The following is a 1,037,395-nucleotide window of genomic DNA, read 5'->3' on the forward strand; positions in this document are numbered from 1 at the left end:
TAAGGGCTAAAGAGGTGGCAAAGTCCAAGAAAAACTGCCCGACTGTTTACAATTTATCCTGTGCTTACACGGTCTTTTATATCCAAAGAAAATAAGAAAATAGTAGAACTAACTTGATAACCTTGGAGTCCAAGGCAGCCAAGCAGTGTGCCACAATGAATATGGCCAACACCTTCTCCTCCATCCCTTTGGCAGCAGAGCGCAGGCCGCAGTTTGCTTTCATGTGGAGGGCTGTCCAATACACCTGGAATTAACTGGCCCGGGGTGGAAGCACAAAGTTTACCTGCTTTTACCCTTCCTTTCCTCTTCCCCTCTCCCACTGGGCAGGGAGCAAGCAGCTGTGTGGTGCTGAGCTGCCCCCCAGGGTTAACCCCCAACAGGTGTGGGGAACCACTCCTGCAATTTGCTTCCAAAAGCACAGCCTGAGTCCTCTTTCCTGCTGGGCAGATTTGGAGAGCTCAGTGAACACAGATGGGTTTTCACAGGAAAATGTTGTAGTTAAACTTCAGAAGCAAAGTGAAGCTTTGTGTTTGTTTTGAGCAGATGACTCCCTGGCTATTCCTTACCAATATCCTTTACAGTTCCTTAGTTTAAAAAATTGCATGATTGTAATTACCATTTATGTATCATGAAAGAAAAAAAAAAAAAACCCCGAAACATTTTAACTGGTGGAGAAGCAGCAGGATTGTAGACTCCATGTAAAATGCTAAACTTCCTGCAAGTTACTGGAAATAAAGGACTACACAAGTTTGACTTCCAGAACTACCAAACCAGAGTTGCTACCTATCAAAGCAACATAAAAGTTCTGAAGTTACTATTTGCAAGGTTTCAAACTAAGTTCTAACAATGCACAGCTCCCACTAAAGTATCCTGTTAAGATTACATTCAGGACAAATGCATTTTGCAGTTTGATTTATGATCATAATTATTTTCAGTTAGCTAAGAAAAGCTGCATGAAAGGATTCTGCATACAAAGGAATCACAGTCTCCATCCAAATTCTTGTTCTTGTGCAGCTACTGTGAATAAATCAAACTACAGCATGAGCTCAAATAACTTTTAACAGAATTGGGATAAGCACAGTTGTTACGGGAACGTATTTGCTGCTGAATCTGGAGCAAGAAATGTAGTTCTCAGAGTTTTGGGTTTTTGGTTGGTTTTTTTTTGGTTGGCATGAAATATAAGTCAGTAATTTTGCTCCTTATTGGAAGGATGCACTTCCGATGCGGAATATATTACCAGTTCCTATGAACAAAAGTTAATTAAGTTAAATTCATTCCAGTTGGCTTAGCTGAATAAACAACTGTTTTGAAACTTGGATTCATCAGTAGTAAGTCTGTGATGATATAATCCACTTAGCTTTGTAAAGTACAACTGGGTACACTGTAAGATTTTAAAGTTAATAATTTGGGGAAGACTCCATGGTAAATTAATTACAACAGACTCATAAGCAAAGCTGCAAAGTATGTTATTCCTTGAATTGTCTGACTTCTAAACAAAGTTTAACTTTTACATTTCCAGTACTTTACCTAACTGACCTTTAGTATGATTGTTTTCTAATGGAGAACTCATCACAAAACATTAAAATTAAGTCTTGTTCAATGGCAGCTGCAAAAGATGATTTGCCCTTTTGTGAAATTCTGCACAATTTATACACAGCCTCACTGACCTTTTTGTAGCATAACCAATATGTGACTTCTCTGACATTTAAAAATCAAGGTAGCAACAATAACACAGACTGTCTAAACCATACCTCCTCCTGAAAGCTTTATCATGTAAAATGTTAAGCAAAAATTAAGTCAGGAATTACAAATATGTATGAATATTAGAGTAACTCTATTGCAGTGCCCAAGTAAGGAATGTTGCTCCTTGGCATCCACACTTACAAAAGTGTTTTAAATTTGAAAAACAACTATCAGTCCATAAAAGGAATTTTCAAATACACTGGTTCCTCTCCAAATGCAGGGCACATCCTTTCGGTTGGGAGCAGGAGGAAGAGAAGTAGCTTTGTGCATCACTGCAAATTAGGGAGGTTCAAGTGATTCATTTGAGAAAAAGGATGTCTAGAAAGAATTTTAGAAGTACTCTGACTTACAGAAACACCCAATTTCTCTAAATGTACACAGCTGGGCTGTTCACAGCATTTATAAATGAAAAAAAACCTGAAATAGGTTGGCTTACATTATTTGCTTTTCTTTCATTGGCAATAGATACATGAAATCCTTGCTGATTTGTTTTGTTTGTTATCCTAGAGGCTGGGTCAGGCAGGAAAACACATGACCTGCTCTCAAACTCGCTGTCCATTTATTTTCTGAGAATACTATATATCCCTTGTGTATTCCATGAGTGTGTGTAACCTTCTATCCATTCTCAAATAGTAATATAAAATAAAGAACAAGCCTATGGCTTGTATACAAGTTTCAGAAAAAAAAAGGCGGGGGGGAAGAAGATACAAAGGAAATAGATTTAAACTTTAGGCAGTTATTGCATCATTAAAAAAAACCCCAACCCTTACTGGTTCATGATTATCTTGTGAGGATACAAAGCAAAAACCAGAGAGAGAGATATTGTATCTAATTTACTTTGAGAGATTTATTGCAATCTATTTTCACAATTTCATATGAAGCCTTTTTGTTAAGAATACTCTTCTTCTCACCTGCTTCTCTACCTGACACTCATGTAAATTAACATTGGCTGGTTTCCTCCTGATTTTCAAATTGCAAGCATCCAGTTATTTTAGCTTTGAGCCAATTCTGTAATTCAGAATATTCAACCTTGCTGACATAAGTTATAAATGCAGAATTTTTATTGCATAATTTATTAAAAAGTTTAGAAACATGATTCAATTTAATGTGACACTAAGAATACTAACTCAAAGTATCACATTTTCATTAAAAATGTGCAGAGTTGCCAATACAAAGAGTCTTGATCTGTGAAAATATTTTCTTTTAAATAAACAGCTAAGGATAAAAAAAAAATATTGTGGCACTTTAGTAAACGAGATGTTTTTTTTTTTAATTGCATATTATAATGCTCAAATCAATAGAGGTTCATCAGTAGCAGGGGATATGCTTGCAATCATATCATATTTGTAGGGCAAATCATCTCAAACTTTCAAAAGCAGTTCATGTTAGGGTGTCAGTCGTTTGGGATCCCGTGGGAACATGGAGGTCTGACGAACATTATGCAGCCCTAGGTACAGCATGGTTACTCTTTCCAGCCCTACAACAAATGGAAAAAAAACGATCAGTATAGTCAGTCTTTTTTTTGAAACTCTTTGGAAGCTAAAGGTACTCTATACCTACAGCCAGCCTCACATAGTAGTGTGACCAAAGACTGAGATGTATGCATTAGCACGTCCTAGTACAGGAAGGAGCTAGAACCAAAAATTAGGGATTTTACATACAGTGCCTTCTGCCACAATACAGACTTTATTTGGAACATGTATCAATAAGCAATGGTCCTAGAGACTCAACCCTGCTCTGAATCACTTTGGACTTTCAAGAAAGATGGTGCAGAAAATTGAAATGGGAGGTGGGTAATCAGGAGAACTGTATCTTGAATACAGTAACAGAAGTATAGTCCAAACCAGTCTTAACAGATTCGGAGTAAGAGACATTAAGTGCCATAAGCAACTACAGTAAAAACCTACAGTTGAGAAATTTTATCCCAAACCCTCTACAATACAAAAATGTAGATTCAGCAACACATACCCGTGTAACTATCTGCTGGGATCTTTATGATAATAAATATTTCACCGGTCATTGTGTTCTTTCTTTCTGAAATCTCAGAGGTTATGTGTGTACTGTGGAACATGGAAGGACTTTCTAATCCATGGGGCTACATGAGATGAAACCCAGATGCATACTAGTTTTCACATACTGTGCTCCTTTGTTAAGGTTTCCATCTGAAACAGCTAGAAACCAGTGTTAATTCTCACAGCATCTCCTGTTTGGCTGGTACTTGGCCTGACCTCTGGGATGTGCCGTGAAGAGCATTTACTCTGCAGAAGAGATGTAGCTTCAGCTTCCTTGATGTCAGTTCTGACTGGCCTAAATGATTTTGGGTCATCTGCAAATGCTGCATCTCCTCTGCTCACAAGTACTACATCATCATTGATGCTTACATCTTACAGGTGTTTCAAAACAATTGTTTCAACAGCATATTGCAGATCTAATGCATTTACTGAAGGCATACTTAGGAAGTTGTTCTGAGAACATGCTGAAAATGTACTAAATATACTTTACAAAAAGTAACGCAAATGCAGAAAGACTGAATCAAAGAAATTCTGTTTATTGATCAGGACCTACAAAGTGTCCTATTTCCATATGCATGAACAGATTTCATCCTAATGAAAGCAGTGTGCGTAACTGTAAATTGTTAGCACTAAGATGCCTAAACCCTATTTTTTTTTATTTTAATATGTAAAATACTCACACCCAAGACATGAAGCCTCAATACCTTTCCTGAAAAAATTAGCATCAGCCAAACTGATCAGTGACATTCAGTCAAATCACTGAATAAAACAGGAGCAATCACTTATCTCTCCTCACTGCAGAACAGCTTCATCAAATGCACTGAGACCAGTGGCTTCTGTCATTAGTGGGCTATGATAAATCCATACATAATACAGTGTTTTCTTGCTTCCTTAAATCTTCCTCATTGGTCAAATTTGAAGGTGATGTGCCTGGCTAATAAATCGGCATTTTTTCTTGTGATCACCTACTTTTTAAACTTGCCAGACTGTGCCATTAATATTTTGCCTATTTATTTTACAATAATCCTCACATTTTACCTTCTCTTTAAATTCTCCAGGATAAACAGCCCCACACATTTACCTAACAAGGCTGCTTGAATTTTATATTGAACCATGCTTGAGACTGAGCAGTTTAAATTAAGCTCAGGCTAACACAGAAAAAAATAAAATATGGATACTTACCTATTCCACCACCTGCATGTGGAGGTGCACCAAAACGAAAGGAATCGATGTAAGCCTTTATTTTCTCTAAATCTAGAGAGGAAAAAGATATGTTTCTCACCTGCTTAATGAACCCCAAGCCAAACATAAAAGTGACTAGAGGACTGCAAACACAACAAAAAAATTACTAATTTAACTTACAAACTAACAGTGGGGTTTTTACTCATTAAACATATAAATTACCCAGGACTACCTAGAAATTATGACTGTAACAGTTTTGTTTTATAATTTTGTTAATAACTTAATCAGGGAAGAAAGTCTAGACTTGAGTAAGAGCTAGGCCCAATTTTTCATTGTAACTTATGGAAAATGGTGACTTCATGAATAAACTGCAGTGAGAAAGCGAAGCTTTAGCAACTATTCTCCCATCTTGCTACAGTGGGAGCTACTCCTTTTTTGCTACTGTGTACCTACCACTTCACTTTGCCATTCACTGAAAGCATAATTTTAATCTACATTTTACTCTTGTGATCTCCACCTGATTTACTCTTTTACCCTTCTATTACTTGCTGGCCTTGTCCCTGCCGAGTCTTTTTTTTTTTTCTTTTTTTTTTTTTCTTAATTTCACCAACAGACACTTCCTCCTTATTTGCTCTCAGTTGAAGATTTTTAAAAAGGACAGCCAACCAAGACTCTGCTAGAGTACTCTGTAAAAACTTTGTGAGAGTACAGAGAGGCACAACCAAATGAAACTTGTTTGTCTACCCTCATTCTGTTGAAGGTATTTCCTGCATTACATTTTCTCTAAAGTCCTCAGAAACAATTCCTTTTCATGAAGGTGTTGCTGGGAAACTAACTAGTTTCTTAATACCACCACTCTGGATTAAACAGGTTAAACAGAATTAGATGGATTAACATTAAGAATGAAACAGTACTGTGATTTTAGCACTACTGCCATACAACAAATTCTACCCCAAATTCTTCCTCTAAAGGAAACAAATCCAATCATGATTTATATTCTTTTAAATTCAGCTTCATGTTGTTTGACTTGTTACCGATGCCGTGATGCTGGGCTCTTTCTGTCAGCAGCTGAGGATCGTGAATTCTCTGAGCTCCGGACAAGATCTCTTCCCCTCTCATGAACATATCGTAAGAGTTAGAGTTTTTCTGGAAAAACAAAGATGAGTTTATTTAGAGCTGTTCCATCCTTAGGCGGCAAATATGCACCTCTCAAGTTCACTTATGATATACAAAGTCGTGCAGTAAGAGTGCAATATATTTGGAGTCTGCCCGGGAATTACAGCCCCTTCGCTCCTCTCATTACACTGGAGTTGATTTAAAACGCTGAAGCTGATCCACACACCCTTTGAAAAACCATTACACTTGCATGTAGTTATCCCAGCAAAAGATGCTCTAAAGATACTTACCCTGGATTTAGGAATAAACTGAGGAATTTCTAACAATGTAAAAAAGCATCTTTTCTGTTAAAGTGCCTGTTGCCCTAGAAAAATGTTTTTGCCTCTTTTCAGTGATGGCAGCAGTGCTCTGACCATGAAGATCTCTTCACAAAGATCTCCCAGTTTTAGCTAGATTTGTGTCTTTTGGTATGTTTTCACTAGTGAAGAGTAACTGTAAACACTTTACAAGTCATGTAACACTGACCTAATCTTGTTATCAGAATTTTAATTATAACAGCAGATCATATAAATATACTTTATCTATTTTGTCAAGTTATCCCTACAGGGAATAATTTAAACTACAAAAAAAAAAAAAAAAAACAAAACATTGACAACAACAAAGAATTTTACTTACAGGGTTTACTGGGTCTGGCATTGTATAAAAAGGCCTCACAGCAAGAGGATATTTGTCAAGAATATAGAAGTCCGTGTCGTACTGAAAGAAGGTAATTTGAAACAGTTAGTACAAGAGAAAATGATGTAAAGAACAAATTACAAGAAGACGACACAACCAGTGCATCTTTGAAATAAAATCAAGATCTCCCAATAACTTTCCACAAATTTGACAGTATTATCTTAAAAAATAATAGTTATCAATAAAAGTGTTGTATTATTTTTTTCAGTTTTCTAAAACTACTTCTAGTATAAACTTATAAATGTTCAGCAGTAAAATGTCTTGCTGTAGTAACAGGTACTTATTTTTTTCCCAAAGATCTTATGTTCTCCTATAGATTTAGTTAGAATCTGGTTTGGGTTTTTTTTTAATTATTGTAAAAACTGGTTTTGGAACGTTCTATCCTGTTTGGTGTGCTCAGTATAACAGGTAATAGAAATATATATAAAAGATTGAAAATGGTTTGAAACAGCTTATTAATGATAAAGACAAAACTGTCAGTAGACTAAATAAGCAGCAGCAAAATGGGAATGCAGTCAGACAATTAAAAAATGCTTATGCTGACCACAAACTCTTCACAACCTCTGCATGTTCTGAGATACTGTATTCTCAATCAGTGTGTAAAAAGTTGTTTTACATGATGTAGGCATTTATACCAACCCAATGACTCCATGACAACAGGTTTCAGAGTCAATGACAAATTTATTTATTCTAAAATAATTGTTACCTTTTCCTTTACCAGGCGTCCCAGAAGCTTTTCATTAGGTGTGCTGAAAAAGATTATCACCATTAAAATTAAGTGATTTAAACTTGTCCTGATTATATATTTCAGAAAGCTAAAAAAATTTCAAGCTACAGATCTGCTGCATCCTGCCCTTTAGAAAATCTAGTACTTGTTTCTGAATGTTTTGGATTGTGCAGACAGAAATTTCAGAAATAAAGTATATTTATTTTTGTTCCTAAATATTTTGTATTGGTCCTAGAAATCCTTTAAATTAACTGATATCTTAAGATATTCTTGCTCTTAATGTAACTACTTCCTAGTCATCAGATTCTGATTACTGAAGAATTGTGTACTCTATTTCCTATTGGCATATACCTTATGCAGCCGTTTCTTCTTAGGCACAATAAGTGAGAAACACCATAAGCAGTTGCAAAGGAAGTTATTTTGCTCTATCAAACTCTTACGATTGAAACTTCTTTGATGCACAGATCGTTTAACTGTAAAATCACACATTATCCTAATGGATATATTATGGGAAAGGACAGAAATGTTTTAATTTATTAAGTGTCTTTAGAGAAGTTTATATACAGTTAATTAACCCCATCTTTCAGTAAATCAATGGGAATGCAATCATGACTGCTTAATCATTTTGCTGGAAAGAAGAAATAGGAAGGTGTTACTGAAAAGAAAGACCTTAACACTGAAGAATCTTTTTGTTTAATCCTATTCAAAAACATGTGACAATTCACATGAAGGACTGCAATTGTTAGAAAAACAAATGCTTCTTATCCTTAGAAGGTTGAAGTTATTCTCACTTTATGTTGCAAGTTATTTTCTTTTGGATTTCAGACTTTGTACGTATAGTCTATGTTAGAAGAAAGGACTATTTTCATATCCATTTATTTATCAAGAGATCTGGATATGAGTACTGTTTATTCCTCTAAAAGCTTGTGGTTCCTTCTCGAGGGCTGTCAGTTGCACAGTACAAAACTGGCACTTCACTACCACTTTCACAAGGCTCTGACACATTTTTGTACTGCCCAAGTACCTCAGATCTTCTTCATCACCCATTTCAACACCAGCCTCTCTAAGCATGGCCACAGCTTCACGGTATTCCAGCCTCAGAGTTGGCTCCAAAAACTTAAATGGCTCACATGGGAACTGTTTGTTCACTGTCTGAATTTCAGTTTGGAATCTATATAGGAGTAACAAGAACAGAAGCAAAATAAAAAACAATCAAGAAATGTATTCTTCTTGCATCTAATAATGATTTTGCAATGGCAATAAAATTTTGCCACAAGAGGTCCCTCTTGCAACATAAAAAACTTCTATAGCGACTTCTGGACAAATTCTGTACAATCCTAATGAAATGTTTCATGTAAGTTAATGCATCTACTTCAGTGATATACATGTTAATATTTTACTATTACTTCTGTTCTATTCCTTTTGTAAGAAATAATTGCCTAGGTCAAATTTTCACAGTAAAGACATTGAGAAATCATCCCTTTGATTTTTAATATTTACTTGGGTTCTTCTTTGATTTGAGTAATATCCTATTTCAAATACAAAAGAGAAATTTCCTCCTAGCAGATGAAAAGATTTGCATTTCTGCTGGCAAGATTGTCTAATTTGTAAGTAAATGAAAAACACTTCCTAAACTTCTGGCCTGGCTTTTTAATGAGTTAGACTGTGAATAATGGAAAATCATCTTTGCTGCTTTCATAGCAGAGATGCAGGCTGTTACAATAAATTTGATTCAGAAAAACTTTCTTAGATAGTAAATACTAATTTCCAAATAGAACAATCAGTCTACCTATAGTGGCACAAAAAGAAGGATGTTTTAAATTAATGATGGATCATTTCTGTTAGGAAGTCCATTCAACAGTAAACAAGTTTTCTTAGTGCAAGCTAGCATACTCTAGGAGATGCAAGTCAGGCTAAAAATAGTTTACTGGCCTATGGCTTGAATGAACTTTAAGAGTCAGGGACGAAGAAATAGTTAAGAGTGAAGCAAAAATGTTTGAAGTTCTGTTGTAAATCAGATTACTAATGATTATCTGACAAGCTGAGGGTAAAATGCTTACCCATTTCATACCACAGTGCAAGAAATCTCCAACAAACAAAGTTGCTCATGAAATGGAAAATGCTCTCATTACCTTTCCTGAAGTCCCTTGAATATCTGCACCAAGGTATCTGCAATCTCATCTACCACTTCATGATAGTGATAGTTAAAAGCCATTTCAATATCCAGACCAACAAACTCAGTCAGGTGTCTGTGTGTATTGGAGTCCTCAGCTCTAAATACTGTAAAATTAAACAACAGAAATTCTAACTGACCTGAAATTATCATTCCATTTTGAAAAATAACACTGACAATCAATCACATCAGCATTTGGATCAGGCAGACAATGCTGTCTTTAGACATGACAATTCTCACTGAAAAACAAAAAGAAAACTAGCTGCCTCGGAGCATCATTTATAACAACAGTGACAGCATTATTGTAGCTATGGTGCTCAAAGGATACAAGACAGACAAGACTTGTAGAGAGGCAGTATCTCTTGTCAGACCAACAGACAGAAGTGGAAAAAACAGACAAGTTTTCAGGCACATACGAACGTTCGTATTTGAAAACTGCCTTTTTCAGAGGAAATCAACTTGTGCATGTGTGTGTGTTCTGTGGGTTTGGGGTTTTTTCAGATAGATGAGTCTAATATAAACAGATCTTCTTATAAACCATGGCTGATTTGTTAGTAATTAACAAGAAATTTAAGATCTTCTGAATTACTTGCATTTTTATTTTACAAGCTGTTATTGACTTGTTCTCCAGCATTTCCAGCTTACATATCTTTAAACCTGTCTTTGAAGTCTTTCAAAAAGAAAAAAAATGCTGTATTACCACCTAAAGAGGCCGTGTCCTATCAGCTTTTGAGAAAGAGAGCATGAGAATGGAAATTAGTAATTTTTTATTATTTACTGACAGCCCAGTTAAATGTATGCGTTTTCTAAATAAAGTTGTTTGGTACATATACAAAACCAATGAATAAGTATATGTTAATATGCAATCTGAAGCACATAAAACCTAGCTTGCCTGTTTTAACTGCTGACTACTGGGCAACTAAAGGCAACTAGGCAACTACTGGGCATGGTTAATAGGAAACTATGGCTTCAGTAACCAGCGTTGTTCCATGTTTTACTAACTTCATCATATCATCAATTTCCAGTGCAACTCTGTTCCTTCTCACAGAACAGCAGACACTGGAGAAGAGTACTCCATGCTTATTTCAGCATTTTAGTTTTGTTCCAGCAACTTCTCTATCAACTTTACTCTCATTAGTCGCCTCAACTGAAATTTGTGTTTGGTAAGTGAAACTGTATTAAGTGAAACCATTCAAAGCTTTCAGTGTGCGTGTTATCTTATTTGTACCACAGCTGCTAAAAGCCATCACTGCACACTTCACACCGTGGATAAACCAACACTTTTCTTACCTGGGCCAATGCAAAAAACCTTTTCAAAGTCAGCACATATACACATCTGCTTGTACAGCTGTGGGGACTGAGCCAGGTAGGCACTGCTTTTGAAGTATGATACAGTAAACACATTGGCTCCTCCTTCACTGGCAGCTGAAAAGCAAATCCTTGCAGTAATTATTAAAATAAAAATGTAAAAAATAAATCAGAGGTAGAGTTATAGACTATTGGTCTTACATTTACAGATCAGGAGATTTTTTTCTTCAAAGTATATTAGAGGAAAAAGATATAATTTGCATCCATTAATGCTAAGGGAAGTTTTGCAGCTCAGGACTGTCACACATAGTCTTGCAAATCTGCAAATTTAATTGGGGTAGTTTAAAATGTTACTATTCCCACCCATCCGTCATCTTAGAGTGAGAAAGCAGAGAATGCATGCTTATACCACCACATCTACTTGCAGCCCAACACTGCTGTGGAAACCAGTCTTTATCAGTGACGTAGGCTTCCACGGGTTAACTGCAGAGGCCGAGATGAAAGCGCATATCCTGTTTTGCCAGGACCATCCTCTCTAACTGCAGGCATCTCTCTCAGAGCCAAAACTAGATTTACCAGAGGACATCTGCCAAAGGTATAAAGCTTTTTCTCAGTTTGAGGCAGTTTTTGTAGATGGTTACCTTGAGAGAATAGGAACCAAGAACACATGCATTTGAATCCTTTACTGCAAACTGCCTACCAAAACTATCAGCTGAGTCACTTTACCTTTCCATTTCCCAGTGTGTGGTATGAGAGTTATAGCTGCCTAACTTGCTAACAAAAGCATGCCAGAGTGAAAGATTAGTTAATAATCTGTGAAAGTTCTAATGTTTAGATAACTCTAGGTAAAGTACTAATTATTATTGTTACTAACCATTCCACTGAGATTAATGTTTCTTTTCTTTCATTACCACTACTCCCACTGAAATGGTTTCAGTGAGTATTTCTGAATATAGGTAACTTTAAAAATCTCAAATCTTAGACAAGCTATGAGATTTAAATTGACTTAACGTAGTTATTTTTACAAAATATGATCTCATCCAAACAATAGGATGCTTGCTTGCTTGCTTTCAGTGGTACACTGCACAGTAAGAATAGCACACTTCCTCAAAGGTCCTACGTAAATAAACTACTTGGGAGTCTTTAGTAATTCATGCTGTTTCAACTGCCTCTCCAGGAAAAAAGTTACCTCATCTTATAGTTCAGTGATACTTTCCATGTTCAAAGAATAGTTGCTTACATGTATTTTGTTAAAAAGCCCTTTTTTAATCTCAATCAAGAGCTGTCTTCAAAAATATAAAGACAGAAGTATAAAATTCGGTAGGAAAAATGTATGCGTATAATGAATGCACATACAATGAGAATACTAAAAAAATTCTGCCCTACGTTTTCCATGCCCTATGTCTTAGCAACATCCACAAAACCTCAAAGAACACCAATAAGATGGAAGAAAAACATCCACCAGTAAATCAAGTAATTTGACTCTTGAAAACAATACAGCAGGTCAACAACAGAACTAGAAGCAAAATCTACATTTCTAGACTTTTAGTTGGGCTGAAGCTGTTGTGCCACACTTTCAGAAAAATGATCTACCACCTTCTATTCAGCCATATGCTCACTGCTAAAGAAGTGACATCATATTTTATACCACGATATGTTTGTTGTAACTTCTTTATGGTGGAAGTTGCTTTTAATCTAAATTAGTTTTTTTGATACTGGGAATGGAACTGGCAGTGCTCAACATTGAGAACACTGATTTGAAGAACAATGCATATGATCAGACATCTGTATTTAACCAAATTAAAACTTTAAATGCACTGCAGAGTACATAAATCAGGTGTATATGTAATATTTGTCTTGTCATTCTTTTAACATCCAAAGTCAGGAGAAAAGTAAAGAACAACTTTGATACCTGCTAGAAGTTTGCTATGTTGCATCTAAATTAGAAATAGAACTTTATCTTTTTGAAATAAAAACTTACTAAATTTTTGGCAGATAGTACGCTGAGCAGCTGTAAAAGAAGCAGATCTGTAGCTGCTGGATCACACATACAATACCTGAAATGATTTTGGGAGTCTGAATTTCCACAAATCCCTTGTGAATAAGTGTTTCTCGGAAAAGCTGACAAATACCAGACTGAAGGCAGAAGATTGCCTGACTAGTGGAGGTCTATAAGAAGAAGATAAAATAATGAATCCTAAGTTAGTTTTTCCTGACTCTGTTACTTTTTCTGGACGGCTGGAAGGATGAATCTCTTCTCTTAGGAACACTTGATTATTGTATTTGCCTAAACAGAGAAAAGTGCAAATCAGTAATTGTTTATTACGCAAAAAGAAACAGCAAAAGAAACAAGAGAAACTCCTCATTTCAATTTATGGCATATTCAGTTATAAAGGAGGCAACTATGGTCAATTCTACATTTAAAGAATCACTGATTTATGAGATGTGCTTCTGCAAATAAAGGTTTTATAGTAAGAAATTGAATAAAAACACTAAACCTATTAAAAAAAGCTTTCAGCACACTGAACTAGAACAGCTGCAGTAATATACAGTGCATGATAAAAGCAAAGCCCTCAATAACTTAAATAAAGCAGATATGCTTCTGTCTATTAAAGGCTACCAAATACAACATTTTTCATGTAAAAACACAGCCATGTGTTAACCACATACAACACTGCCATAAAAACATCTCCAAACCAAGGGCTAAACTCCCAGCATTTCAAACAGTCCACGTAACACCTGATCATATGAACTGCAGTTCTTCTGTCTTTAAAATTTACTCCAAAAGTACGTTTAGATGAAAACAAAAGTCGATCTGGCTGAATTTATCATCTTCTGTTTGTTTATGTACGTGACATGGTTAAGCTACTTATCTGCTTAGCAAATCCTCCACTAAATGTTCCTGTAACACTCTTGAGCTTTAGCATGAAGCAAAAAAAATAACCCTTAGTGAATGCTGAAAACACTACAGTACGTCGACAGTGAACCCATATCTGATTTTGTGCTTGCAGCGTTTTAAGAGCTGACAGTTAGCAACCTAGAAGCGTCTATAAAAACTAACGAATTCTTGCAAACAACTAAGAGAACAGTTCTTTACGACAATCTGCGTCACAGCACTGTTTACTTCTCCTTTCTGAAAGGTACCCAACTTTTCAGTTAGGGTAAGAGCAGCCTTGTGGGCTTTTTCACATGACTCCTACCAAACCACAAAACAAAAAACCCCCAACCAAAACAAATCATATAAGCACACAAATTTAGACAGTGAGTCAGTAGATACGTTGAAATAAAGCTGCATCCATCATTTCTGCAAGATAAAGATATCACTTCACTGAAAAACCAAAACAGAACTGTAATAATACTGCAGATCTGCAGTAATTTGGAGTTATTTGCAATTTTAGCTGACCAATAAAGTATCTCAGGAGTGTAAGTGGTTAAGACTAGTAAATAATAGCTAGCAGCTCTCACTGTCTGATAGCATTAACCACAGCCGCTACTCCCACTACTTTCAAAATGAAGGAAATGAGGTTTTGAGCAACAGTTACAAAAGTACCCTCAAACTTTTTCACCTTTTTCACATGGTTCTCCCAGAATCAGACATATGCTAAGACTTTGCCTGAGTTCTGGGCACAATTTGACAGCGTTACATCAAAGCACTGGGATGCTTCAAAGGGATTTTTTTTTTTTTTCCTTAACCATCTCATACTTAGAAGGTGAAAAACATTTTCCAAGAGACGACAACTTAAACAGTCACATTTGGCTTTACCAATACAGTTTTTGATAAACTAGACAAATTTCTAAAAATGCTAAGAGACAAAATGTTTAACATTCATTTAAAGCAGGACAGCAACAATGCCTCCTCTACCCTTCTGATGAACCAACACCAGTTTCATGCCACAGCAGGTAAGAATACAGTCCTAAGTCATACAGTCCTAGGAAAAAGAAAAATGGTTGCTAAATCCAATCTGAAAGCAATTACTTGGTCTGACCTAGAAGTGTGCACAGAAACACAGCCAGTCAATAACTAACACAGTTCTCCACTAACAATAGTTCATCAGGTAGTAACTCCTCCTGGCTTTAGTGAGGATGCAGAGCAAAGACCCTGTCTTCCTAATCCCATCTATAATGATAAATCATGGTTAAAAAATAGCATTTTTGAAAGTAGCCAAATACACAGATCTGGACACTGAAGCTTTTATTTAACTATAGACCAAGGAAAGAACAAGCAGCAATTCTCCATACCTGAAATTAGATCTGACAAGACCACTCTTCTTTCTACCAAAGGTAGCTGAGTTTCAGTGCCCATTCATTCAGAGACTGCCAACAGGGATAACTGTTGAGAATTTGTGATACTGCAGTCTCCTTGTAAGAATTAAACAGACCAACAAGACATTTGAGATAAGCTCCTAAAGAACTGCAACTGTCAACGTGCAGTGGAGTCAAACAGATGACCTCAAAAGTTTTATGTGCCACTACAACTTTCCAAAGATTTTAAAGATGATTCTGTATCTACACATGGAGCAAAACTTTTTAGATTTAATTATATCCTTTGCACTGGTATAATGTTTAGGACAAAAAGAGAGTGAATTTATCTGAAGAAAATAATTCAAGCTGTTATCCTGTCTTTAACTGGGATGCTGGTATGTATATTACCATGTTTGGTACAATGGTAGGTAATACAGATACCATTTGAGCTAACACACTTAGGTACAACATGGCAAACTACAGAGACAGCTGTCAAAATTAATTGATTTTTACCTTTGCCTTAAGAAAGATTTTGCCATGGCATTCTTTTCCTGTAATGTTCACTCTAATATGAATTCTTCCACATATATATTGACAAACTATCTTATCTGAGACTATGGCAAGGACAGTAAATATTCCTTCAAGAGATAAGCAGAAACAGAAACAAACTTATGCCACTTAAATGCTGTTGCACTTAACAGTGTTAATGTTTTAACTTGGTCTGCAGAATTGATTTTACGGGAAAACTCATTATTTTTAATAATCACCTTTCTTAAAGACAGCAGAAAAAATGTTTAGCTAACCATACTGAAATATGAGTTTCAGTCATAACCTCACTCTAATTTCACCTGTGTGTTTATTATTTAAATGCTACAAAGGAAAATATTAGTAATACCAGAACAGAACATATTTTAACACTATAAGCAAGATTATAAAAGCAATTATCATGTCTCATTCAACACAAGCTGCAGTGTTAGAATAATAGCCGTGTAAGTTGCCAGAGAACAACAAATGGGTTTCAACAGAATTGAGGGCAGTTAACACTTTACATGATCATATCTCAAAGAGGTGCAACTGAGGCACAGCCGTGCAAAGTTGCGAACTTTTCTTTTTACTCTCACATCAGCTGTAGAATTTGTTCCACTCTCACCTCAGTTTTGCTTTTGTTTGCCTACTGTAACTACCTGTCTTCTACCATGAACAATCACTAAATACATAAAGTACACTAAATAAAAAGGGAAAATAATGTAATCTATATTCTTTTAAGTAATATACATTATTCTAAATAATGTAAATAATTTTGCAATTCCTATACTATATGTATGAGAAATGAAGGTTTTGCTAGGAAATAGGATATATGTTAGATAACAATTTTTTAACCTCAAAGTGATTAAAGTCAATTTTTATTCAAATTTCGGTATTACTTACAGTATAAGAAGAAGACATGAACATGAAGTTTGTTGTCTAAATGACTGCGACTGTGTTATGTCTTCACTATCATATCACTACCCACAACAAAATAGACTACATCTGCTTGTTCATTACAGCTTGAATTCAGTCAAGAAAAACACAGCTTTTGCAATGAGCTAACTGAATTCAACACAATGAAATCAAGCTTGAAGTTATCAAGTATTTTGACAAAAACTGCATTAAGATCGATGTACAGCTGGATTATCATATAACATAGTCTGACATCCATAAACTACTAAAGATACAGTTTAATGTTTATGCTCTACCCTGAGCAGTTTAAACTGGGTAATATTGACCCTAAAAAGACTGTGCTTTGGTCTCAATGAGCTGTGCATTAGCAGACACAATTATAGCATCAGGACTGCAAAATGCGTATAATTTAAGTCAAATTTGGACAGATACTGTTAAGATAAAAACCCTGCTGGACATGAAAAATAAGCCAGAACAAGGATATCAGTCAGGTCCATTGTTAAAACTGGATGAACCTGAATTGATTTTTTCTTCAGAGGAAGACAAACTAAGAAGCAAACCCCAAAAACCAGTGTTTCACTTGTCTTTTCTTCATTCTTTTTCATCTACCACAGATCTTAATGAAATACGGTTTCTGTAGGGGTTTTACAGACATGAAAAGTCTACACATCACTGAATACTTCAGTTAAACTTAAGAACAGCAGAAAAGTAAAGATTTAGAAACACAATCAGTGCTCCAATTTGCCTTTTTTAATTGTTCCAATAAAGGAACAGCAAGTCAAACATCTCTAGAATCAACTGTTTTGACTTTCATTAAGCTATCATGAAAAATAGATAGTTAGGTCAACAGTGGTTTCTTCCTCACAGTCACCTGTGGTTATGTGAAAGAAAATCTGGTCTATACAAGGACTCTTCTTCCTTCCTACCATCTCTCTTGTCTCTACACCCCCAATTTTTCTACTCCACAAGTATGTGATCTGTATGTTATGAGTTAACCCATCAGGAACAGATTCATTCTTCCTCAGTCATCATTTCTTGGAAAGGATTTTTAAAACCCCTCCACCCTAAATAATCACCATTTTCCCTCCATACATCAGAATAACAACTATAGCAATAGCTTGGGATCTCGGCATTTAAGTACTTCACATCCCTAACCTCAAAAAAACCTACCAGACACCTCTGGGAGAATTTTGTCAGCAACCAAACTGCAAGATTCTTAAAAATACATTGCACTACTCAGTCTATTTTCACATGTACACAAGAATGGAAGTATTGCAATCTTTGTAGAATACTTTGCATATTACATCTCCACTAATGTAATTTCTTCTTATTAATTGCACTCCTTCTACTGCATCATAATCAAGCTCTCCTTGGTATACATCACAGCTGGATGGAGTGATGCCATTTTTGGAAATCCAGTCCCTTTCACTCATGCAATAACTGAGTTTCACAGCTCCACTTTATCACGATTTGGCCCTAACCAATGAACTCATTGGTTAATCACAACGTAAAATTAGTTAAACTACTTAACTATGTTAAAGACTGTATTTAAATGGACAAAAATAATTTTAATTCCATACTAAGGACTTTTTTTAGCCTGATCCTGGCCAAGAACTATGCATTTGTTAACTCTTTCTCCAAAAAATAGTATCTCTATTCTTGATGTTCGATGACCTCCTTCTTCCTTAAAAAACTGGGGCACTGAGGAAACCAGAACTAAATGGTACATATATCTGTGGTTGGACTTCCTCCCACACTTGTAGGAACAGATCATCACAGCATCTCTGTTAGAACTGTTCTGTTAACATTTCTTCCCTGCTGCCCATGATTTGGTTCTCCTAGAAGGAAGAGGTATGGGAGAGCAGTGGCTAACAATGGTTTCAGATATCTCTCTGAGCCTTTAGCACATCATGCCTTCTAATCCTCCTTAGAACATGCCTACTTATGCAGCACATTTGAAACACTAGGGGTTCTCTGAAATCCCATTTGTACTACAGCTCCAGTCTATGCAACCACATCACTGAAAATCAGGGACTACAGGGGTGGGGTGGGTGGGGGTGGTTCAGTTATTTTGAAGGACAAACTGCCTTCGTGTCCCTGTCAGTGATTCCACTGCTTACAGTGCTTAGGATGTGCACATATATATAAGCACATGTATTCTCACTGGGACTTCCCCTTTCTCCATTAAATACCTTTTCTGCTTATTCAGCTCTCCATTTAAAAAAACAGGTCAAAGTAACACATAATTATTTAGAATCTTCTTTTGCACAAGCAAAGCTCCGGAGAACAAACAAAGCAAACTTATGAATAGGCATGAGCCTACTTTAGATTAGATATTAGAAAAAATTTCCTTACTGAAAAGGTTGTTAGGTATTGGAACAGGCTGCCCAGGGAAGTGGTGGTGTCACCATCCCTGGAAGTGTTCAAAAAACACGTAGACTTGGCACTTCAGGACATGGTTTAATGGGCATGGTGGCGTTGGGTTGACGGTTGGACTTGATGATCTTAAAGGTCTTTTCCAACCTAAACGATTCTATGGTTCTATACTGTTCCAAAATAATCTGCTTTTGTTCTGAAACAAGTAATGAAATGTGCAACAGAAGACACACAGAGAAATGTGACACAGTCAGAGACAGAAACTTTGCCTGTATGTAGGAGGAAGGCAAGATAGATACCTAAGCCTAATCAAGGGAAAGCTGTGGCCAGATTACATCCAGCCACAGGTGCATCCACAGGACAAGACATCAGGCACTGAAGTACTGAGATTTGACATTTCATCCTTCCATCAATTTCATAAAAAGTTAACCTGAATTCCTGTTCAGCATGAAATAGGTGTTTAGCACCACACTGCAGCAGCTGTTGGAGCTAAGGAGAAAAATAGCTTCTATAGAAGGCAGAGTTAAGGTTCAGACCTCAAAACAAGGCACCAAACATTGCTGAATAAATGGTGTACTGACAATGACTGGGACATCTAAGTTAGAAAAGGTTATAGCAGCATCCACTTAGCTCAGCAGCTGTACCCTCCAGGCAGAATACTGACAACTAATGTTCGACTACTATACTGGCAGAGATATATAAGAAGTATTGGGAGAGTCCTGCTGGACTACTGAATGTGTACAGGGACAGAAGAATTTTAGCCCACCCCTTTTTGTTAAATCTCTTGTGATTATTCTGGCATTACAGTCTTCCTTCTTTTTCCATTACTATACACCTTCTTACGTTTTACTCGGCAGATGCCCTCATCTGAATTACAGCCAAGGATACTTTCATGCCACTATTTTCAGCTAGTATTTTGAACTGTTATTTCCCTTTGTATTGTTTCTCTGTTCTCTTTGGGCTTCATGGCTCTTTCCACTTTATTATGCAGGTATTTGGATTTTCTTAAGTTTCTCTGGAGTGCTGTTGAGTATTTTTCTTTATCACCAGAAGTTCAAGTAAAACTTGCGCTTCGAGCATCCCAGAGTTCTCCCTTCAATCTACTGCACTGCCTTACCACTACCATAAGCCGATGATCCTTTAAATGATTTTCACTTTCAACCATTAGTATAGAATTCTTTTCATCAAAGGCTTAATTTAAGACACAGATGAAGAGACCAACATGATAAAATACTGAGTATCCTGAAAAGTAATCACAAATTGAAGTTGCTCAATATTATACATAAGGTCAAGTGAAAAGCAATTAACTTTGGTCCAAGTAGAACAATTTGTACAAGTAGTTTTAGTTGCTGAAATAAGGAGGTCAGATATTCAAATGCTTTAAGCATCTCACTGCCAGAATTTTTTCCAAATTTTCGAATAAATAACTGACTTTTTTGCTTTATTTCCTAGGTCCATATTTACTGAGGAAACTGCCATTATCAGAACTTTGAAGGCAGTACTAGATACACCATAAAAATGAGCTAAGCACACTCTTCATTCAATAAAAAGTTAATTCAAATTTTATTGTGGCGAGCCGAATAAGGGAAGAGACCAGAAAACCTCATGTCAGTATGAACGGTTAGTTAGTTACATGCTCAGTCTTAGTTGCTGTTTCATTAAAAAAGAAGTCCTGTAAGTGATTTAGTAGATAGTTTTTTGCTGCTGATCAGAAAGAGTACGTATTTGGGAGTTATATGAATTCATAGAGGGCTGTGTCTCTATGACCTGGACGAAGAAAGGTGTTTCAGTAAAAAAAAAAGATATGAACGCTGTGGAGGAAACAAAGAGAATGAGATTGGTATCATGGCCTGGTACAATTTCACTTGCAAGACATGCATTACAGCACCTCAATTACAGGTTAAATTCAGAACTTCCATCTTACACTTCAAAACTGAGCTCTTACTACAGTTTTGGGCTATCAAACACTACATTTGAGAAGAAATGTTGTCTCTAAATTGTCCCTATTCAGTCACCTTTGACTTTTGTAAATAAAAAAGCCCAGATGTACATGGCCACATGCCAAATCCTAAATGTTCACCTTTAAACTACTAATACATGTTCTTTGATTAATGTCAGGGAAGGTGAATATTTAGGATTAAACACCCCTGTGTTTTCACAATGCCACTCACAAATAAAAAAATAGTTGTTTATTTTTCCTCTGGCAAAAAAACCACTTCCATCAAATCCATGACTTCTATTGCTTTGTGGATTAGAAATGTGAAGAATAAACAGTTGCAGGCAAGTATGCAACACAGCATGTTCCTTACCCTCAGATCAATGACTCTGTTGTCCAGTCTTGTATCTTGGTTTACAGTAGCTCTTCCATCCTAAACAGTTGTGCAAAAATACATAATGAATACATGCACCTCAAAAAAACCAAACAAACAAAAAAAAACCCACAAAAAAAAAAACCCAAACCAAAATCAATGGAGAAAAACATCTTTTGGCCAAAAGCCAAAGGCTACTTCTAAGTTCAGTAGAATTTCTAGATCATTCTACAAAGAACATACAGCAAATTAGCAGCATAGCAAAACTTAAGGTGTAACTTCTCCCAGAGGTCACAGGCAGAACACAACTATGAGGATCCAGAAGACACACGAGACTGCAAACCCTCTGGTTTTGACCTTCTACTGCAGTTCAGCAGACATCAAAGCTATAGAGATTTGTAACGCAGTTCTGCATAACAGAAAGGAAGTAAAATGCAAACCTAACAAACCTCCAAAATCACTGCATTAAGGAATTTGCCTGGCTTTCATGCTTTTGTTCAATTACAAAGACAATTAAAAGTATTTGAGGATGCAAAGTTTTCACCTCCTCTCCTTCCACTTCTGGCCGAACAGCATCATCCAGCTGTAAAGGCAGGCGGGGTTCAGCTAAACTAATCACATAGATCTGAAATTGAGACACGAACAGAAATAGCATGAGACTCAGTTCAAAAGGAGGTGTGATTTACAAAAGGGTATTTCTGGCATAGACTTGAAACAGTGTTTGCATAGGCTGTTAGCTATAAGACTGTGATTTTATTCAAATACTTGAGATACATGGGTGCATTCTCATGACAATACTGGAAGTGCTTAGTTCTTATTTTCCTTTTGAAAGATTAAAAATATCTTTTTTTCTTCTGGGAAGCATTGAGTTGAGCAAGTACACACTGCCTAAGGGAAAAGCCTATTGGCATGAATGCCAGGTCTGAAACTACTAGATTTCACAGAATTTTAGGTTCTGATTCCAGTAAAATCATCCTGTTCTTCTCATTGGTAATGTATTATTTTATTTATCATCTGATTATATCTGAAAGAGCCATTTCAGATTGCAAATTTATGAGACACCTAAAATACAATCAGAGAATGAAAAACACCTTGCCTTGCCTTACAGTCTTTGGTACCTTTCAGGATTTGGTATTCTTTCAGAAAAATTAAGCATATGATAATCTGCAGATATATTAAAACATGTTTCTTCAAAATCTGCAGATCTTCCCCAACGCTGTTAGCTAAAATTTACCTTACTGCTATAAATATAATAGCCATTGTACTCTACTCTTGAGGTGACTGTGTTTCAGCTGTATTGCAGGCATACAGTTTGGTTGAAAACCTTTAGAAGGAAAGGATATTACATAAACGTTTAAATACGCTTTCTATTTAAACAAATTATAAAGTTGCACTTCCTCTAGCCCTACAGCACAAGCTACAGGAATTTTAGATTTCAAGGGCTTCTATACTGTTAAGCCAGTGCTTTACTTTTGCTAAGAGTTATGTATTCCATTCCATTGTACTAAGGGGAAGATTGTAACTTTCTGATAAAGAAGAAACTTCTGACTTGCACTTAAAAAGAAGCAGACTTTTTTATTACATTATCTGCTGCAGTTAAGAATCAATAACTAGAATTACAAGCATTCCTAGACAAATTATTCTAGTGAGATACTTCATTTTACTTGGTACTGTAATTCAAATGGCAGATAAAAATAGGAAATTCTAAAAATCACATCTCTTAAAACCAGAAATGTTTTGTGTTTACATATCATACACTGAAATTTGTATTTTAAAGCAGTTTATTTATCTGGTATGGGACTGCTTACTGACAGTTTATGCATGTAGACAGACAGCCTAGACAGATAATCTCTCAAACAATTAACCAGTACTCCATTTGCTCAAAAATTTACCCTTTGAACGTGAAGCTCAACATCTTGCTGAGTACAACCTCCTATTTTCTGATGTGCTTTCCTCACAACGCCTTCTACATCCACAATGCTCTCTTTGTTGATGCTGTCAATAAAGATAGGATAGAAGCCTTACTAAATTTCATTGCACACTACACCAGACTCCCTACTGAGGACTAGAATGTTCATGTACTGTATGGACTGCTGGAACAATAAAAAAGTTAAGGACTTAGGTAGAGCTACTTATTATATATGTAACAACTGAGTAATGAAGGACTTTACTAAAATATTCCCAGACACAATAAATTCAAACTGCGATGCAAGACTTGGGAGGGAAAGAGTTATGATTAATCTTAGTGCTCACTCGTTCTTTGTATGTGTATACATAAACTGACAAATTGCATAGTTCTTTTTCTAGGCCACAAACACTCTTGTACATGTTAGCTGATGCAATTATCTGAAAGATGTGTCTTAACCAGCAGAACAACAAACTGAAAGGAAGTCCCAGATCTGGAGGGGAAAATCAAAACTGATCGAGCTTGTTTAAACTACATGACTTGTTACTGAAAGATGCAACATGCTTGTAAGTCATTTCTCAATGACGGGACATCTGAATTGGTCTCCACTAAGAGTCACTAATAGCACATTAAAACACCATGTAACATCTTGAAAGTCTTCCAAAAATATGATATAAAGTATGTGTGCTATAAGCAAACAATAACAAAAGCCTCAAGAGTCGTAAGTGAGAAAATAATTTGTATGAGCAGTTTTTATTTAGGTATTTAAGGTACCGGACTTTAAACCAGTAATTTTCTACAGATAATCTCACACCCACTGGCAATGTATTTTCACTCTGTCTCTTACAAAAGGCCAAATATCAGAAAGTATTTCTTTCCTTTTTATGAAAAATAACTGTTACAATTAACTTTATCTTTCACTTCTCAGGCCTTCTTGAGAAGACTGGAAAGCACTTTATGTACATCACTTGACCACATAAGCCCTTAGAAAGCAGGAAAGTAGCAGGCCCAAAATTTAACCGCAAATAATAAGAGGTGAGCAAGGATGTCATCGGACAAGCTGGCCACTACTGACCTTGGTAAAGCAAAGAGCAATTAACAAGCTTCAAGTTTACAAGGTTGGCTTTTTTTTTCAGTAAGACCGCTCTCCATGCTCCAAAAAACCCAACTCACAAAACACATAAAACCCACACAACTAACTTGGAGGGTGGTGAGATAAATATTTATATGCACAGGAGGTTTTACTGAAGGGCAGTAACCCCCAGTTAAAGGAGGTAAGGACAGAGTACAAGCAGGTACAAGCTATTGCTGTAACTACAGTCCTAATCACTTGCATCTGCATCAGTTTATCTAGCACTGCCTGGAGTAAGTCAGTCTAAGAGCTGCGAACAAAATCTAGGTATTCTAGCCCTACAGTCTTTTTGTACAGCTACAGTAAAACCACATGAGAAACTTATTAGGATTGAGAAGTTTCTCTTTAGAAATATAAATGTTTGGAATTAGTCATTCTCTCACATTTTTGAAGTAGGATTTACCTGGCTAAACAATTAAGTTTATCTTTTTAGATGATGAGGGAAACTTAGCTTTCTTCTCTGATAAAGCCCGAGTGGTGTGACCCAGAAGCAGCTGAAATACAAATCACCAAGCGTTGCCAACTATGACTGCTTGCTTGCCCTGCTTTCTACTGTTCCTGAAGCAGCCATATCAGCCCTAAGAAAAGGCAAATGGATCTTTGGTCTACCCTGGGACAAACTTTTTAATGTTATAAAGCTGAGTTCAAATTTAAGTTATCCAACAGAATTTTTGAATAAAAATGATCAAAGTTTTGAAAAATCTGATGATATTAAAGAAACAGTGGAAAATTCGAGCATCAAAATTCTCAAATCCTAACAGCATCACTATAAATAAACTACAAGTAACTAAAAAAAAAGCCAAATTTGAGCATTTTAGTCGATTACACTATTTCTTTGATGGTAGTACTTTCAGGTGGTAGAAATCATTGGCAGCTGCTTTAAAAGTTCTACAGACCACAGTGCTTCATATGCTTGACTTGCTTAACCATCAGGTAATTCCACATACTGCATAAAATTTGTGAATAGTATGTTTTTCTGGTACATTTACACTTTAAAAGAGCTACAGTTGCTCAAATCAGTATAATGAACAAATGACTAAATTCGTACAAAGCAGAGGTCGACAGTAGGCTTTAAATCAGAATTCATTTAGTTAAGGGTGAGCCTCCATTCATCTCCATTATTTAAGCAGAGGCAACAAATTCAAGAAAGACAAGGAGAAATGACATTAAGTGCTTAGAAGTACACTCACTTACAAATGATTGTTTAAAACTCCTTAAAAAGACTGAGGCAGCAATACAATGCTTTGGATGCAAGAGAATGTGATTATAAGAAACACACAGAGAATATATCATGTTAAAATAGTATTAGGCGTAACTGTAAATTCCCTTTGCTTTTCAAATAAGTGAATGTTTAGAAGAATAAAGGTTTTACTGTCGTGATAACTTTTTTTCCCTTAACAGTTCTCCTCTATTTTTCCTGCTTCCTTTTTCATGCCAACATTTTGGCAAATGGCCAGAAAACACTACTAATGACACAAATAGCAGCGTCTTCATTGAAAGCAGAAGTTTCTAATCTGCTGAATAAAAGCCCTCTCACTAATAATTGCAGATAAAAATAATGTTTTAAACTTATTGAAGCAAATTATCTGCACTGTGAAAAAGAAAATAGTAGTTAAATGTAAATGTGTTGTATGATGGATTCATAATCAGATTACTGATCCCATGGCTGAGAACTGCTGTCAGTGAAGTCATTACAGAGCTTTGATCAGAACATGCACAGAATTCAAGACATGCAAAATGGTATCAGCATAAAAATACAGGAAGAAACTGACTTTTACATCATTGTAGCTGTAATATTGCTTTGCAAACTTGCATAACAGAACTTTAAAACTTTGCATTTGTGATTAAATGTGCTTTTTCTCTCTCTCTCTAAACTGGAGTTGCAATTAAAACAGTGTATTTCTTGGTCTGGAACACACTTTAAAACTGTAACATCCCTTAGTCATTAAATTTGCCATAATTTTAAGATGTATTTCAACTCAGGTCCTACCTATGTAGGTCCCTATATCCAAATATGCATATAATTGCCTGGGCACACAAAAGCACTATGAAGTTTTCTACTGCATGTGACCATCTTTGTATTTATGAACATTCATGATCTACTCTAAACTTTCATTTGATAATTAGAAAATATGCTTTTGCTCATTTAGACTACATATCTAATCTGGTATGGAAGTAAAAGCTCGTGTTTTGAGTTCTGTCTGAACTGTGCTCAGCAAGATCTAGTGCTGGAAAAATCTTAAGTCCCTAACATAGTGCATCAAATGTAAACTACAGAAACCTAGAAGGTGCTGCTTTGATCCCAACAGGTAATTCCAAGACTGTTACTGAAAGGGTAATTTCAGTTCAAGTTACAACAAGAAACAAGATGCTTTAATTAAAAGCCAGTAACTACAGCAAAGTGTTCTCTGCAGCAGCAGCACTAAGTCATCTAGGTGATTTTTTGATAAAATTCCCCTCAGTAACAAAAAAAAACCCCAAACAAACCAAAAAAAGTGAACAAGTAGCAGAAAAGCATGCCAAAGCTATCACCATTTCTATTAAAGACAACAATATTTCCATCTGTAACTAATATTACAAAGGACTAGAAACTAAATTAGGATGAAGGATGCATTAAGAACAGACAGATGACATCTTGCTATTGTTTAATCCTTAAAGAAGCTATTTCAGTATTCATCAAGTCCAATGCTAAAAAATTTCTCTGTATAGCAAACTGCTTCTTTATATGTAATGTTCCTTCCAAAAAATCAAGACTATAATTACTAAAATGTCCACTAGATGCCTTATGTCTCTCTTAATTATCTGCATGTCTATTAGCCAAGACTTTCTCTTTTAACCACAGGATTGCATTATTGCAGTCTGTATGACAACATCTTTCATCAACAGCTTCATGTTGCAAGCTGAACCCCATGCAGGCCTCCTTAAGTGAATCACAATCTACATTTTCTTGATCAAAAGTCTGAAGAATTGGAGGAAACTTGGTTATTTATAGACTTTAAATAGAAAATGTTTTACTTAATGGAAGCATCTATACTTGTTCGGACATTTTCTTGTTTTGTGTTCAACACTTTTCTGTAAGCAGACTGCACAAATTATTATATTAATAAATTATTAAATCTAAAAAATATTAAATAATTGTCATAAAATGTAATAATCAATGATCATTTATCTGAATGTCAGTGAAAGCTGAAGGCTGAGTTTACTTTGAAAAAATTAGTTCGTTTTGTAAATAGTTGAAAGTACAAACATTTTATACTCAACTCAGTAACAGCAACTGTAATAACATCTGCACAAATACAGTAAGTACCTGTTAAGCCCTCTGAAATGAGAGTTAACTGACATTGTATATATGAAAGCAAGGTAAATACCTATTCTTATTCCTTTTGTTCTAAAAATAAAATAATCTGTTTCCTACACCAACATTCTAACACCTGGATGAACCTGGGTATCTTCCAGGGGAAAAAAAGCCTATCTTCTTTTAAAGATTTTAAGTAACAAAATCCACTACACATTTTTAATCATTTCACTGAAAAAAATTCCACTTTACTTCCCTTCCGAATTTACCCAGCTTCACCATCTGTTCATTGCATCTTGTCATACCTTTGTATCTGCGAAGTAAAGAACCCTCCACTGGCAGAAAATTTTCTTGCATAGTTACCATCAGACTGGAATTTAAATTATTTACTAATTTCTCTTGGATAGAATAGAGTTTTCTTTAGTCTCACAGGAAGGCAGATTTGCCTGACTGCGTATCATTTCATCTTGCAGCTTCACTATCAACCTTTTCCAATTTGACATATATTCAGACACAAAGACAACAAAAGTGGACAAAATATTCCAGAAATGGTCTAATGACAGGCATATATTACATTAATGGCATTTTATTGCTCTTTTTCAAAACTCAAGAGATCTCCTAGCATAGTAGGTATGAGAACTGCATGGACTCCTGTTAAGTCTGTTATCAATCATGATCTTACATTTCTCATCACTTACTTCCCTACATATTAATCCTGAACATACAAAAATCTGAACTAATGATCACAAAGGCACAAATTCACACTGAAGAGCATCAAAGTGATCACTCTAAATGAACCCTGGTTACTATATACTCCTAGCCCCTAGTTTACCATTCCAATTTCTGTGTCACCAGCAAACATTAACAGCTGCAATTTGACACTTTCTTCCAGATCACTGATATAAAAATTAAACAGAAATGGATAAAGAAAGTATTTCTGCAATATCCCATTTATCTAGCTGATGAACTTAGGTATACTTTTCTACATTGTGAAGTATTTCCATATAGGTTTAGCCATCTTCCCCCCCTCCCCGTTTTTAATCTCTTTTCTGGATTTTCATTCTCTGGCCTACTATAAAGAGCCATCAATTTACTTCCTGAGTGAGAGCACATTGTTTGGGCAGCTAAATTAGAATCTGTTAACCACCTCTCCCAACTGCTAGATTGTACCACGTGGCTATGGTAGCAGCAGGGGCAGGCCCAATGCTGATATAAAAAAAAGAGAAAGAAAACCAAAACTGACCACACCCAATACTTTATGGAAAAAAGCAGGTTGATAAATTACTAATTGCACCACTTGGCACCTCTGCTGGCTGAAAGAGATTTATGCTTTCTCTTATACAGCAACACTTGCAGGACTAGGCTGTTGGGGTTTTTTTATGAAAGATATAAGAACTCCACAGCTGCCAGTCCAGTATCTCAACTGGCTCTGTTGTTGGCTATGTATCTTTTGAAAGTTCAACTAGAAACTTTTCACAGTTAAACTTACAGAAATTTCTTTGTAAAACTGAGTTAAACCAGTATTAAGTATTTTTCACCAAAAAGAACTCACATTCTTACAATAATGGAGATAATTAGTAAATGAACGTTGCTAGACCACAGAAGGTTATGAAAGTTCTTGTTTTCCATGTACCAATATCTAAAAGAGGAACTGGTTTGTTTATTATTTATGAAAATTTGTACAAAAAATGCTCATGATTTAATCAGTTCTCATTAAAAATTCAAGATCCAGAATTTCACAAACTATTTTAAAGAAAGCTTTGGACCCAGTATCAAAATATGAGAAAGTAGCACACGAAAAATAAAGTTTATGTACTACAGGTAAAAAAGTTTAGTTTAAATTTAATTGAAATGTAAGGTCTTTAAGTTAAATGTTTTCTTCAATAAATGTGTATTTCCTCATTTAATGTCTAGAAAACAAGAGGAGATGATGAAAAAAGACACTGAGAAAGGCAGAGAAACAGTATAGTTATTTTTAGACATCTAAGACCAGCCTCATCTGCTAGTAAAAATGGCATCATTCCACAGCAGGTGAAAACTAGCAGGAAAGTGACTGAAGACAAGGCACATACTGTCACTGTGCTTCAGGTGTTACTGGCACAGTGACCACAAGTGCACTTAGAAGTCAGGGAACAAGAGGCAGGTGTAATGGCAGTATCAGACAAAACTGTAGAAGAAGATAAAATACTGGAAAAAGTGAGAGCATGGCAGGATATTAATAAAATAGGTTTGTTGGTGGGAAGGAATCATGAGAAGATGATTGCACTAATGGTGTTAAAAATACAAAAGCAAACCCTCAAGGCTGTAGCAGAAAGTTCTATCATTCAAAGAACATGATGATAAGTGTGTAAGCATTTCAGAAGCACAAATGAGTAAAACATGCATGCTATAAATTAAAGAGGCTGAAGTATTAGGATTTAGCTAGCAAATGCTATCACAAAAAGGAGCTGAATGAAAAGTCAAAACACAGCACAAGCATCATGAGTCTGGCTACTCAGAGGAAATCAGGTCTGTCACATCAAGAAAAGTGGGGAGATGACAGGGAGATGGAAAGAACCTAAGGATGAGGCTCCATCTGATTTAACAGCTCACTGCTGCCAGAAGAGAAAGGAGCTTTGCCCTCTACTCTTTCCAGATACCCTTTTCCACCATTTACCACTCCTCGTTAGCTCTGGACCTCCATGACCAAGTTTAAATCACTAACCCGACAGAAAACTAACCAAGTAAAAAAAGATTAGTGAATTATAAAAAAAAGGCATGGAAGGCTTACAAGTGGCAGAGTCAGCACACGGAAGGAAAGAGTAAGGACCAACTTCCTTCTCATGAGCTCCTAACCACTGACCTCTGCCACTCATGAAACATAAGAAATTTGGTTGTGGAGGAAAGAACCACGAAGACAACTGACAAAGAGAGATGTTGGAGAGAACTGGAGGAGAGTGAGCATCACAACTGTAAGAGTCATTTCACCATTCTGTAGCAGAAGTTCATTGAGAGAGCACAAGCAGACTGTTGGTAGGTTAGAGGGAGATGAATCGGGGAACAAGTAGATTATACACTTAATTCTTTCGAAAGATTCTAAGCGCTGGAGAGAACAAACTATCTCATGAAGAAACAGAACACTTCACTTTGGCTCATAAACACCTGTAAACAGCATGCTTCACACTGGCACTGCCAACACTAAGCACCGCCAAACAACAAACACTGCTGGTTCTGTTTTCCCGTTGCCTTGAACCTCATCAGCAGAAGCATTATCCTAACCTTCTTAACTTGGCTTCTGGAAGTCTATACTATAATGAATCCCTCCTCTCCCTGACATATTGAAGGTTGAAGGCTGTAGCACTTTTGCAGCTAATTAGTGGGGGCTCCCTTCCCAAGCATGAGAGTAGTGCCAAGAACTACACAGAAGCAACTCAAGTGCCACATGTTAAACATATTATTGCACCGAATTGATCCTCATTTCTATTTGTGGACAAGCAGATATACATGATTAAAAGCTCTACTATAAAAACACCTTTGTCATGCAAGCATATTTAGTACTGGACAACCCAAAAGCACAATCTTGAGGCAAGTAGCAGGGGAGGGTAATTTTTTATCTTTAAGAACAAAACAAACCAAGTAACTGAATTTAAATTGCTGCAACAAACACTTGTTTCATTTGCAAGTCCAACCATTACCCCCCCCAATATTTAAAAATTAACTTAAATCCCTCATTAAACATTCTAATGCCAAAAATAAGGTATAAACAAGATTAATTCAGTGGACAGAAGCTACTCTTAATTTCTTCAACTCAGTAAGCCACTTGCAATATGGAACTTCTTCACATCAGTTCTAGCTATAAAACGTATTACTACACCGCACATCTTGTAGAAAAAAAACGCGAACATGTGCAGACATACACAAACACCACACACAAAATGAAGTGGCCCACTAAGCTCAGCTTGCCAGACTTTTTGTTAGCCAGCTTGAAAGTAAATGTAGGTTGTCTATGGCGAGAGAATGCTGCTTCAGCAGTTCAGAATGAATTTCAAGCCTGTTCTCTATTTTATCTTTTGTCAGTGTAATGTATTCAACGCAATAGTGAGCTGACAATTTAAATAACTACATTTTAAAACAAACGAAGCATTGATGTTAATGTGTGAAAATGGTCCCAACCCCTGGGAGTCCTGGTTCCCACCATTGTTTACTCTGACAACAGGATATAATTGCTTACTTACTTGGCAGCAAACTTTACCATCTGCTTGCTTGCATGCTGTCCCACAGCCACAAGAGCCTGGATATTAAACTGCTGCTGACGCAGGACTAAGAAACACTGCTTCCCTGAATACAAAGGAAAACAACGCAGGTGTATTAAGGACAAGTTACTCGAGGTCTTTGTCAATGAGAAAAAATGCTTTACTACTTTAATATTAAGCTGAGCTTTTAAGGGTGGGTGTCTGTGTCTCCCTCCCTCTCTGTCCCCCCACGCCCAAATAGCTACATCAAACTAGTCAGCTCTGCATATACACACACACACCCCCCAAACATTGAGATAAATCAAATAATCCTGCCTTACAGCTATGAACATGTGAATGGACATGTTCTAAAAATAACAATAAGTGTTTCAAGATAATATCTAGACAAAACAAAAACTCGAAATCATAACTTTTTAAATATCTATTGTTCTTCAACTGCAACAAGTAAATCGTACTTTTCCTTGTTGCTTTGCTCACAACTACTTCAAGTCTACATTATTTTAAAAGGAGTTTTTTCTCATCTTCTCAAATTAAAGCTGTGGAGTGCACTTTACAAAGCCGCTCTGAGAGAAATAAGCTTGATTTTGCACCACAGGGACTAAACCAACAATGTTCATTCTATAATACACCACACATTCAGAATGAAGGGGAACAAAAGAAGTATTGATTCTGGTGAATGACAAGAACCTAAAAGACCCAAGTAAAAAATTCCTGTAAGAGCAATTTATTCATGAACAGCTTAGGGAAAAAGAAGTTAATAAGAATTAATAATAATTTACAAAGAACATAATGCACTTTGTTGACTTTTAAAATGGGTATTTCCAAGTCAACAAAGCTTGTTCTAATCTGTTAGCTGACAGTTACAATCATTTCATATTTTTCCTCACATCTCTAATAGTCATTTACTCCTTAACTTAGATTTAAGGAAATACAGTGATTTTAACTGCTTCTTCCTCAGAGAGAGAAATTAACAACAAACACTTCATTGCTATACCAGTATCTGATAAAATCCATCAATATCATTTTAATTACAAGTTCTGACTCATAACATTATAACACTTCCATCAAAATGTTGAGAACAGAAGAAGCCACAAGCTTTGTTATAGGTAGCTATTTCCCAGTTATTGCTGACTTAGAGTATAAAACATTAAAATCAACATATATATAACTTGAACACTGACACTAAAAAGCCCACTGCAATTTTCATTTGTAATTATGTAGATTACCATTCCTGACAAATAGCTGCAGATAATTTAAACGGTATCAGAAGATAAATGCAGAACATTTGACACAGAATCTGATGGAAATAAAAGCAAACATATAAAACTAGTAAAAATATTAAAAATTAACATTATAATTATTGGAAATAACTAACCTTGTCCTATGATTGTGACTTCAGAAATGCAACAAAATTAATTCCATATTTTCAGAAAACAGAGTACAACTATTTCTGTATTCCAGAGGCTGCAATACCTAAGTAAAGAAGCTAATATGGTGTGGATGTAAGTATTTCTTGCAGGCAAACATTAAGCCACAGATTTAAATGAGAAAAGTGCAGGCTTCAGAAATTAAACAGAGCCTTCAGTGCTATACATGCCTGTGTTTTAGATCCAACAAGTACAATTTTTCCATAGGACACAATATGCTAAATTTCTTTGGATAAGCTAGGCGTATCTCACATCTTTGACACCTCAATATTTCTTACTTACAATGTGGTTTGATACAGTATTTCCTAGAAAACAGTATTTGCTTCCATGATTTCAGTCACAAATAATTTAGCAAAATATGATAGAAGTTTCAGCAATGATGTATCAGGTGTTCAAACAAAAAATACACAGCTGAAGACAGCTTCAATGTCACTCAACTAGTAAATATTTAAGAAGATAGTGAAATAAATGGAGGGACCTGCTATCATACCAATCAGAAGCAAAAGTTTGGCAGTTGTACTTAATGCCAAACACTAGGAGTCTGATCAATATCTGCATTATAAAAGGACTCAAATCTTTTTTGTCATGAGTAACAGTAGTTGTTTTCATGAGGAAAGAGGACGTTTTGTAGAATATAACATTTCTAATCACACAGAAGATAAGTGATCAAACAAACCTCACTGATAGGAATAGTTAAAATATCACAGTTACAAAGATTGTAGGAAGAAACAGAACTTTTCCCAGAAGAGTTGAAGGCATGCAAAATAAAGTCTCAAAAAGACAAGCCATAATCAAATCTAATTCATGATTAGATGCCTTTCCAGATCAAGAGACAGAAAAAAGGAAGCATCAGAGCGAGAAAAAAATTGGGATTGTGGGATGTTCTCCATGTGTTTCAAAATATTTACATGGTATTTAAGTGAAAAGTATAAGACCAACTTTACTCACATTCAACAGTAAACTACTCTAAGTTTCTATAAAACAAACCAATACTGTGTCCCACAAGAATGCCTAAAAAGATGAAAAGTTTTAGTCACTGAACAAAAAAGAGAAGACACCACACAGAGAATCCCCTCAAAAGTAAGCACATAAACCGAAACAGGAATCCATTTCCTTTCTTGGATGTAAGTACCAAATAACACAAGACCTTATGAGAGAAAACGATATAAGGAAGGAATTTGTATAAAGAGTAAAAAATATTTGGTCATATAAATTAATACATTGCTAGGTACAGACATCTGCCAGCAAAGAGAAAACTTTATGTGGTTTATTATAAAATCTGGTCCAGTATTTAAATTGCTCTTGGTGGTACTCTTGTTTTCAGACATACTATTTTGATGTTTTATAAACCTTTGCATTCATAAAAAGTTCAGGTCTAACATACTGCACAAGTTCCAGCTGCCTGGCAGAACCCAGACTGATTTCCCAACTGCTCTTCAATGATAAACGTGATCAGTAGCTTAGGCTGGCTTTAAAATAAGGCCAGAAATAATATTTATTCAATCTATGATAAAAACCACAGGGCCCCAAGCACTTTAATTTGGTACAACCCACAGAAATTCCCAACACCCCATTCTTTACACATCCTTCAGTTAATTTCCATCAGACTTCATGAGTGGCTTGCTATACAAGACAGCTGGATTCTGCAATTGTTCACATTCTTTTTTTCTCGTTTATTGGTCATAACTAGACAGGGTTAAATAAAGGATATGTTGGTTATTTAGGAGTCAAATTCGAGTTTCTGATAAAAACTAAAGCTACTTTTGTGTTAAGATTTTCCTGTTTCCCGCAAGACTTTCCTTTTCATAATGACAGGAATAGTGCCACGATGTGTGTGGGAAAGGCTAATATTACTTTTTACTCTTAAACATATGCTTTTCTTGTAAGATTCTTTCCCCCAAAGCTTAAGTAAACAAGCATATGACATTCCCTAGCACCATTCCCTGAACGTCAGAATTGTTCTGTGTTGTCAGACCAAGAGGGAACAAGAAGCACAATCAATAAACTGAGGACACTTCATGCCCATAATCAACCCCTTTTGCTTTCATTGTTCAGGTTGTGTTACAGAGCTTTGAAAATAAGCACTGTTATTTCATGAAAAACAATAGTCTTTCCTGAGGTCAAAGGTGAAGGATGACAAACTGCTTCTTGTAAGTTAATATTGCCATGTTACATATGTTACTCTGACTGAAGTAAATGCATACATCATACAAGATATTGTATATAAATGCAATACAGAGACAGTAATAAACCACCATTGAACTTCACATTGTTTTAAAGGTCTGCACAGACACCTGTCTTTAATATACTAAATTCTGTTAATAATCTGAACTCTTCCTACAATTGCAAAAGAAAAAGCCATAAGGATACTCTTATTTCTATACTGATAGTAACATTTAAATTACATAGTGTCTCCTGACTGAACAACTTCAAGTTGTAGTGACCAAGGCTTTCACAGTTTTGGGGGTTGACAATTTCTCTACATAGCAAAGAGAGACTTCCATGTAAGACCACACTACAGAACTACTGCAGAAATCACAAGACTTCCTAAATATAAAGATTCTAATACAAATTAAAATGTGCATTATATGTATATATTTCCACGCAGTACCTTATTTTAACTGACTGCAGTACAGACACTTACTAAGAGGGACATTTCTTAAGAAAATGAAGCCTCGAAAAGAGAGATTAATCTGGTATCTGTGACAATATTCTGTACTGGATTCTTGCCCCTCATTTGCATTATTTCCAATTCTCAGACTACAGTTAATTTTCATTCGTGAAGACAATTTCTTTATGCTTTTTTCTTTCAACTCTTGGAAAGACAAGGTATTTATATCTCACTACAGAGCTGCCAAACATAACTGAAACCAGTACAACAGTTGTCAGCATCTGATGTCAACTGAAAAGGCCAAAGCCTATTTAAGTTTGCATATGGCAAACTGATCTCCGGAGATAACTTCTGATTCCAGGGAAGAAATATGGCTGTCAGACAGCCAAGTATGACAGCCCACACTACTGAGAACCTATAAAAGGATTTTCCCTTTGTCTTGTTAGAGAAAGATGATGTTTCTTATTTTAAGTTCAAATTGATATAGTCAGATACTGGTAACTGAAAGTAAAAATTCTGAAATTTTAACACAGATTTTTGTTTCCTGACGAAGAAAAGGTATAGTGAAAATATTCATACGCAGCAGAATAAATATGGCCTTTCTGACAACTGATACATTTATAATAAAAGTACATTTTACAGTAGAAGCTTGTAACTGTTTTATCTCACAGCTGTTAACACCCAAAGGAGAATGACTATAGTACTTTATAATTCCTATTATTTACAATTGTCCACACATTATTTAGTAATATGATGAAACCAAAATTCACTTTTACTACAATTCAATAGTAATACCCAATTTCCACTCAGCTGAAAACAAGATTTCCTTTTCTCCTCTTGGGAAAAGAGAGGTGGAAAAAATAGAAAATAACCAGTCAAAGTGAACACTGAGTGAACACTGAGTAATCAGGTGGCGAATTTTTCTTGTATGCAAGACATAACTAACAGGTCATGAAGCCAAAATAAACATTCAGGTTAAACTAAAAATGTGAGGAAATAAAAATAAAAAACCTGGAGGCATCTCACCTTTAGCTCTGCTTGTATGAATTCTGCCACGAACCCAAACCACTTCATCAGCCTTCTCCACTGTCAAGTCTTTTATTCGAATCAAAACTCTATCTGAATTACAGAAAAAAACCACATTTTAAAACAGTTTAGGTTTTTCTGAAGCAAAACATTTTTCACTTTAAACTCCAAATACATTTTCCATCATTGCTAAAATTCAAATAAATCCAAAACATTATTTTTTGTATCTACAGCATAATATATATACTGAAAACACACTAGATCCCATTTCCTTTCTCAGTGAATTGTACTTGATCAAGTAGTTTTAAATTGGTTCAAGCTTACTGTCTGACTCATATAGCAGGGTCAAACTGCACTAAAACAAAAGCAAGACTTACTGTAGTTCACGGATGGCAGAACCCAGTATGACTACACTATTTTTGATAGGACTTCATTGTGCTGCACTGTACTACCTGCACTTGTTAGTCTGAATTTCTGCTAGCTAAGGGATGTCTGCCCCGCTCCACTGTGCAACAGGGAAGTTGGCATGTTGAACACAGCAAAACAAAGGCTCAGAGGTGACATGACTATTCTCTGTATCTGCATAAGTAGGGTGAATATTACTGTAAAATAATTATTACTTAAAATAGAGAAAGAAACCAGAAATAAATGTGAATTAGAAATTAAAAGAAGATTTATTTTGATAAAACCAATAGCATTTTGGAGCAACAAGAGTATTACTATGTAAAACAAGTAAAATTTATTTTAAGAGAGAATCTCTTTGACAATCTGATCTAGGACTACTATCATTGTAGGAGCCAGGATTCATCAGAAAGAACCCTTCAAATTCTATGTACCCAAGAAAGCTAAATAACAATAGGAATGCATGGTTTGGAAAGGACAGATTTTGGACAGCAAAGGAAAAAATAAAAAATGTCAAGGAAAATATTTTTAAATAAATCAGGACTTTAAAAATTTTATACAACCATTATGAACTGCCAATATGCTGGCTGCATACCACTATTCCTTGAAATGTACTTGTTTAATTGCATTTTTCTGTAGATTTTTGGCCAAATGTATTTTTGCATGGTCTCAAACACTTATTTCTTGTAGTATCTACAAATCAGTTACGAGGATATACATAGCATTGCACAGAAACTCAACAGTTCTAACAGCTACACTTACTCATTTACAGTTAGTATGTGGTTAAAAACACTGCTTATTAGACAAAAAAATCTTCAAGGGAGATATTCACCCTCATGGGTCTCTTCTAACTCAAGATATTCTATGATTCTATGTTACGTAACACAAGCAAATTCACTCTCTGCCTTTCATCACAGGCTTCTCCCTTGTTTCAAAATAACATTAAATTTACTAAGACACTTCCACTCTAGACTTTTTGCGCCAGAACTTTTCCAAAGTTTGCCTACCCCAGGTTACCATCTGCCGTTCTGGACTCCTTCCGCCTGTCTCTCAATACCAGTCACAGCTTGCCCTGCAAGCCTATTATTCTGCACTGGGAATTTTAGGCGGTTGAAAATGTTTATTAGCTTATTCTCATGGCAACGTAGTTTTTTTCTTCACAGACACACACCAAAAGCAGAACAGAATGAAAGTGCACAGAGAAATGTGATAGGAAATTGACTCAAATATATTAATAATGTATGTGTGTACATGCATGCACTGGGGAAGGGAGAAAGGGGAATAAAGATGTTATCACTTGCCAGCAACTTCTGATGATCAAACTTTATCAGTATAGTACTACAGGAAACATGCAACCAGCACAAGCCATAAGCTTTAGTATTTCTAAGAGTTTGATATTCAGACAGTTAAAATTACCTCAGTCAACTTAAAACTGTATTGTTAGAAACTTAAAACATTTTCCAGGCACAAGCACAAATAGAGAATGAGGTGTTAGCCTTTTTATGGATCCTTAGTGTTTCAGGAACCATCTGCATTAGATAAATATTTTTTAAAGTCTTTTGGATACATAATGGTTCATGTTTCATCAACACTAAACAAGACAACTTTAACACAAAAATTTTTATATGGTATGAATTATTAAAAACTATTTCACCTTTCATAAAAAGGGTAATAAAACAATATCCAAAAAGAGACACCATAAAGTAATTTTTTCCAACAGCAGATCACAGAATCACAGCATGACTGAGGTTGGAATGGACTTCTGGAGGTCATCTGGTCCAACGCCCTGCTGAAGCAGGGCCATCTAGAGCCAGTTGTCCAAGATCGTGTTCTGACAGTTTTTTAGTATCTCCACAGAGGGAGACTCCACAATCTCCCTGGACAACCTGTGCCAGTGCTTTGTCACCCTCACAGTGAAAAAATGTTTCCCCATGTTCAGAGGGAACCTTCTGTGTTTCTGTTTGTGCCCACTGCCTCTGGTCCTGTCAATGTGCTCCCCTGAAAAGAGCTAGATGTAACAACTGTTATGTCACCGTTTCCCTCCTTCCCTCCTTCAACACCTCCCAAATCTAGTCTTGTCCACCTCTCATTTCTAAAATGCCAGTAGTTCATGATAATGTCTGCATTTGTTAGTGTAAGCAATCATTTGCCACTCATTTTCTCTCATCCAACCAACATATTGTAGCTCAAATCTTCCCTTTGTACTCTCACGTATCATTTCACCTGGAATCCCTTTCAGTTCTTTTTTATCTCTTCCGTGATAAAAATCAAGCTTCTTGCTCTCACCTTTAAGGGCCTCCCACCATCCTCTTCAGACTACCACCTACTTGTTCTTTCACAAATGGAAGCTATACTTACATTTTTCTGTCTTCTTGCCACATAAACGCTTACAGACAATTAAATAATGCAAAAATAAAAGGTTTTAAACCGTGCTACAGTTGCAGTGAAGACAAGGGAACAAAGATTTTAAACAAAGTTCAAACAAACACTTCGTATGTCTGAAATTACACTTCCAGCCCCAATTCAATACTGATGCTACCTCACCTTCACTGCCATTTTGAATCACGTTTAAGGGGAAACTGTATTTTTTCATTTCTTTCGTGTATAGCACAATCTCTTCTTTTCAACATACTAAATATCCTTATCTTTCTCTCAGAACTCTAACCTCTTCTAAACATGGGAGGAGATGATAAAAACCCAAAGAGCTGTGTGGGTTATACAAGACCAAATCACTCTTCCACCCCGAGACCCCCATTCCCTGCCTGTCACATCAGCCCGTTTACTTAGTTCATTTATCTTGCATCATGGAGTTTTGAACGGTATGATCAATATTTCTGCTGTCTCTGTGAAGTGCCAGCATCTTTACAATGTTAGATAAATTTGAAAAAGAGAAGTTTAATAAAAAAACCTGAAAGCCAAAAGCAGTATAAGATGAAAGCAGCTTCCAGGGCGGGGAGATGAAAGTAATGGGGCTGAAGGGAGAAAATGGGAAAGGCAAACAAAGTTTTACTAGCAATCGTAGCCTCAAGCGGGCAGGAAGGACTTAAAGACATGATGTAACGGGAAGTGAGAACATCAGATAGCCAGGGCAGCCAACATTAGAAGACTGAAGTGGGCCAAGAATGAAGGCAGAGGTGTGTGTGAGATCAGTAGAGCAAGGTGGAGCATCTATGCAACAACTTTATGAACATGTGAAAAGAGTTTTAATTTGCCTGCAGAGGAACAAGAATCTATGAGTACAGCAAAAGGACAATAAGACTATCCCTTGGAAAGGGAGAATAATTTGCTCTGATCACTCTAAGCTTTTTAACTTCCCACGTCCAGCCAGTGTCCTCAGGACAGTGCAGCTACTACAGCTAGCCTAAAAACAACAATGCTGCAGACATCCAACTGAGCTCCTACCCATGTCTGCGCTGTCTGTATTGTCTGTTGGCTCCAGTTACCAGACGGTATGTGGATCTGCACATTATACCACAATTCGTTATTCTGACTTAGAAATGGCATGTACCCACACAGACTCCAGAAACAAAATTAATACAGTACAGAGAGATGGGAACACTCACATTTCTGCTTCCCCACCACCCCCTGCCCCAAGCAGTAGTTCCTCCAAGACACTCAATGCAAGCAGAATACTTTGGGGAAAAGCATGTATACAGTACTGATGCTGAGTGATGACTTCACTCTCCCGTGAGTCCTTTGATAAGAGCTCTCCCTGGCAGGAACTACTGAATCTTGAAATAGGAGGGAATTAGTCTCAAGGAAGGGACTAGGCTGATCTTGAACTTTTTTATTATAGGCATTTTGGCTTTTATTGTTACCGAATTTTGGTGTCCTAAAAACCTTCTAAAAAACAGACCAGCAGGAGTGTTGTAGGTTGTATTTTAAGCCCAATGGAAAACCTACTCAATCCTGCCCATACACTAGCTGAGACTTTTTTTTTTAAACAAGGATCAAGGGTCAAGGGGACAACAGATCTAAACACAGCACTCAGCCTTGTTCATATAATTTCCTGTAGCTTTTGCCATTTTCCTTCTCAACATTTTTTTTCCCACAGTATTTCTGAGTGTTTCTTTTGAATATGAGACAGTTGGCAGGGTAGACTTTCTCCATGAGAATAGGATTTGATCCACCATCTCAATCTGCCAGCTTGGGTCTCCCACATGGTTGTTTGCTGTGGGGTGTGAAACTGGCAGAGGAAACACAGCTTGCAGAAACTCTTGTGAGCCAAATGCCATCACAGAAGACTGCAGGGAGAGGAGATCCAACAGGGCAATCTTTCAGTCTACAGTCAGCAGTGCAGGTTAACCAGTCAGATGCTAACTTGGAGAAGTTACCTTTTTCTTAATATCATACCTTTTAGGTTGCGACTGCACACCAATTTATGGATTGTTATGTGGTTACACCTAACTACGGATGGCTCTGTTCCTGCCCCTTCCAGCAGTCATCAGACCCCTAGCCAACTTCCTTCACTTTGCTAAGCTGGCTAAACAAGTTGTTAGTACCAGCATATTGAAACGGATCAGTAGAAAACCCGGCATGAGGAAGAGAGAGACCACAGCAGCCAGCAGTTGGGCTGGCTTACAATGTGATTTCAACTTCAGTTCCCTTTCTTTGACAGCTAGTGTGTATTTTATTCAATAATGACTGTTAAAAAAGTCTCTAGAGATTTTCTTGTCCCGTTACATTCTTGACATAATGTTCCCCTTCAGTTGGTTTCAACCTATGATTGCTTTTGTGGCTCCTCCTCTTCCCTACATTCCCCTTCCTAAGGGAGTTCAACCAAAGCAGCCATTCAGAGGAGAAAAAAATCACGTAATCACAGATGATGTTCCTTTTTTACATTTCACTATGAAGAAGTTACAAGAAGCCAGTCTATTACCTTCCCTCGTTCCCGTTTCATGCACTGAATAATATGAAGATTAGTATTTCTTGGGATGTTGGCCTGGGAGATCGTTCTCCAGCTGACAAGTCTTTCTGAATCTCAACTCCCCATCAGTAGAAAATGAGGATTTCCTGAATTCACAGGGGTGTGAATAATGATAAAATCCATATATATTAATATATAATCTTAATGGATTTGGTGCTCACATGCAGGAGTAATGAAGGCTGCATAAGCAGACAGATATCCTACTCAGAGATGAGAGCACTGTTGCAGCAAGCCATAGCAGAACTTACTCCAAACAAAGAAAAAAACTGACATCTTAGGACTCAGTACATTATAAATAAATTAATCCAAAAAAAGTCAAGCCTGGTAATGGACAGAAACAAAAACTGACAAGCTGTGTAGGGCGTGGTCCAGGCAAGGGCAAAGACTGAGATTCCATAACCTCTCTGGACCCAGCTCCAATATCCACACTCATTATTTTTTTTCCTTCTATCTAATCAGAATTTCCTGTGTTGCGACTTGTGCCCATGACCTCCTGTCCAATTACCACACACCTTCAAGAGTCTGGCTTTATCTTCTCTACACCCTCCCATTATGTAGCTTTAAACAGCAATAAGATCACCACCCATCTTCCTCTTCTCCAGGCTGAACAAGCCCAGCTCCCTCAGCCTCTCCTCAGAGATCGTGTGCTCCAGTCCCCTGAGCAATTTGATAGCTCTCCACTGGACTGGCTCCAAAATGTTAATGTCATCCTTGCACCGGAGAGCCCAAAACTGGACACAGCGCTCCAAATGCAGCCTCACAAGTGCCAAATGTATTCAAATAAAGGAAAAGAATGGCAGCAGGATTTGAATGAAAGTTTGGTAAATGATTTCTCAAACAAGTACTGAAGATATCAAGTATATAACTTCTTTTTTCTTTCTTTTTTTTGCCCCCCCCCCCCTTAAAGAACCTTTTTCATTTTTTAACTGACCTGGTTTCTCTTGGGATTGTATCATTGATGACACTCCATATCTTTCCTTAGCATAATCCTAAAATGGAGGTGAGAAACATATATCAAAGCAGCATACACAAAAAAGATGAACAAAACCATTAGAGAGTTACCTGAGTTGATACAAAACAATTAGCTATAAAGTCAAGAAATTGTGTTTTAGATTCTCGAAGATACTCAAGTGAGAGAAGATAATGGTGCCCTATAAGAAAAAAAAATTCCAACAACAGCAAACACACATTAGGATCATTATTTGCTACACAGATGTTAGTGTGAATATCTCTATAAAGAGCCTACTCCTGAAAAAATAATTTGAGTCCTACAGAAGCAGATCCATTGCTAAGTATTTCCTTCCCATATTCAGGCATACTAAGAAATCCAGCAGATCGCATGTCATTATGACAGCCAAAAAGCTTGACTGCTAACAAAATCTGTTAGGTAGGACACAAGGGGATGCGGCCTTTTCATCAAAAAGATCACAGTTCTAGTTTCCCAACTAAGCCCACTCATTCCCAAATAAAAAAAGCCTTGGTTTATTTATTTTATTCTAGTCAATATATGAACCTAAGTTCATTCTAAATGCTTTACTTAGGGGGTCTTTGTTTCTCTGCTTTTGATGCATCGTGGCCCACGCATAATTCTATGGAAGCCACCTGTACTCCGAATTCCTTTCTGCTGATGCATTTTCGGCCTTTCAACAGCAAGCAAAATTGATTTTATAACAAAATGAAGTGATGCTCATTATTAGTACTTTTTTTTTTTTTTTTTTTTTTTTTTCCTTCTTGAAGAAATACTGGCCCACAGATTTTCAGCACCGATCCGTGATCTTCAAGTACCAGACAGAAACACCCGCCAGGCCAGCAGGAGCCACCGGTGCCCCTGCATAAGTGGCCTGCCACGGAGCAGCGGCCCAGATGTTTCTGTAGGGGACTGCAACGGGGAAAGGGCACAGGGACAGGGCAGGGCTGTGCCGTTTCTCACCGCTCAAGCAGGGCCTCCTCCACCCGCACAGGCGGAGATCGGGCACCCAGCGGGGCTCAGGAGACGCTGTCTGACCGGAGAGGGGCACAGCTCTTCAGCTGAATCACGAACCGACCGGGCCCGCCGAAGGGGGAGGCGGACAGGCAGGGCAAAAGCAAAAGGCAGCTCTGCCCTCGGGCCCGGCAAAACCCCCCCCTCTTCCTCTTCCTCCTCCTCGGGCCCGGCCTCCCCACCCCCCGCAGGGGGACGCCGCCGCCGCCTGCCCCCTCAGCGCCGGCCCCTCGGGCGGCTCCAACCCCGCGCTAGGCCGGACCCTGCCCCTTTTTCCTTCCCCTTCCCCCTCTCGAGTCGGGCGGCCTCGACGCCGCGCCCGGCCCCTCCCTGCGGAGACCCACATCGGCCGCCGACGACTCTTCGTTCTCCGGGCGGCGCTCCTGGCCCTGGCCGCGGCCGGCGGCGCTCGGCATCCTGCTGCGGCCGGGGCGGCCCCTCAACACCCGGCTCGGCTCGGCTCGGCTCGGCCCCACGCGCCACGCCGCTTCCGCGCGCCCTCCTCTCGCGAGAGCGCCGCGCGCGCGTCCTCGCGCCGGCCTATCGCGAGAGCTGCGCCGCCAGCTCGGGGGGCTGCGCCGGGCGGCGGGCGGCTCGCGCGCCAGGGGCGGGGCGAGCGCGAGAGCGCGAGCTTCCTTCAGCGCCCGGCTCCCGCCGCAGCCGCCTCAGGGCTGAAGGAGCCGCGGGTTCCCGCCCTGCGGCAGGTGGGGCTGTTGTTTGCCGCCCCTTCCTCTCCTCAGAAGGCGAGCAGCAGCCGAAGCGGTCTTTTTCACGAAAAGTACCGCCGTCCTGGCGAGGGCTCGGCCCCTCCAGCCCTGCTCTGATGCTGAGGCAAAAGCTGCCGTGCCGCAGCGGAGGTGTGCTGGTGTGGGCCGCGGCTCTGAGGCTGGGCAGCGGGCGGGTTTGGGCCTCGCTCGCCCTGCTCTGAAGTCTGGCACGTTACGGCCTGCCTGAGGTAACAGCTAACGTGCTCGGCTCAGCGTGGTAACCGAACCAAAGCGCACTTTTGTTCCGTCTCGCCGGCAGACTTGGCTTGCCCTGGTAGCAGTTTAGTCTCCTGTCCCCCTGCTAATCCCACAGTTTATTATTAGTTAGCTAAAACTCAAAGTTGGTCTGGTAGTTTGGGGAGAATGAACATTAGTGCAAATCCAGGTGTTTCCCTCCAGCTGGGTCCTTAAATCAATGCTACCGCATCAAGGCCGGGGCTTGCTGCAGGTGCCAACTTTCAAATGACAGAAATCAAAATTGTGAGCAGCTGTTGAATCTGATGGCCATAGATTGTTTATTTTGTGCAGGATGAGAAGGAGTTAGCTGTTCTGATTTAAGTTGAAGTTTTGAATTTTCACATTTGACTAACTAATCCCTCTTGCGGTGTCGATTAGAGTTCTTCATTTCCTGTCCTACAGTTGTTTATTTTACAGCACTTTGTACTGCATTGGTTCAGCATCTCTTCTCGTGGGAATCCCCTTGCAAAGTTCCCCTTCTGCCTCTGTTAGAGAATTATGCACTTCACCATAAGACCGCATAGCTTACACAAAATCCTTTCTTCTCATGCAAAACACTGTTGCAAAGAATTAAGATCCAGTAACAGAGAAGGAGAATCACAGTCAGTTTTCATACCTCCTCACCACAAAGAAACAAAGTTCTGATAGTGGGGTTTCGTGTAGTGTACTTAAACGCTAATGTAACAGTAACAAATCACGTGGATTTCTTACAGCGTGTCAGTTGTGTCTTTTCTGTTACCTGTCACTTAGAACACAAGGCTGAGCAGAACCACTGCTGAACCTTAACTAACAGACAGATGCAAATGTTGTGCCTCACCACAGAGTAGACAGTACCATCTGTACGACAGTGCTCTGTAATTCTCGGCATTTCACTGACTTTGCTGCGAAATTCAATCAAAACAAACCAATCCTGTAACCCTTATTTTTATGCTGGGAGCCTTCCAATAGTGAATAGCCTAATGAGTATTATTTCCTCTGGGACACATAACCTGAAGGTGGTTCTGAAGGAAAAACCCTTTTAATATAATGTGGGTGTTAAATGAAAACAAAATATGGCCATTTAAAGGGCACTGTAGCTGATTATTGCATTGCCAAACTTTGAGAAGCAGCATTTTCCAGAGTTCATGCTCTCAGGTCATTTGTGCAGAATCCCTTTGTCTTGCAGTGCAGAAACAGTTTTTTTGAACAAAATCCCGCAATACACTGAAAACAGAAAAATTAATTAATTTTAGGAAGAAATACTGACAAAAATTATTTCATATTTGATTAAGTAAACCCCTCAAAATTCTCCATTTAATTTGGGCCTGCAGCAAAAAATTATTTTTCCATACCCATCTCACTAAATTTGTTACAAATCTTCTGTTAAGAAAACAAAATACTACGTGCAGATGATGTAGCTCATCTGCTGCACCTTCTGTTTCATTGCACTGTTACTGAGAATCATGTAATTGGGGCAGTACCTGCAGTGAACCTTAGAGTGATAAGTAGGAGCAAAGCCGGTGCTGGGCCTGGGTGGGAGGCGGAGGGGCTGGGGGACCTGCCAGGCGGCCAGCACGGTCCCCTGGGCCTTTGCTGAAGATTACCAAATGGAAATGACATCACCCGCAGCCAATCGGGGGGCCCCGGGGGTACAGCTGGATGGAAGCCATATTCCACTTAAGTAACAAGACATGACATACCATGTGCTAATGCTAAATAATTTATCCCTCAGGCATATAGTGAATTGCAAAGCCAAGCTGAGGCCTGGTCAACAGTTTGTAGTTTAAATTAAAACTGGCTTTTCCATCTTAAAGGGAAGGAGGGGGTTGTCAACTGTTGTGATCAAAAGTAGAATGCAGAAATCTGTTTTTTTTCTCTTCTCTTCTCTTCTCTTCTCTTCTCTTCTTTCTCCTGTTACAATTTGATCTAATCAAAAAAACACTTTTTAGTCATTTTGGGGATACATTCCATGTGTCTCTATTAACATGCAGGAAAATCTTCAAGGAAGTTTTAAGTCACTGTGAATAATTATATCCAATATATCCTTGAAACTTAGGCATTAGCACCTGTAATATCCTAAATGGGAGCTATTCCAAAATTTGGTCATATGTGTATTTGTGTTACAAATGTTATATGGGCGTTTCCATAGCAGAGTCATAAATATGTCTCATTAGGAATCCAGAGCCATTTGGTTCTGTGTAGGCTGAAGATCACGCCCAGTCAGCCTCTCTTCTGGATGGTTTGAGCTAGCAGTACACAGGCTGGATATGATGTTATCCACAGCATTTCATTGCCTGCTGTTGGCTACTGGAACTCACAGTGTAGCCTTTCCAACTCAGTGGTCCAGCTAAGCTTGGCCAAACCTTTGACATACTTATGTTAAAATACAGTGCTGATTTTACTTAAGAACTGTGTGCCACAATATGCTAAACAGCACTCCCACTGAAGTTGAAAGTAGTCAGCACCTTCCATAATCTATCCTTATGTAGCACTTTAAAAAATGGTGGGTCAAGTATTCTTTAATCTTCCAGTGTACTATTGATCAAGAAATGAACAGTTAAAATATACACCATGTTGGTGGGAAGGAGATAGCAATTGCCTTTAAGTTATATTAGGATAAGAATTTAAAAGGACCTCTGTCCTATGGATAAGCGAGAATATATTTAACTAGTCTCTGCATGTTTGGCTAGTTAAAACCTGGAGAGCATGAAGTGGTACAGAGTTAAAAGGAGCATGTGGAAAAAAATACAAAACAAATTGGTAGTGTCTCTGAAAGGTCTTCAGGGAATTCAGCTTTATTGCCACAATAGTACACTTTCCAGTGTGCAATTACTTGTCATGGAAAGGGCCTTTGACGATTTCTCTTATTTTGGATGCTGCAAAGCATGCTTAATTTAAGTAAGAGTTTGCATTTGATTTTTCCTTTCAATATTTGTTTACTTATCTAGGTTCTTCTATGATTGTCAGGCCAATATCCAAGTTCCCCTTAGGTAACAAAAAGAGAAAAAAAAAACGCCACTGAAAAAAATGCGGCAGCAGCTAAAAAATGAATATATTATTTATTTTTTAAGTTATGTAAGTTCATAGTGTGCATACTGTGATAGGGAAAGCTCTTCTATTAATAAATTTCAACCTTGGCAAAAATGCATTTTTGTAATTGATCATTCTTTTTTTATTCAAACATTTGTACAATGAGTAACAAAGCCTTTGCATCTAAATCCAAGTAGGAACAGAATTTGGCAAATCTAATTCCTTCCTGGATTTTCGCAGCTCTACTTCCTTTAGGAAGTTTTTAGTCAATGGGAAACAAAGGCTTATTGAAAGGATTAAAGTTACAACTATTCTCTTTGTTTTAGAGCTTCAATCACGGTTTTCCTCTAGTAAACAACATTTGCGATTAATAAAACTTCTAAAAAAACAGGAACTTTGGGGAAGTACGTGCTTATGATAAGCAGCAGGATTTCTTTTAACAGAACTCTATACAAAGGTGTAGTCTTTTTAAGTTAAGACAATGATAACAATTGAGTTTCTCAATGCATTTTAAAAGTGTTCCTTCTGATAAACACAAGACAACAGACTCTACAGTCAGGGATGGGCAATACATTTAAATAGGATATATCTTGTCAACAGTTTATTGTGTCCCAAAATGATTTTAAATAGCTGCAAACAACTCACATTTCATATCATGTATAAACCTAGTAATCGTCTCACACAATGAAATATCTATGCCCATTGGACATACAGTACTGCATATATTTATGAACTATTACCCATAAATTGTTTATTGTTTCCTTTATATGGTGCTTGAAAAAGGCATTTGGATAGCAGTTATCTGGGCACGAATAAGAGCACATGGAATATTTAATCTTTATAATTTATCTTTTACTGTTTTTATGTCATGAAATATTTTATGAATATTTTCATGTTTATGTCAGCTCTATTTTTCTTACTCGCTTTATGTGTTCACTCCCAAGGAATTATCTCCTGTCAGAGGTAAACTGAGGGAAACATCATAACTCTGTTGATGGCCCTCCCTGGAGGGCAGTGTGGAGCTGCGGGGTGATTGGGACTGACTGTTGCAGGAGACATTTAATGAACAGCTCAACTATTGTTCTCACCCAAGTGTCCAGTTCTTTTTCTGGGGTGGCTTATGTCCAAAGGGTGCTGAAAACAGCAATCTGGAGAATAAAGGGACTGCAGTTCTGACTGGCCCCTTAAGCGCGAGTGCATTGTTGTTTCTTACATGCCATTTCTCATTTACAAAAAGCATCTTAAGCCATTGTCCTTCTGATGATAATTTTTATACAGATTTTTTTCTTTCAGATTTTTTTGAGTAAATGTTCCTGTGAACTGAGAGTATCTTTGCTAACCTTTAACCCAGAGTCAACTTCTGGTGAAGTTATAAACCTTTAGAAACAGAAGATTTTAATGGGAATCCTGACTCAGAGTTTATTTCAGTGGCAGGAACAGTGCTCTGTTATCAGTAGATGTGAGTCAGGCACCAACAGTAAATCTGATCTTTGAGATCATCCATTAAGAGTAAATGTTCTTTGTTGCTGTCTGAAACAAGCAAGAAACAGAGACGAGTCATCTAAATGATTAAACATGACACAGAGGATGCTAAATACTATTTTTCAGACATTTTCCTACAGCAGTCATGAGCTATTTTGTAAACAAAGTGTGCTACTGATTCAGGGTGCTACACCAGACGTTCTGCATGTATACATTGAATTAGACTGAAGATAGTCACATAGAAATTTGTAGGTTAGTGTAAATGGACAGACTGATTCCTAGAGGAAATAAGCGTTAGCATGAGAACAACAGCTGAACTAAAATCCCATAAGCCAGGAAAAACAGCTACACAATTACACTAACAGGTGGTTGGTTTCAAAACAAATTTCAAGGTCTGACAGCTCTGTGCACCTGCTTTGGGCTGATTTCTTTTAAGGACTTGGATTTGGCATGAACCATTGATAAAAACCATAATTCTTTGTGTCTGAGAAAAGTCATCATTACCATATAGTGATGATAAACTACTAAAGCTTTCTAAAAGTAGTACTTAGCCAAAAGGTAATATGGGTCATTCTGCACACTCTGTCATTATAGCTCAAGCTTTTTTCTACCGGAGAGCTTCAGGCAAACACCGTTAGGCTCAAACCTCTCCTTCTGTAAACTGAGATAATTCCATCTCACTAGAGTGGTGTGAGTTGAATTAGGTATGACTTTAGCCTTTGCCTTCACCATCATAAGAAAAAACAAATTTTATTTGATAGGGGATTTTGACAAAGATATTCAGCAAATTCTGTTATAAAGGTTGTACTTTTTCTTCTAAATTTCTTTTAATTGTTAACATTTCATTTGGGGAGGTTTTTTCTTGTATTTGTTCCTAGCTTATAGGCATTTTTCCTGAGTTTTGGACATAAGAAAGATGGTCATTTTCATTTTGGGGAAAAAATGAAAGCATGCTTTTATCATTTAAATGTCTGTACTGGTGGTCCTTTATGGATGGCTCCCACATGTCAGTAAGAAATAGTATAAATAATAAATTTGATCAGAACAGATTGATAAATGTAGCATTTGGGGTTGAAGTTACTTAGTTTCTACAGAATTGAAATGACATTTTCAGTACAGTCTAAATACCTAGAAATTCAAGTTCCTCTAATTTTCAGGTAGTGGGATGACATACAGCGCCAAGTTGATCACATCCCTGTAAGATCTGGGCCTTCATTTTGAACACCTCACTTTGCAAACCTAACATGTCATGGTTTTATGTGATGCAATCCTGAGTTCTAGAAATGTGTTTTACTAGTTTCTTTTAGAGGGAGCAGGAAGAATATGATGCCAGTTTTCAACTCTGAGCAACTAGTGTGAATAAATTATATGCATACCTACAGCCTAGTACTGTTCTGGGGACACCAGTATGACCAGCACACTATGCAAACTGCAGCTACTTTTCACTGCTGTACTTCCTCTCTCCTCTTGTCTGTTGAGCAAAACTTGTAGGCATTTATAAACTTTATGGTGTTCAAAATTGTGGGGAGTGCGTACAGAACTGCTAGTTTAGTTTTTTGTTGTACTGTGGGGGTTTCCCCTCTACAGTTTGCTATTTCTTTAAGACATAAAATGATGAGCATATGGTTCACAGCAGGTACCAGAGAAACAGATAAACAGGGTGATTAACCTGGCATAGCCCATCTCCTTTTTACAAATGAAAATGCAAATCTACACGAGAGCAGGTTTTTGTTTTAACTGTCCTTCATTCAGAATGACTAAATACATTACCTGACAGCAGGTTGGGGTTTTTTTTTCTGAAGATTCTGTTTCTCAGACCTTGATAGATTACTCCTTTTTTTTGGATTGTTGAGGACATTCCTGTTAACTTTGCTTGGCTGCTGTATATGATTTAACTATGTGACTGTCAAGCTCTGTCTGTTAGTTTTTCATATTTTTGTAGTTACATTCCAGATTCTATGATCTGTAGACTTGAACTCATCTAACTGGAAAATAAGATATGAAAAGAAAGATACTAAGTTACACCTTGTGAAATATACTTAAAATTTACATCTTTCAATTTGCTGTATCTATTATCTAGGTTTGCAGTGGTTTTGCCTTTGTTGTAGTTATTCAGCTAATAAAGACTGGGGTGCCCTTTTTTTTGGTTGTCAATTTAAGACAGACACTTAGCACAAAGCCAAAACCTCAGCTGCCTTCCTTGAGGAGGAAGAGTTAGCAAAGCTGAGCATTAGATTCAAGAACTGGGTGCAAGGTTTTATCACTTGAAGGATCAAGCTACAGAAAAAAATATTAGAGAAGATCATGTGGATGAAGAATCTGAGGATCTGCAAGTTTTCCCTAATGAATATCTACCAGTAAGCCAGGGACAATAGTCTTTTCTACCAGTGACTTACCAGTGGTAACCTACATTTACACCAAATTAAGTTCAATGTAAAGCCACACCCTCAGACTGAACTACTCCTATAAATGCACCCCTGTCCATTTCAGACAAAGTTATCCAGGTTAGCAAAACTCTGCTGTTTGTTTAATCTAACCTGGCTGACCTTACTTGAAACACAATGGGAAATGCTCTTATGAACAGACAACATAGATAAGGGTTAGCAATTGCCACTGAAGTGTAGCGTGATGAACAATTGAGAAAGAGCCGGTGGGCAGTAGCTTGTATGGTACAGCTGTTTGCAAAGACGTGTCTGTCTGTAGTGTGAATCATTCTGAGAAGATGTGCATCTTGGATTTTCTGCATTTGGAGACTACCACTATGCTTACTGCACTGCTGTGACTAACAGTTTCTTTATCCAGTATGAAGGCTGCTTAGAGTTGTGTTGTATTCTAATATATTGGTAGATTCAAACTGCTATGGAGTGATCCTTTGTCACTTTCTTAGCTTGTGGCTCTAAGCTTTTCAGAAGATCAGGACATCTCAGGATTTAGCTGTGAATGCTTTTCTGAGAGACCTGGCTGTTGAAGAGTGCTCAGATTTTAAATTGAAAGATTTGACCCACTTCGGGGAGGAAGAAGAACAAATAGAACTGGAAGTGGGAAGGTCACCTTTAATAGCACATGAACTACTTCTTAACAAGCTTTACAATTGCTTTGTTTCTTCCTCTCCTAGTGCTGTAAACATGACTAGCCAAAGGAAGACCTTAGAAAACAACTCAAGGAAGCTACGAAGGCTGTTGAGAAAGCAAAGAAGCCAGCTGGACCGGTTAGTGTTAAACACAACATTTTCTAGTAGTTGTAGTGGATTGATTTCTCCATATTTCTCAGTAACTACACATCACATCTTTCAAACTGGTACAGTGAAGCAAGTGAGGGCATTCTCATACAGAAAGCTCACTTTTTAATGCATAATAATAGGCTGGGTTCTGTTTGTAGTCTTCCTAAATCCCTGGTAAATAAACAGCTTCTTAAGCCAAGGTTGAACAGAAGAGGAAGATTTTAATATATCCCTTTTTCTCTTAGAGTTTAACTAGTGGGCTTTCTGCTAAAGGAGATCCTCTCATTTTTCTTGGTTTGGGCACAATTACTAGAGCAAGCACATTTGTCAATGAGTTGAGAAATACATGGGTTTTTTGCATAATGTCAAAATTCTGAACCTCATTCTTGGGAGGCTGCATGGTTTAGAGGGAATGTTGAATTGCTAGTGGTTTGTGATATTTTATATTTGAAGAATCAAGGAGATGGGATAATATTGACAAGTCATAGGTTAAACCTCTTAGTGAGAATAAGTTTGTAGATATCAAATCTAACTCTTCTTAGTTTATGATGTTCAAAAAAGATTTTGGGACTAGGAGGTAAGATTGATGAATGCAGGTGGTATATCTGTGTCTGTAATTTGAAGTAACCATCATGTATTTTCAGAGTACCTATTACCAAGGTCACTGTAAGGTTATGTGGCATCCATGATCCCTGTCCCTCCTTTCCTAATTGTGCATAAGTAGAAGGATGAGTTGCTTAAACAACATACTGTGCCTTTGTTGTCCAGGGTGGTCTGCACAAGCGTTTGCACTATGCGCACTGCATAGTGGGAGGACTTGATATTTCCTGGCTCCCTGATTACTTTCCTTTCCCTTTCGTTCCTCCACTGGGCAGCCTGTGTTGGTCTTCACAGTGTACTAAATCTTGCTTGCAGACAAACATGGTCATTTGGTACCTGTCAAAGAACGGCAGTAGGGGCAGATGTTCCTCTGTCACTGTGTTCTACCTCTTGCCACAGTATTTAATCTCTCTCCCTCAGTACTTCATTGCCTCCCATCTGAAGTCTAAGAGACACCTCTGATGCAAATCAAAGGATGTTTTCTTTTCCTGTTATGTCTTCAAGAGCCCAGTTCTACTTGCATACACTAACTCCCATTTATAGTAACTCTAGCTCCATGGTTGGTTAAGTTATTGAACTACATTTCTTATTCTGTACTTCATTTTTATTTTCAGAAAAGCAACCTATGGCTTTTTACATTAGGAATCAAAGGAATGTTTTGCTGGAATATGTTTTGCAAGTTGAAATGCTTCTGACAGTAAAAACAAAATTCTCATCTTTGTTAACAGCTTGGATACATTTAGAATATAGTTTTATCCAGAATAATTTATCTCAGATTGGAGGGAAATTTGAATTCTGAGGTGACATCACGTGAGGTTTAAGTCATACGAATGCACGGCATGAGCAAAAGGAAATGGTTCTTTATGAGACACAGCAAAACCGAGCAGGTAGGAAGAAGGAGAATGCAGATTTTGCAAAGGGAATACAAAAGAAAAGCCTTTTGTGTAATCAGTGTAGCAAACAAGAATAATAATAACAGAGACATAAATGCAGCAAACAAGAAAGGATTAAAAAAATGTAGTTATACTCACTGAGCTGATTGAGCTAGAATTGCCTTTGTATCATGTGCTGTCTTGTACTTTGAAACTAAAGTACATTAAAAAACAAAAATGAGAAAAATGCCTAATAAACTAATTTTGACTTTGAATGTCTGAGCTGTGAAATGCCTTTGTTTCATGTATTTATTTGTTTGTGATGTTATCTACAAGTAGTGACTGATTTCTTCCTGTACAATATCCATTCACTACAACTAAAGAGGGATAGGACATTCAGCCTTTGTCTTTGAAGTGAGAAAATAAGTTGTGCATGCAAAGAGAACTGATTACCTATGTTATTGCTGTGTCTATCCCAGTGCTTCTGTATGAAGTTCTCAGCCTTTATAAGTTAGAAATGTCATATAACTTTTTCTAGAGTAGGTTGAATAACTTTTTAAATTATGGTCTGCTGATAAAAGTTAAAGCTGTAAACTGAGGTTGATATAGAATAGCAAAGGAAAATAATCTTGGTTTAACTCACTCTGTAGGTGGTACAGTGTTCTACAGAATCACTGAGCCATTACTTGCTCTCCAATTGTTCTTCATTTTCCTGTGCTGAGAAGCTATTAGTGCAGGATATAAATTGCGTCTGTACTATATTTCTGCAGCTAACTGGTAAGGAATCAAACTTTTAAGTTGTCACATAGAGCTCCTCAGACACCTCTACAACTTCAGACAATAAAACTTTCTAAAACTTAGGGGTTTGGAATCATGTAGGTCTTCTCAGATACAATGTTGCTATTTTAAAGGCTTTTTGGTCGATTCCAACTCCAGGACCTGTTTTCTGTGCAATACACTGCTTCAAGCCCATGGATTTGTAATTAGTAGGGAAACCAAATTCACGAGGCTGCTCACCATTTAAAGTATCACAGTTCAAGCTTAAGAGACAGTTCATTGCAGCAATAATACTTCTTTGTCTTCATGACAGTTACAAAAAGTGATTTTTACATGTTGTGCATGTTTGATTCAAGTGAAGCCATGGTCCCATCATGAACCCTGTAGCTTTCTTCTGTTCTGCTTTGTTTGTCACAAGCCACTTTCTGCTTAGGTGGTTAACTGTAGGTTTGCTTTGGAAGAGTGTTGGTTCGGGCTTATTGTCTCAAAAGCAGTGGCCTTAATCTGAACCGGATATAGCCTGGAATAATTTGAAATCCTATTGCTTCCAGTAACCTTGGGAAGGCTCATAAAAATATGACATGAGGTCTGAAGAGAGAAATGGAGAGATCTGATTATGAACAGGAAGAAAAACTTTCTGTTCAGAGCAAGTGATTAAGCTTCATGACTCCGTTTCCAAAACCACCTCCAAAAAAGATCAAAATGGTCCCTAGGATTTGCTTTAGCTATTACAATCAGTGGTTTAGTTTGCTGTAATTTTCCATTAAATAGCAGAAAATATATATGATCTATTTATAAAATTATTATTCTTTTTTTCCCTCACTGTGATCTTTTCCAAGTCTCAGTTGGGTTTTCCCCCCTCTCTTTTCTCCTCTGTCTCTTTCTAGAAGTTCCTCTCATGGTTTTCTGAGTTTGTTTCTCAGGAATGCTCTCAGGCAGAAGTTCTCAGTGGTACGAAGTCAAATAGATTATCTTTTTAAAAAAAATATTATTTAGTATTTCTTCTTCCCTTCATAGTCTTTATATGTTTTAGCCAGCTTGGAGAGGTATTGCATTTAAATATATGCATCATTAGTGAAGATCTGTGTGTGTACAACTGAGAGTAGAATTGGCTTAAAGTCTGCTTCAAAAGGAAATTGAGTAGGATCCTGCAATCCCGACCTGTTTCCCTTTCCAACAGCAATGAGCTGAATCAGAAGGGAACTAATGAATTCTGGTCGATTTCCTTCAGCGCACCAAAGCTCTTTAAACACATACTGAAGAAGGGAAATGAAGTAGGATTAGTCCATTTCCCTTTGAAGCCAGCTGTGTGTTCACAGTGCAAGTACTGGAACATTATTTCACTTGCCACTTTCTGGCTGTGGGCCAAGCTGTAGTATCATCTTGAATTGATGCAAGATCTGAAAATATGTAGAGAAACACATAGACTCCCTCTGGACAGTGTGTAAGAAATTGGTATCCGTATGGCGAATTGGCTTGTGCTGTTATTCTTCAGTTCTTTACCTGTTCGTCAAGGGATCCCCTAATTATTTTTTTTCATTAGCTTTGCTGTGGCCATAAGCAGTTCTGGGGCCTTATTTTCCCTTTTAGATTGACTTCAAATGGGAGTGTGAATTTTTAATGTAATGTTAAGACATTTTGTTGTTTCTTTAGTGCTATTAAGTTGTGGTTTTGAGGGAGAAAAGTCCCACGTTTCATCTTATACAGAGTGTGTTTGGGAAGGAAGGATGTTTGAGGAGTTGTGTAATACTGAAAGCTGTATATGTGTGACTCATGCAAGTGCTAACTATTGTTCTGCCTGTATATAGCACCTTTCTTTCCAGAAGGTGTCAAAACATTTTGTAAATAATGTGGTGATTGCCTAGCCCGTGCAACTCTCAGGGACTGAAATATCCTTTTGCTCCAAAAGGATGAGACTTCACCACTCCATTTGCATTTAGTGTTGCAGAACTATGGCTACCACACAGCCGAACAGTTCTGATCCTTTGTATAGGAGATAAGCAAAAGATAACAAAAAGATAGGCAGAATCTTAACCACAGCACTATACACATAAAGGACAATGGAAGGAAAAGTGGCTGCAATCTCATAAGTAGTGTGCCATAGGGAAGAATTGGAACATTTGGGCTGGGACCTTTCTTCTACAGAGATATTGGATCTCTGTCTCTCACAGAGTCTTTCTTGCAATGGTCCACAGATACTGGCCTGGTCTAATCTGTTACAGGACATCTGCTATTTCCATGTTTTTCCATACCACTGTGGTTTTTGCCTGTTTAATTACAGCACATTTCTGAAGGCACAAACTGAGCTGGCAAATGTGCTGCCCTGATGGCATAAACGAGGCTGAACCAGGCATTTACTGGTGCGGTGGTGTCAGCTGGCGGTTATACATTTTTCACAGTTTGCGTTCACATAGCTATACTGGCTAGAAATTTGTAGTGTAGTCCCGACTCTAGGGATCAGTGGATGAAGATTCCTGGCTGCCCTTAAAGTAGATGCACGCTAACCAAATTAGGGATTTGTAGATTAGGACTGGGACTTCAGACTTGGTCCAGAAGTGAGAGGGGGATTGGAGGAATACCCAAAGCACCAAAGCAATATTAGACTCTGTCAGGCTGAATGCAGTGCAGCTTCTCTCTGAGGTTCATGTTTGCTTGCAGGTTCAGTGAGCTGCTGAGTTGATACCAGAACTGACAAAAGGCAACTAACAAAAGCAATCTTCATATTAAAAACATGCCAACAATAAATTTAGGAAAGCTAGGAATAAATCTAAGGAAACTTGCTTCTTATTCTGACTGCTGTTTTTTACCTAATGATAACACTGTCTGTAATAGACAGTGAAGGATTGTGATTGCAGAGCTGAGTTCAAACCACAAAATCTGAATCTGTATGGGCCTGCCTTTTGAGAAGATTAGGCAGTCCAAAACTAAATCCATGGATAAAGCAGTGATCTTTCTTCAGACTGTGGAAAACCCAAAGGAATTTCTTAGTTTACGGTTCTTTGTTCTCAGGAAAGCACAGTGAAAGGAGGGAAAATAAGAAAGGCTATGCTCACATTCCTAAAGAGGCCTTTTTAAAAAAAAAACACACCCAGGCAATAGAGTCAGGTAGGAAAAGATGAATGGCCTTGAGAATTTACATGCAAAGCTGCCCGTATGGGAGAGCTACAGGAAAGCTTAACAGATCTCCATAAGTACTATTAACTGAGCCAAAAGCTAACAGAAAATTGTCAGTATTCTACAAAGCCCAGCGAACAGTCCCAAACGCATGCATGCAGATTAGACATGCATGACTTCTGGGGGCCCTGAGATGGAAGGGGATGCACCCTATCAGGAGAGCGGGGAAAAAACAAACAAAAAAAAAGTGCAGATAATTCAGTACTCCCAAACCCTCTACTCTGGAGATGTTCCCTTTTGTATCTAACACAAGAGAGGTAGAAATTAGGCCACAGCATCACTGGAGCAGACGGGCAGGCTCTGTCTGTGCAGCGGCAGCATGTGCTTCTTTTCAGGGAGTTGCCTGGCAACGGAATGCTGTCCGCCTGAGTAACTGCAGGAGCCCATTGAAACCCACCGGCGGGCAGAGGGACGGAGAGAAAGGAAGAAAGGAAGGAGGAGGGGGGAGAGTGAGCTCACCAGTTTAGAAATTTCTGGCAGCGAAGCCGGGACACTAAGAATGAAAGAGGGAAAACAAACTAGGAAAGGGGAGAAAAACTCTTGCCGCTCAAGAGCAAATCTTTCCAGAGATGTCTAATTGTATTTCATATGTGTCACAGAGGGATCTAATTTCACTGATTTTACAGAACACGTGAGGATGGTCATGCCCAAAGAATATATTACTTCTAATGTGTAGAATATGCATGCTTCTGAAAAGCAAAAAGTGCTTGTGGGAAGCTGAATGCACATACACAACCTTACTGCAGGTAATGAGAGGCATCCTCCAATGGAACTACTTCCCTCATATCGCACTCCAGGTGACTGGGCTTTCAGGCCAGTAAACTCAGCTGCTATTAGCCCAGCGGGACAGTACATGTGAGCTCCGATAATGACGTCATTAAATGCTGTGCTGGGGACTGAATCTATTGTAGTGACCAACAATTAGATTTCATCGTTGTGCCAAATGACTAATTTCTATTAGTGTGGGAATTAGTTAAATATCACTTCATCTGGGTTTTTGAAGAACCTAAGGGAGTCAAGTGTTTAACTCTCACTGAATTTCAATTGCATGTCTCCCAGGGAAAATTAATGAGCTGAGTCCTAAGAAGCCTTGCTGTTTCCAAAGGAGCTTAAATTTATTGTTTGTTGTCCAAGTCTCTTTCCCCCCTCATTTATAGATATGGAGTATTCATTTTTACAGGCAGAAATATTTATCAGTAATTTCAGTTATTAACAGTTTGGAAATTTGGAGTCCTTGCTCTTATGGAACAAGCTTTCAAATGATTCCAACTAAATTGTATTGTCAGAGTTGCAAAGTAAATAGTTGTGAAGACGGACTTCTTGACCACTTTAAGAGTTAGCAGCTCACTGAACTAAATGGTTAATTCTCTCAGAAGTCAAGATCAGATTCAGGAAATGAGCACTGAAACAGCCTTCACTGGAGGCTATTGCAGTATGCTTTCTTAGTGAAAACTCAAGCCCTGGAGAAAATACTGGAATTAGTTAAATATCCAAACAGGAAATGCTGTATTAAATCAGACCAATGTTCCATCTGATATGAAGCCATTTTTTGACAGTTACCAGAAGCACGGGAAAGTATATTATGAATAATTTTGAAAAGGATTGCCTGTAAAGGGAATCACTTTCAAACTGCAATCTATTGATGGTAGGATTATTTTTTCAAATGTAAAGGTTAAAGAAAATATATGTCAATATGACTGGTCGTTGTAAGAACTCTAGAAGAGCTGTAAGTCCCTACAGACAGATGCATCCATTGTAAAGTTTGAATTATTTTTCTGTGATGAAAAATTTCTATGGTTCATGCTGCCAGGAGCTCTGCTCACACTAAGTTGTTCGATCTTCTTTGGTTTTTCTCTAGCTATGTGTAGAAATCTAGCAAGTAGTATGAATGTGCTTAATATATTAAAATTAATTGGACGGTCATTATTGTACATGAGACTGATGAGATGTTAAGGATTGAATGTACCCTCCAAGAATAGGGATATGCTGTCATACTGTCCTGTTGTGTGAAGGCCACTGTTCTAGAGCAGCCAACCACTTTTGAATTTCAGGAATGATACTAACAGACTCAGGTGGAAGCAGCATGTATCTTTTCTCAATTACATAACTAATTGATGATTTATGGTGAAAGCAGAGATTAGGAAACTCTCTTTGCAAAAAATACCCAAAGAACTGGGAATAATATTTCCACTATATCTGAAACAAATCTCTCCTATGAGGTAACAAACCCAGACAATTATACTTTTTTGCATCATGAGGCATGAAAAGAAGCTATAATAAAATAAAATGTAGATAAAGGAAATAATTTTGTTACCTTTGGAAATGTTTTTTATTGTCTTTTAATAACTGTTGTGATCTTTACAGAAACAAGTCAGAATGTCTGGGGAGAATTAACTATCCAGGTAGGGGGTGGTTGTGACAGTTACAGCTGTAGCTTATAGGGCACTGAAAGAAGCAAATCTTTTGGGATCAAACATCCTATGTGCTGTCCCTATGACATTCATACTTCAATTCAAAAGTGCAGTCTTCTGGGGTATTTTTTAGATTCTATGTTGCTGCTGTCATCAAGCATATCATTCCTATTATTCTCAGTTCACTGGGTTGTGCAAGAAACAGTTTTTCTCCCAAAGCCCAGGAAATGAGCCATGTTGATTGTTCATCAGAGAATACAACTGAAGTTTAGCTTTGTGTTTGACTGCAAGAGAATTTTCTGTAATCAAAAACTGTGTATCCATTCTATGTCTGAAAGTAGGATCAGAAATTCCCAGGTTTTCCAGGATATGTGATTATTTCAGCCATTCTGATACAATAAGACTGGGCTCAGTCTTTGCTTTTCTCTTATCAGATTTGCCATACTCTGCAATACAATAAACGCCCACACAAAAAACAATGTTAAAATAAGGTTAAGGTGAGGACATATACTCACAAAGGAAGGAAGTTCTGAAATACTGTTTTCATTAAAATCTTCACTCAACAAGCAGAATGTTTTCAAAAGATGAAGGGTCTGTGGCTGAGGACTGAAAGTATCCTAAAATTTTTACTGCTGTGGTGTGATCTTCATTGTACAAAATGATTCCTCAGTGACCTGCTCCATCTTGGTAATCCTATGCACTATCAAAATGAATGAAAAGTTATTGCAGTAGATTAGGTGCAATACTTACTGCTCTACATTTTTATGCATCAGTAGTTTTTTTTCTTTGATGTCTAGAGACAACATTCAAAGCTGAGAGCCTATGTTCAATTCTGAATTTCTCCACCTTTTACAAACCTTCTCTGATCATCCTGTTACATATTTTAAGCTCTGAAATGCCAGCTTGAGTACTTGATTTGAAGACTGAGTTGTCAGTTGTTAGTCTAACTTATACAGACCCACATTGAGCTATTTAGTTTTATGCAGACATAGATTTCCAAGCACATTTACTCAATTTCACTCAGACATCACAAAAAATGCCTTTGATACAAATCTCATTCACTTTGATGAGGTTTCCATAGATTCCACAAATATGATTTGACACCTAGATTTTTTTTTCTTTATTGACTCCCTCTTATGCTTGCCTTCATTTTGGCATGGTATCATTCCTACATAGCATTTAAAAATCACCTAGATTAATTTGAAGAATTTTGTGCTGTCTTGTCTGAGATTACTTTACTGAAAAGCCACAGTGTATTTGATCTACCATATTCCAGTGGCAAAATATTATCAGAAATGTAAATCATAATTTTCAATATATTTTTTCTATGTTATTTGCTATCAAGAGACATAATTTTTCAATTAATTTAATATAATTAATTTAATATAATATAATAATAATAATATTGTGATGACAAAATAGAGTCAAGTGATAATAAATATATGACAAGCAAAAGCTACAGTTTGCTAATTCCAATACTGAGGTTGTATGGAAGTACTGAGAGGAAACTATAATGAACATACCAACATCAATAAGTCACACCTTTTGCAAATGTTCTGTGCCTTCAAATGAACAATGAACAAAAATATGTAGTGTTCATTGAGCTATCTGAACAGTGTAGGAGGAGCTGTGATCTTTTTTTCAGAAGGTTCACACATACAGGAAACAAACTGTTAACTCCATTAAAACAATTTCCGAGGATTTTCTTGCTACTGTCACTCTTGGATGGTTTTATTCTGGAATAAGAATGTCCATACATAGAGGGTTTGGATTTTTGGAATTTTTAAAAGTAATTTTTCTACTTTGTACATATATCATATCTTACTTGTATGAGCAAGTTTAGACAAGGCCTTAGCTTTTTTGAAGATGCCATTCCAGTATATCCAGGTTTTTATTGAAAGGTAATTGTGCTATAGGATGCTGTGGTACAAGGTAGAAAATATTCAATTTAAAAATTCTGTAGGAAAGTCTGAGGTTGTATGTATGTTTGTAATCCTGTACTCAAGATACTGCTGCTGTAAGGAGCTCTGTATTTTTTCTCATTTTACTGTTGATCTTTTCTTCTGTTTGTTTCTAGTTCTTTTTCTTTCCCCTTCTATTTTTATTTTTTTATTCCTCATGTTAGACAATAAAATCAGTGAATTAACACGAACCAAACCATATAAGGTAAAAGATGAACAGATTTTCAGTCATAGTGAGCATTTTAGTTACCATGAATTGGGATGTGTTTCTTTAGATGAACATAATTAACTGTCAAAATATGATGGCTATCAGATTAAGAACAAATCTGATTTCATTTATTCTGTATATAGGTACAGATCCTTTGTTGTCTAAGGTGTCATAGCTGATTATATAAGTTGAACTGTGATATATTACTCCAACTGGGGAGTGGCCAGTGTAAGAATATCGATGGATCAATGGTTCAGTTTTTCTTTCATTTTGTAATTTTTTTTCCCATAGATTTTCCTCGATTTTACTCTCCTGTGTTTTCCTCTTTTTTTTTTTTTTTAGCTGCATGGTTGTTTAGAGAACAAACGCAATGTTTATTACAATACATGTTTATTACAATACATGTTTTCACATTTAGTTTGGTATAAAATTTACATATGTTTGGCAGTGCCGTGTCAAATGGGAGTAGAACCTAAGGAGGTGCCCCTTACTTAACCCACTGTCTTGTGTTATCCAAAGAATAACTTCAAAGCTGGTTATTTTACCAAGAGGCACCACACAGGGCAACCCTTTGATTTTCTTTTTTACTGCTCACAAGCTCTGATAAAACAAATTAAAATTTCTCAAAGACTTCTTCTTTATATTTCTAGTTGCCCCAATAAAAGAGATCACCTCCACATTTTTGGGTGTGCTGTAAAGCACTTTTCTGTTGCGCTAGTGTGATTACCATTTGCACATTCCTTAGTTTAAAGGAAAAAAGAAAGCTTTATAACATGGAGCCTGTATTACACAGCCCTGTCATTGTGTTTAACGTGATTCAGTACTGCAGCTGTTTATTCCGTTTTTTCTTTTTTCTGACAACAATTTAAGATGATTTTGCTTAAAGTGAAATCATGTTCCTGTTATTCACCTATGTTAAAAAAATCCTACCATATTTGCAAGTGTCATCAGTTCAGCAAATGTTTGAAATTGTATTGCGAGTTTAATAGATATGAGCAGATGGGTCCCTAGTTTCAATCCTATAGTGAAAGATGTGTACTGCCGAGAACGTGCCTTTAAATAATGACTATACCATATGTTGTTGTAAAGAAACACGTTAAGGTTTGACAAACTGTTTAAAAAAATACTTTGTATCATTCAACCTCTTATTTTAAGATTACCAAAGTTATGTCAAAACATGGAACAAGTGATTTAAATCAAACACTTTAGTAGTGCTGATTAGCATTTAACACTAAACAGCTATGTGGACAATTGAGAAAGACTTAGAAAATTGCTAATGCTATATCAAATTGTATGTTGGCAAATCATTTAATGCGGCTGTCCTGAAGTTTTGTTTGATATGTGAGAACATAGCAATCTCACACTGTTTTTATTATGAATGCAGGAAGTAATGGTTATTAGGGCTTGGGAACCCTGTTAAAACATGTACTTGAATTAACATGTTACTACTGACAGTAGGCTTACTTTGTAGCAAAGGACAGAGCTTGAAGTATTCAAATATTAAAAAACCAAAAGGTACAGTAAAAAATAATGTATTCAAAAGTGAAATAAAAGATGAAGTCAACAACCTATCTTTTAGTGCATTAAAAGTAACCACACACTTAACGTGAACTCTGTTCATTTACAACAGTTGGAAACAGCAAATAAGAGAACATAAAGTAAGTCAAAGCTTGTATGAAGAAGTAATATCTTTTACTAGGCAAATTACTTAAGTGAAATAACAGCTGGACTTTCTGGGGTATAAGCTTTTATTTAGGCCTGAAGTAAAGCCACTACTGAATATATTGTTTTGTCTAGTAAGAATATTAACCATCCCTATACAGCTTAAATCATGTATATACACAGACTATCATAGTTGCAGCACCACTGCTACTAGAAACATAACACATATGTGTAAAGAACTATTTTTTTTTTCCTAGTTGGCCTCCATTCTGCTTCACAAAGTGATTCCTATGCTTTCTGGGAGGGAACTGTGATAAGCAAAGAGTGCAGAGTCAATAGTAGTGCCACATACCATGCAATCCCAGTTAGAAGTGGTATGCTTTGAGATAGACATCCTTAGATGCAGCTTGCATTGAATTACCATCAGATTCCATTAGATATATTCCAAATTTGTGGCCACAGTGTTTGCTAGAGACTGTTCCTGAAGACTCTGCTTCTGTAGTCTACAGCTGAACATTTATCCTCCAAGGCTGAACCCTTGATAACTTGATATAGTTTTAAGTCACAATTTGCAGTCTTCACACAGGGAAAACACCAATTGTAGTTAATATTTGGTATTTTGAACCCTGTTCTGAAGTCCTAGTAAGTTCTTAAATTTTATTTCTGTACATATCTAAGATACGTGGTAAGAATAATGGTGTACCCTGGGAACTTCTTCAGATTAAGAATTGACTCCCTCATTTAGGCTGAATGGGCAGTTGTGTTAAATCATGAAGTCTAGTGGGAACATGCTGTCCGTACAGTTTTTGCATTCTGGCTACCCAGCTAGGGGCACTTTAGATTTTGTCATTGCTTACTGAGATATTTAAAGCAAGGTAACTCTGTAGTATAAATACAGTTATTCTTTTATAATACGTAGTATGTATGACTTGAATTGGAGGTGAAAGTTTTTCTAAGACATGGGTAATAATTAGGTGGTGAAGGAATGCACGTTTAAGGATGTAATAACATGATGCAACATATGGATGGTACAAGCACATCCATAGTTAGCAGTAGTGCTGTAGCTATGGTCATGTGAGAGTATTGAAGTACAAGCAAGGCAAAGCTTGTAGGAAGAGGCAAAATCTTATTATATCAGTTTTCACCTGGAGAAATCGATAAGCTTTTGAGAATGCAAGATAGAGAGAGACATGAAATAGAAGAAGCAAATGTCAAGCTGTATTCCATTTGGGAGTAATTGCTTTGGTAATTTAAATTACTTAATTATGTTAAACAGTTTGAAGGAAAAGAGGCAGCAAGCACTGCTGTGGCACAAGGAGAGATGGAAAAGTCATTAGTCACTAGGAGACTGAAGGGTGATGATGGAAAACTACAATAAAAGGAAAGTTTAGAAGCAACTACTAAAAAGAAAAAAACCTAATCTATTGAGATAGTGAGTTTAGTATAAACAAAACCACAACTACGCTTTTCCAAAGTAATCGTGTGAATTTTAGTAATTCCTTGTGGGTTTGTGTCAGAACAGAATTTCTCCACCAGCATCCTTGCCAGGCTGTGATTTGCTATCTTTAATGCAATTGTCTTCACGTTTGTATTTAAAGTAACTAGGTTCTTTCTTTGTTCTTTCATTTCCTTAAATTGAATGTTTTCTCTCTTTAAGTGTGACGCACTTGTTCTTTTATTTGGTGAGAGAATCAAAGCAACTCAGACAGATTGCATAGCATTGTCTCTAATCAAATGAAAGTAGATAACTCTGTAGTTTGAAAGTGAAACCCAGCAGCAGTTCCAATGAAAACAAATCTCATTAAGTGTAACTATTTTTTCTATTTGTATTGCCTTGTTTTCCATCTCCTTGCAAATTGCTGTTTCTTCCTTCTTCCTTTGTAGTTCTAACAAACCAAAATGAAACTAAACATGCTTTGATTGCATTTACAACATCATCCAAAAAATTCAGTGACTGTCATATCATATGGAAGGTACATGCTCTATTTTTTTAAAGACTCAGTTATGTGAACTTTGTAGAAAGCTTATTGTTTGGTATTATCAATACTTCTTCTTCCATAACAAATTTCTCTGAAATACTTTCAAAGGAAGATATCTTATAAAATTTCAAAAGAAGACATGGTTGGAGTCCTACTGAAGTGTTTCCTGTAACAATATGATTCTCAAACAAGTGTTGATTATTAAATTCCTTTGTTAGTGTATACATTTTATTTTTAGTAATGATGAATGTAGATGCTTACAAAGCTTCTCTTTTTGCCTGTGAAGTGTCCTACCAAAACAGAATACAATTCTGCTGTGAAGCAGAGGACAAGACTTATGATTAGCATTGGTCACTTGTTACTGCAAAAATCCCACTGAAAATCTTTTTCTAAGAAATTAGATCTCACATTACTAATACTATAAATTTTTATTATCAAATCATAGAATGACAAATATTGGTCTGATTTGCCAATATGTATCATAACAAGGAACCAAATACCTAAACTTGTTTTCAAAGTGGCTCTTGTAATCATTTGTGAATGCTAGCATTTGCACACAGAATACTTGCATATGCAAACCCAGAAATTTATATGTTCTAATCACACCTGTACCTGCAAAAAAGGTTTAATATGTAAGCATGCAAGTAGATAATTTGAAAGGACAATTCCTCATGTAGCTCAGTACTTCTAATATCAGCAGGAGGTAAGGACAGTAAGAATTGTGTAGTGTTAATTCATTAAGCATTTCTGTGAAAAGTGTTTCTGTGAAAATAAAAGGGTTGTATATTTAATTGACTCATAACATTGCATATTGAAAGTACTTAGTTTACAATAGACATTCAAGGATGGAAAGCTAAGGTTTTTGTGAGCATGTTTAAAAAATTACTTCTGAACAAACTGGATTCTTCTGGATCAGGTGATGCATGAACTACCGGTTCCTTAACAACAGCAGTTTTATAAAAGGTATAAAATATACTAAAGTAATCATCTGTGATTCTAACCAGTGAAACATACACTTCTGTAAGCAACTGCGTTTTTTAAAGGAGAACATATAGAAGTGCTTGCGATAAAATGTGCAGTAAAGTTTTACAAAAAGATTAGTGAAAAAAAAAGTTGTCTTAGCAATTTGGAAGGAAAGGGATCATTCCAGATTAAAGATATTGTAAATTAGAACACTTCTGTGCTCTGGAAACTTGAGGAGGGAAAGGAAGGAAGAGGGTAGGATTGTGAGAGTATAAGTAAATCAGATTAGAGGATAATAAGATCAAAATAACAGCATGGCTTCATAACTAGTAAACAGAAAACTCTGGAAATCAAAACTACCATAATTTCAAACAAGATATGGAGATGACACTTAGACATTTGGTGCTGTTGAAAAAGAACTGATAATAAATGGAAATTAAAGAGAACTCCTAAACACTGGTATTTTCGACATTCACGGAATCACAGAATGATTGATGCTGGAAGGGACCTCTGCAGATTTTCTAGTCCAAAGTCTCTGCTCAAAACAGGGTCAACTAGAGCAGGTTGCCCAGGGCTGTGCCCAGTTGGGTTTTTAATATCTCCAAGGATGGAGCCTCCACAGCTTCCCTGTGCAGCCTGTTCCATTTTGTTACCGCCTTCACAGTGAAAAATGGTTTTTTCTTATGGTTAAATGGAATTTCCTGTATTTCCATTTGTTCTCATCAAGAAACTAAGCTAAACAATAAACCAATTGACAGTCCTAAACACTGCATTTTCAGTAAGGAAAGATTAATTTCTTTTTTCTACACTGTCTTATGTAATATTGGATTTTGAGCATAAAATTACTTTTTCCTTAAGTAGAAGAGTTTGACCTTTTGAGGAAAAATCTGAAAATTTCTGTGCAGAAATGTTTTCTGGTCAGCTGCCACTGAATAATAGCAACCTTTCGAGTGATTGCTTTAAACTACTTTTTATGAGAGGAAAGCTACTGACCTACATAGTAGATTTTGCTTTTAAAATCCATACCAGTCTCACTTCTGTCAGTATTGCTAGGGTGTAAGTGGCTAAGGGTAACCAGTGCCTTAAGATTTGGATCTCCTATCGATTCAGTTTATTTTGAATAATTGCTTGCTCTGGACATCTGGCATGATTACTTCTATCACATTGCTTTTGTCTCTATTTCCACCAGACATCTGCCCTACAGACGTTTTCATTGCCAAAAAAGTCTAGAAAACCTGACTTAGTCTCAGCTAGAGAGCAGACTATAGACAAAATCTTAGTGAACATAAGTCAGTTTGTGGTTTCCATAATGTTTTTAGCTCATTATATTTGACCCGCTAATTTAGCTAAAACTATAAATTGTGTCATGTTCGCTAAGATTTCTCTCAAGCTGAGAGGCGCTCATTTTTCTTAATTCTCTATGAGTTGTATATTTTGCCAAGTGCAAGTCATCACTAGGTCCTAAAGATACTGTGAAACAATAAGAACTGTTCTCTAACATTGGCAAAAGGCCATTGTCACAAAGATGTTGCAAGAAGACTTCAATTCTGAATACTGATAATAAAAAATATATTCCTTCATTTGCTGGATACTGACCAGCTGATGATTACTTATCTAATAATTTTGTATTTCTATTCTGTAGAATGCTAATATACTGACAAATTTGTAAGCTGTGTATAACAAATTATCAGCTTATTGGTTCTGCTTTTAGCTAAAATTATTCCTTTGACTATCTACTGCAAAAACTCAAATAACATGTGATGAATTATGTGGCATTACAGGTCCAGTTTTGGAGTTAGAGAAATGTAAGTCTCTTCATAGTTCTAAATTAGTGACTGAAATAGACACCCAGACCTGAAATCTGTGCATATTAGCAATATGCAGTATTCCTTCCTCAATGTGGGTATTCAATTGACTGGAAGAAGTTGCTGAAAGAGGAAGAAAATCTCATTGTATTTTCACATATCAAATCTACTTGACTATGTCTAACTATATCGTGCTTGACTGTCAGCGGAAAAAGTGCTTGGGTAATCTTTTCTAAGAGCACAATAAAAAAAGTAAAGAAAAAACCATACTGGGGTTTTTTTTGTCCCTATTCTGTTTGCTGTGATAGTGATGTTTCCCTTTTAGGCACTTCTGGTTGTTTCCATTTTTTTAATTGTAGTTTTGTGCTAAAATACTTAATTTTCTACCTTCTCCATTTTGCTCTACCCACTCAGAGTTTCCCATGCCAAACTGATTTTACTAGGACAATCCCATGACAGTTCAAATTCTAAAAAATACATGTATGGAATTTTGAAAGGATACATTTATAGTCTGATCCTGAAACGTTGTGGCTTCTTCCACTGTCTCATGTAAGGTACTTAAAATATAGCCTGCTTTTCCACTATATTTACTTGAATCTGTATACTTCACAGCTGTTGCCTTCACAGTAGGCCTTCCAAATAAAGTAGCTGCTCATTTAACCTAGGAGCCACAGATTGTCTTCTCTTTTATATCAGATAAAAGGAGTTTTACAGTATTTATTTTCTGGTATCAAAAGAAGAAAAGAGGTTAGGGAGCCATCTCAGACTTTAGTTGAATGCTTTAATTGTCAAATTCAAGCTCAGGATGATTATGATGATGAGCACAACAGCATCCTGGCCTGTATCAGAAATAGTGTGGCCAGCAGGAGCAGGGAAGTGATTGTCCCCCTATAATGAACACTGGTGAGGCCGCACCTCGAGTACTGTGTTCAGTTTTGGGCCCCTCACTACAAGAAAGACATTGAGGTGCTGGAGCGTGTCCAGAGAAGGGCAACAAAGCTGGCGCAGGGCCTGGAGCACAAGTCATGAGGAGCGGCTGAGGGACCTGGGGTTGTTTAGTCTGGAGAAAAGGAGGCTGAGGGGAGACCTTATCACTCTCTACAGCTACCTGAAAGGAGGTTGTAGCGAGGTGGCTGTTGGTCTCTTCTCCCAGGTAGCAAGTGATAAGACAAGAGAAAATGGCCTCAAGTTGCGCCAGGGCAGGTTTAGATTGGATATTAGGAAAAATTTCTTCACCAAAAGGGTTACCAAGAATTGGAACAGGCTGCCCAGGGAAGTGGTTGAGTCACCATCCCTGGAGGTATTCAAAAAGCGCGTAGACAAGGCACTTCAGGACATGGTTTCGTGGGCATGGTTGATGGTTAGACTTGATGATCTTAAAGGTCTTTTCCAACCTAAACAACTCTATGATGGTAATAACAATATTATTTCAAAGGGTTAACTCACTTTTCTCTCTTAATCTTAATTTATTTCCACATTATAATCCATTTCATGGGAAATTTCTTCACTTTGTTGCAGCCCAGTATCACTGTTTGTACAGGACTGTGCAGTTCAATCTAAGTTATTTACTATCTAATACTAAGTTATTTTCTGTCCTTATCTTGGTAGCTGGCAGGTGAAATGTTTTACAAACTCCACAGTCTATTTTGCACTTCTTAACTCATTAAGACTCACAGTCAATACGTAACAGTCTCCTCTGAAGTGCAGACCATGATCTATACATAACAACCCATCTTGATTTTATTTCTACCAGATCTTATGCACCTGGAATCAATTCCAAATGTTAGGATCTATCCTTCAAAAGGTGGAGGCTTGTTCTTTCACGTCACAGAAGACCTAGTTAGCTTTGGGAACCATTCCCTTCCCTTGAAAGTTTTCATTCCAAGCATATAAATATGACTGAACTGTGCACCTCCAGTGGACGTGATGAACACAAAGTCTCTAGGAGTCAAATTTTTCATTAGGTAGTGGAAAAAAGCACACAGTGTTAGCAAGAGAATGTTCTGTTATCTTCGATCACTGTCCAAGTCATCAGTTGTGTACATTTCTCTTGGCTCTGGCATTTAGACAGTTTATGACACAAGGTCTCTCCTGAGGATAGCAGTCTACATACACGTTTCTGAAATTTGTAATACTTTTCTCCTTTTTACCAGGGGTTATAATAGTAACAACAGATACTACCACTGATACATTTTGCATCAACATACAAAAATAGTATGGGATCCCCTCTTCTCTGCCTGTAAATGTTCTGATGTTGAATCTGGCTTGTTCAATATCAGGTTGCCTTGACTACTCTCTACCTCTCAAGAATCCTAGGCACATTACTGTACAACATGTGCTGCTGAAGTCTGATGAATTACAAATGAGAGCTGTGGAGCAGTTCTGAGTCGTCTTCCAGGATTTGTGGGTACCTTGAAAGTGATCTCCTTCCCTTCAGGACCTAAAAGAAAAGCCACTCTTTCTTTGGCAGACTCAGACTGTCTTCTGGTTTCTTGTTATGCATATTCCAGCTGCCGAGGGGGAAAGTTTCTCGTATTTTCAGCTATGCCTGGTGGTTATCTGGAAGATAAAGCACAACACAAACAAGGTAATTACAATAAGCTAGGGTTCGCCAAAGCTGTTCTCTCCCTGGATTTGTTTCAGCTCTTAGCAGAGGCATGTGAAACCTTGTCTTAGTTTCCAGACTTGGTTTCACATCATCTCCACCTGCACCTGAAGGTTGTATGCCAATTGTTCTTAGGTTTAGCGCATGCTGGTTCTTCTCTGGTAGGACCTAGACTCCTTTCAGCTGTTGCGAAGGATATCTGATGGACCTATATATTCCCAGAGGGCTGTGTTCTCACTATGGAGTTTAGTCAGGCCCCAGTCTCAGCCAAGGACTCTGGTCCACATAATTATGGATGATATTCTAAATTTGAAAAATAGGGAGAATCTCCATGAGTGGGTTAGCTAGCCAGCTTTTTCTGCCATGTGTCTTCCTAAAGATGAATAGTCTGTGTTCTGCCTTCCTGTAATCCCTGTAAGTAATCCCTGTAAATTCCTAATATTCTGGTTGTGGATTCCCAATGTGAAAATAAAATGGGTTTACAGCCTTCATTGGGAGAGCTGTTTGAGCTGCAAGCTTGTTGACTTCTTCTTTTTATGAATAATAACATTAATTATACCTTTTACTTCTTCCAGAAATAATGGTAGAAATTTAAGCTATGTTACTTCCTACTCAACCTTTTATCCTAACAAAATCTCTCTAAATTCCTTCTTTGTTCACAGTAAATCATTATTGTCAGTTAAGTCAAAAGATTATTTTGCCTGAGTTTCTTCCAAAAGTATAATCTTGAAAAGCTGAGGGATTGCTTCCTGCTGTAGACTTTGAATGCCACCTTTTTGTTTAAACAGACAAGAAGTTGTCATCTCTTGGAGCTCCTTTAAAATGTTGGAGCTGAAAGCAACTGAAGGATGAAGAGTACAGTTTATGCTTTTGTGCCTGTGTGTGCATAGAAGGCTGTCATTAGGTCAAGCATGTTCTCCTGGTATTATGGAGACAAAAAAGGCCTCCACTGTTTTGAACACTTGGTGTTTACACAAACAGTTTGAAGAAGTAATTGGGCAGTAGATGTAGAAGGAAACAAATTCCACTTACTGGGGGCAGAGGTGCTGGAAGCCAAGTTCAAAGACAAGTTGGCTTGCTTACTTACATATAGGCAAGCTTGTTTTTCTTTTGCTTTCTCCCACTTCTATAAAATCTTGCTGTATTAAAAAATGATAGTAAATGGAAGAATGTGATAATGTCCTTAGCACTTCTAAATGCATTGACTTTGTATGCTATCTCTAATCTTACTTGTGATAAGGTGTCACAGTTTTGACTTTTTGTATGCAAAATAGCTAATTAAAGACAAGCTTTCTTTTTTCCATTTGTATGCTAACATTTTCAGTTTTCACACTTACAAGTGTAACTGATTGTTTCTAACACTTTGATCACAAACTCCAAACAGCACCTAATCTCCATAAGTTTGTTTGTGCGAAGAACTGTAAGAATAATTAGAAATTTTCATGCTGCTGAAGTAAAATATTTTTGAGGTAAGTATAATGTACTTGTCATGACTGAAGTCTGCAGTACATTTTCTCCTGGGGTAAAATGTCTTCTGTCTCTGTATCTCTGGTCTTGCCAGTACTCTTAATGGTCTTTGTTTTCACCTTTACGACTAAAATACTGGAATTTTTCTTCTCACACTGCTCTTTTCCTACTGGGTTCCCCGTCTTGTTGAATAGTCTGCCTGTCATCATCCCTATGCTGTTAGCTACGGACACTGTGTGCTCCCACAGTCTGGAGCTATGTTTTAGTCTCAGCTGTGATAACTATTGTAATTGAGGCTTTTGCATGTTCCTAAATCATTGAGAATACATTTTTAGAAATGGCTGGTGATTAAGGGTGCGTATCTGGACATTTCTTTTAGAGGTGCTGAACTTTTGATGCTGAAAGTGAGACACAGTTGCTGAATCTGGACAGTCCAAATAAAGAAAAAAACCCTGACTCCTATTGTCCAAAGTAGGAGAGCAGCAATCATGCCATGGCCTCACTACAGGAATGCGGTTCTGCCATCAGTCTCAGCTGCATTAGCTTTCCATGTAGTGCCAAATCTGAAGCAGAACTGTCTTCCTGCTTTCTGTGCTTTCTCACGAAGTTGCTTCGTCCTCTCTTACAGAACTCACAAACCCAGTCTCTACGTTGCTAACTTTTTTTTTTGCTCTTTAAAAGAATACTCTGGTTTCATGAAGCTCTCTGTTTCTGGAGTTACAATATTGTACAATACACTTTCCATACCTTTCTGTCTTCTAGTAAGTTACTTTTTCTCTTGATTGTTCCTACAAAATGCTGGGTGTTCAGACCTGTAGTGAAGAGAATGTAGACATCCTGCTGATTTCAGTGGGACTTTTCAAATTCCAAAAACTGAACATAAGAACAACTTCACTGGGTCAGACCAAAGCTTCATCTGAATCAGAGACTCGTCGTCTTGGCAGTGACCAGCATCAGAGTACAGGAAAGAGTATAAGAAGACAGTAAGTATATAGTGATATTTCCCCAAAATGCTCTCCCAGGCTCCAGTGATTTTCAGAGCAGGAACTTCTTAAGCCAGATATAGCCTCTTTGCATTTAATTGTCTATGCTGGATTTTCTTCCATTAATTTTGTGATATCACTTTTTGTATCGCTATAAACTTTTAGGGACAACAACCCTCCTTGTGTTGGTCTTGAACCTGATGCCTCCTAGGTTTTATGTCAGCCTGATTGTACACTCTCTCATCTATTTATCTTCTTCAAACTGCAAAAACTGATTGGTCACTCTGTCTACCTGTCTAGATGCTGTAGACTCCTGTATATTTTTGTTCCTCATATAGACTCCATTCCATACCTGTGATGCATATAAGTGTGATGCATAGGTGATGAATAAGGAATGCATAAGTGATGAATAGGAATCATGATGCTGGTATCTTGCTAGACTGAACAGCAAAATAAATATAATCTATTAAATGGCTGAATCCTGGTAAACATTTTATATTCCTGCATTTCAAGATAATTCTCTCTTTATATTTGAATCTTCAAACTTTTGGTCATAGTTCTTTAATTTGTAAAATGTGAATTACATGCAGTTTATCACTTCAATGTTCAACATCCAACAGATATATTGAAATAGAAATTAGGTGGGCTTTCAAGATAGTACAAATGTTGCTAAGTATTAATATTTTCTTATCTCTGAACTTTCCAGTCTGTCTGTCTACCTGACTGGGTTACGCACCACTTACCACTCCGTTAGCTCATTAATGGATCATAACCCTCCCTTCTCTTAGCCTGCTAATTACCTCTTTTAGCCTAACACTGGTTAGTTTCTTGACTAAGCAGTTTGTTAATATGCCACTCTTTTGTCTTCATAAACTGTTCTTGTGACCATATGCGCATCAGTGTAAAGCAACTGGTAATATTTGTTTGTGTAAGATAGAAGCTGTCTCAAAATTATGTTTATTACACAGGAGAATTAATGCAGGGGGAGAGGAATGCGCTTTCTTTAAAGGATCTGTAGACAGGAAAATTAATTTGTCACACGGACTGCAGCAGAGTAAGCACACAGGTGCTATCCAGTGCTTGTGGGAGGATGCAAGCTGGTTGGCTCATTCAGTACTCCAAACCAGTCAGTGACTGTATGTAAGTAAGCTACAGCAAAGTCCCTCGGAGACAAATCTCTTGTCTATGTGACGGAGAATCAAATACTGCAGCAAAAAGTTCCCAAGAGGAAAACATGAAGCTAGGAGAAAGAAAAAGAGAAAATTACAGGAAGGTATTAATTAGAAAGAAATTTTTCCCTTTGTTCTTTTTTAAAGAACTTCACTTTTTAGAGACATGTGGCAGAATGGTTTTAGACAGTTCTAACACATTTTATTGTCCCCTCATCTCTTTGCTGTTCATTCCTTTTTAATACATTTCTTTTTTCACCGTTTCCTTTCTACCTTACTCTTTACTCTTGTCATTCAGCCTTTGATTGCTTTATATTTACCTTTTCTTCATTTGGATCAGTTCTTAAAAGTAAGCAACTACTTTTGATGTCTCATTAGCACTTTTGGAAGCTTTCTTCTTGCCTCCCAGTTTCTCGTTACAGAAGCATGACAGTTGCCATGAAACCAGTTAGTAAATAATGGAATCTGTATGTTTGTATATTTAATGAATATATAATATGCAGTTCCGATAATTAAGGCAACTGAAAAGGTTTTAGCATATAAATAAAAAACGCTGTCTGCAGTTTAAACTTACGAAGCTGCACACAGGCAGCTTCAGAACAGCCACCAGCAGAGGTGCCAACAACAGAATCAGATATCACTGCTGGGAAAAGATACATTCCTGAGTTTGACATCTGGGTCCTGCAGCTGGAGTGACTAGAAGAAGAAAGGGAAACAGTACAGACTGTCATCAAAAGGAGGTAGTGGTGCCAAGTGAGCATGGAAATTACATACAGATGCTACTTTTTTTAGTTAAGACAAATAGCTCAACTATATAAAAAAACAACAGCAACAACATCCAAAGATGTGCTTAGAAGTGCCTGATGGGTAAATGAGCGTTGCTTTTTGTAAATATAACTGGCTTGTAACTGGAGATGTGAGATTTTGAAGTTGAGTTTATAGTTGCATACATTTTAACATTTGAACAAATACGCTCAAAAGCATTTTTATGTATAAAAAGGCAAAGAACAAACATGGTTTATTCCAACTGTTTTCTGAGTAACTCATTGTTTTAGCTTTCCAGCCTGATACTTCACTTTGCAATATATCACGTTTGCTCAGCACATCAGTTAACCACACAGGGCCCACTGTAGTAACTCTTCTGAAAAGCCCCAACTATCTGATGCAAAAATTAATCAGAATTACTTAGGTAGCTGTGATGTCAGTAGAAAAGAATGGAGAAAGTCAGTGTGCAAAAGACCCTGTGCTAGTGTCCTGATCCAAAGCGTATCTATCCAGTGAGAGTCTCCACTGATTTTAGCAGGTGTTTGAATAAAGTTCTATTCTAATGTTCTTAATTTCTGTTTAAGAGGATAAGTGAGGGTATGGTAACTGGGATGACTGGGTATTATAAGATTTGCTACAGAGAAACATTGTACCTTAGTTCTGCCTTTTCTTTTTTAAGATTGCAGGAAAGTGGTACTATTGGACTGTCTCAAAAGCTTGATTATTAATGATTTTAGTGAAAAAAGTTGTAATAAGATCCATTTTATCCATATAATCTTCACCATACCTTGCTTTTACTTCTAAATGATATATCGTATCTGAATTGATAACAGTATTTACCTGTATATAAAAGCCCTGAAATCAGTTATTGGATGGACTACTATTTTTCATTTCTTTGTGGCTAGAGTTAAAGTCATACATCTTTTTTTTTTTTAATTTAATATATTTTATTTTGCTATGTCTCTTTTGTGTACGTATTAGGCATACTGTGTTTCCTGTCTTTCAGTCAAAATACAACTTTCCTAGAGCCATGTGATTTAAGCATCTGAACAGAGAAAGAATGTGTTTTCACAAATAAAATGGAAAAAGTAATCTAGCTGCTAAGGTGTTTTAGGAGTTGCTTGGCTGATCAATATGATCTTCTGGGGAAGACAGATAATCAGGTATATCCACTAACACATATGTAGTGCTGTGTGATGCATAATACCTGCTGTGAATACAAAAATATTGTGTGCCCTCTTTGTTGAGGAAACTGTGCAGTAAGGGCAATAAGAAAACAAGGAAAGCAATAGCATCAAAACTCATTAGGGATGCTCTGACTACCAAAAGTACTAGCAACAGCTTTAACCAGACTGTGACTGGAGAAGACACTAGATAATGCTATAGAAATAAAGAAGGAGGAGGAAGATTGTTTGGCTCAGAAATTTTGTAATGGGGTAAAGAGCTATTTCTCTTTGAGATCCAAAAGTAATCTGTCTTGGAAATAGTTCAAAGCCATCCGTCAAGTCTGAAATGTCTTGAAATAAATTAATGGTCTTAATCTATTGTACAATTGAAAGATGTCCCTATACTGGAATCATTTATACCCTGTTGATAACCTCAGCAGGAAAGCTGCATAATCTAGGGGTCCTAAGGGGTTTCCCTTGTTTACAGAGGTAGTCCCAGGAAAGTTGTAATGTCCTCAGTAATGCAGTTTTTCTGTAAATGAGTACAGATTGTACAGTCTCCAGGAGCATCAAACCAGGCATCTTCTAGAGCAATAAATCAACCTTAATTAATAAAACTGTGTCAATGCCATAGTATCTGATTTTAGAAATAGAGTATTTAAGACTTCTCTTTCTGTTACCAGACCTTCAGCATCTGCAAGGAGATTCCAGGCTACTTTACTAAGAAGAGTAAATGGGAATGCTTATTTGGGGAGTAAGCAATTGCATAGGTGGTTTTGAAATTCTGTCTACTGAAATACTTGAGAAAAGGTAATGTAGTTTGGCAGCTAAATATCTTCTTCACTGAAGGACACTTTACATAATATACTACAAACTGAAAGGAAAAAAGCTTGAACCCAAATCAATCCTATACAAACAAGACCCTTTCTTGTTTAGCTTGTATTATAACTTGCTGTCTTGGTGCTATCTGAAGCAGCATCAATGGGTCTTGCTACCATTTGGGAAACCTGTGTGTATTTCAGTCACACATTGTTCTTGCAGGATTTCCTTAGGCTAAGCTGCAGAAGTGAAAGAGCTCCATTTAAGAGAGTCTGTGAATAAGTAGGAAATGAGCATCAAACTAGGCATTATCTGAAGATGTTTGTTAACATGCAGGATGTTCCTTAAGGCCTCTATCTTGAATGAGAAGAGTTTTTATTCAGGATTGCTTTTTGAAAAAGCAAGAGTTCTTTTGCATGCATGTCACTATGGGCCCTACTCAGGCAAAGAACACTATTTGATGCTTTTGGCACATGTCTACTTCTCTAGTTTCCTTGGATATACTGCTATACGCAGCCTTATTTGGAAGAAGATTATACCTTTTCAGTAGTGAGAATGGGCACAATTTATGACCTTGCATACTTGCCTATGAACTACTCCTTTTCTATGGCAAAGTTGTAACTTAAATCATAAATCAAAACTGTGGATCTCTACTGAGGGATCTCTAGAGGAAAAAAAATATTGTGGAGAGAAGGCTCTGCATTTTCACTAGAAGATCAACTGTGACCCTTCCCTTATCTTGATAAAAGACTACATTTTGTATCTAGCTGAGAAAAAGAAATATCTTTGTACAGGCAGTAGGCTCCTCTTTCTAGGGAGTGTTAGGCAAAATGATTTTTTGTTATATAGTGGAATGACAAGCAGCTGGAGGAGCAAGTTTTAGAAGGGTTCCAACTCAAAAGTACAGACAAGGAGATAAATAAAATTGAAGTTTTCCTATCAAAATACAAGATTATGACCCAAAGTATAATCAGTTGGATTTGTGTGTATATGTCTGTGTGTTTGCATGTGTGAATGAAGAAGACAAACAATATATCTTTCCAGAAGAATGTTCTTACTTGAGGCCTTGCCTACAAAATTTATACCAATGAAACAAAATCTAGGTAGTCATACTGGTGTAATTTTCTGTAAAACTGTCAGAGTCTCAGAAACAGCTTAGGAGAAGAGAGAAGAATTAATGTTTAGACTGTGAAATCCTTAAACTGTGAAAGCCATCCGCTAAAAAGTTAAGAAGGCATAAAGTGTAACCTTGTTAATTCAAAGACAAAAGTTATCCATTCATACATTCAGTCTTGTCTTCTTTGTGTAAGCATTATCCTCTTCTCTAGGGAAGCAAAGACATAGAAGAATATACATGCTATATTCATGTTTATCTAATTAATTTAGAAAGATTCCTAACTCAGCAGACAGTTTTTTGTATATCAAAGTCAAAGGTCCTAACATATGTCAGCCTTCTTACACAGATGTTATACATTTGATATCTAATAAATAATTAAACTTTGGATTCAGCAAAGCTACACAGAATATAGATATGGCCTATTTAATATTTGGAAAGCTACTTATTTTTGACAAACAAAAATAATTTAGATACAACAATGATTTTAATAAGGCAAGGTGAGTTTGTTGACAAGATTCACTTTGGAGGCTATGTCAATTTCTGTTCATTCAGTGCAAAATCACACTGGGATATTGAATACATTAACCATTTTCCACTTTGTGCCCACTGACTTGTAGTTCTTGAATTATTACCTTTTTACTTCTGATGGTTTTATCAATTGCCTATTTTAGATGGAAGATCTTTAAAAAAGTTAGAATAGCATAAGCAATCCAGTTACGTGTCTTCTCAGCTACTTTACATTAGAAGCGAAGACATCATGTACTGTATATGAAGATACCTGCAGTTCAAAACCAATAGAAGTTTGGCTGAAGTGTGGCTACACCAGCATATGTGAACTAATTCTCATCCTTTCCAAGTCATAAACAATTAACTGTTTCTTTTCCATAAACCCTATCTATTGTAATGCAATGGAACAAATACAAAGCATCTGGAAAGACAAGGATTATAATTAAATTAGTCTTTCCAATTAGAGAAAATGGTGGGCCTTTCCCTCGATTTAGAGTTATAATAATCACTTGTAATCTGATTTAAAAGGGACTTATGGTTGCATTCATAAAACTGGGAGACATTAAGATTGACATGACCTCTTAGGTATCTAAAGAAATTATAGGCCTACAGAGGTAAGATTATATCATTAAGTCCTGAGCTGACATCATTTTTCATTTCTACTGACCTTTGGTTGGATTTAAGTCTAGTCATCAGAAAATAATTCCACTTCAAGCAGCTGAGAGTTATTATCAGGTTTTGCTGATTCAGGATTAAGTGTACCTCAGTCGCTGAAGAGCTCATTAGGATGAGCTGTCCATTCGTTTATGGAGTTTGTGAAAAGAGTAAGGAGGAAAACATGTTGTAGCTGTATTAGGTCTGGTGTAGAGCTTGAATTACTGGTGTATGAATATCATCTACAGCTCTGTTTTGTTAATGTGGGACAGAGTTCTGTAGTGTTCTAGACCCCACTTACTGACAGCTAGATTTACAAGACAAATTTACATTTCTATAAATTATATGGACACTTAAATTTAAACATAAACCTTAAAAAGCTTTTGTCAGTTTCTAGCAGATCTAAGTGTCTAAATATCTGCTGCTGCTAATGTAGAGAACCGTTTCAGACTTGATAGTGTGAAATGACAAAGTACGATCTGCCTAACCCCCAGCAGAAGTCATAAACAAAGCACTTCTCAGCTTTTTTCAAAGGACAGTGCTTACCCCTATAGGTGCTTTTTTAAAATCAATCCTATAAAAAATATTGAAGAGCAGGAGGAGAAGCTCTCTTGCAAAAACGATGTCCCTTTCAAAAGCTCGGGTTTCCTTGTAGTCTAAGAGAGCACACTCTCTCCTGGGAGGGTGTTTAATCGCCATGCTATTTTATTTGGTGAGGTGCTTTTGTCTTGTGAGTCCTTTTGAAAATGTTTAACTTTGCATAAATAAATATTCACTGAGTCAGAGAGAGACTAATTCTATAGCGCAGTTGTCAGGACAGTCAGGATGGATAAAGGGACAGGTAATCACAGCTGCGTCTCTGGCTGCACTGATTTCTGAACTCGATTAATATTACCAAACAGTACCACTGTCAGCTCAGTCAGTGTAACCTCAGCATTTCAATACCATGTTCCAGTTCAGGTAGATGTACCTTCATTTTCCTCGCAGGGCATGGCTTATAGAGGGCATAACGGGCCCCAGTTTGGCCAGCAACTGAAAGAGTGCATGTCGAGTAAGTGTGTAGTACTAAGAACAGAGGATTTTAAAATGGATTACCTTTAGAAACTGAAAGTATTCTAAAGAGATACAAAAATCCTTGTTCTGATTTGTAATTGTTACTGAAACTGGTGAATGAATGAACAGGATCTCTTTCAAACACCTGGGTAGCAGAGTGGTTCTTAAATATCACAAAGGATCTTGTATCCTTCATCTGTCACAGTTTTTATTACAGAGTCTCCCCAAAGTGCTTGATGTGAGGGCAAAGTTTCTCAATACTCCCTCCATATTAGCTTGTAGGAAGAAGCAAGAGTGACTAGGTTCAAGGATTTGTGGCTCTGTTGACTGTTTATTCTCTGGGCTGAAGTATGGTTAGACTGTTGGATTGGTGTACACTGTACTGAATACTCATGCAGCTGCCAGGTTGTCCCTTTCATTGCAGAGTATTAGGAGACCCATATAGCTCCACACATTCCGACTATACAATCTGAGCATATTTAGTTTGGTTTCAGCATAACTGGGCTGACTACATTTCTTCAGTGGAACTAAGTTTGCATTTGAGGCAGGGATCTAATGTTTTTTCCTAAGCAGATTTCATACCAAGAGGCAATTTATTCTTTCCTTCCTTAGTTGATAGTTAATTATAAGGAGAGTCACAGCATAATACTTAAAAGAAATGCTTTGCTTTTTTTTTAGTGATGGTTAAATAGGAGAAAACATGCTCTGTACTTTTCAAGGATTCTGCTTTTAAAAATCATACAAACATCCATCACATTCAACAAGTCTTGTGGACTATATATATGAATGTAGATTTACAGTGTGTCTTAACAAATAGCTACATTAAATCTGATAAGCAATATAGGTTATAATCATGATTAATCAAGAACATGATTAATCACACTATTACAGATCTCTCTAGTTTAAAATACTGCTATTCGAGACCTCTTTCTTGTGCCTTGTTTCAGGAAAAAGTCGTCTGCTGGACCATGGTTGTGTAGTCAACAGGTAATCATATTTTGGTTATGGAGGAAGCAGGGCTCACTTCCCTTAAAGAGGAGCGTCTATTCTCTCCATACTTTTTCAACCTCTTACCCTCTACCTGAGAACTGGTTTATGTTTGTTTAACAGTTTGGCTGTTTACTTAAGGAAGTTTTGACAAGATAGCTAAACTGGTCTAACAACTTGCTGCTCCCAAAAGACAGGGTCCCACTTCTTTGCTCCCCCCACAGCTCCCAGGTGCATGATTCCACCTTCACTCTTGCAATTGCTCCAGTTATTGACTTCTTAGTGAGCCAATTCAGTTCGCCATGCTGGCTGAAATCTTTTCACTTTATTTTGTTGGTTAATTTTCTGTGGCTGGTGGGCTTCACAAATACAGGGAGTCAAATTAAAAGCTCATTACTGCTGAAAGAAAAAGTGCAAAAAGGTCTGTGTTACAACTTTTCTTTCTTTGCTGAGCGATGTGCCTGACTGCTTATTTTTTATCTTGGATGTAGTCAGCCCTCTTTCTGAGCGAACTTCATTAAAATGGTATAAAATAAATAAGAAAAAAAATAGATACTGTCTATCTATTTAGTCAATTAAGTCTGGTCAAAAGAAAGTGTGACTGATTCAATAGATAATGCACAGCAGGAGACAGGTCCACAGGGCTAAGAATTGGAGAGTATTGAAGATATCAAATGAAAGGATTAGAGGAGGAAGGGAGGGAGACCTTCCTAGTAGAGGAAGTTAAATTGCTTCAAAATCCTGTGAAACTCAAATCTTCAAGAGCTGAACTGGCTTGCCAAGGAGTCACATGAGCAGCAGAGATTGAGGGGTATGCATAGTTAAGAGTAAAGGAGAGAAGGAAGGGGACTGTGAGGTGTGAGACTATCCTTTTTGGTCCTGCTGATTAGTAGATCATCTCAGTTGCCTTGTGTCCGTGCATTATTAGTGCCCAGTTCCATGCAGGATAGCACTGTTAAAGAATCGCCACAATGGGGTTGGGGAGAAAGGGGGCAAGAAAAGGGGGGTGGAGAGCATGACCTGAAAGGCCATGGAAAGGAAGGTAGTAAATACTAAGGGGTAGGGGAGGGCAGGAACTCATTAAATCTACTTCGCTGTCAAGTTAAATCTGACATGAAACCATACCCTTGTACAATAATCCCTTCTTCCCTTTTATTCGTGTTAGAGACTCTTGCTTTTCTTACCAATGCATTCCTGTACTAAGTTCCAACAGTGCACTTAACACTTGTATAAGAGATGTAATTCCTCCCCTAAAGAGCAGGCATAATAGATTTCAGGCTTCCAATGAACCTAATATTGACAAGACATGTCTTTTGCTCTCACATTAAAACATGTCTATAAAAACCAAGAATTATTCTCTTACTTTCCATGGATTTTAGAGGAGGGGTTGTTCTATGGAAACTGAGGTCCCAGTTTCATCTTCTACTATCAAGCATACCAACATTTCTCTCTTTGGTGAACTCATGTAGACAGACTTCACAGAATGAGTGTTTTTAAAGATATTTTAAATATTGGACATTTTCCCCAAGGAAAAGAAAGGAAATATTAGCCTAAGAGGGGGCAATATTGAAAAGGATTAACCATAAGAAAGGTGACAAGTGGGATGTCCAATAAAAGGTTTTGAGTAGTTGTGAAAGGAGAGTTAAGGAAAGATGTTCTATTTGAACTTCTCAAGTTTATTTTGTATTATGTCTGTGGAGGAGTGTCACGCTCACCTTTGGCAAGGCGATACATTAGGATTATTACCAGTTATAATTATTGCTGTCCGGTCTTACTGTAGCCTTCCAGAGTGCATCAGTAGTGAAAGCAAATTTTATCGTCAGCCCGTGTTCTCGTAGCTGTGTTGGCATCAGTGATGACACTGACAAGCAGGTAAGGGGCCCCCTCAGCCTTTCTTATCCAGACCTCTCTTTGGGAGATCTGCCTGATTAAGGAGTGCTGAATAGGGAAGAACCAAGAAAGTAAACAAATGTGTGCTGTGATTGCGCTTTAAGAAACTTGAGAATGAAACCAACCTTTGAGTTTAAACGTTTCATACGATATAGAAGTAACTTATCTTTTGACTAAAGAAAAGCAGATGTTGGAAGGGAAATGCATATGAGAAGACATAGAAACTGTTGTGAAGGCTCTATCTTTTATTTGGACAGTCTCTCTTTACATTTTCTTACTTGTCCAGGATATTGGGTGTAGTCTTAACAGAAAAGGGCCATTAAAAATTCTATAAAGGTATATTTTTAAAGGAAAAGTCAAGTAGAATAGAAGCTGTGAAAAGAGGATAGTAGAAACAAAAGGCAGCATCAACAGTGAAAAAATCCAAACCAAAACAGAAGCCAAAGAACTCTTCACAATGTAACCCTTCAAAAAATCCCTCATAATTTCTACTTAGTTTGACATGTTTATGTGGTGAGAATCTGTTCCTGGTGTGAATTCCAAAAGATAAGGATATTTTAAATGTTGACCTATTTCTTTCAAACACTGTGCCACTAAAGACAAATTACTGTCAGACTGTTGATAGCTGGGTATGCGAAGCTTGCATGCCTTCAGTAAGAGAAAACCATTTTGCTGAAAATTTATTTCTGTTACGTTCAGCAGAACAATTCCACCTGCTCCATAATGAAAGACTTAATTTCTTGTAGATCTCTGCAGCTGAAATCAGAGGAATTTGTAATCTTCATTTGTAACTGATTTGGGCTATAAGGTTATATACTTCAGGAAGCACAATTCTTTAGGTACCCTGCTGTCTCTGAATTCAGTGGGAGTTCGTCACTGAAGCTGCCTGTCCATTTAAGAAAGTAGTAATTTTAATCAATACCTGCTACACCTGTAATGAATCCTGATTCCTCTGAAGTCAGTAGTAGCTGTGCTGGAGCCTGGATCACTTGTATCAACAATTGAAAGTGGTGCTTATAATCTACATCATTATATATATGTAGATATGTTTATGTTAAATATATATATATAAACACAAAGTATGATTATAATCCACTGCTACTAAAATATGTTTTCAAAACCAATAAGCATAGCATTGTTTTATTGTATGTCCTGTTTGAACTAGAATGGTGGGAAGATAGTAACAGAGTTGATGTTAAATGATCTTTAGATTTCATCCTGTTAAAGATTAAAGATTTTCAGAGAAAATTAAAAGAGTGACAGCAAATTTGTTGCCTAAAGAGAAAAGATTTTAAGAAATCCATGCCTTTATTATAAGAAATAATCCCAGTGCTCATGTAATTTCAATTGACATGTGATTTATGGCTGTGAAAAAGAGTCTGTATAGCTCTTTCAAAACATAAAGTGAGGGAGTGGCATCCTTTGAGCAAAAACTCTGGTGCCCTATCTGCTTAAGTGTTTCCTAAGTTTCAGCACTATGAGAGTATGAGAATACTCCATTGTTAGGGGATTTTGGAGGCATGCCTGGATCAAGGAAGTACTTCCTCGTCATGCTGTTTCCTTTCCCAAACAATATAAAAAATGGCCTTTTCAACCAAACATCTAGAGGTGGTCACTTTGTACATTGTCCAACTAGAGCTCAACCATCATAAGATAAACCATTCACTTGTATGAATGGCACCATGTTATTACTGCTACTTCCTTTTTATTTTCATGGTGATTTTGTTTTGATTTATGTATATGCATAGAAGTTGAACCCCCTGTGTAATGACTGTGTCATAAGTCTAGCCAAGAAAAACCAAGAAACTCCACCTTACTCACTGCCCTCTATAGCCTGCATACATTAGCTCTGACACCCTCACTACCACCACTCATCTTTTCACATGCTCCTCTAAGGTGGAGTCTGTACAACCTGATTAGACAGAGTAAAAATATACCATACAAATAATGGATTATAGTATAATTTTATCCCACTGCTTTAAGTATTCTAACTTTACTTCCAAAGAGCATTTCAGAGGAAGCAAAAGTAAGTTCATGTACATGTTCTGTCTTGGTTTAGTCTTGCATGATCCAAAGGATTTCTAACTAACCTTAAGCACTCAGAATGTGTGCATTATAGTATTAGGTGAATATCCATGTTTTAGTCCAGCGTTGCTGTTAGCACATTGTAACAACCATGGTAAAATACTTAGTGCCTGAATTCCGGGAGTCTTTGTAAATACATTATAATGTATTTAATGTCTCTGTAAATACATTATAAATCTTTTAAATTACCATGTAACATTTTAAACTGGTTTGTAACCAATACTCACCCATATTCACATTTGTTTTCTGTTCTGTATCTTGAGTTGCATGTTTAAAATTACTTGGGCACAGCTATTATTTTACATCAAAAAAATGCTGAGACTATGCATTGTATATGTATTGAAGAATGTCATTATGATTACTCTGTATACTAGAGAGGAATAATTTGAAAAGACTTGGAAATCTCTTCAAAAACTTTGGAAAGTTCTTGATGTATGTGGACTTCTCCAATGTAGAAATTACAAAATTAGGTTTATTCACTTTTGTCACTGAATTTACACTTTGAGAAATGCATTTACTGGGACTACTTTTGATTCACGAAGACATAAAAAAAGTCACAGCCTCAACAAAAATCAGCTTAAAGGTGATTTTGTTTTAAAACAGAATAAATTCATAATTTTTACCAATATAATATATTTGGAGTAGCTCAGTGGCTTTGAGAGAAATTTGCCTGATTTGCTCTGACTTACTCAGAGGTAAAAGGACAGAACTGGATTCATAATTTCTTACTATGTTTCCTCATGACCATTCAATTTGCAAATATTTGCTCTGTAAACGGAACAAATATATGTTATATTCATATTTATAGATATAGAAAGAAATTTAAAAATAAAGACATGTGGCTTTTGACTAATTATCCTTGCTGGAGCAAAACCCCAATGATCTTGCAACTCCTTTTCAAGACATTCCTTCTGTCCATAGTTTCACTAATTCTACTGAAAACAATGGCAGTTTTATAAAACTAATGTAGGTCTCATCCCTCTGGGGCATGGCTTATGTTTTAATTTTGCTAATTTATTTTCTACACAAATGCTTTCTGTTGTTTGTTTAGTGTCCTTTTAGTGGTCTTTGGCAGTAACATGGACTGCTGAGTTTATTCTGTCTTGCACCCTCTTTCCTGCTGTCTGCTTGAGGTAACAGTTGGCTGACTGAAGTATAATGGGAATAATTTAAGTTAATGCTAGAAGGCTCTAAACACTTCCTCAACAAATAAGCAGCAGTGTGTTGATAGCCAATAAGTATTTTATAAGTGCAATTAAATCACAGTGATTGATTGTGCTGGGGTGAAAATCAGAATCATTTAGAACAACAAATTCTTCACAGGGAAACCCTCACTAAATTAAGAAAACACACAAATGAACAACAAAAATAAACCATTTAAGAAGTTCTGCTCCTATACCATGTTTTCATCATTTCTCAACTCTGTTAACGAGGAACAACTTGGTGAAAGTGAGACTTTTTGTTTCTTGAGAATGCATCTTTTCTGTTGTTAATTTGTTATGTTGAGTGAAGATATACATTAGAGTTAGCTGATCTAGAAGTTCAGTTGCTAAAGGGGCGACCTGCTTCCTCTTCCTTTATCTCAGTTTTTTCTCCCTGTGCCTGGCTCCAGCTGACAGGGTCTTGCACTTTTGTAGTGCTTGTTGGATTCCTCATTGAGCTCATTCAATTCACTAAATTGCTGGAAAATTATTTTTTTTTCTGCCAGGTTAGTTTTGTGCTGGTTCAGCAAACTGAATCAGCTCAACATAGAATCAGATGACTACTACTGTCATTACAAGGGAAAAAGTGTGCAGGATGCAGCCAAGGTTGCAGCCTCCTGACTGGAGAGGAGGGAAGTTGAAAACAGAAAGCTCTTGCATTTATGAAAATATCTAAAATAAAACATGCAATTTAATGTATAGTTTACCATAGTGGTACATGCTTCACAAAATCACTAGGGTGCTGTGCTTGTGAAAACACATTCTTTGTGGGTAATATCATTGCAATATCAAGGTTGCTTATTTCAGTTGTGTGACTAGTAGGTATTGTTTATTTTAGGGGTTTTTTTTTTTACTTCCAAACTCTTAATTATTTATAGAACAGTTGTGTTTGTTTTTTTAATGTAGGAACACACAAATATTCTCAATGGCTCTGTCCTCTTGGGTAGTCATTACTTTTGAATGCACTCTACTAACATGAAGATGTGACTAACTTAGACAAATAGGATTTCAACAAGAATTATTAGAAATTCTATAGTCTGGCTGATTCCTACTAAAAAATATTTTTAAGAACCGGTACACATTCTGGATTTTTAAAAAAAATGTTAAGATTATCTATTCTATTCTGAAAATCTGGATGTTGACAGGATAGGGAAAGCTCCATAGAGAAAAAACACTTACCTTCCACAGAGGAGATATACCAATAAATTTATTTCTAGTCCAAATGCAGTGTCAAATAGCAAAATGGCTTTGATTCAACTACTTTTGATCACTATTAACATGTGAAACTAAATTTAGAAGAACAGCCAAAGGCAGAAGAAATGTAGGACTGACTTTATATGCATGGCATAAAGGTTAGTCACATGCAGTAATCTTAGTTTGACTCCTAAGAGGCTGTAAACTTTAGCAATTGCTTAAGTAGATTGGTTTTCATTTGTAGATATTTTGCCCTCAAAAAGTTCTTTGTTTAAAGTGATAGTTTAAGTATTCTAAAGGTAATGTTAACTGGAGTAAATGTGTTCTGGTGGAAAAAACAAATGACTTGGAACTCACAGGTGTCAACTGAATAATCAATATGTACGGAAACTCATTTTCCTGCTTTTCATAGAAGAACCATGCAATTTTCAAAGAAATTATTGTGCATTGAGAATTGTAAATAAAAGCATTGAGAAAAACATTTAACCAGAAAAAAAAATACCACTCAAAATGACTTTTTGTCATATACTTTTATTTACCTTGAACAGAAAATTTTGCAAACCATCAATTATTGAGAATGGGGAAAAAAACCCTAGCATATAACAGAGGAGGCTTTGGTTGTAAGTGCCATTTCTACAGCAGAGTTAAGCTATTGTAAACCAAACATCTTGTAGTAAGGTAAAGATCTCCAGCCAAATTTTTAAGAATTTAACAGCAACACTGAAAACATTTACATATAAACAACAGAGAAATATTTTCTAAACTTTTAACAGTCACTTTGCTACAATCCAGAAGTGTTTAGTTCACATATCTATACATACAGACAAGCACTAAAACTTTTGTGAACTAACCACTTGTCCACAGGACCTGCCTAGACAGTTTGTCATCAATATGAAAGCTTTTTTATATAAATAAGTCAATTAAACTTCACGGAGACTAAAAGAAACAATATAAAATTCCAACTGTAAATAAATCTGTACATTATGGTCAGTCTTGTTTTTCTGAAATCTTGCGCAACTTTAAAGTGTCTATTTATAAAATGATGGCAAGGAGCAGCGTTAGCTGGAATGGAAACTTGAAGACTCAGACTCTGTAGAAACAGAAGAATGTCCCCCACGTTTGCTTTTTGAAAGAATCTTGAGGCTTGATCCTCTGCTAACTGATGTCAAGGCATTTTGTGCTGATGTTTTGAATTTGGCACCCAGGAAGGCATACAGAATTGGATTCAGGCAACAGTGGAAGAATGCCAGGGCTTCGGTAATGGAGATCCATTTATGCACTATCGTCTCCAAGCTGCAACGATGTCTGATGACTCCTAGCAAGATGAATGTGTCGATGCTGATGCCAATATAATATGGCAGCCAGCAGGCAAAGAAGGCAAGGATGAGGATAACCGTTGTCTTCAAGGCTTTGCGCTTCTGGTGGCCTTTTGAATGTGACAGCTTAGATATTATAATACAGTAGCAAGTCAGGATTATTAGACCAGGCAAGACAAGTCCTACCAAGATATGCTGAAACCTGAAAGAAATCAGCCAGTTTTCATGAGGGTACATGCGATCACATAGATACTTGCCTTCTACTTCACTAGTACTGGCAAAAATTATATCGGGCACCGTCAAAAGCACAGCTGGTAGCCATACGCCTACATACACCACCTTCTCAGCCAACAGCTTTCGTGGTCGCTGGCTGTTGGTAGCATGGACTATTGCCAAGTAACGATCTAAACTTATAAAGGCCAAAATCAAGACACTGCTATAGAGGTTGACTGTGTAAATGACATGAACTGCCTTACACAGAACGTTCCCAAAGTACCAGCTTATGGCCGCATCCACAGACCAGAATGGCAAGGTGATGACAAAAAGGAGATCAGCCACAGAGAGATGCAGCCTGTATTTATCAGTCATGCTTCTTTGTTTCTTCTGGTAGCCCATAACAACAATAACCAATCCATTGCCGATTATTCCTGTTAGGAAGATGATGGAGTAGATTGTTGGCAAGAAGATCCGGTTGAAATCGGCATTCTCATGCTGAAAGCATGGCTCTCTGTAGTCTTCATAGTCACCTGAACCAATCTCATCCGTGCCATTATCAGAAAATTCAATGATTAACCCGGAGGAGAGCTAAAAAAAAAAAAAAAAAGATTAGATGTTAGCTCCTCTGCAAAAGCTTACTCTGTATGACAGTACGTTAAGAGTTGCCTGAACAGTCTCCATCATCATGAATAGGCAAACTTTTTGAAAGCCAGACAGAAAAATACAGTTTTTAAATATATATAAAATGTACAGCAAATAGGAACCAGTTAAAAAACTTCCTTTGTCTTTCTCTAAGGACTAAGATCTTGTAACTAAGGACAGGGGATGAAAGGGAAAAGAAAGGTCATGGCTACTCCCAGAAATATCATTGGTTCTGGACACTTCAGTGCTCTAATCAGATACATACTACAAATGGATGAGTCCAGAAGTGCTGGATGCAAGAGGTTAGTCCGCACAGAATATTACCCATGACATTTAACTCTTACAAGAGAGAGCTATAGAAAAAAATTACTTAAGACAGAAATGCTGCTGCTCAGAAGTCCCTTCTCGTTAAGGGGATGGGGTCAAGGAGAAATGGAGAAGGTACCCTTGGCTGATGTAATAAAGGATAAATAATAGCAAGAATTCCCTGCTGAGAAGCAATTGACAGCTCCACACACAGAGGCAAGAAAAAAAAAAAGTCCCAAAGCCCATAAAGAAAAGAAAGAGAGAGTTGACCTGAAGCAGGGGAACTCAAACCCTATGGAGGGTCATCACGACCAGCCACGTTCCCCTCCCTTTGTTCCCCACCCTTTGCGGTTGCGGGGCAGGGGGTGAAGCTGGCTGGTGCTGGGCTGCAGCCAGACTGCTGAACTAAGCACAGCAGTGGAAAAAGGAAGCGAAATTCTGGTGAGGGCATGAAAGCACATCAGGAAACCACCAACGGTTTTGGCCACCACGCTGAAAAGCGATGCAGGCGGGCGAGTGCCACCTGGCTATGTACAATTCCTCAGGTTTTCAGATTTTGGTTTTCGTGCCCTGTACACACCACGAACCCCCGACCTCCGCGCAGGCTGCGCCCCGAGGGTCCCGCAGCACTTCGCACACGGATGCACCAGCTCCGCGCGGGCATTAACGCCGGATCAAAGTAGGAACTTGCCAGAGATCTCCCTTTTGGTGCCAACCACTCTCAAAACCCCGCGGCGGCAGAAGAGCGGCCCTCCCCAAGACCGGGACGCCGCCGCGTTTCGGCCGGGGGGGGGGGGGGGGGGTCGGCTGGGCGGCGGATCCCGCGCTCCGGCACACCGGCAGCCCGAGGTTAGGGCAGAGGGATGCCATTCCCTGGAGCCAGCTCACTCCAAACTTGTTTCCCCCCCCCCCCCCCCCCCATCGTTGCCGCGGCTCCAACCGCTCTGCCGGCGTTTTTCAGCCCACAAAGGCGCCACATGTCACTTCAGCCGACGGCCGAGCAGCAAAGCCCGAGGAGAGAAGCGGGAGTCCGGCAGCGGCTCGCAGCTGTAGCAAGGTCCGCAGCAGCGGCAAGAGGTCAGGGCCGAGCCCTGCCCGCTGGCGCCCCGCAGACCCTCGCAGTTAGGCGGGCTGCGAAGCAGGAGGCGGCGCGGCGCCCGGCCCCGCGCCCCCCGCCTTGCCCCCGGCCCCGCTCGGCTCGGGGCGATCCCCGCCCGCCGACGCCCCGCGGTCTCCGCCGAGGGCACCTTTTGTTTGCAAACAGCGCGCACATGGGCGAGCGCGGCGGGGAGCGAGGGCTGTCGCCCCGCGGCCGCCGAGCAGCGGCGTCGAGCAGCCGGCGGCGGCGGCGGCGGCCGCCCCGCCGGCCGGCTCAGCTCCCGGCACTTACATCCAGGCTGTCGAGGGTGTTGTCCATGCTCTGAGCCATCTAACGGTTCTGGGCTCTGGAGTTGTGGTGGTGGTGGTGGTGGTGGTTGCCGCCGCCGCGCCTCCCCGAGCGCCGTCACCAGCCGCTGCTCCAAACACACGCCCCGGTTCTTCTGGCGGGACGCGGCTCTTATAAGTTCCCCTGCTGCCCCCCCCCCGCCCCCGGGGGCAGCCCGCGTCTGGCTCCTCCCCGGCGGGTGTCACCGCGGCCCCGGGCTCCGGGCGGGCGCCTCGGGTCGCTCTTTGTCTGCAGCGCCGGGGCATGGGAACTGCACTTGCCCCGAGTGCCCGCGGGGGCGTTGCTCCGCGCAGGGGCTTTTGCCACCCGCTGATCGATGTGTTCGTACAAGCGGGTTTTTGAATTTCCCCTCAGGAAAAGTCTTTGAAGTGTGTTGTCGGGCCCCGCGTTGCCGTGGGTACCCCGGGCGAGCTCCGGGCGAAGTCACGGGTCCAGGAATCGTGATGGAGGGGAAAGAGGCGAGGTCCCGCATAGCCTTCAAAAAACATAGTCAACGCAGTCCTCAGGGCCGTCTCTCGTCCCTGCTGAGGAGGGAGCGTACTGGGAGAGGCACGAAGCACGGGGATGGTCCTTCCTGAGGGATGAGAGGTTCTGCAGGCCTTTCAGGGGCTGCAAGGTGAGCGGGCTGCAGGCTGCCCGCTCAACTCCCCTGGCGTCTGTGGTTTTGGGTGAGAAGTCTGACGAGGAGCTGCAGGTGCTTCATCAGCACGTCTGAGATAGGATGACGGTTCGTTGTGCCAAAAAGTGTTGGAACATTGCGAGAAATGTGTTAAGGAAACAATAGAAATCAGGAAGAAGATAAAACATTGTCAAAACAATGGTGCTGCCAACTTCATTTAAAACTGTGGATTTGCGTGCTCAATGTCTTGTCATCTAAAAATAGCACACAGTGAGCTCTTTATTTGCCTGCTAATATCAGGAACGCTGCTTGTCTTTCTCCTTCTCTCACGGTTGGTAAATTAGTTTTTTAAAAGTGAAGGGTGAGTACATTTAGTAATGATCTGTTTCCAGTCGTGGGATAATCTAAAAACAAACAAACACACAAACAAAAAAAAAGAGAGAGAAAACCCTGAAATTGTAGATGTAGGATAAAAATAGCAATCATAAAATAGGTTTGCAAGGGAAAACCAACCCAAATATAAAGAAAAATAAAACAGAATCATGGATTTCCTTTACAGTTGTCGCTGGGGTCTCAGTACTGTTGATATTCATGCAGGTAAACTAATTTGCAGAAAAGATTTTGATTAGAATAGTATGTCATCATCATCATCATCCCCCCCCCCCCCCCCAGTTTCACAGCTCATACCATAGTGAGTAACTATGTTGGGAATAATTGATTCCGTTATATAGTTTTACTCTTTACAGTTGGAATTTGGAGCGGAAAGAAGAAAAAGGGAGAAGGGCATTCTTTATGTAATAACAATATGCCCAAATTACCCTGGTAGCTTCAAGGGATGAACAAAATTAAAATTTAACAAAAGCTTTATTCTTAAATGTCCCTATTACCAGTTTACATGCACTGAGTTAGCCACCAGTTTTAAATGCAAAGATTATTTCCAGGTATTAGACAAGAGTCACTCTCTTACTCTTCCCCTAAAAGCTCTAGAACTCCTTCTCATATACTACAGTGAGTATGAGTTTGGTTATGATTAATAACACTGATAATCTTTCTTTTTTTGTTAAAATCATGGTATGTAAGGCATGACATATAATGTGATTAGGTACTTTAACTACATTGTAATTTGATAATAATTCATAATTTGTTAGCAGGTCTGGAATATCACATACAAGTTGCATTAAAAGCAAACTTTAATTGATTATAACTCAGGAATTAGCAGTTCCAGAAAACTCAGTATCTACTTTGAGTTTATATCCAGAAAAATTTGAGAGGCACACCATGCTAGAATTCTATAGAAATAAAAAATCTTCTGCGGAGTCCCCATTTTTAGATACTAATCCTAGCCTTATGTTACCATAATTCCACTCTGCTGAACTTCTTTAAAAACAAGTGTGACAAAATTATAGTTATTGCTATTTGTTCCTTATTTTCCATAGAACCTGTGATGTGTTCACTACTTTCTAGACATACAAATAGGAAAATACATGCCACAGGTAATCTGCAGCCCAGCGTTAGATGACCAGGCAGATAAAGGGGCAGATGAGGGATTTTTGTATATGGATGAGTAGGATCACGTCTATATAATTATCTTTCACTTTTTCACTTATGGAGGATGCCCAGCTCATGGCACCAGCAATTGCTGTGCAGTTTTCAGCAAGCGTATGCTGCTTGAAAGGCTCTCCAGCCTACTGAAGTTGCAAACATGTGAACCAGATTTTCAGAAATATGCATGTTGAACAGGTGCTAAAAACCTAATTGGTATACGGAGCTGCATACAGGGGAGATGAACTTTTAGGAAAAGTTGGATCCTACCTTGCCAGAAATTCATATGGGTGACAGATGTATTTTTATGGAGAACATATACTCATCTCAGAGGGGTATAGAAGATTAAACACTGCTCCTTCTCTATGTATGCAGTGCAGAACATTAAAATATGCTTGTAGTGCAGGTGGCTTGTGGCAATGGTTGCAGATGAGCAAGAAAATACGTATATGTACATGAACTCTAGAGTTATTTGACAAGTTTGAGAGTTGGTTGGTTATTTATCGGGGTGGATAGCATGGAGTGCATTGACACGTGGGGTACCCATGCAAAGAACTGCAAGTGTAGTTACAGCCTAAGTAGGCAAGTGCTATCACACCTCCATTTTACTGTGCAGATAGATCCGTAACAGTAAAGCACGTTACGTGACAATTGATTTCATTAATTAATGGGATGTGTTCAGTTATTTGTGTTCATAGATAGCATAAGAAATTCAGAACTGAGGAATGATCTAGTTCCATGGATTAGCCCTGAAGCATGGTAGTGCTGAGCAGTGGGAAATTTGGGGCTTGATACCCTATCTGATGAGATGTCACTGAAACGTGTTTGGATGAAGGTCCTCTAAAACTATCATTCACACTGCTCTTTTGTTATCTATGATCTCTTTTGTTTCTCCTATCAGAAAATCCATGTGAAAACTTCCTTTGCTGCACGGAGGACCATCGAGGGTAAGTTAATAATTTCCAAAGTGATAAAAGAAGGGAGCTGTTTCTGCAGAGCATGTAATTCAGAGTTAGCTACAAATCTTCTTAAGACGGAGCTAGCAAATAGCAATTTCCAAGCTTATGTTTTGCATTACATGTTTTTCTGGTTACAGAATTACTGTGAAAATCAGACCCTTCCTAACCCATGTAATACGTATTTTTGTTACTGAGTACATGCCCTCTGAGATTCAAAATCCTACGCGTTCTTACACTGCTATGCTAACAATACAATTGCTCAGGTTGTGAATCATTAACCTATTTTTTTGTCTTCTAAAAAGAGACATAAGTGCTGGTCATGCAAGAGCAAAATAGTTTCTAATAACCCTTTCTCATGGGAAAAACATCCTTTTGATTCAGTATCCACAGAAGTAGAAAAATAACTTGCATTTTATTTAACTATGTTAAATTACTTGCTTAATCGGAAGGCTTCACAGGTGTCTTTAACAAAGTAAACTTCTAGCTAATAAAAGTTTGATGACACCATTGTGCGCGACACCTAACACAAAGGAAATACGATCCCTGGTTTATGTAACATATGAATACCACCATAGTGTATTAATTACAATGGTGTATTAATAAACTATTCCTTCTTTTTTAGCATTAATGGAGCTATCCTTTCAGGACACATAGATAGATGATTGTGTCTTAAAAATATGTAACAAGCAATATGGCTAAAATTACTGTACTATGTAGTAGGGAGTGAATGATTTTCAAATATTCACTGATTTTCTCTGTACGTGTCAGTTCCTGTATTGGAAGGCTTCTGAAAGTGCGGGGAGTGTCTTCTGAAAAATGTAACAGAAAATGTGCTCAGGATTTGCAAGACATTAGCGTTGAGTAGTGGATTTTTTCTATTCTAAAAAATACTCTAGGGAGCTGATGTTGTGGGCTTGCTTGCCACTAGATGAAAACAGGTTTCCTTATAAAACTCAAATGTTTATTACCATACACTGGATTGACTTCAGGACAAATGGGTCTTCAAGTGGCCTGAAGTTGTATACATAGAGAGGAAAAGGATATACTCTGCTTTTCCATCTGATCTTTCTGTTGAAGTGGGAAAGGTATCAATCTTACGCCTGTTAGAATGGTTACAAGCGGTTTGCTGGAGTTGGGTTTCAGTTAATGGCTTTCTTTGCCCCTGGTTCTCAAAGCTCCTTGTCTCCATTTCTTTCTGCCTGTGCTGCAGTGGAACAAGCCTACCAACTGTTACCCTGATCATGGAAGGAGAATGTCTGCCTACCTTATGGGCAGGGTGCCACCTAAATTTACTGATTTCAAAGCAGAAAGACAAGATAAAATCTGCAAAGGAGCAGGACATATCTTTCAATTGGTAGCATGTTACATTACCACAGGAATAAGTCCCTGTATGAATGGAATGTTACTTGACTATCAGAACAAAATTAAAGGAAAAGCCTTACATCAGTATAAGGCAACAAAAAATGTTATCAGTACTGGCATAAAAGACAGATTTCTTTATGGGTTCTTGCTTTTAACAAGGAGAATTTATTTTGTTTCCTTTAAGTATTGCCACAAGGCCAAGATGTCTAAAGTCAGCACAGAAAAGTCAGCAGGAAAAAAAAGCGCTGTCCTCTAAAAGGAATCATAGTCACTCTTGTGTTTTAATCCCACCTCCATCTGTGGCCTGCAGCAAATCACTTAACCCTTCTGACTGTGTTCACCCAACTGTAAAATGGGGATAACAATACCTACTTACCTACCTCAGAGGAGAGTTGTAGGGATTAATTGGTTGATGTTTGCAAGGCACTTTGAAGACAGAAAGTGCTTATTTTAGAGCCTGTTGAAATTATTGGTGACACTGATCAGCTAAAATTCAAAGGGGACCAAACTCATTAAGGTTCTGATCTTCTTCCTCCATTTGGCTATGTTTATGGGTTAGCAAATCTCACTGCATGCGGATGGTTTATTGTTTGTTTGGAAGCAGAGTAGACTAAAAAGATGCTTTGAACAACTTTGTTAATCCTTTTAACAAACATGTCTTCATTTGCATATCACTGAAGCTGAAGGTTTTATCTTTGATGATTGTACAGCAGAACACTTCTGGAGACATGCTGAAGTGTTTTTTTTCCAGAACTGCTGTCGGGTCAGAATTATGAAAACAAACTAAAACCTACCTAAGTATATCGCAAGTAATTTCTTTACTATAACCAAGCAGGATTTGGGCTTTCATAGCATTCAGATAGATTTCTGTTTAGCTATGAGATGTGTTTCTTATGATGCTCTTTTATGCTGTAAAATTCCATTAGAAACTTGCTCGCAGTTCAGTTTGGATTACTAAGGACAGGATATGCTTCTGTGGACCTGTGCTAAAAGCATGCTATATTCCTGTCTTAAGAGCATATGGATAAAATTAGAAACCCTATTTCAGATATTCACGTATATGTGTATGCAGTTTCACAATTTCATGATTTCGTAGTATATAGCTTTAGAGATACAGTTATATCTAGGACTGTGCATTGCTTCTCCTAACAGTGTAAACACGACATAGCTACTTGGAGACTAATAGACTGAACAGGGCTCTGAGCAACCTGGTCTAGCTTTGAATTCAGAGGTTCCTTCCAACCTGAATCATTCTATGACTCAAAATAGGTCCATCAGACCATGTCCTCATACCTCTGCTACTAGCAGTGCCCAGTTAGCATACATTAAGCCTGTTTGCTCCACACAATGGAAAAGCATTCTGATGTTGTGTTTCCGCCCTGGCAGTTTTTGATCAATCTTTTGTTGAAATTGTGTCTGTGGAACTGTATGCTTGGGATGTAGCAAAGTATGCTAGCATGTGCCATGCTTTCTTTATAATTTTCACACATTTCTTCTAATTCCTTTCTTTGGATGTGGTAGTAGGTATTGATTTTTCACATGTTGTGAGCTTCTGAGCTCGCTGAAATAATTTCTTGAGCTCATTTGCCCACTTGTTTCATGTCTAAAAAGTGGCACTGAAAGCAGAGTAGGAGCCACAACTCTTCCTGTTTAGCTCAGTTTAGCAGTCTGAAGCTCACAAATGTTTTAGTTTTATTGCAACAGCTTTGAAGTAAAGTCTGTGCATCTGGGTGCTGAACCTCAGCTTGGATACTTATTTTTGAATCTGCATGCCAGGGATTGCGCCTGTCTCTGCTTCCTCTCAAAATTAGTGGCTGAATCTGTTCAGCAAGTAGGGAGGTCACCCAAATTCAGTGATGTGCATTCCCATCATATCTTTCTTTCAGATCTCTCCTCCCACTATTTCCCTGAAAATTCACTTTAGACTTCCAAATATTTTTTTGCTGCTGGAAGCCAGGTTTGCCCTACACCATTGAGGTATGGCCTTTTTTCTATCAATCAGGTGCAGGAGTAAGACTGGGTTTACATTTCTGAGTCAGTGCTTCCTACTTAGGTAATTGATAGCATTTACTCAGTAACTGTCCATCAGTTTGATGTCTGTTGAAACATGACCCAGCATTTCTAAACCAGCCAAAAAATCTCCATTAAATCTTGCCAAATTTTCAGTGCTGCAGTCAAGCCCTCTATATACAGTACTTGCTTAAATACCATGAGTAAATACACATATACAGCCTGCTATATCCATTTATTTATAGTCAAATATAAGGATGTAGATAGAGAGCTGTAGGAATATTTATGGCAGGTACGTTCCTTTCTCTGTTCGTTAATTGCCAGTGAAATGAGCGTGATATTACACCCTTATTATTTTGAGCTGATTGGTTATGAATAGTGATCTTTGCTCTTGCTGTTTTGAAAATTTGGTAGGTAGGATTTGGGGCCTAATCTTTGTAAATAATCACTGAGGTCACACAGTATGATTTCTTCTCAGTCATTAGGTGACCAACTTCTGTGAAAGCGGCAGAACTGTTTGAAGAAATGATTGGGATGTTGAACCTCTGTTTCTGATTTATTGGGGAGGTAAATCCAATTTTCAGGGTATCTCACTGCATAAAGAGTGCTCCAGCTACATGATATAAAGAGCTAATCTGTTACAACTGAACTTGCTAAACTTTCATCTTGCTGGTTCAAATTCATTTTTAGAAAGTGGAACAGGCAACTTTGGGCAAACTTTATGCTGAGCCAGGCATCATGCACATCATTTCCATAATGGCTGGAACAAAGACTTTACAAATGTCATGGCATGCACTCTGGCTGATTTGACAGAAATGTGATAGCGTGCTAATGCCTGATCTAGATCAGATCTGTACAGTTGGGTGATTCAGCGACAATCTGTTATGAGGAACTGTGGAGCCCTCACCGTTATAAGAGAAGTAGAGGTAGAATCCTTAAGGAGCATAAAGAATAGAAGATAAGCATCCTACAAAATAAAGGGCATTAAAAATCTCTTCCTGCCTTTTCCTCTTTCACAAGAAGGACAACTGCATTTGGTTTGTACATGGACCTTAATGTGAAATAGGTGTGTTTCTCCCTGCCAGGGAGAGAGGAACTTACCATCCAAACTCAGCTGAGCTCTCTTTTTTCACTGTCTTACCAGATTATCGCACACATAGGAGAAGCACCTAGAAAATAAGTTGTCTTGAGTACTTGTTCATGTGTGCATGTTTATTCGTGCTTCAGTATACCTAGTTATGCATCAGCATACATTTAAAAAAAAATCTTCCCCAAAAATACATATAAACAGAGAACAGGTAAGTAAGCGTCAGTGAAGAAGTAAGAAAAAATGCCATTCAAGCAAACTGTCATCTGTGTTTAGCTATATCATTACCCTCTGAGGTATAGCTGAAGAGAAGTACGGGGAGTGTAGAAGCTTCAATACTCAGCAGCGGTGGTTCTGATTTAGCTTAATTTACACTTCAAACTTTTTCCATTAAAAACTGTAGCCTACAGTCCTGTTCCTTCATTCATGAGTTCAGTGCAACTGAACATGGGAAGAAATACTTTAGTCTTGAAATAGTCACTTTATAAATTAACTTGTTATTCTAGGGATTTGCCATTATTTTAAGTAGATGGTTCTATATTTCTGAGGTTATTTTTCAGTACTGAGTGAATATTGTGAAAAACATACAAGAGAGGAATTCTAAAAATATTTCTAGGTTACAGTCTGTGTTCAGGACAGGCTGTACTAAGTGCTATTTTATCTTTTTTTTTTAACTTATAAAAACAGGAAGAAGCCTTGCTGCTTCTAAGGACCCTGATAAATGTTTCTACCTGTCTTTTTCTAGAAAGATCTCTTCAGGTGCCAAGCAAGGGTCACTGTAACCATGGATACTTATACTCCATTTTCCCCTTGGGTTTCTGTGAAAAACTTGGTATGATGCCCAGTTTAAACCGCATTTTGTGTTAGGTAATCATAGGCTCAGTCTGTTCTTGGGTATTGTGGTTTTAAGTTTTCAACGGTTGTTCTGTGGTTTGAAAGCTGTGTTTTTTATTCCCTCTTCTTTTCTAAGCAAAGAAGATGTTAAAGCAAAGTCTCTTGATAACAGTTATTCCACCAAAATAAAGTCTTTTGGGAAGGATTGATTGTCGTGTGGTTTAAAACTGAAACCAAACTAAGAAACCACTTTACTCTAGCATCATGTTCAATGCAAAATATGAAACATCTTACTGAATTTGGAAAGAGACTATTCAATTCCTGGAACTTGTCAAAATGCACTTAGGAATGAGAAAAGACTTGATCTGTTTTTAACATGTATCTTACAAGTCAGTCTTAGAAAGATTTCTAAATGTATTTTAGTGAAAAGTAGAATACCTATTTTCCATGAAGGAGCTTGTCAATCCTTCTCTGCTGCTTTGATATAGAACTACAAAGGATCTAAGTCTAGTTGAAGGAGCAGTGTAATTCAGCAGAGGGGAGAAACTAATTATAGATTTTTCTCACCTTTCAAAAACACTGGAAGTGTTGAGTAAGTGGACAAGGGCAAAGATACCTAATATGAATGAGCATGAATGAGTATATAGAAATGGAAACTGCCCTACTGGATGTGGAAGCCAAGCTCAAGAAGTGCCATATGATCAGAGCAGAAGAACCATATCAGCTCCATCAAATTCTGAAAGAACTATGTTAAATGAAAAGTCTTGAAACAGTTAGTTTTTAATAAATCTGTCAAAACCAGGACAAAGTCATGTGACTATTGAATGGCAAATACACAACCTATGTTTAAAAAGAATAACATGGGCTACTATAGCTTTAGTTGTCTTATTAGCATGCAAAGCTTTAGAACAACCTCTGGTGGGAAGAATATTTAAAAGTGTGAATGTAAATGGAAAACAGAGCAAAAAAAGGAAGTTGAATTTATAAAGATATATTGTAGTAGGCCTACTTAATAGCTTTCATTGATAATTAATTTTCTAGGCTAAGGAAATAGAGTAGATTCCACTTGTCTGGACTTTAGTAAAGCATTTCATATGATGCTATTTGTGTGTTAATGAGCTTAGTTTGTTAAGATAGACTCTGTGGGAATTAATACAATATATCTAATATGAATGAGGAAGTTTATAAAGGGGAATAACAATGATGACACTGAAAGGGAAATAGTAGGCTGCAGGAAGGCAATCGGTAGAGTTCTTCAAGGTTCATTGTTGGATCCAGTTACACTTACTATTTTGCATTAGCTTTGGGACAAAAAGTAGTAAGCTACTGAAATTCATTACTAGTGGAAAATGAGGTGTCACTGTTGAAACTGGGATATCCTCACACATGACAGAAGGGAGAAAAACATAAATATATTAGCCAGTTGCAGGATGAGTCTGAACTTCTCATGTACAGCTGAGAAAGAGATGTCCTTGCTTATTGAATGTATCAAGTAGGGTATACTGAAGGGAGAAATAAGTACCATTGCTGGCATACAGAGCACTGGAAAGGTGTCTTCTAAAATATTTTTTACAATTCTTAACAAGAAAGATGAATTCAAATGGAATAGGTACAGAGAATTGGGGTGAAGTATGGAATGGAGAGCTGTTCCTGTGAGAGGAGACTGAAGAAGTTCTTTCAAGCTTCTTTTCCTTAGTTCACAAAATGAATGTTGAAATGGACAATGAAGCAGGATAGTAGACATCTGAAAAAGAAAAGAAATATTTGGACCAGTATTAGCACACAAATGACTGGATGTGATATCATGGTGAATACACATTGTAAAAACATGAAAAAGTTTTTAACTGTCAGAGGAACAAGCTTTGGGAACAGTTTCCCAATAAAAGAGAATTTTAAGCAATTGACTGCTTTGACAGATTTATTGGGGCTTGTTCACCCTAGTTCAGTCCCATTATCCTAGGTTCTGATCTGAAATTCTGTTCCTTTGATAGCTGCAATGTCTGTGAAAGTTAAAATATCACATACCTGATGATCACAGAATCTAAGCATTGGTGTAACTTTTTTACTATGCATTTATGTTAAATTCAAAAGAGTTTATGTCCCTTTCTTTTAGGGTAGCAAGATCAATTTTATGTGAGATGGAAATAACTGCTGAGAAAGTACCCTTCTGGTGCCTAAAGACAAAGTAGTATTGAGTAGTTCATAAAATCCTGATTTTGCTCTAAGAGAGAAGAAATTTTCAGCCACAAATGTCAGGTTTTAGTGTCCAAGTTATGAATCTATGCCAGAGCTGTTGAGCAAGTCTCTGTTGACCAATACAGCAGTGGTACTGCTTGTATCAAGTGTAAGTATTTGTACTTATGGATCTTAGAGTAGCATATAAAATCAGTCATGTTCTGTACTGCTGTTTATCACACAATCAAAATCATTAATTCAGTAGTTCCTGACTGACTGTTGTCATGGTTTAACCCCAGCCAGCAACTAAACACCATGCAGCTGCTCTATCACTCCCCCTCCTCAGCTGGACAGGGGAGAGAAAATATAATCAAAAGCTCATGGGTCGAGATAAGGACAGGGAGAGATCACTCAACCAATTACCGTCATGGGCAAAACAGACTTGACTTGGGGAAAATTAACTTGATTTATTGGCAATCAAACCAGAGTAGGGTAACGAGAAATAAAACCAAATGTTAAAACACCTTCCCCCCACGCCTCCCTTCTTCCTGGGCACAGCTTCACTCATGAATTCTCTACCTACCACCCAGTGGCGCAGGGGGACGGGGAATGGGGATTGCGGTCAGTTCATCACACTTTGTCTCTGCCGCTCCTTCCTCCCCAGGGGCAGGACTCCTCACACTCATCCCCTGCTCCAGCGTGGGTCCCTCCCATGGGAGACAGTCCTCCATGAACTTCTCCAACCTCCTTCCCACGCGCTGCAGTTCTTCACGAACTGCTCCAGCGTGGGTCCCTCCCGTGGGCTGCAGTCCTTCAGGCACAGACTGCTCCAGCGTGGGTCTCCCGCGGGGTCACAAGTCCTGCCAGCAAACCTGCTCCAGCCTGGGCTCCTCTCTCCACGGGGCCACAGGTCCTGCCAGGAGCCTGCTCCAGTGCAGGCTTCCCACGGGGTCACAGCCTCCTTCGGGCATCCCCCTGCTCCGGCGTGGGGTCCTCCCCGGGCTGCAGGTGGAGATCTGCTCCACCGTGGACCTCCCTGGGCTGCAGGGGGACAGCCTGCCTCACCGTGGTCTTCCCCACGGGCTGCAGGGGAATTTCTGTTCCGGTGCCTGGAGCATCTCCTGCCCCTCCTTCTGCACTGACCTTGGGGTCTGCAGGGCTGGTTCTCTTACATGTTCTCACTCTTCTCTCCGGCTGCAGTTTCTGTGCCACTGCAACTTTTTTTCCCCTTCTTAAATCTGTTCTCCCAGAGGCACTACCACCGTCACTGATGGACTCGGCCTTGGCCAGTGGCAGGTCCCTCTTGGAGCCGGCTGGCACTGGCTCTGTCAGACATAGGGGAAGCTTCTGGCACCTTCTGACAGGAGCCACCCCTGTAGCCCCCCTGCTACCAAAACCTTGCCATGCAGACCCAATACACTGTGTAAGAACTACTATTGTAGAGAAGATTCAACAACGGCCTGTCATAACCAAAGTGTTAGTCTTTGAAAAATAGTCAAACACAAACAATACAAATCTTACGAACAAAGAGACAGAAGAGCCTTTTCATCATCTGCCTTATTGCCAGTGGAAGGTGGTTTCCTACAAGAAAGGTAGCAATCAAAGGCAAGAAGAGGCAAGTGAAAGCAAAATGTAAACATACAGAGCCAGAATCTAGGGGTTAGGAGGAGGTCAGTTTTTACCTGACATGGTAAAAGCAAAGTTTAACTGTGTTCTTAGACTTCGATTTTTAAATTAGTACCCCACTGAGGGAAAGGCTGCAGTCTAAACAGCAAATACTTTGGGTGCATTATGTTAGATATTTGGGAATACAACCGCAATCACAAACACATTGGAAAGTTGGTTTTGTTAATTATTGGAACGGTAGCTTGGAGACTACCAGAATATGTTTTTTAATATTAAATGCTCTGTAGAATTTGAATGTGCATTTGTGTCTGTTCTTACAAATTGGATATACACAATGAAATAGAAGTAATGTAATAAAGAACAACAGGTTGTCTCTACTTCTAGGTAATGTCTAGTTGATTGTAAAGCAAAAGTTGTGTAACTTCTTACACTCCAGTCAGGGACAGATGGACAAGAAATGGCAGTGAGTGTTTGACTGGCCTCGTGCCCATTCTTTGTTCTAAAGTCCCTGAAAAGACTCTTAGTTCTTGGTAACAAAACACTGGTAAGTCTGCCTGTGATTCTTTGTAATATTCATTACATGGAAACCACTTTCCATACAGGTAAATTCTTTCTCAGAGAGAGAGCTTGTGAGCAGGGCCCACAGAATAAAGCTAAAAAGGCAGTTAACTTAGTGGTAAAGTATAAAAGGGAAACACGTAAAAATGAGACACTATATACAATGCTTGTACATGTAATAATGAAATAAAGTCCTGTGTACAATCATCGCAGAATAGCTTCTCCAACAGATAATATCATACAAGAAATAACAGAAGTATCAATATCAGTTCAATTATTTACTTGCAAGTGCTAGTAACAGAAATGTAATCTCCCTAGGAGCCAGCCTAACTTATGCATCTGGCTTTTCAAAAAAGTAATGATGTGGTGAATTATGAAAGGAGACAATCCAACACCTGGATCCTGGTGGTGTTGTCAAGGTAGAGAAACCACCTTGAAGTTAACAGCTTTTTATTTGTGGAATGAGGGCTGCTTTGGGAAAAGTTAGGTTAAACAGTGAAGAGAGTGAGGAGTGGCAAAGAAGGAAAGATGAACAATAAGTTCAGAAGAAGCAAACAAATAGGAACAGAGACAGTAGGGTCACTGAGGGACAAGAGCATGAAAAGATGGTGACAGATGAAGTTGATTGTCCCTCTTTTTTATTTTCACTTGTCACAAAACCATAGAAAAGCAACCTTATCCTGGTGGATAGGAAGAGGTGAAGCTTTCTCAGTCAAGGAGCAGGCCTGTTTGAATCGCTGCAGGCTGAGCAGAATGACAAATGAAAGTGCAGAGGAAAATGGAGGCCTTAGGGGAAATTTGTCCTAGCTCAGTAAGGACAGGGATAGTACCAGTTTCACAGAGACCTATTTATCATCCAAGGAAAAAAGACAAGAGAAAATAGAGAAAATAATGGACTTAAATTTTATTTCTGTGAGAAATATTTTAAATACAAATAGACAGACACAAAGTTCTTTAATAATACATGCTGGTGCATTTGTACTGGCGTCTACTCTAAAAAGAAAGGAATGCAATGCTTGTGAAAGTGTAAAACTGGAGGCTTTCAAGACAGAAAAACCCGTTTTATTCCTAGTACAAGTAGAGCACAATGAGTAAAAGTCATGGATCACGTTGTAATTTCCATCTCTTGCTGTTAAATAGCATATCTCTTTATCTGTTTGTCCACCGTGTTATTATTAAAACATTTTAAACGTATTTGTATCTCAATCAAAGGGCAATTTTCTTTCTACTATTATTAAACAGGAAAACTTTGTGGATTATTCCTCTGGTTCCTTGCATGCATACACAAGGACACATACACAAATACATACATACACACATTCTCTGCCCTTTGAACTGTGAAATGTGGAGGGCACAACTCTCTTTTTAACTGTAACAGTGGCCAACCTGTAGCATATTCCCCACTGAACCACATGACAAAGATCCTCCGAGGACCAAAATAATCACCACAACACCTCACCAAAATAGCGTTTTATCTGTTCCGATTACAGGAATTCCATAGATGGAGGGCTTTATTTCTTGTGGAGTAGTGCTATAATAGCCCTGAGGGTCCCACCAGTCTCATTCCTAACCATGAGGACCTACCTATGGAATAAAAAGAGTTTATTTAGTTCTTTCCCTGCAGTAGACAACAGGGTGTCATTTAGGTCGAAGTGTAAGATGGGGCCACTTGTCCATTAGGAAGTGGAATGAAACCACTAATTCATTTTATGTAGACTACAAAACAGCTGCCAGACAGTAATAATTTTCAGTCAGTGCTGACCTGGGGTAGATTTAACAAGTGACCTAGAAATGAAAAGCTCGGTAGGCAACTGCAAATCCCCTGAGTTATTTGAAAAGGCATGCTTCTAAAAGATTTAGAAATGTATAATTTAGTAAGGGACAGACAGTATGTTTTAATTAATATGCTTTTATTTTTCTGGGTCGGATTTTCTTTTCCAGGTTACTTGATACTATCATTTATATCAGTAAAGAACAGATGTAAAATACTACTTCGTAAGAATAGTTATGTATTGTATCAACTTTGCATGAAATTAGATTAACTCATGAACAGGAAAGTGATACGGAATCAAACTCTTGGAGTGCATATTTGCATTTATGAAAATGAGTGAAAATGCTAAGAGTAAATGCAGTGCATTTTGAAATCAGCAAAATATTTCTTTGGTTGTCCCTGTCAGGGGAGGTACCCAGGACTGGATAATGAGACTGTTTCAGGACAAGGGCATGGGCAAAAAAGACTGACATTGTTAGGTTTTGAACAAACATGAATAACAGGGGGGTAAATTATAGAATAATGAATGGCCTAGAGAAAACAGAGGAGGAGCTTATTGTCTTCTAATTTTACAAGACTAAAATAAGGGGACAGTCAATGAACTTAAAATAGTGGTGACCTATTGCTCCTTTGGCTGAGGAAGCCACACAGCTGGTGTGCCTGAGTACTAGTAGCAGAGGGAGGTCACTGGCCAGGCGTGTTGTGTATGCTGCTACAATTTTCAGATCACTGAAGCTAAAAATGTACAGGGATTCCAGAAAGAAGATGCTTACGTGAATATTGTATATATCCAGAGCTGTTACAATCAGTAATATGTGCTTCCATAGTAATAAGTCTCAGGCAGAAAAAGGATAGATGGCTTCTCACTTTTTTTTTCTGGTAGGGTTAATTTTCTGATGTTTTAGTTCCCTAAATTGGCTCATTGTGGAATTGGAGCCCATACAAGGGAAGTGGTGGGATTATATTGCTACGCTCAAGACTGACATCAGTGGGACAAGCCATTAGATCTTCTTACCGGTAATGTGAAAATGCATTTTTAGAGATCCATGGAAAATATAATGGCTGGCATGGGGGAAAAAGCAAAACATTTGTCAGCTGGGCTGGCGGGGAGTTGTTTTTTTTTACTGCTGGCCACTGTCAAATGAAGGATACTGCATAATATGTGCTAGGGTCTAATGCATTGTGGAAATTCCCATATTTCTATTGACATAAACCACAACATTTTAATTTATCTAGAGAGGAACTACACTCCAATCCTTGCTACAAAGAACTTGTCAGTTGGGACTCCAGGGTTTTATTAATGGCTCTACCTTTCATACGCTGGATGACTCCAGGCAAGCCATTTAACCACCACTGCATCAGCTTAATGCTTTTTAAAAAGAAGATAACAGTGTGTGTACTTGAATCCAAGAAAACCTGAATATTAGATGATCTCATATCATATGGGTTGGGTTAAGAAATATGCATGGTAAGTTAATGTTTCTTAAGTTAGGTTGTTGGGGTTTTTTTGGAAAAAAAAACCCCAAACAACAAACAAAACCCAAAACACTTTGGTTTCAATCTGTTGATAAAGGTGACCTCAAATTACCTTACATTGACTGTGACAATACTGTGCCTAAGAAGGGAGGAGAAACTAATAGTGTGGCCTGCTTGGCCTTCTGTCACAGATGCAGAGCTGCCTTGTATTACCTCACATTTACTACAGGGCATTAGTCCCCAAAGTCTGACCATGCACACCTTTTACCTCTATTAAATCAAGGTGATCTGTTGTCTTATTCCATGTCTGTCATGGTACTATCTACTCATTTTCTGAAACTACAAGGTGTACAAAAAATTTTTCTTCTACTTCCAGCCAGCAAGAAACTTTTAGCTGTATTACTTTGGGCTGTTTGATGGAAATACTGAGTTTTGCAGTTTTCCTCGTAGATGCTGAGGTGGTTGACCTCTATTGAAAGAGTTTGTGGGATAGCTGCTTGAGCCATTTTTGTCTTCTGCACACCTAAATTTTGCTCTTCACATTGACAGTTTCATAGTTCCGGTAGGATAGAGCTGTCATCAAGGGAAGTTGAGATCACACAGCATGAAATGGTCCCTCATTTAAAAGACACTGAAGGAGAGTTTTGGACATGGAGAACAAATAATTTAACCTAACTGAATGCCCCCGATGAGAGGAGTGAAGAGGACTGAACATGCAGATGATGATGGTCTTCCAGTGGTTTGCACTGGTTTGAAGATTTAGTGAAATATGCTTCTGAACATTGATTACACATGAAGGCACGGAAAATTGGACTCCTCAGATCATTAGTCTAGGAATTTCTGTAGTAAAGTTTTAATGAATTGGTGAAGAACAATTCTTTTACTGACCAAGGTAGAAAAGGTTTTACTAGCCATGAATTCATAGATAGGACATACTACACCTTTTACTTAGGTTTGTATTTTGGTTTTAGTAGAGGATCTCTGCAATCCCAATAGAAATGTCTTTATATAGGGTTAGACAGAATGTTTGCCTGGACTGAATTAACAAGCTAGGGAGGAATAAATTTGTAGCTTAGGCAGAAACTCCCTTTTTTGCAGTATACATCCAAACTGAATGATTTCAGTACTAATAGCAACCATCTACAGTTGTCTGTGAAGGGAGTTACCTGTTAGCTGGTTAGGGAAAAATTCTGAGGCTCCTTGTTAAAAAGAAACATGTGATATTCCCTCAAAAATATAAATGAATTAAAAAATAATGAGGACCAATAAACAGAGCAGGGCTTTGCAGAGTGAGGATTTTCAACTGGCATAAGTTGACACAGAAATTTAGAAATGTATGTCAGTCATCCAGGGTAACTGCTATGTGTAAATTTAACACTTATTTCCCAGAAGCAGTGAGCAATCAGGGAAAGCAGTAAGAAATCTTGACATCTAATTCAGTGACCTGAAAATTGTAACTAGTTCTGATATATTGTGATCAGTTAAATACAGGGTAACAAAATACTTCAAATAAATATTGAGTATCAAATAATATTCAGATCTTTAGGTATTTATGGTGATATTTAGAATGCTTAATGAGTACTAGATGCAGAAGAGATTATATTTAAACAGAGGGTACATGATCTTGGGAAACTTTCAGTGCATGAATTAATATACTCTGTAAAACTCCGTTTTACAGTTTATAGTGAATTGGCTTGACATGAATAGCAGTGAATTCAGAATATAGTTTAAAGAACTGGACCATGGGGTTAGCATCTCTTCTCTTAAACCCTGAAAATTAAGAAACATCAAAACAATGACTGCTGATAATCCCCTCAAATAAGGCTTAAATTCCTGAAGTGATTCCTTTGCTGAAGTAGCTGCTTTGTGTAACAATGAGCCTTATACAAAGGCTCCCTACGGCAGGAAGATAGGCAGGATGCAAGCTTGAAAGTTTGCTGGCCCAGTCAAGATTTTTGATAGCCTTGGGCTACACAGCACCAGTTAATTTGTGAAACTGTTTAACTGACTTTTATTTATACAATGTTCCTCTCTCTGTATTTAACTGAAAGCTCTTGGCTATACCAGTTGGCATCACCTTAGCACTTCTAAAATAACGAGAAAGCTGAAATCAGTGAATCGGTGTTGCAGGTACAAGTGTGGGCAAATAGAATGAAAACAAAGTGAAATCGAGTTTGTGAGTAATTTTCCTTTTCCTCTTGCTATAGCTGGCATGATTTCTCTGCAAAGCGGTATCCACCTACCACTGACTACTCAGCACTGCAGCTCAACAATAAACCCCCCTGTTCCTCCCCTTGTTCCTCCCCCTCAGTCCTCCATCCTGAAAAATCCCCTCCAACTTAACATTTCATTCTGAAAGCAGAAGGAAGTACACATGTTATACCAAAATGTTTTCTAAACATCCAGTAATTAGTAAACACATCCATATTGTTAAATGGATTGTTATATAGAACTGGGACCCACCAAAGTTTTCTTTTGTTTGTGATGTTCCCACCTTTGTATCTCTCAGAGGTCTGTAAGAACACGTTAGAGTGTGACATTTATAAGCATCTTTTGTAATGGAGAGTTACTTTATTTGAAAGCTCACACGACACCATTTTATGAACACTCAGCAACTTGAATACCAGTCAGGAGGGATGGCTCATATCTTAGGTTTCTAGCTTAAGAGATTGTAACTCAAATTGGAAATGAGAGCGCAAAGTTAAAATGGAAAAAAATGAGTAATGTCTTACAAGAACATAGATAATATACTGGATTGCTTGCTAAAAGGAGGTCTGTTGCATTCCTGAGAGCAGAGATTTGAAAGGGAGAGAAAGCTGCAGTGAGCAGGTTCTACTTTCCTACCCTTAACAATTGCAGACCCTCAGGCCTTGCTCATCTCTCAAAATAAAGCCCTAACATGGTAACACAGGAGAGCAGAAAATGGCATCAACCTGCCACAGATAGCACCCCCATTTCTGTGGTTCACGGTGAGTATCTTTTGTTCAGTGACGTAATCAAATGGCAGTTGGTGACATCAGTTGATCCCAAACCTCCTGCACACTGCTCTGGTACTTTTTCTGGTTCTTACCTCAAGGCTTTCCTGTGTTTGGTTTTGACTTTATATGAAAACTGATTTGGACTTACCCCTTGAGCTGAGTATTTCTTGGTGTAATTTATATTAGAAATATTCTTTTTTTTTTCTCTGAACAGTAGTAGAAACAAATTTCATACAATCAATTCTCTGTCAGAGAAATCTTTGTTAAAATTACATTTCCTCTTTCCAAAAAGCTGCTTTTTTTGCCTCTGTTTTTCAGAAGCATATGACACGTTTAGTCAAAACAGATCTGCTTCCTTATGGGAACACATCCAGCTCAGTCTTCTCACTGTAAAATGCCTTCCTGCCACACTCTTACCTAGGAATGCTTTGAAGCACATTACATGTCTGTATGGTCATAGCAGATATTTTAAGCTCTAGCCTCTTCTTTACTTTCATGGAGACTACAGAAGAGGTGAATGGTTTAATTGATCCATTTGCTTGGGTTCATGCAGAATTTCAGTGGTGAGTATATGTTGCAAAGCTAACTAGAGTAATGACTAATGCTTTCATTAACTTTGCTTGCAGCCTAAATGGATTGGTACTTTAGTTAGAGTTCCTTCAGTGTGGTTGTAAGCAGCATACACAATCTCACACAAACCACCTGATTTCATATCTGTGAGATATGTCCCCAGAAATCCTAGCATCATACATAAGTGGAAGCAGCGTGAATAAGAGCACAGCAGTTCAAGTAGTTTTTATGGAGTGGGTGCTCTCCTTTAAGCTACTAGATTGATTAGAAGGAAGTAACTCAAGTTCAAAGTACTTGAATTACATGACAATGCACACTTGAAACCGGATTTGGTGAGAGTACTTGGACAGCAGAGTGTACAACTCATGCAAACTCCACAAGCAAATTTTTCTTTTTTTCTTTCTTATTTAAAAAAGAAGAAATTAAATTCAAGAGGTGACACTGATCCTTACATAACTCAAAACTTTTTCTGAAATTCTGAGTTTTACAAAAACATCTGTATACCTACCAAAGCCTTCTGTTTGCAGCAAATGCTTGGGGGTTTAGGACCAATAGTAAGGTTTTCTATTCTGTTTCTTTTCTTGTGAAGTCGTTACCATACATTTTTTAAATGTTTAAGATAACTCAGCTTGTCTATGTAGTGGATATAGTATAGCTTTTTGAACCATAAGTTTTCCTTTTTCTGACTTGCTAATGTTGACTTTACAACCTTCATTTTTAACCTACACAAGGGTTTTTTAAATTTAACATTACATTTAACATACAGTCTAGGAAGTATGGTCTTCATGTGTACAGTGCTTTAAGCTACTCTTTCTTTTTAAGGCATTAGTTCTATGATCTATAGTATTTATGATTGCATCATTTATTGCATGCTTTATAGCAATCATCGCATTAACAATCAGAATAACTAGTAGCTCCAGTAGGACAACAAGAATAATGATGCATTAATAAAGAACAAAATATATATTTTTTTGTATCAAGAAAATTATAAATAGTTAACTGTATAGCTGTTTCAGCTACAGGCAGCAAATGGGAAGGTGTACAGTAATTATTGAAGCAGGTAAGAGATTTCAGATATTGCAGGCCTAACATGTAAGAACTCTGAATAAGAACCTACATTCCAGCAACATTTCCTATTGCAAGATTTCCAAGATTTTGATGAGAGCTCAGAACAAAAGCTGCTCTGTTCCTCCTGGGGTTTACGTCAACCAGTTGTCTTATTATTCCTGATACTTTGCCAATCATATTGTATGCTTTGAGAATGGGATGAAAAAGCAGCTTTTCTCCTTTAAAGAGATTTAAACTTCAAAATCTTATTACTGTGACTATTAATTGCAGAAGGGACAGGCTGAAATGCCAGCTATAGAGTACAGCAGAGATACCGCTGACAACATTTTCACAAGGTTCCGCATAATGGCATTTCTGTATGATGACCTTGAGGTTATAGATGTTCCCATCAATCTTAGATTTTTTTTTTTTATGGATAGGAGTGCAGTACAATGGATGGGAGGATGGCATTAGAAACAAATCCAGTAAGATGAGCAGTCTTTATTTTCTAGACTTCTTCCATTTTCTGGCATTTTGTAAATTTTGAATGCTTGGATTTACAACCTTAGAATTGTTTTTAACACATTTTTGGTGCAAATATATTTAATTTGGTTGTTTGCAACAGCCTTAAACATTAAAGCAATGCAAAGAAGTACAGTCTTCTATGCATTAGCTGTGCTCAAAGAGAGTATGCCTAGGGGTTGAAGTCCCAGGAACTGCAGCTAGTTTTTTTAGGGGCATGTGATTTTATACTTGTATCTGCGGAATAGCTTTATCTTAATAGAAATGCCTTATTTGTATTTGCATTGTATTGTGCTTATAAATATCCTTTAACACAAGTTTCACAGTGCTACAGAATAATTTAGTTTGAAAATCTGTTTCCAGTTCTTTATCTGCATTTTAAAATTTCATTTCTAAACTAGTCCTGCAGTCTCTTTGCCAGGACATTTCCCCAGAACTTTTCCCAAAGAGCAACTGGGATTGTGTCCACAGATGCACAATTACAAACAGTCCTTAAATTGCTAATGTGTCGAGCCAAATAGGCTACCAAGAAAAGCAGCATGATTCCCTGGTAGCCAAATGGCCTGTACACTGTAAACCGAACACATTTTTTTCTTGTCTTAGAAGTCATGGGTAAAACACACATTTTCAAATGTTTGTCAAAAAAACCCCAATAATCCTCTAGCTTAATGGTAAAGAAGAGGTGCAGGTGCCCTTGAAATGTCTCCTTCACTAGTAGTTTTGCCTCTGTTTTCTGTGCTATTGGAGTGATTGAGAAATCTTGATCTATCCATAGGCTTTTGTTTGAGTTTTCTGCAGGTTAAATTTCTCAGGATCTTGCCAAGTTATTTCATTATGGACTTGGTATTTTCTTGAAAGATATATTTTGCAGTCATTAACTAACTTTCACTTAATCAAGCCTTCTATTTAAAGAGTCTTTTGGGGAATAAAACTCCACTGATTTCTTCCATTTTTAAAATCCTCTTTTTAAGCCACTTTTGATTGATAGCTTTACTAAGGCAAAATTGCCACTGAACATGCTCAACACAAAGTGAGTAATTCTGGTTTCAACTATATTTTCTTAACTAAAGGCTTCAGAATTTATTACTATCATTAATGCTACCAGTCTTGATTGTCCTATAAGGTCACAATTTGTAACAAAAAATGATACTTCAAAAGCTCAGATCCACGCATATCATAGTCTGAACCAGTGCCAATTGAAGTGGAGAAGCTTTCAGTGATTTTGATCTGATGTGAGAAACTTGTTCTCAAATCTTCTGCATATGGGCATTTAGAATTGTTAATATTAGTATTATATTATCTGAGACATGCTTGAATTTTAGCATTTTTCAGTGAGAAAACTGTGAAATACAACAAATGAACTTTCACTCAGTTTATGTCAATTTTTAATTTTTGGTTACCAGTACTGTACAAAGTCAGAAATGAAACTGAAAGCTGGCTTGTGGGAGAAACAGTCATGTGGAGTTAAATCTTTTTCCCAGGACTTAAACCAAAAACACACTTAAGTGCTGAACTATGAGAATAGTTTTCCCCAAGAAAAGTTCTAAGGATAGCAGGAGGTGAGACAGATCCACAGACCACTGACAGAGCTGCAGATACAGCCTTGACCAAAGATACCATTGCATCTACTTGCTGATTTATGACAGTGTTTTCAATAGCAGTTGCTTATTTAACACATATTCTCTCTTTGTGTATATACATACAGTTTCTTTTTTCTGTAGAGATATATGTATAGAATATGCATTTTCTAGGTAACATATAGCAAGATCCCTCTTAATTAAGGAGGAGAGATTCTGGTAACTATACGAAAGATTGTTTTACTATCTGATATACCGAATACCCATAAGGATCAACAAAAATCAAACAAATCTCAGTGGGGTGCCCCACCAGTAGTCACAAGGCTGACATTTTCATAGCTGATGGCAAAATCACATACGTAAGACCATGGAAGTATTAACAGAATTTTAAGGATAACTGGAGTCTTGATAATACGCTTTTAAAATCTTTACACTGTTATATAAAATACTAGAAGCAAGCAAAGAAATTGGTTTATTACTGCAATAAATTAACCTAAAAGAAAGAGTTAGAAGCCATGGGTCTGAATCATAATGTTGGTATTAATGATACAGGAAGGCAGTGTTCCTTGTGTAATACTGCAAGTTTCTAAAATATGAATTGTCATGCTTGCACTATATTTCATAGATGGGCGATAAATGGAACTACATAGCATGAAATATGAGGGACTAACAGAATCTGGTACAAGCACTTTGTAAAATTATAAAGGTTAAAAAATGTTATCACGGTAGAGAAGATTCATCATAATTAAATCTAGGGAAAATGAGGTATTTGCAGAGTTTATTTCATTACATTGCCCTTTTTATTATACATTACTTAAAATGTGTTGTTGAGGACTGGCAGAGGGCATGTTGCAGCAAACAAGATCAAAGGGAATGGTTTTTCTTTGAGACCTTATTCAGTGGAGAAAAACTGTATTAATGGTATTGAACTCTTATGTAGCATTTTATTTGTTTAACAGATTATGAGATGGAGGCACAGAGATTTACCTAACAGTGTCATATTGAAGATTATGAAGTCAGGAGCAGAACTGACAGGAAACTCTATGTCTCTTTAACTCCATCTCAGGACAACATGAAAGGTACGTATTTATATATTTTTAAGTGGCTACGTTAACTATCATATGTGACTCTGTCCAAAAATAAGTTCATTTATCTCTTGATTGCATAGCAATGCATCCTTTCTGTTGTAAATTTTGATAGCATTAATTATATTGGTGCAATTAACTACGGGCAATTTTACTTAAGCAATAAGCCAGGTCACAATTCCATTGAGTTTGATAGGAGTCTTTAGGGGACTGCTGGTATGGGGTCAAGTAAACCTCCTCCTCCTATTTTTGTTATTATTATAGTTACTCTTTGTTTGGGTAGTGTCTGCAATGTTCTGGGCAATTTCCCAACATAAAAGAAGGCAATATTTCCTTCCCTAAGAGGTTACATGATTAAAAAAACAGACAAAAAGATAAAGAGTAGAAAAGGTCAGAATAGAAACCATTAGTGTTTTAGCATCTTGTCACATTTAATGAGTTTACTGAGTCACTGAGTAATCTCCAAGAACACCAGTCTGGCCATAATCAACCTAAAAGGAGGCTCATGTCATTTTTAATAATTTAACCTGTTTGTGTGAAGATGACTGTTGCCCATTCTTAAGAAAGTAATTTTTTTTGCCCCAGCTGTTGATTTGGGAGGGTACCATGCAAAACCTAAAGTTTAAATAGGGTTTAGGCATACAACTCCTACTGATGGTGAACCACTCTTATCTGCTGCTCTCTGCATACAACTATATATAATCTCTACATACTGGCTGATTTTTTTTGATGTGTGAATGGGTGCTAAGGTATTAAAAATACAAATCAGTGCACAGAGGTAAAGCTACACATACACGGAATTGTTAATAATCCAGTTAATAATAACACTACAAAAGAATAACACATTAAGAAGTCACATATTACAGAGATTAGTAATGAGAGAGATTGTCTAAGGCTTTTAAGTCCCAAATTCAAATTGAGTTTAGGTCTGTATGAATCAAATGTTACTGTTTGATTGTTTTTCACAAGTCCTATAATAAAGAAGACATTTACTTGTCTTAATTTGTATGCCTACATCATGAAAATTATGACTGCAATAAAAATCTTGTTTTAGCAGACTTCATAGATGCCCTTAATTTACTGTTGACTGCATGTGGAGACTTGAAAACTCTTAGTAACTCTTTTTGGGGGATTCCACCTGCATATAGACCTCATCAGATGGGTTACCGTCTTTACAAGCACTATATTTAGATTAAAAAAGTGTGTGTTTATAAAATGCAAGCATCAGAAGAGGGCCAAAACCAGTGATTACACTTACGAGCTTGATGTTTTTTGGAAATTCAGAACTCAGCCAAGTATTCTGATATTATTAATTAATATATTTTTATCTAGGATTATATTAGTTATCCATATTACCTGTCTGTTCTCTAATGTAAACATTAAAACTCTTGATAATGGTATAAGTTAATTAGAGCAACCTATTTTTTCCACATTATTCTATTGCTGTATCTTTAGCTGCCATAAAAGGTACACTTTCTTGTGTTACAACACACGTTAGATGATAGATAAAACCAGAAGCAGCAAGAAATAAACATCAGAAAGGAACAGTATGCTTATTATCACAATACCACACAGATAAAATCTAACAAACACGGAAGACTGGAAAAGGGGAAAGAAGTTCTTCCTAATTGCTTTACAAGCACGGTTAGCAAAAAATATCTGATGAAAAAAATTACTAATTAAAAACTCCAATGCCAGGTTAAAAATGCATAAAAATTTAAAACAACCAAGTAAGAAAAATAGTAAAGAGAAACAAAAAGGAAAATTACAACATTTTAATTATGATTTTTTCCTTGGATTATGTTTCTCATGTGAGCTAAGTATTTGTAGATTTGAAATACATTTCTCAAAATGAGTGTTTTACTGTAATTTGTTTCATTTTAACTGTTCACTTCTTGTACGTTAAGATCTGTGTAGACTAGGGGGTTTTCTAAACTGGAGTAAAAATTGTTTCTTTTAAATATTGTAATTGCCTGTAACAGACTGTCAGATTTTTGGTACTATGTCACTTCTTGCTCAGTTATTAATAATTTTTTTTTCAATTCACTTTCGCTCTAATGCTGAGGTTTCACAAACAATTTATGCGAGGGTTAACTGTAGATTGTCACAGAAAGGGGTGTTTTCAACTCTTCAGAAACTGGCTGAAAACTAAGTATTTTCAGTGTTAGTTTTCAGTAGGATCAGTGAGCTGATCTTGTTTATCCTCTGGCTGTATGATCTGTAGAGCCCGCACAAGGGAAGTGGTGGGAACACTCAGCTGGAGATAAAAGGAAGTTGGATTGCCCTGTTCAGGAGCAGTGCAGTCTTAGATCAGCTTAAATTGACTGTGAAATCTCAGTTTTAGTAGAGGGGGAAATTTGCTGATTTACAGAGCAAGAACATTTGCACAGTAACTTTACTGAAGTAAGTAGAGTTAAAATAGTAGGCAAGTGCTAGGAATATTTTTAAAATTGGGAAAACTGTTATACCCATCAAAAGCAGCAAGTTAATTTGTTCAGTGATATATTAAACAGCTGTTTGATTCCTTTCACTTCAGCTTTTAGGGTTCCCATTTATGCCCAGGTTCTGATGGGGCTGTGGGGTCTGCTCAGCTTGACTTCTCCCTTAATCCATTCACTTAAAAAATCAAAAAACAAAGATGGAAATGTGTGTAGCAACTTTCCCAATGCCGGTCTGTAGATCTATCAAAACAGATCTTCTCATAACGGTTATGTCTGTCCTCTGCTGACTCCTCTTCGCCATAGAAATTTGTTGTCGGAAGTGAACATTACCGTGTTTTTTATCTCAGCAGACAGGTATTACTGACTTACTGTCAGGGTACAGGGGGCACTAGCAGCCCTTAATGGCCCTTACCAGCCTCCATGGGACCTCTGCCACCCCACCCATGGCACGGGACCCCATTTCAGCCTGCCCGGGGCCACCAGTTCTTGCACTGGTAATGCTGTAAGGTGCCCGCCTCCAGTCCCACCATGGCCCTGTCCTGCCTGGCCGTGGGCATTGCCGAGCCGGGTCCGCTCGTGGGCTGATGTCCCGGGCTGGCCTCGGCCTTTACCTCCACCGCACACTTGCCTGGTGTTCTGGGGTGTCCCCAGCTGTCCCCCAGCCTGTCCCACTCTCTCATCATGGCGGGGTGAGACAGGCCCTGGCTGGTGCTTTTAAGTAGTTATAAAGCAGGCAGCAGTTTCAGCTATTCAACTGTATTGTAATTCAATATTGATCACAGAAAAAGATGGATATTCTGCCAGTTGTCACTTGTTCTTTAATTTTGCCATCTCACGCTTCTTCTGGGGAGATCTGTTTTCATAGTAATGTTTCATGAAACTAAATGTATATTTATTACATTTATTAAATGTGCCCCGAATTACCATTGGCCAATCAATAACTATCTGATACAACTATTTCTAGCAGAAAAGAAATTAAATTGATAAGTGGGCAATCTCTGTGGTCGGTAAAGTTTAATATTTAATGAAATTATTGAAATATTCTTACTGTGGTATAGGTTTTCTTATTAAAAGTTACCGCTGGAAGCATAATTTATGGTATTTTGATTGGGTTTCTCTTTACACCCAAAATATATTTGTATACTTTACCTTAGAAAAGATTTTGGACAACACTGATATTTCGCATAGTTGTCTAGCTTGAGTAGTCTGAGATTTCTTTTTGTTGTTAAATGGGGGAAAATTCTTTGTCTGTCACTCATCTTCGAAACAGAAGCAACACTTGAGTGAGAGCTTCCCTGTCACCTTCTCGTGTCTCCTTTTGTTTATCTGACACTGTTGTGAGACATTTGGAACCCTCCAGCTCAATATAAAACATTTGCTTGGCAGGTTGGGCCTCCTCTTCCTTTGATGGATAGAGCACATGTGAAGAGGAGTTGTTGGACACATCTGATCTTGTCCTATGTTCCTGGGGAGCTTAGCTCTTCTGATTTAATAACTTATAAAAATTCTTCTCCCTGTCATTGAAAAAGAGCAGCTCCAAACTCTGTCTACTGAAAGCATTTCAGTCTCAAATCAGAGCAAAACAACATACTGCTGCTGTTGTCTAAGCATTGTTGCTAAATACTTAGTACTTCATGTTTCAGCTCATTCTCTCTATTTTCTGAGTGGTTTTGCTGGGATTTGAAGCCAACTGTGAAGTGTGCTTTGTGCTGTACATATGCTCAGGAATAGTCTGTTCCATTTCAGGTAGAACAGCAGAAGCAAGAACTTTGCTGTTTTCTGTAGTTAACAGAGATTAGTTTTTGAATGTTTACACAGTTTCATTATGGGGAAGGATGCAAAGAGAAATAAAATACGGAAGGCTGTCTGAGGTAAAAAACTTCAAAAAATACAGCTGTGCATATATGCACTTGGATGTTTATTCATTTTATGTAAGGAAAATTTGGACAAAGCTGCTCAGTTCATTAAAAATGCCATCAGTTTTTATTTTCATCATGATTTATACAGATGCACACCGAAAACTTGAACTGTTGTTGTTCAGTGCATGGAAAAGTACCTATTCCCATTATTTTGAGTACGCAAATCTATAGCTGGCTTCTTGCAAATCACTTTTTTCTACTATAAAGATTTACATTTTGCCTGAGACTATTCTTCAAGCTACATGTAGCAGAACTGCTGTGATCCTAGTTCGTGGAGAGCAGCATTTTGAGAGACTGAGGAACATACCAGTAAAATGCACTAAGAGCTTGTTTGCACATCTGCTAGTTATTGAGTTGCTCCATTTGGTCAAGTGATGGACAGGCATGTTTTTATTGTTTGAAGATGCTGGGTTCAAATCATGCTGGCTTGTGGAAAAAAACATGTGATTTTCCTTAAGAATCTCAAAAGGGGCTGTCTACCCTGTTAGCACTGTCCTGCATGGGAACTGTGCTGTATCACAGAAGTGCAACTACAACAGGACTGGGGCAAGAGCTTTCTTACATGAGTTTGCAGATACCAGAATGTAGGTGTTGAGGTAGAAAGAATGGGGTAGGAGAAATTTTCTTGCCACCGAGTGGCCCAAGGCCTACAGCGAGAAGTAACTGCAAGTGGCCTGACAGAGTTGTCTGCTGCACACACTGAACTTGCTGTTAAGATGGGATTTGTTTTGATAGTTTGTACATTAGAGATAGCAAAATAATGTTCATTGCTTTTTTGAAATATCACAAAAGCTGACAGCCACCAATGGCCTAAAGTAAATGTATGTAAATACATGTGCATGTATACGGATAAATAACAAACCATACCGTAGGTGCATGCTTGAGGATAGATAATAAATCATACTATATGATGTAACTATCTGTATGTGGTATCTTAGTGTGTATCTGTATTTATAAAAGTCTGCCCTTAACTATATAATAATACTGAATTATCTCTAACCCATCCTGCTAGTGTATGAAAGGAAATAAAATATTTATATTCATATAGAGTACTATACGCAATGACCACAAACCTCTAAGACAACTTTAATAGATCTGGAATCTACTATCTGTGTACCTATCAGTACTGAATGAAGGCTCTTTGCAGTGTAATGTTGATACAATGTTTACCTCCGAGTTACATGTCCTATGCACTTAGCGCATACAGATCTCTAGAATTACAAAATCATGATTAGAAAATGCTGAAAACACTAGACTAGAATTAGAATTCCTAATTTATCTAGCAAAAAGCTTTTTTTCCTGAAGTGATGTTTAGTAACCTATCATCACAATTAAACACAGAGGATAATAATAATCTTCCCTTCCTAAACACTTCTAATCTCTTTATGCAAAATCAGGTAAGGTAGGAACATTCTGTATTAATTCTCACTGATCTAATCTGGGACACAGATAAGGCATATTTGACTGATTCTGTAAACCTTCACTATGAAGAGGAAAGATGAGTCTGAGGCGAAGAATGAGCAAATTGAAATTGCAAATTCAGGAAACAGTATTGCAACTTAAATTACTTGAGTGAGGAAACAAATTGAAGCTGTGTCACAATTTAGGTTGCAAAATGTAAAAACACCAAACTTAAAGTAAAAATAAACCTGTCATTAAATCCATTTATCTGTTTTGACAATTATTTTCATTTTTCCCCCCAAGATTGTAGACTTTTTTACCTTAAGTGGATTGTGTTGAAGAAAGTTTTAAAGCACTGTAAATATATCAGAAAAGTTTTACAGAAACCATGGAAGCTCTACTAATTACATTTTTTGAAGAATACAAAGCTAGCATTTAATTAGGATAAACTAAGTTGCACTGAATAATTTACTGAGATATTTTCCAGCATATTAATTTACAAAGGTAGTGATAACCTGGGAGAACACAATTCTGTCCCTAGATCTTCAGTTTGTTTCACATTTTAAGCTCAGCCTGAGCACTTGGAGCTTTAAAATGATTGCTAGTCTTTGAATATCCAACTTAAGAATACTGTGTTTGGTTTTCAGAGATTTGCACATCTCTATTTTCACTACAGGTCAATGTACATGCAGGTACAAGTTTATCTCACGCTTTAAACTGGCTGTTTCTCTGCCATGCTATTGCATCACAGAACAATGTGGTTCAGTAGTTGTCCTAGCAAAATTAATATTAAATGGTGCCAGTAAAATTGCCTTTGAAGAATAGGTCCATCATTTTAAGATTACAAAGATACAAGATACAAAGTTTCAGAATGCAAAATGCTAGATTATCTTCAAAGTGCAGACCCTATCCTATGGGCCTCTTAATTTTTCATTTACAAAATATTGATGACAAAGGGAACTTCACTCATTATTTTTGTAGTTTTTGCATTTCCTTGAAGTGCTTTGACATCTATTGTGAATACAATTGTTAATAATGATGGTGGCATGTGATAATGGCCTCTGTGTAATCCAGTAACTATTAGCAGAAAGAGACCTTTTGGAAAGCTTCTGGATTCATGTGGTTTGCAGTATTGGTAGCTGTCAGGTGAATTAACAGTTACTTTTCTAACTTTTCCAATGTTAAAATCTTTTTTTTCCTTTTATACAGAAATTGCCAAAACTAAGATGAAACGAGGTATTCAATAGAAAGGAAACTTTTTAAAATTCCTGTATTTTATTTCAGTCTTTGCTGTTTAAGTTTTCCTTTTCTCTTATGTGGCAATTTATCCACATGCTTAAATAAAAATGAATTCAACAAGACATATTGTGTGTGCATGTGCTGAAGCCCCCTTGGCTTCAGTAGGTCATTAGTGCATGTGTAAACTGAGCACTGACTTGGTTCAGAATTTTAGAAAGATTGCCACTCTTTTAACAGGGTATAATATTTTTTGAGATTCATTGCAATAAAGAAGGCAAGGGAATAAACAGGAGAAGTTGGAAAGCAAAAAGGCAAACAAGATGAAAAAGGAACTTCAGAGAAAAAGTCCTCTGAGCAAGATTTGTGGAAAATACCGATGTTGTTTGTGTGGTAAAATAAAGTATTAGATCAGCTGTGATCTATTGCGGATGTGTGACAAAGAAAATCTTTCTCAGAAAATTTTGTCTGCAGACTATGGTGCCTTTAGTTCTGCAGAGAAAGAAGTATTTTATATAGGATATATAGGGTGCAGTTGATATTAACCCTTTTTTCTCTACAGACATAATGGGGATAATAGTTATTCTCGGAGAGGCAGAGGCAGATACTACCTTTCAAGTTTTTGAGTGCAAGGCTATGGGACAGATCATAGCAAATGGAAGTTGATTACAGAACACAAGGATGCAGAGGAGTCATAAAATGAAGCTGGAATACATAGCTGGTAATTAGACAGATTAATTTGTCAGGAGTCTAGGGATGAATTATATTCCCAGAGAAATTAAAGGTACATGAAATTAAATGAAAAACTTCCATTATTTCCTGCAGAGTGGAATTAGGAAAATTTGAATGTAACTGCTGCAGCCCTGGTGCAGAATCAAGCTCCTGCTTTTAGGCATCTGTGTAGATCTAGATCATGGATCTGGCAACCACCAGCTGCTCTCAGGACTCATTTGCTTCAGTGGCGTTATTCCTGATTGCAGAGCTAACACCCATGTTAGGTGTTAGACTTTCTTCTGTACCGGCTTCCTCTGTCCCTAAAAGGAAAACTTCACTCAGCTGTAGGCAAATATACTTGTCTCTATACAGTTTTTGTAGAAATGGGGTCCCCAGAAAATAGCAGCAATAGACCAAGTATAGTTACTGGGGAAATCGTTGGGGAGCTCCGATGCAAACAGGATGTGATGTTTCTGGATGTGGGCTGTAAAGGCTTGCTGTGAGCCCGTGGAAGATTCTAGAGATCAAAAGTGCTGAAAAGCAGGTCCCTAGAGAGGTAAAAAGTGCTTTACAAGAGAGTGTCAGAGGACCAGAAAAAAGTGCCTAACGGAGCAGGGGCTCCAGCGGTAACCAGGAGCTGAGAGGGAACTGAAATCAGAGTTTAGGAAACCAAAGAATAAAGACAATTAAAACCCATGGCTTCTGAATGGACTAGTTAACAGAACCTCGGGGAGTTAGGCATCCTGTTAGAGTTAGTGTTCAGTTTATAGTGTACATATAGTGTTTATGAAAATGTATGCAGATGAGCTAGCTCTTTGGAACATTTGGTTGGAACACTGGTAATTTATCAACAATTCTTTGCTCTGTTTTTCTATAAACATTTATATTATCGGTTCTTTTACATTTTATGCCTCACAATGACATTTGGCTTTGCCAAATGTATCTCAGAGGAACTTTATTATTTTTGTATTGTTTGTGGTATGAGCATGAACTTTGACTTCCTGCCTTCCAATTTAGTTTGGTGTCTAGCTTTTTGCTGTCTGGGTCACTCATGTTACAGCTGGAGCTTCCTGTTTTTAAACCCGTATCAGCCAACCATGTAAACCTGAGGGTCAGCTCGTTCAGAAATGATGCATGATTCCAGTCACTTGTTTGCTGAAATAAATTAGATTTACGTAATGAAAGCTGTCAGGTGCTGTATCAATCTTCTGCACTAGTCAAAGTACTTCCTTATTTACAATTCTTGTTTCGTGATGCACAACTTGGCCACTTAAAAATACTTACGTTATTCCACTTAAAGGACAACTGAAAACTTCTTTCAGACAAAACTCCTATTGAATTTTGTGAGCCTGATACAAAAAGACATTAATAATGAAAGTTTCATTTGGAGGCAAAGGGTACTCTGTGTGTAAAATCTTGGGTGAAATAGTAATCATTTGGGTCTAATTGTGTACTCTGTATCTGTAAGTATGTCTATCTGTGTATATGTATTACCCCTCTATCTGGAAGAGGAAGGGAGAGTGGAGGGACAACCTTGCTTCCACATGATCCTGAAATCTAGGGCTTCCAAGAGAGACTTTATCAGGAAATAAGAAATGGTGTGTCCTGACTCAAAATGAAACTCCACAGTTTCTGTGAGGATGACTCTGTTGGGTCAGTGTGAGCCCCAGATCCACTTCTGCAAGAGTGAAAATGCCAGGTCAGATGGCATTTTACAGAAAGGGTCCCCATAAGGGGTCATCTGGGGATTTGTTCCCTTTGTGCATTCTTGGGGTTCTGGAAGGCAAGGTACTTTGCCTCTCCATTGGCTGTGAGTGCTAGATTTTCTCAAAGTAGCTTTCTGATGCTATTATTTCTATAATAACTGTAGCATTGCCAACCACAAGTGTAAGCTTCTCCTCCCTTGCCCATAAGCCAGCCTTCAAAGCATCATGAGATTTGCTTAAATCATGAGAATTTGAAGCTACCATACTTACGAAGTTCTTTTTCTTTGACTTCTTGTTTTTGCGTCTTCAGGATACACCCAAGTCACACTGGCAAGCTTTCCTCCAGAAAGATCACATGCTGACCCAGAATTACATCAGCTGGGGCCTGAAAGAAAACATGAAGTGGTACATTAGGTGCAATAAAATCCTGAGAGTTAGCAACACTGTAAGCATACAAAGTCCAATCAAAACTGGCTTGCTCTTCCTTTTCTGATTCAGCATGAATTCGGAATAACTTTTGTTAAATCTGAAGAGTGTTTATTCTGCAGCAAAAGAAAGTACATATTCATCTGTTCTGTGTTGCTTGATTAATCAGCTCCTCAGAAGACGTGATTACTAATTGAAAAAGAAAAAGCATTTGGAGCATTTAGGTGTTGCTTTTATTTACAATTAAGGAACCTTTGCAGAGCTCTAACAATGTAAAATGGCCCTTAAGTGCATTGAAATTACATTTAAGCTACAGCAATGTAATAAGAATAATTTCCACTGAATTTTCTGTCCATTTAGGGTTTCTGATCACAGCTAAGGAGCTGTCTGTGTTTGGCAAACAGGACAACTATTTTGCCTGAGCAAAATGTGTATACCTTCTTCATATCTGAGATATTCATTGCCAATACAAAGTATGTCCTAATCGGTGTACTTGTCTCTCATGTGGTTTTTAAAAAATTAATTTATCTGATAGATAATAATATGATGTGAGTTTCAGCTCAGACAAATTCAGTTTGTCAAAGCAAACGTTGCACTGAGAGTGCGAGTAGTACTCATGGAAATAACTGGGTCACAGATGACCATGAGGAGAATCAGAAAATTAACATTTTCTCTTACTTCATATTCATATTATATGATTGAGAGCTTTGTGCATCTTTGAGTTGGCCATTGCCAGCCTCAAATCTGAGTTTTATATTTTTATATTCATAACTTAAACTCCAACAGTTTTTCTATGAGTTCATTTTGTTTGTGTGAACTTATAAGAAATTATAAATTTGAATTTTACCTTCTAACTTTTAAAAGAGAGTGTGTTGGTGGCAGATGTTAGAATTCTCCATGAGTGGAAGTGGTGGTGGTTTGCTCTAGAGAGACTCAGGTATTACGCTCATCCCTGGAGGCCCTTCCCACCATCCATTAAGCCAGGTGCATTGTGTCTGTTATGCAAGGCTCATTTTCTCTCTCAGCGTGTTCCCTGGGAGAAAGTGTGCACACAGTGACTTAATCTGTCAAGCTTTTAATATGCAAACATATATCCATACACACACACACACATACACAAACAGATATGCAGACACACATAGGTATGCACAGTGATCTTTCTTTGTTTTAGAGAAAGTAATGTCAGACAAGTGCAACATAAACATGGAGAAGACAGCACATTTTCCTACTTGAGGGAACTCATTCTGGAAGCCTGTGTCAGCAATTCAGAATATTCTTACTCTGGTATGGATGAGTAAGTGTCGTCATTATGATCAAGTTCTGAAGTTTCTAAGCAATGGTCAACCACAGTCTTTACCCTAAAGGTGTATAAAATAATTTCTACATCTTGCTGCAAACTGTGGAGCACCATATGATTAAAATAAATGATCTTCAACTTTATTCATCATTCTACTGGATGTCAAGGTAGGACATGTTTAATAACATTCATGACAGTCTGTGTTTCAGAGAACATGCATTGCTATATTTTGAATTGTTAGCATTTCCTGAGGGTCAGCACCTTCATACTCAGGGTACTGCATTGTTATAATCTGGTTGGTAGGTGACAAAGAGCAGCCTCTCAAGTCTGATCCTAGAGGAGAATCACACAGGGTGTATCTATGTTTAGTGCACTGGAGGCTTTGTTTTTAGCTGTGGGTTTTCTGTGTCTGTACTTGAGTGGTGCAGTCTAGAGTCCCTGCACTACTGGTGTGCAGGAAGCAGTTTCACAACTGATGGAAACCAAGGTTAAGTTGCACACCAAGCACCACGCAGAGACCAATACATGCAATGTGGATGCAGGGTACCTTCTCAAGAGGAAAGTGCATCTTCTCTGAGTATGGTCCCCCACCAGTTTGCTTTGTGCACATGGGATTTTGTTAGTAAGAGGAACATCACGGTGGTGATAGGGTTGATTAATTCAGGGCTGACTACAGTCCAGCTTGTAGGTAGGTATTGAAGTGTTCTAGGTCTTTGCCTTTGGATGGCTTTTTAAGGAGAATTTACCAAATGCTTACATCTGTCTATTTTTAGTGGATAGGACTTGGTGAGACTTACATTCTGTTATGGGATACATGTAACTACTGTATCTTATAACAGAAATTGTTGTTCTCAGATGGGAAAGTCTGTAACCTCTCCATGATCACCTGGCACTATTGCCATGTAAGACTTTAAATAGTGATAGAGGTGTGACCAGTATAGCATTGAAATGGTTACCTAGGCTGACACCACTGATGAACAAATTAGGAGTCCCTCTTCTGTTCTGTTGTAACATATATATTTTTCCAAAGGTATTCAGCAGCATTCATACTAGGAATAGTGTTTAATAACACTGTAATTGATTAATTACATAAAGTATACCCTAGTTCTCTAGACTGCTGCAGAACTTGCATTGATGGTAAAGTAGCATTGGATTCCCTATCTTCCTTTTATTTTGGTATTATAGTGGTCTCCCATGCAAGATAAGTTTCAGCCCTTACCTAATTAAAGCTCAAATTTATTGACTCAGACAAGATGTTCAAGAAATTGAGACCTTCAAGCTGCAGTGGTATTTCCTAATGCTCCCACCTTACTACAGTAGAAATTATATAGACTCTTAATTTTCCCTTCAGGAATCCTCAGTAATCTGCATGAGCTTTCTAACTCTGCCATGAACTTTCATTTGTATCTGTGGTGATTATTTGAAACACTGAGTCTTGCTTGTAATCTAGAAGCCTAGATTAGGCTTCCCCTATGTCATGATTTTACCTAATAGTGATGCAGCTTCTCCATGTACTGAATGAATAAAAGCATGAGCTCCAGTGGCTGCAGGAAATGTTCTGTGGTTAAATATTTTTTTTTTGTTTGTTTCTGTCTTCAGAGATTACATGTGATAACAAAGATTTTAAAAAACCCTTTCCTTATTTCTTGGATAACCACAAGAAAGAAAAGGGACAGATATTTGAAGGGGATAAGAAATGAAAAGAACAGTACTAGGTAGCACACAGTTCTGGATATTGACTTAACCCCACTTTAAATCCAGCATTTGCCTACAGAAAGCCTGCTGCGGGCTGAATTTCTACTTAAGACAGATTCTCTACAAACTTCCTCATATTCAGTTCATGTGAGGAGGGAAAACAGCTGGAACTTGTGCGGTTTACTGAGTAGACAAGTCCCGTGTGCTGGAGCCAGGGTGTATCCCGGATTTAATCTGGGCTCAAGATTCTGACTCATTATGTGACCCCGAGCAAATCATTTGACCTTCTTGATCTTCTGCCAGCTCAAATGGAAAATTAGGTAAAAAGCAAAGACTGCAGTGGAAATCTGGTTCTGTAACTGAACTGGATAGAAGAAATGAAATGAGTAAACGTACAGGTGTTTCCCTGCACTTACACTATTGATACCAATGGGAGCCATAGCAGGATTTAAACAAAAGACAGAAAATAGCAAATGTTTGCCATTTTTTCTGGCTGAGCATAGTCTTTCATAATAACTGGAAACAACCCGTTACAAATATGTTAAAATAAAGCAGCTCAATGTACTCTGATTACTAAGGTGCCATCCATGAGGAACGTGACTTTGATAGTCAGTCACAATCATTTTCACAATTTATATTTCTCCTTGGTCCTTGGCTTTGGCACAGCATTTGATAGCACTCACTTCCACTTGTCCTGCCTTGAACAGAAGAGCCCTAGAAGTTCATAAACCACTATGGAAGATTCTACACAATGTGTAGAAAGGGTTCTCATTGTCAGAATCGCAGGGTCTTATTCTTACTTCTACCACTATCTCACACTGAGCCTCTGTTTTTATCTTACCTATGTATAAAATGTTTGCACTGAGACATTCTCTAATATATTGAAATTAACAGTACTTGGAAATCCTAAGATCAAATACCCAATTTAAAAAAAAAAAGCTTTTTTTGTTTTGAAAAAAATTTAGTTACTTGTAAAAGAGTGATGAAGGCAATGGCTGTGATACTGTTCAGATTGGGCTTTTAGTACCTTCAAGAAGGAAGATCAGAGAAAGACATGGTACAATTAAAAAGAGAAGGGAATAAAGTATATGGTATAGCCTGAGCAGGAATTGAAAACAGATAAAAAGAAAAGTTTTACGTTATATTCCTTCTCCACCCACATTCCCAAAGCTCCTTTAAAAACTGACATTCTAGAAAAAATTGTTACAGTTCTGGTTACATCACAGGCCTCTTGATCAAGCTTGTTATGATGTCACCACAGCCGCAAAATTATTTCAAGTCATATTACTCACATTGCTTTTATAATTTTTCATTATGTAAAACTGTTACATTAAAAACTGTAAACACCAAATGTAAATTTGTTTGACCTTCCACTAAGAATTCAAGAGTGACTGACTTGGTCCTAGTTGTAGTTTTATTGCGTTGTTTTATTTTTATTACCATGCTATGGAAAACATGTTCATATTACTGAAATCCATCTGAGAGAGATCTTATTACCTGAAAAAATGTTTTTTTGATCTTTATACATCAAAGGTAATCCTTTTCAAGTCTACAATTGGTTTAGGGCCAGCCACGTGAATGGCACTTTTATACTTGTTTTCTAAAGGTGGCTATGTCACAAAACCCCCTCTTCCTCAATGCCCTTTAGTTTACATGATTTTTGTTTTTCTCTTTAAAAATGTATAAGTATGTATTAATTATATTTCTTTTCCACTGGTGCAGAGCAGACTCCAGCCATCAATGCCTTAAAACATTAACTAGGAGTAAGGAAATTTTATTTGCATTGCTATTAAGTCTGGGACATTTTCCCTATTTAGCATTAAAGAATTATTTTCACATGTATTTTTTCCAGTTAGTATGAGCCTGAAATTATTCTGAGGGTTTTGGCTCTGAACATCTATTGTCTCTGGTGGACTTCAGCCTGATGCAAACTACGTACAGTATAGGCAAGATAAAATCTGAACCTTGAACTAAATCCTATCCTACATAAACTCCTGTCTTTGAAATAGAAGTAAAACTTTCATCTGAGCTTCTGAGAGGAGTGTTTGAAAACAGGACTGAGATCTGAATTTCATGGCCTGATCCTGTCTTGCTGATTTGAATTGTCCTATAGTTACATTGAAGTTATTTTGATTAGGGTAGTAAAGGAAACTATTCCTGATTCAGTCTGATTCATCATGCCCAGACTTCTTTCTCATGACTGATTAAACAAAACACCATTTATTGTGTGTGCCGGTTACTATGGTAACCAGAAACACTGAACATCAATGAAACTGATTAGAAATTGTGATTCTTTATATTCAGAAACATATCTTTTGTGTGGAGACTTTCTTATAAGTGTGGATTCATGAGTTAACTTTGGGAAAGAAATCTCTAAATTTGCTCCCATAAATATGTATGGACATAGGTGCACACTACTAACTTGTATGTGCAAATTAGCATTTTCAGGAGAAGCAAACAAAGGCAAATCATTTGTTTAAGATGTGGATCTGGGAAGCCTGAGTTCTTTCCCAGATTCAAACACAAGCATCTTGTTTGGCCTTGGACCTTGTCACATAAAGAATTTTTTTTAAAAGGCCTGTACTTTTGGGCACTTCTGTTTTCAGGCACAATAGGTACCTTAAGCCTGTTTTTTTCCGTTATTCTGTATATCTGTGATTTTAGTTGTCGTCTGTGAGAAACTTTAGTTGTTTCCCACTCTAAAAATCATATGTTAAAGCAAGGCAATATAGCATAAATACTTTGTTTTCATTTAATAACCCACTGTGCGGAACATTTTTTCACTTCCCTTTTCTGGACCATTGATGAGATTTTCTTAAAATAAGGAAGTTGTTGTTTTCTTCTACCAATAGGTTCCAATTGCTAGGTTTGCTTAGTGCTTGCTTTTTCAGACAAGTGACACATGAACTAATCAGACCATTTTCATTTATGAATGAAGATTATACATAATGGATGTTATTTGACACGAAGATTATAGCTGGATGAATCTAACTTCAAAAATGAATCTAGCTTCGCCTGAATCAATTGTGTGGAAGAGAAGCAGCTTTGATCTTGCCTCATGTAACGGTATTCAGTGACTTTTACTATTCCTGTAAGTGCACCTGCTTAGGCCTTGGAAAAGGATGCTAAACCCAAGCAGAAGTTGTCTTTGCACTTACTCTTTTACCTGTGAAAGGATATCTCCCTGTTTGTTATCCATGTCTGGAGTGAGATTCCATTCTTTTTCCCTCTGTTTACATGAATGCTTCAGGGACAGGCATTAGCTCCTAATGTCTTAGCCCTTATAAACTCCTAGTAGAGAAGTTCAGAGATCTTAAATATGAAAGCAGTCTGGCTAGACTGTGATGGAGAGAAGCTTAACATTGCCAAAGCCTGAAACATAAATGTGGTGGGTTCAGTATGAGGTATCTGAGACTTTTTTTTTTTTTTCCCCCACAAGGAGACCTGAAATGAGCTAGCATGAAGAATGAATTTACAAATTCCCTATAGAATATGATTTGTCCTGGCCATGGGAAGGTCACTGGTAGGGCAGTGTAGGTAGGATTAGAGATACAGACTTGGCTTGATGATTTATTTTTAGTTTGAAACTAATATCATTTTTCTGTTATAGTGCTCAGTTGCAGCCCATGACAGATGGGAAGAATCCACAGCCATTTGAACTGCTTATAATATTTCAGCATTTACCATTGAAAGCCTGTAGTTCATTGTGTGTTATTTTAGAGAGAAGTGATTAAAACAAAAAAATAACATAAATCAAAATTTCTTTCTCTCTTTCTTTCTTTCTCTCTCTCTCCCCTTCTTTCCTCCTTTGGAAGGGCTCCAAGAGATACATTAGGAAATCTAATGCCAAATGCCAATAAAGACTGAACTACTATCAGGAAAAGACTTAAATATTTTTTTGTTCGAACATAAAAAGGGCATACAAACTAAAGTCTTTTTTTATTTTACTGGATTACAGATAAAATGCTGAATACCCAGTCATCTCAATCAGACATTAAGCTTTATGAAAGAATTCCACTTGACTTTAATAATTGTGTAACAGCTTTTTATCCAAAGCTTTGTTTAAAGCTTGAGAGTTTGACACCCAGACATGTTTGTTCCAATCAGCCTATAATAGAAGTGTTTAGTACTCCTTAACTGCAGATGCCCATGGACTTTAAAAGGTGCTGAAGGAGTGTTAAACACACTCTGAGACTCAAGAGGGTGATTTATTTTATTTTATTTGAGAAAATTATCCAAAATATGACAGAGGAACTGATAGTAGAATTCAGGCCTCTTGATTCCATTCAGCACCATAACTTTGGAAGACATTGCTTCATTATTCCTGTACTCCATGGGAATATTAACTTCAGCAAAAACTCTTACAAGATTAAACTTGTATTTGCCAAAATTCCTTTGCTATTGATACTTACAAATTAATAAAAGCATTAACAAGTTACAGACTATTCTTTATAATTGTCTCTATGGTTAATCTCTCCCAGAAGATGATGAAAACTGATAGGACTGCCAGATAACAGCCTGGCATTGACTCTCCAGGAAGTAGTATCCTAAATAGGACAAATTCCTATATTCCTCTAATAAACATAAACTACAATGTGATGAATGAGATACTACATGACAGTGCTAAAATTCAGAAAGTGTCCAGGGAGGTGGGTTCAAGACTCAGTCGTGGAATGGGCACTTTTATGGCCTTCTTGGATATGAAGCTACATCATATCCCACACAGTGGAAAGATTAGGTAGGAAAAAGTTATGTGGGAAAATTGCTTAATGATGGTGTACCGCAGCAATAATCGTACAGGAATGAAAGTGGGATGATATCTTCAGGCCCTGCCTAAAGTTGCTGTCTCTTTTGTAAAACTACTTAGCAGACAGGCTAAGATAATAATACTTAATTAGTGTATGGTAGGCATGGATGAAAACCTGAGACATGTACATGATTCTTAGGATCAAGGGATGGGTGAATAGTCAAGTCACAGTGGGAATCCTGAAATCCCCTGAAAACAGAGGGATTTAATGATGCCACTAATGTGTCTAACTTCTGCTAATGCCACTAATAGTTTCTCTGTAGGTCAACTGTGCCTCTCTCTACTATAGTGCACTGACGACTGAGCTTAGGCTACCATATTCATTTGCTGGTGTTGGTGGTAATAGACTCAGCTGACTGCACTGACAGGTATGAGATATTGCTGCCAAAGACAGAGGGGAGAGCTTTATCTTGTAAAACAAATTTTGCCCATTTCATATAAAAAACTTCCTCTGCCAAAGGATTATATAAACTCCAAGGCTAATCAGTACTGCAAAACAAGTGGTTTTTAGTAGACAGCAATTAAGGAATTAGGGGGGTTCTCTTAAAGGGAAAGTCCTTTGCAGTAAAATAGGTGCCATGAAAGTGACAAAGTGATTATGTGGCTTCTTTGGTGTGGAAAGGAAATGCTAGTCAAACTGGCTCCAAGACCCAGCAGGTGGGTTCCCCACCTGAATGGTCCCTGGAACATGTGGCTGCACCTCAGAACAAAAGGAATGTAAACAGTTTTGGACAGGCTCACAGACAGAGTCTGAGCCATGAGATAAAATCTGGAAAGAAAGAGACAAGACTTAAATTCAGTTTTAAGGAGAAAGAGGTTTTGGACTACGATGGAAAAAAAGAAAACTGAAAATTGTCAAAAGGAACTGTAAATAAAAGTAGATTAAGATAATTTACAGAGTAAGTGTCCACTGGCTGGTCGTTTGTCTCTTGAAAGAAACCACTTCTAAAGTTGCTATAGACCAACTGATCCATGCAATGAGAATTCATTAACAGAAACGCAAACCTTTCTTGTTATTAATGCTAACCCATTTTTTCTTAGCCTGTTGTTCCAATGTCCTGTGCTTTGGGGACAGTTACAGGATGTAAGTCCATCAGTGACAGAAGAGAGGGAACTTTATAAGAATGGGAGAGAAAGCAGGTGTGTGATGGACTGTGGAACTATGTCCTTCTTGTTATGAATAATGTCATCTAATTAATTTTGTCCTTTTCTGGTCACTTTAATTCTGTTTACTTTTGTTCATGTTTAGTTTTATTCTTCTTGTTTTCTGTATTCTAACTAAGACAAAGAAAGATATTGGCCTGAATATCTGATCTGCTTGCTGTTGGATGTTGGAATTAGAGATGAACAAGAACCCTACTATGTCATAAACTATAATGAATTATACTGGGTTTTATGCTCTGGTTTTGCCTGCCTCATTTGCTTCCCTATATATCTGCTTCTCTATTTCACACCTCTGCATTATTTTTGAATTAGCTTTTGTTTCTCCCTTTTTGCCAGTCTTGTTATGGTGGTGATTTCTGCACAGTGGACAGCTGTCCACCAGGAACTAGTTTCACCTCCCAATTTACTTCTCAGTTGCCCAGTTGTAGTGACTTTCAATCACTAGTGACCTGGATCCCATTCATACCTTTGACCTAAGCTCAATGCCTTTTTCTGTAATGGGTTCTGATTAGCTGCTGACAGGGACAGGGAGGAGAAACTACAAATCCTTCTATTGTGAAATAGAGTCTGACCTTCCATTCACTGAAGTCAGTGATTCCCAGGGAATCAGGATTGGGTCCAAAGTCTTGAAAGAAGCTAAGCTATTTAAATTTTCGTGTGTAGCAATAGGAATGGCATTCTTGGCTCTCTAAATTACAGCTTTCACAAGGCCAATGCTGCTGTTTATTCTCTCTTGCCATACTATCTTAGTTATGAATTCATCATGTTTGAGACCCTGAAATACAGAGTCAAACAATGCCACTTACAATGATCCAGAGTCCTCATTACCTTCCTTCTTTAGCTAAGGGCAGCTAGTCTTGCATACATCATCTTAACAATATTTACCCAAAGCCATGAAAACTGCTGGAATTGAGCTTTGCCTCTGCTATACTAAGTACACTTTTTAATAGGCGTGGGTCAAAAGCAAATTGACTTTTTAGAGGGAAACAGGCTGCTCCTCAAAAACTATTAGGGATTCTGTCATCTGGAATATCGCTATCCTTTTGACCTTATTTACAGATTTCATGAAAAATACAGCATCATAACATTGATGTATAGACCCTCTAGCATTCAATTTCTTTAAAGGATGCCTCCACATGAAATAAGGATGCTGGTCATGAATCTATGCATGCTGAGGCAATATTAATGAGACTAAGCACTGTAGAATATATTGCACACAAAAGCTTTTTAAAAATGTAGTCATACGCTTTGGAAATAAAGCAATTTGGCACCTTACCGTGGCTATGAATGAGGTAGTGTTATGGGAGGGGGAGCTGGGTGATAAAAGTGACAGTTGTGGAGTGTTATTGACAGCTTTTTTTGTAATTGCAAGCTGGGTCTGCATTTATCCATATTGTCCAAGCTCTGGTCTTCTTTAGGAGTAAAACACAACCATAGGATAGTAACATTTCATTTGGTCTGTTGGAATAATACTTTATCATAAGTAATTAAAACATCTTTTATTATTATTTTTATGCTTTTTATTATGATAATCATGCTCACAACCATAATTCAAATGCTCCAAGGACCATACGAAGCAAGCAGGTAAGATAGACACAAGGCAGGTGTTGTTATACAAGTTGAGGAACAATTTGAGGGCAAGAAAAAATAGCTGGATTTTTTGAGAGGGAAAAAGTAGGTGGGCTCCATTAGAAGCATGAGTCTGCACAGTGGAAAGTAAAGGGAAAGGAACTGTGCAAGGGAGACAAATAAAGGAAGTGTATTTTAACAGCTACGGATGAGGACCAAAGCTGAGGTGTAGAGAAAGTGAAGGAGGCTAGAGAAAATAATTAGCAAGAAAAAAAAAAAGTCAGTAGAAATATAGGAAGTTCTTTCTGGCTACCCAGACATCCCTATTTTGGCTGGTTTGGATCTGATGTTTATCTGGCAGTTCTCTGGACTGTCACATTGTGCACGGTGAAGGGAAGTGCTGCCTGCTCACTGCCCAGCGTAGTTCTGGGCTGGGATTGCTGGCTGAGGGCTGGCACCAGTTTGGCCCAGTCTGCAGTACTGCAGTGTTATGCTGCCTGATGAGAGATTCAGCAATAGCAGCAAGCAGAGCAGTGACCCCTTTCTCCCTGACAATGACTGCCTGCAGCAATCCGAATCATGGGTGAAGATGAGAACATTTCCTAAGCTCAAGCAGTTACAGTGGAATGTTTATACCAAAGCATAAAGAGAGATATCAGAAATGTTCTTCAATTAGTATAAGTACAGAGACTGTACTCTGCATGGATTACTAGATGGGGGGTACAAATCACCTGTTGAGATTCATTAGGGAGTTACTGAGCAAAGGGAAACTCAGAGATATGAAAGACAGGGAAAGGAGGAACACAGACAAATGAAAGGGCATGGCTGAGCATCCAGGGTAGGCATGGGACTGAACCTTCATTGATCACCAGTCAAAATTTAGAGTGAAAAGATCAGGATTCCTTAAAGATTCAGGCTGAACTCTGAGGAAGATTCAAGAGAGGTGAAAACACCGAGCTTAGAAATGCGAGTAATAATGTGTTATTTTGTTTAGAACTGCAAATGGCAATTGGTCTTGGGAACCTGTTTAAGAGAATACTTACCTGAAACAAACAGGCTTGGGATTCCTGGGCCTATTGCTGATAAGGGATGGTAAACTGAGAACCTGTAGTCCAAAAGATCAGCCAAACAACAGGCGTCTACTGATGCTTAGGCAAATTTGAATGGACACTGGGGAAGCCTAGGGAGTGTCCAGTTAAGGGAGTTCTGCCAGGCTTGTGACTTCTCCATTTGTTTTTAGTGTCTCCATCTTTTCCCTTATTTAAACAAACTTAGCAAAACAGCCTGGAAAGGCTGGAAGTGTTTATTCTGCTAATCCTTCTTGTAATTTCAATGAATTCTGTACTTCTCTGGAATGCTCTAATACAGTTTGTGATCTTTGGGTCACAATACAATGGCAATCATTGTAAAATGATAGTGTTTATGAATGTGAATGTATGGTCATCTTTACCATGTATGTATGCCATTAACAAAATGACCGCAAAATACTACGGGAATTATGTAATTATCTTTCAGAATACCTCTATTTTCTCTTTTAAGTTGAAATGTAGGTGCTTTTATACTTAAATTGGTATCAGTCTGTAAAAGCTGTGCTATATCTTGCAAAGAAAACAATTTATCAGGGTGACATAATTCACCATAATTCAGCATTTGGATGTACAAGGGATCACATACACATTCTGAAGTGCTTTCTAATAAAATAAAATAAAATAAAATAAAATAAAATAAAATAAAATGCAACACAACTGTTCTTCTGTGATGCAAAATTGTCTCTTGCCTGTGAGGATAAAGTTATCAGGAATAGAGATCTTTAGACTCAAACAAGTATGTTCATTTAGCTTTCATAACCTTGACCAGGAGTGCATTTTGTGTCTGGTATATAGAAATTTATAGCAAGTGTTGCACACACTTTTAGCCTGCATTTTTTGTATGATCAATAGATCAGAATTGAATGATATTAGTAGCTTAGAGTCAGCAATTCAGTTTAATAGACAACTTATGAAATTATGCACAACCTTATAGGCCTTTAAAACAATATTAAAAATCAATTTAATGTTTGGCAAACAGTCAGTGTAGCTCTGTCAATACGGAGTGACACACTGAGGTCATACAGTAGCAAATTCTGCTCTCAGGTGGCCATGTAATGAAAAAATAACACCATTAAAATCAGTGGGGTGACTAACTTTACAACAGTGCGTAATGGGGCAGGATGTGACTTTTATGGGAAGACTCTCTTCCCATCGGAGCTGAACAGTTAGGTGCCAGATGTAGACTACTGATGCGAATGGAATTTAGATTTTCTCTGATGGGTAGAGGTCTGCCATTTTTGCTCACAAAAATGTTTAACCAGCGTAGCTACATGTCAACACATATACATTGATTATATATACCGATATATTGAGTTAGTTTGTAAGTAATCATTCTTCTAATAAATGATAAAAATTATGTTCTATATGACATTGCTTACTGAGAATTTGACACCTGACTTCCATTTGTCTCCTCCAAATTGTATATGACAATGCAAATCCTCATACATCAGGGTGCTCTGTGCAGCACAAATATGCTGTTTTGAAGAAAACAAACAAATCCTGGGACAAATCTCTGTCTTCTGTAAGTATTGTGCTGACATGTAATGGTTGGCTTATTTTAAGCTGGTAAAATTAGCTCCTTTTCCAGTCATGAAAGTTCGTTTCTGCCCTTAATAACATATGTGCTTTTCTATACATGTCAATAGAGTCAACTCCTATAGGTGTTCATGTGTGCACCTTAGTTATTTTTCTGAGATAAGTAAACTTTGGATATGACTGCCAGCCATTCTCAACTTCTGTGACCAAAGAAGAAAGTGAAGGACGCCACGTAACAGGAGACATACAACATGTTACAGAATTTCATCCTGAATGCCTGATTGTTTTTCATGGTGACTTTTTCAGTGAATGTCTACATTCAATGAAAGTGTTTGGGCTTGAAAATTTCCAGCTCTTTATTTTCATCTGGAGGAGTTTTAACAATTTGTGGATGTAAACTTCAAGGCTGTAACTGACTATTGTCCCTTTTTTTGGGAAGAAATCAGTTAAACTTATGGCTTATGATAATTACAGCACATCATATAAAATGCTATTTATGGGAGCTAATCTGTCTTAATCACTTGTAAGAGAAGGCACTTTGCTGAGAGGATTGAGCAGGACTTCAGAAGGACTGATTTCACCTTCAGCTTTATAAAGGGGAAAACCAAGAAGGTTCCACATGTTTCTGGTTTGGTTTTCTCCAAGACTGAAAACTAAATCATTATTGCTGCTATTAGAGCACATTTATAGATTGTTGGTTTACGTCAGGGAACAGCAAGGGCCTGCTACCACCTCAGGGAAGGTGAGCCTGGTGCCAAGGGTGACCCCGCGGTGGCAGTGCCCTCACTGATCTTGGCACAGTCCTACAGGGTCTGACCACGGTGTTGGAGCCAGGAGCTGGTAACAGTGTCCATCAATAACCCCAGACAAGGCAAGAGATAAACCAGGCCCAGGGTCCATCCAGGGAGCCCAGTCAGCGACGAAAGGAGACAGGGCCAGAGGCAGGGCTGGAGACAAGGCTACAACGGGGGGTCCAAAGTCCAACCAGGGGATGAGGCCAAAGACAGGACTTAGAGACAAGCTGTAACGTACGACTGAAGCACACCAGCAGCCAACAAGCTGCCTGCCATGTAGGTCCAAGGTCCAGCCAGGAGGCAAGCCTGGGGGCAAGCATACTTACAAAGTAGTTCAGGCAAGGACTGAAAGCCTGGACTTAAATGTGCCCAGAGGCAAGGGAGAGGGTCCGGGGTGAGGTGGGTCAGGGCCATTAAGACCTGCTAGTGCCCGCAGGTCCCTGGCATTGTAGAAAAGATAGACCTTTCACTGAAGAGCTTTGTCTACCAGAGAAAAATATGGAGAGTTAAAAAAAAGAAATACTGCACCTCAGTTGTTCAATGCGTCTTAGTAGCGCATGTTATCTCTGTCTTTGCAGAGGCAAAATTAAGTAATCATGTAACTAATTTCATAGAAGGAATCACAATGTAACAGGGGAGTTGAGAGAATAACTGGAAAGCTTATAATGGTGTTTTAAAATTTTGTACCTCTAATATGTGATCACTACCAAACAAAGCTCTGAAAATAGATGACAGAATTTGGAGCTGCTCTGTAGTAATTTTTGAATATTCTATATTAACCTCTCTGTTATTGGGGCATTGAATGCATTAACTCAGTGTGTTTGTCTAAAAGGCAGAAGCATAAAAAAAGAAATTATTGCTGAGAAGTGCCTTATCTTGAGCCCACACTTGCAAGCTATTGAGGGACAATTGTTGAGCCATTGGTTTTGAGAACTTTGTCTTAATCTCCTGCTGAGTTTACAGTACTGGTTTTATCTAGGAAGGGTAAACCCTGAGAATACAGAAGAATAACCCCCTTGTGACTCTGGGTGTTTAAATGGGATTCTTCCTCAAAAGAGAGGTTAGTGTTTTGTTGGGGGAGACAGGCTGACATGTGCAATGTTTGAAAAAGTAAGGCCTGCCCATCCTAATGGGTAATGGAGTGAGCCTTTGGCAACGATAAAACAGAAATGTCTCCAGCTTTTCAGAATCTCATTTTTTTTAATGACTGCTTTGATTCTACAGTTAAATAATGAATGTTTTTACTTTGGGGAGCTGTTTTGTCAATATATGTGCCTGTCAGTATGTCATTGACTCTAAAGTGGGACTAAACAGGCTGTTAACAACTGACCTAATGCATATATGCTGATTCCTGTTAAACTGAATGTATCTAACTGAATAATATGATCGATTCAAAATATCAGTTTTGTATTTATTCTAGTCTAGTGAATCAGGGCTGGGTAAAGACTTGTGTGGCTATGAATGATGAGCTTTAGCACAAATGGGGAGATTACAACTGTTTTGTGCCTCCCGGATCCACTTCCAAGTAAATCCTTCCGAATAAACTTATTTCTGTTCTTGCTTGTTGTACTCCAAATTTAATGGTATAATGCATGCTTCAATATATGCTTTCTGGTTTTTATACTGCAAACATAAGAAGTGAGCAGAAATTCACTGCAGTGTTTTATACTAAACACTTTGTTACCACTCATGGGACCTGTTTAAGCCTAAATTATGAACTATGTGACAAATTTTGTAGAGCTGCAAAATTAAATGAAATAAATGCAACTGTTTACTTGGTAATTATTTACCATATAATTTCCATGCCACTCTATGGTACTACATTGCAACTAAGTGATCAATATTGACTACGAGTGCCAGGAGCATTCACATTATATCTGTGGCCTGCAAATAAGCTGTTATCAAATGAAATGAGCTAAACTGCACAGGAAATACTGAAGGTACCGGTCCACACCACAGTTGGGTAACGCAGTCATCATACAGCCTGGCTACATGCTTATTTCTGTCTATAAATTCAGAAAGATAATGCTACTATTTCATTTATCAGAAGTGCTGTATGGGCCTGTATGCTGAGAAGCTCATATAATATATGGCATAGATAGATAAGTTCAAAAGAGAAACAGATTGTAGCTCTGAATCATGCTGTTTATATTCCCAGAGAATTCAGCTTTGAAACTCATTAGGAAAAGGAGTTCTTGTTTCCAAAGTTATTCACTGAGAAACTAACAGCCAGGAGTTTCTTTGTCACAAAGGAGTGGAGTATAGGAGTTAGGGGCCTCTTGTATAGGCTTCACATGCCTGGTAGAGAATTCTCCTCTGCCTGGCTCTGGTACATGAGAAGCACTGATATTCCTGCTCTCCTATCAAGGAGAGATGGATGAGGGTGGCAGAAGGTATTGCAGCTTTGTGTTTGTGCAGCCATTGCACAGTAGAGGGTAAAAGTGGAATTTCTCATTCAGTGTCCTGCTGGTTGTTGGATTCAGTCTTCACCCATTTATTACCGATGTCAGCAGTTCTTTCTGTGGAAATGTGGCAGGTATGGTGATGAAACCTCTGTGGACTTTGCCCAAGATTTCCCCTGAATTAAAACTCAGGAAAAGATTCATCTGCAAATCCCTAGAAAGAAGGACAAAGATGGTAATGTGCCAGCCCAAGTGAATCGTAGCATGAGAGGTTATACTCGGAGTTTTGCTATTAAACTTTCATTGGAATAGGACCAGGAGCCTTTTTAAGAAGTCTGCCACTTTGTAGCATGGGCAGGCCAATGAAATATTTCTCCTGGCTAAAAACTGACTGAATATTTGGAATAAAGGGAATGGTAGCTTAGAAGGAGAATTTCCATGGTTTTCAAACTATACATCAATGAGTTACTTGCGGTTTCTTCTTGTTGTTTACTTAACTGGTATTTTCAAATGTCTCTCTTTGTCGATTTCTGGCATTGAAATATGAGTAGGGGCATGACAATAGAAAGTGAAAAGGCACATTCCCCAGTTTTTGGGTACATTATTCCATGAATCTCTTTTGTTGTTGCACATGACCAATTGACCTTTGAAACTGTGTCACAAATAACTCCACATCTTGATGGATGACACTGACCTTAATAACAATAACAAAAAGAGAGAAAAAATGCAGTCTCTTTTCTCTGTAATCACCATGGACTGCTGGCTGTCAGGCTCAGACTTTCCTTATTGTTCTTCTCATTTACAAGCCAGACAGGACTACAATGGTTTTTACTTATTGGCTAGTACAAGAGCTAATGTGAGGATGGGTAGTGGGAGTGCAGCAGCCAGAACTTCATGGTGTTAGCAGAGAGGGAAACGAACTTGAGAGCTGACTTGAAATATACGGCAGGGCCTTTGCAGACAGTAGTGTTATAGTCTGTTGTGGTAAACTGAGATTCACTGGTGTTTTTGTAACTTTGTTTCTCCTAAAAAAAAGGGCTTTCAAACACACTGTAGTGATAAACAGCTCGTTCACACCAAGCAGCATTCCCAAAGGAAGATATTTTTGCCTCCTGATAACACACAATATATGCATTATCATTGTGTGGGTATTCCATTAAGAAACTGATCTGGATTAGATTCTTGTGGACAGATTATGGAATGTTTCCTTTGTATTCATGACTGAAATGGAATAATAGGATTTACCTGATTCAGAGATCGGATCAGGCCCTGTTTAAAAGAACAGACAAACCAAGAAAGGGAACAGAAACTTTTTGTATCAATCCAAGTAATTAATAAATAAATAAATAGAAACCCTTCAACTTCTATAATACTTTTGTCCTGATGTGGCATGATACAAACTACTTACTATCATTAAAAAAAAAAAGAAATCTTCTATGCAACCATTCGGTTGAAAATGCTGTCATTTAAAAATGTTGATAAAAAAGAGGTAAGTAATAACACAATGTATGGAGCTAATGAGAGAAGTGCTATATTGATTTGATAGTTCTTTTCTCCCTCTAAGTTTAGGAAACAGAGAATATTCACGATACACACTTTACCAAACTTGTCTAAAGAAGTGAGCCTAATATGGTGAGCCTTTACCCTAGTGCTTTAACAAAGGCCATTGTGAATCTATTCCGATTGGGTACTTTTCCAGATTTCATGCCCATTAAAGCATCAATTACCTCTGACATTTCTATCAGCTGCCTATTAAGTTTGCACTTACTAAATTTCCAGAAATCATGAGCAAACTAATCCAGGCATTAATCAGACTGCAGAGGGAGTAACTTAAAAAAGGAGAAAAAAAAACCCAGTATAATTTATGATAATAGATTTTCAAATAAATTGCTTCCTTTAGTTAATAACTTGTTCTCTTGTGACTACATACTTGATATTACACTGGAAGCTGTTGTTTTTCTGACTAGATCAATTAGTTAATGTTTACACAGCACTTTGAAGATGTAAAGCACTATGTAAATGCAGGCTTGATGTTATTATTGCTAGATCACTCAGTAATCTACCAGGCTCATAGTCCTCTTTTTACAACTGTCCAGTTGCCTTCAGCCATCCTGCAAAAGGGGTTGTTTCTTCTTTCTTTTTCATATTTTTAGAGGACCTTCAGTTGTGTTGGTGGATTTTCAGTTGGACGGCTTCTTTTTTATAATACTGAATAGCCACTTCATTGTACTGAAAAGACCCAGGAGGGAGACACACTAAAGTTATTATTACTTATTATTGCCTCAATTAACGGGTTTAAAAGCCTACTGGACCTGGAATCAATAAGATCAGAAATGGAATAAATTAGTCATATTTACTCTGTTTATTTTCCTCCCCCTATATGACTGAATATCTACCTCTTAACAGGGATAGGGTTACATCTCAGTGAATTTCAAAACTATTTGAGTTTTGAAATGATAAGGATTAACCGAATTGAAATAAACACTGTTTTCAAAGGGGCTTGTTTTGGGGATGCACAGCAGGCGACATTCTGCATTGTATGCTGAAGTCAAGTTAGATATGGAGACACACAATGGGTAAGTAGTTAAGCTTCAGTTGAATTTAGGCGCTTGAAATACTCAAAGGTGGTGGGAGTTCGGCTGTTTGCAAGGAAGCTCTCAGATACTAATCCGGTCGTTCCTAACAAAGAGAGGGAGTCGCTGAAACGCAATGCTTATTTTTCTCTCAGACTTTTTTTATTTAACCTTACAAATATTTCAGCCTATTGCTGAGCTTTTATAGGGCAAAGTACTCTGTATATCACATCCTTATTGTTCTTTCAGAACGAAATGAAAGCTAAGCAAAAAAATGGGAAAGTGAGAATAGGGACATTGCAGACATAGACACCTAAGAAATTGTGATTAATGGCACTCACCAATTTTATAACGCTTTTGTCTAGTGGCACTGGCCTGGAACAAACAATAACAAACCAACCATAATGTAACATCCCCTGAGAGCCATTTGGATCATGCAGGAGCTGGAAAGCCGACAGCCTGAGCTAGTGAAAACTGTTCTAATTACTTGTTAAGATACACTCTAAAATCTGGCCAAGGAATCTGTACCGGTACCACAAATGGTGCAGCAGTGCCACCACCTGAAAGAAAGGGAGACTCTAAGGACGGGGGAGAAAGCAGTGAGGATAATTAAAATAAATTAAATCATAGTAAAGGTCTGATTTTAAAAGCTAACTGAAAACCTACTGCAGCCATTCCTAATGAGGCCAGCCTTTGGCCTTTCTCCCAGAAATCAGTTTGTTTTAATCTCTAGCACTAAATCCAAGATATACTGGGTATGATATGCATATGAAACCTGAGCAGTAGCAAAAGGAAACTGTAACAGGAAAGGGTTCTCTCCTTGCATGTGGAGTAGGAAGATGCAATGTAGGATCACTTTTCCCTGAGCTCCTCCTGGAGACTGATGTTCCTTTTGCACACCTCCCACTTTCCAGTTGATCTTTGCACAGGAGGATTCCAGAGATATTGGAAAATGAAAGGAGAGGTAAGAAAGAACTACAGCTTTTTCACTCTCCATATCTCTACATCTATCTCACGTTTGATGACTGGGTGACAGGACAAGATAGTAAGAAATATGCTCACCAAGGAAATATGTTTGCTAAGGATAGCAACTGAGCAACCTTGCCTTCAATCTCTTATCTGTTAAAAGAGACACTTTTCTGGTGTGAGGTCCCATAGCCTGTGGCATACCTGATAGGTCATCCTCACAGCCTTACATACATCAGGGCCAAATAATTCAAAGAAAAAGAAATGTATTGCTTTCTGCTGGCAATCTCTCTCTCTGCTCTATACCAGGGACTGTTATGACTTCATGTTAAATTAAATGTCCAAAGTTTGAACATTTCTGTAGGAAACCCCAATACTTATTGAGGAATCTCGAGTGCTGTGTTTATGACATAGAGGTGAAAGCTGTCTATATATATTTGTCAATTTAAAGCTTTAAAGGATTTAGGATTGTCATCCTTGGCTGATTTGAAAGGCCCATATATTGTGGCTCCTGAAGACAAAGTAAGACTGAAATGTGCTGTTTAAATACTTTAAATTTTAAACCAGGAGTCACTGTAATTATTTTCTGCATGTGAAATGGTTTTGCATGCAGAATTTCAGGCTCAGTTGCCACTGTTAGTCTTCTGCAACACTGATATATGTGAGTTGGAATCAGGGACTCTTAACAATCAAGGTCCTGTTTTCATTAGGAATGTTATATTCAATTTAAAACCAGTTATGTGGATCCAATTTATTTAATAATGTTTTGTTGGTTATACAGCATTCAGGCAAGCCTACCCAAGCACAACACACTAACATGTTATCAAAAGCAACTTGCTGATGATCAGCCAGTCACAGTCAGTCTTAGTTATGTCAGGCTTCCACTGTCATTTTTAAACACAGTTTTCTAATAAACATTGTTCCTAAAAAGTAAAGAAAAGAAAAAAGTTTCCCAGTTGGGAAATAAGTTGCTGAAGTGTTTATATCCATTTGTTGGCAGCGTGAATGATGAAAAAGCCAAACAGGTGCACAACAGAGAGCTAAAATCTTCTGTGAGCCTGTAAAATCAAACTCACCCGTCCCCCTCCTTCTCCACTGAGGTGAGTCTAAGACGGAGCCTTCCTGTCTGTTTTTTCCCGAACAAGGAGGAAGCACTGAGCTTTATTTTCCTATATCTTGTTTAGCCACCTTGATTAGAGTCTATATTCAGGTTCCTTAATGGACAGCATATTATATAGGTTGTTTGAGGTTAAGTAACAATGGGTAGCATGGCTAGCACAGTTTCCCATGTCTCTAAATATAAACACAATAAGAATCCTGTTAAGACAATGAAGCAAGATAGAAACAGGCTTGCTGCTTGAGCGTGTGGGTTCTTTTTCTTGTTTTCTGGCCATTATGTAAACTGACATTCTGTTTTTCCCATTTGAGAGCAGACCTCTGCCTTATCATCATCACAGCAGATGTGCCCAGAGAATGTTTACCAATAAGGAAAAGAGACATTGCCGTTGTCTGGGTTGTTATTTCCTACAACAAAGAATAGGGGAGTTGGGATGAAGGAGGAAGACGGAAGGCAGCCGGCGTTGAAACGCTGTGGCGACAATGTAAGCAGAGACCCTGATGTGTGGTTAAGAGCAGAGCTGCTGCATAGCTACCAACTTCATTCAGAAGTGTAGGTGTATGGAAGAAGTGTTAACTGCTACCCAAATCTGTACGTATGCATCCATACCCACAAGCAGTATCTTTTGATGAAAACTCTGCAAGCTTTTTTCCCCCCACACAGTGATAGTTACACCAGATCAAACCCTCCCATGCAAATTTGTGACACCTGTGTGAACTGGGTTTCAAACCATGTAAGCCACATCTACGTCAGCTTCATTTTATTCTAGTGCGGGTCATTTACACCAAGATTAGCTTAATTATTAGTAGTGTAACCTTGAGGCAAAAGCTCTTGTGTCAGTAAGGCCGATAAGTATTTTTTACAGATGGAGGAGAGGTTAGTGCCATTAGAAAACTGAATTTCTCTGCAAAAATAGAAAATGCCTGCTTTGGAGCAAAATCAAATTCAAGTATAAACAAAGGCAGAATATAACAACTTCTAGGCAGGAAGAATGTTTGTGCAGTAATAGCAAAATTTTAACTGTTAAACATTTATGAATATATCTGAATTTAGTAAAGACAAGAAAGTTACAAGATTCAGCTCAGCTCTGGATCTGAACTTTTCTCCTTGCTCACATACGAGATCTCCTTCTGCCCAAAGTGGCTGTGACTGCTAAAAAGCAACTTCCAAAGAGTCATGAAGTATTCAGGCTGGGGTTTTTAGGTTGCATCTTTGTCTAAAAAAAAGCAAGCTAAACGTCTTTTGAGAGTGTAATTGAACTCCAGTAGCCACTAAACACTCCTTCTAACCAGACATGACCGTGTAGTTGTCACTGCACTTGTGGCTTTGTAGTTTCTGCAAAATACAAATTATAATTTTCCCTAATTAAGTGTTAGGAGAAGGCGTTAACTGGTACTTGATGAAGATCTTGGAGAATAGACAGTTAAAGAGTGTGAAGAGCTGAGAAGTGGTTTTGCAAGTAGCACAGCCTTCATGCTGTTTGTTTCTCAGTGAATCAAAAGGTTCTTTAAATTTTTGCAGTGGGAATAATAGGCACAGGGTTCAGGTCTCACTATCTGGCTAAGAGAAATATAAACCAGAGGTAAAAAGTGAAATACTGACCCTATTAGCACATAAATGTAGTGTGTCAGGACTTGAAGTCATTCTGATTTCTCCAAGCTATAAATGTTAAAAACCCAGTGGTGTCTACATTGGAGTGAAAATGCATCAAATTCTGTGTTCAGTAAAAACAGCTTCATTCTCTCTGCTGTGGCTGATGAAGACACGCTCAGCTGCAGACCGGTACAGGTATAACCAGAAGCAGAATTTGTGTTCTTTGGGTTGTTTGAAAAGGTTCAGCCTCCAAGACAAAGTGTCACCATCTGTGAGTGAAGGTCTTGGCAGCTGTATTCCAGGTGGTCATTTAACTTGTATTAATATAACTTCACCCTCTGTGTTTATCCCTTTGTGACAGTTTGGAGATGCCATAGATATGGAAAGCAAGGGCACAAGGTTAGTTCTTCTGCACTGGAGTCGACACACATAATATATTTTGACCTCCTGGGATTTGGTGGAGTGGTTCATTAGTGCGGTGGAACTTATTCAAGGCTTTAAGCTTTTTCTTCCAGGTATTTGTCTCTCTAATTATGCTTTTTCAGGTTTTTATCAGAAGTACTTATTTCTAGAAAGCTATAGGGTTAACAAGCCTGGAATTTTTAAAGAAGTCTTTGTGTAATTGTTATGGCACATTTTACATGCACTGCAACATCATACTCCTGTAGAGAAGAAAATCTGTATTTCTCCATCATACTTTAAAGACTAATTCCCTGGAGTAATCTCCATTCTCTACTAGTTTATTCTAAATAAAATTGATTTTTTTCTGGGAGATTAAAACCTGCCTTGAAGATTGTGAATGGTTTTGTTGTGTAGGCCTTTATTAATAGACTCCCTGCAGCTTAATTCTCTTTGTATAAGTTGAAAACAATAAAAAGACTTGACAGTTTTGTCAGTTGTGTTTGCTTAAAAAATTATATAAAAAAAGGAAACACAGACACCTCCTCCCCCTGATGTAGCAAGCGACATTGCTGTAAACAAACTTCAACAAAGTGTTTAGGAAGATCTGACTCATTACTCAGGGTAGAGTCGGCTGTTGGGTTTATCTATGAAATATTAAATCATGCAGAAAGTGAGCCGTAGGACTCGGTGTGTGCTTTGTTAACCAGGAGATGATTGTTTATCATGATCAACAATAACTGACGTATGAGTCTGTTCACAGAGATATATCCTACTGTGCTCTTTTTTTGGTGAAAATAGCAGGTTTCACTGTGGTGTAACAGGCGCAGACATCAGACGAGTGCAAGGATACGCTGTAAGTGGCTTGTGGGCAGTAGCTTCCTGTATAGAGATACTGAAACTGGTGCGTTTAATTTGAAGTGGGGGGAAAAAAAGTGTATACCTCTTTAATAAGTTGCATTTTTCATGGATAGGACGTGCCTTGTGGAGGTGTCTGCCAGCAGGTAGCTCCTGCCTTTGAAAGTTAAGGTAAGCATGGCACTGCCGGTTAACAAATGCAGTATTTAAATGTTAGATAGTAGTGCAAATTTACAATTCCTAGTCAATTGTCTGCGAAGTAAGACAGAGGAGCTGAGATCTAGGTGTTAATGCTGAAACATTTAATTCTAAATGTGGTTATCTTCACGGAACTGAGAGATCACTTTGCAGGTGATCAGAGAAACTCCTCAAGATTGTATTAGTCAGTCGCCTTTTTAATCTGCCTTAGTTTGGGAACTGAATGAACCATGGCTCTTTCCCATGGCATAGCATCATAGGTTTTATTATTATAAAAGCAGGATGAAAGCAAAATTTTTATTCGAGATAATTTGACAAATATGATTTGAGCTTGCCTAAATTTCCTTCAGCTTAGTTTTGATGTGGGGCAGGCTACCACAGCTGAGTTCTGCCCCTGAGTTCTGTCACATAAACCACTGTATCTTAAAATTCCAACGTGACGCTATTTATTGGCTTGCATTCACTTAAGATATCATCCAGTTTTACTCTCTAGACATATTCTATACTTTTGCTTTTTGGTGAATGTGTTCAAAATTTGCAATTTGTACTTAAATCTCTTTCAGCAAACTGTTTACCTAAGCACAGATAAAAATCATGAAAACCTGTTTTTCTACATGACACACAATCAAAACACCTTTCTTATCCATTCACTTAGTTCTTCAGCTGGCAAAAGTCATATGTGTACTCAGCATTAAGCACGTGTGTATTCCTACTGATTTTACATTGGTCTTAAATTTCATCAAATAATGCCCTGAAACTCATGATGGTCTTTAAACTGTTGTAAAGCACAAGTACTTTCAGGCATCAAAGCATGATATACCTTTAGCCCAAACAATGATACCAGCACCTTGTGACATAAGAAGTGACGCGAGCACCTGGGAGGGTTCGACCCAAAATTTAAATCTGAGCTGGTAGTGCTGGAAAGTTTGTATCTAAACTCTGCTGTGGTCCTGCCCTTTGCCCTTAAGCATTTTTTAATTGAGAGATTTTGCTCTTTTGAATACAATTGTATGAATACAACTTGCAAGGTGCCATCAATCTATTTGTAAAAGGGTTGTGTTAAATTTCACTGTGGCATGTTTTTATATATTTTCTTTATAAAAATTCAGGAAAGCAATCCCTAAGTCAGGTAGGCAATATAGCATTTAGAACACATAGAAATCTGTTACAAATGGGTGTATTGGGAGTGGGTAACTTAATTAAGTCTTCATCACAGAAATGAAAAAAATTGAAACCTATTATTGGTTGGCCAGCAGACTAGTGGGGCAACTTGTGGGTGTGAACCAGGTAAAGGAATCCAAAGCAAAGTTACAGGCTGGAAAGTATGAAAGTACAGCAAGAAAATGAGCTAAATAGCAGAGTTTCAGAACTACCCTGAGTTCCCTGTGTTGGGAACAAATGGAAGAAGTGAGCTGTCCTATCTTCCCTAAGTCAGAACTTAAAAAGTTTTGAACTTTAGTTATCTTTTGTGCTTTCAGCTTGATATGGGAATTATCTTCAAAGTAGCTATCTAAAGTTTTCTATCTGGAGAAGAAAAAAAAAAAACTTAAAAGGAATACTAAATACAACTGAAAGCAGTAGAAATCTACTAACTGCTGAGTAAAAAATTGTCCTTTTATCTATAAATAGATTATTGATTCTGATACAACCACATCACAGTGTGGGTGGAAGAGAAGCTCCGGAAGAACTGATCATCTCAGAGAGAAAAAAAAGAAAATTATTTTTACTGCCAGGAATGATATTTAATTTTGTCTGGTCTTTTAAAGCATATTTATATAAGACAGGATTTCCATTGAGTTAATTGTAATTCAAGAAACATGCTGTTATAAATTTTTTGCAATACATGTTCTTGAGATTTCATTTGTCACCCTCTGAAAAATGTATTAAACTAATAATGAATGGGGACTCCAGACCCATAAATAGAAATACTTAGAGTCAGAAAAACTTAGCTTCCAATCTGTATTTGGGAGAACTTGTTCAGTTCCTTGGAGTGTTTTGATCTAGCTAGTATCATGGATATCCTTCCAGTGACACTGGAGCTCATTATAGGCAGCATGATTAATTTGTGTGAGAAAGACGAGAAAGTTCATGCTGTCGCCTTACCCTTTAGGAAAAAACAAAAAGAGAAGATCAGTTAGAGACTTGTTCTCATGATAACTGTAGTCTCATGTAGTCTGATTGTTGTAATTTAAGATGTACATGTTACGTTAGAGTAAAAGAATAAAAGCATACTTGCTATTCCAGTTTCTAGTTACTGCCTACACTTAGTATTTTTTCATGAAAGACTGAATTGTTTTTTGAGTGATACTCCTGCTGCATAGTATTTCTTAAGCTGTTAAACAAAACTGAATCCACCTGCTAGTCTTCTAAGGTAGATCATCTTTTGTATAATTAGAAGTATCAGGAATGAATGCAATAGTGGTGGACATTTTCAGTAGACAGAGATATAATGGAAGAACAAGGTCACATTAAAAACAAACAAACAACCCCCAAACAAAATCCCCCAAAACTTATGTCCAGTATTTTCTATGAAAACAAACTGATTCTCCTTGTGTATTGGATTAAATTAAGTGTAACATCAATGAAGTTAGAGAGAGACTAAAGTAAAATAGGTTGCAATAAGAGAAAATCAATCCAGATATTTTAAAGCAAGAATAATATTTAGATGCAAAAACCAGTAAGATCCTTAGTGATGTGCAACTTATTAGTGATGTGTTTTTCTGAAATATAATAAATGTTGTTTGAACCTGGCATTTTTCTTAGAAAAATGAGTTCCAGCAATAAGGAACAGAGCTGGAAACCAGTGTTAATTTTAGTCAGCTGTGAATGTCCTCATTAATTTAAATAATGCTGTTCTCAAAACTCATCTAACAGCAACATCTCAGTTCAACAATTTCCTTTTCAGTCCAGTTCATTGTCATCTGCCTTTTATCCAGTTTCCTAATCACCTCATAGTGTCCATATAGTTGTGCTACTAATTTCCCATGTAGCACTGTTTGAAGACTGTTGCTGAAGTCCATACACTGTTCATAGAATCTAAAAGTAAATTGGACTGAATGTGGTAAAAGAGGTTAATTATCATTGCTAACAAACCTCTTGTATACATGTGAGCCTGATGATACGGGACACTGAAGGCCTTTGGGAAATGCTAAACTCCTCCAATTTCTGTCAGCATCAGTCTGCAGGAGACAATCAGCAGTATGTATGTAATATAATTAAATTTTTAGAGGTGCCTTGATCCTTAAGATCATTACCAGGGAACTTTCCTAGCTGCTGAGGAAAGGCTGAGAGAGTCCTTTAAATGGAAGTGTATATTTGAGATATATATATATATATATATATATATGCTTCTTAAGTTTTGGTAAAAGGGTGTTAGGTCATTTTGTTATCTTATGAAACATGTTTTGAGAAGATACATCTATGAGACAACCAAATTAAGAAATACTTGCTATGTCCTATTCTTAGTATAAGCTGGGTAAAAAATAATTCAAGTTACTGGTGAATGAATTTCATCTTTACAGACCTTTGTAGAGCAACAGAATAATAATCACTGGTCTCGCTTCATTGTTATTCCATTGTTTTTAGTCTTCTAGTGTTGTTCATACACTGAGGTATCATGCTTACAGAGGCATAATCATTTTCAAATAAATGCTTCAGGCAAATGGTTGATGGAGTGCTGCCATCTCTTGGTTATGCAAATTATATGTTGCAAGGTATCAGGGACTTTTCTTAGATGGAAATGCCCTCCCTAAATAGCTTTACTCTGTTTGTTATGTGAAGGGTGATACTCAGCTCTAATATTCAACATATTTACAGACATTTTCCATTTAATGTGTCCGGCAAGGTTATTAGTGATATTTGAGAGACATTGAGTTTGTCCTTCCTATTAAAGATGGAGAGGTTGGCTGCTCTTGAGAAAGTGGTTTAAAGTGGCCAAAGCTTTAAAATACCGTTCAGACATCTAAGCATGTGGACCCCTGTTCTGCAGCTAGCAGTGTTGAGGAGAGACCGTGCACGTTTAGCCTTGTAGCACACTAAGTACGGTGTTGCCATTGCATGTAGCACGCCACAGGCTTTGTGCTAAGCTAAGGACACCAGCCTCAGGACTTGTCAGGCTGTCCCTGGACTGGAGTTTTGGTTTAGTTCGCTAAGTTGTAATGGCATTATCTGACAAGCAGCCTAGCTTTTGCTTAGCTTTGTACAATTGTGTGCTAATGCTTATTGTTATATGTATTTCTGTAACTAATAGGTAGTAATGACAGGTAGTCCTTAATGTAGAGTGAATTATCTATGACCCTACAATAAAACACAATGTAGAAAAGTACAGGCAGGTGATAGTAGCAGATGCCTTGGAAGTGCAGGCACAGGATGATACCAGAGGCCCCAGGGCTATGGTCAGTGACCGGCCATCAGATGAAAGCAACTTAACACCCACTTGAAATGTTAAAGTACCTTTTCTATAATGCTGAAAATAATGAGGATTTAATCAGAATCTCAGGCACATTTATCCCTGTGGAGCTGCTGGTACTCCAAATACTCGAGACTCAACCCACTCGTGGTATTTCAACATGCAGCTGCTCACCTGCTGGCACCTATTGCATACTCCAAGTCTAAACCTTATAAAGCTGTGACACTCTCCTTCATAGTACATTTGTCATGCAAGTTTCCTTGTGAGAGCAGTATGATAGATAAACATAACACTATGTGCTGATTAAACGATACACACCGAGCTTTAACAGCCCGAATCCAAAGGAGGAAAGCTATGCATCCCCTTTATATGCCAGCTCCTTATACATTGTATTATGAATTCTCCTCCTGGTTATTATCTTCTATAATGCAACTTTAAATTGGTTATTTATCCATGCATAAACATGCAGAAAAATCCACTTATTGGCAGCACTGTTTATTCAGTTTGTGATAGGCAACTTTAAAAACTCTGGTTAGGTATTTCCCAGTCTGTATATCCTCATATCATGCCATAGACATGTTGGGTAGATTTTCATTATTCCTTTGATAGTTTACAGATACTCTGTTTGGTAGTCTATTTTCTGCATGCTTATTGGTCACTCCACTGTTTCAGTTGTATTCAGATACAATAATTAGATCTCATGTCTTTCAGGCCTCCATAAGCTTTCAGTGGTAGCCTAAAAAATGTTCCTGTCTCAGCTCCACCTACTACAACTTTTTTGGTGTCATATCCAAGGCTTTCAGTGTTGATCTCTTTTGGAACAATTCTGGTTTTGAAAAGGCGTGAAATGTCGATTTGATTGAAGTGGCTATGTGCAAATAGGCTGTGCTTACATGAATACTTGTTACTTCTAGGTTATAAATGTGACTGTCATTCTGTTTTAAAAACAAATGGTGGAGAATATACCTCCAACGCTCTATTCAGGGAATATGGTGTCTCTAATTAGCAGAGTAGGGAAATGGCATGTCTGCTGTATCCTAGGGACAAGATACATGCATGGGCCTGAGTAGGAAAGAAAGAAAAATACCTTCTTAATTAAGCTTTAGTTTACTTTTCCTAGTCTATCTTCCTTTACTCAGTTGTTTATAGAAGGTGACAGCAACGGTGGGAGACGAAATAATTAAATGAGATTTTTTTTTTAATCCTTGTGCTCTATCTCAAAAGCTGCTGCAGTCTACAAAACACCCTGATGGTTTGCATACTCTACTGCTCTTTCAATATTCTCAAATCTCCCATGTTACTTCTTCAGTAGAAGCGTGAGATAAGTAGTTTCACTAATTGATTGATTCAGTTTCTGGTAACATCATCCTTACCAAATTCTTTGTTAAGTAGTGAGACAGAATTAGAGACTGCAAAACTCTTCCAATTTTCTTGTTTTGTGTGGCTAAGAATCAAATATTTATGGAGGATATTAAACATTTTCATGAGACTTTAAATTCAAAATGACCAAGTAGTTTTGAGACTACTGCCTAAGGACACATTTTGTAAAACTTGGAAAAAATGGTCTGCCTGTTCTTAACAGCTGTAATCTGTATGTGAGAGGTGTAGTAGTCTACATAGAAAATCCTTTTCCCTCCCTGTCCACTTCAGCAGCAGTGCAGCAGTTTAAAGAACGTGAAGGAGTAGAAGGGCCTTCCAAATTCATACTTGTTGTTAGAAAGGTCAGGATACCATTTCTCCATTGTTGGTCTCTTTATATTTAGATGGCCCGTATGGATACCACATTCCAAACGGTGTTGGTAAACCAAGGTGTTATCTCCATGCCTTACCATGACAGCCAGCCTGAAACTGCTGTTTAACTTTGGAACTCCTACATTCCAGGTTTTCTTCCAAAATGAGAATCTCCTTCTGCATTGCCAGCAGCTATGGACAATGTTACTCTTCACTATATATATCAGAATCTTGGATGTTTCTTTCAGAGCACTGTTGAGGTCAGAGAAGCATTTTGGAGGTAGGATAGCTATGTCTGCATTATGTTAGTATTTTGAGACACCAACTACAACACTAGAACAGAAATGAGATTCCCTTCTGCAAGTAAAAATAGGTAACTTGGTGTGGCTGAACTAGAAAGGTTGCTGGAAATCAGGGAGCAAAATTTTGTTTCATGGCCTTATTTAATATCCATTGAAGTTCATGAGTTGTATGTCAATTTTGATGGATATCTTATAATGCCTGTAGGATAACAATAAAACCACCTGCCATACTGATTACATGACCTCTCAGGGAACTGTTTTTACCCAGTTACACCCTGCCAAATGAGCTGTAGCTTTCATGCCTACTCTACTGTCTGAACTGCAATTAATACATTTGTGAATAACTTAGTTATTTCTTCTCATACTCTCCACCTCCATATGAGGATGGCTCTTTTGCTTCCTTGACCCACATAGGGACACATCTTGCGGTTTGGAAAATGCCTTACTTTAAAAATATATTGACTAGTTTAATCAGGGGTGGTAATAAATTATTCTTGTTTTCACTTCTCCAAAAATAAAACGCTTAGCTTTTGATTCTTCTTTTTGCTGGTCATGAATCGTCTTTGTCAGGCGTTTAGAGAACACCACACGAGTAGTTAACTGCTGTTATGATTAGGAGGGCAAAAATAACTCCTTGGATGTGACAGCAACAATACGCACATTCAGAGCGTTGCTGGTGGCTAAGGTTATGCTTCCTTCTCTAAGACCTGAAGTTTTGGAGGCTTACAATGAGAGAGTGAATGAGCCAACTCACCTTCGAGAAGATAGTCATCAGCTGCAAAGAGTGCAGTTTACTGGGAAATGGCTATTTCATTTTTTGGTTTTGTGCTAGTAATGGACCCTGTCAGTACGCATTCACACACATAACTTTAAGTGCAACTGTCTTTGATCGATTACACTGCAAGGAGGCTGCTTGTAATTCTTTGTTTGTTCCAGTTTATATACTAGATCGTTTGTTGGTCACCTTATTATTCTGATTCTTGGGTGAATATTTAATAGATAATCACATATTTTTAGAAATGATTTTATTTCCAGGCTTTTATGTTAAATCTAATCAATATTTATACTTTATTCAAATAAGGGCTGATAATTTTTCTTCTACATATTTGACCTTGTATAAGATCTCAATCCTTTCCCTGCTATAAAACTGGTATGTTTTCAATCACCTCTTTCTTTACTGATCTAGACACTGGCAGCAAGCTTTACAAGCTTTTGTTTTATTTCCCACTCCTCTTAGATGCTCATACACTAATGTATTTCAAACAATTGGCTATGAACTATCTATATTATTCTGATCCATATGTCAGTGAAATTGTATCAACAATATTTACTGCACTGAAAAGCTTTAACAGCATCCAGCAGAACATCCGCTTGCCTAGTAATAATTCCCAAACAGAAATAGATTACATTTTTCATAGCTTAAGAAAAAAAGGTTAATATTGATTTGAAAAATTCATACACAGCCTTTTTTTATTGAATATGCAAAAAAAAAAAAAAGAAAAGAAGTGTGTGTATGGGTCAGTTTTAAGAAAATGTGTAAATAATATGACTAATACTGGTTAGTAAGATTTTTCTGGCATGTAGAAACATTTAAATCTCAACATCTTTTGGTTACATATTTTTTGCGTTGCAGAGAGACTGTTGTGTTACAAGTTCTAAGTATTTCATGACACAATCAACTTATCAAGCTGTTCTAGAGAAACAAACTCTAGCATAAAATTAAAGTACAGTTACTTTTCTGCCATATGTGTGCAACATTTTCAGATTCAGGAAGTAAACTGGAAGTCACTCTGTTTTTACACTACAGTTAAGAAAAGAATAGTATTATTTGCAAAGTAGTATGCTGTATTTATACTATCACTGTTCTTTTCAAGTTTGTTCTTATGAAACATCAGGAAATTGAGGAGAGAAAGTGCTTCCAATTACAATGTTATTCTGAAATTGGCAGTGAAACTGTTTAAATGGTTCATTTTTTGTATGTAGGTGGGTAAAGATTTCATATTATTACACATCTGTCATCTTGATTCTTTGGTTGTGGGTCACGTAGCCTAAAATATGAGGTGACAGCATGGTTGGTAGGCATTTGGAAAGGAAGGCTGCTGTCTCCTACCCTTTTCAACAAGGGTTGCAGAAAATAAATAACAGTAATCAGGAACAAAATTCTGAAGTCCTCCTTCTAATTTCCCATGGAATAGAAGTACAGTTTGCAAAACTGGACTGACTGGATTTGTGGAATAATCTTTGAATGAAGATTCATTATTCAGAGAAACCTGCCTTGGCATGATACTCTATGGTTTTTTTCTTATGTAACTGACACCATGGGGAGAACAAAATACACACCAAGGAGTTCTACAGTGAGGGCTGTAACACCCTACTTTTTAAAAAAGCTCTTACAACTCTTTGTGCATGAATAACAATTCAGGCAGAATGAGTACACACGTCCTAATGCAACTTAACACCCACTTGAAATGTTAAAGCTCCTTTTCTATGATGCCAAAATTAATGAGAATTTAATCAGAATGTCCTGATAATATGGGGCACAACTGTAAAGCTACAAATGAGAGGTATTCACTAACACATTCTTGAGAAGAAAATCTGCTGGATACTTTGCAGCTATCCATTTTTTATTTTACTTTTGAGAAATTCACCAGGTAAATCTGTGCTCCTGAAGGCAGAAGTGTTTTGAAGAGCAATGAAAATATGTCTTCACAATGAAGTGGCTTGCATGCTCATTTTGAGGAGCTTGCAGAACAGAGTTGCCAAGAAATTATAAGTGTTATACATTTAAGTATAATTTAACTAAAAAACAATTCCCCTTGTGTAGGTCACGCAGGGACAATAGCAGAATGACTAGTAGACCTTTCAAAGGAAGAGGGAATAGCAACCAGGCAGGAGAAATTTCTGTATTTGCAGACACTAGTGATATTCATTTGACTATTTCAAATGATTAGGAAGTTAAATCATGGCTTATTATAAAAACTAAAAAGGTGAAACATTATCAAGAAAAATAATTAATTTGGCTGCAGGTAGTTTGTTGCCTGTGGGTCTTTAAGGGTTTAGATGGAGGACACTGACTCACCAGAGGATGTGTGTTCTCCGTGTGGTAGAATTTTAGGATTTCAATTCAAGCTGCAAAGCTAACAATGCAATTCACCTTTCTTGAGGTGAACAGACTGTACAGGGGTTTTAGACTATGATTACTACACAAAGTAGGAACTTTATATAAAGAAATAACGCCTATTGATAAAGTGATTCATAACACTGTATGCAAGTAGACGGCAAACCTAGTTAGGGCACTTTGTAATGATTTCTTTCTGTATTTGCTATTGCTTTATGGTTCACTATTCTGGAGACAAAAATGGCTGTCACCACGATGTGAGCCAGAACCTCCTAAGCTATGCTCTCCTATGTGACCCATTCCTGGTCCATGAGGCATATCAGTGTCACGCACTGGGAGCATCAAATTAACACTGGACTCTGTTAAAGCTGAATTCCAAAAAAGGTACTACAGAGTCATCCAGCTGATGACAGCTTGCCACAATATCAATCCGTAACTTCCATCTTGGTTCAAGCGTGATAAGGGTGTCTGTCTTAGCTGATCACCTAGAAACACTGCTCGATTTGTACTCCTTGTTCAGGATGTGGGAGCAGAGGCTGACAAAGTTAGTATATACAGTGTAAAAAGGAAAAAATAGGATTGCAGTCTCGGTTTGGAGAGAGTGGGAGGAGAAACTCAGGAAAAATGGTCTTAGGATCCTGACCTGGGAAAACTGAGGTTGTGTCCATGCTCATGACTGTGGTTCCAGGATAGAAATATATGTCTCCATACATGTCACACCGTATACCCCATGCACAATAAGCCTCATGTTTCTCAGAAGTAAAAAATATAATGCAGATGTGGAGTAAATCTGCTGTTTTGTAACTTCTTTATTCTTTAAAAACTTAATTCTTCATAAACTCCATCTATTTTAACTGGAAAGTTAAATGAGGGCAAATTAAAGTAAAAAAAAAAAAAAATCCAAAAAGCCCCCATTCTTAATATGATTTTTTAATGGATTTTTTTTTTTTTACACATTTTTAATCTGCTGTAATATATTATGATGTATTACTCTTCTAATGGATCACTGATGGATAATCTCGTACTACTGCTGATTTACCTCACTGCAAGCCATACCAGTGTTTATATGACAATGTGAGGCAAAAGTCATTCAGATCTTTGTCAGCTGGTGGAATTAAGAAAATTCATGCATGTCCCTACCATTCAGACCTTGAGAACTATTAACTGCCTTAAGTATAAGCTTAGGAACAGAGCAGAACACTTAATCTTCTAACAGGTCTAAACCTTATTTACTATTCAGCTACAAGCTCTTTATTAAAAAAAAATCTCCAACAAGAGAAGGTTTTAATCTTCCAGTTCTAAACCCCTAACTAGATTCCTGGTTAGATTAAATCTGATCTAATAACCTAATTGTTAAACAGCTGATGATTCACGTCAAACTCTTTGTGGTAGTTGCTTATGGTAGTGCTTGTAACATTTGCATCCAGGTTTGTGGTGCTGTGTATGAGTGACCTGTACATGAGTCTCCTCTACGTGATAGCCATATTCTTATTCACATCATTTTTGTGAGATGCTTTTTAACCACAGCAGCACTGTGCAGGGCACACTTTCTCTCCTAGTTTGCATAGACATAGTATAATTGAGTAAAGTGTTTCCTTATACCATTAGTTTCCTTGGCAGACTGACTGATCCTTCCCCCTTTGGATAGCAAGTGTACTTTGCCTTTTCAATACTGGTGTTAGGAAGACCCGGCATGGCATTGGATAGTTTTCTGTAGCAAAATGTGTTATGAGACAGCCAAGGTGGAACTATCAGTGACGTTTTGAGCTCATAGGAGTTGAAACAACCTCCAAATGTATTCTTATGAAACATCTCTGCACCGAGATCTGTAGAGTACATGTGGCATTAGGTCACCTCCTGCAAAACACCAGCCTTTTGCAGAGGTTGCACGATAACCATGTAACACTTTGGAGCTCCTCTAGCCACCGTCCTCTTAAAGATGCTCAGGTGATCCTCCACATAATTGTGTTGGAGGACAACCCTAGAATTCTCGGTCTGAAGGAAAATAAGAGCTTTACCAATCACAGAAAGCAAGATATGTTGGCCTCATGCCTACTCACAGGTTGCTGACTTTCATTGCTGGCTTTGACTACATCTGTACCGTCAGCCGGGGTACTGCCAGCAGCCAGAGCTGTGACCGCGCTGCCTTTCCCGTCACCCCCAGTGTCTGCATGCACGCAGGCACCAGCTCACACAGAAATTCAGATCATTGCTACGAGGGGGCGATCCTCGGCTCCAGATGACTCAGCTCCCGTTCCTGTGATCTCAGTGGGCTTGTGCATGGACGGGGACAAACCTGCTCCATCCCACTGGCTCCAGCCACGGTCCCAGGTGCGGCCTTTCTGCACCGCAACTGGTTTTGCTTGTTGAATAGGCAGTGACAAATTACAAACAGTCCCCTGTGTTTATGAGGGGTGTTTGAAACCGAAGGGGAGCAGGTGAGACCACTCCAGTAACTTCTGATGGTGGCACTTTGATTTCTTCTGTGAACGCTGATAGTTGCAGTTGACTTGAGGCTGACAGGAACCATCTTCTCTGGAAATAAACACGAAGTATCTTCCATTCTGTCTTGCTGTAGTAACTAAAGGAAGCAATTTCTTTCATAGTGTGTAGAAACCAAATGCAACTATTACTTCCTTCCTAATACTGACCAAAACAGCCTACAAACGGTCCCCTGAGAGACCACGCGCCGGTACAAGACTCGCCGGCTGGAAACGCCGTCCCCACAGCCGCGTCCTCGCAGGGACACCGACACGGGCACCTGGGGCAGCGAGCTGCCTCGCCGCCGTCTAGATTGTTATTTCAAAACTGATGGAAACTGATTACACGTAGATGACAAAGAATATATTATCCTTTCCCTGATTTTCTGCCTTCTAGAGCGGGAGACGTGTTTAAAGACCGAGCGAGGGGAGGGAGCTCTGAGACGAGGCTTCGGGAGCCTGCCTCGCTCACAGCCAGTTTTCCTGACCGCTGTCGGGCTCCCTGAGCTGCCTCTGCTCCCGAGCGGCTCTGCAGCCTGTGACGGCGCTTCAGGCAGTTGCAGGAGGGGTTTTGGCTGGCGGAGGGAAGGGGGAGAAGCGAGGGCGGGAAAGGCCTCCCATGGGCGGAGGGACGGCGGAGGGACGGCGGGCGGGCGCGGCGCCCCGGCCGCCGCCAGGGGGCAGCCTGCGCCCCGCACGGAGCCGCGGGTTCGGCTCGGCTCGGCTCGGCTCGGTTCGGTTCGGTTCGGCTCGGCTCGGCTCGGCTCGGCATTTCCCCCGGCGTTGGCCGTTTGCCGAGCGCCCCCTCTGAGGAAGACTTTTCCACAGAGGGAGCGGGCGGCCCCTGCGCTAGCCGCGGCGGGACGGCGAGAGCCCCCGTCCCCCTGTTTTAAAGGAATTGCTGTAATTTCTTACGCCCTCGCAACCTGTACCGGCCCTGCGTTTCCAGGCCGGGCCAGCGCGCCAGCAGAAGGCGTTAGTTTGTACCGCCTGACCTAGTGACTCTGAGGTAGGTAGGAGCAACCTGGGGAGGAAAAACAAGTAACGAGGTGATGCCGATCACAAGATTTGTCCTCATTTGTGCGGTTAACGGGGCCCGGCTCGCTGGGTGGGCTCTGCCCGAGGCCAGCCAGGGTTGGCTGAGGTGGGTCTTCTCTGGCCGGAGAAATCGGTCGCTGTACCCAAACCCCCAAACTCCCCTTTGTTTTGGAAGAGAGGCTGACCTCCAGCCACCCCAGAGACGAAAGGCTCCATGAAAATTGCTTCCATGAAAATACTTGCTTCAAACCTTTAAATCTGCCCATGGTTTCGCAGACAAAACTGCAATCAACGCACTTCATGGCACGGGAACGGGTGTCATTAACTGCCAGCGAGCTGCTCGTGGGTCTCGCTTTAGGAAAAACGCAAATCTTTGACCCTACCGTTTTTCTCAGAACAATAGAGAATTGTGGCAAGGGCTCTGTTATTGTGCTATCTGCAGTAACGGCACCTCTGCGAACAAACAGCTGCGTCCCTCTGGTGCATACAGGTGAAGAGATGAACACTGCCACTCAAAGGCTGTGATAGAAAATTAGGTGTAATGCTAAAGCTGAAAGGAAAAGCGTAGAAGAAAAACTAGCTACTCCCTAGTGTTTGGCATTACACATTTGGCTGTAATGCCAGATGTATTAACCCTAGATTACATAGAAATGTCAAAGCAAAAACACCATGAAAACCTCTAAAAGCACTGATATTTATTTGATGACACTCTTTTGCCTTTGAACTGTTATCCTATGTCTGTGTGACTATAATTTATACATCTATGAGAGAATTTCACTAAATAAGCAGAGGAGGGTAAATAAAATCCTTTCAGATGAGCAAAAATCTGTTCTAAGAAAAAATTACTACCTTGTAGCAGGGAGAGCACTTATTTAGATTCTGGTGTTTGAAGCATTTGTTGCTCTGACCAGCACCAGAGAAAAAAGGCTTGCTCTCTGAACAAGGTTCTCCCACACCCTGGCTTTGCAGCCAGCTAGCGATGCCGCCGACACCTGCGGTTTGCAGGATTCCTCTGGTCTGGAAGATGCTGCTGCAGGTCAGAGATGGCGCGGGTGCCACTTCTACAGCTTGTGCTGTAGCACAGAATGGAGAGAGGAGGTAAATCTTTCTGTATTGCATGAAAACAGCAGCTGATCAAATCATCCACCTCTGAATTGCTTTAGGAGAAAACTAATCATGTGACAAGTTTAGTGAAAACAGCAAAGGGAAGTTGATTTCATTACAATTCAGGAAGGTGTCAAAGGATGACCTTCTATGAAAATGCTTTATGATATCCCTTAGGTGTGTTTTGTCTGATCTTTCCTGTATTGAGTAACACTTTGTAGAGGATACAGCTTTAAAAGTAGCATGGTTTCTGTAATTAGAAGACTAAAATAAAATTCTATGAAGTTTTCAAAGATACAATATTCAACAGGGATAGAGCAGCCTATCCCTTATTATCGTTTGTGAAAATTTAGATCCAGATTAGGGTTAGAAGCAGAGCAGTAAGATTTGAGGTTGAACGTAAAGGCTGTGCCTTAACATAAGTGAAGTGTAATTCTAACGTGGTGTTCTCGCAAGATTTTGGTCCTAAGTGTTCTAAGTCTGGGAGGCTAGGAGGTCCAGGAAAAGGACATACTTCTATTTATACTGGAATATTTCCTATTTGGGATCCAACCTAGAACTTAAGTCCAAGGAATGAATTTGGATGTAAAATCCCTTAACATTTGTTGTTAGGGTTTCCTAAGTGCCTGTATAATTTATTAGTAGCCATTTAGATTATAACACCTCATACATTTTCCATGGTGTCTAAAAAGCTAAATTTCCCAATAGTTTAAACTATTTTCTGCTCCAAGGACAAGTAAAAGAATTTTTTTCCTGTTGCCTGTTGTTAGCTTCTATACATAGCTATGTTAACTAGGAGTATGTAGTTTGCAGTTGGTACTTATGTTGCAAGTTCTTTTGTGACTTGGAAGTGTTTTATGGAGTTTAAATATTAAGACTTAGCCATAAGATGTTCAGTAAACAAGATGAATTAAAAAAATTTCAGTATCAAATTAATTCAGTGTCACCACCAGTACAGGGTGCTGATAAGGTGAACAGCAATTTCCCGTGTTCATGACTACAGGGACTTGGCAAAGAGACTGCAATTCTGATATTCTACAAGCCAACCCAAAAGCCAGATGGAAAGGCAGGGAGGAGGTCTGTAAACTCCTAGATAACAAAGCTGTCTTGTCACAACCATCCTCACAATGTTTTCTAATAATGAAAGACTGGACGTGGCTAAATAGCATCAAAAGGTATACAGTCTTAAGCTGGGATTCTCCTAAGTGCTCACTTGCAGCATTGCAGCCACAGAAGTCAATGCGATGCTTAGAGCTGAACTCATGGAAGGAAGGTCCAGGTAGCATCTGGAAATATTCACTCTAATCATAGAACCTGGGTGTAACACAGAATTGCATGATTAATCTTGGATAAAGGCATAGCTACGTAAATTGCAGCACTAGCAGGTTTTTTAATAACAGAACAAGGAAGAGGTTCCCTCGCGCAAGACTGCAGGGCAAGGATTTCTTCTAGTGATCTGTTCCTCATCTGATGGTGGTTTTGGCTAATTCTGACTGGTTTTGCCTACCCACTTTGAAGATTTTTTTCTAGTTATCACAGGGATTATTCTATTTTCTGTAGAAGGGAACAGAGATTTACCAGATATTTGATTGCTGAGTTTAGATGGAAGATACAGACAGCTATAACTTAGATGGGTGAAGGAGTCTTCCTGAGAAGCCTTTGAAAAGAACATACTCTGGACAGTGAGTTCCTGTGTGTGCAAGATGGGAAAATGGCCTACTTCTCTTAGTACTTCTGGTGAATATCAGTCTTTTTGCATGGGAAAAAAAAATTGTATAGGTTTTGATAAATCTATTTTGTTTTAGAACTTTGCAAGTGGGAGGATTACTCTGAAAAATGAGTTTTATGAGAAGTGAACAAAGCATGCCTTGAGGAACACAGTACCTTGTCCACATGCTTTTGTTGGCATGTGACTGTTGAGTCACAAGGGCCCAGAAAACTGTCTTACCTCCTCAAGAACAGGAAACCTTACCTGTCATTTAGAGAATCTGTAAGTAGGTCACCTACTGTAACTCCGTTAGGCCTACTGTTAGTACTTGGTAATGAGCAGTTACATTTCTGGGACAAGTTCTCAGATGGTGGCAGGTTAGCAATGCCCTTCTCTGTATAGTCACCCTGGCTAACTGGTCCTGCAGAGCTTGTGAGCTAATGGGATGTAGCGCTTGCAGTGCTGCTCCTACACGACACTTTTCCTTCCCGTCTCATATCTCCATTTAGTTACTGTTGGTCTCTCCAGTAGGCCAAGGAAGCAAATACACAGGTACTTCCCATCAGGCTCCCACTTGGTGGGCTGGAGAGAATCGGGTTACGTACGTGTGCTGGGATTTGGGAAGCTGGGAGGTATATGCAGGCTATGTTCCTTCCCAATGTCTTTTGGTGAGTAGCTGGCATACGTCCTGAGGCAAGAGTATTTACATCTGAAAGAATAAATAAAATGTGAAGATCTGCCATATAGTTGGCACTTGTGGGATTCTGTCATCTTAGTGTCTCTCTGATCCTTTGGACCTGAATATTTCCTTTGTAGCCACAAAATAGGCTTGGGCTGGGATGAACAGAGAAATCAAGCAGCCTCTGCTTCTGCTTGCATGTAGTGCTAGGGTTGGCATAATACACTCATTTGCTTAGGAAGAGTCATAGACTTATTGCCAAGTTTAAATTCAGAAAACATACGCACTTGTGAATCTCTTTTCCTCTCAGTGGAACTGAAACAACAGCCAAGGACCAACTGAAGTAAAGTTTAATTTGACAAAAATAGGGAAAATATCTATTATTTTTTCATTAGCTTAAACGGTGAATAACAGCACAGCACTAAAAGTTTGAATGATGGAAATAACCCAGTGATTCCCATTTAGACCCACAAAATCTTGATGTAGGAAGAAAGACTAGTTTGATGTGACACTGATGTAGACAGGTAATTTCAAACAGTTGGTGTGTATTATCTAAAATACCATTAAAGTAATCAGTTTAGAAAGTACTACAGACTTAAATTTTCAAATATCCCTGGATGACTTGAATATAATGCTGTGGATCTGAAGTGAAATCTACCTTTAATGGATTTAAATCCATTGCACAGTATTTGAAGACTTGAAAAAAATAATTTTCAGGATTTTGACAGACATAATATGAGTTCTTTTAGGCTTAGACATAAGTATTAATAATACAGCTGAATGAATGTCTTCCTTTTACTTTTCTGTAATTTATATATACATCACGCAACTAAGCACCACATAGTCACTCACTCACTCCCCCCATGTTGGGATGAGGGAGACAATCAGAAGGGTTACCCTTCTTTTCTCACTTTTAAAGTGAGAAAACTTGTGGGCTGAGATAAAGACAGTTTAATAGGGAAAGCAAAAGCCATGCACGCGAGCAAAGCAAACTGAGGAATTCATTCAGCGCTTCCCATGGGCAGGCAGGTGTTCAGCCATCTCCAGGACAGCAGGGCTCCATCACATGAAATGGTTACTTGGGAAGACAAATGCCATCACTCCAAATGTCCCCCCCTTCCTTCTCCTTCCCCCAGCCTTATATGCTGAGCATGACGTGCTATGGTCTGGGATATCCCTTGGGTCAGTTGGGGTCAGCTGTCCCGGCTGTGTCCCCTCCCAACTCCTTGTGCCCCCCCAGGCTCCTTGCTGGAGGGGTGGGGGGAGAAGCAGAAAAGCCCTTGGCTCTGGGTAAGCACTGCTCAGCAGTAACGAAAACATCCCTCTGTTATCAACACTGTTTCCAGCACAAATCCAAAACATAGCCCCACACTAGCTACTGTGAAGAAAGTAAAAGAGAAATTTTGCAATCATTTTGTGTCTTCAGCCTATATCTTTGATTTACTAAATAAGAAACATAAGCATGATTCCTAAGACCTCTTCTGTTTCTTTTCAGATGTTTTATGTGTAATTAATTGACTGTAAATACGGGATCTTAATGTCTAAAGATAGAGGTTAACTGAAAAAAAAATCCTTTTTAAAAAATGTGAGTTATTTTAGAATGTGAGTTGTTTCAAATGTGAGTATCAGTTGAACTGATTCAATAACGGAGTGATTTTGGATATCTTGGGTTTGCACAGTATTACAACATACATCATTCTCCTCATGCTTTGTTGCAGGCTCAGTGAGGCATATCCTTACTATAAGTTCTCTATATAGATTCATTTTTAGACCTGCATATAAGCTCTTTCATTAAAAATACTCTTTTCAATATTAAAACAATGCTCTTTACTAGATCCTCACAGCCCTAAGCAGACAAGCCTTCATTGACGAGTTTTATTAAATCCAGACTCTTCCTATTTTTTTAGAACTGTACAATTGAAGAGATATGTTCTTCTGTGCATTATTTTGAGATTCACTAATTACTTCAGTAAGTTGGAAAACAAGGTCTGGAAATACTGCTAAAAATATATGGCAAACATACATGTATATTGCACAATGATTTTATAATGGAGGGAGACATACAAATGAAGTAGAAAACAAACACACTAAGAATTACCTCCTGGGATTTCTTGAAAAAAAAAAAAAAAAAGGCAATGATAGCCAACAGAGGGTGTTTCAGCCTGTTAATGAGCAGATGTAGCTGGCATTCTTCCATAACTTGCTCTTAAATTAAATCATTATATAAGTAAAGCTTAATTTCTGATCTGCCTTTGGTGAGTTGGTAGTGAAATATGCACAAAAGAAAGCAGTCCATGCCACACCGTTTATTAAGCTTTAATGGTTATTTATGTGTATGTCAGAAATGCATGGTGCTAGTGAAAAGAGAATACATGAACAGATGTAAAGGCAAAGCAGTATTTTAGAAGTTTTGTTATTCGTTCCTGCTTATTACCTTTAGGCATATATATTGTTTGGATGCCCATTCTTGAGGACTTGATATAAGAAATTGCAAGTGACATTTTTTGGCAGTGCCTTGATATTATTTTCTTCTTATGAATTTAAAAAAGGTTCTTGATTTTGTCACATGTGCTTGCCAGAAGTATCGGTATTTCCTCACGATATAAGTCAAAGATTTGATTTAATTATTTAAGTTCAAATTGTACTGTATTTTGTTCAATTTCTTTTTATATCTGGGGAGCTCAGAAGATCCAGGTATTGTGGAAACATTTGCCTAAGTCGTAATCTTTTTATTTGTTCCAAAATATTTCATATGAAAGGAGCCCAAGGACTTTTGAGAAGAACAAAAAACCACAATGGACCATTTCAACAGTCAAGTTAAAAAAGATCTGATTTTGATGTTGTGATTCTACGCAAATCAAAATACCTATATGTAGGAATTCACTATTTTATATTCCCCTCTAATAGGTCAGCCATATTGATATAATTTTTAAAATATTATATATTTGAGGATTTACTTCCTCTGATTTGGTTTCCTACTTTACTTTTACATTTTACAAGGACTACTGTTTGCTTTCTCAAGCGGAAAAGAGTTTGATAGCACAAGCTGTGTGAGAAGATATTATTTACTCTGGTTAAAATGTATACCTCCTGTATGTAGATTCTCTGAAGTAAGGAAGGTAACGACTTTGCTCAGAGATTACTCCTCAGAACACCTGCAGTAATGTAAGGCAGTCGCAGGAGATGCGGACGATGTCTAAGTGAAACTGTCCTAAGTTTTATCTGCAGCTGGCTCCTGAATAATATTGTTACATTGTTAATGTTTTTTTTTTCCATGTGATTTATTAACTTATCTTTTATTATATAACAGAAGGAATAATTTTCTTGGGGTTGGAATAATATTTTCCCTCTATAGAGAAAGCTCCACCCAAAGATCTTTGTGCTTCACCAACATTAAATACTGTCTCCTCAACTCACCACTTGGAGAAAGATGTAAGGCAGGTGATGCAGAAAGATTTTCAGAGATTTCACTAGCGAAGCAGCTAACTTGAGATGCACTGTAGCAAGCCTGGAGCTCTTATGGGAGCTTAGCAGGAATGCCAGTTCATCAGTAATGTGAAAAACAGATCCACGATGTTTCAAGTTAAGTGTAAAATTAAAGTGAATATTTACTTGATTGGCTGAAAATGTGGTTGTATGTAGATTGCCCAAAGTCACATAAGGAGTCTACTATGCAGCTAGGAACAGAGCCCTGCTTGGCATTTTTTTCAGTCATGAAGCTTACTGACAAAGCCAAGCCCAGCCTTTTAGAATAGGATCTTGATTGGGAGCCACAGTTCTTCAAGCACTTACTCAAGGAATTATGTGCAAAAATATTTTAGTGCCAGCGTGTTTCTCAACCATCCTTGGGTCTGGTGACAGATACATTTAACGAAGTTCTCAGTGACTTTTAATCCATGAAACTGTTGTAGAAGGGTGTAAAGATTTTCCTTTTATGATTTTTTTTTTTCCTGAAGAAAGGCTGTTTGTAAAATTGCATTGCAGAGGGCTATCAGTACCAATTTACAATAGCTTTAATTCATTTGTGACCAAAACAAATTAAAAAATGTAGGATATGTGGATGGTCATTAGAAAAAATACTCTGTGATACCAAAAAGGAAGTAGTGAGATGAATTGCCTAATGCTCATACATGTGCAAGATGGAAGACAGTTTTAGAGAAATTGAGAAGGTCTCAGGAGGTACTAATCAGAAAAATATCAATAATGCTTAACAAACATCAGAAGAAACAGCATGTTCTCAAGAACACGCTGTTTTACACATGCTGGCAATACTTAACTTTTATGATTGCATTCCTAAATTCCAGTCAGGCTGAGCTTCAATTAAACACACTGAAAACAAATACAGCATCTTACTAGTTTGGGCTTCTGATTTCCTGCATGGAAAAAAACCCAGAGATCTGTGGCTTAGAAAAGCTGTTTTCAAAAGCACCTTAAACTTTTAATAGGTAAGAAGAGACAGTCACTCTCACATACTGAGACACCCAAGACTCAGCAGTCAGCAGAGCCCTCATACAAGTCAACACATTAAATGTGCCATGTGCATTAAATGTACTTAGCACCACCAATAAACAATCTTTTGGCTATCTGCACATGGACAGGAGAGAGAAGAAAGACAAAATGGTGAAGCTCGTATTTCGTATCCTCTGTAGGCAACTATGATACATGCATGTTTGTAGTTTCAAGCAAGGGGGACAGGATTTTGATAATTCTGTATCATAGATGATTCAGAGTTTTGGACTTGTGTTTATACATAGTGTTAAGGTCTAAAATTCATGTGTTTTTGTACTGATTGAAGGTGTGTACCACATACATACAAGCACAGAAGCTTATACAGGTAAATTACTGCACTCCACCACTGCAGTTGCAATTACAGGATCTTACACCTACATATTGCTTTCCAGCAGTGAAGAAATGCCCAAATATGAAAAAAACTGCTTCTCTGCAAGGGCATTACTCTCATACTGTGTTCATTTCTAAACTGATATAGATCGGTATATGAAATGCACAGGCATGTTCAGTGATAAGAGAGTAAGAGAAAATTTCCTGATATTTTTGCATCTAAAATGGATGAATTCTCTGTCGCTCTGTTTTTCTCCACAAAATATTCTGACATAAAGGCTAGATGGTTTGTGCATAGCAGCACAAATGCCATTATCATGTTGATTGAGGTAGAGGGCAGAAGTGTTGGTCATAGGGATGCAGAAGAGAAGAAAAATCTCTTACTGCAAAACTAAAGCTTAAATCAATTTAAATGAAAAAACCTTGTACTGTCCAGGGAGGGAGGGAGTCTCACAAAATCTGAGAAGGAACATTGAACTTGATACTAAAGAGCAGCATAGGGGAAAAAACGTGAGGGGAGAGAGAATAAATCAGTGCAAAAGAGAAAACCGCCCTGGAGAAAAACCTAAGTAGAGCAGAAGAGAAACATGAAAAGCGAATTGACTCCTTTGTTTCACACTTAGCAAAGCCTCAGTGTGGATTGCAGCATCAGTGTCAGCTTGAAGTTAAAAAAAACCCACAACCTTGAGTCACACAGGTCAGAAACCACCTGAGCACAACTTCAACCCTTTTTTGCTGACACGTGTCATTGGTTTTATCTGGACTGCTACAACCTCTTCTTTTCTGGCCTTTCAGGACCCTTTGTGGTCCCTACCAAAGAGCTCCTTTTTACATTTTTCTTTTTCACACCCCTCTTGCCACCCCTTTTCACTGCCTCTGATGATTTCTTTTGCATCTACTGATATCTGCTGCACTGCTCCTGGTCTCCCTGTTAAGCTTCTACTTACGTATGATCCTTGTCTCTACATTTACCTTTCTCTTTCCTTTGCTCTTTCAGGGTCTTGTGTTCCTTTAGCACATCTTTTCCACAAACTGCATTTGTAGTGTTCTGTCTTCCTCTTCACACTGTCCGTGTGCCAGACTTAATGCACCTTTCCTTCAGTCCATTGTTTTTTGGGTGACTCTTGACAAAGCACTTTACCTCCTTTTACTTCAAATTTCACAACTGCAAGATGGTGATAATATCGTTGACTTCCTTTGTAAAATGTTCTGAAACCTACTGGTGAAAGCTCTGCATAAAAGGTGAATATTATTGCTATTTAAATCAGTAAGTACTAAGAATGAGGTGAGCTGTGGATATCTTTTTCAGAGCTTTAATGTAAGATCCTGTTTGATCTTCCTCTGTCCAGCTGAGACGAAGTATGTGCATGCTGTGTTATCAAATGCAGACTGCAGCCTAAGCTCTAGCTCAAATTTATTGATAATACACAGTGTGTACATAATTTCAAGGTTATATCACTGGCTTGAAAATCTAGTATCATGTCTTGAGGAGGGATTGTAAACTCCCTTTGTGGCTCCCTTCCTGCCTTGGGCGTAGGTGTAGAGGAGAGAGGAAGGGCTGCTGCATGAACTTCAATCACTGGTCTGATGAATACATAGAAGTACATTGTTAAGTGCCTGATACACTTTCTACACTTGCTAACTAAAACATATTGTCATGACTTTTCTTGAAATTTTCCCTCAAGAATCATTTATGTCTATGTTGAGAATAAGCATGAGCAATTTTCCCCAGAAGGTGAAGTTCAAAGCTGCTATTTCTGAAAACAGAGGCTTAGAAAGAAAATGCCACATCAGTTTTGACTCTGGCATCTCATCAGCATTTCCAGATCTCTCTTAACTTACCCTTTTGTGAAACAAACAATACATGTAAGAACAGAGATGGCATATACTTATCCTTCATTTAAAATGAAGATAGTGTTGAAGTTATTTGAGAGAGCTTTTTGGTTTTACATGAATTATGAGTTGTAAGCTTTACTTAGTGCAGACTTCATAAACGTTTACCTTGTTAAGCTGTTATTGCCAATTTCCCAGTAGTTTTATGTGTAGGAGAATAATATGATGTTTCATCAGATATTGAAGTACAAGATATTCTGAAAAATGTATGAAATACTTCTGTTAAATCCTGTGTTGTCATAAGCAATGACTAAGTTTTTCTGGACCTGTTAATGCTAAGTGTTACACATTGTTATCGTATAGCAATAGGTGTGGCTAGAAAATCTCTCAAGGTAATTTCCAGAACCAGATTCCAATGTTTATGGTATGATCATAAACAATCTGTCAATCAGTTATATGTCAATTGATATAATGATGTATGTTTTTATTCTTGTTTTTTTGCTTGTTTGGCTTAATTTTCTTAGATTCATTTAATACTGACATTCTTACAAGAAACCATTGTGTTCAAAGCTTTTAGGGATCTTTGGTAGAACTGATGACCTATGATCCTGATGTCTCCCTTTATTTGAACCTGCTTATTCCCACATTTTGTAACAAGCCTGTTGGTAAGAGTGGTCTAGAGCTTAAGATTACATTGAATGTTGTACTTACTGGAACCGCTCACTATCTTGAGATGGTCTCATTTCATTAGATGTTATTTCATTTCTTCTTCAGTGCTCTTTTTTTTCTTCCACAATAGCCTGATGTGTAAAACTTAAAAGATCTGCAGACTCTATAAGAGATGAAAAGTAGAGTGATTCATCTTGGCGCTGGTCCTGTCTGTGGACTGAACAATAGATTTTGTAACTGTCACTGCTGCGCGGAGTTCCTTGTCTGCTCCTGACATGATAACAGTCAACTGCGCTACAAGCCTCCAGTCCCCCATGAGGGAAGCTGACTGCTAGTTCTGACTGTGGATGTTTTGTTCATAGCACTACAGAATAGCATCTAAAGCTATGTCTACACTAGGAAGCAAAGAATTTTAAACTATTTGAGTTTTATGACTCATATTTGCTGTTTCTATTTCCAGTGTAGCCTTTATACAGAGGTAAGAATATTTCCAGACATTCTTAATTAATCCAGAGAGTGTTTAAGAAGAGGAAGCTGCTAGCTTGGTTTGCAAAGTGCTTAGCCCTTTCCAGGCCTGATCTGCATGGCTCATGCAAGCATGAACTCAGACCTCTTGTTAAGGCAGAGAGGATGTTTAGGCTGCCTTCTGCTGAAGTATTCCTGAGTTTGACAGTGAAGTAAGCAAAAGGCTATGTCAATGATGGGCAAATGTGATTTGGTGAGGCGGCTCAGATCTGCACTTACACGACAAGGCAGATACTGGCAAAATAACTATGGTTTCTTGTGATAGTTACCAGGTTGTTGAATCCTATCTCTTATCTACCATTCTCTGAGGTAGCCTCTATCTACCATTTCTCTTGAGGAAGAGACATACAGTTTTCACTCTTTCTCTTCTAGAGTGTAGACAGGTAATCTGTCTTAATTTCAGACCTTGCAGTTCTGCTTTCTCTGAGAACAATGACTGTACAGTTTCTTTAAAGTACAGTGTTCACTTAAAAGAAAGCATCTTTACAACAAGTGATGAAATATGTAGCTTGCTTTAGGCTTTTCCTTTAGTGAAACCATTCCTTGAACCTGAGGAAGATATAGCTTCTTTGGAAACTCTCCTGGAACCTCTCCTCTGTCAAGAAGCTGACCTCCATCCTCTCTTCCTATGAGGTGTCCCTCTTAATTTGCTGGTCTTTGACTTCATACACCTGCCTTTGACAAATCAAGTTGTGGAAGTCAAAATGGGATCCTTGATTGTGACTCATTTGCCTGTCATCTTCCAAGTACGCCCCAGACGTCTGCTCTGTTGCATTCTTCTTTACTCTTCCTACTACTACAACATAGTCATAGAGGGGATTGTAATAATCTACCATAGTTGGTTATTTACCACTAAACAGTAATTTTGTGAACTAATTGTCCTAGTTGTTCCTCATGTGCAACAGAGTGGTCTGAGGTAGCTTTGTGGCCAGGTGCAGTCCCTATGAGTGTTTAGTGTCAATAATTGATCAGCTAAGGTTTTTTGCTAATGTGTGTAAATAGCATTTTATTCGGTTAAAATATTTAAAACATCATTTACTTCTGCAAACAAGGAGTTCACTTTATTGACAGTAGAGAAGCATGTACCAAGATGATGGAATTTTCTAACTTTTTATACTGAATTAGTTCTTGGGAAAAGGAGAAAACTTACTCCAAAGTGGAGATAAGAAAAATCATTGTCTGAATTGATACCATCTTAAGTCTAAGGATGGTAACTGCATAGGCAGAGGTCTCCAGATTCATTTCTTGTATATCCAGTGGAGTTAATCTGAGAATAGAATTCTTTTGGATCAGTGCAGTGTTGATGTTAGAAAATCACTGGGAAAGAAAAGAATTATTTTTATTAGTAGCAGGACTGAGCAGAGAAGTACCTAGGCAGAAGAGATAGAAATGTCTGTTTGCACTTGATAAGCAGTAAATCACTTTATTCGAAACATTTTCCATGCAATAAGTCACTATTGTCTTTTTAAGGTACTTCTTATATGTGTGGGCTCCAGTCCTACTGTACTATACACTGTCCAAATATAAAAAAGAGTAAAAGCCATCCTCAAATAGTTGAAAATCTAAGTGAAAGGCAAACATAAAGGTAAAGCAAATAGATAAAGGGAAGAGGGGAAGATGTATGGAGTACAAATGGTTTGAGTGAGTGAATCTCAGCCCTGTGACTAGTACCTTCAAGAAATATAGAGATCATGCTGGTATGGAGTTTTATGAAACATTTCGATAAAACTGTTATCAAGGAATGAATCAAAATAGTTCCCGTTAAGGAAAACATTATCTTCGCAGCCTATTAGAATTCTTTCATTACTTGAAGAGAGGAAATCTTGTAGCTACAATAGTAAATAGAGTTTATGTGGATAAAGCCACTCTAAAAAAAAAATGATCTCAGCATAAGAAGAAAGTTCTCTTGTGGATTAGGGAGCTCTAAAAAGGTAAGAAATAAGGACTTGAGAAAAAGATTAATAGTTGAGTAATGTAAGGACCTATACTGGACCTTGTGAAAATTATCTGGAAAGGGAATAAATGGTACTTCTTTTTTTTTTTTTTGTTTTGGTATTAGCAACATGAAATTACATGGGGCTTGTTAGCTATGAGGAGATACAAAGAATGCAGAAGGATCAAATGGTGGTCGAGCATTCAGTAATAAATGACAGGTGAGCTTCAGGGTAGACAGCTGATGGTAACTGATTCTGAAGGGACAATTGGAACTAATCATACTACCTGATAGATTCTAAATTAGCTGTAACAACTCCAAGGAAAATACTTGGTCTTTGCGGGGAACAGCATAGAGAAGGCTGCAGTTCAGTGCAGTCTAGAAAGAAATTGAGATGTTAGATTGTATTAAGACAAAACGAGTATCATTACAGGAATTTATAGTACACCTTTGCCTGTATTAAAGTGTTCAATCTCAGTCATTCCATCTCAAAAGGCATATGAAATAATGGAAAAGGTCCTAAAGAGAGCAACTAAACTGATGAAGAAATACAAAAACAGTTCCTGGAAAAGTAAACATGAGGATATTTAAGACAGCGCTAGGGGGAAATTAATATGGAACAATGTAATAGATGAATGATAGTGAGGTGAGTCTTCCCATTTTGTCTGCCATGAAATGAAGTGAAAGGGATGCTTCAGTTTACTTAAGTGCAGTTAAAAGGCAGCAGACTCAAAATAATGACTAGAGCAAACTGAACACTGCTGAGCTAACTGAGTGTTTTCGTTCTTAACACTTTGCTGAGAGAAAGATTCTTAGATAAGATTTTCAGAGTTGGCTGCTTCCCAGTGGCTGCTGCTCTTACTGGTGCGTGGCCACTCTGGGTTTTCCAGGGCTGTTGGCAGCCCAAGGTGCAATTGGTCACCAAAGAGCCACTGCTTGCCACTCCAGGGTTGGTTTCTGATCCCGTTTTTCAGGACCAGACTTAAAATTGTACCTTGTCCAGCTGCTGACTGACTGAATAAGCCGTGAGTATTCTTCTGAATGCAAAGCTGTTTGTAGCGGTGACCAAACAGCACGTGATACTGTCCAGCTTTCTGGCATCCTACATCTAAAGAATTCAAACTACTGCTCATTTCTACCTCCAGGTCCTTATATGTTGTGTCACGGACCATGTCCTGAACACTTTAGCAGGTTAATTACCTTTCATTGTGAAAAGCACTCTCGTTATATGGCTTCAGTGCCATCTGTTTGGTTAATACTTTATCTGGACAAGCTCTGATCTAAGTTCCCTCCATAATGTACCTTTGATATTTTGTGTAAATTTCTAAAATGGGCAGATAGATGACAAATGATCAGAATATCTAGAATCTGTCATTCACTCCCTCAAACGTGTCATTGCTTCAATTGCCCAACTGCAGTAATTGCAATAATTTCCCTTTTCAGGTCTGTATACCCTTGTTTAGCCTAAAAAATGACAACTGATTTTAGGTAACTTAAGGGTTACTCGGTGTTTTCTGAAGTTCACCTAAAATAACTCTGGAATTTTTACCCTTTAATGTAAATCTAAAAATAAATAATCATAGTGGTATTTTTGTTATTTTTCTTAGATTTTCATGGGCAGAATGAGCATGCTTTTAATGGAGGTTTAAAAAAATAACATTAAGAAGCCAAGGGCAGCAGATAGGATTGGAAGATACTCTGAGAGGTTCCTCAGTGCCCTCAAGATGGGGTTAATTATGCCAAGTCATTCCTGACTAATGTTTGTCTAATTTGTCCTTAAATACTCCTGTCTGCAATTTAGAGGTATTAGCAGAGTGGGTAGTAAGAGTAACTTCTTGCAAAACTTCTCTGTTATTTGAAGACTGCTGTTATGTCTCCTTGAGTCTTGGCTAAGTTAAACAAACCCAGTTCTCTCAACCTTTCCTCACAGAATGTGTTTTCAAACCTTTGATCATTCTTGCTGCTCTCAGCTGTCCAGCTGACTCATATCTTTCTTGATGTTTGGTGTATTAAACTCAATACAGTGCTCCAGCCTCAGGCTGTAGCCTGCTGAGGGCTACTTCATGTGTCCTATGTGTGACATCTTCATCGCACACCCTAGTAGGTATTTAGAAAAAATACTGACTCGTGTTCTGTTTGTAATCCATTAGCCTCCACATCTTTTTTCTAATTAATTGTTGTGTAATTAGGTGTTCCCCACGTTGTATTTGTGCAGCTGATTTCTACTTAAATAAAGTCTATTGTACTTGTTTTCACTGAATTGTATCTTATTTGTATCTTCAATTTGTTTAGATAAGTTTTGAATTTTAATGCTGTCCTCCACAGTCCTCATGCATCCTTCCAGTTTGATATTATCTACAAATTTAATTACTGTGTCTTTTATTCCATCATTCGAGTCATTCATAAAAATACTGAACAGCACTGAGCTCAGCTTAGGCTCTTGCAGGAGCTTTACTCAATGCATTGTTTCCTTTTGGAAGTAAACCAACAGTTTTGCAGAAATTTTTTTAGTAGTCGTACAATAACTTCATCGAGATTGTACCACCTTAGCTCATTTTTGACAATGTCAGAAGAGATTGGTAAAAAGCTTTTCTGAGGTTAATCTAAAACTAATCCTGAGCTCAGAAGCCTATTAACTTGTCCTAGAAAGAAATCAGGCTTTTAGGAAGCCTGTTGTTTTATAGGTGGTTATTGTTTACAATTGTTTTCATAACTATGGAGGAGTCAGCCCAACTTCAAATAGCCTGGGATTTCCTCATACTGCTCTTTAGAGATTGGCACTATATTTGTCTTTTTCAGTTGTTAGACACTTGCCTGCCACTCTGATTTCAAAGGTAAATCACTAATGGATCTAGTTTTGAACCAAAACAGCACAAAACATTTCTGTTACTTGATTTGTTTCCCTGGACTAACTCTTTCTACTTATTACTAACGTACTTAGCAAGTATTTTCATGCTGCTGTTTCCTTGTGTATTCACAGTTGTACTTTGGCTTTTGTTTTTTGCTTCTATGTTCCTGCAACTGCATCAAGATATTAAGTAGGATGCAACTGGCTTTTATTTCAAAGCCAAGTAATTTTTCATCTTTAATAAGATGACCTAATGGTCCCTGTTAGCCAGTGATTTCTAAGCAGACTGTTCACAGTTTTCTGCATTGTATGCCTCTGTATATTTTCCAGTCTATATACACTGGATACTGACTCCATTAAGAAAAGACAGTATAAGCTCTTCTCCTGTTGTGTCACTCTTACACATTCCTTCCCATTCATGCTCAAAGAAATAAACTCAGCTGTAAGAGAGCTGATTTCTGTTGGTTATAATTTTTTTTTTTCAGATTGCCTATTTCTTTCTCTTTCCGATATGGCAAATAGTTGGAGATAACTAGAAACAAAAGAGCTGTTGTGTATACTCGTTGTAAAATAAAGCGTATTTTGTTGCAACAGTGGTGATTAGACATGAGCTGTCAGCATATTCTGGTGTTCTACAGTTAACTGTGCATTAAAAATATTAATAGGAATAGTAGCTTCTATTATGCAGAATAGAGCTGCTATACAGTCCCTACCTAATGTACTGTGGAAATGTAGCCCCCACCTGGGGAAGGTAACAGTTGAATAGCATAGAGCATATCAGCTAAGTCTAGGAAAATATCTGCAAAAACTCACAGAGAAATTCAAAAGAACCAGCAAATTTTCTTGCAGCCAAAGATACAACAAACATTTCTGTGAATAGACCAGCTGGGGTGGGGGGGGCATTCCTTCTTGCCTGTGGGTTATGTGGGTAAAGGTTCAGTGGCTGCATTCTGGCCCACAAAGGTAATTTCACATATGGCAGTCAACAACAGCCAAAGAAGATATCTACTCTCTGTAATACAAGTGTAAACTTCTTTTAATATTCCTCTCTATTGACATTTAACTGGCCTGTCTGCAGCACAGAAATGGTGTGACTTAAAAATCAGGTCCTAATGAAGTTCCTTCAGTAATGCAGACCCTTTCAAAAGGCCTGATTAAGCCAAATTGTGAATCTGTTTCAGATGAGTCCATTTATTTGTTTGTGTTCACTTTCTGTTGTACTTTGGTGGCAATAATACTCATAAGCAATAATAGTTGATTTTTCTCTATGATCATTTGCATAAGAAGTTAGATGAGAGAAATAGTATTGCCCAGTGATGTGTGCATCATCATCATCTGTGCATCTAATCATCATTAGCCGTGGAGCTTACATTCTGAGTTTTAATACCAAGAAAAGGAATGAGAAAATACAGCTGAGCTGTGATTAGCAGATCTGAAAGATGGGGGTCTGATTGGGAAATTCCTACCCACAAGAATGATTGGACTCATTCTCCTCCAGAGTAGAAGCTGCCTGTGGTAGTGATATGGATGTCTGTGTGCTATAACTTGGACGAAGGCCATCCTTTCTTTTCTGAAAGGTCACCAAAGAGCCATTAAATAGCAGCAACTTTCAGCTTCATGTCAGAAGTAGTCTGCCAGTCACAAGGCAGCACTTCACAAAGTTTTAAATTCATCCTGTTACATCAAGAGCAATGTAATAAGCTCTGGTAGTCACACAGGACACAAACTATCCTCCTGGATAACACTTAATGTATGCTTTGTCATCCTTGAAACTCCACAGTCTTGTATAGTGCTATTACACTTAAGGAAGAATATGTACCTGGTGAATCACTCCTACTAAATCTGATTTACTTGTAGCGAAGCCCAAAACAAACAGCCCAACACATTCACAGTAGTAAGATATACAGCTTCCTTTGCTATTCTACACACAGGATAATGACAATGAAAATAACAGCAAAGGGTACCAAAACACCTTGAGGAAAGTGACTCGTTGTAATAGTGCCTGACCTCTATCTGTTGTCCGTCCTTTAGATGTAGTCTGTACAATAGTGGAACCAATACACATTATTAAAAAACAAAACCAATTCTGTAGCTGCTGAATGATAGACAGGGTATGTATTTTTCAAATCTATTCTCTTGCCTCCTACCACCTTTCTTTTACTACTAAAAAAAGGGCAAAAGGAAACATTTATTTGTTTAAAAATGTGTACCTTGCATTTCTCTTCTGAAAACAAACAAACAAAAAGTGTTCCTATACTATTATTTATTACAGTGCATTGTCTGCTAAGGCTATGTTTTCTATCATGGGATTCAAATTGCTTCTTGTGCCATCAGCATTTTCCTTTTTCACATTTCTTTCAAGGCAAAATAGAAAATGTATTTCTCTGCAGTAGCGACAGTGATCTGGGAAAACTTTATTTAGGGTGAAAGGGAAAATAATGGAGTTGGAACAAGTATCTACACTAAAAATCTATTTAGAACATCGAAAACCAATGTATTCACAAGACACCCTTGTATCTGTTTTAAATTAAGCTCAGGAAGATGTAGAAACATAGTGTGTAATGACCACTAACCTGCCTATTTGCATTGTAGATTAAAAAATCTGAAGATGTAGTAATGAGGAGTTGAAATGAAAGACAGTGTATTTATGGAAGACAGTATATTTATTTTGCAGAAGAGCAGTGTGAAGGCAGTGCCACTCTTGTAACGGTAAAACTTGGAGTGCATTTAAAAATAAACAAATGCATTTCTATTCAAGGTTATTGCACAGGAGACTACATAAATAAAAATCCAAATACTGCTTTCTTAATTCACACATACAGTTACATTTAATGGCAATAGAACTTCCAACATGAGTGAAACCAGCAGGGTCTGGCCCATAAAAATTATTCTTGTTTGCAGTCTGCCTATTTTCTAAAGGTTAGCACTAAGATTTCATTTACTGTCTTCTGTAGCAGCAGCTCTGATTTAAGGAGATGCTGGCTTCTACCCTCCAGCTTCTCATTCCTCTTCCACAGTAGCTCCTCAGCTGTGCCACCACAAGTGTTAGTGGGGCCATTTGGCTAACCACATGTGGAAAAAAAAGTACAGCCAGTACTCTGTGCTTATTCCACAATGACGATGCAGAAGAAGAGAAGTGAAGATCTGGGGGATTTAATGAATGTACCTCATCCAAAGATAAATAAAAGCAGTCATTAGGGAATGACAGATACAGAGCAGGGTCTGGTTTTGAGTGCCAGGCCTCTCCTCTAGTACAGTAAATCTCTTAGTGATACAGTAGTCAAAAAGAAAGGACTATTAAAGCCGATTATCGAGTTTAAAAAGCAATATTAAAATGTACATATTCTAACATCTTCTGAATTTTAGAGTGAGTCTGTTTGCATAACTCTAGCATTTACAAAATTTAGCTGTGACAGGAACTGACAGGTTTATGTCAGACAGTTTAAAGTTTCAAGTTTCCCCCTTTCTCCAGGTAATTAGAAACGATAAGGAATTATGTCAACAATGCAGCAGGGAAGAAGGAACATAAATTGCAGTGCAATTAGCTTCTTTTTCCTTTCTTCTCTGAATACGCATGCTAATGGATACCATTCAAACTGCTTGAGTCACAGACAGCGGTACAAGGCTCTGCTCTGAAATCATTTAACTATGTGCTTAACTTTAAAGATGTGAACACTGTAAAAGCTGCAAATGCTGAGACCACTTACACTTAATCTTTAGGATATGCTTAGTATTTTGCTGGATCAGGGCTAGAGTACTGAACCTTTACAGGAATGAATGCAAGCTGATCTGCTTATGAGAAGGTTTAATAGAAATTTCATTTTTTCTTTCATTTAAAATTCTGTCAACAGTATATCCTTCCTGGCTCCTGCAGGAAGAACTGTATCTAGATAATGTTTCATTGTTACTGCAGCAAATGGACTGTAAAGTGAATGTTCTAATTAGTCTTTGAATCATTAGGTTGGGTGTAGCTAGTCAAACGGAATTGTAAGGTGGTGTGTAGAGATCCTTTTGTTTGATGGGCCACCATGCTGGAAAGAAAAGAGAGCCCTTCTGCACATTTCATAGTTTTTAAGTCTGCTGTGACCAATATTCACTCTTTTGCTGCCTGATATCAAGGGGAGGATCCTTATTTTTTATTTCCATACTTGCCATTTTGACCTGAGAAGACAGGAGAAGGCAGCTGGTATTCCAGAAAGCACATTTAGCTTTAATCTTTGCCTCGAGGATTTCAGGTGCAGTATATGCAGTCTGCTTCAGATGAAAAATGCTATTTTTTGTGCTCTAGTACCATCTTTAAATGTCATACACTTCATGGGCATGTCTTGGTGTCCAGAGAGACTTTTATGTGGGCCTTGAATAAATTAGTGCTGGTACTGACAACCATACACGCATGCTGACATGACTATGTGTTGCCTCTAGAATCTCTACAAGACACACCGCTCTTTCATAGAAGTACTGTCTTGCTTTGAGTACCCCAGAGATCTCTAAGATGGCATTGGAGCGGCCAGTGTTGATTGAGATGGCTTTCAAATAGATAACAAAGAAGCTATGAATATATAAAAAAGTGAACCTCTGTGCAAGAGAGAATTGCAAATGGAGTTTGGATGTCCAAGATCCTCAATGAGTGAAGTATCTGAGGCCATTAGGAAGGCAAATACACTGCAGCAACTCAAGGAAGGAAGAAAATAGGGAAGCTTGAACTGAAATTCTGTAAGTTGGTCATTCCAGGTTGGTTTGGGTGTTTTACAATAATCGCCTTGTGGCATGAAAACACTTTGAGGCTCAAGTGTATTCTAGCAGTTCTTCCAGTTGAAGACCTTATTGAAACCAAAGTGAAAACATAATCTCATCTATTGTATTGGCTCTAGACTTTGTTAATTCTCCCCGGAAAACTTCTACAGGCACATGAAACTTCTTAGGAAACAGCCTAGCAAAGGATCTAGCCTTTACCGGCAGCTGTAAGCATCCTGTGTGCTTGAGGAACTCAGACTCACATCTTGCTGAGAAACTGCCAAGACATTAAATAAACATTCAAGCAAAGCATAACTCCTTTACAGGAGAACTGCCTTTTGGTACAATAACACTGTGGGAATTCCTGTGCTTCCGTTTCACCTTATCTTATCTATTAACATGTTTGCTTGGGTTTTATCTATGCCTTGACAGTTCTCCAGCAAAGCTGTGGGCAACCAGTGATAGTGTAGAGTGACATTAAGAGTGATCTGATCTAATCTGCCTGGGAAACAGTTGGCTCAGATGCAATGCTAATGTAGAACAACATTAAGAGTGATCTGATTTATTGGCACAGACCAAGGTTGGCTTAATGGCAAAAATGGCCCATCTGCAACTAGTACTGCCGAACATGGTGGAGTTGCGCTAAGCCTTAGGAATGGCTGGTGTGCTGCTGCTTTCTCTGTGCACATGATGGGTGTGTGATGAGTCTATTACCATTTATCCTGTAAAGATACATTTAGGGACCTTATAAAGCTGCCTGAATTATTGCATCTGTAGACTAACTGCTCCTTGATAGTGTTGGTGGCTTAGTTAAAAAGACTGTCTAAAATGCATGTCATTAACTTGATGGACTACAATAGCTCCAAAGGTTTATCATACCAGTGCAGGTGTTGCACTTGAGTGTGGGAATAATTCTAGTGGCTAGAGCAGAAGAATAAGAGGTTGGAAATGTCGTGGAGTCTCTCACTGGTGTATTTTGAGTCTCTCTCAACCTCACTTCTCACCCTTCTTACAGAGGTATTTGAGGATAAAAAAAAAGTCAGCAAAGGCTTTTCGAATCTTGGATTTTAGGTGCCTCAGAAAAGTAAAGTATTTTACAAGCTTTCAAGATCAAATGTCTGCATTCAGGAAATAACAGTTATTAATTCGTTCAATCAAACTACTTAAAGCTTTTAGTTCTTGTGTAAACTGGTAGTCTACAGCCTATTTAAGTTAAAAAAAGAAAACAACAAACCAAGTCTTTGAGTTTATTATGGGACCACCAGAAATCTTGCCACCAAAATTGCACTTTTGCAGAAGAAAAATGGCAGCTCAGTTCTCTCATTAAAGAAATACCTGCTACCCTCCATTAAAAAAAAAAAAAAAAAAAAAAAGTGCTTAAGTTTGGAATCAAAGCTTGAAGGTTATGGACTCACAGCATCTTAAAAAACAGTTTGGAAGGGACCTCTGAGGGTCATCTGGTCCAGTCTCCTCCTCCAAGCAGGACTAACATCAGATCAAGGATTGCTCAGGATTTTGTCCTGTCAAGTTCTGAAAATCTTCAAGGACTCAAATCTCTCACTTTTTTTTAAAAAACAAAAGCAAACATATTTTGGAGGGATCTGACTCATGCCTTTTGATGCATATGTTTAAAAGCTAAGGCTTTAGAGATCAGTGCGCAACCGTTGATTGAAGGAAACAAGAAAACAAAAGTGGCTTTTCTTTCCAGGAGGGAGGTGTAAAACTGCCTGTATACATATGTAAATATTTTCTGAATAACTGTCTTTTAGTACCTAAATAGTAAAAAAAGATATTTTTAAGCAACTTTTCCCTTGCTTATGTTTCATTTCCAAGCTAAATTTTAAACCATGGTACATTTTTATGAGTGCTATACATAACATTTTTGAAGTTAGGGTAAAGAATGGAAACACAGACAGAGCTTTTATTATAGTGCTGCTAAGGATGTTGCTGTAGTAAATAAAGTACCCTTAATATTTTAAGAATGGCATCCCTGAAGTATCTTATATGGTATTTCTTCTCAACTGCCTTTCTTTAGCTGGAAAAAGGACAAACAATTCTTCTAAACACATGTGCCTCTACCTCATCAATTATGTATATAATTTTTTTCAGGATATAATTAAATTTATTTATATGTATTTTATATATCTAAATTAAATACTTAATTTTTGTACTAAATATAAAGTAAGAATCTCTGAACTGAGTTCATTTGTATATTTTTGAAATATTTTCTTTTAAGTGGACCTTTACTGCCTCAGAATAATGGCTATAATTATAAAATAAAGCCCCCAAAAGACTGAAATGTGCTTAGAATTGTTTATTCCAAACAGAAAGCTTGTATTTATGAAGCGTGGATTATGCACATGGGTAGATCATGAAATTTTTTATGGAATTATTTCAAACAATTAATGAGACAATTGTAAATTGTTCACAAATAATTTAAACAAAAAGAGATTACGTTAATCAATTAAATAATTTGTTGGGAACTGTTTGTCCGGCACAATTCTAACCGAATTCTTACAATGTCAGGAAAATGAAAGAAAAGGATATTTGTAATAAACACAGATCACCTTCACATTGTTCCAGCATGAACACTCACTCACTGATATGGAGTATTTGCAGGAATTATTCTGTGATTTCCCTAAACTGCTATCTGTGCATATTGCATTAAATGGACTTTAGTCATAGGGAAAGTCATCTCAGAGTGGAAACTGGAGGTCACTTGAAAACTGTAAGACAAAAAGTGCCTTAAAATAATTTAATATAAGAAAGAGTAAATATGTGTAATATGTTATTTTAAAGGGGCTTTGAAGCAGGGAACATTTTAATGAACTATGGAACCAAATAAATGACTTTTTAAGTAGAAGGAGAGGACAGAGATGAATGAGGGTAAAAAAAAAAAATGGAACTGAAGAAACAAAATGGATCAGGTGTGAGTAAAATTATTCTGCCATACTGTGAGAAAGAATAGAGCAAACCTCATGAGTGCCACTTCTTTCAGTGTTTTGAAAAAGGCACTATTTCTTTTCTAGGAAACATAGGCCATTATCAATCACTGATATTTCAAGCATAACGTGGGAAAAAAAAAGTCATAAAGTAAACTCAGGCTCTATTTTCCCTCCCCTCTTCACCTGATAAGTGCAGGGACAAAAACTTCAGACTACTAAAGGAGACATTTATCTATTTACTTATTTACTATGTTAGCTAGCAAAAGTCAATGTACAGTTATATTTGGTAATTTATTTCACCATGAAACATGCAGGGATCTGTTTTCTGCCATGCAGTGTTTAATGTTATATGAATCTCTAATCTACTCATAAAGTAACCAAGAGGGATATTAATTATTTCATATTGACCATGATGTGTATAATTTCAGATAACACAAATGCATAGTTGAAATGCATGTCTCTTCCTACATCCACTCTATCTTTATCTATTCATAGGACATTGATCAAACAATTATGAAAAAACAAGGGACCCAGATGTAAGCAAGTCATCACCAAGTTTACTCCACAGCAAATGATTTTTCATTACAACTACCCACAAAATAGCTTTTTCTTCTATGAAATGTCTGAGTCCAAACCTGAAAAATTTCATCCTGTGCTGTGAATTTTCCTGGAATTTGTACGTTAGCTATTCAGTGCTTCACTTTCCCCATAAACTAGCTGTTTGATTGTTCTGTTGAAATCCCTGGTTTGAGACAGGAGTGATCCAGCTGTTCTGAAATGCTCCTGGGTGGGGCACTCTGATGAAAGGGCACTTTGGACAAAAGTATTTTAGTTTTCAAGACAAAATGTTTCTGTTGTTTATTTATTTTTGTTTTCTTCCAGGAAACAGTGACTTTTCCACAGAAAGAAAAAAAACCACCTGTCATTTTTAAAAAATAGGGTTGTAATTTTTTTTTCACCCTCTTAAATTGGGACTTTGTTTTCACCATCCTCTCCACTGCTTTGGGGCTGCGTTGCTGGGTTATGGCTGAGATGCGCTGTTTTGCAGACCTGCGGTAATCCATTTCTTGACTGGTTGTCGGTGCAGTCTCTGTAGACTTGCACCAGCGTGAAAGAGCAGAACTTGGCTCCTACTGTTGTTTCACATGTTGCAGGCTGCAAACATAGCATTTCAGCCACAACAGTGTAACAAAATGCAAGCAACACATCGTATGCATAAGTGGATTACATATACTTTTAGTTTTTTGAGGATTTTTTTTTTTCAACTTTACTCTTGCTGCAGCATTTTGTTCCCAGATAATTTCTGCTTGCTGTGTTTAAATTAGAGATGGAGAAGGAGACTGAAGTTTTCACTTGCAATTCCATAAATGTTAATTGTGCTGCAGAAATACCAATGGGAGCGGGACTTTGTCTTCCCTTGTGAGACCTGTAAAGTGTACAGGCAAAAAATGATTTCAACAACCAGGTAGTTTAGCAAATCCTTCCTTAAATTTTGCTTTATATAAATAAGCACTAATAAATGTTTTGACTTTAAACACCTTGATTGTTTAGCATGCAGAATTTTAGACATGTCAGCTTTGGTTGTTTGATTTATACCTTTGACCTATCTCTAATTATTTTAACCTTAGAATTTGCATAAATCCAATCTCTGCTGTCAGACTTGGAAGACAACAGAAATCCCCTTATGCATTGTGATTCACTAAAGAAATTAGAGGTGTGATACTGGGTGGGCTTTTTTTCATTTGACCCTTTACAACTTGTAATTTTGAATTACTCCAGTGAATTTTTCTGCTCTTGAAAGTAAAAGATGTAGAGAACAGATTACTGCTGAGTGCCACCTCGTGTTATGGAAACTTTTTTGCCTCCTTCTGACAAAAGGAATCGATGACTGCCTGCAACATCCATGCTGTACCTGAGCTGCCCAGCTCAGTGGGGAGGTTTGGATTGTGGCTCTGATGAAATTCAGGTTGGAGGAACTGGTTTGCTTCATTATATCAACTATCAAACTTGTAAGCTTGGATTTGAATCCTGTTTCAAATTCCAGACACTGACTCATCGGGCCAAAGGGAATTCAGGTTTTTTAGATCTGGAGTTTTGGTTCAAGCCCATTTTGAGCTGTGAGGATGCTGCCAGGCTGCTATTGACACTTAGCGGTGTACGAATTAGAAGATCTCTCTGAGGGGTTAATGGTCCTTTCTGGCTTTTCTCAGCTCCTTGGAGCGAGAGTGAACTTCTTTCCTGCGTAGGTGGTGAAAAGATAGGCAATGTTTTGTGGGAAATGGCAGTTTTAAACTTCCAAAATTTATTTTTGTGGAAGAAAGTTTTGAGAAGGAACAGCACATTTCACTCCCTGTGCAGTGAATGAATGAGCACCTTGGCTGAGCGGAATGAAGCTGTGATGCTGCTTGCAGTGCTGGGAGAAAGGCTGCCTTTCCAAAGATGATGCTGATGCTGGGGGCGCGTGCTGGCATGATACCTAGTATAAACGGTGGGACCTTACCCCTCGGACACATGAAACCATTCTCCAGGGAGAGAAAGGTGTCCACTGGAAATGGTGGCCTTATCAGGCACAGTTTCATACATAAAATTAAAAAGTTTATTTAGTTGGCATTTGCCTGGTGCTTCACCTCTGTGCAAGAGGGTGGTTAGTACTTCCTTACCTCACAAAAAGTGGTGACAGGCCTTCATATGTTAGAAGATGGGGAGCTCTTCTGATGTTGCAATAATGAAGGCCATTACTATCTATTAGCTTAGATGGACTAAAAGGTTAAAACACTTTCTGGTGAAAATTAATTATTCTGAGAATTCAGTTAGAAGTGTTCTTTGATGTCTGGCATTTGCATGCCTGTGATGAGGAATAGGTCACCTGCTATGTGCATAAACTCTCAAGGCTTACAGGAAGAGGGTTAGCAAAGTTCCCTGCTAATCTACTTCTCCTGCTTAAGGATGAGCTGCTTACCAATGTGGAGGAATTCACACCTCACTGATACGATTATCTGCAGGTTGACTAATACTGGGCAGGAATTAGGAGCATCTTTGTTGCTTTGATTAGCAATATTCTCACTATCCTTAGCTGGAACAAAGAAGAACTCTCTGTCCTCTTTCATTCTGCTCTTGTGGTGATGCTGGGGAGAAAACTGATAGTAAAGGGTTGAAATGCAATGTATTTAATAGTAATATGACCAATAAGGCATTCTTCAGTCCGGCCATGGGCTACTTTACTCTTCCACATCTTGAGGTTTGATTACCTATTGACATTGACAGCGCTGCTTGCCAACTGGAGTTCACCTGGACACAAGTACTTTTCTGGGTCAGTGCCACAGAGCTTATTGCTTTGTACACCTAGCACTTTAGCATATTTGTTTTAGTCCTTCCCCTATCTTACTCTGCCTTTATGTCTCTATTTCAAGGGGCAGTGTGACATGCTGTTGGCAGAGTGTCTAGCACAATTTGGGAGTGACCCAAGACCTAGTAGCATCTTTATACACACACATTCCTTTATAGAGAGAAGAAAAGGAACTGGATTATGATGACCTGTAAAACTAAAAGCTTTGAAAATGAGGTCAGTGAAACATGGTTAGGAAATTACTTGCAGTGAAGATTCTTAGCCTTCAAGGTAGTAAATGTTACCAGACTGTAGTTGCTGCCTTCATGATAAAGATGCTGTATGCCCAAGAAGTGGCAAGGCCCTTCTCTTCACAGCTCCTGACAGTCATGCGGCACACTTGTTTGGTTTCAGAGTAACCTCAAAGATGGTAAAAATCTCCAGTGCAAACTTCTACAATCTGCTCACTTTCTCTACAGCCTCTGCTGGCTTCAGCATGAGAGTTAGTCATGGTCACAATTCTCAACCTCTCCACAATATCAAACTATGGTTAGTAGTCTTTTTCTACCTACTTTTTAATTATTCAGGAAAGTCTGAATCTTTAACTTTGTATCTGCTCGATGGTCAGGCCTCATATAGAATATGTTGTCTTGATTTTGCTGGGGAGCAGAATTTGAGAGATCTGTCATATCTTTAAGTATTATGAAAAATCACTTCATATATCAACTCAGCAGCTATCACATTTGGGGCCACTTCATGTCCTTTCAGACCCTATCCAAGATGTCATCAGAGTTCACGTCACTATCCTATGCAGCCCACTATATGTTTTGAATAATGCACTTAAAAGTAAATTGGAAGATTTAAAAATTGTAGAATCATTTAGGTTGGAAAAGATGTTTAAGATCATTGAGTCCAACTGTAGATCATCGAGTCCAACCACAAATGGATAAATTAGTCTTTTCAGTTTTGAGCAGATGGACTCAGCAATGGGACTGTGCATTCTCTTACCAGCTCTAGAAGAGAGGTGTGTGAATTCTTAGCAGTCTTGTAGGCCTGAATTTTTTTTTTTAAATTTTTGCTAATGTCTATGGTAGTAGACATTTTTATAGATTAAAAAAAGCCCCAGATGAGGAGTGAGTTATTGTGTGCTCTTTAGGTTAGACTGCTTTTCAAAGTTTGACTAAGGAGAGTGAGTAATGCATTAATTTTACTCTTACTGGTCTTTTTTCATGCACTTCATGCATGTAAATCTCTCAAAACCCCACAGCTGAAGCTGACTGAGACAAAGTCAAATACAGCTTCATGGCAAAATTTGGCCAAAGGATGTCTTAATGAGTACGTGTAAGTGTTCTCTCTGTTTTCTTTACACTTTGGGGTATTATGTCTTTTATGACCGACTGTTTTACTTCTTGGCCCTCTTACAGACGATCTAAATTGAAACTTTGAACATAGTAAGTGTTTTGTAAACCTGAGCTATCAACTGCTTACTCCAGTTACTTTTTGAACAGAGTCAAAATCAGTGTTGGGGTAATTCTGATGGCAGTAGACTTGCAACTGTGTTTAAACTTAGTCTATTGTTGCTGAAGAAACTGTTGATTCCACATAGGGCAATTAAGTGCTCAACATTGCTTCTGTCTGGAAAGAGCCTTGCCTTTCAAAGAAAATAGAAACAGAGTCCAGTCGGCTCTGTATTTGCAGCAGTTTGCACACCGCTGCTTTTGACTTTTATGTAAATGCAGTAGCCATTCCACATCATAGAAACCATATGTATAGAGCAGTTTAAATCATTGGATACCTCTCAGACCAATGATGCCAGAACAATGTGCAAGCAACAAAGAGGAAGGTCATTATGCAAAGCAAGAGTTACCTTCTCAAATGAACAAGTCACAGACATTTTCCTTTCATGATACTTAGGAGGACTGTCAAGCTTGTGTAAGCAATTTGGATCTGCCAGTGATATGCTTGTAGCAAGTGCTAAATACAAAACTCCTTTCCACCATTGAATACAGTCTCTAATTAACTAATTCTCTCCATTGTCTCCATTGTCTTCCACTATGCAGGAAGTCTGACTGGGAGTGAGGCTTTTATTAGCTGACCCGGTGATCAAGCTTTGAAGATATAACTTTGAAAAACTTACTGAAGTGCACAGTATCAGAATAAAGACTATAATTTGTTACCTGTGACTCATAACTCAGCCCTTACCACTATCTCCCTTTGGTTAAGGGCTTTGGCTTCATGCATCTAACTGTTTCATTTCTAGTTCCACTCTTTATGGATGTAACATAACCATGTACAGTGCTACTGTGATGAGCTGTGGCTTGTAAATTGAGTATCTTTGGACTAGTGTTGCTTAGCATCTCTACTTACTGTACAAGTGATGAAAAGAGTTTATGCCTAAATTCATTCCTAGTGTAATTCCAATAAAGAGAATGGAGCCAGGCATGCATATACTGCTGAGTGTTTTTTTCCTTCTCTCCATTATTCAAGCCTGTGAGGCCACTGCAGAAGAGGGAAATAAAAGAGGCTGAGGAAGAAATAAGAATAAATGGACATCTGGTAACTGTAACTCCACCTGTGCTATGATAGAGCAGTGCAACTGTGCCAAAAAGAAAGCAGTACATCACGAGGATACCAGCTTTTATCTGAAGAATATCTCTTATCCATAAAGATCATGAAGAGCTTTACACTCGTGGAAGTGTGAATAACACTGTTAAGTCCTTTCAGTCAGAGAGGTGAAAAGGCAGTCATTGGACTGGGAAAGGGTAATTGACTGATGGCTTCTGTGACCCTGCTACTCAGAGAGAGAAGGACCTTGTCAGTCAGACAAAAATTACTGCTTAGGAACAAGCACAGAAATTTAGTCATATAGCTCCAATTATTAGTTAGGTCTGTGCATTTTAACCCTTCATGCAATGCTTTAAAAATGCAAGAAGAGACAAAGCTAACAGCAGTTTGAAGGCATTATGCCTTTAATCAGAAGCATCCTAGCTGTTAGTGTCCTTCCTTTAAAAGCACAATTAGAGAGCAGTGGGAGGGAAGGGAAGATGGTGAAACCCGAGGGAGCCCCTGGGAGCTCTGCTTCCAGAGGTGCTAATAGTGCTCCATGGAGGCACCTTCACATAGGGGGTATGTGTGGCTGGAGAAGAAGGCTGAAGGTCACTGCTCCAAATTTTGCTTTTACACTGAAATGTAAAAGGAATTGCTCAAGCCTTACAGTAGCTGAGAGCAGATTTTGGCACTATCTTCCATTTGTGGCCCTCCCTGTCATAAGATTAAAGCTTTGCAGTCCAGCAGAGTTTGAGTCACCTTTACATCTCAAGGTCAGGCAGGTTTTTTTTGTCTGAACTTCTAAGGCTTTCCTTGCTGCTAATCTTATGTGTAGAAGTAGAAATGGTTCCTGACATGTAAATGTACCTGCCCCAAATCAAAGTCTGAATTTGACTTCTGGACAAAGATGACACCAGGAGAGATCTTTTCTGTTCCTGTTCTGTTGCGCAGTAGCTCTGAATACACTGACTTGTGAATTTTGCCCAGGGAAGATCTCAGAAGAATCTCGTGGATGTTTGTTATTGTCAGCAAATGGACTTAAAAGAAAGAAAACAATTTGCTGTGTTTTCAGACAAAACTAACACATTGTGCCTTTGTTCCTTGAAGGTTGTTCAGAAGGGGGCATGTACTGTTTCGACTGACTAGAACTTTCCTGATGTGTTTTATCACTTTCTGATTCAACATTTCAGTCTTTGGAAAAGTTGCTTAAAGCATTGAGGTGCCTCTGTTTTTTTCCCATTTGAAAAGGAATTTCATTTCTTTAAAGTGTCAGCAGGTATTTAGAGTACAGCTTTTCCATAAGGAGAGCCAGCCTTTGTTGGATTTGATTTATCTGTGGGATGTTCCTTCATTTGTCATTGGCGAGGCAAAAAAGCAGGCAATCTAGAGGGAGGCTGTAGTCATCTGAGAAAAGACAAGCTTTCCTGGTAAAAGTCTTGTAGCTGGCCAACCCTGCCTAAGAATGAGCCATGGTGGCTAGAGAAAGGCAGAGCTGGGTTACAATACAGTTGAATCAATTTAGGACAATTTGAATCTGAATTCTTTCTGATTATTCGGCTTCAACTGCTGATGACCGTCAGTGAGCATAATTGTAGAAACATGCCCATCTCTGCCATGGAAATGAGCATTTATTGTGGCATGGATAAGTGTAGAACATTAAACAATGCCTTTTTTCCTTGCTCTAAGACAGATTTTTGTGGTTGTTTCCAGAGATCATACAAAGGCTCTGATCTGTGACTGAGCACATCAAACCAGCTGACTTCTCTTTTGATTGATTTTTCATATTTACAAATGCTGTGATACTGCAGAGGGATGTTATGAACTATAGCCTACGGTTTTGTCTGTCCAAATCTAAATACAAGTACTGTATAATAAGGCAGGCATTGACTTAGATAAACAGATTTATAGTGAAGTAAAAAACCAAATCTTAAGAAGGAGTTAGCATATAACAAAATAGTCTTGCATCGCTTGTCTTAGTCTCATAATTAGCAGCTCATAATTTTTTGACCTTGTATAGAGTTTGTAGGAGACAGTTCCTGTGGTGCAAATAGGTCAAGACTCAGTCTGGCATCATTGTTATTGATTTTTATAGGCCTGAAATCCCAAGGAGCTGATGTGTATAGAGATAATACCTTGTGCTGTTCGGTGTATAAAATATATGTAATTTTTTTTCCTGAAGTGGAGCTGAATAAGGACTGTTTATTTTTCACACTCCTTAAATGAGGAACACAGTGATTGACTGTAGCTATGAGGTGTACACATCCTATTGAAACAAATTATGGGAAAAGAGTTGTATAATTCATTCACTGATGTGAGCTAAGTTCATATAACACTGTCTCAATGACTGACTGATATTGCTGTTTAGTAGATGTGACATTTAAAAGTTTAATCATGATCCTGCAGCATTCACTGGCTCATTCTAAATTGTAGAATAAGAAATGGGGCATTTGGCATGCTTTCAGGCACACTGCTATCTGCTGCAAAGTACTCAGTAATATTTCTAAATGCATGTATCAACCTTTTCATCTATTGATCTCAAAATGTTTTACTGAGTTAAGTAAGAATCATCACCCTTCCTATTAAAAAAAAAAAAAAAGGAAAAGAGAGAGGTAGGAATGAAGAACCGTACCCAAGCCCTTTACAAAATCAGACTATTTCTTCTGATCATACATATAGCAGGAAACCAGTGTCCAGCACTTCTGTGCATTGGGAGAGTCTTTCAGGGTCTGAGCTTTGAGGCTCATGTCTGCTTACAGTGAGACTTTAATCACTTTCAAAATACAAATTCTGTCTTGACAGTGTTGTAGGTGGTTGCACAGATGAAGACATTATGCCAGATGTATCTCTTTCTTCCTGTTTTCAGATTTTTGGGTTTTTTTGGGGGGGAACTTGAGCAGTAAATCACAGGTGAAAAAAGAAAGAAAAAGTAAGTTATATGATGATATTGAATGTGGACTTATTACAGATATCAAACAAAAATACTGAACTGGTGGAGAACAGTTTTAAAATATTGAAATGTCGGTGGTATTATGCACGTGACTTAAATTACTTTTCCTAATGAAGAAGAAACATGGAAATGTGTTCAAATCTTTTCTCTGTCTTCAATGAGCTGACATAAATTTGAATTCAGTTTTAACTTCAGGTTTTTTTCCAATCTATCAATAAAATGCTACTATTGTGGTTAATTAAAAATATACTGACATACTTTTAGCTTAGGTTTACATGAGACATTATAGGGACTATTTTACATGGGCAAAAGCATGTAGCCTATTGAAAGGGATTTCTTTTGCTGAATTATTTGGGGGATTCTGAAAATTTGCTTGTATATGGTTCAGACTCAATTTCATCTTCTTTTAACAATAAAGCAAAAGAAAAAAAAACCACACATACATAGAAGAATAAATACAAATATCTTCAGGACATGGTTTAGTGGGCTTGGTTAATGGTTGGACTCGATGATCTTGAAGGTCTTTTCCAACCTAAATGATTCTATGATTCTATGATTCTATCCTTTGGACCCTTACTTGATGTTCCTCTCGGAAGTGAAATAGGGCTTGCTTTTATATCCCCTTCAAATGTCAGCACTATTTTGGAGAGCTGGGGAGGAAGCACCTTCCTTGCAGTTATGATCTAATCTTTTAGGAAGTTCAGATGCTGGCAGCTGGAGAAGCCTTTGCAGCCAGTACCTTGCACATTTAATGTGGTGGTCGGTGTCAAATCTTTAGCTTTGCCAGAACGAAGCAGCTGTACAGTCTCTGGCCTCCTTTCTTCCCAGTGCCTCTGCCTGATGTTATTAAACTGGTTTAATGGTCTGGTTTTACCTGTGTTTGCGGTGACTGAATTAAGCGCTCAAGCTCTCTGTGCAGGATTCCCTTTATTTCACAAAAGAATCCAACTTATATATGTTTCAACAAAGATCTAGAAAGAACTAACGGCATACAGCCAATACTACTAACACAGGAGCACATATCTGGCTCAGCTGGGATGTTTGCCAGTCCTCAGAACAGTTAAAGATAAAAACTTTCCATACACATACTCATGACTGTCTTCAGCCACATCTTCCCAGGCCTACACAAGGCCATCCTCCAACCTGATCTTGTAAAACTAGTTCTTCAAGGCTTGGCAAACATACAGCACAACAAATTCTAATGGTCACTCTCGAGAACAAATGCCAGGTGTTCCGAGCTGCTCCCACAGTGTTCTCTTAGGAATTATCAGTTGTACCCACCCTTGTTTTGGGGTTGGATACACAATATCAGCATGCATGTTTTCACCCTGTGGCCTTGAGTGTCAGCCTTGGTGCTGTGCCAGGGATCCTACAGCTTTATGAAAAGCATATGAGATATCTGCTGATCAGCAAGTGGTGAACAGCTAATGCATCTGATGAAAAGCATCTTTGGGGGTGGGGATGAAGACTGAGAAAATCAAGGGGTGTCGGTATTAAGCATGATGTTGTATTTCCCTAGTTTGGTCTTGAACTTGACCTGGCCCAAGTAATTATTTACTGGCCTTATACTGTGAGTGCTCTTCCCTTGCTTCAATTCTGCGATGTTCACCTAATAGCATTTCATTGTACAGATTTAGTGGGGGAACAATGGGAAGTGGAAGGACAGTAGACAAAAAAATCATGTTGCTGAGAGGCTCCAAACCTGTTTTTAGCACTTGCTGTTCACAATATGTGCTGGTAGTCATTGCGGGTGATTACCTATCATGGTCACAGTATGTCACACAAAGTAAGGAAATATTTACCATTTTGTACAGGTGAGGAACGGAGAAGAAATTGATGTCAAAGAGAGCCTACAGTTGAACCGGGAGTTCAGCAAGGTTCAGGGAGAAGGAGCCTTTATTCAGTGCTCCCTAAAAAGGCTATCCTCCCTCCTTTTACTTGCGCTTTTAAATTCTTTCTAACTGGGTATTTAACCTGCTTTTCCTTTTCTGTATCATTTGCCCTTCTACTATTTTCCAGAAATCAAAATCTTTGCTAGTAATGGTAGCCCATGAACCCCATCAGAGAGTACCTCTGCAGTGTAGACTGTCAAGTAGCTGACTCACTGGAAGAGTGAAAGGTACCTGCATGAGGTATTAAACCTAGTACTCAAGCAAGAAGAGTGGAAAAAGGTAGATTGCCATTCAGGAGAATTTGTCCGCTGGGTTCTTGTAAATTGGCATGATTAAAGCATTTGTAGGGAATGCTTAATCACATTTATTATACAGAGATTAAAAGTGACTTTAGCTTGCATGTCAGAGAGATGATAGATGAAAACTTCTTATTATGCTTTTGCTCAGTAAACTCTATTAAGATGCAAGTCTAGGTAGAAGTTAGTGTGCTAATTTCAGAATTGAGCAAATCCATTACACAGGTGAATCTAACAAAATAGGTTTCCTTAGCAGAGCCTACAATGTTTCTTAATGAAAACAGTGTTCAATATTTTAAACTACAGTCTGTGCATATGTAGAGAATTGATTATCTAAGAGGGACAAATGTCCACTCATGGCTTCTGGACACTTCTGGACCCAGCAAAATTCCCACTCACCTAGCATTTTATTTCTCTGAGCCCTGTTAACTTGTTGAGCACTCATATTCTAAGGAAAGTTACATTCAGGAAAGTTTTATGTATCCTTTAATACCGAAGTTTCCATCTGCACTTCCTTTCTGCACCCTGTTACCTTCTCTGCTTCTTTCTTGTGTGAAAAGGTGCAATTTCTGGCTACCACTGTGAGCTGTTACTTCTGCTATTGGTATAGAGGAGGTTAAATACCACTGGTGCTCCTCCAGCTAGTCAGATATATGTTATAATCCCAAGTTACACAGTTATAGCTGTTGAGGACCTTTCTCCTGCTTCTCTCTGTAGTCCCTTGAGTAGCATTTTGTGACCCTCAGCACTCAACCCTAGCTATACTTAAATACTCATTGAAATACTGTGAAGAGGGGAAGAGTCAGTACCCTCAAAGCAGAGGTCCATCCAGGCAGATGGCAATCGCCCACGGCTAGCCAGTGGGATGGCTCTGAGAAGCCCTTGTCTTACTTGGTGTGGTAGGAGGTTGTCAGAGCTGTTCAGTGCTAAGGAGAGGAACTTGAAGTCTTTGACACTTTTCCATTTTTTTATTTCATCTTAACCCACCAGTTTGTATCTATTTTAACTTTTCTAGTGATTCAGTGGGTGGCACAGACTTCTGCAAGTAAGGAGGTTTCAGCCAAGGCATACTGGTTAGTTAAGGAACTGGAAAAGCCCACATGACCATATCTCATATTTTATAGTAATGCTCAATACTTTTTTAGATCGGCGAGAATTCTAATAACAGATAAACAGAAGGTAAGTAACCAGACTGTACAGCAAGTCAGGCACAGACTTAAAACCTGAATCTTCATCTCCTTGCTGCTGTGCTGGTCCTGATCCCATTGGAACATGCCGCTTCCTTAGAAAGTGTGTCTTTTATTCCAGAAATAAGTATATGAAAATAAAATAAGAACAATAAAAGAAAAGATTTCCTTAGACATAGAGCATGTGAGTAGATGGAGTGCAGATACAGACAAAGCTAGAGAGTGTTACTATCACCATGAGTGCAGGGATTGCTCTGAAGTGTGCTTGGATGTTAACTTAGGGTTAACACAGTCAGTCTCTCCAGAAAGAATATTTTCAAGAGTAAACATGTTGAGATATTCCTTTACTGTTTCTGTTAGAAATCAGTTTTGATTGGATTTTAGCAAATGGCTTCTTTTTTCAATACTTTTATTTTTTATATCAGACATTGTAGGTTCTGCTATCCTATACATCTTCTAGGTACAGATGGTGCAAACCCCATCAATTTAATATGTTCAGAGAGATAATGTATTAAGGAAACTGTGACATGTATACTAGAAATACTGTATACCTGTAGGAAATACAGCCTTGTATTTCTACATAACCTATTTACATGAAGTTATTGGCACCCAGAATTTCCATACTTCTGTACCTACCCAGCAACCTGCTATAAAGTTTCTGTGGTCAGTCATTCCCTGCTTTGCACCTTATTTATGCATTGCACAGTTGATGTCAAATCAGACCTGGCACTTTGTTTATGCTGCACTTATTTTGCACAGATATGAATGACTGACAGGACTGCAATGCAGAAAGGAATGAGACCCCTATTTCTAGTATGTGTGCGCTCTTTTGGATTTTTTTAAGCAATATAAAAATGCATATTCGAGTCAAAAGGTACAGAAATTACTAGAAAAAAATTGTTTTTTAAAAAAAATTAGTGATGCCACTTGAAGCTGAACATGCACAACCTAGAGAGATTTGCTGATGAGTGTTACCAGGGCAGATGGTTTCTGAATGGAGGGATAATATAAGAGAAATGTGAGACTACTCTGAGCTGGATGTAGGTGAAGTGCTTTCTTTGAAAGTGTGGTGCAAATGTGAACGAAATGGAAAAATGATTCGACTGAAAATATAGCAGCCAAAAAACCCAGGCTGTTTTGTCACTTTACTTCCAAGACTACAGTAGTTCACTCTCTAATGTTTTTTTATCTACATTAGTCTGGATTAATTTGTAAAATAGTTACAGATTAATTTAGTAGAAAGATGTATTTTTTTGTTTTCTAAATCAGAGTATTCTGTCCTGTGATACACTATAGGGCTCATTCATGGAGACCTCATGACATGTATGAATACCCTTTTGTATGAGAACCAAATTTCTTACCAAATTATAATGCTGAAACGTAAAGACTAAATAACATAAGTATTTTCATGATAAATGAAATAAGCTTTTCCCTACCAAACACTTGATACTGGGAAGGTAATGAAAACTGTGCTGCAAGTTAAATTACCTTTCTGGATTCTTCTACCACTAGTGGTCGTTGTAATTTGGATACTGAAAAAAATATGGATGAATTCCTAGTTGTAATAAAAGAAAGTTGTCTTTTTATCAATTCTTTTCTGCTGCCACTGAAAACAGAGAAGAAAGCTGCCTTGGCTTTACCAGGAGACCTTGAGTGAAGCAGGGCCAAGCCAAGACTGAAGAGCTGGAAAGCCCCTCTCTTCTGTCTGGTCATGGTCTGAGGACACCGTAAGTCAAGGGACTGGAGGAAGCAATGAAGTACCAATTCAAAGTGGAGCTCAGTCAGAAATTTCACCAGAGAGTCAGAAACTGAGGGAGCCCATGCAGAGAGATAGGCATCTTGCATAATATATGTTCATATTATATTTTATGGACATGCGGGTCAAAAACCCCAGGATGTAGAACAGACCTTTTCCCAGGTGCTTCTTGAGACAAGTGTCAGCGCAAGCTCTTGGACGCGTAGAAAGATGAATATATGTGCTGCTGAGCTGTGGGTGTGCTGCAGTTTCAAAGTGTCAGACTTGCAGTGCATTTTTAGGATGTTTCTGCACCACTTCATCAACGGGGGTTACTTGGCATAAACAAAACTGCGTGCCTGAAACTGAACTGGATCTCAGCATTTGCAGTCTAGCACCTGATGGATATGACAAAGCAAAGTGTGGGGCTAGGATCAGGATGCGCTACAGCAGGATGCAGGAAAAAGAAGCGAAATGCATGTGCCCTGCCTGTTTTGTAGCGTTGTCGGCACAGAGCTAGATCATTCAGTAGAGATCTCAGCTATGCTACGTGCAAGACTTACAGGTGTTGAAAAAAATTTAAAAAGCAAAATAGTACACAAATGAAGTGTTAAAGAGAGCCAGATCACGGAGCAGTTGGAAGCTATTGGTTAACTATGGGGAACTGGAGCTGTTGACAGCAGTACAGAGAAAATATTTTTTCATTTAACTTTCAACTTTATCAACTGGTTTAGTCAGATGGCTGTTTCAAAACTGATAAACCAACTGGGAGTTGAAAAAGTGGGAAATACTGTGTCCTTCCATTCTAGGGGTAAACACAGGACATCACTGAAATGGGGTCTACTGGTTTTAAAGTCTGAAAGAGAGTGAGCATTTGATTACAGGCTGATTAACTCAGTCAAGTTCAAATATGGAGCCTGGATTGTAAAAATTATGGCAGTCTGTTTTTTCTGTAGTATCATCAGAACTGGTCACTTTTCCTGCATACAGAGTTGATAGACAAGTCCCAGACATCACTGGACATAACCTTATTGATTTTCTTGGTAATCAAAAAAGAAAAAAATCACGGGGGAAAATGAGAGACAAGATGAACTGCAGACCTCTGACTGGCTGATCTCTCAGTTTTACCCATACTTACAACTTGTCTGTACATGAAAAAACTCCATGTATCTGTTCTTGTCCGTCTCCTGTGCTATTACAAATGTTGATTCTCTGAATGTGTCCTCAAGCAAAAAGAGAAGAAATAATAATGGGGGGCAAGAGTTGAAAACCCAAATTTTTGTGAGTCTAGACTTCAGAAATCATTTGGCTTTTGTCAGTAATTTAGGCAGTCAACTTCAGCCTCCCTTACATGAATTGGCATTTTTAGGATAAAACTTCATTGCTCAGAAATTGCTTGGTGTTTTTATCCCAAATTTAGTTTTATTTTTCCAGAAAATATGAAAGGAACATCCAAATGAATTCTTCTGCTTTTACCCATTCTTCTGGGTCAGTATGGTACTGTAATCATGGACAAATGGTGTAATTCTCCTGGGCATCCAGCCCTGCTGTTACACATACAGCTAAGCAAAGGCTTCCAGGTTGAAAAGGCCTTTCTAGTAAGGCAAAAGCCAGCCTGGCATCACAGAGATGTTTATTGTCATTTTCTGTGGATTTTGAATTATGTCAGTCTATTCTCTGTGGTTATCATATCTAATAATGGAAGTAATAAGTCACTGTAAATCACTGTGCATTTCTGGACCATTCCAGGTGAAATAAACATCAGAAAAATATTAAATAATGTTAGCGTTTAAAGTGAGGTTTCCAGCTGCCTCCTCCACCTTGACAATGCTTTTACATGGGAAGCAATAGGACTGGAAACCTATGTGTAATAAGAAAATGTTAAAGGGAGGAGAAGGTGGAGGAAGAAAAACTTCCTTGAGCTGTTGTTTCAGCCTGCGGGTAAGAAGCACTGCATCCACTATCAGCCGCCTACACTGTTATCTTCCCGCAAATGCTGGAAACACATGGACAATTTGATTCTCAGCTATAGGAATTTCAGTCAGATGCAATTCCACTGATTTCTGTGGAAATCTCCGAGTGGTTCAAGATAAAAGGAAATCATAGCAATAATCATTGCAATGAAAGCACTCTCTGAACTGAGGTGTTTTCTGGGACATGTTTCATGTACTGGGATTCCTGGAGGACTGGGACCGTCAGGCTGATGGTTCATGTGCTGTGGAAGGGAGGGCGAGAAGAATGCTAAAGCACAATGGAATATCAGTAAACTGAATGGATGGTACATTCAAGTGGAAAAGGGTGAATGTTGCAGCATGTAGGCAATCCAATTCAAATGGTTGTATAATTGTCAAAAATTGCAAACACAACCTTAGAGTTCTTACGATACTCCAAACTCTGCCAATAAGGTGCAGGTTACTAGAAACTGGGCCCTCTACAGGCTCTTCTGGAGGTGACTGGGGCAGCGGGACAAGAAAGGCAGCGGCTGTTTTCAGTTTTGGAAAGCAGGATTTCTCCAGGGATTGGTTCAAAATCTAGGGAGGACTCAAAGCACATGACAAAGAGCGTCTTACTTTTGCATTGAAGGAACTGGAAGCCTTAAACTTCATGATCAGCAATGGAAATCAGTGCGCTAGCTCCCTCAGAACTACAGGGAAAACATGAACTTTCTGATGTGGTTTATATTGTGGTGCATTTTGAACATTTCCTTAAGAGATATTCTTGCTTCAGCCACAATACGGAGGGCTGTCCTGAGACCATCCTGGAGGTTTCTGTGCAGATGACTTGAGTTTTCATTATTGGTTTAAATAAAATAATATTGAAGGTGATGGAGATCTTTCAGATTAAGTACTCTCTATTGTGTCTTAAGGTAGTCTTTAGCCACTACAGAAAAGACTGATAACTTACAGAATCTCCTCCCGAGAGAGCCAGTTTAGACTGTAAGACATAACTGAAGACTTTTCTGGGAAAACTTGGGAAGAAATACCCCAAAGTGCAATACACTTATCACTATATTTAAATTTTATGTAATTTGGGTTCTTTATGATTATACTTCAGTTATAATATTGCCAGCACAGTTTTGTGCGTTTTGCTCAGTGCTTGCCTATTTGTATGTTCTGTAATTGGAGAGCAAGATAAACGATGGGGAAATAACCATTACATTGGTGCTTTTATTGGCTTTATACTCAATGATAAGTTAGCCGTAAGGGACTCCCCTTCGTCCCTCAAAAAAAAGTCTTCCATAGGGGTTGGTGGAGGAGAGATGCAGACCATCCCTACTTTTCACCTAAATTTTGAAAGCAAAGCTGAAATATTTCTTGCATTGACTGCCGGAGTGATGAAAAGAGAATGAAGACCTGGGAAGTGCTGAGTTTTCTGCATAGATGCTGAGTAATGCTGAGAGAGTGGGACAGTGGCGTGCCGGTTGCTGTCAGGGTGGATGGCACTGGGACACGGCGCGGGTGGGAAAGAAGGGAGAGGCAGACAGTGCAGGGCAGGAGAGGGGCTCTGTCTGCCGTTTATGTCTCACGATGAAAATGCTTACTTTGTTCCTGTTCTACAGTCTGTGTGAAAACAAGTAAACAAATTTAGGAAGGCTTTTTCTCGTACACTTAAAAATATATTTTAAAATCTTTTTATGATCAAAAAGTTTGAGTGAAAAAAACACTGAGAGCTCTGGGTGTGAAGCAGACTAAGGAGGTGGTCAAACTGCAGCTGCACCAGGACGAGGCAGAGGCTGCTGTTGAGAGGAGCACGTGCATTCAGGAGCATGTGTGGGAAATGACAATATAGAAATATAGGAAGGCAGCAGTGAGACATGGTAATACCAGTCCTAAGAGGAACTGATGACTTAAGATGAGCCTGAATAGACACAGATGCCAGGTACTCGGCAGCGACACACAAGGAGAGGCAGATACCTGCAGGTACAGAACCACAGGTTACAGTTCTGGATAAAAGAAAAAGAATGAATAAGTTTAACAGGAAACATAGGAGAAAATGTGAGGAGCCAAGTGTATGTGAGGTGGTGTCGTATACAGGTATGGGGAGGAAAGAGGGCTCTGGGAGAGAACGACTTGGCTGTGGAGCTTCAGCATCAGCTCTGTGGGGCAGAGATTAATGGAGCTGGATGAAAAGGTTGATGGTGGAGAAGGAAGCCAAGGAAGCATTTGTATACCATATATAGTTGTATTCAGAGGTACAGGGGAAAAGAGGTTAGTGTTGGTCTGCAGAGAGATAGATAAAGGACAGCGTAAAGAAGGAGGCCAGTTTAAGTTCATGCAAAGAGACGGAGAGGAGGGAGAAACACAGCTGGAAGGAGTGCTTGGGGAAGAGAGGAAAAGCGGGAAGTGATGTCCCGATGTCCTATATGAGATCCCTCACACTAGTGGAGGGACAAAACCAAACAGCAAAAAGGGACGTTCTGTGGGACTGCCAAAGTTGCCTTGGTGGGAGGTACAGGAAGAGGGAAAGTGCAGTTAAGTTTTTAAGAACATGTACAAGGGAGGAAGGAGGATGAATTCCTATGGGGGCAAGGACAAAAGTGAATAGACAATACGGCTGCACTGAGTAGGTGAAAACTACTCTCAGGATGAAAGTCTGCATCAGTTAACTGTCTGATGGCACATTTTTTGTGGCACTGTAATAAATGCTCTGCTCCCCTGTATTCCTGTGATTTCTGTTGAGGAACCACAATGCACATGAAAGGTCTTTTATAAGTGACCAATTTGAGGACAAATAGAAACTGGTTTCCTAGTAGAAGTGCACTTGAACTGCAAGTTGAACAAAATGCTGTGGAAACTGTAACACGGTCTCTGGAGACAGGGGCAGGCTAACAGAGACGGAGCATTGCTGAGCAGCCTCTGCAGTGTGGGAAAGGGTATGCAGGCATGTGCATGTGGATTTCCCCAAACATCCAGCTTCATTCATGCCTCGCACTTCTTAGTTTCTACAGGCATAATTGTTTTAAAATATATTTTTAAGCTAATGGAAAGGTTTTTAAAAATCTGTTGGGATTTGCAGACTTTAAAGAGAGGTTTCAAAGAAAGTAATTGGCTTTGCCTTCATTCAGACACTGAAGCTCAATTTTCAGTGCAGGAGAGCATTAAAAAAAACAAAGAAAAATGGCCTAAGTGCATATAGTTGTAATACATGCTGCATTTGTAGCATCCCCAACAGGATACAAAAACAATATAGCTCAGGCACTTTGCTAGCATGAAAGAGCATCATTCCTTTGGTATTAGTTTATAGCACATGGAGTCATCTCTCACTTGCAGGAAAAGTCACTGAAATAATTTATGTCACTATTAAACAGCTTCACTGCTGATCCATTGCAGCCTCAGCACATTAACTATATTTACCATCTAAGATACAGAAAGGAATCTGTCCTATCTGACGAGGAAGTAATAAAGTTTTAGTGAAATGGACGTAAATCAAAGTTTAAGTTTGCCTAGTAAAAATACATAAAGCTATGTTTCATATCATGTTTTATGCATAGCAGTATTCTGCATATATGAATAAAACCTGAATTTGTTGATAAATACTATTTCCATATTGTTGATTGTTTTGGTCTGTAAATTAAACACGGGGTACATTCAGTGGCGATCTAAAGAAAAACGCATGTCTCCTTTGCTTTTGCAAAAAGAAGTGCATTGAATGGTAGAAGGGGGAGAGGAAATGGCCTAAAAATGTAAAGCATTTGCTTCCTGGAATCTTCTTGGTTTCAAGTGCACAGTTTGCTGCATATACCTGGATTTCTACTTTTCTTTTTGGAGCTTGTGGTTTTGCATCAAGCCGTCACTTTATTAAAGTCTTGCAGAGTGTCTGTATATGTGACAGACTGGCCACAGGATGGGGTTTATTGCCCTAAGTCCTTTCCTGGAAGATGATTTGGCCACCAAGAATCTTTGTACGTGTAAGGTAATGACACTTTACACGGTAATAGGGAAACATACTCTATGGTTCTTCTGTCCTTCCTTGGTTCTCTTGAGACACTCATTCACCGATTGCCTTTTCTCAGACATTAACTGAAATACTGCCTTAAAAGCTGGTGGATGGTTGTTGCTGTTGCGAGACAGGCCAGATATTTGAATGCGGCTCCTTCCTGTAATGACGAAGACCAGCAGGGTTTTGGAGGAAGCGGGCTTGGTTGTTGGGTGTGCTCCAGTGTGGAGAGACAGTATCTTGAAGATGGATTGCAAAGCTGATGAGAGTGGAGTGCTGAGCGAGTCCACAGAGCTCGAAGGAAGTGCTGTAGGGAAGGCAGCCATAAGAGATGTCTATCTAAGGTCAAGAAAATGCTCTTTTTTCTCTAAGCAATTATTTTGTACTGTATTTGCCAATTTGGACCACACGATCTGATGACTTTTGGCCCCCTCAGGTGTTGGGGGGGGCATTGTCATCACTGTTTTAAATGTTGTGGTGTGCTGAATATTCTTCCTCCCCATAGATAGGGAAGAAAGGGTCAACCAGTTTCTAGTGACTAGAGAGAAGATCCTGTTGCAGTCAAAGGGCTTTTTGTGTTCTGTTGAAGAAGGAAGACATTTTGCTTACGTGCTGGCCCTCACATATCAAGGTTAGAAATTGGGAAGGGCAGGGAGGAATAGGATGTTTAATTTTGAACAGATGTGATATTTTGATATCATCTGACTATGGCTCATCTGTTTCACAACTTGTCTAATTTTTCCAAGACCACTAACTGGTGTAATAAAACCACTTGCAAATCTTGCCTTGCCTTTGAAGTTGTGAAGGTAACTTGCCAAGACTGTTTTTTTTCCAGGAGAATTCAAGTTATATCATTGGCATTTAGGACCTACCAGTCCCTGACTACCTCCTGAGACAACTCCAGGCCTTCATAGGCTCACGCTGTGGCTCTGGACTGTGCACTGTATGGGCTATGATACCAAGAAAGCTGGCCCCATCTGGCAGGCAGAGCATCTCTCTGTGGAATTAATGGTTTTATATGGCTCACAAAATGAGGTCAGATGATAACTTGAGCATGCTGTTACATTTTTCCTTCTCCTTCTTATCATCATTATTATTACCATCATCCTTATTATTAACAGAACCATAGCTTATGCATCAGTCCAGCAGAAATAACCCTCAAGGTCTGTTGTACCTAGGCATGAGTAGATGTTACAAACAAAAAAGCTTGTTTGCTTCTGTTAGTTTAAAACAGACTTTTATGGTTACTTTAATGTATCCTTTTTCTTTATATCTTGAAGGCTTAAAAAATTTCCCTGAGACATATCAGTAAAACGGGAGCTGTGTTGAAGGAGTTGGCTATCAGCTATCGAAGCAAAAGGATGCTTCAGAATACATCAGCTTCTGTAGCATGTTTCATATGGACAAAGTTACCATGCCCGGCAGGCTATCTCAATGTGTCCAATTGCCTATTTTAACAACGCATCTTTAGGCTTCCAGAAGTAAAGTAAGGTCATTGCTTGGATGAGTAATCTGACACTTGGAAAGAGATGCAGTGTGATAGGTCTGCTGCTCTCCAAACAGTGTGCAGAAAAAATAATAGTAAAACTAAAAGATAACATATAAGCAATAAAAATAGCAAGTATCTCTTCCTAGGCGCATCAATCCTGGCATCATCAGCCCAGCCCGAGTTAGATGGTGAGGGGAAAACAGAGACGAAATGTGTCTCATTCTAGCACTGAAGATTACATGCCATCAAAAAGATAAAATTACCTGAGACCCTTCCAGATCACCTAAAAGTTGGGGTTGTGTATACGAAGCACATTGAAAATCTAGCCCAATTTATCATCTTTGCAAGAAAGCAAATACTTGGTAGGTTTTGTATTTTAAACAGCACTCGAGGTGCATGAAAATAAATAAATAAGGTAACCTTAAAGTCTAAGCCCAGGAATGAAAATGTGAGCAGACTTCAGCCTTCATCATCAGCTTAGCTCTCTGGGTGTGACAGGCAATTTTCCTTTTTAATTTTCTCCAGCAGTAAGGAAGTTAATGGTACATCTTAAAAGATATGACCTTATCCTTGTAAGCTACCTGAAGCTTGGCAGAAAATAGGATGGTCTCACTTTCTATGAAAGGCCGTCTTGAAGGGAAAAATTCCCTTCTTTCTTGCATCAATGGACTGAGGAATGGGAGGGAAGATTTGATTCTTGTACACAATTTTTATTCTGCTCCAGATTTGATCCCTGCGATGGTTTTTAGTGATAGCATTTTATACATTTTTAAATTATGGACGCTCCATATAGATAGATATGACTCTATTTGGCCAGAATAAATATGGTGTAGGGCCAAATTTCTCAATAGCATACCTAGGTGCAGGCTTTTTTTCCTCCTCACAGTCCTCTTGAAGTCAACAGAATGGTCTACATTCATAAAGTTATGGATTTGCTGGGCTTTAACATGGCAAGGGTTCTGATGAAATAAAAAGTATAAATTGCAGCCAGAGCTATTTTCAGTGAGTAACCTGACAAAATGTCATTGGTATTGTGAATCTGTCATAACTGTGGCGAGAGAAAACAGTGAGTTCTTCTGTGTTTTTTTCTGTAGGGTTGCTGATCCAAATACATGCGCACTTAATTGGGAAATGATACATACAACTATATTAATTTTATACGCACACATACCCACCCCTCACTATCACGTTGCTGTGTTTTTTAGGAGAGCCAGACCTTTCCCCACTAATCTTTGGTAGTAGTTACTCCATTAACTTAACTGTTTCATCTTCTGTCAGAAAAAGAAATGTTTAAACATCATTAAATTCCTCTTTTAAGATGTCATACAGGAACTCTATCAGAGCCTGTCACAAGGCTGTGATTACAGGATGAGTCTCTTTCCCTTTCACTGTTCAGCTCTGTTGTTGTACTGCTTTTAATTTGTTGTATATTTTCGTTATAAATGCAATGTTGCATCCTCTCATAATTCGTGGAGTTAATGAACTCTGAGACCCTGGTCTGTTCAAAGAGCACAGTCTGGTAATTTGCAAATATTTTTAACTGATTTCCAGTCTCGGGGCCAAATGCTGTGATGCTGTGCAAATCTAACCGTAGATGGCAAGCAGGATAAGGGAGAGCAGGAGGCAGAGCCCTGCCATTCTGGCACGAGCCAGACTCCAGGTCCCCAGTGGGAAGCAAACATGGTTTAAACCTTCTGCCAAATGACTTTTCCAAATTCCCATAACTCTGTGGATCAGCAGAAAGCTAAACCTGAACATCACAAATGCCAAAATAATGATCTAATCACTGGACCATGTGTCCTCTATTTAACTTGGCTTTAGAATTTGCACTCTGTTGATGTCAATAGGAGAGTTCACACATCCAGCTACTGTTATTACAGGTGTCTAAAGACTTGAGCACACATTGCTGCGTCAGTTTAAACTCATTTCACATTTCAAAGGTTCTCTTTGTGATCAAAGGGGCTAGAGACTTCTTTATAAATGAAAGCAGAGATTTTGGGACAAAATATATAGCCACCATAGAAAAGAAAAGGCTAGGAGGGAGGAGGGGGACTGGCAATCAACCCAAAGCAGGCTTTTTTTTCTGGTCTGACTTTGTAAGACTAAGACTTTGTTGGGAAGAGGAATATCTTCTCATTCTCCAGGTATGCTTAATCAGGAAGATTTTGAAATGCAACTGCAGCTGAAATGTGACTGAGAGCACTTCTAATGGCTCTAAAGAACTTTTTTTCAGAAGAGAAGCCTGCTTCAAACAAGCCATATTGTAATTTCCTTGTACTGTTACGCCACCATTACTTGCAGCTACAGAACCAAAGACTAACATTTCACATTCTGGCAAAATGACTATGTGTGTTTACATGAACTAGACCACTTACACACAGCTTAGTCATTGTTAAGTTTGATTATAATAATTCCATCATAACATGATAACCAAATACAGTTTTGGCAGGAACTTAATGGAAATGAAGCTTCACTAAAAAGATGTTCAAACTGAACATAAAGCTGGTGTGAACAATTTGAATTGATGGAACAAATGGTGAGGACATGGACAAAGTCATGTCCTTGCTGTGCTGTGCAGGCTTGGAGTGATCCTTAGTGTTGTTTATGCACTTTATCCAATTATTCTCTACTGCAAAAGGCAGAGTGGATGCAGGAAGCAGGGACCAGACCCCAGGATATTGCTCGCCTGCCTGAATCCTCTCACATTTGGGCTACTGAGCAGGTTCCCTGTCTGGCCCTGATATTCGTGGAACAGTGACTGAATTTCAGGAGCAGGGATGCAGCATGGCCACATCTGGGAGCCGTAGGCCTGCCTGTGCCACAGCAGGGACCATCCCCACTGCTCCTTGGGAGTATCATCCAAACAGGGCAGAAGCTGGCAGCGGCCACCTTCTCCTTCTGTAACCCTGCCTATGAGAAGCTGGCCTTGATGGTTATGATACCGCATATCAGGAGGAACTGGCTTCAGTTTCTCCTAGATAGGATTGGTTTTGAGCAGCAGATGGCTGCCCTCCCTCACACTAGCCTGTGGGTGCCAGCACTTAGGGTGGTTTTGGAACCTCCTCGTCTGTGCTGTCAGGGGAAGAGCTACTAGTTTGTTATCCATTTTCTTGCACACTTGATAGGCTTGAATATTCTGAAATGTGCTGAATTTCCTTCGTCCAAGGGCAAAATCTACCCAGTTTGACCGGACTGGCTTTGTGCGTGTGACTCTCCAGTTTGTATGCTGTTGACTTCCTGGCCAGCTATCGCAGTTGTTCTGGAGCTAAGGTGGTCCCCTGGCAAACTATGGTGCATAGCCTGGTATTTCAAGAGCTCTCACACATCCTGGCAACTGTTTTTCATGACTAGTATCAAGATGATCTGTAAAGATACCAGGCACAGAGAAAGAGAAGATTCAGAAGATGTCAGGGTGTTTGTTTATTTGCTTTAATTGTTGCAGTGGATGTTCTGGGTCATTAGTTGCGATTCACGAAGATTTAAGCTAAGGTCACTTATCCCAGCTGCAGAGAGCAGCTCAAGCTGTTTGCCTCCACATGTGGCTGGTACAGATGCAGATGTTCTTTTGGACGACTTAAACTAATGTTTATTCTGTCTCCTTTGAAGCTTTATAGTTTTAAGTGTCTGAAGTGAGTGAGTGTTCTGGTGCAGATCCTTGAAATTTATGGCATCTGAGGGTCATGGTTTGAAGCATGACTCTATATTAGCTTCAGAAACACAAGTAAGAGATCTTCTGGAGATATTATTTTATCAGGAAAATAATAATTGTCTGGACCTATCAACACCCCTTTGCTCTCTGACTGCTAACTCTATTTACTGATCATATAGCATGTTAAAGCTAATTTCTGACCTGAGTGATATATTGATAGGGGTATCCCAGTGGCTTTGAAGTCTAGAAGAGTGTTGATTTATAGAGGCTGTGCTGTTTACCTTTAGAAAGGGAGGAACTACGTTGCAACAACAGGAGCTCTCAGAAGGCAGGGTCAGTGGTTGCCATTCATTCCCCGGAGTCCCATTATGTGTGTCTTTATCCAACAGTTGAGGCCAAATGTTTTCAGATGTTTTATACCCTGGGAAATTCCTGCTATTTTGGGAACAAAAGCAAGTTCGGATGAGTTTCTGGATTTGTATCTGCAATGGTCCTAGTATGAGAATCCCCCACCCTAGGTTGTCTTGCACAAGTGATTTGTGAAAAATTTGAATATCCAAGTACTATTGTAAAGAGTGCTGTATAATGCTTATGACCTTAATCCTTAGTATAATCCTTAAACTTAGTTTATCCTGGCAAGTTTCCCTGAATAAGTGTACTTTGCAGCTAGATCCAGCAAAAAGAATAAATTCCATGAGTTAAGCAGAATGGCCAATATCCATTTTGAAATTAATTCTTGCCTATGTGACTCTAGGCTTGCATGACTGTGATTGCCTCTACATCTAGTATTAAAAAAATAAACATTTTCTCTTTTAAGTCCCTAAGAATCTCTAATGTCATTTCTGAAAATTCACTGCTTATTTTTTCTGCTTTTCCCTCCATTTTCTGGTGCCTTTTTGCACATCTGTCTTTATGGACTTGTCAGAACTGGTACAAATGGGAAAGCGGGGCATAATATCAAGGAATCTCTTTAGGACTTTGTAGATGATTAGCTAGAATGCTTTACAGGTGATTTTGTGTAAGAGTATGGGTTGGCGCTTGTCATTTGTGATCCATGAACAAGAATACTTGCTATGAATGCTATCAATCAGTTGGAAAAAGAAGTTGCAGTAAGGCTTGATCTTCCTTTGCAGTACTAGTTCAAAGCCTATATCATTCCCCAAAACTGTCCTTAGGATGGAAAAAGCTGGTAAAAGATGCTTTTCCTGTTAGTGATAGCTAAAACTGAAGTATCACTTTCCTTTTCCTACAGCTTTGGGATAGGACTTGCCTGATTTCTTCATATTTTTCTGAATTTCACACAATCCTACATATGGCTCCAGTTTTTAACCATCTTCATTCCACGCTAGCTCCAGATCAATACACCAATTCCACAAGTGTAAAAATTTCCTCCTGAAATATGAAAATCAGAAGAGGGTCCTACAAGGTAGAGGTTACAGACCCTTTTGAAGGGAAAGGGGAAACACACTGTTAGCGTGGGGCAGGGAGACGTGTGCCTTGGCACTGTCAGCACCGGAGCCCTCTGAATATTGCTCTTTGCATGGAAGGTTTAACAAACGCCACAACACGCATCTGACAGGGCATAGCAGCTGAACAAACAGACAAGGGTATAATTTATCCCTTTCCCTGTTTTTCAGTGTCTATTTAATGCATTAGCTAATATGATGCTTACTGTGTGATGTCAGTTATGACAGAAGCTGCTTCATCTGTTGTTTCTAGCGTCGGTTTAATTGAGAACAAAGGAAGAGAGGGCAAGAGGTGGAAGAGTTGGCACAGGAGAGGAAAATGGGAGGGCTGGATGGAGAAGAGAGAAAGGGCACTGTCACTAGTGACTGTGTGACATAGACACACCCCAGACCTCAAGAGCTGTCTTTGATTAGGAACCTAACAAGAAGTCCTTAATCTTGTCTAGACTTTAATTACTTTTGCCTTCGTTACCACAGCATCCTTTTCTCTGACCTTGACAATTGTAGCCATGCCAAATGCTAACTTTTTCCCCATCCCCTGGTCGCAGCCTCTCCCGATGGATCATCTCTCGCCGAGAAGTGACACATCATCCCGCGACACCAGCCTGGCTTTGTTGCTTTTACAAACATAATGTCTTCTCTCAAGCTGCCTTCACAGTCTGAAGACGTCTTGGAAATGTCTTTGTTGCTGTCCCTCACATTGCTCCTTAAGATTCATGCTGGCTACAGATAAACATGTGAGGCTCCTTGTGTGTGGAGACCGTGAACTATCATCCCGATGGAGCCTGTCTCCTTGTATTCCTTTTCTGACTTCCTCCATGTTAGGTCCTCTCTGATTTTGGGGCTGAAGCCGTCTTTTTGCTATTAGTTTATAAAGGGTTTGGCAGAATGTGATTACCTCCCAGGACAAGGGCTTTTACACACCATGCTAATAGGAATGATAAATATATATGAAAAAAAAATAGATTGACCAGCTTTTCCTTGTATTTTAGTCATGTATTTCTTGATACATATGATACCAATAACTCCCGCTTTTCCCTCCCAGTTAGATGATGACCCCCAGGGTCATCAATACTGAATGCTTTTTGGTTTCATTTGGCAGAAGGGGCCCCTGAACCCAGCTATTACCGCCACTATTTCCATGTGAGTGCTTCGTGCAATAACTGTGATTGAGAATCACACAGTAGGACACTGTAGAGAGCTGGAAAACTGCTACCTATGAGGAAAATTAGAACAAGAATTTCCGCCTTAAAATGAATTTATCTTATTCCTGTCTTCCTCAGATATACAGATTGAGGCTTAACTGCATAGAGTAGTTTTTTATTGTTTCTGTCGAGGGGGATGAAGGAAGGATTCTGATTGAATAAATGATGTGTGTGAGACGTGGTTGATGACTAGCAATCATTGATTTGCCCAGCTCTAGTTTTCAAACACTCCAATTGTTTTCCTATTTTGTGGCCACTGTCTCTGAAACTCTATCATGTGTAAGTACTCTGAATATTTTATATTGCTGTGCTTCTTTTTCCCGAGGTTTCTTCCTCCCTTCTTTCCTCAGCATTTTAATGGCCTGGGCTTTGAATTGTTTTATCACTCTAAAAGAGATTGACTGAACAAATAATGTTGCTCTTTTGTTGATTGCCTTGTTGTCACTTAAATACTATTCCAATATAATGGGTAAGTTATTACTTCTAAGATAGATTTGCTGCTAAATTTTTTCTCTGTCTTTGAGAAGAAGGAAGTTATCTCAGGAAAGATTGTATTTCTTAGGAAGGAAGACGGTACTGTGCATTTGAAACCCATGAGAATAGTTGATTTTCAGTTCAGGGTAATACAGCCTTTAATTAATGGAAGAGAAGACTTTCAGAGGTGAAAGTACAAGTTAGGTTCCTGGTATTCCCTGTGGTTTATCTTTTCTTCTCTCAGTTGTATGATTTCACAACTTTTTGACCAGTGATACAATAAATAAATACTCTTAAATCTATATTGCTCTAATTTTCCATAGAAGGAGGATTCCAGAGCATACAAACAGGATGGGAGCAAGCCAGCAATCCTGTTCTCATTAGTGGTGTCTGACCACACACACACACTTTGCCTAAGTATTTGAAAACAGTGTAGTTACTCTGAGTTTACCGTGATGAATTTACCACAGTGAATTGGGACAGAATGTGGGTCTCCATTAGATGTATAAGTAATTGCACATTTGTCACATCTGGAAAGCTGGCTTGATATATGGATAAAGATAACTGTTTCTTAATGAGATTAAGTCCTTGAGTTTTAGTGCTTTAAGAGATTTATGGAGAGTTGCCTGAGACAGCACAAAGTCTATGTTTGGAACAGCGTGTTTTTAGAACCTATGCATGCAGGTAGTAGGCCTGATTTTTATATCTAAGGAATACCCCAAACTAATGTTGTAATCAATAGCAAATGTGAATGGTCAGCATCTCTGAAAGCTAATGCCCAGTAAGAAACAAGTGGGTTTCCTTTTATAAAAAAAGAAATCAAGAAACAGAGATCAAGAAATATAACACAGAAGAAGAAAAAAAAAAAATCCTCAATTCTCCCCTGCTTTTCAGAAAATAAGGCTTGTGCACCTTTTTTACCATTTATAGCTCTTCTAAGTGTGAAGAACCAGCTATGAAGAGGAAAGTTCCCAGTCAAAGGTGTCATATGTAGGAGAAAAGAATCTGCTTGTTTTCAGGCTGAAGAGGTAGAGGTTAAGTGACAGTTTGAAAACAGCTGAAGCTCATTCTAGAAAAATCAGCCTGGTGCACTTATGTATAAAGGAAGGGAGTAACAGCAGAGGTGGTGATGTCTGCTTCTCTTCAAGAAGTGCTGTGAGACAAGCTTTGATGGAGTTTGGCTAGCCTGTTCTCAAAAATAGGTAATAATATGTAGCATTAAATAAAAAAAACCCAACCAACCCCAAAAATGTTCTCTGCTTTGGCGTTGCTTGTATCGCATTGCCCTGCAGCAGAAACAGAGTGAAATCAAAGGTGGCTATAGAGAGGTTTTCACAGGGAGCGAGGCAATGGTAAAAAGGTGCATCAATAGGGAAATACCTCCTGCCTGGGTCAAAACAACCTGGATCAACTGTCGTGTCTCCAAGTTGATATCCAGGATCATAAGGGATATAAATCTTCAAGTGTGTTGGCCTAAGGAAATAGTAGGAGCTATCAGGGTAGATCTGAGAGGCAGGTGACTAAGAACATGAGCTGTAAGCACGGTGCTGTGCTTGTCTGATGAGGAAAGGGTGGTTAGCTGGGACGAGGGCACCTCCCGCAGGCACATGACGAAGGCTTGAGGGGGTGCAAGGACTGGTTCTGTGAGCTCTGCTCCACAGGTTACATCCCTTCAGGTAGCTAATGACGCTTTTAATCCCAGGTAGCTCTCTGAGAAATGCTTGCTGGTCCTAAAGCCCTTTGGCGCTTCCATTAACAGAGCCTAGAGAATCAGCTCAAGAGCGTTGGACGGGACACTCAACAGATGCAGGAGAAAAGGGAGAAGCTTCTTTGCAGTCAGGTTGTAGACCCCATTTTGCTTTTCACTGAGGAAATAGGAGGTCATCTGGAGACAGCCTAGGAATCTTCCTAGCAGTGACTTGCTGCCCTGTTCAGGACCCAGGATGCTAGATAGTTGTTCGAGGTTCCTCATTCTTTCCAAAGCACATTGAGAGTATCCTGTAACACCCTGTTTTATGACTGACTGGAAAACACAATTTAATTTGCCATGTAGAAAGCAGTAGTGTATTATTGGGATAGGGTAACAGACAGATGAAGACCAGTTCTATGGTGCATGAATGCAGAATTATATAAAAATAAGATTAAAAAAAAAGGAAGCAAATGGATATTAATGTATTGCAATATCTTCCTAATATAAAAAATATTGTGTACTGCCTGCTGGGAGGGACTTTATTTAGTCTATCTAAGCCGAAGCTTTGAAAATTTACCATGGAAGCAGCTTCTTTACACGTAGCAGAGAACTGCTGGGTTTTGCATCAGTCTTTCTGTTTCTTGCTTGATTTTGAAAAGCCAGCAAAAAGAAAGCAGTCATTATAATTTACAGGTAACAGTATATAGAAAAGCCCATTTGTTGCTACTCCACAAAGTTAAATGGTAATTGTCAGCCACACTTTTTTCTCGAAAGTATGAACCTGTCTGTCTAACCACAGTGTGGCACTAATGGTATAAATGCAGCAGAACACAGATGGAAATTAAACAGCAGCTGGGTAATCATCTTCATAAATGTAATATTAAAAATATCACAATCCTTTAATTTTTGTTCTGCTTGTATAAGGCAGAGCTGCATAACAAATAACTATCATAACTTTTCTGAGAGAAGTGCAGCTTGTGACCAGTTTAAGTCAAATGACTCTTTCGCCCTCCTGTTCTCACCAGGGCTTTTCTTGTACCAGTATTAACAATCTGTTATACACCAGATTAGGGTCATTAACCACTCATTAGTTCCTGAGAGAGGAAGGCCACCTCTTGTTTGTTGAATATTGATTAGGAGGCAGCAGAGCATACGAGTCTGAAGCCACCACGGAAGATGCTCAACTTCTGAAGCATTACCTCTGTATTTCATCATGCTCTGGATTAGATGTGCTGTGGATACTTTCATTTTCATTTTTACTGGTTGCTTTCTTTGTCCTTCCTCTCTTGTACAGGACCAGGCACCAAAGAGTGCTGACCGAATAATAAACAAAAATAACGCTGTCATCCTCAGCCTCTTGCGGGATGGAGAAGTAGTCTGACAACTTAGCTTGGCTTTGCTATCCCTCATGGGCAAGCCTACTTCCTTTCCTTCCTCTGATGCATTGCGAGTGTAATGTGTCTTGTCCTGCTGCCAATACCACCACAATAGATTACAATGCTTCTCTGAATAGAGATACTGGTGAGTAATTTTCATCGCCACTGAAATTAGTTCATACGTTTTTCCCCAGTTTGCATCAAAATCAAGTAACTTGACTGACTTAAGGTCCAAACTTGCAATTGGTAAATATATAAAACCTTTCTAAAGACAGTTTCTTGAAACTGGTAACATAATTGTAAATACGGTTGAAGATGACCTTGAAGTAATAACTGAAAAAGCTAATAATGGGATTTGTGCTCTGGTAGTAGTAAATGTTTAAAAACTAAACAAGTAAAACATTGTTTCAGTATTAAAAACTGTCATATGTTGTGTTAATATGTGCTATAATCCAAGCCTGACTGTGCATAATAAGCCTGTAATTCCATTGATTCACTGATGGTGAGATAACAAACACCTGTAAATGGCAAATGGATTGTGTGCAAGAAATACAATGTGTGATGGACCTGCTTCAGCATTGTAACTTTTCTATAGTTTCACTATGTCACTGTCCTTCTGCCTGTTCCTAGAGTATTACTTGGAGATTACCTGCCTTGCTCAGTGTCCTCAGCACACTGTAAAGCAAGCCAGTCAGATTTTAGATTCCACTAGTTCAGGCACTACTTTACCTTTACCTTTACTTGTTAGGCCTTTTTAGTCCTATACGTTATGCAATGACACTGATTTGTGAGCATGTACAGCTGGATAAAGTGATCCTTGGACTGATTATCACACAGGAACCACACCAGTTGCTTATGTCACTGGTTTTGTAAGTGTGTTTCTCAGGGTGATTTTCTCTAGTAAATCTTCCTATGTTGACAATAAGAACATACAGGGGTGTGACATTTTATGGTATGGTACATACACATTGTATCATAAGAAAGGCAACCTTTTAATATAAACTTTCACATTCAATAAAAGTGTGATGTAACATATAAGGGGAATGTTACAATTAAAAGAAACGAAAGTGTTTAAGATTGTGAAATTAAAGGCAAAGGGAGGGCAAACTTCTCTTCAACTCATCGCACCCCCCCCAAAACTTGCAGGGCCAAAATATCTCATTTCTTAAGGCACAATCCTCTACTATTGAAGTCAATGACAAAAAAAAATATTCCATACTATTCTGATAAGTGAAGGTTGAAGGCTTTAAAAAGCTGTTAATATCATCTGGTCCATTAGTTGTTTTGGAAAATGAAACAAGCTCCTTTAGACCTCTCTTCCCATCTTTTATGGCTCCAAAATCAGCATAACAGATTATTGGCTAGAGGTACCATCTCACCTCTCCCCTGCTGTCTAGGGAGTCCAGGGTTGTCTTTACCTTTATGAAATGTACCCCTACAGAAAAGAGGAAGATGTATTTAATTTTGTTCTCCATTATGCACTCCAGAAAATGCAACTTTATCTATATACCAGCCTGTGATGAGGCAGAAAGCAGGAGCTGCTCATCTGATAATCTCCTTGTATCCAATTCAAAATCTTGCCATGCTTTCCTGAGGCAACACTGTGATCGTTTCTCCATCCAATCCATGCTAACTGCCTCTCTTAGCTCGATGTAGGCTTCATAAAAAGTAAATATCAGGTTCATGCAAAGTAAGTTTTGCTTTGCTGAGTATTAAAGTCTGCCCTTCTGATGCAGATTCTTATTTTCATTCAGAGAAAGTCTGTTTATGAGGCTCATAACTTTTTGGAAATATCTGTATCATCATATGGGTTATTTTTTTGGAAAAGTAATATGACTGGAGTTAAGGCATTTGCTGTTAAATAAATGTTTCTTGTTTTAATTTCTCATCACTCCCAAAGAGTTTGGATGGAAACATAGCGCTTTAATAGAGAAAGAGCTCTGAAGTAGATTGCTGCAGTGACCAGGAGATGTTACGGACGTCTTAAATGGTGCATGGGTATGTAGGAAAAGTGGAATACAATCTTGTCTTGAAGATCAGTCAAGGTGGTGGTCCTGAGAGCTTTATTTCCAAAGTCAGAGCTAGAAATATCAGTTGCATTCAGCCCAGATGCAGGGGGCTATTCACTCCTGCAGCACTGTTTGGGCCTGTGTGACAGACTAGTCACCTTCTAGCTCAGCTGTGGGGCCAGCTGAGTCCTACATGTGTTTAAGCAGCACCTTCTTGTTAAGTGGGTGCAAGAGCCCTTGTCCTTCTGAACCAAACTCTCTTTCTATGATTTTTAACTCAAATGAGGGCTTTGTTAGCTGGGAAGTGTAATTTGTATATGCATTTGAGTCCCTAAGGAGATGGGGAGGGAAAAAAAAAAAAAAAGTGTCCTGGTGCATATCAAAACAGGCAGGTGCTAAGGATCATCCTGAGGGCATGGTGGGAGTGGGATGAGGCACAGCCAAGAGGCATCCCCAGGTGCGGCAAGAGTGGCTTCAGAGGGGCTGTCTCTCGGAGCTGATTATGGGAGGACTCATCTGGATGCTGGGTGCTCTACACCCAAGCCGAGGGCTGCTACTGCCCAAAGGACAGCAGTTTCTCTTTTTCCTATACTGGGCTGGGTGATGTCTTTCTTTTGGTTTTAGAGAGACCTCTCCTTGGGCTGGCAGACAGTGAGGTTATCCAGAGATCTCACCCGCTACAGCCCCTTGCAGAAACTGCTGTCAATGGGGGCCTGCGGACACAAATACTAACTATAAATACACCTAGGTGCAAAGTTTATCTCTTTAAGTCTGTATACAAGCTGTGCATACCCTGCATATGAAGAAATGAAGTACTGCAGTGTTCAGAGGGGGTTAACATTTCAAATTAAGGCAATGTTGGTGACCTGTAACTCAACACTGCTAGATTGCCTTCAAATTGTAGACCTCAATCTCTTTTCTGTTTGTTTTCAAGATAAAACTGACAGTTTTCAGTCTAAGCTGTTTTTTAATTCCCTAGTCAAAATTGTATACCACTTAAAATAGAGTTTATAATAGAAGTTACAGCTTTTAACTATGAGGCCTTCAGGATGGCTCCATTATATTGCAGTCCTGTTAATTAAAATGACGGGAAAAAAATATAATAGGATTGTGCTAATAAAGCATGAAATGAACAGTCTTACCTTAAGACACTTGTCTATTTGTTTTTCCTTATTGCATGAGCAGTTGTCTTTGTCTTCCTCAAAATACACTGAAATTGAGGGAAGGATTTTTTTTTTTCCTTTTTTTTTTAAAGGAAACTTCTAAGCCTTCCTATTGACTGTCATTTTGGCATCCTCTGATTTGTCATATAATTGTGTTTAGGCATTTTTGGGCAGTGGGTGGGAACACAGTGTAGCCTAGTTGAATAGGTGCTTCGTGTTGAATTCAGATTGCCAAGTGCTACAGACTGAATCACTGGAGCTGCTGGATTAATAGGTTTTTTTTGGTGGTTTTTTTTTTTCCTGTGTGCTTTCAGGAGAACTTGTACTGAAAAATAACTTTCACTTCTCACCTTAAACCTGGAGGGTTTCTCAAATAGTCTGTGATGTTGTAAATCTGCAGTACAATTTGTAGACTCTTAATAGTTATCATAATGCAGAAGCAAAGCTTTTATATCAACATGACTAAACCAGGAAAGAAAATTGAATCTTTCTCCACGTTTTCTGAAATAAAATTTAAAACATGCAACAGCAGAATAGGTCTAGAAGCTGCAGGTAATGTTGAACTCGATTCTTCAAGCATGATATTATGCCCACAGCATTAATTTTTTTTGCATGGTTGTACTACATATGGCTCCATTCTTCATATAAAATCTATGCATATGTATTTTTTACACAGTTCCACCAAACAGAATTGGAGCTCTTATGAAATGGATTGGAATGACCTCAGGTGTTCACAGGGTTGGGGTCTAACAAATGCTGATCTCTGGACAATAATGGCTGCATTAAAAACCATTTAAAACATTAAATTTTGCTAATATTTTAAAGTATTTTGTATTAATGTGCACATTGTTCATAAGAATATTGTTTTTAAAAGAAAAAATAATGCATCTGTCAGGTTTAAATAAAGGGAAAGTTTATGCAGAAGTCAGTTTGTCTATGTACTTTCCAAGAAAGAGAATTCAAAGATGAGAGCAGAGCACCGGGTTCAAATGGGCAGAGTTGCCTGGCACTGAGTCACCCATGGGACATCTGCCACTGACAGTAGCTAGCACAGCTTTTGAATGGGTTATAAAATCTTTGAAATCAAAGCAGAGGCAAGATGTAAATTATGTTAACTTCTGTCACTCGCATGGCTCAGAGACACACCACTGTAGAAATAAAAAGTAATATTCCGAGTAAACCAAAATGACAGAACATGCATTGCAAAGTGGTGCTCAAGCATATAAAGTGCAATCCAGTCACTAACTCAAATGAAATAGTCTAAATGTTATGGGCATCAGCCTTGCACCACGGCAGTGTCTGTGCAGAAGAGCTCTCGGTAAGAACTGGAAAAAGTTCTGATAACTTATCCAAAAAAGTCATTAGAGCTAGTAAGGTGAAATTTTTTGGAGTACAGCTGACCAATCCATCTGAAACTGCTGCTAAAAGGAAACAAAAATACATTTCTTGGTAAGAGTTTCCATAGCTGAAGTGATGTTTTTCCAGAGTTGAAATGCATCAGGTTTTTGATAGCCATTATTAGATGAAATACTGTTGGGAGACTTCAGTTCTGAGCTGATCGTGTCTCATTTTGCTAGAATTAAAGGGTGATTTGTGAGGTTGCTGTGGTGGGAGCAACACTAGTAAGTTTTTGTTGCAGGGCTTAAGATTTTATTGGGTGTTGTGCAAGGGAAAATGAAAAATCTCAATGTACGTTCTCATGTCTATATTTTTAAAATAATTGTAATGATGTACTCAGAGCTTAAACTGGGCACTCCTTTTGGTGTTTAAATAGTAAAGAGAAGCAAGCTTTTTGATCGTGTTCTGATTGTGAAATATTTAAAAACCGTGAAGATAGATTTTACTCTCAAATATTAATGGATGTCTATATATTTGTCTGCTTAAATTGAAATTGGGTATTAATAAAAAAAAAAAAAAAGGAAAGAAAAGAAAACCCAAACTTGTCTGCTCCTTCACTGATGGGAACAAGGATTGTATCACAGTGTGCTGCTCATACTGCAGGCTGGGTGCTGTCTGTTCTGATGGTACCACATATCACATTCCTGCTCTTCAAACTCTTCTTCTTACTGCTTTCAGAAACAATACTGTGCCATGTACCTACAAGTCTACAATCGGCCAAGTCTGAATCTGGGGGTCTTCCTCCCATGTGCAAGTCTAAGACTGGTCCTGGTCTCCCCTTCCATCCCTGGCCCTGCACCTTGCACAGTCTCTGGTGCATGCCAGAGTTTTCCATGGCAAGGGCCAATGTGCTTCAAGAGCAGAGTTTTAAATTAGCTCAGCAAAAGCTCTGCTGAGCACTTGCAGTGGTGTCGCAGCAGGGAGGAAACATGGTACGGGGAAGGAGGAGGGTGGCCAGGGGAAGATATTCCCTTCCTGACACTAGCGATGTGATGCTAGTGAGGTGGGCACAGCTGCGACTGCAGGTTTTGGTCGTGCTTACTTTGGTCATTGCTTCTTCCTGAGCTAAGCCTCCCTTGGAGTTCATGCTCTGTATTAGCAGGGCTGAAGTCACTGTGTGTTTTAGGCTGTCAAGCCCATGGCTCGTGTTGCCCCAAAATCTTGTTTCTTCGAGGATGGGGACTGCAATCCAAGCTTCTTTCTGCAACTGCAAGCAAAGAGGTTCAAGTGGAGTTTGAGTCTCTTGAGAGCATCTGGAGTTTTAAAAGGGGTGTGCCAGATACTGTGATGGGAGGTGGACCCAAAATCTCATGCTGGCTCTTCTGGGGCAAGACCTAAGTCTCTAATCCAGTTACTAGGGACAGACATAATCACACACATGAAACACTTATATTATGCTACAGACTGTATGACTAACTTGGCTTTATATGTCTGATCTAAGTTTTTGTGTTTCGCATAGTATTTTAGCCATGCTGTGAGCTACCTGGGTATTTCCCCTTGTCTCTGCAAGGTGCTGCTGCAGATTTGGTGTCTTGGCAAGTATGCCTGCTCTGGCTGCTATCACACATTTGACTATAGTGCATGTATACCTTAAACCTGTATTTTTTATTTTCATAGAGCATTTCCATTTGGGTTCACATTTAGATTCTTAGCTAGTATATCAGACAGTGCTAACTGAGTGTTTCTACAGTTGTTTTAACAGTGTTTTTCTTTGTGGAGTGAGACTCTCCAAGCACACCTCTGGGATAAAGATAAGATTTGAAATTTGGAGCCGTATCATTTAAGAAAAATTCAAACTCTTCAAAAAGAAATAAACAGCAGGAATGATTTGATTTTCAAATCATGTTAGAGGGAAAAGTTTATACAACAAGAACAGAAACAAATCTGTTTGTATGTTTGTTTGTTTTTTTTTGCCAGGCGTCAGATTCAGGGTATCGAATGGATTATTATTGGTTCTTATCTAAGTTTAGAAAGAGCTGTGGATATATAATGAATACAACAGAGAGATTTCAGTGTTTATTGGTTTACTGGTTTATTGATGCTTCACTTGCCTGTCTTTGCAAGTGGTGCCATTCATGTAGACTTGGCTAATCTCCAAAGACAGTCTAGATTTGTTCCATTTATTGCTCTTCTGAGTTTGCCTTTTGGCAAAAAGTCTCAGATCAGGAGCCGTTTGCATATCAAGGCTCACAGGTCTGCTTTGAAAAGCTGCCAGGTCTTGGAAGTCATGAAGCCTCTCACTATAAATTAAGGGAACAATAATTGAATGTATTAATTCTAATTCTTAAATTTTTTTTTGTAATAGGCATCCTTAATTTTGCCATAACTTCACGTAACTAAATAAAGATTACCAGTGTAATGCATGCAGTGTTCTGGCTTTCACTGAGAAGTACAAGGAAATACTGCAGAAGGGAGGTATTTTGGACATCAAGTTACAACCCAGTTTAGGTTTATTATGCAGATAAGAAAACAGTCAGCGCAACACTGGTCATGCTGCTGCTGATGTCTGTAAGGAAAGGTCAAGCGGAGTTGTTTCATCTCTTCTAGAGGTTTCTGAAGCTGCCACACAAATGATGGTTTATGTTGGTCAGCAGAGCAGAGATTGCTGCACAGACTATTAACTACCAGTGCAGGGAGAAAATATCTTAAACATCTCTGCTTCTTGGGTGAATGCAATCTAGCAGGAGAGAGAACAGCTGAGCAAGGACAGCTTTGGGTTTGATTCATTCAGATGGTGACTGTTGGCTGGATAGGCTTGTGAGCAGGCTGTAAGCAGCCTGGTGGCGGTGGCCTGGGAAGGGTTAGTTAAGGATGGCTTTTACCTTCTATAAGTGGCTAATTAGAAATATCTCTTCTGAAGGAGCTTCAGCCTGCAAAAGGGGAGGGAAAGTGCTCTGGAAGGAATAATGAAGTGGTGCTGATGAGCAGAAAAAGCAAGAACTGGCAAATAGCAGGGGTTAGAAAGGTGCAATCAAATGCTTATAAAAGGCACTCTTGGGCTGGAGAACAGGAGGGGACGGGGTTGCTCTGAGCGGAAGGATGCAGAGGAGTAAGGACCTACTGGTGTGGCTTGGTTGGGAGCACCCAGACTCCTGGGTAGGACCAGGCATGTGCTGCTTGCCTGAGGACAAATGTTATACAGACTGGGAGACAGGAGGATCAACTGATGGCACCGCTGGGGGACCTGATCTGTGGTCATTGATAAGCATCTTTGCTGGCTACATGTTTAAAACAAAATAGTGCTGCCTCTTTCCATTTTAGAAAGGAGCAACTGAATTTCTGGGTGTCCAGCAACTCCTTCTGTGCCCAGATCCTCGTTTGTGTGTCACAGGAGAGCTGGACTTGTGGTTACTGAAAACCGTGGCACTCCTATCTCAAGTCAAGCACCCCAAAATCACTATTCACTCTTCACAACTTATAAATTACCGATGAGTAGAGAACTCACCAGTTCAGAAGAGCAAGGGAAATAAAAGCCTCAGCTGTCTGGACTTATTTAATATTTATCCCACACTCATGCAGTGCTTCACCCTCTGAGCATCAATTCCAGTTTTTTCTCATTTGGTCCATCTTTGAGCCAAATACAGAGGTGTTCTTTTAAGGGAAGAAAGGAAAATGAGTGCCATCAGCATGGAGCCCAACGGCAAGTGTGCATATTAGTGTATGTTCTCTTAACAAACAATCCATAAATGAACTTTTTTCTTTTCACTTTATAGCAGAGTTTAGATTTTATAAGCTGACCAGTTTCCTTCTGTTCCCCAAATCCTCCCACTGTGCTGTAATTTGTAATTGCCTTATTAAAATTTCCATGAACATATATATTTATAAGTTTCTCAGTATGAAGTCCAAATAGTGACTATTCAGTTCTGTAGTCTATAGATCATCTCCCGTATGCCTTTGAATCAGATACTGATGTTGCTCTATATTATAACGCGGTTATAGTTCATTTTCTTAATGTCACATTTTTATTAATTTCTGATATTGTTGCCATACTAAATATCTTATTCATATGTAGGTCTAAGGTATGATTAAATATGCACTCAACAGGTGTGGCTTGCATCCTGATACCTAAAATGACTTATAATGTTTATAACCTCTTGGCTGTTAAATATACTATATTTCATATGCAAGTGTGTCATATTCCACTTTATGCTCTGACAGTGAGGTTCTTTAGTCTTCGTAAGGCATTTAAGTGTATTCTGTATTTTCTATCAGTCTAAGAATTGCTGTTCCTTTCAGTTAACACCTCTCTTTTTTCTTGCCTCAGAATTTTTCCCCAGTCTATGACAATATTGATTGTGCCACACATCCTTTATTACCAAATGATTTTTAGTTGTATTGGTAGGACTTACATGCTGATTGTAGTAGTCTCCTGGATCAGTTTTTCCAATGTGACACTGATACTATGAAGGCAATGCTTAGGAGATGAATTCTAGCAGTGGAAGTTGAATGGACAGACTTGAAAAAGCGAAACTGAAAGTCTCAAAGTTTGGAAGGCAAATAAAAAACCCTGAAATTTCAGTTCTGTGATGGGAAGGACAGCCTGACTTGTGACTTGAGTATGTTGCCTATTGTTATTGCAATAATACTGCGGGAAATAATACTGTGAGTGACTTTCCTCTAGAACTGAAAGCAGGAAAGATGTCCAAGTGCAAATGGATGTGGCTCCTGTTAGTTGCTGGTGTGCACAGAGGTCAAGGGAATTTGCTTTGTACACAGTATGGTTCATGAAGACTTGCTTTGTGTTGTTTGCCTTACTTGGTGTCTTCCTCTAAGATTAAGGGATGGTGCCAAGTAGCTAAAGCCAAAATACCAATTGTGTACTTTGGAAAACTGAAACATTCTGCTGAAAGACTAAAATAATTTTATTTTTAATAGTACCTTTTTTATCAAGGATATAAGAAAACCAAGTCTTGCATAGGGAGGTGGTGTGGAACAGGGTCAACAAGGTATAGAATTGTAAGTCAGCTCAAATATAGAGCTAAATCTTTAGATTTTCTCTCTCTAACCTATTTTAATGGTCTGAGTGCTATGCGCATAAAGTTTGCATTATTTTCCTCAGACCCCAAAGATGGTAAATGTTCTTACAAACCTATTTTTCCAACAAGGGAAAAAGGTAGTGTAGTTTCACTCCACTATCCCTTTAGTGGCAATGATGAATCCTCTGGCACTCTTAACTAAGCGTTTAATGTCAAGTTTACCTTTCACCCTTAACTCATCTAGACATTAACTGATCTATAAAATTCACTTGAGGATTCATTGCCAATTATAAAACTCTTGTTCTGAATTGTGAAATTTTTTATATTAAAACATTTTAATCAGTAAAAGATCTTCACATCAAACAAATGCTAGGTTAATGATTGACTGCCCATTTATCTGGTTCATTCAGTTTTGCATTTTATTACTTTGTGGAGTAGGAAGATAATAGCCAAATTCTTCTGTTGATGACACCAATGAAAACCCTGACTAATTGTTGCAGTGAATGGCACCGATCTGTATTTTCACACATCATTGAACAAAATACAGTCCGGAGTGCAGAGAGAAAGGTAGCATGCAGGGGAAGCGATGAAGGATATGTGTGTCATAAAACTCAGAGCAACTGGGCTTAGTTAAAAAGCCTAGGAGTCTTGCCTTGCTACAAGGAGGACAAAAAAATGATCTCCACTGCAGGGCAACACTGTGCGTCAGGATCCTTTGCTGAATTCTGATGAAAATGTCAGTGGTTTGACTGAGTCTGGCCAAGAGTCCACCTCCCCTGGGAGCAGTAGCCAGCGTGGGGAGGACAGAGGTGGCTCACCTGCCAACCGCTGCCCTCGGTGTGGGACTGTCGGATCCTGCATCCTCCCTGCTACCAGAAGGAGGGAGCCACTGTAGAGGCAATTGCTGCTACCAGTGCTGCTGGCATCTTCGTCGCGCTCGTGGGTACCTGGATGATAAAGCCTTACCTTCATGTGTAGCAGGAGCCAAAAATCGAGGGTCACAGCTTCAGCTGTGGCCCATTCTGTGTAGCTTGGCCTGCTCATCACCCCAAGAGCCAGCATTGCTGTCCATGGACTCTTCACCATACCTCCTGGGAAGAAAGCCTTCAGCCAGGGATGAGTTAGAACAGAATCCCACTTCTTCCCCTTACTGCTGTCCTATTCCTCCACCAATTCACCCTTTTCCCATACTTGTGTGCCATTTTCCCCTTCCCTTCTATACTCATCTGAGCCGTCAAGTCACATTATTTCTCCTCCACTCCTGCCTGCAGCCTGACAACCTGGATCCTGTTCTCACATCCTCTTCAAAATTGACCCTCCCCGCTCCCATCCTTGATTCTCAAAAGTCTTCTCCCTCCCGAAACCATTCCCCAGTGTAATGTTTTGGCAGAAGAGTATCTGAAGATGGAGAGCGGGTTCCCACCATGCCTGTTCTGCCTGTGGGCAGCAGGTGCTGGGGAGAGACTGCAGGAAAGAGGGTTTCTTACCCTGACGCTCATGTCTCTGTCCCTTGAGCATTGCTGCAGTTGCTGCCACCTTTGAGGCAACACGGGAGATGCAAGGATGTTCTGATTGCCACAGGATCCTTATTTCTCCTTTGTGGCTATTTGCCCTCTTCAATCCCTGCTTTTTTCACTTCTGTCATGAATATTTGATTTTTCACCAGGTCTTCACCAAGTCTTTTTCACCAAGTCTAAATACCTTGCTGTCTCTCCCATCCCTTGGTGGGAAACATTTGAGTTTGTTAGGGGCAGGCTAATGCCCAGTGCTTAAGGGGCACTTCAGTAGAAGTGGGCTGGTACTGATGCTCTGGGAGAAAGCAGACTTATGAAGTTATCGTGGAAGAGGAAAAAATCAAATGCCCACCTCCAGCTAGAATGAGAGGAAAATATGGAAGACTTTCACTCTGCTTTTTGGTAAAAGTTTGCTGGCGTGTTTTATGGACTTGGAGGCAGACATCGTGTAAGATTAAAAAGAAAAAAAAAAAAAAAAAGTGAATTGCCCAGATGTCTGGAGTCAGAGAAAAGCTGCTATTTGGGGACCCTTGATAGGACAGGAAGGTTTAATGAACCGCTGCCTGACTGACAGTGAAGTCCCAGTATCTGTTACTGCCCGACCTCCGGCTCAGTCAGGTGTTAGCCCATTACATTAGCTTTCATATGCATAACCATCCCCATCCTTGTAGCTCTAATATTATTTGAAAGGAACTGAAGTGAAAATACTGTCAAGACCCCTCTTTACCTTGAGGAAGGAGTAGGAAGAAATGATGTGAGAAGCTGTATTTGCAATGAATCACTCCCAGGAAATAGCTTATTGCAGAGAGAGATCTATGAAAGAGAACCCACGATGAAGAGCATGTGTATGAGACCACCAAGTCTATTAACTGAGGTTGTCTGAGAACCAAGGTATTGGTAAGAATCAACAAGAATAGAGTTTTGCTCTTATTGCTGGAAAAAATGTCAGTGTCCCCTGGGGAATTCTAACTGCCCTTTGATAATAACTGCTAAACCCCAGTGTTTTCAGGATTTGCAGGTGCTGTGCCAATCTAACTCATGGTTTTTTCTCACCTGTAATGTAGATTTCAGTTTATATTTTTTCTTAAAGTTTCTGTAACAGTGGTGCTGGAAAAAAACACATTTAACCAGCAGACATCAGTTACGTAGTTTTTCAATGTATCATTTATACAGAGTATTAAACATAAAATGGGTTTACTCCTGATCTGAAACATTCTGAATAATACATTTTTAAATGGTTTTGTATCTGCTGGAAAATGAGGCCCCAAGGGTAATTTAGATGTTTCTTTATGATGGTTTATCTCAGTATTTTGAAGAGTATTTTGAAGAGGGGTATCACTCTGTGAAGGCTTAAAAAAAAAGAAGAAAAGAAAAAAAGGAAAGCAAAGCATTGTAACCTCTATTTGTAGTGGTTGATGGCAGTGACTTGGAAATGTTAAACAAGAAAAATAAAAGGGCTGCAGTGTTCTGTGATAGTTCTGTGTATTTTATTGACAAATGCTTTGATGTTGAAAACTCCCATTGTGATATTTTTTCAGAATGGAACACTTTATTTTTTTATTATCCAAACTGCTTTAAAAAGATTTCATTGTTTCCATTTTTACAGTTTATGTAGTATAATAACAGTGTTTAGGAAGAAAAAAAAAAGCCAAACACTTCTTGTAGGGGCCAGAGACTTTTTTGAGAGCGAGTGTTTGCAATATTAACAATGTATTTTTCTTTGAAATGGGGAAAAAGGAACATTTCCTTCTTGGGCTTTACTGTGAAAAGGGCAATTTTGCATTGGGCAACTAAAATACTGGTTGTATACCCATATATCAGTGAAATAGACTCTATAGCTGCTTTTCAGCTGTTGCATACTCAGGCTATGCTAATACCATGAGTTTCTGGAGCTTACCCTGCAATGCTGTAGACTTACCTGAGATACAATTACACTACCTACTTCTTGATATTGCTGGACTTAAGATCACTGTGGGTATGTCCTCTGTGCTAAGTAGTGTCTTAAATACATGTATTTTTTCAGTCTGTATGGAGATTTGTACAGCTTTCTCTCAGACTAGGAGCTTGAAGCTAGCTTGAATATGACTGCTATATGCTGCAGTCTGGTAGTGTCTCTGGAATAACTGCCTGTCATGAAACAAGAGTTGTATTTTCTCACCTTGTTATTTGATGTATGTCAGAGCTGGCAGTTCAGCTGAAAACCTTTTGTGCTGGGAGAAATTGGAGTTGGTTTTGTTGGGTTTTTGGCTCCAGCTGGGAGTGTCTAAATGTTTCTAGAAGGAAATGACAGTTTTGCTAGATGCTCCTCTTACACCTTGGGGCATCTTGGAGTTCCCCAAAGTCAGAAGGGTTGTCCTGGCTTTATACTGGTGTTCTTGTTCTGTTGTAATTGAGCTTGGTGTAGGTTTTGAATCGCTGTAGATATGGGAGATTTTATCCCCCAAGATGTTCTTTTCTTTGTCTGCAGTTTCTCTCTTTCAGAGAAGATGAGTACATTACCCTGCCTAAATAACATGTCTTTGAGATTGACTGTGAGAGTATACTGTGAGGCATGCACTAAAGACACTATAAATAGTGAATCATCTGTCGTAGACAAACCAGCTTCTATAATGGAATCAGTTGGATAGGTGCCATTTATCCTTATCATTTTTCTACTAAGAGTTTTACATTAGGGGAAAAAGACATGGAGAAATGTTTTCTAGCTGCTTGCCCGTCATCCTTGAACCAAGATTTATACAGGAACTGATCTTTGTATCTTTAACATTTATTGGTATTAACAACACAGGAGTGTAACAAATAGCCAGACTCACCATTTTTGCAAGATATCGAAGATGTCAGGAATGATTTTTTTATTCTTTTTTTTCTTTCTTCTTGGAAGTCACAAGGTCATATATGAAATAATATTTGGGAAGAATATCAAGAAAGCTAGAAAAGCTGCTGCCTTTCCTATTGAGCTGTTTAGTGTGCTTTACTAATCAGTTACAGTGAAAGAAGCCAGGCGAATGAGAACACAATTACTTACACTAGATTTGCAGCACTAGATGTGTAACAGCTACACAGCTTAAGAAGCACCCAGCTGCCTCGTCTCGTCTCGGTCGGTGAATTCCCACCTGTGCTGTGGTTGTTCGTGCAATTGTTTGAGGCGGCAGCATAAATTAGAGCAATAAAATGATCTGGGTGAAGCAGGTTTTAGCCTGGATAATTTTATTGATCTGCACTGTGGCACCACAGGGGGGTGGCATCACTGGGAGGTGGCAGATTGAGATAGAAATGGGAATGAACAGTTGAGAGCAGAAGAGTAGAATCTTCTTAGATTAATTTTGGCATAGTCTTGGTATGTCCAGATGTGGCATAAATAATTAGTAGCACATGAACTAACTGTGTAACTTGTCTGTCATTGCCTCAACTGGTTTCCTATTTTATTGGTCCGTGTAGCTCAGAGTGAAAAAAAAATAGCAATTTGTCTCTAAATGGCATAATTGTTCACCATACCATTGCTTATGTATTAGAGTTAGCTTTAACAGCCTGATGGAGGAAGTGGTAGGAAAACCTGGGTGAGAAAGATTCAAAACCAGCGACAGCAACAGGAGGAGAGGAAGTACCTCAGAAAAATAAGGTACTGTAGAAAGCTGAATCTCAAAAGGAGTCGAGACCGATTGTCTGGCAGCAAAAAAGACAAGAAAAAACAAAATGTGAGATGCAATAAAAAACCAATGATGGTAAAAGTAAAACAAAATGGTTTTCTGACTTAAGATCAGTCATTTTATTGATTTTTAAAATAAAAGCTCTATTTTATTATGTGTGCCTGAATATACCAGCCAAAACCTAAAAACACAAATGCTCAAATAGCCTCAGGCAGCCCCCAGCCCCCTGGCCAATAACTCTTGTCTGGCTCATGCTGCAAGTGCAAGAGTGTGTGTACTCTGTTTGCAAGGTCATTTATCAACAAAATCCCAGAGAACTGCATGAAAAGGGTCAAGAATAAGCTCTTTTGGCTCTATACTAGGCAAATCACTGAACTTCTGTTAAAAATCAAAACAATTGCAAAAAATCAGGGAGAAAGTTTAAAAAGAGCCAGTCCAAAGACACACGATTACTACTCTGCATGTCTAGAAGCTGCAGCTTAAATTTTGTTCTGCAGCAGTTAAACACTAAGCTACCTCTGGTGCTCATTTTTATCTGATAGAGGTAATCCAGGGATAAAATCGCTTTTCAAACAAAGCCATGCCAAAGACCATGAAAGAAAAATAAAGACAGATGGCTCTCATTGGGGGTGTCTAGAAAAAAAATGAATCCCTTAATATGGTAATTTCTTTATATCTATGAATTGTATAATTCTATTGCCTTCAGTGCAATTACACCAACTTAGGCCTGTTAAGCATTTTGACCAGTGAGTCCAGCTCTGCACTGAATGAATCTTCCGATAACAAATGTGAGAGCTGTGATTCAATAACTTACGTTCTCTTTGATGCCGAAATGCTCCTAGCACATCTAGAAATGCAGGGTACTTGATCCTGCCAAACAGCACTTGCTTTTGCTGAGGAAGTTGCTGATGTAACTGCAGAAGGTGAGATGGATTAAGTCTGCAACAAGTGATCGCTTCAGCCCTCTGTAGGGAGGTGAGAAAGGCATCTGCAGGCACCGAGTCTCGCAGCACTGCTGAACTGTCTCCAGTCCAGCCCAGAGATGGGATTCACTATCTGCGTGTGGCTGCGGTATCTCTAATCTGATATGAACGTGATCACGATTTCACCTGTAACCAGTTATTGATTGAGAAAGGTGGAGTTATTGGACACCTGTGCTCATTTGGAGCAACTTCTGACCAGTGATGTGGTGGGTTAGGGTTGGAAGAGAATTTGGCCTGTAGTCGTTTGTTGATTGAGAGATGTGGAGTTAATCTCACAAATTGTTCTAGTGCCCTAGGACTGGCTCCTGTTTCCTGGCTGTCATTTTCATAGCAGTAGTCCTCTGTGGGAGTTGCATGAATACCTACAGAATGGTTGGAGACAGAGTGAAACAACCCCCTTTCTGCATTTTGAAGAGAAAGAACATTCAATACAATCCCTCTGAAGTTATTCTGTTGACCACTGGGGCTCTGTAGGTCACAAATTGAAAACTTCTGCATTTGGTCATGCACTGTAGTCTTTTAGTAGTCTTTTCAATTTGTTTTGGGGGTTCATATTCCTTGTGCTTATACATGAGTCTTATGTTGGTGTTGGACCACGTGCGGTATTTGAAGAGAATGGCAGAGAATCCAAATACCTTAATATTTCACTTCAGACTCTAAAATTAGCTTCATACATTTCATAAAAAGACCATTTGAAAGTTAGCCTTATGCTGAATGAAAACTGGATGTATTTTAAGTGAAAAGAATAATCTAATGATTGGGTTTATCAGAAATTCACATATAATTAGTGCAACAGTAGGTATTTATCGGTGTTTTAGCTTATGTAAAAAAAAAAAAGAAAAGAAAATTAAGAGGATTTCCAAAGATTGGAGAATTTTTCTTAATTTTAAGTGGTCCTTGTACTAAGAACTTACTAGAGCAGTCCTCAAATGTATGCAAAAGATCAAAATAAAACTAAAGACTCTTGAGTAGACTTAAGACATGACTCTGGATCACTGAGATTATTACTCGAGACCAGATTTTTTCGCTGTTAAATACTGAGGGCAATGCCCTAGGACCCCAGTGAGAGCTTGCTGTATTCAGTCTTCTTCCTGCTACTAATGGTCTGGGCATTGAGTCACAAAAAGGTACTCTGATATGGTAGTAAGTCATGATAGAAAATCCTACATGAACTTCTTATAAAAACAGAGATTGCATGCTTAAAAACTGAAGGCCTTCCTCAACTCAGATTGAAGCTCTGACTTCAAATGGAAATGGAGTAGAAATCTTTCCATGGGTTTCTGTTAGAACTGACATTTGACCAAAAGGGCTCTGGACGTAGCTAAAAGAAATCAGGCATTGCTTTCTGGCTGGTAGCAGAAAGAAGAAGTAAGTAAAAAAGAGTCATGGATGAAAGGGGAAAAAAGCTTCTTTCCATTTCACAAGATAGTAATATTTGTAGGTGTAACTACAGTATCCTTGAGTAAGAAGAATGGAAATGTTTCCTAGATAGTGCCTTAGACCTAAATTAAACTATGCTTTGCTCAGGGAACAAGTAAACTGAAACACTTTTTTCTTAACCATGGGCCATTTTGCTTGGCAAACTGCCTTGCTTTTCAAACAGTGAAACACTTGATAAAACTATTCTTTAGTCTGGTAGTGCTTCAATAAAATTAACCCATTAGTCAGATCAGACCGGGCTGTCAGTCTCCTGTGCAGTGATGTGACTGGCATTACCAGTTGACTGCCATCAGCCTCATCGCTTCTTCTGCTTCCACTATTCTGTATTACAAGAGAAAGTTAGCAATTGCAGTTATTTTTATGCTAGTGCAAAGGTAATATCTCAAAACGGATGCTTCTCCTGATATTTATTTTGCTTATCTGAAGCAAAATGTCCTACTGCGGAGCAGAGCAACCACTAGCTGTGTTTCTGCAACATGGATGAATGTGTCAGTCAAGATAATGACTATTCCAACACAATCTGCTCTCTTCATCTTGCTGTCCCCTTATTCCTTGACCTGCTATCATACCCACACCTGGAAAATTTAGGTCAGCCAGGCTCCTTTCAGGCAAAACAAACTGAGCAGCATGCTTCAGTAACAACCCCCACGCTAGTAGCAGGGAACGGGGCTCTGTTTCTTGCCGTGTGAGGAAGGTTCTCAAACTTTCCTGCCTCGTGAGTCATCGCGGAGAAGACCGGCATGAAAGGTTGCATGGCTCCCACACCCACACACCTCCAGCCTCTCTGGTACAGACTATCTGTTAATAGAGACACTGCATTAAAAGGACTAAACCTTCCCTCAGAGGATCAATTAGCAAACTTAAAATAGACTAAAGGAAGACAGAAGCCCTTGCAGAGCCCTTCTGCTAGGAAGCTCTCCTTCTGAGAGAAAAATACAGGAGTAAGCAAGTGCCCAACATGATGGAGAGCTTTCTGTCCTCATTCCCCTTTTAACACTTACTTCACTGTAATTACTGGAGTGTTACTGGTCGCAGCAATCCAGTTAGAGCTGCAGCAGTGCTTCTATTAACAATTTCTATTTCCAGGGCTTTTCAACTCAGCTGTAAATACTTGCTAACAGGTGCGGTTTGGCACACAAAGCCTTACTCAAGGCACAAGGTTCAGAATGATTTTTCTATGCAATCGTTCTAAATCTCTATATTTCATGATTACACAACAAAAATACAAGTTTTGCTGATCTAATACAACAGTTTCTATGTCTATGACTTTGAGTGAAGAGTTCAGATATAAAATCTAATCTAACCCTCGGGTCTGCCAGAACTACCTTATTATCCCTACCAATCAATTGGTAGCATCTTGGGAAATGCTAGTGTTTTGATAATTAAAAGTTAACAAGCAGCTGCGAATGAATACCGAAACCTTTTTGGTAAGTATAGCAAAGGCAGAAGGCTTCAAGTACCCCTGAAAATGTCCAACAAAGACTTCCTTATTTAGGAATTGATCTAAATAGCTGAATCTAGGTTGTAATTAGATAGCATTGCCCAATGCGTCTTTAAAATTTCCTGCTACATTATTTTTACTTGCTTACTCACATTATTGTCCTCCTACAATTGCCTTTAAGTGTTAAGTTTCTCAAAAATGTTAAATGTATTTTTCAACACACTTTGCTATCAGTAATTTGACACAAAGGACACAATGCTAAGATTTCATGAAATATCTTTGACTTCATCACATTTCATTATATAACGTTGCATGGAAGAGAAAAATTATAAAAACATCTCAGTCCAAAATATAGTTTGAATAAGTTGCAGATTTGTGTATGTTAAGCTGCCCTTATACAGCTTTGATTTGTGCAACCAGCACTTACTCAGCAGTTCAGTATAACTCTTATTGACCTTGGCAGCTGTCACATCGCTTGCTAGATTTTATGTCGCTGGAGGTGTCAATGTTCAGGGGAAAGATGTGCAGAATATGCGTGGTTTTATTTGCAGGCGGGAATGAGGTAGAACCAAAACTGCATTTCCAACAGCATTATTTCACAGATGACAGTCACAGGAGACCTGTGACCAACTTTAACCTTTTAATAGTATGCATAAATTAAGGCTACGAGAGAATACTGAGCTGCCAATTATAGAAGCTGTAGTTCTAGGGTCTTTGATTAGCATATTCTTCCCTACCTGCCCCATGACAAAAATGAAGACCAAAGGCTTTATGAAACGGAGAGCAGAAACTCATAGAAACTTATCTCCAAATAAATATAATGTGCAAAGTAGATAACTCAAGCTTCCATTAGCTACTAAATACCCAGAGTGAGAAGCTGGAACAGAATGAAGACTAACATTCCAGTTTCCTTTCTTCCCCAAACAAATACCTGATCCCTTTTTTTTTTGGCCTACAACCCCTCGTGCAGAATGCAATGTACTAAGTCTGAGATTGACCTTCCCCAAGGCAGTCAAGTTCATCCTGAATCCTTATCTGCATAATGGTTCTGCAATAAACAGATGTGGCTTAGCAGTATTTGTAATATAAAATATAATGCTTTCCAAATGTCTTGGATGTCCTCTCGAGAACGTCCCAGGGTAAGTTCAAATTTCAAGTTTGAATGCTGTTGTACCTCAAGGCTTTTTTTGGGAACATGCTTCTAGGTGGTATGTAAGATCCTCAGCGTCCACAGCCTGCTGGGAACTTTATGTGTTGAAAAGGTTGTTACTTTCCCAAACCGAGCTTTGCAGGTTGTGTCCCTTTCTGATGCCTGGAGCTGTGCGTGGGGGGTGCGGGGTGACCTGACCTCATGTGTTGACTCTTACCCCAGCCCCGCAAGACTTGCATGAGCAAGATCATTTATGCTTATAACAAGGCTTCATGGAACAAATATAAGAATGATGATCCCCATGGCTTGGGGGGGGGGGGGGGGGGGAATCCGGTGTGGACCATTGTAATCATCTCCATTTTTCTGGCATTTTTATCTGGGAGATGTATCGTATACTTCTTGTCTACTATTAGAGCACTTCATTTGCAGATGAGGCTTTGTGTCAGACTGCCTAGTTTATAAGTGCACGTTAGTACATGAATAAACTGCTTGAGGTGTGAGTGACTATATAGCTGCAACCTCCCGCTTATCCTGACTGTCTCCGGCTGCAGTTATGGTGTTTGGAATGAGGATGAGCTGCTAGAGTAAATGAGCACAGAATACCAGAGGGTTAAACTCCTTCACAAAAGTCTCCAGTAATGCAACCTCTGTTCTTTGCTATGCTGAATTTTTTTCTCTTTTTTTTTGCTGACATATTTTTCATTCTGTTGATCAATCTGACCTGCCAGTTCATGCAACCCACTACTGGGCATGAAATATGCCTGAGAAATGGATTGTGGATGTTGCCTACAGAAGTGGCCCACAGAAACGCCCTCAGCGCTAGCCGCTGGAGCATCGTGCCAGCTCCTCCAGTAACTCTTGGTGACAGATGTCACCTTTTTGGAATGGTCAAAGCCATCTGTGACACTTTTGTTTTGACCTTGTATTGATTAGCCCTTTGTTTTTTTAAGGTTCTAGCAAATAACAATGCTAATCCAGATAAACCAAGTCACAACTGAAGGTCAGCTTTATCTAGATGCCAGCCTCCAGCCACTTCCTGAGGGGAGCTCAAACAGTACCAGAGAGATTGCTTATGATTTTAGCATACTTTTATGAGGGACTTACTTATTAACATCATTCTCTAAATGCTGATTTCGATCACTGCGGTTAGTTGTGCATGATTTCCTGAAAGATGTAAAAACGCAACAATTCATTTAGAGATGGATAAATCAAAAAAGTTAAAAGCTGCAGACTGATTTCAGTCTGTGTTACAGCAGGCCATTTTTCTTGGATCCAGTGTTTAGGTAGTGTTTTTTAAGCAAGTATAGAATAAAAAGCAAAATAGCGTGAAAACACTGAAGTTGACACCATAAGAAGCCATGTATGGGTAGGTGCATGTGGGCCACTGATTTCTACTAGAGAGATAAAACTTAATAGTTCCACCCTGCATTATAGTTTTGTTATTTTTAATGGTGGATATTGACCTAGTTTTAGTGGCTGTGCTGTGAGAAGAAGTATCTAAACCCTGTCCCTGCAACCCCAAACATTTCTGTCTGTCATATCAAGGAGAGGGAACTGCAGACTGATACGGGGGGTTTGCACTATTTCATTGGAACTAAATTTTCATTGACCTTTGGCAGAAAAGTCTATTTAACTACATCGTGGTCTTTTACTTCCTGGAGAGTTGGAAATCATAGTTAGTGAGTGTATATTGAGGTGAGAAACCCTGGTGCCCTTTTCTTGGAAACATGCTACCCTTTCTCCTTAATGTTACAGGGTGGCTATTAGGAGAAGCTCACCAGCACTACAGAAATGAAGAGCAAAGTGGTTGTTCTCTCCCTTGGTCTCTTCTGGGCAAGAAATTTTCAGATTAATCCTAGTTTTAGGATGGGTTTTTTGCCCTTTTTTTTTTTTTTTAAATCACAAAGAAAAGTATTAAATCACATTCCCTAAGACCAAAATATACAAGCTTATAAAAGTTTTAGGATGTAGAGTTGGCTGAACTCACGGACTTCGGTTGCCTAGTGTTAGTTACCATGTTTAAACATTATGGCTTGGGATGCTTTTCTGCCCTTCTACTATATGAATGATGCCACTTCTACCCTCTCTGAACTCCTATATGGATTCCTTGGATATTCAAAGCCATGAAAAACAGAGTGGGAAATACTTTAAACCTTACAAGATTTGCCATGGCTTGTTCTAAGACAAGCACTTTTCCATTCAATATCGTACATTGCTTTATGTTGAAGGTGTACACCAGACACTCAATCAGCAACGTCCACTACAGCTGCTGAGTCAACAAAGTATAGAAGCAGAGGGCGGCTGTGTCATACTAAATAGTTTTCTTTGCAGATCCTTTCCTTCCTGAGTCTCTTTGTACCCCTGATCTTATCGATGTTATTGGCTCTACTAATTTAGCAGTCTTTTGGGCTGATGATCGTAATTATAACACACAGCACAGCTTGAGTAAACAGGTCCATTGTGGACCTCACATTTTTGGCTGTCCAATGGCAAATAAACATACTTTGGGCAAGTAGTGCTTCTTTAATGCCTTTCACTGGTTGCTACAAAACCCTGAAGAGCTATTGCAGTATTATGGAGAAACAGGGAGTTGTTCTATATTAAGTTCAGCTCCATATATTTTTGCATGTAGCTCTAAAATTATTGTAAGACTGAGTTCTTTGGAAGCAGATGGACATTGACAGGATTCACGATAATTTTTATCGTGCCTACCTAACTACAATCTTTTTATTGTTACTAATGAGGTAAATATTTATGCTTGATTTTTCTTTGACAACTATCTCAGAGTAGCTGTGTCATACAGTTGGCAGAGTATATTTTAAATTAAGATGTTTGTTTTAAAGTTCAGTGGTAAAATATAACTGCAGTGCAGAAAGTTGCATATATTATAGACAGTAATTGGAAATAATTATAAAATTCTGTGCTAGAAAATTGTGATGAAAGAACACTTAGATGAATGACAAATGAGCTGTTCAAAGTTCAGGTGATGTCAAAGGTAAGACTGTGTGGGCAAGGTTAATTCTCTTCCTTTGTGCACATGCACTGCAAGTATTAATGATCCCCTCCTTGCACCTTGAAAGTCTTCTGCTGCAATCAGTGGGCAAAGCCCACACTCATTATTTTATGCCTACCCTTGAAGGAATAAAACCCAATACTATTAATTGCACCTGTGTGTTGCAGTGTGCTCTGGTGCAGATTCTGTTCATACCCCAATGTGACAACAGAAGCTGGACAATAACCAAAATCCCTTATTTTTGTCCTTATATATTCCTGTCCCAGTCACTCTTTCCTTAATTTAGCTGGAAGGTAGAATAAGTAATTCTGCTTTGCAAAATAAATGTGACTTCAAAGGGTTTGTGTTTTCCCTTTCTGGCATGACATCGCAGCCCCCTGCCCCGGAGCAGTTTGCTGGCGGTGGCCGAGGCACTCGCCGGGGTGAAGCCCTTGCTCCTGGGCAGCTGATCTGCGACCGCCCAGGCGAGGGGGATGGCCACCAGCTGCTGCCTGCTCTGGCAGGTGGCTAAAGTTTTGATGACAAAACCCACCTCGGGTCCAGGAATTCAAGCTTTTAGCATTCCTGATGAAGCCCACAGGGATTTTACAGAATTAGACAAATTTCTCTCCTAAATTATCCTTTTAATTCATTTAAAAATAACGTGCAGTCGGTTCTGAAGTAGGACAGGTACTTGAAGGTAAGTATTGAAGAGGAATTTAGTGGTCCAATATATGTCTTCAGGATGCAGTGAGGAGGAGTGATCAGTGTTGGGAAACAACTGATGTGATCAGTTTTAGCAGCATATTTTTCTGTCAGTTTTATCCGTGCAGCTCTTTGGATAAAATAGATTTAGTGGGAGTTCTGGGCATACCATGATTCATCTGGCTAGAGCACTTAAACATGTCTCAACAATTTGTTTTTACTCTAAACAGTATTTAAACTCAATCTTTCAAGTAGGTACAGACATTATTTGTATATTATTTAATCCTGTGCAAAAATTTCTTCCAGTTTACTTCTAGCTATGATACCAAAATCAGGCTGCTGCCAGAACGTCAAGTGCTGTTTGATCTACTATGGCTTTATTGGATGAAGATTATACTGTAAGGTAGGTCTACTATGGTGGAAAGCCTTTTTTACCTGTAGACAAATATTTAGTATCTGAACTCACTTGTAAAGCTCACTTTACAAGAGAGATGCTTCAGAGAAAAATGTTATCACCCCTAACGTGACTTTACATGCAAGTAAAGTGCTGAAGTGGAGACTCTCTCTAAGAAAACAAATAGAAATAAATTATCGCTATCTCTAACATTTTCTCTTGGATGTGATCATAAGACAGGCTTCAAGCTGGGAAAGTGCATTTCTAGCCAATCCTGCTCTTGTTTTATTGGGATACAACTGTTGAGTTTTTGCCACTGCCGAAGCCTGCAATTAGGTCAGAGTGATTTTCAGTCTCCTAGGCCTTCACTTGATTTGTGGACTGTCATGGTACAGTCTGAAATGTAACAAACTGATTAACTATAAGGAATTTTGGGGCCACAGTATGCTTTATATTTTCCAGTTAACCTTTTACTAAGTGCGAATCTACTTTTGGGATGATAGACCTTGATTAATTATTAGCTCTTATTGATCACTATAGTTAAAGAAAGTCTGAGGTATAATTCCTTTTTTTTTTTTTTTTGGCCAACTACCCTGTCTTTGTGAGCTAACGTTTTCCAGAAGAAGAATCTGTGCAATCATGACATATATAGGAGCAAAAAGAAGAAGTTTTTAAAGAAAGTCCTGCTGTGGCATTATCTCCTCCTCTCTCTTCCACTGCGGAAGACAGCAGCTGAATTTGCACTCTGTCAGAATGCTGAGAAGTCAGGCTCTTTCGTATGACCCACCACCATTTCCAGAATTGTCTGAAGGGCAGAAGCTGATTTTTTTTTTTCCCCTCCTTTTACCTGGATGACAGGATGCAGACAGCCCAGTACAGATGTAGTTTTTTTGTGGAGAGTTTCCCAGGCAGCAAGGTATGCTGTCTGTTTTTAGCCTTACCTTCTGTTTGCATTCCTCCATGTTTCAAACGAGCAATGCGTGCCGAAGTTAGGAGTGGCAGAGAAGCTACCCGATATAAATGAGGTTTCCTCTCTCCTTTCTTTCCTGCCTGGAAAGATCTAAGTGTGAAGGATCATCTTTGTTTTTATGGGACAAGGTGTGCCTGGTTGTTCTGCAGGATTATTTATGAAGTGAATGCCAACAGGGGAGTTAGCTCTCTGAGGATCAGTGTTCAGGCCTGAGCTACTACCTTCGGCACAGTAATAATATCACTGTCAAAAAGTGGAGTTTTTTTCCGTTCAACCTACAAATTTCTAATAGCATATCTTTTCTATTACTTAAATATTTGTATGCCTATAACTCAGCCAGCGCACTATGCAATCTTCTTCAGCATTAGGTCCTTAAATGCTTGGCAGTTCAACTTTAAGTGCATGCATCGAAACATTTTCATAGAGGGAAGGAAGGCTTCTGAATATTATAGCTGTGTTGAATCTGTAGTAGCCATTACTCATTGCAGGGAAGTCCTCGGATGCTGTTGAATACAGTTCAAGGAAGAGTTCCCAGAATTATTGATATTCAGGCCAATAAATGTCTGGCATTTACCACTTGAGAGGATGGTCACTCTTCACCTTCCAGGTATGTTGCAGCTAAAATCCTTGTGCAACCACTGCTCACAGAGCAGATAATCGAATCACGTTAACGTCAAAGGTATCATTCACATAAGGAAATGGGATTTAGTGCAAGATTTATAAATGTGCTATAATTAGACCATTAATTGTGTCATCTTTTTGGCACAGAAGTTGAAATTGCCTGTTTCTATAAGTATACATTATTTCACAGTTTCATTTTAACAATTGTTTTGCCTCAAACTGAGGTTGTTTGACATATGCAATGCTGGTGATGTAGAAATAAGGCCAATCTAAGAAGACATGGATTGGGCATGTTAGTTAATTGCCAGATGTCTTTTCCTTCCTTATTGCAAAGAAATATTTTTTACAATTATTAAAATTGTGTGTTTCTACTGGCTAACAGATTTACTGGATGCCAAATGGATATTAGATCTATTTCCTATTAAATGAAGAAGAATGAATCTGAGTATACAATGAGACTAGTGAGCAGCAGTGCTTATTTTTAGGTTATACTTTTAAAGCTAAACACTATCTTTAAGTCCAAGAGGAAGGTGCCATTTCTTTCATTACATTTTTACACTTGATTTCTTTTGGCAGGTTAAGACAGCAACTTTACATGAAATGGGTGATTGGTTGGGAGATTGTGAATCCTGGTTTCCAGGTTATTTCATTTCTAATAAATCATCTACAGAAAAAGTGGTCTTCTGAAGTTGTCTCATTAGTCTTCATTTTTTCCATCTTTTCTTGATTTGCTTTTAAAAAGACTCTGCGTTAAATAACCACCATCCTTCTATTCAAATTCATGGGTGCAACTAACCCCTCAAAACGAGCGAATGACCACTCTTAACCACTGCCATGGTTAAGAATTTAGCTTTCACTATGAATGTAACACTGAAATCCTTGTTTCTAAGCCTGGAGATGGGTTCCCTTTCTGGCTCCCTAGGAATCCAGGGAGTTCATCCCTGGGTGTGCAGAGGTCCTAACCTGTGTGCTAGCCGCTGCAGCCAGACCTACAGTGATCCCAGGCTGTGAAATGTTTTCTGGTGCTTGTCAGATCTGGAAATAATTTACTGTGCCGGGGGTCAAAATGCCTTCTCACTGCCACTGTGGTTGTGAGCACAAATGAAACTTTAAAATACCTTGGTTCTGCTTTGCTCAGTAAAGGCAGTGGACTTCCAGCTACTTAGGACCTAACCCAGTGGGCTTGCCATTTATATACCCATGTAGGGTTTTTTTTAATTTTGTTCCTGTTGCTGCTAGGAATCAAATATTTAATCATTTACAAGGATTCTTTTCAGATTTCTTGATGGGTGAGAAGACAACAGTCAAATTATGGGCACTTGCTGGCAATCATATGGACTTGATCTGCCTGCTAAGAGGAGCATGAGTGAATTTAGAGTAACTTTTAACAACACAGGAAAAAAATTCTTTTTTGGTCCTCTACAAATGAAACTCTGCTAGTGTCTGGGGATTAAGTTAAACTGAATAGCTTGTGAGTTCTTCTTCCCATTCCCTTTCTTCTCACCGTGTTTTCTCTTGAGAATGACAGAATGAAAACCGCATGTGAGTCTCAGATTTTCTCTAAAACTTCAATCCATTTAAGCCAGGCTGCCCTTTTTAGGAGTTAGGGAGGCACTGAGTTTCCTCTGATTTATTTTCATTTGGGGTCATGTAATTCTAGATACAAAACTAAAAAGAAAAAAGTTTTGAATTCATTAGACACTCTTGTATTATATTCAGAAATAACATAAAGTGGAAAAGAAGTTGGTGGCTTGTTGTGATTCACCTGTTTCATAGTGCAATAGTGTAGCATCTCATTTGCTATTGCTTTTACTCCCTTGCCATGGTAGAGCAAGTCCAGCAATCCATAGCTGGTTACAGGATGTCAGAGATGACCAACAGAAGACACAGAATGGGGGAGGCTGCTCTAAAACTTGTCTGGCTGTTATTTGGAGTGTTTGAAGGTATAAAAACAAGTTTGGAGCTTTCTGCAATTGCTGGCAACCTGAAGCGTTAGATGGGAAAAGTATTTGTCACGGAACACCTTTTTTTTAACTGAATCAATACCTCAAAACATACAAAATTGGTTTTGAAGGATTTCTGAAGATCAGGCATGTGTCTAGGGGAGTCTCTTCGCTGGGTAAAAAACTGGCTGGATGGACGAGCCCAGAGGGTTGTGGTGAACGGAGTTAAATCCACTTGGCGGCTGGTCACAAGTGGTGTTCCCCAGGGCTCCGTTTTGGGGCCAGTTCTCTTTAATAGCTTTATCAATGATCTGGATGGGGGCATCGAGTGTACCCTCAGTAAGTTCGCAGACAACACCACGTTGTGTGGGAGCGTTGATCTGCTGGAGGGTAGAAGGCTCTACAGAGGGATCTGGACAGGCTGGATCGAGGCCATTTGTATGAGGTTCAACAAGGCTAATTGTTGGGTCCTGCACTTGGGTCACAACAACCCCATGCAGCGCTACAGGCTTGGGGAAGAGTGGCTGGAAAGCTGCCCGGCAGAGAAAGACCTGGGGGTGCTGGTCGGCAGCCGGCTGAATATGAGCCAGCGGTGTGCCCAGGTGGCCAAGAAGGCCAATGGCTTCCTGGCCTGTATCAGAAATAGTGTGGCCAGCAGGACTAGGATAAGTGATCATCCCCCTGTACTCAGCACTGGTGAGGCCGCACCTCGAGTCCTGTGTTCAGTTTTGGGCCCCTCACTACAAGGAAGACACTGAGGTGCTGGAGCGTGTCCAGAGAAGGGCAACCAAGGTGGTGAGGGGCCTGGAGCACAAGTCTGATGAGGAGCGGCTGAGGGACCTGGGGTTGTTTAGCCTGGAGAAAAGGAGGCTGAGGGGAGACCTGATCGCTCTCTACAGCTACCTGAAAGGAGGTTGTAGCGAGGTGGGTGTTGGTCTCTTCTGTCAAGTGACTAGTGATAGGACGAGAGGCAATAGCCTCAAGTTGCGCCAGGGGAGGTTTAGATTGGATATTAGGAAAAATTTCTTCACCAAAAGGGTTATCAAGCACTGGAACAGGCTGCCCAGGGAAGTGGTTGAGTCGCCATCCCTGGAGGTATTCAAAAAGCGCGTAGACAAGGCACTTCAGGACATGGTTTCGTGGGCATGGTTGACGGTTGGACTTGATGATCTTAAAGGTCTTTTCCAACCTAAATGATTCTATGATTCTATGAGTCATGGAGGCATGCAGTCACCTACAGAAAATGTCTGATGGTGAAGAAAGCCATTACTTCTCCACAGCAGCTGGGAACAAGCCACCATGTCAGTTTTCCTTTGGTGACTTTTATGAGCAATTATTCTATTCCAGGTATGAAATTCCTCATCAGTTGCTACTGAGAATTAATTATATAGTAAAGTTTCTCTTGTTCATGTTTGAGTGAATGGTAGTATTGACCCTGTTCTCTATTGATAGATGAAACTTTTTACAGCTTTGGTTTGAGCATAAAAGGCAGGTTCTAGGTGTTCCTCCTCCTTTAAAATGCTGGGATCAGATCCACTGCTGATGATCCACCCAGGCACATGGTATTAGAGTTGTGCTATGCCCTTCCATGTCCTGGAAGTGCATGAGGGTTTAAATGCATTTATCTACCTCATGTAAAGCAGACTGGCACCAGTAGCATTGGTTAACCTCTTCAGCTGCTTTGCCCAATGCACACAGCTGCACTTTGATCTGGCGGGTCTTTGTTCAGAAACTACCTTAGTCTGTGTGTTGCAAATATCATTTAGCTACAGAACAGGGATTACCAATCAGTGAGGTTTATTACCTCACCTACTCAGTAAAGGTAAATGCAGAAGTACAGAAAAAAAGGTGAGGAAATGTATTGTTTCCCCACTTCTTTACACCCAGTTAAAATATTTCTGTATTGAATCTTGTATTAAATGTTGTTTAAATCATCTTTTAGTTGTGTAAATTTTCCTAGTAATGAGTTTTAGAAGGTTGTAGAGAGACTGCAGAAAGCAACTGTTTTGCCCTTCAGACTGTTGAAGAAAGGCTCGTGCTGCATAAATGGGAGGGGGAATTAAGCCATTTCCTGGAGCTGATCACAAAGAAATGAAGTTGCTTGTGTATGATATGGCTTACCTACCTGTTCTGCAAAATGAAACCTTAAGTTCGGAAGAAGCTTCCTCCAAGACAAGCCAGTGAAATCCTTACACCTTACACAGAGTGTTTCAGTTATCAGCTACAGCTAAGAGTTACATGAAACTAGTGTATTAGGTCTTCTTCTGCTACTCCCTCTTACTTGGTCCAGCATTTTTATAAAAAGCAGCAATAGTTGCAACCTTGAGGCATGGTGACCTCCTACAGTGGAGACTCTAGACAGTTCAAGAAAATGGATGACTGAATACAGCACAGTCTTTATTATGAAAGCTTTTTTTTTTTTATTTTAAGGTGGGAGAGTGTGCCAAAGAAGTAGTGGGAGAAAAATCTCCATCAGTTTGGACCTTTGAAAGAAGGATAAATCTTTTTCACTTGGGGTAGTGTCTGCTTGTATTTCCTGGTTCTTAACACACTGTCTTACTGGATCAGACCAGTGGTCTGTCTGGTATCCTGTCTTTGCTGGTGGCAATGGAGATGCTATCCAGGGAGAGCATGAGAGCCCTCCCCTCCTGCATGCCCATTCCTCTCCTAATTCCCCAGAATCATTGAATTAGGAATGTTAGAGCATGATTTTTAACTGAAAGTAGATTATTCTAAAATAAAATATGACTTACTTTAATTAATATTGCATTAATATTTGCAATGCCATCCATTTCCCCCCCAGATTAAATAAAATCTGTTCACATCAGAATTGTAAATATTAAGGTTTTGGGATGACTTATGCAAAAGTGACGACTTTTTGTCTCTTAACATTTACCATTAGTGATCACTCACAGTCACTTGATTTAAGTATATCTTTATATTAACTGTTGTCAACAAGGGCTTTGTATTCTGAAAGCTATCATATTGTAGGTGGTATGTTAGGTGAAAGCTGTCACCTATCATATAGGTGGGAGATATGAGTTCTGTTGACTCTCAGGATCATGCTGCAAAGCTTATAGACCTATCCTAAATCAGGAGAAACCCAAGTTGTAGGTAGTTTTATGTTATTTTTAGTTGGCACAGGTTCAACTAGTGAATTACCATTAGTCGTCATTGGCTCACTGATGAATTCATGTCCTTTTAAATTATTTTTGAATGTGTGCCTACAGGCTCTAACAGGCTCCTTGAAGTAATATAAATGAATAAATCAGCGATAGGTATCCACAAAACTATTACGCCGGGGAGTGTAAATGGTTTAGTAAGGAAGCACTTATTTAATATTAAATATTTGTCTTAAGCTTCTTACACCTTCTGTACAACTAACTCTTTAGCTGCTGTTAAAATGCTTATTTTTATGTGTGGTAGACAAGGCACAAAAAGTATCTGTGTGAAAGCTGAGGGGTTTGTAGAGAAGAACTTGCGAGCTTTGTGAGTTAAAAATGAAATTTGGGGTAGGAAACAAATAGAGACATTTTATTCATGGTTGCTGCTAGGGGTTTTTTGGTGGTTTTTTTGTGTGTTTTTTTTTTTTTTTAATCTGAGTGGTTGGGAGAAAAATGACATGATGACAGTTAATTATAACTAATCCTGCAGCACTTCAACACAGACTAATATAAAGTTCAGAGACTTCCACCAGCAGTTAGTTATGTCGTTAGGAAGCAATGAGACTTGGCCTAAAATAGTTGTATTGTTTCTTGGCATCTGAAAAACCCACCACATTGCTTAGTAAATACATCTGATATGGTGCTGAAAACCAAGGCTATAGCAAAAGAAGGGATATTTCAGCATATGTATGTAGGTCCTAAGACTACAAAGTGTCTTTTAAAAATATTTTTGTTAAAAAAAAACACCACCAGAAATGCCACTCAAAAATAAAACTTAGGTGTTAGTAAGACCATGGTTCAAGTAACCTGTTTCAGCTTCTTTTATGTGTATCCAGGGTGGAAAATAAATCACTACAGAGCAGAGAAAGAGGTAACTAGATGAGGATTTCAGAGGGAGGAAAACATTTTTAAAGTTAGTAACCGTTGCCTTGATCAGTTAGTAATATTAAGGAACGCTACAGCACATGGTCATTGCCTTTAGACAGGTTTGGGTCTGTTACTCCCCATCCTGCTGATGCTCCTGGGTGTGCTGCACAGGATGGCTTTGTGAATTATTAAAGTGGGAAAAAGTGTCAATGACTTGCTTCACAGATTACCTGATTTGTGAAATGACACCGATCTGGAGCCTTAACAGGAGAAATGTGGCAGAGAAGAGAGGAACAGATAGACTGAACAAATTCCTAAGTGTGGTTAGGAGGCTGCAAATACAAGTGCATGGGCTGTAATACATTTCTCTGGCAGGACAGCCTCGGTAGCAAAGTGATGTGCCTAGTAAGCAAGGCTTCAGCAGAAATGAACCTAAGCACCTGGCTTGACTGGAAGTGTCAGACAAATTCACTATCACCCTTAAATACAGAAGAAGAAAAAAGTAGGGGATGATTTTAAAACGTTTAAATCTTCTTTAAAAAAATGCAACAAAAATAGTTTCAAACTTGATTTGTGGCTGTTCTTGAACTTTAGTTTAGCTCTTTTCTACACATATCCCACTTACATAGATGTGAATGATGTTTGAATTGAATCCTTACTATTGGAAACTGGTTAAATTTAGTATGTCATTTTATATTCAAAACCACAAAAAGGTGCAATTTTAGAAAGTTATGAAAAGCTTGATAAGGTGATGGAAAATTGTGTATAATGCATTTATTTTGTCTGTGTGTATAGACAGATAGGACATATAGTCAGGGATTCCTAAATGATTTGCAAAGGTACACAAGGTGCGTACAAATTCTGAAGAGTGCTGTGATGTTTAGGCACTAAACAGGGAGTCCCTGGAAAAGGAGAGAGTCCTGGTATGAAGGCCCTTAGCTGAGTTGAACATCCCTCTCATCTTTGGTTCTTTAGGCAAAAAGTGATGACTGCTTTTTAGTGCAAGAGAGAACAGAGAAATCTTCTGAACAATGTGGATGGATATTAAGCTGTTGACTGAATTTCTGTTCATTCTTTCATCCTCTTTCTGTTCTGGAATTTTAAATTCTTTTTTTTTGGTCTTAAATATTGCAGCCATCTATAGTGTGAACGCTTTCCTATTTCATGTTGACAGGGAATTTAATAACAGTTCATTTAAATAATAAATTGTAGCAAGGTCTTCTGTAGTATTATTAAGGCAGATTTTTTTCTAGTGTTAGGAATACTGATGTGTACTGGCTTTGTAAAATATTCACAAGATAAAGACAGCCAAATCCAGTAAAGTATGGCAGCAAGTGAAAGCTGTTCATCTTGAGTGTGGCTGGGTCAAACCAGATTTCCGCAGACAGCTGTCTACATGCAAAAACTTCTTACCGCCACTGACATCTTTGGAGGCACCCTTAATCTCTTGCATGGATGCTCAGAAGTATGTGACAGGGTTCAACCGCCTTGAGGCAAAGCCCTTCTTGGGAATCTCCTATGATGGTGTGTATCTGCAGAGCCCCAAGGTGTGACTAAGGATGATAGGCAAGAACTAAGCAGCATGTTAAAAATAGCAAGTCAATTTAATGTCAGCATCAGAATGCCATTATTGATTGTGTTGAGCAAATCCCTTACCTTGTATTTAACACTTAATTAAAGCAGTGGAACAGAAGCACTAAAAAAGAGCAAAAAAACCCAAAGCAAAACCAAAATTATAAGAGAGTATCTTGATTTTTAGTTTTCTGTTCCATAGTCATCGATGGATTTCAAATCTAATAATTAGTCACTAGCGTGAGCCTTCTTTATCTCTTATTATCACTTTTGCTACTAAATAAGTAGTGTCTCGGGACACAAAAACCTTAACTCTTGACATATTCCCCATCTGCTAAATTATTGCCAGTTACCATTTGCAGGGAAGCCCTTCTTCGAGTAGATACTTGCTGCTCTTTCTGTAAAGCAAGACTCCAATCAGGAAAGGTTAATAGCCTGTGAAGTGCCTCTGTTGAAGCTTTTCTTGCCCTGCCATGGCTGGTGAATAGGTGGCAGATGCAGTGCTTCATGCTGCACCTTACTCATGTTTTTCTTTTAACCGGCACGCCATGGTACTTAAAAAGGACTTTCCCTTACACACCAATATAACTGTCGTGTTTCCTTGAACGTTAACAAGGGTATCACGTTTTTAAACTCCAGGGGCGCTAGCCAAGAAGATAATTGGTCTTTTGCAGTAGTTCTGGTCTGTGCTGTAATTTGTACTGATTATTTATTTGATAAATATTCCTCCCTCTTCAACCCATCATTGATGTCAAAAGGTCTGATCCTGCATTCTCAAAAAAAAATGCTGAAGATGATCTTGAAATTTGAACGAGACAAATGATTCTGGGGTTGGTGAAAATGAAAAAAGCCCTTGGAAAGATAAAGTCCGTAGGAGGCAGATAGTGTTTTCTGATCTTCATGTACCAGTGCTGATACAGTTGTCTCAGCAGATGTGCAGACAAAGAATATGTCCCAAAAGGATCTAGAGTGCAAATAGTTAATGGTCTCCTTTCGTGGAAGGAATGTAGGTCGTTGGTTCTTAAGTCCAAATGATAATGTATTATAATTATTTTATAACAACCAGTGATTTTCTATGCAAATCCACCCTCCCTGACTGCATATGGAGTGCGAATAATGTAAATGTTCAAATGTTTTTTTCCCTTTGGTAGAAGTTAACTTTCACTTGGAAAGATTTTCAATGTGTAAAACGTTAAGGGACAGCTCTGGCCACACGGCTGTTGTTTGTCACGGTGCTTGCTAGGTACAGAAAGCCTTGGGTCGCTGACATCTCTGCAAAAGAAGCTGGCCAAGGCCAGCCAGCCATGGAGGAAATACTCTACTTTCACTCCCATTATCAGAAGAGCTCTTTGATTGCTCTGTTTTGTTTTGTTTTGTTTTTTTCCCCTGTGTTATATGCAACAGCTATAATCCCCCGTGGTACAGTACACAGTGGGGAGTGGGAACAGGAGGGATGAGCGAAAGCGAGTCTCCACAAGATGGCTAGGGAGGCCCTGGGTGATGCAGTGGGGTTAAATCTCCACTGACATTTAGGTCCGATTTGCAATTTACACCCTCCGCTACCTGTGCCTTGAAATGTGCTGTATCATAAAGTCATGCCGTGTGTCCCTTAGGAAACACTTGCCACCTTTCCTGGGACACAAAGAGCAGAACTTGGGTGGAGAAGAATAGGAAGGGACAGATGGCTTGTGGAGAAGAAGGGGCTGGTGTGCTGATCAACCTCTGCATGTCCAGCGAACTCCATGCCGCAGGGAGGATTGATTTCGGATCCTGGTTCGGCAGTTATTTCAGGTTTGGGCAGGGATGCACGCTCGGATTTGGGGTATTGTACTCACTAGTGGGTGGTGGGTTTGGACCCAACATTAAGACCGGCTGTAACTATTCACAGAGGTGTGCTCTAACTCGAATGTTAGTAGAGATAAATATCCTGCCTGTGCATTTCTTCTGTTACTAAAGAAGTCATCACCTAAGGATATGTTCACAACAGGACTGCCATCAATTATGCTGGTGTCTTGATAACTCCATAATTAAAAATAAATTATGTTTGGTCCTTAATAGGACTAGTATTAAACTGAATGCCTGTTTAATCTCTGTTAAGTCTGCCACAAAGAAATGACACCATGAGAAGTGTGAATGAATGATATCCCTTTTCCCCCCTCCCTGTTTCTAATTACACATGATGGCACTTGCAGTGTCCCTTGTGAATGCACAAAATTGGTGCAGCAGGGGAAATGCAAGCTTCCGTATGCTGCAGTCTGTTCATTAGCATCGATTTCTGAGGCACTGCCCCTAAGGATGAGAGGATAATTCCTTTTTTCAGGTTCTCATGATCCCAGCTTATAATAGACTATTAAAAACAACTTCTAAACCTCCGTGCAAGTTCTGGAACAATGAGAGATTCAGGAAACTCCTCGTAACCCACCTTTCCATGGAGCATTAAAGCCCAACTAACCACACCTACTTTATGCCTGTCCTGTATGTACCACTTATCTAAAGCTGTGCCTTTCGGCTGCAAATCCATTGTGGCAGGCATTCATTATCTGCTTGGCTTTCTGCTGCTTTTCTATGCTGCCATTGACTTCAATATGAAAGCTGGTACTACGACAGTAAAAATGCCATAATTCATATATGGAAAAAGCTGTCATTTGTTTGCAGTTATAATATCCTAGTAAAGATGACATAGTTCATATTTTTCTCCCCCCCCCCCCCCCCCCCCCCCCCCTCTTTTTTTTGTTTCTCCTGAGTTGTAGTAGCTTTTGTGCTATGGTGTAACACCATCACTACCACCATGCTTACAAAGTCTTCACTGTAACAAAAGATAGAAACCAGATCAATTAATTCATCTAAGTGGCTTTGATCTGATTTGTACAGTGCCTTTTCTTAGCTTTAGGCACAGGAATAAATACTGAGTATTAGTGAAAAGTGTTCAGATTTCCTGAAAGTTCCACATTAATTATTACTACAAAAATTGCACCCAAGATACTTTCCTTGATTTGTTTTTTTTGGTATCTTCCTCTTTTTAAAAAATGGCCACCTAAAGAAAGAACAAAATTTAAGCCCAACTGGCTTAAGTAACAAATCATAGTATGTGCATATCAATGGTAAAGAGCGAGAAAACAAATCATAGGTGAGCCCTAATTTCGATAGCTCTTCATCCGCATTACTCTAGTAACTACTAGATAACATAAAAATTGATACAATATTATGGAAGACTTCCTAACAAATGCGGAATATATCGATAGGGACATTTTGTAACACAGTTTGCTCACTTTCCATTAATGCTATAGTGGGAGGCTTGTTATCTCGTACCGTTTTCCTCTGAATTTTTGCTCCCTAAGAAACAGACAATAAACTTGGCGATGCGATTTTATGCAACTTTATGCAACTCTGGTTTTAAGCCTGGAATTCCGTGTTTTGAAACTGTTCTCTGTTCCTGTATAAGCTTTATTCCAGATGCTGCTCAGGCAGGTTGGTTCACATCCCCGAGGTCCCGAGTACAGAAAAAGACGGCTTCTTTGCCCATCTTGCTGAAGATAGACCTGCCTCTAGTCTGTGGCTTTCTGCCCAGCTCTGCTGGAACTGGCTGTTGCATCGCAAGTCTTGCCAAAATTTTGCACAATAACAAGCTCCAATCTACATAACACCTGGCCTGTACAAACCAGGTCATTATGAACTTGATCCAAGCTGTCATTCAAGTGGCTTTGTTATTCCCTTCTTAGGCTGAGCCAGTTATCCATAAGCAAGATCTGGCTTAATGCTTCCAGTACTCACAGGACTTGGGTACCAGTTTTCTTTCTTTGAGCCCCACAAAGCAGGCGAGATCCATGTAACAAGAGGATCACAAATAGAAGAAAAAAGAAGAAACAACAAGTGATCTGGGCTAAAAACCAGCCTAACAGGTTACTCTGAGTTCCAAGCTGCTTCATGCTCTACATTTGTGCTTTTATTTTCTTGTTGCTGCTTCTTGTTCTCTTACTTCAGCTTTTCTACTTAAATTGAGAAAAGCAGGTTTATTTCATTATTTCCTACATATTCACTCCATATTCATTTCCTACACATCTTTTAGGTATGTATAGTCCTCCATAAGGATATTGAGGAAAGCTAGTGTCTCGAGGAAGAGAATTAAAGCCGAAACGTGTGTGATGAAGGGAGCTAGCACTCAGCTGGCTGTAGGACAGCGAGGACTCTTTTTCTCACCCTCTTGTGCTGCCTCTTCTATTAATCAGTGCTACTCTTGGGGCTGCGGGGGGGAGCTCAGGCTCCCATACCCAGATGCTAGATTAGCTGCATTAATGCAAATTCTACATTGGCAAATTAAGCCAAGACTTGCAGCGGTGCAGTTTCCCAGCTGCTTCAACTCCAGATTAACCACGGGGTGCAAAATGCAACTATGCTTGGCAGACAACAACGTGAGGGCTGTAGGAAGGGAAACAAAGTGTAACTGCCTGTAGTCCAGGGCCAGTTGGGAAAAAAGGAAGTGTCATTTGTGAAAAACTCCTGACATTTCAAGAGGTGATTTCCATTCTGTATCAGACAAAAATGAGACCTTTTAAAACTTTTCAATGGAAAAAAGGAGCAGGCAGCAGAAGCTGGGGCTGGTGCAGCCCTGATGGGTGCCCTCTGCCACTCACTGCTGGGCGTTTGGGGTAGGGCTTTCTGACCTGGGAAACATCCAAAAGAAAAACCTTTTTAAAACAAATTGTTGTTGAGGAAGGGTTTCCACTTTGACAAATACAACTTTTCTCACAAAACTTTGTCTGGAACATTCCTGACCGGCTGGAGTGCCATCTCTGGTGGACTTTCCTTCCACGGTGAACTTCCAGGAAGATGCCTAATAATTCATGAGAGCAATGGGCAGGGCTGAACCTGGAGGCAGGAAACTCGTGTTTCAATCCCTGATCCGGATTTCACGCCTTATGGTAAGTATCATCATGTCTCTCTGCCTTCATTTCTGCTCTGCTGCCTCTTGCCTTTGTAAGATAGAAGCTTTCTGAGGCAGGAACACTTGTTTCTTATACAGAACCTAGCACAAGAAAGTTCTGGTTTCATTTAGAGCCTGTAGATGCTGTGAAGAATCCTTGCATTAGGATTTACCAGTATCTAATATTTCTGTAAAGGAAAAATAAAATGAGAAACATGTGTGATACAACTACGTCCATTAAAATATGATATGCATTGTTCTTGTTAAATGGAAAACGTCTGGTGAGCTAATTTTCGGAGCCTGAATAGGTTATTGCCGGGGTACAGTGTTAGTGCAAAGGTCATGTACTGCTCTTGAAGGGCCTGATTGTCATTCGTTTATACCAGTTTCATGTCTGTGGAGTTATTTCTCATTGTCAGTAGTCATAATTAGTTTCACACTCCACACAGTGTGCGAACGAACCTTTTTTAACGGCGCAGAAATAAGAACTGTGTGAAAAGCGGGAATAAATATTGTAGTAATTTCATTGTGCATACAGTCACCTGGTATTTGCTGAGTTGGATATATGCATTAATTTTTCCTGAATAACACCTAAACTTACTGACTGAGTATAAAAAAAAAGCATTGGTTGCGCTGAATAATGCCTATTTGAATTTTTAAACAGTACAGATAAACTAAACTGAGATCATTCACTTCATGTATTTAAAAAGTGATGGATTCAGTATCCACCCTGGCTCCTCTCCCTGCAATCAATAAATATTGCCTCCTTGATAGAGGACTTCAGCCAGTTTGGTGATCTCTTGCACTAATTAAATTCCTGAAGATATGACTTAGATGACTTTGAAAGTCAATGGGACTAACGTTCCTCAGGCGAAGCTTGTAGAGAGCGTTATTAGTGATTACCGGGGGTCGTTACAGAAGTGCTGGAAGCGTCCGCAACACCGCACGGCGAACAGGATTAGCAGACTCGTGAAAAACACAAGAACTGGCGATTTGGTGCGGGCTGAATTCACAGTTGAAACTGAAATTAAAAAAGGATGGGCTCCTTCTGTAGAGCTGCTGCGTAACTAACAAGGCGTGTGGAAAGCTCGGTCTCTCTTTCTCCTAAAAGGCTAAGAAATAGCTTTCCGCGGGTTCTGAACCCTCCACCAGGTCGGCGGCTGCCGGGCCTGGCGAAGCGGCCCAGGTGCTACCGGCGGGAAAGCGGCCGGAGCGACCCTTCCCGGGGCGAGGGCGCAGGCCGAGCCGAGACCCTCGGCCCCGGGGGCGGGCACCCCCCCCCCGCGCCCGGGTCCGACCCAGCCCTCCGACTCCCACCACCGGACCCGCCGAACCGCCGCCCCGTCCCGTCCCGGGCGGCGCCGCCCGCCCCGCAGCCGCCCGGCAGAGGGCGTCAGAGGGCGCCGGTTCCTCCGCCGGAGCGGAGCGGAGACCTGGCGGCGGCGTCGGGATGGGCGGCCGCCGAGCCTCCTCCATCTTCGCTCCGCCCGCGGCAGCGCGCCGCCGCGCCCCTCCGCGCTGCGGGGCCGAGCGGGTGAGTGAGGGGAGGGAAGGAGGGAAGGAGGGAGGGGAATACGCGCTCCTCCCGCGGGAGCGGCCGGCGCCGCCCCGCCGCCCGCCCGGGCTCGCCCGCGGCGCCGGCTCCGCAGAGCTCCCCGCCTCCCGCAGCGGACCGCGCCGGGCTCCATGTGGCGACCCGGGCTGTGAGGAGGTGCGGCCGGCCCGGTGCCGGGGGAGCGGGGGGGTCCGCCCGGGGGCGGTGGGGGGGGTGGTGGTGGGGGTGTTGGGGGGGGGGGGACGGGACGGGACCTGCCGGGTCGCGCCGCGCCGGAGAAGTTGCTGCGGATTTTGGGACGGCTCCGGCTGAAATTCCTGGGCTGGCTCGCTCCCCGGGCTGGGCTCCTCCGAGCCGCCCCGGCTCCTGCCCTGCGGGGCGGGGAGGTGCGGGGGACGGTGTCGGAGCACCGTCGCCTGCGTGACACAGGTGAAGTTTTAACAGGTACCAGGCGCTCAGGGCAGCACGCCGCCGTGTTACCGCCCGCTTGGGCTCGGTGCGGTAACGGCCGCGAAGTGCGGTCCGCTGGGGAGCTCTTGAAAGTAGCCCGGGTTCTGCTGGCGGAGCCGTCTCTTCTGGGGTTTGCGCTTTTTGTCGCGCAGGATGGCTTGATAAAATCATACTTTTTCGCTCACCCGCCCTCCGTCACAGCACCGAAATTGTGTTGGAGTTGTCGCTTTCCCTCCATTCGTTCCTCAGTCGGTGATTTTAAAGAAGGCACGCTAATACGCGGCTTCCTTAACCGTTCCTTACTTCGAACGTTCAGTCTGAATTTGTCACGCATGTCGCTCTGTTTGTTTTGTGAATTGTTATTCATTCAAGGTCAAACCGTAGAGAGTTTGGACTTTATTCGTGTGAAGATATGAATGAGGGCTAGCTGTAGTCGTGTGCCTTCCCTCCTCCTCTCTCCCTCCCTCCCACTCGTGTGTCTGCCTGAGCGTTTCTGGAGAAGGCTTTTAAAAGAATAGATGAGGGTCGTAAAAGTAGTTGCTGACCGCTGCCTCCAGCTCTTTTGCATAATTGAAATATATTGTTTAACTCCTCTAACGAAAACAAAAAATCAGCTTAAAGAATTGATTTCCTGAGAAGGTAATTTTTGACAGAAACCGTGCGGGGGATGTCTTCATTGTGTGCGCGGGTGAGTGGGATAACGTACCTGTTAGAACCAGGTATCACTGAAAGTACGTGAGAGAGGGCATGGTGACTGAGAGAGCTGCTGTTTCTTGTGCCTTGTGTCACGCAGGTGCCTCACGGGGCTGTTCAACTTGCATCGTAAAATCTTCAAACTTTAAGGAAACTGATTAAAAAAAGTGGTGAACTCTTTAGGTTCTGGAAAGATTTCAGTGGAGTTTAAGCGATGTCACGTCAAAGATGAAAGCGATGGTATTAAAGTAACATGCTTGAGTACAGAGATACTTCTCAAAGAAGATGATGACAGGTACGGGTACGTCGGGGCATGTGATGTGTGGGTGACGCTGTGCGTTGGCTTGGCTGGTTTGTGGGGACGTGGTCAGCTCAAAATGCATAACATCACGTCTTTGCGGGAGTAGGCTCTTGGTGTTAAGTGCTAAATTTTCCGAAGGATGGAAGCGGAGAGATACTCTGCCTGCCTGCACCTTACACGTTTGCCGAGTCGGTTTTAGAGCATTGTGGAAGTTACTGCTTTAACTGATGGCAACATCAACAAGAGGAGCACGATCCTGCTGTAAGTCATGAGAGTTTTGCGCCTTTCTTTGGTGGGACTGGATAAAGTTTCATTGTTGATTATTACAAAAAGTATTTAGACGCTGTTCTCAGCACAGCCTTTTCTGCAAAATCAGGGAAGAGCAGGAGGTTGTAGATTCTGCTTTTTTATCTTGGTTCTGTGAGGGAAAGCTGTGTCTGCTCATCTTCATACGTGAAAACAAAATTTTTCAGATTGCAGCATTTAAAAGCATTTTCTGAAGAATCAGAAATAAACACCACTCATTAGTAAGCTTCTCTTCTGCTTTGCCATGATGGTGTTTCAGAGATCCCATTTCACTCTGGTAATGGAAGACCAGAAGAGCTGTTGAGCTCCATCTGTATGCATTAGGGTAGGTGGTTGATTTGTACCCTGGGGCCGGATTATCTGCTATTTCATTACTTCTGGATCAGTAATGACAGTCAGGAAAACTGTATTTGTAGTGACTGCTTTCTAGGGACGTCTCTTCACTAGAAAGCCTTACCGATAAGGATCGACTGACGCGTGTTTGCTGACACGCTGCTCTGGTAGGAGACGCTCATGCTGCTGCTTTTAGCTGCCTTTGATGGCACAAAAGTTCTGGGGTTTGCGAGTAAGAAGTGGGGATTCCCACGGGTCTCCTTGCACTTCAATATAATTTTTTTTTTTTTTCCCTAACCAGTATTCAGTCTCTTAATGTCTTGCTCTCAGACAGGTGAGCAGAGCTCTCGTGCCTGTTTTAGACACTTGCTCCTTCTGTATTCGGGCACAGCAGCAACTATCCCAGCGGCTGGTAATAGAGGAGAGCACGTGAGGAGCCTGAGCTGGAGTGGGTGAAACATGCCAGATGCTGCAGGCACCCTGTGCCAAGCTCGCTGCTGAGTAACAGCGCAAAGGTAGTGATGCGAGAGTGGTTTTGGGGAGTGGAAAAACCAGGTGGTGGTTGCACTTTGGAAGCTTTTGATTCCGTTCCTGTTGGTGGGTGGGTAGAGGGAGTTGTGGTGAAGATGTGCTGTGATGCGAATGGTCCTATCCAGGTGTCCAAGGCAGCTCAGCTCATCTGGCTGCGCAGGCTGTAAGCAAAGAGTGGGCTAAGAAAATACAAAAAATACCCCGAGTTGACAGTGCTGCACCGACAACATGAATACCTGTGTCTGTTCTGCTTCCCTGCCCTGCAATGCTGCTTGCGCCCCCGTACCTTAACTGAAAGGGATTATGAAAGCTGAGCAGCAGGGATGCTTTTGCAGATTAAAGAGGTGATGGAAATGCCTCCAGGCTGTTGTTCAGGGAGGTAAGTTCTCCATTCTCGTTAGAGGTATACGCTGTGCTTTAATGGTGTGTGCTGTGCCGGGGCTCGATGCTATCGATGGGCTGGATGGGGGGAAAGCGGAAACCTGTCTGCTGCAGCCGCCCCATGGAAAGGCGGTTCTGGGAGCTTCTTGGGGCACTTTGTAGGTGAGGGAAATGGTCCTGCTGGACTGCCTTGAAGCATATTCAAAAAGTACGTGTCTGGGTTGTCAATCGTTAGGAACTTCCTTGAATCTCGGGGGTTTATGTTTCAGTATGGTGAGACAAAAGCATTGTTTTCACAAAACATAGCTGCTTTGTTGTTTTGGTAACACAGCAGAAAATGGAAATTTGTCTTGTCTTGGCCACAGTTCACAGGCTCCTGTGTTACCAGTGTGGCTGAGGAAAGGGCGTGCTGCTGGGACTGCCTGGGGGTGAGAGCTCGTGTGGTTTGCCTGTAAATCAGAGAAGTTAAGAAGCTACGGATGGGCTGTCTTGCCTCATTATAATCGAGTTTCATGGTAAGATGGAATCAGACTTCCTGGCCAAAAATCTCTGTGCCGTCGTGGCGTGTTGCTCGGTGTGTTCTGCGTCCTCCTGCGCCGTGAGGTTTTGCCCTCCAGTGTCACTCCAGCTCTTTGCCGGAGCTTTGAAATCTTAATTTATTACTGACATAGCATTCCAGATATTGGTAAAGCTACCTTTTCTGTTGTTTGCCCCAAGATCATGTAAAGTAAATGGTAGGGCGTGCTGTGAAATGCAGGTGTGACTGCCAGGCGAGGCTGGGACGGTGCCGACAGATGCTGAACCCCGCGGTGCTCCTTCTGGAAGCCGTGCATCCCACCACATCCAAAGCTGCTTCCAGGGTGGTGATAAAGTGGTAGGGGATACAGGTGAAGCACCACCGGCAAAAAAAAAAATATTTAAAAAATCCCAGGGATTTGTGCCAGAGGATAAAAGAGTTGTGCGGGTCATTTAAAACCAGAAACTCTGCAAGGCAGGCAGGTTTCTCTGCTCGCTCTGTGCATCTGCAGAGGTCCAGCCTCTGAGTCAGAGACGAACCATCCTGCCTTACTTCTGCATCTAAGCAGAAGTGCTCATTGTCTGCAGTCTTGCTTTGAACACGAGAACCAAAAAATACTGTGCTTTGGACTAGCAAGCTTACCATAAACATGCTGGTAATGCTATTTCTGCTTTGAATACCTCCTTACTGAGTCATCTTTAGGCATTCCGTTGTACTTCTGCTGTATCTAGCTTAAACAATTGAGTATTAAGGACATGCTGCATCATTTTTGTTGGGAATGCTTTTAGTTGCGCTTCCTTTCTATTAGGATTTTTATTTGTTAAGCTTTTATTCTGACTGAAACAAAATCTACTAATTTTTTTGGAGAAGCTTTTTGATTGCTTCTCTCTCTTTTTTGTTGAGTCTCATCTAGCTAATGCTCATATTTTGCGTCTGAAAATAAGCTAGCTACTTTAAAAAGGGGTGGGTTGTTTTTTTTCCCCACCTGCACTCACATAGCAGGCAGCTATTTTGAGAAAGTGTATGAAATGGGTGAGGAAAGAGAGATTCAAGGACCACTGAGAAAGCAAAGAAAAAACTGTATTAGTGATGTAGTAAATCCTACCCACCTAAGCTGTCTTTTTATCTGGTAGGTTGTGCCTGCCTGTTAAAGCACTGTCCCCTTTGCTTGGGGTTAGAAACCGGCCTTCTGTGGGGCTGCTGAGCGGAGCCAGAATGTGTGTGTGTGATGTATGGTATCCACGTGTGCGCTGGGCAGGCGGTAGCGGAGATGGAATAACACGCAAGATAATCTGCTGTCCGATACCCGCAGTAGCTCCCATGTCCCCTGGTGATGCTGACTGCCTGTTGATAAAGGCAGAGTGTGTAAACCGAGTTGCAGTGCAGTAAAGTATGAAAAGTATTTCAGCTGAGGTGATGTGACTTGAATGGGTAGTATGAACGAGGAGGGAGGGAAAAGAAGTGGTTTTATAAGTGAAATGAATGTTTAAAACTACTTAAAAACTATTAGAAAGTGGAGAAATAGTCACCCTCCTGACTCAGTTGCTGAAATAGAAAATGTAAGTGTTTCTGCAGAAGAGGGATATTCTGATAGTGAATAGTGGGTATTTTTGAAAGGTTGGAGATAGTCTAAATTAATGGGGCAAACTTCTGGTCCCAGCCTTGCTCAGAGTGAGGGGGGACTCCTTGTCTGTCTGCAGGTTGCGAAGAACGGACGGAAAGATATTACGTGCCATTTGGCTCTTTCAGACTGGCGTAGCCTTCCAAAAGAAAGATCAGATGAAACGATCTCTTCAGTTGTTAGGTATAATTATGGCCGTTTCTGATCCATCTCCCACAATGGCTTGTAATTCATATTGGCTTTGTTTCAGCACATGGTGAGAGCAGCATGAGTTTCTGTCTGCTGTGTTTTGAACAGGAGATTGTGGAGAGTGTAACTTGCCATAGCAGATTGTGGGATATATAAGTATATATAAATATATACATTAAAAAAATATAATTTTTTTTGTATGTGTATGACAGGACAGTGGTATTCAGTCTTTAGATAGATGTTTTTATCTTTGCTTAGACACCTAATCTCACTGAATTGCTGGGTTTTCATTGCAAAATAGATGTCAGCAGACAGTAGAGAGCAGAGCAGTGAGGCTGAGGGTACTGCAGTATGGGGGTAATGACTCCTGGGCATTAATGTATGCCTTCTGAGATACTTAGAAAACTGTAGGCTGAAAATATTTAAGATTCTGTAATTAATTTCGGATATCTGTAGTAAACACAATATACAGCTTTAGTAAAGGCAAAAGCAGTGGACTCTGTGATTGCAACTATCTCAAGCAATGATGTACAGTTTATGTAGCATCAGGTTTTAGTTGTGCTATTCATTCATGAAAGAAAACTTAGGTGCTGGGAGGCTTGACAGATATGGCAAACTTTATTTTACAAAACCATCCCAACAGAAACACACAGTAGAATTTCTTCTTGTGTTTCTTTTTTTTGTGTGTGTCTTGTTTTGCTATTTAAAAATTCATCTGTGCTCCATCTCGTGAAATGTTTTGAAACAGTCAGGAAAATAACCTGTCCTGTGTAGGAATATGCGTTGAATTAAATTACAGTTAATAAAACAGAGAGTACGCCCACAGCAAAAAATGTGATGGATGGAAGAGCAACCTGAAGATGTAGCACAATAAAGGTGAGTGCAATTCAGCCTTTAATGAATGGGATTAAAACTCGTGTTTATGAGTGAGGGAGGCTTTCCACTGGGACGGAGTCTGTTTTGTGGCTGCCTTTTTGTCTCTAGTGGGTTGAAAGAGAGCTCTCTTCCAGAGCCTTTCTGAAGCTCAGCACGGGTGATTTGTATTCTCCTGGAGAGTAATTTGTCAGGAGATGAACAGCAATATGCTCTGTGTTTGCTGGAATAGCAAAGACAAGTCCAGTTAAAGACTTATTTTTTGGGGTAGAGTAATTTTTAAACTTTCCATCAAAAAAAAGTCATAAATACCTCTGCTTGGCCTAGATTTTTTTCATCTCAAGTACTTCAGCGTCAAGTTCAGGTGCTGCATAAAACTGAGGGGCCCAGAGCTTCTAGTTAGGGAGGACACAATTTGGTCCATGGAGAGCGTATCGCTAGTGCAAGGTCACTGTTTCAGAAGACGTAAAGTGATTTGGGAACTCGCTGAATATGTCTAAACATTGCCGGATTTCATTGTAGTATTTTTAAGTAAAACTTTGATTCAAAATGGAAACTGAGACAAAGTAAGCAAAAGGTTAAGTTTCCCCCAAAGAAAGCGGTCATTTTTCTGGAATAAAACTTGGCTGCCTCTAAATGAAAGCTTTAATGTTGCTTTCTAGCAGAAGCAAAAAGAAAATAAGCATTCAGTTCTAGTTCAGTTGTTTTTTCTTTTGGGAAGGGAGGTGTGGGGGGGTGTGTGTGGGGGTTGTTTTTTTTTTTTTTAATATTTTTTTCCATATAACAGAGAAGCCCATTAATCTCCAGGTCCAGCTCTGAGAGCATTGAGGGTTGCTGTCTTCCTGTTACTTCTGCTTTGGTGTTGAGCTGGGAAGGATTCTCTCTTCTTCTCCTCCGATATCAGGTCTAAATTAGGTATTAAAGACATACATCTGATAGAGTAGCTCTCAAGTTATTTTCTGAGGCTTTTGTTAACCCTTCTCAGTTCTAGATGATGCTCTGGTTCATTTTTTGTGTCTCTGGAGCTTGAGGCTGGAATTTGGTAAGGGAGGATTTCTTCACAGAGGTTGCTGCGGTACCTTATTGTTTTGTCTTGTTTTGCTAAACTCCAGGACACGTGAAATGAGTCCGAGATGTTTGGTCAGTGTACTGAAATGATCAAGATAAACGTGACTGGGACAATGGGTTGCACTGAAGCTAAGCTGGTGGAACACCAAGCAAATATAGAGAAGCTTTACAAGTTGACAGGGAGTGGTGAGGTAAATGTGTGGTTTATAGAAAGGAAAACAGTAGAATGTGTTTAAAATGATAGAAAATTGCTTGTACTAGGAAGTTTGCAAAGACGATGGAAATTTGGTGTTGGGACCAGGGAAAAGGGATGTGCGAGTGACAACCAGGAGATAGTGGCAAGTTGGAACGGGGATGCGATATGATGGGGAGGAGTTTTGGCAAGTGCAAATGAGAAAGAGGAGAGGCAAACAAGCAAGCTGGTGTCAAGAAACGGATTTGGACTGCAAATGTGTTCAGAAAGCAAATGGATTGAAGCCTCTGAATGACAAGGAGGGAAGAAAAGACATGAAAAAGAGACATGATGCAGCTTCGATTTCAGTAAGCTGCAACAAAAAGAGGATGTTTTGTGTCACTCTGACCGTGATGGAAATAGGAACTACAAAGGAGAGGAGAAACTTTAATGAACAAACAAGATGGAGACAGAAATGATGGAGGCATGTCAAGATTTGGTTTTTCTCTTAAAATATAAAAAACCCTACTCCCACCCTTCCAAAAGCCAATTCCCTGCCCCCTGCCCCTCCCCCCCCCATTTAATAGATTTAGGCACATCAATGGTAATATATCATGTCAAATTCATTTGATATATTTGCTTATATCACGTCTAATTTTGGCAGGAAGTATAACACTAATTACATTTACTGTCAAGTTGATTGCCTCTTCCCTGCACAGCGCTAGCTGAGCCTGGCTCACTCTCTGTTTAAATAGGTGTAACTTTTTCCCTGGCTTTTTGGAAGAGTCTTGGCTGTGGAATACCCTTTCTCTCAGTCTGGAGGAATATTAGCTTGTCAGTCTTCTAGATGAGCTGTAATGACTTTCTTATCAGGAAAGGTTTAATGCAGAAAGGTATTGATGGGGTAGAATTACCAGATTTGTTTGGTGGTTTTTTTTTTTGTTTTTTTTTTGAGATATTGGGAGGGGTAGGATATATTTGGAGGATTTTTTTGGGTGTGTGTGTGCAAGGTGTTTGGCACCTTTGTAAAAGACAGCATACATTAATTACACTTTGAAAAGAAAATGCAAGATGCCTTTGTGGGCAGTTCTGAAGATGACATGCTTTCTTGGTTTTCTAGGTATCAGCCTCTGTGTTTGGCAGTTTAAAAATACAAATTAGATGAAGACAACAAATAATAAGTATATTACTTTGATTCTGGGATGCTCCTTACACATATTCCTGAAAGAGGCAACAGGGAAGCTGAGTAAATAATTTTGTGGAGAAGAAAGGGGGTCAGGAAGGCCGAGTGGGGAGTGGTGTTAGCAGGAATAGAGAAAATGGAACTTAGTACTGTGGCATCACTGAAAATACTCATAGCAATAGTCAACCTCCTGCAGAGGATGATGAGGGGGAATGCAGTATGGGATGCAAAACTTTATGCAGCTATGAAAGCGTTTTCAAAGCAATTTGCCAAAATACCTCTGGAAGGCAGAACATCTAAACTGAAGTGATTTGGAAGTGCAGGCAGAATTTGGGAAGCATCTGATCCTGCAGAGGAGCACATTTGGAGGTGAAAACTTTGGGAATTACTTTTCCAAAATTGACTCCAGTTTGAGGTTAGGATTAATGCATGTCTGCCTTCAGGAAGACACAAATAGTTACTATTTTCTGCTAAACTTGAAAAGAAAAGTCTGAATAACACTACTGGGACTGAGAGCTAAAGGTCAGAAACTTTGAATAGCAGCATTAATTGCTCCCTTTAAAGGATATAAAGGATCAGAGTCTTTAAGGGCTTGCCTAAGGATGAGAGCAATATTAATGCCAGGAAGTGATGACACAGCAAGACTCAAAAAGGGGAGAGGCAGGTTTTGTCCTTGTTACTCCAAAGTAAGATCAACATACTAGTATCTTGCGTGTTGACTTAAGTGTCTGAAGTATTGCAGCATTACTTCAGTCGTGTGCTGTGTTTAATACTTTCTATTCCATTGTGTAGGATCAAGCATCAAGAAATAGTAACAGCAGGATTAGAAGTTGCAGTGCACACTGGATGGCCTTGGGCCATCCAGTGTAGAGAACTTTTTAAAAATGTTTGAAACTCTTGTTAAGTCTCTGCTAGATTGTTATCACAGCCTTTCAGTAAATGATGCCACACTTGATTTTCCATCTTTGTCATCTTCAGGTTTGCATCTTTGTGTTTGCAAGTTATGCTCTGTTCTCTTAGGTGATGTTTTAGTGTTACTGACTCTATTAAAAAGATATGGTGGCTTAGAATACGTGAATTATCCTATGCATGCTCCTCCTACATTGCTGAGCTCTTATCGTTAGTTCAGGCTATATTGCAAAATGTAAATATTGAGGGAATCAGTGATATATGATAGAATGTGCCATTGAAATGGATTATGGTTTTTCATCTTGGCAATGAAACTTGGATTTCCACAGCTGCCTATAAGGTTCTGTGTAACAATAATGAAGCTGTTTCTGCTTTCCTTCTCTCACTAGCATATTCAGAAGATTACTTGCGTGCTTATTCATGCAAGCAAGGGTTTTGGAAATCAGAAGTTTCCCAGTGTTGCAGAAACAAATGAAAAGTTTTGTTGTGTCTACAGTTATGTTTGCAAAAGAATCCTCATTGTAAAGGCACTTGATGCTAAAAATTTTTTGGGGATTTCCTCTCTCCTTAGATGCTTTTGCTACTCTTTGCCTCCCTTGCTCTGTCCTTTAGAAAAAAAATCCTCTTACCTCTAGGGAATGAGGAAAGTTGTGGGGGAAGTATCATAATTTGCAAGCAAGAATGTTTTTTAAATATTTAAATTGGTTTAACTTCATAGCGACAGGTGGCAGATTTTTTTCTCCCCTTGATTTCAGATATGCTTGTTGATGATCTGTGGAAAATGACTTAGATTTGGCTTTTTCAGTTAAAAAGAAAAAAAAAGTACTTGCCTGCTGACTGCATTTTAGGCTAAGTTACTAGGAGCTAGCCTTCGCTGGGATAGTTTTTGGAGTTTGTAAGAAAATCCTGTTTGACTATGTAATGATGTGTTTGGATCAAGTTTCCTCCCTATTGCACATTCTACAGGAAAATGTATTTTCTGTTAGTCTGGTAGATAGCTGTACAGGATAGATTTTGTTTGCTTTTGAAACAGCAGAAGTCTCCTAGGCAATTCTATTAAATTCCTATAATTCAAGAGAGGGGAGCGCACCTCCTTTCCCTTCCCTGCCCAACCAGCTCCTCCTCAGGCTGGGCCCAGGTGAAACATATGGGAAGCTGATAGATATAGCTAGGAAACTTTTGATGCTGATAATCTTGGATGGTGTGTGGTAAGTAAAACATGAGGTTGCATGCAAAAGAAGGTTAAAAACTTGTTTCCAAGGAAAAATACTTCAAACTGTAGCAATATACCCTTAGACTATGTAAGTGATCTTGATTTTTGCATTTTTTATCTCTTAGTAGTATGAGTTCTGTAAGGATGGTGTGGGCTTGCTTATTGGATCAAATAAGAATGATGAAGGGAAACACTTAAGGTTGAACTCAACTTTAAATGCTTGAGGTATTTCATTGTAGTAAGCATATTTAAAAAATTTTAGCTGATGTTTGGCTGAGTCAAGACTTATGTGCTCAGGATGGACAGTGAAGATTCCATTAGGCAGGTGTTCAAGATTTGGTGTTCTCACTGTAGATTGAATTTTTGTACTAACAATATCTGCAATTACACATTATAGAAAATATTTGCATTTTCTGTAGATTCAAATCCCCCAAAATAAATAGTTGCAGGTTGAAATACTGGCAGCCTGGCAGTGTATTTAAGCTTGGTCTGTAGATTACTATTACATTTGTTTGCTATCTGGGGATGCTGCTAGCAGAGCTGAAAAAGCGCTGAGCTGATTGTTATCAAGCTTTTAAAAGGAGTAGTAAAGTATCAGTGTCAAATTCTGTCTGAAAACTGAATATCTCTTTTTTTATGTGAACTTACTGAAAACTTTTAAAAATAATACAGTAACCAGTGTCTGACTTTATAATTAAAACTTCACTACTTTTTTAGGTGTTAGTTTTGTCAAGATACTTTTGCAGTGTAATGCTCTTGGTGGCAGAGCTTTTTGTATTCTCCTCGACGGATAAATGATTAATGGTCTCAACACTGCCTTCTGGATCACCTTGTAAGAGGTCTCCTTCATCAATCTGGCAAGGGGATTGTATGGCAGTTTGCACCCTAATTACAGTCCCCAGCTGGGGATGTGCTGCTTAACAGATTACTTGTAGCAGAAGTACAGTCGGCGCAGATATAGATGACCATGGAGTTGTTTGACGCTTGGGTGCAAAAATTAGATTTCCTTTCTAGAAAAAAAATCCACTTCATATAAACAGTGCAACAGATAAAAATGTTTAGCTGGAATTAACTCTGTAACTTAAAGGTTTAATAATAACAGCAGTTCTGTGTTTCCCTGTTTTCATCTTTTCCCTTCCCTTCTCTTGCAGTCTTATAGACGAGGGCAGTATTGCAAGCCAGAAATTTTATTACCAATAGAAACATTAAGGTATTCCACAGGGCAAAACAAAAGTGATTCAAAAGGTGCTTTTACAGATAATAAGTTTTAGCATTGAACAGTTTACCCAGAAGACAACAGATTATTTCTAGTGGTCTATCATTATTGTTGGCCTTTTTTTCTGGCTCATTTGTGGTGTAATGCTGCTACTCAATTAAGATGTATTTCGGTAAAAACTATGAATGACAACTGCCCCACTTCCACCCAGCATATTGCTAAGCATATATGTATGTGCCTATTGCTCAGTCTGACAAATATGAGCATGTTGCTGAGAAACAGCTTATTTAAGGACTAAGGCATGGATGAAAACTTGCACAGCATCCAGTCAAACACAAAAGCAAAGTGCCTGTTTTGGTATTTGACAATGAGAGGATTTTGTGCTTTGGAAGGATGCGATTGCCAAATCGTTTTGTACATACGTATCAGTGTTGTAGTAGTCAATATTGCCAAATCAGATAACATTATGAATATCTTGGCAATCTGGAAAAAAATATGATTTGTTTTTTTAATGATAAGCATTTATTTTCATGACTTAAAAAAAAATTATTAAAAAGTCTGAGGATCGTCTGGGCACTGGTAACTTCCCCCTGGGTCACATGTACTTGAAGAATAAAGGCAGTGAAAAGGGGTACCAAGAGATTGAGGCTGGAGGTAGAAAATTTGCACTATTTGTGCTTATATTCTGAAGAAATAGAATTGAACAATTGTAGAGATAAGTATTTATGTTTAGGACAGTAGAAACCTTCAGTTGTGCAGCGGCTGCTGTGAAGGTGTGGGTGTGTATGTTTGACTTCGTCTAACTTGAAAGAGAAAAAAAATTAAAAAAGTCTTACTCAATGAAAAAGTAGGCAAATATACCTGACCTGTGTTTGAGTGCTATGGAATGACAGCAAATCTTGGGAGTCTTCTCTCTACCTGTGGGCTTAACACTCTTGGAGTATGAACGGGAGCTGATAGGCATGGGTAAAGCAGGAATTTATCACTGGCTTGTCCTAGGTTTGGAAGAAAGTCTCTTCTGAAGTTTTTACTCCTAGAGATGGTCAGATAATGGTTGGTTATGGTGCATTTACTCTTTCTGGGTTTCCTTCCCCATGAGAAATGGAGGAATTGACCCTAGAGTTGCTATATTATCTGGAAATTGCATGTACTGTATGGTGAAACCACTTCTGAGAGATCATTTGAAAGGTTCTGGTTTCTTTGACCCAGGTTTGCGATAAGTTGAAACTTGTGGCTTTCCCGTGTTCCAGTTCCCGTTTGCTCCTTTTGCCCCCATCAGAAGCGAGCAGTCCTTCCGTGCCTCATGCTCTCAGATAAAAACTAAAGGCTGTCTGTTCAACTTCTCTTTATTGTCTTGTTAAAAAGCAGATGCAATGTTTCCTTCATATCAGTCTTTCAGATGGGATAGCAACATGGTTTGGCGTTCTTGCGAGCATTCATCACTCTTCTGTTTGCAGAAGCAATTGGAAGCAAATGACCCAGGTCGTCGTTATTACTCGTATTTTGTGTTTTTTCCAGTTCTGCGGCTTCAGCTCCTTATTTGAGCTGCGTTGACATGTCATGAAACACCACATCTCTGTCTGTAGTCATGCATATTAATTGCCAAGCGATGCACTGCCTCTTGCTGATCTTGATTTTCCTTTGGCGGTTCTCTCAAGTTTTGTTCCAGGACAAATGCATCGTAGGTACTCGAGAGGAAAACATTTTCTCCTAAATTATTTTAGCAAATGGAAACCCTTTTTTTACTCTGGCTGAAGACTTTGTCTTGGCTGCAAGCCTGAGAGATTTAAACATTTGCTGTTCCTTTTATTGTTCAAACCTGTGCAGCATATTTTAAGTGAGCGAGCAGTCTGTCAAGTTATTAGAAATCATTACTTTGCCACAGAGTTATTGAATGGATGTGAAAACAGGTGTTTGTCAGATTTTTACCTTCTGGACTGAATATTTTTGATGTTTGGGAACTTTTATCTGCAGTCAACCATTGTGCTTTGTATAGAAGAAGGCTTGATTCAGATTATCTGAGCAATCAGGGAGCAGAGATGCGGTTCTGTGATTCATAATTGAAATTTAGCCTTTAGATTAACTTCATTAGTATGCTGTTGAACAAGGACAGGGTGTTAATAAATGAAAAAATCCTTCTGGGTTTGAGCACCGAGTGCCACAATAGGTCTTTGCAGTTCATAATGAATTTTTATTTTTGCTGTGACAGCATTATTTTTGATTTGACCATGCTCTTTTTGTCTTTATTCATCAAAATTGTACAAATATTTCTGTACAGAGTGAGAGAAACGTTTTATCTAATGTGTGGTTAAACCCAAAATTCTTCTAGTAAAGCCACGTTTATAAGCCATTCTGAGATCAAGAAAAGGAACTTTAGAAAATAGACTTCAGTTTCCTTTCTAACTGATAATTTATAGTAATGAGTGAAACCTTACTTGTATTCTGAAAATACTTGAAACTTTCTGGGGAAGTAGAAACTGCACAATCTCCAGTCATTAGACAGTAGGCTTGTAAATGTTTATAAAAAATGTACTTGTTTATCCTACTGAGATGAAAAATACTCATTTCTGGCTTCCATATTCTGATTACTTTGTAAATTCTTGATCTTGATTTTTTGGATCTGGATTTGCTTTAGATCATAGCTCAGCAAAGCACTCACTAGCACTAGAGCACATGTTTTGAAGTCATTTGGACTTCAGGTAGCTTATTAAAGCTGGCCTCTGTTCCCAGAGAGATGTGTTACTGTAATGCATTATATCACGTAATGCATTATATCAATGCATTTAGAATATCCATCCTTTATTGGATGCGGGGGGAAACATAGTGACAAAGGATGAGGAAAAGGCTGAGGTACTTAATGCCTTCTTTGCCTCAGTCTTTAATAGTAGTAAGACCAGTTGTTCTCTGACTACCCAGCCCCCTGAGCTGAAAGACGGGGAGCAGAATGAAGCCCCCATAATCCAAGGGGAGATGGTTAGTGACCTGCCACACCACTTAGACACACACGAGTCTATGGGGCTGGATGGGATCCACCCAAGGGTACTGAGGAAGCTGGTGGAAAAGTTCACCAAGCCACTTTCCATCGTCTACCAGCAGTCCTGGCTAACCAGGGAGGTCCCAGTTGACTGAAGTTAGCAAATGTGACGCCCGTCTGCAAGAAGGGCTGGAAGGAGGATCCGGGGAACTACAGGCCTGTCCGTTTGACCTTGGTGCCGGGGAAGGTTATGGAGCAGATCGTCTTGAGTGCCATCACGTGGCATGTAGAGGACAACCAGGTGATCAGGCCTGGTCAGCATGGGTTCATGAAAGGCAGGTCCTGCCTGACCGACCTGATCTCCTTCTATGACAAGGTGACCCGCTTAGTGGATGAGGGAAAGGCTGTGGGTGTTGTCTACCTCGACTTTAGTAAAACCTCTGACACCATTTCCCACAGCTTTCTCCTGGAGAAACTGCCTGCTCGTGGCTTGGATGGGTGTAGTCTTTGCTGGGTAAAAAACTGTCTGGATGGACAAGCCCAGAGGGTTGTGGTGAACAGAGTTAAATCCAGCTGGCGGCCGGTCACAAGTGGTGTTCCCCAGGGCTCAGTTTTGGGGCCAGTTCTCTTTAATATCTTTATCAATGATCTGGACGAGGGGATCGAGTGCACCCTCAGTAAGTTTGTGGATGACACCAAGTTGTGTGGAAGCGTTGATCTGCTCGAGGGTAGGAAGGTTCTACAGAGGGATCTGGACAGGCTGGATCAATGGGCCGAGGCCAGTTGTATGAGGTTCAACATGGCCAAGTGCCGGGTCCTGCACTTGGGTCACAACAACCCCATGCAGCGCTACAGGCTTGGGGAAGAGTGGCTGGAAAGCTGCCCGGCAGAGAAAGACCTGGGGGTGCTGGTTGACAGCCGCCTGAATATCAGCTGGCAGTGTGCCCCGGTGGCCAAGAAGGCCAACGGCATCCTGGCCTGTATCAGAGATAATGTGGCCAGCAGGAGCAGGGAAGTGATTGTTCCCCTGCACTCGGCACTGGTGAGGCCGCACCTCGAGTACTGTGTTCAGTTTTGGGCCCCTCACTACAAGGAAGACACTGAGGTGCTGGAGCGTGTCCAGAGAAGGGCAACCGAGCTGGTGAGGGGCCTGGAGCACAAGTCTGATGAGGAGCGGCTGAGGGACCTGGGGTTGTGTGGCAGTACACTCCCCACCCTCCCCCAGCCAGGAACAGAACTTCTCCAGGCAGGGAGAAGAGGGAAAAAAAAACCCCAACTAAACCCTGGAGGCCGCAGGTTGAAATTTGAACTGGCCAATCGAGACGTGCCAGGTACACTGAGGTGACCTTCTTGGCCAATAGGGATTAAATAGATCACAGATCAGATTCGACAAGGGTATAAATGGGGCCCCACCAGAGGACATTTTGGAATCAGTCCTCCTCGGAGCAGCGGGTCTGCAGTCAGGGACTCCCCCTTGGGTCGGGGCACCGCCCGAGGTAACTCCTCAAGGGAGAGAGCCCTCAGCGTTTAGGTGAGTGATATGCGCATTTTGAGTCATCACTTTTAAATCTCAAGGATTCTTAAGTCGCCTGTGTAGTACTAATTCCCCTTACACCATTGAGCCTGTAGTTCGCTACTGTTACTGGAGTTCTAACTAACTTTTTACTGAAGAATAAATCTGAGCTTTAACACCTGTTGGATTTGAGTGTGCGTGCATCCGTTACAGGTTGTTTAGCCTGGAGAAAAGGAGGCTGAGGGGAGACCTTACCGCTCTCTACAGCTACCTGAAAGGAGGTTGTAGTGAGGTGGGTGCTGGTCTCTTCTCCCAAGTAACAAGCAACAGGACAAGATGAAATGGCCTCAAGTTGCGCCAGGGGTGGTTTAGATTGGATATTAGGAAAAATTTCTTCACTGAAAGGGTTGTCAAGCACTGGAACAGGCTGCCCAGGGAAGTGGTTGAGTCACCATCCCTGGAGGTATTTAAAAGACATGTAGATGTGGCACTTAGGGACATGGTTTGGGGGTGGGCTTGGCAGTGTTAGGCTGACGGTGGGACTCAATGATCTTAAATGTCTTTTCCAACCTACATGATTCTATGATTCAGTGTATATCTCACGGTAGCCCAGGTGCCATCAGCATAGAAGGGAGTATTCAGACTTCTCCAGGTGGAATTTTCTTGCATGAAATAAAGGTTAATGTAGTTGAACTTAGAATGACTATGCTGTAACTGTGAGGAAGTTGTTATTGTTTTTATTTGTTAGGCTGTTTTTGCATTTTTATACAATGTTTTGTATGCTTTGTATGGTTTTATGGAAGATTTTGATAGATTCTCATTTGTTAGTCATAGAGCACTACTAAGAAAGTAAGTTCAAGAAAAAAAATCGTGTTATCAGAATGGAAAAGAAGATATTAGGGATTTCTGGTTCCTTCCCATCCTCACAGTTGCTCTTGATCTCCCTAAAACCTGTATACTTTGAATTGTCTGTACATATGCTCTTCAGTGGAGAGGAGTACACTTGATGTAATCCTCTGTGCTTTGAGGTGGCATGGCATCTGCTTCTGCAAGAAAGGATTACGAATTTAGCTTTTTTTCTACATGCAGCCTTGAGGGAAGCACAGATTGCTGAACAACAGAGCAGATTGGTGTCGAGTGCTTGAAAGGTTGGGAGCTGAGTTTGAACTCCTTACATGGAGTCTGTGCGGGCTTGAAGAAGTTTAGCTCTGGGGAGCTTTGTGGCTCACTGCAACTCAGAGTCTGGGGCAAATGCAGCAGTGACGTTGGAAAGTTTGGAAAAGAAAAATGAAGAGAAAAGCAGAAAGTGTTTGTTATAACATGAGTGTTCTGTTAGAATCCTTGAGTATTTGTGAAGAGTGTAGATTGTGATCTCCTGACATATCTGAATGGGGGTATGTATGTTTGTGTCACACTTTTCCATAGCGTTTGGAGTGGGAGGGGGGACTTAAAATGCTGAAAGTTGTGACTGAGAAAAATTAGCTTGTATGAGGCAGTTTAACATAGGTGGACTTTAATAATTTCCATTGCTTCCTCCTAAGGAAGACCAGTCCTAACCAGCAGAAGTAGTACACATCCCCAAATGTCTTAATTCTTGCAAATAGCTTTTGTTAGGAAACCTTGACTTAAGATAGACTGCTGGACTGCAGGGAGGGGGAGTGGAAAATGTGAAAATTTCGCCATTGCTAGTTTCTAGCTTACTGCAACCACTTTGTGGAAGAAGTGAAATATTTGACCTCTAGAAAGATCCAGGCCCAAAAATATGAATTAAAAATAATTTTTAACTCTTTTTTTTTTTTTTTTTTTTTTTTTCTGGAAGACAAAGTTTTGAATACTTGCTACGCCTTTGAGCAGTACCCACAGTATGAGACACTGCATTCAGTTTTAAATAGGGAAGTCTAATCTGTAAAAGCTTGCATTTTTCTAAGAGAAAACTATACATAGAGAAAGAGAGAGGAAAGGAAGTAAATTAGACAACTATGGAGTTCAGATAACATTTAGCTATAGTCCAATAGTACAAAGTTTGAATGATGAACTACCTACTTGAAGACCAAAAGATAAACTCAGTGTCCCCATAATCATTAACACTATGCTTGACAGATGCTGTGAGAGCAAGCACAGTTTGTGAAGATACTTGAATAAGGGACGATGATGGCTTTGGTTCACTTAATGAAGTGGGGTTTCTGGAAGGAAAATAGTATGAGAGAAGTACAAAAAAAGTCTAAAGAGGTTGGGGGGGGGTCAGGGAAGAATTCATGCTTGCTTTTCAGGAAACCACTGTAATAAATTCCCTGGGGATGGTTAGGAGTCAAATGTGCTCTCCAATGTTTTGTTTTGTATAATAGAGAACCTTCCTGGTTACCAACGTTTTTCTATTCATCCTGATCCTTAGGTTGGGAGCAATTTCCTGACCTTGGCAGCTCCAGCTGGGGAGTATGTTTAGCCTTTGCATGCCCTGGAAAACTTGCGGCTGAGCTAGGGCACATACTGCCAGGTCACGGCTGCTCTCGCTCAATAGATTTGCCACACTGAAAGAGAAATGCTTGTTTCTCTCCAGATAACTCGAGATCATGCTTAATTCAAAACAGTTAAATGACCGTTTGCATTTTGCCTTATCTATAAAATTCAAAATAATAAAATCACAGATGGAAATGAGAGAAAACCTTCACTTACTTGTATGTTTACAAAGGTTAAACTGGAAAGGTTTGTCTGTGTGATGTGCTGGTGCCTTTCTTGACACAGTGGTGGTCAAGTGTTCCCTCTTCTTGTGTTCTTGATGCTTCCCATAGTGCTAACTGGAGAATTTTCACAAATATGCTTGTGTTTATGGCCAATCTTTCTTCTAAAGTCTGACAAAAGATGTGGACAAATTTAACCTTTTAACCATAATCGAGTTTATTTTTCTTATCCGGGGGTTAGTGTGACCAGTCATCTTAATTAAAATAAACAATGCTTTATTTCTTTGGAGATCCAAAGGTATATAATTTCCTATATTTAATTGACTACTTAATTACTCCTTGCCTCAATGAAGGGTAAAACCCTTCTCCTCCATCTCTTTGGTGACTTGTCGAATAACTCTGTATAAGGTGTTTCCTCTGCTGAATCTTGTGTCATGGTGTCTAGTAACTAGAATACTAGATACAAATACTTAAAATATGTGTTGCTCACTACTGGTCCTTGATTGAGACCATGACATAATGACAGTTATCTGACTTGGTGTGACTGACCCTGTCCATATAACCTCTAAGAATATCGTAATACCTAGATATCTTTATTCTAATGAAAAATTATGGTAATAAAGTTTAGTTTTATTTTATTGTAAGACAAATGTGTATGAAATAAAACCACAAGTGAAAACTTTTCACTGAGCTAACAGCTTCTCTGCTACATTCTCAGTCTCTGCGCCCTTTTCCCCCTTGTCGCCTCTTTTCATGAACGCAGCCAAAAGAGGAAATGCAAAATGGGAAAATGTTGAAACCCACCAAAGTAAATGTGAGGTTTCTCGTTGATTTGAATGGGAATACAAAAGCTAGTGGTCTTGCATTTAGCTTAAATAAATTTCCCACTGTATAGAAGCACTATCTGGCAATAAACTATTTCAGATACCTTCCTGTTCTCTAGTAACATAACAATATGAAGTCTGAAAGTCAACATACCTTGAAAGAATTTAAGCAAAGATGAAAAAGCTTGAATAGAGTCTGCTTCCAGCTTTTAATATTGTTATTTTGATAGCCCAGATTTTAATATTGTTTTTTTCTTGAGTAATTCACAGAATCACAGCCTGAGCTTTTAAAATATCTACTTGCTTGAGGAAAGTATCTGATAGGCTGTTTCCATTGAAACAGAGCTTAATCTTTGGCTTCACTGATCCTCTTTTTTAGTCAGAACTGTCACTTACTTCAGGTCAGTTCAGGCACACTATAAATCAGTACCTTCTTACTAGTCAATCAGTGATTGATTCAATTTTGCAGCAGTTGAAGGCAGTCTTTTCTAGTTTAAAACTGAGTTAATGTGGCCTAAAAGGAGTGAGCACGTAGTTGGGAGCTTGTGAGTTCTGGAGCCAAGACTGGTATTACTGGTTTGCAGTGTGGGCTTGCGCAAATAATTTATATTTACAACATAGAAATACTTGTTGTGCTTGAGTCTTTCTCTCCATCTCTTTTTTCCTCTTTTTGTTTTTTTTTTCCTGTGTTAAACTTGAGTTCTTCAAGGACCTGGTATCCGGCACTGTGTTCAGAGTTGTTTAGCTTCCCTGGTATTAGAGATGGAAAATCATACACTCTGTTGTGTGTCTCAGATGGAGATGTACGTGCTAATGGAGGTTTAAAAAAAAATAAAAATGGTATGTTTGCAAAGGCCTTTGACACCTCTGCAGAATAATTGAAAATAAGACCAAATGGACCTTTAAGATGTCTTCAAAAGTTTAATAGAATATTGATTTTCTTTTGAAGGTATGGAAAAGCTTCATCCCATGCCATGTCCTGTCTACACCACAGCCCATAGATTGGAAACACTCAAATCCTTTGCGGTATTGAATAGCGGATAACAAGTGCATCGTGATGGGACTGAACTCTGTATGTTAGTATTAAGTGACTAAGTCCTCGATGTGCAGTTTTGATTTTTGTGCCTCGTACTCTAGAAGAGTTGCTCTCTCACATACTGGTATTCCTGTGAAGAGAAGACCTATGTGTATATATGTGCCTCTCTGGGTTTCAAAGTTAGCTTGTGTATGTTGTGGAACCTTTCAATAATATCAGTGAATGAGAAAGCACTGCTAGTGTGAAGGTGCAAAACATTACAGCTTATTAGTAAAAACAGAAGAACCCTTTCAAAAACATCCACCTTTTAAAATGGAACAAAGTTTAGACTTTTATAATTGTTTCAAAATTAAGTATGCTTTATAGGTAATAAATTAAATCTGTTTTCTTGAGGCAGATGAAACTACAAGGATAGCTGATAGCAAATCAAAGGAAAGTAGGAATGGACTTTTATCCTCTTTTTTCCCTCTTGCTGTCTGTGGGTCTTCAGCTGTGGTATTCTCCTGCTTACTTTGAAATTGCCCCCGTTAGGTTGGTCTGAAGTTATTGTTACTATGAGGGAAATGTTTTTACATTAGAAAGGTGTTTCGTCTGACTAGCCTTGAAAGGTTTTTTTCAGTAGTAGTTCCATTTTCAAAAATACAGCCAACATTATAGTGTGGGCAAGTAAGGAAATAAAAAAAAATACGTCTTCTGACAGTATGCCATATTCTTTTGCTTATCAGAATGACTCTGAAATTCTGTTTTCTTGAAACAACAACAAAGAAATATTTCTGTTTTTCTGATTAGAAAAAAAAGTGGAAATAATCTGTCTGATCTGTGAAATACACTTGGAGTGATTCCAGTGTGGTGAGGGATGCTCTGGGTAGCAAACAGATCAGGATCTTGCAAGGGAGACTGCCCTCTGTGCGTAGTGTTCAATAGAGCGTCTCTAACTTATTTAGCTCTTTTATGTCTCAATATTCTGTATTTGCTGAAAAGTAATTGTTAGTGTTCTGAGTTGGGTTTGCTGCTGGTGTCACCAGCGACTGACTTGATGAATCGGTGCTCCCTGAAGGAGCTTTGCTCTTTGAACTGAACTGACATGGCACATGCAGCTCTCGTAGACTGTTAATCCAAAAAGGTTGTTTCTATGCCTCTTTACCTTCTCTAAATATTTGCTTGTATATATGCCAACATTTCTGAGTAATTATTCCATTAAAACTTGAGTATTTGAAGAAACTAAACCAAATGAGTTGTGATAACATTATATATGACTGAATTTGCATATTCTGTTTAATAGATAAAAATTGTTACTGTATTTAGTTTAATTTGTCATCATTTGCCCTGCTTTACTGTTGTTTTGGATGTAAAAAATTAAGGTCTGATCTTGTAAATTCTTACTCTGTAGAAGAGACTTACTGATATCTGTATAGGAGTTGGTTGACCGACTCAAGCAGGTGTCTACTGACGTTTCCACTCTACCTTCTCCTTTCTGGTTGCTTACTACAATTTAGAGTTTGACCACTGCAATGCTAGAGCGGCAGCAGCTGTAGAGATGAGAATGAACTGAAGCCAGCACTTGTAAAGCAGTGAGTTAATAATATATTTATAAGGATACTATATATAGGTACTTTGATATCAATATATACTATTAAATAATGTATAATGTATTTACAGGAAAGAAATTTCAGCTCTGCAGAAGCAATTGCACATACAATTACTTGGCAACAAGTATCACATGCTATGTTGTAGGTATAGATAATGTTAGCCTGTTTAAAACCAAGTGGAAAATTGCTGTAAATGTCCAGAATAGGCTAAATGCCATCTGGATTCTTAACAGATCTTGAAGCAGGTTATAAAATTGTTTAGAAGAACCTTTTGAGGTAGTAAACAGAATTTAAAAGCCCACGTGACTTTGAACTTGAGAATTGGAGCATCTTCTGCGAGAGATTTGTTGGTGCGGGAGACGAATGTTTTAGTGAGCTGCCCCTAGAATGGGTCCTCTGGGGAGCTGAGGATTATTGGAAACCTCTCCAACAAGTGTTGGGAATATTTGTTTGGCCTTGCCTTCTTTAATAGAAGGAGCAATGGTTGTATGATAGGACTTTGGAGATTAAATAATGTTCTTTGATTATATAGAAGAAAATGAGAGCTACTCAGCAGCGTAGAAGATTGGGCTTCAAATCCAGTAAGGCAGGTGGTCATAGGCAGAAGCCAGAAATCCCTGTGTAAATGTTAACACTTATTAAAATCAATGTTTTTCTTTCTGTAGTCTCAGCATGTTAAGGGGAGAAAGGGGAAGAAAAGGTTAATCAAATACCAGTATAAACAATATGTTGGCTTATAAGGCAATCATTTCTTATTTCTCTTCAAAGCCATTAAACTATAATTATCAGTAAGTTTTCTAGTTCATATGTGTAAACAAAACCAAACGAAACCCAAAAAACCAACCGACCAACCCGCCCCCCCCCAAACTCAAAAAACAACACTCCCATCAAAAAACCGCCAACCAACCTGAAAACAAACCAACCAAACACCGCTTTGTTTCTGAAACAGTAACAGAGGTCAGATGAACCGACTGCTTTGATTCAGGAAGTCCTGTCCCATGTCCCATCACCTCGTGCCCACTGACAGCAATACAGTTGATGCGCTTGCATTTACTCTAGCGTGCATCGTGTCACTTGGTCAGATTTAAGCTGTTTGTTTTTACAGACAATTATTTCAAGATTCTTCTTGTTTGAAATAATGTAGTAAGTAGCAGGAAAAAAAAAGAAAAACACAGCATAGCCAAGAAGAGCAGTTGAGCGTAAAGCAGTTGGCGCTCAATACCGGCGGTGGTGTCTTAGGTGACCACCATGCTGGAGGCAGTGCTGGAGACTGGCAGGAGGTGCATGTGGGGGCACATCCCTCTCCTGGGGCTTTGGAGGGAAGCTGCTACTGGCGTGGTTTCTTCTGGCCACGAGGTGCTGCTGTCATACCTGCTCTTCCTTGGCTCCCCAAGGGTTCCTGCTGAGCAGAAGCAACCACAAGAGCTGCTGGCAAGGACCTAGGGTTACCTTCAAGTGTTTCTTAATCAAATCCCTTATTAGTCTGTCACAGCTCCATCCCAATAACCTCCAACAGGGATCCTTACCTCAAAACAACCTGACATTGAATAAGGATAATACATTGCTCGATGATGATGATGGATTCACTAATGTTGTTTGACATATCTTTCATGTTAAAATTAATGTCTTCTTTGATGTTGTGAAGGTTGAATTCAGAGAAGATAATTGATCCTTGAGCTGAAAAGATGTCTGCAAAGTTCTTGGCAGTTACTGGTAGTTCAGGTTGCAGTTGTGTCCTGGCTGTCATTCTAGTTGCAGACCAGCCTCTCAGCATGGTGGGTAAAGTACCAAAACTGGAAATGTCACATGAACACGTGGAAACAGCAAAACCTGAGTGGTTTGGGAGTTTTTGCCTTTAAACTAAAAGACCCAGGATTTCTTCAAATCGCAAGCGTGTCTGTGTCATCTTTTTTCATTTAGGGCTATGTAAATTATTAAAATATATGTGGGGAAAAAGAGATAACTTATTTGCAGTTAGTACTAGATAATGTTATTAGTGTTTTCCAATGTGTGGCATTATTGTTTTAGAATTAAAAAATGTTGCCTCCAGAAACTTTTTTGAATTTTATTTTATGGAATACAGTGAAGGTTCAGGTACTCATCCTCAGAAATGTGTTTCAGGGTGGTGGAGCAGCCCTGAAATGGCTCCTGCATCCTCTAATTCTGGGTGCAAATATGATGTATTCCTGACTGCTTGTGTTAGTTGCATAATCAAAAGTTTTGGAAGTTGTTTGCTCAATAGCAAAGAATTTTGACACTAACAGCTTCAATCTGTGACGTGAAAGCTTTGTATGGTGGAGACTAGCATCGTTATGGTTGAATTTGTCACCTGTTGTAGTAGTGGGCATGTAGGAATGCAAGTGGAAAGTGACTGATGAAATTCAGTGGTACATTGATTATTACAGCTGATTGCAAATTTAGTAGAAAGGGACTTTTGAAACTATAGCTGAATAACTCTTGACAGTCCAGATGCAATGGAGAACTCTGATCCGAGGTCTCAGGCTCTGGACTGTTGCTTTTATTTTTCTGCATCTGAAAGGAAAGTGGAACTTGATTAGAATTTGCTTGGTCTGTGTAGGCACAGTGACGTATTAGGGGCATGGTGAAAATTTTTTTTTGTTTTAATTTTCTTTGGCGGGGGGATGTCTTTAATCTGCAGATTTGACTATTCTCACCTTATCTTGTTGTTGTGGTTTAACCCCAGCCAGCAACTAAGCACCACGCAGCTTCTCTATCACTCCCTGCCTCAATTAGACAAGGGAGAAAAAATACAGCAAAGGGCTTGTGGGTCGAGATAAGGACAGGGAGAGATCATTCAACCAATTACTGTCACGGGCAAAACAGACTCGACTTGGGGAAAATTAACTTAATTTATTGCCAATCAAACCAGAGTAGGGTAATGAGAAATAAAACCAAACCTTAAAGCACCTTCCCTCCACCCCTCCCTTGTTCCCGGGCACAGCTGCACTCCCGAATTTTCTGCCTACCCCTGCCAGCGGCACAGGGGGACGGGGAATGGGGGTTGGGGTTGGTTTATCACACCTCATCTCTGCTGCTCCTTCCTCCTCAGGGGCAGGACTCCTCACACGCTTCCCCTGCTCCAGCGTGGGGTCCCTCCCACGGGAGACAGTCCTCCACGAACTTCTCCAATGTGAGTCCTTCCCACGCGCTGCAGTTCTTCACGAACTGCTCCAGCGTGGGTCCCTCCCATGGGCTGCAGTCCTTCAGGCACAGACTGCTCCAGCGTGGGTCTCCCGCGGGGTCACAAGTCCTGCCAGCAAACCTGCTCCAGCCTGGGCTCCTCTCTCCACGGGGCCACAGGTCCTGCCAGGAGCCTGCTCCAGCACAGGTTTCCCACGGGGTCACAGCCTCCTTCGGGCATCCCCCTGCTCCGGCGTGGGGTCCTCCCCGGGCTGCAGGTGGAGATCTGCTCCACCGTGGACCTCCCTGGGCTGCAGGGGGACAGCCTGCCTCACCATGGTCTTCCCCACGGGCTGCAGGGGAATCTGTGCTCCGGCGCCTGGAGCACCTCCTCCCCTCCTTCTGCACTGACCTGGGGGTCTGCAGGGTTGTTTCTCTCACATATTCTCACTCCTCTCTCCGGCTGCAGTTTCTGTGCCGCAGCAACTTTTTTCCCTTCTTAAATCTGTTCTCCCAGAGGCGCTACCACCATTGCTGATGGACTCGGCCTTGGCCAGTGGCAGGTCCCTCTTGGAGCCGGCTGGCATTGGCTCTGTCGGACATGGGGGAAGCTTCTGGCACCTTCTGACAGAAGCCACCCCTGTAGCCCCTCCTGCTACCAAAACCTTGCCATGCAGACCCAATATGCTTGTAGAATGGTAGAGTCCTGTTTTCTAGCATACCGTCATTGGTGGACACTGTCATCAAAATCAGGAGGAACCTCAACATAGTTATTACTGGCCACAACATGACCAAGTTTATATGAAGGATCAGTTATTAAATAAGTATTTAAAGTATTTTAAATGATACCTTTCACTATAAATGTGATGTGACAGATGTAACTTCATCTTTAACATTTTGTTTCAAAATTCTTCCATATTTTCCTGAATAGGCAAGTGTATTTTCCTTATTACTTGATTAAGGCCAGCAACATTATTATTTTAATCCATTTCTTGGATATAGTAATAAGACTGTAATGTACAGCAGTCACTGACAAGGCATTAATTCATTGTAATATTGTTATCAACAAGCTTCTGATAACTTTAAATACATCTTTGTCATATTAAATGTTCGTGCATAGGTACAATGGGACAGGTGGTTTTCAAATTCAAGGAAAGTGCCAAAGAATGCTATTTGTCCCTAATTAAATATTGAGGACTTTATTAAATACTTAATTGGCCAGCTGTACTGCAGTTGAGTAGTGGAGAAAAGATAAAATCCTGCATTTGCACTTAAAGACCATTTCTGGGGCAGTTAAGTGACCTGTTGCTAAAAGAATTGGAAGGAAGTGGCTTAAATAAAAAACCTTTGGTGTGTTTCCACCACCGCTGGTCCTGAGTAGTGGCCCTTGTTAACCATGTGGCTACACCAGGGCTCTTCTGGGCCATTTTATATGTAAGTGCATTGAGGACCTACTTCTGACTTTTAGCTTTCTGAAGGAGTAGTCCAGGAAGTTTGGAAAGGCTGTAAGTTACGTGGGGGAAAGCAGGAAACGCTCTTTCTGTTGTGCGAGAAGTCTGTATCAAAATTGGCATTAAAACAATGCAAATTGAAATGGTTCAGGTTGATACAATTTTTGTCAATTTTACAGACTACTTTGAAGCAGATAGTTACTAATAAAGAGCGAAGATGCTGTTTCACAATGCGTGAAATAGTCCTTGTACGTTGAGGAGAAAATGTAACGACAAAAGGGAAGTAGCAGGCGACGCTTACACTCGTGTTCACAGGATGGTTGATTTGGAAAGAGCTTAGATCTGGCCTTTTTAGTTGTCTGTTTTGTACACTCCATATATTTAGTTTAGAAATGGGTAACTGCAGTATAAAGGATGTGAAGGCAGAGCTTTAGACATGGAAGTATTGGAGTACCCTGTGAAATAGTCATGGGTCTGTAAGGCCTCAGAAAAAGAAAAATGTATGTGTGGTATGAGGCAGTATTGCATTATCAGTTGGTCCAACACCCCAGGATTTGAGGTTGTATTCTCAAGCTTAAATTCTGTGTCTCAGTAATGGACACCTGTCCCTAACATGGGGACAAAAATTTTATTACAAGCCTCAGCAGTTGCTTCAAAGATGCTTTGATGAATGTGTGTGTTGGGAACTCCCATGTGCAATGTGTTATTCCGGGCATCATGAGAGGTGACGTGATGGCTCCGCTCCATTCGCTCATCCTCTCTTTTCCATCCTCTCTCTCCTACCCCTCCATAAATAAATGATAAGGAGAAGGGAAGATCAGCCTCAGGTCTCAAGATGAATGATAATTTGGCATCAGATGACCTAGGCACACATTTGTCCAAAATTATTTTAGCCTGAAAATTGAGAGAGGTTTTAAACCGTAAATGAGAGAAGTCCTGGAACAGCATCTCCATCTGAGGGATGATGTATCTGGAGTCTCTGTCACTGCTGTTACATCCAAGAGAGTTTCACTCTCTGGTATATAACTTGAGCCTATGGATTTTTATGGGTTTTTGTTTTGTTGTCAACAGTGTATTAAAGCTAGGTCCCACTAGACATGTGCTGGTGTCCTTGTGCTTGGGTTAATCAGATTATGAGGTTTAAGGAACGGAAAGCATGTTCATCCTGATCAAAGAAAGTTGAGATTTTTGGCTTTTTTCTATAGCACATGGGATCGTGTGTATTCCCGGATCATCTGGGTGTTTGACCTAACAGGTGGTGATGCCCATGATCTGTTCTTCTGTATTTCTCTTCCATACTACAGTCCTGACTACTGTCTTTTACTCTAGACTTGGTTTGTTACTGGATGTTTGAAGTTGATGGTAGTGTATGAGGAGACATGCAGAGTAGATGCCTTGTAGGTTAGACTTGCAGATTAAACTTCTATCACACCTTTCTGTGGCTGTGTGGGGCTGAGCTGAGGGATGCAGGTAGTTCTTCCTTTGTTATGTTCCTTGAATATATTAGCTATGTTTTTTTCCAAGTGGAGCTGTTGTTTATTACTATTGTAATAAATTTTGTGATTGAATTAATGAAATGTAAAAAGAATTCCTGATTTCATTGGGATGTCATAAAGCTGCACCTTTTAATAGGTGTGAATTAGTGTAAAAAGTAGCAAGACTTAATAAAAATGGACATTATGCTGTGCAAATGTGCTAGCACACTATAAATTCAGCCAGTACACCACATCCTGACATTTAATAGTTTTATTATTCTGTTTGTTCGTCATTTCTGAGCAAAGAGTGTCAATGAGAACTACATAAAAAGCTGTTTCTTAAAGACCAGTGAGTTTGAGTGCACTTCACGTACTGGATTTACAGTGTCTTGGTTCTTTTTTTTTTTTTTTTTTTTTTTTTTTTTAACCAGGCATCAGGTATTTCCTTTCTCTGACTATTACCAGTGTGTGTGTATATGTCATAATTGTTTTGATATTTGAAAGTATCTAAGTTACAGCACATATAATGAACAAGGCTGTATGAGGTAGCACAGACCCAAAAGTGGTCAGTGAAGACTGTTGTATGCAGGATAGAAAGGGAGGTGCTTCAGTGAAGACATTGAGTTGAAACTTGTTATGCTCAGCCCTTGTATGGGAAACCGAAGTCCACTAAGTGGGAAAGGTTACCCCAAATTCATATTTATTTTCATTATACTGTGTTGAGGGATCTGTTGCTTTGTGAAGATAATTTGTATTGCAGAGTGAGTTGCAGTTCTTCCTCTGACTTTACAACAGATGGCCCGTGTATCCTTCCCACAGTTTTCTGAATTGCATATGTACATCCATAGGGACAGATTCCATTGTTTGAATGTCTAAAATTTTTTATAATATCCTTATGCAAAATATTTTTTTAATCAGAAAACTCCAGTCGCAACTGAGACGGCTTAATGAAATATTCTAGGCTTGACTGAAGTTCTTCAATAATTTTTTTCATGTTCACAGTGGAATTTCTGGTAATTCACCAGAGTCTGTAGCTGGCAGGATGTGGGTGGAAGTTTACTTAGGATGAGGGCTGCCTGCGTTCAGATCAACTCTTCTTGGCTTCATTCAGATCTGGGCCTTGGATTAATATTCTGGCATTCAGCTGAGTATTTTGAATATGGAGCTGTGGTGAGGTGTATCTCTCATGTTTTTGATGTAAAATATATGTGAGAGAGATAACCTTCATAATCAGGCAGAACATTAAAAAGTTGCAGGATGAAATAAACCACTCCAGTTTTAATGACAGTCACGGATGAACCCTGCAACTCCCAAGTGCATAAGACAAGACTATTCATAACTGGGAAAGCTGCTTTAATTTGGCTTGAAATGTGGTCCGTCAAGAAGCCTTATAAGCAACTTGGACTGTATTATGCAATGGAAGGAGGCTATTACTTATCTAATTGCTCAGATTTTCATTAATAATGCAAAATTCCCTGCTTTTTCATTCCTCCAGGTGATTAACTAAAGATTTTTCTCAGCAATCTTGCCTCTGTTTTGAGAGAGGTGCAATGAAAAGTCCAATAGATCTTTATCTCTCCTTTAAAAAAAAGGAATTGAAGTGATTAACCTTTAACGCAAAGCTACCATGACTGTTAACATCTTATATGGTAGCCGTGCTGAGCGAATGCTGAACTGTTGGGGAGAAGGTTAATGACTGATCCTCAGGAGAGGGCAGAAGTTGATCTCCCATGATTTAAATATAGATCCGAGCGCAAGTCTGAGACTCTTGGAATTTCATTGCTTTTAGCTTTTGGTCTAAAACTACAGCAAAACTTAGGTGACAGAACCTGCACTGAAATTATTAAATTCAGATAAATGGACAGCTCGGAGTTACAGAGGTATAATTTTAGCACGAGACTGGGGTAATACCGTAAATTGTAACAAAGCTTGAATAGTTGAGGTAGTTACCAGAAGCTGGAGATGGTGTGAGATGGTGGAGATGGCCTCATCATTTCAAATATGCTGGCTGATACTCAAATTTTACATAAAAGAGTGTCCCTGGATTGTACACTGTTGTGATAGGTTTTGTAGGAGAGCTGCAGTTTGTTAGCTGGATTGCTAATGGCCATGGTGGGATCTTTCTCTGTGAATTACCTTTCTCTCTCTGGATTAGTGCCATTATCTTAACAAAGCATGAAAACTGCTAATTGCTAAAACTAACAGCTTGCATTTGTGTGTAGCTATCAAAGAAAGGTTGTATATGAACCATGTGTGATATGTTGTGGCTTTAATTGGCTTTTATTGGTTTATCTTAAATGGTGGTCCATGCTTAACATAATCACAGGAATCCTTTTGTCTGAGTAGCCACAAGGCTGGGATCCATGAGCAGAATATCTAGGTAAAGGCACTGACTGTTGCTTCCATTCAAAATGTTGCTGTGCTCCAGCTGTGGCATAAGATCTAAAATTCGCAAATGTAATATTTTTTAGAGTGTATTTTTGTAGAGTTGTTTCTAAGCTAGTTTTTATTTTCTGTACAAATAGCGTGGTAAAAGTCAAATGGGTGAACGTTCCCTTAGGCTGAAGATGCTTAACAGGGCAGTTGTTGCTGACATTAGAGCAAAGCAATCAAAATCTATACCTAATGCTTTAACTTTTTAATGCAATTTTTAATATTTAAATAGGAAAAAATGCTGTGTGATTGTATAATCAATGCAACTGATAGAAAGATTTTAAGAAATAAGATTTTATTGGAAGTACTACTTTTTTCAGGTTTCAATGCATAATCATTCAGTGCATTGTATTTTCCATAACCATGTGTTCATTACTTTGTGCAGCCAGCTAATGCTAAGCTATTGTTATATTTTGCTAAATATAATGTTAAATCCAGGGCTACATTTTAAATACAGAAAGTTGCACTTACCATGGTTGTCAGAATTGAAATAGCGTGTGGGTTCCAAAGTGAGCTTTAAAACAACAGTTGTAACTTCTGTGATTTTGCTGTTCATCTGTAAAAGAGAGGAAAACTTGACAGCAGGTCTGTGGGGAGCAAAAATACCAATTTGGAAGTTAAAAAAAAAAAAAAAAAAAAGCAGCTTATACTTAAGCACTGGCATTCATAAAACAATTTCTCTTAAGTTTGGAGCCAGCCCCTCCTGCAGTAGGATGCCTCACAGGACAGGTTCATGGATTATATCTGGAGAACCTCAGTGCTGTGTACTTTTCTACCCCGGTGCTTTGGCTCAGCGGCGCGTCCTTGTACTCACTGGAGTGTTTTTGTGCCTCCTCCAACTTCTCCTGTGGCAGTCAGTGTTCAGAAGCTGCCCTACAAAAGGGTTGTGCGGGCCATCCTAATGAGGGTTCATTAACTTACTTCCTTGCCCTGCTGTTTTTTCCTGGCGTGGGTGCAAGGGTGATGGTTGGATTGCATGGGAGAAGGTTGTCTGTTGTCTTGCTTCTCTGCTGGAACACCTTCTGCCTAGTTTGCAGCCAAATAACCTTCTTTTCCAAGCAGGGTGACGGCAGCTCCTATCGCTGCTGCTGTCCTGCTGCAGAAACGTAACTGTGTTTTTATAAAACAAAATGAAAGTAAGATGCTGTCTGGATTTCTTTCTCAAATGACTAATACTCTGGGAAGCTCAGTGGAGAATTAGGTGTTTATGCATGGATGAGAAGTTTAATGAAGAGGAAAACTACAGTCTTTACTCATTTTAGCCTTTCTAGTGTTTTTCAAATAAATCCACAGAGAAGTCACAGTATTAACAGCGTGCACTTATTCTTATTGTACCTCTCGGCACTTTAGCATAGAAATTAGAGACAAACCAACCCCCCCAAACCAAACCCAGAGGCAAGCTTTGAAAAATGATAATGGGAAAAAACCTCAGAGAGCTGTGTGTTTCAGGCTTTACAAAGGAAACTTTTTGAAAAATGGGGGACTCCAGGGCTACAGTGCTGTAAAGTGAACCCCTGCTTTAATTTTAACTGGCCAGGTGTTGAGAAATGAGGACAAATTTGACCAGAAAGCAGAGATTTTGCTGCGCACAATCTTAAAATAAATAAATAAAAAATTATATATATGTATGCCAAGCGTTAGTTGCTAGGGGCAAGACTTAAAATGCTGTTCGGCTTTTTCGTGTTTGTCTCCCTGTATGCACGTATTTTGCTTCCCTGACCACATGTGAGAAGGGGCAGTGTGAAGTAACGTATTCTGTAGCATTTATATTCATAATTTATGCCTGCAGTCTTGAAAGAATGTCATTTGTCTTCCACTGTTACTAGAACAAGTTTTGCTAGTGATGAAGAATGCTGGAAGCAATGAGGGATTCTGTTGTTTGAGCTTTTCATTTGTCTTCTGTAAAGAGTGGTTTTGAATAAAAAGATAAATCGGGGAGTGTTGTGTAATGTGATTGCCAGTACATAACCAACCTGATTTTGAGGAGGCTCGCAGGACTCCGTCTTGTCTGTTCGATAGATAACCAGGTTTATTGGGCAGATAATACATTTCTCTCGGGTGCAGGAAGAGAACATGTCAAACACCTTCTCTTGTCTTTCCAGGCGATAGATAGTGTCGCTGGCAGCAGGACCGGAGAAGACCCGTAGCTTTGCTGGCGCGTTACAGGGAAGTGCATCAGGGATGAAGGGAGGTGGTGGATCCCTATGAGTTCCTTGCGGCAGTGTTTATCTGCCCCAAGCAAAATGCAGATAGAGAGAAGCCAGGGCTCTAATCTCTCTCGCAGCTGGGAATCATTCCTAAAGTGAGCTCCGATCAGGCAAGAACTGATTTTTTGAATGAACCCTTACCAGGAGGAGAGGAAGCTCCTGCCCTGCACGCCAGGAGTGGTGGCCGTGTCAGAGGTGCCCTGGGGATGGCGTTGGTTTGCCTGTGCTCAGTCGCAGAAACAACTACACAAACTTTAAACTAAGCCAACTTTAAACCATTAGCAGTCCGGCGGCAGCAGTGTGGCACTCAGCATGGATTAATTTTTCCCTCTTTTCAGTAGTTCTGTGATTGTAGAGCAGCAGTGCCCTGTACCTGCAGTTTTTCTAGGTTAAACCAGCAGGTTATAGACTGCACTGCAAAGCGGTGAATCAAGAGTCTGTAGAGAAAAGGCTATTTAAAACTCTTTTTGAAAGAAATTTGTGGAAGATTTTGGCAACTAGAAACACGGGAAACAAAAATGTTTGTGTTAGGCATTTTGTGCAGCTTCTCACCTTGTTTACACTGGAGTAAATCTGAGCGAGTGCTGGTGATTTAGGATTTATTTGGTGTAAATTAGGTTAAAAGTCACCTGTGGGGCCTAATTAAAACGTGATATAAACCAGGCAGTAAATTAAACACTAGCAGTAGATTTTGCAGATAACGGGTATGAATGGATGCAAGTACGCTTAAATTTTCATTGATGTGGAAAACTTAATTGCACTTGTTGCTTGCTGTCTGGGTGACTGCCTAGAGCCCAGGACCACGAGCCTGCTTGGCGCGCGGCGTCTGTGTTCCCGTCGGCATCACGCAGCGTCTCCTGAAGCCGTGCTGCTGTCCCTGCACGCTCGGTGCCATCCTGCCCTTGCTAGCTGTGTTTTGTGTTTTGCTGGTTGCTTCCACTTACTGCTCTACCTTTGATCCAAAAGTACGTATAAACGCACAGTTTTGGTTACTCTAAGCGGGGGGGGGGGGGGGGGGTAGGATTTAAGGAAACTTTCCTAAAGACTCTTCCTTGTTGTTGACAAAACATTGTACAGACAGGCTTCAGTCTCCCAGTCACACCAAATGCAATCACTTTCTGACTGATTAAATATCTTAGCTCCAGAACAGGTTATTAAATTTGCAGGCTCTGAGGTACTGTCTCCTATCTTGGTCCTGATAGGTAAAGGTGCCTGTGGAATGTTTTAATACATTGTCCCTTCTGTTTTCCTGATAGATGTTTCTGCAAAAATGGATAAGGTGACGAGATCGGCATCAGCCACGTTTCATATGCAGAGGCAGTGCTGCAGATGCAGGCTGAACCCTTGGCAAAGCATCTCATTAACTTGCCACATACTCAGTGGTGGGCATACAGACCTGGCAAATATGTCATTACTGCGCTTAATGAAGGAAACTACCATTTGCTAAAGCACTGGCAAGATGTGCTTGTATCTAGCTTGGCTAGTTTTATATTCTGTTAAATATTAAAGATTGTTTCTTTTAACTAAAGGCTCCATGGAAGTAATGGGGAACTTGCATTTTATTTTCTGTTTGATTGAATCCTGAATTCAGTGCTAAAAGCAAGAGATAAATTCATATTAAAAACTCCAGCTCTTTCCATCAAGGAAATTTGATAACGAAACCCCAAATATTTTCTTCTTGTAATATCTGATTGGCTTTTAATGTTAAAAAAAATTATCAAAGTGTTTTTGAAGACTACTGATGTAAAAAGAAAAAGTTGTGAACTTTTAAAAGTATTTTTATTCACTTTCACAGTTTGATTACTGGAAAATGCTTTGCGCAACCTCAAATAGGAGATGTCACCTTGTGGTTACCAATATACCGGGGAGTTAACACCTGATGGGCTTGATCCTGATACAGCAGTTTTTGTAGTTGCGGCAGGTGACATTTGCTTTGATTGCTGGTTTATTGGGAACTGAGGCATCCCCTCCCAAAAGCAGGGGAGATGACTGTGAGGGGTGGTTGGGTCTATTGAATTTGAGTTTTATTCCCTCTCCCGCACAGTAATGCCCAAAAGTCCATAGCAGCATGTAGCTTCTCTGAATCCTTTTCCCTGAGAGGAGCTCTGTCATTTTTATTACACTTCTGCTCCGGCAAACGTGGCAGAGGTTCGTAGGGCACCAAGCTGCTTTTCGCTTACCATAAAAATAAAAGTGCGCTGGGGGAGTCCCAGAGCAGCAGCTGGTGATGCTGTACCTTCGTCGCCCGGCTCAGCCTGGGGGAGCTGATCGTTCGCCTCTGCTACGAGTCTCGTGGTACGTGCGTAGCACCTCCCACGAGTGCTTTTATTAGTGAGCCGAGCAGAAAGTGAGAGCAGGCATGGCTGGGGAGGTTGGACGACCCGTTCCTCTGGAGGCACGTGCTCCCGTGGTGGGGGAGTCCTGCTCCCGGGCCCGTGATGTCCATCAGCGTGGTGGTCTGGTGAAGCTACAACATCCAGCTCCGGTGCTGGAGACCAGAACTAGAGCAAGCCATGCTTCTGCTTTTTACGTTTCCAGTTAAAATTGAAAATGACAGCAAAACTAACTTCCTCAAATCAGAGCAAAGCCTTGAGTTTAACTTCTCTGGGTCTACTTGATTTTAAGGCACTCGCTCTGGTTACCTGTTTTGGAGGTCTTTATGACCAATCCGTTTTCTTTATTTGGATTAAGACAATAATTGAAGCGAATCCTTGCCATATAAGATATGGAAGTTCAAATGTAGGTCATATTTAAAAGGGTTTATAATGAACTTTGTTAAAAATGTCTTCTGATTTCCTCTGGTGTATTGAAGTGCATATTTTAAAAGCTGCTGATTTAAAGCCCAGCTTATATAAGCTTATATATTGAGAATTTAAAAGATTTTTTTTTTTTCCGGATGAATTTGGGCCAGCTCTAAAAGTGAGATTGTACTGTGGGTCTTCAGGAGGTGGGGATACCAAAAATGTGTCCCTCCATATCCCCTTATTCTTGCAGATGTCTTTGTAGGCCCGAAGTCCTGTCCCTTAAACAACTCCCAAGGAGGATGTTGGTGCAATGTTACTATGTGATATAGACCCTCTCTCCATCCTGAGACATTGAAAGGTTTCACATGAAGTTTCCTAGGCACTCATTATTCAGAAAAACTTGGCACTGTCTCCACTTTGAAATGTTTTTTAAAATGTGGTTTAACCTAAAAGGAATGAGTGAATTCCTATAGCTGGACTCTGTCAGTAATTTTGCATTCCTTGTTCTGCTGCGTATAGGTGTTACAGAACATACATACCTTGTTAACCAGTTGTTAGGCATTTGTCAGGAGTGATGGATCAGAGCATTACCATTGCCTCACCTGATTTCTCACTGTACACTTCCGTGAGGCTGCACCTGCTCTAAAATAGTGATGTCTACACTAAAGAATAAGAAATACTGTGCTGCGCTATGAGAAGCCTGTTGAAATAGAGACCTACAAAACTTGGAAGACTTCATTGTGTAAAAGTGTGCATATGTATATAGATTTTCTCTTCCCTGTCAGGGTTTGTGGGGACTGTTGGTGCCTTAATGTGACGGTGTTTGGAGCTGTAAGCTCAGGTCCGCGTGGGAGGTCAGCTAAATGGCAAGCAATTAATTGTGCTATATTGCACAATATCTTCTGGGAACTTAAATTTGTCAGGTGAAAAGCTTTAAGGCCAATGGCTTTGGAGGATTGCTCTAACTGTACACTTATTTCCTTTTCATCTCAGTGATTTTTTGGTACTCATGATGTCTTACTGAAAAATTGTTCACAATTATTTTATGGGTATCAAACGCTGCAGAAGGAGTATGGTGGTTAGTACTGAAATAGTGAAACAATTGGGTGCCTTGTACCTCGTCTAGAAATAATTGACTCATTAATTTTAACCACATCAACCCCATCACATGAGGGTCAAACATAGTTTAATTCTAATAGGTGGGAATGTGTCGGTTTACACTCCAGTTCTGACAGTTATTCCTCTTCCTGGAAAATTTGCTAATATTTTTACAAAGAAATTAGGAAGAAAGAGAGTAGGAGATAACGAATAAGCTATAACACATATACTGAGACAGAAAAGAAGCTGTGCAGCAGAATTTAAACCTTTACGAATGGGATTTTGAGGAATAGTAAAAGAGAGCCATCAAATGAGAACAAAAAAAGAAAAGGATTTGTGTGGTCTTTTTTTTTTTTTTAAAATATGCTTTTGCCCTGTCCTGGTTGTACACTGGTCAGTTTATTCTCCTGTTGGAAATGATTGTTCATCCGTGTACTTAGAAGTCTCTGCTCCTCGAGTCTGATGCTTAATGCTGTCTTAGTACAAAATAGTTTCTAAGCTTGAATTTGTTTTCATCTACCAAACCCGCATATTACAAAATACCACCTTGTAATGTGGTTGCTACAATGCTGTACTGTAGTTTAAATAGTGTGGCTCCTCTTTTCTAACCATTGGCAAATATTGTTCAGGGTATGGTAAATAATGGACGGAAATAACAATCAAAAGTTGAATGTTAAATAGCCATTGCTAAACAGATGGTCATCAAAAATCATTCAGCTTATCTTTTACAGACAGCACAAACACAGATATCTATGCTTCTGCTTAATCAATTTTTACGTGAGCTCTTTGAAATCGTTGAGCAGTGTCTCAGCACTTGTGGTAAGTATGGGAAGGCCAGACGATGGGTGGATCCGTGTGTTGGCTGCGCGCTGAAACACGTATCTGAGCATGGTGGATTCTGGATTACTTGCCTGCAGGCTGCTGCTGTCAAACCCATGTAAAAAAAATTGACTTTGCTGAAGGGAAAGTTTTGGCCTGCGGGCTGAGTAAGAGGGAAGAAAAGTATGTCTTTCCTCCAGGTCCTCCTCCTCCTCCATCCTGGCGTGGAGATGCTGTGTGTGGTTGGGCTGAGTGACTGGGTGTTACACAGCCACGTAATACCTGGTAAGTCAGAGATGATATACACCTAAAACTGTACCGTGGCCACCGGTGGTGTGTTATGCCCATGTTTTGCAAAAACTGGCAGTAAGCCCGTCAGGCTGAATTTCAGACTGTCTGTTACAAACACTTTGCTGCATTCCTGCAAAAGCAAAGGCTGTTTTAGAGCTCTAGATGAGTTAGGTGCTGCAGATGGAGTCTCCTCGAAAGGTGATTCCCAAGCTCTGGTATGCAAACTGCTGCTGTCCATGACTGTGCAAGCAGCCGGTTCTTGAGTTTGTATTAAATATGGGGTTTTATTTTTTAGTTTAGAAAGTTTGGAGAAAGTACGTATGAGCCATGACAGGGAAAGGAATGGTGACTGGTAGAGCCATAGCTCAGAAAGAGACTCTGCCAAAAATAGGAGAGCATAGAGGTACCAAGTTCTTATTATCAGTATATATATAGTACGTGGCAGGATTGTCACTGAAGGGCCCAGAACGGCAAAAGTAAAAGGCTTAAAGATTTTATACTGCCTCAGATGCTCAGTGACACTGCAGAGGCTGTCAGTGCTTTTAGAGATGTGAGAAATACAGGTCAGGTAATGCCAAGAGCCCTGTTAATGATACTGGAGATATTGGTACTCTTGAGCAAACTAGTCATGAAAAGGCTGGGAAAGCTTTGTACTTGTTTTGTACTATTCCACTCATTTCCCTGAGACAGCTCTGTTTGGTTATACTGTAGCTAAACGGGATTGTCTGGAAAAAAAAAGCATCTGATCTCTGGGTTGTGTAGCCAACATAGTAGCATCTAGCAGTAAGGCCCAGTTTTAGAGATGAGCTTAAGGACTTTGCAGAGAAGTGTAAGTTTGGACATGTCATTGGTAGTCACCATTGTATTTAATCCAATAAACTGAATAAAAAAGTGTCAAAATAAAAAAATGCCAACTGAGAAAGCTTCAGATTCTGTTTAGTAAAGTTACATTGCAGAGTGATGCCAGTGAAGCAGGGGTTGTCAGCTGCTGGTGTTCTGCTCAACAGAAAACTGAAAGACAAATGCTTATGCTCTCTGATACTGATGTTGGAGCCATTGGGGATTACAGATGTATAAAGAGACAGACAGGGCAAAACAATGAGAAAATCAATATGATTTGGGGTTCCAGAAGTTGCTGCCACTTTATGAAAATGATGCTGTATGTCTCTCATGAGAAAGAGGTAACTTCAAGGTCACCGGAGATTGTTGCTCCATGCTGTGGAGTAATAGGTGATAACACATGTGGATTGCAATAGCACAAGTGATGGCTCTTGATGTTTCGTAAGCTCTCCACGACTCTGATAGCTTGAAATGAAAGATGTTAAGGTTTCAGGATGTAGCACAACCTAGACAAATGAATTTGTTTCCCAGCAATGCTGATATTCGGAGCGGACTTGCGTCCATCCCGGGAGCAGCCTGAGTCACCTCAAGGACTAACCGATTATTGTTGGCAAGTTTAGGTCATAGTTTGGCCGTGTCCACTTGGATGGTCTGTATTGTTTAGTCCTTCTACCAAGGAGGACACGGTGTGAGGACTCTTGAGCACGGGTTAAGGACGCTGCCCATCAAGGCTTTCTCAGACAGGGTATCTGAGATATGTCACAGGGATTGGACACGGAATAAATCAGGACTTCCGCAAGAATGCAAAGCAGTGAATAATCACCAAAAGCTTCTGAATCTTGCTACAGATTTGTGTTGTGGTTCCTTGCTCTCAGTGCAGAAAATACATTGCCAGAAACGCTGATACCAAGTGAATCATCTATGTTATATACCAAATAATGTTTTTGAGTAGCTAAAACAAGCTATATGCTGTGAGTCTAGTAAAACATATGTATGTTGAAGATGATACATGATTGCTGCTAAACTTTATAAATCTTTTATAGTGTGGTAAATGGGCTAAAACCAGCTAGGCTGGAAGGAGTATGTAAATTAAAAATAAAATGGAAATTGAGAAGGCTATAAGGGAAAGGAGAGATACCTATATTTGCAAGAGTACATGAGAAGAGGATGTTCCTTGTATTACATTTGCATTCATGTAATCCAGCTCTGAGAACTGGGGAGAGGAGGAATTACTAATCGGTGCGGCTGTCTCGGCAGCAGGCTCAGGTGAGGACTAAGAGAGCCTTTCTTTGAGAGGAGATAAAAGCCAAAACTGTTCTGAGCAGCTCCGTCCCCAGGAAAGAGCGCTAGCTGCCCAGCCCCTGACACTACCCGACGTCCTGGTGTCCAGCTCAGAAGCGGTGCGTGACAAGACGGTGGTGGGAAGGGGTCATTCTGGTAACGTAACACCACAGGGCAGAAGCACTGCTGAATTCATCTTTGCAGCGGGTAGCTTGGAGATGCTCTGAAAGGAATCGGCAGCTAAAGACGGACTAAAATTTCAGGTACGCTTTCATATTTTTCCTTTGTGACGTGTTTCCAATCTGGCCATTAAACACGTAACCTTTGCTAGCGTCAACCTGACACTTCTTTCCCTGCCTGAGGCTGCAGATCGAGTGACGATGGGCTGATCCTGCAGGAAGGGATGTCTTATCGCTCGGGGAGCGGGGGGCTGCTTCTTCACAGAGAATTGTGTCTCACACCATGCTGTGGCCTCTCATGAGATGGAACATCTTTTTCTACCAACTTGGGGGGATGGATGAGACTGAAGGATGCCTCCTCCAGCTGACGTGAGCCAGCACCCTTCCAACAACTGATTGGGGTGGGTGGTGGGAGGGTGGCCAGTGACTTAGCCATCCATGTCAAGAGTAACCACGGAAAGAATTCCTAATTTTTTCTGTGCACGTCACTCACAATCTGAACAAACTGGAGTGCTCATAGGCTTTGAGAGGCGTGGAGATGCCCATCAGCTGCTGGAGGCGCTTGGAAGTTTTAGCATAGTTCTCAGCTGATGCAGTTGAATTGTGAGATTTTGCATCCCCAGAGGAGCATAATCTGCAGTGAGGGAAGGCAGATAAAGTGCAGTGTGCTCTGGCATGTTGCCTGTAAGCATGTGGCTGATAGTAGTTCATAAGATGGGAACTCATCTAGAACTGTCAGTACTGGCATTTAACTGGGCAGGAACCCTAATCCAACATAAATTGTTATGAGGCTTTCAATTCCCACAAATTAAGGCTTCAGCAGTAAGTTTCTTTCAAAAGACAGGAAAATTTCCTAGCACTACGATCTGTGATGTATTATTTGTCTACTCTTATGATTCAATTTTCTGTGTGCTGCTTAACTGCTGTGAGGAGAAAGGAAAAGCGATTTTGCGAGGCTGCTGGGGAGACCTGCTGCAGAGCAGGTCGTACGCACGGGCGCTCCGGGAGTGCCAGTCGGGGCTGGCAGCGAGAAAACCTGGGGATCACTCGGACACGGAGCTCCTGGTCTGGGATGGCAGCAGGATCGGTGCGGTCCCGTTAGCGAGGTGGCTCTCGAGCAGGCAGACGACAGCTCGGGGTGCTCCACCATGCTGGTACGGCAGGCGTCCGAGGAGGGGGTGCTCGCTGCCGCCTCCCTGCAGTACCCCAATTTGTTAGATTTTTTTTTTTCTCTGTTGTACTTCACCTGGACCAACAGATAAAGAAGTGGATGTTACTTCAAACCATCCATGCTCCCGTGGCTCTGTGGGGCTTCAAAGCCTTGGTCCTTGCCAAGGGGCCTTGATGCTCAACGGTTCCCATTGCGATAGTCCTGTGTTTCGATTTGGTACTGGCTATTTTAATGGGAAAACATTGGGCCACCCCCCCATCCCCCCGCCCCGCAGTTGTACTATCTAAAGCAGTAAGATATGTTGAGGTGCTTTTAATTTTCTGTTGGATTTCTGAGCATCCCTTAGGATGCATTCAGGATGACGTTTGCAGTTTTTGTGTTGCAACCGTGAAAGGCAGAAAACTTCCTCTTCCGAGATAAAGGAGATTCTCATATAATAGCATGATGTATAGATCTGGTCCTTAAGGAAAAGAAACAAAGTAGTGGTGGACTGTAAGAGGAATATTTATGGAGGCATTTTTCTTCCCCTGTTATAGCAAGGGTGCTTATTTTTAGTTGGACATCTCGTACCACGCCAGTTGCAGACAATCAATTTTGTATCAAATAATATAGAATGTGTTGTCGAATTATATATGCTATTTGATTATGAGCTTGTGTATAATGTATTATTAAATTTTATTTTTAGCCTGGATTGTGAGTGCCCCTGTTCAGTCTGCCGCACAGTCTAAACCAAATTTCATAGACGGGTGGATGTCTCAAAGGCAATTATATTTCTGTATATGTAATGAAATAATGAGTGCTCCTACGGATGGGAAGGCTGCAGCGTGTGTGGTGAGCATCCCATCTGTTGCTGATACCTGTGTGTACGGTGTGGAGCCAGCTGCAGGAAATGCTGCACCTTGCTCGGCTGGTTGTTGGGGTTGAAGCTGGAGGTGCTGCAGGACCTACGGAAGGACAAGGAGAGTAGGGGGTATGGGAAGGGATTGGAGGCACTGGTGAGATGATGAGGCAGCTGAGATTGTGTCGGAAACTGGAGGGAAGAGGCGTGGCCATCTGGGGAGCATACATACAAATCCAGGTTTCAGTACCTCCATGGGACACCTTCTTAATTAGGTAAAACCATAAATGAAATAAAAATTTGCAGGTTTTTTTCTGATGGGATTTTATTTGAATTAATTGCTTTTAAAATGAGACCATAACTTTTAGCAAGGAGAATCGGTAGCTGCTGTGTAGATTTCATTTTGATAATTTCCATAGTACTGTATTTTACCTTAGAAACCCAACTGCAGAGGTATAAAAGGCCACTTTTCTGTTCAAGACACTGAGACAATGAGGAGTCACGTTAAGCAACCGAGCTGCTTGATTTAAGAAGAGAGCGTATGTGAAGACAAGGTGCTTCATGTGTTGCTATTTTTTTTTTGTAGATGAGGCTGATTCATGTGTGAGCATGGGAACCTGCTGTGATTTGGAGTCTAAAAAAGTAAACACATCTTTATGGTATGGGTTATAGTTCATTTCCTGCAAGGTGACTTCATGCTGTTTTAGGATAGACCCAAATTTATTATCTCTGTTGGTTTGTGTGTGTCTGCTCATTGCTCTTTGCAGCTACGGTTCTTGGAAAAACCTTTAGTTTCCCTGAGATTCTTAAATTCTTTCAGAATCAGAAGAAAATTGCTGTTATAGATTTGGAGGTTTTCTGCTGGATTTTTTTTTTTTTTCTTCTTTGCACTTTGGTTCAAGATATACATGTTTTCTTGCTATGATATTTCTAAGAGGCTGTGGGAGATGGAATGTTATTAATGAACACATTTAATAAGTACATTAATGAGTGTATTTTATGTATAGGTCTGCTCATCTGCATCCATTACATATTCCAGGGCTTTATCCAGAAACGCAGTTTTCTTTCTGGAAATAAAGTAAAAAGAATTTTAACCAAGGAACTTGTTTTTGAAGTGGATTAAAATGCTAACAAATGTCATTTGAGTTCAGTGACGGCAGAATCAGGTCCACTATTGTAATATTTCGTATCAAATGGAGTAAATTCCTTTGATACAGGGTTTATCTAGTGCTCCTTGTAGTCTTTCAAAGAAAGATTTAGGGAGAGCTTTTAATTCATACTGATTTTCTTTTTTGAAAGAAATTGAAGTTTTCATCATGAAAAATTCATATATACTACACTAATTAAGAAGCGCATGCATCAGATTTATCTAGACATAATTTTTTTGTACAGTTTGTCTCCATTAACATGCCCTCTTTTTCCTCTAGTACAGTCTTTTTGAACTGGATCCTTTCAGAATGGAGTCACTTCCTCACAGAAGCTTAGGCCCTTGCACAAGCTCGGGTTTTTTTTAACATTTTTAATCTATCTTAATATTTTTCATATCCTATAGCAATACATAATAGCTTTTATTAAGATACTTACATTGTCTTTTTATATCCCCAAATAACACTTGACATGTCAGGATTATATATAAGCATAACCTTTTTTTTTTTTTTTGAGTGTGTCTGGAAATCACAACGAGCCTGATGGACACTTATTTTTCACAGGCTGCTGTTTTAACCCCCCTAAGGCAATCAGAAGAGAACTTGCAATAGTATATGTAATGTGAATAATTTTGGATACATTTCTTTTTCATTTCTCTGAGATGCCTGTAAAAGAAGCTGGCTTCTGGAGATTCTCATCACCTGCTTTCTGCAATCCCAGCCCATTTACTGTGTCCTGTAAGGGGCATCTGAAATCACGGCTCACATTTGAGAGTATGGCTAAAAAGGTTGCAGTGATTTTTTTTTTTTTTTTTTTTTTTTTACAGTGATTTTGTTCAGCAGTCAGACTTATACTGCTATATTGGAATGGAAAGGTAGCGAAGGGACGGGGTTCACTGCTTGCATATATTTTTGTTTGTTTAGTACTTTAAGATTCAAATTTATAGCTTTAAGTGATGGTTAACTACAAGTGCAACTTATGTAGATAGAAAACTTTTTTTTTTTCCCCAGCTCTTGACACTTTCAAAGCAAGGTCATATCCATATTTAAAGTACGTATCATAGCTTTAGTAGAAGTTACAGCCTGGATGCAGATTATTTTCAGGAGGGTTCTTTGGCCTGTTTAATGCAGGAAATTAGACAGGATGTGCATCGGGACCTACTTAAATGGTGTCAGTATTTATTAGAGAAAACAAAATTTTAAAAGTTTGCAGGAAAACAGGTATCTGTTCATTTGTTCAGAAATTAATAAAACAGTAGTAAACAATTTTTGAAAGGATTTTGAATTTACAGAAACTTTTCTGTGTTGAAATGGAAACATGGTAAGCAGCTTCTGGTGGGTTTGTTTGAAGAGATGTTAAGGTATAGACTTGGGTGAGGGTACACTTAGAAAAGTATAGATGTACAAAAGCAGAAAGAATTATATCGCTGTACTGTAACTTCATTCCTAATGAACCTGTGTTCATAGAATAATATGTTTATTTTTAGCTCTGAGAGCAACTCCTGATTCTTCTCTGGTGAGAAATGGTATGTGAGAGAAAAAAGCTGGCAGCTCATGGGAGGAGAAAAAAGGGAAAGTCAGTATTTTTGACTTATTTCCCTCTACAGGTTGTTTTGCTTTAATAAGCAATGATATTTAATACAACAAATAAGTAAAGTGAGGAAAATGAACAGTGTTCTTCCTGTGTTTCAGTGTCTATATATCATTTTGAGTGCATGAAGCATCCACTGAAATACCACTATAATTGAAGCCTTTGTTCTGTACAAAATCACTGAGAATGTTAAGGTTCACCGTTTTGCAGTGCAGTGTGCATGGTATGTCTAGCATGCGTTAAGGTGCTAAGAAATGAAACATCTACACAGGTAAATGTTGAGTAGATTCACTGGAGCTGGTACGTGGCTATTTACCTGGCACATTCATGCCTGAGAGGCCTTGTGAGGTTTCTTCTCAAGTTCTGCACCTTACACTTGTAGAGGGTCAGAGTCCTGCTGCCTCTAATCTGAAGATCTTCCTTTGCCTGGAGCGCTGTCGCGTTTTGGGGTCTTAGTGGTTCCCTTTCCTGGTGTGCAAGGGTGGGCTCTGCCACTGCACCCACCGAGCATCACCCCTCCAGCAAGGGGCTTGCTTAAGGCACGGAGGCTCTTCTGTTGTCTTACTAAAAAAAAAAAGTTGGTTTTTTTTTTTTTTTTTTTTTTTTTTTTTTTGTCTGTAGCCCGAGGTACTACTTCAACAACTCCTAATTATTCTTTCCCTTCTTATTTAACCAGGTTCTGTTCTGTGCCTCATTGGTTGTGGTCCAATATTACATAGACTCTCCGTGGTGAGCTTCATGGATAGGCACTTTCTTTAAATAATTGTCTGTGTCCTCTTGTTGCAGGTCCCTGCTTATATTTTGTATCATATTCACCTTTGTGGCTGTGCAGTAATTTGGGTCTCGTAGCCTTCCTCAGTGCGCCGGTTTGCAGTGGGAATTGTTTAGACAAGTTGCTGGCTGAATGCAGTGCTGCTTTGATTACCTGGAAGACAAACTGGCATTAGAATAAGACAATTTCGCTCAATCTAGTTCTGATGCCATTACGAGTTTTGTTAGAGATGCAGTCATTTCCCAGGATCATCACTCAAATATCTGACAGTAACTGGCCTAAACCAGAAATAGAGAACTCCTTTTTTTTTAAAAAAAATTTTTTTCTTCTTCTTTTCTTCGTATAAGATAGTAAATCAGTGTCTGCATAACATTCCCTCGTGGTTTAAATGCTTTTTTCCAGTTCATACACCAGGTATCGATTTAGCTAGCAAGCAAGGGAAACACTTCTGAGTTGGCCATCAGTTCCTCCCTTCCCGAGTGTACGCTATCATCTCTTCACTCTTGGGAGATGTGACATCTGTCACTTATTCCCATGGGGTCCAGGGACTATCAAGTGTTGAAAGTGGCAGCCACTTCAGTGAGAACTGACAACATTGATCTGAGTTTGGAGGGTCCTCGTGGCTTTGGTGAGACGACCTTCTCCCAAGGTGGTCTTGGCAAAGGAGTCTCCAGCTTTTCCTGTGTACTCTAGTGTAGCTATGAACCTGCCTTTTTCGCTCGTACTGACAGCTCGTTCATCTGAAAATAGGTTATGCATTGATATTTCGATACTGCTTTTCATCTGCTGAAGGTGTTTGGACGTCACAGTGATCTGCCCAGTAAACGCTCCCTTTTGTGTGATAGGTGCCGTCTGTGCCCACGGGGGCATCGGGACCAGCCAGATCAGTCGTATGTATTCTGGACCCACAGCCTTGGCAATGTCTTACATTGCTAACAAAACTGTTAAAATAAAGCGATATTCTAAAAAGCAGTTTTTTATGTTCTTCCCAAGTAAATTCCATAAGATTAAAAATATATTGCTTATAATAATGTCTCTATATATTTTGTATTAGATGATGCATGGCTGTATCTTCCTGCTAAATGCTGCATATTGTGTAAGTGTGACTTGTACTTTTTCTTATTGATTATTCTAAAATACAAATTTACAATTGATTCTCAAGTCTTGGATGCTGCTGAAAACCTCTGCTAGGAATAGATTTATATAGATGATATTCTTTGCTACTTCCAGCATATGGAAATATACTGAAACACTATTTTTAGATGTTTTATATGGCAGTCAAGCTTTTTGCTCACCCTCTTGCCTGTACTTTTATTTCTTGAAATTTGTAGAGTTTTGGATTAAAATAAAGAGAAAATTAGGAACAACAATCAATTTACCTTAGCTTTCACAGTCCCTTATTACAATTGCTAATTTATCAGTGGGTAGTTTTATCAGTGAGTAGGTGCCTTTCTTTTGTAATGGATATTGAGGATAATTTTAAATGCAACTTTTAAGCTTAGCCAATTTACATAGTACTTTGGGAGATCAGTCGCTCCTGTATAAAGAACTGCGTGCATTTTAGGGGTGTTCCTATAGCCCTCTTGTGTGGTTTTTTGAATGTTTGTCATAATAATCATTGATTTCTTTAGCAAGGTGTTTACCCCTAAGTAAGTATTGCAGTTGGAAGCAGGCAAACTTTTGAAAATGGCTTGAAAGCCTTTGGTTAGAGTGGTCTTTCTCAATTCACAATTCTTATCGTGTTTGTTAGTTTTTCTGGACCCCAATCTATTCTGTTTGGGTTTTATGTTCTACTGTAAGCTGTTTCCATGCTTCTGGGTTTTGGGTTCTTTGGGTTTTTTTGGTGGTTTTCTTTTCTTTCTTTTTTTTTTTTTTTTTCCTCCATCAAATGATCTTCAGTGAAACAGAAGTTGCATTTTCCTGTCTCCTATCCTTCCCTTCCACCTCTGTATTTTTACTTCCTTGTTTTTTTAAGACATTAACATCACTAACATCAGAACAGGAAATGTGAGAGCTACTAAATAGGATTATGTTAAAATGATGATTTAATTGAGCTCTTACACACAATAAGAATATTGTCTTATTTTGCTGAACCGCAGTTTATGGAGGTCCTTGGCAAGAGAATGCCAAGTTGCTTTCAGCATTCATTGACACTGAGTCCAAATCACTGCTAATTTTGTCTAGCAGGAAAAGTAACAAGTAGAGGAAAAGTAGAGCCCGTGATTTTAAGCTTATTTATATTTGCAAATGTGCATTTTCCCGTAAGTCAGGGGAAACTCTTCCCACAAGAGTGGGACAAGAAATTCTGGGTTTTTTTTCCTTTATCTTAGAGATGGAATGATCCTACAAAACAATTGCTGGCATGACAAAATCCCAATCTTGAAAGTAGGACAGGAGACATTTTCCACTTTCTACAGACCAATCTTTTTGTATAACTCAAAGCAATTGCTGTCCTTTAAAAAAAGACTCATGTACTGAAGAAAAATTACATAGTAAATGGAGTTCTAACTCTAGTAGTAACCCCATTTCTTGCTAGTTTTACCACATAAGGAAAAAAAATAATATACGCAAAATTATGACCCAGCTCTTGTGCTGCCTCTGCCAAATATTGCCTGGTAGACCAATTTTTAAAGTAATGCCCAGGGCTTGCAATATGTTTACTTCTGCCATTTAAATTATAATTTTATTTTAGATTTGTTTGTGTAATCAGATATATTGGGTTACTGCTACTATCAAGTCCTGTATTTAGTTCAAATTCCCATCTTTCTGAAGGAAGAAAATGCTACAGTAGGGTAAAATAATTCAGATAATGTGGAATACCAGCCTGGGAATGGATGCAGATGTTAATATTGAAAGTGTTTATAGTAGCAGTCTCAAATACTTTCAGTGAGCAAGAATGTATGAGACTTGGGAAGCTATCAACGGAGATTTTTATTTAGTTTAAAGTACAGCCATTTCGCTGCAGAAGCTGTTAATCTCTGTAAGTGTAAATCTACAAAGAGGACTTCTGCCAGCACTGGTTTGTCCTGAAGGTTGACTCAATTTTTATTTAAATTCTGAAACACACGGAAAATGAAGGCTAAAGTCTGGTAAACATCTATCTGTGTATGCTATTACAAAAGCTTTTATGCATTAGTCGACTTATTAATTCACCTAATTTGGAAAAGTGAAGTAGGTGGAGGGGGAAAAAGTAGGCCGTAAATTATATTAACCTGCAAAAGTCTGATGAGTTTACCTTGATTGGTATGAAAAATGTGTTTTTCTGTGTCTTTTTAAAAAGATGATGTTCTAGCATACTGTAGCCGTCACAAACTCCAGTGGACAAAATGCAAGTCCAGTATGGGCAATTGGAATTGAGAACTTTGGGCAGTCTCCTGTTGACTATTATGTTCTTAAAATACTCCTGTTGGCCCCGTCTTGGGACCGTGCGAGTTGTTCTCGGTCCTTCCCCTGAAAGTTTTTTATATTCCTTGCTTGCAGCTTACAGTTGTGCCCAGTATGACTAAACTATATATGTTTACTTTGCTATTAATAATAAAATAATATTTTTAATCAAATTAAAACATAAGTAGCCAGTGAACATCATTAACTTATTTGGTAGCATTTGTTGTACAGGATCTGTCTATCTTTCTATCTGTCTATCTTCCATCTTTAACCAGATGGAAACTAGTCCATAGTGTGTTTACCAAATTTTAAGTTATTTAACCTCATATAGATAAATACAAATCTGTTTTGTTTTTTTTTTTAATGGTACACATAGCTATTAAGAGTGAAGTAAATAACATTTCCTGTAGTTGCAGTTGTTGGATATTTACAGGTACTTTCTGGTTGTTTCAGAAAGGAGTATGAGTAAGGCTTTAAGAGAGGGTTGAAAGCAAGTGTGATGAATAGATAAAAGCAGTCAAAGATAGATTTAAATTGCTTTTTAATATAGGCTTTAGTAATATGATAAAAATAGATGTAATCATGAAACCTGACTATCTTAATACATTCCTGCAAGGCGACTTTAATTCTAGCATTTCTTAAATGCTTATTATATGCAACTCTAAAATTGTTATAGTGTCCTATTTTGGATATAATGTAGCATGTCTGTAGTGTTTCCTCTCTAAGCTTTTCCAGAGGAAAAAAAAAAACCCAAACCAGAAAACAATAGAGGAGAAAGTGTGGGAGGCATGAAAATGACCCAAGGGAATCAGAAAACAGGAGAGGGGAGATGCAAGTGAACAAAGGGCTATTTAGGAGAAGGAACAAAATATTGTAGGTTGAGAAAAGGGGTAAGAAACCAAGCTGAGAAAAGGTGGTAAATGTAATAAAATTATATCTGTTATCTTTTGGGAGAAATCAGCTAGTTTATTACGGGAAAGAATTAGAGGCAGAGGGTGGAAAGGGTTTGAGGATTAAGGAAAAGGTAGCCAGGAGTAGATGTGCAGCAGGTGATTAAACTGAAGAGCAGAAAGAGATGGCAGAACTGAGTAAAGAGAAGAGAATTATACTAAATGGGGGAAAAGCTGCCTGGTTGTAGGACTTGCAAGAGGTGAACCACAACTTGAGTTCTGATGTCAGTTGGCGTAAGCTTGGTAGACTAAGTTTTCTGGTGGGAAGTAGAAGCAAAATAAAAATGTTGGAGACAATGTAGAATATCTTACATGATTCGTAGCTGTCTGATCCTACTTTGAGCAGAAGGCTGGACTAGAGACCTCCTGAGGTAGGGACCTGCCAGCCTGGATTGGCCTATGAATGAAGAATGAGCAGACCTGTTGACTGTACTCATAGACGAGAGCGGTCAGAGCAGGTGAGCAGTCCTCAGTGCAGTGCAAATAATTGTGTGATGGGAAAGGATGTGTCTCAAATGAAGGTGATCTTGAGAGAAACTAAGCCGTGTATGTGGAGGTGTGGGACTGTGCAGCCATGTAAATTCACTGTGGTTCACTGACCACATTACAGAAGCAGAGCTTGGGGAGGAAATGTATCTTCTTTTTTTTCTCCTCTCTTGCCCATCCTTTTCTTCAGTAAATCTGTACCTTAATGATACTAAGGAGGCATAAAATAGAAAATTGTTTTTGAAATCAACTTGAAAATGCCTGTTTCAGTGAATAAGATTGTTGAAATAAGGCTGCAAAACTGATGAGGACACTACAATCACAAGGCAAAATACGTCCTACCCAGGAAGCTGTGGTCGGTGAGAATAAACGTGGGGTTTAGGAGGAGTAAGCCAAAGGAAACTGGGTGACAGAGGAGCTGTTCAAAGTTTGAACATCAATGGAAGCTGTGTAGAAAGAAGCATGTAGTTGTCCTCAGTACTCAGAAGAGGAGAAATGTGGGAAGTAGTAGAAGAAATTTGAAATCTCAAGAGTGGAGGCAGAGAAGTTCAACATTTCCAGCACTGTTTGATCCATAGCTCTACAGGAGACAATACAGAGCCACGTCCCTCAAATAGTCACTGCGACAAGTCGTGGTGGAGTAGGAGATGAAGGGACTGTAGGTGGCTCTGGGTTTTTAGTGATGGAATAGTTGTTCCTAGAGCAACAGGAGAGTTAGAGAGGGTAGGTGGGAGTTAAGGGAGGGGGGGACTCTGCAGGAAAGGTGCAGAAGGAAATGGAGGAAGCACCGGAATTTGGGTGCCGGTGAGGAGGAGGTGGTCACTTCACTTTACATGGATAATTTTGATAATATTGATAACTGGGTTCTGTGGGGCAGGGAGAGAAAACCCAGGCTGATACTACCTGCAGCGTAACAGAACCTAGGAGATTCTGGTTTTGTGAAAGTGTTTCACCCAGGTTTGATGTGAATTTCATTCTCTCTGAATTACTTTGGTAGTAGTTTTGGCCCATTTTCTATGCTCAGGTGTTTAATTTTTTAATTCAGACCTACCACTGCTGAATGCACGAGTAGAAACTGTTCCTTTGGTAGAACTGGCAAAGAGAAAATGCTTTGAGGAAGATGTATCCTTTCAGTGTGGGAAGGGTTGTTAATCAGGGACCCACCAGAAAAACCGATTCTGGATCCTTGTGGGCTGCACCATCAGAGAAACCAGAGAACACTTGAAGTTACCACTAGTGCGTTGAAGCACTGAAATATGAAATTAACTGATAATTTTCATAGGTCACGCTCTTTCCCATAAACAAAACTCATCTCCTCTCCCGGGGGGAGATAGAACAACTGGGCTGACTTCTCATTATCTCTTCCTATGGCGTATCCTTATTGAATTACTGCCGGGTAGAGGCAGCAGATGCTCATCAAGCCACTGCAGGACTCCTCTGTTAATTGAACTGTAATGGGGATGACAGCAGGGAAGGTCAAGATGATGGGACCAGTGATGTAACGTGAACTCTGGTAAGAACAACCTGCATGGGCAATTGACCTTGCTTAAATAATATTACACTGAGGGCTTTTATCGGTTGATATCATTATGATTATTTTTCCGTATCAATACTGCAATAGTGTCAGGGACCCCTGTGTGAATCGTATCATATTGTGTTCAGGGCAAATGTGTTTTTCACCCTAAAGAGATTAGACTTTCCAATGTGATAAAATACAGTGAGTGACTATAACCAGCTACAGGGGAAAAGAAATGGGAATGAAAAAGGTAACAATGACAAAATTTTTAAATAGATATATAGCTTCACTCAACTGGTTGCTCCAACTGCTTTAAAGGGTAGTATCATTCTTTCTAACTGCCCTTATGGCAATTTGGTGTTTTTGTTCTTGTCGTGCATAGTTAATCTTGGGGTGAAAGCAAGTCCACTTGTAAATAAATGTGCAGATGTTATTAATGGTTTATGCTATGAAAAACATATTCCTACACCTAGTTCTGCAGCTCTTGTAAAGTGCCTGGGAATGCCTGAGTTTCAGGCATGCATCCTACTGCCAGGTTTTGAGCCGGAGCGTGTGCCTGGTGTTTCTTCCACTCCGGGGGAGGCGATGTGATGTGATGATACGAGCTCTTGGCTGCTGCGTGCATCTTCTGCGGAGGCACGTTTTTGCCAGGTGTACTACCGCTGCAGGGGGGGAATGAGGTCTGTGAAGCCTTCCCTGAAGACCCTCGCGTGGTCCTGTGAGGAAGTTTGGTATAAGCAGTAGCTTGTGCATTTCTGAAAATAAATTCCACCTAAAAAACAAATGCTTCTTTTCAGTACAAGCTGTGTATTATTATACTGTGTTACTCTTGGTGTGTTGGAGTAAGTCTGTACGGCAGTTAGCAAAAGCTGGATTCAGAGCGCAGCGTGTGCACGCTGGCATCTGTGCGTTTTCTTTATCTTTATCCCAGTGTCACTCTTTTTTTCCATGTGTGTTCAGCCTTCACTGTGTCTTTTTTGGGGTTTTTTTTTGGTTTTTTTTGTTTTTTTTAAAGCACTATCATTTTTTTCTTAACCCTTTTATTACACTGTCTGCCTGGGCCAGTTGGCACCAATGACTGGGACATCTGTTGCAAAGTGAATGGAAAGAAAATGAATGAATCAATAGTAAGGCATCACAAAATTGATTAATTTATTTTGACAGCTCTAGCTATAATTATTTCAAGAATGTATTCTTTTGTGGGACCTGATTTATGCAGGTTTTTATTCTGTAGAAGTGATGAAGCCTTGGTTGTAGGAGACTTCATCACAAGACTTCACTGGTGATGTTTGATAGAAAATTAAGAACTACAGTGTCGGTGTCTGATTAACTGTGCTCCTCTGTAGAGCCTGCATGTTTCTGGAGTGGTATAGTGTTTGCATTGCATTGTGCTCCATATTTTCTCCTTTCCTATGAGTTTGTACTTTGGTGCACTGAAATAAAGAGCTGATGACAGAGGATGCATTGGAATAAATGTTTATTTCAGCACTTTGGAAATGAGTTTTTTGAAATGGAATTTATCTTGTGGATGTGTGTGTGCCTCTTCATATTAGCTCATTTGGGTATAGGCTAGAGCTAGGTAGTGCAAATGGCAAAGTAGTAATGACTACATACAAATAGAGGTACGAATACTGTGGAAAAGAAATTACTCTTAATGTAAGTGTTACAGCAGAAGAAAAACTTTATACATTGAAGAAGTATTGAAGTTGGCCTCTGCATATTTCTGTGTACAGGAGCAGTGTTATTTTAGCCACAGTCACCAATATTTAGAGGTTCAAAACTGAACCCCACATATTCTCCCTAGAACTGAATAACAAGTTAAAACTGTAACATTTTCCTGCCTATCTGTAGCTAATTTGTTTGGTCAGATGCTTGGGTGTGTGCATGCCCTTCCTTGGTTGCTCTGGTTGTTCCATACAAGGGTAGAATATAACAATTTGAACTGGAGATAAGCTTCAGATATGCCAGTCCTGTGGCACGGAAGCAGATGGTCCTTCCCCTGCTAAGCAGAGCCTAAGTCGTTGTTGAGCTCATATGCTTGGTGGTACTTGATTGTATTATTTTGACCTTGTGTTTAAGATTGATAAACTCTGCGTGGTGGCCATGTTCCAGTGAGGAGAAAAAAAACCCTGACCTACAGCCTGCAATGCTGTATTAATGTCAAATAATATAAAGTAATATCGGAATGCAGAAGAAAATCACTGCAGTAAAGCAATTTAATTTCTGTGAACTGAAAGCACTTTAATGGGAATGCTAGGAAAATCTGCTGTTGTTCCTGCAGCAGAGGTTATGAGGTGTTTTTCTTTTTTTTTTTTCTTTTTTTTTTTTAAACTCTGCTGCCTTGTAATTGGTGACTTTGAAGCTTTCTGTTGTTTTCAGTGTGAATGGTCATGCTGCTACAGTAGGGAGTTTGCTCTCTACTCAGTCTGATTTCCAGGTTTACCTCTTAAAGGAAAATAATGTCAAATACTAGTTTTCAAATGGTATTATACTGCTGAATGTGCGTTATATGCAGTGTTTTGCCAGTGAAGTGAGAGTAATCCTCTTTGAACAACAACTTGCAATAGCATTTACTGAAATGGCATTGGAAGTGGTGCCAGCTCCCTTTCTCTTTGTCTGCTTAATTGCAATTTAACAGTAATCCAGGATCTATGCAACTGTGACAGCAGTTCTTAAATATAGCTGAATTTGAAAGGACCTTTAGTTCTTCCAGTGCCAATGATAAGCTACAGCAGAACAGTATATTGATAATAGACTCAAACTTTTCTCTATCCATTGAGAAATAAACAAAAAGGAACTTTTTTTCCCTCAAAGCTGTAAAGTTTTGTTGTTACAGAAAGGATGTGCTATAGCATGAAGACATCACCGAGCTTATTCTGGGCTGCGTTCTGCTGTGCTGGTTTACAAGCCTGCCATGAGGAGGACTCCAGGTTTAGGCGTATGTAGGCTCTATACATAACCTATATAAAAAACCCAAACCAAACCAAACCAAAACCCAAACTTATATAGGTTCAGGATGTGACACCATAAGTTTATAAGAGGACTGTCAGATACAAAGATCTTCTGACTCGGGAGGCGTGGAAGCCACAATCTGTTGGAGGCTGGGAAGGTATAGGGAGAAGTATTACTTATACATGCTTTGTTCTTATACTGCACTCTGGGCATTTGGCATAGTTCTCCTGTCGGAGGCAGGATCTGGGACTTTGCAGATGTTTGGTTTGAGCTGGTACAACCTTCTTGTATTTAGTTAAATATACGAAAGTGCACAAGCAGTGTGAAAAGGTTACTTAAAAGTTATTGGACACTTTCCATGTTCTGCTGCTCAGAAAAAAATCAATGCCTGAGTTCACAAGAGAAACCTATTGACAGTCTTGAGCATTTTGATCTTAATTGCTCTGTACTTGTTCCTGCTGCGAGGAGTATGATAATAGCTTGAACAACATTTGTGAAGGTAAATTAGCCTACTTTGAGTGATAAGATACAACACCAAAAGCACCAAAAGGTCCATGGCTGTTAAATACCATTGAGAAGTCCAAGGCTTGGATAACACTTGGGCACTTGCATACTGGGTCACACTGAATGATTTTTGTAGAAGGAAATGTCAGAGTGCTGCTTGATTGTGAGCATCGTTCATTCTGCTCTCAATGGGCACAGAGGCTGTAGGTGGCTGTGTGATCGCGCAGCTGAGGAGTATCAGGATGGTGCCGTTCACAAACTCTTGAATCCTTAACTTTGAAATCTTCCAGCTCTGCTGGCAGTGTACGCCATACATGTTTGTGTACAAATGAACCAAGTTTTGCTTCAACTACATTTAACTGATCTTCTGAACTGGGTTCCTCAGAAAAGTCTGAAATCACATATACATTTTATTATTGCAAGTCAAGTGTGTTCCCATAGAGTCCATTGGAAGTACTTAGAGTGAAGGAGATGTAACAGCAGCATCGTTTCACAGAACAGTTCTGCTCTATCACTGTTTTAATTAAAGTCGTTCTACTGATGGAAAGTCTACTCTCTGGTGTTTTCTTTAATGTAGTCATAATGCATCAGTTTGAGCTCCCTTGCTGGAACATCTTTCATTATAATCCACTTAGCTAAGTTTAATTATAAACTTCTAAATTCAAAACTGCTTTTGTTATGTTTTTAAGATGCATGAAAACTGAAGCAGGAAAACTTAGGATTCATGGTTTTTACCCCAAACAAATCGATGTAAGTTAAGAGGCAATTCATTGGCAGTACAATGATTTCACATTCTTGCTTTTAATCACCAGAATCTTCCATAGCTTTGGGATGCAAAGCAGATATGATTGAATAGAAGAAAAAAAGATGAAATAATGAACAGATTCTTATTATTTGACTATAGACATCACCAAAATACCTGAACTTTCAAATATAACTGGTAAAGATGGTGACTAACTACTGAGCTTTGCAGCAACTCAGTGGTGAGGAAGGTTGTTTCAGGTTTGTACATGAAAATAGACCAAGGTGAATTTATGTTCAGCTTTGTTGATCTGGAGGTCATGCAGGCTTACTCCCAGCCCAAAGCAGGCTGGTTTAGACTGTCTGCTGGTTGTTTGGAGTTATCTTCCATATGCAGATGTGTTAACACCAGATGTTCTTTCAGGCATTATTTATCCTTACAGTTATTGTAGCAAATTACCAAAGAATTGTGGAGCTTAATGTTTTGATTCCTGGTGAGTGACCACTTAGGACAAAAACAGTGTCAGGCAATTGTCAACCTGATATATAAATGTAGCTCATTCACGCTGTGTGTTTTTATCCAGGATTTTCTAAAATGCTCCTGGAAAAAGAGTAAATATTCTCAATTAACGTTTGAAGATGAAGAAGTAGAGGTAGAGAAAATCAAGCTACTGTTCTCATATATGCAAAGTCACTCTGCTGAAATCAAGGGGAGTGCTTGCAGAATCAAGTATTAGTATCGGAGCGTGACCTTAAGTGACTTTTTGCACAGGAGGTTTCTGACACAGTTGGAAGTAGAATGAATTTATGGTGCCCCTACTTTAAACAGAAGACTCTTTCTCTCCAAATGTCTAAGTGGAAGAATGTATGGTGTTTGTTTTCCATATGGAAGTAAAGACAATTTAGTGTAACTATGTTCATCATTAAATAAAAAATTGGGCAGTATGCACATAAACCTGTGTCATGGGCACTTATATCTGAAGGTCTGTTCTTAGTTTGATGTATGTGACCGTGCAAACACTTTCATTTTATTAAACTCACTACCTGTAGCACTAGCATTAGTGTTTTTTCTGAAATATCTCCCCCAGGGGTGGTCTGCAGCACATGTCTGTGGTGATCAGCCTTTGCTGTTACAGGCCAGGCACTCTGCTGCTTTAGGACAGAATAGAATTAGGTTTTTCGATAACAGCTTTCTGAGAAGGCAAGGCAGATTTTACTGGTGAGGATAAAGAGTATGCTATAAACATCCAGATTATCTTGGAATATCACAAGCAGTGGGTTTGTGCAGTGTGTAGTAGGCAAACAGTTGCATAATTACTGCTTACGTTTGTGTTAAGAAAATTTATTCACGATTAATGATGCTTATCTTTGTGCTAGACACCTGCCAAACGATTTATGGCCACGCATGTGATCTGCAATTGCTTTTTTTTTGTTGCTATTTAAAGTGTTTGGGATTATTCTAATTGCATCATGCATTTTAAATGGAGGGTGCTACCCAGGTGTCCTTGTCAGCATTCCCTTCTCGCACAAGAAAAGTAGGTCAGATTTACCTGTGACAGGGAAGGTCACAACTCCTGGTGAACTCAGGGGGAATTTAATTGATGTATGACAAGGTTGAAATCATGTCTCAGGTTTAGATCAGTTTAAGTTGATCTTTTTTCTAAGTTCTGTAATAAATACTGTATAATTCCGTGTTGGAGCAGAGCCAGACTGAACTTAAACCTAAACCACAGAAATGGTGCAGAACGACTGAAGAAACCCCTTGTCCCATAGAAACTTGCAGAAAGAGCAACTGGTCCCTTCTCTACCGGTGCAATACGTGTAGAGTAGGGAGTAAAAATTGGACCATCAATCTTTTGTCCTTCAGTGTTGGATGCTTTTGAGGACTCTGATTTGCCTTGGACTAGCACAGTGCCTGTCACTTGGAAACATCTGCCTCGGAGTGCACATCTGTAGCTTGTGGTTATCCGAGCAGTGTCTGGAAAATGGGACAAGTTTCCCAGAGGCTTTTTCCTTTCCCTGGCTAAGCAAAGATTAGACCTGGATTTGGCTGCTGGTTATCTCATTGATGTTGAAAATTAAATTAAATTTTGAACACTTCAGAAATAAGATATTTATTTGTCAGCTGTATGTGTATTTATTTATTTATACCATTTTGACACTATACTTGAATGCCTTGTTTTCAGTAGAAATGTAGGTTTCTAGATGGAAGTCTGTTATTTAAAACTAGTTTTATTCAATCCTGTCATTAAGAGAATTAGCAGTGGATTAGATAATGTAAATGCATTGTTAAGATCATTAGAAAACTTGCAAGTGGCTTTTTCAAGAGTGCCTATGTATTCCCAGCCATTACAGCTAATATATGATATCCTTGTTTTTCTGAACAAGATTCCATACAAACCGAACAAAATTAAAAGGATGCTTGTGACTAATCCTTCAAATATATGAAAACAACACCTCGTTATTTAATTTCATGAGAATCTATTAGTGCAGACTATTCATTGGCTAGGCCTGTATTATAAAGGATATTGAATAAATGCAGATAATCAGTTTTGGAAAAGCAAGACATTTTTCAGAGTAAAACACATATCTTGAACATATTTAAGCAATCGCATGAATTTAATCATGACTCGTCTTGGTGAAGTCAATTTTTAAAATGTAAATTTCATTTTTTTTTTTCCCTCCATTTTTCTCTGTATTTGCCAATTTACAGCTAGCCACACTGACACATTTGGGAGCTGAGATATACTGCAACTAAATTTGATGTGAAGTGTTGGTGGCCTTCATAATGTAATTTATTCATGTTTCTGTAGATAGCATATGTTGCCTGTGCAATAATTTTTTATCATATCAGGACAGAACAGCTAGTGTTCCAAATTGTGTTATACAAACCTAGATATACAGACAAATTTTTATTGTGCTTTGCTGTGGTGTAAATCAGTGGACTCTATTGAGCTCTGCTGGGGTGGGTGAGATTAGAATCAGTCTCATGGTGTCTAATTTATTTCTATTTTTTCTGACTTAATGTAATCTCTGTTCTTGCTCCATGGGGAGCAGCAGCCAGTTATCTTTGTAGTCCTGCCCAAAGAATGAACATATGTGAAACCCCTTGTTTTGGGCAGGAGGCTGCTACTCCCAGGGATTTACTGCTGTTTACTGACCCTTTGAATGCTGAGATGAAGGCAGTGTGTTGAGAAAGCAGCTGATGAGTGCTACTGGTGCTTCATTAAAAAAATCTCGGTGTCTTTATCAGCTGTTATCTGAGGTTTCCTTGGATTTGCCCATTTCATGCCCCCACCTGTTTTAAGTCATGTTGTTTTTATGGCATTCTTCTGGACCTGGAGAGCTGTCCTGCAATTCAGCTCAGCGCTGTCTGTGCAGGGCTGGGCACGCTGGCTTCCCTCCAATACTTAAATCTCAGCATCTGAATAATTTCCTTCCTTGTTTTGCATTTTTGGGTGTGAACAGTGTTGGAGCCAGTGTCGCTAATTCTTTCTCTTTCCCTTGACAGAAAGTCAGTGACTCTGTTTTCTGACCGTCACAGATGGTAACTGCAATGCTGAAGACACTGGGCGAGTCGCTCCTCCTCAGCTCTTCTGTGTGAGGTGAGCAGCCATCCAGATGGGCAAAAAAACCTTCACTGCAGGATGTTTGAGGGCCCTTCTTCCCCCCACCCCGAGGACGTCCCTGCTGCATCGCATTTCTGAAGGATGCTCAAGATTTCTGAGCTTCACTTGTGCTTCCTATGAGGCCACTTGTGGTCTGCGTTACATTGTCGATGTGTTGGGACTCAGCAGGTTGCATTCTGAATTAAATGTGAATTTTGAACTAAATTAACCCAGAAGACCTGAGCAAAGCAATAAATCTGTTCCCTTGCCTGCATTACTGTATTTGGTCAGCTTGATGGTTTTTCAGGTCTTACCTGAAATGCTGTTCATCTGAAACACAAGAATGAACTAAACCAGATAACAGATATAACATTGTATCTTCCACCGTAGTTAGTCAATATCTGATTAAATATAATTGCATGAATTTATCATGATAGAAACTGTTTCAAAGTAATTTAAATACAGCTTGAAATTAAAAGTTTTACTGTATATTCAATATGTACTATTTTCAGGTTTATCTCCAGTTTCTTATCAAGAATGATGCTGTGTATTATGTATTCTGACAATGTTGCTTTTCATAAGGTTAGGAATGTAATGGAATTTTCTGGACTAAACTTCTAATAACTGATAATTTTAATGAAAATCACCAAGATTATGCCAATGAAGACAAATCTGGAAGACAGGTGTTATCGCTGTCCTTACGCTAATACGGATGTGACATTTTTTTACCTATAAAAGTAGGATTAATCACTAATAAGTAGAGCTACGTTGAGAATTTAAACATGGTATAAATACAAAAGTTACTACATAAGAAAAAATTAATATGTAAATTTACATCAGAAACTGTCTCATGGTATGTGCCACATCAAATGAACATTTTTTGAGATTTCAAATCTGTTCCCACTTGAATGTGGATGAATCCAAAATAACTTGAAACTCATGTAAAGTCTGCCTAAGTAAGTGGCTGGTTGGTCATCTTCTGGGATGGGAGAAACAGAGACTTGAATTACTGGGCTGAATCAGAATTTTTAAGATTTTATTATGTTGTATGCCTTTCTTAATCTCTCTTGTTTTGGAAGCTTTTCCATGGTATATAAGCAATGTGGATGTTCGCTGGAGCAGGCATTTAGGAGTTGGGCTCCTGCTTCGTATGGGAGACCCAGAGAGACATTCCTCTTTGCTTCTGGTGCTGCACAGTGATTATTTTAATGAGTTGTATGGTGTAATACTGCTCCAGCAACAGGGCTTGATACATTCCTATCTTGATCACAACGTGGCTCTGGTATTCGTCTGAAGTGTTGGAGAGCTTAATTGAAATATCTTAGTCAGAGAGACCTCTCTGGAGTAACCGGTTGCTGGTTGAGCTCAAAGATCAGGGACTTAAACGCGAATCCCAGATTCCAGAGAAATGCCCGAGTAATGTCTAGTTTGCCCTTTCAGGCTCGTTCATCGTGTACTGATAAGCAACTCCTGCTTCCCTGCTTTTCCTCCGGCATTTCTCATGTTGTTTTTGCATATCCCACGTTCACACATGGTATGGAGCTAAAACAATTCCAGGTTTGGTATTCCAGTTGTCAGGGATCTTAAAATGTTGGACATGGGGTCTGCGTTCAGAGCTGAATTTTGCACCTGGAATCCATTCTCAGCTTTGGTTTAGTCTGCCTGTAGCATGATAATATTCATGCTGAAGAGAAATTAAATAGAAAAAAGAAGGGACACATCACAGACTGTTATCAGATTCCTTGCCATTTATTTGCACTGGTAGATTTCTTCTTAAGAACCTGCTAAAAGCATTTACGATGGCTGGCTTTGTAGGATGGGACTGCAGGTCCTTTGGGAGCTGGCTCTCTCCTCTCTCTCCCCCCTGCCCTTTTCCCCCGTCTCTTTCTCTTCAAGTGAAGCCTCTATAACAGACTTGTCCTCAATGAATCCGGCACACAGGGACTATGAAATGCACAGTGACCGCCAGGTTACCCTTAGGCTGAGCCTGTTGCCTTGGTGTTTCAAGTCTTTTAGCAAGCTTTTTCTTTTTCTTTTAATTCTAGGACCAAAGACGACAAGATACTGAATTATCTGAATTATGCTTCTACAACAGAACTGGGTTTCTCCTTACTGGGCATGGCAGAGCCTGGGGAAGTCCTTCCTTTTGTTTGTTTTCTTAATGTTACAAACAGCTGATCTGGAAGCCAGGAGAGGTCATCAGTTTGTCTGGAAAACAGGTAGGAAAAAGATATGTTGGTTTATCTACTAGATAATCCCTGTATTTGAGGATGGAGTGATTGCCCTTGCTCCATTCTGCTTTAGCTCAATAATAAATTAAAAAAGCCTGATAGTGTCTTCTGTTCTGATTTTTTTTTTTTTTTTTTTGGTAACTGAAGAATAGAGGGGTTTAATCTCTATTTTAAATTAGTAATCTTCATGTCTGTTGCAGTTGTGCACCAGAGTGACTCTAGAGTATAATTCTGGACTCCTTAATGCTTTTAATCCAAGAGTAAAATTTTTACTGCATCCTGATATCATCATCCTAATGTTGCTTCCTTTGAAATATTTAATAATTTTCTTTGCATGTTTGAATGAAAAGGGCACACCAGCATCTTTCTGGATTAACTGAGCCAGAAGTCCATACTCTTGGTTGATCTATTTATAATTTCATTGGTACATTTAGTGAATTATTTCTGTCCGTCAGTCAGATTGGACACATGCAGTGTTTGAATGTTCAAAATCGGGCACGCACAATGTTTGGAAACTTTTATGAAGACACGTTGATAGCACTGTGATTCCTAGTGACAGGGAGGAGGTACATAGGAGATGGCGTGGTACAGATAAAACTAAGCATGACACATTGGATGCTTATTTTGTAGCACAACACAACAACAAAGAATGTTCAATGAAATGGAAATATTGGCAAATTTGGGAAATGTTTACTCAAAGTACTTCATCATAAATATGCAGCTGAACCAGAGGTTTCATTGCCCAGGATCCCTTTGAGGTTTGGCTTTTTACGACTGAGCAACAGGGCGATTAAATTTGATGGAAGAATAATTTCCCTCCTTTTTTTGGAGAGGTTCTTTGCTGTTTTGGTTATTTGTTTTTTAATTGTAGTTCTGTAGAAGGTAAGAGACTGAATTAGCTGAATAATGAAACAATTACTCTGGGAGGTCTCCTGTTGTTGTGGTAGGATCAATGCAAGCTTCTCACCCTGGCCCCTGGGATGGGAGGCTGAGTGCTGGTGAAGTGCTGGTTAAATACAATCTAATACTATATTTCTAAAGAACTTTTTTTTACAATGTCTTGCATGTAAAATGAAGAGGAAATAAACAACAGCATAAACTGTCTTTCTCTAATTCACTGTTATTTATGTGATTTTTGAACAAGCTTTGAAAGGTAGAGTTGTTTTCTTGAGACCCTTCAATGCTGTCTGTCTTCTCTTCAGTTCTGAAGTGTATTCTACCATCGGTCCTTAGAGGTGTGGATTGGAAGTCATAAAATTGTAATTTGACTTGATGATTCCAGCTGACAATAAAGAGAGATTGATGCTTCAAAGGCACCTGAGGCAGATGTATTTAGAACTAAGAAAAGGTGGTGCACAGGTTTGCGTGAATGGGGTTACCATGCTCTGAAAGCCCCGTGATGAGCTCGTTGTAAAGGTCTGTCTTCCAGGTGCAGAAGAAAATTGTTAGTTCTTGTGACTCCCACAGTGAATTAGAACTATCTGAGCTCTCAAGAGTAATTTTAAAAACCTTAAATCCTAACAGTATTTTGATGCACCTTCTCTGCTTATGTAGTGATGAGAGGTAGAAAACAACTTTGAGTGAAATGTTTTCCAAATGAAAATAACTTGTGAGCTTGAGCCAGATTCATTGTCCTGTTTGGCAAAAGGAAAGATTTTTTTTCTCCTCTCCAGTTAAATATTTTTATATTTTTAAAGAAAATTTTCATTTTTCACTGGAGTATTTTCTTGAAAATTAGGTAAAAGTTATATCTAAACCCAAAATGTTTAGTTCTGGGTTGAAATGAATAGTATGTTCACCCAAAACACTTTGTTTTGCTAAGAAACAAAGTATTATTTGTTAAGCCTCTTTCTCTGCAGTAGCAGTGAAGCAGCAGCATTTCTAAGTCCTGAATCTCAGTCTTTTACAATCATCCTAAGAAATAACACAACGGGCTGAAGTTTCTCACAATAGGCTGAATGGATACTTATTTGGGAAAAATCTTGGTTAAAAGGAGCTAGGTATATTTTGCAGTGTCAGGGCATATGTAATAAACTAATGGCTTGCTTTCGGTAGTTCTGCTGCATGTGTTGCAGATTTAATTTCCGAGGCCTTTGGAAGCATGTATATCAAAGTAAAATTGCAGTGACCTTGAAATTAGTTACAAAAGAGTGTAAATGGCAGTCTGCTGTCAGGGTGGCATATGTGGCTTGCTTTTCTATGCATTTTTTTACTTTGCGTGAAATGGTTTTTCAGGTACGGTTAATCACAAAGGTGTATCTTTCTTTCAAAAGATGACAGGGAAATGTTTTGGGAAGAGAGGGTTGGTAACTTGAATGGAGCAGGTGGGTCTGGAGAGGTAGAAGGGTTAACGTAACCTGTTGGGGCAGGATATTAATCATAAGATACCTTTGGGAAGTAGATCATGGAAGTCCTGACCTGATGAGATCTGTCGCTTGTATAATAATAAAAAAACACCTCAAAACCATAGTTTGAGGACTTCTGTGCCCAATACACGAAAATAAAAGTTAAATAAAAGCACAGCACAGTGAACCTTAAAATGAAGTAGCGTTTAATGTCAGAACTGAGCAGATCCATTCTGATAGAAAGAAAACCTGCAGCTGTTGTCATTTTTTTAATGAAACAATCTAATGAGAAATGAGCAATCCCTAATGGGAAAGGAGATGATCTGTTTTGTTTTTAAATCTTCAATTGTCTGTTGCAAGCATGGCAGGTTACTTACCTGCTCTAGAGAAATTCAACTTCTTATTGAAATGTCATGCCTTATAATTAAATAAGATTATGCTACTGAAAGCTCTGACTTTTAAGAGAATGAATTTATGTGTACTAAAGTAAATTCTCCTAGCACATAGAAGTCCAGAGATGCATACTTAATTTGGATGGGGGAACTAAAAAAAAAAAAAAAAAAAAAAAAAGGGCATTATATCAGCACTGAAGATCATAAAGCAGGCTTTTTTTCAGCTGAATCCTTGGCTTTATCTAATGAAGACTCATATATTTTCATGCTGGGCTTGGTGGTCTTGGTCTAGGTGAAAGCAGTTGTATTGAAATCACTGCATCTACAAAAAACCCAGGCGCTATATTTCTAACATGTAAGAACTTGGCAGTGTGAGGTAGATTATACATATTCTTCCTTCAGCTATTCAAAGGGCTATCACGTGCATTTTGCTTATTTGTGGCCTGTCTTAAAACCGTTTATTTTTAGCTTTTGGTTTCTAGAGATGATATATTAATGTCTAAATATCTGTACACTGTATCTTTTGGTTTCAAGACATTTCTTGTCAGATATGTATTTTGTGACCACCAGCCTGAACATGAGAGCAATAATTACATCAATTAAATTACTCAGCAGCCTCAAGTAGCTGAATAATTTTCTGACACTTGCTAACTAACAAAGCAGTTTTAGTGATAAAATCTTGAGAAAACTTAATTGGATCTAAATCCTTGTAAATTAATATTGTTTAATGCAATAGCCAATTAGCAATTTGCATATTTCACCATGTTGACTTTCTTCAGCTCTTGAATGGTCCTAAAAGTGCCTGGAATTTCTGTAATGCCAATATGTCTATGTTTTAGTGATGGCCATTCAAGCTTTTAAAACTGTATATAGAATACTGATACACGCATGAATCCACAGCATGATTCTTGTTGGTTTATGTTTTGGTGAAACTCTAAAATTTCGTTCTAAAGTCTAAATTAAATCTAAAATATGTGCAACACAGGAAATATTCTGGGTGTTTTGCAGGAGGGAGGCTGGTAATTAGGATTAAAAAATGCTGAAGATCAGCCCTTCCCAGAGACACTTGCAGTTGCTGCATGGGCAGGTTGCAGTCTCACCATCACTGCTGGTGTCTTCAGCTCCTCCATGAACTACGCTTCAGTAACCATGCATGTGCTATTTCCCCCAAAATACTAACAGAATGAAAGGGATAAGGGACATACCCCATAAAGGTGGTTCTCAGAGCTGAAACAGTGATGTGGCTTTTTTTTTAAATAAGGGGAATATTGTAAGCATGTTTTTGTAGGATGAAAATGTTCCAATTTTTAGGAAAATAGCTCTCTAATTGTGGAAAATGCTATTTAACATGGAAATAATACCATGTCTACTACGGAAGGGAGAAAGGGGACTATCAGAAACCCATATGTGGTGTCCCAGTGAGTTCTCCATCTGTAATTCTCTCAAACAAATGAATTGGGATGGCGATTTAGCCCAGCAGGGACATGCTCCCTGTTACAAATGGAAGAGCACTGCAAGTGAGATAGCAGACTGGGAAATGGATTTGTAATACAGTTGATCACAGTAGAGAGATTTTTACCTGAGGAAGAAACCATTAATCTTCTGGTGTTTGTCGGCTTTTGGGAGCTAGGTGTGGTGAGCCCTAAGTTCTCTTGCCCCAGGTGAACACAAAAAAACTTTAGTTCAGAGTTATTACCCGTATTTGAAAGTCCTTCTTAAAGTAGGGTTAGCAAGTGGATTTTGATCGTTAGTCTTTCTTCAGAAACAATCCATAAGGGAAAGGGTACGAAATGAACTTTTCAGAGAACAAGTTCTAACGTGGAGGAACCTTTGAACTACTCGTGAATGTGGGTGAGCCAGTTATGGCTAAGATGAAAAAGATCTTTTGTTCTCTGTTCTCAGATAATACTGCCATAAAATGCCCTTTCTCAAGATCGTAATTTCAGGAAGGCCAAGTGCTGGTTTGGAAGTGCCTTTGACCTTACGTCTTAAAAGACAAACTTTTACCTACGTACACCAGATGTTAAAAGGAGTCCAGATCTTCAAAGGACAGTAGAGCTCAAACCTACAGAAAAGAGATTCAGAGATAGCTCTGCAACAAGTGATATTTTTCCAAAAGCCCTACAAGATGAAGAATGATAATCTATACTAGATTAAGTGGTTTTTTTATTTGATAGGACAACAATTCGTGAATGAAGTGCAAATGTCTTTATAGTGATCTTTGTGTGGCATCTGGAAGTTTTCATGATATTTCTGACTGTCTGATGGCTTCCATGCTTCTCATTTTGTGGCAAATGTTCTAACTGTAGGTTATTCTTATGTTGTCCTGGTGGATGGAATTTTAAATATTTAAACTCTAAAGTGGAAATTTAACCTTGATTTAATCAAACTTTGAATGATCCTAAGGTTCTTCACTATACTAAGAGTTTAGGACTGCAGTGATTCTCTTGGGTTATAGATTGCAATCTTGTCATATCGACAGCAGCAACAATTAATAAATAATTTTTAAAAAACCTATTAAGTTCCGTTCTAAAACTAGTCAGATTGTTGCCATAAACTTGATGATTGAAAAGTCGTTCTAAAATGGTAAGCCTTGTTTTTACCTTTAACTTTATTAATGACCAGTTTATGCCTTTGTACTTAAGCCAGTCTATAATTTAAGTAACTCTTTTTTGGTAGTTGCTCCTAATGTATTTGCAAATTAAGGATACCAAGCTATTCTGGACCCCTGTTAGTAAACATATTCTCTTTGACCTGGTTTGTCAAATTAAAACTTTTCTTAGCATTGCTCCTCAGAATTATATCAAATCCCAGATGAGACTCCACCCACTGATATTTTACCATTTTAATTAGAAGTGCCTGGCTTAAAATATCTCAGAATCATATAGGTGGTGCTCTTTTTGAATATTTTGTAGTAAACAGTTTTAATTTGAAGTAGGTTAGTTGTTTTTAATCTGCTGGTATAGTTCCATTAAGTAGCCATTAAAAAAAGTGACTTAAAATATAAAAAATAGTACTTTAGTTCCAAATTTGTCTAAAATAATTCTTTACAAAGAATGTTGTATGGCACAATATCAATTATGCTTTTATTTCTGCGAAACTTTTTAAAAAAACCAATAATACTTGAAGCTTTAAAGAAAGTTGTTTTGCAAAATTTCATTAGCAGCAAAACTTAATGTGCTGCCTGCTATCAGTCACTGATATTTGAGAAGATGTAAGAGTGGCCTCAAAGATAATGTCATATTTCCTTAGACAGGAGCGCAGTTGTCTCAGATTGCTAAATATTTGGTTTTCTCTCCTCATTATTCCTTTGCCTTTCCTATCCACATTTTCACCTTTCTGTTCCACACACCTCTTAATTTTATTACATATGGTTCTGCTACTTCACCTCACCCTTATCATTCCAGTTCTGGTATGGTATCCTCATCTGGTCTTATTTTCTCACCAGCTGAATCCAGCTTGTCTTGGAGTTGTGGAGATGCATCTGTTGCCTTACTTTATAACCCTTTGCAGTGGTTGTGCAAATAATATTTAGGTGGGTGAGACATTTCAAAGGTGGTGGAGACCTTGTGTCCTCAGGCAGTAAATACTGGTGAGTTTGTCAGAGAACTGGGCAAACGTACGTGAGAAGAGCTTCGTCTCTCTCCTGAAGAACCTTTCCTGTGCTGGAAGCTCATCTTCCAGCCTGGTTTTTCCTCCAGGTGCTTGAGGTCTGCTGCTGTGTTGGATAAACGTGCCACAGCAGCCCCTTGCATACCCACCTGGGGCCTGTCCACCGTAGCTTCTGGATTTATCCTTAACCCACAGGGCTAAAAGCTCAGCGTTTGGGACACGGCTGAAGAACCTGCCCTGTCGGCACAGAGCATGCCATCCGGTGTCAGAGACAGCGGAATTGTCCCTCGAGGAGTTTGGGAAGTGTAATCAGAGATGCAGAAATGCTTAAGCTGGTGCCGTTTTTCCTTGTCCGTAAAACTTGGTACGTTCTTATTAGTTCGAGTTTCCTGTAGGGACTCGAAGACACCAGGGAAACGTTCCTGGTGGCACTGCTTGAAGAAAGAATCGCTGGCTTCTGTATTTTTTCCTAAAAAACACACTACAGCAACCAATACGGGGAGCAGAGAGTATCAGTCAAATTAAAAGGCAAGCAAAGGAGGAACTGAAATGACGCTGAAATATATTTTAACATTAACGCTTTATATGGTTGACGATAATAGGCAGTGCACTTGTTCCTCAGCGGAGATGAGTACTGTGCAGCAGCATAGCTGTAGGCTGATGGCAGTGTTTGCTGAGTTCAGATGTAAGCTTTTACAGCATGTGCCTGGTAATTTTGTTATTGTCGGGCTTGCAAAACTATTTCAATAGTTCTTTTACACAAAGACTACGTGCTTTAACAAATATCTTTGTCTAGCCGACATGAAATGTTTGGTAGGTGGTGGTTTAAACTAGATTACACAGGAGATTCACGCTAATCTTTTAATGTCCCTCTTCCCTTCCTGAGAATAGTAGTTTTTGAGAATAAGGTGTTTTTTTTCTGGTTTTTGTTGGTATTGGGAAAAGTGTAAGTTAGGCGTCTTATCCTTTTCTTTCCTCAATTGTTACTATGGGAACAGAGCTGCGGGTCACAGGGGAAAATCTGCAAAAGTGGTTTCTTTTAAATTGTTCATTTAAAAAAAAAAAAAAGATAGCTTATTATTGGAATTGTGGTACTTTTCATTCAACTTTGTTGGATTGTATTGTTGTACATATTTCACTCACAAAAGAAGCACAGTGAGTGGCAAGAAAAACAGATGGGGATGTTTTTGTACTTTTTCCTTGGGGTTAATATTTTTTTAATTGAATGCAGCTGTTGGAAAGATTTCTGTTGTTACGTATAGGCGGAGCATTAAAAATGGATGATCATATTTTCAGCCTGTTTCAGCAGAGTACTAGATTTAATTATTCTGCTGCCCTTGTTCAGAACCCTGCAGGTTGTTTTTTTTTTTTTTTTTTAATAATTATATCTTAAGTTAGTTAGAATAAGAGTTTCACTTTGCCACTTAATTGAACGCACTTTCTCATTCAGTTCTTGTGTAGAGCACAATTATTATGGGTGAAAATACACAAAATTGTATTAGAAATCGCTAAGATGCCTATTGTTGTTCTCAGTATGCAGATAATGCAGCTGATTCTTTCTAGGGACATGAGTTTTGGGTAGTCTGCCCACTGATACCCATATTTCCCTAGTTTTTTTTTTTTTCCTCTGGTATATATGAGAATAGTCCTGTTGTAATCAACTTATTTTTTCTTCTCTTCAAAAAGAAAAAAGAATTTCTTCATCTTCTTTTCAAAAAATGTGAATGGTAAAAGCCAGAAAAATGAAATGAAGACGTTAGAAGGGATAGGGGATATTGCATGGTAATCCAGATTATTGACATAGTGTGCATATGGTTTATTTTAATCACTCTCAGCTAGTGGATAGATATGATGAAATGCCTACTTAATATAGTAGTTTTGAATATGTGAGCTTCAGTTTGCATAGGGAATTCCCGCTGAGATCAGTAGGAGCGCGGTGTGTGAATCCAGAGGCAGTCCTTACTGTTGATTACGCTGCCTGGTGTCTACCACTTTGTAGACTTCTGCAGTTCCTTCTTCCAGAGACCTTTTAAAGTTCATGGTTAAATGTATCTCCGTGTCATACTTGCGTATAACAGTGATTTAGGATTATAGAGCTAAATTTGGAAAAGCACGTTAAAACCTCATTATAGCAGTTCTAAATAATATTGGTTCTATATGCTGAGGGATGAGTTGTGGACAGTTGCTGCAGTACACCCAGCTTTTGTGTGCCATGTCCTGGTAGGCTAGCCATGAAAAATCACTTTTCAAATGAGAACTTAATAAAAACTTTCCTGCTCTGAACGCTAAGCCCTACTCCCCGTGCGATTAGTGGTTTCATTTCTTTCTCAGCAGTTGGGTAATGATTATGGCTCCAGATGCTGCAGGAGTGATAAAGAGAGTGATTAATTTCACTTGAAAGGGCATATGTTCAAAGAGGAGCCAGCCCAACGCCTCGAACGCGCAGCCCACGTCGCTGCCGCGCCGCAGCTTGCACGCCTTGGTACCCAACTGTTCCAGGGGAAAGTACCAGTAAACCTATGTTATTTATCTTAAGCCAATATATTTGCTGCTTGGTTTTGCCCACTCATTGATGTATGTTGTTTGTTCCCCCCCCCCCCCCCCTCACTGTATTTCACAGGATCTGGTTTTAAAAGCTCTTTGTGTCTCTTTATAAAGCAGTGCTGTCAAACTTTCAGCAGAAGACTTTGAGAAGGGGCTGATGCCACCAGTGCAGCCCAAGTAACTGCGAACAAGTTCAGAGTTATGTTTATACCCTGCACAGAATGGACTGGTAATGAAAGGATTTGTATTCCCTGGCGTAGTCAACAGCGACTTTAAAAGTGTTCCTACGCTTTATTTGCAATAATAGTTCACACCATATGACTTGCTGAAAAATCCTGACATTTAAAGTATTACATTTTCAATATACTTAAAAAATTAAATGTGTAAGGTAGGTACTTCAGTAAGTCTTTGTTAGGACTTTATTGACCCATTGAATAGGTCAACAGAAGTATGAAACGTGGCTGGTAGTGCCAGCCACGTGATTAAATACAGGGCGAGGGGATATCTGGTGTTTATTGTGTTACCATCTGAACTTCTTCACTGATTGGTGTCCTCTGGGGTTTATTCTTATCACCCCTGAGATCTCAAGACCTTCAAATATCAATAGTTTAAAATATCCACCTATGTGTGAGGCATGTTTTACTTCTCTACAGTATGACATTTATAACCATAAATTTCACAAGTTTGAAGCTGCTGAAGACAAAAATAAATTCAGCACTTGTGACATCTTTAAGATCTTTTGACCCATTAGTTAAATTGATTTATGTCACCCGGTTGCTTTTAAGCAAAATAAGCACTTTTCTTCTAGCTATTGAAAATTTTCACAGTGGAGACACTGGATATAGAAAAATTATTTCTATATGTTCAATAAATTCTGATGTGTATTAACTGCATAGTTTTGAAACAGCTTGCCTGGATGGAGTACAGAATTGGAGTTTTTACAGACAAGGATGAAAAGGAGGCTGTAATGATAAAACACCAGGAACTTTTTGGAAGTTCTTTTATTAAATGTGGTGCACATAAGGTAGCACTCGTGTAAAGTTTTTATTGTCGTTCCCTTAATATTCTTGCTTGTGTTAATAAAGTGATGCTGTATTCAAGCAGAAGTAAAAATGAGTTTCAATACACTGTTTGCAACTCTGTGTGTTACATGTGTATGCTATATGACTAGAATAAGTAACTTATCTAAGCTTTCAGTATTTTCGGTTAAACTAATTCAGTACATCTATTTTTCATAACCCAAGTATAGTTGTATCTTGATTTAAACCATTGTTACCATGAAAATTTGTGATTCTGCAGATGTGTATTCCCAAATTTAGCTTTATTCACTGTCAGTGGTGAGCTCATAAGGTGTGAAGTTGTATCTGTGCTTAACAGGTAGCTGACATGTATTCGTTTTGAAGTTGTAGAAATCCGATAATGAGGGTTTATCCAAAGTTTAACTATTATTGATCATACTTTTCTCTTAAGGAAATATCAGTCATTTATCTTATCTTCTGCATTCTTCTGCAAAGTGCCAAGAAAACCTTACTTCCAAACATGAAAAAGTGTGCAAAAAACCCCTGAACAACCCAAGTATATCCTTGGGTAGCGTAGCACTGAGATGAAAGTTACGGTGTGTGTCTGAGTGTTAAATACGTCACTTACGTGTTAGTGTCTATGTGTGTGTGTGTGTATGTTTATGCATTATTTTTTGCATGTATTTATAGGTCAACCATGTATAACTGTGTTGCCATCTAGCCAAGGACACTGGTGTAATGGCAGAAATAGAAACATAGCTGCAACATTTTGAAAAGACTGGAGAAGGATCAAATGAGAGACAGGGAATTCAGAGTAAATGATGACAGTAATGTTATTGTGCCCTAAGGGTCTTGCAAAGTACAGTACTTAAAACTGAATTTTTGCTTTGTAGATAAGTGAGCGTGTCTCAGTTAAGTCAATATACGTGTGCAATAGATGATAAAGCTTGGTATTACACACTTTTTTTGATATTTTTCATACTTACTGCTTTGAAGGTAACATTATATTTATGTTTGGTGCACTCTAAAGTACTTCATGCTTTTTGTTACGAGCTTTCAAACATGTTGCTTGGTTTAGTAATGGGAGCTCAGGCAGCCCAAAATTTTCACTCTCATGTTAGGTGTTTATTGATGGCTAATTGACTACTGACCTTTGCTAGGACTGTCTCCAAAAGAGCAAGGAGTGACACCAGGGGATAACAAATCAAATAAATTGAAAAGCAGGGGAGAAAATGTAATTATGTGCAGTTACATTTAAATATCGAAGGCTGCTTTTTTGCATGAAAACAAAGGTGAAAAAAAAAAAAATCCCTGCTTTGCTTAGAGATATTTTAAAATTTTAATGTACTCTGATATAAAGACCAAAAAAGTTTTACTTATTCATCTTCTCCACTGTGATTTACTTGTCCTTGATTGATTTTTTAAAATAGATGAACCAGCTTTCAAAGTCCTCAAAATGATTTAATTATTACAGCGCACAGGGTCCCAAATCACATTTAAGGTATTTTGATACAGTTTATGGAATAAACTGGTGAACAGATGCAGAGGATTGAAAGTTGCTGGTACTCAAATCTACTAGATGATTCTGCAGGCAGAAGATTCCCCATCGACCTTAACTGAAAGGTCAGGAGCTAACCTTAGTAGATGCCATTTAATACAATATGACTGGGATAAATATATTGTAACTATATGTCTGTGTGTCTTAGTGTATCAGGAGGTAAAGAAATGGTAAACTTGCAATGTTCTGAATATATTACCAAATAAAGCTATGCAGCATTCAGTAAAGCAATTACATAAAAAGCATTACAGTCAGCTTCAATTCCAATATTAGCAGTAATAATCAATCATTTTCAATCCAAGGGATGGTCTAATCGCTTTTTGTTGCGGCTTTGAAAGGTTACATTACTCAGTTATCTTGCAACTGAGCAACCTTTTCATGTTTCCTTCATGTAGGATTTTATAAATGTTCTTTCTTTTAATCTCAGTATTTTGGTATTGGCTATTTCTGTGAGAGTTTAAAAATTTCCCTAACCTTTTCTCATCCCAATATCACTTCTTACAGTTCTTAAACATTTTTGGAGTAGAAGACCTAATTGTCACAAGCAACGGATGAATTTTTTTAATCTGTTTATCTCTGGAAAAATCTCCTTTTTGCTCCTTGTGCTGGTGTTGACACTTTTCTTTGTGGTGGAATAAGCATCCTACCTCAGTAATCTCATTCAGCTTCACCCAGCGCTTGTTCCTGTGCAGTTCAAGGACTTTTCTTCCTTTGGCACACTTCAGATTGTGAGTCTGACCTTCTCACAGAGTCTGTTCTTCAGTCTAATCCCCGTGACCAACAGTGGTTTCTCTCCTCTGCTTTGTTCGCAGCTGTGTGGGCAGCGTGCTGCAGGCTCTGTTATAGATCACTGCTGGTGGATATTAATTGGTACTAGCTAGGTAACCCTATTTAATTACTTCCTTCATCAGGTAATTTGGGAAGTGGTTAAGGACAATCGTATTATCACCATTAGGGTAGTACTAGTAAGTTGATACTTTAACGAAAGACAGACACATGAGAAGACGGGAAAAAGATGATTTCCGTCAGGCTTTCTTCCTGCTTCACCTCTCAAGGACAACAGGTATACTGGGTGGTTGACTGATAAAGCGACAGACTCGATTCAACTTTTTTTCTAAAAATACAAGTTTTACAGGACCTGATTTCCAGCCCCTCCCAGAAGCCTAGATACTTTGTGAAAGATCCTTGTTTTCAGGTCTCCTGGAACCAATTCCAGCCAATGCTTTTGTCGTGGTTTAACCCCAGCCGGCAACCAAGCACCACGCGGCTGCTCGCTCATTCGCCTCACAGTGGGATGGGGGAGAGAATTGGAAGATTAAAAGTGAGAAAACTCGTGGGTTGAGATAAAGACAGTTTAATAGGCAAAGCAAAAGCTGCGCACACAAGCAAAGCAAAACCAGGAATTCGTTCAGCACTTCCCATGGGCAGGCAGGTGTTCAGCCATCTCCAGGACGGCAGGGCTCCATCACATGAAACGGTGACTTGGGAAGACAAACGCCATCACTCCGAACGTCCCCCCTTCCTCCTTCTTCCCCCGGCTTTATGTGCTGAGCATGACGTCCTATGGTCTGGGATATCCCTTGGGTCAGTTGGGGTCAGCTGTCCCGGCTGTGTCCCCTCCCAACTCCTTGTGCCCCCCCCGGCTCCTCGCTGGTGGGGTGGGGGGAGAAGCAGAAAAGCCCTTGGCTCTGGGTAAGCACTGCTCAGCAGTAACGAAAACATCCCTGAATTATCAACACTGTTTCCAGCACAAATCCAAACCATAGCCCCATACTAGCTACTATGAAGAAAATTAACTCTACCCCAGCCAAAACCAGCACACCTTTTTACTTGTGGACAGTGTCATTTAGATAATATTCATTACAATGCAAAATACTGATTTTTTTAAAATTTTTTTTTTTTTTTTTAGCAAAAGAATATCCCCTTTTCTTAGATATGAACCTGGCTAACAGTTGAATTACTGTATCATGGATGATGCCCGTTGGCCCATAAATTTACTTCTTCTCTTGACTAGTAAAATGAGCATATTTTGCATGAATGAGAACTAAAAGGTCCATGGCATGTTTTTTTTCCCATGTGAATAGCAATTGAAGCAGCTGGGAAGTTTTAGCTCAAGAATAAATTATCAGAGATTTGTTTCTTTTTCTGTCTTTGATGGTATCGACAAAGCTGTCTGTTAATATACTGCTGATGGATTTTTAATTTTTTTTTAAAATCCTAACCATTTCTTCATGCCTGGCCTGAATATACATTTTAGGGCCTTTAACTGTCCTTGTATCCTATGGACAGATACACGTGTTCTGCTCTGCTTGTCTTCGGGTAGCTATTAACATGTGGAAGATCCATATATCTGAATGAATTTCTGTTGTGGTGTTTTTTTTATTTTTACTCTTTATCAACATAAATCCATTCAGTCTGACTTCTGTTGCCTTTATGCACTGACAGCTGCACGGAGGTGGCATAGGATGGTACATGAAACTGCTGATTGTTAATGTCATGCATTATTCTAGGCTTGCTTTTTTTTTTTTAACTAGGCTGGTAAATGCCATATGTAAAATTTCATAACTTTCTCATAAACCCCTTTTAGTATCTCTCTGGAGACTCTATTGATAAACTTTCCCTTAAGCATACATACAAATTAAATGTGAGAACCTGCGGCCAAAAGAAATTGCTCCAAGGCAGTGATTCACAAGGATGAAAAATCAATAAGAGTTTCATTAAGGAAGAAAAGTTTAGACAGGCTCTTTGCTTTGCTTTCCTTTCCTATGGAAAGTAGAGGGAGAAACCATTTTATTCAGTTTTATTCTTAGAAATAGGAGTCGTAATGTTGATGCGGGTATCTCGAAGCATCAATGTGGCTGGGTGAAAGGGTCTGGTGATCTCTTTGCCTGTATCCCCAATGTATCTTTCCAAATTCTCCTCCTTCAGCTCTTTTCATCTGTATGAGCGGTACCTGCTGTAAGTGGCATCATCCTCCGGAGAAGCTGCCTCGGCTGATAACACAGAACTTGTTTAAGTGGGTGTGTTTATGCAAGAGGTTACAGCGTGGGCTTGCAGAGCTGCTGCCAAAGGGAGCCGTGTCCTCCCCCGCGCAGGGGTTTCCACCCGTGGCCGCGCTCCTCAGCGGGTCAGGTTGGGTGACTGCGCTGGATGGCTTGTTTCAGATAGCTGATGCGATGGAAACCATATATATATATATTTTTCTCTCTCTATTTTTAAGGCTTTTCTGCTGAATCAGCTGTCTGAGAAGTGATCGGCCCTGCGGCAGCTGCGGTGAGGCTGAGCAGCGGGAGGGCAGGAGGACGCCGCGGGGGGGGTAGGGGCAGGGGGACGAGGCCAGCCCACGCGTGGGAGCTGTGTGGGTGAGCGTGCACGCAGACGCTGACACGGGCGCCCGCTCGGTCTGTGCGTAGGAGCTCCTCTCCGGTGGGAGGCTTGTGTTTGTGGAAGCTGGACTTCTATAGCAACAGTATTTCCCTGTCATAACTCTCAATTTTTTTTTTTTTTAGTTTTTCTATTAAAACTTGGTGATGACACATGTTAACAGTCTTACGGTGATATTCGGCAGTTATACATCTGTTTGTTTTCATTAAATAGTGTTTTTTGAAAAGTTTTAGCGGTGATCCGATTAAAACACACTTAGGATGGAAAACCTGGCAGAGGTCCTCTCAGCCAAGAGCAAATTTATTTCTCCAAGCTTGTTGAAAAAACCAGGAATGCTGGCAGGGTTGAATAGTAAATATGAGCTGTACATCTTGTTCAGTGGGCTTTTTCTGGATGCCTTGCATGAACCGAACAAGTGAGTAAGTGAAATGCACGTGACTGAGGGCTCTGACAGAGTTGTGGTGATGGATTAAAATCAGATGAGCGAAGCTGCTGCCACCCCTGACCATCTGCCCTGCTCTTTGTTTGTGCATCCCAGAACGGCAATATTTGGTCTGTTCGTGAATCAGCTTTTATCAAACAGGTTTTAGTCTGGAATATTAAAGTAAGCTGAACTGGGGCTGGTTTACTTTAATAGGCTTCTCCTAAATGGTTTTGGGGGAGCTTTCAGACTGCCCCAGCTGTCTAAAAAAGCATGCTAAAAATGGGATGTTATTTGTATTTCTGAGGCTGACTTAGGTAATGTACTCCTGCTCCTTCCTCGCTTGCATCTTCTTATTCCGCTGCCCTGTGTAAATGCGAACGTGCACCGTTACGTGGTTGCTCTGCTTCAGCGTTGAGGTTAACGGCGTCCACAGCCCTGAGCGTCCCTGTCCCACGCTTCTCTGTGCAGCATCGCCCGTCCTGAGAGTCAGCACAAATGCTGCTCTGAGCCCAAAGTTTCTTCTCAGAGTATTTAAAATTGGGGGCCTTTTTACCACTCCAGTCCTGCAAAAGCGCTGTTGCCCATTTGTAAATAATTTCTCTTAAGAGCAAGCTACTATTTGTTTCTTAGTTATTTGCGTGATAATGTATAAAGAGATTGCCTAACTTATATCTTCATCTGCAGAGCACCCAAACTGTAATTTGGGGAAATCTTTTGCTTGGTTTTAGAGCAAAATTGGGTTAAAGTTGATTAGCTGTGGCAGATGTGGTGCACCACAAACCTACGCTGATTGTGTTAAATGCAATAAGCAGTAATAAAGAAGTGTTTGGGGCTGAAAGTCCCACGCTTCTAAGCACTGTGGGCTGCCGGGTGACCTGTTCACCTTTCCTAGGTTTTGAACAGTGGCAAGTGAACAGATTGGATCAGATCTTGTTTCAGCATCATCTGTTTCCACAGCTGAAGCTCCCATATGATCAGATTGTATAAATTATTTAAGATGCAGAAGCTGTGTAACCGGAGTCTCCAGTAAAGGTTAAGGCTCCATCTGTTCTGTCAACCTCGAGGAATGCGCATTTCATGGCATTGCCTGTGTTGCTGGATGACATCATACGAGTCAGGAACGTTCAAACGTGCCCTGAACCGTTGCTTCGTATTTGCTTCGCAGTAGTGAAGACCTCACCGCATTAGCACCGTATGCCTGAAATGCTCTTGGCCCAACTTCAGTCACTTGGTCCGTGCTGCCAAGTGCACCTTCGGCACCAGAGTTAGCATCTTCTGACAAAAGCTGGGCTGGACTGTGTACAGCACTGAGAAAAGACATACATGATCTGAGAGGTCTTTGTGCAATAGGAGGAAAAGACAAAAAAACTAAATAGGAAAAAAAAGAAATCCAGTCTTTTGGGTTCCTGTTGTACATACTCAGTCTTGTTTAAATCATGTTTTCAATTAGAAGTCTTACTATTAAAAATCAGTATTTTAGTGATTCTATTCAGAAATTAGGGCCACAGCATTTTTTGTAGAACAAAACCAAATGAAATTATTCCATGTGCAGGTGATGAGAATAAGAATGGCGTTTTGGAAGTTGAAACTCTTTTTCCAAGTTTTGATGCCGACAAGCTCCTCCTCTCGAAAAGCAGGAGTTGAGTTTCTAAAAAGCTCTCTGAAAGAGAGTTTTGCTTTGTGACATTAAAATTAAATATTCACACTGTCTTCTGTTTTCCTCTCAAACCCAAGTAAAATATATATTTTCTATGTGCTGTGTTCTACGTATATAGAAGAAAGAGAAATGTGTTTTCCTAAAATTTGCATGGCTTCAGGTTTAAGGAGTTGCTCTGAACATCACAGCTGCTTATAATAATGTTGTGAGAGAAAGGAAGGATGAAGTTCAGTCTCATAGATGAAGATGGCAAACTTCTAAAGCTTAATTTTCAGAGCTTCATTTTCTCCTGTTCAGTTTATTCTAGCTCCCATTTTGGACTCTTTTTCTTAAGGCTGGCTGATTTCCCTCCAGTGAGAAACCAGGCAGGGTGATAGATAAAATATCTACTGTGTAGCTCTTGTATCATTTTTCTAAACCTAATAATTATGTTCTAGCCTTGCATTCTTCTAATACAAAAACCGAGGTACTGTGTGCCTGCTTTTTTCCAAGAACAATATATAAAGCCTGAATAGGTGCGGTGGTGACAGCTGGCTGGTACCGCTGGTGTTACAGGTTGTTAGAGATTGCGTTAATGGGCTCTGTTCTGGAGAGATTTATAGCTCACAGCTTTTGGAGAGAGCAACTGAAGCTAAATAAAGTAGAGGGTGTTGTTTTTTTTTTTTTTTTAATTTCAGAAGATTTTTAGACAGAGATATGGTTTGGCAGACCTGCTTGGCCTCATCAAAAACTTTTTTTTTACATGTGCGTGATAGCTCGAAAGTGGAATAATTTTGACCAGCACACTGTCGTATATTCGGGCTCAGCACTTCGCAACTATTGAAGACGGATCGGGCGGAGCTGATGTGTTTTTGGTACTGAACTCAGGTGGGCATTTATGGACGGCAGCAGCACAGGCAGTGTAGAGGCTCTGGAGAAACCCTTTTCTCTGTTGCCTGCAGAGGCAATGGTGGGTTGGGCAGGGAGAAGACACCATCCCTGTCTCTGAGCCCTGGGCTTGGGATGTGCTTGGTTTGGGCTATGGTGACAGCCCAGGAGCTGTGCAGCAGTTTTAGGAGGTGTGCATTTCCCCTGCCCCTACCAAAGAGTAGCTGAGCCGTTCAGCCTGAATCAAAGATTTATCCCAGAGAGAAGAAAGAAATTAAGAGGAGACAGTTAAATCTCTTTTTATGCTTTTTGACTTTATGGGATTTTTTCGTTCGGTGCCACGACTGTGGTTTTCTGAGCTGAAAGCTGAAAATATAACAGAACATAAAAGCTCATAAATTTAACATAAGGCAGAAAGGCCATAGAATGAATAAATACATTTACCTTCCAGGGAATATCTTTTGCCAGTAGACTTGTCTCCGTTCAGATCAGCCTCCACCGTCTCAAGCATACACACTCCTCTGTAAATCTTGTTTCTGGAAAGAAATTGCTCCCAAATGACTTTAGAGGCTCCTCCTAAGGGTACCGCTAACTAGTGAGGGCAGGTGGCCATCCTAATTTTTCCTAATTTTAATTAAACCACCTAGTTTTTTGGTACTTTTCAAGAAAGTAAAAGAGTGAGGGTTTCTAAGAGCTGTGACCTCTTTTCTGTCTTTTGCCCCTGCACTGCTAACCCAAGCCCCATTTCCTACCTCCTCTTGCCTGGATCCTCCCCCCATCCCTGTGAAGATTTACATCAGTTGGGAAAAGAAGAAAAACTGCAAAGGAAGGTTAGTGGTCATGTAGGACATACTGTGCTGAGGGCTGTGATAGCGTGGGAAGAAGCATGTTTGTCAGCACGTTACCATGCTCAGGGTCATCAATAAAAAGGAATGTAATTGTCACTCTTCTTTTACAATACTTTCTTTAGATTGGGTTTTTTCCCATCTCTCTAAATTCATAGCTTTGGCAACAAATGCTGTTGTGGGGAGCAGTCAGCAGAGAGTTAAACTCTGGTACCTGATATGTAGTTTACCTAAGCTTAGGGTAATTGCAGAAAAACAGAATTTGCAGCAGAAAAATAACAATCAAATCCAATGTGACAAATTGTGAGATGCTAACCACTGCTGTTGTAGCAAGCGTGCTCCTGCTCCGTGGCCTGCCGGTTGTTTTCTGTGCTGTTGTGAGTACCTGTCTACTTTGGGAAAAAATGGTTGAATGAACAGACCAGGACAGTGGAGAATATCTCTGGTTTAATAGTTTTGTCAGGCCTCTGATGTTCATTCTAATATAAGCTTTTTAACTGAAGAAATAATAAACTTTCTATTAAAACTCATTAACTGCCCAAAATCATAGTGGCCTTTTATGCATTTTTAGAGTGGTCAGGCTTGCTTAAAGTCAACATGGCATTATTTTTCTCAAGCAAAGGTGTTTTACTCCCTCTAAAATCATGGGAGATCCTTTTCTCCTGGTCAGTTCTTGAACACCCATCATTAATTTCCTTCAAGTGGCCGAGTTAGTGATAAAATATTTGAGAGGGAAATTTTGTTGACTGTGTTAAGTTTCTCTCTTAATTTTTCAGAAAGATGGGCAGGGAAAGCTGTGATACCTGCTTGCTGCAGGGAGAAGCTGCTCAAATTATCTAATATAAATCAAATCGAGATCGAAGTGCTTCATTGATTTATTAATGGGATGTAATTAACCAGCAATCAGTGAACTATACATTCAAGACCAATATCAGCAGTGCACCAGATGAGCTACGGTACAAGACGCTTAGTATAAATTTATAAACACCTTTCTATAATGACTCAGGAACTTTCTAATCATCCCCTCCACCACAAAAAAGCCCCCCCCTCTGAAGTTGTATCCCCCCATACCCAGTCGTGCAGGTTCCTCCCCCTCCTAGGGGAGACATGGGTGCTATGCCTGTCTGCACCCACCTGCCTTGTGAGATCTGCCTCCCTGGGGGGAGATCCACGCCGCTCCTCTCTTCCCACTGCTTTCTCCCCTCTGCTATAAAAAAAAATAATCTTGCTTTTTATATTTTTCAAGCTGATTTCTTTCTTTGTTTCAAAAGTCTCCGTGTAGTTCCCTGGTCACTATGTAATCTGGCTGATGGCTCGTGGTCATCCTCCTTGGAATGGACTAATTTTGGGCAGGCACCATCTGCGGCAGTTTTGGGTGCCCCCACTACCGTACAAAACTCTGATAAACTACATCTAGGAGTGGTTCTTGGAACTGCTTTTTCTGGAGGTGATATTTAAATCCCAGACATGGGATTACCTTGGGGTAACAGACTTAGTCTTACTCATAGCTTAATGTATCAAGCAGCGTGATACAGCCATGACTGCACATCTCCCCGCTTACCTCCATTCACTTTGCAGCTGCATCCATTTGTCTTATTTGCTAAATGGCCTTCCCATTTGAAAAGGGATAGAGGAATAGATCATAGAATCATAGAATGGTTTGGGTTGGAAGGGACCTTAAAGATCATCTAGTTCCAAGCCCCCTGGCATGGGCAGGGACACCTTCCACTAGTCCGGGTTGCTCAAAGCCCCATCCAACCTGGCCTGGAACACTGCCAGGGATGGGGCATCCACAGCCTCTCTGGGCAACCTGTTCCAGTGCCTCGCCACCTTCACAGTGAAGAACCTCTTCCTTACATCTAACCTAAATCTGCCCTCTTTCAGTTCAAAGCCATTATACCTTGTCCTATCACTACATGCCCTTGTAAAAAGTCCCTCTCCAGTTTTCCTGTAGGCCCCCTTCAGGTGCTGGCAGGCTGCTGTAAGGTCTGCCCAGAGCTTTCTCTTCTCCAGGCTGAACAACCCCAACTGTCTCAGCCTGTCTTCACAGGAGAGGTGCTCCAGCCCTCTGATCATCTCCGTGGTCCTCCTCTGGACTCACTCCAATAGGTCCAGACGAGAAAACACTTGCAGTTTTTGCTTTATTATACCTCACCTTAAGAGGAAATACCCTTTTCGTGTTAACAAAGAAGAAGTATTAATTCATGTCCGTAGCCGGTTTCCTCTGGGTAAATAGTCAGTTTGCCTGCCTGCAGTAATTTCAGGGTGATAGATATGCAGATAAATTTTTGGTGTTTTGTTTGGTTCAATCGGCAGAATCTGACAGGCTGCATCTCCAATCTCTCATTCAGTTTCAAGACAAAATATTATTCTGGATATCAGTTTCTATTTCTAGCATATTAAAGAAACAGATCTTTTCTTCACAGATTATGGATCTGTTGCCAATTCACCATTTTTTTTCCTTTTATCCTCCATTTTCAAGATGCAGCACGTTTCTGTGTTCAGAGTCATTGCTGATGGGAAGGAAGCACAGTACCTAAATTCTCAGAGTATTTTGCCAATGCTGCACATTGTGCATTGACAAGATGTGTGAAACACGACCACATCAGAAATGAGGGTGGAGAAAAACATGCTTTAAAAAAGCATTTGCTGTAGGGCTGTCTGGGGTTTCCCAGCAAGAAACATGTGTGTGTGCCTTCTCTGGAGCATGGGCAGAAAACCAGGTACTTGTGAGATGTACTTTTATTTCTGTGTCTGTGCTGGCTGCACGGGTGTCCTTCAGGTGTGCGGTAAAACTAAAGCATTCAATTCAGGTTAAGGAACGTATCGCTCAATGTCTGAGAGGGATGGGATAAGGTTATCTAATGAAGACTTCAGTAGGACCCATGTGGCAGTCAATCGTATTGTTGGCATGATTCTTTTAGCTCCTACTGTTCTTGAAACTTCATATTATTCTTAGTACTCCTGCTAACCAGCTTTCACATCTTTTTCTTTACATTTTGTAATAAATTCTAGAGGCTAATCTGTATTCATTGTAATTTTTTTTATCATTTTATATTTTGCATTTTTGGATTTCTGTGATTTTTTTTTTTTTTTTAAACAAGCTTCTGCTTCTTTCTAGCTTTTTCCTTAAGTACTTTGCAGCGATCACTTACATCTCTTGTACAAACTTTCTTCTATTTGATTTGGGCTTAAAATTGTCTCAAGAGTATAGGCATCACCCTTTTAAAGAACAGAGGAAATATATGTTGAATTGGTAGGTACTTCAGTCCTTTTAATTTCAATTTTTCAATTAAGTCAGAACTACTTGTAAAACACAGGCTACTACTGTGTTGTAGTTTCCTTTTATTCTTTCTGATGCAAATACCGGTAGCTGATGCTGTCCCAGTAAACGTCCAACCCCCAAATATATGGAAGAGATATCTGAAATATTGACTCCAATTATTGAGTTTTTAAAGAAATATTTTACAGACAATTAACTATGACTACCAGTAATTTTTTGAACTGTTATGTTGTTTTGACTGCATACCTAATGATGCTTTAATAGATGTCAACTCTTAGGAAATATAAGAATTGGAGATGAGGGTGGATTTTTCAACAGCACAGGATAATTGGGTGTCTGACTCATATAAGAAGTTAATGCAAGTTGAGTGCCAAGCCCTTTTCGTGCCTCCAAATATCTCGTTCAGAAAGATAACTAGTTAGTATTCCCACTATAAGACCCCGTAACAGTTATGTGCACATTTAATACTAATTTCTATTTTGGTTTTTTAGTATTTTTTAAAGTTAAATGTATGTGAGTTGGCTGAATTGAGTGCCACTTCTGTGTGTGTGGAGTTAAGATGTGTCTCTCATAGGTGTTGGCTGGGGGTGATGGGTACAATAAATACGGCCTAGGTACTTTTAAAATTGTCATTGTGAATGTCAACTTGAAGAGGTACTTCTGGTAGGCTCCTTTTAGCTAACTACAGTCTTTTCATAGAAGGCTTAACATTTTGATAGCCAGGTGTGTCAAAACTGATCAGCTGCAAAATTAGTATTTGCGCATTTTTTTAAAAAGAGTGCTATCTAAGCTTTTTTTTTTTTTTTTTTTAAATAGTGTTGTTATAATCGTTTAGCCAAAGGAACCCTCTGCTGACAGTAAAAGGAAAAGCCAGACATCCAGCCTTAGGCATAAAGCTATTATAGATGACATTGCTTGTTATGATACAGACTATTTTTTGGACTTCTCTGGATTTTCTTCCTGATGCCTATCAGGGTTTACTGTCTTGTTCTTTGTTCTTCTTCAGTAATCAAGATCAGCACCCAAGCTGCAATCTCATTTGACCAAGCAGTTAAATAATTTTTCCTCTCTTAAGCTGTACAACCACTTCTTTTTGTGGAAACGCTGGCTCTGATCCAACGTTTGAGTCGGCAGGAATTTCCACTGACTTTGTGTGAGGTCTGCTGAAAAAAAACGATGAACACCACAAATCCAGACACAACTTCTAATGAATGATGTCCCGATGGACAGGTTGATTGTTGGAAAACGTTAGTCAGATAAATGCTTCTTAGTAACGTCTTCTTTGGTGTAAAGCCAGAAGATGATGTGTGTGAAAATAAATGTCTCTTTCTTACTGACCTTCTGCAAACCTTGATTTCCCCGTTCTTCAAGTAAGACCAAGAAAGCAGCAACAGTGAGCAACCCCACGGTCCCACCGAGGCTGTCCTCGTCTCCAGCACTGGCCATCCTGGCTGCCTGGGGAAATTGTGTAAGAAAAGGGCAAATACAGAGGCTTTTTTTGCATCTCCTTCCACTTCTGACAGCCTGAAGCTTTAGGAAGCCCTGAGCTGGAGATGGTGCCTACACCTTAGGGATAATAACCTTAACTGCCCTGATGGACTTTTTGCCATGAATCTGTCTAAATTACTTCTTCAAACAATTTGTACTTCTGGCATCCAAACATCCTAGAACAACAAAGTCCAAAATTCTTCATGAACCTGCTATGGTGTGTGCTGAAAGCATGTTTGGTTTTGCTAACTATATCCTTTGGTCTAATAAATCGTATTCCTTTTCCTTGTAGTTTTTGTTTTCTAACTGAATTATGCCTTTTACTTTTGTTAAGTTTTAAGACTGCTGCCTATCAGCCAACAGTATAAGGAGTGGTGAATATTCTTTTCCCTTTTTCCTTTCCTCTTGCTGATTTTCATATTGCATACATTTCACGTATGCACGTTAATCTTTTTTTATTTTTTTCTTTTCAGTTCGATGAGTCTGTCCATGTAATCCCCCTTTTACAAGAAAGCCTTAATAATCCTTGTTACCCTTCTCTGGACTTTCCCTGATTTTACTATCCTTTTCTGAAATGGGGAATAGGACTACATGCAGTCTTCCAAATGGGAGTGTGCTATCCCGTGTACCATACCCTGCCCAGGGATGCTTTGGGCTCCAGTATTTCCTGATGTTCTGGTGTCTCTCTCATCAGAACTGAATGTTCTGTGTTTTTATACTACTCTTCAAATGACTGCAAGATCTCTTTCCGAAATGTTACTAGTTATGGAGCACGTTGCTGGTTGTGTATAGTTAAGGTTGTGTCTTCTCTGGTTAGAGGAATTAGGCTGCTGCTGGGTGCAAACCTGAGCCAGGGAATTTGGTAATGTCCTGCTTCATGTAGTCAAAAGCTACATTTTTATTTATGGGCTTCCTGGTTCCTCCAAAGGCTCTTATTTTTGAACTGTGGCTTTTTTGTATAAAACCTGTGTTGACCCTTCCCCGTTATAGTTATATGTGTCTAGTTATTCCATTGATTTTATAGCTTCTACCAGTTTAAATACTTGATTAAGTTATGGTTCTCCTGCCTTTGCAATGAACCGAAGATGAACGTGGAAGGTTGTACACGTAGCTAATGGATTTCCTCAAGCCTTATTTCCTCAAATCAAGCGACGAGGAGAGAGGAAGAAAAGGGAGAGGAGCAGGTAGGCGAGTGTGTGTCGGCTTTGAGACAGCACAAGCCTGTAACACTCTTTATTCCCATACAGTGCACCCTAACAAACCTTCTACAGGGAGCTGGCATTGCACATCCATTCACTTCTGCTGTGCTCACTGCTATTGAATATCTTTTTTTCTGATTTTGAAAGAGAGTAACATTGTTTGCAAACAGTTCTGCTTACCATTTAATAAAAATTACTAAGGTTTTTCCTGTACTTTTGTTAATGTCTGCTGGAGTTAGCCTTGTTTTGCTATTCCTGTAGCGAGTATTTGAAATGTTTCTTCCTGAAAACCTGAAAACATTCAGTGGTACTGAATGTGTGACCCAGAGCCATTTTTTTCCCCCTTTCGTTTAGCTGAGTTTGCAATCAAAAGCAGCAAAACCAGCTCGCAAACTTGGTTTAACAAGTCTTTAATGGTGTTGCTCCAAACGCTCTGCCGTTTTCAGAGCCAGGCAAGCAGCTCTAGCATGGTAGAAGCTCTGCTGCAAGACTTGGAGCTGGGAAATGAAAAGGGTAATCGTCTCCCCGGGGAAATGGTGAGCGTGCTGGGAATGCTGCCCAAAGCCCAGGGAAAGGTGATGGTAAATAGACTCCTTAATGTCTTGGTCACAGGCCAGGGGCCCTGATGTGTCTCTTTAATTTGTGACATCTACAGGGATGTCTTCTCTTGATTGTAATTAGAATTTTAGGCACTTTACTGCTGTAAAAAGATGAAAGAAGAAACTGCTGGAAAAACAGAAAATACCAGTGTCAAATCGGCTTTTGTGTTTCTTGAAGTGCTGTAAGCCGTGCAAAGCTTTGAAGACCTGGATAGTAGCATACATGGGCAACTGTGTAGTCCAGGTCAATTATACCTGTCTCTGTTTCTGCAGTAGTGATAAGGAGAGTTAAAACAGTAGCTGAGGCTGTTGTTTCCACTTTTCTAGGAAGTTTACTTGAGAGCTATGTGATTTTTTTTTTCCTCTCCTCCTTTTGACCATATAAAACTTGCTCTAATTAACTTTTCAATTGTAAGCAAATTGAGGATGTACTGTTTTTGTTGTTGTGCCACTAAAAAAATAATCTGAAATAATCTCTACTAGTAAAGACCTAAAATGAAATGGTGACCTGAAATTTAAGACTTGTTTGGATACTGCAACCTAAAGCTGGAGTCCTCCAGGGCTGTTTAGGTAGTTTGAAGGCACAGCTATGCTCTTCCTTAATATTAATTGAAACTACTTGTAACTTGCAACATTGCAATTTTCATTTCACCATTCTCTTCTTTGGGGAATCTGTTATTTTCTTCCTACATGTCTCTCTCTGGTTCTGTCTCTTAGATACGTACTTGGCTACTTACTGCCAAATTACACGTTTAAGAGGTGAAAAGAAAACTCTTAACATCAACTCCGTCATAGACCTTTTCCCAACCTTGCTGTGTAATGCCCATCTGTTGACCACACTGATGGAATGAATGATGAGAGATACCCTGTGAGATGTGTAAAGCTATTGAAAAATAATTTTTTCCTGTTTCCCTTTATTGTAATCATAAAAAATAGATCATTAAAACTGTTTTATAAACGTGAATGAGCTAGAAAATATTATGACAACGAAAGTTACTAAAGATACAGAAATGAAATTTTAAGATGAGATTTATCTTCTTACTCTAATTTGTACTCCTGCTGTACTGTAAATGTAATAACCATCAAAATGAAAAATGCAACAGATTGATAATACCATTGAGTTTTAATTAAACCACTGAATTGAAAAGGGCCCAGATGGATAACTGGAAAATGTAGTTATAAGCCTGGTATGAAAAATGCTGGATTGCTAGTGATACGTCTTATAAATAAATGCTATGCCAAAAATAACCTCATTTTTAGAACATCTTCCTAAAATTAATCATTAAAGTTTCTAAAACAGATGGTTTCTAGATTTTATTTAATTTGGCTGCCAAACACTTGCTATCCTAGATCAGGAATTGTGCTTTTAACAAATCCCTGTCCGAGAGTCTTGTCCAGTACTGTGGTGTCCCAGGAAACAGAGACGTAGTGCCAAGGCATGTGAAAGCTCAAATGTGTAAAATCATGGCTCAGCCTATTTAAATGTGGAAATTGCATTAATTTGGCACAAAATGCTTAACATACAAAATGATTCGACGTGAGATAATGTTAAACACTACCAAAGCAGAATTGCATCTTTTACCGTTGAGTTTTTTAAAATCATACTTTAAGTGGAGACTCTTAATTGAAAGGTAGCTACACACTGAGACCTTTCTTGCTTCCTTTCTTGTCAGATTATTCCAGGTAATATTTTGGCACTAGACAAGCTGGTGTGCGTATTCATGCGTAAGTGTGTGTGCACAAGTGAGTACAGAAACCCACAAGTTTTCCCCATTTTATTTTCTGATGAAGTCTTCTGAAGTTACTGTCAAAGGGAATCTTCATCTTCAAGTTATTTTGTAGATATCTAAAAATAAAAAAGCACTAGTCAAATTAAATTAGCTGTGATCAAATCCTAAAATTAGCATAGAAAGTTGCACAAATCAATATCTTGTTACCTTCAAAGCTTGTTATCTGTACCTTCTCATGAATTAATTCTAGAAACTTTATGCTAAATGATGTAAAAATTGATCTAAAGCTTGAAAAAAAAATTGGTGATCAATAATTTTCTTCTAGTTGGAGAGAAATTCATTAAATTCTATAGGTATTACATTGCCAGATATTCTTACTGCGCTCTGTTCTAATCACTACATTATTCTTGACTGAGAACACATTAGCTGTAAAAATTCATGAAATGAGAAACAGAACATTATAAAGACTATCACTGGGTATTGTCAGTAATGAGTTGTGCAGAAAAGTGGAACACACTCTCTGTGCCAGTGAAGATGTGTTTATGTCTGGTATTGTTTTACACTTAAGGACGGATAACTGCTTTTTTTTATCATTATGTAAAGAAATTATTTCCTGATAAATTTGGAGAAACATAATTTTTTTTTTTTTTCTTACCAGAAAGATTTAACTTGACTTTTCTGTGCCCAAATATATTTCTTATAACAAAAATTTGGGGCAGGAATGATGAGGTTCAGCATATCATTCAGAGAAGTGGTTGAAAAAGTAACTTTTACTTCCTCGGCTTTTAATATGGTGGTCACCGGCATTATTTTAGCAGGGTGTTGGTGATGATTGAAGGGACACCTCTTTGGGCGGAGTCATCTGTTTCAGCTATTGCATACCCAATGCTTTGGCAAGCTGGGTTTTAAACTATTTAGTTTTATTTTCTGGCACTGTGGCTGTGGCCGTCTGTTCTTCTTTACAGCTGTTTAGACCTGGGATATGGTTCCTTTGGTGATCACCAGAGCTGTGCTCTGGTCCAAATTAAATTGTCTTTAGGAAACTCTCTGGCTGGATACAGTACCGGTGAGCACGTACCCATGTGTGTGCTCCAAGGAAAATCCCCCCTTGTATTAGTTATTGTTTTCTTGCCCTGTTTTGCTGACTACCCGATGTTTCTGCTATCACACTGTCTGCCCTCTTGCCTTTCTTTGCCTGTCCTTTTTGGTATTATTTTTCAACTCTTTGGGTATACTTTGGCTTCTGTATGGATGTCACCCAAAGTGAAAAATAGGAGTCGTTGATATACATGTAAGTCACTTCCCTACTACTTCAGCTTATTTTGATGATTCAGGAGAGCCTACACGTTATGTAAATTAAATAGCGAATGTGATTTCCTATTGACAAGACAGGAAAAAATACGATCTTAGAAAAAAGTGAAAAGCATCTGTCTTATGCTGAATAATAAATAATTGAAACTGACTAAATTGTCAGAAAATACTAGTTAATAAATTTTGACTGATGTGTAGCACTATTGTAATAAAGAAAATCTCTCTTCTGTGTATCATATATCACAGAATACACACATAAATGTAAAGTTACCATTTAAAGCACATAGATTTAAAAAAACAGTATGATACTATGCTCACACGTGTGTGCTGGTTAACTATACATCTTACACCCTTAGAGCAGTTCATACATTCTTCATGGAGAATAATATACAATGGTGTAATACAAACTTTCTCTTTTCCTGAATCTCTCATGTTTTTATTTAAAGGAGAGTTAGCAATGTGATTTCAAGTATTGCTAAATCTTTGAGCAAATCTGATTGAGGTTAGATGAAGCCCAGATAACACTTGTTCTCTTTCTGTCAAATTTTGAGTGGTCACGCTTAAATTGTTACAAGAAGTGGGCTGCTTCTTTATATCAGAGTTTCTAATGGATTTGCATCAGCAGAAATGAAGAGGCAAAATTTACGTTCTTTATTTCTGAAATCAATCTTACAAAGTAAAACATTGCCATCTGTTAGCAGTTTTGTACTCGAAGCTTCCCTGGTCAGGCAGAGCAAGATGCCCAGTGTGTGCTAAAAATGTTGTCTTGGGGAAGCCTTCACTAGCATTTTCCAAAAGTGCCTTTTATGACCCAAAGCATTTCACTACCTTGGAATTGAAAGCTGTGCGGTTACGTATTTCAAAATATTTGTGCTTCCTTTATTCCGTAAAACAAACATTTATGCTTAACGCGCAGCGACTTTAAGAATATTTTATTAAAATCCTGGTGTTGTGACAGCCCCGTCTCACAAATGAATTTTTAAGAGGCTCACCAGTTGTTTCATGCAGCTATGCGAGTAGAAGGCAGGCTGCAAAATCCAGTCTGTAAGCATTTTACTCCAACAGGTCTCGATAGCCCTATCTGCAAATGAAATGGTTTCTAAGGGTAGATCCAAGGTGCCAGCCATAGTGTGACTCGTATCATTCCTTTCGTAACTTCAAATTAATCGTGTTTTCAGTTTCCCAATGGTAAAAGTGCTAAAATATTGACATTACATATGCAATATACAAAAATTGCAAATCAGTTATTAGGCTGAAACTTTACAGACTCCTCCTCATTCGAAACTGAAGTGTGTGGTGAATGAATTATTTTTACCAAGACCACAGTTATATGTTAACCTGAGCCAAAAGTTTGATAAGATGTATTAAAAAACCCACCCACAATCCTAATTGCACTGTAATTCAAACAGTGTTATGGAAAGTATTTTCAAATTTAGACTCTATTACCATGTTTAGTCATCCCAGTGCAGGTTCACCGATGCATCGTCGTACCCTTGCCCTTGTTAATTTGTGCAAACATGGCTTTGAAGTACGTTTTTAGGGGATGAAGGTTGTTGGAGCTTAGCAATCTAAATAATGTTTACTGATTTACTGCTGTTAGTATTATATATTCATACATTACAGTGAAAAAATAATTTTCTCATGCATATCGCGTGGGCCTTTCTTCTTAGTGTGGGAGCGCATCACCCCTTCTGCCTTGCGGGGGGTGGGTGCCAGGGTATTTTGGGGTCTGCTTGTCCCCGCTGCGGTGCCGCGTGCTTCAGGAGGTTAACGTTATTCCCAGCCTCTGGGAGTTGGTTTTTTTGTTTGTTTGTTTTTTTCAGTTGGGAGGAATGAGGGAGAGAGGACCTCTGTGTATGTACCCACCTCTGGTACCAGCACACCTCCCTGTGCTCTTGGGCTTGTGGTAGGGCGGTTGGGTGGAGATGTCCATCTCTCACGTGCCTTTGGACGTGCTGTAGGAGAGGAGCCTCTGCTCCTGGAGAACTTAATAAAATCACCCTGTCTCACTGTGTTGTCATATCTGCCCCATGAACCAGTCTGTGAAACTTGACTGATACCTCCCAAGTGATACTGATGTGGAAATATTGCTCACTTTTTTCACATCTTTAATACTTCTACTGAATCTCTCAGTAAATCTGAATGTACTCATGCTATACGCTCTTTCAGCTGGCGGAATAATTTGGAGTTAATGGATAGTAAAATTTGGCCTTGAGTTTTTGACTTTCAGGAGAGTAGTGTGTGCTTCTGTGTAGTAGTGAGGTGTTTTAATACAAATATCATTGTGTTACAAACTCTTGTAAAATTGTTTTATCATGAGTGTGAGAAAGCGATGGAAATGGCCACAGCAGGATGCTGCCTGCTGGGGTGCAGTTTGTTTTGATATAACCTGTAGGTCAGTAATTTTGCAGGAATTTTATAATGAAAGCACCTGCCATCATTTCTGTCTCTGTTCCCATGACATTTAAACCCAGGAAATAAAGGCAGGCATTTAGGCCTCCATACTTCAGAGATGTATGAGCAGTCTGTTGAACCACTGCCTGAAGAGTTTGAGTTGCCTTTAGGAGGAGTAAAATAACTGTGGATTTCTGAGTCTCATGTTTTACTGTTTTACCTGTGATCTTCCAAAGCTATTGCTATTTGTTAATTCATTTATAAAGCAGGTGTCCTATCTGAAAATTTCTACCTAGTCAAAGATAAAATCTAATAGAAAATAACTATACAGTGAAGTACAGGAAACTTTTATATCCAGTAAAATTTACTGACAAAAGTGGTGGTAGGCTTAACAAAAAGCACTTGATGAAAAGCAACATGTAGTCTGAGATATATATGAGGGAAAGAGATAAAAAAATAATAGCTTGTAAAATAGTCTAAAGAGGGCTTTTTCTGCATTGTGAGGAACAGCTGGGCTTTGCACGCTTCAGGGCTCCTAATCACCTTACTCTGATCTGTAGATCAAAAGAATGGTTTTTGAGGAGATCCAGCTCCATAATGTAGATATCCTAAGGCCGGTCCCCCATTCTGAGATGCACTTATCCCACAACAAAGACCTTCTTCCAGCCATGGGACTGATGGTGCACCCTTCACAGACATCACCAGGTCTACACGCTGCTGCTGTGGAGTGAGTAGCTGCCCGTGGAGTATGGGTTGTAGGACCAGGGAGGTCCTGCAAGAGCGGGAGACTATTATTATTTGTGCTGTAGCAGCTGGTTTAAGCTACTGCAAACCCTTGCTGTGTGGGAGGGCTTGTGCTCATACAGGTATGGTGGCAGGTATGTCACCTTATATATCTGGACACAGTGGGCAGAGTATGGAAGGTCCTGGAGGTTCTTCCCTTCATGGAAAGGGAAGCTTTGAGGAGAGGTGGGTTTTTTAGTATGTGCAGGGCATTTCTTTAGAGGATTAAAGTTCTCTGCCATTGCAAAATAATTGCAAAAATGTCTTTATTAAGAATGGAGCAATATAGCACGAGAAAATGATTTGTATTTTATGCAAAGTTTTGATCAAAGTGTGATGTGGCAAAGTATTTGTACTAATTTTCCATCTGTAGCAAACTTTTATAAACAGTGACCCATCTGTTTCAAATTGCTGCTTTGCTTGCGCATTTATAAATTCAGTGTTTTGCATAATGCAGTTTGTTAAAGAAATGCACCTGACTGTTTGTTTTTTTTTTTTCCTCTGCACCGAAATGTTTCATGGAGTGTTTTAATAAATGGCGTTTGGTTACTTTTTGCTGAACATTCAGGTTTTGGGAAAGAAGGCAACCATGTCTAATAAAAGAAACTGATTGTGCTTCAGCTTCAAGTCAATGATAGAGTGCCTAAGTGCTTGAAGGGGGAAGCAGTGTTGGCCCATGGTATTAGTTTGAAAAAGCCATAGTTATGTTTGTTGAATTTGAAGTCTGATGTCTTTAACTCAAAATCCAGGTTTTCTCACCTAATTTTCTAAAACAATCTTACTCTTCTGTCCTCCTTCCATCTTCTTTTTGGTTCCCTCCCATCAGCATCATCATAATTTTGCTCTGTTTAGTTCCCAAATTATTCTGGTCTATCTCTCTTCTCCATATCTACAGTTAAAATACCTAAAAGTTCTTTAGCACCGTTTTTATGCGCCCCCCTTTTTGCACTGTAGCAGTTTGGTTTTCAAAATATTCAAGGAGTCATATACACACCAGGTGATCTCTTACTCATTTTCATTTTGCCTTCCAATCACTACAATAATGAGAGCTTTAGAAAATGCCTCACCAGCAAGATAAGCCATCAAGTCCAAAGATGTAAACAGATTACGTTTTTACCCACTGTCAGCTTTGCCCACTCTACCAACGTGCTATTTTACACCCGACTTTGGAAATCATTTAGTTGATTGATATAGCAATGAAAGGACATTTAATAGCAACCAAGATAAAAAGCTTTGGCTAACACTCTTCGTCGTGTAATAATGATCCTCATGACATTCAAGACCTTCTTAAATGATGAAAGTACAATACATAAAAATGCTGTCTGACAAAACTCACCACACTTTGAAAATTGTTTCTAGGATGAGAGGATCAATTAGAAAAAGAAAAGTTCCAGTTTCCTCTTGTGACACCTGTCATTGCAAGAGAATTTGGAATTGAGTGAAATAGGAGGAAAATGAACATAAAAAAGCTTATCAACCCTTTTTGGAGGTGGACTTATTTCCTGCTGTGTGGTGTTAGTTTTATTACTTTTTTTTGGTTAAAAGGGGCTTTGGTCATCCTTTCTTGCATTCAGAAAAGTTTCAACAGCAATCAAAATAAGGTAGTCACTAAATATTTTCTGATCTATTGATTTTATTACAATCATAAATTTAGTTGAAGAACCCAACTATTACTTTGCCATAAAAATTTGCAAGGAATTTCTTTCTCAAGTTAGATGACCGGTGTATGTTGTAAATTCAGTCCGAGTTTATTCTTTTAGGAATTGCATCCCCCATAGCCAAGAGCAAATTTTTTTCCCTTAGGAATTTGTTCCCTTGGTAGGGAAAGGAGAGCCTCTCACGCCTCTGTCCTTCACCTGAGTGGGAGAGGAGAGGACCTTTGCTTATGTTGACTTCCACCAAAGCCAGGGAGAAACTTGAGAGTGTTACTGTGTGTATAGCAGTCACTTACTCAGAGGAAACCAAGAGTATGCACGGTGTTGGTAATGGGAAAGGGGAAATACATTCAAGCTGGAAAGCATGTTACATACTTCTTTTCAGCTAAGGGAAGTGGGCACAGGAAAAGTGAAAGATGTGGATGGCTGATGTTTTTGTTGAGGCAGGCAGGGAGGTCTTCAGTTTCAGGCAGAGCCATGGCCATGCAGGACCCTTTTCCCTCGGTCTTCGGTTAAAATGAGGTATTTTTTACTCTGTACTGAATCGTACTTCATGGCAAAGAGCAGGGAATGAGTTAGGAGTTGCTGTGTTTGTCTTATGAACACATTATAGGGTGTGCAAAAATATTGAATGTAGAGCTTAAGAGATTATGTGTATGAAGGAGAAAAGAATCAATTTAAGCCGGCGAGTCAAGGATTTTGCTATTCTGGTGCACCCAGTTGATTTCTCTTGTTATAATATTTCTTGCAAGATTGGGACAGTAGTATTTAGAAAAACTTGAATTTTAGTGCACTTTTTTTGAGGAGCGAAGAGAGACTGAGAATAGCACTGCCAGGGCAGGACTATGGATGAAATCTGTGCTATTTAATTAGAAGTTTATTATTGGGTGTGGATGGATAGCGGAGAGATTGCAGAGGTGAAAATCTCATTTGAAACCCAGATTCAAGGTGATCTAATAGTTGGGTTTCTGCTGAGAAAGCTATACACGATGGAAGGCATGTGCGTGCTTTTCCTTTTCAACGTGATTTACCATCTTGTACTGAATTAAGTCTTTTCCCGTCTATCCCCATGAACCTTCCCAGTTTTCAGCATTTTGTGGCTCAGTAGACCATTTCAGCATCTACTTCTCAGGGATAGCTAGAGGCTTAAAAACATTTCAGGTAATTAATGGGATATGCCTCCTTAAAAGTAAGGATTTATATGCTTAATGCCTACAAAACAGTTTTTAAAATTCTGCCCTAAATTAGGAGTGACTTAAAGGTACAGATTCCTACGGAAACAGCTGGAAAATTCAGGGGTATATAGAAAGACTAGCTTTAACCTCACCTATGTCCATATTGGTGAAGGGAGCTTCTCTGGGGAGAAGGTCCACATGTAGGCATGACCTGGGTGCTCTCAGTTTGCTGCTGGAGAAACCTATTGCTCTCCATTAATGAGGGAGGGCTCTTCGCTTTAGGGCCTTTCATGACCAGTCAGTGCATGTGAGTACCCTCCCCATCCTCTTAGCAGTAGTGTTTTGCTCTTACAGAAATATCACAAGTATCTGTTATAGGCTTGTCTTTAGGCCCTGACACCTAGCCAATAAAAATTAGTTATGTGCGATTCCTCCTCCATACATCTCTGCTCTCTTATGTGAGCCAGTTCACAGAAAATGTGTAAAATAAGTACTGTGAAATTGCAGGGCAATAGTAGGATGCAAATTCTTGAATATCTATGTGGGACATTTAAACATAATATTTTGCCTTTTGAAAACACTAGTTTATTTTGGTTTCTACACTAGCCACTAATACAAAGTGATCAAGTGATTTCCATTTCATAGGGAACATGTTATATGCCCAAATGTGGGCTTGAAAAAACTCTTCCCTTTGAACTTACATTTATGGAACTGAGTATCAAACCAGAAGGAAAATGCCTGAGGTGTTAATGTTTAATTGGCATTGAGTCATACTGCTGGCATAGAATTTTCTTTTCTTTTTTTTATCCTAAAAATACAGAACAAATATATCTAAGCGTTCCAGTGACTTTCACAGGCATTGACTCAGGCTGTAGAGTATTCCATTTTGGGATGAAATAGTATTCTGGTTTGGAACTGACACTAGTCATTTAAAAAAAAAAGGGGGGGGGGGGGGGGGGGGACACACACGACACATTACCTGCCATTAAAATGTCTGCCATACAAAATTACCTGATGCATGAAGTCTGAAGCGAGTGTATATCATGTTCCTAGATCTCTTCGTATATATATATTCTGCTAATTTATTAGTGCTGAAATATTTAATCATTAAATAGCATTATAATTTGTTGCAGTTCATAATTGGCAAGTGTTGTAATTAACAACACAACAGTGGCTGCTCCAGATGCTGTTGCCAATGCATGGGCTCGTTGGGCTTACTAGCTGTCGTGAATAAATTGACAAACACAGGCAATGCTGATTTATTACTGGAAGTCTTTGCTTAGTGTTTTTTTCTTCCAGACAAGCAGAAGGATTTGAAATTAATAGCTATTCTGTATACTGCAAACTACAGTAAACTGCTGTTCTAAGGTGTAAAACTAAGGTGCCTGGTCTCGGGTGTCCAGCGGGGCTGGAGAGATTAAGTGTCACTGCCTTGAGCTAACATGACTCTAATATTCTTTTCAAAGAAGAGAAATAAAAATCAGCAAACATGTAATTTACAAAGAAGTTGTTCCCCATCCTTCTCTACCCATCCTTGCTACCCCTTGAGGAGCCACCGGGCTGAACAGTTCAAAGTCGTGCTCTGGAAAGATACTGAGCGCTGCTGAACGGGTGGAACAGTGGGGAAAAAAAATCTTGGCAATCTGTGAATTAGCGCTGGAAATGGGAAATTATTGCCATTTCAGTTCTTAAGTTGTCACTGGAAAACAGGATTAGAGGAGGAAGGATTTCTCTAAGCCTCCGGAGAAAAGCTATCGCAGTGGAATATTGACACAAGAAGAAATGCATATATTCTGTGCTATTAAGCATACTTAGGAAAATAGTTCACTGCCAGTCACAGTCTCCTGTTATGCTATTTCTCTTCTGTAATTCATAGGAACAATCAGAGGAAGCCAATTTATATTGAAGTCAACCTTTTTGCTCTCTGCCTGTCCAGTGATTCTCCTCCTTGGTTCCCATTTGACAGCTGACGGCAGCGAGGGTGTCCTGGTTCCGAGCGCCTGCTGCCCGTACCTGCTGTCCTGAACCACTGGTGTAAAGTCTTCCCTGGTGTAAATATCCCAGCAGAAGCATGCTGCTTTCTACGCTCGGTGTAGATGTCTGGAGAAAGAGGCTATTCGCTTCAGATAGTGCTGGCTGGTGTTTTCCTGATCTGCCTTTTCTTCCTCTACAGACAATTTTCTTAGGTCTCTGTTAGTTAAGAAAATGTAAGGTATCTTCTTTAGAACTAGTTTTTTTAAGTTAGTTTCTCTCCAGGTTTTGTCTGGCATATCAGATACTGGGTCTCATTCAATGGAACTACCAAATGCTTAAATAGATGAGAAAATGGTGTAAGGAATAGTGGAACTTTGCCTATATTGTTTGGAAACAGCTGTGTAAGCAGCCATCCAATGTAGATTGACTTGCTAAAGATTTATTTCTGAAAGACCAACATTTTTTAGAACACTGTAATATTATCTTGGTTAAATGCAAGATGTTAAATCAAAAGGCACTCTTAAGGGGGAGCAAATGGGACTAAAACAGTGGCAGTGATGAGATGTTCTCGCAGTGATTACTCGGGTTCTCAGGGGAAACTGTGGGGAAACTGTGAAATGGGAAATAAATCACATTCTGGCACCCATCAGCATGCTATGTATTACTTTTCTTAAGCAGGTCTTGGGGTAAAGAGCATACTAAAACCAGAAAGGCTTTTGTCTGGGCAGAGAAAGAAAAGGAACACCTTTAGGATGACAATAGAGAGAGAATGACAGGATGGGAAAGAGGATAATTTGTTTTACCAGCTCCGAGGTGGAGGTATGCTAAAATTGTATAAAAGAGCAGGATAAGATGTATGTACATAGAATCCACTCATAGAGACTTATTGTTTTTACCCTCCAATCTTTATGTTAATACCTTTGGGTGAAAGAACAAATAATTATTTGTGTTGTGGAGAAATGGTGTTTAGACTCATTTTAATAGGAAGTGTCACAGCATTGTGAAAGAGAAGGAATTAGAGGTGTTGTGTTAACAGGGTTGGGAAACAGAGGCAATAGCCCAGAGAGCTATTTTGAGAGTGGGTGATTTCATCCAGGAGGAGAAAAAGGCTGCATCATCCCTTCCCCAAAGAGGTGAATGCTGGAGGAGTTGGTGAATGCTGCAGGAGGTAGAAGGAGCCTGAAGATCAGCTCATTCTGCAACTTCTAACACCTGCTCATTGTTTTAACTCAGGTATTCACGAAAATCTGTTGAAAAATTCATGCAGTTTGTTTTAATTTTATATTTTAGAATAATTGCATAGACTAGTAGGCTCCCTTTTGGTTATAAGCTCTCATCGTTTTAACCAATAAAAATTACTTCATATTGTTCCCTTGGGATTTTAATTGCATTAAGAAATGATTGGCCCTAATAAACTTCTACAGTCTGTGATAATTATAATCAAATAAGATATCCATATAAAAGCATAAAATTATGCTGAAGCAAATACATTCTTGATCATTAATTAGTGAACTATCAAAGGCATTGCAGATGGTAGTCGTTTTGTGCTTTTTAGAATGAAGCCTGACTGTTGCAGCCTTGACTGTGTAGTAGATTTATTTTTCAGTTACTCTTGCGTCAGGAAATACGTCTGAATGTGCGTTTATGTACATATCCTATCTGCGACGTACATATTCTCAGTTGCTTCTCGTATGTGGAAATATCATCAGTAAAGGTATTTGGTTCTTTTAATAAGACTGTAACACTGTGCAATACTTCACAAAACAGATAAATGGATGTGGCTGTGGTCCTTGAAAGGTAAAATACTGAGCAGCAGTTCACATACAGTTGTGTATAAGGGCAATGGAAGAAGTTTGGCATAAGTAGTGTCTGTAGAAACTGCTGACTTTTTTGAGTTTTATGAAGAGAAGGAGTTGATGTTTGGTGGTGGATTGTGCCATGTTTGAGTGGCAACACAGGGAAATGAATCAATGAGGAGAGAACGAAAAATTAACCCGACTGTATTTGGCAGACAGTAGTGAAATCAAAACGACTCTCTGACTCTGTGTTGGACCACTGTGTTTGATAGCTTGGGTTGCCTCCTCATAGGACAACGTGGAAGAATTGATGCTTTGCAGCTGTGGACACCTTGGTACCAACCTTGGTTTGGTTCTGCCAACCTTGGGTTCTTGCAGTGAAGTGCAAGTTTAAAGGCACAATATGCTTCCTATTTCTGGAGTCCTTGGAGAAATAGTGGACCTAAAAAAGCAAATCCAAAACGTTAACAAGGACAGGTGGGCTCGTCCATCAAAGTCTTGTGAGATGCTGCCATCAAAAGTGTTGCAAGCACAGCTTTATTTACAAAGAATGCCAACCAGAACTAAAGATCGGGAGCATCATTACCAGCAAATTATCTTGATCTAATGATAGATGACTCTCTTGTGTGTGGTATCAAGATAGAATGTGACATTTTTGTCTTATGATAAGTTCCCCTCTAGTTAAACGGGCATCACAGCTGTCTTTGAGTTGCAGGAAGACTTTGATTCCTAAATCCTATAAAGTGGATTTAGGTCCCAGTTTTCCTTTTATTGATTAAAAAGTTAAATTTAATTGCTTACACAGTGTCTCTTTCTATTTTACTCATTTTATCAGTGAAATACAGGCCCACATCTCTGACTTCAAACAGTTACATTTACATAATCAGCACATTTACCATTCTCCCTCACAGTTTACTTATTGGTTGAGCTTGCCTGCCTGCAATGTGATCTGACCACAATGGCTAACCACTCCTTAGTGATAATTTACGTTATTATTGTAATATGGATTAGGCATCAGTTGGAAGCGAGTCCGAGTCAATACTGCCTTCTTTCCTGTGACATCTTAAAAGAAATTGTTTAACAGTCTGATATCCATTTGGAAATTCAAAGACATTGCTTAAAATGTTTCTTGGCAAACTGAGGTTCATCGATGAAACTTAGCAATTGGCTTGACATCCAAAATGTAGGACAGAGACAAATGAGGAACAGAGTAGGAATGTGGACTCAGTCTGCTCATCTTGAATTGGTGCTGGCTTAATGGAGACCAGGATTTGGCCCTCTGTCTTCTCCTTTGGAAGATGATGCCATGGGTACTTCTGCCGAGTGACTGCAGGTCCTGACACTCGTAACCGCCTGAGTGGAGAAGGTGGATGTAGTAGGGGAAGTTATTTGGTCTTCTTGTAAAAACATTTTTCTCCTTGAGCTAGCAAATGCATACATAAAAGTAGACTGGAAGAAATTAATGATTTCTCCTGCCTGCCCAAATGTTTCATATGTCTGGGGCTTGAATTCCCTAAAGGGAGGAAATATGAAGGATTTTACAGGAAGTAGCAGCTGTTCTTCTTCTTCCCTGGGGCAAAGAATGTGCATTGTGATCAGTAAACCCCCTATCTTTTATCAATGTGATTGGCACCCGGTGACTTGTTCTAACGGTCCAGCTGTTGAATGCTGTAATCCTTGTGGGTCAGATGACATATGCTGTTCTTACTGCTGTGTGCTGTTTACGTATATACTTGATGCTGAATTAATATTTTAATGTAGCTTACATAAGCAATTTCATTATAATTGCATGATTTAGGGGTTTAAGGTGGCCATAAAGAGGTATTTCTGAGCCTTGCTGAAGTTTCGATGGGGAAAATCTGTTTGCCCATAAATTATGAATGTAAAAAACCCTACAGACTTGTTGTTATGGATGGGTTTATTCACATGTGAAACTTGAGAAGGGCTTTAGTACAGCCTTCGTAATCTAAGGAAGAGTTTATAAAATGCTCTGATCAGTTGGTATTTAAAAAAAATTAAAGTCAGCTTCTATCATAAGTATCTTTGTCATGCGTAGTGTTCTTCAGTTATTACATATGAAATGAAATTAATTATTTGAAAAGATTAAGGTCTGTTGCAATACCTGAGATTCTGAACTTTGCAGTCAGAGAGCCGTAGTGAATTTGTTTTTCTAAGGCATTGCAGCACCTAATAAATGGGAAGGATCTTTCTAAGAGGGCTGATGCAAAACATCTTTATTTCTACTTACACAAATGTCTGAAGCTGATTTATTCCCGAGACTAAGGTATTTGAATATGTTGCATTACAGCAGGCATTTGTGTTTTTACCAGCGTTCTGGCAGAGTGCTCTGCTCGGTCTGGTTTGGGAGAATGTGATTCTTCGTCTTGTTTATTTGCGGTAGTGCTAGCGCTTGGGACTGCGGTTGCAGGAATGAAAATCCACAGATCTGCATGGGCCGAGAAAGAGAGTCCATCTCATAGAAGTTGAAGTGTGTCTGTTTCAAGGTAAATTTTTCTCACCACACCTTAGCTATAAATATAGCCAATTAAGTATTGTTATTATAGCTGAGATCCTAAGAGTCTAATCATTATTAGTCCAGATCTAATTGTTACAGAAAAAGCAAGAAGAGTAATTCAGTTAAAGTTGTTATACACACATTTCTCAGTTTCTGCACCTTTCCTGGTGTTACTTTTGCCTCGCTGCTGTGCGTCCTAAAGTTCATGGTTTCATCCTGGTGGTGGTGGGTTGTCAGCATCTGGAGTCTTTTCCCAGGAGGAACAAGATGTTCATGTTGATGGTTTCTTCTTCCTCACTGTAGGATCCACAGGGGGTCATATTAATTTCCTTTCTCTGTCTTCACTGGTCCATGTTACCATGTGTGTTTTGTTGTTTTGTTTTTTGTTTTTGTTTTTGTTTTTGTTTTTAATTTTTATTTTTTTTAACTCCCCTAAACAGTTTTGTCGAGCTCCAGGTGTACATTTCTCTAACTGACCACTAGTGAGTTAGCAGTAGTGGTGAGGTCCCCAGTGCCAGCCTGCACCCCATCGTGTATCATTCCCTGCCTCTACTCCTCTACATGACGTCCTTTGTATGCAGGTGCTGGACAAGCCAACTATGGTGATGATCTGCTAGGTGGACTATTTGCAGTTAAAGAGGAACTGTTCAGGAATGTGGTAGTCAATAGCCTTGGCCACAGTAACCATGAGATGGTGGAGTGTAAGATCCTGAGGGGAGTGAGGAAGGAAAGTAGTGGATTAAAGGTCCTTCCTTCATCTTGGAAGCATGGACTTTAACTTGCCCAGGGAGGTAGGATCCTGTGGGAAGTTGTCCTGAACAGCAAAGAAGGTACAGGGAAATGTGATCCAGAAAAAGGTCCTGAAAATGATGCTGTTGGAGAAACTTAGTTTAGGACTACATACACTGTCTTATTCTCTTGCTTTATTGCAGAGTTTGATGCGATGCTGTCTCATGCATAGTGGGAAGCTTCTGCTTTCTTAGTCTGGTGGAAACTGATTGCGTGTGGAAATAAATAAGGCTATCACATGGATATGGTGTGTGATCACACATCTGTCATTATCAAGGGAAAATTCTTTGGGCAGCAACTGTTGTAACCAGACAAACTTAGATGAATGGAAATGTTGCCTGAGTAATCATTAATAATGTTTATTTGCATGTGTAAAAATTAATGTAGGAAAGTACTGAGTTGCTTAGTTTGCCTGTCAAGATTGTTTTATTGGTTTAAGTTAGAATACTTGGGAGAGTAGGAAGATGGTGCAGTGAAATGGTTTGGGAAGAGTGATGGGGCAATAAACCTAACTGGTCTAACTGACGGAGCTGTTTGAGATCTTTAAGTACAAGAATCGATGACAAACCTGCCTACATTACCTTCGTAGTGACTAAGCTCAGAGGTCCAGGAGATATTTGCCTCTCCTTTATTCTTAAGGGACTAAAGTAGAAGCAGTTTAAATTTAGCATACCGGTTTTAGTGTAAGAAAGAATTTTTAAAAAACGCGTCTTGGGAACAGTAAATATTCTTTAAAGAAATCTAAATTTTGTTTGTTTGTTTTAAAAACACCTGAAGATAATGGACATCAGTAGCCATATACCTGTGTTCTGTCTATACTTTTTGGAACCAACTTTCTACATCTGCAGTAATATAGAGATTTGATGTAAACTAAAAATCTTTCTTCATCATCTGAGAAAGAATTTGAGTCATTTAAGGTCAATTTTCAAAGATGAGGAATATCTTGAATTTCTAAACTTCAGATAGGACAGACTGTAAATATTTTTAACATGTAATTAATATGGATTACATTTTCTTAGCTCCCTTTTCTGCATTGATTTCTGCCATTCGACCAGTCATTTCTATTTGTAGGTATAAAATATGTGGCTTACTGTTAAAAGGATCTCAAATCAAATTGGCTTTATTTACTTCGGAATATTCTGAATAATGTTTATTATGGGAATCCTAAGAAGGGAATAGACATTTCTAATAGAAGACTATTTCCAAGTGGCCTGATTGAATTAAAGAATGCCCAGTGCAATTAAAACTCAATTAAGAACAGTTATTTCAGTATCCTTAGTGGAAGAACCGATTTATCTTATTTCACAGAACTACCAGTCTGATTTATCTACAGCTGAGTGTTGTCCATCAGTTGAGGGTGTAGACAGATTTATTAATGCTGTAGTTTGTGGATGGATACGCCAACTTTGCTGTGAACTTTGTAATTCTTTAAACCTGCCTGGGGAGAAGACTGAGAGGTGGATTTTCTTCTGGAAGAGGCCAGGTAGCCCACTCCGTTTCTCAAGAAAGCTCTTTCTGTAACAGTTTGTTGTTTTCTTATGGTGATACTGAATCTCTATGTACTGGTTAATGAACAGCTAGGACATACTAATGAGCTGGTTCATATGGAAACAGCTTACTTGTATAAAAGAGGCAAAACTAAAAGCCTTTTGAAATCTGTGGTTCAGGAGTATTAGCTAAGTGTTTTTATTCCCCTGTCCCCCAAAATCACTCATCGTTCTGCCTGTCCAGATTACTGTCAGGGAGTTTGGAGTAATTGGATGAACAGATTTCAGTGTTTTGTCCAGCGCCTGTCATCATGTCATTTTCAAAAGTATCCACAGCCTCCATTGTGACCTCCAAGACACTGGAAGTGTTTCCTCAGAGAAGGATGAGGATCTGGCTCCAGTATTGCAGAAGCCACGATACGGCAATCATGACATTTTACATACACTTCTCTTGCATTGGGTACAGACTGAGTGCAAAAACACTCATTGAGTCCAAAATATGAGCAAAATGGGATAATTTGAATATAGTATCTCATAGCATGTATGTATGTGTGTATATAGATATATTTGACAGCAAAGTTACACACATTCACACATATATTCTTTTCCTTTTATTAAATAATTTATGATTTTTCTTAATTGGATGTGCCTTAAAATATGAAGCAGAAAGGAGTCCATTGTCCTGGCTTATCTTTTCTCCCATGCAGGCATTCCTGAGCTTGAGCACACAAGTGTTGAAAGGTTACTTTGATAGCATCGCCTTTCAGTAATGCCCCATCAGGACTTGGGGCTCATCTGCTCCTTTGATGAAACACTTAGGGCAGCAGCATCTTCTGTCAATATTTAGTAAGTTGTGGGATTTCAGGTGCTATCATGATGAACCTAAATGTGACCTAAATTGAACTGAAAGCAGCTTGAGGCAGGAATGGCTTTTTATCTTTTTGAATCGTGTTTGAAGTTGTGATCGTTTGTTCTTTGAAGCATATTTAAATTAATAACCACTGCATTTTCTTGACAATACTGGTAGAGATAATGTGGGATTTCCATTATTCTGGCCTGGTTTTTGAGCTTTTCCCAGTTACAGTGAGGATGATGAATGAACATTGCCAAGAAATGGTATTTAAAACATTAGTTTTGCCATGTTGGTGACACAGTGGAACAAAGATGATTACCCGTGCTGTCTAAAAACTGTCTAAAAATTTGTGCTTAACCCCTTTATATCAAGGTGAACTTGAGGCATGCTTAGTTTGTGTAGGTTTCCCAGGCATTCATGACAATAGTGTAAGTGTTAGATTTATTTTGCAAGCTAAATGATAATTTTATATATTCACTCTAACAACTCAGGGCTACAAAAGAGAACTCTTTCCAGTTGAATTTTCATGCAAATATCTTTATTTGTAGTGTAAAACATTAGAACAGCTAGGTACTCTTGTGTAAATTAGTAGCACTGTTTATAAATATCTCTGCAATTGAAAGCAGCAGAAGTACCAGATGTGTAATTACATTAGCACAGATATTCTACAGAAAGCTGCTTCTGTGAAACAGAAACAAGCTTAATGTGAAAATCTTTGCTTTTGAGAGCATGCATGCTATGCACATCATTAACCTGTTAATTAAATCTATTAAGGGCTGCATTTTCTGAGGCCTTGTTAAATGATTACTTATGTATAAGAACGTTTGTTTCTAAAAAACTTCAGTTGCAAAGCGTGGGCTAACATCATAAACGCAGGTGCTTACGTTTGGATGTAAAATACGTGTACAGCATATGTGCATCTGTAACTGATATTTTTCCATGTTACCATTCTTTTACTTCAAAAAATCATAGCGTGATATCTTTTATGGCAACAGTGACCAGATTTCCAAGTTCAGAATTGTTCATGTCTGCTCAGCAAACAGCCCCAGCAGGACCTGAATGCTCCCTGCACCCTGCCACATCTCTTAGTGGTTTTCAAAAGAAATGTGGGTCTATGCTAGCAAACTCATCTTCAGGATATATATTCTCAGCTGTTTAAACATCTCCAAGGACATGGTTTTATCCTTTGTGCTGAAGCTTGTGAAAATGTATGTAAAGGTGCACGCCTGTTAGGATTTCAGTGATAGCTGTAGACTATTCAGAAATATGTAACCACTGTAAATTCAGAATAACGTGAGCAAACCATCTGCCAAAAAGGAAGCGAAGATCTACCAGTATTGTAAGGCTGACCTCTGAATAATTTTAGGACGCGATTTGATGTTCGAACACTTCCATCTTTAAATTATTGGAACTGATGTTCTATTTTCAGTTGTCTTTATTTCAGCAGTGTAGATATTGAAAAGAAAAAAAACCAACGCCAAACTCTGCCCCTTCCCGACGTGCTTGTTCCCACCCAGGGACCGTGGGTTAGGGCTCTGCCCGCTGCAGGACGTGAAACGCTTGGGCTCGTGTTAATGTACTGACACGCATTCATGGGCAAGACTACCTCTCTTCTCTGTTTATCCTTAGAGCGTTACTGGCTTTTGCTCCAAGGAATCTAAGTCAGCTGGAAAAGGAAAAAACTAAATTAAAAAATAAAATAAGTAGAAAATTGCTCTTTAAGTTATGATGCTTTATTGCCCTGGTTCTAGGTTTTGCTGCTTCTCATTTGGGAGGCAGGTTTGCAGAGAAGCACTGCAGCAGAGGGGCTGTTTCTCTGGAGGGGGTGTAGTTGAATGCCATGTTCTGCGCTCCAGCAACTAAATATGTCTAATGTGCTAGTTTAAAAAAAAAAAAAAAAAAGAAAAGTTCAAAAGCATCACAGGATAGTACAACCTGTTCATAAGATTCCTGTATCTCAGCCTGGCCTGATGTACAGATCTTAATCTGACAATATTTTGCTTTCACCCACCTGCATTTGTAGTCATCTGGAACGATGCCTGGCAAAATATGCCTCCAGATGGGATGGAGATTTTTCTTTCTTCACATACCTATCTAGGTATGCTATGCTTACTTATATTTTGTAATTCTCGTCACAAGATTCTCAAGATTTTTCTAATCTTAACACCTGCAAATCTGAACGAGGTAATGTGATCATGTTCTTTGAGTGCAAACTCAAGTATTTTAGTTATTCTGTTCTTGTGGACCTTGCAATCAAGAAGCTGAATTTATGATGTGATGGGAGATTATTTCAATTTGGAAATTAATGTCTTTGTCATTGCCTTCCTTTTACATTTCCTGCCCTCCCCATGAATTTTTGTGAATTGAATTTAGTTATTTAGTTTCTTTGGGGTGGTTTTGGTTTGTTTGTTTGGTTTTTTTCCAGTTGTTTTTGTTTGGTGTGGGGTGGGTTTTTTTAGTATTTGCTGTATGCCTGTCATTCTCCCTGAAGTGAAAACCACTTGCATCTTAAAGTCCTTCATCCTGATTTACACTGTCTGGAAACTTAAACTCTTTGGCCCTCTTAGATTGATTAGACGCTGCTCAACACTCAGCCATTCCTCCTGTCAGCAGCCTGTGCTCACAGCGTCTGCGAGACAAGCAGATTGATGTACTGCTGGAGAACACTTATCATTCCAAACTTTGGCATAGGTGCTCGTATTGTTTATTCCAAGTATTGCAGAGAATTGTACTTTTCCTAAATACTTTGCCTCTAGAATCTGGCGCATTTAAGAAGAGTGCCTAGAGCAAGTGGTAATGTAATTATAAATAATTAGAAGTGGATAATTAAATATGGACTGTAAATAAAAAAAAAAAAAAAAGCCCAGTAAAAGCAGGTTGTATAGTTCTACAATAACCTCTGTCCGGTTTTTATAAAATTGATTGTGCACATATTTAAAAATAGTACTTTTCACATGAATTAATTATGCTATCTGTTGCCAGGGAATTGTTATCATCTGTGTTCTCCATCTATGCAGAAATACTAATTAGCAGCAGTTCGGGCACCATGGGAAATCCTGCCCATTGTATAGCTCTTCTATAATGCTTATTAAGAATAATGACTGTCTGGCCCATACGATTGAGAAGGTATTTCTGTACAAGAACACGGTGTCTATATTTTACCATCTGCCTTTTGTGTTCCAAGAGCTTTGGGCAGCCCCACTTTTGCTCCGGAGCACGGGGAGTACCCATGGGCAGAGGGGCTGCCCCAGCTGAGGCTCATCACAGGTCCCATCTGGAGAATATCCCCCACTAACACATCTGTAACACATCTGTAGGTGTGTACACACCAGCTCTGCAGGAGACGGAGGGAGATTTAATGCAGTTCCACCATTTAACCCCAGCCGGACTTGGTAGCACCTCGGTGTGCTGTTCTGGATTTCGATTCTTTTACCATGGTGTATTGATTGCTGTAGTATCTGAAAAAGTATGCTGGCTTCTGTGCTGTAGTGGGTTATAAAATATGTAAGTTGGGAATAGCATGAAGCTGAGCAGGAAAAATGTAGTTCTCCCTTAAAATGATGTCTGGAGAGGGATGTGCACGTTTCTGTGATTATGTGCCTGTGAAGTAAATTCTGACACTTCAGAAAGGTTTTGCAGGTGTGCCGATTGCAGTATTATTTCACAACTTCTTCTGTGAAACAATTTTTTTTGTGAAAAAAATTATTTAAATTTTTAGTTTTGAAAAACAGAACGTTGCTATTATTTCAATGAACAAATATAATTTAAGCTTCATGAAAGAGTAAGAAAATTAGAAACCGCAGTTGTCACAATTTGGAAGAAGGGATGGCAGTATCTCTGGTGTTCTCCAGGGAACGAATTACTGCAGAGCTAATACGAGAATTCTCTTTGTGTCTCGGAGCTCGAATACCAAGCAGACGTCGAAGCGCTGGCAGTGCTTGGCCCCGAGCTGGCCCACCACCGAGTCCCCATCTCGGAGCAGCGAACCTTTGCCAGCGAGCGTCCTGGTGCGGTTCCTTTAGGGGTCCGTTAGTGCCCATCTTGACGTTGTTTGGTAAGGTTCCTTGCGGAGATGCGGACGAGGCGGTCTCTTCCAAAGCCGAGTGTATCGCCTCTGCAGGGATCCTACCCGTTGCTGGGCTACTAGCAAGAAGGTGGACCTGGAGTGAAACCTGGGCTTTGCACGCTGGAGAAATGACTCGGAGCGACTGCCTGCGTAAAGGGCGGCGAGGGGGAGCCGGCGTACGGCAAAGCAGAAAAAGCCTTGTGCAAAGCTTGCTGGTGTTAAACCGGCAGTGTAAGGACCTGTATAAAACTGGAGTGGGCCTTCTGAATCACCCAGTTCCTACAGGCAAATATGAAATAATCCCAGTCACAAATATATCAAGCTCCCTTCCGCTTCCCTGCAAATATCAGAATGGACCTCCTTGACTTCTTACCTGGTTGTGCTTGAAGGGGTCTGAGCTTTCCTATGGGCTGGGGAGAAGATTTAAACATAACTAGAGAGGAGGCTCGGGATCAGAAGAAGGTATCGTTAAGTTGGGTGTCCAGCAATGCCCACGTATTCTCTCTGGTTCCCCACTGGTAAGCTGGGCGGTTTGTGTTGCAGGAGATGCTGCGTAACTGGTGTTGTATTGATTCTGGATGTTTTTCACAGGGAAATAACAGTTCCCGTTGGGGAATATAAGCCCCAAAGTCAAGGTGGAGTGACCGAAGAAACATTTCTCAGCTGCTTTTTCTATTAAAGTTACATTTACAAACAACTTATAAAGGCTGTTATGTTTTAAAAGGAATTGGTTTTCATAGATGTTTGGAATTTTAAAAAGGTCAGAGTTTGATTATAACTATCTATAATCCAGTACTGAGATGTTTTTAATCTCATATGCAGTAAACTACTCATAGTTGTAATCTACTGATAACATCTATTTATACTTTTTGTTTTTATAGTATACATAAATTTATATCTGTTATGGCCTCATCTCCTAATGTCAGCTGCTATCAAGGCAAGAAATCTGTTCTCACGAACCCTCAAATTGTGTCGGATGAGTATTGCAGAAATGTTTTGGAATATGTGGGTTGGGTTTTTTTATTTTTTTAACTGAGAGTTGAAAAGAATATTTTTCCTTGGGCCATCTCTGGGGTGTGGGCACATGATTGAGTAGCTCAGCTAATGCAGTTTACATCAGTGCTTAATATTGAGAAGTCCTGCCTTCAAATGCCAAGGGGTTAGTAAATCACTGAATTTTCATAAACAGCAGTGTTCATTACATTTTGCTGCAGAATGTCTTTCTTGCTGGAGAGTGTCTTGAGTGTTACTGCATGTGGATAATAAGGGAAAAACCTGAAATGTAAAATTGGAACAAACTGCTGCATGGCTATAAGTCACTAAACTTCACTTTTATTCAGATCTAAAATAAGATGAATAACTAAGTTGCTGAATTACTCATTTGTGTAGGTCATGAAAGTTTAAAAAAGTGCTGCAGGTATTTAAAATTAATCCCAGGAATCAGAGGAATTTTATATGGCCTGCGTGACACATTGCAAATAGTACAATAGTCTTTTATTTTGTATAGCATCTTTCAGACAGATTATAGTAGAAAGTGTTTTACTGAATTGCTGTTAATAATAAATAGCAAAATAATTGAGATAGTTAAGTACAGGCAAGGAAGAAAAGCTGTATTTTGGCTGAGATGTGGCAGTAGGTGCAGGGCAGGCATACAGGAGGGCTCTTCCATAAAGCAGGGGAGCGGGTAGTTACGCGAACAACAGCTATACTAATACTACTTTGTAATATAAAATACCTAAACCTATCAGATCTGGTATCCTAGACTCTCTATGGAGCTGGTCCCAAAGATTTTAGTCTGTTTAGTCTGCAAGAAAAGATGTGACTGGACTGTGTACACTGACATGGAGAGAGCATGATGGGCAAATAGTACGGCTTTCATCAGCATAGTAAGGTCTTTGTCCGAATCATTACAAATATTTTTCTTGGCATAATATGGAATGTCTTTGCATCGTGCCAAAAAAAACCAATAGTGGTAGTTCATACGATCTTTTGACAGTTTGGTTCATAATAAATATATGTCCAAGTCTCATAAAATCACATAAAATTACATAAATCTCATAAAAACTTCTCATAAAATAACCAATTCTGAGGAAACCAATTCAGTGGAACTTACATTTTGCCGCTGTTACTAATAGTTAAGATTAATTGGTTGTAATGTCTGACTCAGTTGTTACCCGTTCTCAGAAATCGCAGAATGACTTGGAACTTTCATTTCATATAAACATGCTCTGGTGGAAGAATGCTAGAATGACATCCAGAGTGGTTATGTGACATTTCAAGCAGAAGCATTCAATTAAAGCGGACACTGCAGTGATCTTCTGGAGTTACAATCACGTCTGGTAGAGTTATTCCTCAGCCAGGAATTAATGAAGTCGTATGTCTCTGTTATGATATTTGGGGATCTTTGTCTAAGAATTAGGAGATTCTGTTTAAAAACAAATTGTTAAGGTCTAGAACAATTGCTCCTAAATTTGATACTTAAACTGAAAGACAAAATAAAAAAGTGTAGAAAATAGGACGACTATTCCAGTGATTGTCCGTTAATTTTTTCAGTGCTCCTTCACTGTTTTATGTATCAGATGTGACTTGGAGCATACCTATTACCTGTTTGAAATAAATTCCTAACACAATACTCTATTTAACTGATTGCTGATCTTGTCCTAAGTTTGCAAATTAGTACATAGCTACAGGCACAGAATAATTGTGGAAGATGCTTATTGTTGAATGAATTCTCAGATGGTGAAATGGTTGCAATTAAGCTAAATGTCACATTAAACAGAGCATAATTATTGTAGCAATCCTTATTAAGCCCTAACATACTTATTAAGCAGCTCTTATTGGGATTCCTATTTCAGGTTTGATGTTTAGTGATGTTTCATTTTGTCTGTAACATGTAATTATTGTCTGAATAGCCTGCTTGCCTTATGCTTGTATGACCTGTGTGTCAAAGAGCAGATGTCACTGTATCCTTTCAGACATAATTATTGCATAGTTGTAGGTAGGTCTTGCAGGCAGGAAGAGCGAATCAGTGCACACTACACCAAGTAAACTACAATTGCTGTGTTACTGCTTGCTTTTAACAGGATTAGAGAAGCTGTATGGGATGATAGTACAGTACTCTTTCTGGCCAATAAAAGATGGCAAACAGAACAATATGTAGTTTTTCTTTATTAGATTGTCTTGATTTATTAATCCCTTCCATGTCATTATTACTTGTAGTGTTATAGATGTCTTGTAAGAGACAGTAGGATGTCTTTGTTTACAGTTTTCCATAAACAAAGACATCTCACTGCCTCTTACAATTTTTGTACAAGTCAAGCAACTTTTGCTTGACTTTTCATTTCTGAAGCTGGGAGCTCCCCTGTTTCATCGTACGTCCACAGTGTCTCCTTCACCACCTGTGTCCTGCTGTTAGGAGATCAAACATCCACCCAGTATCTGATTAGGTTACAATGGTTAGGAGATGGATGAGATCTATCCTTTATCTTTATCTTTTTGTACTTTCTATAGACAGATCACTGTGAAATATATTTCGTTTTGTTTAGTCTTCTGCTTTAATTACCAGTGGCCTCCCATTGTAGATGGGGAGTTATAAAACATCTTTCTGCAGTTTAGGCTTTTGATGCCTAAATTCCAGTGGGTTTTTAATAAAATGGAGTTAAGATTATCATTCACATTGTGCTGAGATGTTTCTTTTAATTGACTCAGATTTATTTCAAGAAAAGTGTAAATTTAACATGACTCTTCTAAAAATAATTAAATTCTAATTACAAAGCAGACTATTGACTAGGAAGTATTTACATCCTTCTCCTCATTTCAGCTACTGAACAGGATATTTAACTAAGCAATGAAACATTGTGGATAAGTTTACTGCCGCGTCCTGAAGAGATCATCAGGAAGTGAAAAAAATCTATAGTAATGGGATTTGCATCTGATTTTTAACCTTGTTTTTCATGCTTCTTTTTTTGGTATGCCGAGAGCAGGCTGCGTTTTTAGCATGTTTGCCAGAGAATAATTGCAAATTGTGATGTGTCTAACATAGTGTAATTACTTATGAGTTCTTGCTTACTTTTTTTTTTTTTGGTAATTTTTCATTCTAAATTCACATCTGACATTAAATAATGGCCACTTCTTGCTTCTGGTTTCTGCTGCATCTCTCTCTATCCTGTTACTGTAAGGATTGGTAAATTTGCAGCTATTACATAGAGTAGTTCATAAACAACACCCAAAAATGTGTAAAAAGTACCAACGAGATGAGTTCTGTGCAGTAGTGAAAGAGTGGTGGTAGGTTTGGTGATTGTAATTTGGCCAGTCTTCTGCTACAACTCCTTTGTATTACTCCATGGGGGGGTTTAGTGCTATTTTTGATGCTATTTGCTATCTTAAGAAATAAGTTGTAAGTCCTTAATTGGTCTAATGTGTTTCAAGGTCCTACTGATGAGTAAAATACTGTTATGCTCAATGCTATAGTGAAACAGTATTACTCTGGAATTTTTGCTTTAATAACAAACTGGTGAAAACCAAACTTCCCCTGTACTGAAACTTCCACACCTCAAAAAATTACACTGCCTTTGCTGAACCGCTTCAGAGGAATAAATGCTGAAAAAAGCTCATAATACAATTACATTGCGATGCTTAGTCTTTGTGGTAATTACTTTGCTCTGTTAATAAAAATCTACCTAGTACTTGAGGTTTGAATTTTGACTACTATTTTTAGTAAGATGACAGTATATACATAATCCGATGTCTGGTTTTGAATCTTGTTGGCATTTGTATAAGAATATTCTTTTAGATCAAGGGTAAAGTATCAAGGATGAACAGTTAAATTGTCAATGGACCTCTTCATGTAACTGAACTTCAAAAGCATGTTTAAAGATTCATATTTTTGAATATTCAGTTTTTAAGCACGTTGGATTCTGTCGAAAGCCTGTCATTAGTGTAGTACAGTTTGTAGAGCACAGTATAGTTTGATGCTGCCTTTTCCCATTGAAGATACGTGTTACAGCTGACTCCTTACCTTGGACTGATATCATTTGGCATGAAACAGAGGCATAAAAGGGACAAAGATTTTTCACATAGCCTGAAGGATTCAACAAAAGCCGGAGCTGTCTAAACCCTGACGACCCTGAAAACCCTTCTTCACCCCTGCCTGTCCGCCACGGGAGAAGGTGCCAGACCGTGGGTAGGGTCTCAGTCCTGGTCTGGAGGATGAGGAGGGAGGAGTGCCCGCAGAAAGGACATGGCAAGAGCGTGGGATGTGTTGGCGGAGAAGCTCGGCTATATCTGATGCCTATTTACTTTTCCCCCTTTATTAACAATGAAAAAAGGACAGGAATTTTTATTTATTTATTTTTGGTTTTTATTACACAATGTGAGGCCCCTGGCTCTGGAGGATTAACTCCTCTATTCATGAAGAAAGAACAATGGGTTTACCAACAAAAACTCCATCAGCTGGATGAAATACCTGGCAATATAATTGCAGCCATTATGGGGCTGTTTTCGGCTTTTATGTGTGTGTTTGGTTTTGCAGTGTAAGCATGTAACTGATTCTGGTAGTTTTAAAATCAATTTTAAAAAACTTGACTGGAGAAGCATTTCTTAATATAAATTAACCTATTGTAAGTTCATTTTCTGCCTTGAAAAAATACAAAGGATAGGGTAGTCGCAGTGTATTTTCAAGCAAGAATTCTAGGTGCAGTGTTCTTACTGAGTGAAATGGCTCTGTTATGAGGTATTGGAAAGTTTTTAAACTTAGAAATGAGATGAGAGGCACTTGAGACACAATCATCAAAATCGCTTTAGTATGTTAAGACTTGGCCCCCGTGCTTTTCTCTACCTTTTCTTTTCTGTTCGTAAGCAATTTTGTACTTTATAGCCCTCAGATTATTTTTTTTGGCTTGGTGTATTTTTCTCGAATAATATTGTCACAGAAGAATCTTTTTATTTAGCCTTGTCTGATTATGTTCACTTGAAAATCCTCAAATAAGATTCACACGATTACATACATATATTCATGTGCTCCAGACCTAAAAATGACATCGCTGGGTTTAATTTTTATTTAATTTCCTTCCTGAATGGCTAGTTTTAGCACCTCGTATAGTGCCACGTGCTGCAAATGGAAACAACTTGCTCGAGGTACATCCCAGGGTAATTCAGAAGTCGATGCACGTGAGATGCCTTCTCTGCTATCGGGGCTCTGCTGTCAGAGCGGCAGCCTGCGGGACCTGTCCTGCAGTACATACGCTATCACATTAAGTCAGTTCCTCCATTTCGAACTCTTGTTAAGAGTATGCTCTTATTTTCATAGTATTTATCCTCACCGTTTTATCACTGCGGATGATGATTCAGCTGCTTCCCAGTGCAGTTTATTCCATTGACTAATTGCTCTATTAAGACTGTTTTCCTCTTATCTAACTTGACTTTCTTTTCCTATTAGATTATTGTTCCTTTATGATCATTTTTATATTCATTTGTACAAGTGAAATTAAATATTCATATTTCCTCAGGCTTTGGGATGCATTTTACTGCTACAGAAATGTGCCTGGCCTGCCTTTAATTTGAAATGTTGCGGGGCATTTTTTTTTTTTCCCCCCACAAGTTTCTCTGAGTGATCTAGTGATGTGAGTACACTGGGAGGAGAAGTGACTTGCAGCCTTTAGGAAGCATTTAACCAATTTTAGGGACTAGCAGGTAGTTTTCTACTTTTCAATACACGGGCAGGGTATGGTTTGGCTGCTACCGGGCATCAGGACAGATCTGTGGCAGGCGTATTGCACGGCATTTCTCAACACCCCCTCTTTTGCAGGTCACTGGGGCCGGTGCGTAGGGGACTGCGGCTTGGGGGGCATTCGGAGTCGGGCCGTCTGGTGCACCCACGCGGAGGGCTGGACAACGTACCACGCGAACTGCAACCAGAAGGACAAGCCCGAAAGCCAGAGGAGGTGCTTTAAAGTCTGCGACTGGCACCTGGAGCTGTTCGAGTGGGAAGTTTCGGGATGGGACAGGTGTGGGCTCGTCCCCTTTGCTGGCGGTGAGGTGAGAGCCGAGGCTTGTGTCACCGCACAACACGGGCTGCAGCACCGGAGCGTCCGCTGCCTCCAGAAGCTGAACAGAACCGTTGTCGCCAACGAAATATGTGAGTATTTCACGCCGCAGCCACCCGCCGAGCAAGCCTGCCTGGTGCCCTGCCCGCGGGACTGCGTCGTGTCCCAGTTCTCCGGCTGGTCCCAGTGCAGCACGGGCTGCGCCAAGAGCTTGCAGCACCGGACGCGGGCGGTCATCGCTCCCCCTCTCTATGGGGGTGCCCCGTGCCCAAATCTGACCGAATCCAGAGCCTGCGGCGCTCCCGTCTGTCCTCTTGGGGAGGAGGAGCACACTTACAGCCTCCGAGTGGGGTCGTGGGGTGAATGCCGGCTGCCCCATCCTAAAGACGGCGACCTGGCAGGGAGGACTATGTCGGATTTGCGTTCGGACTCTGGAGAGCGAAGCACGCCTGGACTTCAAGGCTATAAACCCCACCACCGTCCCCGGGAGGTGGAGATCGGTTACCAAACCAGGCAGGTCAGGTGTGTAAGGAGCGATGGAAAAAACGCAGCGCTGAGGTAAGGGTGCTTCGTCTTTTATTTCATCCCCAGTGGGTTAGTTTGATGGAGCGCTTGCTCTGTGTGGCAGCACCACGGCAAACGTGCTCCCCTTCTTGAGTATTAAATGCAAATTTTTATGTGTTTTCTTTACAGTCTTTTTTTTTTTTTTTTTTTTGATTTAATTCCCTTCTTGTAAAGCTAGCATATGCTGAATATTTTGCATTCTTCTACGATTTGTGACTGTTTAATTCATTTTATGTTTTTAATAATTCTCTTATGGTTTTTTTTTGTTGTTTTGAGGAAACATCGAGGAAATGGAATTATATATCACTTTGTACTGTTGCTGGGCCCTGGCTGTGGGAGAGGGAGTTTTCATTCTCAGTCATGTACTGCATGTATTTGGCAGAAGAGGCTAAAATTGCACCAGCTTAAACTCCTTCATTCTTACAAATCAACACTGGATAAACTAAGTCTGAAAAGTTTGGTCTTGCGAATTTACTAGAAGGTATTTCTTGGAAAGATAGATCAGTGAGCAAACCTGTGATTGTCCTCCTGCTTACTGAGGAGCACTCCCATCTTGGTGTAACTCTAGGATGCTGATACAAGATAGGTGACTTGCACGTCTGTCTTTGGTAGTGGTTGTTGATTTCTGTCCTCATCTGTTAGATAATCTAACAATTTCTCTTAGTCTACGTAGGTTGCTTTGCTGTAATTCAAATGTGAAGGTTACAGTAATGTGCAGCAACTAATGGAAGGATTTATTCTCTCTATTTCTCTCAATTTAAATTTAAGCTATCTAAGCTCAGCCATTTGACTTCAGGTTGGATTTGGGCAGGTGCCAGGAGCTGTAGATGACTGAGAAATTGATTGAGTTCTGACAAAGTCAGGATTTCTGGAGAACTTCTTATGTTCTGTTTTTCAGGGGCATTAAAAGTTCTTGAAAAATCCTGCTTCTGAATTTTGTGGAAATCAATCTGTTTCTAGGAAATCTATAGCTCCTGGCACCTGCGCAAACTCAAATTGCAGAGAGAAGGGGTTATTTTATGTCCAATTCTCTACCTGTGTTAATGTCTGCAGCAGTTTTGCACACATACTGAGGTGAAAATATACATTCTAGCCTTTTTCTTACCCCCTCCTATTACACCTGTAGCAAAGTATGGGTTTTTTTTATTGGTTGGAAAAAAGTCAAGCTTTGTGAACTGTTCCAGCAGTTTCTAACATCTTGACTTTATTACTTGTCTCTAAATATATGCTGATTCTAAATATACAGATTTTATGCTCTTGTAGCTGCTTGAGTTTAATGGAGTCACTTGTGATTTATGCTGCCATGCGACCAGCAGCAGGTTTATGTCTGCTAACACTTGTTAGCTGTTCTTTTGCCTCTTGTATCTCATTCCTTATCAGAGGCGCTGGGAAGGGGATCCTGACTTTGTTAAAATTTCATCCTCACACGCTCACTGCTATATTCGCTGTAAGAAAGGGGAATGGAAGATGCTGTTTCTGTAAATGTTTTCTCTTCGTTGTGCTACTGTGTGAGTTATACACTGGATTTCTGGATGACAGTGCAGAGGGTCCTTGGAGCTTTAGTTTCAGTGACTCTACCCCTTGCTCCTTTCTGGTTTGTTTTTTTGGTGATCTAGCCCCCTTTTTGGGACTGTACAACTCCATTAGCCGCCTCCTGGCAGACTTTTTCTGCTGAGGCTGTGTCTCAGATTTACTGCAGAGAGCTAAGCCTGACCCATCCCTTACTCTTACTCCAAATACAGGAGAAAAGTCCATTTATTGAATAGAGGACAAAAGGTGACGTTGTCTTACAGTGTCCAGATAATCACATACTTTTCCTTTCTCCTTTTGGACCTAAAATCCAGCCTAAAATCCAACCTGTGTTTAATTCCAGGGCTGGAGTGCCACTGATATCAAATAGCCATGACAATGACTCCCTTTAAGCATCCCCTGGTAATGTCCTTCTCATTCAGTTGTGCAGCATATTTGCTGCCATTCTTCTGAAGAATGGACTCGATCTTGCAGATGTAGCTTTACTAGAGCGATGATATTTTGGCTACTGATAAAGAAGAGTAAATGCATTTACATAACCCTGTAGCAGGGTTTGGCAGGCAGCCAAGCATCTGTTGTAAAACTGGAAAGAAGTGCCTTATTTGTGCTTTTTCATTTTCCTGGCCGAGTTTTCCTATTTCGACTAACGCCGTTGAGTAAGTACCAATGAGAGATACAAATTAAATTTCTGGAAAACTGAGGCAAGGAGAGGGATATCCAAAGACATGCTTTAGCAGCAGGCTCTGAGCTGCTGGTCTGCCAGGGCTTTGCCACCACCCTGCCTCCCACCGCTGCCTGATTCTTGCAGGAAGGCGGTGGGTAATAGGAGCGGTCAGCTAACCACCCCTGACTGGTCGAAGGCCACGTGAGGAGAGAAACCGTATGCTCATCTTGCCTCCTAATTTATAATGCAATGGCAAAGATGCCTAATTTATTATCAAGGTTGTTTAATTTACTGGTGTCTAATTTCGGGGCTGTGAAGCAGCCAGTGAGGCTGGCGAGCAGCGGCAGCCTCTGCACTCACCGATGGGAGAGGGTACTGGCTACGCTCCTCAGTGTGAAAGAACAGTCTTTTGCCCAAAATTGGATTTTGGTGGGCTTGGGTGCAAGCTGGTTTTTAAAGACTAAAAGATGGAACTCATTCACTTCTTACAGATGCTGGATTACTGGCAGGACATTAATTTTGGCCTCTTTGCTAACAAGTTTGTGATTGATGGGAATGGCAGATGGGGTGTCATTTCTCTGTGAAATAGGTAGCAGAGGTGGGAAATGTGCCTGATATTTGTTTTCGGTTTTTCACTGATGCTTAATTTATGCTGTTGAACCCTGCAAAAAGGATCCTTTGGCTTTACAGTGAACCCTCAGGTAGGAGCTGAAGAATCCTTTGCATTATAAGGAAATGTTGTGGTTTAAGCCCAGCCGGTAACAGAGCACCATGAAGCCGCTTGCTCACTTCTCTCCCCCGGCCCTGGTGGGATGAGGAAGAGAAAATATAGAGAAAAGCTTGTGGGTCGAGACAAGGACTGGGAGGGATCACTCCCCACTTATGGTCATGGGCAAAAGACAGGCTCAACTTGGGGAAAAAAAACCCCAAATTCGATTTAATTTACTACCAATCAAATCAAAACAAGGATAATGAGAAGTAAAACCAAATCTTAAAACAACTTCCCCTCACCCCTCCCTTCTTTCTGGGCACAGCTTCACTCCCGAATTCTCTCCCTTCTCCCCTCCAGCGGTGCAGGGGGACGGGGAATGGGGGTTGGGGTCAGTTCCTCACACGTTGTCTCTGCCGCTCCTTCCTCCTGGGGGCAGGACTCCTCACTCTTCCCCTGCTCCAGCGTGGGTCCCTCCCACGGGCTGCAGTTCTTCCCAAACTTCCCTGGCGTGGGTCCTTTCTGCGGGCTGCAGTCCTTCAGGCACAGCCTGCTCCAGCGCGGGCTTCCCCCTGGAGTCCTGGCCATCTTGGGGGCATCCATCCCGCTGCTCCGGCGTGGGCTCCTCTCTCCCCGGGCTGCAGACGGGCATCTGCTCCCCCGCTCCCCTCCGTGGGCTGGGGGGGGACAGCCTGCCGCCTCACCGCGGGCTGCGGGGGCAGCCCCTCCTGCCCCGCTCCTCCTCCCCTCCTTCCTCACTGACCTCGGGATCTGCACAGGGGTTCCTCTCACGTCCCGCTCCCCTCTCCGCTGCAGGTTCCCCTCTTAACTCTGTTCTCCCAGAGGCGCTACCGCCATCGCTGACGGGCTCGGCCTGGGCCAGCGGTGGGTCCGACTTGGAGCCGGGGAAGCTTCCAGCAGCTTCTCACAGGAGCCGGCCCTGCAGCCCCTGCCCCGCTACCAAAACCCCACCACACAAACCCAAACGAGGAGATCTGTGTGTCCGTACCAGCCTTAAAGGTGCAAGCCAAAATCCTAGCAATTTTAAAGGTGAAAACTCTAAATGGGAATTACTTGGAGAGGAGCACAAGCATGTGGAAGATTGGACGTGCTGTATCGGGGAAACGGAGCTGGGGTATGTTTTTGGTGAAATATTTTTTCAGTTTGGAGGTTCTACATTTGTTAAAATGGAAGGAAAAGGGAGAAAGAAGGAGGAAAGGGAGGGACAGATCTTTTTGAAAATACTTGAAGACAATTGAGCAGCAGAACATCAATAGACCTTCAGACAGGTTCATATCTGCTCAGAAACAGTTTTGGTGTAGAAACTTTATATTAGTGAAAATAAAAGGAATAACATCAAAATAGAATGATTTTATGGATCTGATTTGAAGCTTTTAAAGAGTCTATTTTAAAAAGCTGAATTTTTTTTTTCATACAGTTTCAGATAGAATTCAGATTTCATTTTATTTCAGAAAAAAGTTTTGGTTTGCATTAAATTTCATATCCAGTAACAAATTCAAACATAAGCATTTCCATGTATTAAAAAAAAAATAAAAAAAAGATATCTCTGAAACAGTTGCAAGAAATGAATGTGCTAGAACTTCTGCTCTTTTTGGGTTTCTGTCTTGTCACAGTTGTAAAAATCTACTGAATAGTGAGACAAAGGCATTTGTGTTTCTTTTTTTCTTAAAAAAAAAAAAAAGTTATTTAGGATAGACACTAAATTATAATTTAGTGAAATGAGCGCCCATAGCTAGACATTGAAATCCTGAATAAATTTAACCTGATTTTCTAACCTGATGTGTGCGCTCACTAAGCATACTGAGAAGTTAAAGTCAGGAGCAAACAGTTTTAGGGTATTTTATTATTATTATTTGGATTAGGAGTCTTTTTAGGTACATATTTCTTAAACTCTTCAGTCTATGTATAAGATGACAACAATGATATAATAGGGTTGGATTTAGGTTTCTGTTTACTTTGCTGTTGTAAGTGAAAATTCAGGTCAAACTCAGTCAAGGGATAACCCATCCGTCAAGGCTGAGGTAGAGCAGCATTCAGCTCTTTTGTTTGCCTCTGTAATTTGAATTTCCATTATCCATTTCCTAGTGGATTGTGCTTAACCACTGTGCTGTTGTACGTTTTTAGGAAAAAATTATTTGCAGTTTCTAGTGTTGACATTCTTCTATTCTCTGGATGAATACAAAATTTCGCAGTCCGGAGGTGGAAACGCTGTGCTATAATATGCTATTTGATAGTTATGATTCTGATCTGGGAGAGGAGATGTGTGTTCACATTCCTCCCAGCAGATGTAGGAATCAAGCCTCAGTGCTCAGGCTTGAAAACAAATCCCTGAGCTATTGGATAAGAAGGAGATTTTACTTTCTAGTGTTCTTTTAAAAAGTTTTGTCTCTCATTTCCTTTGCTTTTATTAAAAGTGCATGAAATAAAGGAACAGTGACTGCTTTTTTAATTTCAATAAGTAACATTTTAGAAATAGGGTCCAATAATAATTGGGCTTTTTTCTTCTGTTTTCAAAGTGTGCTGAAAGCCAGCTGCTTCTGTAGCCCTAAGGTTTCAGTGTCTGCCTAGGTGTAGCGCAAGTGTAAGTCAGCATTTATTTTTAATTGAAGTGGAGGATCTGGTGCATTAAATTTTGGAGACACCAGAACTTAGACATCTTTGACACCAAAGCTCTGTGTTTGTTTGGATTATAGGTCTCCCAGCTCCCTTTCCCTTTGGTCAGCTGTATGGCACGCAAAAGTTCCCTGTCTTCCTTACCACCCTGGTGCAAAAGGGGCTGGTGTTTCTTCTGCCAAAGAAGCCTCCGCTGCACAGATTGAATATATGCTATTGCCAGTATCCAAAATAGCCCTGGCAGCCCTTCAAGACCCTAAAATACATTACGAATTCTTGAAAGTATGCCTGTTAACATTGATTGCCAGTTTCCTAAGGGAGGAAAGTGTTTGCATGCTGTTAGAAACATGGCAAGATTGTGTACATTATTAGACCCTAATATTATTAGCCAAGTGCAAAGAGCAGGTAGTGTTTATTCCAGCAGCCTGTGAGGTTGGGTCATTGGTTACAAAATAGGAGACGATGTTAGAAGAAGGGAAAAAATGAAAATGTGTTATCAGTGCAGCTTAGCTCACTTCAGGATTTTCTTGCTCTGCAGTGCGTGGATTTGAGCATGTGTTCCCTGGTCAGGCTTGACACTTCTTGGGAGCCTTCCTGAGATGCCGGGGAAGATCCTGGCTGCTGAAGCGGTACCCTGTCCTCCTGGTGCTGCCTTCTGTACCAGCAGCATGGGCATGGTGATGGCTTCTTAATGTGTCAGATTATTTTTGACGTGATCCTTTCAGTATAAAACCACCTGTGTCATCCTCTAATGTAAGGAAATACATTCACCCTTCATTCTGAATACATTGATATGGTTGGGAGAGGAAACTAGGCATAATTTGCATGCTGTGCCCAACCTGATTTAATGATGCACTGCTCCTGGACGGTCTCGCTCTTTTCTCCTGCTGATAAACATGTTTCCACTCATTTCCTTGCAGTGGATGTGATGACTGTGTGACTGTAAGGCGTGTAGCACAGATGCACTGAGCTGCTGGAAAATTTGGTGAGTTGCTTTTTGTCCAGAACAGAAAGGTGGTGTGGTTCAGCCTGGGGCTGCACAATTACTGTATCTCGTGGGGCAGATTGTGGCTGGAGATGGAGGAGAAGAGCAGCGCTGCTCTGTTGGCAGCAGCCTGCAGTTACATGGTCACGGCGGACATGGAGCTGCACAGTAGGAGTGTTACGCCGGGCAGCTTTTCCTCCTCCTCTTCTCGCTTTTCTGCTTGTAGCTCCAGGACTATGCGAGTGTGAAAGAGGCATGAGTAGGTCTCCTTTGGTTTAGTGGGTTTTTTTAATATGTGGTTTATTCCCCTTCAGTACACAAGAGAGTAACAGGGCTCTCTGCCACTTGAGCAAGATAGGCTTTGTGCTGCTGCTGTCTGCTAACTAACAGATCCATCTTACACCACAGGCAATGTAACACAGGTTGTGGAACAATTCCTGTAGTTTTACAGTATCAATCCAAGTGTGTAACGTAGAAAAAAGCATCAATCACATAAGTACCCTACTATATTACAATTATTAGATTAAGTCCCAAGAGGAAGATCTAACCTGAAACTTTAATATGTGGAAGTTAGTTTAAAACCAGGGCTTGTGTAGTATCTTGCATCCCCAAGACCTTCTTCCTCTCCCAGCGGGTTCTGATACAACCACAGCAGCGCAAGTACATGTCTGGTTTGCAGCCTCAGGTCGGTGAGTGCCTCTCACGTTTGGGCTTTGTCTGTATTAGATTGTCCTAAATACATCTGTGACATGAAAGACCGTGTCTGAATTTTGTGCAAAAGCATGTTTTTACATTTGTCTTTGTGTTGCTCGGTGTCACAATGAATTTGACTTTGAGGCTCTGAATGAGTAGGTACAAGTTAATTAGATTTGCTTTCTGTTAGGCAGTTGCATGTAATTCTCCTTCAAAAACATGTACTCGAGCAGAAGGATGGAAATTGCCAGCTCCACGTCTTGTTCACCTTAAGGTCAATGAAGTTATCTCTTTAGCCTTTTATAGTAGGAGCGGTGGATGGATTTTCAGGGAAAGAAACAGTATTCAGTCTTTGCATACTTCAAAGGCTTTTGCAAATAGCAAGGATGATTGCTGGGCAGAGATGTCTTTTGCGGTCAGAGTGTCGGCATAGGTTTGAATCCATTAGGCGAGGTATTGTAGGTATTATCTCACTAAGAATTGGGGCTAGCAATATTAATTTTAAAGAAGACCCCAAAGCAGATTTTTAAAGGCTTCGTTTTGTTTGGTATTTCAGTGAAGATCAGGCAAGACTTAAATCTCCTTTGCAGTGGCACAACCCCAAAAATGGATTTGGGTTTTTGTTACTGGTATCTGAATGCAAAGTTTTGATCACTCTTTAAAATGTGAGATCAGTTACCCTCCATGCTGTGTTCTTAGATAAACTCTAGTTTTTTAATACCATCAGTTAGGGCAGTGATTTGTATGTGCTACTATTTTATCAGCTCTAAATCAGGAATTCTTGTTAATGTTGTGGCACGGGTGGCCCGCCTGATAACTGTTGAAAAAGTATTAAAAGGGAAATAAAGTTACCATTCACGTGACTCCACCTAACCTAATGTTCCAAACAAGACTCAAAATCCCTGGGTTAGTAAGTACAGATATAATGATTATTACTTTTCAGTCCTTGCTTCAATTGTATTGATGTTTTGTACGAGAGGCAGTTTTGGAATCAGTTGCGTTTGACATGTAATAGAGGAATAGACATCTTTTTGAGTTGTAAGCAAGAATAATTTTATTTTGAGGGGGTTATATCACAGGCTGTTTCTATTTTATGGAATTGTTAAAATAAACCTCAGTAAATTCATCCTCACAGCACCTGTGAGATTAATGAGTTTTATTCTGGGTGAAGAAACTGAGACAAAAAGTTGTTACACTTTTTTTTTGAAGTAGAAATTTAAGCCACTAAACGCTGTCTTTTGCTAGTAGTTGAGGGTCTAGTCAAACTTGATCAGGTATCAGTGGGAATATTCCTACTGACCTTTGTGAAAATGGGGCCAATTCCTAGACTGGAGGAGAAGCGAGTGAATGTCCTTTATCTTCACTTCTCCCCCTACGAGACTGCCGTGCAATCCTGAAATGATTGCCCCAGTCTATTTTCTGTAGAGAAAGTTAGGTTAGTCAAACTGTGCTATAAAGTAATACCAAGTGATGTAATGGCTGGTTCCCTGGCAGCAGTTCTGGATTTCACACCTTTTAAGTGTACCTCTGTTTGCTCCTTATAGTTGGCAAAAGCCTGACTGTGAGCAACCGGGGGCTGGAGAAGACAAATTTAGAGAGTTCACACTGAGTTCATGTACGGTCTTAATTTCGGAGGCCAGTTTGCATCATTCGTTTAACACTAGGCAGAAGTCAGAAAATCTTGGTTCCTTTTCTCCTGGTGACTCCTTTTTTCTGGGTTTCATCTTTTTTTGCCCCATCTCATCCTTTGTGGTGCTTCAGTGATGTCTCTGCTCATACGTACCTCGGTCCTCTTTCGGTATATCCTTTCCTGCTCTGTTACCTCAGCTGTCTAAGGTTTTTGAGAAACAAGGAAGGTTTTTCTCCCATTTTGGGAGATAAGTGGTAACTCTGGTTGATCTCCGGCTGGGGTGAGGTGGAGCAGCAGCAGCGGTGCTCTGCGGTGTCCCTCCCAGCCTGCTCTGGGCAGGCGAGTCATCAGCTGGCTGAGACAGAAGCGGAGGAGCAGGGAAGGATGGTGGCCTTAGTCTGGAGGTTTGTCTTCTCCCAGAATTATTTGCTACATTTGCCATACTTTTCTATATTGTGAAAAGCTACTGTAACTTTGGAACTCTTAAAAATTTTACTCTGGGACTTTGTATCTTGATACCAAACCTCAACACCTGGCAGCTGTTAGAATTTGGTTTTCCATTGTGTTGGGTCTTGTGTGGTGTCTTGATGTGTTACAGAATGAATGAGGATCATGTCCTAATGTCAGCAGGAGTAATTGAGCCCCAAAATACAGCCAGAGCTCCAGCATTCCTGGGTCTCTGGCAGTTTGTCAGGTTTGGAAACCCTCTGACCTTGTTTGACAGCATTTGTTTGATAACAGCCTCACAGAACCAGCACCTTTCTTATTAGTGTGTGACTAATTATTTTTTAAAAGAGCAGAGTCGTGCAGCAGGACATGCTGACACTTGGATGGATGGATGGATGGATAGTGGACAGCTAGTCCTGTGTGCGGGGTGATGGGAATAGTTACCAGTGGCAGTATTTCTCTTGGGCTTGGCTTTTATTTTCCGTCCTGGATAAACTGTGAAATTCTAACTGCACAGGAGCAAATATAGTGCCTTTCGCATCTGTTTTAACTTTAAATAAATGAGGTATATTATTTGCAAACTACTCGGCATGCAAGATTGCACCCAGAACTCCCTGGAAATGTGTTATGTGCACTGCATTACAGCTCCTCTTACTTTCCTTGTATTGGTGTTGATGCAGGTCTTTTGATTTACCCCAGATGACCATGGATTTCTTCTTCGGCGGTTTGGCTCGGAAAAAAAAAAAAAAAAAAAAAATAAATTTATTAAGCAGCACCTCCTCAGTTGTTTTACTGTGTTCTTATCGCAGCCTCTGTGTGCAAGATCCTGTCCCTTTGACCTTCAAGTCCTGTGTCATCGCTAAAGACTGCGAAACGTCCGAGTGGTCTGCATGGAGTGCCTGCTCACGGACCTGCGGCTGGGGGGATCTTGCCCCGGGCTTTCGGAGCCGGCGTCGCGGTGTGCGGAGCGTGGCGGTGGGCACTGGGAAGCAATGCCCAGAGCTGGAAGAGAGGGAAGCATGCAGCGTGGGAGGGAAAGAGCTGCTGCAGCCTTGCCCCAGGTACAGCAAGTGCTTTTAGCCCAGTTTTTGGAAGTAAATAAGCCAGTGTTTGATGACTGCCTTGTGCAAAGCAAATCTTCCCTGCTCAGTGTTTGTGCGTGGAGAGGGTCACGTGTCATGCTTTCTCTCTGTGTCTAAAAGATCATCAATTTGATCATTGTTAACTATGATTAGCGGTATTATTTATTGTTAGTAATATTCTTGTACTTGTTGCTATTGTCGTTCTTCTATCACAATAATTACACATATACAGAAATACATTTAAATTACACCCACTACAGTTTATATTTTCATATTTTAAAAATTGAGAGCAGATACTCTTGTTCTCTGAAGGGGCTTTCATAGTGATGACTGTTTCGGAGAATTTCCTCAGCTGCACAGAGACTGGGCACATCTCCATGGCTATGTTTTTATTGGCTTTAAAATTGTAATTTTTGGATAAGATTTAATGATTCCCCTTCATCTCCCCATAAAAAGATCCCAGTCCTCCTTGAGGAAAATGGGAACTGATCAGAGGTAATAGCTTGGACTTTACTCAGCTTCTCTCTGGGTACTTCCTGAAATGGGAAACTTTGCAGTCCCTGTGTGCTTGCTTGGTTTATGGCAATCTTTGTTCTGGCACAAGGTGAGGATTTCGCCTGTCTGATCTGCAAGTCCATGGTGTATGCTTGGTCAGGCTAGCATAGGGGGTTGCTAGTTTGCTTTGCAAAGAAAATAAAATATTGCTTAATTTTTCATGTGACATGTTCTGAGATTGAGTGTAAAATGCTTCAAGATTGATAAAATTTTATATCCATGCAGACAAATCTCCCTGTCTGTGAATGAGTGTGTTTAATGTAAGGTCTATTTAGTGCTCAAGTCATGAGTTTCTGGGGCTTTGCCAGATACTGCCAGAACCTTTGATAAAGCCTTTGCAAGATACATTTCTTAGGAAGGCGTAACCTGTAAAAATGTCTCTATATCGTTGGGTTCATTCAAAATCAAATGCTGATCATTTTTATGCACCCTGCTAGCAGAAGAGAGGAAGTATAAAAAAAAAATATTCTATTGCTTGATTACATCCTATGAAAAGGCTCTTACAGAGTGATTTTTGCTCCTGCCCAAACGCACATCAATTTCAAAGACAATAGATTAACACATTGTCTCGATGATTTTGTATAGGAGCGTGGGTGCAGGTGACACCTGATTGGGGTACACTGACTGGTAGTTAATCAGGGAGTGAACAGACATGTGTCTGTCCCTAGTTTCTCACTTCCACTTTTTGACATTGCACTGTATTAAAGTGCAAATGATTTGTAGGGGCTTGGCGTAGAGCCAGGAGAGCCCAAAAGGTGCATAACACTGATAATTTTCTGGAGGTGCCAGTCTTGCTATAGAAGGAAACCTGTTGTTCTTTCAGTATGTCACTGCTATGCCCAGGTTTTCATGAGCCTAGGAACTCTTAAACCTTCCTCATCCTGCCATATCTGCACACCTTTCAGTTCTTCAGGCAACTCCTCCAGTGAAGTATCTGCGTGAGCTAGGATAAACTGCCTAATGAGCTAGCCCAGAAAAATAACATTAGACTTACAGGTTAATAAAGCCACTTAGCTAAAAATATTGGACACCCACCCCCCCCCCCCCCCAAACCCCTGGTATTTAGTTAATCGTTATTTCTAGGATGTAATATCTCAAAATGCAGGTGGTAGGCTCTGACTGTCTCACACTATGCAGTGTTGAGGAGAATTTTACAGGGGCCTGCTTAGCAGACTTTGATTTGGCCATTCAATACTGCAGAAACAAGCAGGAATAAAAAGCTATAATGTTGCAGTGTGTGCTGTGGGTCTACCAGACGTAAGGCTGGGGGGGCAGAATTTTGTATGAACGAACAGAAGTCAAACATTTTTAAGTATGTTATTTAAGTGTCAGCAGCTGGTGAAGGACGTTATCGGTCCATGTTACAGTTTACGGCCTGGTGATTTGGTGTTGGCCTTTGGGAATTGGTGACTGAGATACTGGAAATACTTCAGATTGGAAAGCAGTAGCTTTCAGCCGTAGAGGGATGTAGTATTAAGAAGTCTTTGATGCTCCTATTCTCCTTATTTGAGCATATTCTCTTTGCAGTGTAATACCTAGAAAGATTATGCTTTTTTTCCTCTTAAATATATGCCACCTCATCTGTGGCTTTGCTGAGGCTTACCAAACAGTTATCTTTTCTTTCTTCCCCTTAAAAGAGGATGATGAATTTAAGGAGATTCAGCAGCAGAAAGAAAAGGCGCTCTCCTTCGTCTGGTCTCAACATAAACCGTTCATTCTTTCTTTCTGGCTTGTGTTTGCCTAATCAGATTAGTCTTAAAATCTTTTAAGATGAGAGTCCTATTTACTTTCCCAGTTCCTGGAAATCTGCTCTTTGCTATTTTTTGGTTGAGTTTAAGACAAGTAGCCTTTCCTTTAGCTTTATTCTTTGGCATTCTTTCCAAAGCATGCTCCAGGCACAGCAAAGAAAATGGGTGAGGACATAGACCAGAAAGAGAGCAAGTCTCTGAGCAGAAGCAAGGGGATTCTCTAGAGTCTGTTTTTTAATGCAGGGACAGAGAACACCCCGTGACTGAATGAAGGTACACATTCCGGACTATATCCAGTAACACAGAAAAGCAGCAGCTCAAGAAGTAGCACTTGCAGAGTTGTACTCAGCAGGGGGAGATAGGTGAAGTTATATTCCAGCCTCCTAAAAGGATCCAAAGGGGAAAAAATACCTTCAGTTTCAGAACTGCTCTGTTAACTATTACCTCTATGTCCATGGCAAGGCTACAAGTTAAAGGTCCCATTGCAGGTACATAGCAATTAGTGTAAATTTGCTGTTAAATGGGAAGGACTTTTAATTTTATGGCTGAAGTCTGCAATAACTTCTTTAATCAATAGTTTAAATGCAAGAAAATAAAACACTTTAACTGCATGTAGGACTCCAGAGCTTTGTGCTTTGTTTTACTTTTGGTTGTTTGTTCTGAAGGGATTAGATTAAGTGTTTAAAAAGCTTAAATACATAGGAGGTGATTCTGCTTTCTTTTATTGTGATATAAATTTGGGATAGCTCAATTAAAGTCAATGGTTATATACAGGTATAAAACTTGTGTAAGTACTAAGAGCATAAGTCCTATAGACTAAAGAGACCAAGAGGTTACTATAAATCGGAAAGATACTGAGCACTTGTTTGTTGCATAACTGTCACTGAGTCATCAGTTTTAAAACAATGTATTATATCATTTTTATCCTTGATGTGTAGCTTTCGTGTTCACTGGGAATAGACAGATTTTCCAGAATTATGATTATGTCTTTAAATCTTTCATTTTGGTTGTGGTTGCTATGTTACGAGACAGGGATTTAGAAAAAAACTCTCTTTGCTTTGTTGGAAATTCAAAGCTTTTCAGAAGTTAAATGATGGAAAATGGGGAGGTTTTAAGACCTGATTTTTTCAAAAGGCTTGAGGTTACTGCTGAGATACAGGTGTGATGGTATCACTTTGTAAATGAGGCCCATTATGTACCCCAATTAAAGATAAGGCATTAGTGTGAAGTAGGAGAGGTTTGAAAGGAAAGGCAGTGAACCGTGCTAGTAGGCTGCTGGAGTTACACTTTGGGAGTTGTAGCAACACTACTCTTCAGCCCTTTGACCTTCACTGGTCTTGGGCGCACAGCAATGAGTTCCATTAAGCTGGGCAGCTTTGTTGCCTCCCCTCGGATCAGGAACCATCTGTGGTGAAGCTTTGGTTCTCTAGCTGCATGCTGGACACTTCTGCGGCTGCAGTTGGGTGTCACAGTGCAAGAGCACGCTTTGCCTTGATCATAACAGAAACCTGCCGGACCAGCTCTTCTGCATCCTCAACTGACTGTTTAGCAGGGAAATTCAGAGCACGGCTTGTGATGTGAAAAGCTGTTCAGCTTTATCAGCCAGGTTCCCTCCTACATACCTCAAGAACACACACTATTGTTTCTAAACTAGCAGTCTTTCTTGCCCGTTTCCTTAAGCAGGCTGATATAACTGTGGATTCTGGAGGTCCCCATTTGGGACATTATCTAGCTAGGGTCTGTCAATCTTTGAAGTAGAAGATTGTAACTTCTATAACTCTTCCTGTAACTCAAACAGGATTGTCAAAACTGGAACAAGCCTATTGGGAAGGCAAAGGGAAGGGCTGAGATTTTTTTAGCTATAATAAGAGGTCTGCAGATAAATATGGGTCACAGCTAGGACTGCAACTATACTGAGTTTGCATCAGTCTAACTAGGTATTGGTACGAGTTAAAATGAGATGTTAAATCTACTGATGTTTGAAATTGTCGTCACCGCCGGGTTTTGGCATAAGGATCACAAGAGTACACTAGACCAACTTTGATCCTAATGTATAATGTCCCTTCCACTTCCTGAGTTATCACGCTCTTCACCCTTTGGGGACGGTGAACGGGGTGGCTGGATGGTATTGGCCTCTTAGCTTAACGATGGTACAGCGCGTTTCTGGTACGGTCTCCTCTAACAACAGAATGTCCACAGTGGCATTGGTGGCTTTGGTCATCTTTGTTCAGCTAGAGAAATTAGTCACGTGGTAAAACCACTGTGGATATTGCTAATAATTTGCAAGTACTTGCTTGAGGTTGCCAAAGTTACAAAAACCCCCAAGTATTTGCCAGCCAGTATTCTTGTTTTTTTGCTAATGGCTGTTAACAAGCTTCTGATTAAATATAAATAGAAATTAAGCAGTCACTTTCTCTTCATTAAGTAGTTTTAATTCTCATTGTCTTTAGTGTAGTCCGTAGATGGGCAAACTAATACCAAGTATTGGCCATAATGCTTAAAGCCCTGCAAAGAGTCTGCCACAAAGCTGTCTCAGATCGCTGCGTCTGTCTGGAAAGGTCTTGCATTAGGTTTCCAGCTCAGTGGGATAGCAATCCCTTGGATACGTTTCTGGTGTAGTGGGCTTGTTAATGGCCGTGAAAATGTGTACCTTTTAAACAACTAATGCTTGGGGGTCAGGATTTGTTACCGGAAAGCTCTGGACAGCTGAGGATATGTCCAGCTGGGAAAAAGCAAGATGGGCTGATGGGGCTGAGGCTTTAAGCTGCTCACAGCAGAGCAGGTGCTGGCTGGAGCACCTGATGGCTGTTCATTAAAGACTGCTCTGTGCTGTAGCACAGTATCCAGTTACTCTGTGAAAATATCTAAAGGGATCTTTTTTTTTTTTCAGATTCAGGGGCTGATGAAGTTTAATTATCTCTGAGCTCAGATTTAGTTATTTTGCATAATTTTAATCACTGATGGCCTAATTTTCATAGGTGTTAACTCCCACAGCTCACGCTGAATAGGAGAAGCAGGTGCTCACACCTCTGGAAATGAGTCTTTAGGATCCCGAGTTCACAGCTGACTACCTAAGCCGGATACTGATAATCAGTTTTTCTTTAGTCAATTATTGTTTTAAGTAATACTTCCCTAAAACAACTATTTCCATGGCTGCGGAAAGATGCATGTGTTCTATATTTAAGCTTCTAGTTTTGAAAGTGTAGATCTGAAGAGCACAATGTCCTTAAGTGGTGTGGAGGAGGAATCCTCTTCACCCGGTGTTTGATGAAGAGCACTTTTCATTGCCTTTATGATAAGAGGAAGGTTGCTTTTAACACTGCAGGCCCAAGAAATGTGATTAGGAACTCCCAGAAGGAACTACTAGAAGAAAAAAATTCATGGCTGTGCTTTATATGTTGTGGGACTTCACGTGTTTCATTCTTGTCATGTGAAAAGTGTATTCTTCATTGTTTTCCCTGTTGGTGAGTATATCCAAATTTGCACATGATACTGTATACTATTTAAGAAAGCATGACAGCTCATCTGAAAAGTACCTGTAAATTAAAAGTAATTGGCAATATTCACAAACATCTTCCATGAGTATGTTAAAAAATTCCTAAGTGCATTGTGGCTAGAAATCATTGTTATGCCCATATTTACAACATAAGAAGTTAAGAGAACACTGATGTGTGCTCCGGCAAACTAATGTTTGTATTTTTCGTGTAATTTTGGGATGCATGTTTCCTTGCCATAGCTGTAGTCAGGAACAGATTCTCGCTATGGAGAATACACAGAATTACAACATGGAAGGCTTTTTCTGCAGAGGCACCCCATTGTGCTTGAGCTTATGGTGATCAGTCAGGAGGTTAACAAACATACATAGTTTTAACGACTGTGGATCTGCTGTAAGAGGAGAGAGTGTTTGTCTTGAGAATAAAAGAAGGAAATTATTTTACATAGTCTACATTACACAAGACCCAAAGATTGTATGGAAAAAGTAAACTATGAAATTTAGAGGAGCAAAGGAATAAAGCAGCAGAAGTGTGAACAGATTGGTTATAAAAACAATATTGCCTAAGATTTGTGTTCATGAAGCTAGGAAAGACTTTGGGCTCTTATTTACTCTGCTGATACTGTGGACTGTGAATCAAAATGAATTATGCCTGTGAAAACTGTTGTATTAGAAATATGCTCTACATTTTCAGATATGATGCGGAAATAACTTTTGCTTTCCACTGATTCACAATATTGTTTTCCCTATAGTTTTAAGAAGTTCTTCCTGGCATTTAGGCTGGTACATACCAATGATAATTGTACAGCATTCATGTATCTGTGCCCAAGAACGTTATCCTACCTTGAAAACCATTAATGCTCTTTAGGTGTGAATGGAATATGGAATGAAACTATTTTTATCTAGAGCTTGCTGTGTATCACAACTTCTGGAAACTGAAATGAGAGAACTGAGTTACTTTAGCCAATCCCTTAAAGAAATTGGTAGTACCCTAGGCGTTTATAAAGCTGTCACCTGTAGAAAAGCCGCCCGGTGCTTAGAGCTCCATTGATGTATGTAGGGTTTTAGCTATTAAGTGCATTTCAGAGTGAGGTGTTCAGCTCTTGGCAGGGAGGGGTGGTTTAGTGGTTTGAGCCACATGTTTGAAAACTAGTTTTCGCACTTAATCGAACCTCTTAATCTTCGTTCCTTCTTTGCAGCCTGCTCAAAGGTGTTGTCAGGATGATTTAGTGTTTCAGAATGCTTTGGAGATTAGTCCTATGTGAAAAGTTTTACACAAGTACTCCAGACAAATAGCAAATACTTAACCTTTGTAAATTTAACATTCAAAATGTTTCAAAACGTTCCCTGTTTTGGACAGGGAAGTGCTGCTATAAAGATTAAACCGAGTGTATTTTGCCATCTAATAAAGTACCACTCCCTCACCCATAGCCTTTCAAAACCTGTTGTTTTACTTGCTCTCTTTTATTTCCACAGGTTTGCCTGGAGGACTTCTGAATGGAAAGCTTGCCAAGTGTCTCTCCTTCTTGACCAGGAGGACCCTCGCCAGCACAAGCATGTAGGCCTTTGTGGAGGTGGCATACAAACCCGGGAGGTCTACTGTGTCCAAATCACCGTGGAACTTGGGATGCACCGACTGAAGGAAGGTACGTGTGTAGGGTTGTTGTGAAATGTCTGGCCCAAGTAGATCAGAGTAAGAGAAACAGGGGGAAGAAAAAAGGTAGGTAACGTGCAATCATTAATAGGCTTTGGCTAGCTGATGCCCTCGTATCCATACTTCCATAGGGAGGTGTTACTCAGCACCCGAGGGCGCAGGAGGGCATGGTCCTCAGGGTCCTGAGGAAATGCCAGGAGCCACAGCCTTCTGGGGTGAATTGCTGCCAGTTCTGTAGGTTACTTGTGTGGGAGGGTTTCAAAGAATGAAGGAGCTAAATCTTGCTTGGGGTTGAGTTTTCTTCCTCTCTCGTATATCAGGTGGCCCAGCCCCTTGGTAGCTGAATACATTTATCTGTGGTTTAGAGTATAAAAAAAGATGTCACTCTCCATTGTGGATATGGCTTTAGCCTCTGCTTCAGATTGATGCACAATCTTTCTTGTGATTTGAAGGGGAAAGCAAAAATAATATTGTCACAACTTCTGAGCAGACAGACGGTTTTTGGACTCTGGAAGTGAGTTATATTTCTTTTAGAGGAATAATGAGTATATACAGATGCGTGATGAATAATTCATATTAGGCTGTATTATTTACTCTAGGTAGTGCTCTTGCAGAATATGGTTTTGAGCAGAGATGTAAGATAATAAGAACACAGTACCATATCTTAGATTTATTTACTTACAAAGGCAAAGCAAATGTTTCCTGGATGCCCAGTGTGTCCTAGCATCCCACACAGACTCTGAGATTATAGAAAACCAGACCTGTTTTAATCTCTACTCAGTCCATGCATAGTTGCTGCTTCACCTCTCCCAAACATCTGGCATGACCTTGCTCTCTCAACACAACCCCACCTCTGTTGTTCTGCACAAGTGTGCGATGCACATGACTTTTAAATTAAGAAAAGTGCTGTTGATGAGAGGTGTGTAACATTTCTTGACTGTCTTCATCCTTCTGACCGCTTCTGTGGTCCATGCAGCCACTGTACGGCAAGCTGGTGAGCAGCAACCTTTAACTGACTTCATTCACACTTCCTTATTCTTTTTCAGTGTTGTGAATTACTCAAGAAGATTAGAGGAGTCCATCTGAAACACTTACACCAACATAATTCGTAACAGAATTGGTGCTATATATCCAGTGTGTGATCACCTGCAGTTTTTTCCCTTGTTCAAAGTTCAGTTCAACTTAAAAATTGCAAGGCCTCCCCTCAACAAAAAGGAAACACTCGCATACCTCTTCCTTGTTTTTACAGTTCTAACCCTTTCTTTAAAAAAGAAAAAAAAAATCACATAGGCTACTAAAAAAACCAAATGTGCAGAGCAATTGTACAGGGTATGAATTACTACCTCAGTTTCAAGGCAGTGGTGCAGATTTTCAGTAGTCCTTAGAAAGTGAGAACCCCATCTACTGTCAACATAATCGCATGCAAATAGAAAGAAGGAAAGCCTTCCCTATTATCCCTCCCTATCCAGTAATAGTCAGTGTATCTCATTTACTAGCTGATCAATTTTTGTTCTTTGAATAAATAAGGAATGACATCTTTTCTGGCCTCTTTTCTGGCAATCTGAACTGATAGAATACTTTTATTCATCACTAGGGCATCTCATATTTTATTGTACCATTTTTTCAGTGATGGGGGAGAAGATGAGGAAGTTAATCCTTCTATGTATAAGCAAATACAGATTCTAATTGCTACTATCAGAAGTACAGTAATTTTTCTTTCTTCACCTCTTGAGTGTCCTTAAAGGGATCATTCAGGAATCAAACAAGCGAGTCTAATAGGATATTACCATCCATCACAGTTGTTATTCTTCTGGTTACTTCCAATGAGAATTTGGACCTAGGCCCAATAACATATGTGAAAGAAGATTTTTGTCCTGTGGTCTCTCCAGCAGCATTCTCGGATAAAATATGTTGAATCCTAGTTGGAGACAGGTACCATCTGTGATATATTTATACATATTGCTCAAAGCTCTTTTATCCCCCAAGGATATCTCTCCCATTTTTCATTTGCTTAGTCTTCCCATCTATTTCTTCTTTTATTAAAATGTGTATATTTAGAAAGGGAGTCCCTGTTTTCTTGAGTCCCTACATATCAGTTATTCAGAAGGTTAAGGCTGCTGAAATCTTTCTATATTTTGATTATAAAATTCCAACTTGAACATAGTGGAAATGGAAAACTTTCACTCAGGTATTACTTTCAGAAATGGATTGATAAGATTTCGTATCTTTCTCTGCCAAGAGGTGACCTAACTAAGAAATCCCTATCTTGATCTAAGTGAAGTTATATATTTTTCAGGCCTTAAGGAGGAAGTCCATACTTTTAACATCGGTGATGAGTATTTGGAGGCAGAAGGTCTTCCAATCTTTGAAGTCCTTTGTAATGTTCTTGCATTCTGAGACTCCTATATCTAGACGAAGCTGGCAGGGAACCCTTGGTAAATGTGTAAAGTGTTGTGTCATTCAGATATCTGTATTTGTGTGTATGTAGGTAAGCCAATGTATAGGCACCTGTGTTAAGAGACTGCGCTGTTTTTAACGTTAGCTATTCTCTCTGAGGAATCTACATCTCTACTCAGTTGTGAGACTTTTGTTAATTTACACTGAACTTCAACATAATTAACTTTAAACAGATCCTTGTGTTTTTTCTTTAAGCATCTCATTGAATTTTAACACATTTAAATTTATAATGCTTAATTTTCACAGAGAGGTGGTCATCTAATACTTCAAGTTTATCATTATTGTTTTGATAACCAGAGGTGGAAGCACTAAATCTACGTGTTTGAAATGATGTTGCTTTTAAGGAGGAGACAAATTCTGCACAAAAAGTAGCATAGAATATACAAGTGAGCTACCTATGGTACAGCTCCAATGTGCCCTTTCTGCCCTTCATCTCTGGATACTCCCTGATCCCTGTTCCTGGATGTCCCGTGTCTGGAGCAAACTGTAGAGGTGGTGGTGCTTACCCTTCTTTGTACCTCTTTTTTAATGTATATCTGTTCACTCGTATGGAAGCTCTTTTAAATAAAGCAGAAATGCAGATCCTCAACTTATTTTCACGGTCAGACACTGCAAACGTGGCACACATATATTTTCTTCTCTTTTGTAAGTGGGCTTTTCTGGATTGAGATAAGATTTTTGTGGCTGTTGATTTTATAAAATGTTATCTGAAATGTGTTTTCCAACAATAAAATTTAATTAATCTGGGTGAACATCACTAACTAACAAGCCCCAGTGTACCAAAAAAAAGGCATTTGGTAAAAGTATGGAAGAATATTATGCAATGATCAGTTTATGAAAAGTCTCTCCTTGTTTGCCAATACAGCTCTCCTCTCACTCACAATAAATAAGTCCAATAATATGGGAGTTAAAATTCCTCTTAGAGTCTGGGGATGGTGTCTGTGTTTATGTTCAAACAGTTAATAAACTTATGAGGTGCTTACATTTAATAATCTTCCTCAGGACTTTTTTACCTTCTTTCCTGAAGGCCAGGGTGTATCCTTCTGTTTTCTAATTAAATCTTGCTTTTTGGATTTATCTAGAGACTATAGCTCTTTATCAATAGTCTGGGGATGGCATCCCTTATAAAAGTCTCCGGAAGCATTTCCTCTCTTCTCCGAACTAATTACCTCCTATCCCTAGTGACTGGGATTCCTGTTCTCTCCATATTTTCTGTAACTTTCTAACTAGAGATCTGCCTACCCTGTCATTCTTTCATAAAATTTGAGCCTTACATATCTTGACGTTTTTTCTTTTTTACTTGTTTGAATGGGATCCGATTTACCTCTCACTCTCAGAATTTTCTTATAATGTTTTTTGGAGCCTGTCTGCTTAAGTTTTAATTATAGGACTGAAAAGACCTTTGTGAAATGCTGGTTTTCCTCGAATCTTCTTTATTGTTTACCCAGCATAGTAAACTTGGCTAATAAAATGTATCTCTTATTACCATCTCACCAGCAAATCATTGCAGTTTTGTATCTTCTTAATTTCTGTTATTTTTCCACCTGAAAATCCACATTAAGTTCTCATACCTGTACAAGTTTCTAAGGTTTTGTTTACAATTTTTTTTTGCTTAATGAGTGTCTCTGTCATATTTATCTCCATATATTTATTTTTATTTGATCTTGGATTTCAATAGCAGGTGTGTGAGGTAGTTGTGCCTTCATTACTCTGAGGTATCTTCTAGTGCTACCCTGCAAAACTATTTCTTACAGAAGTCTTTATTACTTTTATACCCCTCTTTCCTTTGAGAGATATTCAACCCTCACCTGTTAGTAAACATGATTTCTTGACTTGATTATTCCACTGTCGTTCACCAGCCTATACCCATTTTTGCTTTATTTTTGGGACGCAGTTCCACCTGGTTCATCTTACATCAGATTTTTTTTATAAACTTGCGAGTCACCAGCTGTAGCAGCAAAACCTCCTTTAGTCTGTTTACAATTCAGGACTTTGTAAATACTCAAGTACTTTTTCAGGTCTAATGGTTACTTTCTGATCCATCCCTATGTGTATTCCCTTATGTATTTTTGTCTTACAAGCCACTTCACTGACAGAATCCCCAAATGGTCTGAAAGTGAAAGTGTTCCCCTGCACTTTCATCTAAGTCCTACTTATACAAGTCTCAAAATGATAATTTTATGGCCTTTAGCCTTTCTTGTTTTCCACAAAATATTGAGCTTTCCCCCTACTTCTGAGAGACAAAAATGTCTAATCCTTTCTTATCTGATGAGTGAACTTTTCAGACTATTCTTATTTCCCATATGGGAGATGTTTTGGCACTGTATTTTATTTTCCAGAAATTAGTGCCTCTTTGGAGTTGCACAGAGATGAATTTGAGGACTCCTTTCATTCTTATCTTCTATTAGTCTATATTTATTCTCATCCCTTTCTTTTTGCCCTTTTGTCTTTTTTAGCTCTAAAATATGTGGGTTTGCTCCCTTTGCTCTGTACGCTCTGTTTCCTAATGAGGGTGCCACATTTTTTTCCCTGCAAGTTCTTTGTTCTGCTCTGAATCATGATCTTCCAGTGCGTGTCTTCTGGGGGATTAGTGTTTCAAATTGGTACGTGGCATCTGTTCAATAAACTATGGAAGTAGTTTCAGGAAAAGAAAAATACCAATGAAGAGTCTTAGTCGACTGTGCCACCATCCCCTTGGGTGCTAGCTGTGTTGTGAGCCACCAGGTCCAACTCTTCAGAAACAGTAAGTTGGTTGTGCAGGTTGTTGTCATTTATGACTGTTACCATCCTGCATATTTATTGGGAAAAGATAGCATTGATGGAGATAAGCTGCCTGCAGGAGTTGGCATGGGATATGCAGTGTTGGAATGAATATGAACCGTGTGGAATATGAGCCCTACATTAAATGCAAGCTGTTTTTTTTTCAAATTTATGCTGGTGAAGCTGCAGGAATGAGAAGATTGATTTACTCTACGGAAATTAGAATTTAGGGACTTCGATGTTTAAATCCTGTTGTCCTTGTCTGGTTTATGAAATTGAAAACGAACAGGTTAGAATGTATTAGTAATGAGAAAACTTGACTAGGACCATAGTGGGGAGAGAACTGATGGTCAGCAGTGGTGTGAAAAAAAAGCTTTGTTCGACTGGCTTGTGGTACAGCAACAGGAGCATCCAGCCTGGGGCTTAGTTGACCTGAATCACAGACACCATGCTCTCAGGTGGAAGAAGCCCCCCCCAAGGATCCCTCTCATCCCACACTGGTTATTTATCATTGGGATGACTGAACTGGCTTGAAAAGATGAGAAATACACCTCTGAAGTGTGAAATATATTCAGGCAAGTCTGCATCAGATTTATATTGCTGGGATGCCGAATTATTGATCTGTAAGCTCACCAAATGCTGAGCAGAATTTATGAGATACAACTCACATAATGGAAAAATAAATATGTAACAGCTGGCTTCTTTGGGGGAAACCCTTTAGAAGCAAGAGAGGAAATGATTTTATTCAGATCGTTGCGGTGCTTGACAGTAGTGTTTAAATGTGTATTTCAAAAATTTTAGTTTGAATCCATTAGGGAGAAAAACATTTTCCCTAATGTCTTTTAGAGGTGTAATATTTTCAGTTCTTTCATGTCTAGAAACTAATTAAAGTAAAATGAAGAGAATAATGTATAAAAAGACTTTGACAGTGGAAGAAGTGCGCCTTCTAAAAGGTGCCTTATAAAGAATATGCCTTTTTTTGTCAACAGGCTATTTGATATGACCATGAAATATTTATCCCTTTACAAATACTTTTATTTCTATAGCTGGCTTTGGTATGCAGCAAATAATATGCTGCCCAGTCAGTTCACATGAGATACTACATTTTAGTTTAGGGTTTTATCTTTGAAAGCTAAGATTTTAATTGCATTTGTGTTTCTGTCATTATTTCCTGCCACTGGAACTGGATTAATTTTATTCAAAACAGCGACGGTTTGTTCTGAGTAATTTTGTCCCGTTGTTGTTACGAGGGCGGGGAGCTGCATTGTGTTCAAACAATAATGTTGAGTCAGATGAAAAAATAAAAGGATTTGTATGTACGAGGCTACACCACAAAGTGGGACACTGGGGAGAGATAACAAAGCCAGTGGTAGCTGGGCTGGTCCTGGAACAGGAGACATTCGAGATAAGTCAAGCTTGTGAACGTGGGCCAGCTCCGCGTGAAGCAGCCCTGCTGCTTTCAGCATCCGAGCCGGCACGGCCGTGCCGTGAGTAGACTAGCTTAGCGTGTCACCAGCTTAGCTTCGGGCTACCTGTACCGTGTCCCAGTATCATAGACACATCCACAGAGGTGCTTTTCTTGTGGTACCAGGACTCCTGCAGGGATGTGGCATTCACGGAACAGATTTCTGCTCCTTGGTGCTCCTACCTGCTCCTACTAAACTTAGCAATGGGCAAAGTTCACACTCTTACGAGGCTTTCGTGAAGTATATCCTCACCTTTGGGCTTTCTTCCCTGTTTTTCTTGTGGCTTCTTTCACCCTCTCTGGTGGTCTGTCCCAGTGATTTCCAGCATCTTGTGGCCTTTTCTGGATAACAGCCAACATGGCTCAAATGTCCTGGAGAATCCCTTTTTCTTTCCCTGTTGCCTCTGCTGTTTTTTCTGGACACTCTTAATGGCTTGTCACCCCTGGTCTGCTCAGTTGTATGACTGTGGGTGGGAAGCCCCATGCTCACTCTGAATTTTTGCCAGTTCTGTCGATAATCTCTACAAATTCTGCTGTAGTAAAACAACACAATATCCCAGTTGGGATCAGGATCGCGTTGTACAGCAGAGAATATGGACACAGGGAAACTTTTATTCCATGCAGTGCTAATAGTGTGTGTCACTTTAATAAAATTGCGAGGATCTTTATTGTTCTGAAATACATTAAACCGTTGTTGCTCTTGGCAATCTGCTATTAACCCTCTTTCATGCTGTGATTAGCCTTCTATTCATACATTGTTTCTTGTCTGTTAAATAGATTTTAATTGAAAATAGGACTTCAACTTGGTGCCTTGTGGCTTCAAAACTAATTGATTCTTCTTAAAAGCATAAAGGAACCCTTTCCATCAGGCATGGGGTGCATTAGGCTTTTTAATGGAAGGATGCACTGGACTAGGGTTGGCGCCGTTTCTAGGCTAGTTAAATTACATTCACTACTTCTCCTTTGTCTAATCTTTTGGTTTTGCTATAAAAGCAAGTCTTTCAGGTTAGAGAAATTACTTACAAATGTTGTGCTGGTTTATCCCTATTATGTTATACACATGTAGGTGTTTTTATAACACAACTTATTCCTTTGTGATTTTCTCAAGTAATTTCCCTTCGTATTGATCCAGGTGTCTTTGGTTTATAAGTCCTGGCAAAGGCAGTAAAGAACTTTCACAAAGATATGCCATCCCTTTCTTGTACCCTGGCAATCATTAATTTGTCTTAGTTTTGCCAAAAGATATGGTAAACATCTGGATTTATTGCCTAGAGAATTGAATATTAGCTAAAATATGGCTGCACCAGTATATGAGACAGTCCTGATATTCTTTGTGTGTATACCAGATATGTTAGTGATATTTAGAAATGTCTCATTTAGGTGTTAATATCAGAAATACTTGTTTTTTTCATTGTAAAAGGGAAATGAAGTTAAGCTCCAGGAAAAAAAGTGTTATTTAACTCCTGAGGAGTTGAAAAACTAAATTTGAAAGGAATCCCTGCAACCAAAATCCCTTCCTATACATTTCTCCCTCTGTCTGGTCATCATTGTTGCTTTTTAACATAGTGTTGGTATGTATGCCTGCAAGTATGTGTCCATATGACTATTATTCACAGATTATTTATTTATTGGCTTAAAATTACATTATGGAAATAATCATATCAGAGCTGATTTCCTCTTCCACTCTTCCTCCAGATCACTACCTCAGTAAAAATATATAGGGAAACAAGATACTTTAGAACCCAATTTATTATCTCCTGCTGGTAGCAATAACCTGAAAATAACAGCAAATAGTAAAATTCAAACTTGAGGCAGACACTGGTGCTGGAAACAGCTGTAGTCACATTTATGAAGGATAGATTCAATATAACAGCTATAGAAATGTGCAATGTTTCAGAGGCTCCCAGATTAGTACTTGATTGCTTTTTCGAGTTTGTTCCATAGATTGGGAAGAACACAGGATTTTAAAAGGTACGAACAAGCGTAATAAATAAGCTGCTACTTGAATCAGAGGTACTGCCTCCCCCCTCACTCTTCTCTTCCCTGGCTTCTGCCTTTCCCCTTCCCCCCGCAAAATGGCTAGTTTTTTTTTCCAAGGAAGATTATTACACAAAATGCACTTTTTCTATATGAAAGTAGGAAAATGCCATTACAGAGCCAATTACTGAGCAAAATCAGAAGGCTGTCCGGTACATAAAGACAGTCCTAGCAGCTGTGTTCATTTATCATAGGCATAATGTGAGTTTTTTTGTCTGAACAGGGCATCCCAGCCAGGCTATCTGTGCCTTTTTGGAGGCTGCAGTGTGTGAGAATTTTGACGTTTAAAAGGTTCACATTAAAAACCCATCTTACAGTTCATTAAAAAAAAAAAAAAAAAAAAAGGTTATTTATTAGGCTATGAAAGAATAGCGGTAGAAAATCACATCAAGCTTTTAAATAAAACTGATGGAAATCAGAGTTGTCAATCAAATGGCTGAAGAAGGGATGAAACTCTTATAGAGACTCTGGCTATCACGATATTGTGGCTCTTTATACCTGCCTGGTTTTGGAAAAGGATGTGTTGTATACGCATTTATTAAGGCAGCTTGTTTCTTTTTGTTCTTGTCTTATTCTTGAAGACTTTCACTGGAGAATTGTAGTCAGTGTAGGGTGAGCATAAACTGGCACAGACCTAGAATATGTTTGGATATTTGATTAGAATAGTCTTTGTATTTTCTGATTTACATTTTACAGAATATATAGAATTACTTAAGGAAGTGAGTAAATAAGCAGTCTTATTCCATGACAAGTAGGATGTTGGTCCTGGGAAAAGAGCTCCCAGTGCTAGAATTAAATAGGGCATCAGCCCGAGGGAGGAAGAGGAGCAGGAAGGTGGTTGACAGGGAGAGGAAGGCAGGGGTTTCCTCCAGAATAGGAAGGAGTCTTACATGTGTCTGGGATGGCTGGTAGGCTCAGCCTACAAACAAAACCCTGCCCCTTTAACTTTTTATAATCATTTTTTCTTGTTTTTCTTTTATCCAAAATCAGTTTAAAATACCCTTGTCACCACTAGTTGTAGCTGGTTAGTTTTCAAGGCAGGAGAACCAACCTGCTTTATCTAGTGGCTCCCACATTTAAATAGTTAAATTGCAATATAGAAACAATCTGAAAATCAGTGAGGAGGGAAGAGCCATTGCTAACAGTGATGCCTTGAGTTAGAGCAGAGTAGGACTGGACTTTATTCCTTGGGTTGACCATCTGCAGTCAATTTTATTTCCTTTCATTTCTTCAAGTGAACTCTCAAAAAATGATACAGTTTTGCAAAGCTTGATGCTGAAAGGCAGGTTAAGCCATGCACGAGACTTCTTGGTAAAATAAATACCCTTATCCTTAAAACTCTAGTATTTACCTCATTCTGTCTGTCACTTCCCTTGCGAGGTCTCTAGAAAAGGTCTGTTTATTTTAGCATTCAGGTGAATTGGATTTATGCCACCTTGTTGTAATCTCTAAATGAACATGTCAAAGGCCTTACAGTGTCTCAGAAACCATTCAGAAAACCGTCTTTTTTACTAACATATCTTTCAGCTTAGAATTAAATCACATCTGTTGTTTAATCCTGGTATTCTGATGAGCTGGAATCATAAGCACTGATATTGGTATGAAGTCTCAGCTTCAGGATGTGCAAATCAGAATTTATTGGGATTCTGAGCACTGAAGTCTTGTGTTTTAATAAAAAAAAAGTTCTGTTTTTCTTCAAATGATTCATTTTAAAGAAAATGGTAAAATAGCAGAAAAAGAAAAGAATATTCTTATATTGGGCACATTTTTATAAAGTTTTTTTAGGTCAATTCCATGCATGGAAGCAAAGAAAAATAGACATTAAAAATAAAAATGAGGATAAAGCAAACTCAGTAGCTATAAAAATTAATGAAGTCTTGGTAATACCATGGCAGAGTAAACTCTAACAAGCCTTTGCCTTTTGAAAGACTGCTTTGATATTGATCTATCTAAAGAGACAGCCAAACTCAGCCCATAATGTAATTAAAATGCAATATCATATAATGACTCAGACGATAGATTTAAGAGTCTTTCCCCTTCTTTTCCTTCCTCCCTTTGCCCCAAATAAAGAGGCGAGAGAAGTTAATTGAAACTAGAAATCTCTTAGGATAAATGAAAATACAAAGGGAATCAGCTTTCCAAATTTATTGTCAGTATCAACAAAACTGGTACTTTGGCAGAGTTTGGGGTTGGCCCATCTCATAGATGAAGAGATTTGGAGATCTGTGCCTGCCTGGGTGCAGGCAATTCGAGTAAACATCTCACCTCCCAGGCAGGAAAGATGCTTTCTACATATGTCTGTGTAGAAGAAACTGAGAGCTCTGCTCAGCTTTATTGAAAGTAGATGAAGAAAATCCAGATGTCTGGATCCTGCATCTGTAATCTAGAGGTGGTGGTGCCCCTGAAGGGGATGGGTATGGGGAGATTCCCCGTGCTCAGGCTTTTGTCACGTGTCTCTGCCTGGCTCCCAGTTGCAGCGTGAGCTTTTGGGATTTCCTTCTTATACGTCTTTCTCTTCAGTACGGTGTGAAGAGGTCTTCTTGGCCAGAAATGTGGGGGATTAGATTCCAGTTTGTTGCTCCAGCGTTGGAGAAGATCAGCACTGAATTTAGTTTTAAAGCACCCATTTACCGTTAAGCATAGTCTTAATTGGCCTGCTGAGTATGGGTGATTTAGATAAAACTTTAAGTGCCTTGCTGAACACAGGATTAACTTTTTGCTCTGGGAGGTTAGACCCTAAAAAAAGCACTGGATTTTGGTGCATTCTGGAAAACTAAGGCCAGCAGTAAACTCCGGACTCTGTGCGTTGGTCAGGGCAAAGTTACAACCCTGCTTTTCTTTTTTCCTTTCTTTTTTTCCCTCTTAGTTACTAGACCAGTTAATGGGAAGCTATGCCTGGGTCCTGCTCCCTCCACCTCCCAGCTGTGTAACCTGCCATGCCCGTCCGAGTGCGTGGTGTCTGCCTGGTCGGTGTGGGGCCCCTGCCTTCACGAGAACTGCCAGGACCGCCGTGGAGGAAGAGGTAATGGGTGCTCTTATATATTGCTTTTGGAGCATTGGGGGATCTAAAGTGGGTAATGGAATATTATGATAAGATTGCAAAAGCAGTGGTGTCAAATTCTACGTTGGGAGCTTAATGTATTTTTTTAAAAATTAATCTAACATAGGATGAAGCACTTAGATGTGCGTACAGGAGTGGAATATGACCTTTAAAAGCTTTTTGCAGTTATTCTTGGGAGAAGAAAAAAAAAAAGATAAGATTTTAGCCTGATTCAGATCCTTTTATCCTGCACTGAAGTTGTAGAAAAGGGGGATTTCTTGGGATAGGAGCTGCAGACCTCGATAGTGGCACGCTGTCCCTCCGTGATCCCCGTCGGAAGTCCTGCTGCGTGCCTGGATTCGAGGGCAATGCTTGGGTGAGGTTAGAAGGCGTCAGGACTGAGGTGTATCCCACAGCCCTTCCGTCTTGGAGTTAGGCTGACCCGAGAGATTGTTCTCACTGTTCTGGGTTTGGTTTAAATTCCTGGAAGCAGAGGATGCAAATATAATTTAACCCCCCTGGATCTTAATTGACTAGCGTACATGTTTGTTGCTGCAACGCTGATATTCATTGCAGAGGCTTTCCTAAGACTCTAAGTTGAAAAGATGACTGTTGGAGTTCATGTCATTTGGAAATTACACTTTTCTGAAGACAGCATAAGTTTTTGAAGTGATTGGAGCTGGTCAGAGTTTTTCAAATTAAAAAAGAAATAATAAAAAATATATGGCTAAATAAAAGATTGGCAAAACCATTTAATTTTTAAATTGTTTTGTATGATTTCTTTTTGCTTATTTGAGAACGGTGGAAGTTTGGTCTGTTATATTCTCTGGAATGTTTAATTTTTCATTTTCTTTTCTGTTTCATGGCCAAGGCATTTCCATGTAGCCTCCACTAATGCTATATATTTGCCCCTTGTCTGAGACTGTTGTGGGAAAGACCACCATGTATTTTTTTCTGCCTTTCTTAGAATTCTGTGTCATTTACATAACAAAACATGCTGAAAGATGCTTGCGTATTAGTTCTGCATTTTATGTAGCAACATGACTTTTGGTTTTATTCAGAAGGAGGTAGATTATGTAATGAATTCTTTCATTATTTCTGTAACCTTTTTCTTCCACTTTACATTTGAATCTTCCAATTTAATAGGATGTCATTTCAAAGAGGTCTGATATGCATTATGTATCAGAAATCCTTACACCTTCATAAAGCAGAATACTAATTTCTTAGTAAACTGCTCTGCTGTATCTCAAAATAAGTCTTTTCATTAGTGGATTCCCAGGCAGAATATAGATGTCCTTTATATCTTCAATTCCTTAACTGTTTCTCTCTTTTTATTTTAATGTTGTTATTATATTAATATATGCATCAGTGGCAAATTCCTATATTTGGACATGTGTATTTCTATCTAATGTTGATGAAAGGGAAAAAGAAATGTGAAAAATGTGGGTTGTTAGAGTTCTTTACACACTATTAGATTTTGCTTGCCCGGACTGTGGGCACATACAGCGGAGTACCGTCTCAGTCAATTCAGTTTGTAAGTGGTGTGCTCGTTTGTCTTTATATCCTCCAATTCCAGATGCCCTATATAGTCCTCTTGCTATTAGATTATTGGTGTAAATATTTTTTGCTGTTGTCCAGTTAATTCAGTTTCTCTTTTTCCAGGCTTTAGAATGAGACAAAGGCAAGTGGTTGTGGATCCGGTAGGCACTCTGGCAGGTTGTCCGCATTTAATTGAATCTATTCCTTGTGAAGACCCGGTGTGTTACGAGTGGGTCATTTCAGAAGGAATATGCATGACCGAACGTGGAAAATGTGGACCTGGAAACCGCATGCTGAAAGCTGTATGCAAGAACAAGAAAGGTGCGTAACGGTATCATCTTAAAAGCCCCATGGTTTTTTGTGCCTCCTTCTAAAATGTCATTCTGCTGTAGAGCAATTGTGATTGTTTACAATAGCTCCTTACTGAATTTTTATGAAGCTTTCAGATTTTTGAGTTGACTCTGATGCTCACGAAAGCCTAGTGCTGATATGATCTGGGATTTTGCTTGGAGCCTTTTACTGTATTTTATCCTAAAGGAGGTGGCTCACCAGTACAGGACGTGTTGTCACTGCTGGCCTTACCATGACAAAAGTGGGATACCAGTGGCCTGGTTCTCCCTAGAATCCTTTTTTTTGCACAACTTGTACTAAAGTAGGACTGTCACTGAGGCCAGCAGCACTATGGGCATTCACAAAATTAATCCAGCTCCTAGCATTTCTTCTATCCTCAGTTTTTAGTGTGCTGTCTGAATGTTTATCTCGTTACAATAACCCTCTTACAATCATGAAAAGGGATGCTCGGTTGTGCTGCCAAAATTAATACAAGAATTAGATGTAAATGAAATGATCGTACTAAGTAATAATTTACTTGGCAGCAGTTTGAGACCTGCGGTGTGTTCAGTTTACAAGTTGTTAATAATGAATAAGTACATTTTTATATGACGTTTACAAACAACCAGCAAGAGCTTATTTCTTGTGCATGGTTTGAACCTCAGCCAAAAGTTTCATTTCTTGATAAGGTCAGTGTTGTCAGATCTTTAGATTCAATTACATGGAGCACGATTTTGCAGTCCTTAGTTGCAGTGAGACTGTGCTATCATCTTAAAAGTGGCAAAATCATGGAACTTTAGAGCCTGATATTGTATCTGAAATGGAGAATTCTTTTACATGGTGCTCAGACCGATCACAGGAAACAATTTCAAGTTGATAACAACAGGGGTTAATTGGCAAGTGGTTAAAAACAGTGTGTCATTTATGAGGCATTAGAATCGGACAGAATGAAACGATGGTTGCTTTGCCTCAAGAGCACAGATCCTCCTGAAATGCATTAAAAAAAATGTGATTTTCTTGTAAGTTTGTGAAAACGGGGCAACAAAATAAATCAAGTGTTATAAAACAACATAGCTAGAATATACTGGAGAGCAGAGAGCTGTCTCTGAATTTGGTCTGAGTGGTCTCTTCCGATGTGTGATCATAACTGTAGGTCTGGTCCTGCAGTGATGTGTGCAGATGGAGTCTTGTATTGCTAAGGAGCACCATGTACTTCGCACTGTTAAAACTGTGCCAACATCCATTTTTATGCTCCAACTTGCAACTCGGAACGAAAGCATAACATGGCAGATGCTCACTGATCTCTGATCAAACTGTTCTCTGTGACTATGATCCTTAAGAAGCCATGCCTTTGAAGTGTCTCTTCTTCACTTAATTGTTCAACAAGATATTGGGAGTCTCTCACTTTTCCACTTCAATTACTCTGTGCATGTTCTTGTTACCAAGAAAAAAAAAGTTGGGACATTCTTCCCACCTCACCACCCCGGGGCAAACATTGTCACTAGCTGTGATCATTGTCCAGTTCTAATTGAGAAGTTTTCACAAGGAAATAGCCAGATCGCTAGGCAGATGAGAAGCACTGGTTAATACTAGTTTTAAACTTTTCTGAATTTTTGTTCCAGTAGGATTGGACTGGTGGAGTCCTTAAAGTCAAATCTGAAAAAAAAAAAGTAAATTTGCTGCTGCTTCTGTGAATCTAGTGATATTAATTGCTTTGTTTATAACCTTTTTTCCTTCTGTAATGTTCTCTTAACTGGATTCCCATTGCAATAAGTGGTGTATTTTCTTGGATAAAAGCTGGAGTAAGCAGCAGAGTTACATAAAGTATTTTGCCTGGAATAGTTGGTCAGTTGGCAGTGGGAAGCCAGTAGGGAGTCATGTGAAACAGTGAGACATATCAGTTACAAGTAAAATAGCATAAGGCCTTGTTTTGGGTTTGTGTTGGGGTTTTTGGTAGTGGGGGAGGGGTGCAGGGGTGGCTCCTGTGAGAAGCTGCTAGAAGCTTCCCTGGCTCCAAGTCGGACCCCACAACAGGCCTGTACTAATGCATAGCATTATGCGGTTCAAAATTCCGTGCAAGTAACTGCTCTGCTGAAAGCATTTGAGGTAGCTGCATTATGTGCTGGTATTTTCATTTGCTTAAGCATGTTTTGTCGGATTCATCCCTGTATCCTAAAATCCAGTCTTTTATCCAGTCATTCTGTCATCTGTGCCTGGCATTGTTGCTCAGTATTCCCACTGAATGCCTAAAGGGATAAAAAAATGCATTTTTTTGGACCCCGTTAAATGACAAAATCCAATGTATCATCATCTTAACAAGAGTTCATTTGGGCCTGGAGTATGTTGATTAGGGTACTTTGGGTCTTCTGTGTATCCCTGTCTGCAAGACATCTTCATTTTCATATAAATGCCAGACTTTTTGGCATGATGCTCTCCTCTTCTTGCTGCAGTGTGTTAGTTCACGTCTCTTTAGAAGTTAGAAGTAGCTGATCTGTCAGTCCTGTTTGTGTAAGCCATACTGCAGAAGAGCTTGGCATCACGGCTTCTTTTCCTTGCCCATCTTCCCCTCTCCCTCCGTCCACAGTGTGGCTGAACCCATGTCCTTCGCTAGCCCATGCTCTGCTGTGTAATGCTGGGCTGTTGCATACTGCTGTCCACACCTCAGAGACCTGAGGCCTTTTTCATGAGGAGACTGGTTTTTCCCTTGCCAAAAATGAGCTTTAATTACATTGACTGCAGCAGAAGGGAACTGACCATGTTTTTCAGTCCTCTCTCCCATGGCAGACGACTTTGCTGCTGCCGGCAGAGCCTGTGCGATGCCGTTGGCCTAAACTTCCCTCCAGCAAGGTGGAGATTGGAGGTGCATCTTTTGTCGCTGATACTTGTTGATAGACAGTGAGTGAAGTTAAGAAGGCATTAGCTCTTTCTGCCCACTTCTGGTCATCCCGATGTCGTTCTCCCATGCCACGTCTCTTGCATGCTCGTGGTGCCAGCCCGTACCTTGAAAGAGGGTTGGGAGGAACCTGTCTGGGAGGTGAGCAGGGAGCAGTGGCTAACTTAGCTCTTTCTCCAACTGAAACCTCGCCTTCAGAGCTCCCTGTAGTGTCCTTTCTTTCCATTTTAAAAAGCCATCATTTCTGGTGAGAAGATTTTGCAGTAATGACCCAGGTAACAAACTGCTGCTGGCCTGACCTGGAGCTGGAACTCGGGAGCAAGTCACACATGGGTCTATCTGGTTTGCAGGGTTTCTCTGAAGACTTCCCTGTCAAAGGAATGTCTCTATGTAAGGGCTTGTATGAATTTCAGTGATGTAGCACTCTTACTTCCTCTCGGTATAGACGTACAGAAATGACTTCTTGTTTCTTAAATAGGTTAATGTAGGGGGTCCATAATGAAGGGGCCTCCACAGGGCACATACTATATACAGCATTTTTTCATGGAGTAGCTGGAGTCTGTAATTTGTGATTTGCAGCAGTTAGCATAGATGAGGAGGAATGAGAAGACCATAATCATCTCATTACTTTGGCATTGTTAGGTGTCTGTCTGCTCCCACCTAGCACTGTCTCTGTGCATAAGTTATTGAACATGCATGTGATGCTTGCGAGAAACTCTTATTGTCTGGTCCATATCCCTCAAGTGCGCCTCTTCTGTAGTGTCAGAAGACAGTAGTGTAGTACATCAAATGAAATTAAATAATGTGTAGAAATGCAATGAAGTAATGCATAGAATGGGGAAAGACCTATATTGGATGCTTCTTCCAAACAAAATTTTTCAGCAAAGTGTTTTTTATTTTGCTAGTGAAGGACAACGGATACTTTTGGGGAAGTCTGTGAAGCCAAAAGAATAGTACAGGAAAATGGATGATGATACTAAAAATTGGATTGTGTAAGTGTATCACTGGGTACCTGGATCTATAATTCAGATCAAAGAATTTATTTGAAAACTTTTTTATGTTCACAGACAGCCCAAAAATTATTTGTGGTTTTTCTCAGAGTTGTTGTTTTAGGTTGTTCAACAACAAATTGAATAATCTCCTGTTTGTAATGTATTCTTGAGCAGATAGTTACAAGTATTTGACGTTTGAATTTGGACAGTCTTGATTAGAACTGACAAACATTACTGTGCATTGACCAGATGAAAATAACTCTCTGAAAACTTTCCAGTTCACCTGCTCTCCTTAAATGTTGCTGCTCAGAAGATACAAAACCATGAACAAGGTCGAAACTTTTTCGTTTTAAAATGCAATTGGACAGTAGCCAAAATGTATTGCATTTCATTTTTTGAAGACAATGACTCAAAGCATCTTTTGTGTGCTCTGCTTCTTAGGTCTTCGTGATAGGTACAAGCACTTTGAGTATGGTGAGACAAAGGGAACTCAATGTTGTAGTGGCGTGCAGAAAACTGCAGATAATATTAGACAGCAGAACTTGGCTCAGGGTCAGCAGGTAAAAATTCAGTCCAAAAAGGAGTTGGTGTGCCTTCATAGGTAGTTTCCCAGTCTTTTGATTTAGATGCTAAGAAATACAACTGGATTTACCCTATAAATGTTGTTGGGTTCATTCTGATGGAGGAATTTGGGAACCTTTTTTATTGTTATTTTCCATACCTATTTTAGGCTGTATTAATAATAGAAAAATAGATCGAAACAAGGCAAATGTTGAACCAAACTGCAGCTTTTAGAAATGCATGTTATAATCATGTAGCTTGTGAACAGAGCAGTTATTATGGTGAGGAGTACAACCTGAGAACATATGTAAAAGGAACTGCAACAATAAATTCATGAAATAACAAGTATGACTCATAAAAGTAACAATTCATTTTTCAAGCATTTTATAAATGTTTCTGACAATGCTGTAAACTAAATCTCACCTATTAGCAATGCTCTTGAATAGATTGTAAAATGTTATTATTCAGAATCATACCCGCAAGTCGGCAATCCGTTTTGTTGTGATTCCCATGCCATCATTTATTAATTTGCTTCTGCTTGTTCTGATTCCTACCAGAAGAACTTTTAGTAACAAAGATGATTTCTCTGTGATAGTGAACAGCATAGTGTCTAAATAATCAAAAATATGAAATAATTTATACCCAAAGGCTTCATTGTTTTAATCAGAAATTATCTGATCAGCGACAACATTTAATGCAAACATCATGTGATTTTGCTGACTTCAGGCTGTTTTACTCCTAGTTAACAAATCTAATCACAATTCAAAAACTGCTGAGTATTTGCCTTTCTATACTGTCATCTTGGGTATCAGGGTTTCTTTGCTTTGTGGGAGTTAAAATTGTGGGGTTGTCTTCCTTTTTGAGGACAGTATTTATAACAGTGCTAAATAATTTATTGGTTCCTTTTTCACGCACAATTCATGCAGTGATAGGGACATGCAGGTGCTGAACCCGGAGGAGCAGAGTCCAGAGGTGCCTAAAAGAACATTGCTGTCTCTCTTTTCCTGTAGCACTGAAATGATTGTTCCTGGGACCTGTCACAAAGCCACCTTCTTCAGCAGCTTCTGCCTCACCTAGGTGCTCCCAGGCAATTTGGAGGTTTCTGTGCACCCTTCCCAGCCATATCTGATAAATGAATTATATCTGGCAGGTCCTGGGACTCCCGGCTGTAAGGGGCGAACCACCCTGTACAGACAATCTGCCAAGAGTAGCTTAGAAAGAAAACATACTGCAGTCCTACTGTCAGCTGCTATGGTGACAAGGTGTTTTCTTTAAGTATTCTCAGTGGAATAAGCTGCTGGCTTCAAGCTGCAAGAGTTATCCGAGCTGGGGGCAGCACCCATTGCCTGAGCCTGGGCTCATTGAGCCTCTGTGCTGCCGGACACGGGGCTGCACGAGTGGCAGCAAAGAGCAGTCGGGAACATAAATCATTGTGGAGTAAAAAATCAATCATCCTCATTTCAGCAGTGTTATGCCAGATGATTAAACGTCTGTTTTTCTTTTTTTCCTTTTTTCCCTGGTACTAAGATTAGCCCCCCCCCGCCAAAACCCTGGACATATTTGCAGGGGGTGGTGAACAGAAGGAACCCCCAAGATAAGGGTGTTCATCAAACTTTCAGGCCTGTTGCTTCTTTTGCTTTCAAGCAGAAAACCTTTATACTACTACTACTACTGCTGGTGTTCTGGGAGTACTGGTAAGAGTCATTTCAGCACAACAGTTCTGTTTTATTTTTCTGTGCGATCTCTTTGGTTCTAGGCAGTTAGTATCTAGAATGTGGCCCTTGCCAAGAAGACAAGAGGGTTTTTGTTTTTAAGTGTTGTTAAGTTCACTGAAAAAGTACATGTTTGGGCTGATATACATCTATTCCCAAACTTCTACTCCATCTGACAGTTTTATATGTAAAACTGGAGAACAATGTTTCAGAGTCAAAATGTTTTCTTTCAGCATTTTTTAGATTAAGTGATTAATGTTTGCTTTTTTTGTAAATGAACTAGACCAAGTCTTAAACAAAATTAAAAAATCAAAATATTTTTAAAAGATGTTTTTAATAGAAAAGCAAAATATTCCTTTTAGATTAAGCAAACATTTTGCCTTATCTTGAAATTACTTTTCTCCTAAATCCTCTCCCAGTCTCTCTTCCGTCTACTTAAAACAGAGTTACAGAGTTCTTTCTTCCTTTTCCTTTTCCTTTTTTTTTTTTTTTTGGTTCAGTGCCCAAACAGAAATCCATTATTCACACGGCTCTATTGACAGAGCAGACACTGAAATCCTGTTGGAATTCAAGCGAAGAGTAAAGGGAAGTAAGGTAATCAAAGCAGTGTTATTTTAAGATCCAATATTATGTTCTGCCAGAGCCTGACAGTGAAGCTCTGCACTTACGGAAGCTGAAGACTCTTTGGGGGTAGAATATTAATAATGGTGCGCTCAGTTACCTGTCTGTACTTCCAGTTCAATCACAGCGTGTCCTGTGGTCCCCGAGAGCGGTTGTCTGCAGAGGCAGCTTGCGATGCGTGCTCCGCTGGGTGCACAGCGTCACGAGAGGCAGGATCATCCCCGACAGCTGGGCTGTCACTCAGAAGGAAGGGGCTTGCAAGTAGGGATGATGTCTGGTTTTATTCCTGGTTGAGGGCACGAAGCTAGCAGCTTTCCGAGAAGTTCTGTTTTAACATACATCTCAGCAAAACCAAGTTCCTACCTGTGGAGAATTCTTGATTTTTTTTTTCCTCTTGTAATGGATTAATGATATAGAATGAATTTGCAGAGTCTGTTTAATTTCTCAGAGAAAAGATTTACTGTGTTCAATTTATTGAAAGTAAGTTTTAAGTAAGTTCTTTCTGACATATCAGAATAAGATCTTAAGTCTCCATTGATGCTTTGTGTCCAGTGACACAACACCATGTGTAATGGTACATCTAGATTTTGTTTCTCCTCTAAGAGTAGGATAAGCTTAGATTGTGATCATTCTTTATTTTAGAAACTGAAACTTTTGGAAACTAAAGGGAGCAGGTTTGTTTGTAAACTTAAAATACTTGTTTTCAGGTTAACGTGGAAACGCACCTGTCTTTAATCTGGCCTTAATACATGGAGTTACGAAAATCATTTTTCTTCAGTGATGCTTTCTCCCAGATCTGCCTGTACACAGAGTGTACCCGTGAGGGCTTTGACTTACTGAGAGGGGCGGGTGGAGAGTACGCTTCTAGTGATACGCAGTGAATGAGAGAATGATGTATAGCTAAAAGTTAAATAGCTCAGTCGATGGATTAGGAACTGTTTTGTCTTGGCTTCTTAAATCATCGAGGTTCAAAAAGACAGACGTATATACTGCTGTGGTCAAATTTTGGTGCTGTCAGCATTAGCAGGACAAAACTTGCAATGGGAGTTTTGCCTGGGGCGGGTGTGATTAATACATATATGTTATGGACTATTCAGGTAAATGCAAACTGGAGGTGAGACAACTTTACAGCTGTAAGATTTGGAATTATTTTGTAGGGAACAGTAAAATTATCCAGTTGCTCGACACACTTGCACATACAATCAATAAAATTAAACAGGTACCAGCTCTTCTAAGCCTGCAGGTTCAATTACTGTCATGGGGGTCAGCCTTCTGCACCACATTGCTCATTCCTGCTCTTAGTTCGTGAGTGTACCCCACCATATCCCATCAGTGGAGCTGTTGATCCCAAACCGGTATGTTTTCGTGACTGTTAGAAACACAAATCCTAAAAGGCAACATGCAGATCCTTCTAGCAATTAAATAGGAACCATACTTCTCATTTTGCAGCTGTGGTGGAAGAAGCATATGTAGTAGCGTAGCAAGGCTGATGAGTATTATGAGTGTTTCAGGAATTCTGAAGAATGGTGTGTGGTTCGTTCAATAGATTTGAGACCCATTTTTTTTGTAGTCGCAACGATTGATGTGCTCTTTGAGCAGGCTGGCTGTTTACTAGCCAGGTGGGGTGGATGTAGTTAGCTCCATCAAGCCTTACCTCACAGTAGCTGGTACCATGCCAAAAATTTGATGTCTCCTACTGGAAACATTTAAAAAGACAAAATGCAGATTATGACTTGCTCTAGGACTGGTGCACTGAGAATTTGAGGACAGACACCATCATGAGTTCAAGTGAATTTACTGTCTTTGCATCTTCTACTGAAATTGATGTCTGCAAAAGAAACAGAAGATCAGCTTTAGGTTAATTTTAGGGTAAGCTGCTGAAAAGTGAGAGCTTTTTTTGCTTAGTCACACTTTAACAGTTTTACTTCATTGAATATCATAGCAAACATATGGCCCACAAGCCAAGGAAGATGGAAACTCAAAAGTCCAAGCAATTCTTGTAGTAGCTACATCAGTGTAAATATCTGTGTCTTAGAGTCAGGCATATTGTGCTAAAATACAGGCTGAAATATGTAATGCTGGAGGGCTGGAAGGTTGTGGATTTGAATCTAGAGGATAAACTCAAACATACTTAGATTAATTTTCTTTATCTTTGAATGCAAAGATGTTGCATGATTTCCAGCTGAACTGTGGCTGTGCTTTTTCAAATGCTGGTGGCGTGATTTGTGTCAGTCGTCCAGAAGGCAGCTATAATCAATATCCAGTGGTGGTGTTAGCTCTGTGTAGTTGGCAGACAGAGATACCAGTGGAATTGATTAGGGATATAGCCAGCTTTCATCCTCCCTATGCTTGTCAATAAAAGGTGTTACAGCTACCTGTGAAAATATTTTTTTTTTTTTTCTGTGCCAGCTGAGCTAAGTGTGAGCTTGTGGTTGGTGCAGAATGCCCTCAAATTAATTTCTATGCAAAACCACAATTCTTTTCAGTATCTAGTGCTCCTTTCTGATACCTAATGTCTCCAAAAGATGTTTTTCAAGACTTCAGAGCAGTGTTAAAATGTGAGGGCAAAGGCCATTTCTTCCCTGTGGCTGTTTCAGCAGAGAGGAGATGGATTTTCACTTGCACTAGTGAGAGGGAGCAGCAGGGGCTGATTTTTTAAAAAAATGAACCTGAGCTTCAAACACCTGTAGATTTGGAATGAAGGTTCAAGGTAGCCCTTTCAGAAATGGGTATTATAACATTAAGAAAAATACGAACATCACTTACTATGGCAAGATGCGTATTGCCCTTTATGTTTTAAATGTTATGGAATAAGTTTGACATAAGTTGATCTGAGTTTGTGATAAAGGTTACCTAAAGAGCATGGCGTGTGTGTGTGACCTGTAGGTCTGTTACATTGGTGGAAGAGGTTTGAAGAAACTGTATAGAAGTATTAATATTTGTATACTAGGCTAGTGCAAATGTATACTTCTAAACTATTTATTTACAAACTGGTTTTTAATGTCTAGGGAATCTTTACTGAGTTTGATGCTTTCTAATCTCTCAATTATGAGACTGAAATAAGGTTCCTGTATTGTATTTTATAACTGCAAAAGTATTTATAGTTAATTCTTTAAGTCTGGAAAAGAAATCTTAAAATAGATTTATTTGGTTTTGCCCCTCACAATGTATTGTAGACAAAGATCCCAGATTGTTTCAGTGAGAAACGAGAAAAATACCTGTAAGTGCCAATAGCAATTCCTGTTTTCTCAGTGAAATGGAACATGCAGCATAAAATACCTGTTTGGCTGTTTTCTTTAAACTAAGCATAACTTCACATGCATGTTGAGTTCATATTCTTTTTGGAGAGTTGTTGTATTTCTTAAGGAACACTGATTCAACAAAGGGGAGATGTGAACAAAATAGGATCCTTTTTGAACTGTATTTGAAAAGTAGGTAGATGACAAGTTTTAAAATTAGCTTATGTGGATAGAAGAGGAAGGAGGCTACAAGGATCGATTTGAAAAGTGTTAAGCACAGGATTCTGGATCTGCGACCCAAAGGTGGCTGAAGTTACCAGGAGGAGCGGATGGAAGATGTGACAGTGAGGGTTAATCTCATCCATAAGGGTTCTGTTTTTTGGGATTAAACGGGTTCCAAAAGTGGCTAAGGATTTCACTGCTTTTCTACTAGTGAAGGAAGTGTTTAACATACCTAGATATTTTCCACACTCCTTGTATGAGATTTGGTAACGTTTGTGTTAAGTCTCTCAAACACACAGCACTAGGCATACAATCTTGAGAAATAAAAGAAGTGGGGATGCTTTACGACATCGTTTTATCATCATTCCAAGCAGAATCTCTAAGGCATTTTATGCTTTAGTCCCACCCTTGTCATTTTTGATACATATAAAGGGGCTCTCTGAAAATAACCAGGGGCTATTCATAGCATTCACAACAGTGGTATTTTCTGCCTGGTTTTGACATGGTACTTTTAGAGCCTCTTTACATAGTTGCAACCTCAAAACTTACTTGGGCTTTAGTTTCCTACCCATGATATCCCCTTGAGATACATGAATTCAAAGCTTTTTGCATTAATACTGTCCTTAAGCTATTTGTCTTTAACCAGGTGTTATAGCATATGTATATGCACCATTCACACAACTTTTCTGAAGGATCCTGTAGCTAAATTTCAAGAGAGCCCAGCACTGGTTGTGCAGGTGTGAGCCTTTCATTTAAGCAGCCCTTCTGAACTTGTCGTATTGAAGAGAGAGCTGATGGTTTGCAGAGATGTTCACAAAATACTTTAAGGAAAAAAAAAAAGAGAATGAATGGGAAAAGTTTCACGTTCTACATACTGGTAGCATTTGTCCTCTTCTGGTGTTTTGACCAGCCTGTGTCCAGCCAGCAAACACGTCAGAGGGGTAACTTTCCCTCAGTGGTGGCAATGGTTTGTGACTTACTCCAACGCTCAGCTGGTATTTCAAGTAGGCATTTGACTCTTTAAGGGACCAACCCCTCTGTCAAATTTCATTTACATTAATAAACGGTTTCAAAATTTTCTGGTGTTCAGCAGATGGATAAGCAGCACAATGGCATAGCCTGATTTCCTTAGGATGCCAGGCAAAAACAAGCCAGAAAACAGTTTTTAATGCATTTGATATTTTTCAAATTCTTAACAGACAGAAAATTGCCCAATTCTCAGTTCAAAATTATTTTAGCCAAGACTTTTTTCCAAGAGAAATAGTCAAAACAGTACAAAGGCTTTAAATTAAACAGAAGATCATTAGGGTAAAGAAACGACTGGCTGTATTTTATTGCATTCTGTATGTGAGGTTTAGTGGGCTGGAATCCAACTCGTACGATATAACTCACAAAAGAAAAAAATGTTTCAAAGTAAGCCAATTAAGTTCTATATGTAGTAGTGTCCAGGAATTAATTTTCATCAGGTAATATTAAAAGAAAGAAACTAAACCTGATTCTGCAGAGAGGAGACTGAGACCTGGTAGTGAATATCTGTAACAACCGGTGGCGTGTGGGGCTAAGGGCTTCCCTCCATCACAGTCTGCAGGAGGATTTGGGGTGTGGGGAGAGGAGAGATGCAGAGAGGTCAGGGTAGAAGAAAAGGCTGGGAGCAGCCTGCAGCCATGAGGTCTTCTGTGCTCGGCGTTCCTCAGAGGAGGTGAAGGAGCTGCACCCAGGGGCTCTGGTTGTCTGCCGTGCTGTGGGGGTCAGCGGTACGTTTCTCCCGAGGTTTATATAAGGGAATAATTCGAGTCTAACTTCAATAGACAGCTTCTCACATTGATCTCTGACCACAGCCCCTTTAGCGGAGGAAAAAAGAAGGGCTTTTTTTGTGTAATTTAATCCTTTTCTGCTGGGTGGCCCTACAGAAGGCTTTTTCTGTAGCTGAAATTCCTTCGGTCCTGCATGTCGCATGCTGGACAGGAATGATTGTGAGAGCCACCTTTATACAGTAGTTCTGAAGGCTGTTGAGTGGAAATTAAAGATAAGTGTTGCGCTTTCTTTGAGTTTCTTTTTATCAAGCTGTCTATGAAGTAAAGCTGATTAAAAACAATTTAGTCACTTGTTTTGAGGTTAATGGATGCTGGAGGGGAAGGCTCCCCCCTTAAAATAAGTTCTGACAAACTTTTAATTAAGAATTCAGGACATGGAAATTTTGGGCTAGTTCTGCACTGCTGAGATTGGCTCTGGGGCATATTGGTCTGTCAGGTTTTTAAAGTAAATCTTCCTCTTAATTCTAATTAAGTATTGTAATGCTAGTACTCTTCATTAGGCAGCAATTTGTGATTAGTCAGGTGGTCGTAATGGAAAGAGAAGAACATGTGATGGAATGGTAGAGAAATTGCAGAGCAGGGAAAATGGCCATGGGATGCAGCTCCTAAATGCTCTTTAACATCCTCCTGTTGGCAGATTTCCCACTGAATTCAGTGCTCTCCGTGGGATGGGATTCGATCCTTACACAGATCCTGCCTTGTGTGGAAACACGAGTTCAGTGGACCTCGATTACAGGACCTGAGCTCTGAAGTTATGTCAAGAAATAATGCTAAGAACAGCCATAAAAAGGGAAAACTCCTAATTCTCCCAAAACTTTGAAGCCAAGCTATTATTTTAAGTGTAGATTACATTATCATATTTGTTTATCTGTGAATTGAATCTCGTATTTAATAAATGGCAGCTTTTGTGAAGCGCTGAAGTGAATGTGAATTAGCGAATCAAGAAAGATTAACTCTTCGAGGAGATTGAAAGCAATTTAAAATTCCATTGTTTGGTGTTTTTCTTTCTGTCTGTATGAAGCATGTCTGTAATTGTCTCAAATTAGGTACTGCCTTTGTTTAGAAGAGTTAAACAAGTAACAGAATAAGATATTTCATAGTTCCTTTATAAATAAACAGCCTGTTCAGTTTTTATCTCTAGGCAGTTTGCAAATGTGAGAGCAAAGTTTTTGAAGAGAACGTATCCCTGAGATGGAGTTTCTTTAGAAACTGAATCATCCTCTATTGTTGGGATGCATTTTCCAATTTTGAAGAGTGGTCTCCCCATACTGTATGATTTTAGTGTATCCTCTTACCATGGTTCTTAAAACAGATGCATTATTTAAAAATTCCCATGGAGATGTGAGAATTTGACTGTAAGCATGGATTTGTTCAGTTCCTTTCCAGCAGCTGTGTTCTATATTTTGCCATCAGTTGCCTGATGGTGTTGCTACCAATGAACCCTCACATTGACCCAGTACTTATCAAGCCCAGAAAGAGAAAAAAGGAAAAGAAAGACAAGTGAGTCAGCACATCCATGTGGACTGGGTCAGCAACTATACAAGAAGACAGTCCTTTTTCCTTTCATACCACTGAGGAGGGAAAAACAATCACACAAAGTTAGTTCCTGGCTTGGTCCTCTGGCTAGTGGTGTCCGGTGGGGATTCAAGGACTACATCCAGTGGGAGATGGATATAGGTTGAAAAGTGACTTTTCTGGAAGAAGTAAGAATATTTATCTGCCCCTAGTAAGTGAGCAGGGAGTTTGCTAGGACTGGATGAACCCAGGGCGCTTTGCTGGAGGGACAAAGTCACTTCCAGGTGGCATGAGCTCCACCTGCACTCCCTTTCCATGTCTCCTGTGGTACTGCACCTCAGTCTGTCCCTGATTTGGGGGTCATTTCCATTTGTTACTGGCAAATGTACATGTGATATAAAATACCAAGTCTTTTTTGTAGTGAAAATGCGATGACCCAGCAGGACTGGTAAGTCCTCACGAACTTATTGGTAGACTGTTGAGCAGTTCTGTACAAATAGCTCCATCCGTGCTTGAAGCAGGGGGGAGAGGGGTCTTGGCTGCCCATAGTACATTGTAGAAACCAAGATGATTCTGTAAGTTCAGATTCCATTTTTTGTTACCAGATGCAAAATTCCCATTAAATTTAACATAGCAAGAATTTTCCCTCCCGGTTTCAGCAGATTTCCCAAGTTTAATACAAAGTCAGCACTGTTTTGTTGTACACTTAGTGCTGTGTCAAAGGAGACTAGAGCCAAGAGGGTGTTTTGTTCTTTTTCATGGTGTTTACAAATAAAGCTGACTGATTTGGTAACTCTCTTGGAAACTCTCTGAGACTGTAAATTTAACAGAGTGCTCCCTTGGCATGCATAGATCTAAAGATAGCAGTTTTTTTGCCTATCAATAAGTATCTTAAGGCCTTTACTTTTAATGCTATATATGACTTAAATCCCAGGAAAATAATTCCACTACTACTGTTCTTTTATATCATAGGAGTCTGTATTAATTCAGACTAGGCTAGGTTTTCTAATACATAAGTTATTTAGGTCTTCAAAATATCTGAGGTACTGCATGTGGTTGACAGAGCATATTCTTGTTTGTTAATATTATATGGCAACCTGTTTTCCCAAGATTCTTAAATAAATGAATGCCTTCAAATAAAGCCAGGATTTTAAAAGCCACTTTTTTTTTCTCTGTTGTAACTATAGCATCGCATAATCTTCGCTCTGATTTCTCTTCTCTGTAACCACCTATTTTAAATAGTTCTGGAAAGATCTTCAGGTTTGGTTTTGGTTTGGTTTGGTTTTTTTAGAAAAACACTTGTTTAGGTCTTGATCCTAAATATCTAGCCCAGCTTCTCCCCCCACCCCCAGGCAATAGAAGCTTAGAAATACCCTCAAGTTCAATTAAAAAATCCCTTACGTGAAGGGTGAAGCACAGAGCTCATCTTTTCTGACAGTCCACAAAGCTTACAAATCAAAAGTGCATGAGAGTGCTGTGTAAGCGAGGGTGAAAGAAATGGTGTACGATACTTGGAAATGAATGAGTCATGTGAATGAACATTGACATGTACATCCCCAGCCCCATATTAAGATTAAAGTGAGTTGTCTGCTCTACAATTGCATAATTGCTTCTGTGACTGATTTGGTGCTGCTCTGTAATAAGTTGTGAATACTGTATGCTGACCTGGTTAATGGGATGTTTACTAAATGAATATATTTGTATAGTTTAATAGGAAGATGTTTGGAAAAATTAGCAGGATGAGAAAGAATAGCGCGCGAGAGTCATTTTTCAGCAAGTGCTGGGGTTGTGAAGAGGAAGGCAGGCTGCCTTGCCGTTGGCATCTGGGGGCTTGGGGGGGTGAGGTTGCATGGGGCTGGGTCCCCTTCCCTCCCCAGCGCAGGGAGGTCTGTGCCCTGGGCACGCGCATCAGCGTGGGGCATCTCCATCCTGACTCCCCGGGCGAGCAGGACACGTGGGCGGCTGCTCCGGGCTTGGGGTACCCGGGCTCTGCACCCCACTGAAGATGCTGCCGGTGCGGGGATGCGTGCCGGGAGGGGGGCAGCCTCCATCCTGCAGGCGTGACAGCTTCATTTTTTAAAATATCTTTCTTGAATTTAGCTATTTTAAGTACTATAGACTAAGATAATTATTTCATGAAGTAATATTATCTGCAAATTAACCCTGGATCTTTGCGTAGGTTCAGAAAGAGAGAGATAAGGAATTTTATCGCAAATTGCAGACTTACTGGGTTTAACGTAAAGGCCGTGGCAAGTAATACATTTAAACTGCATTTAAGTAGTAAAGACCAGAATATCAAAGTCTAAAAGCAATAAAAATTAATTTATTCAGAAAGTTTTTATATTTTCTTTCTAGTTTATATGTTCTTTTCACACACTGTCATTTAATGAGGTTATATTCTGATTAAAGAAGAAAAATAAAAAAGTAAAATGTTTTATTTCAGTAGATAAAAATGTAGCTTTTAAAATATATCGGCTTGCCCTGCGTAGTCTGAGCTAGCTGTACAATTTTCCCTTCATTCAGCATGGCTGCTAGACTAATGGATTTTGGGGGAAAAACTCCCCCTTATATAGAGTTTCAGTTGAAATCCATATTTTCATTTTCAGTGACAACTAATACATTTCCTGTAATCCCTTTCAAATATTCACTGGCAGTATTCCCAGACATATATTTTGAAGGTTAAATGGTTTAGGATTTATGTACTATACTATGTAGGTCGGTCTGAATAAGCTAATAAGTCTGTACGGGCCCTTCCTTGCCAGAGACCAGTTTGTATCTCAGAAACACTATAGCTGCGGTAGCACAAAGTTTTGGCTGGTTAATGAACTGTGGTTCTAATGAGCCCAGGGTGAGGTGCTAGGCTGGAAAACTGCTTTTGCTAGTTGCAGAGCTCACTTGGGTATCGTTACGTAGGGCTGCTTCGTGTACCGTAGATGTACCTTTCTGGCAGCTGAAGGTTTAGGCTCTCTGTCCAGAAACTTCTCTTTTTTTATAGGCTGCAACTGGCATGAGTAAAGAGCAATAATTAAAATAATTTTCCACGAGGTTTGCATTTTAGTACGGCGGTTTGATTAAAATTGGTTCTGCCTTCTCCTCTCCCTTGAGGACCATTGCTCGCTTTGTGGCTAATGAAGTGGAACGAACACTGTGATCAATATTTATGGTGTCACTCTGGGCACCTGCAGTTCTTTCAACCCTTCTTGTACTGTGGCGCTGGAATGGAGGTTTTTAACTCCAAGCTAATTAATGGCTAACTGTGCAACTTGATGCGAACTCTGGAAAGACTGTTCTTAGTACTGTTTCTTATGAGGGTCACATGCGACTTGCACAGATTTGCTAGTTCTCATTGTTGATTGGACAAAAGTAGGAACTTGATTTTCTTCAGTGATGTACTTTTGGGTCCTTCAGTCATCCTTTGGTGTTAATTTGGGCTCTCCATGTGTTAGGAACAATCACCCTTGGGGTACCAGCTCTTGCCACTGAACACGCAAAAAAGAAGACACGTATGGATTCTTTCAGCTGAGTTTATAGACTTCTGCCCTACGGCTTTTCTTCTTTTTATACACCAGTCTCTATTACAAGTTCCAGTAACTGATGGAGATAGTATGTATTTAAATCCAACATGAATGCTGTGGAGTTAGTGCTAGTCTGCATTTTAGCATCTTACCAGTTTGGGGGCTGCTCCCAGCTGTGCCAGAATATTTTTATACAGCTGCTCATAAAGTCCACAGACTATGGCAATATTTTCTGTCCAACTCAGCCCTGCAGTACTTTGTTCCGCAGTTCTCTTGTCTCTTGACTCCTTCAAGGCTTTCCCAAAATAATAATATCATCCTTGGACTCTTGGTGGGTTGGTTCATTGCAAACTTTGCCTGTTCCCTGCTAGTGACAGCGGCTGGAGGCAGTCCAATGTAATTAGTAAGTATTTTGGAGACTCTGCTTTGGCAGCCCTGTTAAATATGTGCAGTGAAAGCAGTATTAGTATGGGGCCTCATCTTTTTTTCTCATTAGGGCATCTCTACAATCTGTAAGCTTATTTAATTGGAACTTAGCCATTCTTATTAACACAGGAGATACCCTTTGGTCCAAATCCTGACATGGGATAAATGTATATAGTTCTCACTAAAGAGAAAGAAAATGCATCCACATACTCCAGGGTGGAAATTTGCCCTTTTGTGTCCATTGCAGTTCTCCTGGAGGAGAATTTCATTTTCTAGTAAAGGCAATAAATTTTCGCTGCTCAGATAAGTGACTACAGAGGTTCATCATCAGGATTTGAAGAAATAAGCCTCCTAAGAAGATGGATGATGACAAGGGGAGTAAGAGTTGTTATCCAATCATTTGTCATGGTCCAGAACATTAAGATATATGGGTAAGACCCCAAAGGTGTGTAGAAGTTCCTTTTTCCAGCAGTCGGTTGGTACATAATAACTTATCCTGTGCAGTCAGCCAGTATTACACGCTCTCTGAAAACTCATTTTGTTTGTATCTCTTTGTATACAAAACACATAAACGGTAACATCTTATATATTGCTGGAAGTATTCTACACATCGTCGAAATGTAGCCCCACGATTACTGAATATAGAGGCAGACTTCCCCGGTGCTCATGTTAACTCCCTTCTCCCCGTCCTCCATCCCACTCCAGATGTTAACATTATCTGTCTTGCCTCTTTTGCTGTGGTAGTGTTCTGCTCCGGGCTTTCTCCAGAGACTTTTCCCTCTGACTGCTTTTCTGTGGTTCCCTGCTTTACAGCGGTTTCCCTCTAGTTCATCCCCTCTCTCAAGGCTTCAAAACCACGTAGCAGTCATGGGGTACAGTGTCAGCTAGTGAAAAACTAGATTAAACATTCATGGTTGTAAGAGTGCTTGTTAGCATAGATGTATTTAATTCAACGCTTCCTGCTGGTTTTCAATATGTTGGGAGGTTATGTTGCCAGTGAGGTGACTTTAAAGTCTGTAGTGGAATACATTTCAACTAACTGCTTGAGAGTAGGTAGGAATCTTGCTCTGCTTACCTAGTTTCAGAGAAAAATCTTCGCCCTTACTTTTTAACAAGTGAGTATTGCTCTCTAAACCAAACATGGTTGAGACCAGGTTTTGGAGGGATTTTGTTAAATTCTGGCTCTGCAGTCGGGATAGCTGATCTTTAAAGTTCAGTTTAATGTAGGAGACAACATCGTATTTTGCTATGTTAAACTGCTCCCTGCTTTGCTGCTTGTTGCTGGGAAGTCATGCAAAGATGAGGTTTACCTTGTCCTGTCTGGGCTTGCCATTGCACAGAATATCTCAGTAGCCTAAATTTGATCAGCTGGAGCCTGTGAGAGCTTGGTATCATGCACTGAGTCCTACTAAACTCTGAGAAATCCTCCACCATGGCAACTTCATTATGTCTGTGTGCTGGAGTTAAAATATGGCCCTCATGCGTTTTCCCCACCTGGTCTGGTATTTCGTGGTCAAAAAGCTTAATTGGCTCAATGTATTTATTCCCTTGCATTTCTGTCTTGCAGCTGGCTCGGGAAGATGTATCTGACAACTGCTGACTTGCAGGCAGAGGATTTTTACTGTATTTCACTTGACAAGGGTTTAGATATGAAAGTCTCAGGCTTAGTCCTCAGCGGTGGCCTGTAAGCCTGTGTAGGATGTGGTGGGAACAGAGTAATGCTCTGGAGAGATCACAGTGTTGGTGCGCCTCAGAGATTTGTGATTAGAGAAGCCCAAGTCAGGGGCTGACAGCGGTCCTGGCTGTTGAGTTTTCAAGACTCCTCTGGTGCCATCATATTGGTGCCTGTGGAAGTCAAGCTGGCATAGTCTGCCTCCAGGAGGATGGGGGTGATGGACCCTATGGGTTTGGGAACCCTGTTTGGATCATTTTTGGCAGCGTGTCTTCAGGTGTTTGGTCCTGCGGGCGTTCTGCAAACTGGCCATGGTGGGGAGATCTGTTCCTACAGGTTTAGGAACCATCAAACATCACGTGGCCATGTTTTCAGGGAAGCAAAATGCAATTCTTCTGAGTCCCAGCCGTGTAATTACAGCAGTAACAATACCTATCATTTTTGATGCCTTCAGTGCCAAATGTAAAGGTGGTTGTTTCTGTTATGTTTTCAGAGTAGTCTGTTCTGTTGCTTTTTCCCTTTTTGTGCCTTATCTACGATTGAACAATTACCAGAAATGTGATGAGGACATCGTATGCAGAAAGTCATCCCCTTGTCTTTTTTCCCAGTGACTCTGAGGTGCGTGCGAGCGGCCGTTATCTCAGCTGCTAATCAGTGAAGCTGGAGCTAATGTGTGAAGTGACCTTTGTGAAGAGAAAAGAGGTTGTGCCAATATTATACTTGCAGTTTGAGTCAACTTTTGCACTTTGTCATGTATTTGATTGCATGAGCTGCTCCCTTACTGACTTGTATTGCGATATCATTTAGTATTATATCAACCAAGTTAAGAGATGCCCAAAATTTGTCTTGTCCGTTAGTTGTGACGTTTTCATTGGCCAGGTATCATTAGTGTTACATGATGACCCTGATCTTCACGGTCTAAATTCCTTCTGTGCTTTCACCTGTTTGTGCTTCATTTAGTTTGAAGCTATCCTGCATAGGAGTACACTTCCCAGTTTGGTGAAGTCAATGGGATTTTTACCGCCGGAATTAGACCCAGTTTACAGCAGCCTGTGGGTAAGCGAAGGTTATTCTCTAGCATTTCCCTTCTCTACAGTTTTATAGTGCTTAGGAGTTTGATGGATGGAGCACTCAATTATTTAGCATCTATCAAGCTTTTGCTTACAACACCTAAACAAACACTAGTATTACCTACTTTTTTCCGAATATATAAAATATAATTCTGCTACATTAATCCGCAAACTTAAAAAAAAAAGCATATGCTGTTGCTTAACCAGCCCTTTTAATGAAATGAGTTTTGAATTGAAATTTTAAGTATGCATGAAGACAGTAAGATACCATTTGCAGTGTTAGGATTTCAATAATGTATGGAATTAGCAGAGCTTTATTATATTTCTGTGCCTGCATGCCCTCCGTAGAGTAAAAGTTGTAATAAATATAAGTTCAAAGGTAAAATTTTATTGCTGCGCATGAGAGGAGAAAAAATAAATTAGAGTAATGTAATCATGCTCATATATGTTATGAATTTTGAACAGTGTCTATTAGAAACTTTGTCAAAATGTGCTTAGCTTTGAAAATACAGATTAACGCTGAAGGTTTTAATATTGTTCTTCCTTATGTGCATATTCCTTGAGAATATAAGTGTAAAATATCTCCTGCCGAAAGCAATTGTCATAAAATGACACTTTCCTATTTTAATAGCTGAATAATCAGAACAGAAATATTTTCTAAGTTGTGGAGAGGTTATTGCTTTTTCCACACCAAGAAATTTAGTGGTAGAAAACCAAATTTTATCCAGATATTCTGCAGTTTTTCTGTTTCAGTTCTTATATTTGAAAAGCATGTCCAAATGCCTCCTGACAGTCTTGACACTTCAGGGTGTTTAAAAAGGGGGTGAGGGGTGTTCATTTGATTTAATTTACTGATTCTGTGTTTTCCTTTAATCTAGTAGCGCAGTTAAAATAGTAGGTCTCCAATAGGAGCTGGAAAACCTGTTAGGGAATGACTGGTTGGTATCTATCCGGGCCCTTTGGGGTTCATATATTTTTTTTTTTTTTTTTTCTACTTTGGAGCAAATAAGGAATAGGTCAGCGTGGGAGGGCAGCTGCTGGCGCGGGTGCCTCTGAACTCGGCAAACGACATTTGTCTGAACTGCCAGCTCAGCACATGGTCCCAGCTTCAGCACCTCTGAGAAAGCCCCAGCTTGATGAAATTTTGACATCAAAGATAATTCCTTCTCCTGTGTTTTCTCCACTTAGTATCCCTTTTCTTTGTCCTCTGTCATCTTCCTCTGTTGTCTTTCTGTGAGCGGAGGGTGTACCCTGAGGACACTACCAAAGCATAGGCAATGGCCTTTCTTAGTCTTTTTAATACAGTCTTCAGGTTTTAGCTTCACCACTCAATTTGGAAAAAATTGGAAGCTGTAGGTGTGTATGCACCTTACTTTGCTTTTAAGCGAGGGGGTCAGAGTCTCGTTTAGTAACAACGGTCCAGCTCAGGTTGCGCCAGAGCGTGAATTCACCTGCCGTGGCCAAACCCATCCATGTGTTCAAACTCTGAAAGGACGCGGCGGTGGAGCGTCGGTGTACCCCACCGAGCAGAGACCTCTTGGGGACGCAGTGTTTGTATTCTGGTGGAGGCTGCTCTGCTGGCAACACCCCATTTCCCAGGTCAGGATGATAACGCCGGCTAACGCTGTGAGCATGCTTCATCTTGCCGTGTAAACATTCAAGCGGCAGTATCCATCTCCATCCGAACCCTAGAGAAAGAGTGAATATTTTCATGGGAAATAGTTTCATCAGCCAAGAAAAAAGGGAAGTGAAGTGTGCTGCCTTATCTGGACCAGTAACATTGAGAGCAAGCTTCAGGCAAAGTTGTGTCTCAAGGCTTCTAAAGAGTAATAAACATAATTTTTTTGATGTGCTAGCAGATCTGTTACTTGTCACCTTTTAATTTCAATACCCAAATATAAGGTTGTGTGCTTCTTCCTGGGAGAAATTTCCTCTTGGAAACCCTCATTGGAAACAATATCTTTTGGTTTTTTCCTCAGCAAAAAGTATAGTCACAGATGCTAGCTTTGAGATTTATTTTTTTTTAAATGTTTTTGAGACAATTTGGACTCTGAATAATAGGGGAAAACAGTGATAGATTTTTTTTTTTCCCCCCCTTCCCCAAAACAATTGTCAACTTTATGTAAACTTTCTGGAGACAGAAAATAACAGGAAACTTTTCTAAATAAACCTTTTTCTAAAGAAACCATTTTAGGTCATCATCAAGTGATCCTTGCCTTTAAATTCTTGTGTTGACACCATTGTAGCTGAGTTGTAAGCAGGACGAGGCTGTTGCTACAATATAATATAATCAGTGAACCAGTTCCAGAGGGTGGAGCAGTTTAGAGACCAAATGCACTTTAAATGGCACTAGAGGAATGATGCACTACCAACTGAAAATGTAGGCATCGTTATTAATGATGTAATTAAAGTTCCACCTCATGGGCAAATTGGAAGCACACAGAAAATATTATTAATATTGTGTTTCCTACATTTGATTTATCCCCATTTTAAGTACTAAATGATCTATGCAAAATACAGTGGAAATTAAACACTTATTCTAAAATTCACAACTTTATTATGTAAAAATGGTTCAAGCATAGGTCAGGGTACATTAGCCAGAAGTAACTTAACCCAGCTGAAAAACGCCTTGTGTAGTTTAGATGCGTAGTTGATACTTGGCAAAACTGGTGTGTATGCTGAGAGGTTTTACTCAATAACCAAAGATAATGGTTTGCGATTTGCATTGCTTTTGTCAAGAACAGATTTCAGTCATTCATTTAGACCCTTGACTGATGATCATCTGTGTTACTGGGTGAATTTTCTTCTTTACTGCAATCTTTTAAAAGCTATTGAATAGGACATCTTAATACCACTCTGTTCTGAGTTTTGTGGATCAATTGGAGAAAAAATTGGAAAAGAAACTACTACTGTTAGTAGTAATAATAAAAATAGCCTAGTATTCGGTCCTGCAAGTTCTGAACATTTCCTGATAGACTGTGAAAGCTCTCAGAGTTGCTTTATGGGATTAGGCCAGACTCTGCATCTGAATTAGAACACATTTTTGTGTTAACTGCTTCTAAATGAGCACTTAGTTTTAAGTAGTTGGCATAAATCTAATTTTAATTTACTGTTTTCATTTTCTTTTGCATTGATCCTCTTTTTGTAGACGTTCAATTGCAGACTTGGAGAAAGATGTTTTTCAAAGAGTCCAGATGGTATTTGCAATTATTTATTATCATTAGCATTCACTGTATCTGAACACAAGACTTTTGCCAAGTTAGATAAACCTCATCTGCTGCACTATTGTTTACAATTTTTCAGTGTCTTATGTTAATACAAACTCACTCTTGGGCAATTTCTGGGGATAGAAGAGAAAAAGAGTCTTATTCCTCAATATATGGCAAGCTGCTAACTTATTTTTGGACTGTCGCTTGGATAACAGTCAGTCATAGCCTTTTGATGGTTATGAGCAAGCCAGCAAAGTACGTCATTCTTAAGAGTAGCATAATCAGAACAAAAATCATAATAATCAAACCAGTAGGTATAAAAGCATTGCACTTTTCCATGTGTGCACACACAACTTTTCTTTTTGGGGTCACTTCCTGAGTGAGAGCACAGTTACTGGAGTTTGTCCTTTCTAGTATGTCCCTTTAATTTTTTTTTGAGTTTTGAGAGTGAAGATGGCACCTTAAGTCTGCAAAAATGGAATGTTTAGAAATTTATGGCTCTAATGCAGTGGGAATAAAATGCCGCCTTCTTTATTCTAAATTAAAATGCCTGAATTCCTCCACTAAAATTGTTCTGCCCCACTGCACAGATATATAAGTTGAAGTGGACTCTATACACTATTGGAATAAACAAGTCTACTCATAATTGGTTTTTTTTCTTAAAGTTCTGGAAAGATATGTATATTTTATAATATTTTAATACATTTGGCTTATTTGTATAATTGGTTTCTATAATATTTTGTGTTGATTAGCATTTGGAACAAAGCAGTACAGAGAAGAAAATAGAGGGACACCTGTTTCAATTATACTACAGCACCAATTTCAACAATAAATCTTAATTGCAATCAGTCTTGATCAACCCACCTGTGTAGATTCCCCTCATTTACAATGAGGAGGGATAATAGAGAAAAAAGAAAAAAGTGTAAAGAGAGAGAGGAAAAAACCCCAGAACACTAATATGGATTATGTTATTTCTTATACTTTATGTTTTCAGATTGCTGCGCTATGTTAATTATTAGGAACATCAGCCTGAATTTCTATGCTCTTTTCTGGGAATACAGTGAACCCATGTTTACTCTCAGCTGCCACATGAGCAATTTCTCTTAATTCAGGAGGGGTTGTGCAAACAGCCGCAAGGTGGAATTAATTCTGCTTTTATGCCCAAGCCCAGCAGGTGAATGTGTAGCAAATTCCTTTAAATGACTACTTGTCTTTCTGTGTGGGATAGGAAATACATCAGAGCCAATCTCTTATGTAGGTAACTCATGCAGCTGTATTATTTTTTTTAACCTTGAGACTGGTAGCTGCTGTATAATACTCCGTAGAAGTATACCAGGATGTTCTCTGCAGGCCTGGCAGCTGCTTGCTGATGTGCTTCCCCCTGTGCTGGCTTTTTTGAAGCTTCCTTAGAGTCACAAGTCAATTTTCTTATGTGAATTTACATAAAGAGGGAAAACGGTTGTGGGTAAACAGTCCAAATTGCAGCAGAGGCTGTATGGGAAGGAAAAACAAATACTCCTTTTTTTTTTTTTTTTTTCCCATACTCTTCATCATCTTTTTCTCATAACCTCTGTAATGATTACTTGGACATGGGTGAGGGACAGGGTCATAGCTAGTGATGCAGGCATTTGGTCAAGACTTCTGATTTTCATGGTGATTTCATAACATATTTCCAGACATACTGTTTCTTTTTCACATTTATTCTCGGTCCCTCTGTCTGTTTTTCATACTTTTTCATCTCACTTTCCTTTTCCTTATTCTCTTGAGTTGTTATTCCCTTTTTCTTCATTGTGCATTATGTGGCTAAAAATGTTTTTTCCTTAATCTAATGCATTGTTTTTCATAGTTGCATTTTAGTTAAGTCTTTTGACTCAAATCCTCAAGGATTGTCTCATTTATTCTTTTTTTTTTTTTTCTCCTGAGAATGATCCTGGTTGTATTTGTGTTTATTTAATCTTTTCCATTGTGAATGGCTTGTTTTTCTTTGCTGCTTCATCTTTTTTTGTTATAGATCTTCATCTCCATTCGTCTTCATTGCTATTGCATTCCTCTTGTCTGCTATAGGGCTCTGATAATAGTGATGGACCACTGCAATTAAATTTATTCCATACGCCACTGCTTTCCCTGACAAACTGACACCACTCTTCTACGATGTTCTTACCTGTTGACTGGAATTACGAAAAGTCAACCAGGAGCCAGGGATTTCAGTGAAGTGTGACATTGGTCTCCCGGTGACGACTGAGCACGGTGAGCCCTGGATGCTTTAAGGTATCACTAAAGCAGGTCGTGCAACATGGAAAAAAAAACCCACGATGTTGCGATGAGATGTACAAATTCAAAATGGTTATAAGAAATTTCTCCTGTTGTTGTAGTTTGATTGTTATTGCTTTTAAATGTAACGTTTTCGTTAGCTGATGAGATGCCTAGGCCAAGATATTGTCAGCAGACAGCTTTCTCTGAATGCAATTGCCGTTAGCAAACTGGCATACAGTCAATAGGAATTCTTCTGAATTTACTACTGTCTGTTGACATCTTATTCTGTTACAGGCAAGTATTTAATCAAAGTTTATTGTCATTCTTTTCTGAGATTTAAGTGGGACATAAAATTTTACGATACGTATAGTATTTTAGATGACAGCTTCATTATTTCCACTGAATAATGTGAAGTGCTACAAGGAGAAATATTGATGTCAAACTGGTAATTGTCATTAAATATGCAGCATTTTTGCAGCAGTCATTTGTGGAAAAAAAAAATAGATTCTGAACTTCTAGGTAACAATGAAGAACAATCTGAAATGCAATTGCTTCGTCTTGAGCTGTTCCCCACGATGGAGGTTGCTCAAGGCTCCACACGTGTGCAAACCTGAAATCTTCAAAGTAATTTTACATATTTTCCTTTTAAAAAATGAGCATGGTATAGTGGTAAATGTCAAAAAGAGGATACCTTGTTATTGAGGTGATCTTTAGATTCCTGGTGCCTGATGGGATTTGTATTTTTGCTGCTTTAGTTGTATCCTGTCCAGTGGACATTCCCTTTTTCCTGAGCCAGGAGGAATGTCTGTGGCAGGAGTAATTAAACTGTGTTATAGGAGATGAGTACACAGGCCACTGGGGAAAAAAGAGACTAATGCACCAGAGCTCCAAGGCATTATGTAAAATAGACAGATGCAGTTTTAATATTGAACTGATTCAAAATGAAATGTTCCTGTTGATTCAGTGCCTCACCGTGGCATGCGTTATTCAGGACTGTGGGAGTGGCTTCTCCTTCTAGAATGGAAAAGAAATAAGAAAGAAATTAAGTTGCTGGAAAAAAACAAGCCCTTTAGTTTGTGGATGGTTTTCTGTCATTCCTTGTTTTGTTTCCCTTGTTGGAAAGAATTTAATTTGCTTTTATGTGAATCAAAATTCCAGTCAGAATTGTACTTCTCCATGTAGCTTCTCTGTTACCTTGTTAAAGAATTCAAATTAGGGACCGGTGCTTTAAGTAATGATAAAATTTATTAGCAAATATATTTAAAAAAATGCCATGCTCATCTTCTCTTTCGTAACCCTTACTTTGGAAGAAAATGAATTAAATCTTTCCTATGTTGAAAATATCTGGTGAATATATCTTGGGTATTTGGCTTTAATCACTGTACTATTCAAGTATGAGGCAATCAGTTTAAAAAATGTCATTAGAGTTGGTCGGGATGCTTGCAATAAAACATTTTGAAGAGAAGACTGTAACATTTTTCTTAACTAAAACTTTTTTTAGGAAAGCATGCATTCAGCAAGGCTGAGAACAAAAACTGTGCTTAAAACATGAAATAAAGCGCATGTGAGGGGGAACACTGTGGCTCCTGGGATGCTGGAGATGGAAGTTCAATTCTTATACCTGATGTAGATCAGAGGTTGGATCTTGTGTGTTGTGCCTCCTGGGTGATGGCACGTAGTTATGCTCTTGCTCTCTTTCCCCACTTCTCTTTTTAAAATATGGTTTTCGAAAGATCTGGATTTTGTCCTATTATGGAGTATAAAAATTTGAAAGCTTTGAAACCTTAAAACATTTCATAATATGGAAAAATAATTTCTTCTTGACTCACAGCTCTGTTATATTTCTTAGTATGGATTAAGTCAAAAAGAGGAATATTTTCAAGGTGCTGTGTCGATCATGACTAGCACAAACCAATTAATAGCTGTAACTCTTTGTAAAATGTAGGTATAAGTTCTGTTTTACAGCTAGTGCTTTCCATGTGCAGTTGTATTAGCAGTAGTTGTTTGTGGTTACCCTAAGGATAGAAAACACTTCCCAAGGTGCGCTCCAATTTGAGCCCCACTTAGTTTTCATCATGTGTCCTCAACATTAGGATGAAACTGTTCAATTGCTCAGTCACCGTCCTAATCAGGTCTCCAGTTGCATCTCAGTAACAGCTGTGGATTTGTACTGTGTAGTATTACAGCAGAAAAAATGGTCTTCAGAGTAAACATAATTCCTTGAGACTAATTCTGGGCACTTGGACAGTGTCAAAGGGGAGAAAAAAGATGAAATGAGCAAGTCGGGCATATCTGAAGAAAGCCAACAAAGGTAGTGGTGGTAATCTCTGGCGTAAGTTGGAGTGGATGTGCTGGATCCAGTCCAAGCTAACTGGAGGACCCCACAAAACCTAGGACTTTAAATTATTTTTTTCTTTTTCCTTCTTTGAAAACACCTTCTGTCCTTTTGCCTTGGATGGCTCAGTTTACTGATGAATGGATGAACAATCCTCTCAGTTTATTCCAACGTCACAGCAAGTTGCAGACAAGAATGAATTTCCCATCAGGAGCTGCTCTGGGCTCTGACCAGGATTGGCCATCTGGGTTTAATTCCTGGTTATCACAAGATGATCTTCAGAGCAGTGTCATGGGTTCTAGTCTAAAAGATTCTAACAGGGACCAAAGTTGTAGCTGTCATGGTTAGTGCTGTCCCTTTCCCTATTTTTCATGAGGAAAGGTGGCTTTCTCCAAGACTGGCACCCTTCCGCTGTGATCCCCCACCCCGCTGCTCTCCAGGGCTGATTTCAGATACTATGCCTTGAGATCTAAACACATACTTGGAGAGGAATTCATATTCCATTCAGATGCATAATTTAGGTGCTTAAAGGCATTAGTTTTATTTAGAGAGGGAGAAAGCCTCCTCTAGAATCGTAGAATCATTTAGGTTGGAAAAGACATTTAAGATCATTGAGTCCAGCTGTCAACCATGCCCACTAAGCCATGCTCTGAAGTGCCTTGTCTATGCGCTTTTTTAATACCTCCAGGGATGGCAACTCAACCACTTCCCTGGGCAGCCTGTTCCAATTCTTGGTAACCCTTTTGGTGAAGAAATTTTTCCTAATATCCAATCTAAACCTCCCCTGGCGCAACTTGAGGCCATTTCCTCTTGTCTTGTTGCTTGTTACTTGGGAGAAGAGACTGACACCCACCTCGCTACAACCTCCTTTCAGGTAGCTGTAGAGAGTGATCAGGTCTCCCCTCAGCCTCCTTTTCTCCAGGCTAAACAACCCCAGGTCCCTCAGCCGCTCCTCATCAGACTTGTGCTCCAGGCCCCTCACCAACTTGGTTGCCCTTCTCTGGACACGCTCCAGCACCTCAGTGTCTTCCTTGTAGTGAGGGGCCCAAAACTGAACACAGTACTCAAAGTGCGGCCTCACCAGTGTCCATTACAGGGAGATGATCACTTATCGTAGTCCTGCTGGCCACACTATTTCTGATACAAGCTAGGATGCTGTTGGCCTTGTTAGCCACCTGGGCACACTGCTGGCCCCTCGGTCCACTTGTCCAGATCATTGATAATTGCTGGCCCCAGTACTGAGCCCTGGGGAACACCACTTGTGACCGGCCGCCAGCTGGATTTAACTCCGTTCACCACAACTCTTTGGGCCCGGCCATCCAGACAGTTTTTTACCCAGCGAAGACTACACCCATCCAAGCCACGAGCAGGCAGTTTCTCCAGGAGAAAGCTGTTGGATATGGTGTCAGAGGTTTTACTAAAGTCGAGGTAGACAACACCCACAGCCTTTCCCTCATCCACTAAGCGGGTCACCTTGTCATAGAAGGAGATCAGGTCGGTCAGGCAGGACCTGCCTTTCATGAACCCATGCTGGCTGGGCCTGATCACCTGGTTGTCCTCTACATGCCACGTGATGGCACTCAAGATGATCTGCTCCATAACCTTCCCCGGCACCAAGGTCAAACGGACAGGCCTGTAGTTCCCCGGATCCTCCTTCCAGCCCTTCTTGCAGACGGGCGTCACATTTGCTAACTTCAGTCAACTGGGACCTCCCTGGTTAGCCAGGACTGCTGGTAGACGATGGAAAGTGGCTTGGTGAACTTTTCCACCAGCTTCCTCAGTACCCTTGGGTGGATCCCATCCAGCCCCATAGACTTGTGTGTGTAAAGATAATAGAAAGATCTGGAAAGATTATTCAGAATATCTGAGATAAGAATTACACCTTCAAGGTACTGGGTAGACAATTTGGAAGCTCTGGAGAATTTAATATTCCCTGTAAATCTGTGACAATGCATAAAGCACACTTCAGATGTATCCTGTAGTAGTATTGTTCATGGAAAATGAAAGATTATTACTTCCCTTTGTAGTATACAGTAGTTTTCTGAGAATTCTCTGCCAGGCGGCTGGTACAGAAGAACATTCCCCTTCTGCAGTAATACAAGCCAGTAATTAAACCTGAACACAGCGAATAGAGCTATAAAGTAAATCAAAGTGAATGTTGAATTGTACCTTCATGCACCGGGTGGTAAACTCTTTATAACAAAACTCAAAGCTTCCTTTCTTTGCTGAGGAACCATGAATTGCAGCCTCTGCAGTGTAACTGTTGCTGTCACCTGCTGTAAATCCAGCGTGAAAAGAAATCATGGAGGGAAGAAGTGGAAAGTGCATTTTGCTCCTTTGCCTCCCTTCCCCACAGGGTGGTTGCTCAAAAAATCTGCAGCACCTGGGCTCATGGGTGGAGGAAGCCACTCCAAAGGAGACCCAAGTGTTTTAAACCATCTTCTGAGTGGAGTGGCTTAGACTTCATAAAGTCAGATAGAATGAGTGGAGAGGCTCTCCTGGCTTTCAACAAACAGGATTTTCTGGGATGCTTTCATCTCTAGCACCATCTGATTGGTGGAAAAATTGGGCTAAATCCAGAATTCTGTGAACTTCATGGCACTCCCTTGCCGTAAAGTATGTATATAATGAAGATAACCTCTTGCATGGCTGGAGGGGCTGGGGGCATACTTGCAGGGCCAGTGTCCCATCTCATCCCTTCTTGTTCAGAAGCCTGTCACTGACTGTTTGTATGCTTCCCGGTAAGTGTCAGTGATGGGAGAGGAGGACAGGTGTTTTGCCCTACTTCACCAAAGCATATAATCTCTTGATGCTACTGTACCATTGACTTCTAAAATCACACCCGCCCAGCATGCCCTCATGATATCTGCCGCCATACAGACAGGCTGTCAAAATATTAGCAGGGATTTTGATGCTAAAATGACTTAGGAAGGCAGTTGGAATAAGGCTATCAGGTTTATTTTGTGGTTTTACATTGTTTTTCTCTAAAGATAGTTCTCAGCATTATGCGAGCATCCAAAGCAGCGGTGGTGATAAGGGGCTAGTTGAAGCGAATGATGGATTAAGCTTGGTTTGCAGGGGTGTGAAACACAGTACCGAAGGATGGGGGCTGTCTGTAGGGAGGGTGTTGGTCTCCATTTTCTTATTGAGTAGCCTTAAAATAATAGTGCAAAGACTGGTCACATAGAGCCTTTCTTGGTGAGCATAGGTATGTGCAAGGGAAAGGGAGTACAAAAATAAACTATTTTTAAACATATCTTGCAGTCTGATTGCCTGCTAGATCCTCCGTTACTTCTCATAATATGCTTGAAAAGTTTTATTTGTGCCTCGAGGGCGATGAGCCTGTCTTCGTTTGGGGATGCAACTGCAGATAATACCACCGTGCTATTGACAGCTTTATGCACTCTCGCTAGCAGCCTGCCTCTCTTATTTACTCACTTGTATATGTGTTGCCTTGCAAAAGCAGTGTAGTTTTCTACTTTCCTAGTTATAATTGCATCCTGGGCTGCCTTGTTACGGAGCCTGTTCCTGTAGTGTGAGGTGAAAGAGCTAGTTGTTGCCATTATAAATTTTAATATTTTTTTTTCCCTACGTATAATTGAGACTGGATAGTTATTATGTTTTTTTCCTAGGTTCATAATTAAAGAAACCTCGAAGGAGAGCTTTGTAACTATTAAAAGGGCAAAAGAGGAGGTAACGTTCAGTGTGAGCTTGTTGTTTATGAACAGGTAGATTTGAGCTTCCAGAAATTTCAGATATCTAGCTGAAAATTCATGAGGGTCCAGAAACACTAAACAATAGAACAGTGTAACAAAGTCAGTCATGTCTGTTCATCACTTACATTATATTTGTAAGACATTAGGTGTAATTCAGTACTAAGAGTTACGTTTTATGAATTTTTATGAATTATGATGTCCTCATAAATTCTATGTAATTGCTAAGCTTATTGGACATTTCCTTTGTTATTTAAAAAATAACATTATATTTTATTTTGCTTTTTAAAAACCATAGTTCTTTGTGTTGGACTCCACATGACATCCCTCGTGTGCTCTGTTTTGCTGCTCATTCTGCCAGTGGTTCTTTTGGTTGGTAGCTTTTTCCCCAATAGTCCCCAATGTACTACCTTCTTGTTGAAAGGGGTTTTGGAAAGATGCTTCTCATGAGGAGGTGTGCTTTGGTCTAGGTCCCTTGGTTCATCTCCAGAAAGTATTTCTCCCTCGGATGGGGATGGTCCAACAGATCCATAGTTTTGGATCTAGTTTTTGGGTGAGAAGCAGAGTCAGAAATAAAAGTGGTTCATTCTGGTGACGTTGCAGGAGAAAGACCAAAGCATCTATTGGACACTTTTCTGGCCTATAGGCCAAAGAAAACTGCCTTCTGTGGGGACCTGCGCAATTTGTATTGTGGAAAATAGGTTCTGTAGGTGGAGATTGCTGGAAAATATAGGGCAGTTATCATCAGTTCTGTTGATAATTGATACTACAGCTTTCTATTGATTGAATTATCTCATTCCTTGTGCTTGCCTGCTTTATAAAGTGGACTGCAGCCAGGATGTCACACTCAAAACTTGAAACACATTTTTTTCTTTTTTGCTTTTCTGAAGAAATACTTAAGTTAGTTGTTCATGTATTACGTTTTCAAGCCTGAAGCCTAACCATGTGCTCTTTGTAGTATGTTCTTCCACGGGCAGGCGGACGTTTGACATAAAGTTAGTCTGTTTGATGCAGACCGTGGATATTGAACCAAGCTGAGCCTTCCTCCATGTCTGTCTTGTTTCGTTTGCTCCAGGTGAAGAAGTACCGCATCACCTCTGCTCAGAACTTCCCCGTCCTGAAGTTGTGGCTTGTGAAATCCCTTGTGCAACAGACTGTGTCATCAGCGAGTGGTCCCTGTGGTCCCCGTGTTCCCACTCATGCTCCAGTAAAAATGCTGAAGGCAGTCAAAGCAGGAGTAGGTTCATCTTGGCCCTTCCAGCTGAGGGTGAGTGGTAAACATTTTTGGATTAATCACTGTTTGTTTGTTTGTTTGTTTGTTTGTTTAATGAGTTGACTTGCATTGCTCAGCCAAACTGTGTTTAGATCAGAGCTAATCCCAATTCTGTAGCAATGAGGAATAATACTTAATACTTCTCTGTGCTTCATGCCTAGTGACTAAAAGATCTTTATGGGCTCGAGTTAATGCATCTGTCAGAGAAATTCTGTCACAGTTCAAAATTATTTATTTCAGCCTATGAATTATTGTCTATTGAAGGCCAGTCTGGGTGTGAATTTACTTCAGGAGAGCTACATCGTATACTAATGAAATTGCTGCATGACACAAACTCATCATGCGAGTGTCTTTATATAGGAACATATTAGTGCCTATTTAGAAAAGAACAGTGAGCTGTGAAAAATGAGGAAATAGAAAAGGTCCTGTTTATTTTATTAATACAGACCTAGAATGTATTGACCTCCTTGTTTTTCTACTCTACTAGGTAAATAACTCTTGATGAATAGATATCATTTCCTCTGGATCTTCATGGACACATCATGTATCTGGATTTTTACATATCAACATCAGTGATGCAATTGTTTACATAAACTATTTGGTATTAGAAGTGTAGTCTTCTAACTACAGTTACACATATGGTAATTCATTTATGTGTTGATTTATCACACAGGATTTGAAAGGTATCACATCAAAATGCATAAAAATTCATAAAATATGAATAGGTCTAAAAGACTAAAGCCTTGTTGACATGACAAAAATACTGTTGTCAGCACTATGTGCAGTAATGCAGCAGCACAACACTTTTAGATGCAAATCTAGTCTAGGACAAGCTCTGTTAAGTGCTATTTTGTAAATTATCATTAAAGCCACCCACTGTTTCTGGGGCAATGTAAGGACTTGATCTTGCAATCCCTTACTCATGTGAATGGTCTGTATTCATGTAAACATCTGTATAAGCACTTGCAAAGAAAATTGGGACCCTTCAGGATGAAAACTGCTATATAATTGTTGATTTAATGAGAATAACTACTACTAAAAAGTCTATGAGCTAGAGAATAATTAAAATGAAAAACAAGGTTTCATATTTTCCATGGAAGTAACGAAATGCAAATAATAGGTAAACATGGATTTATGAAAGTGAAGTGTTGGAGAAGTGAATTCTGGAAGTACATAAGCTCAGTCATCTCAACCTGAAACACACTAAACTAACAATGATGTGCTTTGAATTGAATACTTTAAGTTTCTCTGGAAGGAATAATTAACTATTAAAATCAAACGCCCCAACTTTTTCTGCACATCTTTAGCAATGAGTATAATGGTTTGCTATGCAGAGTCATACATCAGCATACAGATAAATAGCAATTGGTTTGAATTTGTGGAGAGTGGAAGAGGATTTAATACTGTTATCACTGCAATACTAAGGCAATGTTATGTTACCTGCTTTCTCTGACTCTTTCATACCCAGCTCACAGCTGAGCCACCAGCTTCTACAGAGCTCTGGTACCTTTGCAAGTGACATTTCATTTGTCCTCTGTCAACTAAGGCAATGTTAGCAGTGGCTCTGCTGTCTGAGGACTTCTGGATGCCATCTCTCAGGCTGACCAGTTCAAAATGATCCTTGGGTCGTTTTCTCCAAGCTGTTCACCAGATCCCAGAATATGATAACCAGGAGGCTGTTGATGAAACTAGAGGGGCTTGGTTTAAATCAGGTTTTCAAAGATATTTCTTTGCACAGGAAACTTCTGAGACTTGGTACAAGAGGAGATTGCAGAGGCAGGCAGTCTTGGGAGGTTTAAAATGGATTAGAGCAACTAATGAACATCAGGTCCATAAAAAGTCTGTAAATGGCTACTAGAATGGCTAGGAAGTAGCATGCTGTCCTGCTTTCCTTGTACAAAAGCTGTCAATGAACTGCAGAAAGTGGCTAGGCTCTTGTGCTTTTTATAAACAGCATCTCCTGCTTGTGGTTTTGCAGGCAGACTGCTAGGTTGGATGGACCATGTGGTATTTCTTATTATCTTAAGTTAAAACTGCCTCATGATTACTCTCCCTGGTTTAGGAGAGCTTCCTTAGCATAGGTATTCTTGAAAAAAAACACCTTAATTTTTGCTTGGGAAGCTCAAAATTTGAGTTAGATATTTTCTTTTTATTTTTTCCTAATGGACCAGGCATTTTGCCATTTGCTTGCTACGTTGTTTTTTTTTTTTACATGTGCTCAAACACGCAACAGCAATAACTGGTCTGCATTTTTCCTGCCAAGTCAAAATCTTCAGGAAATAAGTTACCTGGGGTATTTTCTACTCCATCATCATACTAAACATTTCTGAGACTGAACACTATGTGGAACAGTCCATTTTCATGAAAAGACAAATGGTAATGTGACATGATTATCCAAATCAGTGTGCTAAGAAATTTCTTTCTCTCTCTCTTTCTGTTCTCAGTGCTATTCATTCTGGCCATTTGGGGTCATACCTTATTTGAGAGGCCTCAGTCCTGCAAGGTGATAAGCATCCCTTCAAGGAGCAATATACCTTCATCTCCTGTTGATTTTAGTAGAGCATAAAGGTGCTCTGAACCTTGTGGTATCTGGCCCCAACAGTTCAGTTCTTTCAGTTCTTTTTCAAAACCTGCAGCACTTTGGCCATGTCACAAGTTGCCAGATTCTCTCTCCTGGAAGAGAATGATTTTGATTTTAGTAATTTTTACTTCTTTCTTCCTAAAATGACAATGCTTACTGTTAAATTTCATTGCATTACTCCTTAGCTTTTGAGCTACGAATGTCTGCTGCTTTTATGGGATAAAGTCAGGCTGCTGGCTAGAGTGTTAAAGCTTCTGCGGAGGCTGTTCAAACTCCTGTACTTTGTGGATTTATTACCGGTTGTTGACAAAGTGCAGTAGCTTAGCAAAATCTTTGGACACCAATTTGAAGAATGCTGCTTCAGAAAAGTAAAGGCTTCATACTCAAAACCTACTTTCAAGTTTTCTCCTCCTTGCTTTGCAGATGTGGGTATCATTTGATACATTCCTCCATCAGTACGGTTCAGCACCCTCTACAGCTCTTTAAGGCAACGCGTGAATAGAGTCCAAATATTAGAAAGAGATGTTCCTCCTTGGGAAATTAGCAAGGAGAATGAACATAAAAATAATGCTTAATTTGTCTTTAAACCTAATTGCATGTTTGCTGAGTGATACTGGCATTTAAATGGAATTAACTTGGCTGTGTGTAGGAGTATCAATAAGGTAACTCAGAAATATACTTTGCCTATTTCTGTTTCCATTATGCGTTGGAATACAATTTTATGCAAGGCTAGTTTAATGGGGAAACAATATTTTAGAAGGTTGTTATTGCAGCCATAAAGGTCAACAGCTTTATTTAAGCTTTATTTATTTATTTTTTTTAATGAGGAAAAAAAGAAGATATTAAGCAAACCTAACATTTTTATTTATTTTTCCATGTTTTCCTTTTGCCAGATGCCGCAAGATAAAGTATGGTGTTCTCTTGACTCTTTTCAGGTGGAAAAGCCTGTCCCCCTGACCGAGCCCTGCAGGAGCACCGTGCCTGTAATGATCACCCGTGCGTGCATTTCTTCTGGGAAACTTCTCCCTGGAGCTCTTGCTCCGAAGACCCTCTGGTAACTGCGCTCAACGCAACCATTAATTGGAGCGGAGAAGCCACTTGTGGGGTGGGCATACAGACAAGGAAGGTCTTCTGCATGAAGAGCAGTTCTGGCCAGGTCACACCTAAAAGGTATTTAAAGAAAGGTTATTAGTGATTATTTGTAGCTACAATACCTGACATATGAAGGTGTTTTCAGCTAGTGTACGGAATCTGGAGTGTTGAAAATAATTTCATTTCAGGAGTAATTCTCCAGCTACTACTCCATCGCTACTGAGAAAGGGATACTAATATGTAACAAAAATAAATAGCTAGCCCAATTTTGATTTTCTGTGTAAATCCAAGCAAAATGCATGTTTTTAGTGGTGTAGACTTTTTGCTGTAGCTCCTCTGTTATTCTAATTTACAGTTTTCTGCAAATATTTTTCCTGAAGGACAGGTGTGAGGAAAATATAAAGTATATCTGAATATAACGTTCATCAATACATTATTAACAATGCTGTAATGGAGTAGAAAAAGTAAATAGAGTTTGCATTATATTTACACCACAATAAGGCAGAACCATGTGTGTGATCTATATTGTTCAGTTGATTTATATAGCTTCTATAATGGTATACCAACATGACAGAATTATGTATTCTGCAGTACGAATATTCTGAATTTTGCTTTGCTTTACTAAATGAAGAAAATAAGTAGCACAGATGTTTTCCCTAATATCAAAAAATCAAGACATTGCTAATTATTTTTTGCACTGTTAATGAGTCTAGAGACTTACAACTGAGTTTCATTTCTTATTGTAGCTCTCAAAACAATCCTGTTCGTATAAGCAGACTGTGTTGATTTCAGCAAAGTTAATTAAAATTCTTGAGGTTAATGAAATTAATTAAATAAAAGGAAAGAAATCTAATATTTATTTTTATCTAGAATCCATTGATATGCTGTAGCTTTACCTAATTAAATATATTGCTTATAGAGCTATATAATGTCTAAAATAGTTGTTTGCCCCCTCCACTTTTGAGATGGTGTAAGGGGAAATGGAACCGAAGGAGGTAAGTAAATACTTAAGTGAAGTACGTGAAGGGAAAACAGAGTTTCAGTGGTGGAAAATCCTGCCAAAAGAAGAGATTTCTGTACTCGGGACTTCAGAAAGGGTCTCTCCTTGGCTTTGGTGTGGTAGCTTCAGTGCCACGGCGTTCGTCGTGTAATAGAAGTGGCTGGATCAAAAAGGACTGCCGAATCCTCAGAAGAGCTGCTTACTGAAATTGTTTCTTTTGCTACTGTGCTGTGTATTGTTCTTACGGTGATAATTGTCTTAAAAATAAAAACCTTAGACCTCTAGAAGTCTTTAGGAAGACGGTTCTAAGTGAAGGAATAAACCCTCCGTGTTTCGGAATTAAATACTACCTCGTTACTGCCCAGGAGGGTCTGGGCCGGTCTGGTGCTGGAGCGGAGGGCAGCCCTCCTGGCTGTGGGCACCAGCTGTGGCTATGTTATATTTTATGTTTGAGTTGATGAAAACCCATGTTGGGTTTAGAACTGCTGTGGTGACAGTCTACCATTAATATGGCTTCAGAAATGGGATATGTTCTGTAAATAAATAATTTCTGTGTGTTGGCATACTGTATTTTTTTGTATTCTGCATTTTTTCCTGATTTTATGAAGAAAAATTACACCATATCCAAAGAAGGTGCAAGGCATGGAAAGCCAAATAAAACTAAAATTTTTGCAGAAAAATATTTCAACATCTTCTGTTAGATAACAGAAATCTGCCCGCTAGGATAATCATGCGTAATGAGAAGACACATCTCTTTGTATTTATTTTCTTTTAAATTATACCTCTAAGTATCTTATTACTTTCTCAGTAACAGTATCATGACTTTAAGGTTTATTTTCTTTCCTAGTAGGGGTTAGTGGCATGTTCCTCTTTCAAATGGGATCATTTTGGCTTGCATGCATTACTAAGTATTTTTGAGTGATCTTTCTACTAGAAATTAAATAAAAATTAAAAAAGAGTAATTCCCTTTCTGTTCCCCCACTTGAAATGCAAGATCTGCCTGATTCCAGAAAATTGTCCCTTTTCCACCCTTCAAGTTTTTATATACTAATTGTGTCTGAAACTTTTATTAGAATATGCATGACATATTTTTCATTTAGGAGTTAAAAATGAATTAAAAAAAATAATCACAGAGCTCTTCTTACTATACTATGTTGTACAACTTTTAAAATAACAATCGAGGCCTCAATCAAAGATCACTTTAAGCTATTTTTGTGTTTCCTAGGGTTTGAAAGTGGAGGAATATCACATTAGTCCTTAAACACAGTTGCAAGTGGTTTGAAGGCTGTTGCATGTTGTGTTAAAACAGGACTACTTTATAAACATAGCTACTCGCCTTCTTCGGTAATAAATATATCTGGTTTGTTTCAGTGAGCTTTGTATTTTAGGCATCATAGGCAGAGTTACATTTAGCCTGTAGTCATCAAGCCAAGCTGCACTTTTTTTTTTGGTTATTATTATTATTTTTTTTAATCTTTGAAGTGTACTAAATTCAGTAGGGTTACATGAGTGCAAAGGAGAAGAAAAACGAGACTTACTGTGAGCAGGAGTGATATCTTTGATACGGCAGTACCCTCACAGCCCTGTGAGAGTCTTAGGAGTAAAACATTTCCCCATAGTTTTAATTTTTTATTATATTTTATCTCTGCGTTTGGATTGATAGATGTCCAGAGTCCATCAGACCTGAGACTGTGCGGCCATGTCTCCTCCTCTGCAAGAAAGACTGCATTGTTACGCCTTTCAGTGAGTGGACTCGCTGCCCAACAGCATGTCAGCCTGGTAAGCCTTTAAGAAGAGGTCAAAATTTGGGGAAAAATTAGAGAATTGGCCTAGAAACATGCGGTAGTTGTAGTTCTTGTCAGTCTAATAATTTTTAGGGCATTCATCTGAATGAGTTCTGGACTTGCAGTGTTGTTGACACTGATATTGTTGAGGGGGTGGGATCCTCTTGAGCAGATTTGGAGGTGTAAGTTCTCTTTACTCGGAATAAATTCCGTCTGGGCTTCTGCCTTCGAAGTCAGAAGTCCAAGGTCCCAATGTTGTATGGCTATACATGGAATTGTTACATTATATGAAATTTATTTCTCTCGACCAGCCTAGATGTATGTACAAGGTTTTGCAAATAACTCCTGCGCTTCGTGGTTTTTCAAGGACCATACATTTCTTTGCTCTAGTTGGTTAGCTTTTGGACACTAAGTGGTTAGCAAAGTTTCTTTATAATGATCTAGTGTTGGTTTTTGTGACAAATTTGTGTGTTTCCTTAATTGTTCAGATGAAAGCTTTCTCAATTATCAGAATATTTCATTATTGTTGGTGGCTTCCTTGCCCTTCAAAGATTCTCAGTGGATGCTCTAGCATAGTCCTTGTTAGATTTTATAGGAAAACGAGTTGCTTTCTAAAACAGTGAATCCTGTTTTAATTAGCAATTTATTTTTAGACTTTAAATGAGCTGCCTATAAATTACCTGGTAAATTACTTTGTTTATTAAATAATAGTCTACAATTAAAATGAGAAGAAATTAATTATTTAACCACCTTGGCAGTGTTATCATTTTAATATAATTCTAAATTAAAACTTCTTAGATGGGGGAGTTTGCTTTTTGCTAAATCTGTTATTGATATGGCTGCATTGCAAGATTTTTTTTTTTTTAATTTGCATTGCACAATTAAAACCTCAGCACGATAATGTAATTTCAAAACCACTATACATATGTGAATTGTTAGGGGTTTTAGTTTTTTTATAGAAAAGTTGTATTTAATGAAAACAATGTACAGATGGTGAATTACTAAGCAGATGAAGCAGGAACAGGTATTGCCTGGCAGATTTAAAATTAAATGTGTACTGGCATAAGATCAGAGCTTAGACAAACATGCAATCACTAAATCAGCTTTACACAGAACTTTACCAGTTAAGCTGTTTGTAGTTTATCTGAGAAAATGCATCCAACTTTACTATCTAACAATAAAAAAGCTGACATTTTCCCTACATTTAAATGTCATCAGACAACCAGCTGTCTTCTGGCGAAGGATTATCTCATACCTCAGAAGTGTAGACAGTGGTGAACTTAGGGCAATAACAGATGGACGGACAACATAATTCACAAAAGAAGTGCAATTGAATCAAAACACCTGTTGGTGAGGCAAGAACAGGGAGGTTGTTGCAAGTTATTGATTCTCTGCCATTTCAGGTACTTAAAGGTGACAACTGTCTACTGCAGTCTTCTATAATATATCTGTTTTAATGAGTCTTTGAGGATGAATCGAAACAAGAATCAAAGAATCAATATGGAGGTTTCAGAATATGAAGTGGTTTGAGTGAGCAGCATGTATATTTTCCTCTGTCACCTCCATAACGGGTGGTGAAGGTGTCCTGGGGAGGTGACTACTTTCAGCATGGGTGATGTGCTCTCTGGTCTGTCAGCATAGATTTAAACCGGGGAGATTAAAAAAAGCAAACACCTGACAATAAATAGTATTTTTCATCTTCCTCCTGAAAATAGATGGTACCTATATGTACCTCTCCTCTTCTGGGCATTGGTTGTCCAGGGGGAAGGTTAGAAATTTCACTTTCTCTAAACAAGCTTACATGAAATGTTAGGTAGTAACTGTCCTGTTTACTTCCCCATGCCTTAAATCAGGTTGGAAACGAGGTGGGGTAAAAGTGGATAAAATGCATGTTGTGCTACAATAAGAAATTCTGATGACTTGTGTCAGCCAGTTTCTGTCAAGGATCTGCCACTTCCAGGTCTTATAGACAAACCAGAGGTGGTCAAAGTTAAAGACTTACCCCTTCAAAAGCTCTTATCTGCACAAAAATACTGGAGACAGCTCTGATTTTGGTGACTGAAATCTTGGAGAATCTGTCCTTATTGTTTGTGTGCTCAGAGTCTTGTGTTGACCAGACTCTGCCTTTCCATCTGGTCAGGAGCAAAGGGTATGAAGCTGAATGTTTCCTGTAGAAGCTGGAGCAGATATTCCACACTTTACGGTAGCGAACAAGGATTTTGTCCCTCGCCTGAGAATGGTGATGCACCTTTCCGAGCCCTGGGCAGGGTACCGGGGAAGCCCTGGGGGTCAAATGCAGAGGCAGGAAAGATGCAAGAGCAAGGGAGGAGTGAGAAGAGTGGATTGACAGAAGGAGTCATATGGCTCTGTGTGTAAGGAGAGGAGACCGGTCGCTGGTGGGACAGCGAGGTGGGAGTGGAAGCAGAGGTAAGGCACCCCCGAAATTCTCAAACAGCATTACCTGAGTTGCAAAGTCAAGGACATAGAAGTTAAGATGGTCTTGAGATCCTGAGGCTTGATTTTTTCAGGAGGGCAAGCAGTCATAGCCATGCTTGAAATCAGCTGAAGTTCGGCTTTAAAAGGACAGTCCTACATAATGCTAATACTCTGGAAAATCAGGCTATAGCAATTTTAAATGAGATATAAAAATTACGTTCATTAACATTTGTAAGGAATGCTGTAGAAAAGCCAATGAGGAAATTCAATTTTGAAAATGGGGTTTGAGTAATGTGCAATAAATGTTGAGGATAATTTAGTTTCTTGAGGTGGAGAAAATTACTGTGGGAAGCTCATTTAGATTTGGTGCTGATTAATAGGAAGGAAATGGCTAAGATTCTAATGGTGGTAGATAATTTGAATGAAAATCATCACAAAGTGATAGAGTTCACGATTCTTAGGAGAAAGGAAGGATGGCAATATCAGCAAGACATTTTAAAAAAAGGCAGACTTCAACAAACTGAGAGAATTGGTAGCTACACCTCTTGGGAATGTGTTCTGTGCAGACAGGAGTGTTAGAAGACCTGGAAGCTACCAAGAAAGACTGTACAAAGGGCTGAAGCCCTACTGGACTCTACTTTCTATCCTGAAATGACTATAATGGCAAGCCCGTAGCACAGGGGAACAAGGCATGTGTGGGTCTGTATATGACCTGCATGTTCATGCTTCAAACCATGAAGAGAAAACATCAAACACAGCTAGAGAAGCCCTTTTTTTAATCTTTTCTCATCATCAGAGTTGTTCAGAATCTTGTTTCCTTTTTGATTCTCAAATTGTTTCACAAAAATTAGGAACAAGAAATCGAGAATGCAAATTAAGCTATAAGAGGATATTAGATAACAAGAATTACATAAATGGATTAAAAGTAAGGGGAAACTGCATGAAATATATGTCCGTTACTTTCTGAGAAACAGGGGAAACACAACACGGGGAATGTGCAATTGCTACCATTGTTTCCTGTCTGCAGCCAGGAGAGGAATGGACTAAAGAATAAGTATTTCCATAAATTAGATGTTCCCATGTCAGTAGGGCTGTGTGAACAGAGAAAGAAGTAATAAAGTAATGCCAGAGCATCTAGTGACAATCTTCTGGGTGAGAAATTGCTACGTCCTAAGGAACTAACTGAAACTTGGTAATACCAAGACAAACCAAACTAACCAATCAACCAACACCACCCCCACCCTGAAAAAAAGAAAGCTCAAGGAAATTCTAGATTACTCACCCTAACTTTGTTATATAGAAAAAACACAAGAACAAGTTATTACTCAAGATATAAACATTTCAAAAATCGGATTCTAATAAACTGGCCAGTATGGATTTATTGAGAGCAAATCATGCCCAATAAATTTAATCTCCTTTTTTTTGACAGCGTAGCTGCTCTAATTAAAGGAAGTGGTAGATTTTTGACACATTAAACTTCTATCAGGAAGCTGAGGAACAGTGACTTGAATTAAATCACCGTTAAATGGGTACTCAGCCGCTTGAAAAATCTCAGTGGATATCACTGTGAAAAGAGTCCGTCTCTGTCTCCTTTGCTGCCTGCCGTCAGGTATTGATACACATTGATAAGATCCTCTCCAGGCTGAAGAGCCCCAGCTTTCCTGATCTCTTCCTGTGTGTCAGATACTTCAGTCCCTAAATAGTCTTTGTGTCCGTTTACTGGACTCACTCCAGTGTGCCCACGTCCTTCTTCTCCTGGGGAGCCTAGAACTGGACACGACACCCAGTTGTCTCACCAGTGCTGAGTAGAGAGGAAAGGGTCATCTCCCTCGACCTGCTGGTGATGCTCTTCCTAATGCAGCCCAGGTTGCTGTGGCCCTTCTTCGCTGCAAGGGCACATTGCTGCCTCATGGTCAATTTGTCCATCAGGAGTCCCATGTCCTTCTCTGCAAAGCTGCTTCCAATCAGTTGGCTGATAGATGTCCACTATTCATGATCGAACTGGAACATGAGCCAAGGGCAGTCCTACAAAAAATTCTTCTTGCCCCAATTCTGTGTGATATTTGTCTGAACAGCTCGTGTGCTTGCATAACATCAGTGGGTGGTGCAGAGCTGAAAGAGGTAGGAAACACCATAGACAATATATTAAATGATATCGAAATAATTGAGAAATTCCTCAAAATGTAACTTGGGAAGGAAAAATGGATTGCACAAAGACAGACTGGGAAGTAGACATCCGTACTGTCTCAGGCACCTCTGGACATACAATGGACTACAAAATGAATGGAAGTCAACAATGTGAAATGCTAAAACTTATATTGGGCTTGTCAAACTCATGGGCGTGTTGTATGTAAAACACCAACGGTGTTACTGTACCGTGCACTGATGAGGCTGCGGGTGGGATTCCTTGGGCGCAGTGCTGTAAGAAAGTGAGCAACGAGAGGTAATTGAATAGGACCCATGAAGAACTGGGTTTGCTTAGTTTAGAGACGGGAAGACTTAGAGTCATTACAAGCCCTTGAAATTTGATAAAGGTTATGCATCAGATGATAGGGGTAAACTCTTTTTACATCTAGTGGACAGAAGATAAAAAAGATTTAGCTTAATTTACAGGAGCGACGACTTGGGCTAGATTTTAAGAAAAGGTTCTCCGTGAGGCTTTACAAGCTCTGAATCAGGCATCTGAAAGGAGACTGTGGGAAGCTGTAGAGCTGCCTCAGGTAGCGGCTGTTAAAGAAGCAGGAGGGGGATCACCCTGGATGCACTTGTCCTGCCTCAGGGTAGCAGCTGGGTTGAGCAACCTCCTGCCAGGTCCAAAGTCCCTTTGTGGTGATCACACAGTGGTAGCATGTGCGCGAGTGAAGGCTTGTATAACTTGATATTTTTAGAGCCAACCATTTTTACTGGATCTGTACTTGAACTTTGTGTTCATGGTGTGAGTTTTCCCAAGTTTTCCTTCTACTCTAATGCACTGTAATCTTGCTACTGCAGCTTCGGCCTTATCTTGAGCTGGAAAAATAATACTCATAAGCAGGCTAATTTACACACCGCTTTCCTCTCTTGGACAAATTTGATAAAGTCCACTACTAAAAGATGTTTGCGTGGTCTGGAATCCTTCACAGAGTTCTGCTGAGATCCCTTTTTAGTTTTCTAGCATCTGTTTTTGAAGCGTGAATACAATACCCAAAGAAGTACTAATGCCATACACAGTGGTTAAACCAGCTCTCAGTTAGTATTTACTGCTTACACAGCCAAGGATTGAGTTTGGTTTAGTTATAGAGATATATAGATAAATCTTATCCTTGTCTCTCATGCTGCATTCTGTACTGTAGATTTTGTGAACTGTGTTTCTAGATGGATTGATCTTGCATCGACTCAGGTTAAGTAGGGAGTTAGCCTCTGTTGGTTGCAATGGTTTTTCTATCGGGAAGTTATCATCTATATTTCTAGACCCATGAAGATGGGCTACTGGTAGCAGTCTGAGACCACCAGAATATGTTTTCAGAAACAAACCCTTCCATTATGACTGTTTGGGTTTTTTGTTTTTATTCTTTTCTCCTGTTCAGGTGCTTAAGTGTTTGCTCATACTTATTTTCTTGTCTGATTTGATGTTCTGTTAAAAAGCCATTTTTTGATGCATCTCTTAGACTGTTGATTTATCAGCCTTCCAGGTGCTGTTCTGCTAAACTATTTGTAATTTTAAAGCGAGTAGTGGTAGCTTTTAATCCAATGTACCATTCTTTCCCTTCTTTGCATAGTGCCAGAGTGCTCATGATTTCAAAATATAAATAAAAGGCAAAGCATGTTTTTAGGCAAGACAGCTAGATAACTAACTTGGGGTGCCAACTGTGTCTAGAAGGCAATTTTTTTGTTGTTTTCCAGGCAATGCCACAGCAGTTAAGCAGTCCCGGTATAGGATTATCGTTCAGGATGCTGCCAATGGGGGACAGGCATGCCCAGACACCTTGTATGAGGAAAGAGAATGTGAAGATATTCCTGTCTGTCCAGTGTACAGGTAAAAAGTGTTAGCTGGGAATCAGCCTTTTGCTAGTGGGTGTCCACTGCTCCAGAAATGACTCTTGTGCAATTGTCCTGCACAATTTCTACCAGAAAATGACATAAAACTGGAAAATGCAGAGTTATAAGCAAATAACAATGTACAAGTAATAAACCTTGCAAACTGTATAGAAGTAGAGTTCAAACTAGAGTTTCAGTAGGTCTGGCATCATCAGAACAAGCACCAATAGACACGGCTCCTAGCAATGGTAACCTCAGGGTTCGATGTGTTTAAGGAAGCTATTACTGGGAACTCCACCCTCAATGTATCTAAAAATCAATGTAAGCTATTTTGGGACCACAGGCACTCAACTGCCTTAATCATAATTGTATACTTATTGCAGAAATTCTTGTCTTTTCCCCTGATGCTCTCACTCCAGTGAATAATATGCACTTAAAAAAATTCTGATTAGACAAATAGTACAATAAGGCAATTACTCACCACTCTTCATTAAAATTCTGTGACCCATCTGTTATACAATATTAGTAAACAGAAAAGCATTGTATCTTTGCATATAAATCTCCAGCCCGCGCATCCTGTAGGACATGGTCTCAGAGCAGAGCAGGGAGATGAAGGTGGTCCCAAAGCAGGAGTCACATTGCTCAGCTCTGCCTGGCTCTGTACCACATAGTGCTATGGAAAGCTGCTTTCTCGTGTTCTTGACTGGCACATATCCTAGCATAGAAAGCAGATTTGGAACAGCATCGGTTGTATGAGAACAGGCTTGCAGGAGAAGAACCTAATTTCAAAGTCCACTGAAGAAGCTTCCTGTGTATTTTATGTAAGTTTGAAACCATGCCTTACAAAAATGAGAAAGGGAAACATTATTGGAGGATGATGTGGCTTTCTAGAAGGTGAACCTTACATCTGAATTTAAGTTCACAGTGCTTATTTCAGGAGTAATTACAGCTTTTTTACTCTATTTTTCCTTAAGTCACCACAGCGTATCATCATTTGTAACTGAAGTTTTTCCCTGGACCTGTTAACTGTTTTCTCGTTTCAACCACTTAATTGTTAAGCTTTTCCTCTTGCAGGTGGAAGACCCACCGCTGGAGTCACTGTGTGCTGGTGCCAGATTCGGTGAGACAAAGTGTGCCGGGACATAATGAGGCGTGTGGACACGGTTTGCAGTCAAGGGGTAAGCTTTCTCCATGCGGCCTCCAAATATTAAAGGTGTTGGAGTGGGGCATTTAAGTAGGGTCTTTACTCTTTTACAGTAGCTACATTGGAAACTAAGTGACTGAAGCACTTAAAATGTTTTGGGAAGTGGACCCATTGTAGTTTTGCTGCTGTGCTGGACGTTAAAGTACCAGTAACATGAGAGTATGCTTGGAGTATAGGAGGGGATTTATGCTTGGTATTCAAGTATCTTTACAGTAACCTGCTCTTCTGCCTAAAGATGAAGTATGTGGACTTTAAACGAACTATCTATCTATAGGCCTCTATGAAGTAATCCATTCTTGGTGCTAAAATTAGAAAGGATAATTTCCTCATGATTTTAAATTTTACTAATAATTTGCCTGAGGCCTGATTTTCATTAAGACTATTGGAGAAGTTCAGTGTGGGTAAAGGCTTTGGGCTCCTGCCCTTGGCATGATTAAGTGCTTGGAAAATACAGTGATTCCATTGTCTGAACAAAAGTGTTGAGAAGAATTTCGCTGTTCAGAGTATGTGATCAGAGTCTGTAGTGGTTCCTGCAGATGGCTGAAGATTGGCTGTTATCAGTCTCCTGGGAAATCTAATGAAACCTTTAACAAAAGGTTATTTTTATTGAAAAAAAATTGCTATACAGGTATGCTAACTGATGAAACTTGACATAATAATTTACTCCTTCACAAGGGTAGAAACTATTCTTTAAAGACGAAGTGAATTTCTTACATAATCTGGAAACAAAGGAAAAGAAAGAAAAGCCCTGACAGTATGTGGGCTGTACCTGAAAGAAGAAATGTGTTTTAAACTAAAGCTCAAAGGAGTAAATATCTTTAACTAGGTTTTGACCACGAGCCTTTCCACAAGGTTTTCAGAGAGAGCTCTGTAAATTGAGACGTCCTAAAATGTATTCCTCAATCTCTGTGTGAAGAGATGGTAATCTTTATGCTACAGTAGGTGCATGAACTTTATATTAATCTTACTCTGACAGAATTTGAGGTATAATAGAAGAGTATCACACTTATTTTTACTCTGTGGAGAGTCCTCCAACAATTACATAGGCTATGTGCTGTTCTGGGGTAATCATGGAAAAGGAGTCTCATAGCGTGGTGGGCTTAAGCAAAATTTGTTTCAGTGCCACGTTCGCTTTTTGTAATTAACTGTGGGTTTTGTAACAGCTTTGGTTTTCATAATTACATGTAGTGATAGAACCAAGCTGCTAGGTATTACTGAGGATGAGTGGGGTTTCAGGAAAATAAGTTCTCAGATGAAACCCATGGAAGAAGATTTTCAAGATATTTCCTACGAACAAAGGGAGGGATCACCATGGAGAAGGCAGCTGAAACAAAGCTGCTAACTCTGACCATATTGCTTCTGGAAAACAAGCTGCTGGATTTTCAGCGATTCTGTATCTTATCTATGGAAGTGTTTAATGAGGGAAACTTTCATAAAGCTGCTGTTAATACCTCACCTTCCTGCTACTTGAACTCTTCAAGAGCGGCTAGCATGTGTGAAGAGGTGCTGTGTCACCATATTGTCAGGGAGTAGCCATTTAGCCAAGGGTGGCATTCGCTTACATGCTTCCCAGGGTCTCTTCAGCTTGTAGACCTCGATACTGGAGGACTTCTGATCCTCTCATTCTTCACCATGAAGGGGGTCTTTGCAGATATTTTTGAAATAATATGTGAGGTGAGGCTGGGGATTTTGGCTTGTTCAGCCTGAAGAAGTGTCTAATGGGAGTGGGGTCCACAGAGAAGATGGAGCCACACTCTTCCCAGAGGTGCACAGTGAAGTAACAGAAGGTAACATAGACTGTAGTGAGGGAAATTCCCAGATTGCCTGGAGAGACTATACATTCCTTGGAGATACTGAAAACTCAACTGAATAAAGTCTTGAGCAGCCTTTTCTAACTTTGAGGTCAGTCCCGCTTAGAGCAGCATTGGACCTTCAGAGGTCCCTTCCGTTCTAAATTATATTGTATGATTCTGTGAGTCTGTGGATCGTTTCAGGGGAATCCATGCCATCAGTGGAAGAACGCCAGGTGTTATAGGTAGGTGCTTTCCTGCAATATTTAGGCATCCTACAAATGAGTTTGCATTCGAGGTATCACCACCACTCCACACAGTAATTGGCTTGCATAATGTGTCAGCGTCTTTAGCCAGTAAGTGCTTATTCTCCAAAGAGTATTTATATGAATTTGCCCAATTTCTTTTTTACCATGTAACAGCAATTACCCTTTTTACACTGAAGATAATCAGTCTTGCTGTTCCTTAGAGCATCCATTTTTAGAATTATTTTTCTTTTGCTGTCCATATCCTGACTGTCATCTAAATTAGAGGATTTCAGTTTTCAGCGACTGTTGTATCTAGCCAATTATATAAGGACATTGAATTCATATAAATTATTCCTAAAGAAAGCAAGCGTATGTTTATGTGTACCTATTTAGAACGATGACTGTGCTGAGGGAAAATTAAGTCTGAAATGACTTTCAAGCTGCATTCTTTCTCTAGGCTAGATTCTGAGATAGATACTTACAGATCTTGTTCCATGAGTGTTTTCACTGAAATTGCACATAAACATACTATGTAACATGCAGAAGATACCAGAAGTTGTCTGTGAATAATAAGCAGAATAGCCAAAGAGATGACAGCTGTCTGAAGCTGCAGTTTTCATGGCTTTATCTTGGAATGATATTACACTAATTACAATAGCCTTTCATTTTGTATATCAGCTTCAGTGGACTAACTTATTCAGAAAACAATCATGCAGGTAAGAGAAAAGTGGCATTTAGAACTGAGAAATACAGTTGTTATTTAAACTTCATTAAGGCATGATTTGCAAAAAGCCCCTGAGACAGGGTACTCGAGAGTAAAACAGGGTGGGGATGTTACTGTTGCTTGACAGTGACACAGACAACATTTCTAACAGTAAATTAAGAGCTTTACAAGCTTTTCTATTGCTATATAGCTGTCATTTTGCTCGACAAGTGACTAATATACTAGAAGGTGTCAAGACAGTGAGAAAAGGTCCTGCACATGGGTCAGGGCAATCCCAAGCAGAAATACAGGCTGGGCGATGAGTGGACTGAGAGCAGCCCTGCAGAGAAGGACTTGGGGTGTTGGTTGACAAGAAGCTCAACATGACCCGGCAATGCACGCTTGCAGCCCAGAAAGCCAACCATATCCTGGGCTGCATCAAAAGCAGCATGACCAGAAGGTTGAGGGAGGTGATTCTCCCCCCTCTACTCCGCTCTTGTGAGACCCCACCTGGAGTACTGCCTTCAGCTCTGGGGCCCCCAGTATAAGAAGGACATGGACCTGTTGGAGTGGGTCCAGAGGAGGCCACAAAGATGATCAGAGGGCTGGAGCACCTCTCCTGTGAAGACAGGCTGAGAGAGTTGGGGTTGTTCAGCCTGGAGAAGAGAAAGCTCTGGGCAGACCTTATAGCAGCCTGCCAGTACCTAAAGGGGGGCTACAGGAAAGCTGGGGAGGGACTTTTTCCAAGGGCATGTAGTGATAGGACAAGGGGTAATGGCTTTGAACGGTGAGAGGGTAGGTTTGGATTAGATGTAAGGAAGTTCTTCACTGTGAGGGTGGTGAGGCACTGCAACAGGTTGTGGCTGCCCCATCCCTGGCAGTGTTCCAGGCCAGGTTGGATGGGGCTTTGAGCAACCCGGACTAGTGGAAGGTGTCCCTGCCCATGGCAGGGGGCTTGGAACTAGATGATCTTTAAGGTCCCTTCCAACCCAAACCATTCTATGATTCTATGAAAATTGCTTCTGCTTTGAATGCCCTTCAGTGACTTTACTGTTCTCTGATGTTTGTGATGGGGGATCCTTCAGAAATGACCTCTCCCTTCAGTGCTGACATGAGCAGCCACCTTAGACACGTACATTTTGGGGGAAAAAATGTGTTGCTCATTACAAGGGATTGTTAAGGTTTAATTAGTGGATGGAAAGCCTGTTTTAAGCAAGTGTCTTTGAAGGCTGCTTCAAAAGCCATTGATAAAAGTAAATAGACACGTATTAAAGACCAGACTGGTGTAATGAGACTCCGCTTTAAAAACTAGTCTTGGAAATACACTGACAACATGGTTGTGAAAAAAGTAGTTACTTTGCAGAAGCAAGGAGAAGCTGCAGCAATGGAACATGTCATGTCTTATTTCTTCTGCTCCTGCCACTTCTTAACTGTGATTCATTTGGGGAATTTGACCATATCTCCCCCCATTAATGAGACAATAAGTCCACCTCGGAGCTGTAGCTCCCCATTGCAAGAATACAGAAATGCTGTGACACAGAGCAGCAAATATTCTTAGAGAATAATTTATTGGTTTATGTACAGGAAAACAACAACATATCCACTAATGCAGTAATGAGAAACTACTCCTCTGCTTTGGAGAAGTGCACTTTCCCTGGCTCACCTGAGGTCATGGGGTGGATCGATACTGGATAGGCCATTGGGCATCTCGGTGGAATATTTCTTTTGGTATGGACTACTATCAGACCACGTATGATGTATTTCTTTCCTTCTTTAACCAGATTGTAAATTCACACCACGTGGACTTTGCTAACATGGTTGGCGTTAAATATAATCCTTTTCATTTGAAAAGTTGATGTATGAATTGACAGTGAAAAAGCAGAATGCAGGCAGCACTGGACTCAAGCAATTTAAGATTCCCGTCTCCTTCATTGCAGGTTTCTGGCTCTTGCTCTGAAGCTTCCTGGTAGCTATAGGGCTATTGCAGACAAGACCGGTTTTAGACTGAGATGCAGATCAAAAACTTGTCATTATGAGAACAAAAATGGTAGCAAGCTGCTAAGTTTTCTGAGTGTGTCTAAATGCAGTGATAGTTCCAGTAAAATCTTATATAAAATATAGGCAGAACTGTGATTACAAACATAATTTTTAATGAATTAGTGACTAAGTTAACGTGTTCCATACTAAAAAAAATGAAAGGATGAATTTTGGTATTGCCTGTTAACATTGCATCTACAAAAATATTTCGAACAGGCATCCTTTAGCTGTATTATCTCGTGTATTATCAATCTGTAACACAGTAATGGCCATATACATTACTGTTTGCTGAAATTATTTTATGGTAACCTATTTATAATGAGACATGCCATCAAAAAAGCATCAGTGTTACAGTTTTTTTTTTGCTCATAAGATAGTCACCCAATGGTTCTTATTCCCTGTTTTGTAGGTAGTTAATATAACTGCCGATTAGCTAAATTAACAGATGCATTCACTGTAATTTGAGTTGCAGAATGCTTTTGCACAGAATTACCAGTTTCAGGAGGTACATATTAGAATCCTGTTATAATTTACAGGCTAGAGGCAATGTGATAACCTGAAGTTTACAATGAATACATTTATGATAGTAAACGTGGCAAAGACATGGACTGCTTCAGTTAGATGGTGATATTTTACGAGCAGTGCTTTGCAGTACAGTCCTGTTTATAAATCTGTCCAGCTGACAGCGGCTTACGTGTCATCAGTAGCTCCCTCCAATATTAACTTTGCCTGGTAGGACAATGGCACCTTGAGCCTTATTCTGAGTGATGCTGGGGATTCATTAGGTTTGTCAGTGTTTCTTCTGATGATACTAGTCTAGGGTAAGGGGTGGTTGCAGGGATGCAGATGGGAGCACGGCAAGCTGAACTTGAGTGGTCCCAGCCAGCGTCACAGTCTGGAAGACACCTGCCTGGCAGCTGGTGGCATTGGTCGCAAATAGTTGAGGGGAAAATAATTACCAGGGTAATGACAGGAGCTGAGTCTTGTTTGTAATATGTTTGAAAGGAAAGTTTGTGAAGCCAAGTCTGTCTGGGATGGGGATTGAGGTTCGAGGGGTTGCCTTGCCAGGAGGGAGAGCCTCAGTCTGTTATTAGCCGTGTCTGCCCAGGGCTTCACCAACACTTTACCTATGTAGCCACTCTACATCATATTGCAAATTCATGAAGGTCGTGTTACCTGTATTGTTATTTTCTTGTCACTGATAATGCAATTTTTAGCTTATAAACACACAGAGAGTAATAAGGTAATAAGAAACAACCAAACCAGAACTGGTTTACTATTATTTGTTCTTGATAATCTGATTTCTTTCCTTGACAAGGCAGTGGGCTGGAGGTTAGGCAATAAGGTAAGTGGAAAGCAGCCCTCTTGACTTTAGGAGGACATTGAGTCCAGTCCCACATGATGGTCTCCCATGTGCAATAAGAAAGTATGACCTAGAGAAATGCAGGGTGAGGTGGTTGTGCAGCTTATTGAAAAACACATTCAAAGGGCTGTTACCAGTTGTTTGCTGTGAACCACAAAGGCCATTTCAGATGGCTTCCCGCAGGGCGCACGTGCTCTTGACTGTCTTCAGTATTTTCACTAACAGTGTGTATAATGAAATAGAAAGTACATCTATAACACACCTGGGTAATTGCAAATTGTGAGTACTTTGAAGGGCAGGCCAAAAATACATGTTGGATAAATTAGAGCATTCTCCGTAATCAGAAAAGTGAAATTTTCGTTAAAGAAAAAAATGCGCAGCACTCGCACTATGTAGAAAGATGGGCAGTGGTACTCTAGAGGTAAGGCTGGAATTAAGAGTTACGTACTATGCATGAGTAGCATTATACTGTTGTAAAAAACTGCCCATCCTAAAATCATGTATTTCTCACATTTTCTTTCTGATCTCCAAGTTCATGAAATTTGTTCTTCTGATTCATAAACCAGAATATTTTTAACAGGTAATACTCCCTTTTATTTTTGTTCTGTAACACTTTCTGCCACTGTAAATAATGACAAACAATTAAGGTCAAATAAAAACATCAAAACTTTCTCTTGAGTAATTCCAATTCCTGGTTTGCAATAGATTCGGAATAGATTAGGAACCTTTTTTCAAAATACCTGAATTTTATTAACAGAAGGAAATTAAGTATTTAGGAGTCTAAGCTCTGGTGAGTGTCAGTGAACAAATTAAAATCTCTTGAACTTAATGAAATTTTACCCTTGATTTTACATTTAAAATTTATCTTCATTCTTGGTGAACTATGTATATCTGCATGCAGGAGTTGGAGAGATTTATCACTGCAGTATGGATGTTTTATTACATAAGTCTGGATTGTTTGTATGTAATTTCTATCATTTTACTGATAGGCTTTGATCTTTAAATTATTTCCCAAAGCCTGGGTTTAATTGTGGATTTGATAGTAGATTAGCTTTATGCAAAAATGTGTGACAGTGTTTCACAAAGGGGAAAACAAGGAAAAATTAAGGAGGAGGAGACAAAAATACAATACTAATGTCATGTATGCATGTATGCATTTTTAGCCTTTCCTGCACCAGTGGAATGAGGAAGATACCATCTCCCAGACAGATTTTCAGTGGGATTTATTTCGGTTTTGGAACATTAGAATTGACCGGGAGCAGGAGGAGAGGGAAAGCGACAGATGAGGCTATATGAGGTGTGATGGATCAATCTCTCTGAGCATTTCATGGCTGCCTTTGAGATTCCTGCAGTTTAATTTATGAGAAATAAAATCACCTGCTTGTATAGAAATCATCCTGGGCCAATTTCTTAAAACCTGGTGGCGTAGCAGAGTTGTCTGTGTAAATATGTGCATAGCTGTACTGGAGTATGCAGCCTGGTACTGGTTTGGGGAATGGAAATTTGTCCTTGTATTGTATTACATCCCACTGATCTCCAGGTAATGTGTTCCTGTAGACCAATTTTTCTTTCCTTGGGTCTTAGTTGGTAGGACAACGGGAAGAAAGATTGATACTGATTTTCCAGTGACAGGTTGTTCACAAAAGAGTGATGGTGGACTACCCTCCTTTTTTCATGGGAGATGTCAGCAGACATCACAAGATGCTTAAAACAGTGCTAATATATTTCAGTCTGGGTCTGGCCCGGCTTCCACCTCAGGTATAGCTGCTGTAAGAGTATTTCATAGGCAGTAGGAGAATTGGCATGACTTTAGTTTATAGACACTAACTAATAGCAAGAGAGACTCCAACTCATTTCTGTCACTGTAGCCTTATGCCAGCAACATAAAAATTGAGGAGACTCCTAGAGAATTTGTCCTGACAGCAATCTACAGTGCAGCATTTTATCCAAAGGCAACTCAGTAATCTGTAGACTTTCTGTAAAATAAAGATGATGAAGACTGCATCAGATAAATTACATATATTTGATTTCCTTCAAAAACAGGACAGTATATGCCACTCTGAGGAAGGAAATAAGCAGGCTTTCTAGCTTAACTACATACTGTTCCTATCTGATAAACAAAACAAATATCAGCATCTTAGTACCACACACAGCATTTGTTTTCTGGGGAAGAAAAAAGTCTTGATCAAGTAGAAAAGTCTTTTGAAGCCAGAAGGCATGAACACTGAAAATGTATACTACAAGCATGTACCAATAGAGGGATTGTTAAAAGATCAAAATAATGAGAAGTAAAGCAGAGGAACATCAAAGCTTTCCAGGCTATGTATTTCTGCCTTGATTAGGAGGAAGGAGGGAAGAAGGGGGGAAAGAAGGTTTTAGATCAATAGGAAATGGCCCGATCACCTCAAAGTCAAAGACGGCACCATCCAAATGTGTACAATTTACAGGAATTGCTAGAGCATCTCAATCATAAAAGTCCCAAATGATCTGACAGTACTCACACCATATTTAACAGGTACAGAGAGAGAGTCGAGATCATCTTATCTGAAGGAAACTCCTTTTTAAATGTAAGGGTAGATAGATTTTCATTTTGTCTTTCATCCCTCTGATTAAGTTCAGCTCTCTTTGGTCCTCCTAAGATTTCTTTCATCTAGTGTGTAGTCTGTATGATCTAAGCAACTATCGTTGGTGAAAGTCATTTTTGGGGTCCTTTTTTAAATGATGGATTGTCATTAAACAGAGTGTAGTAGATGAAAGAGGTCCAAGGAGAACCAAACTGTGCTGAGACTTACTCAGGAGGATGAAAGACATAATGAGAGACATAATGAAGAGCGATCTCTCCCCCAAACTGGAGACAGGCCCTTCCAATTATGTCTTGTTTTTAGCACCAGCTTCCAGTGATTTAAAATCCTAGCTATGAACAGTTGATTCCGACTTTTCGTACGAATTCTGAGAATTTTTTATTACATGAACAGTAGGCCTGGGTGGTTATGCTTCATGGTTTGTGCAGAGGATGTTATAAACTATAACAAAAATCTTTTCTGTGGCCATGGGTGAGTTGTAAGTAGACCTGATCACACAGCCTCGTGTGCTCCTTCTCAGAAATACAGGAGCCATTTCATCCTAAAACTCTGTGTTTCATTGACTTAGAACCTGAAACATGAGGGTTTATAATCCTTAATATTTTATATAAGCTCATGTAACTGTTACTGTAACTAGCTATAAAAATACCTGATTTTTTCATGTTCTTCCTAATCTTTTGGCCTCTGTCTGTGTCTGGCATACCTCAGTTCAATGGGTTGACCCTGCAGTGAGTAAACTATTTTAGTTTCTTGATGATTTCAATTTAATTGAATCATCCTTTGTTCTTGAGGCATTTGGTCCCATTTGGTCTCCTTTTTTGTTTGCTATTTTATATAACACTTTCATGTCCCTCTTGGTCACCTCTCCATGTTGCAAGCAGTCCCATTCAGTACCGATTTAGATCTACTTTTGCTTTTATAAAATTTTAATTTCCTTCTTGTCATGGCTGTGCTGTTTACAAGTCCAAAGATAATTCATGCCAAAGCTGCTGTTGTTCATAGGGAAATTGTTAAAAATTCATCTGAGCTGAGCAGGATACGATCCAGGTTCTCTGGAAAATGGCCTTAAGGAGAAATTTTCTTCAAATAGATGCTTTAAATGGGAAACCTTGAAGCATGACCAAAAATAAGCAGGTTTATTAAAAAGCTTTTATACTATTAGTTGTCAGGAAAATACTAGATGTTATTCTCCCAATCTTTACCAGAATAACCTCTTCCTTGTCCATAATGATCTCAGTCAAGCAGAATACCAAATTGTGAGAAATTCTGCAATCATTAACTGTAAGGATAAAGACTGGTCATTTATTCTTACAGTATAGTAGTACCAAGGGGGCTTAGTTTGATATTTATTTTACCTAGCTGAAGAAATGGATGGTTCTGGGTTGAAATGCTGATCCTGCTTACATCAATGAAATAAGTAAAGGACTCCGTCAGTTGTTTGGACCCGCCCCCCCCCCCCCCCCCCCCAAAAAAAAAAAAAAAACAAAAAAAACAACCCAACAAACCAACCCAACTATTGGTGAAAGGAAAAAGGGAGATGTTGAGAGGAATGCAGAGTTTGATTTGTAGCAGATATTGTTCATTGTCAGACCGCTAAGGTTTGGACTGCTTGGGGAATTTCCTTCAGAGGAGCTTGGCGAAAGTTGCAGTTTGCATTTTCCCTTATTCCGCTTTAGTTGGAAAGCACTTCTTATTGGAAATTATTGAATTAGGTTTCTTTGAAAAATTAAGCATTAATACTCAACATCAATATTAGCATCCTAAATGGCAGAGCTCATCAGTGTGGCTTACTATAAATCTTCAGGCACAAGATTTGTTAAATGTGACATGCCACAAAAGTGCAAAAGGAATCCTGATGTCATGTTCATTGAATCTGAATTTGAGTATTTATGTTGCTCCAGTAGCTTTATGTCTGCAATATAGGTTTTAGACATGAGTTTTCAATTTCAGATTAAATGAATAACCTTGGCTCAAACTATCTTTCAAAATCCCCAGCATCTTTCTTTCAAACGGGTGCACTAAAGTGACAGTAGAGTAACTGGAATTGACGGGGATACTTACGAAGTGCTTGCACTTGCGAGAATACATCAGGTAACTGTGAAATCGTCAATATTACATTTGCTTTACGCATCCAGTGGTGCTCTTTTCTGTTGGCACCATTTCTAAATATGTTCAGAAATATTAAAAATACTGAGCAGTGTGTTTAGCACTTTCTAAATCAGTCTGATGATTGCAGCAGTAATACTTCCAAGCATTTTTCGTCTTGGAAACACCCCGTCTCCCCTTTCATTAACAGTATTGTCATTAATTTGCTTCTCAAAAGACTCAGGAGAAAATTCCATCTTCTTTATATTATAATAAATCAAGAGAAACTTCATCCAAAGAATTGGAATTCCACTGGAATAAAATTACTACACAAGAAAAAGCCATCTCTATACTTCGATGGCAATAGATAGTAATGAAAAAAATGTCACCTTCTAACAAAGATTTTTCTAAAGTCAATTTTTTTTTCCTGGCAGCAGCTGGTTTTGCCTGGTGCGTGCATCATTTATTAAAGGATTGCTGATATTGCCTTTGTGAAATAAGGAAAGTTTGGAATAATATATTCTGATATTAGACAGAGTTTTCCTGAACTAGGGTATTCTGTAATGTCAAATTTGGATCTTGGATGTGAAGCCTTGTAGCAAATGTTACTTTTTACCGCTTTTCTGGTCAGTTCTGGTCAGTAATATTGTTCCTTCTTGACTGTTTACTTGAAGTTTCAGTCCTGCAATCATATATTTGTTTTCTTTGATATGTGCCCCAAGGTGATTGAAATTTCTTCGAGTTATCTCTTTTCTGCTGTCTTTTGGATATTAACTTTCTGTATCTTTGTTTTTATCCTGGTCTTTGTGTAGGCAAAGGAAACACCTGAACTAGAGGTACGCAGTACAAGGGAATCTAACCGACCTATTAAAATGTAATAGGCTTGTCAAAGGCCATCTACTTCAGCATTTGTTTAATTCAGGATGAAGTAGATCAGCATGTCCTCAGGGGATGTGTGACGTGAGAGGGCACCACTCCCAACCACTGCTGTGTGATAGGAATATATGGGCTTCCACAGCCTCTGCCCTTGCTGACCACAAGCCTTCACTGCTGGCTTATTTTATTCCTTATGCTCTGGAAGGGCATCTTAATAATAGGTACTTATTAATGATATTTGAGAAAATCAAGCAGAAATTGGTCTGCAGAACTGAGCAGCTACGTGCAGACACGAACTCTTGAGAAAGTTTGAGGGATTTAGCTCTTCTGTTGCATTTTAACCCCCAGAGCATGTGATGTGGTCATGGCAGACATCGTTTGGGGCACATTGGGGAATTTGTGGGGCAAATCAGATGCACCATGTTTGTGAGAAGTGAGAAGCAGGTGCTTTTTCAGTACTGCTTTGAAATGATTGGTTAGTGGAGCACATAAAAATCATTGCCTGCAAGATGGATGGGTTTTTTTGCAGGCTACGTTGCTGGTGAAGTTGCATGCGAGCAAACCTCCAAACAAACAGGGAATACATTTGTGCTTTAGAATAAGTAGATATCTTCACTGCCTCGTTTCATGGAGTATAAATTTTCATGTAATCTAAGCACATCTGCTCATAATAATTAACTTCTGCGGTGTATGAAAGGAAAAGCTACATCAGCTCTATGGTATGACGAGATGGATTGCTTTCTATCTGTTCATCATAATGATTAATTGTAGCATTTATAGGAAGATGGCTGCTTTTTATTCATTTTTGTCTTTAGATCATGTATCTTGCCTTTTTTTTAAGCTTATTTAAATGTAAATACTCTGCAAATCCAGTATGAAAGCATAAACTTTCCAATTTTAAGTGCTTTGATGAGAAACAGGGCAAAATATGTGTCAGCTTAAATTGTCTTATCTGAAGACTTTGAAAGATGCCTGTCTTTCCTAGTGAGATGAATTTCACAGGTAAATGTAAATATTGAAAGTAACCATGAAAGAAATTTAGAAGGATTATGGAATTTCATTTGACCCTGAGAGCTGGTGTTCCCAAGGGGCAGACTTAATGATAATGAAACATATTAGCAATTTGCAGTTCATCCTGTGGTTTTGCAAGTATTAAATATTGACTATGAGTGAAATAATAATTTGATGTGTTTCCAGAAGTTAAATGCACTTAATTCTTGGGCTTTAGTTCAGTAAAATTTGAGTATGTGCTTTGTGGGATCTAAACTTTCAGGTTTGCAGTAGAAGTGATGGGTGTATGAGTAGAGCTATCAATTAGCGTTAACCTGTCAAGTAGATTGATCAGGGGAGCCCAATGATCCTGTTGTATTTTCTCCCAGTACAGTCATCTTCTTCTTCCATTACTTGAAAACAAGTTAATATGTCTTGTCTAGAAAGAGGTCAGCCACAGGTTTTCACTGGTGTTGAGTTTGCACAGGAAGAATGGTGGAAGCAAAAGAAATGATGTGTGGAGAGCATTTATTGAGCAAAAGTCTGAAAATCGGGTAAGGTTGCAGGAGGTGTGTACAGAATTTAGCCTACTATTTAAAAATCTTTCTGAGTTGCTCAAATCATATTGATTAAATGATAAACAAAGTACTTTCTTGAAATCTCACGGTGACTGGCATAAACTCCCTGATTGAATTATACTGCAAACAGAACACTTTAAGGGAAAATGTCTTTACCAGTTACAGTTATATCTTTTTTTTTAAGGGTTTCTTATTAAAAATTCCATCCCAGGATTTTCTCAGAAGATAAAGTAGACTGAACAAAGAAGTTAATGCAAAAATAAGCTATTGCAATGGCATCAATGAACAGATACAATAAGCAAATAAGCAATTTGCAGATAGAGAGTCAACATTCCATGAAATGTTTATAAAGGTAATATTTAAGATCTCATAAAATCAAATTGTATTCAGATACAATAACAAAAGTCAGTAATAAAACAGTTGTGAATCAGGTCCAGAGATAATCATAAAGCAAAAGGCTCTATTCCGTTTCAGAGGTTTTCTTTAGTGCTAAGCATACTATATGTCTTTATGGCAATTCCAGCCAATCTTTGTTTACCCAGTTACTCATGGTTAGAGCGTGCACATACGAATCAAACTGCTAAAGGCATGTGCTTTTTGATGCAATATAATATAATTATTAAGAAAGTCATTTGGATGTCATTTAGGATTCACAGTGCTGAGCATTTTTAGGATTTTTGTCCTCAAGGAAACAAGCTATTTTAAAATGAGGCTACTGTTCTTCATTTTCTTTCCCAGAGTCCATCAACCTATTACAGAAAGTAAGTTGATGCATTTAACTTTTTTCTTTTTTTTTGTTTTGTTACCTGTGGTAGTTATCATCTGCTGGATAATTATTTATTCCAATATTTTTGTGCAAACCAAAAATAAGCTGAGGGGCCTGTATTTCCATGCCCCTCATCTTAAATAAAAAATAAAAATAAATACAGCGGTTTTAAGGATGGGCAGAGTGTTTACTGATAAGTTGCACTTCACCCATGAGGTCTCAAAGATGCTCATTTCTGACACATCAAGATCGGTTTCTATAAGTTTGCTAGAGCCAGGATTTGTTAGGACAGACAATTTCAAAATAGCCATCAATCCTTGACAGCTCTTTCCCAGAAAGAGGACCGAGAGGCCTGAGATCCTGCCTTCTTTTTAACTGCTAATTGTAACACTCCCGGGATTGCAGCTGATCCACTCAGCGAAGGGTGGTGCAAGCTTGGGCCAGTTTTTGGAGAGGTGGGGTGGGAGAGTGGAGAGTGTCTGTTTTATCCACATTTGCAGAAGGATCCTTTGTTACCTTTAATGCCCGTTGCTAATTCTGATTTTTGCATGGTTGTGCTGCAATCTTCTGCTAATCCTCAGGAACTTGACCTAGTTTCCACCTTTTTTTTGTTTGAGGGCAGTGAATAGCTTTTGAATGAGCTTAGCTGATCTCTCAAACTCTGGCTTATCCCTACCACAGTTGTGCCCGTTCCCTAACAGGAGAGCTTTCACTTTGGCATTGGTCTTTTTTCTGAACTGCACCTTTCTTCAATTTTCTTTTCCCTACCGGCCCAGCCTTCCAGGACACCTTACTTAGCTTTAATGCAAATATATTTATATGAATGTATTAGTCTACCTGCCCACCCCAGCTGTTGTTACCTGTGTAATTTAATGGCCATTCTCTTTCAGCCTGCCCTCCACCCTAATGTTCTCCATTGGTTCCTCCTCACAGCTTATGGTCTAGGTGAGTAGAGTTTACTCTGTCCCCAGCCCACTAGACCAAATTTAACCAAATTCACCAAAACAGTCTATGAATTGGCTATACTTTCTGAGCCGTTCCGCGTTCCTGTGACACCAGATGGAGTGGTGTGGATGATGTCCCCCTACTTGCTCATGACCTCACCTCATTTGAGGTCCTTTTCCCAGCATAGCAGACGTGTTCCTTTCCCTTTTCATCATTAGCCAGGCATTCAGTAGGTCAGTTGTTCTCTACAGACTAGCCCAGAGACTGAAAACGTGTATAGTTTGTACATAAAATAAAACATGTCACCATCATTTGCATGTCCTTCCAGAAGAGCTGTACCCCTTTATGTTACTATTCCAGTCATGTGGATTTACCTGTTAAATATTGGCTACAACAGGGTTTCACTCAAAAATACATGTTAATGTGATAACTGTGTAAACATTTTCAGTCTGTTTTTTAAGGCTTTGTTAGGTAAATATAGCCTTATTGTGAAACCTCAGTTTTCTTAGCTGAAGTATAATGTGAAGATGATGGAGCAGCCGTCATGGCTCGGGAGAGGGATGTGGGTGCATCATTGGGCACCGCCTCTGGCAGTGCTGGGACGAGGTACATTAGGCAGCCTTCTTGTGTGGGAGAAAAATCAGGTCCCATTTCTTTATTTCCGTATGCCAGTTACTCTGAAAAGAACAGTTTAGTATTGGTAGCAGGTGACTGTTGCTTGCTATTTATTCAATGTTTTTGTAGGTGTAGCAGATTTCGTGTTGATAAAGAATAATTTGATTTTGGAAGGTGATTATGTGTAACATGTTTGTTTGGGGTTGTTACTGAGGAGTCCCACCGTAATCGTGATGGAAAGTATATTAAACTTCATTTTAAACATATATGATAGAAAGGTAGATAAGCATTTGAAACATTAGAGTTAAGCATTTCCTCACTTTACAATCTTTGCTCATTCTTTTGCTGGGAGAGGACTGTCAATCTTGTGTCTTTTAATTTAAATGTAACCTGTGTCCCCACCCCCAGTGTACGCTTATTTTTTCTAGAATCATTTTATATAGTGGTATGAAGTGGGCTTCTGTTATATTGGACAATGTAGAATACAAGAATCTGTGCAAAGCATCATACGAATGTTGGCTTTTTTTTGCGTGTTTACTGTACTGGAAAACCTTGTAGTCTCATCAAGACTTCTTATTTATTGATAGCAGACACATCAGTATTGGCAGCTCATCTTTTTTTCTTTTTATTAGAAAAAACTTGCTGCATCTATTAAGTTGAGTAGAGGAAAAAAAAAGATTATTTTCTGTGTTTATATGGGTATACAATTCTCATCGCACCCAGGAGATCATCTTGTGGTTTGGGGTCATTTTTTAAGCTTCACTGTATTTTTACAGTTGTATAAGTACTTAGGACAGTGGATTAATAGTTGCAATAGCCATTTTGTACATTCCTTTATTATTTTCAACAACTAGAGAACAATTTATTTTTTTATCTTGGAGTAATCAGTAACTTTACCAATAGTATTTTTCCATACTTTTTTCTCTACCTTCTGACAAGTTCCAATCTTGTGTACATTGTTAATCATACACCTTCAATATGTGGTATTTAATTTAGTATTATTCTAACTGTTACTTTTGATCCTTACATGGAAGGCTGTGGGGATGTCTGATTCACACACCTAATGCTTTATGAGATAAACAAATAAGTAATTCAAGCTTTGTAGTCGGTGTGCTACATAATGACCTAGTCATAATTTTTGAATCGATTGTCAACACATATTAAATCACAGCATCTATTTGAAACCATAGTATTTCATAAGCTGCATTTGACAGTTCATTATCTTATCTGTGAGAACTCCTTTATTCCTTCATCTTGCCTCAAAAACAATATCCCTGCAATTGAACTTTTGGTAAAAGTCAAGGTCACAGCTTTGGAATAAAGTTATATATGGGAATTGCCTGTCTTCGCTTTGAAAATGTGAGTAAATCAAAAGTACCGATACGGTAATCTAAATCTACAGTATGTTCTCTTGCATTTTATTGAAACTGAAGGATAAGAAGTTTTGTTGACTTTATAAAATTGTTCTTAGTGAAACTTCCTTGAGAAAGTTTCTTAACAAACCTATATAGATTTAACACGGCACTTAAAAAAAAAAAATTAGGAATGGCAGTAAATTATAAAAGATATATATGTATGTAAACCTACAAGGAATGGATTTTGGGTATGTATTAGGTAGAAGTGTGATGTCTACGTAAAATAGCCAAGTAAATTATCTTCAAGTTTGCTGAAAGACAGCATGAGTACCTTGTGTTTTCTGTGGGGTGTGTTCTTTGGAGAGGGCTGGGGAAGGAGGGAGTATTTTAGTCAGAAATCCACCTTTTTTTCCCCCAGATTTATAATTTTCTCATAGAACAAATGTCAGGAAAGGGACTATCTTAATGTGGAAGACTGTTGCCATTTGGTTTCATTTGATTAAAAGGGGCTGGAAAACATCTTTGCTTTTGATTATACAAACTGTAGCTAATGTGTAATGTAATGAGAGAAATTTCCCAGAAATCCATTTCAATTTGTGAACCAATTTTGGTTTGATATTCTTGTACATCATATTACTAATATGTCAAAAAAATCTTTAGGATATATGAGTTTTTAATTGTTTTATTAACTGTTGCCAAAAGTTACGGTCTTTGTAACCTCTTAATATTTCCCATAACTTCAGGTTCTGCTTGTAATTTGACGTTATGCAGTCGAAGAATATAGTTAATTTTTTCATACTTTTGAAGAAAAGTCTTTATTTGACTTTTGACCTGCTGCAAGAAATCATTCAGTGCTTCCTAATGTTGATATTCCAAACTTTGAAATTTATTTCTAACGCAGATTATTAAGCCTTTCTTAGTACTTCTGTGTTGCCAAGGGAATCGCAGACCATTTGCTCCTGGAGGAGATTCAGTTTTAAGAAAATTTGCACACGGATGGTTAAGGGGTTTTTGCGTGTGTGTGTGTGTTTTGTTGTTTATAGAACATCTACGTCTGCAAATGAGCATTGCTTTTTAACACTTTGATGAACAGTTGTGTGACAATGCACAGTGTGGAGAGAATAACTCTGCCGAGGTGATGCACCTGATTGACTCAAACCAATTCAACTTCACCCCTCACTCCCTCTCAAAAAACCCCAAAGCCTAACAAACACACGCTTCTCATGCCTAGTAATGAATAAACATTCTGCCCTGTTCCTCAGTGGGTATAAGAAAGGGTGAGTAGCAGGATTATCATGGTATTTAGACCATCGTTTGAAGAAGAGCCAGCACTGGGGAAGCCCTTTTCCATGAACTGCAGGTGACCCGGCTTCAGTAGAAATGCGTAAGGCTGTGGGCTGTATAGTAGAGCCGGAGGGAAGGTCCCATACAGGGCTGGCATCACCTTCAGGGGAATTTTCTTAAGTTTACATCCTCCTTTACATCCTTTGGCGTTGTGCAGAGATCTTGGGGTGAGAGGGATGGGAGCAGGTTGCTGGCCTGCCGCTGCCAGAGGGACCTCTGGCTGCCTTCATGGGGTTGTGGGAATGGTGAGCTGCTCACAACGCTGTCTGCAGGAACTGTGGTCAGAATCCAAGGTTTCTGCCTTAATTGCTGACATGGCTTAAACCTCTGCTCACTTGTTATCTGATAAAGTTGGTATATTCAGCAACTGAAATCCTTTGTGGAGTATTTCAACTACAGGACACTTCTTTTTATTGAACTCTTGAATAGGGATGACTGGTGTTGCACTTGGCTGCTATGTATAGATTTTTCTCCCTCTATTATTAAAAACCACTGCTATCCTATTTTTCAGAGATAAAATACAAAATAAAATTCATACTTGACCTTCGTCAAGTATACTTGACCTGGGGGAAGAGGCGTGCTCAGAGTTGAGTGAGGGGCTGCTGGGCTCTCCCAGCCCTTGCAGCATCCTCTCAGGCTCTGATTCCCATTCAAATTCTTTATTCTTTTTCTGTGTTTCATCTTTTTCACTGCTGGGTCTTTCATTGGCATTTTGAACTGTGGGCAAAATTATTTTCAAACACTGCCTCTTGTTCAATTCCCTCTTACCTGATTTTTTTTTTTTTTTTTTTTTTTGAGATCTGCTTATGTTGGGTGAAGAGCCAGTAAAATAAAAATGGAAGTTGCCTCCAAGAATTCTCCTCTTCCTTATTTGTTGATTCAAACTTCCCAGCTTAATTGGTTTCTTCTTTATTCCTCGTTGGCAGTGACCTTATAGAGCCTGAGTGAAAGCGATGGTTTTCATTGCTTCTGGTATTTTGTTGGTAAATTGTTCATTAATTTACAGTGAAGGACTGATATATTACACCCTCAACCCCCATGCTTCCCTGTTAGTGTTGCCTTGATCTACTGAAGAGTAGCATTACCCTCAAGTGGGTTTTTTGGGGAAAAAAATAAATTGTGATTTTTTTATTTTTGCTGAAATGAATTTTGTGTTATTCTGAGTAAGTGGAGACCGTGGATGAAATCTTGGTATTTAATAATGTAATGCCAGAACCTCATGGCGTAAAGTTTAGTAGCTAGACCAATATTTAAACTGTTGAGCAACGTTATTGCTCTACTAAACCTCGTCACTTCACACATCTCTCTGCAAGACCTACTTTTGCCTCAGGCTCTAAAGGGAAGATGAGATTTTATTATAAGTCTCCTGGATTAGGTACACAGGAACCACATTGGTTGACGTTGGCTTTGATATATATGAGCAAAAGTTTATATAGTCATTTTTGCTATGTTTCCATTCTAAAAGTTAATTAACTGATAAGATATAACCCTGGAGCTTGGGCCTTCAAATAGGACAAGACAAAGGTTTAAAGAGAAATTGAGACAAAGGTCTGACGCGATGAATGATCTAGAAAAGGCAAAATATCAGTGCAATATTTTAGAGAATCTCTCAGTTCTGCCTAGCCACACAGTGTTAATTTACTTGTCCATGCCATGTCAAACTTGCTCATAGAAACAAATTACTATGAATTCGTGGTGTGCTGTATTTACACTTTCATTATAGCAACAGCAAGAGTTAGTTTCGCAAGTACAGCACATTGGTATGGAAAGTTCCCTTTCCTTTGGGCTTCTGATGAATTAAAAAGCTGCTATTTACTGTTTCTTTGAAATACACACTTAAAATTCCAAATACCAGTTCTCTTTTCTGAAAAGGAAATGTGATGTGAATCTCGATGGATTTTCAAAGTATTGAGTTGGTTTTGCATTTAATTTTACTTCCTAAATAACGTACTCTAAAATAGAAGAAGTAATTACCACTTTGGGAAATTTTGGAAGTCCCTCTGATTATGTTTACTTGGTTTTAAGGGAAATGGTAGTGCTGGGCATAATTGGCCAAAGTCTTTGTTCCCTCTCCAGGGAAGAAAGGGTCAGATGTTCCTCTGGGCTTCGTGTCACTGAGGCAGCCTCAGGTCTGAGTCACTGATGTGCTCCTTAATGATGCCCTCCATGGCTGGCATGGACCTGCCTCTCCAGAGGTGAGCATAGGTCCCGATGCTTTGCGTGGACACTGTGGACTTCTCAGAGCTGTGGAGGATGTTTCTGCTCTTACAGGAGGAGGAAGCTGATGATACGTACTTGTGGCTGAACCACTTTCAAATGAACCAGGAGAGGCATGCTAAGGTGATATAGAAGTAAGTGGTGGGTCCACTGTTGTGGCACTGGCAGAATATGAACAGCCGCTTCACCCAGAAGTGCCATCAGGTCACTGTCTCTTCTCTACGTTTTCATGGGCTCTTGTTTTCCTGATTTATTTTTTTTTTAAAGAATATTTTTAAGAAATCAGAAAAAATAAACATAAACTACTGTAAAATTTTATTCCAAGTTGCTTTCCAAAGATGACCACCTTCTGCTTTAAGTGCTCCTCACTTTAAGCATGATCTTTCCTGATCTTATAATGACAGTTGGCAGAAACCTTCTGCATCAAGAAAGATTCACACTAGAGCAATTTTGTGGGAGAAACTGCTTTGAGCTCCAGTAAAGATGAGCAAAACTTCACAGGTGAAAAGAGGGTATAAGATGAGAATCAAACTGGTGATTTGTTACAGCCAAGATTAAAATGGTTTGTACTGGAAAGACTGTAATATAAGAAAATGTAGCATAGTGTGCCAGTCAGCTCTACCCTGGGGTTAGCTAAAATGAAGCATACGAAGAATAGCTAAAAATACTAATAATCTTCCAGCAGGGTCAAAAGTATTTCAAAGTCTGATGCAATTTACTTTGTCTTGTATTAATTTGTTTTTATTGCATTTGATTGTTTTTTCTGTTAAACAAACCATAAATTATATGATCTGAAGCAATGGTAAAGAAATCACAATGGAGAACTTTTTGTGTCCAAATATTGTATCTGTTATACATGAACGATCCAGTGATCAATCGGTGTTTGGATTGTGTAATTGCTTTAGAAACAAATGCTTGCAAACAAATGCTTCATTCATAGATATTAAAAAGAAAGTGTAATAGGATCTGTTCTTTTCCTATTGAAATAAATGTGCGTTTTCCCATTGTTTCAGCAGGAATACAATCTGCTTTATAATCCCCACTCGATTGTAACAGTTTAGTGCAAATTTAAGGAGAGTAGCAGCAGCTAAATAAGAAATGTTTCTTTTTTTTCTGCCTGTAAGAAAGGAAGAGGAGATCATCGTAAGAAAAATATAACGTACTGTAAGGTATCTCCCTTTGCATCTTCTCTGATCTTCTACCTTGTTTTTAAGAGATTAGAAGGGGAAAGCAAATATTCCCTTTAGATCTGTTAGTTTCAAAAGAAAAGTAAAAAGGAATGTGCTAGCAGTGAGAATAGTCTGAACAACAAACATAAGGAAAAATGAGTGTAATTATTTTTATTATTCTTAAGAGGCAAAGCTATTGGAACTCCTGTGCTCACACAAAAAAGTTCATTTAGCATGACCCAGGGGAAACACCAATTCTTATGGGAATCAAGGTCTTTTATACTCACTATATGGAAATATATCCTTCAGTATCTTGGACTGTTAGTCTCTTCTGGGGAATTTGGGGTTTTTTTTTTGGTTTTGTTTGTCTTTTTTTTTTTTTTTTTCCTGCTAAAGAAAGGATGCCCTGAGGTAGGGTTTCTGTAAAACACTTTTTCCCCTCACACTAGGAATGTTTAGGAAGAAGTATAAAAAGCCTTTCTGTATGTATAATTTATACATTATGTATACATCTATGGAACTCCCACGCATCAGAGTGTGACTTTGCTTTTACTGGGATTCAAATCTGCGTACTTAGGTTTCCCACTGGGCAAATCTCCTGAAAGGCCCCAACCTTTGATTTCTCAAGGTTGTGTGTGGGAAATTTTTCGCAATCTCCTTCTGCCTCTCTAACCTTTAATCTAAGTACAGTGTCTTTACTGTATTTAGGCTTCAGTCTCAAGTACAGTATCTTTACTTTGTCTCACAAGGTAGACAATATTGTACAATGGCTGAAAGATACTTAATTCAGATAACATGAATTATTTGAGTATGCATTTTTATTAGCTTTGGTCAAAGTAGATTTAGTTGTTTTATCAGTTTTAGGCTGGAGATGAGTAGCCAGACTTCAGACCTCAAAGCATTTAGTTTTAACTGTTCTTTACTGTAGAAAAGTGATAGTCGAAGTGGAAAGTTTTACGCAGGACCGTGTTTGCAAAATCCATTGGTACTTTAGAAAAATTTAACAGCAGTATCTATGAGTGGAATATAGAAATTGATCAGGGGGGTTCCAAATTTCCATGTTACTACTTTCTGAATTGTAGTTTTGGATTTTGATAAAGACGACAAGTCTGTATGCTGTAAACTGCCATGGTGGTCTGAATTCTGGAAAAGCATGGTTAATTAAAACCACAAATAAATAGAGGAGACCACATTCTGGTCTTATTTTACACCAGTCCAAATCTGCATGGCTTTACTTAGGTGCAATGGTGTAAACAGCATCATGCGGGCAGTACTGTCGGGGAGGAATTGATAATTTCAGACAAAATTGTTTATTCTCCCTTAAACGTTAGCTGTGTGGCCAGGCAGTGAGCAAATACAGATTTTGAAGAAAATGCGATGGATCCACCCCAACGGACATCAGGCTGCCACAGAACCCCTTGTTGTAATGAGGAGATCTATGCAACAGCAGGTTAATTTGTGCTGTCTTACTTGGGGCTTTGGAGCACGCCTGGTAGGGCAGGGTTTGGGCATTAACAACAGAATTAACTGGGGGAGGAGGAGAACGGGCAGGTGAGAGCAGGAGGCATCAGGATGAGTTGAAAAGTTATTGAAGGGCCCGTATATGTCCACAGTGGCTTAGTTGCTGGTCCGCGACCGGCCAAGAGCAGCGAGGAGTTTTGAATGGCAAAATGAGAAGAGCCAGAGCTGGGGAGTGGGGAGCTGAGGAGGAAGGATAGTTTAAATCTTTAGGTGTTACCTTGGACCATAATGTTTTAAATATAATGGGGTAGTTGTAAATATGTCAGCTTGTTAGTGTTATGTTCTTGATTTAGTATCTGCGCTTCACTGTAAAGGGATAGATGCAGTGAAATGGCAGAGTGCCTGCCTTCCAGAGCAAGATTTTCAAATGTATTTTCCTACAGCAACATAATGCAATGTTTTTGAATGCCCAGTTATCTGAAAGATGATACGAGTGGATAATTTTATCAAACCTAACACCAAAAGAATTCAGACTGAAGTGGACTTTTGGCTGGACAAGTTTACAGGGCTGTCTTCTAAGACCTTCCTAAGGTTGGGTTTGCCATGTAAGTTGGCTGTAGTGTTGAGCTCTCTACTGCTGTCATGATAGATGACTATGGGGTGCTACCAAAACCTGGACCTGGCTGGAATAAAACAGGATGCATGAGATTTTAAATTCATCCAGCTACCACTAAAAACACTGGCCAGTGAATGTATAACTTGAGGCAGAGCTTTCAAAAAAAAGTCAGTGCTTTCTTAATCAGCTAAGTGATTTTCCAACTTGAGTTACTAGAAATACTGTAAAGTTGTGTTTGTTTTCCATTTTCTCTCTCTTGTGTTATTTGGCGTGTTTGATTCTCTTTATTTACTGTGGTCTCAATGTGTGTATATATAACAGGATATCTTAGTTTTATTTTCAAGTTGTGCAATAAATAATTCATCTTAAATATAACTTGATGATAGGTGCTACTGATAAATTGAACTCGAGTAATTTTAGTAATTGTGGGCCACAGAAAGAGGAAAAAAAGGAAGCATATTTTTGTATTTTTTTATGTTCTCTGAAAGGAGCAGAAGCATAATTTCTATCATTAATCATCTAATGCACTTCCATTGATTTTCTTTTTAATAGAAAATGAAAGTAAAAGCAATTCAAAACCTATAATAATGTTAGGAAAAAAAAGGGAAAAATTGAGAAAGATTCCTTAGACTGATTGCATAATGTAGAAGCACTCAGATTGCAGTTATTCTCTGGCTAAAGTAAATTTGAAACATTAAAAAATCATATTATTTTGTCTTTCTAGCCAGGCAGAGTGTGAGCCACTTGCAATAAGAAAACACTTTTATTAAAATGAAAATGGTGCTAGACATTAATGTATCAACCCCGTGTTCTGCATTCAGTGTGTGGGTGGGAGGAGGAATGGGCTTTATAGCAATGTATTTCTCTCCTACTTCTCCTTAAACAGCGGGCAGTCTTGGTTCACAGCTGAGGAAGCATTAAAACATCAAGTCTCACAGCTTGGCAAAATTGACATGTACAGCTCAATTCTTTCAGTGATTTAAATCATATTCCCAACCAAATAATCGATAACCTCATCCATAAGTATCAAAGAACAATTGTACTCTAAGAAGTTATTTTAAATGGAACGGAGGTGAGTCCAGTTTAAGGCATTAAATGACAGAAGTCAGCCTGCACTGATTTTACTGGGTTTAATATGCAGCCCCGGACATATTTAATCCCTTTCAGACAAACTGCTCCGTTCTCATGCTCGTGCTGTGGTGCTGGCTGAGAGGCTCTGAGCCGTGAAGAGTGAACGGTCTGGGAGGGACGTGTGCCTCTGGTATGCAGACCTTGTCTACAGACCTCTTTATCCCCTTCCGTCTGGTGAATGCCGATGACATGTAGCCGCAGGGAAGCTCTACGGTTGGGTCAAACACATGCGCTTGGGGACGGCTGCCCCGGCCGGGGCACGGCTGTGGCTGTGCTGGAGGTGACCTCCCACCAGGCTGAGCCCCAAAAAGCTGCAGCTGGGGCTGTCCTTCTTCTGAGGCTCCTGTACCTAGATGAACCTGTCTTTTTCCCCACGGACAGGTCTTATTGTGGGAAGGCTGCAGAGAGAAACCAACCCAACCTGCAGCTAAAATGTGGACCTTTACGCTGGAGAAGGATCTTTACAGTTTTGCCTGCTTTTTTTTCTTCCCTTCTAATTCTATCCCAGACTTCTCCCCTTTCCCCTGTTGCAGTCTCTTCTCCATGCTAAGGCTCTGTACCCAACTTTTCTACCCAATTCTTCCCTGACCCCTTTTCATGCAAATCATTTCAGTTGCTTTCCTTTATCTTTTCTGTTGATATTTACCATCTTTATTGCTTCCCAACCTCATCTCAGGCTCCTCTTGTTTGTTTACGGTGCATGTTGGTTGGGGTCTCTGTTTATTCAGCACTCGGCTCCACAGCATTTGTTAGCCCTTTAGCACTACTGTCAATATCATTAATAATTGCAAAATGGGAAACTGGTGATCTCAGAGCCAGTTTCCCTGCTGCATAACTAGTTGTTCCAGCTCTTCCTCAGTTATTTTTACTAGATTTGTGTCTGCGATGTCCTTCCTGCATCATTTGTTCTTTTCCTCCGACTTATTTTGAATGGTTATCTTATGGTTTGCTTCTGTAAGTCCAAACTTTGGATGCATTTCACTTCACTGCAGGGAGTGCTGCTGCATCCAAGGAGGGGGTCACAGTGGTGAACTTAAGCGTGTACTTTTGTCCTTACAGAATCAGGGCCTTAGACTTACACCTGAGTCTCAGCAAAGCCTTATCTTATGTCTTCTATTATGTCTGTTTTCGGTCTCCTTCTATAATGAGGGGTTGTGTTAACATACCAAGAATAACATAAATGTTCCACCTGGGGTTTTGGAGAAACTTGTTGTAAGTATGAAGGATCATCAATACAGAAAATAAATGAGGTCATCATGAGTTATGAGACTGTGCTTATAGTCAGCAAGTCTGGATCCTTAAAGTTATTTTCTTCTTTTCTTCTAACGTATTATCCCTGAACTCCTTTTTCACTTATCATTAGTGACACGTGTAAGAAATGGTATGTTATCTTGCTACATTGAAGGGTAATGAGAATAATTATGCAACACAAAATGAGAATATTTCTGAACATTGAGAAGGTAAACAGCTACATTAAAATAATGCCCTTGACTTTACATGCTGGCATTGATTTTTCACACATTCTTAGAATTTGAAGCCAGAGAAGATTATTACATCATCGTGTCTACACATCTTGGATGTTAGACTTCTTGTCTAGCCTCATAGGTCATCCTGTTGTTCCTGTACTAAGTCCAGTCATTTGATTTGCACTACCACATAGCTTTAGTTTTAGTGTTTGGCCTGAGTGTACCTTCCTGGAATTATCAGTCATTGTTTTCAGATGTTCTAATGACATTTAATTCCAGAGTTTTGAAACCACTAATTTAGGTTTCCCAAATTGAAGTGCCATGGTACAATATAATTTTACTGTTGGTAGTTGATATTCTCAGTCTTCAGCTTTTTACCCTTTGGAAACTGTTGAAATGCATTTTTAAAGGAGAATTGATTATAACTTTTGTAAATGAATGTGATTACCAAGACTGTCTGTAATTGGATTTGTACTTAAGAGGAACTATATAGGAACTATATTTATGTTATCTTTCCTTATTGGATGCAATGCTATGCCTATAATATTTCTTTCTCTCCTTTTGTTAGGACTGTCTGTAGTGCTTTTCAAGTCAGGCATGTGCCTACTGAGAGCACTTGAGTTACCCCAGTTTGATGCTGACATGCTGCTTTGGTGGTGATGTAACATCATTTAAGGATGCATTCAGTGCCTCTGCAATTTGACAGCATACAAACATTTGATTTCACCGTGTAAAAGTTTATAGAAGTGTCTGCTATTTACTTTTAATTTAAGATAAATGTAGTTAAAGAATATAGCTTCCATATGCTTCCACGTGCCATATGCTAAGATGATGGCATACAAACATACTCTTGTGGCTCTAAATATAAAACCAGAAGACAGAGACTCGTACTGAACATCCCATTAGCAGTCCTTGTTCAGTATCCTGAGAGGAACCCGCACCAGCAGAAAGGGAAATTTCCTCCCCATGCTGTACATTTAACACTTGACTTATGCCTTGAAGTAAAACGGTTGCATCTGCAGCTATTTTCATTGCTCATTTTAAGCACTAACTTTTGTTGGCACCTTAACAGGTGTATCCACTATCCACTCTGTCTGTTAAACAATTCCAGCCCTGCCATGAAAAAAAGATCTTTTCTTTTAGCATTTTAAACCTGGTTACCTTTCAGTTTAATTCATGATCTTGTTTTTATCGTTATGAGAGAAGGTGTACTTTTTTTTTTTTTTTTTTGAGTCAGCCGTTGTTTTATATCAACAGAACTGTATTAAATTCTTATCCCACAGCTTGGCCCCAAGTGTTTAATTCCAGTTTGGTGGCGTTGACTGGTGGTAATAAGAAAGAATAGCAGGACTTCAAAAGGAAATTCTGCATTTCCCCTCTTTGTGGGAATCAATATTATAATTCGAAACCCTTTATCTGGCAATGTCCTGTTATTAGCTGTTTCTATTCATATGTTTGTGTCCATTTTAAATGCTGCAGAAATGGTAGAAATCACACGTTATGTCTAGGAGGGATTTATCGTTACTATGTGATTTTTTTCCTCAGTGCATAGGGCTGCAAATGGACTGCATTTGCCCTCTGGTGGTATCCCACTTAAAAAAAACCAATGAGATGTTGACATAGCAGAAATGGCTTTGCGGTATGAGTTTATTTAAAACCATTGTGACAGAACTGAGGATTACAGGGAAGTATTTTTTATGCAACATAAACCACACATGAGCCAAACCAATCAGTAGTTTGAAACCACCAAGGATAAATAATTTTACTAACTTTCCTGAAGGTCCACTGAGAATAAATTTGCCTCATTCTGTTTCCAGAAGTGCCTGTATTTGAAAATATTTTCCTCTTAAAAGTTAAAGCTAACTTAACTGGAAAATAAGTTTGCAGCAGGCAGAAATGAGGTGACTAGTTCCTGAACAAACCACTGGAGTGGATCCGTCAGCTCTGCTGCTTCCTGTCTGGCCCTTCTCAATCCATTAAAATGTCCTGATGGGCTTTTGTTTTATTATTAAATTTATTTTAGCAGTTCATGCTGCTCACCTCAAGCATAGTTGTAAGCATGTAGCAGAAATCCTGCCATTTCTTATGACTGACATGCTGTAAAGATCAGGCCCATTAAGCTCAGGCTTTTGGAGATAATTCAGTTCAAACTGAAGAAGTCATGCATTGGCATCATCTTTGAAGATGTGTGCAGACTCTTGAGTGGAAATGAATTGCTTCCTAATATGACTGAAATGCACTGTACTGCTTAGGCCAGTCCGAGGAGGTGGGGGTTTTTGGTGTGTAAGGGTACCAGATGTTCATGGCTGGCATTTTATTTTGTGCGTGTAAAACAAGAAGTGCCTGCTCTCCCAGCAAAATGATGCAGCTACCAATTGGGTCACCAAAGAGGTGCTCATCTGGGCCCACCAGTTTGGTAATAACACCGTTGGCATTGATAAGTGCAAAAGTCCAGGAGAATGGGAAGCAAGCGGGATGTTTGCTCTTTAGGAAGTATTTTAGGCATCATAAAAAGCTTTTCTGATTCCTTGCTCTTTGGCCGCTGCCTTCTCTCCTTGCTGACACTGAGGCTTTGTTGCTCTGTCAGGAATGACCGGATTGAGTTACCAGGATCTGCACTTACAAAAATTCCTGAAGTAGAGAAGAAAAGCAATTCTCTGTTTTCAACCACCTGTCTGTCCCTAATCACCTCACAGGAGATCGTCCTCCTCTCCTCCTTTTAGGTCTTATGTCTCTTACTAGACTATCCATTATATTTTCTTCTTTCCAACTCCTTCCTGTTTCCGTGCGTGTACATGTATAATCCGCTATATTATTTGTTGTTTTAATTTAACTTTCCTCTACCCATGTTTACTATTGCCACTGTTTTCTTTAAGCTCCATGATGTCTGTCAAATATTTGCCCTGATCTCATATGTCCTTATATATCCATCACTTTTAGCATCTAAATAGGCTCAGCGAACAAGTGAATTATTTGTATGTTTAAAATTAAGGACATTTGTGCAGAAGATCGGGCCATTAGGTAATAACTCACTGCAACACGGAGCCTCTGGTTTAACATCGACATTTAGAAGTTCCATCACTTGTGCTGCCATTATTAAATGTCAGGAATGAATTGTGGTCTTCTGTCAGACAGTAGTAAACATTGCAACGTGGTGGCTTATTATGCAATTGCAAATATTGCTTCGTGGGGCCGGCAGCGTAGGATATTGTTCACTTCCCTGCAGATGCTAGCGGTTGTAGCGACGCTGAGAAGATGGTTTGCATACACTTGGCCACACTTCCCGTGGACACATTTGCGTTGCCAAATCTTTGGTGTCCTTGCTAAAGGTAATGAGGCTACACAGACGTTGGGCATCAGAGTCTATTACTTGTTTAACCTTCCTGAAGAGGGCAATTACCCCGCTTTCCCGTACAGAGTGGTGACCTCTGTCCTCGCGCTCTTGTAATTGAGAAGGGGAATGTCTCCGAGTTTCTGACTGCCTGAGTTGAGAGATAGGAAGGGTCACAAGGATTGAAAGTGAAAGGCAAGGATCAGCAATTTAGAGGTAGTTATTAATATGCTGATTTACTGTCACTTGAGTCTAAAGAGACTTTTAACAATTGCTTGCCTTCTGCACGCTCTTCAAAATGCTGATTTTTTCCTTAGAAATCTAATTACATTTTAATAAGATTTTTTTTTTATTTCCAGGTGGTTGCCAACCCATGCCTTGCTCCCATAGAGTACTGTAGTTAAAAACCAAAAATCATGTGTATTCATTGCAAAGTTACACCCCGGTAAATCCTTTAACTGTAAGAAAACAGAGAGTTATTTTTCTGTTTTTCTTCATGCAATCCTAGTTACATTAAGTGCTGGCAACAAGGAAAAATATATGCAGCCTCAAAAACCTGAATTATTTAGGAATCTTCATAAAATAATATCACAGGTTGTTAAAGTTAAATAATAAAATCTGAATTAAATTATTTCATCTTCTGTAGCTTTATGATACAATGTGTGGACTTGCCTGAAATCAGAGCACCTGACATGACTAAACTCTTGGGGCCAAATTCAATTCCTAACTTTGTCCCTGACTTTATTATTTTAATCAAGTCACGACCTATCTTTGCTTTGGTTAACTTACAATGTAGGATATAAAAAGCCTATAATCTTGGAGGTTTTGTAAGAATTAATTATTATTAATGAAATGAAAGACTCCATGATGTGCAGGCTATTTTTATTTATTATAATTACTTATTATTAATTCATTGAAACTTTAGCAAGTTTTATTATAGGCTTCCTGTACTCAGATTTATACAGTAATACTTTTGTCCTCCATCATGGCTATACCGTGCCATTATCCACCCTGAAAAATTAATCATTATAGTCCAAAAAAGGACGAGGGTGTTGAAGGAAAAGGGCATTGACCTGTAATAAAACTGGGGGGAAATCAGTTCATCTAAGTCCTGGGCTGTGCTCTTGCAAACCCCTTTTGACTCTTGCCTGGCCCCAAAGGCATCTAAGTCCAAATTCAGAGACCTCAGCCCCAGCCCGGCCCTGTGCCTGTTGTTTCCTATTGCCATGGCCCAGTGTTAAAGACCTGGTAAAGCTTTGGACAGGGGACCAGAGAAATTAATTGCATTTGAATGTGGGCTGCAGCCTTGATAGTGCTGTGTGTGAAGGTAAAACTCGGTGTGTGCGCAAGTGCTCTGCCTCTGCCCGTGTGCGAAGGCACTTCAGGTCGGATGGAGCTCGGCAGAGTGATGCCGTCCTCAGCTAAGACCTACGGAGCAGTTGGTTTTTGTGTTTTTTCTGTTAATGGATCCATTCAGTAGTGCTCTTATAGCGAGGTATCGTGCAGCATAAAAGCAGGTTATCTAGTAAAGTGCAGTAGCTGCAGCCCCTATCATGGCCACAGGCTGAACTCTCGTGCCCTTCCTCCTAAACATCTCCATTTATGCAAGAGATTCAAAGGTTCAGATGGCCAGAGAGCGGGAGAGCACAAGGGGTAGCACAATATTTAGGGAACTCAGTTTGGAGGGGGCAGACCTGGTGTTTACACCTTGCTGCAAGAAGCATTTAGCTGTAGCATCTGCGGCTCAGACAGAGCAGAGGTCACCATTCTGTATGGGAAAACTGCTCAGACAGTTGTTCCCTTCATCTGAAATACGGAAAAGATGGAAGTTTTGGAGAAGGAAGCTTTTTTTATATATTATTTTTTTCTACTTTGAAGCAGTTTCAATTCCACGTATAGTGTGTGCATCACAGCTTGGGGATCCTGGCCTCGACCAAATATGCTTTATGGCACATAGCCACAGTATTACATCTTTTCTTGTTTGGTCGTGGAATGTATCATTGGTTAAACTGTTGCCCCAACCCTTAAAATGATGGCCTCCTTGAGAATATTGAATTTATATCATCATTTAGATAACAAACTGCTCAAATAAGAATGTGTCTTTATGGTTTTGTGAAGCTTCTAGCACAGCTTTGAGTGACACATGAATAATGACCTAGAAATAAATCAGCTTTATCCTGTTAACCCAGAGAAGTGAATCTTGCATAGAACACAAGTACTGCCTGCATAGAGTATAATACAATATATATAAGACTATAAAGATTTCTGTACCTTTACTTTTCAGCTGTTACGTGCCTGTCAGAGCACGACGACTCCGCCGATGTCAGTGACTGCCTGCGGTGGGCAGGAGCTATGCCATCTCTTGTTCAGGAGTGTCTCGTTCCCTGCAAAGATGACTGCACATTTACCCCCTGGTCTAAATTTACAGCATGCTCGTTTGACTGTGAATCAACTAGAACTAGGAGACGGTCACTCACAGGTATAATCTTTTATAGTATTTATCTGATGGTGATACTCGTGAATAATGTTTCTCAGATGTTGGTAGGCTGGCGTTGGGGTTTTGGGAAAATCCAGACAGAATAGTTATCATCCTTAATTGATTTTTGATCTGAGACTCATCATTGCCTGCTTTACGCACACGCATTTTGGTATGAGAATAGTGCAGAAAAACTCAGTGGGGGAAAGCCATTTTTAGGCAGAAACCAAATAAAACAGTGACTGTGCATTGTGCAAGTTTATCTGACCTATTAATCTGGGAAGCATGCAGCAAATGCGTATACAAGGATAAAAATCACTGTGTTTTTCTGTTTAAGACTGTTGAAATCTGGATGAAGTTTAAAGCTGGGAATTTTGTGCTCAGCAGTATCCAGTAGTTCACCAGGGCAAACTAATATCATGAATAAAGAAAAAACAGTATCGTTAAAACAGTTTTTGTTTGATCTTTTATATGTATTCATTAAACACTCTAGTTCAAACCATTTCACGGAGCAGTCTCCCATACTTGCTGTTGTTTTTTGTTATATTATTTGAATGCTGATCAAACTGAAAAGCTTTAAAACTCTGTAACATTAATAGTTTGGAACCACTTGTTTTGTTAGGAGTTGCATTACTCTCCCCCGCCAGACACATAGCCGAATCAAATAAAAATGAATTCTACTGTTTTCAGAAGGTTTACAAGAAATTTACTGTTATTGTTATCCTGAACATCTTTCAGGATCTTTCCGTATTTCTGTGTTGTGTTTGAGAGCTGTGGTGCAGCTGGCTTGAGTTTGCTCTGTTAATAGAGGTGAAACTTCAAAGACTTCTACTATGGAGTAAAATACTAACATTGCAGTAAAAATATCCACTGTGATAATGCCTGGGAAGTGGATGGCAGCAAAGTATGGTGGCTACCACTGCTCCTTTCTTCTGTATTCACTGGTACCTGGCTGCACGGCTGTCTTGTTATTCAGTTTGTTCCTGTTGGAATGATCCAAGTTTTTAGTAACTAACAATTACAGTATACAGACATAATCGCTTCAAGCTGCCATTCATGAGTATAGCTCATTAAAGGATAAAGATTTCTCCTTTACATAAAAATCATTATTATAAAATACTCTATTGTTTCTGTCAAAGAGCGTAGTCTAAAATGTTCTCTGTATCAATGCCTGTATGTTCATAATAGTAGAAATCCTCTATCCCTATCGGAACAATAGGTGCCTGATCTTATAGAAAATATGATACTGTAAGAAATAAGTGAATACATACTTCCAGGTAGTTTTAAATCTGAATTTTCTTTATGAACACGTGTGCAAGTTACACAACAGTGTGGTCTTACCTATCCCGTTTCTTACTCTGTTCTACATCAGACATAGATCTGTTCAAGTAAGTGGACCAGAAATGGTTTCTGATATTCAGGTTTGGATGGCTTGTCTCCTCACCCGCACTGCATTTGTGACCAAACACCACCAGTCTCTCCCATACAACCTTGCTGGGTTCCCTTCCTCCCGCCGGGAAGGAGCTCGTGATCTGGGCCCACTCCCAGCAAAGGTGTTCTGAAAAGCAAGTGGTGAACATGCAGCGGGTGTCCCAGGTGGTGCTGGGCTGGGGACAGCACACCAGCACAGAGAGCAGCGAGGGAGGACCTAATCAGACATCGGTTTGGGTTTGACCACATTTCAAAAGGGAAAGTCGACGAAATTAGTGCTGACCTGTATTTGCATAAAACTTCATGAAAATTGGAGGTGGCCAAAAGTCTTGAAAAAATCTCATCCGTGTGAACTCAGTCCAAAGATTTAAGGAAAGTGCTCTTTTGGGAAGTACTTTATGATGTTAAAAGAGTCCTTTATCCATTTGTATTTCACCTTTCGGTAAGCGTGCGTGAATTGTACCTCCTTGTTCATCAGTGTGTGTGTCTATGCTCAAGTGAATGCTTCGGCTTCATTATAAGAGATCATTAACAATGTCATTTAGTGGGGATCTGCTAATTGTTTGCTAAGTATTTGCTTGCCTCCCACTCAGTTTTTAATAGTATTATTCATTTTACTTAGTAAGTAATCATAGACTCTACATATAAAATTAGTCATTACTTAGGAAGCAAAAGACTTATTACAGAACATATCAAAATTCAAAGTCATTATAATGAAAACACAGTTTTTAGTAAGTCTTCAGTTAATTAATACAGTCAGTTAATTCACTGTGCTATGGATACAATGCATTTTCTGTAGGAAGGTGTATTTTTAATGTTTCCTATAATTTTTATGTACAGTATGTACTACCTGATAATATTTAATATATATTGTATTTTTTAGTGTTCAGAAATTTAATTTAAAAAAGAAAATGCTATTTAATTGAAGAATTTATGTCCTTGAAAATTATGGAGATGGTATTTTTAACAGTAATTTTTAAAGCAGTCTGTGAAGATCATAGAAATATCACCATCGCTAATTCTAAAACCACTTCTTTGTGAACAGTATGGGATGAATGCCACTTTTGCCCTCAAAATAGGGCTTTCATAGCAACTTCATTAGAGAGAAGATTCCTACAAAACAGATGGCAGGGCAAGTTGGAAAAAAAGTATTGTATAAGTGTGAGATAATGAACATCTTTACCTGTGTCTGATGCACTTCATGTAATAATTGGCAAAACATAGGGAAGTCCCAAATTCCCACGTTTACTAATAACGCAGAACATACAGCTGTACCTATACACTGAGTTTGTGGCTTCTGTCAGCTCGTCAAACATAAAATGCTGGAAATGCCACTAGAGAGCTCCCAATCTATTTAAAGCCTTTTAAAAGACTTTCCTTTAAGTATATGGAGTTGTACCTCTTATACCTTACCTGAATATGCTCATAAATATATATATATAAAAATATAAAGATGTTGGCACTATTTGATTTCTTTGTGTTTATTATCCCTTTGTGCTGGCAAACTTTACGTTCCCCAGAACTCTGGAAATACAGTTTTGAAAGAGCTGGGGCTTGAAGGATAGTGATACTAAGGGTCTGCAATTGGTGCCCTTCTCTTTGGAGGTACATGCGTGTACGCAAACAGGTATTGATGGCAGCCAGCTTGTGCTCCTGGTGACATGTGGTGAAATGACTATTGGTTCCAGACTAGAAAGAGGGTTGTTGGGTTATATAACTTATTTTTTGTTTTTAGTATCTGATTTGTGCGCAATACCAAAGAGAAAACAGTTCTTTTGGGATCAAAGCGTTAAAAACTTCTTGCAGAAGTGTTTTTAGCGCATCCAAGATCCCCAAGGCGCATTTTGAAGATGGGATACAGATGCGGTTTGTTAGTGAAGAGGAATTCTCCTCTTCTGTGCAGACGCCAAATGCAGACGCTCCTGAGCTCAGCCAGCATAAAGATTGCTCCATGTCACGTTGGCTAACCCATGCCAAGAAAAGCATTGATTTTATCTTTAGAGGCTCTGTACAGACCTTTGTCCCCTGGGGCAGCCGTAGGGATGCAGGGAGCATGAATTCTGTTCTTTACATTATCTCTCCTTGTACTGGGGACATCTTCTTATGCCTAGAAGTCCTCCAGGAACAGGGCATGGAGGGTGCAGCTGTAGAGGGCTGTGCCACAGGTTTATTTGAATGTTTCTGCTTTGTGAAACTACTGAAAGGTCTGTAAAGAGCCTTCTTTTAAAACCTGTTGAAAGAAGAGAGCAAAAGAAAACATTAAACCAAATCCAATCATTGAAATGCTTCCCAGCCCTAATAATTTACCGAGGATTATCTTTTCTGTTTTCTTCGAAGTGTGGTTTGTGTGCAGAGTGCATCTTTAACTAATTTGTAAAGTAGCCTCAAAGAAGAAGTTGTGGCTAATGTAGAGTCCTCTGGAAGTTGTCCTAGCAACCATTGATTGTGAGCAAATAGAGACAAAACAATCAATTTATTTTCATCAGATAATTAGAGAAAATTATATTATATAAAATTACAAAGCATTTTCTGGGCAGACCGCTAGTGGAGTAAGACTTTGCATTTTGCTCCTTGCCCTACCCATCAAAACAGTATTTCCAAGTTCTCCGGTTGCCCCTGGAGATAAATACGTTGTCCTTGCACTCCAGAGCACTGGCAGCAGCTAATAGATGCTTCGGAAATGTTTCTGGATATTAACATTCAGATTGTCTAGGTTCTAATGTGTTGAATTCATGCAAGTATAAATAATATGACGTGTTGTTATCAAAAGTAGCAGATGTTAAGCTAACAAACAGATTTCTGTGGTTGGAACAGGGCGAAGCAGAAAGCGAGACAAATGCCAGAATACAGAAGTTTATCCTCAAGTTGAAACAGAGCTGTGCCCCTGCGAGGTGTTTACCTCCCAGCCCCACGGAAACTGGTCTGACTGCATTATCGGAGGAGGTACATCTGAGCTGCATTTGGGAATGAGATCCCACAGAGACACCAAGGAGTGTGGCGAGGGTGTACGACTGCGAGCTATTGCCTGTTACGATAAGACCGGCAGACTCGTGGAACCGTCTCGCTGTAGCAGTTCGGGTAAGATTTAAAAAAAGCGCACAACGCATGTAAATAGCCCTGATGCTGAGCACAGTTATCCACTCAGTGGTTCATTTTGGAGCCTGTCATAGGTGTGTACCTGTGTACTTGCTGGAACAGCTTTCACAAGGTTGCCATGAGTGTTGAACACTGTTCTTCGAATATCTTCTTTTTGCTCTTAATAGTGAGGTTTTCCTCAGTATAAGGGTCTGCTGGCTTTTCTACAATGGAAATGAAGAAGAGGGCTGAAGTTGGCTATGCTGTCAGAATACCAGAGACATTTCTTTCATTTTTCTGAAAATCCCATAGAAGTATAAGCTTAGGAGAAGGCATATTTCAATCAGCATTTTGTTTGAAGGTATATCCTACTTCAGCTTTTACTTGTTTAGAAATTATTATTCCTTTTCACTATATTTGGAGGTTTGTATCGTTGTTTTCAATGAAGGAATCAGGAATTTTCTTGAGATAATCATATTTCATTACAAACACCCTGTGATGTCACCTGCTGTTGCTCATGCCAAGTACACATGACTTCAGCAGCCAGTGGTCTCATCCTTGCAATTTTGTGCCAGTCTCAAGCTCAAATTGATACACATATATTCTTTGCAGTGCCACTGCTTGCTGGGGCTCTGGGCTGTGGTTCTGTCCACTGATATTTCACATATAATCAAGTAGCCTGTATCACACAGAAGTAGGGCAGAATTAGAAGTAGAGCAAGCAGGAAATGTCATTCGATCTGGATATTTTCTCCTAGTTTCCATGATTTGCAGTTCATTGCAATCATTACGCTAAATCAATTTGCGCATAAAAGCCCTTATCTTAGGGGCAAATTCCTTACCCATGCTGCCCCCAAACCACTAATGCTTTCTGACTTACAGTCAAAAAGCTTCGGACACCACACAGCGTGATGTAGCAGGTTGGAAGACTGCTGGTGAGCTATATGATGGGAGAGGGAGAAATGATGTCTCAGGAGGAGATTAAGTAATACAGTGGGAACCATTAGTGTTCCTGAGTATATAAGGGAGAAGAGAAAGAAGTGGGGCTGCTCTATGGAGGGTCTTCAGGATGAGGATCAGCAGCCTGAGCTGCATGTAATAAAAGGAAAAAAACCCCACCCTAATGAAGTGATTCAGTCCTGGAGTGAATTCCTCTCACAGCTGTTGATGGCTGTTCCAGCTGGCTGCACGGATTCATAAAGCAGCTTTCCGTGGTTTGTGTTTCAACAATGTGCTGTTGTACCAATTGATTATGCCTCTGTGGCCCATGAAGGAGGAATGCTATACGTTTCCCCCACAACATTACCTTTTCTTCTGTAAAAAGGGAGCTGTTGGGTTTTGAAAGGTGGGTTTGCCTGTGCCATGACTTGCTCTTTTGAAAAACTCAAGGTTTTTATCACTATTAAAAAGAGGAGGTTGTCTATGCGTGGGGCTTTTCTGAATAACCTTGAAGCCTGTTTTCTGTCAGTGATATTTATGTGGCATTTTTAATGGTCTGGCTTCTCTTAGGGAGGTAGTAGGGAGTGGTAGCTCAAGGGTATTATTGTTACCTTTCTTGTCTTCAGCTTTTTATCTGAGCAGATATGATTGCAACGTGGCCCTGGCACACAACCCGTATCAGAGGCCAGAGGGGTGGTCAGTACTGGTCAGCAGAGCCCTGTCGTATGCCCTTCCTCATGCTCTCTGTTTACAGAGTGCTCTGAAGACCTTTAGGTTTGGAAGCGGGATGTAAAGGAGGGGTGAAACGTTTCCACCTTCTGGATGCCCCATATAAGTTCCCCGAAGGGTGAACTATTAATCTCCAGCCAGACCCCTGTTTAATACCCAGGATGTATAAGCTCCTAATTGCTACCCAGTGTTGAACACCTTCTGTTCCCTGCAAGGTGAGCGGGAAAGTAGCGTTGCCTCGGTCTCCAGCTAAATGGATATTTCGGTGACTTTGGGTGCAGAGTGCCCAAAAGTGGGCAGAAAGCTCCACAGGTTCCACTTACATCACTTGGAACCTGCCTTCCAACCAGAGCATTCAAGTGAAGATAAGTGTATTGGGTTTGCGTGCAAGGTTTGGGGGGGGGGGGGGGGGGGGGGGCTGCAGGGGTGGCTTCTGTGAGAAGTCGCTAGAAGCTTTCCCCACGGCTCAAATAGAGCGAATACTGGCCGGCTCCAAGTCGGTAGCGCCGCTGGCCAAGGCTGAGCCCATCAGCGATGGTGGTAGCACCTCTGGGATGACAGATTTAAGAAGTGGGGAAAAAACCCTGCACAACAGCAGCCAGGAGAGAGGAGTGAGAGAACCAGCCCTCCAGACCCCCAGCCCTCCAGACCCCCAGGTCAGTGAAGAAGGAGGGGAGGAGGTGCTCCAGGCGCCGGAGCACAGATTCCCCTGCAGCCCGTGGGGAAGACCATGGTGAGGCAGGCTGTCCCCCTGCAACGCAGGGAGGTCCACGGTGGAGCAGATCTCCACCTGCAGCCCGGGGAGGACCCCACGCTGGAGCAGGGGGATGCCCGAAGGAGGCTGTGACCGCGTGGGAAGCCTGCGCTGGAGCAGGCTCCTGGCAGGACCTGTGGCCCCGTGGAGAGAGGAGCCCACGCTGGAGCAGGTTTTCTGGCAGGACTTGTGACCCCGCGGAAGACCCACGCTGGAGCGGTCTGTGCATGAAGGACTGCAGCCCGCGGGAAGGACTCACATTGGAGATGTTCGTGGAGGAGTGTCTCCTGTGGGAGGGACCCCACGCTGGAGCAGGGGAAAGAGTGTGAGGAGTCCTGCCCCTGCAGAGGAAGGAGCGGCAGAGACAACGTGTGATGAACTGACTGTAACCCCCATCCCTGTCCCCCTGTGCCACTGGCGGGAAGGAGGTAGAGAAAACTGGGAATGAAGCTGTGCCTGAGGAGAAAGGAGGGGTGGGGGGAAGGTGTTTTAAGATTTGGTTTTATTTCTTATTGTCCTACTCTGATTTGATTGGTAACAAATTAAACTAGTTTCCCCAAGTCAAGTCTGTTTTGCCCATGATGGTAATTGGTGAGTGATCTCTCCCTGTCCTTATCTTGACCCATGAGCCTTTTGTTGTATTTTCTCTCTCCTGTCCAGCTGAGGAGGGGAGTGATAGAGTGACTTTGGTGGGCACCTGGCATCCAGCCAGGGTCAATCCGCCACAATAAGCCTGATATTTATGGTCTCTAGAGCTGGGAGCTTTCAAAATGCACTTCTGAACACATTATTGAATTAGTGAAAGAAACAAATCATTATCCAATTAATAATTAGCAGAATGTTTTTCAACCATAATAGAGAAGAGCAAATTACAGAAGCATGCAGAATTGCTAAGCCCTGAGAAATTATTCATGACAGGTTTTTTTTAAGCAGCTCGGTTTGTCTTGTTCACAATTAGTATCAGGTGACCTTTTAACATTTGCTAGCTGACCATATTTATGGCTAATTAAGCTATTGCCTTATATATTGAATGCCAATCACTGTGATATCTAGGCATTGTTCTTGCTTTATGAGATGTGGGGATAAGTGTGTTCCTCTTTTATTTCTTTCAAGTCTTCTGACTTCTCTCTGTTTCTTGCTCTTTTCCTTTTGCAGGACAGCGCTTTTCCTTCCTTCCTTCCCTTGAACCAGGACAGAAGTGAGAAGTTTTAAGACTTAGACCTCACTTCCTTGCTGGGTCCTTTTGAGGAACTTTTACAAAATGTAGAAAGACAGATGTAAGGATGCAAATTTTGCCTTAGAAGTAGATTTAAGTTTGTCCCAGACTTGATAATGCCAGGAGTGCAAGGTATAGGACAATAAAAATGGTATAGAATAGAATAGGTCAGTTTGTAGCTTTTCTAGAGAGCAAACTGTGGGGTCTTGCCTTGTCACAGCAATGATTTTCACTTTCCCTGACTGAAACCTGGCTGTTGAACTTACCAGTTCAGTAGGGTTTAGTTCACTCGTGTCAATGTGATTTACTATGTGAATGTATCATAGTTATCAAGTGAGTGTTCTGTGAGTTTGAGTCTAACGTAGAAAATAATCTCTGCTCAGAGGGGTTCAGGGTCTGAGGCCCTGATCTTACGCTGAGTTTTGTGAGCAATTCTGCATTTGCAACTTGGGGGGAAAAAACCCAAACCAAAACATCATTAGTCTACTCATCTGTGTTTGTCAGCAGTCAGTCTAGCCTCCAACTCTCCTAAGCCTATTATCTGCAAATATATTAACCCTTTAAGCATACCTTCTCAACAGGAAATGGATTTTCTCCCCAGTGCTGTAGTTACTGCATACAGAGTATCCCCAGGTCCAAAACCAGTGAAGACAAAAGCATTCCAGCTGTGCCTTAATGGAAATGCACTACTTGCCTGGTGTCTGTGGTTCCTTCTGCTGGGACCCAGGAGCTGGGCTGGAGGGACCTCTGCCCTGACCCAGCACAGCTGAGCACAGCTTGTGTGAATACTTTGGGTCAACTGTAGTGGGTACACAGGTCACGCCTTGACTAATTTACCTATCTTCACTGCAATTAAACTTGGGTTAGCTTGCGATCATTGGGTATGACAAGCTTAAAAATACAAACCCCAGACTTTTCTGAATTTTATTCCTTTCCATACCAACCCTTTTCTCTGATGTCCAGAAAAACTGCACTGTAGCTTTTTTTTCATGACTGGCTTTTGTGATTAGTCTACTGCTTTATTTTAGTGGTGTCGTCATTTTCCTTGATCACCCATTCAATAAGCTCAAGAAATGAGTGACCTGCAGTTTCCAAATTGAGCTAATTCTTTTTTCCTGGATTTGGTTCACTCTTCTTTTCCTTCCTTTAATTTGGAAATACACTTATGAAATTATGGCTAGAGGTAACTATCTCTAACTACATTACAAAAATGTAATTGATAATTTGCCTCAATTTGTCTTCCCATCAGAAGAATGGTTTATGTTGTGTTCAACTCACCGCCAGTCCAGAGGGTCTCTGTTCTCTGGCTGGTGTTTGGAGCATCCTCTTTGGACATGAAATTGTCCTCTTAATTGCAGTTCATCCGCTTCTCAATCTGTCATCTGAGTTCCTCGTACTATTTTTGAATTTCCACCTCCTTTGTTTTGAATTATTTCATGTAGTTCCTTTGCCTCTCTTTTTTGTGTGCTGTGCCAACAGGGTTTTTTTTTTAATCTTCGAGGAACATAGGGTGCCTCATCTGTTCCAAATCAAAGGCTCGAGATTTCTGTGCTCCTGCACAGAGGTTCTGCTTTTGATCCGACGGGCAATTTATGGAAAACAGGAATTTATGAAGAGCGCTTATACTATTCAAATTATGCTGTGCTCGCAACAACAGGAACCTGGAAGAAAGACACAACAGACAAATAGATCCTGGCTTTAAATCACAGAGCGGTTAGCTTCAACCTACAGTCACCTTAAAAAGCTTTAATTATCTCTAAATTTATGAAGGGCACAGCAGGGATGCTCATATACCTCCTTATTCTCAACAGTGCAGTGTTTTGTTGTACGTGGTTTAGTTGCGGGTGGACAAATCAAAGAGGACTTGGGTTGCTCAGAGGGTTCCCTGGCACCTGCTGATGCAGGGGTGTCACTCAGCTCTTCCCAGTCGGGTCGATGTAACACTGCTACTGGGAATGCTGCTGGCAAGGTCACTCCTTGAAAATGTCAGCTTTAATCCCAAACGGGTGGGATTAGCAAACAGATGCACCAGGAGGAGTTAAAAATTTTGGTGATGTGAAAACTCACAGATTTTGTGTTTGCTGGAGGGATGTTCCCTGCTCCGAGGCACATCAGGGCAGTGTGTGCCAGCTGCTTCTGTCCTGATCAGCCGTGTCCCCAACCTTGAGAGATTTAGGACAGTATGCAAAGGTCCTGGATCAGGAATTTCAACTCCGACTGCTGAAAACCAGGTAGTAGGAAGTCTCATGAAGTTTGATTTTCTGAAAGGTCAGCCCAGAGTAGTGCTGTATTTCTACCAGGGGCGTTCCTCTGGGGTTTATGCTCCCTTATGTGAAAAATCTGGCCACCAGCTCGGTAGACATTGCATGACCTACATGTGGGTCAACACAAGGACCTGCTCTGAAACCCTGCGGCGTCACTATAGGAGGAAATGAACTATTTTCAGGTAGCTTTTGATCACTAGATTTTAATAATCGTTCTGCGAAATGATATTTGTGTAGCTCAAAAAACTATAAGCAGAGCTTAATAAGTTAAGGAAATGTGAGCGAAGTCTACCCTGGACTTATAGCAAACTTACCTTTCCTACAAGGTAACAATTTTGGAAAAAAAAAGTTGGAAAAGCTACATTGAATAAATGCCTGTTTATTTTTGAAAGTGTATCTATTCTGGCAATTACTGTGGTGTACATTTTTCCATATCTGGTAAATTTTATTTTGAAGAAGGAAATTGGTGCAGAAATCCCTGATTTTGTTTTGAAAATCTTCAGAAATAGAAACTTTTCTGAACAGAAGTTTCACCTGTGTTTTTGAAAATATTCCTAAGTATTTAATTTCAGTCTTAGTCTAAATGAAATTAGCACAAACCATTAATTCCAGAATCCAACTAGTTTTAGTTTTAAGTTGTTTCTGTACTTCCATAAACAGCATCCTACAAACATCTTATGGATGAGGCCTCATTTCTGGAGGCCTCATTCTTGACAGCCTCATTTCTTTTACAAGGAAAACGGGCAACCCTGCCTAGGCTGTCCTCTTCCCAGCTCCAGACCCCACACATGACAGCCTTGGGATGCCTCCACTGTGGGAGTAGTAGGTGGTCTTGACACCGTTGGTTAATGATGACATGTAGACCCAGTGTTCACATTACCCTACCCTTCTTTTGGCATTTGGCTTTCATTAAATATTACAATACTCCCGTTTCTCTCTGTGGTTTCTCCTGTGTGTCTCCACAGTATATCTCTCCGTGGCCTTTTTATTACAGAAAAATGACTGTATTACTTACCAGGACAGAGCTTTTCAAAGACTGCTTGGGGAAGAAGTTTCAGCTAAAATTTCACCTTACTGCCCATCCCATTCCATCCCCCAGCACAGGAATTACATCTGGGTTTGGATCACGGGTGGCCGAAAGGTGTTGCCAGCTGTAGACAGGCCTGTCCTACCTTCGTGTCCCCACTTCAGGACTCTTCAAAGCCACTGTCACCTTTGACTGGTTTTCTGCTGTCTCAAAGCTGAATAGCTTCTAAATTTAGCCCCAAAATCCTGGCTGGGTTCTCCTCTGGACCTCTCTCTGACATTTCTACATATCTCCTTGGGTGTGCAGTGCCACTCTTAATTACAACTGTGGCTGCCAGGGGAGCTGTAAGCACAGAAACAGAGCCCATAAAGGACCTGCCCTCCATTTCTTGTTTGACTACAGGATTTTTACATATTGCTCTCATAACAGTGCTCAAAGAACATTGATTTATTCCCTATCTTTTCCTTTCCCTTTTTTCCAAAATCTATTCGCCATAAGAAAATTTGGCCACAGTTCTTCCTTCCGGATGTTAAAAGACTTATCAAATGAAATTGGATCACAAGACATCTGTTCAGACGTTGCTGTTCTCTTTGTTTTTCTGGCAACAGAATCAAAGGTAAACAGCCATCAAAAAAGTTATTTCTGAATGGGTCAAACTGGCTATCAAAGAAGCTTATTTAAAGCAAGGTAAGACTTCCCCTGAGGCATTAGTCTGTAGAAATGCACATTCTTCTAGATCTTTATCTTCTTACAGAAAGCAAGCATGTATCTTATGAGGAAAAATTTAGCGGATTAGCAATTTGAGCAGCATCCTCTGTAGGTGCTGCATTTAGTCATAGTGATGTCTGTTGTTATGCCTTGGCTCTAAATATAAATCTTTATAGTGTGTCTTTGCCCAAATTTCTTTTATACTTTTTGCTGCATTCCATAAAATGACCCCTTTGAAGAGGCTGCAGTACCAGACTATGTGAAGGAATGATTTTTTACTAACCTCAAACAGTCTGTCTTGTGTTTGACGATCACCATCAGCCTCCACTTGCCGGACCACCTCTGTCCACCCTTGCTCATGTCCGTGCCTTTTGCCTCCCATTATTAGGCTCAGTCAGTTTTTCTCTGTTTTTGACAGGTTGATTAAAGCTCTTCCATGGGAGTTGGGAATGTTTTTAGTGTAGAATAGTAACTCGGTGTAGAAATAGTCTATTGGAGGTTTAGGAGAGCTTTGATAGCAAGTTAATGCACTGGGCGATCTACTGCCCTGATTTCTGCAGTAGGCTACAGAAAGGGTATCTCCTTGAAATGTGGCCCGTCTCTTCGGCCTTAATAACGCATTTGTCACAAATACAGCCTGTTATGAAGCAAGGCTCTAATAAAATGTGATCATACAAAGATAGATTTAGAATTAATATTTTTCTCTCCCTATGTGTCATTCCATTTAATATGTTATATTGGAAGTATGAAGAAATACCATTTTAGCCTAAGACTCTTCATTAATTATGTAGTCTAGTGTTAAGACCTCTACGCTTTTTCTGCTCATGGAGAACTTCATGATCCCTTTGAGACATATGTAGCTGTACTGGGAAGTGACATGTACTGGTGGTAGTTCACAGGATTCCTCCTGTGTCTTGTGTGGGTTTTTTTCAATGGTTTTTTAACCTGATTGCGTTTTATACAGCTCTGATGAGTAGGACTTTCAGGCAAATAAATGGCGGACAAATAATTTTTAAGTGGAAAGTCACAGTTTCGTATCTTTACTGCTGGTGGGGAGCCCTGTGGCAGATGGACATAGTAGGTGTTTAGTGGATTTCAGTGAGAGTTAAAGGGTTTCACATCTGACATATTCTGCAGATCTTCAAAAGCAACATCGTGTGTTTCTGCATGTATGGAACGAGAGTCCTACAAAAAGAAGAATTCCAGTTTTTACACATAGGCCAGTGTCTGAATAAAATGAGCTGACTGCCTGAGCGGCAATGAGTTCGCTGGAGCACTGCATACAGTGATAAAGTTAGCATGACAGGGGGAGATGGGCACGTAGTGGATGTCTTTTAAGGTGCCTGATGTAGTCTGCTTGATCAAAGAGTTTGGGAGACCAACTCAGAAACATAGCAACAGCTGAATTTAGAAGATTTGAGGAAATGAGCCTGAATTAGGAAACGTGGATAAAATTAAAGTTCAGCTCAGTCTGCTCTAAGGATTATAATAATGATATTGATGAGTAACTGAGAATTTATGCTACCTTAGTCTATTTCCTGGGTCTGAGATATACTTTGAAATCTCTCTGTCCTCCAAGGGTTGCAAATGAGGATGGTGTAAATTAAATTGCTGAGAGCCTGGTTTGCAGAACTTCTAATATCCCTCACTACGGACAGAGGTTCTCTCTATGAAATCTTGGATCTCATTTGTACTTGGTAACATGGAGGAGTGACCATTAAAAATCGTATTATTTAACAAGATTGCATCGCTTTCTGCTTCTGTCTGAATTCATTGAAGTCCTCCAGCAGAGGAGATTGAACTACACAACCAGAGTGCTCAAAGTCACGCTGCAAAATTGAAACAAAAGTCTATCAGGAATTCAGTACATCAGTACTCTGTGCTGGGGCCTGCTAACGTCACAAAAATGTCCTATTTCCATCTCAAGGTTTTCCATCATCTAAATGAGTTGTGCTGCTCTCCCTGTGCCTAAGCTGTGGAAAACCAGAACTGTTCCCTTTCTTAAAAACCTGTTTCCATCAGATGTTTTTTATAGTACAGCTTTATTTAAGAAGGTATCCCTGCCTCTGCAGCAAGGTGACCTCTGATAGCAGGAGTGAAGCTCCTTATCCGAGCAGGCTGGACCTCGCGGCAGCTACCTGGCCTTCGGAAAAGCGCTCACAGATCTTCCTAATGCTGATAATGGTTAGTGGCATCTTTAAAACAGCGCCAGTATAATTAAAGTGTGTAGTTAGGTTTCTCATTTAGCGTCGATGAGACGAGAAGGAATTGAGGCAGTGTATTGATTTAAATGTATTGATCTCGGAGGTCACTGTGTCACTCGCCTCCCGTGACAGCGGGGAGGGAGGGCTGCAGAGATTGCTGCGGGCTCCGAAGCTTCTCCCTGCCTTTTCAGTGCCTGTGTGACCTGCTCGCGAACAGAGGCCCTTACACTTGGTAATGCCTCTCGAGTTTGTAAATTAAAGTACTAGGAACGTACATCTCAAAAAAAAAAAAAAAAAAAAAAAAAAGAAAAGTTTTTTTGCATGTTGTTGTGAGCTTTCTTGAGAATATTAATTGCACATGGATCTAATAGCTTAGTGTTCCTTCCTTCTGCAGAGTCATCTGGTGCTTTATTTTGTCTGAAATAAGAGCAGTATTATAACGCACAATACTTGCTAATTATCGGGATACAAGGAAATGCATCAGTGTTTCCCATTCCGTAAAATGGAAACCGTCGTGTTGTTGTCTGAGGGAAGCTGTCTAAATGAGGCTTGTCTGTGTCTTGGGGTCATAGCTTGGCAGCTGAAATGAAGTGGCATATTGTGTTGACAGTGCCTAACGCTGTATCTTTAGAAGCTGGCAGAAAGATGCTCTCCGCGGAGGGCCCCAAACTCTGAAATTGAGTTTCTTAGTGTGCTCCAGCAGAGCCTGAAACCATTGACCTTCAGGCAATATATGATTTACTGATGGGGGCAGATATTTTTGGTGACATTTGGTGGCAGCTTTCTCCCAGTGATGGACTCTTGGCTCTGGAAGATGCTTCCAGCCTGGTCCAAATTGCCCAAGTCTATATTGATCTTCAGAGCACTCTGCAATGTACATCTATTTTCGGAGCTATTGTGCAATTGGGCCTCTGAGAGAAGTCAGATGTAGGAGAAGGAGGGGAATTTGATGATCTATGTACAATTTAATTTTGTCTGTGTGATGTGTTGCGAAAGTGTGTTCAGACTTTAAAAAAAGCCTTATTTTATTATATAAATCTCATAATAATAATAAAAAACAAACACAATCTCAGGTTTGTTTGAAAAGTTTGCTTTTACTACGAATTGAATAGCCTGAAGAACATATATGCTAAACAATTCATAATAAAGTACAGTGGGATGAGTTTCTTTCCTGATACACAGAGGATGAGGACACCGATAAAGAAAAAAACAAGCTACTCGGTTGTGTTTGGACAAAGCAGATGATTTTCCCAGTGGCAGGGTGATGAGCAAAGTATATAGAAAAACACAGCTGAGGTACTACCCTAACTGCTATTGATGCCAGTGGATGATTTTTTTATTTGAGTAAGGACTTCCTTAAGACGTCAGGGCTCCCAAGCAGCCAGCCCAGCCCTTCACTGCAGGGGAGCAGCCCCAGGAGGAGGGGGAATTATTTCCACAGCTGGTTTTGGAGTCCAGACAGATTTGTGCAGTGGATTTCTGCCTGTCTGCATAGAAAGTTCCCTTCGAGATGAATGTACACTGTGAAGTCCTATTTATTTGCACTATTTATTTGCACTCAGAAGGCAGCAGATGAGTCTCTCTTCTCTGGAAGAGTTCTCAGCTTGTTCTGCAATCTGTTACGAGGAGTGTGCTAATTAATGGAGATTTCCTTATTTAGTTAAAAGATTAAATATATCAACTATGATGGTTTGTATGTAACTCAAAGTGTAAGCTTGCAAGTTCTTTAAGGAAGAAAACTGTAATGCAAAATCAAAAGAAATTAGGAATCATAATGCAAAGTCAGCATCAACCCAACTGCCTCGTCAGGATTTATAGAGGCTGTGAAATTGAGCAATAAAACCAACCTTTGGATGAATTTCAATAACAATAATGTTGAGTTAAACTTACCAGCTTTCTTTACAAGTCCTCTCTGGTCTATTTAGAATCTATAATCAGTCTGCCATGAGATAACGAGAGCATGTGCCTCTGTTGAGAAGAGCAAGTGGGAATAAATTAGCTAAGCGTCCAGTATTTGAGCTTTGGAAAATATTTGATGTGAAAGTTATTTTTGCTGGATTTTTTCGTAGTGCATTTGCTGAATGTATTCATTAGATTATCTCTTAAATTTCCCAGCTAGCAAACTAATAATGCATAAAATCTCTCAAATCCTTGTGTATTTAAAAAAAAAAAAAAAAAAAGATTAGACATTTGTTCCATGGCAATATCACGTCCTTTTCAGATGCAGCTGAAGTTGTTAGCAGCTTTAAGACTCCCAGACTTCTTCTGCTTAGTTTCCTTAAGTTAATAATGTTCTCCCCTGAAGCAGGATTTAATGTTTGAACCTGGATTGCTTAGGATGAGGTGCTCCCCTTGTAGCTCACAAGCTTCTGGAGCCTTCGGTCATGCCATGTGGCCCATCGCCACTGTCTGCCTTATCTGCGGCACTTTGGGAAAGCCCCAACCGTGGAGCTATGATCAGCTGGTGGAGTCAGTCTCTTAACTGCAGTCTGTGCTCAATGCTGAGTTTTAACCTGAGTTGAAACATGAGGTTTGCTTTGCAGGAGATCCCAAAGCTTCAGCTGAGCAGAATCTGGCCCACCGAGTGCCATGGTCCACCAGGTCTCCCTTACAAAGTCTTTAGCTATTAGACTTCTAGCACCACATGGATTTACTGGTGTTATTCTACATATTTCACAGTCAGTAACCAAATGAATGTAAATATTAATTGCAAAATGAATCAATTTTTTTTCTCTACCTTTGGTCTGTGTAATTAAAACATTTCTTCTGTGTCACTGTCCACTCTGCTGCTGCCTTGGTTGTTAAAGGGTGATCTCTTTTATCCTGTAGACTCCAAGGGAAATTAGTGGTGTTATTACTAGTGGCAGTTGCAGTGATGCACAGAATTGTCCCTCTCATAGTAATGACCTTGAGTTTTATGAAGCACCTCAAGGTTTACTAACAAGGGTAGAACCACTAGAAGTTGTTAATTGAAATGATGAAAAATGTTAGAGAGGTTACAAATGAGTTTAAAGCCAATTCAATTAGAAGCATCTGTTTCCAAAGCTGCTGGAGAAGTGTTGTTTATTTTCGAATCACTTTTGAGTCAGCCTCTTGGAATCCTGTTGGCACTGTTGTTTAACACTGTGTGCAGACCTTACACCCGCAGCAAATTTATCATTTGGAAGTGCAACAATCAGGTGGATGCCAGTGTCTTATGTTAGCTTGCAAACCTACTAATCGCCTGCTTCTCCCACCATGATCCATTTGTGAATATAGAGGGGGACACAGAAGGACATTGCAGCCCCTCGCTGGCTGTGCCTGGGGTGATACGTACGGCATCTTGTGTAGGTGGAAAAGAAATTGTGCTACTGCAAAACTCCCCCCCAGCACTGCAGTGCAATCCACAGCCTCTTCATGCGTCTGTGCAGCTGACACCCACCAGCCCATCATCTAGCTGCCTCCTATTGCTTTAGCTCTTTTGGGTTCCACAGCAAAAATGAGACAATAACAGTTTTTACACTGCGTATTTGAGCCTTAACCTCTGACACCTACCAGACCATCATCCTCACTTTATTAATCTACCTGCTATTGCTTTGCCTCTTGGGCTGCACAGAAGAAATGAGATGAGTAATGGTTGCTACATCGTGTGTTTGAGCCTTCCCAGTACATCCTGTGTCATCTGTGGGTGCTTTGTTTATTATAGACACTTTAGGGAAGAGACTCCATTTGTGGCTTGTAGAGCAACAAGCACATTGTTCTTAATGAATAAATAATAGTAAAAAGAGCTGTGTAGCCTAGGTAAATGCATTTGTTCATCCCATTATGTTGGCAGCATCTCAGTAGTAAAACAATAGCACTTAAACATAGAAAAGGCTTATTTGATCATCCCGCTCAATTTTTCCTGCCAATTCAGGACTATTCCGAGTCGTATGTTTCAAAGTGCCTACTTAAATATCCCTTGCACTGGTGTTTCTGTCGCTACCTCCTGCGACATCTGTGTGTGCAGTTCCAGCTCTGTGGTGTTCAGGAACCTGCTGTTGGTTCAGATAGGACAGAGGCTCTCATCTGTTGTTTCTAAATTAAATGAGCTTTATTTTAACAGTATTTGAGATTTTGTAGAATTAGAAAAAAAAGGGTTAAAGGAAGCTTCAAGAAATAATATAAGAACACATGAAAAACAGGCTGAGCAGGGCTGGGGAGAGGAGGACATCTTTTTCCATAGAAGGTCTTGGAAACTCAATGAATTTTTGATCCCAGGTTCTGCAGAGGACAGAAGAATGGGGAATGTGATGGATGAGTGAGATGTTTAAGGATGACACTGACAAAACCAGCTGTGTAAACTCAACCTTGAGTTGGTCTCCCCAAGCTGAGAGACAATAACTCAGAAGTGTGTTTATGCTGTTCCCTTTATTCGTATTCTCTTATGGTAAGATGTATTTCTCTGGATAATAGCCTGAATGTAGTATTCTTTATTAATAGGTTGTTTTAATAGCATATCTCCCTTGTTTTGTTTTGGTTTGGTTTTTTTGCTTTGTATGATGCACCATGGCAATGCTACAAGTTTTCTAGGAATGCCAATACTAGGATTATTGTTTGTATCCAACCTGAAGCCTTTTCAGCCCCCTGACAATGGCAAGCCATTGCTTGGCTCCTACAGAGGAAAACAAATATCCCATTCTTACAGGCAATGGATGAGCTGAGTACAACGTTATTTATTAGTTCTCTCATAAAAAGATAGCCATAAAGGCATTCTCTGTCTGAGCGGAAAGGATACATCACATAAAGATTTTTGGGGGAAAATTTTTGTTGAATGAAATCTTTGGTCCATGGGTATCTCATCATAGGATTAACCTCAAGTGATTGATAGAAGAAATAATGGCAGCCTGTGAGAAGAGCTGGAAAGAATGTTTCCGTTTTGATTCTGTAGCATTGTTCAATATGGAGAATTAGCTTCCTCTGGGCAGTATGGTAATTTAATGCTCTATTAGCTGGCCATTATTTGTTTATACTTAATGTAATTTAGAAATATGGGTAAGGAAACTCAAAAAGTAATGAGCTGGCCTCTTAGCAACAGGACATCTTTAGAAATTCTGTGGTTCGCTAAGGGATCCCCACAGCACTTCCCAGCGATGGAATGCAATAAGTTTCTTTAGTTTTGTTTATTGTAACTTTTCTTTCGTCTTCCTTATATTTCTTTTTTTGTCTTATATTTCTTTTTATTATAGAGGTAGGTCTTGAACTGCCAAAAGGCTTAGCCCATTTTGCCTTCACTGATAAGTTGATAACCCCTCTGTCTAATCCTACTTTGAAACAAGGCACTTTCTTTGTTTCTGTTGAGAGTTAATTACCTAGGCTGTCACACAGCCCAAGGAAAAATGATATTTCATATGGTGGTGGAACAGAACTCTTTGGAGAACTGCCTAAGAAATGCTTCTCATAAATCTATCATGAGGAAATTTCTTTTGCTTATCATAATGTATTATGAATTGCTTTGAGTGGCAACCTAAGCAGGTGGAATACAATATTAGTGAGATATTTGGGAGTTTCATTTGGGGGGAAAAAAGCGAGTCTGTTTTGGAAATATTTGTATATGTGTGTGCATGGGTGTAATCTCACCTAGATGAGAATACAAAGCATGCAAAGTTGAAATATTTCAAACGTGAACACCACTGTAATGGATTGGGTCGGAAATAATTAAGAGACCCAATTCCAGTGGCTTTGGAGCTGCAAAAGAAAAGACAATGCAACATACAGAGATAAGAGGTAGCAAAGAAAACCAGAGCACACCGTATGGGGACAGGTCTGCAGCTTTAGGGAAGAGTTACAGCATGAGTTACTGGGGAAATGATTGCAGCTGTCAGGCTACGGGGTGGCCGCTGTAAAGGAAGAGGGAACAGTACCATCACGAAGGAAAAAGAGGGAAGAAATAGAGCATCATTGAACTGAAGGAGGGAGCTACTGTTGTTTCTAGCATTTTTTAAGGCGCTGTTTATAAAAACAACATCAGGGTTTTTTGTACTTCTAGAAGGAGGATATTTTCTGTTGGGGGATACCTAAATAAGTCTGAAACCTTTCTTGATATTGACTTCAGCATGAAGATCAGGAGGGAAGCAGTGTATTGCTGCTGTGGGTTGATGCTCAGGATGTAACGTGGTCCTGGTTTGGGTCAACAGCAGCAAGTTTGGGCATGGCAGAGCCGGTAAATCCAGCTCCGGGCCAGAATAATCTCTGTGCCTCAGCCTCCGTGTTTGCTGGTTGTTTGGGGCTGTTGTCTGGGGGTTTTGGAGGGCAGCTGCTTCTGAGTTGGGTTTTTCTGGGTTTTGTTGTTTGGTTTGGTTTTTTTTTTTTTTTTCCTCCCTGCTGCAGTGACTGTCACCTTGATAGAGTGAGGAAACCCTTCATAAAAGAGTAGTTCAATGAGCTAATTTGGTATTCTGAAGGTAAGGAATATAGAGGAAGTGTTAGTGCAATGAAAACCAAACAGAAAGAAAGGGCAGAAAAATGAGAAACATCAGAAATACGGTAGGGATGAAATTCAGTTATTTCCGTGACCGTCATTGCCAGAGCTGTCAGCGGGTCAAATCTGCCTGTAATAAAGGCTGATCTTAGCAGCCACTGACTTTCATGGTCTAACATGAAATCTCTTTTTTGTTTAAATTAAAATAGTACATACAGACATGACAAGCAGATAATAGAAACTTGAGGAGAACGAATGCAGCATGGTAGGCGGGAAGGTGCAGAAGCTATTCCACACTGCTGACCAGAGACTGGTGCCAGTAATTCCCTGGAGACCCCGAGGGTTCGGCCACCCTCCACTGCCTTTCTGCACACCAGGAGCTCCACAGCCGGTGCTGGGCTCTGCAAAATCTCTCTTCCCATACGCCAGCTGCTAAACCAACTGCTGGCTTGTGCCTGTATGGAAGAACCTTGTTTTTTCCCTGAGAAACCCTGTTGGGTTTTAATTCAGGAAGGTGTTGGTCCTGCAGATGTCTGGTATTCTGATTTTGAGAGGTGATGATCTTGGGAGGACTTTGTCCTGGTTTCAGCTGGGATAGAGTTAATTTTCTTCCTAGTAGCTGGTACAGTGCTATGTTTTTGAGTTTGGTGTGAGAAGAATGTTGATAACACTGATGTTTTCAGTTGTTGCTAAGTAGCGTTTAGTCTAAAGTCAAGGAATTTTCAGCTTCTGATGCCCAGCCAGCGAGAAAGCTGGAGGGGCACAAGAAGTTGGCACGGGGCACAGCCAGGACAGCTGACCCAAACTGGCCAAAGGGGTATTCCAGACCATGGGACGTCACATCTAGTATAGGAACTGGGGGGAGTGGCGGTGGGGGCATCGCCGCTTGGGGACTAGCTGGGCGTCGATCGGCGGGTGGTGAGCAATTGCATTGTGCATCACTTGTATATTCCAATCCTTTTATTATTACTATCGTCATTTTATTAGTGTTACCATTATCAGTATTGGTTTCTTCTTTTCTGTTCTATTAAACTGTTCTTATCTCAACCCATGAGTTTTACTTTTTTTCCCATTCTCTCGCCCATCCTACTGGTTGGGGGGGAAGTGAGTGAGCGGCTGCGTGGTGCTTAGTTGCTGGCTGGGGTTAAACCACAACAGACTTTCATGTCAAGACAGGTTAAGGTAAAAGCAAAGCTTTAAAATGCTGTTTATGAAACGCAGAATAGGCAAAACAGTTGGAAAGATGTACAAAGAGAACTACCAGAAAGAAGTAGGAAGCAGGTTTCATCTGCTTCTCCCAAGAACGAATCCCACGCTGCTCCAGCTGGCTGGCTGCAGACTGGTCCCTCACGCATCTTGTGGGAGCTGCCAAGAACACAGCTCTGGTGCCTCCACTGTCCTCTGGTTCTGTCTGCTGGGAAGAGAGCCTCTGAATCCCTGCCTGTGCCGCTCTGGAGATGGCTAGCATAATACTAAAGGAGTACAAAATTGGGCTGTCTACTTAGTTCTCCAGAATTTGTTATGGCCACAATCTCGTGGGGAAGGTGTTGGTGACCACCAGCTTCACAACAGATACTTTTGCCAGTGTGTCCCCTTTACATGAGTCAGTTTTCTCATGGCCTTCATTGGACTAAACCAAGTAGAAATTAGTTTTAGTCACTGCTGTTCTTTACAAGTAATATCATAATCTTGCGTTGGGAGGGCGTTGTCAGTTTGCCAAATGTCTTCTCTTTAGGAAGCTCTCATTTTGTGTTGATTACTCAGATAGCAGTGAGACATCAGAGGATAGGAGTTCATTAGGTGCAGCGATTAAAACCTTTCTTACATTTTTGCTTTAGGTTACATTGAAGAATCTTGCACGGTCCCTTGCCCGTTTGATTGCAAATTAAGCGATTGGTCCAGTTGGTCTCCTTGCAGCTCTTCTTGTGGACCGGGGGTGAAAGTCCGATCCAAGTGGCTTAAGGAGAAGCCTTACAACGGAGGTCGTCCCTGCCCAAAGCTGGATCTCAAGAACCAGGTGAGCAGCGTTAAATAAACAACAGAAATCTCTCTGTGCTTACTGTATTTTTAATTGTGATCAAAAGGTACTGTGCTGGTGAAGAAATGAAAAATAGGAGTTATCTCTGGGATCAAACCTGGTGTCAGATTTTGTAGGCAATGCTCAGAACTTCTTGAGGATTGAGGGGGAGATGCTCATGTAACAGCAGAATTTGACCTGAAACACCGTACTTCTTATAGGAAGAAATTTTTATCTCCCAGAGCACAGGAAGCCATGGACGAATAATCCCACCTGGACAGTGTGTAGACATCAGAGAGCTCAGACGTCATGGATATTTTTAAACTTCTTAATTCTCTGAGACTATGGTTGCTGCAGAAACATTTGTTAAATATATATTGCTATTTTTAGCAACATTTCCCTTCAACACAACACAAGTTCCCTTGAATATTAATCTCTGTATATTCAATATTGAAGTATCCCATCAGAGGAAAATAATCTTTAAATTGCTACTCTTAAAAAAAGATCAGCATCTATTTAAATGCTACTTAATGCTGTATGCATTTCTGCAAAACTAATAGTGATTTCCTACATTTGCTGATTAATTCTCAACACTAATTAACACTGATGAAGTGCTATTTAATTTTGCCTCTCCTTTATTTCAGATTCAACCATGAAAATTAATTAATAGGACAGAAACAGTCACGCTGAAGGGAATTCATATATATATTATGAATATATATATATATATGTAAAAATATGTTGCGTAGTATGTGTAGTAGTACTTTAATAGTATTCATACAAAGATTTATTTGTGTAGTGGCTTGTAGGTGCTAGAGCTGGTGGATCCAGTTGTTTTTCTGTACTACCGTTGCTGCAGCATTCGTGTCCCGGGATGCAGCACCACTTCTAACACTTGATTCTGAACTTGCCTCATTTTCTTCACAGTTTATTTTTTTTCCGGTGAGAAACTTGGTAAATACCTTTTTTTTTTCCTTTTCTTTTTCCTTATTACTATTTGAAATTCATAGGCAGCAGCCTAACAGAAGCAGCAGGGACTATGAAAATATAAAACTCCAATAAAGTGTATGTTGTCCATACCTCAGTGCTTTTCTTAATAGATCAGACAGATCACCAAAGAGGCAAAATGAAATCCCACAGTAAGTTGTATGGTAACAATAAGCTCCTTTGTAATGAAAAGATACTGGGGTTTGTTACCCATAGACACAGCAGACTACTTCCATTAAAAGTAAACTTATTGCTATAAAGTGTTGCCTATTCCCACACACATTAGATTTGCTAATTTCAAAAACCTTTCAGAAGATATTAAAGGAAGGAAATTGTTTCAACTTGGAAATTATGTCTTTGTACAGTTTATCAGTGCACAGTGCTTGCAAAGTGCCACGGCTGGTATTAATATAAACGTGGTTGGTGCTTTTTGCCTCTTTGCTGGGAACGCACATCTTGATCTAAACCCATTGAATTCATTAGAGGGCTTTCTATTGCGGGCTCTAGTAGTGACACCTTAGAATTGCATTAAGGTCTGGGTTTTTTTAGGTATGGTGGGTTTTCTGTTTGTTTATTTGTTTGGGGTTTTGTTTTGGTTTTGTGTTTGTTTTAGGGTTGGGGTTTTTTTGGATTGAGGCAGAAGCTATTTCTAGCTGTTTTAGCACACCAATGGATTACCTTTTTCCAATTTAGATTTATAGGATTGGATCAGATCCTATATATTTTGGACCTTTTAGGATAAGAAGAAATTGTGCTAATAAGGAAAGTGTGTGTATATATATGTATGTATGTGTACACTCAGATATGCACACATTTACACATATTGTGTGCATGATTCTATTCATTAACTCCTCAAACACTTCTCAGTTCTTTGCGCAGTTTGGAAGGAGTTTTGCTCTGCACCCACTGGACTTTGACTTCCAGCACTGATTTAGAAACATCGAGGTCCTTAGGCACATTGCAGCATGCACAAGTTGCCTACCCAGATGGTAAACTAAATTAGCTGATCGCGCTGCTGTTTAGCTAAGCTGGACACATATCATTAATCCACTGCAAGGCAGATTGTCTTCTGTTTCCTCTGGTCTGGGTGCTGTTTAAATCCTTGAGCAAAGGTCTATAGATTCTTTATATATAAATATGTGCCATCGTAATTATTTTTATATAATTTGGGTTAAATACCTGCAGTAAAATACTTGCTTTTGTTTGATAACAGACATGAGAAAGCTAAATCACCTTGGTGCTGAGATTTGCTCTATGTTTCACTGGCTACTGTGTTATATTATGTTTTATGCAGTTGATAAAGACGTTAGATAACTTAGAACCAAGAATAAACTCTAGCTGCCAGTAGATTTCCCTTATTATTTCCTCTAGTATTTTTTTTTTTTAATTATTGCTTCTGAGCTTGGGTCTTGTTATTGCTTATCACTTTGGAGAATCCTCCGTTTTCCAGTGTCTTATAATTAAAGCCCTCAGTCAGTTTGTGTCTTTTTCTCATTAAGCTAAATAATCTTTTCACCCTCTTCTTGTGAAGGGTGTTTTCTAGGCTTCTTGGCAGACCCCTGTATGTTTTTTTTTTTTTCAATGCCTTTCAGATATTTGACATAAATTTAACTACAGAGAGTGGTACTTGAAACACTATTCCAGCAATTCTCTCTTACCATTTCCCACCATGTCCAGTGTCCTGCCAGTACAAATACTTTAGCAAAGCTTTGGAGAGAGAGGCAATTTGCATGATCAAAACAATTTATGTGATGAATAGAAATAATTATTTGAACCACATAATCTGCTTCATAAAAGACTGTCCTAAGATAAGTTCAGTCAGTGTAGTGCAGGTTGCTTGTGTACTTAGGACAGAAATTTTTAGCAGAGGTTTAATTTTCTTCAGAGATAATGACACATTCTTTTACTGCATGATATTCTGTGGGGTTTATGCTTTTAATTCCACGGAGTTTTTGGCTCTTCTGGAGTATCTCGAAGCCACTCCTTCAGATGTCTTCATCCCCCCCTGCCTGCAGAGCCTCTCAAGCAGTCCACTCCTTTTGCAGTAAATGTGAGAAGTAAACTCAGAGTTAGGAGAATTCATTCCGCTTTTATTACTTCTTCTCGTTATATTCAATGGACTAGGTTCAGCCCTTCCAGATTTTCATTCCAGGTTTTGTTATTTTCCAATAGAAGTGACAGTTTGTGTGGGCTGTGTTCACTTGGTATTCTGATATAATCACTCGATTTGATATAGTCACTTCATCCTTAAACTTCCTCTGTGTTGTTGCCCTGTGAAATTAAAAGATGAATTACAATATTTGGGGGAAGAGATGACAGTATTTTAATGCAGATCCATGTAATATGTTGAATTACTTTCGTCTTGTACCTCTAAGTGTTTGAAAATTGCTGAAGAGCTGGCTAACTACATTTTGCTCCATCTCTTAAAGAAAATGGGCATTGCATGTAGAAGCTGTGCAGCTCTTATCTAAGGATATGATTGCTTCTGAACAGCCGATTGGATTATGGGGTCAGCTGGCAGATGTTCTTGGCTGTGCAGTGCATGCTAAAAGAGGTGTAGCATTTACATTTTTCTATTTCTGCTCTTATTTGAATGCACTTACACAGCATGCAGTTGCTAAGCTATTTAATATGTAGTTCTACATGCTGAAAGGTTAAATATGAGTTATGGGGGGTTTATTGCTTGAATATTCTTTTATAGGTTTTTAGGATTACTACAAGAAAATGCATCTTATTTTAAAGACTCATGAATTCCAAGGATTATCTTTTCATTGATTGCTCTAATATATATTCTTGTCAAGATTTTCCCTCCTTCTCCTTCCTCCCCCTTTCTCTCTTACCCAGTCCTGCTAAGGACAAATATCATAGCAAGTAGTTTATTCCCGTTATATATACAGTGTATATTTAAGCAAACATTTTTAAAGGATTAGGAGCATTTGTAAAGGCAGGCAGAGCAGGAAAAAAAATGTAACGTATTTAAAATTTAAACTTACTGCTTTCTTTAAAATGAGTATTTTTTTCTTAATGACATTTTCTGGTGTTCAGTCTAGAATATGAGAAATACAGACACCTTACACATTACAATTGCAAGTACTGTTCCTGAAATTGCATACAGAAGTTTAACGAAAGGGAAAAGGAGGGCAGTGGTGCATTTACAGATCAGATCTCTCAGAAGCAGGTGTGAAGATGTATGAATTTCTGGTAACCTTTTCATAGAAAATGACTGGTTTAGTCCTACTTGCACTTCAGAGAGAACAAATTTTTTTGATCAGCAAAAAATGTGTCAAATTTCTTTTGAAAAGTGAAAATCTTACAAAATTGTAGGCTTTAAAACCTCACCGTTAGAATGTACAAGATTGGATGGGCTTGGAGACTGCTGTTAACTGTAGAAGTCACTATCTCTTAGGAGGCAAAGCTGGGCTGGGGCTAGAGATGGAGAGGGGGGGTGTGTGTGTGATCTTTCCCCTTTTCTAATCTGTATTGTTAGGAAAGGTCTGTTCAGGAAAGGCCTTTTGTTAAGATGTTTCCAGGGCTTTTCACACTTTAATTCCTCAAAAAAAACCACAAAGAGAACCAACACAGTAGTATGTGGACTAAAATTGGATTCGTTCGCATTCAGTAGCCATTTCTGTAGGCAATTTTTGGCTCACGTTTGGCAAGCTAAGTTTCTGTGATTCAAAAATGCCCTTAGACTGTGTCAGAGGAACTCTGCCTAAGGAAGAGCAATGTAGCGTGGCTTATCACAGGTCACTGTAATGAAACGAGGTCCACTTTTTTTACGCAGGTAACTGTTCTCAGAGCAATAATTTTGTATACAATAAAGTTTCTGAATAAGCAATATGTAATGCTACCATATTTCACCTATTTTCCTTCCTTCAAGTTATGTTCTTGTCCTTAGTGGCTGACACAAAGTATTTGCAACCTCTTTCATCTATCTTTGTCTACCATCTGACTGTGTATTATTAAAATAGTATTTATTCTCTTAATTTTGACTGTGTCTGACTATAAAAGAGTTTATTTTCATGCTTTGTTTGGATGTAGTACTTGGCTGTAGTCTTCCTTTGCATAGATGTATCTTTTATACATACATACGTATGTATATGTGCGTTGTATGAAACGTTTTCAAAACTATTGGGCTCCTGCATTAGAAGTTAAGTTTGAACCCAGCATCTTTCATTGCTACCACTGAATTAACTCACATCCAATCCCTGGACAGCGAGTTGCGTGGATAACCCTTACCTTTCAGTATCAGAGATTGATCTTCAAGAATATCATTGGTAATGTATTAGCTATAAATAGCTCCTGCTTAAATCACTTCTTTTGTAATACAGATTTCTAATTGTCAGAAAAGTCACTGAACTTTTTTAAGGCGCTCATAAAATCTCTTCCTCTCATGGATGTCAGCTGCCAGGATTTTATTTCTGAGCCCAGTCCTGTGATACTGTATCAGTAGCTTTGGCTGTGTAAGACCCCTTTCTGTGGCATGCAAGGACACGGCTGACCTATATTTTCCTCTGGCTCTGTCTATCGACACTCATTTGCTTTGTGTGCAACTTAACTTCTGAAAACAAAAATCCTATCCTTAATCTTGGTTTTACCTTCAGAAGGTCTGATTTTCCTCCCACTCAGTCTTAAAGGAAGGAATTACAGCATGGAAAACATTTGTCCTCTGATTCTAGTGCGGTTTTACAGTATCATAAAAATGACAAGTTTTTTTGCCTGCTACACTAATGTGGGAGAATTTTCAGTGTCAAAAAATAGCGAGAACCTCCTGGTTTCCTTACACTTTTCTTGCTGTGACTGGAAGTTTTGATACTAAACAGTAATTTATTTCCTTAAATGAGCAAAAGTAGCAAGCAGAATCTGTGTAGCCTGAGCACTACCTCATCTTCCCGAAGCGAGTGTCCGGAGGGTCCACCATGTGGGTGGGCTCTGCTTCACTTCCTAAGGAAAATACAGCTATTTCCTCTGTTGTCCTTCAGGACAGTAACCCTGTAGTGTCTACTCTAATTCCCAGCATATATTAATTTTGTATTCAGCTTCAGTAGCTATCCACACTTGATTTTCATTTCTCCTACAGGTTTTTCTGTTGAATAAAGAGTCATATAAACATATTTTCACAATTGCCACTCATGAAAAGGTTTAGCATTGCAAAAATGGGGCAGTTTAACAACTCCCTCAAAAGTATTTTTCACTTGTTTTTTTGTTCTATACAGCTCCTTTAAATTTCTCATTAATAATAATGCATCTTGATATATGGTGTAATGCTATTTTCTCTAATTATGAGAGTGCATTTGCACTTTGTGCAATTAAATATCTTGCAATGCCAGTCTCCTTCCTTGAATTACTCTGAATCCACAAAAATTAGCAGCCTTGTGCTAATTGATTAAACTACATTTTTCTGCCTACTACAGACCCTACCAAGTTCTTAATGAAATATGTATCAAAGCAGGACTTTTTGCTGTAAAAGAAAGTGGTACGTTTGCATCTCTGGAACTGAAAATTTACCCATATTTATTTCTGATTCAAATACAGTTCCTACGTTTGTTGTTGAAAAAAAATTTATTGTTTAATATGATAGCATACTGCAAAATATAGTGAAAGACAGGAGTTACACCAAAAGTGCTTTGTCCTGTTTATTTCTCTGTGAAGGAGATGGAATTAAATGGAAAATCAGCCGAAGAAGGTTGAGTGACCCAGTGGAGAAGGTATTAGCATTTCACCTAAGGAACTGAAGTTAAATTGGTTTGGGCAATATTTTTTAAGGAAAGAAGTTTTGTTTGTGCTGAATCTCTCGTGGACAATATGTCATGTTGGAGGACCAGTGTACGCTGTGTGTCATAAATCAGCGTGACAGCGTCTAACACTGAGACTGAACTTACTCTTGCTTGTCTTTGTCTTAGGAGCAGGAGAACACAAAGGATTGATGCCTTGGTTATTCCTTGGCAGCAGATTTAATCTTGGATTTTTTTTCCCCGCCTTCCTCCTTTTAGAAAGTTTTCTATTTCTTTCCTGCAAAGTTTTGCAGTGTAGTTTGTTCTCTATTTTAGGTTTTAAATCGTTAAGGAAGGGCAAATACTGATTAATAGTTAGAATAAGGATGTAGCTTCTGTTCTAACTGGAACAAACCCAAGAATATTCAGAATAAAAAATGTTGGTATGTCTTCACCTTTTCATATGGTAGAAGATGTGAAAAACAGCTATTTGGCATCATGCGTTTTATCACATGTGACTTCAGAAACAGTGAGTTACACAGAAATATCCCTTTTCTTGCTTTTGGCAAGTTAAATGAAGGTTTTGACGCATTTTCCTTCTCTTTACTGTCTGTTATAATTTCTTTGTGTACAAAATTCATTTCCAAATATTATCTTGCTGATTACAAAACAATGTTTGCTATAACAAAAGACACGAACGTGGAAATTTCTTTTTAAATGGATTCTAAGTCGAGTAATATAACTAATCACAATAATTTATAGTTCTATGGAACCTGCCCCGTGATTTAAAAATTTTTTGAAGTGTGAATGCAACAAGATATTGGCAAGATGTTGAATAGGAGTGCATTAAGCAGAAGGCAGCCCAGCTCTGTCCAGTCTAGGAAGCTTGTGTATGCAATCTCAATCACGGTGCAGAGCATCCAGCCTGAATGAAGGTTGGGGTGGGTTGAATTGGTAAATTAGGTACTGGCACTGGCCTGATTTAGCATCTGCTACCGTCAGAAACCAGTGTGAGGCTATTCTAGGAAGAAGCTTTAAGTAAGGACATCACAGCAGTCTGCCCTCAGCTCTGATGTTGGGAAGACTGCAGTAAAGAAATGAGTTTCCTCTCTGTAGGGCAGAGTATCTCATATACCCTTATATCGAAGGGTATAAGCCAAATATCGAAGTCTGGATATGTCTCATACAGGCCTCTACATGGAGGTCTTCTGCATTTGCTCTGCTAGGTATGCAGCTCTAGCTTGGTTGTTAATTAAGATTTTGGTCACTTTTTTCATTTTTCCAGTGGACAGCAGTGTTTTTTAGAAGGACTGAATTTTCTCATAAATATATAGCAGGTTCTGTGTGTCCTCAGCTTAAAGTTGACAGAATTCAGTTGGTTGGCTTTATTCTTAGGGGAATAGAGTTCGTTAAAGGTGGTCTGACTCACCTGCATGCTGTGAACATATCTTGAGCATTCAGAGCAGAAAATTCCTACTTTCTGACGCTCCTTTATGAATAAGAGAGAATAATTGGAAATGAAGTTGCTGCTCAAACAGGGAGAATAGACATGAAGATGTATGCGATGTGAATTCATCTGTCGGAGCTACTGAGAAGCCCAGGAACGCTCAGGCACCTCTTGCATTATGGTCCTGAAAATAACCCTGGTCTTGCCTTTTTTAAGTATTTAATATTGCTGTGTTGTTCCATCTATGGCAGTTATCATTGATTAATACTTAACAAGTGTTAATATTTTTTCTGGTGCAGACGTTTCTTGTGGCCATTTCCCAGAAATTACACCCATATCATTTGTTCGGTTTGCTTTGTTTTATGCACTGTAGCTGATTGATAGACTCAGGAATGGATTTTATTTTCTTTTTATGTTGTTTAATTGGTTTCCTCTTCCAAGACAGCAGACCTTCTGTATTCCTCTTGATCTCTCCTCACATGACTGGAAGGATTGTGCTGGGCTTGCCATCAGGTAAATGTGTGCGTTTGAACTGCAAGTTGAATACATGAATTTTGCATTTTTTTAGGTGACAGCATCAGGATCGTCAGCATTACCAGATTGGTAGCTGGAATATAAACCACTTTGAGATTTTGGGATTTCAAGGCCCAATTACAGCTTTCTGAGCGGTTGTCAAATACAAACCCTGAGTCAGGGAGGTCTGTTGTTTGCAAGGGCTGTTTTCTAAAAGTTGAAATCAATTCTAGTCACATGCAGGTGGGTTTGGGGAAAGAAAGGAGAAATTAAAGCTGTCTCCACCGTACAGCTGTCTGGGGCTCTCCCTGCCTCCCGAAGTCCCTGTTTTAGCAGGGACACTAAGAAAAGAGTTGCACAAATTCAGCTAATCCTTCCTCATTACCTATAGATCCTGACATGTCTCTGTGTTATAAATAAGGCAGGCTATAACCACCAGTAGAAAAACTAAAGACAAGTGGATTTTTATGTATAAATGAAACACCAAAGGATAGATTCTTCTACTCCAATAAGACATATATTCTGTTCTAATTTTATTTACTGCTTCTCACTTGAGGAGTGCATAAATCAGCAGTCCTGTGTAGTCTGTTGTGATTTATTGCTTAATTAAAAGTTATGAGGGCTTTTAATCTGTCCATAATTTATATTATTTTTGAGTCAGCTGTTTCCCATATTGTAACTTAACCATTCTATGATTCTCTGATAAACTTGCATCATTTTATGAAGGGACCATTTTGTGAGCCCTCGTATTCACTGATAGATGTGGCACACAATGATGTCTCAGATGTTCCAGATCAACTTTGGAGTTAAGAACCAAAGAGAATTAAATATTAGTGCACCTAATAAAGTTTACCCAGCATTGATTATAGTTTGATGACAAATATAGTCTATGTGTTTGTTAGAGTTACAGATTGATTTTAAAAGGGGTGAGACTCATTTGTGGTTTCACAATAAACAGATGTTAGCTACACTTTAATAATTTAAAAAGCAGGCTTAAAATGGTCATTTATGTTTTAATGGAGAATTAATTTGGCTCTAGTATTGAACCACATGCTGTTGTCAAAACAACAGAACAACCAGTTTTAATGTTTTGGTTTAGTTTGGTCATTGGGTGATATTTTTTTTTAGTTGGTAGGTTACTGTTGTGTTTTTTCCTTAATTAAGGTTATAACCAGCATGCATTATACAACCAGATTTTTCTCCATATGAGTTACTATTGAAGAATAAATTTAGTATGCAAACTTCAATTTTTGTAGTGATAGCAGAGATGGCTAGCTTGAGAATTTCTGCAAAATTTGAAACATTTTAACTGAAGAGTTTTGAGTTGCATGTTTCAGAGCACTCATCTGGTTTGAACATCGATAGGTTTATCTCCTTCTTTCCCAAATATTATCTTTATTATTTGAAAGTATGTGCTAGTTCCACTAGCAAAGCTTTGTCCAATCCTGGCATTATAGATTTCACGTAAAAAGATTTTATGTCAGTTTGGATTTTGTTGAAGGCAAGGGGGTTTTGCCATGGATTTTGGCAGGAATAAGGATTTAATATACCTGTGAGTCAGCTGCCCTCTGTTGGTTAGTTCAGCTTTGCTGTGATTTCCTTTGTGTTTCTTGTGACTTCTGGTGGGATGGATGGAAAGAGCCTTGCCTGAGTCCCACCTGCCGGTCATGTGCTTGAAATCAGTGGGGTCCTTCCAGCAATCCACCTCTGCTCCCTGCGAGGTGTAACCACTGTGAAATGCTCAGTTTCTCTTAACCTTACTTTTAAGTTTTGGGTTTCCTAAGTAACTTCCTAAATTATAGTGTTGTCACTGAACAGTCTTAATTGTTTCTGAAACAAAAATTTGTTCTGGACTTTTTTTAAACCCTTTTCTTTAAAATAATATTTTAGAATCGTTAATAAAAATCATGAAATTCATTTTTACTTGATGGAAATGGTTTGCTATATAATCATGTAGAAAATGTCCTATCCCACATCAGATAAAAACTGTAGATGTCTTTTGGGTAGTCAGAAAGATTTTATCCGGACTATTCTGCAGGAGTTTGAGAATTGGACAATTATTGTTAATTAGTATGAACTTTGGCAATTAGAAATGCTGAACCAAATAATATCTGTCAGCTCTGCTGGTCAGTCTACATTCAAAAATTTATTCCAACATCTGTTAAGTTTAGGTGTCGTCTGTGCTCTTACAAGTTAGCTTTAAATGATGACTTTGAGTTTTAAATTATGACTTTACTATATAAAGATGATAGTTTTTCCTTTTTTGAGTGACATTATGAGATTCATGAACTTTCTAATTAGCTACCAGGCATAAAGATATTTTCATTCTTGTTCTGAAGAGTCTGAGTAAAAAGAGTAATGCTGAAAAATAGGTTTAGCAGTCTCTCTAAGCAAAACACTGAAAAGTAATGAAGACCTAGTCATATGCTACTTTTATAATGTCTTATATATGTATTTAACTGGTGAAAACAATTTCTATACATTTGCTTATGCTGTTACACAGTGTTCTGTTGGAAACATGGAGTTTAGGGTTTTCATTCAGTCTTCAGCATATAAGACGACCTGCGCCCCTCGGCCCGTGCTTTGAGGTAATGCAGCTGCAGTGGCCGGACTTTTCTGAGGCACCTCAGTTGGTTTTGGTTTTGGTGGGAATGCTCAGTGGTCGCTAAGTCCAACATATGGCCCTTTACGAGTGTGCAAATTTTCAAAATTTCTTAAAATAAATCCAATCTGGTGCTTTAATTTAAATTCAGTGTACTCTCAAGTGGCCATCTGGAACATATATTTGTATATGTAAATCATTCTTCTGACAGCTAAGTGGTACTATCTTTGCTGTTATTAAGGAATTATTCCTTTGTAACTAGGGATCCGGACCTGAATCAAAAGATGCGTGCCAAATTTTTATCCATCTTTTACATGATGTCCTTTTTGAGAAGTTAAACCCTAGCTTTAAATCAAAATTTTAAATCCAAGTTTTGATGTAAATCTATATCCTATGTCAGGCCCAGGGATATTAATTTTTGTTCACATAATGCATATTTTTGATAAAACTACAGTACACCAAACCAGCGCTTTAAATTCTGTTTTGTTTCAGCGTGTAGTTTAGTTAGAGTCTGATTTACAGAATGTAACTGTGTTGCTTTTTGATAAAGCTCAGATCTTATTAATGCTTGCTACAGGACGGAGGATTTCGCTCCTCTGGCTAGTCACAGAGAAGGGCCGTGAGACGCTGCTCTCACCAGGCTGCCAGTTTGCAGCCTAACATTTCTAAATGCATGGGCATTGATGTTTTTTTTTCATGTTGCTTTTCCCCAGCTAGTAGCTGGCTGTAAGTTTGGATAGTAAATAAACAGGTTTATATTTTTTGGAACACAAACATCAGTCAGTACTTTAGCAACTAGAGTAGCAATGGATATTCATTAGAAAATCCATCGCAGAAATCAATTATACTTTGAGTTTGTCTTGTTGAGAGAATGGAAGTATTCTGTGTAAACCAGATATTACTTGAGTGATCAGCAGGTGGGCAGACAAAATAGGCTTTATGGATAGTCTCACAGGTGAGTAAAATAATAAGAAAAGATTAATTCTCTATTCCGCATGTTCCCAGAGCAACCATTGACAAAACAACTGGTTTTTTTGAGAATGCGATATGGAAGACTGTATCTTACAGTGCACAGTACATACACAACTCATCGGTCCTGAGAAAGAAAAGTGATGATTAAACTCGATCGGATTGAACATTTGCATATAAAAGGGGTTTTTCTTAATATTCATTTCAGGTCAGTCTTTGATAAATGACTTGCAGATTTTCATCAGCATTCTCATGTCTTCATTTTTGCATAATAAGTATCCTCTCAGGAGGTGTATGCAAACAGCATTTTCAGCGTAGTTACTTACCACGTAGGAAGTTCTAAGTACAAGTTGTATTTGGGTCATATCTGCATGCTAACCTCAGAAATTAATCTCAGCTAGAGGAAGAATAAATATTTTTTTTAACTTCATTTTCTTGTTTTCACCCTGTCATAATAACGTGGCACACCACGGTACCTGAGAGCTCGGCAAGGGAAGGCAACACAGATGATTTCTTAAGTCCTTCAGATACCACTAAAACGTTTACTTGTTCTGGAGTAAAATGTTCATTTTATACAGGTTTCTTTTACTCTGTATGCTATAGCTTTTTTTTTAAAAAAAGTATTAATAATCCTTTCTAACAGGTCCCACTGCCTGTTAGACTGTGTAGAGTCTTCGCGACACTGATTCTATACACCTGATTTCTATACACCCGTATGAAAATTCACATGTAATCAAATCAAAAGAACAACTAGTGCCTGACCGGTATTGATTTTTATGATGGGGCTACATTTAAAACCAAGGGTATGACTCTCTTCTTTCCATTCCTAATGATATTAAGGGAGTTACTTCATCTTCATGTCCGGCTGACAGAACAGCATCAGTAATTCTTCTCGCAGCACCCCGTATCAAAAGGCTGCACTTGAAACTCAATTGTGAGAAGTTTGTGTACGGATCCAGGCTCTACATGGCTTATTTCTTCTCTACCCCCTGTAATTCACAGTAAATCGTCTGTGCCTGAACCGGTGATTGGTACTTTGTGAGTGCGAGGACGTGCGCTCCAGCTGCTCTGCGCTGCCTGGCGGCTGCGCTGCCCGGCCGGGTGGAGTTTATGGCAGCTCTTCACTTCTGGAACGTGCCCATAAATCCGTGGCATATTGTGTGATAGCAGATGCAAACACCAGTTTTATGTCCTGTCTTCCAGCTAGTGTTTTTCTAACTGCCGTGTTATTCTAACCAAATGTCTCTGGCCTAACTCTCATCATTTAATTAAATAAAGGCAAATTCCAATTAACTTTTAAGACACCTGCAATTGGCTCTGCTTTTTTAGAAACCAGTATTAATTTACACAATATTTCCCTTTTTTCCGTCTATTCGGTGAAGGTGAGACCTTTGATCTAAATCGTATGTAGAGCCCTACGAAGTGGCCTCCCTATAGAGTAGTCAATCATTTCATATACCAGAAGTTTGCATATTTTTGCTGCATTGTGATCTAATTTGCAGACTGGGTAACAGATGAAGTTTGACTCTAAAAACGGAAAGATAATTTTTTGGCTCGACCTGATGTTTATCAATGGAGTTAATAATGAAAGGAACAATCAGTCTCCACATGCTTCCCTGAAATGTGTCCAATAGCATTTGCAACACTGTTGGAGCATCTTTTAAATGGTGAAATAAGGAACATTTGTTTCTTAATAAAGGGTTTGTGTGTTGGAAATGGGAAAAATACAAAAGTTTGGAACATGTCTCGAAGTCACAAGAATGTAAAATGCTCTCTGGATTGTATTGCAAGCATCTAAGGGAAAGGAGTACACTTCCCAGGAATGAATTACAGCAGAACCAGGTGAGGCCAGAATAACCTGAGATAAAGTAATTCTATTTAAAGTAAAAGTATTGTCAGAGGTCTGTGCTTTACGTTTCCTCAGTTTAAATTGTAGCTTCAATTACAATAGTGTCCCTCCATTAAGTTTTGTGGAAAAAACATTTATTTCTCGTTCATTTTCATGATGTTGTATAACTTGCAGTCTGTAAATAGTTAGACTTTGCTTAGGGAAGACTTCCACGTTCCGGTTTTACCATGTAAAACTGTTGCTGGCTTTTATTGTTAAATTTCGTGTGTATAAGGGTAACTAAATAATGAAAAGTAACCTAACTTTCCTAATTTGGTAGGAGGTAAATTCTTCTGTTAAACAATAGGTTTTTTCCTATTACCATTAAATTCTATTGATTAAAACTCCTAATGGCTTGTATGGAAACCAAAATGGACCACTTCTGTGATGCTTCCACCTGGCTTCCCACACCAGCCTTGGTTGGTTCCTAAACTGAAGCTGTTGGCACTCAGTGGTGCAAACAGCATTGGCTTTAAAAAGAAGCAGCATTTTTCCTCTAGAGGCAGTTACTAAGAACAAGTTTGTTGGTTTGGTTTTTTTTTTTAATTATATTTTTTAGCAAGCTGTAAAAACCAAGAGTTTATCTTAATAGCTTTACATTAGTCATTGCTTAAGTCAATTTATCTTTTCTTTGATATCCCAGCACTACCTAAACCCAGTTAACAACTGCTAAAGACAAAACCCAATTCATTACCCACTTTTTCAGTGGTCTTGAATTTAATTTGCATTTAATTTGCGGTTTCATTAAGATAATTGTCTGTTTGGTTCACTCCTCTAATTGAAGGTTTGCAAGAAAATTAATGTGTGATCACCCGTGGGAGAGGGGAGGTGCAGCAGATATTAGACCACCTTATTCCAGGTTCACACGTGAAATGCTCATGGTATTTTCACAGAACATAGGACTTATTTCTCTGTTACAGTCACAGAAATTGCAGTCAACTGTATTGGCCAGTTGCAAACACTATTAAACTCTGCCTTGGCGTTAGGCAGATGATCTACCTTACTCCGGTGAAAAGGCTGCCCCATCCTCTCCTGTTTGAAAACCTTGTCACTCCCAGGCTGAGTGGATGGGTATTTTTTTCTGTCTCATCTTTGCCGAAGTTTCCATTAGTACTAAAAGCTCTGCACTCTGGTATTTTGTTGCCCTGCAGTCTTTACAGGGAGAAAACATCTCTATTCTCTAATGATAAGAGAGCTGTCCCTCGCAGCTTTCTGTTTCCAGACTTATCAAACCCTTTTAGCCTCTCCTTGCAAGACGGGAGCTTCATTCTTACAATCACCCTGACGTTTCTCTTCTGCATTTGTTTCTGTTTGAATATGGGAAGCTAAGTGTCCGGATTTGTATACACTACACCAGAGAGGGTGTTAGCAGGGCTTTGTAAAATACTGGTAATTGCAACCTATCTTCTAGGGAAATTCTAACACAGTACCTTCCTGGATTGCGTTTTCTTTTGTTTTATTTCGCAGCCTCTGAAACATAGTGTTTCATCTTGTGAGGCCCCCCTGTAGTTTCCCAAGGCTGATTTTTTAAAATTTTTTTTTCAGTCTTCAAATATGTGATCCGCACTCTGCACTACTGAACTGCAACCTCCCTCTGGTAGTCTGGTCCAGGTGCCATGCTGTTCTTGCTCCACACCATCCCACTTCTCTCTGTATAAAGATGTCATTTAGCTTCTTGTTTTCAGTAAAATTTTTAACAGGACCATAGCTATTTGTGTGCCAGTAGAATTGGTGAAATATTAACCAAGACTGGGTCTAAGACCAGTCCCTCAGCAGCGGTGCTAATAACTTCCCTCCAGCCTGACGTTCTCCATTTAATGTTGCTGTTACTGTCCTACGTCTAGCAGTTTCAGGCCAATTTAAAATTTTGGTACTAATCCCCCATCTTCTTCAATTTAACTAATAACTTCCCAGGTGACGCAACGTTAAAGCTTTACCAAAATCAGACAGCTGAGATCGATTTCATTTCCTTTCTCTGGAAAGTGAGTTTTCTTCTCTAAGAAAGATGTCAGTTTAGTGTGCCTCACCTGTATTAAGCCCATGTGGTATTTTCCCCCAAATTCTCTTAGCTTCACTAGCTTTGATTATTCTTTCGTTAAAAATTGTTCTAGAGCTTTGCTGCTGCTGAGCTTAGAAGAAAGGGCTTTTAGTTGCTCTGGTAATTTTTTTTCTCTTTAAATATAGATATGACATTTATTATTTCTGATGGTGTGATATTGTTCACGTCTTGCTGGATTTATTTAAACTTGCTACCCCACGTGAAATTTCATATGCCAGTTCTTTCACTAGTCTGGGTGGAAATTACTTAGTTTCTCATTTTCGGACGTTTTGTTTCTTGAGATATGTGTTCACCTCAACCGTGATAGCTTCTGTGTGGTTATCGTCATTGACTTCAATGAGAATTGAAGCATGTATTCATGTAATTTGGAGTTACCTACTGTCTTTAATCTGTACTCCAGCCTCACTGTGTAGTAGCTCCGCTTCTTTGCAGGTTATCTCTTCCTGTAGCCAACGAATCTTTCATCGCTTGTTTTAATATCTTCCGAAGCAGCGCCCTTGGCTGGGCTCGGGGAGCTGCCCCTTGCTGCCTCCTCCGCTCCGCTCCTCAGCCATTCCCAAGCTGTAAGGTGCTTTCTTCATCTCCACGTGAACTCTGTTATCCCTACAGGGCTCGTTCTGTCTGTTGGTCTCCTTGACAAGTGAGGACCAGGCACGCTGCCTTCAAGTTTTTTCTTCTCACTTGAGATATGGATCGCTGTAAGGATTGGCATCTCTGACTGAAAAACTCCGGTCTCCTTCCCCAGGCAGATCTTTCAACCTTGTGATTAGTGACTTCCCGGCTGGTTCCCTCGCTGTGCAGAACTTGCCCTTTTGAAGCCAAGAGCTGTGACCGAAAATGCCAGCCTGCCTTTTCTAAGGGTTCTGTGAACGTCGGTGAATACTTTAATTTAGAATCAGCATATAATCACGTACTCCAAATTTATTTTTATAACCAGCTCTTTTATTCCTCTTACTTATCAAAAATTAACCTAGAATAACATCAGCTTCTTGTTTCAATGGCTGAATTAACCTGTCAGTGACTGGTTTTGGGAATATCTGGTTCTAATATTATTATTAGCAGCATTTGTTCTCCAATAATTGAGAAGTCTTGTTAAAAAATAGCTCTCTAATAACACTGCTTTTATATTAAAATCCAACTCTGGAGGTCTGCAGCGTGTTGCCCGCCAGCATCGTCACAATGGAACCGTCACATTGTTACTGTCTGGTCCCCAGATAATTTCAGCCTGGTTTTGATAAACTTCTTCAATAATTTAATTCACCGAGTCTCGTTTACCTCTCACTCTGGTGAATCTCCATGACTTGAGGTAAGTCCCCCCTGATTTATTTGTCTGTAAGAAGAAATTTAAGCTAGCTAGGTGTCATCTTTATTTAAAGCCTTACAGAGCTGTGCTGTGCTGCTTTTCGGCAGGTAATGCAAATGTTTGTATTTATTTCCTGATGCATGAACTGTAATTTGCTGGGAAGAGTTTAGGTTTTTCAGTAGAACAACTAAAGAAGTATTTTAATACAAGCTTTGAATTAAGATGTGTGTGTGTATTAGGATGTCCGTGGATATACACAGAAAAGGTATCAGAAGGAAAAAAAAAAAGAAAGGATGAGCTGGGTTGAAAGTACACTGTGTACTTATTTCGATTGTCCTAAATACACTCATTTAAAAATTTCATAAATTCAGTAAGAACTTCCAGTGGTCAGTTGGAAGGAAACACACATATAAGATACTGAGATTACTTAAATCCTGTTGAAATGTGCAGAAACCAATAGAGCAGTTCAGTTTGGTTTCACTGAATGGGCAGCTTTGTAGAAGCTGAAGATGCCTTCCTCCTCTGGCTGTTTGGTATTGCCCTTTGGCCAAGGATTTGGTCATGCATTCACTTATGCTTAGTGTTCAACCTTGCCACTCTTTAGCCTTAAATTAAACATAAGTTTAAGAATTCAACTGTGAGTATCATCATGGGAAATGCAGAGATGTTAGCAATTGGTGTTTAATGAGTGATGTTTTCCACCTTGTAATTAAATAAAATCCATGAATGTTTGCTCACATGAAAAATAAATAAGAATGCACATTGCTGGCCAGGAGGTCACTGAGAAAATTAATTAGGAGAAAAATTTTCTTAGAGGTCCTATGGAAAAATAAACAAGTTAATGGCCTGGATGCTATTACTGAATGCAGTTTATAGCAAGCAAATATAAACATATACAGATTTATAACAGATAGCATAGAAAAGTTTAAGAAGAGCTTTCAGCCATTAGTTTGTCCTTTTTGTTCTCTGAAAATGTTCACCTTTGGGGATGCTAGCTGTGAGTTCAAAGATAATAAAGACAAAGACCCACATAAACAGTTTTCAAAAAGGTCTTCATTTATAAGTAGTGCAAATCTAGGAGAAAACCCATCTTTTTTTCCTGTTGTAAAATACCATTGTCATTTTTTTCCCACTTAGCCCCTAAGCTGCTGAATGTTGAAAGGTCAGACTTGATGGACTCATTTGGGAATATGTGGCTGCAGAGTAGCACAAAATGAACAACGTCAGTGGAAGTGTCTCTGTTCTGTCTCGCCTATCTGTCTGTCTCAAATACACTTAAATGGCAAATTATCTGCAGCTGGAACAGTGGTCCTGTCTGCATATTCATTTCACCTCTGGTCTTCTACCTCAGATTCTCGTCAGACAGCCCAGTCATTTGGTGTGGTAATGGGTTTCAATAAGGACACTCATACACTAAGTTTTAGCTACACCCAGACAGGGCTTCGCTGCTAAATAGCAGTGACATTTCTGAAGTAAGTGTTCCAGATCAGATAACAAGTTTGAAATAGAAGAGACCATGATTATGAAGGCGCTTTCTAAACTATAGATGTGCTACCTAAGAGTTACACTTCTTTTATTCCTCACCATAAAGGTGTTTCACAGGACTTTTTTCTCCTTTGAACAGCAAGTAAAAGCCAATTTCAGAGGAATAAGTGCATCTTTTACAAGAGAGAACCTATATATTGTAATGCTGTTTATACTGAGTATTAGAGAGACATTAAACTATTTTGCAAGGCAAACAGATATACCCTGATAAAATGCATTCGGATCCTTGCCTAAACAACAGATGAGGAAATCTGATCAGATCGGACTAGTTTAGATAAAAAACTAATGAGCGTGAAGACTAAGTAATGACTGCCAGATTGGGTTCATTGTTTGTATGGTGCTTTGGGCTGAAAAGTAGCCGTTTATATGATATGTGACAATGACAGCTTTATTAAAAGAAGCATTGTTTTGGTCCCAGTACAAATACCACAAGTATCCAAATCCCCTGAACAACTGCATTCTCTTTTTAATTTGCAATTCCTTTTATTCTTCATGACTCTTCTAAATTAGTGAAGCATTCTTCTGTTTGTCACATAAAATATACTTTTTTTTCGGTGCATCAACTCTTACCAATAGCCCAGACACTTCAACGTAAGACAGAAGGGGGGATAATAGGCTAAATTATCCTTAAGCAATTGCAGTTGTAACTATTCCATGTCTTATTGTGGTATGTAAATTTGATTCTTTGCTGGGTCCTATGGACATATCTTCATTTTGACTACTGGAAGGCACAGTAGGATAAATGGATTAAAGTAGGAGAACTAGCTCTTAGCGCTCTTTCTTATCAGTTTTATGGTAATGCCTTCACTGATGTAGTTGCTGTATATACACATAAGACAGATTTTTTTTTTTTTTTCCCCAAAAGCGGTTGCCTATCAGTATTGAACCAAATGTTAAAAAAAAATAAAAAATCATAAAACAATGGGAAAGGATCAAAGAGCAATGAAAAGGGTGGTAGTGCTGAGATTGTTTGGTCATGCCTGTTAACGGTAGACATAATGGGATGGTGATGCCATTTTTGCAATGTTATTTTTTGAAAGAACAAGTACAATAAATAGCATCCAGTATTGCCAGGAGTCATGCAACCTAGATGTCATGTCTGGCTGCTTTTAGGAGGGAGAGGTGAGGCTTACAGCAGGCGTGGATCTTGAGAAAGTACTGAAAGCTGTGAAAGGGAATGATATTTCATATTAATTCCAGTTAAGTATTCCAGGGGGGCGGCATAAAGAAAGGTATAACAGAAGTTCAGACATGAGTGCTCCTCGCTGGTGTCATTGACAGAGCAAAGTGGGGACAACTGAAGTGAGAGTGAGATGAGCTAAAATAATGTGGTGGCTGGAGAGGAACACTTCAGATATGACAGTGTAAGTGCTTGTTGAAAATATAAGTTTAAGCCATGGGGGAGATAAAATTAGCTGTGGACAAGAGAGGAAGAAAGAAAAGCAGGCGAGCTGAGGGATAGCTCTCCTGTGCCCCATAAAAAGGAGGATAAGTGGAGGGAGCAAACTTATGAAAGGCATAGCAAAGAGACAGCTAACTCCTGGTCTCTATATAGTTATTCCTCAGTGCAATGTATATATTAAATAGTACGTAACATCTTTGGATTAGAGACCAGCTTTTTTGTTTCTTATTTGAACCTCAGGCTTTTAACACCGTACAAACACAAATCACCAGTGATGTGCTCTGGCAGGAGCACTACGTGTAGATGGTATGGTAAGTAGTACACGTGTACTCTGGTGCAGTGTGCTCTAGCAGGCAGGGACGCATGGCTTCTGCCTTTGCAGATGAAAGTACCTTTTCAGGGAACATTTCCAGCTAGAAGGAGGGAGGGAAGAAGTTCGTCATCACCATCAGGTGGGAAAATTTGCTACTGGCACTTAGCTCATAACTTCAGAAAGTTTGACCCAACCTGGCACAGACCTGTGGCACGACCATATGCTGTCCCTTATAGCGTTGTGCCCTCTAAGTCTTAGTAGAGGTTTTCTTATTAGAATGGTTAGATTACTAATTTTTTATTAAGGGTTTTCTTGCCAGGTTTTTCATCGGTATGGAGCGTGGAGAGAAGTGAAAACATGAGACTGATGGGCAAGCTGCAGACGTAAGCGAGGGGGCCGTTCCCGACGGTGGCAGTTGGCGGGGGCTTTCCCTGTGCCCGAGGGAGTGGGCACCAGCTGCTTGGGCACAGGGGACTGAGATGGTGTTGCATGAGGGTCAGGCAGGAGGGGCTCTGCAAGGAGCCAGAACTGGCATTCCCTGGTGCTTGGAAGCACGGATGCTCCCTTCCTCCAGCTGCCCCAAATCAGTGGCCTCTAAAATACAGTCGTTCCCCTCCTTCCACCCTTGCCTCCCGAAACTGTCGCTGGCTGCTGTCAGTCCTCTCTGCCCTCTCTTGGAGCAAGCTCTGCTGCTGCCACCAAATTCAATTTTGCAGCCTGTAGAGTTAGGGCAAAATAACTCATTCAATTTTGCCTACATTACTGAGCAGCCTTGGGCTGGCTCGGAAGGCAGATGGGTATTTAATTTGACATTTGTGCCTCTGTAAGCTGGAGGAGAGGTTCTACCAGTGTTGCGGGGGCCAGCTAATGCAGGTGAGCAATTGCCAATGGTGGACTAATCTCTGGAAGAACAGTAATATGTCAGCTTATACTCCAGACTTCTCTCTGTGGGATGATACTGCTCAAGGAAATTAAGCCTAAGAGATAATTTGGCAACAGTCTTATTTTAAATACTGATTAATGACTATTGCTTTAGTGCAGCTCCTGCTCTACTCATGTGATGTTTTAATATGGCAAAGGAATTATGATTAGTGCTTTTAGGTTTTTAATGTCCAGATAGTTAAAATGCCCCGTAATAATCGCTCCCTTTAATATTCAGCATAACTATTACAGAGATATAATTGCGCTTTGGTGTTGAAAAGAAGAAACCGGGATCTCAATATGATCGTGAATGCCTTTTTCTGGTAGCTTAAATCAAATCCTTAAATTTCAGAGTCCTTGGCAGCAAGTTTTAAGAACTTTAATTAAAAAAGAAGTCTTCCATAAATAAATCAAATCTGAAAGACTAAAAATTGTTAAAGTAGTTACTGCAATAATTGCAGTAAAAAGTATAGTGGCATATGTACCAGAAAGCACAAGTAAAAGCATCAAAATCAGAAAACAAATTCAGATTCAGGAAGCCTGTAATCCAAGATGTACTTGTGCAGCATGCAAAGTACCTCCAAGATTTGTAATCGTTATTCTCATGACATTAACATATTCTAGATCTAATTCTGCAATATCTCACACTATTGGAAGTCAGGAATGATTTTCTAATAGGATTACAAAAAAACCCCAATGAAAATGAGAGCAGGCTCCAGCTCTGCAGATTTGGCTGATCCTTGGCAGAAGCAAGAAATGTTTGCATATATTTCCCCTCTCCTGCCTCGGAGGTGGTATCTTGCATGCAGTAGTTAGTTTTCATCTCGCCCAGCTTGTAATTCTGTTGCTTCCTGCTCTCTGTATCAGGGAAAAAATATTCCATTGTGGTTTTGTAAACTGAGTTAAGAGTCAAAGGAGTGTGAACTCAAACCTTCCCTTGAAAAGAAGAATCCCCCCAGCGCCCGTGCAGGACCACTGTAAGGCGCAGAAAAGCATCTCTTCGTTTGGAGTCGCAGAACGTGCTGCAAGGGGTTTGGCAATTTGTCTATGAGAACTTTTTATGTACGATTGCCTCTTGCAAGAATTACAGCTCTCCCACTCAGCCCCACAAGCTCTGCCTCTCCTTGGCTACATCAGCCCATTGAACTTGTCCGTGCCTCTACCTCCTTCCAGTGTGAACCCCTGTTGCTGCTCGGGACGCGCTATATGGTTGTGCTACCTCCCACGTCGGCCTCACCTTGCTCCCCTCTTCCCCTTGGGCCATGTCCCACACCGCCTCCATGCATGGACAAAACTTCCCTCTCTAGTTCCTTAAAGCATTACCTTACCTTCTCTCAAATACCATTTTAAGATGATATCCCCGCTGATGTTAGTCTGACAATTCATGAGACTCCTGGTTTTGGTAAGCTCTTTTCATTACATTCTCTTCCATGTGTTCCCTCCTTGCCTCTGCCTGTGTCCTGCTTGGCAAAGGCTGTTGTGATCTCGCCATTCTTCCAGTTCCTCAAAAGTCTTAATGATTATTTATTTCAGTGTCATTTTTACTCATGGTTTAGCTGATCTTGTCCATGATTGATGTAGCACGAGTAATACAGGTCCTTTCCCCCAGTGTATAGGTGGTTCTTCAGCTGTCAGTTCCTCTTTCTGCTCCCCTTCCTCCTTCATTTACCATAAAGCTAAATATGGATGGTTGATGAACCTCATCAGCTTCCTGGCATGGCATTTCTTACATTTTCAGGATGAACCCAGGGATCTCGCATCTGGTTAAACAAGAGTTAAACAAAAACTAAGCACCTAATTTACCACGGGTGTAGGGCTGGCTGCTTATTCCTGTAGGAAGACACCAAGGAGGGGATAGAAAGGGCAGGAAGCGATATTGTTTATATGAGTGGGTAATTACCTGTAGTAAGGCTGTTTAGCAGCTCCTGACTTTCCCTGATGTGTTGCTCAGGTAAGAATGAGATGGAGAAAAAGGAGATAGCTGAGTATTTTTGCTTCCCATGTGATTTTCTATGTGCATCTTCCAGTGTCAATAGAAGAAGTAAGCTCACTGAGCTCATCGTTGACAGCAGTAATGTATAGGACTAGCTAAAGTATGGGACTAGAGTGCTGAGCAGGACAAGGGAAAAAGAAATAGGAATGGCTTAGCTTCTAGGGTAGGGTAAGTTGGAGGTTAAAGGAAAATTGAAAGAAAAAAAAGGAAAAGATACTGTGGATGTATTCTCATTAATCTTTAAAGTTGGGAGGCTGACACGCTTCTATAGCCAATGGAAGGAGGTGAATGCCTATAACATGCCTTAACTAGAAGCCTAAATTAGAGGGTTTTAATACCACCAGTTTTATTGTTATGATCCATGATCTTATTAATGCATTTTTAAAATGAAAGAAAGTGTCAGACATCAAGAAAGATAAAGGGTAGGTGGAGAGCCTGAACATCTGGTAAATATTCTTTTCTCTTCATTTTAATCATAATTTTGGGTGGTTTTCCTCCTCCTGTTTCATTATTTTTAGGTAAATGAGATTGCAGCTTAGCATTAAACTGATTTTGGAAATAAATGTGACTGCATGCTCCTCTTGCAGAGGTGGCTTGATCTCTGTATAATGCAAGAAATTGCATTAATGCATGAACCTTTTTATGTATGTTTATTACTTGTTTGCAATGCAGTGAGCTCTTCTGTAAATATGTGTCCTCAAGTGTGGATTTGGCCATGTTTATGGCCCAAAACATTTTTTTTTGAACCATTTCACTATGGTTTTTTGAACAAGTACAGTGCTGTCTTTACTGGCCAAATGTCTTAACTTCGATAAGAGCAGCTGCATTTTCTTGTATTTTTGTATTACTGAACCTCTTGTATTTTTGACAGGGAGATACGCATGGCAGAAAAATTGGCACACCCAAACACTGCTCTCAGTTATTGGCAACTTACAAGACTCTGCAAATGTAGTGTTTGAATATGTCTGAATTCATTTTTCATAGAAAGTCTGTAGAAAATAGAAAAATCCTCACAGAGGCATCCAAATATTGTTTGACCATTTCCTTCTGTGTTAAAATATGTCAGAGTGATGTCTGGGAAATCACTGCCTTCCATTAGTGCAATGCTAAACCTCAGACAGGTGCCTTGCCAGTGGCTGACCCCAATATAATTGTACTGGATTTGCAGCAATCAGTTGTCCTCTTGCGTGTCTCTCCCAAACCATCATCACTTCCCTTAACTTTTACAGTAAAATCCTGTCAAACTCGTAAATTCCTTTCCCATTTTTTTTATCTCTGAGGGCTAAACTTCTAGCTGACATTCTGATAGATTTTTATAAGAAAATGCCTACTGAGCACATTTTTGACAGCAGTTCTTGTGCTTGACCAATTAGTGGAGCTTACAGTAGGTGTCTCTTGGAGGGCTGCAGAGACAGAAGTCCGCTCAAGATGATAAGTTAGCAGTTACAAAACAAATGATGTCTCACGCAAGTTGGTAATTACTGGCTCCTCCATAACTCCGTGTTCCCACAGTGAAAATCGAAACGAAAGTGCTTTTTAGCCCCCGCACCAGTTTTGGAATCACTCCCTTTTCTTCTGCCTCTGAAATTACAGTACTTGGAGCATATTAATGACATGCTGTACGTGACGATCTAGAGAGGGTTTACGGTCCCACCGTCCTTCAGCAGTTAGCTCTCTTCTCCTGGGGGCTGCGTCGCTGACAGCGTGCACGCTGCTGTTCACAGCCCAGAATAAGAAAAGGGGTTTGTAAACCACCTACAGCACCATGACTGGGAGCAGACTATTGCCGCTGAGACAGCAGCAACCAGTAGCATGGTGACGGTCACTTAAGCTGTTCAAACAGGAGTGCAAGTAATCATGAGTGGTCACCCAAATTCAAAGCTACATTTATTGAAACTTGGGGCTAAAACATTTTGTCCTCAAAGGATATCTTAAAACTCATTATGAATGAACGCTGAGGTGTAAGTTGGAGTGATTCTTTCAACCTCTGTAATTCTTGTACTTTCTGGAAATTGTACTGACACTTAAAACATCAAATTAACCAAGATGTTTTTCAGCTCTGATTTCAGAGGTGGTTTAGGCTGAATATCAAGGAGAAGAGAGCTATGCACAGTGAAATAATATCCCAGGTAACCTGATGAAAACCCTGTAAATAACTGTTTTAAAACAAGACTTTGTCATACTGAAACTAATACTGTATTGAACGAGTTGGAAATTTATATTGACATTATTCAAGAATGTTTTATCTTTAGTATTTGTGATTTTAAGCTGTGCGTTTATTAGATGTTGCTATTGGGAAAGTGGACACCTATTATATATATTCCTCTAAGAAGGGACAGTTATCTGGGATTCAGCATGTGGCTGAACAAAAAAAAGGAAGAGAGAAAATTAAGTTTCACTGGGAAAGTGGGGCAAAAGATGAAACAGGAAAAAAATATATATTATGGAGGTGGCTGAGTGGAATCAGATAATCTAAAGACCAAAGATCACGTGTTGAACCACATAAATAATTCAGGAAGACCCTTGATCCCCAGGGATCCTGGGCTGAACTGGCGACTGAGCTGTCCCAGTCCTTGCCTGCTGGTGTGAATCGATATCTGAGAGCTCCGGTGCCGCTGTGCCGGAGGCTGGGATCTCCCCTGGCTGATCTGGGCAGTCTCCATCATTGGCTTGCATTGTCCTGAGACAGCCATAATTTCCCTGCCTCACGTTACGGTGTCTGCTCTCAGAAGTTACCTCCCGCTGAACTGAAGGCCAACTCATTGACCTACTTCTCCTGCAGGAACTTCTGTGCCCTACATACACAAGGCTGTACATTTTGAATAAAGATTTAACACGAATAAAATACCCGTCAGCCGGCTGACCTTCCTGATGTGGGCAGGAGTGTGGGAGCCCAGGCAGGGTGATGGCGTTTTGGCACAAATGTGTCCCCAGGGTGAAGTCCCATTGACACTTAGATTCCCACTGCTCGATTGCATCTGAAAGTATGATTAAAGTTTCTGAGGTGCCTTGGGGCACTTGCATTTTAGCCTCACATTGTTCTTCCTGTACATATTAAATAATCGTAATTTCTACAGAGAAATATACTGCAGCCTAAGGAGAGCTAGGTTAGGCAGTAGAGGCTAGTCCTTGGATTTCTTCTGACTTCCAGGAAATCTTGCATGTTTCCTTGCCTCCAGGTTTCTGAAATCAAGTGCTATGATGAATCTCGATGCTTGGCGGACCAAGTGATTCTGGAAAACCAGCCCATATATATCAAACAACGATTGCAATAAATGCTTTCACATTATTGTCCCAAATGGTATATTGAAGAAGGAACAGGTGAAGGAAAGAATGAGAAAACGAGTGCATTTTTAGAAAGAGCAAAACACAGAGGGAGACCCTGGCTATTTTTCAGGCTCTATCATATAATCAGAAACATTCAAAACTGGGAAGTGTTGGAGGGAGATAAGGGACGCGTACATGGGGGGCAGTTATGTTGCACGTGATAATCTGCAGGAACCTAAGAGAAGCCGACTAGTCTAATCTTCTTAGGTTTATCTCAGAGAAGAGTAAAAACAGTTATGCAGTATTGAGATACACAATTCCAGTTTGTGGGAGGATGCAGATAAAAGCAACACAGAGCATCCTAGGAGCCAGTGTGGCCCAATTAAGAGAAAATATTGAACTTAATCCCGTAAGACTCAGCTCAATGGTTCTTTGCTAAGGCAGCAGAGTTCCGCGTAAACAAGTTAAATATGCTGATATAAAACTGAATTGTGTAATAAACTTAGATAGAGAGCTTGCCTTCTCCTTTAATCCATGGGAAGAACACAGTAAATGAGCGAAGAAGCCAGGGGAGAGCAAGCAATGTGGTGTTTGAATAGTATGTTCCTGTTTTCCATCAAACTCTGGATAAACCTGTGTGTGCTTACGTTAAAGACTTCAAGGGCTTGTGTGAGGTGGGGCCATGCAGCCCCTCTGTGCTGCCCAGGCTGTTTCCGAGTGGGAGTTTGTGCTGTATTTAACGCCAGCTGTATTATCCAGCTGCTAGGGGAGTGGGAAGAGCCAAATACTGGTGTGAAAAGGCATCTGGGGCTGAGCGGTGTCTGTGGGGGTTCGTAACAGTTCCTGAACGCGTAAAGGGTGTAAATATCAAAGAAAGACAGTGGTTATACAGTATGGGGCCCAGGGGTGTAGCAAGGGTAATGGGGTGGAATTAAAAGAGTGGAGATAGAGGCTGACTATAAGGAAAAATCTTCCTAGCTAATCAACCTATACAACAATGCCCTTTTCAGATGGAAAGAGCTATTGAAACAGGAGCAAACTAATTCTTCCTTCAAGAGTTTCTCAAGTTCGTTAGGTGCTGCCAGAGGCCTGGGTGTGGATTACTGCTGCGTGTCATTCTGCTGATGGAGTGGAGCTATGGAGAAGAAGAATAACTGCGTGCATGCTGTACAGCACGTGTGGGAATGGCCCCGTTATTTCTGCCATGTCGGATGAGTGCTCGCCTCTCTGCTGCCATGCCAGCCCGATGGAGAACACAACCTCACTGGAGACATGCTTACTTCCCCGCTCTGCTATTGCTCTGTCTGTACTTTGCAGCATGGCATCCTGCAGAGATGCCCGCAGACGTTGGCTTGTTTGTGGTGCAATGTGATGTCATCGGTAGAGAGGAAATGGGGTCACGTCAGTGAAGTCCTCTGCTTCTCGGCAGCAGTGGTTAGGTGCCATGCCATGCTGCGTGGGTAAAACTATGTTGTGTTCACTTGCTGAGCTGTGCTGAGTACAGTCTAACTGCCCGTAACTTATCCTGAGGTATGTTTGTTTCTGCTGCACCCAGAGCACATTTAAATGGAATTTCACAAAGAAAACAATCCAACAGAGACAACACAGCAGAGACAAGTCTGAATGCTTAGTATCACATTGCTTTGAGAACACCAAGAAAGATAGACTCCTGTAAGCATTCAGACTGAGGGGGCTAATTCCTAACAAAAGCATGCATTCTTATCATTAGAATTGTTAAAAATGTCATTTGTTATAAGTAGATATGCTATGAAGAAGTCTGACTGCATGTATTACTGCACCCAGCAAAGATAATCTTATCTTATTGTATCCTGGTTTGTTCTCTGTATTTTAAAGCTGCCATTACACATACCTGTGCTGGAGACCACTGGGGTCTTCCTTCAGTACCTAACCTAATTTTCTTTAAGCCTTCCATAATTTTTCCCCAAGGAAAGGGGTATTTTACCCACTGTGGCATCTAGCCTCATCCTCAGGAGGTCTTAAAAGCACAGCCATTAAAATAGTGTCAGTTATTGCCATTTTCTCTGCCCCAGTGTCAGTTATTGGCATTTTCTCTGCCCCAGTCCTCCCCACTGGTGATGTGTCTTGTTGACACCAGGAGTGCAAAAAACTTGAAGACTGTAATTTGTGGAAAGCATCAAAGCATCTTTTCCAGTAGGCAGGTAGGAGAATTGAGGCCCCTTTCTCTCAGGTTGACCATGCGAACGCCGTGGTTCCTCATACTCTTTTGTACGTGCCAACATCTTCAAGTTGCTGCTGCTTTTGCGCCTGATCTGAGGGGCTGCAACGACAGTGCTGGGTGGCTCTGATGGCTTTCCGCACCGGAGAGATGGCATTTCTGAGTACACGTTCCTGGTTTTGGGTGGAAATCTCAAGTGCCAGCAGTGGGGACATCTCTGATGTCTTCTGCAAGTTGTGTAAAACCATGCAGCTCCTGCCCGGTGTGTGATAAGGCTTTTTCCTTAGTTGCGTTGTTTTCACTCTGTGGTGTTCAGGTACAGCCGTAATCATTTTCTCTGGATGAGTGAGGAAGAGAAATCCCCTTTTCTTTTGTGTGGGAAATCTCAACTCGGAGATGTTCATGAAGGGCCGGCCGGCTGGCAGCGCACCGCAGCCGCCCGCTCACATTCCTTGTGTTTAACAGGAGCACGTCCTGGTCCAGAGCCCTCTGTCCAACATGAGGAAGTCAGGCAGGAAAAGAGGGGCATAAATTTCATGGTTCAGGTTGTTTATTTTGAATATCCTGAGTTTTGCTGACCGTCACGGTGATAAACCTCGTTTGGCATCATTGATGTGTCCAGCATTCGCCCGAGTTAGAAGGTCAGTCATTATGCTTGAGAAACATTGTTCATGGCATTTAAGAGGGAAACGTGTTAACTCAGGCTTCTGTTTTCCTCCAAATTGTAATGTCTTTTGGTTTTATTAAGAAAAATATTTTCATGTCTAAATATACACAAGCAGAAATACCAGTGTTACTCAGTTTATTGGGTTTTTTTATCATCTCCATGGTGCACAAGAGGGAATTTGTTTGGCACTTTTCCTCTCTGATAATTTTTGTTGATATAATAGAAGGTAACAGAAGGCAGCTGGATTAGTCCATTATACCATCTGAAAAAAAAAAAGACCCCAAACCAAAACCAACCCAAACTATTACTTATACCAAATGCAGTGGATTTTAGTGATCTCTACCCAGGGTGTATTTCTCTATACCCATCTGAAACAATGATGTGCTGTATGTCGGTCTTTCACAGTCTAGCCCTGTCAACATTTGGCGCTTAAAAATGTTACTTGCAAACTGTCTGATGTCTATATGATAAACACTGAGAGAAATTTAATGCCATGCTTAAGTATTTTTAAAAGCAAGTTTGAGCGAGCAGTTACTTTCCTTGCTGTCTAGTGTTCACCTCTAAGTTATTTATCAGTCTAAATGAAAAGGTAATGTAATGTGGGTTGTTTCCCAGTTCAGCATACATGGGCAAGGAGGATTTGTGTGCATAGTCTGTTGGCTCAGCAGGCCTAAAGCAACCGTAGAAACGTATGTGCCTGGACCCTACACGCTGGTGTGCGGCTACACTGTGGAAGAAGCTTTGATACAAAGCGGACGGAGCTTGACTCTAACGCCTGCATTGCTCGCTGAAAGATTTCCAAAAGCAACTTTGTACAATAAGCTGAAAATAACCATGAGAGCCTTGTCTATTTTTCATATGTAGAGCAAACGATGGCACTAATGTCAATATTAAACTGTCAGTTGATAGGTATAAAAGCATTAGCCTTTTAAACATTGCTTCTTTTCCAAGTATTCTGATCTTTTGCACGTGTCTCACGTAATCAGAAGCTGTTACAGGACTCACCAAACCACAAAGAAACAACTGAAGTAGAGCCCAGCAGGGCTCCATCTATTTCCTATTGCAAACTAACTTCGGCATTGCCTCTCCACGTGCCTCTGTCCTGCCTCAGACGTGTTTTGCTTTGTGTTGTACTTTGTCAAGTGTTTGTAAAACACAGAGAGCCTCTTCCTCTAGTATTTTCCTTTATCTTTTCCTTGCCTTTACCCCTTTTGTGTCACTGCCACTATTCCTTGTTACCACATTTCTCTTCTTTTTCTTCTTTTCACTGAAATGCATTTCTGTACAGTGAATATTTGCCCTTCTTTGCTCACATGCAATTACAGATGTTCTCTGTTTTCTTTCTTTTCACTTTCCTGTCAATCAGCTCATATTTATTCTTAGTGATGTCCATGCATACACTTATCCCTGTGCCAGGTACCACACACTGACCTGTGTCAGGAGGGACACGGATGCATTGCTAAGCAAGGGGTGTTAGTAATAAAAACCAGCAGGAGCCGTTGGCTGAGAAGCAAACCAAAGACCTGGAAACCTCTATCCAGAGGCAGGAGAGTCCAACTTGCATTTCCAAGTATGCCATCTATTTTACCCACAGCAGAGTTACAGTTGAGAAATGGCAGAAGTCAGTGATGAACAGATGTAGCCAAGAGAGTGTTTGCTTTATTTAAATGATTGCTTTTTTTGTTTTCCTCCTCCATCGTGCATGCTACTGGCAACATCATGACCTAGCTAAAAAGTGTTCTCTCTTCTCAATTCCAGCTCCTCTCTTGGTTACGATTTAGTAGCTAGAGCTGATGCAGTAAATAAAATATTGTCATCTTTGTGTGATCAACATTTATCGGATGACACATGGACTGGCTGAACTCCAATACACTTCTGGTCCATAATGTAGAACTATTTTTTTTGACAACCTCTCAAAATGTGTGTAAAATCCACACAGGCATCCCTTCAAATTTAATGTACAATTTATATTTTAAGTATGTAGTATGGGTTAAGAAATGTGGTGCTCACTTAACGATTAATACGTGATTTAGAGGTCTTCTGTGGAGTTCCTCATTCAGAGATCCTAAGACTAGGTGTATACCATGATGATGATGATGGTGGTCTGTTTTGACCTCTTGTATAGCATAAGCTACGTGACTGCAGCCAAATCCCTGCCTACCTGTGGAGTTGGAGCAGGTTTGTAGAAAGGCACCCCACCTTGGCACACACTTCCTCTGAAGGAGGATTTACCCTGGATAAGGTGATCCAGTAATTAATTTCCTTCATGCTTGAAAAGTTCCCTCTTTTTCATAACTTGAATATGAATTTGTCTAACTACAACTCTCAGTCTTGGGAACATATATCTTTAACTGCTAGCTTAAAAAGAGCTCTTCTAAGAGAAATCCTCTCTGTATATTCCCAAAAATGGTCGAGTCTCCTCTTCCCCACCCCGCACCTGAACGAAAGAGGTAGGTTTCTTTATTTTGTTACTTTTAGGCAAGCTTTTCAGACCTTGAATTATTTTTCTGGGTTTCTTTAACCACTGTCATTGTCAATGTTACTTTTACAAGGAGGAGCTAGCACTGTAGACAGTGCGATAACAGTGCTGTTAATATTTAATATAATGGTAATTTCACCGCCCTATTCCAGTATGAGGTATAAGAGAGTCCCTGGTTTCCAAGATACAGTCTGGCAGTCTGTGATTTATTCAAGGCAGCACTGAATTAGCCAGCACAGAGCTCAATGATGCTGCAGATAGATGGTTTCAAGCTGCTGGAATATCTCTTTAAAGCTCTCTCAGGTATCTTTCTGCTACTCTGCATCTGGTATGATACAGAAGAGTTATTTCTTTTTATGACTCAGTATTGCTATTTTATCTGACAATGATACCATGCTTCATTGACAGACCTGCCATGGTATAGATTGTCACTAATTATGCTGATGTTTTAAATGTTTACCTGTAAAGCAACAGTGGAAATGCTACCGCTCACCTTGGCAATTTGATTCTGGTCTTCTTAATCTTACTGTCATCTGTTGGCTCTCAGTTGGTTCAAATCCTTCAAATTCCTCATGAAGTTGGGTGCACGCATCTGGACACGCTTCCCAAGCTAAATCCGTGCCATAGCTGAAATGGTACTTCAGTGTTTTACGAACTCTACATTTGTCTTGTCTTTTTATGTTATTATTGAATCACATTCTCTTTACGGTTCTCTACAACTTCTGGAACCAGGGCAGTGTTACCACTAAGGGGCTGGTTGTCTCTCATCCTGTCGTCGCGCTGTTGACTGGTCGATCTCTTATTGCTGTAGTTCTGTATTTCTCTTTCAACCCATTTTTTCAGTCCATTTCTCCAATTCATAAAGCCCATTTTGAATTCTCTTCCTGTCCTCCTGTTGCCTCACTGTCCCTCTTGCCTTGGAAGCATCTGCAGAGTCGGTAAGAATAATTTTCAATCCATCAGCCCCAAATTAGTGAAAACAAGGAATATGACTGGATACAGAATGTAAAGCTCTGTAGAGCCATGCGTGAGGTTTCTTGCCCATTTTACACTATTAACTATTCAGAGTATGATTTTCCAACGTACTTTGTACTCACCGAGTATTGGATTCACCCAGACCATATTTTCTTAGCCTGAGAGGTAGTGTGAAAGGCTTACTAAAGTCAACATAATACCTGCCATTTCATCCCTATCCACAGCATCTGTTATCCTGTTACCGAAGAACATCAGAATGATTTCACACAGTTTGTTCTTGACAAACCCATGCTGCCTGCTACTCATCTCCTTGTTATTTTCTGCTGCTTATAGATAATATCTGTAGGAAAATATTTTTCCAAGAATAAAAGTTTATCTGACTGCTGTGCAGTTCACTGTTTTTTTTTTTCCTTTTCCTCCTCCAGCTCTCTCGCCTTGCATCTTCTGAAGAATGCTGGGCAATCTTGTCTCCATCATTCCTAAATAACCCCATTGACCCAGAAGTTATTTCAAGTGTCTCTTCAAGTTTGCCCTCCTTGTTGGCCAACCTTTCCGAGCCAGTGCCCATCACAAAAAGTTTGTCTTGCCTTTCTTTCCGTCACCCCATTGGTGATCTTTCATTTCCTACTGTTCCCTCTATTGTAAATTGACTCGTTTTAGTGTTGGGGTTTCTGTGTGTGGTTCCTGTGATGAGTAATGGTGTTTCCCTTTTCTTTGTTTCTTTGACTCTTCAGTTCCTTTCAGATCTGTCACTCAACTTCAGTTTCTTGACTCTGCCTTTTAGTTTTCCTCTCTTTCTCATCTGCTATGGGCTGAGTGAATACTTTCTTTTAGACCCTTTGCATGATCTTTAAATTACTGTGTCCTCTAATTTATACCACATGCTCTTTGCTCTGTTGCATTATTTAATTCTCTGAAAGGTTTCAGGTAGAGCGGTTTGTGTGTACGACACACTGCAAAGCACAGCTGTGTTGCGTAGTCTCCATATGCATTTGCTTTCTACTTTCTCCTTTTACTTACTGTTTTGGGAAACAGCCTTTTTCACTCCATTATTTCCAGAATCATGGATGCGTGAAGGTGGTGCTCCGGGGAATGGCAGAGGTGTGAGAACTGCTGAATCACTCGTGCCCTGACATACCCTTCCTGAATGCTGCAGTGGTACAGAGCAGGACTTGGTGCACTGGTGGTGGTTATTACGGGGTATGTTACCCACTGGTACATGAACAAATAAGGAGTTCTGTTTGCTGGTAGGGTTCCAGTAGTTAGACACTCCTAAACTCCTTAAAAGCAAGGTACAAAGGAAACATAACTATGCGCTAGATGCTGGTGTTTGCGGAGCATGGGCAGGTGCATGTGTAGAGTTATGCAGTCATTCCTGGTCAGATTTATTCCAAAAACGTCTATTTGGTTTTTATATAGCTTCTCATTAACCAGCAATATATGTAGGCACTGTTGATGTACATTTTAAATAAATAGGTACTGCAGCAAAAATTCGCCATGATCAATACTTTATTTTTTTCTAAATTTTAGTGATATGCCTATAAATGTTCAGATGTTTCTTGCCTGCTACAGCATGACCCAAACAGTGGAAGTCAGTAGAAGACTTTCCATTGGTTCATGTAATTTGTACAGGTCCGTGTAAAGCATTTAACCTCAAAGTACGGGCCAATGACCGAAATGTAGGAATCTGAAAATATATGTTCCCTGCTCTGAAAGAAAGGAATGGAAATGCAGAAGAAAGATACCCAGAACTACAGAGACACCAGCTACCCCGCAAGGTAGTGGCTCAGAAGCACTTCCCTCTTATCTTTTGGCTCAGGGGATAGTATACGTGCACTCTGATGTTTGAAGTAGGTTGGGTAGAATTTAACTTTTGGCTCAAGGGAGCCTTTAGTTTATTAAATATGGATGTTCTTGCTGGGGAGCGGTCACAGGTAGAAGCACGGTTTCTCTCTGCAGCACATCACTTTTCTTGAACGTATGCATTTGGGAAAGAAAACTCGGCTCTTCCGTGCCTAAATCTTTTCCATCTGGATCCTCCTATAAGAAATATCAATAAAAACTGTCAGATTGTAACAATTGCAGAATTTCTAAGTGTGCAGTGGTGTGATTGTAGCTGCCTTCAAATCTGTGAATTCAGCTGCCTTGTCATGAGGCTGGCCTCTCAGCAGCACTGCTAGGAGGTCTGCGTTACCTGTAATTATACAGAGAAAATTGCTCAAGTTAATGCCGCATCTAAACACAGTACTAACATCTGCCTGTCTTGGCAGTAAGACAGCTACCACAAATATGCGATGCAACAGGCTGTCAAATATCCTGGCTTCTGCAGTAACTTGCTCTTCTAAGAAAAATTTTCCAGCTCCAGTTACAAATCAGGCTGTGGGTGATCTTTCCGAGCTCTGAAGCTGTGGGATCTATCACTCATCCATCAGCGTCTGTCCTGCTCTCCCTACGAGCATCCGTTTCTGTCCGGATGCTGCTAAGGAGGAATCAGACCTGCTGCTGAGCGGACTCGGGAGAGAGTGACAGTCTCATCCTAATGAAACAATCAGGTTACGAGGTGGTTTGCATTTCTATTCCTGCTTTTGCAGGAATCTCAAACTGGACTGTTTCTTGCTGTGACTGCGGGCAGCCCCAGGAGCAGTTTGTAGTTCTCTCTGCTTCCAGCCTTTGGTGTAGTCTCATGGAAGTGTTTCAGAAAACATAACTTTGAACTGCCTGACACTTCCCTGTCTCTTCTATTTCTTGTCTATAGTGCCATCGATCAAATTGGTCTTGTTGGCTAACCGGTTTTAAATCTCGTGTGGAAAAATTGTCAGTCCAAGATCATACTATGTAAGGACAAACGTGTGACTGCTCTGCCACGCTAATTCATTCTTGCTTAAGACGTGAAAATAAACTGATAGAATATCAATTTGAAGGTTTTAGACCTTGAAATGATTTAAAATCTCTTAAAAGAAAGACTAGGGCTGAAACTTTGTCTCCGAGGCATCATTTTTAACTTAGCAGTAAGCTCTGATGGTCTTTTCTTTAAATTGCCTATTGTACAGATGCCTACAAAGAAAGTGCTTCTTTGGGACTGTTTGTGTTTAGTACCGGCATTTATTTCATTTCATGTGACGGATGACTTGGCTTCTGGATCTAGCAATCACTCGCTCGTGTCGCACCGGGCAGGTTTTTGACCTACGGAAAGGCTGTGATTTGGTTCGGGAGCGCAGGCTGGCTGGGCAGAGGACGGCGGCGGTCGCAGGCTCGCTCAGGAGCCCCGTGTCCCCCAAGCCCGACGGCTCCTGGCGCGCGCCTGGGTGGGCTTCGTTTGGGGTTTCCATCGGATGAGAGGAGCGGGAGCGCCGGGCTGCCCGGGCTCTGTTAGCGAAAGCTGGCGTTTGTGTTGTCCGTGCTGTTTCAGCGCGGCTGCCTGCAGGACGATTCGATACGGACTTAAATAGTGCAGCTCCTGCACTGCCGGTGAACCCCTGGAGATCTCGGTGTCGGCCACCCCCGCACAGCCCTCCTTGTCTGTGGGATGTGCAGGCGCTGTATGCCCACGTTACCGCATTTTTATCATTTAATTGTTTTTTTCCGTAGCGAAATCTACTTGGAGTTATTGATGGTGTTCCTGGAGATGGGGTCCCACCTGATAGAGGCCAGCCGGCCGCGTGCTGCCTGGCACGCCTTCTGCTTGTCGTCTGCAGGCTTCGCTAGAGACAGCGCCACCCAATTAAGATTTAAATGTCTGAAAGCCTTTCGTATCTGATTGATATTGCGTAATTGTGGGGGTTCTTCCCAGATTTCAGGTTAAGCCTCATAGATTTTTTTAAAATTTTTTTATTATCCTAAGGCTTTGATTGTGAGACACACTTACAAAATCCAGCGGATTGCTGGATGAAGCTGAATGAGCTCTGCTTTATTCTTCAGCATAGTCGTGCTTTTCATTCACTCACAAATAAATGCCTGATTTCTGCTTAAGGGATTTTTTTTTTTTTTTTTTTTTTTTTTTGAAAGATGGGGACATTGAAGAATTGAATGCAACCTTACATTGTGGCAATTTTATTTTAAGCAGATTTTCTGCTTTTTTTTTCTTCGCAATATTATCATACAGCAGCTAAACTAATGAATATATAATTTTCTTTCCTTTCTGCTTGTCATGCCCTGCTAACATGGACATCTACAAAGGCTCAGGTTGGTGTTGCAATCTGTCTTCATCTTATCTTATTGTTCTCATTTAGTAAAAAGGGGCTTCGAAGTTGTTCTTCACCGATAGGCTTTTTTTCCCTTCCTTTCCTTAAAACTGGATCCAACTTTATTACCGCATAACAGATTCATCCAGAGAGGTGCCACATTTGTTTGTTACCCCTGAAACTATCCTTCAGCTGCAGCAAAATGTGCTGTTTCAAAAACACGGGACATTGATTTATTTATATCTACTTAAATTTGCTATGCTTGCCTGGTTTTGTGACAAGGAGACAGCAGAAGGTGCAGCACCTAGAGCTTCTGGAATCAGCAAAAATGCACCAAAACTCTCACTAACGAGTTTCTGCCTTGCTTTAGGCCCCCATATTTGATAAAATAGTAAAGTGGCATTTGGTAGTATCTCATCTAGATTCAATATTTTCTTGATAGTGAAGAAACATAATTTGAAAGTAAAATAAAAAGCAGAGCCACAAGAACTGGCCATTTGTGATTGCATTCACATATCTCCCATTCACACTCAAACATCTCCATTTTTTTTTTGTGTAACTCTGAGACTAAATTGTCTTGTCTGAGTATTTCAGGTAGAAATGAATACCCAATATCTGCATGATATCTGCAAGGTTATACTCCATGCTGTGTTCTGCTCCTCAAAGGTTGTAGTGACAGTAAAACCTTGAGTGAAAGCAGGGAGGCAGGTTCAGGGCCGGGAGTTGCGCATTATCCCTTATTTTCTCACGTTGAATGATGCCAACTTCTTATTTTAATCTCCAGGAAGGAGCGCTCGTGCTTTCCTGTATTACAACTTGGTGTTTTTAATGCCTGCACCAGTCTTAACAGAAAATAAAACCACTTACCACTAGTAAATGCGAATTAATAAACCTTGCTGCGTAACACGTTAGTTCTGTAAGCGTGAGCTGTAATGACTGGGGTTCAACAGAGCTCACTTCAATTACCTTTTTAAACAAGGCATTTTCCACTTGTTGCACTTAAGAATTTGAAATACAGCAGTGTCTGTCTTCGCATATTTAATCATCCATTAGAAGAAAATAAGGGATTTACTGGGAACATTTTGTAAAGTCCGGCAAAAGACTGGACACAGTAAAAGCATCAAGAAGCCATGGTGAGGGAAAGTGGAGCATCCAGATGTCTTTATAGCAAGAATACTCTGCTGCTTTCCTAATTTTTCCTCTTTTCCTTTTCCTCATTTTACAGCCAGAATTTTACAGTGCTGCTTTTTTTGACAGCTTCATCCTGAAATGTCTTTATCTGAACTTTTCAGTATCTGATTTTAAGCTGAGATGTCATCCAGTTAGTGCAAGAAATAGGGCATTTCCAGATTCAGTCCCCCACTCCCTGAGGGCTCCCTCACCAGCCTCTAATAAATCACTCAATTCTTCATCCTCCGTTTTCTCCTGTGGAAATTAGGATTAAAGTTGAGCAGTTTTGAGGGTCGGGCTATAAATAGATAATCAAGAGCTGGGGAAACTTCAGAGGATTGATAATTGTTTTTACCCTTCCTACTCCGTGAAAATCATTTTTCGACAGTGTTTTTGAAGGCTGTCACCACAGCTAGTCCCTTAGAGTAATGGTGAAGGGCCTGTTTCTGTAGGGACTTCCATACTGCCTGCAGGGCAGAGACTAGGAATTGATACGTCTTTCTGTCTATGCTATAGTAATTATTGCCCTGACTCTTAATTCATATTTTGTACTTAGAATAAAATTGATCCCATCCTTTTGCCAGCTACAAATTTTTAGGCAGGTCTAGGTTTTCTATAAACTTGGTTCAACACCAGTGAAGGCTTTTCATAACGTTAGCGAAGCTCTAATTAATTTTCTTTTTCCATACCACAAAGGATGTAAAAACCACTAACTCCTTTGATTTGGGTGTAAATGAAAACAAAAAGTGCTGAATTTGCTTCATGAATATTTGTGCAAGTATCTGCTAGAGGCATAAAATTTCAGGAATTCCGATAATTTCAGAAGTCTTACCGCATGCTGATCTGTTCAAACTTTTGTGCTGTAAGTCATTCTTGAGCAATATTTTTTTAATTTTGGTGGCTATTTGCAGCATCCAAATACCTAAAGACAAGTACTCATCAGTGAAACAGCTGCTTTGCAAAATCCAAATTGCTTGAAAATTAATTGTTCAATCAGTTTTAATACTGGTGAGCGGTTAGCATATTTCTGGTGACTGTGATCAATACATAAACTAGCATGAAATAAAATCAATTTTATTTTAAAGAGAACTATTTAATGTTGAAATTTTAATGAGGTCATTTCTGTAATGTAGTGTTTGTTAATGTGCAAGTACTTGTCCTTCAGATACACAGTTAATTCGGTAAGGCTTTTAAATGCGTGCTTAGATCTGCCAAATCAAACAAGCACTTAAGTAATTAACAAAATAAGTGCTCCATTTTGAATTCAGTTTTAAAGAATTAAATAAAAGAAGCTCATTATTAAAAAACATCTGGTTTGGATTAAATGGAATGCAAAGGCAGCATTAGAGCATTATAAAAATTATTCACTTAACGTATGGGCAACTTACAACCAAAAAAGACATTTGGATGAACTAGATGGAGTCAACATAGAAGTTAAATTTGCAGGTAATTGCAATGGATGGACATCTTTGGAGCTGTATTTCCCACCGTGCTGCAGATCCATTCATGTCAAGCTGGTTGCAAGAGAAGTGCTGGCTGTGGTCCAGATTTCATGAAGTGGTGGCCATAAGCTGGAAGAGGAGGAGAGGGCCACTTTTGCACGGCGACATCCCACTGCTGCCTCCTCTTGCAGCCTGGATCTACAGGGAACATAAAAGTGGGTGTGCAAGAAGCATTAAAAGTGAGCAAATTGCTGGCCTGTCTCAGTAGGAGTGGTTTTAATATCTGCCCTTGAATTTCCCTACCAGCAAGTGTCTTTGCAAACCAGAGCAAATCAGCTCTCTTTCCTATATGCGATCTTTTCTAGCTTTAGTGTTATTCATGGTGGTCTCCATAGTTTAAAAGTAGGTTGTTATTTCTTTGGTTCTGGCTGTTTCAATGTATTAGGTCTAATGTAACCTTGGTATAAGGGCAGTGATGTGAAATGAACTTATGTTAGCAAAGAATTTAGCCCATTTTTATTAGAAATGAATAGCACAGAGGTTGTCCTCAGGGTCTCAGGCAACTGCTACAGTGATCAGTTTGGTTGTTCTAATATAATAAGCAGATATTGACTTTAGTTGAGGTGAACACCAAGATTTACTGTCTTGAAAGTTAAAATATCGACTGAGGGAAAACCAGAGTCAATATTTACCTTGAGGGACAATAAATCTTGATGTTCACTGAAATATGAAGTCACTATGATTTTCAGAAGCGTTGAACCTCATTCTAGTTTACTCTGCAGGTGGTCATCAGAAAAGCTACCTGAAGTATAGGTATGAATTTCTTTTAATGAATCACATCAGTTGAGCAAGTGCACTTGTTCCTATACGTCCTTTGCAAGGTCAGTATTATTCCTGACCTACATTTAAATAAGTAAGTTACACAGTATTATAAATCACACCAAAGCTCTCTGGTCATTAGATATTTGGACTTTTCATTAAAATGCAAGTATCAGCTATTAAAAGAGAAAATAGATTAATGTTTGTATATCTTGTTGAAGTAACTGTCAATGTCAAGATACTTTAGCAAGGACTCAGGGTTTGCACTGGAGTGAATAGGAACGGGCTTCTTTTATTAGGGCATGCCTATAGCAGTTTGTCTCTTAAAAAGTAGCTTTTGTCCTTCTTCCCTTTCATTTATTTAGAACTGTGCCCATCAACTTGATTGTAGGATTCAGATTTTAATGCATTCCAGGTTAATTGTGGCTACAAAGAGCGATACAGTGGTCCTATGAAAGTCAGTGGCAAAACTCCCATTGAGTTCAGTCAGGCATCATTTCACCCCGTGGTTCATTGCGCCCAAACCCCAGCAAGTGTATAGGAATAAAAATTGAGGAAAGCAGTTAATTTCCTAAAATGCTGAAAGTATTTTGATTGTGTCTATTTCTTGAAAGGGTTAAAGGCAAGGCACTAAGGGATGGAGCCAGGCTGGTCCCCTGGGCGCTGAGCTCTGCAGTCAGGTGTCTGCAGCTTCCAGCATCTTTCTCCCCCCTGAGCAGTGCAGAACGATGGGCCCCTGTGCCCATCGCGTGGACTTCATTTAGTTTCTGTCCTTCGGGAGATGGATTGTGGTAGTACAGCTTGGTACGTGCGTTGGGTGGATCGATCTGAACGTTTTTGTAAATGCGTTGTCATCGTGGGTTTGCTTGTTTGGGGAAGGCTGAGCATTGGGTGGATTTTCAAAGGAACTGTTGTCTTTGTGCTTGGGAGAAGTGGAGTAGCTGGACAAGAGACTTCTGTATCTGCAGCAGAGGTAGCAGGTGGCAAATGTGATGTGGGCCAAGATACTGAGACTGTGTCTGATTTGAAGCTTTGACGCGCTCTATGTTGCAGCCAGGGATCCATGGGAGCACATCCCAAGCCCCTCAGGCTCAGGCACTTTGGGTCCCTGGGTTGGGTGAGGAGTGAGGACACCACTGTTCAGGGTCAGGACAGCGTGCTCCCATGGAGCCAGGAGGTGAGAAGTGATCCCAGGTTCCCCTGGTTGGTCAGACCCAAAGAACAGCAAGGCTTAGCCGAAATCCTTTGAAAATGCAAAATCAAGAACATCATCTGTTTGACCTCCTTAAATACCACAGCTGTTAGCAAAAGATAGGAATGAAAGGCTTTAAGGTTTGTTGGTTTGGTTTTTTTTTAAATACAAGAAAAGAGGAATTGGAAGTGATTGAAAACAAATGATGGCAAGCCAGGAGAGAGAAACAGGAGGAAAACATTTTCCTGTGGAGGAAAGGAACACATGCCACATCACCGTGCTTTTTAAATGCAAAGGTAGAGTCACAAATTACATTCACAGCTTCCGAAATGCATACCCACAGAGTTTCACCCATGGAAATCTTGCATCTCTTTGAGACTCCCATTTAAAAGCAGAACGGAGTATAACCGATACACGTTGTAGCTCGCTCTGAAGAAATCTGTCCCTCCCAATGGCGCGTGGTGGTTATTTACACCTTCCCGGCGTCTCAGAGGTTCTACTGGAGGTGGCATTGCTTGACGCCGACGCAGGGCAGAGGAGAGGGGTTGTTCGCAGACGGGACGTGCAATGGTGTCAGCACAATAACTTAGGATTATTTGTGACAATTATATTTTGGGGTTTTGGTGGCGAGTGTAGCCTGGGAATCCTGACCGAATTGGAAGTACTGCGTGGGTCAGCAGCAAACCGCCTGGGTATTAAGGTGCAGCAGGGATCGCGCGGCCAGCGCTGTGTGCCCTCCCTCCTCTGGTGCAGAGCGGGATGTCTGTTGGAGGAGGAGAGCTGATGAGGCTTCACGTGTAATCGTACCAGCTTGACACGATTAGACAGCAGAATACAAATGTTCTACTAATGGCTTTATTATTGCAATCCTGCCTGCTCTTGTAAGAGTGCATTTGAAGTATCACTTCACATCACGTGTATTTGTGTCACTGCATATGGGATCTCTGTTTTGTCCTCACACGTTTCATCGGATAGATTTTAGTTCACGTGGCATCCCATCCCTGCCCAAACCCTGCTGGTTTTCTTACGCAGAAATCACATCAGGTAAATGCCGCAGGAGGTTTTGACCACGGAAATGCAGTTGTGGTAAATTCCTGGTGTTAGGCCTCTACTGCTGTCTGCAGGTGGACTTTGCTCGTTCGGAGAGGTCTGAGGTTAACAGATTTTAATGCAGAGCGTTGAGAGGTCACTGAGACAACGAGCAGGGATTTCCAAGCTCTTGGTCTCGTCCAAGCGAGGAGCAGAGGCTGCTCGCTGCAGGCAGGGTGAGCGCTGAAAGGCTGGCAGTGCTCGTGTCGTGACCTGTGGGATTCACAGTGATACCCTCTAACCCTGAGGAAGGGTTATTAATTAGAGCAAGGAAAAGAATCTTAAATCCCTAAAGCCACTCTGCTGTGCCTGCCCCAGCTGCCCTGCCGTGCTCGTGGAGGGGAGCAGGCAGCACCCGCACCGTCTCCTCACAGCCTCTCCCAACCTCGTCTTTCTCTCCAAAAGTCCAAAGAGCAGGAACAGGCGCCCACCCAGGTCTTAATAAACTTATTAATAAATTTTACCTCCCTTAACACTGCCCCAGTGAGATGTCTCCTCCCCGGGCTGCAGTTTCCCTGCCTGCCGGCAGCCAGTTCTTGTGAAGTTTGGCGCTTCTCTCTCTCTTGGTTTTGCCTCCCCTCTGCGACAAGGGAAACTCTGATCATGCCTAAAGCACACATTTCCCTCTTCAACTAATCGTCTCCTGCAGACGGCAGTATGTTTTGTCAGACAACACAGGCAGAGTGTAGTTTTTCCTTCCCCCCCACGGAGCGGGGAAACTAATAAATACTCCCTGTCTCTACATCCATCTCCTGGCTGTCTTGGGGGAACGTGAAGGCTTTGCAGTGCCTGAAGAGGGATTGTTCTTCTCCCCCGGCGTGTGCGGGGAAATGGCTGCGGGAGTCAGTAACTCTCTGAAGATGACAGGCTGGCCGGGGCAGGACGGTGGCTTCGTGCCGGGCTCGGTGTGCCGCCGCATCTCGCCGTGCCTGCGGGCTCCCCGCTTGCTGATGCTGAGCACGGGTCCCACTCAGCGGGTACTTTCTCTCTTTGCTCTTGTATACACCAGTTAATGTTAATGAGCATGGCTGCACAGTTAATTAGTGGCATTTGTGGTACTGCTCGCTCAGTCTAGGAAACTTAGCCTCTATACGCACTTTGTACAATGCATAGATACCTATATATCATACCGTTAGGCCAAATACCACCGCCTCGGCATGCAGAAATCGTTAGCCCGCAGCGCGTGATTGAGGTGCACTGCGATCTTTCGGGGAGCTTCATGCGGGCCCAGCGGAAGCTAGAAACGTCGCGCACCTCTTGCGCTCCCCCAAAAAGCTGCAGGGTGACCCCAGTCACTCGTACAAGAAGGTAGTTGTACCAAACGTTATTGCTGTGCGTATTTCATCCCTGGCATAGTAGTCCTAATAAATTTTGCACGTTCTTTCGTGTTATTTGTGCACAGACCGTGAAAAAGAATTTGTGCTTAATAATATGTAGGAAAAATGGTACTAATCATACTACTGCCTTTGCCCTCTTCGTTCCCCTCCCTTTCCCTTTCCTCTGCATGAAATGCGATGCTCGTACTAGTTCATGCCGTGCTTGCCCCCACCAGTCCCGACTTCTGTTTCTCTCTTTCCTTTCTGTTCTTCTTCACGTATTTTGCATTTTTCAGCTTCTCTTACCCTTTCCTCTCTGCTAAACCTATGCACAATGTATAGGCAGACCCACAGTTAAAATTAGTTTCTGACATTTTCTGTTCCTGAGGGGTTTTCTTTAGCAAGTTACCTTCTTTTTGTTTGATATGAATGTAATTATCTGATGGGGCACCAGTTTTGTTTTCAGACCGGTATCTCGATCTCCTCGTTCCCCCCCCACCTCCAAAATGTTGCACATAAGGTTTCTTTATTTTTGTGGCCACAACATGCATAGTTGTAACCTGCTATTTTAAAATTAAGCTATCAATTATTAAACCTGTGGCTGAATTTTTATTTTTTTTAGGGGGGGTGGGTGTAGTCGGCAGGAAGGCCATTGATTTACAGTTATTTTAATGGTGAGAACTGAATGGCTCCACAGCAGCAAGGCCAAGGAGATTTTGGTGTGTGGAAAAAGAAATTTCAGGTGCGCTGTATTTTTCCAGGGCAGAGCATTGTGCTTCTTACAAAGCAGCAGAGAACACTGTATCTTCAAACCAGCTTCTGCAGACAAACTGGATTTAAAATAAATAACTTTTATTCATTACTGTAATAGAACTGTTGATGCATTCATTTGTTTAAACCTAAATGTACTATATCTCAGTGTGCTGCTTCTAACAACCTGAATATCTGGCACCTTTTAAAAATGTTTATCAAGCTTTTGGCTGTATTTTTCTCTCTACATAGATACCATAGTTCAGTTGAATACATGGTTGTGTTTGATTAGGAGATGTGTTAGAGATAAGTCACTTGTTGGGAAAAAAGCATTTACAGTTTTCCTGTATACAAATGAAATTTGTAGGACGCATGAAATTTCATTCTTTTATGGTAAATTACTCACAAGGATATGTTAGAACCAAATGTAAATGAGTGCTGATTTTAAGTTTGTACCTTCTGAAACACAAAAGGATGCAGTACCTACGGTCCTGGTGAATGACATGTGATAGATTATAGCGAGAGCAGTCAGAGCAAATGAAATTGTAATGGAGTTCCTCTTCTGGCTGCAGGAAATAGCTGTTATTTATCCTGTTTCATAAGATGCTGCATGCATACTACTGTTTATTATATACTTAAAAATCCCTTGGCAAGTCAATAATGAATAAATGAACTTAAAGCTATTACAACACCCTTAGCGTAAAGAGTGTAAGCCAGAATATTTTTCAGCGTACTCTTTCCTGGGTTTGGCTGAGGCGTTTCTGCAGAGATGCTAACCTGGATAGTTCAAATGAACAGTTTTGATTCTTTCTCCTGGCAGGTGTACGAGGCAGTCCCATGCGACAGCGAGTGCAATCAGTATTCTTGGGTAGTAGAACCGTGGTCTCCGTGCAAAATCAACAGCGAACAAAATTCCCTCCACTGTGGAGAAGGAATACAAACGAGGAAAGTCAGGTGCGTGAAGACAAAAGCACAGGTACTCCAGATTAAAAAGACCTGATACATACTTGCATAAAGCTGCAATATCTGGCCATCTGACAGTGAGTACATTGCTCAGTCCAGTGTATTTCAAATTAAAAGAAACATGCATTTATGTGCAATGGTTTACAGGAAAAGCATCTCAGAGATGGAGCCTTGTGTTACGATCAAGACGTCTTTCAGGAAGAAGGCATGATGTTTAAATTAGAATTCTTCAACCTAAATGCCATATATGCATAAAGCCCCCTGAGGTGCAAACCTCCATATTCTGATTTGCTAACATTTTCCCCAAGTAATGGCACTGCACACGCCGGAGTGGCGTTCATTATTAGTGAATATTCATTCCCCAGGCACGGGGAAATGCTGAGTTATTTCCAAATGTTCGGATGTTACTAGCAGAAGCACAAAGGTTTGTTCTTGCTGGTTGTCATTTTCTGTTCCCTCATCTGTCAGCCGATCAAAGTTAAAATCCCTCTGTATGAAGTTTGAAATGTTTATTAAAAGTAGTTACTGAAATCTGTGAGTAACAAAAGCATGTCATGCATGTAGCTGGTTTTGATTTGCATTAAAATGATTAATTCTGCTTTTTGACCAGCTGTGCTGCGTATAGCTATTGTGTTACATATAGTGCCCTATATGGGGTCGAGCAGACCTGTTGATATCCATCACTTCTGTAGTACGCTGGTGATCCTCTAATGAAAATGTCTGTTTTCTGCGTAGGTGTGTGAGTACTGCTGAGGACCACGGAGGGGAGACTGTGCCCAACGCACTGTGTAATCAGGCTGAAATCCCAGATCTAACGCAGAAGTGTAGCTTGTACTGTCCCAGTGAGTGTGCAGTGTCTGACTGGGGACAGTGGAGCAAGTGTCCGCAGGTAGGCTCTCATGCTTGTGTCTCTGTGGCAATGTTCCTCACACGTCGGTCTTCTCTGTCCTTCACCAACTATTTCATGAGATAGTTATTTTCTAACAAAGTAAAGTATTTTCTGAGGGAGGTCAGGTTTAATGGATCCTGCCAGCATGGTTGAATCTGGAGATACTTGTATTTCTATAGAGGCTGAGCTATAGAAAGTTAGTTAGTAAAACACAGAGTTATTACTGTGACAGTTGATTCAATACATCCTTCCGCTTGGTCTACAGGAGAGGACCCACACAAGCAGAGTGGGTGAAGGGACCAGTATTCTAGCTGCAGTACGGGCTGTCTGTGTTAGGAAATATTTGCAAGGGAGAGCTCTGTGAGTGATACAGGTCTGCCGTAACAACCTGCCGGTAAACCATGGTGGTGGCACTCCTCCGGACACGTCTTAGGCCTGAGGGAATGACAGCTCTCCCTTCCCAACAGACACTATTTCTGTCCAGCGTCGTCTCCTCCTCAAAACCTTGAGGGAAGATTTGAGGCAACAGCAACAGAAGGGCATGGCAGCAAGATGCCTGAACAACTTGTCATGTCATGAAATACTCAAAACTTTGTGAATTATGCAGGGATTCAAGCCACTGCCAAGTGCTCTGTGTTTTCCTAAGTGTGCAAGATGGAAAGAAGCTGCAAATTCTGTCTTGTGAAAACTCTCTGGCCTCAAAGCATGTCATTTCAAACCTATTGTTTCTCTCTGATTGGTGTTGAAATAGGTGCCAGGTTTAATCTCAGGGGTTTTTTTAATAGACTTGCTTGATGTATTTAAGTGACAAACATATATTCATTGCCCCGGTGTTAACAGGGCCATTATCAAAAGTCTCAGTGGTTATTGGACAGGTATTTATACCACTGCTGACACAGGTAATTTCCTTCCGTAATATTTTGTGTAGCGTATCAATATACTCAGTAAGAACATGTCAAATAAAATCTTGTGTTTCATTTCCTGCATTTGCCTCCTCCTGAGCAGCAGAGCTTTGATGAAGTATAATGCTCTTGCAACCGATACAGACGCTTGGATACCTTTCAAAGTCCCACTGTGGTTGGGCTGTTTCTTTGCCATTGACTTTTTTTTCAGAGATAGATTTTCCTCCTTTTAGCATGCGCTAAACTAATGCAGAGATCCTTAAGGCCATTGGGTATTTTTCAGGTGCCTCGGTGGCAGTCAGTTGGTTACGAAGGACTGCTTGAAGCTTTAAGCACCCTAGTATCCTTAAGACACCCTGAAGGCTCCTCTTTGGCAATGGTGAAGCCTCTGTAGCCCACAGAAGCAGGAAAGGGATGCCCAGAGCTCGTGGGCTGCACTCCATCAGGCAGCGTAGCTCTTGGCAGTCACAGGGCCGAGTGCCACAGTCCCTGTGTCTCCTTGTACATCCTTTTGCCATGGTAGATGTTAATTCATAAATGTGAGGGCATCTGTATGCCAATGCAATTAACTGAACAATATGTTTTCACAAGCTGTTCTGCAATGCTTTGTTGTGAAACTGAGATGACTGTGTGCTGATGGAGCATGTGTTTAAATAGTTCTGTCCAGATACGAGGCAATAAACAGCTTGAAGTTTTATGGACAGATAAAACCCTCCTTTTGATGAGTTTACAGCAGTGCTGTCTCCCTTTTATAGCTACTCCGGTGTGCTGGTTTTGGCTGGGGTAGAGTTAATTTTCTTCACAGTAGCTAGTATGGGGCTCTGTTTTGGATTTGTGATGAAAACTGTTGATAATTCAGGGATGTTTTCGTTACTGCTGAGCAGTGCTTACCCAGAGCCAAGGGCTTTTCTGCTTCTCCCCCCACCCCACCAGCGAGGAGCCTGGGGGGGGCACAAGGAGTTGGGAGGGGACACAGCCGGGACAGCTGACCCCAACTGACCCAAGGGATATCCCAGACCATAGGACGTCATGCTCAGCACATAAAGCTGGGGGAAGAAGGAGGAAGGGGGGACGTTCGGAGTGATGGCGTTTGTCTTCCTAAGTCACCGTCAGGCGTGATGGAACCCTGCTGTCCTGGAGATGGCTGAACACCTGCCTGCCCATGGGAAGCACTGAATGAATTCCTGGTTTCGCTTTGCTTGCGTGCATGGCTTTTGCTTTCCCTATTAAACTGTCTTTATCTCAGCCCACGAGTTTTCTCACTTTTACCCTTCCGATTCCCTCCCCGATCCCATGGGGAGGCGAGTGAGCGAGCGGCTGGGTGGTGGTTAGTTGCCGGCTGGGGTTAAACCACGACATCTGGCTATTTGTGTTTAGTTTTGAGAGAGGATCACACAGCACAGTGCCTCCCAGGCTGCACGTGCTTAACATCTCCAAGCCAAGCGCTGGGCTTGCTGCAAGTGCAGAACGGCTGTACCATGACGGTGATGTGTCTTCAGTGTATGTGGGGGTACTGGTGTGATGGGGCAGGGATTGAGGGAAAAGTGGTGGCCAGGAGCGAGTCATTGCCAGCACCAGGGTAATTAATGCAACCCTCCATCTCCTGAGTCGCCACTAGGAAAAGTGGTCACTGAAAATGGCCACAAGCTGGTGGACATTGTCAATGAAGTTACAAAGGCAGTGAAGCCTACGGAGGATCCCGTTTTGTCTGTAAGGGAAGAGCCACGTATGGTCAGTTGAATAGCTCCACTGGTTGCAAGTGAGAGCTTGGGTCTGGACCTCGCATGGAGACCCTACATATAGACACCCAAATATAGGAGTCTGCATCTCATGTTAAGTCTTTTGGTCAGACCTGTTGTGCCTCCAGCCTTGCATTTAATGTCTTCCCATGGAGCCCAAAAAACACATCGGTAAGTTTGCGTGCATAGAACCTCTTGCTCGTTAGAGCTGCCTACTTAATTGTGTTTGAGGGAATTTTGCTCAATAGCTGGTATAGTCATGCATGATTTCTGATTCATCCCAAACTGGAAATAAATGCCTGTCTTCTGAGGATGTATAAAATGCTTTTTGAATATTCACCAAAAACCCGTTTTCTAAGTATGGCTCCTTTCTCTTCCCTAAGTAATCAGAAAAGTTTGAAGGATCACATCATATTGCAATGAAAAAGCAAAACCATACATCCTGGCTGCTCTTTTTCGAGCCCATTTACGTTTCATATCAAAATAGTTGGCACTTTTAATTGTAGCATGCTTGTGAGGCAGCTGCCAAAGAGGATTCCAGGAAACCTTCCTGTATCTCTGGTCATGTTTGGCTTGCTGGAGATAAAGAGGATTTATGAAACTTGACAAATTCTAGTTTGTAAGAAATGAACAATCACAATTTCAGCCTCATCTTTGCCTGAGTAGCTCTTTTATTTGAGATCTTTACCTAAGCTTTTGGTCAGGTGAGAATTCTTTTCCAGTTGCTTTGGTGTTCTGCTCATATTTTATAGTGTTGTTAATAAATTCATCCTGATAGCAGAATAACTAACTCTTATCAGCTGAATATAAAAAGGCCTTTTAGATTATCCAGTGTACCTTTTGTCAATATGTCATTGTACTCTGGATACTTTCTAGGGCATTACTCGGTTTTATCTTGTAGCAGTACTCTCCCTATGTGAATTTTGCACTTTCAGGATGGTAAATGATCTTGAATCATGTTGAAATCAATGAGTCATAAAGGTGGCGACTGCTTTGCCAATAGGAAGTATTTTCTTCAATACTTCTTTCTTCTAAAACATTGTATTTGTTCTACTTTTTTGGCTGCATTTCCCTTTTGCTTTGAAATATTTGTGTTTCTAGGGTGGTCTTTTGTAATTTCAGATGATCCCACAATTCTTTTATGTGTATTTTCCAACTGAATCGCAATTCTTGCATCTTGATTATAGTGCTATTTAACTCTGCTACACAAAGCTAAATTTTAATATTTCCTCTAATGACACTTTGCCGTGACCTAGAAATGCAGCTGCCGAGGTTACTTTTGAGGTTTTGTCTCTTTACTGGATTCGAGAAACTCATAATTACTGATTTAAAGCTTCCCTGTTTTTCTCACATTCTCTATTGTGAGAAGTAAATTCAAAATGGTTTTCCCTCTGATTGAAGACTATTTTTTGGCTCATAAAGTTTTCTTCTTTGTCGCTAAGTAACATCCACGTAACTTGAATATCAAGGCTTTAAAGCCATTTAAAATAACAGTTTGAAGCTTGCTAGTTAGAAAAAAAAAATCATAAGCAAATTAGATTGACTTGCGTTTTGCTTCAGAGATTTCGTATTCGTTCCAGCTACAATAGCGTGTTCAGTCAGACATCATCACTTGATTGCTCAAAGACCCAGCTAAACAATCTGGAAAACGAAATCCTATCATCTCTGTTACATATTCAGTGATCGAATAACATGCACTTCCTGCAGTGTCTCGACTTTGTATTCATCTGACTTGGAAATGTAATTAATTGACTTCAATTGAATTCATCAAAGCATTCTTAAAAAGAGTTAATATGCAAGTTGTGCTACAAGTCCCTGAAATAATTACCTCAAATTTATTTTGTTACCTCTCTTGTCGTGTGGATAGCTGTCACAGCCCCCATAGCCGATCGGAGTGGCCTCCTTGTTTGCCTCAGCTCTTGGCATTTCTAGCAGCTAATTCCAAGAGGTCTGAAATTAGTTCATTTAGGAGGTTACATGTCTAGTGAGTGAGAACAGCTGTCTCTGTTTCAGCGAGCATTTTCCTCACGGATCAATAGCGATGTATAATGCTCAGGACTTGCGACAATTGAGTTATTACTCTCTTGAATCTGCGGGAGGAGTGTAATGTTGTAACAACTGATCATATTAGAAGTGGCACCAGGCAGTACAGCCAACTCTCAGGTTTTGCAGTGACTTTCATCGTAGATGCGAGTCGGAGTCATTGCAGTTTGGAAATGCCAACTGGAAGAGAAGTTGGGGACTCTTGTAGACGCTGGGGCTCACTGCATGCATTACCAAAGTCTTCATCACGACTAGTACCTTTATATGTAGGTTTGGCAGAGGACCTGCAGTATGGAGGCTGGATTGAAGAATGAAGTTTGCACAGAGTTGTATTTCTTGCCCAAGAGATAATTTATTCAGGTCAAGCATGAGAATTATGCTGGTCCAAGAACGTGCACTTCTCCTTATGCGTAGCTGTGACTTGATTTTTTTTTGTGTAGGTTTATCAAAAAGTTGGTTACTGCTGTATTTTTTTAGATTTGTTGTTTTATTTTTACTCATCTTTATTAACAATAGTTTTTTAAAAAGTAATGGTTATATATGGAGGCAGGTAAGGTTTCAGAACTTAGATGCATCTCAAAAAGAAAATTTATGCAAATACATTTTCATTTCAAAAGACTGCTCATGTTATTGTAAATGGCTTGTTAAATTGTTACAAAACATCCACATCGGCATGAACAATATAACGGTTCATTGCACTGTTAAAAATAGTCAAATCCTGTTGCTGGCAATGCATTTACCTTAGTTTGAGGTTGTATGTTTCCTTATGAATAGCCAGTTAAATATAATGTGGCTGGCTATTTATAGTGCAGTATGCATTATACAAGCTGTTTGATAAATTAAACAGCTTAAAGGGCTCTCTAATGGGTTACAACCTTTGTGCTGTACAATTATGATGCATATGAGAGCCTAGATCAATGGACAGCTTTTAAAATCCATCACAAAGAAGGTCTAGTAGTGTATATTAATGTGTGATATGTTAACAGCTCTTACTCTGGAACTTAGCATTCATAACCTTGCAGTTTTATTTTATTTAATGTCCTTCTCTTCCAGAACAAACTTTCTGTGCTTTGTCTGTTCTGTTATTGTCTGGAGCAAAGGCTGGGTACATCTTTTGTGTATGTTTGTGTCCCTCACTTTTTATGTTAGCTGAAAATAGTGACAAGTGGTCATGGTGGAAAAATATGATTGGCTAAAAGAAATACTAAAAAATGCAGTATTAATAGTGCCAAGAATTCCCCCATAGAATCAAGATGATTGCTTTTATAATTTCTAAATGGTCCTTTGGGAAGAACTCTGATTCATTCCTACCTTAACATTTTATGTACATTTATATTCATTGCTTCAGAATATTTTGTTTCTGTAGTGGTTTATATAATCTGGCCTATAGATCCGTGGCTCTAGCTCAACTTTTTTCACACTTCATAGAAAAGAATAATGGAATGGTGAGATTTAATACAATAAAGTAGGCTAGGACAATATAGTTATACATGTAAAGAAACTTACTGTGTCTGTGTATGACGTCCTACTGCTGTAGGCTGTTAATGTACGATCTGAGTTAGGTCGCTGTTATTATTTCCATCCAGAAATTATTTCCATTCCTACCACTGATTCCAAAGGAAGCACATGCCTGAATTACACACCCCATTGCTTACAGTCATCAAGAAGGAATCTGGACTAAATCCAACAAACAACATAGTCTGTAAAACTTAACTGCCAAACTGAGTTGGCACCTAACCTTGAAGGTACATAGAGTTCTCCAGGCCTCTGACCTTCTACCTTCGTGCATCACAGCTACCTCTATTTCTTAGGACTTGTTTCCTCTCTTATATTTGTGGCCAGTTGGCACCCATATCCATTGTCCTTCTTTGGTCCATAAATCTTTAATCTGTTTCTAGTCTGGGTGGCGTCGGAAGTGGTTTTCAGTTGTCCAGAACAGAGGCAGAAATTGGACAAAGGTTTTCCACTTGCTAAGCAGGCACTAAAGTCTGACGGTCCCCAGGCTGCAGCAAGAATTACTTGTCCTTCCTGCTCGCACCAACCCTCTAGCAGAGCAGAGCCTCAGTTTCCTGGAAAGATAGGTGAAGGTGCCAAGTCTCCAGAGTTGCTCTTACTGCAGTTCACTGGAGGTGTGCTTGGAACCGAGACGCAAGCGAGAGGCTGAATTCCACCCCACTTTCTTTTTCTCTCTCCTCTACATGAGGTCTGTGCAAGAGTTGCTCGATCTGGACCCTGGCATGGATCAGTGAGCTCTGTGCGTGTGGAGAGCTTCAGCACCTGCACAGGGTTCTGCATTGTGCTCGGTTCAACCATCACCTGGCTTTGACGCTGCCTAAATCTATCTTAATAAATCATTACAATCTAAGTCTATCACCTTGGCTTTCAATTTCTGTGTAAGGAGATTTGCTATTACGCCCAATTCTACCCCATTGTTCCAACTATGATAACTAGTTACGGGATTTATAACCACAGGAGTAAAAAGTAGCATGACCATAAAGAGATGATCTCAAAAATACAAGTCAAAGTTAAACTCCCACTACTGAACGCTTCCATTGTATGTACCTGCCTTTCTCTTAATGGTGTTGTTGGCTGCACCTTTTCCTCTTTCCTTGTGCTTCCACTGTAGAAGAAATGTTGGTTAATGCTGAGCACAAACCAGTTGTGATTACCTTACAGGAGGTGATGGCTGACTTAATGTAAAAATAATTTTAAAAAAAGCTCAATCTATGATCAGTGAAAGTAGTAGTTATTAATAGAACAGTTGGAAGTAAAATAATGTTTTTGAAAGTACAGCATCCACTCAGTGGGAAGAGAGGAGTTGTAAGTGAAGATGCTCAGTAAAGGGTTGCTGAATCACGATGGTGTTTATTTATGTAAAACCCCCAAAATTGTAGATACATACATGCTTGTGATAAGAAACTTGGATTCCTAGTGGGGTAGAGCAGATACAGTCTTGATCCATGTATCCATGAACATCACCTTCACTATTTCAGCATTTGAACAGTCAAGTTGTTTTTGTCATTTTCTTCATTTGTGAGAATATTCAGAATCAACCCCTTCTGTAATCTTGCCCAAATCTTCATTAATTCTGTGATCATTTCTTTCTTTAATTACTCAAGTAATACTTCTTTCTTTTGCTGCCTTTTCTGTAATATTACTGATTGCTGTTTCTGTCCTACCTCCTAAAATTGTTTTTGCCATTAATGGTGACAGGTTTTTCTCTCAGTATTTTTTAAGATCCAAATTCAGGACCAGATAGTATGTATCTGGTGGATTGAAAGCGATGGCAGTGGTGACAATGGTGACATAATATCGTCCTCATGCTTTGCAGCCTTCACACTTCTCTTTGTTATTGCTTGTTAATACCCTCAGCATCTCCCCACTGGAAACAGTCCCTCTTCTTTAACTTTAACCGTTCACATCCCCTAATGACTTTGAGTCTGCCAAGGCATTCCTCAACCTTTGCCACATCGTAAATATTTAATTTTTCCAGCCCGGGATTTTGGAGGGGTCCTGCAGGAGTTGTGCACCCAAGCCCATTGAGATTCCGGGGTAGCTGGATACTCAGCTCCCTCTTGCTCCTTTGAAAATCCCAGCTTTCATCTTTTTCTTTACAAGTCATTCCCTCCTGCCGCTTAGTCAGTTCCATATATATTTGGCTCAATTTTTTACATAGTTAACTTGAAAGAGTAAGGCCAGAAAATCAATTATAAAACTAAATTGACTTCTCAATTGACGTAAAGAGAAATTCAACAAATAATATTACAGGATATTAGTTACAGTTTGCCGACTTTGAATTTTTGCATGTTTCCCGTGTACTCAGCTTGATTAAATGAACACTTTTCCTACAGAGATTCTTTATTATTCAAAACTGGTAAAAGTGGGTAGCTTATCGCATCCGCTCTGGCTTCTGAACAACATGGCTCATCAGCGCGGTGAGAACGCCGGCTTCAGAGCTGCAGTAAACCAGTCATTTATTTGGATCCTGGCAAACACCAGATAGATTTTGACCTGTTAGACTGGTCTGCTACCCACCAGGAGGACATCTGAGAGGAAAAATGGTCCTGCTAGCCACGAAATGCGGGTGGCTGTAGGACAGCATGTGCAGCACTGAGCTGCGTCAGCGCCCTGTAATTGGGCACAATGGGGTGCATGCTAGACGGGGGAAGAAACGCTATTTTATTAAAAGAAGTTTCTTATCTACAAATGATCCATATTTTCTGTCTGCAGGTTCTTATTTTGAAGGGAGCAAAAGCAGGTATTTCCCAGATGGCACAGACTTAACTTCTGTCACAGCTTTCATGGATTTTTTTTCCCTTCGGTGACATAATGCAGAGAAACATTAATTAGAAGCAGCTACTGAGATACCTTCTTTGATTTTTTTTAATTTGCTTTGTTTTATTGGCAAATCATTTAAGTTATTAGTGTTAGTTGTGAGGATGAACAATCAGATTAGTTGTGGAAAAGGCAGTAAACTATTGGTAAACGCTTAGCATAGGTTTAATTTTCAGATAATTAAGAACAATTGGGTATTTTAGATGACCACTGGTGTTCGAATAAGATTACCATTCAAAATAATTTGACAAGGTGTGTGTCAGCAATAAGAACATAATAGAATTTCCTTCACATAGTGTAAGCATAAGGAAAATAGGCCCTGACGGTGTATTTTAAGACTAGACCAGACTTTTTTTCTATTTGTCCTGATATTTATTCTGTTTGTTTATGCTGTCGTCTGTGCAATCTATCCAGTTTACAGTAGTCTGAGGTCTAGATTTATGCTGCAACGCCATTACATTTCTCTTTAATATTCACAATACAGGAATTATCCATAATTTCACCCGTGCAGGGTTCAGTGTTTGCAGGCAGTTCATTGCATGATAATAAGCCTGTGGTTTTAAACTGCTAGTTATTTTTTGTAATTAAAGTACTCTATAGAAAAATCATGTTTTAAATTCCCAAGCATTTATGAAAATGTATTTCTACCTGCATTGTTTTTTTGGTTTTCTTTGCTGTTTGTGAGCAATCTTTAGTCCTAATGAGAGACTGTTAGGAGTTAAATAGGTCATGTTGTTCAGTAAATGGCTGTGAATACCTTTAATAGGGATTTATTTCCATTAGATTTGCTGCGACCACTTCCACACACCCATTGCCGCTGTACTGGGTTGCCAGAAAACTCTGCTGAGTTTCAGCAGCCTGTGCTTTTGGGGCTGCTTTTCTGTCCCAGCCTTGCAGCTGAAATGGCTATTACGTATTCCCGTAATCACCCTGGCTTCAGAATAAGCTTATTTAGACTTTTTTGTGATTTCATTTAAAGAGACAAAGCAGCAATCCTTAGTGCTCTTCACCTCAGCCTTGCCTGGTGTCACAGGCATTTAATCTTTGGTGTTGTGACTCCTTCATCCTGAAATATTTCCCCCTGGCATAAGACATGGATGCGACAGGCAGGGCTGGGGCACCAGCAGTGGCACTGCGTTCACCATAGCCCAGCCAATGCTTATGCTATAGCCCCAAATTAAGTAAACCAAGGGAAAAATGTAGAAATGCGTAGGCAGAGCCGGGTGATGCCTCCGTGTGACATCCAAACAGAAGAGCTCTTGCGTTGCAGAGGAGGGGTAAGCAGGAGGCTGCAGGAGGGGATTTGTGGGGATGAGGAGATGCTTTCCTCTACATAAACGGGATGTTTCTTGCAAAGCTGAAAGCATTTGGTCACTATTGCTGTCTGCAGCGAAATGGAAAGGAAAACGGCCCCATGCCACAGTAGTAAGTGAGGATGGGGGGCTGCTAAAAACAAACAATTTTCATGCCTGTGATGTACAAACACAAATGAAAACTGGCCTCAATTGGTTTTAATACACGTGAAAATGTAAACAAGTGAATCCTGGTTTGTAGGCAGTCGGCCCTCAATATTTGTATCACATACTTTTCAAAGTCACCCCATCTTGTTGTCAGCATCATAACGGATATGTAATTACAAATGTCCTTCCTAGAAATGAAATCTTTGCTGTAACATCAGTCATTACTTAAAAACACATTAATTGTGCCAGAAATCCTGTCCCATTATTCAGTACTATGGCATTTCACTAGAAGTCTTGGAAAGAGGTGGAAAGTAGACCGCAGCAAAACAGCACGGTCTTTATCCTGTTGGAAATAAATAGTATAGGAGGGTCGAAAATAGCTGAATCGGGGTGGACAAAAGATGACTTTTATTAATATTGGATTCTTACCTTTGAACCACATTTCTTTTCCTTCATATGCTTTTAAGTATCTTTAGAACAGAAGCATGATTATATCGTAGCTCGGTATGGCCGTGGATGTGCATGTAACAACCCCAGGCGGTTGGTGTCTGTATGATTTACTAGGGTCTCTTGTACTGTCCATCGCTTTTGTATATAGGTGTGTGATCCGAATATTATGCAAACCCGAACTCGACAAGTGCTAAGGTCTTCTGTCAATACAAAGCCCTGCCCTGAAGATTCACAAATGAAGCCATGTATTCTTAACCAAAATTGCTTCCAATATCAGTACAATCTAACAGGTAGGTATAACTTTCCAGTATACTCTTAGCAGGAAGTGACAGCAGTTACAACATATATTAAATTGATGTTCTGCTTTTCCAAATATCTTTGTATAAAAGATTCAGCTCCTTAAAGGCTTTCTCCAGTTGTGTTTTTAGTTATGTTTGCTAGTGGTGTTGGTTAAAGCCTTGACATTAAAACAGTTATGTGTAGACATCACTGATTTCGCTATAGTTAATTACATGCCTACATTTTTTTTTTTGTCCACAGGTTAGTGAACAAATGCACAATTTTCAATTTAAGTTGTCATTGCAGGTACACTGGAAATAAAACAGGTTAAATGGGATCTCTTCTTTTTGGTGGGTTATCAACAGAGTTAATTGCAAAATTCCAGTTGAAACAGTATCATCTGTGTGATTCGGGTGAAGCCAATAATACCAACAAAAGTCTGGTTTGAAGGCAAATATGGGTTATATGGGTGGGCATAAGATATTCAGAGCAAAACGCATTGTTTAGGACCTTAGAAGCAATTAGATCTGTTGGAAACAAACTAACAAAACAAAAAAAAAAAAAGAAAAGAAAAATTCCTTTTGTTTTGGCCAGCTCAGATAAATGAGAAAGGCAGAGAGAGGAGAGATCTAAGAGGATTTTGGGGGCTGGTGGGAAGGGAGAACAAAACAGGATAAAATATCTGAATATAAACTCAGCCTATTTGAAATAGAAGCCCTAGAAACACACAGGCAGCAGGACGATGCCTTTTTTAATCATCACATTTCAGAAATGCAGAATATTTATGCGTTCACGTTTATCAGAGGTGGAAGACACAAAGTAATAGGTTTTCTTCTCATATGCTTCTTATTTGTTGGTGGTGTATGGAAATTTTAGTGGTTTGTCTTATGCTTTTTATTTATTTTAAATGGTGTTTTAAGGCTTATTCCAGTTTAGTTGTATTCTGACCATCATAATTTCGGACAAGTAATAAGATGAATTTTTCTTCTACTAGAAGTACTGTTTTTATTTCACCCGTATTAGAGCTTAGTTTTAAATAATGGGAACCAGAGTTACCCTTCAGAAACTTCCCCAGCTATTTTATCAAAGTGAAATTTTACTTCAAACAATACCGTCTTGTAAACGCGCCAACTGGGTTGAACTGATACACTTTATCAGCGTTTAACAGTTTTCTGTGCGCTCTGACGTACCGGTTTCGCTAAGGGGATACCCGAGTGCAAAGCCAGCGGTTTCCCCTCCGAGACTCGCTCGGGTTTCAGAGCGGCCCTTCTTTTCTGCGGGTTCTTCGTGGGTTTGGGGTGCGCGGACGCGCCGCGCTAGGGGAAGGTCCCCCGCGCCTCGAGTAGAAAGGCGTGAGGACGGAATGACGGCCGTGACCTGCAGCGCCCGCGTCCCTTCGCTTTGTGTCCGCAGGCTGGAGCGGGTGCCAGCTGGGCGCCAACGCCGCCTGCGGGCGCGGGGAGCGGCGTCGCCTCCTCGGCTGCCGGCGCAGCGACGGGGCCGCCGTCAGCACGCAGCTCTGCCAGCGGGTGAGGATGGCGCGCGCGGCGCGGCGGGGAAGGGAAGGGAAAACGACGCCGGTTCGTTTTGTTTCCGGGAAAGCCGGTGCCTCCCGATCCGCGCCGGGGCGCTGGCCGGCGGCGGCGGAGAAGTTGCGTTCGGTGCCGGGAGCGCGGCGGTCGGGCGGTTTGGGGAACGAAAGCGTCCCCGGGGTGTCGGTGGGTGGTATCAACTCAAGCGCGTGGGGCAAGGCTACCATCCCGCGCCATCCCAGTGGCTCCGGCAGAGCCGGGTGACCGGGGAGATTGCGGCCTATTAGAAGTTTCTAATTGTCCTTTCAGAGCAAGACCCGAACACCGACAGACTCCTTCCACCGCTTGCACCCTTGGGAAAAGCTCCCCGTAAGCGGCGATGCCGGTGTCCCACCGCGGTCGCTGCCGATTTTCGTTTCCCCGACGTGGCGGGAGGTGGCCGGGGCGGGGAGGGGGGGGTCCCGGGGAGGCTGACGCCTGTGTCTCCTTCTCATCTCGCAGCTTCGCCTGGAGAAGCCCGTGCAGACGAGCAGTCGGTGCGTGGTGGGGTGCGCGGTGGACTGCCGGCTCTCGGCGTGGTCGGCCTGGTCGCAGTGCTCCCACACGTGTGGTGCCGGCGGTGAGTCCCCACCTGCCCCCTTACCCCCCTCTCCCCGCCTCAGCAACGCGGCGCGGAGGGGACCCCCCAGCCCCGGGCGGGCTCACGCGGGCCCCGAGCCGGGGTACGGAGCGCGGGGATCGCCCCGAGCCACGCGGAACCCTTCGGAGGTGATTTGGGACGCTCTCCGGGTCCTGAGGCGTTGGGTTTTCTGAGCAAAGCGGGCTGTTTTCAAAGTACTCGGAAGCGAAAAACGCGACTTGGGAAACAGGTAGACAGGTGCCTGGAGGATGATTTTAGTAATTAATTCAAACTCTCAGAATTCAGTCATAGGAAACGTTAACCCCTGAGAGAGGGGGAGTACGCAGAGCTCGCAAAGAGCTGGGGAGAGTTACAGGGTTCTTGAGAAGTAGATAAATAACTAAATACAAATCCTCTGGTGAAGTTACTTTCAGTAACATAATTACATCCCGTGGAAGAAAAAATGCTAAGACTAGTTTTCATCATTTAATATGTGCCTCTGTCTCCATCCTGTATCCACAGGTCCCTTAATACTTGTATGACTCCAGTAACTTCAGCGAGGTTTTCTATGGCCAGTAACGCTCACCAGCATACAAAAAGTGAAAGGATTAGGACCTTTTTAAACTTTATATGATTTAAAAACCCCTTTGAGTATTGATACGAGGAAATGCGTTGAAGGTTTTGTTCAAAATAAGCTTGTGACATTATTTCCCAGGCTTCTGATGTGCATTACACGTACAGCTAATGGTCTTTAAGATTCAAGAGCCATAATGTATATTTCAATCAAATTCACTTAAGGTCAAAAAGAAAAAAGCTCTTAACTTCCATAAAGTGATTCCTTCAGATGGATTTCAGAGATCAAAGCATGTTACAGAAAAAGCTTAATATTTGGATTAGTGGTGTTCTTTCTTTGCTCAGCTTTTAGCCCTTTCGTAAAGTAGTGCTTTCTTAACAGAAATGAATAATTCATGAACAGTGTTTTAACAACAACACACTAGGAATACTGTTAATTCAAAATTTTATTTTTGTTCAAAATCCATTTTGGAGTGTTAATGCTCATGTTGCTGAATGGACTTAAATTTTTTTTTTGAGTGTTCAATCACTTACTAAAATAAACAGAGCTACGTGTGCAAAAGCAGGTTGTAACTTCTTTATGGCTTTTAGCATGCTAAAGGAGCAGCTCACCCTATATAATGCCTGAAGGTTTTTTCATCCTGAGCTCTTACGTTGCATAGTTTGCAAAGGGATGTACTCGAGTAAAGGTACGTCTTGTTTTCTGCCCCTGATCCTGAACTGCTTATGCAAATCCTAAAGACTGGTTAAAGAGCTGATGGTTGCAAATGCATGCAAGGAGCGGGCACTTCATGCCCTAAATCAGAGCTCGGTTTCTGCAGAGGAAAACTGGAAACATCCGTGCCCTGCCAAAGCAGACCTTCCAGTAAGGGTTCTCGCTGTAGTTGCCAACCTCATTACTTGAACCGCGCAGTCAAGCCCAAGCTCAGCTCAGTCTATGGGTCATCTTCTGGTCCTCAAAGATCATACCTCTATTAACTCAGTTAACTCTATTAACTCTATGTAACTCAGTTACACTGCTAGCTAGAGATCTGGCTCGTACAGTTCAGGCCATAGACGTGTACGATTTAAAAGCTGGAGATACTGTTTTGTGAACCTATGGCAGCTAAGCAGCTGGGAAAGCTTCTTAAAATTTGTATCATAAAGAAGCCAAGTTTTGCTCAGTCCTTCTCTATCATTTGCATAGCTTTGCAGGGACCCAAGAGTCTTCTGGATCTCATCCCAAAGCAGGAGCGCCAATGAAACAACAGTACTTTGCATCCGAGTTACTCTGAGTGCACGGTTAATTTTACTGCAGCCCCAGTCCTGATCTGAGTTTTGCTGCAGCAGCCATCAAGTGTGGAGCTACACCGATATCAAACATCCATGATGGAGGGACCTTGGCACCAGTCCTGCAGCCATGGCCTTTGTGTGGTTCCAGCAGCAGAAACACTGTCATTTCAGCTTCTTCACTGAGTTCCAGTTGGTTATAAATACTACTTGATGATGGTATTAACAGAGAAGACATTAATTATGTACTCATCTACAGGTGGTACTTCACAGGTGAATACAGTAAGGGTTCCCTACCTGAAGGTTCATAGACTGCAACAGCTTTGAAATCCTCCTGAGTTTCTCACGGGCACTTATGAGAATAGGATGAAGCCTCAAACATGACAGGGAAAACCAAAGGATGACAATAAACAAGCTGTGGGAATTGGCCGTAGTATACACTGATTCGGCTTCCCTTTGCCAAATAAGTAATTGCCCACTATTTGATAAAGCTAAAATGTAGGACTTAGTTGCACGCTTCTCAGAAATAATACACAGCAAATCAGTTGTATGCACCGTTACTGGCTCCACTCGCAATAATATTCTGCTTTTCTGGCTTTTCTTGGAGAGCGTGTGAAGGACCTGCTGAAGTACCATAAACAGCTTCAAAGAGAAACATAATTTAAATATCATTCAGATCAAAATTTAGTGTTGCTGCATTTATGCTTTCATATGTTTCTTAACTCAAGCATTGTTGCTAACATTTTTATTCTGTCCATCTCTTCCAGTAACGGTTTGCTGTGATATATTTTAATGCGTGGTACCTTTTTCTTGCTCAGGTTTTATTTTATGGAACAATGCATTTAAACATGAAGTGGTGCTGCTGTGTATGTGGCACTGTCAGCTAATATGGTTCTGGTACACAGCAGCCAAAGGCGAATATATTGATTTTTATAAATGATGATGAGTAAAGTAGATCTCTCTTTCCTGCCTGCGCTGAGCCTACGGAGCTGTGTAACTGATATTTGCCTGTTGCAGCTGTAGTTCTGCGCAGCATCTGTTCAGGATGCTGGCTAGGGCTTTAGGCTGATCTCGGGTTATATATTAGGGTTCCTCATATCAGTTGCTGTACTGCTCTGAAAAGATGTATAGTACTGCATTAATGGATGATGCTCCTGCGGCCTGAATCAAAGTTACTGGAAAGATGTTTGGTAAGGATAATCCCCAGCAAATTGTATTTCCATTGTTAAGGCAAATGAATACGTGAGGATGCTGCATTTTTCTACGTAAACTTTTTCCAGTACCGTATGATTTCTCCCAAGTTGTCTAAGAGGAGTGCTAAACAGTATACACCCACCTAAACCCATGCTTTGCCACTTATAAAGCTGACTTCATCGGATAAATGACGGGATTTACCTGAGTAACCCAGGGTTGAAGACACTGCCATGCCTTGCTCAGTCCTCAGAGCCCAGAAGAGACCGTAGCAGGTTGCGGAGCTGTGCACCCATAGACCAGACTGACCCGTGGGACAGAAATGAGGGGGACAACGATGTGCACAACTGAAAAATTTGGTGGTTACCTTTTCACTGATCCATCACCAGTTTGGGAAAACATTTTTGGTTTTGCCTTCTGAAGAAGAAACTTCCGTGACTTTTTCTCGCTTGCTACTCAAACTGGTCAAGCCCCAGTCTGATGGTGCTGGGAGACATTGCTGGAAGAGGGGCCACCAAAACCTCTCCCCAAGCCGGGGATGCCCCAGTGCCTGCTGGAGGGACTAACAGTGGGAAGTAGATGAAAGCCCCGCTTCTCACCAGTCCCATTTGCTTGTGACTCGACCTAGCCTGACCTCCAGGGCTGTATTTAAGTAACTTGATCCCTGCTTTAGTCTTGTGGTTGCCTGATAGGGCTGTGGTTTATATACTCTGCTCACGCTCATCAAACAGATAACGGTGTGTCAGTAATTCTGACTGGGATGAACTCTAGCAGGAATTTTAATCATCTTGGTTTCAGCTGCGACACATCACTTTGTGGGGATAAAATGCAAGGAATGGCAAGAATTTTTTTGGGGGGGGTAAAAAATCTTATTCTTCTGATTTGAAAATATGACCCTGAGTTTCTGAGTTGAAATTTTAGCTGCTGATGCAAACCAGAATTTTAAATGACCAGCATTAGCCTCCTTTTCCCCCCTTTCAAAACTAATGACAAATTTGAGGATATGAAGAAACAATTATTTTCCATTTTCACCACACTTTCTGTCTTATTTTTTGTATCATTAAATACTGCAGAGCAGAGGAATCAGACATGTGGCCAATTCACTGGGAAATTAAAGAAATAACTAGGATTGCTTTGACTCTTCCAGAGTTTGTATTGGAAGCAAATTAATTTCAGATGCAGTGAGATTCTGTTCTCCATAGGCAGCAAAAGATAAGGTATTTAAAAGGTAAAAATGGGGAGTTTTTCTGCTACTTGAGTGGTAACTGAGCACCTAGATAATCTTTGTGGAGTGAGGGAAAAAAAAAAAAAATCAGAGCTTTAAGAAACTCACTGCAGTGATTGTGCAAAGAAAGATTTCAATGAAATTTCTTTCTTCGATGATTTATTCACAGTATAAAAAGAAAGTGATAGACTAAATGAGTCACGCACCAGCTGACCATTGTGAATGTAGTGACTTTAAATGGTTTGGATAACCAACTGTAGGAAAATAAAATGTAAATAAATACAGAACGGTTGTTAATTCCTCTTAAAAGGAAAATCGTGTTTTCTATTCAATGATCTTCCCATTTACATTTTGCTAGAAAGATGTTAAACAGAGTGTACAAAAGAAAATTATTTCTTTAATTAAAATAGCTTGATGAATGCTTCAGGCTTTCAAGTCCCTCCTAATGAAATGAGATCTTTTAACCTTAGGAGACCTCCTTTTTCCTTAGCTGCCATTTCGGGAGCTCGTGCCTGGTGGGGCTGCAGAGCTCCCCCCAGGGCATCCCGAAAATCCCACAGCCACAGGCTTCCCACGGTTTCCCAAAGAGCCTTTTCCATTGCTTACCGATCCTCAGCATTCAGAATTAAGAAGAATCTGGCAAATTTGGTCCCATTGCTGGAGGGGAAGAAACAGCTAATTTTGGCCTGTTGGGCAGGGGAGGGCTGCCAGGGGTTTGCCGACAGCGGGCTGGGGGGGTTCTCTTCCATTGCTCTGACCCCCAGTGAACTGCAGGAGTTTCTTACCTTTCCTTTCCTCTCAGCTGGTAGGACTTTTTTCCACCTCCTAATGTATCTGATTCCGTGATGGCTGAATGCACAGTCATGTGGATAAGAGCTTTTATCATCAGTTCTGTTACAAACTCCCCAGGTCCAGGGGATTACAACTGGAAAAGGAAGAAGTCTTAAAATTGGTTTAAATGGGTTTAAAAATGGAATTCAATAGGTCAGAGCAAGGGAATAGCATTGTAAAGTAAGAGAACTTGCTAAGGAACCCGTCAGTAGCTTTTTCAGGTGTGTCTGCTTTTAATTTTTATTTGCTAACATGTTTTTGGAAACCCTGCGCTGTAGACAGGCGCAGTGACAGTTATTAGAGATGTACCTTAAACCCAGCTGCAGTACTGTTAATTAAAAAGTGCGTGCATAAATAGCTGGGAGAAGGATCTGGCTGGATATCTCAGCCTCCCCACTTCGCAGAGGTGTTTGCCCCCCCGCCGGACTCCCCTCTACTCATGATTGCAGCTAAATGACTGCGATCCAAATAGGAGAACTCCAGCGGAACACGTTCTCTCTTTCCTTCTCAGTGAATTAGCAATTACCGCTTGCCTCTGTCTTGTTGCATGTGTGTGCCCTTATTACCCAGACCTTTTATTTTTTTAACTGCCTCTCAGATCCACGCCTATTGAAAGTCAAGGCAGAAATTTTATCCCCGGCACAATCTTCTGCATCCTGTTGCATAAGGGCTTTTTTTTTTTTTTTTTTCCCACTTTTCTTTTTAATTGGAACCGGGATTCTAATTGAAACATTTTGAGTGAAAAACGTTCCTGGACATAAATGGACAGCAAAGGAGACGGAAATGGAATTGCTGTAACTTTAATGAATGTATTCAGTTTTATTATTTCAAAAGTAGTAACATAATTGCTTTTTCCATTCAGTGGCTGAAGAAGTTTTCACCAATAATAAATAGGATTTTAATGGAAATGGCAGAAGTGGTTATGGACGGTAATAGCCACTAGAGTGTTTGCAGTTTTCAAATTAGATGCACATAATTGATCATAAAAAGAAAATTTCATTTGTTAAAAATCTCTGGAAACATACCGAATGTGTAAAGTTAGAAACGATGCTGCCACGGGAATTATTTTCTTGTCATATTTAATAATCAGGATTTAGTCAAGTTTTTAAATGTGTTGCATAAACAAATAATGTATTTGGAAAACATACAAAACTGTGTTTAAAAACTGTGTTTGAAAATATCAGTGACTGCATCACTTAGACTTAGCAATTGCATCCACATTATCCAAATAGTCTTCCCGATTCATTGCTTTTCAAACAGATTTTAGTGGTGGAAAATGAACCAAGGGTACTGATAAATCACAAAATCTGCCTTTCTTTCTTCCTCCGCGTCTCCTTCACCGTGTCCCGTCTTCTCCCCTCGCCTAGGCCAGATGGTGCGTGGGCGGTCGGTGGTCCTGCGGGCAGCGGGTGAGGGCAGACCCTGCCCGGACCAGCTCACCCAGTACAGGAGCTGCCCGGTGAAGCCCTGCTACAGCTGGCTACTGGGCCCGTGGTCTCCCTGCAGAATCCAGGTATGGCTTTCTCCAACGCTACCCGAGGGCTCCTCGGGTTCCCCGCGACCGGGGGTCGACGGCAAAACTCATCGTTACGCGGCAGAATTGATTGAGGCTGCTGTTCGCGGGGCGGAGGTGTCTCTGTGGCCATGGAAGGCGCTGGTAAGATCTGTAGGAAAGCAGGGGAAGTTCAGGAGCGGTAAACCTCTGCACCTCATCTTCCAGCCATCAGCAGCAATTTTTAACAATACGAGTTCAAGTACCGCGAGCTTATAGAGGTATTAAAGGAGATTTATGGAGTAAATGTGCTTGAGTGGGCGTAGTCATGGTGACCTATAATTTAATTATATAAAGTAAGTCTAACAAGAAAACAGGTACGCTAGATTTCAAGAGAGCTTAGTCTTTTTTATAATTTTTTTTCCTTTTTTTTAAGTACTGTATAGCAGGTCTTTCCCCACAAGGTCTCCAATACAATAGTGTGAGTTATTGTATGAAGTGCTGGTTTCTACTTTCTCCTTAGCCTGGCTGTCTTTTTAATGATCTAAAAATGGCTGGATTCAGTTGCGATGCGCTGTAGCTATGCTCGGCACCTCTGCTCAGCACTGGACCTCTCATTTTTTCACTGCCAGTGACTTGCATCAGGCTTGAATTGACTTTTTTTCCCCTCTATGCTTTTTCTTCTCTCCTTATCTGTTAAATCACATTTCCAATATTAAAACATATTAGTCGGTAACCCAGTTTAAGCAGAGGTGAATCTTTCACAGTGAGGTTTCTTGTGCAGAGTGAAGTCCACTCAGGCTGCTTATAACTGGCTTTGCTGAGATGGTGGTGGGACAAGTGTGGTTGGGGTGGAAGAGAGCCCTGTCTGGTCCCAGGGGACAGCACCTGTGTGCGGATCTGTGGCTGCTTCTCCACATTACACCATGTAGGAGTTTGAAGCCAATAATGCGCGTAAAGACACGTCCCTTGTGTTTTCTGCTCTGCCCCCTACCACACTGCGAATGCCTTGAATACCTACGTGGTTTCTAGATGCGGTAGATGGATGTGTAGTGAATACTGCGGATGGCAGAATAGATAACCAGAATTGTCCCAGGTTTTCACAAATGAAATCTGGAGCGGGACAGTGTTTGGATAGTCCAAGATCAGAGAAACAGCAATATATTTGTATTTTACATAATGAACAACTCATTTCAACTAGGTATGTGAATATGGTCCTTGTATGTACCGCAGTCAGTATTTATTTATGTATAACATAAATATAACAAAATTATAACATTAGCTGATATTTTGTCCAGCTAACGTAAGCAAATTCTGTTAAACATTAGGGAAGAGACCTTCAACCGTAGGAGCTAACATAGCTGATAAAAGAATTAGTAGGGAAGCTGAATTAATGCCCTAGCATACTCCAAGTAAATAACACACCATGCAGATTAAAAGTGTGTGCATCCAGAACACAGCTAAATTTCAGCTCAGAGCAAGTAATCACAGTCTTCCCTAACCCAGATATGATCCCACGCTTTCTGTGAGATAGGGCCTGCTTCTCTCCTTAAATTACTGCAATGTAGCTTCTCTACCCTTTGCTTTGTTTTGGAGAGGAGCCATTTTATTCATGTTCACTTCTTTTTAATGAGGTGCTTAGGAATTAAATGTAGTTCATAAATACAGGATGATTTATTCCTGTGCTTTACTGGAGGAGAAACTTAAGCTTACTTTCTAAAGAAAGCTTTCAGAAGTCCTGTTTTCAAGGATGCTTTGTGAAAGAAGGTGAATGCATCCTATGGTAAGACCAAAATGCATATTGTGAAAGTGTCTTCCTGTAATAATATAAGCAGGACAATTAATTATAAGGCTAAAATATTTTTTCCTTGTATTATGAGATAACTGAGACTGCATTTCTTAATTGCAGAAGGACTATTTTATGCTAAATTGACTCCATGTGACTAATTAGAAGTGTCTGCATGTTTAGGAATAGAGCCCACTAAGTGTTCTGTATTGCTGATTTTCACAGTACGGAAATCAGTGCATTGCTCTCCAGGTAATTACACATGTCACAGGCACACCTCCAGCAGGCGTGGGGCAGTTCTGCTGCATTCAGAGGGATGCAGAACTTGGGAAATGGGGTCAATACACCTAATCTTAAAGGCTTACATTGCATTAATAATTTTCTTACTGGAGTTGAAGTGGTTTACCCTGATTAGCTTAAAAAAAAAAAATAGCAGTGGCTGACACTGTTCATACATAAGTGAAGTAGCTAGACATTATCAAGCACTAGCTGTCTGACATTCATAAGAAGACTAAGAACTCTTCCTTTCTAATGTGTTTTAAAAGCACTCCCTTAAATGTGGTCATGCAACGCTTCCTCATTAGAGAAAACTTTTACCTGATTAAATGCTCATCAACCTGTGAAAGCATTGCCCAATCAACTCTTTACCTAAAAGAATTGTGAACACACGTGAACCCCAGTAAAAGCTGAAAAGGGAAAACTTTTCTTAAAGGCACATCTGGGCAAAGCATCTCATTAGGACTGTTATCTCTTGTCTTATTAGTGTGTTATATATGGAAAATATCGGAGGGTGATGTGAGAGAAAGTTTGTGCAGATGCTGCCTTATGTTAGTGTGTTGCTAAAGTCAAAAGATACCCGGCTGTCAAAACACAGTCCTGGTGTAAATCTCCTTATTTTACTGGTGGTCAGTTGGGGTGAGAGGGGTGAGAGGTGGAGGCTCCAGGTGGGTGCTCGTGGAGGGGTCCCTACCTCCAGGCTGTATTTAGGGAACCCATGATGGGTTCTGCATCCTCCATAGGGTCAGCGTAGAAATTTTTGCAGCCAAATGGAAGGAATCCCCTCTGGAAGTCAACTCCCTGCATATTTCCTGCAAGGAGCTCGTGACTCGAGGCAAATCCTGGTTCTAGGCAAACCTCAGATGATCACATCTTCCAGTGAAGAGCATTTACAATACAGATTTGATCCCCCGAGTTTTGAATATGTGATAGTTTCCTTGGCAGTTCTCCTCTGATTAGCAGCTATTCCCTGCATCCTCAGTGTGCCATTACTGCAGCGAACTTCCACTGATTCCACACCTATTAATTAATCTTCAAATGTATAATTTTGGGGACATGAATAATTTTGAAGATGATAAGGATGTTAATGCAGTGCTCCTGCATTGCTTATGACCTTACCAAATATACCAAAAAACATCTCCTACTGTAAATGACAGGATGACATTTTATCTTTTAAGTGTGTTCAGTTGATTGTTAAAAACACATTGCTGGTCTTGAAAGAAAGCAGGCACATGTAAGCCACTGTTAAAAAGTGAACCTTTATCTTTGGGATTGTTTGAGAGTTCACGGTTTCTATTTATTTTCTGTTCTAAACATTGGAAAATATGAATGTCTTTCCAACATTGCATGATAGAATAATGAAGAATGTTGCATGTGGACTTTTATAGTGGAGACTGCTGTATCAAAAAAATGTGTTGTTTTCACTTCTTTATATTTATATTTATATCTCGGTATTCATATAACTATTTTTATATTGATACATATATAAATACTTATATATTGTTTATAGAAGAATAAGTATCTTTTAAAAAACTTTTTTTGTCCTCTCCAGTCATTTAGTCATTCCTTGAGCCACTCTGAGCTGGAAATACACTGCAGTTTGATTAGTGCCCATTTCCCCTGAGAATTTTCTCCACACCGTCTTCTGTTTCCACCCGCCATTTCTAAGAGCTCTAACCCAATTGACAGCTGCATGAGTTATTCACACCCCATTAATCTCAGACCGCAATAGAGGTTTCAGCAGTGAAACAGTAATTTAGAACAGTAAGTTACATACTGACTAAAGTGAAACACAGTGTTAAAAAATTGAAATCTGGCTGCATATAGTAAATCTACACTAATACTTCTCTAAGATGCTTTCGATTAGCAATGGCTAGTTATACTCTTATTTCCATTTCATTGTGGGTCTGCAACAGAAGGGACGGAGAGAATGAAAAAGCTACCAGGTGTGTGCAGGAGAGCCATTCTTGAGATTCCTGCTAGCAAACCCACTGCTGAATGAATGCACTCGGTAGGAGCCATTCTGTTCTGCAGATGAAGTCCATTATTTTAAAAGAATCCACTGTCAAGTGATCCAAAGGAGCACTTCCCTTGGTTATATAAGAGCAATGTTTCATCCTTCTTCCTGAGTTTTATTTACTGAATTTTGTAAAGTGCCATTTCCGCAAGACTTCAGGCGCACATTCATAAAGCATCACGCAGGTTTAAGGTGTGCACCTCAAACATCATTGCAGCTCTGTTTTTCAGACGAGAATGAAACAATTCCATCCTCTAGAAATAGCCTCGGTGCTTCAGCTCTTACAGCGTCTTCAGCCCTTGATCATCACTTTAGCCAAACAGTATTGATTTGCTGATAAAGGAAGTCTTCTTCAGCCAGTAGGTTGTATTTCAGAACTGGGCTGACGAGCATGGAGTGGCTCAGATGCAGCGTTCTATTGCTTGTTCAAATGGGGTTCAGCGCTAACAGGTGATGGCTGACTTTGGGTGATGTTTTGGTAGAGTATGTGACACGAGTTGGTGATCTCTGTCTACTCCAGAACCAATAGCTCCCTTTAATAAACGACACAAACAGCCTAGTGTGCGATAACCCTTGCAGTCTAATTAAGTGTGCTGGAGGATTTTTGCTGTTGCAGGGTTTAAACAACGTAAGTGCTCCTACTGGGCTGTATCGTTAGAGGAGGTGAGTGGAAATGTCCGTTCCGTATGGGCAGGCTCCGGTCTTGGGCTCTTTAGAGAAGCCAAAAATGTCTGTGTTCCTGTAACCGGGCACTAATTAAGAATCAGTAGATTCACTAGCTCTAGTAAAAGGCATGAAGGGCTGACCCCAAAGACAGTATTGATTTTTTATGGTACCCACCTCTTCTCCAACTTTGGTTATGATACACTTTTCTATCTGGCTCTGACCTGCCTCTGAGCTTCTGTAGAGATGTCTACAGAGGAGATCTCCATCTTCTTCCCATAACTGGGGATACTACCGCAGTCCAAAGACTAAATTTGTATCTTTGAAGTCTTTTTAGGTGGAATCAACTGCGTTTCTTCTGTCATCTGCTAACATCGGCAATGTGTGTCTCCATTCCCTTCTATCACTTTGTAGGGCGGACAGTGTGGAGAAGGATTGCAAGTCCGCAACCTCACGTGTGTAGTGCATGATGCATCTGTTTCTGCTACGTCCAAACCAGTAGAAAACGCGTTATGTGGTGAGCTGCCATCGAAAGAGAGTGTGCTGCAGTTACCGTGCTCTGTGCCTTGCCCAGGTAAAGTCTTTGGAAAGTCATGGTGCATTTCTGCCTGTGATAGCTGGCTGAGATGGAGATGCTTCCGTAGCTCTGAGTACTGTCAGCCATCGTAGTAAGAATCTGTACTTCAGCAGATCAGGTAAATGCTCAGTCTGCTGTTTCTGGATCACCTGAAAAAGACTTCTTTTGGTTTTTGAGAAAATGAGATTCCCCATGAAGCAGAAAATCTGAACATTGCATACCACTGGGTGATAAACTGGGGGTATTTCACTGTTAAAGTTGTTGTATGCTTAGGTTGTCCTTATCCTTTAAGGCTGATTCCTTTTGAAAACCTGATTTATTCTTTCAATGTGCAGGTGACTGCCACCTGACGGAGTGGTCAGAGTGGAGCTCCTGCGAGCTCACCTGCATCAATGGCAGGAGCTTTGAGACAATGGGGCGCCAGTCTCGATCCAGGGCGTTTATCGTCCAGTCTCCTGAGAACCAGGAGAGCTGCTCTGGGCAAGCGATGGAAACACGACCTTGCTCAGGTAGTGTGGCCACAGCGCTGCTTCCTCCCGTTGAAGAGTTTATTCTGGCTTTGTTGCAAGGTAAAGACTAACTGGTATTGATATTGCAGGAGGGAAGTGTTATGACTACCTGTGGAAAACCAGCCTTTGGCGAGACAACGTACGCACAGTGTGGTGTCAGCGCTCAGATGGAATAAATGTCACAGGTATATCCACAAATTGCCATGCACGATTATGAATGAAAAGTCTCCATTCACGTTTTTTTTCTTCTGCATCAGTTGCTTAGAGGGAAGCTGGACATCCTTCCTAACTCCTCCAGAATTTCAGTTCAGATTTGTGTGTAGGAAAGACAGATGGGAGCTCACCAGCCTTGCTGTCAGGTCAACATCACACATGTATTACATGAGAGTATTTGGGCGAGTTACCCCTACTGTTGGGTTGGTCATAGGAAGAAATGAGTGTGTATATATGCTAAAGTGCTGCTTGGACTGGCTTGCACAGCCATTAGTGCAACCTTCCTGTAACTGTGGAGAACAGAAGAGAATAGCACACGTGTGGTAGAGAGCCCAGTTTCTGTACCTACTCTTCTATTCAACACACAGGAATCTCAAATCACTCAAACTGTGAGGTTCCTGCTGTTGCCATGACCTACAAATTCTGCCAGCGCAGGATGAAAAGGGAAATTCATGGCCAGCACTTTGAAGCTCCACAAGAGATTGGCAAAGGCAGTAGGGCTTGCACATCCGTAGGATCTCTCTCAATATGCACAGGGTGAACGAGAAGAGAGTAGAAATGGAAATTAAGATGTTCTTATCTAGTTCTATTTATAATGACTAGTTAAGATAATAACAAAAGTTTTATGTGCAAGGGTTGCCAAGTAGTTAAGAACTCATTAACATGTTTTTATTCCTATAGAAGCAGAGACTTCCCCAAGTGAGGATGGGCAAAAGCGTTATGTGGATTATGTCTTCTTATATAGATAAGACATTAATGAGGACACAGAAGATCTGCATCTAATTCCCGATTCTGTCCCCAACTTCCTATGTGGCCTGTGGCAAATTGCTTAAATCTGTATATCTCTGTTCTCCATTAACAAGATGGGTATGATAATAATTCCCTACCTTGTTAAGGCAACTTAATAAATGCAATGCCTACAGATATTATGCTAATGTGCTCAATAGACTAGTATTTAACTATATAAAACAAGCAAGCGAGCATTTCTTACATTACAGTGATCCAAGTCAAAAACATTTTAAAACATGCCCTTGAAGGCACTCAGTATTTTCTTTTACAGGAGGGTGTGCTCTTCGGACGAAACCTGCAGAAGTTCGGCACTGCAGCCCGGCCTGCAGAAAACCATTCTCCTACTGCACACAGGTAATTGCTCGCTGCAGAACATGGTTGAGAAATTAACACCACAAAATCTATTCAGTTAGCTTCTGTATCTTAAATGCATTCCAGGACCTGGAGAATAGTTTAGTGTGCCCACGGTACCACCTCGGGGAAGTTGTGGGAATTTCAGTCTGAAAGGAAACCTTCATAAACCCGCACAAATGAATGATAGACTATTTATGTGGTGTTGCAAGTTTGGTATTGTTCTGTGGAGGGGTTTTGGAACCTCTTGGTTTAATTTTTGTTGAATGCTATTGTACTATGCTGTAGAAAATGGACTGTTTAAAACTTCTGTAAAAGAGGAGATAAAAGAGTATGTCCTCTTCTGTTCCTCCTCTGCTCCTCCACGGACACAGAAAGCCCCTCTCAGCGTAGGGAAGCTGTAGCAGCCTGATCCCCCCACCCCCATACTGCCTGCGAAAGCAAAACCTGGAACTGACCTTTTTTGCTGAAAAGTTGAGCATCTGCAACTCTTGCTGAATGCTGGAGCCGCTGCCATTTCTTTGCCTCTGAGCAAACACGAGCCCAGAGGTTACGAACGTCCCTTCCTGCAGCACAGGACTCCAGAGTAAGAGCTTCCCAAAATGCCTTATCCGTGTCAGTACTGTGATGGAGTATAAAACCCAGAACCCTTCAAGTAGCCAGGGGCAGTTGGGGTTTAGATATTTATATTTTGAAAACAGCCTCCACAGCTCTCAGCTTCATCTGAGGAATTGCCATTGGAAACTAGCTCATGGGCAATTGAATGTGGCTGAGAGGAGGGTCATGAGAGTGCTCAGAGCCTACAGGAACATAAAAATGATGGCTAAGCATGAATTTGTTAGCTATAAAAACTCTTGAGACCGCACCTTTTGTCCAAAAAAAGATCAGGATCATGTCTGTCAACAAGTGTGGGATGTCGTGGCAACAAAACTGATGTCAAGAGTTAAATTCTTATCACAGAGGCTGTAAATCAATTGCCTGTTTGAATCGTAACTGGGAGTATCAGACCCTCAGCATTGTAATTATAAGGTAATTAGCAAAGGAAAACAATCTAAAAAAGCTGTTTTAAAGTAGAAATCCAGAAAATGGTGTATCTATTTAGCAAACCACAGACTTCTAAGAAACCTCTTGAAGAAACTGCTTAGACTGATCAGGGCAGTGTATATTTGGCCGTAAGAAAGAAAGCTTAATTTCAGATATCCCTGTGAAATACTGGAGTGGAAATACACGGGAAGGGTTTGGGTCTGAAGTGGGCTTTTTTCTTGTTTGTCTCTTCTAATGCCCAACACGGCCAGAGGGAAAATAGTTATTGAGAAGAGGAGTTTGGAACAAGCTACAGATGCCTGTTACTAAGCCTGTTAGGATGAAAATGTTTGTATGTTGGGCTTCTCCATAATTACTGACTCTTTTTCAACCAATTCCCCAAATCTGTTTTGGCTCTTTGAACTGAAATGGGGTTTTGGGCACCGGTTCCTGGCTTGTTTGGTTTGGTGGTGGTGAAGTTGCATGTGCAGGATATACCTTGCAGTTTCTTCATAGTTTGCCTACAATTTGCACTGTTTTGTGAGAGGATACTATTTGGTTTGATACTGAATTCTCTTTTATCACCTAGAGAGGAGTCTGCGGTTGTGAGCGAGGATATACAGAAATAATGAGATCAAATGGTTTCCTGGATTACTGCATGAAGGTACCAGGTTTAGAAGATAAGAAAGCTGATGTTAAGACCATTGCTGGAAAAAATAAACCTGTCAACTCAAAAATGCATGACATTTTCAAAGGATGGTCTATTCAACCTTTTAATCCAGGTGAAAAACTTAAATATGAATGGAATAAATTGTCTTTACAATGTTTCTGTAGAAGAAAGGTACAAGCTTTGTAGATCATAACATCAGAGACTGTGTCTAGGAGCTGCAGAGCAGCCTTCCAGTTTCGAACTCGCACGCCATCTTTCATTCCTTTGTGCCTATACAGAGTAATCACAATCTCTTATGTTGAGAGATAGCAAAGACAGAATGAAGCAATAATATTTTACGAAAGTATACTCATATGTGATTTGGGGGGATGCTTAGAACTATTATCTGATGATGTTTCTAGAAGTAATATGTTTGGACCAGGAGAGATATTGATCACCAGCGCTTCAGAAGATTCAGAGCAGAAAGTACTTAAGATTTCATTAAAGAAAACATTCGTTGTTTCTTGCCATATTTCAAAAGTATATTAAAAAAACAGAGTAGAAAACGTAGAGTTTAAAGTGTTGAAGACATTAAAAAACACCCCACAAAAGGCAGGCAAGGTGCTGTGCCCAAGCTGTGCATCCCAAGCGGATCTTTGACTTGCACACCATAAAATGCTTCCCATTTGAAACCGCATACTGGATGTGCCCAGACTGGTCCACAGGGCTGGTACTGTAGCTGTAATAGCTGATTACCATTTTGACTGTTATTTTGCGAGATTAATTTATTGGAAATAAATTTCTAAAATGCAAATAGGACTTTAAAATGGGAGACAAAGGTGTCAGGTGCATCAAGTTTTACTGAAAAGCATTCCGTCTCCCCATATTCTCCAGTGCAGTCTTCCCCCTCTTCTGTAACCTGACATTGCATTTGTTTCCTATTAGTTTGTAATGAACACGAGACTTTAGAAAACATGTAACGAAAGGTTCTGTTACGGGATTCAGGGAGCCATAATTCTGTCTGATATATGTGATCACACTTTGAATGTTACATTTACATATTTGATTTGCATACAGTAGTTAACCTTTGCGTTGACAGTCTCCGAGCTCACAGAGCTCAGTCCAAAGCCTTTTAAAGTTGGCTGGTTTTCAATCAAATCCATCACCCAGAAGCGCACGCAATTCACCAGCAGTTTGAGTCACAGGTTTGGGGTTAATTGCCTTTTTGTCAGCATCCGTGGCCCTCTGTAGGCTGTCTTACTTAGGTGTCATCTCTTCAGCTGGTACCTTTACGGGGTTAGAAAAAGGGAGAGAGGTGTAGGTGGATGCTGCAATCCTCTCTTTTTAAATCGGCATTTGAGGCTGCAGCCCTGAAAGCTTGTGGTGGGCTTAAGCTCAGTGCAGCATCTGTGAGCCAGTTCTCCTCCAGGGACTACAAGACAGAAATAGGGACTAAGGAGCTTTTACAGAACATGGTTTTATTTAATTTTAGGGCAGAAATGTTATAGAAACAATATATGGGAAAGGAATAAACGTGCTCCGTGTGTGCTAAGCGTATCACCAACCCCATGGCGTCCTGCAGGTAACTCTTCAGTCTGTATGAGCCCTTCAGACCCCAGCTCAAGGCTGGTGCTCTTCAAATCACTCCCCTTTGTCTAACTTCTTGACAAAATATGTAATTACTCCCCTTAAACAGGCTCTCAGGCTTACTAGTCTGGGCATTTGCAATAATTACTGCTAGCTGGGCCAGGAAACCGCTGTTACCTACCATTACACTCTTGATAGCAGGCCTATGGTGAATGCTCCCTGTATGGATGGCATTTACTGCCCTTCAGTACCGTAGTCCTTGACATTTGTGTATGTCTAAAGACTCATATCTGTCAGTAAAAGTATACGTGCCTTTCTCCAGTTAATTTGTGATTTCCCTTCCCGTTTACATTTTGGAACACAAATTTTATTACGATTTAATGAGGCTGATGTTTTTGTTCTTTTAAATGCTCTGCAGGAGTGCACAGAACTGATTTTGAATCAGGCTGTGTTTTTCCTTTTTTTACCACACTCTGGGAGGCTAGAGTTCAGGTACAGAAACTTCTTTCAAGTCGAGAGGCAATTTAAATAGCATTGTTTAAATTGTAGGATGTCATGGTCCAATGCCTTTATGTTGGGGATGGAGAGCATAGCTGCCTTCATAGCAGACATGGTGGGATGCCTTTTTGTGGCTGTGACAGTCCCTTTGTAGGACTGCTAAATGTTTCTTGGCCATCTCCAGTTGAGAGGGCGACAGATTTCATACCCAGACTTCAGCAAAACAAAAAAAACAAAACAAACCCAGACCTGATGAACGGAGCTCTTCTCACATGGGAGATAGGGTGTAAGTGTTTTGCGGAGAAGAGCAAATCTGTGAGAGGTACTCAGCCTTTCTACAAAGCCTGGAAGGAAAAAAGAGAAAGAATGGGTTCTGATTAAATATGTTTTTCTTTGAAAAAATTCATCATTCAAACATAAAATGTAAAACAGGCTCAGTCATTGTCCATAAAGTAGCTCCCCACTCGCATGACTGAATTTGAAATGGCCTCTGTCAAACCATGTCTGTGGGCACGGCGCAGGTTCATATTCCTGCCTCCAGTATGTATTAACAGCTCTGTTGATGTGAATCAGCTCAGACTACTGCTGCATGGAAAAAATACGATCACTTCTCCCCACAAGGAAAGCTGTACAGCCAGAATGGAGCAAGAAGCAGAAATATTGATCTTATAAAAAATATTATTATTATTAATGCAAATCTTGTAATTAAGGACCTGTCCAAATGACGTGTTTTGAGACTTTCTGTCAGAAAGAAATGTTTCAACACACTCGAGCTCATATGTGCGTGGAGGGCTTCCTGCAAGGGTCACAGAGTGGGTCCCCTGTCGTTGCAACCCACACAGTCCTATCAAGAACCTTACTTTGTCTTAAAGCCAGTTATGTCTCCTGCTCCTGTGGCCCAACTAGAAAGCTCTTGCACAGCTTTATTCCTCTTACTATTACAAAGCATATTCTTGTTTTTATTCTAAGCCGACTTTATTCCCTTTTGTTGCCCAAGTGTTTTTCAGCTCTAAGTAGCTTATTCACTTGTGCTTGCTGGTGTTTACCCCAATTGACCCCCAAGTATTTATGGAGAAATGTCAGTCATCACTGGTCTCCACTTGGACATCGAGACGTTGACTGAAGCTCTTTGAGTGCGACCATCAAGCCAATTCCTTATCCACCGAGTGGTCCATCCGTCAAATCCATGTCTCTCCAATTTCGATACAAGGATGTCATGTGGGACAGTGTCAAATGCTTTGCGCAAGTCCAGGTGGATGACGTGGGGTGCTCTTCCCTTATCCACCAATGCTGTAACCCCATCATAGAAGGCCACCAAATTCGTCAAGCATGATTTGCGCTTAGTGAAGCCATGTTGGCTCTCACCAATCACCTCCTTATTTTCCATGTGCCTTAGCACAGTTTCCAGGAGGATCTGCTCCATGATCTTGCTGCGCACAGAGGTGAGACTGACTGGCCTGTAGTTCCCTGGGTCTTCCTTTTTTCCCTTTTTAAAAATGGGGGTTATGTTGTCCCTTTTCCAGTCAGTGGGAACTTCACCGGACTGCCATGACTTCGCAAATATGATGGATAGTGGCTTAGACACTTCATCCGCCAGTTCCCTCAGGACCTGCGGATGCATCTCATCAGGTCCCATGGACTTGTGCACCTTCAGGTTCCTTAGATGGTTTTCGAACCTGATCTTCTCCTACAGTGGTCGGTTCTTCATTCTCCCAGTCCCTGCCTTTGCCTTCCGCAACTTGGGTGGTGTGGCTGGAGCACTTGTTGGTGAAGACCGAGGCAACAAATCATTGAGTACCTCAGCGTTCTCCATATCCCAGGTAACCAGGTCTCCCATTTCCTTCTGGAGAGAGCCCACATTTTCCCTAGTCTTCCTTTTTTCACTGACATACCTCTGGAAGCTTTTCTTGTTGCCCTTGACATCCCTGGCCAGATTTCATTCTATCAGGGCTTTGGCTTTCCTAACCTGATCCCTGGCTGCTTGGACAATTTCTCTGTATTTCTCCCAGGCTACCTGTCTTTGCTTCCACACTCTGTAAGCTTCCTTAATTTGTTTGAGTTTGTCCAGGAGCTCCTTGTTCATCCATGCAGGCCTCCTGGTGTTTTCACCTGACTTCCTCTTTGCTGGGATGCCTCGCTCCTGAGCTTGGAGGAGGTGATCCTTGAATATTAACCAGCTTTCTTGGGCCCCTCTTCCCTCCATGGCTTTATCCCATGGTATTCTACCTAGCAGGTCCCTGAAGAGGCCAAAGTCTGTTCTCCTGAAGTCCAGGGTAGCGAGCTTGCTTTGTGCCCTCCTCACTGCCCTAAGGATCTTGAACTCCACCATTTCATGGTCACTGCAGTCAAGGCTGCCCTTGAGCTTCACATTCCCCACCAGCCCCTCCTTGTTGGTGAGAACAAGGTCCAGCACAGCACCTCTCCTCGTTGGCTTCTCCATCACTTGGAGAAGGAAGTTGTCATCAATGCATTCTAGGAACCTCCTGGATTGCTTATGCCCTGCTGTGTTGTCCCTCCAACAGATATCGGGGTGGTTGAAGTCCCCCATGAGGACCAGGGCTTGTGAATGTGAGGCTGCTGCTACCTGTCTATAGAGGGCCTCATCCGCTCGGTCTTCGTGGTTGGGTGGCCTCTAGCAGACCCCCACTATAACGTCACCTGTCCCTGCCCTCCCTTTAATCCTGACCCACAGGCTCTCGGTCAGCTCCTCATCCATCCCCAGGCAGACCTCCATGCACTCCAGCTGGTCGTGGACATCGAGGGTGACACCCTCTCGTTGTTTCCCCTGCCTGTCCTTCCCAAAGAGCCTGTATCCTTCCATTCCAACACTCCCGTCACAGGAGCCATCCCACCACATCTCTGTGATGCCAATAAGATCATAGCCCTGCAGGCGTGCGCACGTCTCTAACTCCTCTTGTTTATTCCCCATGCTACGTGTGTTTGCAGAGGCATTTACGTTGGGCCCCCGATGAAGCTGAGTGGCTGGCTGGAGTGGCTGGAATTCTTTTGTGCTGCTCTTCAGGTGCTCTTTTACTGACCTGTGATCCCTCTCCAGGCTCTGGGCATCTGTTGCTGGCAGTGGCATCAAACTGGTAGAACTGGGGTGGATAGAGGTTCCCCTCCCCTGGCAACTTGAGTTCAAAGCCCTCTTCACCAGCTTGGCAAGCCTGTGACCGAAGATGCTCTTCCCCTTCTCTGACAGATGGACCCCATCAGCCTCCAGTAGACCAGGTTTCTCAAAGCGAGTCGCACGGTCTAAGCAGCCGAACCCCTGGCTGTGGCACCAGTCCCGTAACCATTTGTTGATTCGCCAGATTCCACTGGCCCTTTCACACCCCTTCCCTTTGACCGGGACGATTGATGAAAAAACCACCTGCGCTCCGGAGTCCCGTACTGCTGCTCCCAGGGCTCTGTAATCCTTGATACTCCTCAGACTGCTCCCGGCGGTATCACTGGTGCCCACGTGAAACAGCAGCAGTGGATAATGTTCGGTGGACTTGGTAAGGAACACACCTCTCTAGAGTGTGTTGGGTCAGCAGATGGGTGCCTCCGTACCTCGCAGAAGAGAGTCGCCTACTCCTATCACCCGTCGCCTTTTCTTAGTTGCGCTCGTTGTTACGCGGGGAGCAGATGGGGCTGCCTTACTCGGCTCCAGCGTCTCTCCCGACGTGACGGGTCTTTCCTCTTCAGTCTGCAGAGCGGTGAAACGGTTCTGCAAGGCCACCTCGGGCTTCGGGGGAAGTCTTGTCCTCCTGCAGGTCCTTGCCGTTGCAAGCTTCCATTCTTCTGCATTGTTGGCCCCCCCTCCCTTCTGCGTGTGCCGGTGGGGGAAGTTTTGGGCTGTTTGGCCGTGGGCTGCGGGTCCACTGCAGACTGCGCTTGGAACCAGCTCTCTAACTCCTTCTCAGCCTCCTCGATGCTACGCAGCCTTCTCACCGCCTCCTGGGGCCTGGCTGCGTTGTATTTCTTGTGCTGCACCGTAAGCCCGGGCTGCCCGTAATGAACTGGAGGAGCTCAGCCAGAGGGGAGGTCATGAAATAATGCTGCTTTGGAAAACTGAGATTAAGAGTTCAGTTTCAGTTTTCATTGAGGAAAATCTACGTTCCTTACCAAAGTTAAGATTTTGTCTTTGAAATGATTGAGTTTTAAAGGAATCTTTTTTCCTGTCAAAAATGTGGGGTTTATGGATTGTTCCCAGCCAGTCCTTGGCTGTGTTTCCCATCAACGATGCTACTAATTTTGCTTATGTGCTTTCTCTTTACTTAATCTCTTAAGAATTTGTGTATTTCAGAATAAAGTTTTTTATTCTCCCTTTTTCTCCCTCTGTCCTTTTTCCTCATCTTCCAACAGATGGTAAACTGAAGATGTGGGTATACGGAGTGTCAGCTGGCGGGTTCCTCATCATAGTTTTCCTCATTTTTACATCCTACCTGGTGTGGTGAGTATGGCATGTATTTTGTCCTTAAATAAAAGCTAGTTTGCTTTTATTTAAACAATCCAAAATACATCACAATGCCGTGTGTTGCAGAGATTTAATCCTCAAGGCTTTAGGAAAGGATGGAACTTTGATTACTCAATTGCCTTCATTTTGCCCCTACTTCAGAGTAATTTAAAACTCTCCAAATTGTAAATGCTATTGGACGTAATTGTAAAGAAGTATGGTGGCCGTGCAGGGAAAGAATTCTTTTTGGTTATCAGTAGGCCCTTATATTTATTCAGACTTCTGCTGGGATTACAATGGGCTTTTTATTGTATTCTTTAAAAGAAAGATAAAGTAAAACTGAAAAAAGGCAAGGAGGCTGATTGGATCGAGGAGCTGGCTTCCGCTCAAGGAAGGACTAAATAGAATAGGGGCATTCAGTTGGAAAATGATGTTTGACGTGGGAATACAATAGAGATCTATGAAATCATGAATGGAGTAGAAAAGGGCGCTAGGGAATTTTTATTTCCCACAATATAAGAAGTAGGAGGCATCTGATGAAATGATCGTTTAAAATAAACAAAAAATTTTATTTTTCACACAGTGCATTATTACCTTGTGAGCTTACCGCTGCCGGGGACTGTGCATGCCAGGAAGATAAATGGATTCAAAGATGGCATAACAGTTCACGGGAGATTGGGTCTCTTGGTGTTAATTGTGGTTTTCTGGATGTACGCTCCAGCTCAGGAAATCCCTAAATAGGTTTTTGCAGTGAATACATCAGGTGGAAACATGTCCTGTGTCTAAAGCTGCTGTTACCAGCCACTGTTAGAGATAGGGTACTGCGTGTACCGAAGCCCTGGTCTACACCAGTGCATCACTGCTGCTGGGCTTTACTGGTGGGGGAGATGTCTGCCCTCCTCCAAAGCAGCAGTCGCCCTGGGCAGGGCTGGTAGGACTGGCTTGACAGAGCTAGTGTTGCGCTCTCTGGTTTGAATATTTGGAAAGGCGCTGCCACAGATGCGTCTTGGAGGATGCAAAGGGAGAAGTGGCCAGCGTCCATGTGTCTTGCAATGCCCACAGCTGTCCCCGAGGACCACGGAGCTAGCCCTGGCTTTACAAACATTAACGGTGCAGCTGCCCCAAGCCCTGTCAGATCAGGGCAGGCAACCAAAGAGCCACCACCTGACAGCATCATTGCCCTCTTTCTTCCAAAATCACTTTATTCTCTCTCACTCTCTCAGTCTTTCTCTCAGGCTCTGTCTTCAATTAAAAGCTTAAATAACAGTGTTTGGATGCTGCTTAGGAGATGCAGCTTCCTTATTTTCCAAGCCATGTAGCTGCCATTTCTCTGTGGCTTCACAGTGGAGCATACAGAGGATTTTTTAAATAACATTATGTAGTTCTCCATCACTCGAAGGCTGGTGAGGAAGTGTATTTCTCAATAACAATTATTGTTGCTTCAATACCGTGCCAAAGAAAAAATGAGAATATCCCACTCCTAGACAGATCATGTTTCAATTTTTCTGCAAGGGGTTCCTTGTTTTGTCAGCTGTGAGAAGACATGGGAGACAAATATGCTTTATTTCCTCTCCAGACGAAGAGCACAGTTGGCTGCCCGTTGTCAGCAGGCTGTGTGTCCGTACCACACACAAAATAGCACTCAAGCAGGTCCATGTGGTTTTTCTTGGAAGCAGTTGCTGTACTGCAGTGTCACCTAGTTGCAAAATGAAATAGCCGGCGTGGGAAGTTGGTTTTTTGTTGAAGTTTGGGTTTTGATGAGGTTTCTGAGCTTATCGCAGTTTATAATTTTGTCTCCTGAAATATTTTTCTTGCAGCAAAAAAACAAAGCAGCATCAAAGCACTCCTCCACAGCAGAAGCCTCTAACCTTAGCCTATGATGGAGACATTGATATGTAACATAAAAAAGAAATCCAAATGTAGACATCGACTGCCTTAACTGCTTTCTTTTTTGGAACTCTCCGACTTCTCAGTTTTTTGAGGAATCTCCTGACGTGTAATATACTGGGCAGAACAGAAGTATCGCAAGCTTAAAATTTTGCCACCTCTTTATTAAAAAAAATGGAGTCAAAGACTTGGATCTTGTGAAACTTTTCTGAAGAGACCAGAAAATACATCTCTTCCTGTTGAGCAATGGGAATAAAAAAAAAAAAAAAAAAGAGAATCTACAGACATCAAAAGGAATTAGTAAAAAAAAAGGCATGACAATCCTGAGGAAAATGTGACATTTACTGTAAATGACAAGTTTGACACAGCATCATTATGCACTATATTAGTGCAGAGTTCTTTATTCTTCACATATTTCAACAATGAGTTTTCTAGTGTTTACATTTCGTTCAAAGACTTTAAAACCAGATCATGTATTTTAAGAAATGCAAAGAAGAATGAGTTGAAGTGTCTGAAGTTATCAGGTTTTTTAAAGTTTCTTCCTTCTTATCCTGTTTTCTAGTCTGGAATATGATTTTGCTTCATTTCCACCTACAGGACAGAATAAGGATTGTTATGAAAAAGCATAGGTGGTTTCTTAACCAAGAATATTTTTTAAAGAGTTGAGTAGATAGGTGTTTTGATGAATGGCTAGAGGATTTGATTGTTTAAAAAGTATTTTAAATTATATTAAACCATGTAGATACATTATGGCCAGTTTAAATTGTTATTCATTTTAATTAATACAAACTCTGCTTTTGTATTTAAATTTTCTTATCTGAAATATTTATAAATTCTTTTTTTGAATTTAATTACCTGACCTCATTTAATATACATCAAACACAAATGCAGTTTGTAGAAGGTCTTGCTTTTTTAAATGTTTCAAAACCACTGAGAAGTCACATGCCATAAACATCTGGGAACATTTGAAGAGGGTAAGTGTTTATAATAGTGTGTGTTGCAAGTAAGAAAGTGCCATCTTGTGGTATTGACTTGTATTTATAAGCAAATAAAATGCTAAAGAGAGTGAGAAAATTGCTTCTGGTATGTTGAATTAAATGTGTGTAAACAACATTCGTTACTAGTCTTTTACTGTGTCTGAGATTGGACTCAGATTTCAAACAATTCTGGCATATTTTGTGCTGTAGTGATTAGTGAAAGAAAAAATGTAGACAAGTGCAAGTCGAGAGAATAATTGCAGATCTGGAGATGCTTGGTCTTATTTTTAGCTCAATGCTGCTGCTTATTCCAATAATTAGAAAGAAGAGAAAAAAAGAATTATTACCAGCCTAGCACCTGTGTGGTCCTTCTCGATCCGCAGTTACTTCAGAGTGGATCATCTCAAGAGAAGGGTATAATTAGGGCTGAAGGCAGTACTCGTCTTGTTCTGTTGCTATTCACAGCTTTGTAAAGCAATCTGAATATTATGGTTTCATTGAAAAAATGATGGTGTCGTAGATTGGTTTCCTTCCCCAGGTCAGGATCCCACCCGTCCAGCGTTTCTCCCGCAGCATTGAATTGAGATGATATTGTGTCGTCAAAGCAAGGTCAGGAATGCGCTTTCCTCTTCCCGCATTAAAAAAAAAGGCTGATGGAATTGTGAGGGGATATTGTCTCACTTATTTCTGGCCCTGAAGATGTTCTGCTGGCCCTACTTGCTACCTTAGAGCTGTAACTGTTTATGGTATAAAAAGCAGGATCTGGTGTCCCCCAGTAACATTGGGGGCCTAAATCTTTTTTTCACGGTGCCCTGTACCGAACCTTTGAGTAACATGTATAGAGTAAGAGTTACAAGGGGAATAATGATCTAGTGCTATTAGGAAGAATACTTAATATGTTTTGTCTGCGGTATATGATGTGAGGAGAATGGTACTCTCTTAATAAATGGAGGAATACACTCAATTAAGCAAGCTGCTCAAAAAGGCATCGGAGTGGGAAAGTTGGTGTAATAATAACAAAAAAATGACAGCTGCAACATGTGGTCATTGCCCTCAACATCAGGGTAAATTACAGTCCAAACCGTGATGTCCAGCGCAGGAGACGCGGGCTGTACGGTGAACTGCCTGGGGGAGGCAAGGAGCTCCAGGTACGACACTGCAGAGTGTATTTATAATAAGCCGGTGGATCCGGGGTTGTGCTGCCATTTGGTGGCCTTCGTGCAGTCTTATGTCCCCTGCTCGTGCTATAGCACCTTCTGGCCAAAGCCCCCCAGGGTCTCCAGAGGGACTGGCCATGGTTCGCGCTGGGGCCGGGTGCTGCCTGCGGAGCTGCGGGCTGTGCAGGGCGCTGGCGCGCGAGGCCAACAGCCAGCATCTTCTGCAAAGCCGTTGCAATTCAGTAAAGCCCTTTAGGGAATGAATGCACCTGTTTGACTTTGTAAAAGAAAATAAAATAAAACAGAGGGGAAGGCTCGGGAGGCTGCGGTTAGAGATAGCCGGTGCCGGCCGTGCGCTGTGTCCGCCGGCATGCACGTGAACCCTGCGTGCGCTCGTGGTCCAGCTTGAACAGCGCGGTGATGCAAATGTCACGATGTAATTGCATGTGTTTGATAATTTGGGATTGAATTAAGCTGTGAAATTGAACCGAGGAGCTGGCGGCCCTGCAGGGTCCGTGAGGCTGAGAATGCAGCATGATGCAAAAAAAAGGAATCGGTTGTTCAGACAGATACCAAGATTATTGCTGTTTGTAGGAGCCCTGGATATCCTGTTAGGAGGGATGCCCAGCCTCCCGTGGGAGCACTGAAAGTCAATTCCTACCTTTCAGAGGCCAAAACGAGTTGTGAGGTGGAAGAAGGATACTCCCAATTCTTGCCTGTTTGGGATTTCTACACTTTATGCTGAAGTAGCTGGTGCTGACCCCTGCCAAAGACAGGAGAGAGATCTTGGTCCCGATCAGGAAGGTAATTCCTATACACCCAGCTAGGGCATCCCATTAAGACACACATGTGATTGTGAGTAGGAGCATCTGAGGATGAAAAGTTTGCCAAATGCCCTGGCAATCTGTCTTGGTAGTTAATAACCAGATAATGAAAGAGTCTGCATTTTGTCATCTTTTGTTTCAACTCTATTGATTTCAGCATCCGCTGCCAGGTGTCTCCTACTTCGATATTACAGCTGTAAAACATGCAATTCTTTTTTTTTTTTGTTTTGAGATCTAGCTTCTGTGGCATTTTCTCTCCTCCATTCAAAGACTCTCTAAGACACAACAGTAAAACAAAATAGCAGCAACCGAAGTAAGACACCACAGAAAACAAATTGCCAAGAAGTATTGAACTGTTGCATACCTACAACATTCCTGCAATCATTTTGGTTATGCTCAGAAATGGGATATTTGCACGCACAGGTACCATGTCTATGCGTATCATTGTGGCTAAACACCGCCGGCATCTGGGCTTTTGTATGAGGTATGTAAAATCAAACTACACTTTTCCTGCAGAAATATCCTGAAGTCTTGGGGAGCTTTCACATTAGTAGGGCTGGATTCCAGCTATATTCCTCTCCCCGCCCCAGCAACCACACCAGCAGTGTCACTGAACACTTGAACTTTGGGTGCTACAGTCAAGAACAAAGACCATAATCTTCTTTGCTCTGGAAGCAGAATACTGTAAAAATCCCTACAAGACAATGTAGCTTAAGACTTGTAAATTAGCTTGCGCTTGTATTCATATGTGTCGAAGAAGAGCCTAATGAGTAGTTTTCTTTGCTTAAGTACACTTGCATTCACGGCCAGTTTTATCAGGAAATGAAGAAAATATTATCTTGGAGAAACAATATCACTTCTGTTTTGGATTAATCCTGGTAAGTATGAAGTTATGATTAGAGATCAGGTCATTTGCTGCTAACATGGCATAGCTGGTTTCTTGAAACACTTATTTTTTCTAAATATGTAACTTAATTTGCACTTGCAAATGGAAGGAGAGATTTAGTTTAAATATAATTTTGGGGCTTGTTTTCAATTGGGAGGTTGTAATGCAGAAAAAAAATTACCTAACTCAGGACCTTTTGAAAGATGGATTGGGATACCTGATGTATTAATGTGCCTCGGGACAGATTATGGTTCTATCTGGTTTAAAATGTAATTTAAATGAATTAACTTTCACATCTTACAGCTGTGACATGCGCCCGTCCTGGACAGGAGCTTGATTTATATTATCTTTATGAAGATGTATCTGTGTGCATACTATTACGCGCCATCAATATGCATGTGTTACTTGATTCCCGGAGCCACAACCTGACAGGTGACTCTGTTACTGTCATTTAACTGCTGACATGACTTGTGCCACCGGCCGTGCTGTTAAGCTCTTGTGATGTGACACGACCTGACTCGTAACGCTTACGACGGGTCGTGCCTCCTGCTTCTGTCAGACGTGGAAGATAAAGAAAGAAAGAAAGTTGCACGTAATTCCTCCTGGTCTTGCTGCATCTGCGGGGAAGGACATCTTCCCAGGTCGCGGCAGTCACCCCTGCCCGGCGCAGCTGCGTGGATGGGGATGTGATGTGTTAGGGGGTTGTTACCAGTTGAGAAAGTTGTACGGCTCTGAGGTTGCCTTAAAGAAGTCTGTCTGACCCCTCGGGATACCTAGGACTACAAGCACGAGTGTAAAAAACGAAGGAATTCACCTGAACTAGCATTAAATAGATGGAACCGCGCACAGTCATTTCTTGTTCCTACCTGGTAGAGAGAAATGAGAGTCTTGCTGTGAAGTCTGATAGCCCGGGACCCCCCTGTCTCTTGAAATGGGTTATTATTTAGCCATGCTTTGTGATTTGGTCACATTTACATTTGGGGAGAAAAGACTAGATTGGAATGGTCATAATGGTAATCACAGCTACGGGATGCTTTCTGCATGAATTTTTAATGTATACCCTTTTATCTTCCAATCCAATATAGTTTATTCTTATTTTTAAATGTAAACATATGGTAAAATGGTCACATATGAAACGTCTGAGAAAAGAATCCAGAAACCCCGTATTTGCACTCATTGGTAATTATCTTCATTTACTTTGATTACATGCTTTGTTACAACAGCGTATAGAATGGTCTCTAGACAGATACATGGGTTAAAGCAATTTATGGGATTTATCCTGTCTGTGAAGAGATGTTTTGATGGAATGAAAAATCAGATTCAATTTCCTCTGATAAGCAAGAATGTTAATTTTCTTCTCTGCTTTATGAAAGTTCACCTGCATGTTCTGAATATTGGGGTTGTTACATGCCAATATGACATTTGGAAAAAAACTCTTCAAACATAATAACAGTGAAGAATCTTTCAACTGTATGCGGATGAAGTGGAGCACCAAGCATTAATTTTGCAGACAAGGAAGATGGCAGTTGTAATTTTTTTTTTTTTTTTTGGGGGTGCAATCTGGTTCCTACCATATGTGAGCAGGCTTCAAGTAGATTTCCTGCAGAAGTGTCTGAGCAGATGAAAGCAGCCCAGAAATGGTGTTACCGGGCTGCTGCCATTGCCCAGTAATCGCAACACTGCGCAGCGGCAGGATTAGGCCAAGGACCGATCGACGTTTCCTCTCTCCGTTGCAACTAGCCTTTGGTAACTGCATTCTGAAACTTGGGTTTAGCAGGAATTAACGTACAGTTAATGTCACTCCTCTGACACTGTTGTAGCATCAGGCAAAACCGTATGTGGAGGTGGCAAAGGAGGGAGGTATCTGATCCAAAGTCAGTAAATGATGCCTATTGACTTCACTTGGAGACTGTCAGATCATTTGTAAGTTATTATCTGTTGCTTCCTTAGAGTTTTCCACCTTCAGTGCTCTTTGTGAATATGAATTCATCAATCCTGAAACACCTCGTGGCAAATTAAGTGATTTAATTACACAGTTTGGTTTTGCCTTCTACATTGCTAGTCAGTTTAGTTCAGTGACTGGATTAGAGAAGAACATCCCATCAACTGATGGGTCAGACCAGTGAAAGATGCAAGTGTACCATGAGAAACGTGGTCTGTGGCTGCTCTTCTGCAGCAGAATGCTTAAGCTTCTGGGCTTGCAATCATGGGGTAGACCAAGTGTATCCAAATTTATGTAAGTGGAGTAGTTGGGGTCTAGCTGAGGATGGAAATCCAGGATTCTTTCAATGATGGGATGCAACAGAGATTTAATCGATCATCTTCCATGCTTAGAGAAAAAAAACAATGCAGAAAGTCCACAGTGACAATGGACATCAATGTTTTTCCTATTTTTAGTGGATGTTTTTAAGCCTTTCCTCTGATGAAACAAAAGCCTTGTCCTCAGATAAGCAATCCAAAGCAGGACTTTGGAGAAGAGATTGCTCTGCGACAGAAGGTTTTGTTCTTCCAACATAGACTATGTAGAACTTGTGGAGGTTGTAGCCCAGCTGAAGCACCAGTGAACTGTTTGTTTCGAGAGGTGTAAGGACATTTGCTGAAACCCAGACAGTGTGTCTGAGCCATCTCTCCTGGTGACAGACATGCTGAGGGACTGCCAGGAAAAGTCACAGCGGAGGCAGGTCATACCAGGGCAACTTACAGCGATCTGTTGTTTTCGCTAATGACCCCACGCCACTTTTTTAACCGGGCAAAACACCTCATCTTCCAGCGTCTGACAGTCCTGGAGCGGAGAAAATGGGGTTTTATATCTCAGTCCCAGTCCTAGCTCTGGTTTGTATCGCAATGGGCTGTGCATGACGGGCTCAGCAGAGGAGCATCAGAGACATACGTTTATATAAGCTCTACACCGTGACTGACGGCTGCACTCTGTGGTGGCAGCGATGACATTCAGGCAGGTTTGTCATTGCTGGGAAGCGTCAGGAGATTGCTACTTCTCCAGTAGAGGCTGGCGGAAAATATCGCTTCATATACTGAATACAATCAGCTGATGGAGCCTGTTAAAGACTGAATTGAGATGAAAAGCTGTAATGCAGATGTGTCACATCACAGTTCCATTGTCACTCTGTTCCTTTATATGATATGGCAGATCCACAGCAATTATTTTTAAATGCAGTCTCTATTACTGCAAAGCGGTAACTTGAAATATTTACTATTTTATTTGCTTCATGCCAACTGAGATTTCACTCAATTTGTCATTAAAACCACTGTCCTCTTCTGAGGAAAGACAGTATATTTCCATGAACTGCTCTCCAGTAATTCTGCGTTTTCTACAGGAGTAGGGGCTGGCATAATTTCCCAATCTCATCAAGCTATGTCCACAAAAATCTGTGCTGATGAGCCCGTGGGACCGAAGGCAGATGTAAGGGAAAGGAGTACAAATCTGTTCATTGCACTCAGCGGGCTGTAGAAAGGCCAAAGGGATCAACTCCCATTCCTTCATCACTCCTGTACATGCAACATGGATCATCTTTGACCAAAAAAACCCTCCTAAAACCAACAAAAAAAAGCCCTCTTCAATTTTGCAAAGTTGTGCAGTATTTTTGATGTACTTGCAGAACACGATTTAGAAATGAAGAGCCGCCGTCTGGGATGAGTCTGCTGGTTCCCCTCTGCAGTCCGCACTGCACACAGTTATGATTTCCCTTTTACAGAAATCATATGACGGGCTGAATTGGCAACCCTGCTCACAAATCATGAGGGATGGCTCTCCCAGATAATGAAAATTTTGAGTATTTTTCCATAGAATGCTAGTGCTTTTACCCTTCATCATCTTATTTCCATCACCATGACAGCCAGGAAAGTACAACTCTAAAAACCAGAAAGCTGCCTGTCTCACCTAATCATGCGAACCTGGGAAGTGGATGTTAGGGGAAAAAAAAAAAAAAAAGCCAAATGCTGTGGAATTTGAAATACAATGGGGAGTGTTGCAGCCCGGAGCACAGGGGATGCGGTGCTGGCTGTAGGACCAATTCCCTCCCAGGTCTCGGCCGCAGTGTGCGGGACTTACTTGAAACTTGTTTGTCCTGTTGTTGTCCTACAGAGAAAAATGTGTTCGTTTATCAAGGCTGTAGAAATGCTAAATACACACACGCACCCATGCCAGCATTAAGACCTCCCCTATTTAGTCACTAGTCCTCTTCTCCCTTAAACTTCTGCCGTTCAAGGCATGAGCTGGGAAACAGTCCGGCTTTATTTCACGGGCGCAATGGGTCCGTGGGTGCGACTGTTAGGGTACTGCTGCCAGGACTGTGTTAAAACCTAATTTAAACAGAAGAAAAATCTGTTACGCGTTTGGAGATAAACCCCGGTGCCGATGCAGGGGCCAGTGGCTGCTGCCGGGGGCCAAGGAGAGCAGCGGTGCTGGCCGGGCCAGCGCTGGGAGCTTTGGAAAAGAAATCTCCCTATTAAGATGCTGTCAGTGCCTGGAGCTGCTGCTTGGTGCAGTCAAGCATGTTCTGCGGTTCGCATTTTGTTTAATATTAGACACTTTGTCTGGCTTCTGCTGCTGCTTGCTTTGTTTCTATTAATTATCTTTGATTTTCTTTTGCTTCCTTATCAGCTTCGCTTACTTTTTTCTGTAAAACTTGGGATCAGCTTTCTAAAGCAAAAAAAAAAAATTAAAGGGGAGCTCTTTTCTCCCTTGCTGACACTGAAACAATGAATATGGATCAGAATTTTCATTTCCTTTTTTTACCACATCCATTTGCTTGATAGAACAAGCTTGCCAGCCCAGTTTTACTTTGATAAACCTAATAAGGAAAAAGCACTTTCCACCTCCATATTATTTTATGTCTTGTTTGTGACTTCAGCATCCTTTATACAGGTTTAAAGACAATTTATTCTTTATTGCCCTTGAGTCATTTCGGGAGAGCACTTGTGTTTTTCCCGACATAAAAATGTCCCCCTGTAACATGATGAATATTAAATAGGTGCTTGAATGAAAATGAAATGGTGTGCTCTGACCCGACAGCTCCATTTATTGCAGCGCGGCCGGGAGAGAACCGAAATGTCAGCGTTGTCCGGCCGTGGATGTGGGGCCCCGCTCCCGAATTACTTCATCAAATGACCAATTTCACAAATGGACCTAGACACTGGTGTGAAGTCTTTTCTGCGGAGGGTATGTCCTGCTTTCCTAAGGAGCTAATTTGCTGCCCAGCTGAAGGCAGACCTTGGCTGCAAAAACACAGAGCTGGTTTCTGCTCCTCCACTGCCGCCTGAGTGGAGCGGTGCTGGCCCAGGGTGCCTCTTCCAGTAGGCATAAGGTGAAAAATCTGGGTTAATTTGTGAGGGTGACGTCTTGCTCTTAGCGAGCCCGATAGTTTTGCTGTTTTGCTATCGCCAGGCAACAGTGATCAGACCCTGGCTGCGCCAGCAGCTCCCCGAATCGCTCCTCTTCTCCCCACGAGTGGGGCGAGGGCTGAGCATCCCCAGTCTGAAACACGAAAAACCCCGGGGCGGGGGGGATCCAGAGGCTGAGGCACGGCGATGCCCTTGCCGGGGAAGGGGGGAAGAAGCCGCGGATGAGCGGAGGAGGACTCGGTGGGCTCCTTGCAGAGCTGCGCCGGATGCCTCAGCCCCGCTCTGTGGCAGTCGGTGCACGGGTGGGCTGCGAGCGCTGGCGGGGGGCGAGGGGTGGTGAGAGGGGGCTGCGGGCAGAGCCGGAGGTCATCGCCCGCCGGCTCTCCCCTCCGTGGGAGAGCTCAGCTGTACTGCTGCCCGCGTCCCCCCCCGCGAATTACCGCTTAATTCAGAGGCAAAGCGGCTAGCTGGGATTTTTTTTCTTCTACTACCAAGGCAACAAACAGGGACTCTTACTCTAAAGGTGTATTAAAGGGCGGTGAGATCAATTCCTTTCTCATTCCTGTACTCGGAGGACAGTCCTGGAAATGTTACCTTCCCTATCCCGTAATGCGTTCAATCGCTCTTCTCGCCCAGAGCCGTCACCGAGACGTGGACTTTCCCATTCTTCGTGGATATGTTCAGCTGCTTGCCGCGCGGGGGGTGAAGGACAGAAACCCGCCTTGCACATGAGGCAGCGCTTCATCTTAGTGCTGGCTGGAGTGCTGGTATTCGCGTTCACAAGGTCTACCAACAACTTATATTTTTTTTTTTTTTCCCCTCCCAAATATGTGACATTTTTAACATTTAAAAGAAAAGTTTTGCCTTCAGTGTTAAAATGGAGCAAAATAAACTCGTCTGGCGGCTCAGCAGCACAACATGGACTGAAAACAGGGCACTAATCCCTAACCACGGTGCGGAATTGCTGGTGCCGGTACAGCGCAGGTATCGGTGTTACTTATTCCCACCCGTTTCACGGCTGGACATGTCTCCCCCGTCTCTGCAGGGCCCGAGCCGGGAGCTGCGCACCAAAGCCCCGATGCTTTTTGTACGAGCGCTGCCGGCGCAGCGTCAGCCCCGAGCGGTGCATGAGCGGCTGCGCCGGCACAGCCCCGGTTGCACGCACCGCTGCGCACGGGCTGAGGCCGTATACGGGTCTTCACTGGCAGGTTTCTTGAAACCTTTTTTTCCTCCAAATTCCAGTGTGGCTGTTTTACGCGCGTAGCTGTGAGCGTATTTTTAAGGGTTTGCAGGATCAGAAGGGAAATGCAACTTGGTTTTTAGCTGTTTGCTCCCTCCTTTAGCTCACGGACGGATTTTGCTGCTCACCTCCCAGACGTACTAACTCACTCCGGTTGCCCTCCCTTCCCTGGGTTACGCTTCTTCCGAAGACAAATGCAGGTCCGGTCGAAGTGCCGATACGCGTGACTAAAGATGATGGTGTCATTTCAAGGGAGCGGCAGATGTCTGTAGTGGCCTTTCTGTGCTGCAGCTGGTAATGAAGGCGATGGAGGTTGTTTGAGTAGTGTAGTGCAGACTGGATTTATTATTCTTTTCTCTCTAGGTATTTCTCTGACCAGTGTATTGCGTGAATTCGTATTGCATTTGCTTCTGTTCCATTTGGGAACTGATGGAAAGGTGGCTGTGCTAAGAGGGTGCAATACGAGTGCCCTTACTGACTCAAACGTGCTCATGTTATGGTAATTCCTTTTCCATGTGGGAATTATTTATTTTTAAGGAATAGAAAAGTGACTATATCTGTACTACCTACAAATACAAGGGGGGCAACCAGATTAATTATCACTTGCTTTAGCAAAAATAGCTGTGTAATGACGCAGAACAAATAGCATAAATCTGCCCGAGATTATTTTAACTAACACATTCTCTCAATTGAAATAAACAACTGTCCCATGCCTGGATCGTGTAGGGAAGCTCCCCGGCCACCCACAGGAGCAAACGTGACTGCCCCAACCACATCGTCTTGGTCTGCTCTGAGACCACCTCGTGCTCTTTCTTCACTGTCCACCGCCTCGCTGGCCTGGCAGTTCTGCATTTCATTTCATGGAAAAGAAAGAACTGGCAGTATTCTTACCGTTCTGCTAGTAAATAATAAAACTAGCAGTAAATAAGAAAAACTAGTAAATAATAGTAAATAATAAAACTCTAGAAAAGTATTAAGAAATAATAGATCTGATAGAGCTAATGCATTAAGATCTAGATGAACGTTAGCCAAAATAGTGTATATTTAGTATTAAAAAAATACACTGCAATAAACCCAGTGTGAATGCAGCACAGTAAATGAAGATCAACGGTGATTCCCCGCACTGGTCAGGACTACAAAAAAAAGGTGGGGAAATACCCACACTCAATAGAGACACATCCTATTCCAATTTGTCAAGTCTGTTAAAGGTGATGTTGCAGTCAGGAGCAGCTTTGCTTTGCCTCGAGGCCAGGCTGGACTTCACGCAGTGCCTGCGCGCCTGAGCTTGTTTGCACGCCCTGATGGATGGCTTGATTTAAAAAAAAAAAAAAAAAAAATTGGCTTCCCAGATCTTTCGGAGACCCTTGAAGAAGTTGAGCGCTGGCACTACGGCGCGTCTCGTCGCGTGGCCACGGGAGACCGGTTCTCGGAGTGAGAAATCTCTGCTGGGAGGGGTGGGTGGGAGCTGCCTCCCGGGGCTCGCGCCCGCAGCTGGGGTCGCAGAGCGGGAGGTGGAGACGGGGCCGACGCGGGGGTCACCCCGGGCAGCTGTGGAGAACCCCGCGTCCCTTCAGGAGGTGGTATTTAGAGCAGCCGAAAGGGGCATCCTCGGGAGCGTGCGGCGACGTCGGCCCTGGTATGATAAGCGCCACTAGAAAGACGGCGGAGCTCGGCGTTGGCTGTTAACGCTTTTTTTCCGAGCCGCTATTTCTTTCTAAAGCGTCGGGCTTGGCACGTGGCGAGACCAGCCACAGCTGCCGCTGGTGGGTGCTGGTTGCCTTGTGCTGGCACCGTTGCGAAGACGGGAGCTGCCCTCCCAGCTGCAGATGCGTTTCCCCTCTGGACTCTGACTTCGGGGTGCGTATGAAGGCATGGCAAAGCCCAAACCGCAGAATTAATTGCATTCAAGTCTGTATAGCTTATGACAGAACTAAAGGACAGTAGTAAAAAGAGCTCCCTCCTCTTATTTTCCCACCCATAAGCGCTTGTAGAGGTGTTTTGCAATCTTGCAGTAACGGCAATAAGCCTTTAGCTGAACAAATTGATCCTGAGATACTGGATCTGTACCTTGTTTGCTGCTGCCTTGCCTGCTGTTTCTGTCCTGGCTCTGAGCAGGTACAAATAATGAATTAACTGCTGGATAAGCCTTGTGCTCCCCTGAGCAATTATTCTGGCTTCTGCCATAGCAGACTCAATTTGTCCTGCAATAAGTACAATTTTCTGAGAAGTTAGTTCTGGTTCAGGCACTAATCATCCACATCTGTGCGGTGTGGGTATTTTTTGGGGGGAGCCAGTTGTGAGTCAAGCTGTCAGATCGGTACGTGAAAAAACACATCTTCGGAGTGCTGCGGTCCTTTCGGGGATGCAAATATGCTCCCAGCTGCGTGTGTAGCATTAAGTCAATTAGTGGAGAGAGGAACGGTATAAAATACGCAACAATCTTGAGCACTTGGGTAGTGTGTTAGCAACCTTTGCTTCCCCATGTCTGGAAGATCAGCACTAATGATTTAATGCGAATTTAAATCTCAAACATGTAAAATTTGTTTGCAGAAGGTGCTGCAGGCTAGAAATGGAGGTGCTGGTTAGAAAGGTTATTTTGTACATCTGCTAATTAATTCTGGGCAAGAAGTATTATTTGATAGTAAGAAAGAAAATTGTGCCAAACGGTGTATTATTTGAGCAGCAGCCGGCATGCTGTGAGCGGGCATCTGTAGGCCTTACACACACCTATCCGCCAGCTGAAAGAGCAAATGATGGTGGTGACTGGGAGACCCCAGCCTGGAGATGCTGACCTGCTCAAGACTTTTCTCCCTGTGTTTTAGCTTCAGGGTGCTCAAACACAGGGTAAAATGGGGCAGGATCAGACACAAGGTCTTTATTTTGCTGTTCATCAGGTTTGTGAACCAGGTTTATGTACATTAGCGAGTAGGCTTTGCCCATTTTCCGGTTGCAAAGAAATGAGTGGGATGTAATTTCCAAGTCCTAATAGTCGGAAGCAGCGAGGCCGGGGTGGCAGGGGAGAGCCCTGGGGGTCTGCAGAGCAGCTGGGAAGGGCTTTGGGTCTTCCAAATAATTCCAAGCAATCTTCCAAGACAGAAAGTAATGAGATATACCAAAGGACTTTAAGGTTGCATGTATAAAAAATGGTGACCCCACCCCAGCGTCCTGATGGGCTGCTGCTGGTTGCTTTTGCTACTGGTCAATTCCTGGAATAACGGCAGGGCGTGCTTTGTGTGCTGCTTCTGGCCCTGTTTGTTCTCCCACCTCGTCACGTTGATTAGCCGAATCCGGCCATTTCCCCTCCTTGCAAGCAGAGGCAGCCCCCTCCTCTCCCGCGGCGGACTGCAGGGACCCCTCCCTACCTACGACACCAACAGCTCTCCCCAAAACCTTCCTCTGCCTTTCCAGCCCGGCTTCGTTCCCAGCATCTCTCACCCTTGATGCCTCCATCCAGCGCTAACTCTCCCTGCTCACTCCCAGCTGGTGACACTGCGCGCAGTTTGAGCAGGTCTTCTGCTAGACCTTTTTTTTTTTTTTTTTTTTTTTTTTCCCCTGGTTCAGCCTGTCGTTAGCACGAGCAGTAAGAAAGCCTCAACCCAGCTTGTCTCCAGGGTGTTTGACTCGCACGATGTTGGCCCTCCCAGTCACGTGCATCAGCTGGGAGCCCTGGGCCAGCCGGGGACGGGGGCTGCGTGGCCATTGATCTGAGGTGAGCTGCTACAAGTGTCCATCAGACATCGCCTGCACATCAGAGACAAAGCGTGCCCTGACCGGTAACGGCCTTTTAGGGGAAAAGTGGAGAAAATAGCAGTTTCATATCTTCCCTCCGAGAGCCAGGGCTCCTGAGTGCGCAGCAGTGGGAAGCGCTCCTCAGGGGCTCCTCCCGTGATGAGAATCCGCAGCAGGTATAACAATCCCACCGTTTCCCTGCCCTGGACTGGGCGAGAAACTTGGCAAATTGCTTTTTTGCTGGGTCTAGTGAGGTTTGTGAGAGTTCCTGCACCAGCTCCATCATTGCAGCCACGGTTTTCTTCTTTGCGTAACGTTTTTGCTGAGTCAAAATTGCCCGGTGTGTTAAAACAAATGATCTCTGCAACCAACGGTAACTATCTGCATAATTGGTGTTAATCACCTGTGAAATCTCTTCGCATCTCCAGAACACTACCGATGTCTTGGGTGCAGGTACCCTGTACGTAAACGACTTTTTCCCAGTGTCACGCCGTTGTCCATAATGCTAAGTCCACCGCTGAGAGGCGATGGCAGTGAGATTTTATGGTCATGTGCCCAATCTTTAAATAGATGCAGAATCACAGTCAGTGTTATATCCTGTTTACTCATTTTGAATATATTATTAAGTGTCTATTGGTACCAAAAAAGCATAATTAAATAGTATGCCAACTGCAGATGAACACTATATTGATGATGGCTTGTGGCACGGGAGATGTGTGAATTTTATTAACATTGTCATTTCCAATCCCCAGCATCATAAAGGACTTGGACGTTTTCTATTACAGTTGCAGCTCTACCTTAACATTACTAAAGCAATCATAGTGTGGGAAATTAGATATAAACTGAAAAATAATTAAAGGCCTGGTGACAACTTGATAACACTGCATAATTAAGGTGTTGGTAACAAATACTGAATTTTAATTTTCTCGCTATAGCTGATACTAGTAATCAAGATCAAAAACACCTTCACTGCTTTAGGAAAGCTCACTCACGTATCTATTATTTAAGGGGGGGGAAGGAAAAAAGATGAAAACCATAGCTCTGGGTTAGGTCTGCTAACAGCTCAGGAATCACGTTAAATCCTGCAGACGGGAATGTGCCAGAGCCAACGGAGCCGCTTCCCTCCGGCGCTCTTTGAAGAGCATTAAGCTGCAGGAGGTACCTTCAGCAGCCCCTGCGATGTTATTTATATTTAGGATACACTCCTTAGGCAACACGTGAGTGGAAGTGATCGGGGGCATTCGCTGCAAAGCAGACGGCCGCTGCACGGGGGCAAACACGAGATCTGCAGCATGGACGTGGGCTGTACGAAGATGAGCCCGATGGCACAAGCCACGGAGCGCGGATAAGTTCAGAGAGAAGAGGTGGCCGGGTGACACTGGAGCTGCTTCATTCGCTTTTCTTTCCTGGGATTTTTGAAGCAGTTACGGTCTTGACGCATTGAGTTTACTGAGATATTTGGTGCTGGTCCTTTTGTGACTCCTCACACCTGCCCGGAGCTGTGGGTCACCTCCCGGCTCAGCCGTCGGACCCTTTCTGGGGTAAGTAGTTCCAATCTGGTTGGGGGGAAAGGAAACGAGATTTTTGTGGCCATACGGGAAAGCGAGGACAAAAGGAGGGAGCTGGGGCCCTCAGGGCCTGTCATCACCTCGGTGGCCACGAAAGACTTACGTACAGTAAGAATTACAGTTGCTGTAATGATGACTTAGCATCGTTGTCTGAAAAGATATCGAGTACCTTAACGTTACCCAGAGTTCGTGCTGCACGTTTTTACCCGTGCAGGTAGCTGGGGCTGCCTCCAAGGGTTGCTGGGGCTCCTCCTGCACCCCAATCTTGGCCAGGGTCACCCCACGGGGGTGGCACGGGGGTTGCAGGGACGGCTCTGCTCCGTGCTGCATTACGGGCTGTCGACCCCAGCTGGGTCTGGCCGGGGTGCGGGACTCGGCGAGGAACCCGGCAGAAATTGTTCATAGGTGGAGGGAATGGCAGGGGTGCAAATAGCTCCTGGAAGACCCTTTTATTTTTGTGTACATTCAGGTAAAAATAAATAAACCGTTGAGGTGTTACCGTGGCACACAGCCTACAAACTGGAAAACTGCCGGCATTTTGGAAGGCGATAGAAGGTTGTCTGTGCTTGAAGTTTGCAGTAAAATATTCCCATTTTCTTCTTGAATATCCTGTATATCTATCCACGTGCACATATAAAATTTTAAAATTAACTCTGCTCCCCATGCTGAAACTAGTCATTACCGTACATTTTTTGTCTAATAAAACCATGTGATAATAATATTTTGACGTAATTTCAAAGACATGTTTGAGTAACGTTGTCGGAGGCTGTAAGCTGTATCAAGACTCCAAAGAGCCGAACAGCCGGGCACCTCCCTCGCTGTCCTTTTCCCGCTGGCGGTGCGTGATTCGAAGGCAGCACAAAGGGACTTGTGCGAGCAGCGCCTTTCCCTGGCAGCGCTTCCTCCCCTGCGTGCGTATCATGTCATTGCATTCATCTCTGTGTGTTTATCGATCAGCTTTATTGAGCTGAATTTGACAGCGAGCACAGTGTCTCATACGAGAGCGGGCATAGCTTAACGCGTGGCGAAGAGCATTTTGGCTCTGATTGCACGTTTAGGACTGGAAGCGAGTGCCTTATCTCCTCCGTTATCTCATCCCTTCTGATCCCTTGTGGATTATCTTAATATCCTTTGTATCCCACCTGACCACTCATTTGGAAACACTTTGGATCGGGTATTGGCTTTGCTATTCAGTCTTCATTTGGGATTCCAGCAAAAATCAAACTGTAAATAATAAACAGAAGCAGGAGGCGTTTCTGTAGGACTGGGACACTAGAGGATGCTTGGGGAGAGACTACACACCTGAGACCCGGCTGCCTTCCCAAAGACTAGGAGATGTTGGGATGAAATAAAGCACAAATACCTTGCAAAGCATGGTCTCTGCTCCGAGGGACTGATAAGCTTGGTGAGGTGTTGGGAGGCAGGGAGGAAAAGAAAAAAGACTTTGCTGAGGTCTTGCAGTAGACCAGTAGCTCCGCTACTGTGTGGCAAACGTATGCCCCCATTTAATGAGTTTGTTAAATAATCCTGTTAAATAATTTAAGCAGCAGCGTCTCCTAAGAGCTGCTGCTGGAGCAGATGGGATGGGGGATGCGCAGCTGCAGCAAGGGTGCAGGAGGCACCCGAGGCCGTCCCCGCGTCGGGATGAGGACATGCCAGCCCTGAGGACATCGCAGCCGGTGCGATGCAAGTGCTCCCCGCTACATTTCGGGGATACCTGCAGGTGCCGGGGGGAGCTCGGCCCCAGGAGGAGCAGCAGCAATCGGGGAGGCGCATCCAGCACATCGTCTGCTTCGGGTGCGCGGCTTTTGCCCCAGGGCAAAGCCAAGGGCAGGATGAAGGTCTATTTTCCAGGCAAGAGTTTTCGCCGTGTTTGGCTCTGCTGCCTCTGTAAGAGCTGAGCAGCGCAACGACAGATTGTAAAGGGACTCAGGGCCCTGTAACTCTATCAGTTTTGATCAATTTTTCAGTCGAGTTAGTAATACACCAGAGAGCGTGTCAACGTGCTTTATGGAGGTCTGCAAGTGCCTACCATGGCTAATCCATAAAGCTCAAATGGTTTCCTGGAAAACAGACATTTTGTTGTCACCATGAGGAGACTACTAAGCAGCGGGGGGCGGGGGGAAATAGAAGAAAAATACAGGGAGGCTGCAGTACCTGCTCGAGCTGCTGGGAACACCGCCAAGGATGGGCTCAGGGCAGCTGCCTGCAGCGTCCGACAGCCGGAGGGCGAAGGGGAACGGCCGCCGCTGCCGCCCCAGGGCCCCTTCAGCCCTCGGCCCTGCAGCCCTTCCACCCTCTCGCCCAGGAAAAGCAAGTGCATTTCTGTTTATTTTTAATGAAATCTAGCAATCAATTTTTAGCAGTTCTTGGAGATGCAATTTAAAACACAAAACAGTCCCTGTCGCCTCTGCCCCCCCAGTCCTTAAAACATGGATTGCTATGAACTGGTGGCATTAGCTCTAGGCTTTAAGCATATCGGGTAAGAAAGACATGTCATCACTTAAGTACTTGAATGGTTCTCCCAGTTTTCTGAATTTATCATTATAATGTAAGATTATTTTACTTTCAGGGTATTTACCAAAGCATTTTTCTCAGACTTTCTGTCTGAGCTGGTTATTCTGCCTGAGACACGCTGACTCCTCCTTCCCTCCTCCCTGCCAGCTACTGAAAGCTTTTATGAAATTGCTTTTAAATGAACCCATTTTTTTACTTCTTTCAAAGCATCTTCTGTGTTTTGAACCCTGGAGTGCATTTTGGGTACCCCACTGTACTACAGAAGCTGGAATTTTACTGTTGAAAGAGCTGGGAGAGTTTTTTTCACATTCACTTGACTCCAGGAGCTGAGAATTAATAAAAGCACCAAATATCCTAACACTTAAGATAAAAATAGTAAGAGTGGGTGTTCACTGCAGAAGCCCAAGGTAAATGGCGGTCAGAGCTGAAAATTAATGTAGAGTAGGAGCCCTCCTCATTCCTTACGCCCTGTAGAATTACTTACACATTGCATGGATTCCCGCAGGCTGTATGCGCTCGTGGTATACATCTATGGAGACCTTCTGTCCTAGACAGCAGGGCTAATCCTGCCTACACCTCTGCCAAACCAATCTTTCTGATTTTATCTCTCATTCATAGGAGAAATACGGATTTCAAAGGCAGAGAAAAAAATTGCCTGGAGATTTGACTATTAAGCCTGAGGAAAAATCTCCTGGCTTTTTTCCACAGTAACTGTTCCAAAGTATAGCCATTTTCAGAGATTACCAATTTGCTGAATACCTTTTTTTCCCCCACTGTGTTCAATATAAAGTACTTTTCCTTTCCACAGCCTATAAAAGACGACTAATCCGCAAACTGAAAGCCAAGTCCTTCACTCTTGCTTCTGCCGAGCCTTGAGAATAATATTCAGCAAGCAGTAATCGCATCGTAACAGTTGCCTAAGGCCTGGTTTGTACAGGATGAAAAGTGAGCGAGTGATAAGTTTCCAAATGACCTCTGTCAGCTCCGAAAAATAAAAAAGCAAAGACAACAACAGCCGGTGTTAACTGGAAAGGCCAGCTCAGGCACGACTAAACGGGGGTCCAAGTGTAAGTGAAAGAGCAGAAAAGTGTCCTTGCATCCCCATCTAGTGGCTTTTGATGAAATAAATCTGTAGTCGCTTTCGTTTGGACATTTTCTCCTCTACCTGTTAATGCGATCTGCCAAATGATAGACGAGCACGTTGCTAAACTTGCATCAGAAGTGCTGAGCTGACTCAATGCTGCTTGATTTGATGCATTTCTTCGGATTTAATTTTTCATAAATACTTTTCAGTAAGTGTTCAGGCTTTCAAAGTGGTTTTCTCCATCTCTGCTCACTTTGTGGGCAGAGCCAAAGGGACCAGCTGCCACGCTCCAGGGGACCAACGGGCATGTTTGCTGCCTGGTATAAATACCAGGGTTTCAGAGATGACAGAACATACTGCGAATGGAAAGGAAACATTAACCCAACTTTCAAAGAAATGTTAATTTAGCTAAGGATATTATTTTAAGAGCAGGACAAACCAGAAAGATTCACAGAAGATCAGCCAAAGCTTCTGTGAAAGGTGTGCATCCCGCGTTGGACTCGTGCCCGCTTTCCCACCGTTTGCTCTCTGTTTACCCAGAAAAGGGCTACTCCTCGTCTTAGTTCCATTGATGGCATAAAAAGAAATATTCTGGTTTTGTAACAGATTTTTCCTCGGCAGAGTGGCTTCTCCTGGGGTACTTTGGCTGCTCGGAGCGTTCAGGCCTCTTCCCTTCGGAGGTAGCGCAGTGTCATGCATGCCGTGATGGCTGGGCTCGGACTTGCTTTAAGAGGAGGTAGGTAAACAGGACTTCAGTTCTGATCCTCCATTTCAGGTGCAATTGAAACGTAATAATCAGTGACATTAAGAATTCAATGCTACTTTTGTGTTACCTGCTCTCTGAGCTCTTTATGGCCCTTATGGGAGCTCAGCACCGGTGGGTCCCTGGGTCTGCCAGCGGTTCGCATCACCTTGCAATGTGCCGTGATTAATCCAAACCGCCCAGCTGTACCTCCTGCACCTGCAGACTTACTTGCTCCCAGTTACAGGCTGGTTGGTGAGCCCCGCTGAAGCACAGGAGCATTGATTTAGCACACCGGCACCACCGAGAAACCTTAGGAAAAAGCAAAGCTCCCACGGTGCCGAGCTCCCTTGGCTGTACCCCTTCCTCAGCTGCCCCAGCCCTGGGAGGGTCCCTTGGTTTCTTGCCAAAAACTCCTGTCCCCGTTAGTCCGTCCTCTTGACCAAGAAAAATTCTCAGGGACCGGTCTCCATGGCCTTACTATTTGCACTGCTGACTTTGAGCCAGGGACAAAACCTCTTTCGCTGGCAATTCTCCACGTTTCCGTACAGCGGGGTTTGCAAATGCCCTGGTTTTGGAGCACTGTACCTGTCAGATGTGTTTAATCCTGCTGATGCTGTACTCCCAGCAGCACGGGTACAGCCGGGGAAAGTTTAATTCTGAGCGTATTTTCCCAGCTGAAGACCTGTGAGCTCTTTAGGGGTAAAAGGCACACTTTACCGTACCTGTCTTTGCTCTCAGAGAGATTTTCTTTTGAACGCTTTTTGGTGTGTAGAGCAAAAGCTGGTCTTCACCTTGAATCAAAGAGCCTTTTCTGAAGGTGGTCACGTTGGACTCTCCCTCTGCCCTTACCTTAGCTCTGTAATTACAACTACATGAGATATGACCTCTAGTCAAATAGTTTGAAAAAGGTGATTTTAAAAGGTCTGGAAGAACTGCACCAGCAGCCAGGCTTTAATAAAAAGGCACGAAGGGCTGCGTTAAAAAGAATAATTGATCTCCAGATCTAGGTGCTTCGGTTTTTTGGGGGAGGGTGAATTGAAACGCAGCTGGAACAGCCAGGCCCAGCAGCAGTGAGAGCTGTTTCCCCTGGGGAGGGATGGGTTCTGCTTCTCCAGTGTCATCTTTTTCAGTATTTATCAAAAGCCATATTCTTTTTCCTATAGGAAAAAAACTGTATACACTTATAAAAACAAATACTGCTGCTCGAACTCCAAGATCTACTGCTGCCCAGGAGGTGTTAAATATTTAATAGGATTAATGCAAAACAAAATTTCTTCCTTTAATGAGAAATCTTGTCTTTAACTATCAGGAAAACGGGTGCTACAAAAATGCTGGTTATCTTCCTCTCTACCAGAACTTGCCTAGTGCAGAATAATGGGTTTGCACCAAATACTTCACTCAGGAGAGTACAGAAATTGCTGGCTATACCTTAGAACATTTGTCTGGGAAACTGAAAATATCTAACTGATGAAACCGCTTTCATTAAAAAAGGAAACACCGCTGCAGAAGAAAAGAGCTCCGCTCACAAGAAAATCAAAGTTACATTACATGGGCCTTAATTAGTTGTTCTATGTGCCGCTGGGAGGATCTCAAAAAATAAACTAGTAATGCTATGAGGAACTCTGTAAAAATGCCAAGGACCTTCCTGACATTCATCGGCCTAAACGCTGATCACTATTTAGAAGATAAATTCCTTGAAAGTTGATTTCCAAACCCCTGGACTTTCCTGCCTGGAGGCGCAGGTCCGAGGCGTGTCGTGGCGGGCTGATGGAGATGGAGCGTCGAGGGGGCTCGGCACCGAGGGCGATACCAGCCTCGGGCAGGCTCGCTCCTGCGAAAAGAAGCGAACGACCTATTTCTGCAGGATCAGCCCAAACCTGACCTCCGCAGCTGCAGCGTGTGGGGAAAAACACTGTTGCTTTGTTCTTCTCGCACTGCAGCCCCGCTCCGGCTTTAGCCATCACCTCACTGATCCAAAACCCCAGCTTTTTCACTTTGCACGAAAAACACGGTTCAGAGCGGATTTAGTCACGAGCTCGACCAGAACAACCGAAAGCGAACGGCGTGCGGGGGGTACGTCCTCCAAAACCACCACCCTGCCGCCAATTCCTGCCGGCGCAGGCAGCTGCCCACAATGTGCTCTTGTTTCCAGCGCCGGGGGAACAAAGGCTGTTGTTGTAGGCTAATGCCAGCTCAGTTGTGGCATGAGCCTACGTGGGTTGTTGGAGCTGGAAGGGGACACGGGGGGGGGGAACCGGGGAGGGGTATCAGCCCCCAGTGGATGTACAAGGAGGTTTCCGAGGGCTGTGCGGCTCCTGGATGCCGGAGGGTTCTCTACAGCTCCTGTTGCTCCGGGGAGGTACGTCTTTCTGCTGGGACCTGTGGGGTGTCCATCCTTGGTGGTGGCATGGGGGGGGGGGGGTCAGGGGTGCCTGGGCCGGAGCGGGTGATGTTGTGGCTTAACTGGGAGGAGGCAGAGGTGGCTGGGGGACAGGAGGGAGCTGCAGCTGCAGCGTGCGGGGCTCGGCTGAGAAACGCCAGGTGCCATCCACCGGTGCACGGTTGGTGTCTGGGGGCCGGCGTCTCTGCTGGAAATATTTAGGGATGGAAATGGCTGATGTAAAATCACTGCCTGGGTGGTCAAACAGCATCAGGACTCAAATCTGCATTTTTAGAGCTGGTGAAGAGGTTCTGGGCTTCCCTCACCTTTGATTTGAATATTTTAGTTAAGAGCAGCGATGTGGCCATTTCTAGCTTAACGTGCTGCTGCGAACCTGCCTCGGGGTGGAGATAGATAACTTAAATCCATTTGGAAGCCAAATCTAGTACAAACCCAGACAGGTCACTTGATAGTGAAGCATCCTCACCTGAAAGCACGATCCCTGGTCTTGGTGGGGCAGGCAGTGTTTTTGGGGGGGGGATCGCAGTAAGGGAGGAGGTTTTATTTGTCATCTGCTAAATCTGTTCTGCCCGTTGCCTTCGGGGAAAGGGAGTGGAGAGAATCCTAATGCTGCGCTTCCCACCACCGGACCTCATGTGGCCATAGAAAGTCCCTACATCCTTTCTTTTTCACCTCTGTGTTACTAGATTTTAGTCAAAAGGAGCATCAGTCCCGTGGATGCTGTAGAGAAAAGGCTGAATCCAGGCGCAAGGAGCACCCAGGATTTTCTGTATTTACAACCGCGACCACTGCACCTCCTGTGGTGCCAGCCCATCCTGGGTATCCTCCAACCACCTCCGCCTTGGCCAGCTCTCCCCCCAAAATATTTCCTCCCTTTCTAATCCCTGCGGTTTAGCAAGCAGAGCGGGAGCAGGCTGGGCTTGCTGCCCCCCACCCCGGCTGCCCGTCCCCCTCCCAGGGCAGAGACACGGGGGTGCCAGGCTGCCCGCGGGGCTGCAGTGTCCGCTGGCAGGTACTGCTGTTATGTCCCCTTTCCCCCTGAATCAGCGAAGTTAAAATCATTTGCTCAGGTCTCTGGGCAGCCAGCAAGCCCCTCTTCTTTCTGGAGAAAGTGGGGATCTCCCAGCAAATCCCCCAGTCTGTCCATCGGGCAGCAGCACGGCAAGGCTGCGGGAAAGTGGCTCCCGCGAGCACGAAGGAGAGGCAGGGTTCAAAGCAGATTAAAAATCAGATGGAAATGGCCCCCGGGTCTGCCTGGCGCCAGCTGACACCCCTCCGCCACTTCCACTCCGGTTTTAAAGATCTGGAAGTCTCAATTTGTCCCTTTGTTTTTGTCTTTGTTTTTTGTTGTTTGTTTTTTTTTTTTCCCTCCCCCCGAAAACGGCGCAGCTCCCGTGCCATGAGGACAGCCCCGCAGACGTCAAGCCTTGCGCATCGCCAACCCCGGCCCTTCGCTCCTTCCCCACGGAGCTCGGGTTTCCCCTTCTTGCTCCGGTGACGCTGCCCGTCCTGAGACGTGCCGGCAGAGCCGCGGCCGCACGCCGGGGTGGCCGCCAGCGTCGCGGCGGGTTGAGCGGCCGGTGCGGAGCGGGGGCGGCAAGCGGCCATGCTAACCTAGTGGCCAGGCGCCTGGCTAACCCCCAGCCCCGCCACCGGTTGCCGTGTCCCGGCACGGCACCCCGTCCCAACCATGGACCCGGCCCCGGAGGTGAAGAGGTAGGTGGATTTTGGAAGGGAGCGAGGGTGCGCGTTTCCCCGCTGGCTGGCGGGGCAGCAGGGATAGGGGCTGAGCTAGCCTTTGTGAGGACACCTTTAGCCCCTTAGCAGCCTAAGTTTAGGTGTAACGAAATTATGAGTTAGGAAGGTGTTCTTGCAGTTTGCGTTGCTAGAAACGTCTTGATTTTAATGACTTGTTCAACTTGGAGGTGCTGCATCACTTGAAGTGACACTGTGAATTCCCTCTGTGCCCTGCACCTGCGGTCTGTAATGCAACCTGCTCGGGTCACGGAGGGAAAGAGGTTTAACCTCGCTAACGGCGAGCTCCGACTTAGCCAGGAGCGGCGGCAGGACCAGCTGCCCAGGAGCATCCCTCTTCCTGGCAGTCCCTGCTTCGGTCCTGCTGTTGGGTATCAGCGTCCTGGGATGGGCAGTACCGGCCCAAAGCATTGCACTCAATTTTCAGACCTGGGCTAGATTTTAAGCCAGATTTTAGAGGAGGTCCGTTTGTTCCTAGCAATAATTAAGCCTGTTTCACCTTCCCAGCAGCAAGTGTCAGTCTTAGAAACCCTGCCTGGGGAGAAATGGCAAGAGTCTCAGTGGAAGAGTTATCATCTTGGCATCATCCATCCTGGTGAATGCTTGTGCTGCAGTCTGTCCAGGTCACCTGGCAGGTCTCCTGGGATGGCTGGAAACATTTGACCGGTCAGAAATGGAGTTCATGTCCTGGGACCCCGAGAGTTGTTCCTCTCTGCACAGGGGAAGCCATGCCACGCCTCGGCATTTTAGTGGGAGATTTGTTCTGAATACCATCTTGCTCAGTTCAGCCAGCTGAGAGGACAAAATAGTCCTCTGTTTTGACAGGCAGAGAAGGAAGAAGTCAGAGGGTTGAGTGGAAATTGGAGGGATGGGGCTGCAGCCAAGCTGGAGCTTATGGAGGTGGTCTGAGTTACAGCTGAACTTCTGGAAGGTCTTTTCTGGGGAGAGGTGAGGTCAAGGTGGAACCGAGACCTTTGATGCACCTCGTGGCAGCCAGGTGTGTGACTTTGGCAGTGAACTCAGATGAAATCAACTGGTCTTGCAGGACTCTGGCAGCACCCCAGCGTCTCCGAGACTTCTGGGACACCCTAGTCATTTCTTGCCTTCATCAGCCAAAGTAGTGCGTTATTTGCACGTGGCCACTTCCTTGCTACCTGCTAGCACAGTCATTCCATATTTGTATCTCAAAGCCCCACTACAAGACTCCCTTCTTTCTTTTCCACCTCCTGGCTTGTTTCTTATTCACGTAGGAGTTTTTTCCCTGGCTCAGAGGACTCGGGAGCTGCTTAATGCTATTGCAGACTGCTTGTCATGAAGCATTTTCTAACAGCAAAGCTTTGGGAGCAGCAACGTGTCTAAACCCAGGTTATGCAGGAATATCACCCCTAAGTCTTTCTGTGCATCTCAATATTGAAATGTGGTTACCCAGAAGATGACTGTTCCCCTTGCATAGATAGCCTCACCCCAACACTTTCTCTGCAGAAGTGAGGTCCTTGCTCCAGTTTAATTTCACCCCTTCCTTTTGCTGGTGGCAACTCTTCCCCATTTTATAGATGAGGCACATTGTCAAAAGAAAATGAAGATGTGACTTCATTGCTGGAAGTCTTCCCAAAAAAAAGTAAACTAAGCATTAAAACATGTGACTGAATGAAAACATTTATAGTCAAATGACCTCTTAGACTTTTGCCCTTTGAGTACTGTACCTTCTACAAGCTACCCAATGTAGTATTTGCAGCCAGGAAAATCTGAAGTTAAAAAAAAAAAGCAAAGAAAAAGGTCCCTGAAACATTGGGCCAAGCGGATCTTTTAGCACTTCAGATACTGAAGCTCGCTGTAGCCTTTTCCTAATTTCACTGCTATTTCTTCTACTCCATTCATGATTAAAGGTTTCACAGAGTGTGTTAATATCAGTTAGTCTAATACCTTCCACTGTATCGACTGGTTAACAATTCTTCAGGGGTAGGAAAAGCTTCCACAACACATATCAGACAAGCACTGGTGCAGGTGGCCAGTCTGTTGCTGATACTTACGGGTGATCAGCTAACCAAGAAGTTTTGACCTTCTTTAGTCTAGTAAAAGAGAACGAATAGCATTGATTATCAGGTGAGGAAAATTTGTCCTGGAGCATCTTCCTTTTGTTCTGCATTTTCAATGCAGCTTCAAAAAAGCATACAGATTCTTCAAATAACTGAAGTGCTATACTTTCCTTACAGGAATAGGTTCCCCAGCATGAACTTTGAAGCAGAGATTCTGACAGCTCCACACGATAATTCAGGTATTTGGGAGAAAAAAAAAAAAAAGGAGATTAAAGTAAAATGCCCACTCAGCTTGCTATCATGACAAACATGTTTTAATTCTTTTCGAGTTAGAGATTGGTTAAAAAAAAAAAAAAAAAAAAAGAAACATGATGCTAAACTGACTGCAATTCAGGTGATTTCAGGTTTATGTTAGGGTATAGTTCAAAGCGTTGAGGACAGATGTTGATATCTTTACCTCCAATAGGGCTGGACATAGGGTCTCCATACATACCTACCAGAAACACAACTGCCAATGACATGTGATTTTGAAAGCAGCACAGCCGTTCAATTTAAGATTGCACAGTCCTGTACAAGACAACTATAGTTTTCTTACTAATGGCAACTAAAAGCAGATGATAAATAAGCAGCTCCTCAAAAGGCAAAAATGAGGATGAAGATATTCTGCTGAGTCTTGTCCTTCATCCTCATTTCGTTTAGGAGGAAGAGGTGATTTTTTTCCTGTTGAATGCTACCTTTCCAGTGCTGGTCTCACACGCTGAGGCTGGCACTACGACTGCCTTCCGAGATAGACCCCAGAGCCAGTACTCAGCTGCATGGCAACTTCTCATGAGCCTCAAGTCTCAGTCTTACCATTGCTCCTCAGACCCAAGCAGTTGGCCAGAGCTTGTGCCCTGGCGCCAGCGCTGTCGTTAGGATGAGACAGAAGGAAAGTGATTTTTTTGCAATAATTACTTGCAACCCCTTGGGTAGCCCTGGGTGTTGGTTCAGAGCTAGAAATCTTGGTCTCAGCCCCCCACATTTGTTCAGATGAAATGCTTTTGCTATCAGTTGCCCTCCTGGCCACGAGCTGCAGTTCCTAGCAGGGAATTCACCTCTCTGGCAACGCATTGAGGTCCCATACCGGCAAGAGTTGGAATTGAGGTGCACTGGGTTGACTATTTTTGCTTCAGCTGCAGGAGGTAGTTTTTGTGTTGCATCACCCCTAATAGCAAGTATGCCAACAACTGGCTATTTCAATTACGCCACCCAGCATGTGCGCGAGTGATGGCCCCTCCAGGTTTGGACCTGCTGTACGATTCCCTTCACCTCCTTGCCTTGAGTCTTCCAGAAAAACACTCCAGCTACGTCCCTTTCTGTAAACCGAGTGCCCCGCATCTGGCTAAGCCTTTTGGAGACATTTTCCTCAGGCTGACCTGTAGTAATGAGCACTTAACAAAAACGCTGGTGTCAAAGGGCATCTAAGAATAATTTTCAAACCCTGAGTGTGAACAGGTTGGAAAGTGTTTGCATGAGTCCACCTGCCTGGATGGCTTCTGGGCCATGTGTCCTCCATACCGTCTTCCCAAATCTCTGGCTTCTGTTGGGTTGGGTTTCTTCCGTGAGGTAAGTGCCTTGATCCTTCACTTGCCTTGAAACCACTAACGCACAATTCGTACTTGTTTCTCAAGAGCTATATGTGATCCCTTCCATGAGAAGTCTCACGGCTGAGGAGTATGCAGAGGCCTTTAAGTCATTTTTGGATCATTCAACGGAGCATCAGTGCATGGACGAGTTCAACAAGGAAGAGATGCCCAACATCGTGGCTGGGTAAGGAGTGCTGCCACCAAGGTGGGAAAGCCGTCGTTATCCTGGGAGAGCAACCTGCATACAAGGGTCAGCAAACATGCTTAAGGATTTTCTGGGGCAGGAATGAACTTTTAATGCTTTTCAGTTTTAAGTCCCTTAATAGTGGTCTTTAGGATATTCTGTTTAATGACTCCAGAATACGTGCTATTTCAATTAATACACTGTGCTGCCTCTCAGCTTATGTTAAGGAAAGAATCAAGACCTCATTTTCATGTCCATCTCTTTTCATTAGCTGATTTTCCAAGGATTAAAATTTTTGGTTTGTTGTTTGTTTTTTTCAAAAGAAAGCTCTCTTGTGCTCACTCTCTCCCTGCTTTTGGGACTTCATCACACATCAGTCCAAACAGAAACACATCTCTAATGCTCTTCTAGTGACTAATTCTTGGTTTTCTCAATCCCCTAAGACCTTCTTATTTCTATCCTAAGTCGATTTGCATTCCTTAAGTACCAAATGATAATCAGTTTTGTGAAGTATTGATGTAATATATTAAGCCTGGATGACTGCAGATAGTTTTAGAACAGCCTAGATCCAAACCACAAGAAAGCCCTTTCAAGTTTGCATAATTTCGGATGTTAGAGAAACTGTATTCTCCATTGAGAAAAAAATTTAGGCAGGCAAATTTTTATTCTCTAGATCAGAGAGAGAGATATATATATATATTTAAAAATAAGCAATAAAATAATAATGAAAAAAAAATTTTGGGGGGGAAATTTTAATTGAAAAATTTACTTCTGTGAATTTTAAATGATGCAAAACATTACGGCTTCCTATGATGCTAATTGTGGTTCTGTCAAAGGGTCTTGACCCTCATTAGGGCTAAGGCTGCTTGACTAGCTCACACCCTCCAGGATTTACTACTCGTTCCCCTCTCGTTGAATCATTGCTGTGGTGTCTTCTGAGACTGTGTATGGGAAACTCAATCCCCCTGCACAGTCCATGCCCGAGAGCAGATTAAGGCTATAAAGCACGTCAGAGCAGCAAGGCACCTCAAGCACGGGCTCCTCATCCTCGAGCCAGGCTGTTATTAAATATTCTGCTAGGAACCACGTGACTGGGGTTTTTCTGGTCTTTTCAAAAGTAATTTTGCTAAGATAAAAATTATTGAAGATTCTGACCTTCCCTCCCAATTTCAAACTAAGATTAAAGTTGCAAAGAGAGGATTTCCAGTCACCTAGATAGCCTGATTTTTTACTTTTTCTGGGTATTTATATCCAATATTGGAAAACCAAACTTGTCTCCTGAGGGTACAGAGGTTTCGCCACAGCTCACCTTGTCCCTGCATCCCCAGCGGTGCCCATCCCAGCCCTGTTACCCCTAAAGGGAACCCTTTGCCCTGGGGTTCCCTGAAGCCTTTTCGCATGGTGCCAGCCAGAGCTTGAAGAAAACTCTCTGGCAAAGGATGAGAAACTCTATATCCTGATGCCTACTGTACTTTGAAATCTGAGCTTGCTAATACGGGGCTGGCTCCCACCATGCAGCTGGTTATAGTTGGGCTCCAAAGGGATGCTTGAATTTCTATCCCAATTCATGTGACAAAACACGAAAATTTCTGGGCCAATGGGGTATCCAAGGTATTAGAATTAAAACATGAAGTCATGTGACATACTGTGGTTAAGTAATGTGCACTTATAATTTCAGTCTCGGCAATGGAAAATCGACTATAAATGTTCTGGGAGTTGGAAGCGGCACAGGTAAGGAGCTTAGCAGCACCGTTGATGCTGGGGGACGGGGGTCCCTATGGGTAGCAGAAAGTGATACTGAAATTTTGAGCAATGGGGATAACCACTCAGACGTTAATGACAGTGTTTCTCATTGAAGCAGAGAATGGCAAAGCAAGGTGTGGAGCCGGGACCAGAGCGATGCTCCCTCCCTTCCTTCCCCGGCTCTGTTCTGAAACGCTGCTGCTCAAATCTTGCTGAGAAGTGAGACGAGCGTGATGATTTTAGCTTAGTCTCTGCCTCTTGATGACTCTCAGCTGACTTTATGTGTCTTAAAGCAAGGAGTTCTGCTCCGGGTTAGGTACGAGAGCATCTTCAAACCTTGTCAGAGAGAGAGAGAGACATCTGAGAGGTTCATTCCACCTGAAGTCTCACCTTAGACTATCCCACCTGAAGGGATCTCTCTTTCTGCTTTGCTTTTAGGGATCCCAGAGGCCAAAGCTGGGCGATGCTCTGCTCCAGGTGGTGCAAAACCAGCTGGCTACAAGCATTAGCATGGGGCTGCATCAGCTTTTTCAAGACGTGTTTCTTTGTTACTGCTGTGTTTTTACCCAGTGATAAGTGGGGTTTAACTGAAAATGATATTTCCCCCCAGAGAGAAACCCATCTTTTGGAAATACAGCTTTAAAGCTGTTTTAAATGTATTTGTGGTTAAAAAAAAAAAATACAGTGGTGAAACATCCAACTTTGCTCCTAGGGAAACCGGGAGAAAATAAAAAGTAGAGAAAAGAAGTGGCAGTTTGATTTGTCAGAGTTTGCTTTTGCTTTAAAAAGTATTTTCAGCTGAATTTTAAGTGTTAATACTTTCAAATGAAAGTATTTTTCTCTTCTCACTTTTTTTTTTTTCTTGTTTTCCTGAGTAAGAGAAAAATAGCGTTGAATTGTTTTCCCCAGTTGGGAATGGATTGGAGCATTTGAGAAAGCAAGCAGGAAGAAATCATTCCGTTCTTAATTACACTCTATTTTCATTAAGTAATATAAAACCGAAACACTGACTCCAAGAAAACGCAAGGGAAAAATGAACTTTTTGCACCTTCCACATTTTTCCTTATTTCCTCTTCAGAAGATGTTTTAGTGGAAAAGTAAAAACTCTAAAATTTCCTGGGTAACTGCCCCTCACAGATGACGGGACAGGGGTACAGATTCTCTCCCCTCCCAGCTTGCCCACGGCTGCAAGAGCTGAACTTCTGCAGCCGGGCAGGGAAGTGAGCTAGGATGGCATTGAGCAAAAGGTTATATCTGATCCCTGACCTTTCCAGGCTTGGACTCTGATTTCACAGAGCCCCCAGAATTAGTTTAGTTGACAAAAATATTAACGGGGATTAGTGACCAACTCCACATCCTAACAGACTGCTGGCCAACCCAGATCACATTTTCTCATTCACCCCGTGTTTTCCCGTGGCTGGTTTAACTATCTTGGCTGTAACCTCCCAGTTAGTGCCAGCATGGGCTGGTGCTTGCAGAGGGGTTTCACTCCCGTTTCAGCCTCCCCGTGGTTAGTGCTGACGGGTTGCTGCTGGCACGGCAAGCTGGAGCAGAGAAATTCCTGCTCTGAAGCACTGTATTTTACCGCTTGTTTTTGCAGACACCCCAGTTGAGGACGTTATTACCTGCTCTTGCAAAGACTGGATTAGGGCATTTTACAGAGACGGAGTGAAAAACAAAAAAACCATACGGCTTTTAAGATACCCATTTGTCACCATCAGTGGCTCCAGGGCATGGGGCAGCGATGCTCTGTCTCCCACCTGCCCTGAGCCTGCAGGGAGCCCACATCAGCACCTCTAATTGCTGGTGCTCCCTACCCCAGGCACATAGTAACTGGCATTTAGCACTGTCTAAAATGATTCAGCTGCTTGCTATAGGGATCTTCCTTCTGTCAGCAATATTGGTCCACCTTCAGCGGATGCAGCCGCAGCCTCTTTCCTTGTGCCTTTGGCCAGCCCTGCACCACTGTTACTGCATTCCTCAGGGGTCTTGTTTTTTTTTCCTCCGATTTCAAAAGACTTGTCCTTCCTTGGATGTCCCTGTAGTGCTGGCATGGCTGATATTTCCCTCCTTGAATTCTATTTACTGCGACACCTGCCAAAGATGACGACTTTTCTCATAGCTGGTACATCAGCTGAAAGGCTAGGGAAGATGCAGTATCTCATATCAAGCCCTCTGTTTGTGACATTTGCAAGGGCAGGACTATTTTTAGGCCCCGCCATCAGCTACAGACAGGATTCTTGCAAAGGTCCACTCAAGGTGGTCACCTCTGCTGTTTATTTCCATAGTCCCAGATGGACTTTGTACACTTGGTGTATTGTGGCCTTTCTGAAAGAAACAAGGGTGACCCGCATCACCTCGAAAGAGGCTGGGAACTTCCTAGGACAGAAGGATAGACTGCCACTGGCTCCTCCAGAACTTAGACAACAACAGAGGAGCACCAATAGCTAAATTTGCAGGGTACCTACACACAAATATATGAGTCTCTATTTGCAACTCCAAGATAACAACTAGTTAGTAGATGCCCGGAGCTGAGACCGTGTGGCTGGTCCCCAAAGAGGGAAGACCCAGGGCACTGCATGTCAATGGGTCTTCCCTCTTGCCATGCAGGTCCCCAGGTCTCCAAGCCGTGACACACCAGCAGCAGAGCAGCCATCACCTCCCTGGGGCAGTGCCAAAGGCACGGACCATCCTGTGCCACGCTGAAGTTGCACAGCTGTGCTGCCTGCCTCCTCACGCCCATTCAAACTCTGTGCTTTTGTTGGAAATTAATGCTTCATGGTGGTTTTTTTTAAACATTGATCGTTGATTAGTTGGACCCGTCTGGCCCATGACCCAGAGTATTGCCATTAGCAGGTTTCTGCACTGTTGCTTATCTCTTCCTTGTTCTTAGTCTTATCTGCAAGCGTATGTTACCTCGAGCAGTAAGATATTGTGGTAAGACTGGGTTAGATGCCACCATGCAAACCGCAAGGTAGAGAGTGCCTCACCTCTACTTGGGGGATTTCCCAGCGGCAGAGGCGGCAGGTGCACCGGCATCCTTTCACCACATTGATGTACTTCTTAAAATAATGCATTTGTGTTTATTGAATAGGTGAGCAGGACTTGAAAATGATCAGGATAATGCAGGCTGCACACCCAGGGGTCCTTATTGACAACGAAATCATAGAGCCCAACCCACAGCACGTGGCAGCTTACAAAGGTAAGGCTATACCTGCCTGCCCGGGGTATAGTGAGGACCGTCAGTCTGAACGATGAGTTCTTCTGCTGTTTTGTGAAATTCATGTTTTTCCTCTACTTTTTAAAACAGAGTTGGTGAATCAAGCTCCAGATCTGCAGAACGTCTCTTTTCTTTGGCACCAGCTCACTTCCCTGGAGTACGAACAGCAAGTGAAAGAGAAAGGCGCACATAAGAAATTTGACTTCATCCATATGATTCAGGTAATGGAGTATTGCTTTAATATAGGAGTATTAGCTTTAACTACTCCCTTCATTTCTGCTGCATGCATGAAGTTAGGGGGACCAGAGCTGAGCACATTTCTCCCATGAGCAATAACTTCTGCAGCAGCCCTACAAACACCTAACCTCATTCCCTATCCACCCTGGTCTTGGTCTCTGGTTTGTACTAGTTTAACTGCGTGTGGTGGGTAATAAAACAGGATGAGTCTCAGGCCATCGCACGTCACACGGAGACCAACAATTATGCTTTGCTGCCTCAAAAAAAAAAAAACCTTGAATTTTTTGCCTTATCAGAGTAGTTTGGATGGCACTGAAGGGAAAGGTTGGTGAACGAACACCTGTGTCAGGTTTTCGTCAGAAATTATGCTGCTCTGTCTCTGATACTGATGACTCTGATGTTGTATGTGCCAATTATATTTTGTAAAAATCTGATATTCCCCCACTTTAGTGGCTTTTATTTAATTTTTCCTTTATTTTATTTTGCTTTCATTTCATAAGAGCTGATATCACAACCAGAAAGTGTTTCAGGGGTTTGATGGCTGGGTCAAGGACTAAGTTACAAGTCCCCAGGGCAGCCTTTGAGATGAGCTCTGCCTTGTCCTAGTGCAAATTCCTCAGTGTCTGGAAAAGATCCAGCATGCCCACGGCCCAGACACAGCCGAGAAATGCCCCTGGTGATAAGGACTGTGGTGGAAAAAGACTTAACTGCAATGTTCAAGCAAATGACTTGAACTTCACTCACAGCCTTAACTGCAAGGTTCGAGCAAATGATTTATTTGAACTTCACTTACAGACGTAACACGCCACTATTGCAGGTTTTACAGATACAATGGAGGAATGCACTACTGCAATTTTTAAGGTGAGGGTAGTACACTATTACAACCACAAGCGATTCACAGACAACCACAAGCACACACGTGTTTACAAACTTAAAGCATAAACAATATTCACTTACCCCTCCAGGTAAGGGCTCTCAATCCCAGGGAAGCTACCTCGACCGGCGTCCCGATCAAGCGGGGGAAGGGTTTCCTTCACAAGCCAACTGTATGGTTGGAGAAGTGACTCCCCCATTTCCAGCCTGAATCTTAGAGTTTTTATCCCCTGACTTGTGGAATGGTGTGTATGACTATGTCTGAGCGGATTATGATGTATGCCTAAATGGATTATGTATATCTGAGTGGAGTTTCCCCTTATCTTTCCTTTGCTGGTCTGTTATTGTTTGAATACACAAGGTTGCCATTTGAAACTGAAGCTGAAACCCTCCAGTTCTTTTATTTTACCTTGCTTCCTCAGGCAACTGAATAGTGGTTGGATTGAGACTCGGCATACTATTTGTTAAGGGATTTCAAGGCTCAGTTCAGGTTTTGGTTCTTTGAATGGCCCAGCCACCGCCCTGTTTAGTTTAGGGTTTATCAGACAAGCCAGGGTTAAGCTGTCTACACAGCTCCCCGTGAGCCGTCTCTGCAGAGAGACAGGGCCTCAAGGCAACCCAAGGCTGGGCCGCTTTTGTAACCCCCCATGAGCCGCCTGTGTGCACTAGACATGGTGAAACTCCTTTGTGAACTATGAGCCGGGACAATCCACACAAGGACCAGCCACAGAAACCAGGGGACTCCCCTCTGCACGTATTTTCCAACCACAAAACTGCACTGGGCTTGACGGGCAGGTCAGCATCTGGCTGGTGGCCGAGGCAGAGCAGAGGGTCCCTGGGTCTGACCTCAGGCTGTTGGTGCTAGTGGAGAGCTGGTGATGCTCAGTCCTGTGGGGCATCCCTAAATGTGCGTGCTGGGTCAGGACGGGCTGGGAAGCAACTGGGAAGTGATTTAAAACAACTCTATTAGAGAAAGGGTTCAAGCCTTTGAAGGGCCATTGCACTGTGGAGGAGGAGTAATGGCTGTGTGTAACTATCACTTCTAGATGCTGTACCGTGTGGAGGATATTCCCAATGCTATCAAGTTTTTCCACAGCTGCCTCGACCACCACGGTAAACTCCTGATCATAATTTTATCAGGTAAGAGGGACCTCTTATTTTTTGCTTCATTGCTGGTGTTTCGAAGAGCTTCGAAGTTTGAGAGCCACAGATATTTGTCTCGGGATTTCAGTAGCACTTATGCTATAGTAATTAAATAAAACAAATACTGTATTTCATAGGGAGCATGCAATCTTGGGCTTAGCCTCTTGGACCCCAGTGTTTGATGGGACCACTTAGACATAGCCTTCGTGCTCTTGCTTCCCTGCTTATGAAGTAGATGAACTGGTGTGTACCTCAAAGAGACCTCCTGCCGTGAAATTACTGGCTAGAGAGAAGTATGGCTATTCATGAATGAGGGTCAATCCTTCTTCATGGTGAAATCAGCACTGTAAAAATGCAACCTGAGCTCTGGGAGGACCCATCTTTGGGGCTCTCCCCTCTGCACAGCAATGGCCAAGACCCCAGCAGGACAACGGGTGCTGCCAAGATCTGCGGGCTTTATGGCAGGGTAGGAAAAAAAGGCACTCAACATCATGGCACTTATTAATAATAGTGTTTTTTCCAGTGTGCCATTCATGAATCCCCGCCTCATGGTGCGGTGGATAAAGCACACTTCCCCATGTTTGCCATTAAAACTCCCTCTCACATTGCTGGTAGGCTGTTTCCCTTGCTAGCTGGGACTAGCTTTTTCAGGTATGTATTCTTCGATGTGGACTTAAAATTGACGTTCAATATGTAAAAACATCTGCACTATTCTAGCAAAGAATTTGCACATCTGCAAATTCTAGCTACACTTAACAGGTAGCATGCATGTGCAGGCTCAATGTGTCGTTACCTCTGTGTGTACTCCTCCCTCTGGGCAAACCCGGTGCTGGAGACCGTCTCCTAGGAGTTTCCTTTAAACAGGAGAGTTTTGGAAGGAGGGCAGAGAGAGATCACAGTTTTACCCCTCTCCAGGCACGGACATTTGTAAGTGGACTCAAATAAGAAGAAAGCTCTTCTGATGCTCCTGGCAGGATCTGGGCCAGCAGCGAAGGGAGCATTTCAAACTCATTTAGTAGTTTAGGTGTTTGACTGCCTTGGCTTTGCAAAAGTAACCTTCCCTCTTGCTCTCCAGACAGTAGCGGATGGGCCAGCTTATGGAAGAAGTACAGACACTGTTTGCCTTCCACCGACAGCGGCCACTACATCACCTCCAACGGCATCACGGATGTTTTGAAGAGACTGGGTGTTGAATACCACGTTTATGAGTTCCCATCGGGCTGGGATATCACCGAGTGCTTTATCGAGGGGGACCCGGTTGGAGGCCACATGATGGATTTCCTGACGGGGACGAAAAACTTTCTGGGCACGGCCCCCCCGGGGCTGCGGCGGCAGCTGCAGGAGGCTCTCTGCCAGCCCGAGTGCAGCAGCAAAAAGGACGGGAGGATCATCTTCAGCAACAACTTGAGTATGATTGTGGTTGAATCCTAGAGTCCAGACCACCTGCAGAAGAAAAGTCAGGATGGGTACAGGGGCGATGTGGTCGCAGAAGGGCATAGCGTAGAAAGAAGGCAACTTGCAGGCAAGAAGGCAAGAAAGTGGGGCTCAGCTGCAGCCCCCCGTTCCCAGCCAGGGTCGGCGGAGCCGCCTGCAGAACCAGGGATGAGTCTTTGTCCTGCTGAGGTCAACGGGGCCAAGATTTCACCCCGGCTATTTAGTCCAGCCCTAGGAGAACGTTTTCCAGAAAGTAAAGAGCTCCATCTCGCTAAAAGCCTACGTGGACTTGTTTTTTAACAGTATGCATCCTGTCTGTGCTTTTGACACTGGGATCTCCACTTTTCGATATAGCCAGCATGTTTACATACCTAAAGATATATCTATATGACCAGGCATTGCTCTGCAGCCAGGAGGAGGCTGCAGCCCCCATGCTGGCTGTGTACAGACCCACTGCTTCCAGCTGCACCAGGACAAAACCAGCAAGGTGTCCCCACTGCTTTGCACCCAAGTAATGTGCCTCCCTGCACCCAGACCCGAGCTGTAAGTTGCTCTGCACTAGGCTATTTCACATGGTTTTATCAGCGTAGGTATTACTGCCCCAAGCATCTCGCAATATAGACATGTTTTAAAAATTTTTCAGCCTTTTTGTTTGGAGAATTTTTTGGATCCCAGGATGATACTTGCCCTGTGCTCTTTCAGGCAGATATTAATTTTGTTACTTTCTTACTACTGTTTTTCTCCATATAAAATAAAAGCAATTTTAAACCAAAAGTAACACTTGTTCTGTATGTGTGGGCTTACGGAAAATGAAGAGTGAAGAGGTTATTTAGTTAAAAAAAAACAACCACAAAATACTGTTTAATGGAAGCATTAAGGGTTTCTTGTAAGTGAGAAAGACGAGACTAAGGCCATGGAAGAGCTGGGTGCGACCTACACTGCTGCAGCCACGGGAGGCAGCTTGGCTTGCTCAAAGCAGTGTCGCTGCAGCACAGCAACATAGCACCTACATCACTTAAATATAATGTATGTGGTTAAGGTGTTAATATAGGTAATTTAAGACTATTTCCACGGGATTCTGAGCTCTTCAGAGGGCTAAAGAAGGTGCTTCCAGGGCAGCCAGCGGGAAAGGGAGACCCTGCACAGGAGACCAGTGGGGTTTGGTGCTGCATTTAGGGCCACGGTGCTGTGCAGACCTTGGGCTGGGCACATGGGGGGAAAGGGCCTGAAGTCCCACCAGCCTCATTGCAAATAGGTCTCAGGGCAGGAAGCACCAGCTCAGCTGGAAAATACCTGCACGCACAGAGCCCACCTCTATACACTGATTTTTCTATGCTTAAGCTGGAAAGCACATGCCCATGTCCACCTGAAGGGGCTGCAGATATCACTGCCTTACTGATGCCTGGTATTGATGAAAAGGCTTGTTCCAGCATCACGAACACGTGGATTGGCACATTAGCTTGCAAAATATTAGATGTCATTGTCACCCAGAGTCCTGCTGATCCTGCCAAACCTACCCCAGCCCACACCCCATCTATCTGCCTGGATGCAGTTATTGCCAGAGGTAGCAGCGCTCCCGTCTGAAAAGGTAATGTCAGCTCATAGGGTCATTGCAGCTCCACTTTGTGCTTTGAGGTTTTTGGTTTTTTTGTTGTTTTTGGTTTTTTTTTAGTTTTGGTTTTGGTTTGGTTTTTTTCATATCTTTCTGAAATGCAGCCATTTCTCCTGCAAAAGTTTCCTCTGAAACTACTGTAAAGGAAAAAAGAGAAAAGCGATGGGAAAATGATAGCATAACATCATCTCTCTGGCAGGACTGTGGCACCCAGGTCTGTAAGTACTATTGCTGTCAGTCTAAGAAACATCAGTCAAAACTGGACACCCTCCTCCAGAGTACCCCATACCTATGCACAATCTTTCTGTTTTGATCCATTTTATTTTTTATTCTATAGGTATCTCTTTTGCTTGTGCTCGCCCACAGCACTGGTCAGGGAGTGTATAGCTGGGCTGTTGGACAGGCTTTCAGCACTCCTCCCATCAATCTTCTCCTTCCACTATTAATTCCCATGGTTTATTTCCAAGTATTAGTGATGTCTCTGTCTCTACCTGGTAGATTAAAAGGAAAAAACCAAATATACCAAAAACCAGGCTTGCTTTTCAAGCTCCAAAGAGCCATCTACCTGTTAGTCTTTGCAGAAATTTGGAACAGTCCAGGTTCCCCCAGATCTTCCCCCGCCCAAGAGGTTTTCACCCCTCCAGAGTTTCCTGAGCAGATAGACACGTTTCCAGTAAGCAGACACTCAGCAAAACCCATGAGCACAAAATTTACCCACACCATTGTAAATCAATGTGCAAATGCTCAAAAGAAAAGAACGACTTCAAAGCAGACAGCCTAGGGAGATGAAACAGGGCACTCCATTAAAAACACGATTGCTTAATGCTTTATCTGTAATTTCTCTTTCGGTTCTTGAAAAGCAAGTCATTTAACAACGACTCTGCTTGTACACCTGGCACAAATACAATCCTAAGTGTCTGTTCCACTTATTTATATATTTATTCTTGGAAGAATATGCTATTTAATAACTATTTGTTGTGCTCTTTAAAATATGCTTTCCTCCCACGCAGGGTTTCGGTCTGTGCTTTCCCAGCAGCCGGCATGCAGGACCGCGGTTGGGTCTGTGTGGCCACGAGAGGGCTGCAGCAGCCAGCGGATTAAATCTGCCTCCCAGAATGCTTGAGAAACTGAGCTGAAGAAGCAGAGTCAAGTAGCCTGGCAGGTGAATGGAGCACTACCTCAACTCTGCTTTCTTTGCTAGGTCATCGCATCCTGATTCCAGCTGTTGGGGACCACCGTTTTTTCTACCGCGGAGTCACGTTCTTGATGCCGGGCTCCGACTTGTAAAAAAGTCACGATTGCACAGCACGGGGCCAACAAGGGCTGCACAAAATTTGCTGTTGGGTTGGGTTTTTTCCCCCACTCGATGGCTGAAGCGCTGCAGCTTGGCTGCCTCTCAAGCACAAGCCTGCAGAGAGCTAACCAGGTGCCGTGGCTGGCCGGGGGGAGGAAAACACAAAGAAGGGGATGTCAGGAGTAAGAGGTTGCTTCTGCTTTAGCTTTGAGCCAAATTAACCTTGCTGACCTCAGTCCAGGATAAGCCCGACTCCGCAATGAGTTTCATGGCAGATGCCAGCGCCGCAGTTAGTGAGGAGCAGGTCCGCGGCTTCCCGAGGGAGCCGTGCCGCTCCGTCAGCACGACAGCTTGCTCCGGCCCAAAGCGAAGGCTTTTGCGGATAACCACGTAGTAAGCTGCCGCGTGTACTCTGGAGTAGAAGTAATGCCTACAAACCCCAAATGCATTATTTTTAAATGGAGCAGTTGCAGATTTTATCCTTATTTCAAGTTAGTAATATGCCCATTTCAATGGCATGGCATTGCATTGATTGTGTGTTACAGCCTCCTAAAAAGGAGTTACAGAAACAGCTCTTTATAATATCAAGGAAGGATAATTTGTTTTTTACTGGGCTTGTATTCAGTCTTGGGGGCTGAATGGTTTCCCTTTGTAATGATTGTTAAGGCTTCTTTACCCATGAACATTACCAGGGGAATGAAGGTATCATAGGAACCAGAAAATCTAATAGCTTATTTCTGAATAATCCCATTAAAAGGCAAGGTCAGTAAAATGCTGGAGCATATATTTAAAAGATTAAAAAGAACCTCAGTCAGGGAGCAAAAAATAAAAATACAGGTGCTGAACTTTTTTTTTTCACCTTTTCAATATTTGCCCACAGAAATCTGTTGAGGCTTATATCAAGAATGTAGAAAATCTTTGGGTACCCCGTGCATTCGTCATAAATAAATACATCAAATAAATGCATGGCCGTAAGCGAGATCTCTAATAGTCATGAGCTGTACAGTATCTGCGTTAATAATTTTCATTGAGACACCAGGGTTTGCCCTGCAGTCTTCAGACTTGGGATGCTAGTTCTGGAGGTCCCTAGGGTGAAGAAACCTGAGGCAGGATCTAGATGTGGCAGAGAAATTGCCACAAGGTTGTACTTAGGAAATCCCAGGAAAATTCAGGGCATGCTTATGCCCAGAAAATAGTCTTCCAGCTGCCCTGAAACCATGTGTGGTTCAGAACTGCTTCATCAGATGTATTGTCGGATAGTCCTTGCTAGGCACAGGATTCGGGTTTCCTGAGGGACTGACCTTTCTCAAAGACCTTTATGATGGGAAGGACAGGAGTAACTGCGAGCTCAACTTGCAGTGTCTTTTATCTTTTGATGGAATTAGTCCTGATGACCGCAAACATGAACCATCTCCACATGCTTAGTATGCAGCAGAGAAGGGAGCAAAGGCCAGGTAAATCTCCCTGAAGCTGCCGGTTGTAGCTCCACGTACTGGTGGTAGGATCGTACCAACCTTCCTGGAGCTTACAAAGGCCTTCGTAGGAATAATAACCTTCTGCCTCAGGTCATAATTCTGAGAAGGCATTTGTCACCCTACTGTTTAAAGTACAGTGTTTTTTGAAGGTCATATCCTCCAGACTGAGAACAAATATCTAAACCAAGTCTAAAATACCTTTGTTATTAACCATCGCTCCTTGGAGTCACTCAACTCCAGTACTTAAGTATCAACAGAAACTTAAATCTTGCGAGATGGTGAGAGTCCTGGTTAGGCCTCCAAAGACATCTATGGACCAGTGCTTGGTCACTCTGCTACGTGCCAAGCTGCTGGGACACCAGACGGCAAAAGCCTGGAAATCTCCTCGTTTTGGCATGGACACAGTGGCGTGGTCCTAGTAAACACGCTGACAGTGCCATGAGAGCCCTTGTCCTGTCCCAGCAGAGTAGCTCCAGGCTGGCTGGGGAGAGACAGCCGCCTCGAGGAGGTTCTCTCTGGCTCCTTCTCACCCAAGGGCAGTCACCCAAACTCCTGGCTGGGGGGCGAGCACCTCGGGGTCTGGACAGACACCCCTAATAACACTGGTTCCCCCCCCCCCCCCCGCTTCTGCTGCATTTGTCAGCCAGCCCAATTCTGCTGGGAAATGCTGAAATTCAGATGCACGCCCCTTCAGAAATCACAAAGCAAACAAAGATCTCCTTCTGCCACCGGTATAAAGTCCCTTCCTGTCTCTAAGAGCAGCCTTATCAATGCAAATGTCCCTTGCAATCAGTCCTAAAACAGGAAAAGAAATAAACTGACAGCTTATCCCTCTAATACAAATATGTTCAAGTGATCAGCCTGGCGCAGGAGCTGGGGCTGCAGCCTGGACACCCAGAGGAGGTTGTGGGCCAGCCCTCCTGCACCGTGTTATTTAAGGCCACTGGTTTTAGCTAAAGCAGCAGATGTTGCAAAAGGCAGGAAATGTGTTGTTCATCCCCCATTCTTCTTTAATTTCTTGTTTAAAAAAAAAAAACCCTACAGCTGGAAAGATCTTGGGTCTGAAGAGAGTTCATAGAACATATGAGATGGCCGGATCCCAGCGGGGCTTTTCTTCTCATCTCTGAGAAGGAGCAGGGAAGAGCAGAACAGGAGTTTCATTTCCACTAGTCGCTTCCTGATAGTCTAATGACATTTTCGGTTAGACCTGCCAGTAAGTTTGTAGAGAAAACATATGTTTTGTCATACATTGTAATGATGGTACCTCTGCTGAATTTAGAAACGCGATAAAGAAATTTTCAGAGGAGTTCCTAAGTCCCTATTGCTTTGTTAACATTTTTTAGCATCCTGTTAATCACTCGGTATGTATCTGTCAACAGCTGATATTGTGGATTAAGGAAGATTACAACTCGTTTCTCCAGTGGCTGTTTTCTTTAGGTTTTAGCTCTGTGGGCACTTTGCCATTGACTTCACTATGACAAGACTGAGCCCCTTGCTTTTATGAACACCTTGTAATGCTTTCCTGACTCAGAGTGCTTTTACTTTACAAGGTAGCTAAATGGTCATCCAGAGGGTAAACGTTTTGATTTTATTATTTCTGGAAGAAGGGCTAATATTCTTTCAATGCTGAACAAACAGTCCATGAGATCTTGATTTGCAGATGTTTTCATACAGATAAATGTTGGCTTTGTTTTTTCGTGCTTGTGCAGATGATGTCATTTGTTATTTGGAAAAAGGGGATGGTATTTGAGGAAATTCAGATAAAAGTTCTACAGATGTAATGCATTTAATTCATAGTCCTTCTCCATTATTTACTAGCAACTACAGTCTCCAAATTTACAGGTTGGTTATCCACTTTGGGATGCAAAGAAATCCCTGTGACTCACATGATCCAACACAAAGCAGAAGTAATTAACACTGGAGAATCAAACAACTCAACTGTGAATAACCTTCAGTCTAAAAATTATTCACCCAAACTTACCTCCTTGTGCCAGAACTTGTTTTAACAAGCTTAAAAATAACAATGACAAAAATACAAATTTCAGCCTAAATGTCCTTCCTGAGCTTATTTAATTGTTACGGCTTGCCTCCGAGGTCTCATCCTTCTCAGCTCCCTTCTCTGGCAGAACACCCCCCCCTCCATGGCCTTATCTCAAGGCAGCCAAATTAAGGAAAACTTTCCTCCTGTGCTCAGGGGACACCGGGTCGTGGCCAACCTCCACCCTGACTCACTCGAAATTCCTGCCAAATGTTAATGCAGATTTTTCGCTTCAGAGCCTAAGGTGACACAAAACAAACGACGTGCGCTCGTCTGGGTGTTTTACTAGGAGTGTCTCACCCGATTACAAATGCCTTAAAACAACAAGCACTGCCAGAGCCTACCTTCACTGCACTTTGTATAAATTATTCCTGAGCCGCTGCTTAATGTTTATTAATATTTCTGATGATTCTGAAATCTTAAACTAAGGACATTAATATATCCCATAGTACAAATCCAGGTAAAGGTATTAATGGGACAGTAAACTTCTCGCTTTCTCTTTTGTATGGGTGAGCTGTATTTCGGGTCCCTGTACGTGAAGAGGAACAGCTCCCCCCCAACAAATACAGTCCCCAAATTAATTCTTGTTCTGGTGGGAATTTAAATAAATCTTCCAATTCCATCACTTGGCAAGAAATTGCTTTTGAACATAATTAGCATTTATACTAGTACTGGAGTCTTGTTTATTTATGTGTCACAACGGTCCCTGAAAAATGTAAGAATATATGAAATTTCACTCAGGCTCAGACAAAAACTCCACTTTGACCAGAATCCTGTCCTGTTTAGGGAGAGAAGGAAAGTAGGAAATGTAGAAAATAGTCAATCTTCTATGACATCTTCCTTTTTCTTCCCCCATCCTCCCCTGCCTTTTGGCAACCTGTTGGTCAGGGACCTCCTGCACTGAAGGCTGCATCCAGGCAATCATACCTCCTCCTTGCCTTTCCTCATTAATTTGCCAAATTTCTTTCCACGTGTTTTGCAAAGATGGGCAACAAAGAACTCCATTTCAAGTGCCTCTCCACAGTCACTTTTTACCTTGGGGAAAGATAGCTCTTTTTTAAAAAAGTTTCCACTAATGTGAGAACCATCTGGCCTCCGCAAACACGACAGCTCAGCTCTGCTCTTCATTTCAGGGCTGCTGTGGACTGGATGGCATCTCCTTCACCGTAGAGTCACCACCTTCACCACCTCCTTCGTGTCGTGAGGCAGTAAGAGCTGGGTGAAGAAGGACACCAGCAAGGAGGAGAAACAACCCTTACCAGCCCCAGCGCTGATGGCCCGGGGGGACGAGGGGTGGGCACCGGGAGCCAGCCAGGAGATGCTCCCTAACGTTGCAACGGGAAGAGATGGAGGAAAAGTTTTTCCATCACACGTTTGCAGTCCTCTGGGGAGAAACGTATGAGCTCATCACGGTGACACAGAGTGTGTTTCCAGCTGACGGTGAACAGTTGGCAAAGCAGAACTGGTGGGTTGTCTGTCGGCTCTCAGTGGCTGCTTATAACATTTTTTCTAGCAGGTATCGTAATTTTATTATCAGATTTAAGTTGCTCTGAAGGCAGAGCACCAGCATCGTGGTGCAGGATGGCGCCTTTTGGTGGGCTGGGTTTGGGCAGGACTTCACCTCTGTGCTAGGTGATCGCTGCCTCCTTCGAAAGCCCGTACACTGGGTTTGTCAGGGCTGGCTGTGACTCCTGTTGTGTCACTTCGCTCCTTGATCTGCCATTAACATTCATGTACACCCCTACTGCAAAACAGTCTGTCATCTTCTGCTTCCAAAATCAGGCTCGAAATCATATCAGAGAGTACCTGCTGTAAAAAACGTCTCACTTGGCTATTCAACAGAGAAACATTTAAATCTGAGCATGCAAAGGGAACATCATTTTTGTAATTAAGGGCTGTCCCTGTTCCCAGGAGAGCTGCATTTTGCACGGGGCCCTGCCATGGGTTTCCCCAGTCTGGCCATAATCACTTCCTCTTGCCGGGTCCCAATTTTCCATCTTTAAAATCTTCCTTTCCTTGCAGGCAGGTCATGAGGCTAGATCCATTACTGTAAGTGAGAGGCTTTATTACTGAGGTGATAAGTGTCATGCCAATACAATAGTAATAATAAATAACTTCTCTAAAAGTGTAAAAGGGTTTGACATTATTAATTGCAATTCAGGCACTTGCAGTGTGTGTGGACTGGGATTGAATGCAGAGCAGACAGAATATTTTTCTCTTGCTCACATTTTTGTACTTTGGAAACAAATGGCTTTTCTTCAGCTGAAATGTCCTTGGTGCATTGACCCAGCAAGAAACCTCTCACCAGTGCAAGTCCCCATCACTCCCATCAGGGCTCAGATGACCCTGCCAGGGTGCAAAGGTGGAGGGAAATGCCTCCGAGAGGCAGGGGAGGTCTTGCTTGATCCTGTAAGCTTTTCTACTTCTGTGCTTTCAGAATTGCTCCCTATTTGCCCACAATATTCGTTTCAGCCCGCTTTCATCCATGGGAATGGGACAGCCACGTGAAAGGCTTTCCAAGAGCAGCCTGCCAGGATACACAGGCAAGGGAGGCTTTCTGCATCGAATCTCCCGGGGGCCCTTCTGAAATACCTACCCATAACTGCAGCTCCGAGCTTTGGCACCAAAGCCCCGATGCCGCCCCAAAGCACCTTTGATCTGTCCTCACCCGCTGCCTCTACGTGCTGCGAGTGTCATCCCTCTGACCACGAGGATCTTCTGCCTCTCTCAGCCCTTTCTGCTTTCAGCCCGTAAAGATGGAAATTCGCCCTTTAGCTAACACCTACCTAAGGATAAACAGATAATATTGAAATGCTGCATGGAAAAAAGATCTACAAAAGTAAAGCCTGCAAGAGCAGGGCACACACCTTTCTTTTTGTGCAAGGGGCATAACTTGTCCTCAAATGTCCCATGTGCCAGCTCACCGTCGCTTCTTCTCCCAAGGGCTCCTGCACCAACCCTCTCCTCCAGCCAGGCCAGCAGAGCCGCTTGCCAGCCCTCAGGCTTCTTTCAGCCCTTCAAGGACATGGTGATCTTCTGGTGATACCTTGTGAAGGGAACTGTCTTCCTCAACCAGGATGAAAAAACCCCAAATTTTGTCTTTGCTTCATCTGCAAAGGTTTCTACAACCCAGTCGCTCAACATCAGTCTCCCACAGAGCAAGGAAAAGCTTTTCTCTCAGTGACAACCGTTACTTCTCGTGATTTTTGCCATGCATTTAAAAGTTCTGATAGTATTCATGTGGTGTTTTTTTTTTTTCTGGTAAAAAATTAGGTGTAAAGCCATTCTCTTTATGCCTTTTGTTTTCATGCATTCCAGACATTTCCTGTCAAGATGAGACTGAGCTTGAGACATTTCAGCTTGAGAAATGAGAATCTGGGGGAAGTTCTTAAACACAGAAAACCAAGATTTAGAATAGGAACAATTAGAAAACCTTAAAGGTGGCAGATTTCTCTTGTTATAATCATATAACTTAAAGAACGTATAAAATGCAGCCTGCTATATAGCCATAGAAAATCCTGAGTTCTTTAAAACGACAATATTTTCTTCCTAAAATATTTCGCATGTCAGTTAAAATCTTATCTGAAAGAGAAGGAAATTACAATATCTACAGAACCTTAGCTGATGCTGCCGTCACGGTACAGGAGAACCGTCCCGCTTGAAATGCTTAGACAAATACAAACCAAGCACTTTGCAATGTCATTCATATAAAAATTGGTAAGACCCAACCCTCAGCAAATTCTGTATTTCATAGGACCACTTGCACAACAAGCAGAAGTACAGCACTGGCATCAAACCTGTCCTTTTTTAAAGAGTTGGAAACTTTCTTTTCTTTTTCCTTTAACAACAAATGCAAATGCTCTAAATCTTCTCAGTCCTAAGTAGAGATAGTGTCAGATGACTTCAACAGGAGGCAATGCTTTTAGTTGCTTATAAAAAATGTGATTTCATGCATCTCTCTTGCAGGCTATTATTCAGCGAGGAATGTGCAGAAGGCCTTCACAATGCCCAAAAAGTAACTAAAGCTCTTTGTTAAAGGCAGAAGTTGGTCTCACCTACTGCAGGGCTTCAGCACAAAGCATTGCACAAGGCTGTAGCCTACCCTGTACGTCCGAGCTGAGATGCTCGTAGATAAGTTCACTGAGCAAAAGCAGGTCACATCAGCAGACATAATGTGTCCTTTGAACCTCCGGTACCTCATTTTCTGTCCTCTACTGTGGCATCTATCTTCCTTTGATCATTGAGTAAAGGGCGGTTGTTTCATTACAATGGAAATAAAAATAGTTGACGCGAGAGGGTGGTGTTTTGCCTATTCAGAATGACAGTGGAAAGTTGCACTTCTGAGTTAGCTGGAATAGAGTGAACATTATTAAGTGCTGACATGAAAAAGACCTCTCAAAGGAGATAATGCCTTCATCCAATTAATCCTTCCTAATGAACTTACCCTTCGGAGGTGGGCAGAGCACTTTCAGCGTGAAGTTTGCTCCCTGTGATCATTTGTGCCAATAAAAGTCTTGCAAGAAAGCTGATGAAAACTGATGTGAATGTGCCTGAAGTGAATTTATTTTGATATTTGACTTGTCAGGAAAAAAAAGTGGTTTGTACTTTTCAACCCAATCTTCTATTCTGCTCTCTCTTGATGATTTCTATTCTTTAATAACTGCCCGAATGATAATAAGGCTCCTAGGCATCTGCTTCCCTTTGAATTTGCAGCTGAGAAAATTCCATGTTTGAAATCCTTGGAAATAGAATTTTATTTGATAACCTGTATTTTTGAGGTGGATAACTACTTTGCTGAACACCTTGATGGTTATTTCAGTAAGAGTAGTCTGAAAATGCTCTTCTGGCTCTGAGGAATTTCGACTGAGGAAAGAAGCCTTTTTCCACCCAAGCTACGTTATAATGATAGTTTGCACTTAGGCAGATTCTTTTATCGAAGCATGTTTTATTCATCAGTTCACCAGACCATCAATTGGTTTTGTCTAATTGTGACTCTCTTTATACCACACAGGCTTGGAAGTCCAACCGTGACAGTTTTTTACTGCTTTTCCCTGTGCTTTGGAGATCTCGAGAAAGAAAGTGCCAGAGAGAGGGGGGAAAAAAAGTGCAAAAGTTCAAACAAAGCAGAGGCTGTCAAACTAAAACAAATCCAGGGGGAGGAAAAAAGTCAGAAGAATTGATAAGGAGATTTTTTTAGATCATATATTTATGATGTGTCCTTCTTTTATGAAACTGGGAGCTCCTGTTGAACTGCAATTAGAACTGGTTCTAGGTAGCCAAAAGTGTGAGACCATTTCCAAATGAGGGCACCCAGAATTAGCTACCTAGTTCCTACTTCTATTTTAGGAACTCATACTAGTGATCTGATTTTCACAGATGCCAGTGGGTATTTTTGTGGCCTTAAAAAAAAGAAAATGTGCATGAAAATTAGGGCTTAAGTTGATAAACTGAAATACCCAAATTTTAAATGTGGGCCGCTGCAACTTGTCCACTGCAATAAAAAGATTCAGTAACATGATCATGAATAGCGACTATAAGTCCTCTCCATCTCCAATCTAACCAGCAAAAGAAAAGATATTTAATGAGGACAATGGAGCTAATAGCTGGGGAGAAATTATTTTCCAACTGCTACACATTTTTGGGGTCATGATAAAATTAGCCACTTTGAATTTGTGCAGCCCAGTTTCATACCTCACATGAAGAATTGGGATAATTTTTGAGCACCGCAAGTAGCTAATACTTCTCAGCCCCTGCGGCAGGAAGGAATAGTTTTTAAATTGCACTTTGTTAAATATGGTTGTGGAAGAGCCAGTGTATCCGGGTGATGGGCACTGAATTAGTATTTCTTTCCGTATTCTGGAAGAGTCTCTCAATCATAGTGAGACTTTACGGCCTCTCTTTAATTTCACAGTTATAAAGATGAACATACAACTTTTTCAAAGAAATAATTAGGTATCACAGAATAAAGAATTTCCCTACCAAATAATAACAACACATTTAATTAAGTGAAAAAATATACTAGCTCTAACAGATTTTAGTGTCTATAATTTATTTCTAGATTAACAGGTATTTTATAGTCCACCCCACTTAGTGCGTAATAATGCTTTTTTAAATTATTATTTCTGCTTCTGTTCCATGTAGGTTAGCAACTATTACATCTATTCTTTTCAATGAATGTCTTAATATAGTTCCCTTCCAATGAAAATATGTTTCCTTTGCTCATTTTTGCCAGACATTGTATGTCTGCATCTGTTCTGTATGCTGGGGCTAAACCAGCATATGTGCATCTTTCTTTCCCTGGTGGTCCCATCGACAAGCTCGGGTTCGAGCGGGTGCTCCTGTTAAGGGCCATTGCTGCTGCTGCAACGAATTGCTGGTGCATTCTGTTACCAAAGTCTTCAAAATCAGCTGTTTGGGTGGGGTTTTTTTTTTTACAGCATCCCTATCCCTGTTGGTACTGGTGATAGCCTCCAGCTATCAACAAATTTTTGTCACCAACAAATTTCATGTTTCTGTCATTTTTGCTAAGACTTTTACTGAAATTACTATCTGTGATTAATCCATAGACATTCCACAGTAAATTTCCTTTAGTCTGACATTTGCCTTTTCAAAACACCATCTAGCATCTCTCTTTTAGCCGTTTCCTCACCCACTTCATCATCTCCGGATGGCTCTCCTGTTGAGATAATTATCCCCCATGTGGCAAAGACAGGAAAGATTAGAACGGTGGCATTTTTTCAGTCTAAGTAAGTAAATAGGTAAATAATCTTCCCAAAGAAGAGCCCATCCAACATGATCTGTGCCATGCCCGAGGACCCCGTGGTGCACTACACCCTGTTTTCCATTTCAATCTCTACACTTAAAGTTTCCTCCAGCCTTTGCACCAAAGCCAGTCCCACAAATGCGGTCAGGCAACCAGGGCTCTGGGTTCCTGCACCACATTTTTTAGTCTGTGGTCTCATCACTGTACTCCTGACTCGACAGATTTATTACAGATCTTTCCTCCTAGACTTGTGATGTTACATTCTTGCATCTAAAAAGAAAACACATATAAGCACATGTAATTGCTTGAAAACTGACAACAAGTTAATTAGGGCAGCCTATGGTCCTGGGGTGGCCATGCAGGTTGTGTAGTGGCTATAAAACCTGAACCTAAGCAATCATGAGGTTAAAAAAAACGAAAGACATTTGTGCTCGCCCTAGTCTTCAAGCTTCTGTCTTTCTCTTTCATATGATCTCCCCCTCAGGAGCACTTTGGGCTTGTGACTCGGAGCAGGAGGAGGGAAATGCTGCTGTTGTCTTCCAGAGCACTAGCAGTTCGGAGAAGACATGTTCCCTGAGTTTGGTTTTAAAAGCTTAGACATGCTTTTTGGCTTGTGGCTGAGCTGATGCTTGAGTGATTCCTCTGATCATAAAAGACACTGATGCATCAGCATCAGCCAACACCAGAGCCATCTATTTACCCAGGGAAGTGCTGCAATAGATCAATGTTAAATGCTTATTTGCGCTTCACTGCTCCAAGGCACAGAAACTAATTACCAAAGATAAATTAGCCCTTGTGACAATGACTAAGAAATACAGGTCCCAGGATAGACCACCTTGACCACAAACACACATAATTCTCCTCTGATTAGGAGCGGCAGAGGGTTACGCGGCGTATCCTTCAGCCAAAACTCTCTCAGGGTGGAGCGCTGTCGGGTTTGTCTGTGTGCCGAGGAGCCAGCACCGGTTGCTGAGCCCCTGACTCTTCCTTTTCCCTATACGAGTCGGTCACTTGACTCTTCTGTGTCTCTGTTTGCCCAGCTGCAGATTAGCAGCAGTAATAAAACACCTTATGCAGATACCAGAAAACACAACTGATGGCAAAACCTCCCCAAGGGTGTTGCATTAACACATGAGCTTTCCCTTTACGTGCTGCCTGCTCGGGAACAACATGTGCCTTGCTCCTCTTCTGTATCGCCTGTACACCAGCTGGTAGCAAGTTGAAAGTTTTCTGTGTTGTATGTGAATGCAAAGAGGGGTTTTTTTTTCAGCAAAAAGCCCTCAGTGGTTCTCACTGCAGCTGTAATCAGCGTGTGGACGACGCAGAAGAGAACTTGGCAGGATTGCAGTCGGTTTGTAATGCAATTGCTCCGGTTTTGCCTCCCCTGAACCTTTTGCTTCTCTCTTCCTCCTCCAAGAGTTGCCAAAGCCGGTGGATCTGAATCCAGAAATATCTACCCCTCATTCTCTAACTGGCAAAAGTGTCTGTAGCTCAGGGATGCAGGATGGATCTCCAGGTCCCTGGGGGAGGTGAGTGCCTGGGAGGCTGCAGGGCTGCTCTCGATTTTCCCTGCGAGGAAAGCAGGAATGAGCTGCTTCCATTAACTTTTTGCCCCCGAGCCCTTACAGAAGAGCTTGCAGTCAGGCTGAGCACTGCACGTTCAGCAAATTGTGTAAAACCAGCAGAGTACGGGGAGCAGCACAGATATAATGGACTCAAGTCTGTACACTGCATCCATCGTAATGAGCTCAGGGGAGACCTCCAGGACTGCAGTAGGAATAACTCGAGTGGGGAAACCTCCTAGAACTGCTTCGGGAACGGTTTCTGGAGGTGATGTGGCCCTGCACACTCGTACAGCGCTTGGGGCAGCAAACCCAGCCTGCCGGGGTGGAGGTCATGCTGGTGTCTCAGCATCTGCAGCAAAGCTCCTCTGCGACCCAGGTGGGTTAAACTGCAGCCCTCAAATAACTCCAAAATGACTACATTGCTTCCCTTCTCTGTGGAAAGTACACCTACCGACTGATGTATCTTAGGATTGCACTTGCCTTTTTCACCTGGTTGTATTACCGTGGCACCACGGACTCATCGCTTGCTGCAGCAGAGCAGTCCCTTGCTTATCACCTTGCGCCATCCCAAATTGTATTTTCAGCTCTCAAAGACATCTATTCCTTTCAGTGTCATATCCCAATCCTGTATGCTGAAGGTGTCCCCTGGATTTGTGGCATCAGCACATTTTTATCACCACACACCTCATTTTCTGCCAAGATCATTAATGGAAATATTAAGCAGTGTGACTGGCCCTTGAGGAAGACCCTAGAAAACGCCTCCAGGTCTGGTGCTCCTTTCAGCGCTATTCATTGCTGGACCCCAAGTATAACTTAAGAGGTATAACCTCTATTTTTATAGTTATGTTTTGACAAGCTAATCTTTTCTAAATATGAAAATCCAAATTTCTGCCTGGGCAGCTGCAACACCACTTCTGGCTCCGTGGCACCCTCTCCCCACCAGTTTCCCGACCAGCAGAGCAAAATGTTGAAGAAATTGGTGGAGGCAGCCGAGCTGATGGCTGCTGCATGCCCACTCACTGCGGCTCTTCGAAGACCCACCGTGCTGGATGGAGTGGGCACGTTGGCACCAATTGCCAGGCGTGGGGACACTGACCCCGGCTCTCCCTGCCTCGGGAGGCAGCCAAGCCCCCGGCATCGCCATGGGGAAAGGATTTGACCCCAACTTGTAACCCGGTTGGCTTTTAGAGTGTCTCCTCAAGATGTGGCTTCTGCATCTGAAGTTACAAACCTGTGCTCATCGAGGTCAGGTGACATGGAAATCATATTACACCTGGGCAGTGTTGCAGCTGCTCTGCCAAAGCCACCTGGCCAATTATTTTCATAATTTTGATTTCAGGCAGCAGAGGTCAGCATTGCCCTGCTGATGGGCAACGGTGCTTCCCACCTGCAGAGAACAGCAAAACATCGCGAAGAGCAATTTTTATTAGTCCTTGTTCTTTTATCGCGACGAAAAGGGCACGAATGGTGTCTTTGAGCTGGTTGAGGGGCGATGGAGCCACCAGCTGCGCCGGCAGGGGACGCGGCGAGGGAGCCTGCGCGGTGGCCTCGCACATGTCATGGGATGTTCAAGGTGCCTGGGGACAGCCGAGACGTCCTCAGGGTGCTGCCATGAGACCTGAGGGACACCTCTGTCCATCCAGAGTGGCAGCAGCAGAGAGGCTGATGTCTCCGGCACGGCAAACATCCCCAGACACGGGCAGGTGATGGAGCCTGGGGGTGTTGGCCATGCTGGGGATGTTCCCCCAGTCCTATTTGTGTCAGGACTGTATTTTGTCTAACTGATTTACATCTTGTTAAATGGCTAACAGATATTATAAGCATGTGACTGACCCAGCTGTCATTGCATATAGATAATTATAACACTTCTAAACAACCTATTGGACAGTCTAGTTAGTCCATTAAATAATTTCTTGTTCTTCATAAATGTACTTTTGACATAATGTGAGAAAGGGAGAGGAAACAGAGATGTGAGCAGACCCTCAGGGGAACATCTGAAGGCCTTGAAACCCTCCACAGCACTGCCCGCATGGGGAGTCAGCCCTGGAGGGGAGCTGGCCTTGCCGGAGGAGAAGGGCACGAGTCTTCTTGTTTGGGGCTGAGCTGTTGGGTGGACAAGCCTTGGTCTGAACCATGGGGCAGAGGTGGCAGAAAACCTTCATGGCCCTAAATATGTCATGTAGTGCACTCCTGCACCACACGATTTGTTCACACTTCCAATCCTAAAAGTATCTTTAGGATACGTTAGGCAGGTAAGTGATGGAAACTTCTGTTGTCTGAATGTGTGATTTGTAAAAGAGCTTTGAAACACACGAATCATTTGGGGCTTTTAACATAGAAATTTTGCGTTTATGCCTGGCGGTCATTAAAGTTGTATCTGATCAAGAATATGCAAAGACCCGTGAGATTTGCAAGATACCAATATAGACTGCACGTTGTAACTGCTTACTTAGACTTTAGCCTTTTCTCCTTTTTTTTTTTCAGATTATATTATATCTTCAAAAGTTCTGAACCATTTTCCTCAGCAACCCGTGCCTGTAGCACAGGGACAATGCTCTGTGTGTATGAACACCAGGTTGTCCAGCCGCCCCTTTCCTGCTGCCTGCTTTTGCCTGTTCTGTGGCTCCAGCCCACGGTAGATTTCTCCCTTGTAAACATAGCACTATGGAAGTATTAGTAAATGCGTAACACTTATTTTCAGAGCCATCAGCCTGACATCAGGCAGCCCATCCACCAGGTAGACCATCGAATTCCTGCCCTATGTTCCTAATATTTTTTCCTGAGCTAGGAAATTCATCTTTCTGATTAGGAGTAATCTTTATTTTGAAGTATTTGTTTTTTACCTACATTTTGAGTGATTCAGCCAAGCAGTTTTCAATCCATATGTTCTGCACCATGTTAATGTTATATCACTCTCAGTGCATAACCAAAATATTACATATCACCAAGGTAGCGGCTGTACAAATCAAATCGGTTGCCTCAGCATTGTTGCCTTCGTCAGCCAAAGTCTTAATGTCATCATAAACTCCAGAGGTTCCTGACAGGAGCAGACTCCATCAGACGTGCTGGCTGGCACTCATTGTACGTCTCCTCTTGAAGCAGGGAAATGGCACGGCGCAAAGCTCTTCCCAGAAGCCTGAATGGCCCGTGGGGACTGTACTGTCACCTGCGCAAAGGAAAGTGGCTTTTATGGCTCCAGATATCTGGGCAGTGCGTGGATGGCTGAGGTGCTGGCCAGCCTTTGGCCCGGGTTGAGGGAAATGGCAGAACTCAACAGCTTTGTACCTTTCCTATTACGCTCCAGGAGGTACAAAAGGAGCTACATTTGGGCCAAGTACCTAACAAAAATAAATACTTGGAAGGCTGGATTTGGTGTATCCTGGTAATGACAAGGAAATCTAGGTGTAGTGGTAAACCTGGTGAGCTTGCCCTTCTGCACTAGTTATCCAACTGAAACTCAACATGAAATTACCTCAAAAATGTGTGTGATGTGGCAGACTGTTGGATTGGTCTAGGCAAGCTGTCTAGGGAGACCAGCACTGAAGTCTGTTAGATGAACAAACTCTTATCGCCATTTCCTCACCACCCCTCAGACGTTTACTGTGTTGCATACATTTCTCTGCTTTCTTAAATTTTCCATCTCTTGCACTCGAACGCAATTTAGCAAGACAGTCCCATGAGAAACCTACGTTAGACCATAAATGAGAAGCATACCAGTGGGACAAGGACTAACATAGCAGCTTTGGTCTAAAGAAATTTGGATGCGGTGCCACAGCGAGGTGAAGAACGCACTCCCTGCACCCCAGCACTGTCGTTGGAGCAGCCTGGACTTGGGTGCTCACTGGTCTGCCCACCTCTCCACCCTGCAGTTTGAGAGATGTTTTCTGCTGAGTTCATAAAAGAAACACAAGGCAGAATCCCCTGGCTGTGGCAATAGATTCAATCAGTCTCAGTCCGTTAGTTTAAATAATCAATAGCTGTAAGTGCCATAATGCTGTTTCCTACTTCATCACAACAGCTGAAAAGTTACAGAAGGCCGCGTGTAACTACAGGCACTCTCTCCGTTAACTTCGGGATAATTAAACTATTTGGGCGACTGACAGGTTACTTCTCTCATTAAACCTAGTACATCCAGCTTAAACAGAGCTGATCAATGGAAGAATAAGACGTATTTTTATCAAGGCTTTTCATGGCATTATCGTGTTACTAACACCACCCAGCAGCTCACTATGTGTTTTGGACGGCACAGCTGCATCTTCCCGGCTGCCAGAGGGTCCCTTCTCTTCGTGGTACTGACCTCAGTTGCAGGGGCCTGAAACAGAGATGTGCCCCTGTTTTTGAATGATTGCTAAAGATCCCACTCCCTTGCTCTGGGAGCAGTAAGTAACACCAAGGATAAATAAAAATAAAAATAATATAAATCTAATAATAATAATAATAATGATAATGATGATGGTGATGGTGATGGTGGTGATGATGATGATGATGATGATGATGATGATGATACTACTACTACTACTACTATCCCTTCTTCCCAACTTTCCTGCCTTGTTCCCATGCTGTAAAACCTCTGTCTGGAAAAAGGTGGCTCCAAAGTTTTATATTAAGCTCCTTCTAAAACCACTGTGTATGGTAGATGCAGCTTTTAAGCGTCCTTGATGTCTGCGTTTCGAAGGGCCCGAACTAAGGCCAGGTTGGTTCTTCACAGCCTGCCGAGTCCCCCAAAATCCTGACCACGATGTCAGAAGCAGGAGCAGCTGGAGGGGCTGTGGAAGCTCTGGGTCCTGGTGCGCAAAGGAGACCAAACTCAGCTGCAGAGACTGGGAGAGCCTTCGCTTACCCCCTTAGCAGCCCCAGTTGCCCAAATCCCTTTTCTGCCCCTTTTTGCCACCCCCCCGGGAGGGCTTCGCTGGTAGCAGGGTGCCTGCCCCGCTCATTCCTTCACTGCTGCCGGGAGTGTCGGTGACCCCGGCAGACCTCAGACTCCTCTGCCAGCGCTGAATTGGGATGGGGAAGCAGCTCCAGCCTGGGCGAGGGGTGAAAAACACTTTGCAGGAGACGGCGTCACAGGGTACCAGCCCAGGAGGTGCTGTGGGTTTCGGTGCGGGGAAGGCTTTGGCTGCAGCAAAGAAGGATGCTGCAAGTGTCTCGGTGACGGTTCCCAGCGTAAAACCCAGATCCCTGGGGAGGGCTGGGGACCGCAGTGCAGCAATGCATTAAACTCCCGCGACACCTGCAACTGAGACCCTGTCCTCGTCTTGCCCGTGTGGCCACAGTCCCCTCTTCTTGCTTAAAACGTGGCTAGCTCTGGCTCTTCCCCAGCTCAGCCCAGGGCTCCCAGCACTGGCAAAGCCATGCCCTGTTCCTGCCCAAACCATGGGGTGCCTCCATCTCCAGGGTGGGACAGCCCAGCATCAGCACACCGGACCAGGACCATAGACCCCTCCGGGTGTGATGGAAGGTTGTAAGACTTCTCAACCCGTAGGAGGATGAGTTTGAAACCGAGAGCAAAGCACTGGCTACCTAAACCACTGTTTACAGGGTAACTGCAATGACTCACAAAATCATTTATGAATATCTCAGGCATGAAAATTTGCATTGCATTTCTGCATTCTGTAAATGTTCCAGGGTTTTTGAGTGAATTATTTTTCAACCTCAATTATAGCATCATTTATTCCTTTTCAGCAGGTACAAGCACCCTCCAAATTAACGGTACGTTCCTATTAATGTTCCATTTCTGATGTGACAAAATGGTACATTCATCCCCAAATACAACTAGGCCAATGAACTAAAAAATAGGTGATTAACAGAAGCCCAATTCCTGGAATAAATCAAAGATTTGATGTGGAGGTTCTCATCTCCCCAGCGAGTGTCTTAATCCCTGGTTTATACGCTTATCTGCAGTGCATTTCTTTCTGCCAAACACTTTCATTTTTGCACAAAAGCAAACAAAAGGCAATTAAGTCCCCGTGGAACAAACCCAAATGTTTCACAAAATGGAATTCTTGGTTTCTGGCTGGCCTTAAGGTCATTTACTTTGGGAAGAGGCTGTTGTACTTTGGTCTGCAGCGAGACTGCACCCGAGGACTTTGGTGCCACAGCACTGCTGGGAGAAGGATGCCGGGGGTCTGTGACTATCCCCGTACCAAAATCCTGGGTAGTCTCTGACTATCCCTCCACCCCAAAATCCCTCTGTTCTCAGCCGCTGACAAAAACATGGTCAAAGAGGATAATCACGACCGGACCATGTTACTGGCTCAGGTAGAAACTGGGATTCTTCGTCAAAGCTGGTGCTTTCGTCTCATGGGTGACCCAACCCAGCAATTTTACCTTGTTTCTTGTTACCTGACTTGATGTTATCTTCCATCAGGAGGGATAAACACAGATTTTTCTTCATTTTTCTCTTTACGCTGCAGCTGCCCATCGTGCAGGACAGCCTGTGGGCGATCCAAAGCCACGATGCAAACTCGGGACATGGCAGGGGTCCATCCCCTGCCCGGCCACCTCGCAGCCCAGGCAAGGCAGAGTCTGCCCAAGCCGCCGATCTCCACTCTTCTCTGCCTTAATTAGTGTTTTACACCACAGGAACCATTTGTGCCGCAATTGGAGCTTTTCTCCTAATTACTAAGAAACAGCAACAAGAAGCCTGTGAAAAACTACTGCTAGCTGAAGTGTGTGAAAACAGGATCGGTGCTTGGGGTTTATTTCATATACCCACCCAGCTACCAGTTGTTTAGCAGCTTCCCCAAGCCCCAGCTTGCACTTACAGGCATCGGTGGATTTCTAAACGTCATGGTCCTTGACCTATGGACTTACCTAAAACTTATCACAGCGTTTACGCAAACAACCCTGCCCTTACATTTGTCTCCTATTTTCTACTACTTTCATCACTGTTCTCAGACTTGCTTTTTTCAGTTCCCTCGATGATACAACAGGGACAATTCATTTTGCCCGGAGCTCCCACTGTAACTTGGAAGTGAGGGGCTGCTCTAAGAGAAGTAGCATCAATAGGAGTATTTTACACATATATCCTGAAGATAGGGGCTGGAGAAATATCACCTGTAGGAGTTATAAGCTATGCAGATGTCTTTCAGTTTTAATCATAGCAACAGTTGGAGCCCCACAAACCTCTTCTGCCACCTATATGACAAGGGGAGGGGACAAAAGGAGGATTGTCCCCACCGTACAGAAACACAGACAAAGGAGGTGGCCTCAGTTTGCCTTAGCCCTTACCTGCCACATTACCTTTGTTAGCCCGTCACAGCTGGGAGGGGACAGTGGTGGCTGTTCTCGTGCTCTTTTTTATAAAACACATCCCCAGCTTGTCCCCACTTTCCCTCTCACTGTGCCAGCCACGGACACAGAGTCTGGCCTGCAGTGCTCGGTCTGCTTTGTGAACTCCTTAGGAAAATTTGGGTAGGGGAGGGATAAAGTCTGTCCCAGCTGGATTAGGGGGTTACTGTGAAAGCTGCTACCCCTACGTCTAGTCAGAAGTGAAGGGACCCACGAGAACTGGCCCTATGCCACGTTCCCGAGGGTGGGACGTGCCTTAGGGAAAAAGCTGTAATGCGGTGGAGAAAATGGCAGGTTTTCTGTGCATGCTGGTATCAGCATGACCGACACTTCACGCTCTGCTTAAATTTGTTAATTGACAGATGGGGTTGGACTTGTAGGCACCCCGAAAATAGTAGTGTCCTTTGTGGAGCTCATGCCCGGTTGCTGATGCAGCTCTAGTCTGGATGAGACACCGTGTGTAACAGAAAGTGGCTGGAACAGGACGTCGTACCAGGGAGTGTTGTTTGCAGGCTAAAGTAGTGGGGAATAAACAAATAAACAAACAAATAAATAATCCCCGGCTGCCCTGATGATTTTTGCATGTTTCCACATTTTTATTCACCTATGGCTCTGCAGATGTTTGCCTCTGGAAAGCCAGAGCTGCACCACTTTTGCATTTTCAAGCCTGGAGGCTGGAGGCTGAAGCTTTAACCCCGTGTTACTCGGGAAGCGTCCCACTGCTGGGGGGTACAACCACAGCCCAGGTCTCCCTCCTCCGGGCTCTGAATGGCATGGTTAGTAAAATCCATTAACTGCAGCAAGCTGGTGTATTTTTTTCAACTAGCTTTCTTTGACATAACTGCTATGCTTTAACGAATTTCAGTTTGCTTTGCATTTTTTTGTACCATACCCATCCTTGCATATCCTAATCTGAAAGCTGTTCCCTGCCGCCTTCCCCTCCCCTTCCCAGTCCCCCCAGAATCTGGATGTGGCTGCAACAGGGAAACAAGCATCCACAGCATAACGAGAAGCTGAACTCCTAGCACTGAAATCAGGACCAAATCCCGAACCCCTTTTCTTTTTTGTCTTTTTTTTTACCATTAACTCTGCCAGGGGTTTGTCAGAGCAGAGACAAAATCAAACCCAAGTAAAACACTGAATATGATCTGCAGAGCAGTCTCACCTCAGAGCAGAGATTGCAAAGAGGATTCCTGTTCCATAAAAACATGAATACACGTATATATATAAAGAAATTCAGAGGCTTTTGTCTGTGGAAAGATGAGAGGTGAATAGGGATCAAAATAACAAGATGGCAAGGTAGCTTTCTAATAAAACCCTGATACCTTTAGAGTAACTGGTCCCGGGTTTATTTAATCAGGAAAATAGCTGGGAGTTTAAATAACCAGCAATATAAAGCCTGCACAAAGGGGAGAGTGGGCAGGCTGAGTCGGATGTGGCTGTATCTTGTGGGAGGATATGATGCTTGAAAGAAGCAGTGACACATGCAAACTGCCTACAATGGCACCGGCTGGATTGAGGCGAGAGATAGAAACAGTATAAAAAAAAAAAATTATTACAAGCAACAGTTGTAGGCCTGCAGGGCAGAAAGGGAAGGGAGAGGAGGAAGCATTGCAATAGATAAGGAGGGTGAGTGAAAAGGCGAGGACACCACGCCGGGAATGGCAATTACTTGGGCTGTGACAGGGGAAGGAGCTCAAAGGATGCGATCGGGGACCGCGGGTGCTGCGCCAAGCTGCCTCCTTCCAGGTCCACCCCGCTGCAGACATCCCTCACAGCCCCCTTCTCCCACACGGGGCCTTCTGAAGAATTCCTTTCCAGAGGAAATTCTGCACGTCTGGCTTCAGTGCAAATAAATACGCCTTCGGTTTAAGGCTTGAGGAAACAATAGTCATTTCTTTGGGAATGACTTTTCACAGAGGGGGGAAAATCCACAGCACTTTTACTTCTAGGGAAGTTTTAAGATGGTCTTTTCAGCATCCTTTACTAAAACATGAATGTACTCTGCAGGGAGTAGCTTTCCAGTCAAGGCTCCTGTTGGCTTCAAATTAAGTTGTAATTAAAAAAAATAAAATGACAGCACTATCCATGAAAAGCTCTTCTACATTTTCTGTTGAGCAATGTTATAGCACTAGGTCAAGGGCTTTTGCATGATCCATGTACTGACAAGTGCTAGCAAGGAAGCAGTGGGTTTATACCGATATTTCACTGTGAAATTCCACATTTGCAACTCTTTTTGGCAGTAGGTGGTACAGCTCTGAAACTAATATGTTAGTTCAAACTGTAGTACAAAATGTGGTATAAATTAAAGCCTGGCTATGCTCAAAGCCATGCTACAGCATGGCGAGATGAGGCCCTGGCGGGTCACAGACCGTCTCGCTTTCCACCCTGAATAGCAGCGGCCAAGGGTCTAATTGCATGTGACAGTAGTTGGTCATAACATCTAGCATTTAAAAAAACAAGGGAGATCATTGTTAATCTGTTTCGCAAAAAATTCAGCTTGTTTCTGTGGTCCTAGATGCAGTTTGTTTTGTGGTTATGAGTTACATGGTGCCATTAAAACTTAGTCTGCTGGGTGTGCTTGCTGAAAATCGAGGGCTGGAGAAGCAGAGGTCACGCAGCAAGCAGCTCTCCATGTCCATCCGTGCTGCTTGCAGGAGTATTTGATCTTTATTTTCCTTATTCCTCCACCTTTGACCCATTGTTAGGCCTGGGAGAAGTAGCAACAGCGTGGTTGAGCTTCTCCTCCCATCTGTGCCCAAAGCCGGGGGGAGGTCTGGGGCCACGCGGTTCCCCTGAGAAAGTCTGGTGTTGCTGAGCCGGCTTCCCACGCAGGCGGTCCAGATGCTTGCTGGCCCTCTGTTATCAAACGTATTTTCATCAGTAACCTGTGAGAACATCACATCGTTGTAATGAAGTTTGCAGAAGGGACAAAGTCTTGGGGGTTGGAAGAAAAAAAGGCAAAGAAAAAAAAGGCAAAGGCAAGTGGTTGGTATGGGGGGCTGGGCTTGCTGGGTGCAAAGCCCCATGTTCAGGACACCCTTCTCTGTCCTAGGAAGCAGAAACTCTTCAAAAAGACTTACGGACTGTGTTAGATGCTTAGTATATATAGGTTGCCACAGTAATTTAATGCCCAAAGTGGTGCATAGGCTCTGGGCTGTACAGACACGGGGTGGGAATGCCACCCCTGCGCTGGTACTGACAACTGCCATCCACACCAGGACCTCATAGACTCAAAGATAATAAAACAGATTTTGTCGAAAGGATACTCTTTACTAGGTCAGGGTAATTTAAATGCTGGGGTTTGGAGAGAATGATGGCTCGCAAACATCTGAAATGTTCCTAATACATGGTTTTACAGTCATCTTAATGCAAAGATAGTCAAAATCTTAGTCAAAATGAGAGTCGTACGCGGCTACTGCCATCAGAGGGGAGTGAGTGTGTCTAAGCCATTTCCAAAGCTTATCATAAGTTCCCACAGGAAGAGATATGAATGGCATGAAAATATTACACTTCAAGCAGAGAGATTTAGGAGGCATGTGAACCATGCCGAGGAGCTGGAAGTGGAATATTCAGTTGTCAAAATAATGCTGCGACGGCAGCCGCTGCGCTTCCTGCATTAACATGTCAGAGCCGGAGTGACAGCAGACGTCAGCGCCATGTGCTCGAGGGGGTGATGGCCTCCCAAACGCGGCTAGAAGAAAGCCCTTCTAATTTTGGTTGATTGCTTTTCAAATGCGGCTCATTCAGATCCTCTTCGTCGCATGAGCTCATTAGGGAACAGCTACAGGAGGAGGTAAGGGGAAATTAATAACGTGGAAGGTGCCGATCGCAAGTGGATATTGCGTAGGTATCAGAAAGACAGTGATCTTCTGAGCCAGGAATACTTGTTTTGGAATAAATAACAGACTCTTGCTGTTACAAGTGAAAAAGATTTAAAACACGAGAAGGTATTAAGAGCTGCATGACTTCTGTATCGCTTCGTACCTTTATCATCAGTGGGTCCGAAGCTCCACTAAGTTAGCGTGGTACCAGGAGCGGCCCCATGTGACAGTCTGAAAAAAAGATGTCCAAGATGGTATTTTTCATTTATAGGTAGTTAGGTATTTCTGTCAGTTCTGTCCTCGTATCACTGCATCTTGAAAAGAGAAAATAATTATTCCCATATACGGGTAAAATGTCCTAAAAATTGCCTTTTTATAATGAATGATTGTTGCTTGCTAAAATTCATACCTGTGTAGAAAACCTAAATCATCAGCAAAAGTGGCAAAGAGGAAAACCCAGCTCCTCTTCCCTGGCACAATTCTGCTTTCCCATGACATCTATAACCTGAGCCAGGTCTTTGCCGAGTCCTTCACGCTTCTCCAGCACAGAAACTCATTTCTTGGCAGAGATTGAAGTCCCAAGGAAAAAGTGAGCTGCATTTCGCTCAGGGGCGGTGAGAGGCTGGGACTCTCGTGTCTGGTCCAGCGCTGCCTCGTGGCTTTGCAGGACGAGAGCTGTACACTCTGGGTAGTGTTCTAGCAGCATCACTTTCTACCAGCTCTTTCTGGTAAGGAGTACCAGGCGGTGAAGGTGTTCACCATCCTTTACGACCTCCAAACCTGGACACAATAATAATGAAATCCCTTACCAACATTTTTGGAACTTGAATTTCTGAGATTAATTTAATTAAGAATTTCAGTTTCAAATTACTAGTTGAAATACTCTAAAAGTTATTTTTTTCAGTCTGGGAATAGAGCACTCATTTGTTTCATTATGACGAACCAGAAGTTTGGAGCGGTGCATAATGAAATATTTCAGGAAGAATTTTTGATTCAATTAACTTTGAGGAGGGCGAAAAAGCAAAATTGTTTTAACAAAGGCAAACATTTGTAAAAATTATAATCCATTCCTCAGAAGTACTTGGGAAGATAAAGCAATCTGTCGAATAAATAGTTCTCAGTAGCCAGGTTTGGCCTGTTGCAGTCGCTCAGCGTATTACAATGACAAAAATTGAAAATTTTTGTTGAAATTGAAAAAAAGCCGGGCGTTGGTCAATTTTTGCTATTTTAAGGGTGGAGAGTGCCTGTGGGGATGAACCAGTCATGGTGGTTTGAGACTGGCCATGCTGGAGAGGGACCGGGGTCCTGCGCCCCTGTTGCATGAAGACCTGCAGCAGCCCAAAATGCGAAAGTCCCAATTTCAAGGTGATGATGCCTACACTGGGTTTGAGGAGAAAGAGCAAATCTTCACGCAGATTCATGGGCTGCAGCCATGGGGGAGCGCACCGCACCTGCCCGGGGCTGCCGTACCCGCCAAACCCAGCCCAAAGCCGTGGTGAGGATGGGGGCTGTGAAGACGTGGACCCCTTCACCCGGGGCAGAGACAGCGATGCCGCCGTTCCCCCGGGGTACCCCGGCTTGTAAGGGCTGCAGCTAACGAGCTGCAGGAGGAAAGCGGCAGCTGTGGCCTTGCGGCTGGCCCCGAAGGGATGTCTGCACCCGTGGCCGCGTGTGTGTGCATGCAAAGCTTTGGAAATTTCCATTTTAATAAAAGCAACCTTGGAGGAGCATGAGCAATAACCTGTCTGCTCTTTGGCACTGACAGTTAGGTTGTCCTGTAAAATGAGATTTTGCTACCCCAGCGCAGCGATCTTGTTATCAACTCCAGCTTACATCAGCGTGCTTTATTAGAAGACAGCAGAAATAATTCTTTAGACATTAAGCAACGTCTAGTTTCTGCTTTTATCGGGCTGGCTGAGTGTGATTAAATCAGATCCAGAGGTAAGCCCAATAAACTCCTGGATCTCTGGGCTCAGATATTTGGTCCATCTACAGATGCTTTGAAGTCTGGCGAGAGGATAGAAATTAGGTCTTTCCTGCCCAGCCTTTTCCACTCCTGCTGCCTCTTGAAAATCCAGTTTCCTAGGTCTGACCTATGTACTTTGGACTCTCCGGTTTTATTAAGGGAGGGGCGACGTTACATGTGGATCAATCTCCTGCCTGTTCCCAAGCTCAGCTTTGCTCAGCTGTGACTCCAGGCTTCGGTCCCTGCTCGAGTAATGGATCTTTGCCCAAGCGAGGGTCACTGCAGCCATGACCGATGGGCTATTCCGGCGCTCCGGTCCCTTCCAAGATAAAATCAGCATTACACAGCTTTACGCTTGTAATCGCCAGCAGCCAGTCCCAACGCCCTGCCTGTACCCATCTTTTTTGTCAACTTAGATAGCACTTTTCATCTCTGAAGGCATCAACTGATTAACCAGTTATCACAGCTCTTCTAAATCTTCAGTGGATACTTTTGTGCTGCTATTCCCGCTTCTGCCATGGGAACGACGAGGCTGCTGGAGGTTGGGGATCAGCACAACCCATGGGAAACCCTGCGTTGCTGCTGGGCATGGCCACCCCGGGAGCATGTGGCAGGGCACGTTCCTCTGCACCTTTCCTTCTTCAGCGAGGGCTGGCTCCCAGCATTGCTTCCAGCATCGCTGGGAGAGGAAATTATAATGATTCATCTGGACCGGGACCGTAACATTTAGCTCCTTTCTCCTCCTTCCCAGAGTATAAATTTTCAGCCAAAACCCCCACAGATGTACACCAGAGAAGGAAATAATCTGCAGATGTTGACTGTTCCCAGCTCTCGCCTCGTCTAAGGGGCCAGTGACAACTACCTGGGTCCTTGCCAGGTTTCTGGGTGGACTCCGCTTATTCACAACTTTGTGTTTTAATATTATACCACTCTTGGCCAAGTATCTACAGAGTAGTGAATTGTCCCCTGAGCTGTCATGAGAGAGAGAGACGTTTAATGCACAATAACTATTATTTCCCAAATATTGATGCCCTCAAGGCTTGTGGGATCTCCTTTCAATAACTCAGCCTCCTGCCACCTAGGACAGTGCTGTATATAGGAGGACGCATGGTGAAATGGCACAGGGAGGTGATTTTTCTTTTCTTTTTTAAACTGTGTATATCACATTAATGAAAAAAACATAGGTCTGCCTGAGGGTGATGTGACCAGCTTCTCCGCAGGATTTCATTTTGCAGAGCGATGCCAGCCCCTGTCCTGGCTCCTGCCCTTCTCTGCTGGCTTTAGCCTCTGGCTCGGCACAGCCCTGCCCTGGGCGCAGGTGCCTCTGCAGCACGTCGTATAGACACCATCGGGAAGGGAAGGTGCTGGGGGCGAGGAAAGTAAGGTCTAGGCAATGGTGCAGCATCCCCCCTCCCAAATCACCCTGCGCCAGGGCAGCACTGAGCCCACGTCAAACTGAAACGGCTGGGATTTGGCTTAAAGCTCGCAGAATGTGTCTCCAGGGGAAATTAAAGAAGGAAATTAACAGCAGCATCTTTTATTTTCATAAAGCACTTAAAAGCACCAGATGCATATAATTTTTATTTTTGGCTCTCTAAACTTAGGCTTTCATATTAAATTGCAACTGGCACTTGGAAAACTCATTTTTAGTGGATTGCAGAAGGAGAAAAGCATGGGCCAGATGCCCATGAGTTTATATTCTTTTGACCAACTTGCACAGCTCTGCTCATGCCAATTAATCCAGGTTTCCAGAACTACAAAGAAAACCAGGAAAACACCACTGACCTTGCTGTTCAGCTCTGTTTGAACAGCAGTAATAATCGCTGGTACAGAGCCAGGACAGGGCATTGCACGGCTACCGCTGCAGCGGGGTTTGCACCCACAGCCTGGGTGGGAGCCATTGCTGCAGAATGAGCATTCGCTGGGACTCTTCAAGCCAAGAGAAGCTGGCTTGGTTTGTGGATGTCTGACAGAGTAGCCGGCGTTTCATTTTCCTTAAAATGTCTCCTGCGTATAGAGTCGTGATCGCCGATTTGAGATGGCAAAACAGTTGTGGGGCTGCTTGTTCCTCCTGCGTGGCTTTGGCATCCCTCTTTGCCGAGGGACCAGCGGAACGTACCAAAACACCGTGGCTCAGCAGCTCTCGGCTTGCTCCTTGACAAAGGGCTTTGTACCTCCTTCCCTCCAAGTGGTTTGGAAACCGTGCTGTGTATGGAGAGAAAAAAAACGGCAGTGGGTGTTGCCTTCCCACACAGTCATTGTTCTAGCTGCACAATTTTAACTGTTGATATGAAATCTTTATATCAGTAAACTTCCAGCTAAATGTCAAACTACAGCCATTTCTCCTGTAACTGTGCCTTTGGAAGCATGATTGTTAATATTACTGGTATTATTTTACATGACTTTCGCAATGTGAACAGTTCATTTCTCCATGAACAGTTCATTTCTCCATCTAAGTCCAGAAGGAAAACATCTTCATTTAACTTCAAAAAAATTGTTTTTCACTAAACATGAAGGAACAATGAACAATTTGAGGCACACACAGGGCAAATATGTTATTAAGGCTCCGAACACCAAACCACAGTGTGATAGCAGACATGGGTCAGTGCTTTTTTCCATGCTTGCGTTCCCTGGGGTAAAACTGCTCCTAACAGCGCTGTGGAGGGCAGACACAACTTGGAAAATGCTTCCCATTGCTTAAGCCCTGGAAAGTAAGGGATAAGCAAAATTCAGCTCCTGGCAAGAAAACGAACTAAAAAGCAAGGTAATCTATAACGCTAGGCTTCTATAGGCAAACTGTAAATGATACGGTACATTGCCATGTGCCACACACTGAGACAACTATTTCCAATTTGTCAAGAGTCGCATTTCTTATATACCAGTGGCAGGGCTTTATTTTTTGTCCGTACTCCAATTAACACGTCGATAGAGCTCTGTGTCTAAATGCTCCCAGGGTGTTGGCGGCCGTGCCAGGCGTGTCTCGGGGGACACCTGGTAGGGACCGTGCAGAGGGTGCCGGTGGACACGGCGGGCAACGTTTAAACCGCCCGCTCTGCCTCTGCAGGCAGCTGCCGCCGCGTCAAGTTATGATGTCGCCCACTCCTTTCTCAAGCAGCAAAACCTCCACCGTGCTGCCACGTCGCAGCCCCGGGGGTGGGACGGAGGAGGCAGCCGCCGAGAAGGTGTCCGGGTGGGAGCGCGTCCCGAGCACCGCAGCGGCATCGCGCCGTGGGAGCCCGCGGCCCCGAGGGGCACAGACCGCTCGCGCGTAAGTACGGCTGCCTGCGAGGCAAGCACGAGCTTAACGGATTGCGTTAAACTCCTCCGAAAGGGATCCCTGTTTCGCTGGCGTTCGGCGACAAGCCGTAATCCTGTGCTGATAAGCCCAAGCTCCTGCTGCAAATAGTTTACAGCTGAGGGCACGCTCACATTGTTTTCTGGCTTCACAGGGAAGGTTTAAAGGGTTTTACGGTGAGTTTAAAGCAGGTTTAATTCTGCTAACGCCGGCGTGAACCAGGGGTGGATCAAGTAACTAACTGCAGCATAAACACAGAGCTTGTTTTCGAAACTCCTCAATCTTTTTAGGGAGCTACGTATGAATTTAGATTACCACTGAAGGGAACATGCCCAAGTGAACATTATTATCCCAAAGTTTCTATCAGCCTGATTCAGAAAAAAACCTTTTCTTCCTTCTCTTTACTCATTTTTAAAGTTAACTGGCTGGAATTCAAACAGCAAAACACATAATGAAGTAAATGGGGCAAATTCAAACAGCCAAAAGCATAATGAAATAAATGAGACAAATTCCTTGAACTGCACCTAACATGAAAATGAATCTCAGCTGCTCATTAGAGACTGCCGAGCAGGGGACATGGGCAAATTAAATCACGGGAAGTAGAGGGAGGCATAGAAAAAAGGTCAATTATCTAAATCTCCTCTTATTAACTGCAAAATATTTTTTCAAGATTGAAGGTAGTAAAATACGTTAGTGGCAAATGGCAAAGCCTCTTTATGTGCTTAAAGTAAAAAGTGAGGAGTTAGGCAGAGCAGAGGAATGGGTAAACAAGGAATATACCACTTTATTTTCAGGGTGATTTAGCAGTGAGTAATTCTCACCCGACATACCTCCAGGTGTTTGCTTCCTTACTCTCTCTGGCAAAATTCATACCTGGTTTCCTCAGGTTAATTCAGATTTTGCTGGGGATTCGAGTGCTGGTCATGCAGGAGAAGGAGGGGTTGTTGGTCCGAGGCTCATGCGTGGCGGCTGAGCCGGGTGGGTAGCGTGGGCAGCGTGCTGCCTCTGTGCACGTGAGCGGCAGATATCGCCCTGCGAGCCGGAGCGATGGTCCTCCACCTAAGAGAGTCAATTCAGCTGCGATTTGTCCGTCTGCCTAATGCACGGGCCACATAACCTGTTTTATTTAACACCACCAGGCTCACTGAAGCAGGCAGCAGCGGGGTAAGCTTTGTGGCCGGGGGGGGGGCCATCACCTTCCTGTACCACTCCGACTGGCCCTCGTGGGCATCTGAGACCCAGCAAAGTTTTTAAAGCTCTCCCATCTACTTGTTCCCAGGCCTTTTTCATCATTGTTCTTCAACACACTCAGTTTTGCTGGTTTTTCCCTTGCAAGCATCCTTGCTGCCAGAGAGGGTGGGAAACAGGGAGCGTGCCAAAAGCTGGGTCTGCCTCGGCGGTGGTGTGGGTGGAAAATCACACCTTGGGTCCTGCTCTGGAGGTCACCGCTGGTCTTCGGGACTGCCGGAAGGACAGCAATTAACAGCCATTGCTAATTGATCTAATGGCTCTGGTAGCAGCACGTGCTGGAGGATGTGGCTCATGGGAGGAGGATGTGGCTTATGGAGTGCAAAACCAAAACATGTCACGACTTGGATGTTATCTTTGGCATGAGCAGCAAAGGAAAGCTGGCAAAGCCAAGCAGCTTGTGTTATCATTGAAAAGGAGGCAGGAGGAGGAGCTGGGGAGCTGCAGCTGCTCAGCGTGACGGCTGTCCCTAGAAATCGTCCTTCAAGAAGGAGTGAGCACCAGAAAGAGAAAAAGGTGATGGCCAGGCAATGTGGAGATGTCAGTGAGAGATTGTGCCAAGCCCATCTTTCTGCCGGTGGTGTAACAGTCCCAGTGTACAGGGGAAAAGGAGGTGCTCCTAAACAGAGGCTTTAGGGTTGGCACCATCTTGTATGACATTCTCATAAGCAAGCGAGGAAGACGTGGCCTCGATAAGACAGCTATTGGGTGGGTGGAAAACTGGTTTCACAGTTACAAAAGTTATCATCAGTTCACTGCTAGAAAGGGAGGTAATGATGAGTATGAACCTGAGCCCGCTATTCTTTCGTTGTTTCTGTTCATGATTTGGAGGAGGGATGAGACTGTTGTTATTTGAGGTGCAGCTGAAAGAGATTTGAGCACAAAGGAGGACTGAATTATGATTCAAAGGGGCAAGAGAAGTAGCCTGGAAAAAGCCCGTGGTTTGTATTTCAGCGGTCATGCTGGTGAGTGAAGGCAAGCGGGGTGGGGTCTGGGTGGGGTGAGGGAAGCTGTCCCAGTGTAGTCATACGTTTGAGTTATGGTCTAGCCCTGGTGATATTGCTCAATTCAGGGTTAAACATGATGCACTGGCCTTTAAGGAGGACCAGTACTCCATAGCTTCACTATGCAAGCCTGATTACTGTGTATAAACTATGCAGGCTTTGCTAACGACTATGCCCTTGAAGAGGGAACTAAAGACTGATAAAATGAAACATCCTGCCCCAGAAGGTGCTGAAGGCCAGATGATGGCCAAAGAAGCATGAACTAAGGGAAAGGGAAAGGTGGCAGGGGGAGGTCGCGACCACTGACTCAATTCAAGGCTGGAAGAACTTGCCCCCCCCACCTGCAAGGAGCATGAGTGAAAATTTACATAGCAAGCGAGGCTAATTTAAATATAACTGACCAATAACAGATGAGAGGGTGTCATGGTTTAACCCCAGCCAGCAACTAAGCACCACACAGCTGCTCACTCACTTCCCCCCAGCCAGTGGGATGGGGAAAGAATCAGGAAAAAAAAGTAAAACTTGTGCATTGAGATAAGAACAGTGTAATAGAACAGAAAAGCAGAAACTAATACTGATAATGGTAACACTAATAAAATGACAATAGTAATAATAAAAGGATTGTAATGTACAAGTATTGCACAATGCAATTGCTCACCACCTGCCGATCGATGCCCAGTTAGTCCCCAAGCAGCGATTCCCCGCACCCCCACTCCCCCCAGTTTCTATACTGGGCGTGACGTCCCATGGTCTGGAATACCCCGTTGGCCAGTTGGGGTCAGCTCTCCTGGCTGTGTCCCCTCCCAACTTCTTGTGCCCCTCCAGCCTTCTCGCTGGCTGGGCATCAGAAGCTGAAAAATCCTTGACTTTAGACTAAACACTACTTAGCAACAACTAAAAACGTCACTGTTATCAACATTCTTCTCACATCTAACGCAAAAACATAGCACTGTACCAGCTACTAGGAAGACAATTAACTCTATCCCAGCTGACAGAGGGTCGCTACTAACCAATGAATGTAAATTTAGGCAGGTTTTTACTAATCATGTAACAGAATAAATATGTTGTAGTTCTTTGGTATGGTGTGCCGGCTTTGTGGAGTTACCACCTGGCACCCATCTCTGCGCAGACGTGAAATAAAGAAATATCTCGGCTCAGTGTGTAAGATTGGTTCGTTGCGCAGCAGGTACCAAACCCCAGTTGTGGGACAACATCGGCTGTGCTGGGAGCCAGGGTATGTCAGCGGGTGGGAGGCTTTTGCCCTTGGCTGCTGCACTTCAACAACAGGGCTTGGCTGGGGACAGTCCGAAGGGAGCAATAAAAATAACGAGAAGCGGTTGGGATGTAACCGCTGCAGGAAAGCCAGAGGAGAGGGTAAGAGACACTGGTGAGATGTGGTGCGGTCCTTAAGCACGGGAGCCATGAGGAGGAAGAGGGTTCCTCTTTCTCCTTGCCACTTAGGACAAGATACGATGGACTTAAAACTGCAGTTTAAGGGGGGATGAGCACATATTTGTGGGCTTTTCAAGGCGCAGCCCGACATTTCCCGGTAGCGCACTCTGCCTCCCCTGCTCCCAAGTCTGTGTAAGCTGGGTTTAGCACAACATCCATTCCAGTAACTCACGTGGCTTTCGTGAATTAACTACTTAGCCCGTGGGAATCATACCATTATCTTCAGAGGAACTAGAAAAATAAAGAGTGCATTTATAAGGTTTTTATTGTTTCCACCCCACCATCAACATTCCCTTTAAGAACATCAAAAGATTAAAAAAACAGATAGAGACATCTGCCAGCATCTCTGGAGATGTGTGTTGCACTTTCTTCTAATCCAGACCAAGTCTTTGGAGCCTCTCCATGCCTTCAAGAAATAGGGGAATTTTTCTTTTATTTAAGAACCGTCTAAAGAACCTTTTACCGGGTTTTAACAGAGCCCTGTGTCAGCACAGTTAAAAAATGCTGGCATTTCCTCTGCGCAGATTAAAGATGATATATTACGCTTTGCTGCTCAAACCTGATTTACAGCTTCTATTGCAAAATTGCATAATACTTTTTTAAGTGCTCTAAGGCGCAGTAGCAGGGCTGAGGACTCGGAGCAAAGTCCGGGCGCGTGCTGGTTTTTACCTCTCCAGCATTTGTTATTCCTTCTCTAGGTCTGAAAGAAGAGCTGCAGGGAGCAACCTGTCCTCTCCTGCATCCTTCTGACCCCCAGCATGGCATCGCCCATGAGGAGCTTGCTCACCGACCCTGCCAGATACCTCCAGTCTTTCCGCCTCTTCCTCACGAATTCGACCGAGCACCAGTGCATGCGGGAGTTCGTGGAGAGGCAGCTGCCGGCTGTGATAGCGAGGTAACGCGGAGGTGGCCACACTGAGCTGAAGGACAGCCTGGGGCACGGTCCCGTGGCGGCGACGGTCTTGGCCCGGCTCGGGGGGCTGCCTGCGAGAGGCAGATTGCTGTTCCCCACCGGCCGCCCCTTCTGTAGGTCTCTGATAGGGCTTGGCTGGAGATTTCATTTATACACGCCGCTGAATGGCGGCTCTTCGGGATGGAGCTTGCCTAGCAGGGAGGAGATAAGGCTGAATTGTTTCCTTGCATGCAAATATAGCTTACCCTGAATCAACGCTAACACATGAAAAATGCAATAACGGATATCATGTTCTAACATTAAATTTGATTGAAAACATCTTTTTAAAAGTAATGTTTTCAGTTAATATTTAGGCTCTCTCCAGTATGTGTGAATAACGCTCCTGCTTTGCCTGCTGGTGTGTGGTTTTTGCTGGACCCCTTCGCTTTCCGGGCTGGCTGGGGCAGCAGGCAGGTGGGATCAAATCCTGGTTCTGGGGAGGCCCTTCTCTGGGCCCAGGGTTTTATAGCTCTGCCAAAGCCTCGTTAAGGGATTTTAAAGGCGTTACACTCTCCCTTTTTCCTCCCTATTTTGCAAAATGTGAAACTTCTACAAACAATTTCTAAGCTGCTGGTCCAGACCCAGGGACGTCTCTGGTCCTTGAAGCACAGACATGGAGAAGGCATGTATCTGCTGCTGCTTGTATGCACTCATAATAAAAGCAGAACTCCTCTACAAATTGCCAAAATAACTGGAAATCAGGAATCTCCAAAGAGCAGAGTTCTGAATCTGATCCCTCCTGCCAGCTCGCAGGCCCGCCTGTACATGTGCATTTGGCATTTGATTTTGTGCTGCAGATTTTAGTCTTCACGGGTTCTCCAGTGCTTCACAAAATGGATGTAACCCTCTCGACTGGGTAGCTCTCCTAAAATGTGTAAATAATGTTTTTCAGTATTGGAAACGGGAAGTCTACAATCAATGTTCTAAGTGTTGGTGGTGGAGCAGGTATGCTACGAACTTCAATATTGATAAGTGTTTTGCTTTTTTTTCAAAGAATAGAGGATTACAAATTGCAGAAAGGAGCAGAGTGGGAAATAGGTATTTTCTTGTAAACTCAGCTCCAGGAGCAGATGGCATTAGCTGGTGTGTGGCCACATCATCTGAACAGCTTGTGCCTCCCCACCCTGATTCTTGTATGTCCTCCACAAGAAACCTCCTTCTACACCATGACTCCTTAAGGGCAGAGAGAGGCTTGAACCATAGGGTGTCTATGAAAAAAAGTGCCGTAATGTCTTAGATTCCTCAGAATATTAAATTTTTACTTACATTGCGATTATTCTCCCCTGTAACTATTTACTGAGGTGGTAACTCCCCATCATTGCTGCCTCCTGCCCTGCTACGTGACAGCTCTGCCGACCTCTGTTTTGCCTGTACATATTTGCTGACCACAGCCAATGCACAAGCCCCTCCTGGAGCTACTGTCCCCCAAAACACTGGAGCTGAACATAAGCTCCAGAAGAAATCAGAAGAAATAAGTCTCTTTTCTGAAGTTCACTGTGTGGAAAAACAATACCAATAACATCAAGTGGCTTCTTCTCATTAAATTCTTGCTTAAGTTCCCCCCTAATTAAAGGGTATGTTTTCTAATTCTGCTCTGCCCATTAAGTTATCAAACTTAAATTTTACATGAACAGTTAATTTAGTTTAAATGCTTTAGTCATACCATCTCCAAAGACTAATCTCAGCTTTGTCAATCTCTCCTAATAAGTAAAAAGAATTGTATGTGAATGGTGGGTGTCAGTTATAAAACAGACAGTGTGACAGAGTAGGAACATTTCTCTCCAAACAAAGGCAACAATTCTTCTGCCAAAAAAAATATTGTTTTTAACAGGAACACTTTACTTAGTGAGGTATTTAACTCCCTAACCAGGGACACTCCAGCTTAACAAGATGGACGTTCAATCAATGATGTGCAGGCAAAGCTCATTTTGTGATGCAAAAACCCCCAAATCACCAAAACCCTGCTGCTTGCCGGCTTGTTCCCATCACCAGTCCTTGGGTGGTCAGGAGGGAGCACATTCCCAAATCCCCCCAGCTATCCCTGGCTGATGTCGGAGGGCAGTGATGGAGCTGTTGCCCTGGCCCCATCCGCCCCTGTAGTTTGCAGGGAGGGAGCACAGAAGGAAAGCGTTTCCTTTCCGCTTTTCCACCTCAAGAGACAAGCAAACCATTTAATGTAGCATCATATCCCATTACACCCTCCCATCTACAGCGCCTGCCTTCGCCTACAGCCTTTGCCTTATTAAGTTCACACTCCAGCGCGCCGCACTCTGTACCTTTAAAAACCATAAAAGTCATCAGCGCTGCTATAAAGTAGCAACTGTGCTATAAACTATCCCGTTACGTAAAATGTTTAATTAGAAACTTAATGGTGAACATAGTGGTAGCCTTTAAAAGGTAATTGTGTTGGAGAGTTTAAATAATTTGGATAGCCTAATTGCCAAATTGTTGATAATGCAAGCTGCCACAGATTTGACTGTAAAATGCCTCAGGACACTTGTTTGCATATAAAAGAGCTAACTGAAGTCAATTAAGGCTGTGGATTAAATTATGAATCAAAGGGGTGGTTTTTTTGGTTAAAAACAATACAAGGGTGGTTTGGCCACAGAAGAGTGGAAACGAATATATTAACCTATCCGCGTATGGAAATGCAAAATTCAAATTTTTTTTATCAGGACTCGCACAGCCTTTCAAAGGGCTAATCCATTTTACAGAAAGTTGGTAAAGCAAACAGAAATCAAAATAGTGCCGTAGTTCATTACAAATTCTGTGTTCCCAAATTTTACCATGGCAGCTTGCAGATGACTGGCTTTGCTCAGATTTTTCAACAGAATACAGGGTTTGCAGTGGCAGCAAAGCTGCAGCTATTTCTGCTACTTCAGAAATTCAATTTCCCTCCCTCAAAGAACGTGTTTGCACAGATGCCATGTAAATTTTGGTGTTATTAGTTGCTTCAAGAAAGTCATGTAAGTCTGAAAAAATTGAACTCCTCCTCACTTTTTCTGTTAAATTCTCAGGGCATTAATGAGCAGATGAGACCTGGGCTGGGGTGCCTGATTTTGACCCGTGGTGATGTGTGGTGGGGCCAGAAGCAGGCAGAGAGCATTTCGTAGTGAAAAGGACCCTGCTGGGGGAGGACCTGGTGTACAGGGTTGAGCTCTGGGGAACACATTACAACTACTTAATCCCCAGTATTTTCCTTTTGTACCTCAAATCTTCTGTATAATGGAGCTAAGGCTGGAGTGGTGGGAGCCCAGGGGCACTGCAAACCATGAGGATGTGGAGAGCCTGGGCAAATACAATGGGGCACCTCCCTCCACACTCCCGCAGCAAGGGCCTGTGTGGCCATCAGGGTTTGCTGGGTGATCCTCCATTCAGTACACAATTTTGTTCATTTGTAGGGAATTTTATAACGTGGAGTTGTGTGCAAGCACAAGCACATCTGTCAGGACAAAGCTCAATATATGTCTGTAATGACCCCGGGATCTATTATCCACCATAGTTACCCTCTGCTTCACTCTTTCTACCTTAATTTATTCTTCTATTATTTTTTCCACCTAAAATTTATTGAAGCACAATAAGCAGAAGTGAGCCCTAAGAAAGCTAAGCAAGCCAGCGTGATATTGTCCCTGGACCCATGCCTCAGTCAAGAGCATCATCTCCCTGAGCTTCCTCTATTGCGGATGAGGAGAGGTGGCCAGGAGCAATGGCAGCTCTTTTTAAATTTTGAAATGTTGGATCTATTGGTAATTCCATGGGTAAAATAATTGCAGCTGGCCTGCACAGTGTCCAGAGAGAACAATTCCTCACAAAAGCAGTACAGTCAGCTCTGGGGTATTCTGAAAACAGGGGTTAGATAAACACTAACGGTATGTGCACTATTCATTATACTTATGGAAAAAGTCACAGGACACCAAAGACAAACAGACGTGAATGTTGACTCTGATTCCAGTGTAAACACATATTCTCTTCTCCCTCACCCACATGGCCTGGTAACCAGTGAGGCGCTTGGCTTAAAATGCTCTTACTGTCTCCTAAGAAATCCTGCCAGGTTGGCTGGTGACTTGGGACCATCAGAACTGGTACCATCAGAGTCATTTAGGATCTTCCCCGGGAAGTTAGGCCATGTCCAGAAAATGTGAGGTCAAGCCATGTGCATGACCATGTCTGGTTTTCCCTTGGCACTGATGGTGGTAGTCGGAGAGGAGGAATGAAGATAGTTGGGACTGATATTTAATTTTTTCTCAAATCCTAGAGCTAAAACTTCAGTGGCAATCTGCTGAGAATACAAAGCAGCTACATGTGCCTGTGGTACGTTTTCTGTACATGAATGGCAGGCATCAGTCTTCAAAACTGGAGATGTGGTGATGGTGGAGATAACATTTGCCTGAGCTTTGCTTTCATCTTGGATTTCATGTCGCTTGCTTCCCTAGGTGAGATTGACCTGCTGATCCTGTCAAAACTACAAGCCAGATACCCGGGGGTCACCATCAACAATGATGTGATAGAGCCAAGTGCTGACCAAATCTTCAAGTACAAAGGTATTTTTACATTAAATAAATTAGATTTACATTAAGTATGCTAAATGCATTAAAAAGAGTTGAACGCTGGAAGACCCCACATTCAAATGCTTTCTTTCAGAATTGGCTCTTAAATGAAAAAAAAAAGTCACTATTTTATGGTTTTTTGCCATCATTGCTTTTCAACAATGTTCAGTCTCTCATTAAAATCTTAGTCTCTCACACTGCAAATAACTCTGCATGGCAAATGCTTGGGCTAGACAGACTTTAAAAGCTAAGCAAGGTGGGAACTGATGGGCGATTCTATGGAAATAAAGTAAAATCCCCACATTTCAGAAAGTTTTTATCCTTCAACTTGCACTGAATCAGGATCCTTCCTCAACATCAAAGAGAAAATTTTCATGTCTCATGGTAATTCTCACATATCTTAAAAATCGTTTCCAAATAACAAATAGCTAAACCTCACAGCGTTGCACTAAATTAGTTACCAACATTTGAATTAGAAAACATGGAAAGGAAAGCAAGATGGATAGAAAGACTTTTGCCACATGCTCTGTGGCTTAGAGCTTGTTTCCTTCCACCAACCCAAAGTTCCGAGCAACGTTCATGAAGGAAAGCCAAGCATTTCCCAAGGAGTCAATGTCAGCAGGGGTGCTTTGGTCAAATTGCCCTACAAAGCGAGCATTAAATATCAATCCACAGTTTGATTATTACTGGATTAACACCTACCAGGCTTTACCTTAGCAGTTAATTATGGTCTTGTACGGAGGTGACACCAGCTACGCTGCACGGGCTGTGAGCAGCCCCGAGCAGAGCACACCTTGCCGGAAAGCGGCTGCTGAATGGATGTGGCAGTAATGAATGAATGTTGTCAGCAGCCTGCATTGTTGGAAATGCTCCAAACCATAGTAAATACCAGACTGTAAAACCATGCTGTAAATCTCCAACTCTTACTCTTGTTTAAGTCCTTAAAAATGAAGCATTCCCAGGATGAAGCAACTTGTGGAAGTTGAAGAAAAAAACCCAAATAGTAACAATCCCTTTCTCCCTGCAGTGGGGGAGTTCAGAGTCACTGGAAGCACCAAAGGCTCCCACGAAATACATCATTTTTTTGTATCTGTCTCTTTATTACATGGACCTGATCTTTGAAAAGATGGCTTGTGCAAAATCCCAGGAGCTTTTACATTGCTCCAGGCTGAGATAGTGAAGGATGGGCAACAGAGCATCTGTTCTGTTTATAAGACAGTTTGGGCACTTGCACATAGCATTTCTGTCCTGTCTGGGCTATCAACCATAGGCTATGTGAGGCTGGATTTGCGCTGAATCTTCCTAGTGGTCCCACCACCTACCACCAAGTAACTGACAGTCCTATCCTACTTCAGTGAGTTTCTTTACAGAAGAAAGTTAAAGAAAATATAAGACATTGTCCTTATTTTAAGTTTTATGCGAAACTAGAAATGAAATATTCATCTGAATTTCTTTCTTTAAACTTTCTTATTTGGTAATTAAACATGTCCCCAGTAGGTATCATTAATTAGGTTTCTGAGCCCTAAGATTTTCCAGGGAGAATTGGAAACATTATCTGCGCCTCTGAGGATTCAGTAGTTATGTTTTCTGCCTAACCAGATATTTTCTCCTTGGGAAGGAGAAGCCAAGCTCACAAGAGAAACTTCATACTGGGATGTGCAGTGACGACAAACTGAGGTTTCTCTTAGGCTGCATCGTATGACGGAGGCTCTCCTCAAGTCCCGTGGCCAGGCTGCGGGTTTCCTTCATTCCTGGTCCATGTCCAGGTGAAGTCCCTTGGTGACCACAGTCGGAGTGTTGGCAGCCCCACAACTGAGCTGTGTTGCCATTGCCTGCACGGCACGGCACAACTGCAGGCAGTCCAGTTTTGATGGCACCCATCAAGGGCACACGACCAGCTTCTGACCCAGACAACAATCTGGGTTGAACCCAGGAGAAAATTAAAGAAAACTTTTCTAAATAGTTGAGGTGATACATTTTGGCTTCAGGTGCATATTTGGGCAGAAACTTCCCATAATCAGAATGAGTTTGCCCTTTCTGAAATTTTGACTTTAAAAGCCCACCCTGGCAAGCAACTCAGTTTTCTTCCTCGTGCCTCCTCACAGACTGTCTAGCAATTGAATTGAACCAGATTGCACCAGATTACTTGTGATGGTGATATGAACTGCTGCTGAATGAAGCCTGAGTTTAAAACAGCAAATTAAATCTGAACTGCAAGCACCAGGGCCAGTGACTGATAAATGGAAGTGAACAGAGTAGCAGCAGCAGCAGCTGAAAGGGGTGGCCCATTTCCAGCCGTACAAGAGAGGAGATAAGCACTGATGGAGCATTTCTCATCTGTCCAATGGGTGTATGTCCTAATCAGAGCCCAGAAGGAGAAACATTGTGATTAGTGGTGTAAAGGCGCTGGTCTTAGCAAATCATGTTGTTTTGAACATGTGTTCTGTAGCTAGGGCTCAGTCTGCCTTTGGGCCATTTAAGTTTTAAATTTATGTTAACTCCAGCAAAGCACAGGAATCACATCAGGGCTAGTTTTGTCCTGGAGCAATCCGGAGCGCCAGGCAGGAGCGCAGTGAGATGAGCTCCATATGCCAGCAGATGGACATTAGTATTCAGGCATCCCCTAAATTATGAAATTATCTCTCAGTTTTGCTCCCATAAAAAGCAAAGAAATGCAGTGATGAACCAGGCCCTCGGTATAACTTATTCCTTGAATCCATGTCTCCAGCTCTCTGCTTTCCTCAGTTGCTGGATGTGCATTGTATCGAGGTCTGAAAAGATGCCATGTGTCACTCTTTATACTAGTCTTTGCTTTAAAACACTATTATCCCTTCTACCTGAAGCAATTGCCCGAAACTGTGGGCTTTTGAAAAATCATTTGAACACAGCAGAAGCCAAAAGTCAAGAGATGGGTCCTTGCTCAAGGAGCAAAGCTCCTTCCCCCTCCCACCATCCCTGTGACACATTCCCAGAGCGAGCCATTTGCTTTCTCTGCCCTTCTCAAGCTTTTAATCACGCTTCTCTCCAAGACATCCGTCCTCAAGCACCTATATTTATTTGTTCAGTCTTTGGAAAATCCTTCACCATGGCCTGGCTTCTGCTCAGCCACGCGGGTCTTGTGTGTCACCTAACCAACGGGGCCATCAGCTCTTCTCCCATTTGGCAGGAAAAGTGCTGCTCATGGCCTCGTAACTGTTTATCCCAACCGACATGTTTTCATTCAGCTTGAGCCAGTCATGGGGAAGAGTTTCTTTCTTTTTTTTTTAATCAGGTAAAGACTAGAGGAGCCCAAATGAGGGTGCAAAGGGCAAAGCATCAGACCCTCTTAAGACTTCATCCTACAAAGACCTTTACAACCACCTTCTCACATACGGGCTCAAGGTTTTAAATATTCCACTGCTGTGTTAAACTGGTACCAAAACTCTCTACCTAAATATGAATTTTGGATGTATTAAAGCTCCAAATGGAAATGGATCCCGTATTTGCAATTGATATAACTCTGTTGTGCCTTCTCCCATATTTTAGAGCGTGTGGCTGAGACATCAAACCTCGAGAACGTAAAGTTTACCTGGCATGAGGAGACAGCTTATGAATATGAAAGTCGAATGAATGCAGAAAAGAAGGCTAAAAAATGGGACTTCATTCACATGATCCAGGTAAAAGTCTCTGCAAAGTAAATGTTGTCAAAGACTTGGCTGTTGAAAATATGCATGAAGTATGTGACCTCATTATCCACTCTAAGGGGAAAGAAAGGAGAGTTTATTTCCCTGTAATTTAAAATGCTTAAGCATAAGTGAACTGCAAAAATGAAAGATGAGTTACAGCAAAGCAACTTTGAGCACAGTAGTCCTATTAACCAGGCTGTGGGTGGCAGTCAACTAAAAATATACTTTAACTAGTGTTTTCAAAGCTCCTCGTCCTCTGTGTGAATTGCCTTTGTATTTCCAAGTTTACCGAAGCCATTACAAACCATCTTCACTGCTAAGAAAGGCAAATCTTTTGGTCTCAGGTTAATGAATGAACATGAGCTTGGTCCTGGGAGAGTCAGAGAACAGGCAAAGCAGTGACAGCCCCAAGCTTGCAGAGTGAGCCCACTGGCCGCTGTTGTGCTAATGCGTCTTGTCATCCTGCCGCTCTTTTGTTGAGATTGCCCCCATTTGGTTTCTTTTACCTAGTGGTACCAGTTATAATATTCACCAGGACCGCACCATATCTCTGTAAACATCTCTGCTCTTTCCAGATGCTGTATTATGTGAAAGACATCCCAGCGACTATCCGGTATTTCCACAGTCTCCTGGAAGCGCAGGCAAAGCTCCTCATTATCCTGGTATCAGGTGAGAGCTGCTCCACCAGCGCTGCTCGGTCAGGCAAGAGCCATGAGGACCCTTGGGGTTCCTGCAAGTTCAACACAGGCCAGCTAGAAACCAATGCACTTTTTATTTAAAACATCCTTTATCACCTATAGAGGCGTACTGGCTGCGTAATAAATGGTGTCCACTCATTTACAACCGTTGAAATCTGCACACCATCTATGGCTACGCAGCTCCATGCTGCAGGTTGTAAAGCTGAAGGCTTTGTAAGCCAGCAAACCATGCCATGGACACAAAACACCTTTCTCTCGCCCTCTGCCCTTCGCCGTCCTACAGCCTGGCCAGTGACGGACAGCAACAGAGAGCCCTGAAGTGGGCAAGAGGCTCCATCCCACGGCTCTCACTCACGAGAGCTCCTTCAGCCTCTGCTATTTTCTGTAAAAGGCTTTTCAGGCTGGGCACCGCATTTTCTCGCTCCTGGAGACTCGCAGCATTAAGCTAACGGCTACGACAGGGCTCGGCTATGCCATACAGCAGGTGTTAGAGCACATATGGTTCATTTTCTTCTCAAACTGCCCATTTCCTTAATATCATCATTTTGGGTGGAAAACAGCATTCTTAGGCTGTTTCAGATCTCAAAGAGATGCTCTGTGGTCAATCCAGCAGGAGAATGTGGGGGCAGAGTAAACAACCTCTTAATAGTGTGGGCAAGGTTTTCTAGGGATACTGCAATGGTGGGGTCTAATTTGATTCTAGAAAGCCTTTAATTTGCCTCACAAGCTATGCAAATTTTTGTCGTGTAAACAGTCACATCCGATAGTTTTGTCAGGGATATTAAGTTCAGAGGTTTAAGCTTAATTTTTTATTGAATTTGGCCATGTCTTCAACCTGTAATGTTTGATGATGTTCCTTTTTTGTGTTCATGCAGTGTCCACAACGAGGTAACGCTTCTCTCACCTGAATTTATTAAAACTATTTTTCTCCAAAATGTTTTTGGTTTAAAGTATTTTCAAGCAGTTCAGTACAAGAAATCTGTATTTTAAATGATCTGAGTTACTGTCCTTGTTCTTTGGCTGAACAAGAATAGATCATAATATCAGACTATTGCTGATTACCTGCGCATAGTTAATTGAAGTTCTTTTCCAGTTGCTTAACCTGTCCCTTTGGATATTCACAAAATGTGAATACAGGGAGGAACACCTATCTATTCAAAATTAATGTGATTAAAAATCTGAATTAATGAAAAGTATTTGAAGTCCTTTCTGGGCCAGGTGACCCTGGGTTTTGTGATGGAGCAAAATGGAGCAGAAATTGTTGGGGCCAGCAAGAAAGCAGGAGAGAGGAGGAGAGCTCAGAATAGCAGAGAGGAAAGCGGAAAACCTTGGGGGAAAGAAGAGTGTAGAGAGGGGAAGGAAGTAGTGCTATGAAAATGAGCACTGAAGCAAAAAGAGGTACTGAAAGATAAGCAGAACAAAGCTCATTTCAAAAAATGAAGGTAATGTCACCTCCAACACAAACACATTAGGATGTGTTAATTAAAAACCAGTCTGGGAATAGGATTGATAGGAGAGGGCTTGGTCAGTTGGTGAGGATTGCAATCCTCCTGCTCCGTCCCTGCTGGGAGAGCAGGCGAGTTGCAAGAGCTATGCAGTGTTATTTTTAACACATTTAAAAAATCTGTTTACATCGCCTTGAAAACAAAAGTAGTGCCATATGCTGAGCCTATTGAGAGCTATTATAATAATGCTGCATTCAGGTAGTGTATAATTGCTCGGCACAGAGATGGCACTGAGTCACACAACACTGACACCAGCAAATTTTGTGCAATTAGTGCTCTGCATTCAATTTCTACCAGGTGAAAGAAAATATTGTAGCCTCTCTTCGAAACACCAAACTGTTTATTTGACTATAAATAACTGTTTGCAGATATAGCATATGCAAAACCGCCGAGCAACTGGTTTTAGTAGTTATGCAGATTTATAGTCATAACTCTCAAGAGCTGCTCATTAGGCTCAAAGTTATTTTCATCCCGTCCAGTCATTCTGGATGATCCTTTTATAAATGATTTATAGCAGAAATGCTGAATCAGAGATCCAGGCTGAGGGAAAATAAAGTTGCGAAGACATATCTGGGGAGTTTTCAGCTTACCCAGCTGGTTTTCTTTGTAAAACGTCCCGTGAGAAGAGGTGCATGCACAAGCACGGGCTTGGCATGGGCTCAGTTCTGGAGGTGATTGCAGTGCGACAAGAGCCTTTTCCTTCCTCCCTCTTCATCTTTGCACACCCAAATAGCACGCAGCCAAAACATCCTTCTGGCACCACTGGGGAGGTCTGCTTGGGGTGAGGGGCAGCCCTCTCGTTGCCCGTGCTCAACAGCGTGTAAGCATGGTGGGAACGAAGGCTGAAGGCTGGGAGGGTGGTACAGCTTCATCCCAGGCTCTCTCCACCTCACCCTTTTCTCCACCGCACACCCAGCTACAGGGACAATGATCAGGGTTTTGCACCCCACGTGTTTCACGTAGCAGAGAGATAGTTTACTGGTAATAAGTGTTTCAGTGAAGCTCACATGTAGCTCAACCACAAAGTAATCGGGTGAAGGAATAGGAGAGGATTTGGTCTTCCGAACAGGCAGCTGAAATCTAGGGAATAGTTTAAATCAAGAAGACGACACTGAATAGCTAGTGTTCAGCAGGTAGACTGCAGAAGGATGTCCCTGCCCGACATTGCCTACGTGCATGGAGCAGAGGGGTGCAGCCTGTTGGGAGTGGAAGCGGGGAAGGATTAAGTGCACTGAGCTGCTCTGGCCTCAGCTGGGGGCTCAGTAGGAGGTGCTGGAGCTCTGGGGTAGGTAACGTGTCCATCCCCTCCTGCAGCCCCCAGCCCCGAGGCAGAGAAGCAGGGAGGCAGCCGTCTCCACCACACCCCAGGACACATGCCCCAGCTCTGGAGAGATCCCACTCGCAACGAGAACAACTGCTAAAAAAAAAAAAAAAAAAAAAGGTAAAAAATTTGTTCAAATAGTGTTTTCCCTTATTCCTGAGCATTTTTCTGGTGGTTTATCTCTCAGGAACCAGTGGCTGGGAAACGCTGTGGAAGAAGTACGGGTCTTCCTTCCCTTTAGATGATCTCTGCTCTTACGTTTCCTCTGATGACATCAAAAGGATACTGGATTCAGCTGGGCTGAAGTACCAGCTCTACGAGCTCCCATCCCACATGGACATAACGAGCTGCTTTATTGAAGGGAACAAGGATGGGGAGCTGCTGCTGGATTTCCTGACAGAAACTTTTGAGTTTTCTAAAAATGCTCCTCCTGAACTAAAGCATCAGGTAATGGAAGATTTAAGAAAGCCTGAATGCAGTGAAAAAAGAGATGGGAAGGTGCTTTTTAATAACAACCTGAGTGTAATAGTAATTGAGCCATGAGTTAACCTCTTCTTGCTTCTTGATCCAAAGCAAATAGTCAGATACAAACTGTTAACAGCTGAAATATGTTTTTCATACTTTATACATGGCTTAGTTTACTTCAGTACTGATATATAATTTTTGGAGCATGTTAAGAAATCAGTATTAATACCTGTTGTTATAAGTGAGCTTTAATACCCAATTAATTCTGCACTAATCTATGAATGTGTGACTCACTAAGCAGTTAATTGTGCTTTATCATATGGATGTTGTATAATCTGAGGTAACTCAGACCATCCACTCAGGCACTGCAGAAACCTAACCATTTCCTAAGAAATAATCAAGAACTACACGTGGTTTCATCATCTTAATTTAAAAACTCTACAGACCAAATAAGCAAATTAAAGTTTCTCAGTGCAGCTGGCAAGAGTGGAAGCTCAGAACGACAGACCATTTGGGTGGCTGCTCAGTGGGATTTCTTGAGCTTGCTGTGACTTCAAAATCTCATACCTCCAGTTACTGTGAAAGTGGCCTCACACCTTCTGCATGTGTGATGGTTGCCTGCTCCTGCCTCCGCAGCCAACTCCATTTAATGGCACTGCTTCCCTCTCCCGGTATTTTCACTTTATTTTTATGATGGTGCGTCTGCAGAGCCATTTGTGGACCAGGTCCTTATTGGCACTGCAAGAGCGAAGGGATTGAAGGTGGTCGAGGCACAGCAGTGGTAACAACAGTCCTGGAGAGGTGGATTTCGCTAATGAGCCCTGATGCAAAGCCTGTCTTAGGAATCGGCTACTGCTGTCACGTAGGGCTTTCTGGCATTTTTAGCTGAACACACAAACCTCCTGGCTGCAGCCTTTCACTAGCCTGGCAGCAAGGGCCATGCCTGGAAGATGTAAAAATAAACTCTGATGCCAATCTGGCAGGTTTCTCTGGGATTTGTTTCATTTCCAATGGGGTCACATCAGGTAAATCTGTTCAATATATAGTATAGGATGTTCAGAAAGAAGACACTTCACCTCCTCAGTCCCTTCTCCATGTGGGGCTGTCTCCACTCCAGTAGTTGATGCATTTGTTTTGCTAAATTATTTTATGGTTTTAAGAAGTGTTATGCTCTCTACAAGGCACAACGCATAGCAGAACACAATATAGTCACTTGAACGAATTTAATAGTCTGAATACTCAGTTTATTCAGTGAGACAGTTGTGATTTCTGACATTGAAATAATTTGATTCAGTGTGGAAATGGTTTACTTTAGGTAATGCTTTAGCTGCAAGAAATTATGTTTTATTTTTGCATATACATTTCTGATACAATATAGATTATTAAAGATTTGAAGTGATTTACAAGAGAATGTGTTGGGCATTAATAGCTGTTTATATTCATTTTAACGTGAATTATTTGAAACACACACTTCTCCTAGTGATCAAATATTAATTCCAGTGTATTTTAGAATGCGTCCATGATATTTCTCAGCTGTTGAACAGAACAAAACCTATTACCGCTTTTACACAGTGCTACGTACAGATTGCTGCGCTACAAGACCTCAGTATACCTGTAAGCTGTTATGGTGACATGGTGAAGCGGGAAAGAAAGAAAATCTCTCATTAGGACAGATTGCTGCATGCATTTCTAATGGGAAACAAATTAAAGTTAAAATTATTTTTGTAGCTCTTTTGTGCTGTCAGTGACCTCTTCTAAATGGTGTGTAGGAAGGAGGTGACCGCTGAATATTGCCACATCAACCCTGTCAGGACTGACGTATCTTTGGGAGCCACAGAAATGCCAGAACAAAAAAAAATAAAATAAAATCCAACTTCAAAACCCAGCAACAAGATGCACACGCATGTCCTGTTGTTTTCTGGTTTAGCAGAGGTAAAAAATACAAGGAAAAAGCTTTTTAGAGTTTTGGGAGGAGGTTTGTTTTGGAAATTTGGGAGAGAGCAGGAAAGGCGAGGAACAGCAGAGATGGTCTGGACAGAAGAGAGGAGGATATGACCACACACACACAAAAAAAAGGAGATTCAATGTGAATGCATGTGAGAGCTCCTTCTCCTCTTTAATCGGAACGGGAGAGGCCGGGGGGAGGGAGTGCTTGCTGGGTGCATGGTGATGCACAGGGTCTTATTTAAAAGCAGAATTCGCTGGGGGGAAAAGCACTTTCACCCCAGGCTGGAGAAGGAAACTCCTTATCTGAAACCAAACATGCCAGAGCTGTCCTCTGCCACTGCTTTTGCTTCTGAGGAGAATTTCATTAAAAAACAGGGAGGGGGGGTGTGAATATGAAGTAAACTTCATTCCATATATGCAGCTGCTTCCACTAAGGGGCTGGGGGAAAACTGAATCAGAAGAGCACCCTTAAGGGATAAATTATTTTTAATTTTGAATTTGTAACACATGCATTTCCAAGAAGTAAGTACTGTAAGTATTATTTAGTGGGAAATGAGTGTGGGGAAGCACAATTTTATGCTCATTTGACCATAAAAACTGAAGGATTTCTTGTAAATCTCTCAAACAACTTTCTAATAGAATGAAGAACCACATTTTCATGTGAGAATCACCCTTAATTGTACAGCAAGATACAGCTCTTCTAGAGCATGTTTAGGGAGTCCAACCTGTCCATGAACTGGGATTTATATAGCACTGCTGAGCTTACCTGTGTGCTTTCTGTACTGAATTAATTGTTTTCCTTTCAGAAAGTCTGCCTTATCTCAACCAGCAGAAATTTCTTCCAAAAGCATATCTCCAGCCCAGCCTCGGTCTTTGCAAACCCCCAGGTGGATGTGTGGACCAACGGGAAGGGTCTTCCTCGCTTGCACCCCTAGAAAGTGAATTTTTAGGGTTTATACAGAGGTTCCCTGACAGCAATTGTCTTAAACCAGCATAACACTGATTGAAACAAGCTGGGCGTCAAGCTACCTGTATTAAAAATATACCAGAAATGATCCTGCAAGTCCTTCATGCATGTGTGCCCCTTTCTGGCTAAATACGTCTTTCAGATATGAAGTGTAAACATTATGCAGAAACGTGACTCTGGGTAAATGCAATCCTTAACATTGCATCTATACATTCATCAGAGACGGTTCTGAACAGTGTTTGTTTTTAAATTGGGAGACAACGTTTTTTCTTTTCATTTCACAGGCACATAAACCTGGAATATACAGATTATATTACAGGTACAGGAGAAAAAACCCGGAGGGAGGGAGGGAGGAGGAGGAGCAACTCTCCTTTGAAATAGCAGGCAAACACCCAGGCCTGTGTCCCTCTGATAAGTAAGCGTGAGCTCGTGGCTCTGATGCTACGTCAGGTGATTATTTCCCAAAGCAATTCCCGCGGGAGGTTTGCTGTGCAGGGAAGGCAATCGCCCAGCGTCCACGGATGAGGCATGGCTTTGGAGCGATGTCACGTGGGAAGGCTGGGGGTGAGCAAAAGCGGGGGAGGAAAAGGCTGACCCCCTCCAAAGGAGCCCGGTCTTCACGTATATGTCCCCTCCGCATCGAACACATCTGCCCGAGCGGCTTCAGGGCTGCTACTTTAAATCATACGTAGAGAAATATTCTCACTGTTCTGTTAATTACAACAGCAAATTGAACGAACGCACTTACAGCTCTGCTGCTGTCGCCATTTCTACATCGGTGTAATTCATGCTTGCAGCCCATGATAGGATTTTTTAATGTCATTACACAGTAGGGCAAAGTCTTCATTTTTAATAAAAATACAAATGCTAAAATGAAATGGATTAATATCTAATTTTACATCTTCATTTACATGATGTGCAAAATTATCTTAAATATTTGTTATGGATGGAGTGGCTTTCCACCAATTTAGGCTTTTTTTTCGTACTGGAGAATGTTAACATAAATTGTAGCATAAATCATTGCCTTGTAGAGTACCAGAAGGCGCATATAAAAACCCATATCTTTACTGCACATATTTCCCATTAACCATAATCTATTAGTAATTGAAGTTCATTACAAATTCTTGTAGACTTTATTGCTATCATGCTGCATGACATAGTGAACCTGGCTTGCATAACAAGAAGTCCTTGCTGGGAAATATCCTATTAACAATGACTGTGCATTTGTCATTGTGATAATAAATCCAAAGCTGCCTGTAGATTATAAATTATTGCGGCGCCATTTCCACTGTTGTAGTTTAAAAGTTTTGTCAGCACTTCCATTTTAAACCCCTGCTTTACAGGCAGTTATAACTTGACCATAAAAATCTGCAGCAAGCTGAATCTCGACTTACAAGGTCTCAGTCCAAGAGCGTGTTTCTTCCCCAGTGAGATGCATATTTCTTCCACATGAAAATCTTAGAAGCAGAAGCTGTGTTTACGGCAGATTTTTTCTTCTGCATTTGCATAGCTTCTAATTGGAAAAAACAGGCCATTTGACAAGCAATTTGTCCATAATCTTTCAAAAGATTTTGCTAGGATTTAAAAATATATCAAGACAAAATGATGGGAGGCAGGCTGACCTGAGTGTTCACTGGTTTAGCACCTGAAAAAGCCTCAATCCTTATCTCCAGGTGCCACAGACTTTGGGGAGGCATTGGGCAAACCCCGCTTCTCTTCAAAGGAGAAACTGAAGAGAAATGATGCTACCCACATGCCTTGCAAAGGTGGTTTGAGGATTAATGACTAATGCTGAAGTTCTGGCGTCCACTCAAGTCATCCTTCATCATGTCTATGCAATTCTTTGAGCTCTATATAGGTTTTAAGTGTTATTAAAAGAAAATTGCCATAGAGTTGAACTTTAAGTGTTAATTATGACTCGAGATATAAATGACATCAGGTCAAATCTTTTACAATTTACCTCCGTAATTGACTTCAGCTAGCTACACCAGGGGATATCTATCTAGCTGAATGCATCTGCCTATCATATTTCTCAAGTCCCTATAGCAATGCATCCAGTTAGCTGGATGTACCCATTATGCCTCAACTGCTCCTAAATAGTGTAGGATGAAGCCTTCACCTCCCTGAAATCACCAGGAAAACTTTCCCTCCCACCAGCAAGGCCAGGTTTTAACATCAACCTGAAATACATGCTCTGTCTTGAAGCACTGCTCGTGTTTTCATGGGGTGGGTAATGAATTTTGCAGTAAATACAATAATCGTCTTTTCACATCAATAGTGTCTTCTACCGCAACATGCCCCAAATTGCTTTAAAATCTTGATATGCAAAACCACTTCCCTTACCACTGAGGTGCAGCAACCTCCTGGGTGAAATTCAGCAGCTGTTGGATGGTTCACGGCACCGGTTCACAGCAATTTATGGCAGGATGAGGAGGAGGAGGGAGCTGTCTGCAGTGGAAGTGGCAATGCCAAGGAGCAGAAAGCAGTTACCCAGGCTGGCACTGAGCAGGGGCATGGGCGCTAACGTGTCTCCTCTGGCCAAAATTGCCATCAGCTTACTGTTTCCCCTCTTCCTCAGCGGTGGAGTGGTGGGACATTGGGCTGGGACATGGGGCTGGCTCAGGATGCAGCCCACTGCCCACCACCATCCTGGCACATCCAACAGCTCATGTTGGTGGTGGGATCAAGGGTGTCTACCATCAATGGGCTTGACACTAGCTTTTGTGGTGCAGTCCTACCTGCTTGCAGCATCCTGGTGCTCCTTCACACTAGTGGCAATGGGGAGCTCTCCTACAACTCACAAAGTCAGTCAGCCTTCATTAGCTCGTACCTCCCAAACCTCATGTTCAAATCTTCACGATTTCCTAGCATATCAAGAGGCACTTCACCACCAGCCTTCGCTACCCAGCAGAGTTCATATGGAAGGCAGGGATGGATCTGATGGGTCTAAGGGAAAAGAAGTTATCTTCCCTTTTTGCTTTAATGGGATATTCCTCCTTCTACTCCCAGATGGATATGAATGGTACCTAACAGAGATGCATTAATGTGTGGGTCCAAGGTAGTACTACTGGTGTGATTCAGGATGGTGCTTCTGTGCAAGAGTGGTGAACTGCTCTAAATAAGCACCGGAAAAAATTATTACAGCATATTGCAGTTTTTTTACTCAGTTTTGTGTATTCTATATGTATTATCAAGTCTCTAGCCAAAAAAAACAATGAACATAGAAATAACCAAATTAATGACTCTTTGAAATCCCTAAACCTAAGCCATGTCATCCTTTCCTGCTTTGAAATCCCTCAGCTTAAATCATGTTATAGTTTCCCACTCAAATAGAATATAAGGAGGTAATATCTTTGAGACTCTTAATGTTATAAATACATTTTGGTATTTTTATAACCATGATTTTGCAGAGGTGGCAACAAGGTATCATTTATTTTGGTGAGGGTAAGCAAGATATTTGCCAGCAGATATAATTTCTTTGTTTTCTTTAAGAAAACAAAATTACATTATTTGGAGGCTGTTTCAAGGATCTGGTATGTTACAATGGATCCTGGCGGAGATGAATTAGTGGCCAGAGTATTGGTGATCTTGCCAAAAATGAATAGCAATGCAATTTATCATACGCTTCTATAATTTATCTCACGACCATGTATTAGATTAGATAAAGACAGAAAGACATGTGAATTGGATGGACTGGACTAATACTGAAAACTTACACCTGCTTTTATTGAGGCTGACAGGAAGATTTCTGTTGCCTGCATTGCAATCAGAATTTGGCTTCGCATCTTTAATTTGCTTTGAAGTATGATCTTGTCCAGGAATGAGAAAAAAGCTAACTCAACATTAAAGAGCTTGTTGATCATGTCTACTATTTCTTATTCAATACAAATTTGTTCCACCATATTTTTCAAATTCAATCAATTAAAAATTGTAAATATAAAAAACACTTAGAAGCTTAAAAATAACAGTAATAAGCAGCTGTGAAACTGCTGCAAACACTCATTACATGCTATACCATTTTCAAGGTAATGAACCAGTAGTTTATTTTGTCCCCTTCCAACAAAATCCATACTTCAAAATCCACTTTTTATACCAAATCGGTCTGTCTGTAAGACAAACAGTCTGCAGCTCAGAGTGTTTACCTACAACAGCAAAAAGATGTGCTACACTGCCTTCAAATTCAGTAATATCACCAGCTACCTTCTTTAGGCTGGTTGCGAACCAGTGATTGATATCTGTTCTTTTGCATTGCTTTCCTCTCATATCTCTTTGTCCTGCTGCTATAATCGATCACAGATTTTTCCATCAGGCTTTATGTCAGATTAGGATAGTGAACATGACTTGCTTAGAACAAACTGCTTCAAAGCGCACTGAGGCAAGCTCAGGAGTCGAACCGCTCTAAAAATGATTGTTTTGAGCATGTCCATGAATGCAACGCAATAGCAGGAAGTCAGAAATATGCTTTTATGGTAAGGATTTGGCATCGCTCCTCTCTACGAAGCCTGTTGCAATTAAATCTACCACTGTGGGGCTGATATTTTAAGTGAGGAATGATGCCCAGCTCGTCATTTTCCTGATTCAGGAAGAAATTTCTGCTTAGAAGTCAGTGGATGTTTCTGGCAGGATTTGCACACATATAATGTCTGGGATTCAAGTTGCAGTCACACTTAGCTTTTGTGTTTGGTGCTTTATGTGTGCTATCAAGCACTGAAAGGAATGAAAGCGCAACAACCTTCTCTGCTCTGCATAGAAATATATTTTAAAGATTCACAGTGACTAGTCTTCCTAGGAGAACTAAACTATCAATCCCTTACTTTAAAAGCTCTTTGGGGGTTTACTGCTTGTTTTTATAGTGCCTAGCACAATTGAGTCCTCATCTTGGTTGGTGGTATTTAGGTGCATCTGTTGTATAAATAACAAATTATTTTTTTTTATGTGAAGGACGGAGTGTTATTTATGGAAAAGGACTGTAAGGATTTGATCCAAATTCGGAACAGTGATTGCGGATGACTCTGCTGACAGCAATTGCTTCCCCCATGGCTGCTGTTGCTCTGATCTATAAACCCTGAGGAAGGAGTTGGATCTTCCCATGGCAGCTTGGTGACCTCTGGGACTCCTCCTGAGAGAGGAATGGATGTTAAAGCTTCACATGGGTTCAAGAGAAGACAACAACATAGTGGGTGAGAAGTGTTTTGAGGAGGAACATCCAGTGTCCAGTGCAGGAGTTTCCTGAGCTGAAATAGGTGGGAAAATATTGAGGAAAACTATCATATGTGTTTGCCCTGTGTATATAAGATGCATAGGATACTCTTCCCTAGGTCCCCACCTGTAATCACAGCTGGAGAAACACTAAATAAACAACCATGATAGTCCAACCATTTAGAGCTTGTTGTATCCTAGACTGAAATGACCATCACTGGAGATACTATACAAGACATCACAGCACAGAAGTATTGTTAGCCATTTTACACAGTAAATCTCTTCTTCCTCAGTTTCATTCTTTTTTCATAATAGTGACTGACATCAAAGCCCAGGACAAGCATTAGGCTGTTGAAAGCAGTGCTTGCACAGCCCACGGGAGCATGAACCCTGATGTCCTGCATTTAATCCCAGGGAAGACACAGGCAGTGGTGCTTTAGTATAAGACTTTTAAGCAAATTCTGAGTAAAAGGCTTTTTGCTGTACATGTATATAAAGGAGGTTCTCTGGGGTTTTGCAGTGTGAAAGCAGATACTAAGACTGCTTAAAATTACAGCTTTCTGGAAAACAAAACCCAAGAAAGCTTGAGAGTCAGCAGTCACATCAGAAGCTATTACTGACATTGGGATCTTTTATGAAATAAGTCAGGTGAACTGATGCTCAGATGGACATACTGCCAGGGCAGAAGGCAAACTATGAAATAAATACTCAAGTACCTATGGGCTGCTGCAGCACTGCATGCCTGGCAGAAGGTAATTGTATGGGGGGATAAAAAAATATGATTGAAAAAAAAAAAAAAAACCCAAGTAAAACTTGTACTCTGCCAAAGGCAGAGGCTTTACATAACAAACTTTGCAGTATTTCTGGTTCCTACAGGTCTGGTCCTGGCTACTCCTCCTCTCACCTTGCAGAGGATTTGAGGCTGTGCCTAAAGACAGCACTTGCTCTAAGGCAGAAACCAGGGTCTGCTGGAAGGCAAAGGACCGTGGCCAGAGAAATCTGGCGTTTCTTATCTTGCAGGTGAACCTCAGGCCACCCGGCTGAACTGTTGATTTAAACTCTTGGGTAGCTAACCCACATAGCAGGAAAGGTTAACCCAGATTACTAAGGGAAACCTCATTCTGGCATGATTTATAGAGAGGGTACAACTGCCCTGTAACCAGGCAAGGGACACAGATGCCATGCTTTACTGTTCAAGTGGCTTATGGATGTGTAAGGTCATTCATCATACATTGCTTTGGACTCCCAGGCCAATACGTATAAAAGCCTATCTCACAACACGCACAGCCTTTTCGGCTCCCATCTGCCCACAGCAGCCCTTCCAACATTACCAATTACATCCCTGCACATTACTATATTGGCTACAACTCTCCTCAAAGCCGCGGCTGTACCGATGTGCCCCAAGGGTGGATTGTGTTGACGAACAAAAAAGACGCAGGGTCTCCATTTAAGAGCCTGTTTCAAAGCCCAGAAGTTATAAGCTCAACCTCTGGACAACTGTGCTGGTTTTGGCTGAAGTAGAGTTAATTTTCTTCATAGTAGCTAGTATGGGGCTATGTTTTGAATCTGTGCTGGGAACAGTGTTGATAATTCAGGGATGTTTTCGCTGAGCAGTGCTTACCCAGAGCCAAGGGCTTTTCTGCTTCTCCCCCCACCCCACCAGCGAGGAGCCGGGGGGGGCACAAGAAGTTGGGAGGGGACACAGCCGGGACAGCTGACCCCAACTGACCCAAGGGATATCCCAGACCATAGGACGTCATGCTCAGCACATAAAGCTGGGGGAAGAAGGAGGAAGGGGGGACGTTCGGAGTGATGGCGTTTGTCTTCCCAAATCACCGTCAGGCGTGATGGAGCCCTGCTGTCCTGGAGATGGCTGAACACCTGCCTGTCCATGGGAAGTGCTGAATGAATTCCTCGGTTTGCTTTGCTTGTGTGCGCAGCTTTTGCTTTCCCTATTAAACTGTCTTTATCTCAGCCCATGAGTTTTCTCACTTTTACTCTTCCGATTCTCTCCCCCATCCCACCGTGGGGGGAGTGAGTAAGCGGCTGCGTGGTGCTTGTTTGCCAGCTGGGGTTAAACCCTGCCAACAACCACACTTCCATTTGGAAGGCAGAGTTGCTTCAGGACTGCCTTATTTGTTTCAATTTGTTCATTATAATTCAGTTTCTCATGTATATGTGGCTGCCTGCTTGCATTAGCAATGCGTGGAAGGGCTCCATTTCTTTTGCAGTCAAAAAAGAAAGCTAAAAAGTAGACACACTGAGAAGACAGAGAGGGACCCCAAGAGAAGCAGAGCCAGTGCTGTGCCTGGGCTGCGGCACAGGAGAGGCTGAGATCTCCAGGTCTTTCCAGAAGAGGTGTGAGTGGGGGAAGTGGCACTCCCAGGGAAGAGTTTCCTCTCAGATGTTTTGAAAAGCATGAAAAGCAATTAAAACAACCTTAAAATAGGAAGGTCTCTTCCTCTTTTTTTCAGAGCACACTTCTGCACTCCCAAGGCTCTCGCTGACCTAGATAGAGGTAGAGAGGCATGTCTGGCCTAATGCGTAGGCAAAAGTTATTCTGTTTATTAATCGGAGACATGTATTGTGGCGGCAGTCGGCAGCCCAAACCCTTGGAGGAGCCCAGGGGCTCGGGCTGTAGCCCCGAGCAGCAAGGTGCCCTGGGGTCCTGCTGGAAATGCCGGGGACAGCAAGCAGAGATGCCTGCACCCGCCCAGGGGAATGCTGAGCAGAGGACTCAAGTCCAGCCATTTTTAGGACATAGGTTTTTTATTCTGGTCATTAGGCATCTTCATGCCCAGGGGATTTATAAAGCTTCTGCTGGAACCGGGGGAGTCAGGCAGAACGGGGCGATTGGCGCTTCCTTCCAGAGAGGGCAGGGGAGCGAAACCGGAGGGAGACGATGCAGCCTCACCTCTGAGTGCATCTACTTCACATGGGAGAAACTTCTGCCTTGTGCTCTCCATGTGATTTGGAGGGAGTTTGTGAGCCAAATGCTCCGACAGCGATGTCCTCACTGCTGACATGGTTATTTGCACGAAACGCAGTAGTGCTCAGGGAACACATGCCAGGGACACACAGCACTGGTCCCACCATTAGCTACCATGGCAAAAAGCCTGATTTTAAGTTACTTTATTGGAAGCAACAGGTAATTCCAGTTTGAGATACAAGATCTCAATTGCCTAATGCTTTTCAGTCATGAACCTCATGCTGAGAGCTGCCTCTCTGGAGCTCTAGCTGTGCGTGCTCACTTGCAAGCAGAGAAAATAGATGTGGTGTCCTTGTGCGGATTTGAAGAGGGGTTGAGCTGGAGCTTGTCACTGTCATGGTTTTAACCTTAGTAACAGGTAAATCAACAGGCAAGAAGGGTGCATAGGAAGGAAGGGGGAAGAGGGCTACGACGCCCAGCCAGTGCCATGTAGTGATGCACACCCAAACCCTTATCCCTCCTCCAAACCACCAAAGGCAATCTTAACCTCAGAGCAGCCGGGAGCTGAAAGAGTACGATGAGATGGCTGCGATTCATGTAAAAAATAGCAGCTTTTGCCCACTGAGTGCCACACCACTGCTGAAGGCTTTGTAGACTCACAGCCATGGTGAATTTTAGGGATGGGCTTGGAGAAGGACATGGGTGAGGTAGAATTTCAAAAAGCAGCTTAGGATGCCTGGAAAGGAAATTTGGTGAGTGCACTTCTTAAAAAAAATCTGATCCAACCAACAGTGTTAACCTAAATGGAGTAGGGAATAGGAAATTGTGTAATGGAGGTTTTCGTTATGATACTTTTTGCTTTCCTGAAAACCATTAAAAAGTAATGATGTGACCAATGACTCAAGCCTACAAAATATTTCCAATTTTATTTTTATACTCATTGTGGCCCTTTGTTAATTTATAGCTAGTGAAATAATAAATAAAGCCAATCTTATCATTTACATCTGACACTATAAAAGCAGTAATTATTAAAAGGTTACCTAGAATCAGTGTGAAGCTTTGACTTCTGTCATTAGCATATATAAGTCTAGCTTAGGAAAGGTTTCTTCCCTGAAACACGCATTTTGTTAAAAGCTGTTTAGTGCCCATAACCATTCTGCTGATCTTCTCAAAATATGTTCTCCTCACAGGCCAGAGTTAACCTGTGCATATGAAATGAGTTCAGCTTAATGTTGTGTTAAAAGAGTTTGGTCTCTGGAGCAGTCGCTGTTCTTAATAACATGTAATCATATGCCTTCTATTTAGCTTTCATTTAACTAGCCCCATACAAGCAATGAATCCAGTTTAATTAAATGTTCTTTTAAACAGCGAAATGGCACTGGTTTGTATTTTAAAAAATCTATACGCCACAGGGCACCCTCAAGACACAGAATCCTAATAAAGAGGATGTAAGATGTACAGCTAATAATACAGAGCAAGTTTGACATTTGCAGGGTAATTTAATGAACCAAGTGCTTCCTTATAGGCTTCATGTGGGAGCACAGTGGCTGCAGTACCATTTAATAGAAGATGAAGAGCCACATTTGTAATAATGCTAATAAACAGCCAATCTGAAAATTAGACTAGCATGTGGCAAAGAGATGTTGTGCATGTATAATAAATGCTGCTCAGCGGCAGGATGAAGGTTGTCAGCTGATGCTGAAATCCTGCCACAGCATTAATTGGCAGCCTGGGGTGGCGGGGCAAGGCTTGGCCTCCTGCACCCCACGAGTCCCCAGGCTGCACGCTGCGGGGCAAGGAGTGGGAAAACGCACATTAATGCTAAGGGATGGTAACGGAGTGTGGGAAAAGGGCACTGCAGGTACCCCTAAGAGAGCTTAAAATAGCCCCGAGGTCCTGACGACCAGAGGAATGGCTTTAAGTTCAACATGTGCTTACTTGTCATTCCAGTAAGGGGTGAGGACAGGCATTGACCAAGCATCCCCTCTTAGTTTTACTTTTCTCTGATAATTTAAATCTGGTCTAACCCTGGTCAGTAAGTAATTTAACTCTTCTGTTTTCAAGGGCATCATAAGGTAGAAGAGGAAAATGAGGTAGAAACGAGTGGTAAATGTTCGTTTTTCTCTTTTAGAAGAATCAGGACCTTTAATAAAGTAACTATTAGGACAATGAAGAAATAAACACGGAAAGCGTCTCACTCATTACTAAAATGAAAGTGCTTGCTAATATATGCAGTGCACCTGGAAATGCCCATTCAAGTAATTACAAAAGGGAAAAACACCGGGGAAACAGGCAAGCATGAAGACAATAGCCATTAGAAACAATATTAAATTAAGCACGCCTTTAGAGATCTACAAATTCACTGACTAAATTGTGCATTACAAACCCTTCCTTGACTTCACTTAGCTGGAGTCCTGGAGCGAACCTGGAAAATTTGAAAACAGCCTCTTGATTTGTATTGAGCTGCAGTCAGGGCTGTTCCTAACTTTGCTTAGTCCTGGGATTTTTAAAAGATGCAAAAAATATCTTTTTTTTTTTTTTTTTTTTCAGATTCCATCTAGCAGAAGGCATCATAATCCCCCAGTCTGAGCAAAACAAGGGCAGAAAAAGGGCACTTCATGCCATGCAGCATTAAGCTTGGCAAATGGCATAAAGCCCATCAAAATCAGCAGGCAACTTCTCATTGACCGAACAGCCCTTGAGTGTGGCCACCCATGAACGTTCGGGTGAATTTGGCCGCGCTAGCCCCTGCGTGCACCCAGGATGAGGAGCCCCATGTTTCCCTGGGGGGCCCATTCCCACCCAGCTATAGGGCAGGACAGCTTCTTACCCTGTATTTTGGCTAAGGTGCCTTTTGCTATGGGGCAGAGCCTGCAGGCAGGGGGATTACCCCCTGGGATTTCTGCCCCTCGGATATTCCCAGACCAGAGACAGCTCATGGGACAGCAACCGTGAGCCATGGTTCAGAGCTCGTTCTGCTAAGGGGCTCACAGCCACATGGATGTTTCTGTGTCTGTGCAAAGAAAGGGTGGAATTGAGACCAAGATATTGACCTTACTGGTGACAAAACTGTATCCTCTTACAGAGACATGAGAAATCAGTGAGGACAAGGTTATTAATATGTTTATTGGAATGCAGGGTTGTTTATAACTATTTCCCTATCGTTGATGAGATTTCCAGGGCTAATGGAAACTCTCCCACTTTCTCCTGTTCTCTGAGAGATCTCCTAAAATTGATTGTGGAAGCCAGCAACCACTTTCAATTGATTTTATGTCATTAAACATTAAAAATCTTGCGCGGTTTCCATAGAGTTTTTTCTGCTGGGAAGTGGGCTATCACCCATCAGAGGTCCCGGGTTGCTGCTAAAACCATGGATTGGCTGGGAGGGGGGTAAAATTGTTAGAAAACTCTTTTCTAGCTAAGACTTTCTTGTAACAACACATGCACATAACCTGTGCTCCTTCCTCTTCCAAAACCTGGGAGATAGGCAGTTTTACTTAATTTTTCAGCTTTCAGCTTTATTTAGTGGGAAGAGAAGAGCTGAATGGAGATCATTCATTTCTGCTTCTATCCACTTGTCCCCTCTCTGCTTTTCCCTAGGCAATGAGGTGCTTCTGCTTTGTTTACTGTTAGGGAATCTCCTAATATCATTCCTCCCCTCATTCCCTCAAGGATTTCCAGTGAGCCAGAAGAAAATAGGACCTTTGAGAAGTCTTTGCTCCCAGGAAAGCAGAAGGTGAGGGCTCCTTCCCTGTTTCTCAGTTCATTCCCTCCATACAAACAATCTGGAGCCAATCTGCACGGTGCAGATGGAAATTCCCATTTTAGCTGTTGATGGGCAGTGGGGAAGCAGCGAGCTCCTATGCAGTTGCAGACTGCAGGGCTCATACCTGATGCTGATCACAGTGAGGGCTCTCCAGAGACATATTTTGGGAACATGTATATGTAAATGAGGCTTTTCCAAAACCCCAGGGAAGTCTGTGAGAAGTGAATTCAGGATGACTCCATCCCTCTCATACCTAAATAACAGACCTCTGTGGTCTGAAGGTGTCAGAAGATCAGGAGAAAAGTGGACTCACACAGATCCTTTCCCCTCCATACGCCCATTGAGAGCCTCATAGACCTTTCCCACTGTCATGGTTTAACACCAGCCGGCAACTAAGCACCACGCAACTGCTCGCTCACTCCCCCCATGGTGGGATGGGGAGAGAATCGGTCTTCCCCCCAGCTTTATATGCTGAGCATGACATCATATGGTCTGGAATATGCCTTTGGTCAGTGGGGGTCAGCTGTCCTGGCTGTGTCCCCTCCCAATTTCTTGTGGCCCCCCAGCCTCCTTGCTGGTGGGGTGGGGGGAGAAGCAGAAAAGCCTTTGGCTCTGGGTAAGCACTGCTCAGCAGTAATGAAAACATCCCTGTGTTATCAACACTGTTTCCAGCACAAATCCAAAACATAGCCCCATACTAGCTACTATGAAGAAAATTAACCCCATCCCAGCCAAAACCAGCACACCCACCCCTTTGTGAGTCACATTTCCACTAGTTGTACCAAAAAACTAGAGCACTGATGGGCTGCTGAGGGGATAATGGCTAGACAACAAATGGTAGGACCAGCCATCTTGAATGCTGAAGAGTGTCAGCTGCTTTGCTCAGATGTCCTGGATACAAATGGAAAAACACTCTGACTGAGGGACAACGCCTCCTGTTCCTGCAGGGAGCACATTCAAGAGGACAGCTTTTGTGCACCATTTCAGACTCTGCAATTAAGGCCGGAATAGCCCATAAAGTGACACATAACGTATTAAACACCTTCTGCGTCTTAGGAAGTGCAAACTAGGTGTTGCAAATGGAGACTCATATGGCCCAGCTGCCTCAGGCCATATGGTCACTCTGCTCCTCGCTGTGCCACTCTACGTTCAGAAACGCAGCAGGATGGCAGTTGGGATGCCGGCGTGGGCAGGGAGCAGCAGCACATGCGAGGGTGAAAACGATGCTGGTCAGACAGAGCCCTGCTTGACGTGCTTTCTTTGTTAGCATTTGTGGACTTGATTCAGCTACTCAATTTGTGATACGTCGAGCAGCCAAAATAACTCTATGCAAAATAAACAGCTGAGAGCAGATGAAAATAGAGCTAATAATACAGTCATTAGGAAGAGAGCCAAAGCACAAATTGCAGTGTCGAGTGTGAAAGGAGAAGTCAGAGAAGGGAAATGACTGTACGTACCCTATACTGCATGGGGGACACAAATATGGCCCCAAATAGCAGCTGTCTGTAACAAAGGGACAGCAAGAGGCTGTGTGGCCAGACCTCTTGGCTTGGCACTGGACATCATCCCAGCAGGATGGCGTGTGAGTGCTGGGTAGGTTGTTCATCACCCTGCCTGGTGGGCAACAGCTCGGTGAGGTACCTAGGAGCAGGCAGCGCAGGAGCATCTCACGCCATAACTTTGTGTCACCTGGGAAGATGGGAGCACCAACCCGCTCTTTCAGATGTGCAAGACACATCTGCGAGGGGGTCATTTGCTGGCACCAAGATGGGTCATGATTAAGAGAGCCACAGCTGGACATTTCAAACCAGCAAACTGACAGTCCAGGAGGGCCAGGGGTGGCAATGGTAAACCATTTCCAGTCCTTGGATGGGCACCAACAACTGCACGTAGGGTGTGTGGCTGCCTCGTCCCATCCTGCAGAGGCTACAGTCCTGCAAGTGGAGCTTAACCTTCGTGCATTTTATAAGGCAGGCACAATACCAGAAATGGTTAAGAGTAGCGGAGCAGTCGGGGATATTTTACTGCCATTTGCTTGATTAGCCAGTGTTTCTGATCCATCTAAGGTCAGAGAGTGTATTTCTTTTTACCCTCAGGTGGAAGCTAATGATAATGCAGCTTCTCAACTTGCCATTCACGGCACCTATTTAAAGTTGCTCGAAGAGGCTGTGCAACTGCACATCCTTGAATAGAAAACTTCAAGTGCCTTTTTGTGCCAAGTGCTCTTGAGTTTAGACCTACCTCCAACTTGAAACAGGAGGAAAGTCCTTCCAGAGAGCAAAAAGAGGGCAATTAAATATGTACTTGTTTATATAATAGCCTTCTGCCCAAGATCATCAAGGCTGTTCTCCTTTATATGAGTATTTCTGCTATGATAAAAATGCTGTAGGACAAACGATGTAAGCCCACACTTCAGAAGTATTGACTGGAATGATTTCTCCCCACTCTTCTTGCCGTCAGCTTTCTCAGGTGGTTCCCGTCCAGTCTGTTGCATTCTTAAAATGAGAAAAAAAAAAATAATCCTGATTTCTTAATCACATGTTACAGAATGATTGTGATTTCCCTCAATATCTCTCTGTACCTCTAGGGAAATATGTCTAAGCCAATCTCTGGCAACACTCTTTCCTAATCCCCCGTGTACACCAAGGTGGAGGGTTTATTTAGTGGTGTGGAGATGTCCACCTCTTCAATGATTTTTGCCTGCCTTGTTCTCTCATTGCTGAAGGAAGAATGTTAAAGGATTTTTTGTTTTCTTTTCTTTTCTTTTCTCTTCTTTTCTTTTCTTTTAAGTAACACTATGACCCTAAAAAATTAAACTTTTTGGGGAACAATTTTTATTTACAAGTAACACCTAAAATTGCAGTAACAGGAAGGAATATGAGATATATTCACACCCCCTTGATTTTCTTTGTTCCTTTGAAGTTGTCAGAATTTCAATGTATATAATGAATTTTCCTATTTAGCTGAGGCACTCATATCATCTCTGCCAGAAGTTTCTTAGCTTCTCACAGAAGTTCAGGCTAGACAAACAATTTTCTTTCTGTAATAGAGGTGGGGGACCAAGATGCAAAGACGAACTAGATTTAAAAAATTATTTTGGTGTCTAAAGCTGATAGTAAAAACTAAATGACAGTTTCAGGAACTCTCATTGTGTGAAACCAAGAAGAGTTAGTAACTATTTTTTTGTCTTTCAGTTCCTGAATGTCTTCAAACTCTGTCCCTCACTGATGTGCCCGGGTTCATCCATGAAGCCTGTGCAAGTTGAACCTGCACTCCCAGCTCTGGGCCAAAGTGCGGACTGAGCCCACATCCAATGATGATGCAAACTTACTTAAACATAGATAAACACATCCAGAAAAGCACAGAAGAGTGACAAGGGTAATTAAATAGACTTTGTGAGGACAGTGTCGTGTGTCATGTTGTTTGCCCATGCAGGCGCAGTCCATCTTTGCCAAGGTGGCAAAAGTGGCTCTTCTAAATAAATGCTCCAGATGAGCCGAATGAAGGCAGAAAGATTTCCCTCTTTCCTTTTCATTCCTTGCACAATGCAAAGCAGAAGACACCCATGCCAAACCATTTCATTTCTTCCAGCTTTATCGCCAGCCTTCGGGCTGCCTCATTCTGGACCTGCTGCAATCCAATCTGCTCTTGCTAATACTTCTAATATAATATTTATAACAGCCCAGGTTGAACCAAAGGCTACTTGCACTGACAGATGCCACAAGCTATATCTCTCCTTTCCATTTTATTGTTTGGTAGCTTCTGGCAAAGAGGGAGAGGATCTGGTAATGAAATGCTCCTTCTCTGCTTTCAACACACGGGAACATTTTGCTGTGCTGCCTATTATTCATGGGGGAGTAATCAAGTGGTTGCCGGTTGGTTATCAATGTGTTGTGGAAGGGCAGGATATGTGATTGCGGTGGATAGGATATGTTTCTGATTTAATTATCGAGCTGCAAACACATATCAGCTTTCACACTTGTGGCTTTGGGGACATGCACGTAGGCAAACTCAGCTGCGACACTGTGGACAGAGGGACCTTATTCTGTAACAGGGGTGTAAAGTCATTTCTCTGTAACTAAAGATAATGAGTTCTGCAGGACTATAAATAGGCGTTGAGCTGTTTTGCAGATAAAGCATCTCTTTGCTACTTTGCAACAGCAGAGCACTGGGGAAAATTCTGCAGGGAACAATCTTCTCCTGGCAGATGGTTGGACCAGGAGACCTGCCCGACATTTTCCATGTCTAGTTTTCATGATTTATACAGTATCACCCCTTGGAAAAGCAATTCTGAAAGGACATTATGATTCTATGATAATCCACTGTACTTGAAAGAAAAAAAAAAAGCCAATATAAATATGCGTATCCCCTATGGTTGGAGCTAACCAACTTCTTCAACTTAAGTTCTGTTTCAGTTTTTCAACTTGCTTGGCTAGAACCACATGGAGTTTTTTGTTAAGTGGCTGATTTAGCAAATTTCCATGGGAATAATAGTGATTTTGGGGGAGGTGAGAATGGATGGAGGGCAAGAAGAGGGGAGATAATAGGCACACTGGGCCCTGCACTGTGCAAGAGCTAAGTTCAGCCTCTGGTAAGGACCAGACTGAGGAGTTCTTCAGTGCCTTCTGCCCTGGACATGTGCCCTAGCCAGTAGATTACTTATTAGCTCTCTCTGGGGGAGAAGGAAACTTCCTTTTTACCAAAATATCTGTTTTCACCCAATCACAGAATGAGAAAGATGATGAAATATCAAAAACAACTTTTGGAAGGAAAATAGCTTTCCTCCAAGCTCTATTCAAGTGCTTGGGGAGGGGGAAGCTCCTCCTTCTGGTCTTCATTAGAAAGAGAAGTGTGAATCAAGGGGGAAAATAAGATCCTAGGAGAGCAAAAAGCTTTAGGGCAAAGTTTTTTCTCAGTACATCTCAGTGTAAAGTTGCTGGCTACTGGGAGAGTTTTGCATTGCTCCATTATGAGCCTTTGCTCCATATAGCAGAGCTACGGGGTACAGCTGCCATCCAAGGGCAGTATTCTCCAGACGTAAAGATTGAAATGTTCAGTCATGTTCATAAGGACATCAAAGACCAGAAACAAAAATATTTCAGATAAAGGATATGTCATCAGGCCAAACTGGGAGGACAAGAAAATGTACTGACCAAAAAGCCCATGATGAGAAACGGCTGGAGACAGGTGATTTTGAAATTAACAATTAGTTTTAAATCAAACTAGCAATTCATTTAGAACCACAATTTAAACAGAAGGAGACAATTAAGTCAGTCAATACAGAAAAGCTGTGGAAAAAAAATATACCAACTTCATTTATGTTTACAGCTGCACTCTGTCCCCCACCCTTGATCTTTCTGTATAAACACAGTGTGGAAAAAAGGCTCAGAGCTTTCCAAGTGCCATGCACAAGTAGAGTGCAGAAACCTGACTAGTTGTTGTTTTTAGTCTCTCTTGATGTATGTCCATCACTACAATATAGCATCCACTGATAACTCCTACTTCATACTATTGGTCTTTCCTGCAAAGGAGCTGTGCTCCTCTAAACACAGTTTTCTTTAAGGCACACAAGACCCAGAGAGCTGGATGCCCTCCTATTGTGCAGTTTTAATCTAAAACCACAGAAAAAAAAAAAGTATTCTGAATGCAAAGCAAATAGCAATTACCCTGACACTTCCTCATTTCAGCAATGAACTGCAGCTGTATTTGCTCTTGGGCAGGGGAACTGTTTTCACTTAAGCCATGGGGAGAGGAGGGTACAAATCCCAGAATTTCATTGCCTGCAGGAATGAATCCCCATGGCACATAGATTTGGGTGTGAATTGCTTGAGTCCTCACCTGGAAAAGAGCACTCAACTTATTCTTGCCTCTCTTGGATACAGCTGGCCAGGACAATTTACATTGCCTAGAAACTGGGAAGCAGAGCATATGTCCAGCTGACTTTGCTCCACTATTATTTCTAAAAAGCCCCAACCTCAGTAGTCCTCAAGAGGTCTCTCCCACTCCTTTAATTTCTTAATACATGTAAAGCCAAACAGAAGAAAAACAAGGCAGAAGGTTCATACAGTTAAGCTCTAGATTGACTTCATCCAACTTAATGCTTTTTAATCACTCTTTGAACAAAAGATTTAGTCTTCATAATCCTCCTTTTGCTCAATTTGCTGTTCCTTACTTTATGAAATCTACTGTTTGTTTGGTTTCCCTGATTCCCACCCCCTGAACAAGTTTGCAGGAGAAAAAAATGGATAATATCACTGGGAAAATTACTTTCAAGAATAAAATAAACTACAGATTACAGTGCCAGCTTTTCTTTTGTGGCTCTTCATTGGAAAGGTGCACCCCAAACCACATAGAGCCTTTTTCACTGGGTAGTCATCTGAGCTGCTAACATACCGATCTGAGCTGCTAACCAAAACTTTGCATTTATCTCCAGGAGCAACAATGCGATTAGACCTGCTGATTTCAAGGCTGATTCAGGCCTTATTTTGGGAGACTGAGATTTGTTTTTAGTGTTAGAGACATTTGCAAAGAAATTCCTATGGGAGGCTCTGCTTCTTGGCAGCATCTAGCAATATTGCCGCCGCTCCCCTTTTCCAAACATTTAAACGTATTTTTGTCTGCATGTACTTTAACTTGACTATGATGGAAATTGCCAAATCCAGTCAGCGCAGTGGGCTGGGCTGTCCCACATGCTGTGCCTCTCGAGGGCACCGAGATCCGCTGCAGGAGCCCTTGGCTGCTATCAATGTCTGGCTTTCACCAGCTCCTCCCTCGCTGCTCCATCAGACAGGGGAGAATAACTCTGCCCTGACAAACAAGTCTTTCTTTCCTTTCCAAACATTTATCTCTGATTCATTGGGCCTTCAGGTCTGTTTAGGAGAAAGTAATTCAAGCTCAGTATTTTAGCTGCAAAGAAATACACTGATGTGGGCAGCAGTGCATTAGGCAGGAGAGCCAGGCCCGCAAATCACTGTTTCCCATCACCCAAATCCTGCTCTACCCTGGATTTCAACTGGTGTGTTTTGAACAAAATCCTCAAGACCTTTTTGCAAAGCCCAGAGCTATCTGTGCTCACACCTTTCCTCATTTTCACAGTATCTCTGTCAGACGTGCTGTAGACCTTGTTATGGGACAACATTTGCAAAATAAAAAATTAAATGCACTTTATCCTTCTTACAGTTTGTAAAGCTAAAAATACATCTCATCTTCCGTTAGTTCCTCATTTAAAATAAATGAAATCAATTAAATATCAATTTGAGATATTATAAACTATTATATACTTGAAAACATAGTTATCCTCCAAGTGGATCATAAATAAATATAAGTGCAAATTAATCTAAAGTACTCTGTGAAATTTTATCTTTCAGTTAAACAATTTCACTGAAGCTCCTTAAGAAAACTTATTGCTGTGTTTCCTACTGTTCCATAAGGTCAGACAGATGTGATCAAACATACGTAACATGTAAGATATATGCAAAATTCTCTTGCCATCATTTTTCTTTATGAGAAACAAAGAATATGCCCTTAAACCATGTGAAAGAGAAAAGACCATACACCTAGATTCAAACTGTATCTGGATTCTTTTGGAAAACTGGAACATGATTTTCTCTGAATAACAGACACAGAGCCCCAGGCACTTTATATGTGCAAAAATTAAACTTACAACTGGCATGCATCTGGCAGTGATCCTGTACACTAAATCCATTTGGTTGGCCAGATGGCCTGAGACTTGCAGCTTTTTAATCTCACACACAAAGCACTTTAGGCTGGAAAAAACAATAAATACAACATAATACAGCATCATGACAAAAAGCCTCTTTTATTGGTTTTGGAGCTATAGGTACAGAAAAATATGGGCAAAGCAAGTATTGTTTTCACAATTTAATTCCTAAAATGTGCCATATTCTGTGACTGCATCCTCTTTTCCTCCATTTCTTATACTTAACTGATCCTCAATGAAGGATGAGTGATTCCTTAGGTACAAGGTAGGATGCTGGAGGCAGAGGATGGCACTATCTGCCATGACTCCTCTCTGATGAGGAAGACCAGGATTGTGAGATCTTAATATCTCTTTTATTCCTCCTCTCTTTGGGACAAACATCCCATATTGTCTTTCTGCATTAAAAACAGAGGCAGCTTTAAAAAGTGAATTTTTCTGCTTTCAGTATTTTCAAGAAGCCAAGGGCTAGAAAAAAACAAACACTTCATTTGTTTTGCTCTGAATGCACATTTCTTTTTCTCAAATGCCTTTATGTATGTTATTAGTGAAAACCCTTCCTCCCATTGACTTCAGCAAGAGCTGCAGTCTTTTTCCTGTATGCCACTGACCAATTCCTGTGACTATATCTGCTTTTTTTTTTTTTCTTGTGAGCCACATTGTATTAAAATCAATGTAAAAACTCCCACTGAATTCATGGCTGTGTAAACAGCCAACCTCTAAGTCACCACGACACCGCTGTAACTTTCACTTGCCCCGCACCACCATTAAATGAACGCCATCAGGAAGGGAGCACATCACTATGAGTTTGTGTTCAGTACTTCGGTGTTTTCTGCAGTGAAAGAAGAAGTATTGCACAGCTGCATGAAGCAGAAATTCAACCTTTCAGCATTACGCCCCTGTTCTTGCACTAAGGCTGCATGTTACCGTCAACTCATCCCTTGCCAGTGCTATCCCTTTCTTACCGTCTCTTTGGAAAGGCTAATGGAGCATCTTCAGCTTAGGTTTCTGTTATTCACCATGCAACTAATTCACTCAGAATAGTAGGGTTTAGGACAACCAGATGACTTCACTCGCTGGCTCGTTTCATCTTTCCAGTGATGCCTTTTTTGCTGGCAGCTTCAAAGGCATCTTAGTGGATAAACTGTCTGACCTACTAAAAGAAGTACAAAGAGAATCCCCTTCTCAATTAATTCTTGTGCTCCAAATTCATACTCAGATTTGTTTCTGAGCAGCTTTCATTTCTGTTAATCAGCTACAACAGTTTTAGTTCCCTTGAGTTGTTGCTTGGCTGCAGATCTCCTCCTGTACTGTACTTTTCCCAATCGTTTTAGGAAACATTGCTACTGAAAAGGCAGAGGCCTGGACCTCAGCTGAACTGAATCAATACCTCCACCAAAGGAAATTCTTTCAAATTCACTGAACTTAAAGAAAGTAGATTTATGTCACCCAAGGCTCCTGTCCCTAAATGTTACAGAGATATCACATATGTATCTTATTGCCTAAAGACCTGGTCCAAATGCTGTTTCACACTCTTAAATTGCATAAATACAACTAGCTGGGGGAGAAATATTGCTCTATACTTTCATACCAAAGATTCTACAGTAAATCTGTGCTTCAGGGAAAGTAGCTGAATATAATGAGAGATGTTCACAGCATACATAGAAAATAAGCATCGTCATCGCTGTCTCATGGACAAGAAAGCAGAGGCTGGGAGAAGTTTTACCCAAGGCCATGAGGGGACTTGAAAGTGGAGCTGGGAGAAGAGGTTAGTGATCTTCACCTGTCGGCTCTCTGCTCTCTGCTCAGAGCACTGGGCTGCACCGGTGTTTTTGATGGAAATAAAGATGTGTGGTTCAGAGATAAGATCTGTGGATTTGTTAAAAAAAAAAGTAATAAATGCACAAAACTATAGTGGTTTAGCAACTACCTGGGGTCGTTACCTACAACACCTGAGGCTTGTAGATGAAGATTTGAACTGAGAAGCAAAGACATTAGATGAACTCTTCCCCTCATCCCCCGTATTCTCAGTACCCCCATGTGTCACTTGCTGAAATCTCTTCAGCTGGACCAACAGACACACAGCACATCTGGAAGCAGAAGACTTTAATTTGGATGCCTAACTACTAGTTTATGAGCCTAACTTTAGGCAAGCAAGTTGGACAGTCCTGGCCTCTGCCTTTAATGCTGTTAGTATTCTGGAGGGTCTATTGATGATTTCATGCCAAATCAATTTTGGCACATTAAAGTGATTTGTCTGAAATCCAGAAAAAGAGCTTTCCTAATAATTCAGCTCTCAGACTCTGCAATGCTGGCAGGAAGGTAATATGTGCCTGCACAGGTGCCCTCAATTTGCTCTAAAAACTTCAGAACGATTTTACTGGAATTTAAAGCATTTTAACACATATACTTTCTTTTAAACCTTTGCCGTTCATTTCAACACTGAGTTATTCATAGTTCACTTCAAGGTAATTTTAAAATAAAAAAATCAAAATTGTCTTTAAGGAAAAGGTGTTTCATCTTGAACTTAAAATCTTTGAGGTATATCTTTTAGATATATCTATATTCGCACTGCCAAAAATGCACATTAGACTGTCAAAACGTACACTAGCAAAGTAACCTTGAACTACTTGATGTTAGTCAGGCAACGCGTGTGTCTTTCTGCCTGAGCAATGATGGTGCACAAATAAGCAAGAGCCAGTATACGATTTATCAGTCTCCTTTGTGGAGTATGTATCAGCTCCTTCCAAAATATTCTAACTTTCCACTGTATATGCAGATTCATATAAATGTGATGACCCATCGCTTTTACGTTGTAAATTATACATGTCTGAGATGAAGGATCGTATTAGCTGACTTACTTTATAGGAAAGGTTACTTACACCTTACTCAAATTTCTGAAAAGAAGAAATATGAAATACAACGTTCCTCCTGCCGTTGTGCATTGGGTGAGGCAGGTTCAGAGGTCTCGTAAATATTGACAATATTGAGTAAATATTGACAATATTGAGATCATAAAAGTTTAGTTGCTGTCTGGATTTGATGTGTATAATTAGCAGTCACTAGTTTTTTGTTGAAGGAGATCACATATTTCAGTTAGCAAAGAAACAGCCAGGGATGCTAAATAGCTTGAAACAGGAAACAACCATCACCTGAACTGCCAGCTCATTTAAATGAGTGTTTGAGTGAATATATTGCAGCACAGAGTTGTCCAGGGTCCATCCAAAACAGTGCCACCCAAATTCATAATGGCTAACCAGAAAGGAAAAGGAAAATAAACATTTCTGCCTCTTTGCATTTTTCCTCCCCATTATGGGGTTTACTGTCTATCCCTCTTTATAGGTCTTGGATAGGGCCCCGGCACCAGCTGATGGCTTTGGGTCCATCAGCACAACAGCCAGCTTCCCAAAATGGCTGGGGTCTGGCTCTGGCAGCCCGGCCCGGCGGAGGGGGGACCATCTGGCACCGCTGCCTCGCTGGGTACTGGTCCTGCAAAACTCTCCACACACTCGGTGTGCTCTGGGGCCGGGCTGTCGGCAGTGCTGCCAGGCCAGGGTAGCACCTCCTCCGCCAGGGAACTGCCTACCGCAAACTCATTTTGGGGTGACTAAAACCTCATTAAGGAACACAAAAATTAACCCTCAGAGCCTCTAACATGGTGCAAGAGTCTTCTGGTAACGGATCTTGAATGCAAATGTATGTTAGAGAAATAGATGTCATGTATGGGAAAAAATAACTATATTTTCCCTGGCTTTACATTATGCAGGATGGTCAAGGAGACCTTTACAAGGGGACTAAAGATAATGTCCCAGAAACAAAAAGCACATTTTTCTTGCTCTAGGTAAATACACTGATATGCATGGGCAGCTTTTCCAGTTCTGGCATGCTGCTTCAATCTTTTCTTTCCCACCATGGGAACAAATGTTTGTTTGCTTCAAGTTCAAGACAGACTTTCCAAGGCAAAATCCATCCAGATGGTCACCAGACAAAGGGAGGAGTCTCAGATTTCTCTAAACAGTTTTTTAAACCAAAGAAATTGTTTTCTACAGTGTTCTTCACTGATGATGCCTTGTCTGCTATTGCTCACGACATTGATGAAATAAGCTGCTTTTGTTGATTAAAGCTCTTGAATCCCATAGGCAGTTTAAATCCTATCAAAAGGTTCATCTTTTCAGATGTTCTTTTTAAGTTCTTTAACTATGGTTTCTGAATTCTCCCTACTATTTCAATTCTCATAGCTAAGCCCTTCACGCTATCTTTATGTAGTTCCTAGAAATGACATGAGTACTGTATGTAGTACACATTTACTTCAAATTAATATCTATGTTATTTTTGTACATGCAACGTACACGATGCCCCAGAATTGCACTGCACATGTAGTAGATGTGTAGATAGATATTTGATGAATGTTTGTATATCATTCCTGGTTTTATTTCTTCAAAAACAAAACAATCACCCAAATCTTTAACCCCAAAATCTCATTTTATGTCCTCTGTGTTGTTTAAAATATTGCATTTCCTTTCAGACCCAATGTTCTTGCCTCCTGTTTCAGAAACAATCACTTCCATGGATGCTGGTGACTGTTTGTTTGCTGCAGGCTTGCTTGTCACCAGAACTATACACTGCTTTCATCCGGAAGCAAAACATACAGGTGAGATACAGCACTTACTTAGTGCATGAATGAAGTATTGATTCCTCTAGTAGAGTAAAATCTTCAGCTGTAATTAGCCCAAACACATTGTTTAAAGCAGGAGGGTCTTCACTACAGCCCAGGCCTCCATATCCTAAACTGTTGTGCACAATCATCTCCTTTACTAGGTGTCATGGTTTAACCCCAGCTGGTAACTAAGCACCATGCAGCTGCTCACTCACTCCCTCCCACACCCAGTGGGATGGGGGAAGAATCAGGAAAAAAAAAAAAAAAGGTAAAACTCATGGGTTGAGATAAGAACAGCTTAATAGAACAGAAAGGAAGAAACTAATAATGATAATAATAACAATAATAAAATTACAATAATAATAATAAAAGAATTGGAATATACCAAAATAAGTGACGCACAATGCAATTGCTCACCACTCGCGGACTGACGCCCAGTTAGTTCCCAAGCAGCGATCCGCCCAGGCCAACTCCCCCCAGTTTATATACTGGGCATGACATCACATGGTCTGGAATACCCCTTTGGCCAGTTTGGGTCAGCTGTCCTGGCTGTGTCCCCTCCCAACTTCTTGTGCCCCTCCAGCCTTCTTGCTGGCTGGGCATGAGAAGCTGAAAAATCCTTGACTTAGTCTAAACACTGCTTAGCAACAACTGAAAACATCAGTGTGTTATCAACATTCTTCTCATACTGAAACCAAAACATAACACTATACCAGCTAATAGGAAGAAAATTAACTCTAACCCAGCTGAAACTAGGACACTAGGGAACTTTTTAACCAATTCCAGGGTGTTGCAGAGCACTGTGTGGGCTGGGGAACGGCGGAGGAGTTTCGTGCTGTTCGATGCTACGGGGATGCTGTGGTGCATGTGCCAGGGAGGGCAAGCCACAAGCATGGTGACCCACTGGTGGCAGAGCATCATGGATAGGACCAGTGGAAAAAAGATACCAGGAGGTCAGGGCACAATAGTTTACATATGCCAAAAGATGCCAAATGGGAAACCCTGTCCCCAGGAATGTCCTGTGAGAAAGCAAGAGCAAGCTTGACAGATGTGGCAGGACCAGGTGCTTGGGGCAGTGAAACATGGCAAGAAACATCAGTGAGATGTTCTCACAGGTTTTGCTCCTGATTATGGTGTTGTCCCATAAATGGGCTTTGTTTACCTGGTGTGCAAACCAATAACACACAGAGTCGGGTATTTTCAGACTAATTTCATTGATACACATGAATGGGTGCCTGTTTCAAGACAGCACACCCTTGTCTCAAAAGTCCTCATAATTATACACTTAACTAGTACATATTCGTTGTTATTTTTCTTAATGATTGGTCCTTTCTTCTTCGCTCCTTATGTAAATTAGCACACAGACTCCATCTTCTTCCTTCATTGTCTTCTCTTGCATAGGAGGTATCGTCTGAGTAGGTGGTCAATGAGGTGGTGGTCGCGATTTCCCCCAGTAGGAATTACCTTTCACCTACTTCTTCCCTAATCTTGGCAGTTCCAAGTGGTTCTTCAAGGTTTATTGACCAGATCACAATCCATTACCTTTTCTGACACAAACATCTTCCATATTTACAAAGGCCCACTGTCTAGTAGTTAGTTCCTAAACCCTAAATCATGTGTAGTTACTGTTTCCTTATTTTAAATATTAACTGATGGGGGCTGTACACAGGCTTTAGCAGCTCCCTAGTTATTTCAATCATATTATACTTATTAATTGATAACAGTTGCACAGGTCATATTATTTATGGGTGGTGAAGCTCCTTTGTCAGTGGCTTCCTGTTCACACATTGTTCAGTAATTAACATGCATTTCATCTGAGAGGGACAAGACTTTTTTTTAGTGAGCTGTAGAAAAATCATGTGGATTTTGGTATGATTCGTACTGCCTTTGTAATTTCTTGAGATTCACTTCACTAGAGCCAATTTTTGATGTGCTGTGGCTTGTGAAATGGTTAAATAGTTGTTATACTGCATTTGGTCATCACACTTGGTACTATACTCCACATATGGCTTGAAGTGCTTGGGATTAAAGATGACAGATGCCTGTCAGGGTGAGCTGGATCCAGAACCCACCCATTCAGCAGGTCACATGGGATCTGGTTACCATCAAGGCAGCTAAAGGACTTGAAACACCTAGCTTCAAATTCCTGCTCCATCAGTGTGTACGACCTTGGGAAGCATATAAAGTCTTCTTTGCCTCAATGAAATGGGGAAAAATATGCTTCCCCACCTCACATAGTCCTGAGGATAAATTCCTGAAAGCTGCTGAGGTGCTCAGATCCTATGGTAACGGAGGCAATATAAGTACAATAGATTGATAGTCTTTCCATTAACTTTGGATGAGACCTTATAGGCACTGTGCATTTCTTGCAACGTTCAAAGTAAGTAATTATCATTATTTCCATCTGTTCGTTCTCTGCCTGTGTCCTTTAAAAGTTATGGCAAAGGCTGACGAGGTGGAAAGACTGTCTGCCTCAGAAATGAGCAAAGTGAAACAAAACCCCTCACCAAAGTATGCCTGGAAAAACAACACATTCTCAGAACTGTGTTACCCATTGTACAAAAAATTATATATGTAGTATCAAGTCTGAAATTTTTGCAAATTATTTTGTGAACCATCATGAAGAATATCTTCGGGGCTTGCATGAATGGCACCTCCTCATAGCATGTTCAGGCAAATGGCACAACTGGGTTTTAAAATAAGTCATTTCTGAGTATTGGCATGTTTTAGTTTTCAAACCACTTTTATTTTACAACCTTTGTAAAATTGGCTCAGAGATGGACAGTTTCATTGACTTCTTTGAGGAGAACAACACAAAAAACTTGCTACAGGTAAAGAAAGCCAATCCCACAGAGAGATCACTTCTGCCTAACAAAGTAGTGCTCACTCAGAGCAATTACATCTTTTACCAGACGTGTTAAAAGACCTGTAAAGTCACATGAAAGTGGACAGCTAACTATTGGCTTTGTATAAACCCGGCTGCAACAAAAACTGGAGTAGGCTCTCTCTGAGAAGGGGAAAGGCAGATTGGTGATGAGGTATCAGCATAAGCTCTGAAGAGAAAAAAGAATTGTGGTATCTCTAAAATTGCTGTCTTCTTAAAACTCACATATACATTGGCCCTCTCTTAAATTCTGTTTAGCTGGTACCAAATATCCTGCTAAAACTTGTCCCTAAATCTAAATTCCCAGCTCCTGGGGAAAATACAAGTTGTTACCTATATTACAGTTTCTCAGTTCCTCTGCCTGTATGAAGGGTTATGAAGTGATGTTACAGCTCCTTTTAAACACTGCTGTATTGGTGACACCATAGTCAAAGACTCAGAAATACGATCAATGGTTAGGAATAAATTCACATTTATCGCATTTGAGCTTAGATAATCTGTTAGATTATTTTTTATATTGCATTCTCAGCAAGCTTTAGCATCTTTCAGGTATCACAGAAAACCACTACCTCCACCAAACGCCCTGGGAAAGCCTTTCAGAGCAGCACTCGCCTCGGCTCACTCACAGCAGGTTCAAAGGACGTGGTAAAAGGATGACCAGGGAGTTACTTGTTCTTTCTGAGAGGCGTCATGGATCCTGTAGGGAAATGGAGAACTGCTTTTCCAGCTTTACATAGCAGAAAATCAGTGTTGGTGTAAAGCCAGACAAGAGCGAGGGGACTCAGGAAAGCTTTGAAAAACTTCTGGAAGCAGTGCTGGCTGGGCACTTGAGTAATTTTAAAACTGAACAAAGAGGGTGAGAGCAGGGGGAATGGTTCATTTTGCTTCCAGGATGATTTTCATGTGGATTCAGTGGGACTATGAGATGGTCCTTCCTGTTCCTAAGTGGGATGGTGTGAAGGGCCAAGGTCCGACACTGAACATTTCCAAAGGACCGGGTACTGGCATGCTTTGGCTTTCAAAAGTTCTTTACAGTCATTCAGACCTTGCTCAGAAAAGGACAGTATCACTGACTTCCTTGATAAGCATCAAAGGAGGAATAAAACCTGTAAGGTTGCTCTTAAGTTCATACTGCTCTCCTTATTCAATCAGTGTATACAGAACACATTGGTGCCTATGGAAGCTTGGATTTCTGCCAAAGGCTCCTGTGGGCAACTTCTGCTTCAGTTAAAGAGGTTCAGCTTCATTTTCCCAAAAGAATCAGTTGGCAGCTGAGGTGTTAAAATTCTGTATTCACTACTAGAAAACATGGGTAGAAGTGAAATGTCCATTTGAAAATATATTTCCATCTATGTGTGGATAGGCCTGTGTGTCTGGAAATGTTATCAAGGTTAATTAGAAAAATTATCTCATCAGAACAAAAAAAAAATCAGGTGAGTGGAATCTCTCTGCCTGAGACACGCTAATCTTTCCTAGCTCAGTTTCAAGTGCAACTGTGATTCATCAAAGTCATTCCCCCACACAGTCCCTCGGGGACATCAAAAGTTTAGCCAAGTGTGGCAATACTCGCATTGCATCTGCAGTATTAATGAAAACGGGTGTTGCAGCTGCTTCCTCCAGCGGTGTGCAATAAAAAAAAAAAAAAATTAAAAAAAGCAAGACTGACATATCCATGCCATTAAATACTGTTGTCCCGATTTGAAAAGATACTTACATTATTTCTCTCTGTGGTTTGTGAACACCTCCCCTGAGTTAAAAAGAAGTCATGACCATTCTCTGTCTTCTTTGTCATTTGATTATTCTTGTTCAATATTTGCTTACATGCTTTTAAAATATTTTCTTTTCTTCTAATAAAATAAGATGCATGGGCAGGCAGTACAGTGAATAAGAGGTGCATTCCTGTAAGAATGGCTTTCAAAAGAAAAGCTAACGATATCACTGATTCTGTACTTGCTTGGGTGGCACCCCACCAGGTTTTTTTTCTGTTTTCGAGTGGGCGGTCATCACCACTGATACCTTGCTCATTGTTCAGGCTATTGATTTTGAAATGTTCTTTGTCTCCTTCAGTAAGGTTTTTTTGGATCAAAAAGTCTCACACAGCATGATTCACTGCTCACCTGTCATGCAAATAGGCTACTATTTGGAAAAGGCTGTAACAGAAGCCAGGTATTTCTGTTTTCATTTCATATTCTCCTTTGGGAGGATTTTGCTATGTCTCCAGTTCCCAGTCTTCTCTCTCATCATTCACAGGACTCATCCCTTTGATTTCAGTTTCAGGAGAGCAAGATTTAGCCCGAGGTGTCTCCTCCAAGAAAAATAAACTGTAAATTGTTTGCAATTTTGTTTTCACCTTTGCTTTCTTGAGAGCTGTCCCATTCATCGGATGCAGGCCTTTGCCCGATCCCTCTGCTCAGGCACTGCTCCTCACATGTGGTGGTGGTGGGAGCTCTGAAGTGCCATCCTGAGATCAAGAAGCAACAAAACTGTCAGCACTGAGATCTATTTTTACCTTTTGCTACACATTGTCACCATAAATAAAATGGAAAATCACTGCCACAGCTCTCTTGCTTTCTCCCTTTATCAGTCATTGTCCTTTCTTCTGCGGCAATACAAAACAAGCAAGAGAGAAAACAAATTAAATTACTCTTTGGTGCATGGGAAAAAAATGCCATTTAGGTCAGAATTCCCAGTGGATCTGCCAGTCTGCAACAGGGAGAAAAATCTTGTAATACCACTGCTGTGATGTGCAAGAGTATTAAGCAGTTGCTACCTCTCCTGGCCAAGCACCGTGCATGGGAAGGCACAACGGTTGCCCGCTCCTCCGGTACTGCTCCCTTTGCAAGGTGCGCAGGGAGCCATGGTACCATGATGGAAACTCCCTGGGGAGTTAGGAAGTTCCCAGAGTTAGGAAGAACTGCAGCCGTTGACTCCTTAATCACAGTTCTCCTCACACCACCACTCCTGCAGGTTCAAAGCATTGTGTGGGACTTATGCTAACACTTTTGATGTTCTTACTCTGACCATAAAGGGGATATAATTTTAGCCCTATTTTATGAGCAGAAGTTGGTAGCTATATCCTTTTCTTACTTATTACTATTATTATTTACTACTAATCTTTTTATTACCATAGCACCCAGGAGCCTCAGAAGCATAACAAAGAGAAGAAACCTCAGTCCATTGCCAGTTCCTTTCATCTGAGTATCTCAAGTGGGTTTACATGTACTCTTTGGTTTCCAAATCTCCAATATCAGTGTAATGGCTTGTGTGGTAATCATGGTCCAGCAAAAGCACTTGTTCAGGCACTGTCCCCAGCATGCACATGGTCCTATTGAAGTGATGGACATCTGCCTGCAGATATAGAGAGAAGGGACCTGGGGACTTTTCAGAAGGGGTTTAAGCATTGGATTTCTGCATGTCAGATCACTGCTGGTTTCTGTCCTCAACACTACTACCTCTAAAGTGTACTGTAAAGCAGGTACTTTATAGATTAGATACTCCTGCTCTATATGCAGCATTTATATTTACAGACAACTCTGCAGCGAGCCTTCATCATTAGGACACCTTGACTTGAAACCTTATTCACATGTAAATCTGAGCGTTCAGAGATGTGTATAAATTAACCAAGAAATACACTCCACCGGACTAATATGTCAATAAGCTTGAATATCTTTTTAAAAAACATTTTGTGTGACTACTTCTTGCTATTCAGATCACTGGCCAGAGACAGTACACAGTCTGGAATTCATCAAAGTCAGAACAGCATTGTGAGTACAGCGCAGGCTACCACATACACTCTCCAGCAGCAGTTCAGAAAGTTTTCAATCTCCAGTTTACCTTGTATGTAACACAGGTTGATTCCTTAAATGTATTTTTAAAACCCAATTTTGTTTCCAGTATAATTCTCTACTCTGTTGTGATGTGTTTATTTTGTTCCGCACTAATTTGCCATGTCCCTAATGAGCAGTTAACAAGATGTCAATTAATCACACAAATGGGAAGAAATAGATATTCAGATGATTGCACTACCTAGAGCTAAGATGTGAGACTTCATATAGTTAGCTGTCTTTTATCTGGTTCTTTTTTTTATTGTTGTTGTTGTTAATAATTTCCGTGACTTTCTGCTTATGCTATTAAAGATAAACAGATGCTCAAGAACCTCCACTACATCATTGTCTTACTGGTCATGAAAAGACACATTTCTGGCAAGACATATTTCACATTAGAAGCAAAGAAATATGCTCATGTGTAATGGGTCTCGTTCCTTCAGAAAGATGCACCTTCCTGCCTGCACGCTGCCCAGATGGTTGGCCCATGTCTGCAAATCCAGCTTTTCTCTGAAACATGTTTTCTGGGAATATACAAAGTAACTTCACAGTTCAAAAGGTATAAACATCATTTTGTAGCCATGCTGGACATTGCACCAACAGATACAAGGTATCTGAAGTGCCTAACCCCCAGTCAGACTCCTCCTTAGTCATGGAGTTAAGTTTGGAAACACGTCCAAGATTTCAGGACAAAACTCCCAAATTCTCGATATACACATGGGCAATGTTGCTTGGCAGAAAATGAGGCTGTGCTCAGGAAAGCTTACACACACAGCAGTGTTAGGACTTCAACTCAGGTCATCATCAGAAAAACCACAAGCAATGTCAAGCCTGTTAAACCCCAGTATTTTTTTCATCATCAGGCAAAGAGACTCAGGGCTTCCATATTAAACTGTCCTGGAGAATTCATCAAGAGCAACCAAACGATCCCTTGCGCAATTGCTTAGAAGGATAAAGCTGAGTAATTGCACAGATTTAAAGGACTGGGAGAGCGGAGAGTATTGCTTATGATGACCGAAATGTGAACTCAGAAGCAGACGGTCAGACAAGGGGTGGCAGTGCTGTTAAATTTCTGCTTAGGATATTTCCTTGGCTGCCAGGCTGCCCCGATCAGCTGGTTTGGACTGTGTAGGTGTGGGTATTTTAGGATGCTCTGGCTACCCAGCTGTGTTTTGAGAGGAGAGGATCAGATTGATGGGGTGTAAGCCTGAGGAGAGGCTGCAGGGACCAGGAGCTCAGCAGGCTTTTGGGGGAGCTTCCCAGAGGAGATCCCTCCAGTCCCCCGAATCACCCATTGAAGGTGAATCTCCTCCATCGTGGACACGGTTACAGAAATCCCATGCCGAAAACGAGGAGGTCCCTGGGAGGGCTCGGCATGCCGGGGCAGCAGCAGGGCTTGGGGATGGGGCTGGTGGGCACACGGCTCCTGCATGGCTCCTCCCTGCAAAGCCATGTCCTGCACCACTGCCCCAGGGGACTGTGCAGTCCTCACATGTCCTTTCCTCTTCCATCCATTGGGAATTTCCCCTCATTAATTTGATTTTGCAGTTCTGTGTTTTCCTGAGTATATGCATTGATTTTGCTTTCATTTTTCTTTTCTCTCTCTTTTTTTTTTCCCTGGCAAAACTTATCCAGTGATTATTTGAAAGGCTGTGAAGGCATCTGGGGAGTTTTTCTTGCGCTGTTATGATTTAGGCTTGAAATTGCTTAATTGCTGTTTCCTATACTTCTCATTTTCAGTTCCCTAATGACTGTATCAATTTGTTGCCTATTATTCCCAATGACAGGGCAATGTTTTGTGTGTGTGTGTTTCAACAAGACAATTTAAAATCTCTTTCCTACAAGCTGCAGAAGGATCTAGCCTTTTGTCCTGGTTTGCTCCTTGTTCCTGTTGGCCATGAGGAATTCTCACGTACAGCACCAGTTGCAGGCAAGATTACATTAGGCCAATATCTGAATACCACTAAGCATGCTCTAAGTCTTCCTAAGTTTCCTATCACATTGCTTTTAATTTAAATGATTAACTACTGATGGAATTGTATTGGCTTTTTGTGATGAATTACAGAAATTATAATGTTATAAGAATATTGAGATAAAAAATACATAGATAGCAAAACAGTAAGGACAACAGAGACAGGAAAGCAAAATATCAGTGACATGAACAAGTGAGAGCAGAGAAAAATAAAATAGGCATAAATTAACTCACACTTATACTGCACTAGTTTAGAAATTAGTCCCCCAAACTCAATACTACAATGTTGGTGAGATGAACGATCAAATCAGGATGTGTTCTTACTGTTGAAGCAGTTCTTCACCTTGGGACAAACACCCTGCCATTTGATGCAGATCCCCAACATAAAGCAAGGACTCTCTTCAAATCAAATTTGTGCTACAGTTTTGTGACAATTTATTAGTGCAATAAGAAGATAACTCGTAGATCATTCTACATAGCATTAAATAATTTTCCTATTGGAGACAAGCTCACTTGTTTTCTCTGTTCATTTTCTGTTGCCTTTGCTTTCAAATGCCTAATTCTGCATTTTAGCATTGAAAGATGAGGAATAAAGACCTCTTTCAAACCCCTCTTTGCCATCTTATGTATCCAAATGTTGATCTGCTACACACAAGCTGGTTTTGTTTTAGAAGGGATTCAGAGTTGTCTCTGCTGTCTGTACAACCTGAAGAGTTGGTTGAAAAATCCTCATTTTTATTTGCTTTTTTATGTTGATGAGCACTTTAATGTAATGTCAGTTAAACACAAGTTAAACTTTACTGATAAAGTTTGTTAGGTGAATGTATTTGCAAATAGGAATAGTGCTAATAATTTATTTTTAAATGGATTTATCATACTGATTATTGAGAGTAGTAACATTTAAAAATGTTACTAGAAGAATTTATTAGAAGAAATCAAGCTTATGAATGGAATGATGTCCAATGTAGTATTAGCTATCTGAAACCAGATGGCATACTTTTTAGAAGATGACAGGTGGTAGCCAGTGTTGAGGAGGAGACTCCTTTTGGCTTCAAGTGCTAACAGAGGACTCTCAGCATATGTTCCTCCAAGAAATTTGCATGAAGTTTGAAAAGGAAATGCTAATGATGCCTCCATAAATTCTCTTCTTTCCCCGCTCTAATGGTGTCATTTCAAGCTTCTGACACCTTAGATATTACCTGATCACAGTACCTAACAGAAGCTGCTGATAATAATGCTTACTGATATTTCTTAACCATACAAACCAGGATTTGATGTGTAGTGTGCAACAAGCACAGCTTCAGTGAGGATGTAAGGCTTCCTCCAGACGTGTGACCTCTTGTTGATTTTCAATGAGCAACAAATGTTCTGTTTTTATTAAGTACATCATTTACTATGTTTATCAATTTCACTTAATTTCATTTAGTCTCACTTTCAACAGTCATCTGCATGATTCCATTTTTCAGGACTTAATGTCTGGAACCACTGGGCAAAGTCCCAGTGAGTTGGACCCAAAGGGCTCCGAGCTCCTCCATGTTACGTGCATTGTCTCAAAGGTGTTGTCCCATAGAGGCAATTTTGACAACCTGCAGGTTAGCTGAAAACGTCAGGTCTCAGTTCCAGGACTCATCCTAGACCTGTCCGTTGTACTTTTTATCTCTTAGCACAGCTCTGACTGAAGCACCTGAACAACTTACAGGTTGCACTATAATTTGATATATATTCACATAAAGGGAAAGTTTAAAACTCAAACAACTGCTAGTCAGAAACATGGCTGGACAAATGCCAATTTTTGTCCAATTTTATTCAAAGGATTTACAGCTAACTTGGATACTTTGATGTAGTGCATTGGGTCAAAATACCCACCAAGCACTTTTTGTTGTGTTTGAGGCATGCATTTAGAATTAGCTTAGACAAGGTGCATTACCCTTGAATTATCTGTGTGAGCTAAAGCAAAGCAGATGCAGGAAGAATGTGATTATCTTGGTAATGTTTGTGAAACAGATGTGAGCACTAGCAGTAGAATAAAGCACCCTTCTATGTTATTAATGTTGTTGCCACCAGGTTAATAATACACCACACATCCACCACCTCCTTACTCAGTCTATTGGGTAGATATGTGAAAAAAATATTGCTAGGAAAAGGTCATATCAGAAATATCTATCTCAAATAAGGTTTACCCACTGAACAGACTTTGGCTTCTGACTCCTACAGCATCACGTCCCACGGTCGAAAAAAACCAAGAATCACATTTCTGTTCCCTTCACTTTCTTTTTCAATTTATTTTCCCTCAATACAACATATTGTAAAAGGAAAAAAACCAAACACAAACTACATGATGAGACCAGACATGATCCAGGCTCCCCTTTCTGCAAGAATTTGGCCATTTCTCTCAAGTTACCATAGGTTTGGTGATTGTTGAGCCCACATGAGGGAAGAGAAGGTACATAGATACACATCCCTGCCAGGCAGCAGCCCTGTGCCTGGCTTGCCCCAGTTGTGTGGGTGCCAGGGAGGGGTGGGGGCAGCCAAATCATCTCTGGGGTTGGCAGCCAAGGCTGACCTCGGAGGTCCTTGTGGGGCAATTTGTTCTGCCTAAGGGTGATGAGGTGACGGGCAGGTGCTTTTCAATGCTGACTGAACTCCATACACTTTTTTGTGAAGGGTCTGGAAGTGGCTGGTAGAGGCTCTAGTCTGGTATTAGCACATTCATCTTGCCTTCCTCATCAAGGATCACTTTGTTCAGGTCAGGAGCTGTTGCCCTGAACTATGTGTATTTTCTCCTATGTGTAGCCCATAGGAGAAACCCCCCAAACATCCTGTTACAGTACAGACTTACCTGCCTCAGGGTCTGGTTTCACTCCCGTGCAAATTGGGTTGGGGCCATGGCCTCCCTTAGCAGCCCTTCTTTTCATCCAGCCTGAAGGTGCCGTGCTATGGAGCACCTGCCATCTTGCTTGGTCCATACATAGGTAATGCAAAGGATAAAGGTCCTTCATCCCTCTCTGTCCCTGGAAATAAACAAAACAGATGGGGAATCTAGTGCTGTGCAAGGCACTAAGTCATACCTGATGCAAAGTTATGATGTGAGATGAACCAGAAGCGTAAGGACTTGGGTAGCTTAACACAGCCCAAAGTAGGCTGGCATCTGTGGGCATTTTTCTAGGCATGATTCGTTCACAGATTTCAATCCCTGGTTAAAAAAAAAAAAGAATCCGTAAGACGTCACGCATTTGCCTACTAAAGAAAATTGGCAAAGGAAAGATAAAAACCATATATTTCTGTCACCAGGCTTCTAGGGAATAAGTACAGAGCTCTATCTTACCCTTCAGCACTGCATAAGAAACAGAATGCAAAATTTCCTCCTTGAAATACTTTGGCACAAACAACTATTCTGCACTATTTGTTTAGAAATCCAGTGGGGCTTCACTGAATAAAAGCTAGTATCTTCATACTGGTAGCTGAAATAAGAACTAATTTCATGCACAATTGGCAGCGCAGAAGGAACTTCCTTGATATCCAAAGAGCAAAAGATTTTATGAGGCTGCATATATATTTATGATTATTTAAGGTTCTTGTTATAATGAGGATCCTTTAAGGAGAAGAATTTTGTATTTTAATTTGCATAAAAACAATAAAAACTCTTTGAGAAGCAATTTCTCTCTATATAAAAAGTGAGAACATAGCACCTCAGTGGCACAGACATCTGTTACTTAAGCAGATGCCACCATGTAAACTCCATCAAGCAATGCTATCCACCAATCAGAAACCACCCAAACTACATCTGCAGCCAAAATTCAGTGGGTGGCTGGGAGCCTCCAAAACAGGTTGAGAAATGATGGGCTTTTCTTCAATGTCCTCATTAAGCATTCAGTGGCATTTATTTGTTCATCATTAACAAACGCTACTGTATCATATGGCTCTGTAGCTGCTCCTTGGTATAAAGTTAACCCCCATGATCTACAATCTGCAATTCTTGCTCACGAGATTCATATCAAAGGAGCACTACTAGCCCTTCGACACATGAGATAAATAACCACGTCTTTGTTTCTCATTATGACTGCAGTTTAATGTCCTCATTTGGGAGCTGATGTATCAATATCTTTGAAAAAGATTAAATATTGCCTGCTTAAGTGCTACGTGCAGTGATACAAACTCAGGGGACTGTATTCAACAGCTGAGCAGCACCAACCAAGTCTGGGGCTGATAAGCCCTTTCTGAAGTTAGCTTACACTTTAAATCAGGAGTTCATGAAAGGCATTAAGAAAAACTATTGTATTACTAGAATGGATGGCAGTACAGTTTATATGTTACACCTTGAAGTAAGCAGTAGGATTTTCAATCACTTGATAACCTTGAAACTGCTAAGCTATCAAATTGCTATCATGAATATTGTGCAGGAACAGAAATAACTCAGAAAGCTGCCTTTGTGAATAATAATGTGGGAGAGAGCAAAGTTCTTCTGGGCTGGACTCACAATAGCACCGACAAGCAAATACACATGAAGGCAAGGCAAGTACTTAAACAAGCATATTTGCATTTGACTATGTATCAATCAGTTATCAGTACAGCTACATCTTACCTGACCCACAGAGATATAAAAAGCCTGCTAGATAACTTTGAAATGCAGGAAAAAGAATCTGCAGGAAACTCATTTATATATATGCAACTGAAACTATTAGGATAAAATACCCTATACTTTGATAGGCATTACATCTTGAACAGAGTATTTAAAAAAATGCACACAGTACAAATCCTTCCATGCAGGACTTCTTTAATTTAAAAACCCAGACAACGTATCTTGCTGGTTTGCATGCAAGACATTTCAATAAATCCTGAGCTCTGATTCTGATTTCATTCACACTGGATGAAAATGCAGAAATTTCCTGGGTAAGAGAAATCTGAGGCAGCCCTCCAGACTCCCATGTTTATGTCCTGAATCAGTGAAGTTTATACCAAACTCCTTTTTTTGTTCTGAAGAACATGGTTTTAGTCTTGTGGCATTTTCAGGTGACACAGCCTACTGAGATCATCTGACAGCCATGTGAAAACTCAATGTCTGGAGTGATTCATCATTGTGTCAGATTGTCCTGCACTTTGTCACAATGACTGACAATAGGGGAAACTTGGAAATAATACAAAGATTCAACGCTCGCTGATAATGCCTGCATTGTGATTAGAGCAGGCGGTGAATGTGTGAGGAGAATGCTAATTCTGTCCCCCACCCCCAATTTCATACTGCTTTTGCTTTCAACAGCTGGGCGTCTGCACTTGCTTTCTTAATCTTCGCTCCTGTGGCATTTTTAAATGCAGAACCTTTTTTCCAGTGTGTTAAAGAGCCATATTATTTCAAATGCAAAAAGAGGCAATATCGCGCAGAAGGGTAAATTCTGCCAGCAACGCTAGGCACTGCTTGGTCAGAAGTGTCTCTGGGTGGACGTGCCCTTCCCTCCTAAATGCTAATCTTATCAGGGTATCTCACCAGCACCTGAAGTAACAGTAAAAACATTTTGAGCAGTAATTCCAGGAATGCTATAAAACCCAGCAAGCACATGTGAATTTGCATGTGAGACGGGATCTTACAGAAGGGTCTTATAAAAAATGATTACAGAGAAATTTTTCCTTTATTTTGCATTGACTTGCAATAAAGGTTTAAGACAATTGCTGACTCGATAGGGTATTGACACATGAATAGCAAGAAAAACTGGTTGAAGCAACTTTCATGCTCTAAAGCTCCTCAGGTTTTATCAGTGATCACAGCAACAACATCAAAGACCACAGGCTCAGCTGCGTAATTAATAAGGAGGAAAAGAGAGGCCCTTTCCGAGCGCTCCAGCTGTCCAAGTTATTTTGGTGGGTAAAGAATGGGGAAAAAAAACCAGCAGCAAGAACCAGCAAGTCAAACATCGCCACCTCTTCAAAAGTAATGAAGGCAGCAGAATTTCTCCCATTCTGTCAATATAAGAGAAGCAAGTGGCTCCATCTTGTGTCCCCTGCCCAGGGACAGGCCAGCAGCCCTGCTCCGGGGTGCGCAGGATGGGACAAGCTGCCCCAGAGGATTTCTCCTGTGGTGACCAGCACGGCATGTGGTGCATCGCCAGCCAGGATGCAGGAATGGGCATCAGGCTGTGGTGAGCACATGGCTGCAGCTACTGTGGGTGACGTGGGCTGCAGAGCATGTAATTAACTGCTCTAGTTTCTCGTGAGGGAAAACGGCAGCTCTACTCAGAAGACAAGACACGGGGAAGTGGCAAACAACCACCTTTGCTCCGTCTTTCCTTCAATTCTGCCTTTTTTGCTGCTTCTCCCGGGAAGAGGCTCATGAGGGAGGCTGGTCTAGCAACTGAGCAAAAAGGTTTAGAAGAGAAAAGACAGCAATAGCTCTGAGCTCGGCAGGTGAAGGAAATTCCATTTTGATCCCATTTTAAAAATGGAGGAGTGCAAATTTCTCTGAAGAATGTTACTTGCTTACAAACTCAGAGGGTATTTATAATTTCAGAGCTCAATCTCACAAACAGCCCACGTAATTAGATGTAACTATTAATTTTTAGAAGCTGGACCCTTACAAGTGAAAGTAAAAGCAAAAGAAATTTCTGATGGAAGAAAATGAATGATCCAGTTATCTAACTGGCACTAGCAATGTGTTTTTCTTTAAGCAAATATCAAGCTTAAATAGATTCAGAAGAAAAGATGGGCAAACCTCCTGCAGCCTGGTACTCCGCTGTAAGCCACTGGCTCTTTGTATGAAGAGCTGCATGATGCCAAAACTGGTTCAACGCATCGGAGGGAAACCGGGGTCTGATTCTGGTCTTGCTTACACTGATATAAAACTGAAAAAAACACAGGCCAAGGTGGAGTCACTCTGAACTGGCACTGGTGCACCTGAAAGAAAATGAGACCAGATTAAAACAACTAGTAGAAACTTATCTAATTTCCAGTGACCACAGCTCAGTGTGGGTTAGCTTTGTATGAGCTGGAAGCTGAGGTGACTTAGGTTGCTTATACTGGATCGTAAAAGGCTTTTTACTGCAATTGGCTAGCATTTTGCCTCTAACAAATATGGGCACGCAGCTTGAAAATATTTAATGAATTGGTACATTAATTTAAACTCAATAACACATTTCTATCCCTAACTGTAACATTGCTTGGTGAACACAAGTATATGGTTTATTTGCTGAATATGGTTAATTTCAGGATGGTGAGTGAGGATGCAAGCACAAGGTAGATGTTAAAATATGTCTACACAATAAATGATCCGTAGATTAGAAAGATGTCGGAAGTTATCCATTAAATAAAGCTCCACAAACATTGCAAGCTGAGGGAAAGAATGACTTCATTGATGTTGAAAAATCTCATCGTTCACTTCATTTTCTTTAAAATGAGCAGTAAGAAAAACAGATACATTTTTTCACTCTGTTGCTTTGGCAAGATGAGTTTGAACCATCAGCTTAAGGTCTCTGGACCCTTAACTTGTGACAATGGTGATGGAAGATGCAAGATTCCTAAAATGTCTGAACAACCACAACAGCATCTGTCCATGTAGATATTAAAGATATAGTCAGTGAAAGCAATACAAATCCACAATGAGATTACAATCTAAACAGCTGGGAAACAATTGCTATGTTCAATCATACAGGTGAAATCATTGCTGGCCTTTGGACTACCCATTACATTTTTTTCCCCAGTTGTTTCTTTCTTATAATTAACATGTAGTATCGAGTACAAGATTTTTTATTTTTTTTACAAAAAGCACTCTTCCATATAGATTGCAATTATCTTTGAAATATTTTAATATTAAGAAAACAGAAAAAAATAAAGAGCAGTTTCATTTTTAATGTTCCAGTTTAATTAAGAAAGTGTTCAAGTAATTTAAAAATGTAGGCATTAAAATACCAATTAAGCTTAAGGCAAGTTTTCCTATTAATTTTTATGACACCAATACAGGGGTGTCACATAGAGGTGACCCCTTAGAAACAGGTTATTTTGAGTATTACATTTGGCTATAGTAGTGCTGAGAGAAAATGAATTGATTTATGAAGAAACTATACCTATTTGGCTAATCCCAACAGGCTAAGCCTTGAGAACCACGCTGCAGTTCTCACAACAAGTAACTTAGCAAATGTAACCTCCTTTCAAGGTTTTAATTACAATTTTTGTTTCTCAAGCATCCACTTTGGGTGGCCATCTTGTTGAAAAGTGAAAATATTTAAACAGTTTTAACTGTGCAGTATGAACACAACTGAAATCTATAGCTTGAAATAGAGGCTATTCTAAAGTGCAGTAATTATCTTTAAAATCGTTTATTGTTCTAAGTCTGTGTTGGTGGCTAAATGATAAATGTACCATTTTAACACATTAAAATTCATTTATTGCCTGAAACTCTAATGCAGGAATACTGCAAGTTTTCATGGGTGGCTGTAACACTAAGAAAGCAGAAGTCCATATATCTGATCCGAGTATTTACAATTAAAATTTTGTGGGTAGTTGGGCCCATTAAAAAGCTCAGAATAGATTACCTTGCAGGAACAGTTACTGGAATTATCCTTATGGACCCAGAGAAACTAATTCTTAAAGCCAGCCTGGTTATGATGGATTTAAGTTAAATTTATCTCATTTCATTTTAGATCTTAAATTGGTTAATGAGGCTGAAATATGCTTTATTTCAGGGAAGTCGTACTGATCTGGACGAGGAACAGAATTTATGCTGACGTTCGAGTCAAGTGCAAATACCACCATCACTTCTTCATTACCGCGTTAACTGGTGTGATCTGTTCTGCTCAGCAGAACTCGAACAAAATGTCAGGTTCCTAAATGAAGAAGCTCCTGGCTCTCAGTGAGAAACCGGCTGATTGGTTAAAAGTACTTCAACCTTTATTTAATTCATGCCTTATAAGTGCTCTTTGGCAGGAGCTCTTGGGATCTGATCTTATGTCACACTTACTGAAACTCATTTAATTATTTGCAGCTGAGGAGGGCAGGGAGATGGTTATCGCACAGGGAAAATCTAATCCTCTTCTTTATCAGCTTAAACCCCGAACCGGGGAAGTGGGTTAGGATTCCTGTACGTACCTCAGTACCATCCCCTGGTAAGCTGTCTGTCAGTACACAACAGTCTCCTTTTGGTGGTGGCTGTTTAGGGGGGTGATTTCTTCCAGAGATTTAGAGGGGCTTTGCAAGCACATGTCCACAGTCTCCCTGAATGCAGACCCTGTCCTGGAAATCTCTAAGCTGCTGCTCCTTGCCATGCTTCAGTCAGCAACAAAGTCGTTAACGTTAGGATTGCAAATATCCCCAGCGGTTGTTTCAGTTGCCAGATGAAACGAATGGAGCAATTTGGATACTGTGCAAACTTGGGCAGCCACTGCCAAACCAGGGACTGTGTGTTCACACTGCCATGACAGTGCAAAGGGGCTGTGGCCTCAGTGCCTCTGGAGCACAGGTTAATATCAAGTTTTAATAAAGACCAAACTCCTGCCATAGTATTTTTCATGATCCTAGGTGAAAAAAAACATATGCTTTGTACTAAAGGGTGGGAAAAGGCAAAACCTAATGTATTCTGCCCTTATAAGCAGAACATGAAATAGTTTTGATGGAAAGCACATGCAGAATATGGGATTCAGCCTAAGGCTAAAGACAGAGAATCAGTGACTTTTATAGCTTTAAAAATTGGCTTTATGACTATCATTAAATTAAAGCATCGCTCCTCATGGGGGATTTTTGTTTCATTGGGGGTTGCATACGTCTTAGCACAATTAGTCACCTCCAAAGTGCTGTCACCATAAAACTTATTCTTTTAAATTGTAACTTAAGAAAATCAGAAAAAAAAAAATTTGAATGAGGATGTTCAGTAGCGGTGAGTCTTAGACCAGGCTGGTTAGATTTATGATAAATTCTTATCTGTATGATTCTCTTTTTACAGATTCCAACCTGAGCAATGTATACAATATATGGTATAAATGTTTCCTTTGAAAACTTTTGTACGCTTCATGATTACGTAGCTTAAGAAGTTTAGAAGCCTTGGGCAAGCAAGCTAACGTATAAGAGGAACGCTTAAGAATTGTTTGTATGCTTGATTTGTTTTACAGTGCATTTGGTCTTTAGTTTTGATTGGATTGTCTTACTGAAACATGAAGGGCATTTAGAAAGTAAGAAAGTGAATAGGATACATTTGCAACTATATGCCCAAAAGCAAGATCTTAATGTCAGAAGTAAATTATAACAACTTACATTACTGACGACATACATTATAATTCAAAGCTTGGCAAACCACATCAAGGTTGTTCTTACCATGATCTGACAAAAATGTCTTTAAAGCCTTGTGTTTTTCAGGTTTACAGTAACCAGACTTTATTTATGCTAGGAATTTCATAAATAAAAAGCAAGCATTACCAAAGATAAACCTAATTTTTCTAAATGCTGCTGAATCCTTGTAAAAATTAAAACATTTATGCCAATAATCATAAGAGTAGGATGGTCCCATTGAGTAAGACTGGTTTCAACCATCATCTTTCACTATGCCATCTTTGGGTGACCTTGAAGTGTTTTCTAGGGATAGATCTATGAAAGGATTTAGGTAGTCAAGTCTAAAATTGTTGCCTATAGCTGAAGGTATCCCAGGCCTGTAATCACTTCTGGTGGTGACGTGGGATGTGCAAATGTATGAAGTTTTGCTTGTGAACAGCAGAGGAGCACATGAGACTTCACACTCCCCTGGCACATGGCAGGTCTCTCCTGTGTGTATCCTGGAGGATTTTCTGGCTCAGCATTGCCCCACAGGGATGCAATCTTGCAGGAGGACTTAGCCCAGGCTCAGGATTCACAGATGGAGGAAGGTAGGAGATGACACCCTCCCCAGTCCCTTATTCATGCAAAACCAGCTGTAGTGCTCAGGCCAAGGGTGTTATAATTCACTGCTCTGTCTCTGGCAGCAGCCCTGGGAACAGCAGGAACAGGGCAGTCTTTCTGTGCATCTTGTTACACTGGCAAGTGTATCCATACCCTCCCCTTGAACCTGACTGCAGCCTCCAACAACCTGCAGTTCCTGCACATCCTATGCAGAGGGTGAATTCTCCATATTCCCTAATCCTTAAAAGATTTCTCTTCCATGGATTTGTCTGGTCTTCCCCAAACCCACTTAAACCTTCAACATCCACAGCCTTTTCTGGCAAGGAGCTCCAAAGTTAAATCACAGGTTTGGGGGGGCGGAGGGGGGGCGGGAAATCTCCTTTTGTTTGTTTTAAATCTGCTTTTGTTTTGGAAGAGGGACTGGAAAGTCCCTGCTCACCCTCTCCCCGCCATTCATGATTTTATACATTTTTGTCATATCCCCATCATGCTTTTCTCAAGCTGAAGAGTCCTAGCTTGTCTTTGTTGTAAAGGAAAGCCTTTCCAGCAGCTTAACTCATTCATCTCACAGATATCTGATTAAATGCCTGATGTCTCCAGTGGGATTAAACCCCAAATCTCCCATTAGGGTGACTTGACACCAAGTTTCTCTCCTGGGTAAAGTGAAACTGTCCCCCTTCTTCAGTTTTTATATACACAGGAGAAGAGAGAGAAAGCAAGAAGTGACAGCAGCCACTTTTTGCAGGCTCCTGTTGGGGCACTTACTGGAGCGATGGACTTTTGTTTCAGTCCCTGCTCTGCTAAATAGTCCACTGTGTCATACTATTATTCAAGGCTCAGGCACCTTTCACTCCGATGAATGAGAGTCTAGTTTAACTGCAGGGTGAATGACGACAAGGAGCAAGGTGATTGCTCCCAATTTACTCTGGTGGAAATGGCTACCACTTTAGAATCAGGCCCAGTATAAAACCAAAAATAAAAATATTCACAACCCTTAAACATAATAAGCCTGATTTGTCTTCATTTCAGCTGCAATCAGTGAGAAACAACCACGCTGAAGTAAGCCTGAATGAAACATGAGATGGCATAGTTAGGTTAACAATGGCTGAATTACTTTAGGTTTAGATTCTAGTACAGGATTTTAGTAAAAAGGGATCCGTGCCGTCACCGTGTCCAGACACTGGAACGACAAGCTCCTGGCACGAGTGCCACAACACTGTCACACCAGCCCCCAGCAGACAGGTTTTGTGCTGGGGCTGGACAGAGCAGGGGCTTCCTGACCCCTGCGGTGGGCTGGGGGCATCTCGCTTTGATCACCAGCTGTCAGCGCTGCAGCTGGTTTGAATCTGCCTCGTTCTGAGCTTTTCATAACTCCTGAACTTGTCATCAAGCCCAAATTTATACCTAGTCTATAACTAAACTCCATGGAGGTTTTATTTATTCTGGAAGTGTACACATACCAAACTAGGTCTATTCTCTCAGTAGAGCACAAGAGATTTTTGGTTTAAAATGCACACATTATTATCATTTGTTTTCTGGAAATCCTAAATATCCTTGAGGAAAGTCCAACAAAAGTAAATAAAGTTTAGTAAACTAAAATCCCTTAAAAAACACACTATACCTTTAAAAATAATATCATTTTTGTGTGTGGCATTGTTTGCCAATTATGTTGACTGTGAAGTAGCGTTCTGCTTCCACTCTGGTTTGTACAGACAAAATTATGCGTGTGTGCATGTGTGTGGAGCATGGTCACAGCATACACACAATAACTGCACTGGGCTCTGTTGGTCCAAATGAGAAATTAAAAGGGAGTTGTCATATGGAAAATTAAAAAGTGGCAACAGTTACAAAAAATCTATTTAATTCATGCTGCTTATAACCCCCTGAAAAGAAATTAATGAAAATGCCTGAGAAATCTTATGACAACTCTGAACACCCATCGATGCTATCATGATGTGCTATTTACATGCACTTAAACTTCTAGAAGCAAAGCCTGGGCACAATATTTCAAGGCACTAAGCTCCTAGTGACTAACGCAAAATGTTGTTATCACTCACTAATTGCTTCTTTTTCTGTTTGTTTTTACTGTTGTGGTTTTGGGGGTTTTTTTATTGTTTCCTTTACTATGATAGTGGCAACGGATCAGTCCTGTGCTCCATGGACCAGGATCTAGTAATCTTACTTAAATCTGAAGCCTCAGGATGCAGTCTTGAATCTGAGGATACCAAGATGAAGCTTTGTATCGCTAGAACTGTGCCTGTCTCCTCCTACATCCACTGAAGTATCCACAAAGTAATGGGAAGGGCTGCAAGGATGGGAAGAAACTCTCTAAGTATGTAGCTTGAAATTCCTGAGTTCTCCTTTTTTGTTATTGCATCTGGATATATCAAATGCATGTTTCTTAATCTAGACATTGTCCTCATGTCCTGTGAGGCTGTGCTTGACATTTTATCAGGGAAAAGTCTTAATAAATAACTTAATGGAAGAGCTACACTTCTTTCAGGGAAATATATTGAAAATCACCTTGCTTTTTCCAAGGAACCTAGGCAGACTATCATCCTGGTTTTACACTCTAACATCACATTTACTCAAACAATCAAATCTTTCCTCATCTGCACATGAGAGAAATTTTTCCTTTTGAAAAAGTCTCAGAGAAATGGTCACTGTGTCCAAACTCTGGGCAGATGAAACATCTCCTGATTCTCCAAACACCATGAAATGTCACTGTACAGAGGAGGAGCACACACCCAGCAACATGAATACCATCACTTGCTTTCCTAGAAGGTGGAAATAGGGTGATTTGGCTTCAGCTTGTCTTGCCCAAGACTTACAGCAGCAATTGCTAATAGGAAGGAAATAATGTTTGCCGATTTACTACTATATGACAGTTTATGTGAATACGTATAAGTTAGACATTGACATTAATGCCATTGATCATCATCAACGTTATTAGACAAGAATCAAGATTTTCTGGTGAAATCTTCTTAGTTAACATCTAGTCTAGCAGGTAAATACAAACAGACAAGTATTTCTTCAATATAGTATTTAAGCAGCTAAAAAGCTCCTAAACCACAGTTATCCCAATGATGTAACAAGCATCAACTATCCTCTCAAGCAGGTTCCCATAAATCTCAGAAGTAACCTGTGTGGCATGTGACAAATTTGTGATTAGAAGAAAATTAACATATTCAAACTCTGTTACACAGACGTGACCTGGATCCAAAATATTTAGTGCTCCCTCTTTAATAATGAGCCAAATTGGATCTGAGTGCTTCTCTGTTGAAGGGGTCCCAAATTCAGACAAATTTATACTGATAACAAGAGACTACTACCAGCCTTGAGAGCTGAAGCACAGCAGTCCTGGACTTTCATCTCTGGAGACTCTGAGTCTCAACCTATATAGAAGTTCATTTGGAAATCTCGGTCTTGCCACTTGTGGAGGTACACCCAAATTCAATGTTAGCTCGCAACTCATGAAGCGAGTCGCCTCTCCATCAGAGGCCCCGAAACACAGCAACAGCAGGACATCTGCAGGTCACGGACAGCTCTGCAGGCAGCTTAAATCCCACTCACCAGCACCATGCCTGCATGGTGGCTGGTCACCCTTGGCTTGGAAAAAGAAGCACCAAATTACTGCAACAACAAATTGAAGGAGTAATAAGCAGGCCTGGAAGTAGATTTGCAACAAGACGAGACTTTGCATGCAGACAGGCTGCTGCAAAGATCATGTCATAGTTTTTACTCCTCAACAGTGATGGTAGAGTCAATTTATTTAAACGATCCTCAATCCCTATGTGTTCTAACCTGTGGATTTCGGGTGACTGACACCCACGCTGGTGTTCGGCCAGTCAGTCTGGAAGGACCAGCTCAGCAGGAGCATGCAACAGGTTTTTTTTCTCTCTCCACTTTACTCATTTCCTCAAAAGAGAATGCTGATTTTAAAAGAGACTATGTTAGCACCACACAGTTCCTGCAAATGACAGGAACCTACCTTGATTGCAATTTACAGAAGCAAGCATCCAGCCCATGGAGTAAATGCCCATTTACTTTCCTGTATTAGGAAGGAGTTTGATAACAAATCTAAACAAGGAGGTCCATTTGTAAGAGATTATGCCTATGTCATTTCTGTCCCATGTTGGCATTTTCCTCAGAATCCTAAACATCTCTGCCACCATCACACAAGAAAGAAACTTGCAAAACATTCAGTTCCCAAATTGCTTTACAGGAACATTTAATTCTTAGGATGAGAATGTCTAAGCAATGCCAATTTAAAATGGAGAAACCACAGAAGCCAGTGGGTTTGAAAGTGAATGAAATTGGTATGAGATCAGAGCTTGCCCAGCTGGGATCTGTCAACATTTATGCAATAACACCTGACTGTTCAAGAGATAATTCCAGTTCAACCTGGATTGGAGACTGAGAACCCCTTGGAGCCTTGTCACTTTTATTTCTGTAGAAGTTTTCCATCAACGTATCACTAGTACTGATATGTTTAATAAATGCATTAAAAGACAAGTCAAAACAAAGCTACATGCTCTGCCTATTCCCCCAAATGCATCTTGATCACAGCAAAACTGAAAGCCATGACGTTTCTCTGGATTTAAAAAAAGCTAACTGAAACCAGACTCACGAGTCTGCTGCAGAGGATCAAAACCCACAGATTAAACTTTCCAAGAGTCAAAAAATGTAACAAACACTGAACTTACTAAACCAGACTTACCAGCCATTTACTGTGTTGTATATTGATTAGATTGTAAGCCTCAGGGTTCATTGATTCAGCATTCAACAGACAGAGTTGTTGTCACTTGCATGTTCACGCACTTAAACAGAATTATGGAAGGAAGAGGAGATGCCTAATGAAAATACAACAGTCAGCCCATGCCTTCACTGGCAGAACCTGGGCCAACCCAAAATTTCCTCCACAGAGGATATAGGTTTGATGCCTGCCTTACCTGTCACAGGTGTGACAGCTTCCAAATCTCAAGACTTGGAATTCTGAGCATCCTCTATAGCAAACATTGAAAATATATCATCTTCTGTCTTCTAAACAGCAAAGGCTGTTCTAGAAAAAGCAGTAGTTTTCCCACTCAACGTCTATTGATATCTGAGGAAACTATGAGTTATTTGCCTCTTCCAAATGCTCAAAAATATTGCAGTGTTTCAGAAAGCCCAATGAAGGGATCAAGGGCAGCTACAGATATGTAAGCGCCACCACTGTGTCCATTACACAACTGATAGCATTTACGATCATCAGCTAATTGGGAAAAAGTAAAATGCAGTTTTGTGGCTGCTGTAAAGCACCAATGTTTTTATTCGATTTTTTAAACGGAAATGAAATATATTTCTACATTATGTTAAATCTAAAGTAAATTTCTACTTGTTCTGTGAAAATTGGAAGTCAAATGAAAGGGAACTAATCTGGATATCTTACTGTGGGAGAACCTGCAGCGTGAACTCAACCAAGCTATTAGACACTAGAGAAACCACATGGGAGGAAGCTGCAGGAAATGAAGCTTCATAAGTTCCACTGGTCACAGAATGACTCGTTTCTCTCTTAGTTAGGATTAGCCCTTACATGAGCAAATGGAAAAGCTGTGAGAAACTCCAGCAGGTAACTAATTACACAATGCAAAATTAAACACAGCCCATCAGATATGTTCTTTACCCCTCTTTGAGTATGAAAGTGTACTCCAGTGCCAAAAAACAAGACAAAAAAATCAAGGAATCTCCATGTTATTTGCTGAAATTATTCCTTTTAAAATAATGTGGCAAGAACTGACATTTTTGTGAATATATTAATTCTTTTTACTGAACTGAAAATGCCACTTGCACTGGGAGGAAAGGAAGCATGAGCCAGAAGCAGAAAATCGCTCCATTTGCTGGCAGTGTAGATATTTATATGTTGACAAACAGTTGTGCCAAGAGCAGATGGATATTTTCTAGTATTGAAGAACTGCTAATTGTTTGCTGCTGTTCCTCTCAAGTTCATGGGGGAAAGCCATTGGTGTTCTGCAGAGCAAGGCATGAAGAAACCAGTTCAAGCCATGCATTTGGCAAAGTGGCCTAGCACCTCCTATGACGGCATGGAGGATGCCCTGAAGCAAGAAGATGCTCAGCCAGATGTCAGCTTAACAACTCTCAGTAAAGCATGACCACAAGGAGTAGCACTTTCCAAAATCTTCTGCAAGTCCTTCACCAAGCTGTACAACTAATGCAGATATATTCCGCACAGAGTCTGATAAACTTCATATGCCTCTAAAGCTTTTACAACGCCATTTTGGCTACCTGTGTCTCACACATATTTGAATTATGTGGAAATATAAATATGCTTATCCTAGAATACTGGAATGATACCTATTTAATCTGACAAGGAAAAGGCATCTTTCTATAAATCTGTATATAAATTACCTCACCTCTGCTTGTCTATATATAAGGCTGAGGCATGCACTGTCGGCTTATTGACATATCGAATCACATTAGAGTGAAGTGTGAAAAAAGTGAAGGCAGATAAAGAGCAGGAAATGTTTTTTTCAAACTGAAGCGCTCTTATCCCACTTTTGTAAAAAAAAAAAAAAAAGAAATTCAGTATCATGTGTCTTGATACTTGATATTCTTATATATATCAGTACTAAAGTACAATTTAGTTAGCTTAAAAAAGTCTCAAATCTGATTTATCTATGAGACACACTTCACAACACAAACCAATTTTGCTGTAGTAATACCATGTCAATATTTCTTGACAGAAGACAAATGTTGTTATTATTTTGCCATTTCTTACCTTTGTAAAAGTTTAGAATTTTACAAAATGACTCTTCTTTACATGTCAAAATGGTAAGTTGTTGGAAAGAAAAAAAAAATTGAAGCTATTCTTATATCTATTGACAGTGATGGATTCTACAGTTAAGTTAAAAATGATTCTGGCACAATATCGATGTTTAAAAAAATAAAAAGTAAAACGTATTTTTTATGGATATGTGCATTTTTCCTATATAAACTGAGGAAGATAAAGCAGGAAAAAAATACCAGAACTATTTTTTTTGTGTGTCTTGTGGTATTAAAAATGATTTATCTGTACACTGTCTGCTGGAGCTATTCGTGCAAATCTGTGCAGACACACATTCTTCTCCATAATGGTGATCTTCAGAAAAAGTAGTCTTTCTTACCTTTGTATTCATCCTCTCTTTGCCCCTTCACTACATTATGAGGGACAAATATAAAATATTTTCTCTGATTTACATTTAGTTTGAGAGATTACTTTTAAAACTGACTAAAACTCTTAAAAGCAAAATATTTCAAGATTTTTGCTCTGTCATATTTTTAAAATCTCTTCAATGCTTAATAAGTATTATTTCAAGGAACCATGTCTTGCACTTTCATATGGATCTCCCTCATGCTCATGTATTCTTGTTTTTGTCTACAATTATATCTTGTGCTAACATAAAAGCATAAAAAGACATGAAACAACCTCTTAACTCTGTTTTAAACTGAGAAAGAGGTCATCTCTGGTATTCAGCTATGGGATTATCTAGGTATAATTTGCACAGAGGGGCGCAGACTTTCCCAGCTGATGTCCAGATGTGCAAGAAGCACAGCACCTAGCCCAGCAATGAGTAGGTGAGCTTATACAGCAGGGGAAATGCTTGTTTTGATATAAACTGGTGTTAGGGTCCTAAAGCTGGCCCAATAAACCAGACCATATAAATGAGGGTCTCAAATGTTCTGCAGAAACTCTGCGTACTACTGCTTGCCATAAAATGTTGTAAGAAACACAATTTATAGTTTCATCCCTAGGCAAGCCAGGATTAAAGGACAGGGTAAATAACTGTATGATAGCCACAGAGGACTCAGAGAGAAACCCTAATGGCTTTATTCACCAAGTTAGCCACTAGTCAATCGGTACGTTACTCTGTAATAAAACATGGTCAATTTTGACCTTTGCAGAACATGTATGAATCAATCCAATTACTTGTTAATCTAGCCAGGTTTCAGAAATATTCCTCCCAATATCAAGAATAAGAAAGTGGCAGTTTATAGATTCCTTATGAAAAGACCAATCTGGGGTTTGATATTTAAGCCGCAAGAGTGGTAAGCCAAGTTACTAGTGAGCTGAATGCAAAGATGTGACTTCAAATATGGATGTTGAACAACAAATATAAATATGCAGCTATATGATATCTATATTTGACTGAATTATGCAGACCAGATTCAAAAAGCTTTGAGTTTGTGGAACAGAAAGACCTCAAAGGCCATTATGATCAAATTTAACCAAAGTTACAGTATTTATATAAATATTCATACACTTTTTTTTCTTTAGCACTGTACCGATTCATTTTTAATTATAAAAAATTAAAGGCAAGAAAAACACTGTGCATTTTATTTCATACTAAAGACCACAGAATGAAAGTCTAAATATTTTCACTTATCCGAGGACCAGCTGCACTGAAATCAGTGAAATTATTTTTATGTTTTTATTTATATTGCAATAGCTATATTGACCTAAAACTGACAGAAAGGGAGAATTAGGCCATATATTTAAGTTCAACACATTCTATGGTTCACTTTCATGCTGATTATTTTGTATGTTTCCCAACTCCATTCTGTGTAAGTAATTGTGGATTATTATTTAACATTGCAACAGCTATATGAATGGTCTATCAATTCTTATATAAAAGCAAATGTAATCTATATTCTGAACTCTAAGAACAGTCTTCATTTTGCCTTAATCCTATGCATGATATAAGCAGAACACAAAAAATATTACCTTAAAAATAAATTACCTGAACCTTAATCTGAAAATTGTACAATAACGTAATTACAGTATTTCAAAGAATTTAGAATTATTATTTTTTTGTTTCCTATCTTTATTTCCCTCCTAGCATTGGCAGAATGTCCCACAGGGTACATTGCATACATTCTGAGGTATGAGCTGGGGATACAGCAGGGTCAGTGAAAAGCAGGGCATATTTCAGTGCATATTCCTGTAAAATTACCATGCTTCTTTCCTTCTTTATCTTCCACCAGAGACGCTAAGCAGATGATTTTGCAAAGACTTATGGATTCATTTAGTTTGAACCATGCCACATGTTCCTCCAACTTCAACAAAATTGTTCACATACTGAATTTAAGCACATACATAACTGTTTTCTGTATCAACTCACTGAATTTTGCATTGAATTCATTGGCAGTTTTCCCTGCATTCATGTAGGTTTTAAGAACAGAGAACTGAAACACTAATTTTTGAATAAAATAAAATAAAATAAAATCTGGCAAGGTGGCTCGTGTGCTGCTGTAATACACAAGACATTTAACTTGACTGGGGGGGGGGGCACGGTGGCAGCATGCGTTGAACGCCTAAGCCTTTTCTGTATCTTTATAACTATTTTCCCATAGTATTTTGAAGCACATAGAGCCATTCTGGAAGAGAATTTTTCTCAGTACCTTGGGACTTTTAAAGGCTGTCTAATGTTTATTTTTCAAAAACTTTTTATACATCTACATATGAAAAGGTTGCTTTTTCTGTGCACGTAGCATGTTACATAGAATCAGTGCTATGTGTCTGATTTCTTTCTTAGACCTGTAAAAAAATCTTATGGAGAAGTTAATTTGTACTGCATCCTCTTTGACTGAAAGTAAAGATTTGTGCACAGCAAACTGTATAGAAATTAAGCACGTGCATTTTTCTGATACCTAATGATTTTGTCATTTGTGAGATAAGCATATGCCATGTACGATCATTTTCCTATTGTTATGATTCCTACCAATTACTCCTCATAAAATATAACTGTGATTTTCTATTTCCTTGTTCTATTTATTTGCAAAATGTTTTTTGAAAAGCTAAGAAAAAAGATAATTAAATTTGCATCTTCAGAGAAGAAATGTGGTTGTGCACCCCATTTGTTTTACTAGCAATCACAAACCCACACAATCAAATCATTAAAAGTTTTCTAGAATTTGATTTCTGTGTATAGAAAAATATCATTTCATTCCTCACCACAAAAATTATGTACAATACAAACCTTCCCATATACTTCTAATTTTAGTAAACTAATGTATTTCTAAACCCCCCAAGTTAATGTTCTTCACTCCCCACCAATCTTAGCCTATTGCTACTAGAAACCAGTTCTGCCTGACACAGGGAGCAATTAATTCACACTGCCAAACACAAGAGGAATGTAATGCTTTTTCAAATATCAAATCAGTCCAATTTCATTTAGACTTAAATGATTTTTCTGATCCCTCTTCATGTAGATACCTCTGCAGTCAATTAGCATTGTCACTTCTAATCTGTAATACTCAGATACTGGTCATTTCCCATTAGAGTGTTATTAAATAGATTCTTATGGTCAGATAGAACCTTCTGCAATGTAATGTCTGAGGAGAGAAAACTGACAGTCATTATGCAGCTGGCATTTACTAAAAGGTTAGATATTGCAGATAACCTTAATCACAAATTACGCTGCATGTCAGTGAATTAGCTCACAACTTTACAATTCCACCTAAACAGCCAAGCTTCCCACCCAAACACTCTTAGACTACTACTCAGTTAAACTTAACCATCTATACGTTTCCTAATTAAAATGTTTTTAAGCTTTAGAGCATCAGACTTTACATCAGACTTTCACGTTAGACAGAGAAGCCTGTTTCAAGAGCTGTGGATTCTGCTCCCTGTAAAACCATATTCCCTTAAGCTGTGGACACGTTTCCTCTGCTGGATCCAACTGTGCTGCCCCACCTGCTTGATGAGAACCTGTTATTATTGAAGCTGCCCATGCTAAATGATTCATTTGGAGAAATCCCACGAGCAGCTCAGCCAGCAGGCTGAAGGGGAGGTAACTTCTGGCAATAAGAGCTGTTACAGGCAGCTGGACGGTGACTTCTTCAGATGTGCTACTCTTTCGTGGTATGAAGCTCAAAAGGAATCACTGTTTCTCAGAGTGATCTTTCCTATGTGCAAAGATGACAGAGCATGGGAGCCCAGTTTCACAGGGTTTTGCTAGAAAGGAATCCTCCTGTCTCGTTAAAAAGACGCTCAATACACTGTAACCCATGTAGAGGACAAGGAAAATTTTTAATGAAATCTTGATATTTGGTGAGATTTTTTGTGACAGATGAGTTTAAAGAAAAGATTCTATAAAGCAGTTTAGAAGTCCTTTGAACATAAATAAATCCAGATGAAATTATGTGTTGGCTAGGATGTAGGTAAATGCAGAAATCAATATATCCATCACTTGGCTTCAATAGTGACAGTAAAAGCAGGATGCAGCAAAAACAGGTGATAAAATACCTGATTTGATTATTTGATGCCCTTCAAACTCAACAGAAATCCATTGACTTAATGAACAACAGAGCAGGTTTGAGTGACCAAAGTGCTTGAATCACTACTGGCTTAATGGTATGAGATCATGACAAAGATTATTAAACAGCAATCCAGATACTATCAGGAATTCTTGAAACATTTCCTAGGGGTATGAGTAAGCATCTTCTATTTTGTTGTGGTGCTCACGGGTATGATGCAAGTATAGGTAGGATGGCTTAGCAGCAGGGGTACGGAGGATATAGTTGGGTTGTGGTTTGTGGTGTGTCTTCTTTTAAGGCTGCTTACTACATGGACACCATTTTCCCCTGGAAATTTTATATGCTACTTAACCAGTTAATGAGTGCCACATAGCCACAATGGCCTGTGTTGACTCTTGCTTACATCTGCACCTGGCCACATTCACAGATGTCCAGCCTTGCAGAGCATGGCCAGCACCATAGCTGCCTGCCTTGTTTCTCACAGAAGTACATAACATATTCTCTGCCTTTTCCCCTTGAAAAGAAGGGCCCCCTTGCTCTAAGGATGTGTACCTTGCACCATTATTTTTGGTTTTATAATGGAGGAGCGGAACTGCTACACAGAGGAGAAACTAGATGACACAAGGCTAAATCTGTGGCAAAATGGGGGAACTGATGATGGATCTCCATGTTCTGATCCCTAGAACTTCCTCCTATTGCAACTCTAGAAAATAAATCATTTATGCAAAAGCTAACTCTCTATTAATTAGTTACTGCCAGTCACTGTATTCACACATCACAAATTTTCATTAGGCAACTTTATCAAAATATCTATTTCATCCTGAGCAGTGCATGTGCAAATTTTTTTTCTACTCAGATTTGTTTAACTGATTGCCTGCCTGATCAATCCTACTGATTGTTTATCTCTGGCGGCATAACAGCATGCACGGAGCTATGCTGCAAACTGACAGGCATCTCACTGTATGGAATAATTCAATGCCTCATTAAAAAAGAGAATTAGATGTGGCTTCAGAGATTAGTGCCAAGAGAGTTTTGCCATTTTATATTCTTATTGATGCAAACTGTAGAGACATGTAGCGTTGATCAGCAGGATATGATTCAAAAGACACCACAGAGGTCAACGTAAGCTAGCCTGTGTAGGCTTTCCCATGGGTCACAGAAATATGTGTGGGTTTGTTTATTGCTGAAATCCCTTCCAAAATACCCCTGTTTACATAGTATTAATGCAACCCAGGAGAGAAAAAATAGAATAAAAGTTGAAAGCTCAGCATTAATGCTGCTCCTCGTGCTTATGCATCAGAATAATTTCTGTCAAACTTTAAGACATTATACCATCTATAACACAATGCAGTTTGGTATAGTCTTCCTTCTGTATGCTCTACAGCTAGGTGTAATATACTTGAAATCTGGTTTGATTTTATGTTCCAGTGGGATCTACAAAACAAATCAATGGGAAAAACTTTAAGCAACCTCCAGTTATCTTCCTCTCTGTCATGTGGTTTTCCTATAACTTCCTATCAGGGATGAATAATAGTAGTTCATTTGACAACTGAAAAGTCATTGGATTAGCACATTCACATTTTTGAGGCTATCAGGAAAAATGTTATAATAAAGTATTTTCCCTGCATCCTTTTAAAGTCTCTGCTTGGACCTTGAATTGAAAGCTAGCAAACTGCCTAGTATCCTGCCAGCTTTCCCTTCTGGACACACGTGGGATTTGGGAAGGGATGTAGTAAGGCAGTCTAACTTTCCTAGCTGTGGGGAGTGACTCAAGCCTCCAGGAGGGACCTCTTTCTATTAGCCTGTCTGCAAACACGAGACTTGAGGACGGAGGTGCACTGAGAAACCCAGCTATGTCCCCGCAGACCTTGTGGACAGCAGCCAGTCACATATTGTACAGCCCTACTCAGTAAAGCTCGTCGCGGCAGAGAAAGGCCACTTGCATTGCCCTGTACAATAAACCAGGACTTCCGCTCTATTGTTGTACAGAAGAAAGAGAATCTCTGCCTGACTCCCTCCAGCCCACATGCTCATGATAACCAGAAAGCATCTCTTTGTGTACAAGTAATACAAATATTACACAGCTCATTGTAGGGAGTAAGAATGAGAGACTAAGCTCTAATACCCATTAACAAATAACCACTGTTTCATTAAGTTGTGCGGCAAGGGCTGCGCAGAACAGAAAACCACAGTGATTTAATAGAGATTTCTAGTTGGAACGTTATGATACCTGTAGAATACTTTAGTAAATTACTGATGTCAGTTGTATTTCTTTTCGACTAGGGAAATAGGTTATTGGCACAATAAAACATCTAGAGGCATTTAAAATGTCAGTCTAATAGCAAGAACCAGTAAGGCTTTTAATTACCTTCTGTGCAATTTTTTTAATTGCTTCAGTGGCTGCAGTGCTTAGTGAATTCCTGACAGAGCAGCTGCAACTGACTTAATTTAAAACGTTTTTGAAGCTCTTGGAGGAAGTATTAAGAAATACAACAGAAATCCAGGGAACTATGTGGGATATTTTATGTAGTGCATGTGAGGGAATCTTGGGCTCAGTTTGCAACACGGGCAAGAATGTTTTGAACAGCTTGAATGGATATCCACGTCAGCATTCCCCTGGTCTGGGTAGAAGATGGTGTTGGCTGCCTTTTGTGTAAGCCATGCTACAGTACTTCAACTTAAAGAAAGCAAAACTTATCCCTCATGGCCCTGGCAGCTGTAGGGAAAAGGGCAGAGGCTCAAGAAAAAGGCTGAGCACCAGAAATAGTCGCAGGACCCTGGTAGATCAAACAGAACTTGCCTTTAGCTTGCACATGCACTTGCAGCTCTTCAGATCAAACTGTTTTTTTTCTTCAAGAGAGAAAGCTATTCTATTAATGGGGAAGAAGGTGTATGAAAATTTTCCCCTAATAAAATTTAATTTAAAAATAACTGGCACACCCCACTCAAGAACTATGCACAGTGATCACAGAGGCGGCCTTGAAGAACACCAAATCACCAAGCCAGCTCGTCTTTTTTCAGCAGAGACAGGAAACGGTCACTCGAGCTGGAAACATTGCCTAAAACACAAGCACCTCAGCTGCAGCTATATGCTGCCCATAGTGTGGAAGTGGCACATGGGGAACATCATTTCTCTTTGCCCACAGGCATATAAGGCCATGCCTGGCCAAACCTTTGGCAGCAGATGCAGGATCAGATTGTCCTTGCCGGGAAGCAAGATGACTCCAACAGCACAGCGTGATGCCCATGCACAGCCTGGAGCGGGCTCTTGCCATGCAGACCATAAATACCACCTTGCATCCTGCCCTCTCACAGCACAACCTAGGGGACACTCCCCTGCCAGTCTGCAACGACTCAGGCCCACCCAAAACCATGTGCCACCTCCAGCGAAGCACTCCCAACCTCACCCCATCCAGCTTTGGATAATCAGCTTGGCTCAGTCAGTTTGGCACCACTGTCCCATCCAACTGACTGCCACCGCTGTAGCCTCAAAACAACAGGAGCAGTGAGGTCCAGCTGTTGGCCCAATGCTGTTGAAGCTTCCTGGCAGAGGGAGGTTGGGACTGGGAAAATCACAGCAGAACTTCAACCTATGGCTCTCTGGCAGGGCAAAACCATATGCTTTCAGGTTTATTTCATACTACACTGCACTCTGTTAATAAAATGGACTTTTAATCCATTTGAAAAACCACACGGGGCACAGATCCATCTCGCAAACCTCTCTTTCCCTCCTGGGGTTTATCTTGATTAGGCTGTAAAAATGCATCATTGAAAAGGATTAGCTAACACATTCTAGCATTTTTTCAAAGGGTGTTTCTACCCTGCAAAAGCACTGCAGTATCATATCCTAACTAGAATATGGTTAAAGGAAACTTTTTTCCTAATAAAATTGCAGAGAAGGTATTCTACTGTAGCACACACAAGAAGGTGTGGACCTCAATCTCACAATTGGTGCACAAACTAACAGTATCTAATATACTTCAATAAATGTGGTCAGGACAAATTCTCAGAGACATGATGATTATGAGGACACATCATGGAAACAGGGAAGAATAAAATATTGCCCCATCCAGCACATTGATTTCGGTGGACATTTAGAGTCGTAGCATAAGACTGTTCATTAAAAATTATTGCATCTCTTGTCAATTCTAAGTGGAAAAGATGTGTATTTTCTAGCTATTAATTTTTGTCTTTCACTGAAACTGGGAGGAAAACATAGACACTAAGTAGAAATGTACTGGCAACCTTTCTAAACTGAGCTTTTAGTTAAATATACAGAGCAGTCCTTAGAGTGAATATTTAATAGCAATTTTGAAGGTCAGCTGTAGTCAGTAAACAGTTCTATAAATTATGTTGAAAAATTCTTTTGATGAATTCTTGCAATAAATCCTTTTTGTGTAAACCACAACATATTCTACTGGGCCTTTTCTGATTTCATTCATACTCACATAAATCAACAGAAAATCCATAGAAGTCAATGGAGTAACACTGAAAACAGAAACTTTCCATTTGCTTTTTCTAGGAAGCGTAAATTCATTGCATCAGCTTTTCAGGATTAGTATAGTTTTAGGAGAACATGTGTTGGTGTCAAAATCCACCAGAACATCTTACGCTCCAGTAGTCTAAAAATTCGTCTTTACCAAATACTTGTCATAATTTAAAATAACCTGCTTAAGGGGAGGGCATGTCAGATTTTACAGAAGCTGGAGGATCTGGGTCAGTATCTTTAATTTAAAGCAAAGTGAGATGATTTGATTTAAAGAGGGTTTTGTTGTTATTTTAACTCAGAACATGGAAAATAAATTTTAGTTTATGACTGTCTTATAGGACAGATTTTATCCTACCTAGCACACCATGACGTCTTTTTTGTTTGAATATAAAGATTGCATGTTGTTAGATGTGCACAGAGGTAAATGCAAAGAAAAATCCAATATAATACTCTATGTACACAAAATGCATCATTGTCATCAGAATAAAGAAATCCTGACTGTGTGTGGATTTTTATTTTGGATTTACTCAGAAAGTCTTCTTTAACTGGGACAGTTAGATGATCCTGTGCAAGCATTTCAATGTCCTATAGACAAATGCCTTTTCAGAATGATTTGGTCTCTCTTCTTTACTTAGCCACCTATTTTCACAAAACATCTAGGAGTAATCACTGATTTTTTGTCAGCTTTGATTGGACAACATATTCAAAAGTTGTTAGCAGGTGTGCACGGAAACAGTATGACTGCATCAGACTTTTTTTCCAGAGGATTAGACTAAAATATTATTGTCTAATAGCAGACAGGTGGACACATGGAAAAACACCTAGGTATAAGTCTAAGGAAACACACACTTCTAGCACAGTAACATCCAAGCCTGTAGCACAGCTTGACAACATGCAGTTAGCATCAGTTTTTCTGAAAAAGAAATGCAAATTAGGTACTAGTTTTAATTGTTTTAAATCAGGAGCGTTCTGGTTTCTTGTTGCAATTCCATTTTCATTAAAACTTGAAGCAATTTAGGCAAACAAAAAAGTTTGGCAAATCACCCCCCAAAAATCAAAAACTCCCGTTAACACCTTATGAGTTTATGGGGAATGAAAATACATAAGGAGAACAGGCATCAAAATCAAGTGAGCAAAGTACATGAGAAGAAGTAGAAGAGGACAGTAACACCTTTACAATGAGAAATAATATTTAATGTAATAATTTGGGTTATATTGTGCTGCGAAAGCATCCCTAGAATCTTTAACAAAGGTGGGGAAAAATTCACTTACTTCTCCCAGATGTGTGGTGTGTTGTTTTAATTAGGGGTTCCCCCTCATGTCAGAAAAAAGTATAGAACCATTCAATATTTAAGTACTATGCTATAAATTTATATCGTAAGAGCTCAGAGGACCCTTAAAAATAGGATAGGTTAGAATAATTTTTCATACTTAAATTCTGAAACTCATTCAAACACTATAAGCAGTGTATTGGAAGGCTATGTTTTTTATCTGATATCGCTGTTCTCATTCATCTATCAATTTTTATTCATTACTAGTTTCATATTATAGAATTTTATTGGATCATTGAATAATGTTTTCTATTTTTCTCCTTCTGATTAATGTGTTTACTGATGCAAAAAACAACAGATATTAGTTTTGGGAATAAAAAGCAATACACTGAATTGAGCTTTAATGTTGGTTTCTTTACCAAAGTGTCTAAAAATAAGGAATTAAAATATCTGCTTCCATTTATCATTTCACCTACACAAGTTCCAGTATCCTATTACATGCAAGAGGTCTCTCACTTGAGACAAAGGTTTAATTATCAGCTTGCTGCTAGAATTGTGATATATTCTCAGGTAGCTGTATTACCTGTGATCTCCTAGCAGTATTTCAATGTTTTAATTTTAATGAATGAGACACTTCATTTTACATCTCCAGAATATTGTTAAATACACTGAACAACAACAAATTTTTTATTGATCTTGATGGAGGTGTTCAATGTTAATTTCGTTTCACTCTGACATCCATTTTAATTCCTTTTATTCCTTGCAGTCTTTAGTTTGGCATAGGACAATACAATTCATTGAGGCTCTAATATGTTTAATTACGCTCAGTAGAAACATGTTTAAAATTCATTCTAGTTCTAACAGAAGTATATAAGCCAAATGCTTCCATAAAAAAGAAAACTCAATAACTGGAGAGTCCACAAATTTCAATTCATTCTATGTAGTGGAAAGGGAGGGTAATCTCTTTCCCATCTGCATACTTTGATGAGCTATTTTAGTCCACAAATTCCTAAATCGGAGGTTATAACTTCAAAAAGGCAAACTCAGCAGTCCTGAGGCAAGTTACTATCAGCAAACTATATCAGCTAGCCCTCCCTTGGGCACAAAGCTAAAAGAGAAAAAGCCAAAACAGTGGATGCCTGAAGACTTAAGGAAGAGGCCACCTGCCAGTTTAAAATTAGAGAGTTGAATGGGTCTTAAAGTACTCTGTACTGTTTACTATGCAACCAGTGGCACCAGCGTGAAGACAATGGCTGTGCCTGAGATAGGCTCACCAAGGCACACTGTGGAACAATCATACCACAACGCCTTTTCAGTCGGTCTGTAGTCTTACCCTCATTCCTGAGCTTCACCCGCTCTCACAGGCCACCTGTGTGAACACCTTTCTACGAAGGCCGCTGTGGGACAACAAAGCTTGATGGTGGTACTGGAAGGGTCTCTGTGCTCTGATTGACCTTGCAAGGGAGCACCAGTTCATTTTAAGCCACACTTCTGTTCACACTCTAAGATCTCTAACTGGCTTGACAGCCACAATTAACCTCTCCAGCAGCTACCCAGGTTTGTCCCTACCAGGTGATATTTAGCAGGGTGACTTACTTTGCCCTTAACCCTTTCTGTGTTGGCCTTTTCAGCTATTTACTGAGTTGCCTTCTTTTTTATCAGCAGCCCAGTGACCTCCAGAATTATATGCAAGGAAGGCTGCAGCAGGCAGCAGATCCAGCTCAACACCCATCACTATTCTTGGTAGAACCAAGTTCAACCACCTCTAATTTCTAGGACTGTGCGAACATATGGTGTAAAGTTGGGTAATGCTATGAAGAAATCCAAGAGGCAGAAGTAGAATTTTATATTAAAGACATCATCAGCATTAATTTCACAAATTACCCTTTCCTAATTTCATTCATTCATAACTCTTGCAGTATCACTGTTGGTGTTTGAGATCTGAAGAGTATCAGCTCTCTAATAACACTCATGTTGGAGTCAACACTATGCTCATACATTGCTGCCTAGCATCCAGATCACAGGCTCATCCAGTAAGTATCCCCATCTTTGATATGTTTTGGGCATGCATGAGAACTCCAGGTAATGCCACTTCCATTAGCTTACCACTGACTGGAATAACACATATCTTTAAATGTGCATTTTGTTTGAATCTGGAATTTTGCCTAATCATCCTCTTGGTTTTCCATTTTCCTCCTCTATTTTCAGTCCCAAATTTCCTTCACTGACCAGAAGATCCTAGAATTAATTCAATTCTTCTTTGCTCTTTTCCCTTTGGCTGTTGTTAATTTGAACAGTCATTCTATTTTTCTCTGTTAATGATTAGATTAACACTTTTCTTGTTCCAGGTTGTTTTGTGATCCACCTTCTCTAGCAATTTTAACTTCCCTACTTTGATGTGTGTAGTAATATAAACAGTACTCTAAGTAATGGCCAACTCTACCATATAGAGTAATAAAAATGCTTGGATCTCCTTTTGATTTATACTGCATAAGACTAGTAATTCAATTCACTCTACTACTTGATTTGTTTTTCATTGCCAGTACACATTGGGATGAATACTTTAGGGATTATTTTAATGTAGAAATACCCAGATTGCTTTATTTGTCTAGATATCAGCACATTTCCAGTTTATGAGCAGCTTTTGTTTTTATTGTTTATTCATTCACCTGGACTGAGTTTCATTTGTCATTGGTAGGTCCCATAATCTAGATGTCTTCCCAAACAAGCTATACTGTACACATGGGATTTTTTTCTTTATACACTCAGTTGATGTTAGCATTACTACTTGGAGATTCAGCTTATAATTAAGGGGCACATTCTGCTGATGCCAGCTGCAGCCTTCCTCTGCACAGGTCTATCATTTCAATGTGTCACAATCTGACACTAATGTAACATTTGTGTTTCAGCAAAAACCTCCCTCCAACATTCCTTACGAAGTCTGAGTTTGTGACACACAAGCACTAGAACTACTTCAGCTAACTTTAATTTTCACCTTTGACTTCAAAATCCCTTTTGGACTATTATGAAAAGTCTTCTAAGCCTCTAAATACAATTACCTCCATACCTTCCTTAATGACCAGGACAGCGACAGTTTATTTTTCTCATTGAACTGCTAGACCAGCAGTTAGTCATCCCCAGGTACTTTTCCCTGAGAGAGACACTCACAAATATTTCATGGACACGTGCATGGTTAAAATTACATCTAACTGTATTTTGGTTTTTGTTAGTACATTACAGTAAGCAAGCCTATAACATTCATTCAAATGTTTGCAAAAACACACATTTAAAATTGAATACTTTTAAGAATACTTTTTCCTACCAAAACTCAGTATATATAATACAGTAAGCCTCAAAAATAAACTAATTTATTTAGCATGACCTAGAATGCTTATGACTCACGCTGGAAGTACTGATTTTTCAGGTAAAAGATATGGTCTTTACAGCTTACCATCCTTTTATTTTAGCACTGCCCTGAATCACTGGAAATGAGAACTTTCCCTGATTGAGGTGCACCATGTTTTAAGTCCCTCTTACTTTCCAAAAGGATTTAAGAGTCATGCCATCAAAGCCAAGCCCAGAAAATCTATAATATAAGTAATTCTGTAGTATTCTAAAATAAGACTTAAGGAAATTACTAAAAATAGGTAAAAAAGTTAGAGTATGAAAAGGGAGAAAATAAATAATGATGACACACGTGAACATTAGAATCTAGTAACACATTATTCAAAGTTGGGAATTCCCTCCAGCAAGAGCAACTGGCTACTCCTTGCTTACTATAAACATTTCCATTTGCCTTCAGACTCTACAGAAGATAAATTTAGGTAAAAGTCATTTTTTTCACAGACTTCTGAACTAACCTTTTAAAAAATTATTTTGTTTGACAAAGGTTTGATACTTCTTCCCTAAGTTTATGAGCATCTAAACACTTTAGTAAATATTAAGGATTTACAGGAGCAAATAACCTCCAAATTTCAAGGGTGATCCTATACTATTCATCCATTTGTCTACTGTTGGAAGGCAACAACAGTGTTTACTGCTCAGGTTGTGTCCTCTAATGGCTTTGTCTGTGGATTGCTACCATCTGAATCATTTCACACAAGAGGTAGTTATACTCATTTAGCAATGCATCCGGTAGTATTGCAACAATATTTGCTAATGCTACTGTGTCCACACAGGAAGCGATTTCCACATCCCTTGAAATGTTAGAGTGAGTAAATTTTACTTTTCTGATGGAATAATGTTATATAGGATAGGATTCTTGAAGGAGAATATATGGCTGTATTAAATAAAAATATCAAATAATAAATGCAAGCCAATTCATGCAGGCAACTCCATAGACCTGAAGCAAGACATGTCTACCTAAATTGGACTTAGCTTTCAGTTTCACAAGCTTCATAACACAAGGAGAATTGAAACACAAGATAACAACAACGAAGAAGTTTTGCCACCAGTTTCTAAACAGAAGATGCAGCATGAAAATGGCCAGGATGTAATATACAAAATATCCAATGAAGCACAAATGGAAAATAGTAAACAGATCACAATAAGCTGTGTTGTTTATTTTTGGTACTTTTTTTTTAAAGTAGTCGCTGTCCCTTACATATTCCCTACTTTCTGTGCATTTTTATGCTTATTATTATTATTATTTCCATCATGACTTGCAGCTTCCAGGAGCTGAGCTTGGAATAGCCACAGAGACTTTTTTGCTCCAAAACAAACTACATGAAGAATCAGCACTGTATTATCTCTACAAACATGTACTCTTCCTTACTCATTTTGCAGTTCTCAATCTAGTGGATGTCAGGATATTTAATATGGCCCATTCTTCATGGAGAATAGTCGTCCCATTTGCTGCTGTGAGATTGATAGTGCTGCGTGCTATCAATTCCAAAAGCTCTGATGCAGGCCATGGACCTCAACCAAAAGATTCCTTTCTGTGCTATCAATCTCACAGCTCTGTACTCTCTCCAAGTCTTAAATCAGGCTGGTTGATATCTTTCCAGTTTCTGTATTCCTGCATCAGCAGTCTGGCTAAACATGATCATCATTCACTACCTCTGTTTCAGCAGTGGTTACAAACACAATATCACTTCCTGCAACGTTACACTATTATTATTGTCATTACTATTTATTTATATTACAATAGCACCCACGATGTGATCGGTGCTTTCCAAACCTAGAGAAAACCACAGACTCCATCCCCCAAAGTGGAAGAGCCATACAGGGACTTTTTACTATAGTAGGACCTTCAATCTTAGACAGCACAGATAAATATAAACTACAACAGTTTTGTGTTGAATAACAGGCAACTGCAACATTTGCTCCATTATGGATGTTTCCACCTTTAATACACCGAGCTCCGAAGCACCACAAAGAGTTGCTGTATCTTGGAGTGGAAAGGCACAGGTTCTCCTGTTCTGACAGGAGCACTACTGGTTACTTTGCCTAATGGCCATTAAGTGACCTCCTTAAATACTCTCAAATGGCCTTACATGAAATGTGCTCCTGGAAAATATTTTTTGTAAATGCGAACATTAAAAAAATTATTAAATCAGGTTTCTCATCTTCTTTTTTACATAGGTCGGTTCTGATTTTTTAGGCTAAGTGCATCCATAAGGTTTAATTTTTACAAACAGGAACCCAATAAAAAAACCTTTAGAATTTGGGCCTTGGGATGTAAGAGAAACCTTCAGTCAAAGGCTTATGGCTCACATAGAGAAGAGCTGAAATGTCCCTTGTATTCAAGTCTTAATATAAGCTGATAATTAAACTCTTTACCATTATTGTTGAATGTGGATTTTAAATCCTTAAAATATGGGAATGTCAAGTCACCTTTCCCACTGAGACAATTTAACAACTGAAATTTATGAACCATACCCTTCATTATGACTTCCATTATGTAAGGGGATCTTAATTTTAAGCCCATTCTATTTTTCAGTAGAAGGCTGATGAAATAGTATGAACCATAGCTTTTACAGAGCTTCTTCTGTACCAAAATGATTAAATAATATCCTATATGAGTATTTGGGTCTACAGTCTTGTTTCTGTGAATCAATGTGTTAAGTCGAAACTAGGCACTTACTTACTTACCAAGTAGCTACTTACTCTGTTCTCCACCTTGGCAATACAAGAAATAAGAGTACAAGGAGTTGGCATAAAGCCAAGGAAACTGCCAAAGGTGTACAAGCAGCAGCAAGAACAGATGAAGTATCACTATTTCTCCCTCTGTGGCTCTGCTGGCTGAAGTGTGGAGCCAGATGTGCACACCCCTGTTTAGAGATAAGAATACAAAAACGAGGGAGCTGTCAGTTTATTCAGCTGAACCAAACCAGATAAAAGGTAAGATAAAAAGAAGTACTGAAGTGATGGATCTTTTATTTTTCATTTTTGTTCATCCTTCCCTAATTAATATGCACAATAAATATTTCTGGACAAGCACCCTGCTTGGAGTGCTAAAGTGAGAATCTGTAATGAGAATCAATAATTTTGTGGAGACTCTATTTACTGCTCTATCTTTGTTGCCCATAAGGGCTGCCACAAAGACTGAGGCTCCACCCAGCTACACTCTGGGCAAAACAACTCCATCTGAAATGTTTAGTGTCTGCAAATACAGCAGACCATGAACAGAAAAGGAAAGGGAAAATAATGCATGACCAACTCAGCGAAGAATTGGAAATTACACTCATGACTCCTAAAAGGTGATCCACTGCTCTGACTAGGACATGTGCTCTGCAATCTTAGGATTACAGAGTTATTTGAAAAGATGTATGATTTTACTCTTAACAAGCAGACTCTATACCAGGCAGGGCAAAGCAGCCGTCTGATAACATAAAAGGGGAAAGGAATTAAGTTAGACAAAACTGGCAACAGAGAATGGGGTGATAAGAAAATAAGAAGTGCCAGCTCATGGAGATGGGGAAAAGTAGTGCTGGACTCATCTTGAGTTTCTAAAGGTGGGAGTTGGAAAGGCACCCAAGTGCGAAGCTTGCTTCCCTTTACTGGTGGAAAAGACGATGTCGCTGTACGTGGCAGGGCCCCATGCCAGCATGCTCACCTACTGGGGTATGGTCAGTAGAGCAGTTGCTAGAGGACACTCAAGCTGCTTAGGCTAGACTGACAGCCTGAGCTCAACAGCTGTGTAGGTTTAACCATAAAGAAAGATGAAATTAAGTATAGAAAATCCTTGCAAAATGCAAGGCTCAAACAGAAAGTTTAGCTAAACAAAATGCTCCACCAGGAAAAATAATAATCTGTGAAAACCAAGAAAAATCTTCTTTTTATGTGAATAAGTTTTGAAAAGATTTTGTCAAAACCGATAATTTCATGTAAAAACACACAGAGGTGAAATTAAAATGCAATTTTTCAATTGGCCCAAGGAGTTGGGTCAAGTACATGAAGACAGATGTTTTTAATTAGCAACAAAATGTCCTTTATTAGTCTCTGACTTATATGTTGATTTTCTTTGATTAATTTATATATGTGAGGTCCATGAACTACTTATAATGCATGTTTTTGTAGGCATTATCTGCTGTAAATACTTAATTTCTCTCTCATCTTTCAAGGACAGATTTCTTTATTTTAAACTAAATTTCAATCTAGAAAAGATCTCATCTAGTCACAACTTCAGTCTGGATTGAATGTATTTAGTGAACTAATTTATTCCTTTTTCAGAATTATAATTACTCATTTTTTATAGAAACTATATTTCATGCAAGAAGAACTGATTTCACTTTCACTGCTTATAGTGGGAGACTATAAAGACGCTTGTATGAATCTTACAGTAATATCTTTACAGAAGACAGAAATGAGGATATAAAAACCTGAAATACAGTTCACTTAGACTGCAGTTTAGTATAAGTGCATGACACTTTATCAGTTGTATAAGTCCTTCTAACTAAATTATGTTACAATGATGATGCTATTAATCATGCCTACAGTATTCTCCTCATCATAAGAGATATCTCAAATAGGCTCTACTAAAGAAAAATACCACATGCTCATTTATCCTCTATTAAAGGAAAATAATGGAAGCAAGGTAATTACTACTAACAGTGATGTAAAAGCCAAAACATGAACATATGCCAAAAACAATTGGGGAAAAAATGAACAGTAAATTCTATCAGTAAAACTGTTCTGTTTTTCTGCAATAAAGCAAACTATAAAGTGACTCCATAAAGCTGTTAACGTAGTGTAAATCAAGGCCTACAGAACCAAGGTCATGCAAAAAATGGAACTTTCTTAAGCCAGAAAGCAAAGTAAGGAAAAAAATTCATGTTATATGGTGTATACTATCCTATCTATTAAATAATGGTGGCCAAGATGAAGTAAGAAAAGATATAAAACAGCATACTGGATATGAATGGGACAGACCACTCATCAATATGCAAAAAAAAAAAAAAAAAAGCCTGTTTAAGGGAAGGATAATTTAAAGGTTATTTCAACAAAAGCAAATTAACTGCACAGAGTTCAATATCAGCTTCAGCATTACAATCCACCCTAAATATTAATGCAGAGAGCAAATAGCTAGTATTTCTTCCCCCTCTACAGCATGTGATGCTGGATCACAGAGAGTTTAGAAGAATTATTTAAAATGAGTTACTAAGCCCACTCTGAAAGAAAAATATTTATTGTTGCTTATTGGCTTTCTTTTGGAGGGAGGGTATTTCTTGCATTGCAAAGAACAACCTTTAATGTGATATTTTACATCTGAGTCCCCATAGCTATCAAAAACCCTTCATTTATCATAAAACTCTGACTTTAACTGCAGTGATTCAAACACCCCTACACAAAAATTGAAATTGCCACGGCGGTGCTACCGGAAGCCAGGACATGTGCTCTGGATAGATGTGTATACACAGCATTGAGTGGGCCAAGGGAATACCATCAGCTCCTACACAGTACGGGCATCACTGCAAAATGCTGGTGTCCTACACGGTGTGCTGAAGGACTGGGGGGATGCACCGGCTCTGATGGCCAGGAATGAATGTGAAGGTGCCAAAGTGCCCCCCCTGCACTGGGACGGCTGAGGTCACTCGCCTGGATTGATACCCACACGCGAGCTCTGGGGACAGCTGCCTCTGCAGCGTAGCAAAAGCCCCCAAGACTTTCTTGGGGGAAGTTTTCTGCCTTGTGACTCAGAGGCCAAAGCCAGAGCGCAAAGCAGACGGACTCTGCTCTTGACTCATGGGAGCTGCTGCCTCTGGGCTTCTCAGCTCCTGGCTCTTCCTCTGTGCAGGTTGCCTTTACTCTGGCTTCCTAGAGGGCCCCAAGTTCCTGCCCTTAACAATGTGAATTTATTGCCTATGGGAACTGTTAGAGCAATACACTCCATGCCTGAACCACTCTTCCTGTAAGCTGGTGCAAGCCAGAGGTGGGATGCTGTATCACTGGAGAAAGTCTGCTTCCCCCTGCTTTGCTGAACAGTTTGCTACCCTTTTGGGTACTGCTCCTTACACTGCTTTAGACTCTGTTAGAGGCTGAAAGACTGGGGGCAAACACATCTCAGCAATGCTCTTACTAACTTAGATTGCTGCAGAATTTGTTCATACTTAAAATATTTATTATATGTTAACATATCATATGCCTAACATAGAAGCTGGCACTGTTGTATCAGGTAGCTAAGTAGAAGCCAAATGAAAGCATACACCACACCAGTTTATAATCAATTTACGTTCCTTCAGCATTTTCTTAAAATCACCTGTGAATTGAACCCCTTTTTCATTGATTTAAACTGTTCGAGCAGAAGTGTTAGAAATGTGTCTATAGTTTCTGTCAATGCACAGCAGTGTTTTTACACATTGTTGCACAGAGCAGCTAAAATTATTTCAGTAAACAAAATTATTTAATTTTCCCATATATCATCATTATATTAGGCTGAAAGCTCAACATGTTTTTTGAAGCAAAAGAAATGCCAAGAATGACACACAGAGGTTTCATCTTCCAAACCTGCAACTGTCAAAGGAAACATAATTTTTTGGCTTTTACACAATTTATCCTGCAGCACACACTTAAAACTTCAATGCCTGATAACTGCTTCTGTGTATGTGCTGAAATATTTGCATGCAGAAGCTAAATATGTGCAGGAAGAAATGCATCATATCTTCTGTATGCACATTACTGAAAATTGTAACAAAATGCCCTGAGGAAAGTTCTCATGAATTTACGGTTGAAATGGTCAAAGACCCATGGCTAAAGAGCACCATTTATCCATTCAACAATATATTGTGCTTGTTGTTTGCTTTCGGCTTTTTTATATGGACTCTGACTTATGTGTGGATGTATGCATCTTCTGGGCAGAATGTGAATTAGATCAGATAAAATATATATCAGCTCAATAGGGTGCCCCAAAACACTCACCAACCAACCCATCCATTGCTGCATTTGCCATCTTAAGCAAATTCAATTTCTTTCTTTGTGATAAAATAAGCCAGTTCAAAGTAGATAACATCTCACAGTAATGAGTCCCAAAGCTGTAATTTAACACAAACCTAGCAATTCTATTATACAACACATCCAGTTCATTAAAAACAACAAGCCAGCTTGTATATGGTCTGTATCACCACAAATCAAATATCAGCAAACTAAGCTGCTGGGAAATGCATGGTCCAGTTGAAAGAAAAAAAAAATTTAAGCAATGTAATCACCTCAGAAGACAGCTAATTTAGATTAAATGTTCAGATGAAATTATGTATAAAAGCCATTAATACTGAGATAAAAGCCATTCTCATCCAGTAAACTTAAAAAGATCTTAACTCTACCCTATATAAATTATAGCATATTCATAGTAAATATAGTCATATTTCTTGTATTATTCAAAACACCTTTGAGTTTATTCAGCCGAATGGCTCATAGTATCAGAGGTCTGGTTAACAAGTATTAGTTTATTTACTGGAAGTCTGTGTAAAAGACAACAGAAATCCATTTACAAGATATAACCGAAATAACTTGGACTCAGTCCTTCATTTCATGAGCTGCTGGACACTGGCAACTCTCATTATCTTTAATGAGAAGCTTCCAAACCTTTTCAAAATATGAATACTGGGCACAATGGGACCCCAGCTGAAGCACCTTATATATTTTAGCATTCACACTACTACAATGCTACTAGCTGTGTTGCATTATACTTGCTTCACTTTGTTTAATGGAAAGAGTCTATCAGGTGTAATGCTAATGAAATATTTTTTAAATTCCTCTAGGCTCAATAAAAGGCAAGAGGTGTGGCCGATATGTACTGTTCAAGTGGTCAATTCTAGTTTTAAAGCAACAATGTATAACTCTTTCTTACAGGTTTACCATTTTAATTGCTCTCTCTAATCTAATTTTACATCTAATAGACCATTCAGAATGCTTTGAAAATAGTATACATATTACTGCAGCAATTTGGTTACTGCCTTACCATTCATCTACCGAATTACTCACAATGTATTTACTGCCACAGCATCTGAATATTCACAGGACAAGAGCTGGGGAATGGGGTGATGTTGCATGGTCAGGGGCTGAGTTGAGATCCCATTTTGGGATTCACTTAAACCACACCGACCACAGCAGAAACACATCTGGAAGTGCAAAACGGGTCAGGGAATGCCCCTTCACCCTCAACTAAGCTCTGTGCCTCCATAATGCACATGTGCAAAAAGGAGATTTCTGGCTGTTAAGACGTGCAGTTTATATTGCCATTCCCCTGTCTCCTGCAAAGAAGAAGTAATAGCTGGGTTATCTTGTTTTTCACATATAAGAAACACAGGTTCCAGTCTGGTTCTCTAAATGCTACAGGCTATATCTTTTCATGGGACCAGGACATCACAAAGAGTGGAAAGCATGACTAGTACAAATCACAGACACTGACAGAAAAGGCCAAATCTACCCAGCAATGAATCTTGGTCTTAATTGCACCATCAAGCAAAAGGACATTTCTTGCAGTAATCAAGGCTACGTTACACCAGCTTAATAGGGAAGTGAAGGGGACAATACTATAATCACCACAACAAACTGCTGACACACCAAACAGCGGAGAGCTGTGCTTGATACAAACTTAGTTTATGCCTATAAGAAAATCTACTTTAAATTGCCTTATCATACTTCTGTAATGGCTGAAGAGGGACCAGTGCTCCCACTGGGAAGACATGGACATCAGGATGTCTGTAAGAGTCCGGCTACCTGGAATGACTTTTGCTGTTGTGTGCCTCAGTGTTTTGAGAGCAAAGCAGGCCAGAGTTATATGCCTTGCTCACAGTAGGGGTTACTGATACACAGCTGGGAGAGGAAAGCCGAGCACAATTTTCAGTGCTTCCTGGGGTCGTCCTTATTTATTATTTATCATATATTTGGGAGAGTTCTCACAGTCTTGGGTGGGCATATGGGTACTATGGATGCTTGAATACAACATTCATTTTCTATACAAATAATGGCAGCACTAGCAGAAAGGCAATATGTTAATTAACGTCTAAGAGATTTGGAGGAAACATAGTACTACAACTTTGGCAAAGCCTGAGAAATGTCTCTGCCATGACACTGCCTCCAGAGGCTTCCTGGCTTCAGGAGGAAGAAGCAGCAACTCACTTTGCATGAGGAAGAGGAGTGAGAGGCACCATGCATCTTCCTCCACACAGATACATGGCTCACTCTCACTGCAAAAAGGATAATACAAGGCTATGAGGATGCCTTAGTGGGTGTCTCCTACATCCTGGCACACAAATACCACCAAAGGAGACCATAAGAGCTACCAAAGTCCTGGGAGACTAAGTCAAGTGATTTCCAGGTAGCTAAAGATTAGCCACCCTCCCACAGATGTTATAAAATCAATAACAGTTCATCAGGCAATTTCTGTAGTGGGAACCATGGTATTGCTAAAACTGAGATCACTAAGCAAGAGGTGACTTTAAAAATTTGTTCTTTTCATGAAAAATTCTAAAGATTAGGTTAATACTCATCTGCACAGAATAACTTACCCAGGAGAGAGGTAGCATTAAGAGAAAAATTGTTTGATGAAGGTGAAACTGAAGACACATTTTTTTAAGATACTCTCTCTCAGTTTGGGGAGCCTTAATGCACTGACTGGCTATGTCCTGTTTCAGAAGTGACCAGGGCACAGAAAGACAGATTTTTTTAATATGTACAACTTCTACTATCTGGGCTTGAACAACTGCTTCTAGGTGTGATCTAATGATAGAAAGTTATCTGGTCTATATAAAACATATAGAGGAACAATTATGGTGTATACGGTTTAACCTCAGCTGGCAACTAAGCAGCACACAGCCACTCACTCACTCCCCCAACAGTGGGATGGGGGAGAGAATCGGAAAAGTAAAAGTGAGAAAACTCGTGGGCTGAGATAAAGACAGTTTAACGGGGAAAACAAAAGCCTTGCGTGCGAGCAAAGCAAACTGAGGAATTCATTCAGCACTTCCCATGGGCAGGCAGGTGTTCAGCCATCTCCAGGAAAGCAGGGCTCCATCACGCCTGACGGTGACTTGGGAAGACAAACTCCATCGGTCCCAATGTCCCGCCTTCCTCCTTCTTCCCCCAGCTTTATGTGCTGAGAATGATGTCCTATGGTCTGGGATATCCCTTGGGTCAGTTGGGGTCAGCTGTCCCGGCTGTGTCCCCTCCCAACTCCTTGTGCCCCCCCCCGGCTCCTCGCTGGTGGGGTGGGGTGAGAAGCTCTTACCTTGGCTTACCCTTGGCTTACCCTTGGCTCTGGGTAAGCACTGCTCAGCAGTAACAAAAACATCCCTGTGCTATCAACACTGTTTCCAGCACAAATCCAAAACATAGCCCCACACTAGCTACTATGAAGAAAATTAACTCTATCCCAGTCAAAACCAGCACACCAGGACGCAGAAAGACAGATATTTTTTTTTACGTACAACTTCTCCTATCTGGGCTTGAGCAACTGCTTCTAGGTGTTAAAGGTCTAATGATAGAAGGCTATCTTGCCTACATAAAACATATAGAGGAACAATTATGGTAGAGACTAAAGACAGCTAGAGAATGGAAATGTTGAATATTTCTTCCTATATAAATTTGGAAAGAAAAATATACAAGAAATTAAAATTCTAAAATTTGCAACCATCAAAACCTCACTTTGTTTCAGTGTTTCAAAATGTTTTCAAGAGCCTTCAAATTCTCTGAAACCACAGCAGTGAACCAGAAATGTGAGGCTTCCCAAAATACTCCAGGGTCAGGGAACATGTTAGTCCTGGGTCAGTTCCCAGTACCCCAGTAAGAGAAAATTGCCTGAAAGGCTCCAAAGAAGCCAAGAAGCCAGGAAGCCTGCATGTGCTGCCAGTCCAACAGGGAGGGTGGATTGGGAGCAATCTCTGTTACATCTTCAGCTGGGATGTTTTAATTTTATGGCAAGTGAATTTTCTCCTGGAAAATGAGTGTGATGGCAAGTTCCCAGGCCTCAGTCCTGCTCTTATCTGAAATGCTTCCTTGAACAGGATGGACAGTGAGCAAAATCCTGGAGGCTTGGATCACTCAGGCTGATAAGGACACATTCTGCAGCAAGGGATGGGTTTCCATGGACCGGAAAATATCACAAAATACACTGAAATATGTCAGCTACCAAAGAAACAGAGACACCTTCCCCTTTAGGAGTGTGCAGGGTGCCAGTGTAGCTACTAAATCAGGTCTCAAAGATGTAAACACTGTTTAACAGCCACCGCCTGCTGCCTCGTGTATTGTGTGCACAAGGCTTCACATAACGTCACACCTTGCCGAACTGCTGACTGGATTCTGAGATGTTCAGTTTGCAGCAAGGGAGCTTGTGGGTAAATACCTTGTTATCACAAATACATACATAATTCAGCAGTTTACTTGGTTTTGACCAGGGTCCTAAGCCTAGAAAATTACACAAAACCTGGCTTAGGCTGAAACAATTACAGATTTCCAAGTATGGTTCCAGTTGCTGGAGGGGGGAAGAGAAGGGTGATGAAAACCTGTTCTAAATAAAATAGACTTCTAGTGCCAATGGACATCCCTTGTCTCTAAACAGAAGTGCTGATCAATATGTCATAAACACAGTACATACAAACACTTTTCCATATATTATTTAGTTAGAAAATCTTTGCAGACTGTCACTTCTGATTCACAAAGGACTCTGTTTAGCCGATCTTCAGGTCAGAAAGTGGTAATTTTGCAAGATTTCAGCATCATTGCATCTATCAGCTGTTATAACAAACCCAGAGCAATCTTGGAACTGGGATCCAATCTTGGATAATTTTTTTATCCACTAATTTCACAAGTTTAACTGTAAGTTTTGCTCCTTAATTGTAAAGATCTTCCTATCAACTATGAAGCCTTCTACTAACACAGTCCATATCTTGAACAACAGCACTTTAGCTTACTTTGACATAGACATGTATTATATGGTGTCAACACCATGTATCATACCAGTTACTATTATCTGTGGCAATCAGTAGTTTTAAGTTTGCTGCCAAAGGGAGAAAGTGAGAAAATTTTGTGCAGACATTCATTTTAGGTGCTATGTTTCAGTGACTTAAAAAAAAAAAAACAAACTGTGGATTTGCACAGATCCCAGTTATGTCGCTTCTGTGCTTACATTTTTTTTCTGGAAAACAGTAAGTCATTGCTCCTTTGGCAAAGCTATAAAATGAGGTGACCAAGAACTACATAGTTGTTTTGGAAATGTAATGTGTATTTGCCTTACCTGAGAGAGGACACAAAAGCAAGGGAAGCCTTTAGATACAAAACATACCACATACCACTCTCAACAGAAGCTGACAGCACTATTCCTTCAGCATAGTAAATTATGCTGGAAATGAAATGAGAAATTACTAGTTTTCCAGATTCTATACATTGAGAAGTGATATACAGTATGAAATATTGCTTCCCAGGTAAAGCAGCAGCCCTCACCTCCAACTCTATACTACAACAGTCACCAATGAAATATAATTGCTGGCAAGAGAGAGGTAAAAAATGAAGCAGTAGATTAAGCATGAAACTGCCAGTAGGCAGGCAGATAGGGAACCAAAGGGAAGCAGTCTTTTCACATGGATTAGCTAACTTACTTACCACAATTAATACTATATACATCAACAACTTGAAATATAAAATAAAGAGAAGGCAAATCATTTTGGTAGGCTACTGCTATTGACTTTAATTGGAGCAAGGCATGTAGTGTCAATACACTCAGACACTCTAATTCAAGTAAACGTTAAGTTCCTCATATTAATTATGCTTTTAATACCTTTTTTTTCATAACTTCTGTTTCTGAATAAGGTTGGAGCATTAGAATGCAACACTCAGTTATTTTACGTTATCACTGTGAATTGCTGACATATGCTTAGTTCTGTTTCCTGAGGAACTTATTTGTGTTTTCTTGTTTTCAAGACACCAACAACTTAGAAATTCTGGTAGATACCTATGGCTGAAGGTAGATGATGTTGCTGTGATCCAGTGCATAGCTTAGACTCATGCCAACGTGAAGCTGCAGCCTGCTACAGACAGGGAGGTGTGTAAGGCAGCAGCAGAGCATCCAGGCCAGCTTTTGCCCTCCTTGCCCACACAGGGCTGCAATTTCCACTTGCAGTATGCAGTCGCATGAGACTGATAGGACAATTCCAGAAGTGGTTTAAAATGGTAAAAGCAAATGATATGTCTGTCTGTACAGCCCTCGTCCACCAACCAAGTCAGTGAATCTTGTACATCTAGATTCTGATCACCTTAACTATATCGTTGAGGATTTCCTGTGCTGTACACCACATCTCCTCAGCGACAAAATGCTCTAAGAGTATAAGGAAAAGCATTTCTCACATACAGAAGCACTTTCTTTTTTCCTTTCGTTTTTTCTACGTGTTTTGCTTTCAGAGCTAGCTCTCCAGTTTCTACTTGATCTTTGCTATGACTTGATTCACTGTGTAGCTGAAAAGTGAGACTAGAATTCTGTCTATCCCTAAATTTGCAGGTGGGTTTGGCCCTAGATCCTAGCCTTTGTGAGTCTCTGGAGCCCCAGGCAGGAGCTGACATTGCTCGGAAGAAACCTATAGATTGTGAACTCACAGAGATTAAAAATCCTGTTCTTGAATGCAATTTTTAGATCCCAGCTCTGAAAACTGAATGCTAGCTGAAAACCAGGCCAAGATACAAAGACTAGATAGCACTGTCCATCTCAAGTCACTTCTCTCAGCATCTCAGACTGCCCTGTACAATTAGCAAGTCAGTTAATCTGCACCTTGTCAGTGGTCTGTGTAGGGTTTGGGATAGGCCTGATCAGAAGGCAGTGGTTTGCAATTAATTTTTTCTATTCAGAAATATTTTTAGCCCATCTTTTACCTGACCGTGTATATATTAAACCCAATTAAAAATGCACATCGTCCTTTAAAAATGAAACTCAGTATCAGTCACTCTCCTCCTTTTATCCCTTCAGTTGCAGTGGTACTGCACTGCTACAGAGAGAAGTAATTAATGAAGAGAATCAAAAAGTTTTCTAAGTGTTTCCTCTTCACAATATAATCACAATTATATTAATGTAGTGTTTTTATTAAATGAAAATCAAGCCAACCTAGGCCTGTAAATGTTACTTCACAGGCAAAGAAACTCTTATTAGCATTCACTAGCTGCTGCTGCAATTCTTTCAGAGAAGTTTTATTGCTGCAATATATATTCTCTGCCTGCTACTAGATTTCTGTCTTGTTTATGGAATTTAAATGGTGTATTAGACTAAATTCTTCACTCTGCCTCTTTCCAGAAACAGAGATCCTAGACAGATGAGTTGATGAAAAGAAAACCAAATAGAAATAAAAACCCTAATACTTTCGAATTAGAATTCGGTAAACAGCCACAGTTGTATCAGATATCAAATTCTCTGCTGACCTCTGCTGAAGCTGTTGTGGGAGCAAGAGCAAGGAAAATGTGGTCAGGCAACTGCAAGAGCCACGTGTTACCCAGAGTCCCAAACTCAGAGGCTTTAAGCTGAGAGGATGAAGTACCAGAACTGTAGCTCTGCAAACTTCAGAGTACCTTCACTCCTCCTCAGCTCTCCTGAAGGATGACCCCCGAGTCTTAGTTACGCTCAGGGCTGGAGGCTGCAGTCTGCATTCCCCCAGCCACCCCCCCCAGGGACTGGTCCCTGGCTCTGACGGAACGGCACACAGTGGCAACTGCTGTCTGCTCTGAGGAGAAGCAACTGGCAAGTTGGCTGAACTTGCTGCCTTGGGAGCTGGAGGCAGGAGGACAGTGATGGCTTTTCCCACACCTGCTTGTTATCTGCAGTAATGAGCAGGGCTCCTGCTGAACTCATGATCTGGAGGGTAGGAAATCACAGAATCATAGAATCATTTAGGTTGGAAAAGACCTTTAAGGTCATCAAGTCCAACTGTCAACCATGCCCATTAAATCCCTGCCCTTCACATCATTTTGTCCTAGGGAGGCAATAAGGACTCTGAAGAACCAGTGCCATGACATTGGCCTTATTCTCAAGAAGGCAACATCCAGTTTTGCTTCCATAGCTTTGTAGCCTTGAGTCCAAAAAGCCTTTTAAACTTGCTGGTGCAAACTCTGTCTTTTCCTCCCAGCCTATCTCCCTGGTTTCAGCAGCAGCAACTGAGCCCTTTCAGCAGCCTTGTGCCAGGCAGAAGAGCACGCTCACCTTCTACCTTCTTCATAGTTTTAGGACTTCTTTAACAGGTTTGTTACAGCAACAAGAGACAGTACAAACATATCAGGTCTTAAAGCTAACAAACGGAACAGGTTCAAACCCCCTCCAAATAGTAGTGTCACTGACTACCTATCCTTAGTGTCCTCCAAAGGCAGTGTAACCTCACACAAACTCCAAGGCCTTATATGAAACAGGGGAAATAATACTTAGAAGATGAGGAATAATCAGCTCTGGCACATAAAGTAAGACTACATCTATATGAATAAAAACCAGTAAAGGAGCATGTTAACCCCATACCAACCTCTAAACCTGACAATCCAATAGGTGATCATCCCTTTCTCCTCCCTCCCTGGTCTGCTAACTCCCAGTGCAGGGGCTGGTGAGCCTCCAGGGAGCCTCTCCTGTTCCAGGCCAGCTCTCATACTCCATGCCCTAATGAAGCTGAGCTCTCAAGTGGTTTCAATGTATGGAGTAGCTGAAGGGCAGGACCTAACTCTGCTTCTGCTCTTTCCAACCAAGAAGTCCTTCTGATGAAAAGGGTCCTCAGTACAGGCCCAGCAGTGCATGGACTCATTGAGTAACATCCATGTCAAGGGGATTCAGTCCATCTGGTCTGAAATGTCATTCCCCTCTTAGCTTATTCCCACTAAGCAAACAATTCTGAAATGCATATAGTGGCTCCTAGGGTGCCACAGGAAGAAATTAGGTAGATGCTTTTATCAAATGGAGCCTTCTCCCATGTCCTACATTTCAGGAGGGATGGGGGCAGGGAGTGCCTGCCTTTCCCCAGGGTTTCTCTCCATCTGGTAGACAGTTTATGTAAATAAAGTCACGCTGTGGCCTTCCCCTTGTTCAAATGGGAGCAGACAGCTTCTTTCCCCACAGCGTTTTGGGCCCCAGGGTTTATGTTTAAAGCCAGAATAACTCTACTGAGTTCAGTGGAGTTACACTAACATTAAAATGGAGGAGTTAGAATCTTTGAATCCTTAGTACTCCAGCCTTGCTAGCATTATTTTATTTATTCAGCTCGTCTTTCCAGAAAACATCCAATTTAGATAATAGCTAGTGGGAGAAGCAATCCCCTTTAGGGATCAGCAGTGGTTGTTATATGATTTCTTAACAACTATTTTCTCAGCAGCAAACAAGTCTGCTACTGAAATAGTACTTTTGTAGCATGTGAGAGTACAGCTTCCAGAACTACTTAGGTCTATTAGAGCTAAGAAAAAAACCAAAAGATTCATAAAGCAAGATCAAATCATTCATAACAAATGCATAGTTTACTTGGCCTCTTTTTCTCTTAGATCGTGCTTTTTGATCACAAAACCCCAGGAGACATAGTGCACCGACGTACCCCCAATCCAAAAGAGGGGCTGAGAAGAGCTTTGCATGTAATAATTTACTGCTGGTTATGCTGGACTGCTTGGCATGATGAGGCTGTAGCATTGTTTGTATGTAACATGGCTGCTGGCACACAGATCCTAGCAATCCTTACACTTCTGCCTACCAATGGCACTGCCTTGCACAACACAACTCAATGTCTGGATGCCAACTTACATTTTTACAATTAAAACAATTTTACAATTTCTTCTTTCTCTGAGATTCATTTAGACTGTACTATTTTCATGAAAAACCTCAGTGAACACAGCATCACTACATTCCTCAAAAATAGCTAGAAAAGGAACATAGATTTTCAAACTAAAACGAAAAAGAAATATTTTAATGTTATTTTCCAAGACTTAGATTTAAATGTAGAGGGCATATCTAGGTCCTTATCCATCTGAATATGAACATAAAAATCCTCAAATTTCAACCAAATATGTTTTGCAATTCAAATAGTGAGGAAAAAAGGCCAAACATTTTAGGGCCACTGGAAAGGGTTAATAACACCAATCAAAGCAATTAAATCTGATTGGATTCTTCAGCCTTCTGGTATTACATGTATACCCATGGATGAGAAAGTCAGAAAGAGTGGGATCTTCTGGCTTTTCATCACTTGTTGGTGACAAACTGCCTTGCCTATAGCACTGCTGTGGTGGCAGTTGTATGGGGTGATTGAGGGTTATATATCTACACACACAGTTAATGATTCAAGGTAGTTCTCTATTAACAATTCCACTGATGATACACAAAAAGCAGAGCGAATTTAACCAGTCTCCTTTAATTATACAAATTTTCCAATAAAAATCAGAAAAGGAATCAAACGAAACCTCTCTGAATAACATTTATTAGAAACTCTGGCATTTCTCATTAGCTACTTTGTCATTAATACACTTCTCTCTACTTTGGTGGGCCTAAATTGAAGCTTACTTTTTGACAGCAGTTAGGAAAGCTAAGAAATGTGAAAGGAACACATTTGTAGACCAAGCTATCCAGCCACACAAGGTCAGTTTTGAGGGTCTGCCTGGGTCTGCTGCTCATACAGACTCAACACTTCTCCAGAACTTCATCTGAAGACCAGCTCTGGCTGCTGGCCACATTTCAGGCCACAATAGAAACATCTCAGACAAAGAAATAATGCTTCCAGGTTTTGACTCAGCATTTTAACAAGAACCTTCAGTTTGGAGGCTGCCAAGTGCAGATAATAAATCTATTTCCCACATTTATTCGTTCTGTTTGTTGTATACAGTATTGATACCCTTCCTTTTTTAGGATTCTGTTTTAAATCACTGTCAAGTACTTCTTAAGAGTCTTCAATGTATTTTATCTTCTGATTGCACAAAATAATTTCCTACTGACAGCTAATAAAATATCAAGCAGCCTTCACTGCTCATTCTGGTGCTGCATATCACGATACTTGACGCAGTTGCACAGGACAGCAGGCAATGATATGCTGTGATTGACAGCAAGGGGAGTGTGTTTCTCTGTGTATCATAGTCATCCCTTCACCAATGAATATAAAAAGTATCTTTTGCATATTACTCTCAGTCCTCCATAGCTGTTCAACTCTGGCAGATCTTTCAGACCAAAGGAAATTTACCCTTTACAGTTAGTGCTTGTCTCTTTATTCACTTTCTTGTCCTAAAGTCATACTACCTTGCCTTATTCTTAATAGTGGAGTAGCCCATACTGACTATGACACGTTGTGCTAGACAGTCTAACAAATTTTAATATAGAGATGGCTGTTCTGCGAAAGAGTTTATAGTTCAGGAGAAGGAAGTAATTTTAAGCAGAAAATAAATCTAGCATTGTTCAGAAAATATGCTATATTCACTGAATGGGTTTTTCTCTTGCCTTTTTTTTTTTTTTCAAGATTTGTAATTTATGGACTCATCTCTAGGTATATAATCCCAGGTCTCCAAAGGTCTGTGGAGGAGACTGAGGCAGCTATACCTGCATTACTCTAACTTTAGTTCCTACAGATTTTCCTGATGCACACTGTTAAATAGTGGCTGTAGCTCCTGAATCAATTGATTGCATCTCCCACCCTACAGCAGGCTTCATACAGCTGACAGTTGGTACCAGACTTACTCCAGTATCAAACAGGTTGAGGTAAGAATGGGTATATACCAGTGGTTAAGGCATTAGTTTGGGGGTATCAGATCTCTCAAGCCTGAATATGATTTTCATTTACCCATCTGTAAAATGGAAATAATAGCACTTTCCTGTTTTATTCAAATGCTACTGAGATGTTGCAGAGGTAGAAGATAATCAACTACTCTTGTAATAGGCAGGCCACAAAATTATCTTGTCCAAGAATAAGGTATTTTGCTCCCAGGATGTTTATGCTTACATGAGCACGAACTACAAACGGGAAGAAATGCTCTGAGCTTGCAAAATGTTAATTAGATCACAGGAGGGAAATCATAAGAGTAAAAAACAACTGCCCTACTCCTGCAATTAACTCCTCTCTTCTGAAGGCAGGAAAGCATGGGTAGTATTTAGCAGTAACCTAGCATTACAGCTCACATGCACTAACTTTCTAAAAAGCTCTAAAAGGAAACCAATAGCTATGGGATAAAAAGAAAAATTCTGACAATAAGGAATTGATTTCATCTGGAGAATTAGTCAACAAAGTAAAAAGGAAATAGATATATTAAAAGATGCTTATAAAAACTACAAGAAAAATTCAAAGCATACACAGCAGAGCCACCATTCAGTACTAAGACAAACTGGAGGAATATGCCAACAGAAACCTTATGAAATTCAACAAAGACAAATGCAAATAATCCCCAGAAACAATACAGGCTGGGGACCAGCACTGCAGGAAAGGACCTGGGGGTCTTGTTCAACAGTTGGATCAAGCCCTGAGCAGACTGGTCTGACCCCAGAGCTGATCCCTCTTTGAGCAGGAGTTTGGACTGGAGATCTCCTGAGGCCCCTTCCAATCTGAATTACTCTGAATTACTTCTATGAAACATTGAAACAAACAAAATCTGGCTCGCAACTTGTTATCTATTTATACAGTCTCCTTGGCCTAGCTCAATACCATCCTACCAATAAACATTGGAAGATACTATCTTGGAGAATGCTTCAGAGCCTGCTGATAATCCAAACCATCACATTGACTATATGTGCAATATACTTAGAGTATCTTATACCTTCAAGTACACATTAACTCACGCGTATCACATCCACATCTACAGTATCATGAGTGTAATGATGATTTTACAAAGACCTTTGGACTCACAGGGATGCTATTAACAATCTTATCAAAATCCTTGGCACTAACACAGCCCAACCTTACCGACATCTTACCTTGCCTCTTAGTAGCAAAACCTGCTAAGGCAGACTTGCATTAGTCCTTGTGCCTTCTTTGAAAAGCTTTAAAAAGAACTACAAGAAATCTGTGCAGATTTTGAAGCTTTCAAATTACTGGAATCATAGCAGCAGAGACCTGTTTTTGAGCAATGGCAAACACAGGGGGTCATACTGATTCTCAGGGACTTTGGGTTAAAATTGACTTTAGGAAACAATTGCTAATTTCCATTGACTAGTTCTACTGACTTGCATTTCTGGGGCATCCCTCATAGGAAACTTTTACAGACCAGACAAAGAGCAACAATCTCTGCGCTGCTACTCTGTTTGCAGAGGAAGTAGTTACCACTTTAGTACTTTCCTTAGTGCAAAAGGTTGAGCTAATTTAAAGAGAGGGCAGGTTTGTTGTTATTCAACAGGCAGAATCTTTTTTCCCTTGAATCTGTGCAATACTTGTCACAATAACGTTTTCAATAAGAAAGGCCTATACCATCACAGAAGTCATCATTAAGCACTGAGCAACTATACCTTGTTCAATTGTAGCATCAGATACACACAACTATCAAATGCTATTTGCATGATAGCCTTCATTAGCAAAGGTTAGTTACACCTCTTGCACTTCTAAGGTTCTTGGCTCTTATCTCTAATTATGTGCTAACTTGCCCAGCTGCACAGGGAAATTGCACTGATAAAATCTTTAGAACTCACTTAGACCTGTGAGACCAGGTTTGATTTAAATTACACAGATATCACTGACTCTACCTCAGGAACCCTGAGATCAGAATTTGCTGTCTATTATTAATAATAAAAGGATTCAGAACGGATTTGTCATGGAATGTGAAGCAGGGCAAACTGTGCCTCTTGGGACGTGATCTCTGAGTTACACATTTACTCCAGCATATTATCTGAATAAAGGCCTCATATGAAATCCACTGAAGTCAATGGAAAGATGCTCAGGGGACCAGACTGGCAGATCCAGAATTAGAGCACTACATACTGCATTAGTTCCCCTACAGCTGTACCTTTCCTGGAGCACAGCTACCAAGCAAGAGGTTTGCAGAGGTTAGGCAAATGGCTGAGTTGAGAGAGATCCTGAGGCTCTGGGGCTGGACTGGGGAAATGGAAGAAGCCCACGGACTAGAGAGACAGATATCTCACTCATCAACCTGAGGGATCCTAAAAATAGGTAGCAGTGAGGCTCATAAGTCATAGCCAGTTATCCATACAACAACTACTAGTAGCTACTAGTACATACAACTAGTCATAGTGAGTTGTAGTAAGGAAGGTGATGGGTTGAGTGAGTTGCATGTGGTTGTAGTTTGCATAGGCAGGAGATAGGTAAGTCAAGATGATAGGGACATCACTTGCTTCCTGGGAGGGAAAATCCCCCTGGAGCTGGGATTGTTTGGAGTTCAAGGATCAAGCTCTCCTTCACCCTTACTGGACAAGGCTCCGGTGAGGGACCTGGGGCACCTGGGAAGAATATCAAAATACTTCTCCAACTTCTGTGACCACCACCTGCCATGCCATCTGCTGCTGCTGCCAGTACCACCTGGGCAAATCACCGCTTGGATGGAGCACCAGGGACAGCAACCACAGGAAGGGCAGAGATGACATCCCATCAGCCTGAAGCCACGGTGGCCTCTAGAAACCGCAGGCAGAGCTGTTCCCTCTCTGACCAGGTGTACCGCAGTCATCAAACACACTGCAGTCACCAGAGATGAGTGAGTGACATTTGACAGCCCTGACATGTATCTCTCTGCATAATTGTATTTTTCATATGCCAGGTGAGATGGCACGAGTTCAGATATTGACTTTGATTCTCTGGCTATTAAAAAAAATACATTTTCACATATTTCATATAACTGCCTGCATTTTGAGAGTACTTTTAATTCAACAAGAAATACTACAGATGAAAGTTCTTTGAAGTGGTTTGCTTATCTACACTCCTTGTTCACTTACATCAAAGCCTTCACCAATTTCAGTGCTAACTCTATGATAAAAATATATTTTAGTTACAAACAACTGTTAAATACCTGTATTCTCAAATAAAGTTAGATTACATTTCAAAATTACTATAATGAATACACTGTCCAACATTGTCTGACATGTACAGAACCAACTTCAGCCATCTCAAAGGGAAATTGATATGTCTTATGACCCTGATCTGGACACAATTTGTTTGCTTTTGCAGAAGCACAAAATGGAATTATACTGCTTGTTAACTTCCTAACATAGTTTTTTGAGGCTAGAAAACAGCTGTTCGCTTCACAGCAGAAAAGCCAGACCTTAAATTTAGCAGATTTAGCTGTGGCTAAATGCTTGTGCTGTTTGTGTGTATACAGCAGGTGAGATAGATAGTAAGTTTGACCATAAAATTGCTTTTAACCACCTCTGCAACATCACTTCAAGATACTGATTTGATTTACAGAACACGTGGCTTGGATGAATAGCAATGGATACCATGTGTATTGTCAAGTTGCAGTGAAGTACCTTAAACTTGTACAGGAGGGAAGAGTCTCTGATGTGGTTCTTTAAAGCTCAAGGAACTCGAGCTCACAGGAGAAATATCCTCCAAGGCCCAAGTATATCTTGTTTCCAGGTGACTCACTCAAAGTGACATGCTTTCTGCTGTATTACAATTTATGGGCTAGTAGAGGAAGGAAAAATATTTTTGTTCCACCTGTGTCAAGGGACCTGATTCGTAAACAGGAACCATAAACAGTAAGCTGCTGAAAAAGATAAAATACAAATGGTCTAAATGTTGTAAGCGGTGCTGGTGAAAGGTCAAATTTTAGGATTAAGAAAAAATTTCGGACACTAACCTCAGTAAGAGCCAGACTCCTCTTGACAATATCAAAATATTATTGATAAAAGGAGTAACTTACAGCTATACAAGAGTTACTGTGGCTTTTTGAACAGGGCTGTGTTACAATCCCTCCCTGAAAAACAGCCAGAGCCTTTTGGTTTCCTACAGGCCCAACAGTTGCAGACTTGCCAGGTTACCACATGGGAAACCAGTTCATGAAACCTAAAACTGAAAAGGAACTAAGCCAAATGCCATATGGACAAACTGCCAGTTCAAATGCTTTTACAAGTCTTGGTGTCCCTTTGGAAGTCTGGGTTGAGTGAATTCTTCCTCCTGATCAAATACTGTGTCGGACATCTACAAGGTCAAGCCTTGGGAGCACTTCTCAAGTTAGAGAGGATGTCTTTGACCTTAATTCATTTGTTTTTTAGTACAACAAAATCAATGATTAGCAGAATTACATCAGACATACTCAGCTATTGAATGTTTGTAATACAGTAGCCTCAGGGGAAGCTAGGAAAAGGTAAATAACATAGTGATGTGATCAAATGAAACACAGTCATCTACAAGAGCAGAAGCATGGCGACTTACACAGCTTGATACCAAGAGGTGCTTCTGGGCATTCTTCCAAAAGACAGTATTAATTAGTAAGTATATCTAGGCCCCGATTTCACAGTCCTTCAGTAATCTTCAGACTCACAAGAGATTGCAGCAACTTTGGCAGCTATTACGTAAGATTTACATTTCACAAAGAAAGCTGTCCGTCATGCTTCCCAGCTGAAGAAAAGAATAGCAAACTACAAGAACTTTCTTTTCCTGTCTCATTTCATTAGTTTTGACTTTCAGTGATCACCCCCATAAGACTTCAACATGCGCTGAACAATGGCTGCATGGACTCTCCAGCCAGTTCTGAGTGATACATATCTGGCAGACAGTCCAGATTAGAAGGCATCACATGTATCAAAGCTTCTGTATTAATAGTAACTTAACAATAAACTAATAGTAATTTAATCTAACTGGCCATTTTCTCTCTTTTTTTATCTTATTAAACAGATCAAGTAGTGCATATATTGAAAATGCTCTGTTCCATTGTGGTTTCTTTATAAATATGTTTCTATTTCAGTGAGGTTACAGAGCACATAAAATTTTCATATAACTGAAATGAGCTGTGTAGGGTAAAAGTAAATGCCAGCAGGCATCTAAATATTGTAGCATCTGTTATATTTTACACTCTGTGATCACAAATCTTATAAAGCTTCACTGCATTTTAGCGGTATTCTTCACCAACTATTGAAGATTGATGGCTAGTGTAATTGCCATATCTGATATGCTATCATTTTTAATATACTGAACTACTGCAACTGCCCCTTTCTTTGTACTATCAACCTATGTCTATTTTATGTTTCCATAAAGAGCATATTGTAGAAGTAGCCAGTGACATTACTACCAACCAATATTTTTACACATTGTAGTGTTATCTTAATTTTCACTGCAATACATTGTTATGTGTAAGTACAGACAATACATGACAGTATGTAGCAAGGTAAAACATGACCTTTCCTTTTATAAACAGCTAATTCTACATATTTCAAAGGTATTATATTTTTTTTTCTCTTTCTTGTTGGTTATTATCTGTACTTTCAAGATAAGACTGGGTCAAAATGGGTAAGGCTGATGAAAATGGACTTCTGAATTTCATACACATCTGCACATTAGATTATCCAGAAAGAACAGCAGTACTTATGCATATGCAAATTTCTAACCAAATTGGAAGTTGCTAAAGTAAAAAACACAAACTAGAGTTAGAAGGAGATCAAGAATCCTAACAGAATACAGTTACATGCATAATGAATATCTATTTAGAAGCACAAACAACTACCTCACCACCTTTCCATCCATCCTGTTGACTAATGCTGTGCATGATTTGAAGAAGAAATTGGTCTTAAGGACTACCACTAGCACCTTGTTGATCAATTCAACAGAAAGCTCACAAAAGAGAAGCAGATAAAGTACATTTCCCTAGCTAATCAATTAGAGCCTTCATTTGTCATCCCCAGCTGGGCCCATTACTCCAAACTGCATTTCAAGTATCTACAACTGTCTTTGCTTTAATTTCTAAATAAATACAGCATTTCTGCTAGTGATGAGAGTACAGTGTCAGTCAGAACTATCTGTTGACTTCATCACTAAGAGAAAGCTTTGCATTTTCAACAGCATCTCGTTTGCCATTCAGTTAGGAGTTCTGACTCAAAGATATCAGAGGTTTAAAACAGGAAACATGATCTGCCCTTTCATTAGTTGTCTGCAGATACAAGGTATACTAACTTTGGTAACCACCTATAGTAATTTAAGCTAAAAGCTGGCAATGGGAACCCATGTATGAGCCCTTCTTCACACAAAAAGCACAGCTGGCTGCAGCTGAATTCCCCACGGGACTAATGATTTCTTGGTTTGCAAGAAGATGTTCCTAGGGGTCTCCTGAGAGCAAAAATTTCTATAGATTGTTTAAACTCACTCATCTTACTCTTACAGGTCTTGTAAATGTGTATTAGTGCTTATGGGTATAATATATTCAGAGGAAAGGTGTCAGTCTTCGAGTAACAAGCCTACCTCTTTTACCTCTTTAATAAATAATTCCGTGAACAGTATACAAAGTCACACATTTCTCATTAGCTGAAAAAATGAGAATGCTTCAGAACAGCTAAAGAAATATTAAAACACTGAACATCTGCAGAGATATGGTTTAATGAACAAAGACTATTGAAGGCACTCACTGTCCTAATTTCCACTAAGTTGACAGACAATGCCCCAAAACTGCCTTTCAGATCCAGCATTAACTAATAAGCTAATCAGAGCAGAACAAACCATTTGTGTATGACTTTAAAATAAAGAATGGCAAGTATAGTTCTGCAACATATGTAGTGTTTTGTTTTTGTTTTTAAACAAGAGAATGATTTGTTTTGCTAAAAATGCACAAACTTATGCTGAATAGTCTGTTCAGTATAAAAATGCCCAGATTTGTCTAAAATTACTGTACATTTTGTATGAGCTGCAATAAACTCTACAATTGTGAACTCTGGCCAAAATTCCTTTCAAAAGTCGTAAGATGTAGCTTGCCATAGCTCTGCCATTTGGCAACTGAGTTTATTTTCTATGGTGAACCTCAGTGCACTCATCAGTCTAGCATCAATAGGTGCCTTGCAAAAATGTCCTTTTAAAATGCTCCACAATACCATTCAGTACATTTTCTGCAGTGGTTAAGCTTTATTCAATAGAAAAATTCTGTATCTGGTTAAAATGCCTACTGCATGACTTCGTAGAAATATTTTATTAGAAATAGATGGCCATAATACACATGTAAAAGAAAGGAGGGTTACTCTGAACTTATTTTTACCCAGAACTGAATTTGCAGCTATGACATTTCATGCCCCCTGTGGCTTATAACTTGGAAAGCGATCTGAAAATATGTTTGGAGAGATATTTTGAAGTCTGTCTTCTGTGGTCACTTGCTTGAATCCTGTAACCTTCCCATTTCTTTTAAAATGCCAGCTCCTTGGGGCAAAGGCTGCCATCTTCTTAGCGTTGTATGGATCCCAAGACTAGTGTTGGGACTAGTCATAGTGTGATTTGGGACTTCAGTGATAGCACAATTTAGTACAAATCACACACTATGTAAAGAGAAACAATTCTAAATTATAATAATTATTGCAGTAATTAGTTCTCAGTAGGAGCCATTCATGAAAATATATGTACAAGCGCGCATTTAACATTTAGTGGATTCACCACAATTTTATCTAGGCACTGAAATTATAGAGGACTAAAGATAATGAACTCAAAATTAGATTGATGGCAACTGAAACATATCCAAATACATTAAAATAGAGCCTATATAAAAAAAAAAAAAAGTTACAGCACTCTTTTTTAAACACAGAGCTCAGTCATGTAGCTCACTTTCTGAACAATTCCCAGGTAAGCAGGCTATAAGACTTTTAAACCAAAGATGCCACATACCCATTCTCCTCAGTGCTCTGGGCTGCCCAGACAGATAACATACTGGGAACATGAACAGTGATCATTTACCTCACACAAAAACTATTTTTTATCATAAGAAACACAGTTCAAGCAGAGAGCTCTGCTCACAGAGGATAAAACCACCATGAAGCACTGAATTAAATTACAATGGATCTCTGAATTAGATGTCCAGAAATCTTGGTGGGTTTTTTTCGTTTGTGTGTTTTGAGTTGTTTTTTGAGTTGTTTTTCCGCAATCCAGTTCACTGTCGAGCTGCAATAATAGCCATGCTGAACCAGGGGAAGGGGCTGTATTTTTTGGCAGCAGTACTGGTTTATGCCAGCTTAAGGTCCTGTGAAACTACTGCTCCAGACTAAAAAGCCAAATTTGCACCAGAGGAAAGATACTGAAGTGAGCGACTTCACCTCCGACATGAATTTAAAGAATGGTGGCCACCTTCGAACAGGTAGTTGAGAGGCCAAGAAGCACAAACACAATGGCTTATCTTATCAAGCTGTGGCATTTATGAGAGAAATTGAAAGTTCGTATTTGCACTGCTGACTCAGTTATAAGGTATGCAGAAATGCTGATCTTTGTACTGTTTGTTTTATGCAGAGTGTATAGAAACACACTAATGTTCCAGTGAAAAATGATTCAATTGTGCAGTTAAAAAGTTTATATTGTACAACTTATGACCTGTCATTTGTTGTTGTTTGAGCAGGCCAATCTAAGTCTGCTGATCACTGAGAAGAGAGATGAAAAATGTCCCTGTGGCCGCTGAAGGATAACTCCTCAGCCTGGAGGAAGGGAGCGCTAGGAACTGAACATGAACCTTGTATTCCTGAGCTGCTCCTGAGTCAATATGGGTACAAATACCATTAAAACATGAAGGTAGCATCTCAGTATGCCAGAGGACTGAACCTGAGACAGGCACCTAAGAAAACTTAAGGTCTCAGGTCAAAGATTTAAATTCTCTCTGGCCTCTCTCCCGACTTCCTCTCCTAGATCATGGAATGAATAATTTTAAGTTTCTTCAGAGTGGAACGATGAGAATGGAATTAGTGTTTGCAATGTGTTTAACAACAGGAAGCAATATGTGAGTGCTAAGTGCTCTTATAGCTATTGATAAGCTTCAAAATCTGCACAGATGGAGGACTTGGTGTCTCAAGAGCTAGGAGTGTTTTTAAAAAGACATAGATCTTGTTAGAATGTATTGGGGAAACAAAGCAGAGTGAGTAAAGGTCTTATGTGCACTGCCACGTCAAGAAGACTTTATTTACACAATCCCATCATTCTGCTGACAGGTTCAGCAGCTGCAATATCTAATGCAAGACTAATATAATTCTTCTTGTATCTGTCAGCAATGATATTCCATGACCTTGGTGGAAACCGAAGTAGGAAGAGCACCGAGAAATCATGTTAACAGAAGAAAAAACATGGAGAGAAAAAGTGGAGGGGGAGGTCCTTCTTATAAGACACCAGGAGCAGCACTATGTTAATAGTCCCATTGGGAATGGAGTGCATCTGACCACTTGATGTCAGACTTGACCCACATTTCAGTCAGCCTCCAGGGCAACAGAAGCTTCAGATGAATTTGATACAAACATTACTGCACTTGAAAGATGTATTTTGAAAGACATTTCTTTGGAACACAAGTTGTGGAAGGTCAAATATATGAAGTAACATGAAAAGCAGTATTTAAATCTTAACCTAATTAAAGGAGCTGAATAAACTTCCTCACAGCAAAAAACTCAGATGGTGCTCAAATCTTAATTATATTGAAATCCTTAGATCCAAACATGTCTTCAGTTTGTAGGGAAGCTTGCAAAGGCCACAGCCTTCCAGAAATCAACCAGACAGAAATCTGGCAATCCCTCAGTCTCTTGGAAATACAAAATACAGATCCACTTTCAGTTCCAAAACCACCAACTGTCTTGATCAGTCAAGATTAAAGTATTTTATTACTCTTTGCAAGGCAGAACACTCTGAAGTAATGATCTTACATTGCCTTCCATATGCAGCTGTGCAGGCTGTACTGATCCCAGCCTGCACCAACATCGCTCACCATCACCTCCCTGTCCGAGGTAATCACCTTCTGAGCTTCTTGCTTGAACATGCATGAGATGTACAAGCAACGAGCATTCTTTCTGTTGTTGAAATATGGTTTAACAAAATGGAAGAAAACTACTCATCAGCTTCTAATTTGGGCAACATAAGCCAATTTCTCATTACAAATAGGTACAATTAAACACTTTAAAAAGCTTTACTGCCTTCATTTCAATCAAAGCAAGTGAATTAGCCAGCATTTAAACTGCTTAACAAAAAGTCAGGTGCCTTGGACTTAAACTACATAAGGAAATGCACACAAACACTTGCCTGATGGATGGTAGTAAATAGAGCAGAGGAAGTGGTGTGCCACCAGGCACCAGAAATGGTAAACAACAAAAGTTACTCCCAGAAGACATGTACCCACAACCTAAATCCACAGCTCAAGAAAACATTAACCAATACTGCTTAACTTAATTGTGTGCTTAAAGCTGCACTGAGTTCAATGAGATGGAAGCATTTGCTAAAAATTACACTGGGGCTTAAATGACTGATGAAAAAATGAACTTAAAAATGTGCTGAAATACCTCCCTGAATGATGTCTAGGTCTTCACAGAGGCTGGGATATCAAGAAAATTAGAGTGGGTCGTACGAAGAACTAAAATAACGGCACAGAAAGCGCAAGGCAGCAAGAAGAAAATGGACAATTGAGTGTAAATTTAAGCATCTCCAATTGGCTTCTGAAAAAATTTATTCACAAAGTCACCAACCCAAGAAAACGTTTATGCACTCAAGTTATGCATGAGCTTAGCTTCCAGTGGCTTTAATGGGGTTTAAGCACTTAATTTTGCTGCTGTCTAGGTTTTAGTGATCTAAACCAATATGGCCTTTAAGACCAGGATTCTCCTTACTTTTCTCAAACAAACAAAAAAGAAAAAAAAGAGAAAAACAGTGGCTGCTTACTTCCTGCCACTACATGGGAATACCTGATGATTTGTGTATCCTGCAGCAGTGATGTTATCTTTATCAGAGCATTCAAACCACCAACATTCATTACCATAGCCTCAGTGACTGAAATTACTGTTTTGAAATATGCAGTGCCATTTTCTACTCTGTATACCGGTTTTCAGCAATCATAAAAGACAGACCTTTCTAGGTTCCAATGAAGCAATACAATAATCTATATTCCCTGTGCAGAAGTAGAAAAAAACACAATTGAAACAATATAGTATCAGCAGAGCATAACACAACAAGCATTAAAAATAAAACAGGATGTGAATGATTGTTAGATAACTAATAATAATTACAGCAGTACTACTGTCCAAACAATGGGATTTCAAACTAAAATGTATTAAAAATGAACATAGGAACAGGTGGCTGAGCAGTTAAAACCTGAAGTGACGTGATTTTTTTTTTAGTTATTAATTGCTACCTGTAATTTATTTTTTCCTTCTTTTTTTTCAAAGTAATTTTTTATCTGACTAGAAATAACAGAAGAAGGTAAATATATAATTTATCAGCTTCCCCATGAAATTTGGCAAGGCAGAAAGCATAACGATTTCATATCTCCTGAAAAGGAGCTATCACATCTCTCTGAATTTAGATGACCACAGAAAAGAAATAGCCCATGCTACTGGAACAAGAGTATTTATCCTTGTATGTCTCAGTCCTGCTTCTAACTAGAATTCTTCTACATTTTAAAGGGATATGTAAAACTATCATACACCTTTTACTGTCTTATTAAATGATGAGTGGAAGCTAAAGAAGGTGGGGTTTTTTCTAACTCCTCTGATGATCCAGGTTTTACTCTGAAGCCTGAAGATGAAAAGGATCCTCACTAGAATTCAGTCCTCCTAAGGTGCTTAGCCTGTTAGAGTAACAGCCTTTGGAGATTTTTGATAGAAACCAACTGGTGGTAACAATGGCTACATAAGACATGCAAATTCTTCTCATTCCTCACAAGCTCTTTCCTTGTGTATCTGTAGTTTATCTGCTGCTGTATTAAAGTTCAGCACAATTACAGATTCTGACACAGATTTCTTAATAATCAGCACCAACACCACTACAACTGGTGGATCTGCAGATATAATTACAAATATATAACCATCTGCAAGCCCCTCTTCCATTCAATAGGAAAAGATGAGCTGTTTCCTGAATGGCATTCTATGCAAACCCTACTCAGAGGATTTATTTAAGAACAGATTTATTTATATACTTATATATATTTATATATTCATGTATTTATATATTTCAAATTCATCACACCTGCAGTTGTCTAACCAGAACTGTCACATATGCCTAGGCCTTTGTAAGGGAACAAACTTGCTGTGCCATTTAAAAACTACAAGCCTCATTCATGATAGACTGTCTCAGAAAAGTTTCATCAGACCTAACAAAACAAAAGGACAACCCTGCCTTAGATCCAGTCTTCCAAGATTTGGGAAAATTGGTCAGATTTTTCATGGATTGGCCACACGCAGATCTCTTTAATAATGCCAACCTCCAAAATGTTGGTGCCCTTGGTGTTTCAGTTCTCTTAGGCCAGGGCTAAAAAAGCTTTTGATCTCTTAAGCTCCCCCTGAGTTCAGAGTTGAAGTTTTAATCTCAAATTTATATCCTCCCTTACTCTGCTCCTACTTAACTGTGGTAAAACACAGAAAAAGATCCCATAAGTAGCTAAGACTTGTCTCTACTTCTAAACTAAAAGAGAAAGCACGAAAGAGGGTCCACTGTAATTTATCTGACTGTTCCTTACCAGTGCAAGGCTTCTCTAAAAGCTGTTGGACAGCAGGCCTAGTTTGTTTGACTGCAGATGTTTGACTGTAGGTATAGATGATTTAATGTCTGCTGCTCTTGCATGATTCAGAATGATCATGTAGCTATCAGTACAGCACAGGAACTAATTAGTGATGGTTGGCTAGTTTCTAAGAGAGCGATTTGCTGTTGGAAAGCTGAAGGTATTCCCCTCCACTGTGTGGGATGCTGAGCTATTATTTTTTGTCACAACTGATACCTCATGACAGTATTTTCATGCTGGATAGTACAAGCTTCTCTCTTGAATGTCCAATGTGTAGATGTCAGATGGTACATTTTGCCTATGAAAAGAAAAATTATACTTGATCTGAGCTACTGCCAGACAGGCTTGGAAGAGTTTTCCATAACAGAGAGTGGAAAATCTCACAGTTTCTAAGGCCAATGAGCCAAAGTGCATGTAGCATCTGGATCAGTGCATTTATTTCCTTACCACAGCTGAAGTATTTTTTGCCTTTTATCAGTTTATGACTTTTTGGTGCATGAGGCACTACTACTGCATTTCATAATTCCCTCTAGTTTTCAAATTCTTCCCTGTGCCTAAGTGGGAAAAGTATGGAACAGACCAGCAAGAGATCAGGTCATAACTTGTTTTGCTTAGATTTGTTTCTCAGAATTTCTGACAACAAATGAAGTGCAGGCTTGCATGAAGGTGGCCTGGGGTCAGTGGGATGGGGAGGGAGGAGATTCTTTCAAGAATACTAATAAACGTTACTGACTGGGACAATGAATCATTTGTAGGTCGTGTGGGCTCTGTGAGGTTGAATTCGTAGCTCTTTTATACAGGTGGCTGAACAGATTAGAAGCAAGCTAACTCATGCTTTGGAAAGGTCAGAATGATCACAAAACTCAATCCCTTCACAGCAAAACATAAACCCACTTTTTCAGCCAAGCCTTCCCATACTAAAAAAAGGGAAAGTAGGTATATAAATGGAACTAATTCAATTTTGAGAATTCTCAAATTTGGGAGAGTTCCTAACATTTTTAGAGTTTTGCATATGCTTAAATTCTTTTCTGGATTAAACCCCAAATTTTAAGCTCCTTTGCAGTCAGTATGGTTAGGTAGCACAAATCCAGCATGAAAGAAAAGAGTCAGACCCACTAGGTTCGCTCTAGAAGAGTGAGGAAACAAATGGAGCAGTTTGAGCTGAGAAGGGAATGGTTGTTGCATGTGTCCTCCAGTGTAAGATCTAGGGAACATCAGATGAAAGCAGGAGGTGTCAGACTGAGACAACCAAAGATGCTACCTCCCACAATTAAATAAAGCTGTGGACCTCCATATTAAAAAATTGGTTAGATAGATTCCCAGAGTGGGAGAGGATAGATGGACAAAATTAGTGTCGGCTGACAGAGGAAGTTATCACTGATCACAAACCTGCAGAATGTAGTGTCACCTTACTGTCACCTAGTTGCTACATTCTTTCATTAGCATCAGCTATCACTGATAGTTAACAAGACAGAGCTGGGTGAACCCTTCCTGCTGCTGAAGATTGCTGTTCTCATAGTCTTAAGTGGTTCCGTTATCAGTGACACAACTTCTGCTACAACTGTTCTACAAGGACACAGGGTCCAGCCACGGTGTTGGAGCCAGGAGCTGGTAACAGTGTCCATCAATAACCCCAGACAAGGCAAGAGATAAACCAGGCCCAGGGTCCATCCAGGGAGCCCAGTCAGCGACGAAAGGAGACAGGGCCAGAGACAGGGCTGGAGACAAGGCCACAACATGATTTCAGAGTCCAAAGGGCCAAAGACAAGGCTGGAGGCAAGCTATAATATACATCGGAGGCATCCATCCATGAGACAAGCTGCCTACAGTGTGGGTCCAAAGTCACCCAGAAGGCAGGACTGGAAACAGACACACTTGAATCATAGCTCAGGCAAGGACTGAGCTTAAATGGAGCCTCTGGGTCCAGGGGCAGGGCCTGGGCCAGGGGTGAGCTGCCAGGAGAGACAGGCCATTAAGGCCTATGAGTGCCCTCAGGGCCCTGACAAGCATCCACACAAAATGGGTGTCAGTCGAAGTTTTCTTTCAGCTTATGATGCCTATGATGTTTGAGGGGTCCTGGCCAACTGAGAATGGCAAGACTGCACAAGTCGCTGCCCTAGACGGATAACTCTGTTGTGACCCAGTAACACTTCACATGTGCTTTCCACATAGGCAACCATCCACAGAAGGGGTTAAGCACTTTCACTCAGTCCTTTTTACACAGTTTATTCCAAAACGTATGAAGGCATTTCAGCAAGAAAATGCACACAACTGAGAAGCAATGGGACCACTGATTATTTTCTTCAAATATATCTGTTGTTTTTATGAACACATCAAAGAGTTTGCAGGAATAATTCTTGGACCATGGCTCATTTGCTAGTCACCAAAGTCACTTTAGCATTGGTGTTGATCTATTTGTCTACCTGACTTCTTTTGTTGGGAAAATAATTGACAAAGTGCAAGCAAATAGACGACTTCAGTTACATAATTTTGGAACCACAAGGGTCTGTGGTGAAAATCAGAGATCTTGAGGATGAAGTAACAACTTTTGAGTCTAGAAATAAACTGTTCTAACATTCTCCTGCACTGTATTCATGTGTACCAATAAACAGCAGATGTAAAAGGCATACAAACAGGTTCTTCTTTCCAAATAAAGTAAGTTAAAACAACTATACTTTGGTAAGCAAAATCTTTTATGTAAAAGATCATTTAGATCTAGAACGCAAGTGGAATATTAGCTATTTTTAGAGGCATGAAATTTTTTATAACCTTTGACTGAGAACATCCTACTAAAAGCCTCCTTTCAAAAGCATGAAATGCCTGAAGATTTGTCTATATTATTTAAACCAGCAATTAGTACCAGATGTTACTGCATTTTATATTTAGACACCAAATTTCAATATCTTAAACAGAAAGAACACTCTTGAAGGACAGAAGGAATAATTTCCAAATGTAATTATGGCATATTGTTTTGCTTCTCTCTCATTAATTTACCTGATTGCAAAGTAAAATTAAATGAAGTTATATTTAAATTTAAAATTGGACCTGTGAGTAATGTAATATCTTATTATCTTACTGCACTGGAAAAAATAGGTTTAGTGTATATTTCACATTTTGTTAAGCAGCCCATATCCTGCATAAAACTGCTAAAGGACATGGAGAATATAAAAATACCATAATGTTAAGAGTACACAGCATATCACAGTTATTTTGTAACAAACTCCCCCAAAACTTCAAAGATTTTTTTTTATAAATCTGTGAACAAAAAACGTACTTAAGAAAAAGCATGTGATGTAAGTAGTTGCCATTAAATGCATTTGATTGATAGTCACATTGAAAAGCTCACTCAACTTGCCCAGTGTCACAAAGACTTTGTATCAGCACTGAGAACTCAAAGTCGATGTCAAGATCCCAATCCCAAGGGGAAAGCAAACTGCAGTAGCCTAGTCCGCGTAAGCCTCAGGCGCAACAGGCAGCACCTGATTCACTGGTAGATCTTAGGGATCACACACAGAGAGGATGTGTGACTTGCTCTTTGGAGCTAGCTCCAGACAAAATGCCTGCCACGGAGGTAAGGGAGCTTCACTAAATAGCAGGAGCCTAACTTGTCTGCTTGTTGACAGCACTTGGCTGGGAAATACAACCACTTCAAGTAAACAAAAGCATCAGCGTAAATGTTCCAATTCTTGGCAGCGTCAACAAAGAAGAGAAGACAGTAAGGCAGCCCTTCAGGACTGAGTGGAAGCCAAATGCTGAAATACTGTATTTCACTTGCAAGTAGGCATCTGTAAAAGACTTTAGTCTCCACAGATACCAACAGTAGTAAAGGGGGCTTATGGTTTTTAAAAAATTAAATATTTATGGTGCTGTTTCTATGCACTAGAGTATATGCAACAAAAATATTTAGACACCTGTAGTTTCATTTAAAGTCACACTTTTGTGGATGTGATTGGAGAATTCCCTCCTAGTAGTCGATCTGTTCCAGTTGGTCTGTCCAAACCCAGACAACCAGACAAAAAAATAGACATAAAGCTGCAAACACCTACCCAACATTTTTCTTCCATAAATAGAGATTAGCACTTTGCTTTTTTTAATAGGGCATCTTAATATCACTTTTAATCTTTAACAACCCACCCCTGTTGTCAGAAAAAATCGTCTGCCCCATTACCAATAAAATAAATGGTAACAGGTTCCAAGTCTATGAGACCGTTGTGAGACTTATATGCAAGCATTCCAAGCATTCCCATGCAAATTCATTGTCACCACAACTACCTGTGCAAAATGCTGAGTGCATACAGCACGATCCAATGCTTTAATGTCCAGGGGCTGAATAGTAACTGCACATTTCACCATAATTCTAATACAGGTGCTAAAATCTGTTTCTTTAGCTGCATCTAAACCCACAGGTTAAATAATGCAATCAGTAATTCAAACAAAACTTTCACCAACTTGAGAGGAAAAGCTTGAAAGCATTTAAGGAAGTCTGTTGGGATAATTCCTGCAGACCTTTATTCATGAGGCTTATCTGTCCCATTCAAGTGAATGGGATATATCACATCAGCAAGAGTTAACAGAATTAGTGTGGGGTCCTCTCACATGAATTCACTCCAGAGTAATAATTCTGATTTTCTTACATCCACCTTAAATTTACTTTAATGGATGCAAACCATCAGTGCATAGACCTTTGATACCAGCTCATTAAATTAAGATCTAGAATATCTCAATGTTCTTCTGCCAAAACCTGTCCTTTAAAAAATATTCATTTTACTCAAAACGTTATTCTACCATTTCTTCTAAAATTTATTCATGCTACTGGCTTTTCTGTCATCACTCATGGTAGGATCTGTATGTCACTGTCATGTTGCTGTATTTATCTAGCAGTACCTTTGGCCAGAAGGAAAGAGAGCCAACCATCCCATTTGCTGAAGGAATGAAGTCTGGTATGTACTATCAGAAACTCTGAGGTGGTACACATCACTACCTCTACTACTCTCCTATACCTTTTCAGACCACCTTCCTCTGTCCACCACCAAATTAATTTAATTAGAAAAAAAGCTCGGAGCTGGACCAGGGGCAGAGGTAGAGCAGTGGTATGGATGGAGCTGCATCATTCTTCTCTATGGAAAAGGTGTCGACGCATAAAGACTCCCTCACCTTTTTGTTGTGGGAGGATGCTCAGGCTCACTGTAAATCAACAGATAAAGTAATCTGAGCAAAGTGCAGGTCTGGGAACAAACAAAATCTAATACCTCTAGTCAGCTGAACATATTTGTACAAGCTTACCAGTGCAGTATTTTCTGAGGGACTAAACTGAAGAAATGACATCTAGATGATCAGAAGTGCCATGTATATTTAAATTTATTCTGGTCTTCAGGTTCTGTATTCTGGACAATTTTCCCTATTAGATCTCAAAAGAAAAGCTCCAACCTGATTTATTTTTAAAAGAGCAATCCATATAAGGAAATCCAGGTGCTTATACTGGGAACACTTATAGCTGTAATGAATTTAGAACCTGATATTTTGTTGTAGATTTTATATATTATTATCTCCTTTGAGAGACAGGCCAACTTTTTTTCTAGGTGGCTGAGAGCAAAACTCTGCCTCCAGGAAATTGCAGTCTTAAGTGCTCAGCTGTCAGAGATCTGTTTGTATCTGCCTATTGTATGGGGGTTTCTTCATCAGTGTGTAGCAAATTTAAGAACTAATACTTGGTTCATGATTTATTCCTTTAAAAAGCAAGGTGAAGAATTTTAATAATCCCTTCTACACAGTTATAGTCAGTTCCTCAAATATTTCTCAGGTGAGCTGATATAAAGTTATTTCCATTTCCATCATTTGCATAAAGCTCTGTCTTCTCCTGTTTGAAAATCTGCTTGTATTTTCTTAACTAACATTAATCCAAGATCTCTTGTTTTAAATTTGTGTATGACCATAACAACTGTATTTTAGCATATACCCATTCCCATTTGTTCAGGATCTTGCATACTTGACTAAGAATCCTCCTTTAATCTCCCTTTCCTTAGCTACAGAGGAGAAATATGTTCAAACTTTCTTCATAAATGATGTCTTGGTTACTAAATCATCTTGGATTGCCCCCTGCCGCACCTTTTCAATGTCTTCCTGTAATGAAGTGGCTAAAACTGAGCACTGTTTTCTAATGAGACTAGTAGCATGGCAGAATAATTTCTGCAGCTTTATACACCACACTGCCAGAGCTATATTTCAGAAACTTGTTTGCTCTTTTTCATTTTTGTTATTGTTATCAGGAAATAGTGCTAATGGTTTACTATCTGCAGCCCCTTCTAGGTTCTTTTCTTAATATGAATTCCATGTTGTGTTCCTATTTAGACTGCAATCTTCATGCTTATTCTTTTAGTAATTGGCTACATTACTTCACATTATGCTGCACTGAATTTTATGAACCACTTATCCACCCAAAGGCCAATATGCTTGTGTTATAAATATTACATTTCTGCTCATTCCAAGCAATGCTGCTGTCACCTGTGTTTAAATCCTTAATTTATTCCACTCTCAAAACACCTCTGAGAAGGGTGAGCAGGTGCAGTTAAATGGACTAACCACTATGCAGTCTCTCATAAAAAAAGAAAAATACCATGGAGAATTAAAAAAAACAACAAAAAACAACCCACATCATCTTTGTAAGGCCGAGTTCTCCCAATGGAGTCATTTAACCATCAAGGGAGTTCCCTGACTTCTTAGCCAACTACAATGTAAGTTACCACATTTCATGAAATCTTGCCCTCCACCAACGTCCATCACTGCTTTCTGTTCACTCAGTTTGTCCTTTAACAGGTCCTTCTTGGGACTCCAGATTCTTCAAAGCGTTTCCCTAACAGCCCGCCTTGATCCCTTTTTTCCTTCTCTCTGGGTAATTACATCTTTGAGCAAAATTCAAATGATCTCTTTATATGGACTGCCATCCACATAGCACAGATACCCATCTCTCCAGTTTGTACTTGTCTCTACCAGCTCATAGCAGTATCTTGGCCTCTCTCCTTGACATCTACTTACAAATGTTTAGCTATTACGTTACAATAAGGATGACTAAAATGTTGCTGTTAGCCTCCTTACTCCAATAGATTTGACCCTGCTACTCCTTTTCTTGACCGTTGTGAGGTTTTTTGCCTGTCACTCAAACATTGAAAAAGGAAGCCTAAGTTGTGTTAAAGCCTTGTTGATTCTTTCTATACAAGAACTGTGAAACTGCCTTTTCTTTCTAATAACATGCCAAAAATCATGCAGATTTACAGCTTTCAGCTATTATTTCAAATTTTTTTTTGGTTTTGCAAATGTAAGTCCTACCTCATTTGTATCTACACAATGTCTTCATGCTTCTTGCTTTGACCCTGCTACCCCTTTCTTTTTCACCCCTTCACAGGTCCTACTTCTTGGTCACATTAAATGCAAGTTACTTGTTCTAATTTTCATGCCCTTCACAGCCTACCTTTCACTGGAAGTGACAACTTCTGCCTCCACTCTCTGTTAGCAGGGTTTCCAGATAAAATATTCCCTGCTGCCATCCCCACTTGGAATAGTTTTTCTTCAACCATCCACAGAGCTATCCCATTATCCTTCAAAACCATTCTTGTACCATTCCTTGGCTTGACATCTCTAATGGACAAATGTTAGGCAGCTGGTATGCTGATACTGTTTGCCTTCATGCTTATCAACTGTTTAGTAGTTTCTTTGCACTTCACCATCTGTCCATCTCCATCTGTTGTCTCCTGTCTTACACCTTGGGTGTAAGCTCTGGTAGTGGTGACCGTCTTATAATTCTTTTGTTCTTTTGTTAACAGAGCAGCTAGCCCAGAGGGTTCTGGTCCATGACTGCCATTTGCTGGTACTGTGTAAAACAAACTATTCAGTCAGCATGCCAGTGGACTATTTTCTCTGCATGGAGCAAGTATGCAACTGAGAGTGCTCATGGACATCATATCCTTTTGAATCTTTTACTAGCAATCATTCCCTTCCTGTTGCTTCCTGTTTCTCTGTTAATGTGCAAGAAGATGAAGGGGAGAGAAGGTAAACAAAGTCAACCAATATTTATCAGTTGCCTTACTCCTTTCCTTCCTCTGCTTTTTCAAGAATCTCTAAGGAAAGCAAGCTTAGAAATTGTTTCTTCAGTTCTTCATGAAAGAAATGGAGGATATGAATTGAAACAGAGTGACAGCAATGACCTCAAAAACCACACCTGGGAAAACATGCCTAGTATATGATGAAGAATGAGAGAGTTCTGGAAGAAATCAAATGATTAGTGCTAGCACAGTGGTCAGAGCATCACAACAAGAGACATCCAGAGATAAAAGGACAGGAGAAGAGCAGTGAAGAAGTATGGCGTTCATGATGCATGACTGTGAGAAGCAGGGATCTGCACAGCAGAGAAGACAGTGCCCAGAGGTACACAGCCAAGAAAACAGGCAAGAGACCACAGGAAAGGTATAAGTAGGCCAGGAATATGAAGGGAAGATTATGAGTTATGATAGCATAGGAAGAAATACTTTCCTTCCTAGGCCTCTGAAATTCCTCCAGAACATCATTACTGTTTTTATAGTAAAATTCTACCATGTTTTCTAAACTTCTAACTCATGTCACAAATAAAAAAACTGCTTATGAAGGTGAACACAACTATCGTTCTGCTCGTACAATGTAGAGATCCTGAGAAACACCAAGCATCTGCTTTGAGGTACCAGGAAATCTTTAATGCCTCTGAAAGGGGTCAGATGTTTACTTAGCACATCTGAAAAAGTGTTCAGTTCTCTGCAGAATAGGCCCTTCCTTCCCTTCTTTTAAGCCCAGATGTAGGAAAAAATCCTAAACACAACACCAGATATGATCCCAGCAACTCAGTTTTTACCCTCAAATAACTTTAGGCACTTCAGATGGTGCATTTTTGTTTTGGTTTGGGGTTTTTTTAATTATTTTTAGACACAGATTTTATATGAGCAATGAAATGACACAATGTAACACCATACCTTTTTAATGAAGTGTTTATCTATGTTTGCCTTTCCAAAGATTTTATCTTCCTACAACTTAGGAGCTTGTATGAAAAGTTAAAGAAGGTTCAGGATGAATGTATTTTAAGTCAATAAGGGAAATTCAGCTGAGTGGTGTATAGGAAAGATTTATGATATATCTCATATATTGATCAGCACTGATAATTTAAATGCAATCTATCTGGTGGCTTAGGATTTCAAAAGACGGATCAAACCCAACCATTTAAAACAGCTGTTGCTGGAAGTCTTGGGGACAGTCCTCGACCTGTATAAATCAGCACTGTTCTGGCAATTTCAATGGATCTATACTGATTTACACAGCAGAGAATCTAGTGCTCCACTTTTGCAAAAGCTATTAAAATGCATGCAGTAGATTGACTGTGGCTTAATACTGCTAATCCAGCTTCCCTTGGTCTCTCTATTTTCTCTACTTAGGCTCCAGAGATACTTACTCTGTAGGTAAGCAGCACTAAACAAAGAGTTCTTCAAAGAACTGGACAGTATTGATGGGCAGATGTTTTAAAGCCATTCCTGTAAGTACTGTGCTCCGTTGGCAATAGTTTCAGCCTAATGCATGCTAGCCCAAACCCAGTGTACCTCTCCTGACACCAGTGAAATTGTGAGGGTATACAGCAGCAGAAGGCTAGCTTCCTGTAAGGGTAGGATCTATTTTTCAGGAATCATGGCCCAGCTTTTATTTGCCTGTTTCTCCTTAGATACTTTACCAAAGACAGCGTAGCAGATTAAAACTTCAAGAATTGTTTTGCTTTGTGGGATTCATTGTGAAAGTAGATGTCAGATCTTGTTCATAACTTAGTACCAAAATTCCTATCTCCATACAACAAAGAACTGTCAGTTCTAGGCTATATTAAAAGCAGAACCCAATGTTCTTCATCTCCCTTTCTTCCTCCAGTATTTCCCCTTTGTTACCTTCTTATATGAAAAGAAAACGTACAGTTTTACACAGTAGGCTCTCTGGGGCAGGGACTGCTGCCTTCCATACTATCATATAGCACAACGGGATTTCCTCCAAGCACTGCAGTGGTTCGTAAGGATTTTTATTATGTCTTAAGTCAGAGACCTTGGAGAAGAGCATTCAGAATTATCTCCCCCATATGATATCGTGTGATCCTTATAACTGAGACCAAAGCTCCTGAGACAAGAGGAGACCAAAAGAACGTGGACGTGTGCAAGCATGCACACTACAAACTTTTTCTGTTTTTCTGCAGGGACATTTCTTGTCCCTGCTAATATCTGCTGAGCAGTGAATACAGAAAGAGACCTGAGGGGTGGGAGAAAGGTCATGTTGTCTCCTTTTCTTAAGAATGTCCCAAGAAGGTCTCTTTTCACCATGTGATACAGAAGGTTTCCTGAGGAACAACATATATGTGTAAAAAAACGTGTGCTGTGAGATGTGGGGGAAGTGATCTCAGCATCCCACTGCTGACTTATCTCCAAGTCCTGGAAACGTTCGTTTTCTTCTAGAGAAAAACGACCTATTGATTAAGAATATTAGAGCTTGCTACTTGTCTCAGCTCTTGATTAGGAAATTAGTGCTGCCCCCTCCTTTCTTCTTTCCAAATTACAGCAATTGTACCTGTGAACAGGTGCTATAAGAAACCAGCATCCATTAGTGTATTTTCTGGTTTCGTGATTAGCTGATACAAAACTGAAATGTAATCAAGTAAGGATTCATTCGTTTGATTAGCTATTGAAATTATTCTGTGCCTAATCAGATGCCTGGCTAGTTTGTCAGCCTCCTTTATGGAGTCTTTATCTCTAATGGATGGTCCAAATGCATTCACAACAGTGGATCTGATTTAAGTATATGTGTCGGTGTCCTCTGACTCATCTTTGAGAGTCAAAATAGACAGATGAAAGAACAGCTTTGATGTGAGCTTATTTCATTCCTCACCTACAAAAAAAAAAAAAAAAAAAAAAAAAAGCAATTTTGAATTGCAAAGACTTGTACAACAGAACAAGACTAGAGACATTAACAGAGAGAATGATCTATTGGAACAAGTTCTCTGTGCAAGCTTAGCTATAAAAACTGAGTTCTACAACAAAAGAGATCCAGGCTTAAAATCCTTATCCTAAATCATTGCAGATAGGCTTCTCACTCATAGATACCAAGATTTTTGTATTCTCAAATCTTATGTTACTTATCTTTGGTAAGTTGTCTGTATAGTATCAAGGAAGGGTTTCCTTAAGACTGAACAATTGTAAAGAATGGGCATTTATTTCAGGTCCTTTCTAGAACTCATGATCTGACTATGAAAAGAGAGAGAAAAGACTAGAGGTATCATATGCAGTTTGTTTTGGAAAAAGGTTGTTTTCCAGTTTGTAACTTCTCTAAGTCAGTGTGCTGTGGGTAGGTTCAAAATCAATCAACAAGCCAGTCTTTGTGAAGCACTTTTTTCTCTGGGATTCTTAGAAGAGCAGAAGCAAATAAGTGAATATTCCTGCTCCAGGGCTTTTTCCTTCCCCAGCCTCCCTCCAGGAGAGGAGACTACTGCAGAGGGATGCAGATCTTAGTCATAGTAGCACATGGACTGCCTGAATTTGGGACCAAAAAGGTCATTCATTTTTTGTATCCGGAGCTAGCAGGGAGGAGTGTGCCCACAGGACCTATCCTTCTACCACTGTTGAGCCAATCCAAGTCAGGCCTACAGCAAAATCCATTTCCCCAGCTTAAAGCTGTGATTTTCTGCCCCAGGCAGCTGTCTACTTTACGTATGTCCAAAGCCAGACCTGCTCAAATCAATAGTAAATTTTCTATCTAGCTAATTATTCAGGTTATTCTATGACTATTCCATGAAACAAATTTCTTGCTTACCTTCCTCCCTCCTCACATACTCTTGGGTTGTTACACTGCAACACAAGTTTAAAAGAAAACTGTTTCAGATGCAAGGATACAGGAAAGTTTTTGCATATGATTAAAACACTGAGGTCAAAAACTTGCCAGACAGAAACATGAAACTGGCTGTATTTTTAACATTGCTACAAGACTAAAAATTCTTTTAGATGCTAAATATTCTAAAGTAGTTTAACTTCATTTCCACAGAACTTATCTGAGCACAGAGTTAATCCTGTTTGCTTCAATATCTTTTTCAAAATATTCTTTAAAAAATATCACTGGGTAAAATTACCATATCTCTTAGTTTCTCTTCTTATTTCTATTAAAACAGCCTCCATCAATCACAAGTCATAGTGGAGGTACATTATAAGCCACAAACATCACCTTAAATTGAAATGTTGCTGATCAGTGACAAAAATACTTTTGATCTTCTGATTTTTGATGGTTTCTCATCAATTGCTGTTATTTAAAGCTAAGAAAAAGGCCAAATGCCACTACAGTATCTCAAATAATTTCTGAACTTACAAGGAATAGAACTATTTGGGCTTTCAAGTTCTGAAATAGATAAATATTATAAATATAGCAAATACAATGTTTAGGTATTAGAAAGCACATTACTGGAGAAGCCTGAATGCAATAGTTTTATTGTGGTTTTCAGCCTTTTAAACACAAACTCAATTTAAAAATTAAAGATTAAGCTTTGTTTACACTATAGCCAAGACCTGACTGAATCAAACACCGTAGTGAACTCCACAGTCAAAGTCTGCTGTCATTGAATACCCTACACGTTCAAGTTCAGATGCTAGAGGAAAAAGAGTATATCAACTATTTCAGGAGAGACTCTGTTTATAAAGAGAAGTGGTTTTCCAGCCTCTGGTAATTAACAACTGAGTTCTATACCAGGTGTCAAACTGTTATTATGATTTCAGGGTGGAAGGAGAGAATACAAGAGTACTCTTAGGCTAAGGAAGTAGTCGACAGGAAATTGATAACTAGACTTGGCTTTAAAGTGGGATCTATTCAGCTCCACTCACTTCACTAAAACAGCAGTTTGTACTAAGACCATGTCTTCAGATTAGGAAACTCTTCCCCCACACCCCAACAAAATCCAGCTGTCTTGAGTGGTATTTTAGAAAGGTTTAATACAGCTCACAGTTTAAATTAAGCAGGATTCAAGGTTAAGTTATTTCTCAAAAAGGATCCATTATCCAGGGTGGAAAGGATAAAAGTCATGGTTAGTGTATTGAATCTTTTACTATTTTCAGTACAAAAATCAGTTTAGTTTTATAGTAATATTGCAAGAACTTCTCACTGCCACAGCCTTTCATTCCCAATTCACCCACTGTTGAAGGTTTCTGCCCTCCATAGTTAGCACAGGCTCATGCAAACAGCAGGGGACAGGACCTTCTAAAATGGATCTGAAAGAACAGAAACCTGGCAGAAGCAGATAAGCTGTTGGAGTTTCCCACCTTTATCACTTACCCCTCTTCCCTTCCTCTCCCTGCTATGTCAAATCATATGGCCAACTCTGAGAAGAATTTGGATTGGAGTCAAGAATGCTATTAATTTTTCCCTGTAATCAATTACTAATACAAAATAAAACAAAGGATCCTAGTTAGAATCCCAGTTAACACTCTGTAGTTATGTATTTGAAGACTGATTTAGCTTTTTCACCTCTGCAAGCTAAATACCAACAAAACTGATTGAGTAGTTCTGAAGTGAATGAATGATCTATTATTGACATCAGTAGTCTCATTCATGACTTTAGAGACTGATTAAATGACAGCAGTGACTGATTTAGTAGTAACCATCCTCAAACAACATTTAAAGAGTTCTTGTATTGTGTCTGACACCCAGTGTAGGTGAAGCACTATTGAAGAAGAAGGAGGAGGCCCTTCTGTGCTTTTCTAAAGGGAGCTGGAACTCCCTCTGCTGCTATCTGCTACTTGTAGGTTGCCTCTGATCTATTGCTGCCCCAGTGAAGAACAGGATGAAGATTTCAGTGTAACTATGAACGTAATGGGATGAAAAGAAGGATACAATCCCTGAATCAGGGTAGAATAAGCTAATGGGTTCACAAATGTCATGTCCAGCCCAGAGGAACAGCCTCTGGAAATCAAATGGACACTTCAACCTCAGAAGACCATAGAGGACAAAGACCACTTGCACGACCATGATATGCATCTGAAGAGAAAGGTGAGACATCTGAACGCAGTATCTGCTTTGGGAACTATATTTGGCATGACTCATCTAAACTGGACTGCAGAAATAACAGAAACGTACTGCTGTCCTTTTAGGGACCCCTCTGTCCTCCTTTTAGGTGCGTCAGTTATCCTGGAGTGGAAGGCTCACATGCAATCAAAGCTGTCTTCCTCAGCTCAAGGTCTTCCAGCTGTCACTTGGGTACTGAGGACTATGAGGACTATCCAACTGCCCACTTTCTCTGGACGATTACAATGGTGGTCCTGCTGTCTTGAAGGAGTGCAGAGACTTCATCCTGCTCCTTTATGCAGACTCTGACCCAGTGTCCATCAAGCCAATGGGAGTTGAAGCAACGATCAGATGTAATTATTTTTGGAGTCACTCATAAGCCACTGATAACATGCAAAGTCATCCAGCCCCTTCAGTCATTTATTTCAACAGCCTACGTTCTAATACCCCAAATCATATTACAGGAGTTCTCCATCTAGAAGGAGTGAGAGGAGTATAGCCCTTCGATTGTTACATGGAAAATTATGTTATACTGAAACATTAAATGAATGAAGAGACACTTACAAAGAGAAAGCTATTTGTCAAGATACTAGATAAAAAAAAAAAAACTGAAATGAAGTCAGTGACATTTAAAAGGAAAACTAGAGAATCTACTCAGCTTGGCTTGCAGTCCAGCAGCTTGGAAATGATGGCTCATGAGATGTCCTGTAACACAAACAAATGTACCTTCTGGGCACAATATATATTATTGATCCTCAAATAAAAAGAGAGGAGATTGAAAAACACAGATTAGAAAAAAGCTCTAAGAAAACCTCAATTTCAAGTTTTATTTCAAGTTTTAAAATAAATGCAACTGCAGATGTATACTTGGGAAAAGTGCTTTGTATCTTCTGACACAGTACCTTCATAACAGCTGCAGTTCAACATGACATTGTAATTCACAGAGAATTCTCACAGGCTTCAGCTGATGTGGACACTAATTGGAAAATTCAGTGAACAATGGAAACTGTAAAGAAGTTACATTTCAACATATAAAATAGTGTCCTCAGAAAAAAAAAAGGCTCCTATAAAACAGTAGCACGATGTAAGCTCTTCGAAAAGCTTACTATCCTGCAAGGAAACTGAGGGGAGTTAATGTACAATATTAAGCAGACATTAATGGTTTGAGCTCTGAAACAAAATTGATTGAACAGAATAGTCACCAACTTTCCTGGCGGTCTCTCAGTGACAAGTAAGAGTCAAAAGACAGCAAAAGGTTATGGAAACAAATTCTGAAATTATTGTTACTAGATTTGGCCCAAATTACATAATTCTATACCTAACTATCTTAATTTATTCACTTGCAACTCTTCACAGGGTACTGTGAGAATGTGTTTATGCATACCTTGTCTTTTGTTTAAAAAACAAAAGCAACTCTCCACAAAAACAAACCCACACCTTTGGATAATGCATTTCTAGCTTAGTACTGCCCTCAGAAAAGACCTGTCTTAAATGTTGGGTGAGAAAAGATGAAAAATTTTAGTGCAGGCATGTAAACTTCTGTTCTACTCAATACTCCATTGTTTAACTTTCGTCAACTGCATCCTATGTAATTGAGAAAATTTATAAATTAAAAATCAAAATTACATATTTTAATCAAGTGTTAAAGCTTTCCATTAAATTCTTATCTTAACTGGATATGCACTGCCCCTTTAAAAATATCTCTGCCTGTAGAAATCTGCACCAAGGATCTAGCACCCATTCTTGAAAACAGGTTTTTTTTAAGTGCAAGTCTTCTATGATAGTGGGGAACAGACTAAAAATAGTCTCCTACTCATAATTAATAGCATTCATGACTCTTCATTGTCTTTCCATTAATGATTTCAGAGGTACCCCAACTGGAGTTACATTTAAATTAAAAATTAAATGTACTTATCATACATGATGTAAATTCATTATGATTGCTTAGTTACAGAATTGTTTATTTGAGAACATTTTTAACAATATTGTTAAAATAGACTATCAAGTTGCAAATGCTAAAGCTATGAATAATTATTGCCAAACTGCACAGTGAATTACCAGTTATTACACATCTTACACCACAGAGATGTGCAGTTTATATTTGGCTTTGGAAACACTGCCAGAATTGATGCTAACCAAAAAATTGATGAGATTTCAGACAACAGAATAATAAACAAGATAACAAAACAGACATTTTAAGTAATTGTATGGATAAAGTCCCAATTTTTAAACAAAAATATGTCTAAAATTAGCATTTTATGTTCATATTTAGGAGCCTAATTAGAAATCACCTGACCTGAAAAGGTACCAAAAATGTTCTGATCCAGTGGGAGCTGATATTTTCCAGTATCATCAAAACCCTGGCCTGCTCTGTTTAGGAGCTTACAATTAGCACTTCACATTGGCAAAACCTGAAAACCTGCATACAGGTTCTTATTCAGCATTTCTTGCTCAACTTCACCACCTTTTTATGGAACATGATAACGTTTGCTTTTTTGTTTTTAAGAGCTTCCTTCCTTTATAGGTTCTTAGACTGAAGGTACTTCCTGCTTCAAGACATTTTCTTCTTGTATTTTCTACACTGAGAGCACACTGTTAAGGCTCCAGAAATCAGCTGTGTTATTAAATGATTATTTATGTATGAGGTCATGGTAATTACCATTCCTAATGCCTTGCATACCCTAATACCTTCAGGCTGGTAATCTTTAGCATGTCTTCTTCCAGCAAGCGTTAAGAAGCTTATGCCTAAGAATTTCAAACAACTTGGAGAATAAGACACAATCCTGTTGCATTTCCAGCTCACTTTTAACTGGCATGCCTTCTCAGCTTCAGTTCTCACATACGTTATCATTCTTTCACCATCCAATCTTTATAGTAAGTCCGCAGGGTTCCATCAATTCTCAGACAATCCTTCCATACTGAGTAATACACTTGTTTAAATTCCAAAAAGACCCTACCAACCTATCATTTCCATACTCCCGGCCCTATTTGTTTATTCGTCTCAGCAAGATCATCTGAAAAGCACAAGCATCCTCTTCTGAAGCCAGATACACTTTTCTGCAGCTTGTAAGAGCTGTAAGAGTACCCAGGAGGCATATTCAATAGATTAATGCTCTTTGAATACATATACAGATTTTTCTCCCCTTTTTGAGCAACAAGAGAATTGCTACTATTTCACTCATCTTTCCTCATTATATGTACATTTGATTTGTCTACACTAACTTATTGGCATTATGTTAAGTAACACTATTTCACATACCTTCCATACATACAATTTCAACTCACATTTCTCATATTTACCACTTGTTCTCTTTTCTTTAATTCCACATCTTTTTATTGGTATCTCCTTTTAGCTTATTATAAATATCTACTGGTTCCAATCTATCTGGTTCAGCCCCAAACCAAACCTGGACCCTTCTGCAGGTTTCCAACTCATCCCAGTAACTTGCCATTCTAAACCAAGAATTTTCCTTATGCACTAACCCTTCTCAAACCTGAAAATCACACTGAGAGATGCAAGCAGGTCATTCACAGAAGCACTCCTCCCAGTCCAACATCCAAGAAAACAGCAAAGTTCAAGGAAAGCTTTTCACTCTGAAATTATATCAAGTCCTGAAGGCACCTAAGCATCAAGGCAAGCATATAAGGATCAGGACACTTTGTACATGCTTCCTGCCAATGTTAAAGACACAAATATAAACCCTCCAACACACTCTCCCCTCCCCAACATGGCACTGTGAGCAGTGTGAATACAGGTAAGTTGAGAGCAGGCATCTTTAATCAGTTTGAGCCATGCAGACAGCACTTTTAAAACAGGGAGTTTGTAAGCCTCGATTGCAATATCTGTTTTTGCAGTGATCATCTAGCCATGGCCTCATGCTGCATTTGCACAGGCCTACAGCCGAGCCAGGCCCCTGGCACTTGCAGCCTGCCAGGAAAAGCCCCTGTGCAAAGCAAGCAGCAGTGCCTGTGCAGGCAGGGCCAGGGGAGCTGCCGGACTGTGCTGCATCTGCACCAGGACTCTCTGCAGACACAGCAAGCAGAGGAAGAGGCTTCCTGCCATGCGAACAGCAGTTCCCACCTTTCTTCCAGGAAAAACTGGCACCAGCTCCGTGCCCTCCCTCATTACCACCAGGACAAGTCTGCCCTGGATCGCATGCTGGCACATGGGTCTACATCTGCCAAACTGATACATGACAGGGTTTGTAAGTTTTAAGCTTTTGGACCAGCATCATGTAGTGTGGGAAAAGAGAGGTGACATCTGATCGAGCCCAAAGCCTGCCGGTGGAGAGCTGACTGGTCAATATTTTCTTTAAGAAATTTGTACCAGCAGAGCAAGTTCACACCGCATCAGTAATTTACATGATGAGAAAGAGTCAGTTTGGATCCAAGGAAATAGTCAGAAGCTCCATTGATTGTCTCACCAGACTGCAGTTTCAGAGGTATCACCAGTGTTTCAAGAAAACAAGTTTGCTCATCACATACTTGCATGTTAGTAAAGGAGCATCTCCATCAAACTTTAAGCTCTTTTTTTTTTTTTTTTTTTTTTTTTGCCACAGGAAGTTTTAGATTAATCAGCTTCCTATGCATCACTTGCTGGCACAAAGAAAGAGGTAAGAAATATATGGGTGGGAGGGCACGCCCCAGAACCGATGAACTTAAGCTGATGTGGACCTGTACCCTTACCCTTTCTTAGTAGCAAAGCCAGTTTATCCCCCCCCAGCCCATGCATTCTGACACCTTTTGTTCCAGTGTTGCAACCATGCAGTTCCTGTGCTCAGAGAAGGAAATTAGACAGGACAGGCATTCTATGAATGTCCTAAGCCAGTTTTGCCTCCAAAGAAAACATTTTCCCTAAGCATATGTTTAAAAGGCTTTTAAAACACAAATAAATCATTTTGCTAATAAATGCAAGACTTTGATAACTACACGACTCATCTCTAATTCTAATTTCCAATCTAAACTTGGAAAAATTAGCATGACTGAGAAAAACCTTCACTGCTCAAGATTCATGGTCCATAAGTGTTGTATTCAAGTATTTTCTTTATTGCCCTGATGACATCTTCCTACCAGCACTTCTTACACTGTTCAGCCTCTCACATTCTCCCTCAGCAGAAAGATTGGCCTCATCCAACTATCTTTTCCACCACTGCTAGTATTTTAGTCTCTTTGAACTTCTCTAGAAGACTGACTCTACTCTCATTAAATCTCAGTATTAAAAACTCATTTACTTCAGTGGGATTAAGCACAATTGTAATCCCTTTATATTTGCAGTCTCATAAGAAAAGCAGGTTGTGTCATCAAACACTTACAATTGTCAACTTGAAAATTTTCAAATGGAAACAAACAAACTGACCCAAGAAATTATTCATTTTTTTGTCAGCCTATCACTATCATTTGTTCAGGTTCAGACACAAAGCCAGAAGACTCTCTTCAGCTGTTCTGAAACAGAAAGTGGGAGCTTTCATTATACTAGTGCTCTACCACCAAACCTATACTCATGTACCCTGCCCTTTCAGGGCAGTTGGCAGCTCATATGAAGTATGACCTGAGCTCCTTCCAGTCTCTCCTTTCAGTTGGGTCTCATCACCATATTTTCACGTTGCCTTTTATGGTGACTATGTATAACACTTTATGGAGATTACTGCCAAGTTTCTCAAACACACCGCATGGAATGGGCTCATCAGCCATTTCACAGGCTGCCACACAAAGTTAGACTCAGTTTTCTCAAGGTCTTCCACATCCACCCTAACATATCTAGACACCTTCCAAATCAAAGCAGCTTGCATCCCAGCACTTCAGATGGCCCGCAGAACTCATCTGTGTCTGCAAGCTCTTGACCACAACAGCAACCTCAGACACACATCCAGTGTGCTAGCTAGTGTGGAAACACAGACTAACAGCCTCAGCCCCAAAGCATGCCATTTTCTCGCTACTGTTTTCTTCCTGCAGAAGTAGAATTCCTGTGATCCATTTTGCCCTGCCCAAAACAGAGTGTGTGCTCCTGTGAAGTCCAATGCCTTCTTCCCAAGGTAACAAGAATGTATTAGCTGACTGGTAAGAGTTTCTCTCATCAAGGCCCAAAGTGGCAATGCAAACGAATTATTCAATAGCTACAATAATCTGCTGTCAGAAAAGCTGAAGATGGCTCTGAGAGCTTTAGGCAACTCCTCCCTCCAGATTTGGGTTACCATCTTCTTGCTGGAGGTAACAGTGGGGTCATGTTGCAGAATCAGTAACCTCAATAGTCGAGTTTGACAACTCACTCACAGGAGGGCTGGTACTCTCCTGCTTCCTCCTTCTTCCTTTGCTTCTCACTGTGCTCTCCAGCCACTGAACCCATGCTGCTTTGGCAAAAACACTGGTAATTTTCTTTCTGGTTAATGTTAGATCTGTTCCCAAAGGCTGGTGGAAGGAAAAGGATGAAACCAAGAGGCAAGGGCAGAAGTAGGGCTTCCTATTTTTGATCAGCAAGCTCTCAGAACTGCAGTATCATTCAACAGATCATGCTCATGCTCCTGAGCTGCTTCAGTGCCAAGTCTAGATACAAGTTAAAACTGTCAGCAAAAACCAACTCAGAAAAAAACCCATCACCCCCTGGGCACTGAGGCCGATTTTTCTGCTGCCGGCAAGAAATGTAGCATCCCACAGATGGGCAGAATGAACAACTGGAGGAAAATGTGGCAACATATTTTGAAATATCATGAGTAGATGAATTAGAGTTCATCACGTCATGCTGTCATGACACTTGGAGCATTCTTCTGTTCTTACTTCATGAAGAGCTGAACAAATTGCACAACTGAATCTGTCAGCTGAAACCAGCAACATCAATCAAATCGGCATAAAACCACACAAGAAATCAAACCAACACATTTCTATGGGGACAGCACCAAAAGCTTCAGTTGGACCCATTTCACTATGTCAGCATTGTACTGTGGTGACTGGACTGTGAACACACAGGGCTCTGGATGCATAAGCAGAGAGGGCTGATCTTATGATTGTTGGCCCCAGCAGCCTACAGTGCTCTGTTCTGAAAGGTTTTTGTCCCAAGTGCAGATGTGTGTGCAGTTTACAGCCTCCTTGTCTTAACAGTAACCCAGAATTGGTGCCAAGTTTCTCTTAAAACATTGGGCTAAAGATCACCTAAGCTGCAACCTCTTCATGAGGTGTCCCTGCCAAGCTGCTCCTGCACAGGGCAGGAACTTAACCATCCCAGTGTGATGCTGTAATTCCACATATAATTTAGGGCAGTATAGGCTGATGCTGTCTCCATATCCTCCATGTTTTTAGCCTTGCATTACCATCTCTCTTGTATGGCACAAGCACTTGTATGGCCACACAGGGAAGCAGATGAGGGACTGAAACAAACGTTTTAAGTTTTGCTCCACCAAATCTGTTTTCACACACATCTGCACAAACACTTGTGCTGTCACTAGGTCTTTTCTGGAAGCAGTTCAGATAATTACTCAGTAAATATCCCTGGTCATGTATTAACAGCCTGAAGATTACTTGCAACCTGGGATTTAGTTTCTGTGTTATGCAGTTTATACATTAGTAGGTTGCTTCAGAAACTTATCTATGAATTTAAAAACAAGGACCCTAGTTTGAAAGAAATGAGGCAAATTTTATCTGGTTTGACAATCCTTTCTGGAGGTTTTCCCATGCCTCTCCAGCTCTGAAGAGTGGCTCTAAATAGAAAATAAGGAAAGATGCAAAGATCTCCAGTTCAGTCATATTCAAAGTTATTTTTAGACTAAACAGTCACACTTTTAAATAGTCAGATGATAAACTGTCTTTCAATGTTCAAAATGGCTAAATATTAATTCATTTTAAATAAAAGGGCATTATAGGAATTTATAATTCCTCTAGGTATTTATAATCCTTGCCATTAACATGTAACCCTACACAACATGTAGTTTTGTAATTCTGTGACTATACTTTCATATTTATGCAAATGAGCTCTTCAGTGTACTGCAGCTGTTTCCTCAACCACATAAAGTGCTTGCTTGTTGCAGGAAAACATACGTAATTACATTAGGTTGGCTGCCAAGAAATAATAGTCCTAGAAGTAAAACCTATTGATCAGACAACTGGTACATCAGTCTGTATGTCACAGCACAGCTGCTGTTGCTAGAAGCTGTGGGATCATTCCTTTGTAAACTTTCCAGCTTTTCACAGATTCATGGATGTTTCTTTCCCTCCATACAGCAGGATAGCTTAATACTGTAAAATCAGCACCCTTCATTTCTCCTGATAATGGCAACTGCTTTTAAAAAGGCAAATCTTGTAACTCTCTCTCTTACAGATATGTGTCTTTCAGGTGCATAGCACAAGTGCACATGTACATGCACATGCACACACACTTTGCAGCATCAACTGGATTTTCAATGGAGGCAGTTACGCAGCAGAGAGTCTGAGTGTTCAATTTGGGATTCTGGAAACAACTATAGACATTTAATGGTGGGGACGGAGAGGTTTCGGACATCAAAAGTTTGGCTGCTCCTCTGGGCACAGAAGCTGTTCCATCTTCTCTGGGTCCATCTGCACAGTCAGACTCCAAAACTTTCAGAGACCAGCTGCCCAATAGAATATGCAGCCATGCTAACGGTTCTACCTACTTGTTGATGAAAACAATACAACATGGCATAAGCTTATGAATCATTTAAATGTGATTTCTTAAACTCTAAGTGGTGGTCTGCTGGAAGCTTTACTGGATTATTTGAATACTCTCTAACGTCAACAGGTTAAAACAAGGCACACCCAGCTAACAACTTGCACTGACGACTTTGCTTCACTGCAACCATTCTGTGGTGGAGTAACAAGTAAAACCTTAGTAGCTTTGCAAGCAAACTGAGATTGTGAGGTTCATGTTTTTGGCAGGGACAAGCAGAGGATGGAAATCAAAGACAAGAGAGAGCTGATGATAAAAACCCATTAGCAACAAGAGCTCTAGGTGATCTGGAAAGCTCTGAGACACACTTCTAGCAGTTCCACATCAACAGAGCTCTTTTCTCTCCCACAAATGTCCAGGCAACCTTGTAAGGATCACCAGAATCAGAGGAAAAACTGATTACTGCTACCACCAACCATGCCTTTTATGTACATATGTTTCAGACTGACCCACACCGCAGCCTCTAACTTAATCACTTATACACATCAAACGTTTTATCTGCTATGCCATTTTATGATCTCTGAGTTAAGGAAAATAAAATACTCACTGCAAGAAACAACTCTCAGCTGTATGCTATCTGCCTGCACTTGCAACACTGTAAGCTCTCTAACCTCCTGCCGGTTTCTGCTTTGGTGTGACCATGAGGGCTGAAGTGTAAACCCCACTACCCAGTATCCCAAAACCATTGTCAAACTGTAAAAAGGCACTTTAAAGAGTCAATACAGAAAGACATATATGTTCCTCTAGCTAAGTATGGAATCCCTGACTGCCACTGTGAGATTTAATCTTTAACAATTACTTTAGAAAAATGCTTGATATCTTTATTATCCTGTCAATTTTCAAGATATAAGAAAACCACATAATATGCATTTTTTAAAACACCAGCTCTTGACTCTGTGGATATACATGGCCAAGTTTTAGCAGCTGCAGTGACCTGTTCTTATGCTGGATTTGGCTTATTACAGCCTGAAATTTGCTTCATTTTATCAGATGAAATAAAAAGCCTGTCAACAACAGCATATATTTTGTAAAAACACAATCCATATGTAAGCCCCTTTGCAAATCCCATCTCAAAGTTTCTTCTCAAATGAAAGCTCACAAATGAAGAGCAGTGAAGAGCAACATTTTGCCACAGCGAAGTATGTTTTTTCCTTCTATTTTCTATTACCACATCTCAAAATCTGTCCTCCCTGCCCCTCTCCAAAAATGAAGATTCCTCCTCTTTTTCTCACAGCCTTGGACTTCCCCTTTCATCATAACCCACAAAACTCTCATACTGAATCATCAGTCCAGTCATGGGAAGTTGGATGTACCTCACAATGGACAGCAGCTGAGATACACTGAAATGAGGCACGTTTGCACCAGCCTTATCAGCACTCATAGCCCCTGCCAGCTCGAAAATGAAGGACTGAACTTGAATTGGTGACTCATTTTAGTACAGCTGAGCCACCAGCTCTCTTCCCACATTATATTAGTATTTTCTCTTTGGCCTCTGTTGACAAAGCTTTGCCACCCACTCATGAGAATGGGCTGCTGATGTCTGGCTCAAACGTGTACAGCAGTGTGCAACCCATGGAACAAACGCAGCCAGCTCAGATCTGCTGTGTAGTCTGTGCTGCCTGACAATGAAGGGATAGCTTTAGCAATTGACAAGTCAAAGCCTGCAAACCTCTGCTGAGATGCTCACAGGCACACTGAGATGAAACTCATCAAGCTGAGACTTGTTGTCATTGGAGCCATGATCTGGTCAAAAAGGGTGCTCTGACCTGCAGTCTGCCCTGTTTCAGACCAGGCAGGTGCAGAGCTGTGGCAACGTGTGCTGCCAGTGGTGCTGGGCAAAGCCTGCATGTCACGTGGTCAGAACACACTCATCTTTAATTAAATTCATTTGTCTGCTTCTAGAGCTAAGTAGCTAGAAACATAGCCTACCAGGAATTGCCATTTCTGCTGAAAAACAAGTCAGAAATCTCAAGACAGGGTAGTTTGGAGTACTAGGAAAAAAGGTAACTGTACAGGCATCACTTTCTTCTTTTAAAGAGAAGCTGATAAACAAGTTTAAAACAAATGCCAAGTTTGTGAAACAAAGTTTGATGGGGTGCAGAGGACCAACTGAATGGATGCTAAGGATTTCACAATCCCAGAGAGACATCCCACAGTGCACTGTAAAGGAACTCCCACTCAAACATTGTAGAGGAGACAAAACACTCATTTACAACACTGCATAACATCTGCAGGTAAAACCAGTCTCTGTGAGGACTCTCTGAACCCAGAGCAGATGAGTTACAGAAGCTCTTGCAAAAGAGTGGGAGTGTTACCGGTTGAAGCCACCCAGTGCAGGTGAGGCCTAAGGTGATGGCAGTAACATAGGAAAGAATGGTAATACAAACCAGTCCATGAGAAATTGGTCATTATCTGTGGTTAATGCCTATTTCAGAGTAAATAGACTGAGGAGAAATTGATAGTTAATATTCTCAAACTAATTATGACAAATGATGACTACAGTAATTGCTGCCATCTGAGTAAAGCTATAGATCTACTAATTTGCCACTTAAACAACAATACATTCCTTTGTTAGAGCCTGGACTGGATGTGTCCCATCAGGTTTAGTAAAAGACTGCATCACTACTCTAAATGGGAGATCCATTTTCTTTAGAGTAATCAAAATAAAAAACCAGTTACTGCATGTGAGAACTGATTTCTCACATGTATGCAATGGGAAACAATGAGCTTTCAGCTGCTTCTAGAATCAAGGCTAAAATACAGGCAAGCACAGAATCTGTACCTGAAAGAAAAGCTCAAACAGGGCAAAAGAATTAGAGCAAAGGGAAGCAAGTCATAATCATCAACTTCACCCCAAGGATCCTCTTGTTTTCTCTTTAGGCCTATTCCAGTTCCTAATGTGGGAATTTCATTGACTTCACTTGGGCCTTGTGTCAATTTTTGTCACTTTTACTGCATAAGCCAGATTTGAGATACCATGCTCTTAAATCTATTCCAAATAAAAGTTAAGCTCATGACAAATTATTTCCTCATGTATATTCTGTCCCAAAATCAGACTCAAAACAGCTTATCAATTTGCACTGTTACTGTACTTGAAAGTTTTTCACTTTTGACTTCAGACATCTTTTGCTACTAATAGAATTGTCCCTTCAAAAAATAAAGATACTTATTTAACTAGAGGAGAGAAGATCACTAATAGAGAAAGAAGTTTTAATCCTACATGTATCCACATAACTAAGAAAGAGGAAGTAAGAGCCCAAATATATCAATTCTACTTTGAAGGACTTACTGAAAACCATTGACTAAAGAAGCTTATTTTCTTGGAGATGATTTTTTGGTACAGCAATATCTGACATCAACTTAAGGCCAGCGAAACTTCCTCAGTATGCAATGAAGTGCCTAGAGTACTGCACTAATTACACATTTGGCAGGACGTAAACTCGTCTGCATTTCTGAGTAGCCTGTTAGTGTGCAAAATGTAAGGAGCACAGATCAACAAGCAAGCTCAAATACCACATGAAAAAAAACCAGTAAGGAAGGAACCTATATGCCTATAGCATCAATGGCCGAGTGATCTGATCCCTCTGCATGTGGTAGAATAAAATCTGCAGAAGCCAAATCCCTTCCCTAAACTGTCATCTTTCTCGAAGCCATGAATACTAACCAATGTTAATGTAAATGTTGTCAGGTACCCAACCATTATTTAAAAGAAGAAACATTTCTCTAAGAAGTACCTTCCCCAGGTCTCCCAGCACAGTTTGCACTGTCTGTCTATTGTTACATTGCACACTCCTTGGGCCAGGAAGTGTCATTTTTACTGCCTCTTACAGCGCTAAGCACATTATCAAAGCTTAGCATCCATAACTATGAAAAGCAAAGCAAAGCAAAATGCCACAAGTTAACTTTGATGTGGGTTGCAGATCCCAGTCCTGTTCTGACATCAGGAAACTGGACTCATGAAGGATTTGTAAAGGCTGTTAGAAAAAATGGTAATGATACTTAGGGCTCACCTACAGAGGGACAAATGGGAAAGTTAACATGTTTTATTCCAGGTTATTTAATTGCATGAAACCTTTCCATGGACACTTAAAATTATAGTGGCTTTAATTTGGTTAGGGTAGGGTCTCTCTACATAAGGAAGTTAGCATACATTAAGCTGGACTACAAATTTCTGGATCTCTGGCTGCTCTACACTCACTCCCCATGCAGTGATGATAGCTGAGTCCACTTACATATATACACACAAATCATGCCCACACAGGCAGTTAGCATGAGGAGGAGTAAACAGCATATCATCGATTCGCACTCTGCTGAACAGCACTCTGAAGTGTCAGGTGACAGTGATACAAGTCAGATCTTAAGGGTATGCATACCTTTGTCATCAAACTTTAATCCAGGCATTTTCTATTGCTTCTGTGCCGTCAGTTACTTCAGATAGCTTTTCCTCCATGTAGCATGGGGAATGTACACGCTGGCATAGACTTTTTAATCTCTAGTTTTTCTGGGGTGACAGTACTGTACCATCTAAGAACAGAATTAAAATGCCATCATGCTGGGCGCATATATAATGCCATAGTGAGAAAGTCTGTCTCATCTCCTACTGTTGAATATTTATATTGAAGTAGTGACCAGATTCCCCAATGAAGTTTGGGGTTCCATTGTGTTTGTAATTTTGTGCATGTCTGGAACAAGTCAATCAGAGGCCTAGAATATTTATCTCATGTGGAGATGACAAAACCCCAGGGAACATCTACCTCACATGATCCAAAACCCACATAACATCATACTTTAGCAAGACTGGATACTGGTCTACAAATAGGTTTTAAGAGAAGCTAGGATTTTCATTCCAAATTTAACTCTTCCTAGAATACTTAAATCGCACTCCTTCCTGTCTGTCTCCATTTTCAGTGCAGCTGGGAATGTTTTCACTATTGTAAAATTTAGGACTTAGAAGACAGTAAACCACCATCTGGAAGATATTGATACCAATGTATAACTGGTGATATGGACTCTGGCACTGACCATCGCATCAGGATTTAATCTTGACCTTCCTGAATAGCACATAATGAACTAGGTCCACCCAAATTTTGTCAGCATTATTTTAAAACAGAAACCACAAAAACACACAGCATCAAATACATGCTTAGCTACTTCATCCCTTTGGTGAGAGGAAACACAAATGATCTTTTCCTCTGGAACTACGTTCACAGTAGTCCTATTAAAAAGCGGAGAGACCAAACAGTTTTATCACATTATATTACATATTCAACCATTCTGTTAGAAGGAGACTGATTGGATGTACTCTGCCAATTCAATCCAACTCTCAAGCAATACTCTCCCTCCTTGCTATTAAGCATCTCAGCCTCCCAATCTATAATAACTGGAATTGGAATCTTCTGTCTTTTACCACAGCATTTCCCTCTGATTTAATCATTCTATTCATATTTTTTGCTGACCTGATTTTTCTCCCCTTTCACTTTTAAATCCCCTATTGACTTGAATTAATCTTGCAGAGGGCTTGTATGACTGGGAACTCACTGAGTTTTGAAAGCAAGCTCTGCTAGCTCACGAAAGGCCTTCTCACACATCTATTTTGAAAAAAAGGTTAAATGTCTAGTGACAGAGGTAGCCAAGTATCATTGAAAAAAAATACAGCCCACCACATACACAAGAAGAGAATGAAATTGATGGATGAAGCAAATCTGTACCTGAGAAGCTGTTTCAATTCAAGCTAAAACTCATTTGGGGGAAAGTGTACAATTTTGCATAGGAAAAGTAATGACAGAATTGCTACTAAAATAAAAGACCAGCCAGTTTCTTGTGTATAATACTTAGGTCCTGCAATAAGCTCTCTTATTTCATGCTGTGCCGTAGGCAAAATACAAATTATGCACAGCATCCATCAAAATCTGCAACTAGCTAGAGTCCTCATGGCTTAAATAACAAAATGAAGCCATTTAATAGGATTTGATCCTGAGTATATACTTTTCTCCCTGTCTTAAAACTGAAGAATATTTACTCAACAGCTATCTCTAACAACAAGGAGTCTTCAGTATGATATAGACTCGTGCTGTGCACCTACTACAACCTCACTGAATAAAAACATATTTCAGCTATGAGATTGTGAACAGAGGGCATTGCAGGCTGCTGCAGTTTCTTGTGAAATACACAGTTATTTTCTTAGCTTAATTGCCCCTTCTTAGCCGCACTAAAGTGAGAAGGGCTGCGATTTCATGACATACACTGAACCTTGGTTATATAATAATTAAGCACACTAGGAATATAAATTCAAAAATATTTTGTTATAATCAGATACAAGCTTATATATAGTAGGAAAAAAACATTTCCCTGCAGCGAAAAGTGTGGAAACAAACATCTACTGGTGCCCATAAAAATATGAAAGAGCTCTTTACTTTTTTTCTCAGTGTAACAGTCATGCTGTGGAGCAAAATACTTATTCCGAGTACAGTGGTTGTACTTACCATTTCTACTACTATTTTATAGATAAGAAAATTCTCTTAAACTGGGATCAAGAAACAGCATGATACTACAGTACTCAACAATGTAATACAGCTGTAATAGAAATTCCTACTGATGATTGCATTTCTTATAGTTTTATGGTTTTGGGTAGTAGTCCGCAAAGTGTGGTCTATGGATCACTGTTAGTCAGCTAAGTCTTATCAGGCGTTCTACAGAGCTACTGAACATACTCTGAATTTTTGGTAAAGAATTTGATAGAAGTAAATGTATCCCTGAGAAATTTAAAGGCCTAATTTTGATCCATAATTACACAGTCAACAATCAACCCCTCCTCTCAATTATAGGGGCATATTAACAGAAAGCATCATTCTCCATGAAAAGAACAAGGATTCAGGTTTCAGCTGCAAATAGAAACATTATAAATGGACACAAGCTAAACTTTCAGCCAGGGGAAGATACTGTTATCCAATTACAAGAAAACTTCTTGTCCCTTCCTGCGATTAAACTATTTGGCTGCACTATTAATACTACCACAGCAGTATTTTCTATCTAAAGAGGCAAAAGCCAGCACGTCCAAACAGAGCAGACATTTAGCAAGGGAAATAGTGTGAGTCTAAAGGCACAGAAAGCATCACTTCATAGCAGAAACATTATTAACAGGTTTTTATCCCATGTTTTTTGCTAAATTTTCCTCTCCTTTGTACTGTGTTCCTGGTTTGGTTTTGTGGCTTTTTCTAATAAATTACTAAGAGCTTTGTGAGTTTCTGGCATGAAAAATATTGTGTAACTATTGTGCTAAGACGGAAACAAATGAAAACACATTTTTCCTTAGGTGCTTAGACATATGGAAAAGGTAAAGGAGAAAATCATTTCAGCTGGAGTGACTATTGCATTTAACAAATGTGCATGTAAAAATATTTATGAAGATAAATTTCAGATTACAATAAAAGGTACAGGAGCTTTTTGCCTATTGACAATTCTCCTCATTACAATACTAGAGCTGTTGATAGCAGTCTTATGAAAGTAGGTATTACAGAAACTAAGTACATTACATCTCATTTTCCTTCTTTACACTAGTACTTTGACCTTTGAAAATTAGTGTAGATTCTTGAAGTGATTATATAGCTGTCTGTAAGTTTATGCCCAGTATCTACTGAAAATATTTGCAAATTTAAAAGAAACTATTTTCACCTTTAATTGCAGTAGCAAAACTATTATCTTATTACTATTCTTACTCACCATGAAACTGCAGAATTTGTGTGGGCAAATTATCCCCCTTGCTGCTAGATAAAAAACTGAATGTAAAGCTGCTGAAATGATCTTGCAGTATGGGTGTTTAAAAATGAAGTAAAAATGTTATTCACATGTTCAGAGGAGGAGCAATAATGAACACTTAGTGGTTTTAAAGGTATTTGGTGATTTAACTCATGCAATTTCTTTTACAAAACTATCTCATTGTTTTGAAAGTCTTTGGGAGTTCCATGCCATTAGCTGTGACTTTGAGAAAATGAAATGCTGTTTTCCATCAACATGTGCATTAAATCCATATCAGGTTTTCCTTTAAGAAGTTTATGTCAGTCAGTATGGGTTCTGTACATCACCCACTGTTTTCCATACTGTACCAAATTAAAATGAAACATCTCATAAAGAGAACAAGATATGTACGCATTGTTTTCAAGGACTCGACAGAGAACTATTAGCTGCATATTGCCACCGTGTCTTCACAAATCTGGGGTTAAGGGAGTAAGGGGAACAAGAAGCAGAAGACAACAGAAATAAGAAGAGGAGGAAAAATGCATGTTAAAGAAAGATTCAACAAGGTGTAAGAGCTCTTAGACACCAATACCATAGCTTCCAACTCACTGGCAAACTACCCCTCAGAAGCATGCATGGGTCCTCCTGAAGAAGGCAGGGAATTTATTCTCTTGATAATTACTACTGTTGGTCAGGCAGCTTGCTACCATTCTTACTTGTAGAGAGATGGCCTTCACAAGGATCATAACCTTTCTCTGGAGGTCCATCCACAATCTAAATAAGCATTCTCCACGTCCAAGGGTTGCTCACCTAGGGCTTGAAGCAGCCAACCCCTTTCCATGACTCAGCAAACCACAGGTCCTCTGAGAATGCTCCCCACCAGGAGGATCTCTGCATGGCCACAGCTTCCTTAAGTTTTATAGCAATGCAAACACTGCTGATTGTCTAACATGACAGTTCAAGTTTCTGGTATAGCCATATTTGATTCACATGGCTGCCATGTTATGCTTTGCCCTTGAGACAGAGAAAAACACTGAGGTCAGGACTATTAGTCACGTTGTTGGCCAGTGGAAAAGTCTGGCTGAATGAGCACAGTGTTAGGACCTAGTCCTATGAGAAGAGGGAGAGAAGAGTAATTTCTGGTCAAGCAAATTTGCCACATTGCATGCCTACGATTAGTTTCAATTTAGCCTGATGTAGTCTAAACAGAAGTGAGAGCTAGAAAAAGCTGGAGCCGAAAACTGAACCTAAAAGTGAGGGGATGTACCACCTTTTGAACAGTGATCTTCCCACTGTACTAAAGTGATTCATTTAATATTTGCATTGAAATACAGCAATTACAGATAACTGAAGCAGAATTCTTAGTTTCTAAAGGTACAAGTTTTGTTCAGATAAAAAGGATATCCTTCATTCTCCCATGCATTTATTACCTGAATTGCCAAGAACTCTTGGATCTATAAAAGAGGTACAATGCCTCCAATTTCTGTTTTTGTTTGAAATGTCTAACCTATTTGGACCATACTCCATATCATGCTCAGTCAAAACAGATTAAAAATAATTACACTATAATAACATTATAATAAACTTACACTAAGTCTTCAGATGTTACAACTCTTCATCAGTCTGGCCTGTATGAAAAAGGCCTGTACTAAGCCTGACACCATGAAGATCTCAGGTCTCTCAGATTTTTAACCATGACCACAATTTAATGCAGACTACAGACACACCGCCAGGTAAAAATCAAATAGTTTAGTCTACTTAGAAGTAGTACAGAAATATATACTCAAGGATGCAGTTTCAGTGTTACATTTGACTTAGTACAGCTAAACTATAACTTATTTGCAATTCCAAATAATTGAAATCACTTAGGAGCAGTTTGGTACAACATTCTGAGTCGGTACAAGAGTCCTGATCACTGCAGTGATGATACAAGAAAGGAATACTTGCTGTTGTAATAATCATCTCTGGAGGACATGCCTTTCTAAAATGTACAGATCACATTATGAGAATTTTCCTTGCCACTTGTGTTTCAAAGTGAAAACTGAGCTACTGGAACACTGAAAAAAAGTCAGAAAAGAACCTTGGCTATTTTTCAGTTTTAGATCCCCATAAGCATTCAGATATAATTCACTTTCATATGTTAAATTGGAAAGGAGAAGATTTGAAGTTTCAAAGGCCTATTTATCTTCCTCCTAATCTAGCATGCTTGTTCCCTTTGCAATGAAACTTTTACTGTTATCTGCTCCTGTCTATTATCACATCATCCAACTTCTCTCCGGTGTTTCTGACCTTCACCTGCACTTGCTGCTTCTCTCATTCCAAGCTCCTCCAGGGGATGCCAGCCCTGAACTGAAACATATAGCTATTTTTTTGCAAACTCTTTTTTAAAAATCCACATCTACTGTGACACATGCAAGCTATGAGGTGACTAATAATGGGTCTACCAAAGGGAGTCTGGGAAATATTTGATAGTAAAAATAGCAATAGCAAAATTTATTATTCTTTTCTACTCATCATTGATTAGTTTCTTAGGGCACGTCTGCACTGTACAATACTACAGGACACAGAGATACCTGAGCTACTACTGAATGAGCCAGCTCTGCGGGACAGAGCTAATTAGCCTAAGCACAGTGCCATGCTAGCAGTGTTACATTGCTTTAAAGAAGGAAGTTAGTATGTCTTCACAATGCTGCACTCTGCCCTATCACTGCACCAGCTTGCTCAGTGGTAGCCTGATGATTTCTGGATCCGTCGGAGGTAGAATTTCATTGTAATTGTGCAAATGCAACTCCATTAAAGTTAGCAAAACTCATATGACGACTTATTTGTAGATAGGTTTTTTCTTACGGTCTTACGTGTGTGCAAACAAACGCTTTTTCTAGCAAAAAACCACCAATTTTGAACTTCTGCACATTAAATACGTATACACATACTTATATAAAAAAAATTGGTTTGTTTGTGTGTGAAGAAAAAATATATTCAAAGCTGAAGGAAATCAAGGGGATCGATCACCCAGAAGTGAGTGACTTCAGGTGTGTGCATATAAACCAGCCATTTGGAAGATATGTAAAGGAATTTCTTGACATTTCTTGGAACAGCTTCTACAATGCAGAAATTATTCTCTTTTTATGCTCTTTCAACATTACAGAAATTTGAATAACTATAAATTTAATTTCCATCTACATTAAAAAATTAGCAAAAAAGTATTTCTATACATTGCAAGATTATACTGCCCTGTGAAAATTTTGCTAAACACTAATAATGGAAGTCCACATTATGGCTTTGTACAAATATAACAGACAGAGCCGAGGAACCTGTTCAAGGAGCACAGGCCTCAGCCAGTAATTCTTGCTGACCACAGTCTATAATTAAGATGATGATGCTCAAAAAAGCCATGTTAGAAACTAGCAAAATAGAAGAAATAAACTTACAAGATGAAGGCAGCCATTAAAAGTTTCCAAAAGGCAAAAGTAGGTGAATTAAAGTGTTTAGGCCCAGCTTAGAGACTGCTTAAGCATACTATAATTAACAAACTAGAAGGACCTATAATCCAGAAAGGAAACAAGTGGACTAGAATAAAACAGTATGACTGATCAGTAAGATCCGCATAAAAAGTTATCCAAAAATATGAGTTCTTCAAAATACAGAAATCTCCATCATGATCAAGTCAGCCGCACAGGACAAACTACAGATAGTGAAACGTAAAGTGGGAGCTCAGAAATCTAAGAATCTGAAGTCACAATGGCAAGATTTATAATTTAATAGATTTTGAAAGCAAATCTTTCCTTCTTTCAAAGAAAGAAATGAAAACATGCTGAAATAACAGCGCAGCTGAGAAATATATAGTCATTACGGGTAATAAGGGATTTGAGATGTGTTCATTTGAGATGTGTTCATGTGTTGATGAGTGTGGTTGGGACACTTTATCACACAACCGCACTCTCCCTCTTACAGCAAAACCTCTGACTTCACACATAGCCTGATACCTTAGTTTAAACCAAGAGTGAATCTAGGCACTGAAAGCAAGGCAACGGAGGTCGGTCTGACACAGGCTGCGTTCCCTCAGCACTGCCAGGGAGGCTAACGACTTGCAGAGCACAGGGCAGCCAGGATATGGCCTTATGTCCCTTCATTCAATACGGGCACCCTGCGAGGCAGTAAGGATCATTCTTATTGATAAACTGCTGTTGGCCAGGTCACATAAAGATAGCTGGACCCATTATCTGGATGTAATAATAATCAGTGGGAGAGATTTCTATTTCCACCCTGGGGTACCCCAGAGTAGTGCAGCAGGGGGTCTTTTCCAGCCATTCAGGCAGAGGTCTCCTATCGGCAGAACAGAAAACCTCCCAAGCTCAGCTACTCCATTTGCTCACAGCTAATCCAGTGAGCTCTGAAATGCCACTTCCCACCTAGTGAGGCAGAACGGAGACCTCATTGTGCACTTCAAGGCACTAACTCACTCCATGGGAAGCTGCTGGTGCATGTGACCAGGCACAGCACCAACCGACCACTTTAGGAATAATGATCCGGGTGCAACCAACTTCCAGCCCCGTCCTGGGAGTCATTATCACAGGGTCCTTTGCATGGACAGCTCTGCAGTATCACTATGTATTTTTTAAAATGTACACCTCCTAAAGTAATGGGTTTATTTGTAATGCAGTGTAGTGAAAATCAAAAAATGAATTTTGATTAACTGTATGTCTTGAATTTTTTCAGGCTAGCCAGTTCCATAAACTACATTTTTATGATGTGCTCATCCTTGACATTTTGGCTTCTATTTTTCCCAGGTGGGTTGCTTAACGACCAATTTCCAACATGCTCCAAAATGACTCAGGCATCATTTCTGCACTAGTCTGATCACCCTGTCACAAGTTCTCGCTCACATAGATCTCTACACCCACCTTCCATCTCAGACTGGGGGCCATATCTTATTGGTTGAACAGCAAGAAGGCATTAACAGTAATTACAGAAATGTTTTTCCTCTGCTCTAATTACAGTGACATCAGCATTCTATTAACCTTTAAATTACTGGTATTTTTCCAGGAGAGAACTGTAATGAATAGCAGTTAAGAAAAAAGCTCCATAATTTCAGTGCAGAGAAAATGAGCAAGAAACAAAGAGGGAGCATATCTGGTGCCAGTATAAATGCTTCCTAACAGTGCTCTTGTACTGATGGACACCACTGCCTCTTACAGGCCAGATCCTCAGCTTGTGTATATTGGAATAGCTTCACTGATTCTAGTAGCCTGGCAGCTATAAAGCACAGGTTTTATTTTTGGTCTTTGGATCTCTTGAGAAAAACCTCCTGGAATTCAAAGTGCCAAATACGGTGTGGTAGGTACCTAGCAGCTGGAAATAGTGAGAAGTTACTGTCTTGCATATGCTCCTGGACAGTCAGAAATAAGCAATGTTCTGGATTCATAACAATATACAACGAAACACTGATGAAATTTTATTCTTTCTTTTGTGATAGTCTAACTTCATCTGTTATAAAGTTGATATTTCTTTTTATTTGATTGATGGGATTCTTTAATTTTTCTGCAACTGACTTCAGAATGGAAATACCTTTTTCAGAGAAGCTAAGGAAAGAACAGGTTGGCAGAAAAAGAATACTTTATGGAACAAGTCAAATGAAGTAGCTGATGTTTTTGTGTATTCTGAAAATGATGTTTAATGATTTAGGGATGCTTAGTCAGAGGAAATGTTTTTTGTCCCTCTAGGCTTTCCAAGCACTTCATTCCTTTAAAGGAAGACTGTGAAAATACTTCCCACGAGAATATGAATATTCAGGAAAAATAGGGAACCATTTATGCTGATACATATTTTTTTACTCAGTTGTTTCTGGCAGAGGTGCCTATTCCCCAAATATACCTAAGCAGCCAGATATACAATGGCAAGCACTTCTACGGTGGTGTAACAAAAATTTCTGCTTACAGTAGCATACGCAGAGGCTTGGCATAGTAAGAACACAGGAGAACCAGTAATGGAATAAAACAACCTTATTACCTCATGCACAACTAGAAAGAACCCAATGTGGCTGATTCTTCATGGAAACAAAATCGTTCTCTTCTTCCAATGACCAGAATCGCTTTCATAGACACAGTTCTTTATTCAGTCTAGAATTCTGCTGTGTGTCCTTTGTAAATGTGTTTAGGACTATCACTTTAGGTTAAGCCTTCTCTGGTTTTTGCCTTGATTTCTGACTCACATATTTATGCGTGTTGTGAACTTCACTCCATCTACTCCTACAGCATGAGATCTGGGTAAAAGATTTCCCACTCAAAGAATTTTTTAAAACAAAAAGTCAATCCTCATTTCCTTTTTTCAGTGTCTTTCCTAAGAACTGTTCTAGTTCACGTAAATATTAAAAAAAATTGGACCAAGTGAAGTGAGTGCTATGACGAAAGAGTCTCAGCTGAGACTCAAATCCTTGATCTGAACCAGGCAGAGAAGAGTCTTAAGCCAGCTTTCTTCTCTTGCTGTGTGACAGAGCCACCATGCCATGGATAATACTGAATTGATTCTCTCTCTCTGTTTGAAATTTCAGGCAGGATTTCAGGGAAACCTTCGTTGACCAAGAACAACTGAAACTGCCCTTCTCAAAGGAGAAGTTTCAGCAGTTCCTCAAAACAGTTTTGTCAACTGAACAAAATATCATGACCAGCAGACTTGTACCATTTTCTAAAACAGCCAAGAGGCTTCAGGACTATGAGATTAATTTTCAAAACTTTATACCCTTAGAAGCCTTAATCTCACTTCATTTCCTTGAGGGTGAGAACAGTCAGCATGGATTTACCACAGGTCAGATGAAGATTATAGAAAGCCGAAGGCATAGTGGAGCATGTAACAGCAGTATAACCCTGGCGGCATTAGGAACGTAGTGCTTTCTGAGCCTTGGCAGAGGTGACTGACTCCAATACAGGAGCTCTTAAATCAGCACACACGTTTATTGAAAATGCATCTATGAAGAATTCAGTTCTAATGAAGCAAGTAAAAGGAACTGAAATTGCTTAGTATATACCTTTAGAAAATCTTATTAATCTTAACATATTGGCACTGCTACAATTAATAGCCTGTTTGAATCTCCCTTACAGTTTCTATTACAGGAGGTTTATAATTCAGGCATAAAAATCTTACTCTGGGCTGAAACTTGTTATTTAATGTCTTAGCTCATTTCATGCAGCTTTTCTGCACAACCCAGCTCACCTCCCACCCCCAAACAGTAACAGAAGCTGCTATGTGGGGTTCCTCAACCTAACATGCTGGTAAGGGGTCAGCAAGCTCTGCTTTCCGTCTGGTGTAAAGTTTGCAAGAGTGTATTTTTAAAAGAAACACCTAGGTCTGTCCAAGAGCAGATGGGGTAAGAGCTCGGGAAGTAGCTCTTCTAACTAAAACTTTAAACACAATCAGAGAACGTCCCTAGCAATTTACTGACTTATTTGCTTGTCACCAATATAGGGAACTTGAATCTTCCTATCAACGTGAATAAGGATCCTGCTGGTATACGGGTTCTTGAGAAGGAAGGTCTTATACTGGAGGCAGAACAAACAAGCATAACACATCCATTGAGAATGAGACTGAAAACAGAGGAGCAAGAACAGACCAACAACTGGGAACAGACAGGCACCTAGAAGGCCTAAGAGATAACCAAGGGCCATATCCAAAAAACTGTTGATGGACAGGTCAAAGAAATGAGCCAGAAAGGGAATGGAAGAAACACTATGTCTGGATGAGACTTTTACCATGGTAGAAATGATGACATTGGGATTCTTTCCAGATTGGTCATTACTGTTCGTTCTGACTCAAGCTGTGACTCCACAAACACTAACACAAGATCTGTACAGTATCAAATCACTTTGCCATATAAATCTGATCCACATCAGCCATGGATGCAAACTGTACTTCTGTTGAATTATCCAGACCAATGATAATGTTTATTCGTCGTGAAGACAGACAGCATCTTAACTAACAAATGCAGTTTACGCAAGATGGTGGTTTGCAGTTGGAACACAAGATTTTTTTCTGATCTGGCATTAGGAGTTCACAATCCTAATTTACTACACCATCAAATCATCATCCCAAAGGAAAGGTGTTGTGTTACATACCATCACAACAACTCCACTACACATTTATTTTCCCTTAAGGCATTACAGGCTTTCTACTCTCTCACTTTAATAACAATTTCTTTGAATATTTTTTATAATTTGCTGAATTCTATATGTGTCCATTTCTTGAACTCTCTTCTAATTTTTGAAAATTCAAAAGAAACAGAATTAAGATCTGCATTTTTTTTATTTTCTCCAAAAGACTGCCAAAGTATCACCTTCCACTATTTTGCAATAAAATTGCATGAAACTCCTGAAGGTGACTTAATGCATCGCTTATCATACTATCTGTACAAACCCACAAGGATAGTGACTTTAAAAATAAAAGTAAGTTACTGAAAAATAAGGAATAGTAGGGAAGGGTTATGATGGGATCCCGCATCAGCCAGTGCTTTTAAAAAATCTACTTAGACTTTCATATTACAGCTAGTCTGAATGGGCTGTAGTGCTCTGGGATAGGACAGGCTCATGCAGCTGAATTGGAATCAGGCAATGATATAGTACTCAGTATCTGTGGAAAAAGATGATGCTCAACATTGACCGGAGCAGGGGGAAATATAGGGTGGTAGGAAAAATATAGACTAGAACAGGCGCCTATAGACTGGAACTGGAAGTTACATGAGTGTCCTTGGTTTGTGATTTCATATCTTGTGAATGCTTGATTTTGCTCTGCTGAAGTTGTTTTTGTGTAGCTCTGTGGGGGGATGTGGGGATGTCACCTGTGGAACAGTGGTCTCCATCGATTAGAGTGGAACTGGCAGTAAAGGTCTCTGGTTTCTATTCCCAGCCTTGCCACGGACAATACCACTCACCATGAAAGTCAGCTTTCCTTCTCTGTTCTTCAGCTACCCCATTTATAAAATATGAATATCGTTATTCACTTACTTTACTTACTTACAGAAAGTCTCAGTGATTCAGTTAATCAAAATGCTTAACTGAAAAATAATATATATATGAATCTTCCTCAAGGAAAAGAAAATAAAACCTCCAGTTAGCATAGTTCCATAGAATCACAAGAAGAAAATGAGTTGTAAAATAGTCATTTTTAAGAACTTTACCAAATTGTAAAGGCTATCATCCATGACAGCGTGCTAGAACAGAGTTCATATGAAAGGACAACCCTACAGATGATCATAGATGAGTACTGCATAGGCAGCCACCAAAGAAGTTACATTTATACTGAATCATTCAATCAGAAAACACTGTGTTCTTTTTCAATTTTATGCACATCATGCCAGAGCATGATGATATTCTATCAGTTCTTGTGGACTGATGCAGATTTCTCATAAACAGGAAAAACTCCCAGGTTAAATCCACATATTTTAAGTCAGAGGTTGGTAGAGTTTTTCATTAGCCTTAAAACTAACCTGTTGTGTAGGGTATTCTACACATTCTCTCTTCTCACAAGAGCGACAATAACCTTTCACCTGTACTGTACTTTTCTTCTAATGAGACCCACTGAGCCTAGATTTCAGCTTCATACAGTATGGGCTATCATCTTCAGCTTGGAGTTCCTATTAAAGCATGGATGCTTCCTCACTTTGCTCTACATTGACATTTTAATTTTGAAGAGAGAACTAGTATGAAAGAATACACAAAGTTCAACTGATGAGGTACTCCAACACTTGATTTGGATTAATATAGTTGTTTTGGTAGTATGTACTTAGATTAGAGTTAGATGGTGCATTTCTGATATTGGGAGAGAGAAGAAATGCAACTGAACTGGAAAGGTTTATAAATTCTCAAATAAAATGATACTTGATTCATTTGAAGGCATCTCTCTACAGCTCAGAAGCTGTCCTCTACTGTGACAGATTGAAAAACTCCAGTACAATTTGTCTTTTCAAGCTGTCCCTGAAAAAAGATTCTGGGGGAAGTTTTTCAAGTGCAGAAACATGTGCTGTCTTCTTAGCTTTTAGTTTATATCCAAGCTACTGAACTGAGAACATTTTATATCCTGTCAATTTTAGTGTTTGTTAGCCTACTTTTATAATTGTGTCACTTGTGAGATTTTGTTAGAAGAGAGACTGGGGTTTGTAAAAATGTGAGGTGTGAAAGTAACAGTAATTCAGAGAGAGCTTTGTTTTCATAAACATTCAAAAACAGAGGACTTGCAAACTCTCTGGTTCTCCTAGACAGCTTTGCAAACTTAGGCTTTGTTCTGTCTCTCATGTGGAAAGTGGAATCAGTTCCTTATTCCAGAGCAGTGAATTCTGCCCGCTATTCACTATCAAGGCACATTTTTTCATTATTGTGGCACATGTTCCTTGATTCCCTTGGCCAAATACTTATTTACTTGGTTCTGAACAGAACTGAAGTTATCCGTGACTTCAGGTCAAACTTTGTCTAGGTATGTCTAAAAAAATGACAGGTAACGAGAGAACTCAACAAGTTTTGGAATACTAGAAACATTCTGGTCTATGTTATACAATTGTTTAGTTTTGTTTTTTCATTAGGAAACATTTTAGAAGTCATTTTAAAATAAAAGAAAAAATAGAAGAAAAAGATGAAAGCATGTAACAATTTTAGAAAAAAGTGAAACATTCCTATGGCAGGTCAAGCTGATGGCTCATCTGAGATTTATTCAGCTGTTTTGGGAGGCATTTTTCTTGGAAGGTAGGGTATTTCTGTGCCAGTTGTTAAAAAATTCAGGCAACAATATATCATCTTGTGAGGAATTTTTTTGACAGCCAGTCCACTGGTCTTGCAAAGCTGAAGTTCTCTTCTCATGGTCACATATCAGTTGCTTATCAGTGTTGCTGGAAAGAGATTAGAGCTCTGCCAGTCAGCCAGAACCCAAGTTGTTACTGGTCTTACAGCAGACTGGCAAAAATAGCAGTCAGCTTTTTCTGGGTAATAAGTGTGCATATGGAGAACCTTGGAGACAATCCTGTCACACAACTTGTGTTCTTTCTTGGTATTCTGTATACGTGCTTGCACACGCTTCAACTTTCATTTCCTTCAGGGAACAAACACTGGGATACTTTCTTTGCCCACAGTAGTATTTCAGGCTAAGCATTTTGCTTCCTGCCTTTTGTCTGTTTTCTCTACATTGAACCGCAATGTCTGCTTTCTCAGATAGTGTCTGCCTATTCTGCTTCCCAGTTCCTTTACCTTGAAGTTTTGTATTTGTTCTGCACTAATGGCTATTAATGTTTTGATCCTTTTCACTCTACAGCCTCATTCTGTCTCAGGTCACAGTTCTTATCAGACACTTATTACCCATTCCAGTATTTCAGGAGTTATTCCTAGTAACAGTGTCAATCATTTTATGTCCTTGCTTCCCAATGGGAAAGTACAGAAAGAAAAAAAAGGAAAAAAGAAAAGAAAAAAGAAAGAAAGAAAAAAAAAAGAAAACCCCAATTTTGTCTTCATTTTTTCATCATTGTTTTCATGGTCAGGTCAGTTTATGGTAAGATTTAATTCTTGTTTCTCATACCATGCAAGTTCTTTTTGGTCTGGATATCCAGGTGACCAGATGGCCTGTCCATAGGTGTTGCATTTTTGTCTTGTTAATTGCATTTTCTGCCATGTTGTGGGTGTCATGAATCTGCTCAATGACATCAAAATTCATCTACGGAGTGCTGAATATTAACAGCTTATGCATTACAATCAAATTGTTCTTTATCTACTGCTTACAGAAATCCTAGAACTGTGGCAAATGTCTGAGTGAGTCGTGCATATAGATTTGTGCTGTCTCATCTACACTCCTCTCTTGCAACTTGTACTTCTCATCTAAGTGCCATCCAATTTATTATTTGCATGAAAGACCCCTTATAGCATATGAATTGGAAAAGCTTCAAATGCTGCAGGTGTTCAGCCATTATTGCAGCTCAGCTTAAGCCTTATCTTCATGGCTAGCACTAACACCATTCTTAATTTGCTTTCTTTCAGGTAAGACACAATGGTCAGCAATAGCATACAGGCCCTACACTTCTAAGGTTGCCTGGGTCTAAAAAGAACTAATTAAGGCTGTATTAACCAGCATGCCATACTATATAACTGCAACTTTCCTATGAACTAAAATGTTGTACTATCAGGAGCACAGATTTTTCTCTTTCAGCATTGTCCCTAACTGCTCACAGGAACCATTCTGGCAGTTCTATACTCTGAAGTCCACGGAGGCATCCCTTATCTGTACAAATGTGTTTGCACAAACCTCCACTCTTCTTGTGGGGGTTTTATATACTATATTTTTTCTGAAAGCCCCATTGCACATCCGTAGTCTATTATTCAGTGCACAGAGAGAAGAACAAGTAATATTGACCATTCTATTTATTTCAAAGAAAAATATTGATAGATATACCTTTTTAATTCAGCCAACAGAAACACAATGTCACCATCCATGTTTTTCATAAGTAAATATATTTGCTACTGGTGAGGAACTCTCATGAACTAGTAGTTTTTTCAGTTCCTCTTGTGATCATTTATTTAGGTAGAAAAGAGACAAATACCCAAGCTTGGGTAAAAGCATTTGAGACAAGGTGCACACAGTTATGGGATAAGACCTATCCACGCCTACTCACATGAGTAGCCAAGGAACTAGAAGCAAGTGAAAGGTAATAAATACTAACTGAGATAAACAGTTGGCAAGTACAAGGGAATTCTTTCCCTTCACTGGAAAAGAGATCATGCCATTAATAGCTGGGATTCGCTAATGAAAACAAGTCTTTGAAATTATTTATCTTCACCATATCTTGGATGATTATTCGAAGTTTGCCTAAAATAAGCTTTCATGTCAGACATTTGGAAAATCAATTTACCTGAAGCAGATAGTACTGATGGAGTAAAAGCACAGTTAGTTCTCTGTTAACTTCAGGGCTCAGTGTTAACAGTCCTCCCTTGGGCTGAAGGAAGGCAGTTCTGAGCTCACACAGGTAGAAGCCAGGGATGCCATACAGTGAGTTTAGATAGGACCACGTCTAGAAAACTAGTAGTTGGAAGTATTCAGAGGGTGTGGATCCTTCTGTTCCACATAAGAAAGTGAGAACTTATATATTTCCATTAAAGGCAGGAGTAGATTCTTTACAATAGAACAGCTTCCTAGAGAGCTGGCTTTTTGCAGATGGATACGTACACATTTCTTAAAACACTGTGGGCAAACCTTTATTTAAAACATATTAAAAAGCATTACAGCATTCATTCTGGCACCAGCTCAAATTTCTCAACGTTGAACTTCCTTCTACATCAATGGTTTGCCTTCATTGCCTACAAACGTTCTTTTTCTGCGCATGTGTACACGTATAGCACAACTAGTGAAAAAGTCTTGTCATTAGCTTTAGGTTTTCTTTAGGCTTTCTGCTTTCTCAGACACAACTATGGAAGTTATTTCTATAGACAAAGATTTATTTTCCCTCACTTTCCATGCAGCTGTTCTGACAAAGATATCATACCAACACAAAATTTCCCCCTCACTGTTCTAGGCTTTGAGTTAGCCTGTAACTCCAAGGTCTGTGAAAGGTCTTTTCCTTGCATGTACTTATTAGCAATACATGATTTTGGTGAAGTGTTACTAGACTTGACATGAGAATTATCTAATGAAATTCTGCAGCCTGCATTCTGCAGGTTAATCCTATTTATTTCTTCCTTTCCTAAGTTGGATAGATGAGTTCTTTTCTCAGGACCAGAAATAACACTTTGGAAAGGATCTACTTTTATAGGTTTCTTTATATTAATCAAATCATGCCACCATAAACTGTTTTCAGCATAGGTGACAGACATATTCTCTTCTAAAGTGTAGATGGGAGGTCTTCCTCCAGTGTGTTTTGAACTTTTTGTTTTGCTTTTTTTTCCTCTGTTGATGCAAATTAACCACTTGCATACAGGTGCTCAAAAGAGGTTTCAGAGAAGCCATACTGACAACAGTATGTAGAAAAAATTAACCTCAGTAATGGTTGGTGAAACTTTGTCAACAAAGACTGATCAAAGTATTAAAACTAAATTGTTCTCTATCCAGACGTTATGGAATTCATAGACTCCTTCATAGAGTACTGGATGAAAAAGTAGAACAGGTTTCTAGAACACCAGAATAACAAAGCTACAAATCAAAAGTATTTCAAAGGCACTTTGATTAACTGGAGTTATGCATAGTGCCAATTGCTCTCTGCTTCTTTCTTACCTGGTGTTGTTTCTTGCCTCTCGAAATAAACTGACTGTATTCAGCAGTGACCTTAAAATTATCATTAGGCAGATATGACTCAGAGAACCTTGGATAGCCTCAAGCTATTCCATGTTTATGAGATAATGGCTTCCTTTGACTCTCTTCATTTTGAGGAGGTGCTGCTGTTGTCTTCTGTTAACTTAAAACTTGCAGGACTGAACAGATGTTTTAGATGACAAATCTGATCTTTGTGTTCTTAGTAGACATTTTTTAGAGTTTCAGCCGTGATTGCCAATGACTTTGAGATAACACACTTCATGTTCAAGTTTTTGTTGGCACTTACAGGCAATTCAAGGTGTTTATCCAGGAGAAACATATTTAACTTTTTTCTTTTTAATTAACTACCTTATATGCTTGTAAAAACACCTTGAAATACTAAAATTCAAAGGATATAGAAAATCCCAGTTCTTAATTATGCAACAACTGAAGTGCAAGATATCTGTCCGGTCTGGTAGCTACCTGATCTTTATCACCAGGGCTCACTAGGGAACTATTATTTACGTTTTCTGAATTTAAATACGATATGTTGCAATTGTTCCACAGTGAATTCCTGCTTTTTGGATATGACCATTACTGAACCGGCTTCTATACCACTATGGATAATTCTGTTGAAATCAATAGAGATACTCAGGCATTAAAAAAGCTACATGAAAAGATCAGATTCTAAACTTCAAGTATTTAATGTAAAGTAGTCAAAGTATAAAACAAGAAAGAGTCAAAAGAAATTAAGCAACTCAACTTTGAGTTGCAAGAAAATTGGGCTTTTAGTATATGTACGGGAAAACTATGGAAAATTCTTTTTTAATGAATAGATACAGAATGAGACCTGCATGTAAATATGCTGTATCATGATGTATAATTACTGAAAATCTCACATCTTTCCAAATCAATGGTGTCAATAGACTGTTTTAAAAAAAAGAAGCTACTTTCACCTTTTGATAAAACTGGGATTCTGACCTTGTCTAAGTGTACTGTGCATGAGAGTTTACTGCATAATTTTCTTCACTAATTAGCATTTGTGTTATGTAAATTTGGTAAAGAAGTTGAAAGCTAAAATCTCAGTTGAAGTTTGCATCCAATTACAGTATTGCAAAATGATTTTAACACTGTTTTATCACTATATATCTCTTATGCCAGAGAAAATCTGACTCAGAAGACCATTATCTACCTTAATCTACCTTTTCCTGACCAGCAGTTTTAAGCTATCTACACAGACAGAACATCTCCATCACTGAGTGATACACTCTAGTCATACTACATTATTCATCTGAGCTTGGTATTTAGCATTTGTATTGGTATCCTTCCAATAATCCTGAAAGGTGTTTGAATCTTTTCTTTTTTTCTGGTATTCAGGATATGCTATATATCCTTACCTCTATACATAATGAACAGTGAATCACTTATTATACAAATCTCCAGTATTTCTTAGAGATTAAATTCAGTGAGCCCCTATCTTTTCAGCAAAACTCAGGAACCATTCTGCTTAGAAGATTTTCCAATAGAAACTCATACTTACTGCACAGATTACTTTAACTACTATTATAGACATATATTATTATATACACATATATGTAAGTATTGCTTATTATCTAGTGTACATGGTCCAGCACACTTTTAAATTAACTTTATTTGGAGGATAGCTGCACCCTTACATTTTAACTACTTAAACTTTATAAAGACTAGATCAATTATAGCTAATGGTAGTGAATAAAGTGGTGTAAATTATGATTTTGGTGGGATGGTGAAATTGAAAAATTAGAAAAAACCAGCCAGTAGAATGCTTGCATTTCTCAGAAAAAATATGAAAAAAATAGTAATTTATGGTCAAACAAAAATGCTGTTTGATACACAGTAAAATCATGTTTTGTTTAGGGGTTAATTGACATTCTGAATAAATAGAGGTCAACTTAGGTATAAAACATGAAAGCATGAGCTTTCAATTTAATATTTCTCCCCAAATCCATTTTTCCCATATGTATTATTTCCTACAAAAATTTGCACAACAGAGAGAAAAAAAAAAAAGAAAAATACAAGATTTTGGGGGGTGAAATACACAGAATTGAACAAAATAGGCAATTGCATGTGTACCTCATAAATCCATGGGTAAATTATATCAATTGTGCAAAAATCAGTAAATATCCAGCTACCTGTCCTGTATATTTGGCAGGTGTAAAAATAAGCATTTACTGAAATGACAGTGCTGGTTTATTTTAGTCATTATTAAAGGTTATATATTTAGTGCTCCGTGCTAAAAATGTTAGGTTTGCAACATATGACAGAAGAGTTCAGTCCTATAAAATGCTAAGTTAGAAGGAATATTGGGCTTTTACTACGCATAGAGACAGCTGAGCCATGTGCTGTCATGAAACTCAAGAGAATTTGGGGAATATTGATGTTGAAAAGTACTCTTGTGAGTAGCATAATTAAGGATTTTGTTTATCAGCTAGGAAGCAGGAGGCCATTTCAAGAGGTAACACCACAGAATCTCAAAAACAAAAAGGGTAATAAAGTTCAAAACAACTTGTCTTCCTACATTCTGAATTGAGGTGTGGTTTTTCCCCTCTAAATGTGCCTTAGCAACTTGATCTTCATTCAGTGAAGAATCTATTGATTCTTCTGTGAATCTATTTTTATTCTCTCTGAGCCAACTAAATTATGTTCAGATGCCGGTTTTATCTGAATTTTTAAACGATGATGTTTGGGGCCCACATAAAATTCAGAACTTCATGCTTGCTCTTCCCTCTGTGAAAGTGGCTTTTAAAGGCATTTTAAAAGTTACTTAGTACTGAAGTGAGGAAAAGACTATGCATTTGGCTTCATTATCAAATTTATGAATATAAGCCGCAAAGCAAAGTCTGCTCTTTATTTGGTGCTTTCTGGTATAAAAGGAAGTTTCCACACTCTCTGAAACAAAAAGTCTGTAGAAGGGTACGCCCCTTTGTGTTTCATTGCTTTTTGGAGAGCAGAAGGGAGTAGAAGAGGAAAGATTCGGCATTACATTTAAAAATACAGGGTTTAATTTTACTTTTCTTTTGGAAAGGAGAGGAATCCTGATCTGAAAAGAACTTAAAAGAGGCTTTCTCATCCTTTAGCAAGATCTGAAAAGAATCTATTGAATTCACCAAAAACCCCATCTTTTCCACTAGAGACTATTACAAAAATTTTTCCACATGCAGGAATGTATTTAGTTTCTAAGTTACAGCCTGGGAAACTATATTTCTAAAGAAATCTGAACAAAGCACAATGGCTGTTGTAGTTCTTGTTTTTAATTGTATACACAGCCACCAGTACTGATTCCTCTATTTAGACTGCCTATCACTTCTCATTATAAAAAAAACCCTCATTATACACATGTGCGTGGAAGGGAAAGGGTTGTTTAATTTGAAAGACCTGTAAATGTGTCATGATTGCAGCAGGGAACGTGAACTTGGAAGCAGTAGTAGCTGTCAGGTATTGTGTCTTATTGAGCATATCAAATAATACCACTAGTTTGACATCTTATTTGTGATCCTCAGTGACATTGCAATGGCAGTGAAGGGAAAGTAAAGTAGAAAGAACCTGGGACACAGCACACAGTTATAGAGTCATAGCTGTGGAGTTGTAGCAAATATGAATGAATTCAACAACATACACAGGAAAAATAAGGAAAACTGTAGAAGATTTGTAGGGGTGGATGACTGAAAGGAATCTGGGAATTTTTTGGACAAGAAACTGGTGCTAAAGTGTTAGAGAAAACTGAGAAGGAACTAACCAAAGATGGCCAGCAATTTGCAGCCCGCCATTCTGCAGAAAAATTGTCATGTGGTGCTGCAACAAGTCTCCAGTGAGTATCCTGCCATTATGCATTGAAGAAATATCCACAGGAAGATATGATACCTGCTTTGAAGTTCTTACTATACATTTTAAGATGTAACAGTGAATAGAGCAAACACAGAAAGAGAAACTGAGGGAAAGGAACATGACAATACAAAGCAAATTCTATTTAATAATTCTTTTTTAATGCTATTAACATACAAGCTTCCCTTGAACTAAAATGTGTTGCAAAGCTGACTAAAACTGTGTGGGAAACATTTGTCTATCTTATGAAAGTTGGAAAACTCAAATGTTTTCACGTTTCACATTTTGCATGAAAATCTTTTAAGTGTTTGTTTATTTGTTTTTAATGAAAGAAGAAAGGGAAGCTCACAGAGAACAGCTGCTGAGCTCAGGCAAAGATTGGAAGTCCCAAGTTCAAGTCTCTACTAAAATTAATGTTTGTTTATATAAAGCATAAACAGGGAAGATTCTAATTGCATATCAGCCAGTAGTTTGGTGGTTAAGGTTTTATCTGTGATGTGAAAGACAGCAGATCAAAACTCTCATTGAATCAGAAAAAACAGAGACTTGAATCTGACTCACCCAATACTGGTAGGCTCTTTGCTATAGCCACCAGAGCATTGTTTATTCATACAATCTCACCCTCCTCCCTCAGAAGAAATTGCATCTTTGCTAAAACCTTTCTGCCAAAACTAGCATATAATTTACAATGAAGAGTGCTGGTTTCAAAACATTGACCTTTTCAAGTGAAGACCCATTCTGTTGAAACATTACTGAATAATTTTAGAGCTGTATCACTAACTTGTAAGAAATTAGTTGTTTGTTGCAGCTTAACAGGTTTTATTATTTCCCTTTTCAGGAAGAAAATCTAGAAGGGAAATATAAAAAGAAGTTAAGGTGGAAAAGTCAATCTAAATTTGGTAATGCCTTAATACCCTGGAATTTCAAATTCCAAAAAGGAATTCAAATTCTGAAGCCACTATTTTAAAAAAAGACTAAAAACTTCCCTGCTGAAATTTTATACATTTTTAAAACCGTCCATAAATTTGTGACTCATATCAGCTAGATCAGGGTTTGCATTTACTTAATGCAAAATCACCCGTACATCTTGTCAGTACATTCGCAATGTTGTTTGCTTGCTCGCTCTTTGAAAAGTAAATAGGGTAGAATAAAATAAGATATTACGGATTTATCATGATTCCTCCAGAAAGCGCTCTCATTTGGTGAACAGACAGGAAAGGAAAACAGAAAGTATGTGACACTAACACTGTCTTGGGTTGTTTGCCATTGATTTTTCTAGCATAAGTTAAAAAAATAATTAACTTGATTTAAAAAAAAATAGATGAAATTAATATTCTTGTCTTGAATTTCTTTCAAAAAGCTTATTTTAGTGATATAATCTTGTTGTGAATCTTGAAAACATATTGCAGCAATGTGCTCACGTGCGTATGTATGTGTATAATGTTTCCGTTCACCAAAAAGATCTCAAAGAGGTTTATAATGCATCTGTTATTCAGATAAGGATATATAATTTCACCATTGAAATGTGGCTACCTATCGGGTACAGAATGACTTCCACTTGTAACTTCATCTTGCAAATCATTTAAATGCATGTTTACATATGCAACTACTTCCTTTAAATCTGTGGCACTGCTCATATGCCTAATACTGAAAACAATCTATTTTACATGCTCTGAGAGTTAACACCATCATGTATAGCAGCTGAATTCAGACAGTTCACCTCATATCACAAAACAAGGGTGAGGAAATCTGGTCAATAACGTAGAATAAATTCTCTCTTTCAAACAGAAGCACAGGAAATCTCATGTTTAATATACAGCAGACAGAATTTGTATTTTGAAGTGTTTATCATCTAAGGTGTAAGTCCCAACAGCCTGAAACTTGATCACCTTGGAAAGAGGAAAGACTGTGTTGCCTGCCCAGATTAGAGCACTTAAAATCTCCAAATTGTAATCCTTTTACAACTATATGTTAATATGCTTCCTTATTCTTTCTAACAGCATTCTTAAGTAAAATTATTCTATACAGAAACCCCTAAGAATTGTTAGGTAACATGTTTGAAAAAGTCAGCCTTCAAGGAGGGCTCCAGATTGACTGTAGTATAGAAATATTATCAGTTGGACTAGATGATTGTTGCAGGTCCTTTCCAACTGAAATATTCTATTCTATGCTATTCTATTCTATTCTATTATTCTATTCTATTCTATTCTAAGGACTTCCCAATGAAGGATGGCACCACCACAGAGCAGCAGAAACATTGCTCTGTCCCAGTGGAAGCTGGGAGGAAAGAACGTCTACAACTGTGTTTTTCTTCGTTTGGCTTTAATCTCTTTTAGACAGTAAAGTAACATAGCACGTTTCCCTGAAAAGCTTTGAAAAGTATAAATATCCCCAGGTTTCTGGCAGAAAGTAGTATATATTGTAAGACCATATCCCTGTGGGGCCTCCTGCCTGGTTTGAGAAAGTATAATTTAGGGCATTCACTCTGGACCCAGGAAAGTTTGGTCCTCCCTCTGGTCTCTGCCAGAATCTTTGTTCTGTACGTGTGCTTAATCATTTCACCCTGTCTTGTTTTTCTCTACCATGTTCAGTCCTGTCTAATTAGATTACAAACTCTGTGTTTGTCTCATATGTTTTGTAAAATGTCTGGCATAAAGGGCCACTTATCTCAATTGACCCACTAAGTGCTGCCGTAATGCAAATAATACTGATCCATCCTGACATGACAGTATTTCACCTTAATGTGACACAAGGGGCTGGTACTATATGGTGCACTATAATTTAGCACTGAGAGGAGAAAAAAACTCAGGGTACGAAAATGGGAATCTAAGGGAGAATAGCAGGGAATAGGACTGAGATGAAAAGTACAGGAAAAGAAATTAAACTTCTGTTAAAACCAACTGGAGGCTCCAGATCTGGGAAGTCTTAGTTGCTTTGCTTGGCAACAATTTACATGCCCTTCTGTGGCATTTGCCCACACACACAAGAATATTATATATCTGAGGATGAGCAAAAGAACTTTGAAGCCCAAGGGATGCATGAGCTGTAATCTCACCTTTTGTCTGCTGACAAATACGCATGTTTTTTTCCCAGCTTCTGTTAATGATCCATCTTCGCAGACTTTCTCTAGAGCAGGGATTTAAGGGAAATGGTAGTTAGTTACTATATACGAAGATTCACTTGGCTCACTGCTTTTCCTATGTGCTAATCTACTCTATTTAAATTGTTAAGATTCCCATTACAGACTCTTGAGTTAGAACTAGGAACGCACCCCTGATTTCCAGTAGCAAAGACTGAATTCTATCTTGTGAAAGAGTGGACATTTTTCACTTCCCATTTGCAAGTGTCTCCAAGCACTGAACCATTCAGCTCACAATACCAAGAATCCTGATAGTCTGTCTTCTACTTGTGTCTCATACAACTGACAAAGGTATACTGCTTTTTCTTCTAAGTGATGGGCCATATAAAAGGTAACAGCCTGGTCCTCCTCCAAGCATCCTGTTCAGCTTAATAGAGTAAGTCCTGGCTGTGGCTGTAAAGCTATCTATCTCCTACAAGGACTGGTATGAAAAAGACTCCAAACAAACAAAAAACACTGAGCTATCTGAAAATACAGTGCAGTGATGTTGGACAGGTTCCTGAAATAGTTCTGAGTGAACTAGTAATACCAAAAGCAGTATGGCCCTGCCAGTGCAGTTTTCCTCTGCAGGATGAATTACCCAGAGCACTGTGCCTCACTAACGCAGTTGTATTGATTTTGAGACCTAGCTAGCTTGGGTATCCTTATGCAGCACAATGCTGCGTGTATGTATTCTTAGCACTCATTCTCAAGGGAGGCAATTAAGGTGTCACTGAGTCATAATTGTCTTCATGGACAACATTTTCCTTAAAGCCTGGGCCCTTAGAAAAACAAAACAAAACATATTGCTTAAGTTCTATTTCCAACCCTCCACAAAGAAGTTTGCAGTACTGTATATGGAATTTACATCATTTATTTTTAGAAGCAGCTAGGAAGACACGTCAATGATTTAGAGAAATTCATTTCACCCGGGCTAAAGGAAACAGATCTGACAGACAACTCTCAAAACTGTTGGGCGGTGAACATGTGTGGGAGAGAACAGAAGCACCCCAGTCAGGGAGCTGTTCAGTGAAGGACTCGAAGCCCACGCCAGTGCCAGAGAGGAGCATGGAGCAAGTCTGTGCGTCAGGTAAGATGCTGAGAACCCAGCAATCAGCTCTGTACGTGGGGGAGCAGTTACGGAGGGCTGGGTTTTGTCAGGTCCTAATACCTGGTAACAGATGGAGCTCACGAGTGTCATTTTCAGGTTAACTTCACCTGGAGAGGAAAAAAAAAAAAAAAAAAAAAAAAAAAAAAAGAGTCCTCAGAAGCCCCAAGCGTGCACCAGTCGGTGAGCGGGGGCGACGACCGGGCACTTCCTTCAGGGGAGCGCTCCCGTCCCCACCGAAAGCTCACACGACAAACCCCGGGGCTCCCCCCCCCCCCCCCGGCACCGCCTGGCCCCTTCCTCACAGAGGCTCCCCGCCGCCTCCTCCGGACACCACTCGCCTGCCCGCAGCCTCTTAGCCCCCCCCCCGCCCGGTCCCCACACAGACGACGCAGGGGCAGGAGACAGTGGAGGCGCGGGGAGAGAACGGGCGCTCAGCCCGCCACTGCGGCCATCGCCTCACCCCCTCAGCCGCCCAACGGCCGAGCCTCGCGCCACGCCCCCTGGGGCGCTGCGGGGGGGGGGCGGGGCACTGGCGCGAGGGCCCGGATGGAAGCGGCGCGGCGCGAGGCGGCGTGACCCCTCCCTGCCCGGAAGTGCGGCGGTGGCAGGAGCGGCGGCGGCGGCAGCGGGGCGGTACGGGAGCCGCGAGGTTGCCGAGCGCAGGGGGGGGGGAGAGAGAGGCGGCAGCGGGTCTCGGCGCGGGCAGCGATGCGGCTCCGCCACCGCCCGGCCTTGCCGCTTCCGCCTCCCGCCGGGCACCGGTGACCGTCACACCTTCCCCCCCCCCCCCCCCCCCACTCCCCGCCCCGGCAGTATGAGACCCGCCGCGCCGTCCAGCCAGCGCCGCGCTCCGGTACGTACCGCCCGGGGCCGGGGGGTGGGGGTGTGTGTGTGGAGGAGGAGGAGGAGGAGGGAGGCCTTTGTTGTGCTCTCCGCTGCCCGGCGGGGCGGGCCCGGGTCCCCCTGCCCGGGGCAGCGGCCTGCGGGGCCCTTCCCCGGGGAGGCCGGCGGAGGCGGCGGGAGGGCCGGTGCCGCGCCCGCTCCGCGCCTCGGCTTTGCTCTAGCGAAGCCTCCCGGCCCTCGGAGCCGGTGCCGGCCCGGCCCGCACCGAGGAGGCTTGTGGCGGCTGTTGTTTCCACGTATGGGCTCCATACCGCGGGCAGGACGCGCTTCGTAATGGGCTCCTGCAGGCCCTGGCGTGAGCGCTTTCGGCTGCGGGAGGCGTCCCTGCGGAACGGTCTTTCGCGTTTTATTTTCCCCGTGCGCTCTCGCTGCCCTCCGCTGCGATGTGACAGTTTGTTGTGGGAAGTTCCCGTCTCGTAAGGGGGAAAAAAAAAAAAAAAATAACTGGGGGTTTGTCTCCCTTCTTGGGGCCGTGGCAAACTTTCGGGGACGCTGTAGGAGCAAGTGAATAATGTTTAAAAAGCTCACGCTTGATTCATCTCTGCTGCGTGCACCATTTTATACGTGGTCAGGAAGTCGAGTTGACTAACGCCGGTTTTCACCTGATGATGTCATCTACTGAAATTCACTGGAGTCCGGTGAAATTTGCATCACGTTGAGGCTGTTTGAGAGCAGAAGTAGTTGAGAGAGAGCATAAGGAACGGAAGAAAAGGCAAAGCAAAGAGAACAACGTGAGCGCTCTTGATGAGTTCACAATATTTTTTTGACTGCAGTATACTCAAATCAAGAGCTTATTTTAAAGTGTGGCTTTTCTTTGTGAAGGTGTTCTTAACTTGTTTTCTGAAATGGTGTTAAGAGTTATAAAAATAGCGTTTGAACAAAAAGGATTGTTTATAGCCTCCTGCCAGGAAGAACAATCTGTGAGAGTCAAGCTGGGTCATTCTTTTTTCTTATCAGTTCTGCAGAATGCATTATTTTGATAGATATCCCATATGGTTAGAGGAATTTGTACCACAGTAGTGCTGAAGCTGAGCCACTTGTATGACCGCCAAGGCATTTGGTTTAACTGTTAAAAAAGGTTTGGTTCCTTCTTCTGTTTTTACCCAAAACTTTATTATTTCTGGAAATGAAAATCCCTTTTTAGAGGAACACTTAGCAGTCACTGTCACTTCTGAAAGTAAATTACCCAGCTTCTCTATCTGGGCCTCCTGGGATGTGTGACTAGGACAAACGTAAATGTTTGTGAAGGACTTCCAGTGTGTGTCTACTGCCTAGTATTTTCCTCCCACTCTGTAAGTGGATATTTGCTCGGGAAAGGGAAAATAATTTTTAAACAATATGCCTTTTGTATATAAAGCTGCAAACATGGCAGGCTTTGGTACATCACCAGAGACTACTTTTAACTCTCTTCTGGAAACCTGAGATTTCAAATATCCAGAAATATCCTTGGTGTTATATTGCCTTGAAACAGCTTTCTGCCAAACTTTTAACTTCGGTACTTTGCAGTCTGCTTTTAAACTGTCAGAGAAAATAAAGAATTACATTATGAACTTGCGTAGGCGTTGTGAGCTACTTGTTGCTATTAAAAACTTGTATATGCTATGGGCAAATATAAAATGAATTTGAAAAGCTACCAAGTTTTTTCTGGCCTAATCACTGATTTCAACTGTCACTGCTCACACTGCTTGCAGTTCTTGGGTGTTCAGTTGAAATCACATATTATAAAACTACTTTTTTCTCCCTTTTTTCCCTATATGTTGTGTTTATCTGTTAATTTTTGCGGCTTTGAAAGCACCTAAACATAAGTATACAGGAGAGATAATGAACCCAGTTGTCATTAACAGCATAAGTTAAAGTGGAGAAGAAACGGCTGAGGACAGTAATAGGTGGTAGTATAGTTAAGACTTGCATGTAGATCTCATTGACTTCTCTTTTTATTCATTCTTCCTTGGTTTTCTGTCTGCGTTTGTGGCTTTCCCACACTTTCATATACAGTCTCTTCACATCTCTACCTTTTCTGTTCACTTTCTACATCTTACGCCCTTGCAGGAATGATTGTAGTTAGAAATTTGTCCTGTTAATTTGTTTCCAGGTTCTGGGGTATGCTCAGAAGTAGGCTTCTGTGTGTCTTGCATTACAAAACTACCTCATCCCGTTTTGTTTTGGTGGTGTTTTTTTTTTTTTTCCTGTTGATAAGTGGGCATTTGTGGTATTTTTTTTCTCACGGTTTTTGTGACAGGCTCATATGCTCCTTATAGGCATTTCTGTCTCTTTGTAGAAAGCACTCTACAACATGCTGCCCTTTCTGCTTCCTGTGTATTTGGCAAAACATGGCTAAGAGTAAGGAAGTCTAAATGAGATTGTTGCACTCATTAAAAGCAGTAACCTGATACTTGTAATCATAAAATCCTGTGATCTTCAAAATACTGTGCCCTGGATCAAAGTGTGAAGACTTTGAAAAGTGTTGGTGTTGTTCCCTTCCCACTTCTTTTTTTTTTTTTTTTTTTTTTTTTAGGTCTTCCTTCACTACTAATGTTAAAGCACTTTGCCTTCTAAGAGTCACAGTTAGGGCTTCCTTAACCATCCCCATCAAATCAGCTAATATGCCACACAGGCAACTAATGATAGGGCAGCAAAACCATGTACCGATGTGCGAATTACATAGTTTCAGATGTCTGCTAGCATAGTGAAATTGGAGGGACACGCAGCCCTCTCCTGACTCTGCAGAGGTCATCAGACTGAGGAGGAAGAGCAGTTGGGTAGCCAAACAGGCTCTGTGTTTTGTCATGTGTGTCCTGGACCCTGTGTTTTTAGGCTAAAATAGAAGGCCCTTGACTCAGTCGTTGTCTAATGCCTGCCCCATCATGTCAGAGATGTGCTGCTCTCCAGGAGGCTTTCATACCTTGGCTCTTGATTCCCTTTCCTCTCTCTGCAAAATGCTTGCATATTCACAAGAGTCTTCTTCCTTGCTTTGATTTCTTGAGAAACTTTGCAGTTTATGTCCTTATGACGCTTTGCTTCTATTCCTTCTTGTACCACCCATATCAAAAGCACTCCTGTTGGAGTTGTCCCTTCAAATGGAAGTAGGAAATCTCTCCTTCAGTTTGTGCTCAGTGCTTAGGGGAGAATTGTTGTGACTGTGTGAGGGGTGGAGCTATTTTCACAGTGGCAATTTTAAATGTTGTAGTAGTTGTTGCTGGGAGAAGATGGTCGCTTGCCCTAGTTCAGTGGGTTTCTTGAGTAGCATGTATACTGTGTTATAGAGAGTGTATTGTTTTGCGTACATGTTTCATTTTTTTGGTCATGTTTTAGCTATTCAACTTGTGTGGTGGGGCTGAGTTTTGGCAGGAGTATACTTCAGTATTGGAGCGAGGTTAAAAAGAAAAAACCCTCAACTCTTTTGATTCCATTTTACCTGAGTTTAATAGCTTTCCGATGTGGTTTTTCGTAACCTGGTTTAAAATTATTGTTTGTCAGCTGTAAAGGGTTTTTTTTTATGTTCTTTACAAGGAATCGCTTTGCAAGCATGCATGTATCTGTCAATGTTGTTGTGATCAGTGTTTGCATATAGCATTTAGGAAATGTAGTGGAAAGTGAGATACTCTTTCAGCTGGTTCAGAAACTCATTGGCATGGAATAATCTAGAGAGCTCATATGTACAAATTCCCTTAATTAGATTACTTATCCTTGATACTGCCTTGTATCTCCCATAAGCCATTTATCATTTGATTTTTGTGGAAAATATTACATTTGCCACTTTTCATCAGTTACTTGTCTTTTTCTGTGGAAGTCATCAAAAATAGGTGACAAACCAAATGTAATCTGTTATTTCCAGAATTTGACAGTTGCTTTAGTGAAGAAAGCTAGTTTCTTTTCCATGCTGCTTCTTCAGATATTAAAGATGGACTAAGTGATTTCAAAGTGGGCTTCACAGAAGGTTGAATGCTAGGTGAATGGGGAGAATTTCTGTGTTGAGCTCTCACCTCTATAAAAGAGGCTGCTCTATGTACTTGTAACCTTTTTTTTTTTTAAGCATTAGAAATGTCTAGTGTGCTCTCCCTTGATTTCATTGCTGAATATATGGAATGAAGCTGGTGGGTTTTGTGAGCACTTGCAAGATGGTAACTTACTTCTTGTGTGTCCGTGAAGGTTTTTTGAGACAATTTTTTTTAATTAAACAAACTTCAGATCTCAGCTCACTTAGCTGATAAGCATTATTTGAAGCTGTAGTTTGATTGTACTCTTGCTGTAGGATTGCTTTAGAATAGACAGCTGGTTAGCCTTTAATTAGTGGTACTTTATCAATTGAGTAGTGAACAGTCTGTGTCAGTTCCATCCACCTTCATTTGTGTGACATTTGCTCTTTGCACTACATTGTGACTTGACTTCTTAAGTAGTTCAAAGGTGAACTATCATTTGATGTGTAATTTAACTGGCTGCTTTACAGAAAGAAGAAGCAACTGTGTGCCAGGGAGAATACAACAGAGTAGCTCTTGGCGTAGGCAGTGCTGTTGCTCATGGAGTAAATGTCTCCAGTAGTTGGGAAACTTCCAAAGTTCATGGGGTGGGAACCTCTTACTGTTGTACCTGCCTCTGTTGTGCAGTGGAGAGGATCACTGGGTGAAACTCGGGAGCCAGGCTTTCTCTTGGCCTCCTTCCTGGTTGTTTCTTTAATGTTTATCCCCTCCCAAGAGCTCACTTACCAGTTGGTCAAGTCACTTGCAAAATCAATTCATAAGTAGAGTTATGAATGGAGATGAAGGGAATGGGGGGAAGCGATGACTTGCAGTTGACTTCTTTCAAATGGCTTGTTTTCTTGTGTATTAAACGTTTGGAAAATTAATTAGACTTGGGTGTCTCTAGAAGGGTTTGGGGTTAGTTGCGTCAGCTGTTGCTTCCTGAACAACCGAAATTATGTGTAGGTGCAGAACTCATTCTGGCCTGAGGAACAGCTGGTATAACTTTCTCCTCTGGTGTCATACTTTCTAGTTCTCTGTTCCATGTTGACTTTTTCTTTGGAAAACTACTTTTCCCAAAAGTTTTAATTTTCCTGGCTTTTTTAATTCATATTCAGTTTCTAATTGATGGATCTGTTTTCTCCATCAGCATGGCCTGTAGCCTGTGAAGGACAGCCATTTTCAATATTTGGAGTTTAAGTAAAAAATCACTGGTTTAAGTTGAAATAAAATCTAAATACAAGTAATTTGTTGCTTTGAGTGCTTAATGTATTAATCTAATGATTCAGATTAGCTAATAATCTCTTAAAATTCTTTAGAGGAGGCACTTGTTTACTGTCTGCAGCATTTAACACAATAGGGCTCTGAATTACTTAATCTGTAGACATTACCTCAGCAATGAAGCAGCACTCTTTGGTGGCAATTTTTCTTAAATTTTAAAACAGATGGATTCCTTGTTAACTGAGTTTAATTTCAGAGTCACTCGTTTGTAACCGAAACTCTTGAAGATAAAATCAGAACTGTTTTGTAATGAATTTAGATAACGAGTGCTTAAGATAGTTTGCTTCAGGTTCTGGGATGGAGCAATATATAATGAAAATATTAAACTTTAACTCCTTTTTATGAGCATCATATGTACCAGTGGTCACACTGATGTTTACATATCAAATTGAATAACTGCTCTTGTAACAGAGGAGAAAATACAGTCATTTCAGCTAATGTTGTGTCTGTGGTGTGTGTGTGTGAAGTTAATTGCAGCAATTATTTGCATATATCTGGATTTGTACCTATTTTTAGGTGTTTTTTCATGCATTCAGAAAGTTCTGCTTATGGTCTGTATGAACTGATTTAAAGACTTGAGTCATACTACTTCAGTTCTGGAAATGTTATACTGGAAACCAAATTGTCTGAAATCTCTAGCTTCTTTGGGTAATTGTAGGTTTATATAATATAATACATTGCTGTACTGACTGTCAAAGTTGGTGTGATCTTACTCTTAGGTCTGGTGCTGCGTTTGGCATATGGTGGTTTCAGAGTAATAGAATGTATGAAATCTAGTTTTGATGTTGTTTTGATCTCCCTGCAGAATATGTCAAGGTAGATTTTGCTCGTTACTTATGTGCATCTAGCAAACAGACTTTTTAAATTAAAAATGGCAGCAGAAGAATATTTGTGTTGCAGTGGGTGATACAGTTTATAAGAAACTGAAACTTCTTGTACTGAAGAAGTTTGCATAAATACATTTTTGCAAGTTTTGCAAAATACTCTGGGCAGGTGGTTGATCTGAGGAAGAAAAAAAGTATGGTAAATGGAAGACTTGAATTAATAGTATTACATCCCATGAGAGGTTTCTGATTAGGGGAGTTCCTGTCTTGCTTTTGGCAAAAGATGCCTTACCAATAATGTTCTCCTAAAGTATGGTTGTTTGGGGTTTTTTTTGTTTTTCTGGGGGCAGTGGGGAGGAGGAAAGCATGACATAACTAGAAGTGGAAGAAAAGCTTACATAGGCAGTAGCCCGCTCAAAACTTGTACGTGGTAAACTTTTTATCCAGAGTTAGTTGCTATGATTAGTTATATTATTAAGATTATCAAGCAAAATCAACCTTTATTCTGTAGTCAGTAGTTTTGAATATTGTTTCACAGGCCAGCATAATTTTTAATAATTTAAATACCAGTTGTGTTTGGAAATCTGCCATCCCCTCCAACAGTTGTGAGACTCCGCTCACTGAGTGGTGAGAGGAAAAAATAAATGGCAGTAGCATCATGAAATGTTAGTATGGGTAACTAATAAATTATAGTGTCTAAGCCTTCACAGAAGTTTTCAGAGTCACCTGTAAAGACGGGCTCCTCACTTGGTGTTAGCTGACTTTTTGATTTCCTGATATTAAAATGCATTTTTTCCTTCTGTTTGTTTTTCTTTTTTGTGAAAGCAATTTTCTGTGGCTGCACCACAGGCATTGCACTGCGCTACGTTTAGGCAGCCTCATCGGGATGATTCACAGCGGGGTTATGTCTCATGTGGACGGAGGCAAAAAGCAGCAGACTTGCGTCCGCTTTTGGGTCTGCCTTGTTTGACAGCACTGAGGATGAAACCAAATCTATTTACTTGCTATAACCAGTGGAGGATTTTGCAAGCCCAACTGTGCTAGGGCATCAGCAAAGCAAGGAGGGATATTTGGCTTATTTAAGCGTAGATGTCGGTGGGCGATTGCCTGGGCGGTCTGTAGCCTGTGCAGCAGGCTTTCTGGAGGCATGGCTTCTGGTAATAGGACAGCTGGTTGCAGTAATAGTTCATGGTGTGGTGGTTTGTGGAGTATGTTGCCAGCAAGAGCCTCTCAAAGGCAGCTGAAGCAGCTTATGAAAAGAGAGTTTGGTCTGGTAGAACATACTGCCTTTTATCAACCCTGTTGCTTTTGTCAGACTGAAATCTGCTTAACCATGCCTGGATTAGCTGGGCCACCTCAATAGCCCTATGCCAGCCTGTTTGCGTTGTGTTTACCTTGCTGCTGTTTTTGAACTTTAGTAAAACAATCTACCTGTAGAGGATCAAACTGATGGCATAAGAAGACTGTGCTGAGCGGGGGAGGGAAAAAGTGAGCAAACATCCTGTTCAACAAGGTGTGGGTAAGATTTTACACGCTCACACCTTGATAACTAGGGCTTTTGGCAAGACAGCATTTTTCCTATAGTTTTGAATATAGTCTTAGGCCTCAATTTAACCCTCAAATTGTTCGCACAAGTTTTGTCAAGTGAGCAGATGACATGTTAATGTTTTGGAGAAAGACCTCTAGCAGGGGAGCCTAATGTGGAGTATGCTGCACCATCCCCTGCTCCCTTTCCCTCTCACCCTGGGTAAGCAGTCCCAGGTTGCAGATCAAGCAGTGAGTTCTGCAGTCTCAACTGCTGGAGAAGCGGTGGGGCTTGGTGTTGTTGCAAAGCAAGAAGTGGTTATTGCTGAGTAGTCTTTTCTTGTGAGGCATCAAATGGTTCCTTGGAAACTGAAAGCTATAGAAATTTTTAATGCGTAAACTAATTTTAAAGAAATAACACTTTTGAGAAAAAAATGTGAATACTACTTTTGGTCTCGGGACTTACCTTTCTAATCCATAATTTTAAAAGCTTACGGCTGCTGAGTTTGCTCAACTTCTCTGTCTAGAGAGTTAAGAAATACTTTGTAAATTTTCTTCTGTCTTGAGCAAGCAAGACTGCTGTAAGTGGGAAGAGTTGTAGGAAACTGCAAAGGTTTGAATCACTTTCGTTGTGGAAAAAGGGATCTTAAGCAGATTATTTTGGAATTGTTGTTAAATCCAGAAATATAAGAAAAACAGTATCTGGATGTTTTTGAAAGAATAGAATAGGAGAAATTGTGTACTTGTCTTTGAACTTCAGAAACCAGTCTCTATTGGACTGAAGTTGGGACATCTTATGGATCCCTTCCAACTTGAGATATTCTATGATTCTGTGAACTTCTGGGATTCTCTTTTTTTTACCTCTATGGGTGTGAACCTGTTTAGCTGCAGTCCAAGAGTGAGATGTCAAGTTTTGCTTGCCTTGATGGCGGCTTTCATCAGGTCTTCATAGAGCTATGCTTTCAGAGATTCCCACTTCATATTCGCCAAAGCAAGTGAGTGTGCAGCTCTACCTCTTGACCTACCTGTCTTTCCTAGGATGTTGTCTAATCAGCTGTTGTGGATGAAATTTAATACCTAGGCCATTGAAATTAGTTCAGTTTCAAGACTATTTGGGTGAACTAGCATCGAATGCAGTTTGGTCCTCTGGCAGAATTGAGTTTTGGGGTTTGGAAATAATGTGAAGGGGTCTTTCTCAATTTCCTAGCTTCAAGTATCAGTTGTTTTTTGCACAAAGTGTAATAATCTTTGTGACTGGTTCAGTATGAGGCATAGAACAGGCCTGAGATGAGCTGTACCTCTCACAAAATTTCTATGAAGGTGCAGCTGTGTGCACAAATGTGTCTAGTTTGCTGTGATGGGTAACAAGGCAACAAATGAATGATCAAACCCCCCTCCTGGTAACATCTGTGAGTATGAGCTTTTGGCTGCTGAAAGCAGTTGTACCTTTTCAGTGTGAACTTTCCAGGTCATAACAATCTGCAGAGGTTAATGAGGAGAGCATTATGGTGCCTTGCTCTGTACAACTTCTCTGCAGCAAATGAAAGCACCTATCTTCAGAGAGTATAGTCCAGTGCTTTTCACAAGTCTTATGAATTTAAAAAGAAAACTAAACCAAAACACCCCAAACTAACTGTGAAACTACTGGAGAAGGATATTCTTTGTTACAACTGAAGTCAACTTTTTGTTGTCTGATACGGATATTTCTGTTCCACGTGCAAAAATGAGAGTCAAGACTAGTATTTTCAGTTCGGTGAACTCTTGTTTGTGTGTAACTGAAGTATTTAGGGAAAAAATGTCTTCATTTAATATACTTTCACGTGCCAATGATTTGTTTGAGTAAGTGTAATGGAGTGAAACTAAGGAGGGGAAAAGATCACTTTGGCTGTATACCAGGAAAAAAACCCAACAGCAATAGATTATTTGAATAGAATAGCTTCTTAAGAGGAATTGTGGTGGAAATACCCATCTTTTGGGTCCTATAAAACTAGACTGGGCAATGAAATTGAAATATGCTGTAAGAAATAATCTTGTGTTTCTTCTCTAGGGAAATCCATAGATGACTTCTGTAGGGAACGGTCTGGGTTATCTAATAAGGAGTGCAATGGGTTTCTTATATTACAGAACAATAATGCAAGGCTAATGCTGAGGGGTTTTTATTAATAAGCTTGGCTGATGTAAATTAGACAGTTACATTTCAAGCTCTACTGGGCACTAGGTTCTCTCTCAGCTGAGGTAAAATTCAACTTTATTTTTCAAAGGCTTAGGGTAGGAAGGAAAAAGCCTGAAAACTACATGTACTCAGCTTTACGGGTTTTACAACTAAAACTATAATCTTGCTAATTTTGAGCTGCGGACTTCCATGTTATCAGTTATAGCTACAACACCACCCTTCTGAAAAGTTGGGCATTTCACGTGCTGGGTTTTGCCTTGCTGAGTCTCTTCTGCTGGAACCACCTTGAGGATGTGCTTTTAAATTCTGGAGTCTTAGTTGCAGCTATTTTAAGATGTGTCTGAGCCCGGCTGCCTGCCTTGTCTCTGCTGGAGTTTACTGTCCCTGGAGCAGGGGTGACAGGGGATGTATACGTAGTTTCTCAGCTGTCATGACCCAGTAGTATTTTTTTCTCACTGGAGAACTGTGGAGAGGGTTATGAACTGGGTTGTGGTGTGGGTGCTGAAGTCTGTGTGTTTATTCTGGCTGGGCGGTAGTTTCCAGCAGAGCTGGTGGATGGCAAGGGTGAGATCTTAAGCTTGAAGCATGTAGGAGCAGCCAGAGCTTATGATTTAAACCCCAAAGCTGGTTTAGGTTTGTATAAGCTTGGTTGCTATTGTGTGCTTCCAGAGCAAATATATACTTAAATAAGCATTTCTTAATACTATGGTCTAAAAAAAACCAAATTCCTTCCTTGTAACTATTACAGACCTCTCACTTCTTCACGAAGTGTCATAGGGTTTTCTGGTGTGTAGCCCAACTGCTATTCCTTTCTGCTTGCCCTGAAAAGGAAACATTTTGTATGTTAGAAGTACTACAAATAATGTAAAATGTAGTATATCCTCAACCTATAGTTTTTCTAACTTAGTAGGGTGGATATATATGACTGCAATTGTTGAAGTATTAGTAATACTGTTCACTCAAATGTTGCAGTGATAGATAGGGATTAAATTCAATAAACATTAAACACCCTATTTAAATTTTATAGGTATATCTTGAGTCTATTTTCAGAGAAGCAAATGATGATAATGAACAAATTGGAGAACTGCCTAAGCTTAATAAACCTTTCAAATGTCAGTTATTGTGTTGTGTATCATCCAGCAGAAAATTTAGTTTAATAGTTAGTTATATAGGAAATACACAGCAATTCTTTCAAAAAGATCAATCGTGAAGAGATGCAAATCCTGCTAATTAAGAAATGATCCTATCTTTTACAAAGTTCAGATTTTTTTCCTAGTAGTAGCGTCTTATGAATTTTTGTAAGCATAATCAGCTTACAAGACAAACTCTTAAACAGAAAAAAATGGTACATTTCTCTCTTCAACTGGATATTTTTTTAAGTCTCTGAGATTCGGTGAGAAAGATAATGTCTCCTGTGTGGATTTGAGCAGCATTCAAGCGAGTTTAATCAGCCACAGGATTTTCACGCTACTGGATAAGCATGACCCGGGTGATGGGTGGCTGTTACACAAGTCCTTCTGTGACCAAGGAGAAAGGGGCATGGGTTTCTTTGCTCTTAAACAACTTGGCCTTGGTAAGTTGATGCTACCTAGAACTGCATGAGTCAACTGGAGCATTGCTTCAGATGTGGGTGTGCAAAAGTAGCTTAGTCTTAGGCCTTAACATGTGTTTCACCTCAGACTTAACCATTTTGATCTGGTTTGTTTGTTTCCTCCACCTTTAGCTTCATATATGTCTCCTTTCTTACCCAAGAACTGGTAAGATAGTGAACCTGAAAGCAATTCAATATTTTTCCCAAGAATTTGCCTCCTCGGTAATTTAAAAAGCAAAACTGATTTCTTGAATAATAACTACTGATAGGTAGTATTATATTATATATAGTACTTATATATTACTTATATAATACTGTATAGTACTTTATTCACTGGTGATCATTTAGTGAGAGGAAGTGAAATCAGTATCTCTATATCTAGAGCATGTTTATTTTGAATGGCTTTTTGGAAACTGATTTAATTGAATGGAAGGCTTATTCACTTCAGATTCTTTAAAAACCCAAAGTTTTGGCTGTACAATTAGACAAACTATAGTTGGTTTCTGAATTATGTATTTACTAGGAATAAAAAAGTTGGAGGAACAGGGTGTTATTTGTCAATTAACCTTCAGAAGGTGATCTTTTATTTCAGCCAGTGATGAAATGTAAATATTTCCAAAGGGACAAAAAAAAAGTTAATTCATAACAGCTTTGCATTACTTGAAGTGTTCAGCCCTGTTCAGGAAAAGACTGTCACCATTCAAATGGAATATGCAGTATGTGCACGTGGGATTTATTGGCATGGTCATTTTTTGGGCTTTCCTTAGAGACTGCTAAATGTTATTAATATTGGTCACTCTTAGACAGTAAGTTACTCTAACTTTTACATTAGCTGTTAAATGCTTGAAGTAGTTTGTTGGTTAGAGACGTTTGATGTTTCAGTCGGGAGAGGCTCCGTAGCCTCTTTCTGGGGCGTTGTGGAGAGACTGTGCCGTCATAGTTTAGAAGTGCACCGTGACATTACTGTTAAAAGTTGCTTTGTTACTCAGTTTTTGGACAGGACTTGAATGTAAGCTCACACTGTGCCCAACTCACTCGTGTTCAGTTATACCCTGTGATGAGATGTTGGAACTCCTATGATGTGTCAAAATACGGCCAGCCCAGGAGGGAAACACTTTGATCCTGGAGGCTCAAGCCCAGGAAAGAAGGGATAGCAGAGAGAAGAGGGTCAGCAGGAATGGCTCATCTGGTTCACAACCCGCTTTCCTCCTTGCTCTTGAGGGAGCAGGGCAGGGTCACTGATTTGCTTGGTGAAATGATCTGCAGGTTAAGTTCTGGCAGGCTGGATTTGACTTTTGGGGTGTGTTGGATACCCTGCAGAAGGCAGTTTATCTAGACATTCCTGCCAGTAGTTTGTTGACTGTAATACCTTATTGAAACAAAGATAAAACATTGCTATGGTCAATGGTTAACATGCACACCTGCTTGTATGCACCTGGTACACTATTATTACTCTGAAAGAACTATTAGGATATAGTTTTTACACTGAGCCTCCACTCTTAGACATGAGAGCTGGCAAAAGGTCATGTTAACACTTAGGGCAATTCTTCGCGTAGGTTTATGAAGTGTTTCGTGGGTTTATTATTGGGGGAGTAGAAAATTCTGCTTTGTGTGTTTATATGCATGTGTTACTTTCTTAATGAGCTAGTCATTTTTTTCAGTGAAAAAGTTGAGATGATTCCAACACAAGATGTAAGAGACTGGGAATGTGTTCTTGTCTAGCTCTAAGGTTGAAAAGTAACTTTATTTAGAATAATGTTTCCCTTCCTAGAAATTGAGTATTTGTCAACAAGATATTTGTCTGATGAAATTCGTGTTATATTGATGTATGCAGTAGCTTTGAATCTTAAGATTCCCTCTTAAAAGTTAAGAAAATGGAAAGCTGATACAGCTTTTGATAAATTTAGTGTAAATAAGTTTTATGGAAGGTAGCTCATGCTTACTTTACATTCTATGTGCAGGTAATTAATTGGTGATAATCAAGTTCAGAGGGCTTGAAGTTTAACACAAGTATTTTTTTGACTAGGAGAGTACTTCAATCTTTCCTAAATAAAATGTGCTTTGAGAAATCCCTTTTTATGTCTGCCTACTTGCCCACTACTGTTGTGCAAGTAGTACTCAGCTCTGTGAAAATCCTGATTAACAGAGACTGGCCTATTTGGCAGTGATTAGCAGGTGAAACAATACCTTCCTTAAGAGATGCAGAAGTGATAAGCTTATCATGTTTGGGGTCTGGGAGTACAGGTTAAGTAAAATACCTCTGAGTTTTTCTTTCCTCTTTTGTAGTAAGACAATGAAAGCAAACTCTGAGAGTGAAATCATCACTGACTGCTGCACCACATTCAGTATGGGCATATCATTCCATTTAAAAAACCAACCAAACAACAAAGGTACTTGACACTTTAAAAATGCTTCTCTGATTTCCATTTTGAAAGCCAGAAACTTCTGCCCTCATCCATTAAAACCTGTTTTACTGTTCCCAGCCCATGTTTTCTCTCATGGTCAGAGAGTTCTGCCTGGCAAAACGGCCACACCGACTGGTTTGTTAAGCCATGTCCAGACAGGCATGGCATTGCCTGAAAACTTGGGGGAGGTATTACCTGATAATGTCCTGTCACCTCTGGTGCTTTGTTCATGATAGCCTGCAGAGGAATAAATGCAGGTTCTAGCATGAAAACTGGCCCTCTTAAGTTGTTTCATCCTGCAGATAACAGGCCTGTCTTCCTGCTCTGCACTGATTTAATTCTACTCAGTCATTCTCCAACTGGTTTTGTGAACTGCAAGCACGGTCTGTTTGCAACCATTTGATCTAATAGGCTGTGATGAGGGTTTGGTACTTGAAAAACCTTTTTGTCAGAGCTGATGACAGTGGCTAATCAACGATTCATAAACGCTTTCTTCAGAGTAGTATTTGGTCTTCTCCCCGAGCAGAGTACAGTATGTAGAACAAAGGGAGAGTGCGTAGGTGCATCTTCTCACCTTCAGTCTGCCCATAGGTCCACTTTGCCCTGGTAGCCATAGGTGGCTGCACTAAGTGGGTAAGGTGTGTGGTGGCCCACTCAGTCTGGGTGTCAGCCTGGGGACTGAAAAAAATCCTTCCTTCCCCCAAACACCTCTACACTTCAGGATAGCATCTTTGAAGCTTGTGTTCTCTTCTGCCTTGTAGTTTTGGTAAGTATCCCCATGTCCCCACCCAAATCCTGATTAATGGATTAAGTGAAGTGACAGGCAGATCAGCAGTACTGCTAAACTGTTTCCCTGCTGTTCTCTGGCAGTCTTTCGGTATGTCTTAACAGAGCATCTGATGCTCTGTGTATTCATTCTCCATTGTTCCTTTTGCTGTTGGTTTGTTTCTTTTTAAAAAATGATGCATCCAGGCATATTGAAAAATAAAAGACTGCTCCTCTATGCAGGCTCCCAGTATGATATCAAGCTGCTCAAAGTTCTTGCTTCTTCCTGGTTTTCTCAATCTAAAAATTTGATTGGCTTAGTAAATCCATCCCCAAAAAAGTGAGATACAAATCTGTTCCTCAAAGACATATCAGGAGCTCGGGGACATCAGTTGTCTGGTTCTAATGCTGTAATGAGAAACTTCGCAAAAAGCTGAAGCTATTCAGAAGGATCTGAAAACTGTACTTATGTAAAATCATGGCTTCTGTCAGAACCTGAAATAAATAATAAAAGCCACGCAGGAGGCGGAAGGAGCCTCTGAAGTACAAATGCCCTGGGTTGAACAGGTACAGAGACAAGGCAGGAGACCAACTGAAAATAATTGAAAATAACCACCTTTGCTTAGAGTTAAATTCTCAGTGAATCCAGCTGATTTAGCTGTGAGGCAGGAGGGGGCAAGATAACTACTGGTAGCTGGCATAAGGTCACTGGACGCTTTCTAAAAAGGATACTATACAGCAGTTACATTCAGACTTTTTCAATTTAGAGATCCCTTCAAAGCAAACTTGGCTCATATCTGCTGTTCCTTCATGGTTACTAGGAGCTGACTGGTCTAATGGACTGAAATAATTGAGGAACAAATTAGAGCTGAGACAGTCCTGTGCATCTCACGCAAAAGATAGAATAAGGGATGGGCTCTATTTCTTCTTGGTTTTAGCTCTGGAGAGTTGAAGAAGAGCAAACAGGTTCAATAAGGCTGAGGTAAGCTGTTCTAACACTTTCAGGATATGGTTCTGTATAAAATCCATCATGTACTTGGGTAACACTTCAGTTCTTACTATTGAATAGGGTGTGCTCCCAGAAATAATGGTACTATAAGTACTAATACTTGCTTTATGGAAGAAGGATGTTCACATGTACCCTTCCTAGGAATTTTACTCTTGAATGGTTCTGTACAGAGAATCAAAACAAATTGTAAACCTGTAAACAAAAATCTATGTAAACACAGCTTCCACAATACATGTGGTTCCTACTTCAAAAAAATATGGGGCAAACAAGTTCTATTATTTTAAATTTAGGGTGGCTGTTTGTTACTAGTTTTCATTTATGGAAAGTACTAATGAAGTACTGAAGATTGCCATAAATAAATACAAGTTTTATTTGGAAAGAAAAGTCACTTTTGAGAGACAGCTGAATTGTATTTGTGATTACACTTCAGTGTCTTGATCTGTATCTTGCAAGAGACATATTCAATGATTTTTTATTTTTTTTTTTTCATCTTGTCATAGTAGATCTCTTAGAGCTCCGTTAAGGGATCTGGTTTTATAGCATCTGCTTCCTCATCTGATAATTAGTTTTGTTTTCAAGGTTTTATACATTCGTGATTCAGAGTGATTCCCATGTCAGCAGGCTTTAATGTGGAAGGGCTAATTCATATCGCAAGTGAGTGAGAAGCAGTACCAGAAAGGCAGGAGGGAAAGCATCCACTGAGGATCATAGTGATTTGCAGAGACGTCTTCTTCCTGTAGGAGTAATAAACTTGTTTGCATCGTGACTGAATTGCACGTGGTCTTGCAGTGTCTTCTTACCAACATAAAACCTTGCATAAAACCTTGTTTCTAAGTGTGTCACCCATCCCTAAGGAAGAGTTCCAACATGATTAGTGATGTGCAATCACATCTTTTGAGTAAGACAATTAATGCTCTTCTATCACAAGTAAAGACCACGTATACGGTCCAGCACTCAAATGTTCCAGGAAGATTGTAGTCTTCTGATCTTGTTTTAGTGATAGCAGGATATGTTTAAAGAAATTTTCTGTACTAAGAGAAAATGTTTTGTGGCAGAAACAATTGTGACTTTCATCTGGTTTGATCAGGATTCATTTCACCTCTTTTTAGCAACTTAATGGAGCTGCTTAAGTGAGAAGCTGTGCTTCTGGCAGGAACCTGTCTAATAGATGACAGCAAATCCTACCTAAAGGAGAGTCAGCCCAGTAACCCAGAGCTGCGCTCTGACAGGCCCGCCTTCTTTCATTAGCTGTGTACAAAGGCTACTGCAAGTAGGCTGACTAATTACGTGTCTGTAGCTAGATGTGATGAATCTGGGTATGTGACTCAATTTCTGATAGGCAGGAGAAATTGTAGAGCTCTGTTAGGTGATAATACATAACAAAATTGCTTTATTTGCTATTAGAAAGTTCTTCAGAGTTGGTGAGTTGACCTAAACTGTTTTTCAGTTTTGTCCTTTGACAGGGAATGAACGCGTGGTTGTGGTGATTATAGTTCTTCAGTTGAATCTGTTGGTATTAAAGGTACAAGGCAACCATGAAAGATGTGTGAAGAAAATACTACTTTTAAATGCAAGTTTAACTTCTTACCCTTCCTTGAGAAATTGTTTTGGTTGGTTGTTCAAACAGGGTTGTTTGAACCTATTCTGCTCCCAGGTGGCTAGGTGCTCTTTCAAGACTGAATTATGCCTGTGTGGACAACTAATGCATTGGCACCAATAACTGAGTACTCACAAGGCCCCAGTTATTCTCCAAATCAAAGGAGAAGATAATGAAGAAAGTTATAACATGACTGGTGTGATCAGGGTGGTAAATTGCAAAGGTGATGTTGAAATAAAGTCGTTAGTGGTATTGCATGATGCATAGGCGCTTGCTTTTATAAAGTATTGCATGAGGGTTCGTCCTGCAGATTTTGAGTGCAAGTGGTCATTAGTGTGTGACACCTAGCTTGTCTAAATAGCAAAGCCATTGTCCTCTTGTCACGTTTAATTTTCAAATACATCATTTAGTAAACACAGTAATATGGATATCAAAACATGGATTTTTTTCACACTTAAAAAGGGTGAACAAAATTTATGAATTACTTTTTTTAGGAGAATTACTGAAGTTTGGATTGCTATCTTGATACTGTAAACCTGCAATAAGTGGCAATGTCAAGGGTTCCCACCCCACCTCCTCCTGGGGAGATGTCCAGTGGACCTGTGGCTGAAAGCTGGTGTTACACACAGGTAATCTACATAAATTCCAATGGCTTTATTTTCTAGTCATAATTATAATTTAAAAAAAAATACCTAAGTTTATTGAGTTGTGCTGACAGTTTAACTAGTGCTCATAGTTAATGCTTGATATTTAAGTTAAATTTTATTGACATTTTCTACATCTTTTGTTCAGGTTAAAGTAGTAAAATTTTCCTACATGTGGACCATTAATAACTTCAGTTTTTGCCGAGAAGAAATGGGTGAAGTTTTAAAGAGTTCTACCTTTTCATCAGGGCCAAATGATAAAATGAAGTGGTAAGGTCTTTATTCTAGCAACTCTGTATTGTTTTTTTCCAATTGCAAAAGTTACAAAGCTAAATTGCAAATAAATGTTAAAATTCGGACTTTTTTGAAGTTTTACTATAGGTACGGATTGGTTCTAATTTCAAAGTTTCAACAGTCATAAGGGAAACATTTGTTTCGGTATCGTTGTATCTTATAAAAATATTTCTGAATTTATTCTGGGTATGGTTTAAAATGTACAATTTCTGCATTTCTTTCAGGTGCCTGAGAGTGAATCCAAAGGGATTAGATGATGAAAGCAAAGACTACCTGTCATTATATTTGCTTTTAGTCAGTTGTCCAAAAAGTGAAGTCAGAGCAAAATTCAAATTTTCCCTGCTGAATGCTAAAAGAGAAGAAACAAAAGCAATGGGTAAGGGAATCTTAATGTATTGCGTGTGGATTTGCAAGAACATCCCCCAAAAAATCAGTGTTGTAATTTTTTTCAGTTGAAAACAGAATTTAATATTGAGATAAACCTTAAAATATCTCTTTTTAATATCCTTTTAGAAACATAATTAAAAATCTTGTTCATGTTTCACACATTTCTGATCACTGAGTTATGTTAATTCTATCCCGAGCAGTATAAATTACAGCGTATTACTAACTGTTGTCACTCCAGATTCTTGTCACTTAGCTTTTCTAGCAGATTATTCTTGCTTCCTGTTAGTAGGGGCGTACTTGCTTGTTTCTAGCTACAGTGGAAGTAAGTGTTTGATTTCCATAGTTAATTAGGATAAACATGCATGGTTGTGTTTTTAGACACTCCTTTACAATGTTTTGGTCTATTTCATCTGATTTACATTGTAATCAGTTTAAAAACATGAGCCATGTACCCCAGGAATTGGAAGACTTTGAAATAATTGGTGATTTGATTTAATTGCCTTCTTGATATGAAAACTGTATGGGCTCTTAGTTTCAAACTTTAAAGCACAGCCTTCATTGGAAACACTTCTTGCGAAAGCTGTAATTCTCATGAAAATGTGTAATTTAATACTGGTCTGCACTGAGTTTGTGCTGTTGCTAGTCCCGTATATGAAGAATCTGTCTACTTTTCTTCCCTCCTCCTACTCTAGGACTTAAGAGATCTTGCAGGGTCTGTTCTGTTGCAAGTTCTGAAATTCTTGGAAGAATCTATAGTTCTCCAGTACTCGTACCCAAAGTTCATGCTACTTTCTCCTTATGTATCTAGGCCTACTTGTAATCTTTGAAGTAAATCCACAAAACCGAGTTCAAATCTAAAAATTAAATGGTTGGACTTTTTGGAAGGAAAGTAAATGCATCTATTTCACTTTGTCCTCTTCCACCGATGGAGTTGGTTGCTTCAATCCCTGCAAGACTCCTGGTTCTGGAGCTTATATGAACAAAGCTTCACTTTTATACATTTGGTGGATCATGGCTTTTGGCTTGAGACAGCCTTCCAGTCCAGTAGTGGAATGGTATATGCAATTAAATGGAACTGCAGTGTGTGCATTAAAAAATCTTTTGATAATCATAGAATCACAGAACTGTTGAGGTTGCAAGGGACTTCTGGAGGCTGTCTAGTCCAAACCCCCTGCTGAAAGCCAGGTCAACTAGAGCAGTTTGCTTGGGACCTTGTGCTTTGAATATCTCCAAGGATGGAGACTCCACAGCTTACCTGGGCAATGCATTCTAGTGCTTAACTAGATGCTGCTGGTCCTCTTTTGCCTTAAAGGTTCATTGCTGGCTCTTGTTCATTTGTTGTCCACCAGGATCCCAATCATCAGTCATCTATTTTCTTCCTGATCAGTAGGTTTGTAGCAGACACTAAGCACAACATTGCTCCTGTTGGCCTGCCCTCTAATCCGGACCCATAAATCCTCAGCTGGCTCATTGTCCGTTTCAAGGCAGAGCTCTGCACATTCCTGCTGTTCTCGCGTAAAGGGCAGCTCCCTCGCCTCACCTTCCTGGCCTGGCTTCCCGAAAGAGCCTGTACCTGTCCATGACAGCACTCCAGTCACATATCCCACCATGTCTTGTGAGGCCAAGGGAGATTTTACCCCTGCAACTGCACACAGAACTTGAATTCCTCCTGTTTCTTCCGCATGCTATGTACATGAGTTTACAGGCGCTTCAGAGAGCCGGTCCTGAAGATTATTTGTTAAGCGTTGCTTTAAATGCTAAAAATCACAAGGTGCTAAAACCCCCAAATCCTATGAGTAGATGTGTCTTCAGTTTCTGCAATAGTAGTTGTCCTGTATTTGGCACTACAGGAATTATAAACATCTTTTCATTTTGGGAAATTGCCAACAGAAATCTTATTTCTTGGACTTTCTAGCCATTTACCATCTGCTTCTGGAGATGCTGTGTTTTTATTTATACAGTATAATGATGCATCACTTCAGATGTCCTTTGTAAATTGGTAATTCATGCATAGACTGCTGTTTCAAGTGATGAAGCTGTGTATAAAATAGGTAATGAACTAACATTTGTAACTTTATTAGAAGAAAAATACATTTACACTTTTTTGCTGCTTTCTTTTTGTGGTTTTGTGTACTTAAATTACTACTGATCACTTAATTTCAGCAGGTTAACACTGGTTGCTGATAGTAGTAAAATCTAAGTCTCCAGAATAAAGAATTGGGCTGAATCTACAGAAGAAATTTTTTACCCATTTCTTAAAATGCCATTTTCTGATTTGATTTTTTCATTCAATTTCACGAGGTTTGTTGTGAGTTTTTGGCAAGTTGGTAAAAATGTGAAAACACTAGTCCAGACGCCAAACAATATTTTTTTAAAATGGCAGTTTGTCTTCCTTGGCATACAGATTTAAAAACGTGAACAGTGTTCTGTGTTTGTTCTGTTGTCCTCAAAGCCCACACTGCACTTCAGTAAGTGCATTTCCCTCTGCTTCTGTGCTTGTCGTGGTTTAACCCCAGCTGGCAACCAAGCACCACCCAGCCGCTCACTCGCCTCCATCGCAGTGGGATGGGGGAGAGTATTGGAAGGGTAAAAGCGAGAAAACTTGTGGGTTCAGATGAACACAGTTTAATAGGTAAAGTAAAAGCCGTGCATGTGAGCAAAGCAATGCAAGGAATTAATTCAGCGCTTCCCATGGGCAGGCAGGTGTTCAGCCATCTCCAGGAGAGCAGGGCTCTATCACATTAAATGGTTACTTGGGAAACGCCATCGCTCCAAACGTCCCCCCTTCCTCCTCCTTCCCCCAGCTTTATGTGCTGAGCATGACGTCCTATGGTCTGGGATATCTCTTGGGTCAGTTGGGGTCAGCTGTCCTGGCTGTGTCCCCTCCCAACTCCTTGTGCCCCCCCCCCCCCCCCCCCCCCCCCCCCGGCTCCTTGCTGGTGGGGTGGGGTGAGAAGCAGAAAAGCCCTTGGCTCTGGGTAAGCACTGCTCAGCGAAAACATCCCTGTGTTATCAATGCTGTTTCCAGCACACATCCAAAACACAGCCCCATGCTACCTGCTATGAGGAAAATTAACTCTACTTTAGCCAAAACCAGCACAGCTCTGCGTGGGTAAAGGGATTTTTGTTTGAATTATGTTAGTGTGATAAGGTGAAAGGGATAGACACACCTCCTGCATTGTCAGTTCCTGGGTTGTTCTTCATTGTATTAAAAAAATACAATCAAAACCTGTACAAAATATTTTGCTTGATCTGATTCTGGTGAAAAGCTGTTATGAATATCTTTTTTCCAGCTATTGGCAGTGAGGACAAAATATACATGTATGTTTTCGAACATACACAGTGTGTTATGTGGTCAAGTCTGTTTCAGTGATGCTACTAAGTTAACCAGTGTAGGGAAGTCTCACTTTCCTGATGTCTTTATTTTGGACATTGTAGAAGAAATGGTATTTTAACAGATTCTATCATGAAAAATACTTTGCTTTTATAACAAACTTCTGGAGAGCAATTTAGAAGTTGAATTCAGAAGGCTAGTATTTGTCCATACAGCATATGAAGTGGTGACATGTTTCTTGCCCAGCTTTTTTGAAATGAAAGCTCTATCTTAGAGAACTATTCTTGAGATTCCTCCCCTCCCAGTCTTATTTCAGAAGTATTCTTGCTCTCTTTATTTTGAACGATCTTTCTAAATATTCAGAATATGGTTTATTCTACATATATTCTCAAAGCCATTCCCGAATAACCTCTTTCCCGTGTTTTAGTTCCATGTAAAAGTATATGGTGCTCTTTCCTGTGGTCCAGTTTGTGGAACAAGTGGCCACCTTACAGTGAACCTGCGATGTAAAATAGCTAATCTTACTGAATTACATGTATTTGCACTAATATGACCTTGGGAACCCTTTTGCTGGGCTGTGACCATTCGAACTGGAAAAAAAGGGTTGTGTGGTCACAGCAAATCTGATGGATTAAAAAAAATAATTCTCATAACTATGGCTAAAAATGTAAATATAAACAATATCTTTTTATGACCAAAAAAATAGTTTGTTACTGAAAGCTTTTATTTCTGTTTTGCTTTTTTAATGCTTTTGCTGTATTTCAAAATAATTTCAACCTGTGAAACAAGATTTTCCATTTCAGGAAGAAGTCAAAACAGATTGTTATGACAACCGCAGAAGTGTTGTCAGAATGCATTTGTGATGACAAATTCATTGTAATGGTACTTCCCTGTGAACAATTTCTGTTTTGACACATTGGCATTGTTAAACGTTAACTGAAAAACTCCTCTCTTGCTGGATGGTGCCTAAGATAACATCTAAGGAGATTATATAGTTTGAATTGCAAATTGTGCTCTACTAAGTTCTATCGAGTGTTTTATAAAATAACACTATTATAACATTTAGGAAACCCACAACTGATTAAAACTTTTTTTAAAATGACACAAGATCCAAATGTGTTAAATTGATTCATTTTTGATTAACACTTAGCCTTAGTATAGAATTTAGGTGTTGTTATTTGTTAATATTTTTATTTAACTTGCTTATTTGTACATAACTGTTTTTTATCAGAAAGCCAAAGAGCATATCGATTTGTGCAAGGCAAGGACTGGGGTTTTAAGAAATTCATCCGAAGAGATTTTTTACTGGATGAAGCTAATGGTCTTCTACCAGATGACAAGCTTACGTTATTTTGTGAGGTGGGTATAAGTTTTTAAGTGGTAAACTTTTAAAATAAAATGTTTTCTACTCTAATGAATAGATGTTTATGTTGATTTAAACAGTAATATGCTATAAAAGTTGTCTTCTGTTAGCTATAAAAATGGTAAAATACACATTTACTTTGTCTGCATTGTATTTTGTTTTCTTTTTTGATACGCTTATACTGAAGTGTAGAATGAGTCTGAATTGATCACTTGTAAACTGTTGGGCTTTTCCATTAATCTGCCAGGATTACATTAGAATCGACTGTAGAATTATTTATGCAAAAGGTGGCTGGTACGTGCTGTCTGTAGAAGTACTGTTTTACTGAGGTCACTTTTATTTAAAGAAGTTGTATTTGGAATTATAGCATTGTTTTTCACTGGATAAGCAAAAGGAAATGTCTACATGCTGGTTCACTTTATTTAAAAAAACCTAATTGTCAGAATCTATATTCCTGTAATATTATAATCGATGGCTTTAACCAATGAACAGGTCTTTCCAGTAAATGAAACACTTTATTTTTATAATTAATTGTTACATTTTGTTTTCTGAACAAATGCAAGTATCCTGTAGAAGCACTGCCTAATACTGAGAATTAATATCGAGAGCTGTGGTGTAAATTTAATGTTATGGTGTATTATGGGTCACTTTTATAATATCAGTTATGTTGGTAACCTAAATTGTCATATTAAAATTCAGTAGAACGCTTACGCAATGTTAAAAATGGAAACTAGAGAAAGTTGCAGTGTAAGTACAGTGTATGTTAAATATACATTGGCTGGTTATCTTTGCTGCCATAAAGTGATTAGTGACTTAGGAGGATGATAGATGCTCTAACTGCTAATAACTTTGCTTTGATCTGTGTATTTACAGGAAATGTGTAAAATTGTCTTGGCAAGATTACAATTTAATTATATGTCATTATGCTGTGTAGGAAGAATAATTGAAATGTGGCCCCTGAGACTAGATATTGCAAATATAGTGCATCTTATTTTCACTTAAACAAGTTAAATTAGCTGCATGATAAATTTGTTATGAATACAACTATTTGGGTGATAAAAGCAGATGTAACAAGTTTTTTATGGTTCTGTAAAGATACTTTTGAGTATTTCGTCATTTTAAGTTTTCCTCGTAATGAATACTTTGATGTAAATGAACAGCTCTTCCAAAAATAAATACTATTTTCAAATAGGTCACTCTCTAATTTTTATGTATAAAGTTTGGTTAAAAAAAAAAAACAACTAATACTGAATTTACCAGAGAGAAATATTGTTATTTAAATTTTGATGCTAATCTTTAAATACAACTGTTTCCCTACAAAACTTCTCGATATTTTAATCTGAGTGGCTTTTGTGAAGTGTTTGACCTACCCTGATTATAAATGCTGAAGGAAGTACAACATTTAGTTATGCACAGTGAGAATGTTAAAATAAATTCTGGCTTGTTCCAGGCTAAAGCAAAAAAAATTGGAAATCCAGATAATCTTAAAATTTGTTTGTTCTGATGTGTTCTTCTAGCTCTTCAGCTGTCATTAGAAGTAACAGGTGTTGTTAGAAGGACCTGTTTCTATAGACAAGTCTGAAGTTTTTGTCCTTTTAAAACTTAACTGTAAGTTCTAATTTCTGTGTTTGCCTTCCTACTTGTTATCCTAGTTGGAAGACTGACCACTTCTTAAAACTGTATTGCACTTGGCTTGATGAAGCTTAATGGATACAGCTGGTATTTAGTAAAGGTCACTGAGTACCAACTGTGCTGGTTGGGTTGTCTTTTCTCCCTGTTGGGTTGCAGAAGGATTATTTGGTCTTCCATAGCAGCAAAGGTATTCTTTTTATGTTGCCAGATGTTCTTAAGGTCAGTTGGATATGTCCTTGGATTGGAAACTGAAGGGTTGTTAGGTTAAACACTTCGCAAAGTCTAGTGTTGCCACTGGCAAGTGACCTATTGATTCAATACGACATCATAATTTTATTTTTTTTAGGCAAAGTGGTCTGTTTCAGTTCTTGCTTTCCATATAATCTGAAATTACTGAAGCCTTGAAGTATTTTAATTTGCTAATAGAATAGTAGATTCTCTGCAGGGATGTTTTTCCTACAGATCTCTTACCTAGTTTAGGTTGGGAGAATAGTCTAGAGTATCACTTACATCATCTTTACTGTTAGACCTCCACAGACTCAGACCCAAGAAAATTATACACATTATCCATGTTAACTGTCATCACATGCAGAACTTGTTCAAGTCCTAGTTTATATATTTTTATATACCCTTACACAGGAAGGTATGCAATGCAAACGGGGCCTGTGCCCCTAAAGTATGTATGCCGTGCAATAGCTGCATGTTTGATAGCTTCCTAAGAAGTAAAGTAAATCAGACCTTGTGGAGTACCTGGAAATCCTGGCTAGATTGCTACTACTCTTTAAGATAGGTTGTTTGCTGTTAGTTCTAGCATCTTCTCATCATCCTGCGGTTTAGTGAAGAAATACCTTCACTCTTGCGAGTGATTTTTATAATCACAACTCTAAGGTGCCTGAAGTAAGGATTTGTATCAGGTGTTGAGACAATCATAAAACACTCACTTTTAGCCTAAGATGAGTTTTCAACAGTTATGTGGAATTAACTTGATTGGATTTCAGCTTGATTTAAATACATTAAAAAAAGAGAATGCACTTGATTTTTAAGCATACCATCTGGACAAGTGAGATATGAAATACCAGACCCCTCTAAGTGTTTGTATTTAGAATCTTTAAAAGTTGTTACTATCTATAGACAATACATGCCAGGCCACTCAGTTGTAGGAGACTTGAATTAAAATTTGGCTTAGATTATATCTTAAAAGGATGGCTTATAGCAAATTGTGTTGCACGACTATCAATATATATTAGAAACCATTCTAAAATAGAAGCTTGGAACATCAGAGATCAGTTTATGTACACGTAAAGAATGGCGTAGGTGACCTTCCTAGGCACTGTCTATAGCTAATGAGGATGCTGTGCGGACAACTCGGATCGTGAACTGAGTCAAGTCTCTGGAGAAGCAGAACTCTCCTTTGCAAACAGAAGACTAGCTTTGCTAAGCTGTAACTCCGTTTGTGTGTATGTATATCTCCTGAAATCACTCTGTGTGTATGAAAACTGTGAAATAGAGTACACAATAGCTCTATAGATTTTTCAATCTTATGAATGTATAGTCTTATTTTGAAAATGAAATTTTGCAGTGCTTTGGGGTATTTTTTTTTTTCCTTTAAAAGGTGGAAGAATATAAAGGAATTTCTTATAATCACAAGGCGGTATGGGATGAAACAGGGAATTAGGCAATGATTCAAATCCCCAAGCTGCTGTTTTAATTGGATCATCCTCCTCTTCTGATCTGGAGTTTGGTTTGCAGTGCTCTGACTTTCTGTGAAGCTAAGCTGTGCTATTTTTGCTTTATGCCAGATTTATTCCAGATGCTGTGCTTCTGGAAATCAAAGCACTGATCTTAACAGTATCAGCATTTTCTCTTAATATATAATCCTTATTTTCTGTATTTGGGAGATCCAGTGATCAAGATCTTGTAGTATGGCTCTCTTCTTCATTATGAAGGTTTTATTCTCAGGTGTGTGCTCTTGGACAACAGAAGTAAAATCTGCACAGCTCTTCTGTTTTCCCAACATACTGATTAAAAGGACTTAATATGTAAAGATATCTGAAAAAAGCAAGTAAGAATGCTGCTGTCCTGTTTACTACGTATGTGAAAGACTTAAACATGGGGAATAATAGCAATATATTCATATCAGATGCACATATTTCACAGCTTTCTTTACTAGTTCTGTACAAAAATTATATCCTGTGAGCGTGCATTTCATTATTGAAGTTACTTACCCACTACATCGTATATTTCATTGACTTATTTCTGAAATAATGACTTTTAATCTTGTTTGGAAGACAATCACTTGTGATTCCTGCCTCAGCTGAACATGGTAAAATGAAATAATGAAGCAGCTATGTTACTTGCACTTAGTTTGCATTATCACATTGCAGGTTAAGTATGAACTCACTGTAATTAAAATTAGGAATATCATACTAATCAAAACTTCTATGGATCATTCTTACGAAACTTTTCTGTCACCTTGTGATCCCGATGATCTGTTTCAAACTTTATATTGTATATATTTTACTTAAATGTGTGAAGAGTATTGAACTGTTAATTTATCTCTGAAACAGCGTTAACTTTTATTTTTTGATCCCACTGGTATCCCAAGAACCATATCTGTCCTTGACTTATTTACTTTGGCATTTCTATCAGGTGGCATGTGGTATTGTGCTCTTTCTTTTTGTTTTGATTGGATAAATACACAATGTTAGAGTCTCTAAGTAAAGCCCTATTTGTTTTATGTTACTTAAAAGTAAACTGTAAACCATTAGTTTATGGTTCTGGCCTAATGCCAGAAACACCACTGTTTTTGCTTTGCAATTGCTGAACTTCTAGCAATAGGTACTGTACTTTAATTATTGGCATTCAGTTATGAAGGAGTTGTCTTGCTGTGATTTTCTGTTAGGTAAGCGTGGTCCAAGACTCAGTAAATATATCAGGACAGTCTAATACAAACACTTTGAAGGTACCTGAATGTCGACTAGCAGAAGATTTAGGGAATCTCTGGGAAACAACAAGATTTACAGATTGCAGTTTTTATGTAGGAGGACAAGAATTCAAAGCTCATAAATCTGTCCTTGCAGGTACTTTCTACTTTTGTATTGCTATTATTTTGTAAATAAAATTGCTAAAAGTTTAAAATTTGATTACATTTAACATTTACTTTTCTTGCCACAGCACGATCTCCAGTTTTTAATGCAATGTTTGAACATGAAATGGAGGAAAGCAAGAAGGTAAGCCTTACTGAAAACTTTACATGTAAATATTTGTATGTTGTGAAAAAGGGAAAAGTTGCAGAAAACTTTAAGTATTGTAAATTAAGGAAGATAAGTACTGAGTGATGGTGCATGAGTGGAGGAGGTGCTACTCCTGAATGCTCTCCTGGTGAGTTCTGTGGGAGTTTCTTTGAGTAGAAAGAACAGATAGGGCTGACTGTGGAGAGGTTCTGGAGGATTTGTTCTTTCAAGTACTTGTATCTGCCCTAGATCTTTTTTTTTTTTTTTTTTTTTAAACATTGGCTACTGATGTAATTAACCTGGTAATCTCTGCCCCTGTTTGCTTTAGTTTATACCTTCACATAAGCTGATTGGCTTGACTAAGGTTTTGCTATACTGTATGGTAGCTAGGACACAAAGAAACAACAGGTGAATTATGACTCAAATTAAGCCCTGAGGCAGTGAAGCACTCCTTTTCATTCACAGTTTCTGCAGGCACTTGACCTGTATAAGTGTTTTGGATGGATAGTTAATCAGCACAGAGAGCTGCTTCTGCTTTTATGCACTTGGTATCTCCCACAGCGAGGAGGCGTTTGTCTTTCGTGAAGAAGAATATCTAAAATGGGTTGGTTATAGGCAGAATCCATGAAAAGGCACGGAACTGATCAGCTCACTCTAAAGGATTGTAATAGATGATCATCACTTAGTCTTGGAGGCTGCAAGAATGCCACTTCTGTGAACAAATACATCAGATGAATATGGTGCTGTAGTACAACTGAGTTTCACAAACATGGCATTTTTCTTCCTGGCACTTCTCCAATCTGGAAACTTTCACAGGTAGAATTGGAATATTGGAAGCATTTTGTTGGCATTTCTGGACTGAAAGAAACCCAGACATGTCCCAGCTCCAGTAACGTGCCATGCCGGGCACCTTCGCCTTCATGTTAGCAGTAAATCTCCAGTGCAGCTCTACTCCAAAATACTGTATGTGGTTCAGTGGACAGGAGACCAGAACATGTACATCTTGTGTGCTTATAGCCTGTGATTTTTGTACTCCATTCAAAAGTCTGGTGCTTCCTTCCACATCTTTGACATAATTTCCTACTTTGTTAGTTGCTTACAGGGAATACTATTAGAGGATGGGGTCAAGCATGTAATACCATGGTTTTGTTAGTGTTGAGCTACATGATGTCAGTTAGATGTGCTTCTTTGTTTGCTTCTTGGATACTGAGAACGAAATGTAAGTTGTGTTGACTCAATTTAAGTCAAGCCAAAAATGGCTCACTTTGTTCTGTCTGCTGCTCTAACTTCTGATATTCAAAGCACATCATTGTTGGGTTGGAAGCTCAGAAGCACTTTTAAATATTCCTGAAACTGTGCCTTGATTTTTTTTTTTATGTACAGCCTGTGCGATAGAGTCCAGAGTTAGACATTTCTAGAAAAAAAGTTCCAATTACTTTTTATTGCCGAAGCTTTTCCAACTGATTTCTACCTGACTTTAAGAGCTACTGATTTTGATTACCTTCTGCTTAATATTGCTGAATGTTAACTTAAATTTGTAAGGATTTTGTATGATGGATGGCAAATGAAAACTTGTAGTGTGCATGAAGAAGATATTTGATATGTTCACTTCAAAGTTGTAGCTAAATTCCAGAGGCTTTTATTGATTCTTCTTCTTTCCTAGAATCGTGTAGAAATAAATGATGTAGACCCTGAAGTTTTTAAAGAAATGATGAGATTCATTTACACAGGAAAAGCACCAAACCTTGAAAAAATGGCTGACAATTTGTTGGCAGCTGCAGACAAAGTAAGTGATTGACTCCTAATTTCTCAAACCTGATGTTTGCTTGTGGAATGTTCTTCTAACAAAAAAAAAACCCAACCCAAAACCTTTTTTTCAGATTGATTTATATTTTGATTTTTGTTAAAATATGAGAAACAGATCTCATCAGAAATGGAGAAAGATGGGAAAGAATAGACTTTATTTTTAGCAGTAAAAGGCTGATAAATCTTTCTTGACCAGGAGTGTTTCAGATATTAATTATATTTACTATCCAATTTCTTTTAGAAATTGGGGGCTATTAATGTGATTTGGAAAATCGTTCTTAAATAAAACTTATCCTAGATCTTTGTATTCTTGAGAGGATTTATACAAGTGTTTGAGTTAACTGTGCTCCCTAAAGTACTGCTACTTCAGAACTTTCACCTTTTTGTCTTCCCTACAAACGTAATAGTTCTAATCTTTCATCTCCTCTGTATTGGGATCTTGTCTACTCTTTAAATAGTCACTTTCTGAAATACTTTTTCTACTATGATTTTTGAGGTGAGGGGACTTATAGCAGCACAGCAAATAAGGTGAGATTATTCCCTTTCATATCACAATTTACAGTTTTCTAACTTTTTAAAAACTTTACTCAATACCTTGTTTTTTTTCTTCAGTGCTTTACAGCTTGAGTTGAAATTTTAGTTAGCTAGTCTCAGAGGACACACAGTTGTCTTTCCCTGAGGAGGCATGAGTAGTTTAGAATCCAGAAAATATTCACTTCAGTGTGTGTGGCAATTTCTTAAACTACCTTTGCAATTTCTGAATTGGTTGTGCAATCATATCCATAAAACATTAGTGGTGACAGCTGCTGGTTTTCATAATCAATCCTAATATAAGTCATTCTAAGATAATATAAGACATCCCAGTAGTTAATTTCAAGAAACAATTATAAATTTCTTTCTGGCAGCTTAATGTCTTCTATTTTTTCAAGATCTTCTTGACCTGGCACTACCCTGGCTTTGGTGACTTAACCACTCTCTTATTCTTTTCACCTCTCATTGCCAGCATCTCATCTTCTAAAACTGATGGCGTTTTGTCAAGTTTCAGTACACCCAAGCAGGAAGGTGAAATGGTGTTATTTTGTGAATGCTGGCCTTTATTTAGGGCATAATTAATAAAAGTAGAGAACTTCACATGGTACAGTTGTATGATTGCCTGCAATACCAGGAAATAAAAATGGTGAGCTAGGAGGTCCCTACAGCTTTTCGTAACAGTTAAAAACTGCTAGAAGCTTTCTGCTATTCCTTCTGAATGTGAAATAATAATCTAAAAATGAGTGTTCTGCATATTACCAAAGCCATTACACTGCTGTATTACCTGGTAGGTACAGATTTGCTACAATTGATATTTATTTACTCTAAATAAAGGTATCGTGAGCAGTACTGTAGTAATAAAATGGAAGTAAAAATGCATAGGTCTAGAAACATAGAAGTTAACCTGATAATTTGACTTTTCTTAAGTAGCATTTCTTTGTTACATAGAACAGTTGCCAATACAAATGTATTAGTGGCAACTTGAATATATGTCACTTGCATGTCTAAAATTCTTTTCAGACTTAAACTGTATCTGAAGGGTGCTAAACTAAATGGGATGGGTGAGATTTCCATAGAAATGTATACAGCTGAATGAAACCTGTTCAGACTATGAGATCCTTCAAAAAAGAAGCACAGTTTATTCATGCAAAATATAATATGGGAATGTAATTATTTTACATCAATTTTCCGGTAGGCTGTGTCAAAGGTATGGAAGAAATTGGGAAATTCAGAGACAGAGATGGGGCCAAACTTGGAACAAGCTAGTTTCAAACAGGCTAATGTATTTTCCCTTGGACAGTTTCATGAAACTTTCCATTGTATAATTTTTTGCCCCGCACTTTGAGATGTGAACCTGTCTAATGATGACTTTGATAAAGAGCCTGTGTCTGTTCCTTGCTCTTCCTCCGTAACCAAACTGAAGAAAAACAAAAACTTCTGAATGAGTTATTTTTGTTGTTTTAATAAAAGTTCTCCTGGTAAAGCATTTGATCGTTTTGTGTCAAACCTAATGCATGTCTTACCATTTGAGGGCTCTTCAATGCAGCATATTGAATTTTGAATTACCTGTTTGGAAGCAGTTTGATGTTAAGCTTGGGAGGCACCAAGCATTTTCATGACTGGAACTGTCTTAAAAACTGTAGAGATAATGGTAGAAAGAATGAGTTTGAAGAATGATTAGTGTAGTTTTTTCTTTTATCAGTATGCACTGGAACGGCTGAAGGTCATGTGTGAGGAAGCACTCTGTAGTAACCTCTCGGTAGAAAATGTTGCTGACATTCTTATCCTCGCAGATTTGCACAGCGCTGAACAGTTAAAAGCACAAGCAATAGACTTTATTAACAGGCAAGTAATATTTATGAGACTCTAAATGTATTTGTATTTATGCTTTGTGTACCTTTTCAATATTAGCACAGTTCTCTCTTATAGGTGCAGTGTTCTTAGACAACTTGGGTGTAAAGATGGGAAAAACTGGAATAGCAAGTAAGTTTCCCTGCCTCGCGATGTTCTGTACAAACACTGCTAAATAGACTGCAGATCTTAAGAACTGTTGCTTCATTTCCACACTACTGAGGCCAGTCACTGACTGTAAGTAAAGTAGGATTCAGCAGATGCTACCCCAGTTATGATTGTGACTTTCCCCTTTAAATGATAGGGAGAGTTAACTGCCCTCCAGTGTGAGATGGTAACAATAGCTGGTTTTCATTCCTCTCCTATGGACATATCAGTACTGTGAGATGGTGGCAGCAACCTTTACAAAGGAAACCATTATCTTGACTAACCAGGTTTATGCCTGGAGGAGTGATAACCCCAGTGTGGTTTCAAGACTTGCTTAGGTCAATCTGAGCCTGCAGTATTTCCAAAGAAAGGAGGGTAGTTGCTCTTTTTGCCTTTGGCGACATGTTTGTGCACCTTCCCGCATGCCAGCACTAGTACTCTTGAGGCCACACAACTAGTCAGTCAGGTCCCTCTGATCTGGCTGACTCTGTAAGTGCTCATGCCTACACTGGAAATAGGTTGAGAATATGTGGCTCAGGCTGTAGGACTGATTGCAGCATTTATTTAGAACAGCTCAAGTGAATTATGGAATAGAAGAAGCTAGCTTCACAATAGCCAGTGGTAGGCTCAAGCAGTAAAAGGACAGCAGAGCACTTATTTCTTATCATCAGAACCTCCAGAGAAGTTAAAAGATGTGTTGTACCAGTTACTTTAAAATTAGTGTTTCTCCTCTAAAAAAAAAAAAAGTCTTCACAGGCCTAATGGTTGAGCATGATGTGGAAAAGGAAGGGAGTGGCAGAAAGTAAGTACTAAAAAAACAGTAGAACAACTAATAATGATAAGTCAGAATACATAACAATGTAAACTAGTTAATGTGTTCCTTCTCCAGTGGTTTGGAATTTACTGAGCTGACTTCTGGCTTGGCTAATTGCTAGTAAAGATGCTGGTCATCTTTGCTTCAGCTAAAGCATCTACAGTAAATCAGGGGAAATAACATCAGAGGGCCTGGCTTAATTTACTGACTCTGGGCACCAGGAAGTCTGAACTTCGGTATTGTTTCTCAAGGCACTTAACTTTGCTGAATTGCAGCAGAAGATTAAAGGCTTGCATTAGAAATATGCAAAAGGTTGTGGTGGTTTTTTGTGGTTTTTTTTTTTTTTTTTTTTTTTTTTAGAGATCGTATAGTGTAGAGCTCAGCTCCTAACTTTATGCTTGACAGTGTTCCTGAGACAGTATGAGGGTGCTCATGAGAGGCTTTTGAAAGTGCAGGGCAATGGAAACTTGGGATTGATGCATAAACTGTTGGTTCCAAATTACAAATTTGTCCTGTGTCAATGTGGCATGCATCCCAATGTGGAATGCATCACATTCTTCCTGTGCAGAGTGAATTTTACACTTTTATTTCACAAAAAAGTAAATACATACATTGTTTTAAATCTCCTGGATGTCAGCGTGACACTTGCTGAAATCTGTTGTTGCTTCTGTATTAGTTAAAAAACAGTGGCAATTGAAAGCCATTCTGAATGTAGTCCATGATCTTGTACTGAAGAAAGAGTGAATATTCTCAAGTATGCTCCACTGGTACTGAAACTGCAAGCTCCCAGTGAAGGGTTCTGTAGTCAGCCAGAATCTGTCTTCATGGCTTTCTAGTATATGAACTACATAATTTTTGCTGCAGTTTCAGCTGATTCATCTTTTCATCCTTCTCCTTCCCCAAACTGAGCATGCCCTTCTCTGTAATGAGATTACCATGTCTTCCCTTGCTTTTCATCTCATTTTCTTCTAGACTTCCTCTTATTTTTATTGTTTTTCCTGAGCAATTTCAAGGCAGTTATCTTAATACGGTGCCCAGTATTGGACACAGTTCTCTAGCTGAGCTCTTGCTGGTACTGAGTAGAGCAGAATAAGTACCCTATGTCCTACATGTGATGATACTAATATACCCAAATTGCCATTTGCTGCTACTTTCCAATGGCATCCTTACTGGCGTTCATAACGTCTGTTGTCGCCTAATTCTCAACTGCTCTTCTGCAGTAGTTCTGCCTTGCCTGCTCTTCTCCACTGTGCATTTGTGCATTTGGTTTGTAAAATTGTGTGACTATTCTTAATACTTCTGTTTTCAGCCAAGCAACAGACATAATGGAAACAGCAGGCTGGAAGTCCATGATCCACTCCCACCCTCACTTAGTAGCAGAGGCCTTTCGCGCACTAGCATCTGCACAGTGTCCACAGTTTGGCATTCCACGCAAACGGCTAAAACAGTCATGAAATCTTCCATGAACTTTAGAGAAATTGAATTGACTCTACTCCTCCATGTCCAGAGGTGTTTTCACAAACCATAACAAGAGTTTTTGTTATCCTTGTCCACAGAACAGAAGCTGAAAAAGCCTATTGTTTGCTTTTCAGATGGATAATTTATGGTTTAATCCTCAGCTTTAAATTAGACTGATTACTCTAATTCACTGAAAGGCCTTAAATTATCTTCAATGACTCTCTAGTCCATATAGTCTAATGTATCTTGATTTTTTTATTATTATTTTTTAATGTGCCTTGTCTTTTTGACTAGGCTCTGCAGGATTGCACTAGCTCCATAATGCAGTAAAGTTGATAACTGAAGATTAATTTTTGAAAGGGATCTTCCATTATTTTCAGAAGAAAAAAAAATGATTATAGTTTGGTCCTGTGCTAACTGGAAGGTTTTAACTAGCCTCTCATTAAAAGCGCTTGAACCAGAGGCACATAACGTACCCTAGACAAGTGCTAAATATAGGGAGAGCCTGTTTACCTTCAGCGAATGCCTACAGGCTATTTATGGCAATATACTGCTTCGAACATAATTTATTTTTCATTGTGGGGGCAAATATGCAATGGTTTGGCCCAAAAGTGTATTTTCATTACAGTTTGTAATGCTTATTGTGTGTGTGTCAAAGCTGTCCAAATGGTAAAAAGAAACACAGAATAAACCTCTTGCTTGTGTTTCTTTATGGTCCATCATTAGTTTACATTTAATGCAGAACTGAACGAGAGGTAAAGAGTTCAATGTGAAAACAGAATAGTATTGTATATGGAAAAATTATATCCCACATGTATGGTTACATAGAAGAGTAAAAAGGATGCATAGAATGACCAAATGTAAATTGAAGAAATGGGCCAAATGGATTCTGAATATGCACTTTTAATGTGTAACTTTTGTATGTTGTGTGGTACATATATATTTTGCTTTTGATGAATTAATGAGGTACAGGTAATTGTGGCTTAACTTTTTAGATACATTTTAAGATGCCCACAGCCACATGGGATTTAGTTTTGTTAGAAAAGAAAGGCATGTCTTTTTAAGACTCAATTGAAGGTGGCTATTGCAAGCTTTCATATTTAAGTAACAGAATATTTTCGCTTATTTGAAAAAGGCATGTGAATGGTAAAATTTTGAAGGGATTTTTCCTGTCTTGACGTATGTGCACAGCTTCCATTAACACCTAAGGAGGTTATGTACACATCAAGAGGAATATTTCCCTGAAATGTCAGATGGTATTTGCAAGCAGAGACTTGCTCAGTCTTGCATTTCAGTTATTGTACTAGCATTGTGGATGGTATTGAAATTCTGCATAATGTGAAAAGGATGAAACATTTGTAAACTGCTTGTCATGGGCCAGTTCTTTATTATATGAACCTTAGCTTTAATATCAACATCCTCAGTGTTTGATAGCTTTGTTTACAATTGGGAGGAAAAGTCTGCAGTAGTGCACACTCTAAATGTTTCCTGAGTTATTGCATTGAGTTTACTGTAATAGTGATAATATGCTATATTTCTTTTTTGGGAAGACTTGGGTTTAGCAGTGGGGAATGGGAGGAGATCTCACCTAATTTATAAATGTATTTGCATAAGGGTTTTAGTTTGCCTGTTAAAAAAGAAGTTACGCAGGGAGGAGAGGAAGAATTTCAGATTGTTTACTATCTTAAACTCTATCTCCATCCTCATTTCATTAAGATTCATCTGAATTGCTCTGAATGAAATAATTTTCAGAGGAAAGAGTATATAGTTTTATACTTTGGCATCTAGTAAACCATTAGCAAAGGTAAATTGGAAAAAATGCCCAGTCCAGTTTTGAAGACTAAAATAACCTCTAAACATCCATTTTCTTCTTACCTTCTAACTCAATCTTTATGACGGATAGAGTGTAAAATCAGAAACTTTAATAGTACATAAGGCATCAAATTATATATTTACAGAGATTTATCCTTTTATCAATTTTTAGATATTTATCTAAAATAAGGTCTCATAAGCACTCTTCACAATAAGATGTAAAGGTAATTGTTCCCTCCAAAATAGTGATGTTTTTGCTGCACTGTGTAATGCGTTAGGGCTATGTATCCTCATACTCATCACTGGTGAAACTTGCAGCTCTAACATACAAAGTGACTTGAATATTTAATGCTGTAATGATTGTCCAGTTCAGCTTGTTCTAAAGTAACAACATACAGTAATCAAATTGAAAGCTTAAGGACTTTTATGAAAACTTTGTTCTTTAGAAGCTTAATAGCACACTTTGTACCAAAAAATGTCAGGCACTGTGCTGTAATATTATCTACATTGTAGAGCATCCACTTTTCAAGTCAGGCAGTGACATTACACTAACAGAAAAAAAGCAAACCCATGATACTGATCTGTTTAGATTTGATTTTATTTATTATGTATGTTTTCAAGTTCTGTCAGCTCTTAAGAAAAAGGTAAAACAGTTGCTGTATTCTTAAGTGAGTGCACTAATTATTCACCTCTTCTTTAATTAACTACATGCAGTGTTCTCACTGGAACGGGATAGCTGGTAATTACAACCTTCTTCGGATTCAGTAGCTTGTTTTTATTCCCCACATCTCAAGAGCTTGCCCTTCAAAACCTCGGTTGTCAGTTCTAAGTGCAGCAGATAGAAAACTATCTAATACAAAGGACGGTTTTTTCAGGCTGAAATCTTAGGGTTTTTTTCTTAGTTTTATATACAGAATAGGAATATAATGTATGAAGGTGCCATGTTTTGGCTTGCCAACACTACTCCCTCAGATATATGTGAACCACCGCTTCCATACTGTTCTGGGGAGAACCCTGCATGTCTCCTGTGTGTGCGTGCGCGTGTGTGTATGACTGTGCGGTGTTTTTTGTCAAGAATGACTTTCTAAAAATAAGGACTCAATTTGCTGTTAAAATGCTATTATGTATTATATTTTTTTTTTTTCCATTTGAACCTCTCCTAAGGAGATGCTTTGGGTGGAAGATGCTTCAATAAATAATCCTTATTTCCTAGTCCATTTACTGCATGCAGAAGTATGAACACATTGTGCCTTTTTTAGGAAACTGTTGTAATGAAGGGAAGATTTAACAGGATACAAGATCTTTTAAAAAGGTATTTTTAAAGGTGAAGGAGAATGCTATTTGATACACAATTGAGGTGGAAAAGTTACAAATTACCCCTTTGAGCTCTGTTGCATGTTAATTCTTGCTTCCTAAATTCAGTTTCACTGGGGTGGGAACAACAGAAAAAAAGTGGAGTATTACAGATACAAGTTGAGTAATAGTATATTTTTGTGAAAATGTGAAAATATTTGCTGTTACAAGATAAGTGTATGTCAAAATGTGGTAATCATGGACACAAAGTTAGTTTTACAAGTTACTCTAGTTCTGATGTTTTTCTAAATGTTGAGTATTTAGTATAAAATTCACCTTTGCACAGAAGGTCAGTAGAAGACCTACATGGAGATTGTGTTCCTTTTAAATCCTCATGGCAAGGTTTCTTCCTTGGGAGAATAAAACAATGTGCAGTATTTGAAACTGTGTTTCATAAAAGACAGTGAGTTGCAAAAGTGAGGTATTGCTACCTGAAATACTGTTGAATTTTACAGTTGGTTAAAATTACTAAGCTTAATTGATTTATTTTTTTGTAGTTGACAAATGGAATGTTAACGGTCCTCTTTGTCCAGTGTTGAAAGCATATTTTGTGCAGAGCTTAGCTCCTTAGCTAGCAAGACACTGACTTAGTCTCATAACTTGGCTTCTGCTTACAGTAAATGGACTACGTTTGTAAAGGGAATTCACTATTTCACGTGTTTTGCAAGGAACTTCACCGTATTTGTAACCTGGTTTTTGAAGGCTTAAGATCAATGAGTCCTATTTTAGAAATTAAACCAGTGAAATGACTTAGACCTGTTTTGGGGTGGAAATGATTAAGAGAATTCAGATATGTAAACAGTTGTATCAAACCATCCAGCCTTTTTTTATCAGCTGATGTTAATGGTGAAATACTTTTTGTACCTTGTTGCTGAAAATATTTTTGCATTTCAGCACATCAAGTTACAATAAAGTTGTTACTTATACAGAATGTGTCTGTGTGGCTTGTATTTGTTTTTTTGGTTTTTTTTTTTTAATCCTGTGTATGTTCACAATGGCTACCTTTGCTTCTCTCCTTTGAGAAGGGTATTTTACCAGCAGTGTCCAGTTTTACCAGTGTAAAAGATACTGCTGTCCTTTTGGAAGCCTTTTTTGGGGGAGGATCATATTGCAGTCTTGCCCTGGTCTCCAGTACCTTGGTTATTTTTCCATTTTGACGCTTTCAAATAACTTGGAGCTCTGAACAGCTTGTAACTTGCTTACCTGAGAGAAATGACTGCCTTTACACAGACTCTGTCAGAACCGATACTCTGTGGGAAGAAGAGTTGATCCTGTGGTAATGAAGATGGGCTTCATGGTTTGTAAGAGATTTTGGTTTCTTTTTCCACCTACCATCGAAAACTGTTGTCTTCTGTTTTTTGGGTTTGGTTTTTTTTTTTTTTCCCCCTGTTAAGGAGTACAGGCATAAAATGACCACATAGAACAGGAATGTTGCTTGCGTTTGTTACAGAAGTGGTATGTAAGAATAATCTATATGGTTAGTTTGTGGGGTTTAATATGTTTATAGATGTTTTGCAAAAATATGTAGGACTGTTAATGTGGCGCTCTATGCATTTGACTTTGGACACACTGAACTCCAGAAAACGACGACGTCAAGGTAAGTTACATCACAAAAAGTGACACAGGCCATTTGAACAAACACAATTACCTGTCTTGTGTTATCTAGGCTACGGCAAAAATGTGGCAGTCAACTATTGCAGTTCTTCCTAAGGTGACTTGGGTAACAAATAAGGATACAGAGCTGTCGTCACAGGGCTATCTTGGGTTTCTTAGCATAGCACATCGCTGTTTTGTGTGTAGGTACATGCAAAATTCTCCACGTTTGCTTAAAACATACATCCCTTAAGTTACTCCGCAATGATTCACCTTACAGTTCTTGTGGAGTTTATATCAACAATGGCATAACTTACACCTTCCCAGGCAGTTTCAGTAACCTCCAAGGTAAAGGTGACTGGTAACCACTGTGAATGGTAAACAAAATTATCTGTGCAAGTCCAAATTTTTGAACTGAGCTTCAACTGTTAGGTAAAGAATATTAAACTTCATTATTTCTTTTTTTAGAAAGCTATATTTTTATCCATAGTCTTTCTGAAGTATTTTTTCTTGAGATGTTTATCTTGTCATCGTACAAAAGTTTTCTTTGTTACTCAGCGAAACGGTTTCAATTAGCATTGCTTAAAAAAGCACCTATTTTCATTCTAAAATTAATTCTAATAGTCTTTTGTGTGGAAACTGGGCACATAAATAAAGCTTTTTGTCCTTTTAGTTGAATGCTTCTGTTTAAAAAAAAGTATTTTACGGTGTCAATCTATCTGAATCTTGGTTTAACTAAAATATTACTAGTAACTTTAGCAGCTTTCTGAGAATTCTCATTTGAAGTCCAATATATGTCCTTCTCTTTCTTTAAAAGGGGAAAGCTCACATAATGAATCTCGATTGGTAAGATATGCTATTAGAGTAAAAAGCATCTCTCACTATCCAGAATTGCCAGCCCTGCCATATGCTGAAGGCATAGTTTGATGTCCTACTGAGTAGTGCCAGCTTAAGCAGTCCCCGTTACTGCCACTAGAAGAAAAGTACTTCAAAGTGCAGCCTGAGCAGTCACAGGTGAGAAATTCTGATTAAAGTGTGTCTTTGTGCCTCTTCTCCAAACTTCATAGCTGTTACTGACTAATCCAGACAACTTGCGTCTTAACTGCATCATGAGAAATTCTGATTTATTCTAGGATCTTACCTAATTTACTGTTTTATTTAATAAAGAATTCATTAAGTTTAGCTGTGTTCTATATGGAAGAATATGACCTTTTACTCTTAATGTTCTTCCGTGTTTTAGATAACTTCTGTTACAATTACTATTTTAGAGTATTACCCATTCCACTACAAATTTTACTTGCCACGTTTATTAAGTAAATTATATTAATGATCAAACTACTTCCATTATACACAAATAACTTTGCACTTAACATTGTGATAGTGTGGTAATAGAGGAAATGCTGTTAATTGCTGTTAAAATTAGAATAGTTTTGAACAGTTTATCTTTCTGTAGACTTCTTGGTAATTTTCCACTAGAGGAACATGTTTTTATTGTTATCAATTTTGAAGATTCCTTCTTTGTTCTCTCAGAGAAAGCTGGAAGAAATACAAGCGCAGAAGTCGAATGAAGCATTTCAGGTGTATGATGCGAAGGACTTGCTTTTTCCACTACAAGCACTGTATCTAGGCAAAAATAACCCCCAGACTCAGCTGTGACAATTCATGAGTGCTTTGGAATAGAGATAACATTCCAGTGGTTGTCAAATAACTTGTATTTTAAACAGTATGTGAAGTTGATGGTTTAAGTGTAAAATTGGGTTTCTTGTAAGTCAAGTATAAATAACAGAAATGAGCTTGTGATTTGAGACTCAGCAGGGAAGAAGTAATTTTGCAGAGTTTGCTTGGCCTTGGCTTATAGAGAAACTAACAAGAGTGTTTTGAGTTCTCTGTTAAAGTATTTTGAAGGAGACTTGGAGCTGTAGCAATATGTGGTGATCGTCCTGCAAAGCAGAGAGTGGATTGGACTTCCTTTGAAAACGTTACCTGATAGTAACATTCTTGTCTTGCATTCTTAATAGAGTTTGGAGCATAACAATGTTTTTGTGCAGGTTCTGTATTTCAATTAAGGGTATGTATATAACGAGTGAAAAATGTGTGCTTTGCCAAACTTAATGCATGTTTCATGTGTTGGCAGTGATAGTCGTGTAGAAAATAAATTGTACCATGTCAAACTTTGCGCTGCTGATCAGAATGGAGGCAATTTGTGCTGCATTTTAAGCAGTTACGGTTTTTGACTTCCCACGTTTCTTACTGCATAGTTGACTGAGCCATTTCAGTTAATAAAGGTAAATTTGGAAGCATATGCAAAAAAATTCTAATAGGGTGACTTCTTAAAGCATAGAAGCTTTAACTGCAGGCTGACCTCCTATTTTAACCTTAATTGCCAAGAAAACTATTTAAATCTTTCATTTTTAAGTTGGTAACCTTCTGTAAGCTTTAAAATTAACTTGAATGTATTATGTACACAATTTTCTAACACAGCTGTGTAAAGTTTATAAAGTCTTGAAATTTTAAAACAAACCACCTACTTGCTACTGAAGTATGCAACTAAAATGTTTACCTACCGTGGTCAGCAAAGACTAAATCTTGGTAGGGTAGTTGCGCCATCCCCACATTAAGAGCTGTGATGTTCTCCATAAAGCCCACACTGTATGTTTTAAAAGGAAAAAGAAAAGTCTATTAAATTTTGCATCTTGTCCCTGTCAGATCTTGCAGATGAGCTGTTCCTTTCAGACACGCACACGCGGGAGTTCTTACACTACCAAGACTTCATTTCTCCCTTACAGCAGCACTGTTTTATTGTGCTGGATCAAAAGAGTCTATGCCAGTACAATTTACCTGGGGAGGATTATCCCAGGGCAACAAATAGAGGGACATAAAAATTTGTTTGTCTCTTTCTCTGCTGCTCTTGTAAGGACTGGCATGGGGGGAAGCACGTGCAGGGTGTGCTCGCTAAGGCTGGCTGGCTGTGTAGTTGGCTGCTGAAAGTGCAGCTGAAGTTAACCAAAACTGTTTGATCTAGATTGCTGGGGCATCTGTGCCTATGTACAGACAAACTTCTAAGCTACCTCTTTGCTATTGCTTTATAGATATTCAAATGCTCTTGGCTGTAACCATTAGGGCAAATAATGCCCAGAACTTGTTGCGTATTTATTGGCTTTTCTGGTCAATGTGAATTTGAGGCATAGGTGTGGAGCAGGGTAGATGTCTCTCTGAATGTAGCTTTTTCTTCAAATGCCTTGTGTTTGTTTTTTTCCCTATTGTTTTTTAGAGTGTGGGCTGGCACATCTCAATTTAAATAAATACAAAATATCTAGTGAACCTGCAAATGCTTTATAAATGAAACTTCAGCAAGTTCAATTTTCCTGATTTTAAAAGAAAGTGAGATAGAAATTTCTTTGTAACAGTGCCTTTTAACAAAAAATGTGTCATGTCAGATGTAGTTATCTTGGAACAAACTAAAAGAGGGGTTAAATTGTATACTAGATTAGGAAAATCTGAAGTGTTTTACTAGTAATGCTAGAATAGCAGGCATCTACTTTTGACAAGCTGACAGACCAGAGAATTGAAACTTAATGAATCTTAATGCTTTCTGTCATGTACTTCAATTTTCTCAAATTACTTCTCCAATTAGTTCTAGTCTTTGTGAAGGAATGATTAATGATAATTAATACATTCTTATAATTTGCATATTCAGGCTCCGGTGTTTCTAAAAAAAAAATGTAAATTTGTGTATGTTGGCGAGCCAGGTTTGTCTGTTATTTCTTTGGGGTGCTGGGATTTTTCAGATTTTCAGTTTTGTATTTTCAATTGAACAGAGAGAACATGGTACATGCATTAGATAGTTTAATATGCTTTTTCCACAACAAATAACCTGGACATAACCCAGGTCTTGGATCTTGTCTGTAAAGCAGTTTCTTCCCAGCTACTCTTAAGTGGATAGGTAGGGAGTGTAGGGATGCAAAGCTGTCGTCAGGAGCTTTAACTCGTCCTTGAGTCTCCATCAGCTTTGGAAAACATTTAGATCTGCAAGATGGCAGAACTGGGTAAATCCTGTAGGGTGTCTGCTCTTCAGAGGTTGTTTCGGTTTTGGGTTGTTTGTTTGTTAGGTTTTGGGTTTTTTTATTTTATTTTTAGCGTCTCTGTATGCCTCCTTTATGTTGTCATTCTGTTTTGTCCTACTCCTAACATGCAGACGTGGAGGGATTTATGCAAATAGATCATCATACAAATTTTGTGTTTAAAATCAGCAGCATGAGGTTTTGAAAGGCATTGGTGTTTTGTCTGCGTAGGAGCTCAAGCTTTCCATGCTGCTCTGCAGGTATCTAACCTTTGACTCCTTAAAAAAACCCTAAAAAACAAAAAAACCCAAACAATTTTGGTTTCTGCTTAATTAGTCTTGCCTCTTCTGATACAAATGCTCATCCAGAGGGAAGAACTGAGATCAAACAAAAGTGCTTTCTCAGTAGCAGAAAAAAGGGCAAAAGGATAAAACTTCATAATAGATTGGAAGGAAGTAAAGATTCAACTTGAAGAAATGGAACTTAATATTTGCCAGGATAATCAGCTGAAAGATTTTTGTGCAAAGGAGATGCTTTAAAGCTACTAATGCAGAAAAATACCTTGGGGCTATAATGAACACCATGCAAATAGGACCTTGCAAAAACAAACAAGTCAGTATGACTGATTTATAGACAGGTATCACGCTAAGGTCTGAGGCGAAATGTTTGTACTCAGCTTTTGGTCTTGCCCAAACTACCATGTGATTCTAGATCATTTTGGCATTCTTCCGTGTCTGGGAGAACATGGGGACAGGCAACATGAAGATTCAGGAGGTAAAAATGATGATGCTTCTTCTGCACGATGTCTGTCCTCTTTCACAGGATTGAGGAAAAATGCACGGATTTAAACAACCACAAGCTGTAAGGCGTGCAGCACCAGAAGATGGTTAAAACAAAGGGCTCCCCTAGCCCGCCTCATTTAAGTGCCGTAGGGAGCGGGGTGCTAGACGCAGTGTTAAAGGTGCCAAATTGCAGACGATGGTTCATTATAAATTGTGGGTGTGCTGTTCCTGGGACCGGGGCTGCCCCGTTATTGGAAGCTGAAGCTGCCCTGCCTCTGCATAAGAGGACTGCCCCAGCTCTGCAGCTCTCCCGCCTGCAGTCTGGAGGACAGATATTTCAGATGCTTATTGGGATAATACATGGTTGGTAGAACTTGTAAAAGCTTTTGGGTATATGTAATAGGATGGGTTCTGCTCGTAACTAGGTTCGGGACTCCTAAACTGATGGTGTTTGTGGTGCTGATTAAGGTGACCGAGGAATTGGCAGGAGTGTAGGAATCGGTGTGTCCAAGCTCTGGGAGCCTGCAAGAATTCAGGGTCTCTGTATCTGAAATTAGCATCTCTTTGGGCAGCTATAAAAAGACTACTTGTTTAGACATACTTCATCAAAAAAATGGAGTGCTTGCGGTTTCAACTACTTTTTTTTTTTAATCAACAAATATTTCATTCTCGTTGTCTTGCCACTTGTTTAGTTAAATACATGGTGTTTACTCGGACAGTGTGCCCCAGTTATATTCACCTCTGTGAATATTCTGTACAAATTTTAATCAAAGTACTTAAGCAGAATATTGAAACTGGCTCTCTGGAAGAATTACCCCCCCAAAAATGTTAGTATGGATGCTCAGGAAGTATTGAGATGGGGGTTAAGCAACCAAGGGATGCCCTGAGCAGGTGGCTGCAGTTTTCAAATAAGGTGATATTCTGGGCAGTTAGAAAAAGAAACAGAGGTAAAATATGCAGGTATTTTATGACTTTATGTTAAGAGGAGGAATGTTAAAGGTCTGGGTTTGTTTTTTTTTACGTATATAAAATAATCAGCTGTTGAGGATACTCCATGTGGTATAAAACCAAGAGCATTTCTAAGTTGGGCTCATTTTGTATAATAAATAATCATCTCTGTGCTCTTGGTCATAGTCATTGTATGAACAGTCATTGTATTTACTTTATAGACTTGCTGATAGCACTGACTTAATCTTCCCTCACTGCTTGTTTGCAGAGAGCAAACTAAACATTTGTTCCTGATTACTCCAGATAAAAACATGTAGAGAAAGGTGCTGCTGCGCCGAGACTGTCTTTAACAATAATCCTTGTTTGTGTTTTAGCATGAATTACAAAGATGAAAAGAAGTTTTTCCTGGCATGAATGTTTTTCTTCATTCCTTAAAAACAAACACAAAAACCAGGGCTGGCTCAGCAATGTTCAGTGCCACTGAGACCACATCAGTAATAAAAGTAAGAAGCTTATTGAGCTGTATGTAGAGATTAATTTAGTTGTATGTAGAGATTCCTATCAATGAGCCATCAATATTGCTGGCGTAGTTTTGTAATCTTTACTTTCTTCTTATAAGGCTAAACTTTGAGTGTCAGAACTGGCTTCTACTCCTGCCAATAAACAGGGTTTAAACATCTATAAGGGAAATGCCAGTTCCCCCAGAGGAACTGTGCTGCCTAGGAGGAAAGCAAAGGGCATGGCTGGCTGGGTAGAGCTGAGGCATCACTGCTCATCTGCTAACAGTTAATATCCTTGTACGTGGTTGTCAAAGCTATTTATTCAGCAATTGTAGCTTCAATAGTGAAGTTGAGGGTGAAGTGAAGGAGGGCATTTGCGTTGTCCACACCGGCGCTCTCCAGCAGGGCAGTAGGACCTAGCAGTTGAGCAGTAAAAACTGTATTAGAGCCCTGATCACTCTGGTTATTTTCATGGTGAGTATACACCTTGTATCTAGTCTTCAGCTGTCACATCAGTACATTTTTCCACCAGTAGAAATGCTTGGTTTTTTTCTAACCAGTTCTCTAAATGTAATATAAATGTATTTGAGAATGCTGCATCATTGGAATTTGCAGCTGAACATACTATTGGCTTGATTACAAGCTCCCATGCATTTAGGATTAATTTCCCTGAAGTATGCTTAACTGTGCGTGCGCGTGCACACTCAGCAAAAGTATCCGCTAGGGTTTGTTAAGAGGTTGTTCGCACTTAATTCTTGTATGTGAACAGTCATAGGTGGGAAGGTCTTCTGCAAACCAGAATAAGAAAGGGGCAATTGCAGCTTTATGTTGTGGATTTTTTTTCTTTTGTGTCTTTGTCAAATATTTGAAACAGAGGATTCATCAAATAATTGATAAGCAAGAGTGTACACAGGTGATGAGTGCTTTTATCTCCAGTGAGTTTGAGCTGGAAGGACTTGATGCCGCCTTCACGTTGCAGGCCAAGTACTCTTCTTTCCCATTTGCACCTTGCAGATTTTTTTTTTTCTCCCACTCTCCTGGGTAAACAGCTGCTAAGGGAGTAGGTGAAGAGAAATGACACTAAGAAATAGATTCTGGCTCTGTTGTGAGTGCCGTGCTCAATAGCCTGTTTCTGAGTAGGTGTATGGCAGAGCTGCTCTAACTGCACTGGGGAAGATCTGCAGGAAGAATTCAGAGGAGAACAGGATCTTTCTTTGGTCCTTGCCCAGGACCTGTGTGCTGACGTGATGTGTGTCCTTCTGGAGCCCGGTAAAGGGGTTTGAACAAAAACGCGTACAAGAAGCTTGCATGGCAAAAATGATGCTTGCCAAGCCAGCTGAGAAGCATTTTTCAATGTTAAAGAGCGATTGCTTGTTGTTCTTTAAACATGTTGATACATTAGCATGCTAAACATGAATATTACTGTATTACTAGTTTTCAAAAGTAACAAAGTTAGAGAATCTGTTCGTTAGATTTGCCTTTGCTTAAAAATCATTTTAAAAAGAACCGTTTTTTCCTTAAAAATTGCAAGTAGTACATGTTTGAGAATGTAGAAGTGAGGAAAATTCCAAAATTCGATCAGCTGGAGGGGATCTTGTTTAATAAAAAAGTGAGTATGTGCAAAGTGAAGGAAAGCAGCTCTTAAAGCAGATCTTAAAACTTCCCACTTAGCTGTTAGTACCGGTTCATAATTTGTAACTCTCATTAAAGCTTTGTTCAGACATTTGAAGGAAATGTTTAACTGTAGGAAAATAATGATCTGAGCAATCTCAAATTTTGGGGGTGTGGCCAACTCAAGATGCTTAAAACTGGTCAAAATTCCAATAAATGACAATTCTGAATGTGTTGCAACAGTTTTGGAAGTCCTATCCTACATTTCACCAACTGTAGTCCCTTGTCTTTGGAAAATGCTAGATTAGGTGTTAACGAAGCATGCATATGGCTGCTTTCCGTTTCTGGAAACGGGCTCCGTGTTGACTCAAGGTAGTTCAGAAAATCCCTGCATGCAGCATGCTCAGGATCTATTCAAGCACTTCATTTAACATCTGGGAATAAAAGCAGTGCGTTTTCAACTTAAGTCAAGACTGTTAGCCTGCTTGCTTCCTTGCTTCTCTTTCTTTGTGGCAGCAATACCCCATTTACCAACTGTGTGTAGTATCCCCTGGGGAGGACCACTGCTCTAAGGATGTAGAAAGAAAACTCTGCAGTTTGCATTATGTCTGCTACTAAGATGTCTCTAAAGTAATTTTACAAGTTGGACTGACTGACAAAATGACTCTGAAGCGTCTTTTGTCCTTTGTCTACCTGCTCTTGCAAAGTATATCCCAGTCATCGGGAGTTATCTTGTATTCTGTGATCATCTGAAGATTCACTTTTTTGTAGAGGTTTCTACACATTTATGGGGAATCATCTTAAAATTGTTAGTTACAGAGGTTTTCAGTTGCTAACATAAGGCACTGCTGGTCTGGTTTACTGAATTATCGCTGGGTATGTAAGCCAGGGGGTTCAGGGAGGAAAAGGCAGGCGTGATGATGGTACAATTTGCTTTCTGAAAATGTTCATTTAGTGGAATATTTCCCTTATTACAAAAATGCATTAGCCAAATACACGTGCGTATTTTGAGCTTCAATATTATGCTTTTGTATCCTGCAGTAGATTAAAATGTCAGTCATATTCTCCATATTTCATAGTCCTCTGGAAGCCTCAGGGAAGGTGCACATGTCTAGTGTTACTTATGTCCCACCAATAAAACGACCCTCTAGAAGGAAATCTGTGCAGGCCATACAGCAAGATGTCAAACTAATTGTACTGAAATAATGAGTTAGCACCGAATGCTAATTAAATATTGATGAAAGTATGACTTTCAATTATCTTCATTACGGTGCAATGTTTTATGTAGACATGCAATGCTGGGAATGTGGGCATTTATTATCATTAGTCTTGTCATATAAAAACATCAGTTATTTCTCTTCTCTAAAATCCATTTTAAATGCACTGGATGTCCATCTGTAGTATCTTTTTGACATAGTAGGTTTCTATTGGATTTTTTGTGTTCACCCTTTTTTCTTTCCCCTTCCATTAAAAACCCTGCGAAGCAATCATCTTTAATGGTGAGGCTTTGTAAATACAGGTTCTGCCGCTGCTAGCCCGTAGCTAGCTGTGGTCTGCCCCCATGGCTTTTCTCCAGTCAGCACACTAAAACGTGGTGACTCTGAGATGAGTCTTGCTATGATTTTTAACGAGGTTTTGAACTCACTAGCTTAAGTCCTTTCAGTCTTTTTGGTTCCCAAGGAAGTAAGGGATTGATTTCATCTTGCTGACAGACGGTTTCTGAGCGTTTATTCTAATTTCTACCCTCCCTGTCTGTCTGCTCCTTCTCCACAAGGTTTTCTTTGCTCGGCTGAAGTGAGGTGGAGACCGAGAGAGCTCGTGACGGGTGTCTCACCGCAGTTAGGCTCCAGGAGCGGAGCTGGAAGGGCCAACCTTGAGCTCAAGGAGAACAGCAGCTGTAGGGCAGCAGAGCAGGGAGAGGAATCCAAAAGTGCGAGCCTTACAGCAGGAAACTGAGCTGAAGCGGCGAGGGATCGGTAGGTGAGACGTAATCCAGGATGCTGTGCTTCCAGGAGAATGGGATGGGCAAGAGCTGAGCCTCTCCTCCTGGGTGTTAGCACTGGCGAGAAGGCTTTTAAGTCTAAGAAATTAGAGGACAGGTTTTTGGGAAGGACTTCGTTACTCGAAACCAAAAGTCCAGGACTATGTGTTGCCAGGACTTAATTGCCTGGAGACTAGAGACTAATTAGATGACAGGAGTCCCAGGAACAGTCCTACCAGAATACTGTTGTATATGCAGCTGCCTTTGGGGAAGATGGACAAACCACAAAATTCACAGGTCAAACACATACAGTAGTGTGCAGTCCTGTTACTCTCAAGTTCCTCTGAGCTCTTCTAGAAAGACAGAAAAATCACTGCCAAGACTTCCAAAGTCTTCCTGGAAAATGGTGTCCTATAACTTTTTTTGTAAAAAGTGGGGATTTCTTTGTAATCAATAGATCGAAGGCATAAACTGAGATGAAAGTGAATGCTTTCTGGAGACTTTGTGGAAGGGAAAAGCTTGTACAGGACTGCTTGGGTGGGCCTCCTTTCCCAAGTTGGTCTACTTGCCTTGGGTAAGGCAATGGTACATTTGTGCTAGTATGGAAAAAAAAAAGAATGTTTTAATACTGTTCTTTTGTCTCTTGGCCATAATTGGCAATCTTTGCAGCAGGTGCGAAGAGGACGCTTACAAGCGTCGCTTACAGCAGTGCCTGCATAATGTACTAGTGTGCGTCTGTGCCTCCATTTGGTGGATAGGCAAAAAACAGCCCGATCCCCAAGAGCATGAATGCTCTTTGTCACTTCAAAGAGCACTGAAAGTTCAAGAGTGGAGGCAGGTGGGCAACATATAATTAGAAAGGAGGGTGCAGAGCTTTTTCTTGTAGAGGGTGCAGCCTTAGTGCCATTGTCTAAGTGTAAATTGTTCCTAAAAGATAACTCCGATATTATTCACTGTGGAATATATGTGAATCCGTTGAGAGACATTTTAAAATTACCAGTGGTGAAGCATGGTGGAGCAAAAGGAGCACTTGAGCTGAAGAATAGATAATACCCAGTAGAGCAGAACTGTGGCACCAGCTGCTGAGAGGGTAATTCAGTGCTCATAATGATTTTCAGCTTCACTCTAAAACTATCACTTTGGAAGTATCCCTCATCTAAAGTACAAAGTTTCCCCAGACCATCAGAATAAAATCTCTCCACATCCTGAGCATGTGAAATTAATGACTGAATATTATGCTGAGAGCCATTTAATTAAAAACACTTTCATTAATAATGTAGTTGGAGAGCGTGTGTGTGTTATGTAATTAAAGATAGTACATCAGTAAATGATACTATGCAAAACCAATTCAAAAAATTCAAATGAGTCGGTGTAACATAAGGAACTTAATTCAAGTGGGAATAAAAGTCAATGTGAAATAAGCTCGAAGTTTTTCCTGGAAGCTGCAATTAATCTGCTTCTGACAACACAGTTCAATACTCGTATTTTAAATAAGGGGCTGTACTTATTTTAAAGATAACTGGTGTGGTGAATCAAAATGTATTTCTCTCTCTACTCCTTTTGCCAAATAAAACAAGTATCCCTTAATGTCCGCACACCCCGATGAGCTTGGCTGACCTAATGGGTCTGGACTGCCTTGCACGCTATTCATCTGTGGTGCCGTTCTTTCTTTGAGCAGTCAGGTTGTGCTTGGCTGTGGCAAAACACCGCGGGTCTAGTATTTATGGTATATTTACTTTAAAACCAGGAGAAGGAAGGGGAAGAGAGAGGGTATTCCCTCAGGACCGAGCAGTCACCCTGTGTGGCGTTGCCTCCAGGAATCTCGGCTAGGCAGGCATCTTGTTTTCCCAGAGGACTTCGGCTAATCCAAATCTTCAATGATTGAAGTCAGAAATGCTACAGTTAAATATATCTGACATGAGAAGTGGATTGGAATTAAGTAGTCTTAAATACTATATAATAAATAGGCTTGCTTATCTTCTTCAGTATGGCAACTTGAAATATTTTTAATCCTTTAGTTTACCTGCTCAGAAATCTGTTAAATATTCTGTACTGGGATCCCAGGTTAGCAGTGCAAGTCTGCTCAGCATCGCCTGCCATTGCGACGTATGCTTCAGATACTCCTTAAAAGAAAAGCTGGTGAAAGAATCTAAGTATTATTGGCTCAGAACAGACTGAAGACTCCTCGCTGATCAGTTCTCGTACTAAGCCGAAACACACGTGCTCACGTCCAAGTTAAATCAGCTTGTCGCATTTTGAAATTGTGAACAGTTTTTTTTAATTTTTTTTTTTTTTCAGAACAGACTACAAAGGAATAACGCACATTGTTAGGCAAGTAGCTGTAGCAGGGAACGCTGCCGTTGCCGGGTCCCCGGGGGAACGCCTGGAGCTTGACCCTCCGGAGCTGGTACTGGCGCAGGGCGCTGGTCCGCACTGGTGGGAGCTGCGCTGGGTCCTGCAGCGTGGGCTCTCCTGGTCTGCCCCACCGCCCGCTCCCTGCGCCCGGGGGGGGCTGCGGGGAGCAGCAGCCAGCTATCCACCCCGCCTGTGAGCAGGGGCGTTTTGCCGGGGGTGGAGAGCCCCAAATCCTTTCCTGCCGGGAGTTACCTTTGTCATTTCTCTAGAAGAGCTCGGGGTGAGTTGCGTTTCATCAGGGGCTTTTGAAATGTGGACGGAAGGGGGTGTAATTGCTGCCCACTCATCTAAAAACCTCACAATCGGGACGTTTAACCGGACCCAGCTTTCATGGCTGCTTAGATGTTTATCTCGTTAATCACAGGGATGAAAGCGAGGATCACAGCAATGCAAGAAACGTACTGTGATGTTCCCCAGCCCCAGCTGGAAGGAAGAGAGAGTTGTTTGCTTTGGGCTTGCCTGGGACTGTCTGAGCTGTAGACTCTGAAAAATTGTTGACATATACGAGGGACACCTATAGAGTCTGGGCACCTGAAACGTGCCCTGTGCCAGGCTTCGGCACCCGTTACCCTCTTCCCCCGATGTGCTCGGTGCCGGTGAGCGCAGTGGATCTATTTCATTGCCTGAATTTGGGAGCTGGCAGCATCGCTGCTATCTGTAGGATCTCTAGAACAAAAGATCCCGAGTCTTGTTTCCTGGGAAGTAACACCAGCTGTAACAGGTGATACAAACCTGACCAGTACTAGAAGATCTAAGCAAATGCCCTGATAACTTTAGGTGCTTTTTTGGGCCATTTTTAATTTCAGGGCTAATTCAAATAACCTCGGAGTCTCATATTTCACTATTCTCTTTCTTGCCATTTTGGAAGCAATTATAATGTATCACCTTTCAGGAAGATCACCAGCTTATTTGGAGCTGTTAAGATAAGGTAGCCAAAGCTTAATTGACTGCATAATGATGAAAGAGCCACGTACTGTCTGGGAATGAGACAAGAGAATAGAGAAACAGGATTTGCATCTGAGGGGGCTAAAATGTAGAGCTGCCAAGGGCAGATGTGCAGGGTGACGATTGAAATGTGAGATGCTAGTCTGGGATCAGGCTGGTAATAAAACTGTCTTGTTTCCCGATGACAGTTAAAGCGAGAGGGGCAAGGTGAGTGGTGGGATGTCTGAGAAAACGTTTCGGCTTTTGCACAGTTGCTCCTCCGTCGTGGCCGTGCTCGACTGCTGCGGCGAGGCTGTGTCCCGCGATGTCCCGTGCCCTGCTCCGATGGCCCAGCTCTGGGCGAGACCCCCGAGTCCTGCCTGCTGCCCACTGACAAGCCAAAAGAGACCCCAGTCTGACCCTGGGCCAGCTCTGTGCTCCTGGCATCGCTCCTTTCCTCCGAGTTAGGAAAGGTGGTTGAGCCTTTTGACTTCAGCAGAGAAACGCTCAGCACCTCTGAGCCCTCGGTGTAATTCAGCTTCCCGTGTCTGGGTGAGGAATCACGGATGGGCGTTTTTCATAAAATGAAGAAAATACATTAAAAAGTCCCTGAACTAGTGGATTTTTGTATCCTCTTTTCTGACTTGAGGACGAAACCAGAGAGCAGTGCAAGAAATACTGTCTGTTTGACCCAGTTGGCTGTTTCGTTACTGTTGAATAGGAAGGTGCTGATACTTCTTTTAGAGTCTTGTTTTAGAGTCCTAACACTGTTTATGTAGGTAGAATTTTTTTTCTTCCCTGAGTAAACCGTTTTCCCATGAATGTAATTGCTTTTTAATTGGGCTGCAGCTGGTGCTGGATTTGTGCTGAGTTGGTGACTGAATTACATCTTTGGAAAAGCGCTTTTTTTTTTGTAATTTTTTTTTCCCCTTCAAATTTTAGTCTAGGTGATTGGGGTCCTTGCTTGAGAGTACCAACAACTGGAGGCTTTCTTCTGACTGAAAACCCACAGGTATTTTGGGCTGGAGAGCTGTATGCCGGGGTCGGTCGCAGCAGTCTCGGCAGGAAGATGCTGCCGTGCCGTGCTGCCGGCAGCGTCCAGCACGCTCCGTTTGGTTTCCATCACTTCTGATTGCAGACCCGAACAGGTTTTGCAGACCCGTGCTCAACGACCTTCCAAGTGAGGTGTGGTTTGACTGCAGTGGGATGTTTCATGACGATTCAAGTCTTCTTTTGTAAAACCAGTCCCTTGGATCCCTCTTTTGAGGAGCTGGTGCGTTCCTTGCACGTGCAGCAAGCTGGGCTACATAGGCAATAAGGAGCTGTCTAGTGAGATGTGGTTTAACTTCTGTTCACTAACTCCAGAGACCTGAATCCACCAGGGATGTGATCTAAATATGTATGATTTTGGTTTTGTAAACCTGCGAGTGAATTACATTAATTCCTAGGGTTTTGTCAGAGATGAATACAGTACAGGCAATATCCTCTAAGTACAGTTTGGTGCTAGTTGCCAATATGTGAGAAATGTCACTTTATTTGTTAGTTTTAAAACAAAGGAGGAAGCCGCTTCTGGCAGATGCGTGTAAGAGGTGTTCACAGGAGACAGACGAGAATGGCAAAGTCTAGTTTTTTCAAATGAGATACCCTACAGCTAAAAATCTACTTGATTGATGTGTATTTCATTGAGCTACTTAGTATATGCGACTCGTTATTGTCATTTCAACTGTGCATATTTGAATAGGGACGGTGGTAATGACGAATTATTATTATACTATAAATAAAACATTATCCAGATTATGCTGCTCAACAGAGCATAAAACAAATAGTGAAATCTAATGTCCTTGAATTACAATTAAAAGGAAAAAGCAGCACAGGATGCTGATTTGCACCAAACACCTTTGCCTAGTTGCTGTGACGGTTTTTTCCAGTTGCATCAGGATTACTCAGGGGTTTGCTCTTTCAGCACTGCTTAGTAAATTCCCCCTAAAAAGAAAAAGTAGCAACCCCAGGGAGCTCACGGCAAACAATGCTCAGCTTTTTGGTTTTTTTCTGTCTTGCTCGCTGCTGTAGTACAGCACGGCCGCTGGAAGTAAGAGCTTGGGAATTGGCACGCAGGCGGCGAGGCGGGCACAGAGCCCCGGGTCCCAGTGCAATATCGCCGGTGCTGCGACGATTGAGAGGGCAAGGAGCTCGCGGCAGGATCCGACCACCAGCTAGCATTACAAGGAGGTGAAAGGGCTGAGGATCCAAAGGATGAAACTCTCGAGGGGAAAAAGCAAAACCAAACTAAGTTACTTCCCTGTTCAAGTTGAAATGATTAAAAACGAAAATACTGAATGCGCATGGGTCCCGTGGCGCTGTATGGTGGGCTGTCTAAAGAAAAAAAAGCTGATGCTTATGTGTGTATCATGAATTAGCTTTTTATTGGGATTTTTTTAATATGTACGTCCACAGAATGGGGACAACAATAGGAAGTGTATTTAATAAGGAGTTTAAATACGTATTTGCATTGATATAAATGCATACAAAAGTATACTGTTGAGATTTGGATTAAATTAAAATATGTATATTAAAAACTTCTAGATTAAGTTGCTGTGGTCATAAGTCATTATTGCCCACTTGGGACACTTTCAAGAAATGGTATTTAATCTTCCAAATTTTTATTTTAAAAATCTTTGAATAAGAGTCATGAGAGGAACAGTCATTGAGATTTGAAACTTGTCTAAAATAGCCACCTGTTAGATAGGAAAATATTTTTTGAAATATGGCCTGTTTGGTGTGAAATTAAATCAAATTTAGTTCTGTTTACATGGGCAGTGTGAAATTTGACCTAGTGAAGTCTGTCACTTCGGTTCATTGGATTGTATTTTGCTTACCTTGCTAGGTGTAAATAATTTCTTCTTAATCTGATTTTGACTGCAATAAGATTGTAAGTGCTTTTTTTGCAGTGACATTCTCAAAATTGATCTGAAAAAAAAACCCCGTAATGCTGTTTAAGCTGATTTTTAAAGTATTGTGATTGGAAAAAGTGTGGTGGCGAGTTCTCTGGCCTGATGGGTTTTGGTACCAAGGCTGGCTCCCTCTCCTCCTGCTCCAGCTGCCAGGCTGCCGCCTTGTGCCCGGGCTTGACGGGAGGAGAGCGGTGCAAGCTTCTCCCATCGCCCCAGCATCAAAACATCGGAAAACTGGTCGGAGGCTGCTGCTGAGGGTTCGCTTCTCCTTGGGGAAAACTCTTGGGCTATGTTAAAGCAACCGCCAAGTCTCCAAAGGCAGCCTCTCCTGGGTGCGCAGGTCCTCCGTGCCCTTGCCTTTGTCTTTTAGCAAACTTTGGCTTTTGCCGAACTGTTTCGTGTCTGCTAGGCGCGGAGGGAGTCGGGCGGGTTGGGTGGTGGTGGCTCCTCTATCGTTAGGAGGTTTGGGGGCAGGAAAGCTCCTTGGTGGGACTTGGAGGTGAGAGAGGACAGCTCTTCCCATTGCTCTGCTGGAGGACGGGCTGCGGGTGGGTCCCGGGGTGGCAGGACCCTCTCCCCCTGCTGCCATGGGCTCCGTTTCTCCGCCGCTCCCTGTGCCCAGTGCTGCTCCGATGGCGTGGCGCCAGCCCGAGCCTCGCTTGAAGAGCCCGAGAGTTGTTTTAAGCAAAAGCCGCTGGTTGGATGCATGTCTTCTCAGTGTTCAGGAAGCTCAGGCGTTAAACCTGTTAAAATACCTGTCCCTTTATTCACAATAGCCTTTCCGTGTGAATCCCCAGGTGGCCCAGGCGCTCCGGGTGTTTCCAGAGCGATGTTTCTTTGCTCAAGGTCCTGGTTTGTCTTCCCGAGGTCTGGAAACCTCAACGCGGGACGCGGCTGTGCCGCAGGGAGACGTCTGCGCGGGGGGAGAGTCCAGCTCCCCATTCAATGAGAAACTCCGAGCAAGGGCTGCAGCGGCAGCCGGCTGCTGCCTCTCCCAGCGCCTTCCTGCTTGGGGGGAGCCGACGTCTGTTTTCTAATTTAGAGTAACCCCTTTACTTTTAATGTACCTTGCACAATTATGTAACCGTTCGAGATTGTCTCCGTCAAAACACGCACTTCATTTCTCGAATATTATGAAATGCTATTGAACCTGTTCTGCCTAGGCTTGTAGCACAGTTCACTGTAGCGCATACTTCAATATCTCCTAGAAAAACAAATTCCAGCTGGGGAAAAATGTTCGGCGATGTGTTGCAGTGCCTTAGTTTTGTATATATAAAGACACAAAGCAACATTTTGAAAAAATCAAATATGCCGCAAGCAAGTGCCAGATTTAGCAAACTTTCTTTATTTACATACAAATACATGTACACATATATTCTGTATCTGTACACATATTTAAGTGTATATACATACATGATTTCCACATACTCTACAATAAATAGCATGTAGGATTTTCTTTTAATTGCCTACAGTGCTGAGTAAAAATACATGGCAATAAAATCATGGCTTACAGCTAAGTTACAAAAGCACCAACCACTGAACTCATAGCAATAAATCCAAGCTTATGTACAGCCAGGACGAGGACACGCTATACAGAATACAAAGTAGACCATCTCGTAGGAATCAACAGTAATAGACAAACTAAAACCCATCATTTAGACCGGGAGAGACTCTGTATGAAATAAGATGAAGGAAAGCATTTAGATTATTGATCAAACTAAACAACACATTTAAATTTGTCATTGAAAGAGAAAAACAAATTAGCCAGTTACTTGTAGTATATTTTTAAGAGTAATTTTTTTGTATGAGGCTTTACCAAGGAAATCGGAATTAATCTCATGAGTCAGTCTGTCTGACCTGTCAGTCGTTTGTCTGAGTGCACACCACTTGAACAGAGTATTTTAATAGTACTTTATTTAAGCTGTATGTAACTTCTCGGACCCTGCATGTAAGTTTGATTAGAGGCAATAAAAAGCACTTCCTCAGCAAGCTTCTTCCACGGGACCTGTGACATTGAACTGTTACAGAGACCTATGATAGCAAAGTGGCAGCAGCAGTAAAATCAATACCCAACGAAAGTGCAGGGGATTGATGCTTGAAGCTGCCTCGCTGGAGCTGACCGCTATTGGCTGCGGTGGGAGCAACATCTGTCCTGTTGAAGCAAAACCACAGCTGGACCCTCTGTTCTTATACTTAACAGCAGTGGAGTGATGCTATTCTGTACTAGGGGAAAGTCTGGCTGAATATTTTTATATTGATAGCAATCGTTTGGAATCTGCTTTATGAGGTGAAGATGCGTAGATTTTTGTTGTCCTCTTTATTTGTCATTGCTTGTAGTTTGACTTGAAGTATGCAATGCAATACTCAGGAAGACAACTGGGTGGCATTAAGCAGAAAGTTTGCGTTATTCGTGTATTGTCCTTATGCTGTGATGTATTTTCCTTGCTGCAGTACAGTGCTGAGAGGGCTAGGTAGCAAGATAATGGCTTCCTTTACGTGGAAGCCAGCCCCCGTCACCATTTTCAGACTTAAACAGAGATTATCTTTTCCCGAGGTATGTATATCCTCTATCACCGTAAAACTAGTACTGGTGTATATTGTAAACATTTGAGAAGAATAAAAACCAATGGTGACCACGGAAGGAAGAGGTGTATGCTAAACCTGCACACCTGGTGGGTCTAATAAACTAAAGGTCATCGATGTCTAATTACATCATTGCATATCCACGGGCAAGAAGTTTGAAGGAAGAAGTACTCACTCTTCGATGAATACGTACCACTCCTACAACTGATAAAAATGCAGATCCCTTTTTTTTTTTTTTGTCCTAGAAATAGCACTTTCTCTTAGTATTTGGACTTGATTCCTTGAGCTCTGTGTGTGTAACATTCTTTATGAAATTAGTGGCAGAGCTGTTTATTTGGATTTAGTATATAAGCAGCTGGGAGTCTGCTTCATCATTTTTTCTTTATATTGTCATCTAAAGTTCCCAGTGAGAAATAGGATCCTGCTAAGTGCTGTCCAATTCAAGTAAAAGACAACCTCTCTGCCATCGAGTCTAGTTTAAAAAACCAATTTTCAAGATTGATGTTCATTACAGACATAATTTTGTTTGATTTTTGTCATGTATCTGCCTGGTAGTTCCCTTATTAATGATGAGAGCGCTAAAATACGATGGTCTTAAATGAAAATGATTGTTATATAAGTAGTTTGATTATTTACGATACAGCACAAACACAGCTACAGTTTTTAAAGACTTTTTAACCTGATAGGAAAACATATTCTTCTCCAAAAGGTTAATGGAAATGCTTATTTTTGTGGCTGATGCTGTATCTCTACGGTTACCCATGATTGTATCAGCCAGAGGACAAGTACGGAGTCTCACTATGGTAATTATAATCAGGACAGACCTTTTGCACCAGTTTGTAATCTACACTGTAAAAAGCAATGTAAATGCAGATAACTTTAAATGGTTTGGAACACAACCAGGAGACATGGCTTTGAGTCTGCTCTTGATAGCAGATCTTTGAAGGGTCGAAATTGCACAAGGCAGTTTTTTTAGCGCGGTCTGTTTTTTCATACTCAATGCGGCAGTTGAAGGACTTGGATTCCTTGGTCTCCAGTGTTGACTGTGGAGATGATTCAAACTCAACCACCTTGGAAGGTGGCACCAGGCTTACGGAAACGTTTCCCAGACCTGTGGAGTTATGTCGGAAATAAACACTGAAGGTCCCATTGCCGTGATCGACGATTTTCCCTGTGATCAGGAGGTTGAGCTTAACAGTTTTGATGTTAGAGTGGAAGTCGCCCCATCCAAACATTTTCTTGAATTTCCCGGTTTTTACTATAGGTCTGCGTTTAGTTCGTGCGAGAGATTCCTGAACCTCCGTGATGTTGGACAACCAATCCCAAAAGTTTTCTATGCTGTCTGAGTAGGACACCTGGCCGTGTTTCAGTACTGGAGATGGCTTAACAAACAGGCGTAAAGGATTGATGATCCTGGAGTGGACCACGTTGTCAACCAATGTCTCTGCAGCATCCTTGTCTTCCCAGTCCAGCACGTCTGTGGCTTGTACGACTTGATTAGCATCACAAAATACCTGTTTCAAAACAGAAAGAAAGAGTTGTATAAAGTGTGAAAATAAAACTGTCAAGATACAAAAGGAGGCATTAATATTTATTTTTACACCAATAAGGTCTGAACCAGTCCAGTCACGTGCACTACTCTAATGGAATAATTGCTGCTGCCCTATGAAAGCTCAAGGATGTTACTCCAAATAGCTTACAGAAAATGCAAAAAGCTCAACGGGAGCCGTCCACTGGGAGAAAAGGATAAATCGCTGGACAGGTCCAGGGCTGTGATGTGCAAGAGCATGCAGACACCCTGTGCTCGCAGATTTGTTAGATAAAAATATACCTAAGGGTGCTGGAAAACCTGAACAGCAAAGTGGCACCTCTGCTAAAAGATGGAGTGAAATAGAATAGCAGAATTTTCCATTCCACTTTGTTTTTCTCCCCATTTAACCCCCCAACTGGTTTAGGCTTAAAATTCTTACTCAGCTGCTTCTGGTGTTGTAATTGTATACTAAAATGTTTATTGTGCATTTGTCTTTTCTGGTGTTGCCTTTTCCATTTTTTCCAAACTTAGCATGCCCATTTGTGCTCTTAGTTTGAGACGCAAAAATCACGTTATTTTGGGGTGTGTTGGTTTCAGGTGCTAAGCTGCCTGTATTTAGCGATGCCTAACCTTCAAGAAGCGCTGAGCAATCCCAGCCATAGAGCACATCTCATCATTTTTCAGAAACGTGACTAGGCCACGCTAAGTCTAATGTGAAATCGTCTGCAATCGAAAAGCTAGTAACTACTTCTGGTAGCAACAGAATGGCGTTCGATTTCAGTCAAACACGCAGGTCTCAGTAAATAGCAGATTGCCAATTTAACGTAGGGCCACATTGCCCAGGTACGTTCTTCCTGTACGCGCGGAGAGAGAAGTCCTGTTGAAAATGCAGCACTTGAGCATATGCTCAAGAGGTCAGAAGCAGGATCTGTGTTTCAACAAGCTAGAAATGATCATCTAACTTTTTCTTTTTAGGTCCTTTAAACCTTGAATGTAAGTTTTGGATAATGCGTTTTTGGGATTTGTTCTCTTCAGGACTGTCTTATGCCATCATCCTAATGTATAAAGAAAAACTTTTTCAGTTGTAATTATGCTTACAAAATGTGTGAACAGAAAGAAAAGGCGCTTAAAATGGAAAAAAGAAAGAACAATGTTGTACTGTCCTCATCCCCAAAATGCTGCCGCCCCCTCCTCCTGGCAAAATGCCGCTCTCGCTTCAGCACCCATCTTGCAATGCCGGGATCGGGTTGGTGGGCTCCCAGCATTGCTACCGTGCAGGATGGGGTTTTCCCTATCCAGTAGGCAACCACAGCGAGATTGCGAGGTGGAAGTTTGCCTAAAGCAGTCAAAAGACTGAGCGCTGATGCTGAATTCACGGGGTGGGATTTTGTGCTGCCTGTCTCACTAGGGAAACTGCAATGCTGGGCTTGTTTTTCCCTCTGCTACTGATCCCAAAGGGGTCTTCTACGCCTTTAGTTCCTAGCAGTATTCAGTTTCTATAATATTCAATTGTTGTTTCTATAATCTTCAATTTTTCATTTCATCATCTGGCAAAGATCAGAAACTCCAAAGCCCTTAATCTTCACTGGGGCCTGTTCTCTAGCAATAGGCTCTAAATGAGAGCCCAAACCCACTTACCACATGTTCTTCCTGATCATCCCTAATGCAGTAATTAAGATTGAATGTTGAAAGGCGGCCATCATGGCAATGTTCGCAACTTGAATGTTGAAAGGCGGCTATTGCTAAATAAATCTATGGCTGGATCCAAATGTAGTGGTCAGGTGTGTCTCTGCAGAAATATGTTATTTTCTTCTTCAGATTAGAAAAGGGGGGGGGGGGGAGACAACAATGATCACTCTCAGCCGGAGACCTTGTATGTCAACTTTCTGCCTCTACGCTACATTTTTTATGGCTGAGCTATGAACCCAGGAAAATAGGAGATTCTAATGGAAACAGTGACAGATGCTTATCTGTACCAGCACAAATAGCGCTGTCATAACGATGCTTGGGGAAGCATCGTTTCCACTGTGATGGAAAGCTCCTGGTGAAGCAATGTCATGTTTATGCATGGTTCCTCAGCCATTTTTAAGCCTGCTCGCAAGCTCAAAATCAGCCGGGTGATGCTGAGAACAGCTGGCCATCACCACTGCCAGGGAAATAACTCCCCTGCTGCGGAGAAGTGACTCTGTTCAGATGAAACAAGAACTGATGCGCACGTTCACCCATCCTTCACCCCAAAACTAACCTGAGGCCTTTAGAAGCACAAAAAAAGAGGCTTTTCTGCTGCATTTCTAGATTCCAGTGGGGACCAGGGGCCTGGCACTGCTGAAATACCAGAAACTTTTCTCTGTTTTTGCACAGCTAAATGATCTGCTACTTAAAATGCTAATGACCACTCAAAACCGCGGGCACCTAGAGTTGGTATTGCTTTTAGCAACTGGGCTGGAGGGAACTGTGGTTGGAAATTTTAAGGAGAAATACCTAGAAACGAAGCCGCTTGGTTCACAGGAGGTTCTAACTTTGCTTGTGTCCGCACCCAGCTCTGACTGTCCTCCGGCAAGGGCACTGGAACACACGCAATTGTCCTTCTGGGCTACTTTTCTTTTGCAATGTTTATTGAAATCCGTGCAATGGCTCTTTGGCTTTTCTCCCCTCTCCTTTTATGAAGAGATCTAGAGGGCATTGAGTCATGTGTTACTGGTAATACTCAATGTATGTCTCTTCAGGGGGCTCTCACTTCAAATGAGATAGCAGAGCATTGCTTTCTGAACTGCTTTTTTCAGAAGGCTCTGATATAAAAAGAAGAAATATGTAGGTATACGGTTCAGGATGGCTGAAGGGTGAGAAACATTAATGCACGCTAAAGCCGGGTGGGTTTGTCACATTGATAAGGTATTAGGGCACAATTATTTCAAAACCACGATGGTGGAATTGCAGAGTTGCATCATGCTAAACTACTACTACTTTTAATTATCTACATGTTACACAGAATGAGGTGTACTCATAAGATAATGAAGCATGTCCCCAGAGCTACAGTGACGTGGACTATTTCACAATGAAAGCTTTCTTAATATGGGAACACGAAATCGTTAATATGTTGAATTATAAGGATGTAATATTCCTGTTTAAGGCCTAGATAGCAATCACTAGCCACTGTTGAAAGTTGTACCTTACACTTAACCCGAGTAATTTTTTCCTCCTCCTCTTTGAAGTAGTTTGCGGACTGTAGGATTCTACAATCTCGTGCAGCCTTAATTCTTGACCCTGCTTCATCCTACTGCTGTCTTGTTTCGCTGATTTCATTATAGGAATGAGATTCAGAGGCTGACAGTTGTCAGCTCAGTCGGTTGCAGGGAAGGGGACTTTGCAGGCTCTGGGTAGTACATTTGTTGTGTTTTGCAAACATTCAGTAAAACGGCATCTAACAAAGAACCGACTGGTTCTGCTCAGTGCCCAGTGCAGGAGCAGGAATGAGGGTGCATTGTTCAGAAATGTGAATAATATTTGTGCTTTTTTAATGTAAAGTCTTTTTTGTGCGTGTGCAGATTTTTCTTCTATTTTGCATAAAGCTTTCTGCAATATAAGAGAACCAACCTCTTAGCACTTCGTTTTCACCTATACAGCGCAAAGGCCCTTCGCTTGATGACAGCTTTTTGCTATTAGCAAGGATGGGCCGATGCTTTTTGTTCAGCTGTTTATTCACGTTGGTTAGCAATTTCCGGGAAATAAAAAAATCTGTATTAAAAGAATGCAGCACATGCTGGAAAAAATGACTTCCTCAGCATCTTCCCATTTCACTATAATGCTTCTCTCTTATAGTGGAAAATATTGCTAGTAGGATATTTGAAAAATACACTTAGGGAACTTAGTGTATACATTTAAATAGATGGCTATTGCTGTAGTTCTCCTCTGCTGCACCTGCATTTTCCCATTCCCTTCAAACTGTCAGTTTCCAAACAGAAGATATCACCTAATCTTTTTCCATATTACAGAGGCTGTAAAATGTCACCCAGTTACCCTAAAATTTCCATCAGACTGTAGATATTTTCCAGTAAGAAACATAATCTTGGACCCATCGAGATGTATGGAATCCACAACATGCCTTGCTGTTTTCTTTTGCTACATTAACCACAAGAACAGCTCAAACCAAGGATGATGTGGTCTATATTTACGGAATTTTAAGCTTCAAACCATTGCTTCTTCCTCTGCGCTTCTCTGAAAGACGGTGATTGCTCTTCAAAACCTTTCTCTTCCATGAATGATCCTGACCATGGTAGAGCAGCACAGGGTTAAATAATGTTCCCCGTGAACTATTTTTGAGAAATGAGCCTGCATGGATGAGACACTGGTATTGGTAAATGCTGTATTTTCTCTATTTGCCCAAAGAGCAGCACAGGGTTAAATAATGTTCCCCGTGAACTATTTTTGCGAAATGAGCCTGCATGGATGAGACACCGGTGTTGGTAAATGCTGTATTTTCTCTATTTGCCCAAATAAATTTGGGTTTATCTGGAACTTGCTCCCACGCCTCCCTCTGTGGGCAAGGCACTAAATAAAAGCAGGTGTACCCGTGCAAGAGTTAATTGTTTTGATGCTTTGGGAATTTTATCCAGGTTATTCATCAATCACCAGCAATCATTTCTATAGCTTCACCCCTGCCAGGAATCATTTAAAAACTCTCGGCAATTAGCTGAAATAAATAGGTCTGTTGGGATAAACAGCTCTGAAGCACCATTCGGCTGCTCACTGGTGCTGCTGTGAGCTTTTTATCCCACCGATGGAGAGGAAGGGGTGGTAGCAGGGAGGTGGTACTTGGTAACCTGCCCCCGGTTTCACCAGTGAAAAACTCATACTGGGGGAGGCTTCCAGTGGTCTCCTCTCTGCTACTTCCATCCCTGAGGCTGTATCTCATATTCATGTCAGTGCCGCAGCAGCACAGGATACTTCTCTGGCTTCCTCGTGCTAATTTCAGTACCTTACAAGCCGTGTGCTGCAAGGACAGTGCAGCATCATTGAGCGGCTGCACAAAAACCTCATTTTGAAGGGGGTGGGGGGGAAGAGAAATAGCTCTGCTTTGTCTGTTTGAAAATTCAATGATTTCAACACATTTATCAAATTTTAAATAATTTATGTCTTGACAGGCCTTATCAATTTTGCAAAGCACACACATTAACCAGATACAATGATCTCATATTAGCTTTTTCAGCATCTTACACCGGAGCCCAGAAAGATTAATAAAAACTCAGCCTGTCATCAATTAAATGGAAAAACATAAAATTGTGTTCCATTATAGCCTTTTTTTTTTTTTCCCCAAGAAAATGATGACGGGTTCTAATAATTCATCACAACAAGCTGAGCTTGAACTTTACTGATTATTAAATACATTTTTCCCAAAGGCAGAGGCCGTGATGGGTTTTATGGCAGCAGATGTGATTGCTGTCAGGAATGCTTCAAGGAATTCAGGAATTAAGCAACATCTTCTTTCAGCAGGACTGTATAAAAAAAGCCATGTTTGTTCTACCTAGTCACAGCCTTATTCTTCAGGATATTATAAGCCCATGTGCTTTCATAATTGTAAGGTGGATTAACTTTCATTTACCACTGCAGCTTTTGTTAGGAATGAAAGCTGTGAATTAACAACTTGGGCTACCATATAGGAAAATCCTTAAGGATGCCTTGATCTTCAGCTGCCCAAACGCATGCTCAGATTTTTGCTCAGAAATTTTTGATACCTTCTCCCAAAATTCTTCTGGGAAGCTTTTGGATTTCCCTTGAGAAAAAAAAATTGTGCAGGTCAGTCTGCCCCAAGAAACAAGGAGTTGCTTTGCACTGAATCAACTATCTTTCGTTTTCAGACAGGTCCTGAAATCCACACAGATTCCTCCTCCTCCTGACTTTGCGATCAGCTGCAGCTCCCAGCCAACTAGCCCCCATGCCAACGTGAATAAGACAACAGTAGCTACAGCAGGTGAAAATTGAGTGTACACTCTGCTTTGTAGGCAGCATGTAACATCCTGCCATGGTTTGAAGTTTGTGTTTTTTTCTCAGAAGGTGTGTTTTAAATTAGATAAGTGTAGAGGAGTTGATATAAGCTACTTACTAGAAATTGGTTTTGTAAGTTAAAAAAGTGTATGTGAATACCTGAGGGCCTGACAGCAGGGTATGTCGCTCTCATACTGGGAAAATAACAAGAGAGCTCCAAAGAAACACAACTAACTTCTGTATTTTATTTCGGCTGTGAAGAAAGTACAAAAATGAGCTTGTAACTTTTGGGATGAAGGGGCTGCTAAAACATGGCCACGTATTTGGCTGCTTGCTTTACTTCCTGAGCTGCATTCTTCTGCTGTGGTTTTTGTGCAGTTGATGAGGGACCCCGAGGTGCTCAGGGCAACTCTCCTCCGAGCACTGAGCTGGTGGGAAGGAACAGAGTGAGCAGGGATTTACTTTTGTCAAACTTCAAAAAACAAGAGAAATGACAAATCTCAACCGGAGGTCGAGAGCGGGGTCTTTGTGTCCTATGTGGCTCTGAAAGCAGCGCTTGCAGTTTGCAGCCTGGAAGAAAGGAGAGGTGCGAACAGCACACCGGCAAAGGTGGGACCTGAATATTACTGAATGTCCTGCCAGTTAGCTTGATTAGCTGAGCAACCCCGCTTCTGTTACGCATTTGTCAAAAGCTGGGAGTTAATTATTTCTCCATGTAAATGAAGAGACTCCACAGAAATTGCCGTCACCATTTACCCATGCTAATGGGGGTGGTAGGATGTGAATATTCAGAAGAGAGGCCGTACCTTGTAACTGAGGATGCCCTTGCTCTCCAGGCACCCGAAACGCTTGCCTACGCTTGTACAACCTCTCCCTTGCTAAACTGTAAATAAATACCAGCTAGTTGTTGTGACTGGCTTTCTCTCTCCTGTGGGTGATGACAGACTCTTTGAAATACTTTGGTGCAAAGATAAAATTAAGTCGGAAATTCAGAGTTCACCTGCTTGATTTCTATCTCATTTTAAAACGGATCATAAAGAGGGATTATGGGGTTCAGCATGCTGCTTTCAGCAAAGATACCCTCTGAGGGGTGAAACTGCAGAGCAGAGAGTGGATTGTCAGAAGCACTCATCTCTAGCTGGACGGTGGCAGAGTACCCAGACTTCTCAAAATCCCCCAGTCACGTTAGGGAGGTTGCAGTGTGGGAAGTTTTAAAGGCTCATACAGCTGTTGCTACTTTCTTTCACTCAGGAAAGGTGGACAGAAATCCCCTGTTCAATAGCTAATATAATTGGATTGCTTTAACAATTTTGTCCTGTCTCCTGTAGTTAAAACTAAAATGACAAGCTGCTTCAGCAGAAAAAAAAGCCTTCGTGATCGAACCTTGCAGCCCATTAAATTTTCTGCTTGTAAATGAATGCTACAAAGAAATTCCCCCCCTGCCAGAGGGATGCTGTACTAGCATCCCTGCCGACAGAAGGGAAGCAATGGTTGCTGTACCGCATCCTGCTGTCAGTGACTGGTGATGGGGCTTTCGCCAAAGCCATCGCTCTTCAGCATCGCTGGGAAAGCGTCCGAGCGGCGCAATAGGAAAGTGACAGAAACACAAGGAGGAATGGCACACTAAAACTATATACCAATATTTTAATTGTGAATATTAATACTTTCTGACATACCGTTGTCTGAAAGTCAACTAATACAGCTAAACACAAGGACACACCTAAATACCTGAAAGAGACATGATAATAAGGGTAAGCCTGAAGCTTTCTCTCACTTTTTAGCCTTTTACCTTTCAGGAGTTTCAGACTGTCACAGAAGGTAAGTCAGAAAACATAAATTGGAAACATGAAAGCCAGTGTGCGACTCAGCACTATTTTTCCATCCTATAATATGGATGGTTCTTCTTCTGCTCTCACGGCAGGCGTGCGGGAAGCTAATGAAGTGTGGTTCACGGCGCACCGCTGAAAGGTGCTTTGCCATTTTTTCCTCAAAAGATCTGAAAGATCTCTATCTACGTCTGTATACACCTAAGGGCTAGGGAAGGTAACAGGTAGAAATCTTTAGTTTAATGAGAATATGAGGTGATAACATCCAAATAACACACAGACAAAAATACAAATCTAAAAGGAAGGGGTATGTTGGGAGAAGTTCCAATTCAGGATATGACTTCATGGCGTATTTTTAAACAAAACAGATCATTCAAACTCAGTATCATATTTTACAAAAAAAAAAACAAATCACTTTAAAATTCTCCAATTTGTGTGAAAAAGCAAAATAGTACTTTACTAAAACAGCACTTCAGTAAAGAATCAAAATTGGGAGGAAGAAGAAGCAGAAGAAAAAAAGAGTGAAAATTAAAAATAAAGCCTGAAAAGATTTCCTTTTTCGAAAATGTATTTGTGGGAAGCATGTGCTGTCTTTCCCACAACCCTGACGAGTAGTTTTAGGTTATCTGAAGTGTTCCCTCCAGCCTCAATCGGATAAGTTGCTTAGAGCATAGATAGCTTTTGAATTATATCCATTCATTGAATTGATCTACCTTTTTGCTGAGAGAACAGAAAATTTGTTCTAAGAAATGCTTCTTGCCAAAAAATGTGCACCAATTCTACTCTTGAAGACTTCACCTACTTGGTTTTTTCCCTTCAATCTAAAAGAGATCTTTGAGATAAAAAATAGGTATCTTATTTGTATGTTTGTAGAGGACGACTCTTATAATTTTGTCTGATATTACTAAGTAGTTTTTCTCTTTACTATATAGGAAGCATCCAGCTCTTCTTGAAGGGTGGAGAAGTAACATAAATGTAAACCAATCTGTGAATGATCTGAAAAAGTCTTGTACAAAAATATCTAATTCAGTTATGGTAGATATAGAAAACTTAGATAATATCTATATATATAAAAATATATATTAAACATTCAAGAAGAATTTTTGGTTCATAACAGGACAGATAAGGAAATGCTGTCATGGAGTGGGTCAGTGATCCACCTGACTGGCTGCACAGTGTCTTGAGCTGTGCTAGGGATCGACTGTCCTTCAGAAAATAAAATAAAAAGGTCATTGAGTCTATGACATACTAATGGAATAATCTAGCTAGGTGGGACTTCTGAAGGACTGCTGAAGATAGATGGCTGAAAGCTGAAACTCTGACTTCAAAAATCAATGTGCTTTTATTTCAAGAATAGTTTCTAACCCTGGTAACTGGAAGGGAGAAGAAGAAACATGAGCTGAGTGTCTGGGTTCCTGTTGGGTGATGGCCTGTGTCTTCTGGCCATCCGAGTGCATGTCGAGGCTGTAGTATGGGGGACATTTCTTTTGGCTGGGGTCTTCAAGCGGGTACCTCTAGCTCTTTGTTTCTGCTCTCTACACAACCCTCTCCCTAGACTTGGCATGACCATGGTGCCTGATGGAAACCAGATCAAGGTACTTGTCCACCTTTAAGAAGAAAATACAATTCATGCCCTGACAACATATAAAAAGGAACTGATTTTCAGATACTTTTTGAGTCACTTTGTACATTTCCTTGAAATTCAGGCTGCACTCTTGCAATCTATTTTGCACCAAGCTTCACTGGTGCTATGGACACATGCATTGTCTTATGAGACTGAGACTTGTGCTTTTAGGATGAAGATCTGGCCTTTAGTTATTTTTAGAAGCCATTCCTATTCACCTGGAAAGCTTGTGAGATGTCTCAGACGTTTTCAATCTCCACCAAAGTCACCATAGAATCATTTAGGTTGGAAAAGACCTTTAAGATCAAGTCCAACCGTAAACCTAACACCGCCAAAGTCCCACTGAACCATGTCCCTAAGAACAGCAGCAGCTTGCAGGACCAAAACCTGAACAAGCCTCCTCTTACCGCAAATTGAAACGGGAACGCTCAACTCCTTTGCCAAGATAGCACCTGCTGACCACCCGTCTGTTGAACTTTACAGTTAATAATTTTCCCTCCTGCTTATTTCTTTAATGCCTGGGAGATTTCGCTTTACATTTGCTGAGATCAGTTCATTAAAATACTAATTTCAAACTGTAATTATCTGTTGGTGAGCATTGCCGGTTTTACCAGCGGTAGCACTGATACGCTCTCAGCTACAGGAGAGTTCACAGATGCTCGGGTCCCTGGAAGCTCCTAGCAGGAGTCACTGTGGCACTCAGCTAGAGGCAGGCTTGCAAGGATTTTTGGGGGGAAATGTTTTAAGAATCATGGTTAACCATTAAGACTATTTTATGTGGTAGGGAAAAATGCATTAACAGAAAACTGCTGTATCTGTTAGAAAGGAACCTGATTTTACTGAAGTTGTCATCGAAGTTTTGTATGCCCTGTAAATTTTAAATTAAAAATCAATTACGGAACAGCCCTTAATCTCCTCGTCACAGTTGATTCATATTTGGATGCGAACTCCGAGACCCTGAGTGACCTCCCTCCACGCTAAGTACTACACAGCAAAGGCTGATTTTTCTATCTTCCTACTCACATGCCATTATTCAATTTTTTACTGCATTATGAAGAAGAGTTTTAATAATCGAGCCAGATTAAATGAATAAAAGGATGCTTCTGACAAGTTAGAAACAGAGAGAAGCTGTGCATTTCTAGCGGATTTCAAGCTCTGTATTATTACAATGCGTACGAGATGATTAACAAAGAAAAATATTACAGTTATCTACTCCCTTTGAGAGTCTAACTAATGAACCTCTAACAGCTGCTGTTGAAAAATCAGTAACACTATCACTATCAATTTCAAGACAAAGCACAGCTGACAGATGTTTGAAGTGATAAATCAGGCTGCACAAGGATTAAAATAACAAGCCCCAAATGGCCTTTAAAAGACAAAGGTGCTGCAGCAAACTATTTTCAGCCACTTTGGATACTGTCAAAAGTTAGATCACTGATACAATTATCTTGCAAAACAGTAATGACCAAAGTAATATGTTATGAAAAATCTAACAATGGCGATACTTGAGCCAAGTTTTTGAAAAGAACAGGTTTTATAGTCATTTGTGCTTTTAACAGTAGAACTGAGAATGCCGTGCTGCCCTGAATATTACTTCTGGGAATGAGTTATGAAAAGCATGCACTGGGCTGAAGCATAAAATGTAACTGAATTGCATTCTTGTACATTTTAATTAATCCTATTTTAAAGCAAGAAGTTACATTTTAATAGGCAATGAACACCATTATTTAAATAAGGCATAAGATTTTCGTGTTGCTTCACTGCAGGCTGCATTTCCTAACAACCTGTCACTGACATGATAGAGATAAAGAGCCCATTCCTGGAAGATACCGTGTGCTTGCAAACTCTGCTGCCTTTAATGGGAGACAACTGTAGCGAGGGGAGAGCGAGCTGAAACAAATTCCAAGTTTCTGAACTTTATCTCAGCTTTCACTGTTAAGTGCATCTTGTCCGAGGGTGCATAACTCTCTGTCGGGTTAGGGAGGAAACGCTCAGTTTAAAGAATAAAAAAAAAACAAAAAAACCGCAGATATTTTCCTGGGACCGCTCCTGGCTCGGACGGGGTCCCGCGGGAGGGATGGTAGGACGGGCTGCGTGGCCGCAGTGCCGTGCGGTGCCGAGCTGGCTGGAGGTGGTACCTGCGCCGAGCTGCCGGGTCCCTGGCTGAGCACAACTCGCATCGCTGTCACACCGCGGTTTAACCACAGAGCCGGGCGCGCGAAGATCCCGGGTGAAAAGAGCTGCCACAAGTGCTTTCTGCGCTGACATCCTGGGAAAGCTGTGGTCATCCCAAGTCCCTGGGCAATACCCCTCTGCTAAAGAACCTGTTGACTGGGGTTATTCAGCGACTTTTGGCGATTCCTCCTGAATCCTCCTGCTATTTGAAGAACGTGTGTGGATGTATCCAAGAGTCCATCAGCCGGGCAGAGATGGGGGGAATGACTGGTACTCTCAAGTTCAAAGCTTTCTTCCAGAAAACACATTTCGTTGTTTACTTCAAGCATGATGTTCCTTCCTGGAAATCCTACTTCCCACGCACGCTTTTGTTAACACACGGGGGTGGTGGGGAGGGACAGTCGGACCCAAGCCGCTGCAAACTGTGGGAGCTGCTTGGTACATTCTTGGTGCGTCCCTAAGAAAAATATTTCTGCTTAAAAGCTTTGTGATAGAAACACGTGGGAATTACAAGAGTATGTTGGATTGCTACCGATACAGAGGAAAAAGGTGATCTACGGCTCAACAAGAAGCGCTGCATGTTGTGGGTTAGGCTGCCTGGGGTACAAAAGCCGGGGCCGAGGGTCCTTCGGCAGCGCGGCAGGGAGCTGTGAGGGTCACCCGTTGGGGAGAAGCTCCTCCACTTACATCTTTTCAATGAAGTGGAGGCCCTTTGGGAAAAGCCTGGCTAGCCCAGCCTTCCCAGGACCGCGCCGAACACCCGTCCCTTGCTGGGGGGTACCGAGCAGCCCCTCTCGCCGCCTTTCCCCGCCTGCTCTGGCAGAGGCGACACTGTCGCACCGATTCGGGATGAAGGCAGGGCTGAGGTTTGTCTTCCTCCCCACCATCCTCCCCACCACCACGCGCGGCCGGGTGTGGAAGCTGGAGCTGGGCTGCGAGCTGCCTGTCTTCACGCCTGCCGAGGGAGCTGTGGCATGCTGGCTCACCGCTTCTCTCCTCCCCGCAGTATGCGTGGAAGACCACGGCAGTTTTCTAAATTAAATTAAAATCTTTTTCCTTTTCAAATCACTTAGCATGAGGTAGCACATTGGGGCACTTTGAGATATTTTATTGCTGCCTACACACATGCATGCATGCTGCTTTCCTAAATGAATTACTCTCTTAAAGAAGAGAAAATCATTGACTGAAGCTGCCTTATTATTAAGTTTTAAGGTGAAACAATATTAGCCTTTGCCTAGCAGCAGCCAGCCACGCCTGCAGCCATTGTGCACTGCATAATGGTATAGTAACAGTGACTTCATACCGTAAGGTCCTATTGAAACACAATTTTAATCCCTTTTAATTTATTCAGCCATCTTTTATGTCCCCAAGAAGAAGAAAAACAGAATTCCTTTCAGCCTGAATTTGTTTGCGCTTTGAAGATTTGGGGAACAGTTTGAGATTAGCTGGTCAAATCTTTTCTAAATTAAAAGCTTTCTAAAATAGAAACATTTTCCTTAGCACTTTTTTAGCTATTTATCAATATAAAAACTGGGCTTTTTTGATTAATTTTTAAAACAAACAAAGTACAATTAGTCCCATTCAAGACCAGTGCTAGGTACAAGAAATGTTAACTCCAAAATGAAACGATAGGTTTGAGGCACTTAAAAGATGACAAGGTCCAGATTTGAAATCCAGTCACCATGTAAGTTTTAACAGGGCTTAATTAGAAGTTGGTTAGTCATGTGTCCTGATATAATAAATCCATTACTTGGGTTTAAAAAAGGGAGAAGAGATGAGTTTGATATCTAGTTCAACTGGAAGAATGTCACAACACGTACCTGGCTTGTTCCCTTTCAGTAATTTACCGAGATATTTAATATCTAAGAAAGATCTTTGTACATGCACTGTAAGAACAGAAAGAGGATCTGAAGAAAGGCTTACATCAGATGAAATGTTACGTTCTAGCACAATAGGAGTTAATACAAATTGCTGTCATTTGCATATAAAAATATACTTTCAAACCTATTTGCTCCACATATGCTGTATATGTATCAAACAAAAAAGGAATATATTCAACACATCTTTACATCTTTCAGTCTTTCTTTTACCGTGAATTACTGTGCACATAACCCCAAGTATTAATTTGGTCTCATCCCACGATGCATTTGATGTATTTCTATTGGCATATAAAGAATAACATTTTCAGGTTGTATAAAAGAACTGTGCTAGCAGGGTGCTTGCAGTTGGTGAAACAAGCACTAATGGCAGATAAATCACCCGTGGGAGGACCGGGGGTGGGGGAAATGGGACTCTAGCACATTGCTTTTAAGGCACACGTCTAAAACATATATCCTAGAAAATGTACAATCCTAGAAACAAGACAGTGGGAAGCATTCTCTTCAGGTGCATACTGAAGGTGTTTTAGAGGAAAGGCTGTATAAAAGCATAACCTTAAAAAGTCTTCCCTGTGTTAGCATGAATAATGCAAATTGGAATGCAAATATCCGAAGATACGTGTGCCGTAATAGCCAACTGGAACCCAAACCTTTGACTGCAAAACCTCGAAAGGCCTGAATATGAGGTCAGTTTAGATAAGCATTCAATGAGAAATCTCAGCTCTGTTGACTTGTTTGTCTTCACTCACAGCATACATTTTTTTCCCCAAAAGTTTAGATAATGCCTACATTATCCACATTCCTCTGCTAACAACCCCTTTGACTCTATTTCCTGCTCCTGGACTTGACCATGCATCGTAACAAAACCAAAGTGTTCCTTTTGCACCTTGGTGTTCAAATTTCTTTTGGGATTTTTCTTTTTCAGTTGATCATACTCTTGAGCTCTCTGGCAGATAATGAATTTGTTTCCAAAACAACGGAGTTTGCTAATTTAAGATTTACTTTGAAAATAGCCACTCTGCAGTAATCAGTTCTCACTACTTTTTAAAAAGCAAAACAAGCCAGTTCAGTAGAATCCATAATTGCAATTAAGACTTACAGGTCACTGCTTAATTCACACGCTGTCTGAAAGGGTTTAATACGAAATAAGGTCTTTTTCATTAAATAGCCAAATTCTAAGTAAGTCTGTATAAGAAACCTAACCGCAGTTTATGAATGGGTTTGGGACTGAATGTTAACAAGTGGCATGAGTAATCTCAAAACTCAAACAAATTGGGGTTAGGAAGAACAACTTTTTAAAGCAAGAGATATGAGATGTGAGCTGATAAGCAGAAAGTACAAGGACTGATGATGTCTAAGTGAAGTCAGGCTTAAAAAGCCACACATTCCTTCTTGTTTCTAATGCGTGTTTTCACACAGATTGTGAAGATCAAAGAACGAAACAAATCTACATGTAACTGCTGCCTAGACCAAAGCTGATAATAAGCATATGACAGGCAAGCAACTCTGTTGTACATGTTTTAAACTACCTCCTGTGGATACAAAAAGGTGGTTCTGCAGGGACAACAAGGAATCCCGTGTATTAAAATTGAATGTGCTACTTGATCAATTACAAAGATTTTCTAAAGTCTATAAGTATCTATGTGCATGACTGAATCAGTAATAAAAATGTGATTTTATAAATCTGAGTCTCCATGATCAGGCCAATAAACTGTGTTAAATCAAATAACTCCAACTTCTGATATCTATGAAAGTGCCAGTGGCTTGTGATGTACCATTTCAGGAAGGGCTTGTTTGTCTGTCCTACCTGCCCACAATGCTGCAGGGGTGAGGATGAAGGAAGCACAGCCCCGTGTCAGTTCCCTGCGTGCCTGGATCACCCACCAGTACAAACTTAACCTGGATCAGGCATGACCATCAAATTAGGCAAAGTATATGCATGCTAGTGTGCTATAGATTTTGGTTCAGAAATTTGTAAATAAGTCTGATTTCCCTGTTCATCTCGGCTGGGGTTGAAGCAGGGAACCTTCCAGCTCCTGTTCGAGGCATAGCAGCTTCTTCCGTCCCCAACTCATGCACAGAGGAGAGCAGGATGGCTGGACTAGCAGTGAGAAACAAGGGTTGTTATCACCTACATTCAGAGAACAAGAAGCTTGAATACATTAATTCACTGAACAGAGTGTTGGTATTTCCAAATCATGCTCCAGAAAAGAAAATCTTGGCAGATCTCCTTCCAGTCAGCAAAGGGCAACACCTCATTAGTGTAGATAAGATGTATGTGGCTTGTGTTTGACTTTGCTTAGGGCTCAGCTGAATTTCAGCCAAAATTCTGATAGCTGAATATGGATCAAAATGTCTAAACAATTTTGATGTGCACTTCATCGCTGCTCAATACTCAGGAGGAGATGTTTTCTCCAGGGTGCCAACAGCATGCTTCACTTCGCTGCTTTTTTTCCCCTTGTCTTCATAGTCACTACACAGGATAAACATAGCACAGATTGGAGGGGGGAGAAAAAGTCACTATGCTGCTGGTTTGCTCCTCTTTCTGGTTTGGGATGCTACTTTCCTGGCCTCGTAGCCAGACCATGATGCTCCCACCACTGTTCATCTCTTCTCAAGGTACGAGAGCTGCTCCTGCTCAGGTCTGGATTCAGGAACAGGAGGTTGGCCACACGCCGACAGCTTCCCTGCTCGTTGTATTCCTCCCCGGCACCATCCCGCCTGGTGCTGTATGTTGGGAGCAGGTCACTAATACCACTTTGCGTTAAAGACAGCCAGTTTCCTCTTCGGTGTCCTGGCTTGTCATGGAAACCCTCTCCTTCCCCACTATTGGTGAACAGGCATTCAGGCATGCACACACAAAACCGAGAGAAAGCATTTAATTTAGAAGAATGTAAGTACTAAAAGGTCAGATCAAGCCTGATGTTCTGCATTTAGAGACGTACTTGATTTCCTGTACGTGAAGTCCAAAGCTAAACGTACTACACCTGGGTCATTTTTTGGAACAAAAATCTTGCATTTTGCATGACTGTATGAGGAAAACATTCCCTACCAGAAGTCAGACCCATGCAGCCATCCACAAGTTTCAGTAAGAAGTAACTGGAAAGCATGTTGGCTGCAGATTTAACTTCTGTCTGATAGCTACAGGCTAGACTCATGCAAATAACTGATACGTGTGATCGGGACAAAAGCGAATTATAACACCAGGTAGTCCTGAGAGAATATGCTTGTTGCAGGGCAAGAATGGCTAACCACTGCCTTTGGTTTTAATTATTTATATTACGTGATAAATGAACGAAAAAGATACATGTGTTTTTTATTGCTCCACCCATGGCTTCAACTGAGCATCTCTTATTTTTTGCTGTGGCTAATATTACAATTAAACCTTGATATGCAGTCTGGGAATTTATAAAAAAAATGTCTCAGCTGTGCTGCACAAAATATTTCTTACAGAACCATTCCTTTTCTAATTTCCTTCATGCTTATATTATTTACAGAGCAAACAGAGGGAATCAAATCACACAACCTACAAAAAGAGTGAAAAATAGGGCCTTACTTGCTCCCAGTAGTGAAGAAATGTAGCGTTAAGACTTGAAACTCATTTCCAATTTTCTGTGTTCGTAACACGGTCTCTAAACAGTGCATTATCTCACATACCAGATGTGCAGCAGTATCTAGGTACAACAGGGTGTGATAAGTATGGAATTTCAGCCCTATTTCTTCTTTTATGTTTTAAGTCAAATCCTTACTCTGATTTTAATTTAGGTTTTTGTCTTGTTTTCTATGTGCTTTGGGGGGTGGGAGAGAAATGTGGAGTTTGGTGTTCAGTTATAGAAATGGAAAAAGAAATCATCTGGGCCTCAGATTATCTTAAGTATCACAAGAGAAATCAACATCCAAACCTCTAATTTTATTTAAATTGGTGTGAAACTAGAGTATAGAAACAACTTATGCTGATGTGATTAACTCCACTTAAGTGGAATTTGCCCCCAAGACAGCAGTCTCTTGGCTGACACAACAAGCTGCATTTGGAACTGAAATAAAGTGGAGAGATCTTGAAAGTTATTTGAACCACTGTCAAATGCTATTCTGAAAATACTATTTGGATATTACATGACTTGAACACATTTCAATAAATAACTCCATTACTTTTGTGTTAGTAAGACATTCACTAATAATAATAATAATAATAAAAAAAAATTACTCTTCTGTCTCGGCTGAGAGGTGGTAACCTCATAAAGCAGTGAAATGGTGTGCAAGAGCATGTTTTTCACATATAAGTAGTCATCCTGGAAATAGAGGAAATAAAACTTTGCACCAGGATGAATATAAAACTTGCATACGGCATGCTAATTTTCTGGTATGTTAATAGTATTTGGGAGTTGGAAAGTGAGAGTTTCAGCTCAAGGGAAAAGAGAGACCACAGTGGGGGAAAACAAGCTTTATTCTTCAAGGCACATTTTCAGCTTTCTGTTTCTCCAGGAAGGTTCCTTTGCCTGCAAGGAGTCATTGAGTGCTCTTTGGATTCAAAGGAAACGTCTTGCTGGTTTCCATGGGCTTTGACTGGGATCCAATGCCTGAACATCAGCTTGGTGCTGATGGTCCTGTAGGTGCAAAGATGGTTTCTGTGGAAGTTAAAAAGGTTCAGTTCCTTGCAGGATGAAATGGCTGCACACCTTTAAAGAAGCTAAGCATGATGCGCAGTGCTTCCAGTCATCCACAAATGAATAAGCTAATTAAATTAATTTTTTTGCTCTGGTGTACTGCATAGTCCAATTAAGTTGCTAAGCCAATCATCTTGAAATAAATCAACCATATTGTTACATAATTCTTTTTAATAAACAGAGATATCATTATATGAACTAGGTTCTAAGGGTGCCAGATGCTCCTAAACAGGGAGTCTAATTTATTTCATTGATTTTAAGAAGCAACCCATTCATGTGTGATTGCTTTTATCATCCAAAATGCTAACTCTTATCTGAGTTTAAAGTAGATTTCTGTCTTTCTCATCCATAAATGAGAACACAGAAGAGCTAAATATGGACCTCTTTAATTCCCCATAACACAATCACATAAAACTGTTGTCCCACAACACTGAATAAACATCCTCTTTAACACAATTAATAGGATTGCGATAGAAAAGAGGCCAAAAAACCCTCTCAAAATTATTGCACCTAATACGAAGAAAAAACATACAACCTTTGAAAACAAAGGTTTTGCTGAAGAAAGAGCACATGCTGGAAGGTTAGCACTCTGTAATGGGAAAAGGGGGATGGACTGGTGGGTTCATTGCCAGCCTGCGGTGCTGCCCGGTAATTGTGCTCAGCCCTAGAGGAGAGCAGAGCATGCTGGCAGCTGGCGGGGACTGCAGTGGGCTTAAGGCCTCAGACAGACTGGGAAACCTAGTTCCCTCTGTAAAAAAAAAAAGATTACATGCTTTAGTTTTGATTAACGTTTCAAGGATACTATTAAAGGAGATGGGAAGTAGAGATGTTCCCTTCAAATACTGTCAATGACGTAGGCTCCTCCAGAGGAGAGCATAATGCACGCATCTAACCCAGTAATCAAGCAAGACTGTTTTTATCTTTCTGCCCTCGGTTTATGCTTTTTTCTGCCATAGAGAAGATTACACAAAACAAAAAATGTTTTGGTTGTTTTTTGATAGCTTCATTGGAGGGTTGAATGAGTCATACAGAAGTCAAGGTATGCAAAGTAGTTTTAGTCGACAGTCCTCTTCTAACCTGCCAGCAAGTGCTTCCTGGAGAAATTGCTACTGAACATTAATAATCTGCACTCCTCAAAGACGCAGGCCATCCGAACATCGTTGAGACGAAAGAAATGGTGATTACTGAATACTTCTGGTGCACCTGTGCCTACCACTCCGATTTGTTCCTGTTTATTTGCAACCTTAACAAAACAGCTTTTGCTTTGTATTTTTACTTGGACAGTGATGATTGAAGGCTATTTCTCTGGATAAAAGTTGAAGGAAAAACCCCTGTGGTTTCCATTTGGACATTAGAGGGTTGATGTGTTTTGCTGTCACGTTCTATTTTTAAATGCATGACACTGCACAGGTGTTCAGACTCCAAATCCTTAGCTAAATCTGTCATCTCTCCACAGCTTGTCACTACATCAGCTAGCAAACTGAGGGAAGAATGAAGTTCCCGTATGGTAGAAAACTGCCAAGTGCTTGACAATGGTTAACGATAATTTCTTTCCATAGCTGAAAAATATCACTTCACTTGATAAATTTTCAGGTGTTATAATTGCTTTGAGGTTCATTTGCCTATCTAGATTTTCTCAATTTAATAATTTATCTCCAAGCCCTTAATATGTAGGACACAAACTAACAGATGATTAAAAATGCAAATCGTTTCTGCAGGAGCAAAAGTTGTTAGTCTGACTCGAAGCATAGGCTGGCAGTTCTACCTCTGTGCTTGCTATCCGTAAAACACTGGCTGAATTCAGAAAGATGAGATTTACAAAGAATTACAAATCATCTTCCTGTGTCTGCCTGAAGCATACATTATTTCTATATCTGTCGGTATTGCTAAAATGTAACACAGCAAAGAATACAATAATCAGTATTTTAAGCAAGCTGGTCTTGAGTTTTTACTCAAAAAATGGGGCTAACCCACACTAACGCTGTTACCAATATTTTTGCTGAATCTTACACACTGCTGATGTAGACTTCAGGGAAAATTATACCGTGTTCAAACTGTATAGGGATAGAGAAAGATGGGAGAATGAAGCAGTTCTTACAGGACTGGTGCTCCAGAGTCATCAAGAAAGCACACATTGCTGCTCCCCCCTGGAGCATCCTCATCCGCAAGGAACATTTCTAATACCCCAGAAGCACATTTCCTTCTGCCTCTACAAGGCCATTCTCTGCTGCAATATTGGAAGACCAACCTCAAGACCTACCCTTGTAAGTAAAGCTTAGATCTCCTAAAGAGACTTGAAGTGAACCATCATGTCTTTCTAGTTAATTTAGAGAAAAAATTGTGAATGACAACTATTCCTTTGCAGCAGATTATTTAAATTTTGGCTTAATGATCATTTAGCATCCATTACTAAACAAAACCAGTGGTGCCTATCTCAGTGATATAGTATTGAACTCCAAGGGATGCATTTGACTCTTGCACAACTAAGTGCAACTAATTCAAGTCCTCTGAAGTTTTGATTCTATTCCCTACATAATCCTTAATATCAGTCGCAGAAGACAATTCAATCAGGGATCCCCTGAGTAATCTGAACCCATACATAGTCCACAGGGATGGATGGGTATCATTCAAGTGTGCTGAAATTGCTGGCTGATGATATTATGAGGCTGTTCACTATCACGTTTGAAAGGTTTTGGAGATTGGGGGAGGTCTCTGATGATCAGGAAAAACCCAAATGTAGTGACCGTTTTCAAAAAAGGCTAAAACCAATCCAGGAGATTACCAGCTGCTCAGACTCACTTCAGCCCCTGAGGAAATCATGGAGCAAATCCTTTCTAAAGTCATATCTGGGCACACGAAGAGGAAGATGATGACTGGGAATAGCCAGCATAGATTTACCACGGATTTACTAAATTTACCATGCTTGACTAAACTGATTGCCAAATATTTATCAAAAGACTAGATCTGTGCACGAGGAGAGAGCAGAGGAATGTCATCTACTTTATCAAGGTTTTTGACACAGTCTCCCAAGCATCTGTCTCCAAGCTGGTATGTTACTGCCTGGACAAGTGGAATACTGTTTGGGTGAAAAAGCAGCTGGACTCAGGCTCAGAAGGTACTGGTTAATGAGTCGTACCCTAACTGGAGGTCAGTAACAAATGGAGTCCCATTCTTCTGTAAGACTATAGATTGAATTCACAGAGGGATTTTGTAGGCTTAAATTTTCATAATCACTATCATTACTGAAAAGTTTTGACGTAGTTTGCTGGAAAAAACAGTATAAACAAAGTAAAACCCCCCGAAAACTAATCTTCCCAAAGAAGATGATTTAACAATCTTGTTTGCTTCAAATTTCATTATAAGGTTATTTTCAAAAGATACTGTTGAAAATTGTTGCTCTTGGGTTTGAAGAATCTGAAGGAGGGGTGTTATTAAACATGCAGAATTTCTGTATTAATGAAAATGTAACTTTCAATTCAACAGACACTGATGGGTGCTGAGTATTTAAGTTAGCTTCTTCCTCTCAGTATTAGTAGTATGCTTTTAACCCCTAAGGCCCATATTTTTGCCAGCAGTGCAATATCACTGGGAGGGTGGACTTCCTTCACCAGGTTAAGCAAGCATGGCTACCAGAAAAGGCACTGCCGCCGCCTTCCTCCCACTCTTCCAGTACATTGGCTTTCTTTCATCAGAGAAATGCTTGTGCCAAAATGCTGGATATGATCCATTTAAAAAAAAAAAAAAATTCCTAGCAGCTTTATTTTTTAAACACGATGACTCAAAGTTGATTATCTCAATTATAAGCTTTGAATGGCAGCATATAAATGAATTTAGCAATTTTTTTCCTTGTTTCAATTGTACACATTCCATGAAACAAAAGTCATATTTGTATCGTGTGGTAGACTTACCGGACAGCTTTCATCTGCTAACTTCCCAGGACATTGTCTTACATATATAATTGAATGTGTCATAGGATGAGATGTTCTTCCTTGCTTGGTAATATAGCTAGACATGGACTGCTTCCTATTTGAATTGTCTGGAAGATAGTGCACTTCTTGAACAGATGGCTCAAATGTGTTTTGAAGAAAACAGAATTATTTTTTGCCTGATAGACTTAAAAAAATCCCAGTGCAGACAAACAATTAGCACCATGTGAAAGAAGCATTTATCTCAAAAGTTAACTTTTGAGAATTGTGTTTATATTTACAAAGATAAAAAAAGATTCATTGTGATCTACTGACTTAAATCTTTCACCCTACACATGGATGTAGCATCACAGACCCCATCGCTTCCAGGATTGTGACACACCATAGAGAGGGCTCAACCAGTTGGTCACAGAATTGATACCGCAATCAGCAAATGAGCAGCCAGATCGAAAAAAGAGACACATTTATGTACTTTTGTAAGTTACATCAATCACTTGTGCTTATTTATACTATCCTACAGAACATTAATAAATGAATAGAACATGAATATACTTTTACAGCAGTGTTATTTTTAAAAGGAAAAAATTTTTTGGAAAAGCTCTGATGCATCTACTATTAAATTAGTGGTGAGGGGGATGAGACTGTTAAACTACTCACCTTGCAAACACTACTTAAAATTGACAAAGTAGACCCTAGGAAGGTTATTCTGTATCTTATCCTCCAGGGTCAATAATTCTACACTTGGAGCCTTCCGCTGAACTGATTTGTCTATATTTCAGATAGGCACGCACCTTGATGTTTCTAACCAAATTGATTAATTTCTCCCACGCATTTATTGTTCTTATTTCTGACTACTGCAAGAAAAACTAGCAGCTTGTCTAGCTCTTAACGGAAAGTTTATCTATTAAAGATGATGACTTGTATGAGAAACAGGAGGTGGTTCCAGGTAAAAGGACTATTTCACAGACTACTCCAAATGTATTTCTTTCAGGAATAGGAAATTTGAAGCAATATTAGGTTTGTATCAACAGAACATGCGATTTTTTTTTTTTTATAGCATGTTTCAGCAGAAGCTTTTCTTACACACTGACAGCTACAAAGGTTGTCACTGCTTGCAAAGAAATGTGTCCCTCAGGAATTTGTGGGATATTACTTTAATCAGAAATTAGAGACTGAGCAAAATATTTAGGTATACAATCTGTTTATGTGCAATTCCTGCTGTTATTTTTCTTTTCAGCCACTACTGTACTTAGTCCGAGCATTCTAGATGAAGCAGAAGGCACCCCTGAAGAGCTTGCAATGGAAGCAATACATTGGGGAGATTGGTAATGTTTCTGGCTAGATACAAGAATGTTCTCCCTGAGCTCTGAGCTGATCAAAACCACGTTAACTGTACTCCTACCTTTTGGTGTTGTGCTTGTTAACTTGTGCATAGTGCTAATATAGTCACATAGTTCACATCTTCAGAATATCTGCATAGCATGCATAGTATCCTCTCCTCATGGGCTGACTGCTGATGTCCAGAAAAAAACCCAAACCACCTAGATAATGTGCCCAGAGATGGATAAAAAAATTTGGTAGTGAAAGCGTTGCAGTTTGAAGTAGAAAAAATATTCCAAGAGAACGTCTTCCTCCTGAATCTAGCCCATTTTCTTCATCTGCAAAATTGCCAAATTCACCAAGAGTCCTCTATGCTTAAATGGTATCTTTTAACCCTAGCAAGTTGGATCAGCACTGCAGATATCTTTCCATTAAGATGTTCTGTGAAAACCAACAGGAAAGAGGGAAGAAAAAAAGACGTTAAGTTACTCCAAATACACATGACCAGTAGAAAAGATCAATAAAAAGGCAAAACTTGCTGTGACTCACAATGCTAACATTGTAGCTCTTTGAGGAAAAGGCCCCCAGGAACAGGCAAATAATGCAGCCTAAAGCAAAGTGTCTCAAGAGTCATAGAAAAGAAGATAGCTAAGCATAACAGGAAGGAATTAGAAAAACTTTGTGTATAGTATTAGGAAAAACTTACTAAACAATACGATACCATCAGCCGTGAAACTTCCTAGGGATTATCATGGGACCCTCTAAAAAAAGCTAAGGAAGAATACTGGGAAGTGTTCAGTATGAGCAATCCTACATCACAGGAAGATATTGGGTAGCTTTTCCTGGTATCCATCTGCTAAAGAAAACAACGAAAGAGCAGGGAGAGCTTGAGAGACAGCAAGTACAGTTTTTCCACAGGTTCATAACAGATGCCTAGGTCCTAAATCTATAACCTCTAAAACCACACTGTAAGACACATGACCCAAGTAGTCCTTATGTTTTCAGAATGCAAATTCCCTTTAGTTTGTTTTGGAGCACCTGAGCTCCTAATCCATGTATGGGCTCTCTTGGGATACAAGTCTAGGCATTTCTTCATCGATTTCTGTTGAAGGATCCGATCCAGGATGTGATTTTCACTCACATTTGACTAAGGTCACAGAAAGAGATAAAAATAGTTGCAATGATGCCTCCACCACTTTTTATTTTAGTTTAGTTTTTTTAATCCAGTGGCTCCTTGCAAAAGCAAGTACATCTTCTGGTAGGTGTGAGAGGAAAGTCACTTTCCTGCTCTCACTGAATTTGAGCATACATATCCCACTTCCCACCAAAAAAAAAAAGACCAAATTTGTACTTATTCTCCTTCTTCCTCCAAAAGGTAGATCCAAGCAGCTTTCAGTCCCTTTGAGGGCAGGGACTGAGCACCCTCCTGTAAAATACTGCCTACCTTGATAAATATGATACTGTCTTGAGAGATGCAGGCTCACTTTCCCTTCTGCTACCCTAATTAGGGGATAAGCACTGACTTATTTGCACAGAGAGAATGGAGATGTTATCACCTATTTATTCATTAGTCATTAAAAGCTGTTCTACCTTAGGCTAACCAGCTTCCCTTAAAAAGCCTGCTAGTCTAAGTGAAAGAAGGCATCCTTGCAACCCAGAGGAAGGCTCTGAAGTTTCTAAAAGGGATACATTTTAAGCTACTGCTCCTTTCTTCTTGGGACCGTGCTAGGTATCTCCCTTCTGTGTGGGGAGCTTGCTGCATCTCATTCTCAGGCACTGTATGCAAACTTCAGGTTTTTAATTCAAAGCTGTGATATAGATAACTTCTGTACTGTCTTTTAATGACTTTGAATTTTCCAGAAAATTAGAAAAGTTCCTGACCATATTTAGTTAAGATGTTATTCTCAAACTGAAGAAATGAGAAATCCCCCCCACCCTCTTATTTGTGTAGGTTTTCTTACCCCACTAAAATTGATTAATACTTCTTTTCCGGTTGAGTATTTTGAAGAGGAGCCTGAACCAAATGAATTATACAGTAGCCCATGCTTTCATTACAGCCAAGGAAAGATTAAAATGTCTTTTGTAGCCTCTATGTGTCTATACAATAACAACCAAAACCCTGAAGTGTGGCCACCCCAGAAGTCCTGGTGAACTTCTGATTGGGATGCAGGTGTGTTTTGGCTTTCAGACTAGTTTCCGTTTCAAATATTATTTTAGCCCATTTCCTAAGAAAATCAAGCTTCCTATGATGCTGTTGCACGTCAGCTGTGTGTCAGTCCCACTCAAATAACTGTTCAATCATTCTTTGCAGTTCAATCGGATCTGACAGAGCTGGTGATCTCAAGGATAATTAGATTTCTATTAAATAATTGTAGTGGGTAAGACAGAAATCGGGACATAGGGCACATAGTCATAGTAGAGCAGGCTTTATTAATACCTGTGCACAGACCAGTTTATCTCAATATTCCCTGAATGCACAGAAGGATATTAATATCACTGCTATGGGAAAAGTCAGTTAAGTGACTACTGGTTTGTGTTATCAGGACTACAGTTTTAATATCTAAATAGAACATAAAGTTGACTCTCCTTCACCATTACCAGCTTTATTGATATCAATTAAAAATAAATCTAGTAGTCAATCTGAACTGGACAAGACAATCCAATCCATCAAAACCCAAGAAAGATACAATACCTATTATATTTGTATTTTTCACCATATTAATCTTGTTATTCCACTAAAAATATAACTGTGCTGTTCATTGAAAGAATATTGCAAACTCATCAGAAGGCAAATTTGTGCAGAATGGTATTCTTAGTCATCATAAATACAAAGTTAGCTATTTTAAATTCATTCCTTCCCCCATTGTTCAACATTAAGTATTAAAACCAGCAACAGTGAACCTTCAGTCTAAGCAAGCAGAGTAACAGATCCCATCCAATATCCACAAAAATGTTTTGTTAAATAAAATGTGGAGTTTAAATTCCCTAGTCACAGCAGTGTTAGGCTGTCCATTGCTGATAATACATAGGTCATGCATAGCTGAATAAAAGGATTATGGGGTGAATACCATAAACTGGATCTGAGTATGAGGTATGTAATGTTTTTTCTTTCTTGCATTTAGAGGCATTTCATTTATTTAAAATCAAATAGGTCCTAACTCAACAATGAATTTATTCTCCTGTCAGACACTCAGCTACCTTGGTATTATTTTAAGCTAGCTTCAGTTAGGTGCCAGGAACTGGATACTGAGTTTTAGTGAGAAGAAAAATAAGAAGAGGCTCGAAGAGTGAGATGGATGAGAATGGCTCTCCCACTTTTTAAGAGCTTTAAGGAAAAACATCAGCCGTGATTTCACCAGAACTGCTGTAGGAAAAAAAAAAATCTGGGATTTTGGGTTCTAGGGGGAAGGAGAGAAAGCGTAAAGAAACAGAAAGCCGCCTGTGCCCCCAGAATGCTAATGTGGTGGAAATGCAGTTTGTTGTATCTCTTGGTCTTGATCTAAATTTTACACACCACAGCTCACTGCCACAGCAAGACCTTGATAGGGAGAAGGTGTCAGAAGGGAAAAATATGGGTTTTAGAGAAATAGTACAGTGTCTATAGCACCTGCAGTTCTGTAAAATTTGCTTCTCAAAAAACAAAAGTATGACAGCCCTTACATCATGTTCCAGTATTTTGTTTTAACGGTGGATATCCACTCAGATTTTGCCTTGTAACAACCGAGATAAAAAATGGACAATTTTAGATGGAAACATTCTAGAAGTATATAATATAAGCTAGAACTCAAAACTGATAAAGCCTTTGGATTGATCTGCTACCAGAGAGTTGGGACAGACAGCTTTCAGCAAGGGGTGAACTAATAACTACTAACAGATCCTGGAAAGGTGGCTTTAACTATTTAATTTGTTTCCTGTACAAATACAGTATGTTTTGCTTTAAATAAAAAAAAAAAAATATCAAAGCTGGGCAGTAGAAAGGAAGATAGTCTTTTTGCCTGCTCCTGGCTACTGTACTTTGGATCAGGCAGGAATCTCCAGGAGGAAGAGAAAAGCAAGGAAGCTGCTGCTTCTCCCAGAGGAACTGAGCATCCTCTTCTTGGAAAAAACTTTAGGAGGATGGAGGGGGAGGGAGAGAGAAAAAGAGGTGGCAAGCAGGCAGCTCACGGCAGAGTGCAGCTTAGAAAAGCTCCCTGGAGGGCCAGAGACTTCCTTACAGCAGAGAGGAGACCCAAGCCAGGGGAACATGAAGAAGACTGATGGATTTGTCATTCAGCACAGAAGACCACGCAGTTTGATTCAAAATTAACTCAAAAATGGATGTTTCCAGTACTGGAAGACTAATTCAATGACTGTAAACTACACAGCGGTTCAGCAGCGGGATGAAGCAGAGTCTGGCATACAACTGCAGCTGTATCACAGTCCCGATAAGGACATCAGTCTTTTCCCTGCCTTGAATGGTGACAGAATTGAAATTAGCCAATGGACAAAATTTAATCTGTTTTAAAAGAAAGTGAGGTGCAATTTAGTGAGTGATTGTCACATATAAGTGTTTTAATCATCTAATTTGAAGTGGCCCAGGCTAACACACCTGATAACTCTTCAGTGGTGCCACAGCGACAGAAGTAACATTATCTACTATGAATCTTTCCGCAAAGCTGATTAGCATTTTGTTAGTTTAATGAGTGGAAAACAACACAAGCTTTAGCCTTCTCCCTGGCACACTGTTTGCTTAAGAAACTGAAGGACTGGGCTTCCCTCCTCCCTTGCTCCACATTATGTCACTCCAAAAATGTCCCTGTGCTGGCCAATTAAGATCAGATTCCACAGCTCTTTTCAGCTGCTACAGTGCTTTAATCTTAAAAAAAAAAAAAAAAAAAAAAAAGTTTGAAGATTGAAGTTTCATTTTTAACTTACTTAAGATATTGCTTCCTGGCTTTTTTATTGTTTCTGAATATCTTACAGGCATTTTTACTTGCTCTTAAACCAGGGAGGCTCCAAACTAACAGCGTATTTTAAGAGTCCATAACAGAATAAAGTGTAAGAGAAGGATTTTGCAATTATCCCCAAATTAAACATTAAAATCTGTAAAATTAAGAGTTTAGCAGTACTATCTTCCTGACACATGGGAACACACAACTATGTGGCCTACAACCAGCAGTTGTACAGTTGTTTCTCCTGCACTTTAATCTGCATTTAAATCTAGAGGCTGTTTAGACATATTTAGGTTTAAACCTTGCCAATCTGGTCTCTCAGCAAGATATAGTGGCACTGACTTGTGATACCATATTTGACTTCCAGACTGGAGTCGGGCTGAACCTCATGAACCAAGGAGTACAGTGGGGTTTCCACATGCTCATGTAGACCACGGCCTCATAATGCAACCTCTGCCCTGTAGCATATGAAATAAATATATTATATTAAAATATACTGTAAAGATATTCAGGGTTTTTTTTTAATATATTTTAGGTTTTCCTCCTCAAAGTGTCACTTAAAGGTAGGGATAAAGCTATTTCTTTGTCATTCACACATTCTCTTTAGTACAACCACTGAATTTCCTCAATTTCCAAATACGTGGCTCTGAGATGACTAGAACCCACTTACAGTTTATTGTACTTTAAATACGCATACTTTGTTATACATTTTCTTGTCTTTTGGAGACAAAAAAATACCAAACTATCGTGTTACTGCATTAAAAATGTAGATACATTGGAATTTTATCTGAGGAAAGCATGTGGTACAGCACTAACATTCAACTTGGAAAATGCATGCAGTGCCACCTAAGAAGTAATGGGTTAAAATCCTATGCAATGAGCCACATTAATCAACATATGATCATTCACCATGGATGCAAACACACCACAGAAGCCAGCTTCTCCTCTGACAAAGTTCATCCCTGCCTCTGCCTTTGTATCAAGACAGGCCAGTGAAGGAGAGGGTCTATTCTGCTATGCAGAATAGTCTTCTGGTCTACTGCAGGTGAAGTTGAGAATTGTGCCCTGAGGCTCTATTTTGTTACGCTGAGCCAGCTTTTGTTCCTTCGGTTTCCCAAAATAATGACGGCACACACGTAACACATCTCGACTATAAAAGTACCATGAAGTCCAGCTACAGAGTACTATAAAATTACTGTTACGTACCTATTCCGTACTACAATTTCTGAAGGTTTCTTCCTCTAAGAACCACCCAACTGCTTGGAGTAAGGAGAGGATTCAACTTGGGAACACCTTGTATGGTTAAGGCTGCCAGTGGTGGAGGAACACGCTCACTAGTAACAGCTACAGCTGAAGGCTTGAGAACAAATCACTGGCCATGAGACCCTCTAAGCCCCATGGGGAACAGCAGTTCCAACTTTCCAAACACATGTAATGAACAACAGAAGCAATCATCAGGTGCTTGCAAGGAGGAAAGAGCCAAGCAGCCTTACAGGGAAAAAACTTCAAGGTCCCATATTTTACCCTCCTGGGCTGCTAAGCTTTGTGGTTCCCCATCCCCCTTCACGGGATGAAAACACCAACAGTACCCAGAACTGCTCATGGCAATCACCAAATTCTTGCACTTGTACAATCAAACAGATGGAGTAAGTCAGAAAGCTCAGATCTTCCTTCTTTGCTTTCCCCTACTGAGGGGCTGGTTGGAAAAATCCCACTCCCAAATTCTCTCCAGTGGGAAGAGTAACAGGCAGAAAGGACCCACCACGGCCTCTCACACGCAGAGCTTGATGTTACTGTGGGAATATTCCTTGTTACTGTTGGTCTATCTGTCCCTCTCCTCCTGCCGTAACTGCTTAGGCTCACTCCACCTGTCCACGGGGCTGTTTTACTTCCATCATCTTCCTCTCTCTCATATTCACCTCTCACTTCCTCACTAAAGTCCCAGTGCTTTTTTTCTTCAGGTCAGCCTCAAGCACAGCCAGCTCCTTCTCCATCAGAACCATATAAAGCCCTTAAATCTACATAATAACAGAACAAATATAGAAGCACTTCTATGCACAGTGTTTTATTTTCCTAGACAATGGATACAGTAAGATGAAATTAAGGTTGTGTTTATACTGGTGATTTATGGTATTAGAAATACCTGGTCATCACCAAAAGCACGTACTATAAAGTCAGGAAATTCTCAACTGATGATAAACATAAAACAAACATGCTGGAGCTGGAGAAGCAGAATTAGAGCATTCAAAGTAGCCTCAACTTTGCACTGTAATGACACAATAACAAAAATTGGTCCCAACGCACATAAAAAACTGATTTTAGAGACATTAGATTCCTAGTTTTATTTTTTATTTCTCCCTATTCTTGCATTTTCACTTCCCTGCTAATAATAGCTTCTATTACTACCAATCACTGGGAACAAAGAGAAAACCTATCTCAAGAACTACAGCTCTTACAGCTTTTTAATTCTACCTTAAATTACAGTCAAGTCATTCAAATTCTGTATTTACAGTAAGCACTGCCATTGCAGGGACAGCAGAGCATGGTACCAGCATTGAAATCTCTGCTGCAAGGACAAAACTACGTAGTCTTAACTGTGAATCCATCGCCATAGCCCTTTATTTCCTCTCCACTCTTAATTTGTTTCCTTGTCCTTCCAATCCTGAAATAACCTCTTTGTTAACTGCAACTGAGCTTATAGCTGACACAGAGCGCCAGCCTACAAGGAGATTCCCTACAGAAAAGGGATTAATGGTGTTTTCCAAGTCCTGACCTGCAAACCTCATAGGTTTTGTGAGATTCATCCAGAAACTCATCCACCTGCCCCCCGTCCCATCTCTTGCTCACCTGGCAGAGTACTGACAAATCCGGTATTTCTGCACAGGACCCATAGCTTTTCCAGCACCCCAAGTGCCTGGTACGTGGAGTCTGAGAGCAGGTGAACGTTAGGGCTCCAGCCCGTGCTCCAAGCTGCGAGGTGCAGACTCCTGGGCTGCAGCCTGATGTTGAGGCTCCTCCATCGGTTCATTTAATGCAGGGTGTATCCCAAGTGCGTGACTCGACGTGCGGGCATGATTGTGTTGCCCGGCTCTGCACGGATGCTAGCATATTTTCAGTGCTACAATGGTACCGTAGTAGTTTCTGAAGCATGTGCCGGAAGGAAACAACTGATAAATGGGATGAATATAGATAAGTGTATCAGAGAAAACCTGCAAGTGTGAAAAGTGCTAAAGTGGGGGAAAGGGACTCTAAGAGGGTGAAACATGACTCTCGTGGCCTTACTTAACAGTACTGATGCTCTGCTGGAAGCAGAACCTACCTAGCAGGTCCACCCATTATTTTCTTTAACTCTGATTCTTTAACTACCTAAACAAACTACATAAACTACAGCTACATGGTATGAAATTGAGAGAATGAAAATGGAATGGAAACAATGAATGGGGTTGGGGAAATACACACAAGTATATTTAAGATTTGAAGTGAAAGGCCAAAGCTGCCCCAAAATAGGATGTTTGGCAATCAAGTTCAGGATGAATCTGTAGTAGTCATGTGAATGGAACTTTCACTTTCCTCTTTTCCAGTTCTGCAAGTTTTGATCTAGTAAAAATTTCCAAGGCCAGTATTTTTGCTTTATAATGGGTACAGGGAAGTGGTGAGTTAAAGAGGTGGGCAAAAATCAGGACTAGCAGACAGATTCCCAGAGCAAATGCACTGTCCTGTGAAGTACACATGCTTTTAAACAGTCACTTATCACAGCAATTTTGTGATAAAGGCAAAAATCTCTTCCTTTTTCCTCACTGCATTTCGTTTCAATACATTGACAAGTACGTGTCAAAGGCTGAAAGAGACAGTCTTCTGGACAGTCTTCCCTGAGCACCAGAACAGCTCTCTGTTTGAAGATGCAACCCACACCTATGGAATTACAGCTTTTGTCTTAAAACCATTCACCACAGACTTCCTTATTGCAGCTATTTGCCAGAAGTGCCCAAGAATTACCGTGTCTTACTGGATACTTGAGCCAAACACAGGTTAACACCTCACAGGCTAGGAATCACTGGCAGGGTTCCATGCTGTGCCATGCTGAGCAGCTCTTGCTTCTCCTCATACATTTTATTTATGAAGTGTTGATTAAGGGTAAAATTTTCAAAACTATAGGAGGAATTTGGTGCACCTAGAGCAGAGTGGCACATCTCTGATGCCCTGAATGTCCAGACCAGCAAGTGGTTTCTGCTGCTCCCTTTCGATCCCCGTGCTCGAGTTCCCTTCTTGCACAATCCAAGGCTCAGGAAGCAAAACAGAAAGGTGGGACCGATCAGTGCATCCCAATTTAGTGTTTGGGCTCCACCGATCTTTGTTTCGCTTGCCTGTTGGTTACACTGCGGTACCAGTTAGGAGAAGTACTTACAGCACATCTCTGACATGTAGCTTTCAAAGTGCTTTACAATGGCAGAAAAATACTTTCCATGTTACAGATGGAAAGATTGAGACTTGGATTTTACATGCCTTGTGCTAGCGAAGCCTGAGGTATCTTGCGGTCTACTGGACATAAATCAGACAGACTTGCTGTACAGATTTTAAATAGGATCTATAAAATTTCTGCGCCCTAGTCAACCTACAAATAAACTGAAAAATATCAGTCACCAGTTCTACAGAACTGGGTCAAAAGATGTGGCGTAAGGACAAGTTGAGTTTACTGTTGCATGTTAACTTCCTCACTAAACCTAGCCCCATCCACCTTAACACATAACTCCTCGTTCAGGATAATAAATTCTCGAACTGCTGAAAACCAGCATTTGTTGAGCTGTCTTCAACTTCAAACTGCCTGCATTCCTTGGGTTACTTATATTACTTTATTACACAAGAATGAGATGTAGGCTTACAATGCCTACAGCATCGAGAAAAATACCAAAATAAACCAAATGAAACGTTGGGACCAATATATTTCATGAGAAAGATCTCCCTGAAATTAAGAGGGATGGAATTTCATCTGTGCACTTCAAGATGACCGGAGGGAAGCGTTTACCTTTCTGAAACAGAGTTGAGAGTTTTGCATGGTCCCTATTTCTGATTCTCACTGCAAGGGCATGTTATGTAGACCATGTTTGCAAGGCTACGGAGACAAAATTAAAGTAGCCAGGAGGAACACACCTCTGTGTTTCTACGCCTCACATAGCATACATATTTTAAATGGAAATGCATCTTTATCTCAGTTTTCAAGCTATTTCTGCTTATGAAGCAATGTCTTGCACTATAGCAAGTTATAAATATTCTTTCTAGCTCAAGTTGTTAAGAACCTTAAATTCTGTTTTAAAAAAAAAAACCCTCTAAAAATTTTGGCTTCATTGTCTGACAAATTGGTTTTTGTTATGGTTAAAAATTTTAGCCCTTGAAAAGTCCAAGACAACCAACCTGTCACTGAATTTCACTCATATCAAATGTTATACTTCAATCTTGGTGGAAAAGAATCTTGAAATAACATACTTTGCCTTTTTTCCTAATTATTTCTCATCTATACAAACACTATTGGGAAAAAATTATCTGCTTTTAAGTGTTTGTAAATAATTGATTCCTAGGTTTCTAACATGGTGACAGCTCTGCCCAATGACAATGTTAGAAGAGAGTTTCTTGATAGGAATGCTGATGCAACTTTAACTACAGGCACTAGAAAATGCTGCTGTAATCCTTCCTTAATTTCAGACTGCAGAGATGCAATAATAAACAAATAGTTAAGGTGCCTGATTACCCAGGTCCTGTCTGTGAGTGTTTGACTGCAACTATAGCTTGCCAAGACAAAGGGAAAGTAGTGGCTATACTAGCTATCTACAGCTGAAGCAAACTCTGCTTCTTGATTCAAAACCTATATACTGCCCTTATGTTTTTTTCCCTCTTTCTTTCTTAAAGGGGGAAATGTTATACATTTTGAAGACCTCATATAAGCTATTTTAAACAATGTTATGAAACATGACATTTTAAAGGTGCAAATTAATAACATGAAAAGAAAACACTGGATACTGACAGCATTTTAAATTTTTTTAAACAAGATTACTTTAAAATGACAAGTAGTATTCCCAGGGAAGTAGCAGAAGCCCCCCTCCCTTTAAGGCATTTAAAGCTAACTTAACAAAACACTAGCAGGCATACTATAAACCATATAAACCTAATACTCCAGTCTTTTCAATTTCCAACATGTAGAACTCCACTATTTATAAAGAGATAACTAACAGGGCATTCTGCAATTACGTGACAATTGAAAAAAGCTTACTGAAAATTAATAGTAAAGCAAGAGTACCTGCTAATAATACAATACAATACAATAATTTTTGGTCTTCTTATCAATAACAGCCAGACATGTAGTGACTGTGCATTGCAAATTATTATTTTGATCTATATTGACAATATAAGGTAAACCTGACTTTTAAAATGAACGCATTTATACAGAAGCAAGTTGGCACCTTAACGTGACTCAATAGCAGGCTTCCTTACTGTTTAATATACCCAAATATGCAAAGTAGTTTAAGAAATATATTTGTGCTCATGCTGCATGCATACTGGTACACCATCTATTAATCAAAACAATAATCCAGGAACATGCCACAAAAAATACATCCACACTCTATTAAGGAAGTACTAAACATGAACTTCTGACTGAACAATATTAGGTACAGCATATAATAATCACCTAACTAACATTGCTTTCAGAAATTCAGCGAGATGGTCTGCCATATTCCTTAGCATCTCCTCAAATTTGTGAAGTTTTACACAGTTTTTATCCTACATTTACACATCTTTAAGAAGTAGGTAAGTAGCTACCACACTTTGGTATTTGAAAGCCAAGCAAGCTTTTAAAGTTAAATCTAATAAAAAAAGTACTTCTACTTTCACTAAAATATAGTGGCAAAATATTTTGCATTCTAGCATCTCTGATTTCACAAAGAATTAAGATTACACTATCAGGAAGGATTTGATGCCAGCATTTCTGGGTTACTAGAATGCTGCTGTATTGAAACACTGAAATCCACATTTTTTTCTCTCTTGGCTGAAATGCTGAGCCTTTAGTGTTGTATTAATATTAACCACGTTGATGTTTGGTTTGGAAAAAAAAAAAAAAAAAGTCAAGAATTAGTACCACCAATGCCTGCCTGCTAAAACTGCTAATTAGATTCCAGGAAGCCACCAGTCCCTCCAAATACTGGCCAGAGAACAAAGAATAGCACAGTGACTTGTATTCAATGCATTACCACCAGTGTCAAATATTTCTCAACTCAATTTACAATAAGCTGTAACTTTAACCAGTTGTTTTGGAAATAGTATGCCAAAATGTATTTGCACAACTTTTTAGTAATAGATTAGCATTAAAAGGTATACCTAAAGATACCTCAAAAATATCACACGTTCTCATTTTGCTTTAATTTATTATTTAAACTAATTTATGCAAGCTGTAAAACTAATTGACTCCAAAACTTTGCTGGTTTGTATATAAAGAATGCAGAAGAAACGAATACTCCTGGGTGAGCTGAGTGCCACATCCACCTGAAAACCTGCACTGACTATGCATGATTTTTGTTTAATTCAAGACAGCAACTTTGCTTCTTCAGTCAGCCTTCACTCAACGCATGTAAGACCACAGCAAGCAACTTCCCAACATCATCCATAAAACCCTGGGTAACAAACGCGATCCCTGTTGATACAAGTTTCAATCAATCCCTTTGATATCTGTTTAAAAAAATAAAAAGGAGGGTGTGAGTGCGTGAGAGAGGTTGTAGGTGTGAGGAAGGAGCGGTTTTATTTAGTTCCCTTCCGCTCAGCAACTTTGTAATCCATTTACCGCTCTCTTTTCCCATCTCTCACCCCTGCGCGTTGTTTGGCTGGAAACTGGGCTGCAAGAATGTGAAGAATGTAAACAGTCTTTTATTGTCCAAAAGGATAGGAGTGTGAAAGAAATGGTGCCTTATCGCAGGACTGCAGCTCGCTACTTCATTGCTATGATAAAGTACTGGAGCAAAAAACATTACACGACAAGCGCAATCCAAAACCGGATTAGAATTTGACATAAGCTTCCTCAAAAACTAATCAATCAACTCATGCTGTAATATTAGACTCCGGCTCTTAAGGAGGGTGTTTAATCCCTTCAAGGTTTATTACACACTCCCTATTGACTACAGTGACAAACTTTCAGATACGAGGCAGCTGGGGAAGAGAGGCATAACTTTTGCAGCACGGATCAGAGGTAATTACGGGAGCGAAAACAAAACTCCCCCCCCCAACAAGTTAGAAATGCCATTTTAATAATACTTGTTAAAGTGAAGATTGCCAAACTCTTTTGCCAATACAATTTTTCCTCTTTTTAACCTCTCCCGCCAGGTTAACGCGATCATTAAGACCATTTGTTTTCCACCACGACCGCCCCACAGCCAGGGCCATTTGCCGGCTTCGGGAGAAGTTGCGCTCTTCGCGTACCGCTCTCCAGCCGCGCACCTCGCTTCGCTTCCCTCCCCTGCACAGTTTTGAAGTCTGCATTTCGCCTTGTCAGTCCCCAAATTCCCCCTCTGCATGCAAAGGCGTACGTAGCATAGCACAGGCATGTGCGACAGCCTATAATAAAAATGAACCAGCACCCCGGCGTGCGCCGCAGCAAGCCGAAACTACGGTGGGAGCTTTCAAAGCGCAGGTGACTCTACCGACGCAACCCGCTATGTCGTGCCCACGAAACACTGAGGACAGCGCAAAACTTTTCGGGAACGGACAGTTTCGGGGTGTGTGTGTGTGTGTGGGGGGGGTACTCGGCACCCACCCACCGGCCCGCCGTGCCCGGCTCCGCGGCGGCTGCCGGCGCATCCCGGGGCACCCCCGGCTCCCCTCTTCGCTCGGCCAGCCGGAGCGCCCCGCCATCCCGAACGAGCCCGCCGAGCAGCAAACGCGCGGGGAAAAAAAAAAAAAAAAAAAAAAGCACAGACGCGCTTAAAATAATAATAATAATAAAAAAAATTAAAAAGCGATAAAACCAGGTGTCGGGGCTGTGGGAGGCTGCCCGCTGGCGTGGTGCGGGCTGCTCGGAGTCAACCCTGCCTTTGCCTCCACGGGAGACCGCGCCTGCCACCTTCCCCGGCGGGAAGGGGGCCCGTTCCCCAAAAGTCTTGCGGCAAGGGGGGCCGGGGCGGGGGGGGGGGGGCTCGGGGAAGGAGACTTACGAGCTGGAGGACGCCCTGGACCACGACGAGGGGCAGGGGCTGCAGGTGCACCATCCTGGCTGCCGGTCTAGGAGGAGACTCCCCTCACACGGGTCTCGCACATCTCCGCTCCGGGGAGGAGGGGAGTTGGGGGGGTGGTGGAGGGGGGGGGGGGCAGGACTGAGCGTAGGGACACACCGCCCCGCTTGTCCCCCCTCACGGGGCGCTGGCAGGCAGCGGCGAGACCCCGGCACTGCCGCGCCGCTCCGCGCCGCGCCTCTCGGCTCCGCGGGCGGCCATGGCGAGCGGGAGGCGGGAAGAAGAAAGAGGGAGGCGGTGGCGGCGGCGCAACCGGGTCGGGCGTCCGCGGCACCCCCCGCGGGGAGGAGGGGAAACCCTCTCACAGCCCGCCGCCGCGGAACGGCGGCGTGGGGGCTCGCCTGCGGCCGGAGCCCGCCGCCCCGCTGCCTGTCATGGTGCCGCCGGGGCGGAGGAGCCGCCCGGCCGGGCCGAAGTTGAGGAGAGCCGTCGTGAAGCGAGGCGGCGCGTTCCCGCCGGGCGCTGAGGAGACCCCGGTGCCCCGGGCGGGGCGGCCCTCCGCCGGCAAAGTTGAAAGACGCGGCGGCCCCTCCTCCGCCCGTAGTCACCCCCCGCCGCCCTGCCCGGACGGGAAAGGCGGCCCCCGGGGCCAGAGCCTGGCTTCGCCGCGGGGGAAGCGATCCCGGCGCTGCCTTCCCTCAGGGAACCTCCGCCGCCCGGCCCTGCCGTTGGGCTCCCGCTCTGGTGTGAAAGGAGAGACGGGTGAAGGGTTTGACTTGACGTTCATCGCCCCTCCGCCCGGTCCCGTTTTTATAAGGAACGCACCGTCACAGCTCCATTTCTCTCGGGTGGATCTGCCCCCCCCCCCCGGCACCCCCACACGGGTGGGCAGCCGTGGCCCGTGTGGGGAAACTCAACGCGTTTCCTCTCCGCAGCCGTGAGGGGAGACATGGCGGCATGGCTGGGCCCTGCAGCCTGCCCTGGCACCCACCCGCCTGCCCGCCCGGCCGGGACCCTCAGCCTGCCCTGGGGACACCACGCGTCCGTCAGCCGGGGACAGCGTCCCCTCGAGTGGCCGTGGGGACGGCGTCAAGTGCGAGCGGGCTCCTTGCGTGGGGCTCGGGCTGCGCAGGGGAGCGGGGAAGAGCGGGGCCTCAGTAACGGCGTGCTGCGGGCCCAGAGGGCTGGAGGTTCCATCTCCAAAGGAGTCACTCCGAGCTTATTTCCATTTAATAACGTAAATGAACGAATAAGCTCCGGACCCGCTTTTGAGGTGGGCGTGAGCAGCCTGGAACTTTGGTTGCTGCGCTTTCGAGCTGCAGGAGTGACAACCTTGTAACGCGGCAACCTGGAAAGGGGAAATGAAGTTTTGAGCGCGGCAGGCCGGCGTGGGACGGAAAGCCCGGCCGCGTTCGGCACACATGCCTCCCACGCGGCCTGGGACCGAAGTGGTGGCACCGTTACCCATAACGGCTACGCCTGCGTCAAGTCCGGCAGTGCCGGCATTTGCAAATCGGTAATTCATTATGTGATGTGATACGCAAGATCTCTGCCAGTGGGCTGAAGTGGAGGTAGTGGTTTCAGCTTCCAGACCTTGCCTGTCATTTGCAGATTAGTTTCCTCTTAATTCTCGGTTGCCCCATCTCATCTTCTTACTAGGTCTGCATTCAGGTTACATTTTGACTACCTTTGTATTTTCAACCCCTAAAGTTCTTGCCAGTGGAAACAGCTTTGCAAGCCCTTTCATTGCACTTGAGAGCAGCCATGATGTTACCCAATAATGATTGTGGTTATTTAGTTGTTCTATCCCACTGGTTCTTTCCCTAGATCTGCTGCTAGGTGTCTCCTAAAACATATCATGTGGATGCAATCGAGCCACAAATCGCGTTCTCTCATTTGGGTTCAGAAAAGATGCTTGATCTATAGCTAAGGAAACTACATATAAACTGAACAACTCTAAAACGGGTTCATTTGCAGCAGATGCAAAGATTGAGAGAAAAAACTGACATGGTGATGGTCAGTGAGTCAATCTATTATAATGTAATTCACATGCTTACTTTTTGTAGCAGTATTTAAAAGTTATTTTTAAAGCGTTTATTTTAGTGGTCTTCAACCTCTTGTGCTCCCCTTTGATTTTTATTTTTAATATAGAATGATAAGCATAAAATATGTTCGGATTTACCTATTAGAATTTAAACCCCAAAGTTGCCTTAACATCCTGGATGGAAAATAGTTAAATGCTGCTATGGGTATGTTTAGTATTAAAAAATGATATTTTCTATGGTACTGAAATTATATTTTTGCACAAGTAAATGAGCCGGTTATTGGCTTAGCCGTAAGGAATCGCTGTGTTGGGCTGACCAAGGCTCTTGTGCTGAGCACCCTGTGCCGGGATGAGCCAGGTAGGTAAGAATTTACCTGCGCCGGGCTCGGACGGAGGTAGTGGCCCGGCCTCGGGTCCTTATAATAAATGGAAACATCTTGAGCGCTATCTACTGCTCGCAGGCGGTACTGCCTGCAAGTGCGGCGCGAAGATTTTATTTTCTCATGACGAATTGCATTATGCAGCTGGGTGAAAAGACTGTTATGCAATTAGTTAGAATTATGAAGACTAAATTCGGATGAAGTATTTAGATAGATCTTTTTTTAAAATGAAAAGCTGTGCTCTATAAATTTAAGGAAAGCTGAATTTCTGTAATTGGCTTTTAATGGAACCATAGTGTTTAAACTGAAGTACTGTAGTTCTATCCTATTAAATACAAACAGACTCGATTTAAATGACATTAACTTTGTCACATAAGCTATCAGAAGCTGGCCTTAAATCATACTTTTTCTAGATTAACTAGCAGTAAATATTTGTAAAGTGCTTTGAAGATGAAAAGCACCGTGCACACTAAGTGATAAGTATTATTGTTATTTGTATTGCTTCCCGGAAAAGCCACGGTAGTGTTTGTTAAGAACAGAATATAAGGCCTGAGCTTTGCATTCCCTTGCTTTGGCATGTTAGCATGATCTTCAAAGATCATTTAAATGGGGAAGGGAAAATTTTCTGGTCTAATTTTAAGGCACAATAACAAATAGTTTGTTCATCTCAGGAAATAACAGTTGTATACTGCAGGAAGTAATCCTAATCACTCTAGAAATGGATTGATGAGTAAGCTGTGGAAAAACTAAACTAAGAGCTCAGGGTCCTACTAAACCATCTTGGCTGCTACAAGGCAGTGAAAAATATCTGATTAACACATGATCTCTAATGCTCATGCACAAAGTCAATAGTAATTTTTATTCCTTTATCAAGTAATTTATAAGCACAAACAAGTAAAACCTGTGGTTAGCATCAGACCCATCTGTCATTCAACCTCAATTCAATTCTCAAATCTCATTCTTCTACGTTAATTTAAAATGCTGGCATCAACTTTTGCTCTTCTTAGTCCTAAGACTCCTCACTCTGTTTCCAAATATCAGGAACACTGGACTGGAAAGAGCAGTCTGTGTCATTCAACCCATCTCCCTTGACTGCAGACAGTGAAGTGTAGGTTCTTTTTGGAAACTCTTCAAGATCCGTTTTTAAATTGGCTAGTTAGGAGTGGGGGGAATCCCATGCTGCATCAGGAAGCTGTTCCAAAATTTCACTCCTCTGACATTTGAAAACCTCCTTCTAACTTCTAGTTTCCAGATCTACTGTATTTGATACCTGGTTTTATGCACACTTGTCCTTTTGCAGTCACTGCTTTATCTTAATGAGCTCTTCTTCCTCCTTCTGACAACGTGTAGCCAAAAACATTTTTAAAGTACAGATTCCCTCTCAAATTTTATTAATTATGTGAGCCAGGCAGTCTCTCTCAGGCAATAGCATTCAATTTCCTGTGTTAGCCTAGTAAAACTTTTCTTTTGTCTATTCTCATTGGAATTAATCTCTTTTGAATGTGAGTGAACATCCAAGTTTAGATGTTTGTAGTCTTGTTGGAACATCATTAATGCCTAATCTATCTCTGTTCGAAATATATTCTCTAACTGTGGTGGGTTGACCCTGGCTGGACACCAGGTACCCACCAAAGCCCTTCTATCATTCCCTTCCTCAGCTGGACAGGGCAGAGAAAATATAACAAAAGGCTTGTGGGTTGAGATAAGGACAGGAAGAGATCACTCACCAATTACCATCACGGGCAAAACAGACTCGACTTGCGGAACATTAACTTAATTTATTACCAACTAACCAGAGTAGGGTAATGAGAAATAAAACCAAATCTCAAAACACCTTCCCCCAACCCCTTCCTTCTTCCCAGGCTCAACTCCACTCCTGATTTTTTCTATCTCCTCCCCACCAGCAGCACAGGGGGACAGGGAATGGGGGTTGCGGTCAGTTCGTCACACATTGTCTCTGCCGCTCCTTCTCCCTCAGAGGGAGGACTCCTCACTCTTGCCCTGCTCCAGCATTGGGTCCTTCCCATGGGAGACAGTCCTCCATGAACTTCTCCAACATGAGTCCTTCCCATGGGCTGCAGTTCTTCATGAACTGGTCTAGTGTGGCTCCCTCCCATGGGCTGCAGTCCTTCAGGCAAAGACTGCTCCAGCGTGGGTCTCTTCCATGCGGTCACAAGTCCTGCCAGCAAACCTGCTCCAGCGTGGGCTCCTCTCTCCACGGTGCCACAGGTCCTGCCAGGAGCCTGCTCCAGCGTGGGCTTCCCACGGGGTCACAGCCTCCTTCGGGGGCATCCCCCTGCTCCGGTGTGGGGTCCTCCCCGGGCTGCAGGTGGATATCTGCTGCACCGTGGACCTCCCTGTGCTGCAGGGGGACAGCCTGCCTCACCATGGTCTTCCCCACGGGCTGCAGGGGAATCTGTGCTCTGGCGCCTGGAGCACCTCCTCCCCTCCTTCTTCACTGACCTGGGGGTCTGGAGGGCTGGTTCTCTCACATATTATCACTCCTCTCTTGGCTGCACTTAGCACAGTTTTCTTTTTCCCCCTTCTTAAATGTTATCCCAGAGGCACTACCACTGTTGCTGATGGACTCGGCCTTGGCCAGCAGCAGGTCCGTCTTGGAGCCGGCTGGCATTGGCTCTGTCAGGCATAGGGGAAGCTTCTAGGAGCTTCTCATAGAAGCCACCCCTATAGCCCCCCCACTACCAAAACTTTGCCACGCAAACCAAATACACTGATACATGGTGTTATTGTATTTTCCTTTTCAAGAATACATCACAATTACATTTTCTCTCTATTGTTCCAGTTGTTCCAATATGTTATCCAGATCCTTCACACTACAGACTGTGACGGAAAAAGACTTAACTGCAAGGTTCAAGCAAATGATTTATTTGAACTTCACTTACAGACTTAACACGCCACTATTGCAGGTTTTACAGATACAATGGAGGAATGCACTATTGCAATTTTTAAGGTGAGGGTAGTACACTATTACAACCACAAGCGATTCACAGACAACCACAAGCACACACGTGTTTACAAACTTAAAGCATAAACAATATTCACTTACCCCCCCAGGTAAGGGCTCTCAATCCCAGGGAAGCTACCTCGACCGGCGTCCCGATCAAGCGGGGGAAGGGTTTCCTTCACAAGCCAACTGTATGGTTGGAGAAGTGACTCCCCCATTTCCAGCCTGAATCTTAGAGTTTTTATCCCCTGACTTGTGGAATGGTGTGTATGACTATGTCTGAGCGGATTATGATGTATGCCTAAATGGATTATGTATATCTGAGTGGAGTTTCCCCTTATCTTTCCTTTGCTGGTCTGTGATTGTTTGAATACACAAGGTTGCCATTTGAAGCTGAAACCCTCCAGTTCTTTTATTTTACCTTGCTTCCTCAGGCAACTGAATAGTGGTTGGATTGAGACTCGGCATACTATTTGTTAAGGGATTTCAAGGCTCAGTTCAGGTTTTGGTTCTTTGAATGGCCCAGCCACCACCCTGTTTAGTTTAGGGTTTATCAGACAAGCCAGGGTTAAGCTGTCTACACAGCTCCCCGTGAGCCGTCTCTGCAGAGAGACAGGGCCTCAAGGCAACCCAAGGCTGGGCCGCTTTTGTAACCCCCCATGAGCCGCCTGTGTGCACTAGACATGGTGAAACTCCTTTGTGAACTATGAGCCGGACAATCCACACGCTGACTGCTTACCAGTTTTGTGTCAGCAGCATATTTCAATAGCAAGGTCCTAAATTTCATGCCGGAATTGGTAATTAATTTATTGAATAGTAGTGTTCCCAAGATTAATATTTGATGAATCCTATTAGTTATTTCCTTCCAGACCTTGAATACAACCTGTTAAACCATACCTTACCCTCTTCAAAACTTTTTCCTAATCACCTTCTCCAGCCTATCTAATTCTTTCCCACATGACATCCAATCACATTTTGATTGAAGTCCTGATAGATGACTCTATTTCATTTGGCTAGAAAATTAGTAACCTAATCAAAGGCAGGTAATGAAATATTCATCAACCTAGAATAATCTACCTTTCTGAAAAAAAACCCAAACCCAACCCAAACCAAACACCAAACAGATTTATCTCATTTTCTGTTTATCCATGTTTCCAAGCCTTTTTTTTTCCTCCTTCAGATTGCTTTTGGCAGCTTTGCATATTTCTAAAACTCATGTTTGCTGATACTGTGTTTCTCCTCCTTTCATATTCTTAGGGATAAGAATTGCATTTGCTGTTCTACATATATACCGTTCCTGATTTTACAGATTTATTACAAATCTCTTCTACCTGACTGGCAGTTTTCCATGTTGGTTTTTCAGATTCTGGAGTGAAGATTGGCTGCCATTGCTTCCACATCTACGCTTGTCTGAATGTATCAACTGTTGAACTTCAGTTTTACCATGGGTAACTTCCACTTCCATTTTCTCCTTCCCTTTGTATTAGCTATAATTGCCCTAATATGCATGGGATTCATTTGAGGGCACACCTAGACTATCTTTAGTTCTCTCTTCATCCCAAAGAGAGAGTGCCTTGGGTTTTTTTCTTTCTATATACTTTTGTAGGATGCTGAAGAATCTTGGCTACTTTTTCACATGAATTTTTATGATTCTCAATTTATTACACTTGCTGACCTCTAATAAACACACTAGCTTTGATTATCTATATTTTGCCATTTTTCTGTTGTCTGTGCTTATCTTTAAATATTAAGTTAATTTTTATCTAGTTAGGCCTAGCACACTTGACACTGAGGCATTAGGAACCTGAGTTGCAAGCCTATTTTTTTTTTTTATCCATTAATTTAATTTGAACTCTGTGAATTTTTTTTTTAAATCATTACAAGTTGATTTTCTATGATTGGTTTCTCTAAATATCCTAGCTACGCACCAAGCAAATAAGCCTGTTTCAGCTTCCCATTTTTTTGTATTCCAATACCTAATTGTTTTCCTCCAGTCTGTGCAGGAATATTAGTAGCATTGTTTCCCCAAGCAAGACTTGGCAAGCTGACATACTCTGCGCCAGTACTCCTGGGTCCTCCCGTTCTCCAGAATCCATGCATTGCTGCCAGAATATTTTAGTTTGTTCTCTTGCTGCATATGACTTCCATATAAATTTAAAACCTTAAGTTCTCTACAGCTGCATCAACAGCAGCACTTTCTGTCTCTTTGCTATCCATCCTTTTACCTTCTCATTTTTCTTTATTCATTGTTCCCTCATTCATCTGAGGAGCTCAGTTGTCTTGAAACAGAGATTGCCTCTCCACTGGAATTGTCTATCACATCGGTTTATTTAGGTTACACACAAAGTCTTTTTCTCAGTGCAGCTAGTGTACTGGGTTTCTCTGTAGTGACTAGTCTAAATAGAGAATAATAGTCTGCTACTGCTATTTACTACTCCTGCTTTAACTCAGGTAATGGATCTGTGCTGTAGCACTGACAAACTCTAGTTCGGATCCTCAAAGGAGTTCATTACACATTTAGATTTAAAGCTTGGTTTTAGAAGGCTGAGAGGGATCACTGTATTGAGCTGGTTTTATTCAGCACCCTTCAACTTGATTTTTGGTCTTCAAAACCATTTGAGAGATGAGTCACCAGTACTTACTAACTCCTTCTGAGTTCCTAGAGTTTACATATATTCAAAGAAGTTTAAGAATCCAAGCAAGTGAAGTATAACACAGTTTATCAATGGGCAGAAATCTGTGAGTAAATACAAAGGCACATCCAGATCTCATTCTATGGGCAAATACAAGCTTTTGATAAAGCAAAACTTTTAGTAGATGTGCTGATGATACTGGAAGAAGATTGGTGAGAGCAGGTCACTAATTAAAATGGAAAGGTATGCAGTAGTGGTAATCAATACGTTTTAAACCTTTTTATAAGCATGAATGAAAGAATAAAAGGGGACATCTGGAAATCAGTAATCATTAGTCAAAGTCTAATGCCGGGCAAAATACCTGAGCAAATATTAAAGGAATTGATGCAACAGGACGTAGAAGACAATTTGGTGACTGATCTTCCTGCTTTTACAAAGACTAGACCAAACTTAACATTCCAGCATTTTTTTTCTTTCTGATTACATCTGTTCCCATTAATAATAATATTTTATTACATGGGGAAGAATTTGCAGGATTTCAGCTGTAATAGTCACAAGAAATATATGTTATTTGTGTGGTGCTTTTTGTTTTGTTTTTAATTATGTATTTATCTATGTATTTGGTTTTGTGAATCAAATGGTTTTTGATGATGAGTAGTTCCCATTCAGGGAAGTGTTGCAGCCTGTATTGAAGTCCTTTTCAAGAAAGCATTTCAGCATCAGCCCAACTTCATTGACTTTAGTCACCTATAAACATCTTCAACAGAGAAACTTTCTTGAACTGGAGCCATATAAGTAACTGTGTCAGGTGAAGTAAGTTATCTATTTAATCTACTGTATCCCTCACAATATTTTTATATGTTCTTATGTCAAAGTGCAGGGGATACTCTAGGCATAGATTAATTCTGATTTAAGATAGTGCTTTACCCTTGGTAGAAAGTTAAGATCACTCAAATTCTCCACATTTCTTATTTTAAAATCTATGAGACGTATTATAATTTACTAGAATAGTTAAACTTCCAAAGTTTATAAGCTATGGCTAGACATGTCAAAACAGGAACATGGAAAAGATTTTGCAAGATATAATAATGAGAGAAAGTAATGATGAAAATTCTGCTTTAAAGGAAAATGAGTTATCTGTAACTGGGTAAAAAGAGCTATTAAATAAAATTGGTTTTAGAAGTCATACTAGCTAGAGTTACTGCAATACTAAATATTCACATAGAGCAATCATAGCATTTGAGGGCAGAGTGTCCCTGCATTAATACTCTCAGGTTTTTCTTTTTCTCCATCATATATTATTTCATCAGTTAATTTCTTGCAAAGAAATATTTTATCATTTAGAATGGACCCTTTTGTGAGATTCATTTATGCTCTGGCTACCCTGTTTACTTTAGCTCTAAGGTTCTAAGTTCTAAAATTGTTTTATTTTTTTAAGATTTTTGTTTTGAGTTTTAATTTTTTAACTATTTTTTTCCATAGTATATGAATAAACTGTATCAGCACATCTGTACCATGTGGGTTATGTTTGATCCAGGAGACAAAATAAGCAAATCTGCATTATGACAAAAATATTTGCTGTGTAATTCTGCTAAAAAAATTCCAACTTAATATTATGAAAAAAAAAAGTCACAGAGCCATGCTAAAGTGATGACTTGAGAGATTAGAATTTGCTATTGCATTCATTTAGTATTGAAAAAAATAATGTTCAGTGAATGCTTCCAAATCCACTTCACTTTCACTTTTATTACACTTCTATGTCATAATCTCTTCTATAAAAAGATGCAATTTTTTTACAGTCAACTTTCAGATGAGGAGTGATAAGAAAAAAATCTGTATAGAACATGCACAATTACTAAGTATCAAGGTGAACTCTGGATAGTTCTAAAAGACAACACAAATATAATATTTTTAATGTTTTTTAGATTTTTAGCAAGTCAGGGATATAAATATCTTAAAGAGATGATAACATGCCCAAGTGAACTTTTTCAAAGATAGAGAAGAAAGTATCTTCTTATTCGTTAAAGAGGTCCCATGTGGTTTTTAAAAGGATCATTTTTGTGGCCAAATTCACCAAAATGGGTATCTCTTTATTTACATAATTTCCAACATAAGCAGTGACTTGAATCACTGATTAAGACAGGGTGCTCTGCATGTATTTTCACATTGTTTATCAACAATTGTATTAGTCTTTTTTTATTATTAATCTAAATCTACCCAGGCTAGACCACAGCACATATCCCAGTGGTCTTTAGTACCTCGTGAGATAAAATTCTTCATAAAACATCCAGAACATGCATTATGTTATCAGAATAATTATAGCACGTTGACAAATAATGCAAGCTCTTAGGCTAAGTAGATAATTAGTTGGTTTTGAAAATTAGCACAAATTCTTTGTTTTCTTTATAATTTTCCACCATGCCAAAGCAATTATTCACCAGACATTTTTATATCCCAGGGAAACTGGGAATCTTTCGAGCTTTCCTCATGTCATGCTGCTATGAAAGAGTTTGTGTTTCCCAGATCCTGTCTGTAAGCTTGTCATTAGGCAGCTGAGGTGGAGAGTAAGCGCAATTTCTTCCACTGATTTCCTATACTCGGTGCCACAGTTACGGGATCAAAGAATTACAGCCTGTAATACAAGCCCTGCTGCTGCTAAATGTGGTACAGGTGTTGTAGACCATTGCAGTCTGTAGTTAGTTACTCATTCATCTGTGAGTTCAAACTTCTAAATGTACCTTTTTTCTGCTCATAGATCAAAAGTTTCCTTTCACATTCAATACAAGATTTTGCAATTTAAATAGTAAGGCAAAAAACTCTATTTAACATGCTTAACATCTAAAGTGGAAATTATTTTTCACTGTAAAGGTGATTGTGGACTTCAGTGCCTTATTTTCAGGGCTGAAAACAGGATCCCTTTTTTAAAAATTTTCTTTTTTTTTTTTTTTTATTTTCCCCATAGTTCATTTCCTGTGTTGTTTTAAGTATCTACTCCTTTTTCAGGCATAGTAACCTCTGGGGCAAGCATCAGTCTGCTACATTCACTTTTAAATTGTGGCCCAGCTGAGTTCATACCTGCTGGGGGAGGCGGGAAGTACCTTGGGAAGGGTAGTTCAGGACTGGGGAAACCAACACAAGCCTCTTATTTTTCTTTAGAATCCAGACCAGAACCACTGAGGAACTTTGGATGAAGCTATGCTTTGACCCTCTGGCGAAAGAGCTTCCCTCTATGGATAAAGAGAGTAAGAAAGGCAGACTCTAATTTCCAGCACAGTTGGAGAACTGGCAAAGCCTGCTGCGAAGGTGCTCAGTTTGTTCAGCACTGGAATAAATCAGAGGGCCTAAGGAGTCTTTTCTGAAACAAGGTAGTATATTTTGTTGCTTTTTGTTTTGCATTTGCTGGCATTTTGTTTGAAAAATCTGTGACCTCTGGAGACCAGGTGCTTGAAATTCAAACAAATGTGGGGAAAAAGAAGCCTGACAGGGAAAAATTGTGTTTGTTGGACCAGAAGCCCAGGGGCACAGCCATGGGTTTGCAGTTAAGTTTGCCACATATTCCAGTCAACGGCATTTAGCTTTGCCTCTTGTTCTGAAAAACCTGTCTCAATAAGGACAAGCTGCCTAAAAATGGTACATTGAGACCAGTTGGTTTATCTAAGGAGAGCAGCAATAATTTATGAGTGACCTATTAACATTTCCTATATAAGGTCACACTGCGGTTTGTTTTGTGTTGACCTCAGATTTTACTCTACCATCCAGCTCAGGGGATAGATACCTGTATGAAAATTGAAACACAGCAGTGAATGTTACATTACCTTTGAGAGATCTGGAACAGACTGAGATTCCCCTGTTCTGGAAAGTGCGGTAGCAATTAATCTACAATGGCATTGAGGTTACAGGAGTCTAAAATTGCATCATCAGGTATGCTCAATATCATCAAGTCTGATACTGCTGGACTGAATAGGAGACATCATCCCTCTGCTCACAGGGAGACAAAGATGTAAACCTGGTGTGACTGGAAGATGAGGAACGGAGTGTTCCTGCTGGTGACTCTGAAGAGGTTTTCTTTCACTTACAGCAGAAAAAGGCATATATATGTCCTGTTACATTTATTTTTATCTGCCGAGTCTTTGACAAATCTATCACACTCTCATTTTTCTTGCTTGCAGAGTTCTGTCAAATTTATGGTTGTAAGACTAAGTAGAAAAGACCCATGAAAGCTTCTGCCATCTTTAAAAGTCTCAGAATTAGAGTAAGAAAGGTTTGACAGATTAATTTTTCTTTTCTTTTGAGAGTGGAATCAGGATGGAGGAAGAAAAGAAAATGCCCAGGTGGATGAGAAAAGTTAGGTTTCTCAAATCAAAAGACATTCCTCAGAAGTGGTACCAAAATTAAAACCCTAACAGCCTTCTTTGATCTGATGATTAGTGGAGGCAAGTACTACTGTAACTTTTCAATCAGCAAATATCATCAATAAAGTAATGAATCGAGGGAAGTATGCTTTGTAGGATTAAATAATTCATAAAGGATAGTTTGGGATTTTGTGTAATCATGCAGTTCCCTCCTTATTCTCGGACCACATAAGGCACATTGTAGCCAGATTGTGAATAGTTAAGTGTAGCAAGTAGAAGTCTTCAACTGAAGAGCCTATGGGAAGGCCTACAGCTGAAAATTCATTTTAGGAGTCAAAACCATTGGGATAAACAGATAAGGCTCTGTGCTTTGTCATCAGTAGCGATGCTTCCAGTCATTTCAAAGCAACAGTGGATGTAAGCTTAGGCAGGTGGAATCTGACATATATAGACTCCTTTGAAGTTACTTCAGAAAGCTTTTAAGTTACCAGGAATTTTTATTTAGTAACTGCAATTTCCACAAGTTTACAGCATTTGTACCAGTTTTCTAGAAATACTTACCATAGTTAATATTCTAGGACAACCAATATTCAAGATGAAATCTATTGATACTAGTGCTTGATACGATGTGTTTGGCAAGATAAACCTTACTGTAAGGAGTGGAAAGATGCTGGGACGTTAAAAAAAGCAAAAGCGTTATAGTGAGTGAGGTGGCTTATGTCTGCTCTATTTGTCATTTTTCCTTCTCTTCACAGCAGTTGGAGGGACTTTGAAAATCCTTAACTACTTCTACCGCAAGCTCCTTTTAGCAGCCCCGCGTATGTGTAAATGGGAATGGTCCAAGCGCAGACCTGTGCTTATGCCAAATGGTCTAGTTCAGTGGCTTTCTAACCCGTTGTCCTGAGGTTAATGTATTTCTTTACAGAGATCAAGAAGAACAACTGGGAAAAACATGCTAATTATAACTTGGTTTACATTTGCAGTATTGGAATATTGGAACATTTTTAAGGGCCTGCCAACTGAGAAAAGGTGGAAAAGACTGATTTAGCTATTCAACTTAATAAAGCAGTGGGTTTATGCAGTTAGATGTGATTATGTGCTAAGATATGGAAACTTTTTCATCTCGCAAGAGAGACAGAGTGCCACATGTAAGGCTGTTATATCTATTATGTCTTTTTGTTTCTTCCTGCATTTCTCCCGCAGTGTCACATCTGGCACCTGTTGCATAGGCTGGTTATACGCAGCAACCTTTCCTATGCTGATGTGTTCCCAGAGTGTGCAAGTTCTTATCCATGAGGGCTGACAGTGGTGTATCCTGCAATTGCTCGTCAGGGCAGAGACAGTTATGTAGTGCCTCTTTTCCTTCCATTTGTGACTGCCTAATGAGACTCAAAATATGATCAGTCACTCTGTAGTATGTGTTCAGTATTAAAAGAAAATCACTGACTGTAGGCAGGAGGTCATTCAGCATTGCCACTAACAGCTTTTGATATTTCTGCATTAAAACCCAAGCCAAACATTATAGGCGCCGAACCATCTGCAGGCATAAGTAGGCTTATTGTTGCTTAAGTTCTTAGTACAAATGAAGAGGTCTGTTATGTACTTCTATCTGCTTTTGTGTGATCACTGCTCCTAAACAATGAATCCTCTGCTGCTATCACTGCTGTGTCAGAGTTGAATGAGATGCAAAGAGGTTCTTGTATTTTATTAAGTGTGTGTTGTTGCTCTCTGCTCCCTCGCAGCAACATGATCTGACAGTAAAAGAGATGGCTTTTCATAAGATAATTTCAATAGTTTTTTTTCCAGAATAGCCTGTCATACCTGTAACCCTCCTCCCAGCAGTTCAGCTGTCTGTGATCCAAGACCCAGCTTGCACACAGCATGCTTGTGTAACCCCAGCTTAGACTTCTGAGAAACCCTGATAGAAAGAGCTATAAAAGCCTACATAGAATAGAGCCATGCAAAACAAGAAAGGTGAAACTGCAGAGATAAGGTTGGTGAGAAGGGTATAGTTGGCAGCTCAAGGATTCAAAAGGAAAAACAAACATGGAAAGATATACACTCCTAAGGAGAAGAGACTGAGGATGGCAACACTGCAGCACTGAAGATCAGCCTGTCCCAAGGACAAAAAGAGAAAAGCCTCCACTCACGATTTGGCTTGCTGGCAAATGTTGGTTGAATGTCATCTCTGGAGCAGTGAACTTCTCAACCATTGGATTGGTAGCTCATTAATCCTATCAATCATTTTTGTGTATTGGACAATAATGAATTGGTTTGTACTTTTACATGTGTGTACCCTACTTCCAGAATCTCTTTGTGCATGGTAGAAGTTGCCAAAAGTGACCCAGAGCGGGAGCGTTACATACCCAAGAATTTGCCTGCAGAAGAAACCACATCAAATCATGCCTTTGGTTTGCCTGAGTGTGGCTTATATCCTCAGCTGATCACGTGACCACAACTTTCTTTCTCCTTTCTAATTCCTACTTCTCCTTCAGAATGAGGCCAGATTATTAAAAAAATCTGCAGACCTTTTGTGCTTAGACGTTTGAAGTTCAGCTGTAGTTTCACCAGTGAGAGCTTCACTCGTGCATCACAGCTGGCTACTGTAGATGTACTGTCTCCTCGCAAGCTAGGTCTAATTTTTGTGGCTTGGCTTCATTTCCAAAGCATTGGTGCATACAAGGAAAGAACGAGAGGGACAGACACTTTATCCAAAACTTTTCTGGCAGTGTTAGAACTGAGAAGTTGTTTTATAAACAGTTAAGTGAAATAGTTTTGTAGATACAGGAACTTACATAGGGACAAGGGCTGCCTAATACAGGCAATATTAGAAAATATGAAAGACTGGATGAAATCTGAGATGTTTTATTTAACAGTATAATTATGAAGGATTAAACAGAAGAGTGAAGTATTTTCTTAATGTGGAGCAGTTCTAAACTTTTAGCTGTGGTGATGTTGGTTATGTATTGCATAATGTGTGAAATATGTTTCTACCTCTGGCAGCTAGCCACATAAACCAAATGTCCAAAAATTTGCCAAAGTTAATTGCTGCCAGGGGCTTCTGTGTTTGTAACAGAGACTTCATCAGAACAAAACTCACTACTGAATCTGGTTGAATTGCTGAACTGAAGCCTACTTCATTGCCGTAATCTTCCACTGATGGCATTTGGCATAGCTGTAGAAGCTCGCTGAAGATGTAGTACCCAGTATATGTTATTAACCTAGACAAATTATAGATACAGTGTAGCTAAAGGATGCTAATAAGTGAGCAGTCACATAATCTCTCTTGGGTGAAAAAAGCCCTAACAAAATACCAGCTTGTCTGAGAAGAATTTCAGAGAACTTTTTTATGATGTAAAACTGCTTTTGCTGAAGGTCTGAAGGAAGCCTGGGAGATACAGGCACAGCAGGCTGCCAGAGAGCATTTTGTCCCAGATGGGTATCCAAGACAAGACTAAATCCTTTTCAGACACTGAATAAATCAAGAAAAATGGTACATGTGGTAGCATGGAAAAGCCAAAGGCAAGCACTAGAAGTTGCACACCCAGATGAACATAGCCAAAATTAAGCATCCAGATTCTTTGTATCCACACACTTACCTAGAATTTCATTCTCTTTCTAATTTGTAGACCCTATTGTTGCTTCCTAATAGTGGGGGAAGGGAGTGAGAATGTGGCTCCTCATAAATTTTGATCTGTTGTTTTCTAACTGCATTTAGGTGCCAATTAACCTAAACATTTGAAACTGTCTAGATCAGATATTATTAACTGCAACTCAATGGCTGTTCTATTAGGTGCAACTCAATGGCTGTTCTATTAGCTGGAGGCAGCACAATTATCTTCTTGCCTCTGCTAAATTGTGGCTTAATTTCTTGCATGTTTCTATGTCCAGAACTATTTCCCATGCATGACTCAAATTTAAGCCAAATGCTGCTTATTTTTTATGGTATCATAGTTCATCCATGTATAAAATATTATTTAGATTTGTATATTATATATATACATATATATTTATATATATACATATTTCTGTATAGATAGATATATCTATATAGATATCTTTTATATAGATATCTGTGAAGAATCTTCTGTTATGCAAGTTCATCCACTCTGCTTTAACAAATACTATAAAATACTATAAAACTATTAAACTTCTGCTGTGTTAGCTATCTGTAACACTGAATGTAATCTTTACATTTCTAACTCTACAGAACAACATATTTCTGAAAGCAGATAAATTAGAGCTCTAGTCCTAGTGGAGCAGATTTTATAATTTTTTTGTGCTGAGATATGCTACAACAGAGGTTAAAACTAGGCTATAATGTGAGGAGACAGAAAGCTGGCTTGTACCTTTAGGGACAGCTGGTGAATTCTGGCGTGCCTGCTCATGCACTATTAGCAGTATTTAAATATATAATGACATTAGGTCCTCTTGCCCCTCTTTTAACCTTATCTTTGTTAAATGCTACTTCTGAGAAGATTCTTCCCTCCCCCCAATATTATGATACATCAAACTTATTAAGACCTGAAGAAACAGGGGAGGAAACACTGGGAAAGATAAGTCAGGGAGGAAATAGAGATTAATGGTAAGGTAATAAGGAAAAAGAGGTCATAAAAAAGAAATCAGACGATGAGAAAGAGTATTTATCAAAGAGGTAAAGAGTTGTGTCATCAGTTGCCATGCTGAATATAAGGTGTGCTCAGAAACTGAGAAGCAATAGTTGCAAATAGGATATATTCGGGCAGAGTTAGAAGCTGGGGAAGTGGAAAAACTGTTGCCTGTGTTTACAGTATTGGGTTGATGGAGACCTTTTACTGCCGTTCATCACTAGAATTGTTACCATTTAAATTGTCATTACCTTAGAGGTCTTTAAATTTCATCCCCATTTTACTCCATTAATACTGCTTAGCAGTACAAAGGATTTTTACATCTTTCTTTGCAGTTCATCTGTTTCAACTCAAAGCACACTGAATTTCGAAGGCATATTGAAATTTGGGCTTTTTGACATAGTCTATGGCAATAATTGCCTGGTGATACTCTCCATGAATGAGCAGCTGGTTTCAACTTCTCTCCTTGACAGATGGACTTTTAGAGACTATATAATCCAAGGAGCTGCAAGGAGAAGCTTGGGGGACCACATGCTCCTCCTGATAGGTGCTGAGAGTCCTGGGGCAGCAGGAGCTGGGTAGGGAGAGGCCCCGATCTGGGTGCCCAGACCTCAGAGGCTTGGAGGATCCTGTGGCTTTAGCACATGAGCCCACCAGGAGCATAGGCTTCACAGCCAGCGTTTCCATCAATGCTGCACGCTCTGACCATACCTCTGGCGTGGGAGCCACACAAACTACCCTTACAAGCTCAAACCAAATGGACTTGCTGCTTTAAAAAAAATCTATATGCTTTCACATGTTAGAAGGCCCTCCTGAGACCTTGCTTTATTAAGATCAATTGTTTGACAGAAGGCCTTTCTTTCACTACAGTGCTGAAGCAGCTGCTACTTGCAACATGGAAGAAGTGGATTTTTAGCTGCTTCTGATGGACAGAAGAAGGTGAATGAGATCATTTCAGGTAAGAAAAAACCACTAACAATCCAAAATAGATTCTTGTTTCCTTAGGATGTATTTTGACATGGCCAAGTCATTCTGGCTATAGCATCAACATGACACAGGGGATGCATGAGCTGGTTGTTGATTCTTTGCACTTTTATAAAATTACCAGTCAAATACACTGTTAAGCTGCTATATTGTCAGAAAGTGCAAAGGATATATCCAGGCTCTGTTAACAGGGTACAAGAGGATACATGAGAAGGCTGCCTATACACTGTGAAAACTCTGTTATAAATACATTCTAAACTTCCTAACCTGAAAGAACCACATCACATAATTGAAATAAACCTTGCATACAAGGGAGAGAAAAATGCATTTTTGTTATGTTGTCCACAGCATTTAATATAATTGCTTACTCATAGGAGTAAACCGTAGACTGCAAGTGCAAATAACAATGCTCATTACCTCAAGCCCATTTTGGTTTTGAAAATGCAAAGAATTAGGAATTTAGAATGACTTAAATCTGTACATGCTACTTACTTGGGTTTTGTTTCTATTAAAAATATCATATGGAAATGAGTGAAGAGAGTAGTAAAATTTTGGAATTCATTACTTCAAATTTGTTCGGTGTATACTCATAAATACACTGCTGCTGCCTTTTATACAGATAGGAAAGGGAGAAATTGTTATGTATGTGGTACATTGTTTGATGGCAGGAAAATGTCTTGTGTGGTCAAGAATTCTGAAGAGGCAGAGATAGAAAAGCTAGTTTTGTTGCTAGAAATGATGTCCTGAACTGCAGATACAGGGCTGGAATTCCAAATTTACAAACCTTTCCAAGTATCTGTACCAAGAGACTTCATCCAGCTTATCTCTGCTTTCCAGAAATCTTTTAATTTCTACAAAACATTAGTTTGAAAAAAAAACAAACAAACAAACAACAAAACCCCCACAACCAAACCGCAAAACCAAACCAAGAATCAAGGAAAACTTCACTCTTTGACTCAGCCCCTGAAGGACTTGTAAAAGACATGACTACAGCATTTTGCTCTGAGAGAACATATAGGAATGTGAGTTTAAAAAGACACACTTGCTCCTCACTAAAGTTTGTGTCCCTTGTAGGCATTTTGCACACAGTCCGTACGCGCTCAGCAGCCACATGCTGCCATCTACTGGCAAAAGGCACAATAGGTACTCCAGAACAAATACTAGTAAATACTATCAAATTTATTTCATAACTTTTTCTTTAAATGGATACGCTGTAGAAGACAACCCAGTAATTGAAAGACAAAGTCGAGCAAATGAAAATTTGCTCAGAAACAACAAATTGCAATGAAAATGAGTGAAACAAGTGCTGTAAATCACAATAGTATGCAAGTCATCAATATGCAGTAGGTAAAAATTGTATTTCACATTAGAGGGAAAATGTGGGAGAAAAGAAACCATTTCTTTATGAATAAGTTTCATCTCTTTCCCAGCATGCTGAAAACAAGAGAAATATGCAGCATTTCCCGCAAGTAAGATACTTGGGTTTGAAACGGTTTTACAAATCTGAGAGCTACTGATTGTGCAGCCAAAGGGGAATGTTGTGCGAACGTGTGCAGTAAACAGTACTTAGCGTGAAAGAGATTCAGTAGCAAAAATGACATTTGTAATCCCCTCTGAACCTATCTAACTTCACATACTTGAATGAGTAATGTGTGTTACCACTTTTAACTCTCTCACTCAATCTCTTGGGACCAGGTCTGTAAGGAATGAGGGCTTGTATATGTGCAGTCAACACATCATCTGGGGAGAATATGTAAGCAACAAGCATTCTTCAGTGCTTTTAATGAATTGTTCTGAAAACTGTTTTTCAACGCATGATCTGTTTTGGTTTCCCAGACTGCTATACAACATGCTAAGGGCGGGGGGGCGGAAGATACTGTGTTTCTATGAAAGCTGCCTGCTAAATTTTCCTTAATATTTTATGCATGAATGAAGAAACATATGCAATTCTTCCTTCATTCCCATGAAAAAGGAACCTATATAAAAATCCTGACAACTTCATCTTATGTCTGGATGCTGGCCAGAGAGTAAAATCATTCTGTTTATGACCAAGCTTACCATCTGCCATTAGTGAGTTGATGTATTTGCATTTACAGAAGAGGTATCCTTCTCTAAACTGCAGAAACATCTAGAGCCTCTTAGCTTTTTGAAACAAGTATTGACCCTTAAGGAGTGAAATGACATAAGCTGTCCAAAGCACCTCACGTGAGCCCTTGTTCCCGGTGCTGGGAGCTTATCTGTCTGAACATGTACAAACTGTGCCTCCACTTATTTCCCATCATGTCTTCCCAAACACTTCATCCTCTTGTTCCTGAAGTCATCTCCCATTTCCCAGCTTTGCCTGATTCATCCACTTTGTTGATGGTTGATAAATGGCTGTTTTTGATGGATGTGAAACAAGCACTTTCCTAAAACAGTTCAAAATCTCTGTGTTTGGTTAAAACTTTGTTGACATGAAGTTCACATTCTGTCCTCTTTCTTGTTTATAGGACATACCCATCTTTAGAGGCTTCCTTATGCACATGTGAATGTATGTTTTTGAATGAATGCATGTGATGCTGGGACAGGTTCTCTTATTATTTAAAATAGTGAGTTTATTTGCTAAAACTTAGAATTCTGACCAAAAAACGAGGAAAAAATTGACAAGAACTTTCATGAGTAATCTTCAGTGGTTTTTGTCCTATCTTATTCAGAATACTACCAGAGACACTAAATGTATTTTAGAGAGCAATAGATAATATTTGTGTTTGGATAGAGGAGATTATTCTGTGATGGAGATAAAAGATTGACAATAAGACTTGTAGGCTGACTTTCCTTTGATGCAGTGTTGGCTCCCTGTGAATTTTCTGTATTATTTTACTACGCTGATAACTGGATTTTGTGACACTAACTTACAGCTGGGTGTTGATACTGTCCAGTATGTAGTCCAAGACCTGGGCAAAAGCTGGAGAATTAGAAGCTGGACCTCAAAGTGCTCAAAGTTCGGTTGAGGAAAGGCTGAGGAGAAAGAGGAGTGGGATCTGCCTCGTTCTAAGGACGTGTATGTAAACGATGCCAGCAGTGTTTGTAATCTTTGTGTAACCAGGGTGGTTGAAATTTCCTGACATTTCTGCCTGCCTATAGACTGCCAAATAGCAGCAATGATCTGAAAAATGTGTTGTTGGTTATGGAGCTGGTGGTGGCAGGGGTTCTCCCCTTTTCAGAGTCTTTCTCTTCCATCCTTGTTTGGCTAAAGGAGCACAACAATTCCTGAATGATATTCAGCTGCTTATTATACATTTCCATAGAAACTCAAGGCTAGTATGATGGACCACTTATCCAAGGCTGTGTCTGGAATCAGCTTGTGGAGTAAAATTGCACAGGATGTATGCAGTGGTCAGCAAGCCAACCTGGCTACCATCCCTGTGGATTTCTTTCTATGTATTTCTGTTTGGAGGTTAAAGAATTTGACTCAGGGATGTCTAAATGGTGGCAACCTGCTGCCCTTAGACAGCAGAGATACGTGAACTACTATGGCATAAAAAGACCAAGCAACCAACATGCTCTTTTCCTTGTCCACCACTTTGTCTCCTTGCTTTTTTTCCTACTAGAATTTGACTGTTGGAGTACCCTGTATAAAGTTTGTCACTTTATTCAGACTTTCAGGGTGAGGGTGACTGCATATGAGTATCTATCCCTACTTGATTTGGGGTGAAGTCCAAAATTGGATGGCACCTGTTTTCTAGATCTGGATGGGCTGCAATCCAAGTTGATGGAAATGTCATGAACAGCTGATCTTGAAGCAAGGACTGTCAAAACACTCATGTTTATAACCTTAAGCCCATTTTTAGCACCAAACAAATAATAACATTCTGTATACAGAGTAACAGAAAATCTCCTGTTTTCTTTCTGTTGCTTTGTCTTGAAATTTTGTTGCTAACCATATCAAATACTGCTGCTTTCAGATTCCAAATGTATGTTCTGGTACAGTCATAAAATCAAGCCTTGACTCTGAACCTGCCCTACACCTGAATCCATATCTGATGACTGCCTCTTGAGGCTATCTTTAATGAACAAAAATGGTATGAGGTGGGATATGAAAAAGATACAAGCTTGTTCTAAATTAACTTCTAACTAAATATTCCGAAATAAGTTAAAACCAAAACCTTCTAAGGATACATACATATTTTATGAGTCTTCTGTATGGCAAGATTTTTGTAAGTCTTGCCATAAGGTACAGATCAGCCAGGTAGAGAAACATATAAGGTTTTAATGCTGTGCCCAGCCCTAAATACTTTCAACACAACTTTGTCCTGTATTAGAACCTGTGCTCTCTCATGCTAAATATTTCCTCAGTTTTTGTACATGGCCTCACGGAAAAGTATAGGAGATGCAATGGTAGTGAAGATTTTATAAAAGAGTTGCTATCCTGTCTGATTTTTATAGGCAGTCTCTTTGGATACTGGGTCGGTGGGCTATCTTTGGTAACAAAGCAAGTTCCTTCTAGCTTTTAATCAGGTTTTAAGCTGAGGGTTTGGCTAAATTTATGGGGCAGAGTATTTTATTGATAGAAGAGCTTGCCAGACCTCTTTGGCAATGCTCTCTTTTCACTTAAAGACCTTGGTGTAAATCTTTTTAATGGTTCAGCTACAAAAAATTTCAAAGAATCTTTCCCCACTTCTTACCATTGCACTATCATCTGTGTAAATCATCTTGCTTACTCATTCTCTTAGCTACTTTAGATTGTTAGTCTTAATGACAGGATTGCAGTAAAAGTGGGAAAAAAAGTATTTTAAACTGTCATTAGTCCATAAAACTTTGATCATTTATAGTAAGTGGGAATTCATCTTGGACTTTTAAGAGAAGGGTGAGGTCAGTCAGACCATCCCTACTCAGTTGTGTACCCATGTGATAAAGCACACCTCAAGGGAAAAACAGAAGGTGGAAATGCAAGTATTAAATGTTCTAAGACTTGGATACAGCTAGTCTTTAAGTTATAAAATATGATGCAGTAAGTACCGAGGGCTTTTTCCTTGAACCTTTCCTGTACTTTACTTTAGTGTTGCATATTATAGAATGAGAGTTATTTTAGTGGCACAAAGTTTGATTGCAGCAAATCATTTCAGAATTAACATTCCCATCATTCAGCAGTTCCTGAAATGTAAATGCCATGCTTACTGTAGTACTGAAAAAGGACTTTTCGCTGTATATTCTGTATTTGCATTCATTTTTAATAACTGTGACAATGTGTGGGAAACTCTTCCAGGGTAAATGTGGGTCCAGTGCAGAAATCTTACAATATGATTAGCATCTTCCTAGTTAAATCTTTAAAAAAGATTTTAGTGAGGTGGAAAGTCTTCCTTGGGACCTTGTGCTATATTAATACGAACTTCAACCACAGCCTCTATGTTTGCCAAGATTCATTGGTATTGATAAACTGGAATGAATGACCAGACCTTAAATATTCTAAAAACAGGCTTTTGCTGTAATTTTGAAGATATATCGTTTGACAGATTAAGAGTCAGCCACTTGAATTGCCAATACTTCATGTATGAATTCTCTTCAAACTTTAAGATGAATTTTGGATTACCTGAAAACATAAGTACTGCTGAAGTGTGCAGGACTCATTCAAAACAATTAAATTAAAAAACTTTGCAGAGTTCAAAGCACTGCATAAGTATATAGGAACTTGTCTCTTAAAACAGAGAGAGGTGTATTGTGATCATTAATGAATATAAGTTGTTTTATGCACATAAGTATTGGGCTAGTAGAATGTGTGTTTCCTGGTGGGTTGGTTTTTTTTTACACATGTATTTTATAGCACATCTGAAGATTCATTCCTGCCATTCTGTCAAGCATCATTACAGTTCACTCAGTGACTTCCCCCCAGCTCTTTCCAAACTTACGCAGAACCCATTTAGACTCTGTTTTTATTGTGCTTAGTTTCAATAGAAACAGGTAATTGTGGCAATAATTTGATGAAAATCTGATTATCCCTTTTAAATGAGTAGAATATAAAAAATACACTATTATGCCTGCTACATAGAATAGTCAGGCTGATTTTGGAATACTCTTGTGCTATGTGTAGTGGGTGTATTTGTGAAGCGGTGCAGCATGCTACTTTGTTGTTCTGAACTCATGCTTTTGTTTTGCTGTTCCTCTTACATAAAAATCAACAAGCTTTAACAGGAGTAACCATCTATGCAAATGGAACAAAATAGCACATGGACTACCTTCCTTAAACATGCATACATCTTTTGGGCAAATGCAGAAATGGTTTTGAGCAGAAACTGTACGTGGTGTGTACTATGCTGAAGAGCTTTGCCATGTTTTCTTTCCCTGGTAATTTATATAAACTCAGGTTGCATAAAAGAAGAGGTAAACCCTGGGTAAATATCTTGATTGAATTTCAACCTGGATTATGAATAATGATTTTGAAGTCTTAGAACTCAGCTTACAATATATGCATTTCAAAAGGGCTTGTTCCTGGCTTGCTTTATTTAGCATCCTTGTGGATAGTTTTTTATTATTGATTTCTGTTGTTGTGTTTTCCTACAAGATTTACTAGATGTACTGGAGGTGTCCTTTGTACAATTTCATTTTCTTTTATTGGTTCCCTTAGGACATCATTATCCTTTGAATAAGCACAGAAAACTGTGTTCTCCTCCTGTTTGGATTTCTTCCATACTCTTTATTTCTATTTGAACAACAAGATTGGTCAGGGAATTCAGAATTAAGACTCCATTTCACATTCTTTTCCTTGCCTAACTGTGTTGCAACTAATATTGTCCTCAGGGTATTTAATAAAATGAGGCAGGAATGCATCCTGAAAAAACAGTAGGGCCATGTGTAAGGGGCTGGAATGCACAAGATCACCAATTATGTGAAAACGTTCTTAAACTCAGAAGAGCTGATATGAAAAAGTTTGCAGTCAGAATTACTCTATGAGGAGGAAGTATATGTCAGAATTAGAATATGATATCCACAAAGTAGGAGAAAACTCTTTTGAAGTTTATTCTTCATGCAGATCTCTTCTCCTTTTCTGCCCCTGTCTATCTTTCTATATAGTCTGGCTCCTACTTTCCATTTATTAAGAAAACCCCTTTAAAACAAAGTTATAATCCAGTTGTGCAAGCAATTTTGCTTCAGTCATGGCAAAGAGAACAAAAGAAAGTCTTCTCTCAGCTTGTTTATCCCAAAGGGATGGATGGTTTCTGCTATGGTTTCAGGAAAAAGAGATATTTAAATGGCACATTTTCTACTGACCCTAAGATTTCAAGGAATTAAACAAAGAAAAAAAATGAGAGCACAAAAATCTTTAAATTAAAAAGCTGAGCAAGAGAGTTTTTCATCCTCGCTTTATTTGTTCTCTAAAGCTTTGACTGCTGGAAAGAGAAAAAAAAAATATCCAAACTTCAGCTGGAGTAGGAATGAAAGAGAAAAGTGTCAGGCCTTTCAAAAAAACCCCAAAAGCAAGCTGAAAGGCATCCTCTTAGTGCAGGATGTAAGGGATAAGTTCTGCCTTAATTGCAAGGATGCAAAAACTCAGAAAACTGCAGAGCTGCTTGAAGTTGATGCATCACATAAAAGCAGTCAGACTGTGCTGTCGCAAAGGGTCTTTCCTTTGGTTTTCATTTTATTGTTTTTTAATGTAAACCAGATTTACTTAGATTTAATTGTATGCTGCTAGTCCTGGTTTAAGCCATGAACTCTTCACTCTACTAGAAGCACCACAGAAAGATTTAAGTGAGAAGCACTTTTAGTGAAACTATTCCTGTTCCTCTGCTTTGGTCTCATGTCAAACCCTTAATGTTTATTGCTTTATTATGCATTTGTGTTTGAATGAGCAGCTTAGTGAGGCTCCATCTGCTCAGTTCTGGTAGAGTCCAGGAGGATGTGAAGGATTCGGTTACAGTGTTTGAAGAGTAGTAGATAACTCCAGTACCGTGGCCAATGCTCCCTTCCCTCACTTCGTAGCTCTGCAGATTAACTGGCATTAATGCAAGCATTCACAGCTGCACATGGAATATTACAGAAAACATGATGGCTCCATGTTTGCCTTGCATATGCTCATTTGCCTACAAATAGGTGTAGAGTCTTATTCTGGTTTTCTTTTTTTTTTTACTTTTCTATTTTCTCTCTTGAGAAAGTGTACAGGCACGGCAAAAGCTATTTTGGTCAGTGTACGGGACCATTATTTTTGTTTCCATTTATTTGCATTAAATAAAATCCTTCAAAGTGTGTTCTAAAGACTTACATACTATTGCGGTCAGACTAATGAATCTGTAGTTCCAAAGTTATTCCATCCAACCTTTTAAAACATACACAGTGTATTTTCTCTTTTTAAGCCTGAATTTCTTAGATTTATTGGAGAAATCATGCTGTCAGACTTTCTTTGTTAATGGTAACTATTGGGCATATTCAGCTTGAGAACATCAAGCTTTACTTTTACTTTGGATTCAGTAACATCTGTTCCTCAACCTCATTGCAGTTAGCTGTCTCATCTCTATGGAAAGCTTGAGAATAGTCATCTCAGTGAGTATTCACAGAGACTAACTTGGGTGTGTCAGTCTAGAAGCCTAAACTGGGAACATAGCTGTCCTATATGATTTAGAGGCAGGAACTAACAGACAATCTAAATATAATTTTTAGAATTTTTAGTCACAGGTATATTAGCTTTAATTTATGCCTGACCACAGTTTATTGCATCCCTGATGCTTATTTCCCTGTTCCCTTACATATTGCTGAAGAACAATTCTGTTCTAAATTTTGTTGCAGATTCTCATTCTGTGTGGTTTTTGATAGCTTTCACCTTTTTCTCTTGGAGCTTGAGATCACATTTGATCCTGAAAAGGAAGAAGCTTTCTTTGCTGAATGGTCTTTTTTTGTTTTTATTCCCTGTAGCCTCTGCATATTTATAACACCATTCTGGGGTCATTTTAGCTCAGTGTGAAACTCTTTTTTACCAGCTTTTAATCTTTACTTGAAACACAAGTGCCAAGTATATTTTTAATTTAAGAACCTTCTAAACCTAGAAGATGTTTTTGGCCCAGTAATAGCTAGTATTTTCAAAAGGTTAAGCTGCATGGAAAATGTGACAAGATGTACTTATAAAATTAGTGATGAATCCAGCCTGTATAAATTCATTTTTCTGATGTGCATCATGCAATTTTAAATCAGTCTTCTATGTTGGCAACTATGACTGGCATAGATGACAGGCAGCTGCTGAGTCCAGATCTTGTTTGTGATTCTGCAACCCTTACAGAAATGTCATGGCTGGGTATGGTGTTTGGTTATATTAACGCTGATGTTAAATTTCAAAGAACCCTTCTTCCACTGAAAGGAGTCATGAAGAATATCTCAAAATAAAGTTGGTTCTACCACTTTGGACCAGATCCAGACAAAACTGGTGCTGTGATATCTGCCTGAGTCTTCACCCAGTCTGAAACATTTACCCAGTGTTGTGACCTGCATTACACAAACCCTGCAGTATTGGGGTGTCCTGGTTGCCACCAACCAACGATCCTCTACATGCTACTCTTCTTCTGTCAGTTTAACTCAGTTCTTCCTCGGTAAGGAAGAACAGAGTCCTCTTTCTTCCCTCTGTGCTCCTGAAGGAGAGAGCCATCAGGTTGGCCATTAGCCAGGAATCATTGCCCTTGTACAGTTGGTCTGTAGGCTTGGTCATAAGGCGTTGGAGGTATGCGAGTGCTGGCTTTAAGGGAGAAATAAGAATTCAAGCAACAGTTACCTGATTTCATCCTGTGGCTGACTTGGCTTTGTCTGATAACATAAGGAGAGCCAGCAAAGTGTAGCTCTGCAGCATGCTGGGACACAATCTAATTTTGGATGGATTCTGTGTACTGCTGCAGGGAGCTACTGAATTATTGTGCTATCGCTAGTTACGTTATTTTGCTTGAGGATGTGCGCAGATTCTGTTTAAACAATAATTAAATTTCATTTGTAGGGGATGACTGAATGTGTGGAAAGACAGTTAAAATAATCAAGGACACAATTATTCACAAAATCAATAGAAATTCTAATAATCTACCACTTCATTTCTTTCATAAATCTGCTGGGTTGTTCATATTTCATATTTTTCTCATGTACAGATCAATTCAATTTTAGGTAATTAAATACACTTTTTAACTTATTGGCCTTTGAAGGCTACTGTACATCACCAATTTATATAAACTACACTTGTACAGTCTATTTTTAACTTTCCATACTTGAACAAAGTGGTTGGCTATTGACCTTTGCAGGGTCACACCTGTGTATATTACTGAGTAATAGCCAATTTGTTGTTCTAACCTGTTATGTGCTCTCTACACATTTGATCGGACCTACAACCCAAACAATTTAAGTTAATTTTATTTAAAGATACAGAATTATTCTTGCTGAAAGATTAGGGAGGTTTGTGTTAAGAAATCAGAAATTTTTGCTATGACTCACAAGTGCCTGACAATCTTTAGAGGAAGTATCACTAGTCTAATCTTTTGGGACTTTCTTAACACTAACTTTATTTCAGAATTGTAACACCTCCATATATATGAAAATCTAAACCAGAGAAGCTCTTAATTTAAAAATATTAAACCTCCATAGTTTCACTGCAGTAGAACAGATTAAAATTTATCTTTATGCATGTGCTAATGGCACCTAATTACCAGATACCTGCTGATATTGTCTTCATTCACTGAAAGTGAATGTCTAAATGGATTATATAATATATAAATATTTTCAGGTCATCTACTCATCTATAAATTAATTTCTTTCCACAGGTCTACTTGCCAGATGGAAACAGGCACAAAAATAAAAGTATATAATGTGATTTCTGCATTTTAATTATATATCCAATTATAGAATGCAGACTTACACAAAGATGAACATATACAAATATATGTACATTTTTTTAATGAGTTATTAAGCACCAACTTATTTAATGAAATGTTGGGGTATGAAGATGAGCAGAATGCGTAGTCCAACTAAGGCAATAGACCGTAGCACTGCTGTTACTGTCAGTCACAAGTTTAAAATACTCCTGATCACAAGCCTTTCTGTCAGCAATCTTGAATTAAATTCCACAAAGTTCCTAATTAACACATGTACGGTAACCTCATGAAATTGGAGGTTTGTTACTGTACAAGGGACTTGCTAAATCTTAAGTATTAACTTCAGTTAGAGATTAACACCTAAAGTAATAGCTGCAAGTTAGTGTCCACTTTATTATTATTCACATTATATTGCATGCATTAAAACTATTTATTTTGTCAGTATAAAAACCAAAACAAACAAAACAAGCCCCAACAAAACTGGGTACTTTTTTTTTTCTTTCTAGATTGCTAACAATTATCCAAGAGCCATTTGCAGAGGGCTCAGGCACCTCAGAATATTGAATGCTTCAATTTCCTCTGCGTTACTACATCACAGTGCTCAAGGCCACTTCAGTGCCTATTTGTCATGCTTGTAAGCACCTGAAATCTGATTTTTCTTACTCACCATGCAGCATATGCGAACACCAATATAGAAAGATCCATGATGGGATTCTAAAGTTTAGTGAACACAACGCTTAATCAGTGCCATGAAATTTGTTTTAGCTATACTTTCATACACAATCAGAACAAGAGGTACTATTTTAATTTTCCAAGGTGACACAGAGTTATTAGAAACTGAAACCTGTCCTTAAATGTTGAGGCAAACTGAGCTGTAGGCTTCATTTTTGCCTGAAATGGGAACATAATGGAGTACCAATCCTGAAAAAAATGGGGACTTGGACATTATCTGATATAATATTCCAATTCTGCTTAGCAGATTGACTTGTCAGGGATTCACAAGAAAGCTCAAACCATGTACCATATGTGATCAAGTAGCCACACAGAAGGGTTTTTTATTTTTCCCCCAGCTGGCACTGAGCTCTCCCTTTTTCTTCTAGGCCTGTATGTTGCTCAGCTGCTCTGCTGACATTTGATTGTGGAACAGCAGTTTTGCATTTGGGGACCCTCTCTGGAGATTGCAGAATATGCTGTTTTAAGCTAAGTTACTGAAACGTGTATTTCAATTCTATGTCTTCGGACTCTAAAAAGAAACAAACAAACTCAGCAGAGCATCTTGTTTCCCGACTCCTCTCTGTGACCTGCCTGCATGGCTTGTCCTGTTCATCAGGGATGGACTATACCTCTTTCAGTATCTTTATGGAAGTAAGCTGCTAGCAACCACGTAGAGGTCATACATTCTGTTCATCACTTCTCAGCTGATGTTCACCCCTGTAAATTATTCTGCATTAGTTTGATCACTTTCCCAATTTGGAATACACAAAGATGGTCTCTTGTCTTCCTGCTTATTTCAACACTTGTCAATTTTAGTGCTGTTCAGGTAATGGCTGGTCTAGAAGTACATACACAGAAGCCTGTTAGGATGTATGTAGATGTTAAATGTTTGTATGCATTGTCATTTTTAATCTGCATCTGCATACTAGCAATTTTTTTTCCATAAAACCTTAATTTCATTTTCAAAGACCCAAGTCTTGTTGAAATTCAAATGAATTTGGATATTATTGACAGGTAAGTTCCAGCAATTCCTGACTGTACAGTTTTAGAAGCTATTGCCCCAGCTGTATGTCTTTTTCTGTGGCAGAGTGACTGGCTAGCAGAGTTGGCAAAAGTAACTAGATCTTTAACCACCACAACTAACAGCCTAATGTGTCCTTTGAAACGGCTATTGATCTAGTTTAAGCAATTTTATCAGTCCAGGAACAGTGGTACCTCCAAGATTTAATCTGTTTCTGCTGGTATAGACACTAACTTTCAGCAGATGGAGATGGTGGGCAACAAATTCCAAATCACTGGTGCAGGACTTGCCCAACCTTGTCTTTTAACAGCCTTCATTTTCTGCATTACTTAAGACTCTTAAGCTTTCTTTTTCCTGTTTTTTTCATTTTTTATTTTTGGCATCTGTTAAACTACTTATGAAAAAGAAGCAGATCTGGAGGGTAATGGAGTGAAATTATTAGCCTTTTAGAATGAGATGATAATTAAGCCAACATGAGAAGATCACTAACTATAAATAATGCCAGTGAAAATAAGTTCGCTAATTCTTATTTACATTATGGCTACTTTTGGACCCCTTTATTCTCTTTGAGGCCATAAGATCTTTAAAGTCCATAATGGAAATGAGAATGGGCCTTTTAAATAGTTTTAATTAAACAGTTTAATGAGCTTAATTAAAACATTTCAAGAGCGGTGGTGTTTTTCTAACAGTAGTGATTTGTTAAGTCACTTTTCCTATGTATTTCCCATCCTGGGGAAAGCTGGGCCACATAAGTATAGGCGAACACACCAAGATGGCAGCGAGAAATAGTTTCTGCATAGAAGAGGATCTGCTCATTTGTAATGTTAGTGACAGCTGAAATATGCCAATCAATGGATTGTCTCATGTAATGAAGTACACTGCAATGTTACGGCATTTGCTGGAATGTAAAGGCACACCATAACATGCATTTTATTTCTGCTTCATCTCATTACAGATGCTAAAATAAGCAGTAACATGTTTTATGTAGCAGAAAAGTAGTCTTTGATTTTTATCCTGACTCTAGCTGGATTCAGCTGTATTTTGTGCAGTGCAGGAGTGTTGTGGATTGCTTTCATTGGCTGTTTCTCTTTGGGTCTGCCTTGCTGGCCACTGCTGGTGCTTCAATGGTCCTGACCTACACTTGGCTCGTCCAGGGTTGGTGCTTAGCACCTAGCTGGTATAGATACTGAACATTCCAGAGACTGCCTCTTACATCAGCCAGAAACTCTCACTTATGCTGTTATCTTTCACAGCACCTGTTATTAAAGCCTGTCTTTTCCACTCAGATTTTCTTTGAGCAGTGTGGCAAATAAAAATTGGTTGCAGTGGTAATGAAACAGCACACAGTAGGACCTTACTACCCTGCAGCCTGGCTCCTTTTTCCCATGTATATATCTTGAATCAGTTTGTTATATCTCTTATCATGATGCTAAAATTTCTGTCATGCATTTCTGATATGCTAATTACTGTGTATGCATGTATTTAGCATATACTCAGGCTCCAATCACTAGCAGCATCACATGTTCTTTAAAGGTAACCCTTGAAAATTTCAGGGTCTCATAACTTCCTTTTATACTCCTGCAGGTGTCTTTGGTAGACCTTTATTAGTTAATAAGATACAGATATCCTGTGTCACTGTTACCTAGTTTGGCATTCACAATCTCAAGTCACTCTCCATCATTTCATTTGCACTGACACAGTAGTTAAGACTATGTATTTCTCTACACATAGTATTCTTTTAAGTTACAATTTTAAACAGATTTTCCACCCAGCCAGACATTTCAGGTAGAACTCGGGGAAGTTCTAATCATCATAGAAAATAGTGCCGAAAGGGATCTTGATGAAATATGCATCCTGTGTGAGGTTTACTTTTCTGGCAAAGGCTTGTCATGTTTGTGGTATGAGACACCTCAAAAATCATTTTCTGCTTGTCATTCTCCATCATTTGCTTGTACAGTGGATTATTCTTATCCATGTGTAGTACTACATACATTTCTATACTGAAATGCATCTTTTTAAGAACATTTCTCCTTTTATTTTTCTTTCTGAGTTAATCTCTAATTCTAATCCTACCCTCCAAAGCTATCAACTCTAAATTTAAATCTTAACCCATCACCCAAACAATCATTAAAACCTTCTTACTAATTCAGGCCCAGAATAGACCTGAGAGGTCCTTCTGATAGAAATAGACCCCTGCCTCCGACTGTTTCAATTTTTGGAAATCCCCTTTTAAGGCATGATCAGTTCCTCCTTTCTCCAGGAATCTTTTTTTGCTCTCCTATTGATCTGCACACCTGGATACCCCTCATTTCCATCTGGAATAATAGATCCTGGCACTGCCCAGAAGTACAGATTTTTCCTGTGAAGTCCTTGCATTTTTCAAGTTTTTCTTACTATTCTGTTCTACAATCTTCCTTTCCAGGGAATCATAAGCTCATAATTTCATAGAATCATAGGAAAAATTAGATTGAAAAGGACCTCTAGAGTTATTCAATACATCTTCCATTTTCAAATGGGGCCTTACCTTGTCAAGTTCTGAAATTCTCCAAGGAGGAGGCTTCCACAGCCTCCCTGGAACCTGTTCCAGTGCTTAACCATGCTTGTGGTAAGGAGCATTTTTCCTGAAGTAGAAAAAAAAAAATAAATTATGTTATTGCAACTTGTGATTATTGCCGCTTGTCCTTTCATTGTATGCCTCTTATAAAAGCCTGGCTCTGCCTTCCCATTTAATTGTTCCAAGACTGCTGTTAGATTTTCACCTAGCTTGCTTTCTCATCTCCATTTTAACCACCCCTCTTCCTGTAGCCTGTCCTAGGTGTCATGTGTCCCAGCCCTCTTACTATCTTAGCGTCTCTCTGCAGTGATTACTGTTGCTAGTCACATCTTACCTTTGATTCTAATCGAAAGGATTAATTTGATTGAGAATATAAAGTGAGATGATCCTCCCACCCCTTATTTCTTACTGTTTGGTAAAGATGTTATCCTTCTCTCATCCTGCATTTTTTCTCCTGATATAGGGTTGGTATTTTAGATAACAATGAGCTCTGAGAGTTTCTGTTTTCTCTACTTATTTGTTTGGAGACTTCATTACATTTTGCTGCTTTTCATACCAAAGATGTTATTTCCCGAGGAAAACTTAGCTTCAAGACACCCTTTCAGGATAGAGCACAGCTGTCTGATTGTATCTGGGCCTGACAGATGCCCACCCTTTCTGCCAAGCTCAACTCTCCTCTTGAAAGAATTACCTTTTTCTGTAATCTTTGCATTTAAAAATGATCTGCATACATATGCTTGGAAAGTAGGGTTTATTTTAATAATGTGAAGAAAAGACAATCAGATGTTACAGAGAGATGCCGTAACAAGTAGAATTACTTTTATCACTTGCTTATTTCATCACCCATTTCAGTGTAATTGTCTTATTTATATTGGCTTCTCCTTTGGAAGAACCCATAGCAATTTCCAAATGTTTAATTAAAACCTCACAATGCTACTGTGATGTGAACGTAGTAAATGAATGAGAGAAGATAAGGCCTTTCTAAAGCAACTGGTATCTTAAGTGTTTTGTTACAGGAACATTTTATCTAGCACCAAAACAGGGGATACTTTCTTCAGTGCATCATAGTTCACTTGTTTCAGGATGTCAAATCCTTGCAAGACCTAGATTTCTTTGTTTGTTTGTTTGTTTTGTTATTGTTGTTGGTTTTTTAACATAAATTATTTGCCTCATCTGGCTTCAGAGAGGGTCCACAAAAAGCTCCAGTGACCCAATGACACAACTGAGGGGTCAGGACAGAGAAGCTGGAGGAAGGACTGCCCTAAATTGGGCTTCTGCTGGGGAAAATGCATGCATGCATGCATCCATCCTGATTTTCAGTTAGGCATAATTTAGGTACCTAATTGTAGCACAGCAATTCAGGAGGACCTTTCCTAGTTGCCTAAATTATGATAAATATCTAAATATTCATTAAAACAACAACAAAAACCCCTTTAGTTGCCCAGCTTATGCCCAGTTGCACCATAGTTCTTGAAGATCTGAGATACCTACCTCTCACCAGAGGCTGCTTGGGAGTCACAAAATAAGACACCAAATACACCTCATAGGCACTCCTGCCGGGAGAATGAGGGAAGGTTACAATGATTAGGGCATTGGACCTGTACTTGAACTGGAATTTCTCTTGGCACCACAGAGAATATCCTCCTTGGTGGGCTACTGGTTATTGTTCTTTATCAATGCCCTCTCTTTCTTCTTCCTCTCCTGGGGAAGCCCGTATTCATTACTGTACAACTTCCAAAGTGGGATGAATCTTCAAGGCTTCTGAAACTCTGTATTATGTTGTAATAGCTAGAGGATTTAATGCGAAATAAGACACTGGGCTGCCTGGCTATGTATGTACATCCAAATTTTGAAAAAGTTTTTGAAGAAATATGTTCAGAGCAGCCAGTTCAGTCCTTCTCCCTATTAAGTAATGGTTTTCTTCCTTAGCTTTCACAAAACTCTATGGTATTTTTTATCCTAGTAATAATTTTCTCTTCCTCCCCCACAATCCCCATGTTGATTCTTTAGAAACACTTTTCTTCAAGCTTCAAAGGATTCCTGGTATAATATATCCCCCAGATCTTTTGCCTTGGCAGCATGCTGTCTATTTTACCTAATTTTATATAAACTCTTTCTCTTAGCCTTGTATTAGCCACTAGCTCTTACTATCAATCAAGATGTTACTACTCTCTTTTGAAAAGTGGTATTTAGACAGCCGTTTTAGGTTTTATATTTTTTTGTGAGATTCTCTCAACATAATGTCTAGTGTCTCACAGTGCAACAGGCCAAAACACAGAAAACAGCTTTTTTTGTGGAAGTTGAAAGTGTATTTTGAAAGAACCTAGTAACCAATGGCATCAGAGTTTTGTGTCTCAGATTTGCAGTGGACTCTTAATTTATGGTTAACTTCTTATGGCTTCTGCGAAATGGCTCATACAGTCTCATATGGAGTTTATGTAAGGGGGAAGTATGTGACAATGTAAGATTAAGTACAATGATTAAAGATTATTATTCACTATTTGCCTTTGAGGAAGGGCCACAGAAGTTTGTGACAGTGTTAGTGGGAATCATTTTGATGACTAGAATGTTTTTCCAAAGGGTAAATTTGGCAGAGTTTTAATGTAGTCACTTGACTGAAAAGCTTTTCTTCTTGCAGTGATGTCGTATTTGCTACCTTAGGTACCACGAGTCCTTCTGGTCATAAGCAAGTAACACCCAAAGAAATTGCTTATGGGGAAACATGTCACTGACTGCTCATGCTATGGGCTCCTTCGCTTATGTACTGGCTTGTTTAGCCTGATGCTGGAAACTGCTGAACTTCCACTGGTAAATCAACCTCTTCCCTTCTTCTCCCTCTGTCCTTCCTCCATCCTTTCCCTCCCTCCAACTCGCCCTGTATTGGGCCCTTACAATGTTGTGCAGGCCCTGAGCAGAGGAACACCCTTGTTCATTTTTCCAAGCTTTCTACCCACTCTCCTTCTCTACTGCTAATGCACACCAAGCAGCCTAGGGGAAGACGCATAGCTTGCAGATCAAACCCTGCATTTCATGAAAGCACCTAGGACACATCTGTAGTGCCGGCTTAGAAATCTGAAGCTCAATACATCGAGCTTTGGTAGTGGGAGTGGACGCAGGAGAGATAAGTGGCTTGCGTGTTGGCTGGATAGCTCAACCTTAAAGTATTAGTGTAGACACTTAGTATGACCTTCTCAGTGCTACAGGAACAGAATGCTGCCTCCAAAACATAACTGGTCCATGGTTAATGGTTTAAAAGCTACTGGTCTTATGCAACCATTCTGGCAGCCCTGTAGCATGTATGTACGTACATACATATAGGCTGTACATACATACCTAACACACTTATATATGCTGTTGAAATCTTGTATAGATAGATTTGAAAAAGGTAAAGAAAAGGATTAAATACTTGTGTCTTAACTGAGATGGCTACAGCAGAGAACTACCACCTTAGTGTTCATAGTTTATTGTTTAGTAACAAAAATACTGTTTAATTTAGCAAATATAAGCACATTTTGCAAACAAATACAGACTTTTGTAAAGAAGCAGATTTTCCAAGAAGGTATTAGAAAGGAAACTTCCATTTTGTAGAACAGAACTGAAAATAGTAGCTAACATATGGAAGTACTTTGACTTACATTACGATTAATTCATAAATAACCAAGAACTATGTTCAAATACTTCTTTAAACTTAACCAGTAAAATCAAACAACATGATTTATTCGTTTTGCTTGATGCTGTTTTTATATTGTGATGTAGCAGGCTACGTACAATGATTTATAGAAAGTATTATGCTTGGAATATTTTAACAATCATTTAATAGGATCTAAGATCAAATGGTGTATATCTCACCGTTTCTGCTTTATTCATGCATCATGTAAATTGAATTGCCAAGTGTTTACAGAAAAACAAAGATGGGACTGGCATTAGGCATGCCTCTGTTCATACATACAGAACAGAATGCACTTACAAATATGTCAAAAAACCAATGTCTTCAGCAGAAGAAGTGGGTCCTCAGCACTTCCAGAAAAACTCACATCATTCCAATGCCTGACCATCAAGTAAGGTACTTGCTCTTAGATACCCTCAAAGTTTTGGATTATAAATATATATTTGTTCATGCCATGAACAATGCCTCTCCAAGAAATGATTAAAAAAATAGAACTGATAAGACACACAACCTCATACAGTAAAAATTCAATAACATACCTAATGATGAGTGAGCTCTTTATATGTGGAATCTGAGCACTCAATTCGTCTGTGTCTCTAGAAATTAAATTCTTTTTCCCCAGGTTTATAGAAAACCCATTACACAGTAACAGCTCAATCCTGTATCTTTTTCTGCTCCTGGGGGTAGAGAAGTTTTACATTATAAATAAACTTCAGCAAACGTAAGGATCTGTCCCCACTTGTCCCCATTTAAATACATAGTGTTACAGATATATAAATGCAGGCTTGCGGTCTGTTCCTCAGAGAAATCACTGTCATAATTGTTTTGGATAGATATTATCTGTCTATACCATGAATATTTGGGCCACAGTGCTCTGGGGCCTAATTTCTGCCACGATCAATCAGTGTTACTGAAATTCCAATATTATTTAGTAATTGAAACCCTGAGCATTATACCAAAATCTTAAAGCCCAGTTGAATTCAACCGTTTATCCTGAGTAAAGAGAGAAGAATTTAATGCTACACTGAGCCACATTAAACAGAAGAGATGGCCAAGTCGTAACAGCCGGCTCCTGCTTTTGTCATTGAAAACCATTTTGTATAAATGTTATACAAAACCAGGGAGATAAAATCCCATTTAAAGTGAGAACACCAAATTCCTGTAGGATTGTGCAAATTATTCATAAGTTTCAAGTCATGAGCTTTCAGCTAATACTATGGTGCAGAAGTGGACCTCACTTTTTTATACTCATTTCTTTTAATAACTAAGTGTAGAGATATCCTATTAAATCAAAATATGCTGCATTTGCCAAGAACTAAGCTTAAAACTCTTAAAACTGCAACAGTCACAACATTTTGAAAACCTGAAATAATTAATTCTATTGTCTTTCTTACGAATTGCAAAATTCAGAGCATACTCAATGCAAAATTTTCCTAAAATTGATTGAAACTGCTTTTTTTTTTTTTTTTTGCCATTTTAGGGTATCATACTGAATGATACAGCTAAATGAATAGATTAGTATTAATTATCTGTAAGGCAGGTCAGAGTCTTTGGTTTAATGTGTACATAAGAATGTAGAGCTCAACTGTAAGATCAGCTTTAATGATAAAGTAAATAACTTTTTAAAAGACAAACTTTTTCAAATTAATTTAAAAAAAAGCCACGAAAACACGTTTGTAGAAGTCTATACCCTCATGCAGATGCCAACTGAATACAAAAATTAAAAAGCACTTTGTATAAAGCTGTAAAGAGTTCCAGCTTCACAAATCAGTGCCAAAGCAAAACAAAGATCATAACCTGGCAGCAATTTAAAGTTCCCTATTAAAAAAACCCAACATACAAACCTTCTAAAAACAACAAACTCTTCTCAATCCAGGAAAATACAGCCTGTAGCTTTTAGTAAGCGAATAGAGTGACACGATGTGGGATCGCCGGAACTCTGCTTTGGTATTTTTCTTGATTAGGATTTAAAAGAGAAGTTTATTGCTGGTTCTGTAGGCACAACAGATTTTTCCTCATTGTGATAAAGGAAAGGTGGTCAGTGTGTGTTGTGGAGGGGAGAAGGAAAACTAAAAATGTGAAGTTGCATGAGCAATATACCAAGATCTTGTTCTTGCTAAGTTCTTCATAATAAATGCCAGAATTTGCTTTGCACTTATTTAGGGGAGGAGGAGAAAATTCTATACAGAAAGTAAAGTGAGCAGCGCAGTGCTGCTTCTTCAGTCCTCACATTTGGCTAAAGCAGCAAGGCTGGCCAGGAGAACTGAACAGATGGCATCAGGGCAGAAAAAAAGACAAGTATTCTTCGCAGCACTTCTCAGAGTGGTACAGTTACCAAGCTTTTCAAGAATACTGAGTGCCTCCCAAAGTAACAAGTTAAGATTAATTAAGGCCTAATTAAATATAACTAACTAGGAAAAACATTGCAAAATTAAACTATCTATATATTTTTTGAAAATCCACCATTACTGGGGTTTAAGATTTTAGCCTGCTGCTTCACTAATGTCCAAAACTGAAAACATAACATGCATATTTGCTTTTTAGACTTACTTCTAGGAAAAAAAAAAAGTATACAAGTTAATAAACTGAGGGGAGATAGATGACATCAGTGATGTACAGGCACAGTTTGGGAATGACCTGGGTGACGGGTCAATGTAGAGAGCCCTTGGGAAACCCTCCCTGCCCTGTGTTTGCCAGACAGATTTAGGAATATCCCATGCTATTTAAAGGACTGGCACGACTCACGCCGTTAATAAGAAAAGAGCATCGCTTACGCAGCACTCCTCCACTTTCCTCTCCTGTCCTGGCTACATCCCGTGTCGATGCGCTGCCGCGCCTGTGCGCGCAGCGAACGGCGGCGCTTTCGCTGGAAGTTTCCCCGCTTTCTGTGAACACCTTAAAAATAATCTCCCAGCATCGTTCAAACCTCTCGAGCATGTCAGCTGTCGGTATCGGCCCCCCACCCCAAGAATTAGCGTGCAGCTGGAGGAGTGGGCGGCCGCGCTGCGTGCGGCCCAAGCTGGACCGAAGGCGTAGAGCACGATGTGTTCGTGACAGCTTCCCCCGGCAGGAGACACTGCGTGTTTGGAAGTTCAAGTTTCACCATGTGACACAGGTTTAGGAGAGACCAGGGTCAGGGCTCGGCTGCTTCGGTTTAACGTTTCTCGCCCTAAAATAGCTGCCGCGGCAGGTGCAACCGTCTCAACAGCGTTCGATTTCATTTGCGAAATACCCTGAATAAACCCGTCACAATGCGAAACGAAGCGCCCGGGCTTCAGAAGTAGCTCTTTTAGGACTGCGTTATTTAAGGTAAACATAGAGCAGGATTGCGGCGACGTTACCCGGAGCAGTCGTCCAGTCCGCGCAAGGTCGGCGGGAGATTCTCAGCTGACTCAGTGTCCGCTTAAGGCCGGACCAGACAGCGGTTTCTCTCCTTCTCGGTGCTGTACGAGGGGTAAAGCACAGGTCAGGCGACACCGAGGGCGCCCCGGAACCCTCGGGTGGGACGATCCCAAACCCTCGGCCGAGGCCGATAACCACCCTCCGCCGGACACCACCACCCCCGTGCCCGAGGAGAGGCGGCCGGCCGCCGGCCCCTTCCTTACCCGCTGCCGCTGGTCGCTGAGGCAGAAGGTGCAGATGGGCCGCGGCGCGCCGGCGCCCGGCGGCGGGCAGGGCGGCGGGCAGGGCTGGGCAGCGGCCGCTCCCTCGGCCTGCCGCCGCTGCTGCAGCAGCAGCACGTTGGCCAGGTGCGAGATGTAGCTGGCGGCCAAGCGCAGCGTCTCCACCTTGGAGAGCCGGCGGTCGGCCGGCCGGGTGGGGATGAGCCGGCGGAGGGCGCCGAAGGCCGTGTTAACGCTGTGCGTGCGGTCCCGCTCCCGGGCGTTCGCCGCCGCCCGCCGTCCCCCCCCCGCCGCCGCCGCCGCCGCCGCTGCCTCCCCGTCGCCGCCCGCTCCCGCCGCCCGCTCCCGCCGCCGCCGCCCCCCCGGCGGCCTTCATGGCGCCTGCCGCCGCCCCGCCGCCGCCGCCGCCCCATGACTTTTATGCGCGGCAGGTGCCGCATCGCCCCTGCTCACGGCGGTGGCGGCGGCCGCCGCGGCCCCGTGTCCCGCCGGCGGCGCGGCGGGTCGTGCTTGGCGCGGGTGCTGCTTTTAGCCGGCGGCCGCCGCACCTGTCGCCGCGACCGCGACGGGCCCCTGCGCTCGACCCGGCCCCGGCTCCCGCGGAAATCCCCGGCTCTCCTCCGCCTCCCCGCTGCCGGGGTTGGGGGGGGGGACGGACACGGGGGGACACGGGGTCCAGGCGCAGTTCCCCCGCGGCCGTCAGCGTGGGCAGCCCTCGGTCCCTTCGCTGGGTGCACGGACTTTCACGGTTCTTGCCAATTCTGCGCTCCCCTGCGCTGTTCCAGCTGTGCGTGTGTGCCCTACGCGCGGTTATACGGGTTAGCTGGAGCGGGCTCGTAGAAAGAAGCGCGGGGGTGCGTTTCATCGCCAGCCCCGGCTAACGCTAGGCGCGCATACAAATCCGATTTCTTACCCTGTTCAGAATGCGCGCCTACCTCAGCCGTTTCTTAAAATTAAAAGGTCATCAGAAGCACTACTCGATTACACTGCTTTTCGCCATAAAAACTTGACAGCCTGTCTGCGCTCAGAAACTCGTGAAAGGTCGTGGTGCGGGTTTTCTCAAATGACTCATCTCTACCTGATTAAGCAGCCTTGACCGACCGGGTTTTTTTATGGTCCCAAAAGCTTCTTCGTGGTGGTGGTGGTGTCTAAATATTAGTTCTTCTTCCCAAATCGGGGCTGGATTAGCAGAGCCGTATCTCTTTAATCATGGGTGCACACACTTAGGATAGACAGCTGCTTTGACATACTTGGCTGGGAATCATGCCCTCTCAAAATACATCTAGTACCCACAGGCAGGGCCACATCTATGCACTACGTTCATCTGCCGGAATGGCAAAGCGCCGGTTTAGGTTTGTCGCACCTTTGCCTTGGGCAGAGGTTGTAGGCAAAAATGGACAAGCGGCTCTGTCTGTCAGCCGATTGCAAGTGTACCATACCATGGCGTATTAACGAGCAAAACTTCTTTAATGTGATTTATATTTATACTACTTGGGAGAGAGAGGGGAAAAGGTTTTTGATTTCCCATCGAGCGATGTTTTTGAGATTTTTTTGTGATTTCCATAATGAAATGTTGATGCAATAACCTTAGCATCAGGTTGAGGTTCTTTGATAGCAAAGGCTGCAGAAATACGAGGCTGGATGGGCGGGTGTCTGCCGTGCCATTGATCCAAAGGAGTTCCTTTGGGCTGCAGAGCAGGATGTGGCCCTTCATCATCAGATGCTGGGGAAAGCTGTGCTCAAAATCATGCAAGCAATAGTTTTCCCTAGGCTATGTGAATATAACTGTACCCTACTTCCATAGTGTTAAAAGCTCTATCTTCTGTCTGCTTAACCTTTTAAAAAGTAAATGATCTAGAAAGTTCTGAAGTTGAAGTTCAATACTTAGAAGTGCTGCTTTTAGTTTACTGAGAAATCAAGTTCCCAGGTAAGCTTGCACTGTCTTCCATGTGGGTTTCTCCCATTTAGTCACATACAGCATTTCCAGAGTGAAATTCGAGCTCAGTTGAAGTCAATGACAAAACTCCCATTGACTTTAATGGAGGCAGGATTTCACCCTTGATATGTTCTGGTAGCTGAGCAGTGAAGATAATTGATTGTTTGTCAGGCTCAGTCATTTGCTTACCAGTGTTTTCCTGTCCTTAGCATTTCAGTTTCTTTTTGGTTTTGGTTTTGTTTATTACTGGAAGTAAAACAAAACCAAAACCAGCCCCCTTCAACAAAAAGAACCCCAGGACAAAACTACTACTAGTATTATCAGAATCAGAATTTATGGCTTATTGATAAAGAATGAGAAAAGGAATAAGCGATACTCAGGAAGAAAATGATGCTGTGTCTGCAGAGAAAAACAAAACGATTTTCACTGACATTACAGCAATAGCTAATTCAGGTGTTAAGGACAAAGGGGCGGCCGAATGATTCTTGTTCTGTTTCCAGGGCAGTTTGAAAAAGTAAAGCAAGAAATGTTTTTTTCTGATAAGGAGACTTGTAAAAAGGCCAAAATTCTGGTGACTTTAATTACTAGGTTATTGATTGGGATAACATTTATGCAAGTGCTAGGGGGAACATATTCCTCAAGGAAGGTGCAGTAACACAGGATTGCTGTTATTTTACAATTTGCTGAATTGCTAATAACAAGCAAGAATGGGCCTGCACAAATATAAAGCAGAAGAGTGGGCAGTGTTTTATGTGTAGCGATAAGGTTTTGCCTGAAATTTGCCTTCGTGCTACACGGAGAAAGATATCTGATATCCATTGTAAGGAAGCATTCAACAGCATTCAAAAGACTGGAAATACGGAGTATCTGACTGATGTAGTTGCAGTCTAGTGGCTGGTATTTCTTTAATTTGTCTTTATTTTTTGAAGAACAATGTTAATAGGAAGTACATAAAAGAAAGAAGAATTTGGAAGAAGGCAATTTGGAAAAGCTATACATATGAAGAGAGCAAGTTAATTAGAGGATAACAAAAGAAACAAATCTAAATTAGTGGCTCAGAATGTCTGTGGTCACAGCCAAGGAACCTTCCAAATGTATTTCCATTAAATAGAAAGTATAACCCCAACTTGTTTCACTTGTAAAAAAAAAGACATTTAGAGACAAAAATGCCTTCAAAAAACAGTACTTGAACATTTACGGCATCATTCTGCACCTGCAGGTCACACTGACTTCAGTTAGATTCTCTTGTTTGTTCAAGAGCAGAAATACAGCATAATCCTATAGACAACTTTTTTTTTTTTTGCATAACTGTTCATACTTTTCTGCCTCACACCATGGTGCTCTATTTGCCGCATGCCGTGTTTTTGAAGGACTACACTCTTTATTGTTTGTCTTCTCCATCAAAGTCATTAAACATTCATATATATTTATTTATTTCCTTACACAATATCGCTCACACATATGAGAAGGTATGTATGCGTTGTAGGCAAAAGTAGCACAGGTCTGTAGTACAGATTTCCGAGCCACTGACTGTGCGTTAAGACCTACTAGTTTGTGCTTTGGCTTTGGCAAATATTGCCATGGCAAGCATTCAAAACACAGGTCAGCCATCCATGCACGGGGATACTTCAAGCGGCTACCGGGCTCTCCATCCTCATAGGGGAGGAATATTGACGAACCCTGAATTTTGGTATTGTTGTGAGTGCATGTGTGAGCTGTTCTCCCCTGTGAAGAGGCACCAGGCATGCGAGCCGTGCAAGCTTTTCTGGAGTAATCCACGACGCTCCTTTTTACATGTGTGTTTGTTAATAACCAGGATACTTCTTATGCAGTGCTTGCCTGATAAAGCAGGTCCATGATATATTTCAGTCACATTTGACAGATTCAAGGGAGAGTCCAGAGGGTTCTAACAAAGAGAAACAAATAAAGGATGTTGATGGCTGGAAATGTCCACACAGTTGAGAATAATACATTTGACGGAATGTTACTCGTTATGTGTCTGTGACTTTGGCTGGCTGTGACAACTACTTCTGTCCTTCACAACAAACCTGGATGATGGAGTTGTCATTTTTATTGCAGTTCTTAATAAATGCGACTGCCATAAAATACGTGTTGATCGAAGAATCTTTTAAATGGCATTTTACCTTATACAGGTTCTGTAACAGAATGCTTTTAAGGAGAGGAGATCGAGGAGTAGTCAAAATATGGAACGGTACAAGAGACATTTTTGGAGAAGGAGGACTTGCACAGAGCACGTTTAATGAGGAAAGGTTAAATATGAGGTGGGTTTAAGGCTTCATGTGTTTAAGTCATGTCAGGTGGGATGGTGAACCTTCTGGATTGTAATAAATATCCTCCACACATTTTGAACTAGCCGTCTGCTACCGCAGTGCCATTTCCCAGGTAGGGGAGGAGCAGGACCAGCTCTGCCCTGGACTGCTGGTAGTTGATTAATGTGGGATCTAACAAGTCCCTTCTTGATATTCTACCCAGCCAGATTTAGCATGACACTTATCTCTTCACTTGCAATCTCTTCACTTACAATCTCTGTTCTTCATCTGAATTGATCTGTGCCATGATTCTCCGGTGTGTTAATGAGTTTTCTGTGTGGTGGAGTGCTACAGGCCTTGTTAAACTCCAGAGACATCCTGCCTACTGCATTTTATTTATACGCCCACTCTGTTACTCTTGACAAAAAGGAGCTGAGTTGTTTATCTTGAGTTTTTGTCAAAAAATTTGTCTTACAGTAATTTTCTCTGCTGTGGCTGCCCACGGAGGCAAATCCAAATGTATTATTCACCTGTTATTTCAAAACCGTTTAAACTTGCCAAATCTAAGGGGTGTTTTACACGATTCTGCTGATACTCTCAAAGTTGTTATTAACTGCCTCAGAAGTAATTTCTGATCGTGGTTGCATTCAGCAGAATGATGACAAGGCATATTGTTTTCTCTGTCAAATTGAAACAATATAAGGACAGTATACCTGCCCTCGGAAACAAAATGTCTTGCAAGCAGTATTTGTGCGGAGACTTCTTTGTTTGTTAAAGCTGAATGGAGCTGGAGCTCTCCCAGCCTGCTCCCTTATTTCATTGCTTATTAAATCCATCCTAGCTGAGCTTGATTGGTGGTTGGGAAGATGTTGTCTATAACATTCAGCTGTGGTGTGTGGTTTGGGGGTTGAGATCCTTTGCCAATCCATTTGGAAATCCGTGGGTTGGTGAGAATCCAGACCTTTGATGAAAGCTGTGGTTGCTCGTGTCTCTTTATGTAGTTGGCTGGCTGGCTAGGAGGGGCTCTTCCACTGTCCTGGACTTTGCCATATGAATCCATGCCTCAAACATACATTGCTGAAATGTGCTCTGTTTGGTTTTATAGAGGAAAGGGACTTGAAGCACCATCCAGCAAAGTGTCATGGACTCTTCACACTTTTCTTATGACAAGGTACCAGCAGCTTGTGCTCTTTCTGTCCACTTTCTGTCCAGATGCTGTCAGTGTGATGGTCAGTCTGTGTAATGTCTTACTATCCCACATTCCATGGTTTTGCTTTTTCAGAGACTTATGATTTGCTAGGTCTGTTTTGCTGTGTCTTACAGTCCAGGCTTATCAGCTTGGATCACTGATGGAGAATCTAGTTTTTCTAGCTTCTCTGGACTTTTCTAGGTCACTGAGAAGTATAAGAGTAGAACATATATTATTAAGTAGGCATAGAATTGTCATACAGACCAGTGGTGTTTGTTTTTTTTTTTTAATAAAGGTGGAACACTACTGTAAAAATGCAAATGAATTTTAGTTATAAAAAGTACTCAGCTGCTGTAATAATGAACGTGAACACGAGATGTAGAATCGTCCACTTTTGTGGAACAACTATTGCAAACACTTCAAAATGCTTATTGCAATTTGATTTGTTCCATCTTCCCCTACCCATGATTGCTAGATCTTGCAAAGAAAGCTTTTTTTTTTCCCGTACTTGTAGTTTTACAATATCCTTTTATGAAGAGCACTATACTGCACAAGATTTTGTAGGTACTTTAAAGAATGTATTTTCAACAGTTTCTTTCAAGTGCTTAGAGCTGACAAATACAGAGATATCCAAAAAACCCATGAAAGAAATATAATTGACTGTATAATTACTGGAGCTTCTGCAATATAACCACAGCTGAAGTTGTTTGTATGGTTTCTTTCCCTCTTCTTAGCTTCTTGAGTGTTCTCCTATGAATATACTCAAAATCTGACATTCTTTAGATACTTCACTTTATTCTCCTTAGCGCCTCAATTCAACACTTACGCTTCTGTTAACGAAGACATCTGTGATCATGATTCCATAGTTCAAATTAGATTAGAGGACAGATTCAATTTCAGTCACTCAGGTTCAAGTCAGAACTGACTTCATTGTCACCAGTCGAGTTAATCTGTCTCTGCACCAGCGTAGCTGGTGGCATAATCAGAAAGATAATCAATTGCTGAACTGTAGGCAAAAGGTTATTTCATAATTGCTCAGTGTTACAAAAGCAGAATACAAGAGTTGGTCCTCACCGTTTAGCAATCCCTTCGGTTCCAAACTGGCATCACAGGGAAGCCAGTTTTAAGCTGCTGTTGGAGATGAGATATTACCCTGATATTAGAGGATGCACGAAGGTAAATTCCTTTATATTCCCGATTTTTGTAAGAGAAGTTGAAGTGGAATATATGTGTGTGTGTATAAAAACATAAAGCTATTTCAGTTTCAAATGTGTGTTGTAAAGAAGACAGGCGACTTTTCAGTGCCATGTACAGAAATAGGTGTGCTGGAGCCACCTTTCCCAGTGCAGCCTGGCAGATGGGTGAGCTGCTAATGCATAGGTGCATGGCCAGGCATGGCCACAGCCGACCAGCAGTGTTACTCAGTGCCAGCATTGCCTGGTACCTGTCTCCTCTGCTCAGCAGAAGAAAAAGCGGTGGATGTAGCTGAAACTGTTTAGTGAAATGGCTTCTGTTTACCGGGCATCACAAGGGCACCCTTATGCAAAAATGTTGTGTAAGATTCAAAACTAAACCTTTGAGATCTCCTTAAGTCCAGTTCAGCATTTGCAAAAAGCCTGAAAGATTTTAGAGAGATTTAAACAGGTATTAGCAGGCTACACCAGTGAACAGGTGGATGCATAGGCTGTTTGTAGCATTTGGCAAGACACGGTATTCATCTGATCTTCAGCTGGAGAGGACCTCTGTGGGGCTATTTCAGTTTGAACAGATTAATTCAGCCCTTAGATATCTCTGAGGTGTTTTAGGATCTCCTTTGGTCCCAGTAGCAGAATATGGGAAAGGCAGTTTAGAATAAAATCATCTCATCCCTGACCTTTTACTCACATTTGAGGCAGTGGGGGTATGTACTACTTTTGTCTTTCTTTAAATAGGGATATGGAAAGTTTTCTAAAAAGTTCCTTTAGTCAATTACTAATTAAACCTAAAAGGGAAGGCAGATAATTTCACAAAACCCAAAATAAAACAAAACCCAAACAGTGATCTACTTAAAATAGAATTTTCTCTAAAAACCATGTCCTTTAATTGAAAAGAGTGTTTTGGAAGCCTAAATCCACGGCTATTGGTGAATATGTCTGTTCAGTGACTCTTTGGAGCTGGAATAATACAGTTTAATAGGTGAATTATGGCAAACAAAGAGTTTACAGCCTGAAAGCTTAAAAGGGTATTCTCTAATGCCAAACAAAAATGGAATGATGCCAGTATTGTACTTTTGGTATGAATTTTTAGCTCTATCAGTGTAAAATAAATTTGGCTAAGCTATTCATATTAGGGGGCTGTGTAGACTATTAACAATCTCGTGTATACTGCAAGTATAAGAATGAATTATATTTTTGTGGTTTTACACCTCTAGAATTTCTTTCTTGATTCTGTTATGTGGTATGTCTTTTACATATATTACAGATTGCACACCAAAGATCAAGCTCAGACACAGAAAACCCTCTACAAAGATTATTTGACCTTTCTTCATGTGCCTATGGGGTTATCACTTGGAAAAGATAAGTCACTCTCATTAAGATTCCTACTGACAGTTGGCAGACCAGGTGGTCCTGCATAACACAAGTGCAGGTTCTCATATCCTGAGTCTTTAAAGGTTGTGCAGGTATAAAGAGTGGCTTACTGGTGCTCTGAATTAAACCAAACTGTTTTGTTTTAGTTTAAACAAGTGCTGTTTGCCTTGTGTTTTCCACATATGCCCTGCTTTCCCCCTGAAATGTGCCCAATTTACTGTCTATCTTACAGCACATTTTGGAGTCTTGTAGATGTCTTCTTTTGTGCTTCTCTTTCTTTTAAAACAAGCAGAGCTTCCAAGCTGCCTTAAGGGGTACCAATAGGCTGGAACGGCCCACTGCCAACCCACTGTCTAAACTAGTGCTCTTCCCTCACAGTGGGTGCTGCTGAACCTTAGACATATGCAACCTTTCCATAGTAAACAACTGTCACAAACTGTGATTAGCATCACAGGTTTTTTTTCCTCATGTCAGACTGTCGCTAACCGCTCTCTATCCAAGACTTCTGCTTCACTTTGGGCCAGCACACCCTATCACAGTGTTTCAAACACTGGTCCAGAACTATCGGCTTGTGTGCGATCTCAGCTTTCACAGAAAAAGTCAAAATGCAGATAATATTGTAATGAAGAAAACTTGAAATCCTGAGTTGAGCATACCTGATGGAGAGCTGTCTGAATTCACAAATACACTGAAACCATACCTCTGTTATGTGCAAAGTAAGCTCTTCATCTTTACTGAGAAGCTGTCTAGTCAACTGATTAAAGTTATGGCTTTGCTGAAGTCCTTGCTGATTGGAGATTTTAAAAATTTGTAATCCTTTTGGAATGAATGATACTTAAATTCATTTTATTGCTTTTGCCAATTCTATCTAAACCTCCACTGCAATCACTGCTGTTACATTGATGGGAGAGAAAATAGTAGGCCAACATCTGTGTTTATACGGGTAGAGTACATATAATTTCTTAGTGTGTCTACTGTCAGTTTTCTTTTTTCCAGTTGTACTGGCCTGTTCTTTTGGACACTTTGCTCTCTGTAGTAACCCGCTGCCAAATCTTATAAAAGAACATTTCCTTTTGCATTAAGAATACTACCAGAGCCTTGTAAAAAGGAATTCTGTTCTTGTATCTGGCATTAAGAGTGTGTCATTAAAGAAACTGCAGTTTGACATATCCAGCAACTGTACTGAAAATTATTTCTTACAGGAAAGAATGGCTTTCTGCTGAAATCATTAAAATGAAATTCTTGACTTGTCTTGGGATCTTTGAAGGTATGGAGAGGCAGACTTGCATAGTTCTGTGCCTGTTAGGCATATCTGCATGCTGACCTGCCTTCTAGGCAGACCTGAATAAGTTGCTTGCCTGAAAGGTGCTGTACAAAGGCTCATAACTCACTTTCCAGGCAGACAAGAACAGGTACCTGTCTAGGAGACATCCCCTTGTTGATGACCTGCCTCCAAGGCAGATCTGTCTAGTTATCTTTTCTGTCTTTGAAGCAGCTCCATACAGAGTTGTGTCCTTAGCAGACTGAACTGCTGCCTGCCTGGGAGGTACTTGGGTTGATAAACTTCCTTCTAGACAATCCTGAGCAATTATTTACGCAAAACATCATCTCTCCCAAAGGGACATTTAGAATGTGAATTTGTAAATGATGTCTTTAGTTCTGACTGATCACGGTGTCTGATATTCACTGTTAACCTCACATGTATAAGAAATATAAACAAACATCCCTCTCCCACATTTAGAAAAATATAGAAGTCTGTCAAAAATTTCTGCTAATATAGCACAGAGCTCACATGTGCTCGTGCTCGCTTCTGTGGCAGTAATCTAGCTGCCAAACTTGCTGAAGGGAAGGAAGGGAGTGGGGAGACTTTTTTAATTCAAAATTGCTATTCTGTGTTGAAGGACTAAAGGGAAGGCAGACAATGTATGTTTCAGTGTTCAGTCTTAAAAATTGTGTACGATCATTATCAGTCAGGGAACCAGTTCTCAGTCACTTATACAGTATGGTGAGTGCCACATGCTCATTTTTAATCAAAGAAATACTTTATTTTACTTGAACAAAAAAAGCAATTACTAGTTAACAGTAAAATACAATTTAGTTCCTTTTTCTTTCCTAGAGAAATTCAGATTGCAGGTCAGACATTAAACTTGAGAAAAAAGTGGCATATATATCCTCAAGGCCATAAACCTGCAGCAGTAAAGTCACCTCATAAGGCATAGATCAGATACTAAGTATTTTTATGTTTGGGGCAGTATTGTTGTGTAAGTATATCGATGTAATTCTGCAGTAGCTTGGTTGCGGTCAGTGTACAGTCACTCTGGCGGACATGGAACAAGCCCAGAATTAGGCTCTTATTTTAGCTCTGCTTGTGTTTTGTAGAGGAAGCACGAGTCTTCCTTTAGATATGTTAGTCTTGCATACAGTATGACAAATCCCATGTGTTTGGAAAATACTATATTAACTCAGGAATGCAGCAGTTATCAGTAGGTGTTGCAGTACCTATTGGTCCTACTCTGTTTCTCCCTGTAGTCTGAACCAGTTCAGTAGTGGACTAATATCTCCTGTCATGGATAATTTCTCCATCTTTCAGTCACCCTAAATCTCTTAGCTGGGGCACTATGCGTGAAGAGCACTTAAGGGCAGTACACTTCATCTGAGCAAAGGTGTAGCCATCCTCAGCCAGAATGCAGGAACACTTTGTCATAGGACAGACATACGTCCGGGGTGAGCTGTTCCCAACTTGTGGCTGGCCCAGTACATGTTTGCACTTGCATCACACACCTGGATGCATGGACTGTGTGTGTGATTTCTGCTGCAGAATTCTGCATGTGGGGTAGGGATTAAGGAAGATTTTCCACCGCTCCTTACAGGCATTCTGGTGCCTCTGTATGATAGAAAAAACATAGTTAAAGAAGACAATCTCGTACTTGGAATGGGAAGTGGTGAAATCTGTATTAGTTCTTTAGTTCTGATCTAAGCTAGTTTCATAGTCTGGAGAGGCTTTTTCTCTCTCTTCTGACCAAATTAATTTCATCCATTGGGTATAAGGAATAGAAATTAGGAGCCTGAAGTCATGCTGTGCTATCCAGAAATACAGGTATGATCCCCTTTATTTTTTTCCTCATCTTTCTTCCCCTCAACCTCTTTCACCCTGCCTTTATTCCAGCATATTTTGACTAATGATTATGGTTGAAGAAATTGAAATCTGCTCATGGGTATTTCTCAAGCAGACTAAGTTTGTCAGCTAAATTATTCATTGTGAATTAGCTCCTTGGAGGCAAGGACTATACTTAGTGTGATGGTGACCGGACTGGACCTCTGGGTACTGCTGCAACAGTCAGATGTAGCATTGACAACACTCACAGTTTCCAATGGGCACAAATGACAAAGTAGATTTCTCCAGCACACATCAGCAGTGTGGAGTTAAAAAGCACGACCTGCTCAGGAGACGGGAATTGGGTGCTGACAGTGAGCAAATGCCCAGCTACAAATAAAAAGTTGCAAGTGGTAAAATGTAGTGAAACTGTGTATAACGTTTGGGTGTAGGAGATTTATTAAAATACTGCCTTCGTGGGAAATAGCTGTGTCCAACCACTTCTCAAGTGTGTTATTAATCAGGGTTAATTTGTTGTTCGTAAGCCAGACTGAGATTCTTGCAAGTCACCATATGGCTTGGTGCTATGTGTCACTAACTGGGGTAGCTTTTTATCTGCAGAACTGAAACCATGCTTATTTGAATCCCTGTTTTACTTTCTGCAAGACCTGGAAATGTTTCTAATAAAATGATATGCTGTTACATATGTATCAGTTGATAATATGTGGCAAGTTATTACTCCAAATATGCTTAAATCATTTTTGAGAAGTGGTAGGAATAGTGCATTTTAAACCCCAAAGTATATTGAAGAAAATGTACTAACCTCATGTTTTCATCAAAGGCTTTATATGGATTTTGTTTTTATTGGTGTAGTGTCCTTTTCCAATCTCAGCATTGTGGAGCTTACCAAATGTGTTGCAGAAAAATCCTCTGATGCTCGTCCATGTGTATTTTGAGAAACAGCAGGCACTAAAGAGGAGACTTTAATGGATATGGACAGAAGAAAAGAGTTACTGAAATCCAGTGACTGTGTTAGAGAACTGAGTCTACAGTAGACATGGGCAAAACCCCTCCGAACCTTTGAACCCTCCAAGCTTTAGTGGGGCTTCTGAACCCTCCAAGCTTTAGGGAATTCGATAAAGAGTAACACAGATCTGATTTCACCATAATTTTTAGTTCGAGGTTTGTGATGCTGAAGTCCCTGCCAAGCTTTTGCCAATACTGTCTAGGTTCTTCATCTCTACCCTGCATAACAAAATATATCCTCACACAGTATGCCATGGTCTCCTATATGCAATAAGAATGATGAGTGCAATTACCAGCTGGGAGCGAGGTAGAAAAACCTCAGCTTTTCCTCATTTCATAACCCTTCACTGGATCAAATCAGACACTTAGGGCATTTTAGAAACTCATGCCAGCTTCTTATGCGCAGTGTTTTTTACACCTTGTTCAAGGTTACTTTGTGGGGTGTGAAGACCCATTCTGGTGCACTGGGTATAGAGTAAATTGCCTGGAAGCGCTATTTTAGACATGAATGGAGAATATTTACTTCCATCCTTTACTCAGGCCAGACTTTTTCAAGGCATTATGGTTTCAGGGTGAGCTATGACCTGTTTTTCATTTTCTCCTGGCTGTTTCTTTCAAAAAATGGGTCCATCTCTGTGCTCCTTTCCAAATGAAATCCCACTGCTCATCCTGTTTTTAAATCAAATCAGCATTCCACCCCATCTTCTTTTTACCACCTGAGATATAATAATTTAAATGCTTTGGGAAGGAAAACCAGCCACTAAATTTAGTGATAGAGAGAAATGCGTTAGAGTAAACATTAGTCCTACAAAGTGCAGAACTCCTGAAGTCTGGTTTCCTATGGTTTTGTGCCTGTTTTGGAGCTCAGTTACGAGGGAGCTCTGATTCATGCTGCAGCTTTTTTCCTGACGGGGGTGTGAAGTGCATCATTGCTGTCTAAGTGTATTGATAAACTGTGTTAGGAATACAGGGCCTTCAAGCCTGCTACCTCTCTGTCGGGCTTGGTTAAACTAGCTGAAAGATTAAAAAGTTACTGAGTGGCTTGCCAGACACAAGCACACAAGCAGGATGCTTGCACACATTCGTTGCCCTGAAAATTCATGCAAAAGCCTAATGCATCTGATCCCCCCTAAACTGGACACTTTCAGTAGGCCCTGTTTGTCCCTGACATCACTTTAAAACTAGATGTAAGCTTACTTTACCTTCTCTCCATTGGTCCGACTGACGTCAGTCATCAGGCTGTTTTTTATCCACATAGCCTTTGTCTATCCTGGGGCCTTGAAACTGCTCCCAGCTGGTCTCTGCATCTTCAGCAAGTAGTTGGTTTTGGACTTGTGGCAGCCTGCTGTCTGCTGCATCTTTTCATTAGGAGTCAGTGCGTCCTGGTATGACATGTGGGTCTGTTCCGTTCTTCCTGTCTCTGTGCCTGTTAGCTTCTGCTGGATTTTAAGCCCGCAGCTCACAAAACCCCCACAACACAATAGCAGGCAAACAAACCAATGACATGATCCATACCAGACAGACCAGGGAAGGGTCGTGGTGAGTTCGGAATTCCCTCGGGCTAAATTAAGGTGAAACGACACCAAACAATCAGTTGAACATTTTATTCATGGCAGAAGCAACCTGAACTTGGAAGGCATAACAGTAGGTGGTGGGGTCTCTCACAACAGGAATTGGCATGGAGATACCTCAATAACCCATGTAACCTGTGGTAACCATATACATCGATTCAGGGAAGAAGGAGATCCCTCCTGTTGAGTCTTGAGGTTCAGAGCAGACCCCCTTGCTTTCTAGACTCCTCAGAGAGGAGCCCAGGGATGGCTGGATCCACTCCTAGTCCCAGACTTGGTCAACGGTTTATGTCTAAAGGGATGAGGTGTAGGGATTACAGAAAAAAGAGAGACAGAGACAGAAAAGAGAAAGATTTCACCAGTCCTGGGTCCAGCGTTGGTCCAGTCAGCGGAGATGTCCAGTTCCAGTGGGTGCGCACGCATGTGGGGCTTCAGTTTGTGTCCTTTTATCATCCTTGCCCCTCCTTCGGGTGGGCACTCGAACCCATGAGGCTAATTGGTTTGTGCTTTCAGAACCTTCGGGAAATGGGTCAGTGGGCTTGGGGGTCGTTTGGGGAGTAACTTCTCCTTCCCTGCAGACATGACCATGGTTTGATCTTTGGCCCTGGATGGTGAGCTGCCCTGCTCAGCGTATCAGAACAGCGCATCAGAACACGGAGCTGCGCCCCCTCCGGCAGGCCCTCCCTGTCCTGTTGCTGATGTCCTGTGCTGATCTGTGCTGATCGGCTTCTCACCTCACCTGTGGTTCCACCTGTGGTTTGTTGTTATGCAGAACTTGTCCCACCACAATGTTTGAGACATTAACTCTTTCAGTCTCTCACAACCAAGACATATTTTTGTGCAAAATAATTAAAGTCTTCCCCACTTTTAACACAGCATGTAAAGAACCTGTTTTCCACTTATGTGCGCTGAATACATCTCTCACAATTACAACATCTCTGAATTACGGGCTCTCTTCTCTTGATGCACGTCCAGGAGTGCACCTTGCCCAAAGGCAAGATGGTAGCTTTTGCTCACTCTGAGTTTACCTGTAGATTGGAGAGCATGAGAAAAAATGTGCTACCGGCATGGCCAGCAGCTAAATGTCAAAATTTGGCTCTAAGACAATACTACTTAAACTGTTTCTCTAAGTAAGCGCTCCTTACACAAGGAGGGATTGAAGGATCAGACTCATAGCATTGTAAAATCACTCTCTTAGGAATTTTCAGAACTGCCTAGAACATTTTGAATCTAATTCTCCAAACCCTCAGGCAGCCTTGAATATCTCAGCTCTAATATATTGAAATAACAGACACCGATAAAAAAAAAAAAAGAGAGGGTGATACTCTGTTGTATCTGGGCAATTCCCAGTAGGGTTGACAGAATAACTGAGGGCCATGCTGCAGACTTCTGTCAGCACTTCTGTGTTGATCAGGGTTGCACGGAGGGGTGACTCAATGGGCACCCTTATGCCCACAGAAGCCCAGCATCTATGCGTCTGCCGCAAAAGCTGTGCTTTACTGTTATAATGCATTTTTTGGTGGCAGGTGTTACTGCTACATCAGCAGACAGATCAGCTTTCCCTGTCAAAACTGCCTCTGTGCTGGGACTGGTTTCTTTAGTGGGCTGCTGAGGTGCAAATCTCCCAGTATAGAGGCAGCCTTGGAGGCAATGTAACTCAGAATTTCATCCTGATCTCTGCATTAGATGTATTTTAAAAGGTCTTTTATCTTGCTTGGTCAGATATATTTCCTTAGGAAAATTCTTATCATTTCCAAAGATACAGCGACTTGCTTTTTAACATGTGGCTGTGTGCACGGAAAGATGATGCCTGTGGGGTGGTGGAGGCTGGAGCGTGTTTCATCCCGCAGCATCAGGCTGGCTGCACGGCCTCCCAGCACACGCTCCACGAGATGGCAGTGCATTCCTGCTCTTAAAAACAGCTTTAACTTTATTTTAACCTTGTTCTAAGTTAAGTATTTCATCAGAAGAATTTCTTCTGAACAAAGATTGTATTTTCCCTCAAAAAAAAAAAAATGAACGGGGAAGATTGTTTTTATTGTCTTTTTAAAAATATAGGGGCTGTAAAAAAGCTGGAGTAAACTTCAGCGTTTAAAGTGGCAACTTTAAGGGATCTTTTTCTTAGTGTGTCACCTAGTTCACCACCTTAGGTCTCCTCCCAGCTGCAAATCTTGCAGTTGTGCAAGGGGACTGCTGCAGAAATTTCATGCAAGCATCAGAAGCTGGTCACCTCATTATAAGCCAAAATCACATTTTTGTAGTTGTGATGAGTTGTTTCTTTTTTGAAGAAATGTTTTTCACCTAACAGCTTTTCCTGTTTTTTTTTTTTTTTTTTTTTTTTTTTTTAATGCCAAAATCTCCAAGGAATACAGTCGAGCCACTGACTGAGAACAGGGAGGTGGGGGTGGTGGGGGCAGGATAAAAGAGTGAATTTTTCTCTTGTGCTATCAGCTGAAGAACACCTTGGAATGTTTGCAATTAGATTATTTTATAAGTATTGTATTACAAGACTATAAACACTAAAAAATCACTTTGTAAATACTTATTTGTAAGAATCATGCTTTTAATTCCTTCAGCTGAGAGTCTCTGAGGATAATACAGGAATAAATTTAGCACAAGTAGGATAAACTACCTATGCCATCAGTTTGCTCCAGTAGTTAATATTACATTTAAACTGATAATGATGGAAATTATTTTCGAATAACTTGCTATCTGAGGTATTTGTAATTTTAAAAATTACATTTTAATGTAATCTCTGCTGCCTTATATGAGCTTACATTATGCACATTGTTATAACAAGAAAAATGAAAGAGGAAAAAAAATCCTTGAAGACAATTTCTATAAGGTCGGCAGGTAGGTAAAATCTTAATTTACATTGCAGACATTGCTTGGGACTCAGAAGGGAATAAACACATATAGACGGCCTGTTCCAGTCCTTACAGTACACTGTAGTACTATCAAGAGCTGTGAAAGCTGCGACTTCTGCCCTTTTAGTCATTGGTGGTGTAGTTCTGTACACAACCGAGTAGGAAATGCTTCTTTATTTCCAAAATGAATTCCAGTCAGAGGTAGGCTAAAAGCACCATTCATTTAGATTAAAGATCCTGAAACTATCATGTTTGCAACCATTTGTCACAGTTTAAGTAGCAGTGCATAAATGTCGTGCTGTTGGTATACAATTTAATCTCTGCTGACAACAGCTCCATTTTTAAAGTTTCCTCAGCATCTTTTTTTAATGGTTTACATTTCTTAGAAACAACCTCTGCTGTTTATGGAGGAGTAGGATAGCTCTGTAGGTTACCAGGCCTGAATCTCCACATGGGGAAAAAATGGTAAAGCATCAAGGGCAGCGTATGTGGGAGTACCAGTCGAATGGTGTTTGCATCTGCGGGCATGTGCATCTAGCTAAATGCATGGGTTTCCATTCTGCAGGAACATTTGATGGTTTTTGTTGCTTCAGGTCAGAACAAATTAGGTAGGTTTTGGTGACTCTTCTGGTCTTCAGCTCATCCTTGCTCCCTCTCCTGTTACTTCCACTGTCCAAACCAGGGGAAAAATAACTCATATGACAGGAGTTTGTTTGTTCTCTGTGATCTTTGGAATTATTCTGTTAAAAATATGAGCAGTGATTATGATTTTATGAAACACAAATGCTTAACTTCTAGTGGATGTCACTCTTATCGTACTGTTGGCAGAATGTTTATAGCTGTAGGCATTTACTTGCATTAAAGCATTGGCCCGGAGAGAACAGGTTATAAATCCTACTGTCTATTTCCAGTGATAATGTCCTTTATAGACCTCCTTGCTTTGTCTTCTGATTCTATCTGTGCTTGAGACTATACCGAGCCTGGAGCAGGTGGAGGAAAATGGTGAATTACGTGTCATTAAGAAACTTCGCTGAGCTGTTTCATTGCAACTAGCAGGAATTTTATGGAAATTTATCTTAAATAGAGAAAATAAAGGTGTTGCTACATGGAAGACTACACTGATAGTCAGAAACATAAGTTGCAGAAGCCTCATTGCTTTATACTACCAGACAGACACATAAAAAGGTGTTTACAGTCTAAGTGCATTTTTCCTAACCCAAAGCGAGAAGAGGGTACGTCTGAGTTCAGGATATCCTGAAGGAACTGGAGGTCTGTTTGAGAGGGATACTTTTGATACAGCTGAACGTGGCTCCTGAAGATCAGGATTAATGTGCTTCTCACAAAGTCACTGATGAGAATGGTTCATATCAGTACTTCAGAAAACTCTCCAGTCAGTGCTGCCAGGCTTTTGTAGTTATCATCCACACCTTTTAAAATGCCTGCAATTGTTCTCGGTAGAAAAAGAGTAGATATGCTTGAGTAACCATTATACTCAAGGAAGAAAAGTTTCAAGCGTATGGAAACAGAATCGGTCCCGGCTGACACATTTAAGCCGCGTCTGTGCTAAAAAACATTATAGCCTCCTGAGTCTGCGGGAGAAGTGCCATCTCTTGAGCAAAGATCAGTTTAGCTGGAAGATGCTGTGAATAAGTAGCGGCATCAGATTCAGGTAAAGGAACAGGACTGACAGAAAGTACAGGTTGAGACTGGCATTTGGTGGTAGGAACTAGGAACCAGGCAGCAAGAAAGAGCAAAGAGATCAGGGGTTATTATATGCAAATACCTTATCCAAAATGCTATGAACTTTAATTTCCAGGAGCAAATATTATATGAAAGTCTTGATAATGGAAAACCAGTGCTACATCTGAATTCAGCTTGCAACATGATAAAATAGACTTCATAGAAGTTAGCTGTCCGTCTTGTCAGATTACAAGAAGTCTGCACTTCACACTGGTGCTTTGCATCCTTTCTGGCTCATTCAGCTATTCAGTTTACTTTGCAGCACTGGTTTTCACAGTATTGTGACCATCTCAACACCTGTTGCATAAACAGTGTTCCTCTGTTTTCCCTTCTCCATTTTCATTGTGGATCTTCTTTCCCTGGCACCAAAGTAAGTCCTCTTTGCCCTTTGCCTTTGTGCAGCTGACAGCCATGCTGGCACATTTCCCTGCCCCAGCCTTCTGGGCAAGCTCTCACCACCTCCTCCTCAGCCCCACTGGTGCTGGGACAAGTCCTCTTCTACCTCGCACAATGTCCAAACATGTCTTGTGATCCTCTTTGCCTTTCTAATCCCATTTGCCAGTCAGCCATCCTTCCCCCATGCCTGAGCAGGGCTAGCACCCTACTTCACAGGTTATTTCAGGCGGAGGAGTCATTGAGAGAAGAGACAGATCCTGGTGGCAGGGAAAAGGCTAGATTAAATGTTTAATGGACCAGTTTTCATCCAAAGGGAACCTCTGGACCAAATACGGTGAGAAGCCCTGTTCTCTTCTTTCTCATACAATGCTGATACAGTAACCCTATCTTAGCTCCTTGCCCCCCTCCTGCTCTTCTTTAACCACTGGCAGGTTGTAGTCACAGTGATTTTACATGGTATTTCAACTGACATATTTTTTTCCCAGTTATTTTTCCTCTTGTGAATGAAGTCTGGATCCTAGAATGCTCTCTCCGTAAAAGGTTTGGGAACAAGGGAAAAGAGCTGCAATTTTGAACACAGTAAACACATGATGAATTTCAAGCAAATCTTATTTTCCTTTCAAAAACTTACCCTTTTTTAAATTTGAAACTTTTATTTCTTCAAGGTCACTTCAGATTTAATTTACCAATATGATATATGCGAAGAGTTAATTTAATAATCTAATATGGCATTTTTTAAAATTGCCTAACAAATATATTGTAAGTATGATCACATCTCTCTGAAATGAAAATCAAGACCACTCAATGTCCTTTTGTCAAACTGATTGTATCTAATTAAAAAAGAAAGAAATCCCAGCGATGCAGCTTTTCTTCCCATTAACATGCACTGCACAGGTTACTACCTAATTTAATACAGAATGTTGTCTTGCATTGCTCCATCCCTGATGAAACTGCTCTGTTTAGATGAAGTTAAGGGAAATTCTGAGTTAGAAAAAGAAACAGCAACCCCCACCCTAATCCACAATGATATATAATTTGACCATTTATTTCCTTTCCTTAATAAGCGTATGCAACTATGGAAGCAGCTGTACTAGCCCTTGGCCTCATACTACTGCTAGCTTGACACTCTGATTTCTTGGTAAATAGATAAACATGCCTATAAGATTAAGTGACAAATTCACATCAGCACCCAAAGCTCTTTGATCAATACCACTAATCCATTAAAGATTACAACAAAGAATCTTATGTTTCTGTCCCTTCATTCAGGTATTAAATGTGAACGGAAAAATAACGGACTAAAATCTTTCTAAAATTAAATGAAAAAAGAAAATTACCCTTTGCACATTTTAAAGATAAAGAACCCTCATTAGTGCATCTGCTGGCCTGTACAGACTGCCTTTGAAAGCAATTTAAGTATAACAAAGTAATTTTCAAATTAAAAAAGGAGCGGCAGGTGTATAAAATGAAAATGTAACAGAGGCAGCCACACAGCCAGATCCAAAATCCCATCTATCTCCTGCATCTGACAACAGTTAATTTGACCAAATGGCAACTGCACCTGAAGGAGAGGGGGCAGCAGCTGAATTAAAGCCAAGGCAAATGGCTGTTGAGAACTTAGCATAGGATTCCAAGTCCATTGAAGTTGGTGGGAATTTTTCTATTGACTTCAATTGCCTAAATCTGGCCTTCATTGCTTTGAATAAAGGAGAGTTTATGATTCAGCATATCCTCTTTCCCAGTGGAAAGAGCCCTCGTGAGAAGCTTCATCAGAGTGACTGAATTACAAGCCAACAGGACTTTGCTGTAATTTATTTAAAGTTATTTACATGCGTGAGAGTATGCTTTGAGAGTCAGGTTCTGCAGTGATGAAATTGGAAAGGATGCTTGCTAACATAATGCTAAGGTGACCCAAGTAAGTGTCCCCTACTATCTGTGACCTGTTAAATAGTTTTGAAAACACATCTAACTATTGAAAGAGGTTTACTTATTGCTTTTGCTTCACTTGCCTCTGATTTCCTTTTGTGTTCTCACTTTTGTTTTCCCACTCTCCTCTGCCATAGTCTTTTTCTTGTTATGATTGAAAACTGGTAAGAGAAATGTAACTTTCTATAAACGTTCTCTGTGAAATAACATTTAAAAATGTAGTACTCGATGAGCCTTTGAGCCGACTACTGGGGTTGTTAGATCAAGGTCATAATGAGTTGGTACGTTCGCTTAGTTACAATATATAGGAGCCTAATGGCAGCTGCAATCATTTGCTTTCCCTCTCTGGCTCTTGAGAGTTATTTGCTTGGTTACATGAAGTGTCAACAATAATGCAGATGGGGATGAAACCTGGAGAAATTAACATAAATAGTGTCAACGTGCTGTCTTCTGATGTAGTGCCAGTTTCTTTAGAATTCCATTTTATTGCAATCAATATTTTCTTCTGATTGTCACTACTGCAACATAATTTCAACACTGAAAATTAATTTCATCTAAATGTACTGTCCTGTTCAATCAGCAGTGGAGGGTTCATCCAGTCACTCTCTCCTCCCCACTTTTTCCCCCCTACTATGCTATCTGCTGTTTACAGCTCGTTCTCTGGACTTTCACACACCCAACATTTGAGAAAGATGGAAAAATGCCATGGTATTTCATTTAGTCTATGTTAACTCCACTCCTTTGGGTTGTGAGAAAGTGAAAATTACTTTGTAAGAGAAGACTTGGCTAACATAGAAGAAAATATCATTTAATGTTGAATCTGAAAATCAAAGTGTAGATAAGGTGCTGTTCAAAACTATTAAAGTCAGTCCTTTGATGATCTTCAGGCACATCATTTCATGACTGGTAGCTCTTGAACACCGCTGTGTGTCTTGGGTTTTTGTTGCTCTCCTTTTTCACCCCTCTGTTGAACATTTACAATACAGTTACATGTTTCTGCGGTAGAGAGAATGGCACTTTCATAGGGTTCCTATGGGAAGTTACAGTAGGGTGAACACCACAGGGGAAGGATAAGATTGATGTCTTCTCTTAAAAGATACATTTAATCTAGTTTCTGAGAGGAATTCTATATCCTGGAGGGAGGAGGAGAACAAGAGAGCTCAGGATGGATAATAAAGTTCATAGCTTCCAGCTATGGGGGCAGGAGGGATGGAAATAGCCCTGGTCTGAATGCGGGGGCTGTACAGTTACTGGGATTTGCTTGCACCCCTTGCCTGGGAGCAGGCATGCATTCAAGATCTTCTCTCTCTGCTCAGTACATCCATTCCTCTCTCTGAACTATTTTGCATGTTTACAGTGTCTGTCTGGCTCTTTGGAGTGAGCTCCATCATATGAAGTGAAATATGTAGGAGGGAGATAGGGGAACAGAGAAGAAGAAAAACCCAGGCAAGAAATGTAAAATAAGGGGCTAAAAAAAGGGCACTCAAGAAATACTTGAACAGAGTAGTCATATTTATATCCATGGGTTGCAGCTGCAGAGTCCTAATAGTAGCGGCAGGGCTGTCTTGCTAAGAAAGAGCAGGAGGAGATCAGAAGACACTGATCTGGTAGAAGGCTGGGCTGTTGTAACCTGGTGGAGAGAGGAATAGGCAGCTGCCACAGGCTGCTAGAGGTTGAATGAGAGCCAAGGGCTGGGGCAACTGTAACAAGGTCCCTGAGAGAGCAGTGGACATCAAGATTAAATCACATCTACCTGGAGGCTGAAGGTGATGCTAAGCGGTAATAGTGGACACCTTGGTCTTTGCTATTTTAAGTCCATTTGTCCGAGTGCTGTATACCTTTTGACAAAATAAATCATACTTTGTTTTGAAGAATTTGTTTTCTGCATCACGGCCTCTCGTCTTCCACAAGAAAAACTCTGATGGAGTCAAGTCTGGCAGGCTGCAGCAGCAATTATCGGCCAAGGGGATATGATTTAGAGACCTGTATCAGAGGGGTCCTGGGATCCTATGTCAAACAGAAACAGCTTCAGGCAGGTTGCTAAGGGAGATGCGGTCAAGGGTCTGTCTGAGAATGTGAGAAGGAGCAGGTGCCTGCTACTACAAATACAGGAATTTCCTCCCTCCTGTTGGTACCTAACAGAACGGGGAGGATTCATCTGTGTTATCATTAGTCTGCGTTATCATGAACGAACTGCTAACCCAGGCAGCCCCACAAAGATGATTTTGGCATCTAAAATGGGATGTAGGGAGAGCTGGAAGTCTGTCTGCAAGAAATTAAATGCTCAGATATCTATCCGCAAACCCTGCAAGATGTCTAAATCCATTTGGATTCTGTGCTTTGAATGGCAGCTGCTGTGTATTCTTCAGCTGGACATACTCTGCAGACTTTCTTTGTGTGTGGTAGGAGATGCTCAGACAGACATTACCCACGAAGGGAACATCACACCTTTTCTACAGATTTTTCATCCTGAAAGATTCTGTATTTTTTTACTCTTCATTTCTAGGAGTGATAACAGTTCTGGTTATTTCTGAGTGATAATGATACTTAGACCACTGTTTGCTGATAGAATAGACATAACCAAGAAAATGGAGATGGTAAATACATCTATCATATGTTGTTGTCTTTCATGTGGGGGTTTTTTGCCTATGTGAGCAGGTGACTTTAACGTTATGGGTTTGAGCAGTTCCCTGCCTAGACTGACTTATTACAAGGGCAGTCATTATGTTCCCTCCAGACAGATTTGCTTCTGTATCAGTTTAGCATACCTTTAATTACAACCAGGAACCCTTTAAATTTCATCTGTGTTGTAGGGCATTTTCTACATTCTAGTCTGAATTCCACCCAGTAACATTAAATTAGTCTAATTTACATACAACTGACCTTGCCCAAACCTATACTAATATTAACAAAAAAAAAAAAAAAAAAAAAGCTCAGAGTACAAAGTCAAGCAAGTCAAGCACTTAGAAGTCCCAGGATCAAAGTCACCTATGAAACTTTAAATCACCCCTTTCCTTGTTCCAGATGACCTTTGCTTTGTTCAGCATGTGGAGTTCCTACCGAATAAGTGGTAGGTCAGTATTTCTTCCAGTCGTTGTTCCTCTGTTATTTACTGAGTGCTACCGAAACCTTGGATCAACAAATTAAAAAAATAGTCTCCTAGTGCTTTTGTGTGGTGTGTTCAGTGTTTTATCTTGCTGACTTGCAATTGATTGTGAATTAATGAACGTGGCATCCCTGCAAGGTGAGGCAGTGTTGGCCCCTGTGTGAATATGAACTAAGGCAGAGATTAAAAGTGAGTGCAAATATTGTAAATCCAGTTTGAAATGACTAGTATCTAGTTTTGCAAAGTAATGTGTCTTCTGTAGCATGTTATATGTTCAAACTGCATTTTCTGTTGATCTCAATTACAGATGTGAGTGTTCAGCTTGTCTGCAAATCAAACCCCAAGTGTCTATGCTTGAATTCACAACCTTATTGTCTGAATGAGGTGGAACTCTTGTTTTTAAAAATTAATACAATCATGTACATGGAAGTTGTATCAGAAGCTGTATGTCTAAGGGAGCTAAACTAAGTTTTGATGTGCAGTTCTCAGTTTGCCATTTTTATTTTTTGAGAACTTGATTTTTATAACCCTAACAATTTCTTTTGACATAGTTTCTTGTCATGGAATTCTCAAAGTTTTTTTTATATATATCTATAAGTGTGTGTGTGTGTACAGTATATATAAAATGTATATATTAAAAATTATACATATACACACGTATAGAACATATATATATACATGATTCCACTCCTCTGCAACCCAGCCCAGATTGTCTTTGACCTTTTTCCCCTTGGACAGGGTAGAAACACTAATTGTAGAGAAGAGGTAAACTGCTTTCCATCCAACTGTGAGATGCTTGTTGACATGAGTATTTGTCTTCTCAAAGGAACAGCTGCATGGAAGAACGCATTCAATTCTTACTGTGTTGAGATAGCTCAGGGTTTGCTAAAGAGTGGTTCAAGATACTCTGTGGATCAGACACATGCAAAGTCCACTCAGACTGAAGGAGCTGTGAGGATATAAGTCACAGAGCTGAGAAATTAGCTATGAAATTCTAGTGGGTTTCTAACTGGGCAAATATCTTCAGAGACTGAAAATGTGCCAGATTTTTGTAGTTTAATGTGATGGCAACAGGATTTTCCTTCTGTATGATTTGTCCCTCAGCTAAAAACTCAGGTCTCTGCTTCCGAGAACAAAAGTACTAGATAAGATTGTCTCAAATGTTAACATGCACAAAGCATATTTTCACCAGACCTCATTCCAAAAAAAAGCTTCAGCTGCTTTACTCAAGACAAAAAAAAAAAAAAAAAAAAAAAAAATTCAAAAAACATCCAAAATTAAATGTCCCATTTGGAAAACTTCAGTTGTTACACTGAGAGACATTTATCTGCAAGGAAGTACTGGACCTTGAATAGAAAATGCTAAATATGCTTGACTACAGGCATCAGTAATTGTGAAGCCAACGTAAAGACCTTCCTCTGGGTCAGATACGATTTTCTTAGGTCATATTTGAATACTCCAGTAACATGCAAAAATTGCAAATGTGCCAGATTTTCCCTACTTTTTTCAGCAAATAAAAGACTTCCAGTTATCTGTCCTGTAAAATTCTGAGACATTCTACTTCCTCTTGAATTTAGCTTGGATTAAAGCTTCTCAGCACAGCAGTGAATCGTGCCAGAAGACAGCCTGGAGTTCTTACTGGTGTGCTGGGCTTCCCACACTGCGTTCATAATTCTGCTGGCCTCAGGCTGATCAGGCCACCATTTTCAACCTCAGTTTCTCCAAACATTTACTAAACATGGATGTATTGAAGTGTGACCTTTTCTTTGCCTTTTTCCTCTGATCTCGCACAACTCTTCCCAGCCATCCAAAATCTGTTTTCTTTGTATATGGTACTTAAGGTGATTTGCTTTCATGGCATACCTACATCTCCAGAGAAAAATATAAATTCACATTAATTAATTAATTGGTTTTACATTCTTCCCCTATGTCACTGTTTTGGGGTTTCTTCCCTTTTAATTGGGAATGTGGTGTAAAGGGCTAATTCTGTAAAGTCTTGCATTTCTCAGTTATCTTTTATTTCAGGGAGCGTCTAACACTTCGCAGGACCTTCACTCAGGTCTGGATTCAGTCATTAGATTCTTCAAAAGATAACTGTGAAAATCTCCTTACTTCAAACTCTTTTGAATGAGGCAGTAGGAAATATACCACATGAAGCAATCGTGCATTATTATTTTAATGGCCTGAGATAGATCCTCTTTTCTTTAAAAGTATCTTTGACCTCTCTTCTTCCTGAAGTCAAGCCACAAAAAAATTACGTTTTGTAGCATACATTTGTACAGGGCGCTGTCATTTGGTTATTTCTTTTCCAAGTGAAAACCACTTTCCTCCTCTTCCCCCTGCCCCGCCTTCTAAAAGAAAATTGAGCTTCTAGGAACTTAATGTGCAAACTTCACTGTTACATCCTGCAAAATTGAGATTGCTTAATGGAACCAGAAAAGAAAGATTATTTTTTTTTTTTAATGATGATCAAACTTAAGCAATTTTAGATAGTCTTTTGTGGTCTAGTGAATGCAGGGAACGGAATCCAGAGTGAATGCCGGAAGCAACAATTATAGTTCCTTTTTTCCTAATTGAATTCTTAGAGGATAGGTTCAATTTCAGAAGCCCAAGTACTCAGTCTCCAAAATTCAGATACTTGGGACATTAAATTGATGAACTTATACAAATATTACAAGTATATTTATGATGTTCATGCCAACTGAATAGTGTGACATGCTATGTAGTTGAATTCCTTCCTTTAGAAAAATAAAGAAACAGTAGAGGTGGGATTTTTAATTTTATTCTTTGTTTTTTTCACCCTCAAACTGATGTATGGTAAACACTTTCCTCTTAAAGGAAAGAATGGCAAATCTCTATCAATTTGGTGGATTTTTGAAAAATTATACGTGAATGAAAACTTTTCCATTGTGTTGGAAAATATTTCTGCAAGCTTACCCATACTGGCTGTTTTCACCCTCACCAGGTACAAAATAATTAGTTCATAGAAAAATTCAGTGGGAAAATTTTTTAAAACTCGATGATTGGTGTTTGGCAACAAACAAAAAATTAAACTTCAGTAACTCATGGAAAGCTACTGTATGCGTCGCAGAGATTAGAGGGAATACTGCATGTGTGTAGCATAACTGAATGGTGTTTTCAGCTGATTTGTAATGGAAGTCTGCAGTGTGTAAACACTGAAGTCTGATATAAATGCACTCTGTGTTACCAGTATAAAGAACACTTTGACTTGATGATGCCAACCAACCTGCCTGCTGTACCAGATATAGGAATATAGGGTGTCTGAAATGAAGCTGAGGAAACAGGCTAGAGAGGCTGCATTTGCTTGCTAGATTTAATTAGCCATTCTTCTCTCTGTTCTCATCCAGGATTTTCATCCTTCAAATACATTTTAAAAATTCATAATGTTTACTGCTTGTTCACATTGCAGGCCATTTGATTTTTTTTTTTATCATACATTTTTATAGTCTTGCTGGAAAAAAATGATATTCTATCTTAAATCCCTTACTGCCTTGGTCTTTCTTAGTCCAAGTTGCTTGGTCATTTGTTATATATGTCATAAGAGGTCACATATCCTTTGTAGCATTTTCCTTCTCTACTCCCTTTAGAACTTCTTTATGCCTCAAAGAGTTTGCTTTTTTATTTCTTCTTAAAGAATATCAGCCTTATTTCTCTACTAAATCACTAGGCTACTCAATTCAGTGAATAACTTGTTATCCCTGTGCTGTGCCATCTCTATTTCTATGCATTCTTTGTATAAAAATGTGGCAGTTCAGATTTGTCAATATGAAAAAATAAAGATTCTTCTGCAAAAATTCCTTTAAAAAGGGAAATTGTGTGACATATCTTGACAATTCTTTCACATTTAAAAATCTGGCTCTATATTCTTAATGAAATCATGCTAGGATTTGTACTTTTAGCATATATTCCCTGGAGCCAAAGGGGTTTTAATGTAGATGTAGAATATTCTCTAATATTTTTCCAAGGTTCCACATTAGCTGTTGTTGCTCATCGACTTACACCTGAGTTGTTTCAACTCCCTAAAGGTATACTGGTTGTTAGTTAATGGCAGTTAAAATTTCTCACCCGCTTTTCTTGAATTTCCGGGCAGGTTATGTTACACCTTTGTGTGTTGTGTGTGCGCCCACACGTGCATGATGTGTATTTTCATAGTTTTGTGAAAGATGATCTTTGTGTTCCTGAGCACTTCTTTCCGTTACATTATTTTGAAGCACAACAAACTGTCGTGGTTTAACCCCAGCCGGCAACCAAGCTCCACCCAGCCGCTCGCTCACCTCCCTCACAGTGGGATGGAGGAGAGAATTGGAAGATTAAAAGTGAGAAAACTCGTGGGCTGAGATAAAGACAGTTTAATAGGCAAAGCAAAAGCCGCACACACAAGCAAAGCAAAACCAGGAATTCGTTCAGCACTTCCCACGGGCAGGCAGGTGTTCAGCCATCTCCAGGACAGCAGGGCTCCATCACGCCTGACGGTGACTTAGGAAGACAAACGCCATCGGTCCCAATGTCCCCCCTTCCTCCTTTTTCCCCCAGCTTTATGTGCTGAGCATGACGTCCTATGGTCTGGGATATCCCCTGGGTCAGTTGGGGTCAGCTGTCCCGGCTGTGTCCCCTCCCAACTCCTTGTGCCCCCCCCAGGCTCCTCGCTGGTGGGGTGGGGGGAGGAGCAGAAAAGCCCTTGGCTCTGGGTAAGCACTGCTCAGCGGTAACGAAAACATCCCTCTGTTATCAACACTGTTTCCAGCACAAATCCAAAACATAGCCCCACACTAGCTACTATGAAGAAAATTAACTCTACCCCAGCCAAAACCAGCACACAAACCTTTTGTTCCTTCAGTTCTTAAGAACCATTGTTGTAGTGCAGTAATAACTACAGACCTAGGCTGAGGTTGAGCCTGCACTGTGCTGGATGCTGTATAAGCTTATGCCAAGAGTTAGTCATTTTAGGTTTCAAATTCTTTGAGATTAAAAAGTCAGATGTAGAAGAGGCTGTATTTAATAGAATATTATCAGTGTCTTTTTATGAATGAGAGGAACTGAAGCATTCAGACAAGTGAGTGACCTGCCCAAGGTCAGAAAGGAAACTAGAGCTGCCGCCTCATCTCCCTAGCTGCAGTTTCAGCAACCTAAATGCACATTCATCCTTCATGTGAGTTCTCAAGCGTGGTTCTTTGGTACTTCAGGCACTTTTCCTAAATAAGAATTTTGTGGAATCTTTTTTTTTTTTTCTCCCTCCAGTTTGTTTTGGAGAAGTAAATAGACAGTAAAATTAAAGAAAGAAAATGCAATGAAAATGATTTTCCATAAAATGAGAGTGTGGTAGAAGCAGATGGAAATATAAAAACATTCTGGCTTTGATTTCATGGTGATCTATAACCTTTTCCTTTAAGAGTTTTAGAAGATTATGAAACTGAAGCACAGAAAAAAGGATATAAAATTCTGCAGGACTGAAGTTTTAGCTAATTTCAGAAGAAATACTTTATAGGGGTAGACCCAGTTTAGCAAAAGAAGAATGTCTGAGTATATATTTTCAAAATGGACTTCCACTTCCCAAATTTTCTTTTTTCCTAGTCATATGATACTCGTGAGATGGGCAAAGCAGGCCCTTTTCTGGTCTAACATTTCCATGTTGATGGGCAGTATGGATAAGAATTTGATTGAGTCAGTGCCCTTCATCCTCCAGCCTGTCTTCTTTTCTATCTCTCTTCCCCCACTGATTTTTCTTCTTTTTTATTCTAATTTTTTTGCATATTATAAAAGAGCAGTCTGGTAGAATTTTAAGGTTTCAGATTATAATCTGCTATTACAGTTTATTTGGCCAAGGGACGCAATGAATGTGTTGTACATGAGTAGCAGCGCTTTTTTAGTACAAATGTAAGGAACTATCCTTACAATTGAGCTGTCAGTAAATTAATGACCAAATAGGCTATTAATTAATTAATTATATTTGTTTTTCCAGATTATTTTTATTAATTTCCAATACACAAGATCATAGTGGGAAACATCAGTCCCTGGTTGTGGAAAGCCAGAGTAAGATCCAGCTGGCATGATTATACTACAGATGATGTATTCCTGTAGTTGTAGCATGTGAGACATGGGGCACTTCCTAACTAAGCTTCTTAATTGTTCCCGAAGGTTTATTAAATCTGGTAATTTTATATGTTTGCGTGTGGGTGTCTGAAAAAGAGGTGCTAGCATTGCTATGACATAAAAAATGCAGAAGAGCAGATGGTGTATGTAGAGGGGATAACGGCTATTCCTCGGATTTCGCTGGTGTTTGGGACCGACGAGAGTAACGGTAGCCTTGCTGATGGCCTCCTGTTCAGTTGTTCCTGTTACAGCTCTGATCCCTGAGAATAAGGAGGTAGGCGCCGATTTCCAGAAGACTTGTTGAGTCTTGAGCCAATAAAGCACACCATTTCTTGCGTTAGATCTCCTAATCATGAGCAAAACTACAGCAATGTGTGAGCTACTCCATGTGATCAGGCCCTTTGCTCACAACCAATGTAGTAGGGGAACATGGGTTACCTTGTGGTATTGAGGTGTGCATGATCGTGTTTTTTAGCCTTTCCATGCTATATCTTCATTTAGGATTCCTTGTTAGTAAGAAATCAGTCGACAAACTGTTCCTTTTAATGTTTAGGTTTTTTTTTCCTCTGTCCCAATTAGTTTGTAAATTGAAGTCTCTTGTTACTGCTAATGTGCTCATTTAATCTTTTTAATTTCTCTTATAATTTCTGCATATTTTGGGGGAATCAGGCAGTTTATAGTAACTGATATTAGCAACATGATCTACTTATTCACCTGAAAAATTCAGCCTTAAAATAATTTACCTCTCTAAAAGTTATTTAAAAGTGTAACTGAGATAAGTGCTTGATTCTGATTCAGTTAAATTCAATAAACAGCTATTTATGCAAATTCAGTTAGCCTTACAGTTCAGACATTCAATTAATAACAATATTGATATGTGAAAAATTCACTTGCATAATCATTAGATTTCAAAACGCCTCACAGAGAGGGCTGTAACATATTTCCTTTTTATAGATGGGAAAGAGAGGATTGCAGGACTGAGGTGATTTACGGATTAAATCAACCTGTGAGCCACTGGCAGAACTGGGAGCGGGCATATACTGAGCCTTGCCAAGCCCCATCTGTTGCTCTGATAGTGACAACAAGATAACTTCAGCTGAAATCTTACCTCAAATGATTACTTATGTAATGCTAGGAATACACCAGTCATTTATATGTAATGAATATAATACATCAATAATACGTAATGTTATATATGTAATGAATATTTAGGAGATGGAATTACTCATACTTATGTTATGAAATTGTATATATCACATGGGTTATAATTAATGATATTTTCTGAAAATAGAATATGAGGATATTTATGCTTTTACTTTAATAATTTATATAACTTGCTTTTTAAGTTTTTTATTTTTTACAATTTTTTTTTTGAGGGTCTAGACACATCCTTTGTAGGAAGAATACTCTTTAGGAGTTCTTTATCTAAAAACTCTTGGCAGAGTCAGGGGACTTTGTTATCTTGTGGAGCTAGTTTAGGTGTCACAGAAACAGTGTCAAATTGCAACTTCCACTGAATTATAGCGAAACTCTAAGTGCGGTATATGAAATTAGAACTGGGTAAGAAAATATGGTTTCATAACAAGTCAAGTGATATTTCAGGTGAAACAAACAAAAAAATGTACAGTCAGAATATTGTAATTGAGTCCTGTTCCAAAAATACTGAAGAGCTTCAAAGTGAATAATTGTTTCCTCCTGTGAGTTTCTTTCTAGCATTGAGAGAACATGTGTAATATTGATGTATTGCACCAGTCATCTGGATTGCTCCTTACTGCTGGAGTAAACAGAGTCACTTTAATATTTTTGGAGGTTTCTCTACATTGTAAGAAACATCATGGGAGCTTATTAAGTTCATTAGAATACTGAAGAAATGTTAACAGCAGTTCTAAGTGCTTCTTTCCTCCAAAACAAGTTTTGTTATTCTGAGAGGAGAAATATAGGCAGTGAGCACTGGAAAGAGATTCATGCTGGATGAAATGAGGAGAAAAACAGTACCCACTATTGATGTTTACAGTTGTGGAATCTTTTGGGAAGCTTTTGGGTTTAGGGAGTCTGTGTGTTTTCACTCTTAAAGCTTCATTTTTTTGCATCATATGAAGAAATATCTAGCAAAAGATAAAACACTAAAATAAAGTTCTGGTAACAAGATGCAGCTTTCAAATATCTCAGCAGAGAAAATGTTGGGGGTGTCTGGGGCATCTGTTGATCTGACAAGTTGTATTATATACAAACCAAATATATACCTTAAAGAACTGTGTATCTCTCCTCCTCTGAGAGTACTGTCTGAAGTTGATTCGTCTTCAGACAATGGTAATGTGGAGAGTTATACTGGTCCAGAGCACCATCTTATTTTATTCAGCAGTTGGGATCCAAGATGAAAGCCTGATCACGTGGATGTACAAGAAAGCCTTCAGATAAGAGAAAGGATGTCCTGGAACCAGCCTAGATGTGAGAAGCCAGAGTAAGGTTTGAGTTAAAGATGATGCACATGTAATGAGCATGTGAGGATACTGCTTGTATCCGTATTGGAAATAAGGATCCTCTGGGACTGATTCAAAAAATTCTTGGCCTTTGACTGACTGCTTGGCATGCAGAAGATGCCAGAGAGAGAGCACCTAGGTAGACCTATCTAAGTGGAGAAGGAGTTCTGTGAAACATTAGCCCAAAGGTGATTACTGAGTTTGTATTTTTGATGGCATCATCCAAATAGATAGTGAGCTAGGAGCAAAAATGGTGACAATGGATGCAACTCTGTGGAACCACCTAGGAAGTTGGAAGAGGGATAGAAAGGTTCATTTAAAAAGTGAAGAAGGAGAAGGAATGAAAATCGAGGGGTGACAGGGTCACAGGGGAATCAAAGGAAGACAAAAATTCAAGTGAAAGGCTGGTTGCAGGAGGCAGTCATTCACAACTGAAGCAATAGAAGAACAGAAGCTGATTAAAATTTAGAGACTACGTTAAGGCTAAGTTAATGGTAGCTAAAAGCTAGATTGAACTGGGTCTAGTTTGAGACTGGAAAAGAACTACTCTAATCTGCCGTTGTAGACAAGAAGTTCAAAAAACTTTGAAAAATCATCAACTGAGAAACAACGGGGCTAGTAAAAATGAAACTCTCACAGGTTTGTACTGGCGGGGGGCACTACTGCATAGTAATGGCTTGAGGAAAAAAATAAAGAAGGAAATGCAGACAGTATGAGGGAGATCAGAAGCCAGGATGGACAAGCAGATGAGTTAGAAGAGAAGAGTATCAGAGAAACTTATGCACCTCTGGCATAGAAAGAGGAGAGGCTTGAGCCTGGTTCTGCAAAGTGAAATATGGTGTCAGCATAGTTGTAAGAATCCCTCCTTCTCCTGCTTCCTTCTGTCTGCTAAGGGATGTTTTAAAATTGTTGCAGTTGATAGGGAGGCCCAAAAGTAAGAAGTATTGTTAAAACAACAAGGGTAAGTGTCATACACTGAATATAGAGTAGCAACAACAGTAGAATACTCCAGCAGGAGCAGTAAAGGAGCAGACCACAGTCAGAGTGAGACAGAGGTTGGTTGGTTCATGAAGAAGCTTGTGCCTCATGGTTACTTACAACAGCAGAGGGTAGGATTTTGGCCCGCTCTTATTTTCTTTAGTTCGTCCTCAATTTCTGAGCTGGTGTTGTGGCTCTTAAAGAAGCTGTAGAACCCAGAAGTGACTCGGGCTCAGAGCCCTCCCAACCACCAATTTTGTCTTTGGGCACCCAGGATTTCCAGTCCTTGTGAGGGATTTCCAATTAGCTAATTACCTCAGCTTTCCTTTTTTATTTTTCTTTTTTTTTTTTTTGTTTGATTTGGTTTTTTTTTTTTTTGTATTGTGCCTCTTGCGAGGAGATATGAAGCAGACTAAGATCTGTCCTGTTGTGTCTAACTAGAAAGGAAATCTTTCTCATCCAGTCATCCTTTACGTAAGCGTTTTGAGTCCTTGTCGGAATGATGTATTCCCAAACGGTACCAGTACTAATGTGCATATTGAATTCTGAATAGATTTTTATGACACGTATATCAGAGTTTTGAAGATCACTAGGGAAAGTATTTCTACTGACTGCAATTTGATGAAAAGCATACAATGCCCAAAATAGCTGTTGATTTCAGATGCTGTTGCAGTTACAGGTATCAGAAAAAACCAAACAGGTAAAGCAAAATGTTTTCCTCGTTTCATGCATATATGCTAGTTCCACTGTCAGATTTAAATAGCAGTGATTGTCCTTCATAATAAATAGTTTTCAGAATTAAAAAAAAAAAAATCCTTTGGAAACCTCTAATATAATCATTGATTTTGGCTGACTGTATAAGAATATTTGGAGCAGCTATGACAGTAGATTTACAAGTCTCTATGATGCAGAGTTAAAACAAAGCCCTATTGATAGCACAGAGGCTTTTTATTTCTTTGTCTGCAAAATGACACAGAAGAAATTGAAAGATGCCTTCACAGTAAGACATTTTGTTCTTTGATTTCAGCTTTGATTCTCTTCAAACATGCAGTATTAACACCTTCATTTAGATGTTCTCAGTATGACAGAAAATAGATGAATTCAGAGGGGTCCTACGAAACAAGATAGTGCCATGTGGCAGAAGGATGATTTCATTATTTATTCTCAGTTTGGCTTCCTGAACGTTGAAATGCTAGTGTTCTTGAAAGGCAAGTTCTTCTAGTGGAAATATGTGTAAAAATGACACGGTGTAGTAATTACTAATGGAACATAGTCTTGGGATGCATTAATGGAAGAAGTTTCTGTTTGTAAAAGGCAATAAGTTTTCTGGGTGGACTTGTTCTTTATTGTCTCTGTGCCCCAGTTTTCTTATCTGTAAAGTGGGGATCCCATACATTAGCTGTTTTTTGGGATTCTTGAGTAATGTGCTATAAAAATGCAAATTTTTATATTTTTTTCAGTTACGGGTTTAAAATTCCTTAAAGCAGTCATAAAGATAACCATTTTAATTTCCCTTTGACTTTTAATTCAAAGCAAAATAGTCATTCAAAAGATGGTAGTATATGAGGTCAGTTAAGTTCCCTTTATAGTCTGCATAATTCATTTCTAGAATAGCTGAGTCAACCATTTATAATAGTCTTTAAAGTTCTTAGTAATAAGCCGGAAAGCCAGTCTTCAGAAAGGTCAGGAAGACCAAAACATGATCTTTCTCTGAGTAGTAGCTGCTCTTGATAAATTTCTTTTCATTTGTAATTTATTGTTTGTACTCAGTGTGCCTCTACAATTCCAAGGCCTCTCGTGTGCTCAGAATAAGTTGGTTTTTTCTTAAGTTTAGACTGCCAACCCAAGTGCCAATGTTATATTCAAATAATAAAGGAACTGGGACAATTTGGTTTGATCATGTGAATCACATGAATATCTGCAGAATAAGTAAACTGTCACCACTAGATCTGTCTGTAATGATAAATAAGTGATAGACAATAACACCTATGATTACCGTATGTGGGATACTGGGCTTGACAGATCAGCAGCCCAGCATGGCGCCTGTAATGTTCCACTATCAAAGCTGACCTATACTGTCAGTTGCCATGCACAGATTTAAGAAAACATAGCAGAATCCATATGGTGCCGTACCACTATACTGTATAGAATAGTACCGCGGAGCTCTTGTTTATGTCATCCATTTTTATTTGATTTTATATTTACCTAACACACTGACAGCACATAACAAATAATAGCAAAGTAATACCTGTGGAGATATTATTTTTTATTAGTATAAATAAATACATTAAATCAGGCATAATAGTTTCATTTACTTGAGAGACTAAGATTTATTACTTTATTTTTTGGTCATTTAAGTAAATAAATAATATTCTGTGTGGCTCATAATCTTCTATGAAACACTTCTTTATTTTCTTTTATTCTAGCAATTCATAAACGCATTAAGTAAAATTCCATATTTAAATAACGTTAAAATAGTGACACAAATTAAAGTCATAGCAGCGTGAAAAAAATACAGCCTGCCAAGATAAATTTGCATGTCCTAATTTTGATTATTTATGTTGCAATCTAAATGCTGAACATATTTTTGTAATGAATATGTTTGTAAATTTCCAACGGGATTTAAATTTTTAAAAATACAAAGTTACTGGGAAAAGAAAATATATTATGACTATAATTTTCTTGGTTGTCTGCTGACGCAAACAGCTACACAAACTTTAAAACTATGTTACTTTATCAGAACACATTTAAGCAATGAAACACAATGGGTGGTGTTGTTATGGTAAGATAATCACCCCCTGAGGTGTACTGAGACACAGTGTGGCTGATTACCTCTAATCCTGTTGGGACGTAATTATTTCATGGCAACAATATTCTTGGAACTGCCTTATTGCTGTTATCAAATTTCTTTTAGCTTTATATCTAAACACATTAAACAATGACTTTGTCAACTTTGAGGTCTGTTGAGATTAACCTATCTTTTCATGATGTTTAATTGGTAGTTGAAATATTTTTTTCAAGTTTGGTTTCAATTTCCTTGTAAGATTCCAGCAGAATTGCAAGCAGAATAGTAGGAGATTCTGATCCATCCGAATGAAGCTGCAAAGCGTAAAGAGTTTTATAAAATGCATTAAAATTAGAAAAGCAGTCCGGTTGGCTAGCAGGGATTCCAAGAAAATTAAGAATAGGTCTGCACTGAAGTTGCATCAGGTCTGCAAGCCTCCTATTTTCAGTGCAGGGTAAGATGTATGAATGAGTCTGAACTACGGAAGCTCACCAGGAAAGGCAGCCTGGAGGTCCTAGCAAGGCCTTGTTGATGGGTTCAAGAGAAAATGCAGCTCCATGCAGGCTAGTTTATCTTGCTCTTGGTGGATTTTGCAGTCTGAGCTTCTTGCTACTGGAGTAGCCAGCAAGGGTTAACAGGACAGCTAGATGAAAGCCAGCTTGTGTGCCTTGGCTGCAAGGTTTATATAAACACTTGCTAGGTGTTCCAACGTATATAGTTGCCTGATCAAAGTTTGAGGTGTTCAAGCTTTTCCACTTTCCTTCAGATCTCTATCCCAGGTCATTATGGTGACATAGAGAGAGAAAGTGCAGGAGGATGGGAGAACATTGCAGTCTGAATGCTGACGTCCACTTCTACAGCGTTTATTTTTTTCTGGCTCATGAAGGCAGCTCTGATCTCTTCAGCCGAACTGGTCACCTGAAGGGAAGCTGCTCAAATAGCAGGTACTTACAGACCAGTTCCCTAATTTTTAACTGGGAGAAGTGACACATAGTAGAAATTCAGAGTAAAACTTTCATTTCTCTTGCCATCTTCAGTCTTCATCTATCATCAAATTGAGATAGTAATTAAAGGAATAATATAATAATTGATAAAATTGATGGATATAATTGATGCTGTATCTGATTTATGTGGTGAGAGGGTATACTTAGGCCACAGGGCAGACATTTCACAGTTGTGCTCTCTTGCTTGAAGGCTTGCAAGAGCATGCCATGGCTCTCCTCCAGCATGTGTGCCTGGCTGTCCTGCCCAGAGAAATCAAGACACAGGAAGAGGAGAGCTCTAACCCCGATGCTGAACTGAAAAGGTGGGGTGAGAAGCTGGAAGCATTCCCTCTCTTCCATCTCAGCCAAAGACAGACACTACAGCTCTGAAGTCTTTCTTGGTAGTTTGTAAAACTGAAAAATGGATCTAGGAGTTAAAATGGATTGAGCTGAATTGTGCGTTTTGGTGTAAGAGAGGGAGAAGAGCAAGAAATTTGTCAGTGGATAAAGGCATATTGTTAAGTCATCACATTTTGAAACTATTGAGCCCTTCCTGGAGATGAAGAATTATTCTGCTAAATCCTCTGAGCCCTATTAACTTGAGCAAGGATAAAGAGTTGAAGAGTCCCTTTGGGGCAGAAGAGATTATAGAACGGAACAGAAAGATCCCAAAGCAAAAACCCCTAGAAACAGTTATGGGGGAAAGGCTTAGAGTAAGATTCATGACTTTTTGTTGCATAAATTTATGAAAGAAAGACTCCAGGAAAGTGAAAAAGTTGGACCACTGTTTATATACTGCATCCAAAGCAGAGTAGGGTCTTTTTACAGAATGATAGCAAAAATTCAGATGGTTTATTTTTATTTATAATTAGTGTATATGTGAATGTTGGCTTTTAGGGATGATCTTATTATAAAGAAAGGAGGAAAGGATGAGAAAGATGTAATGCTTTCTGGACCTCTGCCCATTCCACAAATCACATTCTCCTCCAGGCTTTCTCAGCAGAACATCTTTGTTTTCTACTGAATGGTGTACTCAAAGATGAGTTGCATTCATTTATTTTCTAAAGTAGGGCTTGTTTGCACTCTATTTGGAATAGATTTCTGTCTTATTATACTAATGCACGTTCAGTCCTAATCTAATAATCTGATCTGGATTACTAAGTGCTAACAGAGCTGTTATCTATCATGGATGAGTTTATCTCAGTGAAGGCGACGATTTCCAAAGGGAATAAGCAAGATTTCAGAGTATGTATGTGAATAATAAATTGAGATACAGGTGGCACATTTTAGTAATGAGGAGGTAAAATGATAATTGAGTGGCTCAAAACTGCTGTGATTTAAAGTACATTTTAATTGATAGAGATTTGCAAGGTACATGACCATTGTGCAAGTTAACAGTGTTGAACTAAGAGGACAGAATACTTTTGAAAATTATTTTTGCAAGAGAGGAGGTGTCAGTTTAAATGAATTCAATGCAAGTTCCATCTGGTACGGTTGCATTCTGCCTGTCTGAATTCTCTTTGGGGTTTAACTGTAATATTATTTTTTTTAATTCTTACATACAACTTTTAAATAAAATCATTGAACTTCTGATCTGAGTCATTGCAGATGGTCTTAGAGTATATTCTAGCCTTGATAAAAGCAATTTTCATGATAAAATAATTTATTAATTGTTCAAAGGAACATGCATCAAGTCCAAAATCACAACTCTTGATGGTAACGATAGGATTTTTGCAGATTAAAATGTTGACCTTCTGTTTTGGAGATGGGTTTTGTTTTGTGTCAGTAAGATAGGATGTGTCCTATGATCAAGTTTAGGAGTGGTGTTCCTCAGAGGTCGGTATTGGGACCAGTGCTGTTTAACATCTTTGTCAACGACATGGGCAGTGGAATTGAGTGCACCCTCAGCAAGTTTGCTGGCAACACGCTGGAGGGAAGAGATGCCATCCCGAGGGACCTTGACAGGCTTGAGGTGGGCGCACGTGATCCTCATGAAGTTCAACAAGGCCAAGTGCAAGGTCCTGCACATGGGTCAGGGCAATCCCAAGCCCAGATACAGGCTGGGCCATGAGTAGATTGAGAGCAGCCCTGTGGAGAAGGACTTGGGGGTATTAGTGGATGAAAAACTGAATATGAGTCAGCAATGCGCAATTGTAGCCCAGAAAGCCAGTTGCATTCTGGGCTGTATCAAAAGAAGCATGACCAGCGGGCTGAGGGAGGTGATTCTCCCCCTCTACTCTGCTCTGGTGAGACCCTGCATTCAGCTCTGGGGCCCCCAACATAAGAAGGACATCGATGTGTTGGAGTGGGTCCAGAGGAGGGTCATGAAGATGATCAGAGGGCTGGAGCACCTCTCCTGTGAAGACAGGTTGAGAGAGTTGAGGTTGTTCAGCCTGGAGAAGAGAAGTCTCTGGGCAGACCTTATAGCAGCCTTCCAGTACCTAAAGGGGGGCTACAGGAAAGCAGGAGAGGGACTTTTTGCAAGGGCATGTAATGATGGGACAAGGGGTAACGGTTTTAAACTGAAAGAGGGTAGATTTGGATCAGATGTAAGGAAGAAGTTCTCTGCTGTGAGGGTGGTGAGGCACTGAAAGCACAGGTTGCCCAGAGAGGTTGTGGCTGCCCCATCCCTGGCAGTGTTCCAGGCCAGGCTGGATGGGGCTTTGAGCAACCTGGTCTAGTGGAAGGTGTCCCTGCCCATGCCAGGGGGGTTGCAACTAGATGATCTTTAAGGTCCCTTCCAACCCAAACCATTCTATGATTCTCTGAGTTCAGCTTTGATCTGTGAAAGTTGTTTTTTGAGGTATAAGACCTTGATCTAATATTTGAGTTTTACTTTAGTGAGTTTGCTGAGTTACTGAAGGAAGAGACCGATCAGGTTTAAATGCTGCAACAGCAAACTTTTGAGTAATACATATAGAGTAGTTAATAGGAATATTCCTATTGAGAGTTTAAGTTCCAGTAGATTTTTGTGTCAATGATAAGAAAGGAGAAGGAATGATCAGTTATTGTGGTCACTACATGATATGGTGTGTCTGCTGTCTGCCTTGAAGGGAGAGAAGACTTTCTTTGCCCGAAATGTAGATTTGTACTTCTAGTAGAGAGGACGGCTTGTGATCCTGACAAATAGGTGACTGTGTTTCTGAGCACCAAAGCCATTGAGGATTTCTTGGATCCACAGATGTCATTGATATAACAGCAGGTCCTATTGAAGTAAGAGGGAGGAATGAAATCAAGGAGAAAAATAAATCAGAAGGGGTAAAAAGAAATGCGACTACTAAAAACGTATCAGTTTCAGAAGCAGAAGAATCTGAAGGCTGCCTTCGTAGCTGAAAATGTCAATGTCCTAGTTTCAGCTGGGATAGAGTTAACTGTCTTCCTAGTAGCTGGTACGGTGCTATGTTTTGAGTTCAGTATGAGAAGAATGTTGATAACACTGATGTTTTCAGTTGCTGCTAGTAGTGTTTAGACTAATGTCAAGGATTTTTCAGCTTCTCATGCCCAGCCAGCGAGAAAGCTGGAGGGGCACAAGAAGTTGGCACAGGACACAGCCAGGGCACCTGACCCAAACTGGCCAACAGGGTATTCCATACCATATGACGTCCCATCTAGTATAGGAACTGGGAAGTGGGGGCGGGGAATCGCCGCTCGGGGGACTAGCTGGGTGCCGGTCGGCGGGTGGTGAGCAATTGCACTGCGCATCATTTGTACATTCCAATCCTTTCATTATTGCTGTTGTCATTTTATTAGTGTTATCATTATCATTATCCGTTTCTTCTTTTCTGTTCTATTAAACTGTTCTTATCTCAACCCGTGGGTTTTGCTTCTTTTTCCCGATTTTCTCCCCCATCCCACTGGGTGGGGGGGGAGTGAGTGAGCGGCTGCGTGGTGCTTAGTTGCTGGCTGGGGTTAAACCACGACAGTCAAATTGCTCCAGGGTTTAGAAAAGAGGATGAGCATTGTGCAGCCTGCAGAAAGTAAGCACATAAATTATAGGCAAGGAACAAGGTGAAGGACAAACAAACAAGCAAGACAACAAGGCAGCAGAAGACACTTTCAGTAGGCATTTGGCCCATTGGAAACTGCACTTCACCAAACACGATTACAGGGATTTGGGAAGGAAACAGAGGGAAACACATATCTGTCCTGATAATTTTCTCAAAAATCCTTTCTGTCCCTTCAGTAGGAGAAGACAGAAAAAATGACTGTGGGTGAACGCTGCCTAACAGGGCCTGCTACCTTTTTGGTTGTGCTTTATAGCAGATTTTGTACCAGTTTTTCTAGTTAAATTTCCATGTGTGTTTTGATGTGACACATCAAGCAAACAGGCTTGCTTATGAGGATGAATTGAAATAACAAATAAACATTTTGCAGTTGTGCTGCAACTCTAGTTTCAGTGGGGGAAAATTTAGTGGTAGGGTAGCTTTTTGTCCTCCTTTGTAGTAAGTAGGGAACATCTTCACTCTTGGAAGAACTCAGAGAATTCCAGCCTTCCTACTGTCTCTCTTGATCATGAACAGCAGGGGCATAGGGGTCAGGAGAATATTCACAATCTCTCTGAATTTTAAAAAGCTGAATGGAGGTTGTACCTCTTGCAAATAAAGACGAATAAAACGTATAAATCGCCAAAACCAAAATCTTTTTTCTTTGGAAGTTATGAATGCAAATGTTTAAATGCGCAAGACAGACAGTTACTCTTTCCTTGGGTTTCCAGCACCAGAGTCTGGGATTTTGCTGGAGACCCTAATGATTGCTTTTTAAGCCAATACCTCTTTCGGCCTAACTGAAAAGCAAAGGCTTTTCATTTCTGTTATTTATGATGGAGATACCCGATGGAAACCTTGGTCTAGGTAGGCTAAAATCCTTTTCGTTTTCATTAAAAAATGCAATTTTCCTTATAAAATGGACAAAATCTAATGTCTGAATGATTTAATACGGATTGTTAAAAAGTGTTTTCTTAGTACTAGATAATCCCTGAGATGTTCAGAATATTATTCTTAACACAGGAAGACATAGTGCCTGCTTTGGAGAGTTTATTACCTTTGAGCAAGAGTGTTATTATGGTTTAAATCCTATCAGGGGCTGGAGGAGTCCTTGTTCAAACTCTGCCTCTACAACCTTCCTATTAAACTTATGCCTCAGAGTTTCTTCTTGTAAAACAGACAATTATTTTTATTTTTAAGTGAGTGGAGCAGATGCATATTTATGAAGTACACTGGTGGTACACATGCCCTGAAGTCCAGCGCGTGGTTTTTTGTTGGAGAAGTACTGGAGCTGCCTGGCAAGGATGTTGCATGATACCTGCAGGAAAGTGATGGCTTGGTGGCTCCTGGGCAGCCTGGTGCACCAGAAGAGGAAGGAGGTGAGCTGGCAGGAGCTGCTGGACTTGACATTACTTGGCTGCCCTTGGATGTAGCAGCAGAGTGAGCCTCCTTGTAGGCCAGCCAGCAGTGGAGTAATAGGTCCCTTGGAGAATTCTTGTCATCTCCTGTCTGTTATCCATTACCATTTCTTTTTTTCTCACCTTTGGCATCCTGGTCTGTATGGCTAGCATGTTGTGGTTCTCATCCTATGAAAATTTTAGTACTGTCAGGGAGCAGACTACTCTTATTTTGAGAGTAGGAGCTGGAGATAAAGGGTGAATTAGAAAGGCACAGTTTTACCTGTGCTTTGCACACTTTTTCACCAAGTTATTCTAATTATTATTAGCCAACCTTCAATTATCTGATTGATACAACTCCTGTGTGCACAGTACCTCACACTCAGAAAGAACCTAATCTTTGCAAGCTGGCCTTTGAATCTATATCTTGATGAGCAGACCTCAAATTTTATGCATCTTGCTGATGTCTAAATAGGGTACTACTAATGATGGATGAAGAGCATATGTACTATGTGCCCCACAGAAAGACGTGTATCTGCTGGCCTGAGTGTCAGCTGCTGTAGAGTCTCCAAGGTGGAGGGCAGCATACATGCTCATATCAAAGTGGTATGCTGCATAGATAGGTAGTCAAGACAAGGATAATTAAGAGTTAGGTGACTGAAATATTAAGTCCTGAATGCTCCTTCTTAATTTTACAGTAGTTTTATAGAGGACCCCAACTGAACTACAAGCTGTTTAGCTGGGTTGGTGATTGCCTTTAGTTTATTAATAGATTAAATGTGGACTCATTATTTACCTCTTCCTACTCTTAATCTCTTTCTGTCTCTTCAAAACAAGAATCTCCCGAAGCAAAGTGAGGGTGCGATCTTTAAAACGTGCTCCTTTTCCAATCTCTAATGCCCTTTAATTCTTTTCCAGGTAATTTTCACTCTTGTAGCTCACCTGACTCATCACTGTCCTTGCCCCTTTATATCTTTGTGCTATTTTCACACTTCATTTTCTATTCTTTCATTCCTTTTTTTCCCTTGAGCTTCTGACGTCTTTTCCCCAATTCCTTTCTTAACTGTTTCTCATAAGATTCGCAGTCAGGATCCTTAATCAGCCATGATGCACTAGGCTTGCTCTGTGTCCTGCCTTGTGCTGTGGAGGCATGAGTGTCTGTAGTGCAGATCAATAGACCATGCAGAGGATGCTCCATATTCCCCCTGCACCCTGTCCTCAGGCTGAGTTGATATTTAGGAAGCTGAATCTCACAGCACAAAACAAATGAGATGATTGTTTTCATTAGCCCAGGAAGATCTCAGCAGTGAGACTTACTTTATATCAGATATGAACTGCGGACCAGATCCTTAGGTGGAGTGAACCAAAATGCTGCTCTGATGACTGGAAGGGAGATGCACTGATTTGCCGCAGCAGCAGATGTGGAGTGCTACAGTCTATGTTCAGTTTTGGCTGTTACCTTTCCAGACACCTAGCAATGCCAGTATTTTATTACTTAAAGAGAGAACACTAGCAAAGTATATAAAAAAACCCCTGTACCACCACACTGAAAATTAAGTGTATAAAGCCAGTATAAGAAAAATAAGTAGTAGAGCAAAAGTGCTGCAAAAACGTTGCCAATGATATACCAGTGAAAAGAGGGACTGAGTCAAGAAATGAACATCTGTACCCCAAACAGTAATTATAAAAACATTTTTGATCCATAACATAAGTTACAGCAAATTGCTACATTCCTGCAGCACGTATGAGAGACAAAAATGTTTTATTTCTATTCCTTTTTGGATTGGGTAGAAATGTAAACTGGAAAGGTAGACCTGCTTCACTTTCTTTAGAGACTGAAATGAGTGCTTTTTTCTGTCAGGCACTGTCCAGTTCTGTCTAAATGGAGGAAACAAAATATCTTTTCATTTATGTGCAGTGTTCTTAGCTGAATTCCTTGGATTTTTTTCTCTGTGGAACTGGAATCTTTTTTCTTCTGCTACTGTTATTTGCAAATTTTTTCTTCATGAGGAAAATGCGATGGAGCAGTTTGTTAGGCTGTCTTTGTAGATTAACTATCTGCAGGCAGGATTCTGGGTTGTACTGACTGCACCTTACCCTTTTTCTTTTTATTAATTTGAATTACTTTCTCCTAGGGATGGAACAGTTGCAAAGATATTGCAGGTACTGAAAAATAATTAGGAGCCCAAGGAAGGAAACACTACTTTTGAACTGGTTTTTATGGGTGTGTCAGTAGGGGTGCTGGCAAGGGAGCAACAGGCACCATTAGCACCCATGTATTTTGGTATGCTGGTGTATCCCGGTGGAGAAGCTGGAGAGGGTAGAGCAGACTGTGGGTCTTCAGCCCCTGGAGTTGCCATTTACTTATTTTAGAGTACTGCTGTGATCACAACAGTACAAAGAGCTGTCTGTCAGAAAGTCAAGATTCTTGTATGGGTTTGAATTTTCTCAAGTAAAGGAACTTGTGCCCCAAATATCTGGGATGATTCTAAAAACGTCTTCTTTGAACAAATGCTTTGAGGACACAGGCCATTGCAGGTATGTTAGCTGACAATATGTATTTTGCTGCCTTTTACAATAATGATAACTGAAAATGTCACTGCCATTACATAGTACATTTTATGCTGTTTGTTTAATGCCCTTAAGCGTCCTGTCCTGCTAAGCAAAACTGCAAATTACTGGATGTGGGTAATCTTCCCTCAGTGGTTTGATATTTGTGTTTTTAATTGTCAAACCAATTACTGGGGCTTTCTGCTAGAGATGTTAATATTGTTTTGTGCTTAGCCAGGGGAAAAAATACTAACCATCTTCTAGCAAATCGTATTTGGAAATATAGGAATCTAAAAATAGATGTTTAAAACTCAGGGAAAAATGTAAAAATATTGGTTTTGTTTGGGAACTATTCTGTACTTTAATCATAACAGAATTAATATTATTGTTCATTTGTGGAAATCTCAACTCATGTAGGGAATTCAAATTGGTTGTGGAATATTGTGAAGGAACTTGTAACAGCTTTGATAAATGTAACAGCCTGTGTTGAAAATCATTCCTGAGTTTCTTATAAACAGGGTCAGTGTAGGTTTACATAGTGTCAATGTGATCTCTTTTGTGCTGGGCTGTGACGTCTTCTAGCACACTTTTACTCGTGCTTAAACTCTGATTCTCAAGGCCATGTGGTGTTTTAAAGAGCCACTGTAAATGTGAGCTTTTATACTGATTGCAAAGAAGTGCCTCTGACACAAATCTAACCTCTCCAAATGACTGGAAGGACAGGGGTGTGGAAAGGCTGCAGCTTGTGGAATATAAGCCAATTCTTTAAATCAGAGCTACATGTTGGGGTTTTTTCCCCCCATGAGTTTTAAATTGCTTCAGAGGCCAGAAACCTTCTCTGGGAAATTTTACTGTATTGTCTTGTATCTGAAAAGGAAAACTACATTCTTCCTGCATTAATGTGATGTTTTTCTGTTAAAGTACACAGAAACATTTTCTTCATCAATCAGTGTTTTCAATTGGTATATACAGAGGGGAAGTAATGGGCTGGGCTCCCTTGGAATAAACTGTTTAGTGTGAATTAATTGCCTCTGTCTAATCATGTGTATTCTGACCAGAGAACGAAAAATGATGATCATAGTGAGAAGAAGCATTATAATGGAGCCTAGCCATGATTTGGACAGTCAGGGTTTTTTCAGGCACATGCACTGAGACTGTACCTATGTTGTTCACTTTCAACTTCTAAATAGTGTGACCTAGTCATAAAAGAAATCCTTTTTAATGATTACTACTTGCATGTCCTTTGGGAACAGTCTGTGGCTGTGACTATGTGAGTACCCATCTCAGATATAATAGGCTTCTTATCTCAGAAAAGTAGCATATATATACATATTTATTCACTGGGGAATATATTCACCTGTACCAAACTGTTTTGCAAAACTAGATTTTATCCTACATACTCAGCACACACATTTTTTGCTTGAACAAGTGCTTTTTCAGGCACACAAAGAAGTTCCATGTAGCTTTAACAGAGAGACTGTTTTGTATGTTCTTGCATGTATATACGCACTGGAGTGTATCTATATGTGTACATATATGTGTGTATATATACCTATGTATGCAGGTATATTTGTAAACTCAAACAGTGTTGTTTATAAACAATTAATAGATGCTGACTATTTAGATGCTTTACTCAAGTGTTTTAAACTGACAATGCGATTGTACATTTATTGATAAATCACTCTGTTTTTCTGCTGATAGCTCTCTCCTGAGCTGTTTTATTTACAATGTCCTTTACCAGCTCTTCGCCAGCTGAAGTCTTTGCAGAGGCACTGAGTGAACGTGGTACGGGTGACCCCCAGGCCGTTCTTCCCTTGGAGCCACTTGGGTTTGGAGCTGTTGTGGGCATCCAACATCCCCCCCAGGCAGACTGCTCCCACTGTGGTTTGGCAGGAGCCTGCTTCTCCGGGTGGCTTGTCATGGCTAGGGAGCTGCGGCGTACCACTGGGCAAACCAGTTCAAGTGCCACTGAAGGCACTGGAGTAGTTTGATTAAAATGATGGTTTATGGAAGTTCTCCGCTTTACCCATGTCAAAGAGGAAATTCGGGTCCTTTGGTTTGGAAAGGACAGAGAGTTTGAATGAGATCAACCTCATGATCCTATTGCTCAAACTCTGACTCTTTGTTCTGGGTGAATGGTACCAGGAGAAGATTGCACGCTGATTTACATCCTGGAGCCACATCTGGTTCTGTGTAAACTCAGCAAAATGGGAGCGCAAGCCCAACGCAAACAGTGCAATCAGTTAGAGCAGTGGCCATTTGATTTTGTTACTGCTCTGTTTGTACCCTGGCTTTCCTGAGAAAGGGAGGGATCACTGTCTCCTATCTTAATAGGAGATAAGTTGTTTTGGTTTGGTGGTTTTTCTTCTTTACAACAGAGAAATGTAGATTTTTTTTTTTTCTTATTTTATATCTCTTCCACAAAAGCTGGATTTTTCTCAAGCCACAGTTACAATAGTTACAATTAGATGAAAATTTTCATCCCTCATTTGTTTGGTTCTTTTTTTAGTAAGTGTATTTTTTTTCAAAATAGTTTTTTTTTTTTTAATTGGGAAAATCCAAAGACAGGGTTCTGTTTCAGTTTTATTTGGTTCGGTTTCATATTAACTCACCACATGGAAGAGGGAGATCAAGTAATTGGTAGAAATGTTCTGGGATGAAGCGTGGAGGAATTGTGCACATGCTGGCATGGAGACCCATGCAAGTAAAAGTAAACATCAGAACAGAAGAAAACTTAACACTAAGTGATCCCAAATACTGACATGACAGAGTTTTGCCCACCTTTGCAGTGTTAAGGGTAGGGTGTCATGCTTTTTTATGCCCTTGTGGTGAAATGTAATTAGAGAATGATACAATGTAGATAGAGAATGTATGGTTGAACATTATTTTTAGTCTCACAGGAGTGCAAATGTTTAAGAACAGCTTGCAAACTGATTAGTTTTAAATCCCTTAGTGTGAATAGTTTCTGTATTAAAAAAGAAACCCGCCAGGTAGAAAAGGTATTGCTGGAGAAATCCACCAGGAACGGAGTGCTGCTTCTTCACAGGAATACTTTTGTTGTCAGATCCATTTTGAATACTGTCCTGCAAAAGTATTTTGAAGTGTTGGAAACTATATAACAAAACTTTTCATATTTTTAATTTGAATTTTTTAATTTATTTTTTTTTTAATAACATGTCCTACTAAGTGAACCTTCCGAAGTTCAGTGCATACATTAACTGAGCTGAGCAACAAGCTTCAGCCTGCCTGCGGCAACAAGAGGAAGATTGCTTCCTTCCCCCAGCATTCCAGCTGTACTGCATTTCTGGAAAGACAGTGGTCCAAATTCATCCATGATGGAAGTCTGCTGTCATTGGTGAAGCTGCAGCAGGAACGAGTTTGGCTCAGTGTGTCAGAAATCATCACACCCTGAATCCCATGTGCCTTTGGCATAAGAAATGGTATCATATTCTCTGCCTGCAGGACCCCAGCCCCTGTTGTGCTGCAGTTATTCTCCAGTTCCTCGCTCGGTCAGTGGCAAGTGTTTGGCAAAAGCAGTTTACTGCCCAGTCCTGCATCGTCCCCTCTGCTTTTGTGTACCAAGAGTCCAGTACTAGGCTTCTGGGGACAACCGTGGTGGGGCTTTGCCTCCAGTGAGAGTTTTTTGTTTAGCACATGCATGGCTGAAAGAAATGTCACTGCGGCTGTTCCTGTGCTTGCCGTTTTCTCTTCTGTTGTATATGAGCTACTAATTTGCATGCCGTGGTGGTATGGGTAATATTATTTCTCTCGCCTTCAGCCCCCCATATTTTGACCTTTTCTTATTTTCAGAACCTTCAGGAAGTATTTATTCATTATTTCAGATATGAAAGGATTTGTTCAACTGGGGTCTCTAAAACTGGTGTTCTGGAATCTGAGAGGACCAACAGTCAAAAGCCTTCATCTTTTCTCTTTTCTCTTTGCTTCTTTTTTCCTTCCCTTTTTTGTTCTTTTTCTTTCTTTTAAACCTTCCCTTTCAGTTCTCTCTGCATCCAGATAACATGTTTTTTCCAACTAATGTTTTGGTTTTGGTTGTGGTAGACAATGCGTTAGGTCATCCTAGTCCATCAGAGAATAATAACTTATTTAACTCTAGATTACTAGGGCATCTTTCCTGTGGAGATAACTGCCTGAGTGAAGATTATTTTAAGTGCCGCACTCTGTCCTCATATTTACTTTTGCAGATGCCCTAGAATTTATGCATCATCTTTTAAGAACTGCAAACCTCTCGGAGACCCAAATATTTCTTTAAAGTATATATTTTTTTTCTTAATTTCTATGACTGTGTTCCTCTTTATGAGCCATCTTCCTCAAGATTCTTCACCTTCCCACAGCACAGCACTCTGGATGTTCACTGGCCACTAGCAATATCTGCCCTCTGGTTCTTGCTCTCCAGTTTTCACTTGCATTGATTAACAAGGCATGGTAAGAAATCCTTGCTCCTCTGTTCAGAGTTCTTTTTCACATATCAGAAACAGTTCAAAGTCTGTCCAATACTTTTCTCTCTATCATTTATGAAAAATCATGTCAAATTGTCATGAAGTGTGAATGTGCAGCTGTACCTGTAACCTCCAGTGAGGATTAAGATGCGATTGTGTGAGGTGACATGTACTTGCGCCGTATATAATCTGTCCCTCCAGAAATTCCTACACTTTCAGCTTTTTGGCATGTCTACTACTCATCTTAATCCTAATGGTGCATGTGATAATCATAGCATCATCTTTATGACTTTTCTCCATTTTCATTGCTATCAGGTGTCATGAACTTGAAATTTATTCAACTACTTATATAACTGTAGCAAAAAGGGATCTTACCTACTTTTAATTCCATTTTCCTTGTTCCTCAGCTGGAGCAAAGCCAGCTCATGTTACTGTGGGCCCTCAGCTTTATGTATACCAAAGGAGGCGGTTTAAATCTCATTACATATTTTATTTCCATACCCAATACTAAAATGCCAAAAAGACCTCAGCAAAAATATATGATTTTGAAACACCATATGACTTGAAATGTATGGGAGTCAGGACAGACACCTGACCTGCAGCTGTCATCATACACCATTAAGATTAAAGCAGCTCATGCCTTAATATACTTATATAAAATATAAACTTGCTTAAAGGCCACCATAAAAACCAAGTGTGTGTTCAACTCTCATCTCTGTGAGATATGTTTTAATGATGAACTTGCCTGCAATTTTTGAATAGCCACTCAAAAATGCAGCAGAAATGCATTGTTTTGACTGCCTAGGGAGGCTGGGGCTTACAGCAGAGAGCCACTGGCATCACAATGGCAGAGCTGAGCTCTGCGTAACCCAGGCTTCAGCCCAAACCCCAATGGATGGAATTGTAAATCAGCCCAGGGACGTGTTCAGCGTGTGTTAATTAGACAAAAAAATGGTTTATTGATGCAATGAACTTTATCTTGCCTGGGTTACTTGTCTCTAGATAATCCTCTTTGCTGAATAGTCATCTCTAGAGCAATTTAGCCACAACCCTGTTCCCATTACTCACTGTCTTGAGGATCTTGGTGCATGGAGAGGGAAAAGAGGGTTCAGAGGTGTTGGTGCCTCATGTCCTCCAGCCATGCCAAAGACAGAGAACAAATATGGAGCACGCTTGTTCAAGGGATGCAGCAATAAAGAACAAAGAGAAAAACTACATTTCTACCTGTCTGCAAGTCTATGTGAGTTATGTAAAATGTTCTTGATAATCAAACCACACCTGCATTTACAAGTTTCATCAGACATAAGGTAAATATATCCAAAGGTATAAATAGTTGAAAAACTAGCTTTTCTCCTGCATAATGTACTTCCAATTATACTTCTGACAAAATACTTGGAGACAATAACTCATATATAACGTCCTGCGGTATTTAACTATCGGATATGTCTTCCTAATTAGGAATTCAGAAGGCATTAAAAATCATTAGAGAAATAGCTGGGTGAATGTAAATCATCTTTTTTTGCCATGAATGTCATCTTGAATTTGCAAATGAATTCACTTTGACAATACTTCCCTTTCTTAGAGTTTTATATCCTGCAAACATCTGAGCAACCGAGTTTTAGTTTTATGAACAACAGAAAATAAGCCTGAGTGTTTAAATCTGCATGGATGCATTTTAGATAAGATATGATGGCTTGCATGGCGACAGGGTTTACAAACTCCATTGCCAGCTCTCTACCACAGACATTAAAATGAGCAAGATATGGATCTTGTCACACATGTTGCAACTTGTGCTTAAAAGCAAATGAGTACTGAGGAATAAACTCAAACTTGTGGCTATTGGATCTCATTCAAGACGTGAGCTTTGCAGGACACCTTTGCGTACATGGAAGTGTAATCCTTGCAGCATGTCCTGAATACGCCTGATTCCCTGCAACAATATTGTAGTGTATCAGAGCAGGTTTTGGGGATGCTGCTTCTCAGTAACGGGGAGCTTTAGTTAATAGGTGAAAAGCTCATGAAACTTTGTGTCACAGCATGATGCAAGCTTGTAGTCACTTCTGTTCTAGTACGTGGCAACCAAACTTTTGTCACTGCTTGCAAACATCTAAATTGCTCTAGGTCTGGTTTGACTTATTCATGCTGAGGAGCCTCGCTATCCTGGTTTTGGCTGGGATAGAGTTAATTTTCTTCCTAGGAGCTGGCACAGTGCTGTGGTTTGGATTTAGGATGAGAATAATGTTGATAACACCTTGATGTTTTAGTTGTTGCTGAGCAGTGGTTACACTAGGTCAAGGACTTTTTGGCTTCTCATGCTGTCCTGCCAGCGAGGAGGCTGGGAGTGCATAAGAAGCTGGGAGGGGACACAGCCGGGACAGCTGACTCGAACTGGCCAAAGGGATATTCCATACCATGTGATGTCACGCCCAGTATATAAACTATAGGGGCAAAGCTGGCTGGGGGACCACTGCTCGGGAACAGGCTGGGCATTGGTGCGTTGGTGGTGAGCAGTTGTTTTCCATTTGCATCGCTTGTTTTTCTTGGGTTTTATTTCTCTCTTTGTTATTTTCCTTTTCATTACAATTTATTATTATTGTTGTTGTTGTTGTATTTTATTTCAATTATTAAACTGTTCTTATCTCAACCTACAAGTTTTCTTACTTTTACCCTTCCGATTCTCTCCCCCATCTCATTGGGGGGAGTGTGCAAGTGGCTGTGTGGTGCTTAGCTGGCTGGGGTTAAACCACAGCACTCACATAATTCTCCAGTTATGCTTTGGATTAATTTACCACCTGTCTTTGTGGTCTAAACTGCTGTTTCTGTTTGTAGAAGGCAATTTTCAGAATAAACAAGTAGTTTCCAGTTCCAATTTTATCTTAATGATATCTGGAGTTCGGGAGATAATTATTGCCCTGCCTGCCATGTGTGAAAATACCATGAATTCCGATAAATTTATCTCATATTTTCCCTGTCTGGAGTTCACATACTTTAAATTCCCTTATTTAAGCCAAACGGAAAATGTGCAGGCCAGAGAAAGTGAATAGTGAAACCAGAAAAAACTCCCTAAAATTCTGCTCAAGCGGGTGATGCAGTAAAAATACAGCACCGTTCTTTTCTCCAAAATGTGAGTCATCAGAGCCTGTGTTCTTGCTTTGTAATTTCAAAAATCTCCTTTCCACATCATCAGTGCTCCCAGATATATGTGTTTCCATCTTTCCAGTTAGGAGCTTAACCTTCTCTATTCACAGAATATGAGATTTCTAAGGAAGTGAATACTGTCCCAGAAAGCCTTTATTAATATGTAGTTGTGGTAACAGATCTCTGAGAAAACAGCATGTGTTGCATCTTCTTCTGTGTTGCAGGATATTGTGATGTAGAAAAAGGATAATATCAATAGGAAAGATGTTTTTATCTGGATAGAAAAAGAGCATTTTGCTTGTAAAGTTATATTAGAAAGCTACGTGCCTACAACTGTCAACGCACTTGTTAGCATTCAGTGGAACTGTAGTAATAAAAATGGAATTTAAAGATGGACTTTTAAAGGAAAATTGAAATTGTTTGGAAAAAAACACTGTCTGCAACTAGATAAGCCCCTAGAAAAACCTCTACTGTAAATTTAGAACAATAAAAATTTGCATGAAAATCGATGGAAACTTAAACAAATGTGAGATTTCTTAAAGTGATTTGGCTCAAAGTAAAAATTAGTGGAAGAAATGATGCAAGATGTGACCCAGTGCCAGCTGGGATGTAATTTCTTCCCTGGTGGAATGCAACATTTTGCTCCTGATCTGGTCTACTCTGCCCAAATGAATCAATGACTGTCCTGGGTGAATTTTTCTTCTCAATTATCGAGAAATTATCTTCTGTCTGGACATAACTGCTCTTGAGTCCAGTAGGTTTTTGGCCTTCTCTGCAGAAGCTTAGAAGTTTGATCTTAGGTTAAATATGGTTTGAATTTATTGCAATGGATGGATACACTACCAGTAGATTTAATAGGTCAATACTTACACTGAACTTGAGTACAGGCCACCGAGATCTCATGCTGGTTTTAAGACAGAGAATGATATAAATTTCACAGGTTATGACACGTCTTTTTATCACCTGCTCTACAGCTCTTCTCTTAAGGGCCAGCAACCTGAAGTGAGCATGTGATGAATTGCTGGTGAAGGGTAGGTAGAGGAAGGACTGAAATTCATCTTCCCTGCCATAAATCAGGCAGGTGGCATCATACAGGGTCCAGCTAATTGCCTGATTGTAATGATCCCTTCTCTAGAGTGTACAATCTATATTTGAAGTTTTCCTACAGCTCTGTTAAAGACGTGTCTGTGCCTGATGCTTTTGTGTCTCTGTAGCATTCAAACTGCAAGGTCCGTTTCCACAGGACTTAATCAGACAAAACCACTAAGTCTAAGTGAGCTGAGAACCTCAAATGGCAGCAACAAACTATAGGGGTGGGAAAAGAAGTATGAAGGTGACAATAACAATGTGGCAAGCTATTCAGGATGATTTGGCATGGATAGCTCGTTGTGTTATATGCACCACAGCCAATAAGTCATAACCAATTACACCCTAAGTAATTCTAGGCCTGACAAAGGACAGTGGTTGTTCATTCAGTTTAAAGTTTCTAATGAGCTTTTTGTACATCACTATTCTTGGAAAACACCCAAAACAGTCTTGTCAAAGTGAAAATGGTATTTTATCTTTGAAATTAGGGTTAGAGAATTTCATTGCCCTGAATATTCAGCACTTTTCACATCCCAGTTCTGCTCATTGATCATGCATGTAAAACATTAGTGGCATCCTGGGTACTGAATTAAATTCAGTCTTTGCCATTTGCAATTCTACTCACTTTGGAGGTCACAGAATGTGGCAAGGCTGCCTTTTAGTTTTAAAAGCTGTGTAAACACCTCCCTAGCCTGCTGCTACCTATCAGCCCAGGGAACAGCGTTGTACTTCTGCTAGGAATGAAGTCCAGTGCACAGCGAATTAGCTGACTTTGAAAAAAAACCTCCGTGAAGCCTTTGAACCTGATGTGCCAGTTTGACTAGCAATGGGAAACTGCAATATAAACTATCCACATGGCTGCCACAGCCACTGAGGGAAGAGGAATAGCAGGGCTTTCAGTGTCCTGACTGTTTATTTTCCTATCTTTCTTGCTTCCAGATTTACCTCACCGATGTTTTTCTTCCCTTTCAGCCCCAGTTTTTCTTGACTTTATTGCGGTGAGGTTAACCAGCACAAAAAGTATTTCCTGGAGATGATGATCTTTTAGACTTAGAACATTGTACTAAACTCAATTACGACTGTTACAATAGCAATTGCTATTAATGTATAGTTATATACACATCTGAAGTATTGAGTAACATATAGCATTGCAAGATAATAAAAGACTTGATTAAAAGCTAAGAAATTGAAATCTGTGAGGTTAAATATAGGTATACATATCCTATGCTGTGCATACCTTTGCCTAAAGACATATGCCTTCCCTGTTATTTTTGGTTATTTTTTTGCATCTTTGTGGAAGAAAGTGACAAAGACAACCAAACCCTCACAATGTTTCTTAGAGGTTCAGTAAATGTAATAAATTGCCCATACTTTCATGTTTGTATGAAACTGTGCTTCCTCTGAACTGTCTCAATCTATTTCAGTGCCAACCACAAAAATCCTCTTTTCTGAAGAAAACTTTCCATTGAAACTGAATGGGATGCCTTAAAATTAATTGGAGATCTTCCTGGGAAAAAACTGTAGGCCCAGTTTCAAATCATGTGAATATTCATCCTGTTCACAATAGGGTAAAGCATAATTACAGGTAAAAAGTCTGAAAAGCAAAAGTTCACAGGTGTATGACAATAGGCATAGACAATACACTTTATAGAGTACCAAATGTGCATTTCATTGACGGCACATGGTAATAGATGCATACACTGACATGTTTCTTAGAGGATTTTAGCTTCCTCAGAATATTTTAGAATATCTTTATTTTACTACCATTATATTTTACAGAAATATTATTTTTCCTTCTTCATAGACAAAATATAAAATTAAACTCCTTGTTGCTTGAACCCCAAATCCCATGGCAGGTTAAAGATACGCTTCATTTTAATCATGTTTAAATCTTACTGAGGTCAAAGAGGGATTCTCAAGTGCTTAAAACTAAGCACAAGTTAAGTGCTTTGCTGGAGTGAGTCAGAACGAACAGCACTTTGCTGAGGCCTTATGGATTCACGGTGGGATTAGTTGTGTGATTACAAGTAGCTTTTTGTGCTTTAAGTGTTTATTAAGTTAGAATCCAGGGAAAATGTTGCAGAAGCTCTCCAAAAAGAGCTTTGGATAGTCTTTAAAGATCTATTATTTTTTTCTTATTTTAATTTTTAAAACATCCTCATGATTATGCATTCTTTCCATGTACATTCTTATTGTTGCTCTTTGCCCTTTGTGTGTGTTTATTGTTGCTTTTCTCCCTTTATGCACACTAGAAAGTTAAATAGTAAAACAGGATAAACAAGCAGGTATTATGTGATAATTGAACTCTTAATGTCAGTGTTATGATGCAAGTAATGCAACTCAAGGTCTCTTATCCTTCAGTAGCTAGACAGTAATTGCCTGATGATAATCATGATAACTACACTCCCTGGAGTTACTTTACTGCTGTTGAGAAATATCTTCTGGTTTTCTTACATGAGCATGATGAAAACCCCCACATTCAATTATTCTACTGAAAGTTGAATGATTATGATGCATGTTCCCTGACACAGTGATTTACACAAATAGAAGTTTTATTCTGCAAGGAGAAATAATATTTTAAAGCAGAAATAATTAAATCCAATGTGGAAACTTCATTCATTGCTGAATGCAGGGTCTTCTCATTTGCAGAGCAAGCATTTTATTACCTGTACGTTACATTCCTCAGCAAGTGGGGATATAACAATAACTGATTATATTAAGAAGCTATTTCTGAAAAATATGATTGCAAGGAGTAATCAGTTCAGGTCTGGCATGAGGGGTGAATGGAGATTACAGCCTGTTAATTGTTTTGGCAAGTTTGTCATTCTTGTATGAACGATGATGCCTTGTTACCCAGTACAGCTACGGCCAGTCTACAGCTCACGCGCACGGCCCAAGGTGGACTTCATTTGTTCATGACTCTTTTGCTAACAGCACAATTGTTTAGACCACCTAAATGAGAGTAAGTTATTTCTGGGTTTTGAATATTAGTTTACTATGAAAAATAACCTTTTCACAATGGATATCACAGTGGATTGTGGATAATAAGATTTGGTTTTTATGCAAATTATCAGAAACATTTAAATCTTGGAAATGGGCACAAATATACTGAGGTATTTTTTTTATTGCTTCCTTGGGAGGTAAGGCGTGTTGAAATACAGATTGTGGATGGTCTAGATAATGCTGTCTTTTGCAGGAGACTGAAACTGTTTTGTGGCTCTCACACAGATATTACTATAATATATGGGGTAAACTTTTGGGATGATGTGCTGGAGGCAGTGATGGCAATGGCAGAATACCTGCTGACTTCAGGGGGGCAGGATTTCACTTGTCCTTCTTTGATAACAACATAAAAACTGCTGGACTGAAGTGGACCACTGTCTCCAGCAATTTCCAGTAACAGATGCTTAGTAAAAGAAATAGGAGGAGTGTAAGGCAAACATACTCTTGGCGTATTCATTCAGCCCAGGCAAGCAGCAGTTTAGGGCCTTACTGAGGAACGGTTACATTTGTATCATGCCTGGCAGCCCTGATTTAATCTGCCTAATACCTTTTAAAATCAATTTATTCTTTTGGTTTCCACAAAATTCTTTGGCAACGAGCTCCACGATTAAAATGCATTAGATAAAAAACTACCATATGTGTCACTGTATAGTCTGTAGGTCATCTCTTTTCTAAAGAAATTGTCTTATTTGCCTATAGTCAAATTATGTGTGTGTACAAGGAAGGCTGTCCCACAACCTCTTCTCTCCTAATAGCCATTCTCCCTGCCTCTGATCCTCATCATACTTCCACTGCTGTTTTCCAAGGTGCAGGTTAGACAAAGACTTGTTTTCCAAACTGCTGATCTTTGAAAAGGGTGCGAATGACTTAGGTTATGTGCCTCAAGCTGTGCTATTTTCCCTTGCTTTTAAAAGTTGTTTCCTGCTCATGTTTTTGAGTTCCTCCTAGTCCTTGTATTTTGAAAAATAATGTATAATTATTCTTCTCTGTGCTATTCATGTTTTCATAGTTGCTATGTTTCCCAGTCTGATGAGTCCTTGTCTATTTAGTCGCTTCTCATATGGGAGCTGCTCCGAACCCCTGCTCAGTTTGGCCATGTGTCAAATAGGGATAATAGGTTATTTGCCTTACAGGTTGTTATGAAACTAAGTGACTTGATACTTTAAAAAGCTCTTTGAAATCCTTGGATAGACCTATTTTCTATTTATTAGCCCTTTTCTTTCTCTCTTGGATTAATGCAGAAACACAAAAGGTATACAAACCAATTGTTTGCTCAGGATGTCAGAATTGCCTGATTTGAATTTTTGGTAGTCTTATTTTCAGCTGAACCACCTTATTCAACACTTAACAATAACCTCGGTAACAATGTTACTGAGCCATTTAATTTAATTAGATAATCCATTATTCAAGAATGCACAAATCCAGCAGAACCAGGGGAATTTTATTACCGACTGGCAGCAGCTTTCTTCAGGTCTTGGAGCATGCATGAAGTGTTGCGAACCACTATTCCCCGTTGTGTTACCAACTGATCATGTGAGTTTCTGAGCAATTAAACAAGGTGAACTGAATTCTTCATGCCCTTACAATGATGATGTACTGGTACATTTGGAAAAGTTTCACCGATTTCAGAGGAGTTTCTCTGAGTTGCATCAGTTATTTTTTCTTGTGCTTTTCTTAAGCTCAAAGTAATCAGAAGGGTGTGTATTTGTATGTATCACAAGATAAAAAATGCTTACATTCTAAACCATATTAAAACAATATCTAAAAAGAACATGTTTTTCAGTGATTGCAAAAGTTACTCAGCTCTTTGGGAAGCCCTCATCTCTGAAAATGGTGATGGTTCCAAAGGACAACTGGTCAGATGTAAATCTCCTCTGAAGGGTTCACTTCTTTTGAAGTCTAAGGCAGCCTTGAAGATTTGAGCCCCCATCTTTCTTGTTGCAAATGGAAAATGCATTTTTAAGGCATGGCAGTGAAGATGTCCTACAGCTGGATTTGAAAAATAACTCCTGCAAGTCATCACTGTTTTCTCCCGTCCTCTGTTTCTCTTTCAAAGCCATTCGTATAGAACTACACAAATTATTTTAAATAGACCGCAGGCTAATGCCACTGTTTTAAACGTGCAACACCACCATGAAAGATGTGAGCACACTGTTTAATTTATTTGCAACAGAAGATCAGTGCTTCTCATATTTGCTGCCTTTTTTTTTTTTTTTTAAAGAAAGATTTAATCCACGAGAGAGCAGCAGACCTAGAAATCTGCTCAAGGATCCATGTCCCCCTCCTGCGTGGGGAGCACTGGGAGGATGAGGAACACACTAATAATATTTTTCTACCGTAACCACCTCCATTTTCTTCTTCAGACGCTTTGTTTCCTGCACTAATATTCTAGTTTTCTCGACATAATGAATGAGCTTAGGGACTTGCAGGAGTTTCAGTACCATTTGTTTTTTATCCTAAAGGAAAATACAAACCCCTCTGTCAGATAGGACTCTGCATAAAAATAAGTGCTTTCTGTAATACTGAAGTTGAAGGTGACCTATGGTAATAACTGATACAAACTTTTTTTAAACTGAAAGCATTCCTCCCTAGGTTTTATTTGTTCTAGCTAACATTTCTTCTCATGATTTAGGTACTGCATAGTATTTAAAGCATATGGCATTTAAACAGTAACAGATAATCGAGTATCTTAATGGACTTTCTTTTATCTGTCAAGTATTGTTCACTGATTTACTTGGTGAGAAAATGAAATTGAACTTGGATAAAAATGGATTTCCTCATTTGACTTTTAAAATTTGAGAATGAAAGCAAGTATTTTTCCAAATCAAAAGCTGTTAAAATGTTTGTTTAGGTCAAAAAAGATGTTTATGTTTCCACCTTATTAAAGCAAAGCACAGTAAAGGAACTATTAAAGAAATAATTTAAAATGAGAACAGGATCAAGAGATTTTATTTAAAAGATAAGAAGCTTGCCTGTTTCTCCTGTTTCTTGCATTTTTTTCATTTTTTCTTCCATATCTTAATTCCATGTTAGCTATCACCACTCTTTTTTTTCTTTAAAATTTTGGTGTAAATTTTCTTTGCTTAGCTGTACCTTTCTATGAGAAAGAACATTTATTTTAATATTATTCTGTGCTATTGATCAATATTTATGCTATTAACCGAGCAGTTGTGTAACAATCTGTCTGTTCCAATATCTAACTAAAATATTTCTTTCTTCTTTCTATAAATTGCTCCTTTGCATCTCCAGTTTATGGAGAGAATAAGTTACTTTATTTCTTCAGTAATAAAAGTCAGTCCCCACAACTGAAAACCTTTGGTGAGTCGATAGCAGTTGGGGCTCAGAGAAGTGACAGAAATGCTCTGAGTGAGGACGAGAAAGGATGATATTATTCTCCTTCCTATCCAGAGATGTCATGGCTGGACTGGGGGCTGCTTGGTCTCTTGAATTGGAATTTTCCTTCACTTTCCATAAAGGCAGGACTGAGGCCCATAGATGCACAAAGCTCTTAACAAACTAATTAATATTCACAAAAGTGAGGCAGGAATTGGAGAGATGAACTAATGAGAAATGATTAAGTGTTAAATATGCATGGCATGGCTTAACAACTATTAAAGCAAAGGACACAGTAGTTGCCTGCAAATACAGAATGTAAATAGAAGGGGCAGAGGAATTAGTGAGTTTGGTTCTGGAACTAATGAAATAATATGCAGTAAAGTTGTTGTCTTTTTGCTTATTAAACTTTCCCTTAAGCTCTAATGCAATAGGCGATACTGGAAAGAAAAATGCGAAGGAAATTTCAGGATAATAAGATAAAATTGAAAAAAAAAAAAATCCAGGCCCTGGCCAAAATATCAGATTTTAATGACACTTTCTGCATCTGAAATCATTAAAAAATGCGAGAAGGGGGACCTAGGGAGTTACAGGGCTGTCAGCCTCACCCCAGCGCCTGAGGAAATCATGGAGCAAGTCTCCATGGATGTGATGCCGTGTCCAGACTCAGAAAGGATAAGAAAGTCACAGGAGCAGCCAGCACCGGTTTGCAAAGGGCAAGTCGTGCTTGGCTAATATGACTGCCACCCCGCCGGGAGGACTCCCTCTGCGAACTGGGTGACAGCCACGAGTGTTCTTCGGCTCAATATTAACATAGCCATCGAGGCAAACCCCACCAAATCCCAATAGCCAAACTGTGGCGACGGGGGCTAGGTGGGATGGCTTAGGAGGAGGGTGGACCTCAGAGGGATCTTAACAGACTGGAGAGACTGGCCATCAGGAACCTCAGAGCCCAGCGAAGGCCAATTTGAAGTCCAGCACGTGGGATGGAGTGACCCTGCGCCACAGCCGAGGCTGGGGATTCACTCCTGGGGTCGCAGCTGAAGAAGACCACCTGAGGCGCTGGTGGACAACACGTTGACATGAGTCAACAGTGTGGCTTTATAGCAATGCAGGCTAACTGCGGGCTGGGTTGCGTTAGCAGGACTGCAGCCAGCAGGAGAAGGGACAAGGTTATTCCCTCCTGGGGATGGCACCGGGGAGGCTGCACCCACAATACTATGTCTGGTTTCAGGAGCTTTTCATAAAAAGGAGAGTTTTCTGTGGAGGGCTGCTAAGATGGAGAGGAGCACCTGCACACCTCTGAGGGGAGGCTGGGGTGCTGGCTTTGCCTGACAGGGAGAAGAGAAGGGTGGGATGGGGTGGGCTGAACCTAATAGCAATCTTCCCCAGCTCTTCTCAGAGAGGCGCGGAGGAAGGACAAGAGGAAAAATCATATGTTGCAACAAGGGGGATTGAAACATACAGAAAAAAATTGGCACGGTGAACATGGTTAAACACTAGAGCAGGAGCCCAGAGAGGCTGTGGAGAATTTCTAAACTTAACTGGACACGTCAGTGGGCACCCTGACCTCACCGGGAAGTTGGCTCTGCTTCTAGCAGGAGGCTGGACTGGGTGAACTCCAGCCTGTGTTTTTCTGTGATTTTATGCAATGGCCTGAGTACCTGATTATAGCCAGGCCTCTGCTGCAGGAGGGGGTTCAGAGAGGCAGGGTGAGCGTGGAAGGAGGAAACAATCCAATGAATTAATCAGATGGAAAGAGGATTTCTGAATGGAGTTGAGAAGCTGCTTGTGGTCAAAGATTGCACATATTTCAGTCAAACTCCAGTGTAGCCAAACAGAGGTTTTGGGGACTCCATGGAAAGCTTGCAGCTACCAGGATGCCCCTACAAGGAACGCAGGGCTCTATCTGGGCATGGAGAGCCATATGATCCCATCCCCCCTTGTGATCAGAAGCCATTTATGAGAGATTTTGTGTTGGTAATTGTTTTCTGTATTGTTTAAACCAGATTTAAAATGCAAGTCTATTGCAAAAGGTTTTTGATATTTATTATTCTAATTTAGTTGGCAAATTGATGCTACTATAAAGCCAATGTTCTGTTAAATCTAGTTTGCTTGAAACAATACTTTACAGGTGAAACACTAGAATAATTGAAGTGTGCATGCCTATTATGCTGTTTAAAGTGATTCACCTGCCTTTGCATACATTCAGCAAGATTTACTTTAATACCCAGTGTGATACAATAGAACATTTCAGAACAATCTGCGTATTTAAAATGCTGTAATTCAGTTTGGCAAGTCAACTAAACGAAGTATGAGCTAACAGAACGTCAGTGCTTGCGCTTTCAAAGCCTGATGTCTGTAGAACACCGTTTTGGAGCTCAGTTTGTTGGTGGGGCGGTGGGGCGGTGGGGTGATAGCCCAGCTGTGGCCTGGAGACACTAGCAAGGTTCAGAGGTGCAACGTGAGTCCTGAAATCTGATTCCTGAAAGCATTTAGAAAATATATTTACTGAGAAGTGTACTTAGAAGTATACTTAAAATCCTGATTTGGATTAGCTGACATAATAGGTTTTTGTCATCTGTAGAATATATTTTATTTTATTTTAAAATTTAAAAAACTATATGCCCCAAATAGCTTTACTTGTGGAGATGTGAAGGAAACACAGGATGAAAAACAGAAGATTTAAGCCTAGCTATAGATTGAATATTGGTGATTTATATTGGCAGTGGTGATTCCTGTGCTTAGAAGATCAAGAGTTCTTTTAAATCTGTATCTTACTGTAACAATATTGGGTCAGAAAGCATCAGCGTCATCTAGGATAAAAAAAACCCTTTTGCCTTTCTTACAAGAAATAGTATTATTGCAAGCTTGAAGTATGGAAAAAACCCATTATTGCCTCCAAGGTGGTATGCCATCTTAATAAGACTTATCTTCAAGACAAGAAAAAATGTACTTTTCAAATCCCACATGCATTATAAACCACCACTTACAAAACCTTTGTTCTAAAGTGCTGGCAATTTTACCTGGGGCAGACATTTTACTGCATTTAAAAGGTCTCCACAGGATACTAGTAAATCTAAGGTGAACCATAAAGACCTATGGATACAATGAAATTTAAAGTTTTTGTTTTTCCAAGTTTTTGTTGTTTTTATTCTTTTAAAAAGATGTAACTTCTATCCTGCTAATATAATCTTAGTTTATACTTAATTTCATATTTTAAGAGAGAAGTGGCTAGTGAGAAGAATAAATTCATGTTTTTTCAAGAAATATCATTAGAAAACATAGCACTGTGACAATTAAAGCAAATAGACATTTGACATAAACTAACAACATAACCAGCAATTTACTGGGGTCATGAGACAGAAAAAGGCCATCTGGCATTCCCAGTGATAGCATGAACAAGAGCTGCCACATTTTATTGCATATTGATAAGGTCTGGTAACTACTGGATTTCTCCAACTGAAAGCAAAATTGCAGACGTAGTGGGTAACGCTGAATCATAAGTGGCAGTTAATACAACGGAAGAATAACATTACTGGGCACATGGCCTTTCCAGTTAGAGTCAGTCTACTTTGCTCCAAAGACCTGGAAATTGAAATTCTGCAACCAAAGTGCTTATTTGAGATAAAACAAAAAATTAAGGGACTGTTTATGCAAAAACAGATTAAATTCCTGAGATGTCTGACTGGCTGCGAGGCCCGCAAACTATACCTACACAACAGCGTGGCAATGGTGGTTCATCATAAGCATCTCCATAGGCGTAATGCAAAGTAAAATCCTACCGAAAACAGGCATGAGATAGCAGGCTGAACATGAGAGTGTTTTCATTGCACCTGTAACAAATGCAGCCCAGGAGGAGTTTGCAAGCTTTGCCCTACACATCCAACAACCTGGATTTTAAGTAGTACAAAGCTTGAGTGAGAGGATTTTTTGTGAGCATGTGGACAGTGGAAGATAATGCCTGGAAAATGAGGTTTTATGGTTGGGTTCTTCTTTAGCTCAGTTTACCAATTCATGTTAGGATGACACTAATTTTGCTTTTACTAGAGTTTTGCATGGAATTGGCAAATGCCAAACTTTTTTCTTGTGAAAACAAGGCCTAACTCATGAATTACAATCTCACAATTAATATTGCACCAGTCACTCTTAAAAAACGCTAGAAATATCCGTATAATTTTGTTAGGGCTGAGAGCTTTTGATATAGTAACTGGGAGAACTGAGTTTAATAACGGAGTTGGGAAAACAGAAACAAAAAATGATGCCAGAAATGTTTTGTCTTTTTCCTTACCAGTCATTTTCCTGGCATGTATTTGAATGACTCTCAGCCATTTACACCTAGGAGCAGAGGTTATAATAATGGCTTTAAATGTGTAATCTTGTACAATAAAACCCCTGCCATTAATGCAAGGTTAAGTATCTGATTTTTAAACCTATGAAGGTCAGGAAAGTAAGGAGGTAATATTACCAATGCAATTTAGCTTGGAAGTTTAATGTGTTAAACAGAGTTTACAACTGCACACTGTGGTGGAGAAGCATCTGTCCCAGTAGTATGAAAAACATGTTTATAATGACTTAACTGGTTCTCTGACTGATCAGTAAGCAGAGAAATCAATACCAAGCTGAGGCAGGACCACGCAGCGTGGAGTCTGCAGTTCCTTGGGGCCAGGCAATCGTCAATCCTGTTCCCTCGTCACTCGCCTTCCAGGAGCATGAGTTTGTAAGACTACACTGCAAAATGGAATATATGGCTGGGCACTGGCTAAATTATCTAGACAGAGAAGAAAAAGGCCTCTTCGATCGATTAATCAGTTTTTAGCTTCAGGCTTTAGGCTGCTGCTTTCTGGTGGGATTTCTTGTACCATCATGGGCAAAAGTCTGAAATAGCAACTGGAGAGTGCTTGCACAATACCGACCAGTTATTTCTGGAAGGTGACAGCCTGTCTTATCCAATGTTTTTATAGAATGTATAAAAAGAGCAGGAAGAAAATTGTCTTCTTTTCACTTTCCTCCCTGTTTCTTTGGACCCTTATGAAGTCCAGTTAAATTCTTCAGTCTCAGAATCCTCCCTGACAATTTAGACATATTGAATTTATTGTTTTTTGAACCTGTTCTTGGTTAGTGGCATGATTCCTGCCTGATATTCTCTTTCTTATGTGATGCGTTTTGTCTATAATTGGCTGTGAAACATTCTGTCATAATTCCGTGCAAAAGAAGTTTTGCAAAAAGTTTTATAGTTACTTTGCTTGCAGAGTGTCCTGCTGCAGCAGTATTTAAAAACAGAACTAGGTGAAAATCTCTCAAAGGATTCAATGCAATGATTTTAGTTTGCTTTTAATTAAGCTTTCTTCTTCCTCCGTTGAAGCTTAATCTCCTCTGAGGCTTAGCACATGCTGTGGAAATATTCACCAAAATTCACATCAGCTCAATGAAAACTGCAGCAAGGCCCAAATCACAGCCCATCTCCCAGGAACTCATGGCTCATCTACGATGGGTACCAGTTGTTTGAAATGAGTCAAAATTCAGCATGAATTTAGTCTCAGTCAGACCTGAATTTTAGTTCTATTGAGCTAATATCCATAAAAAAACCATGGGTAATGATGTGCTAATTTGCTGTGTGTCGATTGGATGTGAGCTTTTGAGGAAGCTCACCCAAGGACTCAGCTTATCAGAGGAGGGAAGTTGCGCTTATATAGAAATAATTTCATGCCTCTTGGGTGAGCTTTGCAACTGCTGCTTTTCCTTGTTTTTCCCTTCTTTCCTCCCCATCCTGATATCACCAGAATCAACTTGTCCTTACACATCTCCTTGCTCAGCCCCTTCCCTTCCCTTCCCTTCCCTTCCCTTCCCTTCCCTTCCCTTCCCTTCCCTTCCCTTCCCTTCCCTTCCCTTCCCTTCCCTTCCCTTCCCTTCCCTTCCCTTCCCTTCCCTTCCCTTCCCTTCCCTTCCCTTCCCTTCCCTTCCCTTCCCTTCCCTTCCCTTCCCTTCCCTTCCCTTCCCTCCCCTTCCCTTCCCTTCCCTTCCCTTCCCTTCCCTTCCCTTCCCTTCCCTTCCCTTCCCTTCCCTTCCCTTCCCTTCCCTTCCCTTCCCTTCCCTTCCCTTCCCTTCCCTTCCCTTCCCTCTGGTTTTGTATGTCCACCTCCTTCATCCTTATCACTGCAAATGATAGGGAGGTGGGCTGAAGCAATAAGGAAGGACCTTTTCTTTCCTGGGTTTTTCTTGCACACATTACATTCATGCCAGAGCTTTTGTTTGCCCGTTACCTCATGGCAGCTCACATATTGGTAAACAATTATTTGGACAATCTCAAAAAATTTATTCCAGGCTACAGATGTTAGTTGTTTTGCTGGAAGACTATCAAGAATAGCAGGGAAGAGAACTATTGCCAGACTGGATTATCATGTGCCAAGAATTAATTTTCACTCATAGCAAAACTCAAATTCAGATCAAAATCAAGATTCTGTGCCATATGTGATCTAAAAGCAAAGGGGTTCACAGGTGTTTCATTCATGAGGTATCCATGTCTCAGTGATGCATCACGATTCAAACACTGTGATGGTGAAGAATGCGTAAGGAAGTAGAGAAATACAGGGAAGCAGACGTGTTCACAACTGGCCTGGTTCACCGCTAATCCTTACATGTGTGTGATGCTTCTGGAGGTACTGTTGCAGTAGGTAATGGTGAGACATGCCTAGAGGACTGGTGGACCATAAGGGATTTATTCTCCATTAATACTTTTCATGAGGTTATCCTTTTAAAGAAAAGGTTTTCAAAACAAGGAAAGCTCTTTATACATCTTAATAATGGAGGTTATTCAAGTATAGAACATTTTAATGCCTTTGCTGAAGGTCTATGGTAAATTTGTGGCAGATTTAGGATTAAAATTGATGTTTTCTCTCCCCTAGTCCTGAACTCAGTCTCACACAGTCCTAACACAGTCTTTCTGAGTCAGCCCTGTAGAAATGGGAGACTGGCAGGGTCTTCCAAGATGGTACGTATGGTTAACTCATTCCTACAATGTGTTCTGCTCCCTCCTATGGTAAACAAGACCTAGCCATGTATATTGGGAAATGGAAGAAATCAGAATGGGTGCTAATTTAAAAAAAAAAAAAAAGGCAAAAAACCTGGCAGAACAACTTATATGTCAATAGACCGACCACTTTCTGTCCCTTGGTGCGAACAAGATGTTGTCAGAAGAATGCTACTGCATAAAAATGTCTTTATAGAAGGCCAAGTAGAAGAATGCATCACACTTAAAAGAGTATTTCCCAAGAGGTAGGTTCCTTCAGATGAGCCTTGAGCCTGATCTCTCAAAAATAAATAAATATTCAGCTACATGGAATATTACTTAGGTTGTTGCATAAGAAGGCTGAAAAGATGTTATTGGTAAAGTTAGTAGAGGCAGTGAGAAGGAAATTAATATAATAGCTGGAAAGATATGATAGTTTATGGAAAATCCATTTATAACCTTAAGGGGCTTGTTCATAATTGTTACTGCTTTCCCCAGAACAGTTGGAGAATGTGTCATAACCTACATTTTTTTAAAGTGCAGTAGCTATAGTGTATTTTCATAGTCTGTTTATCTTTTAAAAAAGCCTTAGATTTCATAATAAAATAAAACAACCTTAGTAAAGTTTAGTTACATTTGTTTGTTTATTTATCTGAGGTCAGAACATTTATGTTAAAATCAGAGAGGCAGGGATAAATAGGCATGCATCTTATAGCTGTGGTGTATATTAATAATGGAGATACTAGCAGATTTCATAATGCTTTTAACACGTTTTTGCCTGAATTGTTTGTCATAAGCCTGTACCTGTGGTTAATTTGTGTCTATTCTGTATGTTAAACACATAGTTTCAGAATTAAGTGATATATATTTAAGTCCTTTATGATAATGGACAGAGAATTTCAGAAAGGGAGAAATTGAACATTATGCATTTTATTGGAGCTTTGTGAAGTTGCAGGCTTCAATTTGCTACAAACCAGTGGAGCTAAACCAATGTTCACAAAGATGGGAAATTTTAGAGAAATAAACCTATAGCTTTTTTTTCTCCTGCCTCTTGCTGTCTTAGAGGTTAAAACTCTATAATACTTTGTGCTAACAGTAAGCTTTATTACACAGACTTTGCAGTATTTCAAACTATTACTCCATTATACTGTTTTATTTTAGCATTGATGCTAGATGCCAACTTCCAGGTGAAGAAGTTCTGAAGGAGTAGTGAATTTTACACCTCACTTCTTTTTCTGTTAATAGTTTGCATTAGACATAAAACCACACTAAGCTAAAATGAACTCAAGGTTTATTGATAACTCTTTCCTTCAGCTCAGGTAGAAAGCAAGTGTGCTAACCACTTTAATAAGTTAAAAGATGCATTATCTCATTATCTTTGTAAATGCCACATAAAATAGAATTAAAAATGGCATGACTGTCTTTCATTCATTTGAAACAAAATAAAATTATGAGAAAAAATAAATAATGCTTTTTGGTAGGCCACCACCTGAAATACCAGATATTTAGACCACTCTCGTTAACATTAAATTCTTGCTTTTAAACTTGACAGCAGTGGTTTGTTGCAGATCAACTTTGCATTTATTAATGATAAAAATTGTAAAATACATTGTAAAACCTAGAGTAAATAATTTAGAAATAAGAGGAAGTATTTTAATGTGGATATAATCAGTAAATTGAACAATTATTCATTATTGTGACATGGATGTCATGTGAGATGAATACTGAATGTTATTCTACCATGTTAACTGTGACAATAGTATTTACCTTCAATATAATCCTTTACTTTTAAAATAATAAGGTTGTTCAACTATTAGAAAATAATCAGATTTTAAGTAGCATAGCTCTAGAAATTAAATTCA

The 1,037,395-nt window shown here is 40.3% G+C and overlaps 8 protein-coding genes and 1 long non-coding RNA gene across 13 annotated transcripts; 4 read left to right on the forward strand and 5 right to left on the reverse strand.

Annotated features, from left to right (window-relative positions):
* Positions 1-2,570: 2,570 nt before the first annotated feature.
* DARS1 (aspartyl-tRNA synthetase 1) lies at positions 2,571-44,802 on the reverse strand. Of its 2 annotated transcripts, none has more exons than XM_030017365.2 (16): positions 44,647-44,802; positions 43,253-43,310; positions 36,993-37,085; positions 31,911-32,013; positions 23,256-23,358; positions 21,908-21,988; positions 21,364-21,423; positions 13,054-13,165; positions 10,979-11,113; positions 9,648-9,795; positions 8,540-8,686; positions 7,495-7,537; positions 6,729-6,809; positions 5,972-6,083; positions 4,938-5,009; positions 2,571-3,220 (listed from the first exon to the last, which is right to left on the reverse strand). In XM_030017365.2, exons 1-16 carry the CDS (start codon positions 44,716-44,718, stop codon positions 3,129-3,131), a joined length of 1,512 nt encoding a protein of 503 aa, XP_029873225.1. In that variant the 5' UTR covers positions 44,719-44,802; the 3' UTR covers positions 2,571-3,128. The 2 variants fall into 2 exon arrangements, with proteins under 2 accessions (XP_029873225.1, XP_029873226.1); XM_030017366.2 differs by lacking the exon at positions 44,647-44,802 and adding an exon at positions 42,274-42,407 and having other exon boundaries at positions 43,253-43,308.
* Positions 44,803-44,998: 196 nt separating this feature from the next.
* THSD7B (thrombospondin type 1 domain containing 7B) lies at positions 44,999-594,932 on the forward strand. 2 transcript variants are annotated; one of them, XM_030018353.2, is made up of 35 exons: positions 44,999-45,159; positions 52,913-53,005; positions 96,082-96,127; positions 116,692-116,811; positions 242,547-242,643; positions 244,093-244,211; positions 318,338-318,431; positions 320,480-320,653; positions 375,215-376,010; positions 386,118-386,369; positions 393,663-393,832; positions 405,426-405,581; positions 407,262-407,459; positions 440,306-440,497; positions 444,020-444,254; positions 446,840-446,955; positions 453,279-453,411; positions 454,488-454,591; positions 486,570-486,764; positions 491,007-491,270; positions 509,385-509,563; positions 546,981-546,986; positions 555,584-555,717; positions 556,462-556,615; positions 567,693-567,834; positions 569,237-569,352; positions 569,857-569,974; positions 576,431-576,576; positions 581,712-581,871; positions 582,210-582,383; positions 582,473-582,568; positions 583,657-583,739; positions 585,349-585,541; positions 591,844-591,931; positions 593,752-594,932. In XM_030018353.2, the coding sequence occupies exons 8-35, from the start codon at positions 320,515-320,517 to the stop codon at positions 593,831-593,833; spliced, it is 4,821 nt and encodes a 1,606-aa protein (XP_029874213.1). In that variant the 5' UTR covers positions 44,999-45,159; positions 52,913-53,005; positions 96,082-96,127; positions 116,692-116,811; positions 242,547-242,643; positions 244,093-244,211; positions 318,338-318,431; positions 320,480-320,514; the 3' UTR covers positions 593,834-594,932. The 2 variants fall into 2 exon arrangements, with proteins under 2 accessions (XP_029874213.1, XP_029874214.1); XM_030018354.2 differs by lacking the exons at positions 44,999-45,159; positions 52,913-53,005; positions 96,082-96,127; ... (1 more) ...; positions 242,547-242,643; positions 244,093-244,211 and adding an exon at positions 255,987-256,690.
* Positions 89,606-93,102, reverse strand: CXCR4 (C-X-C motif chemokine receptor 4). Its single transcript, XM_030018355.2, has 2 exons — positions 92,963-93,102; positions 89,606-91,212 (listed from the first exon to the last, which is right to left on the reverse strand). Exons 1-2 carry the CDS (start codon positions 92,999-93,001, stop codon positions 90,151-90,153), a joined length of 1,101 nt encoding a protein of 366 aa, XP_029874215.1. The 5' UTR covers positions 93,002-93,102; the 3' UTR covers positions 89,606-90,150.
* Positions 594,933-616,178: 21,246 nt separating the features above from the next.
* LOC115343270 (carnosine N-methyltransferase 2) lies at positions 616,179-631,334 on the forward strand. 2 transcript variants are annotated; one of them, XM_041124589.1, is made up of 10 exons: positions 616,179-616,268; positions 617,700-617,880; positions 617,913-618,026; positions 620,279-620,340; positions 621,772-621,910; positions 623,589-623,641; positions 626,748-626,855; positions 626,964-627,094; positions 629,030-629,123; positions 630,202-631,334. In XM_041124589.1, the coding sequence occupies exons 3-10, from the start codon at positions 618,001-618,003 to the stop codon at positions 630,555-630,557; spliced, it is 969 nt and encodes a 322-aa protein (XP_040980523.1). In that variant the 5' UTR covers positions 616,179-616,268; positions 617,700-617,880; positions 617,913-618,000; the 3' UTR covers positions 630,558-631,334. The 2 variants fall into 2 exon arrangements, with proteins under 2 accessions (XP_040980523.1, XP_040980524.1); XM_041124590.1 differs by lacking the exon at positions 620,279-620,340 and having other exon boundaries at positions 616,180-616,268; positions 617,700-618,026.
* Positions 631,335-649,775: 18,441 nt separating this feature from the next.
* On the reverse strand, positions 649,776-663,106 carry LOC115343202. Its single transcript, XR_005932706.1, has 5 exons — positions 662,516-663,106; positions 660,176-661,094; positions 652,835-653,113; positions 652,026-652,447; positions 649,776-651,931 (listed from the first exon to the last, which is right to left on the reverse strand). It is a non-coding gene; the product is annotated as an uncharacterized LOC115343202 (long non-coding RNA).
* LOC115343201 (histamine N-methyltransferase-like) lies at positions 656,300-680,269 on the forward strand. 2 transcript variants are annotated; one of them, XM_041124474.1, is made up of 7 exons: positions 656,300-656,396; positions 666,088-666,284; positions 667,234-667,286; positions 670,775-670,882; positions 674,414-674,544; positions 675,129-675,222; positions 678,265-680,269. In XM_041124474.1, the coding sequence occupies exons 2-7, from the start codon at positions 666,148-666,150 to the stop codon at positions 678,618-678,620; spliced, it is 879 nt and encodes a 292-aa protein (XP_040980408.1). In that variant the 5' UTR covers positions 656,300-656,396; positions 666,088-666,147; the 3' UTR covers positions 678,621-680,269. The 2 variants fall into 2 exon arrangements, with proteins under 2 accessions (XP_040980408.1, XP_029874712.1); XM_030018852.2 differs by lacking the exon at positions 656,300-656,396 and adding an exon at positions 661,499-661,658.
* Positions 680,270-830,678: 150,409 nt separating this feature from the next.
* On the forward strand, positions 830,679-869,723 carry SPOPL (speckle type BTB/POZ protein like). Its single transcript, XM_030018194.1, has 11 exons — positions 830,679-830,958; positions 848,628-848,762; positions 848,926-849,047; positions 849,296-849,447; positions 854,024-854,151; positions 858,690-858,867; positions 858,962-859,017; positions 860,684-860,806; positions 863,060-863,202; positions 863,287-863,340; positions 865,479-869,723. The coding sequence occupies exons 2-11, from the start codon at positions 848,685-848,687 to the stop codon at positions 865,621-865,623; spliced, it is 1,179 nt and encodes a 392-aa protein (XP_029874054.1). The 5' UTR covers positions 830,679-830,958; positions 848,628-848,684; the 3' UTR covers positions 865,624-869,723.
* Positions 869,724-887,883: 18,160 nt separating this feature from the next.
* Positions 887,884-928,650, reverse strand: NXPH2 (neurexophilin 2). Its single transcript, XM_030018698.2, has 2 exons — positions 928,186-928,650; positions 887,884-890,655 (listed from the first exon to the last, which is right to left on the reverse strand). The coding sequence occupies exons 1-2, from the start codon at positions 928,237-928,239 to the stop codon at positions 889,912-889,914; spliced, it is 798 nt and encodes a 265-aa protein (XP_029874558.1). The 5' UTR covers positions 928,240-928,650; the 3' UTR covers positions 887,884-889,911.
* Positions 928,651-964,712: 36,062 nt separating this feature from the next.
* LOC115342417 (transcription factor 15-like) lies at positions 964,713-969,997 on the reverse strand. Its single transcript, XM_030016521.1, is given in 5 exon segments — positions 964,713-968,375; positions 968,538-968,839; positions 968,842-968,866; positions 969,524-969,633; positions 969,874-969,997. Coding segments are annotated over 5 exon segments (612 nt in total). The 3' UTR covers positions 964,713-968,324.
* Between the last annotated feature and the right edge of the window lie 67,398 nt (positions 969,998-1,037,395).

Source organism: Aquila chrysaetos, chromosome 6 (assembly GCF_900496995.4).
Source record: "Aquila chrysaetos chrysaetos chromosome 6, bAquChr1.4, whole genome shotgun sequence".
Taxonomy (NCBI): domain Eukaryota; kingdom Metazoa; phylum Chordata; class Aves; order Accipitriformes; family Accipitridae; genus Aquila; species Aquila chrysaetos.

Coding starts and splice junctions, on each gene's coding strand:
- DARS1 (XM_030017365.2), bottom strand. CDS start 44,718: ATGCCGAGCGCCGCCGGCCGCGGCCAGGGCCAGGAGCGCCGCCCGGAG. Junction 7,538..8,539: donor GGTGATGAAGAAGATCTGAG/GTACTTGGGCAG, acceptor AATCTTTTTCAG/CACACCTAATGAAAAGCTTC. Junction 5,010..5,971: donor AGCCCAGCATCACGGCATCG/GTAACAAGTCAA, acceptor TTTCCTCTCTAG/ATTTAGAGAAAATAAAGGCT.
- CXCR4 (XM_030018355.2), bottom strand. CDS start 93,001: ATGGCTCAGAGCATGGACAACACCCTCGACAGCCTGGAT. Junction 91,213..92,962: donor ACACCCTCGACAGCCTGGAT/GTAAGTGCCGGG, acceptor TTTTTTTTTTAG/CTCTCCTCCGGGTTAATCAT.
- THSD7B (XM_030018353.2), top strand. CDS start 320,515: ATGCTTCTACAACAGAACTGGGTTTCTCCTTACTGGGCATGGCAGAGC. Junction 386,370..393,662: donor CTGCTGCAGCCTTGCCCCAG/GTACAGCAAGTG, acceptor TTATTTCCACAG/GTTTGCCTGGAGGACTTCTG. Junction 556,616..567,692: donor AGTGGAGCAAGTGTCCGCAG/GTAGGCTCTCAT, acceptor TTTTGTATATAG/GTGTGTGATCCGAATATTAT.
- LOC115343270 (XM_041124589.1), top strand. CDS start 618,001: ATGGACCCGGCCCCGGAGGTGAAGAG. Junction 618,027..620,278: donor CCGGCCCCGGAGGTGAAGAG/GTAGGTGGATTT, acceptor CTTTCCTTACAG/GAATAGGTTCCCCAGCATGA. Junction 627,095..629,029: donor ACTTCATCCATATGATTCAG/GTAATGGAGTAT, acceptor TATCACTTCTAG/ATGCTGTACCGTGTGGAGGA.
- LOC115343201 (XM_041124474.1), top strand. CDS start 666,148: ATGGCATCGCCCATGAGGAGCTTGCTCACCGACCCTGCCAGATACCTC. Junction 666,285..667,233: donor CTGCCGGCTGTGATAGCGAG/GTAACGCGGAGG, acceptor AATGTTTTTCAG/TATTGGAAACGGGAAGTCTA. Junction 667,287..670,774: donor AAGTGTTGGTGGTGGAGCAG/GTATGCTACGAA, acceptor TTGCTTCCCTAG/GTGAGATTGACCTGCTGATC.
- SPOPL (XM_030018194.1), top strand. CDS start 848,685: ATGTCAAGGGTTCCCACCCCACCTCCTCCTGGGGAGATGTCCAGTGGA. Junction 848,763..848,925: donor AAAGCTGGTGTTACACACAG/GTAATCTACATA, acceptor TCTTTTGTTCAG/GTTAAAGTAGTAAAATTTTC. Junction 860,807..863,059: donor TGTTGGCAGCTGCAGACAAA/GTAAGTGATTGA, acceptor TTCTTTTATCAG/TATGCACTGGAACGGCTGAA.
- NXPH2 (XM_030018698.2), bottom strand. CDS start 928,239: ATGGTGCACCTGCAGCCCCTGCCCCTCGTCGTGGTCCAGGGCGTCCTC. Junction 890,656..928,185: donor TCCAGGGCGTCCTCCAGCTC/GTAAGTCTCCTT, acceptor GTTTTGAAACAG/GTATTTTGTGATGCTAATCA.